The sequence below is a fragment of the Dermacentor albipictus genome, chromosome 1, assembly GCF_038994185.2.
Source record: "Dermacentor albipictus isolate Rhodes 1998 colony chromosome 1, USDA_Dalb.pri_finalv2, whole genome shotgun sequence".
In the NCBI taxonomy this organism is placed as follows: domain Eukaryota; kingdom Metazoa; phylum Arthropoda; class Arachnida; order Ixodida; family Ixodidae; genus Dermacentor; species Dermacentor albipictus.
The window spans coordinates 265,971,640-267,125,072 of NC_091821.1; the positions used below are offsets into that span (position 1 = coordinate 265,971,640).

General features: G+C 45.6%; 9 protein-coding genes and 1 long non-coding RNA gene across 24 annotated transcripts; 5 read left to right on the forward strand and 5 right to left on the reverse strand.

Annotated features, from left to right (window-relative positions):
* Nucleotides 1-30,903: 30,903 nt before the first annotated feature.
* LOC135915602 (DDRGK domain-containing protein 1-like) lies at nt 30,904-69,584 on the reverse strand. The gene is made up of 8 exons (XM_065448719.1): nt 69,264-69,584; nt 65,741-65,863; nt 65,532-65,653; nt 62,836-62,937; nt 61,215-61,334; nt 59,115-59,153; nt 34,725-34,781; nt 30,904-31,155 (listed from the first exon to the last, which is right to left on the reverse strand). Exons 1-8 carry the CDS (start codon nt 69,352-69,354, stop codon nt 30,958-30,960), a joined length of 852 nt encoding a protein of 283 aa, XP_065304791.1. The 5' UTR covers nt 69,355-69,584; the 3' UTR covers nt 30,904-30,957.
* Nucleotides 69,585-71,227: 1,643 nt separating this feature from the next.
* On the forward strand, nt 71,228-77,281 carry LOC135915615 (ATP-dependent DNA helicase DDX11). Its single transcript, XM_065448725.1, has one exon. It carries the CDS (start codon nt 71,397-71,399, stop codon nt 74,019-74,021), a length of 2,625 nt encoding a protein of 874 aa, XP_065304797.1. The 5' UTR covers nt 71,228-71,396; the 3' UTR covers nt 74,022-77,281.
* Nucleotides 77,282-78,569: 1,288 nt separating this feature from the next.
* Tsf2 (transferrin 2) lies at nt 78,570-154,190 on the reverse strand. Its single transcript, XM_065448735.1, has 9 exons — nt 153,984-154,190; nt 140,236-140,502; nt 126,716-126,970; nt 114,356-114,681; nt 113,259-113,589; nt 111,146-111,249; nt 110,445-110,584; nt 103,355-103,470; nt 78,570-81,115 (listed from the first exon to the last, which is right to left on the reverse strand). The coding sequence occupies exons 1-9, from the start codon at nt 154,036-154,038 to the stop codon at nt 80,310-80,312; spliced, it is 2,400 nt and encodes a 799-aa protein (XP_065304807.1). The 5' UTR covers nt 154,039-154,190; the 3' UTR covers nt 78,570-80,309.
* Nucleotides 154,191-155,953: 1,763 nt separating this feature from the next.
* Cdc6 (Cell division cycle 6) lies at nt 155,954-176,348 on the reverse strand. 2 transcript variants are annotated; one of them, XR_010568721.1, is made up of 12 exons: nt 175,865-176,348; nt 175,662-175,757; nt 175,317-175,516; nt 174,384-174,541; nt 173,790-173,896; nt 171,996-172,132; nt 167,676-167,770; nt 167,332-167,399; nt 166,659-166,864; nt 165,963-166,100; nt 164,449-164,556; nt 155,954-156,323 (listed from the first exon to the last, which is right to left on the reverse strand). XR_010568721.1 is itself a non-coding variant. In XM_065448819.1 (11 exons), the coding sequence occupies exons 1-11, from the start codon at nt 176,058-176,060 to the stop codon at nt 156,231-156,233; spliced, it is 1,494 nt and encodes a 497-aa protein (XP_065304891.1). In that variant the 5' UTR covers nt 176,061-176,348; the 3' UTR covers nt 155,954-156,230. The 2 variants fall into 2 exon arrangements, 1 of the variants encoding a protein (XP_065304891.1); XM_065448819.1 differs by lacking the exon at nt 164,449-164,556.
* A 194-nt stretch (nt 176,349-176,542) lies between these two features.
* Grasp65 (Golgi reassembly-stacking protein 2) lies at nt 176,543-240,789 on the forward strand. 2 transcript variants are annotated; one of them, XM_065448828.1, is made up of 10 exons: nt 176,543-176,734; nt 177,793-177,873; nt 182,313-182,516; nt 185,379-185,465; nt 188,751-188,881; nt 193,354-193,465; nt 214,753-214,873; nt 218,089-218,181; nt 226,738-226,860; nt 238,964-240,789. In XM_065448828.1, the coding sequence occupies exons 1-10, from the start codon at nt 176,672-176,674 to the stop codon at nt 239,017-239,019; spliced, it is 1,071 nt and encodes a 356-aa protein (XP_065304900.1). In that variant the 5' UTR covers nt 176,543-176,671; the 3' UTR covers nt 239,020-240,789. The 2 variants fall into 2 exon arrangements, with proteins under 2 accessions (XP_065304900.1, XP_065304910.1); XM_065448838.1 differs by having other exon boundaries at nt 176,688-176,827.
* On the reverse strand, nt 240,609-557,306 carry LOC135915636 (band 3 anion transport protein-like). 10 transcript variants are annotated; one of them, XM_065448776.2, is made up of 27 exons: nt 557,197-557,299; nt 550,981-551,027; nt 492,487-492,567; nt 407,885-407,955; nt 326,662-326,833; nt 315,709-315,863; nt 303,959-304,293; nt 299,878-300,017; nt 298,797-298,899; nt 298,399-298,550; nt 297,522-297,700; nt 296,929-297,153; nt 295,085-295,236; nt 292,101-292,227; nt 291,819-292,016; nt 290,000-290,107; nt 288,045-288,237; nt 287,362-287,562; nt 277,494-277,642; nt 277,176-277,370; nt 273,538-273,849; nt 273,372-273,461; nt 268,933-269,096; nt 252,100-252,353; nt 244,199-244,368; nt 243,961-244,131; nt 240,609-242,183 (listed from the first exon to the last, which is right to left on the reverse strand). In XM_065448776.2, the coding sequence occupies exons 5-27, from the start codon at nt 326,825-326,827 to the stop codon at nt 242,103-242,105; spliced, it is 4,020 nt and encodes a 1,339-aa protein (XP_065304848.1). In that variant the 5' UTR covers nt 326,828-326,833; nt 407,885-407,955; nt 492,487-492,567; nt 550,981-551,027; nt 557,197-557,299; the 3' UTR covers nt 240,609-242,102. The 10 variants fall into 10 exon arrangements, with proteins under 10 accessions (XP_065304848.1, XP_065304839.1, XP_065304861.1 ...); XM_065448767.2 differs by lacking the exon at nt 492,487-492,567 and having other exon boundaries at nt 557,197-557,306; XM_065448789.1 differs by lacking the exons at nt 492,487-492,567; nt 550,981-551,027; nt 557,197-557,299 and adding an exon at nt 411,272-411,290.
* Nucleotides 557,307-566,744: 9,438 nt separating this feature from the next.
* On the forward strand, nt 566,745-631,053 carry LOC135915705 (SOSS complex subunit B1-B). 3 transcript variants are annotated; one of them, XM_065448851.1, is made up of 8 exons: nt 566,745-566,865; nt 567,182-567,279; nt 574,707-574,845; nt 586,324-586,395; nt 586,476-586,554; nt 590,282-590,378; nt 608,173-608,335; nt 629,844-631,053. In XM_065448851.1, exons 1-8 carry the CDS (start codon nt 566,840-566,842, stop codon nt 630,100-630,102), a joined length of 933 nt encoding a protein of 310 aa, XP_065304923.1. In that variant the 5' UTR covers nt 566,745-566,839; the 3' UTR covers nt 630,103-631,053. The 3 variants fall into 3 exon arrangements, with proteins under 3 accessions (XP_065304923.1, XP_065304924.1, XP_065304917.1); XM_065448852.1 differs by having other exon boundaries at nt 566,778-567,061; XM_065448845.1 differs by lacking the exon at nt 566,745-566,865 and having other exon boundaries at nt 567,081-567,279.
* Nucleotides 631,054-634,959: 3,906 nt separating this feature from the next.
* LOC135915732 (uncharacterized) lies at nt 634,960-659,469 on the forward strand. The gene is made up of 3 exons (XR_010568728.1): nt 634,960-635,339; nt 635,812-635,981; nt 659,312-659,469. It is a non-coding gene; the product is annotated as an uncharacterized lncRNA (long non-coding RNA).
* A 57,700-nt stretch (nt 659,470-717,169) lies between these two features.
* Nucleotides 717,170-772,955, forward strand: LOC135915225 (uncharacterized). Its single transcript, XM_065448250.1, has 6 exons — nt 717,170-717,280; nt 760,905-761,172; nt 762,113-762,229; nt 771,472-771,570; nt 772,164-772,216; nt 772,693-772,955. The coding sequence occupies exons 2-6, from the start codon at nt 760,928-760,930 to the stop codon at nt 772,725-772,727; spliced, it is 549 nt and encodes a 182-aa protein (XP_065304322.1). The 5' UTR covers nt 717,170-717,280; nt 760,905-760,927; the 3' UTR covers nt 772,728-772,955.
* A 20,260-nt stretch (nt 772,956-793,215) lies between these two features.
* Nucleotides 793,216-1,040,604, reverse strand: mgl (low-density lipoprotein receptor-related protein megalin). Of its 2 annotated transcripts, none has more exons than XM_065448860.1 (78): nt 1,040,449-1,040,604; nt 889,037-889,159; nt 883,872-884,006; nt 878,775-878,897; nt 878,513-878,632; nt 878,282-878,398; nt 877,050-877,172; nt 876,848-876,967; nt 873,834-873,959; nt 873,604-873,764; nt 873,283-873,512; nt 871,058-871,243; nt 869,245-869,459; nt 869,006-869,149; nt 865,908-866,117; nt 865,623-865,818; nt 864,511-864,764; nt 864,246-864,395; nt 861,769-862,062; nt 860,126-860,239; nt 859,921-860,040; nt 857,930-858,169; nt 857,439-857,573; nt 856,957-857,082; nt 855,328-855,459; nt 855,143-855,262; nt 854,381-854,503; nt 853,616-853,818; nt 853,070-853,254; nt 850,849-851,077; nt 848,739-848,916; nt 846,487-846,621; nt 845,956-846,140; nt 845,632-845,885; nt 844,209-844,383; nt 843,773-843,998; nt 843,229-843,450; nt 841,719-841,901; nt 836,466-836,773; nt 833,108-833,336; nt 832,904-833,032; nt 832,669-832,824; nt 832,354-832,588; nt 832,088-832,255; nt 827,956-828,077; nt 825,715-825,825; nt 825,487-825,615; nt 825,132-825,257; nt 824,932-825,048; nt 824,562-824,850; nt 823,257-823,480; nt 819,647-819,922; nt 817,943-818,452; nt 817,586-817,844; nt 817,377-817,505; nt 816,580-816,756; nt 816,264-816,490; nt 813,368-813,613; nt 813,116-813,235; nt 812,890-813,012; nt 812,667-812,792; nt 812,331-812,585; nt 812,097-812,236; nt 811,687-811,845; nt 805,197-805,275; nt 804,406-804,660; nt 802,923-803,057; nt 802,478-802,600; nt 802,251-802,379; nt 800,011-800,164; nt 799,798-799,944; nt 796,027-796,247; nt 795,753-795,932; nt 795,551-795,673; nt 795,290-795,460; nt 795,101-795,191; nt 794,909-795,020; nt 793,216-794,842 (listed from the first exon to the last, which is right to left on the reverse strand). In XM_065448860.1, exons 1-78 carry the CDS (start codon nt 1,040,534-1,040,536, stop codon nt 794,489-794,491), a joined length of 13,764 nt encoding a protein of 4,587 aa, XP_065304932.1. In that variant the 5' UTR covers nt 1,040,537-1,040,604; the 3' UTR covers nt 793,216-794,488. The 2 variants fall into 2 exon arrangements, with proteins under 2 accessions (XP_065304932.1, XP_065304934.1); XM_065448862.1 differs by having other exon boundaries at nt 836,466-836,769; nt 841,715-841,901.
* Between the last annotated feature and the right edge of the window lie 112,829 nt (nt 1,040,605-1,153,433).

The window sequence follows — 1,153,433 nt, forward strand, 5'->3', positions numbered from 1 at the left end:
TTACCAGATACCGCTAAGTTACGGGAAAACCTACATCGGGCGGACTGGCCGTTGTGTGAACGAATGAATGAGAGAACATGCAAATAATTTAAAAATTGTTATGAACGCCCATTTTTCTGCGTGTTGCAGACCGTGCTGCTGTACAGTAAGCAACGTTTTTCTGAGGTGAGAATCCTAGGTAAGACTAGCGATAAATCCGCGCAGGAACTGCTAGAGGCATGCCACATTCATATCACTGGTCAAGCATGTGTTAGTCAAACATCTGTTTTGTTATATGATGCAGAAAGAAATCGTTGGGTTTGACGCAAACAAGATGACCTGTCGCTTGCTCTTTTCTTTTTCTGATGTCGAGAGTGTGCGCGGTATATATGTAGCAAGTTTTGTGCCTAATAAACAGTTGTGAGTGTAGCGCCGTCTTTCTTTCCCTTCTTTCTGTCCTTTAGAATCTTTCTTTTTCCGTTTTTATTGTGCTACAATACCATGGCGTACAACCTGCACCACTTTCTAAGCTTCACAAAGCTGAAAGTGTCGAATTGGGCTCACTGCAACTGGTTATCTATTGCTTGTATAGTCTTTTTAAAGATTGCTTTCAAACAGAGGTAAGTCATACAATTTTGTGTGGAGCCCCTACATTAATGCTACTAGACATACCTGCTCTTTCCGGTTACATTTATCGCACAGTTAGGCATACTTATTTTTGCTGCCAGCAGTTAGTGACATAAGACCAGTGGCCGATTGCACAAACAATAAAAATACATAAATATGCTTCATGTCAGATTTCTCAGGTTCCTGTAAACAAAACAAATTAGCTGCTCAAATAAGAAAGTTTGGCAGACTGGGTGTGAATAGAAATTGGGGTGTGAAACAAGCACACTTCCGTGATGCCACAATATCCATGTGCTTTTGGAAGTAACCGCTTCAGATGTAAACGCTACTGAGGGTGAGCTTTGCGTTGCGCCATGAAGAACTAGGTCCTTAAAAATCGGTTGTCAGTCCCTTTAAGGTGTGTCTAGTGTATGTGTCATATTGCGCACGTCACATTGCAGCCATCTGGTGCACTAAAGGTGCTTTCACGTTTCCACACGTAAGCAGTCTTAACGTGTCTCTGCACTTTTTTATTGCAGGTACACCTAGGAAATGTACACATTGTCGAGGAGTGGGACCTGCTCCAGTGCCATGGCCAGGACTCCCTGTTCTGCAAAGAACTGGCAAAACTGGTGTGGGTAGTCCTGGCACTCGGGATAGAAGCATCACAGGGGCTTTCTGTTGGCGCTTCCTGAACGACGCCAATGCCACTGAAAAACAGGCATTGAGCCTCCATAAATTGGAAGCTGTGGACAGTATCATTGACATTGTTTCAATTTCTTTGTGTAATGTTTGAACGAAATATGTATTACACTGAAATAATTCATTTTCCCGATGCATTGGATGCGTATCTTTTGAGATGTGGTGCCCCTGAGGAGGAGAAATCGCGGTGTTCAAAATGAACCGTAGCCTAGCAGACATGCTGAGAGACATTAAGTAAGCATGTAATTGTAAACATGTGTGCATGCAGTAAACCTCATTAATTTTAAGTTGTAGGGGCTATGCAAAATGTCAGGACTAACCAAACAGAACAAAAATGATTTAAAATATATATTTACGTTTCGGCTTCCCCACGGGAGCCTTGTTCACATGTAATGAAACCAGCAGCAGAGTAGGCGGCCCTTTTATGTGCGGCTCAAAACATGATTAAGGTACTTGGCATACATGGACATGGATGATTAGAGACTCAAGACACGTAGAATGATTTCGTTCCTTGGCAATCACGCGAGATTTTTCTGAATCGTTGTCGTCCAAGCTTTGTCATCTGGCTCTCGTCATGCCGTCGTTGTCACGCCTTGCACGCCTACCCAGTGGGCCAAGTTGTCTAATAGCTTGGGCCACTAGGTATACGCTCGTGGTGATGATGCCGTCGTGATCGTTGCACCATCTTCATCCCAGCTTCATCAACCACCTCTTGTTATGCCGTCGTCGTCATGCCATCGTCTTCAAGCCATCGTCGTCACACAGGCTTCGGAATACAGTCACCGTTACGTCATTGCCGTCATAGACTCGTCGTCATCCGATTGTTATCATACCGTTGTCATGCCATCATTGTCCTTGTGTCGTCGTCATACAGTCGTCGTCATGCAGCCATGCTCAAGTGTTACTATGACAAGCGATGCCATAGCAGTATGGGATGTTACGGTCGACCTGTCAGGTGTGAGAAGCATTCAAACGGGCTTCCCCACGTCAAAATAATTGGCGTCTTCTCCGAATCGACGCCACCTCGTTCTCCACGAGCAGACACAAAAGGATAGAAGCAGAAACCAAAGGTCAACATGACGTCACGTTTTTACTCGAGCTGACACCAAGGATGGGCAAAAGGGAAAGATAGGCTCCGGAGGAAGACGGCGACGATGACAGGACTACCAATGGTTATTTAAGGCCGTGCTGGCCCACGTGTTCATAAGACCGCTCGAGACTCCGATGAGTCACATCTGTGTACCAATGAAGTGAATACAATCTTTTCGACTTGTTTTCATCCTCACTATGCCCGGCTTCGTCGTCGTTCAGTGTCAAGCCATTCACTAAATCCAATAAAGAGGAAAACAGGCGCCCCATTTACCACAAAAAAGCTGGAGGTGGGACAAAAGACGTGCAGCCCGACAATTCAGGAGAAAATAACGCCGCAGTAAAAGACAAAAGAAAAACAGAAAAAAGTGTTTGAGGCTAGAAAATCGATCGTCTGTTTCCGTTGCCAGGAGCCTGGATCCAATCCTGCGACTGGCTGTCGGAAGCCTAGAAATGTTTTTTTTTTCTTTTGTGAAAGACGGCGATGACCACATGGCCCTCTTCGAACCTTATTCGCGACCTATATAGTAGTGAATGGAAGGCCTTGTAAAGTACTTAGAGACTCAGCTGCGACAATGGACATTGTTCACTCTGCGTTTGTGAAAGCTGAGTATTTCACAGGGGAATATGCGTGCAACTGGCAGGTAATCAGAAGAATAGCGTTTGCTTGCCCATAGCCAGCGTAAAGATTGAAGGGCCGTTTGGACTATTGCTGACTGATGCAGCAGTATCGCCAAATCTGTTGAAACACTATCCTTACTTATTTTCAAATCACTCAGAAATGATGTTGAAGAAAAAGGGCCTGAGTTTTGGCGACCATACGGTCCAAGCTCTCACGGGTCCCCTGGCTCAAGAGATTGCGGCATGGATAAATCACTGCAGCGAATCCAAAAATATGCCTCATGACATAGACGCTCAAAAAACACAGCCCATAGCCAGTGAAATAAATGAAAAAGGCGCTAGCGAGGAAGGAGGCATCCGGGTCAGTAGTATTACCGCAGCAAAGGGCTAGCAGATCTCTTTAGACCTACTGATTGTTGTTAAAGAAGGAATCGCGATAGAAGAAGAAGGCAATTACGTCGCAAAAGTATACAAACAAGGACTATATATCCCGGAGGACTTTCCTTGCGGAGACGAAAACAGTTTAAACAGCCACAAAAGGTTTAAGGAGGCTCTGAAGAACACCCGCGTACCTGCGCACTTGGGCGACTTTCCGGAATCGTCAAAAGGAGAGAATACCAAGGCGGTCCAGCAGGGCAGGAACCCAGCGCTCGGGTACCTCGGAGGAACATTAGGCGACCGCCTGGTACGGCAAAAATTAGTTCAGCAGCAGATCAAGCGAGCCAAGTATTCGGCTCAACAAAGAATAGAGAAAGTCGTCACACTGCAGCCCATAAAACAACAGAACAGGCTATTACGCAGAACCTCAAAGTGCTCGTTGTGGCGGGTGAGAAAACGAAGGCGTCGCCTAACAGCAAATCAGAACGCGTCTCCGCGAGTAGGGGTGGAGCTGCAAGGTTCAACCGGGCGGAGATATGCGGGTGCGAACAGGACAAGTCAAACTGTCACTGTAATAGAACGCGCCGCTAGAGTGAGGGAAAAGGGAGGCTGGCAATTCCTCCCGCGTTTACGGCCTCATTTTCAGGGACGAAAAAGCAAGCCGCAGGCAAACAAAGTGGGAGACGATGACAGGGGGCAGCGTGTGCCTGGCGCCCTATGATGCCTTCGGCAAGGCCCGAAGGCCTTCCGATAACGATCCAGTCAAGTGCGCAATAAGAGCTAGTAATTGTCAAATTAGGCGCATCCATTAGTTTCTTGGTTGCTGTCAAGCTCCCCTTTGTTCTTTGGTTTTCTTCGAAGGCACTTTGTTTGTACGTTTTGAATTTATAATTAACGCTATTGGCGGGGTTTAAATGCGTTCTCAGACTCTCAACAGACGTGGCTTTCTCTGAAAAAGGAAACAAAAACGTTAAGCATTAGGCTCGTTGAAATACGCACTGAAATCTGGTTTGCTCCTTTGTTAGTTTTCAGTAATCTCAAACGAGGGCTGCAGGTAAGATTCTGATAGGGCTATGAGAAGAACGTGTAAACTTGGCAGTTCTCGTGGTTGGTTGGGTGCTCTCTGTTGGTTGTGCCTTGCGCTGGACGTGGTTTATTTCCAGAAGGTGTTACCAGGCAGGCCTTGGAACGATCGGCGGAACGAAGCAGAGGAACTAGGTCTACTGGTCGCTTCGAGGTGCTCAGATACTGCAGCCCCTTCGAGACCTCCTGTAGTGGCGGACGGGCTGTTATGATCGACCTGTCAGGTGTGAAAAGCATTCAAACTGGCTTCCCCACGTCAGCATAATTACCTTCTTCTCCGAATCGACGTCACCTCGTCCTCCACGAGCTGACACAAAAGGATAGAAGCAGAAACCAAACATCAAGACGACGTCACCCCTTTTCACCGAGCTGACACCAAGGATGGGCAAAAGGGAAAGACAAGCTCCGGAGGAAGACGGGGACGACGACAGGACCACCAGTGGTTATTTAGGGCCGTGCTGGCCCATGTTTTGATAAGACCACTCGAGACTGCGATGAAAGTCACATCCATGTACCCATGAAGTGAATACAATCTTTTCTACTTTTTTTCATCCTCACTATGCCCGGCTTCGTCGTCGTTTGCTGATTCATGCGTTGAAGACCCACCCCGCCCGGTCGAGATTATATCAGGGAAGATACCGCATTATGCCACATATTACCAAAACAATGGCAGTCTCAGAATGCCAAATACAGATGTTAAACAAACTTCAGAAATATAGGTGTTGCTACATGCTCGAATGCTAATTGCATTACCATCGACAGTCATCGTGAGATGAGTTTTACCGTAATCTTTTTAAATATTCTTTTTTTCCCTAGAACTATTGTCTCTTGGAGTGTACCGCAGCATTGTTGATGCGTTTTACCACTCCCGCAATGATGTCTTAATGGCACTGCGGGTCATGTATGAATTAAGATAGATTTTATTAATAGGAAAGACTGAGAGGTCGCCTGAGCTAGTGAGCTCTAGTCTGCTACTTTGCATTGGGGAAAGGGGAAGGGAAGTGAAAGTACTGGGATGGATAATGATGAGAAGAGCAGTGGTGAATGCGTATGCACATTAGACGGTGGCCCTATTAAAGCCGCTCATCTAATTTCGTGTAATGTAGAAACTTCAACAGAGCTTGAGTTGTCCCCATTGAAGTTGCAGTGTCAGGCCATGGACTGAGAATAGCTTCCTCCGACAGTGGTTGCCTGCCAACGCTGGCTAAGGAATTATCTAACGTCCTTAGCTCCAGCAAGATGCTAGGAAATCGCTCAATATATGTTCTAACGTTTCAGGCGTCTGACAGTATTCGCGGTCAGGGCGGTTCGACTGGACGATGAGGCGTGCGTAACCTTCGGGAGCAAAAAGAATGTACCGTCTGGGTCGATCATACGTAGGCGTCTGCAGATATTGTAAGGGTGGGTTTTGTATGCCCTTCTAAGGTCCTGCATAAAAGCCTGGATCACTGAGTTCGTGTAAGATCGCGAGTAGGCAATCCGTACGTCATTATATATAGAGCAAGATAATGCCTATTTCAATTGCCTCACTGTCAGCGAGTTCATTGCCAATCACACCACAATGACCAGGCACCCATTGAAATGTGATCAAGTGACCACCTCACTAGGCACTGTGTCGAAGTTCGGCGATTTCCAGCACGAGCAGATAATACGATCCTTTCTTTAAAAAAGCATTTTAGCGCTGCAGCGCTTATTTGGCATCGGAGAATGCGTTCTCATAAAGCGGATAGCCTTCCATATTGCCGCCAGTTCTACCGCCCTAGATGTCGATTTGTGGTCCAATTGAAAACGCCGAGTTATGCCAAGTTGCGGGATAACAAACGCAGCCTTTGTGGCAGATGGCGTGATCGAACCATCGGTATATACTTGTACAGTCCCACTATACATAATGTGAATATATGGGACAGGATGAGCTGCTTCAAGCCAGAGGAAGAAACGTGGGGCTTCTACGTAATTCCATATGCTTGAAGCCTCACTAGTGGTCTCGGTATTGTCCAGGAAGGTGTTTGCAGGTATAATGCAGGAACCTTGTAGGTATAATGCTTGCACGACAGGCAATTGCATTAGAAAAATCAGTCAAGGTTGGTTCTTGGAAGCAATGAGAGGATGCTGTGAGTACCTGGTCTGCAAGCGAAAGTGGGTTTGTACAGGTTCACAGGACTTGTAGACGTCGATTGGGCAAGCCTGTGCTTCTGCTATTGTGCCCTTATTACACATGCAGCGTGACAAGCCAAGGCATATCCACAGTGCTTGTGCCTGAAGGCTCTCCAGCGTGCGCATACAAGATGAACCAATGTTAGATAGCACAGGCATGCTGTAGCGTATGTAGCCGACAAAAAGTGCCCGGTACACTTGGAGCAAACTTCCTTTAGAAAAGCCCCATCTTAGTCCAGATATAAAGCAAAGAACATGTGTGAAGTTTGTCAATTTAGCCCTAAGCACAGTAACATCATTGGTACAAGAAAGGGGCGCTACAAAGTAAAACTATTCCAAACTTTTCTATTCCAATTCTGCAATCAGCCCTCCGCGATTGGTCAAAAACTTTTTTGGACCACCCCCACTTCACCTGCCTGTCACGCGACGTCACGAAGACCGCGACACCTCCCCATCTGATATGATGTGTACACACTGACTATGCATGATTTGACCGAAAAACGAAAAACAGTTATTTCTGATTCGACGCCTTTTCGCCATTAGCCCCCGGCTATTGGTCAAAAGCTTTCGGGCTGCACCCACTTCACCTGCTTGTCACGCGACGTCACAAAACCGCGAAAACTCACCGCGTCAAAGTGACGTGTACGCATTCAAGATGCATTAATATGCCGAACAAAACTGAATTTTCTTCTGAATAGCCGCAGGCTGCCCCGTTCCGAAAGGAATAAAAGATGGCTGCCGCCGATCGCTTAGGCACTGGCTACTCGCACCTGCCGGAGAGCATGGGTTTATTTGCGTGTAATAAAACTTCTTGCGTGGCCGTGTATCGTTTTCGAGCAGTTTTGGCACTTTTAGGACCTCGTTCAGGGCCGGTATTTTGTAGCGATGCCTTTTCCGATTCCGTCAGGCGCTACGCGACGTCAAGTGATAATCGTGGCGCGTGCAGACGCTTTCCAACGCGTACGTCTGATTGTGGCTTAACTTCTGGGGAGAATACTACAAACGTGCCTATGGACAGCTCTCGGCCAAGCAAAGTATGAAGTCAGTGCTCTCTCACACTCACTCACTCACTCACTCACTCACACACACACACACACACACACGCACACACACACACACACACACACACACACACACACACACACACACACACACACACACACACACACACACAAACGCGCGCGCGCCCCAAGTGATTAATTTGCAGTCAATCCCTGCCATCAGTATTTCGAATGAGGACAGTGCGCCCTTATCCAAGTTTGACGCAAATATGTTCAAAATAGCTGTTTCGTCCGTGTTGTCAGCAAGTGTTTACGAAATCACCACAAGACTTAAAAAAAAACCAATTATCTTAATCCGCGCACCGTTCCGCAGAATGTTAACATGCACTGCTCCGACGTGCGGACGTCTTCACATGCAGATGTTTTCAAAAAAGTTTATAAATCTATCCCTATCGTCAGCCACCCCATGGAAAAGTCGCAGGCCTGCGCGGCACATGTGCACGCAGCAGTGTCACAGGTTAAGCTGGAGGAGCGACTCCTTAGGAGCTACATTTTCGGCAGCACACACTAGAGGATCTTCGCGGCGAAGTCTCCGCGTCGTTTTAATGAGAACGATCTGAATTGTCCACCAGGCGTCCACGGCGAGCAGCGGCTTGTGCTGCTCTCTGCATGACAGTCTGCCGAGTCCGGCGTTACCTGGTTGCAGCCGCGCGCGAAGCTCTACGATTCGCTTCTTCAGCAGCGGCTCCGACCTTGCGAGGAGGCGCCATATAATGTGTACCGAAGAGTAAACGCAGGTTTCCAGACTACGCGGCGCACATGTCACATCCCTTGAACCGTGGCACGATACGATGTTGTTGCTGCTGCTGCTGATGATTTATTGGCATCCCCTTTGAAACAGGGCGGTGACAAATAGTCACTAGCCTGCTTGAGTTAACCAGGTTCAGCTACATGCAGCAACTGCTGCATGCTACTGCTACATGTCGCGACACCAGGTGGAATACAACGCAACTGCAATGCAAAGTTTGAACGTATCGACGCTACGCCGCATGCATGTCACAACGCGTGACAAATGGATACGATGCTCATGATGATGATGATGATTTTTGACATTCCCTTTGAAACGGGACGGTGACAAACTGTTAATTAGCCTTCTTGATTTAATCATGTATGCTATACATGTGTTTTTTATTCTAGCATTTCTATATACTTATATTCTTTTTCTTCCTCAAACCGTCTCTATATACCTTGTACCACTACCTATTGTTAGGGTTGGCGTATGGCACCACGTGTTGAAAGGAATTTCAACCGACCATCTCTCACGCGACCTTGTTCGTCGAAATGAGGCGTGACTTCTCCTGCGATGGTTGGCGTCCCGCACCACGTGCAGAAAGAACTTTCTTTCACCCTACCTTCTTCCACCAGGCCTCGTCGAAATGAAGCGTGACTTCCTAATTCGCCCTGACCATTTCGAGTGTCTGCCGGACTGGCGGAAGCCCTGCAGTGTACAGGCCTCTTTTGTGTGTGTGTGTGTGTTTGTGTGCGTGCGTGCGTGCGTGCGTGCGCGCGCGAGTTTAGAGAGACCCTTTCCTCGAACAAACTACAGGAGAACTTCCACGAACCCACAACGCGCAGAAGAGACGGACAGGCGTCTACTATTCCAGGAGGCGTGACGACCTCCTCCTTGCAGCAGACTCGGTATAACCAGTAGCCTTGCCCTGGCTTTCGTCCTCCGTGCCGAACGTCGCTTTCTTTTCAACCTCGTCTGACGATCCGTACGCGCTCGGACTCGAAACCTTCCAACCGACAAACGCGCCTTTCTAAATCTTTCTCTGCGATCCCCACAGGGTTTTGTGACTTTAGATTTACTCGTCCGCGTTGTCTTCTCTACCGCAATTCTGAATTTGCGACGCCTCTTTCTCTTGACACTGTTCCTGGTGCGCCTTTCTGAGTGCCTTTCTTTTCTTTCCGTTGGCGGTTCCTCAGCCTGACCAACTTCTTTAATTTCGACCGGGGAAATCAGAAAGATGTCATCCTCCGATTAACTATGCCTTCAGAGCTAGCTGTTTGATCTTCCTTCTTCGCACTGAGTTCTTCGTCGTAGTTCAGCGCCTGACTCTCTTCCCGGCTTTCGGAAGGGGAAATCGGCAAGATTTCGAACACCTCGAGCACGAGTACACCTTGCGAACACAAGTACGAACACCTTACGCACGAGATTGTGGTTACACAATATGTCGCGACGCCCGCATCTGAGTTTTTAAGAAAGCTGCGCCGGAGCGAACCGATCGAGGGAGCGCTCCGCATGCGAAGGGGCCCCCTCCTGAAGGAGAGACGGCGCGAGGAAAGAGGCCCGCGGCACTTTCGTCCGCCGTACGGTTCGTCGTCTGGTAACCGACGTTTTATTGCGATAGCAACCATATGGATAATCCAGGTGCATTTTGCCGTCGTCGTCGCCGCGATGTTCCGAACTGAGTCCAAGGGCGATAACACCGTCGCCGCGCACCGATGCTGTATGTGCGAGTGAAATCGTGCGAGGGGAGTACGATCGCGGCTAAATCTCACGCGCGGAAAGGGAGGAAAGCAGGGAGGAAGCGCGCCGTCTTCCTTCGCGCGCGAGGCACCGTAGGGAGTGGAGGAAGGGGGGGGGGCGTAGTACTCGGGCTGCAACTGCGTATGCGCGTCCGCGCGGGCCGGATCTGGAAAGCGATCAGCGTTGGGGGCTGACCCCCGCATTCAGAAATGCAACTGAAGTTAAAGCCCATGCTTGACTTGATCTAAGCGAAGCCTATCGTGAACGCGTCGAAGGAAACACAGTGAGCGTCTTTGGGGACGCTAACGCCAGGCATCATCTACATCAAGTCAAGCACGTGCTTCGACTTAAGTTGCATTTCTGAATACGTGGGTAAGTCTAGGTGCGCCGACGGCTCATACCTTTGTTCGTGCTGTGTTCTCGTCACTCAGTTTGCGTTGAAGCGATAGAGACGCATGCCAATTCGCTCGCTGCTGCTGCCGCGCTCCCACACACCAGCGTTTTGACAGCGAGTGTCCACGGTCAACGAGTGTGATGTGTTAATGTTTGCCAGTGCGCGCCGAGACCACGCTTGTTCGTTCAGTTAATAAGCGAATGTTTCAAGTTTATACGGACGATAAATCTACTATACTTACTTTGTATAGCTGCCTACTAATTTGCTATCGCAATCAATGTTTCGCTTTCGAGCGAAACTGCGACTGTTTTTTTTTAATGAATTGCTTCTATGGGGACTTCGTCGAGACTGCGCTAATCCGCTGTAAAATCCGGGTCGTCGCAAAACCGGGGGACGTATAAACGGTGTTCCACTGTAGATGTAATATATTTTTTGTCTGTTACAGTTGCTTGCAACGGTGCAGCACATGGGTTTCGTCAAAAAAATTTGGGGCGACCGTCCAACGACTGCAGTTGTTGAAGCTAGCGGTTCACCATCATACGGTTACGGAAGCAGCAGAACAAGCAACCGCCAGCAATTTCGAACGCCACTAGGCATTATTTATTTATTTATTTATTTATTTATTTATTTACAGTACCCTTAAAGACCTCACAGGGGTATTACATAATGGGCGGGGGAACATTATTGCACACTCACAGATAACACAAAAAACTAGAGGAAAAAGCGCAGGCTTATACAGAAGATACAGAGGCACAAACTGCATCAGAATTTTTGATAGACGCAACGTCTTTCGGCAGTTGATTTTAAAGTTTACTTGCTAAAAGCAAAGGGAAGAATTTGAACAAGTTAGTCCTGCAATGGGGTAGGTATATTTTGAATGGATGATCAGTGCGTTGGGAGATGTATGAAGCAGGGCGAATATGTTCTAGTCGGAAAGTACAAGTGTTGTGGTAGAGTTTGAAGAAGTAATGAAGTAAAGAAATGCGTCTTCGTTGCTGAAGTGTTTGAAGATTCAAGGTGTTTCGAAGCTGTGTAATACTGTCGTGTGTATAGCTGCTTGTTATAAAACGAATCAAACGATTCTGCAATGATTCCAATGACTGCGTGAAGTAAGCCTGATGCGAATTCTAAATAATAGAGGCATATTGCAGCTACGGTCTAAGTAGAGTGTTGTACACCAGAAGCTTTGTGTCAGGCATAGCCATGTGGACTGTTTTACGCATTAGTCCTAGTGTTTTACTCACTTTGCTGGTGACGTATTCTATGTGCTGATTCCATGTTTAGTTGACATGATGACACCGAGCTATCTAAACTGATTTGCCGGCTCAATGGCAGCATTGTTGATATTATAAGAAAATAATAATTTCGAGCGACGTGTAGTGAATTTCATTGCCTTGGTTTTATTAACATTAATCTGCCTTAGCCACATGTCACACCATGATGATAATGTAGTCAAATCAGCCTGCAGAAGAAGAGAATCGTTAGGTTCATTATTCTGACGATACATGATACAGTCATCTGCATAAAGAAGAATTTGTCACGAGATGTTATTGGGGAGATCGTTAATGTACAAATTACAGATTTAGGAACTACAATTTAGCAGGAACTACAGATTTAGCAGCAGTAGGTGAAGACACAATGTTATCAACTAGGACAGCCTGCGATCTATCGGTTAAAAAATTATGAATCCAACCTACAATGCTTTCATTAAGATTAAAGTTTGAAGTTTTACACGTAGGCGGTGATGAGGAACCCGGTCGAATGCTTCAGAAAAATTTATGAACACAGCATCAATCTGACCTAATGAGTGAATAACAGGGTGAATATCTGTGACGAGTTCGAAAAGCTGCGTTTCACAGGACTTCCCTCGCTGAAAGCCATGCTGGTTCGGAAAAAGCAGATTGTTATTTACTAAGTGTTGCATGATGTTACTTTAAAGAATGTGCTGAATGATTTTACGCGGTATTGACGTTAATGATATCGGTCTGTAGTTACCGCAGTAGTCACGATTGCCGGATTTGTAGATGGGAATGATGTACGCGAGTTTCCAGTTATATTGGCAGGGTAATGTCATCTATGGATTGCTGAAAATGCATACACACAAAGGCGGATGAGTGTGGAGCAGTAATTTTTAGTAATTTAGAGCATATACCGTCAGGACCAGAACTCGATTTATTAGGAAGACGGTGTATGGCTTTTAAAAATCCCTCCGGAGTCACAACCACATCCGGCATACGAACACATTGAGAATGAGGTAAGATACATGATGGGGCCATGTTCCTTTCAGTAGCAACACGCTGGCAAATGAGTTATTGAGTTGGTTAGCGGCCTTGACGCGGTGGAGCTGCTGGCCTGCGTCCTATAAGTTAGGCTGAGTTCTAGACTTTCCAGGGTTAACTATTTTCCAGAAGTGCTTGGGATTAATTTTTAGAATTCCTGGTAGTATGGTATTGAAGAATGAATCCTTAGACATTTTTATTTCAGTTTTACAAGGACGTCCAATATATTAGTGCTTAGCCAAGGCATCAGCCTTGTTAGTATGCAGCAGTGCGGCAAGTGCGTTTTTTTTTTTTCCTTCCTATTAAGCGTTTCAAACGCCGGGTAAACCAAGGGCTTTTCAGGCTGGGACAAATGCAATGTTTTGGAATAAACATATCCCTTACGCGCAAAATTATGTGCTTAAATAGTGACAAGTTTTCCTCAACTGAACGGCTTCTAAAGTCATGCTCGAAAGGTGACAAGGAATCGTTAATAAACCTACTGATGGCGGAAATATTTGCTTTAGAATAGTCATAAATATATTTTCGTTTGATTACTTTCTTGTGGAAATTAGCGCTAAATTGATAATTAAACTGTATTAACATGTGTTCACTGATTTCTTCTAGAACATTAGTAGAAATAGCGTCAGGATGCGTGGTACATACAAGATCAAGAATGACGGTGTCGCGCGTGGGTTAATTAAAAAATTAAATTATGGGGTTTTACGCGGCAAAACCACTTTCTGATTATAAGGCACGCCGTAGTGGAGGACTCCGGAAATTTCGACCACCTGGGGTTCTCTAACGTGCACCTAAATCTAAGCACACGGGTGTTTTCGCATTTCGCCCCCATCGAAATGCGGCCGCCGTGGCAGGGATTCGATCCCGCGACCTCGCGCTCAGCAGCCCAACACCATAACCAATGAGCAACCACGGCGGGTGCGTGTGGGTTCTTTCGCGATCTGGTGTAATGAAAACAGGTTCAGAGTGTGAAGGAAATTGTGACATTCCTGCTTGTACGAGCTAGAGCTGAAAACGGAATTATTGCGCCAATTGATTCCAGGGTAGTTGAAGTCTCCTGTTAAAACGGTGGAGACGCGAGGAAACCTGTTTCGAATGTTTTCTAATTCAGAGGTCAATCATGGAATGAAATTAGAATCGGGGACTGGATGACGATAGCAAACACTAATAAGAACGGAAGAATGTGATGAACTGGAGCGTACAATGAGCCAGCAGGTTTCAATGGAAGATAATGACGCAAGCACACTTTCAGAGTGAACTGATTTTCGAACAGCCACAAGAACAACAACACCACGCGCTGTACTTCTGTCTTTTTTGTATATGTTGAACTCAGAATGAATAGTCAATACACAGTCTGGCACGTCACTATATATACTGAGCCATGCCTTAGTGCCTATTAAAATGTCAGTTGCACACGCGGCCATAGAACAGACAAGATCCTCTTGCTGAGATAAAATACTGGGGAAGTTGGAAAACAAAAATGAGAGCGGAAGAAGGTCTTTCGGCTTCTTTTCAGATTTTACAGGCATCGCCTTGTCATGTCATTGCGAGCCAGAGGGTTGCGTGGAATGAGAAGACATGTTTGCCAAGGGAACGGCAGTGCCAGAGGCAGAATCAAAAATGTATGTTTGGCCGTTAGCTGAAAGTTTGTCAAACTTGAGTCGCACTTTTTGCCCCTGACCGCGGAATTGTTTCCCGAAATCCCACAACCGCTCTCCGATTGCACGCATCTTAGACGAGAAGTCGTCCTCGAAGCACACATTCTGATCCTTATCCGTCCATGTGTGACAGAGGAGGTTTTTAAAGTTCTGTGTGCATACATGCAGTTACATCAGAGGGGCAAATGCAAGCGGTTCCCTGTTTGGGTCAAGAAGTTTGCTTTGCATTTGAGCTTTCGTGGACCACGTAGCAAATATAACTCTTGATCCCTCCTCACGCTTAACAAGACATACCAACCAAGGGTATACCCCCTGTCCACGTACAAATTATGGACTTCAACTATTACAGTATTGTCTCCCGAGCACATTAAACAAAAGGGCGAGTTGGTATGTCATGACTGTTTTAGGCTTGTAGCGCAGCTCAGAAGCGCTCACTCTGTTTTCCGTTCCCTTTGATTACCCCTACCGCCTTCCTTTTTTGCTCTTCTGAGCTGCGCTACAAGCCTAAAACAGATGAAAGTTTACGCGAGTTATAAAAAAAAAAAATGCTATTCTGCTATTCTATGACATCGTGCATGTTTTTGTACCTTAGAACGTGATAATTGCGTGAATTATATCGTTAGATCAGACTATTGCACGAGCTTACGAGTTTTTGGCACCAATTTCCTCTTTGCCTACACAGCGTTCTCTCAGACGGTGGTTGGATAACCTTAGAATGAAACACGCATGATTCCTAAAATTCTAGAGTCTTTCAGAGAGCACTCAAGCATGAAATGAGCACGACTGAGTGTGCACCCTCACGTTTGATGAAATAGCTTTAAAACAAATTGTCTTATGATGCCGGTCAAGAAATTCGTGAAAATGTGGATACGTTAGCGTTGGCATATCCGATTGGTGGTTCCCACTGCAGGTGCAACTGCACCTCTGGGCGAAGGGGGCAACACAGTCATTTCAAGATGCTATTCATTGTGAACAAGACGCCCGCTGCAGAATCGAAATGTGAATATTTTTTCCTTCAGCCTTCACGAGCGCGTTCGCGCGGTAGCACCGAAGGGCGGCAACGAACCAGCTGTGGAAGACGGCGACGCTGGAGCCTATCCTGGTGATGATGGTTTCGTGTCTGCACACGGGCACATCCTGGAGGAAGTAGCCGTTAACAGCTTCGCTGTAAAAAAGGAGGGGCTGCTCCTCTTGACAGCAGAGCTTGGCATGGAGATTAACCATAAGTTAGGACGCCAGAAATTCGTACTGCGATTTACGAGGTGGATTTCGAGGAGGACGAGCTCACGGATGCCTGGGAAAAGAAAGGAAAGAAAGGGAAGAAGAAACGCGAGGAGCAAGAGGAGTTGCAAGAAAAGAATGGAACAAATGCAGGCAGAAATTGAACTGGAGAAAATAAAGCTAGAGCGCGATTAGCGCACGGCGCGGATGCGGCGCCGCCACAAACGAAAAGCGTAAAAATGATTCGTCTGCTTGAGCCGTACAAAACAGGCGACGACATCGGTCTCTACCTGATTAATTTTGAACGGATTTGTCAGAAGCAATCATTTCACTAAGACACATGGCGGGAGCGGTTGCTTGCGTTGCTGCCGGGAGAAGCCTCGCAAGTCGTAGCCCGACTGAGCGCAGCCGAGGCAGGCGTTTGCAGTTCAGTGCAGTGGAGTTTGCTCGCAAAAATACAAGCTTTCCACAGAGGCATTTCGGAGGAGGTTTCGACAAAAAAGAAAGAAGCCTAATGAAAGCTTTGTTGAGTTTGATGTAGCCTGAAGGCTAATTTTTCAGAGTGGGTGAAAGGTGCAGGGGCCGATAACGTCAGTAAAATGGCACATTTAATCTGCTTAGAGCAGTTTTACAAGACCCTAATGGATAACGGGTGCCTTTGGGTTAAGGAAAGGCAGGAAGGTGTGTCTGTAAAGAGTGCAGCGCAGCTAGCCGATGAGTACGTGGCAAGCCGTGGCTTAAAGCCACAGAGAAGTAGCGTCCAGTACTATCAAAAGCCTTCCCCGCAGCCAGTCTTGCTCTCGGGGGCAGCAAGCTTTAAAAAAAATAAAAATAAAAAGAAGAAGAGGATGAAGCAGCTAGCTCGGGAGACGCAGTTAAGCCGGAGGCGGAAATTTTTCTGATTTCCCCGACAGAAATTCAGGAAGAGGGTCAGGCTGAGGAGCCAACAGCAGAATAAACCATTTTTCCTTCATTCGTAATACCGGACGTACTCGTCAATGGGCTTGGTGGATTCCTGGCCCAAACGCCATCTCGAGCCGCAACAATTGATATAAAAGCAGACGTGGAGGGGGGGGGGGGTGTAAACTTGAGGAATTATGGGGGAAAGGGTGCGAATTTAAGTACAAAACAATGTAGTAGTCTCAGGGTGATTGCCGCAGGTGGCGTTCGAATATGTGGTTTATCGGCATGTTGCAGAAAGTATGAATGTTAATGCTTCGAGTAATTTACTTTCAGGGCCGGTACTGCTTCGATCCTTGTTTACAGTCCGATTACAAATAGACCTCTCGATCGAGTTAACGGGGGACCAGTAGCCACCATGAACGGTCAGACATGTAAAGACAAAGATACGCGTTATTTGTGCAGAAAGTGGCACACGTTTACTCGTCTAAATTTTTTTTTTCTGCTTGAGTATGCAGTCTGTTTCGTGTTACGTCGTTTTTTAAGCTGCAACATGCGATTCTTTCCGACCAGGGTTAGGTATTGTGTTGATTGCCTAATGGCGTTAGTTTGTCAATGCCTTTCAGTTTGCTTGCAATGCGTAAAATGTATCGCGAATGTATCAGTGTTGCATTTTTATGATGTGAAATAAAGATTACTTTACAAATGTGTTTTCTCTGCAAGATTCCGTATTGCACTCATCGCCGTGTTTTGTTATGTATGCGCCAAATGACGACGGCATAATACGTCGGCGTTCTTGTATTTTACGGAGCGAAATAAATAATCAAGTGAAAGCTTATCTTGCATCTGTTTTCTGGAATGACACGGCTGTATTGGACAAAGGCTGTGGGATGGCTGCGTTACAGGCTGCTAAAGAGCATCGTATATTTTCAGGTTTTACAAAATGTAGCTTCCCGCCCAAATCAGCGCGTGCATATAGAAAAAAACAAGCAACTGAACATTACCAAAAGCCGATGACCGCAACCGGCGTAACATGCAACTAGCTAGCGTTTAAACCGCGCACGCCCAAACCCAGAAGTGTGGTTCAGTTATTCAGACCAGCCGCTTGGTGCGCTACAGTGTCCCGCTCTTGTAGTGTTAATGTATATGCTACCAAAGGTACAGCTACTTTGGTAGCATATACATGTAGTAACTTTAGGCTCCTGTTAAATACGCTTCTCTGTGCCAGCGTTCTGACAGCGAGTGTCCGCGGTCATCGACTGAGCCATGTCCGTGTTTGACGGTGCGCGCGTGACAACGTGCTTGTTAATTTAGTTAGTAAGCGAGTGTTCACAGCAGCTTATGCAGCTGATAAAACCCCTAACCCTACTTGGCATAGCTGTTAAATAATTTGTTATCGCAATCAATATATCGCCTTTCGGGAAAAACAGTGGCTTTGTTTATGCTAAATTCTACATGCGTTCTGTTACATCTATAAATAGGGATATCTTCGTTTTTTATTGCTGCGTAACAGATCAATAAATCCAATAAGGCATTAAGAAGGTCTCGCCTACGGTTTGTAACCTTGGGACCTCCTTCTGTATACTTACCTGTATTGTAACTCTTATTTTTACCACTAATAAAGATTGAATGAGTGATTATACTTCCACAGCGGCGTTGCATGGCCTACTTCTGGATCTACTTATTTCCATGGGGTCTATTTAGGTGTTTCACTTTTTTTTTTTAAGGATCGTTCTAACGTCAAAACGAGATATCCATTAGACCTCCCTAGAATGCCTGTCTGTCATCTGGGTTATCACAAGAATCGGCGGGACCGGCGCGGTGGACAAAAACATGTAATGAAATCAGGCGAAAAGAATCGTTAATTGTAAGTACAAAATGCAGCAACAAGCATACAGCCTAAGCCAAGAAATATATTCTATTAATTACAACACTTTTGCGTTGGACCATCATATATTGACACTGCCACCATCAAGTATGGAACCTGCGACATTACATAGCACATCAAAATAGGAACAGATAGTTTCCTATTTCTCTGCGTTCTGTTACAGCGTGGTCCGGAATACAGCAGTGCGCGGCACCATCGGCGCTCCCGACTGTATCAATCGGGAAGGCGTAGACAGCATGCAGAGGTAATGACCGGCGTTATGTGGGGCGACAAGTGCGGCCCGAGTCGCTTCCGCGTCACCGGCGCGGTTCAGGCCCCGGAGTGCTGCCTGCCATTGTCTCTATTGAGCTGTCACCAGCGGGCGACTTCGTGTCGCGCCCAAAGCCTGGGCGGCAGGTGGCAGCCCCTCGAGCTGCACTTGTCGTAGGCCGAGCGCTGCGACACGCCAAGGACCACGGAATGTCCCAAACCGGCTCGCGTCACGAAGGTCAGAAGCCCGCGCAGTGCAAGAGTCACGACGCTCCCGGCCGCAGTCGACAGCCACCGATGCAGAGCGCACTCAAGAAGGCGGTCGGCGTGTTTGCGGCCGTGCTCCTTATGTCTGCCGTGGCGATGATCGCCGTCGGTAGCCACTGGCATGGTCGGCTATCGCCGTACTCCAACTTTTACACCGGTCGTCTGGGCACGCCTATCATCCTGATCGTGATGGGCGTGCTGTCCTTCCCGCTGGCTTTGCTACTGGTTCCAGGCCTGCGGCGCGACAACTACCGGGCGCTCTACATGTTCGCCGGCATCCTGGCCTGCATGATAGCCTGCGAGATTGCCGCAGCCGTGGCATCATTCGAGTACCGGCACGTGATTGGCGCCGCCGTGCGAAGCGTGGTCGTGCGAGACTTGGACGGATGCCAGGGAACCGGGCTCGAATTTGCGCAGCGCACGCTGCACTGCTGCGGCGGACCCAATGGTTCGCACGACTACCGCGCCCGGGGCCTGGCCATTCCGCCGTCGTGCTGCCCGCGGGGCTGCCAGGGGTACGGCGCGCACCGGGCCTCCTGCGACTATCGGCTCGAGGGCCTCTTCAACCGCGCCATGATCGACGTTGGTTCCACGGCCATCGCTCTGCTTTGCATCCGTTTCATGGGCGTGCTGCTTGTCTGCTGGCAGGCGTACAGGCTGTCCACTGATAATGCACTCATATACACTGTCAACCAGTAAGGCTGGTCCCCATGTCTGGCACTAACGACAGCGTACTCTTACTGCAAGACGAAGGCTGTATTAGGTGTACATGTAAAAACTGGGAAGTCGTCTTTGGAGGTCATGTCCAACACCGAGCGTTAGGCTGCCGCATATAGAGCAAGTTGCTGTGTGCAGGGTTGGTTCAAACTAAAATTTGATAATGACTTCAGAGGTGATGTGCGAACTGCACAAGCTCCATGCTCACTGACCACAACGTTTTGATCGCCCCGGATAATAACATCCTCGACCTGAAAACAAAATTGGACATTTACCTATGCACCTATGGTCGCAACATACCACCATGACAAGCCCTAGACAATATAGTCCAAATTCTGCTGAGACAGCCAAGGAACGTTAGTCCCTGCAAAAACTGCCTCAAGGTGCATATACTGATTGGCTGTGGCAGCAAACGTGAATCATTCATTACATTGCAACGAAAGAGCGTGCACATATCTTGCCATCAATGGCCAGAAAGTTGCATTCTGCTAAAATTTGCATCAATCACTGCCATACTGTGCTAAACACAAAATGTACTATAGCTGGTTCACAGGACGTGTAATGTGTTTTACAAAAGGACAACACTTGCATGCAAAAAGGCAAGCAGCTTTTTGCCCTTTCCTGCCGTCATTGTGCATGCGAAACTGTGCTGATTTCACATTAATATGTTGTGTTCAGTCACGTAAGTGTGGCATCTAGTATAAGGGCATTTAAAGTTTCCTTCACTAGATACCTGCCATATTGCTTGCTTTCCTAATGTAGCTGTGGTGTTCTGGGCCATGAGCAGGCAGTGAGAAGGAAGACCACACACCTGCCAGTGTCCCAGGCTTTAGTGGTTTGGCCTATTCTGGATGTGAGCATTTTGTTGCACCATTCTAACAATAGAATTTTTTATTATCTCGTGTTGGACATTCATTTTTTCTGTGTCGTAAACACTTATTGCATGTTGATATTCAGCTTCTGAACTAAAAAGATTGCTGGCAGTTTTGTGCAGAAGTCTTGCAAGGAAACAGCTGTGAATCATCACAGCAGGCATCTCGTGAAGGAAGTGCTAGTGCTTTGCTGTCAAGTTTCACAGCCATAGTGCAGTAGGTCTGTTCTACAAAATATTTCTATGGGACAGCCTGTGATTAAGTTATTACAGCTTGTTGCCTGCACTAGTTAGTTCATACTTATTACGATGTAAAAGGATGTGAAAAAAGTGTGAAGTAAGAATGCTCCTTCCTGTCCTGGTCCTGACACTTTTTTTGAGTCCCATAACACTGTACTAAATGTATAAATCATTATATCACACTGGAACCAAGTTTATCATTCTTGCAATTTTAAACTATCAGACTAAATTTTACGTTTCCAGGGGCAAAGATATGTACTGTATTTTTTAAAGTCAATATTAAATAAAACAATAAACGGAACAAAAAAGGGCCTAATAGTGTATTCTTTATCACGACACACATATTACAGCTGTACCTTTACTGTCTTGACTTACTTCTCAAATTTTATCACACATTTTGGCGTAATAATTCTGCAAAACCCCGCAAGGTTCAATTTGTTAGATTTGCTTCGATTTGCTTTGAGTTGTTGACAAGTTCAACTTCGATCTGCCATCTGCTAGCCGCCTGGTTAGCTCAGATGGTAGAGCGGCTGTCCCGGAAAGGCGGTGGTCCCAGGTTCAATCCCAGACCAGTACTTATTTTTATTCAACTGCGAGGCTTTCCTTTCAAGGAACCCGTATGGGTTTCCTTTGTAGCAATTGCTGCGACTGGGTGGATGTCTCATTTTCCCCTTATCAATTATCACACAATGTGTAAAGGAACCTTCATAAGAATCTGCAGCAATTATTAAGGTCTCCGTTTTCATAAAGACAACATAGGATGTTGATATTAGTGAAGAGGTAATTCATTCTAAAACTTGAAACAGTGCACTTAAAATAGGATACGAATAGCTGTTTTCATGGGTGGGTGTCTTTTGTTACTATCTTTTATAACCCAGCCAAATTCCTGTTGAAAATTATCTTCTTCTTAGTGGCCTCATTATTTTTATAATTGTACTTCCTTCATTTTGATTTTTTTACCGGGGACTGCTGGTGTAGCCATTACAGAGCATGCTGTTTGGCAACACAAATTTAATTTCTAGCAGGGGAATTAATGTAATCTACTAAAATTTCACAGCACTGAATTTAGAGGCTGTAGAAGTGCCAATTCAAGAAGTGTCAATTAAAAGGATAACGCACATTCGTGTTACATTTGTGGGTTGTATGAAAATTAGTCACTTTGCAAACAAGCTGGGAAAAGAAGAGTGGACGACCTTTGATATGTCACACTACAGCTACACAAGTGGCTGCAGTGGTTCTAAAACAACAAGACTGTCCAGGCACGGGACAGGTTTTCCTGGCGAAGGGCTTGGACCTTTTTGTAAGATCTTTACCAATGTTTCACTTCTTTATGAAGCACCAGTTAGGGAAGCTGTACAAATTTTCAATGTAGCTGTATGGTGTCATTCAGGTAGATGATCCTGAACAGATAACACCATCTTTTAGATTCCCCTAAATTTATTCAGGTGTGACAGTGGAATTCTACTGTTTAGACATACACAATATGGGTACGTAGCTGCAATCTACAAATAACTGTGTTGCAGCTGTCACCAGTGCTTCCATATATTAAGTTACCAAAAGGTACCATGCCTCGAACTGTACAAGAATGAGTCTATAATTTACTCTGAATGAAGGTCACAGGAACAACGAGGCCCAAGTTTAAATATTCCTAATAAGATACTTTATGTTTCCGGCTAAACCACCACCATTCGCACTCACCAATTAGCCCTGAGTATGCGAATAAGTTGCTCTGTTTGCTCCTAATACTGTATTTGTGATTTTGGTAAACAACACTCCTTAATGTTCAGTATAATGACAGAAACTTTCTAAGGCTGTGAAAGTACTAGGAAACGATGTGAACATACCAGGATGGGAAGATAGGCAGTGAGAACAAATGCCACTTCAATATGAAGTAGTGTACATATTACACTACTAATGCTCATTCACTGCTGATCAGCATCCTTTTAAATCAACAGTTACAGAATGGACAGGCCCATAGAACAGCCCTTTCCTACCACTACTAGGTATTTCATTAAATGGTATGCATCAGAAACCAACTTTTCTTATTCCTAAGCCTAGGATTGTCAATGAATCAAGGCAGTGATAGTTTTAACTGTTTTGTTCATGATGGCATTTTAAAGCAGCTTTAATACTTTTATCTGCTGTCATGTGGAAATCTGTACAGGTAGGCAGGCACATGACAAAAAGATTCAATGACAGAACCTGTCCGTTGGACAAACTTGTGTTTGCTCAGTGAAGTGCAACTTGGCAATGACAGCAATGATACTGACCAGCAGTTGCTGAATCAAATTATGTGGTTTGCAATTGACCCCTGTTCATAGGGCATCATTGTGTGTTCCAGAACAAGCTGTTATCACTGGGACAACTCGAGAACGTGCTTTATGAATTGTAGAGACCTGATATTGATGGGCTTGCAATGACAGAAACTGTAACAGCCATGACGAAACAACGTGATACAGCAAGCCCATCTTGCACAGAAGTGAAAGCCTGACACCATAAATAACATGCAGAAGCAGATGAAAACTAAGAAAAATTATCACCACTAAGGAGCACATGGCATCATCATTGGATGTGGCTTGTGGCATAAAAATAATACTATTCTTGGGCACTCATACTTATCTCTTTTCTTTAAGTGCTGTAGAGTGCAATTAAGGAGTAAGGATGTGACCATATAGACTTATTTTTCAAGGAATTCCATAATTAATATCCTGTCTGGGTAATTTTTAGGTAAGATCCCCTCTCTGGATGATTGCTGTTCTCATTTTATAACACCTGAGCATCATACCCTTGTACAAGAGTACCCACACAAAATTTTTTTGTACCATAAGTTATGTACGCAAGACACTGTACATAAAATGTGAAGGCAAAGCATACTGTTAAATGAGGGAAGCACATCCAAATGTTATGCCCTAGAGACCTAGACAATAAGATGAAATAGAGAAAAGATTGGTTTCCTTGTCCTTTTCCTGTTTTAATGAAAACTTAAGGGATGGTAAATCTGATAGCAGGCTAGCATTTCTACATCTCTGACAATTTGACAGATAATGACTGGCTTATGCAGCATTTTCAAATACCGACTACTTATAAGAACATGCAATGACATTATGATGCAGATGAACAGATCATGCTTAATACCGACTACTTATAAGAACATGCAATGACATTATGATGCAGATGAACAGATCATGCTTCACACTGATTAAAATGGGCATGGTGCTCTCCCTGAAACTGCAAATTGCAATTCTGTTCCTTGTTCCTTAACATGAAAGCCCATACGGTATGCCACGCAATCAGTGCCACGCCTACACAATTAGTTTCTGGCATGACACAACATGTACCACTAACCACTGCTCAGTGAAGAAGCATCTTCACGAAGACAAAGTGATGTAGATGTGACAGTAGCTTGCAATATCACAATGGGACACATATCAAAGAAGGCTTGTGTGGGGACTGGTAGACTCAGCAAAACTGAAATGTGCAAGTAGAATGGGCTGAACTGTGCCTTTCACTTTTGCAACTTTTCTGTGCAGTAGTAGATATACATATGCCATGTCATGTAAATAAAATCATGCATTTCCACAAACTGTTTGCATTACCAACACATTATTAGCGCTTTTTAGCTTGCTGCTAATAAGCTTAAAGGGTTCCTGAAACAGTTTTGTAGATGCCTAGGGTACAGTTACAGTAAAACAGTTGCGACATAATTCAAGTGGAGCGTCTCATATTAAGAGAGTTACGGACAAATACAAGTTACCCTCCTCCCTAGACACACTTTTTCTCCTCAACATGTTCTCCAAGTGATCGGGGTTAAGCTCTGCTTTCACTGGCTCTGCGTCAAGATGCGATATCATATTGTCTACTTCTGGTTGTCTAGGAGCCAGCGCGCAAAGCCTCTCCAACCACCCTGCTAGCCACTTGGCTGTCAATCCCCCACGAAAACTATCTAAGCAGTGTGCATTGTGAGCGTTCTGTTGCAGCACCGAGCGTGTCTGGTATTCCGGTAACTGCAGGAAAGCTGGGCGTCTTGGCGGATGGGCAGAGGCGTAACTTAAGCCCCCTCCATACTACTACTGCTGTGATGAAGGGGCTTTAGCGTAAACATGAGTGGCCTGAACGGCCTGCATGGTGTAGCCACCTGGTGGCGCAGAGCTTAAGCAGCCAAACACAGAGCTACTATTGCTGTAACCACTGTAGCCAAGTATAAAACATTTTAAACACTTAAAAAGACAACATGTTCATGATTATGCTCCTGCTGAAAATTTATACCAGCAGCAAAGAAGAATACACTTGGTTACTGCTATATTAGCTACGTGTTTGTCTGGTTGAGTTCTATGCCACCAAGTGGCTACACTGTGCAGGTAATTCACATTTGCACCTTCAATCATGCGGTAAAACGTCCGACCCGCTTGCACTTGTGCTTACCCGTATACCTGACATGCTAAAACTCTCTATTATGGTAGCATTCCTGCAGCGTGAAGTGATGGCCGCAAACTTGTAGATTCTGGCGCCAATCGGATACCAACAGTCCGGTGCGCTGAAGCTACTCTGCTCATCTGCTGCCTTGCAGAGGGACACAATGTTGCAGCTTGACATACTGCAGATTGCTATGTTTGCAGCCCACAATGCAGCAAGCGTAAACCATGGTGCTCGCAAAAAGAAAGCTTGAGACCTACACTGACCGCATAGCTCGCGTCAATACGGAGCACGTTGTAACACAAGCAGAGGACATTTGCTGTGTGCCGGAAGTGCTTGAGTGTAGAGATAAATTGTCATTGTTGATTCTCTTTCCGTTACGTTTTTTTTTATAGCAACAAATTAACCAACATTACAACTACTATGAACAACATTCGTTCATTTTTATATAAAGTTGGAAAAATTATCGATGATGCGACCTGGGTAGCCAATCTGATAGCTCACTCAACTGATGTTAGTTGGGCCATACGCATCAACTAGGATGGGGTGGTTGAAAACTCAGGGGAGCAGTGCCACTGCAATCGGTAGCAATCGCACATTTTTATAGCCTTATAATAAATTATGCGCTTTATGAGGAGCACTTAAACGTGTCGGTTAATAACCAGAAGAACCTACCCAAATGACTCAGTAAATTTGCATTATCAAAATCATTTCAGGGTCCATGTAACTAAACATGGCAATACCTGTGAAGAGATAGTCAGAAAGCGAAATTACATTTCTTCTTTCTCAATTTCAATCTTATATTTATAGGGCACTTCACCAGGCTTGGCCATCATGTCTGCAAAAGCGCTGCACACTGAAAAAACTGCTGAAATTTCAAATAAAACGCTGTGCTCCCTCCCTCTTGAGGAAGCTCTGCCACCAGCCACAGAATAAGGGTCACATGTACAAATGCCTCTACATAAAACACACCGCTAGCTATGTCACTGACACGTGACCTGAGTTAATCATCTCATGTGGAAGGCACAATGCCACCGCTGTAAATGCGCTGTGCAGCAAAAATGAAAAGAATAAGAAAAATATCAAGGGGCCATTCCATTCTGTGAAGGTCGATGACCAGCGAAACTGCAGCACATCACACTGAGTTAGGCAAGGGTGCATGCATTTATTTTCATCATTTCGTAATGGTAGCCGACGATAACTTTGAGATTACTGTGATATAGTACACTGATTGGTTCGATTAGAACCTTAGACAGATCCTTGGCCAAAGTTAAATCTATACACGACCGTGGTCGAGTAGTTCAGTTATTTGGATTGGTGTGGCACTTCAAACCAAACTCTTCTAACACAAACTGAGTGAACCAATTCTTGTTTGGTTTTGAAATGTCCACATTGTAGTCTCCAACAATGATCACAGGGGTAGTGGCATCATGGCTAACCGATGCTAAGCGTGTACACATGCACTTCTTGACATCACACTTGGGTATGCCTGGAGATATATATTCACAGTGGATACCACAATTCCGTCTTTTATTTATATGGCACAGACATCCCCACACTCGGTGGCATCGTCCTCTTGCAAGTCAAGCGTGTACGGTTGCACGTACATTTTGTCCTTTGCATATATAGCAACACCTCCTGCTCGTAAGTCCATGTGCTGTTCACAAATGATTGTAGTACATCCATCGACTTGAAACAATGCATCTTGATTTATTTAGTTAATTTATTATTAGTTATTATTATTATTAGGGGCAGAGCGCTTGAAGCCTGTTCCACATCCACCGTTGGTCGGCTCAGTATCACACTATCTCCGGGATCGGCCCACACTCATATTTCTATCGTTGATGCACAAACATGAATATATGGAACCCTAGCCATATACAGCTTCGCCGTAAAAAATAAGAGGAGGGCTTGTGAGGTGAACCTGGTGAGAGAGCAGGGAAGGAACGCTGTTTGCAGATACTAGTGGAGGTAAAGGGAGAGAGTGTCCTTGTTCACAGTGACACTCGCCTCCTGGCGGCATGGTAACAGGAAGTCCATTATCTTCTAGCTTCTCCAATAATGATCTGATTTGAAAAATTATTTCAGTAACACACTCCTTAGACAACTTTCTGCAATTTTAAGAGTTTGATCGAAATTTGCAATAGGGCCCGGTGAGAGGAAGCTTTAGCTCAGGGGCTCCTGTCTAAATAGATGAGAACATAGCAATATTATTTCTCGGCAACCACTGCGTGAAATTTGATGAGGTTTGTTGCACCTAAAAGAAAATATTAAAATCTAGCAACTGTAGGCAGGAGATATTTCATTTAGGTTGTCACATTTTTAAGAAGTATTGTTGAAAATTGCAATATTTCAAGAAACGAAACTATCAAGTTTACAACTAAGTAACTTAACAATGAAAAACAATATCAGAATTCCATAAACTGCACCTAATAATATATTTAAAGCAGACAAAATTGATTATTTACCGCTCTGAAATACACCACTAATATGGGAAGGGGGGGGAGCACTCTAGCAAGAACGATGTGGTGAAAGTGTGGCAGTAAGCGATTATGTGTAACAGCAACATTCATAGGTGCCAACTGCGAAGCCTGACCACCTTGCCTGACCCCTTTCTTGATTGGCATTTTTCTGCTTTTCTTGCGAAGGTTTAAGGTAGCTGTGGAGACTTAAATAGACATTTGCTAAGATATTCACGTATGCTTCCTGTACTACATTCACAACGTAGTGCCTCCATGACCACTGGTATCTTTACTGAATCAAGTGGTTTGAAAATTTATGAAAGCCATATAAAGAGGTTGGCTGTACTCCATAGATTTCTCTATTACCTGATTAATGACATGGATGTGATTAACTGTAAAATGCCTCTCCCTAATGCCAGTCTGTTCTCTGGGTTGACTGAAGTGAAGGGTTGCTGTGATTCTATTGGAAATTACCTTGGCGAATATTTTGCACAGCACTGAAACCAAGCTACTGGGCCTTTATTTCTTCAATTCTTTAACGTCCTTTTGATGTGTGTGCTGCGCGACATGTTGCGGTGGTCGGGACGCACAGATGCAGACAAGGAGTGTGTGCGCCGAGGTGAATTCCGTGCTGGAAAGAGAGAACGACAACGCCGAAGAGTGTCCGGCATGTGAATGCACGGTGCAAGAAAAGGAACTAAAAGAAGAAAAGCCAACCAATTAGGAAAGACCCCGGGGCGTCAGGCAGCCAATCGGAAAATGACTAATCGGCCAGAGCAGAAGAAGAAGCGTGGTGCGCTGGCAGAAAGGGGGAGATGCAGGGGAGACGCCGGGAGAGTTCCAGGAAAAGACGCCAGGAGAAGGACGGCCACCGGACCGGGAGTTGAAGACGGGCCGTCGGGTTCTGGACCCGAGCCACCAAGACTTCACCCGACCGGGGCCTCCTGCCTACCCGTTCCTGTGCGTCGCCAGTCTACTCGAGCATGCCGCCAGCTGCTCAAGGCCGGCGAGCTTCTGCGCCTGTGGGCAGGACGAGAGCAGTCGGGCTATGGGCCAGAGTTCTACGCCCAGCTGCCCGGCCAGAACTTCATACTAGCCCCAAGTGTGTTTCTTACTGCCGTGATGTCTATTTGAGTGTTTCTTTTATGTGTTCTATTTTCTTCTATTTATTTTAAGCCTCTTTTTAGTTCCATTAAATGTTTGTGTGTGTTTTCGAAACCAACGGCTTTGTCCTGAATTGGGTTCGCGGAGGCTCCGCCTAAGAGAACCGTCAGAACCTTTGTGCACACGAACCTTTGTCCCCAATTGGGCATCACAGTTTTCCTTCTTATGGACTAGTATGATATTGGCATTCTTCACTTAAGTCTTGAGGCATTGCAGGTAAAGGGTTGCTTGCTTTTTGAGTATAATTTCCCCTCTATCTTTAATCAAATATATTGTCACTCAATCTTTTCCTGCTGCATTTCCCCAGAACATAGTCTTGCAAAGCCCTTCTAACCTCTTCTGTATGAAACTTCTGTACCCAGTTTGTCACTACTTCCAATAATATTCTTATGCATATAAAACTATTTACAAGATGTATTTACACATAGAGAATGTTCACACAGACGGAAGAGCCCAGCCAGGCTGTGTCGACTTATCAACTTCAGGACTGTCGTTATTCTCTTCTTCGCCTTACCGTAACCATATTAGTATATGCAAAGGTAATAAATAAAGCTCATACAATTTACTATTGTCTTCGAAACAGCCGTGATCTGCATCTTCCAAATATAGTTCCTTAATGTGCGGTGGTTTATTCATGTCCTCCCACAGCACCCGCTCCTGAAAAGTCGTTCATCTGTGAAGTTCTGAGCCCGACGTTGGCAGCAGCCGAAACGTCGGAAGAAAGACGTTTACGTACATACATCCTCTTCCAACTATATATATATATATATTGTGTAAAAAGATAGAGCATGCTTACAAAATAGAAGAGAGGAGTGAGCAGAAAAAGCTCATCGTGCCCCAGCGCCACACGGCAAAATTAAAAATCTCTGCCCATGGCAATATTGCAACTATGTAGTTGTCATTGGGGCCTTCAAATGAAGATGGTCTTCAATGACTGGTAGCTAGGCTGTGAGGTTCAGATTGAGCAGCTCACTCATTAGCTTGATAACAATTTTATGGCACGAACGCCTGGTCAACAGGCATCCATCTTTTGCCATAGTAAAAATCAGCAGGGACGCAAAAACTGATCAGGGGGAAAAAGAAATCAGAAGAAAAGTGATGGAGATGTGCCAGGCAAATAAATGCATGTGCCATTCACGCACACCAATGTGCATGGTCGTCAGCATTTTGTTTTGTTGAATTTTTTATGCACATTTTCTGCTCTGCAGCGTCATGCAGTGCCATGCAGATGCATGGTGTCATGCTTTTCCATATGACAATTTGCATTTAGAAACTGCTACTTGGAACATGCTGCTACATAAGATTTCAAGAATGGCTGTACGTAATTTCATTATCTGTAGGCAATAAGTGAGCTAAATATGACACTATTTATCCCCACAAACATAGTGCAGCTTTCAGCACACAAGATGGGACCAACAAATTTATGGGAAAAAAACAGTAAGGCAAGGTATCGTCTGTCAATGCACTAAAGGTAACACTACATCTAACCAGCTCAGACAACAGTATGCCTCTGCAAACACTATCCTTTCTTACATGTATTCTTAAAATTTTACCCTGTGATGAAAGTTTTGCATGATTAATTTTTCGTTTTGATTTTGTTGTCTCTATTTTGCATACTCACCCTACCACTTGAGCCCCTCTGTAAAATTATCTGTTCCTGAAGTTATAATGTATGAATGCATCCTTTTACAGAAATGCAGGTAATATAAACGTAACATTAAGAATGTTACCCTGCTATTACGCATAACATTACCTATTTCGAGCTGAAATTTCACTATTTGCACATGCCTAGTTTACATTCAAGTTTCCAGGAAGTGCACAGGTTTCTAGCAAAAAAGAAATGCTTTAAAGTTCAAACTTAATGTTCCGAGTAGCATGTCATAATTAAATGCAGATTACGTAATTCCACTGGATGCAGCAAGTCTCTCTTTATTGCTGCTCATTCTGGTAAGAGTATCAGCACCAAAGCTACCTCCAAAATCCTTCTGTCCATTTGCACCAAGTGACATAGTAGTAACACAACTATATACAACATGGTGAATAATGGCACTTGTGTCTTTATAAGAATGTATAAAAACACTAGTACAAATGTCACGCTGCTGGTGTCAGGTTGATGAGTGAATTGCTGCTGTCCACAAGCTCACTGATTGACACTCGTCCTCGCTGCCTTATGAAATGTGCCACTTCCTCGAGCTCCTGCCGTGTTATGTAGATGAACTTTCCTCGGTCGTCAATGACACCCACCAAGGTTTCATCTGCCAGCAGGGCTTGTACACGGTCAATGCATTCCTGCATTGGCAAAGATATTGATAGTCAGCAGCCCAGCACAACAGCGTCATGAGTTTTGTGCATTTCATAAGAATTTGTAGCTCTTTAACTTAACACAGCTGCAAGTAAGAAGCACCAAAAGGTGCCAGTACTTAAGTGCCCACAAAAAAGAGTGACTAACCTAGTAGGATGCTGTTCAAAGTCTTATGCAATAAAACAGACTATGCACTATAAATGAGGATAAAGCACCTTGAGAAGAAACATGACTGCACACTGAGCAACGGAACTTAAAATGATAAGTGTAACATGATAAGATAAGATGATAAGAGAGAGGAAGATGGCAGTAATTATTAGAAAAAAAATGGGTGTAGCTCATTTTCTAGTAGAGATAAGTAAGTGGAATTGGGCAGGTCACATAATGCATAAAGCAGATACTCAGTCAGGATACCAAAAGAATAGATGCCAAGAAAGAGAAACTCAGTCAAATATGGCAGCAGATTAGCTCATGTGAGGAGATAAGGATATTGGCAGACACAGGATGAAATCGGCTGAAACAAGGCAGGGGTAAGTGCAGATCACTGGGATACACCTCCTCTCTGTCAGGTAATTTAATATGAGGAAGATAGACAGGATGTCCAGAGATAGCGTGTTCTAGCCTGCTATAAAGAACATGGGAGGAGGATAAAAAGTGATGAAAGATGATCACCAGGGGAAGAGGAAAAAGGGATGAGTAGATTCAAGCACCGACCAATAAGCAAGTGGCAGTACAAAATGTGTGGCATGAGATCAGAGTGTGTTGTTTGGTTAAAAAAAAAAAAAGGCACCAGTGGCAGCTGCCAAATAAATCTAACTGCTTACATTGCATGAAAAGTCGAAAGGCTGAGAAGAGACTTCTGCTTTGAACTAGCATTTTGCTTTTAACCATGACCTCACTTTGTACCCATTAGACAAATTTACTACTCAGACCAAGCTGCACGTGCACATGCAGTTTGCAAATGTTCCAATGATGCTATGCATGGAGCCTATGAAGGCAGTACATTTCCATTTTTACACTGCACAGGGTTACAGAAGGGACAGTGATTTTGAAGCATCCTTATTATGATGGGATGGAAAGAAGTACTACTGAAAGTTGGACTAGTTGGTATGGTGGGCTCATTTCTCATGTAATGGCACTGCAGAAAGTAAATAAATGTGGAAAATGTAGACACAGTGAACAGCATGTCTACCTTTCCCACCTTCATTTGCATTCTGTAGAACTATTAAAACAGATATGAATGGATGGAAAGAGCGAAAAAGTTATCACCAATAAGTTAGCTATAACTTCTTTTGCAGATGCACATAGCAAAATGGATATTATCTGCTTGGATGATGTCAAAGAGAATGACACTTGGAATCCAGCAAAAATGAAGAATCGTTTGGAGCTAGCAGCTTGAAATGCTTGCAGAAAGACTGCCAAGTGGTAAACACCTATTGCCAACCAGCACTTCTATAGTGAAGCAATGAGGTCACTAAAGCATATTGCAGTTGAAGTAATTTTGTACTGTTAATTAATCATTTGCAATTACAGAAACTTTCTACAATTTGAGTAAGAATGTTGCAAGTGAGATTGCTTCCATTTTCTTTATTGTCCACTTAACTGAAGGATTGCTTACTTTAAATGCAACAAGTTTCCAATATTAAAAATTTTCACTTGCTTTCTATTGTGTAGAAGCATAAGTTGCAGGTAGGTGATACAACACTACACTGCTTTATTGAGTTTGACCACACAGGCACTTTTAATTGAAGAGATGTTACCATCTAGTGTCATTCATACAGAAACCTAACAACACTTCCTACATACAGTTGTGCATATCATTGGTTAAATTTGCCAATTTAATGCTAATGTGTTTAACAATGACGAAGTGCCCATACAAATGGCCCAGGATGGGAGTGCCCATTGACTAAAATTGAAACCGAAATAAGTGTTCCATCCTTTGGATATGTTAGCAACACAAGTCCTGCAGGCTTCTGTTTGCAGCTGAAATGCTTCGTGTTGTGTGCAACGACTTTGGGAAGCCTTTATTTCAGCTTCTTTTGCTGTCCTATTCATTGTTGTTAACACGTAACTGCAGAGCTGGAGCAGCTGGAATCTAGTTCACCGCAAGCACAGATTACAAGATGAAGTCGTCTTTGATGCAGGCTCGAACGCTGTGCTGCATGTAGGACTGCACGATGAAATAACGGTGGCCGTTTTCACATAAAACTATTGCACCCGCACATATTTCCAGAAGGCATGGAGGTGTTTAAAGCTCACTGCACAAACTCGTACAGTATGTATGAAGCACAGAGCCTGTAGGTGACGTGGCGTACATACGATGCAAGAATACAAACCGTGGGGTACTGGGATATTAATTTTGCCAGTGCTTAGTCAATTAGTGAAGAAACAACCAATTAGTCAATTACTGCAAACAACAACAATACCCTGCTGTTCAAAGGTAAGCCATCCTTGGACGTGGAATCGGACATCAGGCTGAGTGTAAGGTGCATGATCAAAGATTCCTCTGAGGTTTTCAAACAAAATATGAATGGAATGTTGCAGCTGAACACTCGTGCACTTTTTAGGCAGCATGGGAGTGACCACATACACATGAAGCGTGAAAGACCTTGTGTGTTGCAAACACAACTACGAGCAGTTGTCTACGAAAGACGGTGTGGCTGGAAAGTGCGATGGCACAAACCACAGGGCACCAGGAATTGAAGTTCATGATGACCCGAACTGTTACACTGACAATTTGCTGCCAAAAGATTATCAACTGCGATTACAAATGAAGAGGCGACACATACCACTGTGTAATAAAAGCTATTCTTGCATCACGACCCATACGCATCAGTGCACCACATTGGTACCGTGAGGAGATACCACTGCACATCTGCAGCTGATTAAGTGCGTGCATGTGGAAAATGGGTACAGCCTATAGTACATGAATAAAAAAAAAAGTAAGTCCAAATTTAGGGGTACAGCCTTCACACAGTGACTGACTGGGCTTAAATTTTTCTATATCTGTCTCTCTCGGGCATATGTGTGTTGTGCTCTCATAATTGTATATTAGTGCTCGAAAACCAATTTATCTACATCCCTCCCCCCCACACATACACACAAAAATACACCTTCTTTTTATGCGATTACAGTAAACAAAACATATCTGTAACAAGTAGAGTATTGCAACCAATTAACTTAAGGGAAAGATTTAATCACAATGCAAGCCCTTTGTCAACATTTTTTTCTCTCTGTAGCTGAAAGAAGTACCTTTGTAAATTTAGCAGACATTGTGCAACTCATTGCACTGGAATCGCATTCTGCTGTATTTTTTTTAGCTTGTGCACAGCTAATAACACCTAGGAAATATTCTTAACAGTAACATGATCGTGCATGTGGATGATTAGCGAAGTGTGATTGATTGTAGCATGCAAGCAATTTGCTAAAAATGCTTGTGCCTGTTACAAGAGTGTGATGCAAATGCTGAATGAAGGCAATGTACTTCGGCACAGTTACTCAATGTTGCAATGTCAATGCAAGAGCAGAAAGAATCAAATTGGAGCTCACAGCTCACCTGAGTTTTCAACTGGAACTTTGCAGCTAGATCTTCAAGAATGACAACTTTTTCTTTCTGAAATAGTCAGTAGTTCCAAGAAATACTGAGTCACATATATATAACAGATCACACAGTACACAGAAAAAAAAAATTCCGTAATAGCATTAAATATGCTGTGAAGAATCCATGTTAGAGTGAACCATGTGGCAGTATTTCATGATAGTAAAGGTGTGTGTATACAGGTACAGTAAAACCTCACTATAACGAGTTTGAAATGGAGGGATGCCAAGGTTACTTTGTTATAACCATTATAGGGCCCCTCAACAGGTCCGGCCATTTTGAGCTGACAAGCGCAGAGCATACAATGCACGGAAACGATCACGTTTGCACAGAATTACATTGCCATGTGCCGCGGAAAGGCCTGAAATTTCAATCCAAACAACGTTTCCCTCTTCACTCGTGACGAATTCACCTGGAGAGCGATGGTGACGTAGTCGGGCTCCTGCGCCTACGTAATCGTGTCTGCAGTGTGATGTAGATAATGGTGACACGTGGCTTCGAGAATTATTCAAGGCAACACCTGTTATTTGTGTGATCTGTTGCTTGAATTGACGAATTTAGGTTTAGAGAAATAATAAAACACCCAAACGGATTGTCTGTGTGCTTTTTTTGTTTTACGTCGCACCTAAGCAAGAGCGATCTACTTTCATTTTGTCTGTTCGTTCCCACGATCGTGCAGTCACGTGCGCAGGTATTGAAATTATGCCATTCTTTACCCTGTTCTTGAGCGTGATCATTCTCTGCGATCCGCTTGTTCTTCCCGAGTATTCGTGTAGCACTGAATTATATCGCTAGTCATGTGCCTTTGTGCATAGCACGCAAAATCGTCCGCTTCGCGCAACGTTAACAGCTCGCACGCAATGCCGCCAGCGGATAAATCAGCGAAAGTGCGCATAGCCGGGGAAAAAAAAAAAAATGCGACGAGAAAAAAAGAAGTGAAGGTGGAGCCCGTGACGTATGTGTCACGCGATCCTCAAGGTCCGTATTTGAAATAGTAGCTTAGCGCAAATAAAACCACGGACACAAGGAAGACAGACAAGGACAAGCGCTACTCACTACTGTTTAATGGAGGGAAGGATAGAGCATATATATATATATATCCTCTTGCCACGCATGCACCTACCAAGCAGAAGAGAAGCCGGTACATGCGCATCAAAGGCGGTTGCGCAAGAAGTTAAATTCGGGATCCAGTAATGTGCTGGAAGGCTCACTAACACATCTATCTCTATTCATCTTGATAAAGAAGGCCTCAAGAGCAAGCCTGGAAGACGCGTTGCCGCTCCTGCCAAGAATAGCTGTCGCAGAAAATCGAGCGTCGTAATCACACGCTGTAACATGAGCCACTAAATGTGTGCCCTTATCCTCTTTTTTCTTTAGTTTTTGCGCATGTTCCCTTCAACGGTCATGTTCCCTTCAACCCCTCTGGAGCACTCAACAAAGAGCTTCTCATGCCTCGTGCGGCAGCCCCGCCTGCTCTTACAGCAAACTCGAGAACACAGCTTCGAAAGCTTGTTGGGCGCAGAGAAAACCAGAGGAATACCATGACGGTTAGCAACCTTTTTAAGGTTTTGTGACACCTTGTGTACATAGGGAATAACTTCTGGTCTTACCTTCGGCCGTTCGAACTCTGCGCTCGCCCTTCGTGCTCCAAGCTTTACTTTTTGCAGAAGAGACTCTACTATAGCTTTGATGACCGTCAAAGGGAAACCAGCTGCCAAAAGGCGTCCAACTTGGTTTGTAAAACTAGACCGCATTTGGTGTGCGCACGATTTCCGCAAAGCCAATTCCAAGCAAAGACTACCAACTGCTCGCTTCATCACTTTAGAGTGTGCGGAATCGTACGGCAGCAATTGCTTCATGGCTCGTGGTTGATAGGACCAGCAGACGTGGCCAACTTCAAAAGACAGTTTTAAATCTAAGAACTGCAGGCCTGTGTCGTCAGGAAGTTCATGGGTAAAAACAAGCCCTTGGCCTTGGTTGTTAAAAGCTTCTAAAATAAAAGCAAGGGATGTAAAGTCACCCTTATTGTTTAAAAGCACTAAAAAATCAACATACCTAAAAACTTTTAAAACCTGCGCCCCACTAATTACCTGCTCTAAAGACCTATCAACAAAAGACAAAAAAAAAAAACTAAATAAAAAAGAGGATAAGGGCGCACATTTAGTGGCTCATGTTACCGCGTGTGGTTGCAACTCGATTTTCTGCGATAACTATTCTTGGCAGGAGCGGCAACGCTTCTTCCAGGCTCGCTCTTGAGGCCTTCTTTATCAAGATGAATAGAGATAGATGTGTGAGTGAGCCTTCCAGCACATTACTGGATGTCGAATTTAACTTCTTGCGCAACTGCCTTTGATGTGCATGTACCGGCTTCTCTTCTGCTTGGTAGGTGCATGCGTGACAAGAGGATATATATATATGCACTATCCTTCCTTCCATTAAACAGTTGTGAGTAGCGCTTGTCCTTGTCTGTCTTCCTTGTGTCCGTGGTTTTATTTGCGCTAAGCTGCTATTTCAAATATGGACGACCAACTAGCCCAACAGTCAACTCTTCTCGAGGTCCGGCATGGGAGAATGCAGGGAAGGAATTTCACTTGCGAAGGCTAGACGGGGCGAGTGAAGAGGGATTCTCGCTATGCAGTGGAGCCTGCCTGCTGAAATCATGGGTTCGCAGCACTGAAATATTTCTATCTGGGCTATTAATGAGCCAATTTGAAAATTTTTTGCGGCAGAATGCTCCCTAGAGGACATGTAACAACTTACAGCATATAACCAAAATTTGCTATGGGGCGTGGTGAGGGTCCCATTAAGTAGACTGAAGTCGATGCAACAGCCCACTGCATACTGCCGAAAGACTGTGAAAGACATGAAAAAAGAAAAAAGAAAGAAAGAAAAAAAAGAACAGCGCCTGCGTCACTTAATTTTTTTCTGGCATAAACAATTTCTTATTCCAGATTGTGTACATGCTGCACCATCTGACAGTGGCTGTGATGAACTGCTGCACATAGGCAGTTAAGTCAACAAACTCACAGCTTTGGTTATACTCTGATGTTCTTGGTGTTTGCTTGGCTTATCAGCATATTGTGAGCATGCTGTGGGAGCACTGCAAGACTAATTTAACACAACGCTTTGTGCTGTACATGGGTGGATGCTTGTGAACAGCAATAATGCAAAACTGAATGCTGTGTGAAATCAGAGCTTTTGAGTGCTCTATCGGCACGCTAATTAAATGCTGATAAGCCAAGTGACCACCAAGAACATAAGAGCAGAATACCAAGCTGTGAACCTCCTGAATGCACATGTGCAGCAGTTTGCTGCAGCTGGTGGTTAGATGGCAGAGCATGTACCACACATGCTGCATGCTGGGCTGTTTGGGTTTCCTTCCAGAATCTGCCACGATAATATATGACATTCAACCAACTAGGTGGAAAGTGTTGTATTCATAGAGTGCGAAAGTTGTCAGTTGAAGTAATGTGTGGTTGCCAGGCAGCAGTGATAGAGTGTGGGAATGCCAGGAGCAGGGTGCAGAAGTAGAGTGGCCACCAGCACAGCGGCACAGCCAGTTTGGTACTTGGCCAAGTGACCAACACTTTACAAGAGTTTTTCAGTGTCAGATGCCCATCATGTGCTGCCAGATTTCAGCCTCATTGGCACAAAATGATCAGTAAATATTCGTTATGAACTTAACAAAAGTTGTGTTATATCCATTTATAGGAAAATTTCACTTCGTTAGAACAAGATCTTAAATACATGGATTTCTATAGAAACTTCAGAGAGAAATAAGATTACTTCATTATATCCATTAGTTCACTATAACCCATTTCAATATAATGAGGTTTGATTGTATTACACCTCAGGCACATACCCAGGGGGGTGCCCGGGGGGGCCCGGGCCCCCCCCGAAATCAAGTGGCATACCCCCCCCCCTCCCCCCCCTCCCCACCCACGCCACCACTCCTCACACATTCCTAAAGCGCCGCCAGATCAATGTTGAGACTTGGCAGCTGTTCATCGGTCAGCATTATGCTGCCTTTTTCACTCCTTTTAGATGGCGGTAGTTATCGGCATCTCTTGTAATGTGAAGGACAGTTTTCTCATAGATTCCGCACCCGTGCGATTAACTCGAGATGCGTTCAGTTGTCACCATCTATTCAACCGTCACGCGTATAGCTGTTGCTTTTGTTAGTTTAACCTTCTTTGTTTAGGCTGATCCTGGGACCAGGAGAGGGATGCGGCTGTTACTCAGCTTGTCTGTACTCTCATGGAACGAGCTGCGGCCGGAGAAAACGCCGATTGCGTTTAACTTATACCTTTGCTTCATTACTTCCTTGAGTTACGGCTCCCCGCGAAGCTGGCAGATGCCCGGAACCATATACACGTGATATGGGTTAGATAAGGTGGGAAATAAAATAATGTGAAAGAGCGCCCATCATGAAACTCTGCAATAACCCTTAAACCCATAAGCAAGATGACTGTCGCCCGTTACCTCGTCTGTTTTTCCCTAATTGTATACCACTTTTCGTGCAAAATTGGCAACTGGAAACAAAAATCGCAAGAAGTTGAGAAATTAAGCGATCTACTAAGGGAGAGAGCCAAGGCAACAACCAAACTGCAAGCAAAAGCGAACAATAAAAAAGTTAACCGTTGTTTATGAGAATATTTATGGATCAACATCTTTTTATTTAAAAAGGAAGTAGGGAAAACGCCGCCGGGAGTGGAGAACAATTACTTGTTTTGAATGACGCTTCTGCAGTTATCGATGGAACCGCCAAACGTAGCCACTTCTCTGCTGTGCTTATGTGTGTGTTTTTCTAACCTTTCGCGGTGAGCGCAGTACGTCTAGAATCGCAGAGTCCTGCACTCTACACGGTTGTATGGGAAGGGCGGCCGCACAGCGTTACGCAATTCGCGGAACTGTCAAAACTGATCAACAAGGCGAAAATAACTGATAATAAAAACTATAACATGAGAAAGACTGAAGAAGCCGTAAAAAATGAACGCAGCCTGAAATCAGTAAAAAAGACACCTGGCATAGGACAAACCATGATGTATGCACTAGAAGATAAGAAGGATAATATCATCAGCAATCTCGAAGATATAGTAAAAGCAGGGGAAAAATTCTAAGCGGATCTGTATACAGTACCTAGAGGAGTCACGATACCTCACTTAGAAACAGTAGTGAACAGGATACAGAAACTCTCCCATAACTAGCGATGAGGTCAGAAGGGCCCTGCAAGAAATGAAACGATGAAGAGCAGGAAGAGAAGGTGGAATAACAGTTGATTTAATCAAAGATGGAGAAGACATAATGCTCGGAAAACTGGCGGCTCTTTATACGAAGTGTCTATCAACTGCAAGGGTCCCAGAAATCTGGAAGAATGCAGACATTATACTAATCCACAAAAAAGGAGACGTTAAAGAATTGAAAAAGTATAGGACCATTAGCTTGCTCCCAGTATTATATAAAATATTTACCAAAATAATCCCCAATAGAATAAGGGCAACACTGGATTTTGTCAACCAAGGGAACAGGCTGGCTTCAGGAAGAGATACTTTACAATGGATCACATCCATGTCATCAATCAGGTTATCGCGAAATCTGCAGAGTACAATAAGCCTCTCTATGTTGCTTATATGGATTACGAAAAGGCATTTGATTCAGTAGAGATACCAGCAATCATAGAGGCACTACGTAATCAAGGAGTACAGAAGCTTACGTAAAAAGCTTGGAAAATATTGCTACATGCGTGTGGTATTTGTTTGAACGAGGCGCGTAGCGCCATCACCCCAGAAAAGAAGAGGAAGAACGAACTGGGCTCGCGCTGTGAATCTAGCCGGTCAGCGCTGCAACCGTTGTTGTAAATATATTCTGTAAATAGTTACTCGTCTTACTGACTCGTCCTTCGCGTAAGAATATCTACAGAGGTTCTACAGCTACCTTAATTCTACACAAGAAAAGCAGGGGGATACCTATAGAGAAAGGGGTCAGAAAGGGAGACACAATTTCTCCAAAGCTATTTACTGCGTGCTTAGAAGAATTTAAGCTATTAAACTGGAAAGGCTTAGGAGTAAAGATCGACGGCAGATATCTCAGCAACCTTCGGTTTGCCGATGACATTGTTCTATTCAAGAACAATGCAGACGAGTTACAACAAATGATTGGAGACCTTAACAGAGAGAGAGTAAGAGTGGGGTTGAATATTAATATGCTGAAGATGAAGATAATGATAAATAGCCGGGCAAAGAAACAAGAGATCAGGATCGCCAGTCGGCCACTAGAGACTGTGAAGGAATACGTTTACCTAGGTCAATTAATCACAGGGAACCCTGATCATGAGAAGGAAATTCAGAGAAGAATAAAAATACGTTGGATCGCATATGGCAGACATTGCCAGCTCCTGACTGGAAGCTTACCATTATTATTGAAAAGTAAGGTGTGCAATAATTGCATTTTGCCAATGCTGACATTTGGGGCAGAGACTTGAGAGCAAGTTAAGGACCGCGCAAAAAGCGATCGAACGAAGATTGCTAGGCATAATGTTAAGAGACAGGAAGCGGTTTGGATCAGAGAGCGAACGGGTATAGACGATATTCTAATTGACATCATGAGGAAAAAATGTAGCTGGGCAGGTCATGTAATGCGCTGGTTAGATAACCGTTGGACCATTAGGGTTACAGAATGGGTACCAAGAGAAGGGAAACGCAATCGAGGACGACAAAGCACTAGGTGGAGCGATGAAATTAGGAAATTTGCGGGCGCTAGTTGGAATCAGTTGGCGCAGGACAGGGGTAATTGGAGATCGCAGGGAGAGGCCTTCGTCCTGTAGTGGACATAAAACAAGCTGCTTCTGCTGCTGCTGCTGCTGCTGATGATGATGATGGAGGTTGTGGGCCCCCCCCCGAAAAAAAATCCTGGGTACGTGCCTGTTACACCTTCAGAGGTCAAGTTAACAAGAACAGCTGAACACTATCTGATTAGGTGGCTAATCACAAGCAGCCTTGAGAAAACATTTTATAAAGTTTAAAGGAAATGCACAGAATTGCAAATAGGATAACAAGTTGTTGATGTCTATCATTCATATGAGTCTTATATTAAAGGGACACTAAAGCTAAACAATAAATCACTTGAGACTAATAAAGCATTGTTTGAGAACCCTACAGGCAGTCATTTCAATATAATAGTTTGATTATTAGATGAGAAAATGAAGGTCGAAGTATCAGTATTTGAATTTTGCGCCGAAACCCCGACGCTGGTATGTCAGTGTGACGTCAGAGATTCCAAAGTATGTTTTCACATTTGGGCCGCGTCGGCTGAGTAAAGGTTCCCGAAACTTGCCATGTTTAATATTTGGTTCCTTTAGAACATGATGTAGTCAATCTGTGCCACTACATAATTAAGCATGCCCTAGAAGATGCCATTAAAATCCATGACGTCGTAACAACCAGGTGCGGGAACTTCAAGGAGGCGTCGCCACCCGTGTTTCGTTCTTGCGCTTTTTCTGGTTTACCAAGAATTTTATCGTGGTAAGTGTGGTGTTTCTGGAGTCATAGAAAGGTAATTTACTGATGCAGAAGAAACCATTTTTCTCTTCAGTGTCCCTTTAAGTGTCAGTGATGTGGACAGACATGTGAAGTTCTTCAGCTGAGATACTCTGACACAGCACCAGTAGATTTAAAGCATACGATAGATTAGCTGACAGATTTATTTATTTACTTATTTATTTATTTATTTATTACACACAGTGCCACAAGGCATTACAGTGGGGAGGGTTAATTCAAGTACACAGTGATAAAATTTTGCAGGTATACAGATATAGGTACAGGTATAGGTATAGAAATAGGTACAAACATAAACACCAGAGAAAACACCAATGATTAAGATGAGGACACAATCACACTACAAAGTAAAACATTATGCAAATTTGAAAAAAAAAAGAAAAGCAGGACATCTACAGTAAGAAAAAAGAAATGACTGTTTATTTCTTAGATCTTAGATGTAAAGTGAGTCCAGTGTGTGGATTGATTAAGAGATCTGTGAACATTATATCTGTTACATCAAGAGCAAGCTCCAGAGAAATAATATAGATTTCATTTTAAATAAAACGAATTAGCATGTTATAACAATTATCAAAAACATTTGGTAGATGTCTGCCTCCTTGTGGTGTCATGCCCTACAGAGCTTAAAGACATATTATATTGGAGCAACTGTCATGTTGTGCGTCTATGTGTTACCATGTGTTACCTCTTATTAATGCTTGCGGGTGATGTAGATCCAGGCCGCATGGATAAGCCTGAAGCCAATGCATTCATCTATGCCCTTGAAAAAATACCTGACTTCAACGAAAGTTATGAGGCATTACTTTCTAAACAAGCTACCGCTGAAATTGAAATTAAACAACTCAAGTGTAAAGTAGAAATTCTAAAGAAAGCCAATGTTGCACATCTTACAGATGGGGCTGGTGCGGATGCCAATGCCCTTCGTGTTGTGTTCGATAAATTGACAGTGGCTGACGACGAAATTAAACCCTTACGTACAGAAATGACTTCACTTGAAGAAGTCAATGCTTCTCTGTCTGCAGCCACACCTTCCGTGGCGGTGGATACTTTACTAGAGGTGACAAACCAACTGCCGACAACAATGAATAGATGCAATAATGTAGAAAATACAATGCATCAGTCCCACCTCCTCTTTTAATGCAAATAGCATTCTTTGCCTACTTCAGCCACTTAGAGCCTATCTATTTATCTATATATCTACCCTCAATGCCAACCCATAGGCCCAAGTGGTCGTTCCATTGTCGTCATTCCAGTTTCGTGATCCTACTCTCGCCACACCATCATCATCACACCATCTACCCCGACCCAGTCGCTAAAGTTGTCTAATCACTTGGGCCAAGAGGTACGGGCTCGTGGTCATGATGCCATCGTGGTCATGGCATCACCGTCATTCCAGCTTTGTCATCCATCATGGGTGAAGCCATTGGCTCATCCCGGGTCCCCCCGGACGTGAGATCTTCAGGACCTAAATAAAGTTCTTGTCATGTCATGTCATCCAACACTCATCATGCCGTTGTTGTCATAAAGTTGTTATGCATTCGCTGTCACACGTCCACAGTGTTGCTGTCGTCATTCCAGCTTCGTGGTCTGACTCTCGCCATGCTCTCATTGTCACGCCTTCTACTCAAATTCAGTGGTCCAAATAGCCTGCGTCACCAGGTATGTGTTCAGGGTCGTAATGCTGTCGTGGTCATTGCATTGTCATCATTCCAGCTTTGTCATCCGACTCTTGTCATGCCGTCATCATCACAGTCATCATCATGTTGTAGTTGTCACGCTGTCATTTTATAATTGTCATCATGCTATCGTCATACCGCCTTATTCGTTCCATTGATGTCAATTTTTCGGCATTTTATTGTAATCATACTGTTGCCATTCAATTGTGATTGTGAGGTCTTTGTCATGCCGTCATGTCAGTTGCGATTAGTGTCGGAATAGAATGAGGAAAAAGAAAAAAGAAAAAACAACATTTTTGACAGGAACAAAAATGTAGTCGAAACATTGTTTATTATTTTGTTTCAAAGTGAAACTGCAATATTTTTTATCGGTTTTTGGTTCCACGGGAAAGTTGGCAATCCAAAACAACCGATGTCAGACATCAGCCTTAGTGCATATCTCAGCCAAGGATAGTGCGAGCGATAGCCAATGGAGCACTCCACTAATCTAAGCCTGCCGCTCGGTGCACTAGCAGATTGGCACTGTAGCAAAACCCAGGGCTTGCACGCTGAAGGGCTTATCATTTTGCTTTTTGCGGGTACAATACTTTGTTACCAAAGTTTTATAATTTGTCTATGTTTCTTTAAATTTGTTGTATCGGAACAGCGGTCTCGCATTTCGGTGAGTGCACTACATGACATGCTGCTTCTGAGATCATTCTCAGTGCCTTGTCTCAAGGCAAATAAACAGCCAGGAATCATCAGAAGGAAAGTAAGAGAAACAGAGACAGCCAATTGGATGCAAATAATGGAAACAAAAAAAGACCATGGAGATTTACAAGAATGGGAAGAAATTAGAAGACAACATATATGTGATAACACAAAGGGCAGTGCCTTGCTATTTGAGACTCGAGCTGGTTGCTTAAGGAAAAAACATACCGGTGCAAATATTCACAACAAGATGAGACATATATATGCTGGAACAAAAATCTGGAGACCTATTAGCACATCTTAATCAAATGTGAAGGGATTCACTCAGTGAGACCCATAAGTAATGTACGCCTCTCAGAAGTACTTGGATATAAAGTGGCAGAAGTGTAAAGTGGACTGAATCATACTCAGTGCCTTGAGACAAGGCACTGAGTACGGTACTATGTTTTTATTGTTACTTTGCTTCCACAATTTTGGATGCAAATTAAAACTGTTATGAACTGTTGTGGATCATTTCTTCTTCTGTACCAGAGCAGAACCAGAACAGAACTTTTTTTCAGTGGAACTAAACTAAAACTAGAATGAAAAACATTTCGTTCTCCCATCCTGGTCGCTGTCAAGCCTTCATTGTCAGGCCATCGTCACCAAACCGTCGTGGTCAGGCCGTGACGCTAACCCATCTACGTCATCCGACTCTTGTCATGCCATCATACACTCGCCATGATCCCATTGTTCTCATGCCATTGCTCCGCCATTGTCAACACACTGTCGTTTCACCATTGTCATCATGTCATCATCTTCAACCCATTGTCGTCATGGCGTCGTCCTCACACCACCATCATCGATTCATAGACGTCATTTTTTGTCCATCATTCTATCATGATTATGCTGTGGTGCTGCCATCATCATCATTGCATTGTCGTCATGCAGACACTATCATGCATCCGTTGTCATACCGTCGTTGCCATGAAGTCTTAGTCATGTGATCATAGTCATTCTCGCTTCGTCATCCGGTTGTCGTCATACAGTCATTGTCACACCATTGTCGTCATCTCATTGTCCTCATTACATTGTCGTCATTATACCCTAGTCACAATTTAATAATCGACATGTCATTGTCATCATGCTTTCATCGTTATATGCCTTTGTTGTTCCATCAATATCATTCCTTCTTCCTCTTCCCATTGTCACCTTGTCAGCAACATACAGTCGTCGTAACGCCTCTATGCTCAAGGGTGACCTTGGCAAAGGAGTGTCATGGCAAAGTGGAATGATATCGGAGTATGTAGCATACAGCCGAATCATTGAAAGCCTCAGAATTACCACTACATGTGTTAAATAAGCGGGACTTCAGGAATATGGTCTAACACTAGATTGCTCAATTGCTATTTGCATTACCGTCGACAGTAATAGTGAGATTAGTTATGATGTAATTTTTTGGTCTTGGAGATGACCCCAAGGAGGATAAGGCAATTTAAGAAAAAAAAATTTTTGTTGAAGTTACGTTTTGATAACCTCGACATTTCCATACTAAGCCCTCAATCAGAGCGTGTTCACAGGCTGGGCGGATTCAACAAGAAAAAATGAAGGCCTATCATTGCCAAGTTTAGCTTTTTCAAGGATAAAGAACAGATTTTGCCAAATGCAGGCAAGCTCAAGGGATCTTTTTTTTACGCATGCAAATATGTTTCTTTGAAAATGCAACAAGTGCATCAAAACCTCCTGGGACACACAAAAGCGCACAATGAACCACTCAAGCTTTTGTGGATAAGATTCGCATTGATGCTAAAACCTATGTTTTTGGCAGTTCAAACAACATAGTTGTATAGTGTGTGAGATAGCGTGAGGTTAACACGCACACATGTAAGCAGCATGAGTTCAAGTCGCCATCATTATCTGTGTCTTTTATTAACACTCGAAGTCTACTGCCAAAGAGGAACGAGTTGCTTTCTTACTTAGATGACAGTGACCTTGACATATTAATACTCACGGAGACCTGGCTCTATTCTTACATAACAAAGAATTTTTCCCAAATAAACTAACTATAACATATATCGGCGTGAATAGGTTGGAAAAAGAGGAGGTGGCATGTTAATAGCGGCCAAGAAAACAGTCTCATCATTTCCAGTTGATACTAAACCGTGCAGCTTTTACCTGCAGCCTCCTCCATCTTTCTTGATGGGAAATAAACATTATCATCATCATCATCATTATTAAGATAGAAATAACTTGGGCTGCATGCATTATTTAACAATTTATCATGGAATTTACACATGGATAATATCTGTTCTTTGGCCCTGTGTAAATTATATTTTTTGCGACATAAAGTTAAAAATTCCCGACCTAATGTAAAACTGCTTGCTTACTATTCATTAATTAGACCGAAACATGAATATGCATGTGTTGTTTGGGACCCTTACTAAACAAAATATTAAATGTCTCGAAAGGGTACAGAAGAATGCGATGCGATTCATATATTCAAAATTCTCTCGATATGGTTCCCCTTCACAAATAATGCATGATAATGGCATCGAAATCCTTGAGCAGCGAAGGCAACACTTAGGAATCCAATTTCTTTCCATGCCTTATAATGAAGACTTATCAATTAATCCTGCATCTTATCTGTCTAGTTCAATGTCTAGGCTTACTCGACACCATCATCCGAATTCACTAACACATTATTTTACACGAACTGATGTATTCAAGTATTCTTTTTTTCCCCGAACTATATCAGACTGGAATAACTCGTTGTTGCCTGTTTCAATTGATTGATTAATTGTACTGCTGTTGTGTCTTACTACCTTGCTTGATTGAACAATAAACACACCAATTATTGTTGTGTTTAACCACACTGCTTGGACCTGAACTAGGTCTGCAGTATGAAATAAAATAAAATAAAATAAATAATTAATTAATTAATTAATTATCATCCCCATCATAACAACCTAATCAGCTTATTAGAATCAGTTCAAAATAGGGCTGCCAGGTTTATCTCACGTAACTACACCTACAATTCAAGCATCTCACAAATAAAACTTGAAGTTTCACTTCAACCACTAAGTACTCGACGTGATTTTGCGCTCATATCATTATTTTACAAGTACGTTCATACAATTAGGGAATCTTCTTTACGGCTTCAAGTCGCACCTTGCACATCTTGCAGATTATATAATCGTCTCAGCTTCACGAGCATCTATGGGAACATTCATGCATTCAATTGGTTGGCGCTTTCTCGTGCCATTCGATTGTGAAATGCTCTTCCCGATTTCATCATCTCCGAATCTAATCCCGATAAATTCCGCCAGCTCATCAGTTCATATTCCACCGCCTAACTTCAATAAACTGCATGATGCATTTTTTTCTGTTTTCCAGTTATGTGCTCTCTTGTTTATGAGCTCATTATTTTGCTTATTATTCTTGAATTTTTTTAGTATTGTTTAGTATTTGTACTGGAGTGGCTACATTGTTTCTTTAGATTGTTTATCAAAAGGACTATATCGTTTCTCTTTTTTATAATATGTACATTACCGACCCTGTTATTTTTGTACGATGCTTTATTGCTTGTATAAGATGAGTATATATTGTTCCAATGTCTATTAATAATGTATGTCTATTATGTTTTGTTATATGCCCTATATACTCTTTTTATCCTTCTGTAATGCCCCCCTTACCCAATGCCTCACACGAGGCCTGTAAGGACATCTTAAATAAAATAAATAAATATCTTCTGCCAAATTACTCCTAGGATCACGCGATCGCCCACCACAGTAGCAGTATCTTTTTTCACTAGGGAACTACTCGATAACACAGCACGTTAAACAGCTCTGTTCAGCCAACGTAATCAACATTTTGCCGATTTCAATTACAGTAAAAACTCGTTCAACGAAACAGGATACAACGAACTAATGGATATAACGAAGCAATCGTGATGCCCCTTGAAATTACAATAGATGCCCATGTATTGAAAACCTCATTTTAAAGCTAAAATTTCCTCACAATGGGTATAACGAACCTTTCTTTAGAGCACAGCTCTTTGGCGCCTGTTCCTGCGTTTCGCGGCACCGTAGTGCCTCGCCATAACCAGCTTCATAGCCGGGGCCAGCACGCTGCTCTAGCTGTGCGCGCTCCTGGCGCCATCTCTTGCGCACAGTGCGAGCCTTGCTCTATTCGCTCCTCCTCCAATGCCACCCATGTGCAGCAGCAATCAGAGCGGCTGCTCGATGGCGGGTGATCTCGATGATGTGCTGCTGCCCAAGCAGAAACACATAGCCGCTGCCGTTCGCCACTGTGTGTACCCCTTTCCCCCCTCCTCTCCTATGTGGTGGCAACCATGCGAGAGCACGCGGTGTTCTCCGGTTGCCGAAGCGCCGGCTCGGTATCAGCAGATCACGGTGCGCGCTTCCCAAGCAGAAACGCAAAGCCACTTTCAGTTGACTCGCTAACAGCGTCAGCGGCGTCAATCAATCGCTGCCATCTCTTCGCCGTGCAACATTCCTATGCGCCTACGCGCTGCCTCCTGAAACCTCCCGATAAGCAAGGCAGCTGTGCCAAGCTACGCTCTATTTGCGGCGGCTCATGCGAAATGTGCCGCACTAGAGGGATTGTCCGAGGCTCACAGACGGTTTATATTAAAATATAATCCGTCTGCCTATATAAGTAGTTTATCCTCAGCCAGTTCTTTTTGAGCCATGAGCGAGGCAACTGGTGGAAGTCCTTCATCTGCCGCTGCTGCTAAACGAGTTGCCTGAGCAGAGGCCCGGTGTCGTCACTGCCAGAATCCAGAGGTGCGCTACGCCGAACCGGGCATTGGTGCAGCAAGTCTAGGATATATCCATCTATTTCTCCGACAACAAAGCTACTTTCATGACAATCAATAACTGGGAGTGGAGTGTTTCTTCAAGAAGTGAAGAATAAAAAGTTGAAACTGTACATACATGTCTTGCTCAAATTATTTGCCTCAGTATACAGAAAAACTTAAACAGCTGAAGAGCTGCGTACAAATTTCGCATTGGGAAGTAACATAATCGTTGTCAATTTTTTTTTCCACAACGAGCATTTAGTGAATATTTTGGTACCCGTCAGGTAAATGTCTTAAAGCGTGCGATGTTCGCGTCTTCCGTGTGCGTCTCCCGGCCTCCCCTTTCCCGTGGAACTGGTGGACCCGCCCGCTCTTCCGCTGCATGCGTGGGGCGGCACCGACTGCAGTTTTGTTGTTGCTTGTCGTCTACGTTTGCATCAAGGATCTCGGTGTTTCTATCAGTTCGTTCGTGCGAGTTCCTGCTGCCAGAAAGAAGATAGACGACAGCAAATGGAAGTGCAAAATGATATCAATCGAGCCGAAGGTGGCTATGCTGAAAGCTGACAAGTCTGGTGTGAAGAATAAAAAAGAGGCTGAAGATTTTGGCATAGCGTTGGGCTGTCGACGATTTGCTGTGACAGCAAAGACGCTGTCATCAGTGCTGTCGCACATGGCGTAAAAGGCGACAGAAAGAAGCTGCAAGCCCCCGCTTTCGAAGCTGTAGAGAAAGCGGTCTTCAAGTGGTTTTTGGATGCAAGAGCAAGCAGCACTCCTCTGAGTGGGGCACTGTTGCAACGTAAAGCGAAGGACTTTGCGTGCATCATGGGGCACTACGATTTTGTGATGAGTGTCGGCAGGCTGCAGCGTTTCAAGGAGCACCACGATGTCATCAGCAGGGTTGTCAGCGGGGAAACGCAGCCTGTTGACTGCAAAGCTGCAGTGGCGTGGGTGGAAACAAACGTTAGACAGCTGCTAAAAAATACTGTGCCAAGGATTTGTTCAACACAGATGAGACAGCCCTGTTCTACCAGATGCTGCCGCAAAATCCTTGGCCCTCAATGGTGAATGCTGCCAGGGCAGTAAGCAGAGCAAGATCCTTTTATAAAGCAATGAAGGGGGCTAGTTGGTGAACGTTCATGGTTATACTGTGCTCAGTTTTACACAGACAATATTAAGTGAAGGACAGGACGTGGACGGACATAGCGCAACTGTCCATCCGTCCGTCCACGTCCCATCCTTCATTTAATATCGTCTGTGTAAAACTGAGCGCAATATAACCATGAGAGCAAGATCCGCGTAACCGTGTTGCTTTGTGCCAACATGGATGGGTCAGAAAAGGTGCCGGCCCTCATGGTCGGCAAAAGTGCATCACCACGATGCTTCAAAGGCCAACAAAAGCTCTAAGTGAGTTATGTGTCTAACCGTAAGGCTTGGATGACGAGATAAATTTTCGCACAATGGCTGCAGGAGTGGGACAAGCGGCTGGGCAAGCTGAACCGGAAGATATGGCTCGTACTGGACAACTGTGCGGCCCACCACACTGCCGCAGTGCTCAAAAATATTGAGCTATGCTTCTTGCCTCCAAACTGCACTGCAGTTGTGCAACTCCTCGACTAAGGAGTTATCATGAACTTTAAGTCAGGGTACCGCAAGCATGTGATCGACCGGATTCTGCTCAATATGAGTATGAAGCACAAGTCCACGATCGACTTGTATATGGCGATCGAGATGCTACAGGCTGCTTGGATGGCTGTACTGGCAAGCATGAACGCCAATTGCTTCTGGAATGCCTCATTTGGCATCAGCAGCGGCTGTTACAGCGAAGATCTCAGTATTGCCGCCAATGAGGGTGCCGCAGACGACCAAGACCTAGCATCGTGGGATGCTCGCCTTGACGCCGGCGTTGTGCCCAACTGCGAAACCTTCTGCATGTCAGTGCCGATGCTGACACGGTGATGACCGAAGAGCTAACAGAGGCGGATATTGTGCGCGCGGTGACGGGGTGCCTAATGATGACGGTGACGAATATGTTGACGACAGCCCGGAGCCTAATAGTGGCAAACCCAACATACAGACGCCTGCACAAGCGCTGGATGCGGCAGACCTGCTCCGCCGCTTCTTTGGTGCTCACGATGATGGCGAGGACAGACTCGAAATAGCGGCTGCAGCTGAAAAAGCCATCATTCGCCTGAAGAAGAGGCGGCAAAAGTCTATCAAGGACTTTTTTTCTGCAAAGTGAGCCGCCAGCTGGTGTGCTGTTGATCAATCAGTGATGAGCCGTTTTGCGTGAATAAAGTAGCAATTTCTTGCTGTCTTTTTTTCGGTTGTTTTTTTTCCTTGCAACGGCCGTTTTCTTTTTCGCGTGGCAGGCTGCCGTGAGATTTGGTGGTGAGTACATCCTCTCTTCCTTGCTAATTGTGCATAAAATGGATAGTGGCTATAACGAACTAATGGTTGTAACAAAGTAATTACAACCCCCCTTCAACTTCGTTATAACAAGGTTTTACTGTGCCTGCTCATTGACTGGTCTGCTGTGTGTACCACATGTCACACCTCAGCAGATTTTTTTCTATGTAACACCTGACTAGAACATATAACAAGTTGCTGATGAACACATTCATGGTACTAACATTTTGGACTTGGTTTCAATGACTGCACCGGAAACTTCATGACTGGTTTCTTACATAGAAGGCTATAGCGATTATAAGGTCTTTAATTTCACAGTTAACCTACCATTAACATTTTCAGGTGTAACATATAAAACTATGTGGAATAATAACTGAGCTAATTATGATGGAATTACCAAATTATAAGTTTTTCTTAATGAACTTTGTCTACTGTCGTTAGCTTCAGGGTCCGTGAATGAGAATTGGACACATTTTAAACAAAATATTACAGCTAGTTGACAAGTATGTGCCACTAATCTCTACAACGAATGATAAAACTAACCCTTGGTTTACTAAACAACTTAAATCACTATGAAGTAAAAAGAAACCTTTGTACAATACCGCAAGACATAATAATACTGCTTTTTATTGGGATAAATACAAAAAATGCCTACACGCTTAATGTAAAGCATTAGACACAGCCAAAAAGAAATATTATTATCAGGACTTGCCCTCACTTATCAGCAATTATCCTAAAAAGTTCTGGGAAGTAATTTGCCCTAATGATTCTACTAAACACATTGCAATATGCAATGCAAAACATACTCCGCTTTCTGAAAATGAGTGCATTTTCAGAAATGAAAAATACAGATGAGAAATGCACTTTTTCAAAGTGCATTTCTCATCTGTATTTAAACAGGAACACTGTTCCAATGTGCCGTTTATTCCAGAGCAAAACTTTGCTTTCATTGCCCGATTATCATCAATGCTGAAGGTATCTCTAACAAAATTAAGTCTTAAAGCTTCTACTTCATCTGGTAGTAATAAATAAACTAAAAAATACTAAAGAATCATAATCATCATCATCAGCCTGTTTTATGTCCACTCCAGGACGAAGGCCTCTCCTTGAAATCTCCAATTATCCCTGTTCTGCGCCAACCAATTCCAACTAGCGCCTGCGAACTTCTTAATTTCATGACCCCACTCAGTCTTCTGTCGTCCTCGACTGCACTTCCCTTTTATTTGGCACCCATTCTATAACCCTAATGGTCCACCGGTTATCTAACCTATGCATTACATGACCTGCCCAGCTCCATTTTTTTCTGTTAATGTCAATTAGAATATCAGCTATCCCCATCTGCTCTCTGATCCACACCGCTCTCTTCCTGTCTCTTAACGTTACGCTTAACATTCTTCGTTCCATCGCTCTTTGTGCGGTCCTTAACTTGTTCTCGAGCTTCTTTGACAGTCTCCAAGTTTCTGCCCCATGTGTTAACACCGGTAGAATGCACCGATTGTGCAACTTTCTTTTTAATGATAATTGTAAGCTTCCAGTCAGGATCTGAGAATGCCTGCCATATGCGCTCCAACCAATAGGCTAAAGAATACTAAAGATTTTTCCAGTCACATTATGTGCCTCATTTTTAACCAATAATTACCATCTGGCAAACTACGTAAGGACTGAACGATCACTAAAGTGGTTCCCCTTTTCAAAGCTGGTGATAGGCACTCATCTGGTAATTATCGACCTATTTCACTAACATGCATAAGCTGCAAATTACTTGAGCATGTTATAGCTTCTCAAATCGACGATCACCTTGAATCTTCTTATCTAATCAGCATGGTTTCAGGAAAGGCTACTCATGTGACATGCAGTTATTTGAATTCACGACTGACCTTCACTTTTACATGAACACTAATGAACAAACTGACTGCCTCTTTCTTGATTTCTCTAAAGCTTTCGATACTGTATGTCATTGCCATTTCCAAGTTGCCTGTCCTTTGTTTAAATTCATTGCCACTATCTTAGCTTTGTAACTTCCTGTCTTTGTGTCAGCAATTTACAGTAGTGAATAAATTTTCGTCTATCCTTCGCGACGTCAAGTCTGGTGTCCTCCAAGGCACCGTCCCTGGTCCATTACTCTTTTTAATACAGTCAAACCTGGCTATATCGAACTCGCAAAAAACGCCTATCAGTTCGATATAGAGCATAATTTGATATAAGCCTGCTAAATAATTGGATGTCATAAAAGCACATACCATTTATAAAATCACTTTATTGATGAAACTAGCTTAATTTCGCACGAAATAGTCCTGCATTTTCTTTTGTTTGGGCAATTTCGCTGCGTGCGACGCACGCACTTTTCCACTTTGTTTAAGCAGTCGGAGCAGCTGAGGCCGCAACCTTCCGCATTCGCGCAAAAGCACTGGACTAATGCAAGCGCACCAATCACTTCGGAGGATGTGGGCCAAGGACGGTCGTTGCTTTCCTCATTCTGTCCACTTTCACTTGTGCTCGGCACGATGTCGGCAATGTAGTCTTCATTTCCGGGCTCTCCCGTGGTCGCAACACCGTCATTTGCCACCGTTGATTCGTCAACAGCTTCCGGAAATTCTGACAGCTCGCTCCAAACTTCGGCAACACCGGCAACGGCTTCGTCGCATTAATCAGAATTTACAGTCATCACCGAGCACGCGGAAGTCGGTACGCCTGAAGCTATTTTGGATGAACCACTCGTACACGGCCGTGTGTACGCGTTGTAGGGGTTGAGGACGGACTTCGGGATGAAAAAACAAACTTGGGAGGGTTTATTTTACATTATATACAGAGAGGTGAGAGTCACGTAACATTCGTACAGTCATTACGGGCCGACAGCAACTCAGACGCTGCGGCCCGCGGCAAGAAGTTCGAGAGAGGTGAATCAGGGAATCAGGGAATGCTCTGGTCTCTCTGGAATGCTTCTTTTAAACCCTTCGAGGACTGGAAGTCGCGTCATGTTCGACCAATGGGAGAGTCCGCTCAGATGACGCCATTTTCAGCCAATGGTTGGCGCCCGTATCGCGTTGTCACACCCGGCGGCTCTCTGCGGTCTTGCCTCGCAGACTTGCAATGCACTTCTTCTAAGGTGGAGAAGAGGGGGGGGGCGCTCATCCTCCATTGTACGAGGGCCCACCTGCTCCCGGTGGTACGGCTCCGCAGTGGTGGCAAATGCCTTCTTCAAAGGCGAAGAAGGGTGTCGATTGGGCTCTATTGTCCGATGGCCCCTTCTAATCCCGGCGGCGTACGAACTTGTTTGCAAGTGTCCTGCCTCAGGAATGTGGCACCCCTGCTTTTGCATTCCTCAATTAGCTGTGCTGCGATTCGAAGTGGTTTGGGGAACTCGAAGTAGCCTCAGGAAACGGCGCCATATCTAACACCGTCGGGCGCCACGGGCACCGGGTCGCGAGTTAGGCCGCTTTAGCCCAAATTTCCCCCTTCAAGATGGTGCCGAGTGCACCTCGGAATCTTGTACGTCGCGGGGACATCCGCCTTCTCACCGCGTTCGACCCGATTTATGATTACGAGCTTCACGACAAAAGGCGCATTCTCCCGCTTCCTCACGGCAACACTGCGAGAGAAGGCCCACAAGGCACACACAACGAACTAGAAAAGCAGCGTGACAACTCGCACTTTCGCCATCTTGCACGACGAGGGCACAAGAGCCTCTGATTGGCTGTCTGAGCAAGCGCTGCGGGCGGGCCAGGATCATTTTTTGCAGGGGGGTGTCGGCGGCTCCGAGGTAGTGCGGTCACGTAGGGAGAGCGGTTGGATGGAGCCGCGCCGCCGGGTTTTCCCGCCACCACGAGGGAAAGCCAACTTCCGAGGGCACTTTCCGCCGCTTGGCGTTCGATATATCAGGAGCCACTACTAGCTTTGTTCGATGTAAGCGTAATTTTTGCTATATATACTCATTGTAACTATACCGTGTACAGAAATTGTTCGATATATGGAATAATTTGATGTAAACAGGTTCAATATAGTCGGGTACGACTGTATACATTAATGACTTGCCCGCTAACGGATACTCAATTTGTTCACTGATGACTGCATTATCTACTGCACTATGAAATGCTTCAATGACCATTCTACTCACCAAATTGAGCTTGACCTGACCTACACTGTTAAACCTCGATATAACGAACTTCGAAAATTCTTGATATAACAAAGTATTTCACTTTTCGTAACCTCTTGTCCATAGGACGCGTGCATTTAGAACCTCAATATACCAAAGTGTATTTGTATGTGATTTCAATATAACAAAATTTCACTGCCGCCGCAAAGGAATGCTGAGACAATAAATGGAAACTTCCACGGACGCAGATGGTCAAATGATTGAATTACAAGCGCTTGCTCACAAACGCACCTCTAAAATCGCGCGCTGCGTGAGAAGTACGACTGCCAAAGTGGAGCCAAATGTTCCGTATAATGTACAAGAGCGATAAGATCCTATTGCGCCCGACACACTATGTGCTTTAGGCGTGAGCGAAAATGTGCGAGGGTGAGACAAGAAAAATGGTGGCTTCACGAGTGTCACCTTCCTGCACGAGCAAAGGGAAAGGGGAGCAAGCTCACGGTAACACGATCCAGTGCGTGAAAGGGGGCGGGTGGAGAGAGGGGTAAGTTGGCGCGTGCCGTGGCTGCGCATGACTATAAGCACAGCTGAGCGCATACGCAGGTTATCTGCCTATAAGAGGTAATCTGCTGTGTGTGCAAAGAGTGGCCGTGCCAGTCGGTGTGGCATCATGTAAGCTGTCTTTTTGCGCATTTAGTATTTCGTTTCGGTGACCCGTTGGAGTGAGAAGCAGACGAAGCATTCACTCCTCGCCGCCGGCTCTTTTCATGATAGCATCGTCCCAATGCGTGTGACACTATCAGCCGCGGGGGAGAATTGCATGCAAAAGCGTGGCTGGCTTTGCTTATTTGTACCACCAATAAGAAGACACCGTCGACATGGCATGATACCACATCATTCGTCACCGACTCTTGAATTCATCGAAACGAACTGTTTTCTCATTCAAATTTGCTTTTTTCGATTGCCCGATAATTCGGATAATTCTGCATCCCCTTTCCGTGCAAGAAAAATTGATCGGCAACTGTACTTATTGCATAAAAGGTTGAATATCAATTCCACAAAATTTCGATATAATGAAGCAAGTTGCCGTTTTTATCAGCTTTGTTATATCTTGGCAGATGTTAAACTTGGCAGATGTCCCTTAACGCCTCTAAATGCAAGCTAATTTCTTTTAGCTGCAAACACACCCAGTGTTTCGCTATTTGATTAATAATACAGTAAAACCTCGTTAAACCGTACCCGCTTAAACAGTACTTTCATTTGAAAAGTAGTAAAATCAAATCCCCGATTTAGTGGCCATTGAACATAATGTGTTTTGTATGCGCATCAATCGTACCAGCTTATTGCGTACGTATTGGTTAACACATATTGTTTCCACTTTTTGTTGCGCAAACACGGCAGTGTATCGTCTCCATCAGGCAGCCCAGCCAAACAACAAGCCTCGGAGACCAGAACAACTTCCAAACGCCCTGTGCGTTTGTGCATGAAGCCACATCAACATCAACATCATTTCGGCGCCGTGCCAGAGAACATTGTGGTGTTGTGCGAACAAGACTCGCGTCATGCCGAAGCTCGGAGAAAAAAGACACTGGGTGCTCAGCATAGAAGAAAAGTTAGACATTGTTCGTGTTATCGAACGTGACACGAAGAAGTGGGCGCTGGCACGTGACAAGGATCTACTGTTGACTACGGTGTGTAGCATTTGGCAGGCGAAGAAGTTGCTCAGCAGCGCTGCTGCGACTGTGAAGAGATGTCGGCTACAAGGTTCGGCTTTTCGTCATCGTTGCCTCTATTGTTGCCAAAGTGTCGACTAGCTACAGTGACGAGGACGACACGGACAGCGACAGCACGGGCGATTCAGGCCCGACAATGGCAGAAGCTGTGTGTTACGTCAGCCTCATGAATGCAATCGTTGCGATGAGAGCAGCACCCCGCAATGAAAAAGGTGCCCCACGACTTCTGCAGCACTACCGCCCGCGTGCGCAGAGAACATGAAACGCCAATGAGGAATCTGCCATGCGAGTATTTGCCGAGAAGAGGGGGCTGGCTGAAAAGCTGTCTTACAGCTTCAGTAAGTTTGAGGCCGCTGTTGTCACTGGTAGGTTGCCGTGGCATCAAACGAGCATAACACTTTTGTCAAGTGAAGTGAATGAATACAGCATGTTTTTTTCCCCTTTCATCACACTCTCTCTGAGTTCCGTTGTTAACAGGTAAGTGGGCGATCTCATGCTATTTCGGTTAAGCAGTACTACCGTTTAGTATGTACTTTTTCCGAGCTCCGGCCAACTATGGTTTAACGAGGTTTCACTGTAGCATAATTTGTGATACCCATCGTACAAATATCTTCGTGTCCACCTTACACCTGATCTTTCCTGTCCTCTCTTCTAATGCTTCTAAGTCTCTCGGTTATATGCGTATAAACTTGCATATCACACCTTCTAATGTACAAAAATTACCATATCTAACTTATGTTCATCCGCAACTAGAATTCACTTCATCCAAATGGCCACCATATCAGGAGTACCTTATCAACATGTTGAAAGCTGTTAAGAATAGAGCAGCCATACTCATCTTGCGAAAGTACGACCATCTTTCTAGCATTACCCGAATAAAAGAAGACATTTCACTTCAGTCATTGGAAATTCGCCGTATGATTGATCTTCTGTGTCTGTTTCACAGGTACATTTATATCAATAAATCTCACTTTTTGCCGATTCATGCACCTGTTAGCACGTCACTATGCCTTCCCAACACGCTCAGTTTCATGTGCATACATGGTGAAACGCAGGCATTTCCCCTCATCATCACTGCCTCGCACTACTGCATATTGGAACAATCTTCCGGACCACATCGCATCCGTGTAAACCGCCAAACTTTTTGTGATAAGCTGAATACGCTCTTTGATAATATTCTATAATTACGTACCACTGTATTATTTGTAACCTTTGTTTGGTTATCTTTTTATTTGATGCTAACTTTCTTCTGTTCTGTAGAAACTGTTACCCTCCTTACTAAATGCAGTTCAATGGGCCTGTAAGGTATTGTGAATGAATGAATGAATGAATAGTTAAGATTTAGAAAAAAAAACTCAAAAAGCACAAACAAAAGGAAAAACAAACTGAGCCTTCCCACCTTTATATGGTCAAGAAATTCTTGTAGCTTGTTCTGAGCCTGTAGAGAAAAAATATCAGTCAGGAAAAAAAGGAAATAAGACTAGAAATAATTTAGCCAGCATATTATTAATGAACATGTTATAGAAAAAAGAAAGGTACCAATTTATAGTCACACTTCTAGTAAGCTGACTTACTGATTTTTAGCTGATCTGCTGCCATGTGTTGCAATTGGTCCAGTTTCATTCATTCCTTTAATAACTGATTCAGGAATACCTCATGATACACCATTTTCCTATTGGGGCCTTATAATCACATTTCTGGATGTAGAGTTGTACACTTTCTATTACTGATTGCATTAAGTGCTGGCTTAAGAGGAAGCTTTAGCTCGGGTGCTCCTATCTAAATACATGTAAAAGGAGAATTCGTTTTTCTTTAGGTGCACGTTAAAGAACCCCAGGTGGTCAAAATTTCCGGAGTCCTCCACTACGGCGTGCCTCATAATCAGAAAGTGGTTTTGGCACGTAAAACCCCAAATATTATTATCGTTTTTCTCGGCAACCACTGCACCAAATTTAACGAGGTTTGTTGCATTTAAAAGAAACACTTAAAATCTAGTGACTGCTGGTTTCGAATTTTTGAGTTAGGTCGTCAATTTTTTATTAAAAATTTGCAGAAACCGAAAATTTTCAAAAAATGAAACTATCAAGTTTACAACTCTGTAACTCAACCACTAAAAATGATAATACAATTCTGTGAATTGCATCTAGTAGTACATCCAAAGCGGACAAAATTGATATGTTACACATGAATATAAAAAAAATTTATACATAGGGAAATACAACTTTTGCAAAACCGTTGTAACCAACGTAACAAATTCACGTAAGATGTAAAATGACATATTGAATTTGTCCGCTTTGAATGATCTAATGGATGCCGTTCACAGAACCGTGATCTCAGTTCTTGATGCAGAGCAATGAATTTGTAAACTTCGTGCTTTTATTTTTTTCAAACGGTCAAATATTTGAAGATCGTTTTAAGAAAATTCAAGCCCTAAATCGAAATTCCGCTTCCAACAGTCACTAAAATTTAACTTTCTTTTTCAAATGCAACAAATTTCATCAAAATCGGTCCAAGGGTTATCTCATAAAAACGTTTTTGCGTTTTACATGTATTTGAATAGGCCGCGTTGGAGTTGGGCCCAAGCTAAAGCTTCCTTTTAAGTTTTTTCCTTACTTCATTGCTCCTTCTGCTCAGAAATATCAACCATTAAGGAAGTTACAAGCGGTTCATAGGTTCTGAAATGATCAAGTTTATGCCATATTTAAAGAAAGTTTAGTGGTTGATAGAAGGGGTTTTCTTTCATTGGCATGTAGCTGCTTCAAGAAAAACTGCACGCAATGTGTGCAGTGTGTGTCTAAATGTTTTACATAATGCACATAGTTGCATGCATGGCATAGCAAGGATGCCCACAAAGTCTATTACCAAGGGCACAGACACTATGCAGAATTGCGCTTTGCTTTACTAGTACATGTGTGATTCTCTCAACCTGTCTTAATGAAAAGGCCCCGTTAACACAAAATTCTGTGGTGATGTGCAATGCGTTGTCAGTCCAGAATGAAAGAGTGAAAAAATAAAGGCTGGTGGAAACACCTTTCATGCCTAATTAATTTGAAAATGGCATGCTGTTTTGATATAAACATTCTGCAGAGTCAAAACTATGCAGCCAAAAATGAACCAGGGGTGGTATTTTGTAGGAGTCCACCTAGTGGACTGTCCATTTCGGCCGCTGCTGATTGGCTGAGGCCACTTGACTCCTCCTCTCTTGTGCACCTGCATCCAATCAGCAGCGGCCAAAATGGACAGTCCACTAAGTGGACTCTTACAGAATACCTCCCCAGGTCAATGTTGCACATTATTAGTGAGAATGGATGTTAAAAAAAAAAGAAAAAAAAGTGTTCTGACGAGTTTTCTCCTAGTTGAATTTAATTCTAACTTGGTAGTACTCAAGTATTGTAGCAGAGAAGCATGCACAGTTAGAGTGCTTGTGACCTGTTACTCAAGACGGGATATGCCCCACACTATAAGTAACAGTATTTCTCAGGTGATGCTAGTTACTTACCTCTTCTTCAGTTGTAGCATCAAATCCCTCGCCTTCAACTGAGAATGCTTCTTTCAACTTCAGATACTCCTCCAATTCCTGTTTTTCCTTCTCCTCCTTTAGCCGCTTTTCTTCTGCTTCCTGAAACAAGGTCAGATAGATGCTTCTGGAACACTCCTGTTGCATGCAATCCACAGGTGCAAAGCACTTCAAGCAATGAATGGCAATGAAGCCATTCATTGCTTCTGGCATTGCCAATAACTTGTTGCCAAGCACTCTCTCAAGACAGGAGACCAATCAGCGATAGGGCAATAATCAACACATACATAGTGTAAAGAACGATGTCTACAACAACAGGTTTCCTATTTGCTTATAGCAGTACTGACCCAAGCTTTTTATCTTGTTTCTATATATTTAGTGGGTAGCTTTCAACTCAGTAATTAGGTTAGTCAGCATCGATTCCTCAAGAGCACAATGAATACTTCAGTTACCATTTAATGCAACCAGTTCAGGGCATGCACCAAGTACGGCAGTCTTTGGACACGAAGCTGCACTTGAGACGTAAGACTGTGCTAAAATCATTGGTATTAATCACAGAACCTTGCTTCACTTACGCTATACTTCCAGCCCAGCCACCGATTCTTCTAGATTGAAGACCGATTAGGAAAGGTTGCTGTCTTTAGATCAAAGAACACGAAGAGGCTTTCCTAAAAACAATGTGAAGTAGAACACTACGAAGTATACCTAGCTCATGCTAGAGAAAAAGAGATAAGAAAGACAAATTTCAGCATTGGTGTAACAAAAGTTTGGTCCCACAGAAATGTGTTGGGATTAACCGAAGTCAACTTTTTTGTTTAATGTGAGGGTTAATGCCTCAGGGCGTACAGGGGTATGGGGTGTCGAATTAGCGGAAGTCTCTTCAGGTGCCATATAATTTTGTTTATTGAAAATAGATTTCCGTCAGATTTATTGGATCTTCGGCATCAATAAAGATATACAGCAGCAGAACAGATTAATAATCTTAAATTTTTCTGCCATTTTTGTCACATCCTCAAATATTGACTGCATGTTAGAACTCTCAAAAATACTTGAGGTGTGGGAACAATATTTACTATTTAACACACAATTTTGCTTGAAAGACAATGACCCACATCAGAAGTTGCTCCTGTGGAAATTGTTGCTATCAAAAAAAGAGAATACCTTACCAGCTCATGTACAGTTGTTGCAGCAAACACACATATGTCTATCTTGCAAATCTTTTTGCTTACATGGTTGGCAACTAAAATTTTCCATTCAGAACTTTCTCAAGATACACAAGAAGCTATTTTCAGTGCTCCAGATTTTTTGGTGTTATTTTGGTGCATACATTGTACACGCAATACCCGTAGGGGATATCTTTTATTCCATTATGTTTTCCATCACTGCCGGTCCTTTTCACACCATAACTGAGTAACACAGGCTGGTCTTAACAAAAAAAAAGAGGACAACTTGTGACAGGCTGGTCATATCAGAAACGTAACCATACAATATTGATGCTGACTTCGACATAAAAATAACCGCTCATTCATGTACTTCTCCACACCAAAGCTGTACACAACAGCTTGCCATGTTTGTTGACCCATGAAAATGTAAGTTTACTCACCCGTTCAGCCTCAAGCTCCTTTTCTCGCTGCTCTTCCTGCTTTCTTCGCTCTTCATCAATTGCCTGCTTCTGGCGACGCTCTTCCCGGTCCTCCAAATCCCTCTAGTAACAAATAAAACCATAGTGTTGTCTGTTTACAATCAAACTGTCACCTCCCTGCCTTCCGTCACTGTAGCCCAAGACAATGCTGCTTTTAAATATGCAGTGAATTATATATTATGCCGATCACTCCTCTCTGTAATACCTTCAGGCCCCAGGAGTATTTATTAGTATTACAAACAAACAAACAAATAAATAAACAAACAAACAGACAAGCAAGCAAATAAGCAAGTAAATACATGGCTGCATAGAGGAAAGTCTAGCATGTAAACCCCATAAGCACATGTTATGTGTAAACTAAACAATAAAATAATCATGTCAATGTGCTCTTTTGCATTTCTAATATTTAGGAAAGTTGGAACATTCCAAGCAGTACATGCAATGCAAAACAGCTGGCCAGAAGCTTCTGCACTGAAGCATGCATAGGGGAACAACTATACTCTAAGGCTGCATGTGAAAGCAACACGTTTATCTTTTTTTCATTATTTTTCAACACATTTCATCTCACATTCACCACCGCCAAAAGGTAAACATTCCACACTGCAACACTGCCGGCTTTTCATATTAATTTCTTCCCCAAACGAGCAAAGACTGGAATAACTTACCCGCATTACTTACAAGCATAACTGACACCAATAACTTCAAAACTACACTTCAAAGTTTCATGTTATAAATTAATGTTGCATTTGCTTGTTCTGTATAATAACTGCTCCTATGCCATAATTTTAAGTTATGGCTTGTATTTTTATATGGTATGTTCTTTTCTTCCTTTCCATTCTTTTTCTGTTACACCATCTATTTTTGCCACGCTTACAAGTTTTTATTTACCCTTCTTATTATTTTATATACAATGTTTTTGCCATGTTGTTGCCTTCCTTATTTTTCCTTGTTCTTTTTATTAGTTATTGACTTCCACATATTTAGCTTTCACGCTTTCTTTTAAAGTTCTTGCTTCTTTGTACTTATAAAATTTTTTTTCTATAATCAACTATTGTGTGATTTGCCTCTGTATTTACCTTGCCCGTCCCCTCTGCAATGTACAACCGTACCTTGAGGGTATAATAAATAAATAAATAAATAAATAAATAAATAAATAAATAAATAAGAAGCAGCACTTCTGAGCCTTCTGACAAAGCAGTCACACAAAATGCAGCAAAAATACCTTAGTTCAGTTCATGTCAGTTGTAGAAAGAGCCTTGTGTGTTGTTCTCACACAGGAAGGGACAGAAATGTTGATAGGTGAATGGCAATGTGTTCAGAGAATGCTATGCCAGCAGGGATGGTGCAGTACTGAACAAGCAACGGATTTGGGGTACAGCAGAGAACAAGGTATGGCAAACTGCCTATGCTGGATGGCACAGCTGTTTACACATAATAAAGCTCATTATATCAATCATAACACTGTCTCCTGAAGATGTCATTTGATCCTTCTGAAAAACAGCGCATGGTAAGGTGGAACAAGCTGACTGTCTTAACGTGTAGATGAGTCAAGCCGCGTTTCTGCCGACAACAAAAACTGTTTTGAACACAGATTCCAACACTGCCTAGGGTTCCTGCACTTTGTTTTGCACACAAACCTGATGCATGAAAATCAAATTGCGGTGTGGTGGTATGCATCTGCATTCAATGAATTTCGAAGCCACTTAATGCAAACAAACTGGTCTGTTATTTCAAACATTTCTGGCTTCCCAGGACAGAGAAATGCAGACAAGAACAGTTGATCAGAGAGTTTCCATGTAAAGGCAGTTGGTGTATGTTTGTGGGTGAGCCAAATAGAGTTCCCTATTTACTATCAACACAAAATTCAAAAGGAAGTGTTGTACTTCCTGTTATGCAAAACATGCCCATTGACACAGAAATCAGGTAAATTTAATCCAATTGTAAACATGTCAAACCATCAAACATGTATGGCGTCAAACATGACTGTCAAACATGCATGGAGGGGTTTCAAGGAAAGCATTGTGCGTTGCATTCATGAGTGAAAGCACAATACACTTGTTCGTAAACAAATAAGATAAATCAAATCCAATCACAGCTCCACAGTCAACCATGTATGGCCGGTTTCAAGGAAAACACTGGGCATGACCCTCAAGGTGCATGCTGCTGGATCTATGCCAAGTTCTTTTGCGTCTGCTCATATGCAGAGCTGTGTCCTGCAGGCACCACTATAAGACAATCTTAATGATGTTCACATATCTGATAATCAGGATCTGCATTGTGCATGGCTCTGTCTTCTGTTTGCTGCGGAACCCCATGGTGGATATTTGACCACTACTGTAAATGCATATAATTGTTTCATGTGTTTATTTGTTTACACAATAACCCACAATTGTGTTTTAGACTTGCATTCATTTTAGTGTTCTATATTTCAGACAAACATCCGTGGTCCTCACTATGAGTTCAATATAAAAGCTGAAGCATGCTTAGCATGGATAGTGCAGCAATGTACCTAATGAGTGACATTGAATAGCACGAGCAGAGGACAAGGTGGACGAGACAGGACTAAGCACTGTCTCATCCATCTTTGTCCTCTGCTTGCGCTATTCAATTTAAGTAAGGAATAACAACATGTCCATTCGTGTATTCAATCAACATACCTCCCTCTGTGCCCGTTTCTCAGCTTTCATTTCAAGCTTCTTGCGCTTTTTAGCTCCAATCTTTCCATCAGGCATTGCTACCATGTCTTCCAGCATTTCTTCATCTTCCTCATCATCATCATCTAGAAGAAAAAAATAAAAGAAAAAGTGAAATGCACTCAAAATGCATATATACAAATCACTTTTGTTTCTGGCTGCCTTAAGCTTACCATCATTAAACTGCCGACCCGCACCCATCCTTGCCCGCACATTTCGCCGTGGTCGCCGTATTCCTGCAGGTGCACCTCCTTCCCTGTTTATAGGTACCGCTCGAGCCTGAGGTACCTTGTCACCTACAAAAGAAAGAAAAAGAGAATATATATATTTTACAATACTGCTACTCTCATTTGAGAGCGTGGCAGTTGGGCAATACAGTATACATGTATATCAGTACGCATCTAGGCAGAACAGTTAATTGAAAAAATAAAAAGAACACAATTGCCCAAGGATGGCAATATAATACCCCTGCCACATGGGCATAGAAAATGAAATTAACTGGCTAATGCCTTAAACATTAATATCATTCGCGGGGTGCCACACGGACATGCTTAATGGCATTAAAGCTTAATGCCATTCGCAACGTAGTGCGTTCTTGTAACTCACTTTGCCAACAAATGCGTACTCTTGATCCCAATGTCTCCACAATCTGATGAGACTAAACAAACTAGTAGTGAGGAACAATTAATATATTCTTCACTTTCTTTAAGAGATAGCTCTTTCTCGTGGCGTATTACAACTCAATTGGCCGTCGAATGCGTACTCTCGGTTACAAGGTCCCCGCCAGGACCATAGTGACCATATTCTCACGATATTAAACAAACTTGTAGATAAAAACAACTAATATATTCTACACTTTTTTAAAAGGAGCTTTTTATTTTCTAGAGATCAGCAGGTGATTTTGCCGCTACTCACGGCTAGAGCACTAATCGTGAGCACATTAGCCAGGAGAAGCTGTTCAATTGCATGACAGCGGCTCTTTGCCTTGTTGGCCTCATACTGAAGCCTTCGAATTTCTCGACGATGCTTGACTTGAAGAAGCACATACGCCAGTACAAACTGGAGCACATGGTCAAATCCTTCAGGATTGCTGCTTGAGAGCTTTGAAGGTATGGGAGATATTTTTCTGATTTCAATGCTTTGGCTACGGTATGGATTGGCCGTCGAGCTAGCTCTGGCTTCAAACAGTTTACGGCTGGGTGCAATAATGACATTCCTGAAGTAAATTACATACAATAAGCCGATTAATGTTTCTCATGCCATTTCTTAAACATCTGCTCCCTAGATAACTGTTTTTTATTGTATTATGATAGGCAAACAAACTTAACCGTTTCACTACAGCTATCGCCATCGCAACGCTTTATGTCATTAAGTATGCGCGTGTAGCAGCGATCGAAATATAATGGCATTAAGAAACTTAAGGTCTTAAACATTTAATGCCATTAACCTCACCTGTGTGGCACAGGTATAAGAAGGAAGGTGAGTATGTTTAAGACCTTAAGTTTCTTAATGCCATTATATATATATATATATATATATATATATATATATATATATATAATTAAAGAAAAGAGGCTGGCTCATTCCTGCTTTTTCATCTACAACAAGGACAAGGAGCGTGAAAGAAGCCTACGAATATACACAAAGTGCCTTGAGCGGCAACCTTGTAAACTTTTACACAGTACATATTGAGCAACAGAAAGCTGTATCAGCAGTTTTTCATGTTGCTCTACAATTTTCTCCTTGACACTTTTCATGTAATTATAATATTTGAGGAGTTGATTGATTAATTAAGACTAGTTATGCAATTAGGTGGAATGCAAAAGATAACCAGAGTACTTCCAAGCGACGGCAAACAACATTACCTTGGTTCTGTCAAGCTATGTAGCATTTGCATGTTTTTAAATCTTGGTGCATGATAGTTGGGACACCCTGTACATGGTAGACGCAAGAAGAATAAGGTCAAACCAAACTCTGACTATCAACTGAAAGGTAGCGCAGTGGCGGAAAAATGCGACCGAAAACTTCTTCCAATGTATCAGAAATGCTACTAAAGGCTTTCTGTTAAGTTTCCAATGCAATGAGATTAAAACATAATACGGTGGAAATTGAAAACTGATTTTTCTTGAAACATGTCTTGGGACATACATGCACCTCACATAGCTCCTGCCTAAATTATAAATGTTGAAAAAAAAAAAGAGTTTTTTTATGTTTTATTTTGTATTGGGTGCAGATATGTCATACTTGTCTAGTAAAAAGAACAGTTTATTATTCAGGAAAAAGCTATATTAAATAGAACAGATGCCTGTTCTGCAGGAAAAAGCTTTATCAGCCTGTTGAAGTGTTTGTTATCACTTTCACAATGTAGCAAATGTAGATCTCCTTGCAACGTTCCTACAATCTGGATCTCCTCAACATTCTGCACTGACATTCCACTGAAACCACACTGGTGCACTGCAGCCACATCTTTCCAGAACCTGCTGCCATTTGCACTCTTTTTTCAAACCCCATTCATTGTGTCTCTGGCGAGCTCTGTCTGCTATGATGACATCATGTCCAATCTCTGTGTGCATTTTACCATGAAGTGACCACACATTTCCAGATCTATAGGCCATAATTGCTCTACCATCAGTACATCAACCCTTTCTTCCCCTCCAACCCTTTCTATTTTGTAGGCACTGTGGGCCCTCTTGGCATCAGCGTAACACCCGTCAACAGCTGACAGACTCTCCTGAGCCAAATAAATAGTACTACAACTACTACATAGCCTATACTTGTATTGCTGTAAGACAAATAATGCCCCAAAGCTTCTGATGCCACACTTCGGTGACTTTCAACGTTGACATGAGGACCTGCACGCCCCCTCCAGCTTTAGGTGAACTTTGCGGTGCAAATGCTTCAGTACATTCTCCCTGTCCTATTATGTTTGTGCACAAAATACCAGTTTAAGAGTGTTGCGGAGGCATGATAAAGAAAGTTTTTTTCGCGTATGATAACCGCATATCTCATGAACTACTATTCTAGTTATTTCTGATATTGCAGAAATGTTTTCACCCAGAATACTGTGCTCATGCCTTCATTCATTAACAGGTCCATCAGTACCTTGTGCTGGTACCACATAGTCTTCAGCATACATTTGTTCAATATCAAACGTGTCATCGTCCTTAAGGGAAAAAAAAAAGGAATAAGATTTCTTATATTATCAGGGGCATTCATCCCAGAAGTATCACTTGACCAAAATCTCTTTAGCGCCTTGAATTGTGCTACAGTGTTCCGCGTTGATATTACGACTGTGTAAAAGGCGTGTGCGAAAGGCGAAATCCTAAGCGTGATAAACAAACATGACAATATCTTGTGAATTTGCTTTTTGTGCTGTTTCTGTTCGGGACACAACCCAATTTTAATTGAGATAAAAAATATATACTTTGCACGCTGGAAAACGCTAACTCGTCTCGAAAGAGAGGAAAAAAAGCAAGAATATTCAATACAAAAGTTAGCCACGAGTGATATTAGCTGAAGGACAATCAATTGGCAGTAATAAATAGACCGCAGGTATGGGCGACAGCTGGTCCCAAAGACTACCACAATACACACACGTTACTCCGGCACTCAAGAGCACTCAGCTCACGTTTGTGTCAAGGCACGTCACAAGGCGACAAGCACAGGTGCTGGTGATGTGCTTATCTCGAAACTCACTTGACGTGCTGCCTCTCCAAACAAGCAGGCCGATGAGAATGACAGTAACAAGGGAGATAGCTCCCGTCAAAATCATAATGAGATCAGACATTTTGGGCGACTTCCTCGGCACTACACAAGACGATTTTCTAATAGTCCGTAAAACTCTAAAAACACTGCCACCGAAACACAGCGGCGGAGTTGTCTCAGCACAAGCACAAAGAGCAGACCACAACGGCCACGACACGCCACAACCGCCACACTTCTACGCCACTACCACCATAGAATGCTACCACCACGAGTCACTACTGAACACTACGACCTACTGGGTCTTCAGACCTGCACAGATAACCGACTTCTATGGGAGTCGCCTGCGCCCACTCTCGTTCAACCCTTGGCCGTTGGTGTCGCTTTTGTGACCTCTAAAGAGTTTCTCACGTGTGAGAAACTCTATGTCTAAACTGGGGGAAAAGAACTAGGAAGCTTACCAGTATGCGGCCAGCAAGGGCTTGATGGCGCAACACACCGTCCCGTTACAAAGGAGACGATCATAACATCCATCCATTTATCCATCCAACTATTTGTCTGCTACTTTACAGTTGACTGGGGGGACTGGGGTTTGGGGCGGCGTTGTAATTAGAATGGCGGCTGTTGTGTTGAGACGAACTGCTTGCATAGTTGATGACTTTTTGCTATCACAGTTACAGTGATGTCAGGAGGCTTTGATCGGTCACTTGGCTCCAAAAGTTGACTGCTCAAACCTCAAAAATGTCGGTGCGTGTAGTCCGCTGCTTTCTAAAATAGCGTTAAATACCCGTTCGTATTGGCTGTCCTCACGCACAGATCTTTCACATCAAGTCACATTGTTTATAGAGTTTGTAAACTTTACAAAAGTCTCATGTATACATTGTAAAGTTCGCTTCTACGCTTTTTTTTTTTTTTTAGAAACTAGAAACCACCCAAACGTTCGGCGACGGAACGATTACCACTCATTTTAACTCTTACAAGTTGCCCGTGAATGTGTCGTGAGTTCAAAAAGAGAATTACGCATACTTCAATGCGCACGGATCTTTCGCACCACCGTTATGCAGCCGCCGTACCACGCAGTAAAGCTGGCTTTGTAGTTTGAAAAATGTTCCGTGGCACAATTGGCCTAAATTGCAGCACGTTTAAAGCACTGGGATCACTCTTGCAAACTTTCAACTCACCTATAGACATAAAAAATATTGAAAAGAAGCTACGCTAACCTTTCATCGAAACAGACTCGATCAATTGCTTGCACGCATCGGGCGCAGGAATTACATGTAAATACTTTTAATCGATCATCTGCCTTTCATATTACGGAACACAGCAGTAAATTCTAATGTCATCTCTGACATTAAGCTATCGTTAATGAACTTAAAGAAAGCTAGTTTATCCTATAAATCTTCTAAAACATTTTCCTCAGTTCTTTACGGAGGCCAGGAAAGGGAAAGTTATGTCGTCTAGCATGCGGCTGCTACATTTGCTCGTTGTTTACGTTTCTTGCACCACTCCTCCTCCTCCTCTAATTTCACTATTCAAACGCAAAACATTCCCAATTGTTGCTTTCTTTCCATATTTGTGAATTTATACATTTACTACAAATACAAGCACTTTGTGCCTGCAGAGTGTGCCTAAATGGCAGCACGAGCGTTGGAACCATCATGTTGGAACCTATCGCGAAAGCAGACGACAGCGAACAGGCTATAACTAGCGCCACTCTGCCCATGTTCCTAGCGGCAAAACAGTTTAACTATACCAGGCCAAAGGAGGCCATGTATAGTAACTCTATGAAGGAGGCATTGACCAGGCAGTGTACATATCGTATAAAATTCCTACAGTATGGGCAGTAAATACAAATTTCAAGGCTTTAACTTGAATAACTAGTTTCTGTGAGATTATTTAATGAAAGAACCCTAATCAGCAGATCGAGCGGCCGTGGCAGAACGTGCGGCCTGGCCCGGCGCACTTGTTTCGTTTTATGACGTCACGCAGACAGCGCGAACTTTCGCGCGCCTTTGCTGCCTTTACCGCTCTACGGGCATTTGCGATCTCGAAAGCATGTGTAACGTACTTTAACCTCTTACGATTGCTTCAGTGCCCTTGTTTGCTTTTGAAGTTATAACAGTTGTAATGGAGCCTGACGACGTGGATTTTCACTTTCCTTTCGAGCCGTATCCAGTGCAGCGCGCTTTTATGAAAGCGTTGTACACAGCGCTCAGCGAAAGCAAAGTCGGCATTTTCGAGAGCCCAACGGGTACAGGTAAATCTCTGAGCATCCTGTGTGGAGCTCTGGCGTGGTTGAGCGAGTACAAGAAATCAAAGAAGGCCTCGTTGGAAACAGAATTATCAGAGTTACGAAAGGAGAGTGCCTCATCGATTGATGCCGGGGACGACTGGTTGACAAAAGGTGCACACAAGATGCTAGTAAATCAACGACTGCGGGAAGTTGAACGCCAGTATGACGCACTCATGGACAAGGAAAAAAAGTTCGAAGACCATAAAGAGAACGCAAGGAGGCGATCAGGTGCTCGAAATGCAAAAGCGAAAGGTGTGCCTCAAGGCACTGATGACATCACTAAAGAAACCGAATCTATTGCTCGACTGTTGGCTGAAATAAACAACGACCAAGAGGACGTTGTTGACTACGACAGTGATGATGACGCAGCTCGTGGTGGTGACGGTGACGACTCTTCTGACGCATTGGCAGGACCGAAAATAATTTATTGCAGCAGAACACATTCCCAGCTAACACAGTTGGTGCGAGAACTGAAGAAAACTGTGTACAGCGATAGTATTCGCACTGTGACACTCGCATCTCGAGGGAATCTGTGTGTCAACGACATGGTGACGAAACTAGGTAACCTGTCATTAGTAAATGATCGCTGTTTGGACATGCAGAAAGCTTTCTCTAAGCCAAAGGTAGCAGCTTCACCCGAACGCAAGCGAACCAAGGCAAGCACAGTGGGCAAATGCCCCTTTTACAGGCCCCAGGCTATGGAGTCCCTAGCAATGGACATTCTAACTGAAGTACGAGACATTGAAGAAGTGGTTCATCAGGCAAGAAAGGATAAAGCATGCCCATACTACTCATCACGATATGCAACACCAGAGGCAGAACTTGTGCTAATCCCATACAATATACTTTTGCAGAAGACGACAAGGGAAGCATGCAAGCTTGACATGAAAGGCAGTATTGTGATCATTGACGAGGCACACAACCTTCTGGAAACTATCAGCGACTTGCACAGTGTGAATTTAAAGATTGCGAACCTCAAGGATGCCCAATGTGTGCTGAGTGAATACTTCAATCGCTACCATGCGCGGATGAACACGAAGAATGTACTGTACATTAAGCAGGTGCTCTACATACTCAAGTGCTTCATTCGTTACCTAACTGGAGGTGGCAAGGAGGCTGTGCAGAGTGACATTTCAACCATGTGTACAGTGACTGCATTTCTGGTAAACACTGAAGTACACCAGATTAATTTGTTCAGGGTGGTGAACTACTTGGAACAAAGTCGAATTGCCCTCAAGGTCAATTCCTTTGCAAAAAAAGCCACCGTGGCAGCAGCGAAAAAATCAGATAACGTGCAAGCTGTCAAGCTATCAGACTTCATTGATTCCATGAAAAAATGCAATTCAAAATGTGTGGTGCCCATAAAGGAGGCATCTTTACAGCAGGCCGAGAACCGTTTTGTTGCGTCTGGAAATCCTATGATAGCAGTGCAGGAATTTATTCGTGAACTTGCATACTCTCGCAGTGATGGCCAAGTATTGGTGCACAAGGCTAAATGCACAGAAGACTCATTCGTGAAGTACTTGCTGCTCAGCCCTGCCAATAATTTCAGAGATATTGCATCTGAAGCACATTCAATCATTTTGGCTGGAGGAACAATGCAACCCACAAGTGAGTTTGTTGACCAGCTTCTAATTCCTGCTGGAGTGTCTCCAGAACGCATCATGCATTTCTCGTGTGGCCATGTTGTTGCCAAAGAAAACCTATCTGTAATCGCTTTAGGACAGGGACCCACAGGCAGGGTCTTTGAATTTACGTACAAGAACAAAATGGACCCCGAGGTGGTAGACGAACTAGGCAGGGTACTTGTGAATGTGACAAGGGTCATCCCAGGTGGCATTGTGTGTTTCTTTCCATCATACGAATACGAACGTGCAGTCTCTCAAAGGTGGAAAGAAACTGGTGTCTTGGAAAAGTTTTCTATGAAGAAGCATATTTTTCACGAACCTTTGAAGTCCTCAGAGCTTGAAAGCACTCTGGAGCGGTACAGCCAATGTGCCAAAGCAACATCTTGTTCAGAACCCATGACAGGAGCCATCCTCTTCTCAGTAGTAGGCGGAAAAATGAGCGAAGGCATCAATTTTTCTGATGACATGGGTCGATGTGTTGTTATGATTGGCCTTCCTTTCCCTAATGCTAAAGCACCAGAAATGATGAGTAAAATGGAATTCTTGACTGCTACCTACCCTCGAACAAATGATGGGCGCACTGCAGGTCAGGCATACTATGAAAGTGTCTGTATGAAAGCAGTGAACCAGTCAATTGGCCGAGCTATTCGTCACAAGGATGACTATGCTGTAATACTACTACTTGACCAACGTTACCAGAAACAAAGTGTCACGAAAGCTCTGCCTGCTTGGATACAGGACAGCCTCACCATACCTGCAAAGTTTGGGGCAGCATTTGCGGCAATTCAGCAGTTCTTCCGAGGGCGACGGAGTCGGCAGAGCATTGGCTAAGGTCTCTGCTAAGTTGGGACCAGGCAGCTTTTATTGTAGTGCCTGTGCAGTGTTTTGCAGAATAGAATGTGTTATACTTCTTTTGACTAGCCACTTTTTGTCCAGGAACAGTCGTGGCTCCATTCATGTATAATTTTTTACTTCCTACAAGGCCATGTATTAGGTTGTGATGTGAAGTTTGTGAGGAAAGCAAGCAGCACAGATGAAGAAATAAAGACAAGCATTTTAGTGTTGAACAGGTTGTATTTGCATCTATTCATTCTGACATTCTACAATAAGACACTTTTGTTGACAGTAGTTGATTTTCATGTTTGTGTACACACAAGACACTGTTGCATTTCAGCAACCACTTGCAAATATATTTGCATGAAAGTTGTAGTGTGTAACATTGCAAAATAATTTTCTGAACACTATTATAGCAGATTTCTAGTACTTTACTGTGGACAATTTTGTATTGTTTGCCCAATTTTGTGAAATTTCTAGCCAATGTCAATGCACCAATACTCTTGCTGATTTCCGTTTGAACTCTGCGATTTTTAATGTCAATTCAATTTTTAGTGCAGCACTTCTCGATTCTGTCCAACCACAATCCTATTGCATTAAAGTTATGGACGTTGACAGTACACAGTTAAAGTCAGATGCAATGTGGCACCTTGATATAATTGCAACAGTACATTCTCTTATCTATTCACACACCATACAGCCAAAAATGCACTGTATGAAGACAATGTTGAAAAGGCTCTTTCATGCCACAATGAAAAAGCACATAAAATGCATAAAAATATATCACGGGATCTGTCGGATCATAAAAAAATCCTAAGGGAAGCTTCTTCGTAACAAATATGAAAATCCGTTAGCACTATTCCGTGTATACATGTATAAAAATATGTGCTAGGCAAAGTGGGCCTAAAAGGAAAGGCACAGTTAAGAACAACAGTGTTCGTACACTGGCTGTCCATTTCTATATAAAGCTGCACACTATCGATGCAATGTAAAATAAGCTGTATATTAACTTCGGAAAAAACAAAGAAACAACCTTGCATATGGACGGAATGTTAAGTATGTGTCACACATTGCTGAAAAGTGAACAGCATACAGGTTACAAGGTGATGAGTAAAAAGCACTCGGTGGCTTGGGTAATGGTCCCAGAGGTATGAGCACAGGCCAGAAAGCTGAAGATCAATTGACGGTTGCCAGCAATGCTACAAAATTATTGTCAGCTTTCGAACTTCACTTAGAAGCCTAAACATGACACCTTTCTGTTGGCTGCCGCACTCACTGAGCAAACAAAAAAGAGAGGCTATGCCACGCATGGCCTCATACCCCAAGTCAAGCTTCTGTAATGCTTGCCACTGCCGCCACCGCACAGCAGACGAAGAGCGGTCACGCGCACTTTAACCTCAGAGATGTGGAGCATGTGCCATTTTAGGGGCCATGTTGTACATTACTTCCATCCGTTATATGCTGCATGGCGGTGCTTGCTGCAGACTTTGTCTATTCAGTGTAAATCCAACAGAAAGTGGTCATGTGTAGTGTGGCAGTGAACTGACACAGTATTCTAAAGCACCAAGTCTAGCAACTTCACCACAATACACCTAAAAGGTGTTAAACACACATCATGCCTGTACTGGGATTTTTCAGATCTGAGTTTCAACTGAGGTCTGTAAAAGACCCGAGATGGTACAATGAGAAAGTAATGCAGTTAACTAAGGACGTCAAAACAGATGAAACAACTGCACATTTTTTTTGAGATTCCAAAAGATGTGTAAACAACAGGGAAAGCCGAAAACAACAGGTTTAGTAATTGTGAATAATCAATACACACTAAACAACATTAGAGTGTTTCACTTAACTTAAAACAAACTTTACGACAAAGGTGGTATGTTGTACACAGATGAAACCAATAAAGTTGTTAGGCTTCCAATTTTGAGGCATTTACCTTTTTCCAAAGTTGGCGAATGGTTTTCAGTGTTGATAAATTTTTTAGAGATCTGTTTATCACTGCGTCGCTCCGAAGGAAGCCAAAAGGCAGTGATAATTGATCAAAAGAAGTTGAAAAGAAGTTGAATTTCTTAAGTGGAATTTCCATGATTATTGCCAATTTTAGCAGCGCTTCACGAGGCATCCACTTAAAGAGATGATGGCAATACAGTTTCTGCATGCCTTGGCCTGGGACAACTAGTGCTATGAGGAAGCCTTCAAGCAATGGAAGTCTATTTATTGGGGGAAGGGGGAAACTAATGAAAATGTCCTGGAAAATTAAATTCCTTTCCTTCACTTAGGTGGAAAAATTCAGGCAAATTGATGTTAACGTCAGAAAGAATCGGCCTTTTAAACGTAGCCTTCGGCCGATTTAGGTTTGACCATTTTGACGAACTTCACCGAGATGTTAGTCAAGCACACCTCATCAAGATTTCTGCAAAGTAACCAACATTTGCTATATACTGTTTGTAGGACAGTGTGCCAAGGAGAGGAGACAATTGAAAATGCAACACGAGAAAAACAGTGCTTCTACAACATTTCCTATGATCCAACAATAGTTATTTTGCACATTCAGGAGCTGCCATTTATTTGTGCAACATACAACTCTACTCTTTTATATAGATGAAGAAGAGCAAGCCTGTTTCATTTCACATTCAGGGTTGCTGAAATTGGACCATTGTCCCAAACCCAACAGAAGAAAAAAATTGAGACACAAAGTGCTCAAGAATGAATGTTTCTTACTTTTAACTGCGTTGACCATATGTATAAATACCATAAAGAATAAGGGAAACTGAGGGTCCTGAATCCTTGGCTTCACTGCCTGTTGTCTCCACAAGGTTTATAGCCAACAGGCAGATGTTTTTCGGCTTTTTTGACATGAATAGGAAAGTCAGTTCTTGGTAGCAGCTGTTTTCAGCAAACAGTTTATGCAACATATTCAATAAATTTATTAGTTAAGATCAAATGTATGAATTATAACACTTGATTAATGGGGCCTGAACCATCTTTCTTTTATGCCTCAAGAAAGCTTTCAAAAGAGTGAAGTGCTTCGAAGGAATATATTACTAAAATAATTTAAAAAGAAGACATAGCATGAGGCAGAGATATTACAAGTGCAATGTTTACCTTTCCCGTTTCCTCTCAACATTCTCTGTTCCGAAGGAGCGGCGCGGCGCTGGTGGTGGAATCTTGCCAATGGCATTACAGTAGTACCTACCTCATGCATATGTTTTGGAAAAAAAAAAAAACGCAAGAAAAAAACATACTAACCGAGGAAACATATGATCCAAAGAAAAAAAAAAAGATAGACAGACTCAGCTGTAGTTGACATCTACGCAATGCCAATTCTGGTGCACGAGGCATGTCACGCCGATGCGAATTTAGCTGGTAGGGATTCGACGGCCCGAGACACATTTTGTTTTCCTATTGTGTATTGCTTTAAGACGGCGACAGGAAACCAAATGAAATCAAGCTGGTGGGCAATGCCGGATGCCAAGCGGAACGAAATGTGATGCTCACATTGCACCACCTGCAGCAGGGAAAGGCGGTGCATTTGAATTATCGCTTTTAAAAGCGTGCAGTGCGCTACCAATGGCACTAGGCACCATGCGCTGTAAAACATTAGGTGAAGATGCTTATCGCAATAGGATTGACGCCGATAGCTGTGAATGCTGCGTGTGACGAGCCCGGAGAAGATTTACTGGTGCTGGAATAAGAAACTGAGTGTGCGCTGGCGTTTTCATGCGAGATGGGCGGGCAAGTATTGCAGTGAAGCTGCCGTGGCAAGCAGCTATGTGCTGATGTTGATCGTGCGCACCTCACATATTTTCTTGTTTACATGAGATTTAGCGGCCCGAAAACATATCATACAATCACAATTTGGCAAAGTACTGAATGTTGGTGCCGAAAAAGCGTGTTTTCCTGAAACGTATGAACCAGTAAAAAATGAGCGTAACTCTATTGGGTCATTTTTTGTGCTTTCGATTGCGAATGTTGGCGCCAGGAAATCATGTGTAACAGGATTGTATAATTGAGGTTCTATTGTACATTTCATTCTTGCGTGGGCGTGTGGGGCCGTGTATGAGCAGACAGTTGGCTTCTCCAGGATGTGCATAATTCTTACCTAAATTCAAAATGCAGATTTCCAATTAGCTCAGCCTGTTCAGTTAATTGTGTCAATATATGCAGTAACAGTAGCAAAAGATGAACTGATCCAAACATCTTGCTTGCTTCATGTCAACCGCGGGCTAATGGCAGCTCTCGATGGGAATCTGCTCTATGATGAGAAGTGACAGCTGCTGGCACCACCCGCAGATTTGAAATGGGCAAGGAGCAGTTTGAAAGGAAGACATTTGGAGAGAGGTCACCTTCGCGCTTCGCTTGTGAATTCCACGTGCTGCGCACAACTGCAAAATTTGGCTGAGATGTTCACAGTTGCACATACTATCTGCGTAATGTGTTTTCTTACCAAGCCATCAAGTGATTCAGGGCCACTTACCAAGTGGCTTAGGGCCACTTTAAAGGCAAAAGTTTAGGTTGAGAACTAGAACTCTTCAGCAGCACACATTGCAATTTCATGTTTAATGGGTGCCTCAAAGGTAAAGAACTGAAAATAACTTTACAAATGTTTTCTCTGAAATTTTTAAAACATTCTTTTTTAAATGTTTGGACTGTAACAGACTGTAGCTTTAACAAAAGCAGCCTATTTCTACATATTTGCTTTTGTCCATGGTGACGTAGGGGAGTGCAATCAACACATATGAAGCGAAAGAAAAGGACAACAGAAGCACTTACCTTTTCTTCGGCTTCATATAAGTTGATCACTCTCCCTTACTTCAACAAGGAACCTTACCAACTTGCCCAAATGTCTACCTTGCTTGTCATCTGCCTATGGCGCACAATTTACGGCTATGGCCACAGTTTTTGTTTTTAGAATGCCAATGTTAACAGTTTGGTCAACACTGGATACCATGGCCTGTGCTTACCAAAACACTTAGCACTGCAGGCTTTTTAGTTGAACACACAGGTGAAAGTGCTATAATCCATGCATGCAAGAGTGCAGGCAGTTTAAGTTTTTTTTTTCATGTTTCATAACTGATCTTCACCAGTTAAATAGGCCACGCTACAACTTAGTGTGACTTCCCAAAACAAGCTGCAGACCAGGACTACCTACGACATACCACCTTTTAAAAAGTTTCAGTTATGTGAAACGTTTGGCATAATCACCATACATGAAGCAATTTTACACCCAGAATCAACATACGTGACCCAATAAAAGCTAAAAGCAAGGGGACGACAAATTTTTCTTTCATGACACGAAAGTCCATCATGAATGCATTCATTGGGGTCCCATGCAAATCAAATAATTGAAAAAAAAGTAAGAAAGAAGGGGGGGGGGAAAGAGCAGTGAATTGTATTTTTTGGGGAGAGGGAAAGGCAGCAGAAGTTGATTATACCAAGACCACAGAAAGTCCATGTCAGGTTTTTAAACATATACTATGTGCAACATTTGTGTAAATAACAATGTTAAAAAGCCTCAGATGATTCTGTTGACAAGTGTGCTGCAAAGTGCAGCCTTCCTATGAGATTACACTCCATAAACTCATTAACACTTAACTCATTAAACAGAATGCTTCTTTCCTCCCCTCATTTTTTCATGCATACAAGCAGAAAGAAAGAAAGCTTATTCCCTGTTTGGCAGTCACAGTATTACAATGATGAAAAGTTAAATTAAAAAATTAAATTATGGGGTTTTACATGCCAAAACCAGGATCTGATTTATGAGGCACGCCGTAATGGGGGACTCCAGAAATTTGGACCACCTGGGGTTCGTTTAACGTGCACCTAAATCTACGGGTGTTTTCGCATTTCGTCCCCATAGAAATATGGCTGCTGTGGCCGGGATTCGATCCTGGGACCTCGTGCTTAGCAGCCCAACACCATAGCCACTAAGCAACCGCAGTTGCCCATCATGATTCATACCACTGAAAATATCTTACACTTGGAACTTTCAGCTCCAGCTGATGGATACTTCACTAGCCACCCATGGCAAGGGCAAGCCTTTAAAAAGCAAAGCTCAACACATCAGAACTCACATGCCACTTCCCTCCACAGCTATAAAAAGAGCGTTTGACATTAAACAAGTTTGGAGCTGGTAATTCCTGGTACAAAACTCCTCCCCAGCTCCAAGTTGACATGACTTGGGTCACGTCGCTTAATTTATACAAAAAATATGAGCACTGTTTGGAGCCTTTTTCACAGTAAAAGGCTCGAGCAGTCTTTCAGCAACAGTGAGATGAAGCACCACTATGCCCAGAATTTCAGAGAAAGGATGCAGATCAACATGATTGCTATTGACAACTGAACACCACTTGAACCTCCAGAGCAGTCCACAAGACGGACTGCTTGAAGAAAGTCACTGCCCAAATAGTCTGCATAGTTGCGCCTATGTAAAGGCACTGGTTTTAGCTGCTGCGTTGAATCTTGAAATATCAAGTCTCGATGTGCAGCCTCTGACACAAACATTTTGAATGTGAAATCCTCGCTGTACTTGGAACCATAGAACTGCTGTGCATACACAAAAAGGTTGATGTAGGCGTCGATCATGCTTTGCGGTTTGTTCGGGCTAGTCACAATGGCATTGGATGCCACTTTCCCTAGGTTACACTGGACATACTTGTCCTGTGGCTGGCGTGAGCCATCACGACAGACCAGCTCAAAGTCACCAAGTGCAATGTTGCGTGCCCACCACATACTGTTGCGACCAGCTGTGTTTTCAAAGACAGTTGTGTGCTTGACAAATGCAATCTGGCCGCCTCCCTCAACAAGACAGCGGAAGGCACCTGTATGGCCATAGAAGGGCTCCGAAGCATCCCGGCCGCAGAAATGAGTGCTGGTTCCATGGCAGAGATCACACAGGTTCTTGTAGCTCCGCTCCGAGCCCACAAATTCACGGGAAAGAGCGCCGGGCACACAGCTCTTGGAGAAAAATTCTGAGGCAGAGCGTGCTGAATCACAGCCATAGGACCGCATGCGCTCATTACTGATGAGAAAGCTCAACGGCACCACCCATCCAGCAGCCTGATTGATGCCAGTGTGGCATGATGTTTTACCTGAAATTCAAAAGTTGTTCAGGCATGTTACTTCAACAGTGAAAACAAATTGTCAACAAAAACTGGATAAGTGAGAGATGCAAATCGGAGTGCCAATTATTGAGGTCATGTTTTGAGCCTGTTGTAGGCACTAAAGTGCTGATTGCAACAAGTGAAGGGGTACTGGAAATTTTATCATGTCGTCAGAAACTTATGCAAGTGCATGCCTTTGCAGGAGTCCAAGAGCCCTAAAGATAACTTATTGTAGCTTCAAGATGACAGTGCTACCTCCCAGCATGTCACTGTGCTCTACACGACACGATGGACAAGAATCCATCCTGACACATTAAAGAAAGGGTGAATGAGATGAAAAGTGACCAAGCTCAGAAATTAACATGCCCATTACAAGACCTTGTTTCTATTTGTAGCATATAACACCTATTAGTAAGTTCCAGTTTTCACCTGTCATATTGTTTTGCGCTAATGATCATGAGAAACTTTATTACTTTCCATTTAGGAGATCATTCACACGTCCCCGCCATTATTAAGAAGTTGTACCAAATATACCGTAAACACACATCAACACAACATAAAAAAGAAAGAAACCGACATGAAGTTGTGTCTTCTTAATTCAATATAAGAAAAAGTGCAATAAGAAATAACCTCGAAAAAAGCATCGCTATAATATCCCCGCCCAGGGAGTCTAGATTCCCTGTATGTAGGAGAGGAGCGTGCAATGTGATGGGCCATTTAGCCATCGTTGCAAGCCATTTTAATCTCGAGTAGCTGTTATGGTGAGAGAGCATAAATTTGGCAAAATGGCCACAGCCTTCCTGTAATCACCTAAATCTGGCATTTCAGCAGGTTTTGTTAGATTTTCCACATTGAAACAGTTGGAAACAGTGGTTTTGTGAGGTTAACTGAAGAGAGTATGGTGTTGCCTGTGCATATATGGAACAATCAAGCACACAAAATTGCTCTACAATTATGCGTCACTGCCACTGTTGTTGTTACTGTCACTATGCTGGTAATGAAAGCAGCATAGCTAGCAAATGGGAAGAGGGACCTAATTTTGGACAGTTCACAAATATCTATAGGCCAGTGCAGCTAAAGATCAGGAGCAAGAGGAGCGATTTTGGTCAAAGTGGCTTCTTTGAGCTATTAATTCAAATTTCATGCAAAGTGTTGCTAAAATAATTTGACTTTCGTACGGTTAGTATTCAAACAGGAATAATTGAAAGTGTGTGTTAGTTGAAGGGACCAATAAATTATGTTTAGGGTACTCTTTTTTTTCCAGTGCATTGCCAAGCGATCATGCAAACAACACCATGGAATATTTTTTATAGCGATAGCATTTACCAGTTGCGTGAAGTATTTTAGCACAGCCTTTGAACCACCATAGAAAACCCTTCTCACTCTATCTGTCTAAGCGCTTCAATATGTATTCACCAACCCACCTATATATATATATATACACACACTTTTGGGGGGAGGGCGGTCGAGAGTTTGTACTACAATGAAAAAGGCGGTTTCTTAGTTAATGAGCTCGTACTTATATTCTTCATCATGCAATGACTTCATCATAATTAAGTTTCAATTTATGTTAAAGGTGGCTGTCTAGTTTCAGTATGATTACTGTGAGATAAATAACCAAGACTTTATTTTCAATTTGCATAAATGGGCCCTCACCAACGTGAGTGGCCTGTACTGTTGCGCACTGATGTGTGAAGATGCAGAGCATGGCTGTTAGATAGGAGTCATCAAAGAATATTTATTTTTGCAAATAAAACATTACCAGAACTAAGAAAAAAGTAGAAGCTGGGCCAATCTCACATTTATTTATTACACTTTTTGTTCATGAAAATTCCAACTCAATTATGATGCACAGTTGTACAGCTTGTACTCTAAGTGACTTAAGTGTGGACCATGAAAAAGAAAAAAATTCATATGCGGTTACAATTACAACAACATTTAACTAGTTTCAAACAAGTAGTAGCAGGAAATAAAAAGTTTCTCTTCAACCTAGACTTGGTTAACAAAACTGGCAACATCGATTCATCTAGTGAAATTTCTTTACAATGTACGCTTGGTTTTGGATCGTCTGAGTAAGAAAGAAACATTATGGAACATTCTGGGACCCCTTAAAGCATGCATCTCTTGCAGAAATTAAAGCAGCCGGCCGCGGCGTTGGCTCAACAAGGTATGCGCTGCACGCATGCACAGCCAGGAGTGGGTGCAAAGAAAGCTGACTGCACAGAAGCTGCAGTCTGCCGGCAAATGGCCGCATATGGCACAGAAGGCATACTGGCACGACAGCATGCACTTAGTAGGCAATGCACTGCCCACAAATTTCACATGACAATTGGCACCATGCACCAGCATGTACCGCATTTCAATGAAGTGACCACAGTTGCACTCAGTAGCAGATTGGTGTACAAATGTGCACACGTGCATTGGGGAAAGCTGAACTAGTTGTCTGCTCGGCCCCTGCCAAATTTTTGAACTGCTGCTTGCCTTTGCGCTACAGCATAGTCATATGAGGCAGGCAGAGTTTTTCACCACTCTGGAAAAAATAACAAATCTTGTGTGTATTTTAGGTGAAATTTACCATGGAGTTGAATTTATATGTTGGTAGCAGTGCAGCGCATATCAAGAGACGCTAATTTGTACTTGGCAGTTGTGTATTACTATTTAGTGCATACTTATGCTGCATTCTTACCAGGTATGCATTAATGAGGTTCCACCATAACATGTGAATTAACAAATGCTGGACGGGCAGAGCCAGCACTGGTGGGACTCGCATGACGACGCAGCTTTACAATTGAGCTTGTGCTTAGCTTGTCCTGTGGTTTGGGCATGGTCAATGCTGAATCAACTTCGCCAGTTTCAGTTTCGAGGAGCCGCCAGCAACATGGCTCACGACCATGCTGTGACAATGCTGGCGATGTATCAAAGCCAAAATATCACTATTTCTGCTTAACTTGTGCAGTTGGAGTCCGAATTTGAATGCCATATTGTAAAAAGTATGAAATTTCGGTTGCTCTCATACATAAGTCTACGAGGCCAGTGGCGGTGCCATGAAGCAGTCTGAATAATTGAGCATGTTCGAATTATTGGTGCACGAATAATCGGTTGGCAGCTGTAGACATTCTGTAGTGGCTTTTCGTATTGAGTGCATAATTGCTTTGGTATGCCTGCCTTATTGATATGCGGGGCTTGCAGCTCCGTAGCAAGCGAGTCTGCCGGGGAGGCGGCTCGTGCGTAGGTGAACGTAGATGCATATGAACCTACCTCTTGTCACTGTTCTCGGTGGGCAGCAAGCATAGCTCTTGCATCTCCCAACATATTTCTTGCGGTATAAACATTGACACTTTCCTTTTGGTACAGGTGACTTAGGGGCAGCGTACGTGGTAAAATTTTAGATAGGGAGGCCAGTGCCACCAGGAACGTGCTATCTTCCAGAGCAACACAAAGTGCTCTTGCTTTGGAGGCGCTCTAAATTTTCCTCCAACTCGCACATGGGCGAGCTGGTCACTAAACTGGATGACACTGTCAAGCTTCTCAACCCACCTTATATTGCAAAGGGCCTTTAATTGGTGACCCAGCACTATATTAAAAATGGTACTTTGTTTTGGTGAGGCTGTGAAAGAAGGATATTGTCTTTTTCATTATTCCAAGCATATATTTGACAGCTTGAACATGCAATGACTTCAACAGGGGCAAGTTCAGCTAGTGATTAAAGGATGAGCAGTGGACAGCAAATGGCACAATCTTCTTGATTTCTGACATGGTCCCACAAACCTTCAAAACCTCTGCGCTGAATCCATCCGTGGCAATTCCAATACACTTCTTGCAGGTCAAGTCCTGAATGTTGGAGCATACCCATAATATGTTCTCCGAGGACTGCACCTATTAACACAGCCTCAGCTATAGTGGCATCCTGAGAGTTGTTGAAGCTGCGTGGGTGGACGAACCGTATGACATCCTCTCGTACCATGCCATCATGAAGTCGAGGGTTCGATGGAAGCCCGTCTGGTCGGGATGAAATATGAAGCAATGAAACGACAGACACCGACCAAAAGAAGTGCTAAAAATGAATAAATCTTCACGATATTTTGTTTTAAGACCGACCTTTTGTGAGCATCAGGATGAATGGACTGAAAGAATAGGTAGTGGGCCAGTGTGAATGTCTTTACAGCATACGCTAAACAACAGCTTTCATTGTTGCCTCCCTGTTAAACCGTGTGAACCGCATTTGCACCACAGCAGAAGGTCATTTCACCGACTTGGACTGCGTGCAAGGCGATCTCTCAGCAAGCAGCTATCCCAAGTCTTTTTTTTTAGTGTTGTGGAACGCCGCCTGTCCAATTCCGTCCGGCTGGCTAATCCCCGACCAAGAAAGCGTGCTGCCATGCCCTACGTTCCTGGGATAAGCGAAACATTGTCTCACATTCTGCGCAGTTATGACGTTGAGGTGGCACACGTGCCTGTGTGTAATCTGAGGCACGCACACGTGGGCGGTAAGGACAGGCTTCTGAGAGAATCGTTTCCTGGCGTAGCCTACAAGATACCTAGCACAGATTATGACTACGCATACATTGGTGAATAGGGCAACATTAAACAGAGACTGAGGCAGCATCAAAATGATGTTGAAAAGAAACGAACAGTTTCGAATGCCCTTGCCGAGTACATGGATGCAACAGGCCACAAGATTGACTGGGAAAGCTCAAGAATTATCGGCCAAGCAAGAAACCTGAAATCGCGGCTGTATCTGGAATCGATCGAGATACAGAAAACAAGTCACATGCTCAATCAAAGTGAGGGAACCCGCCCCCTGTCGTACATGCGCTACTTACGTCTCGTGCTGAAGAATACATAAGCTTCCATGAACTTTTGTTCAACCCAATGTGAACAAGGCTTCCGTAGCGAAGCCGAAACGTCTTCAAGATTTATTCATTTTTAGCACTTCTTTTGGTCGGTGTCTATCGTTTTATTCTTTCACCATGCCATTATGCATGTACCTCAGGACAAGACTTAGCTGAGAGATATGCGACACATCCAATGTCTCATCGAACATGACACTGTAGAACCCCCAACTCTCGTAGCTGCTACATAATGGTGGCAAGGATTTCTTACCTGCAACACTATATTAATCGTTCTGTGTCATCTTGCCTATGCAGGTAGCTTGTGAAGGCTTAGTAGCAAAACGCTTCTCAAGTTTGGCATCTCTGCTTGACATTCAAGAGGGCAAAACTGTGCAAATATTTATTTTGTTGGACATTAAAAACTCACGAAATCCCAGGCAAATGACTCATTCTCTTTATGCTCGCGGAGCGCTATACCTTGGCGCCCCAAGAAGATAACTGTATCTATGATTAGAAAAAGATGCTTTCGATTCTCACTGACCTGCCGCAGGCGCCAACAGCCAATCTGGTTGGCCATAACGTTTTCTGGTACCCGCTGAGGCCCTCCGCGTGCCTGCGTGAGCTCACCGCGGCTTTCCTCTCCCTCTCTCCCCTCCCTCCCTCTATCCTATCTTTCTATTCCCTCTTTCCCGTCCCCCAGAGTAGGGTAGCCAACCAGACGCATTTCTGCTAAACATCCCTGCCTTCTCTCTTTATTTCCTCCTCCTTCTCCGTACACAGGTGAGAAAGTTCATCATGTCTAGCACCGCTCTCTCGATCATACAGTCAAGCCTCGATACAGCAAACCTTGATTTAACGAAATTCGTGATGTAATAAACTATTTTCATTTCCTAATCTTAGTTGCGGTGAAAACCGTGTATTTATTTTTTTCAATTTAACGAAATAACTTCGTGACAGTTTCGATTTAACAAAATTTTTGGCCATTTCACTCACGTAGTTGAAGCCTGCATGGCTAGTAAATCTAGCAAAAAACGTTGTTGGCTGAGGCAAGTTTTTTTAAGTGTCCTTCTGCATGAAAAGTTTGAGCGGCAAAAACCCCTGTCAAAGGACGCGCTGGGACGCGGTAGGCAGGGAACAGTACTGCGTCATTTGTCATGTTGGTAGACAAAACGGAGAAACAAGAGTTGACGATTCACTTCTGTGCAAAAGAGATAGGGAGACAGTAAAGGTGCAATAACGTGATCAAGCACAAGCTGGGAGGGGGGGGGAGCAGGAACGCACACCTATCTACCTTTTTCTCCACGCACGCGTCCGTGCGCGGGCCACGCACTGTATCAATCTTGGAGATAATCTCCCTGCGGCAAGCTGAAATGGATGCTGCCTTCATGCGCATTTTGTTGTTCCCACACGTCTTGTATTGGCAGTTGCATAATCTTAAGTTTCCGAGACACAGTACTAAGCAGTCCCTCGCGCTGATAAAACTATGAGCCTTACTTCGTGCAGTCTCTTTGCTATTGCTATCAATGCTCCATCTTTCCGGTGAAACGGACTTTTTTTTTTGCTCTGGAACAATATCCGTATCTTTTTATGTTTGTTTTTAATTTGTGGGTGCCGGCTGCAGGCACTAAACGCGGTGAGCTATGGCGTCCAAAGTTTACTGGGGTGCGAGACGCAACACGCAACTCTTGGACACAGTAAGTCACGTCGATGCTTGCTGTCGGTGCGATCTGCACCACATGCGCTGGCACACATAACCATACTATTATGGCCAGACCTTCTTGCAATTTGTTTATAAGTGCTTACTAAAAATATATTATCCACGCAGAATGCTCAGGGAATTCGTCAAATTGTTTTTAATGCTGAAACTTTAAAACCTTAATTTAGCAAACTTCGCGACTTAAAGTTTTTCGCTGCAAGTACAACTTCATTTATATCGAGGTTCGACTGTATAATAAAGTTGGCGAAATTGGCATTTTGCTTTGTTATATCGAAATTTCGTTATACCGAAACTAGACCATTTATGCAAATAAGTACAGTTGCCGATGCATTTTTTTTTTGCAGAAGCTGCCGCAATGTTTTATAAATTATTGGGCAACCAGAAAGCGCAAATTCAAATGACAAAGAAATTCATTTTTTTTTTTAAATTTTAGAGCAGGCGACAAAAGATACAGTTTCATGCTGTGTCGACTGTCTTCACATTGGTGGTACGAAGCGAAGCCAGCCATGCTTTTGCATCCACTCCTTCCCCGCAAATGATAGTGTCACCCACATTGGGTCGACACTATCAAGAAAAGCGCTGGCAGCGGGGAATGAATGCTCTGACTGCCTGATGCTTCAACAGGCCCCTGAAACTCTAGATTTTGCAACCTCCAGTACTAAATGCAAATCGGGGTGTGCAAATTGCATGTGCGCTCAGCTGTGCTGAAAGCTATGCGCAGTCTCTTTCACGCTAGAAAAGGAGACGTGTCCCAACCTGGCCCTAACACTGTCCCCCTCCCACCATACCCATTGCTTGCATGGGAAGACTGTGCTCATCGAGCCACCGCCCTTCTCGACTCACCCTCGTATGCTTTCACTTGCATCCAAAACAGAGTGCGTGGGGCACTCATCATCATCATCATCAGCCTGGTTACGCCCACTGCAGGGCAAAGGCCTCTCCCATACTTCTCCAACAACCCCGGTCATGTACTAATTGTGGCCATGCCGTCCCTGCAAACTTCTTAATCTCATCCGCCCACCTAACTTTCTGCCTCCCCTTGCTACGCTTCCCTTCCATTGGAATCCAGTGCGTAACCCTTAATGACCATCGGTTATCTTGCCTCCTCATTACATGTCCTGCCCATGCCCATTTCTTTTTTTTTATTTCAACTAAGATGTCATTAACTCGCATTTGTTCCCTCACCCAATCTGCTCTTTTCTTATCTCTTAACGTTACACCTATCATTCTTCTTTCCATAGCTCGTTGCGTCGTCCTCAATTTGAGTAGAACCCTTTTCGTAAGCCGCCAGGTTTCTGCCCCGTAGGTGAGTACTGGTAAGACACAGCTATTATACACTTTTCTCTTGAGGGATAATGGCAACCTGCTGTTCATGATCTGAGAATGCCTGCCAAACGCACCCCAGCCCATTCTTATCCTTCTGATTATTTCCGTCTCATGATCCGGATCCGCTGTCACTACCTGCCCTAAGTAGATGTATTCCCTTACCACTTCCAGTGCCTCGCTACCTATTGTAAATTGCTGTTCTCTTCCGAGACTGTTAACCATTACTTCAGTTTTCTGCAGATTAATTTTTAGACCCACTCTTCTGCTATGCCTCTCCAGGTCAGTGAGCATGCATTGCAATTGGTCTCCTGAGTTACTAAGCAAGGCAATATCATCAGCGAATCGCAAGTTACTGAGGTATTCTCCATTAACTTTTATCCCCAATTCTTCCCAATCCAGGTCTCTGAATACCTCCTGTAAACAGGCAGTGAATAGCATTGGAGAGATCGTATCTCCCTGCCTGACGCCTTTCTTTATTAGGATTTTGTTGCTTTCTTTATGGAGGACTATGGTGGCTGTGGAGCCGCTATAGATATCTTTCAGTATTTTTACATACGACTCGTCTGCACCCTGATTCCGCAATGCCTCCATGACTGCTGAGGTATTGTGCGTGGGGCACAATATGATCTTATTGCACTTGGACTTTATATGGAACATGATGCTACTCTGATTTGGGAGGTGTGTGTGCAGGCGGTCGCTTGAAATTCAACCATTTCAACATCTGTGACCGCAGAAGTTTCCATTTATTGTCTCGGTATTCCTTCGCAGCAGCAGTGAAATAGCGTCATATTGAAATAGTGTGTAATATATTTAAGTTATATTGAGGTTCTAAATACATACTTTTCTCTGGACAAGCAGTTATAAAAAAGTTAAATACGCCGATATATACATAATTTCGATATTATGAAGTTTGTTATATTGAGGTTTAACTGTATTTGTTCCCACTTTGAACAAGAAAATGATAATCTTTATCCATCAATTTTTGCAAATGGTTTCAGCATGTAACATTGATTGTAATGAACTTCTCAAACGTGTGAAGATTAAGGTGCGTCCCAGCGCTTTTGTGCGGGCATTCACCTGTTTTGTCGTCCCTACGCCTCTCCTTTTCCGCTAGCAATGGCTGTCCTAGTGGCCTTTAACCGAAGACCAGTTTCTGGTGGTGGAGCTCGCATGGCTGGCTCCTGTCACCGCTGTCGGAAAAACGAGCGCGGGGGAGATCTCTCTGGGATGGCACTGGGCATTTGCATTTTCTGCTTGTCCGTTGGCCCCTTTTTTTAGTGTCGCAGACTTGAGCTAGCCTACAGTACCTTTGCTTTTACAGTGAGTGCGTACCTTGCTTTGACCCTTTTCCGAATGCTAAGCAGAAGATTGCTGCCTGGTGCTCGTACGTGGTCCTATCATGCCGAACCACACTTATCGGAGGCCCAAGCCGACAGAGTATACCCTAGCTCTAGCGAGTGGGCCCTCTAGTTATCACGAGAGCAAGTAGCATAGCCGCGGGGACTTTTCCTAGCGGTGTGTAGCAGGGAGCCATCCTCCTGTAGCAACATGCTAGCAGTGCCCCTCTCTGTATTTTTGCCCTTAGCGCGGGAGCCCTTCAATTCCCACGCCAACTTGGGACCAGGCATTTGTGCAGTGTTTAGGGTCACTTTGGACAAAAAGTTGACCGTCACTTTAGCATATGCTAAAGAGGATGACAACGAAAGCCTGTGCGCTCATGAGACATTCATTACGTTACTTCACATTTTCATTCAAATGTGTGGTTACTTCCTATTACTTGTTTTCTCCCACCAAAGGTCATTGGTTCGAGTGCCTTAATTAACTATATCTTAATTAAGTGCACCCTAACAACACCAAAGGTAGTGGGTTCAACTCTCGACCTTCATGATGTTAATTATAATCCAACTTAGAGAGGACGGTTCACCTATATCTACATGTTGGGTTCTGGGTTTGAGTGCTTTAATTAACTATATCTCAATTAAGTGAGCCTTAATAACACCAGTGATAGTGGGTTCGACTCTCGACCTTCATGATGTTAATTAGAATCCAACTTAGAGAGGATGGTTCGCCCATATCTCCATGTTGGGTTGTGGGTTTGAGTGCCTTAATTAACTCTATCTTAATTAACTGTGCCTTACTTAACACCATAGGTGTGCTGACGCTTCTTCACCTCGGCTTCACACTTTATTATAAAGAAATTGATGACCTAATTTGCCCTAACACCACCAAAGGTTGTGGGTTAGACTCCCACCATAGGTCGTGGGTCTTAATTAACTTCGCCTCAATTAACACCACAGGTCGTGGGTTCGACTTATAGGGAAGCTCGAGGGTTCGACTCCCTATGAATTTTGGTGCCATAACGCCGGACATCAGATTTTTCGACCCATGAGCCATCTAAGGCTTTTGCCTTAATAAACGGTTTGTGCTAACTTAGGGAAATACTATGTTTACAGCCTAAACGTGCGTGCAGCAGCACACTTGATTATTCAAGGCGACGGCTGACACTGCCCCGTGGCTCGCTAAGACTGAACTTGCGGTGGTCAGTACTCCTGTGCGAAACAAAACCCCCACAAGTGGGATGTATTGTAGAGTCCAGCTCTTAGGCACCCATTCCTGTGGCGAGCATCGGCATCGTCCCTCAGTGTTCTCGTAACGGAACGAACGAGCACAGCAAAGGATGAAAGAGCGAACGCGGATGAAAGACGGCGATTGCAAAGAGAACGCGAGGAGGTAAGCAGAGGAGCAGAGCTCCTTTTCCTATAGCATGATTATAACAAGACCCCGAGTCCCCTATACCTAGAGCCTAGGGATGATCACAGCGCATTTTCAATGCAACAGAATCGGCAAAGGACCACTTGCAAAGTTATTAAATTTGGGTGCATGCGCTGCAAAGTTATTTTCGAACTAAGACACCTTCGTTCCCAGACTACATGCAGCTTTTCAACCTTTTCGACTACATTTTCAACAAACAGATGGACCCGACATTTCTAAGCCACACCAGTTCCTTCTTCAGGGATGAGTTCAGCTAGTTTTGCAGCACTGTTTTCAACTTTTCTTTTGTAAACAAAGTAATGGTCACGCAGTCACTAGCAGGCATGCCGAGTCATGTTCAGCACTGTGAAAAGGGGAATGCCTGCTGTCGCAACAATCGAAATGTCTTTAGCAGCAGTGTGACAATTTCAGACTTGTTCTATAGGCAAGTTGTAACAATCTCTACTGGACAGTCATGGCTTTCGAGTTTAGTTTATCTCTTAACTTTCAATACCTTCTTGGTTGTTCCTGAGTGATCGCCTTAAGCTGGCAAACACCTGATTCACAGCGAAAGTGTGGCAGGCCTTTAAAAAAAAAGGTGGGTGGGGCATAACTGAGAAGGAGACTAACAGACAGCCACACCATGGTACAAACTCTCTGAAGGCTGCTATGTGGAAGCACTGCCCAACATCATGCACTAACCGATCCAAGCACGCAGCGGCTGTCATAGCGGATTCAGTCACCAATAGAGGTTGAAGATGGTTTTATTCGACAGGCCTGGGGAACAGTGGTAAAAGAAGCAATGCAAAATTTTGGAACAAATAGCCTCATCTGGAATATTGTTGCTATTTGTGAAGTCGACACTACGTCCTCAAATACCTTGCGTACTCAGTAACTCTGACCTTTCTTCACATTGTAATATGCACTGAAAAGTGTGGAAATGCATATAAAATATAAAAGCATTTTTAAATGAAAAGCACAGCTCACCTAATGACAGCTAACTTATATCCTACACCAAATTGTGCCCAACATTAGTAATAAAGTTTCACAGTAGAGTGTCGCAACATATAGCTTTATGAGACTTTGTGCTGGTTTAAAATTATAATGCGTCTTTCAAATGCTAATACACTGTCACATCGTGTTGGATTTTATCAATCTAAAGAACACCTTTTTCATAATGCTGAAGCCACAACTCCTCTTCTTTAATGTCAAAATTTATGTAGAGTGTTAAATTTTTTGTGTGTATTTCCTTCTATTATCCCACATGTGTGCTATGCATGAATCTAAACTATATTTTTCAGTTTTGCCTGTTTAATCTTTTTGTTCATTAACTTGTTCACTACTATCACGTACCACAGCCGCTGGAATTTAAAAAAGAAAAAAAAGAAAGGTTTGCGGCCTGCTGTCTCAGGCAGGCTGCAATGGGAGCGAATGGCTCAGCCGTGGTTGCATTCTCGGGCGCTTGGCTGGGCCAAACGGTGCTAGCGGTTGGGGAAAGGACACGTTGGTTTCCACGGGCTACGGCATTCTAAGATCCCAGACAACAGTCCCGGAATGGTGGCGCCGCAGTGGAGGACAGTGTTTTCGGCGCACGTGGCAGGCCGCACCTTCTTTTTTATACAGCAGCGGTGCACATACACATGAACAAATGCCCACATTTGTATACACAGCTTTATGTCTTTGTTTCTTTTACACATAGAACAATTTTTCTACCCTATGCTGCACTGCAAATTTGCAATAGATAAATTTTACCTCTTTCTTTACCGTTTAACCTCTCTCAATGATTCAAGCTTCACATAACTAATTGCAGTGTTTTTTTTTCTTTTTTTGATTGTACTTGTTCCAACCATTTCGACTATTGTGTAATGTCCTGGCTTGAAGGGTACAATAAATGTGCTCTTATGAAAAAATTTCACACCAAAATTCAAACAAAAAATTTTGCATTCTGACATTAATGAATTGTGTAATCCAGCTGAAATTTTACTATTCACATATCAATATTTTATTATATATTACATATCCATTAAAATAGATATCTTGATGGATATTTAGGGACTCCCCTTCCCGTCAATAGATAAATTTTAGATAAAAAATGAATATTTACATATCCATTTTTATTGAAAGTGGTATTGAATTCTCGTTACTACCTGAACTTGCAAATGTTGTATCAATATGGTGTAAACTAAAACTTGATGGTTTCGCTATTTTTATCGGTGCTATCTACCGTCCCCCAAATTCCACCCCTGACAATTTTTCAGCTATTTCATTTCATTTATTTTCATCTTAAAGGCGCGGAGGCATTACATAAGGGAGGGCTTTAATCCTTGAAACAATGTTAGAAGAAATGTACAGAACAGCAAAGAAACAACAATAAACAAATACAAGCCAGGAACAATTGTGAAAAAAAAAAAAAAAAAAAGGAACATCGTGTTAGAGTAAGGGTCGGTGGGATCGGTAATTAAGCAAAATGGTTATTTAACATTTCGCGGAATGTTTTACGGTCAGTGTATGACACAATATCTTCTGGGAGATGGTTCCAATGGGTTATCTATGCGTCGGGAAAGAATGAAGTGTTCATGGCAGATGATCGGGTGTTAATGTTTGCTATGTTTGCTATGTGTGACTGGTTAAGCTGTGGTTGCGGGTGAAAGATAGAGCTTTGCATTTAGTAAGGTTAAGCGGCATGTACCATTTCTCGCACCATACTGTGATGGAATCGAGATCCTGTTGTAGGGCGGCGATTTCATTCGAGCCTTTGATTGGGGAATATAGGAGACAGTCATCCGCGAAGACGTAATTTATTCTAAATGTTAGCAGGTAAGTCATTGATGTAGATGAGGAAAAGTAGAGGCAATAAACCAGCGCCCTGTGGCACACCCGATGTTACGCTGCTAAGAGATGAATTATGGTTATTTGCAGAGGTAAACTGTGTGCACCCTTTTAAGAAGTGTTCAAGCCAGGTAAGCAAGCTATCTGGGATTCCGAAAGATGCAAGTTTTTGAAGTAGGTGATTGTTGGAAATGCGGTCGAATGCTTTTGAGTAATCCAAGAAAATGGCAACAATATGCAAATTAAGGTCCATGAAATGTAGAATGTCATGGGTGAACTCGGCGAGTAGGGTCTCGCATGAAAATAGTTTTCTGAAGCCGTGCTGGTGAGGGTAAAAGAAGTTGATAGATTCCAGGTGAGACATTAGGTTGGATGAGATTATATGTTCTAGAAGTTTAGAAGGAATGCTGGTCAGAGACATTGGGCGATAATTTATAGCACGGGAGCGGTCGCCAGTCTTGAAGATTGGTACGACATGGGTCTTTTTCCAGTTGTCGGGCAAGCTTTCAGTCTTTAAGGATTGCGTAAATATTAGATGTAGTACCTGGCTAGAAATGTTACTGGTGTTTTGGCATAAATATTGGCATAAATAAACAAGTATTTTGGCATAAATTCCATCACACCCGGCTGAGGTGGTTAGTTTGGGTGAATTTATGAGGCTACATATGCCATCAGGGTTGATCTTCATGTCTGGCATTAATTTTACTGGGAGTGATGGTATTGGTTCAATGGGAATGTCATTAGTGTTGGAGAAAACTGAGGTGAAGTAGTCGTTAAGAGCCGACACGCACTTCTCAAAGTTAATGAGATTACCATCCGGATCTGTAAGTTTAATCTGTCTAGAATGTGTCTTTACTGAAACGCCAGAATTTATTGGGGTTTGATCGTAGAATCGTCAGAAGGTCATGATTAAAGAAGTTATCTTTGGCTGTCGTCAGGTTCTGAATATATTGGTTAGCACACGGTTCATATTTTCCCCATGTTTCTGAGTTATTTGTAAGATTGGCTTTTCAGTAAAGCCTTTTCTTTTTAGCAAGGAGAGCTTTCAGTCGTTTATTAAACCATTCACTGTTAGAGTCGGATTTCACGATAACTGTTGGTATGTATCTAGCTTCCCAGGTTGAGCAATACATTCTTATAAAGTTCCCAGTTGCTATCGACAGTTCTTGATAAGTAAGACTGCTGAAAATCATAAAAAAATTTTTGGAGTTTGTTATTTATGGCATCAAAGTCCGCCCTTTTGTAATCTTTCATTATTTTTGTTGTGGGTGACTTTTTCTTAAGCGCTATTGTCATGAAGATATGGATGAGGTTGTGATCCCTAAGACCGAGTAGTGTGATAACACTCTTTAAGCTATCAGGGCAAGATGTGAGCATAAGGTCAAGGGTCTTATCTCCTCTTGTACGACATGATATCACCTGATGTAGGTTGAAGTCTAGAATAAGATCAATAAATTGTTTAGCTTCGGATAACGGGGACCTGTTGGTTACAGAAAGCAGAGGCCAGTCAATGTTAGGGTAATTGAAATCGCCAAAGAGGTGAATAGGTGCGTTCAGTGATTATATTGTCGGACAAAAGCTTAACTGTTCTAAACTGGTACTAACCGGTGAGTTTAATGCACCCGCTATAGATTGGCATTCGTTATCATAAACTGGCCGTGATAGGATAAGTTGTGATTCGTTAATTGACATGTCAGTAGCTTTTGATCTATTGCAGCTGGTTGTCGATACAACACGCGAAGATCTGTCTTAGATCTTGTTTTTGTCAATGATGAATTGGTAAAGAATGGATATCAGTGCCGTGTTGTTGACGGAATTTCTGACCATAAGGCTGTTATTGTTCATCTAAATGTTGCTTGTGTACTAGTACAACTAACGTTTAAAACTGTCCTGAATTTTGAGCATGCTGACGGCACTTCTATTATTGCTAAATTTGCATCATGTTTTGATGATTTTATGTCTTGGAGTGAACACTACAGTGTCGATATGTTGACCAACCAATTTTATAGTATAGTTAATGAGTGTATAATGCAATTTATTCCTAAAAAGAGCATAAAACGCCATGCTACACACCCGTGGTATATTAGACCAATTATACAACTCAAACGCCGCAATAACCCTTTAAGGGTCGATTTTTTTCACCATATGCGACCGCCCAGGGTTGATTTTTTTTTATTGCCGATTCTAATTCTTCTTAGGGACTTATTTCGAAAAAGATTTACCATAATTTTTCTAGGGTGACCGTAAAGTGAGAAAAAAATATTTTGCGTTGGTATATATGCACTCTTCATTCATGAATAACAACAATAAAAACGGAAATAAACTTATCAGAATTTAAAATTTGATGCATTTTTATGCACATAGTTCAAGGCTTTGAAAATCCGCACACGAGAATATTTCGCAAGTCTTGAATGTTCCTGCTCTTACACTAATATGTACGTCCACAGCGTAATCGAACTGCATAGATGTGCGCACTCAAGAAAACTGTTTGGTTGTGTGCCCATCAAAAAAAGTAACACGTGAGACAAACTTCTGCTAATCTTCATCTCATCACCAACCAGCTAGGGCAATTAGTTTTCGCGAGTCTTAAAAAAAAAAGTAAGAAACGGAAACGCATGCACGGCGGCATCCTTCCTATGCGCACCTCTGCGAGCACTAAACGAGCAAGAAACAAGCGATTGCCCTTTGAGTGATTAGTAACGAGATAGCCATCACTTTTGCAAGCGTAAAAAGCCGAAACTGCCCACGAAACAAAATCCAAACGGCCGCCCGTATGCGCACGCGCCAATGTGCGAGCGGTAGCATATAGACGCGCGGGAGCAAACTAGTGCTAAAACAAACCATGCAACGAAAACCAAGAGAGGGAGGCGCGCGAAAAAATTCCCTGTATGCCCACTGGCAGCACATGACAGAAAAGAAAAAGTTAAGAAATTGGCGCGCTTTTTAACCGTACAGACGGCGCCGTAAATATACGACAAACTCATTTTCGGACTTGTTCGCAGCGCCGTATATTTATGTCACTGACCATCAAAGGGTTAAGCGACTGCAAAAATGACAGAATGCACACAATAATGACGGGGAGTCCTTAAATAAATTGCTTAAATCTGAACTAAAACCAAAATGAGTGAAGCTAGAAAGTTCTATTTTAATACCACAATATCCTCTTTTATGAAAAATAATCCACTTAAGTTTTGGAAAACCATCAACCCTGCTACCTCCTGCTCGTCATCCTTCGTAATAAATGATGTGTCCTGTTCACCCCCGACATTAATATTATACGGGAAATGGCTCCGTTTCCAAGAATTGAAATGAGCTATACCAGCATTTATAACCTTCTCTTGAACATCGACATTACTAAGGGTGCTGGACTGGATGGTATACCAAACACGTTTTTGAAGCGCTATGCAGAATGGAATGCTCATTACCTAACCATAATTTGTTGTAAATCATTAGAGACATGTACTGTACCAGCCATTTGAAAAATTGCCAATGTAATTCCTGTGTTTAAATTGGGTAATAAGCAACTCATTTCCAACTACAGGCCTATCTCATTAACATGTACTTGTTGCAAACTCTTAGAGCACATAATTCATAAACATGTCCTTCAGTATTTCACTGATAATAACATATTGTGGCAGAATCAACACGGTTTCCGCTCTGGTTTTTCTACAACTACTCAACTCATTGAATTCACTCATGACATCGCTTCGGCTCTAAATAATCGAGGTCAGGTTGATGCCATATTCATAGATTATAGCAAAGCGTTTGAGATGGTGTGCCGCAGAAAACTTCTTCTTAGGCTCAGTAAAATTATTAACGATGACAAAATACTCGGCTCGATAGCTGATTGGCTACATTTAAGGTCCCAATATGTTACTTTTAATCATGCGCAGTCATGGTTGGCCACAGTCACTTCCGGGGCCCTCTGTTCATTATTTACATTAATGATGTCACACAGTTCATTAGGGACACACCAGTGAAACTGCGATTGTACGCTGACAACTGCGTGCTCTATACCAGAGTAACTAACAGACGAGATCAAGAGGTTCTTAATGTATTTTCATCCTTTTGTGGTTGGAGCAACGCGTGGCAAAGGAGTATTAATTACCAAAAAACTGTACAAATGACTTTCACTAATAAAAAGCAGCTGTTAAGTTTCAGTTACAGTTGCAATGGGCACTACCTAAATTCTGTGAATACCTTCAAATATATTGGAGTTACCTTCACTCAAAACTTAAAACGGCACCTTTATATATTGAAACAATATGCGCTAGGGCACTTAGGAAACTGGGATATTTAAAGCGAACCCTCAAGTGCTCTACTAAGGACTGCAAATTAACAGCTTATAAAACCCTCGTCAGACCATTACTAGAGTACGCCTCAGTGGTATGGGCACCATACACTGAGGCAACATTAGTAAGCTTGAAGCCATACAAAAGAAAGCAATACGGTTCATTTTTCGCCGATATGACCGCAACTTTTCTCCCTCATCTCCCTCATGCGCATTATCAATAGAACCCTTGGCTCATCGACGCACACTTAAACATATCACGGGCTACATAAGATTGTACACGGCCAAAGTTGCATTCGCGTACCGATTTCCTTTAGTCATCCCACTGGGCGTGCCACATGCCGTTCCCACCCGCTTAATATTGTTCCTTTCCAGTTTTTTGTCAATTGTTTTAAGTATTCCTTTTTTCCAAGCACTGTTGAAATTTGGAACAACCTAGCTGGTTCCTTGCGGGGAAAACCTAATGAAGAGTTTTTGAAAGAAGTGTCTAACCACATTTTGTAATTACGTTTCAAATTCATTGAATGTTGTTTTGATCTAGTGTCTGGTGTATCCACTCCTGCTATGTCTCATGTATCGAGACAGCAGTATCTGTAAATAAATAAATAAAAAAATATTAATTAGGCTGCTGCAATAAATTTTAATGCTTGGCATTATGTTTGGATGATATATTTTCCTATTAACACATTTTCTTTCTCTGCGATGCTGTAAAAATTACCTTATTTATTCGAATCTAGGTCAATAGTTTTTTCCAAATAATCATATACAAAACTGTAGGGTCGGCTTAAATTCTAGGATTAAAAAAAAAAAACGCTCCTTATTTTAACTGAAAATGATAAATATGGTCCGTAGCTAGCGCCATCTAGAAACAACAGTATCGCAGTCGCTACTAGCCGGGCCAGTAGCAGTGTTGCCAGATGTGACTACATATAGCCAAATTGGGCTACAGAAAAAGAATTTTTGGTGTCGACTTGGTCGAGTTGACTATATGGCTATAGTATTTGGCTATTGAAAATCTGCGACTTGGGTTTGTTTGGGCTATACGTGATGCCTTAATCCCCTCTTCAGAGATGGCTCTCATCGAGTACAAATAAATCTTGAAGGCTATGTTTTAGATGGCTGAGCTGGCAGTGCGGTTATGCGTGTATGCGTGCATGAAATGCCCACACTACCCTCAGTGCGCCATTGTCTGAGCTGATGGATATGATCTTTGATGCACTTAAAGGTAGACCGTGTTTCGCCGCGCGAACATCTGCGCCAGCAACATCGTCTCATCCTTGTCTTTTCGGTTTCAGTTATCAGACACCCGATCACCAGGCACCGGAATGAGCCTGGGAGCAGAAGGTGTTTCACAGTACACTGTACTAACATGGCTATGCTCAGAAAAAGAGAGCAATAAAATAGGGTCAGGCTATTGTGGCGCTGACATGAAAGAAGGGTAGCACAACATTCTTAGACAGTCAAAGAACGTTGGGGTAGCACGGGTAGATGACACGCTCCAGTGCGTTCATGGCCATTGTTTCTGGGTGGAGTATCACGCTGTGTACAGCATTTGACTTGCTCCATGTTTCTCACCGTAAGCTTTACTGCCATTTTTCATTACCTGTGAGATGAATTTTAACGCGAGTGTTAAGGGCACTGTGCGACAGAAAATCTGGTGTCGGCACCTGATGTTGGCACCGCTGTCCATATGAGAAAAACGATCCCGAACTGCGCAGGCTCTGCGCATGGCGCATAGGTGTTACTGAACTAACTGAATTTTTCAAAGTAAACTGTGTCAGAAAATTTTTTAGTACGATTACACACACTCTACAGGCGTGATAGCGTCGGATTGTAATCTGAATATTCAAGAAAACGTATTTCTGTTGCGCGGAAACTCAAACCCCTTTTCCAGCTGTGGTTTGAGGTCTGTCTTATGACGAATTCGGCAAATCGCACCGACACGCACCAGGCCACCCTTGGACGACAATGACAGGATGAAACGGCACATTGGAGCACTCCGGCGTGCAGCAGTGCGATCTGCCGAATTCGCCATTAATGGGAGCGGTGCGCTCGGTTCCTTGCAACACCATCCAGATGGCGCTCGCATACGCAGCAGCGACTGTGCTCGCCGAGTGTGTGTGTGTGGGGGGGGGGGGGGGGGGGAGGGGAAAGAAAAAAAAAAGGGAAGTTCACCTTCATGCATAAGGTTAGCCGTCGGCATTTCAGATAAACATTATGGTTACATAAGCTACAGATTCCTACAAACAGTCAGGGATCTTTGAATGCTATCGCATTCCACTCTTAAAAGACGAAGCTTACTCCAAGTCTTCACAGCAAAAGCTGTGAAGACTTGTGACTTGTGTGTGACTAACCTTCCATAGTTTTTTCAGCGTCCGGCAATAGAAATGGAATTAGGAATTTCTAACAAACCCATACGGGTGCAGTGCGGTGGGGCAGATGTCCAAATGCGAAACAGATTAGAATGCTCGCCGTGAACGATAGCGTGGCATCAAGGTTATCGCACTACATAAGCAGGAGCGATATCAGCGCTAAAAACAGCTGCGTTATTGATGGGACGGACCCATTTAGTTCGTACACCCGAAGAACAACATGCGTACAAGGAGCGCCGGAGGGAACAGCAACGAGAATGTAAACGGCGCTGGCGCGAAACGACCACCGACGAAGAGCGTTCCGGTGATGCTGAACGAAAACGACAATTGCGAGCCCGGGAATTTCCGAATGAGCAACGACACCAGACTCGCAACACAAAAAATGACAACCATTTCACTCTGTGAAGATGGAATGGCAATGAAAGCACTTTGCTTTTTGTTTGAGAGCTTTGACTGTCGTCAGCTTTCGCTGCCATGGTTGTCATTTTTTTTTTTGTTCGTGCTTACATTCGAGATTCATCTCAATAGGTTCGCCCTCTGCAGCGATTCACCAGAACTTGTGTTTCTGGGGTCAACCAAAAAGTGTTCTGTGTGCAAGCATGATGTCGCTGTTGTTGATGTCAAAAGTCAACCGTCACGTACATGTGGTACGATGGTTTGCACAAAAATGGATTGCCATAGTCGAATGGGAAAATGTATGTGCAAATAAAACTGCAAACTAAAATGGCTATATTTGGTTACAATTTCTTTCTTGCTTTTTTTTTGCGTTTGGCTACATTTGGGCTACAATTTCTTTAGCTTTGGGCTAGTCGCCTTGTCCAACCTGGCAACACTGGCCAGTAGCCAACTGAAGTACACGAGCGATGTCGGCGCGTTGACCTGTGTCATATTGGAGCTGGTTCCATGGTATCGGCATGTGGCGTGGCGTTATTGTAATGGCACACTATAGTGCTGCTTTTAACCGAAAAGTTGTGCTAGCCGCAGAGGCATAGTAAGCCAGGTGGGACTTCAGCATCGATGAGAAAAAATTGCCAGTGGCTTAGCTCGGCTATGCCAGGATATAAGTAGCGAAAGCTAAGGCATAGCATGGTTAGCCTTGGTTAATCTTGATTGCAAATCCAGGTTAGTCTGGTTGTCTAGCTATGTTGTGGTGTTTAGCCAGTCGTTCAGCAAGCTGTTTGTCTTTTTCCTGGGCGATTCGTTTCCTCTTCATCTCGTTCCGATGTCGATTCCAGGCCTCCTCCTGCTTATCAGAATTGTCGCCGTCCATACTGCCGCCTCAACTGTGGTTGCGGCGCACGCGAGCTCTCCTGTTCAATCCTCCGACATGTTGTCAGGCATGCAATGCAGCTGGCGAAGCGAGCGGAGGCGAGCACAATGATGAGAAACGCGGTGTAACATCATACCAAACGGCAGCGGCGCATCGGTGGAACACCTGTGGCTCGGTGCTACTAGTGGCGCATGCGTAGTAGTGACTAGGGAGCGCGAGAGAGAGAAATCTCCGCGGCAAGGCGCGCATTGTGACGTCATGTGCCTCCTCAGAGCACCGCCACGGCAAAATTGCAAGTTCACGGCCAGTAAAGCTTTCGCTTTAAAACGTCCATCGTTGGAAGGGGGCAATGGGAGATGCTTTTGCATGTGCCGCCAGGAGGAGATGACAGCGATAAGAAAGATACGCGTGCAATAACAGAGAGGAGCTGTTCACCGAGATAACTCCGCGTTTTGACGCGTGTGTTGCCGCACTGTCTGTGCATGCATGAGTTCACGGACGCGAGCATGCGTGCGTCCGCAAGCGTACGTGTGGTCTGGGCTGGGCTATAGAGACGAGGCTAACGGTGGTGATGACGTAGAGTGAGCTCGGCATCTTCATATTAAATAAATGCTGTTATCATTTTGTGAACAGTGTCCTCACTTTTTTTGTTCAGCCTACATTCAAGGTAAGTTTTTTATTTTTTTTTTCTGGCTTTGGACATCCGGGGGTCGGCTTAGAATTGGGGCCGGCCTAGATTCGAGTGAATACGGTATGTCAATGGCGTTGTACTGTAATTATAAAGTCTGCGCAGGGAAGATGAGCTATTGTAGTCTCTAAATTCATAGATTGATGCTCACCTTTGAGGTACAACAGATCGGTCTCCTTGTCCCCTTGGAGAGTCACGGCGACAGCGTAGTAGTATGGCTCATCTAAGTTGTACTGCTCGGTGATGATTGGGATGAGGCCAAAAGAACTAGAAGGAATAAAACATCTTAAATTTACCTACTTAATAGTTCCCCTTTCACATAAAGTTTGTGTTCAGTTTGAAGGAAAGGGACAGAGTATAAAGTACTTTTCTGTGCCATGCAATATTGTAAAGTGAGTGGTTCTGTTTACATTATCATTGCTTTGTGCAAGCATAGCAATTATTGTTGTCCCTTGCAATTCTCATAACTTGCGGAACACTTGGTCTGTCAAACAGAGTCTGTCTAATTACATGTTTTTTGGCAGTTTATTTGGTGGAAGCTCAAAAAAGCAAACGCAGCAGACTACAGTAGGACATTTCAGAGTGAAAATATGTGTAGGTGCAGCACAACCACAAAGTGGTCAAAACTGTGGTGGCCCTGCCCACAGAAGACAACAGGTTTGCCTTGAATGTGACTGACAGGCATGCGATTTCAACAAGATGTGTGGTGATGCTCTGCAGGGATGATGACAGTCATATGCTGACCAACGGTGTTAGGGAAAATGAATAGCCATTAGAGCAAACCACTAGAGAACAGTGATCATGAAATCATATGCGACTTTTAACATGTTCATCTTTGTCATCCTTCAAAACATTGTCATGGCCATGAAAATGCACAAGATAGGCAAGACAGTCTGCTGCCTATTGTCAATAGTGCATCATTTTGAATCATTAGGTCCTGAACTCGTTCATTTCTATATTTACTACCACAAGACACAATGCTAACACGGGAAGAACAAATCCCCCACATGCATGTCATAATGGCTATCTAATTAGCTTCGATTCAACCATAGTTTTTGAAGAAACACACACCTTCATTTCATGTGCTCTGTCTAATGTTAAATTTCATTTTAATAGAGTTCCCCAGCACTGATTCTGCATGAGGTTGTGAAAAATACTGAGACCATGCTGTATGTCTAAAATTAATTGTGCACTTTCACCTGGTGGTTTGTATTCTTATTTATATTTCTATGCAACTTGTTTTGCTGGCACACATCTACATTTTGCACATGTATGACTATGTTTTTTGTTTTTCCATCATATAAGCTATTGATACTCAGAACACGTCTGCATTTTTGTTTATATTTTTACATTTCAACTGTTCTGTTTTTTCCCAATACTTTGTCATTTACTTAAGGCTCCAGACAGAGCCCAGAGGCAATTTAAAAGAAAATAAATAAAAGGCAAAGAAATAGGGGACATCACTGATCTATCTATCCATTTCCTTTGCCCTTTATATGTGCTGTTACGACCACTGGTCACCGCCTCTGTGATACAGTACACTTCCAACTTTTTAGGATTCAAACTGCAACCAAGAAGGACCAATATCACCTACATAGCCTCATCTAAAAACTGCTGCTCATTGCGAAAAAGTGACAACGAAGGAACACTAATGCATCGCACACTCTTTTTCTTGTATGAAATGGCTCTATCAATGCTCGCGCAACATGGTCGTGCCTTTTGCCAAGTAATAGTGTGTCTGCCAACTGCGGAGCACACATGCATGAGCCACAGTGGATAGGCAAATGTAAGCCTGATCCACACTTTATAGAAGCATCATGCTCCTTTAATCGCTCATTGTTACATCGGCAGGTTTGACCGACGTAGACCCAGCTGCAACTGACAGGCATTTCATATACCACATCAACAGTGCCGGCCAGAAAGAGCTTGGCTTGCTTTTCTCACATGCCCGCTTCTTCTTTTTCTCAGAAAATTCGCACACAGCCTGGACAAGGAAGGCAACATGTTGTGGTCCGTAAACAGCGGTAAAAAGCTATCTGAGACTGATCATGATGGTCATTAAGGGTAAATAAATTTTCATTCTGGGAAAGTAAACTAAGCAGATTTCATTACATTTCTTAATACCAGAATTAGAGGGAAGCCACATTTTTATGTTAAAATAGAGGTGGACGAATATAAAATTTTTTGAATACAAATCGAATAGAAATAGCAAGTACTGAAAATCAGATAGCCAAATGCAGACGCACATATTTATAGTAGGGATATTTATTTTGGAATAACTAAGTACCAAAGTTGTAGTGACTGGTGAAAAATACACAGCCTGCTACCACGGACAATCACCATCAGTTTTAACACAAGATCTTACTAAGTGTGAATAAAAGAACTGCACTCAACATCTTTAGAGCCTAGTTGCAAACAAGCTTTTCAAGAATGAATGGCGTCTGTATGACTTGCTTTCCAAAACATGCTAAATAAGTGGTTGTTAAAAAAAAATTCAAGTAGAGAAAAATTAAAAAGCTGCTGAAGGGCTTGCGTGCCGTAGACACATGTGAAAGAGACCTTTCCAAGAAAAACATCACTGGTTGTAGCGTAAAGGATAAAACTGCTACATGACTACACTGCAAGGAACACTAAATTACAGACTGCAAGCAAAAATCACAGGTTTTCACGTAGGCTACTGCCATGAAACCAAAAACATGGGTTTCATTACCCATTGTTTTTGCAATGCTTCAAAAACATTGTCCTTGTTTACTTCTGATAATTTGCAATATTTTGTTTAGCAGATGGAGAACAGTAACCCTTCTTTAACAGTCTGTAGTGAAATATTTGGTTAGTTTCAATATTTGGAAGTACCAAATAGTTAATTTTTGAATAAGAATAGTTTGTGTGTATTATTTGATTCATATCTGAAACTTTGAATATTCGCCCACTCGTAGTTATAAAATTACAGTATAAACTGGAATATAAGTCGAAATATTTTCTTGAAAAAAGCAGGCTAAAGTCACCTCTCGTCTTATTAGCAATCATTAGCAGAATGCGAGTCGTCTTCTGGCAACCTACGATGTGCATGTTGCCAAATGCATAGCCAAAGCCATATCAATATCCAAATGTGACTGCTGGCTTTTCTTTTTTTTTTTTTGTCGCTGTGTTTTGTTTTCTTGCGTGCCCTCTTGGGATCAACCTCTGATGCGATTTGCTTTTTCTCTGGTGGGCAACGAGTAGTGGCACATGAAGTTTTCAGTGGCATTCAAGACAAACGTTGACGCTTCGCCAAAGCGAAGGGCAAAATAGCCACTCAGTGCCAGTTTACCGTTTCCGAAAAAAGTGTGCAATATCAGCGTACACAAAAAGAAAAACTGCCGCCGCCATGAAATGACATAAACATCATTTCATGGGCTTCATGCAATGTATCCACAGCTTGAGGACACACTTTCAGGCTTCAGTGTGGGAGCTTCGTGCATGATCGCTAACAGTTACAATGTTGTGAATATAAACACATTTCTGTAATTGTGTTTTTTTCTTTTTTTTTCTCTCTATCTCTCTCTATTTTTCACTGCAAGGTAAGGGGTTGATCTACATGTCCACTTGACCTATATTCCAGTTTATCCGCCATGTGCAGTGCCTATGGGGGCACGACTGAAAGCCGCGTAGCGGCAGCCGTTGTAACCGCAGGTAGGCCTCATGCCGGAGATGCCTCCTTCCACTGCAGGCATGACTGATGTGTGTGCGTGTGATTTGCCGCTTGCGCGTCCCAGATAGTTACTTCTGCAGTGTCAGTGTGAGCAATGAAATCACAATATACAATAGTGGACATTTGTCCGACTTCACGGCTGTCTGGGACGACATTGTCTCCTTACGCGCCAAGTGTTTGCCGCAGATGAGCATCAACAAGCTTGCCTACGAAATGGAGTTCATCGCCAGTATGCCGCTTTCATTATAATGCCCCGGCTGCTAATTGCTTCATTTGTTAACGTGTGAACCAATGTTCTTTATGCACACACTTGCTTCGTTTGCATGTCGTGTTTTTTTATAGTAGGTTGAGGGAGCACTGTCGTGCCTATGAATGCATAGTTCATACAGACGCGGCCACATGAGAAGCCAGCAACTGTAAAGCTTGCAAACCAGCATGATGAGCTTGAGAAAAATAGCGCATATGAAATTCTGGCAATAATTAAGGGTTGATTGATTTTTTTATGCTTGCATCTTACCACTGTCTGCACACCATGCATTTCACATGTTCCATCGAGAAACAAGCAGAGCGTTTAGTTTTTTTCACGGGAGCACGCAAAGGAGATACAGTCAAACCTCGATATATCGAACACGGATATATCGAATTATTGCGTATATCGAACAATTTCTATATCACATGGAAAATCGCATGCATTTTTAATTCTTTATTTCGAACGGGGCCGGATGTAAAATGGATATATCGAACTCCGCCGCCCCAGACCAAGTGCGCTCTGTTGACGGAAGGCGAGCTTTCCCGCAACACTCTCGAAGATAGCGGCGGCGCGATTGGCGTTCCAGACTGCTGCGTACGACAGCTGCCCACATCGGTTGCGCCGAGGGCGCCATTTGAACGTAGCAGGGTACACACGTGGCGGCTTGGAGCCAGCACGGCCACCTCGATCACGCGCGCACCTATGCGCGCACGGCGGGGCAAGCCGCCTCAATCACGCGCGCACGGCAAGGCTTGCCCCCGCCGTGCGCCAGTTGGAGCGCTTTGTCGGTGCTGAGCCACACATCATGTGCATTGCGGACTTCGTTGGCGGTGACGACAGCACCGGAACAGTGGCGGAGTTAACAGACGTGGAGATCGCGGCAGAAGTGACTGCTGAGCGGCCAAACGAAGACGCTGCCGAGGCTGATCCAGCAAGCGCTGATGTTGCCCCGCTCCCGACTGCAACTGAGGCTGTAGCTGCTTTGGCCGTTGTACGCCGCTACTGCGGTGCAATAGAAGGCACTGGACCGTCTCTTGTGGACCATTTGGACTATGTTGAGGACGCCGTGGTCAAGCACGCGGTTGCCAATATGAAGCAGGCTATGCTGCTTCAGTACTTTCAGCGAACTAAATAAATACTTTGTTTGAAGCTTCATGTGAGTATCTATTGCGCCACGATTGGTTCATTGATTGATTTGCGCTAGTTTTTGACGCGTTTTCTACGTGATATTATATATAGAATTCTGGCTATATCCAACTATTTTGCGATCACCGCGCTGTTCGATATATCGAGGTTCGACTGTATTGGAAGACGGCAAAGCTGAAAACTTGCCTTCCTGGTCAGTCAAGAGTATTTTGCTTTTACACCTTGCGTTATTTTTTAGTGTCACCACCATTTTTACTAGTATCACCCTCGCATGCAAATGTAGAATTAAATCGCATGTTGTATTGCCTGTTGTAGTGCCCCCGAGTCTGAATAGCCAATGCAGCGCTTTTTAATTACGCTCGTGTTAAAGGGGGGCGTTGACACAATATTAACACTTTGAAAGCAAATACAAATCATGGCAATAAGTATGTAATACTTGTAAACTGCATGCTACATTGAAATCATTTTCAAAGCAAAGACAACTGCAGTGAAGCAACATGAAGATATATTGGCCCATTTCATGGAAAAGAAGAAAAAGAGAACAAGCCCTTGCTACCACCACTAGCAAGAAAAAAAAAAAGAAACATGAAGGTTTCAGAATTGACCACAATGCCTGACACAGCTGGGGTAAAGCGAACATGCATTAGTTGCAGACATCAGGGCGAAGTTCAGGTGTTTCCCATTACCACGAAGTGATAGGAGGAGCCATTCAAAACGAGGTTGAATGCCCTGTCAAAATCCTTTAATGCTCCCAGATGCTAGGTTGCACAGTCAGCATGCAGATAGCTGAGGCGAGCATACAATGAACGTTATATGCCACAGGTCGCATTTTAGTGCCATCGATAAGTAGAGCAAAAGCCGATTCCATGCAATGCATGGGTGATTGTGTGACGTTTTTTTGAAGGCGCTGTCACCTGCTTTTTAACATGGAGCCCTTTGTTCGAAGCATCTAACCACAATGAGCGCTTCACAGCTTCGCTCCTCATTCTCTGGCTTAGCTTTTCGCATCTTTATTTATTTATTTTTTTAAAGGAGAGAAACGCGGCTCATCAGTAACAACAACCTAATGTTTATCGTATTTTCTAGACTTCAGACAAGGCGACCAAGTTTAAACAACCTGCCGTGGTTGCTTAGTGCCTAAGGTGTTGGTCTGCTAAGCACGAGGTCGCAGGATTGAATCCCGGCCATGGTGGGCGCATTTCGATGGGGGTGAAATGCAAAAACACCTGTGTACTTAGATTTAGGTCCATGTTAAAGAACTCCAGATGGTCCAAGTTTCCGGCGTCCCTCAATACGGTGTGCCTTATAATCAGATCGGGGTTTTGGCAGGTAAAACACCATAACCTAATAATCTAATCTAAGTTTAATTGTGGAAGTGCTCACTAAAGACGCAGCGACATCAAGCAAAAAATAAAAACACAGTGATTGCTCTAAAACTGCAGTAAACAAAGCGCGATTGCTTATCTTCTTCGTCGAACAGCTGCGATCCACCACCGCCGTCGCTCTTGCTTGCGAAGCAGCACCGGAAACTACGTGTATGCCTGACAAGTTTTCGTACGTGTTAAAGCACCCAACTATGCAACAGCTGCTTCAAGACATCGCTAAAGGCTGACAGAAGTGTTAAATTACGATCAAGGATGCAAACATGACAGCCTGCGCATAGGCGCTAACAAGGAACAGTGCTCGCCCGAGCCCGTCTTTGCTTCGTAGCCTTGGCGACAGACAATGTTGTCGGCGGTTTGTGCATGGCATTTATAGTAGGTGTGCATTCGACCTATATTTCCACTTGACCTACATTCCAGTTTGTACAATAGGTGGGCATTAGATTTGGATGCACACTGTTTCTACTAGGAACCCACAAAAACTGGGTGCACATTTGAATCCCGTAGATATGACCAAATGAAGCAACGTGCATAGAGGTTTCCTCTGCCTCTTCTTTTAATTTGACTGGGGCATTATCCTATAAATCTTGTTGCTCTCATCAAGGTAAAATTAAGGAAGTGTACTTTATATCCCTTTTTGCCTTACAATGTACCATAACAACCAAATATCTTTAGCTCAGTGCAATTAGTTAACTTTGCGACAACCACACAACCTGCACTAAACTTACAATGAATGACCAAAGTTACAATAGAGGAGAAAGAAAATTCTTACTGTCCAGCTCGGTATATGTCGCCTGCCTCAAGAACAACAAGGTCTGCAAGGCCATCTCGTATCATGTGCATGCAACCCAGGTGGCTATGGCTACGCACACAGTTAAGGTCTGGCTTCAGCATCTGGGACTTGAAGGCTGTCTGCAAGGAATAATGATAAAAAGGTCAATACAGAGGGTGGCACCACACATACTACTCTGTAGCCAATACAGACAGACAAACATGTGTAAACTACAATAGGTTAAAATTTACTATACCACTCCAGGTTCAATCTTCAACAGCCTTAGACCACTTGCTGCATCAATAATTTATATGGGCTGTACTGTGACATGAAATTAACAAAATTCTGTCTTAGCTCTTGTGTACTTATAGATAACAATAACCACCTAAAATACTACTTCAATATTTTAGGATGAGATTTCCGCTATGTCCCTCAATTCAAGATTAAAAGAAATACTTTTTTTGTTTGCTCCACCAGTTTTCTGGACAATTTGCACTCATCCTGTCCTGTTTCCGTGTTCATCTTTCCTAAGGTTGCTGGTAATATTCGACAATGTTGCGTTACTGCATACTGAAAATGAGCTAAGAAAACAATAAAGACTTGCTAGTTGCCTATGGAAGAAGGCAGACTGCACCAAATGCAATTAAAGCAAACCAAATTCAAAAAAGTTACAGGCACTGGAAAGAAGGCAATAATCTAACCCTCATGCGATGGCATTTCTCCACCTCCTTTTCTGAAACCACACAAAGCACAGCAGGAGGGACGGGGCACCTGCGCAGCTTTGTGAAGGGCTCCACATATCTTCCTGCATGAATAATTTGAGAGATGGCATGACAAATAGCAAGGTGGAAAACATTTTCAAACATGATACCAGATTCCTCAACTCTTTAAAGGGCCCCTCACCAGGCCCCACAGCAGATTTTGGTTATACGCTGAAAGTTGTTACATGTCCTCTAGGGAGTGTTCTGCCGGAAAAAAATTTCAAATTGGCTCATTAGTAGCCAAGATAGAAATATTTCAGTGCCGCGAATCCGTGATTTCAGAAGGTGAGCTCCAGTGCATAGTGAGACACTCTCTCCACTCGCCCCGTCTAGCCAACGCAAGCGAAATTCCTTCTCTGCGTTCTCCCATACTGGACCTCGAGGATCGTCTGACGCATACGTCACAGGCCCGTGATTTTTTTTTCTCCTCGCTTTTTTTTTTCTTTTGGTACTACGCACTTTCTCTGACAGCATCGCGCGCGAGCTGTTGCCTTGTTCACGCAGCACACAATTTTGCATGCTGTGCACAAGGACACATGACTAGCGGCATACTTCAGTGCTACACGAATACTGAGGCAGAACAAGCGGATCGCAGAGCATGATCCCGCGCTGCAACATGGTAGAAAATGGCATATTTTTGGTAGCTGCGCACATGACTGCACGACCATGGGAACAAGCAGACGAAGTGGAAGTACATCTCCCTTGCTTCAGTGCAAAGTAAAACAAAAAAAGACACAGACATTCCATTTGTGCGTTTTATTATTTCTCTAAACTTCAATTCATCAATTCAAGCAACAGGCCACACATATAACAGATGTTGCCTTGAATAATTATCAAAGTCACGTGTCACCACGAGCGACATCACACTGCGGACCCGAGTATGTAGGCGCAGGGACATCGGTAAGTCACCGTCCAGCTTGGAGTGCAGTCGCCGTAAGGGAAAGGGAAAACGGCATTTGGATTTGTTGTGTCTTCGTCATGCTAGTTCTGCTCATGCGCAGTACACTTCCGTTCCTTCTTTCTGCTCCCACTTCCCTTCCCACTTCAGGGGATAAAAGCTATCACACGCCCCTAAATAAACGTCTTCTATATTCGAGCGGTCTGTGCCTCGTAACTGTTCGGGCCACGTGCCGTGGAAATGCTACAGGATTGAAATTTCAGACTTTTCCGCGGCGGCTAGCAATTGTAATTTTTTGCAAACATGATCATTAGCGCACATTGTATGCTCTAAGCTTGTCAGCTCAAGATGGCCAGACCTGGTGAGGGGCCCTTTAAGGTCGAACTTTTTTACACTGGATTTAAAATTTGCAGACTGACCTATTTTGAAAAAAATGTACCACAATTTTTTTAGTGTGACCATAAAGTGACAAAAAAATATTTTCCATAGATAGATATAGTTTGTTCTGGCAAAAAAAAAAAAAGATTGGAAAATAAAGAAAGAAAAGAAATAAGAGAAGGAGAGAGTAATTCATAAAGACATTGAGATGCAGTGGATATCAAAAGGAAAGCTTCCCTATTATTTGTCGCTGCTTCATTTAAACACCACTTATATTACACAACACAAAGAATCACCTATGCTTTGGCTCATGAACAAAAACAAGTTTTGTTTTAGCTAAACGCAGGCATTAGAGAATCCAACCAGATGCACCATAAAATACAGACCTTACACCAAAATTCCAAAGCACAAGTTAAAATATTGTGAGGCTATGAGAGGATCCATAGTAGAGTGCTTTAGATTAACTTTGGCCCTTCTGGGGTTCTTTAAACCTGAGCCCATAGCACAGTACACAATCATTCTTAATTTCCACACCCATCTGAATGTTGATGCCACAGCTGGGAATTGAAACTACAACCTAGTGCTTTGTGGTGGCAGAATGCCTGGCCACCACAAAGGGCCTCAGATTGATTTCAAACAGCTGCTTTCTGTGCCACTGAATAAAGTATTTTATAGTTCTTCCTGTCACCTATGCCTAGAAAAGAACTTTGAATGACAACTGGTATGCAGCAAGTAAGGGACCCCTTATCCGTTCTCAGCCCAAGCTCCTTTCCTTACCAAGGTAACCAGTGAAAGTCTGTTCATATCCATTGAGTGGCACCAGCTCTGTTGTCAAGTCTTGCAGCAGTAGATTGGTAGCATTGCCATAGCGGCTCCCACTTGCAAATAGGTAGAACTTGGACATCTCTGTCATGTTGACAAAGAATGGGCGATCAGTTGTAAGCGGGCCATTCCAGGAAGGCGTCTGCTGCCCAGCTGCCCAGCTCTGGTTGAAAACTCGACTCCAGTGAGGGGTAGGGCTTATATTGTAGCCGCCACTGTCTGAGTGACTCTGGTAGAACCATGGCAGCTGCCCCATAGGAGGCTTGCCAAAGGTTTGCACTGCCAGCTGTGATGGAAAACATTTACTTATTTGTTTATTTATGTATACTGCTAGCCTCTAATAGAGGCTGTGGCAGGACAGGCAATGACATGCCTACTCAGTTGTTAACATTACCATAACATGTTACTGAACAGAAATAAAAAATTAGAAGCACTGAACAATAACATAGTAGAGCCTCGTCAACCTTGCGGAAGGATTTTTGTCTACGTCCCTATCACCATCATCATCTTGATGATGTAAATCAAAGTTTGTCTATCTGTCAATATGTGAATACGAGGGGACATCAAAAAGTTTTGATCATTATGCTTAAGTACAGGAGCTATGTGAATGAATTTTTTGCCAGTACTACTATAATCATTTAAGTCTATGTGGACAATGGTGCAAGCACCGTGCTAATGCGTTTCTTTTTTGCTGGTGTTGGTGATATAAGTATCCCGGAAGATGGAAAAGACTAGGGCTTGCAGAGTTAATAAATTTCTACATTTTAAGGGTTATAGTGACCAGTGAATTCATGGTGAAATGAAGGCTGTCTATGGTGATGATTGTCCATCGTATGCCACTGTTGTGAGGTGGAAAATAAATTTTCAAACTGGTCACAGGACTCTCACTAACAAGCCCAGAGCTGGATGACCTTCTTTCACTGATAATGACGCAATGATGAAAAATAAATAGGAATATGCAACATAATTTACCATAACATTGACTTCATAAGTTATACTAGTGACAATACGTATATGAAGAAATTATTATATGGAAGACGTTGATATCCCACCTTAAGGAACTCTTGGTACTGCACACGAACATGAGGCAGTGTGTCTGAAGTTGTGACTACCACGTTTGGTGGTACTCTGCCCCAGTTACAGGTGCGGTATTGGTCCGGCAGGGCTGTCTCGCCACTTGGACAAAGAAGTCGGAATCGATCTGGAGGTGGCTGGCCCAGGAACATTTCATCCAGTGTGGTGTGCTTCACAAAGGCTACTTCCCCTTTTTCCATGAGGCAGTGCAGTGCACCTTGGTAGCCAGAAAATGGGTCATTACCCGAACATCGCTCGCCTGGGCGCCCCATGCACAACTCGCACATCTTCTGTGGGTTGTCACCTGCACACCCAAGAAATCACAGTATGTAATCCTTTTACAAGATATGTCTCAAACAAACAGTGTCACTCATGATGCCATCCTGGAAACAAGAATTACAGCATCAAACCAGTAACTAGTGCTCAAAAATGGTGTGATCAAACACACTATTTAATTTTTGTGCCTTGCCTTCTACTATGACCCATATACTACTGTAATATTGGACCCTGAATAAAATGCAAACAGGAAAAAACAAAACAAGAGATGTCGTATCTGTGATCACATAAAAGTGCTATATCACCATGCAGCATGGTTAGCCTTTAAAGGGACATTAAAGGCCAGTATTACATCAATGTGGACTGTTAAAATACCATTCAAGAAACCCCACAGTGCATGTTTTATGCCAAGAAACCGATTAGTTTGAGAGAAAATCACGTTTAAGGGTATGGATTCCTCTAGCACATTTCAAATTGCCTGCCACCGGCAAGGAGGTGCGACGTTACACAATAATTACAGCAGAAAACCAGTAACCGGCACTGTTAGGTATGGCCGGACGCCAAGGGCCATACGTCACCCCCTTCCCCTCTCAACTTGGACGGGCACCTTGGGTCAGATGTCATCCCCTTCCCCTCTCAACTTGGACGGGCACCGTGGGTGAGACATCATCCCCTTCCCCTCTCAACTTGGTCGGGCACCCTGGGTGATAAGTCATCCCCTTCCCCCCTCAACTTGGTCGGGCACCATGGGTGAGACGTCATCCCCTTCCCCTCTCAACTTGGTCGGGCACCGTGGGTGAGACGTCACCCCCTTCCCCTCATGGCCGGACCCCACGCTACCGCAGAGGTCACTCACCCGACCCTCTCCCCGGATTCGTCGAAAAGAGAATCAACTTCTCCATCCCGTGCTCGGTATTGCAGGAGGAGGGGCCTTCTCCCTGTGCCTGTCATGTGTCATCGACGGAAACAAGATCCCGCCTACACGATTGTAGAGAGCCTATTTAAGGGGCTCCGAAATGTACTTGTTATATACTTCATTCTCTTCTTATTTTCTCTAAATTATGGAGTTTTACATGCCAAAACCACTTTCTGATTATGAGGCACACCGTAGTGGAGGACTCCGGAAATTTCAACCACCTGGGGTTCTTTAACGTGCACCTAAATCTAAGTAGACGGGTGTTTTCGCATTTCGCCCCCATCGAAATGCGGCCGCCGTGGCCGGGATTTGATCCCGCGACCTCGTGCTCAGCAGCCTAACACCATAGCCACTGAGCAACCGCGGCGAGTTCCTTATTTTCTTTCAACTACCTTTGAATAAACAGTGCAAGTTTCGCACTAGAAAATCGTCGTCTCGCCCTTGCTCGGTCGCCATGGTCTACAGGAGGCCTGCAGCTCGCCAACAACGCCACGCTACCCAATAAGTAAAGGTCGGTCGAGCGTTGAAAGGCAGGCGCCGCTACTTCTCGGCAGCAGTATGGTACGCTACCCTGGTGTACGCAAGAGACAGGTCGCTAGCAGTGGGATCTCCTACCAATGCAGCAAACTGGTTGCTAACGGTGGGATCGCCCCTGAGGTGCAACAGCACTCAAAAATGGTGTGATTGAACACATAACTCATTTCTTGTGCCTTCTACTATGACCCATATATTAGTGTTACAAGTGTAAAATCAGACATAAATTAAATGCAAACTGGAAAAAACAAAACAGAAGACATCTTATCTGTGATCACATAAAAGTGCTATATCGCCACGCAGCGTGATTAGCCTTACAAGGGACATTAAAGGCAAATATTAAGTCAAAGTGGACTTAAAATACCATTCCAGAAACCCCGCAGCACATGTTTCATGCCGAGAAACCAGTTAGTTTAAGAGGAAATCATGTCTGAAGGGCCCGCATTTCTCTAGCACAATTCAAATCGCCCGCCATAAGTGAGGAGGTGTGAAGTTACATAGGTCCATCACCACCCTTTACTGTCATCAATGAGTAAAGTGGCCCTCGACAGCCAGCACTACAGTTTTTTTTGTGCAAAACGTGACAGTACAGCCAGAAATCGAATGACACAGCTGACAGCATCCCAAGATATCACGTGGATTCGGCATTTTCTGCTGCTTGCAGAAATTTCACTTGTCACCTTGAAGTCTGTGCAGCAGCCCGCTTGTTACTGTGCGATTGCATAACAACATGACTGCAACCAGTGCATGCGCTACGATCCGAATTCCCTCTTGCTAGTTGGTCTTCTTCATGACAGCAAGAAATAAATGTGGGCATGTGCAAATAGTGGATTTTGAGTTCGGAGCGAATTCAAAGCAAATGACGATTAGGGACGACTATTTTCAAAGTAAATATTGAATAGCTGTTGCGCAGAGAAGTGGTTGCACACTCATATGCATAGGAACTACATCATATTGGAATTAATTACTTGTTCTGCGGAAGAATAATACAAAAATTTATTGCAGTAGAACTCGTGAACTAAATGTCAAAGATACAAGAGGTTATGAATAGCAAAGCATCATGCGTCGTTAATGACCTTTGTGCATGTAAGAAGTTAGTGAGAAGAACACAAAAGTAAAACAAGGCACAAAAATGTGGACTATTGCAATGATTAGAGGAAGTGTAAACAGAAGACAGTGGCGTACCAATGCTTTTATTCTGATTAGATGTCTAAGTTACACTTATGAGACATGTCTATGTTCATACTGTGACTGGTGACAGCAAGTGCACACGTCTAATTAGAAACCCACACTAGGCCTCGTTACACTGCTCCTTTCCACTTTTAGTATGCTTCAATGCCCGGCAGATATGCTTCACCGCATAACACCACTGTATTGCTGCGAAGCTGAATATAGGAAACCGATCATTACACTTCAAAAAGTTGAATACTGAATTTTTTTTAGAAGTGAATATCAGATAGCACAATATTCAAAACTACTATTAGGAAATTAGAATATTTGCAAGACACTAAATACCTGGTAAAATAAGCCTTCGCTTCGTCTCATTTCACACCGAGTACAGAGTATCCAATTTCGTGTGCGCGAGCTCTATCTTGGAGGACACGAAGTCACAAAAGTGTTTTGATTTCTAGCTATCAGATGGCGCTACGGCATTTACCACTGGCAGCATGAAATACATTTTTACTGACGACGATGGCATTTGATTAAGACATTTGGCCTCACGGCAAGTTTGAGATTTCTTTACGGGCGTACGATTGTATTGATGTAGACAACAATGAAAGTTTGTCATACTCTTTTTCGCGATGTCGCATCCATGCATATAGTTGTCATATAGCAAGACACAACAGTGCAACAGAGACTGTCGGTTGTGTTGCTTGTCATTATTGCTGTTGAGTGTACGGTAACGAGGTCAACCATGTGCCAGAAGGGGGGGGGGGGGGGGGAGGTGGCATGAAGGTGCGCATCTCTTCCTCTAGCCCGGCCGTAGCTGGGCATGGCTGAGCACATATGTGGCCCGCACACCCTGTCCTAGAGGTAACATACGATATGGAAAAGTCTGTCAGCAAGCTCTCACACAAAGCTAACTTTCCCTAACCAAGATGGCTCCATTCCTGTTAGTAGCGCCGTTAAAGATGGGACACGCGTTTTGAAACATTGGACGGTGCGGGGAAAGAACAGTGGCAGGAATGATGTCACTGACCCACATGTTAATACTTCAATCACCGATTCTAGCCCAGAGTATTCCATCTTGGATGTATCAAGTAAGGTATGTGGAGAAGTGCAATTGCAGGTTTTGCATATCATCTATTTGAAGCCAGTGCAAACCTAGGGTGAGCCAAGATGACTGTGGATTCATGTGTGCTGTCTTCCGGCACATTTTGTGCTGGAGATTGCATAATCTCAAATTTGGTAGATGCGTTGCAGCGAGAGCCAGCCAAAGAGTTCGCCCCTCTCTGCCTGCACTCTTATGATAGCATGATCCCACTGCGGGCAACGCTATCAGTCGCGAAGGTAGAGAGGACATGAAAGCTTCACAGGCTCTGCTTCGTACCACCGATGTGAAGATATCGTTGACACAGCACAAAACTGTATCTTTTGTGGCTGACTCTCAAGAACAAAATTAATGTTTTTCTCAATGACATTGTTTTATTCTTTTCAATTTCAGAAAATTTTATGGCCCCTTCCGTGCAAAAAAAAGTTCAGTGGTGACTGCACTTATTTGCATAAAAGTTCAAATTTTAATATAACAAAATTTCATTATAACGAGGTAAAGTGCCAATTTCATAGAGTTCGTCCCCTCCCCCCCCATATCGTGGTTTAACTATATTACTTTCTTACAGTTAGAGCCACACGTCCCACCAATGCTGGTGTACAGTCGCTGTCACACTAACCTATCACTGTTTCCAGCATGTTTTCAGCATATAACTTCATGATCACGACCGCAACTGCAGATCAAAACTTCTGATAAAAAAAAAAATTAACTGTGTTTTCTGCTATAGTACTGTATGATTGGACAATTTGACCAGTAAGCTTTCCGTTGCATAAAAAAAAACATAGGGAAAAGAAACTGGTGCATAGAAATGGGTTGTTGGTCCCTTTAACTCTTTCTTACTGGGCCTACAGAAATTGATCAATTTGAGTTTTTCTACACATTGTTAAAGAATGGAATTCTTCTACTAGTAGCAACACCATGCACCGTCCGAAATGATGACTGAACTTTTAACTATTGGTGAAATTCGACCATTTTGGGCAGGTTGGGTAGTCTGAAAAAATAAAACTTTGGAGGTTTTCTCGAAACTAACCTCCACTGCTCCTAGCACTTCTTCCAATGAAATGATGCAAAATTTGCAAATTGGTCAACTCACCAACATAAATTTTAAATGAAAGCAGCAGTGAAGATACGGAAGCTTCTATTAGGCTGTCCAATTTTTTCAATCTGATTTTTAGGCTGTTTTCATGATGTCTCAAAAAACAGTAGGTGCACAGGAGTGCATGTTATTTTGGTAATTGTGTTCCACTAATATCAAGTGCAACTTTAATTTTTCTCAGTGCGGGTTGCTTTTATCAATGAGCATTTGTACAGCATATGCATAAATAATTAATAACAATCTTTTTCATCGTGTGGTGTTTTCACTCACACAAGAGCACCCCAGTCGATTTTAGACTTACCTTTGACCAAAGCTTCACTGGCATTCTAATCTCTTACATTTTGAACACCATCCTTCTAAATTGTTTTTAATTATCACTGTACAATATTATGCAACACTCCACACAACTGTACAGTACTGTAGAGGAACTGAACAAAGCACTTGGAGGCTCTAGTGCCAGTTGAACATGCACTAGACCAGCTTCAGACAGGCTGCCATTGGAATAAGAACCTGGCAACGTTTAACGCTAGAACGTTATCTAGTGAGGCGAGTCTAGCAGTGCTATTGGAGGAATTAGAGGGCAGTAAATGGGATATAATAGGGCTCAGCGAAGTTAGGAGGCCAAACAAAGCATATACAGTGCTAAAAAGCGGGCACGTCCTGTGCTACCAGGGATTAGTGGAGAGAAGAGAACTAGGCGTCGGATTCCTGATTAATAAGAATATAGCTGGTAACATACAGGAATTCTACAGCATTAACGAGAGGGTGGCAGGTCTTGTTGTGAAACTTAATAAGAGGTACAAAATGAAGATTGTACAGGTGTACGCCCCTACATCCAGTCATGATGACCAGGAAGTCGAAAGCTTCTATGAAGACGTGGAATCGGTGATGGGTAGAGTGAAAACTAAATACACTATACTAATGGGCGACTTTAATGCCAAGGTAGGCAAGAAGCAGGCTGGAGACAAGGCACTGGGGGAATATGGCATAGGCACTAGGAATATCAGGGAAGAGTTATTAGTAGAGTTTGGGGAACAGAATAATATGAGGATAATGAATACCTTCTTCCGCAAGCGGGATAGCCGAAAGTGGACGTGGAGGAGCCCAAACGGCGAGACTAGAAATGAAATAGACTTCATACTCTGCGCTAACCCTGGCATCATACAAGATGTGGACGTGCTCGGCAAGGTGCGCTGCAGTGACCACAGGATGGTAAGAACTCGAATTAGCCTAGACCTGAGAAGGGAACGGAAGAAACTGGTACATAAGAAGCCGATCAATGAGTTAGCAGTAAGAGGGAAAATAGAGGAATTCCAGACCAAGCTACAGAACAGGTATTCGGCTTTAACTCAGGAAGAGGACCTTAGTGTTGAAGCAATGAACGACAATCTTGTGGGCATCATTAAGGAGTGTGCAATGGAAGTCGGTGGTAACTCCGTTAGACAGGATATCAGTAAACTATCGCAGGAGACGAAAGATCTGATCAAGAAACGCCAATGTATGAAAGCCTCTAACCCTACAGCTAGAATAGAACTGGCAGAACTTTCGAAGTTAATCAACACGCGCAAGACAGCTGATATAAGGAAGTATAATATGGATAGAACTGAACATGCTCTCAGGAACGGAGGAAGCCTAAAAACAGTGAAGAAGAAACTAGGAATTGGCAAGAATCAGATGTATGCGTTAAGAGACAAAGCCGGCAATATCATTACTAATATGGATGAGATAGTTCAAGTGGCTGAGGAGTTTTATAGAGATTTGTACAGTACCAGTGGCACCCACGACGATAATGGAAGAGAAAATAGTCTAGAGGAATTCGAAATCCCACAGGTAACGCCGGAAGAAGTAAAGAAAGCCTTGGGAGATATGCAAAGGGGGAAGGCAGCTGGGGAGGATGAGGTAAGAGCAGATTTGTCGAAGGATGGTGGGCAAATTGTTTTAGAGAAACTGGCCACCCCGTATACGCAATGCCTCATAACGTCGAGCGTACCGGAATCTTGGAAAAACGCTAACATAATCCTAATCCATACGAAAGGGGACGCCAAAGACTTGAAAAATTATAGACCGATCAGCTTACTGTCCGTTGCCTACAAACTATTTACTAAGGTAATCACAAATAGAATCAGGAACACCTTAGACTTCTGTCAAGCAAAGGACCAGGCAGGATTCCGTAAAGGCTACTCAACAATAGATCATATTCACACTATCAATCAGGTGATAGAGAAATGTGCGGAATATAACCAACCCTTATATATAGCTTTCATTGATTACGAGAAAGCATTTGATTCTGTCGAAACCTCAGCAGTCATGGAGGCATTACGGAATCAGGGTGTAGACGAGCCGTATGTAAAAATACTGAAAGATATCTATAGCGGCTCCACAGCCACCATAGTCCTCCATAAAGAAAGCAACAAAATCCCAATAAAGAAAGGCGTCAGGCAGGGAGATACGATCTCTCCAATGCTATTCAGGTATTCAGAGACCTGGATTGGGAAGAAATGGGGATAAGAGTTAATGGAGAATATCTTAGTAACTTAGTAATATCTTAGTAACCAACTGCAATGCATGCTTACTGATCTGGAGAAGCAAAGCCGAAGGGTGGGTCTAAAAATTAATCTGCAGAAAACTTAAGTAATGTTTAACAGTCTTGGAAGAGAACAGCAGTTTACGATAGGTAGTGAGGCACTGGAAGTGGTAAGGGAATACATCTACTTAGGACAGGTAGTGGCTGCGGATCCGGATCATGAGACTCAAATAATCAGAAGAATAAGGATGGGCTGGGGTGCATTTGGCAGGCATTCTCAGATCATGAACAACAGGTTGCCATTATCCCTCAAGAGAAAAGTTTATAACAGCTGTGTCTTACCAGTACTCACGTACGGGGCAGAAACCTGGAGGCTTACGAAAAGGGTTCAAGGGTTCTACTTAAATTGAGGACGACGCAACGAGCTATGGAAAGAAGAATGATAGGTGTAACGTTAAGGGATAAGAAAAGAGCAGATTGGGTGAGGGAACAAACGTGAGTTCATGACATCTTAGTTGAAATCAAGAAAAAGAAATGGGCATGGGCAGGACATGTAATGAGGAGCGAAGATAACCGATGGTCATTAAGGGTTACGGACTGGATTCCAAGGGAAGGGAAGCATAGCAGGGGGCGGCAGAAAGTTAGGTGGGCGGATGAGATTAAGAAGTTTGCAGGGACGGCATGGCCACAATTAGTACATGACCGGGGTTGTTGGAGAAATATGGGAGAGGCCTTTGCCCTGCAGTGGGCGTAACCAGGCTGATGATGATGATGATGATGAGACCAGCTTGCTTGCACAAAAAAGCTGATCGAACGCAATATACAAGAACAAAGAAGCTTCTGCATGAACCCTGACCTGACAACTATTGCTTCGCGCGCCTAATGAATGAAGTAAAGAACTAATCAAGTGCCTGCTGCAATGAGTAAAAACAAATGCTCCCTGCACAATAAGAACAAACCCATTTTTACATTTATGAAGATACTTCTTTCCCGCATGGCACAGGCATCACTATGGCTAGTATTAATGCCAACAAATCCACATAATTATTTTGCATGGTCTGACTTACAAAAGTTGGGAACTAGGAGCCAGGCGCATATTTTGTACATTTCGATTTTTTTTTTACTCTCAGTACTCATTACTAATATTAGCAAATTGTTACTTTCTTTCTTGTTCCTTGAGGCGGTTCTTTAAAGTTTCCCATAAGTTATCAAAAACTATGTGAGCAGTTATCACTGCTTTACATTTATTCAAAACACCAGTGATGAGGCTACAATTTTATGTAACACTGTATTATACGTTGAGACTATTACATCTTGAAATAAAATTTTAAAACATAAAAGCACCAAAAATGGGTGCATTCTAGCAGTAATGAAAGAGTTAAGCTGGATTAGTAAAGAGCACTTCTGGAATACCAGAAATGCCAGTATTGCTGTGAGTAAAGTTTTGTTAAGCTAGAAAAATTGCAGAAATTAATGACGAGCTTGAAGTGCCTGCACTAGCTCCTCGTGACATTTTGGGATTTGGACAGCACCTGGTTGGGTGTAGTTACCAGTTTATCAAATAACAAGAATTAAATTGCATACTAAAGAAACTAAGCACTCAACCTAGCGAGTTTTGTGAACTTTCTCTGAATAATATGGCCTGAACATGGAAAAATACTTTTATATCTATGGCATCATACTAGCACAACACTGCCGTGGTTCGGTAGTAGAAACCTTGCCTCTCTTTTTCCACTAATAATTAAAGGGATTGACAACCATCCGGAATGTGTCTTGAGATTATTGTGCTGATGGAAAGATTGTGACTCACAATGATAGGAACAAGCATAATTTTATTCCTTAAATATAGAATTATATATTTAAATTGGCACTGAAACTTTTACAAAAATGATGCGGGGCAACTCTCTGCAGTGAAACATGTCATTAGGCCCTTTAAAACCAAGTCCTATCTTAAATAAATGTATAGGCCTCTGTTTGTTTCAGATGCTATTCAATAAGTTTACATAAATGTTTATTTCCTAATATTGCAAATTATGTCTTTACCTGTGTATTTAGAATCTAAAAGTAGTTTATTGAAAAGTGGCCCTGCCTGCGCACAAGGAAGCGGAGCCATTAATTGACAGAGCGCTGCTGCGGTTGCCTATGAGTGATGAAACAGATCTCGAAGAGTGCTTTTGCACCAAAAGTGACTGCAGTCCCAGAAACACGTCATGGCTGCCATGCTGTGACTGTTTTTATGACCGCAATAGCAGCGTTTCATAATACAGCTATTCTGCTGCCTAACCTGCCTGTTTCTGTTGTGTGCTATCGCCACTGACATCAGTTATCACTGTTGCATATGCCCGTACAAAGTAACTAGAGGAGACCTTGCAGATTAAAAATTACACTTCACAAATTTCCAGATGCTTCCCAAGTGAATACTGCAGATATAAATACTTCATATTACTGGCTTTCCATCGTGCCAAGTAGAGTACTTGAAAATCGATCGCCAGTCCCTTGAACATCTTACTAAATAAATGCAAAGCATGTCTGAAAAAAATACAGTAGACTATAATTAGTGCTGCTCTTTATTGTCCTTTTGTGCCGATATGCCAAATGTTAATTGATGCCTATGTAAAATTATGGTTGCAATACATTACATATGGCTGCCGCTTCACAATATGCAGCAAATTGCAGGGTTCAAATCAGCAGACTGCAAGTGTTCTGCAACTTGTGCACCCTTATAAGTTACTTGCAATGTTGTCATATTATTGATGAAAATGAGAGCATATCTACAGCATGCGACATGAGCGATATTTTGCATATAAGCTATTCATCTAATATTAATTGTATGCAAAAATTAACGAAAATTATTCAGATGCTTTTTTTTTGCACTAGTACCCACCAAGCAGAACAGAATGTTGCTCGATTGTTCATATCATGTCAGAAGCTCTATACAAGTTTCTTTAGAATGCACATGACAGTACTGCATCTTTTGCATGTATAACCTGCACCAAAAACGCAGAAAATTCACCAGTAAAGTTGGGGCACAGGTTATATGTGAATTTCACCTTCAGGTGTGGCCTCATGGCAGCATGGCATGTGCTGCTGTGAAGCCACACATCAAGGAAAGGTTCTCCGCATCCTCAAAATAAATGTTTGCACCCTTCGGGCCTTATCTTGTCCCACAACAATAATCATCATTTGCATTGCTTGCATTTTCTTTCTTGAAAACTCTGCACTCGCTATTTTCCTGTCAAGAACGAAATGTCACACTGATAATGCGCATGCCGTTTATGACCCGGTAGTACTGTGCGCACAGCATTAAAGGAAATGCGAGCAAGATAGATGACAATTATTGTTGTGGGACAAGATAAGCCCCAATGGGTTGTGGGGATACGCGACCCTCGCGCCTCCCCTGATGTTTTTCCCGCATAGCGCGTCTCCTGTACCCCCGCTTCGCTGCGTGGCCTGCGTGACGCCCGCGCGGTCTAAGTGGGTTGAAGCGCAGTGCGAGAGATGGTGCGAGTGTTGCGCTGCTAACGCCACGAGGTTACTTGGGCGCCGAAAGGAATGCGCTTGCTCTCATGGGTTCGAGACAGGAAGCGGGACGGACGTGCTGCACGTGCAGCAACCCGCTTCCCCGGCGGGTCGCCGAACAGCGCGGACATTCCGCGCGCGCGGCGACCGATGCATCTGCGAGACCGCCTCGCGTATCCGCCTTCGAACGCGCCACGCTTCGCGTGACTATACACGCGAACGACCAGGCGTTGGGATCCAGCATGGAGCGAACATATTCGCTCGCGAGGACGCGGTGAGTCGGACTTCTACATTTGTCGCGCGCCCATCGGCATGTTTTGTGGTTAGCAACTCGGCTAGCAGGCATTGATGTATGAAAGGTGCAATAAATGCCCTTGTGATTGTTTGCACTACTGTGTTGTCGTTCCTTTGTCCCAAGAGTACGGTGTGAGAATCCCAGATCAGACCCCACAGGGTGCAAACTTCTTTAGGAGAGCGTGATTCAAAGTTTTGTTATCTTCTGTAGAGCCCCACCCGACTCACATCACGTGACTGATCAACCGCGATCACATCCATCGTGTGATTCCAGCTATATCAGCATGGTCATAGAGGGGGGAACACAGAAGCTGGACAAAGATACAACATGGACAAGTTGTGCATCCGTGAATGGAGACTGTTTTTGTAACGATTTAAGCACTATTGTAGCAGTTATTTACAAGGGTCATATGCACTTTTTTTTTTCTTTTCTTGGGCTGTTGTAATTGGGGGTGCGGTAGGTATATGCAGTGGTGGGTTAAGCGCAGAAAAATGTGTTAACTATTATTAAACTTGCTTTACAAACGTCTGATCATTTTTCTTGTACTTGCATGGTCACTTACTGGATCATTTGTCAAGAAAAAAGTGAAGAGTGAGCTCACTGATCACATATACTTAAATGAGCAGTTGACTGCTAATCAACAAATTGAACACAAACTACATTTATCCACACAACACCTTTAAATAAATAAAAAAACAATGTAACTTGGTTTTGCCACCACTAATACAGCCATGAACCTACTCAATAACTAAACACTATGTTTTGTAACAGCCTCTTTGCTTATCATGTCTTCTTCACATATAGGCCAGAACAAGACAGTGAACATAACATACACTGTGGATACATGAAACTGACCCCACAGGTTCAGAATCTCTTGGCATACACAAAAATCAAGTTTGGGCAAACCTGTTGGGTTGTGCTTATCAATCAGAGAGTTTGGTGCACAGCTTGGGCCAAAGAATGAAGCAGCACTTTTGACAAGGTTGTTGCAGTCAGTTACTTCAAGGACGTTCTCGTGGATCAGTGTCGCCATGGGAACCACCCAGCCAGCCATGTCACCCACACTGGTAAAGCAGACAGACTTGTTCCTCAGATCATTCAGTGAGCGAAACTCGGACCGGGCGTGAATGATAGCCACTGAATAGTAGCCAGCGTCTCTATCTGAAAAGTAAACGGTTAAAATGTGTAAGAAGTATGCAAAGCACACAAAATGAGAGCCAACGTGACATTTTTCAGAAATTTTGGAAGTCCAAAAAAATTTTTTTAAATTATGCAGGTACTACACACTGTGGGAAGTGATGCCATGTTAGGCATTTGCAAGTAGCTGGCTATCCAGCATCATTTGGGATTTTGCAAAGCATTATTATTTAGAAAGACAAACACGTTTGCTTAAGGTGAGCACTGTGCATCTGACAACAGCAGCAGGATGATGATGGCAACGACAACAGTATGAAAGTGGTGGCGTGGCACGATGACTGAACCTTTTTTTTTTTGTGCTCCAAAGAACAAGTATTACAATTTGACCTAGGCTGATTCCAAAGGCGGTACAATGTAACACAGCATCTACATAGTGCTAGTTGCAATGACACAAGAACCAAGCAAGATTTTGTACATCACTAGACAGTAGCGAGGTTTAGCTTCTCCGGTATTCGGGTAAACGGGAGTGGCCTGCATGGTGCAGCCACCCGGTGGCACAGAGAACCAATTGTATTTTACTTTGCTGCAGGTGCAAATTTTTGGCAGCAACACGATTACGCCAGTGCCAAAAATTTACACCAGCAGTGAAGTAGAATACACTTGGTTAATGTAATATTAGCTGTTTTGTCTCTTTGAGCTCTGTGCCACCAGGTGGCTGCACCATGCTGGCCGCTCACATTTACGCCTCTGCCCCAATGCCCCAACGCCCCATCCACCAGCGTTTATCTGAATACTGGACAAGCTAAGCCTCTCCAGTGTCCACGAACGTGGATGTGGGGTAACCCCTTGTGCCTTTGTCCACCTCGCCTTGACTTCAGACTTTGTGAGCCATGTTGAGATCGACGACTGGCATCAATTTAAACATGCCAATGGCTAGCCTCCCAAGCCAAATGGCAGGTTCAGCAAAAGTGACAGTTTTCAGCAGTGACGATGTGGTAGTCAACGTAGGAGCCGCTGATGGGCAATGCTGCGTCAGTGGTGTGCTGTTGCAGCTTTTGGACGTAACAGCCAGGAAAAAAAAGTAGCAGACGAGAAGCTAATATGCATGTCTCCATCCATGAAAACTAAATGGGATTGGTGTTACAGAAATTAACTCTTTCCCTACCGCACAAATTTGGCATCGTTAGCCCACTAACGATGGTTTGAAACACTGTTTTGAGAGCTTCTGCACCACTCATGGATACACTGTGCCACTGGATGTGAAAGAGGAGAACTATACTTTTGTTTTCTAAGCAGTTAGATTTCTTCCCCGCCAGACGGTGATTTCTGAACACTCTACAAAGTTTTGCGATCGTCAAAGTAGAAAGCAAAAATGGCCACCCGCTATCAATGGTTTGAAATGCCGCTTTCAAAACCTTCTGTGCCGCTCATGGACACACTGCGCCATTGGACATGAAGGAGGAGAATAATATTTTTGTTTTATAAGCATTTTGATTTTTTTCACCCCAGGCAGTAATTTTTGAACGTGCTCCGAAGTTTTGCGACCACCAAAGTGGAAAGCAAGAATGGTTGCCTCCGGGAGCGGCATGCACGCTTGAAACGATTGCAGATCTCGTGCTTCCGCTGCGCCTGCGGCTGATTTTATCAATTGATCGAGCAGCAGAGAGTCTGAGGATGCTGCCTTTTCGTCAGACTTTGACTCTGAGAGCGACGACGATGCAAAACAGCCCGGAACTCCGGTGGCCGCAGACCAGCCCACCCAACTATAGTGCTTGCAGTTAAATTTTTGTAGTAAAGTACTTGTTCAATGAAAACATTGGATTTTTTTCCGGAAATAGTGACTATTAGAGGGCAATACATGTGCATGGGCAATACATACATCTCATAATTTTTGTTATATATTTTTCTTAGTAGGTACCAGGCTGTCTTTACAAACTTCGTTCAGTTATATCCCACAATTTTGATTATGGCAATTTATATCTTTTTTATGACACGCATCTCATTAATAGAACTTTTATGCCTGAAAAGTGCATTTGTTCTGCTTTTTGTTTATGTACTACATAAAATATTGAGTGCAGTAGTTCCTCCAGAGAAAAAATCGGACGTAACCTACAGAAAACACTTTCCCCATGGTAGGGTAAGAGTTAAGAGCTGGGAAAAATTAACGAACAGGAATGTATCAAGGACATTCTGTTTAATGCAACCACGAATATAACGAGAGAGGGGACGTTTGACAATTAATAAAACAGAAATTAATATGAATATAACTTGTGATGCTTAATCCAAATGTAGCTGTGCACTCTCAATAATTATGATGATGATAATGATAATAATAATAATAAAACACTCTGGCATAACGTGACGCACGATCCATCCCAGCAATGGGCGCCCATGCAGAAACATGTACTAGGATTCATATGGTCTTGCACGGAGTTGGCTGATTTGGTGTTTTATCAGTTTGTGCTGTTACCCTTATTTTGCATACTTTTTCTGCTTGCGCTTCCTCAAAGACCCCCCTCCCCCCTTCCCATTCTGTATTCTCCTTAATGGGGCCCTGAAACACTTCTTAAACTCTTTAGGAAAATGTTTCTGATCTGAAGATGAGGCTACCGTGAACATGTGAGCGAAATATTATTGCACTGAATGCAGCAGGGAATTTAAAATCTTGTGTCAAAAACAGTGAAAAATTACTTGCTCCTTTCTTCACTATGTTGTCAGCAGCTACATCACAAGCAACCAAGTAGCCAACCAACTAATATCGGCAGATTTCATGATCGTGAGAACATTCTCAATAATACTATAACTGCTAATTTTTAGTTAAATAAGTGAAAAAGGTACCTGTTTGCAATCTCAAAAATACCAATAAAGTACTTCATCTTTGCACTTCTGGTCTACGCATGACAGTTGCACATAGCTGCGTTTGCTGTGCATGGCGAGATCGCCTCAGTGTGCCGCATAGTGTAGATACTGCAGCTACCACGGGGTGCTGTGACAAGCCCTCTCACCAGCAAGACTGCGTGCTCTAACTGGTCTCTGTAACTGACGAAGCTCCAGGTGCCCGAGTGCCCATCTCGTTTTGGGAGAGTACCATGCACGCCTGAACCGAAAGTAGCGTCATAAAGGAAAAAAAAATAAAAATGCCAAACTTTTGGGCAGGGCCATGCCTCCTTGCCATCCCTCCTGTTTATCTTCCAGCCTACTAGTGCAGACAAAAGGAGAAAGAACATCACACATTGGTGCAATAACCATCTCTAGGTCCACTTATACTTCATTCATTCATTCAAATAACTTTATTCAGTGCCCTGCGATTTGGTGGGGTGAGCCTGGACCCCGCCTAGGTTTCGGCCAAGGGTTGTTGGCCCTTGGCGGCTTCTTTGGCTGGCTGGACGGCCCATAGTTAGTGCTGCAGGTCCGAGCTGAGCAACGCAGACTCCCAGCGCGTGCGGAGGCTGTCGCTGTTTGAGGCTGCATCACCGTTATCGCTTATAGTTGAACGATTAGAAAAATTTTTGCAGCAGGAAATTTGTGAGGCGACGTCATTTAATAGTGCAACCATTTTATTATTACTTAGAAAAGTGTATGAGGGCCCCTTTAGACAGCTGGGCTAGGCATGCCAACTGTCCTAGATCCAGCTACCGTGAATTATGTGAAAAGGCCTCAGGACGTGACCTGACTCTATCAAGACATAGTCAAACCTCATAATAAAGCCACATCTGACATGAAAATACCTTCATTACTGATATTGTAGCGAAGAGAGATGCTAATGGGTTCAGCACTAGTGGCTCTAAACGCTAGTGGGTTGAGCGCTCCTGCTCAGCAACGGCTCTCGGGCTTGGAAGCTGTGACTGCCCTGCCCGTCGACGTTGTGCTGCTCCGAGTTCTGCCAAATAAACACCTTTAGAATTGGTGGAGGTGTGCGGTACCCTCAGACGATCATCCTGGAACTCCGGTCCCGTACCCTACCATCTACCATGCCCCAAGAGGCCTCCCAGCAAACGCCTCCTCCTGCACCCAGTGCGTGTCCCGGGGTGCCTCGTCATCGCGACCCTCCTATCTACACTGGAGCGGACGACACTGACGTGGATGAATGGCTCACAGCGTACGACAGGGTAGGCGACCATAACAAGTGGGACGAAGTGGCCAAACTGAGCCATGTTCTGTTCTACCTTGCTGGAGTGGCCAGCCTGTGGTATAACAACCATCAAGCAGAGTTCCAGACATGGTCGGAATTTAAGACTTCCCTCGCCGATGTATTTGGTGGCCCTGCTGTTCGCAAGCTGCGTGCCGAGCAACGTTTGCGAGAACGAGCTCAACAGCCAGGCGAAACATTTACCAGTTATATCGAAGATGTCCTGGACCTATGCAGGAAAGTCGATTCGACCATGGCGGAGTCTGATGGAATCCGAAACATCCTGAAGGGCATAGAAGACGACGCCTTTAACATGTTGCTGGCCAAAAGTCCACGCTCTGCGGCTGAAATTGTGACACTGTGCCAGAGCTACGAAGAACTCCGCAGGCAGCAGTCACTGACCCGTCGATCTCTACCACGTGACGAACACTTCGCTGGTTTGGCTGCCATGTCCAACAAGGCAGCGTTGCTCGCAGAAATGAAGGCGTTCCTCCGCGAGGAAGTTGCCTGGCAACTCTCGTTGATGGATCCGTCAGGCCGCTTTTATACTTGAAAAGGTCTGCTGCTGCCTTTTGCGACTGTGAACGTCAAACAGGGCTCCACAGCTATTTTTGTCTGTAACCCCTTCTCATACCCTGTGATGCTGCTTCAAGGCGAATGTCTTGGCCACGTGGAAGTGATCGACGCTGTACAAATTACGGATGTTCTCGAAGACACGTCCTGCGCCAGTTACAACACGCTCGGTTCTCTCTCTACGTCCGACCCTATGCCCACGGGTGTGTTTGATTCACCTATTGCTGATGGCCTCACCCCACCTCAGCGTTCACAGCCTCTGCGCATCTTGGAAGAATTTCGTTCTTCTTTTGATGTCGGGCAACCTTCCCGGGCGTCTGCTGTCACACACCATATTGACACTGGCTCCCAACCGCCATTGCGGCAACGACCATATCGCGTCTCTGCCACAGAACGTCGTGTGATTAATGAGCAAGTGGACGATATGCTTCGCCGTGAAGTGATCCGACCCTCGAACAGTCCATGGGCATCCCCTGTTGTCCTTGTCACCAAAAAAGACAGCTCGGTACAGTTTTGTGTAGACTATTGGCGCCTGAACAAGATCACTCGCAAAGATGTATACCCGCTGCCGCGAATCGATGACGCCATCAATAGCCTACAAGGAGCAGAATTCTTTTCATCTCTACATTTACGCTCCGGCTATTGGCAAGTACCCATGGCTGACGTCAAAAGGCCGAAGACAGCCTTTGTCACACCCGACGGCTTATATGAATTTAACGTCATGCCGTTTGGACTTTGTAATGCGCCAGGAACCTTTGAACGCATGATGGACACAGTTCTCCGCAGTTTGAAGTGGCACATGTGCTTATGTTATCTTGACGAGGTTGCTGTTTTTCCCTCCGACTTCACCACGCACCGTCAACGCTATGGGGTCTGATGTGGGATATCTCACACCGTACTCTTGGGACAAAGGAACGACAACACAGTAGTGCAAACAATCACAAGGGCATTTGTTGCACCTTTCATACATCAATGCCTGCTAGCCGAGTTGCTATCCACAAAACATGCCGATGGGCGCGCGACAAATCTAGAAGTCCGACTCACCGCGTTCTCGCGAGCAAATATGTTCGCCCCATGCTGGATCCCAACGCCTGGTCGTTCGCGTGTATGGTCACGCGAATCGTGGCGCGTTCGAGGGCGGCCACGCGAGGCGGTCTCGCAGAAGCATGGGTCGCCGCGCGCACGCGGAAGTCGTCCCCCGCCGTGCGCCGACCCGCCGGGAAAGAGGGCCGCTGCACGTGCGGCACGGCACGTCAGTCCCGCTCGCTCTCTGGAACCCAAGAGAGCAAGCGCCTGCCTTTCGGCGCTCAAGTAACCTCGCGGCGTTAGCCGCGCAACACTCGCGCCATCTCTCGGACTGCGTTTCAACCACATCGACCGCGCTGTCACGCAGGCCACGCGGCAAAGCGGGATTACAGGAGACGCGCTATGCGGGAAAAACACCAAGGGAGGCGCGAGGGTCGCGCATCCCCACAACGCCTACGGCATGTTTTGACGTGCTTAGCAAACGCTGGCCTCCAACTGAACCTAAAGAAGTGCCGATTTGCAGCGCGGCAGCTCACGATACTAGGTTACGTTGTCTCGAAGGATGGAATCCTCCCCGATCCAGACAAACTTCGTGCCGTAGCTGAATTTCCTAAACCGATGTCCGTCAAAGAACTGCACAGTTTTGTAGGTTTGTGTTCCTACTTCAGGTGCTTCATTCGCAATTTGGCCGCCATCATATCGCCCCTGACGAAGCTCCTTGGCAGCAACGGACCTCTCCATTCGTGGTCGTCCGAGTGCGACGAAGCGTTCACTAAGCTCTGTCGTTTGCTGATGTTTCCTTCTCATTTTGTGCCACTACGACCCAACGGCACCTATTGAGATACACACAGATGCCAGCGGAGTTGGCCTCGGCGCTGTCTTAGCGCAGCGCAAAGAAGGGTTTCCTGAATATGTTGTGGCATATGCAAGCCGTATGCTTACTAAAGCCGAGACCAATTACACCATCACGGAAAAAGAATGCCTGGCGATCATCTGGGCGCTTACTAAGTTCCGGCCCTATTTGTATGGTCTCCAATTTGATGTCGTCTTGGACCACCATGAACTATGCTGGCTGCCATCATTGAAGAATCCCTCAGGCCGGCTCGCCTGCTGGGCGCTTCGCTTATAGGATTACGATATCCGCGTACTGTACCGCAATGGACGCCAGCATGCTGATGCTGACGCCCTCTCACATTCTCCCTTGCCAGACGACAATGCCTGCTGCGGAATATCCCAGCTTGACGTTTCTTCCGTCGACAGTGGGACCATTGCTTCTGAGCAGCGCAAGGACCCCTGGATTGCCTCTATCATAGACTGCCTTGCTGATTCATCATCGCAGCCAACCACTCGTGCATTGCGCCGTCAAGCTCGCCATTTCGCTATTCGCGATGACCTGCTTCACCAACGCAATTACACCTCTGACGGCCGCCAGTGGTTATTAGTTGTACCTCGAAGCCTGCGTTCTGAAATCTGCGCATCATTCTACTCTGATCCACAGTGTGCTCACTCGGGACTTTTCAAAACCTACCAGCGCCTCCGACGACGCTACTATTGGCGAGGAATGTACAACTACATTCAAAAGTTCGTTCGCTCATGCCCCGACTGCCAGCGCCGAAAATCTTCACCCCACCTCTCGCCAGCTGGTCTGCAGCCTCTACCCTGCCCTACCCGGCCGTTCGGGCGCATTGGCATCGATTTGTATGGGCCACTTCCCCTGACGTCGGCTGGTAACCGCTGGGCCATTGTGGCAGTAGATCACCTTACACGATACGCTGAAACCGCCGCTCTCCCAGCAGCTACAGTGCGCGATGTTGCATCATTCCTGCTTCGCCGATTCATCCTGCGGCATGGTCCACCTCAAGAACTGCTCAGCGTTCGCGGACGCATATTCCTGTCAGAAGTAGTTGAAGCGATTCTCAAAGAGTGCCACGTTGTTCATGGTAGGACTATGGCATACCACCCTCAAACGAATGGCCTCACAGAACGCTTCAACCGTACGCTCGGCAACGTGCTTTCAGTGTACGTTGCCTCCGACCGCACGAACTGGGACGCCATTCTGCCATTCGTTACCTACGCGTATAATACCGCTACGCAGAGCACCACTGGATTTTCACCCTATTTCTTGCTGTATGGTCGACACCCTTCGCACACCATCGACACTATTCTTCCGTACCAGCCGGATGCATCCGAGTGCGTGCCTATTTCTGCCACGGTCAGACATGCAGAAGAGTGCTGCGACCTCGCACGGGCCTTTACTTCCGATGATCAAGAGCGCCAGAGGAGCACTCGCAGTGACGCCACTGCCACGGTCACCTTCAATCCGAGAGCGCTCGTGTGGCTCTCAGTTCCTTTAACTGCCCCTGGCCTCTCATCAAAACTGGTCCCTAAGTATGAAGGCCCTTATCGTGTTCTCGAATGCGCATCTCCTGTGAACTATGTCATAGAACCAGTTGAGCCATCTTCAGACATGCGCTGCCGTGGACGAGACAGTGTCCATGTCGACCGTTTAAAGCGTTACTATGACCCGCTCATCGTGACAAGCTGTTAGATCGCCGGACGGCTCCCTTCTCGCTCCCGGGGGGTGATTGTAGCGAAGAGAGATGCTAGTAGGTTCAGCACTACTGGCTCTAAACGCTAGTGGGTCGAGTGCTCTTGCTCAGCAACGGCTCTCGGGCTTGGAAGCTGTGACTGCCCTGCCCGTCGACGTTGCGCTGCTCCAAGCTCTGCCAAATAAACACCTTTAGAATATTCATTATAAGCATAAAAGGTGAATGAGGCAAGAAATTCGAAAATTTCAGATATTATGTATTCAATGATTTGTTATATCTGTGTTTACTATATCAAGGTCCCACTGTATTTGTCCCTCATCCAGGCCTTGCGAGACTCAGAATTGGATCCCCCTTAACAAGTGAACAAAATGCAGCTTGGAAGTATCAAAGAATCATCCTTAACTATGGAGTGATTGATATTTGTCAGTGTAAGACATGCTCCAGCAAACAAGGTATTTGCTATCATGAAGAAACGAGAAGAAAGGGGGTTAACCTAGGGGCCCAAGTTTTATTAGTCATATCATAAGAATCCAACAAACACTGATACCAAGGACAACATAGGGGAAATTACTTGTGCTTAATAAATGAAATAAAGGAACGATAAATTAATGAAAATTAAAGTGGATGAAAAGAAAACTTGCCACAGGTGGGGAACGATCCCACAACCTTCGCATAAATGAAATAAAGAAAAATGATATATTAATGGAAATGAAAGTGGATGAAAAAACAACTTGTCACAGGTAAAGAACAATCCCACAACCTTCGCATGCGAAGGTTGTGGGATCGTTATGGCACTTTTATTGACATAGGGCTCGCCCTAGGACACTCCTATTGGGCAGAACTCTATTGAGCCAAACTCAAATATGCTGAGAAATGAGGGTAAAAATAAAGACTTTGAAACATTTTCCACCTGAAATGTGACGGCTTGCCAATAACATATATTTGTCCGACATATAAATTTGTCCAATGCTAGAATGTGCGATACTATAGAATCCATTCACTAAGATGGAATATAAAAATTGGAAAAAAGCTGTGAGATTCATTTATAGCTCATTAGTATAGTGACTGCCACAGGAAAAGCAGACTGCCACCTGTTATGCAATAAAATGGCATTTGTAATTCAAAATTGTTCTTCCTGTGGATTAAAGCTCAATACATCCATGATATTTTATGCATTTTTGTTTTTTCCATCGGTCGCGCAACATGGAAATGACACTTACGGTGCATGACAGACAATTAACAGTAAGAATAAGAAAGACACATCTTTTCTAGCCCAATTGGTGGGCAGGTTAATCACTATTGACATTGTAATGCAATGATTTATGTTGTTTAGTTACATATGAGTAGGTTATGGCTGCTTGACATAGTAAAGCATTCCTGATGCCTGTTATTTTCTTTCACTGTTTTTCAATCCAATGCATACACACCCCAACAATCTCGTACACAAGATCACAGTATTCATAAATGAATTAATAAAGTAAACATTCATTTGGTTTTGAAATGAAACCATGTAAACTTAATTTCTGAAGCAAACACAAGCACTGATGTGCGTGTGAGTAGCAGCAACACAGTGACCAGGGCTAAAGTGAGTAGCTTTTATTTTAGTGCTTATTAAGAAAAATTAAAATTTATATATTTGAAGAAACATTCAAATTATACTAAAACTGAGAAATACAAAACAACAAAATATATGACATTCTGAATCCCTTGGCAAGCTGTGGGGTTATGACAATGACAGTGATCTCAAGCAAAACTGGCCAAGTGCCAACCATAGGGCAGTGCTCCGCAGATCACTAGGAGCCAATCATGTTGGCTTGAAGAGGTTGGGCCATAAAAAGGCCGACCTAGGTTGCCAACCACATCGGCAGTGGCTCAGTTACAGATGACAGCGCAGATGTGTTGGACTGCATAATGCCAAGCCCGAAAGTTTTGGCTGGCCAGAGACGTTGGCTTCATGCTGGCCCTTCGCTGCTGACTGATCATATAGGATGCACCATCCACCACCGACTTCTTTTTTCCTCTTCTGGAAGAGTTAGTGGTAGTTGAAAAAGCACTTAATTCTGCTACAGGCGAGCACGTGCAGCGCAGCGCCTATGGGAGGAGGGGATTGGAGAGCGAAAAAGTAGAGAGCAGCAGGCCGCCTCCACCGTGTGTGGCAGTCAGGTCAGGCAGCATTCATGAAGAAATAACTGGCCATAGGCGGGCGCATAGACGGTGACTGTTTCTTTTGTCTTCTGTTCCCCTTCTTTTCTCCCCTTCTGTCCAACGTCCAATGGGAAAGAGCCGTATGCAGATAAGGGGGACTGGGGGACCTTTTGGCAGGAATAAGCATTCTGTGGCTGCTTGATTGGCGTAGCTTTGGATGGTTTCTTTGGTGCTGCACTTCTTGTTTGTGAGAAATTAGCTTTGAATATGCATGTGAAATTTCCACCCTGCAGATTTTCACCTGCTATGGACCTCCACATTTACATGTATGATGAGCAAAACGAGAACAAGGTGAAAGCTGAAGCCAACGTTTCTACAAGTGGACTTGTCTTCTTCAAGGCCTTGAAGAAGACAAGTCCACTTGTTGAAACACTAGCTCTAGCTTTTACCTCGTTCTCGCTTTGCTCATTGTTTTGAATTTCCATATCCCTTGTTCCCCGTTTTCACTACACTTACATGTAAGTCACACATCTTATTTATGCTATTCAAGCCTATATCTTTTAGCGTTAACTTAGAGAGAAAGTGTTTTAGTACCGTTGAAGCTGCGTTTCTTGATTTTGAGAGCTCATCTACACCTCTTGATCTGTTGAAATCGACATGTTAACAGTGCGACCTAAATTCAATGCTTTGCACTTTTTGCAGCAGCACTCTATGTGCAAGAGTTCCTACGCTAGAGCTTGTCAGGTAAGCAAAGGAGACTGGGTACATCGTGAATTCATGAAGCACTGATTTGTGGCATGCAATGCCCGTCGTGTGCTATTTGCCATGCGCACGATATATATACATTGTGGTCGTGGTGACACGTGTAAGATAATTTGACACGTGTAATAATTTGATAATTTGACACGTGTAAGAAAGGTGTATTCTTGCTCGCGTCAGATTTTTCCTATGCTTATTTTGAGGCGAAATAACAAGACTGGCTGATGTGCAATGCGTATTCTGTGTTTGTAATGAGAAATCACGTATTTATAAAAACCTGCTCCTCAGTACAATGCCTAAAGGGTTATTGAGAGACTACAATGCATGTAGTCCAATAGTCAACACCCAAACAATAGTTATACATGATGTTCCATTTCTGAAACATACATAGTACATGTCTTTATTTCAGATGTCAGAGCAGTACCATTGCAGAAGCAGTCAAGTGACCTGGCTGTACAGTTTTCTAGTGAATTTATGTCTTATGAAATCCCAGGAAAGACGCTCTCAAATACCCGTACAAAACTGTGATTGATTATTTCACATTTTATGTTTGACCCACCCACTAAACTACTATCACAGCATTCCAAAACAAAGTTTTTCAATTTCTGTTGTGTTTGTATCTAAATAATTCAATAAAATTCGATGAAAAATCAACTGCAGTGATATTTCGTCAACAAAGCGTTTGCTTTTTATAGCAAGAGCTTTAAGACATAATTGCGTACATGAATTAAATAGGGAATTGTACAGGATGTCTTTTCTGATGTCAAATAATTTTCTTTAAATCAATGTTGCAGATACCAGCATCACACTTCTTCAGCTGGGTTATATTTAACAGGCTGACATTACTTTCTAAATAAGTTAGTGCAGAAGTTGCTAAGTGACAAAATCATGCCAATTATTTCATTAACTAATAGCTTTAGTGCACATGTCGCAATGGCGGAAATAAGCCGATTAACATGCAGGGACTATTCACATGGAACAAATTTTGTAACTAGTACCAGTTTCAAGATGTACGTCAAAGTGTGTGGTAAATTGCATTGGAGTCAGCTATTTTCTTGATGCACTGCGAATATACGCAATGCTCGAAGGTAGTAATTAGGACACCAATTCATTTCGCTGACTTTGGCTTTGTATATCTCGAAACTGGTAGGTCTTGCATGTTGACAGTCTCTAATTCCACCGTTAAGGAATGTGCCCTAAAACCATTAATTAAAAAGGTAATTAGGACACTTTTCCAATTAAGTACTTCTGCACTCGCGACTTATCCAGAATGTAATGTTCACCAGTTAAGATAACCCAGATGAAGAAGCAGAATATGCTGGTATCTGCAACAGGGGCCTTAAACAAGTTAACATAAGAAGAAGCACTTGGTGCACATGACACAAGAAAAGAACAAGAAAGAAAGCCTTGATATGAATACTGGCAAAAGAATGCTGGCCAACGCACAAGCCACACTGCCAGCCTAATGCCAATCTGTCGATCGCCTGCCAGTGGTCAGCAAATGAGCTGGCCATTTGCAAAAACCACAGCTGGCCTGACCCACATGGCCAAGATCGGGCCGTCTGTTTTCAACTGGCCATGGGCATCGGCCTGATCTTCCGCCAAGCCATTTTTTTTTTTTGCTTGGGATCATGCCCATTTTCGCCATAGGGTGTTTTATTGGCATGATGGCAATAATCAGTTCTGTGAGTGACACAAGGCAGACACACTCTTCTTGAGTCATATACTGCACAGCAGATACAACATAATAAAAATCCAAAAACTCAATTGTTCAATGGCAAATCTAAACTTGCAGTAGCTGGACCAAGAAGAAAGAAGAATGGGGAGCGGTAGTGTGTCAGTGTAGTATGTCAGGTGTAATAACGCTGCACAAGTAGAGACTTCAACCATAACTTCTATGAACAATGAGAGAAAGAGAAAAAATGAAGACAGTGACATGCACTTTATGGTTGTTGACTACTCTGCTGATACAAAATGCTACAAGAGGATTATTATGGGAGGCTGTGAAACTTGCACTGCAGCGTTACAGGCATTCTAATGGCTTCCTACAGGAACATGTTTATTGAAAGAAATGCTACTTCACAGAATACTTCCAAGACATTACTTACCTCTGCCATAGCGTTCAGCCAGGATAGGGATAACACTGTGAAAACGCCCAGCCGTGTAGACCTCGCCAGGGTCAAGTTCCACCAGGTTGGCTTGACCATTATCCAGAAAATTCATGCACTGATCCTTGAATGCAGCCCGCTTGCATTTGAGTGTTAGAGAGAATAGGCGGCTTACACGCACTGCCTCAGCAAACTCTGTGCACTTCAGGTGTTCTGCATCACTAACAGTGCACCAGGTGACGTCATGTTGGCCATGGCTGGAAAGTGCTGCAACAAATGAAGTGGCTATAGCAAGCTACAGCTCCAAACAGTGGGTTCCCAAAGCAAACAGAACACAAAATCTTGCATAAAACATGACCTCTTTCACTACTTCTGAAGTAAACTGAATACAAAAACGTTGAGCAAAATATGATATCTTTCAGTACTTCTGGTAATGAAGCAGATTCAAAATGGGCTCTGGGCTCTTTGAAAAGCAAAATATAAAAGTAGTAGTCTTATAATATATTTTTTAGCTGTGTACCCATTTATTCTGCTAACCATTTATTTATTTATTTATTTATTTATTTCCAATACTGTGAGCCCTGCCGGGCTGTTACAGGGCGGGAATACAGAGCACAAAGTTTACGCAAAGAACGCAGTCAAATTTTCTTCAAAACAGTCAACCCGGTTATTGCTCGGAAACACACAAGAATTCAAGTTATTCCACTCAACAATTGTCTTGACAATGAAAGAGTGCTTAAAGACATCAACTCTTGGCACATAAGGCATTATAGCGTAACTGTGGTTAGTTCGTGGTGAAAGCCTTCCAGGAGGCTTCAAATACAAACTGGAATTCAGGTTCAGCTTATTGTGATAGAGTTGATATAAAAACTTAAGGCGCGCGATTTTCCAGCGCACAGCCAACGTAGTGAGACCAGCCCTGGCAAGCATGGAGGTTACTGAGTTTTGTCGTAATCAGAAAAAATAAACCTAACCGCCATTCGCTGAATGCGCTCTAATTTATCTGTTATGTATTGTTGATGAGGGTCCCAAATTATACAAGCATACTCTAAATTTGGTCTAACAATGGTAGTGTATGCTTTAAGTTTAATATCTAGTGCAGCATCTCTCAATTTACGCCGTAACAAACCAAGCTTGCGCTGGGCTGATCCACATATGTTTTCGACGTGTTCATTCCAGTTGAGGTTACTAGTGATAGTTACGCCAAGATATTTCAGCTTTGTGGAACTCTTAATGACATTATGACATTATTATTTACAGCGTACGAAAACATCAACGGAGTTTTCGTAACTGTCATGCAAACAGATTTATCAAAATTGATTTGCATATGCCATTTTTCACACCAGTTATAAATTCGACATAAAGCATCATTTAGTCGTTCTTGATCAGAAACACTTTTAACGCGACAAAACAAGAGGCAGTCATCGGCAAACAACCGCACTTCAATCATAGGATGTACATCAGTTGCTATATCATTAATATACAGTAGGAACAAAATTGGACCCAAGACCGAGCCCTGAGGTACACCTGATGATACAGGAAGGAAAGAAGAGCACTCGCCATCTATTTCAACAAACTGTTGTCTGTTGTCTAAGTAGGCCTGAATCCACTTAATAATTTTTGAATTGACATTATACCCATAAAGTTTTTCAATTAGCTTGCTATGGCTAACTCTATCAAATGCCTTTGATAAATCCAGAGCGATGACATAAACTTGTTCGCGACAATTAAGGGCTTCTGCAAAACTGTGTATTGTTTCAAATAATTGTTTCAAAAAATTTTTCGAAAATATGCCGAGTAAGAAGCAATATGCATTCAGTACATAAAGCTACAGAGGCTGCATAGTATGCCAAAACCCCACATGCACTTCTAGTACCACAGATTTTAAATTCCGTATGCAATAGCCAGCAATCATTTTTCATGCCAAGTTTGATAATGAAATGCAGGATGTAAGACTTTACCATATAGGTATTGGCATGGCTGTCACCCACATGGTAGAAGCCACACAACAAAATGTGCAACATGTCTGAATTCAAATGAGACTGACAGCTGTTGTGTTAAGATCCATAGCACAAAGACGGATGAATTGCATTAAATAGAAGCAACTGCCATAACAAAAAGGAAGCTGTCTACAATTAAATGCTCATACCAAACCCAAATACAACAAATTATGTCCTATAATAGACAAGCACAACACTTAGGCTGTAGCTATAGCATATATTAGGTAGAACAATGGGCACACCACACCTATAGCTTACATGAAACTGGATATAAGACATACCAAACTTTGGAATTTGCCACAAACAAAATGTGCCTACTTTCATTTCTTCCTGTGAGACCACCCCGAGGGGATGGCCGCATAAGCCAAATTGAGAGACACATGGGGAGGTACACGTGCATTTCTCCCCGCCATGGGAGAAGTACTCGAGTTGAAATAACCTACGTGGCTTAGCCCCCAGCTCTCCCACTCACACTAGTGACAGGGCAACAGCAGGGATATAAGGTTATAAATTTAGTGCTATGAATTCAGCCAATTGCAGATCGTTTCAAAGGTAAAGTTGTGTTCGCCGCACCTCAGAAGGTTATAAAGCTGTGTAATCAAAGGAAATGTCGGCATGCATTGCACATGTGTAACAAAAAGCACAAAGGTCCATTTGTCACCTGTGCTAGAATGTGGTTTATTGTATACCTCCTTTTTGTGGTAAACAGTATATAGGACAAAGAGGATGCCATATCAACTACCGGCTAAGAGAACATTTAAACAATGTAAAGAAAATGGTGCATGATAGCTGGCTTCCATGTCACTGCAGTTCGTGTAGCTGTGAACAGTTGTTTGCTCAATGTAATGTTGTTAGCAGAAGCGGTTATCAACTAACACATGAAATAATTGAGGCTGAAATGAGTTCGCAATTTGGCTCTGGGTGTGACAGCATGCCATCTGTGCACTTGTCAGATAAGAAGTTAACCTTCCTAAGGGTGTAAATTGCACATGTGCAATGTGATGAGGCTTGGTTATAAACACAGTCTGCCAAAAATAAAGCTTTTTGTTGGAAATTAGTGCTCATCTGTCATCTCATTTCTTCTGTCCTTGTGTATATCTGCACTGCAATTCACCAATAGAGGTGTCTGTTAACACAGTGCGGCTGGTGTACTCACTTCTGTTACAAATGCTGCCTTGTATCATGTTTGGGAAGAGAATATTGCCGAGTAAACTAGCATGCTCTACCAAGAGAGGTCCAGCCAAGCAAAAGCTCCTCCATAGCCTAGAGAGGCTGATGTTACCATGTTGGTCCACAAAACATTAATGTTTCTGTCATGTGCAGTTTAATTAATACCTGTAACCTGGACCAAGAATAGTGACAAAGTAGTTCAAAGACCACAAAAATGAATGCATCTTTCAGTGAAAGGTGTTTCCGTAGTTGTCTGATGTCGAAGTAATGGAGAAAATCTGGGAAGCCACGTAAGAACAGGTAAAGCATCCTTGCCTTCTCCAGCATCAGATGCAAATGTCAATAAGAATGGCTCAAAATAACTCTGGCTACAGTCAAAACTTGTATCTGTCTTCAATATGCAATGGGGCCATAATAGTCAGCAAAGCAGCCCTGAAAGCTAAAGATAAAATAAAAATGCTGCTAAATCTGCATGTTAAGTTTTACTGTGCAACTCTTACATGGCCTTATGGTACACTGACTATATCAGAAATATGGACCACGCTTTATCAACATATTCAAGTTCATCACCAAGTCACTGAGCAATTACTTAGTATTCAACTGTTGTCCATAATTATACACACCCAAAAAATAACATTGGCAAATGTTGACAGAGATGCCGTGAGGTCAAGTATTTACTTGGACAACAAGACGAACATAACAGACAGAAATGATTCAATGGCTTCGCCTTATAAAGGGAGCCTGGGTGCAATCGAGGCATGCCATTGGCTAGTCATGCAATAGCACACATGAACAGTCACCGCAAAAAATCAGATACGTGGCACACAGTAACAAAGTAACAACCCTTGATAAACACTGCACCAATCCAACACTTCTCCACCACAATCTGAATCTGTCATATGTCAAACAATCTGGTTTCCGCTTATCACGAGCACTGGCCTGGGTAGCACAGGCGAACCAGCATTGCTCTGTTCTGACGTTGATGAACTTTGGTCTTCAAGTGTGAGTGGAGAACATCAGTCCGGTCCAACACTGGCAGGGTTGCGGTGGTTGCAAGGAAGTGCTCACTTTCTAGCAGGTCACTTGCAAGCAGTAAAGGTATATCTTTTCCTTTCACAGCAACACAGCAACAGCAGGCTTCACACAAGAATGTTGCAAATGGACCGCACAGATAAACTGTGTCTGTCCATCTGCCACCACAAGATATGGCATTGCCAATTGCATATTCATGACCTTGCCTGATCGCCACTTTACCTGTTCTCCCTGTGCTGAAAGCAGCAACACGCTATCCCCTACAGAAAATACTTTAGGTGAACGCCTCCGCTTGTTTGCACTGCGTACAATCCTCTTCGATTTGGCAGTTATTGCATCATGTAGATTTGATTTCAATAATGACAACCTTATGACCAACTTCCTCCTCAAGAAGAGCTCAGCTAGTGTTTGGCTGGTGAATGTATGCAGCGTTGTTTTATAAGCGAACAGAAAATTATTGATTTTGTGCTGTAGTGATCTGGAACTTTTATTCCTCTGATCTAGCAATTGCTTCACTAGCGACTGCTTCACTGTTTGGAGAGCACGGTGTGCCGAACTGTTCAACTGACGATGATATGGCGAAGACAACAAGCGCTTAACCCTGTTTCCCAACAGAAACTGCAAAGTCTTCCTCACGAAACTGCAGCCCGTTATCTTTGACTACTTCTATTGGTAGGCCATGACTTGCGAACAACGAGCATACTGTATCGATTGTGCTTTGCGCAGTCATCGCTGTCATGATACTTATTGACGTCATGAATCTGCTGCTAAAAGAAACATCTTGATTTCTTTTTCAGCAAAGTATGGATTTACCCTCTCCCAAATGCTACTTGTGCACCACTTCCAAGATGAAAGTGGTGCCAGTGGGCCCACAGATTTTGTGCCTTCACAAATTTCACATTGCTTCACAGTTTGTTTCAACCAGCTGTCTATCTGTGGCCACCAAACCAGTGAGTTTGCAAGTGCTTTCACCTTTGTGATGCCAATGTGCTGTTCATGCAACAAGCACATAACTTCACTTTGAAGGGCCTGTGGTATCATAACTTTGTTGTTCCACACCACACAACCGCAATGCACTGAAAGTTCAAATCGTCTCATGAAGAAAGGCTGACAAGTAATGTCAACGGTATGCAGCCATCCGTGCCATACCATTTCACGAACAGCACCGAGAACTGGATCTTTCACAGTTTCACGCTCAACATCTTTCGCAGTTATGGGGAAGTTAGTGACAGGCAAAAAATAAAAGATTTCTTCAGCTTCACCACTGGCTTCCAGCAGTGGAAGGCATGACAAGCCGTCTGCATTGGCTTTCTTAGTTCCTGCTCTGTGCAAAATGTGAAATTTGTAGTTTGCAAGAAAACTTCCCCAGCAATGCACACAAGCTGCAGCTACAGCATTTGTGTGGTGCTTTGCATAAAAAAATGGCAGTGAGTGACTGATGATCAGTTATTACACTGAAACTGCGCCCCTACAGATATTTATGAAATTTCTTTACTTCATAAACAACTTTAAGAGCTTCTTTTTCCACCTGCACATAGTTACATTCGGCAGGAGTACTCGTTCGCAACAAAAATTAGATCGGTCGCTCTATGCCCTCAACCACGTGCGACAGCACTGCAACTAAACCATAAGCAGAAAAGTTACATGTCAGCTGTATTTCCTTTGTCACATCGTACAGTTCCAAACCCATGTCTTCACTGATCAAATTCTTATGCCGATTGAAAAATGTGTTACACTGGCTCAACCATTTCCATGTACTACCCTTGTGCAACAATTGGTGGAGGAGTTCTAGCACATTTGCTAGATCAGGCAGAAATTTGGCGTAGTAAATGCTAGGTCCAAAAACGCCTTTGGCTGAGTAACGTTGCTTGGTTTTGGTGCTTCTTGGATCGCCTTCACCTTTTCCGCTTCTGGGTGCATGGCGTGCTTGTCTAGCTCATGTCCTTAGTAACAAACACTTTCTTGAAAAATTAGCATTTTCCTGCATTTACACGAATTCCGTGCTTCTAAGTGCTTGGAGCACTTGCTTGGAAGGGCGATAGCACTCTGTCAGGTAACAGGTAGTCCCAGGGATGTTTCGTAAAACCTGCTCCATCACAGCCTGAAACACTACGGACATGCCTGTACAACAATGGCCTGAACCTGAAAAGTCCCAGGTGTGTATTCACTGTCAGCAGTTCCTCAGCCTGCTCATCCAGCTCAAGCTGCTGACACGCCTTTGACAAATCCAGCAATGTGAACATGGTTCCTCCCACTAGTAATGTGAATATGTCCTCTGGTAGAGGCAGTGGATAGTGGTCAAGTTCAATACCCCAAGTGACCGTGACTCTGTAATTCCCACCTATCCTAATCTCTTTTCCTGTTTTCTTTTCACTAAACGCTTAGCCCAAGTACTGTGCCAGACTCTGTACACCACGCCAGTTTTCTCAAGGTCATGCAATTCGTCCTCCACTTGTTCGTACCAAGCATATGGTACTGGTCTCACCTTACAAAAGGTTGGCTGTGCATCACTTTTCATTGGGATGCTACCACTGGATCCTTGGATAAAACCATAGCCTAACTCAAACACATCACCGTACAGCTGTTCTAACCTCTTCTTGGCTTCCATTACTACCATCTGCCTGCCATCCTGCACATTATCCACGCAGTGTTGCAACTGCTGCACAGCATTGTGCAGGTAAACTTTTAGTGTCGTAATCTAATCGCGACCTAAAAGCGGCGGCATGCGAGCTTTATTTTATTGATTTGCAATTATCAGAGGCAGATCGTAGCTTCAGTTCTATAAGAAACAATGACGTTGGCTAGACCTTTCACTTTGAATGCAGTGCTATTATGTACCGACCCATGCCTTTTGCATTTTAAACCTATGCACATTGCCTGCAGAACACGGGTAGTTTGGAAAATTTTCATCAAAGTCCCTTTCAGACATTATGCTAATAGCAGCTCCCGTGCCTAATTCCATCGGAATATCCTTGCTGTTTACCTTTACTTTAAGCACAATCGGTGGGGAGCTATGAACGCTGTTTGTTGTACAAACTGAAAGCAAGTTGCTTGCCGGCAAGTTCTCCTTAATTTTGTGCACAACCGCTACATGACAAGCGCACATTTTTGCTACATGACCTGGCTTCAAGCATTTGAAGCACATACTTTTGAGAAACGATCAACTAACTGGCGCATGCAGTCTGCCTCATCTATGAAAGGTGTGAACAGTGCATTTCCTCCATTGCTTCCTTGGACCGTCCTGGGAGGAACGCTTTTTGTTGCTAGCAGTCTTCTTTGTTGCGTGTCACCTGCCTTGCTTGGTGGGTTCACGATGCCAATAAAGGTCGGAAAGACTGGCAGTTGACTCCTCCGGTAGCATTTCTCAGGTGTCTTTCTGAGCCGTTTCCAAGGTGGTGGCGATTTGGCAGACTCGCTACCAGGCGACTTCGTCGTCCGACAGGGCGAGAAGACGGCATCGAATCAAATCCGCACAGATTCCAGCAATCAGTTGATCCCGGAGCGTTTCTTCCCAAAATGTTCCGAACAAGCACGTCACCACCAGTCTTTTCAGCTCGACGATGAACTGTTTCAAGCTTTCGTTCGGCTCTTGCTTTCACTAATAAAAGTGATACCATTCAGTTACTACTGATCGTTTTGGAGCATAGTGCTTTCAGTGAGCTTCTGTAGCTTCTTCATACTTGACCTCTGTTAGTTTTTTCGGCAGATGTAGGCTACACAGAGTCACGTAAGCCTTTTCACTCATGGTTGTTAAGAAGACTTGCAACTTTATAGGAAAGCGAATCAGAAAGTCTTTGTCCTTATTTGTTATTAGCCAAATGAAGGTAGATACAGGTAATTAAAAAAATATGTACTGTTCTACGTACCTTAGACTATTTTCCCACAAAGTCCCCATATTCCCAATGTCCCCAGACGTTTGTCCCATTGCAGCATTAAACATGAGAAATGTTGTCGTCAGTTAGCGACGCACGCGGCCTCCCCGAACGCTCACTGTCATGCAAGTCTTCACAGCCTTTTGCAAACTCACAACACCACCACCTCACACTTCTCAAAGCTAGACACCTTTCCCCACACGTGGGCTGCATTTCCCTGTGCATTTCGTTGGACATTTGTCCCTTGGTCATGGAAAATGAACCACACTTCGTTGCTCATACACCATGGATGTGTGAAGCAGAACTGCCATCTTCAACAATTGACAGCAGCGCTGTGCCGCAGAGCTACCGGCAGATAATGCCGGGCCAGTCCAAGAAAGGTCCACCACTGGGAATGAATATGTTGACTTCGCATTTGCAGCCATAATTTGGTTAAAAAAAGGGGGGGGGGGGGGGGCAAAGACTTTTCGATTCGCCATCGTACTTATCTATTTCGTTGGTGGTTGCATACAGGTCAAACCTTTGCAGGTAAACATCGATATTATCAGAGTTTGGACAGAACTCAGCCAAAGATTCCAGGTTGGTGGTCATCACTGATGTCCTCGGTTGCCCTGGTGTCGTCATTTTTGTAGTCTCGATCATTACCTCTGCACAAATGGTCCCATCCTCATTGCCATATTGACAGAGATGCCATGAAGTGAAGTATTTATTTGGACAACAACACAAAAAATAATTCAGTAGCTTCATCTTACAAAGGGAGCCTGGGTGCAATTGAGGCATGCCATTGGCTAGCAATACAATAGCACACATGAACAGTGACCACGAACATCAGATACACAGCGCACAGTAACAAAGTAACAACACTTGATAAACGTTCCACCGATACAACAGCAACATGGGTACAAGCATGAAAGAAGGACTTCAATGTATTGATAAAGCAGTGCACTTGAAATAGACATGTTCATGCACACAGGAAAAAGGACATACACAGTCACTGGACTGCAACTAGTTTCAACACTGGACTGCTAGTTTCAGTCCAGCGCCTGTGTATGTCCTTCTTCATGTGTGCTTGAATGTGCCTATTTCAAGTGTGCTGCTTCATCAATATCATGGCCCACCAACCAGCCCAACAGTATCTGTTAAGTAAATTCAATGTATCCCAAAATAATGTAGTAAATAACGCCAGCAATGATGTGGACACTGAAAGTGCCATTGCTTTGGTCAAGAGAAAAGGCAGTTCCAAGCTTATCCATGCACAATGCCCTCTGCTACTCATATATAATATTGAACTTGAAGAAAACGCGAGCATTTCTGACATTCTGAAATGTCAGAAATGAGGCATACTTTCACACAATAGGAAAAAAATAAAGATTGGCAGGCATATATATCAGGTCAGAGTTACAGGATCTCATATAACAAGTACTAGCACAGTCACAGTAATAAGAATCCACCAGCAATTTAAGAAAATGTAAATTCAGGGTGTCTACCAAGTTGACATTTCCAAATTCCCTGAGTTTTCCAGGTTTTCACTGAGTGCCATTGCAAATTTCCCTGAGTGATGCAGAACTATGTTTTATATCAAGACGGGCTGAAACCATATCGCCTGATGCTGTCACTCTCTAGTAAGCACATGAAAAAAAAGCAACTTAATCCAATTTGAATACTAAGGAGCAGTGTTTATGTTATTCAAAAAGAGAATAGAAGGCAGGGGTTAGTAAAATGCACAGCAAATGTGTCTTCGCAAACAATTGCAAACAGGATCGGACATTATCAAATACGAATAAAAAGGAGATGCATACAAAGGCAGATCTTTTCTAATATGAGCTATTTCTATCAACTGATAGCAACCTCAGTGGGATGAGGCCTGAACTCTGTCACAATTGAGATTCTCAACAGCTCGTAAGTCAACCTCAACAGTCCTGACATACTCTCAGCCCGCGCACAACGCCCGAGTGTTGTGTTGCGCTGCTTCAAAGGGTGTATTTTGGTTTGGATGAGGGACACCTGCATCTCGGTATCAGCCAAAACTTTACTTTTTGAGCTCAAGCTCTTTCAAAACGGCGGCAACAAGCTTCCTTTCTCGTTTATTCCTTAATGCGAAGGTCACTTCTGTTCTTGTCCGCATTCCGCCACTCGTTCGCCCAAAGGACTATTTGAAGTATCTTGATCAGTTGCACAGTCCCCGACCAATTTTTCGAGCTCCCTAGGGGCCGCGAAAACGTCCGAAAAATCGGCCAGTTGGAAAAAAATAAATGCGTGTCATTTACTGCCCTTAGGGGCTCAAGCCGCCACAGACACGTTCGAAAACGCTCTGAAGGCCTATCAGCACACATATTAGGCATACCTGTGCTCGTACTGTGACAGGAAATGCCGGGTGCCCAGGTGTATAATTAAAATATACATACTGTATTCCGTGGCAATAGCCCCTTCCCACGCTTGTTATGCTTCACTGCAATACTTTTCCGTAAGCTTTACCGAGTAGCATTTCTGTACAGAGGCGAAGCTGACTTTCACGAACCGGTATTATGCAACGCACCGTGTTTTCCAAGTTTCTAAGCCAATCGCGAGGACCACAAAGGTGGAGCCCGTGCCATTGCCGACAGCCGCGAATTCTTTCAATAAAATGTTCGGCACCCAATGGCAAGAAGCTTCATAGCGAACGTCGAAGCAGCTAGGCCTAGCGTTGCCGCAGTGGCAGCAACGGGTGCCAGCGGATCTGCGTGCGAGAGTGCCAGTTCGAGGCGGCGAAGTAATCAAAACGGCAGCGGTGGTGCCTTTGATTAATGCCGTTCCGGATCTGCGGTCACGGCAAAACGTCCGGAAAATCGGACGGCAAAGAGTTCTTGCGTCAGAAATTTCACACGTTCTGATACGTTGACACTATGGGGTAAGAAGTGGCGCCGCGAAGCCGTCCAAATTATCGGGAATCCGGAAAGTCACTCGCTGACTGTACACTGGCAACTCCTCCTGCTAACGACAGGGCGTCAAAGACGATTCATTACGATTCCTGTCTGCTACTTGAGCCAGCATTACCGCGACTTTCGACCCTTTCAATAAAATTGCCGCTAATTTTCCCTGATAGAGGCCCAAATTCCCTGAGTTTTCCCTGACTTTTTCCAGACTACTCAAAATCCCTGAGAATTCCCGGTTTTCCCGGTTTTCCCGGTTGGTAGACACCCTGAAATTTGGTCAGTAGGAGTGACATAAACAAACTTTTCATCATATTAACATTTCTCCCAAGAAACTTTATGATGGCCTCACTGAAAGGAACCTCAAACGGAACAAGTAAGCAAGTAAAAACATAAGTTACGGCCTGTAAGTGAGTGAAACTAAAACTTCATTCTATTACAGAATTCCTCCCAACAAACTTGATAATTCAGGATGCTTTTGGGCATTCTATGTACTCTATATAAATGCCTCAGTTGCTATATTTAGAGGGTCCTGCTATCAAGTACTAAATCAAGGTAGGTATGAAATAAAGCTATTCCAATATGTTTTTATTCCAGATCGGCCATTAGCCCTCTGTGATAGGCCAGAATGATTGGAGTCCAGTTCATATGGGTGGGCACCACACCCATATGGGCAGAGCCTGAACTATTTTGACCTATCACGGAAGGCTAATGACCGATTTGGAATAAAAAAAGATTGGAATAGTTTTACACTACACCGGCCCAGGTACACAACTGTCATATAAACATGAGTAGAATATGTGACAGCATTGTGTTATAATTTGAACATATAAAAGACACTCCACTAAAGTAGAAGCTGAAGACCCACACCTTTGGAAGGGGGGGGGGGGGGGCTTTTTAACGCACAAGTGAAAAGAAGTCCCAGTGTGACATCCATGGGATGTCTTTAAGATAGTGAAAACGTATATCTCCAGTCTACATTTGCCTCCAATGCCAGACACAGATATTGTGATATGATACGGATATCCCAAGGACAAAGCATCTCCATTGGGAAGGGCTCAATGCAAGGGCACTCCTTCTGTTTCTAAATGATACAAAAAGCTCTACTCTGTCCACTGTGCAGTGCGATGTGATGTAGTACAGTAAATCTTCCAATCCCAAATAATTCTGTCTGTTAAAAGCTAGGTTCTAGCCCAATCCAACAGAACATTGAATTTTAATTGAGTTTCACTGCACCTACAAATGCAAAAAATATTTTAACCATGCCAACAAAGTTGACTACCTCACAAGACATGCGTTTGGAAAACACCATGACATTATGATTCGCATGATATAAATAATTACAGAAAGAAGCGGCAAAAGAAAGGAAAGATGAGGGAAAAGAAACAGAAAAAAAAGTTAGTTCTCTTTTCTAAAATACTTTGATGATATTAAGTGATTTTGCAGCAGAAGTATCTTTACATATCATGTAACCCATTTCAAGCATCATTATTTTCATTAGCACTTGCAACAAATGTGGCACCTGAAGGTGATATGTACAGCATTGATACTTTGCGAGCTAGAAAGCAAATTACCTGATCATACTTTCATTAATTACTGCATGTGTGCTGTATGAGACACACATAGGACTCCTAATCCTATGTAATATGCTCAAGTAGTCAAATATGCTAGTGGTGAGTTTTTCAATCCTTTCATAAGAAAGAGCTATCCTAGTCCTAAAAAGTCATATTATGGCGGTACCCAGCCAACAATTTTTAAATGCGAAGCATTTCTTGGCGAACGTTTGCCACTCCGACAGTATCTATCTAGCAGCCTACATCATGGTGCTCCCATGGTCGTTTCGTTAACTTGGTATGTACCAAAATTGTATAGCATGACAAGAGTGTGTGGCGAACATAAATGATAGGTCATGACATGCGTGTTATGTAGGTAATGAAACAGCCGCCTACGTCTTGGTCGTTTCGTTAACTTGGTAGGCTCCCGGCACACTGCTTCGCGTAACATCGATTCCCACAGGGCGTGGGATCTGCCGGCTTTTTTTCTTTTTTAACACATACATTTCTTTCAAATACTTGCAAAGCTCCAGTGAAGTAGTCCAGCACGTTTTATTTTCACTGAAACAGTTCCTTGTGAACTTTATTATCTCCTTTAGCTCTTCAAAAACGCCAACCACACCTATTGTGTTTCACAAATAGGTTGCGCAGAAGAACAACGCTAAAGCTCTAGAATTGCAATACAAGTTTGCAACAGCTTTTACTATGATCACAACGCTTCGATACCGCTAAGTTGCTGAAGCAGCGTTTAAGTTATGATGTTGTTTAGGCGCATTTAGCTTTACGCATACTTTCAACAACTGCAGTGATGACACCAACGACTAATCTAAGGTTACACAGCGTCAAGGGGTGACTGAACTGTTTTGCACAAGCCATAAAACGATCACGTTGGCGAAGCGTCACGAAGTGTTTGCTGAATACAACGAACAACGCGAGTTCGGCCCAAGAGTGCGAACACTCAAGTAAACAAGATCGTGCGTTAAGCGCGCACCTACGAGGACAAGAATATTTCATGACACGACCAGAAGTCTTGCTCATCTAAAGAGAGAAAAGAACGAAACAGACCAAACTATGGGCAGTCAGTCACTCGACAAATATGTCAACAGCACAAGGTGTGGTTCGCATGATCGCCAGCTGAGGCGTCAGCAAAGGTGTGCCGCGGCTATCGGGCTCTTTTAAGGCGGTCAGGTTATGAAGGAACCACTTGCTTACCACAGAAGGCAACTAGCAGGGGCAAAGCTGATAGATGCCTCGACAACGGCCACATATCCAACTTTGACGAACTGCTCAAACTTTACGCACGCGCATTCCGCAGAAGCGTTAACAGATAGGAGCGGCAGTAACGCATTCAAAAGGTGTGTCGCATCCGGTCGGCAGGTGAGCGTTTAAAATAAAGCAGGACCACTCATATTTAGAATTGTTTTCATATATACTTAGTTTAGGAATTAAATTATATATCTTTACAGATAAGTAAAATGTGTTATATTTAGGCTGAGCTTCCAAAAGACGAACAACCGTCATCCTGTGTCAGCCGTTCTTCATGCCAGGAGTCGCCCCAATCGAGGTGTTCTGTGGTTGAACCGGTTGAACGTTGAACCATAGAGAAAAGAAATTTCTCTATGGTTGAACTATGGTTGAACCACAGAACACCTGTATGGTTGAACCGTGTTGAATAGGTGGAGCGCCAATCATGCGCCAATAGTGACGGCACACAAGAAGAAATACAGACAGGACAAGGCGCTACTTGCAACTGTTTTTGAAGTCACAGGTGGCTGATTATATACCATTAGGAGAGGGGAACGGAAAAAGAGGGACACTGAATACGTGAATGCGCACGTGCGAGAACACTGAAGATATATATGAAGGGAATCACGCTTAATCTAAAACTTATCTAAAAACATGCTTTCATTCGTGTATATATTCAAAGACGGGGTACTGACACAGTTGTCCCCTCTTTTCTCAATCTCGTTGGCCTCCAACAATTCACGCGCAACAGAATCTTAACTTTTAAACATGATTGTCGTATCATGAAGCCTTGCTTTACATGCTTGTTCATTCTCATTCATTCTGTATTTCTTCTTGTGTGCCGTCACTATTAGCGCTTCACCTATTGAAAGATATGCATTAACTAGGCCCACAACGTGTTTTACTTTGTCTCGTGTCTCCCTTCGTGTGTTGTTTTATTCGGCGCCGTCTTTGTAATCGTGCTTAACCAACTAGCCCACCAGCACATGCTCAGTGTTTTACTGTTGAACCGTTCTTTATTTTATGGTTGAACACATAGGCAGGGCATGGGCAGGATGTTTCAATTCTCCATGGGTATTCTGTTGTTCTGTGCTGGCAGGTCAAAGAAAAGGGCCCCGGTGCGCGAGCGCGTCGTATGCGCAGGTTGCTTTTAGACACGGATTGCGCAGCACTGCCCGAGAAAAACCCATTCACAAAGTGCCTACTTTAACGCGGATCATTACCACGGCTGGTAGTTGCAGGCGCAGCAGCGGGCGATTACGTTTACAGCTCTCAATAACGCTCAGCATAGCGTTAAAGAACTGGGGTAAATTTCTTTACAGTTGAACGAAAGCCACCTGTCTGTCGAACCTTTCATTACGCTTTTTTCCGTTTCGAAAGGCTGTTTAAATACCTCGAAGCGAACTGAGCGCCTCGTCTACATATTTTTTTAATGTGCATGAATGGTTGTCGAGTTCGTCCGTATAATTGTTCCTATATGTACCAGGGCATTTGCGTCTCCCATAAAGAATAGAAGACACGCTCAATGAGCTCTCTCCGAAAAGTAGACGCATACCTAGACAATCTTTTTTTTTTTTTTGCTCGAATAAACATTATTCACGGCGTTTCCACTTCGTGACAAGTGTTTTTAATCAACTTATATTTAGATCGAGGCTTAACTATGAAACAATTTTTACATTGATACGCTTGGGTCTGCTTTAAGTGTACTCAAGAAGTTCAGTGCGGGATTCTTCAATATGCATCGAGCCTGCTTGTGTCTGGCAAATTAACATACGAGCTCAATGAGTATCTCCACACAATGAGGGTTGCATTTTATACCAACCCGTCGCACAGAAGAATGTTTGATAAAAGACAGCACTTGCCTGTGCACTCCCGTGTCAGGATTGGCTCCTTTTGTGCTGTTCCCAAAACAATGAATAACTGACTTTTCATATTGCTGTAGGTGAGTGAAAGTTTATTGACTTCGATTGACACATGAATATGAGTGCACATAAGACTATGATTGACGGTATTTGAAGAAAGAATATTGTGTATGACATCGAGAGAACAGTGATTGATGACTAACAAAATAATTTCAGCTGCCACTTTTAACATGTGCTATGATATAAAGCAAATGTGCAAACACATCAACACACAGAACTTGCAGGGTTGAAAACAATTGAAACAATCACACAAAAGTTCTGATGACAGTTACACAACAATCTTCACTAAACTTCACAGCATGGCACTGTCATTGAGGCATGCTGCTAGAAGAGCTTTGTCTTGAAGGACGTACTCGACTTCTTTCTCGTCCACCCTGAGGCTAACCTACAAGGTAAAGAGGAATTGGCAATGTGGTGACTTAAATGCAGTAGAGGTAAAAATTGCATGACAATGACAAATTACGAGAGCACACCGGAAAGCGAGAGAGAAGAAAAAAAAAACCCACCTGCTAAATTAGATATTAATTTCTCACCTCTAACAACACAAAAATGTAAGTACACCCAATGAACGCCCCCCCCCCCCCCTAATTGCATGTTGGTCTTCACATTAAACATACCAATAAAAATGCAAAGCATTCACGCAATAAATGGCAGAATACTATTATGTGTGGCAAGTCTTTCAGTGTTTCAAGTGGTGTCGGTTGGAGTTTACATTTGCAGATGTGCGTGAGTAATCTGATTTCAAGAAGAAAAGTCCAAGTTGTCTTTGTGGAAGTGACGCTCTCCTTGGTGGTGTGGAGAGTCTTCGTCCTTCTCTTTCCTATCCTGCCTTTTTCTTCCTAAATTCTTCCACGGCAGCACTGGTTTACTGTGACAAGTGGATGTCGCAGTTCAATGAACTTCTGAATTTCACGGATGCTTTGATTGCCAGACAAAAAGTGTAAAGCACTTGTGCCACACACAGCGTGATGCGACGTCCATGATCATAATCGTGATGCCAAGCCCTTTGTAACGGGCCATCTACAGGTAAACCAAATTTGTCTAAAATTTTAAAGAAATGAAAGGTGATTCTATCTCTAGTTGAAGTCGATTAAAAATGTCTTCCTGAGTGAGTTGGAGGTGAGAATGGGGAGGAGTCGCTGTGCATGACACATGAGGGAAGTAAGAGAAGCATCGGATTGCTTAAATTTTCTTTTTGGCTGCACTATCTTTGGGATTGGCCAACATTTTTAGACTGCAGGAAAAATAAAATTGTCCTTTAAAACACCAGGTATGTGCTATTACTCTGAGGGTGAAAGAACCTCTACACCAAGTTTGCATATCACCATTGTTCAAGTCTGCTTTGCTGCTTCCATGGCTTTCCAATTGGATTTCTTGCCCTGCTTGTGGAAGCCCAGCACCACCAACAGAGCTTTTTGGTGCTTGGCCTCCGCAGGTCTGTTTGCTAGTATGACAACTGGGATCTGCAGAGTTGTTGCTGGGCACTGGAGAACAATGTGAGCTATTGATTCTTCGGCTTGACCAAAAAGGGAAAAGGTGGTGTCTAGCCCCTCAGTGAACTTAGCACTAAAGCAACAGCCGCGTACACAGCACTCCGCAGCATGCTTTGAATAGGAAACTGCTGCCCTTTGAATTCTCATAGAGCGACTCCTTCTCGATTTCTTTCTTGCAGCTGTGTAGAGCTATAGCCAATTTCTTGGAGCTTAGATACATAATATTGCATCAGCTACTGCATCACTGCTACACGTTATGAGTGAAACTCTATTGGTTTATTACAAAAGGTGCTTTTACAAGCACGCAAAAAGAGAGAAGAGCTATGTTAGTGTGACGCACCATTTTCTAAGCGATTGACTAATTTGTTATAACTGTTAATATGCGTGAGTCCTGGGATAGAGTTGAACATGAATGGCACAAAAAATTCTCTAGTTCTTTTACCATAATCTGCATACACTCTAGGTATATAACATCTTTCTGCTTTGCGTAATGATTTCTTTTTATGCACTGATATTTTAAATGCTGTGTAATAATAGCTAGTAGTGAGGATAACGTATCTGTATAATTGCTGAAAGTTTGGTACACAGTTGTTTTAGTATTTCATCTGTCTCGTTGTGCATTCTTGAACCATATGCAATGTTCTTAGCAATTCTAGTAATTCTATTGATTCTTCCCTGCCTGCTTTTAGAACAATCGCCATATCCCGAGATAATGTGGCGCTTTGTTTGTAAAACTTGAAGGAGCGTGAAGAAGACGAGAACGAGGACTGTCCTCGTCTTTGCGCTGCTTCAAGTTTTACACAAGATGAACCAACTCACCTCAATCAAGTTTTTGCTACGTGTTTGTAAATTTCCTCCCTCCCATAGCCTATATATATATATATGTTATAATTTTGATATATGTATTATATATGATATATATATAATATGATACATAGATATACGATTTCCTCCCTCCCATAGCCTATATGTGCTGCAACTGCCCTTAGTTTCCTGCAAACATGGTCGACTTGTTCGTCCCAGTTATAAAATTCATCAATGCATAAGATGAGGTACTTTGCAGTGGAACTGTATTCAAATGGTGAGCAAATGCAACAGCTTCTGCAGTTCTAGTGCAGGGAAAGACGACTTAAAATCAATGTTTATAAGAACTTCTTATGCAAATGACTTGTTTTATTTTGATTGACAAATTTGTTATCCTGAGACATCCAATCCATAATTTTGTTATTTTCTTGCATGCATGTCACTGCCCTCTCATGTGAATTGTTTGTATTACTAATGCGGTATAATCCACATACTGGTATAAAAAGGAAGAGAACGATAACATATGCAGATTATTTATGTATATGTATATTGAAAAGAAGTGGGTCAATTGTAGATCTTTGTGGAATTCTGTGCTTGATCTTTTTTGCTTATCACATTGCCTGCAAACAAGGCTGTAAATTTCCTCCTAAAACCCATTAGCTGCACCTTGTTGAAAAGTACAGAATGGTCCACAGTATCAAATGACTTGCTCACATAAAAAAGAAAAACAAAGCAAATGCAATTTTAGTGTTGTTTGGAGCAGAATTCACAATGTTGTTAAATTTTTTCTAAAACTGTCACTGTACTTCTATGTTGCACCGGTACTGCATTTCTGGAAACAGTAAGCGTTTATCACAGTAACTAATAATGCCAGCAGAAATATAATGTTCCATGATATGTGTCGTGACAAAGAGGATTGCTATTGGTCTGTAATTTGTAATTTCACTATTTTTACCTTGCTTATGTTCTGATCTAATAACAGACTCATTCCAGCTGGCATTTCACCTGTTGCATAAATGCCATTTAACATCCGTAAAAGCATGGGATATAGATAATGTATATTACCTTTCAAATCACGAGGCATTATATTGTGCTATCCTGGTGGCTTATTGAACGAAATAGTTGGAGACAATACTGCAAAGATAATTTGGTGTAATTACAGGAAGGAACGCTGAATGCATAATACTTGTTTGCTGAGGAGCTTGCAGACACGGCGTCGTCATTTGCCTTCTGATATGTTTTTTCTTTAGGTATTCCTTTATCAGCTTTTTGCAAGGCACCACAGGATTTCTGTGATGGAGACTTGTGGACATCAAGATAACTAGGGGAGTGAGGCTATAACAGCTATCGCTGTAAAATTCAACCATGAAGTAGTACCCTAAGCCATTTGTAGCACTCAAGGTCAAGCTAGGTTATAAAGTCTGCAACTGAGAAGGTGAGCTGGCTAACATGCAAAACAATTTTTAATCATAAGGTGCATTTAGCTTCAGAGAAGTTAAATGAGAGAAACGACCATGTTCGCAGCATTTCGCATCTGTGACGTCATAATGCTCCAACAGTAGTTGTGCGTGCATTTTTCTCCTAAGGTCACAGTGCGAACTTAATTGGCAAGTCGCTATATTTAAGAAAGTTCCAAGCAGCACAAAAATATTCGCATTGATGATTGGTTATTAGATGTTATTGGTGCAAGGGCCAGGTATGGCCAAAGAGTGCCAAGGCTATGGTAATGAGCTGTCAATAGTGCATGAACTGAGTTTCGAAGGGTAAATATAACCCGTCTGTATAAAGGTATAAAAAACACTAGGTGTAAAGCGCATGTATGTATTAAAACTATGATAATGACACATGAGATGAGCAATGGGCATAAGAGATATGCAACCAGGGGAGGATATACTAAAAGGTATGGGTGTCAGTAGCACTAATGCCTCAGCAGGACCCCTGAACGCAAGGGCCTGGAAGAGAGTAAGAGTGGGGTTGAAGATTAATATGCCGAAGGCAAAGATATTGATGAATAGATTGGCAAGGGAACAAGAGTCCAGGATCGCCAGTCAGCCTCTAGAGCCTGTGAAGGAGTATGCTTACCTAGGTCAACTAATCGCAGGGAACCCCGATCATGAGAAGTAAATTCACAGAATAAGAATGGGTTGGATCGCATATGGCAGACATTGTCAGCTCCTGACTGGAAGCTTACCATTATCATTGAAAAGAAAGGTGTACAATCAGTGCATTTACCAGTGCTGACAAATGGGGCAGAGACTCGGAGAGCGACAAAGAAGCTTGAGACCAAGTTAAGGACCGCGCAAACAGCGAGGGCATGAAGAATACTAGGCGTAACGTTAAGAGATAAAAAGAGAGCAATTTGGATCATAGAGCAAACGGATGTTCTAATTGACATGAAGAGAAAAAAATGGAGCTGGGCTGGTCACGTAATGCGCAGGTGAAATAACCGTTGGACCATTACTGTTACAGAAAGGGTACCACGAGAAGGGAAACGCAGTCGAGGACGGCAGAAGACTTGGTGGAGCGATGAAATTAGTAAATTCGCTGGTGCTAGTTGGAATCGGTTGGCGCAGGACACGGGTAATTGGAGATCACAGGGAGAGGCCTTCGTGCTGCAGTGGACATAAAATAGGCTGATGATGATGATGATGTGCATTATGTTGGAAAAATCGAGCAGGACACAGTGCAGCGTCCTAAACTTCGGTCACCGTTTTACACTGCCATAACAGGCGATAAGTGCGGGATCTGGCTCAGCGTCACCGCGATCGCTCGCTGCTGTGGTGCCTGAAAAGCAACACTATCCAGTTGCCTTTGCAACGGGGCAGCGGCAGTGCGGATATAGACAACAGTCCACTGAAAAAACAGCAGTACGATCCAGGCGTAATTGTTGGAGAGGTTTGGCACAGTGCTAACACAGCCGCTGGTACACACCATGCTGCTTTCTATGGTGCGGAGAAATGGCGCTTGAGGACTTGTATAGTTCCGTTTTTGAAAGCTCGAAAGCCCTGAGCAACCCTTTTGGAGCAGAGCTGGGCACAGATTTCTCATATTTTGCTAAAATGTAGCAGCATGTAGCTGAGTTTGCCTCTCGGCGCAGTTGGCGCAGCGGTAGCATCACCGCACATAGCAGCAAATAAAGATAATTGATTACAAGGTTCCTGCATTTATGCAAGTATATTAAAGCCTTCACGATCAAGGAGTCTGTGAATACAATTGCCTTTTGCAGCCAATAATACTTCATAGGCCTCTGCTGTGAAGATGCTTGTTTCAGCATGCCGCACATCGGATTCTGAACAGGGACTGACTGCTGCATAAGACACACCGGTATGCAATTCTGATGCATCTGTATAAAATTCTGGGCACGAGTACTTTGCCTGAAGTTTTAGGAAATGCATGCTAATGTGCGTCTGTAAAGCATGTTTAGTGATTTCTACAAACAATGTGTCACACTATGAGCTACCTTTGCCACGACAGTAACAGCTTCGCTGGAGCCATAATACGATGCTCAAGCAGTAGAACAGCCGTTTATTCACTAAGGCTCCTCCCATAAAAATGAGAACGGCTTTCTTGCTGCAAGTTGGTTATGGAATAGTGTGGCAGCAGTCATAATTGTTTATGGTGGAATAAGAAGGATGTTCAATGTTTGCGTGTACTCTCAGAAAATGAGTAAAACTGGTATATCACCATTCTAGAGGAAGAGACCACTCATTCAACAATATGTAGAGGCTCTGGATCTGACTTGTCCTGAAAGCACTGGTCACGAGACAGATGCCCAGATGATAAACAGGGTCTAGGATTTTTAATGCGCTTGGATCACTACCCCAGGCTGTGTGCAAAAGAAATTTTGTAAGGTCCACTGTCTTCAGGTATTTCGTCCTCAGGAACTTAAGATGGGGAGAATGAACATAAGCTTAGGGTTTTATACGATTCCTAAAAACTTATGCTTGCCGCTCTGTAAATAGTCAACGTACATGGAATAAAACATGGTGCGTGGAATGGCTATAAAGTGCATTCATTTTTACAATAAAGAAATGTGTAACTAAGCACGCTACTTTGCGGTACACCAGCCTTGGGTGAATGGTCTAGAAAAAGCATTGTCAACTCTTACGTGGGACGTGCGGTCGGACAGGTAGCTATCAATGGTGTTCAACATGCTACCGCGGACACACAGTGCGTACAGATCTCGTAATATTCTGAAGCACAATGTACCATCATAGGCTTCCTGTCTAAAGATATAGATAAGTATTTATGAATGAAGATGTCCATAGTATTCGCCTCAATGCGGAGTAGATGATCATTTGTCGACTTGCCCTTCCTGAGTCAAGCAGTTCATTGGTCTCTAGAAAGTGCAGAAGATGCCAATTTACCACCTCTTTGAACAATTTGCAAAGGCAACTTGTCAATCCTATAGGCCTATAACTAGTGGATGAAGACGGGTCCTTGCCCACTTAAGAATCAGGATTATAACAGCCTCTTTCCAAGCAGGCGGGATATACCCTGAAGACTATGCGGCATTAAAAAGAGAGAGAAGAGTTTTTTTGGTTTAAGTGCGTAAGTGTTCTATCATTTCATAAATGATTTAATGATATCCAGGAGCAGAGTTATTGCAGCAGTTCAGGGATACCTGGAGCTCTGCTAAGGGAAATGGACAGTTGCATGCCTCATTTGGTACACATTTCTATTCCAAAGGCTGTTCGTCTGCTCATTGTTTGTATTTAAGGAATGTTCCAGAATAGTGTGAAGAATTTGAGATGTGCTAAAACTGTGCACCCAGAAAATCTGCTTGGTTTTCAAGACTACCTCCCTCAGTAATTACCAAAGGTAATGGGTTTGACTGCTGGTTTTTTATTCTATTAACTTTATTTCATACATTTCACTTGTCTGTGTAAGAGTTTATACCAGAGATATTTTTGCCAACTTTCTCTCCTAGCCTGTTGACACATCCGTTACATGCTTTAAATTAAGTTTTCCACAGTTGGAGAATCAGAAAGGAGTCCCCACGCTTTGTTTTGCTGCTTGCATGCTTTCTTATATTCTTCTTTCAACAACGAAACTCGTCGTTGCTATGGATGTACAATAGGGATGCTATGGATGTACAATCAATAAAGAAAGCTGTGAAGTATGCAACATCATCATCTATGCTTAGGGTGCAGATGTCGTCCCGCAACAAATGCACAAGTTCTCGGAAGAACGTCCAGTTGGCTGATTTGACTTTCCACCGACGAAAATGTGGCGAGCATTTATCCTGTTTTGTTGTGTTCAGCACTACAGGAAAGTGGTCGCTGCCATAGGGATCTTTCATAACATTCTACTGGAGGTACGTCGTAAGCGCTGGAGATGCTATGCTCAAATCCATGGAAGTGTACATTTTGTAAGCAGTACTGTATGTTGGTTCCTTGTTATTTAGCAGGCATGCCCCACTGGGAAGAAAATTTTCAATTAATCGGCCTCTCGCATCACAGCGAGAGTCCCCCTAAAGAGAGCTGCGAGCATTTCAATCTCCAAGGACCACACAGGGTTCGGACAGCTCATCTATTAAGGCCTGAAATTCTTGTTTGTGGAGCTGATAATGAGTAGGCATGTAGGGAGAGAGCAGAAGGTAATGAGTTTATTTAAAAGCACAGCTCGAACCGCGACTGCCTCAAGGGCAGTTTGGAGTTCTAAGCACTGGCACACAATTCTTTTATCAAGTACGAATGCAACATTGCCAGACAATGCAGTAGCCTTATCGTGGCCTTTATGAAAAATAACATATTAGCGGAGGAAGTTTGTATGCTTAGCTCTTAAGTGGATTTCCTGTACACACAGCACCTTTGGACCGAATTCGTGGAGGTGTTCTTGACCATCATCGAGGTTGTGGAGGAGTCTCCCAACCTTCCATTGTATAAGTATGTCGATATTGAAAATAAAATTGGGCTGCGTATGTCAAACAAAAAAAAGCATGTCAATTTATCATACAGAGCCCTTTTGGGACCCTGTAATTCGGTGTTTTTCTTTTTTTGGAGTGGCTGAGTGAATCGCGCTGCTCCTTAGGCGCTGGCTGCGCCATACGACTGGGTGTTATGCCCATTGCCTCTTGCGTGGAACGTTGGACATATGCTCCTGCAAGTAGTGCGTTTGCTGTGACAGCCTTGCCTTACACTCTGAGCTGCATTGGCTGCTACCGGCGCTAGCTGAGGCCTCTACAGTAGAAGCAGCCTTGGCTGCTCTTACCGTAGGGGTAGGTGGTGGTGCCACATGCTCGTTGCACATGATGTGGGTGAACGCCAAGTGCCCTTGTGGTGCTGCCCCCTGATGCACCACTTAGGCGAATGACGTACTCTGCAAATGTTGGCGAGATACACTGTCACGCTTCTCTGAAAGTTATCTGTTACTTTACTCTTATCACAATTATTTCTTTTTCTTCCTTCCAGACTATGCAGGGTGGCCATCATTGCAACTGATGCAATGCGGCTCAGCATCACAGTCATGAGCAGAATGCTCTTTAATGCTGCATTTGCGCAAGTAAGCCGCCCATGGCAGCTCTGAGAAGCATGGCCAAACCACTGGCACTTAAAACAGCACCGCAGGTTTGGAATGTAAAGTCGTATGCTGATTTTGATGTATCCTGTTTCTAGGGTCACCGGTGTGCTACTAGGCGACTATTAGGCGTTTAGTTATTAGCTCCTTCTTGTCGGATCTGATCTTGATCCTTTGTACATCGATTTCATTTTCATCCTTCCACGAGTTCCTCATCGCTCAAATCTATCAGGTCATCCTCTGAAATTGCACTTCTGACAGTATTCATGGTTCGGTGTGCCGTTACGGTGACGGGGATATACCCAAATGTCACCAGGTTGGTTAACTTGTCGTACTGCACTTTGTCTCCGACTTCGAGTAATACATCCCCACTGGCCATCTTGGTGGCTTTGTAGTCCCTTCTTGCGGTCTCTGTGAGACACTGACACAAGAAATGCTGAAATCATTCTGGCTTTCTTGTCCTCTTTCTTGCTATGAATTACATGATATTTAGAGAATGTTCCTTTGTTCTTTAGAAAGAATTGAAAGGTAGCATCAGTGCATCCCCTTTTTGAGGGGCAATTAGGTGAGAAGGGTTTGGAAGATTCCATGAAATGTGCAGTATATATGGCAACGATGCCAGACACCCACCACCGAGCCCAGTGAGGGGACACGGCAGGGTATGCGGTGAAACAAGCCCTACCACGCCAACTGTATATTTTTCCTATAACCACATATGTTATAACCAAGGCTGGTTACAACACACCAGGTTAACCCAGGCCACCTGGGAAGATGAAGAAAGTGTGGCAAAGAAGAGTAGATAGGAGAGACTGTAGAAAAAGGTCCAAACACCCGGCATTGGCTCAACCGCCAGGATCCCCTTTCCCTGAACACGGCTAAGCCCCGAACGGTTAATCATGGAACAGTCTAAACATCCATGTGCTCGAGTCTGTAGTGTCTCAACACACCAAACGAGTGCTGATGCAGCCGTCTCTGTAGGGTCTGAAGTGGCGTTGGCTGAAGGTATGCGATGTGGAAAGAATGAGGCAGCAGCTGCTTAGCTCCATTCAATCATTTCAAAATTAATTCAATATATATTGCTTTGCGTGGGTGCGTCTACACCACACGCATGTGTGCACACAGACACACACTCTCTCACCAAGTGGTTTAGGGTAAAAGCCTGTAGATAAAACAAATACAGTGGTGTGATAGTCTACAATGTCACATACCTTACTCAGTCGGAGCTCCTTATGCCTTTTGACAGTGATTAGGCCCCTAGACTCTAGCAGGGTGCTGAGGGATTGGAAGTCCGACTGGTCGGTGGAGCATTGGTGCCTCTGGCAGATGCGCATGTAAGCTTCTTGAAGCTGAAACAATTGACCATTGAATGTCGGGAGATATTAATAACTTTAGTACACAAAAGTGTCATCCCAAATATAATGCAGGATTGTGCTTGCAATAACTACAGCAAGAAGAGGAAGGTAATTACAGTAAGCACATATTTATAATACAGTATTTGCTGCTTAGATTAAGTCAATTACTAACACACTTTCTAGCCCTGCATAAAGCAGAATTATTCATAATTTTAAAAATTCACTCACAGATTTTATCTTACTAATGGCATACTGCAACCATCAACATGGTTGTGCTGCAGTGCAGATGAAATGCAAAAATCTTGCAGAACACAGACTTGATAGGTATGAAGATTATTTGGCTATTTCAGTAAAAAAAACACCTTCGGAACATATTAACAATGCTAAATGCACAAGGAACATGAGTAGACAGGTGCTGGTACTGGCTACTTATGTTCCTTGTCCTGTGCATGAAGTATACTGTAGCCACTTTGAAACATGGTAGAATTTATTTCAGTGTTATTCGCAGCCACAAAGCTTCAAACAAAAAATATCTCAAATGAATGCATTCACCTTTCCAAGAGGCACATGTCGCAACTTCTTGACTTTAAGCAGTGCCACCAATGTGCATAGCAATAGCTTCTGCTGCAATGGCAAGGTGACATTAAGATCCTTGCTGCCCATTGCTGAGGATCCAAACACATCTGCCAATACAGAAGAGATGTGGGCCATGTTGACAACCTTGAGGGATGCCTTCTTGGGAGAGCCCAGATTATAACCTGTGACAAAATGCATGAACACTTGAAGTATGTGCTTGTACAAGACAAGAAGGAAGACTTTACATGCAAACTTCAGGGCCATTGCAAATAAGACAAAGTGGGCTCATACCCATGCCCCTAAAATGTATTAAGCCCCAAGTAAAATGACTGCTACCAGACCCCATTACTTTCTTCCTACAAGAACGGTGTACATCTGAGTAAAACTTCTAGATATGCTACTGGAAAATGTAACGTTCAATTAGCAAGCTCGTCCAATGAAGTCCCATGTAGATGAACTGCCAGGACGAATGTCCACACTCAAGTAAAACATTACTGCCATTCTACACAGCATGTAGGATGTTTCAATAGGACACTAGTATAAGTCAATACAATAATGCTGTTTAAAATAAGTCACATGAAACATCACAAGCTAGACTGTTCTGGGTATGCTCTTGGATCACTTGGATTTTGCAGTAGTTTAATCATACCATGCTCAGGCCGTGGAACTAGCACCTGCTGAGTCTTGGTGGAACGTTCTACAACTTCAACAGCTCGCCTGAAAAATAAAAGTGCGTACGAAGCAATTACTTAGTAATTCTAATCTAGCTAAATTTTAGCAGAACTTTAACACTGAACACATGTTGCAAAAGTATCAGCTTGTGAATTTTCAATGCATTTAAATCTGCTTTTTCAACTCTACAATCACTCATATCATCAAATGACAACATTTCAGTATGCCACAAGTTAAAACTGCTGACAGAAGAGGAGGAAGCTCAAAGTACAGAGTTAGAGAGAGAGAGAGAGAGGAAAAAAAAAAAAAACGGGGCCATACCTGCATATATCCAGTGCCTTCCGGACATCTCCTGTGCAAGCAGCAATTTTTCGTGCACAGAACTGAATGGCTTGAGGCTGGATTACTGCATGACACTGAAATAAAATACAAACAGGTCATAAGTAATGAAAGCCCCACAAATGCAGCTGCAATTTGAACTGATTTGCCATGTTCCAAAAAAAGTTGAAGCTGAGTGTACTTTGCAGGTGTAGAGTAGCCTGTTCAATGGAATTGAAGTAGTGGGGGACTGTGGATTAATTTTGACCACCAGGGGATCTTTAATGTGTCCCCAATGCATGGGACACAGGCATTTTTGCATTTCACTCTCATCTAAATGTGGCCACCGTGGCCGCGATTTGATCCAGCGACCTCATGCTTAGCATTGCAACACCACAGCTGCTAAGCCATTGCAGCACATAGAGCAGCCTATTTTTGCCAGTGAAATGCTGTTACAGCTGTGCCAGATGCAAGATGAGAAGAGAGAATTTCTTGTAGGAAAAGCATGGCCTGAGCTAGCACTGTACTCTGGCCTTCTACTCTGCACAGGGGAAGGAGGAAAGGGAATGCAAAATAATTATGAAAGCCAAAATTATGAAGGAATCTGTACAGTGGAACCTCGTTAAATAGACCTTCAAAGGGAGCTGAAAATTATTAAAATAAAACAAAGTTCCAACAAAAGATAGCCCCTTTGAACATGGAGCTCAATAATGTGCACGGGCGGTGCACAATACAGTCGCCGAACGGTAATTCAGGTTCCGAAATGTCGATATCACCAGAAAATAAGTACTCCACAAGTGGCCAGAAAAGCTGGTCATGTTGCTGCTTCCACATAGGCTTGCATGCGACCAACCTGGTCAGTCTATATTTGAACCATTGTTATGGCTGGTGCTAAAGACAGCCGAAAGTAAAATCTCCAAATGTGCCAACTCTTCATCCTTTGCAACTTAAACAGAGGCCGACCATGCTCCCACAGCCGTATGATAGCCGGTTTATTCGCAACGGTAATTGTCCAGCAACTCCCTTACTTTACAACTAACATAAATGGTGGAGCTGGCGCCTTTTGAAACTGCTTGATGATTGTGACTGACAAAAATTCGTAACAGATGCCAAAGGGGTCACCGAAGACCTTGTTTCAATTTCTCACGTAAAGGAACAAATCCAGACATGTAGAACTGGCATGACAAACTGCAAATGCAGTTTTTTACTGGGAAGGCCAGAAGCCCTTCCAGCCTCTATACCCTTACAACTTAGAGGCTTGGCTTGTGCCATTGTTTGGGCAGAGGCAGCTATGACTGGATTTACTAGGCTTTGCAACTTTCGATGTCGAGGAGGCACTGACAACTTATAAAAGTATCAATATTTTTCCTATACTTGGTCAACTTCGTGGCCAAATTCTCATGTGGTTGTGGCAGGCGGAGGGGGACAGAAGATGAATTCTGAAGCGGTGCTCTGTAAGGTTTTCGAAATATCTGTGAAGCTGTCCGAATAGTCGACCAGCGACTGTAACACATCACTGCGGGTTACTGCCTTACCACACATATTTGTAAGTTCTGCTTCAGAAATTACAGATCATTGAGTGAGTGAGGATAATTTGTGCTGGGAGCGCAATGACAAAAATAATCGCACTGGTATGCCCCTATCAGATGGTCCCACAGCATTTGCAGCTGGTCATTCTTTGGCGATGCGGAACAAGCCTAATTCTTCACTGCATCATTTGATTATCCACTGAAATGTGGCGCTTTGCGCCGCTTACATGGAGAGGCAGCACATGCACTGGGGACTTAACATATCCCACAAAACTAAAAGGCTCAATTTTTACACCAAAGTTGTTAAGGCCTACTTTTCTCAGGATCGTGTCCGTGTGGTAACACAAAACTATCATCATCAGGATTGGCTCCAGCGTCGTCTTCCACACCTGGTTTGTTGGTGCCCCCAGCGCTACCGTGCGAACGCATTCCTCATTGTCATTAATTAATTAACACAATCACATAACCAATTTTACGGCAAAGCAGTTAAGGGCTAGTTGCCCCAGGATTGCGTCCATGTGTAAACAAAAAACTCCCCATACGTGGGCTGATCTTGAAGATACACTCTAGCAACAGTTCCACCCTTTGGGTCGTATCTTGCCACACAACAATAATCGTCATCTGTCTTGTCCGCATTTCCTTTCTTTAACGCGGCAAGCCTGGCACTTTCCAGTAACGAACGGCATGCGCGTTATCAGTATGACATAGCATTCCCGACAGGAAAGTAATGAGCGCAGCATTTTCAAGAAAGGAAATGCAGGCAACACAGAAGATGATTATTGTTGTGGCAAATATACACTCCAAAGGGTGTAAACTTTTTTTAGAGTGTAGTGCAATACCAGGCCGAACCGCGACGGAGGTTAAGCAGGCGTGAAGCACTCCCCATACGTGGACCGATCTTGGAAGATGGTGGAATACTGGGCCGACCCACGGTGGAGGTGCAGTTTGCCATTAAGGGACCCACATACATAGCTTCACTGGCCATCCTTCTTCACAGAGTGGAAGGGTATAGAATTTTTTTGCGGTTCACATTGTTGCGGTAACTGCTGACATATCAGACTTCGGTATTTTGCTCAAGTTTGTTTGAACGGCAGTATATGTGGGAACAAGAAATTTTTTTCCAAAATAAGCACTGCACAGTTTTAGGAGTTAGAATTTACAGGAGTTATTCCATACTCAATATATACGAGACTCTGCCAGGACCAACCGATCAGTTCAAGTTCTCCATTAATTCGGCTTAGGTGATTACGGATTACTTTGATTTCAGTGTATCAATATAAACCATGAAATCCATGTAATGCAGTGGTTTCCTTAAGGTCTCGAGCACAGTTTCAGTGAACATCGTGAAGGGGCAGCGCAAGACGATGAAGACAGTACCAACTTGCCCAAATGTCGATTCTTCTACAGTTTCAGTGCTCTGAAAATAGTCCATAAGAGCCCTTGCTGCCGTATGGCTATCCAATGCGCTCAAAATAGCCCCCTTTCAATAATGTTTGTCCCAAGTCTGTCACTTGTAGAGCCCAGCATGTGCCACTCTCGTATGTAAGCAAGGCAGTCACAAAACACATGTTGCAGAATCTCTGGCACTTGGTAACATTCACAGTTCATGCTGTCTGCACATTCAATGAAGTCTGCACAGTGTAAAGTGAAGGCAGTGTCAAGGCAAATTTATTTAAGCATGTTTGATTGGCTTGGTTAACTTTAGCACTGCGAGGTGAAAAGTTCTGTTAGGGTGAATTTTCAGTAGGTGCCTGTACTGATGGTTTGGTTGAGTCCAGTGAGCTATAGTCCAGTCTAGCATGAGCAAAGTCAGCAAAGAGTGGACAGAACTTGGGCAAATACCCCAGGTTGGTGGTCATCAATGATGTCCTCGCATGCTGTGGTGTCGTTTCTTTAGTCTCGATCATTGCCTTTGCATGAATGTTCCCATCTTCATTGCCATGTTGACAGACGCCGCGAGGTCACATATTTATTTTTACAGCAACAGGAACATGGGGCAAGGTGAGCTGCTCGAGGACTGCATGGGGGCATGGTAATTCTTTGGAAGCCCAGATATGCTTGAAGACGCACTAATGGTTTAGGCAGTGCCTACGAAGAAGTTCCTGGGATGGTGGCAAGAGTGAAACGCAAAAGAATAATGCCCTAGTACGCGAGAGCTCCTGAGTAGGTAGAGTCTGGACAGGCTGCTAAACATGAAGACAAGGGATGGTGTGCATGTTGAGCCAGTAGTGGAAGATGAATATGAAGAGGCTCATGAGATCTGCACCCAACTATTGTCCACAATTCCTCTATTGTGCCTAACACAAACCTGACATGCAACAGGTGCACCGGCTACTTCTGCAATAGTGTGCACAAGCAGCAACCTATCAGTTGAGCGGCTACACTAACCTGCACTAACCACCTGTGTAATGGTTCACAGTAGTAGGGGGCCCAATTTCTAGCTCTTCAATATGCTTTTAAAGGGAGTGCAGATTTCAGCTAGAGGAACTGTGTTGGAGAAATAGTTTGAGGAAGTAAACACACCCAGTATCTGTGAGGATTGCTTGCTTTTGTTCTTTTTTTTATTTTACATGGACTAGCATTGATGCCATTTGGTTTGGTCAGACATAGAATTAAAAAAAGAACTTGCAAATATGCACCAAGAATAATAAAATCCATTTACACTATTTCAAGGGAGCTCAGTCAAACATATTTTGCCAATTTTCTCTGCCTCACAGAAATGATGGGTGACAAACAATTTCACAGGAGAGAGTAATATGGCACTATAAGAATGGGAGCAAAGAGCATTTCATACCTCACTAAGCCGATCTGTGAGTATGGCTACTATTTCATCTCTAGAATAGGGTGCGAAATGAAGCAATGTTGGTCGACAGCCATAGGCTTGCAGGTGTGGCAGGACACGATCTGTGAGATCCAAGGCATTGGCAATTCCTGGGCACAAAAGCAGACGCTCGTCAGCAATGTTTCAGAGAAAACAAGCTTGATATCTGAATACAAGACCGACAGAAAAGGTTGGAAAATTGGCAACAGCCACAACTACCAATTTCAAACTAAGGCACATTTTAAAGCGTTAGCTTCTCTTAGCTCGCTGCTCAGTTTTGCACCATCTGCAGCGAGAAAGATGAACAAGCTATCAGAAAGTGCTTTCATTGACAGAAGTGCACATGCCACAGTGTGCGCTTCCATCAATGGAGAGGAGTGTTCATTGAAGTGACGCAAAGCTCAATTTCCTGTAACACCACCAGATGGTGTTGCCCTCCGTGCATCACAGGTGGCAAAACCCACTGATTGCACTTGCAGAATTGTGAAGCTTGTGCCTCGCTCAGTGCACACGCCTGGCTGCGCCAATGTATGCTTAGAAAGCTGGCGAGCACTCGAGCATCGGAAAGGAGTGTAGTTTGTAAACTTGAATGGATCTGCATTCCTAGGTCAGTCTTGGTATTCTACACTGTTCAGTTTCATTGCTACAGTTTGTTTCACAGTGTTCCTTTTCTTAACAATAGTTAGAAGACTGTGTAGATACAAATTCAGTAGCAAGATAATAGGAAAATGCATAGCTCTCACCATAAAGAATAACCATGGTTCCCCTTTTTAGTACACCACAATAGGAAGAATGACGATTCAGGAGCACAAATTTTCATAATTTTTTATGTCTAATACTACAGAAGCAGTGCCTTAAATCAAAACCATCCCTTGACAACTAGCCTCTAGTTAAGCTCTGCTGAAGAACACCGAAGTTATTCTGAAATTTAACAGAACACTTCAAATAATGTGAACTCAATTTTTGAAAAGGACCCAAGTTTTGTGAATCTGCAAGTTTCTAAAACAAAGTAGTTTCCACGAACAACCTGCACTGCAGATATTAAATTGTCTTATAGGGCTAACTGCCCTTCCAACTCATTGAACTGTCACTGCCTAGGAATTATTTGTAGCATTTAGATTGGACCTATAACACTGAGCTTCTGAATAGAATATTGCTTACAGCATTTTAATTGAATCCTAGGAAATAAAGCAGTAGCCTCATCAACCCTAATGTTTCCCAAAACATATCCCTCTACATGGAGTGTTGTTTTTCACTGAAAAAATACATTTGTTGTCTAGCAGAAACTGAGAATGTCTACAGCCCAACATGTCATCTGAGTAATCCCACAGTGTACAGCATATAAAAAACGAGAAAAAAATTAAAGGCAAGTCAGCTGTTGCCAGAAAAGGAGCAATGGCCTTTATTTTTTTAAGATAAGCTTTGCTACAAATCAATAATGTTACATTATCACAAGGGCAATCACTACATTGAGATCCAAGATGCAATTAGCTTGTACATTAAGAAAAAGGGTTTATTGAGCAGAACCAGCAACCCTTAGCAAAAACACTAATTCAATAAGCTCACTGCTGTTCTAAATTTTTCAACCCACCACAGGAACATAACACATATCCTGCTACTGTCAGTAAACATGGTCAATTTATTTATTTTATTATTATGCTTGATGAAGATGAAATTCACAGTTCAAGCTAATTCATGCTTTGCCTAGCACAGAGATCATATGAGACAGATATTGCCTAGATCTAATCAAAACGGCGCTATACTTACCAAAAATTATGGCACAAGAATTCTTCAATTGAGGAAGCTCGAAAAGCGAGTACAGCACTGTTTGGTTCTTGCTGTCGAGTTGGTCAATTTCATCCATCACAACTATCCTGCAGCCAAAGTCAGAAAAGGGCAATGAAAAAGAACAGCAATAATAACTTGACAAACAAACAACGAAACACAGCTTTCAAAGACGTGTACACAAGGAGAGAGAAAAGAACCACACACCCAGCGTGTGTGGTTGTCTTTTCTCTCTTCTAGGTGTATGCGACTTCGAAGGTTGGATTTTATCGTTTGTCAAGCTATGTACCAACAGGCCCAGCACCAGACTTTTCTAAGCAATAACAAATTGAGATGAGAGTTCACTTTGCAAGTGTGTTTGCACTGGTAGATCTGCTGTTCATAATTAAATGGAAAAAACGTCATCCACTTCAGAGTAGCACGAAACGACTCTCGAGTCGGTGACCCATTCACAAAACTCCCTCCACTTTCCCACAGAACTCAATTCGCCAAATCACAGACACTACGCAAGTTGTTAATACTCCATGGTGATGGATAAGCACACTCTTTAAATTGGTTGTTCTTAAAAACACTCACATAGGATGGCCCTTGGTAGTGAGTCCTCTACGTATCGTCTCAAGGCGATTGCTACATGTAGGCAACAAGCCAAGACCAGTAATAATTTTCTGGTAAATAGCAGAGCTGCTTTGTAGTGTCATGCAGTTGACAAACACATACTGGAATTTGAAGAGATCCTGAAATGATAAAAACAAGGCACATTATATTCCTCACAGTCACACCCAATATATCTATACCAGTTGCGTCGGCAGTGGGTGTGTAATAATTGTTAGGGCATTTGAGACAAAAATTATTTTTGATGGCCAATATTTATAAACAGAGGCAGACATAAGAAACTGTGCTCTAATCACAAATAAGCCCCTCAAAAATAAATTTTGCTAACTTTTAATAATTACCTTTAGCTGATGGCACAATTAAAGCTGGTCAGTGCTCATGTACCCCAGTTTTGAAATATCTGTTCGCAAACTTCCAGTATGCACTGGCACTCCTCATTTCCCTAGTGAGCATTCCTTAACATTTCTGAAAAAAAAAAAAAAAAACCTTTGTGAAATACCAACATATTATGTCCCTACTTTTAGGGATGCATATCCTGAAACTAAGTGCAAATATTCACGATGATCGGCATGCAGGAGGATGAATAAATAAATAGGAGAACAAGTTCTTGTATTCAACCCCCTGCACACTGATCATCATAAATACCTGTCATCGTCACCTATTCGCAACCATACTGTAAATGTAAATACATCGAGCTATAACCAGCTTCAATTGCACACTTGCGACATGTACAGTACAGTGATTAAGAAAAAACAGCTAGTTAATAAAGGTTGGCAAATTGAGCGTATCAGCACATTTCGGGTATCCATTGGCCATCCACAATTATTTTGTTTCAAATAACAAAACACTCGGGGCTGAAACACCGTGTAGTGTCATGCATTTAGGTTGACAACTTACCTTGGATGACTCGAGTATTTGTGACAAACAAGCAGTTTTGCCGGTGCCGGGTGCGCCAGAAACATACAGACTACCGGAGGTGCCAGCACGCAAATTAGAGTGCAGAAAGTCTTTCATTGCCTCCATCTCCCTTTGACGACCGACAACGCGGACGCTTGACTGTGACGTTAAATTCTGCTTTGCCTTCTGGTACAACGACGCTGCAATAAAAGGGATGGATGAGGTCAAAATATCACTATTTATAGACGATTACTAGACACAAAACAATGCGAGACAACGTTCCAAGTTTACTTAGTGCAAAACGTCTATGTGCGCCATCAAGAACATTGAACAAAATATACTTACTGTCGGGCGTGGACAGACAGAGGGAAATTATATTTTCATGGCTGGATATTTCCTTGGCTTTTTTCGGTGATTGCGATGTAGGGGAATGATGTGACCCTGAAGAAAGGAAATAAAACATATGTTGGTGTAGTAAGCCACAAATGCAGTAGAATTTCTTTCTAAATGACGTCAGCAGTATGAAAAAAAAAATCATGCGAGCCTACCGTTAATATCGGACGAAGGAGTAGATACATCACCGGAGAAGAGCCTCTTGCTAACTCGGTGAATCTGGCGCGCACTGTTCTCGTCGAGAAGGGCTTTATAAGAGTTGCTAGGCGACTTACTGCTTTGTTTAGCCTTCGCGGCACAGCGTGCAGATTTTCGCACGGGAAGCTGAAGAACGGACTGGGTGGAAGGCATGCCGGCAGACTGCGATCGTCACTTGACAGCGTACACGGAGAACAGCAACGACGGGAAATCCCTTATAAGTGTGTCGTGCTTACTATAAACACGCTTCCTCCTGGAAGATGACGAAAGCCTATATTTTCTGACAAACGTGAAGAGAGGCACTTCTTAAGGAGTTGAGCACCGTAAGTAGAAGCATAAAAGCACACAGCAATCGCTCAGCTGATACCGCACATTCTGCGCGCGAACTGCCCGACTGCTGCCACTTGGCGCCACACCGGCCACACTGTTATTTCCCGCCATCTGCACTGGCTTCCGATTGGCTAATCCGCCATTAAAGCCGCAAATTTTTCTCTTCTAAATTTAGAAGTAAAATTACTTTAACACGTGTAATTAAAATTCAATATGTTAAGTCATCTTTCAGAAATGCGCACACAACTTATAATCAGACCGGTTGACACCGATAGGTGACGTTACTGATTTCCGTATCGAAAACGTAGGTACAGAAAAAAGAAACCGTTGCGAACTGTCCCCCTTGCCACGTAGGGGTACACGTTAGGTTTGTGATCAACTTCGCTCTTTAATGTGTTGATTGAAAGATTACTGGGGGTTGACCGTTTCATAAGATGGGCGGCTCACAAAGTAGTGCCATTCCTGGAGGTGGCACGGAGGGATATCACGTTTTACGGGTAAGAAGCCTGCACGTATTAAACATGCCGGTACTGTCAGCATAGTTCACCATCGCATTCCTTGCACCCGAAGACAGTAAATATAACAGCATGGTAAGGAATAGCGCATTATAAAGGAAATCAAGAGGTTGAAGTACGATACGTTTTGTGATGTGTATCAGATCACCGTGTGTGCTGTTGGGCTGTCTCATAAAAATGGGCCACTGGTGCACTCGGCATGTGTGACCGTAACCGTACTTGCAGTTTTGAACAGTGCCATACCGATTGTGAGCAGAACGAGAGCCTTTGACCACTCGTTGGTTGCGTCCGTTTCAATCCCAACGTGACGGTATACCAGATGTAATAGCGAGTAAACCCCTTCTCTACGAGCGACAGGCGTTACTGAGAAACGTGCGTGTTGGAAGGCATATCTGACTTTACTGACTTTACCAAGTGTGATATTGATGGCTTTTCGGTAAAAGAGACCGCTTACGTGCAGCCTGGAGTATGCAACCTACGCTGTGTTCGAGCTATGTTATTTCATTTTGACTTGTGCGAGCTTCAACGGTTGGGAAAACCTAACACACAGTAATAAAGTTATATAGATATATATGCATCCGACATTCTGAACGAGAAGAAAGAAAACCGGGGGTTTGTTGGCTTCCTTACACATACACACGTATATATATATATATATATATATATATATATATATATATATATATATATATATATATATATATATATATATATATATAAACAAACAAACAGCAGATGTATTTTTACGACTCATGTCTAGTTCTCGCTCATCGCCTTGCAGACACGGGGATGTGGTTAACAAGGCCCGTGATGCTTATCGTATCAAGCATGTAAGCGATATTGTAGAACGGAACTAGTGCGCTTTAGAATATTTGTATTTATGCTTGAGAATGTTATTGTTTACCGTCTACGCAAACCTCTTGCTGCCATGTCCATGTGGTACATCCATTTTTTGCATATTTACATATTTTGCATATTATAAACTAGAGTTAATATTCAGACTGAATGACATTCACCATCTCTGACCTGTCTGCATCTAGGTTCAAGAGAATTCTCCCGGACATAAGGCTGGGCTGGAGGCCTTTTTCGATTTTATAGTTGCCATTGGGAATACACGTTTGGTATGTGCCTTTCAACAATGTTTTAATGATAGTTATTGCTTTGTCAGATTGCTCTGTCAGGTATGAATCTTGTGATAACCTTAGGTTTTGTGTTACATGACATCTGCACTTGATTATATGCGCAACCCTTTGGATACTGACTAGATATATTGCACTGACATGTATAACATATGGTCAATGTGTGCACATACATTAGCTTTGCTTCTGGTTCAGCATGTTTGGATAGAAAAAAGAACTAGTAGAACTGACCCAGATTCACTTTCACGTTTTAATAAACATGCAAAAAGAAAGAAAAAATATGCTGGCCAAGAGTCGTGATGCAGGGCCAAAAAATATGCTGGCAGTTTTGTTCAAAGTAAGCAGTTCCAAAATCTGTTTACCGCATTTACATAGCATAGCTCATTATAATTTCCTGTTATGATGTGAATTGAATGACATTGTAAGTATGAACCACAGTGATGAAGGAAAAAGCTTTCCTGCAGTTGATGCATATAATAATAATAATATAATATTTGGGGCTTTACGTGCCAAAACCACTTTCTGATTATGAGGCACGCCGTAGTAGAGGACTCCGGAAATTTTGACCACCTGGGGTTCTTTAACGTGCACCTAAATCTAAGCACACGGGTGTTTTCGCATTTCGCCCCCATCGAAATGCGGCCGCCGTGGCCGGGATTCGATCCCGCGACCTCGTGCTCAGCAGCCCAACACCATAGCCACTGAGCAACCACGGCGGGTGCAGTTGATGCATGTTATCTATATTTGGCCACATGTATTTACTCAGTAAGTAAAGTTTGAAGCCACATGAGAGCCATCCAGTGTCCTGGGATGTCTTGTTGGCTTAGTTGCTCACTTAATTTTGCATTTTATGCACACTTAACCAGGCAAATGCACATGCTGAGTGTTGTAATTACCTGCTCTTTAGCACTAGTGTGTCTAGTTTTTCACCATATTTTTCTTTTTTTTTTTTTACTGATAGTTGAGTGTATGAGCAATGCATTTTCATGAGGCAGTTGCACATTGTTCGTGGCAGCAGCACTATACCACACTTACTTTGGTATTGGCTACAGAAATGGCATGTTGCAAAAGAGAATGAACTTTGTATGGAGGTTATAATGTGTGGGCTTGCTTAAAATTTGGTTTGTGTTACTGTAAAAAAAGAATTGTCTCTGTGCACTTAAGTACATTCACATTAGAGCATTTGGTGTCAAGTCCAGGAGTGATTTCCTGCCACGGAACCACTGTGCCATTCACATTTCTTGGTTGTCAGTGCTCTCATTAGCAACAAGTTTTAAAGCGGCCCTATCCACCATTTCTTTTTGTTTTTCCTAAAGTGACCTGCCCTGTAGCGTCTATGGCAGAAATGAGGAGGAATGTTGACAGTACTTTTCATGTTCTGCCTTCTTGTTCATTCTCCTGCATTATGTTTTGTGACTCAATACATGCTGATAATCTACAGATAGGCTTCTGCATTCTCAGTTTAAAACCAAACACTGAAAATAGTCTTGCCAAATTTATTTTCTTAAATTCAGTTTTAATTGAAGGGCAGTACTCCAGTTTCATAGGGGAAAAATAAGGGTATAGATCTATGTTTGGGATTTCAGTAATCTTAAATATCACAGCACAGAAGCAGCACAGATCTCGCATATAGTCAGTACTCATTATGCCAGGGAAATATGAAAACTACATTTCTATATGATGATACATTGAGGTTTCATGGATTCTGAAAGTGTCTACTTTACTCTTGACAGTTTACTGATAAACAAAAGTTACAGTGATTTCTATATGAACCAAGCCTAGTGAGCTTTGATTACATTACCCATCACAAAAACGACCCCAAAGTGCAAAAGTAAATCCTTGACAGCACAACGATAGTAGTGCGGTTTGGGGGCAAAAATTAAAATGGGAACCATTGGCCTCCATCTCCTCTGCATATAACCGCAGATAACCAACTTGTTTTGCCAAATAAATGCAAATTCTTGAGGGAATATTTACCGTATCTGTATTGGTTTAGTGATTGTCATTAGTGTTTCTTCAATGCTGCACACTTAGCCACCTGGAAATTTGACCGTGTGACAATACCTATAAATGACAGAAGGTGCATCAAACTGCCACCTTCTGGATCAAAATAGTTCTAATGCCAATGGAGCCCAAAAATCCATGACCTGTGATTAATTTTCCGCAAGTTAGTCAGCAGGAGGAAACAAGCCAAAATCCACCTGTAATGAGCACAACTGGACACCCTATACCTCGCCATAGTCGCCACTTGGCAGCATTTTATTGCTACACTTTCAGAGGGTTCACAAAGTTTAATAGCCAGTGTGCATTAAGATGACAGTTGCATGTGCCTCATAGTGACTACATCAACAACAAAAATGCAAACTGCTATAAAACGTTGTCCTAGCTAAATATATTACCAGTAGGGCAGGTAAGCTTGTGAATAGTAGATGAAAGAAATACAAAAGCTGGCATGCTTTTATGTGAAGGAAGTAGCCACTGAGAAAAACTGTTGGCTTTCATTTGAGCAGTATACTTGTCAAAGAAGCTGAAAATGTTGTTCTAGCATAAATGCAGAAAAAGTAATCAAATTTTTTGAATGTAGGGAATGCCAAACCCTATCTGTATTTAAGGGCAGAGGGTGAGACATGCATGATAACATTTGCATTGCGAACCCCTTGCAGGTGCATCCACATATTCACATGAAGTCCTCACTCTGTTGCTATTGGCTGACAGTAGGAGAACATTTTTTGCAACAGAAATCAATTGTAGATGGATTGCATTCGATGCCTAGTTTTCTGTTAAGGCCTGTGAAGTGGCAGGGAGATTTTCACTCTGGTACTTGAATGGTCAAATGAACTTGCCATAATGCAGTGGCATGAACAGGCAATAGCTGCCATTTGAAATGTGTGAGTACTTCTGTGGCTAATCTCACAAAGGTCCAGTTGCATAATTGCTAAAAACCATGCTATATAAAGTGGCTATTCAGCTTGTTGTTCATGGCCATTTACTTTCCTTCAAGTGCTATGCACACGAAACACAATGAGTCGGTGCAGCAGGTAATGCTGTTGACCATTATGCACACATGCAACAAACTGTTGTTACAAAGGGGCTACATGTGAAGGGTAGCATGTACAAAATCAGCACTCTGTACAGACACACACAGCGTTAAGTCCTGCATAGTGACAGGTATTGTTTAGAGAAAGCAGTGTGCATTTTTACTTGGAAACTGCACACAAGCTCTGGGTGGAAGAGTAGTGACTGCATATACTGATGAGCGAACACCAGTGCATACCCACAAGAAAAAAAAGTAACTGAAGGTCAAGTTATGCTCATACAATGTTATAGTCTAACGAGACATGTACGCTGTCAGTGGCTAGCAGTCAAGTGCCACATGTAGGCTATTGCCTGTTGTGAAAAGAAGTAAACTAATGTAAATATTCATAGGTAGGACCTAGAATGAAACCTTTATTTGAAGTAGCGACTTGTCAGTCGAGGTGGGAGGGTCCCTTATTCCAGGAATCCTAAATTTTTTTATAATGGATAAAAACTCAACGAAAAAAGGCTTTGAATTTTCAAGACTAAAAGCCAGAAGCACTGGACCTAAGCTGTTTTTGTAAACTCGGAGCCAAGTTAGAACATTAGGGTTGCTTTTGGCTTTCTGCTGGAACTTACAGAGAACATAGTCTCCTTAATTTTGCTGCATTATTCGTAGGCTGTGCCACTTTTGTCCTCTATTTCACAATTCATGTATTGCAAGCATTGTAATCCTCTGTCAATGTTCCACGCCAGTTCTGCACAAGTTTTTTGGCACTTCTGGACTCTACATTGGAAATGTAGGCCATGCAGGCCTCACGCGAAGTCCTTGTAGACAACATTTGGACAGCTTTCTTGTATGCTGCACTTTTGATAATCAAGTAGCACCTCAAGGCACCATTCCAGTACCACCGCAATTGAGCCTATAAATATAATAAAAGAATGCCGGCTTCACCTTGCCATTCATGCATTTGCTGTAAAGGCTTAACTGTCAAGAGTAAGCAACATTTTGTTCTTTGCTGCATGCCTTCTCTCAGTTGGCACGTGCTGCAAGGTATACTAGCATCATGCTATGCTTGTTCAAAGTGAAATCATGGAGGACTATGCCCAGCACTGTCAAGAACTCTTGCAGAAGTTAAAGCCAAATAAGTGAGGCTTGTCCATTCTTATTAAGTGGCTTATTTATACTTCGTTGTTAGTCTGCTGCCTTGGAGTCTGTAAATGTAATTTAATTGACGATTCACATTTAGGTAAGAAATAATCCTGCATGGTTTTTAAAAGAAACGTGCTCTGTAGTTGTGGACAATTTAGTGTGGAACACTTACTTTTACAGTTATTTTCCGGTACCTAATAAGCACTTGATATATGTATCCTGCCCCTCCCCCCCCCCCCCTTTTTTTTTTCAGAATCAAGACAATGATGTTCTCAAGGATGTCCTAAAGGCCAACATAGAAAAACCTATTGTCATGACAGTATACAGCAGCAAAACCCAGATGGTGCGAGATGTTGAGATTGTGCCTTCGTCCATGTGGGGAGGCCATGGCCTTTTAGGAGTCAGCATTCGCTTTTGTTCTTTTGAAGGAGCCAACGAAAATGTCTGGCACGTGCTGGTAAGATCTTGAGTGAAGAAGTACTTTACTGATTGGTTTATGAAATTTTGATTGTTTATTTTTAGCTACTTGTTTACGGTAAATGTTACTAAACTCCTCTGTCATGATCTGTTGGCTGCTTGCTGCTGAAGCCAGCTTATCCCTGTAGCAACGACTTAGAAAACTCCTAGAGGTTAATCCAGAGTGCTTGCATTTCATTGGCTAGTTCTTGCACTGCATTTTTATGTTCCGTTAACATAACAGCTTGCATGACGGTATCCATTTCACAAAAGAGCACACATTGTGTAGACTGCTCCCATGATACCCCCTGCAATGGCAGAAAGGGGCTGCAGGCTTTCTGCAGGGCATTGCTAAGTCTGTCACATGAGTGTGAGCTTGGCACGGAATTGGCATTAGCTAGTATGTGGATGTAGCATTATGTTTCACTGTCGTACCCTCTTTGAAGCATTCCTAATATGGTTGTGTCATAGTGATGTACATGAGCCTTGCCAACTTGCTGTGAAAATCTAATGTAGCTCATGTCGCTACTGGTGCACATTTGAATTGCCAGCTCATAAGAATTTCGCATTTGAATTATCATTATTATGCTCTGAAAGTGGTAATCAAGTGTGTAGCTTCCATGTTCGCCTACCTGAGTTCTGAAATCAAATAGTCCTGCACTTCATTCTCCTTGAGGCCTGCTTTTAGTTTTGAAGTTCTTATACTAAATATAGTGCTTTGCATGTTCACTCTATTGCTGCAACAATAGTATGGATGAAGTGGACTAAGGTTGTGTGGCTTGTCAATTGGTCCTGAAGCAAATGCTTGCATGCTTATAGATCATTTTGATCATTATTTCCACACAGCTCTAGGGCAGTTCCTTGTCGATTGGCAAGATGTGCACGTGTGTGCTACTACCCGAGCACAGCTACCATTTCAGATTATCATATTAAGTGCACTGCTCTACAGTTGCACTAAAGCTTCCGAAATACAGTGTCTTGTTTGGGGAAAAATTTTGGACTCTCAAGTCAGTGTGCTGTATGTGCTTGAAGGAGAGATCCTGCGTGACCAGTGGTGTCAGCAGTGTGTTCATTCACTTCTATGGACCGTTTAATGTCCACCAGGTGTAGCAACAGCTTCAGGCTTCTTTCTGTAATTCTTTAATGATAACAAGTACACATAAGAACCATTGACTCTTTGGATTTGCTGAAAACTGTGCCTTTTGCAGCAAATGTAATCTCGATTTACTTGCTTGTGTGGAATGCTGGCCAAATACAAATAATTGTTTAGTGTCATGAAATACCTGTAGCAGTTGCCTTTGTCACATCCTCGCAGAAACTGCCACTGCTCTCTGCTACATGAGATCATGCAATTTGGCGATAGTACTCACCTTTCATTTTCTTTGCTCATGTGGCTGGAATGCTGACATTCTTCCTGGCCCAACACCCTGCAAAGCACCTTCCTAGGCTGTCCTGCCCTGCTTTAGTTATTTTTTAGATTTTTCATAGCTGAACCATAGCGCACTATGATGGGGAATGCTTAGTAACTTGCAGCAACTAGTACCCTAAGTGAAGTGATTGCTAGAGTTGCCTTGCAAGCCTTTAAAACACCAACATTTTATCTCAGTATTATGTTTTGCTTTATTAGACAGCTGCTGACTCCATAAGGACATTATGTTGCCTCAATTTCTTGAACATGCAAGAAATAATTGTCATCTTTAATGCAGCCTATGCAAAACAAGTGCTGAGTAGAGCATGGCTTCATTGTATGGGGTGTGTTGCGCAGGTCTCCATATGTCGCGAAAGTTGCAGGTAGTTGCCACATGGTATGACAGAGTACTGACATGTGTCAGTCAGCCTTGTGCACTGGCTTTAAGCCACAGGATGACTGTGTTGCTGGACTTTCCCATGCCAAATTGACAGTTCTTTTTTCTTTCACTCTACCCTTCTCTGCATTTTGATGTGGGATAGGTGTAGTTGTCTGCTGTCACTTCTCTCAGAATGTGGTATGGCCTTCTCACTTTGTGTCTTATTTTTTGCATTAAATTCCTGTTGCACTCATGTTTCAAGGAGCCAATAATTTTTTAGGCTTGTGACCACTGCGCTGGTCTGACCGATCCACACATTGGCACCATGTGACCTCCACCACCGATTTTGGGCACAGGTGGAGAAGTGCTGCTTAGCACACCAAAAACCATGCTTCACTTGGCACACGTTTTGAATTTTAATTTAAAAGGATAGTACAATTAACATTGTGCTGTACAAACTTGTTCATTATATTTGCCGTAGTTAAAGCAACTTCAAGTTCTGAGGATATATTTTTTGGACTGAAGCATCGAAAGCTATGGCTCTTTATGCACCCACAAATCATATACATATGAAATCTGCACTAAATTTTCTGTTCGGGTATGAAATAATAATAAAAAAAATTTTCTGGGCATTTTTTTTAAAATTTTTACCAATACTCCAATGCTGAAGTAAAAAATGTTGCACACTTCATGTATTGGGAATGGAAGAGCAGCAGTGATGGTCCCAGGCAAGTATTTATTGGCTTTGTGTTAGAAATACGGTGCAAACATTGCACTTACATTTTTATTATTTTTCAGTTTTGTCTCATTCTGTGTTTCTGAAGACAAAAAAATTTTTTTTTCTTCCAGTCGGGACATCTAACAGCTGAGAAAGCAAACATCCGCCATTTGCCTTCAATTTTTGCCTTCTGTTGCTAAATGACCTGTTAAAAAAAAAAAGGCTGACACTACAATGTTTTGTTATTCTACCAGTCTTGTGCCAGAATTGATGAGATTTAGCCAAAAGTATTCATGTTAGATGGTGCTTGAATGTTTTGTTCTTGATGTCTTTATTAGTTTGTCATTGTTGCTTGCAGGATGTGAGCCCTCACTCCCCTGCTGAAGCAGCAGGTCTCAGGCCTTATGCTGACTATATCATTGGCTCAGACTCTGTGCTGCATGAGGTAATGTTTGTTTTGGCTTTCTGGTGCATTGCTGACAGTTGCTATCCCTCCAGTAGTTTTCTGTTTTTTCTTGCTCAGTGCTTCAAGACATCCCATCGAAAATTTTCTTCGCTCTTTTGAGAGCATTGTACCTTGTTTGCTTCTAGTAATTTGAATATAACCACTTGAAAACTGGTTTTAATCAACAGGTCATTTTGTACCGAAGGAAAGTAAGCATTTGAGACTGATTCTTCAGTTATCAGGTTGTTATCGTTGTCCACAACTTGTCTTATGACTCGTCTTTTTTTTAAATATGTAGTACTGCTTTTCTTGGCATGTGAATAGGTAAACATGCCTGTAGCTATATAAATGCAGCATAACATTTATGCACAGCATTTTTTATACCACAAAGTGTGGATTGCATTAGTTGATAACACTATAATAGAACACTGCTATTGTAAATGAATCAGGGCTTGGCTTGAGTAGTTGCTTACTATATCGGAAGCTTTTTGTTTTTATTAGTGAAGGCTCTCCATATCCTCACTTCAGCCAATAAAAGCCAGTTGAGGCTGAATGAGGTGTGTATTAGTCCATCACCAAATGGTAAGGATGTAAAATCAATGATAGGTTAACTGGTACATTAAGGCGCCAAAGAATTTGAGCATTGAGTTTCAGCTTTGGTGGTCTGGTATGTTTAAGTGTGATAAAAAGATATGGTCGAAGTGTCACGTAAATTTGCTTCGATTGTGTCTTCTTATTGTGCTTGTACGTTAAAACAGACCAACAAAGCAAGCTAATGCAAACTTTAGCTATTAATAGCAAGTGAGCTGAACATTCTCCACAATGATGCTGCCATACAGCATGCACTTTATCTAATTTTAAAACTTAAAGCCATGACGTCAGCACAGTGGTCACTCCAAGAAGTTGCTGCTCAAGTACGTAATTGCACTGTGACAGTAGCTTGTGTTCCCTTTAACTAAGCTGTCAAGTATCATCATTATAAGTGATACATTTACTGCATGCCGAGTTTTACCATCGTACAAACTTACGTAAGGGCCACACCTTTTTCCTAAATTTTGGAGTCTATTTCTTGATTGCAGCTAATACACAAATAAATCCTAATTAAATGTGTATTTGCAGTGCGAAACATACAGTTGACTGCATAAAGATGGAAAAGTCAGTATAGGGAACCAGCACTAGCCAGGAGGTGTTATGAGAGTTTGAGCATCCTACTAAAGTATGCTGATGCTGTCAAATAGGGACACGATAAAAACAAACAGTTTTAGTTCTGAGTGTTCAGCATAATAGTGGGATTAGTGGAATAGCGGGATTGCAATGCCCATGCGCAGAATGCTAAATGACCCCTAGCATTTATTATACGCATGCTAATTCTCAGGTTTAATGTTACAGTTCTTGCCTGGTTTACGAAGTTTATGTAAAACATGGCGGCGATCCCGGCCACCCTCTTTGAACTGAATTTGGTGTTGCTTTTGTAGAATTCCTTCATTCGTAGCAGATGACTGTGAACAGCTTTTGCTTAGTCTCAGGCCACTTCTATGACAGAGTACTATGGATAACCTTATGGCGTTTTTAAGATCACTTCTCATTTCGAATGTGTTGAGGCCTAACAAGAGAAGATGTTTATGATGATTTTTTGGCATCTCTGAAACGAGGCGATGACAAATAGTCAGTTTGCCTGCTTGAGTTAATCAGGTTTACTGTACATGCTTTTCATTCTAGCATTTTGTATACATCTCCATTATCTTTTTTTCCTCTTCCTTAAAACCTCTACCCACTAGGCAGTGTGTTATAGTGCTACTGTTCGCCTGCGAAGTTTCAGTGCTGGTTGCCTATGGTTGCTAGAATGTTTTTATTTAACCAGCCATATCGACGTTGCAACTCATTGTAATGTATACACGTATACTTAACCATGTTGTAATTGGTCATTGAGGCTTGCTTCTTCCAATTTATAAAAGGAAACATTGTGGACATCCTTTTAGCATTTGTGCCAGATACACGAAATGCCAGTAGCTCCAACACAGTACGTGAAATGACGGGCCAGTCTCAGGCATGCATTCTACAGGAAACTATTGACTCAAGAATTTCTTACAACAGCATACACATGCCTGATATGATATTCTGAGAAGTCCCTTGCCCGCAAGGTAGTGTCGTGGCCCAGTTATAAAATGCCAAGAAATAAACTGCACAAATGTACCGGCACATATTTGCCGGCTGCCGGCAGTTTCACTTTCATATTTCGTTTCACGATCTAAACCCAGTATTATACCCCAGTGAAATTGGCAAATGTAGTGGCACATTAAATGAGCACTGCTATTGAGGCCATAAGTTCCACTAAGCGAGGTACATTCGACAAATGTACTCGCTGGTGAGTGTCACTAAACCTTTTAGACTTACAGCCTGCAAATGGCACTAACGGTGAAAACAACTCACTCAAAGTGAAGGCTAAATTAGCCTGTCTGACAGGTATTGGAATGGCTTGTGGGCATGCTGTAATTCATGAGGCACATTTCACTGCACAGTATGGCTCCACTTTTCAGCAACTGTAGAATGGTACTCTCCGAAGCTATTCACAGCTTCACAGCACTTCTCTTCGCCTACAATCTAGCATGCAGTTGACGTCCATACCACAGTTTGTCGCACATGGATTATTTCATCAATTGAGCAGAGCCTGCAGGCACACGCAGAGTAGATGGTACTACCTGTCATGCAAAGGAATTGACTCTACTTATAGTTCCTTGATTATCGAGAGGTGTTCATTGGAATTTTTCTTTAGAAACACCTTAGCTTGATGAGCAGCCTGTGCAAGGAGTCTGAAGCACTTTCACTCGGTCTGCCCACTTGGATAAGTTTTTCAGCAATGCTTTCCTTCATGTTTTACAACATATGGACCCCAAAATGCTTGAGCATGGTGCGAACGCCACTTGTCTCGTAGACAGGATAGCCATCACTCACTTGCTGTCGCACTGCCATTGCTGCCACACAAAATTTCTCTTCACGAAGGAAGTTGTGGTCGAATACATGTACAACTTATGAAATCCTCTTTTTCTTTTTTTCTCCCTATAATGTTCTTTAAAATGGGGGGGTTGCCTTTACCCACATCCATGTACTCTGTACACAATGGATGTGGGCATTAAAAATTGTGCTTGAAGAGTGGGTATTTCCAGATGCTGTCGCTGTACTGTTGGAAAGTTTAATAATTAATGTGCTCAATTTGTTCCCTTGCAGTAAAGTTGCATCAAGCCTGCCTTCCTCTTCATTTTTTTTCTTTCTGTGGACGTTTTGCAGTCTGAAGACTTGTTCACACTGATCTATGCCCATGAAGGCCGGCCGCTGAAGCTGTACGTGTACAACACTGACACTGATGGCTGTCGAGAAGTTACCATCACACCTAACATGTCTTGGGGTGGTGATGGAAGGTATGTGGCAGCACTTCTTAATGTGAAGTTTGCCATTTTTCTTAGCTGTAAGCATGTGGTTGTGGTTTTTGAATGGTGTTTAAAAATCAATATTTTATGGCTAGCAGTAACATAGCACATGCCTTGCTTTTTATGTTAAATCAACCATGAATTCAGTGACCATGGAAAAACTCATGCATGCCTGCTGACACGCTTTGGAATATTTCTTTAGGGTCAAGCAGCCAGGTGCTCAGTGTGTGTCAATGAAATGCTTTATGCAGTGAATGTGCAGCATTTCATATTACTTTCTCCTTCAGCATAAGTAACTGAAAACACACATTTTTTTCCTTTATTGCCTTTTGGTTCTTGTTGAAACTGGTGATGAATAAATGTTCAGTTTATTAAACTTATAAGTTTATTAAGCTTATATAAATGTTCATTTATATAAGCTTGCAAAAAGCTCTAAGAGTTTGATATAACATGTAATTTGATGTTCTGTGAAGAATGCATCCGACTTCAAGGTGGGTTTTTAGAGAAGTTTACTGGCAGGCTGTTTAAGAGATGCAATAGTCCTGAGCTTGTTTCATCTTCATAGCTTGATTGAGAATGAATTTTTTTACTGCTGTTGAGAAATGCAGACTGCTGTTGAGAGACACGGAACATGTGAACTGCAGCCTTCTCTAGTTGTACGCTGGGACCATATCAAGCTGATTTCACAAAGCATATGCTAAGATGTGCTTCACTGCTTCACAAAACTAGCTAAACACCAGGGTAGAAGCTGGCTTGGCTGTTAGCTGAAACTTTCGAAGTCATGGGCTTGCGTGTCCATTGGCTGGCACACATTTGCGAACAGCTTCTGCAACAGCTTCTCCAGCTACTTCAGCTAGTTAGACGGCCCAGACCTGGTCTCGCTGGTCTGAACTGAGAAGCAGCGTCTCCCACTGCTGCCAATTTTGAATATTGCAGCCCTTGAAAGGAGCCACCTTCAAGCATACCCATAGAATATGTGGCAGATCCGCCCTACCCATACATAATTTACACTGATCATTATCTTGCCCTGGATAGAATCTGCTGCAGGCCACCAGGTTAGGGTAATTCAAAATTTTAAAGAACTAAAATTTTTGCAGGGAAGAGACAGGTGGCACATTAGTTTATCTGCAGCATTATTATCAATGTCAATTATGTGCCCTTCTCCAGGTCATGTCAGTTTTTGGCTATACATTAGAATTTATATAGCGCCGTCTAGGGAGTGTTCTACGGAAGAATCTTTAACGCTAAATTTGCATAATAGGCCAGATCCCTGATTCACTCAGCAGATGAGCATAATGCGGCTGAGCTGCATTTGATTGCGCTGCTAGCAGCTGATTTCGGCGTCCTTGTGTGTGGCGCGATTCGGCAGCACTGTGGTTGTGCTTGTCTGTGGAATTTGGTGCATACTGTGAATCCAGCTTAAAAATGATTTAGTAGCTTCTGAGATAAAAGCAGTATAGCAGACTTCCGTTCATTCGACCCTGCTTAATTCTATTTTTCGGTTAAATTGATCCCGACCAAAGGTCCCGGCTGGTGCCCATGCATTTTAGAGTCCAAACTATTGTTATTTGGATCCTAAAATTGGCCTTCGCCAGATAATTCGAACTTGACCAGTCAGCACGCATGCACCGGACCCTATGGTGATCCTGATAGTGACCACTTTAGTGGCATCATCTGTCTCTGCAGAAGGGGACAGTGAATGCGTTGAATACCCGTCAAAATCTCATGTCGTAAACCCCCATTTTCGGCCTGCCATCGAAAGACTCGCAAGCAATAAATGCAGCTCACAGTGTTTGATTATGGTATTTATCTGATTCGAGCATGTACCTTTTCTTAAGCGAGAAAATTGTGCTGAAAATTGCCTGGACAGTGCAATCATATATGAAACTAAAGCCGCCGTCACAGCGTTCGTATGCTTTACCGCGTAATGTGTAATGCGGTGAAGCTGACTTGAAGAAACCAGTCACCATTGTGCAACACGCATTAGACCCTTGTTCATTTTTCTTGCTAAAAAATCAGGTGCACCGTAGATTTTCACTTTAAGAGCTTTAATGCCATTTCTATGTTAGTTTTCTACTTTGGGCACACAGAAAGTGGGCGTGCATTTGATTCTGGGACGTGTTAAAATCCAGCAAGTTAAACCCCATTAAACCGTAGTTGGCCGGAGCTTGGAACAAGTACTTACTGAATGGTTGTACTGCTTAACCGAAATAGCATCACATTGCCCACTTACCTGTCAAAAACGGAACTTGGAGAGAGTGCAGTGAAAGGGGGAAAAGACATGCAGTATTCATTCACTTCACTCGACAAAAGTGTTATTTTCATTTGATGCCGCGGTGGCCTAGCAGTGATGACAGTGGCATCAAACTTACTGAAGCTGTGAGCCAGCTGTTCAACCAGCCGCCTCTTCTCAGCAAACACTCGCATGGCAAATTGATCAAGGCGTTGCATGTTCTCTTTGCGTGCGGGCGGTAGTGCTGCAGAAGTCGCGGGGCGCCTTTTCCGTTGCGGATGCTGTTCTCGTCACGACGATTGCATTCACGAGGCTGACGTAACACGCAGCTTCTACCACAGTCGGGCCTGAATCGCCCGTGCTGTTGCTTTTCATGTTGTCCTCATCACTGTCGCTAGTCGACACTTCGGCAACAACAGAGGTAACGATAGCAAAAAGTCGAACCTCGTAGCCAACATCTCTACGCAGTCGCAGCAGCGCTGTCGAGCAACTTCTTCGCGTTCCAAATGCCACACACCGTAGTCAACAGTAGATCCCTGTCGCGTGCCAGCACCGACTTCTTTGTGTCACGTTCGATAGCACGAACGATGTCTAACTTTTATTCTAGCTGAGCACTCGGCGTTTTTTTTTATTCGAGCTTCGGCATGACGCGAGACCTTGTTTGCACTACGCCACAACGCTCTATGGCACAGCTTATTGTTCTGCCGGGCAGCCTGATGAAGATTACACACTGCCGTGTTTGCGCGACGAAAAGTGGAAACACTACGTCTTAACCGAAACGTACGCAATAAGCTGGCACGGTTTATGCGGATACAAAACACATTATGTTAAATGGCCGCTGAGTTGGGGATTTGACTTTAATACTTTCAAAACGAAACTATTGTTTAAGTGGGTAAGGTTTAATGAGGTTAACTGTACTGCCAAATGAATCAGTGGTGTGTTTTGACATTTTATTCTGCATCTTGTTTAATTAAACCTGCTGGATAATTAGATCAATTTCGTCGGTCCCGCTAAAGTTGAATTAATGGAAGCCAACTGTATAAATGTTCTGGAGCCATAGTGCAAGAAGGCGAACTGCTCTCCCTGCAGCAGGGGCTCTCTCTCATTACCTTGACCAGTGCCTGCAAGTAAATTCCTTTCCTTCCTTGTCTGATATTGGAGCTGAGGACCCATATGATTTCTCATGACCCCCCAGCTCCTTTTTTCTTTTGACGCCCTTCTTGCTGCGTGGTGCATTTTCAGAGGTACTATTGCACATTCCATTTCATGGGATTTTTTGAGCAAGTTCGTAGGGATTCAGGTTACTCAAAGGCAGGCACGCAAATACAGGCTTGTTCAAACTGCTGCAGGCATCATGCTTGTGATGCAGAAGCAACATGCGTGCGACGTAGACTCACGAGTAGGGTGAGAGGCTTCTTCGAGGATTGCATGCAGACGTTTGTTTGAATATTCAGTTGTTTTTATATTGTTCATCAGTGTAATAATATGCAGACACAATTGTCATTGTATAATATACACACCACTCGTTTCTGTTTGCAATGCCAAAACCTAGGGAGGGGCCTTTAAATGTCATCATATAATTTTGAATATGAATTAACACGTCAGTTTGCATGGATTCTTAGTATGAAGAGCAGTACTTAAGCTTTTCCACGAATTATGAAGCACTTATGAGGCTACAGATAGCTTTATACCTATTAGTGTAGACACAGAATGGCTGACTATGGCATTTTGTTGCATGAATTAAAAAAATGTATTTGAAAAGTGTAACATATAAACATATTGTTCTCAAGAAAACAAGCAGCTTCGCTTTTCTTGGAAAATTATTTTCTGCAGTATAGTACCATGTTTGAGCAAGGGAAGAACAGTGTTTCACATGCCATATTTGTTGCACTTATTTGCAAGGCATTGTATTGTCCTACAAAACAGTGCAAAGAGTTCATGCTTCTTTCGCCAATGTCTGCTGCTTGAGAAGTAGCCTGCCCATGCATAGTAGAAGTGATGATTGCAGGTATCCTGAAATGCACACCTGCCTTGGACCATGAAATAGGCCGGGGATTTCAGTAAATTTAGTTTGTTGTGAAAGAGTCAAACTGAATTGCGTGCTTATAAATGCGATCTCTTAGTGCATATTATACTTTCTGGCTCTCACTGGTGAATCCAGATATTGTCAGTGCAAGAGTTGTTCCCACCATGTGTCTCTTTAGAAAATTATCTTCTTGCTCACTTCTAGTCTTGGCTGTGGTATTGGTTATGGCTACCTCCATCGGATCCCAACAAAGCCTGTGGCCAAAGCCCCATCATGGCCCTCTGGCAGTGCTCCTGCAGGGGATGGTTTCTTAAGTGTAAGTTGGCATTGACTCCTAAGGGGACCTGCCATTCTGGAGGCCTGTAGTGCATAATATCATACTTTGGTGAGATGGGTGTGCTATGGCTGTTGTCAAACACAGATGCACATACAGACACAAAGTGTACATTCACAGCCTTATTTTTTATATTTGCTTGATTATTCAAGCTTCTATCGTAGCACTGCCATCTACCACTTACAATCAGTGTATGATGGTGATAAAAAATTATGGATGCTATGTGGAGTCTAGCTCACTTTTTCATGCGTGACTCATATGCGAGTTGATTCAGGTTATCCTATGTATGCACACTTTCATTGGCAGAGCAGTTTCTCAGCTTTCTGCGTGTCACTTAGTTGCTGCGGCTAATACAGGGATGGAAGTGCTGTGCCAATTGCGCCATCTTGCACTAAACCATCGAGCTGCGCCAGCCTGCACCAAAGCACTAATTTTGAACCAAGTTGCTAAATTTAGCAGGATGTGCGTGTCCAGTGGCAACCACGCAGCCATAGGCATGTGTTGGCTAGCACCTACGTAGTCCTGCAATCCAAGGCTAATAAACAGTCCGTTTCAGCGTCGGTGTCTTTGGAGTGTGGGTGTACTTGGTGCATAATTGTAACTAGGCCACAAGAAAATAAAAACCGTTTTGTGCTATAGTCGCCGACCGTTTATTCGGACCTCACGGGGACTGTGAAAATGTCCGAATAAACAGGTGTTCGAAAAAGCAGATTAAGAAAAAAAAAATGAAATCCTTTATTTCCACGCACTTATTTGGGCTCGGCAGTAGGCTTGGAAGAAATCGTGAATGCGCCGTTGCACGCTGTTCCGTTTACGCACAATCAAATAAGCCTGAATCTCGGAGAGGGTCGTACGGTCATTATTGGCGGCTGAAAGCGCAGTCACTGCTTGTACACGCTCCGCATGCGACGGCAGCGTAGCACATGGTGCGTCATCTTCCGACTCAGAGTCATCGTCCGGCAGTGCAGCAGAAACCTGACGAATGATCTTGCCGTCATCGAGTTCTGCGCATGTCAATACAGCAGTGTCAGCACCTATGAAACTGTCAGATGAGACGGTGTCCGGAATCGCAATGCAACCACTGCGCAGGTCTCGGCAGAACATTTTCCGCGTCAGTAGGGAGCACATCGGAAGGCGACAAATCTTAGGCCTCTCGGCACTCGCTTGCCGGCATTCCCCAGCGCAGTCTGCGTGGGCACTGTCGGCGCCATTAGACCCTTGACGCGATGTTTATGTATGCCGCGTTGGATCACCGAAACCTTGACACAGCACACAAAGCAAACACCACCGTGCCGACACCAGTCGCACAAACGAAAAACGCGGCCTGGCGTACGATCGCGCAAACAGCTCGCTTTTCCGTTCTCTCGCTTGCCCTCTCGTGATTCGTTGCCGCCCGCGCGTTTCGTCACGGCCGCCATTGCGCTGGGGCGAGACCACAAAATGCGTTTACGTCACACTCCTGTCAATCATTCCAAAACCGAGTGGAATCGGCCCCTAGCGTGGAACGGTCGACAAGGGCCTTGCATTCGTTTCGAAGAATGAATGGCCGTTGCCATAGCAGCGCTAGTAGCAGACGATGCGCCTGTCGTCTGCTCGTAATTTCGTCGCTCGCGGAACATGGCTGGCCCTGCCGGGGGTCCAGTTTTTCGAGATTAAAGCGCGATCCGCCATTGCAGAACGTTAGCAATGTTAATTATTGAAAACAAATGTGATCACAGTGAAATTAAATGTGGCTGTGCTGTGATAAATATAACTAGTGTTCTTCTTTTTGATGTTGTTTGATCTGAGCTCATTTGTCGAGAATGCTCGCCGTTTCACGTTGTGCTCAGAGAATCGCGTTCATTGTTCGGCGGTTTCGCGCTCACGAGTCACGATGGCCGCTCCTATTATCGCGCTTTTGGAGTCTCTCGGGCAGCCTCGGCGACACATCTTTCGGGACGCATTTGACGAGCTTACCGAGGAAGAGTTCCGCGAGCACTTCAGGCTCTTGAAGAGCACTGTGCTGTGGCTCTGCGAGCAATTGGAAGACGCCATCGGTGGCGTTCGGACCGGTGGCATCACGACGCAAGACAAGGTGCTTTGTGCTCTCCGTTTCTTCGCGACGGGGAGCTTCCAAAGATCCATCGGCAGCGAAGAATTCGTATCCATAGGGCAGGCTTCCGTGAGCGAGACCATTCACGCAGTTTGCGGAAACAATAACCGGGGTGGGCCGGCAACAGGGTTGGGTGAGCTTCCCATTGACAACGGCTGGCAAGACTGTTTTAGGCTTGTAGCACAGCTCGGAAGAGCAAAAAAGGAAGGAGGTAGGGGTAATCAAAGGGAACGGAAAACAGAGTGAGCGATAACTTCCAACTGACAGTTTATTTCGTGACACAAGACTACTTATACACTCGGCAAACCATATGACATAAGGAGATAACAAAGAAATGAAGCAACAAAACCGAAAGTAACCAAGTGGTAACATATTCAGACAGCCTGTGGCTGCAGTCGGAGATACACCAATTCATTGTTTGGTAATGATAATGAAGGTGAGCTTACACATGCATGGCCCAGACCAATGATAGCCTTTGCTTCGATGATTTCTCTTGTGAGCTGATTATGACTGCGACCAAGAATGACGCATTCCTCTAAGACAGGTTCGCAACCACACGTTTTGCAGTGCTGCGCAAGAAACCCCCCAGCTGTAATACAATTCTTGGCATTGTAACCATGTTCGCGCAGCCTGTCATTCAGACATCGGCCAGTTTGACCAACGTAACGTTTTCCGCACTTGAGTGGAAAACAATAAACGACGCAATGTGTGCAATTAACAAACTTATTTTTGTGGTTCTTGTCACAGGAAAGAGGAGCTACCTTATTGGGATTAGTGAGTTTGCAAATCCTCATTAGCTTGTTAGGGGCAGAAAACACTACACGAACATTCGCTCGCTGGGTGATTTTCTTAAGATTATGTGAGACGGTGTGAATATAAGGAATGACGCTAGTCCTACCCCTAGTAGTTACAGGATTATCTGCGTGCTGGTTGTCTTTTCTACGCTCTCTTAGAATTCGTTCTGCTATTGACACTTGTAGGGACACGGGATAACCAGCCTGCGAAAGCCGATCGCACTGGGAGGCAAAGCTAGACGAAACAGTATGGTGGCACGACTTTTTCAAAGCATTATTAAGGCAAAGGTTAGCAATGCCTCTCTTGATCAACTTGGAATGGGCAGAATGAAACGGAAGAAGTGGTTTGTTAGCACGAGGTTCATAGGACCAACACGTATGAATATCCGAACAAGCTAAGCGCAAATCCAAAAACCGGATCTCATGATCCTGGGGGAGCTCGTAGGTAACGTCAAGGGGCGCAAGGCATTCTTGGACTATTGGCACTACCGAGGCAACCTCCGTCTCAAGGTCAGCCGGAGAACACTGAACACAAAACAAAAAATCATCCATGTAACGAAATATTTTAAAAATGTTAGTCTGACAAAGGTTGACTGACATGGCGACGTCTAGGCGAGCTAAAAATAAATCACTGAGGAGCGGGGCAATGCACGAACCAATGCACACTCCGTTTTTCTGCAAATAGATGATGTCATTCCATGTAATGAACGTAGATGACAAATAAAAGCTCAAAAGTTCTAAAAAGTGATCACTAGACATCCCAGCATTATTTTGAAAATGGGTGACGCCAAATTCATCAATTGTCTGCGAAATAGCTGACAGCAGGTCATTGTGAGGAATAGAATAGTAGAGGTCCTTCACATCGACGGAAAAGAGTTGAAAGCCTCGATCAGAGTTGTCCTTTAAAAATTCAATTACTTCATCGGAGTTGCGTATTAACAACGGGTCATTCATGGGTAAAGTGCCACTCAAGTGCGGAAAACGTTACGTTGGTCAAACTGGCCGATGTCTGAATGACAGGCTGCGCGAACATGGTTACAATGCCAAGAATTGTATTACAGCTGGGGGGTTTCTTGCGCAGCACTGCAAAACGTGTGGTTGCGAACCTGTCTGAGAGGAATGTGTCATTCTTGGTCGCAGTCATAATCAGCTAACAAGAGAAATCATCGAAGCAAAGGCTATCATTGGTCTGGGCCATGCATGTGTAAGCTCACCTTCATTATCATTATCAAACAATGAATTGGCGTATCTCCGACTGCAGCCACAGGCTGTCTGAATATGTTACCACTTGGTTACTTTCAGTTTTGTTGCTTCATTTCTTTGTTATCTCCTGATGTCATATGGTTTGCCGAGTGTATAAGTAGTCTTGTGTCACGAAATAAACTGTCAGTTGGAAGTTAGCGCTCACTCTGTTTTCCGTTCCCTTTGATTACCCCTACCTCCTTCCTTTTTTGCTCTTCCGAGCTGCACTACAAGCCTAGAACAGTCATGACATACCAACTCGCCCAAACTGCCATGCTTTTGGCCGGCAAGGCTAGTCCAAAGGCGGCCTTTGCAGATCGCGGCCGCATTCCCGGTGTAGTGGCCTGGGCCGCTATTTTGTAGCGATGCCTTATTCTATACTATTCTTATCATCCACCACACACGGCCGCCTGATCCCGTTGATAATGTGGGCAGACTGACGCTCTGACCACTGGCTTAGTGCAAAAAGCCTGAAAAAGCATAGAATCGGTAAAGGCATCGCTACAAAATACCGGCCCTGTGTCGACGGGACGCTCTTGGGTCACACGCGCGATGTCCGCACAACGCGACCGACAGTTCGCGTTGGTGCGGCGACACATGCAGGTCAAGTCTTAGATTTTTGTGCGACGACATAACGATTTGCAGTCAATGAACAATGGTCGCCAATTGAACTGCGCGCTCCTGCCAATTTGTTTTGGCATGTGCGATACCACCTAGTGGACTAAACCAAAATATATGCCGCTTAAATTAGTTTTCTTCTCTCGTACCACATTTCCGACGCAGATTATATGTTGCAACAGTAAGAGTTTTTTTCTTATATTAAGTGTTTAATTATTAAAGCATGACAAACATTCTGCACTTAATATATCGTCCCCGATCAAAGCCCAAATTGGTGCCGCAAACTTCCGGGGCTGGGCTCGCTCGTTTATTGGCTGTGCTCTCCCTCCCGTTCTCACAAATCTTGCGGACGGCCCACTTTGTGACGTCGCAGCCAGACCGAACGAACGGAAAAGCGAGCTGTTTGTGCAATCGCACCCCTGCTCGCAGCGTCTTGCGCGAAGAAACAAATCAGCTGCTGGATTGTCTTGACATGGCTTACTAAGCTGAAACTGGAACTGCTGCATAGCCGCTCTATCTAACTAGGCAGAAACGATGATGATGAGCGGGGATTTCCAGTAGCGCCACTTCGTGGGGCAGCAAGGAAGCTCCGTTCAAAACAAAAATGGCGTTCAGCAAGTCGAACCATGCACTGGTCAGAGTCGGTGCATGGTGCTCTCGACCGAGTTGGCTAAAGGAGTGTCCGAAAAATCAGACGAGAGGTTGCAAGGTGTCCGAACTTTCAGCAGTTGTTATACATGATGGTCTATGGGTAGAATGGCGGTGCCGCGAAGCTGACCGAATAATCGGGCATGTCCGAATTTTTGGAGTCCGGAAAATCGGTCGGCGACTCTATAGTGCTTTACGAATGTTTTATAAAAGTGTTATGTATATGCAGACCAGCTAAAGATGAATGAAAGGATGCTCATTAATGGGGCAGTCAGGTAGGAAAGCCACGCTGAATGAATAAGGTCGTACAGTCTGCTCAGCGTACAGTTCATTAGTTTCATCATATACATTCTAGCACTCGAATTTGTACCCTATTAGTACATCTGTGTCGATTAATGGGTGAATGCTGTGTGTATGACATTCTAAATCTATTTTGCGCATGCACCACATCCGATTACAGGGATGATATAATGTGGAACACCGACAAACTGCAGAAGATACGCATTTAGGCTGGTTGGTTCATGATTACGAGCAGTAAACGGCGCTAAACAACAGGACGAAGAGAGGGACACAGACCACAATGCTGACTAACAACCAAGTGTCTTTATTCTTTCAATCAGCATATATATACTCTGCCGCTATCTCAAAGCACAAAAGCAACAGAAATTCAGCATGTGCGAGGGCAATAAATTCAATCAATGAGATAGCCTTCCTATCTCCTTCGGAAGGAGAGAAATGGACACTTGGTTGTTAGCGCTGTGGTCTGTGTCCCTCTTTTCGTCCTGTTGTTTAGCGCTGTTCGCTGCTCGTAACCGACAAATGACTTGCTTACGCAGAGACTTACTTACGCAGAACACAAGCCAAGGACATAGTTTCATTTAGTCAACCCTAGCGGCCACATTGTGCTCATAATTGGATGCTTGGCGAAATCGCAAACCTTAGAATTTGTGTTCGCATCAAAGATGTTCATGATGCGACTTGTGCAAATCGAATCAAGGAATTTTAATAAACCATTGTTCGACGCATGAAATATCGGTTGCCGTTTTACAATGACTTTGCGGCGCCTGTGGCAGAACTGTGAATAAGCCCAAATAATCGAGCTTATTAAAAACATTGGTCGAGAATGCAGACCGGAAAGCCACTGAACATTTTTATCCCGTTATTGTTTTCAAAAATATATTAAAAGATTTTTCTCAGCAAGTGATGTGAAATACTGGCAAAGGTGCAATCACCAGTATGTCAACTTCTCATTTATTCTGCGGTATTCTGCTACCTTAACTGAAGGTCGCCAAGAATTGAAAATTGCCTGAGAACACTATGCGAACGGTGTTCACTGTACCTTGATGAGTGTTGGTCGTGGTGGCCACTGTGAATATTTCTTGTTCATTGTGCACGAATATGTTTAATTAGCTAAATTTATACATTTACTAATCGATGAGATGTGAACTAAAAAGTTGGGGATTATGTTAGGAAATGACTGATAACAGCACAACCCAGGACTCGTAAAAACTTTTTTTTAACAAGGAAGAAAGCCTGTAAAATAAATAAAACATAAAAAACAAGCAAATACCCACCGTGGCCGTGACAATGCTTCTGTGCACCAAAGTTGGCATCAATCTTTACGCAAACCTCGTTGAATAGGGGCACTGGGAACGAGCGATCACCCTTTTCTCTCGCCGCGTCAGCAGTTTTTGACTCCCATCTTTGGTCCCTGTCAAACTCGAAGTAGTTTGATCTTGTAATGGTTCGCTTTCCAAACTGTTACAAGACCGTGGCCCAGGTTTGCACGTTCATAATATACTCAATGCACTGATGACGTTTACATCTGAGACCACTTATATCACTGGTGCGAAGACGTGTTGTCATGCAGATCAAAAATAAATCACAAGTTTTTTTTTTTTTTTTTTTTTTCTGGTTGGAAAAAAAACCACACCAAACCTAGGTCGCTGTATACACAGTTATCAGTAATTTCGTGGCACATTCCACAACCTTTGCATTTACACTTTATTGAATAAGGAAGCTAATAAATGTTAGTTCATTAAAATTAAATATTACTTGTTTGTTCACAATGAAAAATATTGATAAACTCAACTAGAATTAACACAAGCCTATCAACATAGAGTTGGCGCTGTTCACCGAAAGCCTTCGTTTATTTTTTTTTTTTTGGCCGCATTTAGTTGGCCCATCTGGTATGTAATTTAATGGTGGTTTCTGAGAAACGTGTATTGGTTTCCTTTGTAGCTTTATGCTACAGTCGGATGGATGTTTGTTCTTCCCTGTCATGCATTTTGCTCACCTTGTAGGCTTCTGCAGAACTGATATGTCTGCCGTAACCTAATACTGTTCTGCAAAAGCAAATAAGGAACACCTTTTCTTCAAATGCCTGGATTTCAGTCATATTAACCTTTGCAAAGCTGCTCCAAAATGCATATTTACTGCTCTAAAATGGACAATTCATGCTTCAAACTTGCTCAAAAGTGCCAAATTTGCTGCTCCCAGAGCTTCTCCAAAACTTCCTTGGTCGCTTCCATAGAGGTCCTGGCTGACTTGGTGCCAAACCAAAACTTCTTGTTGTTGATGGCTTGCCATCTTGGGTAGAAGAGAGAGCTCTTAATGGAATATTGTGGTTCATGTAGTAGCACTGATCGAAAGAAAGTTGAAAGTTGCCTACAGATGAGGCCTCAAGTTTCAGCCCACAACACCAGCACCGATTGCTCCCCTAGTGGACAGATGGAAACGTTGAGGGTCATCTGCAGTAGCGACTGCATGCGCATTTGGTTGGTGGTTAGATTTCCAAAATTGCAAACTTGTCCACGTCATCTCGCACGCCTGGCACACAGCATTGTTTTGTCATCCAGTGTTACAACACCCTCTTGAACACTGAACATGGAGACCCACCTATGAAATTCTGCACATTTCAAGGAAATTCATAGATGAGACAAGTGCGGAACTTTACATTGAGTCACATTGCGCATTTTTATTTTCTCATGTGTTCTTTTTATCCAGTCGAGTAGCCCTTACTTGCATGGTAATAGTTTTGTAGGCTTTGTGCATACAGATGTGTTGACTCAATGCTACTCCTTTTCAAGATGAAGTGTGCTGCAGGACCATCTGATGAAAAAGTTTGTCATGTTTGCATGCATATTGTGGTCTTTTCGAAACGCTGTAATTGCATGTGTCGTTGTCAACTGAAAGAGCAAATATGGATATTTTACGCAATATTTACGCCTTCTGTCACAAGAATGACATCAGTTGTAGTATACACAACTTTCAGTTGTGCGCTGTTTGTAATCATTAACTTGGTTTTGCCTGTTGTCATATGCTTTTGGAATTCCCTGCACTAATAGCAGGTAATCGTTGTCAAAATAAAAATTATAATGGTTGAATGTGCTGTTTCCCTACGAAGTGACACTAAGCGCTTTCGAACTACAGAGCGAATGCAAGGTCGGTAGTGCGAGATACTTAATTTGCTTTTTATCATGTGCCATGGCATTGAAATCGCGCTTCAACAATTTTGCTGATGCAGTTGCCTTGTTTAATAACAGTGGAATCTAAATAGACGGAACTGCCTCTTAAATGGGACACCATCCTCATACTTGGTTATTTTTCTATTCATGCAGTTGAATTCAGCTTTGTCTCTCAGTATATGGAACTCCTAATAAATTGAACCAATTTCCCTAGTCTCTTGAGGGTCCATTTAAAGAGAGTCCACTGTATTTGGATGCAGTAAGATGTGACTATTGTGTGCAAAGCCTTTAAATTTGTTGTAACCTGCTGTTGTGGTGTAGTGGCTATGGCGTTGTGCTGCTAAGCCTGAGGGTGTGGGATTAAATCCTGTCTGTGGTCGTCCGGGGCCTAAATGCAAAAAGACCTGTGTGCTGTACATTGAGTGCACATTAAAGAACCTCAGGTGGTCAAAATGAACCTGGAGTTTCCCACTACTGTGTGCCTCATAATCATATCCTGATTGTGGCATGCAAAACCCCAAAATTAATGTTTTTTTAAAAATTTGTTGTACAAAACATTACACCTATGTTTCTGAGGGAGGCTAGTTTTGTAAAAAAAAAAAAAAAAATCGCAGGCATGCGCGCAGCAGCACAGTAGCACCATAAGCTGTAAGAGCGGCTCCTTAGGAGCGTCATTTTCGGCACCATGCACTACAGGCTCTTTGTGGAGAAGTCTCTTCACATCATTTTCACGAGAATGATCTGAAGTTTCTGCCTGGCGTCGACGGCGAGCTGTGGCTAGTGCTGCGATGGTAATGATGATGATGACATATTGGCATCCCCTTTGAGACACGGCAGTGACATAGTCACCTGGCCAGCTTGATTTAATCAGGTACACAGTATATGTTTTTTTGATGACATATAACATGCATAGGCTCTTGACAACAATTTATGAGAAGTGGCATGCAACTCGGTGGGCCAACTGGGCAGTGGCCACCACAAGTGGCTACTTTTTACTAAGTACTGCAATTATTCGATTGTAAGGCAATCATGACTATAAGGTGAAGATGCAGTTAGGGGACCTGAGAAAATTAACTCAACACTTTCCTGTCCACAGGCAAGGCAGCTGTTTTTGGGTAGTCTAGTAAATCTTTTTTTCCTATCACAGAGCATGCTTGATACTAAGTGTATAGTAGTATCAAATTGAAAAGGAAGTAATTTTCTTTCCAATAGTGCTAGTCCCAATCAACATCGCTTTTAAAAATAGTTTGAAAAAATGTCTAAACAAAAGCTTTGTAGAAAAAAAGAAAAAGTTATATAAAATTTTGTTGTTATTTCGCACACAAAAATTTTTAGAATATATATTTTCAACACAAAGGATCTGTGCAATATTCCTGCAACTATCTCATCTTTTCATATAAAAACTTTCTTGATGTATAAAAGAACGCATTAACCCTAATGATTACCTCTAGCGCATAGTTTTACTATATTGCCTAGAGAGAAATCTGGTGCTGCTGCCCTGTGGTAGGCATGTGAATGCTGGTGTATTGTGACTTTTGATTTGCTTTGTTCTCGGAGAGCTAAGACACCTTGAAGACGCACCTGGCAACCACCGTTTCGTCTGTCACAATGATTCATTTTCTATTAAAACAGCATGTAAAAAGCTGTTTTAGCTTTATTATTACACAAAAAACATGTTTTGTTTAATTATGAGAACTTGTTATTGCATGTACATGTATATGAAATGTAAAAAGTATCAGTGGGCCGCTAAAGCTGGAGGACAGATGGCAAGATTCACGCTCGCTTTCAAACTGTTTGTCATCTGTTCTTGCTCTTCTTGCTTGGTTATGCATTGTAGTTGAGTAAACCTGATTGGAAGATGTGATATGGGTGAATGAAAACCTTTTATGAAGATTTTACTTTCAGAATGCATTATTTGTATAGCCATATCCACAATTTAGATGAAGCCTCTTACAACACCAGCCAGCAAAAGCTTCGCAGACACATATACCGTCATTCCCATGAAAACAGAGTGCCCCTTAGGAAACTCCCATAGACGGTGGCACCAGATTTCCCTCTAGGTGTTATCATGAGAAACTTTATGCCCTAGCGCGATGACTAGGACTAATGACTAGCCCTAGCTGTCTTTTCACGCAAAACTCGATTCCCTGAGTGGCCACCAGCAGAAGATCCCAACCGAAGGATGTTAACACCTTGCAGGCAAAAACTGTGACCTTTAGAACATGCTGGATATCTTTATATCGGTGCACGGGCAACTTTGGAGCAGTTCAGTGGAGAAAGCAAAACTTCGTTTGAAATCTGACCAACCAAAGTTGTTTTCTCTGTCAGTGCTGCTTCTAAAGTTAAAAAACTCGTGCCCAGATGCATTAGACTTGTGATGTTTCCATGCATGAGCGGTGCTGATGCCATCTTAGAAACTATGAGCACTCGTTGCGCTGATCACCACCCTTCTCCAGAGGCACTTTAAAGATCCGCACGTGACGGAAAAAGAAAACTGAAAACTGAAACTGCCCAAATAGTTCCTAAATAATCAAATAAATAGCACTAGCTGTCCAAGAGCACTCGGAAAGTGGCAAAATACGAATTTAGAACTATCGATAGCGGGCTATCGATGGGAATAGTCGTGGACAGAAAATTGTTAAGTATGCACGCTAATATAAAGCAGTATAGAATAGCCGATGGGTTATACAGACTTGGCTGTATAATCGTTTAATATAATATAGTATAATAGCTTGTGCTGACGTCTAAAATCTGGATCGTCAGAAATGTGCCGCTGCTACCACCATATTGAAAGTTTCTGAATCAATCAGCCTCTCATATAAGAAGGCGGGGTGTGACTTCGAGGCTAAGTATTCTGGGGAAAAACTTTGCCCTATATTCAATTAAATACGGGGCTTTCATGTTCTTACTGGGCAGAAACCTCCCAACTGAATATGTACAACACAAACGGCTGGTGCCGCAGTTTAGGTTGCACTCGCCATCTGCATCTTGTAGTGATGTGACAATGCATGAGAAACATGGACTGCATCCCAGGCGAGTGCAAAAGCACAACTGCTATGATAAAGTTTTGAGTAGATACCGTATATACTCGTGTAATGGCTACACCCATGTAAATGCCACACCCAGGACTTTGTAAAAAAAAAGAAATCCCCCCAAAATATATTTAAAAATTACCTGTGTATAAGCTGCACCCTTGATTTTTGAGAAGGTTGGCAGTGCTATGTATTGTGTGGTGCAAGAATTCCGAAGCTTTTTCTTTAATCAGTGGCAAAACAAGGCAGCTATGCTGCCTCCGAGACACTGCCGTTGCTGGTCGGTGGGGTACCACCATTTATTCCAGCTGGCGGGTGACACGCTGCGGGGATGGCCAAGAATAGCCAAAGTCAGTACAATTGAGTACTGTAGTTCAATGAAGGAAGTACCACCAAAAATATTTACGGAAAAAAAGTATTTTTCTCTGTGTACTGGCCGCACCCACGAATTTCATCCCAGATCTCGGAAAAAATCCTGTGGCCATTACACGAGTATATACAGTATTATGCTAAAGAACAAGACTGGACAAGAGTCCGTAAACCCTTTGAATTCCGGGTGTTTCTGCTCACTGTATACCTGAGATTTTTTTAAGTGAATGAACTTCCTGTCTAAGTAACACATTAGCAGGCTTTAAATTCAAATAGTATTTATTGGCAACATGTTGCTAAGCATCCAACAAATTTTTATATCCCGTTATTCAAACTACTAATAATAATTATGAAAATTATTTTAATTAGTAGGGCAATTAGTATCTGACCTAGAAAAAAATTAATCTGGGCTATTTTATTAGTTAAATTGTCTTTTACATGTAACAGAAAACCTTCCTTGTGGGATATTAGCCCCCCTATGCCATGCCTCATAATCAGATTGTGGTTTTTAGGACTTATAACCCCAGAATTTAATAATTTAATTCCTTGAAGCATGGAACTACACAATATGCCATTCAGTTTGTGCCTGCGAGTTTCCCGGGCAGTTCAACAAGCAAAACGGCCTTTTTGCCGCTACCTTTATCACTTGAACAAACTTTTGCCCTGCTTTTGCCATGGTCAATGTTGGAGTCCTCCGAATCACAGTTCAGATGAAGTATAGTACTTAAATCTTGAAAGTATGGCATGTGTTCATGTGGCCACCTAGAAGCCAGCAGAATGGATCTGACTATATGTCTAAGAAAAGAAGAATTTAAAGTTGCAGAACATTCTGCAAGCACACACTCACATGCACATGCACACTAGTTATGCAGAACTATCAGTAACATCATCATCATCAGCCTATCTTATGTCCACTGCAGGACGAAGGCCTCTCCCTGCGATCTCCAATTACTCTTGTCCTCCTGCGCCAACGGATTCCAACCGTCCCACCTAGTCTCATGCCGTCCTTGACTGTGCTTCCCTTCTCTTGGCACCCATTCTGTAACCTACGCATTACATGACCTGCCCAGCTCCATTTTTTTTCTTAATGTTAATTACAATATTGGCTATACCCATTTGCTCTTTCATCCATAGCACTCTCTTCCTGTCTCTTAACGTTATGCCTAGTATTCTTCGTTCCATCACTCTTTGCACGGTCCTTAACTTGTTGTCAAGCTTCTTTGTCAGTGTCCAAGTTTCTGCCCCACATGTCAGCACCGGTAAACTGCACTGATTGTACACCTTCCTTTTCAGTGATAATGGTAAACTTTCAGTCAGAAGCTGACAATGTCTGCTGTCTGCGCTCCAACGCATTTTTATTCTTCTGTGAATTTCCTTCTCATGGTCATGGTTCCCTGTGATTAATTGACCTAGGTAAACATACTCCTTCAGACTCTAGAGGCTGACTGGCGATCCTGAACTCTTGCTCCCTTGCGCAGCTATTCATGATTATCTTTGTCTTCTGCTTATTAATCTTCAACCGCACTCTTACACTCTCTCTCTGTTAAGGTCTTCAATCATTTGTTGTAACTCATCTCTAGTATTGCTGAACAGAAAAATGTCATCTGCAAACCGAAGGTTGCTGAGATATTTGCCGTAGATCCTTACTCCTAAGCCTTCCCAGTTTAATAGCTTGAATGCTTCTTCCAAGCACACAGTGAATAGCATGGGAGAGATTGTGCCTCCTTGTCTGACCCCTTTCTTTATATGTCTCTTCCTGCTTTTCTTGTGTAGAATTAAGGTAGCTGTGGAATCTCTGTAGATACTTTCCAAGATATTTACGTAAGTGTCCTGTACTCCTTGATTGCGTAATACCTCTGTGACTGCTGGTATCTTGACTGAATCAAATGCCTTTTCGTAATCTATGAAAGCCATATATAGAGGCTGATTGTACTCTGCGGATTTCTTGATTACCTGATTGACTACATGGATGTGATCTATTGTAGAGTATCCCTTCTGAAACCTGCCTGGTCCCTTGGTTGACTAAAGTCCAGTGTTGCCGTTATTCTATTGGAGATTATCTTGGTCAATATTTTATAAAGTACTGGAAGTAAGCTAATGGGTCTGTAATTTTTCAATTCTTTAGTGTCCACCTTTTTGTGGATTAGTATAATATTTGCATTCTTCCAGTTTTCTGATACCCTTGAACTCGATAGACTTTCGTATAGAGAGCTGCCAGTTTTTCAATCATTGTCTCCTCCATCTTTGAATAAATCAACTGTTATTCCATCTTCTCCTGCCACTTTTCCCCATTTCATGTCTTGCAAGGCCCTTCTGACCTCATCGCTATCTATAGGAGGAGTCTGCAACCTGTTTATTACTGCTTCGAATGCAGGTATCGTGGCTCCTCTGGGTATTGTACAGGTCAGTATAAAATTAGTCCGCTGATGTTACTATACCTTCAAGATCGCTGATATTACCCTGCTTATCTTTCAGTAAATACATCTTAGTTTGTCCTATGCCAAGTTTCCTTCTCACTGTTTTCAGGCTTCCTCAGTCTTTCTCACATTATAATTTCGAATATCCCTTATTTTTGCCTTGTTGATCAGTTTTGACAGTCCCGCGAATTCTATCTTATCTCTTGAGTTGGCACTTTCATTCTTTGTCGTTTCTTTATTAGGTCCTTTCTTAGTTGGGAGAGCTTGCCTACTGGTTGCCTGGTTTCCTGTTCTAAGGCTGCATATTTGTTTGCAAATACCAGCTTGAACTTGTCTGCTTTTACCCTTACTGCTTCTAGGTTGACCTGTTTCTTCTTGACCAATTTCACTCTTTTCCTCTTCAAATGCAGGTGAATCCTAGCTCTCACTAACCTATAATCACTGCACTTTACCCTACCCATAACTTCTACATTCTGCACTATGCTGGGATCAGCAAAAAGTATGAAATCAATTTCATTTCTTGTTTCACTATTAGGGCTCTTCCTGGTCCACTTTCTGTTGCTACGCTTCCTGAAAAAGGTGTTCATTATTCGAAGCTTATTCCTTTCTGCGAATTCTACCAGCATCTCTCCTCTAGCGTTCCTAGAGTCAACGCTGTAGTTGCCAATTGCTTGCTCACCAATCTGCTTTTTCCCAAGTTTTGCGTAGAAGTCACCCTTTACTACTGTAAACAGAGTTTGCACTTTTCTCATCGCTAATTCAACATCATCATAAAACTGATAAACTTCATTATTATCGTGACTGGATGTTGGAGTGTAGGCTTGTACTACCTTTAATCTATATTTCTAATTAAGCTTGATTACGACTACAGCTACCCTCTCAGTAATGCTGTAGAATTCGTCTATGTTGCCTGCTATGTCCTTATGGATTAAGAATCCTGCCCCGAGTTGCTTCTTAACTGGGAGACCTCTATAGCAGAGGACATATCCGTTATTCAGCAATGTATAAGCCTCACCAGTTCTACTCTCACGAAGGCCGATGATATTCCAAACAATGTGTGATAGTTCCTCAAAGAGTCCTGCTAAGGTAGTCTCACTCGACAGAGTTCGGCAATTAAAGGTTGACAGGGCCAATTTCCATTGGCGGCTTGTCTGGACCCAGAGATTCTTAGCACCCTCTGCTGCATTACAAGTCTGACCGCCGCCTTGGTCAGGTACTCCGCAGCTACTGGGGACTGAGGGCCATGGGTTAATTGTAGGAATCATAAGGGAGGTAGTGGCCAAATACTGCACCAGGGAGGCCAATTCCTGTTTTGGTGTGTGGTGAGGGAGTGTCTTTGTTAAAGCTTAGTGGGCCTTCCTAATTTGGTTGTATATGGATTACTGTAGCCACTCGCTCTCAGCATCTTTTGCCGGTGTCAGGCACCACTCCAAGCCTGGAGTAGTATTATCGATGGCAAAAAAAAGGCTAGTGCCATGTATTGTGAAAAAAAATTGTGTGTATTGTGCATAATCATTGGAACATTATCTTGTCAACGTTTTCCTACATTTCCCGAGCCACATGCTATGCAGGCAGTGGTAACAATCGTAGCACTTGCGTGTTCTCACAGAGCATGCATCACTGAGCGCTAAAGACATATATCTTTTGGTACCATGACAGTGCATAGTATACCGTTTACAGGGTGTCCCAACTATCATGCACGAATATTTAAAAATATGCAAATTCAATGTAGCTGGACAAAACCAAGGTAATGTTGTTTGTTGTCACTTGAAGATACTCTGATTCTTTTTTGCATTCTGCCTAAATGCATAATTAGTCTTAATCAACTTCTCAGATATTATAATTAGATTAAAAGTGTCAATGAAAAAATTGTAGAGCAACATGAAAAACACCCTGATACAGCTCTCTGTTGCTCAGTTCGTGCTGTGTAAAAGTGGTTTTCAGAGCCTGATAGAAGCCTGCAAATACGCACAAAATTGTCACGTGACTGGCCACTCCAGGCACTTTACGTGTATTCACAGGCTTCTTTCATGTTCACATGGTATGGTCATTCTACATAGAGATGCACACACGTACAAACAGGGTGTCCCAGTGAACGTTAGCCAAGCTGTTAAAGCAAAAAAAAAAGTGAAATATATGAGTATAAGACCTGCAGTGTTCGATCATCATACCTCTTCTACCACCAAAATCTTTTTTTGTGTGCTGATAATCTTGCTTTTGAGAGGATTGATGAAATGTTCTTTTTTTTAAATTCAGGGTGCAAGTTTCAATACGAAAGCTGTTATTGAACCCTAAAACAATCCATTTAGTCGTTTTCAAAGAACAAAGAAGCAGGCTGCATTTATCTTCTTCCTAAAATACATAAAGTTACCGTAGAAGTATTTACAGCAGAAGTCCAACGTCGGCCTATAGTGTCTATTAACAACACACCTACCAAGTCGCTATCTAAGCTCTTCAATCATCACCTGTCAAACATCCCCACAACCCTCCCATCTTTTGTTCAAGACACGCCCCGCTTCCTTAGAATTATCGACGGCATTAATGCCAACCAAAACCTTTCCCACTGCACCAGTCTAGTCACTTTAGATGTTTCTGCCCTTTACACTAACACACCCATGAGTAAAGCAATTAAAGCCGTGTCGAAATACCTCGCAGTCAATCCCCAAGTTCTCAAGCTCAACTATTTCTAATTCCATTCTATTCACTACCTGCAAACTTTTGGCACTAGCATAGGTGCACCATTCGCTCCCACGTATGCCAACATTTTCATGGGACAGCTTGAAGCAAACCTGATAAAATTATGCCCTTGAAAACCCCACACCTGTCTGCGTTACATTGATGACATATTTATAATATGCGATCACAGCACAAGCATGTTAACTTACCTAATTAGCCATTTCAACCACTTTCACCTGAGTATTAAATTCACTGCTCATCACTTACCTAGTCAAATCAACTTCCTAGACATGGTCTACATAGAAAGTGGAAAACTGAGAATGACACTTTACTGAAAGCCTACGGATAGCCAGCAATATTTAGACTACCACAGTCATCACCTGCGACGGTGCAAGCAAGGAATTTTTGTTGGATAAGTGAAACAAAGAAGAATCTGCAGGAAGACAATGATTATGTCTACCTCCTAAATGACTTCAAAGCAATGCTGGCAGAAAGAAACTATCCACAAGTTCCTCTTGACAGAGCCTATGACGTTGTGGCAAAATTGGAGAGGCAGTCGGAATTGGCTAAGAAACAGCCTACACCAGAATCTGAGTGACCACCAGCCTTAATAACAATATACTATTCTAATGCCATTCCAAACATAAACAACATCCTACGAACATACCACCCTATATTATCAAGTAATGTGCGTCTGAGAAAAGCATTCCCGCTGGTACTAAGGATGATCTATCACCGCAACAGAAACTCTAAAGACATGTTAGTGCGTGTAAAAGTCGACTAACATCATTCCCCCCGTAATAAAAGCATGTCCTCGCCCCCAGTGCAAAACTTGCATGCAACTTCACAGTGACATTAAAATTAAAAGCACCACAAATAGTTAAACACACGAAGTGAAAACTAGCTTTACTTGTGCTAGTTCTGATGTGATTTATATGCTTTAATGTTCCTTATGTAAGAAACTATATATTGGTGAAACGGGACAATCAGTGAACGTCAGGTTAAATGGATATCACGCGGACACAGCTGAAAAGCTTCCCGAAACTGCGGCCGAGCATTTCAACCAACTTTTGATAGCTTTGATGAACTTAAACTCTACATCCGTTCTGTGCGAGACAGAAAATACAGAGAATCATACCTCATCTACAAGTTTAAGGCATTGCAACCAATAGGCATAAACATTTCTAAGGGAGCTTGAGAATCTATTCACTATGCTAAATTTCAAGCGAACATTGTTTAACTGCCCGAAGAAACGGACCACAAAGACAGCATGGGACATAGACGGGCGCCCGTCCATGTCCCATGCTGTCTTTGTGGTCCGTTTCTTCGCGCATTTAAACAATGTTCCCTAATATCTACCAACTCGCCCAACAACAAGTTCTTCTAAGCTAAATTTCAAGCTGTAGACAACAGCACTTAGTAATTTTTCATTGAGTTGCTTAGTGTTTTTTATTCTCTTATTTATACTATTAAATCCATTTTAGTAACTTTTTTTCCACGAGCACCGTTTCCTGTTGCATATTTTATTCTCTCTTTTAGAGAAATGATAGCTCACTGACCTCCATTAAAGCAGATAATCCCCAGGCCCCTTCCACGAAAAAACATTCGGCTGACACATGGCACTATCGCACATTCCCTCACCGACGTTGAATAGCACCCCTTTCTTTCCAATTCTACACCCTTGCCACTAACACACTCTCTGTCATTGCTTTGCCCACCCGCCTTACCCCCTCTCTCTTTTAGAAGAATTCTACCTATATATACTATGCCGAGGAAGCATATGTTGCCTTGAAAAAGACAAGTCCACTTGTCAAAACGTTGGCTCTCGCTTTTACCTTGTTCTCGTTTTGCTCATCATATTTTGTAATAATAACACCTAAAGATACCACTCCTTTAAACTTAGCATGTGGAAGCAGCTTGGGTGACTTGGTAAAAAACAGTGGGGTGATCGAACACTGGCTAACTCACATTTGGAACACTGAGAGCAAAACAGGCTTTAATGGACCTACCTTTTTTTGTTGTAGATCAGTTGGGTGAAAAATGAGTTGCACATTCCTGGCATAACATTCTACTTTAGCATTTCTTACCTCCTTATTATCAGCTTAGGACTACTTGCAGTCCAGTTCATTTAGAAAATTTTATTATCTATTGTTTGAATTTATGTTGCAAGACTAGTCAACAAGGGAAGCTTCCCCTTACTAAGACTACTTCTGGAATAGAGGTTTTATGTGAAGTATTCTTGGAAACATACTGAAAATTAACGTGCGACTGTTATTTTTTCTTAGTTTTTAGTGAGCTTTAAAGGGATACTAAATCAAAGCACCAAATCAGTTTGGACGGTGTTACGTTTCGCCTACGACGCGCGGTATAGCCGGCGCAAATGCAACGGATGCCGGGGCTTCATTCAAAGCGGTGGACATTTTGGCTCGTTCAGCGCTGCCGCGACGCCTCCCCGCCAAGCACGTCCAGGCATGTTTCGATGCCACGTGTATTCGTGTGTGCGTGTCTGTGTGTGTGCATGTTGGTGCCCACGCTTGTCAAAGCGCGGCAGCCGGGGAGAGGAGCTCCCCAAGTGTGAAGCGAGGAGGTCTGACCGGCGCCGGCCCGGCGGATGAGTCACTACACTCGTCTCAACATGTCTCTCAGCTTGTCCGTGCCCCGCCGTCACGTGGCCTCATCCCGTGACCTTCCTTCTTGCCCTCACTCCGAGAGTATAAAAGAAGCTGCCCCCGGACGCCAAGAAAGAGGCTCCGATTTCTTCTGTTGAGTAACGTGCTCTCCCGTCTCTCCACTTTGGTCGACCTGACCGGCCGCTCTTTTGCGATGCTAGAATAAACAAATTGTTCTGTTAGCAGTCGACTCATGCTTTGCCAGGACCTTCGGATGCTTCCAGTTGTGCCCCAGGCCGCCAGGCCAACGCTACCCTTGGGGCTTGCGACCCATTTGCAACAACTCGTGCCAGCGATGCGATTGCAATAACGGGCGTCAGCGCTGAGATTACAACAATGGATAAAGCGTTCTTCGAAAAATCAGTTGTCATTAGGTTCAAAATAATAGGCTGTATATTGGAGGAGAGAATGAAGGTCCAAGTTTTAGTTTTTGAATTACGTGCTGAAACCCCACTGCTGGTGCCTCACTGTGACGTCACGGATTTCAAAGTATTTTTTCATAAGCCAGTTTGGCGCAGCAGAAGTTCCTCAAACTTGCGATGTTCAATCTTTGGATGCTTTGGAAGACAATGCTGTCCATCTTTACCACTACAGAATTAACTAGGCTGGCCTAGAAGACGCTGTCAAAATCCATGACGTCGGGGCGAGCTGGTACGAGAACTTCAAGGAAGCGTCGCCTCCCATCTTTTGTTATTGCGATTTTTCTGGCTTATCAAAAGTCTTATCGGGGTAAGAGTGGTGTTTTTGGTATTGTAGAAGGGTAATTTACTGATACAGAAGAAACCATTTTTCTCTTTAGTGCCGCTTTAAACTCTCAGGATTGTATGGTCATATGTTCTATTAGTTTATTATTTTCTCTTGAGGAGGGGTGGGTGTCTTACTTTTTTTACCTTCTGGGTACTAGAACTTGTGATAATTATGGGAAAATATGAGGTCCTAAGCAATTTGAATTCATCCATATCAAGTGTGGATCTTGTATGTTTGGAATTCCTGGGTGCTGTCTGCATTTCTTTGTTGCCCATCACTCTGATTCTGTAAACACGCATTTATTGACAACATGGTCACAGGTTCAAATTCTGGCCAGAGCAAGCACCTATCATTAATAAGCACATATGGGAAGAGTGACCTTTTGCTTAATTTTTTTCATGGAGCTTCAGTCTTGTTTGTGGGTAACATTTATTGGAACCCTGCACTGTCATTCGTAGCTCATATTGTTGCTTTGGAACAACCTCAATTTTCTTATAGGTCCAGCTGAGTGCACCAAGCATTGTAGGTGACCCTGCAGCAGCACTAGCACAGAAAGTTAATGCTGTTTCCCTGAACGATGTGTCTGTGCAACCAACGGCCGACTCCTCGTTGCCTTCACGTAAGATTTGCTGCCCCATGTTTATTTCTTGCCTACACAGTGTGGCATTTTCCTGGTGTTACAGTAGAACGAAAAACATTTGCTGTAGACTGTCATCCTATTTCATGCAATATACCCAGAAACACATATGAGAAATAAATGACCAAAACTCTGCAAATGTAGTGTAGACTATTTAAGTTGCAGGCAAATTTTTCACACAGGAGCCAGTGAAAATATATGTAAGAAATTGGGCAGTAAAAAAAAAACAGTTTTAAAGGGGCTGGGGAAGGAATCTAAAATCCACTTGATGAGAAAGCATTTGGCTCAGTTTGGTGATTCATTGCCATCATGCCTACTTCAAATTTCATGATTGTCGTATATTTTGAGTCTTTCTTTCATAGCCTGAAGTGTCGGTGGACTTTCATTGTCATGATGCCACTGTGTATGATGTTATTGCCACTTCCACTGTATGCTACCGGCATTCTCTGTCGTGTTACACAAATTCAGTCAACTTCTTTTTCATTCTGCTTGGCCAAAGTAGTCGTTGGCCACTTTTATCTTTTACTTGTGACATTGTTTTTTACATCTCTGAATTGTAGGAGTCGATTTCTAGCAGTATGACCCGGACGTGACCGATGAAATTGATTGAATTGTCTGACGGTTTGAATTAAACAATCTGCAGAAAAAATTCTCAAACACTCCTCTGATTTATTTGGCAGCATTTGACAGCCCCTGGATCAAACGCGCGCCCACTATCTGTGTGTCCGAAGTGAAAAAAGAATGTAGAAATGACCATAAAGCTCCTAATAAAAGTAAAAAGTTATAATGCACCCAATTTTTTAGCAAGAGAAATGGGCAAGGGTCTAACGTGTTGCATGTTAACGGCTGCTTTTCTAAAAGGCAGCTTCACCGCAATACATTCATGTTATGCAGTATAGCATACGAGTGCAGCGAAAACTGTTTTGGTTTCATGTCCAATTGCACTCTGCAGGCAATTTCCAGCCCAACACACAGGCATGAGTTAGAATTGGGTAAATACCATAATCATTGATGAGCTACATTTATTGCTGGAAAATCTTCCTAAGGCAGGCTTTAGGAAGATAAGCGTTGTCAACAGGCGATTTTATTACGTCTGCTCAACGCATTCACTGTTGTCAAGCGTCTGCCGAGACAGACGCTGCCACTAAAGGGGTGACTGTTGGGTCACCATAGGGGTCAGCCATGCATGTGCTGACTGGCAAAGGCCAATTTTAAGATCAATATAATGAAAGTTTGAGCCCAGAAAAATGCATAGGCACCGATCAGGACCTGCGGTCAAGATCACATAACAGAGAAATAGAATTAACAGAAATTTGCTATTACATTAGTGTATAAATCAGCACTATTGATAGACCTTAAAAGGGTGTAACTTGTTTTGGTAAATGCCTACTGAAATATAGTTCGTACGGTGACACGAGAACAATGCCGAGAAAAGACAGGCACGAGCGCTGTCTTTTCTCGGCATTGTCGTCGTGTCTCTGCGCAAACTATTTCAGTATGCATTTCAGCCAACTGGTCCAACTGTCTGCTCACCTAAATTGTTTTGGTAAATTTAAAGAAAGTTTGTTGCATTGGAGCTAGGATTAGAAGTTGTTTAAATAGTTACTAGCCATTGCTTCCAGTTTGTGGTGCACGAAAAAATAACAAAAAACAAAAGGAAGGCACATGGTAAGTTTTCTATCCGCAATATGTATTGGAGGTTACCAGTGGAGATTTGTCACAGAAAAAATGGTGATTTATGAGAACTGGTTGCAGTCAAGCCAGAAACCGTGTTAAGTTATTGGTTTCTTCCAGTCATGGCTATGCGAGGCTCAACCATGGCTTGCTCTGGAGCTATTAGTTATATGATGCCATTGATGCAAATTGAGCACAGATAGTTATTGACTATCAGCACGCCTGTGAGCTACTACATGGCAGTGCACATGTGATTTGTTGATAACCTCATTTTTGTTATTAGTCATTTTTGTTGACCATGTTTGTCATATGTATAATTGCATTTGTCTTTTTTTGAGTCTGCAGTGTTTAAAAAAAAAAGCTAAAGTAAACAAGTTGTGGCACTAGTAGTACACTGATCAGCATCTTCATGTAGAACTCCATCTTGTCTCCTTTCTGTACTGTGTCTCCTGTGGTGTATGATCGTGCCACACATCTGGCTTCCAGTATGTGAATTGAAACCATGTTATGAGCTTTTGTGCAGAGGGATGAGTACAATAGTCTTGTTTCTCAGCTGCTGGTCTTTTTTAGCATTGAGTAATGACACGACACTCCAGCCTCCTGAATTTGCTGCTGTTCAGAAACTGGACTAATGTGCCAAGTGCCTTTTGTACACATTAATGTTTGGGGTGCACTGTATAAGTTTAACTAAGCTAAAATAATGTAGAAAAGCCAAACCGAAGGCATGACACTGGTACTGTAGTGATTGAGATATTTATAGTGATCTTAAGACTGGGAGGAGGGGAACAGCATAGCAAGGACGCTGGTCATTTTTTTTTTAATGTGACAAGACAGGTTTATGACAAATATTTCTGCTTACTTTTTAATGCAGCATACATTATGTATTCACATAGGGCTATATTACGTAAGGACTAATTTAATTTCATTTTCCATTCTTATCCATCATCCCGAGTTGAGTGGGTGATTCAAGTTACAGCCAAGATGCAGCTTCATGTGAGCCTAGGATGAAGGGCAGTAACGAATAGAAAATGAAAATTATTGATACAAAATAAGGCCCCTACATTATTGTGCATCTTATCTTTTCCTTTTCTTTCAGTGGCTTTATAGCTTCATTTAAACTTGTGTATTTTTGCAAGCAACCAAATAAACTAAAGGTCAGCAATACATGGGTGCATTTAATGTGTCACACAAAGGTGGAACTTGTTAAAATGATTTCATAGTTGATATGTTTTGATTTGCCAATAAATTTATTCTTGCACTGTGATTTGCTAGCCTCCTAGTTAGATTCACTTTCCCTTGTCCAGAACAAGTTTTACAGCCAGAACATGTTTTTTAAGCATTCTACGTCTTTTGGGTAGATGACTATTTTTCCCTTTTGTTCATTTTTTCCAACTTATGGATGTTTACAGAAATTATTTGCCTTTTAGAGGTGGAAATTGTGTCCTAGTCATTGTGACCTGGAAGCATTGATCTGGGGCATGCGCAATGGAGCTGATAAATGTGCAGATGTGCTTTTTATGTAGGGGAAAGTGCACCTGTACCAGTTGCAGCAAGTGAAAGCACAGAAAGCAGACCACCTGGCAGTGCTCCCCTTGGTTCAGAACAGGATCGGACAGGTATGCTGGAAAACTGTGAACACATTTCATGATTCAAGTTCATGTATTTGCTTGTACAGTGGACTCTGGATAAATGAAACTCACTTAAACTGAAAGGCCAGATAAGCGGAACAAGTGTACCAGCATTAGTTGGCAGCCCATAAGCACAACCTTAATGAACTTGGTTATGGGAATACCTTTTTTTTATGAACTCTGGTTAAATTGAACTATATCTGAAACTACCGCCTGACTGAAACAGCCAAGAACATCAATTCTGTCGGGCAGTTGCACTACTGTGGCCACAACGGCTTCTATGCCATGTTCACACTGCCTAGTTTTCACATTCTGTGCCTTGTGATAGCGCCACTCGAGAAGCAAGAGTACAAAGCACTGACCCTAGCTACCAAAATAGATCTCATGAAAGACGGAAGAGAAGATACATGGTGCCCGGAATAGCAGCTTCTTGAAGGACTGGATGCAAATGCATACACCTCAATACAAAAAATAGAAAAGGTACTGTTCTTGTCGTTCAAGAATTCAGTGCTGAATAGCACAAATATTTTTCCATTTGTGCCATTTGAAAAAGAAGGCATCAGAGGTTGCATTTAAAATGTGCATTAATGGCTTATGCGTGAGCGATGATATTCAACGCATACCACAATAAAGTTTATTTGTTCACCGTAGTAAAACTAAAACACTCGGAGATTTTCAATTACAGTTGAACCGTCGTATAGTGAAGTCTAATAGTATCAATATTTTGTTTCAAATTCAATCTTTTATGCAAGTAAGTACAGTTGGCGGTAAATTTTTCTTACACAGATGTAGCCGCAAAAATTTTTCAAATCGGACCATCAGGAAAAGCAAATTTGAACAAGAAAAAAATTTGTTGAATTTGAGAGTTGGCAACAAAAGGTACAGTTTCATGCCATGTCGATGATATCTTCGCATCGGTGGTACGGAGCAAAATCAGCTATGCTTTCATGTCCACTCTCCCCCCAAAGCTGATAGTGTTGCCCACAGTGCAATGACGCTATCATAAAAAGTGCTGGCAACGGGAGCAAATGCTTCATCTGCGTCTAGCTTCAATGCATCTCCGAAACTCGAGATTATGCAACTTCCAGCATTAAATGTGTGAAAATATAGTGCACAATGCCATGCCTTCTCAGCTCACCCAGTCTTTGCACCAGGGGTAGATTACCCCTAAAGCAGGGTGAGTGTTCTGCATATGCGCTCAGCCACGCTGGCAGCCATGGCTGCCAGCGTGGCTGAGCGCATATGGGAGACGCGCACCAACCTGCCCTGCCCTCGCATGCTGCACTTGATTGTGTTACGGTGAGCTCGCTCCCTTCCCTCTCTTGCTCACTTGGAAAGACTGTGCTTATCTAGTCACCATCATTCTTGGCTCACCCTGGCAAGCTTTCACTCGCATCTAAAGCATACAGCGCGCGGGGTGTGATAGGATCTTGTCGCACTTTGATTTTATATGGAACATGACGCTGCATGAAGTCTTTTGTCACTCTCAGTGGTGCAGCAGGCAATTTGAGATGTACATTCGCAAGCGGCAGCATATAACTCAACCATTCGACCATCTGCGTCTGGGGACTATTCCATTTATTGGCTCTGTATTCATTTGCAGTGGCAGTGAAATTTTGTTATATTGAAATTGCCTATTCACACAATTAATTAAATCAAGGTTCTGGATACATGATTTTCTGTGTATATGATGTACAAGAAGTTATAGAAAGTTAAATACTTTGTTATATTGAGGTTTAACAGCAAATGGAACTGATTTTTGTGTCATTTGATTAAATGAAAGTTGCGATAAATGACACGTTTTCTTCTCTCTGAGTTTCGCTTAAGCTGATTCTACTGTATATGAGGCATCAGTGAGTGAAATACGCTCGAAACTATTTATAAAGAAGTTGAAAGAGCAGTCGAAATTACTTCGTTATATTCTTTACTTCGTTATAACGATTATTACTGTTTATTGCAATATTTTCCCAATGGGGTGCACAATTGTAAACATGGAAATAAGAAGACTGCTTTGCAGCCCACAGAACTGCTACACGGCCACGTATGTGATGAAATTTGAATGAAAGAACAAAAGAATCTTTGGCGTGTGCAACACGCAACTTAGTACCTGACACGACAGCCTTTAGATAGCTGCCTTCTGACCTATTGTAATGGTCTTTCGCACCCGCTTTCCACTTGGCTCGTCGCGGTTGAGCAGCACATGGCACATAATACAGCACTCCGCTCTGTGATTGAGGAGGCAATCGAATTTCGCCGCACCGGCTTGGCTCAGCCGGCTCGTGGCCACCAAGATTGCATTGATACTAATGTGATCTCTGAGGCCACGCCCAGCTGCTAGCCTGCACGGTGCATCACAGGGGGAGGGAGAACTGAATGCTCTGTCTGGGCGTGACCCCCACGATTGCGCCCCGAGGTCTCCGAGGCCAGGAAAAGCTGTGAGTGCGTGCACTGTAGAATGCAGTAATTTTTTCACACCGCTGCGCACAGCATGGCACGACTTGCGCGTAACCCCCGAGATGGCGCAGCACCTTCCCGCCAGACCCGCAAAAGTGAAGGCGCTATTATTTCGCACCGCCGCGCAGTGTGGTGCACCTCGCACAGCCACATATGCGCGAGAGAGAGGTCAGTAGAGAAGTGTGATAGTATAGCGATAGTGAACTAATGCTTATGCGTAGGTGTGGAGCTATGCACAGCGGTGAAAAAAGCCAGTGTTGCTTGACAACGTATTCTACGTGGGGATGCAGCAAACGAGTGCCAAACCCCGCAGAAAGCGATGTAATCGGCGTGCAACAATCTAGTGTTTTCTTCGTTTTAGAGATGAATCTAGTTCGTTATATCCACCGGGAGGACAATTTCACTTCCATAAAACGAGGTTTTCAATACATAGATCTCTATGGGGATCTTAAGGGGAATTTTATTTACTTCGTTGCATTATATTTCATTATTAAAAGGTTTGAGTGTACTTGTATATTACCATGATGTAGCAATGGGAATGATATAGTAGTGGAATTTGGGATGTGTGCTGCTGTTTGCTGTACTGGTTTGTTCGACTTGTTTTGAATGTGCCACTCATGATGCATTTTGGCAATCAGTAGTTTATTGGGCTAGTTAATAGCCTGCAATTCAACAGCCCAAGAAGAAATAAAATGCACAGGTGAGCATTGCGTACATTTAATCTCTTGTAGTGCAGAGTTTGTGTCTACCAACCGGAAATTCTCAGGGATTTTGGATAGTTGGGAAGCACTCAGGGAAAACTCAGTGAATTTGTGCTTTTATCACGGAAAATTAGCTGTAATTTTATTGAAAGGGTATGAAAGTCGCACTAATGCTGGCTCGAGTAACAGAGTGGAATTGTTATGAATCGTCTTTGATGCCGTGTTGTCGGCTAGAAGAGTTGCCAGTGTGCAGTCAGAGACCGATTTTCCGGGTGCCCGATTTTTAGGACCTTCCCGATAATTGACGGTTTGAAAATATGCTGTTGCACATGCACGAACATGGCTGTCACGAGCGCCCTCTACATGGTTAGATACAAGAAGCAGGCGAACAACCGATGCAGTGCACCACAGCCACAACCACCACAACCGATGCAAAAACCACCACAAAATGGCGCCTTAAGGCGCCATTTTGTGGTGGTTTTTGATTGCGCTATTTTTGTGAAAAGGCTGGCTAGTTGTGCGGCTTGTGGGTGCACAAATTGCTTCACTGGCAAATAGAGCATGGGGTTATTTTGGCTTCCGTCCGAGAAGAGCTATTCGGTGAGGAAAGCAGCATGGATAAGCGACGGCCAGAGATGCCATCACAGAACACAACTTGTGCTATACCTCGCTCCTCGCAGAGCTGGTTCTCATCGCACTACTTGCGGCTACTGAACTGTCATATGCCAGCGCCGCAAGGTTATTTTGGCCTGCAAGCTTCGAGAGGCCCTTAAACGCAGTCGCATATTGCCGGAAATGTGGAAAGCTCAAGATGGATGAGGACGGACAGAGCTTGCGAAAGTGCACTGGTGTCACTCAGTTGTCGCTGACATGTAATTATAATAAATATTACAAAGTGATGCCAAAAGTGCACCCATATGAGAATCGGAGCCCAGCGCTACACCACTGAAGTGATCGAAACGCGCTATCCGAAGGCAGTTGTTGGTTTCGCCAATAGGCAGCACATAGCAGCCATCGTGAGATGGAGCTCGCCTGGTTTGCTTTATTCTGCTGACGGTGTACAGGTATCCAAATGTATTTTCATTTAGCCTCTTAATATTCACGCATGCATTAAACAATTAACAAAAAACTATATGTTAAATTGCTAGCAGAGGCTTTTTCATAATAGGCGTCACCCACGGTCACCAAGCAAGGCCTACCATCTTCATCGGTGGCAGTTAGTGCATGCAGTCGAGAGAATGGCGCACCGTTTGAGAATATTCCGTATTTACCGTGCTCGATAAAGGACCATCGTATAAAGACAAACAGCTCTGTCAAAGTTTGCTTTGTTGCAGATGGGCCATATTAGTACGGTAAACTTTCCCAAGCAAAGCATTACGCTCGGCCCGCTGATTTTGTCTGCAGCCACCGATTGCTCAAGCCGGTAGGCCTAGCTCCCAGTTGTCGAAGCAGCAGCCGATGGCGCTTGCAATGCAAATGCTGCGAGTCATGAAGCGTTTATTTTGTGAGCAATTTCTGCGCCTGGACAATTATGTTGCAGTTAAATGAACATACAGTTGGTTCTCTCTATAATTTGTCGCAGCAAAAAGCAAACCAGGCAAGCCGCCTTGCATGGTGGTCGCTGCGCGCGGCTAGTCTGCGAAACCAAGTGTGGACACTCGGTGACACATGGGCAGTGTGTTTACTGCACTTTGTTGAAGGAGTGCATGTCGCTCGCACCAGTCTTGTGGTAGCACTAGCAGCCTCCGAATATACAATATTTTTCACGTAGTCTTCCTACAATGCCGAGCCTCGATGAGCCTGGCAAGCAGTGGCAGTTTTAGAAAGCAGATACTGCTACATGCAATCAGGTTGAATGGTACGCTTCGAGAAGTCGGAGGTCCATGTCATGTACGAAAACTGGAACGGGGTGACAGTGTCTTCAATTATATTTGCCACAGTGAACACACGCGGCTACCACGGCAGAGGCCAGACAGAAGCCGAGAAACGATACTCGCACATGCAGAGCGCTGCAGCATTGCCTGTTGTGCGCCAAGTGGTGCTTACTATTTTGCAAACCATATTGAATTATCGAGAGTAGAAAGCAGACCGTTATATGTGGCCTTTTTTTAGACATTGCAGGAGTGTATGACAACGTAGACCGCAACATTTTGTGGGATATTCTGGAAGGGGAAAGCTTAGGCGACGATTGTCTACAGCTTTTGAGAGAGATGTGCCTAGAAAATACCATTTGCATTGAATGGGAAGGGATGAGGAGCGAGGAGAAAATTGATATCAACAAGGGACTGAGGACTTTATCCCTATTGCTGTTTATGATGTACATGGTGAGGATGGAGAGGGCACTAGAAGGAAGTAATATCGGTTTAATCTCTCATGCAAACAGGCACGTACAGTAGTAGAGCAGCAGCTTCCAGGTTTATCTTATGCAGATGACATTGTGTTGCTAGCTGACAAGCAAAGTGATTTGCAACGTCTGTCTAATATCTGTGGACAAGAAGGCGAGAATTTAGGTTTGAAATTTAGCGTTAAAAATCGGGTGTTATGGTATTCAATGAAAACAGTGAACAGACGGTGGCAATACAGGACCAGGAAATACCTCGGGTAAAAAAATATAAGTACCTTGGTATATGGATAAGCGAAGGCAATATATATATGGAAACACAGGAAAAAACAATAGCGGTAAAGGGGAAGAGAAATGCAGGCATAATGAAACACAGAGCGCTATGGGGATACGATAGGTACGAGGCGCTTTGGGGTATGTGGAGAGGTGTAATGGTTCCAAAACTTACATTTGGAAATGCAGTTGTTTGCTTGAAATCAGGGGTGCAATCAGGACCCGATGGCAACCAAAAGTCAGTGGGACGCCTCGCATTGGGCGCTCATGGAAAGACTACAAATGAAGCTGTGCAGGGTAATGTGGTCTGGACAAGTTTTGAAGTGAGGGAAGCTCACAGTAAAATTGATGATGAAGAACGACTGAGGAATATGGAAGGAAGTGAATGGGCTGGGAGAGTGAGATGTTTGTACAAGAAAAACATTGACTGGCGGTGGAGGAAAAGAACTAGGAAGCTTACCAGCAAGTATGCGCCTTGTAGGGTGAGCAACACAGCAAGAAAGTACGTCAAACGGAAAGTCGGAGAGGCTGGAATAATCTCATGGGTGGCGGCAATGGAAAAGAAACCTGCCATGAGTAACTACTTAAGAGGAAAAGAAATAATTTTGATAACTCAAAGGGAAGCTCATTACTTTTCGAAGTAAGATCAGGATGCCTTAGAACAGGCACCTATAAAGCGAGATATAAGAAGGAAGAAGAAGTATGTGCTTGCTGTGGTCAAGCTAGGGAAGCGATGGAGCATGTTTTATTAGAATGTGAAGATATCTGCCCAGCGGTCAATTTAGGCACCACTGACCTCCTTGAATTGAAGCCCTTGGGTTCAGCGAGAGCAGGGGGAAAGTAAACATGTCCGCAATAGAGATTAGTAAACGGCGCTTGGAAGATTGGTGGAAGAAAAGTAGGGAAACAACAAAAAACGGAGACCTACAAAAACAAAGTTCACAATAGGGGGTCAGAAAATTTGGTACAAGAGTTCATCGTGGTCTTTCTTTTTTTTTTCCTTTTCTTTTTTTTAACCTAGGTAAGACATTAGGCAGTATAATAGCAAGAGCTTGGTGGCACAACCCACCGCCCCGTTCCAGAGGGGACGCTCATAACATCCATCCATCCATACTATCAATTTGGACGGCTTCGCAACACCACCACGTATCCCATAGAGTCAACGTATAAGAATGTTTAAAATTTCGCACGCAAGAACCCTTAGCCATCCGATTTTCCTGACATTTTGCTGTGACCACAGCGCCGAAACGGCATTAATGAAAGCCTCCACCGCCGCCATTTTCATTATCTCGCCACCTTGAACAGGCGCACTCGCACGCAGATCCGCTGTCAGCCGTAGCCGCCACCGCTAGGTCTAGCTACTTCGACGTTCGCTGCCGTGTTTCTTGCTGCTCGGCGTGGACTCTGCCTTTGTAATCCTGGTCATTGGCTTTGAAGCTCGGAAAGCATGATGCGTTGCATAATGCCGGTTTCCGATATTCAGATTCGCCTCAATACAGACGTGTTACACCGTAAAGCATATGCGAAGCAATTGTCACGGGACACAGTATGTATTTAATTTATACACGCGTGCACCCGCCGTCTCCTGTTACAGTACGAATGTACTAAGTGTACCGGCAAGCCTTCAGAGCTATTTTGGACTTGCCTGTGGCGATTTGAGCCCTTAAGGGCAGTAAAAGACGCATTCATTTTTTCGGATGTTGTTGCACCCCCTTTAGGGAGTCCGAAAAATCGGACATTGACTGTACAACTGACCAAGAGGATGCTTCTTGTCTGTGGGGCTAACACACGGCGGAAGGAGGACGGACCAATGCATTGACGAATGAACGGGATAGGAAGTGTGCCACCACTTCTTGAAGGAGCTGGAGCTCAGAAAACAAAATGTTGTCTGATACCGAGATGCAGGTGTCCCCCATCTAAACCTAAATAAACTCTTTAAAGCAGCGAATCGCAATGCTGAGGTGTTGTGCACGGGCTGAGACTGTGCCAGGGCACTTGAAGTTGAATTTCCAGCTGCCAAGAGAATCTTGCTTGGGACAAAGTTCGGGCCTCATACAAATGAGCTTGCTATCACTTGATATAAATATCTCATATTAGAAAAATTTGCCTCTGTATGCATCTCTTTTTATTCGTATTTGAAAATGTTCGACTCAATTTGCAATGGACTTTACCATTTTGTTTCAAGATATTTTATTCGATGTGCATATTACTAACCCCTTCTGTCTGTTTTCTTTTTGAATAAAATAAATGCTACTCCTTACTTATTAAAGGGAAAATCAGACATCCACCCATTCGTACCAATTGCTACAAAAGAAACCCATATGGGTTCCTCGAAAGAAAAGCTCGCAGTTGAAGAAAAATTCGTCCTGGTCTGGTACTCGAACCAGGGACCACCGCCTTTCCGGGGCAGCCGCTCTTCCATCTGAGCTAACCAGGCGGCTAGCAAATGGCAGGGCAATGTCGAATTTGTCAACAACTCGAAGCAAAGGCAAGAGTTTGCTAGCCGTCTGGTTAGCTCAGATGGTAGAGCAGCTGCCCCGGAAAGGCGGTGGTCCCGGGTTCGAGTCCCGAACCAGGACGAATTTTTCTTCAACTGCGAGGTTTTCTTTTAAGGAAGCTTTAGTTGACTCAAAAGAAGTTTCGCTAAGCTGTGATTCTCAGCAGCAATTCACTCTGTGATACTGTTCCTATTACTCTTATGTGCTATATTGTGTGTTTGTATGTTTAGTGCATCTTGCTATCGAAAACTTTGGGGCAAAACTCTCTCAACTGCAGGTCCTGTCAATGCTGTCCCCCTGACCACACCAATCAGCCTGCCAGGAATGCCACCCATTACAGTGAGCGCCTCATTGCCACCCGATGCTCTAGCAAGCCTTGGCTCATCAAGTGACACTCCGGGTGAGACTGCACGATTTGCCTACTAGGCTAGCAAATATGGCTGAGAAGCCACAAATAAAATAGAAGTTTATTGTCCAATTTGATTTCCCGCATCCCTGCAATAGGTTCTCCTTATAACTTGAATGTTGTCCACAACTGCTCCATTGTTCAAATTATTGGCCAGATATTACAGTCCAGCACTTCTACAACAAAGTGATCTGTATAGCAAAGGAATAATTTTGTGCGGTATGCGACCTTTACAATGAATTGGCCTGTATAGTGAATAATTTCGGAGGTCCCAAGCACTTCATTACTGCAGGCACAAAGTGTAAAGTCGAACGCTTTTATAAAGACATTGCAAGTTGTGTGACCTAAACCTGTACCTGCTCTCAAGTTGCTGTAAGGCTGCATGCTTAGGCCACTTAATTACAGTAGACTCCTGTTAATTCAATTCTTGTTAATTAGATTTCTTGGTTAATTCAATCCCAACTGAAGGTCTCGGCTGGTGCCCATACATTTCTATGGGCCCAAACCTTTATTTCGATCTTAAAATTGGTCTTTGCTGGGTAATTCAAACTTGACCAGTTGGCACGCATGCACTTGACCCCTATGGTGACTGCAATAGCGATTCCTTTAGTTGCAGTGTCTGTCTCGGCAGAGCTTCTGGGCACAGTGAATGAATTGAACACACAATCTCCCGTCGAATCCACAAGAAGTCCTGCACCATAAGAAGCCAAGCAGAACTGAACGGCAAGGCTGATAGACTAGAATGCCTTCTGAGAACATGACATACAAGAAAACATTGACGATATTGAAGAGCGGCTCACCGAAGTGGCCAAGACTGCAGAGAAGCACACTAAAGACATCCAACTCACAGTGGACATACAGGCAGCACTCTCACCTCCACATTTTTGTGATCGAGAAGAGGACTACTGAGACAGTGGGAAAAGATGAAACATAGCTGTAAATTGAAGAAACAGATGACTGGCAAACTAAGCAAGCAGAAGCATATGGAGACCAGCTCAGCACGCAGAAGTGGCAGAAGCTGTGCAACCAATTTCAAGGCATTCTCAGCACAAAGAAGACCTGGCATATATTGCGAGCCCTTCTAGCTATCACCAAAGACATGACCTCAAGAAAAGCATTCACTCCCATCCAGGAACCGAGAAACAAGTTCTGGAAGAAATCAAGCATAAACCTATTGGGGACAACACCCCCTAGGTCACCAATCTCCAATTGTACAAAGGTGAACTCAGTCCACCCTCAGCCCCAGCAGCTGCGAAGCAACTGACCACGGCGGCGGTCAGACGTGCGACGCAGCAGAGGGTGCTAAGAATCCCTGGCTCCAGACAGGCCACCATTGAAATATGAACCTGGCAACGTTTAACGCTAGAACGTTATCTAGTGAGGCGAGTCTAGCAGTGCTATTGGAGGAATTAGAGGGCAGTAAATGGGATATAATAGGGCTCAGTGAAGTTAGGAGGCCAAAAGAAGCTTGTACAGTGCTAAAAAGCGGGCACGTCCTGTGCTACCGGGGCTTAGCGGAAAGGAACGAAACTAGGAGTCGGATTCCTGATTAATAAGAATATAGCTGGTAACGTACAGGAATTCTATAGCATTAACGAGAGGGTGGTAGGTCTTGTTGTGAAACTTAATAAGAGGTACAAAATGAAGGTTGTACAGGTCTACGCCCCTACATCCAGTCTTGATGACCAGGAAGTCGAAAGCTTCTATGAAGACGTGGAATCGGCGATGGGTAAAGTCAAAGCAATATAAGTGGAACCCCGTTCATACGTTTTTCGCCAGACCGGGGAAAAAAACCGTAACAGCCGGGAAAACGCAACAGTGAGGAAAGCTCCGAAAATGAATGAAAAAATGCAGCTTCAACTATAGACAATTTATTTCTACAGAGTGCGCTTAGGACTTTATAGACTTTAAAAAGTCTATAATGGCGGCTTACCGTTTATTTCGCTCGCTAGAAATCGCCACACGTTTCTCAATAGCCTGGAAGGCCGCATTGCTGTCAGCGTCGCCGTGAGGTGCGACATACCTGCGGAGGAGGTCCAGAGCCGCGACGGCTTCTCCAAAGCTACGATTTGGCAACTCCCCGGCACCATGCGGCTCGTCGTCACCGCGTCACGGCAATGGCAACGGACGAAGGAATATCAGCGGGAAATTTTGCCCTCTTTGGCGTAATCATGCTGACGTGCTAACGATTGTTTAGTATTGCTGCGGAGCGCGCGCGTCCGAGCAGCCCGGTTGCGCGCAGCGCGGCGTGGGAGAAATGTAAACAAGAGAGGAGAGCTGGCCCGGTAGGCGCAGCAACGCCACCAGCAATGCCAACTTCCGGTTTCACTTTAGCTTCACAAAGAATGACGTCAGGACCTCTCCTCCGTGGGTCAACACGTCCAACAACGATGCGGTGACCATAATCACAGTGATGATAGTGAGAGCATTTTTCACGAATGGCCACTTATAGCGTCCTCGATCGCCCGCACTGGGGCGCCTTGGTGCGCACTTTCATCCTCGATCAACCGCACCGGTGCGCACCGACCATCCTCGATCACCGGAAGCGCACCCTGTTGGAGCGGTTTTCCATAAAGCCCCTTAAACTTCGTAAAGTACTGACACTCTCCTCCTCCGCTTTCACGCTCCCTCCTCCACCGTGGCGCCGCCTACACTGCTCGAGCGTAGCAACGGCGCCAACAGGCGCTCCTCGTCACTCCGTAGACGCTTCTCGAGCAAAAATGGCGCTGATGCACGGCGCGAGGGCCCACGTGATTCCATTAGGCCAATAGCGACGCGGCGTCGGCCTCGGCCAGAGTGCGCGAGGAGGAGGCAGCATTCTTCAAAGCGTGGCAGTACTTTACGAAGTTTAAGGGGCTTTAGTTTTCCATTGCCCCGTCTCGCACCGAGAAAATCGGCGGTGCGCCGGGGTGCAATCCCAGCAAGCACTGCGGGACGCGCGCGCGCACTGCCGACTGCAGAACCGTGGATGCTCTGGCCCGATAGCTGTGGTTGCAACGGAGTTAGCCAGTGGAGATGTCGGCAATGAGAAAGGAAGCCTGCTAATTGCCGCAATCGATGAGCTTTTTTTAAGTTCGTCTGACAGCGAAGACGGCATGCTTATCGACGGCCGAAAGTGGACATGTTCATTGAAAGGGTCGTCAGGAACGGGTCGTCAGGATTAATTATAAGATCCATTGGTGTTTGCTTGCAACCAGGTATGTCGGAGCATGCAGTTTGACAAGTTTCGAGCGCTTGCCCCAGATGCTCAGCACCTGCAAACAACAAAATGTGCGCGCGCACCAGGGGCAAAGTAGCGCTGCATGCAAGCACCCTGCAATGGGTGCAGTTTTGTCCTCGATGTTGACCCTCCGCAGTGCGCCACCACAGCGGTGCAAGGCGCACCGTTCTGGTTTCGGGGCAACCCCCGGGCAAGGTGATCGAGGACGCTATTAGTGGCGGCCTCTCGAACTGGCGTGCGGCTTCTTGCAGCCAGTTCCATAGCCAAGCCCGGCCAAGCCCAGCCAAAACTCGTCAAAAGCCAAAATGGCGGTTGGAACGCGCTGCCTAGTTTAGCCCAGGCGGGTGCGGGGTGCTAAGTTGCGACGTACCATGCGGGAACGTTTTCACAGCTACAACATAACAGCGGGGTTCCTTATACATTGTATCCTGTGGAAGCTATGCCGGGACCGGATGAAAACGACGTAGCAGCCGGGAAAACGCAGCAGTGAGGAACGTAACAGCGGGGTTCTACTGTACACTATACTGATGGGCAACTTCAATGCCAAGGTAGGCACGAAGCAGGCTGGAGACAAGGCACTGGGGGAATATGGCATAGGCACTACGAATAGCAGGGTAGAGTTATTAGTAGAGTTTGCGGAACAAAATAATATGTCGATAATGAATTCCTTTTTCCGCTAGCGTGATAGCCGAAAGTGGACGTGGAGGAGCCCGAACGGCGAGACTAGAAATGAAATAGACTTCATACCCTGCGCTAACCCTGGCATCATACAAGATGTGGACGTGCTCAGCAAGGTGCGCTGTAGTGACCATAGGATGGTAAGAACTCGAATTAGTCTAGACCTGAGGAGGGAACGAAAGAAACTGGTACATAAGAAGCCGATGAATGAGTTAGCGGTAAGAGGGAAAATAGAGGAATTCCAGATCAAGCTACAGAACAGGTATTCGGCTTCAACTCAGGAAGAGGACCTTAGTGTTGAAGCAACGAACGACAATCTTGTGCGCATCATTAAGGAGTGTGCAATAGAAGTCGGTGGTAACTCTGTTAGACAGGATACCAGTAAGCTATCGCAGGAGACGAAAGATCTGATCAAGCAACGCCAATGTATGAAAGCCTCTAACCCTACAGCCAGAATAGAACTGGCAGAACTTTCGAAGTTAATCAACAAGCATAAGACAGCTGACATAAGGAAGTATAATATGGACAGACATGAACATGCTCTCAGGAACGGAGGAAGCCTAAAAGCAGTGAAGAAGAAACTATCAATTGGCAAGAATCAGATGCATGCGTTAAGAGACAAATCCGGCAATATCATTACTTATATGGATAAGATAGTTCAAGTGGCTGAGGGGTTCTATAGAGATTTATACAGTACCAGTGGCACCCACGATGATAATGGAAGCGAGGATAGTCTAGAGGAATTCGAAATCCCACAAGTAACGCCAGAAGAAGCAAAGAAAGCCTTGGGAGCTATGCAAAGGGGGAAGGCAGCTGGGAGGGTAACAGCAGATTTGTTGAAGGATGGTGGGCAGATTGTTCTAGAGAAACTGGCCACCCTGTATACGCAATGCCTCATGAATTCGAGCGTACCGGAATCTTGGAAAAACGCTAACATAATCCTAATCCATAAGAAAGGGGACGCCAAAGACTTGAAAAATTATAGACCGATCAGCTTACTGTCCGTTGCCTACAAAGTATTTACTAAGGTAATTGCAAATAGAATAAGGAACACCTTAGACTTCCGTCAACCAAAGGACCAAGTAGGATTCCGTAAAGGCTACTCAACAATAAAACATATTCACACTATCAATCAGGTGATAGAGAAATGTGCGGAATATAACCAAACCTTATATGTAGCTTTCATTGATTGCAAAGAAGCGTTTGATTCAGTCGAAACCTCAGCAGTCATGGAGGCATTGCGGAATCAGGGTGTGGACGAGCCGTATGTAAAAATACTGAAAGATATCTATAGCGGCTCCACAGCCACCGTAGTCCTCCATAAAGAAAGCAACAAAATCTCAGTAAAGAAAGGCGTCTGGCAGGGAGATAGGATCTCTCTAATGCTGTTCGCCGCGTGTTTACAGGAGGTATTCAGAGACCTGGATTGGGAAGAATTGGGGATAAAAGTTAATGGAGAATACCTTAGTAACTTGCGATTCGCTGATGATATTGCCTTGCTTAGTAACTCAGGGGGTCAACTGCAATGCATGCTTACTGATCTGGAGAAGCAAAGCCGAAGGGTGGGTCTAAAAATTAATCTGCAGAAAACTTAAGTAATGTTTAACAGTCTTGGAAGAGAACAGCAGTTTACGATAGGTAGTGAGGCACTGGAAGTGGTAAGGGAATACATCTACTTAGGACAGGTAGTGACTGCGGATCCGGATCATGAGACTCAAATAATCAGAAGAATAAGGATGGGCTGGGGTGCATTTGGCAGGCATTCTCAGATCATGAACAACAGGTTGCCATTATCCCTCAAGAGAAAAGTTTATAACAGCCGTGTCTTACCAGTACTCACCTACGGGGCAGAAACCTGGAGGCTTACGAAAAGGGTTTTACTCAAATTGAGGACGACGCAACGAGCTATGGAAAGAAGAATGATAGGTGTAATGTTAAGGGATAAGAAAAGATCAGATTGGGTGAGGGAACAAACGCGAGTTAATGACATCTTAGTTGAAATCAAGAAATAGAAATGGGCATGGGCAGGACACGTAATGAGAAGGGAAGATAACTGATGGTCATTAAGAGTTATGGAATGGATTCCAAGGGAAGGGAAGCGTAGCAGAGGGTGGCAGAAAGTTAGGTGGGCGGATGAGATTAAGAAGTTTGCAGGGACAACATGGCCACAATTATTATGTGACCGGGGTAGTTGGAGAAATATGGGAGAGGCCTTTGCCCTGCAGTGGGCGTAACCAGGCTGCTGATGATGATGATGAACTAAACGTCACCCTCGACTGCCCTTTCTTGCTTCCTGAACTTCACGCTGCCCTTTTTAAATTGACACTTAACACATCGCCAGGAAATGACAAGGTGACCAACAGGATCCTATGAAACCTCCTTCACAAGGCCATACATAGATGGACTCCTTGACTGCATGAATAACTGCTGGGAAAAAGGCGAGCTCCCGGCAGTATGGAAGCACGCAGAAGTCACTATGATACCAAAACCCAACAAGCCACTACAAATCTGCAACCTATGACTTATCTCCCTTGCTTCCTGTGCCGGAAAGCTCTTCAAACACAAGGTTCATGGTCGCCTCACCCCATGCCTCGAGACTCAGGACCCATGCCTGGCACACTGTTTGGCTTCCGACAGCTCCTCTCAGCACATCATATACTCCTGCAGCTCAAGGAAAACCTCTTGGACTACCTAGAGCACCAAAAAAAGTGCTCTATTTTAGCAGTGGATGTAAAAGGAGCCTTCATTAATGTGAAGCATGAAGTAATCCTCGAGAATCTCCAAGGCAAAAGCTGCGGAATCCAGACCTACCAATATGTAAGAGACTTCCTTAAAAATTGCTTGGCTAGGTTAGTATCGGCAACCTCCGAAGCGACAAATTTGAAATCCCCTACAAAGGCACCCCTCTAGAGTCAGTCATTTCAACTTTGTTGTTCAGTCTTGCCATGATTAAGCTCTCGCAACGATTCGATGCCTTCGAAGGCTTAAACCATGCAATATACACCGACGATATAATGTTATGCACAAAAGCATCCACAACCAGCCAACAGCAAACCACCCTCCTAGAGGCAATCAATCAGAAAAGTACTTCCCAAAATGCAGTCTCCAGTGTGCTTGAAAAATCAAGAGCTACTTATACTCAAGGCAAGGACCCGGAGAAGACCACCGGCCCATTTCACCCCCCGATCCCAAAATCACACTCGCACAAGTTGGCTCCCTCCACGCCTTTGACCTCATAATACATAAAGATGGTTCTGGCACAGCTACACTTCCGAAGCTTCACAAGACCCTAATACAAGTTACTCATCTCATTAGGCGCATAACCATGCAACGAAGAGGACTCAAGGAGCTAGAAACCATCCAAATAATCTGTCCACCTTAAAGCTGAAACGAAAAAAAATCAAATATCATCTAAAAGCAATCGAGCCCATTAGGGCTTCCCAGTACGACCTCAACCATGTCACTCCTCAAACTTGGCATCCATAACACCTGGGAAGAAATTAGTGAAGCGCATAGGGCCAGCCAGCTTGGAATGCCTTTAAGCTGACTCAAACAGGCTAAGCAGTAGTTTGCAAATTCGCGTACAGCGAAAACTTCGTAGCAGACTCGGACGCGAAAGCCCAATTACTGCCACTTCTCAGAGACCTTATCTCAGTCGCTTCAGTACCTCACAACATGCATGCAACACAACACAAAGACAGAAGACAAGCAAGAATTCGAGTGCCAAGCAAGAAATGCTCGGAGAACCCCAACACAAGATATACAATTGCCGAGGAAGTGGCCATCATCATCGGCATTGTCACATGCAAGCACACAGGCATCTTGAGCGGCGCACAAACCACGTGTAGAAACCTGCAAAAAGGCCAAATCTCTGCGGCAGCAGTGAAGATACTAAAAGAAATAATAAGACTATGAAAACTCCCCGAAACCTACGTTGCATGGACCCCAAACCATGAACACCTGGCAGGAAATGAAGCAGCACATGCTGCTGCCCGAGAGCATATCAGCTGGGATTTCCTGCCGCACAGGCTCCAGAAAGCGACGAGGGTGGAAGACATTCCCATCAACTATGCCATATTGCAACACTACCAACTGGAAAGAAAACAATATCTGCTACTACATCCAAAATTAAGAAAAAAATTAAATTAAAACCACTTTCCAATTATGAGGCACGCTGTAGTGGAGGACTCTGGAAATTTTGACCGCCTATGGTTCTTAAACGTGCACCCTAATCTAAGTACACGGGTGTTTTCGCATTTCGCCTCCATCGAAATGCGGCCGCCGTGGCTGGGATGTGATCTCGTGACCTCGTGCTCAGCAGCCCAACACCATAGCCACTGAGCAACCACGGCAGGTAAAATTAAGCAAGAAAGAAGCCAACACCCTCTGCAGACTACAAACAAATAAATATGGCCATGAAATTATCATGCACGAGATGCACCCCATAAAATTCTCATACTTATGGCGATTTCATGATGTACCAGACACCCTCTAACACATTATGTTGGTGTGTCCACATCGCGAGAAAAATAATCAAGATGTAGCTTCAAAAACACTAGTACAAGTCATCGAAGAAACGAGGGAGGCAATGTTAACGGCACAGAGCCTGGAGGATCAGCGAAGTTTGGTGGCCCAGGCCACGGCATTAGCCAGTGGCTTTCTGGACTGAGAGGGCTGCCCACCTAGGGCAAAGAAAACACTTTCTCACTGTTTCGCATATATTTGGCTTGCCCTAGGAAGACTTTCAAGAGATAACCATTGCTCAATATTTCTGATTATGGTACTCAGTTCTAATGTACACCTTTTAATTTTTTTTTCAATAAAATTGCACCAGAAATTGCCTGCATGGCACAATTGGACAAAACTGAAACCGCCTTTGTACGTTTTACCGCATAATTATAATTAAGACGCCGTGCGTCGAAGCTGGCTTTAGGAAATTGGCCATCAAGTGCAATGCGTATCAGACCCTTGCCCATTTTTCTTGCTAAAAAGTTACGTGTGCATTCAGGGTGTCTACCATTTGACATTTCCAAATTCCCTGAATTTTCCAGGTTTTCCCTGAGTGCCTTTGCGAAATTCCCTGAGTGATGCAGAACTATGTTTTATGTCAAGATGGACTAAAACCATATCACCTGATGCTGTCACTCTCATATGCTCAGTAAGCATATGAAAAAAATGGAAAAAAAACGCCTTAATCCAACTTGAATACTAAGGAGTAGTGTTTATGTTATTCAAAAAAAGAATAGGATGGAGGGGTTAGTAAAATGCACAGCAAATAAAATGTCTTAAAAAAAATAGCAAATTGAGTCAGACATTCCCAAATACAAATAAAAAGGAGATCCATACGGAAGCAAATATTTTCGAATATGACCTATTTCTATCAACTGATAGCAAGCTCAATAGTATGAGGCTCGAACTTTGTCACAATTCAGATTCTCTCGCAACAGCTCGTAAGTCAACCTCAACTGTCCTGACATACTCTCAGCCCGCGCACGACGTCTCAGTTTTGTGTTCCACTGCGTTAGAGTTTATTTTGGTTTGGATGAGGGACACCTGCATCTTGGCATCAGCCAACACTTCGTTTTTTGAGCTCAAAACGGCAGCAGCACGCTTCCTTTCCCGTTCATTCCCCAATGCATAGGTACTTTCTGTTCTTGTCCTCCTTCCGCCACTCGTTTGCCCTACAGACCATTTGAAGCATCTTCTTGGTCAGTTGCACAGTTCAAGTCCGATTTTTCGAACTCCCTAGGGGCCGCGAAAACACCCGAAAAGTCACCCAGTTGGAAATAATAACGTACTAGGAATATTGGTGCTCGTACTGTGACAGGAAATACTGGGTGCACGCATGTATAAGGAATACGCACTGTGTCCTGTGGCAGTAGCCCTTTCCCACGCATGTTATGTTTCACTGCAATACTTTTGCATATGCTTCACCAAGCAACATTTCTGTACAGAGGCGAAGCTGACTTTCGGGAACCGGCATTATGTAACGCACCGTGCTTTCCAAGCTTCTAAGCCAATCGCGAGGACCACAAAGGAGGAGTCCGTGCCATTGCTGACAGCAGCGAATTCTTTCAATAAAAAACACGGCACCCAACGGCAAAAAGCTTCACAGCGAACGTCGAAGCAGCTAGGCCTAGCCTTGCCGCAGTGGTGGCTACGGCTGCCAGATGATCTGCGTGCGAGAACGCCAATTTGAGGCGGCGAGGTAATCAAAATGGCAGCGGTGGCGGCTTTCAGTAATGCCATTTCGGACCTGTTGTCAGGGCAAAATGTCCGGAAAATCATACGGCGAAGAGTTCTTGTGTCCGAAATTTCAGGCGCTCTGATACATTGAGTCTGTGGGGTATGTGGTGGTGCCGCGAAGCCGTCCAAATTATCGGGAATCCGGAAAGTCGGTCATTGAATGTACACTGGCAACTCCTCCAGCCGACAACAGGGCGTCAAATACGATTCATTACGATTCCTGTCTGTTATGCGAGCCAGCATTACCACGACTTTCGACCCTTTCAATAAAATTACACCTAACTTTCCCTGTAGAGGCACAAATTCCCCGAGTTTTCCCTGAGTTTTTCCAGACTACTCAAAAACCCCGAGAATTCCCAGTTTTCCCGGTTGGTAGACATCCTGGCATTACATTTCTGCTTTGTTTAGAAGGTGTAATATAATTCGTACATTATGTTTCTACTTCCGACACAAAAATGGGTGTGCATTTGATTCAGACGTGTTTACAATAGGGGAAATCAGCTGTGTGTTTTGACAGTTTTTCTCCAGCTTGTTAAATTTGACCTGCCAGAGTCAGCTTCATCAGTCCTGTCTGGGTCAAATTAATGCAAGAAAGCTGAAATTCAGTCGACTTCCCAGCACTAAAAGCACTAGCAGCTACTGCCATGAGCAGAAAGTGCGTATCCTGGAATTGTACGTTCCACTCGGCAAATCTTCCCTGTGTTTATTGACTAGAATTTGTCATTGTGCCCAAAATTAAAATTAACAAATGCCATGACTGTGTCGTCATCCATATTTTGTGGAACCTTTGCATTTAGTTTTCTTTTTTTTTATTGGTTGCCTTTAATCCCTTGATTGTTCATGGCAAACCAAAACACATTTGAACCAGCTTAAAAAAAGGGGAGGGAAGGGAAAGAATGCTCCCCCCTTTATCTGCCTTAAAATGCCAAACAATGGCCAGAGAACATGAGCTTTGTTAGCAATTAAGCAGCTGAAGACTAAATTTTGGTGGCAAGGACATTTTTCTGCTTTGTGCTGAAATTGCCTGTGCACTATCCTTGCACACACCTTTTAACTATCACACAAGGAACAGCATTTGCTCCCATTGTAACTAAATTAGTATCAAAATGTCCTTGACTGACGTTGTTCCTGCACAGCAAAATTTGTTTGCAGCACAAAGTCTTCTGTGCAAGGTTATGTACCAATTTCACTTTAACACAGGCAAAAATGCAAAAACTTTGTAGTCTTAAACTTGGCGCAAATGATTCTAAGATAGGTTTTCCTTTTTTTCTGATAAAAATGGTGACCAGGGTAAAGCTGAAAGACTTACCGTATGCTAAAACCAAAATGACCATTTTTTTTTCATGCACCAGTAGAATACCAAAACAAATAGTACTGTATCTTCTTATTACCTTGGACACGTAACTACACTACACAGCTCACTGCCCTGGTAGACTACTGCTAGTAAAAATAGCAATCGCATAGCACGTCTAAATGAATGCAGTAGCATGTGCCAGAATACCTTTGCACAAGGCGTGGGTGGAGCCTTGTGGTATTGACCTTATGGCATTGAGTGACATCTGTGAGAATTTTGTTACAATATGCCACTTCATACTTTTTTAAAAGGGGAGCAAGGACACAATTTTAGGCTTTTAAAAGAAAATGCGTAATGTGCTTCTATTAATTTGGCAGTTTGTTTAAAATTGCTGGACACTCTTTCAACCAAAATTGTAATTATATGTGTTAGAAGAGGAGGCTCCAGACTATAAACAGTATCAGAAATCTGTCGAAAGAAGTCGGAGCTGTTATTGACCAGCAGGCTGAAATGTTCATGTACAAAGAAATGCTGAATACCAAAGCTAGTGCTATGCAAAGGCTTTTGAGTTGTAAATTTGTGATTAAAATACCTTTATTCTATGACAGCATATGTAGTGTAAGCAGTACATTTTGCATTATTATGTCTGAAATTTTCAGGAATTCGTGAAGAAGCCTCTGCAAAGTCCCCAATGGCAGCACCGCAGCATCTCTGAAGCATTTGCTTGGCATTGAAGACATGTTCCCGCACTACAGTACCCTCTAGGAATGTGCAGTGTGATGGAAAAAGTCTATTCACTGAGGGAGGAAAACAAATGGGAATGTCTTGGCCAAACTGTGGACACCCTTCCGGCAATGAATGGACACTGTTGCTTTGGCTGGTCTGTCGCATTATTCTGGGAAAAGCAGTTAGTCATCCTGTTGAGTTGCTGAATCTCTTCCCTTTTGTGGCGGCCATAGGTGAAAAAGTGTTTCTGGGAGATGGTGTAGCAGTTTTGCAGCACAAGAGAGGAAAAAATAAAAAAATAGGAATATTGTGCATTTTTTGAAAAGATGGCCATCATTGCTACGAACTTCTCCCCCTTGGAGTAGTGTACACCTTCTTACCAGGTGGTGATAATGCTGCCCGAAGTATTTTAGTATGGCTGCATAGGAATTTCAAACAATGTTATGAAGAGGCTTGCAATTCCATATTTTTTTTATTTTTTTCACCATACAGTTTTTCTGGAAGCATATGGCAGTCTGGGCTCCCAATTTGAATACTTTCTTTCACTCTGCACTGAACACTGTTCCTTTTGATTGCTGGAAATGTGTACCGAGTTGCGGAAAATTACACGTATGCTAAACTTGCACATAAATATGGGCTTTTTTGCACCAGTGTTGCCCTATATTTAGGAACTTCAGTGGCTGAAATGCAAAATTTGTACAATTCACTCCCATAGTTCTCATTGGTTCTATTTTCAGTTTGTTTACACACATTTTTAGTTGCAATGATACAGCTAGCTGTCTGGCAAGTAAGTTGCATTTAGAGAGATGTCTGGGTGATGTGTATTTCATGCACAGCTCAGTTTGAAATTCTATAGGTGACCATCTAAGGGCATTGACATGGAATCTTGTACACACACCATGCTAAATTATTTAAAGTTTAGTGCATCGAGCCATCTGCTGCACAGCATGTTCTGTCTCATTGTTTCTTTAAATCTGACATAGAATAAGAGTAACCAGGAATTGGGAAAGGTGGAGGATACATTCCCATGGAAGTGAGTGGGCAATCCCCTTGTACCTCGGCTTATGCCATGCAGACTCCACAAAGAAGTATCTAGTGGGGAAGGACCTATTCAGTGGCACCAGAAGATGGCATAACAGCATCACTGCTACACTGGGCTGATGGTGCGTGCTGTGAAAATCAGTATTTGAAAGAATGATTGGGACTTCACATATTCAGCAGCTATTTAAGGAAGCAGAAAAGCCTGGCATTGTTCATGGATACAGTTGTGGTCTGTCTGAAATGTTCAGTATGAGACTATAGAAAATGTCAAAAGCCATAAGGGATGAGTGAGTTGGGGACAAATGTTTGTAATGTAATATATTTATTAAAACAATGCAAAAATAGTTAAATATCAACATTGCATTCATGATGTAGCAAAGTGTTGCACTGCATAAGTAAAGCAGTGCCAGCTTTTATGAACATCCACCAAGCATAATGCAATTGGAAAACAGACTGGCATAAGTCTGAAGCAGGAGAGCTTTACAGGTGCATTGCAAAACAGCAATGGCAGGTAATGAATCTTCCAACTAGGAGTAGTTCTCCACAAAAGCAAAAATCTTTTTTATAACCATGGTACATCAAATGTTTTAAATTATAAGTGGTGAAGGCAATGTACATTGTCACCATTCCAAAAAAAAAAAAAAATTCTGTGCTGTTTCTATTTTCTAATAATAATGTGCCTGATGTGCAACTGGAAATAAATGCTTTCAAACATGAACTGTGCCATATATGCTTGCATATCATAGCTTGTCCTTGTTGCACAAGTTAAAGAATAATGAGTCCTCATAACAACCACATCTACCAGATTGTAGCAAGAGCATTCCAGTCTGCAAAGGCCGTAGCAGCTTCAGACCGAGGTTGTCTCTGCCTACAGGTGTGTCTATTTGAGCAATGTAAGAACCTAGCCTCGCTTGCCCACTGTCAAGAAATGAAAGCAGCATCCTAAAGCGGCAACTACAAAATGTGTTTGCATGAGCTGTCTTTGTAGCCAACTTCAGCACTAGCTGCAACAGCTTGTAAATGCCCTAACAAACTTTAGCATCCACCATTGTTTGACAGTACTGCTTCATGCTGTTAGGACCCTGTAAATGCTGCTTGCACCATTAGATTCTGTTAAGTCTCCACCATGAAGAATTCATGATCGCTTCTGGAGCTTGGGGCATAAAAAATTGTGGTCTTAGCGTTTTGGAATAATTTTGGTCCACATAGGTTGGACCATTGAAACTATATTTCGCTAGAATTTCATATCGTTACAATGTTATTGTATGTGTATATATTAAGTTCTTGTGTACGTACATCGGGAGACAATATGCTGAACAAAGCTTGATCAGCCCTTTTCTTCTTTCCATGCGTAATCACAAAAAGGCGGCACAAGTTCACTGCAACATGTTTCACAGGTAACAGCGATGCGAGAAAAACTGATAACAAGGCCTCTGCATCATGAACGAGCAAGAGAGCTAATACAATATATTCAGCCGTTGGTTAAACATTACCATTGTATATACTAAAATAACTTCCAATACAAGGCAACAATACACTATGTATATAATATATATTTCGTCAAGTACTGTGACAATTATCACCACCAGGATTTTTTCCACATGACGGTATATATGACGTGTGGTGTGTGTGTATATATATATATATATATATATATATATCAAATTGCAGGAGGCAGTTGCTTCCTGCCAGGCAAATGGACTAAATTATAGACACCATGGCACTTCGATTAGATTCCACAGCACTATACTGGCATTGAAGAAAACAGACTATGCAGAACATATAAACAGAAAACAAAGTAACGGGCCTCTGCATGAGTATGGCATATTAACGCTCAACAAGTGACAACAGAAGGTATTATCAGAGTAGAGTTCTTGGAACACCGATCAGATCGTAGGCTCTTTGAGCTATGGTACATGGGTTAATTGGAAGCTACTCCGTGTGTTTATGTACAAGGCTATGAAGAGATGGCGCATGTCATGCAAATAACTGAAACGGTAAAAATATTTGCTGAAGAAAAAAAAAACAGCATTAACTAGGCAGCAATGTCTGCTGATAAAAGTCTGGATCATCTTCCTCATCGGACTGGAGGTTCACATCTTCACCATCCAGCTGCAAAAAAAATTTGAAAATGTGTATCAGATGGTGGCAGTACAAGGAAGCGTTGGTTCCTTGAAGATGGTTGCTACATGTGTTCGCTTGCAGCAACCTTTCAATGCATACATGCGATTTTAAAATATCTTGAGGCAGTCAAATGAGAAAAACTATTCTAGCACATGTGCATGTAATAAGACACTTGGCAGTTCTGTGCTCACTGTAAGGCCGCACTTATTATCTGCATAATGCCTTTGTTAGGCTGCGTAGATTCGGGGCTGGCAAAAGCTATGTTGAGGCATCTCTTGAGGCATTCCAATTCTTCTTAGGGACTTATTTTGAAAAAAATTTACCCCAATTTTTTTAGGGTGACCATTGAGTGAGAAAAAAATCTTTTGCGTTGGTATATATGCACTCTTCACTCATGAATAACAACAATAAAAAAGGAACTAAACTTATCAGAACTAAAAATTTGATGCATTTTCATGCGCATAGTTCAAGGCTTTGAAAATCCGCACACGAGAATATTTCGCAAGTCTCAAATGTTCCTGCTCTTACACTAATACGTACGTCCATAGCGTAATCGAACTGCATAGGTGCGCGCACTCAAGAAAACTGTTTGGTTCTGTGCCCATCAAAAAAAAGCAACACGTGTGACAAACTTCCGCTAATCTTCATCTTATCGCCAACCAGCTAGGGCAATTAGTTTTCGCGAGTCTTAAAAGAAAAGAGAAACGGAAAAGCATGCACGGTGGCATCCTTCCTATGCGCACCTGTATGAGCACTAAACGAGCGAGAAACAAGCGGTCGCCCTTTGAGCGATTAGTAACGAGATAGCTATCAGTTTTGCAAGCGCAAAAAGCTGAAACCGCCTGCGAAACAAAATCCAAACAGCCGCCCGCCCGCGCGCGTGCGTGCCAACGCGCGCGCGAGCGGTAGTATATAGACGCGCAGGAGGAAACTAGCGCTAAAACAAACCATGCAATGAAAACCGAGAGAGGGAGGCGTGTGAAAAAAATTCCCTGTATCCCCCCATAGTGGCAGCACATGACAGAAAAGACAAAGTTAGGAAATTGGTGCGCTTTTCAAACGTACAGACGGCGCCGTAAACATACGGCATCAACCATTTTTGGACTTGTTCGCGCTGCCGTATATTTAAGTCATTGACCGTCAAAGAGTTAAATGCCTCTTTGTAAGACACCATTCAGGGTACAGCACCAATTTGTTCGAAAACTCTTTACAAGCAATGCGCCATGCTGACTGGTTGCTGCCTTTCAACTAATATTGATATTTCAGCCTTTGTCCAGTTTTACGGAAAACATACTCTGTAGTTGCTCAGCGTGCACACACAAAAACGCAAAGATGCAAAGGGCATCATAACAGTATCGCCAGCATTGCCCCCTTTTGCTCTTATGAACTTAGTGCTAGTGCTTGCTATATTAATGTAATGAACTGCTAATTGGTTGCACAAAATAAGCTAGCTTGATTCATCACTTGAACATTTTGAAGACTCCAGATGGTTCAACAATTCACTCAGTTGGCTAAAGACTGCAAAATAAAGAAGAATGCAGCAATTGTCCTCAGCAGTTCAAATACACTACAGTGTTTTGTTTTAGAATCGTCACTGTTTCCATCTGATTTTTTTCCATCTGAATGGAACAAAATCAAATTATCTGCCCAATTTTATTACTCCAATATAATTTGTGTCAATACAGAAATGAAGGTGCCCTTTAACCAATAGCAGTGCAATTCCCAGTGATTAAGACAATGAAGGTGTATAAAAAAGACATCTCACACATTGCAGTTCCTTTTCAGTGAAAATGTACTTGAGCTGAAGCCGCAATGGAATCATAAGCAGCAGCACAAAAGGGAAAGCCAAGGCCAGTGAAGATGACTTGACTGCCCAAAGTACAATAAGGCAGACCACTTGCAGAAGAGTGTAAAGGTGCATCTTTGTAGCTTTCACCTAGCAAGCAGGAAAAAAAGCAACATAAATATTTGTTCAGACACTAATAGTAAGGCGATGGGTGTACCTTTTGTGCATAAGGCACACCTGGGAAGTGCTTTGTTGGCTTGAAGAAAAGAATAATTCGCTCAAATAGTTGTATTCCAATCATAGAAGTGATCCCCATGTAGAGAAAAACTCCAAATAGCACAGCAACAGGAACTTCTCGCAACAAAGGGCTCATGAAGACTGACAACCCTGGGATGGAGAAAGAAGAGAGAATGTAAAAATGGCTTCTTATTAAACTCTCCATAAAGCACGTATACACAAATGTCATAGCCACATTAGAAGCAGTAATGAATTTGCAGTAGCTAATAGTCAGTGGAATTTTGTGTCCCAAAGGTGGATGGCCAGCTGTGAAGGATGCCTGTACTGAAGGGGTTCAGTTAACTCTGATCGCCTGGCGTTTTTTAATATTCTCCAACATCTCTGTACATAGGCATTTTTTTGCATTTACTCCCTACAAGAATGTGACCACTGCAGCCAAGAATTAAACTTGTGACCTTGCATAAAGTGGCAGAATGCAATAGCCACTAAGATAACACTACAGATTAAATCACATTAACACAAGCTGGAAGCTTGATAGGACTGCACATAATTGGTTGGATAAAACCAAACAACAAAATCTCTAGGGCTGCACTTCTTGGGTACATCATTTTCAGCATAAGTTGGTAAGTTATACTAGATGTTCTTATATAGGGTGTTCAAGCTAAGGTTCACTGAGCTGTTCACAAAGGAAAAATTATTTTAAAAGAAGAAGGTGCAGGATACGATTTTAAGACCTATGGTGTTCAGTCGTCTGACCTCTGGCAACTGAACCCTGTAGGTGTTATAATTGTATAGTGCACCTTGCTTTCCAATTTTTTTTTTCATTAGACAGAATGGCTAATGTTAGCTGGGACACACGGTATGTTCCTATCACACTAAGTAGTTACCCAAGAGTGGCTGAACAAGGACTGTAGCTCCAGTGACATTCCTTGTTCAACTGTTTAAATTACTTCAAGCCTCCTCTGCCTCTGAATTTCTGTCTTGTTTGAACGCATAGTTAGTAAGTACAGTGCTTAATTACTACAATTGCACAGTGAAACAACAGAGTGCCATGATAAAATATCAGTCATCTGGGCAATCCGACATTTCCCTTCACAAGGAACCAGTTTGATGGCTTTTGAAGCAAAAAATTTGAGTCTGACATATAAAATAAATTTCTTGAATGCATTGTGAGGTGCAGCGAGAAAAATGCTTTGACGCAAGTTCATCCATAAGCTGAGCTCACGAGCTCACCCAGGGTGTGCTTATTGCAGTCTTTGTTTCTACAGTGCTTTGTCAGCAATAAAAGACTACATTTTTGGAATCGCATGCTTTTTTGCACCTTTTGGCAGACTTTACAATGGTGTCTGTCCCTGAGAGCTCGCATGCAAAAGAAAGCTGCTGCTCAACTGTGACCATGAAAGCGATGCACTAGAGTTTTGTTCTTCGAGGGAAGCATTTTTTCTCGTTTCTAATTGTACCGTTTGTAGCAATGACAAGTGCACATATTGTTGCATAGTAGTGACGGTGAAGAAAGCAGCAATACTGTGAATGATGAAACTAGCGTTTTGTTGGGTGAACCTATGCCCTCAAAATCGGGCTACACTTGAAGAACGACGATAGCGGCGAACACAGTCGGCGATCGACGAAGATCTGATCAACGGGTCAAGCGCGTTGGCTTTTTTATGCATGAGTCACAGAAGGTTCCAGAGAAATCACTGGTGCCTGCGTGTCTTCCAGAAAGTACTATACAATTCACGTCGTGCATACACGCAAATCAGATCACACAAGGTTCGGTGACCACAGACAGCAGATGGAACCATCGATAACATTCCAGAAACTTCCAATACATGCTGGCGTGCCCTGCGCTGAGTGATAGCATTTGTTAGACTGTGAAACGCGGTCACATGATAAAAGATAAGCATGTACACATGTCAATATATTGCATAGAGAAGAAGTAAAATTTAGTCTTTATGCTTAAAACATGAAACAAATATGAAAAAGCTTTAGAAGACTTTTCAATGGAGTGAAGTTTGCAATTAAGACAAAAAAAAAAAGAAGCAGAATGAGGGAGGCCACTTTTGCTCAAACTAATAAAACATTTAAGGAATTAAACAAGATGAGTTTTGGTTCAACAAGCACAGCATGTAGAGCGCATGGTTGTAATGATTTGTGTCGAATACTGCATCTCTTTGCACTGCAAAGAGCCCATTAAGAAAGAGAGAAAAAAAAAAAGACCTGGCAGAAACCCTCTCAGGATGACTGTCAATGTTACTGTGATCAACATTGAAGCAATGTAGCACCACACTGATTGCCACCACTGAACCGCGTCATGTATGAGGAGTGTACTGCAGCCAGGCCCCTCTTGCGCTGTCCTCGAGGCACAATATGCTATCTAGGAACCCCACCATTAAGTCCACGCATTACTTGTGTTCCAAGGTGGCGTAAAGGAGGTTCATTGAAGAGGGGCACATACCCTTGGCACATAACCAGTGACCAAAGTTGGTCCAGCGGCAAGTTTTGAACTCAGTTCCCTCAGCACAGCAGGACAATGCCTAACCCATTAGACCATAGACTACCCAGCGAGCCAAGTTGGCAAGATGAGGTTAGGCAGAAACGAACAGACAGACAAGCTTACTGCAATCTGAGTGAAGTTCTGAAAGAGTGCTGATCGCATTAAAAAGAAGAAAAAGCCAGCACTTTTTTCATAATCACATTAAAAAGAGGAAAAAGCCTGCACTTTCTTCATTAATGGCCCCATTCTGCTTGGGACACATGATGCGACATCAATTTTATTTCAGTGACAATCAATTTTTTCAGGGCATTTGGTCAATCATTGCAGCGTATCAGGTGAATAAATGTAAACCTAGCGTACCGTATTTACTCGAATCTAGGCCGACCCCCTAAAGTCCGAAGCCAACAAAAAGAAATATATATATATTACCTCAAATGTAGGCCGAACAAAAAAGCGAGGACAGCATTCACAAAATGCAAACAGCATTTATTGAATCTGAACGTGCAGACCTCATTCAACGTCGTCATTGCTGCTAGACTCGTCGCTGTGTTTCTTGTCACTGTAAGCTTCAAACAGTGCACTATATTTGGTACCATCAAGCGCATTAGGTATGCTGCACTTTTTAAAGGCGCGCACGATCGAAGTACCTGGGATGTCGTCCCACGTTGCAGCTACCCAGCCCACCAGCTGCGATAGCGATGCACGTTTGACGCGGCCCGTTGCCGTTAGCATGTGGTCATCGTCAGTCAACCAGTCCGTGTAATATTTCCGCAGATGATCCTTGAAAGGTTTGTTGATGCAGACATCAAGTGATTGCAACTGGCCCGTCATGCCGCCCGGTATGACAGCGAGGTCCGTGTTCGCTTGGGCGAGCACACCCTTCACGTTGTCGGTCAAGTGCCCACGGCAAGAGTCGATAACAAGGAGCGAGTTCTTTGTCAAAAGAGCTCGTGGACGCCATCGCCACACAATCTTAACCCACTCTTCCACCATCGCACCCGTCATCCACCTGTTCTCATTTGCCCGCACAATGACATTTCTTGGGAAAGTTTCTCGAGCAGGCAGTGTCTTCCTTTTAGATATCATATAAGGAGGAAGTTTATGTCCATCAGCTGTGCAGCACAGCATCACAGTTGCGCGCTGCTTTTCGTAGCCCGCAGAGCGCACCTTCACCTCCTTGGCACCCTTTTGATTCATGGTGTATGCCACTGGCATATCAAAATACACAGCCGTCTAGTCGCTGTCCAATTTGCCCAAGCTTGTAGCCTGCCGCTTCTCTCTTTCGCAGCCTGTAGCGCTGAAAAGCTATCAGCTTTTCTTCGAAATCGTTTGGCAGCTTCTGGGTGATTGAAGTGTGACATCGGAGGCTGAAGCAGAAGCGCTTCATGAATTTCTGAAGCCAGCCCCGGCTGGCTTTGAAATCCTTTGGCATTAGGCCTCACTCCCGCGAAAGTTCCCTAGCTTTCGTTTGGAGCACTTCTGTTGTCAATGGAAGAGCAGTTGCTCTCTGTGTCCGAACAAAGTCGGCCAAAACTGTCTCCACTTCATGGTGACAACCTTTCTTTGGTCCGCTAAATGCCATCCTCGTTGCGGCGCAAGCAAAAGGATGCTGTCGTTCTCCCGTCTAACGATGGACATTTTTCTCGTCGATGTCGAAGTCCCGCTCGGCTTGAAGGTTCGACGATGCCTCTGCGGCTATCACAACTTTAGTGGCACTGTAGTGGCATCTCCTGCTTGGTGCCACCGCAATAACACCACGCTGCACACCGATACGGCTGACACGACACAGGTCAAAATGATGACCTCGCTTGTGTACGGTTGGCTACTGGCACAGCTAGTAGCGGCTGCGATACTGACTTTTCCAGATGGCGCTAGCTATGCACCATATTTAGCAGTTTCAATGAAAAACTGGCGTGTTTTTTAAAATCCTCGAATCTAAGCCGACCCTAGAGTTTGGAATATGATTATTTGAAAAAAACTATCGGCCTAGATTCGAATAAATACGGTATCTCTTAAAACTTTTTAGCAACATTAAATGTAGCAAAGCAAAATGAACACACACGAGCAGTTTCAACTTTCAAGCTGACATAAGTTACACTGTCTGACTAGCAGACAATAGTGCTTGCTTTCATTCTTGGTGAAAAAAATAATCTAACCAGTGAGCACTTGTGGCACTGCTTCCACACTTTATCAAGGAGGTTATCTTGAGCAGGCACGCTCATATTGCTACGAAACAGTTATTCCTATTGACCAAGAGCAGGTCTATCATATTTGAAAAGAGGATGAGGACGGCATCGATGTAACCTTACGTGAACTGTTTGTTCTGGGCAGTGCTACATGCATATGCACTTGTAGATACACCTGCATATAGTCGTTCCTATGCCTCTTTCTATGTAACGTATGGTGGAGGTCTGCATTCCCTGTCCTCGGCACAGTACAGCAGACGCTCCCTCAAGGTTGTTCATCATGGCATTTGGTGGTTTGACTTAATTCACACCATCCACCCCAGCTATGACTTACTTTCCTGCCCTCCATGTGTCCCATGGTCACTTATTCTGCATGAAGTGCTTGTGGAAAGCAAGATGACACAGTGTCTATCGTGAATTCATTGCAATCGGAAGCTAATACAGTAAATATTCTAACTGCATGCTAGAACAGGTGCTCACATGGGCTAAGCACTCTAATTCAGTAATTGGCAGCTATGTTGTGTAAGGGCATGTATTAGGCTTGTGTGAATACTGCTTTTTTGGTTCGAAGCGAATAGTAATTCTTCTCGAATAATTTCGAAGCGAATACTTCTAATAGTAGCAAGTAAAGAAAAAAAAATGGCAGAAGGCTATGGTCTGGGATTTATTCAAGGAAAGTAAACAACTTGATTATTTACGAAAATCAACAAATTTTCGTATAAAAACACTAGCCGTTCCACAGGCTGGGGTTTGAGGTGCTCCCTTCTGCAGCTTACAACGGCTCCTGCAGTCGAAAAAAGCCTTTCACTTCTTGTCTGGGTGGATGGTATCGAAAGATACCTATGGGCAGCTGCAACCAGGGTTGGGTAAAGGTGGCAGCCCTTGCTTTTCCACCACACAAGGGGGTCTTCAGATCGGGAAAGAACGGGGGCCTTCAAGTACCCAGCAACCTCATCCGAGATTGTATGGCCTGACTGATGATGTGCACATGAAATGAAGTGTGTAAAAGCACTCTACACAGAGTACCCTGATGGGTCTGTAGAGCAGGTGCTGTTCTCACTTGTTGCTGTACCACGTTGATCAACTGGCACAGTCTCTTCTGCTGCCATTGTGAGTAGAGTGAATGCCCATTGCTTTGCGCGTCTTTCAGCAGCCACAACCACTGCGGTACACTGCAACCGGGGAATGACTTGCAACAGCATGGGATATCTGTCCCCAGACAGTTTAGTTGTGGCATGGTCAAGTGGCTTCAAGACTTGCACTGCTGCATTCATAAGTTTCCACTCACTTGCGTTCATGTTTGGAACTGCGTCAGATTCTGAAAGTTCTACGGTGATGATCATATGGAGCTTCACGAGCCTGGCCATCATGGCATGCTCACTGTTCCATCGTGTCGGGACGTCTTGTATAGCCTCGAGAGGGTCCAGCTGCATGTTTCTCTGAATTTCCTGAAGCTGTCCTCGGGACTTGGCACTCCGTTTTTATCTAGCCACAATCGCACTGGCCTTAGCACAGAGCTGCAAAAACCTTGACGCTTCTTTGGCATCAATGACACACAACTGAAGGGTGTGTCCGAAACACTGCACACCACTCCAGGACGACCGCACTACTGCAGAAGTAAAGTTCCTTCATTATCTGTAACGACGAAGATCGGCACAGTACTGTGGGCTGGAAGTTCCCACTCCTCGATGACACCTGTGATAAATAGCTCCAGATTTTCTGCAGTGTGAGAGTCTGTCATCTCTGTGCAAGCCAATGCATGCACGTGTTGCACGAAGTCACTGTCCATGACGTGACAACTTACACAAACGTAGCTGTCATTTGCCGGCGATGTCCAACCATCAGTTGTGATTGAAAGCAACTCCACTCCGCTTGCAAAAATGTCCCCGAGCTACTTTTTCACCTTCTCCTTGCTTGATGCATAGAGGTCTGGAATAATGGCTCTCGAGACCATTGTCTGAGACGGCACGCCCTAATCCGGCATAGTAAACTTCATGTCGAGAAAACCCAGTTCTTCGACCATGTTGTAGGGGTGCATACCACAAGCTACGAAGTGAGCTATCATTTTTGTCATCTGTTGAGCTTTTGGGGCTGACGCATTTATTTTCGGCTTGAAACTGTCGGCTATGGATGACTGTTGATGACTTGCTTTGCTTGCCCCCTTGAGCTTGGATGGCCTTTCGCATGCATCTCGCTTCTCTTGGTAGTTCTTGTGCAAGTCCGGGTGTCTCCTTAAATGCGTTGCTAGGGTTGTTGTCGTACTTGTCGGGGTCTTCAGGACTGCCTTGCATTTAAGACATCGAGCTTCGGTTCCTGGTGGAATCTTTACAAAAAAGTTCAAAATCGGATTGCTGGCTGCATGCAAGTCCCCCATGTGCTCTCTGGAGTGGTCCAAGGCGGCTGGGATTGATCAAATGCCGCCGCGGCAGAGACAGGGTCACCCACTAAATGCAATTGACCACACCACCATGCTAATGAGATGAGTTTTTGTACGCCTTTGTTCTGAGTATAGTTCTGTTTTCCGGGCTTGGTTTGGATTGGAGTGGATTGGGAAAAGTATTACTGAATCCAAAACCGAAACTTCCGAAAACACTTTCTCCCTGCCGCGTGTGGCTATTCGTTCGAGCCAAATACTTCGAAATTTCCGAATAACAAAATTATATTCGAAGCGAATATCGAATAGCGCACTATTCACTCAACTATTCAAAAATATCGAATATTCGCACAAGCCTAGCATGTATCATCGTGAAGAGAATGTGACAGTGAACATGTTATTTGGTGAAGCGCTTCAAAATGCCGAAACTCTGTACATATTACTTGAATCCCTAAAATTCTTCCCAAAGAACGTTCAATAAAAGGTGATCTGGAACATGCAGGTCTTTAGGCATAAAACAAATATTCATGCTATGAGCAGCTTAGGGGCCCTTTAAGAGTTTTTTGATGAGCGCTCAATGTTATGAAACATTCAAGGCAATTATAGCAGAAACAAGCATAAGATTCACAATAATCCTGTGTAAAATCATGAGTAAATCAAGAGATAAAAAGCCTGCACAATTTTCAGCATAAAGATTAAACACTCAGGTATGCAGTTAAAGCTAAAAAAAAAAAAACTGCAGTGGTGTTTTATGATTTACAGCCACCATGAAGCTGGAATTATAAGCAAGTAACAAGAGAAACAAACTGCACTGAAGCAGCACCCACCAACAAGGAGTGCCACAATAAGGTTGGTAACACGCTGCTCCTTGACACCAATAATGTGTGGCGACTCGCCAGGTGCATGAGTGCGGCTCATGACAGTGAGTGAGGCAAGGTGCGACACAGAGCGCACTGTGGCTGCACACATCCAAGGAGCACCGATGATGGCACAACCCAGCTCCATGTAGCAGATGAGCAGGAGGTCCAGGTGGAAGCCAGAGCCCTTTTGCAGCTTGCGCTCCTTCTTGCTCAGGATCAGCCTGCACCAAAGGCAGGGTAGTTACGAGCTTTAACTTCACATACGCTAAACATCCTTTATCAGCATTACTTAGGGGGCATGATGAGGACAACAAAATGAACACAGCACATGGGAATGCAATTCAAAATTCAAACAGACGCAAGGTAGGCATGCCCTGATAGAATGAAGTACAACTCATTAAGGGAAAATGAGAATAAAAAAAAATTAAAGGTACATAATGAAAGTAAAACAGAGCACTCCGAATTTAAAAAATAATAAAGTTGCAGTTTCACCTAAAGGGCAAAGCAGTGTCAGTGACAGCTAAGTTTAGCATTGCACATGATCTCCTTAGATGATGATCAAAGGATATGCACGAGCGACACGTTGGCACTACACAGCATGTCAGGCGACTACTGTGGCACAGCAGAAGCACCCTGGCAGCCATCAGGTGTCGCACAAGGCTGACGTGATGTGGAGCACTGCCAGAAGCAATAGAGGTAGAGCGCCTTGATGGTAGATGAGATGACACTGATGGAAAATCATTGTCATTAGTCAGTGCTCAATGAAGTATTAAGACAATTTTAGCTTGACGTTTACCGTCTATTTTGCTCAGAGCAGCGTATGCTCACAGCTGATCAGCAGGAATGCTAGTGTGCATGTGCACAACACTCACGCCAGCAGCGAAGGTAGAATGCTGCCCCAACTTTGCTACTGAGCTGGATAACTGGAGCACAATGGTGCATCCACTTAACTTCTGTCGTTTTTGCAGCCAAATATACCATGTAGCTAGAACCATTGAAGACTTAATGCCCATATCTAACAAAACACCAGCTTTTTCACCATAACTCCATGCCCTCGCATGGCTCACTCACACTCTCACACCTGTGGGAGATTATGCGACTTCCAGCCCAAAGTGTCCAGGCTGCGCATGCGCTGTCGATATTAGGATATCGCAGCAGTGGCACTGAAGCTACGGCATGAATGCATCTTGAGTTTCAGTATTATTCCTATCACAATAATAAAATAATATCGTCAGACTTCAGCTATAGCTCCAGCTCTGAACTCATTTACTGTGACAGCAGTAGGCTCTTGCAGCAGACAGTGCAATTTTTTTCTATCTTTGTAATGCACACGTCACTCTTGTCCACTACAGTGTTACATCTTGTGGCCGTCGAAATACACACACAAACACCACCATTCTCAGAATTTTTGTACTGCGCAATACCCAGCACGAATTACCAAGCACCAAGGCAGTGCAATGCTTAGTGCAATGTTTAGCATGTTCAGCTCCCAAGTGCACATTGTTGCAAAGATACGAGTTCAAATCTTAGTGGCGGTGGTTGGCAAAGATTTGTTTTTCTTCTCCCTTCGGTGAGGGTGATGCTGAGGAGGTGGCCTGATGATAACAATGACATGGGACCTCTTTGATTATCAGTCGCTGACAGTGCCGGACTGCTTGGGACTGCTGTCCTGCATTCGATTTTCTCAAACAGCTTTGGAAGCTCTGCCCGCCAGTCTGAGAGCTGCCAGAATCGCATTCATTTTTCATGGACCGGAAGTCGTGGACTGTCTGCGGACTCTTGGAGCTGTCAGCAGATTTTTGCTTGGACAAGCACAAGCAGCCAGCAGACGATGGCCGTCTTAAAAAGATGTACACGTCATTTAACGCCATGTTGTGAAAGATGCTGTGTGCGTCTGCGTACTTAGCACGTTCCACACGGCAAATAAAGTGCACTCAGCTATCACTTGTGTTACATCGATGCTTTGTGTACCGTCATGCGAGTTTTTCATGAGCGGTCTCATTGCTGCAGCTTAGTCTTCGTGTTTTTTAAAGAGAGAAGCAGAGCGATCGAGCACACATGCTTGCTTTTCTTGATGTGTTTCTGGAAATCTGTCCTGCTCATTGCTATATGCGTAGCAAATAGGTAGATTTCACTTTTCAGGTTAGTGAAACTGGTGTGCGAGGAAGCATATCATATTGCATGTGGCTATTTCACATCAGTAGCAGGGGTGGTATACAATCCGTGCTTTGCCGATTACTGCTGACATATATGTTGATCCCTTCTGTTGCCAAGTTCGAGCGTTTGCTTTTTGACATGAAGAATTAGTAGACAGTGGACGTGCGCTCTGTGCTAGACTCTTGTCGGGCCCTTAGTAGACAGTCTCACAAGCTTTGAGGATATCGGCGGGTGCTTTTTGTGTGAACAGTGATGTGGCAAGGCAACGATTTTGCTTATGCCGCGCGTGAATTCCACTTAAATTTTGCAGGCAATGAGCTAGCTTAATTAGAGCACTTAAGGGGCACAAAAAGCAAGAGCGCAACGTAAACTGCGCTCTATGAACACGTTTATGGTTGTGTTTAAGAGTCTGTCAGTCACGTGATCAAACTTTATGGCTGTGTTGGCGATGAGGCCTCAGAGAATACACCATTTTGTAGGCCACGCTAATGAATTCGCTTGGTAGGGGGCTGTCTACGAGTAGGCAAGAGCAAACAACGGCAGCCAGGAGAGTGACTTCCAGTCATGATGCTTTCGAACGAAACCTCGAACAATTTCCGACAGCTGGATCATGCTACTGTGACATGCTCTTCTGTCAGGACTAGTCAGACCGAAAATCGCAGGCGGTTTGCAGATAGTCCAGGAGTGCATAATCAAAGAGGCCCATGGTCGTGAGCATAATGAAAGGTTGAACTGATAAATGGACAGATACAGGAAACTCAGTTTTGACAGATTTAACTGCTGTCTCAGTATAGGGCTAAGGGCACAGGTGGTGTGGGTGTACTATATGTCCAAACGCTCATTAAAGGGCCCCTCACCAGGCTACATAGCAAATTTTGGTTTTACGCTGGAAGTTGTTACGTGTCCTCTAAAAGCGTTCAGCCGCAAGAATTTTTCAAAGTGGCTCATTAATTGCCGAGACGGAAATATCTCAGTGCCGTGAACCCATGATTTCAGGAGGCGAGTGCCACTTCCAAGAGAGACACTCTCTCCACTTGCCCCGTCTAGCGTGTGCGAGCAAAATTCCTTCCATGTGTTCTGCCATACCGTACCTCAAGGATTGTGTGACACAAACGTTAAGGGCCCCGCCTTCATTTTTTTTCTCCTCACTTTTTTTGCTGCGTGGCGCACTTCTGCCGACGGTGTCGCGTGCGAGCAGTTGTGTTTGTCTTGTTTCACGCAGCGCACGATTGTGTGTACTGTGCACGAGGAGACCTGCCTAGCGGTATAAGTCAGTGCTACATGAACACCGAGGCAGACAGACACAAGCGGATCACAGAGCATGATCGCATGCCGGAACACAGTAGAAATTGGTGCCTCTTCCTCTTCACAATCACACACTCTCTCTCTCCCACGTCGTGTAGTCATACGCGCTGGAACCAAAACTATGCCATTTTCTACCGTGTTCCATGGGAGCAAGCAGACAAAATGGAAGTACATCTCTCTTTCTGTGGTGCAAAGTAAAACAAATGCATAAAGACATTCGGTTTAAATAGATAGACCTTAAATCGTCTATCTATGCAACAGATTACACAAATAACAGATGTTGCCTTGAATAATTATCGAAGTCACGAGTCACTAAGAGCGATGTCATAGCAAAGGCACATGTACCTAGGCGCACTAGCACGTATAAGTTATCCCTCCAGCTTGTAGTGTGGCACCCGCGAAGAGAAGGGCAAATGGCATTCGGTTTGAAATTTCAGCTCTTTTAGCGGTGCGTAGCAATGTAATACTTAGCAGACGTGATCGTTAGCGTGCATTGTATGCATGGTGCTTGTCAGCTCAAAATGGCCAGACCTGGTGAGGGGCCCTTTAAGCATGGATATTAAAGAAACAGTTGTTCTTTAATGAATGTGTCATAATTACTAATAACTGTCAATATCGCACGACAGTTAATGCCAAGAATAGATGGTATGAAGGAGTGGCAAGTGATAAAGATTATTGTGGGCAAGAATGGTTTGTACCTTAAAAAAGAGTTAGTCTAGTAAAGGAAAAATGTGAACAGGGCTTGCCATGAGTGCAGTGACAGTCACTTCAGAGAAAATAACTTGCCCTTGTCAAATGTGTTGGTTTAACCACAATGCATTATTCCATAAATTCAGTGTCTGTTTTTCATGCAACAAGGTTGGTATTCACTCGCTTCAATTAAAAACATGGAGATAGAGAGCCATGCTTATTCTGAAACATCTACTGTGTTCCTCCATCCTGTGTGCCTATTTCTGGCTTTTCTCATCTTCTAGCATTTAATATATCACGAATTTCGCACAATTTTATTGCACCACTGTTCTTGCACAATGCTCTCGTTATCAACATTGCACACTAATATATGGGGGGGGGGAAGCAGCAAGATTGTTTCATACTTAGCTATTTGAACTTTACTGTAGATGCGTTACCTCTGCATATTGAGAGGTGTGACTCACAATGGTGTAAAGACTTTATTAGGGCGGTTTCAACTATTATATTGTTCACTGAAATCATCAGCCGCAGCAGGTACAGAAAATTTCTAATGTGCAGCTATGAAAACAAATTGTGGCAGAATCCATCTCACGATGACGCTTGACGATAATTTGTTAGCATTGAATCAATATAGCGACACAACGTATTGCCATTGTCAAAATGAGTTATGTATGAAGTGCATACTGTAGCGAGATTTCTCTTTCGCGCTTGCCCAATAACACACAGTGCCATCTAGCACCCTCGCTGTTAAGCCTGGGCGTGGCCTCTGAAATACATGGTGCGCCAGTGCGTGCTAATGCTGAGAAACAAGTCATGCAGCAACCAGGCTCCTCTCTCACGCTTCTTTCTAGATGCGCTGCGCCATCAAGTGGAAATGCCGAGAAGTTCACACGTGGCCTCCAAGACGAGAAACATGGCGCTCCGGTGACTGCCAACAATGAGAGTTGTTCCCTCACTTGCAGCACGCTCAGTGGCACATACTCAGTGACCCAAGTTGGCGAGAAGCTCATTGAAGAGCGCCACATACCCAGTGTACTCATGGCGCAGCTTGCTAAAGCATTGTCATGAAAGGCGTTCACTGAAAAGTGGCACATACCCAGTGCACTTGTGGTGCAGCATGCTAATGTGTTGGGTTGCTGTCCTTGAAGAACCCTTATGACATGGGTTCAATTCCACACAGCACTGAAGAAATTTAAGGGATATTTTTCATCACAGTAAGGTGGCACATTCCCAGTGGCACATTCCCAGTGGCACATACCTAGTTGCCTAAGTTGGCGCCAAAGACGTTCATTGAGGAGTGGCACACACCTACTGGCACATACCCAGTGACCCAATTTCGCATCAAAGAGGCTCACTGACGACCAGCACAGACCGAATGGCACATACCCAGTCCTCCCAGTCGGCATCAAAGAGTTTCTTGAAACAGCGGTGCCAATTAGTATCGCATCTACAGTGCCCCATGTCGGCATGAAAAGTTTGTTGAACAGCAGCATGTCTGTACACATTGCCATATGCTCAGTGACCCAAGTTGGTTTAACGGTTGGTTTCGAACCCGGTTACCTCAGCACAGCAGCCCGATGTGCAACCATTCGCCCATGGACTATCCAGTGGTAAAATGGTTAGATACAAACATAGACAGGCAGATAGCCCCCGTAAAGTGAGTGAAGCACCCTAAGAATGCTATTGCATAGAAACCTACCAGGTCATATTTAACATTTGAATGCTTGTATGTTTACAGAAGATTCAGTCAAAGATTTTCATTGAAGAGTGGCACACATCTACTGGCATGTACCCAGCGACCAAAGTTGGCGTCAATGAGATTCATTAAAGACCAGCACAGACCCAAGTGGCACATACCTAGTACTCCCAGTCGGTGCCATAGAGTTTCTTTGAACAGCGGTACCTACCCAGTTCCGCGTCTATAGTGACCCATGTCAGCGTGAAAGAGGTTCATTGAAGAGTGGCACTTATGTACAGATTGTCACATACTCAATGACCCAAGTTGGTTTGATGGTTGGTTTCGAACCCTGTCACCTTAGCACAGCAGCTGATGCGCTTTCCATTCACCCACTGACTACCCAGTGATGCAGGTAGGCGGGAAAACAGTTAGATAAATACATACATAGATACATACACAGATAGCCCCCAGAAAGTGCGTGAAGAATGCTAATGCATTAAAACAATCCCATGCTCCTCTCCTGGCTTTTCCGGTACCTCTATGTGCATTGCAATATCAACAGGGTGCTCCAGGTGATGTCAACAGGGTAAATGCTGTCAATTAGTTGACCTACGAGAACTTATGACTTCCAGTTCATCTGCTAGCAGGCCTTCTTGCAGTTGATGCACTATTATGCCTGCACTTCCTCATTGTGTTGCTTGTTTGTGCGCATAGGTGTTGCGTGCTCCTGTTTATGATTTGCAGTGTACATTGCTCACCTTTCAAGCACATTTACAAAAGTAAAAGAAGAAAGCACAGAATGCAAGTCCTCTTTTGCACCAATGATATACTTCAGCTTTTGTTTTTCTTGGAGGCGGCGGTGATGTACAGGTGTGACCACTGCTAGCGGGAACACCGGAGTCCGTGTCAGCGCTCTGTGGAGCACCACTACTGGTGCCTCGTGAAGTCTTGCAGCGCAGGTGCAATCAAAGCATTAGGCGGAGCTCCCAGTGCATCGTCTGCTACGGATTCTCACAAATTTTGTGTGCCTGCATGCAGCATTGACAACTCAGAGCCACGAGTGTGTGCGATCGAGATACTAATGTGTGCGGCGAAGGGGAGGAACCATGGCAGACAATGCGCCGGTCTTTTCACCAATCACTTTGATTGCGCCTCTGCTGCATGACTTCACGAGGCGCTGGCATGCTCTGCAGAGCAATGCCACAGGCTCCCGTGTTCCTTCTAGCATTGGCTGGGCCTGTACACCTTGCAAATGGCAATGGCACGTCTTTAGGAAACACAGCGATACGGTATCATGTTGCTGGTCTGGCAAAGCGCCAGTGGGTAGCTGGGCCTCCTTCATTTGTTTGCTTGCACTTTCTCTTTTTGCTTTGTGCGGTGGGTTGTCAGGCCTCTAACAATATATCGTAAAGAAAACGGGCAGTAATCCATCATGGCACTAATTTGCAGGAGCATGGGCCAGCATGGAAGCAACAGTGGGTAGCCTAAAAACACAGCCGTGATAATAAGATGTGGCTGGTGGTTTGAAACAAACAAAAAAAACTGCAAACATGACGTTGGCATACATTGGTAATGATGTAAGGTGTAGATGCCATTTATAGGAGTACATGGCGAGGAGAAGAGACAGCTTGAGGGGAGAGACATGAAGCAGAAACAATTGGCAGCTGCATTTGCGATCATCACAACTGTAGCCCTGATATTACAGCATCATTTTTAAGAATTCTTGCAGCTGCATTTTAGTTGAAACTTGTACACAATTGTACTATACAACAAATTTTAAGCCTCGGGGTGGTTTAAAAGCCCATTAAAGTTATGATTTGACATCAGGGAGGTTTCATGAGGATACTTGTTATAATTAATGCTGTGCGAATAGCAAAAATTTGGGTGCGAAGCAAATTCGAATATTAATGTTTGAGTGAGAATCAAATTGAATATTTTTCGAATACTTCCAAGTTAAATTACCGAAAAAATGTGCTGCAAAACATGGCCAAAAAAGCAAATTTATTGCACAACTAGTGTACTCCGACATAGTTGTTCCTAGAAAAAAGAACAGTCCAGTACAGCTGTTCACTACAAATTGAATTACTGAATGTTTTCATGGAAGAAAGCGAGCTGCTCAATATGTCCTGGAAGTAGACATGCTCTCCTGCTAGAAACAACTGCACCGGACACAGAGAACAGGCGCTCGCTAGACACGTTTGTGGCTGATATGGCCAGGTATTTCCTTGCAAGATGAGCCAGCAAAGGGTAAGCTCTAGTACCTTGCTTCTGCCACCAGTGACATGGGTCTTCCTTTCGGTGCAGTCACATCATGCAAGTACCTTTCTGGTTTTGCTAGTGGTTGCAAACACTGTTACTGGTTTAGAAGGGTATCGAAATTCTTCCACAAGGTGAATTGAGTTTGTGCGTGTCATTATAAGCACTGCGATTTGATTTTTAGCAAATTAAACCAATATAATTTATTTTCCAGAACTTTGAACACTTCGAATGGTAAAAGTTTGGTGTGAATCGAATCGAATAGCAAAAACTATACAAAAAATATTTGAAATTTCAAATATTCGCACACCCCAGAGCTTATAACAAATAAGATTTATTGTTTTTAAGTGGTTACATTTCTGACCTTTATATGAACTTTTCTTTTGTTTTATTTTGTATATTCGTCAATAATAGAATAGTTACACTGACTTAATTTTCTCTTATAATAATTTTCTCTTATTTCTCGTATAATATGGACAGAATTGAACATGCTCTCAGGAACGGAGGAAGCCTAAAAACAGTGAAGAAGAAACTAGGAATTGGCAAGAATCAGATGTATGCGTTAAGAGACAAAGCCGGCAATATCATTACTAATATGGATGAGATAGTTCAAGTGGCTGAGGAGTTCTATAGAGATTTATACAGTACCAGTGGCACCCACGACGATAATGGAAGAGAAAATAGTCTAGAGGAATTCGAAATCCCAAAGGTAACGCCGGAAGAAGTAAATAAAGCCCTAGGGCACATTCACACCGGCGACTTGAGGAGGTCGCGCGACCATTTGCGACTCGCAATCAAAAAGCGACCGAAGGCGACTGATGTTCACACCGGAAAGCCCGGCTGAGCGCGACCCGCAAGTCGCAATCCCGGAGGTTATCGTTCTCAGAGAGAACTATCGGAATCTACGCGGAATTTCAATGAGACGCCGGAGGAGGCCGGATGTAGACACACGAAAGATCACTTCTGGTGCGCCGCTGATTGGTATATTAGTTTTGCGACCACGGTCGCGCGACTGAAAAATCGCGCAGAGAGCGACTCGCCCAAAATGGTCGCTTTTCGAGAAAGGCGACCGTTTGCGACCGTTTGCGACCGTTTGCGACCGTTTGCGACCGTTTGCGACCGTTTGCGACCGTTTGCGACCGTTTGCGACCGTTTGCGACCGTTTGCGACCGTTTGCGACCGTTTGCGACCATTTGCGACCATTTGCGACCATTTGCGACCATTTGCGACCATTTGCGACCATTTGCGACTGGTCGCAAAGCGACCAACTTGGTCGCGCGACCTCCTCAAGTCGCCGGTGTGAATGTGCCCTTAGGAGATATGCAAAGGGGGAAGGCAGCTGGGGAGGATCAGGTAACAGCAGATTTGTTAAAGGATGGTGGGCAGATTGTTCTAGAGAAACTGGCCACCCTGTACACACAATGCCTCATGACCTCGAGCGTACCGGAATCTTGGAAGAACGCTAACATAATCCTAATCTATAAGAAAGGGGACGCCAAAGACTTGAAAAATTATAGACCGATCAGCTTACTGTCCGTTGCCTACAAACTATTTACTAAGGTAATCGCAAATAGAATCAGGAACACCTTAGACTTCTGTCAAGCAAAGGACCAGGCAGGATTCCGTAAAGGCTACTCAACAATAGACCATATTCACACTATCAATCAGGTGATAGAAAAATGTGCGGAATATAACCAACCCTTATATATAGCTTTCATTGATTACGAGAAAGCGTTTGATTCTGTCGAAACCTCAGCAGTCATGGAGGCATTACGGAATCAGGGTGTAGACGAGCCGTATGTAAAAATACTGGAAGATATCTATAGCGGCTCTACAGCCACCGTAGTTCTCCATAAAGAAAGCAACAAAATCCCAATAAAGAAAGGTGTCAGACAGGGAGATACGATCTCGCCAATGCTATTCACAGCGTGTTTACAGGAGGTATTCAGAGACCTGGATTGGGAAGAATTGGGGATAAAAGTTAATGGAGAATACCTTAGTAACTTGCGATTTGCTGATGATATTGCCTTGCTTAGTAACTCAGGGGACCAATTGCAATGCATGCTCAATGACCTGGAGAGGCAAAGCAGTAGAGTGGGTCTAAAAATTAATCTGCAGAAAACTAAAGTAATGTTTAACAGTCTTGGAAGAGAACAGCAATTTACAGTAGGCAGCGAGGCACTGGAAGTAGTAAGGGAATACATCTACTTAGGGCAGGTGGTGACAGCAGATCCGGATCATGAGACGGAAATAATCAGAAGAATAAGAATGGGCTGGGGTGCGTTTGGCAGGCATTCTCAGATCATGAACAGCAGGTTCCCTTTATCCCTCAAGAGGAAAGTGTATAATAGCTGTGTCTTACCAGTACTCACCTACGGGGCAGAAACCTGGAGGCTTACGAAAATGGTTCTACTCAAATTGAGGACTACGCAACGAGCTATGGAAAGAAGAATGATAGGTGTAACGTTAAGGGATAAGAAAAGAGCAGATTGGGTGAGGGAACAAACGCGAGTTAATGACATCTTAGTTGAAATCAAGAAAAAGAAATGGGCATGGGCAGGACATGTAATTAGGAGGGAGGATAACCGATGGTCATTAAGGGTTACGGACTGGATCCCAAGGGAAGGGAAGCGTAGCAGGGGGCGGCAGAAAGTTAGGTGGGCGCATGAGACTAGGAAGTTTGCAGGGACGGCATGGCCACAATTAGTACATGACCGGGGTACTTGGAGAAGTATGGGAGAGGCCTTTGCCCTGCAGTGGGCGTAACCAGGCTGATGATGATGATGATGAATTTTCTCTTCCTTTTCAGCTTTGCTTTTAAAATTTTATTTTTCCGTTTTACAAGCCACCACAATGACAAAAGAAGCCTTTTAAGCTAAATTTCCTTCTAGCACTAAAGTAAAATCCAAACCCATTTTACCCCCATACACAGTGAGTGAAAATGCTTGAAGACATGTATTAGTTACAGCTGCGTGCTTTTTAAGTTTTAGTGATGTTAGCCATCTCAATTTGCTACACATACTCCTACCAATATTAGATTATTTATTAAAATCACCAATACATCAGAGTGCTATATATGTCAGAAATACATAGCTTTAGAGGTTTCCCAGAAACTACCTGTTACTTTGACAATTTTTTTAATACTGAAAATACCCAATAGATGAAGCTGGTAAATGGGGTATTCAATTAGCTCAACGATAACCTGCAAAGCATGCACATGCTACCTGTATAGTGAACTAGTGATGAAGTTGCAGTCACTGACAAAGCTAAGGTGAAAAACGGACTTTTCAGAGCCCGTATGGATTTCTTGGTTGCACTAAAGCGCACTAGAAAAATGCTGCTTGGCAATGCCAAATGGCATTTTTTATGCCAAGATATGATGTAGTGAATGGCAGGTAGGTTTCCATCTGTCCTGTTGATAGTGTCAGCCATCATTTGAATAAATAAACATTCCATTAGAAGCCTGGTCATCGAATTATGTTCCTTGGCTACAGTGGCAGCGTTATGCCAATCAATGAGGCGAAAGTGATTATTGACGTGCTCAGCAAGGCCATTTGATGCTTTCTTGTTCTTCAAGATGTCCCTTTGATGCTCCTCGATTCTTTTTGTGAATTTACCACTTTCACCTATGTAATTGTAGCTGCAGTCGGTACACAGCACCTAGTACACCATGCGGGGATAATACTTGCTGTCAAGGCAGTCTTTCAGATTCACTAACTGGTTTCTTGGTTTGCTAGACAGCATGTACGCAATTTGAAAATCTTATCTTGAGAAGACACAACTCAGAGCCTCAGGAAACTCAATGACCAGGTCACCTTGACTTGCTCAGTGACTGCAACTTCTTTACCATCATGTTACCTGACCAGACAAGTTTCTGTTGAATCCTTGACTAAAGCAAACTAATGTACACAGCTTGCTTCTGATCAATTTGTAGGCAGCTATGAGGGGGTAGAAGTGAGCAATGAAGATTGTATACCCTGCTTCATTCAAATAGTCTGGGTGAATGATAAAATATATAAGCCCCACTTTTTTCTCCTATACACTATAAAAATGTTCAACTCCCAATCAAGAACACTCATAATACTTTAGAAGCAATGTAATTCATTCTCTTTGTGCATCTATGCACTAAGGATACCTTATGTGGGTGCCGAAGCTCAAATTTGTTGCAGAATGTAGCAGCTTTAATGAAAATATCCAGTTTGGTGGGGTTGGCACAGTAGTCCAACCACTGTGCATGCGTGCACACTCACCCCGAACATAAACTTATGTTACAGCTACAGTGTACTTAGCAGCCTTTTCCCAAGAGCCTTCAACCTGAACTTAGGTATCCTGGTGCACAGGCTTAGAACAACCTAAAGAAAAAAAAACAGACATAGCTCCAAAGACACACATTCAGCTATACTATATTAGAAAGCTCTGGATTAATGCACAGTTTTTTTAAATTCTTCCTATATGGATGACAAGCCTAGCCTGTCAGTACACTTTTGTTGAATTATAGGGACTATAAGTCCAGCTCATCAAAGTATTTCCTTTTGTGTATGCAATCCAAAATATGTTCATTGCTGATCTGCAGCTATAGACTAGCTGTAAAATTTCCAACTACAAAGGGCAAGAAAGCTCACAGGCAGCACCTGAACAACTGGCTTTTTTGTTTCTGCCAGCCATACTGATCTAATCAATCTACAGTCGAACACGGCTATATCGAACTCGTAAAAAAACACCTATCAGTTCGATATAGAGCCTAATTCGATATAAGCCTGCTAAAGAATTGGATGTCATAAAAACACATACCATTTATAAGATCATTTTAATGATGAAAAAGCTTAGTTTCACATGAATTTGTCCTGTATTTTCTTCTGTTTCGGCAGTTTCGCTGCCTCCGACGCACACACTTCTCGACATTGTCTAAGCAGTCGGAGCAGCTGAGGCCGCAACCTTCCACATTCGCGCAGAAGCACCGGACTACAGATTACTTATTCTTCAAGGTCGTGCTGAGAGTGCTCCTCGGAAACTTGCACACTGCGGGGCATCCGACTTCTCACCGCGTTCGATCCGATTTATGATTTCGAGCTTCATGGCAAAAGGCGAATTCTGCCGCTTCATCACGGCAACAGTGCGGGAGAAGGCACACAAGGCGCAAACATAATGAGCCCGAAAAGCAGTGAGACAACTCGCACTTGTGCCATCTTGCACAATGAGGGCACAAGAGCCTCTGATTTGGCTGTCTGAGCAAGCGCTGGGGCGGACCAGGATCATTTTTTGCAGGGGGGGGTTGACGGCTCGCTTGATGCAGCACAGTCATGGTAGGGAACAATGTTGGTAGGGAGAGCGGTTTGATGTAGCCGCACTGCTGGATTTCCCCGCCGCTGCGAGGGAAAGCCAACTTCTGGGGGCACTTTTCCGCCGCTTGACATTCGATATATCGAGAGTCGCTGCTATTTTTGTTCGATGTAAGCGTAACTTTCGCTATATATACTTATTGTAACTATACTGTGCTCAGAAATTGTTCAATATAAAGAATAATTAGATGCAAATGGGTTCAATATAGTTGGGTTCGTCTGTAATCATAATGATATAACTGCTACACCACCGTAAACTATGGTCTGTTGCTTACAAAGCGAGTTCTTAATATGGAACAGCTAAAAATATACTGCTTTGCATTTGAACTAGAACTGGAGATGTTGGAAGAAGGAGATATTTATTGAATTCAAGGAGCTGTGTTCAGAAACTTGTATGTAAAAGTGGAGTGAGATTAAGCCAAGCATGAATGCTTTTGTATGAATATTCCACTTCAGCTATGCGCTTTAGCAGAGAAATTTTCATGATGTGGTTCATGGAGATATATGAAGAGTATGTGCTAATAAAAAAGTTCAGAATCCTTATTTGCAAATATTTCCTATTTTTCTCTTTCAATACCAAAAGGATAATCCTATGTTATACCGAAAAAGTAGAATAAAGTTAGATTAAGTTATGGGGTTTCATGAGCCAAAACTGCACAGCGACTTATGAGGGACAGCAGTGTGGAGGGCTTCGGATTAATTTTGACCATTTAAAATTCCTTATCAAGCACATATATCTATGTACATGAGCATTCATGCATTTTGCCCCAGGCAAAATGCAATAATTTTTCATTTCTTCCAATTCACCGCCGTGGCAGCTAAGTACTGAACTCGTAACCTCATGCTGAGCAGCAAATAGCTATTGAGCCATCAAGCCATTACTGCAGACACTTCATTATTTTCATTAGTATGTGGCAACTGAAGTCTCCTTTGAACTATGGGTGTGCAAATACCAAAAAGAAGATTTCGAATCGAATATTGAATCGAATCAAGATAGCCAAATATTGAATCAAATCTTGAATACCAGAAAAAATTTTCACGAAATTTAATGCTTACAAATTTTGGGCATGAAAATATAGTGCTGCACATGCTTAGGAGTCTCCTAGCATTGTATAACAAGAATGTCGCAAATTAAGCCATCAGTAACTTAGGTACACATACATTAAGACATAAAGTAGGTCTGCTCTTGTTAAAGGGAACACCAAATTAGTATGTCAGCAATTACTACAGCTCAGTTCTAGTTTATGACGGTCAGGAAAATATATATTTTTTTATTAACTTCCCCCCTTTCTCTTCATTTACCTGCCATCATGGTAGGGATCCAGCCTACACAAGCAGCAACGCTTATGCAGGCTGGAACACATTGTATGAATTGAAGTGAATAAAAATATTGTTATTATTATTATTATTATCATCTGCGCAAATGCATGCAGGTGGGTCATGACATCTTCACGCCCACTGTGTAAGCTAGTCTTGTGATGGTTCACTCGAAGCTACACAAAAGAGACCAATGTTGTTGGAAACGAGAAGCTGCCGTGCGGTGTGTCGCAAAGATGCAGGCCCTGAACAACTTTGTTGCCATCCCATGCACTCACTTTCATTTGCGAGGCAGCTTGTCATCCTTTGTTGTGCAACAGCTGCAAATAGAGGTGCGTTGATTTGGCATTGTCAATTGGGCCTAATGGCCTAGCCAGAGTGGCCGGCAATGGCTAATGTGGTAATGGGCCACAAGCCGTCATGGAATGCTTCACGCTAATCACGTTCATACAGATGGCTCATCAGTGACTGGTCCTGAGATCACGCTTGCAGGTTAGACTGACGGCTGTTGAAGCAGCGTGAAATTCGTCACCGCGTATCCATCACAAACTGCATGCCTATAGGCAGCTAAACGGCCCGATCTTCACACACAATTTCGCACTTTACGAAATATGTGTTGCTTTTGTTGGCGTTCGCTCTGTCCACATTGTTTTACCATTTGGATTGGCCCTGCTGACACGGATCAAGCTTGTACAGACAGAGGTGGCCCCGGCCAACGCAGCGTGATTCTGCAAATTACGGCATTTCGCCGCTGTGTGTGGGATCCCCGCATCGGGTCAACATCAGGGAGCACTTGTAGTGACAAAGTCCGCTACCGCGCCAGACAGGGTGGCTTGTCCACGGTGCACACAGTGCTCCGTTTGTGATAAGAATGAAGTGAAACGCTTACCTGGGCAGCATTGAGCATGAAAGGCTCTGTGGCACATGCGACATGTGGCACTACACGGGGTCTCTACACCAAATATATTGAATATTCGAAAAATTGCATAGTAGATATTTTTCATATCATAAGAAGCCAACAAACACTGACACCAAGAACAGCATAGGGGAAATTACTTGCGCTTAATAAATGAAACAAAGAAACGATAAATTAATGGAAATGAAAGTGGATGAAAAAACAACTTGCCGCAGGTAGGGAACGATCCCACAACTTTCGCATATCGCGTGCGATGCTCTACCAATTGAGCTACTGCGGCGCCTTTTCCCCATCCACTTCCTTGGGTATTTAGGTTTGCTAGTAGAAACCCGAGAGTGCTAGCCAGCACCACCACTCACAGACCTTGGCGGTGGATGTGGAACATCCTTTCTGCCGCAGGGGTCACGAAAACGTGATCTTTTTGGGCGAAGGCAACCGGTCAATAAACCCACACATGCTACCTGAAGGCATCAATGTTGCTAGATTCAGGACTCTCGTTATGTGATAAACGAAAAGAAAGGGGGTTAACCTAGGGGCCTGTTTTTTTATTAGTCATATTATAAGAAGCCAAAAAACACAAGTAATTTCTCCTATGTTGTCCTTGGTGTCAGTGTTTGTTGGCTTCTTATGATATGACTAATAAAATTTCAGGCCCCTTGGTTAACCCCCTTTCTTCTTGTTTAAAGTAGATATTTGATTCATGAATTGAATTATTAGAATGTTCACTATTCGATGCGATTCGGTGATATTCAAGTATTCGCGCACCCCTACTTTGAACCATTATTTTTAACATTAGCAGTAAAGTACATATTAAAAAAGATAGAGAAAGAGAGTGAGCAAAGTGGCGATGTCATTGACATGTAATGATGAATTTGAATCTAGAGTTCGCTCTATAAGTTCAAAATGTACACACAAGCAGCATAGTTACTGTTCACACACGTGAAAAGCTGCCTAAATATCAGGTTCAGCCATCTTGTCTATTAAATATTTCTTGGTAAAACAGAGGCTTTTTTATAGGTAACTGGATGTCCCACACCAAGAATTGTTTTCTTGTGTGTGAAAATACAATTTGAAAATTTTATGAACACTGATAGAAAAGGCTGAAAGGAACAATAGAGCCAGTATAGCCTGCAACAACTTACTCGCAGATTTCAATCTCGAGGAACATGAGTATGAAGACCAGCACAGCACCAAGTGCAGCCACAAAAATGTGCCACCAAATGAATGGTTGTGTTGAGCTGATTGGAGAAACAAACCAACCACGTCCTTCAATGCTGGTGCTGAGTCCATTGGGAACCTTCAGCTTCTGCAATGTTGAATGGCAAGATGGATGTGAACTCCACTGTTTTTTAAGCCCTCTGATGCAGCCTAACTTCCAAAGCTGCTACAGACAGTACACCTACTTATGCAAACAATTTGACAGCAATTACTGGCAAAAACAGAATACTACATGTTGTATAAAAATAAACCAAAGTAGATTTAGAATCTTAAAAAAGCCTTAAAAGCAATGCTGAATTCACAGCAGATTTCTGGGTTTAAGTAACCAAGAGCCACAGGAAACAATGACACCAAAACAAGCTACCACAGAATGTGCTAAAACAGTGGCAAATATACATCACCTATGATGAGTGGTCACCTTAGTGACCAACTTTTGCATGAACTCTATGCAAAGTAAACCAGATAAGTCAGACCCAATTATAAAGAACTACAGTACAGCGAACAATGCTCCATATTGAACACAGAAAACACACATTTGTGCAGAGTAAGCTGCTTATTACAGTGTGAAAATTGAATATATAAAACTACAAGCGTTTATGACCTGCATCATAAAGTTGCCCACAAGTGGCATTAAACGATGGCAAGCATGGGTCTCTGTTCTCTTTAAACATGTCTCTTGAGCATGCCTCTTTTTTGGGCATGCCATGCTTGATATTCTTTATTAGGTTGTTTGTTTGCTTAAGAGGAAGCTTTAGCTCGGGTGCTCTTATATAAATACATGTAAAAGGAGAATTCGTTTTTCTTGGCAACCACTGCACCAAATTTGACGAGGTTTGTTGCATTTAAAAGAGAAACCTAAAACCTAGTGACTGTTGGTTTGGAATTTTCGATTTAGATCGTCAATTATTCATTAACAATTGGCAGAAAATTAAAAATTTTCAGAAAACAAAACTATCAAGTTTACAACTATGTAACTTAGCAAGGAAAAATGATAGCATAATTCTGCGAATTTCATCTGATAGCGCATTTAAATCGGACAAAATTGATATGTTACAAATTAATCTCCAAAAATTTTGTAATATGGAAATACAGCTTTTGCGGAACCCTTGTACACAACGTAACAAATTCACGTAAAATATAAAATGACATATCAAATTTGTCCGCTTTCAATGATCTAGTGGATGCCGTTTGCAGAACTGCAATATCTGTTCTTGATGCAGAGCTATTAATTTACAAATTTTACACTTCCATTTTTTTTCAAACTTTCGAATTTTTGAAAATCTTTTTAGAAAAATTCAGGCTTTAAATCGAAATTTCGCTTCCAACAGTCACTAGAATTTACATTAATTTCTCAAATGCAACAAATTTACTTAAAATCGGTCCAGGGGTTATCTCAGAAAAGTGTTTTTGTGTTTTACATGTATTTGAGTAGGCCACGTCGGAGTTGGGCCCGAGGTAAAGCTTCGTCTAAAGGTCAGAAGGTATTAAAGCGTAGTTGTGCAGTTGTTTTCTGCTTTTAGACGCAGTGACTGCAAAGTACAATTCATTGTGCTGTCAAGCATACCAAATAGAACACACAAGCGAAGGGGACAGACAATGGCACTACTCACAACTGACAGACTTCATTAAAACAACACAAAAAGTTGTTCAAAACAGCCATCATGCATGCTTGAAAACCCTGACAAAGAATGGCAGTTGGTATCTGAAAACAACACTAGTCACGTGCCTTCCAAAAGAGCCCATCGCTTTGGCATACAGAGTAACTAAATAACAACTGACACAGACATCAGAGTTCTTGAAGATACAGTAAGTTTCCATACCTTCTCAGGTATACTTTCATCTGAGCTGGAACAAGATATCTGTATTGTCGAACAGCGGCACACAAAAAAAGATACCCGAGGTGCGGAAGCTTACCATATCTTCAAGAAATTGGATGACTGTGTCAGTTCATCAGTTGCTCTGTCTGGCAAGGAAGTAGACCTTTTGGATGGCACATAACTGGCGTTGCTTTCTGCTCCCTCTCCATTATTCCTTGCCCCGGTTTTTGAGCATGCATGAGGGTTATTTATAACAATTTTTTTTCCCGCAATTTTAATGAAGTCTTTCAGTTGCCAGTAGCGCCACTGTCCACCTCCTTCTGTTGTGTGTTCTGCTTGGTGTCCATTACACCATGATGAATCTTTACCAAGTAGCCCAAATTTCAATTCTTTTTTAGAAAGTATGAGCCATGCACAGGTTTAACATACAGATGATACAGCCTTACTTTGGCAGCTTTTACCCAACAAGACTGTGGTGATTCAAAATAAAAAAGTGTCATGGTAGAAAACATAACAAGGCTCACACAACAGAGCTCCTCAAGGTTAGCATGAACAGTTCACCTAAGCCATGACCACTTGTTATTGAGAAGTTCAAGATGTCTACAACCAAGTTGTCCATGTAAATGAATGGATCGTTCAGGTTTGTTGCAAATGGTTAGGGTACGTAGAATTACCAGACACATCGAACTATGTTAGCACATTAAGGAATTCGATAAAACCAGGTTTAACTGTAGTGCAGCTCATGTACAATTATGAAATTCTGGCTTAGAAAAAGCTCTGGTTTTCAGGTGAATCAACCCAAAAAAATAGAGAGGAAATACAAATAAATATTTTGTACACTGGCATACTTGTGGAAAGCAACATGCCAACATTCAAGAGCACCGCAAGTTTGATATGTTATGAAGTCAAAAAAATTATTGTCAGCACATGGAAAATGACTATATGTGACAGGCTACATGATCATGAACTCCCACCGGCCACAAAATCAAGCACACATTTTGGGCTTTTTTGGCCTGCTTAATGGTAAGGCACACAATGTCATATAAAAGTTGTTTGCATAATAAAATTAAGATAATTTATTTCAAAGTTTAGGTTTCACCACATAGTTTCATTAATATAATATAGGGCACATACTCATAGGACTAGATCATTTTGAAGGATAAACTCTTTCTATATTGAGTCATATTGAGACAGCATAAAAGATGTGTGGTTCATACAGTGGTGTACAAATATCCTAGGTGGCAGATTTATGGTAAGTTTATATACAGGGTGTCCCAGCTTACTTTAGCCAGAGTTAAAAAATATGTGAATGCCACATAGCTGGACAGAACCAAGGCAATGTTGTTTGCTGTCGCTTGGAGAGACTCAAATTATTATTTTTTCATTCAGCCTAATCAAATAACTAGTCCTAATTCATTAATCAGCTCCTCAAATATTATAATTAGATTAAACATGTCAATGGGAAAATTTTAGAGCACCATGAAAATCTCCCAATACAGCTTTCTGTTGCTCAATACGTGCTACATAAAAATGTTTTTCTCCAGCCTAAAAGAAGCCAACAAATGCATGCACAATTGTCGCGCGACTGGCCGCTTGAGGCACTTTTCGTGCACTCGGGGACTTCTTTCACGCTCGGAAACACACTTTTATGCAGCATATGTTGAGCCACAGAAAGCTGTATTGGGAGTTCTGGGAGAAACTCTGGCTGAAGTTAGCTGGAACACCCTGTATAACAATAACCAGTTATAATATGTTGGGAACTTGGGAAGAGAGCAAAACGATGGGACAAGTAAGACAACACAAGGATGCATGGTCTTTCTTGTCCTATCGTTTTGAGCTGTTCTCAAGTTAACAACAATGTACCAACAAGCTCAATTTTCAACCCTTCTGCAGTTATAACAATTGAATTTTCAAATTTTGTGAACATTGTTATTAGTGGATCACACTGCATTAATAAAGTAATAATAGTATGGAAACCAGGCTTATCCAGGTTATTGATTTTGTGGTCTCGTGAGGTGCCAAGGCAAGCTTAGGGTTGTGTATAGTGATCTTCCAAAATAATTTTTGGTGGTTGAAAATTTACATGGTAGGAGTGAGTGCACATGTACATGTGTGTAAGTACTAGTACAGAGGTCACCTGAACGTTCTAGGTTAAGATCCCATTGGAAGCATACTTTTTCTTCCACTTGAAATCCTTTTAAATTTATCACAAATATGATGTTGCAAAAATTCTAAACAAAAACCAGTAGCCCATTTTCAATTTGTCCATAAACAATCTAGCAGCTTGCTACTCTATATACTGGTCTTTAAAGGTGCTATAAGAAATCTGAAGTAAATTTGGAATATAGTTACCTCTTGATGTTGGTTATGAATATATTCACATAACAATTGTTGTGAAAATGTAACTGAATGCACACCTAATCCTTAGGAGACACGGTAAAAACTTAATTTCTATACAGTGAAAACTACAACTTATGCTTGTGGTTAACTAGTGAAAATGCAATGCAGGCAATGAGTAAATATTAGTGCACAGTGGCAATTCTTACTTGAGAATACGTGTTTGGAACAAAAAAGTCCAAGGTAACAATTGCAATAATGGCAATAGGAATACCAAAGTCTCCAAGAGCCCTTCTTGCCTGCAAGGAAAAGAAAGGTAAATAATTCCAGTTTACCTGCACAGGTAGCTTTCCCACATGTTGTAAGAATACTTACATTTCTCCCAAGGAAACTGCTGTTACGAAACTTCCTCAGAAAATCTGCTAAGAAGAATGTAGAGAACATCAAAATCAATGACAGCAATGCAGTGTTCGGTTGACGTGTTCGTTCTATGATTTCAAATTCTGGATAGAGCTTTCCACTCCAGTTAGCAGCAAACACATCAGTCCAGTTTGCAGCAGACACGTCAGTCCAGTTTGCAGCAGACATGTCAGTCCAGTTTCCAGCAGAAATATTGTTTGGAAGGTAGGCCTCAGGGGAGCTATCACAGTAGTCACTTGCTTTAAGCAAAGGATGAGTAACAAAGATCTGTAAAGAAGAAATCAATAGCTCTTTGTGACAAATAGCAGCAAAATGAATATTTGCAAATGTCACATGGAATTTTTACAGCTTTGGTGCATGGAAGGCATGCACTATATGTGCACCATACTTGGTACTGCCACATTATTTAGTGGCCACGAATCAGGGCATATACAACATGCTATGTTCAATTCAAAATGTAATACAACATTTAATTTTAAAATATGTGTTCCCTTAACTTGTAAGCTCCCTGTGCCCTATCAACTTCAGTATATACACATTTGACCTGTTCAGTCCAGACAAACCAGCTAAGCAATAAAAATTACGGTGAGATCTCTTTCATGCTCCAAAGCAACAACAGAAGATGACAGCTCTGAACAAATGACCCAGTTTATTGCATTTTAACTTGGTTTGCTTAACACTGACTGTCTAATGCCATGCGGCACAGACTGGTGCACCACTGCTAGAAGGACACATTTTTCTTCTGGTTGCCAAATGCATTACCACCATACTGCGCTGCAAAAAGCTGCATTAAGGGGTCCCTAGCCCAAATTTAGTCTTTTTTGTTACCAGCAGTTCTAAAGCATCAACCAAGGAATGCTCTAACAGAATAATTTTTATAAAAAAATAACCTAACAGCTAGGTTCCAAGTTTAATTAGGAGAAATTAAACTGCCCTCTGCTCACTAACATGCCACACCTTTGCAACTAGTTTCACCATGGCATGCACCTAGCCTGCATAGGCCTTTTCGGAGACCAGTGTTGCATCACAACACTTTTTCTTTTATGTTCTCAGCTACTCAGCGACTCTATACTCCTGTAGGTGATTGCTCCACATACGTACCTTATCTCCAAAGGCATCACCAACTCTCGTGCAATTTTTTATGACCAATGTCAGAGTGCTTTAGCAAATGTTGCACTGATAACTAGATCATCAACAGAAACAAACAATGATGCCAACAATTTTGTTTAAATTTGTGGGCTCTCTGTGACATAGTGCCGACTTGATCAAAAAAGAAGCATTAGAAGCACGAGTTTTCAATTGACCATGTGCCTTGATCGAATGGGACCAATCAGCTCCATTAAGGCCATTTGTACCATTAAGACCAACTGAAAACTTCAATAGCATATTCCACTCCAATAGGCCAGAAAAGGGTCATTTTGATAATCCATTTAGTATAAAGCCCTGCCATTTGTTATTTTTGTGACTTGATTCAATCAGTTTATTCAAGTGCAAGCGAACACATGGGTAACTCACTTTCAAGAAAGAATTAATTGTTTATGCTTTATGTGGTCTAACTGGCTTTCTACCACCCACTAATGCTGGTGTTTAAAAAGAAAAAAGTTTTTCAGCATATTTTGTCACTTACAGGAAAAAATTGTTGCTGCCTAATGATAATATCTTACAAAGATTTCTTTTGAGAACTTGCATTTCAATTCTGCAATTTTTTCATTGCCTGTATTCAGTGTTCAATGGTGTAGTGCATCTTTGAAATGCTCCATTAAAACCAGTAGGCATTTAGGGTCAATTATTATGACCAGTTGGTACTTATGTTTTTTATATTCCCATTGGCACCTTTGGCAGTAGATATTGCCACACATCCTTTGTTACCATTTTTCTTGTCTATCAGCTACTGCTTACTGTATCGGTCTTATTATGCTTCCACCGCCACAAGGAATGCCTGTCGCAGGACCGCTAGATTTAAAAAAAAAAAAGTGCGGCCTGCCGTCTGCATTGAAAATGGTGTTAGCCACTGCAGCACAGCCAGCCGGGGACTGTTGTCTAGGATCCACATAGAAAACGCGCCAGGAAAGCGCTAGGAACGCTGTAGCCCGACGCGTCCCATCCCCGCCAGCTGGCACCATTGGGCCCAGCTGAGCAGCCAGGAATGCAACTACAGCTGTCTCGTTCCCTCCCATAGCAGCCTGCCTGATGCAGCAAGCCACACCTTTATTATTATTATTATTATTATTATTATTATTATTATTCAGCGGCCGTGCCTGTTGTATCCAAGCATTTGAGCTGTTGCCATGTTTTCTATAGCAAGGCATGCCCACTACAATCAGATTGCACGGATGTTGCAAATGATGTATTACATTATTGCATGTGTGCCATGAATGATGCAGTACATTGTCAATTGGACGCGAGCACTACAGACTGCTCTCATACGTACAATGATGCCTGCATAAATACCATACAGGCTGAAGCAGTGCCACTCAAATCCACTACTGTAGTCTGTAATTACTATTTTTACTCTTAAATGTTGCTTGATTTTCTGGGTATACGTGTGCCCAATAAGGTTTGATTCTGCCCATTCATCATGTCCATCTGTGCTCTCACGTGAGCACTGCCATGAGGAATGCAAAATAAGAAGCCCATTTATAATGGCCTTACTTTTTTAATGGATGCAACAAGATTTGGGTAAACACAGTAAAGTTCAAGTGTGTCCCACGAAACCACAACAAGACTCAGTATTTTATTTCTTACTGGAATGATAAGGACTTGGCACTTTACACATTGAACTTTTTTTTTTCATATAGCACCAGAAATGGAACAATATCTGCATCACATCTCATAGATATCTCACTGGTGCTGTAACAGTATCTTTGCTGTCATCATTATGAGAAACAGCTCATGGGAAGCATGCATGATTTATTAATTTCTTTGGAGTTCTCATATGCAGTCAGGAACCTTTTCTATTTCATGTTTAATTGGACCCTTTAACATACCAACCTCGTGCCTACCACGACTCAGAGGTTCAATGAAATCAGACAAACCAATAAATTTACTACCTGTTGTAAAAGTTCTCGGGTCAATGTACTCCTGATCATGCCAGATTTAAAGCCATGCAGTGACATTGCATTCACCAGTGCTAATGTGAAAGCGTCAACGACTACGCAACTCTTCACACAGCATTATGTCAGTTACAGCTCCTCTGGTTAGTTTCTTATCCCACCCAAGAATTTGTTTGGCTGAATTTAGGTCAATGCAAGTGCTTCACCCCATACTGCCTCATAATGCACAGGATTTCTCAGATTCTCAAATTCTGCTCGCAGCTTATGCCATATATGTTTTACTGAAATATAACTTTTCATTACTGACAATTAAATGCCAGTATGACACCACTAACAAGCATTGCAGACAACTTGTCATGTTATCAATTACTATGGCCATTTGATGTGCTGTTCTATATTTCATTGATTCTGTAACATACTTGCTTCCCACTAATAACATTAGTTCTCCCTAATAACATTGTTTCTCATAAATAACAATTCACTTTTGGCCATCTCAATAGCACAATCACACACACCAAAAACTGTAAATTACGTACTCACCAAGTATAACTTATAAAATGACTCGTATATATACAAAAGTGAGATGAGTGATGCAAATATCTCTTGCGTGAACCTTGTGAAGAACCGAACGAGTGCACTTCCTTCAAAGGCAACTACCAAGGTTGCCAGTATAGCTATCCACATTCCTATCCAGACCCGAATGGCCAGGAACTCCACATCATTCTCTTGACAAAACTGCAAAACAAGCACAAGCATTGATAAAATGTCAACAAACATTATGAATTATCAAAGAGAAACTTTAGTCACAAACATTAAAACATTGCGATTTATGCACAGCAAATTAATTATCATGCTTACCGAATACAACAACTCGTCAAATAGTAGTACCGGTCCTGTAACACCTATTATAACCAGAGGTTGCCCAGAAAACAATGCAAATATGATACCTGTAGCACAGGTGGCTACAAGTGTCTCAGACACTCCAATGAGGTTGTTGGTTTTGTCTCCTGGAAAAAAGGAAAGGAGTAACGTATTGGAGTATGCCATAAAATGAGTACAAGCAAATGGTGAAGTTCCATAATTTTAATAAAATGCTGTTTGATATAAGCTCGCAAATCATACCACACAAACATTTTACAAGTGCTACTGCATAGAATCGGCTAAATACCAATTGAGCAACTCCAAATGCCGTGACTGATCCTGTGATCTAATAAAGCCTGTGACACACCAGATATTTTTTCTGGAAATTCAGGTTTATGCACTGCAGCTAATAAAAGAAAAAAGAATACAAAAAAAAAGAAAAGAGAGGACTCCTCTATTACCCCAAGCACAGAATTTGTGAAGCAAGCTGAAACATAAAACTTGTGCAAGAATTCCATGACTGCATGTGTTTCAAGAAATTAAATATTTGGTCCTTTTTCCATGGTGTTTGTTCTCAACTTAAAAAAAATTACCGATGATTACGTTACTTCCTAATGCGAAATTTGAGCGCAGCAAATGCGAGCCTTTGTTTGCGTTTGGCCTCGGCCTCGGCCGCGCGAACGGTAGAGTCTTCTCTGCGACGGCGATGAGCTTCTGCTTCAGCCTCGCTTACTGCTGGTTGCTCTCGACGGCGGCGATGAGCCTCCGCTTCGGCGGTGCGAACGGCAGGGTCTTCTCGGCGGCGGCGATGAGCTTCTGCTTCAGCCTCGCTTACTGCTGGTTGCTCTCGACGGCGGCGATGAGCCTCCGCTTCGGCGGCGCGAACTGCAGGGTCTTCTCGGCGGCGGCGATGAGCTTCTGCTTCAGCCTCGCTTACTGCTGGTTGCTCTCGATGGCGGCGATGAGCCTCCGCTTCGGCGGCGCGAACGGCAGGGTCTTCTCGGCGGCGGCGCTTAGCCTCTGCTTCGGCGACGCGTACTCCTGGATCATCTCGACGGCGGCGACGGTAAGCTTCTGCTTGGGCGGCACGCACCTCTGGATTCTGACGGCGACGGCGCTGGGCCTCTGCTCTGGCAGCTCGTTTAGCAGCAGCAGCAGCAGCAGCAGCAGCAGCAGCAGCAGACGGAGGACTTCCATCGGTCGTCTCGCTCATGGCTCAGAAAGAACTGGCAGATAATTTCGCAGTGGCGAACGGCAGCGGCAATTTCGGCTCGGGCGGTGCACATATACAGATCCGCCGCCACCGATCTGGCTCTCTGATTGCCACCGCACAGGGCGAACGGCAGCGGCAATTTCGGCTCGGGCGGTGCACATATACAGATCCGCCGCCACCGATCTGGCTCTCTGATTGCCACCGCACAGGGGTTGCATTGGAGGAGGAGCGAAGAAAGGAATTAAGTTCGAGCCGGCGCTTTGACAACCGGAGACTCGCAGGAAGAGGGGGGAGGGGGGCGGCGTGTACACCCAGCGGCAAACGATGGGGGCAGAAGTGCGCGCAGCAAGCGGACAACACGATAAAGGGAGGAGGGAAGAGATAGCAGCGACTGACTGATGCCGCTGACGCCGATAGTGAGTCAACCCCAGCTGCGGAGTTGGTTTCAGGGACAACGCCGCCGATGCCGACACAAACAATATGATACCCACGCTTCCGCAGCGCTAAGAACCAGGTCTAGCCGTGGGAAGGTGGTCACGTATTCGTCGACGTGCCGGGGCCTACGTGAAATAACCGGCGCGTCGGCAACTGAAGAGCACCCTATCCGCCACACAAGAACAGGGGGGGGGGGGGACCCTTTCCTCCTCTTTCTGCATGGCGGCGACGGTGTTCTATGCAGTCACGTTATCTTGACTCTCTAGCGGCGTCAGCGGCATCCAGCGTTATCAGTCGGTCGCTGCTAGCGCTGGGGGGATGAAAGGGGGGCGGAGCTGGTTACGAGGCCGACGACAACGCTGACGACGACGCGAAACCCAGGAACGGACGCCAAAGAGCTGCGCTCTAAAACATAGTAATCAAAGACAATACTCTAGAGTTAGTGAACAGAAAGGTGAATTGTTTTGGTCTTCCATCTGTTACTTTTTCCCTTCTTCATGAGTAGCAGAAGCAAGAGCCTTCTTCCAGCAGCTCTTGTAGCAGCAGAATACACTTTTTTTTAAATTTAAGCTTCCAGAACATTAAAAATGCAGCTTTGTAGCAGTGGCTGCAGCAGACAGGTCACATGATCACTTCATTATATTTAATGCAAAAGGCAACTCCTGTACTGCTTTGCAGCATAGCAAGGGCGCTGAATAAATGCCTCAAACTACCCATGCTGTCAAACAGGCAGAACTATTAAAAACAGGAAAACAAGTCAAGTCTTGGGCTGCAGCCAACGCTTGGACAAGCGGACATGTCTAAGTGAGGGCACTGACAAAGGCAAGGTCCCATGTTGAAATACTGGCTCCAGCCTGAAGCTTGCCTTAAATTGACCACTGTTGACCACTTCGAACCTCTATCTTCCTGTGAACCCCTTCTCTTATACAGAACTACGTGTTACATGTAAGAAAATAAAAAGATTATCGTTACATTTGGAGTATGCACCGAAGGGTAGAGGTTGGGGTCGTTGTGGTACCGACGTTCAACAACATTCCACCGAGTCAACATTGACAGTGACAGCAAATTGTAGGTCAGCGTGAGAACAAGACGACGGATGTTTTCCCAGAACATCAGCAAAAGATGGCAGTACCTGGAGAAGCTTTACCTTCTGCCAAGCTTGGGACATTGACCTCTCCCCAGTCGTCAGTGAAACACTGGGTCTGGTATGCTTGCTTCCCCTTTCCCCCTTTTCAGGACCAGCTTGGGGGCAGAGCATGTGCTTTGTGTCAACGTTCTCCTCGGAGGTGGTGTGCCGTGCCGATACGAACCGCCAGACTGGTTGATTGGGACATTACCCATTTCCCTAGCGAATGATCTAGGGAAGATGGAGGGTACTTCTTCAGTGTGTGGTGTGTGCTCTCCCAGAACGATGTAGTATGCTACTAAGTGTAGCTCAGGTGACGTGAACAATGTAGCTGCATGCTACAATGTACTGCGCTCCATACTCCTGCGAGTATCTTATGTCTTTTCCGATAAATAAGTTTGCCTTTTTTCCCCCATATGAATACTACCTCTGTTCTATGCCTCCAACCATGTGACCTAGTACTCATAAAAAAAGTTGGCAACTTTCGTCGTGAAAGTTCAGATGATGGCATGGACCCTCTTAGTCTCTGTGCTATGCCCCGGTAGTGTAGGCCAGCTACCTGTTTCAAAACACATCGGTGGCTTAGGCTAGAGAGCGACCCTCAGTGTGACGCAAGAGTCCAAGACACCCCTGAATCCAACAAATTATGGCAGCTCACCACATCCCGAGCTCACGGACCTCGGGATGTGGTGACCATCCAGTATTCCAATCAAGTGGAGGCGACTTGGGAATGACCTTGGGAATCTCTTGCAACTGACGAGCTGAAGATAGTAGCAGTACCTGTGACGTTAGCAGCATGTCCATAAGTGAACTGATAGTTTTAGCTGTTAATGATGCCTTAGTGGCAACAAAGACCACTGAAGGCTATAGTGAGCACGATGAGGTGCTGTGCCAACAGAGCACTGTAGAGACAGCTAGACCAGCTGTTAATGAATTGGCACAGTCACCATGTGTGCGTGCATTGCAGGCATTGTTAATGAAGTTGTTAACAAAGTACAGAGTGCTGCTGACCCGATAGACATGGGCACCCATGTTTAGATAAGGGCCAAGTTAGAGCTGCATTTAAAGTGCAGTGCAAGTTGGACGATGCAGATGAGGGCAGTTCGCAGGAGTGCGAGGTGCGTAGCTCAAAGGAGGATGACTGCACTGTTCAGCGATCGGTGAAGGTGTCCACCTGTTTAGGTAGCCAAAGTAGTGATGATTTAGGCACGAATCATTCAGACTGTTTGGGTGAGACACCGACCGAGACTGAGGAGCTGTGTGCCAATGCACAATGCAAGCTGGACAATGCAGTAGAGGGCAGTTTGCGGGAATACGAGTTGTATAGCTCAGGTAAAGACTGCTGCATTGTTCCAGAGTCAGTTAAGCTGCCCGCCAGTCGAGGCAAAGAGACAGACGATTTAATTGAAAATCACTCGGGCTGTGTGGGTAAGACAATGCTCCAGACCGACGAGATCTGTAACGGTCAGCACGAGCCGCGAGTAGATGGCTCAAAATTGAGCACAAGGACAAAGCGTTGCAGAAAGAAGCGTTGCAAAGGTCGGCATGTGGTGAAGAATCTAGCACAGCCAAAGACGGCAAAAGACGCAAAAAGGCAGGGCGCAAGAAAAGGAAAGGCGAGGTTGTTGTCTGCGAAGTGTTCATTTCAAGCACATCCGAGCCATTGGGCAAAAAGAGACAGAGGAGCATGTTCTACGTGAATGCGGACAAAGGGCATGGGGCAATTATGTTCCCAATCATTCTGTCATTCTTCTCGCGGTGCTGAATACATTGGGAAGGAGAGCAAGGTGGCAGGACTAGGCAAGGTGGTAGCGAGATGCGAAGCAGTCATACAAGGTCATGAAAGCATGTCGCCAGGACACAAATTGGCAAGGGACTGTAACTTCTGGAAGGTGTTACTGGAATGTCAGGACTTTATTGTTCCTGGTTTGCCAGAATAGTTTTCATGGCGCGACCACGTCAAGTACAGCTCAAAAGTATGAGTCCATCTTATGATAATTGGAACAATAGACAAAAAGACAGATTCTGAAGAAACAGACAAAATTTTGTTTGGTTCGTTTTGAGAAGTTTCATGGCTTGACACTAGGGTTTTTTTCAGTAAAAAAAGTTATGAGCTTTGTTTTGGTTTTTCTTTGAGAAGCTCCAAGGTTTATAAGATTTGTCTTGCGTAAAGTTTTAGTTTTGTGAAGTGTTAGTTAATTAATGGATAGGTTTTTTTTTCTTTTTCGTAGTTGACTGGAAACATCAAGTTTATTTGTTGAAAGGCCTACGCACATGTGTATTAGTTGACCTTTTGTTAGAAGTGTTTCTGATGTTTTTCTTCTCAGGTTAAGCGCGTTGGTTTTCAGTAAGTGCATAATTTGCACTGAGAAGCATTGGTACAATTCCATTAGTGTGTCCAGTGAAGACAGAAGGAAACAGAGTGTTATTCACTGGGTCGCTTGTGAGTGTTGAAGGCAGCAGTGTTCTGATGTTTCTACGGCGCGTGCATGGAAAAAGTTAAGAGCAAACACATTTTTTAAAGATTATTTTGGATGCATAATAATGTGTTTAGTTTTGTTGTTCATTTAAGGCATGTCAGACAAAGCCAAAAAAAAAACAACCATATGCATGGCATACAAATATGCTTTGAGTTGTGACCCCAAAGCTAGCATGATTTTGATTATGTATACAAAGAGTTGACGGAGCTGTTCAGTGGCTCTAGTACGTGCGATAAGTAGTCAGTCCACTGAGATGAGCATGAGCAGGCTGTTTGTGAAGTTAGGCTGCATAAGTGTTTTGAAGTGTTGGTTATTTAGAGCCTTTGCTTTAATTGTATGCATATGTTTGCAGCGTGACAGTCAGGTTTCACTGAAGTCAAAGGAATGCAAGCACTCGCTTTGCCGGCACCAAAATTTTGGGGTCGAAATTTTCAGTTTCCAGTTCAGCACTTTCAATTAAAATTTTAGTATAAAAACTGGTGAGTTAACAGCCGATTCCGGGCGTTTGCATGCTGTGTGGTACTGTGTTGTCTTGGTCAACACTTCTGTGCTGGTTATTGTGACATGGTTGGAAGCCTTCCTGCAGAGAGCCAAGCCATCTTGGTCACCAGCCAGTCTCATCCTGCCCAGCGGTTGTCAGCGCTAGCCAGTCGAGATTTCGCAGGCCGCGGAGGAGCTGTTACATTTGGTGTATTCACTGAAGAGTGGAGGCTGGGGTCACTGTGGTACCGACCGTCCAACAACATTCCACCGAGTCAATGTGGTCCCTGAGATACTGACAGTGACAGCAAATCGGAGGTCTGTGTGAGAACGAGACGATGGAGGTTCTCCCAAAACTTCAGCAAAAGACACCAGAACCTGTAGAAGCTTTGCCTTCTGGCGAGCTTGGGCCACTGAACTGGGTCTGGTATGCTTGCTTTCCTTTTTCCAGGATAAGCTTGGGGCCGGCGCGTGTGGTTTGTGTCAACGTTCTACTCCTTGTAGGCAGTGTGCTGTGCCAGTACGAACCACCAGACTGGTTGATTGGGACATTACCCATTTCTCTCGCAAGTGATCTAGGGAAGATGGAGGGTTTTTAAGAGGCATCCACAGTGTGTGGTGTGTGTACCGTACTTATGATGTACCGTATGATGTACCGTACTTTCCGGTCCATAAGCAGCACCTATGTTTAAGTCACACCCCCCTCAAATAGGCAGTTTTCCTGAAAAAAAAAAAAAAAACGTATGTAAGTCGCATCGGTGTATTTGGTCGTTCGGTAAGCGATTTGAAAAAAAATTCAGTGACATTTCACTTCGTGAACGCGGGACACACGCAAGTGTATCGGTGCCATTTCTATAGAATTGCGATAGGAATGTTATGGACACTCCAGACGGATTTCTGGCGTCGTGCCCGCTGCAATGTTCCGTATAAAGTCCAAGGGTGATAACATCGTCTCCACATGCCGTACGCTGTATGTGTGAATGAACGCATTCGAGAGTGCGCCGAATCGCGCACAAGGAAGGGAAACAGGAAGGCAGCTCAGGTGTGTGTGGGGAGGGGGGGTTGTACTCTGGTAGCAACTGCGTAGTCTGCACTGCGGCACGTGCCGTCTCTTGAAAGTGATCTGCAAATGAGACGACTTCGGAGGTGGTCAACTCGTGCTTGGCCTGCCGCCGCTTGTGTTGATGCTCCGTCCTTCTTGCATGGCACTCGGCAACTCAATCACGAGAAGAACCCGGTACCTCCATAGCGCGCACACAACCCATAGCAACTGCAAGAGCAGGTCAACCCAGTGCACTTCATGTGGCCATAGCATCCAAACCGATTTTGACGGCAGTAATTTCCGAAAGAAAAAAAAAACGTATATAAGTCGTGCCATTTTGTAAAACGCACAGACGAAAAATTTTGAAAAATAAATGCAAGTTGCACACGATTGACTGCACTCCATACTCCTCTGTGAGTATCTTATGCCTTTGCCTGTAAATAAGTTTGTCCTTTTCCCCCCATGTGAATAAACCGGCTGTTCTATTCCGCCAACCTCCTGACCTCATCCTCAACAAAAAGATAGCAACTCTCGTTGTGAAAGTTTGGATGATGGTATGGGCCCTCTTAGCCTCCATGTAACGCCTTGGTAGCACAGGCCAGCTACACGTTTCAAAACGCACTGGTGGCGTAGGCTAGACAGAGACCCTCAGTGTGAAGCCATACTCTGAGACCATGACATCCCCTAATCCAACAGTAGTCACTAACATCACTCCTTACGTCTTTTGAGAACAGTATGTTTGCCAGTACTTTAAGAGCCTCTCCTGGTTTTCCTTCCAGGGTGACTGGCCAGTTCGTTTGTTTCCACGTTCACCTTTTTCTCTAATCAATGATTCCCTTCTTTTGTGTCCTCAAATTTGCCTCATCTTTCTCCTTTCCATTGCTCACCATGCTGCCCTCAATTTACTTTCTAACTTCTTCGTTACAAAACACATATCACAAGCAGTCGAGCTCTATTCTATACTACAGTAATTTGTGAAGCAACCACTGTTTGAAATATTTTCCCACAAAAATGATTCTGCGTATGTCAGTAAACCATGAGCCTGATGTACATGACATGAATCCAAAACCATTCATTGCCTCTACAAGTGTACAATGCTTTGCTCAGCACATCTACAGTCAGCTACCATCTTTGGTGAAAGGCATGTCAAACAAAGCATCGCAGTCATGAAAGTAAACTGTTTTATGAATAAATATGTCATGACTTCTTCATACATATAACAGCTTAACAAGGTCTTTGACAGTTACTTTATGTAATAGCAGTTATGGCAGATTAATCATGAAGGGCCTCGCATTAAGATGCCAGAAGACTTGCATACTGTGAGAAGCTTGTGGCATAAGATCACAAGTGGACGAAACCATGCATTCTATTCTGACAGGCAGAAACAGACATGGTAACCAAAATGTGCAAGATTCGAAAGAAATCTAGTCTATTCCGACAAACACAGCTCACATGTGAAATCTTCCCAAAGTGGCTGAACCTTTGGCCAGCTAGCTGTACCTAGATGCACTTAGCATGCAATCAGTGTGGCCACTAGGCAAAATCGCATAACACTACGTTAAAACTCGATATTACAAAGTTAGTAAAATCAGCAGTTCGCTTTGTTATATTAAATTTTCATTATATTGAAATTTTATCTTTTATGCAAATAAGTACAGTCGCCGACAAATTTTTACTACATACACAAGGGGCCGCAATATTTTCTAACTATCAGGCAATTAGAAAAGGCAAATTTAAATGAGAAAAAAAAAATTATTTTGTTAAATTAGACATTTGGCAACGAAAGATAGGGTTTCAAGCCGTATCAACCATATGTTCACATCGGTGGTATGAAGGGGACCCACACGTTTGCGTCCACTCCGCCTCTGTGGCTGATAGTGTCACCCACATTGACATGACACCATCACAAAGAGCGCCGGCAATGGGGAGCGAACACTTCGTCAGCCTCCGGCTTCCACACATCTCTGAAATTCAAGATTACGTAACCTCCAGCACTAAACGCATGGAAAGACAGCACATGATGCCATGCCATCTCAGCCCACCCAGTCTTTGCTTAGGTGTGAGATTACCTCTAAAAAATGACATGCTGGCTGCGTATGCTCTTAGCCACGCATGGCACAGCCTCACTGGAAAAGGAGACACGCGCCAACCTGTGCCTCTACATCTCTACGCAATGTGTGAAACTACTTACCTTTCTATTCTTTTGAGTTTTCATGCTTTTATCTTCATGCACAGCACGTGTCGATGTCATACTCCTATCAATGTACGTGTTCTTGTTATCACTTCCTTTCCCTCACCCTCTTTCTGTCCCTTCCCTTTCCTGGCCAAGTGCTTTATATTACTCACAGTTACCCACAATAAACATGCTCTCTTGGATGCTCTCTGCTGGAAGTACATGGTCACTTCAATACTCAGGGACACGCTGCCTAAGAAACACCACATTAGAATAATGGGATATTCAAACTTAGAGCTGGTTCTCTGAAAACAGCTTTCTTTAATATGTTACAATGCTAACAAAGCATAAATATGAAAAAAATATTCTACTTAAGTTATGGCTTTCAGCCATAGCAGTGCTGAAAGCAGAGAAGCAAAAAACACGAAGTGATGGTAAACTAGTTTAGAATACTTGATGTTCTGATACATGTTCAGAAGTTCAACTTTTATAGACACAGAAGGTTCTGCATTCTGTGGAAGCGTATGCAGGAACCCTACATTGTATGGGTGAATTGGCAATAACCTTTCTGGTGTGAATTTTGAGAACTGCAAGGAGTGTGGACACTCATGCCAGCATTTCTAGTACAGGCTCAGTGTAATGACGGAAAATATTATTATGCTTCTGTAGCATCATTTAGCGCGAGATACCTTTTTGTACAGTTTAGCATGAACCGCAAAGCAGCTTTACCACTGCACTTGAAATATATGTGCACATGAATTTAATTCTGGCAGGGCCACTAGTCAAAGAAAAATCAACTCTAATAAAGCAGTTGGTAATCAAATATGTCTTTATAACATTTTTGTCTGAAAAATAAAAAGGTTTTGCTTGCTAATGCATATCTGGGAACTAACAGACTTTCGCACCAAGATCTCACCTAGCAATCCGCCAAAAGTGACGGCTCCCGACAGAGCAGCAAAGTAAATGAAGATGGCCGTAGCTAAGCATTGGCCATCAAGGGCATCCTTGAAGTCGCTGAGGTACCAAGGGTAGCGATTCTTGATGTCACTGCACAGGCCTCCAAACAATCTGCCACTGCGCTTCAGTGGTTCATACTGTGGAGCTTTGTCTTCCACAGCTGAAAAGAAAAGCAGCAAACAAGCACTGTGTAAGTACTTGCTTACAAAAGCCCCCTTCATATATTTTTTCTTTTTTTCTAGCATCTAAAATATTCAAGCTCAGCTGAATGAAGGCCAAAAAGACTGTTTGCCATGCTCCAAGTTACTATAAGCCAGGAGTCAGGCTTATTCCAAAAAAAAGTTATAATAAAAATATTACACAGCGCTTATACATGTAAATAGGTATTCTTTGCTCACTGCTTGCATTTGATGTGTACGAAGCTCACAGACTGCAGAAGAGTTCCAGCTTAGTGAGCCCCAGCAGACAGCAAAAAGCAGTGTCACACCTAGTTCCAACATGTCCTTAGAACACTGCTAGTCTCTCTGCTTCTGCAGGAGGAGGTCAGCATGAGCAGGCAAACACGCATTCCCCACAGCATTAGCACACAGGCACTCTCACACAGGGGCTTGCTGCCTTGAACCAATTCCAAAACAGACTAACGGGGAGCCGGCTTCTTTGTCTGCATCTTGCGCTTGCGAATATCCTCGTACTTCTTCTTGAGGTCATCAACAGGCAGCAAAGACTTCCTGTCCCAGTCACCGGGTGGCAGAACGACACTGTCGTCCAAGAACTCGTTCATAGCTCTAAGCAGGTCACGGCGATCTTCTGCTTTGTATGCTGCAGTGTGAAAGGCCTGCAAGGCACAATGACAGTGAGAAACATTGCATAAAACTGACACAGAAACAAAATGAAACGTGCAGAACTTGTGTAACTTCCACCAAAAACTGCACAAGGTCATAATTTCTTAGTACCATTATTAAAGCGAAGCTTTCTTCGTGCACCCCCCTGGGTTTCCCATCTGTTTGTTGGTTGGTTTTTTTACCAAATTGGCCGATTCCAGGGACAGATTGAAAGTGGAGTGTGCCAATCATGGAGATTGTGTGATAAAAACTGGGCCAATCCTGGAGATTATGTAATAGTAAACTGGACCAATCACAGAGATGTTATCAATACTGAACTAATCCCAGAGAATCCTGTAATAGGAAACTAGGCTGATCCCAGAGACTATGCGTAATCAAAGGTGGAGACTTGGTGGGCTGATCCTGACACCAGCATACAATATGCGTCCTCACAAAGGTTTTAATGTGGTTTGTAACTCGAGCCGATATTGCAGGCAGTGCAATCCTGAAAATCCTGATAATGCTGTCACATTACAGCTGTATAGGTGTTTATCACGAGGCCCTGGTTCTTCACCTCCAAACTTGGCACCATTGTCTTGCCGTGTAGACATAGCTGGGGGTCTCCCACACAGGTGTGGCATGGAGAGGGAAAGCATGAAGAACATGTGCAGGACAAAAGACATCTAGCCAAATAGACTGAACAGTAGGTCGCCATGGTCGCAGGGGTCACGTGGTGGGGGTGATTGATTTATCATGTGTTTGTCATCATAGCTGAAGCATTAAACATGCATTACTATGTTTTAAACTTTGCTGTACGTACATTTCTGCTCACAATGCTTCGTTCACCACTCACAGAACATCACATTAGCCTGCAAGTCATCAATGCATCCACGTTGCACATCATGAAGCCATGTTAACTTATGTTTGCATTTAAGCACAAGGTGTAAGGAATTACACAAGTTGGCATTAAAAGGCATCATGTGTCATGTGTCTCTTCGCATAGCACTCAATTAGAACAATTTAAGAAAACTTCGCTCATCAGATTCCAACAAGTGGGTCTGCTGCAATTTTTTTCTATTTAGAAGTGTCAGTAGCTTTAGCCAAAACACAAACATGGCAGCCACAGCAAAAATGTCCAGTGGACTATTTGTATTCGTGCACAAAATAAATGCACGTGAAGCTTCATCTGTAAAAACTTCTACTTTTTGTAATTATGTGTAAACCTAGAAGTAGTTTGTATTATGAAAGCAGAAACTTAGTTGCCTCATTTTCATGATATAATAAAGTTAAAATATGTATATTAAATATAAAAATTAAAAAGTTACTAAATAATTGCAAACAAATTAAGAACAAGACATAAATACTGGATGCTTTTACCATTTTTATATAAATAGTGGATATAACAGCATACACTTGGTGTCCACATAAAAGCTTTATTTTCTTTTATAACTTTGTCCCAGATAATTGGGTCACTTTGTATATACCTTTAAGTGATGTGCAAGAATGGCAAAGAGCGCATTAGCGGTGTTTAAAGTTGGTTTTAAATTACACTGCTCTGCTGAGGGTTAAATCATAACCATGTTTCCCCACTTCAAAACTGAAATAGCTTTGAAAAGTTTGGCAATAGGTGCTGTTAACCCAGTTCTACATATCCCAAGACTTTTCAGGATGGTTCAAACATACAATCAAATAAAGCATGATTTTTTTTTGGGGGGGGGGGATAACATGTATTTAAGTACAAGGAAAGAGATGTAGATAATAATTAAAGAAACTTACTGTATTTGACATTAGGGTGGAGATGGAACGACCGACCTCATGGTAGTCCAGGTCATCAGTATGTGATGGACCCAGCAAAATGAAGAAGAATCTCACAGGGATAGGAACCTGCAAGCAAAATTAACTTACAAAGGATCTAGCTAAGGCAAATGCTACAAAGAAAAAAGAAATGCTGCTAGATAATTAGCTATGATGGCTAAGGGGCAAAAAGTAAAGAAAAACGAAAGACTTCTGGTCTCCAATAAATTAAGTAATTAATTAATTATGCCAGGATCAATGTGCACTGTGGTCTGAGTATTGGCGCATAGATACAGTTAAAAAAAAATTTATATACAAAGAAAAATGAGAACAATAATATGCTGAATCATATGGATCCTTAGTCAACTTGGTTAGTGACGGATCCATTAGATATACAGATAATAAAATTAATGCAAATGAAAAGGCGTAAGTATCAGAAAGACATATCATAAATAGTGCTCACATTATGCGAATACACAGGATATACAGTAGAACCTTGTTAATATGATCCCGTTACAAACGATTTTCTGATGCCAATGCTTGCCATTGAGAACAAAAAATGACGCAATACAGCTACGCTTTTTTTACCTCTTCATGCGTTCCCGAAGAACACGATCTCTTTCAACACCATTATTCAGTGCATCACCAAACTGTGATCATATAAGATTTCCAGCCACTAGATTCCTTTGTGAACAAGGTACAAGGCATGCGCGGCGCGATCGAGAGCAGTAGGCGCATGCCACGGCAGCTTCACAGCAGTACTCACCCGCTCATGTCATGTGAAAATGCTGGCACACACTCGAGTTTTCCTTTGCGGTACCAACAAATCTACTGGCAGGTCATTGCATGTTGCATTCACAGCTATCACTGCCAATCCTATTGCAATAAGCATCTTCACCTATCTATATCATAGCATGTGTGGCGTAAGTCCTGTTGGAAGCCTACTGCAGGCTTTTAGTAGGCAATAAACCAAACGATAATCCAATGAAAAAATGCAAAAATATGTTAGTCACAGTACTTTCTTACTAAAATACTTTTGAGCCTGCCAAACAACCTAGGGTAAACTTTTTACAGAGGCACCCAATGAAAAGCCAAATTAGGTGTCACTTCCAAGTATTTATGCATATGCATATATGCACGCTCCAGGGCTACTCCATTAAGGTGCAGATTGCAGCTATATGTGGCCCAAGTTTGCGACTTGAGGTAAAAACAATGAATCTTGTTTTGTTGCTAAAGCATTGCTAAAACAGTGCACTCTTCTTGATAATGCTGGTTCACACTCCCACTGCTACCCATTTTTAAACCTGGAGACAATCGCAGCAAACTGGTCATTAACACCATGAAAAAGAAAAAAAGATTTATATTCTGGTGTTCTACACGCCAAAATGACGATCTTATCATGAGGCAGGTCATAGTGGGAATCTCTGGATTCATTCTGACCACCCAGTGTTCTTTAGCCTGCAAACAATGCATGTTACACAGACGTTTTTCCATTTTGTCGCCATCAAAATGCTACCGCTACAGATCCTGCGACCTTCTGCACAACAGGTCACCATGCAAAAGCCCTGGTCACTTATACTTCCTATCGCATTCTCCACTGCATTCTTTTTAGACAGAACTTCTAGACTCCTCATTACATTGTAGATTATACAACACGAGTTGTTAGGAAGAAAACAATGAAAAGAAACTAAAATATCTGGTAACTTATACGCAGAAATTGATACACTGCGGGTTGTTCGAGCTGGATGGAACAGTGGGGTGGTGTCACTAGACATGAGTGACCATTCAGCAAATCACCTACCTCCATCAAATTAGGCATCACTTGCCCCTGCGCCAGTCTGACAAAGGCAATGGTGGGCTGCTCCAAGAAATCTAAGCCTCCCACTAGCACGGCGATCGCTTCCGCATCTTCGGGTATTCTTCGGAGGATATTGGCATCAGGCTTCCGCAAATCATCCGTGGAACACCCAGGAAGAAACGGCTCAGTCTCGTCACGTGTCTGCAATAAAGAATATGTAAGGCACATCAAATGAAAGTTCTACCCTAATTATCCCTCTTAAATTTTGAATGGAAGAGTAGTTACGCCTTTGTCAATAGAGATGCGTGTATCTGCAGTAAGCAAAGGCATGCTGCGGTTCCCGGCATTTCCGTTTACATGGTCTTGCGACGAAGATGTAAAGTTGCTAACAAGCGATGCTGACCGCAGTGACCTGGAAAAAAGGGAAACAAATGTATTGAACCTTTAAGCAAGATGATCTTGTGGGTGAACATCCGTATTTTTAAGTTTATTGTTGTGCCATTGATGTGACCAAGCAATTTCCCTAGTAGAAAAGCAAGGCAGCCGCTGGCTCTGTAGCAGACTATAGAGAGTTCTAGCTTGCCTACAAAATTTTTATGTTTTGTAGTTTATCAGGTTACCAGATAGGCATACAACAGCAACAACGCTGATAGCAGTATCTTGTGAAACTCTGTCTAACCGCGATGACTTAGATAAGCTTTCACATTGTGTGAGTGTTCTTGTTGCAAAAAATTTAAGAAGGCAATGTCTGCCAAAAATTTACACCAGCAGCGAAGTGGACTAAACATAGTTACTGCAATAGCAGCTCTGTGTTTGTCTGGTTGAGCTCTGCACCACCAAGTGGCAGCACCAACACAGCCACTCATGATTAAGCCTCCGGTAACGTGGTAATCTGCAGAAAGTAAGAAGCTTGTGGACAAGCTAAAACTCTCTAATGCACTACATGTGGCACTTGTTCACCCTTGACACCTGTGCAATGCATGGAGAGTGCTTCAAACAATGCTTCCACCAACATCCACAGCTGGTGCTCTGGAGAACACAAGTTATGCACTTGCATGCTCACACTAACCACGGATTGCACTGCATACATTCAATTCTTAAAAAAAAAAAAAAGAGCATGTCAATGAGAAGCAATGTATGAAATAAAAAAGCTTATTTTTTTGTTGAGACTTGGAGAATATGGACAAACTGTTTAAATACTTAAAGGAACTTTAAAGCGCCTCGTTGATCTACTCCAAGATTAGGAAGTGACAAAGTGGCCATTTCTAGCCAACCAATAAAAGAAAAGGAGGCAGGTATAGCTACAGGTGTAGAATGAACAACTTCTGCCAAAAAAGAAATCAAATGAAAAAGAAAAGATTTTTCCTTCATTGATATCGGCAAATAAACTTTCTTTGAACATTGCTTGCAATTTTTTTTGTAGATTCCCTTAAAAGAAATCTTCAAGAAGTTCCTGAATTTTGCATTGATTTCTGTCAAAACCGTGTAAAGCAGGCATTTCTGCAATTTATAGCTAGAGTACTTTAACCTCCCCTTAAAAAAGTTATTGCTTCTTCGAATAGCTAAACATTGCAACTGTTAACATTGTAGTCCTCCACAAACACAATTATTTTCCTATTCGATTCAAACTAAACAATCTTTGAATTGGTGCAGAAAGTTTTGCACATCTGAAACTTGCTCACTTCAATGCTCTCTTAAGTGCTTGCTTTAACCTTTACAAAAACATATTCAAAAGCTTACATTGTACTTCCACAATTTTAATTTTCTTTTTCAGGAGGGATGATAGCAAAATACAATGACCTATTCTGAGTCTATACCCTGAGTCTATCTGAGATTTGCTATCACACAGCAAATCTAAAGTCATTTCCAACAAATGACATTTGTTGAGGTTAATGTCATTGTCACTGTATGCTTTCACATGGCGAAGACTAATGTCATTTGAAAACGATGACACTGCTGATAGTTAAAAAAAAAAAAGAGAGAGGCAAAAAAAGTACCAAACCCACTTCTGTCCAATAATTATTTTCCAATATGCTAAATTCCGTTGGAAAATGTGATCCTCCCTTTCACACCGTGCTTTTCAATCACTACTTTGTCGACACTGCCAACCAAGTCAAGTCAAGACAAGCTGAAGATCAGGCAAGCAACATGGCGGAAAGCACGACAGGCGCGTCCCCTACCTCTGTTGAAGAGGAACGAGAATGACAGTTGCGTGTCATCACTGCACTGATGAGCATGCGGGCTCCTAATATCCACATCGTCAGAGTGTACCATAGCAAAACACATGCGTGCATTTACGTCGAGTCAATCGAAGCAGCCACAGCCGATGCTCCAGTGTGAACAAACATGACTACCACAGCCAAAGCCAAGCACAGCCGTCTAGTCACCGAAATGAAAGTAGCTTCCTGTAATTGTGCATTGTGATGCACTTAAACATTATTAAAGTAATAATTAGGTAATAAAATCGACAAAACAATAGTTATTTTTTGTTAAACAGAAAAGCACGTATTGTATTTGAAGCTGACCGTTAGGCTCCTGGTGTCGAGCATACACATTCGATTCCGAATTGAATGCAAATGAGTTTCGTACGTGTACTCCTTCATTTGGAAATGTTGTTTTCAACTAATGTCATTATACTTTACCATGTGACAGCAAATAAATGGCATTATGAGCGAATGTCATTAATTGTAAATGACATTACATTTGCCGTGTTAGGGGTATTAGATTTCAAGTCTCATTCCAAGGCAGGCAAATATAATTTCCACATCGGTACTGCACTAGCACCCTGTGCTAGATGGCATCTGGGTCACCTTAGATATATTGGCTACCAAAGAATTCACTGCACAGCTTAATGCCAATATACTTTCCATGTTGCCTGGCTTCTACTCTAACCAATCCTTTCCCACTTCACAACAGTACATTTGCGAGTGGTGCACTGCCCATAATCAACTACAAACCTGTCAATGACATTGCTGCTAAGAGGTTTGCAAAACAGGTCACGGAACAATCACCAAGTCTAGCAAATATCTACAAAAGTTTACCAAAGTCTACCAAAATACCAAAGCCTACAAAGTCATCAAATAATGTGACAATAAGGTGTTGGTTGACAAAATATGTGGAAAGTGAATTTCCTCCAAGTAAGATGAAACCCAGCTAGAGTACAATCCCTGGAGTATGCTTACACTGACATGCAATACTGTCACATTCAACCAATTTCAAGTAAGCATGACGAGAAAAAACATTAAAGTACGAACTACCACATCACTTACTTGAGTGCTGTGAATGTACCAGATGAATTGCGACGAAGAAAAGTGTTCAGGCCTTTCTCAGCAGCGTGCCGGTGACGCAACAGAAGCACACGCAAAACAGCACCATGGCTCTCTGGTGGTATCTGCTCTGTCAGCACCATGTTGTCAACCACCTAAGTGTTGGCCATGGAAGGGCAAGACAAAAAAATTATGTTTGGAGCAGTTTTCTGAATTTTTTGTTAGTGAAATTTTCTGTATCTCTTTTTTTTTTCCAAAACACAACTGCATATCAATTGAAACTGTGCAACATGCAGGTGGTGTGCATGCAAAGTGATGTGTATATGTCTCCTGGGGGGTATTAGTGGCGAGAACTTGGAGTGGCGGCCTCTAGCGTGTGACGTCACGGCCAGGACACCGCTTGCTGCGGCTCACTCGGCTGCGGCGTGCGCTCGTTCCCTTCGTGTATGCTTGGGGTATAGGTGGCTAGAGTCGTACTTACTGAAGGGTATGTCTGCTTCTTTCTGCTGCCATGCCTGAACCACAATTCCTTCTTCAAAAGTGCGTGAGTCAACAAAATTTGCAGCCTGGATATCACAAGCTATGTAGCATTGAAGGGGTCTACTGGTTTTGCAATGCATATGTGCGCCGTGTCTGTCTATAAATTTTGCATAAAAGGAATGTCTGCAAATTCAACATGTGAAGTTGTGTATGATGCTTTGCTAAATACTTAACATTACCTTAGTAGTTAGCTATGAAAGGCATTGCATTTTACATGGTATTTGGCGTCAACATGTTATCCGTGTCAGAAAGACACTGCCCAGAGAAGCTGTCATCATGATTCTTATTACTCTGGTGAGTTGTTCTAGTGAAATATGGCCACCTCATTAATGCATTAAAAAAAAAAAGAGTTAGGCACGCATTTCGCATGAAAAAGTTTGCTGCTACTTGCACCGATCTCTGAAACAGGCCCCCATAAAATGAACTGCTCATGGCTGCTAACATGATGGTGTGTCATGAAGAGTATTTACATAGTTAATTCACAAATGCTATAGTAGCAATCGCCTGACAGAAAAATTTCGTGGTTATGATCAAGAGACAACCAATTGCAAGTGATGAAATGTTTCGTGGTGGCCCCCAGCAGCCTTTGTTGACAATATGGCACACTCTTCACGCAATGGTAACAGCGGATTAAAACCAAGCGACTGTTGTAGAAGTCATATATAGCTAGCATTTGTGGCATACTTGTTGCACCGCGGCAAGTACGGTATCATAACTGGATTCTTATATGTTATGTTTTTGGAGTGTCGATCCGCACATGAAAAACCCGCAATGGGCTCGTCTGCACTCCTTCGGCTGGCACTGTAGTATTGCCTTTGAGAACTGTATTGTCGTCTAAGAAATAAGTGCTTCAAATTAATTTTCGCGAACGAAGACATTGCAAAAACATATTTGAGACAACCACCACAAGTATGAAAGCAGAAGGAACAAGATCAAACAAACGAAAACACTGCAGAAAGTGCCCGGACAGCACTGGAACTGCAGCAGACGACAGGCGCAAGTCCGTGCCCCCGACGTCAATCGAGCGGTGCTCGCAGTGCCCCTGTAGTTCGTTCTTGGGGCTAATTCTGTAAGTGTCCACCTAATGAATACATAAATTTCATCTGCAGCTGAAGTTCTGATTGACTTGGCTGAGATATATGTGAAAAGGAGACAGGCACCACCGGCCAATCAGTATTTCGCAGCAGACTAAATGTACATGTCCACTATAGAAGACACTTACAGTATATCCCCCCCCCCCCTCTCCCCTGATATGCTAATAACTATAACACTACAGCTTAGCACTTAGATACAAAAGAAAAGTCTACCTTGTTGGCAATGCCTGTGAGATCTTTCTCTTCAAGGTCAAGCAGCACGGTGCCTTGTTCAATGCACTTGCGCAGGCAAAGTAGTGAGTGGAAAGATAATGAGGCTAAATGTGGCTTGCCCCAACGTTCCACATCCTCTTTTAGGTTTTCCTCATACTTTATCCAACGTGCCGTTTCTTTCCACTCATATGTTTCTGGCACCAGCTCGTCCAACTCCACAAAGACCTGTGCAGCATAATAGCAGACAGGCAAATATGTCTTTCAAATATTCAAGAGAAATAAATTTCAAGCCATTAAAATCCTACTGGAATGAAGCATTTCAAAAGGTTAATCTTCTTTCACTACAGATCTGTGGTGTGAACTGACCCTGTTCTGTATACTGCACAGTACAAACAACAACAAGCAATTAGTAAAGGGCAGTGGCTTGACAGCACTGGAGGACACAAGATGTTAATTGTTTTAGGGAAAGTGAATCCAACTGGACAAGTTGCGGGTTCATGCTCATGGTGTACCATTTTATTCTCTACTATTTGCAAACTGTTTTCTTGCAATACCACCCAATGCAAATGTGTTCCTAAACACCTTTGACTTACCTCATGTGGCTTTCGATCATAAAGCTTTTTCATGAATGGAACAGAGTATCTTTTTCCAGAACCTGAAGGAGGTGGTTTCTCAGAAGAATCTTCAGACGCAGGCTGCATGAATGAAAGCACAGTGTTCTTAGCAAGAATTTTGTGCCGACGCATGCCCTTCTGGTCTTCAAATCTATGACCTGAAATAATAAATACTTGTATATCAAAAACACTATAATTAAACAACAAAAGTTAGGAGATACATTATGCTTGCTGGTTAAGCCAGATGAAGGCATTATGAAGATACAGAAGAAAGCAGGAATAATCACATTATTGCAATATTTCAACCATTAAATACCTGATACACGAACTTAATTTGTGTCAACAATGTTTCTTTTTCTGATTTGGCTGGTGCATAACTATTGTAGCCTACAGCCAAACTGTGTACAAAACACAAAGAAAGCAAGACCACACAGTCTTGTATCATCTTACTTTCTTTAGGTCCTCTTTATAATCCGAAACTGCCTTCTCCTTCATGTCCAAAGCTGCACTACACTTGTGACATGTTTTGGACTGGCCTCACTAAAAAGTGATGAAATTATTTTTTGTACTCCCAAGAAATTGAGGCTTAACACTGTGATGAGCTGACAATTACAAATTAAAGAAAAAAAAGACAAAATTTCAAGCCAGTGCTCTTTAGGTCTCAACCTCATCCTCTCAATTAAAGAAGAGAAAGGAAATAAAGAAAGAGACAAAAAGAGGAAACATTAGGAAACATTGGTGCAGAACAATAAAAATTACTCAGAATGCAAAAAAAAGTTGGAAACGTTATAGTATTGCTATCTACCAATGTGCTTGATGAACAAACAATAAAATGAAAATTCACAACTTAACTTACTCGCCATCTCTTCGAGATCAGCTGATTGCAGAGTCATGGCTTCTTCAGGCTCTGTGATGACCCTGTATTTATCTTCAGCATCATGAAGAACCATTAGGCTTGGGTCATAAACGTACCGACGTCGCTTGTGCCTATGATGATGGTGGTGATGCCTAGCAAAGAAAGAAACATGCCACTATTTCTTTGAACGTAACAAGTTGCTGCAGTTTATTGCAAAGAAATATGCAACTATAACATAGCTAGGTATAGTAAACATAAAGTGCTAAATTGTATTTAGCACTGCAGACCCGCCCCTACTGTGTGCGTCCGACGTGCAGACATCTGAAGTAAGGCATGCTATAGAGATTTTATATTCAGAATTGAGAGTGCTGCTCCCTCGTTTACAGAGAAGTCATTACCTATCTTTTGTTCGATATGGTTCCAGTCCTTTAGATGTTGATGGAGGCTGCAAGTCACTCACTAATACCTGTGGTGGAGATGCTTCTTCCGTGGAGTCTGACCCTTTAAAAAAGACAAATTTTTCTAAGTACTTAAAAAATTTAATGAAGCTAGAGTGCTAAGAAACTATCAACTATTTGAGCAATGGTGCCAGAAAGTGCATACTTAGATTCAAGAGTTGTCATATAAATACACAGACACACAAAAAGATGCGGGAGCAGCAAGAAATTGTCAGTGAATTACAAAGCCAAAGAGTGGTGCATGACGCATGTGCAACTGATATGCTTAATTAAGTTCATGTATATGCATATACTGTAACCATGATGTAAGACAATCTGTTTAGGCCTTACAAGAAGAGCCGATATTGACCGTTGGTTCAAAATGATGTCACAAAATGGCTCTCTGATCATAGGGCTGTCAAATGGGAGATGGCAATGCTATTCTGTGGAAAATATGCATTGTTCTGGTATCATTTTCTAACAAACTGCATATAGCCTCTCAACAAAAAATGCCAAATCACATATGCTCATCTGACAGCCCTATGATCAGAGAGCCATCTTGTGACGTCATTTTGAATCAACGGTCAATATCGGCGCTTCTTGTAAGGCCTAAAGAGATTGTCTTCCTCGTCATTTTGCAGCCAAGCTGACTGTGCATCGCCTGCATCTGCTTGCATCTCTGAGAGAGATATCTCTAGAGAATTTTTCTGGAGCACAAGTCCTACACCGTGATTGCAACTTAGCATCATGAATTTATTTAATAAACAACTGACTTCTCGAGTGATGTTGTGAGGTATGTGGTGTGTGAAGAAATATGAATTGCAAGAACATTTACAAGATGTTTCAAGGCATATCTGTTATATATGACAGCAAGCAGAGTATTTAGCCAAAGTGCCAACTGCCATCGATACGTGACATCTGGGAAGCAAATGTGACATTAAACAGTAAACATAATGAAGAGCTATGTTACATTCATGGTGATTATAGTGAAAAGACCTCAGAACAACAAGGAAATCGGAACAAAAAACAAAACAGTAATTACCCAAAATAAAAGCAACTTTGTGCTGTCCCCCTTCAGATTCGTTTTGCTCTTGAGAAGAATCTCGTACAGTTGATGATAAGGGGACGTCAGCATACTGCTTTCCATAATCTGCAGTTCGTGTGTCCAGATTTGGAAAGAAGCTGCACATCATTACAAGAAGAGAACACTATTAAAGAAGTCGATTTGACCATAGTTTTGGAAGTTTAGAGAACTTCACCAAAATGTCAAGGCTGAAAGTGTAAAAATTAAGGGGTAATAAAAACGAACTGGAGTCGGGCCTAACAAAACAAAGGGTTGGGAATGTGGGAACTGTAGCCATAATTTTTTAATGAAAACCAGAAGGGAGTAGAGTTGAAGCGCAACATTGCACAAGGGACAGGGAACCAGAGATATAGAAACGTTATGTCCGGTTCCCTGTCTTATGTGCCATTTTGCACTTCATGTCTACTCATGGATGGCCAACTAGCCCACTCCTCTTTTGACTCTTCATGGCTTTTTATTGCCCTGTATATGATGCAGTCATCTCACATATATTCACTCCTGAATAACACCTTCAATGAAGTTCACAAATGTCAAACACTTATACCTAGAAATTAAAGCAGGTGTTCCTTCAACATTATTCAACAGAAACAACATTAAGCCTACCAATCCTGTTGCTATATATTCATGTGCCATTGTAGAAATAGGATTATTTCTGCTACTTTTCCTAGTGCCTGCTTCTTCAAAATTAAGTTTGCCTTTTTTAAGCTACATATTGTTACGATTGGCATTTAGCATTGTTATACCCAGCATTCCTTCTCGACGATTACTGATTCACCGGTGAGCGTGCAGCTATGAAAGGCTCTTAACGCTGCATCGTCGCTTTCTCAGGACCAGGGAGCCGGCGGGTAAATCAGTGTAACCAAAGGCGATGGGCAAGACGAGCGCCCGCCTGGACTTGACTGGACCGACAGACTGTGACATGCAAACAAAAGGCCTCAATATTGAGGGAACAACAGCTGCCGCCCTTCGTGGAAGCAATGACTACTGTGAAGACCACTCTACCGAAACCTGACCCTGACAAGTGGACCGTCACGAATGGCCCACTAATTGATAAAAGGGGCCAATGTCAAGAACTTCCATGGGAACAACTTTGACATCAAGTTCTCAGTTTGCCACGTCGATGCCTTGTATGCGGGGGTGAACGTGCAACATTAGAGGCGGAGCCCAGCAGAACGATGTGACATCATGGGCGGGATTATGTGAACAGTTTAACGATTGTGGTTGGCCAAGAAGAAGAACAGTGAATTTCCCCAATGAGAGAAAGGGGAAAAAGAAGTGCATAAAAATTGGATCTTGAGTGTTGTGGGAGTGTGCTCCGATTCGTACTAGCACTCATGCTCGTAGATGTAAATCGCCATCATGCAAACTTGCAATTAAACAGTTTTTCTCATCTCTTGGACGTCGCCCTGGACCTCTTGATCGCCCGGCACCTGGCACATCATCAGCCACGGAACACTAATGACCACTCAGACACCGAGTGGCAACAACTGTATGACAGCGATGGGATACGCTAGCCGGGGTCCCAGCAGTACGCAAAAAACTAATGATTGCACACACCTGGCCACAAAGGTTGCCAGAAAGTGGCCGCTGTGCAGCGAAAATGAAAAACTGGCCTAGCTGGCTCTAGTCACGGCCAAAAACTGAAAAGTGCATTATCTGTCACCAAAAATGGGTGAACAGCAGCAGCTCGAGAATATAAATTGAGGCATGCACTAGAATATCCACCAAGGTGCTCGCTTTTGCTAGTTGGTTAGGTTCTATGCTGAAAACTTATAGCCGCCTTCTTCCATGCAGAATCGTAAAACCTGACAATGTGCCCCTCTGTCATGCCAGTGTGGATTTTGTGTTTCTGTCATACTGAATCACTGATATTGTGGTCCACAATAATTTGCTTCTTTCCTACACATATTTCTATGTGCTCACATTTTAACGCGACAGCGTTAAGGAGCTCGTGTAGCAGAAAAGCCGGTGTCGTCGGCATTGGCCGTGAGTGATAAATCCCAGAAGGCACTTCATAAATAAAAAACATCTTGCAAGATGGGCTAGGTGGGAATCGAACCAGGGTCTCCGGAGTGTGAGACGGAGATGCTACGGCTCAGCCACGAGTTCGTTCCTTCAAAACGGGACAAAATCGTCTCTAGTGAATGTGGTGTTACATTAGAAATGTGCCATAGAAAGTTATACTGCGGTGTATATCGGTAATTATGACCATGTAACTTACAGAAGTCGCAGTTTCACGAGTAGCGAAGTACGTTTCCGCTTTATTTCTTCTGCGCTCTGCGCACACGCAGAACCATCTTGCTGCAAACACAGAAGGCCCCCTCCTCGCAATGTACGGCGCTGCCCCGACACGTGGCGCGCCACTCGCGCCATGATCGCGTCCGCCTTCATGGCGCGTCGGGGCCCGGCTATTTGTGCCAATCGCGATGTTTGGCTGGCGTAGCGCGTTTGAGTAGGCGGTGCAAACGGGGTGCGATAACGCTATCGCGTTCCACTCTCAAAGGCGAAGCTTAAGCGTCCTCCAATTTTTTTTGTATCCCTTTATATATTTTGCCAAAAGCCTTTAGTTTCCAGTCAGCAGTTGTTTCATCTTCTCTCTTGCGCGTACATTTTGCCCTGCTTTCATTTGGCATTATGAGAGCCTATGTATGACCTATGCATTACCACTTCCTACATCATGGCAATGAACCATGGCCCACAAAGAAATTTGGTTCTACAAATTTTAGATTTAAATTATTATGTGTACAGATGTACAATCAGGATGAACAAGAACTGATGAAACAAAACAGTGACCAGTAGCAATGGCTTCTAGCATTACATATAAACGTGGCATGTTTATTCAGGTTGCTTAGAAGAATTAAATTGCTTTGCATGGAAGATGCACTCAACTAAAAGAGAAAGGCACATGCTACAACAGTGCAGTGGCTCTAAATTAGGCTTGTAAAGAAATACAGACAACTAGAGCTTTCACCTTATTTGATTAATGGCCATGGCACTAAGTCCATAAAACGATACTGAAAGTAGAGACTTCATTGACAGGAAAGAGAGAGAGGTCAATTTAAGCTGGCATACTCTAGTCTGCTAGTAGCACATACGTTAATGCATTTACTTCACCAGCAATAAATGTTAATTAAAACGTACCTTCTTTCATACTTATTTCACTAGAAAGAAGCAAATAGAAGGGTGCCTCCCCATAGTCCAGCTGTCTTTTAACATTTCAGTGCTTCCTTATTATGGAAGTGCAGTGTAACTGCAATGGTTATGAGCAGCCAACAGCTAGAGTGCATTTTAATTCCTAATACTGGTAGGGTTAAGACAAAGCCCATGTATAACTATAGTGCACATGCTGTGCAAGAAATCTCGCTGGAAGAAAACTATTAAACGAAATGGCAATGCACTTTCACTCAACTGCATCTTTATCAATGTGCGGCAAGTACTCAAACATTAATTCTTAAGCTTTCTTTATAAGAAACTTGAATAAATTTTCTTAACAGCTTCATGCCACTCCTCATGTGAACGACAATATATGCTTTTCATAAATCTTCCTCCATGTTGCAGAAAATTTGGGAGAAATTGCCAGCATTGAATGAAAATGAGGTCTTGCCTTTATTATAGGTGAATCATGCATGCTTAACTGTGGTACACAAGGTAATAAATGCCAAACACTTTCAGTACTGTTTCTATAGCTGGGCAACATGTGGTGATGATCATTATAATTTCTCACTAGCCATCAGAGTGGAAGCCACCGCAGCATATATGCTATTAATCTAATCACACTTTCTTTGCATGTGGGGTTGAGAATCCTTTATATCATTTCATGCACAGCAATTAAAGAAAGCTTGATCCAAAAATTCCACACAATTTCTAGTATGCTCAATGATTGATCACACACACAAGGTAAACAGTCGTTGATAGCAATGGGAGCATACTAAAGGACTAGTCTAAATAAGATTTCCTCTTAAAATATCTAAAGCAAACAAACATCATCTTTAAGACCAAACAACAACAGCATCCTGTGTTAAAAAAGTTAAAGGCTCACCCATAACTTCCTAATGGCTGGTCATCAGGGGAAATGGATGACTTTTTTAAGGATGACTTCAATGGCTTCTCTGTCAAGGACACATCTGAAGGCCGTGGCTTTACCGGACCTGGCAGGAATTCAACCTCTGGCTCCGTATCACTTGAAACAAAAATGCGAGGTGGCTCACGGCTACCAATGGTCTTTTTATCTTTTGCAGATGTGCCATGTTTAAGGCCACTTGGACCTGCAGCATCTTCTGCAGCATCCTTGGGCTGCTTTGCCACTTTGCTATCTTCATGGTCATCATCCAGCTCCACATCAATGGTGTCATCAGCGTCCTCTTCAGAGTCCTGCTGAGCAAATAAATTTAGAGCGAAAAATTTTAGACTGAAGACCATGTAAATATATCCTTTAGAAACCAAAAAGGAAAGAAGAAATTGTACAATGACAATATATAAGGTATAAAGAGAGGCATATATAAATATGCTTCTTTTTCCAGGCACTCGAACGTAACAAAACTAACTGTGCTTCATTGTACCAAACTGTTCAGCCCTGTAAAAAATAGACCTAGTGTCAGTATAGTCATAATAATTAATTGTGGGTCTAGTAGGCAACATCAATTCGCAGACTATGAAGTAAAAATTCCAGCAATGGGTCAATGCCTACTCAATTTCAGCAAACTTAACTCCTTTGCAAGAACACTACTTTCATGTGCTTATAGCCATTTTTATTTATTTAAAAACCTGTGTAGTAAAAGAAAGCCCCTTGTATGTGTATATAATTTGTTTATGGTATTTGTTGCTCATACTGCACATTTATATTCTTCAGTGTCTGGGTTTTCCTTCTGTACAATATGTCTCCATATTGTTATAACTTGTACAATGTGCTTTAATTGATATATGGAAAAATGGTCTCTTCTATGTATATATGTTGTATACCAAGTCCGTATACCAAGTCCTTGTTCCTGGGTGTTATAATAAACATTAGTATTATTATTAATAATAACAGGACGACTAGAACATTTGGTAAGAAGTTGAGAGCATTGTGCATTTTCGAACAGCAGCAATATATACAAAAAATAAGCACAATCAAAACTTGGTGCAACCTTTTTCTCTGATATGTGACCAAATCAGCACATTTTCTGCACTATTCACAGTACTGCAAGTTTAGTACGATTGAGCATAGGCAAGTTTGGTGAGCAACATTACTGCCAACACTAGCAGTAGGAAAAATGAAAATGCACACAAGAAAAAAAGAAAAAAAAGGAGTGCCATAATTAAACAGAAACAAATATTGAGACATGACACAACAAAGTGAAATGTTAAGAACAAGGTCAAAATACTCAAATGCAAGCATCAATTTTGGCACACTTATCATGAGGCCGGACTTCAAAATAATTCAATTGTTGAATGGTTAATGATCGCATATTTAGAGAAAACACACAATGTATACACATCAAACTCATGCAATGTGCTTGGGTAAAGTAAAACAACTGTTAATATGAATCTATTGTGTTTGACAACTAGGGGCAAGTGCTTGATAGATGAAAAAAAGGTCACTGAAATACCAGTGCAAACAACAACACACTTTAATTAACAACAATAATTAACAACAACTTGCCCAGTTCTGTTAAAAACTGTGAAAGTGCTTACAGAACTTGCTGTGAAACCAAGGATCATGGCACAAGCAAAGACGATTGCCACCATTTAAATGTTTTCTCTAAAAATAATTAGAAAGAAATAGCAGACAAGGTAATGGCAACCTGAAAAGAAGAACATGTTTTTCTTCTGCAGAGCAGCAAACGAAATAAAACATAATGTGCACTTTAATTCTGCAATAACCAATGCACCACCAAAAATTTATAAAACAATATTACTTGATAAATTAAATCAAATACAGTCGACTTCCATTAATTCAATCTTCACAGGACTGACAAAACATTGAATTATCCAGCGGTCAAAGTTAAAAAGTCATAAAAAATGTCCTAGCACAGGAGAGCTTTATTTGGGAATATGTGCCCAATTCTGACGTGCCCCATAAGTGAATTTGCACCCAGTTTTCATGAATTCATAGTAAGAACCACATGCACGCAAATCTTATACACACCCAATTTTATAACAGCAAAAATGTAGCATGCCTCCTATTCTAGCACTTACAGGTAAGATGAAACCTGTAAAGTTTATATTCACAGATTGGAAGTTCATTTAAACTTAATGATATCTCAAACGGTGTTTTATACCATACGCGGCCTACAATACAGTGTCCCCCATGCAGTCCACTGTGTTTGATATTCTGCATTTCTTGAGTGACTGCACAACCATAATAACTGGACATTGGCCTACACTTTAAAGGAATCAACAACTGTCTGGAATGTGTGTTGAGATTATAGTGTCACTGAAAAGTTCCCGACTTGGAATGATAGGAAGAAGCATACTTTTGTCCCACAGATAACAAAAAGGAGCGCTGAAACTTGTGCAAAAATGGTGGGTGGGGTGACATTCTGCAGTAAAACATCACATGAGGCCTTCAAAATCATGTCCACTTACGAATAAATGTACAAGCCTCAGTTGGCTTGAACTATGTTATACCTACAAAGACACAAACATGTTTATTTCCTATTATTGCAAATTATCTCTATCTGTGTATGTGTACTCTGTGAATAGTTTCTTGGGAAAGTGGTGTTCCTAGCAAGCAAGGAAGCGAAGTCATTCCTTCCGTCTCGCAAGATTCTCGCAAGTACAGAACCAGCCACTGTACTTCAACTCTACCGCAACAACGCGTAGGTGTCTGCATGCCAGTAGACAGAGTTTTCAGGATAGCACACTAGTGGTTCAATATGCACTGCCACCTGTCTCAGTTGATTAAGTCCAATTCTTCACAAGAAAAGTAGGAAGATACCTATAAACAAAGGGGTCAGACAAGGAGACACAATCTCTCCAATGCTATTCACTGTGTGCTTGGAAGAAGCATTCAAGCTATTAAACTGGGAAGGCTTAGGAGTAAGGATCTACGGCAAATATCTCAGCAACCTTCGGTTTGCAGATGACATTTTTCTGTTCAGCAAAACTAGAGATGAGTTACAACAAATGATTGAAGACCTTAACAGAGAGAGAGTGTAAGAGTGGGGTTGAAGATTAATAGGCAGAAGACAAAGATAATGATGAATAGATTGGCAAGGGAACAAGAGTTCAGGATCACCAGTCAGCCTCTAGAGTCTGTGAAGGAGTACGTTTATCAAGGTCAAATACTCACAGGGGACCCTGGTCAAGGAAATTTACAGAAGAATAAAAATAAGTTGGTGCGGACATGCAGCAGACATAACCAGATCCTTGCTGGAAGCTTACAGCTATCATTGAAAAGGAAGGTGTACAATCAGTGCATTTTACCGGTGCTGACATATGGGGCAGAGACTTGGAGCTTGACAAAAAAGCTTGAGACCAAGTTAAGGACCGCGCAAAGGGCGATGGAATGAAGAGTGCTAGGCAAAGCATTCAAGAGACAGAAAGAGAGAAATTGGGATCACAGAGCAAACGGGTATAGCCAATATTCTACAGGGATAGGTGGGCTAGTTGGTGGTCGATATTGGAATGCATCATGTAACCGCGCAAACAACAAGGGACAAAGAAAGAAACACACAAGACAGGCGCGGAACTTCAACTGAGATTTACTCCGCGAAATCCCACATTTATACATGCATCGTAATCACACTTGCTAATCATCAGACAACCATCACTCGACGTTGGCATGCGGGCGTGAGTGGCACAAATTTGCATATAAATATTTAAACTCTTTACCGCTCAATGACACTGAAGAGCTGCTTATGCAGCTGCCGGATTGCATTTTTATTTATGAAGCTTACTGTACAAAAAATGCAATCTGACCTGCAATCAGACCCGAGCAACTAGATGAGCTAAAAGGCATGTTAGGGGAATATCTCGATAGATTCAGTGATCGGCCAGGTAGAACCGAACTAATAACGCATGAAATAGAGCTGACATCAACCGAACCCGTAAGATCAAAGCCTTACAGGGTGTCTCCACGACAGAGAGAAATTATGGAGGCAGAGATACGGCGCATGCTAGAGTTGGGAGTTATTGAGCCTACTGAGAGTGACTACACATCACTGCTAATACTTGTAGAAACCCCAAATAAGGACCCTCGTCCGTGCATTGATTACAGGAAGTTAAATGCCATCACTAGGGATCAGCTGTACCCAATACCCAAAATTGAGGAACAAATTGAAAGAGTTAGTGCTGCTAAATACATTTCAACTATAGATCTCGTGCGGAATACTGGCAAATTCCCCTTTCAGAAAGTGCCAGTCGTTATGCGGCATTTATCTCACCTGTAGGCACTTCTCGCCCTCTCGCCCTCATCTTCGGGCTGAAGAACACACCATTTAGCTTCTCTAAGTTATTGAATATTGTCTTAAAAGACTTGCAGGAGTTCGCCTTGCCATATCTCCATGATGTAAAAATTTTTTCGGACAGCTGGAAACAGCACGTGTCGCACCTCAAACAGGTCTAATCACGGTTGAGGGAAGCAGACTTAACGATGAAGGCGGAAAAGTGTAGATTTGGCTGGTCGAAGGTTACTTATCTGGTCCATGTTGTCGGTCAGGGCACGAGACGGCCAGCCGAGCTGAAAATAGCTACGATTGGAGATTTTTCACAGCCGCGCACGAAAACAGACATTCGTTCATTTTTGGGACTTGTGGGGTTCTATCAACGGTACATTCTGAATTACTCGCAAACGGCAAGTCCTTTAACGAACACCCTCTGAAAGGGAGCACCAAGTAACATGCACTGGGATAAGAGCAAAGAGAACATTTTCCAAGGTTTTAAAACGCTATTGGTTTCTCGTCCTGTGCTTTGCGTGCCAGACTGCACAAAGTAAGTCGTAGTTCAGTGCGACGCAAGCGACAGAGGTACGGGCGTGGTGCTTAGTCTGGTCGGCGACAATAATGAGGAACATCCTATCCTCTATGCCAGCCATAATCTAACTGTAAAAGAGGAAGCCTACAGCGCTTCAGAGAAGGAATGTGCTTGTTTAGTTTGGGCCGCCCAGAAGTTGTCGTGTTACTTGTATGGAGCGAGGTTCATCTTCGAGACCGACCACTGTCCTCTGACGTGGCTCAATCAAATGTCACACAAAAATGGTCGCTTGCTCCGATGGAGCCTCACTCTCCAAGAGTACAACTTCTCCGTTAGATATAAGAAGGGAAAGTTGTATAGCAATGCGGATGGTTTGAGCAGGCTAATTTGAATTCTGCGTTTAAGGGTCCCGCCTAAATTTTGGGGTTGTTATTGTTAATTTTGTTAAGCCAAGAAGATCCCCTCTCACTTAGCACGGCTCCATCCATGATTGCTCAATTTGTCAGCATGAAATTGCTTCAAAAATTGGCGTGGCGAAATGTAGCATTTTTGGTTTCTGCACTTATGTTTTCTTTGAAGCCTAGCGGGTCTTAAAGTGAGATCCAAGACACGTCATCTCAGCACAGAGCTGTGTTGTGGGGTTCGTTTTGGAGTTGCCTGTCCTTGTTGGATGTTTTGGGGCGGTGCCGTCATTTCACAGCTGGTCGCTGCAAGCCAAGGCATTCCCCCCTTGCCACCATGCAGCCATTCTCGTCCTGCCCAGCGGTTATAAGCACTGGCCAATCGAGATTTTCCGGGTCATGGAGGAGCTGTTACGAATGGCCTGCAAGGTTACTGACCTACAAAATTTTCCCAGCCAGCTGCAGTTGCAGAGGCGCCGAGATTCCGAGAAGCGACCAAGGAACCCTTCCCCACCTGCAGTGGTGACACGTTTTGTAGGGACGACAATGTGCCATGTCAACACCCCCTCGGCGAACCAAGTATTGTTCGTGGATTCCCCATGGCCGCCACGGGCTGTTAGAAGCGGTGGAAATCCGGGGAGCTCCTGGAAGATATTTTGCGCTGCCGTCTCACGCAGCTTAGAAGTCACGGACAGATGTGGTGGCCATTGTCTACGGGGTCAACACTGGTATGAAGAGGCGCCTGCTCGGGGCAAGCATGTGTCTCCGAGAACCCACTCGGCTCGGCGTGGTCAGTAAAACCTGTGCGGAAATGTGTGTAACCCTCCCCCTTAAAGGCGGGTCGGCTACGATGACTTTGAACGCTCCGAGTTTGTAGCAGGTTGAACGGTCATTTTTCCCTCACCTACGAATCTAGGGAGGACAAAGTGTTTATAAGCAGCTGTTGTGTGGCTGCTGAGTGTGGATTCCTCTTGCAGACATGTTAGACTGATGAACTGCAACATTCTCATGTAAATACTGTAAATAAACCCATATTTCTTGTTCTCGATGAGAACAAGTCTCTCCTTTCAACAACGTCCTCAACGTGGATAAGTTGGACGACGGCATGGGCCAGCTACCATCTATTTCATGCCCGACTCCAAACATTACAATCCTGTCTTTCTTTTCGCATTGTGTAATTTCGCGCGGTAGATTCAAGTAGAAGCATGACGACCAGCGCCGATTTCGGTCGAGGCACATGTGGTGCTGCGTGGCAGCCGAGTTTACGTACATAGATCCTATACCATGCCCTATACATGAAATGCACATATTTAGAAAGCATAAAAAGAACAGCATACAAGAATTATGACAGAATGAAACAAAGGACCATCATTAATTATGATGTGATATGTTGCACGAGCACAAAGCTTAATTACAAAAGCGCTTTGCACAGGGTCGGCACGTTGGCTTGCCTTCTGTGGGCCAGCCAAGACAAGCCCTTGGCCAAGGCACACGCACGTCCAGAATGTGGCTAGATAATGTGGCCTCTCAGGTTGCTCTTGAGTATTCGACATTTTTGTTACCAGAATACAGCCTTTTGTCGTCCAAGCGAAGAAATATTCGCTTCACTACCATAAACCGATGTCCCGATTCTTACACTTTCAATTTCATTTTCAGTAAAGAATAATCAAATAAAAGCATGACTATGCTTTTGATTGTACATCAAAATTTCGCTTTGGTTGATTGTATACATTTCTCTCTTCACGGCAGGATATTATATGAAGAGGCAATACTTAAATCGCAATACAAATCTCAGTGATAACAATTACTTGAAGAAATCATTAGTCAATATGTTTACCGGATGCATTAGAGCATAAGATTGAAGACTGCTTTTCTCTAGGTCCACTCCATATTGCAAAATTTTCTAGCACTATTGCACGTCGATAATAGATGAGTTCAACAACATTTATGCAACAGTGCAACATTTATGCATGCTCTAAATGTTGTAAATGTCGATTAGCAAATTTTGTGAATTGTGTAGTAATTGATTAGTGACCAGTGTGATTTGCTGTGTAAGTTATGTTCGCCTGTCCACATAACCCTGCAAGAAAACGGTTATCCGTAGTGCTATCGATATACTACACTCTTAAAAAGTTTGCGCCCTTAGGGGCCCCTCTTGTGTCACAAGAATAATAGTCATCTATCTTTCGTGCATTTCCCTTCTTTAATGCTGCATGCCCGGTACTTCCAGGTCACGAACGGCATGCGCGTTATCAGCGTGACTCAGCACTCTCGACAGGAAAATAGTGAGTGCAGAGTTTTCAAGATAGGAAACGCAAGCAATGCAGATGATTATTATTGTGACGCAAGTTAAGCCCCGAAGCGTGCAAACTTCTTTAAGAGTCTATAGTCAATATCGAAATATTGTGCTCCGTTCCATAAATATGCATTATTTCTTGGAATGCTTGTGTGCAACCGGCGTCTGAAGATTTTTAGATGCTATTTGTGCAGTTCTTTAATGAGAATTAGTCATCTTATGTTTAAAACTTATTCTTTCTCCCTGATAAGCTGAGAAAACCGGGGAAGACCATCTATCTTAATTTAGTCAGTACAGTAGTGGTAACAAATTATACAGATACAGAAATAAATATTCCTACTGTAAATACGTACATGCGTCTGGGTCTGACTATCCCATATTCGATTAGATAATTACTATTCGTATTCGATTCGCATTTAAAAAATTTGACATTCATCCACCTCTAGTTACATGCAATCATTTAGCATGCAAAAATAGCGATATTACCGGCAAATGGAAGCCTCAGGACAGTAGCTGAGATTATAATAATGCGGGTGGCGCAGAATCTTCAGAGCACTGAAGGAGCAGTGGCAGTATCAAAGTGGGTGGAGGCCAATCAGGTCAGAGCACGCCGGAGAGTGTTCGTATACCGCGGACAGCCTATCTTATACGCCCCCGGCACACGGAAGCCTGTGTAAAACTACTGATAGCGAACATATGTTAGCGAACTATCTTAATACTACCGACAGCCTCCATACACTGTCGATGGCTTCAGCAAAAACTACCAATATAGTCCATTTACCGGTAATCTTGTTTCACTAATACCTTCACCTGCGTGCGTGTATACGTACAGGCCACTAGATAATACAAAGCAGCTGTGGAATACAAATGTACTTGTGTAAATGATGTTGGAGGTGAACATATCGGAACTGGTACTAGTCTCAGGATCCTTGCTAAAGGGTATGTACGTATCACCTGGAGCACCTTAATGGCATTTATACCACGGCGTATACTTCGAAAGTGCGACATGCTCCATCAAGTTGTTTTAACTATAAAGGTTTCTTTCGGTAAGTCTCTCGCATGCACATTCGGAATCAGCTGCGGAAGTGCTTTCAGTATGCTTACGCTGCTTTAGTAGAGGCAGTAGAGAGCGCGTCATTTACCGACACTCTAAGGACGCCACACGGATATATTAAAACGGCCAAAAAGTGCTTTTTTTTAAGATATTGTCAAAAATCTGCAACAAAAATAGAAGTTCCCGACTTTAATACCACTAGCTGCCCTTTAACTGCTTTTCTTTCCCGCTAAGCAACTGTGGTCTAGTTACCAAGAAAGAAAGTTGTGAGAAAGTTGCCTCTAGTTCCTAGAAAGCCAACCCAATATTGCTCATATTTAGAACGGTACATAGGTGGGCAGCTGCCCGTGCCACTGCAGTGCCACAAGTATGCAGAAGAGCCACCACGGTTCCTGAATCACAGTTTGGCATTATTGTGCGGTCCTGTGCATTTCGTTGTATACAGTTGTTTGGCTGTATATATAATATATACAGTGCCCATTGGACACGCTTATGTGGCCCATTTTAGGGCATGGCCATCAGTTCTACTGCATGCAAAACTGAAACTTTTCACCACTTTTAATAAAGTTATTGACACCGCTACTCTCAAATATACATTATGATATGGGTTCAATAAGTGAATCGATTGGTCGAAAACGCCGCAAAATCTTTTAAAACGCCGCAAATAGGTCCTTAAAGAGAACATAAAATGCTTGGAATAAATGTCTGCTCAAGCCACATGTACGTGAATAATGCACCCGGAGTGAAGGTGATGCCTCAACGGTATATATTGGTAATGCAGTTGTAAAAACAGCTGCCATTATTTTTTGGGCTCCAACCGTTATACTGAGGCGATGCAGTTCCTGGGCACCATAAAGGAAGGAAAACCTTAACGGCCCTGACGTCACTCTTTGTGAAGCTAAAGTGCCGCCGGAAGTCGGCGTTACTCTGCCATCATGTCGTGCCAGATACTTAACTCTTGTTTACATTTCTCGCCTTCGGCGCGCAACCACAGGTGCAACCATGCTGGGCTGCACGCCATAGCCATCTGGCCAATGGTCAGTCCAATCGCGGTGTATCCAATCATGATACAACCTATGGCAAGCCCATCTACAGTTTATGAGAACAAACACGTGTGCTGGGTCGTGGCTTCATCGGAATCGTTTTGCTTTACACATTTTGGGCGGCCACTCACAGCGGAGGTGTGATAAGCCACAGCACAGCGACGAACAATCTGGCAGAGGAGAACGTCGTTACGCATTTAAATGCGCCGACTGCAGCCTGACGCATACAGCTCTCATGGTAAGTGAAGCCTCACAGAAACTAAGTTCTGCGGTGCCGAAAAGTAAGCGCGTATACATGCAGCTAGCGAGTTGACCGGGCCTACGTAAGCACGTACGTACAGTCACAATATAACCGTAAACATGGGAGCGCGTGCCACACAGTACACGCAAAACACCCTAACGAGCAGCTCGCGCACTTTGGCAGCTTCTGCAGTTAGCGTACGTACTCCCTCGTCGTCTGCTATCGCCGCCACCGCACGTAATCTGTACAAATTATGCAAGGTGTGGTCCCGTGCACATGCTCATTGATTACGGCCTGGAAATAGGCTTTCACAGACGATGCGTGAGTGAGGTCAGGGAGTGGATCCGTGAAAGCTACTAACTCGAGTAGTGCACTAGCCGCTCGCCAGAGCTAAAGCCCCTGCATCCATGTGCCACCGCCGCTTTCTTAAGTAGCGACAACCTTTGTGTTGCGCCGCCTTTTCTCCTCACACCAAATCCGGTTCTGGTATTTCCGATTCCGGCATTTCCGGTTTAAAAATTTCCGGTTCCGGCGTTTCCGCTTCCTGGAGTTGCACTGCGGGAATTTCCGCTTTGACTGCTGTTAGACGATGGTGAGACGCCCGCGCGTGCTTAGCAGAGCTGTGGCAGTCACCATAAGAAGAATGCAAAGGGGACAAGCTGTTGTATTCCGCTGGAGTAGTAGTTCGGGGTCAGTTTTCCAAATGCACGAAAAACGGCAGTGGTCTCCAAGTGCCCAGGCACTACATTCCACTGTACGTTGTCGCTCGTGCCACAACCGGTCGCAGGTTGACGCAAAGCAGCGATCACGAGCAGATCGCTGGTTAATATGGGCGGTGGTTCTTGGATGGAATCGCATTCACAGTTTCAACCGCAGCTGGTGCAATTAAAGCCTCTCCAGCGACACGAAAATAAACAAAGCTAAAAAAACAACACGTCACTTCCACTCGGAACAGGAAGCTGCAGCTACGTAAGTTCCGCTTGGCGCCGGAAGCTAAGGGGGTGAGTGGGAGAGGAGCGTGGAGGAGGAGGGCAAGTTGGTGGTACTTAACCTGGTCGGCGGAAACGTGTATGGAGGGGCTTTAGCCAGAGCGTTCTGCATGTATCGTGCGGCACGCGCTCCCGTGTTCACTGCCAGAAAGATTGCGACTGTACGTGCCATCAGCCGTTTGACATGCATGCAGAGGTACATTCTTCTGTCGAGCCTTGTTCACTCTTGCACCACATCCGCCAACATTCACTTCCTGCGCCCCTCCAGCACACAGATAATATGACTGCAGTAAAGGGGCTCGTCCCTTTATTACTCACAGCAGCCGCTTCTTTTACATCCTTCTACATGGCTGTTTTACGTGCCACAATTGCATCCTCGGCTGTCAAAAACACTAACACACACAGCTGTCACTGACGTGTAAGGAGTTTATGGTACATAGTCTGAAGCACAGCGGTTTCAGTCTGTGACGACACGTTAGCACGAATCCACCGAAGACGGGAAATATATCTACACGTCGTCCTTCGTACGTGGGCATGGTATGTGGTGTACGACGTTGCATGCGTGCTCGCATTTCACACTTTTTACAGCGAAGTTGTATATGGCTAGGATCTGGCGCATCGCTTCTGCATGTAAACCAAGAATTTTTAATACGTGGGCCAAACGCAAAGATAGTGCAATACTGGGCCGACCCGCGGCGCAGGTCAACACAGTCGCCAACACAGTCCAGGTGGCAAAGTTTAGGAACACTATATACCATCACCTCCGATGAAAAAGAGTCAGCTCATGTCGATGGTGTTGCACTGCAAGACAAAAAACTACACAGCTATAGAGCGTACGCTAGTGCAATAGGGCTGCAGGCGGACACTCACCTTGCTGCTTTGGCTAGGCTCTTTCGCTTCGGCGACAGCGGGAAGATCCGCAGGATCTTGGTTGCCGGAAGAGCTGGCCGCCGAGCTTCTCCGACGATGGTAGTGGTGCTTCTTTAAAGGTTGATGGTGATGAGGAAAGCCGGCACCCCTATGCACTGGAAAGCAGAGCATACACATGCGAATTCACAATTTTTTTTATGCACTGGAATCCTGCTATATCGAAACTCGGGAGAGGCCATGAAAATATACGCTCTGTTTATGCAGAGCATATCCTTTACTGAGAGAATACTTCAGAAGATACGCATTCCTTACGGCTGCTTTAAAATAAAAGAGCCGATTCAAAAATACAACTAAAGCAGCGAGTAGCTGTTTCTGCACAAATGAAAATAGCAAACATATAAATGTAGCGATAAACTCATCATCCAAACAAGAACCGCTTGTATACACAGGGCCCGAAGAAAGGCACACCACAATTTATTATTGTATTCATTATAGTCTACTTCGTGCCTGTATGTGCTTTGCAAACAACACATCATCTACTCGTACTTTCGTATCAAACAGCTGAGCCAGCTATTAAAAAATTTAAAACAATCTCTAACACACAATAACCTACAGCCCAGCATTGATTTTACACATTAGATACTGACATGGGGCTAAGAACAAAAGATTTAGCCAGGAACGCCTTAGCCACGCTCTGGTTCGTAGCTCACCCACGACATGCAAGACATAAAATAGAATTTAAAAAAATAAAGAGTGAATAGGTGTGAAGAGCTACCGCATTCCCTGTGGGCGATGAAGAGCTATCTGCACAGAGAAATTACACTCGAACAGCTCTGGAAGCATTTGCACAATTATGTTTCTTTTTATCCTGTCAATGAAATATCACACACTGCGACCTTAAAGTCGCAGGTATGCTGCAATGGCATACCATGCAGCATACCTGTATGCTGCATGAGGCAGAATTACACTGCTTGCACGACGAAAAAAAGAAGCTACACAGGAAACGGGACAAGAGCGGAAAGAACATCATCTCCTCCTGTCCGCTCTTAATTATTCCACTGTCTTCACAGTACTTAGGGCATGAAAACATATATCAAGTTTAAATTCAGGCACGTTTGTTATACACTGTGTTTTATTTATTCATTTAGTTCATTCGCTTTAGTTGGTGAATGTTTTTTAATAGCTTTGAAAGCGCGATTTGGCCTGTTCAGATTGGTTATCTGAAGTTCCGGACATTCACGGTAGAATGTAATGCCCAGGTAGCTATAATTACAGAATAATCATTAATTACCTTTGAATTGTTCACTTTATGCTGGTATGTGTTAAAACTGTGAAATTGAGCAGTTGTGCCTTTTTAGCGGAAATCTCATGACTGCCACCAATGTTGACACCTGCGTCTCCAAATTGCGGTCCGTGGCGTATCTGTTAACATTTTCAGATTTCTTTTAGATTTTAGATTTCTGATAGACACAAATGGACTTCACTACGTATTCGTCTGTGTCACAATTTCAACAAGTGAATAATTTAAAAAGTTTATTGGTGCATCTTTGTATGTAGCTACATGGTCATTTCAATTTGTCTTGTCATTGTTGTGTGCTCCTTCATATAATCGCCATAAACTAACGGCGTTATATTTTACAGGCGATCACATCAAAATCCATTCTAAGGAAAAAAAAAAGCAACACACAGATGGTAGCACTCGTGGCGAAACGGAAATATCGCACGATAACATAAATGCGCATGTGCAACCACTCATTCGTGCAGTTGCTGCACTGTGACAACATTGGCTACTGTACATGGAAAGCATAGAACACGAATATATTTGATTCCTTCTTTAAAGGGACCCTGAAACGATTTGGCGATTTTCTACAAATGTACTGAGTCGTTAGAGTAGGTCCTTCTGATCATTAATTGATGCATCTAAGTGCTCCGCATAAAGCGAGTAATTTATTATAAGGTTTTAAAAATGCACATTGCTGCCGATTGCAGCACACTGCGCGGCGGAATTTTAAGCCACCTCTACCCATGTGATGCAAATCACCCATATGACGTCAGTGGGGCGAGCTATCCAATTGGCTGATCAGGGCGCGTGATCAATAATTGTTCCAACTTTATGGTAAACAAATGATGTTTGTAACAGTTGGAATGTTAATTAATTTGTTTTTATAAAAAGAAAGTAAGATAAAGGGAATGCACAAGGACAATATTTCAGTACACTTAAGCACTTCCAGCACACAGCAAGTGTCCTCTGCTTGTGTTACAATGTGCTCCGTCTTTGACAAGAGCTCCGCCGTCAGTGTCGGTCTGTCTTTTCGCGAGCGCTATGATTCGACTTTGTTGCGTTGTGGACTGCAAACATAGCGACTGGCAATACATCAAGCTGCGACATCGTGTCCCTCTGCAAGTCAGTAGACGAGTGGACTGGCTGCAGCGCATCAGACTGCCGCTATCCGATCGGCGCCAGGATTTGCACGATTGCGGCCGTCACTTTACACCGGAAGATTATTAACGCATTAGTGTTTCGAGAGTCCGGTATTAGAGTAAACGCAAGCTCAAAGGGGTCAGGGCCTGGCCGTGTCCCCTTGCATGTCGTTTCATGGGATGAATAGAAGCGCAAATGTAAATGGTCTGCACGGTGCAGCCACCTCGTGGCATAGAGCTCAACCAGATACAGTAGCCGTAACAAAATGTATTCTTCTTTGCTGCTGGTGTAAATTTTTCGCAGGAGTGTAATCATTAACACATTGTTTTTGTAAATGTTTAAAATGTTTTACAATTGGTTAGAGCAACATTAGCTCCTTCTTTGGCTGGTTAAGCTCTACGCCAACGGGTGGCTGTACCGTGGAGACCGATCAGGCAGCTCACGTACTTCTACGCTAAAGTTTCTTCATCAGCTTGAGTTTATGCTTCCACCGTTCCATCGAAACGTTCCGCTAGTGTGTGGTTAACGGAATACCAGACACGTTCGGCGCTGCAACAGAATGCTCGCAATGCACGTTGCTTCAATAGCTCTCGCTTGGAGTCGACGACCAAGCGGCTAGCAGAGAGGTTTTGCGTGGGTGGGGGCGGGCTCCAAAACAACCGGAAGAGAACAATGTGACGTCACATCGTCACGCAGAACCACTGAAGGCGGAGCTTAGCCTCGATGGCTTGGTGAACGAGTTGAGGAGGAAAAGCACGGCTAGGGAGGAGGGTAACTTGTAATCGCTTGTAGCTCCATTAATACGTAACGCTTTACTTAAATTGTGGTGTGAATGTTCTACTTAAGCTGTACCCTACGCATCTACAAAATTTGTCCGAACCGTTTCAGGGGCCCTTTAACTAAAAAAACAAAACAAATTTCACCGACGATTATGATACTCCCTAACGCAAAATATGAGTGCAGCTCTATACGCGTTTTAATTTCGCGATGAACCATCGCACCGATTGCCACACTGACTGGCATAGCCGTGATGCGTGGCGCTATACATAGACCGGCCACAGAGTTGCCGCTTTCCGGCAACTGCATCTTATGCAACCATAATATTTACCGGGAAATGCTTGCGGCGAGCGCTCTGCATGAAGGCGAGCTTTCTGGTTCGTTTTAGAGCGCAGCTCTTAGGCGCTCATTTCTGCGGCAAGCGTTGCCGTTGTCCCTCATAACTGAGCGAACGAACACAGCGAAGGATGAAAGCGAACAACGGCGATAGCAAAGAGAGCATGAAGAGCAAAGCAGAGGAGGAGGGTACAGCTGGTACAGTGGAACCACAAGTCGGCAAGCGGAGGAGGAGTGTATGGCTAAAGCATGGAAAGAAAAGCATAGTGTCACGCAAGACGGACTTTGCGGCGACGACGGCTATAAGATGGCATCAAAGTAGCGTGCGTAGTCTGTATGGAAAGAAAGTGCTGCATGAGTGGAAGTCAGTTTGTGGCAGCTGCTGTGAATCACGCCCACGCGTCGCTTTTGCGATCTCTCAATTAGCGAGGCAGTCGCGCCGCGCCACATTTCGCTCCGTTTGCAATGTGCCACACAAGACAGAGTGTCCGAGCCAGCCAATGTATCGCAAAATGAAAACAAATATAACGCTGCGCTCAAGTTTCGCATTAAGGAGTATCGTAATCGTTGGTGAATTTCTTTTCTTTCCCCTGGACGGCCAGTGCTGCCACTGCAGCGGATGCGTGGACGTGAGCGCCATCTGCGCCACTATCTTGTACGCGTTCGAAAAGCCGCCGTTCGGTTTCGCCTCAAGCGACTCTCCTAGGCAGGCCACGCTGATATCACGACCCAGGCCAATCTATGCGAACGTCTGCTTCTCGAACGCGTACCAGATAGCGGAGCGGACCTGGTGGTGCTTCAAGGTGGCTTCCTCCATTTTCCTCCTTGCACTCTCTCCTCACCCTTTCGCCATACTCTCCTTTTACGCTTTCCACCTCATGCTTTCCCTGTAGCCTCCTCCTCCGCTTTGCTCCTTGCGCTCTCTTCGCTATATATCCTTCGTTCATTTCTCGCAGCGCTCCGCATTCGCTCAGTCATGGCGAGGGAGGACGAGGCACCCCAACATCCAATGCAGGAACAGGCACCTAAGAACTGCACTCTAAACGCCGACAAGGAGGACTCCATTGCCACGACCGCACTTTGTATTGTGAAGATACGGCATGTGTAAAGTGCTCTGTATCGCATTACTAGTCAAATGGTAGTTCTTAATGTAAAGTTCTTTAATTTGCACCCAAAGCAAGGTACAGTGCTCGGTGATTGAAATGCGATACTTGGACCGCATGGCGGCCGGAACCTATTGCGCCACCGGGGAGAGCTGGGTGATAGCTGGTAGACCAAATGCAGTCTCCAAATGCATAAAAAAGCTCTTTGCTGTCATCATACCATATGCCCCAATACATCAGGTCGGTGTTCCAAGCGACCACTTAATGGCGCAAAAAAGCGTCAGCAGCCATGCGCTCAGAGTATCGTGTTCCAATCGTTGAGCACAGTACATGCATTTTGTTGCATTCCGCCTTCAACGGAATACGGCCGCCATGGTCAGGGACTGAACCCGCGACCTCGTGCTCAACATGAAGGACACCATAGCCATTGAGCCACCACTACGGGTCTTCTTTCAGACATACATGCGTATGTGCTTAAGCACTATGAGAATTTAGGTGGGATGATATTCCACAAGAAGCACGTGAAGCGATGAGCGATTACCCGGAATGCATGATCTGCCTAATCACCAACTTTAGCTCACATGTTGGAAAGTTGAGTATTCGCGACTACCTCCGTGCCCGCCGCGGTAGCCCATGTGGTGTTGCACTGCACAACTCGAGATCGAGGGTTCGGGCGCCACATTCCCATCAATGGCGGCGGAAGAAAAGCCCGTGTACTTAGACTTAACACCAGGTGGCCCAAATCACTGTGGGGTATAATGCGATTAGCATTGAATGAGATTAACTCAGCATGTTCACGGGGCATCTGAGCGATAGCGCTTCTGATACGTTTCCGTGCCCATCATCAAGAGCGTGGATACAGCTGAGACATACATAGTAATGGTAGCAGTAAAATGCTGCTTTACTCGGAGGGAAGGGGGTGAAAAGGAAGAGGTAGAAGTTTTCCGATTGCTTCGTAACTGCTTGTACATGAGACCGTTAACACTTGAACTTGATGTGATACCACTCATGCAGCATGAACGAACAACCAATATTAGGCCGGCCTGTTCAGCAAATCATGCAGACCGTACGCTTTATTCATTTTTGATCAACTAATAGGGCCCTCAAGCACAAACACACACATGCACACATGCACGCACGCACGTACAAAGTTTACGATAACCGAGTTTCCCCAATCACGTGTGTCGCAAATGCACACGAAACGGGAATAAGTCCGCATTAGCTTATCGCCTGCTACAAAAATCACGAAAAACTTAGCGCGAGACAGCTCTTCGCCAAGCATCACCACAGCTAAAAGCACAGGGTGGCGCAAACACCGACCTGGGTGTATTATTAAGCCATAGTTTGCTCGAAGTGTCACATGCACGCGCCTTCTCAAGAACTTACTGACAAGTTATGTATACTTCTAAGTTAGGGGTGTGCTTCCATGTATTGTATGGCTAGATAAGCGCCCGTAGGTACAGCAGTGAAACAGAAAAAAACATAAAGCAAAATAAAAAAAGTAAATTGATTAGTTTCCGAGCTCCGTATTATTATCCGCAGTTTTGAATACTATTGAAAGTACCTATTTACCTTGTATATTCAAGAAGACTCACAGCTATAGAGCTACAAATTGAGCCAATTACACTGACGAGCTAATGGGTGTAGGCCAATCAGCGGGCACGACCAGGTAGCTATTTTGTTTATACACCTACATAAGGCCAAGCTTTCGACTCTTCATGCTAAATCTGAACACAGTGCCATCGCATCTTCTTGCCGTAACAACCCGAAATGACGCCTTACTTAAATGCGCTTAATTGCACGAAATGCTCGGCCAACTAGCCCGCAGTCTTCTTGGTGTCGTTTAATTAAAGGTCCACATTATTACACTAAATTTTGCAGAGGGGACCGAGACAGATAAGTAAGGCTTCACTAAATGCTCATGAATCCTATACCATGTCAACTAAAGAGAAACATTCCTAGAGACAGCGCATAAGAACAAACAAAAGAATAGTAAGGGAACACGTTAGAGTTGTGACTTCTACTGCACGAAACTGAGTGACACATACTAATTAGCTATTGAGCTAAATTTCACTAGTTAATTTTTAATGAGCCACATGGGCAAATATCTCAACTGCGGAATCAAGGAGACCAGTGGTGAAGCAATGACCTAACGACATGTGCAGAATAATGCTGCTTTGAGATACTGGTGTCAACGCGTGCAGCAAAATACAGGGCACTCCGCGTATAATTTATCACGGTCAAAGCTTCGTGGAATGCAATAGTAACAAATCATGGCGGTGCTCGTCTCATGGTAATGAATCATCGAAACATGGTGCTCGTCTTCCGATTCTAACAAGGTGGACGTGCTTTGCATATTGATCCGACTATATATGCGCATTAAAGCGCCCCTCACCAGGCCCTAGAGCAAATTTTGGTTATACACTGGAAGTTGTTACGTGTCCTCAAGGGAGCGTTCTGCCGCAAATTTTTTTTCAAATCGGCTCATTAATAGCAGAGATGGACATATTTGAGTGCCGCGAACCTATGATTTCAGGAGGCGAGCTATGTCAAGCGAGACACTCTCTCCACTCGCCCTGTCTAGCCTCCGCAAGCGAAATTCCTTCCCTGCGTTCTCCCATACCGGACCTCCAGGATCGGGTGACCCATACGTCACGGGCCCCGCCTCATTTTTTTCCTCCTCGCTTTTTTTTTTTTTTTGCGGCGCGGCGCACTTCCGCTGACGGCCGTCACGCGCGAGCTCTTGTGATTGTCTCGTTTCGCGCAGCGCACGTTTTTTCGCGCTGTGCACGAAGACACCTGACTAGCGGTACAAGTCAGTGCTACACGAATACTGAGGCAGATACAAGCGATTCACAGAGCGTGATCCCGCGCTGGAACACGGTAGATAATAGTTTCGGTGTCTGCGCGCGCGACTGCATGACGTGGGAACAAATGAAACGGAAGTACACACCTCTCTTGTTGCGGTGCGAAGTGAAACAAAACATGCAAACATTTTGTTTGTGTGTTTTATTATTTTCAAAGCTTAAATTGGTCTATTCAAGCAACATATTACACAAATAAGAGCTGCTGCCTAGAATAATTCTCGAAGTCACGTATCACCATGAGCGACGTCACAGCAAACACATGAACGTATACGTAGTCTGCAGTGAAGCCCCGCCAACGCCCTCATAACCGGCCGCCAATGTTCCTCCGCGAGGCTGCAAATATTTCGTACTTGAAACTTCCCCTGTCACCTAAACAAGGCGGTAATCACAAAAATAAATTTATAGGCGTGTAATTTTGTACGTTTTCACTCATCTGTTATAGCGGAACGGTGAAGGCCTAATTCTTTATTCAACTGAAATAAAACGCTTGCTTCGCTGCAACGATTTATTGTCAAGTCTTACTTCAGTTGGCAGTGGAGTTTCACGAGTAAAACGGGGTCAGAAGTGACATGAACTGTACCGCGGACTTTTGAAGAGTGAAATCCTCAGACTCCATTCACTTTGTCCATGTCGGTTGCATACCTCATCGCTTCCGTCTATGAAAAGGATCTTCAAGAACAGCAGACGCTACGGAGGTATCAAGTACGACGGCATTTTGAAATGGTCGCATGATGATGATGCTGTTTGCTTCTGTGATTAAATTATGGGGTTTTACGTGCCAAAACCGCTTTCTGATTATGAGGCACGCCGTAGTGGAGGACTCCGGAAATTTCGACCACCTGGGGTTCTTTAACGTGCACCTAAATCTAAGTACGCGGGTGTTTTCGCATTTCGCCCCCATCGAAATGCGGGCGCCATGGCCGGGATTCGATCCCGCGACCTCGTGCTCAGCAGCCTAACACCATAGCCACTGAGCAACCACGGCGGGTGCTTCTGTGATTGGCTCGAAGAATAACAAACCCGCGTAGTCCGTATGCCTTGGTTGCCAACTGCTATTTTTTTTTAAGTTGTATCCTACTACAACACGTCTATGTCACCCTCTGGCTTGGAGCGCGGCGGCCGCGAGAAGGGAAAACGGCGTTCGTTTTAAAATTTCAGACCTTTCCGCGGCGCGCCGCGATGTAATACTTTGCAGACAAGATCGTCATCGCGCATTGTATGCTCTGCGCTTGTCAGCTCAAAATGGCCAGACCTGGTCAGGTGCCCTTTAAAGTATCAGCCCCAAAATTACTAATTAAAAAGTTAATTAGCACACCTTCTCAATTACGTCGTCAACTGTGAGTAACGCACACTTCCTGATGCTCGGTGCTGCTGAAGTACTGCTGAAATAAAACCTGTTTGATTCAGTTCAAATGTGATATTGTTACGGGGATGTTGCGAGTATTTAAAAACTATATTTACAATATATATACAGGATGAGTCAGAATAGCTAAGATGGCTGACCACCAACAACACGCAGCAGCCAGCGTCTCTGATCAATCCTCTCTCTTCTCTCAGCCTTCCGTAACAATATTTAATCTACAATGTTTAGTGCTTGGAACTAGAATGTCTGTGTCGGTGTCCTAGAACTGCGACAAACTTGACTTACAACATGACTTAGCTACAACTGCGGCTTGTTAAATTACAACACAACTTATTACATTGCATAAGTACCCATGCAACGAACGGAGGACGATGCAAATTGAAAAATGGGACTGCGTGGACACGCCATGTGGATACACGCGGATATTTAATTTGTTCTGCAACAACCAGATTGAATGTGCTCCTTAGAATGTTATTTTTGCAAACTTTGAAATGTTTGCCATACGAAAATAACCGCAGATGTCAATTGTTTACCTACCAATTCATAGATGCATTTTGTATTGATTTGCTGGAACTACTCACAGCTCAAATGTACACACTGTTGCATAATCATAAGAAGCCAACAAACACTGATATCAAAGACAACATATGGGAAATTACTTGTGCTTAATAAATGAAACAAAGAAACGATAAATTAATGGAAATCAAAGTGGATGAAAAAGAACTTGCCGCAGGTAGGGAACGATCCCGCAACCTTCGCATTTTAGCGTGCGATGCTCTACCAATTGAGCTACCGCGGCGCCGTTTCCCCATCCACTTTCTTGGCTATTCATGTTTCCTAGTAGAACCTGGGAGTATTAGCCAGCGCCACAACTCACAAACCTTGGCGGCGGATGTGGAACATCCTTTCTGCCGCAGGCGTCACGAGAACGTGATCTTTTTGGGTGCAGGCAACCGGTAAATAAACCCCCACATGCTACCTCAAGGCATCAATGTTGCCGGATTCGAAACCCTCGTTAATAAATGAGAAGAAAGGGGGTTAACCAAGGAGCCCAATTTTCATTCGTCATAATCTTAAGAAGCCAACAAAGAAGCCATGATTACGAGTAATGAAAATCGGGCCCCTCGGTTAACCCCCTTTCTTCTCGTTTTTCACACTGTTTCGCGTTATATATAAGGTGCCTCTTTTTGCTTTTTTTTTAGTTGCACCAAATATTTTAAAATTGCATGTTGCAGATAGCACAATTTCATTACTCGGTGATGCAGCCATTACTTGTACAAAAAACCAAAATGCTTAATTGAACAATTAGCATCACTACCAAGTGGATACGCCTTGTGAACTCGCTGGCTACAGTTCATAAATCGAAACAAGTGTCGTATGGTAATTAATTAAAAGTTAATTACCGTAATTGTGTTAAATTTCCGATAATGTTGATTTCTCGCAGTACTGGCCGCCTCAACGAATAATTTAGCCAAAGGGTTACAATTGTGTTATCTGCTGCAGGCAATTTTTGAAAATTTGGTACAAAAAAAAAAAAAACACCATAAGCCTTGCATTTTGCTTCGTTGTAATGAATAGGAGCAAGAACCTCGTCAAGCTACAAGCAATTTGCTTGTAGTTCTTGCCCCAGCATTCGCTTTTGTTAATGAATGAATGCCAAATAAAGATTGATTGAATGATTGACAATAAATTTTACAGTATAGTGGCACCAGACAAAGGAACTGCGGACGACAACGAGGGGGACACTCATAGCCTCATTGACACAAAAAGTGTACACCCCTGTACTGTAAGCAACACTTAAACCTCAACTGCTACAACTACAGTAAAAACATTTCTGAGGACGGCGTTAAAAGTGAAGGGAGGGGGTCCTGCAGACAACGTCGCTCGAGGCGAACACCTCAGCTACGTCGCGGCAGAAGGAAGCCGTCAGTACTCGGCGATCCCAGGCGGTCTCCCTCCCAAAGATTGGCAGCCCACAATGCTGCTTGGCTTCCGTAATCTGACCAAAGCACGTGTGATTATACAGGACATTTGATAGCTCATACTGCAATCGATGCCAACCAAGTGCATGGGAGTGAAACTCACTTTTGTAGTCTTCTTCATCGTACTGGTGTTCCTTGGTTGACTTTGCTTCCTGCTTGTCTTGAATGTCGGAAAGGCTGAAGTCAGAGCTGGGTGCCATCAATTCGTCAATGGCCTCCAGGACACTGCCCTCGTCCTTCCAGAGCTGCGAGCTCCGACGGCCTTCCATCTTCACCTGGAAGCGGAAGAGTGGAACCGAGCGAGCACGCTGTGAGATCGAACGTCGACGCTCGGCCGCCTCAACGAGGAGCGAGCGCCCGAGTGAACACTGCGAGCGCACATCGGCGCGCTCCCCCAACAGCCGGCACACATTGATACAGCCGCGTACTTACAATTGCGCTATCGACACACACGTCTTTATCGCGAACGATGTAAACACGCTAAACGCCAACTCTGCGGGTGGTTGCGACGACCCATCCTCCTCGCGCGCGCGTGCCGATCGTCGGTCAGCCGCAGACGATAACGGATATGCTCCAAGATAAAGAGAGAGAAAAAAAAAAGACAGAACCACGTTACGCTGTCGACGCATTAATTCAGCCTGCATTAAAACGCCGGCAGTGAGCAGAAACGCGACGGGCCGCCGGACGACAGCCACGTGCGATAAGAATCGGGAGGACGGAACGTGCGGCCTGAAGTACTGCAAGGCATCTGAAGGTTAGGCTGACTGCCCGCAAGGCATTCGCTCCCTGCAAGCGACGACGTTTTGCAGCTATATATTCCCGCTCCCACTCGCAATTTAGATTGCGGCGTAGTTATGACGCCACGCCAATGCATGCTGCAAGTGCGTCTTCACCATGGAGCAAGTGTGGTTGAACTCTAAACCAGGACCATCCGTATTTAATGCAGGACGAAGTCATTTCCGTGTCCACGAAACGAAAAAGAGCAACACCGATCCCACTTGAGCTCGAAGATTGTGGAGAGTTGGGCTGGAACAAGTCCAGACAATACTTCATCATCAGGAGAACGTCGGCGCGGAGTTCACTTATGAGCAAGGGGGCGGCTTTGTGGCTACTTTATTCAGGTAGGGATTCACGCCGCCAGCAAGCGTAATACCGGGCGCTAATATGCAAATTTATGATCCTCATTATACGCGGAGTCTTAAAGAAACTGGGTATTCAGAGACTTGCGGTGTTAAGGCTCCATGCGACATGGTGATCTAATAGATTCGCGCACTTCTCTATCTTGACGATGTTATAGCTGGGCCGGTATAATATAGCAATTGTTTCAGCTCGATTCTATGCCACCTTTATACCACAGCTCATGAACGGCTGATCCCGCTGATAACGCTGGCATAGAGCCGCTCTGACCACTGACGAAGCGCTACAAAAAATGACATTGGAATAGTATCGTTACATTATCCTGGCCCTGCAATATGAGAGACCTCGTACTCGGAGTCTGCGGATTGAGTTTGGTCAGTTGTGAATCTTAGCACGCGAGCATCTTAGCATTGCGCCTCAACGCAATGCTACCGTCGCGTACTGGAATGAAAGCATCGGTTTCGTGCTGAGCATAGGAGTGCCGCTGCCGGGTGGGACAAGAAAGGTGCCAGGGAGCACAAAGTATAATTTGTTCTTCGATTTTCCTTAACGTACTCTCCAAAAAATTAAATCCTGGGGTTTTACGTGCCAAAACCACGACCTGTTATGAGGCACGCCGTATAGTGGGGGAATCGGAATTAATTTTGAACCCCGGGGGATCTTTCACGCGCCCCCCATGCACGGAAAACGGGTGTTTTTGCATTTAGCCTCCACCGAAATGCGGCCGCCGCGGCCGGCATTCGATCCCGCGACCTCGCGCTTTGTACTCTCCGCGAATAGGTATCATCGGTCTCCAATATAGAGTACCAGCGCCTACTGTAAGGGTGCTTGCAACACAGGCAAATAAAACGAGTTTGATACAGTGTGACACCAAAGCAACCTCATCAGGAATACACGGTGTTCACACCGTCTATTGCCCTAGCCTCGCAATGTTGCTAGTATATGTAATACCTCCACAGTGTAAACCACAGCGCATGCAACCTGAAGGCGTCATATTCCAGAAAGCTTCCCACCCTCCCTTTTTTTTCAGTCAGAATACAATCCATTTTGGCTTCTTCGCAGATGACAGCGTAATACACGTGTCGGTGACAGCCAAAACAAAGGGAGGGTCATGGGACCCCAAGCTCTCTTAACGCAGCCTTCTCTGCAAGACTGGCGCACCCCGAGAAAGAGCCCATTCCCGCCAGCGGCTACTACTCGCAGGTTGTTGCGCAAATCTCACCACGGAGGCAGCGCTTCTGCCGCCTACCAAGAGCGACCGGGTTTCTCAGGTGGGCGGCGCGCGAGGAGGGGCCGGACCGGCCCGGGCGGGTGCGCCATGCCTCGGGGACGGACCGGAGCTGGCGAACGATACAAGTCACGCATGGTGACGCCAAACATCTGCCTCGTCTTCTTTCGCAACGCTGTCAACACTCCGGCTCCCGCCACGTGCCACGTCTGAACACTGCACCCATGCGAGAACGGCGCGTCGTTCCGCGCTCTGAAACACGCGCTCTTTCCTTCGCACCGACGTAACGCAAATGTACAACACATTTTAAGCAGCTATAGGTGCTGTCAACGCAAAACACATGATCCAAAATGACGGTCAAGCCAAAGGCGGATCAGTTTTTATGTGCATTTCCTGAATACCATTCGTGGTGTTAATCGCGCTTCAAGAAACTAGCACCAACAAAACTTCCCTCGTAAGCCACATGCTTGCACTTTTATTAGAGCAGTACCGTGCTATCGCACAATGTGCTCCAAATTAAGGCTCTTCCCATTGTTTTTTCTCATCTCCCTCTCGTCTTTGCGAATCCGCTCTCGACGAGTTCATACCCGGCGCCGAAGTCCTTCGTCCCTCAGGTTCAACTGCCTGCGCGCTCCGTAGTTGCGATATAATAGTTCGGATGCACAATCACGATTAGCCCTTCAATGCGGTCCATTATTGACAGAGCCACTACTGAGCGTGCTACTGAGCGAGTTGGTGCTTGCATGTCAGGCGCGAATGAACGAACACACAATAGAAAACCTCCTCTTCGATACTGCCCCCTACAACGCGGAAGGCGATCTTTACAGTAAAACCATGCAAAAAGGTAGCGGGAAAAAAAAAACGGTGGATCTTACGCACTGTGGGAATCGATGTAAGGGACGCTTTGTATGCTGTTTGCTTTGATTGACGTGACAGAAATGTTAAACTTTAATTGAATTATGGGGCTGTACCTAATTCAATTAATGTTATAATCGTATGTATACATCGTATAAATATATTCGCGGTCTGCAGCACGTTTCGCTCCGTAGCGAAGACGCTCCTGTGCCGCGCGACGCTTCTTTCGGGCCTGGGTGTCCTCGACGCTGAGTGCACGGTTTGGAGCCATTTTGCCGGCGCGTGTTTACAAGGTACTTCTGCATACGTGGCCAGCACGCTGTTGAGCCGCCAGCTCCAAGCGCTCGCTCCAGGCTATGTACGATTGCAATGTTTACACTATCATAGCCCAGCACGCGACTTCCACAGCCCAGCATCTGTATTTTTGTCGCATAGGGAAGCAAGCACAGCACGTGCCTTACGTACAAACTGAGAAACGCTGCCGCGGCGGCGCCGCCGGGATGGATTTGATGGGACGGACGGACGGACGGACGGATGGATGGATGGATGGATGGATGGATGGATGGATGGATGGATGGACTGACTGACTGACTGACTGACTGACTGACTGACTGACTGACTGACTGACTGACGGACGGACGGATGGATGGATGGATGGATGGAGGGACGGAGGGACGGATGGATGGATGGATGGATGGATGGATGGATGGATGGATGGATGGATGGATGGATGGACTGACGGACGGGCGGATGGATGGACTGACGGATGGATGGACTGACGGACGGACTGACTGACTGACTGACTGACTGACTGACTGACTGACTGACTGACTGACGGACGGACGGGCGGATGGATGGATGGATGGACGGACGGACGGACGGACGGACGGACGGACGGACGGACGGACGGACGGATCGACGGATCGACGGATCGACTCACTGACGGATGGATGGACTGACGGACGGATGGACGGACAGACGGATGGACTGCGCCACCAAGCTCTTATTATTTTGCCTAATGTCCTACCAATGTTAAAAAAGCAAAAAAGGAAAGGAAAAAAACTCACGATGAATTCCCATAATCAAACTTCGTGAACCCCTATTGGGAACTTTATGTTTTCCATGCCTCGTTGTTTGTCGCTTCCCGATTTTCTTCCACCAATCTTCCAGTCGCCTCTAACCAGTCTATTGCGGACATGTTTACTTTCCCCCTGCTCTCGCTGAACCCAAGGGCTTCAAGGAGGTCAATGGTGCCTAAATCGACCGCTGGGATATCTTCACGTTCTAATAAAACATGCTCCATCGTTTCCCTAGCTTTGCCGCAGCAAGCACATGCTTGTTCTTCCTTCTTATTCTCGCTTTGTAGGCGCGTGTTCTATGCCATCCTGATCTCACTTCGAAAAGTAATGAGCTTCCTTTTGAGAAATTGTTTCTTTCCCGATTTCGTTTTTTCCTCTTACGTAGTTACTTGTGGCAGGTTTCTTTTCCATTGCCGCCACCCATAAGATTGTTTCAGCCTCTCCGACTTTCCGTTTGACGTTTTTTGTTGCTGTGTTGCTAACCCTACAGGCCGCATACTTGCTAGCAGGCTTCTTAGTTCTTTCCTCCACTGTGAATCAATGTTTTCCCTGTACAAATAAATACCTCAACACTCTCCCAGCCCATTTGCTTTCTTTCATATTTCTTCATAATCAATTTTACTGCGAGCTTCCCTCACTTCAAAACTTGTCCAGCCCATATCACCCTGCACAGCTTCATTTGTAGTCTTCCCGTGAGCGCCCAATGCGAGGCGTCCCACTGACCTTTGGTTGCCATCGAGTCCTGATTATACCCCTGACTTCAAGCAAACAACCCCATTTCCAAAAGTAAGTCCTGGTACCAGGCACGTACCCAGGGGGAGGGGGGGGGGGCGAAATCAGGCGGCATACCCCTCCCCCTCTTCCCTGCCCACGCCAGCACTCCTCACACATTCCTAAAGCGCCACCAAATCAATGTTGAGACTTGACAACTATTCAGCTGTCAACATTTTGCTGCCTTCTTCACTCCGTTTGGATGACTGTAGTTATCGGCCCCTCTTGGGATGTGAAGGCCAGTCAGTTTTTTCATAAATTCGGTGCCCGCGCAATTAACTCGAGATGCGTTCAGTTGTCACCATCTATCAACGGTCACGCGCATCGCTGTTGCTTCGTTAGTTCAACCTTCTTTGTTTAGACTGATCCAGGGACCAGAAAAGAGATTCGGTTCCTATTCAGCTGGTCTGTATGCTCGTGGAACGAGTTGAGGCCGGAGAAAACGCCATTTGGGTTTAACTTTTCCTTTCGCTTCGTTATTTCCTCGAGTGACGGCTCGCTGTGACGCTGGCAGATCCCCGGAACCATATACTTGCGATATGGGTTACATAAGGTGTTAAATAAGATAATGCGAAACAGCGTCCATCATCAAACCTTAAATAACCCTTAAACCCATAATAAGCAATATGACTGTCACCTTTACCTCGTCTGGTTTTCCCCTAATTATATATACAGCACTTTTCGTGCAAAATTGCCAACTGGAAATAAGAGTCGCAAGTAGTTGAGAAATTATGCGATCTACTAAGGGAGAGAGCCAAGGCAGCAGTCAAGCAGGAAGGAAAAGCTAAGATTAACAAATTTAACCGTTGTTTATGAAAATATGTATGGATCAATATCTCTTTATTTAAAAAGGAAGTGGAGAAAACGACGCCGGAATTGGAGAATAATTCTGTGTGTTCTGAATGACGCTTCTACAGTTATCAGTCGAATCGCCTGACGTAGCCACTTCTCTGCTGTGCTTATGTGGATGTTTTTCTAACCTTTCGCAGTGGGCGCAGTACTTCTAGAACCGCAGCGTCATGAGCTCTACGCGGTTGTACGGGACTGGCAGCCACGCATCGTTGCGCAACTTTCCAAATAACAATACGAGTCTGTGCACTTGTTAGAGCAGTAAACGAGGGATCCAAAAGAACTGTGATTGTTCCGCAAACATATATTTATGTATAATTCTTCCAGAGCTAACTCAAAAAACGCTGCTATAGACGGATACAACTTAAGTCTGCAGTAAAGCCCCGCCCCCGCTTTCATAACCGCCAGCCACTGTTCCTTCGCGAGGCTACAAATAATTCGTAATTCAAACTTTTCCTGTTACCCAAATAAGGCGGTAACTCCAAAAATAAAATCATTAGCGCGTAATTTTATACGTTTTCCCGCGCCTATTATTGTGGAATGGCGAAAGCCTAATTCTTTACTGAACTGAAATAAAATGCTTGCTTCGCTGCAACTATTGTGAAGTTTCACTTCAGATGGCTGCGAAGTTTCATGAGTAAAACGGGCTCAGCAGTGAAATGAACTGTACCGCCGAATTTTGAAGAGTGAAATGCACAGACTCCATACACTTTCGCCATGTCTGGTGCGCAAGTCGATTTGATGTGGTTCCTTGTTTGCCAAGTAAAGGAGAGGTGTATCTAGCAGGCCTACCTATCTAGTAACGTTGGGCCTACCTGTGAGACACACCTTATTTCATTTCTCTTTTGCGGGTTTACACGCATTTATGGCAAATGGTGGGCGTTATTCATACCTGTACTAGTCAAAGTAACCCCCCCCCCCCCCCTCTTTTGCATAGAAAAGTTACCAAGTGCATTTAGAGCCTCGGCGTCCTGCGCTCTACGCGGTTGTACGGGACTGGCGGCCACGCATCGTTACGCAATTTCCCAAATAACAATACGAGTCGGTGTTGGTACTTGGTAGAGCAGTAAACGAGGGATCCAAAATAACTGTGATTGTTCCGCAAATATATATTCCTCTACAATTCTTCTAGAGCTAATTCAAAAAATGCTACTTAGAAATCTTTATTTTACACTTTCGCTTGTTTCCTTGTTCTTGGTAGAGTTCTTGCGCTTCTTTCCTGCGCGAGTCCATTTGATGCGGTTCCTTGTTTGCCAAGTAAAGGAGAGGTGTATCTCACAGGCGTACCTGTGAGATACACCTTATTTCATTTCTATTTTTCGGGTTTACGCGTCGTTATAGCGAATGAGGGCATTATTCAAATTTGTACTAGTAACAGTATTCCCCTCCTCTCACTTGCATAAAAACGTTGCCATCCTCACCACGTACATCATAAACAGGAGTGGGGATAAAGTTCCAGCTTCAGTCCCTTGATGATATCAACTTTCTCATCACTCCTCATCCCTTCCCATTCAACGCAAACGGCATTTTCTAGGTAAATCTCTCTCAAAAGCTGTAGACAATCGTCGCCTAAGCCTTCCCCTTCCAGAATATCCCACAAAATGTTGTGGTCTAAGTTGTCATATGCTTCTGTAATGTCTGAAAAGGCCAAATATAACGGTCTGCTTTCTACTGTTGAGATGGATGGATGGATGGATGGATGGATGGATGGATGGATGGATGGATGGATGGACGGACGGACGGACGGACGGACGGACGGACGGACGGACGGACGGACGGACGGACGGACGGATGGATGGATGGATGGATGGATGGATGGATGGATGGATGGATGGACGGACGGACGGACGGACGGACGGACGGACGGACGGACGGACGGACGGACGGACGGACGGACGGATGGATGGATGGATGGATGGATGGATGGATGGATGGATGGACGGACGGACGGACGGACGGACGGACGGACGGACGGACGGACGGACGGACGGATGGATGGATGGATGGATGGATGGATGGATGGATGGACGGATGGACGGATGGATGGACGGATGGATGGATGGATGGATGGATGGATGGATGGATGGATGGATGGATGGATGGATGGATGTTATGAGCGTCCCCTTTGGAACGGGGCGGTGGGTTGCGCCACCAAGCTCTTCCTACTATGCTGCCTATGTCCAACCAAGGTTAAAAAAGAAAAAAAAAGAGAAAAAGAAAACAAAAACACACGATGAATTCCCATAGCCAAGTTTTCTGACACCCTATCGTGAACTTTGTTTTTTGTAAGCCTCCGTTTGTTGTCCGTTTCCCTACTTCCACCAATATTCCAATCGCCTCTTACTATATATGCGCGCAAGCGAGCGCCATCTAGTAGCGTTGCAAGAAATCCAGCGGCGCGTCCGAGCGAGACCACAGCAACAGCAGCAGCGCCCAGAAAGTCGGGAGAAGAGGAAAAAAAAAAAGCTTCGGTTTAAAAAAAAAAGAAAGAGATATTCGTGTTAGAATATGTCAAGCAGTGCACAGCCTCGATTGTCGTGTTCAGTTGAACCCATGCCTCGATGTAGGGGCAGGATTAAAGAGGTGGGGTTCCTCATTCACCTTTAGTTTGTCTTAACGAGCACACCAAGGTGGTATGGGTGGTTCAGGAAGGATGTCTCGTTTCGTTCGCAACGCCTGTTGATACTAACTGCTCGCCAGAAATGCAAATAGGCAACAAATGTCGAATCAGCACTGCTACGGCAAGGGTGGCATAGGACAACGGAAGATAGCGAAGAATATTCAATGAGCCCAATCGCGTCGCAATCCTGCCCGCACAGTGTTCGTCAGAAGTATACAGGCCATGCGCTGCGCGTCGCCGATACGATGTCGCCGGATTATGCAGCACGCAGTACTTCTTGTGCTATAATGCGCTGGGCAGAGTTGTTACTCTCAAGGCCTTCAGAGCACAATGAGAGCCACATGCTCCGATAACGCGCACTATAGCTGTGCACTTTAAGTAACAAATATTGAGAAACAAAAGACGCCAGCAGCGGTCACGCAGGGACACCAACATGGCATATTTCGCGGATATCGGTCACATCTGAAAAGCATTACAGCCGCGTTGACACCAATAGTCTCATAGACCCTATACACCGCCTCGCAGTCGCCTGGACGGTGGAAACAGCAAAGAATCTATACATGCGTGCTGCATATGTCAAATCAGGTAGTTAAAACAGTCAGGACTATAAAGTCAAGCTTAAGCATTGCGAAGCTCCCGACTTCCTCAGTCGTATACCTAAACTTAGTTTAGATGATGGCAGAAATGGTCCTTCGTAGCAATGTGACCTTCCGCTTACTACTCAACGTGACCGATACCACGGCGAGTGCCAATAGTGAAGCACCCAAACAATTTCATCTCTTAAGTTACTTAGTATTACTATAAACAGACAGGTAACCTATTATTGCAATTACGTAAGCGGAAGAGCACATCAAGCACGCATACTGCGCCCGCCCTGCATTTTAGCGCGTTAAGTGACACATGAAGCAGGACACGAATCACGCCTGCGAGCGCTGATTCGAGGCACGCCGGTCGTCAAACTTGCTCATTTGCGCGCAGCGAAATTTGATAAAGGCGCATCGTGCGGCGCTATAGTTGCGCCAGCTGCTTCCCATAGCGTCAGCGATGCAAGAGCACAGCGTAATCAGACTAACGCAGCAAAATGCGCGACTCCGTATTAGCGACATAAGCGCGGCTCAAGGCCGCGCGCCGACACAGAGGTCGACGGCGGCGCAAAACAAACGCCGCGCAGCGCACAAATCAACGGCTGTCGCCAGTATACATACGCGCGCATATGCATAAAGAAACGTATATATCACCCCAGCTGTGATTCATGGCCGCGTCTTGGGGAGCGTTCCCACGCACACGGTAGCAGCGACGACTCCCTTCGTCTCCGTGCGGCCGGCGGCAAGTGCGCACAAGTGTCAGCGAGCGATCAGCGCCGGAAGATCGCCGCGACACCTGCAGCTGCCGGCGCGCCTTTGTCGAAGACGCTTATGGATGGCCTTTGCCAGAGGCGGCTGTACTGCGCCGGCCCTGAAAGATTTGCGTAGCACTGCCCATCGCCCGGCTGGACGATACACTGTTGCAGCCCAGCTCGCACCGACGGTACAGCTGCCGGCCACCGCCGGCTGCATGCGTCGCGCGCCTTCTCCATGGAATGCTCGCAACAGGTGCAAGGCCCGGAAGGCAGTCGCATATAGTGATTCTTGACGAAGAGCCAGCCAGATGTGCGGAGACCAACGCTCTCATCAAAGACTCTGAATCGAATACGTCTCGGTGGCGGGTCAAGGAGATTTGATACCCCACCCGTTTTATAAAACAGCCCAACCGAAACAAGGGCGAGCGTCACTGCTTCATGAACCTTGCGTGAGTCAAACTGTAAATCAACCCAACCTGAAACTACTTTCAAAAATTGATCGGCCGGATGAAAACTTCCGTACACGGCGGCACAATGAACTCGTGAGGAGGCGATGAATAAAAAGAAAAAAAAGAAAGAGAGAAAAGCTTTATTCGAAGTCCTCCCAGCACTCGTCCGCAAGCACTTCAGAAAGAAAAAGAAAGCGAAATATTCGTTGCAGATAAGCGAATGGCCAAACCCTTCAAGAAAGATATTTGGTAGGAATTGTTCGCTTGACGGCGTATAATTAGTTGCAGCAGCAAATGAAGCCGCTAACCAGTACATCTGTGGAGGTATACCCCGCGTTTAATCCTAACGAGCTCCAATTAGTTCGCGTTCAGCATACAAGGAACGCGGCCCGCAACTTTGTTGCGTGAGCGCACGGCGCCCTTTGCGCCTTCAATACCGATCACGAAAACGGGCGAAGGAGCCAAAGAAAGCTCGTCGATTAAACGAGAAAAACGGGAGGAGAAGGGGCTTCGCGGCCCAGTGGCAGGCATTGTACTGTCAGTCCGTTCGGTGCAAATTCTGGAGTCGTGCCAGTTACGTATAGCACGCTACGCTCAACACTTCTCCAGCACACAATATACTCGCAATCCGCCCTTCTCCGATCAGACTTAGTCAGATCATGTATGCAGGAAAGCAACAGTGCCAAGCGTTATATTGGTGCGAAATTTGAGCACGAACAGAGCACCGGTGATAGCAAAATCATTTACAAAAGAAAATTGTGTACATGCAGAAAAAAAGGTACGTCTCTGCATTTTGCAGGCTTTCTTCCATGCGCAGAGAGAAAAAACTGCGTAAAAGGCAGCTTCACGCATATACGCGAGCCTTGTATATTTCAAGAGGCGTCATAAATATTTAATTCCCACGTTGAACCGTAAACTGGATTGGCAAAAAAGCTGGCTTATTAACTATCATAATTATTTAATTAGTTAGTTACACGAAGCACAATACACAGCGGGGTCTTCTCCAAACGGCTCCTAAACAGAGAGTTGGTTTCATCTATATAGATGAATGACGATGATGACCTCAAAGACATGTGGCGCATAACTCACTAAGGAAGGCTGAAACTGCATTATTGCGATAGATTTTCAAAGCTCAACAAATAAAATAGAGAAGAAAATAAAATAGAGTGCACTCAGACGCGGAACTTGTTTGTACGAATTAAACGGAATAAAAAAAAAAACTACCAAAGTGAGGTAGAAAAAGAAACGAATAACATAATTTTAACAATTTAGTCGGTGGAAGTCTCGAAGCCAGTTTTGTGTAGCCATTGTCTTATGGTATTACACAAGCGCAGCTCCACTCCCTTATGATGTCAATTACTCTTTATTTTCTCACTAATTGTGACTGACGCTCGCGTTTCCTTCTTCTCTTTTTCCCCCACTGCTGGTTTGCGTTAGCATTAGGAGTGTCGAGGTGGGCAAAATCATGTGTATATATATACTAGCGCAAATGACGATCTGCTCCGGACCACCGTCAGTTACACTTCGCTCCTCGAAGAAGCAGGACGTATATGTCGACTGAGCTCCTGAACACAATTTGCAATTTGGTGAACGCGGTTCAAATCACGGATACCCGCCGCGGATGCTTAGTGGCTATGGTGTTGGGCTGCTAAGCGCGAGGTCGCGTGATCGAATCCCCGCAACCGCGGCCGCATCTCGATGGAGGCAAAATGCGAAAACACCGGTGTACTTAGATTTATGTGCAAGTTAAAGAACCCCAGGTGGTCGAAATTTCCGGAGCCCCCCACTACGGCGTGCCTCATAATCAGATCGTAGTTTTTGGCGCGTAAAACCGCATTATTTTTTTTTTCTTTAACCATGGATCTAGGACCTCTATGAAGTGCGACGTAATGCTAACGCATTTCCACGGTCGATTCAAATGAATCGCGATGCTTCAGGTGAGAAGCGGCCCAGAACCAATTGTCACTGACATCAGCAAGGGCTGTTATGGGAGCAGTGATCGAAACATGGCTAGGTGAGGAGGGAACAAACATCGCCAAAGAAAAAAAAAAGGTTTTTATTAAAAACAAGACAACTTGATTTCATTCAACGAAAATAAAATTCGTAATCAATTTTATAAACATGTCGTGATGAAAAAATACAACTCTCTATCACTTTATCATTAACAAAAAATGCCACTTTTTCAGCGCCCGCTAATAAATAAGAGGGGGAGGGAAAACAAAAGGTGAAACGCAGACAGGTTAACGAGATTGAGTGTCCGGTTGGCCACTCTGCACAGGGGGTTGGGGTAAGGGGCAGAAAAGATAAGAAAACAGCAGAATATTTAAGCAAAAATTCACGCAGAAACTCCTCTGCGAGTTGTTTAAGTATGCGTGAGCATCGTGCCATTTTCTCATCTCCATGCAGCCTGGTGTTATCAGTGTTATGAAACGTGATCCGACCAGTATAAAGCTTATCAACCCTTATCAGTGTTAGCAACCTTATCAGACTAGAGTCGACCCTTAACTCTTAGCGGTTGTTATCAACCTTATAGGACATGATACGACCCCCATCAGCTCTTATCGGTCCTTATCAACCTCATCGGGCTTGATCCGTCCCTTATCAACCGTTATCAGTGCTTATTAACATTATCAGAATTGATGCGACCTTTATAAGCCCTTATCGCTATTTAGCCCCTTATCCATCAGCGTCGAGCCACAATCAGCCGTGATGAGACCCATATAACGCCTCATCACTTCTTATCAAGTCACTGACTGCTTCCCTATCTGTGTTGCGCGACATGAAGCGCACGAGCCCTCACAGATTGATGGCATTTTGGACGCCCCAACCGAAGGCGCATACCGCGACCACCGAAACGCAACGGGAACGTGGCGTGTTTGGCATTAAATTTCCCCAAAATCGGAAATTCTTGTGGCGTCTAAAATGCACCAAGTAGGCTCTACATGTGGTTCTAGAAGTGGATTTTATTCCACCATCACCAAATATTTCAGCAACGCCTTCGCAGAAGCAATGTTTTATACATTATATTCTTTACAGTGATTCGTCTTACGTGGAGGACAGGTTTCCTCGTTGGGTAGGGCATATAAATGGTTACGCATAAAAAAAAAAGAAAACGCAGTAGTTCGCACATTCCAAAGTTTTTCCGTGAGTCCTGATTCCTTTAAAAAGCACACTAGCACATTTAAAGCAGTTCGGGCCGACGTCGGCTGGGACCAGGGTCCAAGAATTCTGGCTTCCATAAGGGGACGGCTGTCAACCTTGTCGAGCGTGGCGCTGAGGACTTTGTGCACTGAAACGACAACAATCACGAAGAAGGGCGCGTTCGCTCCGCTATCAATTGAAATGCATTGCATCTTTTGTGTAGTGTGCAGAAAGGCGCGCTCGTAAAGTCGAACTGCAACAATACGCCTCCCGCACATGTTGGGTTGTTTGCTTGTCAACGTTTGTCTTGATTATGGTGGCGTTGTGTTTAAAATCATGGGGTTTTACGTGCCAAAACCACGATCTGATTATGATACACGCCGTAGTGGGGAACTGCGGAAATCTGGACCACCTGGGGTTCTTTAACGTGCATCTAGAAGTCTAAAAACACGTGTGTTTTCGCCCCCATCGAAATGCGGCCGCCGTGGCCGGGATCCGATCCCGCGACCTCGTGCTTAGCAGCCCAAAACTTCATGGCCACGAAGCAACCACGGCGGGTGGGGTTGTGTTTGCGAACTGTGTTACATGGTCGGTCAACGCGTTCAGTCAAAAGTAGTGAGTTACGGCGCCAGATAATGGCGCACTTGGCTGTGTACGTCCGGCTGCGCTGCGGGCGACGGACCTTGCGTCCAGCGCTCGGCACCCGAAACTTTCTCCGGCCCGCAAAGAAAGGATGTTCTAAAAAATTATGGAGTTTTACGTGCCAAAACCACCTTCTGATTATGAAGCACGCCGTAGTGGGGGACTCCGGAAATTTGGACCACCTGGGGACCTAAACGTGCACCTAAATCCAAGTACACGGGTGTTTTCACATTTCGCCCCCACAGAAATGCGGCAGCCGTGGCCGGGATTCGATCCCGCGACCTCGTGCTCAGCAGCCGAACACCATAGCCACTGAGCAACCACGGCGGGTAATGATGTTCTGCGCGTGGGTGCGAAAGCGGTACGACTGGCGTCTCGGTGCATCGCATTCCGCGTCAGAAGCTCAAAACGACTACCGAGTCCAATAATAAATAAAATAATAAATACATTTCGCACCGTTGACAGAAAAAATGACGTCACTTCTTTTTTGAACGGACATGACGTCACCATCTTTTGTTCCACCGGAAGTGCTCCCTCGTCACATACAAGGAGGTAATATACTAAAACGTTTAGTATATAACATCCTTGGTCCCATAGAAGGCGCTAAGCTTCGTTACTGCCGATGAAGTGCCATGTTTTGAACGTATGGGCTTCTACGGAAGCTTCGCTATCGGGTACATTTACCTTGACATTTCTCTCGCATTTACCGCTGAATTGCCGCTGAATTTTTGAGCACCCAAGTTCCGGCACGTTAGCACCAGCAGAATACAACAATCCTATTCTTTTCCGAAGTAACACTGGCAACGACGAATGTTTTTTCTGTCCTAAAACTGCAAGGGGCATGACGGTCATGTCAGATCAATCACCTGAGGTTTAAAGTCTTAAATGTAGACACTGCACCGTGCTTCCGGTCTCTTACTCTCAGAAAAACAAAATAAATGGAAGAAGAGAGAGAGCCCGACGTGGGTGTGATTCACGACATCTTGGTGTTCCTTGTAATTGGCTTCGTGTACAGACAGCGCATTCTTCATCTCGCGTGACGTATCTACTCCGAAAGGAAGCGCGTTCCATGGCAGGCGGCCGGGAGGAACGGCGAGTCCACCCGCGCGCAGCAATGAAGGCGGGCCGTGACGCAGGTGGTTGTGGCAACCCGCTGAAAGCGCTTCCAAGAACAGCGTCCGCCGAAGGCGATGCGTAGAGAGGTCCACGCGAGCGCTGCAACGAGCCGATTGGAGACGGTCTCCGCGCGATGCACGAATTACGCGCCGCCAAGGCGAGTGGTGCGGTTGCAAAAGCGCAGGGCGTAAAGAAAAAAAGAAAACTTGCTACACAGTCCGATAGCGTCAACGCGGCCCACAGACAAACGCTCACCACCTTCTAGACGCACGAAAGCTCATCGGGATAAAGTATCGCGCAGGAATACACAAGTTTGGTTTCGGTTGGGCCAAGGTGAAATTATGTGAGCTATGGATAGGTACCTCTGTCCCATTTATTTCAAGGTAACTGGCAGGGAGGCACAAGTTCACAGGGTGCTTTCATATATATATATAATAGCATAAGAAGCCAACAAACAAAGACACGAAGGACAGCACAGGGGAAATTACTTGTACTTACTAATTGAATGAAAGAAATAATAAATTAATGGAACTATAAGTAGATGAAAAAACAACTTGTAGCAGCTGGGGAACGATCCCACGTCTTCGCATTATGCGTGCGATGCTCTAACCAATTGAGCTACCGCGGCGCCGTTTTCCCATCCACTTTCTGGGGTATTTATGCATTATGTATATGTGATCAAATGAAGGTTCTGTTTCAGCTCCTGAAAGAAGTACACTCGTACGCTACAAAGCTAGAAAAGTCAGGCTGAAATAACTGCGGACATAAAAGCCATTAAAGATAGTCAAAAGAACATTGAATCAAAGTTAGCTGGCATGCTAAGAGGCTTGATGAACTCGAGGAAAAAACCACGAAATTTGACATTAGTCAAGAGCTTTCATATTTAAAGAAATCGATGGAAGAGCAACGTAATCGAAATTATTCTCCGCAGCCTTGTCTTGACGAAGCTGAAGATAGATCACGACGTGAGAACTTAGTATTTCGGGGTATATCAGATGCTAAAGAGTCTTGCGCAGATATTGAATCTGAACCATTGAAAGCGTTGACTGAGGTCGTCGACTGGAGCTCTGGTGCTTTAATCCAGCGTGCACATCTCCTGGGCATTTCTTCACATGAGAAGTTTCGTCCTGTCAGTTTAATTTACAGACTCAAAAATGAAAGAAAAGATATTGCCCCTGCGTAATGAATTCAAGTCGAAAGGCATCACTATGAGTGAAAATTTCTAACCTGCAACACGCTTGGCTCCAAAAAGACTGTTTGAATTCGGAACCACCCACGCTGGCCTTCGCTCTTTTAATTACGATACAACGAGTTATGCTTCAATAACACATGCTTTATGTACAACGCAATCACTGACACTGTAGACGAGGTCGAGATACGTGGCGAACATGGTGTGCAGGGGACAGTGACCGCTGACACTGTCAATGAGATTGACACACGTGGCGAAGCCAGTAGATTAGATACCGATTCTCCATCGGAATTTGTATCGTAGGGAGTCGCGAGGGGCAGTGGGAAGTTATCTCTTGTGTCTGTCCTTTTCACCAATATCAGAAGCGTTCTTAGTAAACGTGCTAACTTATCTTCCGCCATTGACACATGTACACCTAACATTGTTGCACTAACAGAAACCTGGCTCCCAACGCACATGTCTGATTTTGAACTCTTTCACGATGCTCATCGTTACTCGATGTATTGTTGCGATAGGATGGCAAGACGGTGTTTGCTTGCAATTTCAAAGCTATTCCTCCTTCATGCATTCAAACCTGCAGCGAGTTGGAACTAGTTTTCGCTTCGGTAGTCATCGGTCATCTGAAAATAATTATTGGTGTCTGCTGCCACCCTCCGTCCTATTCATCTACATTTACTAACGAACTCCATGATGCTATAAACTTGGTTCGCACACGCTATCCTACATCACCGCTTTTTATACTCGGAGACTTTAACTTTCCAACTATCTTGTGGACTGCTTATTCGCCTTATTCATTGCCGCTTTTGTCACAAGCTTAAGAATTCTTAGACCTATGTACATTGTTTTCGCTAACTCAGTTAGTAACGCAAGCCACTAATTGTAACAAGTACTGCAAATACTCTAGATTTAATCCTAACCACTAATCCAGAGCTAGCCACAGATCTAACATATATCTGTCAGGCATCAGTGATCACCTTCTGCTCAATTTCTTCATTAATACGCCACGTCCTAAAGTGAATAAAATAAACTTTGCCGCTATTCATAACGAACTATCTGCATTTATTAGCTATTTTCTTGTTAATTTCGACACTCGCTCTGTCTAAGAAAACTGGTTACTGTTCCATACGAAGGTGCACCACCTATCAGACAAATATATTCCTAAGAGCGTCGTCACCTCTAACCCTCAAGCACCCTGGTACAATTCATACACCAGGCGACAATCTAACAAAAAGAAACATTTATACCGTCTTGCCAAGCTTACACTTTCTTCTGAGCGATGGTCGACATACAAGGCTGCTTCTGATACATACGTGCATGAAAACCCTGAAACTTACGAAGAACAACTTTTTGTCTCTTACTTTACCATCTAATTGAAAGCAAACGTTAAAAAGTTCTGGCGCGTTATACACCTTCCCCACGTTTAATTACACTGCAAGATACCTCTCTGGCAACATAATCCCAAATTATCTTTGTGCTACCGTACTGAATAGCACATTCATTGAAAGCTTTTCCTCGAGCACGACTGTTGATCTTCCCGATATGTCGCACCACGGATTTCCCCTTATGTCACCAAACACTACCGATGCTCCTGGCGTTGCTAAAATAATCGAGTCCTTAAGACACGATTCATCTCCTGGGTCTGACGCAATTAGTTCTAAATTCTTGAAAAGTATTTGCGCTTATAGGTAAATTATACTAACAAAACTTTTTCAGCAGTCACTCGATTCATCACGCCTCCCTAACGACTGGAAAATTGGGCAGGTGGTCCAATTTCACAAATCCCGTAATAAGCACTCGCTTAAAAATTATCGCCTCATTTCACTCACTATAGCACATGCTGCAAATTACTAGAACATATAATTTTTAAAAACATCGCCACTTTTCTTGATGACAACTCCTTTTTTGCTTCTGTCTTTAAATGGATTCAATCTTTCCTTCTTAACCGCTGTCAGTTTGTTTTCACTAACGGCACAACCGCACCTCTTACTAACGTGCTATCGGGTGTACCACAAGGATCCGTCCTCGGAACACCACTTGCCGTCTTGCCGTCCTATCGCAATAACGACACCTCGAGTAACGATAAGCGTTGTGAAAGGTTTCAAAATGAGACATGCGCGTTGGGAGCCAGGTGTTCTGTTAGTGCAACATTGTGTGGTGGAAGATAAGTTAGCATGTTTATTAAGAACGCTTCTGATGATGGTGAAAAGGACAGACACAGGAGATAACCGCATCTTCTGCCATCCACCTTTTTGCTGACGACTGTGTAATTTCCCGAGAAATAAGTAACTTCAACGACATTAACACTCCTGACCGATCTTAATTTGGTCTCTAACTGGTGCAAAACGTGGAAAATGGAGTTAAATATTAACAAATGCAAGGTCATGCGCGTTTCTCGCTGCTCTAACACTTCCCCTTCATATTGCCTGAATGGCATTCCTCTTGATTCCGTCGCGTCACATAAATACCTAGGCGTACAATATAAATAACATGAAACTTAACATGCAATGCCCGTACTGAATAGTTGACTAATAACGCTAATCGCATATGTTAGGGTATTTACGTCGCAACTTCTCTGCTGCTCCATCGTCCTTAAAACTCCTACTTTATGAAACACTAATACTACCTAAACTTGAATACGCATCATCTATATGAGACCCTGCGCATGAATATCTTGTATCTTCTCTCGAACTTATCCAAAATAACTCCGTTAGCTTCATCTTTTCAAATTACAGCTGTACCGGAAGTATCACAGCCACGAAAAGTAACCTTTCCCTCCCAACTTGAAATCTCGCCGGAAAATCAGTCGCCTAACTCTGTTCCACAAGGTATATCATCACGTCACGCTACACGACGATTTTATTTCACCACCGGAATACATCTCCCGTCGCATTGATCATCGGCACAAGGTTGGCATAAAAAAATGCAATACCAAAGCTTTTTTTCAGTCTACTTTCCCCGGACATCCTTCGAATGGAACCGCCTCCCTCCCCGATATTGCAGTCATTGAAGATAGTCAACAATTTCGCGATGCACTAACAACCTTTGTTTATTTTGGAGTATGTTGAATGTGTGCTTTAACAAAAATCACTGCACTGTATTGATTGTATTTGTACCCTATATTACCCACTCCCCTCCGTAGTGCCTTTGGCCCTGAGGGCATATTAAATAAATAAATAAATAAATAAATAAATAAATAAATAAATAAATACTAGAACTAACTCTGGGAGTGTTAGCCAGCGCCACCACTCACAAACCATGGCGGCGGACGTGGAACATCTTTTCTGCAGCAGACGCCACGAGTATGAGGCCTTTTTGCGTGAAGGCAACTGGGCAATAAACCCACACGTGCTACATGAAGGCATCAATGTTGCCGGATTCGAGAACCTCGTTATGTAATGAACGAGAAGAAAAGAGATTTAACCGAGGTACCCGATATTTATTAACCATAGCATAAGAAGCCAACAAACAAACAGGGGAAATTACGTGTACTTGCTAACTGAAATAAATAAATTATAAATTAATGTAATTGAAAGTAGATGAAAAAAAACAACTTGTCGCAGGTGGGGAACGATCCCATGTCTTCGCATTACGCGTGCGATGCTCTAACCAATTGAGCTACCGCAGCGCCGTTCTCCCCACCATTTTCTGGGGTATTTATGTGTTACAACTAGAACTAACCCTGGGAGTGTTTGTTGGCTTCTTATGTTATGATTAATAAATATCGAGCCCCCTCGGCTTCTAATTAATAAATAAATAAATAAATATATATATATATATATATATATATATATATATATATATATATATATATATATATATATATATATATATATATAAATAAATGTCGGGTAATGCTGTATCTGGGACGAAGCCATGTGAAACGTCTTGTGCATGCTGCTGGGGTTCTATGCACACTAGAGTACATAAATGACGTCACCAGATACATAAGCGACATTCATTCACGCATTATAAAACTTACACGCTTAACTTATGCTAGAGCTAGTGCGGGTCCTACAGTCTAACCTTGCTCGCCGTGGCTAAAGCTGGCGGGCGCGCGTTGACACCCCTGTCTTGGTGCTCCAGTGTCTTTAAGCCATTTTTGCACTCTATACGTGTCGAACGCGGAGGGGACACAACCGAGTAACCGCTAAATTTCTGCAACTTATTGCATACTTGTAAGCCTTACAACTCCCGATGAGCAAAGGTTTGAGTTTTATGCATTGTGCCAACTATGGTTGAGTGAGCTCCTTCAAACGCGACCACTACCGCTCAGATGGACAAAGCGCACTGGTGAGCCATAGCCATGCCTCCCTGAACGCGGTGAACGAGAGGCTAAACTTAGCTCCCGTTGCGTCATGCGTGGCGTGACAAGGGCGTCATCTGTGCACCGCGACCTATATATGCATCATCGAGTAATGGCTTCTTTCCTCTACACAACGATACCAAATTAAGGCACGTGGGTAGTACGGTTGCAAATATATAAGCGATAATGGCAGTATTACATATCTTCGTTACATGCAGTTTTCGCGAGCGACCTCCAATACTGACCGAAATTAAAAACGTTTCACGTCAATATAAAGCATTCGAAAATGCACAATATCAAATTATCCAATACACTGGCTCGGACAGCAAAACGTGTGTGTGTGTGTGAAAACTTTTATTGTACTGAGGTCCGGAGGCTCGACTTCTCAAGCCAAGGCGGGCCGCTCCCACGTTGGCACTGTCAGGCCAAGCCTTTCAGCGACATCATGGGCCCTCTGGACTGCCCTTAGTTGGTCCTGAAACAATGGGCTTTGAATCCTTTTCTCCCACTGTGTCCATTCTTCAACGAGGTTGCGGAGAGTCGCGGGGCACCCCGCCAGCATATGTCTGATTCCAATGATGCCATTACAATCATTACATTCCATCTTAATCTCCCTCTCTGGATATATTTTATTAATGGTGTACGGTGTGGGATATGTACCCGTTTGCAATAAGCGCAGTGAGACTGCCTGAGCCCTGTTCAGTTTTGAATGTGGCAATGGGAATTGTCTGCGTCCTAAACAGTAATGTTTGGTAACATCATTGTATGTTAATAAATGATCTCTGGATTCCCTCGCTTGATGGTGAACGGCTCGGTTGTGACTGTCACGGTTAGCAAGTCCTCGTGCCAAGTCATGAGCAACCTCATTGAGGTTTACCCGAGTCTCGTCCACTTTCCCCATATGCGCAGGAAACCATCGGATTTCAGTTGTCATAATCACAATGTTTTCAAAAAGTTTAGCTGCAACTCCAGCTACGTAGCCTTTATCAAAACACTTTACAGCGGTTTTCGAATCACTGTAAATGAAGGCCCACTTATTACTCCTGATGGCTAGAGCAATTGCCGCTTGTTCCGCCACAGTGGGGTCCTTGGTAAAAATTGTGAGAGCGTCTTGCACCTTCCCTTGATAATTTGATACAATGGCCGTATAGGCTTCTTTACCGTTCACCCAGGCGGCATCAACTATAGCTGCCAGTTGGTTCTGCTGCTCTATTTCCTTCAAGAGTGCTTTAGCTCTTGCCTTTCTCCTTTCGACATTATATTCTGGATGCATGTTTCTGGGGAGAGGGTTGGTTCTGATCTTGCTCCTAACTTCAGTCATTAATTCTACTTCAGCCTCTATTGGACTCCTCGATGTATTCAGTTCTACACCTATTGCCTGTAATATGTTCCTGCCAGCTCGTGACTTTGTCAATCTTTCGTGTTGCGCTAGCTGTTGGGCCTCCACAATTTCTTGCATTGTATTGTGCACCCCTAGACTCAAAACGTGCTCTGTTCGTGTTTCACATTTCGAATTCTCAAGCATACGTACTGATCGACTTTTGCCAGTCGAGGCACAAGATTTACCCACCGTGGTCGCTTAGTGGCTATGGTGTTGGGCTGCTAACCACGAGGTCGCGGGATCGAAACCCAGCCATGGCGGCCGCATTTCGATGAGGTCGAATTGCAAAAACACCCGTGTACTTGGATTTAGATGCACGTTGAAGAACCCCAGGGGGTCCAAATTTACGGGGTCTGGCCCCACTACGGCGTGCCACATAATCAGATCGTGGTTTTGGCACGTAAAACCGCATAATTTTAGTTTATTTTTTTAGGTACAAGCGTACGTGAACTGATGGAACAGGACATTCAGCCGATTAGCTTTATTTACGCTTTAAAGGAGGTGGGATGCTCTACGGGTAAAAAATATATACTGTGGTGAGCTTTTGTTAACTCAAGTTAATTATGGGATTTTAGTTATGTGCCAGCATGACGATTTGATTATGAGGCATGCCGTAGTGGGGGACTTGGCATTAATTCTGACCACCAGGGGATCTTTCACGTGCCCCCAATGCACGGGACACGGGCGTTCTTTCATTTCGCCTTCATCAAAATGTGGCCGCCGCGGCCGGGCTTTGAAACCGCGACCTCGTGCTTACACCATAGCAACACCATAGCCGCTAAGCCACCGCGGCTGGTGGTGAGCTTTTTCCTGCGTCTGTCAATAAATGGCGAGTTTGCGTCCGGTCAACACCGTCTCAGCAGTATTGGTCCAGTCACCTTTGGTCCAGCCAACTTTTGATGGGTCCCGGTGAGTGCGGGAGCCTATAGGGGTTCCGAAAAAAAAAATAATAATAATAAGACCGGGTGGGGGTGGGAGGTAAGAGCGTGGGGGGCGGTGAGCATATGCCTGTTCAGCTGTCCAAAGAGCTCAGATTCGTATAGCACGGCAACACCTTGCCAAAGCCAGGTCAGTGTGCGGTGCCGCACGCACGATGCAGGCCAGGGGACGAGTCCGCAAAGCTTTTCGCACGACTTGTGATGGTACCGTATGCATCGCATTACTGTGAGCGAAAGGGTGCCGGCCAATCTCGCAAATGCTCCTCTCGTGCGAACAGCTTCTCGAATTCGAGCGATTCGAGCCCAGGTTTCGGCGGGTGAGGCCAAATGGTTATAACACGATGAGCGACCACGACAGGATACATCCTCATTCTATATCCAAGGCAAGTAATACCCCTGTCACACTGGGAGTTTTAATGTCATTCGAATCTAATGGCATTCGGCGCAACGAATGTTATTCGCCCGCGGCCTCATTCGGTGGCGATATCAATGGCGATGATTCCGAAAAAAAAAAAACGTGGCAACTAAAGTAGAACAAGGTAGGTATAAAGAGCTTGCATAAGCATTCCGTATATTTAAATATATTTTTGGGACATCAATTCACTGATAAAATTTTTTTTAGTAATGCGTATAAAAAAGTTCTATTTCTGACTATGTGGCCACTATAAGCCAAAACAAGGCTTAGCCACCTGAGTAGCCGATAAATTGAAAACAAACAAAACGGCTGACATGGCGACGCTGGACGACGACGCTAAGTTGCAGGAGGTGAAGCGATTAGTCGCTGCGTACTTTGCATTACGAGCATGGCGTAATAATCAGAGGAAGCGATTAGACGTTCTATGGCCTACGAGCAGAGTGGCGGCAGCATGGGCGGCGGCCAGACGCTGCTGAGCTGGAGAGTAACAACATTTTGCGACAGCCTGCCGCACAGATTATGCCTCTTTAAACTAACAAGTCCAATAAAACACGCAAACGTTGTTATTTCTATACGAGTACGGTTTTCAATTTGCAAGTGCTGTGTCCTGTTTTGCTTTGTTTCTGGGATTGAGAGTACACATTCGCTCCGAGTGCGAAGCGGAATTAATTTCTCGAACTCATTCGTTTGCCGAAGTCATTCGGTGCTAATGGCATTAAATATCGCTGTGTAGCGACCGAATAATGTCATTCGATGCTAATGCCATTCGGTTCGAATGACATTAAAACGCTCAGTGTGACAGGGGTATAAGCGTTCTTCTTACGTTCTCGCCAAAACAGCTGTGCGTGAGGCAAGCGTGCGGCCCAAGGAATATAGAATAAAACGATGCCGGTGGACGGCTTTCGGGGGAGTTAATCAACGAGGACACACGGGGCAAAAGAGGGCCAGGCAAGGTGAAACACAAGGAGACTCGAGAAATGGAAGTGTTGACACACACACAGCTTGTGCGCGCTTTCGTTCTCTTATCCCTTCACAGTAGAAGCACGCCGCCGACATCTCTGTTCAACGGACAATTATTTTGATTTCTGGGAGCCGCGAGATGTCCTTAAAGGACTATCTTTAGGGGCGAAACTCGGCCTTTTGCGAGCCCCTCCGCGGCCACCGCGCGACTCTGGGTCGTTTCCCGCTGAGCCAGCGCAATTGGTAACGCTAAAGCCCATCATTACCCGGTCATGCACAAGTGCCTCGGAGACACCGTTCGTGAAGCCTACATCATCTTTTCTCGCACTTTAACGACGATTGCTGCGTTTGAGCTGTAATCAGTGAAAAATGACGGTAATACGCGCGGCGCTGGTCACGTATACGTACGACTCTGCCTCCGGTCGCATTCGCGTCCGTGGTAAACAGTGGCGCAAATTGCGCCAGCCACGAGAGTTTCCTCTGCGCTTTCTCATAAACAGCTCCGCTTCGCACAAATTTGGGCGTTTCGGAACGCCTTTAAGCGATTCGTTACCGTCGTTTTCCTGCATGACAAATAATACTTGTACTGCATATTCGAATACAGGCGTTTTTATTTGATATTTTAAAGCTTTACTGGGCGAAAAGCCCGCCATCTTTCGGCGAGAAACATTGTATACGAACCCAGAGAGAGCTACTGGAGCTACCATGCATTCAAAGAGGAATACAAGCGAGCAAAAAATTTTGGTCATGGATGGAAAAAGAAAAACACATTTAGATGCGCTGATGCTTTGTCTGCATTTGGCCAATCACCCCAGAGTGGGTGCGTGCCAGTATATCCCAAGGATCTACATCTTTGTCCGCATCACCATTCTATTGCAATAACAGATGGAAAAACAGACTGTCCACTTGAACGGTGGGTGAAGAAAGGAGTGAGCAGGGATCAGAAATGAGAGAGACCAAGATGAGGGGAAAGAGCAGATGCTTACGCCACGAGGGAACAACGCTGGTGGGAAGAACGGTGTAATGAATGTACTGCATGTGAGTATTGTAAACAGCCAGTCTATGCTTTTGTTCTCTCCTCCGCTCCCTACTTTTTCCTATGCTGTCCACGTTTCACCCCATTATCTCTGATCCCTGCTGGCCGATGCTCCCGTGTCAAATGTCAAATAGATAGCTACAGGGCGGCCAGCAGGATTATCTACTCCTTTTCGTTCTTACAACCACAAATTATTTTTTTTACATACCCTCCTCCAGCATGTAACATGCCAACACGCGTTTTACGCCGCGCTTTCGTACATATATATATATATATATATATATATATATATATATATATATATATATATATATATATATATATATATATATATATATATATATATATATATTGTTACGCTCTTAGGTGCATAGTGGGTTCACGCCTCCACAAACAGTATGCGGGGGCACCGAAGAGTGGTGAACGAGGAAGACGACGGGTGGCTGGCTGGCTGAATCTCGTCAGGCGCTCAGCTGATCAAGGCCATCGCTTCTAACTCTACCCGGCTTCAAAGTAACGCCTTTTGTGGGCGCAACAGAGTGGTGGAGGTGCGGGGTACTGGCAGATTCCTATGCACGAGGCAGACAAGGAGAAAACGGCATTTGTCACACCAGATGGACTTTTTGAATTTAATGTGATGCCGTTCGGGCTCTGTAATGCGCCTGCAACTTTCGAGCGCTTCATGGACAACATCCTGCGTGGTTTGAAGTGGGAAGTATGCATGTGCTATCTAGATGATGTAGTGATTTTCGGGCGCACGTTCAGTGAGCACAACGCACGTCTCGATCTTGTGCTAGACTGCTTGGACAAAGCGGGTTTGGTCCTCAACTCGAAGAAGTGCCATTTTGGAGAGCGCCAAACACTCGTTCTGGGACACCTAGTGGATAAGGACGGTATACGACCTGATTCAGCGAAGACTGCTACGGTGGAAGCCTTCAAGCAACCTCGCCATGTAAAAGAGCTACGCAGTTTCCTAGGGCTTTGCTCGTACTTCCGCCGGTTTATTCGTGGATTTGCCAACATCGCGTATCCGCTGACATGCCTCCTTCAGAAGGGCGTTCCCTTTGAATGGACTCCCCTGAATGTGAAGCTAGTTTTCGCGAGCTAAAGTCTCGTCTGACGTCTCACCCCATTCTCCGACACTTCGACCATGCGGCTCCCACAGAAGTTCATACGGACGCTAGCGGTATTGGCATCGGCGCTGTCCTTATTCAACGCGTCGACACCAAAGAACACGTCGTCGCCTATGCGAGTCGTTCTTTGAGTAAGCCCGAGCGTAACTACACCGTTACAGAGCAAGAATGGCTTGCAGTTATTTTCGCAGTACAGCGCTTCCGGTCGTACCTGTACGGGCGCCCCTTCACTGTTGTGACAGACCATCCTTCTCTCTGCTGGCTGGTTAATCTCCGTGATCCGTCGGGCCGGCTTGCGCGTTGGACACTCCGTTTACAGGAATATAACTTTACCGTTTATTATAAAAGCGGTCGCCGACACGCCGACGCTGACTGCCTCTCGCGCATGCCGCTTCCAACGACGGACTACGACGCGGACAACTTCGACTGCTATATTGGATCACTGGAGCCGGGATTTCCTGATATAAATAACTTCAAGGTCGAGCAACAAAAAGACAGAACTTTAGAACCACTGCTCATTACTGCAAGGCAATCAGCACCATCCTCTCGTTTCTGTGTTCGTGATGGGGTTCTTTACAAAAAGAACTATTCTACTACAGGCCCACGATATCTTCGGGTGGTCCCGGAGAGTCTCCGTGCCTCCGTCTTGCGCGCTATGCATGACGATCCAACATCTGGACATTTGGGTGCTGCGCGAACTCTCTACCGCCTTCAAGAAAGGTTCTACTGGCCTAAAATGCGCCAGACGACCGCCCAGTATGTGTACAGCTGCAGCGAGTGTCAACGTTATAAGCGTCCGACGGGTGCTCCTCCTGGTCAACTCCATCCAGTGCCACCCCCCAGCACTCCCTTTGAGCAAGTTGGCATCGACCTCCTCGGTCCTTTTCCGCGTTCATCCGATGGGAATCGCTGGATTATCGTGTGTGCCGATCACTTGACACGCTACTGTGAGACAGCTGCAATACCATCGGCTACTGCAACCGAAGTGGGTATTTTTCTGCTGCGTTTTGTCATTCTCCGACATGGACCTCCCAGAGTCATCATCAGCGATCGTGGGCGGCAGTTCCCTGCAGACGTGGTCGAAGAGATGCTTCGTCTATGTACTTCAAGGTTTCGACATTCCACCCCGTATCATCCCCAAACAAATGGCCTTACGGAACGCACGAACAGAACTCTTACTAACATGCTGTCCATGTATGTCGAGTCAGATCATAAGAACTGGGACAGCGTGCTACCTTTCATTACGTATGCATTTAACACCTCAAAGCATGAAGTTACGGGCTACAGTCCCTTCTTTCTTCTGTACGCTCGTCCGCCTCGTTATACACTAGACACTATCTTCCCGTTTTCCAGCCACGATAATCTTTGTATATCAGAGACAGTCTGTCTTGCTGAAGAAGCCCGACGACTTGCTTCTTTACGCACTCTTGTTTCACAAGACCGCTCGAAGGCACGCTGCGACCGCTGACGCCGACACGTGATATATGACCCTGGTGATTTAGTGTTGCTCTGGAAACCAACCAGGAAACGTGGACTATGTGAAAAACTGCTGGCCCACTATGTTGGACCCTATGTTATTACGGAGCGCATCAGCGAATTAACCTACCGCATAGCATGTCTCACATCAAATGGCCGACGGTCAGCCAAGACTGAACTTTCGCATGTCGCCCGTTTAAAGCCCTTTATTTCTCGACAGCCTGTTTGGCTTGCCCGGCGGGCTTCGTCTGCGCGGAGGGAAATGTTACGTTCTTAGGTGCATAGTGGGTTCACGCCTCAACAAACAGTATGCGGGGGCACCGAAGAGTGGTGAACGAGGAAGACGACGGGTGGCTGGCTGGCTGAATCTCGTCAGGCGCTCAGCTGATCAAGGCCATCGCTTCTAACTCTACCCGGCTTCAAAGTAACGCCTTTTGTGGGCGCAACACGCACTATGCACCTAAGAGCGTAACAATATATATATAGTGTGTGTGTGTAATAAGAAGCCAGCAAACAATGACACGAAGGGCAGTATAGAGGAACTTATCTAGCAGTTCTTAACTGAATTTAGGAAATGCTAAATAAATGGAAATAAAAGTGGATGAGAAAAACAACTGGCCGCAGGTAGGATACAAACTCACGTCTTCGCATTACGCGTGCGATGTTCTTACCAATTCAGGTACCGCAACGCCGTTTTCCCATCCACTTTCTGGGGTACTTAAGTCTATATATTAGAACTAACCAGGGAGCATTAGCCAGCGCTACCACTCATGGCCTTGGCGGCGGATGTGGAACATCCTTTCTGCCGTAGGCGTAACGTCTACGTGAACTTTTGGGGTTAAGGCAACAGGTCAATAAACCCACACATGCTACACCTGAAGGCATCAAAACTGCGGATTCGAGATCTTCATTATGTAATGAATGGTCTCGAATCCGGCAGCTCCAAGTTCATTTTATCTTGCTGCTGCGACGGCTAACATACCATTGGGAAAGAACGACTTCTCATGCAGTTTATTTTACTCTAGCAATCACCAAACTAAATGCACCGAGTGAACGCGCTAGAGAGAGCCACTGATAAAACGATGAAAAGAGCGACGGATACCGGCTCGATTCCGCGTAACTCTTACCGCCGAGAGATGCTGCGGTTCGCCGACTTGGTCCTCACCCTGCAGCTCCATCTGGCCTCGCCGTAAAGTTCTGGCCAAGCCGTCAGCAGCAGCGCGGATCAGAGTTGCCGCGAGCAGGTACAAGAGACGAATGCGAGTAGCGCCTGCTCGCACGTCGTCTGCTACCAGCAGGTAGGACGGCAGGTCGACTCCGCCACACGCCGCGGCAACGCACTAAAGACAAGTGCAGCCCGGGCGGCTCCATTTTCACCGGCCCACGTCCGCATCCCGCAGTTGGATCATCCGACGAGAAACAAAAAGACGCCGCCCGCCTCGAACAAAAGGAAACGCGCCTGCGCAACCACGTGGACATTGCGCGCGAACCGCGCGAAAACGGAGAGCGGAAACCTGGCGGCACAAACAGGATGTGACTGCAAGCGGAGACTCCGGCTGAGAATCCCAGCACTTCGTCTCTCTCTCTCTCTCTCTCTCTCTCTCTCTCTCTCTCTCTCTCTCTCTCTCTCTCTCTCCCCTCTGCTAGACCCTTTCCGTGAAGCATTCGCCACCATTAACAAACTCGCTCACGCCAAAGCATCGCAAAGCCCAAGGTGAAATCCCAGGTGATGTGGGCTGCAACCAGTTTCCTTGGCGATTGGCAGTGGCGCACGTTTGAACGTCATTTGCCGACACATTTTGAGCAGGCACGAACAAACATCTTTCTCGGCCTTCCGCCCACTTAACTGTCTTAAAGAGCTCGCTGTGACCGTCAGACGACTTCGTATTCACCGCAGTGTAAGAAGCAGAGTGATTGGTGTTTTAATGACATGCAGCCCACGAACATCGAGCAAACTCAGCGTACGCAAAATTTATAGCAGTCAGCCACTTAAGTTGACCTTACAGGTTGCGATCGCAACTTAAAAAAATGTTACAGAGTCCCCACTTTTGCAAATGGTTTCTCTGCATGGCAGACGCTAGTGCACTTAGCATTCTAAACGAAACAATTTTCTGGCTGCACTCATGCAATACGTCAAAGAAGTGATGGGTAAAACTGCTGCGGACCCACACATGAACCGCATGCATACCTCTCTCTCCCTCTCTCTAAGCTATTTGAAATCATTTATAAAAGCAGCTGAAAAAAAAACTTGTATTTCTGTTGGCTGCTTGTTGACTTCAACATAATTTCTCTGTTGATAACCGAACAGCATCTATGTGTTTCGCAAGGGTACCGAAAGCCTCTCGCAACACCCTTGTGACGACTTGTGCGTCCTTGTGCGTCGACTTGTGCGTCCATCCTTGAAGACTTGTGCGGTCAAGCTGGTGGGTGTCGATGCGAGTCGGGCGCGCACCAACCAATCCGTGAAGCAGAGGTCACTGCGTCTCTGCCAGAACAGGTCGCACCCAGAAACTTGTTTATCCAGCAGCATTATAGCGGATATGATCATATAGAGTTCCGCTCCGCGAACTGCCAAATGAACATCTAGCGATCACACATAGGAAAGGTGTCCGCGTGTCTTTGGGCGTTCCTCGGGCATCCTCAAGCAAGAAAGCGATACACGAGGCCCAGTCTTTACCACTATGCGCTTCCTGGTCTCCCAAGCAGTGTTGATTCAGCAAGCTACACTGGCTGGGTGAGTCCTTCTTGGCAAAAGCCTATCTCGGAAGAGTCAACACTAGGTCTCGATTGCACTTCCATGATGCACTATAAATACTCTATAGGACTCAGCAGTCCGAACCGAAGGCAACGACTGATCCGCCTACATAGGACACTCGAGGACGTCATTTTGCGATCTTGGTGTTGCAGTTCAAACGACTGGCACCTTTTTCTGATGGTGGTGAAGCCGAGCACGAGGAGGTGGCCTGACGACGCGATAACGACGACCACTGCACGACAGAAAAGCTATAGTAAAAAAAAGTTAGAGTTAGTATAACTGCAAAAACATATACAGATTCCAGCTTTTAACTGCCGTCGCAGTAAAATCAAAATGAAAGGAAGGCAAACCGGATAGGATTCTTGGCTCCGGTGGTGCAACGTGTTTGAAAGGAGCTGGAATTACAGGTTTAAAAACATACAGGTTAGTAGGAAGGAAGGAAACGCAAGAAAGAAAGAAAGAAAGAAAGAAAGAAAGAAAGAAAGAAAGAAAGAGAGAGAGAGAGAGAGAGAGAGAGAGAGAGAGAGAGAGAGAATTTTGTTCGAAGAGTCCTGTCTAGTGCATGCAAACTGCTCTGTCTTTCTACTCCCCTCCCCCCTCCCCTTGTTCTTTTTCTTTGCTATCTTAACACTGATCTAAATATACGAAGGAAGCTTTTCGGTCGTGGCCAGTGTGTCTTATAAGACATAATAAGAAATAAAAAAATTACATTGTTCCCTCACAGCAGGCGACGAAAAAATTTGTAGGGCCGCAACATTCATATGGGAACGGATTATCATCGAAGCTATTTAGGCTGCATACATGGGTTGCATGCATTATGAAATCCTATTTTATATATACAGTCAAACCTCGATATAACGAACACGCATATAACGAATTATTGAATATATCGAACTCTTCCGAAATATTTTTGTCAAACACATGTATTTTTAACTTCCTATAGCGAACGCGGTTTGGCATAAAACGGATATAACGAACTTCGCGACGCCAAGCCCTACCTCACTTTAATAGCAGGCGGCAGGCTTCGTTGCACTACAAGTGTGTTTTGCGGCGCAGCAAACATCATCAAGAGATTTAAAACCCCAAGATGCATGAAAGAGTGCCGCGTACTCCCCGTAGAGTATGCTTCCAGCAAGAAATGTTGGATGATGCGTGAACTTTTCACAAAGTGGCTGCTTGCTTGGGACTGCGAGCTTGTGCGCGAGGGTCGCTGCTCAGGCTGACCCTGTAGACGATGAGAACATTCTGACTTCACAAGAAGCACTTGCTGCGTTGGATTTACTGCGCCGCCACTGCAGTGCTATTGAGGGCAGTAGGTTTGCCCTTGTTGAGTGTTTGCAAACTGTGGAACACGGCGTGATACGGAATGCGATCATCACCAAGAAGCAGGCCGCGATAACGCAGTTCTTTGTGCGTAGATAATTGAACGTGACCCAAGTAAGCATCGTTCGAGTTGCTGTGCCTTCTCTGATTGAATTTTGCTCCTCTTGCATGTATTTTTTACGAAATTTTATATTACGAATTATGGATATAGCGAACTAATTTCCGACTTTTTAACTGTTCGTTATAACGAGGTTTCACTATATATATATATATATATATATATATATATATATATATATATATATATATATATATATATATATATATATATATATATATATATATATATATATAAGCAACCACACTACGCCGGCACAAGTGCCGCTGCGGTCACCGACCCTCCCATGCATACGCCGCCACCGCTGGTGTAGCCGCACCGGCACCTCCGACGCGCGCAACGTTTGACCACAGAAGCCCAGACAACGTGCACAGGCGCCGCCGCCACGCCCTTTCGCCCTCTCATTGGTTGTCAAGCAGGGTTTAACACCAATAAAGCGCATGATTCGAAGGCCAACTTGCTACACTAAGAAACACTATATATAAATAGCGTTTCTCTTGCAACGCCAAATGTATGTGCTTCTATTTGAACCCAAGATATTAAACTTTTGGAAGTTTGCGGAGTGCTTGAAGCCTGCTTTACCTCCGCCGCAGGTCCACCCGGTGTTGCACTATCTCCGGGATCGGCCACGCATTCCCGTCCACGCGCCGTGATGCGAACGTAGGCCGGCCAGGGTGTCTTATGCGCATGCATTACAGCACCGTCCGACTTCCCGCAGCGCGCAAATCGAGCGAACTGGCTAATTATAAAGCTCCCTGTCTTTCCCTCTTTTTCCTCCCCGAGCATATTTTCAGTGTCGCTCCTGGTGCCTTTGCAAAAAATAAAAGGGACGATGACCGACGAAATTTTTTTGAAGCAGTTGTCAGTGCAGACAAGCAATGTATGAATGGCTGCGGAGGACCCACGGAAAGTGGCAGGCTGGCTGGTTTTGTTTACTGTATTTATGCAATGACAATAAAAGTTCGGAGGAAAGCGTAGTAGAAGTAATCGATTACTGTTGCGTAATTAATTACTTTGGTGGGGCAGCGATGGACAATTGTAATCAATTTTAATTTTGAATGAAGTAATTTTCATTGTAATCGGTTACTTTTTTTTTTAACGTGTACAAGTCTGGTCTAGCGCCACCGTGCTAAACACAAGCTAGTTAAACTGCGTTCCAAACCATCGACGTACGTGCGACGCGAAAATGCAAGGCGGTAAGTCAGTCCGGTTTCGCTGGCGAATTTGTTTGGCGGGAGAAATATTTCTCCTCGCTGTGCATGTGCCATACGAGCAGGCGTACTCGCGCTTAGAATACGAAAACAAGAAAGCTATGCAGCGGTGGAGATAAGCGCGTCATGTCGTTATCAGCATTAATCCAAGGCTGAGAGAGGTATGCATTCGTCGCTTGCGCGACGTTCCTGGCAAAATTATTTATTTCTTTTTTTGCTACCGTCTTTTGCCAGAGCCACTGATCTGGAGTCAAGGCGCACCGCCATCAGAAGAAGCGAAGCCACTTAATATTCCTCCCCTGATAGTCTGAAAACAGTGCACCCATTAAGCACTTGTACGCGCGTGCAAATATGCGCTGCGCCAGCGCTTGTTTGCCCTGACGCTCGCCGCACCTGTCGTGCAGATATTCTACAGATATTCGAACCGCTCGGCATGCGCCCTTCCTCTTCGCGAAGTCCGTAAACCGTAGTAGGCAAAGAAATCTTCTCGTCGAACAATCATTCTTTTCTGTCTTTTTTCATTTATTTATCTTTTATTTGCTTGCGCGAATTCCAAAGAACCTTGCACGAAGCCCGTTGAAACAGTTTTCATACATCGGCTTAAACGCCTTATTTAAGGTCATATTGCAGAGGAAAGTATTTTTGCAGCGAGAACGCTCCTGTTCAAGGTTTTCCCGCGCTGTACGCTCGGCGCTAAATTCAAGGATTATCCCGAGTTTTAGAGGCTCTATCCGTCGGAGAAGTGCACGTTTACTAAGCACTATATAGAAGCACTAGGTGCTCTACCAACGTACACTGCAAAATTTACTGCATTCAAGCAAAAAATAAAAACGCGCAGATTCAACGCAATGCTGGTAAGTTAGCAGGAATGGAGCAGCAGTAGCAGATGCCATGTGCAGTGTACGGTCTCGTCGCGTGTAGCCGTAGTAGTTAGTCACGAGGACGAAGCCGACGTGCGAAGCTTACTTGTCGAGGAAAGAACGTGCATGCACAGTGAAGTAAGACGCATGTGCAAACAAATTTCAGGATTCTACACCCCTTATGTCCCAGCAGCACCTGGGGAATTCGCTGATAATGGGCACACATCCAATGGTATAAGAATGGGGTAGGCCACATATAAGAAATTCAAAGGAGCCGTTGAAAATCCTGAGCCGCGTTACATCGGGCGGTATGCGTACCTATGCGTATACCTATGAGCTGACACTATATGACGAGTTTTTATGCCACGTTGTAGTGTATGATTACGCAGTATAGAAGTGAACCAACTGCCATTACTTTGTAGGTTTAAATTCTGTGCTATATAAGTAATCTATTCGTCGAGAAGGTTTAGCTTGGGAGGAGGGGAAGGGCTCCTATCTAAATACCTGAGAACGGAGAAATCGTTTTTCTTGGCCACCACGGCACTGAAATGAATTAGGTTTGCTGCATAAATTTAAAAGAAAAGATTAGAACCTAGTGACTGCAGGAATCAGAATTTTGATTTAGGCCGGCAACGTTTTAATAAAGATGGTTGAAAATCGTTCGAGTTAAATCTCTATTAGCATAGTAAATAAATCATTAGTAATTGATTTGTTCTCAGCTCGCTCTAACGTATCAAATACGCTACTAGACGCTATACGTTAAGTTTCGTGGGCTTAAACCAAAATTTTGAGGTTTGAAATTCAGCGCAGCATATGGTATACGTTGGACATTATAGCGTTGGCACCTTTTTCTGGACCCGTTCTATGGAAGCGACTGTTGGCTTTAGAGCTTTCATTCCAGACCGCCGATGCTTATTCAAGGTGAGAAAGATTGTTCTGTACAAGTTGAAGGGCTCGGAGAATTCATATTATTGTTGTTATTATTATTAGAGCAAACTTCAGGAAAAACGTTTATTTTTGTTTTCATTACGTCCTTATCGTGCCTATTAAACATACAACAACGAGCTACGCGTCTAGGCCCAACATTGTAGTGGCACCTTTATAGTGACTAAATGTGCCTAGTTTGATGTTGGTGCCGACATTGGACTTTCGCAGCCTAACTATTCCTTTTTCCATGTTTTGTCCTAGACTTATTTTGTTTACAATGTCATCATTCACCGGCTGGGGAACTTGACAGACGGCAGCCGATTATTACCAATAATACTTTGCCGGCATAAAGGCTATTATTAATAGCTTTGCAGCAGACGAGACCATCACTGCAAGAAGGATTCAAACTACGCTACGCGACAATACACTTGAACGTGACTTGACGCACTTGTGCGTTCGCCTCACGCCTTCAGCCGACATCCTAGAGGAACTTTAATGCTACGGCACAACTCTGACTCAGAATGTGGGGCTCGATTCGGGCATTCAATAAAGGTTGGCCACCGTCCCCAACCACAGAACGGAGAAATCGTTTTTCTGGGCCACCATGGCACCGAATTGAGTGAGCTTTGTTGCATAAATTTAAAAGAAAAGGTTAGAACCTAGTGACTGTAGGAAGCAGAATTTTGAGAGTTGCTGATAGAGTTAGCTTCAAAACTTCAATCTGTGTCGGGCGAAAATTCCGGGTTTTCTGCATATGAAAAAGCTCTAACCGGCGAACATTTAGTAATTCCAGAGGCCATTAGATCATTGAACGTTCTGAGCTACAAATATGTGCCACGAGCTTTTGTGGGTGTTGAGCGTTCGTTTTCTGCATACAAAACCAGTGCTCGGTGAAAAAAAAAAAAAAAAAGGCGCGACTATAAACTCTAAAATCTTCAGATTGTGTTTATTTGTCGCTGTTCTCACAATTTTTATCGTGGTGGCTAATCACTAGATTTCTGATAAATCTTGTAGCCTACGCAACTTGCCACATTCCGTTTTATCGAGAAAATGAAAGAAAATTAAGAAAACCGGGGTTTCGTGGGCTGTGTTCCTTAGGAAATCATAATTTATCCTCAAATTCACAGCGGGACGTAATTAATTGAGCCTATAAATGCCTAAAGGGCAGTATTTGGTACCTATATATGCCTCAAATTACAGCCTTAGTGCCTGTTATAGGCGCCTAAAACATAATTTTTTGTGTCTAACCATCCGGTCTCCAATTATTATTATTAGGCTGACGCGGCCATATACTAAGTTACTGCGAACAGCAGCTTTAAAGTGGCGATAAGTATTCACATTGCGTAGGCATAATTACCTGCCCATATTTGAAAACTTCTGAACTACTCATGCTGCTAGAAACACCCACAGTCATTAATAATATTCATTAAAGGGACACTAAAGGTTACTATGAAGTCAAGTTAAAGTGATGAAGCAATGCTGTAGAACGTCTAACGCGTCAATATAATCGCGACCAGAGCTTTAGTAACCGAGAAATTAAGGTAAATGCATGACACGATTTGAGACCCCCCAGCGACATTCCGGTACTAGCCCGATGACGAAGGCACTCCTCATCATAATTTATGTCACTAGTACTCAACTATTCGTATTAAAAAAAACATTTCATTAGATTATAAGACGGAAGAAAATGCTACTTGTCTACTTCTATTCGATTCTAAGAAAAAATAACATTTTCGCAGTTGCAGCGGCGAATCCAACGTTACTTATCACTGTGTGCCAACGAGTGAACCTCTCCGTTCGAAGTGGTTAAGTGCCGTACCTCTGCCACAGCGCGTTGGCAAAGAGCCGAAAAATCGCATAGCGTGCTCGCTGCACTTTCGTCCAGAGAATCACGAGTTCAACGCCGACTTACTGAAGTCGTGTGGAGTGCCTTTCAAAGCAATGATTTCCCGTAGCGCTGTTCCGTCGGTCTTGCCTGCATTCTCCGAAGCGCAAGAACAACTGCATGTCGAAGTGCGGCATTTGGTTTTCACGAAGGAAAAGCTACAAATGTGCGAATATGTACAGCCATGACATACAGTTGCCGTCGTAGTAGTACGCAACGACGCCGGCAGCGCGAGCCCTCAGCAGCAGGTCACTTTCATCAGTGCTTAAATCGCTGAACTCGAGCCCAGCATCGCGAGCCAATGTGTCGTTGTCAGGGTCGTTCATTGCAACAAGCGTCAAAGTTCGCGTCATAAAATAAAGAACCAGCTTATCGTCGCGCGTTTTCCCTTCCGCTAGCCACCATAGTTCCGCTTTCGCGCTGCTGTCGGCTCTGTCTCGGCTCTGTTTCTGGCCGCGCGTTTGCGTTTTGAGCAGAAAAGTCGTAGCGCCGTCTGCGGGCGCCGTTTGACTCACCGACGGCACAACGTCACTATGAGACCATGATGTCAGTACTCCTCGATCGGAAGGCGGGCGATTTGAACTGCGCTGGAGGTACGCGGGCGCTTCAGAACGCATTTTCTTTTAAAATAAGTCTATTTTACGCATGAAACAGTCCACGTTGACTTAATATTAACCTTTAGTGTCCCTTTAAGTGTTTCGGACGGATGCGTTCAAGTGATTCTCTAGCTCATAGCCGCCGTTGCCGTACCGCTCACGGGCGGCCCCCCTTTCACACGCAACAACCTTGCCATTCTTCGGCTACCGTGCGCCAGCCCAGAGGATCTCCTCCCCTTTGTTCTTTTTAGCTCCGAGCAGCGCGTCTCCGACGACACAAGCCTCGGCGGCACAAGTGGTGATGCGAACAGACACGTTCAGCTCATTCCCAAGGCCACAGCTGCTATTCCCAATCAAATGTAATTTGGGTCCCACAAATCTTGCTACATTTCGTGTTTTCTCTGCACAGCGTGCCGTGATGCAGCAAAGACGCAGTACAGAGCAATAACAGAGGTACAGATGGAGCGATCAGCGGAGTGTCACGGGGGCATTAGTGTACACATGACATCCGCAGTCAACCTTACGCATTTTGCATCGGGATGGCCGACAACGCTCTCTGCAATGCCTGCCTTTGCGAGGAGACGCTGGAACACATTCTGTGCGACTGTCCTGAATATAATGTTCAGAGACAGTCCCTGGGGTCCGTTCTAGCGCACCTTGACAATAGACCATTGTCAGTTGCAACTATTTTCACATATCGCCGACAGAAGACATCGCAGCTGAAGGCGACGAAGGGACTTCGGTTTATGAAGGAGACGGGTTTGAACAAGCGGTTGTGACAGTGATGTCACGTACCGCGCAAGACAGACTGTAACTAACGATGTGTGTGCCGTGTTATGTGCTCTCTCTATCTCTTCTCCCCATCTTTCATCCCCCCATCCTGGTCCCATGTGTAGGGTAGCAAACCAGTTAAGCTAAACTGGTTAACCTCCCTTCCTTTCCTTCTCCACTTTTTCCTTCCTTCCTTCCTTCCGCAGTCAACCTGGATTCCACACGGTAGTTATGCCCAATGAAAGAGCTCCCTGAGAACGCACGCACGAACGAACACATTAATTCCATTTTCTGGCGCCTAGGTGCCGTTGGTACTAAGACGACGAGCACTGCCCTGACAGACGTGCTCGACACACCACCTGCTTAAACGTGATATACCTCCTTGAATGTTTGCGAAGGAATGTTGCGGCGGGAGGGTAAACACTAAGGCGAAGAAGGATACAAAGCAAATGACGCTATTTCAAGCAACTCCAGCTGGGCCGATCTCGAAGATAGTGCAATGCCGGGCCGACCCGCGGCGGAGGTGTAGTTCGCCATTAAGCGGCCCACATACACAGCTTCGCTGGTCATCCTTCTTCACGGAGTGGAAGGGCACTGAGTTTATTTAATTCACGCAGCCTAATCGGACTTGGTGGGGTAAGGTGGGATAGCTAAAGCCATCCGCCATAACGCCTAATGATGCAAGAAGGTGCAGACAGAAATATCTCTCAGAGCAACCTAACGGGTTATGTACTGACCTACCTTTATTTTCTCTCTCTCTCTCTCTATCTCTGTGCGTGCGCGCTAAACTGATAAGCATGTTCATCTGACCAGATTACTTATATAGCATAATGTGGTCGTGAGTAGTTACACATGGAAAGGTATTTTCCCGGGAAGAAAAACTACAAGCACTTTCACGTTGACGAGAAATTGGCTCGAGTTCACAATTTCATGTCCTTGACTTCAGGCCCGGGACAAAAGTTAAAATTAAGAATCCGAGCCAATGTTCGCATTCCAAACTTGCCTGTCGACGGCCCGCGACACACAGCTCTTCAACGTTGCAGGACCTCGTCCGAACTAGAAAAGCCCAAGTTCCGAGAAGACAGAGAGGGAGAACTATTTACGGAAGCCGCCACAAGAAAGAGAGCGGTTGCGTCGGCGCCAAGCCGGGCACAGGAGTGAGCCACGCGGAAGCGCAGGACGGCACGGGGGCAGCACGTGGCGCACACGCCTGAAGTCCTGCTGACGCGAGCATGTTCACACAGCGTCCCAACTTGGTCTAAAGAGACCCACTTCATGCGTTCATCCTTCGCTGTACTCTGGTGTCTGAAAGAGGCAGACTAGCGCGGCGAGCATAACTTTGACAATAATACTTAATAATAATAATAGTAATAATAATAATAATGTGTGTGCTTGTGAAACGCGGAAAATAGCGGCGGGACTAGTCACGCCGCTCCTTCTCGCGGGCTTTCTTTCAGGCGAGGGAAAAACTTCTGTAGCACGTATTGAGCAAGGATGGCGTACAATTATCTGATTGATACTTTTGCTCTCAATCTAAAATTTAATGGAGTTGACTAATTATTAACTAAGTATGTAATTAGGCGAAATACATATAATTTGACTTCCTTTAAGCGACGGCAATATTTGGAACACGGTAAGCCTCGAACTTCGAGCTCAAAGGAGTGTCATGAAAAAAACTCGATCAGACGCTGAGGCGCTGCGTCAGTTGGAGTACGCAACTAAAGTAATAATAATAATATTTGGGGTTTTACGTGCCAAAACCACTTTTTGATTATGAGGCACGCCGTAGTGGAGGACTCCGGAAATTTGGACCACCTGGGGTTCTTTAACGTGCACCTAAATCTAAGCACACGGGTGTTTTCGCATTTCGCCCCCATCGAAATGCGGCCGCCGTGGCCGGGATTCGATCCCGCGACCTCGTGCTCAGCAGCCCAACACCATAGCCACTGAGCAACCACGGCGGGTCGCAACTAAAGTATGCTGCCGTCGTCCTGTAGAGGGGCCGTGAAAATGACGCGATATTTTTAGGTACGAGACGCGCGCCAGTATGAATGTTTGCTTTACTCCTACGCGTTGCCCAGCCAGGTCAGGAACCGGACACACGCGCCGCAAGCTGCGCGGTGAATTTGGCGGCGCGAAATAGCAGCGTGTGCGACTGAACGCTGTGAGTCACGGCGATGCTGTTGGCGCGCGAATTTGCGGCTCTGGTTGCCAACGAGAACGTACTACCATGGTACTACAGTCAGGCCTGCACTCGCCAAAATGGTCGAAATTCCGTCGCGACGATTTGCGCGTTCCCCGCTTTGAAAAAGAAAGAAAAAAATTATGCAGATCCCACGCACTGTGGGAATCGATGTGAGCGAAGCATTTCGTACTGGCTGCTTTGATTGACGATAATTAGCGGTGATGTTGACGTCTAAAGCTTAATTTCTTCAACGTTTAGTCAAACACGAGAGTGGTGAGTTGATGTTAAAGGTTACCTTGCGGGTACCACTGCTGTTTGTCTACGTAGTACACAGAACACACAAGAAGTCGCGTTTGCTTGAGGCGTTGTTGTGAGTCATATTTAATAACCTCTGAGAGGGTTGAGCATAGTCATTGCCTCACATGGCACATCGCATTGCGGCAGAAATATTAAACTTGAATTGGATTATGGGACCGTACGTGCGAAAACCGCACTCGGATTATGACGCACGCCGTAGTGGCGGACTCTGGATTAATTTTGACACCGTGATGTTCTTTAACGTTTCAACAAATCTAACTGCACGTGCGTTTTCTATTTCGACCCCGTCGAAATGCGGCGGCTCCGGTCGGGATCAAATCCACGGCCTCTAGCAATGTCATAGCCATAAAGCTACCACGGCGGGCACGGAAGTGTTGATTTGACGGTCGACCGCTTCCGTAGTGTCGCCTGAACCCTGCGGTGCGCTTCAATTAATGCGGCTCTGTTTCTGCACGCGCTGCGTAAGTTGCCCGCTTGACATATTTGCATGGCGTTTATCTTTCAGAAATAGCAGCAACGTACCGTACCTTGAACTTAAGCTTGTCGAGTTTCCCCGCAACCGCCGTCGTGTATTATATATATATATATATATATATATATATATATATATATATATATATATATATATATATATATATATATATATATTAGTAGTAGGGTTTGCTTGCCTTCTCACGTCACCTCCCCCGCTCCCTTGTATGGGAACTGGCTCCTCTACTCCCTACAGTTCTATCTACGTCCCCTCTGGACTCGCACCTCAGTAGAAAGGAAAGCGCTGCAATTTCTGCAATGCTTCAAGGATAATTTACAGCTTTCAAGCGGCTAATACGTGGCAACAGCCAGGGAGCTCCAGATTGCATGGTGCACATGCGACGCGGTGGGGTGAAAACGAGTTTCTAGAGTCGCCTTTCCTTTCTCGCTCCTGTCATGTATGCACACGCTGTGACCCCCCGACGCGGTGTGCCTCAGCAGCAGCAGTGGGGAAATCGAAGGAAGAGGCAAAGAAAGTTTCGCTTGAAAAGTAAGCGAAAAAAAAATCTGCAGACGAAGCAGCACCCCAAAATTCTCTGTCCTCAGCACACACGCTGTGTGAAGACGTCGCACTAGGCGCACATCCCGTTACGACGTGCGAGCACTTGCGCGGACGTGCGCACAGGCTCCACATGGCAGCGCGCTTCCCGCATGCGCAGCTCCGGCGCCGACTGCGGCGGCCTCCGACGCGGGTCCGCTCATTCCAGGTTCGATCGCCCGAGGTCGGGCGACCTGCACGTCGCGCGACCAGAGATAGGAGTGCAGAACAGCAACGGCCATAGGGGGTTGCCAGCCGCTACACGTCTCCAGCGGTGACGTCCGTGATTGCGCGCTATCACGCACACTATTCACACCTTCGCCGCGTCGCATCATTCGGTAGCACTGTCATCGAACTTTATCTCGGAGCATGTGAGGTTTATCTGGCAGTCGCTCTCCGAGTTCAATGGTGCCCGCAGTGCTCACGGATAGGGCGGCGCTCAACGTGAGCCCACGAACTGTTACATCGGCAAACGCGACGATAAACCGGGTCGCTGACGCCTTCGCGCCTCGCGTACTTATCGTCCGTTATCGGGGCTAGTACAAACACAGTGATAAAAGAACTCTATCACGCAGGCGCACGTGATATCGCACTCGGCCAACTGGCACGTCAACCAGGCTAATGTATTGCTTGCGAGTAACACGTGCGCGGCAGAGGACACTGCCATCGTCACCGAGCAGCCCATTTTTTCGTCAGGTGATAACGGCGCATTGTGCAGTACGAGTATCTAGTGCAGTTAAAAAGAGATCGTGCATTGAGCACAGCTCACGGGCCAGGCGCGCGGCCCAATTATAGTGATCGATTTATATATAAAAAACAAGAAATAGGCGTCATACCGTTATTTCTATGCTGCCCACGTGATTAGTACACTGTGCAAAAGAGGGCACCTCTGTCATGATTGGAGTTGAGCATGAAATAGATGGTAGTGGGCTCATGCCGTCGTCCAACTTATCAACGCTGAGGACGTTGTTGAAAGGAGGGACTTGTTCGCATCGAGAACGAGGAATATGGGTTTATTTACAGTATCTACATAAGGACGTTGCAGTTCATCAGTCTAGCATGACTGCGAGAGAAAGTACACTCAGCAGCCGCACAACAGCTGCTTATAAACACTATGTCCTCCCTAGATGAGGGAAAAACGGCAGTTCACCGCCAATTCGTAGCAATTCGTAGCGTCCAACGTCATCGTAGTCGACCCGCCTTTTAGGGACAGGGTTACACACACTTCCACGCAGGTTTTACTGACCACGCCGAGGGGAGTGGGTCCTTGGATACACGGGGCTCGGCCCGGGCGGGCGCCTCCTTATACCAGTGTTGACCCAGGGACAATGGCCACCGCGTTCGTCCATGACTTCTAAGCCCCATGAAACGGCAGCGCAAAATATCTTCCAGGGGCGCCCCTGCTTCAAACAGCGGACACGGCGAATCCACGAACGATGCTTGGTCCGCCGACCGTGTTTAGTCATAGCGGCGCCGGGGGGTGTTGACACGGCACATCGTTGTCCCTACGAAACGAGTCACCGCAGCAGGTGGTGAAGGCTTTCATGGTCGCTTCGGGGAAGCTCGCCACGCTCGCCACGCTCGCAGCTGCAGCTGGCTGAGAAAACTTTGCATGTCGGCACCTCCGCAGGCCGTTCCTAACACCTCCGTGCGACACGCCTTCGTCCAGGACGCCCTCTCGACATGGCGCTTACTACCATTTCCTATTGAATTAACTACACAAAACAAATCGCTTTGTGTATCTGAAATCACGCATTTATTATGCCTAAGGAGGGGCTTCCGAAAATGAAAAGATGAAGCTGCAGAAAAAAATGTTAGGAATGTTTCCTCGAACAAAGAAAACGAGGGAGAAAAAAAAACGAAGAAGAGCCAGCCAAGAGAACCACACAGCTGCGTCAACCTATCTTTAAGGTCGCGGAAGAGCTCACGGTATTACAATGCAGGTTTGAAGCTAAGAAAAAGTTATCACTTGAAAGATACCGCTACGAGTTTAATTACAGCACTTTATGACACGAGCTCACTGTGATTAATCGCACCCACGACGCAATGGTTCTCGTGTGGAAAGAAAAAAGTTCAAAGGGACAACTTGTACCGACGGTGCCGGGCAAGATACAAACTGGATATGAAAGATGCAGCACGCACACCAGCAACCAACAAAAGCGTTAGCCAACGCAATACCTCTGACATCATCTACTTGTAATTATTAGCCACTCCAAGAGGCTCTGCCACTAGTAAGTTCCTAAGCGTTAGATGTGCTCTAGCCCCCAATACGGGCGGCCAAAGTGCTACATTTCTAACCTGGCATGGCAACGTGTGGCACATATCGAGCAGCGTTCACTGCGAGCCTTGCCGGTCATACATCAAGGCCGCTCGGAGCAGGTTGGCAGCGAGGAAAACAGGGAACACGGTTCACTCATGCCTCGAAAAGAGAGCGAGTCGAGATCGAAGCGAGCCTCATTTACACGCTAAGCCTCGGAAGAACGGCAGTGTAGCAACGCGACCTTCACATACCGTCAAGCCAACCAGCGCGCACTTTTTCGCTTACACAGAACTTCTTCCCCCCCCCTCCCCTCTCTCTCTCTCTGTGTGTGTTTGCTTTTTTTCAAGCGAAGCTTTCTTTGCGAACCCTCCTGGACTTTCTTGACCGTGGCTGCTCGCTAAGGGCTCCAGTCTTGCCGAATAATTATAAAAAAAATGAAGAAAAAACTAGAAAGAATTTGAACTACGTGCCCAATTGTGGATTCGAAACTCGGTATAGCAAGCCGGTACTCTAACCATTAGGCCACAACAGCGCGTTTTTTTTCTTCTCATTTATTGTATAGAATTATGAGTAGTGTCATTCGAAAATTGTTACGTTACATTTGGACACACACGGTGTAACGGAAACTGGCGCGTGCGTACGTGCTCTCGCGCATGCGCATTGTGGCACACGCAGCGATCATCTCAAAGAGCTGGCTTCGGCAAGGTAGACGTATACGTGCGATTGCGGCCAGTGCTACCGTCCAATGAAATTTCGAAATTGGACTGCGTAGCATTGGCCACCATCGCACGTATACGTCTACCTTGCCGACGCCAGCTCTTTGAGATGATCGCTGCGTGTGCCACAATGCGCATGCGCGAGAGCACGTACGCACGCGCCAGTTTCCGTTACGCCAAACACGCAGGAATGAAATGGGCTAATTTACAGAATTTAATTACTTGCTTCACGAAAGCTTTGTGTCACATAAATTCCTGGTGCGTTCGATCTGCATATTTAATTAATTAACTTATTCATCTCTTTTTTTAAAACAATGATAGGGTCCCATGCTCCGGTACGTTTAAACTTCTGGGGTTTTACGTGCCAGAACCGCTATCTGATTATCAGACACGCCGTTTGGCGGGGACTCCGGACTAATTCTGACCATTTGGGGTGCTTTCACGTGAACCAAAATCGAAGTGCACGAGCGTGCTTGCATTCCGCCTCCATCGGAATATGTCCGCCGCAGCCGGGAATGGAACCACAATAAATCGGCAATTTATTCCTGAACGTCCACCCCATCGCGCCCCCGCATTATGTTTAATCAAGCAAAGATCATGCTCGTAAGGTTAGGTCGTGTGACTCCAGGACAGACCTGTTTAAGGACTCATATCTCCCCCGGACCACTGAAGAGCGGAATAATTCGTCTCACCCGCCGTGGTTGCTTAGTGGTTTTGGTGTTGCGCCGCTAAGCACGAGGTCGCAAGATCAAAGCCCGGCCACGGCGGCCGCATATCGATGGGGGCGAAATGCAAAAACACCCGTGTACTTAGATTTAGGTGCACGTTAAAGGACGCCAGGTGGTGAAAATTAATCCGGAGCCCCCTACTACGGCACAAAGAGTAAAAACGCATTAAAAAAAAAGGCGCAGTTTCGTCCGAAAGGCGAAGCATCGACTGCGATAGAAAATTAGTAGACAGCTATATACGAAGTAAGGATATTAGTTTATCGGCCGTATAAACTTGGAAACACTCGCTTAGTAACTTAATCAACAAGAATGGTGTGAACGCTGTTAAGAATGGCGAGCCGCTAAGCAAGATTGCCACCTTGCCACCCGATTACGACAAGGGGTGCAAGACGCGCATTCCGCTCCCTCTCCGTCACTGCAGCTGGGAAGCGTTCAAAGAAGCGGCCTTTGTGCTGAAAACCCGCTTCCTTCCTCCAGCCCCATCGACATTGTGACGGGACGAGTTCGGTGTGTGGACAATGATTCCAGAGTTCCCCAACGCGGAGCTGATTTGACACGGCTGGACAAGCTGCCGTGGGGACGACTTATTTTGGAGCGTCTCACGCTTCGGCCTAGCACGGAACAACGAGCGAGCCTCGATCGGCGCCGATAGTTTCCCGGAACGGCACCCCGCGCGGTTGCCTCTGTGTACAGAGCGCGGTTGCCTTTGTGTACGTAAACTGGTCTGCAGAGCAGCGGCGAGTTGGTGATGAGAAAACGAACAGTCGCCGCGTCGTAGGACCGGCGCATCGAGTGTATAAAAACTGTGGTTGTGCGAATGCTGAGGACACTTCTCTTGAGCAGTCATGTTAGACTGAGTCACTTCTCTCATGCAGTCCTGTTGGACTAATACTCTTTTTCTCAAGCAGTCATGTTAGACTGATTTAATTTCTGTAAATAAACCCTTTTCCTCGTTCTCGATGAGAAGCAGTTCTTCACTTCATCAACGATCTCAGCGTAAATAAGTTGGACGACGGCATGGGCCAGCTACCTCCGAATTCATGCCGTACTCCAATCTTGGCAAAGGACCACGGACGATGGGATTGAGCCCCCAATCCTGACAACTGGCTGACAGCGGTGAGATGGACTTTGCGACATGGTGCTGTATCTGCGGTGAGTGCTTGGTTTTTGCTTTGACTCTCTAGGCTTCATTTTGTGGTTGTTCTGTTTAGAACAGGAGGGAAGCTAGATTGTTGTGTGTTAGCTAGGTTGTGTTTTCCTAGCTAGATTTAGAGAGCAGAATCAAGGCAGTAAAGCAGCAGTCATGGAGTTAAGGACACTGCTGAGAGACGAGTTGTTGATTGTTGGTGAGGAACTGGGCCTAGATGTACGCAAGGAAATGCTCAAATCGGAATTATTGGAGCTAATTTCCGAAAAGGCCAGTGAGGAAGAAATTGAAATGGGGTTTGAACTTCTGAAAAAGAGAGAAGAACGAGAGAGAAAAGAACAAGAGAGAGAGGAACGCGATAAAGATCGCGAGTTAAGAAAAATGCAACTGGAACTTGAAAGCAAACGTTTGGAGATGTCTCAAGGAAGTGAAGGCGCTCTGGGACGATCAAGTGAGGCAGAATCGTACCGCATGGACAGGCTATTAAAGCCATTTGAGGTCGGGACCGACATAGGCTTGTTCCTATGCAATTTTGAAAGGACTTGCGAAAAGATGAACTTCGGCCCGAGTACATGGCCACAGCGGTTGCTGTCTATGTTGCCGTGTGAGGCGGCGGAAGTAATCGCCAGATTGAGTGTGCAGGATGCATATGATTATGCAAAAGTTAAGGCTAGTCTCCTGAAGAAACACCGCCTTTCAGCCGAAGCTTTTCGGCAAAGGTTTAGGAGCACAGGCAAGAAAGATAGCGAGGGCTATCCGGAGTTTGCATATAGCTTAAAGGCCAACCTAGTCGAGTGGCTTAAAAGCGCGGAAGCGTACGACAGCAGAGACATGATCATTGAATGCATGTGTCTAGAGCAGTTTTACAAAACCATCCCCCAAGCTGTGAAACTGTGGGTGCAAGACAGAGGTAATGTAAACACTGTGGAAAGGGCGGCTGAATTAGCCGAAGAGTACGCAACCCGTAGAAAGTTGAACGCCGAGGAGGGAAACTGGGACGGTCGAAATGGACCGCGGAAACCATTTCCGTTCAAAAAGGGTGCGCAAACTAGACGATCCGAGCCTGTAGACATGGCGGAAAAGCCCGCAGAAAAGAGCGAGGAGAAACTTAACGGAGAAACCGCACAAAAAGAACAGAAAAGAAAATTCGAATCTGTTAGACCAATTCGCTGTTACAAATGCCACAAACGGGGACATATAGCTGTAAACTGCGAGAAGTCTAGCGTAGTTTTTTCCTACGTGGAGGAAAAAGATGAGAATATGGAACTTTTAAGTCCATATCTCCACGACCTGCAAGTTAATGGAAAACCATGCCGAGTGCTAAGAGACAGTGCCGCCACGCTGGACATTGTCCATCCGTCTTACGTGGTGGTAGATGACTTCACCGGAGAAGTAGCATGGATAAAACAGGTTGTAGAAGAACACAGCGTGTGTCTGCCCATGGCCAAAGTCAAAATCAGTGGACCATTCGGGGAACTAGAGACTGAGGCTGCAGTTTCCAAATTTTTGTCACTGCAGTATCCCTACATCTTTTCGAATCGTTCGAATCAGTTACTGCGTGACAGAGGGCTCAAACTGGGAGAGGGCATAGTACAGGCATTGACCAGAGGCCAAGCTCGTAAGATCGCGGCGCTTTCGGCTGAAAATGCTCAAGCTCCTCCAGCTGAAGCAGAAAAGGGGATAGCTTCAATACCCGAATCCGAGCTAGGCCCGAGGGACAAAAGAACAGTTGAGGAGAGCCTGCCAGTTGACCAGCTCAATGAGAGCGTAGCACTAGAGTGTCAGAGTTCTAGCCTGCAGGAAGAGCATGCAGACGCGCTCACAAGCGAGACAGGGTCGTTATTATCACCGGCCTCAAAGAACTTTGATCAACTCTTACGCGTGGATAGAGAGTCACTGGCAGCTGAGCAAAAGAATGATGAGAGCTTAGCTAAATTACGTGACACAGCTAAACAAGGCATTGCTAGGCGCAACGTAACGATACATGAGAAAGGAGGATTGTTGTATCGGCATTACAGAGATCGAAAGGGTAGGATTTTAGATCAGTTAGTCATACCTACTAAGTATAGGGAGGACCTTTTGAGTCTTTGTCATGGAAATGGGTGGTCCGGCCACCTAGGCATAAACAAATCAAAGGAAAGATTGCTTATGGAATACTACTGGCCTGGCTGTTTCAAAGATGTAGAAAACTTTGTAAGATCATGCGACGCCTGCCAGCGTTCTGGTAAACCAGGAGAGACTTGGAAAGCTCCACTGAAGGTAGTGCCCTTAATAACAGAGCCTTTCAGACGGCTTGTAATAGACACGGTAGGGCCTCTTCCAAAAACAAAATCAGGCTACAGGTACTTGTTTACCATGCTGTGTCCGGCTACCAAGTTTCCAGAAGCAATCCCTTTGAAAGAGCTCAGCTCCACCGAAGTAGTAGACGCGCTTTTGACAGTGTTTGCACGAGTTGGGTTTCCAGCCGAAATTCAGGCAGATCAAGGGTCAGTATTCACGAGCGCACTGACTTCCACATTCTTGCAAAAGTGCGGGGTAAAGTTAATACACAGTTCTGTCTATCACCCTCAGTCAAACAGTGTAGAGAGGTGGCATTCGGTGCTTAAGCGAGTTTTGCGTGCGCTCTGTTACGAGCACAAGGAGGACTGGGAGAACTGTCTGCCGGCAACTTTGTTTGCTTTGCGAACGGTTCCACATGAGGCGACAGGGTTCTCACCAGCAGAACTAGTGTATGGGAGGACACTCCGGTCTCCACTGAGAATGTTAAGAGAGATGTGGGAGGAAAGAGGGGAGAGTCCAACCGTGGTTGAATACGTGCTAAATTTACTAGAACGGCTAAGCCCAACCCAAGAACTAGTCGGAAAGAACATGGCAATAGCTCAAAAGAACGCCAAAGTCTATTACGACAAGAATGCGAGGCTTCGTACGTTTAAAGCCGGCTTAACGATGAAAGCGGAAAAGTGTAGGTTTGGTTGTTCGCAGGTTACTTATCTGGGCCATGTTGTCGGTCAGGACATGAGACGGCCGGCTGAGCTGAAAATAGCTACGATTGGAGAATTTTCTCAGCCGCGCCCGAAAACGGACCTTCGTTCATTTTGGGACTTGTGGGGTACTATCAACGGTACATTCCGAATTACTCGCAATTGGCAAGTCCATTAACAGACGCCCTCCGAAAGGGAGCACCGAGTAACGTACACTGGGATAAGGACAAAGAGAACGCTTTCCAAAGTTTGAAAACGCTATTGGTTTCTCGCCCTGTGCTTCGCGCGCCAGACTACACAAAGGAATTCATAGTTCAATGCGACGCAAGCGACAGAGGTATGGGCGTGGTACTTAGTCAGGTCGGCGACGATAACGAGGAGCATCCTATCCTCTACGCCAGCCGTAAACTAAATGTAAGAGAGGAAGCCTACAGCGCTTCAGAGAAGGAATGCGCTTGTTTGGTTTGGGCCGCCCAGAAGTTGTCGTGTTACTTGTACGGAGCGAAGTTCATCTTCGAGACCGACCACAGTCCTCTGACGTGGCTCAATCAAATGTCACACAAAAACGGCCGCTTGCTCCGATGGAGCCTCACTCTCCAAGAGTACAACTTCTCCGTTAGATATAAGAAGGGAAAGTTGCATAGCAATGCGGATGGTTTGAGCAGGCTAATTTGAATTCTGCGTTTGAGGGTCCCGCCTAAATTTTGGGGTTACTAGTGTTAGCTTTTCTTTAGGCGAAGAAAATCCCCTCTCATTCAGCAGAATTCCCTCCATTGATTGCTGAATGTGTCAGCAGGAATTTGCTTCAGAAATTGGCATAGCGAAATGCAGCATTTTTTGTTTGCTTCTGCACTTATCTTGTTGTTGTTTTTTTTTGAAGCATAGCGAGTCTAAAGTGATAGCCAATGCACGCCATCTCGGCGCAGAGCCGTGTTGCGGGGTTCATTTTGCAGTTGCCTGTCCTTGTTGGATGTTTTGAGGCGGTGACATCAATGCACAAGTGGTCGCTGCGAGCCAAGACATCAATCCCCCCCCCCCCCCCCCCCCTGACCAGCAGCCGTTCTCTTCCTGCCTAGCAGTTGTCAGCGCTAGACAGTCAAGACTTTCCGGGCCATGGAGGTACTGTCAAGAATGACGAGCCGCTAAGCAAGATTGCCACCTTGCCACCCGATTACGACAAGGGGTGCAAGACGCGCATTCCGCTCCCTCTCCGTCACTGCAGCTGGGAGGCGTTCAAAGAAGCGGCCTTTGTGCTGAAAACCCGCTTCCTTCCTCCAGCCCCATCGACATTGTGACGGGACGAGTTCGGTGTGTGGACAATGATTCCAGAGTTCCCCAACGCAGAGCTGATTTGACACGGCTGGACAAGCTGCCGTGGGGACGACTTATTTTGGAGCGTCTCACGCTTCGGCCTAGCACGGAACAACGAGCGAGCCTCGATCGGCGCCGATAGTTTCCCGGAACGGCACCCCGCGCGGTTGCCTCTGTGTACAGAGCGCGGTTGCCTTTGTGTACGTAAACTGGTCTGCAGAGCAGCGGCGAGTTGGTGATGAGAAAACGAACAGTCGCCGCGTCGTAGGACCGGCGCATCGAGTGTATAAAAACTGTGGTTGTGCGAATGCTGAGGACACTTCTCTTGAGCAGTCATGTTAGACTGAGTCACTTCTCTCATGCAGTCATGTTGAACTGTTACTCTTTTTCTCAAGCAGTCATGTTAGACTGATTTAATTTCTGTAAATAAACCCTTTTCCTCGTTCTCGATGAGAAGCAGTTCTTCACTTCATCAACGATCTCAGCGTAAATAAGTTGGACGACGGCATGGGCCAGCTACCTCCGAATTCATGCCGTACTCCAATCTTGGCAAAGGACCACGGACGATGGGATTGAGCCCCCAATCCTGACAACGCGCATAAGCAAACACGAACACATCACACTCGCCGCTGTCAGAACGCTGGTGCGGTGGATTAAGGTAGAGTTGTGAAGTTACAGTAACGTGACTCACGGTGCAGTACAGTGAATTAAGGTGAATAAAAGTGGATTTGAATGCTAATCACGTAAGGATACTTAAGTGACTGTCAATTTATTTTTACTTATGAGGAAAACTGCTTTGCGTTATGTTCGTTCGGTTCAGTGCCTCCATCCAGTTTCTCAGGCAAAAAGTCAAGTTTGCGTCAAGCTACGACATCAAAACGGGGCCATCAGCACCATTTTGTACGCATCGCGCCTACGTTACGCGTCGAAGAAAACGGCGGAATGTTCAAAATAGAGCCCTTGATCACGATGAAGAATTGCTGAAAATCGAAAAGGCTTTACGCCGCTTTGACAGTGCAGCCTCTGCCGACGAGCATGGTCTAGCGCTCAAATGCAAATTGCAAGCAGCCGCAACGTACGATGTGCTTGCTTTGAAAAATGAACTCAAGCGTCTGTGAGGCGCTGTCGGGAAGTGACCATAATACTCGGCGTAAGGCACAAGGCACGGAGCAGAAGAACGCATGCAACACTACAAGCGGCCAGCGCCTTACACCCAAAACTTAGGCAGGGACCTTCAAGCGGAGAGCGCGAGGATTTGAACACGGATCCGGGGAAATCTACAGGCGAATATGCTGCCAGTGTGTCGTAAAAATTGCGCCTCTGCGGAGCAAGGTCGACACTTATACACTAACGAGGTCAGACAGCGCGCGCACACACCTAAAGCTGCTTCCCGTGTAACACGCAGTACAGGGGGCCTAAAGGAGGCCGCATGTATTTCGTGCACATCTGCCGATCCATTTCACTGAACTACAGCGCACTTACATCTCCCGCGTTACAAGGGCGCACTAACAACACTCCCTTCTCATCGGTATAAAAGGCGATGAAGCCACCGTTAAAAAAGAAGAAAAAGATTGCCAGCTTCCCCCAAAGGGCGAAGCATTGAACGCAACAGCAAAGTTTAGCGTTGTGCTAAAGCTCTTCGGACGGTGTTCGGCAATACGTGGGCGCAATTTGCTGGTGCGACGTAGCACGCGCTGCAGAAGTAGCCCTGGCAGGCTTCGCCCAATTAATGCTATGGCACAGAGAAAGGAATTCAACAAAGAGGACACTCGGCGAAAAGTGGCAACAGGAAACACGTCACACCTATAGTGTTCGCCCCATACGTTAGCTGACGCGAGCATCGAAAAAAAAAAAAGAATGTGAAATGAACTTACAACGTCTTCTTTTTTATTTTATCCCGCTAAAAGTAAAAGTTTTGCGTATAAATGAACTTACACTTTGCGACTCACTTTTCTTGCGTCGCCTAGCAACAAGCCAACGGAACGCCAGACGCGCCAGACATGGCACGCCACAGAAGCGAGCGAGGCCGGCTGCACATGTGAGCGTGCGCCTGTTCGGCGACTCGTCTGTCTTTATTATTATTTTTTTAATGCAGCCTGGTTTGTTGCGCTCCCGGCTTATGCTTGCGTTCCTTCTGCACTTTGACATTGCACCAATGCACTATCAGACTACGGCAAGGTGAGACATTTTGTTTGACAGTCTGCGACGCATTTCAAGCAATTTCCACGTGTACTGAATCTTACTGGGACAAGATTGTGATGCTTTCTGTGACCCCTAACATTATTGTAATTTCGTTCCTTTCTGGGATACCTTTAAGGCACGCTCGCCGCGCCTGACGTTGTGAGGCGGTTAGCAAAAAGCAGCTTAGTTTGGCGTGTACTCAATCTTAGTGGGACAAGGTTGTGACGCTTTTTATGGCCCCGCCAACATACACCTTCTTTCAGTTACTCGCGCTTGTCGAAAACGCGACGAGCGATTGCCAAGGGCGATAACACGGGAGTGTGTTGCTTCCGCCGCAAGAACGCGCAAAAAATAACGCCGAGGAGCTCAAAAGCCGGAAACTAGAAAGTTCTGTCTTCTGAACGACTGAAAGCGGGCTTTGCAGCCACGCATTTATCTTGGCTGCGAGTAAAAGGCGTTCTGCGAGCGTCTAGCATGGTCTGGCTGAGAGCCTGTGTTGTGGCCACCTCTGTGTATACGTAGCGTACCGTCGTGTCAGCTGAGGCCAAGTTGTTTTGGAAACACGCCGTCGCCCGTGTACTTGGGCTCTTAAAGTGCGCGAAATAATGCCCGGGAATGTGGGAATGCTTGGAAATCAGAAGTTTTCTTCATATTTTATCGCATTGTTTGGGGTGAGTCATGTATTTTCTGCGCCATGTATGTAAAAGCAAATTACTTTTGTTCGTAATGCCGCCAATTGACCACTTTCGCATGTTTCTCCTCTACACGCAGTATTCCAATATGGTCTAAACACCAAAATGACACATGCTTTTAATTTACGTTTCTTCAGCTGATGCCGTCCGGTGAAGCTTCGTACGGGTACTGCTGCTTGCCTGGTGCCACAACGTTGGGTGAATGCACGATAAGTGTGGAACGAGCATTTATAGAGCAAATAGAGCAAAATAAACATTTCCTCATTTCACAAGGCGTCTTGCGTCTACTTCACTATACTGCATGTGACACAGATTGTATAGAAGCTTGTAATGGTCGTTCGCAAGCATTTTAACTAAATAATAAAACGAATCCGAACAAAGACAGCGCGTGGTTCAGCAGTAGAAGCATAAAAAAAAACTAAACGAAAAAAAAAAACGCTCGAAACCGAAAGTGTCGTTCAGGTGCTAATCCTATCTGCTTGGTGCTGCAGGCGCTATGGGAGTGTCCACACTGGTTGAATGTGTTTCTCTATAGCGTGTTGAGGAGCGCCACCAGCGGCGTTGCAGCAGTCGCTGCATAAGGCGAGACCGAAGGGAAACCGTCGACGTTCGTAGCTGGCAGTCTTGCTCCGGCCACTGTCTGCACCTCGATGATCTGTGCTGCTCGGAAGGAACGCTAGTGTTTGTGCACACAATGCTCGCTTTGCAGCCAAACGCACTGCGCGTCTCTCTGGAGCACACAGGGAGGCGAACTATCGGCGTCAGCGAACATCGCGCGTCTAGCGAAGTTCGCCGGGAGAGTTCCCTACTGTGGGCGACCCTTTACGCACGGGCCGCGCATGCACCGGATGCCGTGACAGCACGACGGCGGTAGCGCCTAGAGTGTCCGTACAACTGCTATCGTCGCAATAAACGTATGCGTTCGGGGGCCAACTAAGCGCCTTGTGACGCGAACCGCGCCCGTGGGTCGCCGGTGGGCATCAGCGCGCCGTGCCACCCCAATCGTCACGGAAGTCAGTGGCATTTTTACGATTTCCAAACACGCTGGGAAAAGTAACGAGGCGCGAGACCACTCCGAGACGCCGTAAATGCTCATTGAGGCCACCGCCGGATGGGCCGCGTATGGCGAGACCCCCAGAAGAGCTCGGATAGGAACCTGTCGTCGCAAACTTTCACGCAGTGTAAACTGGGTCCGATCGTACAAAACAGTGCACAATGCAGGCGTCATCCCTTTTAAAGGGACTGAACTAATTTTCATAGTACCCTTTTTTTTTTTTCAATGGAAAGCCTACCGATCAGAGTGTCTGTGAAGTGCAGTAACGCGGAAAACGCCGCGGAACATTTTTTACCAGAATTTTCCGATCTGCAGTGAGCATATAGTCGTTCACTGGAAGCATGCTGAAAACGGTGATAGGTGAGCGCGATAGCGATTATACGCCGAGATTAGTGGGAGGCAGACGACAAGTATGGCTATTCACATTATGGCCAGTTGTCAGTCCCTTTAAGCCGTACTTTTCTAGCCCAAACCTTGCGTGCCTGTGGCGCCGCGACTGTCCTTGCGCTTCCCCCACACTTCACCCGCTCGAAAATAATTCGAAACTAATTTAAGCGCAGTCTGAGAAGGTCCTATACGCTGAGACCACGGAGCTCTTTTGGCGGTGCCCTCGAGTTTGCTCAAATCTCGCAGTGGCCACGTGCATATAGAGCCAGAAATGTCACCGCCAGCTGATGGCCCGCACTAGCAGTGCGTAAAAGTTAGAATGCTCGTTTTTAATCCGGTTTGGGTAGGCGCAGGGTTCGAGCAAAACTTGAATATGCATCTGCCACATAGAGCCCGCACCAAACATATCACCTCACTTGAATCTGTTTAGAACAGCGCTACTACGTTCATTCACTCACAATATTCATATGATGTCAGTATTCCCGCACTTAAAACACAATCCGGACTAACACTGCTATCTAATCGCCGACGCATTGCTAGTCTTGAGCTCTATCACAAGTTATCTTTCAGTACCCTTCGTCATGCGCCATACATCGTTCCTGCGGCACGCATCTCTCACCGCATCAGTCATCATCCGCAGCAAGTCGCACGCCCGCGTGGCCGAACCACTCATTTTTCCGCCTCGTTCATTCCTCGAGCAGCTAAAGACTGGAACGGCCTTCCTGCTGACATTGTTAGCATCACTTGCCTGTCTTCATTCCTACAGCATGTGATTGATCACTTTGAATATAACTAATGAAGTGTACCAAATGTGGAACTTGCGTTAAACCCACCCCTTATGTAATACCCCCTCCGGGGGTCTTTAAGGACAATAAACTGAACTGAATTCAACAAGTATTGAGATCGTACAGGGTGGTAATATCGATGAACAATTAATCAATTAAATGTATCCCGCGAAACCATTAACGTTCATCGATGTTCACCTTTCATTTAATCAACTTAATCTATTAGACCTGTTCGATTAATAGTTTTCGAGAGTTTGAAAGGAGTGGCGCGAAAATTCTGAAATCGTACTGGAATTTCGGCGCACGAGCAGTGACTGTGCGGCTGTGGTGACTGTCGACTGTTCTTCCGAATGCCGAGCTGAGCGCTTCCCTGTGATGTCCCAGCATCTGTTCGCAAAGGGCGACTCGGTAGCTGCGAGCATGCCAGTGTAAAGAGACGTCCCTTCTGAGGAAATACGGGAAGCCGGCATTAAAAAAAAAAAGAATGACGTAAATAATGAGTCAGCAAGCCACACGCTCTCGACGTCGAGTGGGTGCACCTCACATTCCTGATATGAGTTCCTGCAGTGACGCCACGAACGTGCATAACGCCGGATAATCATCGGGCGCTATCTTGTTTCTCGTGTAAGTGTTCCCATAAACGGCGATAAGCACTTGCCAGACTCTGAAGAGGCACCTCTTTCTCGAGAGGTACGCAAGAAGATATGCCGGCCGGCAACGGCGTTAGCCGGCAGTAAGCACCACCGCGTAAGCGTCATCTGTCTGCGGGCAGTTGAAGTGCTCCACCCGTTCATCCAGACGGCAGCGCTAATCACGAACGCGTAGCACACGCAACCGCGCTCGTCTTTTGCTCCACGCCCGCTTCTCGCCCCAAGACGCTTCGTAAGCGCGTCAGTAAATCGAGCAACGTTCCGTGTGCGAAGACGGCGAGATGCGTCGCGATGCCGTCCTCTCTGCTTGGAATGGAAACCAACAAAATAAGTAAGTGTAAACGAGTAAAATCAAAAACGACCAAATCGTAAATGGTGGAACCTCGAGCAATATCAAAGACAACACGCGATGAAGTAGTGTTCGCCGCAGAGCGCATGCAGGTCTTTATCTCCTTTTTCATTTCCGCGGAAGCTTACCCTAAAATTGAGTAACCAACGTGCCCGTCATCCCAGCACAAAGAAGAGTTAACGCGGAACACATGGGCACGAAGTTGTGACGAATAAGAACGTCTTTACGGCGCGAACCACAAACAGCAAGTTTCTCGCAATCAGCGTACGTGGCTAACTATGCGGAAGTACTAAAAAAAAAAAAAGAAGAATATTCACTGTGTACGGCATGCATGCCATGCAGACGCCAAGCCGGTGAGGCTCTCTCTGTGCATACAGAAAGTGAGCTACCCGACCGGTAAAACGAACCACTCGAATTCCGTATGCAAAGAATCACCGTTACAGCGAGTGAAGATGTCTACAGTTGGGAGATCAAAGGAGAAAAAGCGCAGGCAGACGCCAAACTTGCGAGCGGTACAAGCCATGACCGGTCGGGGATAGCAATACAAATGAAGAAGTAATTCAAACCGTATTCGTTTGCGAACGAGGTCTCCCCGGTGATGAAAGAGACGGCTTTTTCTTAAAAAGCTATGGCTAAAGGTACGTCCAATGTCTCCCTACACCTTTCTTTACAGGTAAGTTAGCCGGATCTGGTAGTGTTTTTATGTAGTACGTCCGACGATTCTCGTTGGTTTTTCCATGTTACGCGTTACGATACGTCGGGCATAAGCACGCTGAACAGGTATATATACAGCTCTATATACAGGCTGTTTCAGCGAACACTTTCAAAATTTTTTAAAGGTTGCCTGTGGCAGATAATTCAATTCTGGTTTATGAACCGGTCTACTCGAAGCGGCGGACACTACTTGTGCAAAATACTGAAACGCAATATCTACGAATTAATAAAAATGCACTAATTGAATTTTTAACTAATTACATTATGACCCCTATTGCAATTTACAAATTCTAGCAGCGGACTTCGCAAGGCGGATCCACTTGGAACGAATTTTCAATAAGACACCAGTTTAGAGATATATAAATTCCCGAACTTTGCGGAGAAATGCACTGGTGTTCCAGTTAATTTGTTAACAAAACGTCGTTTCATGCACTGACGCACGCAAGTAACTGGAACGCCATTGCATTTCTCCGGAAAGTTCGGGAATTTATATCTCGAAATTGGTGTCTTATTGAAAATTCGTTCCAAGTGGATCCGCCTTGCGAAGTCCGCTGCTAGAATTTGTAAATTGCAATACGGGTCATAATGTAATTAGTTAAAATTCAATTAGTGCATTTTTATTAATTCGTAGATATTGCTTTTTTTTGCAAGTGGTGTCTGCCGCTTCGAGTAGACCAGCTCATAAACTTGAGCTATCCGCCACAGGCAACCTTTAAAAAAATTTGAAGGTGTGCGCTGAAACACCCTGTATATATACAGCTATACCTGAACGGGCTGCATACCAATTCCCGAAATATTTTGTTTTTTTTTTCCTTATTCCTGTTCTTTTTTTTTCCTTCCCTTATCCGCGACAGTTCGCCTGACGTGGCAAAAAGCCTTTTTCATCTTCACCAGGCAAGACGGCAGGGCGTCATCACTGCCATATGAGCGACCGCCACAGGCATCGGACCATCGGAACTAGTTGCGCCGTATACTATGCATGCGCTACAGAGCACATGTAAAAACAGCGGAATAAACGTACTTATACGTTTCACCCGAAGCTGCATTAGATCTGGCTGCCGAGCAGCTCTGAGGACGCGTTGATTTCTGCCATTTGCCATTATCAAATCAACTGGCGAAAATGTTTCCGCCTCGTTAGAGTCAGTGCCGTGAAAATAAAATTAATTATTGATAAAGAAAGCCGACGAAAAAAATTTCCGCAGCTTGGGAGACAGGTACGTTACTTCGACGCCACCACTGATTTTTTTTTCACCCTATTACATGGGAGTCAAATATCCTATAAAAAGCACAGTACTACCGAAATTGAAGGTGACGCCAAAAGCGACCCCCTGAAAATCGAGCAAGCAAATGCAAGCGCCCAATGAAGAGATCCAGTCCGGCGGTGATTCTTGAGCGGCCTACACACTACTAACGTAAATAGTAGGTTCCCGAAAGAACAACCCAGCGCTTCGCGGTGATTCAGCATGTCTGTCGCATATTCTGCAGCACAAAACGCTATGCAGGCCAAGTCACATGAACATGTCGTATGACGGGTCAAGGGAATTTTCGAAAGGGAGGAAACAAATTGTGCACGGTGTGACATCTAAATCATCGTTTTTTTTTTTGTTATTTGGGGAATGTCCCAAAAGAACACGACATCCATACAATCTACAAAACAGTGATCAATCGTTTTAGCATGCGGACACAAACGATAGTTTGTCGACCGCGGCACGAAACAGCCCCTTTTCTTCAACCAAGTTTTGACAGGAAAGGTTGCCGAATGAAATTCAAAGAAAAAGGTTTTTGCACCTGGAGGAATGATCATTCGATGGGACACGCTTGAATAAGCACACATCTCTAAGTAAGGTGCACGATAAAGGGGAACAGGGAACGCTGTGTCAACATACAAGTGCAGAAGAAATTTCTTTACGGGAGGCTAACATGAGCCATATTTTAAGCGGGCCTTTAAGTAGTAAACACTTTCGGCAACCTCCTTCAAGAAGCCCCAAGTAACCAACGGTACATCTCTAACAGATCATGAAACTATTTCTGGAAGTAAATGCATAAGCGAAGCTGTAGTACACTTCTCTTAAAATTGAACTATTACCGTCACGAAAAAAGAATAGTCTGGAGAAAAGTTGCCTAAAAGACAGGTGAACAAAGATGAAGAAAAGGTTATCATACCGCATGACTTCAACACGTGAGACCAAGCCAAAAAGTAGCGAATACACTTGCAAATCGTGAGCACTGTAGCACTTGCAGGACGCAAGTAGAGCTGCTAGGAACAAACACGTTGCAAGCTTCAGCTCGGCTAAATATGGACAACTGCCACCACTGCCAAGTATTAACCTGACGCTGTACTTCTGCAACTTCCGCTGACTAGTGAGGGTAACGTTAGGGTATTGAGAGAGGGGCGCAGCTAAGAACAAGTTGAAGTCCTGCTTCCACGGAATACCTACAAAGTGATTTGGCGTCATACACCATTGTCCAAACCAAAAATCCTGAGCTTTTTTCGAACAGCCCCGCCAGAAACAGCACAAAAATGATGCGTTATGGCAAGGGCAATCTCTACACTTTTCTTGTGAGCACAGAAAAAGGCGACGCCGTCCGCATATATATAGGCCAGTACACGAGCCTCACTGAGTTGCTGTGCGAACCCGTGAAACATATGGTCTTGTAGAATTCGAGTACAACGCGGCTTCAATTACAAAGGGCACAAGGACGGGGACAAGGAACAACATTGCCTAGGCGTTAAATACGTCGTATAGGTGGCCATGGCGTCATTGGCGGCGTCTTCACTCCAAAGCTGAAGCGTGCCAATTTGCTTCTTTAGTTGCCGCATTAACCACTGCCTCAAAATTGTTCGGGCCTTTGCCGCATTATTTTTGTTGATCAGAGCGTTTTGAAGACCGCATCTTGTGTGCTTTACGTACATTATACTCTTGTCCCATAGCGTATTTAACGCCTAGATCCGTTTCTAAACGCCCCTTTCGTTAGAACAGCGAGCCATGCGCCGCATTGGCAATGATCGCCGGCGAGGCACGTACTCCTCCTTCTTGTTTGTGCAGGTGCCTACTTCGCGCATGTGATGACTGGAAAGTACGCGTGTATGATAAGCGGCTCTGTACGTATTTAACCACTGTAGTCTGAAAGTAGCGTCATACGTCGCGTAATGTAGTTGCAGAAGAGCGCTCTTCTTATGGGTGCGCCATTCCGCCGTATCTTTAAGACGACAAAATGGATTGTTTGCGCGTACGTCCATCAGACATTTGGTTTCGTAAGCCCTTTCCGCTTTTCCCGGCTTCTCATATGGCTGGTTTCGTTTGAATTCTTTCACCTCTGTGCTGGTTTACGCATAAGCTTTCAGTGCGGGGTCAGCGAATCACAGCAGCTGGCGGCGCAACCGCGCTCTTCAGGCGCAGTATTCTTCTCTGCGTTGGCATGTGGCTGAGAGATCATACATGTCCATCAGGAGAACACTTATTCGACAAGATTGTACTTTCGAAGAAACAATGGGCTCAGCATTGCGGTCCAGCATACGTGTCATCCGTAAACTGTGTAGTCCAACCAGGAAAAAGGGCATGCCATATCCATCGGGTGCAATTAAATATCGAACGGTATATATGCGTGGACTATTGGTCAAAGTCCTTTACAGTGCGTCCGAAAACAATATCGCGTCTTTACAAATTACAGAATATTGGTCTACCTCCTTTCAGGTAGATCGCAAGACGGAACGGGACAGGAACCTACTTTTGATTATTTGTCTGTCGTTGCCTCCATTTTAGTGGTAAATATGCTTGTTTTCATCACCTATTTGTAGTAATACACATCGTGCTTTTCCGGGTTCTTCTAAAGCCATTAAAGTGTTGTTGTAGATGAAGTGCTGAGCCTTCTGCCCGTGTAATGGTCGCATACGATGTTACACTGGCTGGAATAAATAACAGAGAGAAAGAAAGTTATTGAGAGGTAAATCTTCAACTACTAATCTGTGGGTGTAAAGTTCGAAGCCTCCGATCGCGGTGCGCCGCAGATTGCCATTTATTTATTTACTTATTTATTTGTTTATTTATTAAGTTCACGCAAAACACTTATGGATTCCTGCGACGGACATCAGCGGGCAGCAATACAACTAGGAGAGCGAGCCCACAACAGCTATCGCTGCAATAAATCCGAGTCTCTTCCCGGCGCTATAAGAGATCACAATTGCGCCCGTGTTCAAGGTTGCACGCGCAGACCACGAAGAGGTGCAGTCGTTTTCGCAGCTCCTCGAGTGTGAAGAAAACCCTCGGGCAGAGAGTCCTATCTCAGAGAAGCAAGGCATCGAGCACGTCCAGAGCAGAGAAAGCTCCGTTTGCGCTGAGCTGCGCAGTTAAAAGCGGCGGCGTATCCCATGCTATAACACTTAACTGCGCAGCATTCATGCGAGGCACGCGCTTCCGAAAGATAGAATGTTGCTGAAGACGCGAGCAAAAGTGACTGTGCGCTGGCACAGGTACTGTACAGGCTAGTTCTGTTCACAGCACAGAATTCGCCATGCGCGATCGATGTTTCATTGTTATTGTTGCCATCGCGCGCGAAAAAATGAGAAGCTTGGTTACTGTGAGTATTGGGAGGTCAATCCCATCGCTCGTAATCAGTTGTCAAGATTGGAGTCGGGCATAAATTAGATGGTAGCTGGCCCATGCATCCGTACAACTTATCCACGCTGAGGACGTTGTTGAAGGGAAGGACTGCTTCTTATCGAGAACGAGGAATATGGGTTTATTTACAGTATCTACATCAGGACGTTGCAGTTCATCAGTTTAGCATGACTGCGAGAGAAAGTACACTGAGCAGCCGCACAACAGCGGTTTATAAACACTCGGTCCTCCCTCGATCCCAAGGTGAGGGAAACGTTCGACCAGTCATCGTAAACGAGTCGCCTCTCTGCCGGAGGGACACACACACTTCCGCACAGGTTCACGGCCCCCACCGACGCCAGACGGTCTTCGCAGAGCTCGGGGCTTACGTCAGGAAAGGCGCGCTTTATTCCCCGAGCTGACCCCCGCAGCGCGGCCGCCGGTTGTCCATTGTCTTGCGTCTTGAACGGCGCGTGGGAAGGGGGCTCCAACTACGTTCCCTCGGGCACTCCCCCGCTCAGCGGGCCGTTCTTAACATGACTGAAAAGTGCGCTATCCGAAAATATTATCGGCACGATGTGTGTGTGTGTGTGTGTGTGTGTGTGTGTGTCTGTGTGTGCGCGTGTGTGTGTGTGTGTGTGTGTGTGTGTGTGTGTGTGTGTGTGTGTGTGTGTGTGTGTGTGTGTGTGTGTGTGTGTGTGTGTGTGTGTGTGTGTGTGGAATTACGCATACCTCCCTTTTTTGTCCACACACCCCACTCATTTCTAATATTATTAAACCTTTTTTTCCAAATCAACAAGGGTTTAGGCAACGCCTTTCTACCACCACGCAGTTAATGGAAACCATCAACAACTTTTCCAGCGCTTTGAATAACAAAAAAAATTAACTTGACGCGATTTGTTTAGACTTCTCTAAAGCCTTTGACAGAGTCGTTCACTCTCTATTAATCACTAAATTGGCACAAATGGGAATTAATTGCAATTTTGTAGAATGGATCAACGCATATCTGTCCGGTAGAACCGCAGTATGTGGAAGCGAATGGCATAAAATCGACCACCCTACCTGTTAGCTCAGGCGTACCGCACGGGTCTGTTTTAGGTCCTCTTTTATTTTTCGCATACATTAATGATATCAGTTCCGTTATTAGTGAAGACATCACCATACGCTTGTTTGTACGCAGGTGATTGTCTGCTATACCGGGAAATTAATGACGACAATTATCAAAAATCGCTGAGTGACGCTCTTGCTGCCATTGAAATGTGGCGTGAAAACTGGAAAATGAAGATGAATGAATAAAAGACAGTGGTTTTCAAGATATCCAACAAGATAAAAATGCCCTAGATCACAAATACTTTGTGAACTCCCGAATACAGGCTACAGTTGATACACTCAAATACCTAGGGATAACTACCACCAACAACCTAAGCTGAAAAACCTATATCAGAAATATTAGGAGTACTGTCCCCCAAAAAACTTTGGTTTCTGCGCAGGAAGTTGAAGCTTGTGCCTCAATCTGTCAAACTAACCGCGTTTCTTACCTATGTGAGGCCAGCGTTAGAGTACGCAAGCATTATATGGGACCCGTTCCAAGTGGGTCTAATAAACAAACTCGAAAGGGCACGAAGAAGGGCTGCACGGTTTATTTTGTCCAAGTATTCCTCCACCGACTCGGTAACAGTGATGTTAAACCTGCTTCAACTACTACCACCTCTACCCCCACTGGCGCCTAGTGGCAAGACTAAAATTCCTATTTTTGCTTCCTAACACCATTTTAACATCGACATTGCAGATTACTTAGCTCCCCCAAAAAAGCGAATTCTCAGGAAAAAGCACGATTCGTTGCGCAACAACTACATGTCGACGCATATGCATATTCAACCCTAACTCGAACTATAAGAGACTGGAACGCCCTACCTTCGTCGGTTATGCAGTGCACCTCAGCTGAAACCTTCGGGAAAAAAAATGCATAATGACATCATTACAATCCTGAAAATTTGTTTGTTTCCAGTCTTGCATATATTTTTTTATTTTTACTTTTTATCAACTAGTAGATGTACCGCATATCGTCTGTTTTATGAATTCGAGTGTTTTTCATGAATTGAAAAAGTGATTGCCAAAGTGTTATATTACTGTTAAAATTATTAGTTTATCTGTTTTCTATCAAGGTCACGTTATCGATCTAATTTCGAAATGAATTGCCGGAGTGTTATACTAAGATACAAATTCTGTCTGTTTTCATGCAGACATGTTCTCATGTTTTTGCATAATTCATGCAATTTACTGTTGTAACTCGCAGTTTGTATGTTTGACAACTTATTATTGTTGTAACACCCAGTTTTGTATTTGTGATGCCTTAAATCCCACTCTGTAACTGCCTTACGGCCAACAGCATTGTAAATAAAATAATAATAATAATAATAATAATAATAATAATAATAATAATAATAATAATAATAATAATAACGCGGTCACCTATAAGTGCCGTTTTCTGCGCCTGGGGCTTTCCTGGAACCCATTTATGCTACTGCACATTAGTCATCCGGCTCCGTAATGTGCGTTGTCTATAAAGCACACTCAAAGTTAAACTATCAGTAATATCAATAAAAATGGTATGTTAGCTGCTGCTTGTAAAGATGGCTTACGCACAATTTTCGTGAACAAAAATCAACAAGTGCATATTCAACAACGACGACAAGAAAAACTACATTTAATTCGACACTTCTAAAAGCTTTTGTATTCCGAGATATTGATAAAGTTGATTCTCAGAACGCTAACTTCGCTTTCAGAGGTGGGAGTCAGGACACAAAATTGAATCCCCCCCCCCCCTCAAGTGACGTACTGATTCCATATAACAGGCCAGTCTAAAAGCCTGACGGAGCTGACAATATCTGCGCTCCTGCTGCGGGCTGACAAAAACAAGACTGGCTTCACATTAGGTACTCGTCTTATCGAGTATCCCACCTCTGAATGCGAAGTTAGCGTATTGAGCGTTAAATTTGATGAGGAACGTCTCTAAACCCAGACGCTTCAGAAGCGTCAAATGAAATGTAGTTCTTTTGGATTAAGATTGTCTTGAAGTTTCTAAAAAACGCATTTCATGATAGCAAAATAAAAAAAAATAGCAAAATAAGAACTTTTGTTGAATATGCACTTCTGAGTCGTTCGCGAAAATTGTGTCCGCCAATGCACATAAGCAACCATTGGAAGCAGCGTTTGCGTAGTTAGCATAGCCTATTTATTAATATTATCGATGGTTTAAACTTTGAGAACACCGTATAGCATAACTGCTGTGGACATACTTCAGGTGCCCTGTAGATTCTGGTGACTCATATTTTCCGACTACTGGTGCACCGCACGGACTAACTTCGTCCGTTCTATGAAGCCGTTCAGGTCTGTTCTATTATCTTTCTTATTATATTTTATTTTTTTAAGTTACACGCAGGTACCAACTAAAACCGTCTACACACTCTGTCCCATCAACTCTTCCGCGTAGTGCAGCGAATGCCAACGCTCGTGTCTGCTAATCATCGACGAGAGCCGGTTGCGCGAGTTTCAGAGAAACGGGCTCGCCCATTGTGCGCTACTAATCCCACCGCGACGCTTCCATTCAGCCGGCGTCGCCCACAGGGCGATCAGCGACGGACAATGGGGAGGAGCCATTCTTCTGGTTCTCTTTACTGATTCGCTGTGACGACCCGTAGCTTCCGCTCACCGTGCTCCAGTTAGGTATGACGGCGGCTGCCGTCAGGCCTGCCGTGGGATTGCTGTAACATAAAGCCCCTTTGATCTTGACGGCGATTTAGGGATAGTCGTACTGCCCCCTTCCAGTGCCGCCTGCACACAGTGCCTGTCCCGCATCGGTCGGCGTTGAACATCAGCGTTCGCATGCCCAGAAAGGCAGCAGCAGCGGCAGCCGGTTCGCTGGAGAAAGCTCAAGGCCTCTGCACTCCCTTCATGAGCGGAAGCGCGACACCAGAGCGCGGAAAGCATGCATTGCAGAGAGCAACGCGCTATTTGCGCAAGCGACAGAGCATCACCGGCGGGACTTGGTGCCGAGGAACGAAAAATGCGTAGTTTACATGAATGAAAATGCAGCGCGCAGGTCTGAAGCGCGTGCGCGTCGAAAGGAGACATTCCAAAGCAGCACGCGAAATCTTCGCAGAAGGTGCTGTCCCTGCGCGGGCATGAAGTCTCCTTGCGGGCGATGACGCCGCAGCCAAGCTCTCCGAGACAGGCGTGAACGTATTATAGAGAGAAGCCTTCTTCGGCTCTCCTAACGCGCAGACCCACTGGTAAGCAAGTGCAGGTGACTGCTATCAGCGGTTCAGCCACGCGGTGCCACGATATTCGAGCGGGGGAATCCCACCGGATCACACGGCAACGCTTCCTTGGCAGAATAAAGGCACAAACTCAAGGCGCTGCGCCAAATGACGCCGAATCAAGCAGGCGGAAGCAAATGATCATAATGAAAGCGAGCGTAATACGCGGAGGTGGCAGCGAGGCGACGGCCACTGTCTGACAATGGAGTGATGCGAAGAGTTGCCGGCGGCGCCTTCCATCATCACATAGCCCAAACAGCTGTCGCCGACAGCAGGACTCGCACAAACAATGCGAGCTCCGAACGTGCACGAAACGGGGTCGCTCAAGCCTCGCATTATTCCTGCCCAATGACGGGGCCTGCATGCATCGCCTCTATACCGAAGCCTGCGCCCTGGGAGCTGTTTTCCTATCGGCCGTAGGTCACGATTTCCTGTTTCCGTCCTCCGCGCGGGCTATTTGTGTATGGAAGCCGCCTACGCGATGCCTGCCGATTAATTTACCCCGCACAGCCCACACGGATGACAATTTGTGTTGCGCTCGCTCGTCGAATGCGTAGTGCGCGAGCCCCTGTTATGTACGCTGATCGTCGCACTGTTTGTTTACGAGCGCGAGCTCGCATTTCTTCGCTCTTGTTTTACTGTCGATTATTTTGGGCTATTCAGCAGCTTGCTTTATTCGACCACACCCAGGACAGTTGCCACGTGCCGACTTTTCTCGACTGACTGGACAGCGGCACTATATGTTGCTGCAGAACAAACATCCGAGATTCCAAGTGGAGAGGCAACAGGCAGAGACGTGGTAGATAATTCTGGACGTATATATCTGGTGAGGGATTTTTATGCTCAGTCTTAATACAGTCGTTAATTATCCCTCTCTTCTCGTAATGAAGTGGAAAAAATACTACCAGGAATCAAAAAGCGCTCACTACTCTCCCGTGGCGGAAGACCATTGCCACGTGACAGGAAGAGGAGAAAGAAACAAATTTGTGCAACTTTGACAGCTACACTGATACACTGCGAACGACTGACATGCCGCGGTCTCTGGGCTGAAGTGAGAGTACGATTATGACACGACGGAAGACAACGTAGCAACCGCAACATCAGTATAAAGACATTCGCGTGGAAAGGGAGACGCCGATGCGAAGAGGAGAAACGGCGCGGGCGACGGACAAGATGTAGAAGTACTTGTTGCTGGGCTAGTCGCTTCATATTGCTGAGTAGACCATAAATATGATCGCTTGGCGCTAACAAGCAAGCACGGAAGGGAACAACGGGAGCGCCAACTTTCGACTGTTCATTCTCTATTGCATAACATGCAATATATACACGCAGACGAATGCGCGCCATACAAAAACAGCTTCAATCGCGCAACACCCTAATCACATGCCGGCTATCAAAGAACCTTCTTTCTGCATGCAAAAGTAAAACTGATGTGTAGCTAATACAAGACCAACCTGGCTCTTTAATATGAAACGCCTCTAACGATTCACGTGCCGTGGTGTCCCTGCTTCTTCCAATTATGCGTATCTTGTCCAGTCGTGGCTCACACGAATGTGAATCGCAGTGCTTAGGCAAATATGCTCCGTCTTTACCTTTCAGTGACAGCTCGTGTTCCCGCGCACGCTCATTTACGCATCGCCCAGTCTGGCCGACATATGTCTTACCGCAAGACAGCGGAAACTCATACACGACTCCAGTAGCCCATTTTGTGTACGGCTTGGCGTGTACTTTAATACAGCCACGTTTCTTGCTCCCATCGGAAAGAATGCGAGGACACAGCTGGGCGAGCTTGCGTGGCGCAGAGAATACTACTGGCACCCCAAGTCTGTGTGCAACCTTCTTTTACGTTGTGGATTGCACGGTGCATATCAGGTAAGACCTCCGGCTTCACCCTTCTCTGCGCTTGCTCAGCCCTTTACCCGTCTTGGTCGCTCTGGAATTTTGGTCGCTCTGGAGTTTCGCGAAAGGGAAATATTGTTATCCAACCGACTTTAAATACGGAGTTACAGAGGAAAAGCCGTACGGGTTTCACAGAAAGAAAACTTCGCGGTCACTCTAACACGATCGCTGGTCCGAGGTTCGATCCCGGACAAGGGAAAATTTACCTTAGCTTCGTGCTACAGACCCGTGGATCACAATTTTTCCTTTTTCCTGTTCTTCGTTTAAAGAAGAAAAAAGAAATGCCTATATGAAAGAAAATCGACGTGTGAAATTCTCCGAAACAATTTGAACAGCTCGAATCGCGAAGAAAAAGATAACAAAATGGGAACATGGTTTTTCGCGATGCGCATACATCGTCCGGAGCAGCTGACGCTCAACCTGATCCGGAAGTTAAGATGCGGACTCGTCGTGCGGTTATTTAACATGCTGAGAAACAAAACAAACCCCCCACGTCTGTGATCGAGGCCGGCTGCAAGAAGCAATCAATGCGTCTGGGGGCGCGGAGAAAAGAGAGAACCTCATTATCCTGCCGACCGGAACACGGTCTCACCATACGCTCGACTCGCCCAGTTCGCCGTCTTGGTATTTAGAAAGAAGAGAGACGGCATACAACGACCGATGGCACTGCATGCCGGGCTTTTTCTCTGGTGGTAAACTTTTACTTGTTTTCGAAAACGCCCCTGTACCAAATGAAACTTCCACCATGCGAAGTGGAACAGTGGGAGAGTATGCTTTCCAGCGTAAGCTTGAACGGCCAAAAGCGCCTAGTAGAGCGAGCTCGCGGGTTGGCCATACTCAGTGGAGCCTTGGACTAGGGCACCAACCCTGTGATTGCAGACAGAAGAATCCATCAGAAGATGGAAGACGCCGTCTGAAGCCGCGAAAATCTCTTTTCTAGAGCCCAATAAATGTTTTCCGATCCGATCCGATCCACCATGCGACGCCTCCCTGAGAAAGAACAAGTATAGATTCCACCACGCTCAGTGGAGAAAACGATGCATTTGCGCCTCAGGACGCAAGGCAAGAAGCAAATGATTGTATATAGGTTCTGGCTCAGAAGCAGAACGTTACAAGACGAGCAACAAAGTGCGTGCAAAAATGCTATATGTAATGGCAGTGGTCAAGTGGGCTACCATAGTGTAATTAGAGTTTTAGATTAGGGGACGCAATTGGCTTGCGCACGCAAGAACTAGGGGCCACGGTACTGCGCATGCGCAGTACCGTGGCCCCTAGTTCTTGCATGCGCAAACCACTTGCGCCCCTAATCTAAAACTCTCTATAATCCTTCTAATTTGCTATACTGAACTATTATATCTGATGCTTTACATCGCAAAGTTATCGCGCTGCACAACCAGGGACGGCGCCTGAAGGGTCTCATAAGCCAATATTTATGCTACCATCCCTATCAAGCTAACTACATTAAACGGATTGCCAACACCGCGCCGATATTTCCTCCTTTGTTGGGTACAACCATGCCTGGCACAGCATGAATATTAAAAAAAGATAATATGGCAAATATTAACCCTTTTCAACGTCGACGGGAATGTTACGTGGGCATCACGGTTTTCGAGCTCATACAACAGATTGTCTGATTGGTACAATTGAGTAATTGATTCATTTCCTCTATATCGCTGTTCAGTGGATCCATACAACAATGCCAGTGCGATCACATGCACGAAAATCTCAAACAGTGAAAGCTGGGCGCGCAATTGGAAAGGTGAGAGAAATTAACATTTAATTATATATGTACACAGAGAACCGCAATTTTCTTGTGATTTCTTTGGTATGGCCTATTGGCCTTGTCCGTTTTGAGATAAGCTCAAAGCAAGCCCTCCGTCTATTGCGATCACATGGTGGTTGACAACGCGTTGACAACGTATCTATAGCCTTATTGGTTCTAACCTAACCTCACTGAAGCTGTCATATCATAACAATAATTTGATGCAAGTCAATCTCCAACGTTGATAAAGGCTGGATATGACTTGCAAGAAATGTTGGAGGCCCTAAGCCGACGAAGTGTAAGAGTAGGATTGAACATTACTATGCAGAAAACAAAGGTAATGTTAAATCAGAAAGAAATGACTACAAAGTTAGAAAAAGTTCAACGTCGTGCCGCGCGCTTAATATGCTCAAAGTACCGCCGTTTAGACTCCGTTACACTGATGTTGCAGTCTTGTGAACTGGAAACACTAGAAATACGAAGGCAAAAAAATCGTCTGAAAGTGTTTTTTTAGAATGCTACATGGACATTTAAAAATCAACAAAGATGAGTATGTGCAGCTTCCAGGAAAACGAAGTAGTCGTGTTAATCATCAATATGTTTTACGCCCATACTTTGCTCACAGTGATGTGTTCCGCTTTTCTTTTTCCCTGCCGTGATTGAACTTTGGAACGCGATACCAAGCTTTGTGCCAGATTCCAGTGATGTTTGTGAATTTGAAAAATTGTTAAACATGTATTTTTGTGATTCCGCTGCCGCTTGATGCACCTGTATATACGGTCTGCCTGTATTTAAACCCTCCCTGTAAGAACCCTCAACAGAGGGTTGACAGTATGAATAAATAAATAAATAAATAGACTGGCAAGGGAACAAGAACTCGTGTTTTATCCTTATCATAAAAATGAAATTTACAAAAGAATGAAACAGGTTGGAGCGCTTGCATACGGCAGGCGTTACTAAGCCATGACCGGTAGTTTACCGGTATCCTTGAGAACAATGTGTACAATCATTGCATACTAGCGGTACTAAATGAAGCAGAGACTTGGAGGCTAACAACGAAGCTTGAGAAGAGTTTAAGGACCGCGCAACGAGCGATGTAACGAAAACAGTTCCACATAACTTTAAGAGACAGGAAGACGGCGAAGAAGAAGATATGTATCTGTTTGGTCGCTGTCTTTGTGCCGCGCTCTTTTCTTTTTTGACATTTACAGTCAGCATTGACGACGATTGACTAACAAGATGTCGGGTGAACATTCAGCGGGCCGGACGCCTTACAGGAACGACGTTTCTTTTTTGAGTTAAGATTCTCACAGTATGCAGGTGATGTGTGCATTTGGACATCTGGGTCTAATATTCAATTACTTCAAATGGCATTGCAAAACGGCATAATTATCATTAACCAATTATTGTGAGAAAGAGAGAGAGAGAGGAATGGTTCTTCTATCACACGCAAATACATGCTGAATTGACCTTCACTCGGAGGCAGTAAAAAATTTCACTCTTAATCTGGAAAGACAACCTCTAATCAATGTCACACAGAACCAATTTCTTGGTATAATAATTGATAGGCAGCTATCCTAGACGCCCCACATAAAAGTCGAAAACGAGGTCAGGTGCGATAGTGATGGTACTTCGCAGACTTGCAGGCACTTCATGGGGTGGATCAGTATCGTCCATGCTGACTGTTTACAATACATTAATACGAGAAAAAATTGCGTACCTGTATTCCACGCCCATCTTACACGGACTTTCCCCATACGTCAGAAGAGCGACTTCAAGGTCTCTTAGCTAGATGACTACGCATGTGTCTAGGAGTTCCACGAGACACTTCTAGCTGTCTTGTAATGGCTGAGGCTCGCCAACCACCGTTTCCAGTTATGAGAACTACAGAAACATGCCGACATTATTTTCGTATTCAACCACACCATAAAAATAGCCCATTGGCTCTAGACATAATGGAACGAGATAGAAGTTATGTTAACAAAGAAATTCAAGAAAATCTCCATGCATTACCGAGAAATGAATTTTAGAACCCAGACGTCGAATATACTCCACGGCTGCTTACACTTCCAAAAATCGAATTGTCAGTAGACGTGATATTCAGAAAAAGAGACATGTTCATTGTAGCTGCTCAACAACTAGCACTTTACCATATATATATATATATATATATATATATATATATATATATATATATATATATATATATATATATATATATATATATATATATATATATATGCGCGGTATTTAGAATACAGACACGTCTATACAGATGGCTCCTGTGCAGCAACCGCTTCAACTTCAGCGTTCCTTATACCGCACCTCAATAAACAAGAATAATTTAAGTTATCTCGCGCAACTTCGTACACAGCGGTCAAACTATTCGCAATCCTGTGTGCGATAAAATTTACAACTTTCATAAGAGATGCGCAACAATGGGTAATTTTCAGCTATTCACAAGTGGCACTAGCACCACTCTGCAGCACAAAAGGAAAAACAATCAGTGATAGTATCATATACGAAACACTCAAAGACCTCACAAAGGCAAGGTAAGCGAAACATGAAATAGCATTCCAGTGGATAGCAGGACAGTGCAACATTCCTGGCAACACAACAGCCGACGAAGCAGCACGAAAAGCACACCTCAACGTTGATGTGGTTCGGCTCCCACTATATCAAAGAATGAATTGCGCTGCATTATAAGGGCAACGTCTTTCAAAATTTGTAGAAATACGTGATTTGACCAGAATTCTAAGAAGTCGAATTTGTATCATATCGATCCGTTTACCGAATTCAAGTTTTCATTGTCATTAGACAAATATAGAAACCCTTATACATCGATTAAGGCTAGGCACTGCCTACACAAAACATTTCTTACAAAGAATTGGCCATGCGGAAACTCCCGAATGTGATTGTGAATTTGTAGATGAAGATACATATCACGTCCTTCTAGACTTCCCACATGACGACACATCGAGACGCCGACTTAAATCAACTCCAATGATATTAGACCGCTGAACTCTCAGTTTAAAGGAACTTACGGGCTCTTGGCCACCAACGGCCTTGCGGAAGAGCGCTTTAAAAGCATTAAAACGTTTATCGAAGACAGCGGCATTGTTGGTCGTTATTAACGCTCTTAATGTTCCGTTTATTTCAATGTCGCTGTATATGTGTATGTGCTTGGGTATTATGTTATGTTGAATGTTCTGAAAATATGTGATAATGCATTTCCACAATGTGTGCACCATCCGCTGGCTAGAGATTGATTAGGTGACAGTATCATTTGTATTTTTGAGACTTTCTTTTACAGTGCTGTGGAGTTATTTAACTTGGATATTGTACGTAAGATGTATTTTTAAGGTCATAGTGTTATTGTGAAAACGTTGCTTGACAAGTTCTGGTGCTTGCATAGGAACGTCGTTTGTTATGTAATCTTGAACTCTGTGTGTTTCGGTTAGACCCATTCAAGAGCTAAGGAGAAGCCATCGCCTTAAATTGTGCGTCAGCATCTCCTTATAGCACATCAATGAAAAATAATAAAAGACGGCGGTGCGGATTAGAGGGCGTTTAAATGGGGGTTTCCGATATTCTAGTTGACATTAGGATGACAAAATTGCGCAGGTCCCACGCACTGTGGAAATCTATGTGAAGCATTTTGCCGGTACCTGGCTATTCAGCATTATTTGGGGTTCCGAAAAACGATACCAGCGGACGAACGCGTGTCTGCAAGTCGAGTAGTTGTGTGAGATGACAGCGGCCCGACGACAACCACGTTGTAGACGATCGTATGACAGCAATGGCATGCTTTCTACGCCGGCCGTTCGACGCGAGCCTACGACATGACGATTGTTGGGCTCTGCATGAGTAGCGGACGAACGTAAGCGAGAGAAACGCGGATTGCGATGTCATCGGCGAGTACGTGTTATATGACCGTACGCATATATGGCTATTTCATGTGGTGTATGCTAAAACTACGTCGATATATGTACGTCAGCGTGATTAACTTGGGCGATCACGAAGTCTATTCAAGGTCGCGTAGTTTCTACGCGGCGTAAGCTGCTACGAAGAAACTGCTGGGCAATGTGGGCCAGAGCCGGCGACAGTGCAGCCTAACACGGCGCCTCATTGCACAGGGTGCGGCAAGGAAAGAAGACGACAAAGTGGCACGGGGTGTATGCGCCGACTGTGTCAAAGAGGTGCTGGCTTTGGAAAGCGAGAAACAAGCTTACACAGGCTGGCGGATGATGTGTTGACGTTATATCTGTAAATGCATGTTTTGTTGCACATTACAATAAAGAAAAAAAGTGCTATCGTGGCCTAATCGTTAGGGCACTCGGCTGCTGTGCTCGATGGTAGAGGTTCCATTCCATTGGTCACACATTATTTCGTTTTACAGCGTAGCTGTACGTCGCTAACCGATCCGTCCGTCTGTTGCCTGTACGCCGAAAACTCCTCCGGCGCAACCCCATGCGCATGTGCGAAAAAAAAAAAAGCAAGCGAGGCGCGCGATTGGCTGCGCCAATAGTGACGTCGTTGCTCTTCGTCGCAGCCGAGCACGCGCGCAGAAGTTTTTCTCCGGCTCCGAAATGGGTAGGCAACGCGTCATACGTACTCCTGAAGAGCAGGCAGCTTTCGATCAGCAATGCCGTGAATAGAACCGGGAACGAGCTCGTCTATACCGTGCCGATACTGCAGCGCGGGCACAACGGGCTCGTGCAGCCGGGCGCGAACAGCAACTGCGTACCCAGGATCCGGCAGCCTACCAAGCCGTCGTTTAATGAACCGTCGGGATAACCCAGTGATAAACACTGCGGCTGCACGTTTAAGCTTCGCTGGCTAACCATTTGTACGGAATGTTATGGTGGTGATTTAAAGGCGAAACAAGGACTATACCTACCGCAAAGTGACAAAAGTGAGTCAAAGAATGCTTCGTTAAAAATGTAAATTGCATTTTGGGGTCTTGCGTGTCAAAACCACGATCTTATTATAAAGAATGCATTATTCATTATTATTGTTATTATTATTATTATTCATGGATTAATTTTGACCATCATGAGCTCTTTAACGTGTCCCAGATATACGGTACACAGGCGTTTTTGCATTTCACCTCTATAGAAATGCGGCCGCCGCGGCCAGGATTTGATCCCGCGACCTTCTGCTTAGCAGCGCAACGCGAAAGGAACTAAGCAACCACGGCGGGTCCGCATTAAAGATCGAGCCGGGTAGGCTGTCTGTAATGCGTAAGGCGGATGGATGACCGGTTGTCTATTAGAGTCACAGAATCGGTGCTAACAGAAGGGAATCGCAGTCGAGGACGGCAAAAAATTAGGCATGGTGTGATCAAGTTAAATCCGCAGACGCATGCATATACAAGATGGGGTCGGCGGGCGGTAATTGGAGATCGCTGGGAAGAGGCCTTCGTCCTGCAGTGGACATTAAAAACAGGATGATGATGCCACCACACAGGTCCGCTCTACCGGCATTACGACATCTCAGTATTACCAACCAACTGTTTTCGAATCAAGCATAAATGACTTCCTGTACATGAAATACGATTTACCCTGGGTGAGCTCTGCTGTTTAAATTGCCACTTACACAGAGCGGCCAACATTCACCAAAATAATTTCATCTATGCAATAATGCACTGACGTTGATGCGATAAATTTGCAAGTTCGTAATATTAAACATCCCACTACTGTGAACAGACAAGAGGGAATTAACAGAAATTCGTGCGTAGAAAAGGTAAAGAAGCTACAGGTACGCTGTCCCGCCACGCTAACTGCGAATCCACGCAAATTCCATATCATTCCCAGGGCTCGAACGATTATATCGCCGGGCTTCGCTTCAGCCGTGCTTGACCAAAACTTAATGGTTTGTTGCTGCCGCTCTTCGGCACTGTGCTCGCGACCGGACACTGTCGAAATGTGTCAACGGAAGAGGAATGAACGGGGGAGTGAAGAAGGAAAGAAAATTAAGCAGAACGGAGGCCCTAACGTGTACGTGCGTCCTTGATGTCCATCCAGCTCTGGAAAATGAAGCAGATGAAGAAAAAACAGCACCGACTGCTCACACAGTTGGGCGCCTGTTTTCCTTTCTTCGCTTTTAATGGCCGTGCTCATCGGAATCCAAGCCGCCGTATAGAAGCGTGCTCAGAAACGCAATGCGCTCCCGGGCGACGCTCGCAGCCCGTGGCCTCGGCCGCTGCTCACGGGTCGCGCGCGTGGCACACGCAGCGCGCAATGCTAATTCCTTCGCGGCTGACGCTAACATTCCGATAACATTTACGGCAGCCACATGCGTGCACTCGCGACGGCTCGAAAAAGCAGAGGAGGTGCGCGAAGGCATGCGTATATTGCACGCCTTCAAAGCGGCACCGCACGAAGGAGGAGGCCTCGAGAGGGAAAGAAAACGCGCTGGCCACCTGTGGGCGTTCAATTAAAAAGGATGACACAACTCGCGCACTAGCCAATTTCGCGGCCGCCTTCATGAATTCGGTTGAGACGGCCGTCATTTATCGCTTCGTCGCGATGTCGTTCAGCTCAAAGGGGAGTGTAAAGGCGAGGTTCCCAGTGAGAAAAAGTCCACGGCTGAAAAGACGCCATCGTGCGGAAAAAAACCTCGGCGCTGCCGGTTGTTTCGCTGCTGAGCGAAAGATAGCGAGTCGGATTTCTGGTCGCGCGCGGTCGTGACACTTCGATCAAAAGGGAGAAGAAAAACGTGCGTTGCGGTCGATAAAAAAAAAAGAAGAAGAAAGAAAGAAGAAGAAAAACGATCAATCGCGGCACCGCCATCCCAGATCGTGGGTGCGGAGGGCTGCCGAACGATGTCGTCCTTGCGTTGGGCGCCTGAACCAGCGAGGACAGTGGAGTCAACACGCCAATTTAAAAATTAATAGCACGCGGCGACGCAGAAGCCGCGCGCCACGAGCCGACGCCGTATCGAACGACGCTCGATAAGCGCGGTTCAAGCCCAGCCCATGACACACATTCAAGCGATTCCACGAAGGCGACTGCAGTGAATCATATTTTCATGCCCGTCCCCATCTGTAGCGCCTGGCGGTATGCGGCGCCCCGAGTCCGTAACACAACCTCGCATCTCCTGCCTCCAAAGAAAGCGCCGAGCTGCTCGAACGGGGAAGGCGCGCCCCGCTTTCCTCGTTGATATTCTAGGGACCATACCATGCTCCTCGACTTATGCGCCTTTCCGGCGCCGTTAATACGACACGCCTGCGCAGCCCCTCATCGTCACTCATATAGGAATGCGACGCACAAGGACGATGCAACACGGTCGCATTACGCGCGCACTACGCTATATATATATATATATATATATATATATATATATATATATATATATATATATATATACCGAACCTAGCATCAAAAAGAGCCATAATCCGAGTGGGTTGCAAAATGGTAAAGAATGCAGGCACACAATGGCTGCACGTTGCTTGTATGTGTTCTTTTTTTTCTTCTTTCAACTTTATTTCTATGCTGCGCGAGAAGTGCATCAGTAGCTTTGAACTTTCACTTGCAAAGTTAGGACCGTACACAAACTGCACACGCTAGAGTCGCGGCGGCTCAGCGGCTATGGCAGCGTGCTGCCGAGAACAAGGTCGCAGGTTCAACTACAGGCTGCATTCGGACAGCGGCGGTGGAACGCACGGACTCTCGAGTATACCGTATACTTTAGGTGATTGTTACGGAACCCTATACTGGTGGTCTGAATGACATATCGGATCCACGACAGAGTCTTTCATAAACGACTGTGCCGCTTCAGGACATTTAACTATATGCAATTTAATAATTTTAATAACGTGAAATCTACGTGGTGCCTCACAGGAGCGTATATTATTGAGCCAAAAAGTACAGAACGCTCGTTCTATAGTGTTTTCTGGTGCGTATCTTAACGGGCTCCGCCAAGGGATTTGCCTTTTTAAAGCGCGATTTGGTCCCGCAGTGGCGCACGACCTTTACACATTCGCACTATGGAAGACTTCGCAATGAAAGAATGCCGATAGATTCTGACCGTTTCGAATCACGGTGAGCACGCGCCGAAAGCGCAGCTCACCGTGGTGCTTCGAAATGACGCTGCGGGCGGTTATCCGAACTCGTGCTTTGACGCCGCTGAAAGCCGCGTTCAGCTATAGAGTAACGGATTCTACACTGCACCATATACATACATATACGAGGGCGAATCAGAACGTCTTTGCCCCCCCCCCCCCCCTTTTTTTTTTTAAGCCGAATTATGGCTGTAAATGCGAAGTCAACATATCCATTCCTTAGTGGTGGACCTTTTTTGGACCGGACCGGCCTTATCTACCGGTAGCTCCGCGGTACGGCGCTGCTGTAAGTTGTTGAAGATGGCGGTTGTTCTTCGCACGACCACGGCGTCCGAGCAACGAAGTGTGATTCGTTTTGTATGGAGCAAGGGACGAACACGCATAAAAATCCACAAGGAAATGCAGCCCACATATGGGGAAAGCTGTCTCGCTTTGAGACACCTTTCGTGGCAGGATAGCGATTCACGTGCAACGATGAAGCCAAGACAGTAGTCCGACGATGGTTACACAGTCAGCCGGACAAATTCTACCACAGGAGCATCTCAAATTTTGTGCTGCCATGGGCCAAATGTATGAACCGGTGTAGGGACTATGAGGACAAAATAGCGTAAGATACGTAGAATCGTACGTACATTTGTAAAGGCTTGTACGTACCTTATTTTGGCTAATGAAAAATAGGGGCAAATACTTTCTTATTCGCCCTCGTATATAAATAGACAGCGCGCCGACATCGAAGGTTTTAATAGGCAAACGCACGTACTACAGAATAAACACCTGAAAGTCACGACAGATGCATTCGCATTTAATACAGATGACGTGCTGGTAATATCAGCGACGAGTATGCGATGACTGTTATGCGTCTGCTGTTCCAACGGTGCAATTTCGGCAGCAGAAACAAAATGCGTCCAACGCGTACAGTGCACAATTCGCGAGAGGAGAAGCGTGCTAGCTAAACACAGCCGGCGACAAAAGTTTCCGAACCTCGCGACTCCAGGGATATCGGTGAGAAACGTGGACAGCAGTACGGAGAAGCTAAACTAAATTCTGGGGCTTTACGTTGCCAAGACGACGATCTCATTATGACGCATACAGTCGTGGGGGGCCTCCGGGTTAACTTTGACTACCTGGGGTTCTGAAACGCGCACCTAAACATCATTTCACGGGAGCGTATTTTGACTTTCAACCCAATCGAAATGCAGCCGTCGCGGCCGAGAAATCGAACCCGCAAATTCGAGCTCACCAGCGCACGTACGGAGAAGTGTTCACTTATTTCAATACAGGAATATAGAAGCACTGGCTGCGACAAAACCTAGATTAAGAGTTCCGAAAATTTTTCCGGTTCGGGGCACGTGCATACACACACTCGTCGAACTATCGCGGCACTATACCGAGCTGCCCAGTGGACTTCCAACAGAGCTGACCAATCGAATGTGTATCCTTAGAAATGCGAGTAAGGCGTTATTTCCCAGAAAATGAGAGAGAAAGTAAATAACTGAACATGCCCCTTCTAGAGAAATACAGGTTTCACTCTTACGCTTTATGTAATGTTACACTATAAGTAATGTTCAGAATGAACACGCGACATGGAGCGATTGAATGTAGTTATAACACACGACAGTATGAGAACCTATAGCTGAACGCACACACGTGATTGTCTTGTCATCTGTTTTGTTCTCATCAGCAACTAGAGTTAAGCTCCATTCAGTTATCAAACACGCAAAAATAGTACAAAATACGTCTATAGTATATCTCGCTAACTAACAGCCTAACTCGCTCAGCACTCAGTACTCCTATAGTATTTCACTGTGTTGCAGCTTAGCGTTCACCTTGTTTCCTTCACTTACATGCTGGCTGCGACTCTCACAGCCGTATCCAACACGCATGTACGTGACAACGGTGGAACGGCTATTTGCCAGGGAAAGTGCATCTTAACTTGTCAAACGCCGAAAGAAAACGCACTCGAAATTAGTCAACCCGGACTTACGCTTCAAACGCTGAGACCCATGTGGCCGACATAGGTTTCATTCAGGCCACGAACTCTGGTTTGAAACACAGCGCGGCAATTGGAGATGGCCTCGTTTAACAATGCGCAAGGAATATACTGCCAGCAAATAGCGTCTTACGACAGATTTCTGGGCAGCTATAGACACTGCATGAGAAAGGGCAAGACACTTGCGCATACAAAAGGAAGAGGTTGAATGCGTATTCGCAAACTAGCCTGGCGCTAATCGCCCTGACGTAAAGGACGTCAAAGCGGCAGTTGACAGAACCCAGAGAAAACGAAAGTATGCTGCAGGTCAGCAGGAAGAGTGCCTTGACTCGGTTGGCAAAATGAGCTCCAGGAGCAAACACCCATTCTGCTCGAGGGAAACAGCAGCGGTCAGACTATTTGCTCGAGCGCAGCAGATTGCCCCTGAAGCATAAGTTGCGGCAGAGTTGGGCAGAAGAACGTGCGCGGCCGCATTTCAGGGTCAAACAAAACCCGACGCATGCCGTGACAATGTAAGGTGCAAAGGCCGACTCAACGATGAGTCACGCTGGTTTCTCAAGCATGCAGTTCCCGCGTCGTTTCAAGTTTCCTTCCAACACCACGCGCCAACGTCGGGCTAAGTTGGAAAACGCGGAGTTTGACAGAAAAGAAAAGCAGCCATACCTGTTGCGAGATCGGCCCAGCTGCTGCGCTCCGTCACTCTGTCGTGCCAGGTTCGCGCGGCGAGTCGGCGGCTGCGGGAGGAGAGGCGAAACCGTCAATTCAGCTTCTTTGCACAGCACGCACGAGACGCGAACACACGCAGAAGGGCACGAACCGTATTCCTTTCAAACCACAACGTCGCGGGAGAGGATCGACCGGCTTGCAGTTTTGTCGCGTCACACGCATTCAACACGCGACAGGGCGCGTTGCGTTCACCGGGAGAAATGAAAACTCCCGACTGCAGAATCGCGAAGAAGAAAAAAATCCGACGCAATGAAAGGAGCAACGAGACAAAGCCGCAGCCACGTGATACTCGGCCAAACAAGTCATTTCCGCTGAGAGAGAAGGAATTTAAAAAACATCCGCGAGAAAGAGAGAAGGGCGAAGACGATCGAGCATTTTTTCGCAGAGGAGAAGGCAGGGTCATGTCGCCCACAGGGCTCGCCGCCCAGCTACGCAATCAAGCAGCGCCCGCTGACCACTCGGCACGCGCCAATGGCCAATCACGGGGAGGGAGGGGGGCAGGCATGTCGCGCGACGCGAACGGGCCCCCCAGAGGGCGGCGAGGACGGAGAGCGCGCAATATCGGGCCGCACCAGATATTGCCGATCGGGGCGCATAAAGAAGAGCGAGAGCTCGGCCGCAGGCACCGCAAGCCGGTCTGCCGGGTTTTCCCGCAAACAGTACTCGCTCGATGGTGAGGTAGCCCCAACACACAGTCGCGGCTGGAGCGTACGCCGGGCAGACGGGCCTGCACGGTTGAAATAAGTACGGCTAGACCATTTCACCGTTATTTATCTTTAAGGGTTCAATGAATTAGAACTTCGCGGTTTGAGAAAGATGAGCTCGCGTACTAACGTCGCGCAATAACTAGGCTTGAAGAGCGAAAGTCCAGTGCGTAGTGATGCCGCGATAGTATGCACGGCACGAGGCGGCGTAGGGGCTTCGGCGTCGCGCGGCTGAGCCCGAAGTCGTGGGATCAAATCCCGGCCACGGAGGCGCCGCATTCCGATGGGGGCGAAATGCAAAACGACCAGGTACCGTGCATTTGGTGCACGTTAAAGAACCCCAGCTGGTCAAAATGAATCCCGAGTACTCCACTGCGGCGTTGGAAATCACTGTCTGGCAAAGCAACGAAGCCGTTTCAAGCCAGAAGGACAAAGTTCAAGCCGAATCCAGGTACTAACTGTCATTAGCATGCTGACTGAACTACCATACTCCGACACTAGTGCCACAGTTCACTAGTAATTCCGGCAGGACAGGCCATGCTATACAGTACCCCCCTCCCCGCCCGCTTCCTTTTCGGAACAGGATGCAATAAAACCGCTAAAGAGAAATTTTGCGAGAGAGAGCTGCACTCGTCAAAAGGTTGACGGCCGTGTGTATGTGAATGCTCCAACCCGAGATCACGTCTACCACGACATAGGTAAACATTTTCTCTCTCTCTCTCTCTCTCTCTCTCTCTCTCTCTCTCTCTCCCCTAGACGCATGCTAGCTATATTCTAAATATGAACTAGCAAGCAGATCAGATTTGGTCTATACATCTCGAAGCGTATGGTTGGAAGAGTTCGTCACAATGCAACGAGCAGACCATCATGTATCCAAAGTACTGCAAACGAAAACTCAAAGTCGGCGATGATAACGACCTGAGTAAAATTCATGTGATAGTTGCAATATATAGTGAACATACGCTATAGTAAAATGCGAAGAGGCGTAATTGATTTGTTGTTCTGTGCTACAAATATGAAATATATGTCACCTGGAGCAGGCGGCTGAATGTTAATAGGGCCCGGTGCCTGCAGTATCAACAGACTGTTCAACCAAATTTACGAACTTTTTGGACATCGGGAGTGCAGTGTATGCATTTTTTTTTCTGTCTTCGCGTTCAAACTTTCTACATTTTTGTTAAAAGTATAACATCTGAGATTAATGTTGCAATTGAGAAATTAAACACATTCAAGAAACAGACAATTTTCTGACACGCTGGAAGTATATGCCGTGTGTACCACATAAGGTTAGCCAAGCTGCTCAACGAAATATACATTTTAAAAAACACGGTGCAAGATCGAATTATAAAACCAACGGCGTTCGGTTGTTACAGGCCCGACGACCCAACACCGTAGGTCTTGTGAATGCACTTTGCACCGCGTTCTTTAGTTATTGTTTTCTCGTTTAACAGTTTGGATAACAATAGCTGCGACAAACTATAAACTGGGAATGAGCAGTTCGCGTTGTTTAGCTCCTGGTCGCTAGAAATTTGGCGTCGTTGCGCGTCACGCATAAAAATTCTGTCATGTCTACAAGCGAAGTACAATTTTGTGCAGCTGCTGCAGATGGCGAAGATGCGGAGTAGATGCGTGTTCGCGTTAAGTGATACCGGAGCTAAAAAAAGAAAGCGCGACGAAGGTCTACAATATACTGACAAGATCACGGACAGTGCAGGAACGATGATGTGCTGACCACCACACTGTAGACATTTTTGCAATATTTCTGCACTCAGGCAACGCAAAAGACGAAGATTTTCAGAAATGAAGCCCAATTGCCCACACCAACACAGAGTAATATTGGTGCACCACCACCCGCGATGCATGCAGGAGCGAGGGCGGGTGGTCTAAGCTTGCAACCGTGGCTGTACGACATTCAGGCGCAAAAACACAAGAAAGGCAAAATCGGGATGCTCTAATCATGCAACAAAGGCGTCAACACAATGCGCAAGAAAGATGGTCACACGAAGACGGTCGTTTGACGTCCCCTCGTCTATCACACACGCCTGGATGATGGGGACGCTGCGACTCGCCATGTGCTTCCCGCCACAAAACTCGGTCAATGCCAGCCCGTGACCGCGTGACAGGTGCATGCAATAAGATGCGCTTACTGACAACCCCAGTAAAGACCGCAAGCTGCGGTTTAGCGCAGCTACAGTCAAAACGCCCGCGCAGAAAGCGCACTAGAAAAGCGGCACCGAGTTTATGCAAAGAACACTGGGAGGGGCAGAGTGCAAATTCACCCGCCGCGCGCGTGCAGCCAGATTACCTGTCCGTCAGGTCGATGTGCCCGCGGTGGCATCAACCCTTCCCTCACGCGGCCCCTAATGGTCCTCCGAAATGCCACCGGCGGTGCAGTCAGCCCGGCGGCGAACACAAAAACGACGCCCACCGACCTTCGGCGCGGTCACGCAGCAGCCAGACGCTCGGGGGCAAAAAAGAAAAGAGAAACCGGCAGCCGACGACGCGGGGCTCAAGATAGCGGCGCTGGCTGGCGCGCCGTGAGAGAGCCGTTTGCCTCGACGGGCGGGAAAAACGAAATCGGCTCCCGGGGAGCCATCACCGGCGGGACGTTTCCACGCACCCTTTTCGGCCTTGACACCGTGCCTCAGGTGGTGAGCGGTTCGCCGGTTGGCCCCGCCGCGCAAGCCAGTCACCCCGCAGCTCATCATGCACGCCACGGAAACGACGTCACCCGTGTTCTACTCGGCACAAGAGCGTTTCCTCGCCAGCATCTTCCCGAAAACGGGACGCTTTCTTGACGCACCTGGAACTGCACGCTTGGCCGCCACTTTGCAGCGATGCCTTTTCCGATGCTATTCTTTTCCTTGGTTCATCAGTGGTCAGAGCGACGCTCCGCCCGCGTTATCAACGGGGTCAGCCGGCCGTGAACGGTGGGTGATAAGAGTGGCATAGAATCGAATGAAAGGAGTCGCTACAAAATCGGGGCCGTTAATTCACTCCGTCAACGTTACATGTACGTACACATTAAACTAGGCCATTTTCTTTATCAGCGCTCCTAAACATTGATATGCATGTTTGCTTTTTTTGGCACTGTGACAGAATGAGCATATATATATATATATATATATATATATATATATAGAGAGAGAGAGAGAGAGAGAGAGACTTGAAGCGCGAAGGGAAAAAAAAAACACGGACGAAAGGAGAGACACGTAAAAGAACTGGTCCGTCCTTCCGTCCATGTTTATTTCCTTCGCGCCTCCAGTTTACGGATGAAAATCTGATGATCTGATAGTAATGAAAACACACGATCCCAGCACCGCAAAGCGAAAAATAGAAATTAATCATTATGTCGTAACCAACTTCCTCCACGTGCAGACCTGCCAAGATACACCACTGACAACTTAGCTGCGCGGATTACCACGAAAACTCTAACCAGGGGATGACTACGATGGGTTCGCGGCGAGTGGAGAAAAACGGAGCACGGAGACGAGGGGGCGGCTTACGCGCATCGGCTCCTATCAGCAATGGCCGCGGGGAGACAAAGGAGTCGTCATCCGACCGCGTACTCACGGCGAAACGACAGGAAGGAGCCCAGCAGCCAGACTTAGCAAATGGCGGCTCATCGCGAGCGGCTGTCGCCGAGAGCATTGGGAGGAGGAGTCGAGCAGAAAGGGTGGCAATAAATCTCCGCTCCATCCCGGCGAACGCCCTTGCCCCGGATAACAACAAGGCGCCCAATGGGGCGAGCCGCCATTACGGACCGGCCGGCTGAGCCCAGCCGCAGTGTCGGCCGTTTTTCATTCGACCAGTGAGTGGCTCATGCGCAGGGGCTAATCCCCCGAGCTTTCCCGCCGCGCACGGCCAAGGTCAGTATAGCGACCAGCTCAACGATGGGATCACACGAGGAAGCCGGGTTTACGTCAACGGCACATCGTGGCCCAGCGCCACGTACCTGATTAATTCGTTTACGGCGACTGCTGCTGTCCGGCAAAGCGGACAAACTATTCCGCAAGCACGAATCGACCGACGTGCCGGCGCCCGCCGCCGCAAACGCAAAATATAGATCACTGCTCTCAACTGCGGGGAGCGGTTCCGCAACGGTTGTCGGCTCAAGTGACGAACGCCTGAACCGTCAAACCAGATCGGGAGGTTCGTTATGGCCGGCTTCGAGTGGCGCGAAGGCGTCTGTGCTGCGGCTTCGACAGCGAAGATGGTCGCACGAATGCCAGGCCACGCTGCGGAGGCGCGCGAACGATATCAGCTGCTACTGGGAAATTGATCAATTTGTTTCTTGAAATAACGTGACACTTCTGGAGGTGTCATGCATGCAGCTCAACGCACTTAATTCAGCACTAAGATGGCTCTTCGAATATTAGAAACGTTTTCTTTTTAGGAAGACAAGCGGCCCGAGATGTCGAAGTGTAGTGGTGCAACGCCACTTAGATAAACCAGGGCTGCGCGCTTTCAGCCGTGACGTCACTCGGGATGGCGAGGGCCCACACACTGCAACAAGGGACGCGGGCGACGCTTAACGCAATCTGCCCGACGACATGGTTTTCAATGAACTCCTTGCATTCGCACATCATTTCATGGTTCAAAGCGCGTCGGCCTCACGTTAGAAGGTGTCCAATTCGGTCGTTTGTAAGACGAGAAAAACAGGGAGTGCCCGCCTAATGCTCAGGTGCGACACCTAAAACCATAAGTCGTACGCCGACGGAATAATAATAATAATAATAATAATAATAATAATAATAATAATATCGCGCAGTACATTGAACGAACTTCAGAAACAGTAACGAAACGCTGCAAAGTGACGAATGCACCTTCTGACTGCACATTTAACAAGCAAGCTAGCAAGAATCGTAAGCTAGTACATCAAAAATGAAGAAATGCTGACATAAACTAAACAATTCACCATGAATCGATAACTGGCATATAAATATCTTGAATTTGGCTGTAAGCTATGCACAAAAGCACAAGCAATGACGTTCACATTGTGTGAGCCTCTCGTACGTCTCTGACAGAAACATTTATTTCCTGTGGTTTTATATATCTCTAGAAAGTGAAGAAAGCAAATGGGAGAGAGGTTCACGCGCCGGAAGAGAGAGATGGAAAAGCGAGATGTAGAAATAATAGAGAAATCGTTTCATTCATCTATATACTGCACGACCAAAAGGGGAGCGGTCGCGGTGGGCGCAGTACGCCGTTACAACCTGTACGTGCCTCAGGGCGAGAGTCCAGACGCGCAGTGAATCATTAAGCGCAGTAGTATAAGATACTCGCCCAAGGCCGAATCGCCGTTATACAGGACCGCGCACAAGGAAAGGCCCATGAACATGAAGCTAAACAAACAGAATGAACGCCAAGAACAGGCGCAACACCACTTGAGGAGCACACGTGCGAAGAAACGTGAAAGCGAAAAAAATAAGAAGCAGGATTGCAGGGTGGCGGGCAGAAAGACGAACGAAAGAGAGCGGGTAAGTAAAATCCGCGGACAGCCGCGGATCGAGGGCGCACGAGGCGGCACAGCTCTGAGAAACTGCAAACAGGCACGGCAATTAACAGCAGAGAGCGGCACGAGGACGACAGGCGCAGCCGGGCGCTAATCGCCGTCCGTTCGCCGGGAGGGGGGGGCGAAACTGCCGGGGGTAAAACGCAACGACAGCAGCCGCACGCAACAGCAGTCGTCGCGAGTTGCGGATTCCCCGCCAGACACGCAAGCTAGCCGGGCTGCCCAACTTCAGACGGCGGGAGGCACCCACGCCTGGTCAACAAGTGCGCCTGCTCAGCGAATGAAGTCTAGATTTTCTTTTCCTATCCAACTATTCATACAAAATATTGCATTATTTTTCGGGAAACCGACGTTGCACAGCAGCTGATGTGGTATAATGCCTTCCTTTTTTTTCGTTCTTTTTCCTTTTTTTTAATTGCGATGGACACTCCACCTTTACTGCGATGGACACGAAATGGACACTCCAGGCGGATTTCTACCGTCGGCGTCGCCGTGATGTTCCGCATACAGTCCAAGGGCGACAACACCGTCGCCGCGCGTCGTATGCTGCATGTGCGAGTGAAAGCACGCGAGGGAAGCCGACGACTGCGGATCAATCTAGCGCGCCGCGCACAAAGGAAGAAAGCGGAGAGCGAACGCGCCGTCTTCCGTCGCACGAAAGGCTCTGGGGGGGGGGGGGGGGGGGGGGTTGTGCTCTGGCAGCAACTGCGCATATCGCGACCATGTGCAAGGGGAACTGACGATCGTGACTGAATCTTGCGCGCGATATATGGAGCAAAGCGGGGAGGCTGCGCGGGCGGGAGGAGGGACGGCTTCGACTCCGCCAACAAGTGCGTGCTTTGCACGGCCGCATGCTGTCGCGCGCGCCATATCTGGAATCTGCAGACGACTCAAACCTTTGTGCGCGCTGTATTCTCGCCGCTCTTGCGTTGAAGAAATAGACCGCACGAAGGTCATTTCGCTCGCTGCTGCTGCCGCGCTTGCTCACACCAGCATTTTGATAGCGAGTGTCCGCGCTCATCGAGTGTGATGTGTTCATATTTGCTCGCGCGCATTGACACCATGATTGTTAATGGACGGTTTGCAAAAATACTGTTGCGCATGCGCGAACACGGCAGTCACTAGCTCCTTCTACATGATTATGTACGAGAAGCAGACGATCAACCAACGCAGCCCTAGCGCGCCTTGAGACGCCCGTTTGTGGTGGTTTTGATCGCGGTATTTTCGTGGAAAGGCCGGCTAGTTGTGTTGAATATTGTGCATGAATTGTTTCACTAGCAAACGGAGCACGAGTTTATTTCGGTTTCCGTCCGGGAAGAGCGATCCGGCGAGGAAAGCAGCATGGATAAGCGACGGCCCGAGATGCCATCAAAGCACACAATTTGCTCGTTCCTCGCAGAGCCGGTTCTCATCGCGCTACTTGCGGCTACCGAATTGTCATATGCCAGCGCCGCGAGGCTATTTCGGCCTGAAAGCTTCGAGAGGCCCTGAAATGCAGCCGCATTCTGCCGGAACGTGGAAAGCTTAAGATGGGCAAGGACGGACAGCGCTTGTGAATACACAGTGGTGTCACTCAGTTGTCGCTGACACGTAATTATAATAAATATTATAAAGTGATGTCGAAAGTGAACCTCATATGACAATCAGCGCCCAGTACTACGGCACTGAAGTGATCTAAACACACCATCCGAGGGCAGTTGGTGTGGCCGACGGCCAACGCGGAGTGACCACCGTGCGACGGAGTTCGCCTCGTTTGCTTTTTTCTGCCGACGGTATACAGATATCCAAATGTATTTTTCATTTAGCCTCTTAACATTCATGGATGGTTTAAAGAGTTCGCAAAAAACTATAGTGAACAGTTAGTAAGCAAATATTTCCACGTTTATACTGTTACGATCGGCCAGCAGGGGTACTATAGCCTCCGGACCTCTCTTCGATTTCCTGAGACAAATCGCTTAGGCTTTGTGAAGTTAACAGTACGTTCCATCAGTCTGATCAGTCGCGACACCATGGTGTGACACGTTTGACGGAAGACAGGGTGGTTGATGGATGACATCGGGCCGCCGACCACGACGTTTGAACAAAGAAACTCCCTGGAAAGTGCGTTCTGCGCCGTTTCGATACCGCCGTTGCCGGCCGCCCAAACAATCGGCCAAAGAACCAGCCAACTGCTTGTCCATTCCATGAGCCGAGACGCGTAAATTGAGACAAGCGTGAGCCCTCTCATTAACGCGTGTCCCCTCCTTTTTCCGGAGCAGTGAGCCGTGTGCGCACGAGGATACTTCTCCGATTGTGTTCAGGGAACAAAGGTGACGGAGTGCTTATGCGCACCCACGTCCTCAAGGCGACTTTGGACGCTCCGGTTGGAGGAAGGTGTGACCGCAGAATTCCCTGACCTACGGATCTAGGGAGGACCAAAGGGATTTAAGCGGACTGCTGAAGTGTGGGCTGACGTGCTCTGGTGTGTGCTCGCCAGAAAGATGCAGCGCCATGCTACAAGAACGACGTACTGCGCTCCGTGCTCCAGCAACACCACCTAGACAAGAGAAGGCCTGAAGAGTGCCGTCGCGGAGAGGAGGACGGCGGTGCGTTCTGGGGTACGGGTTGAACGAAGCGATCACGCACTTACGTGTAACGTTAACCGGAGCGACTAATTTTTAGTAATTCCTCAAATACCTTCGTGAGGCGGTAATTTGCAACTGTAATCAATTACATTGTTGATTGAGATAACTGTCACTGTAATCGGCTACTTTTTTTTTCTCTGCAACGTCTACAAGTCTGACACGCGCGCGCGCGCGAACATACACACACAGACAGACAGAGAGAGAGAAAGAGACTTATCGATTCTAATGGATCAGAGACGAAGCTAGTTTAATTTTCCCAAGGTCCGGACATAAAAGAAGGAATGTGATGGTCTATGGCGCGAACTATACGCCGCAAAAGGCGCATAAAAAACATCTTCGCTGTCGCAGCCACCAAATGACAAAAGCCCGTCTTGGCGCGATCGATCGAGAATATACATATGGAACAGCGGCAGCTTGAGCTGTGTGACCTCCGCGAAGTATCTTAGGGGAACCGGACCTAGGAGACCACCATCGAAAACAAAAGTTTCTCAATAAACTTTTCTTTCATATGCACGTGCGCTCAAAGAGCGCTGGCGAGATTTTGATACGAAAACAAAACGTGGCACGGCGCCAGGCTGACCCTGCAGAGGCAGCGACGGGCGTCTGCCTCGAGCGCGCGGGTCGCGAGGGGACGAGACTGCACGCAGACGCCGAGAGACGCGCAAGCATCGCGCGCGGCCGCAAAAACGTCAGCGTCAATCAAGGGGCCGCCTGCCACCCGGCCGCAAAGTGGTGCTCCTCGCGCGCAGCTCGTCGATTAGCCGCGGGTCGCGAGCCACGGGGACTCGTCGTGTATCGCGTGTGCGGCCGAATCGAGGAGTGAATACGGCGCGAGGCTCGCAACAGAAGAGCGGTGCCACGCACGCGAAGGAGAGCACCGAAATGCATTCTGTATTTCTACATTCCTATGGCTTGAGTTCTGGGTGTGTAATCATCTACGATATAAGCGCGATCCACGCACACGCGAAAGCTGCCGCTGGCCTTCCACATTTCAAGAGGGGACGCGACCCGCTGGAGACGAGATTCACCGCAAGCGGTTCCTATCCTTGCGTACCTTGGTGAAACGGGCCTCGTGGCCCGACTCCATAACTAAGCTGCCAGGACTGGCTTCGTCAACCCCTTGTGGTGATAGTCAAGAAGGGAGGAGAATGTGGTTTAATTAACGCCTTTCTACAACATGTATCATATATGTAATATGCAGTCCGCGTATGCGGAGAAAAGTGGAGAGAGTGTGTAGCGCGAGCTACAAACAAGCAGCTTTAAGAGGACTTGGGTAAACTCCGTGCCCCGCGAAGATTCAGGGCAGCGGCGAAAAGTTATCAAGCCGTTCCACTCGCCGCTTTCGAAGCAACTCTGCACATGTGACAGTGAAGGGTAACACTGCTTTGAGCCGAGACGGAATAGAAGGCAACATAACGCTTCATGTTATAGCAAAAAAAAAAAACATGATAAATGTGTATCGCCGACCGCGTTAAGCGACGCGAACAAACCGCATTCCACGTCGGCAGCAAAAATTTCAAGCGAGGTTGAATTTACACTACCTGGCCCTTCAAATACAAGCAACTTCAGTGATATTTAGAGAATCGAGCTTCGTAAATGCATTTTTTTTTTCAATTCAGTAAATCGCTTCATGCAAGGAAAGAAAAGTTCAATTTCAGCCTAATCGCTAAAATATTATACAGAGTATTCAACTGGACGTAACTTTCCACTCACAGCAATCACTCTTTCGGAAAACAATGATCAAAGCCCGTTCAATCGTGCGCTTGAATGCACATAAGCGCAGCAAACCTCCATGTTCTCTCACAGCGCGCTTCACGCCCCCTGGAACTCGTCAATGCCGCACTGTATCATAATCGCTAAATATGTTCCCGTACTGAAACTCATCAACAGTCTGAGTAAGAACCGCGCCCCCGTTACCGCGGTAATACAGTATTAGAGCAACAGGTTAAGTGAAGTTATTTCACCGGCCCCATTGTATTGCTTGAGCGCTGCTTCTAAAACCGGATGAACACTATTCTAATCAAACATCGTTGTGATGATATGGCGTCGGAAGCGAGAATGTTCATTATAACAACTATTAGTTAAAAGAGAACACAAAAATTGCTGCACTAATGACAATCAAGGCCACGCAACACGAGCTTCAACGTTAAGAATCCTGACAAACAGAAAAGCGCCATTGCGAGTGAAACACTCGAACCAGGCCCACTATCAGCGATAGCGCCCCTTTCGATAGCAGTTGTCAGCTTGCTCCCTCCCTGTTTCCTTTGTGTGCTTGTACGTTTCCATATAATAATAATAATAATAATAATAATAATAATAATAATAATAATAATAATAATAATAATAATAATAATATTAATAATAATTATTGACACACATCCAAAACCACAACAAAGAAACGGGCCTGTCTAAGTCTACGAGGACTTGTGCGACTAGGCCCGGCAGAGTCGGTACAGCGATGTGGTTACATATTTACATAAAAAGTGAAAAGGTAGACATATACATAATAACACGTTTTTTTTTTCAACTTTGAGAAGAATGTTTGGTAGTATTACCCGTTAACAGATAATGACATAGTAAATAAAGAGAAACACATAAACAACTTGACTAAATATCAGGACTAAATTTCAACGTTTCATTAATAATTTCCTCAACTGTTTTTTCGAAGTTGCCAAGAAGAATTCATCGGCCAAATCGTTAAATATTTTTGGGATGTATACACTTCTTCTCGCTTCACCATACTTAGTAGTGGAATAGGGTACCTTAAAACGTTTTTTATTTCTTAACAAACGAGGTGCATCGTATGCCTCTTTGAATTCATCGCTCCAATTATGCCGCATAATAACAGTTCTGGTAAATAAATCCTCCAATGTGCAAAATCCTAATTCCTGAAAAATATTATTGTCGTTAAGTGTAGTACCATAAGCCACATTTCTTAATATATTCTTTAGTAGTTTATCAATCCGATTTTTCCAGTGCTCTGTACAAAAGGCGAAGATCGTTATCCCATACCTCAGCACACTGTACGCTAGTGCATGCACTATCATTTTCTTGACTGGTAGAGGTACTAAACCCTTTATGTTGAAAAGTAAATATGCAACACTACGTAGTTTGCCACACAAAAACGCCACGTGATGTTGCCAAGACATGCCGCTGTTGAACGTTATACCCAGGTATTTGAATCTCTCCACATATTCTATAGCAGTACATTTACATGAAATACAATGTTCCTTATGCAGAAATATTGACAAGTTCATTTTTTGAGTTTTTAATGGACTACGAAAGCACATCATTTTGCTTTTCTTAGCATTGATATAAACACAGTTTTCTTCAAACCACTGCATAGCCTTATGGACTGCATTTTGTAGGGCGCTAATAGCTTCTTCATAATGCATATGACGAGTGAGTAGAACTGTATCATTTGCATATTGATACACAGTGGCTTTTGTAATTATCGTGGGAAAGTCGTTCATAAATAAATTGAATAAAAGATGGGACAACACGGATCCCTGTGGAACACCAGCTGTAATATATTTTCTAGCGCTAACAATTTCTTTACTGCCCATGACCACCTGTGATCTATCCTGTAAATAATTGCAAATAATATCGAAAAAGGGTCCCCTGAAACCCAAACGAAACAACTTTTCCAATAAAATATCGTGATTTAGAGTTTCGAACGCTTTTGCTAAATCTAAAAACAAGGCACAACTATACAGGTTCTTATCTAGAGCAGAATATAATTCATCTGTGAACTCTTCTAACAGTGTAATAGTACCTCGCTCAGCAACAAATCCAAACTGTCTTGGTGTTAGGATTGAAAATTTCTTTAAGAAGGAAGTCATGCAATCAAACAGAAACTGTTCCAGTATTTGAGAGAGTATAGGCAAAACAGAAATAGGTCTATAGTTTTCATCTTTTTTTTCTGCTTTATACAGTGGCTTAACAATCGCCGTTTGTAATGTCTCCGGAATTGATGCGGTGCTTATAAAACCATTAATCATAAAAAGCAGTATGTCTGCTAATGTATCAAAATTTCTTCTTAGTGTGGCCACAGCCAACCCATCTATACCCGGTTGTTTATTAGGTCGGAAACTAAAAATTATTCGCCTCAGATCTTCCTTCGACAACGTGGGGAAAAAAGCAGATGCTCGAACAGTATGTTTGAGTGAGCAAGTGCGTCTCTGCGACTGCGCAGTGTTAGAAAAACGCGTGAAAAAATTATTGAAATTATCTACAACTACATCTGGCTTCTCTGAAAAAGATTCCAAGAAATTCGCAGGTGCCGCAGTACTGCCTCGGAGCGTATTTATTAAAGCCCAAGTTTTTGCAGAATTTTTGTGTGCTTGATTAAATCTGTCTACGAAATACCGCCGTTTTGCTGATCTCAAGGGGGCAACGACCCTATTCCTCGCAATCTTATATACAGTTTTCAAATCTTGATTTTTCGGCGCACGCCTGCTCCTTTTCCACAACCAGTCTCTGTTGGAAATAGCTCTCATTATGTCGGCTGTGAACCAGGGGTAACTTTTCCTTTAATAATAATAATAATAATAATAATAATAATAATAATAATAATAATAATAATAATAATAATAATAATAATTCTTTGTATTCCCGTCGAAGTTTGGTAGGTTCCTTAACGTACACCTAGATCTAAGTATACGGTGTTTTAGCCTCCATCTAAATGCGGCAGCCGTGGCTGGTATCAGATCCCGCGACGCCGTGCTTAGTAGTCGAACACCATGGCCACTAAGCAACCACGGCGGGTACCAGGGGATCTTTAACGTGCTCCCAACGCACGGAACACGGGCGTTTTCGCATTTCGCCCCATCGAAATGCAGCCGCCACGACCGGGATTTTATCTCGCGGCCTTGTGCTTAGCAGCGCAAGCGCAACACCATAGCCGCTAAGCCCCCGCGGCGGGTCAATCGGAAAAGACTAAAGCGTTGTTATTTCGCATTAAGGGCATGCAAATTACTTTCCAGGAATAATAGTGAACAACGTTAAAATTTAACTTGTACGCAGGCGAAGAATCACAAAGTCTTTGCCGCTACCTTTTTATTAGCCAAAATAAGGCACGTACGGGTAAATACAAGTACACGTGCTATTCTACGTACCTTACATTATTTTTCCACATAGTCCCCACACCGGTTCAGACATTTGTCCCATCGCAGCAGTAAATTTGAGGTGCCCCTGTCGTCAGTCGGCGACGCGCGCGGCCTCCCCGAACGCTCATTGTCATGCAAGTCTTCACGACCTTTTGCGAACTCACAACACTACCACTTCATACTTCTCAAAGCGAGACACCTTTCCCCATACGTGGGCTACATTTCCCTGTGGATTTTGATGGGCGTTCGTCCCTTGCTCCATACAAAACGAATCACACTTCGTTGCTCGTACGTCGTGTACGTGTGAAGCACAACCGCCATCTTCAACAACTGACAGCAGCGCCGTGCCGCGGAGTTGCTGGCAGATAAGGCCCGGCCGGTCCAAGAAAGGTCCACCGCTGGGAATGGATGTGTTGACTTCCCATTTACAGCCGTAATTTTATTTTTATTTTTTTAATAAGGGAAAAAACCTTCGGATTCGCCCTCGTAAGTTCGGTAAAATCTTTAGATGTATTTTTTTTATCATGCCATATGACCTGGCATGAGCAACACGAGAACAACCTGACAGCAAGAGCCAACGTATCGACAAGTGGACTTGTCTTTTTCAAGGCCTTGAAAAAAGACAAGTCCACTAGTCGAAACGTTGGATTCTGTTCTCACCTTGTTCTCGTGTTGCTCATCGCCTTGAATTTCTATCTGCCGCCTTCTCTGTGTTTTCCTATGACCTGGCATTGCCACACATAGATTTTCTTGCTAGCAAGTTTTGACACGTACCAAAATCGCGCACCGGCCGGTTTGCCAGCCACCTGCCAGCCAGCCTGCAAGCCAGCCAGCCAGCCAGCCAGCCAGCCAGCTAGCCAGCCAGCCAGCCAGCCAGCCAGCCAGCCTACTTACCCCCCCCCCCCCCCCTACCCACCCACTTACGATTTCCGACATTTAACCAAGCGACTACGCGAGTCTGCATGAGCCAATTCCGGCCCGTATCAGTGTTTCTGTATCAGTTTTGTGTCGTCGCAGTCCTGTCGAAAGTACTTGAAACGTTTTCTCTTAAAAAAAAAAGCTCATCGCCATTATCCATTTTCCACAACTAGTAGCTGTATACACCCTATTGTTGGGTAACTTAAGCGGACGGGAGAGTCTGCCAAATACCATGCAGCACAGTTATTTGCTGAGCGTGTTGGGGGCTGATGAGCTAAGATAAAAACCAGCGAAATGTGCTTGTTTTTCGATTTTTTTGGCTGGCTTTCGTTTTAATTGGCTACATACCACGAGATCAGTTGCCCGGCAACATGTCACCGTCCCAGAGGGTTCGATGGAACTATGAAATAAACGGACATAGACCATAAGCCGGCAATAACGATTTAAGAGAATAAATGCGTGAAGAACATGTACGTAAACAGATATAACAGATAGCGCATACCGAAGGCCCCGAAGACCTTGATGTGCCATACTTGTCACCTGGAGCAGAACGTTGGCGCGTGGCCATTCAACCTCCGAAGAGTCAAGAGGCGCAATAAGAATGCTCGCGAGAAAAGATTTTCCAGTCTAACAGGGCGTCATGTACTTAAATAAATGGAGAATCTCCCGACCCTTCACAGAAGGTCAACAACAAACGCTCCGGAAAGCAGCCGTGAGACGCAAGCTGCCAGACAGAGAGGGAGAAAGGTCTTCGGATTCGCAATCCAAAAAGGCACACGAGAGGAAGGTGGCCCTATAGTGTGCCGTGCACACCCATCCGTTCCGCCCTTGGGCACAAACGAAAGTGAGTTTCCGCAATGAGATTTCTTTTTGCGATTCGCGGAGCGCCAGATCAGATCGCGCGGCAAATGAACACGACGGCAACCAGCCAACAGTGAAATATGCACGCCACACGCATGCCGCTGCCAACAGCCGGCTCGACAGGGAACGTTACTTGGTGGCGTCTATAACTCTGCAAATGCGGTTTAACTATTGACTTCAATCTGACAATCTGATAGGGAGCGAAATTCTGCTGACCATCCCATAGCCGCATAGCGCAGGCATCTCAATTTAGCATCCGCCATCGAGCTGCGACATGTTCAGCATAAGGAGTAAGTGTTTCCAGAGGCCAAGCTAAGGTAGATTGGTGACACAGAAGGTGAACGCTCAGGGGGTACTAACTGCTAGTTGTAGGCAAGAGCTAACACCGCGCCTTTGAGACCCCTAAACTAGACTACCACCTTACAACAGCGGGGAAAGAAAGGATAGTTGTGCTGGTAGGCCCATAATATACACGTAAAGTAAGGAAGGTAATGACGTTATCCGTCGGGACACGCGTGTATTAATTCCACTGCGTATCTGCTCCTCCTCCGTAATCTTAATCGGGGGGAGGAGCTCTGTCCTTACACCTTCCGTCACGCGAGTCTACGACTCAACAACCTCAACAACCTAAGTCCCGTGAGCTTTCCCAAGTGATATCACAAAGCATCTACAGTGGACGTGTACTACCTTTATACAGCTCCGCCCCGCAACATGCATGGGCGAAAAAATTCTAAGAGCTGCCGATATACGGGACTCATTAAACTGGCAGTGTGACACATTGACTTACAGAAAATACGTTCTATAAGCTAATGTTTCCATTCCTACATGAAAAGAACATGCACGTTTTCGTTTCGGTAACCACATATGCTGCAGGACGAGCTTTACGGATATTAAAAAAGAAAAGGCAATTTAACCGAATTGGCGCTTCGTGATAAGCGATTCGTTACGTTCTAAAGCGAAGCTTTCTATGCCTTCACCCCCGGGGCTTTGGCACGTCTTCTCCGTCGAATTCTCACCGAGTAAACTGGACAGATCCCGGAGAAACTGATCCGCGGTCGCGTGGTGGAGGTCTTCGCGTCATGACGCGGTGCAGAACATGAAAGCCGCTTCACGAAACATTCGCAAAGATTAAGACATGAGCGTTAAATGCGCGTAATGATTTTTATTTATTTATTTATTTATTTATTTATTTATTTATTTACCTTGTACTGGGTCTATGGAAACCAACTTAATTCGGCCTAACCGGGTTCGTCGGGAATGGACTGTAATACGCACAGCCAAGAGGCGCAGCGCCATGGTTACTCTAAAGGAGTACTGGAACGATCTTACAATTCCTCCCTTTTCTTCTTCTTTTCTTTTTTTTTTCGTTAAATAAAGGTCCGGGACCTCGGATCGCCAGAAAAAAATACTGGTAAACCTCAAAGCGCCCTTCTTTTATTACTTTAATATGACAGCTTTTTCTGCGGCCAGTTCCGGTTTCTCTTCTACAGTGTCGTGACGTCATGACACAAAAGGTAGTCACGTGGGAGCAGGACATTGCGAGGTTTTGACACTCGCTTCGGTTCGCTCGGTCACCCCCAATGCTGCTTGCTGCATAGGTCTTCACAGTAGCAGCATAGCAGGGATCCGAGCGACTGTCAAAACGTCGCGACCTCCTGCTCCAACGTGACTACCTATTGTGTCATGAAGTCACGACACTGAAGAAAAGAAACCGAAACTGGCCGCAGAAAAAGCTGTCATATTAAAGTAATAAAAAAAGGGCGCTTTGAGGTTTATCAGTATTTTTTCTGGGAATTAGTGGTCTAGGACCTTCATTTAACGCAAAAGAGTGACTAGCCGAAAATATCGTGTCAGTACTCCTTTAAGTGGAAATGGCAGCTGTTTCGTTATTACACAGATCGTCTTGGTTTGGGGTGCGATCCTACGCGCCGGCGCCGCGGCGCCTGCGTAGATGAAACTGCGCAGGAGCGGGCGGGTTAAGCGAATCCTGCACACAGCCCACACACGCACGCCAAAGCAGATGACGAGCCGTGACGCGTTACGCAAGCTGGCTATTCACAAAAGATTTCATTGCAAAAACCATGCGAACGCGGGGGCGCAAAGCGGGTACGCCCCTCTCTATCTACGTTTCAGACCCGCGGCGTAACTTGCCGCGGGTCAAGGGGGGCGTGCGTCCGCTGGGAAACACCGCGGCAGAGGTCTCCTCAGAGAGGCTTCGCAGTTCTGGGGATCTCTGGTTGCATAAGCCTGCGGCGCAGCACCCCGCCGTAATTCATTTGCGCAAAAGAAAGAAAGAAAGAAAGAAAGAAAGAAAGAAAGAAAGAAAGAAAGAAAGCGCCGCCGTGCCTGCCACCGCCGGATGTGCGTGCACAACGAGGCGGTCACGAAGCGTCTTACGTGGCTGCACACGCGATCATGCGCACAGAGAATGTCATTCGCATCAAAGCGGGGTTCGAATAACGAACAGCCACAAGTGGGGACAAAACTAATGTGAGATTGAATCACGGAAGCCAGTAAAAGACGTTGCACGCTTGGGGTATTACATATATGACCGGCCATTCAGCGAGAAAAGGAAGAGCCAGCCAAGCTTTTTAAACGGAAAATAAGTTGTACTCATTCCCGATTCGCAGTGTTAGTCGGAGGTACGATAAAAAGCAGTCAAAATCAAAGATTAAAGAAATTGACTCACCATCATGGCCCAGCGAAAATGGACGTCCAGCGAAGCTGTTGAAAACCACGACTACAAGTGCTGAGACAGGTCTGCAATACTTTATTGCTTTACAGTAATGGTAGCTTTGACAGTACGTCGCCGCTGGTCGTATTGCCATTTCTTTTTTCCCTTTGCCGCTCCTCGTATTCACGCTGCTCCTCGGAAGTCCTAACTATGCGTTGCCTACCCATAGTGATGCTTCAACAACAATGAAATCAGTTATGCTAGTTCTTTTATATACGAAAGGCTAGTGACGTCATTCCCCACGTCGCAAGCTGCAATCACCGCGGCAGCTTGGGCAAGACTAATCTTTACCGGGAAACGTATGCGGGGAGCGTACGTGCTTCGCACTGTTATCAGGAGCGCCTTAACAATCACGTGGTTCGGATGAATGTTTTGTACTTGTTCTTTACTGAAAGGACTGCTGTTCTGTATGCTGTATGCGTGACGTGGACCCAAAGAATGTATGCATTTTTCGCTTCACTTTGCTCAGTGCTTGAAGCATGCTTCACCACCGCCGCGGGTCGGCCCGGTATTGCACTACCTCCGGGTTCGGCCCACATTTTTGCCCACGGATGACGACACGAAAAATGCCGACCAACCAGAGGCTAACAGCTTCGTTGTAAAAAAGGGCTTTGGTGATAACGGGAAGCAAAGCGCGGTATGACAGCGTACGAAGGAAATAACGTAGACCAACACAAGCTGCCGGGTTTTCGCCTTTGAAACGAACAGAAAAGCACCAAATTTTCACATTTCTTTTGACTAATAACGGGTATACTGTAGTGTAGCAGATATTCTTGAAGCTCAGTTCGGCGTTCACATAGAGAGATAACGCCGGGAAGACGTTAATATGTCGTATAGGTAAAGTGCTGAGGTACTGGACTCGCCGAATATTTGCCATCTGCTCTGGCCACTGGCCAATGACAATGGTAATTTCATCCGGTGTCACTGGGACACAACAACGAAAATTGAAGCCTCACTCAAGAAACAACAGTGACACTTCAAACTTTCACTGTACCGTCAGTGCAGTGTCTGCCATAAAAACATCGCGGCCAATATACTGTGTGCTCTGCACTAGCTGGCTTCATCACTGCAAGGGTGACGTGTGTTCTGCTGTATGCTGGACACGCTACACCCGTGGCAACATTGCGAAGCCGGTTTGAGTGTCACTTTAGATGCACAATGCCTTTCCTTTCCGCAACAAATATCGATCCTAATTATCTAGTTCTCCAAGTTTACGTCGAATACGCACATCATTAACCAGTGCCTGCTAATATTATCCAGCAACAAACGCGAACATAGCAAAGTGATTCTACGGCACTATACATGTACGATAAGTCAGAAAAAAAAGCCGCAGTTTCGCCTGAAAGGCGAAGCATCGATTGCAGCAGAAATTTGGAGACATCGATACACGAAGTAAAGATAGTAGCTTTATCGACCGTGTAAACTTGTAAACATTCGCTCATTAATTAAATTAACAAGCATGGTGTAACGCGCGCACCGGCAAGCATAAACGCATGTCACTCGATGACCGCGGAAACTGCCCGCCGCGGTGGCTCAGCGGCTATATGATGTCGCACTGCTAAGCACGAGGTCGTGGGATCGAATCCCGGCTGCAGTGGCCGCATTTCGATGGGGGTAAAATGCAAGAACGCCCGTGTCCCGTGCATTGGGGGCACGTTAAAGATAAGCTGGTGTCAAAATTAATCCGGAGTCCCCCACTACGACGTGTCTCATAATCAAATCGTGGTTTCGGTGCCTAAAACCCCACAATTCAAATGGACCGAGGAAACTCGATGTCAAAACAGTGGAGTGAGGATGCCAGCAGCAGCGGACGGATTGACCTTGGTGTTGCCTCTCACTTCAACGCGAACTAAGTGACGAGAACGCAGCGCACACGAAGCCATCAGCACTCGGCGCACTCTGTCCCCATCGCAGAACGCTTTCAAGAAGGGCCCACGCGGCCACACCATACGCAGTTGCCGCCGGAGTAAAACGCCCCTTCCCCTCGCCCCGATGCCTTGAGCGCGACGGAAGACAGCGTGCTTCCTCCCCGCATTCCTCCCTTGGCTCGCAAGATTGCGCCACCATCGTCGGCGCCCCGTCGCACGCTTTCAATCGCACATACAGCACACAGCGCGCGGCGCCGATGTTATCGCCCTTGGACTTTATACGGGGCACCACGCAGACGGCAGAAATGAGCCTGGAGTGTCCCTGTAATTGTTATCTCAATAACAAACTTTAGCCCAGAGAGAGCAAGGACAGGAATGGCAGGGAGGTCAACCAGACGAGCACCCGGTTTGCTACCCTATACTGGGGGTGGGGGAAAGGGAGAGAGTAAGCACTGAGTGCGTGTGGGAGGATGCACATGGACACTATAAACGGTCTCTTAAGCCGGTGCCCTTCAAGTATTGTACTAGTGCACGAATCGCTTTTCGTGCCAGTGACGGGTGTGGCCACGGTCCGAGTATCTTTGACTCGGAGAACGGTTTTGAGTCCAGTCGGTTGAAAGTTGCCCGCAGAGAGAGGCGCTGTACATCGCAGCGAGAGCAGGTACACAATAGGTGCTCGATGGTTTCCTCGCACCCACAGGAGTCGCACACCGGTCACTCGACCATTCCCATACGATAGTTAGCCCAGAAGCTCCCGCATAAATACATGGGTGCGTAGAAATCGTTCTTCTCGGCTTCCATTTAACAGAATTTCATCAGGTTTGTTACATTTAAAAGAAAAAATTAATATCTGTGGACATGTAGGGAGATTTCTATATTGGGGCTCCAATTTTTAAAGAAAAATAATTGAAAATGGCAAATGTTAAAAAAAGTATGAACTTTGCAACTTCGTAACTCAGCAATAAAAAACGGTATGACAATTCCGCAAATTATACCTATTATACTTATTGACACATCAAAAGCGGACAAAATTGACGCATACGCCACTATTTACCATGTCACTGATTTGCGAGTGGTACTTTAGCAAAACACTCGCAAACATTGTAACGATTTCATGTAAGCTATAAAATCAGTCACATTTGTCCGCTTCAGATGTTCTAACAGATGCAGCTGAAATAAATGCGATATCTCTTTGTGTTATCGAGTTAGGGAATTGTAAACTCAGATTTTTGGGGGGGAACTTCGGCTGTTTTGTAAAATTTTTGAGGCCGTAAATAAAAAATTACCGACGATTACGTTACTTCCTAATGCGAAATTTGAGCGCAGCAAATAAGCTGTTTCACCTTTTCGATAGATTGAGGCAAAGAAATCGAGCAACACATGTATGCGCTATCACAGAATTTTTTTTTATTTTTCACACGTATTCCTTTAACAAAGACTCCACTAACAGTTCTTGACAGTCATGAAGGAAGCTTTGTGGTCGGAGAAATAGACTGATATATGTTCGACTTGGTACACCAATGCTTGATTCTCAAAGACGAGATCTATACAAGTGCCTCGCGAGGTTGTCACAGCCGTGGGACGCGTTACGAGCGAGAGGAACGGGATGTTCTCCCGCATAAGTGTTAGGAAATTGCTGTTTGTCTTTATGTCAACATTAAAGTCCCCCACTACTAACATCGGTGTGGATCGATGGACGGTTAATGCGAGTTGCAGGAAGTGCACGACGTCTTTCGTGAGTGCGGTAGGGGCGAAGTAGGCAGCTACTACCAGCAAGCCGTTGGGCAACTTTGCGGCGCACAGTTCGCCAACTTCAAAGTTCGAGCCGGCGCTTTGACAACCGGAGACTCGCAGGAAGGGGTGGGAGGGGGGCGGCGTGTACACCCAGCGGCAAACGATGGGGGCAGAAGCGCGTGCAGCAAGCGGACAACACGATAAAGGGAGGAGGGAAGAGATAGCAGCGACTGACTGATGCCGCTGACGCCGATAGTGAGTCAACCCCAGCTGCGGAGTTGGTTTCAGGGACAACGCCGCCGATGCCGACACAAACAATATGATACCCTCGCTTCCGCAGCGCTAAGAACCAGGGGGGGGGGGGGCCTTTCCTCCTCTTTCTGCATGGCGGCGACGGTGTTCTATGCAGTCACGTTATCTTGACTCTCTAGCGGCGTCAGCGGCATCCAGCGGTATCAGTCGGTCGCTGCTAGCGCTGGGGGGATGAAAGGGGGGCGGAGCTGGTTACGAGGCCGACGACAACGCCGACGCGAAACCCAGGAACGGACGCCAAAGAGCTGCGCTCTAAAAAAGTTCGGCAGCATGTACGTTACACTCCCGTAACACGGGAAGGCGAAAGCCTGCTGCACACGTGGTAATGCATGAAGTTATACGATCGGAGGGTCAGACTTCTTGTAAGACACAACGAGCCGCAGTGTGAAGTAAACGTATGACGCTGTAGGTCGACCTCCTCAATGACACTTGCGAGCATATAATGCATTTCCTGGAGGTTCTTTCGTTTCTTTTTTTCCCGTCTTTCTTTCTGTTCTTTTGTTCGTACTTTCTTGCCTTCGTTTCTTGATTCATATACAACCATTGAATCTTTGCTTGCTTACGGGGATGTGAGCCGTTCCTGATGATATTTTTTGCTTCACTGGACTAGACGCTCAGCCGCCATATTTGTGGTTGTCTGCAGCAGACGACAAGTTGCGGCATGTCGTGGCATTTGCTGCTGCGGTTGGCCGCGTTCCTCAGCACCAAGCGTCACTACCCGCTGGGTAAACTTTTTCCAACACTTAAAATCTTGACTGTCGGTGTAATGAAAAAGATGAAAAAGTGCGCCGTGTACGTTAGATCTGAGCGTTGACGAGCAGAAAGCATCGAGGCTTGCCAAGTCTGTTTGGAGATAATGTTCGCGGTGGTCCGAAGCAGCCGAAAGGCAAACCCAGGTGTGGAGATGTTTTGAAGGATTTTTTTCTTAATTATCCTAAACTTATTAATCTCCGGACCCTACTTGAACACAGAGGAAAAGCAGTTTCACTGTCTTTGCTACAGAAGGCCAGCACATGGAAAAGAGGCGAAGCCAAACTGTGTGTCATTCCCAGGACGACTGGTCACGTTTCGGTGAAAACATAGGCAACAGCATTGAAAAAAAAATTGCATAAGTGAGAGCTAGGGCGATAACAAATAGGTATAACTCGTTTGGTCACAGCATCACGCGCGCGTTGAGCAAACATTTCACGTTCGAAGCTGCGTCATTTCCTAATAGCAGAAACGAATGGGCCGCACGTTTCGACAGGCCAGCAGTACTTGTGGCTCGGACAATAATAAAGCGCTGCCGTGGCTTTGTGCAATAACAATCAGCGCGTTGCTACATCAGGCTGAAAGCAGCCGTGCACATGGAACACGCGGAAACAGTTCAGTCGCATATATTGTAGCCGAAGCACTTGGTAGCAGAATCAGTGATGCTCATTACACAGGCCAATTAGAAATCGCGTCTCAGTTGCGAATGCCTGCAGCTTTGGTTTTACGGTATCTCACGAGAGACAACATCGGGACAAGAGCTGTATACAAGTCCGCACTCCCGAAACGGTTTAAAGTATGCCTGTCGTTCACTCGTCGAGATCGCACTCAGCGTTGTTTATGCATATGGTAGAATACTCATCAGAAAAAGAAATCGGCAGAACCCATTTCACGATGGCTGTCAACGGTAATGCGTCTAGCATTGAATCGACATAGCGGCACAACGTATTGCTTCGGTCGAAACGAGTTATGTGTGAGGCGTGTAGTGCAACGGGGCTCCTGCTTCACGTTTCCCTAAGAACACCCGGCGTCATCTGGCGAAGCCACCGCGAAGCCTGCGCGTGGCCTCCGAAATGCAAGGCGCGCCGCTCCGTGCGAACGCCAAGAAACGCGTAATGCGGCAACCGGGCTTCTCTCGCGCGCTTCTTTCTGGACCTGCTGCGCCATATTTTCTGTCTCTCAGACAGACGTGTCGGGCCGGGGGATAACCGCGGTGGGTAACCGGCGGCAACGTGATTTCGCAGCCTCGACCTCCCGCCACTGGGGCGGGCGCTCAATCACGAGGTCACTGAGTTTAAGTAGTGTCCCGAGATTAAAAAGCATTAAAGATAACCTGGGGCAGCCTTTCGGCTGCTTCGAACAACCGCAAATAATATCTCCTAATAGACGCGGCCAGCCTCAACGCTTCCTGCTCGTCGGTGGGTGATGTTTAACTCACTTTTAATGCGATTAGCATTCTTTGGCAACTTGACGCAGTTTTAGTTATGTATGTTTGTCTCTAACTAACCTCTTTCACGCCAGCTTGGGTCGGTAAGCATGTGCCGCGTCATATGTATTCAGACAACCGTGTCTGAATATATATTTAAACGCGCACGGATTTTGCGGCGGCGTCGCTTGATGGCGCAGCGTGTCCAGAGAAAAGTGCTAGAAAGCAAATATATATATGAAGCGTTTCGGCGAAGGTAATACGGTTTTTCGCTACATTGCTTCACTGCTAATGACATTAAGAGGAAGCTTAAGGTCGGGCAGAACTCCGACGCACCCTATTCAAATACATGTAAAACGCAACAACGTTTTTCTGAGATAACCCCTGGATCGATTCTAATGAAATTTGTTGCATTTGAGAGAGAAAATTAAATTCTAGTGACTGTTGGAAACGAACTTTCAATTTGGAGTTTGAATTTTGTTTTAAAAATTTTCAAAATTTCGAAAGTTTGAAAAAAAAAAATAGAAGCACGATCTTTTGTGATTCAAAGGCGGCACTGCCGTCTCTACTGTCACTTTTACAACACGGACCGCACGAACAGCTGGTACATCTGATTACAGAGACGATGCACCATTGTCAAGAATGGCGAGCTGTGAAACAAGATTGCCACACAGTTACGACAGGGCGACACGACGCGCACCTCTCCCTCTCCGTCGCTGCAGCTGGGAGGCGTTCAAAGAAGCGACCTTTGCGCTGGAATCCGCCGCCTTCCTCCAGCCCCTTCGACATTGTGACGGAACTAGTTCGGTGCGTGAACAATGATTCCGGAGTTCCCCAACGCGGAGCTGATTTGACACGCATGGACAAGCTGCCGCGGGAACGACGTATTTTTGTGCTTCTCACGGTTCGGAGTGGCACGGAACAACGAGCGACCCTCGATCGGCAACGATAGTTCCCGGAACGGCACCCGCCAACGCCGTCGTCGGGCATCAGAGCGCGGTTGCCTTTGTGTACGTAAACTGTTCTGCAGAGCAGCGGCGCGTTGGTGATGAGTAAACGAACAGTCGCCGCGTCGTAGGACCGGCGGATCGAGTGTATAAAAACTGTGGTTGTGAGAATGCTGAGGACACTTCTCTTGAGCAGTCATGTTAGACTGAGTCACTTCTCTCATGCAGTCCTGTTGGACTAATACTCTTTTTCTCAAGCAGTCATGTTAGACTGATTTAATTTCTGTAAATAAACCCTTTTCCTCGTTCTCGATGAGAAACAGTTCTTCACTTCATCAACGATCTCAGCGTAAATAAGTTGGACGACGGCATGGGCCAGCTACCTTCGAATTCATGCCGTACTCCAATCTTGGCAAAGGACCACGGACGATGGGATTGAGCCCCCAATCCTGACAACTGGCTGACAGCGGTGAGATGGACTTTGCGACATGGTGCTGTATCTGCGGTGAGTGCTTGGTTTTTGCTTTGACTCTCTAGGCTTCATTTTGTGGTTGTTCTGTTTAGAACAGTAGGGAAGCTAGATTGTTGCGTGTTAGCTAGGTTGTGTTTTCCTAGCTAGATTTAGAGAGCAGAATCAAGGCAGTAAAGCAGCAGTCATGGAGTTAAGGACACTGCTGAGAGACGAGTTGTTGATTGTTGGTGAGGAACTGGGCCTAGATGTACGCAAGGAAATGCCCAAATCGGAATTATTGGAGCTAATTTCCAATCAGGCCAGTGAGGAAGATATTGAAATGGGAATGGAACTTCTCAAAAAGAGAGAGAAACGGGAAAGAGAAAGAGAAGAACGGGAAAGAGAAAGAGAAGAACGGGAAAGAGAAAGAGAAAAGCGAGAGAGAGAGAGGAACGCGATAAAGATCGCGAGTTTCAGTTAAGGAAAATGCAACTTGAACTTGAAAGCAAACGTTTGGAGTTGCCTCAAGGAAGTGAAGGCGCTCTGGGTCGATCAAGTGAGGCAGAATCGTACCGCATGGACAGGCTATTAAAGCCATTTGAGGTCGGGACCGACATAGGCTTGTTCCTATGCAATGTTGAAAGGACTTGCGAAAAGATGAACTTCGGCCCGAGTACATGGCCGCAGCGGTTGCTGTCTATGTTGCCGTGTGAGGCGGCGGAAGTAATCGCCAGACTGAGTGTGCAGGATGCATATGATTATGCAAAAGTTAAGGCTAGTCTCCTGAAGAAATACCGCCTTTCAGCCGAAGCTTTTCGGCAAAGGTTTAGGAGCACAGGCAAGAAAGATAGCGAGGGCTATCCGGAGTTTGCATATAGCTTAAAGGCCAACCTAGTCGAGTGGCTTAAGAGCGCGGAAGCGTACGACAGCAGAGACATGATCATTGAATGCATGTGTCTAGAGCAGTTTTACAAAACCATCCCCCAAGCTGTGAAACTGTGGGTGCAAGACAGAGGTAATGTAAACACTGTGGAAAGGGCGGCTGAATTAGCCGAAGAGTACGCAACCCGTAGAAAGTTGAACGCCGAGGAGGGAAACTGGGACGGTCGAAATGGACCGCGGAAACCATTTCCGTTCAAAAAGGGTGCGCAAACTAGACGATCCGAGCCTGTAGACATGGCGGAAAAGCCCGCAGAAAAGAGCGAGGAGAAACTTAACGGAGAAACCGCACAAAAAGAACAGAAAATAAAATTCGGATCTTTTAGACCAATTCGCTGTTACAAATGCCACAAACTGGGACATATAGCTGTAAACTGCGAGAAGTCTAGCGTAGTTTTTTCCTACGTGGAGGAAAAGGATGAGAATATGGAACTTTTAAGTCCATATCTCCACGACCTGCAAGTTAATGGAAAACCATGCCGAGTGCTAAGAGACAGTGCCGCCACGCTGGACATTGTCCATCCGTCTTACGTGATGGTAGATGACTTCACCGGAGAAGTAGCATGGATAAAACAGGTTGTAGAAGAACACAGCGTGTGTCTGCCCATGGCCAAAGTCAAAATCAGTGGACCATTCGGGGAGCTAGAGACTGAGGCTGCAGTTTCCAAATTTTTGTCACTGCAGTATCCCTACATCTTTTCGAATCGTTCGAATCAGTTACTGCGTGACAGAGGGCTCAAACTGGGAGAGGGCATAGTACAGGCATTGACCCGAGGCCAAGCTCGTAAGATCGCGGCGCTTTCGGCTGAAAATGCTCAAGCTCCTCCAGCGGAAGCAGAAAAGGGCATAACTTCAATACCCGAATCCGAGCTAGGCCCGAGGGACAAAAGAACAGTTGAGGAGAGCCTGCCAGCTGACCAGCTCAATGAGAGCGTAGCACTAGAGTGTCAGAGTTCTAGCCTGCAGGAAGAGCAAGCAGACGCGCTCACAAGCGAGGCAGGGTCGTTATTATCACCGGCCTCAAAGAACTTTGATCAACTCTTACGCGTGGATAGAGAGTCACTGGCAGCTGAGCAAAAGAATGATGAGAGCTTAGCAAAATTACATGACACAGCTAAAGAAGGCATTGCTAGGCGCAACGTAACGATACATGAGAGAGGAGGATTGTTGTATCGGCATTACAGAGATCGAAAGGGTAGGATTTTAGATCAGTTAGTCATACCTACTAAGTATAGGCAGGACCTTTTGGGTCTTTGTCATGGAAATGGGTGGTCCGGCCACCTAGGCATAAACAAATCAAAGGAAAGATTGCTTATGGAATACTACTGGCCTGGCTGTTTCAAAGATGTAGAAAACTTTGTAAGATCATGCGACGCCTGCCAGCGTTCTGGTAAACCAGGAGAGACTTGGAAAGCCCCACTGAAGGTAGTGCCCTTAATAACAGAGCCTTTCAGACGGCTTGTAATAGACACGGTAGGGCCTCTTCCAAAAACAAAATCAGGCTACAGGTACTTGTTTACCATGCTGTGTCCGGCTACCAAGTTTCCAGAAGCAATCCCTTTGAAAGAGCTCAGCTCCACCGAAGTAGTAGACGCGCTTTTGACAGTGTTTGCACGAGTTGGGTTTCCAGCCGAAATTCAGGCAGATCAAGGGTCAGTATTCACGAGCGCACTGACTTCCACATTCTTGCAAAAGTGCGGGGTAAAGTTAATACACAGTTCTGTCTATCACCCTCAGTCAAACAGTGTAGAGAGGTGGCATTCGGTGCTTAAGCGAGTTTTGCGTGCGCTCTGTTACGAGCACAAGGAGGACTGGGAGAACTGTCTGCCGGCAACTTTGTTTGCTTTGCGAACGGTTCCACATGAGGCGACAGGGTTCTCACCAGCAGAACTAGTGTATGGGAGGACACTCCGGTCTCCACTGAGAATGTTAAGAGAGATGTGGGAGGAAAGAGGGCAGAGTCCAACCGTGGTTGAATACGTGCTAAATTTACTGGAACGGCTAAGCGCAACCCGAGAACTAGTCAAAAAGAACACGGAAATAGCTCAAAGGAACGCCAAATTCTATTACGACAAGAATGCGAGGCTTCGTACGTTTAAAGTCGACTTAACGATGAAAGCGGAAAAGTGTAGGTTTGGTTGTTCGCAGGTTACTTATCTGGGCCATGTTGTCGGTCAGGACATGAGACGGCCGGCTGAGCTGAAAATAACTACGATTGAAGAATTTTCTCAGCCGCGCACGAAAACGGACCTTCGTTTATTTTTGGGACTTGTGGAGTACTATCAACGGTACATTCCGAATTACTCGCAATTGGCAAGTCCATTAACAGACGCCCTCCGAAAGGGAGCACCGAGTAACGTACACTGGGATAAGGACAAAGAGAACGCTTTTCAAAGTTTGAAAACGCTATTGGTTTCTCGCCCTGTGCTTCGCGCGCCAGACTACACAAAGGAATTCATAGTTCAATGCGACGCAAGCGACAGAGGTATGGGCGTGGTACTTAGTCAGGTCGGCGACGATAACGAGGAGCATCCTATCCTCTACGCCAGCCGTAAACTAAATGTAAGAGATGATGATGATGATGTGTGTTGTTTTGTGGCGCAAGGGCCAGGTTTGCCCAAAGAGCGCCATGACAAGTGGTAATATTAACGATGTATTATGGGAGATGTGACTTGGCTGTAAGGTGGCCTAAAAATAGTCGCTGTAAAGTGCGTAAAATCTATGTACTATAAAATTTTGGCGATGACTAATGACGAATACTGTGAACATTAAAATCCATCGTTGAATGATGCAAAATAAAAATATATAGAATGGTAAAATTACTTGGAGCACTGCTACCTCGCCAGAGCCCTTGAAACTCAAGGGCCTAGAGGCATGTGCTATACTAAAGAGCTATCGCAGCGGCATCCTCTGAGAGAGGACCCGCTACGAACATGTAGGGCTAAAAACATGCAAGACAACATCTTTCAGAAAACTTAGAACTGCATTCGTGTCAAATAAAGGTTCTGGGCCGAGTAACATAACAGGATGAAGGGGGATGCGCTGCCGGTATGCTAAGGGAAAATGCTTCTTTCTTTCATGTTCGGCTTCCCGACACTCCAGGAGGACGTGGAGGACGGTCAGCCTCTCACCGCATCTACCGCAGGTTGGAGGCTCGTTTCCCGTGAGTAAAAAGTTATGTGTGCCAAAAGTGTGTCCTATTCTTAGCCGACAGAATAGGACATCTGTCCGGCGGGATTTTGTTGCAGGAGGCCAGAAACCCAATTGTGGCTTTATTACATGCAGTTTATTATTTATTTCTTCGTCCCACATACGTTGCCAGTGGCTTCGTAGTTTCCTTCTTAAGAAAGGCTTCAGGTCTGTGACAGGGACCGAAGCAGTAGTATTATCTGCATGCAATGAGATTGATGTGGCCATCTGGTCAGCTAGAACGTTTCCCTCGATGCCCCTATGTCCAGGCACCCAGCATATGATCACATGTTGGTTAGACATATATGATTTGCACAGTGCGGAGTAGAGTTCATTAAATACTGGATTTTTGTGATTGCAGAAAGACATCAAGGCCTTCACAACACTGAGGGAGTCCGTATATATAACTGATTTCTGGAGTTTTGATTTATTTATATGCTTTACGGCCGACAGCAGTGCGTAGGCCTCAGCCGTAAAGATACTAGTTTCCGGGTGCAGTACGTCGGATTCCGAGAAGGATGGACCGACGGCTGCATAGGACACCCCGTCGTGTGACTTCGATGCGTCTGTGTAGAACTCCGTGCAGGAGTATTTGTGTTGGAGTTCCCGGAAATGCATCTTGATTTCAATCTCTGGAGCATGCTTTGTGACTTCCACGAAAGATATATCACATTGTATGAGCTGCCACTCCCAAGGAGGTAGCAGCTTGGCTGGATGCATTAGGCGAAGCTCGAGGAGTGGAACGTGCATTTCTTCGCTAAGCTCCCTCACACGCAGCGAGAAAGGCTGTCTTACAGACGGACGATTGCGAAAGAGTGTAGCACATGTCATGTCATTGATGGTATTAAAACAGGGATGTTGGGGGTTTGAGTGGACTTTCAGAAAATATGTATGGCTGATGTATGATCTCTGTAGGTGGAGAGACCATTCATTTGATTCTACATATAGACTTTGTATGGGACTCGTTCTGAAAGCGCCAGTGGCCAATCGGATTCCTAGATGGTGGACTGGGTCTAGCATCCTTAGTGCGCTCGGGGCGGCAGAGTGATAGATCACGGCACCGTAGTCTAGTCGTGATCGAATGAGGCTCTTATAGATATTCATCAAACATTTTCTATCACTACCCCATGTAGTCTGGGATAGGAGTTTGATTATGTTCATTGTTTTCAGACATTTTTCTTTAAGATATTTAATGTGGGGGACGAAAGTGAGTCTGTAGTCAAGTATGACACCTAGGAATTTGTGCTGTTTGCTGATAGGTATTCGTTGTCCACACAGCTCTAAGGAAGGATCCGGAACCAGGCCTCTCTTTCTTGTAAAAAGAACGCAAGAGCTTTTGTTAGGATTGATCTTAAATCCATTCTTGTCTGCCCACACTGAGACTTTGTTCAGGCCATGCTGTACCTGTCTCTCGCAGACTGCGAGGTTACAAGATTTGAAAGCTATTTGAATGTCGTCCACGTAGACAGAGTAAAAGATGGCGGGTGGTAATGAAGCACGAAGCGTGTTCATCTTCACTATAAAGAGCGTGCAGCTGAGCACGCCTCCTTGGGGTACGCCCGTTTCTTGCGTAAAAGGGCGTGAGAGTGCATTGCCGACTTTTACACGGAAGGTACGATTTGACAGATAGCTTTCTATTATATTATGCATATTACCGTGGATGCCCATTTCTGACAAGTCCCTTAAGATTCCGTAACGCCACGTCGTATCGTACGCCTTCTCCATATCGAGGAATATGGATAAGAAGAATTGTTTGTGTACAAATGCGTCCCGGATATTTGCTTCTACACGTACAAGGTGGTCAGTTGTGGAACGTCCTTCTCGGAAGCCGCACTGATAAGGATCAAGAATTTTGCTCTGTTCAAGGAAAAAGATGAGTCGCCGATTTATCATTTTTTCGAACACCTTACAAATGCAACTTGTGAGGGCTATCGGGCGGTAACTTGCCACTGAGGAAGGGTCCTTGCCTTGTTTCAAAACAGGGATCACAATGGCTTCCTTCCATGCAGCTGGAAGGTGCCCTGCATCCCAAATGGTGTTGAAAAGTGTGAGTAGTGTAACCTGCGTGTCATTGTGTAAGTGTTTGAGCATTTCATACATGATTCTATCAGATCCTGGTGCGGAGCTGTTGCATGCGCTCAAGGCAGCTCTCAATTCGGCAATACAAAAAGGACGGTTGTAAGGCTCATTCTCTCGACCTTTCCTTGTTAATGGCTTACGTTCTTCTGTTTGTTTGTATTTGAGAAAGGATTGTGTATGGTTTGTTTGACTTGACACGCTCTCAAAATATTCCCCAAGTGAGTCTGCCTGGTCTTGCAGTGTATCGCCCTGTGTGTTTACCAGGGGGAGTGAATGTGTTTCCCGCCCTCTAATCCTATTAACTCTGTTCCAGGCTTTGGCCTCATCCCTAAACGAGTTAATGCTCGATAAAAACTTGTGCCAGCTTTCTCTTCTGGCTTGTCGGCGGGTTCGCCTGCCTTGGGATTTTACTTTTTTAAAATTGATAAGATTCTCCGCAGTGGGGGAGGCGCGCAGCAACCCCCACGCCTTGTTCTGATTCTTACGAGCGATCCTACATTCGCTGTTCCACCACGGTACACGTCGTTTGCATGCCAAACCACTTACTCCGGATATGCATTTTGATGCGACATCTATTATGAAGGCTGTAAAGAACTCGACTGCAGCATCAATTTCTAACGAAGAGAGCTCAGCCCATGAGATGTTCGTGAGAGTTCGAAATTTCTCCCAATCGGCTGTGTCTATCTTCCACCTGGGAGCTTGTGGAGGATATTCGTTTTCATTAGATGTTCTTATCATTATCGGGAAGTGGTCGCTCCCGTAAGGATTGGCCGTAACTTCCCATTCGAGTTCGGGCAGTATAGACGGGGAAACTATGCTCAGATCAATTGAAGAAAAGGTATTGTTTGCAAGACAGTAATAAGTGGGTTTCTTCTTATTCAGCAAGCACGCACCTGAAGAAAAAAGAAACTGCTCAACAAGACGTCCTCGCGCGTCTGTACGAGAGTCGCCCCACAGGGAGCTGTGCGCATTGAAATCGCCAAGAAGAACATAAGGTTCTGGCAATTGATCTATAGAGGATTGGAATTCGTGTTTCGTTAACTTGTAGTGTGGGGGCACGTAAAGAGAGCTAATGGTGATGAGTTTGTTTAGGAAAACAGCTCGAACCGCCACTGCCTCAAGGGGGGTTTGTAGCTGTAAACGCTGACAGGAAATACTTTTATGAATACAAATGGCAACACCGCCTGATGATACGACAGCATCATCGCGATCTTTGCGGAACTTGACATACTGTCGGAGAAAGTTTGTGTGTTGTGGGTTTAAATGTGTTTCCTGTAGACACAGCACTTTTGGATTGTGTTTTTGTATAAGCTCTTGCACGTCATCGAGGTTCCTAAAAAGACCTCTTACGTTCCATTGAATAATTTGTGTCGCCATTTTGAAGGTAAATAAGTGCTGTGTGTATGGAAACGGAGGTGATGCCTTAAGTTACAGAGCTCTTTCGAGGCCCTGTAACGGGCGTTCTACTCTTTCTGGAGCGTTCGAGGGAGCCTCGCCGCTCCTTAGGCGCTGGGTGCGCCTTGAGGATACGTGTAGTGTCCATTGCCTCTTGTGAGGCGCCGGACACGTGCTCTTGCGAGCGAGAATTTACCAGCGAGGGCCCTGCCTTGGAGGGCAAGACCCCTGCACCCACCAGCCCGGAGGTCGATGGGGCTCCGTGGAGGATTTGGCTGCGCTGGCTGTTGCCAGCGCTGGAAGGGGCCGGGGAGGTTGGGGCAGCCTCGGCTGCGCCCACCTTCGCGGTTGATGGTCCCTTCTGCTCGGTTGGCGGAGCAGCGTTAGCTGCAACCACCGTGGGGGCAGATGGCGTAACTGCCGACTCACTGCGTGTGGGTCGGACAGCCGCCGGAGGCCGTTGTGACGCTGCCCCCTGACGCGCCACTTCGGCAAAGCTTTTCTTTGGCAGGTATGCTACCCGCCTGCGTGCCTCTTTGAACGATATATTTTCCTTAACTTTGATTGTAACTATTTCTTTTTCTTTTTTCCATGAGGGGCACGACCGCGAGTACGCGGCGTGATCCCCGTCACAGTTTACACAGTGGAAAGCGTTCTCACAAGCTTCAGAGGTGTGTTCTTGGGCACTACATTTAGCACAAGTCTGGCGGCCTCGGCAGCTCTGCGAGCTGTGGCCGAAGCGCTGGCATTTGAAACAACGGAGTGGGTTTGGCACGTACGGCCTAACACGGAGCTTGATGTACCCGGCCTCAATTGACTCGGGCAAGATACTTGATCCAAAAGTAATTATAAGGTGCTTAGTCTGAATCTCTTTACCGTCCCGCCTCATCTTAATTCTTCTGACGTTGATCACATTTTGTTCGCTGAAGCCCTCCAGGAGCTCCGCCTCAGTCAGGTCAATCAAATCATCATCTGAAACAACACCACGGGTGGTGTTCATTGTACGGTGCGGGGTTACTGTTATGGGAGTCTCCCCAAATGACACTAGTTGCGGTAGTTTCTCATATTGTTTTAAATCGCGGAGCTCCAAGAGGAGATCGCCGCTTGTCATCCTAGATACCTTATAACCTGGACCAAAAACATCAGTCAGGGACTTTGAAACAAGGAATGGTGAAATGTTTCGCACTGCTTTGTTTGGCTTTTCAGAATGGACAACGTGGAAGCGGGGAAAATTCTGGGTTTGGCGTCCAAAAAACTTGAAGACCTCTTCGGTGCGCCCTCGTTTCTGAGGGCGATCAGCAAGGGAAGGGAAAGAAGTTTCCATGTAGAAATATATACATTCGGCAACAGCGCCGACCGCCCACCACGGAGCCCAACGAGGGGACGCGGCAGAGCTTGCATACAAGTCTGCACGACGCCAGTCGTACGCTGTCACTATAACCGAATATGGTGTACCCAAGGTTGGATAGCCACACAGGGTTAACCCTTGCCGCCAGGAGAAAGGAAGTAAACAGAAGAGAAAAGGAGACAGGAAAGGTCAAAAAGTGAGAGATAAAGACGAAGATTGAAGGAGGGAGAGACAGGAAAAGGCGACTGCCGATTTCCCCCGGGTGGGTCAGTCCGGGGGTGCCGTCTACGTGAAGCAGAGGCCAAAGAGGTGTGTTGCCTCCGCCGGGGGGCCTTAAAGGTCCGAACACCCAGCATCGGCTCAACCCCCAGGATCCCCCTTTCCCCGGACACGGCTAAGCCGCGCACGGCTACACGCGGGAGGGGCCAACCCTCGTGTGCTCGGGTCCGTGGTGACGCAACGCACCAAACGCCTGCTGACGCAGACGCCCCTGCGGGGTAAATGTAAGAGAGGAAGCCTACAGCGCTTCAGAGAAGGAATGCGCTTGTTTGGTTTGGGCCGCCCAGAAGTTGTCGTGTTACTTGTACGGAGCGAAGTTCATCTTCGAGACCGACCACTGTCCTCTGACGTGGCTCAATCAAATGTCACACAAAAACGGCCGCTTGCTCCGATGGAGCCTCACTCTTTAAGAGTACAACTTCTCTGTTAGATATAAGAAGGGAAAGTTGCATAGCAATGCGGATGGTTTGAGCAGGCTAATTTGAATTCTGCGTTTGAGGGTCCCGCCTAAATTTTAGGGTTACTAGTGTTAGCTTTTCTTTAGGCGAAGAAAATACCCTCTCATTTAGCAGAATTCCCTCCATGATTGCTGAATTGGTCAGCAGGAATTTGCTTCAGAAATTGGCATAGTGAAATGTAGCATTTTTTTTGTTTCTGCACTTATGTTGTTGTTTTTTTTTTTTGAAGCCTAGCGAGTCTAAAGTGGGAGCCAATGCACGTCATCTCGGCGCGGAGCCGTGTTGTGGGGTTCATTTTGCAGTTGCCTGTCCTTGTTGCATGTTTTGGGGCGGTGACATCAATGCACAAGTGGTCGCTGCGAGCCAAGACATCAATCCCCCCCTGACCAGCAGCCGTTCTCTTCCTGCCTAGCGGTTGTCAGCGCTAGACAGTCGAGACTTTCCGGGCCATGGAGGCGCTGTCAAGAATGGCGAGCTGTGAAACAAGATTGCCACACAGTTACGACAGGGCGACACGACGCGCACCTCTCCCTCTCCGTCGCTGCAGCTGGGAGGCGTTCAAAGAAGCGACCTTTGCGCTGGAATCCGCCGCCTTCCTCCAGCCCCTTCGACATTGTGACGGAACTAGTTCGGTGCGTGAACAATGATTCCGGAGTTCCCCAACGCGGAGCTGATTTGACACGCATGGACAAGCTGCCGCGGGAACGACGTATTTCTGTGCTTCTCACGGTTCGGAGTGGCACGGAACAACGAGCGACCCTCGATCGGCAACGATAGTTCCCGGAACGGCACCCGCCAACGCCGTCGTCGGGCATCAGAGCGCGGTTGCCTTTGTGTACGTAAACTGTTCTGCAGAGCAGCGGCGCGTTGGTGATGAGTAAACGAACAGTCGCCGCGTCGTAGGACCGGCGGATCGAGTGTATAAAAACTGTGGTTGTGAGAATGCTGAGGACACGTCTCTTGAGCAGTCATGTTAGACTGAGTCACTTCTCTCATGCAGTCCTGTTGGACTAATACTCTTTTTCTCAAGCAGTCATGTTAGACTGATTTAATTTCTGTAAATAAACCCTTTTCCTCGTTCTCGATGAGAAACAGTTCTTCACTTCATCAACGATCTCAGCGTAAATAAGTTGGACGACGGCATGGGCCAGCTACCTTCGAATTCATGCCGTACTCCAATCTTGGCAAAGGACCACGGACGATGGGATTGAGCCCCCAATCCTGACACCATATAAGTGATGCAGGCCATGAAATAACTTTCCAATGGCTTCCAAGTCACTGCAAGATTTTCGGCAATGAACCGGCCGATCAAGCTGCCCGTTCAGCCCATACTGAGGACCACCACGTACCAACACCACTTTCTAGAACTGACGCAGCACGGAAGCTCCGCCTGCTTCTCGCCAGTGCACCACGTCGCAATGGAATGAGCCACATTTCAGAAATTCTTGACTATACTTCCTTGATCCCACATTAAGCCTTCGAGTCCCATCAAAGCTTCGCCGTGGAGACGCCACGCTTTTGTATCGACTGTGGTTGGGCGTTGCTTTTACCAAAGCCTATACGTTCCGCATAGGGATGGCCGACACCGTAACCTGTGACCCCTGCGGCCATGAAGAATCGATTGACCATATTTTGCGCGACTGCCCGCAGTACAGTCAACAGAGGGAATCCCTTCGCCACGAACTCAACCAGCTGGACGACCGACCACTCTCGGAAAAAGGAATTCTACACCACCGACAGGACCTAACGTCACAGAAGAAGGCCGTGCAAGCGTTACTGCGCTTTTTGCGATCTACCGGCCTTTGTGGACGTGTCTAACTGGAAGGCCCTTCGTGTGTGTGTCTTTGTCGGTGAATGTTTTTTGAACCCTTTCCTCTCTGTCCTCTTTTTAACCCATCTCCCAACCGCAGTGTAGGGTAGCAAACCGGAGACCGATATGTGGTTTACCTCCCTGCCTTTCCCCTTCAGGTCTCTCTGCGGATTTCATCAACGCAGCACTGAAATACTAAAAAAAATTAAATTAAATCATGGGGTTTTACGTGCCAAAACCACTTTCTGATTATGAGGCACGCCGTAGTGGAGGACTCCGGAAATTTCGACCACTTGGGGTTCTTTAACGTGCACCTAAATCTAAGTACACGGGTGTTTTCGCATTTCGCCCCCATCGAAATGCGGCCGCCGTAGCCGGGATTCGATCTCGCGACCTTGTGCTCAGCAGCCTAACACTATAGCCACTGAGCAACCACGGCGGGTCTGAAATACTAGACCCTGTACTGAGGATTGCGAGTGCCTTAGCGCCATGAAAAAATAAAGCGTTCAGTGCCTCTCTCGAAAAAGAAGTGGACGTAGAAAGGAAAAGAGCCGCGAGAAAATACCAGGCAAACGATGGTGCACAAAATGGTAAAATAGTGCGGCCCTGTGCAACTTGTGTCATTGTTTCCGGTTATTTTTTTACACGTCATTCGCGTCATTTTCTTACGCATAACGGTTGAAACATGGTAAAATACCACAAGATCGCAATGTAACATCGCTGACATCACGGCTTGGGGCAAAATTTTAAAGGGTAAGTTCAACGTTTGTTTTTACCGCAATAATTAGCCTGCATAAGCCACTTAAAATGCACACAGAGAGTACTCGGTCAGTTTAAAATGATGATTTGTTTCATTTTTTGGTGTCCCTTAAAAAGAAGCTTCTACGCCTGCTCTACGTTCACTCTGATGCAAGGCCTTGAACCCTAGTGTGGATAGTTGGCACAAAAGAGTGGCACAAATGAGTGGCACAAAAAGAGAGTCCTGAGTGAGCACCAATTTGAATGAAAGCGGGCGAAGGCCGCTTTGGCAGTGCTTTTGTACTAATTATATACGGTGCAGCCCACATAAGAAGTCCGGAGCTGTGCAAGCGACGGCAACTATTCACAGCGTAAAATTGACGAATGTAAGCTGCGACAAGCGCTATACAAAACGGGCAACTGTCACAGCTAACTATTCTTTATACGCACGAGAAGGCTCGCACTGCAATGCAATAGTGCGTATTATGCTCCCTGATCAGGGCGTCCCACTGGCGCAGATTATGCGATTCGAGCCAACATTTGAGTCTACGATTAATGAAAACTTGAGGAACGGGCACCAAAGGCGAGGGGGAACACACCCATTGTGACTCGTATATATATATATATATATATATATATATATATATATATATATATATATATATATATAGCCCCGATCGAAACAAGTACCCAGTCGCAGCTGCTGATATGGACACATGGTCTTCGCAGAAAATGGGCGCACAGTAGAAACACATATACAAGTGCGCCGATTCGACGTTTGATCATAATCACTGCAGGCTCCATTCTTCCCCTTCATCGCGCAGACGCCGATGCGACTTTGCAGCAGAAAGATGGAGGTGAACAGCAAAACCTCTCGAAATGGTCGTGACCGAGGGAGCTAAACGAAGCGCGTCGAAATATGCTCGCGGACAAACAGGCGCGAAGTGGAAGAAGCGGCGTGCACACTTCTCACGGCAATCGGCCCATCAGTTTCAATCGAGAGGAGCTGCCGGCGCCCTTGACACTCAGAGGTCGGCGCCGCCGCACATTGGTATGCCACCGAAGACGCTCACCGCGGGCAAAGAAAAAAAGAAGCGCGAGATGGAAGGGGGCCTGCCCTGCTTGGAGAATCCGTTGGGCGCCCGTCGCAACCTGGAACACTTCCAAGGCGCGTGGCGGAGGCCGCTCCCCTTCCACCGATAAATTTCGCTTGACGCGGATTTGGGCACTAAGCTGTTTTCGCCTTGCGTACGCTACTGGCGCCATGGCCGCGTTATTGCACAGGCAGTGGGGGCGAAGTGCGGCGGCATCGAGAAAGCGGAACAGCTGTAGATATCTATGCAAGCGCCGGAGTCGCTGAACAAGCTACCGCTACCGTCGTCACCCGAGAGGCGCGCACAGATATAGAACGCGCTGTTCCGTCGAGGCTGTCGCGCGTGAGCTTCCGCTCGTTCGGGCTATTCGCTTACGTTGGCAGTCGTTGTTGATGGCTTTCTGCAGAATTTTTACAACGGGTGTTTCACGAAATGTGCCCGTAATTCTAGCCTTGAAAATGGGAACGGTTACATAAATGATTTCCTCTTGATTGCTTGTATTACAGAGTCGTACATTGGACAATGATTCAATGTAGTAATTAGACAATTCTGCATATTACACTATTGAACGTTTTAAGCAAAAGAGTCAGCCATGCGACTGTCCCAGCGGAAAACTTGAAGCGTGCCATCCGAGGAGCTCGGAACCATTTCCAGAAATGCAAAAAGTTGAATGAATAAACTCATTCTGGGGCTTTACATGCGAAAATCACAATTTGATTTTGAGGCACGCCGTAGCGGGGGACTCCGGATTAATTTTGACCACCAGGGGATCTTTAACGTGTCCCCAATGCACGGGACACGGGCGTTCTTGCATTCCTCCCCCGCTGAAATGCGGCCGCCACGGCTGGGATTTGATCCCGCGACCTCGTGCTTAGCAGCGCAACATCATAGCAGGCGCGGCAGGCAAAAGCAAAAATTTCACGCTGCCACTTTTTTAGATCACAATGAATTCCAGCCAATTTCGCACAGAAAAGCGAAACCACCCGCCGCCGGTGGTGCGTGCGCTGCTATAAGCAAGAGGTCGCTGGATCAAATCGCGGCAGCGACGGGGCCGCATTCTATGGGGGCGAAATGCAAAAACGCCCGTGTCCCATGCATTGGGGACACGTTAAAGATTCCCTGGTGGCCAAAATTAATCCGGAGGCCCCACAACGGCGTGCCTGGCTCATAATGAAATCGTGCTTTTGGCACGCAACACCCCAGAATTCAATTGAGAAGCGAAACTGAGCAGCTTAAAAGCGCAGCTGTCACGCCCTTAATCGCCCATGAGTGAGGCGACGGTTTCCGCCTCACCGTCGGGCGAGCATGAAGCAAACGAGATCGCAGCTCGACTGGAACGCTCGCGTCATGCTCGCCCACCTGTGGCTGTGAGGCGCAAGCAAACAACTCGCTCATGGGGGTCTATCTACAAAGCGCGCACTACAGCTGCTCTCTTCAGCTGTTCAGTTTCGCTTTTCTGTATGAAATTGGCCTGAACTTATTTTATTACGCTGCAAAAACTTGTAGCGTTAACTTTTTGCACTTCGGGAAACGGTTCTGAGCTGCTCGGGTGGCGCCCTTCAAGTCATCAATTGGAATCGATCGCATGGCTCTCTTGCTTAAAACGTTCGTTTAATGTGCACAATTATGTATGACTCTCTCTCTCTCTCTCTCATATATATATATATATATATATATATATATATATATATATATATATATATATATATATATATATATATATATATGGGAAAAGCAACCAAGAGGAAATCATTAAATTATTTATTTAGCTAACCCTTCCTGTTCTAAAGAAATTTCGGACGCATTTCTTGAAACACGCGGTACACGAGCTGTTATACAAGATCTTACCTTAAATATGAACAGTACACGTGTAATTAGCGAAAATCGCGATAGCAAAACAGTAAATAAGGTACCTCGATTTAACATTAATATTGGGGTTACGAATATTATGCGTGCGGAGGGCGTTGCAAACGTTATGGCACGGCAGTGCAAAACAAGCAAGCTAAACGATTTAAGGTGATGTACAGAGGCCCATTGGGACTACAGTGGTGTATGGGCAGTTTGCAGCGCCGCGGCATGCGCGCGTCCATATTGGATCACGTGGGTGCGCCGGCATGTGCTCAAGGAAATGCCACTCGCATGCAGGACAACCGAACGGGCGCATACGGAGGAGGCGCCGGAGAATGGACGTCGACTGTGTCGATGGAACGGCGCCGACTAAGTACAAAACATGCAGTTATTCAATCATTTGTAATCCTAAGGCTCACGTTTGGTAGCGCTTGCGTGTAGTCCTGAGCACACGCTTCCGCAATTTCCGTCAAGCTTATAGTTGATTAGCACTATGTCATGGGCATACGGGCTTGGAGGAATATACTCATTTACGCAGTTTTGGTCGACACTTTCATACAGCACCACTTATGAACGAAACTCGCACAAGACAAGCTGAATGATTACGAAATGACGCGAATACCAACACAGAGTGCCAACATACAGAACCACGTGATGCTGGTCTCTCATTTCGCTAAGTAACAAGCGTATGATGCATTACGAAAGCGTCTAAAGAAGCTGCAGCTCTGCGATCCGTGCCGACGGGCCGGTTGAGTGATGCGCATGGCGAGCGGGGGCTTTTATTGAGATGTCCGCAGGCGTGGTAGATGCGCCTTGCAGGACGAGGCGGCTTCGGCAGGGTTATGCGTGCAGTTGTGGCGATAGTGCGTCGCCACGCAGCTTTAGGAAGGAAATTATGAAGTAAACAGTTGACGACTGCAGCAGGATAGAAGAAGGCTTGAGTAGTGAGCAGAAAGCGACGAGTCCTTCACGCCGTGCGGTGCTTTTGTTTTTTTTAACTGTAACATGTAAAAACATTATGCTGTACAGTTCATTCTCCTCACCAATTACTGGTGGGCATTTGTGCCAATCCTCAGACATATGCCAGGTTACAAGTTTTTTGAGCATATACTTAGCTTCGCCAACGATGCAGTATCACCATTCTAACATTTCTGTTAGAATGGTGATGTTTTTTTTGTTCTTTTTTTGTTTTTTTCCTCGACATGTTAAATATGTATTCAATGAGTGAATATATTGAAAATGCCTTTGAAGGTTGCAAAAAGAGACGTGATACGGGTACTCAGGCCACTCGCACACTTCTGCAGTAACCTAAAAATACTTCGCAAACGAAAGGCTCCGCGCCTTTTTATGCCATTCATGTTTCCACAGAACGGAACGGAGCACGTTCTCATTCTTTATCTTGCTATTTATTAGACACATCGTGCTGTGCTGTCGACCGGCGGTGTAAACTGCCTGTGTACGGCCGCCGCTCGCACCGCATTTCGGCCTCGCGCAAGGCCACTAATGGACGCAGGCGCGAAGCAGACTGATGACGCCATCTGGTTCCAGCAGCACGAACTGCTCGCAGCAAACGCCTGTAAGTTGTCATGATGAAGAGTGTGTGACAGTGTGAGTGAGTGTGCTGGTAAGTCTGAGGAACGGAATTCCTCAAAATGCGACGCAGCCTTGTTCCTATGCGTGGGATTTGCAGATGGACGGATGAACGTGTGATCATTCGTGAAAATGGGAAAACGAAACGTTGCGATAGTCAAAGTTCGTGCTCACCCATATACGTAAGTCAACCACAACATGTTACGGAACACGAGATCTGAGAAAAAGCTGAATATCTGTGCAGCCTCACAACGCAGCCTAGTAATCGCATTTGCAGCCTCTACCAGCACATTGTGATATTCGTTTTTACAGACTACTGCTACAGGCTGTACGGAAATCGACGTTTTCTGAGATACTGCAATCCGCAAAATTTTGTGGTTGACTGTACCATTATTTAAAGAGACACTAAAGGGAAATATTTGCCAAGCTAAAGTGATAGATAAGTGCTCGCGAATCTCTAGGGCGTCAATGTTATCGCGAACAGAGCTTTAGTAATCGAGAAATTGAGGTAAATGCAGAACACGATTAGAGACTCCCCCGGGACATTCAAGTACTTGCCGGATGACGAAGGCACTCCTCATTTAAATTTTGTCACTAGTACTCAACCACTCGTTATGTATACAAAAACTTAATTGTATTGCATTATAAAACGAAAGAGAATGCTACTTCTTCACCTCTATTTCATTTTTAGGAAAAAGAACACATTGACATTAACCTTTAAAACAACGTAGGCAGTCTAAAGGTTTCGCTTTCGCTCGACTCTGCGCCGCCCGCGCTTTCGCGTTTCAGTAGTTTTGTTATCGCGTAACGTTGAGCTGGATTTGCTGGCTCGCGAAACTCACAAAACTGCAAGTAGCTAAGAATTCCACTTCCACGCGATGTCGCGGTAATGCCCGAACGGCCCACACCACTTGTGCAAAAGCAGCTGCAGTGGCGAATCCACCACTCCGCCTTGACTCGCTTTCTCCGTGGCGGCGCGTTTGCGTTTTGAGCAAAAAACCGTACCGCCGTCTGTCGGGTGCCGCTTATTCTACTCACCGACGGCAACAAAGGGCGGTAATGGCGTATGCAACGTCACCCCTCCCCGGTTGGGTGGCGGGAGATTTGAATTGCGATAGAGGTATTCGGTCCTTTCAGATGCAATTTTCTCGCAAACTTAGTATTTCTTGGCGCGAAACAAGCGTTGCAAGGTTTTTGGAATGGTATTTAAACAGTACACGTTGACTTAGTACTTGCCTTTATTGTCCCTTTAAGGAATACCTGAGGCTCAGACGTCAGCACCGGGCTTGTGGCGCCATGTTGTGAAGTCGAGTTCAGCCACAGTACATACTATTCTTGCAATCATGGTATGTGCTGCATAGCTGCTGCTAAACATGTTAGAATCAACGTAATTCTTTGGACGACATGGAGAAACGCAAAAACATTTCGGGCACCTTGTGGTCACGAGATGTCACTACCAGCATTGCTACTATCGTACACGTCTCCAATAGTTTAGGTATTCGGTAAACTGCATTACACATGCGTACAATGGCGGAAGAACAAAGAAGTCCCAAAATTACGCGACCTTTATGTTGATCAACGGCGTTTGTGTTGTCCTTAACATCTCTCCTTAACAACTCCTTAACAATTCCTAACAACTAGCTCAACCTTCAGTCGTTCTAAAATACTGAGAATCACCGCTAACAACAAGCTTCTTTCCTGGTAAGGCCTCTCGATTCCAGAAACAAGGGGGAAAAAGTGCGCTGGAGCGTTTACTCTGTAAGCAAAAGTGATTCAACACAAGCTACACTACACAAGGAAAGTGCATATGAACAAACGTCGTCCAAAAATGCAGCGCGCGTTAAAAATGGAATATAGAAATGCAAACAATGCACACAGACTACCCATATCCCCTCTTATCTATAGCGTTTACCTCATCTGCCCCGAGAAAGTTGTGATTTTTAAAACTGAAGTTGAAAAATACAACAATAAATGCCAAAATGTCAGCTTATAATTTGTACATTAAGTCCACGCTAGAATATGTATGCAAATGCCCTGTAATATACATTAAAAATGACGTTCTACATCATGCGCCCCAAAGAAGAGCTGTAAGGCTTATTTTCAGAGACTATTACAGAATTCTTAACGTTACTAATAAAGACAAATTATACTCAGTCTTTAGAAGCTCGAACAACAACGTTAATGAAAAGACCCGTAGCGATGGCTTATTGGCTTTGGCGCTGCGCTAATAAGCACGAGGTCGCAGGATTAAATCCCAGTTGCGGCAGCCGCATTTCTATGCGGAGTGCAATGCAGAAACGCTCGTGTACCATGCATTTGGTGCATGGTAAAGAAGCCCAGATGGTCGAAATTAATCCGGAGTCCCCCACTAGGACGTGGCTCATAATGAGATCGTGGTTTCGGCGGGTAAAACCACAGAAATAAAAAGAAGCCGTTAAAGAAAAGCAAACCCTTACAGAATATATCATATGTGATATAGCATATATGCGGTAGGGAATCGCGGCATAAACATGAGCGCTCACTAACACTAGTTTTCTCGGGGCTTACCACTTTTAAGCACAGCTATTTCCAATGAAGTGTATCAGACTGAAATTTTCTGCCTCGGTAAGCATCGATTTCTGATGGTTTCGCCAACAAGCTAGAGCACTGTATTACTTATAGTTCCTCACTTTCGTTTGTTGCCACGCTTGTACTTTCTTCTTGTACCTACTCGCTTTGCCGCATTTATGGAGCCCGCAGTTTCCTAATATTACTTAATTACATCTATTAATGACATCAATTGTATCGCTTTTACGCTCTTTACTGTTTCTTTTCTGCTTTATTTGTTTGCCAATGAAATTGAACATTGTATGAGGCTTCTCCCGTTGGGCAAAAGATGTGGCTCGCAGTATCTTCAAAGACTACTACTACTACTACTACTACTACTACTACTACTACTACTACTACTACTACTACTACTACTACTAATTTACAGGTGTATAGAGGGTTAGGTGGCTGAAAATTCAGCTGCTCAATGCACTGGTAAGAGAGAGAGAGAGAGAGGAAGAAGGAAAGGCAGGGAGGTTAACCAGACTGAGTCCAGTTTGCTACACTACACGTGGGGAGGGGAATGGGGAGTGAAAGAGAGAGAGAGAAAACATGAGTCTATACCGAACTTTCACATGCACTAAGTTAGGTGTAGGATGTCTATAGTCGGGCACTCAAGTCTGTTGCCTTCAGGTAGTAAAAAAGCGCTCGAACTGCTTTCTGGGCTAATGAACTGTGAGGCCAGGCTCCCAAGAGCTTTGCTTCCGTAAATGGCCTGTCATCCAGTCTACTCAAGGCATACTGGAGAGTCTGACGTTGATTATCAAAGCACTAGTAAACGTCCCCTTCCACCAAGAGACCACTGCAGTGTAGCAATATATTCCTGCCTGTTTCTTTCAAACGATACTCCATTTTTTATAAAGTAGCAGCAGGCTGATTATGGCCCAAACGCGAAGAGAAACTGGCTAATTTTGCGACAAATTCAATACATTCTCACGTTCGTCAACGGACAGATCGCGCAAATGTAACCCGCAATGTGGAAGCTCAAAGAAAACGTTTTCCCGTCGGAATGGCAATTTCATTTTATGCGACGAGTTTAATGAGAACACCGAATGTACCTCTTCTGTCCGATAACTTTCTTTTTCTCCTTCCTTAAGCTCCTCTTCTGCCCTCTCTCTCCAAGGAATCCCCAATCCCTATCACTAAACTGAGTCACTGGCGGATCCAGAGGGGAGCGGGCTACCTGAACTGAAGAAACTTGGAGAAATAGAATTGCATAACTGTTCATTAGCTCCTGGATTAACTATCATTTAACTAATCATTTAACTCACAAAACATATTGTAATCGCGGAAATGAAGCCAACCGGCTTGTTCGAGGCGTGTCCACTTTAATTTTCAGGCTACCCCACCACGAGTTTTATTCCTGCTCCAAAACCTGCCATATTATGCATTGGTGTTCCCATAGTTTTGTCTCGCAGTACATTTTTGGAGAAATATGGGTGAGGCCTTTGCCCTGCAGTGGGCGTAACCAGGCTGATGATGATGATGACATGAGGACGGCTTTCTAGAAAATTACGCGGAATGCCAATGCACTGTGCCTCGCCACAATTTGGCGAGCCGGAATCTCGAAACCGCCACTCAACCTCGTTACATTCGTGCAGCCCCAACCAGGCGTACTTGTTGGAACGCGTCCGCACGCACCGCGCTCACTCGACGTCGCGTCGCGCCCAGATGAGGAAGAGGGCGCGCACCCAAACGATGCAGGTGTTGCTGCGCGTTTCGTCGCGCCGATTAGCCCAGCCTACGCTTAACGGTCACGTTAAGCAATGCGCTAAAGATGGCAATAGCACGCAATAAGTTGTAACTTAAAATTTGTTTTTATAATTAGAAAATGATGTTGCAGGACTCCTAGTGGTTCAGTCAGATCAACTGTCAGTATTGTGATCTCGGTGAGACCTGCAGCAGCGTCGGCATAACATCACTCGCGTGGCCTGTGCCTTACACGTTCTGCACGCTGTGTCAGGTCACGAACTTCGGCGATGAACATTTCGTTAATAATGTACCCGTTGCGGCAGAAGACTCCAGCGGCTGCCATCAGAACATACCAAAACCCTCGCGGAACTCCGATCACACCGCACGCAGCCTGCCCGGGCTTGCCTGCAGCCCGCGATATGGATCGTCCCGAAAGTAACGTTGTTTCGCCGTCGTCACGTGAGGCGCGTCGGGCGGGTGACGCGAGCGGCAGCTTTCGGCGCGGGCGCAAGAAACCTAGCAGTGCAAGGGCTCCACGCCGCCGCGCGTCAACATGCGATGCAGCCTCCGCGCCTGACGCCGTACGCGTTCAGACGCGACGCTGCGCGTGCGGCCGCGTACCAGCGCGTATATATGGTTGGGGCTTGGATGAATGGACGAATATACGGTTGGGGCTTGGACATATGGACGAAACGCGCGGCGACGAGCGCGCGGCAACTCCTGCATCGTTTGGGTGCGCGCCCTCGTCCTCCGCCGGGCGCGATGCGACGTTGAGTGAGCTCGGTGCGTGCGGACGCGTTCCAACGCGTACGTCTGGTTGGGGCTTAAGGGGGTGGGCTACGCTCGTCCGCGGTGTCTGCTGATGAGGCCACTCCACGGCACCAGCATGTGTGACGGAGATCACCGCTCCTGCAAAGGGCGATGGCGAGGGGCTAGTAAAGCCCAGACCACACGTACGCTTGCCGGCGCGCGCGAGCTCGCGTCTACGCGCCTTGCGCTTGCTGCGATTCGCGAAGAATTGCGATTTGCATCCACAAGGACGCGCGACAGCGTGCGCTCACTGGGCTCACTCATAGACGCCTTGGCGGACACCGCTTCTTATTTTGTTATCGACAGTGTTTCAAAATGCTTCGATATATATAAACGTAATTGTAATATTTTTATAGCTGCTAGATCAGCACAAAAAACGAAAGAAGCACATTCTTGCATGGTATAAATCTGTTTCAATGAGAGTTGAACGTAGCGCGCCGTAGCTGTGTAGCCAGGCGAGCCGGCGCGGGGCAGCCCAAGCGAGCGATAACAGAGGGAGCTGTTCACCGAGATCGCGTAAAGCCCCTCAATTTTCCAAAAGTAGCGCCATTCTTAGATCTTTCCGCCACCCCGCTCACCCAGGCGCTTCCTCCTCCACTCCTCCTGTCGCCCCAGCCTCCTCCGCTCCCCCATTGGCCAATCGGTGTCACGTGAAAGCGGGCCCCGCGCTTTTGTATATTTTTTTCTTTCCGGCGCAGAGCAGGCGCCGCGCTTTTGTATATCTTCTTTTCAGCGCGCTGCGACCCCCAATCTTGGGCCTGCGACCCCCATTCTTGGGCCTGCGCGACGAAGTACGGCAGGCGGTTTGAAGGAGCGCGGTAGTTTTATACAATGTGTTAGGGCCGAGTGCTTAATTGCGATGCCGTGCTGCTGCGCCTACGGTTGCCACAACAGACCCAGTGACGGCAAAAAGCTTTTTGTTTTACCATCCGCCGGGCGCAACGCAAAACGAAGAAAAGTGTGGATTCACAAGATCGGGCGGGCTGACTTCGAGCAAGTGGCAAAGAACGCGCGGCTTTGTGAAGTGACACGGCTCCTCCAACCTCTTCTTTTGACGCCCGTGTCAAAACGGGCCCGTGTCCAGTGCATTGGGGGTGCGTTAAAGAACCCCAGCTGCAAAAAAAATTAATCCAGAGCCCCCATTATGGCGTGCCTTATGAGATCGTGGTGTTGGGATGTAAAACCCAAGAATCAACTTTTCTTCTGTCTTGTGTGCCTTGGCTGTTCCAGTTAACGCAACACTGCTTCCTTGTGAAAACTTACAACGCAAAAGAATACAGACGCACGTAGTATACAGAGATAAAATTAGCACTTCAACAAAAGTGTTGCTGGTGCCAATGAGGGAGGGGGATAATTATTTTCTGAACCTCTTTCCAGTTGTCCCATCAAGTTCCTTCTTTCTTTTCTATCAAATTCTAACCATTTGCACTGTAATAAATAACGATTTCATATGCTGGTACGTTGTTAAAATTATCTATACCGCCTATGTGTGAAAACGTTGCTCATGGCCACCACAACCTGTGCATGAGCTACGTACATCTGTAAAAGGCGCGGAACAGAAACGGCCCTGCTGCCAGGCATTGCTGACCGCAGACAGTCGGAATCTCTCACGCGCCGGCCGAACAAAAGCATCCTGCAGGTACGTAAATTAACCTACGAAACCACGTGCACATACTTTCGCGCTGTCAAAACCTGAAACTCTGGTAATTACTCGCGTATCTGAGCACACCGCGTGCTTGTGTCGTGTTTCAGCAATACGAACTTTCAACGTGCGCGCGCTTTACGCCTTAAATACGCCTTGAATAATGGTGCTTTTCTCTATTTCTTCCGCAAATCCGACACGACATTCTTAAGGCCAGTTACCGACTGACAAAGCAAGATCTAGATTGAAAAAACTGCTCCGCAGGACTCGAACGAACTTTTCCGCGGATTGTACGAGCCGTGTGTTGTACCGTTTGCGCATGCGTGGGCGCACGGACGCGAGCTTGCGCGCGTCCGCAAGCCTACGTGTGGTCTGGGCTTAAAGGCTCAACCAGACGTACGCGTTCCAATGCGTCCGCACACGCCGCACTGACTCGACGTCGCGTCGCGCCCGACGGAGGAAGAGGGCGCGCACCCAAACGATGCACGAGTTGCCGCGCGTAGCCGCGCGTCTCGCCGCGGCGGCGCAGTGTTGCTAGCTTGCCATGTTCAAGGCAGTCTAGCCTTCGCTTAACGGCCATGTTAAGCATGTGTGTTACATATTGCAAGAAAACACAATAAAAGCGGGGAAGACGAAGCTAACTTCACCACAGACTTCACGACGCGCGCGTGGAGCCGGAGAGATTGCTCAAACACATCACGCTAGGCATCTCGGAGACGACGAGCGCGCCACCTGTCGCTGTCATGACAAAATGCCGCACCGCCATACGCGGCGCAATTCTAGCCACCCTAGCCCAGCCAATGCTGACACCTCCCATTCTAGCCACCCTACCCGGGCTTGCCTGAACGTCGCGCGAAGAGTCGTTCCGGAAGTGACGTTGGCTTGCCGTGGTCATGTGAGGTGCGTCATGCTACTGACGCGAGCGGCAGCTTCCGGCGCGGGCGCGAAAAACGTAGCGGTTGTAGGTCTCCACGCCGCCGCGCGCCTACACGCGAAACAGCCTCCGCGCCTGACGCCGTACGCGCCCAGGCGTGGTGCGGCGCGTGCGGGCGCATTGGAACGCGTACGTCTGGTTGAGCCTTAAGGCTCGATGTGATGCTCCCTTGGGTGTTGTCGCCGCTGGCACTGGTGGCACGATTTCCCCGCGACGAGGACGAAAGCGTGGGAAGAAGAGTAGTGCCGCGCAAGACGGGCTGTGCGGAAACGATGGCTACGATATGGCGCCAGAGTAGCGTGCATCGTCTGTATGGAAAGAAAGCGCTGTATGAGCGGAGGTCTGCTGTCGCGCCCACGCACGACTCGCGCGCTGTCTTTCCCGATTGTCGAGGCAATCACACCACGTACAGTTCGCTCCGTTTGCAATGTGTCGCACGAGACAGATCGTCCGTGCCAGCTACGCTACTCAAAGCGTTCTCTTCCTAAATCGTGTTCCTATACAATCATAATACAAAATATTGACACGCGAAATTAAAACACGTATACAGCTGCGCTCAAATTTCGCATTAGGGAGTATCGTAATTCTCGCTGAATTTTTTCTTACGCTTTCGCCGTACCCTCCTCCTCGCTGAGCTCCGCCTTCGCTCTTTCATGCTTCGCTGTATTCGTTCGCACGGTTACGCCGATGCTCGCCTCAGGAACAGACGAAAAGCTAAGCTCTAAATCAGTAACTTTAGCCGGTAATGCAGTAGACCTTATACGGAGCGCAGATGAGAACGCCTACGCAGCTGCAGATGCCGTGGCCGCCATAACTCGATCAGCGCATGCATAGGCCATCTCCCGTAGAGGAAGGTAAATCTGAGGGCAGCCCAGTGTTACGACTTTGCACCGCTGCACCACGATTACGGCTTTGTGGTCCCGTAGCGCTCGTCACCCGTTTCGTGACAGAGCGTTGGTAGCGAAGACTCCGAGCCAGGCGTCGATGAGAATAACGAAAGGGATTTTATACATTATATACAGGTCATTGTACAGGACAAGATCGGATCGGCACTGGGGCCGAGAGCTCACACAAACGCGACTGTTCCCGCACGACGACGTCCGGCGAAAACGCGTGACACATCTCACCCCAGTCGGGAGCGACACTGTCTCCCGGTGGGTCGGCGGATCCTGTTTTTCAGGCAGCGCGTCGCTGCTTTTATAATCCCCGAGGAACCATTGTCACTCAAACGGCCCAATACAAAGTCAGCACACGACGGTCGTCCGAGGGGTCCAACCAGCGACCGCGCTGGCCACCCGGTTCAAAGTTCGCGCGCGCGGAGACCTCCATGCAAAAGGAGGTGCGGCGCCGGGCTGTCTGGCACACGCTGACACGTCTAAACACGTCGCCTGCCGATGCTTCTCCCGCAGGACACCGCTGCCTGACGGCTCAGCATCTTGACTTGTGAAGGGAGAATTAGGGCGCTCGCAGGATAGATTCTGCATCTTGCAGATTCGGAATCCGGGCTTGTGGTAATGGCACAACACCAGACGTCACTCTTTCTGAAGCTAATGGTATCTTCGACTGGTCGCCTGTATGCCCCGAAGCAGAGTCGGGTAGATCGGTCGTTTCCCGAGCTCAAAGGTAGGGGCAAGCGCGCAAGCCGAACGTGCGACTCGCTCTCGAAGGAGGAAATTGCTGATGCGAAGCCACGTGACTACTGCCAACGTCCGATGTTTCGCCTATCCAAAGCTCCCAGCGCTGCCGGAAAAACCGGCGGACGTGCTGGCGGGACGAACGTTCGTCGAGACGCCAGCATGCAGTGGCCTAGGTTGCCAAGGTTACGGTGGGCCGTCGCCAACAGCAGCGACGCGGCGCTGCGATGACGTTTCAATCTCGATGACTGCTCCGACGACAGGGCTTGGAGCGCCTCAGAGCGCTCCAAGATGGAGGAGAGCAATCGAGAAGAACCAGCCGAACGCAGGGCACGCACCCTCTTTCAACCAGCCGAAGACAACGCCGCTCGCGAGAGCGCTCCAGAGTGCTCAGAAACGACCAGCCGAAGATAGCATAAGTGACGCCGGAAGCGGCGCTGCTCCGCCATCGTGTCAGGCCACATTCTACTCCATGCCTCCATGTTCTCCACTCCTGCTTACATTTCTCGCCTTTGGCGCCCAACTTTGCGCGGTTGCAAACTTTCGCGCAGCCCGGCGTGTTTGCGCGGCGTAGCGATCTGACCAACGGTCCAGTCGCGGTGTATTGGCGGCGAGGAGTTACGGAGTCGCCATCTATCGGAAGCGCCTCGCTGGCGTAGTATGAGGGATCACGCGGCGTGCTCCTCATAGGTTTTGCTGTCAGCGCTCACCGAAAAAACCACGCGGGGACTCTCCTGGACATTTCTGCAAGTACTTTCGAAAGGAGAGAAGTTTTTTACTGTCTAAATAATAACCTTGGGCATACTGAAAGCACAGAATCGTTTACAGACGCTATCTCTTTACCGAATGCGTACAGTGAACGCCACTGCGCGCGGTCGCCGCAATGGTGTCTCCCGAACCGGCTTCTTGCGTGAAAGGTAGGTAAACGCTGAGAGCAAACTATGTGAAATATGTTCTTATAGTGTTTGTGTAACTAAATGGAGCGTAATAGAATGAAGCCTCAATGCAGCGAACGCACGGGTTCGCAGCGACCGACTGCGCGTCTGCATGCTTGTCCGCGCACCATTTCGCTTTTGCAGCATGCGCGTTTTTCCACCGTGCCATATGAGCTATAGGCCGCAGAATATGAGCATTTGACAGCATACAAGCAACCATTGTTGCGTGGGCGCGATCAGAGCTGTTCAAAAATAATTTCATAGTAGAGACTTCGACGCCTTTTTTTTTCTTCTAAATTATTGGACGTTTCAATAATACTTCTCGAGTTGCGTCGCACTGTATGTTTATCGGTGTTCTCAGCGTGCGACTTCCCGCTGCTTCTTTTTTGTAATGCAGTGCATTAATTCATAACACAAACGTGACCATATGCCATGCTTTCTTTTTTAATGTGCTTCTTACCGCTACCTTTCCCTTCCAGTGAACTTGACAGTATCTATAGCATCGGCAAGTTCATAGACCAAACCGTCATGACATTAGTCGGGCAGCGGACTCGGGCGAGCGTCTCAGTGCGCGTTTTGCGAATATCGCAGACCCGGCGCCGTAGCAGAAATCTTCCTCGCGTCTGCGCTTGCTGCATACCCGAGTTGTAGCCGATGACTGTTTGCCGGTTTTTTGTTTCGCGAGCCAAGCTTCACGCAGCTTCTTGTCCTGCGGCTACGTGTGAATAAGGCTGACACCGGGCTCCGTTGCGTACGTCCGGCACTGCTGCACCGAGCAGTAGCCTACCATGCTGCGCGCCTTCAAAGGCAGCCACTGCCTATCGTAGTATTTTCAAGCGTTGTAAAGTAGACATTCCAAGCGGGAAAATATCGCCACTAAATGAGGACCGCAGCGTACGAGGGAACTTAAACTCGTTTTCAGCTCGCTTCGGCGCTCCCGAAGCAGCCGACGCGTCCGCTATGTCCACGTGATCCCTCCTAGCACGTCAGGCCGACGGTGACGCCCGCTTTTCCAGTGGTGGAGCTCGAGGCCAATTCCATCGCCATACGACCTATGGCAAGCCCATCTGCAGTTTATGAGAACAAATACGTATGCTGGTCGTGGCTTCATCGGAATCGTTTTGCTTTTTATGAACACGTTTCGGGCGGCCACTCACACCGGAAGTGTGACGAGCCACAGCGCACCGACTAACAGTTCGGCAGAGGAGAACGCCGTTACACATTTAAATACACCGACTGCGGTCTGAGGTAGATTGATCTCACGGTAAGCGAAGCTTCACGGAAACAACAAAGTTCTGCGGTGCCGAACAGCAATCGTGTATGCGTGCGACTAGCGCGTTGACCGGGTCTATACGTAAGTACGTACCATTGTGAGTAATAGGAGCGGGAACACGCGAACGCGTGACAAATAGCCTCGAAATAGAGCAAGAGCGTTACGCGGACGGCGCTATCGAAAACAGAGCGGGAAGGGGGACGCTCTTCCGCTAATTGTTCGCACTCCCACCGTCCCTGCGTTTGTCGAAAACGGCAGCTTAAGGCATTTCATTTCACTGGCCGCCGATAACACGGTTACGTGTGCAGTGACTTACAGGCAGTCTTTTTTTTTTCTGTTCAACGCCCATTCCTGCGTTTAGCGTAAGGTATTTTCCTATATATCCTCATAGGACCTCATGTATATCTTATACAGCGCATCGTATCACGTGTTCCAGACAGACGAACAGATTTCCCAGGGAAGAAGCTCTAAAATGCTTACGCTTCAAAATAGTGCAGCTATTGGCCACGCTTCGGTGCACAAACTTATCAGTAATCGCAATATCAAACAGCTTTATCAATGCGCGCTGGCGATGCGAAGTTGCGCACTTTGTATAAAGGGACGCATGGTGGCAGTGCCAACAGTTATTAGAACAGCGTACTCCTTTCCACTTTGTTTCCGACGGCGGCCGCCGCCATATCGCCCATAGCAGGGTTTCTAGAGTAAGGGGGGGGGGGGGGGCAAACCGCACACGATCTGACCCTCTCTCTCTCTCGTTCCTTATATATATATATATATATATATATATATATATATATATATATATATAAAACGAAGGCCCGACCCCGGCGGAAACGTAGGAAATGAAGCATCGTTTCTTTCGTATGTGCGTCCTCAACCTACGAGTGCCTATATATTACTATTTCAATAAGTTAAATAGCCTGGCAATGCTTCTGTCAATTGTATTTAACAGACAGGGACCTATTTATCAATCACACTTGGTGAACCATGGCAGCAAAAAAAAAAATGACGTGAATTTGCATTTATCTCTCGCAACTATATAAAGTGTCAAGATGATACAGGCACAAATGATACAGGCACAAAATGAAATGAGTGGCTCACAGTGGTCCCAGATCTCGCCCAGTAGCAGCAGTACAGTGCACATAAGAAATGCCCATTTGCTACGAAGAATTTGAATAATTCAAGAAAGAATTGTACTTGCTGTTTAAGACTGCAGCATAAATGTATCGCTAGTCTAGGTAATGGTATTATCGAGGTTATACGCAACGACGTATAATCTACATAAACTATTTACAATATTCATACACAAAAAATTGAATCACCATGCCGGCCCTGCTACAGTAAATGCCCAACCAATCTGTTGAAAGCCACAACTACAACTGCTGAGGGGAGTATGCAATGCTTTATTGCTTATAACCCCTCCACCCCTCACCTCCCTCCCAACTCAAGTTCCGCTAGATTTGATATCTGTTGAGTTCACAGTTCTTCCAGGGCAACGGGATAAATTCTTTGTTCGCAAAACACATTCATAAAACTAGGAATAGCTTACACGCGTAATTTACTACAAATCTCATAATTAGTCCCCTATCTTTGAAGTTTACCTACATATTTCCCATAACGCGCATTTTATTTTCGCCAAATATAAGAAAAATGTCTTGTTTAGTTCACCGACGACATCGCTGAAACTAAGACGGAACGTGTTATGACGCCTGAAAATAAGGAAAGAGAAACGACGACTCATTAATTATTTGCAAAGCTTATAACTCGACCAGGAACGTAAAAAATTGTCGCACATTGCTGTTACCATGTCACCCCTCCCCTTTCCACAAAATATACACCTGCTGTACAGTCAGGGGCGCCTATATAGCACGTCGCTGCGAGAGCACAGGCTCAAGCTGGGACACGCCGCAAGGAAAAGTCCCGGCGGCTATGCTACTTGCTCTCGCGATAACCGATGGGCCAACTCGCGAGAGCTCGGGTAATCTCCTTCGGCTTGGGCCTCCGATGAGTGCGGCTCGGCGTGGTACGACCTCGCGCGAGCGCTAGACACTCGTCCTTCGGCTTGGCGTCGGGACAGGGTCAACACGAGGTACGCGCTCCCCGCACGGGAAAAGGCACCGTGCGTGAGCTCAGTCCGAGTCTCAAAGGTGTCGGCGGACGAGAGGAGCATGTACGTACCCGGCGCCGTCCCAAGGGAGAAGAGAGACGTCACGACGGTAGCCACCAGGGGGCGCTTCGTGACGTCGTAGCTCCGCCCTCACCGCGAACCATCGCGAGTGGAGCGCCGCCGCTGACAATTGCTTCGGAGCAAGGAGGGAGTGAGGCGTAGGAATTGCAGAAACAGGTGCAATGCGCCCTATACCTATGTCGGCACACGGGAAGCATAGCTGATAGCAGCTATATCCCAGGATCTAACACTTGAATAAGAATTTTTTTGCAAAGGCTTTCCATAGAGTTTCCATAGTGTACCATCAAGTTTCGCTCTATTTGGCGGTTTTTATAGTTCTGCCAGGGCAACGGGCTCAATTCTTCCTCGCTCGTTAGACATGCTCAACCACTTTAGGTGCTAGCATACGTAATTTACTGCGAGCGAGAGAGAGAGAGAGAGAGAGAGAGAGAGCAAACGATAAATGATAGGTAGGGAGGTTAACCAGGACTGAGTCCCGTTGGCTACCCTACACTGGGGAAAGTGAAAAGGGGACGGAAAGATTAAAAGAAGAAGCGAAAGCCCCATTACCCATCTATCTTGAACTTTACCTCAACATCACCCATTATCTTATCCTTACAGTCAACATAACGACGCTGTCTCCTTTGTTTACCGAGGACACCACGCGAAACTCATATATCACGCATGAAAAAGTATGAAGAAAAAAGATGATGGTTCAATAATTATTCGTAACGCTTTTCTAAATAAGCCAGAAAGGTTAAAACTACGCGACACATTGCACTTAAAATGCTGCATACTCCTTCAAAGTATAAAATATCTCAAATGCAGAGTTCTCTTGGGACATTAGACAGTTTTAGTATAGCGTACGCTATACCATTGCGTACGCTAAAAATAGCGGGTCGTCACTGCGCATGCGCTGAACGCTAAACGAAATAGCGGGTATAGCGGGCGTACGCAACGCAAACGAGTTAGCGTTAGCGTTTTTGCGGGGCTTGCGGAGTTTGCGGGAAACATGGCGGCGGTCCCGGCTGCCCGCTTCGAATTGAATTTGGCGTTGCTTTTGTAAAATGCACTTCGTTCGTAGCAAATGACTGTGTAAACGGCTTTCGCTTAGTCTCAGGCCGCTTCGACTACAGAGTATTATGGATAACCTCGTGGTGTTTTCCAGATCGCTTCTCGTTTCGAACGAGTCGAAGCCTAACGAAAGAAACGTTCGAGATGTCAGCGCCACCTATCGCTACAGGCGCGAAATAGCCGCAACGACGGCATATAGCCTCTGAGATCAGAAGATATCACCGGCCAACTAAAACTGCAGAAAACGTGCTCTGCTTAGCGTACGCTATATCATAGCGTATAGCGCACGCTATAGTTACTTACGCTAAACTAAAGCTGTCTATTGGGAAACCTAGCTAATAGCAGTAGCCTGATACTTTCGAACACTCGCTTACAATTTTTTTAACGCTGTATTTGATCAACACGTATTTACCATCGCACATAAACTTGGCGTATTGTTCCCCTTATGTTCGCAAATTTTGACCTCAATTGCTGTTGTAAATATGCCAGCGCAGCCGTCTAAGTCTTACACCGCTCGTAAAAGACTAATAACGCTATGGACCACTTGCATACGTATTCTATACTGGAAAATGCACATTTAGCCCACCGATTTGGAACATTGCCTATACCTTATTCATAACATGCCCCTAATTTTCCATAGATGTAAACAAGATATCTTGCTAAGCCCACCGAGGACACCGGACAAACCACGAATCTCGTAATATCCCCTTCAGTCACGGCGTAGACGTTTGTGAACGCGACTTATTTTTGACATTACTGTGCAGTGGTTGCAAGGAATAGACAATGAACATTAAGCTTTGAGTAAATCGAACTTTCTACTGTTCTAAAGTTCACTCATTTCACTTATGAGTGAAATTTTTATAGCTTCACACGACCGCTTTCATGGAAACACCACCGTCTTCGACAAGACATATGAAGTGGGGCGTTTCAGTAGTAATCGCGAAAGATTATTTCTTCCCTTGTTGTAATGCTTGTGCCCAATAATTAACCTGTGCATGTAATTCGAGCGGGTGATTCAACATATTTAATGAAGAAACGTAGCATGACTGACTGTACAATAAATGAATATTTAATTACTATGTAATTATTATGGGTCACTAAAATGCACATTCACCCGCCGTGGTTGCTCAGTGGCTATGGTGTTGGGCTGCTGAGCACGAGGTCGCGGGATCGAATCCCGGCCACGGTGGCCGCATTTCGATGGGGGCGAAATGCGAAAACACCCGTGTGCTTAGATTTAGGTGCACGTTAAAGAACCCCAGGTGGTCAAAATTTCCGGAGTCCTCCACTACGGCGTGCCTCATAATCAGAAAGTGGTTTTGGCACGTAAAACCCCAAATATTATAAAATGCACATTCTTTCACCTTGACTTGCTTTCTATATGGAGTCTCCAGCACCTTGGGATAAAATTATGTAAATTTCACACATTTATCGACAGTCGATCGTAATTCGCGACTGAAGGTGTTTCACGAAAACAAACGAAAAAAAAAAACTTGAGGGTTTAGTGATTTTCTGCGGCACGTGCATTTAAAGCCGGAAAGTGAAAGTTTCGCAACGCACTGCGCCTCAAATTTTCCTATTTGCACGGAATTTCATGTCCGTATCTCGTGCGTTTTAGGAGTCTAGGAAACACCTAGATTAGCGGCAGTACGACACCCCATAGCGGTGCAATTAGTAACTTTCTACAAAGGCTCCAATGAACCAACACAGAATAAACATAGATCGCTCGTCACTCGGAACATTATTTCAGACGTCAAATAAACATAAACACCGTGCCCCGCATATTTTAGCAAGGATACCGGTGGAAAACCGGTATCCTTGTATGCCATGTATAACGCATAATGCCATGCCATGATAACGCATAAAAATTGGGATAAAGCGGCCAGTATGTTACTGTTTTCAGAGAACATAAGCAATCTACACAGTGCAAATTTTCGGTGCATATCACCAAACAGTGCCCCCCCCCCCCCTTTTTTTTTCAAAATACGAAATATGTGCTGTGTTTCCTCCTGCCGGGAAACAAGTAGTATAATGCAGCTCTTATTCATAAACAGCCTGAAAATGAAATCGTCAGTCAGAAATGACACGACTTTAGAAGTAACTGAAGTCAGTGTTCTATTGGTATTGAAAAGTCTCTACGAGTTCGACCAAGGTGGTTTTCATGAACATATCTACGATAAGTCGTGATTACACAATGAAATTACGTGGACGCAGGGGTACGTTCTTTCGAGCCTTATTCACTCTCGCACCACACCCGCCAACCTTCGCTTCCCCGCGCCCCTCGAGCACACAGATAAGATTACTGCAGTAAAGGGGGCTCGTCCCTTTATTACTCACAGCAGCCGCGCCTTTCCCATCCTACCACATGGCTGTTTTACGTGCCACAATTGCATCATGCGCTGTCAAAAGCCGAAACACTGCACAGCTGTCACTGACGTGCAAGCTACTTATCGTTACAGCGGTGTCTTTTTAGGACACCGCTGTTTTACGCATTGAAGCACGAAAGTAACTGGAACGCCGATGCATTTCGACGGACACCTTGAAAATTAATATCTCGGAACTGGTGCTGTCCAGAGAATTCGTTCCAAGCGGATACGCCTTGCGAACTCAGCGGCTATAATTCGTAGACTGAAATATGTGGCGTAAAGTCATAATTAAAAAGTTAATTAGTGTAATTACGTTAATTATTACATTGTACATTTTTATTTCTCGTAAAAGTAATGGCCGCTCTACGAGTAATTGAGATTTCAAGGATTAGAATTGTGCTATCTGCTATAAGCAATCTTAAAAAAAAATTGGTGCAACTAAAAAAAAAAACATACACTGTATATCGCGCACGAGACAGACTGATTGTCCGCGCCAGCCAATATATCGCGAAATGAAAACGCCTATAGAGCTGCGCTCAAATTTCGTAGTAGGGAGTATCGTAATTGTCGGTGATTTTTTTTTTTCGTATTCCATAAAGCAGAGTACCGTGCGCCGCGCCACATCGAAACTTCTGTTTTCAAGCTTACGTCTAATGTGGTGACAGGAACTTTGCCTGATGGACCGAAAGAAAACTGTCCGCCCGGATACTCACTGGAGCCGGTCCACATGTAGTCCGCTGTAATGAACATTCTGTATCTTGTGAAAAGCAAAAGTAATCACAGTTTGAAGCTAAACATTTCGACAGAATTACCTGTCTGGTTGGGAAATTGATTAGGACTTTGACTGACTCCCAACCAAATAAGAGAATTGTATTAGCCCGACGTTTCGAAGCCTGTTCGGCTCCTTCAGGGGGTAATCTTCGGAGGTGGCGGTGTGCAGCTTTTAAGCTGCACACCGTTTTTGTTTTTTTTTTTCGCTCTATCGCAGCGTGTGTTGAAAGCGAGTATGAATACGCGGCTGCGTTTGCATCAAGCCTATTTCACAAGCTGCGAGTGGAGCGAAAAAAATCGATGCAGAGGGCTCATTTCACATGCTTGCCATTCAACAATGCGACTGGTGCGACGCCGAGGGTTGCTTGCTGCCAGGTTTTGTGGTACACGCCGCGTAATTATCTTAATGTAATGAAACAAAAACGTGTGTGTTATAATATTATTGATCTATATTTATCAGGAGCAAATAATACGCGTGTTTTGTGATTTGAAACGTTTTCAAGTCTAAATTTTGTTTTGGAGTTCGCAACGGCGTTTCCTGGAGTTCAGCGCGAAGAGACACGGCGTACGTAAACAACAGCTCTTCGCAGCTGGCTGTTCAGCGCTGTTTGTTGACTCAGGTGCCTTCTATGTGCGCGTCGTTCTGCCTATGCAACAACAAATTACAAGATGGCCTATCAACAAGCCCATATAGCTACCCTCACCGCATGTGCAGCATTCGGCTGCAGCAAAATCGTCCTGTCAGCGCAGCGAGATCCTCGCACTACCCGTGCTCAGCCTCATCTTCTGAAGAAATGTGCGTATATCGATCGTGAATGCGCATAAGCGGTGCCTGCTCCTATAGCCATATTCTTGCACCAAACGCACTGGCAAGCACCAACCCTGAAGCCCATGTCCGCCCTTGAAGGAAGCCGCAAATGATATGTGTGTGATTGCTGAACGAGGAATGTAATTTGTAGAGTGAAATTCAATATTTTCCCTGACATACATTATAGCACACATTATATTGTAGACGCATACACGCTACATGTTTATTGTGTTAAAAGCCTTCGACAAGGTACAGCAGAAACGCTTCATTTTTTGAAATCAAAGCAATGGTAACTGATTCCTCTGTGATCCACTAGACAGCAGCGTTTCTTTGAAGCCACCTTTAACACACTGTATGCAGCAGCAGAGCATCCTGTCATGTTTCAGTGCATTGAGGAGCTCTTCGGACAATGGCGCTTATTGTTTTGCCTATATATGAATGATCTCCCCGATGACATTTCGTCTACTCTGCATCAGTTTATCGATAATTGTGTGAATTATACAAACTAAGTTCATGGTGCAATGGAATATCATGTAACGCACATGACTTTTTCGATTATTGTGTGATGTATAGGTAAGTTGCCATGTGACTGTACTTTACAGCTGGACAAACTAAGTTCATGGTGCACTATATGGCTTATAAGTATAATAACTTCGACAAGCAAGCACGCAACTCCTTTGCTACCAGGAAAAGCTCTCTAGGGATAGTGTATAAACACTGTTCCTTTTATAATTATTTGGGTGTTCATCTCACTTGTTTGTCATGCGATACTTAACAGCCTGCCAGCTCTACATTAGGTTCTCTTCGCTTACACAATTTTAATTAGCTCAGAGCTCGAATATGCATCCATAATAGAAATTCTCATTCAATTAACCTGACAAAACGTTTGGAACCTTTACAAAACAGTGCAGCTCGTCTTATTCTTCAATGAAAATTAATTTACATTCTGGGGTTTTACGTGCGAGAACCACGATGTGATTATAAGGCACGTAATGTAGTAAGAGACATTAGATTAATTTTGACAACCCGGGGTTTTTTGATGTGCACACAATGCACAGTGCATGGGTGCTTTTGCAGTTTGCCCCCCACTGAAATGTAGCCGCGGCGGTCGGGATCCCATACCGCGACACCGTGCTTAGCAGCGCGACGCCATGGCCACTAAGCGTCCACGACGGGTGCCCTTTTACTATTTCCTTTCACATCGGGAGGCAGTGTCTGCTGTAAAGGACGCTCCCTCTACAAGGTTTGGCTGATATAGGTACTTTCTTATCGTTTCATAGCCGATATTACACAATGCCCCATGATAACGTTTCTGCTGCTTACCGCCCATTCATTTCTGCCAGACGCGACAACTCTTGAAAAAGGTTTCGTGCATGATGTAGTATGAGAATTCATGTATCTGGACATTTATACATGTGTAGAACCAGCTACCTGTAGAGTACATAAGATGTCTGATAATTCCTATTTGTGCAGCGCTGTTGATTAACAGATATTGAGGCAGCGAGTGTTCTCCACATTCGAAGTATCGGAAAGATCCTTGTTTTACAATTGTGCCCTTTGCCTTCAGTTGGTGTACATATTGCTTGTTAGATCTTGCATATGCATTCCCCCCTTCAGCAAAATAGCATTTGCAAGTTTAAGAGTTCAATAAATGATTATGAAGTAAATCTAAGTAAAGGATATCTTTTTTAAAGCGAAGCTTTCTTTGCCTCTTCCTTCGACTTTCCCGCTGCTGCTGCTGCTGCTGTCTGGCACACCGCGTCGGGGGTTGGTTCAGAGCGTATGTATACATGGCAGGAGCGAAGCAGAGAGTTAAGGCAACGAGATAAATTCGTTTGGACCCCACCCCGGCGAATGTGCACAATGCCCTCTGCAGCTCCCTGGGGGTAGTCACATTAGCCCCTTGACAGCTCCTCGTGACCCTCCTCAAAATCATCGCAGAAACTGCAGCGCTTACCTTTCTACTAAGGTACTAGTGCGGAGGGGACGTAGGTTGCGTAAATAGAACTGTAGAGGGGAGGACGGAGATTGGCAGTTCCCATACAAGGGCGGGAATGGGGAGGAGGGAGAGGAAAAGGTGACGTGAGAAGGCAAGGAAACGCTACTACTACAGACACGACGGCGGTTGCGGGGAAACTGAATAAACTTAAATTCAAGGTACGGTACAGTACTTCTATTTCTGAAAAATAAACACCATGCAAATTTGTGAAGCGTACAAACTACGCAGGGAGTGCAGAAGCAGAACCACATTAATTAAAGCGCACCGCAGGGCGCAGGCGACACTACGGAAGCGGTCGACCGTCGAATCAACACTTCTGTGCCCGCCGCGGTAGCTTTGCGGCTATGGCATTGCTCGAGGTCGCGGATTTGATCCCAACCGCGGCAGCCGCATTTCCAAGGGGCGAAATAGAAAGCGCACGTGCACGTAGATTTTGGGACACGTTAAAGAACACCACGGTGCCAAAATTAATCCGGAGTCCGCCACTACGGCGTGCCTCATAATCCCATCGCGGTTTCGGCACGTACAGCCCCATAGTCCAATTCAAGTTTAATACTTCTGCCACGATGCGATGTGCCATGTGAGGCAATGACAATGCTCAATCCTCTCAGAGGTTAATGAAATATGGCGCACAACAACGCCTCAAGCAAACACTTCTCCCTTTGTGTTTTGTGTACTACGCAGACAAACAGCAGTGGTGCACGCAAGGTAACCTTTAACATCAACTCACCACTCTCGTGTTAGACTAAACGTTGAAGAAATTAAGCTTTAGACGTCAACATCACCGCTAATTATCGTCAATCAAAGCAGCCAGTACGGAATGCTTCACTCACATCGATTCCCACAGTGCGTGGGATCTGCATAATTTTTTAGCTGTGACTCCCATCGAAATGCGACTGCCACGGTTGACAGTTCGAACCTTCACCTTGTGTTAGTAGCAGAATGCCATAGCCATTGTGTCAGTTGAATAAATTGAAGAACAATACCGTCGTCGACAGATATGTGTTTTCTTTTTTCTTGCCTGTATGTAGGTAAAAATTGCAACAAATGAGTGTGCCATCGCAAAAAAAGCTGCAAGTGGCTGTTTATTGAATAAAATGCATATTGAGCATACCTGAAATGCAGAAATTTCTTTTAAAATCACAAGTTGAGATGTTCTTGCAAGTATATGGTACTTCGTACTTAGTAATGAAAAAGCTAGGATATCGTTATAAGGGTTTACACACTAATAAATGTGATCACAAACTTATTAGAAACATGTTAGACAAGGTTATTTCTGCACAATTCATTAGGTTTAAAGGTGCAAGTAGCCTTTATACTTAAAAGATGCAATCATTCACAGGAAGGGACGCAACTGGCAGTACACTATAAAGTTTTGATTTGCTTTTGTTTAACGTATCGTCTTATACTGTTTTACCTACATAAGAACCGGCTGTTTGATTGCTTTTCGTATTGTTGCACGATTTCTATACATGACGTTGCCGGAAGGTGCGTCGTCCCTCTGCCACTATATAGCAAGCCAATAATGTTACGTAACTGTATAGGTAATTACCGGTCAAAGCAAGAGTTAATACAGGGGCAGCAAGGATACAAAGTGCGCAAGATATTCAATGTTTATTGGTTTCTGTGCAGGAAAAAAGATGTTACATTAGAGAACAGATACAACCTAATGCGCAGGAAATATCTGAAGACAAATTGACGACGCTGTTTAATCAAGCAACGGAGTGAAATATGTTGTCGTAGAAAATTGATTGCAATGGCCTGCACGTTTGACATGCCAATTTTATTAAGCAGGTGAGGTAAGATAACCTTTCAAGATGCACCGGGAAACTTACGCGCGAAAGGAAAAGAATGAAACTATACGGTCGCGCGTTCAGCGCAACGTTGAAACTTCGTATACTTTACTGTCTTGTCATATGCCCTTGCCGAGGTTGCAATTATTTAAACTGCTCCGTACGCGTTATCTGTACACGCTACTCAACACTGAAAAGATTTCTGACGACCCCCACTTAGTAATTTTCACCAGATCACCTCACACTATAGGGACGGCAGGAGGTTTTTTCCTCCCCCCCCCCACCCCTTCATCAGAAGCTCAACCGAGCTCAGGCAGTCACATTAAGAAGGATTCAAACTAAATCTTATCCAACACCTTTCGTGCTTAACAAAATTGATCAGGATTTTCCCGCAGAATGTAAAAGTTGTGGACACACTCCGTGTCTATCTGATCATATGTTCTGGCTATGCCCCAACCAAAGGGCTTCGGATCTCAACAGTGAGGAGGACTGTAGCCAGCGCCTATCCAGCGAAGTCCTCCAAGATAAACTCCTGGCCGTCCGGAGAGCTCACGACACCGGGACAGCCTGAAGCATGTGGGCGGAGTCACCGACTTAGTCTGGGAGCTTTTGCCCTCGGGCCCTAGTTTCTCTGGACCAACAATAAAGTTCTTGCCATGCCATGCCAAAAGGCCATTTGGTCTTGTGGGGGTCGAACACCTTGCAGTATTGGCAACTCGCAAAGTTGTTTAGTAAGTACTAGCTCTATGGCATACGAAGCAAATGTGAATATGTACTTCATTTACTACGTAGCATGTCAACGAACACATAGAAATGGGATAATTGAATATGCGGTACGAGTGTTCTATTCTCCTTTCACGTGTCGGTGCTACGTACCGGATTCGGCAATCCAGGTCTCAGAGCATTGCACTTTTTGAGCGAGACGCCATTTCCCAAACAAACCGTGAAATAGCTCTGGGCGCAATTTCAACGGAAAGTCGCAGCGAGCGCTGCGATTGGTGCGACGTACGACCAACCGGTTGGTCGCAGTCGAAAAGGGGAAGAGGAGGATCGGCACTGCGACTGCGATTTCTGTCGCATGCAACGGAAATCGCCCTTCCGGTGCGGTGAAGATCGTATCATGTGAAACAGGCTTTAGCCATTGATGCACAGCAAAGAAAGTCATGTGCCAGACGCAACCAGAGCTGGGAAGCGCAAGGAACGAAATGGTACAAGAAAAAAGAGAGAAAAAGACTAAGCCACTGAGAGGACGGAAAAATGAGGACTACGAATCATAATGCTCGCCTTCGGTGCCCAAGTTCCGGTGCCGTCCCACCTGCGGAGGCAAAGCCACACAATTCACATGGAACACGAAGCTCTTGCGCATGCACGGCTCCTTTATTAATGTTGTTAGAACAAGACAAAAGAAAAGCAGCGTCGGATATATGCAGTGCTCAGTGAACGAAACGCGATACACGGAGCGCGCGGCTTCCGGCGCTTTCTTGCGCCGACGGTGAGAGCTGAGTGATCGCCGTGGGACCGAATGCAGACAGAAAGCGACGCAAAGGCTCTCCTCGCTTTCATCGCACAGTCGGCGCAATAATCACCGGTGGCCATGCGTTCGAGCTACTACGTATACGGGTGCTTACAGACCACGCATTTCCAAGCTTTCCGCCGTTCCGTCTGGTGAGGCTGCGATGGAGCTGAATGGCCTCACCAGCTTCAGTCATACTTCAGTAACTGTTCGTGCACTCAAAAAGTTCACCGATGATTATACTACATACACTACATAATGACACTACTACTATACTAAATAATGACAAATTTGTCGTGTTCACGCGATATATTGAGACATCGCACCGATCACCGCACCGACTGGCAGAGCCACAACACGTGGCGCTATACAGAGACCAGCCACAGTTGCCCCTTCCCAGCAACTACAGCTTATGCAACCGTAATCTTTACCGGGAAACGCTTGCGGCGAACGCTACGCGCCAAAGCGAGGTCTCTTGTTCTTTTCTTTCTTTCCCGCGCACGGATGGTGCCACCGCTACGGCACATGCGCGGATGTGAGCGACCTCTGGTGGTGCATCACGGTGGCTTCCGCCGCTTTCATCATGCTTCCGCTGAACCCTCCTCCTCCGCTTTCCTCCTCGCGCTCTCTTCGCTCGCCAAATTTCATCCCCGGTGCGCTCCGCGTTCAAGCCTCCTTTCCCAATACCTGTTTTCCGAGCAGGGCGCGCCGCTGCGATCACGATCGGTGGAAAAAGTTGTAGGACGCGCTTAAAGGGTTTCTCACCAGGCCCCATAGCAAATTTTGGTTATATGCTGTAAGTTGTTACGTGTCTCTAGGGAGCGTTCTGCAGCAAAATGTTTTCAAATCGGCTCATTAGTAGCCGAGATAGAAATATTTCAGTGCCGCGAACCCATGATTTCAGCAGGCGAGCTCAACTGCCAAACGAGCCCCGTCTCGAGCCCCACTCGCCCCGTCTAGCCTCCGCAAGCCAAATTCCTTCCCTGCATTCTCCCATACCGGACCTCGAGGATTGCGTGACGTATACGTCACGGGCCCCGCCTTCATTTTTTTTTTCTCCTCGGTCTTTTCTCCTTTCTTTTTTTGCGGCGCTGCGCACTTTTGTTGACGGCGTCACGCGCGAGCTGTTGTGATTGTCTCGTTTTGCGCAGCGCACGAATTTGCGCGCTGTGCACGAGGACAGATGACCAGCGGTATAATTCAGTGCTACACGAATACTGAGGCAGACACAAGTGGATCGCAGAGCATGATCACGCGCTGGAACACGGCAGAAAATGGCATAGTTTCTGTACCTGCGCACGTGACTGCACTACCGTGGGAAGAAGCATACAAAGCGGAAGTACATCTCTCGCTTCAGTGCAAAGTAAAACAAAAACAGGCAGACATTCTGTTTGTGTGTCTTATTTCTCTAAACTTCAATTCCTCAATTCAAGCAACAGATCACACGAATAACAGATGTTGCCTTGAATAATTGTCGAAGTCACGTGTCTCGATGACTGACGTCACACTGCGAACAGGAGTACGTAGGCGCTGGGACACGTATACGTCGTCGTCCGGCTTGGAGCGCGGTCGCCGTGAGGGAACGGGAAACCGCGTTCAGATTGAAATTTCAGAGCTTTCCGCGGCGCGTAGCGATGTAAAGCCCAGATCACAGGTACTCTTGCGGACGCGCGCCCGCGCATGCGCAGACGATGCGGCATGGCTCGTACGCGTCGAAACGCGGCGTGATCTCGGGGAACAGCTCCTCTCTGTTACCGCCCGCTTGGACTGCCTCGTGTCGGCGCGCCTGGCTACGCAGCTACGGCGCGGTACAATCAACTCTCGGTGAAGCAGATTTATATCATACAAGAAAGTGCTTCTTTCATTTTTTTCGTGCTGATTTAACAGCTATAAAAATATAACAATTACGTTTATGGATATCGAAGTATTTTGAAACACTGTCATAACAAAGTACGAAGCGGCGTCTTCCGAGGCGTCTGTGAGTGAGCCCAGTGAGCGCGCGCTATCAAACCGCCATTTCTTGCGAGACGGGGCAGGCGCAGGACGCGTAGAAGCGAGCTTGCGCGCGTCCGCAGACGTACGTGTGGTACTAGGCTAATTGTTTACCAGGAAATGCTGGCCACGAACGCTATGCACGAATGCGGGCTTTCTGGTAAACGCGGCCTCTTGCGTGGGCCGCGATGCGGCGAAGGTTAGCACAATGTAGAGGTATTGCAAGGAACCGAGCGCGCCGCTCCATGGCCTCCAAGATACTCACGCGCCGGGGCGAGGAAATGGCGGACGCTGTGGCCGGTCTATGCGTGGTAGAAACGCTGAACGCCTCTGAGTTTTCGCGTGAGAGAAGTATGTTTTCTCGTATAGTCAAATTACAACACGACGCTATCATGTCCGTAGGTTGTGTGTAAATCGTACTTTACAATTTTCTACGTAATTTAGCTTGGCAAATTTTCGTTCAGCAACTTCCTTGCGCGACATGGAGGGCCTGGGTATGGGTGGTTAGAAAATATTTTTGACGAAGCGACGCCCGACGCGGGCGCCGCGGGGAACTCGCCCGCTCGAGCAGACGGTTCGACATTTGTAGCAGACGATGTCCGCTGCCAGTTTGCAATGACTCGCGTGGTCTTCGCCGAGCTATTCATCACTCATGTTGTGTGGTGTCCACTTGTTCGGGATGCTAGGATGTAGGATTTTGGCAGCAAAGATAAGAGGAGGATTCTTTGGGAAGAAATTACCGACTGAAGCTAAAGGGACTCGTCGTCGCAAGTGACGCATGCTTCCATAAAGTAAATGTCGGCGTCGCTCGAATCAGCCATCTCCTTTGATACCTCAGAAGTGCCGCTTGTTTCACGTGTCGTTTTCGAGTTCCATTCTATGAAGTCAGATTGTCCACACGTGCTATTTTCTCCTTCATGCCTCATTTTTCCCCCGATGGTGACCCGATAGTGGATCGGACAGACGGGACAAAACGGCAGTCCATAATTTTCGTTCGCAGCGCGTGTCGGCGTTTTTTGTTAGGCGTTCGGGCGCCACCTCGGTCACCTGGACGCAAGAGGCCTATGGATGGCTTTCAAAGAAGCTCGCGTCACATTTCACCTCTTGGCATTCGAGTATAGAAAGGCGGCGGCCCTTGTAGAGCTCGGTGTACGTGACCTTTTAACTGAAAAAAAAAAATAAAACTATGAACAGCTAGCGTGTTCGTAGTTTTGTTTTTTCTTCAGTTAGAAGGTCACGTACCCCGAGCTATAATAGGGCCGTCGCCTTTCTATATATACTCGAATGCCAAGAGGCGAAAAGTGACGCGAGCTTCTTTGAAAGCCGTCCATAGGCCTCTTGCGTCCAGGTGACGAAGATGGCGCCCGAACGCCTTGCAGTATTCGAAAACATGAGCCGTTGGCAGACGTGCACACGATTCAAGCCCAAATCGCGGAAGTGCGAACCAACCCTTCCCTTTGCTTTCATGTAACTACTGTGAGCATGTACTTAGCCAGACTTTTAAGCAGCTGCCTATCAAAAGCTAAAAGAGACATAAATGTGAATAAGAAAGTTGTATTAGCAGTTCGACACACAGTATTTTTACTTTCTGCAACGGAGCACCAACTTAATACACCGATGAAACCCGCTGCTCAAGCGCGCCACAACTTTGAAATGTGGAGCAAGGCGCAGACCGCTGAAACCCGCGGCTCACGGGCGGTTTCCGCATGTACACTGTACCGCAAGCGACACTGTGCATCCCACCGGCAGGCGTCGCGCCAAAGCGGAGCATTTGACACGAAGCTGCGTCTGCGTGCCGCGGTGACGAGACGTTTATTTGAGGGATCGCCAACCGTTTGTGCGCAGGTGCGAGTAAGAGCGTGCGTGAGAGAGAAAATATGGGGGCTTTTGCTCCTTGAATATATGACTACGGGAGGAGGCTTCTTAGCGCGTGTTGTCTGCCGCATACAAACGCATACAATATGCAGTATGCAAACGCATACAGTATACAGTATGATAAACGCATACAGTATGCGTTTGTCTCCTAGACGTGCCGGCATTGAGGAGTGCGGTTGAGTTGGTTACGCTCAACCGCTGGCTGCACCGCGCGTTGAGGCAGTGGGCACGGGTGCCCCATTTGATGATCGCTGTGTCTGAAGGGGCAAGGTTCTGACTGGTGTTGTACGAGTCGCAAGTCGCTTTTTTCGCCGGGACGATAGCTTGGATTTTTTACGAGCACTGCTCCAGGAGGGCACATGCAACCGGCAAACGGAGGCCTCAGGAGAGCATCTGAGGTTATAATAAAGCAGGCGGCGCCAGATCTCCAGGGCACCCAGGGGCGAGCATGGGGATCAAAGCTGGAAGCAGGGCGGCCCGGGGGTTGGGGACGCGGAGGCCGAAGCGTGTCAGGTGGTCTTCGAATAAAAAATTGGCACAGCCGATGGTATACACCCCTGGCACGCGCAGGCCTCGGCGAGCCCCAACCCACGAAGCAGTCAGGGTTTTAGCTTCGGTGTCCCCGTAGCCGCTTTGGTGTCCTGGAGGCGCCGCCAATAATGCGAAATAATGACATGTTGTTACAATTAGTAAAAAAACATGATTGAATATAATTACGTCCAGCTGCCAACTTGTGACGCCAAGTTCAGCGCTACCACGCCCCGCGACTTCTGGAACAATTAACAGTCAGAACTGCCTCTGAAGGTACGTCGGATAGACATTCTCGCGCCTGCGGCGCTGGTGCTGAGTCAGTCATCGTCACCGGCAGCCTTTCAGTCACCTGCGTTCAACCGCGGTTGCTAAGGCACTCTGCCTTCTATATCTTGAATATATGCGGCCTGGGCTCTACTACGGCCGCTAATGCGCCCACAGAAACATCTGTGATGTTATTTATACAAGGTAAATTGCCGCAAGGCGCGAAAAAGCTATGATCCGCCACGACTGACTTAGCACGAGTGCCGCTGGTGCGAGACAGTCTGTCCGACAGAGCGGTCGCCAAATCGGGCGTCAGTGCCCGCTGCTTCACCTATTTTACCGCGCCGGCAGCGAGCGTCCGAGCGTAAACAAACTCGACCCCACTCCGCGATGCCGGCATGCCCAATGTTTACAGATACTTGGCACGCCTAGGGACAAACACCTACAAGAAATCTCCGTAGTGCCTAGGCAGCGTCATCTATTCAAGGAGCAAAAGCCCCCGGATTTTCTCTCTCACGCCCGCTCTTACTCGCGCCTGCACACAAACGGCTGGCGATCCCTCACATGAGCGTCCCGTGCTGCGGCGCTGCTCAGCCATTGCGACCACCGCCGCAATGTCGCTTGCATGTGAGACAGGCTACGAGCGGCGCTCTAAAACGCCATATGCTTGAACGATTTGATTTCACGTGGTATTTCGTCAACGAAAAACAGAAGATTCAACGAACGCATTCAACCAACGTCGCTGGCGGCAACGCCTGCTGCGCCGGACCCGGCCATCACGTGCCATTACATTCGCACCGCCGCCGCACGAAGGAGTTACGGGTCCGAACTCATCCTGCACCAGGTGCCTAAGGGGCAGGTTTGTACGTAACGAATTACACGAAATTAATTACTTGTAATCAATTACATTTTTGGTAATCTTGAAATTTAACGATTACTTTGTCCTCTCGGTAAAGCTCACTGTAGTTCAATTACTTTTTTTCGGTAACCAATTACATGTAACCAGTTACTTTTTTGACGAGACAAGCTGTGACAGGCGACGCAGCTTCGAGAAGCGAATATGCATGTTACGACAGGCAAACCCGGAGCCTCAGTATTTGTTTCATCATATTAGCGCTGCACCAAATGGCCGACGAAGTGAACAGGTGGTATGTCTCAATAGCGAAGGCTGTCACATAGGACGATTTTCTTCTTGTTTTGATTGGCTCAACTGAGCATCCTCCGCAAGACCCAGCAACAATAAAGGGCTGCGTTTCATCGAGGGCCCAGATGCTGAGTAACGACAATATTGTGCCCAAGATCCGTATTTACGTTAAGGCACCGCCCTACGCCCCAGCCCTCGCATTAAACTAACTGGCTAACTTCCCTGTCTTTTCCTCCTTTTACCCCCTTATTGGTCAATTCTTTAGTGTCGTTGCTGTCTTCACTACAAAAACAAGCGACGATGACCGACCAAATTTCTAAAGAGCAATTGTTAGTGCAAACAAGCAATGTATGAAGGGCTGCAAAGGACGTGAAAAAAGTGCCAGTCGAGCTCGTTCCGTTTACTGCTTCTATTCAAAGTTAAAGCATGGAGGAAAGTAACGTAGAAGTAACCGATTACTATTGAGCCATTTCTCAATTACTTTCATGGGGCAGTAATTAGGAACTGTAATCATTTACACTTTTTCTTTCTGAAACATGTGCACATCATCATCATCATTATTGATGATGATGATGATGACATGTATTCTAAGAAGAGATACGCGCTAGCCTGCCCCCTTTCCTCCTTCTATCGCGTGCACACCTCCCCCATGCGCGTGAGCGATGACGGTGCGCACCCCTCCCGGCCTTTCTCCCTTGAGCGCGCGAGAACACGCCGCCGCATCAAGCCACCTCGGCTTGATGCGGCTCATCCTCGCAAGCATTCCTTCGCACCTACAGCAAACGGCGCACGATCGCGACACTATCGCAGTTGGGCTTTATACGGAGCATCACGGCGATGGCGGCGACAGAAGTTTGCTTGGAGTGTCCATGCAACTGCTATCGCAACAAAATGTGATGATGCATTCAAATAATCCGAAACTGTGAGAGGAAAACGTAGTACGCAATGTGAAACAGGGTGCCTTTTCTTTGTTTAAACATACTCCTACTGAAAGCTGCCTTTCATGCAAGGTGGCTATTTTTCAGGTTCGACATCGCAGGATAAATCAATAAATTTTGTGAAACATTGCTTACTTTCTTGAACAGAATTATTGGCCCGTTTCCCACTCTTTCTGTTAATTATGATTTGATGGACTCGCTGCGGCTGGGACACGGCAGTCCCTAGCAGGCACAGATCTCACAGCCTCTATTAAGCTTGCGCCGGCAGCGCCCGATATTTTTCCATCTGCCACTTCCAAATGTGACGCACAGCCTCAAACGAAAGAGACGAAACTACTGGGCGTGACCACAGCGAGACTCTGAAGTGTAGACAGTCTCCTGTTGCCTTTGTTGTGTTCAAGAACTCTGACAAATAATGCTAGCACTCGTCTCACCACTGAGAGCTTCTGAGGGCCAGATGCGGACCGATCCGGCGTAAGCAGCGCTCGGCGTCCCCATCACTGCATGGCTTCGCTTCTTTTAGCAAACGCTGAACGCGCAGAGTTCAGAACGGTTAACAGTAAAGGAAACGCGTTGTAGGCAATCATTTCAACCTCATTGCACTGCCGTTTTCTATCCAGGGTCATCGACACAAGTTCGAGGGAGCACTTGTTCACCACACTACGCAACGCAGCTAAATGGTTACTGCCCTTCAGATGCCAGCTGCGCGTCGCACAATCTGCTAACGGTCACATTGTACCCGCTACGCAGTTACGTCAAAACTGCTGAATCTGCGCGTCACCGTGAGCAGTCTGTATATACATCTGTATAAATACGCTTGAGGGAACTGAATAAAAAAATTAAATGAAATAAAAAAGCATGGGAACGCAGTATGCTAGGATAAAACGTTTGGTTTAGTGAACAAAAACATCTACAGCGCCTGTTACATGGCTACATGTTCGAGCACTTCGCATTGTTACCGCTCGCGACATACGGCTGACGAAGGAAGAATATACACACGCACACTTCTATTTCTATGCGACTTGAAATACGGAAACCGAAACCAATGTTTGAAGCAGTGACACTGAAAGTTAAACGGAGACTATCAGAAAGTCGTGAAACTTTTAGACCTAATGCAATCTCCGTGTTTCGTTCGTCCGCCACGGTGGTTCAGGGGCTATGGCGTTGTGCGGCCGAGCGAAAGGTCGAAGGTTCGATTCCCTGTCGCGGCGGTCGCTTTTCGACGGGGACTGAATGCAAAAACGTTCGTGTGCCGTGTTTTGGGTGCACGTTAAAGAACCCCAAGTGGTCAGAATCAATCCGAACGGAAGGAAGAAAAGAAAATCTTTATTCCCGCATAGTGTAATACAATACGACTGACAGTATTATCTGGATCTTTAACCTATGTGGCTAGTTTTGGATCCACACCGTAAATGTGAGCATAAATTACAACCCAAAGTGAAAAGCAAAAGAAGGTTATCCTATACACGTGATTTAAAGAAATGCGAAGCCCTCAAGTCCGGCGTCCTTCATAACCTAGTGTGCAATTTCGAGACCTTCATTTATTCTTATTATTTCAATTTATAGAGTGCACATAGTGAAGTTTGTTCAGTTCGAATTCTATAAAACGCGAACTCTCACTCAGCTGCTGCCGCAGAAGCCAGGAAATGCGCGTACGCCGGCCTCTCGGCGGGGCGTGTCGTCACGTGCGCGCGCATCTACACTGCGCAGCTACAGGCATGAAACCCGCAGAGTGCGTGGGGCATGACAGATTGCCCGAAGCGCGCACAGCGCAACGGCGGCGCCCGCCCCCGCGCTCATGCGGGCGCCGACGACGGTCGCCTCTTTGGCCGACCGCGTGCAGACGCCGGATGCACGTACGGCGCGCGAATCGCCAATACGGCCGACGTCTTCGCCTTTCTTGCTGCCGGCCAACTTCGACCAGGGTAAATTGGAAATCGCTGACGTCCGAAGAAAACATCCACAAAAGTTGTCGTATCTACCAAAAGGAAGTAAAAAAAATAAGGGTGGTGACACGCCGTTCAGAAAAGAGGGCCTTACTGCGAATACATCAGTGGAGCGATTCAGCCTTCTCATGAGGGCTGCGCGAAGAGCCTCCGTCTCAGGTAGCGGGAAATGATTTCGAGACACTTGCACAATGCAGGTTGCAAGCAAAGCAGGTACAAATGCACGCGGCGGCCGCCGCATAGGTATACTCGGAGGTTGGCAAGTCAAATTTATGCATGCATGCATTCGCAAAAGCAAACGCCGACGGACCCAGATCAGAAATACAGCAAACGTGAGACGCCATCGTCTCAATGCGACGAGGTGCAGCTCGCGTTGTTCCCGCGTCGCCCTCGGTCCTTCGCCAGTGGATTGCTGCGAAATGAGACCAACGGCGCTGTCTCAGCCCTAATCACAGCCGGGAGCGGCTTGGTGTTCGCACGGGCCGGACTCGCTTACGCGCCGCGTGCACTGGCAGTGACGCTATTTTGCCGCCCTGCGAGTGACGCGGCCTACCTCGACCTCTTTTCTCGCGCCGGCGAAAACAGCGCGCTCGGCGGCCAGAGTGCCGTGGATGTGCGAGCGCTTGCTGGGCAGGCAAGGCGTGTCGCTCACGGCCGCGCCCCTGCGGCCAGTTCGTTGTCGGGGAGGAAACTTCGCGGCCAGGCCCCCGCCGGCTGATCGAGGGGCCCCAAATTGACGGGCGCGCGCGAACGTCAAACGAGAAGGTCGGGGAATTCCGCTGGAATGCCGCTTGGCGCCGGCTCATCGCGCGCGACGCACAAAGTCGCGGGTGCCCAGCGCACGCGATCCAGCTGCGCCGGCGAAAACAAAAAAGGAAGCCAGCGTTGCGTTCATCCCTGCGATTGCGCGGGAAACCGTTTACCAACTTTTCCGGAAGACAACGCAACGAACAAAACAAGCAGCCACCATTTGTTTAAAGAGTTGTTTTCAATCGCCTCAAGGGAAGTGGTGGCAAACACAGCACGTTCTTGGGGACAGCGGCTGCGAGTGCTAGTAGATGCATGTCCGTACAGCGCATGATTACGTGAACGGACCTTTCCGAAAAGAAACCGAAAGATCAATCTGCCGCTGGAATTTGTCATTTCGTGCCTCTGGAAGCTGCTATGAGGCAGCTGGTGCGCATAGTGACGGTTGAATCGCAGCAATACTAAACAATGGAGCGGCACTTGAAGTGACCGGCGTGTTCTTTGGAAGACTGTCGCCGTTTGAACAGTCTGTCTGAAGACGAACGTGCGAGGTGTTGAGGCATTGTGCTTGGCGCGCTGTGTCTATGCATGCTTCAGAATGATTTTTCGTCATTCTTGGCGCAAAAATTTAAGAACTACCGAGCACGGATAGTCTCATCAACGGCACATAACCGAAGTCATAAAATGACAAATAATCCCAGCGCCTTCCGCCAAGGACTCCCGAAAGACCAGGCTTCTCAACTGTTTTTCCTTTGGCAAGAGAATCAATTAATTAATCGATCAATCACGTACACGCCTACCAGGAGCTGCGTTCGTCAAGAAGGAGAGTCCGCCCGCCAATCTCAACCAAAAAGGGGAAGTGGGGAGGGAGGGGGGAATGTCGAAAAAATTTTTTCATGCGTTTGTGGACGGTAGGAGACGTGGGCGCCTGCAGCGTCCAGAGATGCCCCACGCCGCGTAGCACTATATAATACAGTGACGTATATTTACATTTAAAAACATATATATATATATATATATATATATATATATATATATATATATATATATATATATATATATTTCACGCTTGCCACCGCTTTGGTATTGCTCAGATTTCGCAGCCTTATCGCATTTTATTGTCCCGCTCGCTCAGTTTGGCGCTGCTACTTTCCTGGTTCAGTTGCCTTTGTCAGCAACCCTCGCAGTGAGTGACGTCCAAAGCATGGCGGCTACGACGTCCTGCAACAAGGTCACCTAGTCGATTTCGAGTCGGCAGGAGAGCAAAGCATGCATGGCCTTCCAGATTGACTGGTAGGGGATGCGGTGTTTATGAGGATAAATCTGCATTTTTTTTTTATTTTACTAGCCAAAACGGGCAAGTAACAACGGCAAATGTTATATTGAACTATCAGACCATAAAATCCGATCTTGCTGCACAATTTCAGCAACAAAACGAGTGATTCAGTTGGATGAAATCGCAATCGTTGGAAACTATCAAGTCGCCGGCTTCTCCACAAACAATAAATTGTTCAATGATCAAAGGACGACAATATAGGGTGATATGGAAAGCATTCCGGCAATACAGCACATTTCGTAACCATGCTTAAACAGTTCACATAGTAAAAAAAAGCAGCAACAAAATGGCACATTCTGCACGTTCTGCAATTAAATCCAAGTCAATAAATCAAAACAATCGATAACTACAAAGATACAAAATAAATAAATAAACACACAAGGACATAATAAGAATAAATAACTAGATACAAAATCACATTTAGCACAGAAGGCCAACGACATAATAAGTGCTTATATAAAGCTCCAAAGTAACTTCCAGTAACGAAGGTTGTTCGTTGCAATGACGCGTTACCCCGCAGCCCAAGCAGCATTTCTATGACGAAAGGACGATCATCAAGGCGATTCACTGTTTCCCTCAAATCACATATTTGCAGTTCAAGCTTACGACAGTTTAGAGAACGTGTTCTTCATTTTCCTGTGAACGGTCGCAAGTGCATCAAGGTATATCGTTGAACGACGTATACTAAGCAACAAGCTACCTGTACACGCGACTTCTAACCTGATACGATGAATCACGGCCAGCACCTGCAGAGATCGGGAACTGAAGATGGGGGTTAACCTTACACAGAGGAGTGCTAAGAAAATTAGCATCTAATCGATAAATTTGTGTTATAAACTTGCACAATTGTTTTCTTCTAATGTTACCAGCCCTCGTGAAACGAGTTAATGCGACAAAAGCGGAATGATGTGCTTCTCCATAGCCAATTTGTTGATGTCAGTGCTTTTTGCGATACACACATGATCACGAATCCATTGCAGCTTCGTTTGAAGACCTGGCGATGCAGCTGCAGCTATTTTCAGTGGACTCTGACAAATCATCATTGCGTTTTGATCACGCGGGCAAAATAGCCGCAAGCATCAAAGAGCCGACTTTGAGCAGTGTCAGAATAGACCACACAGTAGGTTTCTCCTGTGCTTGAATGAAATCAGCGGCCAATAGTATTTGCATGAACCTCTGCTGTCATCGATGATGTCCCATTTAAAAGGCAGCAATTTTGATGTATTCCGAGTGATGTAATTACAAATGCGGATGCTAATCCTGACGAAGTTGTTGAACTATTAGCATAAGTGCGTATGCTTCTATTATTATAATCACGTAGGTGGCACAAAGTTATATTTTACCAAAAAGGGTGCAAACAGCATTCTTCGTGCCCAGTCAGACAATATCGGCATATATCTACAGTGCCGGGAAAGTGAAGGTGGAGGATCAGAATCAGAACGAAAGTCTGCCAACTACCCATCAGAAGAAAGTGTCACGTCTTGTAAATGTGCCAGGTAGTTCATCCGCAAAAGAACATTTGAAGGTTAGCTCAAGAAAAATAGCTGGATGCTTGCTTTGCTCGAAGTGCACCACCGGAAGGTTCGCGTGCCTCGGCCATCACAAGGGTGATAGATGCCGTAGCTGACAATCCTAAGCAAACCCACAAGCTGCGAGATAAAATTTACTTAATGCGCGTTTCTTGAGTAGACGACAACTTGTTGAGCACCAGTGAACCGTTAGCCACGCAGTGCCTCGAGACTCGTGTGCGCCTGCAAAGAACATATTGTGGGACGCCGCACCCCGACATTGCAAAGAATTAAGTGCATTATACGAATTTCCAGCGAAACAACACTAATGAAGGAAGTAATTACTTCCTTCATTAGTGTTGTTTCGCTGGAATTTTTTGGAATGACACTGGATGCGTTTCGTCGCTTGCAGAGCTGAAGTGGTCTATAAGATCCCACTTTCATGTGGAAAAAATCTACGTCGGTCAAACAGGCAGGGGCATAAACCATAGGCTGAGAGAGCACAGATGCGACACAAAAGCGATTGCTGGTCCGGGGCATTTGGCAAATCATTGCCGTAGGTGCCAGTGCTGCCTCGTAAATGCCAGTGCTGCCGGGCAGTTTTTTTTTAAGAATGAAGTTGGTTATTATATGGAGTCTTCTGCATAAGGGGAGAGGGAAGTAATTCTACCAGTGTCCCTTAGGTACGCATGGCAGAAAAGGAGGTGGATTCTTCCTACTTCAGGGTTTGCGATGACACGCATGCGCAGCAGTAGGGTCTTGACTTTTCCAAACGCTTCTGCTCTTCGTACTTTGCTCACCCTCAAACCATCAGATGATAGCCCAGCGTCTTTCTGTACAATTGCCTCCTTCCTCAGTGTAGTTTCACTGGCAATCCTTATAATGCCATTAACGCAGAACCAGTTTAGCCCAACTTCCAGCTCTAAATTGCAAAGCATGAACAACCTTGTTTATTTTTCCTCAACCACACCTAAATACTTTTTCCAGCACAGAGACGCGTCAAGGACCACATCAAGAAATTTACGACACGCTGAGTGGTCATTCCAAATAAAGAAAGTGAAATGTTCTTAATTGTTTGCAAGTACACGGCAGATGGGCCGACTTTTCTGGAGACAAATACACAGCCCGAGCTCGTACAAACTCGTCCACGACATCAATGCCAAACTGCAATTGTTGAGGAACGGACGTTCCGGACACCCATAAGAAAACGTCATCTACGTATATCGTGATATGCAATGCGCGGGAAGTTTTGACGCTAGCTGCGGCATAATTTTAAACAAAATGTGCCTTGAGGAACTTCATGTGTTAGAAAATGGTTGCAGCTGTTGTCATCAACAGTTTCAATATGCATTTGGCGGTCGCGCAAAATATCAGCTCTCCATCGAAGCATTCAGTACCACGTACGTACGCCAAGTGCAATCAAAGCTTGCAGTACATAAGGGTATCTAACAGCGTCGAAGGCCCGCTTTATGTCTAGAAACACTGCAGTTGTAGAATTACATACCTATTGCTCGCTCTTGCTCTATTAACGTTGCAATGTCCAGTACACAGTGCAGAGAGCGACGTTCCTTTCGAAATTCTGCAGGGCATTAACGAAATGAATTGTTTCCTTCCAGACACCACTGAAGTTGGAATTGTATAAATTTATCCGCGAGCTTAGCAATACAGCTAGTTCGACTCACAGGCCAAAATGACTAACGCCATTGGTTTACGTGCAGGCTTCAGTAGAGAAACCACCAGATCGATGGTAATCTTCCATGAACCCACAAGTTATTATTTCTAGGAGACAGTCTCACTTTGTCCAATATTCACCAGCATTGTGAAAGCCGCACAATCCCGCCCAGGGGCAGATCTATTGTTTGTCAAACGCAAAGCCAGATCAAACTCTAGCGTCGTAAAATCACTGCCCAGTATTTCATGCAAACTCTGAATGACACTTTTGAACTCAAGACGACATTCTACGATAGACGAGAGGCCAGCATTCGCTCAAAGACCGTTCACGTCAAAGAGATTTGTGGGTGGCTTGCCACCTTTCGGAACTTGCAGAACTGCGAAATTTTTCCACTATTTCGGAATGGTATACCTTAGGCCCACACCTTGTATAGCTTGTAGCAACGCGACAGCTGCGTCGCCTTTCACATTCTCGAAGAGCTGGTAGGAAATTTTGTCGTAACCAGGGGGCGAGTGCCTTCTCGTCCCTTCAATGGCTGCGGCGAGCCGTTTGCTTAAAAGCTGCAACCTGATATATCCGCTACATCCTCCCTCGCCGTAGGAGAAAATGCCGGCCACTGTACTCTGACCCGCGTTCCTATAGTCGCGTACCAGCTCCGCAACTCCGCGCGGCATGCAACTTCGTATTACGCAATAATTCAATCAGAACTAATCTACAAGTTCAAGTAAGAGAGGTTTTCGATCTTTCTACAACCCCTTCAAACTCTCCTCCGCCACGGTAAAACTAATTTATGTTGACAATATCCAATTCCGGCATTATTTCTTTATTTGAATCATTGCACATTTAGTCCAGTTCCACAGAGCGAGCTAGAGCTTTCAGTCACTGAACTCTTGAAATTAATAAAACATAAGGAGACCCACAGGAAGTGTCGGTTATAAAAGAGGACGCTGCAGTAATGGACTTCCGAGAACCCTTTAATTGGACGCATTAACGAGACCCGTGCAGACAGCGCTGCGATCGACGTGAACGCTGCAGGGATATACATGGAAGACATCGCCGTTTGGCTACCTAAGCCGCCATGGTTAAAAAAGCAAGTATAGCATAAGCGCTGATAATGTGCGTCCTACCTCATGCAAGCTGTAGAAGTCTTTGCACGTGCCGAACGGCTCCTCGGAACGTCGTCGCAAGCATGGAACTTTAGACAACAGAGCGAAGTATACTACATTGCGACCCTCAACGTGAAGCTCACTGCATCGCACTACAGTTTGTACGCTGCTGACTTGAGAGCTGAGCGCGGCTCTTTTCCAAGTTGGCGATTTGCAAAGCATGGAGGCCACTCGTGAGGCGCCTGTGTAAGCGCGTTTAGTGGCGCAAGTAATAAAACGACGAGAAGAAAGTCCTTCAATAAGCCGAGGATTTACCCATCACAGCGGAAGTGATAACTGACAGGAGTACCAAAGTCTCGTCTCGGTTCGGAGCGAAGCTGAACGTGCCCTGGATGGACTTCTCACCACCTGGAATTATTTAATATGGACCTTGCTTAATCTGAGTACACGGGCAGTTTGCGAAACAATCTCAGAGGAAATTCGTAACGCAAAATATCTCTCAAGCCCTATGATAGCCGCAATCCGACTGTATATCAAAGACATTTCCGCAGGTCAAACGCACCTTGTTGGAATCTACATATAGCGAAGCTTTCTTTAAATGCATAAAGAGTGCCGAAACCTGTGTTAGTTTGTGTTATTTATTACCCGCCGTGGTTGCTCAGTGGCTATGGTGTTGGGCTGCTCAGCACGAGGTCGCGGGATCGAATCCCGGCCACGGCGGCCGCATTTCGATGGGGGCGAAATGCTAAAAAACCCGTGTACTTAGATTTAGGTGCACGTTAAAAAACCCCAGTTGGTCGAAATTTCCGGAGTCCTCCACTACGGCGTGCCTCATAATCAGAAAGTGGTTTTGGCACGTAAAACCCCATAATTTAATTTTAGTTTGTGCTCTTGCAATGTCAGTGCAAGGTCATACCGAGGGCTCTCGCCCAAACCACATCATCCACGTTACAATTAAGCCGTCCAAACAAAGCCTATTCCCACCTGCCCGGGTGGGCGCGCATCTGCTCTCGCGCACCCATACGCAACGTAACACATTCGGCGATCATCTCAAAGAGCTACGCTTAGTGTTAGGACTACTAAAGTATACGTGTAAAGAAAAAAATAAAAAAGAGTGCGATTGTGGCCTAATGGGTAGAGCATCGGATTGCATGTGCTGGAGGACCAAGGTTCTATCACACCATCGGGAACGTAATTCAGCCGGACAGCAGCAGCCACTGTTAAGGAACTCTCGGAGGGCTTGCAGAGAAGTTTTAACAATCGCCTCGCTGTAAATTACACAGCATGCGCACGTAGATTGGGCGAGAGGGACCACATCCCGCGAGCGGCCCAATGCGCAGCAAGCGGCGCGGGACTGCTCAGCGTCCCCCAGTGAAGCGTGTCGCAAGCATGCAATGTTTAGTTAGATAAAGGTCATAACACGCGCGCTGTACGCAGCCGTTGCACGGAACGGCAGTATACTTTGACGTCGACAGATGCGGATGTCACAGCAGCTGCGACAGTCTGGGCTCGCGACCCGCGCGCAAGCCACGCTTCCGCCCGCGAGCTCCGGAAAAGGCGCGAACAGGAACACGCACGCGTATATGTCGGGCCACAGACGTTCATGGTCGGCGTATCCCGACGCAAACAAGTGTGCTGCACAAGAGGCAGCATGCGCGCACGCTAGACGCGATGCCACGTGACAACCGGATCCGCTGGTTCGTTCTGCAGCACGCGAACACGGGCTGGGGTGGCGTGTCTGTAAAGAACGGCGGTGTGGCTCGTAACAGAGCAAAAAAGGGTTGTCATGGGCCACGGCGGAGGCGAAGCAGGTGCTGTATGTGAAAGATATTTCAATCCGCTTCTTCTTCCAAGGCGGGGGTGCGGATGTATGTTGTACACAGGAGAGGCAAAGCACGAGCGAAAATTGTTTAAAAAGTCAGAGCGGACGCGCCAACAGAAAGCTGGGACGGCTTCCTGTCAGAGTGGAGGACGCAATAAAAGAAGGTAGAGGGGCGAGAAAGGTATACGTCAAACAGAAACCACAGCGCGAGCTGCGGTCGAAACGGCACATTAGCTCATAGCAGAATCGTCGATAGTGGGAAGCAAGCGATGGGTCGATCGAAGCCCCGCCTGCGACGCGTGCTCATAATGTAGTCGAACGCAGCGGGAAATTGCACACGCGAGCGACAAAATGGCTCATCGCGCTCAAAACAGCCGGAATACACGACGGTGCAGACTGCGATACCGGGGGACTCCGCTGTTACCGTCGTGGAGGTGGCTTCACGCGGCGCAGCCCGACATACGGCGTCCGAAATAAACCTGAACGGACGCGTATATGAACACACACGCACGCCCACGCTGCAATTCGTTTCCACGACAGCGCACGCGCGGCTGCCAGCGTATACGCAAAACAGGAGCAACTAAAATATTGGTTTTTATTTCCCGCTCACTGACCAAATTACGAAGTACGACAAGTTTTTCATAAACATCCGTGGTTAAAGCGCAGTTGCACCCACACATTGAAAAGTGAGAAAGGTACACTCGTCGACGAATAATAACATGAAGCAAGCAAGCCGCATCGAAAGAAATGAGGAGAGCAGCCATTCGAGCAGTGCTGCGCCAAATTTAAGCTGCCGTCTGTGTATACGACTATACGGAACACCACACGAGGTTCATCGGCACCGCAGGTGGATACGATGTGTTAAACGAGTGTTCTCGCGGCCGCCTTTTCTCGGGGCCCTTAAGTGTACACGTAAATTTATAATAACTGGAGTAAACTTACGCACTTTCCTACGGCGTTCCTTCGAACAAACGGAAAGGAGCAGTTCGCGTCGCAAGCTTTCTGCGTTAAAATTCAAGGCCACTGCAAAAATAGGAAAGAGTAACAATAATACAGAAATTAAAACAAATCGGCGCATTAAGTTCTCGTCAATACGCCATTTCCTTTACTAGCAAGTGTTCGTCAGCGTTCGTCAGCGGAAAATATTCATCAGCGGGAACCGAACCTACAACCTTCGCATGCGAAGGTTGTAGGTTCGGTTCCCACCTGCGGCAAGTTGTTTTTTTCATCCACTTTAATTTGCGTTAGTTTATCGTTTCTTTATTTCATTTATTAAGCACAAGTAATTTCCCCTATGTTGTCCTTGGTGTCAATGTTTGTTGGCTTCTTATGATATGACTATATATATATATATATATATATATATATATATATACATATATATATAGCAAGATCAATTAAGCAAGAGCAGATGATAGATAATTGCCAACAATTATTTGGCATTTCGGTAATTGGCAAAGTGGGTGTTTCTATAGAACAGCCGATTGCATTGCTATATGCGTATGTTTCACACCGTGCGAACAAACGAGCGCACAGGACACACACCAAGGGAGAGCAGAATGTTTTTGTCTGCACTGATGCGTGCATATGTCAGCGTCGGTTGATGCTCTCTCCCACGCAGTTCGAGTTCCTGTCTAGATATACGCACATTGCAAAGTCAAAGCAAACGCTGTTTAGGCTGTATAGCAAGCATGTCAAACAAGCACATTTTAAGTTATTTTGCAGATACACTTTCCTAAGGACTGGAGTATCTTCTTCTACGGTCGCTTTCCGTTGTGTTTAGGAGAGCTGCAGCGAGTGAAACAGCTGCAAAAATCACCGACGATTACGATACTCCCTAATGCGAAATTTGAGCGCAGATCCGTACGTGTTTTCATTTCGCGATGTATTGGCAGGCGCGGACAATTGGTCTCGTGCGGCACGCTGCAAACGGAGCGATGTGTGGCTGGCGCGACTGCCTCGCTAATCGGGCGATCGCGAGAGGCAGCGCGTGGGTGACGCGTGGGCGCGATTCGCAGCAGCCGCCGCGGACAGGCATCCGCTCGTGCAGTGCTTTGCTTCCATGTCTGACGCGCGCTACTCTGGCGCCACCTCGTAGCCATCGTCGCCGCAGAGCCCGTCTTGCGCGGCACTACGCGTTTCTTCTCACGCTTTCGCCATTCCCTCCTCCTCCGCTTTCCTCGTCGTGCTCTCTTCGCTGTCGCCGCCTTTCATCCCCCGCTGCGCTCCGAGTTCGCTCTTTCATCCTTCGATGCGCTCGTTCGCACGCCGACGCTCGCCGCAGGAATGGGCGCCGCTCTAAAAATAATTACGAATTTTACGTACCTTCTACTACTAACCCACTTATGTACCCACTCCTGCACGGGCCGTGACGGGCCTGCAGTATATCCAAATAAAAGCAATGCAAAACTATCCGGATATTGCAAAGTTTTTCAACTTGGCCACACCCGGCGAGAAACCACGTACGGCTCGCCAATTGCAGCGATGCTCGTGGTTAGCATGCATGCCAAGCACGCACAACGCTACTAACCGCGCAAGTTATTTTCAAGATATGTTATTTTATACTAGAGTATCTTGCATGTTACTCTATTCTAAGCTTTTATGTACGACTAGTAGTGTCCGCCTAGTCAATTGAATCGTAACACGGCACGCGGGGGGAAAATTCAAGAAACAAATTCACGACTGTACAGATATTTCCCAACGGGATATATATTAATGTCTGAATGATGCACGTACGTTATAGCTACAATAACGTGATAACGATTGTTCGTGACCAAAACAATGTTTAAAACTTCGCAGGATGCGAAAACACCCATGTAAATAGATTTAGGTGCATTTTTAAGAACCCCAGGTGGTCCAAATTTCCGGAGTCCCCCACTACGAAGTGCCTCACAATCAGATTGTGCTTGTGGCACGTAAAACCCTATATTTTTTTATGTTTAAAGCTATGCAGAAACTCCGCTGGTGTTGTCTAATACCCCTGTCACACGGGAAGATTTAACGTCATTCGAATCGAATGGCATTCGCATATAATCCCACTAATCGGGATTTATACCACTGTCACACGGAAAGATTTAATGTCATTTGAATCGAATGGCATTCGCATATAATCCCACTAATCGGGATTAACACGGGGAATTTTAATGTCATTCGAATGGAATGACATTTGTCATCGAATGAGTTAGGGGAACTCATCCGCATTTGATTTCGAACCGAATGTATACTCTTGACCCCGGATGGACAACAGCGACACGCAACGCGAAAAAATAATGCGTGCATCAGCAAAGTCAGAAGATATTTTTTTAGACTTATAAAAAGGAATAAATATTTTTGCCATGATGATATTTTAATCGCGGGCTGTGCTCAAGCGCTATTATTCTTTGCATCAGGAGTCCGTTGCGGCGGTTGGCCATATTGGATGTGTTGATCGAAGTGCTTTTAGTTGTGAATAATTGGCCTCGAAATGTTTTCGCCCGTTTTAAAAGTACTCGCAAAAGTTCTCAAACACGTTTAATATAGGCACAAAATTTATTTGAACTTCACAAATTTTGTTCCAGATCGTCATCGTTATCATTTGCGAATTCCATTATATTTTACTGTGTAGCACCGCAAGAGACCGAATGGCATTCGATGCATCGAATGCCATTCGATTCGAATGACATTAAATCTTCCCGTGCGACAGGGGTATAAGTAAGCGTAAGCATACCCCTAAATTTCAATTTGCCCACCTCTAAATTTCAAGTTAGCCCACACCCCAACTTCAATTTGACCCACCACCCAAATGTTGGCGCCCATCTAAATTTCAAGTTGGCTCACCCCCAAATTTAAGTTGGCCCACCTCCAAATTTTAAGTTGGCCCCCTCTCAAGTCTCCACCCCACCGCAAGTTGGTCCGCCCCCCCTATAAGCTCCCCCGTGCATTTTCTATGGAGCCCTATACTTCATTCCATACATAGCAGTCAACGCTGTGGAAGCTAGAGAGACTTCTTGCGGTGTTATGCTAGGAGAATGCCAGCAAAACACCGGTGGCTTCATTCGCACTTATAGTTCGATAGTTTTTTTGTTTTTTTTTTTGTTTTTTTTTTCGCAATTGTGCGCAACTGCTTTTTGTATAGGCTCAGTACTGAATGAAACAAGTTTCAATCCTTAGTACCAAACACACTGTGGCATACGGCTGCTAATGCGTTGTTTTCGATCATTTCTATCTTTGCTGTTCGTTTCGGGTTCTTTTTATTTGCAACCCGTCGCGAGGAGCCTCACGTGCATGCTCGCGCGAGCGAACGCTGTTGGCGCACAGCGAAGCATGGACGGAGCGCGCGGAGTTATACCTTTGCTTGGCCGAGCTTCTTGCGTAGCTTCCACAGCGCTGACTGCTATGTATGGAACGGAGTATAGCATCCCTATGGGTACAATTATCTCGGATAATTTCTTTTTGGTTTCAATTGTTTCTTATCGCTATAAAGCTACCAATTATCTACATTTACTCTGTTATAACCATTAAATGTCAACGTCGCGAATTACACTTTTCGCGTGACGGGCTGGTGTAGCAGACGACAGGAAATGATGACCGATCCTCAGCCCCCCCCCCCAACACCGCAGCTCTCCTGCCAGCAAAGGGATGAAGCGGGAACAGAGTTGTAAGCTCGCTCGGCGGACAGTACGGCGCCGTTCAGAAACCTTATCTGTTCTTCGGCCGTGGTTGGGACTCCCGAGAAGCAGCGTGAATACGAGGAGTGGCAAAGGAAAAAGAAACGGCAATATGACCAGCGGCGTGCGACCAAAATTACCATTATTCCCTTTACTATCATTACTCTAAATTACAATCACTACTATTCCTCTAAAGCAATAAGGCAGTGCATACGCCCCTCAGCAGTCATAGTGGTGGTTTTCAGCATCTTCGCTAGACATCACTGGCGCATGGCCAAGATGGCAAATCAAAAGAGCGGCATGCCTTTAGGCGCCCGTTCCTGCGACGAGCGCGGCGTAACTGAGCGCCGCGAACATGCAAGTGAACGCGGAGCGCAGCGGAAGATGAAAGGCGATAGCGCAGGAGGAGGGTGCAGCAGAACCATGAGGCGGAAAGCGGAGGAGAGGAGGGGAGACGGCCTGCGCATGCGCTGAGTTGCCGACGGCCTATGCATCCGCGGCCGCGTGGCGATCTCATCTGCGCTTCCTATGAGGGGCCAGTGAACCGTGAAGTGGGGAGGGCTACGCCCATCCGCGGTGTCAGCAGCTGAGGCCAGTCGGCAGTACCAGCGTGTGTGACGGGAATCACTGCTCCTGCAAGGGGCGATGGCGAGCGGCTACGAGTCAGACTCGATGTGACGTTTCCTCGAGTGTTGTCGCCGCTGACACTGGTGACACAACTTCCCCGTGATGAAGAGTCGCTCTCGTCGTTGGCGGAACCGAGAGCGTAAGACACGCGTGGTGCCGCGCAAGACGGGCTCTGCGGTGACGATGGCTACGAGATGGCGCTAGAGCAGCGCGCGTAAGACATGGAAACAAAGCGCTGCATGAGCGGATGTCTGTCGGCGGCAGCTGCTATCGCGCCCACGCGCTGCCTCTCGCGATCGTCCGATTAGCGAGGCAGTCGCCCCACACTTCGCTCCGTTTGCAACGTGCCGCACGAGACAGATCGTCTTCGCCAGTCAATATATCAAGAAAACACATATAAAGCTGCGCTTAAATTTCGCATTAAGGAGTATCGTAATCGTTGGTGATCTTTCTTTTTCATATAAAACTCTATTCAATTCCTTGCGATACCATAGGTTCTAGCTGTCTCGCCGAGCGGCCGATACCGGCGATAGCGTGGATGGATATTCTTGCGAGCCAATCACGAAGGGAGAAATTAATGGAAAACGAAAGGAGTTGTTACACAAGGATGTGGTTCGTGTTTCCATAAGTCGGCCAGACCCAATGTGTTTTTCTTTCCATTTCTGTAGCGGTATTTTTTAAGGCATTTTAACGCGATAGCGTTAAGGAGCTCGTGTCGCAGAAAAGCCGGTGTCGTCGGCGTCGGCGTCGGCGGCGTTGACCGTGAGCGATAAATCACGGCAGGCGCTTCATAAATAAAAAGCAACTTCCAAGATTGGCCCGGTGGGAATCGAACCCAGGTCTCCGGAGTGTGAGACGGAGACGCTACCACTCAGCCACGAGTTCGATGCTTCCAAGCGGTGCAAACGCGCCTCTAGTGAATGCGGTGTTGCCTTCGAAACGAGCCGTGGAAAGTTATACTGCGGTGTATATCGGTAATTATGAACATGTAACGTACAGAAGTCACAATTACACGAGTTGCGAAGTGCGTTTCCGCTGCATTTCTTCTGCGCTTTCCGCACACGCAGAGCCATCTTGCGGCAAACACAGAAGACCCCCTCCTCTCAATGTACGGCGCTGCCCCGACAGGAGGCGCGCCGTGCGCGCATTGGGACCGCTGCCAGGCGCGTCGCGGGACTCCCTCTCCCCTGACGACGCTTCGCCGTGCTGCCGGTTTAGATTACTATCTATCTCTCTGCCCGTGCCGATCACGACGTTTGGCGGCTGGCGGCTGACGGCTGGCGTAGATCGTTTCCCCTCCGAGACACCGAGTTCTTTGGTTCGTTTCTTTCGCTCAGGCGCACGTTTCGTTGCCGCGGCGAACGCTGCGTTGCTCGACGCTCACCGCGTGATAGGTGGGCGCTAAGTCCGATGCGGGGCGCATCGTAAGTGATCGCTGTGCCGTAGCGCATTGTCTTATACCCCTTGGCGGGTCGACGGGAACGCTGTCGCGTCCCACTCTTGAAGGCGAAGCTTAAGCGTCCTCCAATTTTTTCATACAAAACAGCGAAGCATCCGCCGAGCGTAACAACTTTTCTATGTTGCCATGAGCACGTAGTCAAACGAGTGACTGAGTCTTAACCGAATGCGTACATAGGCGCAAAAATCCCCAAAAGAAAGCAAGAAAGAAAGAACGAATGTGTGTGTGTGTGTGTGTGGGGGGGGGGGGGGGGGGGGGGGTTAGATTGCGTAGAAAGCGTAACCGGCGCGCGTGACTGCGCTGTTGGCGGAGGCTGGTGCGTATGTACACAAGCCCGAGACGGTCTATCCGAATTGCGTCGCGCTCCAGCGTGCTGCCCACTTTGCCTAAACTGCTCCGCTCGTCACGTTTCGAAGAGCGCCCCCGGCGAGGGGAAGAACGTGCTCGCCGAAACGACGGAGTGGGCGCCGTCGTGTATGGTTACGACAGGCACCGCTCGCCTTCTGGCAATTTGTCGCTGCCAGGTTCTTCGAGAGATAACCTAAAGCGTTGTTAGAGGAACTGTTGTAGAAGATGGACGGTATTAACGGTCCCAGAAGTACGTTGTTTGCGCAGAGTTTGCGACGTGGCTCCTCCCACACCGCCGTTTAATGCCCCATTAAGGGGAGAAGCGCCATTACCCTTTAATACGCTTCTCGATAAGCAGGTTAGATTTGCGGCTGCGGCAAATGCAGAATAAGCAAATCACATTTCGTGACGCTAGTATACGTTGACGAGGTCTATTTCACAGGTGAACGTGAAAAAAAAAAAACGACACCGAATACAATCTCAGGGAAATGATATGGACAGGTAACGATTACGATTCCTGATGCCATAACATAATTATATGAAGTCGATTTCAGATTCGACGACAGTTAAGGTTAATCTGAACACAACCATTGTGTAGCATAGCGACGTGGTCGCCAAAACAGCTTGATCTGTCAAAGGTCGGGATACGTGCATGCGGTCGTAGCCAGAGAATAGCCGGGAAACTATGCCGCCATCCCATTACTGGGAGCAAAGAGGTCTTTCTGTGACCGTCTATATCGCTAGAGTGGGAACGATTCCGCGTGCGCCCCGGTTATGAAGTGCATCTTAGAAATTAGGACTGATCAGCACAGATATAGCAAGGTACAGGTCATCATAAATTGCACCCACCGCCTTCACGAAAAGAAATGGTTTAACAAAGAAAAAGGGTAGACGAGAATCCATTCACTGACTGCTTCCCGTGGACATGATTAGATGACCAAAAGTTAGTACCCGACTAAACAGAAAAAATGGCGTAGTCGTGTTTATCGCTTTCTTGCAAATAAAATAAAAAGTTCAAGCAAGAGAAAGTAGATGAGTCAGAACGAACAACAGCTCTAATAAAACATCAGCAGCAGGACGGACAAAGCACGATATTCATCGTCCTTTACGAGTTGGCGCTTTCAGTGCTGAAGACAACAATGAACAAAAAGACGAAAAGAGAAAAACCAACATAAAAGCGAGTGTGTGCGCCCCTTTATGAAGTAAATTCCGGGATCCCCATAAAGGGCAGCAGCCCAACCGCTCTATATTTTACGGCATTGGGTCACCATGTGTCTCACGCATTCCGCACGAGATATCCGCCTTGCTCCTCGGAACAAGGCGAGCATTATAGGTCAGGTCACTTGGGCTGCACGAACGAGTGCCTGGCTGACACGACTCGAAGAGACACAGAATTCGTTTTGAACGATGAAGCGATAACATCGACTGCAGATTTGATGTCATAGCTCATTATCTGGAAAGGTCGAAAGAGTCTGTGGAGCATCTTCTTTTCGGGCGTGCGTGCGTGTGCGTGCATTCGCTTAAGTTGGGAGAGAGTGCCTTTGTTTACATCGGAAACGAAACAAAACTGCCTTGTATAGGTTTTCTGACTGTTGGCCAACTTGGCAGTTACAAAGTACACAGAGGTTCACGTGGCTTCCGTCGCACGTACTGCTTTCCCAGGTCGAAATACACGGGCAAAAACACGCGAACAAGGCAGCGTTTCTCACGCACATCAATCACCGCTTTAAACAGAGAAGTACATCCATCAGCACGTTGAACATAAAAGAGTGCCGAGTCCTGGCGGGGCTCCACTGTCACTTCGAGCTTCAACGAGACAGCTGCAACCTTTCGTCCTTGCTTCAATGCGCGTAAAATTTTCATTGATGGGCCGCATGTACTCGCTAGACCTTGTGCCCTGACTCTGCTACGAGTTTTGCTCAAATGAAGGCAATGTCAGAATGCTCCCGAGTTTATACGCACATCAGAGCTTTATAAATAAAACATAAATAAGACTTAAGGAGAAAACTAAATCACGGTCACTGAATCACATGTACGTATGTTTTTCGTTGGATGGCGCACCCAAAGTGTTTCTTGCAACTTTTAGGGTTTCTACTGTCATAAAACAATTCTAGACATCAACTCTGCGTGCACATCCTTCACTTAATGCGCTACACTCGCTGTCAGGAACGCTTCGTTACGCTTAGAGGCGCATGCCATTTTTAACCGAAACGTACCGGACGCGTAGCGTTAAAGAAAGTAAATACATGTTATTAAATGATCTCTACGTTCACCATCAAGCCAGGGAATCTAGAGATCATTTAAGAACATACAATGACGTTACCAAACACTACTATTTAGGGCGCAGACAATTCCCATTGCCACATTCAAAACTGAACAGGGCTTAGGCCGTCTCACTGCGCTTATTGCAAACGGGTACATATCCCACACCGTACAGCATTAATAAAATATATCCAGAGAGGGAGATTAAGATGGACTGCAATGATTGTAATGGCATCATTGGAATCAGACATATGCTGGCGAGGTGTCCCGCGAATCTCCCCAATCTCGTTGAAGAATGGACACAATGGGAGAGAAGGATTCAAAGCCCATTGTTTCAAGGCTAACTAAGGGCAGTCCCGAGGGCCCATGATGTCGCTGAAAGGCTTGGCCTTACAGTGCCAACGTGGGAGCGGCCCGCCTTGGCTTAAGAAGTCGAGCCTCCGGAACTCATTACAATAAAAGTTTTCATACACACACAAACACACGCGAAAAATTATTGCCCATTACGAAAATCAAATCATGGGGTTTAATGAACCAGTTGGCAACACATCGGCTATAACGGACGGCGCAGTGGGCGGGGTCTCCGGATTATATTTTCTACCATCTGAGGCTTCCTTAACGTGCACTTAAGAGTTTTCGCGTCCTCGGAAGGTGGCTGGTAATCCACTCCGTAAAATTATGCTCAGCGCAGCAGAACGGTCGTTGTGGTACAAGATAAACACTATAGCGTTTTTTTTTTTTCGCCTTCTTTAAGCGAAATTAGATGTTGGAAATGTTGACCAACTGCAATGTTTTCTTTGCTTCCATAAAAAAAAAAAAGATTTCTCTTCGGTGTTATAGCGCGTTAAGTGCACTTTCCTGTCATTTAATGGCCGGGTGTCACGCATTTTTTCTCACAACGTTAACAGCAGAGGTATTGGCGTTTCTTTCACAAAACGTGCGAGAACTCGTCCCGTTGTGCACTGCGTGTACGCACGCACGCAAACACGCGCGTAAAGAGTCGCGCAGAAATACTCGTCGCCGCGGCGGTGCCCGCCCTCGCCGCCATCAATGCGACGCCCCGCATCGACTGTGCGTCGCCCGAGAAAAAAGAAAGAAAAAAAAACGCGGCGTGCGAGCGCTGCTTCGGACGCGGAGCCGATCGCACGTGGCGGATGCTCTCCGGAGTCGCGTCCGCAACGAAGTCCACTGATGTGAGCCGCAGCACTTGGGACGAAAAGACTGAAGCGCGACTCGGACAAGAGGGGACGACAATGCAGAAAAATATTCAAACGTTTCAAATCGAATGAAGCGACGCGACAAGTTGTAGAAATGTTCGTATATGTATATGTATATATATATATATATATATATATATATATATATTCGGCTAGTACAGTTAGTGCTCAGACAGCCCTGTTTTCTTCTACAACTTTTCACGCTGCTTTACTTCAAACAATTCAACATGCTGGTTTCTACAAGTGCTACGTTTCTGCAAGTATAGACTTTTCGCGTTGCTTTATTTCAACCATTCGAAGCTGAGCCAACTGGTCCACACGAAAATATTAAGGAAGGACATTTTTATACTGTAAATTACAGTGCATTCTATCTCAGAACAGACTTATTCCCAACAGTAATGTAACTTTAAGGCCTCGAGCAATCACAATTGCAGTCGATTTTGTTGGTGATACTCTCTTTAGTTGGTGACGCGTCTAACGTTTCGCACAGTCCTTATGGCATTTGCAACGAAGCGCGCACTCGCAAGTCACCGTTGTTTAAATAAGCTTCCAGGTGCATTTGCAAGTTTATCGCGCACCTTTCGAGAACTTTTTCCAGTCGAAGAGGACCCAGATACACACTTTCAGCCAACAAGGGCTGTTTTTGCGCTCCCGGACGTTGTTGCGTCTGACGAGCGTTGTCTGCGCTACGGAGAAGTGAACAATACTGTGGCGCTTAGTTAAATTACTGTTCATATCGACGAAAGGTCCGTGGGTCGATCCCATTTACTATATATTCGTTTCTTGAAAAGTCAGATCGTGTATGTGTGCGTGCGTACATGTATCCGAGTGTGAATTGCGTGTGGCTGTGTTTATGTTCGGGCGCGTGCGTTCGAATGCAAGCGTATTCAATATGATTGCATTGCTAGTGCGTAACAGCACGGGAGCGTGGCGTCTCTTTTTTTCCCAGATGTGACGTCACACTTGGTATTGTTCCATCGGAAGTGCTCCCCCCCCTCCCCGTCGTACAAATATATAACCGCCATGTTCTGAAGGCGTGAGGTCGTATGGAGAAGCTTCGCTGTGCATTACAATTGTGCGTGACGCCGGCAGGATCGCCCTGCACGTGTGACGCCGCCGGCCGAACGCCGGGACGCCGTGCCAATGCAGATGGATGGATGGATGTCATCAGCATCCCTTTTGGAACGGGGCAGCGGGTTGTGCCACCAAGCTCTTGCTATTATACTGCCTAATGTACTATACCTAGATTAAAAAAGAAAGGAAGGAAAGAAAAAGAGAAAAAAAAAAGCCTCACTATGAATTCCCATAACCAAATTTTCTGACCCCCTATTGTGAACTGTTTTTGTGCGTCTCCGTTTTTTTTTTGGTCGTTTCCCTACTTTTCTTGCACCAATGTTCCAATCGTCCCTTACTAATCTCTACTGCGGACATGTTTACGTTTCCGCTGCTCTCGCTGAACCCAAGGGCTTCAAGGAGGCCAGTGGTGCCTAAATCGACCGCTCCGCAGGTATCTTCACGTTGCGGTAAAGCAACGCAAGCGCCACGCATCACGTGCACGCTGGCGAGACAAGGGGCACTCGCGACGTGAGAGCCGCCTTTCTGAACAACAAAGACTAGGACAGTTACGATGTAGCTACCTGCAGTTGAGCCTCGGGGACCACATTCATAAAGCAGTTCTTCAAGTTAGGGCGGTACGTGAGCAGGGGCACCGGCCGCTCGTGATAACGAACGTATTGGCGATCGGCCAATGACAAACAGCTCTCACAAATATATATATATATATATATATATATATATATATATATATATATATATATATATATATATATTGTGCGCCTTTGTGAGTTCGGCCCATGAAATAAACCGCCCTCCCAATATTTTACAGCAGAAGGGTTTCACGTTTCCCACCAACTTTCAGTAAAATTAAGCAACGGAACTCAATTCACCGCTGGGACAAGAGTTGAATTATACAATGAGGAAGAAATCAAGAACAAGGGTTATTTTTCGAGGGGGGGGGGGGGGGGTCATATTCTCTGCAGTTTCCGCGATGCAGCTGAGCAAAATTTTGCTGAGTTGGCCTCGGCATGACACTTGTTTCAGCTGAGATGCAAAAATATTTTCCGACGATTACTTGGTTAAAACCCGTTGGCGGGCTAGTTGGTTAGAATCCATGATAGAGTGTATAAGCGCGACTGAACGAGGACGTGGAAACAGATACACAGAGCGACGTAGAAAGAAACAGATACACATATCGCTGTGTCTGTGTATCTGTTTCTTGCTACGTCCTCGTTCAGTCGCGCTTATACACTCTACCGATGATTACATTACTTCCTAATGCGAAATTTGAGCGCAGCTCTTCAGCTGTTTCGGCTTCTCGATATATTGAGGGAAAGAATTCGAGCAAGATATGTACGTACAGTTACAGACAACGTTTTATTCTTCACACATATTCCTTCTTCAAGAACCACTCCACTCCCACTTTTTCATTGTCATGAAGGAAGCTTTGTGGTCGGAGAAATAGATGGATATATGCTCGACTTGCTGCACCAATGCCTGGTTCGGCGTAGCGCACCTATGGATTCTGGCGGCGACGGCGCTGGGCCTCTGCCCGGGCAGCTCGTTTAGCAGCAGCGTCAGACGAAGCACTTCCACCGGTTGCCTCGCTCATGGCTCAGAAAGAACTGGCTGAGGATAAAGTATTTATATAGGCAGACGGATTATATTATAATATAAACCGTCTGTGAGCATCGGACAATCATTCTCGTGCGGAACATATCGCACCAGCCGCTGCAAATGGAGCGTAGCTTGGCGCAACTGCCTCGCTTATATCGGGAGGTCGCGGGAGGCAGCGTGTAGGCTCATAGCAACGCTGCGCGGCGAAGAAATGGCAGTGACTGACTGACGCCGTTGACGCTGCTAGCGAGTCAATTGAAGGTGGCTCTGCGTTTCGGCTTGGGAAACGCGCACCGTGATACGCTGATACCGAAACGGCGCTTCGGCAACCGAACACCGCGCGCTCTCGCGCGGTCGCCGCCACGGAGAAAGAGGGGGGGGGGGGGGGGGGTTACGCGCAGTGGCGAACGGCGGCGGCTATATGCGTTTCGGCTTGGGCAGCAGCACATCATCGAGATCAGCCGCCACCGAGCCGGCGCTCTGATTGCCGCCGCACAGGGGTGGCAAGGAGGAGCGAAGAGAGCAAGGCTCGCGCCGTGCGCGAGATGGCGCCAGGAGCGCGCGCAGCTAGAGCAGCACGCTGGCCTAGGCTACGGAGCTGATTACGGCGAGGGACGACGGCGCCGCGAAACGGAGGAACGGGCGCCAAAGAGCTGCGCGCTAAAAAGATGTTGCAGAACATAGGAAGCCGACTGCTTTCTGGAGCTCTGCATCTTATTTACAAGAACTATCGTTTCTCTTGCACCGTTCTCTTCAGTCAAGTAAGACTGCCGAATTAAGCGTGACGGCGGACGCACATTTAGTAGCCACTTAGTGGACAGCTGCCAGATTCCAGATATGCGTCCTCAAAATGCGATACCAGACACACAGGCGTACAACAGTTTTGCCCCGCAATAAACGTAACGCGGAAAAGTATTTCGCCGCACATTTTGGTGACGGATATGTCGAAATTGGCATTTCACTGTTTCTGGCGAGCTGTAGTACCGACTAGTTTGTATTCCGAAATTGCGTCGTGATAAAGTAAATTTATTTCACAGCATCAATTCATATTATATTTATAAGCTTGTTCGTCGCGCAATTTCTAATAGCTATGGTCACGAAATAAGGTATCGCCGAAAAGCCTAGGCACTCCCGTTTCTTTTCAGCTTTGCAGACAGGTAATAATATAGCTTTCTTTCACCTCATGTCTTCCGCGACTATTCGTATGCGCGTCTTCGCTCGTACTGAAATACATTTTGGAAGAAAAAACGTTCTACGATGCCCACCAACGTCCTTTATATAGAACCTCATTCCCCATCGTCAGCTCCATGTCAAACATCTGTAAATGATCGTCAACGTTGGCAAGCATCCGAATCATCGAGTTTCTTTAACTTTGTACACTCGAGTACCTCTAGGTGATTTTAAATGCGCACCGGGCGCTTCAGCTTCTGCGTTACTAGTTTGATTATGCGGATCCCACGCACTGTGGGAATCGATGTAAGCGAAGCTTTCTGTGCTGTTTGCTTTGATCGACGATGATTAGCGGTGATGTTGACGTGTTTACTTCCTTCCACGTTTAGTCCAATACGAGAGTGGTGAGTTGATGTTAAACGTTACCATCCGTGCACCACTGCTGTTTGTCTGCGTGCACACAGGACGCACAGGGAGACGTGTTTGCTTGAGGCGTTGTTGTGCCCCATTGTTCATAACCTCTGAGGGGGTTGAGTATGGTCACTGTTTCACATGGCACATCGCATCATAGCTGAAGTGTTAAACTTTAATGGAATTGTGGGGCTGTACGTTCCAAAACCCCACTAAGGTTACGAGGCGCGCCGTAGTGGCGGACTTCGGACTAATTCTGACATTCTGGTGCTCTTTAACGTGCACCTAAATTCAAGCGTGCAAGCGTTCTTGTATTTTGCCAATTTTGAAATGTGGCTGCCGCGGTCGGGATCGAACCCGCGATCTCGAGCAATGCCACAGCTGCAACGCTACCGCGGCGAGTACAGAAGTGTTGAACTGACGTGTGACCGCTTCCGTAGTGTCGCCTGACCCTACGGTGATTTAATGCAGCTTCGCGTCTGCGCACCCTGCGTCAGTTGTCTGCTTGACAAATATGCATGATGTTCATTTCTCGGAAATACCAGAAACGCACCGTACAGTACCTTGAACTTAAATTTATCCACGAAAGGGGAAAATTGCCATTCACCCGAATGTAGCACGAAGCTACAAAGGAAAAAAAATACATACAAGTTTCTCAAAAAGTGCACGAGCGTTTATGATAAGGTCGCTAAAGGCGGATAAATTTATCCAGTTAGAAAGCTACGGAGGCAAAGCGCGCACAAGTGAGAGCGCTTCCGGAAAGGGTCCCGCCTTTTAATCCACGTTCGTTTAGGCTGGGGAAGAAAAAACATAAACACCTTACTAGCAACAGTTAAATAAGATAGAACACACCACTGAGTGTAAAGCTTTACTTACTTTGGGGCTTTTCCCTACCCCGTCCAGGGAAACGCGAAACCGTCGCGCGTGAAAGCTGTATCGATTAGCGTCCGTTCCGAGCAACCGAAAGCACCGCCAGACTGCTTGGCGATGTAACGCACGCGCAGCAGGCACGCGCCCGTAGCTTTCCCTTCATAGCCACACAAAGCTGTCCGCGAGTATAGATGACCTCTAGGCAATCTGAAAATGCGCACCGCACGCTTTAGCTTCTGCGTTGCCAGTTTATGTAATAAAATAAGGTCGCCTTTTAAGCTGTACGTGCTGTATTTATCACAGTGACAATGCACACTGAAAAGTGGGGGAAATAGAAGACACAGAGCGCAACGCTTCCGCGACGGAGGTGAAGCAGCCATTAAGCACTCCCCGTATGTGGGCCGATCCCGAAGATAGTGCAATACCGGGCAGACCCGCGGCGGAGGTGAAGCAGGCGTTAAGTACTCGCCATACGTGGACCGATCCCGAAGATAGTGCAATGCCGGGCCGACCCGCGGCAGAGGTGCAGTTCGCCATAAGGGGCCCACTGGATACATAGCTTCGCTGGTCATTGTTCTTCACAAAGTTTTCACAGAGCTGAGTTCACAGCCCTCACAGAGCTGAGTTTTAAATTTTATTATGGTCTGCATCCAACTTTCAACTACTTACAATGCCTCCAACCGACGAGAAGGTTTTCCGTCCAACTATTGATTTGAGCAAGATTAACTACTGAGTGTGTCAATGAAGGCGCTGTTCATTTTCCATTACAAAGCATCGCGCTGGTACAATACCAACTATACCCAGCACAAAAAATATGGCTATAACCCTGTACACAGGACTCGGAGCGTAATCGGCATGTTAATAGTTTCGAGCTGCGTACTCTACTTCCATGTCTCCGCTGCCTAATGCGGTAAACAAACAGTCTTCGAGAACACAAAACAAACGGCTGCACTGAACTGAAGAAGGTAACAAACGTAACTTAAACACAGGCTTTCACGTCACGCCATGCGATAGAACAGCACCCACGGCTTCCACCCCGCTGCCGGAGATAAACGAATTATCAAGGCGTAGTTTTTCGTTTTTTTTTTCCTACAATGGCGGCCTCCTAACATGACTGCAAGATGACGTCAGTGCGAATCACATGTACCCCAATCGAACCTAATGAAATATAGCCGCTCCATGGAGAATGATGCCTGTGTTACCTGTACAGTTGCGTCCAGAGTTTTTGAGACACTGAAAAACCAACTGTTGTATCGCTGGAATGTACTTTACTGATTGATATTAACGACATAAGGAAACATACTGGCTACAATGAGAGACGCGCAGTGGAGTTGATATGTAAATAAATCATATGAATGCACGGAAATGTCAGGCAAACCACGGCCCCTCATGATCACCATATACTATTATGGCACAATTATTACTAACGCTGGCATTCGATGTTGATCTGCATGGAACCTTTCCTGGCATTTTTTCCCCTCATGATTCGCTTTTATTTCTAAAAAATGTTTGGGTCATTACACCCCTTATTATGGTACTTCTTAAGTGGATGTACGCCTGCGATACATCGGTGGCGCGAAGTTTCCCCCTTCTTTAATTTCATTTCCTACACGGTGGAGGGCTCAGTAAAACTAAAGATGAATATTATTAAGTCATTTTGTATCAGTAAACTACGCTTCTCTAATACCAAAAGAGTCGAACACTTCATAAAGCCAAAAAAGGTGCAAAAACGAAAGACGCCAGGCGACGCCGCCCCGAAGTTCACGCATAGATCGCCTTGGCATCGCGCATTTCTGAAAGTGTGCTCGCTTATGGTTTACTGTTTATCTGTATAAAAGAAGGATATCACTCTTCTGTGAGACCAAACCTATGAAATCTCGAAAATTTTTTATTGCGCATAACGGGCCGGGGTAAACAATGCGAAATTAGTAAATCACTGAGATATAAAAAAATTTTGAGTTCAATTGCTCCAGTAATAATGAACCTTTTTTTTCCGCCAAGTGAATGAAAAAAAATGTGATGCTGAAAGTACACGGTGCCATTTTGAACTCATATAATGTCGGTGTTTAGTGGGTACTTTAAACGAGCGCCCAGTGCTTAATCGGCACACGAGCACATTTTTTTTTTTTTTTAGAACGACAGAAAGCTGAGCTAGTTGGTAAGGATTCATTATGCAAAAAAAGTGAGGCATGCAGACAGGACACAAGAGAAGTGGACAACAAGAACGCCGACTACCAACTGAAGGGAGCACTGAGGCGAAAAAAGAAAGACGACACAAAACTCATCTGCGCAAGCTCCGGAATCGCATCACCACGGGTCAGTCGAGCGCATGTGCCGGTCTACGTGAGAGATAACTGTTAAAGCACTTAATCTCAATTTAAAATTAAATTATGGGGTTTTACGAGCCAAAACCACTTTCTGATTATGAGACACGCCGTAGTGGGGGACTTCGGACCACCAAGGGTTCTTTAACGTGCACCTAAATCTAAGCGCCACGAGCGTTTTCGCATTCCGGCCCCATCGAAATGCGGCCGCCGTGGCCGGGATTCGATCCCGCGACCTCGTGCTCAGCAGCCCAACACCATAGCCACTAAGCAACCACGGCGGGTAGCACTTACTCTCTTCGTTATGTAATGCAATCGAAGGTTGACTCAAGCACGCACTTCGACCATTATAGATATGACATGCCTCTACCATAAGACGCGTATCTTCATTCTTGTGCCTGCACAATATCGCGCATTCATCTAACTCTGGCGTGCAGTTACAATCTTGGCAATGTAGGAAAAGATTAGAAGGCGATCCACCGGTTAACGACCTCTTATGTTGCATTAGCCTCTGATTGATACATCGTCCCATCTGCCCTACGTAGAACTGGCCACAGCTAAAGGGAACTTGATAAACCACACCCATATGACAGTCAGTAAAACTGTTGTTCTTATTGTGCTTCACTGGACAAATATCTGTTCTTTTTCTGCCTTTTTACCTGCTCCTTTTTCTTCTGCACGGCAGCGCATATCTTACCTAGCTTATTCGGAGCAGTGAAAGCAACATTAACATCATATCTACTTGCAACTTTTTAAAGCCTGTGCGATATTGAATGAATGTACGGAATAGCCACTACTCTTTTTTTTTTGTTATTAGTGATTTCTGTAATTACGTCCGTCCCTCTCGAAACCAACTTCTTTAGGCGTTCAGCCACAGTGGCCACGTTACGCTAGGATAACCTTCTTCTAATAGGCGCCGGACCTGCGCATTAAAACTGGCGCTCATTTTGTGCATGCAGGATCTAGTGAGAGAGTTCTTTAGGCACGACATGGCAATTCCGTTTTTTACTACTTTGGAATGCTTGGATTGAAAGTTTAACAACGGCTTCGAAGATCTTGGGGAGTACTGCCAACAAACGAGATTTTGTTCGAAGACCAAGGAGATGTCTAGAAACTGAATTACGCGTCGCTGAGAAAATTCCTTGGTAAACTTTAATCCTCCTCCATAAAGTTTAATTTGCTCACTTACTAAGGCAGCAGCGGAATCGAATTCTTCCCTATTGTAGGAAATCAGGTAATCATCAACGTAACGAAATATCTTGATAACGAAATCACCTAAGGCTTTCTCTAAGAAGCTGTCAACCTTCCTCAGGTAAATGTTGGTAAGAATAGGGGAAACCTTTGAGCCAATACAAATGCCTGATTTCTGCAGAAACACGCCATCTCCCCACCCAATCAGCGTCGACATTAAATACATTGAAAGAATTTCTAGAAAAGCTCCCGTGGAAACACCGCATCTGTCAATCAAAGCCGACTCTTGTAATTGTTCTTTAATGCACTCATTTACGGAATTCAGCAACTCGTCATGCGGCAAGGATTAATACAGGTCTTCGATATCCATACTAAAAGCTGTACAATCACCAGGATTTTCCTCTCTCAAATACTGAACTAGTGCCTGAGGATTACGCAAGCAAAGGGGGTCTGAAAAAACTAGTGAAGCTAAGCAGTTCTGTAGGTAACTAGCGACACAGACCTGCCACGTCCCTTTCTGACCCTATAGTACGAAAAGGAATTTCTTGCTTATGGGTCTTCGCCGAGAAAAACAGTTCTAAGGCGACGTATTTTGCTTTCTTGACATTAGAGACAACCCTATCAAGATTATGTCTTGACAGGAGGTCAACCGCACGTTGCTTAACTGCCGAGGGCTTGAGTTTTACTAGCTGTAAATTCTTTTCTATGGCTGAAATCGCTTTTTCTGAAAACATGTCATCTGGCATAATTACGAAATAACCTTCCTTGTCAAATATTACTGGTCTAAGTTTATGCTCCACAAGGTAATTAACTAACGGTCGGACAGGGTCGGACGTCTTAAAATGAGAATTCTTTTTGCATTCCGCCCCCGTCGCAACGCACGGCCAGGAACCGAAACCCGCAACCTCAGGCCGCCTTTAAGCCAAGTCCGCTTCGTGGAAGTGCAGCTGCGACAAAAGTGGAGCGCGTCACTTGGCCGCGGTGAACCGACGGCCTATCTCAAAGCAAACGTTGTTGCGATTCCCCCGGTGGCCCTGTGCGGCGAAGCCACAAGCGGGAACCGCGCAGCCGGGCGTGACAGGTCGTCGTACTCGCGGCGACGTGACCGCGGCCGCAACGCGCGCTCCCCGGAGCCCGGGGCTCGCATCGCGCGACCCGCGCTGCCGGCGCATTTTGAGCCGCGCGCAGCGATCGAGGCGCCTGCCGGTCGCTCGAGGCGCGCACTCGTTGAAGCTACGTACCTGCAGCGATTTTCTTTCTCGCCCAATACGGGAGCGATAAACTTGTTTACGCTGCGCAGGACTCTGCAGCAAATGGAAATGTCCTCGCCGAGCCTAGGTTGCTATTCCTCACTATCTGCTCGCAACACACGACAGCGACCAAAAGTGGGGCACGCCATGCACGTTCTGCGAGCCCGCGTCCCATGCTTCCTCACAGGTGGCCGCCGCTTTCTGGCGAGTTATCTCGTTTTCCGTATTTTTCCCACCGTTTCCCTATCACTGACCCACTCTAAATGTTTCCGCAAACAAGCTTTCAGATCCTCGGAAGCGGTGAGAGTTGGATTCGCTTTTACCGAGAATAAAAATTAGTAATAAAATCAGTGCTATTAGCAGACAGTTCCACCTTTGACCATAATTTCAATATCAAGGGCGGAAAGATGCGAAGATGAAGACACTCACAGGTAGAAATATATAATGTTCCCGACATTCTTTTTCTGCCAACACAAGGACGCACCTTCGAAAAAACGCTCGGTAGAAGACCTTGATTCCTGTTCTCCATCTCGGTTGCAATTTTTTCCACGCTTTTTTTTCGAGAGAGCCGCATGTGTCGGGGAAACAGCGAAATAAGTAAAGTCAGGCTGGAACCAATTTCTTCCATCGACGTTGAATTTATAAAGAGACAAGCCACGCTTAAAAGAGAAATTACACCCAGTTTCAATTTTAGGCATACAGCATGTATGCTGTATAGTCCGCACGTCGTTTAAGTTCACGAATCCAGCCCAGTTCTCAATTTTATTTATAGAACGCAGAAAGAGAGGAGGCGGATGGTGAATCCACTGGCGCTGGCGGCGCGAACTGCTGCGAAACACGAGTCAAAAGCAAACGCGGATTCAGGAGGACGTGGGCCCCGGGGTTCTGAACTGGGGGCAATGCTCGTCGCCACATGAGCTCAATTTTTGTGATCGCTACACACGCCATGACTTCAATTAGTGAATACAGCGCCACCTAAACCGCATTTCTTTTTTAGCATTTCACGCATAGATGGAAGTGAGGAGGTCATCAGCTGGTGCCTTTAAAACGTTGCACAGTGTATATCAACTGCTAAGAAGAAACAATTATCAAAGAGTTGTGTCCCGCATATATCAACGGCAAAAGAGGCAAATTGCTGTGGTTACTGTCATCGAACAACACGGGTAAACTAAGATGTCACTTGAATACAATGGAAAGAACAAGCTTACTTATAAGACATTTAGCGGCAGGAAAAAAAATACGAAAATCTATATTGCGGATAAATACCCATAACACTGCACCAACTTTTCGAAAAAAATAAAGAACCGAAAACGCTGAATCATAGTAGACAATGCAGCCAGCGTCAACTGGGGCTTTGAAAAGTGCAACACTTGTAAACCTACAGACTGGAGGGTTTCCACCACTCATATGGCAACAGCGATGACGTAAGAGCGAGACAATCGCAGCAGCCGTGAGTCGCAGGCTGTGCTTGTGCGAGAAAGCTTTCGCGAATCTGCGCTCTGAGCCGCGTCTGCACGCTACTGCGGACCTCGAGCACTGCGCATAAATGCCTCACATATCGAATGTTTTAAGGTACAAGTGCAGCCAGTAGGCGCAACGCCTCATTCCCACCGTGTGGAAAGCGTTCTTACGCAGAGCTGTGCGGCAGCAACGTGGATAGACGTAAACTAAACAAACACAAGTGCACCAGGCAGTGCCTGAATGCGCAAGTGCAGCTCACAAGATATATACATATTGTGCGCGCGGCTAACAGAACAAGTTTCCCGTGACTCTGGAAAATCATTCTGAGTAGCAAAGAGGGCACTGCAGAGAGTACGTAAAGGTTTAATAATAAATAGCGAGGCTACGGAAAAGGAATTGAGTTTTCAACAAATTTCGAATGTAGTGTATACATATGAAATTGCGGCATTGCCATACAGGAATGCCACTAAGCCTAGCTGCAAGAACAGCCAATTATCTGCTCAATTCTGTCGCGAACTACAGCGACCAACATACGGAAGGCCGGCCTCTTCGGCAATGAACCTGCGGAGAACTGGTTGGTGGACGCACGACGCCACCTATTCGGATAGCCAGACACCACCCAGGTGTGACCTCTTTACCGCTCCCGTAAACTGCACTGAGAATACTACGTTTAAAGAAGGAAGCAAGAGATTACAAACCTAAAGAAAAACCGCTTACGCAACAGAACCATATGTTGCGCAGGCGCGATAATCGGCAGCCCAGCTACGTCTGCGCAAAAATGAAATCGGCACGCGCGCTCCTTAATCGGTCGCGGCCGGACCACACGTGTGTCGAGTCAGCGCGCTCGACTCGCGGATCCGCCGCGGAACGCGCAAAGCACAGCGCGAAATATATCGGCGAGAAGCACTCGACAGCGGGCCGCGTATATCGGGGGAAGCGCGGTCCGCAGTATCGCCCGGCAGACGAGGAGCCACGCCCTGGCCAGCTGTGACGCGGTACATACGCGCGGCAAGACGGTCCACATCCGCAGCTGGCAGCGGCGCACGCTCACCAACGCCGGTCAATGGCCGAAGACAGCCTTGAGGACGAACTGATTGCGCCTCTACGAGAATAAACTCTACTGTGTCACACGGGGAAAAAAAAGAGCAATATCCGCGCGAAACAACGCCACTATGATCTCAAACGGTTTTCTCCTCGTCCGAGAGGGTCGCCAGTTTTTTCTTTTGCTCGCTATATAGGATTTGCCGCATCGAGTAATTTGCGCTGTACCGCATACGCTACAACGTCTTCCAATGCGAAGCATTGGAAGACATTGTAGACATCGTAGACATTGTACGTGCCTGCTAAGGACGTACAAACTAAGCGGCATAACCCCCACCCCCGTATACCCGCGCCACCACTCCTCATAAAGCCGCCAAATCAACCTCGAGACTTGACAGCTAATCGGCGGTCAACATTTTGCTGCCTTTTTCACTCCTTTTGGATGGCGGTAGTAATCGGCATCTCCTGGGGTGTGAAGGCCAGTTTTTTTCATCGATTCGGTGCCCACGCGATTAACTCGACATGCGTTCAGTTGTCAGCATCTATTGCAACGGTCACGCGCATCGCTGTTGCTTCGTTAGTTCAACCTTCTTTGTTGTTGACTGATTCAGGGACCAGAAAAGGGATTCAGTTCGTAGTCAGCTGGTCCGTATGCTCGTGGAACGAGTTGCGGCCGGAGACAATACCAGTTATGTTTAACTTTTCCTTTTGCTGCATTATTTCCTCGCGTGACGGCTCGCGAAGAAATCATCGGAACCAGATCATCGGAACCCGTGATATGGGTTAGATAAGGTGGAAAATAATATCACGCGAAACAGCGTCCATGATCAAACCCTGCAATAGCAGTTAAACCCATAAGCAATATGAATGTCACCCGTTACCTCGTCTGGTTTTTCCCTAATTTTACACTCCTTTTCATGCAAAATTGGCAACTGGAAAAAAGAGTCGCAAGGAGCTGAGAAATTAAGCGATCTACTCTAGCCGATGCAATAGCCAGACAGGAAGGAAATGCGCAAATAAACAAATTTAACCGTTGCTTGTGAAACTATTTATGGATCATAAAAGCGTTTTTCCGAGCGTGAAAGAAGCCCTCGAATACACGCAAAGTGCCTGGAGCGGCCAGTCACACGGCAATTTTGCGTGCATATGCGAGCTTCTTTCACGCTCAAAAAAAAAAAAAAACAATTTTGTTTAGCACGTATTGAGCAACAAAAAGCTGTACCGCGAGTTTTTCATGTTGCTTTACAATTTTCTCATTGACACGTTTCATCTAATTATATTATTGGAGAAGTTCATTTATTAATTAAGACTAACTATGTAATTAGGCGGAATGCAAAAAAAATCTGAGCATCTCCAAGCGATTGCAAACGACATTACCTTGGTTCCGCCCAGGTACGCAGCATGAGCAAATTTTTAAGCTCTGGCTAAAGTTACGTGGGACACCTCGTATATCGGAGTACCATTTTGGGATAGATACCTCCGAAATGGTGCTGCCGTCTCAATATTCCTACTACGTGGAGGAGTCCGAAGCACAAAGCGGTTTCAATGCTGCGACTGCAACGTGTACCGTTAATTAATTTAGCATGCAATAAGAAAACATTATGTCATTAGTAATGATACCCGCCGTGGTTGCTCAGTGGCTATGGTGTTGGGCTGCTGAGCACGAGGTCGCGGGATTGAATCCCGGCCACAGCGGCCGCATTTCGATGGGGGCGAAATGTGAAAACACCCGTGTACTTAGATTTAGGTGCACGTTAAAGAACCCCAGGTGGTCGAAATTTCCGGAGACCTCCACTACGGCGTGCCTCATAATAAGAAAGTGGTTTTGGCACGTAAAACACCATAATTTATAATATATATTAGTTATGATAACAATTTCACGTCCCTCGGCGCAAGTAATGCGTGTTACCAAGAAAAGATTATGAACCCAACAATCAAACCCCGGCCCTCAGTCCCCAGCAGCTGCGAAGCAACTGACCAAGGCGGCGGTCAGACCTGCGACGCAGCAGAGGGTGCTAAGAATCCCTGGCTACGGACAGGCCGCCATAGGAATATGAACCTGGCAACGTTTAACGCTAGAACGTTATCTAGTGAGGCGAGTGTAGCAGTGCTATCGGAGGAATTAGAGGGCAGTAAATAGGATATAATAGGGCTCAGTGAAGTTAGGAGGCCAAAAGAAGCATATATACAGTGCTAAAAAGCGGGCACGTCCTGTGCTACCGGAACTTAGCGGAGACGGGACTTAGCGGAGAGACGAGAACAAGGAGTCGGATTCCTGATTAATAAGAATATAGCTGGTAACATACAGGAATTCTATAGCATTAACGAGAGGGTGGCAGGTCTTGTTGTGAAACTTAATAAGAGGTACAAAATGAAGATTGTACAGGTCTACGCCCCTCCATCCAGTCATGATGACCAGGAAGTCGAAAGCTTCTATGAAGACGTGGAATCGGCGATGGGTAGAGTGAAAACAAAATACACTATTCTAATGGGCGACTTCAATGCCAAGGTATACGCAAGAAGCAGGCTGGAGAGAAGCCAGTGGGGAATATGGCATAGGCACTAGGAATAGCAGGGGAGAGTTATTAGTAGAGTTTGCGGAACAAAATAATATGCGGATAATGAATATCTTCTTCCGCAAGCGGGATAGCCGAAAGTGGACGTGGAGGAGCCCGAACGGTGAGACTAGAAATGAAATAGGCTTCATACTATGCGCTAACCCTGGCATCATACAAGATGTGGACGTGCTCGGCAAGGTGCGCTGCAGTGACCATAAGATGTAAGAAATCGAATTAGCCTAGACCTGAGGAGAGAACGGAAGAAACTGATACATAAGAAGACGATCAATGAGTTAGCGGTAAGAGGGAAAATAGAGGAATTCCAGATCAAGCTACAGAACAGGTATTCGGTTTTAACTCAGGAAGAGGACCTTAGTGTTGAAGCAATGAACGACAATCTTGTGGGCATCATTAAGGACTGCGCAATAGAAGTCGGTGGTAACTCCGTTAGACAGGATACCAGTAAGCTATCGCAGGAGACGAAAGATCTGATCAAGAAACGCCAATATATGAAAGCCTCTAACCCTACAGCTAGAACAGAACTGGCAGAACTTTCGAAGTTAATCAACAAGCCTAAGACACCCGACATAAGGAAGTATAATATGGATAGAATTGAACATGCTCTCAGGAACGGAGGAAGCCTAAAAGCAGTGAAGCAGAAACTAGGAATTGGCAAGAATCAGATGTATGCGTTAAGAGACAAAGCCGGCAATATCATTACTAATATGGATGAGATAGTTCAAGTGGCTGAGGAGTTCTATAGAGATTTATACAGTACCAGTGGCACACACGACGATAATGGAAGAGAGAATAGTCTAGAGGAATTCGCAATCCCACAAGTAACGCCGGAAGAAGTAAAGAAAGCCTTGGGAGATATGCAAAGGGGGAAGGCAGCTGGGGAGGATCAGGTAACAGCAGATTTGTTGAAGGATGGTGGGCATATTGTTCTAGAGAAACTGGCCACCCTGTATACGCAATGCCTCATGACTTCGAGCGTACCGGAATCTTGGAAGAACGCTAACATAATCCTAATCCATAAGAAAGGGGACGCCAAAGACTTCAAAAATTATAGACCGATCAGCTTACTGTCAGTTGCCTACAAACTATTTACTAAGGTAATCGCAAATAGAATCAGGAAAACCTTAGACTTCTGTCAAGCAAAGGACCAGGCAGGATTTCGTAAAGGCTACTCAACAATAGACCATATTCACACTATCAATCAGGTGATACAGAAATGTGCGGGATATAACCAACCCTTATATATAGCTTTCATTGATTACGAGAAAGCGTTTGATTCTGTCGAAACCTCAGCAGTCATGGAGGCATTACGGAATCAGGGTGTAGACGAGCCGTATGTAAAAATACTGAAAGATATTTACAGCGGCTCCACAGCCACCGTAGTCCTCCATAAAGAAAGAAACAAAATCCCAATAAAGAAAGGCGTCAGGCAGGGAGATACGATCTCTCCAATGCTATTCACAGCGTGTTTACATGAGGTATTCAGAGACCTGGATTGGGAAGAATTGGGGATAAAAGTTAATGGAGAATACCTCAGTAACTTGCGATTCGCTGATGATATTGCCTTGCTTAGTAACTCAGGGGACCAACTGCAATGCATGCTCACTGACCTGGAGAGGCAAAGCAGAAGAGAGGGTCTAAAAATTAATCTGCAGAAAAGTAAAGTAATGTTTAACAGCTTCGGAAGAGAACAGCAATTTACAATAGGTAGCGAGGCACTGGAAGTGGTAAGGGAATACATCTACTTAGGGCAGTAGTGACGGCGGATCCGGATCATGAGACGGAAATAATCAGAAGAATAAGAATTGGCTGGGGTGCGTTTGGCAGGCATTCTCAGATCATAAACAGCAGGTTGCCATTATCCCTCAAGAGAATAGTGTATAATAGCTGTGTCTTACCAGTACTCACCTACGGGGCAGAAACCTGGAGGCTTACGAAAAGGGTTGTACTCAAATTGAGGACGACGCAACGAGCTATGGAAAGAAGAATGATCGGTGTAACGTTAAGGGATAAGAAAAGAGCAGATTGGGTGAGGCAACAAACGCGGGTAAATGACATCTTAGTTGAAATCAAGAAAACGAAATGGGCATGGGCCGTACATGTAATGAGGAGGGAAGATAACTGATGGTCATTAACGGTTACGGACTGGATTCCAAGGGATGGGAAGCGTAGCAGGGGGCGGCAGAAAGTTAGGTGGGCGGATGAGATTAAGAAGTTTGCATGGACGAAATGGCCACAATTAGTACATGACCGGGGTTGTTGGAGAAGTATGGGAGAGGCCTTTGCCCTGCAGTGGGCGTCACCAGGCTGATGATGATGATGATGAAGAAAAGATTACCTCTCATGCACCGAGATGAATTACTGGGCCGTTGCTAAACACCCTATGTGGTGTGAAAGATACTGAACACGATTTGCCATATAAAACGACTATTGAAACACATTCACTTTTATTTATGTGTTTATCAAATATTGCCGGCAGCCCATTAGCGGCCAAGGCAGGGGTGGGTACTTATGTCGTCCACAAAAACATTCATTGAATAAGAAACCTACAAAAAGAAGCACCCAGGCACACTTGAAATGTATCCCAGACGGCATAAAACACATATAATACCTCTGAAATTCAACACACACACAAAAAAAGAAGAAGAGTCGCCCCAAATGCACGTCTGCGCGCAGTAGATTAAATAGAGCAATATTACGGCACTCTAGAGCTCTGAAGTCAACAAGTTTCTTTTCAGTGCAAATCGCATACTGCTTTTGAACAGACCAAAAGGAGCTTCCTAAAGCTATCCAGGTTTATGAAACGCGCAGAAGGGGCAGCTAAAGAAAATAAAGAGCCCACCCGCGGGGAAGGCTGCTGCAGTTCGGTAAACGCAGACACATGCAAAACAGGAAACGAGAAGACTGGCGACGCCTGTGCAAACCGGTCGCCAGAGCCGGCGAGGCACAGCCCGGGATTCCATCGGCGCCTGATTCGCATGCGCGACGGCCTCAGTCGAGCGCCAAGGGCCGCGCGCACTCGCCACTGGATCCCGGCAGAGCGCCGGCGCGCGGAATTCATGAACAATGTCAAAAGCGCCGTTTTGCAGCTGCCTGTCTGGCACTCGGAAACACGGGCAGCAGCGACGAGGCAGGCGAGCGCCAGACGCCGCGCGGGAACATCCTCTCCCCGACGCCGAAACTATTCTGTGCAAGCGCGCAGTGTTGCGAAAACTACGAGGAGCCTGCTACATGGTACGAAAAACTATTAAGACAAAGCCGGCGCTGCTCAACCGCGCACCAGCCAAGTAATTGCCTTTCCATGCTCGAAGACAAACCTCACGCGGCACATCGCTGATATCGGCAGCAGAGCACAGGACGCAGACGCTTTTGCGTTCGACTTGCCTCGGCTGGAGGTCACGACGCTGCGCGAATTTAGCGGGGCAAGAGTTCTCTCTTCCTCGTCGTTGCTTTGCGTGGGTCTCCGTCAAGCGTGCCGTCAAGCGCCAGTCCGCGAAGCTTCACGTTGAGCGCCTTTTCTTTTGCTCGCGGGCGGGCTATTGACAACGAACGCCCGACCAAGTCAGGCGAGAGCACGCAACGCGTCACACCAGCCGAATTTTAAAGTGCAACTCTTAAGCGCCCGTTCCTGCGTTGAGCATCGGCGTAACCAAGCGAACGAGCCCATCGAAGGATGAAAGAGCGAAGCGGGGGACGTAAGACGGCGATGGCGAAGAGAGCGCGAGGAGGACGAGGAGAGTAAGCAAGAGGCGGAGGAAGAGAATATGGCGAAGGGGTGACGAGGAAAGCAGAGTGCCGCACGACACTACGAGATGGCGCCATAGTAGCGTGAGCCGTAGTGCGCCGATCACGTCATTACTAAGGCATGCGGCGAGCGACCTGGGCGCGAGCGCGTCCACCGATACCATATATGGATACAAAGCGCTGGCATGTGCATCGGACCCGCATCGCGTGCGCTACTTTGCCCGCGCCGCCGCCGCTAGAGAATGAGCATGAGAATGCGCTCGGCGCGAGGCAAGCGTTCCCGTGTTCGCACTTTCTTTATGAACAATGGGCGACGCAACCGGTGGAATCCAAAACACTTGAAGAGCTGCGCTCAAATTTCGCATTAGAGAGCATCGTAATCGTCGGTGATTTTTTTTTCTTTCTCATTTCTCAAGAGGGGGGTCAACGGACGTTGCATGACAAAGTAGACGCAAGAGATGCGACGACGTAACGTAGTGCGCAGTGTTTCCTGCGCACGGCCGCCCATGCATTTTCGTATACCGCGTCGTTCTGCGACGACTGGCTCCGGTTGTAGCAAATTCAAGAGAAAATATTTTTTGCTGACCAAACTTCATCGCAGCGGCGAACATCAGAATTTGCGCGATAATCTTCTACACAATATGAAATAACAAATATCCACTAATTATCACATTAATTGATGACTTTAGGGTATACGTTGTAATACCTGAATTCAAGTCGGTCAGTATTCAAAACCTAACATTCTGCGAGAAACGACGTTGCGGCTGTTTTGAGAAATTAGTACTCAAAATCAGCAGCGAAATACAACTGCGCTATTTCCGCGCACTGTAATAAAGAAGTATGGAGAACTATTAACTGGAATAGCGCAAGCAACCCCAATTGGAGCACATTTTAAGTCCGTTTACAGCGAAGCTGGTAGCCTCTAGTTGGTCGGAATTTTTCGTGTTAGCGTGCACGATGCTCACATAAAAAACACATGGCACCTGGAAGGCTTTGCGTTTGAGTTTTTGCGTAACATAATTATTTTCTCGTGTATTAGAATTACAACCCAATGCTATCATGTCTGCAGCTTGTGTTTAAATCGCCCATTACGCCTTTTTCTGACACAATTTACTTTTAAACGCTTGTTTAGTACAATAATGCACTTGCCCTTGGCGGAGGGCCTGGAAGAATGAGGATGCACGCTGCACTTCCGCACACGTGCGCGGGCGTGCGCGCGGGGCGTACGTCGGCCAACAGCTCCGTCCACTTTCGCGAGGTGAAATGGAGGCGGAATTTTCTCTCGCAACTGATGTACACGCGCGCGCGAGAGAGAAACACTTATCATCCTTCTCTCATCCTTCTATTACTATCCTTCATCCTTCTTCACAGAGTGGAAGGGCACCGAGTTTTTTTTTATGACAAAAAAAGCTGATACGTCGGCCCGAACTGAAAGTTCTGACCTGCTACTCGACATTGGGGAATTGGAGTAAATATAGAAAGAGAGGCAAATGCTACGCTCCAAGTTTCCAGCAGAAGGTGACACTTTGAGCACCGTTATAATTCAATTTTGCAACTTACACGTCCCCGGTTAACGACAATATTATATAGTTTTCATCAATAATCGTAATGTCAATTATCACAAAAATTCTGACGATCGCAGCTGATACACGCATATATGAAGCTTGGTCAGCAGAAACTAGCGTTTTGTCTCGAATCGCACAAACAAATGTACTGTTACGTTTCGCCTACGACGCGCGGTAAAGCCAGCGCGGATTCAACGGACGCCGGGGCTTCGTTCCAAGCGGCGGACATTTTGGCCCGTTCGGAGCGGCCGCGACGCATCCCCGCCGAGCGCGTCCCGGCATGTTCAGTGCCACGTGTCTTTGTGTGTGCGTGTGTGTGTGTGTGCCCTGTAGGGGTTGGGGGACGGACTTCGGGATGAAAACCACAACTTGGGAGATTTATTCTACATTATATACAAGGAGGTGAGCGTCAATTAACAGTCGTACAGACATTACGGGCCGGCAGCAACTCGGACGCTGCGGCCCGCGGCAAGAAGTTCGAGAGAGGTGAATCAGGGAAACAGGGACTGTCCCAGAATGCTCAGGTCTCTCTGGAAGGCTTCTTATAAACCCTTCGAGCACTGCAAGTCACGTCATGTTTGACCAATGGGAGAGTCCACTCCGATGACGCCACTTTCAGCCAATGGTAGGCGCCCGTGTCGTGGTGTCACACCTGGCGGCTTGCTGCGGTCTTGCATCGCAGACTGGCAATGCACTTCGAACAAAGAGAAGGGGAGGGCTGCACCTGCTTCATTGTCGGATGCCCACCTGCTAATCCCGGCGGCGCACGAACTTGTTGGCATGTAAACTCGTTGCCTTAAACTTGTCTGCTCGGCCGCTTCTCTGGAATGCGCTTTCCTGCTTCTGCATTCCTCAATTAGCTGTGCTGCAATCCGATGTGGTCTGGGGAACTCGAAGTAATCGCAGGAACCAGCTCCATATCTAACAGCTCGTCCTCGCCCCGGTTGTTCTGAATGGCCGGTGAAATCAATTCGCTGGCCATGAGGAACGCTGAAAGAAGCTGCAGGGTACTGGGGTCGAGCCTCGTTTGACGAACTTCGGGATCCTTGGCCCTGGAGAACAGACGTCAAACAAACAAAACAGCACAGCGCTGCACCACGCGTAAGCGCAGGCTCTTCACCCCTGACTCGCCAGACTATTACTGAGTCAAAATCAACCCTGATCTTTTATTTCCCCAATTTCGACAAAACAGTTCCAACCACCCTTCCAAACCGCTATCCATTTCTCCCCGAATGCCGACAAGACCAGAGTACTATTGTTGTTGCAAAACAAAAGGGTCGTTGACGATGCAAACAACAAATGAAAACAGCCGAACATAACTTAAGTGGCCTAACTACACGAACAGCATGTTTCCAATCTATCGCAGTGGCGTACTTATCGCACGTAATGGTGCCACTGAACAATCTGGTCAACCTCACAAGTACGTAATCACAAGCGCACTAGCCTTGTGGTCACTAAACAAAACGCGTACTTGCGTTGTAGGCAAACTTTTCATTTACGCTTACTCACGTTTCTTCCCTGAAAGTCCTACAGGACACGTGACGTAAACGAACAATTAAACTCGCGGGACTTACACACTCCGCAGAACTCTTAAAATGATGCGTCTTCTACTAACTCTTTCCACGCACGTTCACTAAAGAAGTCAGAATACACGGCTGCCCTCACACACACACTAGCAACCCAGTCATAAAGTCTGCTTCCTTCCGTCCACACAGGACACGCGCTAATGGAACTAAGAACGCTTCTCCGTGCAAATCATGCACTCACTCAAATCTACGCGCTTAACCTTACAAAATTCAAAAACGCTTAAAAAGAAAGAAGGTTAAATAACACACGCGCTTTACCATAGGCCTTTCGACGATAACCTTGACCTTCAGGTTACTCACAAACACACACAAAAAAAGCCTATCTACTTATTAATGAGCATCTCGCGAGACTACATGTTTACTTAAAACGCATCTTTCAAATCTTGAGCTTCTCGAACGAAAACATAAACAAAGCTCAAACCTTACACCTTGAAAGAAACTCTAGTCTCAAATCGCGAAAACTTTCCGATGCTCAAAAATAAAACAAAATAACACGTTTTACTTCTACGGAAGCTCTCTTGGCCTCCCTTTTCAAACGCTTATGTCTGACTCATACTCTGAGCCGTCCTCGCGGTGGCCGCGGCTTGAAAGCTACTCTGGCTGCCGAGAGACAACAAAAGGGCTGACTAACTATCAGCTCCCCCAAGACGTTACGGTCTCCTGCCAATTTGCGTCCTCGCGCCCCGCTTTCAACAGGACCTCGACTGACCGCGTCGCTACTCCCCACCTGGTCTCGTCCTGCCACCTTGCGTTTCTTCGAACTGCACGCTGAGCTGTGAAAAGAACTACGGAACGACGAGGAGCTTAACTGCCTCGTGCCCTTTGTCCGCGTCCGTGCAGAACATTCTTCGCGGTCCCCCTTTGACCGGTGGCTCGAACGTGTTGGATGCGTCAACATCGTCCTTGACGACCGCACCTTCTTCCTCGCGCCCTGCCCATTTGGGTTTCTCGCCATCTTTGGCGGCGCCTCATTAGTTACCGACTTTCGGTTTTTACTGCGCTTCTTTTTACGGCGCTTTCTCTTTGCACTCGCTTTCATGTCGCCTTCTCGTGCTTCGTGCTGGCCGGTACACGTTTCGTCGGCCCGGATCGGTCTCTTACCCGCACAGTCTAATTGATTTACATTTAAATCAACCCTCTCTCTGCCTCGACTGGCGGACAGCTCAACCGACTCTGGAACAATGCAGCAGGCTTTACTCGAGTTAGACAACTCGCACTCTTGCGACCTGCCCTCTGCTACATTGCCCAGCGCACGCTGTGCATCGGCACACAGCCCGTCGGTATCGATCGCTGTCTCACGCGCACAGTCCGAATGATTATTAACTGAACCATCCCTCTCTAGGCTATCTAGACTGGCGGAGAGCCGCACCGATCCCTGAACAATGCAGTTGTTCTCTCGTGAGCTACGGAGCTCGCCACCCCGAGAACTATTCTCAACTGCATCGTCCAGCTCGCACTTCACTTCTGCACGCACCTCTGGCCTGACATGGGTGCTCGCTTCTGTCGGGTCAGAAGTACCCTTTTCTTCGCTAGCAACCTCGCTAACCTTACCTGCGACGCACACACGCGGTAACTGTGCCAATTTGTTCGCAGCTGGCCTAGCTGTCTCTACAGTCATCTGTTGGCACAGCACCTCGTCGCTCTCCTTGCGGCCTTTAACGGCCTCTGTTGCCACTAAGGCATCGTTAGCGGCTAGCCTTTTCCCTTTTCCTATGACTCTGCAGCTAATCTCACAGGCACTACTCTTTTCCTCGGCTTTTGGCGAAAATCTGCTAGACACTTGCTCTGTACTTCCTACAGAATTCTCAGACAGCCGTTGTCTCTGTGCCAATAACTGATCACAATACTGTATCTCTTTGATCAGTGCTGCCTTCTCTCTCTCATACTTTTCCTCTCGCTCACGTTCGCGTTCATTCTCACGTCCGTGACGCTCACACCTAAGAGTAAGTTCTTGAAGCTCATGCTTCCGCTCATTCTCGCGTTCTTCACGCTGACGCTCACTCCTAAGCTCACGACGCTCTCGCAAACGTACACGACGCACACGCTCCCGTGGCTCCTGTATCACTTCCCAAGCAAGCTCAATGCTTTTATCATCATTGCCACTATCGTTAATCGCCTTTATGATAGCTGGCGTTTCCATCCGTTCGTCCGCCTCAACTCCCAAATCGTCGCACACCAACAACAAGTCTAACCTCGTCAACCTTCTAAGATCCATGGCAGCTGCCCCGACAGGTGGTTAAAACTGTTTTCCTTAATTAATTTGTGCAAACACACAATGCAACAAATTCCCGATTCCCAGAACTATCAAAATTGAACACACAACCTTTGAGTCTGGCGAATCATAAGGAAAAAAACCACGCGCTCACTTACGGTTGCAGCACCCTGCCATCCGGTTCATTCGTCCTCTGTTCCCGGTTCCTCCCGGACTCCCTGGGTCGAAGGCTCGCTCCTTCTTCGCTACTCCCAGTTTCTTCGGACCTCTTTCGATGAAGGCTTTCTCTTCTTCGCTCTTCCCGGTTCCTTACGATCTCTCTGGACGAAGGTTGATCTGTAGCGCTGCCACCAGCTGATGCATTCGGAGGCGATCCTACCGCTGCCAACCAGATGTAGGGGTTGGAGGACGGGACTTCGGGATGGAAGCCCACAAACTTGGGAGGGATTTATTTACATATTATATACAGGGAGGTGAGCGTCAATTAACAGTCGTACAGACATTACGGGCCGGCAGCAACTCGGACGCTGCGGCCCGCGGCAAGAAGTTCGAGAGAGGTGAATCAGGGAAACAGGGACTGTCCCAGAATGCTCAGGTCTCTCTGGAAGGCTTCTTATAAACCCTTCGAGCACTGCAAGTCACGTCATGTTTGACCAATGGGAGAGTCCACTCCGATGACGCCACTTTCAGCCAATGGTAGGCGCCCGTGTCGTGGTGTCACACCTGGCGGCTTGCTGCGGTCTTGCATCGCAGACTGGCAATGCACTTCGAACAAAGAGAAGGGGAGGGCTGCACCTGCTTCATTGTCGGATGCCCACCTGCTAATCCCGGCGGCGCACGAACTTGTTGGCATGTAAACTCGTTGCCTTAAACTTGTCTGCTCGGCCGCTTCTCTGGAATGCGCTTTCCTGCTTCTGCATTCCTCAATTAGCTGTGCTGCAATCCGATGTGGTCTGGGGAACTCGAAGTAATCGCAGGAACCAGCTCCATATCTAACAGCCCACGCTTGTCAAAGCGCGGCAGCTGGGGAGAGGAGCTCCCCCAGTGTGAAGCGAGGAGGTCTGACCGGCGCCGGCCCGGCTGATGCGTCACCTCCTTGTCTCTACATGTCTGTCAGTCCGTCCGTGCCTCGCTGTCACGTGGTGTCATCTCGTGACCTTCCTTCTTGCCCGCGACGCCAAGAGTATAAGAGCAGCTGCCCCCGGACGCCAGGAGAGAGGCTCCGATTTCTGCTGTTGAGTAACGTGCTCTCCCGTCTCTCTACTTCGGTCGACCTGACCGCCCCCTCTTTGCGATGCTAGAATAAACAAGTTGTTCTGTTAGCAGTCGCCTCATGCTTTGCTGGGACCTTCGGATGCTTCCAGTGTGCCCCAGGCCGCCAGGCCAACGCTACCCTTGGGGCTTGCGACCCATTTGCAACAACGGGTGTCAGCACTGAGGTTCCAACAGCTGGTGGCAGCGCTGAGATTCCAACAGCCGGTGCCATCGGTGCGGATCAAACAGTACAAACATTGTGTGTCTCGTCGCACAAACACACAATTTTTTACAGTGGCTGTGGTCTGGAGGATTTTCTTCGCCTTTTATTCTTCTCTTTCTATTTCTCCTACAGCTAGGAACGTAACAGCACACTCAGCAAACGAGAGACAACAGGAAAACTGGTACTTACGCAATAGGAAGAGGTTCACAAATGTGCCGCGCAGAAAGTGAGCACAGCCCACTTGCGCGAAACGAACTTTTAGAGCGTATTCACCAAGCCGAATATAAGTGTCCCCTACGGCCACATAACTGGTCGCACGACAGAACTCGTGAAAAATTTCGCAAGCGAGTCAAGGTTGCCACGAACTCTCGAGCAATGGCGTCATGAAAAGGAAGTGTGCAGACACAAAATTACATAACTCTGTATCCAACAGAACTTCCCATAATGCGGTCGTTATAGGTCGTTTTTACTGCGTTTAGAGGGATAGACATTTCTTACTTGCGAAGGCAAAACGGGCACGACTCACTTTCCTGTGCGATGATCCAACAAATCCAGCAGTCGCGGTTACCAAAACGTGACATTAGCGAGATAGGCATATATCCAAAAACCCGCGTGTTGAAAATAACGATGAATCTGGCAGTAGTTTTTAGCAGTTATCAGTGTCATAGGTCCTATGACACATGGAAAATAAATAAAACTGATATCGTCACGTGTAAACATACTAATAATAAATACATTACGGTTGATTTATTTATTTATTTACCGACTGATCGGCCAGGAATCAAACATCTGGCCTCGCATGGGCATTACGCGTGCGGCAGTCGATTACTGCTTCAATGCGACTTGTGATAATTTTTCTTAATGCACTCTGTAAATCAGCAGAGTAAGTGTATCGCCATCCTATGTAATGCAATATATTGTAGCGCCCACGGACGCCGCTACGGGCGGACGCTAAAGGTCGGCGCTCTCGGTCGGCAGTGCAAGACGAGCAAAATTGGACGGCGCGTGCTCGCGGCGCCAGCACGGCACGCGCTAGTTCGTTCTTGCTACGCTGGTCCTCTGGTTCTGGCGCTCCGCTGCGACCACTCGGTTCGCGACATTATCAAGCATGGCAAAGAAAAAAAAAAGAAATAGAAACTGAATCCAGGTCCAATAGAAGACAGAAAAAATTCACCTACAATTACGACACTCCCTTTCAATAGATGAAGCGCCAATAGTGACGGTACACAGGAAGGAAAACAGACAGGACAAGGCACAACTCCCTAATGCGAAATTTGAGCGCAGCTGTATGCGTGTTTTCATTTCGCGATATATTGGCTGGTGTGGACAATCGGTCTCGTAAGGCACGTTGCAAACGGAGCAAAGTGTGGCGCCACTGTCTCGCTAATCTGGAGGTCGCGAGACCCATGTAGCGCGTGGGGCCAGCGCGTGGGTCACGCGTGGTTCAGAGAAGCCGCCGCCGACAAACTTCCCAGATGACGCACGCTACTCTGGCGCCACCTCGTAGCACCGTCGCCGCACTACGTTTCTCTTCTCACGCTTTCGCCGTGCATTCCTCCACTTTCCTGCTCGCGCCTCGCCGCTTTTTTCACCCCCCGCTGCGCGATGCGTTCGCTCTCATCTTTCGCAGTGCTCGTTCGCTCGGTCACGCCGACGCTCGCCGCAGGAGCGGGCGCGTATACGAGCTGCGCTTTGAAATGCGTTCTCAAACTGGCAGGTCCATGTGGAGAAGCAGCACAGCGAGGTTCGGTCTCCTCTCGTGCCCGCCTAGCGCCGTAGAGATAGCGTGTCTAGAGTGTGCCGCATACGTGAGCGTGAAGAGCGGGAGAATATGGCAGATTAGTTCCGCGGAATTCCGCAAGATGGAGGAACGCTCATGAAAGGAAAAATTGACATCCACCCGTACGCAGCCCGAAGCTACAAGGGCAACCCATAAGGGTTTCTCAGAATTAAAGCCTCGTAGTTGAATCACGAACCAAGACACATTTTCTTCAACTACGAGGCTTTGTTCCTGAGAAGCCTGTGCGGGTTTTCTTTCTAGCTACATGCGGGTGAGTGTCATCTTTTTCCTTTCGTAAAGCGGGAGAGGCATCGCAACGCGGACGTGCGGCGCTTGCGCAATCTCGACTGTGCAGGCAGAGTGCCCGCCCCTCTCCTCCCGAGGAGCGAACGCACAGTGCGCACTCGCACGGAGTTTCCGAGGGCGACGGTCGCCTGCAATCTAATCGCCAGGTGATTGCAATAAGGAATGGCTGTTATCTGCAACAGCCTCGCTTGCGCTACGAGCCTGGCCTCGCGGACCGGTGCAAGAAGTTTCTGCACCGGGAAGGAGATGCTTCTCTTCACAGTGACGTCGAGTGCCGGCAAATATTAAGAAAAAAAAAAGGAGGAAGGGAACCTCCCGTTTCACATTTATATTAATGACTTGCCGGAATTATTCGCCGATGATAGCGTAGTCTTCCGAGAAGTTATTGACCAAAATGATGTTACGATCCTTCAAAACGATATCAACTGTATATCTAACTGGTGTAAAGTCTGGCTGATGGAACTCAACACAACGAAATGTAAGGTATTACGTGTCTCCTGTACTTCTTGCCCCACTTCCTACTTGCTGGAGAATTCCGCTCTCGAATCCGTAACATGCTATTACTCCCTAGGTGTCCACATAACTTCCTCTCTTACTTGGTTACTTCATATTAGCAAAATAATTACCAATGTTTCATCTATTCCTGTTTTTTTAAGAACTCCTCCTTTACAAATATTTAGTCCGAAGTAAACTCGAATATGCCTCCTCCATCTGGGACCCCAGCACTGCTATATTAACATCTGCCCTCAAGCTTGTCCAACATAACTCTGTCCGCTTTATTCTAAGTAACTACAGTCATACTGCCAGTATCACTTTAATGAAAGAATATCTACAGCTTGCGTCACTAGCCTGTCGCCGGAAGTTTTCTCGCCTATGTCTCTTCCATGAAATATAGTACAGTCCCGCCCTACACAATGACCTTATTCTTTCTCCATCATACATTTCCCCTCGTTTCGATCATGCACAAAAGGTGGGAATAATGTCGTGCTTAACGCAAACATGTTATCAATCATTTGTACCAAGCACCTCACAGGACTCGAACCACCTTCCAGGATCAGTCACGTCCACTGCTCACTATTCCTAGTTTCATGATGTTTTAAACACAACTCTATTGCAATGTAACTCACCAAGTATGTAACTATATTTGTTATCGGTCAATTACTTGCATTTTTCTTCTTTCGCGCTTTTACCTCATCTTTTCAGCTAACACTGAATTAACAGAACAAAGCCTGTATCGTGTCTTTCTTCCTGTGTGTTCCACTCCCCTCTGTAATGCATCTGGCCCTGAGGGTAATACTAATAAATAAATAAATAAATAAATAAATAAAGCAGCGATGATGGGGACACTAAAAACCGCAACACGCCCATGCAGTGGTTAAGTGAAATCCGATTCGCGTGCTCGACCGAGCGGCTTTAGCGACGAACTGACAACGTTCTTTTCTTACGTAGTCAAGCTGCAAGAGAAGCCGCAGTGGCAGGCTCCACTACGTTAACTCTGAGGGGATTCATTAGAGAGCTTTTGTTTAGAGGACGCGAGGCGTTGGGGCCCCTAGCGCTTGGGTGCGTTTGCGTACGCAAGCAGAAAGACGTTATATGTTAGCGGCCCCAAACGCAAGCCGCAATGACGTCGCATGCGCTCGCAGCGCCATCGACGTCTGATCTTTGCTGAGTTATCATTTTTTCAAATATGAAATCAAGCATATGAAGTAAAGTACATAAGATTATTCTTATTAAAAGCAGTTAATAGAAAGGTTTAACGTGTCCGTATTCGGGTAAACGGAGGCGGACGCAGGTTGGGGCGTTGGGGCCTGCATGGTGCAGCCACCTGGTGGCAACAAGCTCAAACAGAAAAAAAAAACAGCTAATGTTGCAGTAACCAAGTTTATTTTACTTTGCTGCGGGTGTAAATTTTTGGCAGCAACACGATTACGCCAGTGCCGAAGATTTACACCAGCAGCGAAGTAGCATAGACTTACAACATTAGCTGTTTTTGTACATTTGAGCTTTGCGCCACAAGGTGGATGCACCATCCAGGCCACTCCCGTTTACTCCCCCACCTAGGGGTACACCCCAGGGTGCAGTACTATCTCCTTTTCTTTTCAACTGTGCTATGAGGAACCACCCAAGGAACTTAACAAGATCCCGCTCATCCGCCATGCCATCTATGCGGACTATGTTACCATTTGGACGAGGCAAGGCAATGCCCGGGCCGTCAAACAGGCACTGCAAACAGCAGCCGACACGGTACAAGCCTACGTGGCCGGCAATGGCCTCAAATGCTCCTCTACCAAGTCAGAACTGTTTATTGCCGGCAAAACAACGCAGGCAATCAAAACTACGCTGCAAATAGTAGTCAATAAATAAGTAGTACCCCAGGTCACCACCATCAGAGTACTTGGGCTCTTCCTAGAGGAAAAGAACTCGTGCAAAGAAACTATGAAGAGACTGGCGAGCTCCTCTCGCCAGATAATCGGGCTGCTGCGACGTATTACTGGCCGCAAGTTTGGACTGCAATAGAACGAAGCATGCAGGCTAATCCAGGCTTACTTCGTCTGCAGGATAGCACACACATGTACTTTCCTTCAACTATACACGAAAGATCGACACTTTACTGTGTTCAGTCGACAGAGTAGCAGCCGGACTTCCTACATGGGCAAGCAACGAAAGACTGATACAATTAGGGCTCCATAACACCGTCAATGAAATCGTGGAAGCGCAGAGAGCGGCGCAGTGGTGGAGGCTGTCATGCACGCAGCAAGGGCATCAGATCCTACAACTCCTGAATCTCGACCCCCACCCCCCCCCCCGCAGGAACCACCAAGAGAGTGAAAATTCCGAGAGACATTAGGAACCAACTGGTCATTCCACCACTCCCGAAGAACACGGGAGAACACCACAAGGGACGCCGACGCGCACGCGCGGAATCCCTTCAGAAGACTCTACCAGACAAACCGGCCGCATATGTGGACGCCTCGCCTGTGGGGAACGGCACATATGCGATAGTGGCTGTGTACGGAACGGGGCGGATCCTCCGAACCGAGGAAATCGCAGCAAGGTCTATCCTGGAAGCGGAAGAGGCCGCCATTGCTAGTGCGACAGCAGTCGCAGGGACGCTCTTCATAGTGTCGGACTCAATGTCAGCGATCAAAAGCTTCAGATCGGGCCAAGTAAGCCAAACAGCGGCAGAAAGACTACAGAGGCCGGAAATAAGCATCAGGCTTCTCTGGGTCCCTAGCCACGCGGGAAACACCGGGAACGAAGCTGCCCACCTCACAGCCCGCGCAACTACTAACCGGGCCGAGGGGCAGCCTCCTCCGGAAAACCCTGAAACGCTTTCACTAAGTTACAGAGATCGCCTCCGTCGGCAAAGAGAGGAACGACAGATTTACCCGCCTCCATGCGGCGGCCTAAACAGACAACAGGCCGTGACCCTGCGCCGCGCTCAAACGCGCAGTGTGCTCAGCCCCAGGAGACTAGCGGCCATCCTGAAGGATGACAGCATCTTAACATGTACGTTTTGCGGCTTAGCACAGGCTGGTCAGAATCACATTCTATGGGGAAGCGACCGCCAACCGCCCCCAAAAGAACTCCTGCGGCTAGCCCCCTCACCTGAGGAATAGGAGAAAGCGCTGAGAAGTGTCGACCAAGAATCAGTCCAGGCTGGCGGAATGGACGGCGACAGCTGCGGCCCCCTGGGCCCCGACCTAGCCTTCCCCCATGACCTGGCTTCCCCTTCCCCTGCTATTAAATAAAGTTGTTTCCTCCTCCTCCCCCGCCCCAACGCCCCGTCCGCCTGCGTTTACCCGAATACCGAACACGCTAAACCTCTCTAATATATATAAAAACGACGTCTGTCGACACTTGGCGAAATATTTATAAGATTATCTACCCGCTAGCTACTCGTAAGTTCTCGTACACAGCGAGAGTCACGTAGGTAACGTGGCCGCTTAGGGGCAGCGATGTTTTCGGCCGCCCCAACAACCCCAAGGACGCAAGTAGACGTAGCGGTCTGCGCATGCGCAGTACCGTCGCCCCTAGTTCTTGCGTACGCAAGCCGCTTGCGTCCCCTAAAGTAAAGCTCTCATTAACGAGCGCTCAAGCATCGGCATAACCGCCCACTTAGAACACGGCCGGGAAACCAAAAAGCAACTGTCGCAACACCGTATACGGCTCCACTGCAGCTGATCCACTACAGCGGCGAGGGTGCAGAATTGAAAAGAAATGTGTGCTATTCAACGTCGATGGAGGAATGTGAAATAGCAACGTGTGTCAACCGGTTGATGTATCATAAGAAGCCAACAAACACTAACACCAAGAACAACATAGGGGAAATTACTTGTGCCCAATAAATGAAATAAAGAAACGATATGTGGGTTTATTGGCCGGTTGTCCTCACCCAAAAAGGTCATTCTCGTGGCGCCTGCGGCAGAAAGGACGTTCCACATCCGCCGCGAAGGTTTGTGAGTGGTGGCGCTGGCAAACACTCCCAGGGTTCTACTAGGCAACAAATACCCAAGAAAGTGCATGGAGAAACGGCACCGCGGTAGCTCAATTCGTAGAGCTTCGCACGCGTAATGCGAAGGTTGTGGGATCATTCCACACCTGCGGCAAGTTGTTTTTCATCCACTTTCATTTCCATTAGTTTATCGTTTCTTTATCTCATTTATTAGGTACAAATTTCCCCTATGTTGTCCTTTGTGTCAGTGTTTGTTGGCTTCTTATGATATGACTAATAGTAATCGGGCCTCTCGGTTAACCCCCTTTCTTCTCGTTTATTACATAACGAGGGTCTCGAATCCAGCAACATTGATGCCTTCAGGTAGCTTGTGTGGGTTTATTGACCGGTTGCCTTCACCCAAAAAGACCACGTTCTCGTAGCGCCTGCGGCAGAAAGGATGTTCCACACCCGCCGCCAAGGTTTGTGAGTGGTGGCGCTGGCTAACACTCCCAGAGTTCTACTAGGGTTCCTCGGGTTTTACTAGTGGCCGCGCCCGGCGTTGTGCCGCAGTTTCGCGTGTTTTGGATCTTACTGGGACAAGTTCATGGCGCATTCTCTGACCCCCAAAATTATTGTTATTCGTTATTTTTCGGATACGTTAGAGGCACGCTCGCCGCAACCTGGGGTTGTGACGCAGTTAGGAAAAAAGCAAGCCGGCCGTGGTGAGTTTAGAGTGTACTGAATCTTAGTGAGACAAGTTTGTGACGCTTTCTATGGCCCCGCAACATACACCTCTTTCGGTACTCACGCTTGTCGAAGATGCGACGAGCGATTGCCAAGAGTGATAACAGTGGGGTGTGTTGCTTCCGCCGGCAGAACGCGCAAAATATACTGCCGAGGAGCTCAAAAACTAAGAACTCGAAAATTATGTCTTCTGAACGACTGAAAATAAGGTTTGCACCCACGCATTTCTCTTGAGTGCGAGTAGAAGGCATTCTGCGAGCGTCTAGCATGGTCTGGCTGAGAGCCTGTGTTGCGACCCCCTGTGTATGTAGCGTACTCTCGTGTCGGCTGAGGCCAAGTTGTTTTGGAAACGCGCAGTCGCCAGCGCATTTGTGCTCTTGAAGTGCAGGAAATATTGCCCGGGAATCGAGGAATGCTTGGAAATCCGCTGTTTTCTTCATAATTTATAGTACAGTTTGGAATGAGTCAGGTATTTTCGACGCCATACATGTAAAAGCGAATTGCTTTGCTTTTGTTCGTAATGTCGCCAATTGACCACTTTCGCACGTTCCCCTCTACAGGCAGTATTCCTATAATGTCTAAATAGCAAAATGACACATGCTTGTAATTTACTTTTTTCAGCTGATGCCGTCCGGTGGAGCTTTGAACGGGAACTACTGCTGCTTACCTGGTGCCACAATTAACGTTGTATGAACGCACAAATAGGCCGGAACGAGGATTTATATAGAGCGAAATAAACATTTCTTCATGTACAAGGCGTTTTGCGTCTACTTTATGAAATTGCACGTGGCACAGATTCGATGGCGGCTTGTAAAGATCGTTCGCAATCATTTTAATTAAACGATTCCGCACTAACACCGCGCGCAATTGAGCAGCGGAAGCAAAAAAAAAAGGGGGGGGGGGCGCGGAGTAGCGCAGCCGCCGTAGCGCGCGTGCCAGCTACCGTTCAAAACGCGCGCGCCCAAAACCGAAAGAAGTTAATCCCATCCGCTTGGTGCGCTACAGTCAATTCGGCCGCTGGACTCTATGTGAGCGTTCGCTCTTGTTCAATGTCTTTCTCTATGCTTAGACTTTACAGGGAACATTACAGCGACACCGACGGTAGAAAGGCGCCTGGAGTGTCCGTATAGTTACTATCGCAATAAAAAGAACAAGAACACCTGATGAAAGTAAAAGCCAAATAGCAACTAAAGAGACTTGGGGACGAAGGTCGCACATAATTATCAATATCAATCAGTGGTTTGTTAAAGGAATACAAGGAAAATAAATACAAAATACTTGTTCCGAACACTTAAAGAAGATTGCCGACAATTACGTTTCTTCCTACGCAGCTCTCCAGCTGTTTCGGCTAAACCGTCTGTGAGCCTCGGACAATGCGTCTCGTGCGGAATATTTCACACCAGCCGCCGCAAACGGAGCGTAACTTGGCGCAACTGCTTCGCTTATATCGGGAGGTCGAGGGAGATAGCGTGTAGGCGCATAGCAACGCTATGCGGTGAAGAGACTGATGCCCTGACGCTGCTGACGCTGCTAGCGAGTCAACTGAAGGTGGCTCTGCGTTTCGGCTTGGGAAGCGCGCACCGTGATACCAGTGATACGCTGATACCGAACCGGCGCTTCGGCAACCGAACACCGCGCGCTCTCGCGCCGTCGCCGCCACGGAGAAAGAGGGGGCACAGGTGGGTTACACGCAGTGGCGAACAGCGGCGGCTATGCGTTTTGGCTTGGGCAGCAGCACGTCATCGAGATCAGCCGCCACCGAGCGGGCGCTCTGATTGCCGCTGCACAGGGGTGGCAAGGAGGAGCGAAGAGAGCAAGGCTGTGTGCGAGGCTTGTAAAATCGGAGAGCGTGGTGCTGACGGTGCGCGCTGTGCCGTGAAATTGAGGAACGAAGTGCGGCACTCCCGAACAAGAAAAAAAGAAAAAGAAGGGGGGGGGGGCAGCCAAATAAGAGATCTCCCCAATACCTTCCCGTCCTGACTGTACAGTTTTATCGGCCGAACGAAGGAAGCGCTGGACCAGTCTAGGTTGAACCCTTCTGTTTGTTGAACGGCGATCTGCGAGCTATTCACGCTGGCGAGAGCACTGGGAATTCGATCTCACCATGCAAATATCTCCTTGGCATTGGCTTTGAAGCGGAGGTCACGGGAAAGCGGACCCAACCATTCTACCGGCCGACACAGTAATTGCTATAGCAACTTCGTGGACATTGTCGGCAGCAGAGATCTAGGCCATTCCGACGAATGCTTCGCTTCCGACCGACCTCTGGGAGCTGCAGGTCTGTGGCGATGAACCGCAGCGCGTAAATCCTTCCTCTGCGTGGAATGACCACTGGTACGCTTGCACCCGAGTCTCCTCCAATTGATAGCGTAGCCTGCAAAAGGTCTACTTAGAAAGCCAGCAGGGGCGCTGCAAACCATTATACGTCATTTCTTCGAACGCGCACCGCACTTCCAGCCGTGGTCGACACCGCAAGAGCAACGCGAAGCAGACGACAAAGGCAAGTAATAGCCTCCGAAGCAACCAACGCACGCGCGCGCGATGCCCGCACGTCTCCGGCGTCGCACAACCGGCGCGCGCGCCCAGGGTCGCAAGTCAACAGCCAAGCCACAGCAACGGAACCGGACTAACCCTTCGCCGGTTCCGCTCTTAGCCAAAGACGGATTCGCTTTGGAAATGATTGACAGATGCGTGACGTAATTATATGTGGTGCCGCCCCGCTGTCTCTGACGGTCCACGACGCAACCAAATTTTGACCAATCAGATGAGGCCAAGTGAACCGTTCCCCTTCCGAACCGTTATAAAATTCGGCCCCTGATTGCCGCCGCACATGGGTGGCATTGGAGAAGGAGCGAAGGGAGCAAGGCTCAAGGAGCGCGCGCAGCTAGAGCAGCGCGCTGGCCCCGGCTACGGAGCTGGTTACGGAGAGGCACAACGGCAAGGCTCGACGGCGACGCGAAATGCAGGAACGGGCGCCAAAGAGCTGCGCTCCAAAAGAAAACTCTTGTGGTAGATAGCTCGATTCCGCAGCATCACCAACTGTATTACGTGAAGAGGAGATTACCTTCACGACAAATTGTAATGTTCTGTTGTCTAATAACAATATTCCAAGAAAAACATTGCAATTATTTTAAGGCACACCCGGCTACAAAAGTTTACGGACCACGGGATCTCAGAAAACGTTCAATTTCCGAGCAGCGCCTGTAACAGCAGTCAATAAAACCGAACATCACAATGTTGTTCGCATATACTAGTACAGGCTGTAAATGAGAATACTAGGCTGCGTTGTTAGGCTACGCAGATACTGAGCTTTTTCTCAGATTTCGTGTTCCGTAATATTTTGAGGTCGGGTGCACATATTCCCATAGTGGAGCTGAAGCCGGACCGTATAATATACTGGCGTTTTAATTAACGTTTCCCAAAACATCCTGCTACCCGGACTGCGGAGCGAAACTGTGTGGGCTGCCAATGAGATTTCGCGGCCGATCAAGGAAAAAAAAAAGGAAAAGACTGCAGAAACCACCGACGATGTCAATGTAAGCGAATAGCCCGAACGAACGGTCTTCCTTGCCGAGTCTGACCACCGGCCAACCAGGAAAACGCCCGAAGGGAGCTAAGAATATTTTAAAAGGCCCCTCCCCAGGTCTGGCCATTTTGAGCTGACAAGTGCAGTGCAATGTGCGCTAACGATCGCGTCTGCTAACTATTACGTCCCTACGCGCCGCGAAAGAGCTTAAACTTCAAACCGTGCCCTTCTCGCGGGCGCCGCGCTCCCAAGCCGGAGAGTCGACGTCAATCGCGCCAGTGCGCCTATACGTACAGTCGCGAGCAAAAGTTTGGGGAACAAAGGTGCCGCGATGTTTTTTCGCAGCCTGAGCATTCCGGCTAAAATAAAGAGCGCACGCATGCGTGCGCGTGTTTTTTTATACAGTGTATTAAACCAATTCCAGACCACGGAGCTGCTCTAGAAGATATTCTAATTTCTTGCTGATGCCATGGTCTCCAAACCTTTGCTCACGACTGTACATTGCAGTGCTGCGACGTCATTCATAGTGACACGTGACTTGGAGAATTATTCAATGGAACATCACTTGTTATTTCAATCTGTTGCTTCTATAGACGAATTAAAGTTTAGAGAAATAATAGAACATATACAAACCGAATGTCTGCTAGTTCTTGTTTTACTTCATACCGCAGCAAGAGATATGCACTTCCGTTTCGTCTGTTTGTTCCCACGTTGTGCAGTCGCACGCAAAGAGAAAGAAACTATGTCATTTTCTACCGTGTTCCAGCGCACCGATCATGCTCTTTTGTCCTCTCGCGCCTACTTCAGTGCTCGTGATTGTGGCACTGACTTCTAACGCTATAATCAGGCGTTCTCATGCGCAGAGCGCGCCAACATCGTCCGCGGGGCGAAACGAGACAAAAGCAACCGCTCGCGCGCGAAACCGTCACCGGAAGTGCGCCACTCAGCAAAAACGCGAGAGAAAAAAAGACGCGGTTTCGCCAGAAAGGCGAAGCATCGATTGCGATAGCAAATTAGTAGACAGTTATGCGAAGTAAGGATAGCAGTGTTATCGGCCGTATAAACTTGGAAACATTCGCTTACAAGCTGAATTAACGAGCATGGTTTCAGCGCGCACAGGAAAACATGAACATATCACACTCGATGACCGCGGACAGCTGTCAAAATGCTGTCATGAGCAAGCTCGGCAGCAGCAGCAGCGAGCGAAGTGACTTTCGTGCTGTCTATCACTTCAACGCAAACAGCGGCGAGAAAACAGCATGCACAAAGGTATGAGCCACCTGCAGATTAAAATTAAATTAAATTATTAAATTAAATTAAATTATTAAATTATGCCAAACCCACTTTCTGATTATGAGGCACGCCGTAGTGGGGGACTCCGGAAATTTCGACCACCTGGGGTTCTTTAACGTGCACCTAATCTAAGTACACGGGTGTTTTCGCATTTCGCCCCCATCGAAATGCGGCCGCCGTGGCCGGGATTCGATCCCGCGACCTCGTGCTCAGCAGCCCAACACCATAGCCACTGAGCAACCACGGCGCGTTCCCCCTGCAGATTGCTTTCAAGAAACGGCGCGCGCAACCGCGCTCCGCCGCGCAAAGTATGCAGTTGCTGGCGGAGTAGAAGCCGGCCCCCACCTTCACTCCCACGCTGCCTCCCCACTTTCCTCCGTTTTGCCCGCGAGATCGAGCCTCGATGGTCAGTTCCCCTTGTGCCCGATCGGGAAATACGCAGTTTCTGCCGACGCCCAAGGCGGCCGCCCCCCACCTCCCCAAGGCCTTTCGCGCGGCGGAAGACGACGCGTTTGCCCTCCGCCTTCCTCCCTCGCGCGCGCCAGATTGAGCCTCAATCCTCGGCGCCCCTCACGTGCTTTCACTCGTGCACATACAGCATACGGCGAGCAGTAACGGCGTTAACGCCCTCGGACTTTATACGGAACATCACGGCGACGGCAAAAACGCGCCTGGAGTGTCCATATATTTGCTATCCCAATAAAAAGAACGAAAAAGTAGGCGGCGCCCGTGACGCATTCATCTCGAGATCCTCCGGCTCCGGTATGGGAGAGCGCAGGGAAAGAATTTCGCTAGCGGAGGCTAGATAGGGCAAGTGGAGGGTGTCCATGCTGGCAGTGACGCTCGCCTCCTGAAATCATGGGTTCGTGGCACTTCAAATATTTCTAACTCTGCTACTAATGAAGTACTTTGCAAAATTCTTGCGGTAGAACACTCCTTAGAGGGCATGTAACAACTTCCAGCGTATAACCAAAATTTGCTTTGTGGCCCATGGTAAGGGACCATTTAAAAATTGAAGGTATCAGTCCCTTAAATGACGCCGAACAGAGAAGCACGGAATGAAGGTAAGGCATGAGTTATATCTTATCGGCGGGTCAGCTCTCGCGGTGCGCCGCTCGTGCGCGGAATAAACATACCTCCAAAATACTGCAGCAGAAAGATGAAGAGACGCAAGGGGCTTGCTTACCCAAGAACCCACTCTTCTTGGGTTTTGCTGGGAACCAAGCGCCTCAAGCGCGGGAAGCGCACCTCTCGAGTAACTAATTCTGTTAAGATAAGCACGCCGAGGAGACTAGACACTCCTGATGCAAAGCGGATGCGAAGTACGGCTTCTCCGATTAGGCAGACAACAGCCACTTCTTGAAGCTTTAACTGACCATCCCGCTGACGCATTTCGGTTCAAAATGAGCAAATCAATAAATAGGCAACCATATATACCGATTATTTCAAGGAACAAACACGGCATAATAAAATTATGCAGCTCCCATGTACTGTGGGAGTCGGTGTAAGCGAACCTTTCGGTGCTGGTTGCTTTGATAGATCATGATTAGCGGTGATATTAACCGCGAAAGCTTAATTTCTTCAACGTTTAGTCTAACACGAGAGTCGTGAGTTGATGTTAAACATTACCTTGCGTGTACCACTGCTGTTTGTATGCGTAGTACACAGAACACACAGGAAGTCGCGTTTGCTTGAGGCGTTGTTGTGAGTCACATTTCATAACCTCTGAGAGGGTTGAGCATTGTCATTGCCTCACATGGCACATCGTATTGCGGCAGAAATATTGAACTTGAATTGGATTATGGGACTGTACGTGCCAAAACCACACTCGGATTATGACGCACGCCGTAGTGGCGGACTCCGGATTAATTTTGACACCGTGATGTTCTTTAACGTTTCCCAAAATCTAACTGCACGTGCGTTTTCTATTTCGACACCGTCGAAAGGGCGCTGCCACGGTCGGGATCAAATCCACGGCCTCTAGCAATGGCATAGCCGCAAAGCTACCGCAGCGGGCACAGAAGTGTTGATTTGACGGTCGACCGCTTCCGTAGTGTCGCCTGGACCCTGCGGTGCGCTTTAAGCAATCTGGACCTGCTTCTGCAGCCCTGCGTAATTTGTCCGCTTGACATATTTGCATGGTGTTTACGTTTCAGAAATAGCAGGAACGTACTGTACCGTACCTTGAACTTAAGCTTATCCAGTTTCCCCGCAACCGCTGCCATATAGTAGTAGGGTTTCCTTGCGTTTTCACGTCACCTCCCCCCCTCCCTTACACTTGTGTGGGAACTGCCTCTTTCCCTCCCTCCTCTCTACAGTTCTATCTGCGTCCCCCCTGGACTCGCACGTTAGTAGAAAGGGAAGGGCTGCATGTTCTCCGATGCTTTTGAAAGTGGTCACGCCAAGAGGCTAATGTGGCAGTACGCCCAGGGAGCTCCAAATGACATGGTGCACATTAGACGCGGCGGGGTCCAAACAAGTTCCTCACGTCGTCTATCCTCTCTTCCGCGCTCCTGTCATGTATACACACGCTCTGGACCGACCCCCGAGGTGGTGTGCCTGACAGCAGCAGCAGCAGCAGCAGTGGGAAAGTCGAATGAAGAGGTAAAGAAAGCTTCACTTTAAAAAGATGCATTGGTGCTGCTGCTAAAAGACACTAGTTATTGCAAAGCGCGGGGCGATACTTTGTTGTGCTGCAGTAAACGCTGTAAAGTATGCGTTGTTAATACGTGGCTCGAAGGTTGCCGAGGTTTAGCTTCTGGCGCGAGGCTCGCGTACGAACGGAACTAGGGCCTGCACCGATAGCAGCGCGGCCGAGTTGGTGATTCATGATCGATTGACAACAGCATATACAAATGACATTAATTACATTTTTGGGGTTTACATTCAGAAACCGGGAAATGATCATAAGGCACGCTGTAGTGGTGGACTCAAGGTTAATGTTTTATTTACTGCATGATGCGAACATTAGAAGCAAAAGAGTCCTGAGGCACAAGTTTCGCCGAGTTCGGTGCAACTTTTATAAGGGAGCCGCCATGGCGAGTGAGAGGTTCATGGACACGGGGCTGCACGAGACGTTCCAATGACATGCCAGAGCTTGACTGCCGCTGTCAAACCACCCGATATACCTGAGGCGAACATAAGTCGCATGCTCGAAGTTGCTCTCACGCTGCTGCCAGCGTCCGGAGAAAAGAGCGCAAGCGAAGTGACGATGCGTTGTGCAGGATTCGGGGAGGAAACGTGAACTGCAGTGGCCTTTGTTAGACTAGCGCATATTTTGAAGGCCATGCGAAGCAACGCCTTGAACGTTTTAATGCGAAGCATTCTTTGCCAACTTCAGGCACTTTGAGCCTGTCTCTCTGGCCTGTCTAGCCTCCTATACGCCTACAAGCTTGAGCAGCTGGATATACATATCCTCATGTTCGCGATGCCGTCGTGGTCGGCGTATCGTCGTCATTCGAGCTTCGTCGTCCTAGAATCTCGCCTCTGATTCTCGCGCACTATACGTGCGTTCGATCGAGGTGGCACGCGTAAGAAGACCCGCACGTCTGCGCAGCGGAACAACGGGTGGTGGTTGCCTCCGTTCGAAGAGCGATTCAATTTTTAACCAGTTTCCCACAAACGTTGATTTCCGAACGCTTGACAGCAACGTGCTGCCTCCTCGTTCCTCCCGACGCTCGCACAGGAATTCCTCAAGGCCCTCCTCGTCGTTACCAGGCCGCTGAATCAGGCATCGAGATCGAGGCCTGCTCTTTCCTGTCACACGTGGAGTCTGCGTACGCCAACTATGCGCGCAACTCCACCATGGCAACGTCATCAGAGCGACTCGGATCGGCGACCCCGTGCGCGCCAACCGGCTTCTGACGCTTGCAAAGAAAGAAGCCCTCGGGAGATCGCCGCTTCGTCGATAAGTGCGTCAACTTGTACTTTGCGTTCCTCAGAGGTTTACTTGAACAGCTCCAGGATGGCGCAGTACTCGTGTGCAACTGGGCGCAGAGGAAGAGAAACGCGCTCGCATTAATCGAGCAGCTAGGGCAGAAAGAGCGCATGTCCGAGCTCCAACAATGAGCGCCTGCTCGAACCGATCGAGGAGCTCAAGAAGCCGGTCGAGGCGCGCCACCGCAGGGTCGACGCCAAGGCCAACAAACTGCAGGATGCTTCGCATAACTTCTATTCCCACAGCGCGTATGATTTCTTTAAATGCAGCTTTGGGGTGTCTACAATAAAGACGTTCGAGTCTAACAAGAGGGGACATTCTTGTTTTTCTGATCAGGAAAGGTGGTGTTATATGTACTATTTAAACCCTTACGAAGTGCAATGGAAAATAATGTCTTTAATACCGATACCGTTTGTAATGGTGTTGCTAGAAGCAAGACAACGTTTCGACACGTACCAGGCTTTCCTATGTATCCAGAATCCCAAAACACATTTCTTAATCGCATACGAGAGCGCAGGCTTAAGTGGCTCCAAGGGTGGCCGGTATGGATCTCTCATGGCTCGGTGGTAAAACAGATCGTAGCGCCGTATACATATCGCTCCTAGGCTGAAATATGCGCCTGTCAGGCAAAATAAAGGACAGCTCTGCAAACGACACCACACACACTTTTAAAGGCAAGCTCGTAGGAGTTACTTTCGGGCTGTTATGGCATACACGATCCAAAGCAGAATGCGCACACGAAATCACACTTGGGCTGGTTGGCTGTATGTGTCAGCGCGAAAGCTATAGGCAGAAGGGACATACAAATAGAGAGTTTGACCTTGTTTCCACATTCCGTAGTTTTGCTAAACTAATCGCACCACCGTTAGGGCACAATGCGCAGGTGCACCATTCAGCGAACATTATAACTTCTTAAAGGCGCGTAAAGGGCACGCTCTTGGTTCCATCTCTCAAATATGTGGATGTAAGGACGCTTTAAAGGCTGCAAGCTTGCCCTCGGACCAAAAGGTGATGGTTCTCTTTTTTACAGTGCGAACTTAATCTGACTTGTTGCTGGCGATGATGAAGGTTGAAACGCGAAAAAAAAAAAGGTGAGTACGCCGAGTGCACGGCCTTGCTTCTCCCACATGCCTCGCAGTTCTACGATGCGTGCCATTCATCGTCAGCACTCGCCAACAACGTCACTCCCCGTGAACTACACGGACACCGTCCAGAGCGTAGTCATTCCAGCGTTCGTCGCAAGCGCAGGAAGAATCGCGAGCCCTCGGAACTACGGCACAGTTTGACCAGCTGCGCACGAGACAAAGGCTCTGCCGCCCGACTCGGCGGCGGCGATTCGCAGGGAGCGAGCTCCCCCTCCAACAATTGACATATGTGCGGGCAAGAATAAAGACTACTGTTCGCACGGACGCCTCGCAAAAGTCGTGCAACGCTGTGCCAAAGGAAAATAAATCGCAGCTTAGACGACAGAAAGGAAGGACACCAGAGAATTTAGGTGTGCGCCTAACTTCGATATAGCTAGACACACACATGAACGTCCTGTCGCCAAAGAACTCAATATGTCCGCGCATAAATCATGCCATTACAGTGAACGCGGAGAGCCAAAGACGCACCCGCATTTGTTTTGCTTCGAGCAAATGAGCCGGGATATGTCTCTTTAGAAAAGTCCACTGTCTTCATGCCGTGTGTTCGCCGGCGTCGTCTGCTCCTCCCAGAGACAGCTAAGGAGACTGTCGAGACAGCTTCCAGGCCAAGCAACGGAACGCGTTTATAGCCGTCTGGAAGACGTACGGAAGACGCTTCTCCGACATGGCGTCATCTCGCGGCGACAAAAAAAAAAAGTTTAGAAAAGCACACTTTATTTCTGTATTTTAAATATTTGCGCCTGCGAACCCATGAAAAACACCATGCGACTCACATTAAAGGCATAGGAAAGCGTGTCTACGTTTTCTTGTGCGCAGACGACCTTCCCGTCGAGTTTCCAAAGGCACTGCTCAGCCGCGATCTTGTTTGGACAGGAAAGTAGCCTGCATCGTTTTTGACTTCGATGCTGTCTTCGCGAAGCTGTCTACTCTGACGCCTTCGTGGAAATTGGAAAGAGACATTAGATGGCCGCTGACCGCTTAGCCGTCTACTCTGCCGTCTACGGCGAGTATTGGAACACTGCCAGTGACTTGTCGGACTGTGCCCCGCGGAAGATAGCAGAAGCACGTTAACAAAACAATACTACACGACATGAGAATGGTGAGTTCCAATAACATTTCAAGGAACACGTGAACATGAATAGGAAAACTAACAAAGCAAGACAGCCAAATATCACCGCAAACATCAGCAGATTCCCTTGTTGATAATATCTTAGTGGGCGTTTAGAACTGATGAAATGATGCTTCGAAGACAGAGAGTAGAAAGTATCATCATCTTCATCATCCTGTTCTTTGTCCACTGCAGGACGAAGGCCCCTCCCTGCGATCTCCAATTACCCCTGTCCTGCGCCAACCGACGCCAACTAGCGCCCGCGAATTTCCCAATTTCATCGCTCCACCTAGTCTTCTGCCGTCCTCGACTGCGTTTCCCTTCACATGGTACCCATGTTGTGGTCCAACGGTTATCTAACCGGCGCATTACGTGACCTGTCCAGCTCCATTTTTTTCTCTTGATGTCAATTGGAATATCGTCTATACCCGTTTGGTCTCTGATGCAAACCGCTCTTTATCTGTCTCTTAACGTTACACCTAGCAATCTTCGTTCCATCCTTTTTGCGCGGTCCTTAACTTGTTCTCAAGCTTTTTTGTCAGTCTCCAAGTCTCTGCCCCATATCTCAGCACTAGTAAAATGCACTGATTGTACACCTTCCTTTTCAATGATAATGGTAAGCTTCCCGTCAGGAGCTGGCAATGTCTGCCGTATGCGATCCAACCCATTTTTATTCTTTTGTGAATTTCCTTCTCATGATCAGCGTTCCCTGTGAGTAATTGACCTAGGTAAACGTACTCATTCACAGACTCTAGAGGCTGACTGGTGATCCTGACCTCTTGTTCCTTTGCCGGGCTATTTACAATTATCTTTTTCTTCTGCATATTAATCTTCAATCCCACTCTTACACTCTCTCTGTTAAGGTCCTCAATCGTTTGTTGTAACTCGTCTGCATTGTTGCTGAATAGAACAATGTCATCGGCAAACCGAAGGTTGTCGAGATATTCGCGGTCGATCCTTACTCCTAATCCTTCCCAGTTTAACAGCTTGAATATTTCTTCCAAGGAAGCAGTGAATAGCATTGGAGAGATTGTGTCTCCCTGTCTGACACCTTTCTTTATAGGTATCTCCCTGCTTTTTCTCGTGTAGAATTAAGGTAGCTGTGGAATCTCTGTAGATATTTTCCAAGATATTTACGCAAGCGTTCTGCACTCCTCGATTATGTAATGCCTCTATGAATGCTGGTATCTCCGCTGAATCAAATGCCTTTTCGTAATCTATGAAAGGCATATAGAGAGGCTTATTGTACTCTGCGGATTTCTCGAAAACCTGATTAATGACATGGATGTGATCCATTGTAGAGTATCCATTGTAGAGTGTCTGGGCATAAGAATTTGAAAGAATAAATCACCAAAAAAGTGTATCTAGGAGCATATGCGAACTTCATTCTAGCAAACGCTGCTCTAGAGTTTTCTAGCTTTTATGACGTCGTTTCTTCTTATCTTACAATGTTTTTATTATTTTGCTGTTAAGTGAACAGGAGTAGCCGTCACCATTAAAGGGTGACTACATCTCTAATTTTCATTCCGATACAAAAAGAAAAAAACAAAGGCAACTGAAGTAGACGAAATATATTTTGGCTTGCAGACATGCCGATATAATAAGCGACATTCTTACGCATTTGCGTCAGGATAACGTTTACTTTCGGTTTCTAGGTAAATAAACATTGATAAAAATTGATACCGTATCTAAGAAACTTTCTGGACAAGAGCACGGTCAAGCGTTTTACCGACTGAAAATGGGATTAAATGGTAACTACGGCGTTTCTTTTTTTTTTCTTTTTTAGCCCTATTAGGATACTGTCTTTTTCAAATGGCACTGACGGTTCTGTAACCAGTAAGGTGGTTCAAGTTGCTTAGAAACACATCAATAATCTCAAATAACCGATAAACGATGTACCGAAGCCGAAACGGGTAGCTGCTTCGTGTGACTCAATAGGGGGCGAAATGCAAAAACGCCTTTGTCCCGTGCATTGGGGGCCCGTTAAAGATCCCCAGGAGGTAAAAATGGCGTGCCTCATCATCAGATGTGGTTTTTGGCACGTAAAACCTCAAAATTCCATTCAAATGCTGCCTTTGACGTCACGATGAGTCGATGACGTCAGACCCTACACTACTGTAAACATGCAGCACACGTGGTGCTAACGCAAAAAAGAAAGAAAGAAAGAAAGCGAAGCTGACGATGTCTTCTGGCGACACGCGGAGCTCTTTCCAGCTCTTTCGAACTAGACAGGAGATATTTAGGTGACGATTTCAGCGCTGAAGTTTCAGCGCGTTTGTTTTTGACCCGCTGCCACCGCACGAGGCAGCTGACGTGCTAAAGTTCAACGCATTGTGCTGCGGCAAGACGAAGAGAAGAACCGGTTATCCCAACTATCAAAACGATGATTGCCGTCCATTGTCTCGTAGAAACAGAAGCCAGCTTCGTCGTTTCTGGGCAAAGTGGCGGTGTAGTCTCCGACGTCACAAACACAGGGTGGCCAGTAAAACGCCATACATTTGTGGGCATGAGTCGGGAACACGCAAACAATCCTTAAAATTCATTTTCAGGAAAACTGAATTACTTGCAGACATATCATTTGGCACAAATAATCAGAGTGCAAAAAAGAGCGCATATTGAAAATTTTATCAAGGTCAGTAGACAGAGAAATCGCTGGAGTTGCCCTCAAGTATCGTGTATTATAAAGTAACGAAGAAAACTTCTTTTAAGCTTTTACGAAGTCCTGCTAAATTCATGTTCCATAACAAACGACAGTCAGAAGAAATTACCAAGTACGCGGCTGCATCGTCAGAGAAAAGAATAGCTGCACAGCCAGTTTCCAACACTTATAATGTAAAAGCGCGGGTACAGTTCTAACTTTATCCCCTTCTTGTGAAGATCTCTCTCTCTCTTCGAATATTTTCCGCTGCGAGATGGGCTCCGGTGACATCTTGGTTTCTTACTCCTACCTGTCCGTTGCATGCAAGCGTACGTGTCCTTGTACTAGTCAAAAGACTGCAGAAGGAGACGGCAGGAACGCGGCGGGGAGTCGAACCCGTGCGCTCGCGCTCTGCAGCGGAGCGCCACAGCCACACCAAGGCGAGTGTAATTTCGCCTACCACGATGCATAAACACATCAATGCTCCCTGTTTTAGTTGTCTCAATAGACCTGTACCAGTAAACATAATGGTGGCATTCTTAATTTTTATTCACTGATGTGCGAAACTGTCCAATAACGAATCAAACACTGTCCTATTCGATTCGTTATTCGTCGTTCACACAGCCAGACTTTTCCGGCTAAACACGATCACTCGCAATAAAATGTTGCTTAGACACGGCATTCAGCAGTAAGTATAGCTTTGTAGAATTATACATTCAGCATCCTTCGTCCTCTCATCGGGTTAAATCAAAATCATCTGACGCGACCATTCCAACTGGAGAAATTTTTCTCTCTCTCTCTCTCTTCTCTTCCGGTGACATTATGGTTTCTTTCTTCTACCTGTCCGTTGCGTGCAAGCGTACGTGTCCTTGTACTCGTAAAAAAGACTGCAGAAGGAGGCGGCAGGCGGAGGCAACTCTCTACTAGAATATACTCCGCGTTTTAAATATATTGGCGTAATCTTTGATAGAAACCTGCACTGGCAAAACCATTTATTAGCAGTTGGGGGGAAGGTGGCATCGGGGTGCATAAACTGCTTCAAGCACGTGACTATTTTGACACAAGTACATTACGTATTTTATATTTCTCCTTTACCCACAGTCATCTCTCATACTGTCTGGAATCATGGGAATGGACCTACAATAGTCATCTCCAGCCAATCAGAAAATTGCAAAAACGATCAATACGAATCATAACGCAATCTAAGCAGGATCACCCCAGCAACCCATTATTCCACGAGCTACTGATATTACTCTTCGATTCACTACGCCTCCTAAAAACAGCAACTGTCGTAAACCGTATCGTAAGAAACAACCACCCCTTCCATACATCATTGCGTACTACCAGAAATGTATTATTAGGCAACTTTAATCTACCTTCCACGCACAACGTTTATGGAGAACGACGGCTCTCTTTCATTGGTGTTCAGATATGGAACACTCTTCCACAAGAAATAACATACGCTCAAAATTTCGCACTTACAGCTAAAAAATTCTTTCAGCGCATGCATTAAACATGTTAAAAGACATATATCTGCTGTTTGCATCTCATTTATTATTGTAATATAACATGCACGATCTTTTTTAATTGAAGCAACTGTTTCTTGTTATGCTTTCTTTTTGTCATTTGTACTATGATATATCCCCCTCTCAACTTTTCCAAGTTTTTATTGTGCATGTGACGAAGTGTCTGCATTATAGAATTTCATCTCTTGGACCCATAACTAGCCTACGGCTACGGGTCCAAACAGTACTGGACACACTTTTATTGTGTTTTCATGGATAAATAAAGAATTTGAATTCCAGCGCCGCAGACGATGCTTGGCCGCGAAGGCATACAGCATTATATGGCCCCCATGATTACCGTTGCAAACTTTATATGATAATGCATGAACGCGTATGCTCCGAAGAGCCCGAGTTTGCGAAGAATTTGTTTAGTTCTTTCTAACACTAGCTTTGTACTTTTTAATAAACATATGTTGTATAATGTGCAGTGTAATCACAGAAATTTTCTATTTTTGTGATTACCAGGATGTGAAAATTGTTTGATATTAATAATACAAAGGCTGTAAATTATTCGCAAACTATTCGACAAATTTTCGACTCAATTTGTTTCTGGCACCATTCCACTTGTATCTGATTCGACCTCAAATTTTCTATTCACAGATCCCTATTTATTATTATTATTATTATTATTATTACTACTACTACTGCTACTATTGAGATACGAAGTTGTGTACATTGTCTTTTGTTGCTTTTCGTAATTATTCGATTTTTGGCGATTATCGTTATAAAAATTGATGGCCAAAATAAAGAATTCGAGTTTCCACAGAAGGAAGACATTGCTCCAGGTTTTGAAGATAAGTGGCCCAATTTGAGACCTCACAAATATTCAGAGCAGAATTTACTCACCGAGAAGAGGGGACGACAATGATGTTCAACCCTTGGTCGATAATGAACTGAAAAAAAAAAGTTACTAAAGATAAACAGCCGCTGGAAAATCACACGCGCAAAAATAATAATAAAGTGACATAAAAGGAAGAAGTGCCCTGGAATTCTCGAAAAGGTAGCATTACGCACACAAAAAGATTCACGCGCAAATTAAATCATTTCACAATCCCCGCCCATACTCGCAAAAAGAAAAACCGCCACAGCGACGGCAGACGGCGCTAACGTAGGAGAAACTCTGTGAATACGGGCCTATATGATTTGACAGAAATATCAGCACGGTCAATTTTCTTTTTCTTTTACGGCTAAAGGCGCCTTTATTAGTGGCACGTGCATCCAGTGACACTCTTGCTTCTTGCGCAGTACTTCTGTTCCACCTCCTGAGACGACCGGGAACGAAAGTCAAAATAAATCAGAAAAAGAAAAAAAAATAGTACAGTACAAAATTCATAGGCTTCATTATACAGGATATCCCAGCTAACTTTAGCCAGAGTTTAAAAATATGCGAATGCCACATAACTGGACAGAACAAAGGCAATGTTGTTTGCCGTCGCTTGGAGATACTCAAATTATTTCTTTTTCATTCCGCCTAATTAGATAATTAGCCTTAACTTCTCAAATTATACGGAATGTTTCGATGAGAAAATTGTAGAACGACACGCGTTCTGCAGGACTGTAAAAGAAAAGTTACTCAATCAATCAATCAATGAAAAACTCCCGATACAGCTTTCTGTTGCTCAATACATGCTATACAAAATTGTTTTTCCGAGCATTAAAAGAAGCCCTCGAATACACGCGAAGTGGCTAGAGCGGCCAGTCGCGCGGCAATTTCGCGTGCATTTACGGGCTTCTTTCAAGCCCGGAAAAACACTTTGACGTAGCCCGAATTCAGCAACACAAAGCTGCATCGGGAGTTTTTCATGTCGTTCTACAATTTTCTCATCGACACTTTTCCCCTAATTATAATATTTGAGAAGTTAATTAATTAAGACTGATGATCTAATTAGGCGGAAAGAAAAAACATAGTTTGAGTATGTCCAAGCGGCCGCAAACAACATTACCTTCGTTCTGTCCAGCTACGTGGCATTTGCATATTTTTAAACTCTGGCTAAAGTTAGGTGGGACACCCTGTGTACTCATATAAGGCCGTCACTTATTCAATGAACAATTTTTCGAGGTCACACGAAGTTTCTTCAAGTGCAACTGTTACTAAAGGTATACATATATATACATATATATATATATATATATATATATATATATATATATATATATATATATATATATAGGGTGCTCGGAAAACTGGTAATTAGTATCACGTTTAGCTAAATTTTATTCTAGAAATTTTCTTATATTTCTTCGGATATTTTAGTTTTCGATTATAACTAAATTATTTTTACTGCATGCTTTCATTTACTTTGTTCTTTTTTATTCCTAACCGGCCGACACCTCTTGAAACGATTCCTTTTCTTTTAAGTTGTTCCTTCTGCCTGTTTAGTCGCTTTTTCTTTTCCTTCTGTTTAAACAGTCACTCCCTCTTTTGTCGGAACAGTGAAACTAAATGTCTGGTAATGCTTCAGGTTACAAAATATGCAAATAATCTTCATGAATGTTAAGTTGCACTGCATATTTTTAACAATTAAGACACACGAAGGTTTTAAACACGATCACAAATACAACATGATGCGTGCGTGTGACCATGCTTTCCCCATGCGTGTCTTTTAGAACTATGCAGCGAAACTTCGCATACACGACTAAAAACTAATTAAGCTAGCCTACAAGCAACCTGCGAAAGAATCTTAACGTGGAAACAGGCGTAACTGCCAATCCCATAGGCTCACTTTTGAACGCGAGAGCGGTATGGGCCCCGCGTCGCAGAAAATCTGGCGTCGGCGCCCCGCGTCCAGCGCCGACCGTCGCTTCGTGAATATTCATTCGGAACCACGCACACCCAACCACGCAGGCCCTTCGTGTAGCGCAAAGAAGCTCCTGAACTGATTGAATTTCTCGAAGTAAAATGCGTCAGAAAAATCGTAAAGAGCGAGTTACACACAACCTACAGACACGATAGCGTCGGATTGTACTTTGAATATACGAGCAGACATAATTCTATAGCCGGAAACTCGAGCACAAACCCTTTTTAACGCGATAGCGTTTTCCAGCTGCCGTTTGAGGTCTGTCTTAGCAGGAGCGGCGCGGCCCCCTCGGTTCCTTGCACACCATCAAAAAAAGAACCACAAAGCTCGCCTTCGTGCATAGTGTTCACCGCCAGCGTTTCCCGGAAAACATTGCGGTTGCACAAGCTTCAGTTGCCGGAAAGCGTAAGAGGCACTAGGGGATCTTTGAATGCTATCGCATTCCACTTAAAAAAAAAGGGGGGGGAAGGGGGGGGGGGAGTTACGTGCCAAAACCACTTTCTCATTATGAGGCCTGCCGTAGTGGGGGGCTCCGGAAATTTGGGCCACCTGGGGTTCTTTAACGGGCACCTAAATCTAAGTACACGGGTGTTTTCGCATTTTGCCCCCAGCGAAATGCGGCCGCCGTGGCCGGGATTCGATCCCGCGACCTCGTGCTTGGCAGCCCAGCGAAGGCGAAGCTTAAGCGTCCTAGACATTCTTCCCAGAAAAATTTTTTATACATGTTTGTTATAGCGCATGTATCTATAATGTTGTTATTCTTAGTGGCGTCATTTTTTCCTTAATATTTTTTTAATTCTTCATTTTTTCTTCTGTTTGGGCCAGAGCATGGTCGCAGTATATTGAACCACATAAATTTGCCGAGATGAGAAAGCTTATTAAAAAAAAAGAAAACACCGGTACTATAAAAGATGTCTTGCGCCAGAAATCACTGTTGACAATGCATTCGAACAGTGGCATCCACTGGATTTGAGCGCATAAAGAATTTGTGTAAGTGGCCGAAACTGGAATGCGCAAAGTGCCGCGCGTGTATTCGCGGGCTCCTTCCACGCTCGGAAAAACAATTTTATGTAGCACGTATTGAGCAACAGAAAGCTGTACCGGGAGTTTTTCGTTTCGCTCTACAATTTTCTCATTGATACTTTTCACCTAATTATAATATTTGAGAAGTTGATTAATTAATTAAGACTAGTTATCTCATCCGACGGAATGAAAAAAATAATATGAGTATCCCAAAGCAAGGGCAAACATCATTACCTTGGTTCTGTCTTGCTACGTAGCATTCACATATTTTTAAACTCTGGCTGAAGTTAGCTGCGACACGCTGTAGATATATCAGAGCATACGTTTAGTTACAAGCTGAGCTACTGAAGTGTCTGGAACAATTAGAATGAATTTGAAATCACTGATTACAGCACACCAAAGCACTGAATCGTAGACCTTAGAGATCCGTCAGGTGAGCACGACTTCGGCGAAATTCTTGGAAACTCGGAAGTATAAAGCGGAAGTAGTGGCGTCACTAATGGCGTCCCACACAAGGTGGCACGATATTTAATCGGCTAATTAAAGGAAACAGTTGCCTGGCATAATCTCAACATCCGACGAGCAGAGCTGATGTGACATCACTACCTCCTCTATCGCTTCTCTCCCGGCGCTTACCTGCTCGCAACAGCTGCGCGCGCGCTCGTTACATGTTCTGACGTCAGCATCGGAGATGGTGCGTAACGTGCACTTCGTGCGCCGCTCGCTAGGGGGGCCAGGGTAAAGACGTTCGCTCGCTTAACCTAAGGAACTCCGAGGTGCGAGTGCCACTAAGATACACCTAAGTTAAAGATGAGGGTCGCCTACCATTTCTTTTTGCTGTCTTGTCCCGTTGTACTAAAAAAAATGTTTTGATCAGTTCAGTTGATCAAATCTTTTTTTTTTTCAATATTTCAGGTGCTATTTCTTCGTTCTCTTTTTTTTACGTTAACAGAACATTTAAAAGGACGCTCGTGGCATATAGTATAAATATGCTCATTGAGCTGAACTATTCGAAGAGGGGGACATTGGGCTACACTGGAAATCAGAATGCATAACTTACATTAACAAAACTTCCCTAATCAGCTTTTTAACTAACTACTTTATATACGAAGTACACGAACTGGAAGACAGCGATTTCGCAAGGCACATTAATTTACAACGAATTTTGAAACCAGCACCAGCTTTAAGATAAGCGCTGTTTAACTTGCACTAAATATGCACTGTTGTTCCACAAACTTTTTCAACAAAACGCCTTTTTATGCATTGAAGTTCAAAAATTACTAGTACACCAATGTATTTCGTATTAAACTTTGAGAACGCATATCTCGAAACCGCTATCATCCTCATACTTGGTTCCAAAAGGATATGACTTTATAAGTCACCGGCTACAATTCGTAAATTGCCATATGTGCCCTGAAGTGGTTTTAAAATTAGCGAACTTGGTTATGAGTCAATATCCATGCTAATTTTTCGTGCAAACAATGTCCGCCTCTGAGTAATCTAGCTTTACAAGTAGAATTGTACTACATACCATCGGTGGGGTTTAACATTTCTGTCCACGATAAAAAAAAAAAAACCATTACTCCCTTTATCTCTCTTTCCCCCTCGTTTTTTTTTGTTGTTTCTTTTTCTGGCGGCCTGTGAGCTGGATACTTCAAACACAGCAACTGTAGCTTCTTAAGCTGTGGCGACGGTAACATCTTTAAGCTATGAACTCCTGGTGAACGCGACAGGTTTAGAAGGACTACTTTCATCGAAAACGGGGCACGATGCTCGGCTGATTCATTTACAAGAAGCAGTAGTGACCAAGGCCAATGCTGAACCGCAGTGCAGCCAGAAGCACATCGCACTCCAATTCAACCACAGATGCGGTCACAGCGCGCATGAACCGCACACTACGCTAGCCGTTCCCCATCGCCCCATCTCAGTTGCTCGTTTACTGATTCTTTCGTTAAACGCTAGAAGCACGCGAGCAGCGCTTTACGGTTATCACAACGTTTCGCAACGCCAAGGTTTACTATAATTAGATTACGCGACGACTGCAAAGGACACGGATGTTTAGGTTGAAAGAAATACGCTGAAAGAAATACGTATGTGCTCGTGCTGAACTTTTCGAGATGTGTGGCCGAATCCGGCACTACGCACAGAGCGGCAAACACCAAATGACATTTCAATACCGCTATAACAGGCAACAGATAGGCGATTCAAAATCATTCAAGATTAGAAGCAACACACAGCGAATAAGCATTGGGCTGTACTAGCAACGGCCGATGACAAGAAAGCACTCTTGCTGCTCTTACCCCTGAAAACACGCGGTTCTACTGGCGTCACCTCTCAGTAGGCTCTGCCGGCTCGATGGTGCGCTTACTTAACGCGAGACGTTTATTTGCAAGCGCTTCCAAAAACCGGTTGGAGACTGGTGCCATGCGCGAACCTCAGACGGCGCATGAACGAGACGCAATACGCAAATGAGGCGTGCGGGCAGGAGAGAACATGTGGCGCGTCTGTCGTACAAGCGTCGCTGAATCTCAAAACCGAGCGGGACGCTTCTCCGCGGGTGAGAGCGGCCAGTGGAGTGCGTCCTGCCGCTAGGTTCCCAACGGCGCCGACACTAGCTGTCGGCAAGTTTCGAAAGGATACACAGGAAAGAATAGGAGAAGAAAAGAAAGAAAAAGAGAAATACTGAAGAGGCGCCGAAGAAACGCAATCATACGCGAACCGCAGCTAATGTATCCCGTATACGTGAAATACGTGCACCACGTTGAGGCAAAAAGTGAAAGTTGAAAAAAATGCACATGAAAATAAGTATGACAGTCGACATACTGAAGTTGCGGAGGAAAGCTGCAACAGCATGTTTTATACTGCTCGCGCGAATTAAAATGCCGCGTGGCAGCTTTGCTTTCGCTTGACAACTGAAAGCAACAATGGCCAGTAATGTAGTAAAAAAACAAGGAAAAGTAAAATCTAAGCGCGCGGAATTTAACTACGTTTAAGATGCCGCACAAGAACGCTTCACAATACTTCTTCACATTGGTTTCAAATTGATCCTGCGCGACAACCAGAGAAACCCGTCACAACATCACGCAGTGTAATTTTTTTACATTTTTCTTCTACTTTCATGACACCGGGAAACTGTTCACATTTCCTCGAGCGCCCCGATCCCTTTCTGCAAATACCGGCTGATCATTTCGGAAGCGTACAAGCAACAGTAGCTCCCAAGAACGAACCCTGGAATACTCACCGGGATGACACACTGGCAAGCGGCGACTCTGAATGACAAGTTATCCTATACCAGACTCAAGGCACATTGTTACATTCATTAGACGAGTGCTCTGCGAGGGCAAGACAACAAAAGCACATGACGTTATGCGATTGGTCCCGTCTATCACGTGACTACTACAAATGGTGCTCGCCACCGAGCGGTTCTTGGAGAAAGTACATGAATTTGCAGAACGAAATTTCTACAAGAACAGATGATTTCACGTCACAATTTTTCAAAAGTAATTAATGCTCATTTTATATTACTCAGAAAAAAAGCTTCGTTGTGTGGGACGAAGCCAATTTGACGCTAGTTTAGCGTGCATGTCGGAAACATTGAAAATGGGTTTGCGAACGGTGCTGTGTTCTCACTACATTTGCACTCTGAGACAGTGGTTGTAGAAAGTGTGTTGAGGGCGCTGCGAGCGAAATGGCTATTTGTGGGTTCCTGAGAACGGCGCGTTCAGCGTACTTGTTCCTGCGTAGAGAGATGTGCTGCTCAAGCCCATACGCTTTTACGCGAGGTTCTATATTAAACCTAAGAGTTTGCGCTGCCCTGCGCATGCCATTCAAGGTCCTGTGGTATCATGATACATTCCTATCGCCTTGGCATCGTCGTTAGCGTCGTCTGCTAGCGAGCTCGCGCCCGTCGAATCAATGCGAGATTTGTTGCCCGTGGACTCTGCCACTTGTTACACAAGATCTACAGTGTGCGCTTTTCCCTTTTTGCAATAGCGATTTTTCGATAGAATAAATCTCTAAAATCGCATATTGCACAATCCGGCCTGTTCAGGTAGAATACTTGAAGAAGGGGCCATCGCTTGCACGACAAATCGCAGTGACCACGTGCACATTAAACGCACCAGACGGAAACTCGAACCTTACAGATTTCTTTTAAAAAATGTAGGCATTTACTAAATTTCGTCTTATTAACTTAAAAGGATTGTGATTTACTATGCACTTTTCCTAGCAGGTCCTAAATTTATTCCTTATGTACTTATAATGCGGGTCGAAGGGCCCATTACGGGCATTCTTTCAATCTTTTATAAAATAACTTTACACTCATTCAGAGTTGCTTTGTTAACTATTCTTGGCTATCTTGTGTCCAACTATAACTGGCTAAAATATTGCGGCATGCGATAACAGCCGCGAAGTGTCGGAGAAAAGTGACGCCGAATTTACAAAAATTGCATTTTTGTCACGTTTTCAGCTAAATTCCGCATTGAGAAGGTCACAGCTGAAATTATGAAAGTCTTTGTATCTAATAGAATGAAGCCTAACAGTTGGTTTCAGAAAGTTCAATGGGAATAATTTTTAATTTTTATTTTTATTTTATGCAATATTTTTTTTCAGTTTGGTCCTATCAACTTCTACATGGTGCCGTTGACTAGCAGTGCACATTTACTACAATATACACCTTGGCTTGAAAGGAACAATTAATATATGCTGACCGCACTTTTTTTCGGGGTGCGTTGCAGAAGTGCTTCTGCCGTGCCTCCGTTTATTTATAGCCACCTCAAACTCCTGTGCCGATGAATAGGAAGTAAGTCGAGCTTTGAAATTTTATCATATTATATGCCAACAACAAGCAAAATAGTTGCGGGAGCCAAAAACTCCTGTGCCGATGAATGGGAAGTAAGTCGAGCTTTGAAAGTTTATCACATTATATGCCAACAACAAGCAAAATAGTTGCGGGAGCCAAAAGTTATCATTAAGAAAGTTAAAGGGCCCCTCACCAGGTCTGGCCATCTTGAGCTGGCAAGCGCAGAACATACAATGCGCGCTAACGATTGTGTTTCCAAAGAATTACATCGCTACGCGCCGCGGAAAGGTCTGAAATTTCAATTCGAACGCGGTTTACCTTTCCCTCGCGACGACCGCACTCCAAGCCGGACGGTGACGTACTCGTGTCCCTGCGCCTACGTACTCGTGTCCGCAGTGTGACGTCGCTCGGGGTAACCCGTGACTTCGAGAATTATTCAAGGCAACATCTGTTATTTGTGTGATCTGTTGCTTGAATTGACGAATTGAAGTTAAGTCCGGTGCCTCGCAACGTTGGGTGCCACGCGCGCGACGGAAGACGGCGAGTTTCCTTCCCGCTCTCCTCCCTTTCGCGCGGGCGAGCCGCGATCGTCGGCTCCCCTGGCTCGCTTTCACTCGCACATGCAGCGTAGGGCGCGCGGCGACGGTGTTATCGCCCTTGGACGTTTAGGGAACATCACGGCGACGTCAGAAATGCACCTGGAGTGTCTATTGGCGGCGAGGAGTTACGGAGTCGCCATCTATCGAAAGCGCCTCGCTGGCGCAGTGTGAGGGATCACGCGGTGCGCTCCTCATAGGTTTTGCTGTCAGCGCTCACTGAAAATACCATGCATGAGCTCTCCCGGACATTTCTGTACGTACTTTCGAAACGATAGAAGTTTTTTATTTTCTAAATAATAATCTTGGGCAAACTGAAAGCACAGAATCATTTACAGACGCTATCTCTTTACCGACTACGTAAAGTGAACGCCACTGCGCGCGGTTGCCGCGATGGAGTCTCCCGAACCGGCGTCTTTCGTGAAAGATAAGTAAACGCTGAGAGCAAACTATGTGAAATACGTTCTTATAGTGTTTGTATAACTAACTGGAGGGTAATAGAATGAAGCCTCAATGCAGCGGTCGCACAGATTCGCAGCGACCGACTGCGCGTCTGCATGCTTGTCCGCGCACCGTTTCGCTTTCGCCGCGTGCGCGTTTTCGCACCGTGTCATGAGCTTTAGGCAGCAGAAAATGAGCATTTGACAGTATACAAGCAACCATTGTTGCGTGGGCGCTATCAGAGCTGTTCAAAAATAATTTCATTGTAGAGACTTCGACGCCTACGGGGACTGTGATGTGCCGTAGTGACGATTCAATCTTTTCCTTTTCTTCTAAATTCTTGGACGTTTCAAAATTATTTCTCGAGTTGCGTCGCACTGTATGTTTATCGGTGTTCTCAGCGTGCGATTTCGCGCTGCTGCTTTTTTGTAATCCAGTGCATTAGTTCGTAACACAAAATGACCATATGCCATGCTTTTTTTTTTATGTGCTTCTTACCGCTCCCTTTCCACTCCAGTGAACTTGCCATAGACCAAATCGTCATGACATTAGTCGGGCAGTGGACTCGAGCGAGCGTCTCAATGCGCGTTTTCCGAACATCGCAGACCCGGCGCCGTAGCAGAAATCTTCCTCGCGTCTGTGCTTGCTGCATACCCGAGTTGTAGCCGACGACTGTTTGTCCGTTTTATGTTTCGCGAGCCAAGCTTCACGCAGCTTCTTGTCCTGCGGCTACGTGGGAATAAGGCTGACACCGGGCTCCGCTGCGTACGTCCGGCACTGCGGCACCGAGCAGTAGTCTACCATGTTGCGCGCCTTCAAAGGCAGCCACTACCTACTGTAGTGCTTTCAAGCGTTGTAAAGGAGACACATGAAGTGGGAAAATCTCGCCACTAAATGAGGACCGCAGCGTACGAGGGAATTTAAACTCTCGTTTTCAGCTCGCTTCGACGCTTCCGAAGCAGCCGACGCGGCCGCTATGTCCACGTGATCCCTAATAGGACGTCACGCCGACGGTGGCGCCAGCTTTTCCAGTGGTGGAGCTCGAGGCCAATATAATTGCTATCGCAATAAAACACACAACGGGCGCCAGTCAGCCGAAAACAGTGTCCTCACTTTCAAATGCTTAGCTGTCTCAATTCCGAATCATAAAGCGTAATAGTAGTTTGACTCACGCAGCCTGTGTGAGTAAAGGTACTTAGCAGAAATCCTAATTGACTAGTACCACTTTCGAGAAATTCGTCTTTGAAAAGTGCTTCGAAGTACCTTGACATTCCAGTTATCAGTTTTCCAAAGGCCTCCTCCATCAGTTCCGGGCGACCTTAAAGGTACACTAAAATGAGTATGGTATTCCTTCGAAGGAGATGACGCCTAATTCTGCAACCCCTGAGGGAACAAACTAAAAGAAAACATGATTTCTTCTGTATAGTAAATTATCCTTCTACAATAACAAAAATGACTCCATTACCGCGAAGAGAAAAGTGAGAAAAGGAAAGAAACAACTTATGATAACTCAAAGGGAAGCTCCTTGCTGTTGGAAGCCAGGATGTAACCAACGCATACTTATAAAGTAAGGTACAACATGAAAGAATAAGCATATGCTTGCTGCTTGGAAAACGATGGAACATGTTTTATAAGAGTGTGACGATATCTGCCCAGCGGTCGGTTCATGCTCCTCTGGTCTCCTTGAAACGCTTGGGTTCAGCGATAGCAGGGGAAAAGTAAACATGTCCGCAATGGAGATTAGTAAGAAGCGATTGGAAGTTTGGTGGCAGAAAAGCAGGGAGATCACGAACAACGGATCGAGGTGTACAAAAACAAAGTTCCCAATAATGGTTCAGAAAATTCGATGCTGGGAATGCTCTCTGTGTGTGTGTTTAAAGTAAGTAGAACATCAGGTAAAATAATAAGTGCTTGGCGGAACCAACCGCCCCCTTCAAAGGGGACGCTCACAGCGCCCATCCATCCATCCGCGGCAACGGCTGCGCCGGCCATGTGAGGGAAGAAAATAAGAATCGGGGGCGGAATCTTATAAAGGTTCGGAAAGCGAACAGTGCGCTTCGCTGCTTAACGTCACTAAATGGGCCACTCCCAAGCCGGGGGTAGAAGAAGGGGAGGACGCGACCAATAGACGGGAGGGTGCCGCCTCTGAAATATACGTCATCATATGACGAGCTAATAATAGTGGCGGTTGTGGACGGCCAGGGATCCACAAAACATGCAGCCACGGTAATTGCAAGGAAGCCTGAACAGGCCGAACAGGTTGCGATGGCTGTTGCGCTCACCGACGACAATCTTTCTGACATCTACAGCGACTCCATAGCTGCTATCAGAGCTTTCCAATAGGGCTAGGTCTGCGCACAGGCTTCTGGCTACCCGCGGGCTGCCAGAGCCAGCCAGAGCGTCTTCGTTTTTCTCGGGTTGCTCCGCCCATCACACTACGCACTTCCGCCGGGCGTTCGTTTTGCTCGCGCTGGACGGTTCTGGCTACCCGCGGGCTGCCAGAACCTGCCAGGACGATTTTGGTCTGGCTGCTCTCTGGAAGTTATCTGGCTAGCAGACGACTAAAAGAGGCGATGGGCGCTCGCCGCCATCTTTACGGGGACTTCACGGATTTCAACGCGGGCGCTTGAGGACTTAAATTTATCTCGCTCAGCCAACTGTATACGGTCATCTCCGGATTTCCTTACTTCTAGCGTTATCTTTTTAGGTGCTAACGCTCCGTTCCGCATCGCGAAGCGGTGTGATACGAGCCGTGGTGAACCGTTTGTGTGTGTGTGTGTCCCCTGATTGCTTCTTCGCGGCGGTGAACAGCGCGCCGCGCTCTCATGCGTGCATATGTTATCTGCATCGTGTTCCACGCAAGTTGTAGACGCTCATTCACACATTGCGGTACATCTTGGTTTCGTCTTTCTCTGGTGGCGTTCCTTTTCACATATTTCGCGTATGTATATCTCTCCTTCCTCTGCAGTTAGCGAAGGCTTTGCAGTTAGCCCGTGTTCGCTCCGTCTCTCCGTCGTATGCTTAGGTGGCAGCTCGAAACCGATATGTGTTCGAACTGCAGGCCGTTGATCTAAGAATACACTGATTGCACTCGGTACATTTAGACACACGTACATTGGCTTATTGCTCTCATGATTGCGACCGATGTTGTTTTTCGTGTGAAACGTTTCGCTGGTCACAGGCGACGTGCATTTTCGCGCGCCAGCCGCGTCCAGCTCCTTAAATGAGAAGCACCATCAGCCACAACAAACTTTCTGAAATCGAAGCTCAAGCAGGTCGGCGCGAAATTTTATGCGTATGAGACGTACCCGATAACCTGCTTTCTCATGTCTTGTGATGATACAGCGCCAACTCATCAATGTCGCCGGTGAGCGACGTGATCGCTGCGAACAGGAATCTTCCAGCTATCGCTTTCGAGTATACAATCACGATTTCGCGTCTTGTCATCTGCCGCGTCGGAGGCCATCTGTTGCGCTGCGCAAGGCGAGGTTGGCCCAGTACGCGTCCTGCGCCGAGTCGCGCGAAATCGTGCGAAAGCGATCGTATTCCTGAATGCAACTATACATTTTCAAGGTGGCAACGCATAAATGGGCCGACTACGCCGAGCGCGCGTCGGCCTCGACGGGCGCTGCCATGCTGGTAGCATGTTTACATTTGGCCAGCTGTACCGGCGTTCGATTTTGCAAACTTCGGGCAGGTTCGGGTTGTCTTGGGATCCCAGCCCACGTGACTTCCTGTCAGAACCGGAACTAGCTGGCTGCCGTCTGGCTACCTGCGGGCTGCCAGAACTGCGAAAATCGAAGAGGCCCACTGGTTCCCGGCACACTTAGGACCAAAGATCGGCTGCGCGCGCGCTTACAGACCGCGCGACTTCACCCGACCACTTGGAGAACAAGGACGCCCCCACTACATACAATGAAATCACTAAGCACTACTACCTACAACGTAGAGAATATAGCACGCCACACCGCACGCTCACTCGAGCTCAAGCGGTTACACTCAGAATGCTACAAACAGACACATACCCCACGCAAAACAGACTACACCACTACATGCCTGTGCTCTACGACAAGTCTTATTGCACCAATTGCAGTACATCCCTTAACGTCTATAATTTACTCTGGCCATGCTCTCAAGCTCACATAAACTCCCATAAGGACAAGCGCAAATTTGAAGCAATCCGGAGCGAAGAACTTGCTCCCCAACTCTGGGCCGTCCTGCAGGTCCACGACGCCGCCAGGAAACTCAACCTCCCGGTTTCGTCGTGGGAGACGTCCACTCCATATGCCCACTCCATGAGAGCCCAAAGCTCTCGTGGCCTGCAGGACCTTAAATAAAGTTGATTTCCTTCCTTCCTAATCGAGGAACTGCAGAATGCTTCTGCTTGATAATTAAATAAAAAATATAAATTAAATATTATTTGGTAAATTCTAAAGCATAAACGTGCGGTGACGTGCGTTTACGCAATGCTTGAAGTCATTAATTGATGTCACTCTTTATCATTCTCAACCAACAGGCGGCATCGCAAGCGTAAGTGAGTTATCGGAGCACAGTGCTATGCCGTCTACTACCAGGAGCTTGCACGATGCACGCACCACGAATACACTGCTAGCACTTCCCAAGTAGTGAGCGCAACGAAACCGTGAATTGGTTCTTAGGACCGTTTTTACTAGCGGACTATAGCAATTTCACTTCTTTTTTCGCCCTTCGTCATAGGCTCGGACATGATTCGCTCGCCGCCGCGCTGCCGCTATCGCTGCGATCTGCCTCACGGCTTGTCGCGTGATAGAAAGGATGGAACATGAAATAGAACATTACGATATACGGACCCTGCATTGCTTACGCGATGTAAAATCGAAGAGCGTGGTGCTGACGGTGCACGCTGTGCCGTGAAATTGAGGACGAAAGTGCAACACTCCCGAACTAGAGCAAAAAGGGCAGCCAAATAAGAGGTCTCCACGATATCTTCCCGCCCTGACTCTGCAGTTTTATCAGTCGAACGAAGGAAGCGCTGGAGCAGCATAGGTCGCTGAATGGCAATTCACGCTGGCGAGAGCACTGGGAATTCGATCTCACCATTGGCTTTGAAGCGGAGGTCACGGGAAAGCTCACCCAACCCTTCAACCGGCCGACACAGTAATTGCGAGAACAACTTCGTGGACAGTGTCGGCAAGAGAGAAAAGGTCTGCTTAGGAAGCCGACAGACAGGGGAGGCGCAAATAATTTTCCGTCATCTCCCCGAACGCGTATCGCTCTGCCAGCCGTGGTCGACACCGAAGGAGAAAAGCCAAGCAGGCCTCCGAAGCAACCAACGCACACGCGCGCGACATCCGCATGGCTCGCGTGTCTCCGAGGTAGCGCGGCCAGTGTCGCAGCCAAGCCACAGCAACCGATCCCAAAGCGAACTACACATCATAGAGTTTCCTACAAAAATTATTGTAGGAAACTCTATGCTACACATAGGATTACCTATTCGCCGGTTCCGCTCTTAGCCGACCACGCGTTCACTCTGAAACCGATTAAGAGATCCGTGACGTGTTCATAATTTGCGGTGCTGCCCCGTGGCCTCTGACAGCCGGCGACGCAAATACAGTTCTGAACAATTACATAAGGCCATATTGTGAACCGTTCGCTCTCCGAACCGTTATAATATTCCGCCCAAGAAAGATCGCATTTCGCGCATCCACGGCGGTATTGCCTTAAGCTCTATACAATGCCTAAATAAAGCCTTCAGTGTCACTTTGTGACCTTCAATAAACACAAACTATAGTTAATGAAGGGAAAATGAGACATCCACCCAGACGTAGCTAATTGCTACGAAGGAAATCCATACGGGTTACTCGAAAGAAAAGCCTCGCAGTTTTCTTAAAATTTGTCCTGGTCCGGGAGTCGAAACCGGGACCACCGCATTTCCGGTACAGCCGCTTTACGAGCTAACCAGGCGTCTAGCAGATGGCAGGGCGAAGTCGAATTCATCAACCCGAAGCAAAGGCAATAGTTTGACGTAATAGTTCTGCGGAAACCGGCAAGGTTGTGAGAAGCAATTAATAAACGGAAAATGAAACATCCACCCAGATAATAGTTCTGTGGGTTTCCGCAGAACTAATTACGTCACAAACTATAGCGTTTTGACTCTTTATGCACTCACACTACTCGCACATACATTTATGCACTTGCACAAATGGCCACAACGGATGACATAATTGTCATGTACTACCTGCTGCGACAAATGACCTGCAAAAAATTTATTCCAAATTACATAATTGCAATTCACAATCGCGATTTTGTAGCGATGCCTCTACCGCCGCTATTCCCTTTTGCGCTTTAACGCTCCGTGAACGGTGGCATAGAATCGAGTGGAAGGCATCGCTACAATATCGCCTTGCGAGCTCCTCGGCTACAATTCGTAAGACTAATTACTGAATTTCAGTAATTCTGTAATTATTGAAAGCGGCGAGCCGCCACCCCGCGTGCCACTAACCACAGTGACGCCAATGAAAACACACACACACCCGGTATACGTGTTCACCAATACTGGGAAGCTGCACTGTCCAACTCAGTCGGACCAGGGGGCCCAGGCCAAGGACATCGCGCGGGTCGCAGGGGCCCTGGACTAATGGCTCCTTCCTCAGAGGACTTCAACCAGTGGACAACACGGCGTTCGTGTTGTACGCTTCTCTTCTCTTGTGTCCTGTCTGCACGCCTCACCTTCTCTTGCATAATTCAACCATTACTTGGCAAAATAAAGATTTTTTTCTCTCACCAAAAATACAGTATCCAGAGGAGAATTTAATTGCGAATACCACCTGAACAGTAGCGCAACTGAGCACGAACACCAGCGGTTCTCTTCGACGGGAGGTACGTGACTTCGCTTGTAGCGCCATGACCATGCATGCGCCGCTCCGCGCCGGTGGCTTGCAAGCCGCATCGGCCGCATGCGCTCGGTGCGCTCCGCTCGCGTTTACTACTTGTATGTGTACTACCGCCCGCATACGCAGAGTTGCAGTTGCGGCGGTTGCGGCGTTTTGTGATGGCGGGCGTTGTGCATGGTGGAAGCTGATGCTATTACGCGGTAGGCAGTTATGTTATTTCGCGACTAGTTCTTTTTCTTTCCATTGAACACTCAATAATTCGACGTATGAACATATACGTTTCGCAATTGTGGCGAAATAAATAAAGCCTATGCGCTTGTAGCCATGTGGCCATACACGATAGGCGTACGCCGTTAGCGCAACTGTCGTGATCCTCGTGACAATATTCTTAAACAGGTAAGCGAGTTGGCTTCACATGCTTGGCGCACGAGACTTGGTTCGGCTCACGTGCGTGCTCCATTTTGCTGGAACTCTGCGTCTGGTCAACATGGTTCTCGGTCCCTCAATTTCGTACAGGCATCAGGGAGCACCGGAAGTAATGGAGCCGACAACAATACGAGATTTGAAGCCAGGGATGAAAAACCTCAGTATTATATTCATCGTCTTGGAAATAGGTGAGAAACGTTCGATTCTGTGCGTTTTAAGAACGGTACATTCCGTTAGCACTAGCGATGCAAATGCGATCTCCGTGGATCGGTCCGAATTGCTGCTTCAGCAGGTACAGGCAGCTTGTTCCACTGATCGTTTCGTTGACGTTTGTTTCCGCCAATGTCCGCGCGTTGATTTTGTTCAATGTTTCCCCTCAGTGTGGTTCCTACGCAAGTCGCGGCTGAGACGTACGAACCAAATATGCGAGCGTGTATTACAGCAGCACAGGATTGCCCGACTCCTGTTAACATTTTCTTGGCGGTAAATTTTCCGCTGCTGACCACGAGCTAGCGGGTTCGATTCCCGACCGCGGCGGCCCCATCTCGACTGGAACAAAATGCAAAAGAAACGCTCGTGTACTTACATTCAGATGCACGCTAAAAAGAAGAAAAAAAAAAGGTCTCTAAATTAATACGGAGCCTTCGAATACGGGGTTCCACTGTGCAGTTTGTGGACGTAAAATCCCATAATTTAATTATTAGAAGTGGTGGCGGCATGTTTATGCATAGGGTTGAGGATCTTTGCAGGGGCAGCGACCGCTAGTGCATTACAAGTGTCAAGTCGAAAAACGATACAACTTTCATGAGATTTAATATTTGGCTAAGAGAACATCCCCACCCCTTCATAAATGTGCATTGCATGTAACTTATAGTAGGAGCATTGGGATAAATTAATTTCCGTGAGGATCTCTCTTTATCTACTGAATTTGTGAGCCATTTTCACTCAAAGCAACGTTGCAATGTGAACCCTTGTACTATTAATGCAAGTGTTGAAAGCTTGAAGTCAACTTCGTTTACTGTGTCACATCTATAGTGCCTTGCATACAAGAGGAAAGCTTCCAATCTGAGACGAAATTAGAAGTGTGCTGTCTTCTCATGTTAGCTGCTCACTACAGCAATGTACATGTGGTCATTTTACTTCATGTTGCCAGGTCCTTTGCTGCTGATATTTGAGAAGGGCTGTATCAAACAGCGTTGCTTTACTATGGCCAAGAGAGAAGGGCATTCTCAGCAGGCAGCAATTGTTCAGACAGGCTTGTTTGTCCCGTAGGTGCGAGATTTTCTTGAAAGGAAATAGTGAGGACATTTGCTAAGTGCTTTGGTGTGAGCTAGGTCATTGGGTGTTGATCATGGGAGTTAGTAGGGCAAGACACATATGAAAGAAGGTGGAAAAGTATTATCGTAATCATATGGTTGGGGAGCAATCACGAGCAGCTGAAAGCATGGCTGTGCTGCGGTTTATTTCTGGTATAAAGATTGAGATAAAATGTTTTTCTGTTTTTTGTCATACTTTGCACATCGGGTACACAAGAAAGGTGTATCATGCATGCACATGCATGTAAACTCATGAACACCACATGCGTTGTTGATGTGTGCGACCAGTCACTCCACAAGAGATGGTCATGGTTACGTGTGTACATGGTGGCATTGACATATCGTATTGCGTGGAGAGATGCTACCTACGTTCTGATATTTTGTGGTGGAGTGCTTTCTGGATGTGCTTGCAAGGCGAGCACATCTTTCAATACTTTGGTTTTAACCATTGGGAACATGGAATTTCTTGTTTCTTTCATGTTCTTTTCATGGTTGTGGCTCTTGCGAACAGATAAGAATCACACCCTTGTACTTAAAAAAAAAGGTATCTCGGAGCTAGTTCTTCTCAATTCTGATTCTACAGTTTGCTTGTCTGATCTGCTGTATATAATTTGTTTCTCCGTATGGACATAAGTTCGCTAAAAGCCTTACTACATGAAAGGCCAATGCTTTACACTGAAAATGTATGTCTCTCAAAGTTGAAGAAATATTAATGAAAAATTTCACTTCTATTTCCGCAACAATGATGGTTGTGAACACAGCACGCTAAAAGCAGGTGGATGTCATATAGTGCTATGCTAAATCTAGGTATTTGTTCTGCAGATCAAGGTATCTTGCTTTTATTTTGTGATTAAACATCCTTATGAAAGTAGTCTGAAATTCCTGTGCTTCATTCTGTACCTGTAGCATGCAGACATGTGTAATGAAAATGGGGTATCTACCCTTCAAGTGGACATCATTGTGCATTATACATGGGGTACTTAATTTTTTTGGTTTTATGTTTTTTTAAAAATTTGGGGGGGTTAAATGTGGTTGCATTTTTAAACTGGAAAGCTGGGGAGAGATAGGGCTTTTTGTTCTCTCTTGAGGAAAACTGGGGAGAAATGTTTTTTTTTGTTTTCTGGGATCCTGAAGTTTAGGATCTTTCTGGTAACTTTCATAAACAATGAACACAGGCAATGATCTCTGCTTGGACCCACATTTTATTTAAGGAAGCAAAATTACTGATAGGAACATATAATGACAATGACAAAGAGTTGGAAATCATGTGATGGAACTTATCTATGCAAATCCTCACTATCGGCCATTATTCACACTTTCAAAAAAAGCCACAAGAACAAAAACAATAATAAGAGACATTTTTGGTGATCCCTCGTTTACTTGGTTCTCTGTACCTTTTTTTTTTTCCTCAGAGGAAAGAAAAAAAACACAAATAGTGGTGCACACAGGAATATTCCACTTGTCTCCTCTCTTCTAGCGTATTGTAGTATTGTGTGGTTCACAGCTGGCATAACAAATTTAAAAAAGCTGCATATGCCTCAGAAGAGAGCTGTCCGGTGTATAGCAAATGTTCCTTACGTCTACCTTGCATCTGAACTTTTTCTTAAATATATTTTAGCAGTGTTTTGTTTGTTTGACTACAGATTAACGATGATGTTCAAATGCTTCCTCCATAATAATGAAAATTATTCTCTTTCGCTAGCAAACTTCAAACAAAATTTGTGTATTAAGAATACAAGGTTCAAAGAACCATGGGCTGTGCTCATCCCCAGAGTATACGGTCATAAACAACCACTACGTCACATGATGCCTGTACTAATAAATAAACTGTTCAAGGAGGATTTTGATCCTCTGTGCACATCTACAAAAGCCATTAAGTGTCTGTCGGGACAAACTGCCCTAGAATGAAATTCTTCTTACTGTATTATTTGCATGAATGTGTTTTTTTGTTTTCTATTTTTCTATGCAATGTAAAACCGTGTTCTTGTATGTATGTTGACTGTGATCAGTGTTCTAAGTATTTGTTATCTATGAACGATGTTCATTCTTTGCAACAGCTGTGCTGCCATGTAATAGGGAGTCTGGACCTCTGTAAAGTCGCTATTGCGAATTTGTCTCATCCCCTCCTTTTTGACGAAGGAAAATAATATGGAATGAATGAATGCTTCTTAAAGGGACACTAAAGAGAGAAACTGGTTCAGTTTAGATTGATAAAGTACTGTTGAAGAACTCTACTTTCATTGATTTCGTGGTAATAGGTTAATTATTTGAAGAGAAAATGACTGTCAAAGTTTAAGTTTTGAATTTGCTGCTGAAATTGCCTGAATTTGCTGCTGCGTATCTTGTATAATGAAATGTATGTGTGTGTAATAAAGAAAGAAAAAACCATGGCTGGTACATCAGTGTGACGTTATGGACTGCAAAGCGTTTTTTCGCATTACAGCCATTGGCTTTCAGCAAAAGTTCTTGAAAATTTGCAAGCTCAGTCTTTTGCTCGTTTAGAATACAATGTATTCTACTCCCACCAATAGAAATTTAATTAGATCAGCGCAGGCAGCATCAAAATTCATAATGCCGTGGCGAGCTGCTACGAGAATTTCAGTTGCAGCGTCGCCACCCATTCGTTCTTGCTTCTTTTCTGGCATACCAAGCATCTTCTCATGATGAAAGTGGCTTTCTTAGTACTGTAGAAGGGTAATTTACTAATGCCACTAAAATCATTTTTCTCTTCAATGTCCGTTTCAGAGGTGTGATGCATTCCTTTATCTTAAAAGCCCTTGTTGGCATACATTCTATGCACATTTCAAGCTTTCCTCTGTCCATCCTAGACCTGTTGGGCCTCTTGTCCTTGTCATCACGTTTTACTGCTTCACTCTAAGCCCTTGCAATAAAATTAATGGAACACCAACTAGCCCAGTCTGCCAGCCTTCATTGAATGTACCTTAGTTAATTAAGGAAACATTCAGTGTCTCAGCTACCGTTTGCAATGCAGTATAACGTCAGTGCTGCATTCGCCACCTAGCGCATTCTCGTATTCACATACTAAATGCGGCTACTAAAAGAGCTACAAACTTTTGATCACCCTGGGCCAGCGGGCGCTGACTAAATTATATATTAGTTTTTGCTCAAGTGTTGAGCGAACAGGAAAGTTATATTTATTCATTAATAATATTAATAAGAAATACGTTGGTCACTTACACATACTAGTTGGGCAGTGTTCACTGGTTTCATAACATGTGCATTTATTCTTGCCAATTACGAAAGGGTGACAGTTTGGGAAAAAATTGTGTTCGATGTGATTTTCATAACATTTATTTGGGGTACAAATATCGGCAATTATCAGATTCTACAAGACGTCGAAGGACCCTAATCACAGTGAGCAAGGTATTTCAGGCAAAAGATACCAAATACAAGCATGCACCAATTGCTGCATGGTCTACATGCATACTTAGTTGGCATGGAAAAATATTACGGGGTTTTACATGCCAAAACCACTTACTGATTATGAGGCATGCCGTAGTGGAGGACTCCGGAAATTTTGACATTCTGGGGTTCTTTAACGTGCACCTAAATCTAAGTACACGAGTGCTCTCGCATTTTGCCCCCATCAAAATGCGGCTGCCGTGGCTGGGATTTGATCCCGCGACCTCGTGCTCAGCAGCCCAACACCATAGCCACTGAACAACCACGGCAGGTTAATTGGCATGAGCCTTGCATACACTGGGCCATATGTGCATTATGTGGCAGTGCATGAGAGACTATTGAATTGGATTCTGGTGTTTTACGTGCCACAACCACGATTGGAGTATGAGGCATGCATTAGTGGGGGACTTTGGATTAATTTTGACCACCAGGGGATCTTTAACATGCCCCGAATGCATGGGGCACGGGCGTTTTTGTATTTCACCCCCATCCGTGACCTTGTGCTTAGCAATGCACCACCATAGCTGCTAAGCCACCGTGGTGGGGGCATGAGAGACTGTGCATTAACATTGTGCTTATGCAGCAGGTTTGATTATTCATGACAGTACGAATAGTAGTCACTCTGGTGTAAATTCTTACTGCAAGTGTTACAGTGTGAAACATTTTGCAAGTGATACATTGTGACTCGTAGACAGTTGTGCAGTTAGAAGCATAGAGGAAGGAATTTTGTCTCCATGGCTAGAAAAGAGGGAACATTTAAAGTGAAGCTTTTTTTGCCTACTTCTCCATGATTTAGCGTGTCGTCGTAGGCTGTCTCACCGTGTAGAAGCTGCTCGCTATGAATCGGGACGTATTGTGCCTTCCTAAAGGAGCTGAAGGCTGCAGTGCTGTCACTGTTTACATATTGTGGATGTGCATATTTACTGCAAAGCTGGTGGACTGGTCAACCAGTTCGGATGGTCCACCGGGTAACTGGTGAACCATCAGAGTTACAGAATGGGTGCCAAGGGAAGGGAAGCACGGTCAAAGATGGCAGAAAACTAGCTGGCATGATGAAATTAGTAAATTTGCAGGTTTAAGTTGGAATCAGCTGGCAGAAGACTGGGGTATTTGGAGATTGCAGGGAGAGGCCTTCGTCCTGCAGTGGACATAAAAATAGGCTGATGATGATGCTATTTACTGCAAGCTATCTAATGCATATGTTTGGTCATTATCTTCTTTCTTCCCAGTTTTGGCTGTTTCAGAAAAGGTTCCATGAAATTTACCCTACATATTAACCCCCTCCCCCCCCCCCAATTTCTTCGATGTTCAAAAAAAAAAACCACACAAAAAAAGTACATTAATTATATGAGTAAATAGTGTCTGATTAAAGGAGTACTGACATGATATATTTTACTATTCATGCAACGAATGCAATAATTGCCAGAACAGCAGCCATTTTCCAAACAAATAAATATGAAGCGAGTACAACAAAAGACAAAATTTCTATCGTTAAATTTGGGTATTGTAATAGCAGTATTGGGAAATTAGAGCAAACAGGAACTGCTAATGCATAAAGGCGGAGGAGCAAAAGAAGAAAAAATAATAAAAATTATGTAAAACGAAAATGATTTACGGTAATTAACATGTTGACAGTCAACGAGACAAGGAAATACGAAGTGTGCACAGTAAATAACAAAATTAGTCATTATATTTACCCAACAGTGTACACATCTATAACAGCAGTAGCAAAAATAAAATAGAAAATGTACAAGACATTAATGAAACAGTGCTTTATATAAAGGATAAAACAAGAAAGTGCTGTTAAAGGCTCTAAATTTAGCTGGATCACACTCAAGAACAGCAGCTTCGGGAACACTGTTCCATTCTTCGAAGGCTGTAGGAAGGAATCGTTTATTGAATGCAGTGTTGCACCATAAAGACGTCAAATGCTTTTGGAATTAAATAGGCGATGAGAATTTTGAGAAGGTGGAAATAGCAGCGTGCCATGCAGATGAGAAAAGTTTAAATATAACTTGTGGAACAGACTGAGTCGTGCGAGTTGAGCTAACTTCTAAACGGGTTAATTCAAGAAATTATTTAATATGGGTAATGCTATTATATTAATCATATTTTAATGATATAATCCGGGCAGCACAATTTTAAACTGACCGAGGAAAGCTAATAAGGTAATCCTGGTAAGGACTCCAAATGGGGGAGGCAAATTGAAGTTTGCTCCAAACAAATGTTTCATGTGCTAGTTTTCTAATTGCAGGAGGGGAAAGGAATAGTGTTCTTTTTAGGTAATCAAGTGACCTTGAGGCATCTGCTACAAAATTTAGTTGGACCAGGGCAATTTACTACTAATGAGAACACCTAGATTATGGTAGGAATCCACTTGGGATATGTTGGCTGTTTGCAGTAGGGAAGGTCGTTTTCACTGGCTGGGTCTGGTCACCTAAGTAGTGTGCAAATATGCACCGTGAGAAAATTTGTACTTATTAAGATATTGTTTCTGCATGCTAGAAACCAGCACACCTAGCACTTTACACAGCAAGATGTTCACATTATAGCTGCAACCGCAGTTCAAATTGCATCAATCATTGCTCAGAGCAGCAGTTGTAGTTGGAAGCTTCTACCTTTTGTCATAGGCGGTTCTGAAAGTCTTGAACTGAATTGGTTTTGCACGTTCACACTTTGAAATGTTTACCTGTTCTGTTTCTTGCATTTGTTCACCACATTGTTGCTTTCTTACTGCGAGTGCCAAAAACGGGACCAAAGGTTTTCTCAAGCAGTCAAGTAACAGCTTTTCTGTGTGGCCCCTTTCACACTATGTAACTGTTGAACAAATAAAGTGAGTGAATGTACTGAACTCTTATAATTCTCCATTTTTCTAGGGCGACCAAACATGACCAAAGAAGGCCATGAAGTTCGGACATGCAAGGTGGCTGACCGATCAGGATCGATTAATGTCTCTGTTTGGGATGAACCGGGCACATGTATCCAGCAGGGTGACATTTGCAAGCTTACCAAGGGGTCAGTAGTGCTTCTTTTGTGGAAATTCTTTAGAATTCAAGAGTTTAACAAAACCTTTGTCTGGCTGGGAGTCTTTATGGCACTAGTAAAAAAATGGTCATCAAGGAAGTAATACTCATCATGACAGGGTTAAATATGAGCAGGAAAAGAACGACAAAAGTGCTGACAAAGAAATGGTCACTGGCTGCATTAGAAAACTAATTACTTAAAGGGGCCCTGAAACACTTTGCTGACTAATTATAGAATGACATCACTGTTGAATTACGTCACCTCACAAATCTCCTGCTGCAAAAGTTTTTCGAATCATTGAAGCACAAGCGAAGTTAGACGTAGTTATCGGACCGATAAGGCGGCTTTCTTCTTTTATTTGCACTAGCATGCTGGAAGCTTTACAGGGGAGACTATTACGGAGGGCAAGGGAACAATGCCCCGCTGGCCCCGTCCAAAGGTTGAACATCTCGGCGGTGACACGGCTTGGGGTGGTATGATCTACACTACGCTCTTCACCTCTGAGGCCATGCACAGCAGACGCAGCAACGCACAACCGTCATGTGTACACTGGCATTGTAAAGATGAAATGACTTTTCTGTTGTTTTGAGGTTGCAAGTATGTATATTTCTCATTTATTTAAATCAAATAAGCAATAAATTTATTACTGAGAAGGTTCTCGCAATAATAAAATCAGCCAATAGCTGTTGATTGGTCCAGCTGCTTGCAATGAGACTGCATGATGACATTGTGAAGGAGAGCAAGCGATTTTCACTGCTTTTGGCACGAGACAGTAAATTCTCTGCTGCATGCAATGCAATAATATTTGGCTCTCATATTCATGGGAGCCTTGTTAACAGATCGGCAACACTTTCTTGCTACGTTGAAATGTTCAAAAAGTGTTTTTTAGGCATGAAAAAAAAATAAACTAAAAAGAAAATGTTAATGTTCTGGCACAAACACGAAAACCTTGTTTGCAGCATTCACAATTAAATCAGAATTACTAAAATGTTTCAGCTGCCAGTGCTCTGGTGCAAGAGCCGAGGTATATTAGTCAAATCTTGATTATTCAAACTAAAAGGGGTAAAAAAATTTGTTTGAAATAAAGGAAGTGCAAAAAATGAGACTTGTACGCAGTGCCGCGTAAAGGCATAGATATATCTGGCGTAATGAGGGTGCGCGTCATGCCCGGTGCAGAGTGGTAGGGTGACAGTGCAGCCAGCGTGCCTGACAGTGTTTGGTACGCTCTGGTATGGCTCTGGCGTGCCCAGCAGGGGAATAGAACCTCTTATCTCGCACTGGGATGGGTAGACCAGAGTGCATCACACGCTAACATGACTGGCCGGCAGCGTGCTGGCGTACATTTCATGTGCTCTGAAGAGCTAAGTTTGTGCCTTTGCCAAATAAAAAGTGCTCGCTCGTGATGCACTTGAGCTGCAGCAGCAGCTGGTTGCCATGCTGCTGCGGGCCACGTTCAGTACACTGAACTGTACAGGATGCAAATTTTTGGTGATCCTGGTGTCACTTATGTAACGCATCCAACTTTGGCTGTCGTCTGGCACGCTGGAAATGCCGGACTCTAAATTAGGTAAACTGACGCGTGTACGAGTCCGGCTCCTACCCTTTTGCACAGGATGACATTCACTACAGTGGTGCCATGAGGAGGAGAGTAGGTAGTAGGATGGGCAGTCAAGCAATGGCTTTTTTGGGGGACCCAGAGCCCCGAGGCCACCAATGTAGACAGACAGACCCCGAGAGGCAGCAAGATTAAAAGAATGCAGAGCTTGTAGTAGAAGACATAGACGTAAGCACCTGTGCGAAGTTAATTCAGACGTAGGGTATATTAATATGCAAGGTGGCAGGAATAGGCTGAAGTGGGAGGAAATAGAGGAGAAGGTAAGGCAGGAGGAGCTTATGGTATATAGGTTTGTGGAGACACATCTAAGGGACATGGAGCAACCACACTGTAATCTTGACTATGCATGGGAATATTGCAATAGAACAGAGGACAGCTGAAATGGGGGAAGGGGAATTGGGGCTTTCATTCATAAAAGTATGAATCGGCAAAGGGTCAAGCAGGAATGCATGGAACATTTGTGTCTGAAAGGGAAAGTGGCAGGGGGGCGGATGCTCTTTAGCTTTGTATACCTGTGGACAGGAGCACATTCCAAAGAGGAAAAAAGAATGGTAGAATGCATAGCAAGTGTTATTAATGAGCTAGGAGGAGGAGGAGGGTGCGAGATAATTATACTAAGGGACATGACTGCGCACATAGAAGATATGGACGGGTACACAGACTCAACAGGCAACATGCTGCTGGATATGTGTGAAAGGCATGACTTAGTTGTATGTAACAGTACTGTGAAGTGTGAAGGGCACATAACATAGGAGTGTTACGTCTCAACACCAAAAAGGTGTTAATTGGATGTTTGCCACATGTCAAACCACCACCCGTCCTATCCAGACGTCAATGCAGCGTGAACACAGACTGTTGAAGGGTTCCACGAAAGGCGCTCACCACACCATTACCCGGAAGCCTGAACAAAGGATGAAAAGGAGGGGGACAACGACGAACAACTGGGTGTCGCTGGTTGCTTTTTTGCCACAGATTCCAAACCAGTCTCTTCGGAGGCGGAGTTACTGTGGGTTGTTGCGAGCATGGGTGTGGTATCGCAACGGAGCCAACGATTAGGATTTGCTGCTGGACAGTCTTGAGATTCCCTAGTTGACTTATCTAGGGAAGGTGGCATTAAAAGCGGAGACTTTTCAAGAGTGAGGACAGAGGGTGCTGATGTGAACTGAGACATTTAACTTGCTCCTGCATGGAGTGGACTTCTGTAACTGGAGCCATGTAACTAAACTAAATAAACCCTTTCATTTTCTACAACCTGACGTAGTAGTCGAAGGGCTTGGTGGATTCTATGCCCTGAACGCCACCCTAGCCGCGACAGAAGGTAGGGAGCCCGGAGTCGACGATAGATTATGTAGTAATGTCACATAGGAGGTATGATAGGTTAGGGGTAATGAGCATAGATGAATATGGCTCAAGAAGTCTAGGTAGTGATAAAGAAAACGAATCAAGCTGAGTTTTAGAAGAGAAATTAAAGTAGGAAGGAGGAAAGATGAGCAACCAGATGGGATTTTTTACTCAGAAAAGCAACTGGAAATAGCAACCCAACAAATTGTGGAAGTTTAGGGACGGTGGAGGCAACATAGACTTTAAGTGGGTAAAAATGACCAAACGGAGACAATCTGATTGGTGGCTGAAATCAAGGCAAGAGTGAAATTTCACCCTCCATCAAGTCCAAAATATATTATTAGTCAGAGCTAGGTGGCGTGCGCTGCCACCTGATTTAAAGGGTTCAGCTTTATTCATTCATCCATCCATCCGCGCCTTTACGCAGCGCATGTGCACATGAGTGACGAGTTCCGGAAGTGTGGCTTCACGGCAGCGCGACGGTGCTGCCATGAAGCCGCACCTCAAGCAAAATTCACAAATAACTCGCACCCTGACTTCTGTTCTATTTTAAAATTTTGGTGTTAGATATATGTGCCAAAATACGGTACTTGCATTGAGTGCAGCAGACAGTGTCCAGCCGCACTGCCGGATCGGGAGCGTCACCCCATGAGTTGGTGCGCAGCCGAGAGCACCGTTAGAAGCACGATGGGTTCGAATTAACCATCGCAGACACTTCTGCATTAGAATTATCGAGCGTTTTCACTGGAGATGGGCAACTAGTAAATTGTAGGTTCAAATTGAATTTGATGTGAATAGTAATTTCGTCGCATAATTTCGAATCAAATTGTTAGAATACTAGTATTATGTATACCACATAATTTGGGCAGAAAAATTCGGCAGCATTTGCCATATTCAGGCTAATTGAAATTAGAATTTTGGGGGCTTGAAGTGAGTGGTTTTAGTCTTTGCATAAAACCTTGGCACAAGAGCCAGAAGTTTAAATATGAAAAAGGGGTGGGCAGGAGGGGGGGGGGGAGAGGAGATGCTTACTGTCTTCTATGGCACATTTACTTTCAGTGCTGTTATGCAGATATCATCATGGAAGAACGCAAGGTCAACGTCACTTCTTTACAATGCCAGCAGTATAGAATATTAAAACGTGTACTTGTTTATCTGTCTTGGGTTACCGAAATTTTAAACCTTATCGCTCAGCGTAAAACGCGCTTGCATGTATCGGAAGTATTTCTAATGTTATCAATGGTTCTCTCCATTGTTTGTTGTCACCGAACCTTGTGTAATCTGATTTTATGCGCAATGCAAATTATGTATTACTTTCTGGAAGACATGCACGGGCACCAGCGATTATCCTGGAACCTTCGACGACTCATGTATAAAAGCCGACGCGCTTGACCCACTGATCACATTTTTGACAATTGCTAACTCTGTTCGCCACTATCTTTGTGCTTTGAATGTCTCTTGTCTTTAGGGGTTCAAGTTCGTCTAATAAAGAGCTAGTTTCGTCATTAACAGTCTTTCTACTGTGTTTTTGACCGTCACTACAACGTGATAATATTTACAGATTTTTGCTCATTGTTGTTTCTGTATATTTAAATTTTGTGATGGTCAAACCTATGGTGCCGTTTTGTGTTTGCCCATCACCCATCACGCGTTAAATTTATTTAGAGACTTTTGCTCCGTATTGCTCAATATAGTACTTGAATTTCGTGATGGTGGCGTATGCGGGTGGGTTTCAAGTTCACCCATCGCGCAGCTCAATGTTTGTTGTTCATTGCTACTGTTCTACGAAGTGCAGATGGCACATGTGACCTTAACTGCGCCAACTGTGTGCCGCTGGCAGCTTAACTTTTTTGTTACCGCAAGAAAATGGTCGTGTTTTTGTAGGTCTCGGAAAAAAATTATTTACCACTAGAAATAATATCCCAGCACACATTGCAGCATAGCACATTATGCATAATGAAATGCTCTTTACAAAAACATATGTTGCCAAAAAAAAAGGTTATTAGGTAAAACAAAAATTCTAGAAAGCACCATTTTTGCAGCCAGTTGATAAAAGCAACAATAAAAAACATATCTACAAAGATATTAATATAAAAGAAAATTCAGAATATACATTTCAAAGAAAATAACCTAGGAATAGTGTCTGAAAAAATAAATGATCAGTACACTGTCATTCTTCTGATACAAAAAAGAAACTAAGACCAGTGCATCGCTCATGCCATGCGGTGAAGCAGTTCCTGGATTTTGTTAAGCATAGGTGTACTCCACTTTTTTCCCACAAAACGCATGGTTTTTGTTCAATTTTGTGGTCCTCGTAACACATTTTGCAGTTCTGCATTTTCGGAATCCTCTAAGGATAGTCCGATGAGAAGTCCAAGGACCATACTTCACCAATTCGTCTTGAGTCGTGCACGTCTTCCAGGACCGATTGCTTTCAGTGAAGCTGGGCAACTGCAAAATTATGCATCCAAGCATATTTGTTTGCATTTTTGCACATTGTCTTTATCACCTCTGCAGAGAACAACAGTATAAAGAAATCCCATGCCGTTGTAAACTGTCTTGCGCTGATTGTAGTGCTGGGCCAAGATGTGCTGTGGGCGGCCTTCTGAGTGTGAATAGAAGTTTCTTTGCTGCCGATAACAGCACATTATAACCAAGTGAAGTTTCCACCCTGAAGATAATCAGTAGAGCTCTCAGGTCGTGGAAAAAGATAGGCAGATAAGCGCGCACAAGGAAGGAGACCGCTCAAGGCCGTAAAGGAAACTCGCCGGTGAACAGCTGCGGATGTCCCATGCTGGCTTAAAACATCGTCGCCATCAGAGCTTGAATCTGCTTTACTGTCATCTTGGAAACATAACTCGAGGCCTAATCACTAACTTCAAGTGTGGGTGCTACACAGTTCCGAGCAGGACGCTTTTCTTGTGACGCAGCCGCGTGGGACGACGCTATGGGAGTGACTTTCGATAACTGCGCAGTGACACCGGCAGCACCCCTTGCCGGGATTTTATGAAAGAAGCGTTACCGAAACTCTTGAAAACTGGTTGAAAAAACCGGGTCCACATGTTGGACATGCGGCGGACCTTCAGACACTTTAGTGGAATAAAACGACTCGGACTCCAAACCAAAGCTCACTGGTGAACAGATGGCGCCATTTTTGGTTAATTATCACTGCTTAGCACTGTTGGACAGTAAAGCCGGCGATATAATTTAATTCGTGATGTGCTGGGACTCATTTGATTACAAAATTTTGATGCTAGTGCGGTGTAATTGTGAGCAGCATGCTTTCTTCTCGAGCACGGCGGAATGTGACAGCCGTGCCTCTTTTTGCTACAACATACGCACATTGGTTCACAAAAAGGTCCATCAAAAATCACGACATCGCTGGAGTGCAAAAATTTGAACTCATTCTGAAAGTGCAGTGCCTGTACTAACTACTGGATGGCCTTGCATAGATTAGACACTGCTCCAGTAATTTGAAATTGGCGATGTAAAGCATTGTTCACCGGTGATCAATTTGAATAGGCGTGATAACGAAACAGTTAAAGAGCCCCTTATCAGGTCTGGCCATTTTGAGCTGACACATGCAGAGCGTACAATGCGTGATAACGATCGTGTCTGCAAAGTATTGCATGGCTACGTGCTGTGGAGAGATCTGAAATTTCAAACTGAATGCCATTTTCTCTTCTCGTCGCGGCCGCCACGCTCCAAGCCGGAGGATGTCGTACACGTGCTAGTGCACCTATGTACACGTGTTCACGCTGTGACATTACTCGTGGTGACACGTGACTTCTCGAATTATTCAAGCCAACATCTGTTATTTGTGTAATATGTTGCTAGAATAGACGAATTAAAGCTTAGAAAAATAATAAAACACAAACCAAATATCCGCATGTTTTTGTTTTGCTTCGCACTGCAGCAAGAGAGATGTACTTCGATTTCGTTTGCTTGTTCCCACGTCGTGTAGTCACACGAGCAGACACCGAAACAATGTCATTTTCTACTGTGTTCCAGTGCAAGATCATGCTCTGTGATCTGCTTGTGTCTGCCTCAGTATTCATGTAGCACAGACTTATACCACTAGTCAGGTGTCCTCCTGCACAGCGCACAAGATCGTGTGCTGCTCGAAATGAGACAATTGCAACAGCTTGCACGCAATGCCATCAACGGAAGTGCGCCACAAAAAAGTGAGGAGAAAAAAAAAAAAAGAAGGTGGGGCCCGTAACATATGCATCATGCAATCCTTGAAGTGCGGTATGGGAGAACGCAGGGAAGGAATTTCGCTTGCGGAGGCTAAATGGGGCAAGTGGAGAGAGCATCTATGTTTGCGGTGAAGCTCCCCTCCTGAAATCATGCATTTGCGGCACTGAAATATTTCCTATGTCGGCTATTAATGACCCAATTCGAAAAATTTTTGTGGCAGGACACCCTCTAGAGGGCACGTAACAACTTCCAGCGTATAACCAAAATTTGCTATGGGGCTGCTTTCTGCGAGCGTTGCCCATTCATGCGAGTGTTGCCCATTACGTCCACATGCCGCTTCTGCAGTCCTCAGTCTATCCCGTGCATGTAATTTCAGGCGTGGTCACCATTGAGACACTCCATGAGTGTGGGCCACCGCCTGAGGAAGGGAGGCTCCGGTGGGTCTAGTCTCCCGGACCCCTGCTTCTCTTGACCCCAGCAAGGACTTCGAATAAAGTTCTCTCTCTCTCTTCATGGGTGGCAAACTTCTCCCAATGGTTTCAGCAAATCATTGTCATGGCAGCACTGCCTTGGCTGTTAGGCCTTATCAGCGCTGCTTCGCCAGCTGTTGGTGACTGAAGTTTCAGTTTGGTCACCTAGAAACGATATCACCAAGGAAAACGAAGATATGGGGGACAACCTGAATTGTGCCATTTTCGAGATTTTCCAGGAATCTGCTTGTGAATATCAGAAACGTTGAGTGAGTTGCCGTACGGTATTTGAAACTTCAATAATTGAAAAATTGGACGGTAGTATGGCAGTGTGTCTTATAGTGTGTCTAATAGTGTAATAGTGTGTCATGATAGTGTGTCTAACAAACCTGAACTGCAAGCCGAAGGATGTAGTATGTAGGACCCTTAATGACATATATATGTTGGTTGCTTGAATGTAGTCAGCAAAGTGTTGTCATCTTCTGATGTATTGCCAAACCACAGCTCTATACACTGTTGATAAGAAGCAGCTTGCATATTACTTATGTCTCTGCCTATGTTTCCCCCAAAATGCTAAAAAGGAGCAAATACAAAAGGTGTACAAAAACATTGCTTCCAGATGCCACAGATGACATTCCTATGAAAGTGTGTCTAGGGAAACTTCTAGGACAGTGGATTCTATCTGTCTTGCGGCATTGAACAATTCATTTACCAGATTGTAATACTAACTTATTTATTTACTTATTTACACTACCTACAGCGCCCATAGGGGCCTTAGTGTGGAGGGAAATAAAAGTGTTCAAAATACAGAGAATGCACATTCTTACAGGGAAATGCCACAGGATAGTTGGCTCATAACAATATATTTGACAAAACTGAGGTTGGTAACAGTTCATTCACACTTAGGAAGAGAACAATAAAAAAAGTAGTTAATAAGAGTGGGTCACGAAAGCTAAAATAATTGAACTAAAAGTGACAAACAGAAAAATTAACCATGCATAGTCAACATTGACAAGGTGGACACATTCTTTAGCTCTTAAAAGCTGGAAGTAGGCAGCATTGCTGACTTGACATTATAATTGCCACACAATTTGCTGAACAAAGTCAGCTGCAATGAAAATGAGAGGGTCACAAAGAATGGGTTTTACAGTACAGTTTAATTTCCTTGTCTAAGTTGAAAACAAGGCAAGACAAAGAAAGAAAAACAGTATGCAGTACTTGAACCTGCGACATCTTACATAAATCTTGAGTCTTCCGTTCTTGTTCTGGTCGCATATATGCCTAATCATTTTGCATGAACATGCAGTACATGATGTTCGTGTTATTGAACATTCATGCTTTTTTTGTAAAGTGAATAGTAGCATGCGTGCGTAAACTGCTGCCACGATTGTGAGGCTAATACTGCGATCGTGTTCTTGTGCAATCAGTATTTTTCCAACTTTTCTTGACGAATTCTGTTATAGTGTTTTGTTTATTCTGTTAGCATTCTTGATTGCTACCGGCACTCTACATTGAAGCATGGGAAACAGCAAATAAATTTATTCACTTTGCTGAATAATGTTTGAATCCCCATTCATTTATGTTTTTCAGGAGCATAATTGGGATAAGGAGTAGGGAGTATATCCCAGTGAAAAGACCTTACATTTTTTTTAATACTAGTCCAACATGAAAGAATAAAATAACCTTTATTAGAAAGAATGGTCCGGCAGTTTTGGTTGTGGTTGGGTATAATCCTGGGTAGCAGGGGTGTAAGATGGACACCGCTAGGGTAGGTGTGTGTTTGGAGTAAGTAAGGTTACAGCCTCGTTCCTGTTTAATTTATCGTGCAGTGGCGCGAATGTCTTTCGAATCTGTAGCATTGGGTGAGATTTCCGAACGTGGTCAGGTGATTGCCCCACGCCCATTGTGATTTTTGTTGCTGTATTTCTGTCGTAGTGTCCCGATTTGGCAGACATGCCAAATAATTTTTAATGGCATGTCTAGAATAATTTTTGCATCAGCACATCACAATTCCTTGCATTGCTGTTTTCCTATGCAGACAAATCTGGCAACCTTGGGAAAGTGTACTGATGGTGGCATCTCCTACGTCACATTATTTTCAGGCAGTGAGCGATTCGTGAAAAGATGGCCACTAAAGCTGTTTTTTTTTTGGCACTCCTTACAAAACACGACATATCTCAACCTATCGCAAGCTGTGCTAAATGCAAGACCACTACACACGAACTGAATCACCTACCGGCACCGCTGCTCTTGTGCCAGGAATGCCGATGAGTGATCTTGCTCGCTACTGCAGTGCCGCTGCTGTGTCATTGTTGCTTGCTTTACTCTGGAGCTGCCATTGCTCCCACCTCCCCTTCTAGCCACTGTAATGGTGGTCGAGGGCTGGCTTCGTTATTGGCTTGTCTCAACTATGAGCAGTATCAGGGGCAGTGTGCCTTGCTCACCGAAACTGAAATTGTTTTATGCATTATTAAATTGATATCATTCATCATTTATTCTGAATAAATAGAAAATTCTGAATACTGAAAGCGAAGCAAATGCCGAATAGCATGGCATTCGATTTAATATGAGAAAATATAGAATGTTCGCCCAACCATAGTTTTTGCTCATTGAAATACACATAGTTTTGACAGAACCACAGTGTCAGTTTGAATAAAACTGCAGTTTGAATTAAGCGGGTTCAAAATAATGAGATTCCATTGTAGTTTGTTTCTTTCTTACTTAATTGGATGTTTAGCTTTTTTTCATGTGGTTTGCGACTGTGTTTACCTGTGCCCAAATTCTCTATAGCCATTTCTGACTGCAGGAAGTTACTGAAAGAAGAGGGATATGATTTGTTTTGTGCATGGCTGTTCCTTTTTCAGTACTTATTTCAAAATTTCGTTACTTTAATGCCTTCTCTATCCTGAGACCTGGAGGCAGCTGAGGGGCAAAATTGATTTTCAAGTCATTCCTTATTACTACTTACTTATATTACACATGTGAAAACATTTTTTTTTGTTTAAACGCTTCAGTTAAATGCCACAAGGACCACCTCATTGTATTTGGATGAGCTAGCCATCTCCTCATGTTGAATATGGTAAAAACTGTTTTTGCTTGCATAAACAGAGAAATGAAAATGCAACTTTGTGTGGTGAATTGCCATGTTCACGCTTCATCGTGGTTTTTCTAATTTAATGGTATTTTAAACGCACTTCACCCACCACGGTAGCATAGTGACTATGGTGTTGCGCTACTGAGTGCGAAGTCACAGGTTTGATCCCGGCTGTGGTGGCCGCATTTTGATAGCAGAACACAAGAATGCGCATGTATCATGCTTTCAGTGCACGTTAAAGAATCCAGGCTGCTCAAAATTAATCTGGAGCCCCCCCCCCCCCCACTACAGTGTGCCTAATAATCAGATTGTGGTTGCTTTTAATGCTCTGTTACAACACAATGGCCTATGTCAAATTAGTGTCAATATTCTTGAAACTGGTGGCAAGTTTATGATTAAACCACTTTTATGCAGTGCTGAATGCATCTTACATCCTATTCAAGTGGAATGTTATGTAGTCGCTACCTAGTTCATTTCGAAAACGATTGAAGGCAACATCTAGTTTCATATACAAGCGGTTTCAGTAGGGTGTTCTAGCTGCTGGTTCTTTAATCACACATGCTCTTCGTGCACTCATCTGTAAGATTACAAAGTGAAGTTGGCTAGAATTTGAAGTTAATACAAGTTCTCTCTTGAAGTGGACCACATGGTATGTATGGTTTTGTGCTTACAAAGTTGTTTGTGTTGGTGCATTTCACTCTAGAGCTTTATATCAGTTCAGTGAGTGTGAAAATTTTTGTTTTCTCCAGATACGCTTCACTTTGGAAAGGCTGCCTTACTTTGTATACCGGAAAAGGTGGTGACATTCAGAAGATTGGAGAGTAAGTGTACCTTTGTCTGAATATATATTGCCATAGTTGTTGCTGTTGCAGTCGTTCTCAGTGCCATTATTTTTTTCCAGGTTTTGCTTGCCCTTCAGTGAAACACCATTTATGAGTGAACCTAACCCGGAATTCATGCAGCAGTTGCAGGCCAAATTGGTTAGTAATTTTCATCCATATCTCGAACTTGACAAGCATTGCAGAGGCCAGAAACAGGCTGACAGAATCGCTTTAACACATAGTTTTAAAGAGATACTAAAATGAAACAAAGCAGCTTTTGCTGCTAGGGTATTCTTTAAAAAATTAAAGCTTTTTTTTGTGAATATTCCTTATTTAGTGTCAAAACTACTGTGCCCATGATGTTAGTGGGATGTCATGGATCTGACTTCACACTTGCCTTTTTTCATTAAAGGGCAAAGCCAGGTTGAGTCAGTATTTTCTTTAACATTCACCATTTTGTGTTTGCATTGGTAAGCCATCATTGTCTAGACCTGAGCAGTTACTGCCAAAGTTCATGATATCATGGGCCATATGTCTCTGAGGGTAAATAAATAAATAATTGATAGTGTGGGAAATTCAAGTTGGTTCATTCACCAATCATTCATTTTTAAGACTTTTTTCTGGCTGGCCAGGCTTCTGCTTATGATAGGAATGGCCTTTTTGGTAGGCCAAAAGTTAAATTCTCAGCTCTAGCTTAGGTTGATGCTTTTCAGTGGTGTCCCCTTCAGCAAGTTACTACAAATGTCTCTGCATGCTAATAGCTTTTCGGTGTGAAAAGGTTTGTGCAATTGGTGGGCTCCTTACATTGGGGTGCTTGCTTTTTGAAAAATAAATTGGTAGGTGTATCTTGATGGTTGTTAGTTTTTCAAAAATTTCAGCATGTTCTTTCGTAGAAATGTCAGAAATGTTGATTGTTTATAGTCATTGATGATTGATCAATTGTTGAAGAATGAGGGTGTCCGTAGAAATGCATTGGTGTTCCAGCTACTTCGTGCTTCAACGCATATACTTTGTGCTTCAGTGCATAAAACAGCAGTTTCTTGAAAAATTAACTGGAATGCCAATGCATTTTGTCGGACACCTTGAAAATTCATCTCCCTGAACTGGTGCTGTACAGAAAATTCGTTCCAAGTGGATATGCCATGCCAACTCAGTGGCTGTAATTCGTAGATAAAAATATGTTGCATAAATTAATTAATCAAAAAGTTAATTAGCATACTTATATTAATTATTCAATTGAGCATTTTAATTTCTCGTAGAAGCAATTGCTGCCTCATCGAGTAGTTTAGATCAAGGGTTAGAATTGTGCTATGTGCCATAGGCAGTCTATAAAAAAAGTTGGTGCAGCTAAAAAGAAAATAGCACCCGGTATTGACACGGTGAGCCTACCTCTGACATTACGTTGACTATGCTTGTGGTCTGGCATCTGTTGCTGCGACATTTCTTCAGCAACTAGTTTACCATAGCCATTGCAAAAATAAATAAATAAAAAGAAAATCTCGAGAGGAACCTGTTCAGCCTCTTGTTGCTTGTATGTGGAGAGGGTATGATATAGGTGGATGCTTGTGTACTTTTTGTACTGCTTTTGTAACTGCTTGAAAATACAAGTAGTGTTCTCATTACTGATGGTGTAAATGTCTGCCCTAAAGAAAATTCCACCTAGGTGTGTAAAAGATTCCTTGAAGCTTTCCTTTGTGTTGCAGGTTTATTAAAGTACATTATGTGATTGTCAGACTGGTACAAGCAGAATTTCCCTCTAGATGCGCTTGTATTGTGCAACTGTGTTCTCTACAAGTGGTTCTAAATATTGGTAACATGACACTAACAAGATTTGTCTCAGTGCTTACAGCTGTTCACTGTGACTATATTCACATGTTGCAAGAAACTAAACTGCTGTGATTAGCTGTAGTGGGTTCCAGCGTGCAATTTTTTGCTCACAGAAGCACATTACTAATGCACACAACACAATACTGCTGTGTGCAGCAGTGGCATATACAGGGTGTTTCACATAACTTGAACCAAGGATTGTAAAAAAGTGGTTTACTGCAACTGAATGAAACCAATGACATATGGTTTGCTGTCATGTGGTGCTGCCTAGGGTACTTTTATATTGCACTTAATAAGTTAATTAACTAAGATAAATTATGCAAATGTCCTAATATTTACTTTAGGGCCAAGTGCATTTCGTTACGTTGTAGAGGGCATTCGAAAACGACCAATGTAATTTTTTTTGTCAACGCACATGCTGCGTGGTGATTTTTCCGGGTGTTTAAAGAAAGCCCGTGAAATACGAATTAAAACCACATGACTGCACTCATGTGCTAAGGTATTGCAGTGCTCTCAACTGTGCTTCGTGCGAAAAAACTGGGCGTGCAGACCATGGCGAAGCGAGCGGCCACTGCTCTAGGCATGGGCTTTGCACTGCGTCAGCATCTTTGACGGTGGCGCACAGAAAGGAAGCACGGGGCTTCCTTTCCCTGATAACTTGCTTTCCTTCCTTCCTTTCCTTTCCCGGTACCCCTGATAAGCAATAGGCTCGACGCATGGTTGAGGGCATTGCATTATGATAGCTCAGGAGCACAGTCATGTTTTATTTTACATTTCGCAGGCTTTCTTTAAACGATGGAAAAAATCACTACGTAACATGTACGTTGCCACAAAAAATTGGATCGGTCATTTTGAAATGCCCTCTACAATGGAACGAAACGCACTTGGCCCTAAAGAAAATATTTAAAATGTTGCCTAATTGATCTTAGTTAATTAATTAATTAAGCACAATATAAAACATATCTTAAGGGGCACCACATGGCAGCAAACCATGTGTCGTTGGTTTCATTCAATTGCAGTTAACCACTTTTTTAAAATCCTTGGTTCGTTACGTGACACACCCTGTTTGTAAGAATCTTTAACAGCCGGTGCTCTGCTACAAGACAGTGCAGATAAAAGAAAGAAGAAAGTGTCACCCCTTTTCTTCATCTTTTTTTTTTTTGGAGGGTGGGGGGGAGAAGGAAGAAGGAAAGGAGGCAAGATGTCAAACTGTGAGGTTTATTCAGTGCTTGAAAATTGTGTTAGACTGCATTAGTTCCCGCAGTCAGTGAATGGGCACAATGTGCATGCACTATATCAAGAAATTTTGTTTGCCTTGTAACCAAAAATTGTGAATCATGCTTTAAAAAAGTTGTGACACACTGCCATCATAAGGAGTGAACAGCATTCCTATTGAGCAAGAAAGGTTGCAGTGGGTCAAGCAAAATATTTGTGTCCAGCAAGAAGCACTGTGTGAAACATTTTTTGCCAGAAGTTGTTACTAAAGCTGACTGTACGAATCTACTTAACTATATCACTGCTGCCCAGTAAGACAAATACCTACACAGCTCTTCCTTGTGCTGCCTTGGGACATAAAACCCCGTTGATCAGTGTGCACAATTTGTATAAGCCCACTGATATCATGCTGCCCTTGCTTCTTACTGTTTTCGCAGAGTCAATGGTCCTTGAATATCCTTGAAATCGAAAACAGGCATTTTCAAAGCCTTGAAAGCACTTAAACCTCACCGAGTGTTTACAAATCCTTGAACTTAGCCTTCATTGCTTAACTTCTGGATTTTATTTATGTAAGTCAGAGATGGTGATGCGTGGACATCTTTTTCTTGGATAACTAAACATGAGGCCAGAATCCCACTTTTTCTCTTGGTTAAACATTGCGTTTCAATTCAGGAGTTCTGAACTTTCATGTCATGAAATCGTTACAACCAGTTAGTGGAGGCATTTCAGGAGTTCTGAACTTTCATGTCATGAAATCGTTACAACCAGTTAATGAAGGGTAATGCACCTTTTAAGCAGTAGTTATAGCCCACGTTTATTGACTACTGTCTTTGCGTGTTTGCAGAATGCCAATGTGGACCAGCGGCGGTCACCGACTTCGCAGGTGGGCGGGGCCAGTGGCGACTCCTTAGGTACTGCAGCCCTGCCCACACCAGCTCCAGGTGAGTGTTGTGCAGTGTCTAGAGTCATGACATGGCAGCTCACAGCTGGCTCGCTTCAGGGTGCAGTCCGGTGCCGGCGCGTGTGTCACTGGCTCAGCTCTGACACTCGGGCACGGGGAGGACCTCTCGGCGCCTTGTATAGTCTGTACACTTCTTGTGGCTTCTACTCCACAGCCACACCTCTCCCTCCTTGCTATCGTACCTTGCCTCAAGTCCCTGCACTTGTAATCTGCAAGGGTACACCAAGCAGCAGCTTGTGTCGCTCTCTGGCAGCTATGTTGTTGAAAGGAAAGACAGTAGTGGCACCTGTGGTTCATAATCTTGGCCACTTATTGTAATTTGCTTGATCCCAGAGCAGAGTGAATGGGAACCACATGTGGAGAATGCCTCGCAGTGTTACTTGAGGGGTGATCTGTTTGGATTGCTTTGCTACATCATCCTTCATAACCTTGGCAGTTTCCACTGAAACATTGAAGCTGGGATGTTCTAATTGATGATTAGATAAAATGCCTATGTTAGGCTCATCGCTTTTCTCAGAACAAGTAAAGATTTTTGCTTGATTTATGCAATAGTGTAGTGGAAGTTCCCAACATCTTACATTGCTTGGCCACGTGTACACCTTGTAATGCTGAAACATACTTTAAAGTTGATGTATGATTGCCTTAATTTGGTCTAGTTCAGTTTATTCTTAATGCACTTGTTTATTTTCTTTTTGCAAACCTGGATTCACACAGGGGGACAAAATCTCAACTTGGTTACAGATTGAGCTGTCACGTGATAATTTGCCTCTGTATCCCTTTAGAGACATCCAATTCACATTGTGGGAACATTGCTGTGGAATCTCTATGTCTTGTGTATTGGCAAAATGCAATTATATGTAAATTTTTTGTCTCTCATGTGAAAGCACACAGTGCTGCAAGAGGAACATGAGAACAAGCACCTGAAGTGACATCTTACTTGACAAGTATTTGAGCACTAAGATATTTGTTCTTGTTGATAAAATAAGCACATATCCAGGGTGTCTACCAACTGGGAAAACCAGGATTTCGCAGGGATTTTGCATAGTCTGGAAATACTCAGGGAAAACTCAGGGAATTTGTGCTTATATCTGAAAAAATTAGTTGTAATTTTGTTGAAAGGGAATGAAAGTTGCGCGAATACTGGCTCGAGTAACAGAGATGAATCGTAACGAATCGTCTTTGACGCTGTGTCGTCGGCTGAAGGAGTTGCCAGTGTACAGTCAACAACCAATTTTCCAGACACCCGATTTTTGGGACATGTCCGATAATTAGGACGGCTTCACGGCACCACCACGTACTCCATAGAGTCAATGTATAAGAACGTCTGAAATTTCGAACGTAAGAACCCTTTGCCGTACAATTTTCGGGACTTTTTGCCGTGACTGCAGGTCCGAAATGGCATTAATCAAAACCACCACTGCTGCCAGTTTGATTATCTCGCCGCCTCGAACCGGCGCTCTCGCACACAGATCCGCTGGCAGCCATAGCCACCACCGCGGCAACGCTAGGCCGAGCTGCTTTGACGTTCACTATTAAGCTTTTTGCCGTTCGGTGCCGCGTTTTTCATTGAAAGAGTTCGCCACTGTCAGTAATGGCACCGACTCCGGCGCGTTGCATAATGCCGGTTCCCGAAAGTCAGTTCCGCCTCAACACAGCAATGTTAAGCAGTGAAGCATACGCGAAGTATTGCTGTGAAACTTAACAAGCGTGGGAAGGGCCAATTGGCACGGAACACGGTATATATTCCTTAATTATACACGCGTGCACCTGCCATCTCCTGTCACCTTCAGAGCTTTGTCGGACGTGCCTGTGGTGATTTGAGCCCTTAGGGGTAGTAAAAGACTTGCTTCATTTTTTTCGGACGTTGACTGTGCAAATGACCAAAAGGATGCTTCATATGCTCCATGGGGTGAACGTGCGGTGGAAGAAGGATGAGAACAGAAAGAACCGACGCATTGAGGAATGAATGGGAAAGAAAGTGTGCCGCCGCTTCTTTGAAGGAGCTTAAGCTCAAAAAACAAAGTGTGGGCTGATGCCGAGATGCAGGTGTCCCTCATCCAAACCAAAATCAACTCTTTAAAGCAGTGAAATGCAACACTGAGGCATTGTGCATGGGCTGAGAGTATGTCAGGACAGTTGAGGTTGACTTTCCAGCTGCAGAGAGAGAATCCTACTTGTGACAAAGTTCTGTCCCCATACCAATGAGCTTGCTGTCGGTTGATAGAAATGGCTGATATTTAAAAATAGTTGCTTCTGTATGCATCTCTTTTTATTTGTTTCTGAAGATGTTCAACTTGATTCGCAATGGGCTTTACCATCTTTTTCGTATTTGGAATGGGCTTTGCCACTTTTTCAAATATATTTTATTCGCTCGGCATTTTACTAACGCCTCCCTTCTGTTTTCCTTTTTAATAAAATAAACACTACTCTTCACTATTGGAACTGAATTAAGTTTTTTTTAATTTTTTAATATGCTTACTAGAGAGTGACAGCATTGGGCGACATGGTGTCAGCCTGTTTTGACACAAAACAGAGTTCTGTGTCACTCAGTGAATTTTGCAAACGCATTCAGGGAAAACTTGGAAAACTCAGGGAATTTGGAAATGTGAGCTTAGTAGACACCCTGCATATCACACTAAGCTAACACAAGTTGCCGGGTAAAGACCCGAGCTGAAATGCCAGGTGGCTCATCGATCCGTGTCAGATTTTGAAACCTAGAACTGACAAGGTGCAGGATGTACACTGTGGTGACCCAGCTATCATGTGATGGCAAATCTGTTAATGGAATTCCAATTCATTGTCCTGTTTGAATGCAGCATTACAGCACTGTGGTGGGGACATTAGCTTTATTGTTACCATCCATGTCATTTGGAAAGAAAAAAAAAAACTTGCGCATGTTAATGCCTGTCATCTGTACCTACCACTGTTGATGGAACTACCGCTGTTGATGGCACCAGTGGCCATCAAGACAGTTCAAGTCAGTTGTGTCTGTGGAACTGAGTGCAGAGCCATTTTCAAGCCTTCTAGGCCTTAAGATGATGGAAACATGCAGTTTGAAGTGTACTGCCAGCATAAGTAAGGTCTATTACAATTTCATGTTGACAAGCTAAGAAACCACTTAGCACTTATGTACTACATAGAAAAAGTAATGCTGTTACACTACTGTGAGAAAACAATACAGACTGTAATTTCAACATTGAAATTGACCTCGAAAAATTGTATTGTAGTCCATGTAGAAAAGCGGTTTTGTTGAATGCTTCTGACTATATATCATCAGATAAGTAATTTTTATCTATAAACATTTTTTTCCCTACATATTTATGCTAAGCATTAGACACTTCAACTATACTAAACTGGTATATGGGTGACAGTGATGTCACAAATGCTGGGGTGTCATATTTTTGAGCCCAACAAAAATCTGTGAAGTTCTCTCTATTGAACACTGAAGTTCAATACACTTAAGTTCTTGACTTTGTTCTTAAGTTCTTGGTTAGAGAGGGCCTACTTGACTTACAAAACTAAGCCTTCTTGATTTAATGCATTATCACGAACTCTCATTTCTTCTTTGATAGAACTGGCAGGCTTTGTCACTAAAGGTTTTGAATGTACTGCGGAATAAACTTGATAATAAAGGTGTAGATTGAAGCAAATTCAGACATTACCATAGATATGCTGACTTGAATGTGTAGTCTCGTAGATGGCTTTTGTTAACCACATAAGAATGTACAAGCAGATGTAACTTTGGCTGCTCCCCTTTATGAATTTGAGCAGATGACTGTGCTGTTTGGCTGTTTTTAGAAGCATTGTAAAATTTATTGGCAAATTGATTTCACACCTACATGGCTTGTAGTATTGACAGTGAAATGGACAGTTCACATTCTCTCATTTGACAATGTATGCCTCCTGCAGACCAAAAGGCTGCTGCTCTGTGGGCCTCTTGGGCAGATGTCTTCTTTCTTGTGCATCTTGCTTGGTGCATCTCTTGTGTCCTTATATGACTGGCTTCAGGCATGCATGGGGCCATGCTCTTTTCTTGGTCTGCTTGCAGTCTTGTGGCTTCTTATTCTTTTTTCCGCTTTTCCCCGCTGGGCTCTCGTGAGGTGTATGCCCTTCATCTCGAGATACTGCATTGTGGCATGAAAGTTGTCATAGAGAAATGTTAAAGATCTAGTCACAGTGACATTAATGCACTACAGTACTGTTAGATGTTCTAAGCACCCTGATAGTGGAAGAAAACACCTTTGAAAGGGACCTCATACCCTCCTCACACCCAGTGTCTGTCCTTAACCATTTAATTGCGAAATAATTTCAGAAAATATTAAATTTACCAAATTCATTATGTATTCATATCATCTGTGTCATTCTGACTCTGAAAATATGTTACTTGATTGGTTTTTGGTTATAATTAACACAGAATAGGAAAGCTGCTTTGAGGGCAGCTTTCCCTTAATGCCGACCGTAACTCGTGTTTGCAGCGGAAGCAGCACAACATCGGGTTGAACGAGTGTCACTCGTCATTGGCGATATTGGTACAACCTCCTATGATGAGTAAAGCTCGGGATTCGGGGTTAAATGGCTAAGAAGGTTGGCTTTTATTGCAGCAGAACTGATAGTTAGGCGAGTTGGTACGAATTCATAGTAAAATATTTAGTGCGCACAATTGACAAAGGCACAGTGAAGGGGACACACAAGCGCTTTTATTGTTTTTCAAATTCAACCAGAAGCAATTAGTAAAAAAATTCTGCTGTAACAAAAGCCAGATGCTTGCAGCAGCATGTATTACTTGTTTAAGCATGTTAATTGCCACTCATTTAAGAAAAATTTGTTCTAATACTTTGTGTGAGGCTTTTGTATGTATCATCACTGATGACAAAAATAGCGCGCAAAGTACATTCAAATGCCAGAAGATAGCGCTGTGATCCTGGATGAAAAATGTACACAAACAAGGTGCTTCCTTCTTGTTTTTTATCCCCTTTCTTTTTTTTAGACTATATAGAACTTTTAAAAATTGCTTGTGGCAGATGGTACAATTCTAGTCCTTCAGCTGTATTTACTCTAAGAGGCAGTTAGTTGCACAAAAAGTCTAAATGCATAATCAACTAACAACATTTCACTAATTAAGTTTTTCACTAGTTACATAATGGCGCGTATTTCAGTGAGTTCTTGGGGCATATCTGCATGGAATGAACTCTTACCATGACACCACTTTTGAGATATTCATTCCCAAAGTGTGTGATGAATGACATTGGCATCCCAATTGATTGTACTCTAAAGCAAGCAAAGGACAGGACACGAGAGCAACAGGCAGCGTTGGCAGTGTTCCAACCAGAGCAGCTCAGGTAATCTTGAGCTGGTGCCCTCTCTGGAGAACTGATGATGTGGCTACAGCACAGAGCATTGCTCTTCACTGCAATTGCCCCCCACCATGAGCCATTCTCATGACTCATGGTGAATATAGTATCGTGGGTTGCAACATGGCTTCAGGCGCTGTACTTGGCTGGTTTCATGATCATGACAGCATTGGCTCGTAGGTGGCATGACTGGCTCGACGATATAGTTCACAGGCGATGTCTGGGCTACAACATGGTAGGATCCTTGATATTTGGAGACAAGCTTGGACGAGAGGCCAGCAGGAACAGTTGGAACCCAAAGCTGCATAAGTGAGTCTTGGAGAAAATGACAATGTGGGTGGTCATCACGTTGAGATTTTTGTTGCCATTGGTTGACAGCTGTAAAGAGACGGATTAGCTGACAGCATTCCTCGGCATGGCGGGCAGCTTCAGAGATGGGCATACATTCAAATGAGTCATGTCAGTACAGAAGAATGGTGTCAAGTGTAGTCGAAGGCTAGCGGCAATACAAGAGGAAGAATGGAGAAAAGCTAGTGTGGTGCAGTGTTGTAGGCATACGTCATGAACGGCAAAGTAAGCTTTCAATCAGTGTGATCAGAGGGGACGTCGCCAAGAGTGCGGTTAAACTTTTCGGTCAAACCATTAGTTCGTTTGACGTGATGAACGATGCGACATTCAGCAAGGAGCGCATTTACAACTTTGGAGAGGAACACACGTCCTCTATTGGTCAAAAGTTCGCGAGGCACACCGCGACGGAGAATAAAGCTTTTCAGGAGGAAGGACACTATATCACGAGCTGTGGCTGCAGGCAGAGTGGCTGTTTCCACGTATCGCATCAAGTGGTCAATGGCGACGACTGTCCAGTGGTTTCCGGAAGCCGTGCTCAGAAGGGGTTCATACAGGTCAATGCCATTGTGATCGAAAGGCCTGGCAGGGACTGGGATTGGCTGGAGTGGACCAGAGACATGCTGAGCAGGAACCATAAGGTGTTGACGCTGAGGGTGCGATTGAATGTACTTGCACACAAAGGTGTACATGCCACACCAATAAAATCTGGAGTGAAGCCGGGTGTACATCTTGAAAACACCCACGTGTACACACTGTGGGTCAGCATGGCATGCAGAACATATTGCACCACGGAGATGTCAAGGTACGACCAGCAACCACTTGTTGCCATCAGAGAGGTAGTTCCGGCGATAGAGAAGGCCGTCCCACATTTCAAATTGAGAAGCTTGACGGCACAAAGTTCGAGACAGAGGAAGAAGAGTCGACGGGTTTCAAAGGAAGCAGATAAGTGCGCTTATACAGGCATCCTTGTGTTGCTCCAAAGTCATGTAACAGCATGCTGGGAACGAAAGTGCTTCGTCTATGGCAGGCAGGAAAGCAGCGCTTTCGGTTGACATGGGCAAACGAGAAAGCACTTCGGCATTGGTGTGGTTGTGGCCAGACCTGTAGACAGCGCGCATGTCGAAATTTTGCAACCAAACACAAAGCCCAGCAAGCTAATCGGCCTGAAGGATCCTTCAACGTGGACAGCCGACAAAGTGCAAGGTGGTCTGTAATTACGTCAAAGGGATGACCATAGAGGTAGGGTCTAACTTTAGCAAGTGCCCACATTATGGCCAAACGTTCCTTCTCTGTAACTGAATGATTATTTGGTGAAGGTGCAGCTTGTATATGCAGCGACATACTTGTCAAATCCAGATTTGTGCTGCACGAGCACAGTGCTGAGTCCAACACCGCTGGCGTCGGTTGTACTTCGGTCGGGGCTGTAGGGTTGAAGTGACACAGTATTGGCATCTAGGTTAGTAGACGATGCAACTCTTGAAAGGCATCGTCACAAGCGGGTGTAATTTTTTTTTGTTACTCTGTAAATGCTGATTCAAGGGAGCGGTGATGGACGCAAAATTCCGAATGAAGTGGCAAAGGATGAACAGAGGCCAAGTTAGCCACGAAGTTCTTTTATGGAGGAAGGTTAGGAAAAATCAGCGACTGAACGGAGCTCGGCGTCGTCAGGAACGATACCGTCTTTAGATACCACATGGCCAAGGATGGTGAGCTGATGTGCACCAAAGCAGCCTTTATTCAGGTTGAGCTGAAGGCCGGTGTCAGTGAGGCACTGTAACACTTCTAGCCTACGGAGATCGATGGGGAAAATTGGGCAAAAAGGTAACCACATCGTCTAAGTAGCAGACGCACGTTTTCCACTCGAGGTCATGCAAAAGGTTGTCCGTCATGCGCTTAAATGTTGTGGGGGCATTGCAAAGTCTGAAAGGCATGACACAAAATTCATATAGGCCGTTCAAAGGCCATTTTAGGTTAATCGTATGGTGCCATGGGGACTTGCCAATAGCCACTGCTTAAGTCGATATAAGAGAAGTACTCTGTGCCTTGGAGGCAGTCAAGGGCATCGTCAATTCTCGGTAGAAAATAAACATCTTTACAAGTTGTTTTTTTAAGACTATGGTAATCGGCATAGGACCAAATAGATCCATCCTTTTTAAAACAAGAACTGGGGATGCCCAGGGGCTATCTGAATGCTGGATGATGCCATGCTTGAGCATATCAGCTACTGGTCATCGATAACACGGCTCTCTGTTGTGGACACACAATATATAGTCTTTGTCGCAGTGGCACACTGGTACCCATGTCGATGCAGTAACAGGCAGTTGACATGTGACCGAAGGAAACGTACTGGTAGTCGAAAGAATAACCGAAGTTGTTGAGAAGGCATAGAAGCTGGGCGTGTTGGGAAACGGTCAACGTGTCAGTGATGGAGCTATTAAGGGGGGATGCTAGGCTCAAGAGTCAACTTTTGAACTACTGCATCAATTTCTATCAAATTTTCAGCGACTGTTTATAATCTGCTCATTAGAATATATTCAAAGTTTCAATGCGCTAGCTCAAACAGACAAAAAGTTATAGCTCTCATATTCAGCAATCATGTGTCTCAGCTTAGGAAAACTATCATTTCAAAAATAATGGAGATATATCAACTGTTTGTAATTAGATGTCTTCTAGATGGTTCATAGTGCAAGATAAGACCGCTCGCATGCTTTTTATGCAATTTCTGTAAAAATGTCATCAATCTAAAAACAAAGTTCAATTTTTTTGTTGTCATTACATGTCAGACATCTCAAAATATTTTCTGTTAGAAACTATTTAGCACCCTAAAAAGTATCTTATCTTGTTCCTGAGAAAATTTCAGTCTAGAAACCACCTTGAAAGCATCTTTTGGCAATGTAGTTTAGAAATGATTGTTTTCCTAACGGTTTTGTTTCCCCAAAAAGTGCAAACTCAGAAAAATGAGTTCAAAGATTTGAGAACATGCTATTTTATTTTGTGGTAAAAAAAAATTAATCAAAGTGCCCTGCTCCATAGGTCGGGCCCTCATCTTCAACGCGACGCTGTTCTGTGGCAATTGCTTCAAGCCTTCTTTTCTTTTTCTCAACTTTAGAGCTGTCCATCACCGCCGTTACCACCGCCTTGATGGCTGTAACTTTTACAAAACGGTAGCCGCTGGGCTCCGGCGTTTCCTCGCTTTCGTCGGCAGGACCCTGGCAAAGTAGCGCGACCTTCCTTTCAAATGTCGTCAATTGGCATTCACCACCATCAGCAGAACCAGTAGACATTTCCATAGGTGACGAACCACCATCGGAGCTTGTAGGGTTCGCATCAGCCGCCGGCAGCAGGCTTGGGCTTGGCGAACGCACAGGCAGACGCTCACTTGCTGGCGGTTGCCCAGTGCTGTTTAGGCCTCTCGCTTTCGTCGTGCGTTTTCGCTTCCCGAAGCTTTTCCGTGTCGAAGCCTTCGTTGCGGGCATCTTCGGGTCACACCACCGGCCACCCGATGATCGCAATAAGCTCACAGAAGGAAGATATAGCAACACATAGCAAGCGTCGAGCGCAACCAAAGCAGGAATGACTCCAAATGGCGCGAAAACAGCGTTGGGTGGTCACGTGGTACATTTCCGCCAATCCAAGCTCCTGTTTCGGTTTGCCACCCACTGTTTCGGTTCGAGCTCCTGTTTCGGTTTCTGCGGCCAGTAATATGCCTTTCTTTTTTAGTTCTTCGATAGTTGCCTTGCATAGTCTCGATGGAAAGTATTCCGTCACTAAACAGCGCGAAAAACAAACTTTCTATCACAGGCATTCACTTCACGTTCGGTTTTTTGCCCGCACCGCGGCCGCGTCTTGAAAAGAGCGTTCACAGACGCCTTCGACGGCAAATGCGCCCCACCACGTCGTGAAAAAAATTCATTTTCTTCTTTTCTACTTCTCCGATAACAACCAAACCTGGTGAGAATATTCTTCATTAAACCAGCAATCCAAAACAACTCAAGCTTTAAAACACATTTTTTTTCCGAAAATCGGTATTTTAACCCCGCATCCCCCCTTAAGAACATCAGGCGAAGTTGGCTCTTGCGCGAGATTATAGGTCACTCCAGCAGCCTCATGAGTGGTGATGGAATGAGTTGGCATATCAATGATGGCTGCAGGGTCAACACATCGGACGTGGCCAACGCACTACCCACGAAGCAAAGTGAGGGGACATGACAACTGGTTGGAGATGAGCAGTTTGCCAACACCGGCATGAACTTGTAAAAGAGTGAAAGGCAGTGGGGAACATATGCAACAAATGAAAATGGCAGATGATGTAAACAGTACACTTGCATCAGCAACAACTTTGCATGACACCGTAGCAAGGGCAGAGGTGTGCGGTAGAATTGCAACGTCTTCAGCAACAAATACTTTATCTTCAGCTTCACGAGTGTCAAGAAGTGGGGCGTCGCAAAGCGTTTGAAATTCCACTTCAGCCCGAGAACAGTCGATGATGGCCCTATTAGCATAAACAAAGTCCCAGCCCAAAATAAGATCATGGGAACAAGAATCCAGCACCAAAAATTCGATGATGTAGAGGAGACCGTTAATCACAACGCAAGCAGTACACACAGCCGCAGGCGTGATGCGGTCTGCGCTGGCAGTTAGAAATGATACGTTTAAAAGTGGCGTTGTAACTTTTCTGAGCAAATGGCAAAGTTTGGCACTAATAACTGAAACTGCAGCACCACTCTCGACGAGGGTGAGTGCAGTGATGTCATCCACATAGGCGTCAATAACATTAGTCAGAGGAGGGAGAGTCCTTGGTCTTTTCATGGGTGATGCAGTTCCTGCCTCTGGAACTGCGCTGATTCGTTTTCCTGTTCCGGTGTAGAGGGCCGACGATGCACTGGCAAAAGTGGGCGGCGTCGAGGCGATGGCGGACGGCGGTCAACAAGAGGGCAGTGGTCTGAGTATAAAGACATCTGGCCGGGGTTCCGAGATGCAGAGGATGACCGGCATGGTGAAACATATAGATCAGGATCAAAGCTATGGCGGTAGGATGTTGCACGGTGAAGGCGAAATCGCGCGACATGGCGGCCAGGTAGACCACATGCAAAACATATTAGCCTGTTGTCGGGTGCACCCGCCGTGGTTGCTCAGTGGCTATGGTGTTGCGCTGCTGAGCACGAGGTCGCGGGATTGAATCTTGGCCACGGCGGCCGCATTTCGATGGGGGCAAAATGCGAAAACACCCGTGTTCTTAGATTTAGGTGCACGTTAAAAAACCCCGGGTGGTCAAAATTCCCGGAGTCCTCCACTACAACGTGCCTCATAATCAGAAAGTGGTTTGGCATGTAAAACCCCATAATTAAATTTTTTGTTGTTGTTGTTGAGTGTGCGCCATTGTCCACTGCTCTGTGGGTACTTAGGCTGAAAGAAGTGAGGAAGTGGGTACAGTGGCATGGCTAATGGGAATGGCGCAACGGTCTGAGGTGGTGGCTGTGTGACAGCCGCGGCATAGCTGAGTGGTGTATTCACCTTGGTATAGGCAATGCGAGTCGGCACCGGTGGAGTCTTGCGGGCAGAAGGTAGAGCTGTACAATCTTGCTCCTGTATGACCTGCCGAAGGTTGGCAGGCAAAGGCGAGGGTGGTTGCCCGGCAGTGGACAGCAGTGAAAGCTGACGAGTGACCTTAGCACAGATGAACTGCTTTACCTGGTAAAACAGAGAGTCAGTGTCAGGAGCGGTGGCCATGCTCGAGAGGGCTTTGTCGGGGACAGGTGGGCGCCACTTGAGAAGACGCTGTCTGTGCAGCTCATCAAAACTCTGGCAAAGCTCAGTGACCTTAGAAACAGTGCGATGTTTTTGTAGAGCAGCTAATGAAAGGCTTTGTTAGAAATTCCCTCCATGATGTGACGAACCTTGTTCGCCTCCACCATTGTCGGATTGACACGCCAGCCGAGGTCGACGACATCCTCTATGTAGCTAGTGAACGTTTCACTACTTTGCTGGAATTGGCTTCGTAGGTGCTGTCCAACATGAAGCTTGTGCATGCTAGGGCGGCCCAAAACTTCTGTAATGCTGGTTTTGAAGCTGGCCCACGTGAGGAGATTGGCTTTGGGGTTTTTAAATCACAGCTTCGCGACACACATTAAATAAAAGATTGCCTTGTTGAGCTTCAGGGGATTGCCCCATTTTTTGGTGGTGCTTGCTCTTTCGTATGATTCCAGCCAATCTTCAACCTCTTTCTCATCGGGGTTGCTGAAGATGTCAGGATCTCACTGACGCTGGGCACCGGCACATACGATGGCTAGTGAAACCAGTGGGGATATCTTGCTGGCGTCATCAAACATGACGGATGACAGAGTGCGGCTGCGTATTTCCGTGGTGGGGCAAAACTGCAGCAACCTCCACAAAATCTAAAGCGAGCAAAGCCCAGGGCACAAAAGCAGCAGGCAGCGTTGGCCATGGCAGCCAGCGTTGGCAGCATTTCAACCACAGCATCCCAGGCAATCTCGAGCTCGCGCCCCTCCGGAGAACTGGTGATGTGGCTGCAGCGCTGAGTATACCTCTTCACTACAGGAAAATTACTTTTAATAATATTGTGCAAGTAATGTCCACCCAATCAAACAATATGCCGCAGACAATTTATGAAAAATCTGTATATAGCCAGAAAGAACACCTGGTATATTTGGGAAAACGAGAGGTTTTTACCTGTGCAAACTTAGGAGATATAGTCACTTGGTCTATGTACACAGACGTGCTGTGTGGAAGCTTCCTTGCATTTGATCAAGCAATGTATTTTTCATGTTTGTGAGACATTGTTTAGCAATAAGAACAAATTGTAAATGACAAATTGGTAATTGTGTCACCTCGCTCATGGGTCTGAGGAAGGTATGCGTCTTGGACTAAGTCTGTAGGGACATTTGTAGTGTGCGATGAACTGATATTTAAGAAGCATCAATTGCACCATGAATTATAGCACTTGTGTGCAGCACAGTGCTGTAGTAGTGCATAATAATTCACAGGTTCAAATCCCAATACTGTACTCTGGGCTAAGAGGGACACCTTGGTGTAGGGCTCCAGAATAAATTTGAACACCTGATGTTCAAACTAAATATAAGATTTAGTGTTGTGTCTCCATCAATATGTGGTCACCATAGTCAGATATCAAACCTGCAACTTTGTGCTCAGCAACTGAGCACCATAGTAAAAGAGGCACTGGGCAGGTGCAGTGTGCAATGAAATGTAGTATGGAAGAATTGCAGTCAGTGGAGTTATGAACATGGATTGGATTTTGAAATACTACATATAATATCAGTGATATTCATCTAGCTCTGAAGCCCAAAGTCTAAAAAGTTTTTTTTTAATGTACTTTTTTTCATAAAGCCAATTGCAGAGCTTTAAAACTTCACACAAAGACAATAGTATGTTACACAGTTGAACTAGACCTATACAGTTGAACCCTGCAATAATGAATTTCTAAAACAATGAAGTTCTTGTCACAACGAAATATTATTGTATCCCTGGTGAACGCCCATAGGATTCAATGCATTTCGTATCTGTCGATAACGAAACTTCACTAAACTGCAATCCTGCATGAATGAAATAGGCCGAAACACGTGTAACACTAACAGAGTATAACAAAAAGTACTCAAATGCATTTTCTCTCCGCTTAATTGCATCTCTCCACTTAAAATCACAAGAGAATGCGTTGTGGTAGAGTGGTAGAGTGTGTAGAGTGTGGTGCAAGGCAATGGTGGTAGTATGCAAGTGCAAACACCAATTTGGGAAAGAATCCAGGGTGGCGCATTACCATATAACTGACAGATCACAGGAGTTTTGAACTGCTGAATCAGATGAGTTTTCATGTACAAGCAGTGTTGCAGGCCGATCAGTGTAAAATGATTAGTAGATCTTCGTTATGAACTAGCAAAGGTTTATATCCATTTAAAGGAAATTTTCGCTTTGTTGAAACACAATTTTAAATGCTCAAGTTTCTTTGGAAATTCGAAAGAATTACAGTTAATTCATTATAACTCGTTGCGTTATTAACAAGGTTTGGCTGTATAACTTTTAATGGTTGTCTAACAAGTGCAAAATAAGAAAAAAAGTCGCTGGGGTTCAATGTGGCTTGAACCTAGTTATACGAAGGAAAGCTCTGTCAAGCATGGTTGGACACGGTTCTTCAGTGCTTCTTCCCCGCTAGCTATATCGACAGGGTGCTCGGACTCAGCCTGGTGGCTGCAGCGTGTTGACACACTCGCACTGGCGCATGTTTCATCCATAGCGAGTCTGAGCAACCAAGTGCCTTCAAAGCAACTGTTAAAGCATGTTAGTCCGACGTTATCAGTATGCTGTGAAGTGTTGTTTATTAAAAGTACAAATGAAGCATTAGAATTAGTTTCTTCACATGCAGAAGGCTTTTCAGAGAGTGCAAATGATCGCTGCACAGCCTGTAACGTATGGTTGCCTACGTGACATAGCCTGCTCCATTATGCAAGTTCTCATGTTTTATGTCTATACTATGCTTGTGAGGGTGAAAATTTACTGTACTTTTGATCCAATTTTATGTTTATTTGGGTGCAGTTGACGTTTTCAAATACTTTTAGAGTATTTGAAAACAATCTGCACTTATGAATAGTGACTATTCGAGTTGAATACTGAATCATACATTACACTGTTCAATTCATTATTTGAAAGTTTCGAATACCGTAGATACTTGTGTAAGGGCCGCTCTCATGGAAGGGCTGCCCCACCACTTTGGAGGGCAAAATTTTGGAAGAAAATTAAGAACGTCCCGCCGAAAAGTGAAGTTAGTTCCGTTGTTGCTAGATGACTCTAGCTGCTTTTCAATCGATGCTGCTCAGGCTGGCACTGCCGTGACATTATTTTTTTGTGTGGTGTGCCGTCTCGGCTGTGTTGGCAGTGTTTCCAGTCAGATCGGTGGCATTTCGCCTCTAGACAAGGGAGCCCTGTTTGGGTCAGCGCTGGTCAGGGACGATGGGCCGGCATCTGAGGTCGTTTACTGCAGCATTATGTCATTTGTGCCGCTCTTACCCTCTGCTACAGTTCTGGAAACAGCATGAACCTTTAGCAGGCCGGCCTCGGCCTGATTTGTGTAAGGGCCACACCCAGCCAAGATTCTATAAAATGAAGTGTGACCCTTATACAAGTATATATGGTATTCGCACACCCCTAAACTTGACTCGTGCAAAATACCAGTGCTTCCCCCTTTCATTTCCAAGGGTTTAGTTACACACATTTTCTTTTCCTTATTAAATGTGTCATGGCTTTGGGACTTTTCGTGTCCAGTACTCTACTATTCTGCCACTGAGTATCTTTTCATCTTTAGGATAATGAGCTCAGTCTTTCTGTCATGTAAAATTGTGTCCAGTGTTGCATAAATACTTTAGATAAAGCAATAAATAAGGGAGGGATCATTGTGTCCGTCATGTCCTATGGTAAGATAAACGCTTATTATAGTCAATATTGATTAATCTTAATTTGACTATTTGTCAGAACCAAGAGGCCCCAGTGCTTATTGAGCGCGTATGTAGAACATTATATAGTGGGTATTCCTTAACTACTAAGCTTCTGGCTATCCTATTTAAATTAAAACATTAGACACCTGCCAGCAAGAAAATTAGGCAAATCAGTGACCTGATATAAATGAACTGGCTCCAAGACATTTGGCCTGGAGCACTATTTCATGCAGTGGCTGTTAATAAAATAGTTGCTAGTAGGCCACCATTCAAATCCATGCAGAAATGCGATGAACTATTTTAAGAGACACTAAAGAGAAAAAAATTTCAACTGCATTATTAAATTAACTTTCTACAGTGCCAAAACAGCCACTCTTAGCATGAGAAGATATTTCTGGTAAACCAGAAATAGACGCAAAAACAACAGATGGGTAGCGTCGCTGGTTCGAAATTCCTGCACCAACTCAGCATTTCCTTGAGCCCACTTAATATTTTATTGGTAAAAATTGACTACATTTTATTCTGAAAGAGTAAGACTGAACTTAGTAAGTATCAAGAAACATCACTAATTTACAACAGCCCAAGTACACAAAAATATTTGCGATCTCTGACATCGCACTGATGTGCCAGTGCTGGTGTTTTGGTGTCAAACAAAGAAAAATGAAACTTTGGCCTTCACTTTCTTTTCTAATAATTTGCCTGTTACCCTGGCATTTATGAAATTAGAGTTTTAAAAGAAACTATCAGTTTTAGCTGTTTTAGAATTTGTTTGGTGTCCCTTTAATGTATGGTTATTTTTATTTGTAGCATACATTAGTGATTGGCACCTCTGTATTGTGTAGGCTATATAAACATTGTTGAAGTAAAAGAATGTTGCAGAAGGATTACTTTTGCTACCCCCTTGGTCCTGCCTTTTCCGCATATGTCAGTACGAAGTTTAGCTGTACAAAGCTTGACACAATACATAGATTTTGATGAACAAAAGACTATTTTTGAGGCATCACAACCTTCAGTTCTTGAAATTTTTCTTAAGGCAGTAAGGCCTTTACACTTCTTAATAGGAGACAGGAATTGCTTAGGGAACAAATCCACCTATTTTGAAAAGTCTACTTTTTGTTTTGGCTACTGCACTGCTATTTCTAGAAGGTTTTAGCACTTACTGTGCTTTTTATGGCCAGTCAAATTGTGCAAGCAAGGACTGTATCCCTGCTGCTTTCCTCTGTCATGGTCACCTCAAGTGCTAAAAGTGTACCCAATGACTTTTCTAGACCTTACAAGCAGTACATATGGATTGATCAGTAAAAGCATGTCACATGCAGTTAGAGAGCTTATATAATCATTCCATTGTGCATGGAGCACAGATACCAATTTTCATCAATATTCACCTCTGGTAGCATGACCCTTTGCTGAACTTAGCTTGGCACTATAGTTCTTCCTGCTTCCAACTCTTTTTCTGTCAAAGTGAAATTGTGTTTAAAGCACACCTCACGTGTGACACAGGAAATAGCAGTTATGCAGCCTATCATTTAATGTAAGAAAGCATTTGGCTTCGTTTCCCTTATCAATCAAGTCTATTATGATGCTTAAAGAGTGCAGACTAAGATAGACAGGAGTGCCAACTTAGCTGATGATGCAGTCCAACTTATGTTCTGCAGATTCAAGCTTTCGGGGAGCAACACATAGCGTTAATAGCATTAGAACTTGCTGCTACCTTTAGTAACAACTGTGCTGCATGGCCCCTGTGCCTGTTCACAATGCTGACAATACGGCAAGCACATGGCACAGCAATACAACTGTCGGGGCTCTTTTCACCTGCAAACGACTAGCCGATACACATAGTTTATCAAACAATGTTTAGTAACTTCATTTCCTTCCAAATGGCACAAGTTACCTCATCTAAAGGCACTGATTATTGTAACTGTGTATTACGACATTAAATATCTTGAAGTAGCCATTTTTGTAGAATAGCTTGGTTACAACTGTTAATGGTTGTTAATGGCATTTCATTAGTCTTTCATTATTGCTATAAGTGGGTTTGACTGGAGCTGTTTTCAGTCAGGACTTGTTAGATAATGAACCTAGGCCCAGATTCGCAAAAATCCTCTTATGCAAGCATGGGTTCTGATTAGCTGGCGTGCTTCCTATAGTGTAGTCAGTACCGTCGTTCTTGCTGTCATATTTACTGGCATGTGAGCACCAGCTAATTGTAAAACACACTTGCATAAGATTTCAAAGCACACTCGCGTAAGAGAAGTTTTTTGAAGCTGGGGGCCCCCATCATTGCACAGTTCCATTTGGCAGAGGAGGCATGCACTGGTGGTGTGTGTAATCTTGGCAAACACACAGGCTTGTTTCATTTGAAGTTAGACCAATATGCTAAAGGATACACAACACTGTAAAGAAAATGCCAGTTACATCCTGTTTCTATGTACTGTAGCTATTCATTTAGGAAGCTTGTCATCCTCATTTCTCCACCTTCAGATATTGTAAGATTAATGGCTGTTGCCAAACAGATTTACTCTTTATCTGTATTCATTATTACTGTTCAACAAATCAGTTTAACTGTGCATGCTCCTCAGACTTGTGAACTCTTTTCTTTTTCTTCTTGCAACAGGCAATGGCCACCCTGGTGGGCTGGGCTTTGCCCCACGAGGAGGAGGAGGAGCACGCCCAGGGATGCCTTACAGTTCCATGCGTATGCCTCTGCCCACCCAAAACAATGGGTTTGGCATCAATGCAGGAGTGCCCAGTGCCAAGGCTCCGAGGCCCAACCGGAGGTAGCCACTGCACCGACCCCCCCCCAACCCTCCTCCTCTCTTTAAACAACACTGGTCAGCCATGGAGCGCCATCATGCTGTTGCCAGCATTGGCCTCCAGGCAAACTTTAGGGCTGTTTGCTTTGGCTATACTGTGTGCACCTGGTTCGGTTTTGTGCACTCTTGTTGTGGCTGGTATCTAAATTTCAGGTTCAGGGAAGTGCGCACTTGATGATGAGAAGCAGCAGCCATCTGGTATTTAAGTACTCTGTGGTGCACAGTGTAGGTACACTTAGCTCCGCCCAGTGTGAGTCATAATCTTTATTGCTGTGCTGGGCGCGAGCAAAGTTTCACCTTCTGCACATGAAGTAGCCAAGGCAAACAGCACTATTTATCAAGAGTGATTGCCTTATCTTTGAAAGGCAGATAGTGCTACCAGTGCTCAACAGTTTGGCACTTGGCCTTGGTGCCATAAGGCAGGGATATGGCCTAAACTTCAGTCCAGTAGCTCAGCAGTGCCAATGATAAAACTGTATGGAAAGTCCAAAATGCAACTAAAATTAGAAAATAAAACTTGCTGTTCCCAAGCAGTTGTACTTAACAGCTTAAAGAATTGGTTTCAGGAACAATGGTAAAAAATGCATTTAATGTTGGCATTTCTGCTTTTGCAGCGATAAAAAAAATGAAAACATGTGCTTCATGATGTAGCATCCCCATTTGGCTGCAAAATATTCTGGAACCTTAATTTTTTCTCTGCAATGTTTGCATGATGAAATGTAGGCCTACAATTGTTACAGTGTAATTTGATGCAGGTGTGATATGGACAGTGTGGAAGGATTTCAGAAATTTTTTTGTGTGTGTGCTTCTGTTAATAATTTTTTTTGTGCTTTTGTTATTTGAAAAATATGCTGTGAATGGGAATCATGGGAGTCAATTTTATGAGAAATGTGAAAGTATGTTGGAGCTCCTTTGTGAATTGCTGGCCTTCTTGTTCACAGGTTGTGGCTAGCAATGCAGAACTGTGATGCTTATTTGTGTATGTTTGTGGTGTTCGTTTTCTGTTTTTGTAGATGAGCTTTGGGGAAACTTCTGTCGAAACTTCAGTGTATCAAGATTGCAGCAGAGGCAATCTGCCAGGTGTCTGTACTGCAGGCCTGTTCCCCCTCCCCCCTTTCTTTATGTTCTGAATTGCGTATGCCTCAGCTCTTTCTCTGCAATTTCCATATCGGTTACAGTCAGGCTTATTGCCGAAAATGCTTATCAGCCACCTCACCCTGGCGCTCTTTGCACTGATAGTGGACTGCTTACTTTAACTGCACAATCTTAAACCACCTATTATCAAAGGGCACTGTCTTTGTTTATGTAGCAGCTTTCTGTTATCATCAAACTAAAAACAGGTTTTCATGCATGGAAAATATGACATACAAATGTGGCATTGCAGCTTGAAGGAGCTTAGATCACACAATCTGCTTGATATACTGAAAAAATTTTTGGCAGGAGAGGAACAATGACAGGTTCTTCATTTTTATAAGTTTTTTTTATTGCTTTTCTTGCTATTGATTTATTGATATGTGGCAGTTGCAAGAATTAAGTGCGGTGGGTAGCGCATTAGAGAAAACATTGGTTATCACAAAAATCTGTGATAACAAATTGCTTGCTGTCCAGTGGTTTCCCTTCGCTCTGCTAGCTATACAGAATTCCTGGAGCATTGATTGTGTAAGCATTCATGCATTCATTGGGCTGGGAGCATTGCATGTTGATAACAGAACTATGTAAACCATACTGACAATGATGTCTACATTTTATTACATAGCACAAGCCTTCTGCTAGAATCTTGTGAATAGGAATTGACATTTACATTCGTAAAACAGTTCTTAATCGATAGGGAACTCCACTGCAACATGCCAGAATTGTTCATCACATGGTGCAAATAAATAGAAGCACCAGGATACCACTGTCTAGTAGCTAGGAGTCTGATCAGCATTCCATGAACACCATGGGGGTCTTGCATCATGCATGGGGGTTAAATCTAATGAATAGGTTCAGTGCAGCTTGCGTTCAAGGTGCAAGGTTATTGATGCTGGTGCCGCAGTCTTTCTGAGAGGTGGTTGCAAGATCAAAATGAAAGCTTGTATATATCTTTCAAGGTGAACTGTAAACATGTTCAATGTTAGCAGCATGCCCTCTCTAAAAAGAAATACTACCGAGAAAAAGGCTGTGTTGTAAGGTCCACTGAGGAAAGTGCCTAACAATGCACTTGCAATGGGCAGCAAATGAGCCACCTTAGACATGACATGACAGCTCTACCTTCAAATGCAGCTGCAGAGTGCCTCAGCTTTCCCGTGAATGAACAGGAAAAGCTTTGCAACAAAGGTTTTATATCCCTAAATGGTTCCTGGGTAAGGATGAGATTATTCACTTGGCGAACGGAAACCTTTGGACAGAGAAATGTGAAAAGCATTCACCACTTGTTGTGAAGCTTAATTTGAGTTTTCATTTCTGCCTTAGTCATTTGAGGATTGGTTTGTTGCAGATTTAGTGCGGAGAGTACTAAGGCTACTAAAAGGATGTGCTGGACATCAACTTCAGCACCTTGCAACTTGCTTCACTGCAATTCACTCGGCAATAGAAGTGTACAGTGTGCAAAAGCAAGGGCAGCACCTGGGCAGACTCTACTTCTGCTAGCTGCGTCCTTTATTTTTTTTGTTAAACATCAAGTCAATGTCTTGATCATGCATGTCAGCCAGGCATAGAATTCAAAGTTTAGTGTACAAGCGTAAATACACTTTAAAAATTATTTTGTATTTGGAAACTCCAGCTCCTGTGCTGCCACCTGTTCAAATGCATGAAAAACGTTTTGCAGGCTTCATTATTATTTTTGCCTTGTAAAGTGAAAGAAGTCTTGACAATATTGTTGACTTTAGTTCTGACAGTACTGGCAGCATTTCAAATGTTTCCAGCAATCCTCACAATCTTTTTGACCGGCATTTAAGTTCTGATCTGCCTGAAAAATTGATTGAATGTGAACTCAATGGAGCAAAGTGGCATGCCAGTGATTTCAAAGGCCCTGATCTTCAGCACTGGTATATTTTGAAGATGTTTCTCTCCCACTGCTATCTTTCTTTTCTTTCTTTTAGATAGTTTTGGGAATCTGCTGCTGAGTACGTCGTTTCTCTTGTTGCTGGTGGAGCAGCATGAGTGCTACCCAGAGCAGTCCATTTCTGCTGCTGTTTGAATCACTCGTGAAGAGATTTAGTTCCGGATAAGTGTGTCACATTGCGGTTTCCTAGCTACCATATATGCGTTGAGTCATCACGATTGTATCGTGAGTGCACTGAAGATTTTATGCATTGCTTGAAGTGGCAAGCCAGTGCTGTAGCTAGGTGCGAGGCTAGTGTCGTGGTCTAGACCATTGAGGAAGATGGGAGCAGTGGCTCGACTATCTTGCAATGTGTTGGGTGCGTCCAACCAACATCTCGGCTACTTGTGGTGCCTAGCTTTTCACAAGGCTTTCCTCCGCTTGCCTTCTGTCTTCTTGCTGACTGTATAAAAACACTCTCTCCCATTTATTTAAGAGTGGTTATGTGAACAGATGGATATTATGTTATACAATTTTGGTTATATACTGAAAGTTATAAAACACTGTTTAGGGTGCGTTTTACCGAGAAAATTTTTCGAAGTGGTTACTGGTTGGAAGAGATAAAAGAAATTGAGTTGTCCTGTTGCCATAATGTCAGGAGGAGAGCGCAACAGCCAACAGAGACACTGTCCTCCTTTTCCTCGACATAACGAAGCCAAAGGTTCGAGTCATGGTTGCGAGACGATCCCCACCTCCTTTTGTTTCTGTTCTCTTGTATTTTGCTGCGAAACATGTTTTCATTGGCGGTATTCCACATTGGATGATTAGCTGAAGTCATGTGCCATGGTCGGTGATGTTGCAGGCAGTGTGTTTTGCGAAGAGGCATTTGTGCATGTGACCTTCGCTTTCAAGTGGAAGGGGGTGCAGCTTTCTGTTTGAAATGTCAGCCTTTTTTCATGCCACGCAGCCTCATACATACTTTGCCGAGATGATTGCGACCGTGTGATCTGTGAGTCGTGCTTGTTTGTTTTCAATGCCAGAACCTGATGAGGGCCCTTTAAGATGAAGTGGTGGTGGGTGCCACCAAGCTCATTATCTTAAGTAATAAATGCGAGTGCTGCTGTGCAGACAGGGCACAAAGTAACACGTAGACGGGCTTTTGCAACCTTGCAGAATTGCAACCCGAACTCCAGTTAAGCCGACTTTTTAGTAGTAGTAGTAGTAGTAGTAGTAGTAGTAGTAGTAGTAGTAGTAGTAGTAGTAGTAGCAGCAAGTTCTTTTATTGTAGGTAGGAAGGAAAACAGCAAATGAGACGAAGACGTTGCTGCACATGGCATGTGTTCTTCACAGGAAAGTAGTGGTAGCTGACAATTGTTGTTTGGGGACAAGATAAGCTAAAATGGTGTGTCTGTTGTAATGTATGCATTGGTGACGAGATGGGCTGTTGTGTGACCAGAGGTGCTATTCAGGACACTTTCGAATCTCGCCATCTCATCCCCTTTAAGTGACTGCAAACGCCAATATGGCCGTGTTCATAATAGCATCCCAGATTGCTCATTCTTGACACTCGATCCTGTGGGTAAAGCAAATAGTTTCTTTTCCTCTTTCACTTGTTTCTGTGGTTGGCGGTCTGAGCTTGATCATTGGACTTTCACCGGCGATATTATGGCAACTAGCTCTTTGAGACGCATGTACTGCCACGCATGGGCTTTGTGGGGTGTGTAGGTTTACATGCTGCAGCACTTTGCTCGGGAAGGACAGGCTTCTCCTGCTGCCGTTCTCTCTGTGGTGGCTGTGGAACAAGTGCAACCTAAGTATCCTCACTGCAACAAATGTACGCCATCAAATGCATAATTCTTTTAATAGGCAGGTTTAGAATAGTGTTTGCAACCAAATATAAACGCAATATGTGCAAACAAAGATAGTGTTGTCCTCGCTGCGCATGCTCCGAACGTTATTGGGTTTCTGCAGTTTACATGCGCTATCATAAGTACATTATTTGGCAAGTATAGACCCTTCACTGTTTACAAACATAGGGCCTGGACGACTTCCTGTTTTGCTCACCGACGTAGCCCGCTAAATCTAGTGAGAAAGAAAAGCATTGGCCACTATATAAAGTAGGAGCAGTGCGTTAAAATCTAAGCCCGCAGCTTTTCAGCACTTTTCCTCTGTACATAATGACAATTTTACAAGTCAACATCACCGCAAGTTATACAAGAAATTTTATCTAATAATAAGGCGCAATGTGCATATCTTTTATCTCAAAACTTAAAAGTAGACTTTCCGCTCAGTGGAAGAACTTCAAAACACGCTTTGTGTTCCAGCGCAGCAGACTGATGAGGCCCATGACCGGAAGTTCCTTGGGGCCGCGCTCTCGCTGCTGTTATCGCGCGAGGGAAACCGTCCATAACATTTGTAATGTTCACGCACGCTAAGAAATAGCATTGTGGAACATGGCGGGGCTTGTGGCTCTCGCTTCAGCATTAATTCTTGTGGTGGCTATATTATCACTCTAATTAATTGCGATAAACTATTGAAGTGAGCTTTTGCTTCCTCTAAACTTACTTGAATTAGACGTGCGTGTAGCACATTCAATTTCTGAGATCATTCAGCGATTCTGGTGCCTGTAGGCCTAACGAGATGCGTCTACGTAGCAACAACAGGATGGTGGCTAATGGATTGCCTTCACATGGATAGATTTGGAATGAGGCACCAGACGGCGCCCTGTCTTCCGTCTTCCTTACATTTGTATTCCTGTACGTTAAACTAAACATCTTGAAGGGATACGCACTGTAACGTCCCGCAAAGGTACTTGCATTTAACGTACGTAAGGTGACAAATGCTATTCCAAAAGTGTCTGTTGAAGCAAATAGCTTTCTAGAAGCGGTTGGATATTTGCTTACACCAACCATCATGAGTCGCTTGTCACCCGGCGCACCTTGTGCAATTTGTTAATGGGACGCCAGCTGGCTTAATAAGTGCTTCATTTGAATGCTGTTTCATACGTAGTAGGCAATCCTACGAAGATACTTTCCCAGGCTTGTATTTGCAGCTAAATGTAGTTCATCAAATTATAAAAGATAGTGGTATGTGGCATATAATTCGATGTAATATTAAGTCTCATACTTTCATATCACTGTATATGGTGTAGGACGATTTCAGTGTGCACATCAGCAGTGCTCGATGGTTGGTCCCATGGAATCAAGAATCCTAGTCCGATGGTCTTGTGGGATGAGGGCCCACTGTTCGCAGGTAGCACTGTCGGATATGGTTCAGGCCAGGGCATGTCCACAATAGGTGTTTGATTGTAGGCACAGATTCAGGCCAGGATATGTTTGCAATAGGTGTTTGATTGTGGCCGCAAACGCTGGAGCATAGCAATATGGGCAGGTATCCCTAAATGGTTCACGGAGATGTTGTGGCCAGGCATAGGTGACCATTGGGGTAAGTGCCGCCCCCCAGATGGAGTCTCCACAACACCACCACCTCCTGTTGGGTAAGGTTGCCTGGGAGGTTTGAACGACACGGTGGAATTAAATCTCGCGTGGTGTGATGGAGAATTTTCTTGCGGTAGAGGAAATCACCCTTGGGGCATTTGAGAAAGTTTCGTCCAATGTAGGTGGTAGCCCACTGTGGGTAGTGCTGTCAGTTTGTATGCGAGCGGAAACGGTTCCGTGGAGTCTACTGTATCTGAAGCTGACAGGGTGCTTCTGCAGCCATGTGGTATATTTCATCTGCCAAAGCGTGAGCATTGTATACTTTTCGAATCTGTTTTATGGCCGAGGTGGTGTCCCTGCGTATTATAACCATAGTCAGTGACACAGAGCAGCTGTTGCCATGTTGTGCGTTTTGTAGGGCCATAGTTTCAGCACCGACCAGTGGGATCGGAGTTGTCAGACGATACACATACTTATGACTGTGTGCCCAGGCACAGTGGTGGGTGTAACCACTTGCTTGTCTATGTAGCTCAGATCAGTGTAGGGCACCAGTGAGCCTGTCTGAGTGTGGCATCTGCTTCTTCTGTGGCCCCTGAAGGCAGCCAATGGATGAGGGACTGGATTTCCTGGGTGGCTGATGGGTTTGTTTTATGAGAGTTGCTGGTCACTCGAGGGTAGAAGTGGTTGAGCATTACCGGTCTACATTTCTTTCAACATCATTATAAGCCTTTTCTGATGTCCGCTGTAGGATGAAGGCCTCTCCTAGTAATTTCCAATTACCCCTGTCTTGCACTAGCCGATTCCAACTTGCACCTGCAACTTTCCTAATTTTCTGCGGTCCATGACTGTGCTTCACTTCCTTTGGCACCCATTCTGTAACTCGGAGGGTCCACCGGTTCTCTGCCCTACACATCACATGGCCTGCCCAGCTTCATTTCTTTTTTTCTCTTAAAAGGGTCCTGAACCATCCCTCGGGCTTAATGAAAAAACACAGTCTGCGGATAGCATATACTGATGTGAACATCTTAGCCAAATTTTGCACTCGTGCATGGCGCGTGGAGCTCGGAAGCGGAGCGTGAAGTCGCCTTTTTCTCCGACGCTCTCTTTTCAACAGAAGCCTGTTCCTCACTCTTTTCTGGACGCTTTATTTCATAACATAGCAGATTCCCCTACATGGCTGCTATTGGCCAGTAGCTGACATCAGTGAAGAAGGGTGCTTCGATGAGTGCGCTTCTTCCTACTGTTACTGAGTATATATTGGTGCAGGTCAAAATAAGCGAAAATCTGCTTTAGAATCTCAATAATAATTACGTCCTTCCGGAGGAAGCCAACTATCGTCTGCTCACGCTCGGCCGCGGCCACCCGCGTAGCAACTTTGGCCACCCTGCTTATCGGTGTTGTGGCCATCGGGTCTCACTAATTTCGACTAGTTTTGAGCACTCAACCTTGAGTCACGCAAAATTTGAGGTTAGACCACATGCACGCTTTCCAGCGCATGCTCACTCCTGGCTGCTCCTGGTTAGATGCCTTGGAAGACTTCCCTCCGTATTGAGTTATTGCTAGCGCTTCAAGATGCCCAAGTTGGATGTGGCTGCTATCGGTTGGTCAAGCTGGTGCAGGACAAAGCAGGTCTGCGCCACGTAGCAGCACGGCCAGACTGGAGCGTGTGAGCACGAGCGTGCAATCAATCCCTGTAGTGCACAAAACCAACGCTGTGCATACGCACTGCAGTTGCATGTAGCTGCGGTCTGCTATGGAGCGTACAGATACTGCAGCCGCCGCGGGGTGCCGCAATGAGTCTGCTGGCGGAGGCAATTGTGAATTGCGCGCCATGGTGACGTTAGTAGGCGGAGCGTTTGGGCATACCCTGCTTCGCCGTAGCCTTCGCAGTCAAGGAGTAGAGAAGGAGCGGGAGCACCGCCAGTGAGATGATAAGTTACCTTTGATTGCCATAACGCCGCTCCTGCTGAATGCATTGAAGTAATTTTTGTGCCGAAATATTTTAAAAATTGTTTATTTTAACTTGCAATGCATTTCTCTACGTCGATAAAAAGTGGTTCAGGGCCCCTTTAATGTTAGTGTCAACTAGAATATCAGCTGTCGCAGCTTATTCTCGGATCCACACCGCTCTCTTCCTGTCTCCAAACGTTATGCCTAACATTTTTTGTTCCATTGCTTTTTGCGCAGTTCTTAATTTCCTAATTAAAACACTTCGTTCGTAGGACATCCGAAACATGTCTGAGTGACCATCTACCGTTTCGGATACAAATGGTACATTCACAGGACGTCCAGAGTTGGATATCCTGCCGCGGACGTCTCGTTGTATCGCACATGGTCATGTTTTGGATATCCTACCAAGGAAGACCCAAGGATATCGCAGATGGACTTTTTTTGGCATGCACATGAATATTTAGTTGTCCTCCAAGAGGCGTTGTCTTTGAGTTGCTTCGTAACAGGATTATGTTTTCTCATGTTTGAATTGCAATTCGAAGCTATCATGTGTGCAGCTCATGTGTACGTAGTACTTTGCGAATTTTTTGGGGCAATTTGAAAAGTTTAGTTCAATTAGTCACTTGCGCGAGGTGGAAGGCCTAGAAGAATGAGGAGCATACTGCACTTCTGCTCCTGTGCATGCATGCATAATGTGCGCACATGATGCACAGCCTCCAGCATTTTACGCAAGTGTTGACCGCACGCATTATCAGCACCTCACAATGGCGATAATCTGTGAGACCGGCAGTAGTACGCGCAGGCACACAAAGCAGCGCTAGCGTCGTCTGCCACGCTGTTCCTTTCAGGACGAAACACTCCCTTTCTTTTTTAAAGGTGCCTGCAACACGCACAATCGCAGATAGAAACGTCATGAACATTTTGCTTCTTTTTTATCTTAGCACCTGCTTTAGGTGAAATAAACCGACGGAAGCCATGCGGTTAAAAAAGAAAACTTTTTGTTCAGTAGGAAACTCCCATGTATAGCCTGAAAACTGTGACTTGTTTTATTCACGACATTAAGTTTCCTGGCACATCTCGTGTTTATCAGGGCAAGAAAGAAAGGTTTCACGAAAGGCAAATGTGACATCAATAAGGCTGAAAGAAGCCCCTCGTGATTGTTCAACGCCTGCGATGCGCCTCGGCAAGGATGCATATAGTGGGGATACCAAGTCCACATCATCCCTGAGAATTTACCATTCGTTTTCCACTACTTCCCATAATTCGTCGGGGGGTGCACTGTCGAGGCTTATCTTTGAAAGATTGCATTTTAGGATTCCGCAAACATTTTCAATCATGTTCAGATCTGCTCCCTGGTGTGGCCAGGGCAGCGTCATAATACAAAGTTCTTGCAGGTGTTCTTTCACAGCGTGTGCTGTATGCACTGGCGATAGGTCATGTTGTAGATGTATCCATCCTTAAAGGGCCCGTCCAGGTGGTGAGGAAGTTTGTTATCAATGATTCTGATGTAGGCTTCAGCACAGAAGCGGCCCTTTATCCGAGAGAGCGGGCCAATTTAAAGGGCCCGTCCAGGAGGTGAGGAAGTTCGTCATCAATGATTCTGATGTAGGCTTCAGCACAGAAGCGGCCCTTTATCCGAGAGAGCGGGCCGAGGCTGTCTTTAGTTACTACATCCCAGATGTTGATAATCTTTCAGCCACTTGACCTTGTGAGTGTACAGCGGAGCGTACCTATAAAAGTAAAATGCATTTTTCACGGTAGTATCAGTTCAACAAGAATATTTGCTTATTTGTTACGGAACAAAGTCTAATTGTGAAATTAAATGAAGATGCAATAGCTTTGCTTTATTTTTTCTATTCATCAACGTGCATTCTAAGCTTCGCTGAACTCCGCGTGTCTCCATGCAGTGACACGCTCCCAGAATCATATCATATTACCTTATTGCACAATCATATCGTATAATTCTACTACCGTGATAAAAACCTGTGAACAAAGTAGTGGGAGGAAGAGAAAAGACAGGCAATTGTCAGCGATAGTGGAAAGAGGAATTAAAGGGGCTTGGCTGGGATTAGGTTAAGGAGCGACGTCTCGCCGGTGTGCCTTTAATGACTTTACATGCGCTGGAATGTGATCGTTTTGAATAGTTTAATTGCTCAAAACTCCTAAGCATCTACATCCCTCTCGTTCTCGAACACCAGTATTAGATTTCTAACATGTGCAACACTGCCAGAAGTAATAATTACGCCTTTTAAGTACAGAGACATCCACTTGTAGCTAAAATTGCATGATGTCGTTTACACATCAAACATTTACGTATGTGACCAACAATCATATTGTGACACTGCAATTGTCATTAATATTCTTTTTTTAAACATCACAGTGCTGTCAGACTAAGAATAAAAATTTCTCACTTAATACCTTGTAAGGGCTGGCCAGTACACTCTAAGATTCTGGCCCCGTTCTGTGCAAATCGATTACTAGTCTGTGGAAACATATTGCTAATTGTCCATCGTCCATTGTAGATGATCGCGGGTAAACTGCAGCCTTTTCACAATAGAAGCCTCAGACAGTTTCGACTTCTGAGCATCAGCTCGATTTTTCAAACCAGCTTAGTCGTCTGCGCACCGTGTCATTGCTCACGTCTACACCTAAACTAAAGACAGGTGCACCCCTTGGGGTGTATATTTGCCACACGACAATAATTGTCATCTGTCTTGCCCGCATATCCTTTCCTTAACGCTGGGGGCCCGGTGCTTCCAAGTCACGAACGGCATGCGCGTTATCAGCATGACAGCGTTCTCGACAGGAAAGTAACGAGCGCAGCGTTTTCAAGAAAGGAAATGCAGGCAAGACATAACGAATATTGTTGTGTGGCAAATATACACTCCAAAGTGTGTACACTCTTAAGCAAATGTACACCCTTTGGGGTGTATATTTGCCACACGACAATAAACGTAATTTCTTGCAATCTTAGAAAAATTTACACCCTTTGGGGCTTATCTTGTCCCACAACGATAATCGTCATCCGTCTTGCCCACATTTCCTTTCTCTAACGCGGCGAGCCCGGTACTTCCCAGTCACGAACGGCATGCGCGTTATCAGTGTGACGCAGCGTTCTCGACAGGAAAGTAGCGAGCGCCGAGTTTTCAGGAAAGGAAACGCAAGCAAGGCAGATGACGATTATTGTTGTGGGACAAATTTACACCCCAAAGGGTGCAACCGTTTTAAGAGTGTTAGACAAAGGTACACCCTTTGAGGTGTGCAAGTCGAATTGCCGGGCTCGCAGCGTTAAAGAAAGGAAATGCGGACAAGACAGATGACGTTTGTTGTGTGGCAAGATACTACCCAAAGGGTGTAAGATTGTTTTGGAGTGTGCTTGCGTTTCCTTCTTTGAAAACGCTGCGCTCGTTACTTTCCTGCCGAGAATGCTCCGTCATGCTGATAACGCGCATGCCGTTTGTGACTTGGAAGTACCGGGCTCACCGCGCTAAAGAAAGGAAATGCGGACAAGACAGATGACGATTATTGTTATGTGGCAAAAGGCTGTAATTTTGCTTAAGAGTGTACAGCCTTTCTCAGTTTGCCTGCAATCATAAAGGGCACATGGCAGGCTGCAGTAACAAGGACTTGGTCCTCGTCTTCGCTTGTTTTGCGATTCAAATTCCCAGGGACGTCGCCAATCGACGTTCCTCACGAAAAGCCTGAACTATTCTGGCGACGGTCACTTGAGTTATTCCAAGGCTCTTATCTATTTCTCATTGAGAATGACCACACCGCGACGTTGCTATGACGTGGTCTTATTTCCGTCGGCACCCGAGGAGGCATAATCAAATCGGAAAAATACGGCGCCAGCTGAGATTGCTTGTAGCGCTTCAAAGTGTCTATTTTTTTTTCAAGATTTATGATAAGGCTCGCATAACTTTTGTTCCCAGTCGCACAAAACAGGCACATACAATGGTTCACATTCCTAACAACTCATCGTTCTTGTGTATTATTTTTGTTTCATTCCAGTTTGCTTGCGCATCAACTCTGCGCAGTTTCTTTGGCTGCAGTAACAGGGAAGATAAAGAGAACGGGCGACGGTAGATCGCTGTTTGAAGTCGTGCGCATGGTTTTGTTCGCACCGCTTTTGTTTTCCTTTTTTTTATTTAAGGATGCTCATACAGGCATTATGATAGGGCGTGCATCGTCCTGCAAGGAACAGCGTGGCAGACGACGTTGGCGCTAGCGCCGCTTTGTGCGCCTGCGCGTACTACTGCCGGTCTGGTAGATTATCGCCGTTGTAAGGCGCTGATGCTGCGTGCGGTCGACTCTCGCGTGATATAGTTAAAAATGCTGGAGGCTGTACTTGTTCTGAATGCGTTGGCGCTCTGCCCGTTGCATCTGTCGCAGCGTGTGCTGCGAACGTAAGACATAATGGCCAACACGGCAAAAGGCCCTGGCATATGTCCGTAAAATGTACGCAGCATGTCCCCATGACGTTCTTCGTGGACATACGAGGTTTGTCCTTATGAAAGTTGAAAAGTTGCAACGTTTTATTGCACAGCAATTATACGGACGCTCCAGGCGCATTCCCGCCGTTGGGGTACATGCGTTTGTCTGCAAAAACGACGAAGCAAACCGGACGCGCCTTCAACTCTCCGTGCCTTCCGCTCGATTCTTTGCCACATTTATCTCTGTTCACGTTCGACTGGTCCCATTGATAACGCAGGTGGAACGTTGCTCTGACAAAGCGCGAAAAAGAATGACATAGGAAAGGACATCGCTGCAAAACCGCGGCCCTAGACAGAGTTCTGGGGCCGTATTTTGTAGCGGTTCGCTTTGGAACCGGTTCGGTCTGGCTGTCGCCATTGGTCAGCGCTTCGTTGTCGTCATCCCTGGTGGGTGGGACAAATTTTGTTGACGTCACACAGGTTGTCAATCATGTGGAAAGGAACCGGTTCCCTGCTACGAGAGGAACCGCGGAGAAGTGGTTCGCTCGAGAGTCGCGCGCGGTGGCGAGCATGATGCCAAGGGTTGCCAGGGCAACCGTTGCTGCCGGCTAGTCTCGCGCCAGCTGACGAGCCGGCACCTAGACGAGACGAGACAGAGACTGCAATGGCGGCTCCTTTGGTTGTGCTTCTGGCGAGCGCCGAAAGACAACGACGCGATGAGAGGCAACGACGCGACGCGTTCGGCACTGCCGAAGAAGAGTTTCGAAGGTATTTTAGGCTCTCCAAAGACATAGCGCGACGTCTTTGCGATGAGCTGCAAGAACATCTCGGACCTCAAAGATTTTGTGGTGTCGACACTACGATGAAAGTGCTGTGCGCGCTGCAGTTTTTTGCCACCATGAGCTTTCAACAGTGCGTCGGGAATGAAGAAGCGATTGCACTGTCGCAGCCTTCGGTCAGCCGGATCATTACAGCCGTCGCCAAGGCCATTACGGTTGTGGGCAAAGAAAAAGGATGGGTTAGATTCCCATCCACGGCGCAACAGAAAGCCGCCGTCAGCCGCTGGCCCAACGCACACGACGCCTTTGCTAGGTAGGGGTGCTCCTCGACAAATGAAACGAGTATTTCGCGCTGCCTCGCTGAAACATGACCCAGCCGCCTGTCCTTGTGCGACGACATCGTTTCGGTTTCGGCGCGCGAACAAGTCCAAAACGTAAACAAAGCGAGGAAAGTTGTTTGCATAACGTATGGCACATCACCTAGCGACTAAAGAAGAAAACACAAATATAATTACAACTCCCAGTAGCCGTCTGCGCCGCAAGCTCACATTTATTACTGAAAATCATATTTGCAAGTGTTCTATACAAACCAATGTTTTTTTTTTATCAAACCAGCAAGATCCTTCAGTTGCTATACCGTCCCCCAAGTACAAACAAAAATGATGACGTGATCTTCCGGCAGACCGCTGCTCGTTAATTGGTTCCCCTCACGCCGCCCCGTTCCACTCTTTCTCCGAGTGACGTAATCCAGACGTAACAGCCAGACCGAACCGGTTCCAAAGCGAACCGCTACAGAATACGGCCCCTGCCTTCCGCTGCTGGCAGAAGGTACCCCCCCCCCCCCCCCCACACACACACACACGCACCAGAGAGCCGTGCTGTGCAATAGTTTTACTCAAGTACACTAGCGTTCCTGCTCAGCTTCGTTGCGTATGTGCTAGTCTGAGCGAAACGGACTAAACGTCACGCCGACGTTGTGCAATATTTCGCTGGGTTCTGACCAATGTCATCGGTCTCATATTGTGCACTATCCAGTTGTAACGCCACCGGCGAGGCTCATTAAGCCTGGTAGCTGACTGCGCTGTTCCTTGTGCCCATCAGTAATGCCTCGCGTGCTATTCATCGCGCCAGCATGTTGCATCCGCGTATAGTTAAAGCACCGTCCGAGGAGTTCAAGTACAACGCTAAATCTTGCTATCGCTGTCATTGATTCGTCCTTCGGCTGAAACTGCGAAATATTTTATCGCCCGACGCCATGGCGTTGCGCTATGGCGTCGGGCGATAGCCAGAGGGCACTTGATTGAATCACCGTGTAATGTTTTATCTATATGACACTAATTTCGATTAAATCTACAGTTGGAAAGGTGTTCGCTTCATGAAAAGTTTTGACAGCTAGGATATTCCCACTAGTCGCCATCACTGTTGTCTTAAAGGGCCCCTGAAACGGTTCAGACAAATTTTGTAGGCGCATAGGGTACAGCTTAAGTAGAACATTCGCACCACAATTTAAGTGAAGCGTTACGTATTAATGGAGTTACAAGCGATTAGAAGTTACCCTCCTCCCTAGCCATGCCTTTCCTCCTCAACTTGCCGAGCGAGCGGCGCTAAGCTCCGCCTTCACTGGTCCTGCGTCACGATGCGACGTCACATCGTCCACTTCTGTTTGTTTTGGAGCACGCCTCCTCCCGCGCGAGACCTCTCCGCTAGCCGCTTGGCCGTCGACCGAGAGCTATCGAAGCAGCGTGCGTTGCGAGCATTCTGTCGTAGCGCCGAAGGTGTCCGGTATTCCGGTAACCACAGGCAAGCTGGTCATTTTGGCAAATGACTGGAGGCATAAACTCAAGCTGATGAAGGAACTTCAGCGTAGACGTACGTGAGCAGCCTGATCGGTCTGCACGGTCCAGACACTTGTTGGCGCAGCGCTTAACCAGTCAAACAAAGCGCTAATATTGCTCTAACCAAGTGTAAAACATTTTAAACATTTATAAGAACAACGTGTTGATGATTACACTCCTGCGAAAAATACACACCAGCAGCAAAGAAGATTGCACATCGTTGCTGCTACTGTGTATGGTTGAGCTCTGTGCCACCAGGTGGCTGCACCGTGCAGACCATTCACATGTGCCTTTCTGCTCACCTCATGGCTCATCCCGCACAGTCAAGCGGCCAGATCCTGTCCCCTTGCGCTTGTGTTTGCCCTAATACCGGACTTGCGAAACGCAATTGCGTTAGTAATCTTCCGCTGTAAAGTGACGGCCACTAATGCTATGTTCAGACTACGTTCGTAAGGCGCCGATTTTTCATAACAAACGTAAGCGGAAGCGCAACAAGCTTATGCGTCTAGTTCAGACTGCGAACGTAAAGGTACCAACGTGCGCAATTCTCGCAAAAATCGTGGGTGAGAGTGTTAAAGGGTCGGCAACATTTACGACTGTTATGTTACGACCGTTGCGACACAGCCAATGACCGATAAGCTTTCGGCTTTCAACAACCGGTGACGACACTTCCGTCCTCCCGTCTGCAGACAGCTCCGGGCGCGGGAAGTGCCATTCCGCCATTCCGTGCGCACGATTGGCTGTGTTCGTGAAAATTTTTGCAGTGCGCCTTGCGAGACTGTTTTCAGTTCATCTGGTTTATCCGCCGAGGAAATCGATGGCCGCAGATGCGTGCGCCGAACTTCGATGAGTGGTCTCATTAGGTTTTCAAGGAAGCGGTACCGCTGGGGCGACATGCGCATGATGTTATGAAACATCGCAGCGTCACCAACTCGGAGCTTGGCGAAAAGGTTGTGAAAATCGCCGTCCGCGGCCCCGTCGAGAAATACTTGCCGCACCCAAACCCTTCTGCGTCGCCTTCGTCGTCTTTGGGCGATTAAATACATGACTATAAGTTTGTTTTGAGCGTGAATTTCTTCGATCTCGGCCAGCGCTCGCATGTTGGCAGGAGCCATATTGGACCGCTGGTGACGTCGATTCTGCAGCTCCAAATTTGATTGGCCTGTTGTAAAAGCCGTAATTTAAGCAGCAGTAAATGTGAACAAAGGTGCCGGCTTAACTGCCGTAACGTTTTTTTACAGCCGTTACGTTCGATACGCCAAAAGAGCTGTTACGCGCGTTACGACCGTAGTGTGAACATAGCATAACGCGCAAATCTTGGCGCTGATCGGATAGCGGCAGTCCGATGCGCAGCAGCCAGTTCGCTCCTACGCTGCCTTGCAGAGAGACACGATGTCGCAGCTTGACATATTGCCAGTCGCTAGGTTCGCAGTCCACAAGGCAACAAAGTCGAATCACAGTAATCGCGAAAAGACTGAGACCGACTCTGACCGCGGAGCTCTCGTCAAAATGGAATACGTGCAACACAAGCAGACGACACTTGCTGTGCGCCGGAAGTACTTAAGTGTACTGAAAAATTGTTCTTGTGCATTCTCTTTATGTTACTTTCTTTTTATAAAAACAAATGAACTAACATTCCAACTATTACAAAGATCATTTGTTTACCATAAAGCTGGAAAAATTATCGATCACGCGCCCTGGTCAGCCAATCGGATAGCTCGCCCCACTGACGTCATATGGGTGATTGCCGTCATATGGGTAGGGGCGGCTTAAAATTCCGCCGAGCAGCGTGCGGCGATCGGCAACGATGTGCATTTTTAAAACCTTATAATAAATTACACGCTTTACACGGAGCGCTTAGATGTGTCAATTAATGATCAGAAGGACCTACTCTAACGACTCCGTACGTTTGTAGAAAATCGTCAAAATCGTTTCAGGGTCCCTTTAAATGCAAGGGTTTTAAGAATAACGTGAGTTGGTAGTCGATTCCTCTTGAACACTTGACATGCGGTGATCCGCTTGCTGCGAAGTCTACAGAGCTGCAACGCGCGAGCCGTGGCAGGAAAAAAAGTGTAGAGGGTTTCGCATTTTTAGCAATGCTCATACCCTTTGCTTTACGTCGTCTACTTCCTTTGCGGTGCGATAATAGACAGTTTTAGTACTGCGTACGTAAGATCGCTACGTTCTGCAAAGTGCGCATGTGCAGAACGCAACACGAACGGTGCGTGATGCGTACGTGGCCGCTGCGTACGCACGCATCCGATTCTTGCGTGCGTGCGTACGTAGGGAGCCCTTGCGTGCTGCAATCGTGGTTCGGGAGAGCGCGAGACAAAGGAGTTCCGCAAAATGGCAGCGTCAAAGGCGACCAGTGGAAGGCTGTACTGTTCAATGGCCCACGATTTGGCTTTGCTGCGTGAAGTGAACGCGCAGAAGCCACTCCCGGAACCTGCACGGTGGGAATGCATAGCAAAAATAGGAAATATGTTTTTGAGACAGCGTTCAGTGTGTGCGGTTTGCGCGAAAGGCTCGACCTGCTTTTGGTGCAGTTCGCCGCAAATGACTGTGCCAGCCTCAGAAAGTAAGAACTCGGTTTTTATTTTTCTCGATATGATTTGTGTATTTCATGCGTAATAAATGTAGAGTCTCTTAAAGGCCTAAATATAGTTCGACGAAGCGGGAACGCGCCCACACGTTACATCACGTTAGCGAGATCAACAGCGTCTTGTTCGACCGACGGTTCGACCTACTGGCGGACGCGGCCAATGCGCTCCGACGCGCCCGGCGTCTAACGCTCGCCCTCTTACGTGCGTAGGCATTTCGCAGTACTAAAAGCCCTAACGCGACACGCGCTCCTACGTTCCGCAAAGCACTTGCGTGCTGCGTACGTATCGTCATGACACGGTACTAAAACTGTCTAATGCTAGAATAGACTAGCCCGCCGAGAAGCTATCGCTCCATCACGAAAAAAAAAAAAAGCTGACATCATCGTAACGCGAATAGCGCTTCATAGAAATAGCGAAGAGAAACTTCTACTAGTAAAAAAAAAATATCGCAGTTTCGCTTGAAAGCAAAGCATCGATTGCGATAGCAAATTAGTAGACAGCTATACGAAGTAAGGATAGTATTATCGGCCGTATAAGCTTGGAAACATTCGCTTACTAACTGAATGAACAAAGATGGTGTCAGCGCGCACAAGCAAAATGAACACTTCACACGCGACGAGCGCGGACGCTCGCTGTCAAAACGCTGGTGTGCGCATGCGCGGCAGCAGCAGCGAGCGAAGTGACCGTGCGGTCTGTAGCTTGCACGCAAGAACGGCGAGAAAGCGCCCACGAAAGTATGAACCGTCTGAGATCCCCTTCAAGATAAGGCACCCGGGACCGCGCGCTTACGTGCTAAGTACGCTTTTGTTGGCTTTGTCGAAGCTGCCCCCACCTCCATTCCGGTCTGTTTCCCCGGTTTCCTCTAGATATGGCGCGCTAGATTGAGCCGCGATAAGTAGCAATCGCCAGTTCCCATTGCGCCCGGTCGCGAAATACGCAGGTGCTATCGGAGCGCAGCGCCCCCCCCCCTCCCCCTTCTCACCCCTTGCTCCTCCCATCCCCTCACTGCCTTTCGCGCGACGGATCACTGTGCCTTTGGTCTCCGCTTCCTTCGCGCCCGCTAGATTGAGCCGCGATCGCCGGCTCGCCCTTGCAAGCTTTCACTCCACACATACAGCATACAGCGCGCGGTGACAATTTTATCACCCTTGGACTTTATATGGAACCTCACTGTGACGGCAGAAATCCGCCTGGCGTGTGCATATAATTGCTATCGCAATAATATAGGTATGTTCGACTCGCTTGCATCACTTGAACCAGTTCACGAGGTGCTGCACCCTGCCATTCGTTTCAGCGGTGCAGCAATGGCATCCTCTGAACCACGCCATTCCTTTCAGAAGGCGCAGGAAAGGTGCAGGGCTGGTTCACGGTTTTGCTGCAACCTTCGTTCTGTTTTTTGCGAGGTGCCTAGACAATGGTGGTTATGGATCACGTGTTCTGTAGCGAACGGTTAGTGCTCTTCCGGCGCACGTACTCATTAGCACGCGGTGGAATCGAGGGTATGACGGAATCCTGCCTAGTTGGAAAGAGGAATGATTATATAAAGTGATAAATTAACACACGTTTCGACTCCCACACGGGAGCTGTGCTCACAATGTGGCTTGTGCATTTCTAGAAATCCGTAGGCACCCAGGCAAATTTACATAGATTCAAAAGCCGCTGTAAATGGTTTCTATAAAGGCTACGTAGCTGGAGTTGCAGCTAAACTTTTTGAAAGCATTGAGATTATGAGAACAGAAATCCGGTGGTTTCTTGCGCATATGGGGAAAGTGGACGAGACTCGGGTAAACCTCAATGAGGTTGCTCATGAATTGGCACGAGGACCTGCTAACCGTGACAGTCTCAACCGAACCGTTCACCATCAAGCCAGGGAATATAGAGATCGTTTAATAACTTACAATGACATTACTATCTAGGACGCAGGCAATTCCCATTGCCACGTTCAAAACTGAACATGGCTCAGGCAGTCACTGCGCTTATTGCAAACAGGTACATATCCTACGCCGTACCACATTAATAAATTATATCCTGAGAGCGATATTAAGATTGACTGCAACGATTGTAATGGTATCATTGGAATCAGACATATGCTGGCGGGGTGTCCCGCGACTCTCCCCTACCTCGAAGAATGGACACAGTGGGAAAAAAGATTCAAAGTCCATTGTTTCAATACTAAATAAGGGCCGTCCATAGGGCCCATGATGTCGCTGAAGGGCTTGGCCTGACAGTGACAACGTGAGAGAGGCCCGCCTTGGCTTAAAAAGTCGAGCCTCCGGACCTCATTTCAATAAATGTTTACACGCACACGCGCGCGCGCACGCACACACACACACACGCAAACACACACGCACGCACGCACGCACGCACTGTCCTGAAAGCAATCGCAGCAGAGCGATACCGCTCGAACATTCCAAATGCAACCTTGGATCTAGAGCAAGAAGTGTTCGGCTTTTTATGCAATGTAGTTTCTCAAGAGGCGCAGTGATGTCATGGCTAGTTATGCGGCTCGTGGGCTTTCTTTTGACGGACAAAAACTTAATTTGATTCGGGCCGATGATTATACAGACTGTGGTTTCTTGTTTGATATAGACAGCACAATCATTGGTATCGGCCCACCAAAACGCCGAGGTACATGCCAAAAATTGATTTGGCTCGGAGCCGACGAGAATATTTACGAAGCTAGGGTAGTGGTGCGCCATCAAGGAGCACGCTGCGCTAAGGACGTCCGCGCTGCTCAGTGGGCGCGTATATTGTTCCGCGAAGCGGACAATGGGAAACACGGGAGTATGCGGTGGTCAGGGAGTATATGTAGGTGGTCAAAATTAAGCTGGAGCCCCCCCCCCCCCCCACACATACACTACGGTGGGCCTCATAAATTGTGGTATCGGCACGTATAGCCCCAGAGTTCAGTTTTTAAAAACACTTGTACAGCTGCGTTTAAATTTCACATTAGGGAGTATCGTAATCGTCGGTTAATTTTTTCTCGCGAGCGTCGTTGCAATTCATATTGAACGCGACAGTACGTCTTTTCTAAGGCGTTCGCAGATGATGGGAAACACGTTCTGGTCGTTGGCCTGAGCTCTCGGCAGACGAGGGGAATTGTTCTACCACATGGTCTATGATTAGTCTATGCAGGGTAATACAGGGTCGTTGCCGTGTAAGTTAATATCGACGTACGGTGCTCAGCTGTTCGAGGTCTGCGTATTAATTTCCATCTTCGGTTGTTCCCATGACTGGGGTACCCATGAGTTTGCATGGAACGAGTCCGACGCCCTCTTCATTCTCGGCGTATGTAGTCGCGATGTCGTGCTCAGCAGCAGAACGCCCAACCCAGTGAGCTTTGTTTCTTTGTCTCGTTCACCAAATGCGTTTGTACTAAGAACATCTTGAAAATGTGCTTTCTTCCATGGAAGATTGAGTACTGTGCCAGCGTCGCCGACTTCGGGGCAGCCCAACGGGAGTCCAGCCGACTCTGCTTTGCCCAAGTCTGCCCTGGCTGCTGAAGGGCGCGACTTTCTCCGCCTCTCTGGCCGCTTTCCTTGGGATGCTCACGCACTGCCGCATGTTACCGGAGAGACTCTGCTCACTGCTTTATGCACTGCATGCATATACGTTATTTTGAACCTCCTTGTAGCCAGTATCTGTCCCTTCTGGCTGTCGTTCCCGTTTTGAGGTACTACATGTGCAGTCAGGCTCTTCTAATCGTGTGCATACGTCCCTGTGTTGTGTGGCTTTTGACTGTGTGCCCCCCTCTCACATTAAAGTTACCCCGGAGCTGTTCCTATTCGCAGTTTCTTGCACCTGATTGCACCAAGAACGCCTTTTGATACATCTTCCGGTGTGTGTCCGAATGCGCGCATGTAAAACACTGTCGAACAACATTGAGACAGGTGCCTGTGGAAACAGTGTCGATTCAGTGCATGGAGTTTCTTGCACCAATTACTAAAGGAAACTCTGGCGCTGGTGTCTACGGGAGCTGTAAGCAGCGCGGATCAGCTAGCTTGGGAATGACGTAGTACACGGATTTGCCTTTGTCCTTCTGGCTTTCAGCGACGTTGCAACTTTTGCAAATCAATCAAATCAGTGATTTTCAACCAAGTATTTCCCTGTAAAGGCAGCAATTCTCAATTATTGGAACTTCAGAAATAGCTTATTCACTCTACAAGAACGTCTGAAGCCACAAGCACGATTAGGCTGATGTCCTAACCTAATCTAACCCATCATTCCCGTGGTAGCTGAGTAGTCGCAGCGCCAAAGTTCCCTCTGATAATTTTTGTAGGAAACTCGTTGAGTGTCGCATGCCATGTCGTCGACCACACTCGACAGCTGCGTAGCAGACGGCAGGCGCCCGTTTTGCATGCCAGGTGCATCTGCCTTTGCTTTCCAGAAAGCCCATCAGCACACGTGTTCCACTTGATCGCGAGATATTTTATACAGTACTTTTTTTCAGGAAGACAATTCAATGTTACTGTTCATCTTGCAAGTTTTCCTTCTTTTCCTGCCAGATGTTAACTATCGTGTTCCTTGAATGCAGGTTTTGTGAAGCGTTATGCTTTTCATTGTACATTAAGACCGCGCAGTGATGTCATTGTTGTACTGTAATAAAATGATCATTTCTCGTAATTGGTGTGTGCGTGTATCATTTTTTAATCCTCCACTTGTCATCAAACTCGTGTCATCGGTGACGGTCACTTCCAGCGTCTTGAATGTAGAAGGTGCATAGCATGCATTACGTTTTCGCTCCCAAAGTGAGGCATACTGTAATGTTATAGGTTCTGAAAGGTCGTTCAGCTAACTTATGTTAAACGTAAAAAAAAGAAAGCTATTGGGGGCGAGCTCCACCACTGGAAAAGCTGGCGCCACCGTCGGCGTGACGTGGCATGAAGGATCACGTGGACACAGCTGCCGCGTCGGCTGCCTTTAGAGGCGTGCAGCATGGTAGGCTACTGCTCGGCGCCGCAGTGCCGGGTGTACACAACGGCTACGTGGACGCCTCCGGCCCACACCATGTGGGTTGGTTTACGGCCGCAGTCCACCAAAACACCGCGGTGAACGGCCTTACGTTCAAAGCACAAGACATAACACATGCGGAAGAGGTGGCCATCGCGCTCGCCGCCGCAGATCAGGACTCGCGGGTCATTAGCGACTCACGAGGGGCCTGCAGGAACATTGAAAGGGGCTTTATTCCCCATTTGGCGTACCGCTTACTTCAAGGCAGCAATTATCTCGGAGTCCCCGCGCCCCGCACGATAGTATGGACTCCCGCGCACGAGGGTCTCGAGGGCAACGAAGCGGCCGACGCCGCTGCCCGCGCGCTCACTCTCCGGGCATCGCCCTCGCCTCCCGTGGCTGCGGACTCCGACCCCAATCCGGTATTTACCTTCAAGGAAATCACCAAACGCTACCAATACGGCCATGTAATCTTTCCTAAGCCCTGTACGGGCCTCACGAAGGCGGAGGAGCGTTTACTCCTTCGCCTCTATACTAAAATACTGTTGTGCCCGGCAGACCAAAAACATTTCGACCCTGCGTGCACAGGGAAGTGCCCGCACTGTGAGGAAAAAATTTTCGGACATTTTCCACCTGGTGTGGGCGTGCCAATCAACCCCTCACCTTCCCCCTATACCCAACCCTACCCGGGAGGACTGGGAGGCGGCCCTGCTCAGCTGCTCCAACCTGGCGAGCCAGGAGGCCCTGGTCCGCCGTGCCCGAGCCACGGCTACAGCCAATGGGCTCTTGTAATGAGGTGTTCACCTAGTCTGTATAAGGAACGGCCCCTTAAGGACTGCTCCACACGCTCCCTGTAAATATTTCGAACAATAAAGTTTTTCAGTCAGTTACACAACAGAGCCCGGTGTCAGCCTTATTCACACGTAGCCACAGGGCAAGGAGCTGCGTGAAGCTTGGCTGGTGAAACTTAGAACCGGCAGACAGCCATCGGCTACAACTCGGGTATGCGGCAAGCACAGACGCGAGGAAGATTTCTGGTACGGCGCAGGGACTGCGCGATGTTCGGTGAGTAGCAGAAAACGCGCACTGAGACGCTCGCCCGCTCCCGCTGCCCGGCTAACGTCATGACAGTTTGGTCTATGAAAATTGTTGATACTAGATACTGGCAAGTTCACTGGAATGCAACTGGAGCAAAGACGCACATTAAAAAAAAGGCATGGCATATGGTCATGTTTGTGTTATGAATTAATGCACTAGATTTCGAAAAAAAAGCAGAGGGAAATCACACGCTGAGAAGACCGATAAACATACAGAGCGACGCAACTTGAGAAAAAATTTTAAATGTCCAAGGATTTAGAGAACAAAAGATTGAATCGTCGCGACGGCACATCACAGTCGCCGTAGGCGTCGAAGTGTCAATAACGAAGTTATTTTTGAACAGTTCTGATAGGTCCACTTAACAATGGTTGATAGTGTGGCGTCAAATGCTCATATGCTGCGGCTTAAAGCTCACGGCACGGTGCGAAAACGCGCCCACAGCGAAAGCTAAACATTGTGCGCGGACATGCATGCAGACGCGCAGTCGGTCGATGCGAACCCGTGTGATCGCTGCATTGAGGCTTCATTCTTTTATGCCCCATTTGGTTATACAGACAGTCCACTATAAGAACTTATTTCACATTGTTTACTCTCAGCGTTTGCCTACCTTTCACGCTAGAAGCCGGTTCGGGAGACCATCGTGGCGACCGCGCGCAGTGGCGTTCACTGTACGTATTCGGTAAAGAGCAGTTTGTCTCTAAACGATTCGGTGCTTTCAGTTTGCCTAAGATTATTAAATCGACAGTCAAAAACTTCCCTCGTTTTGAGAGTACCTACATAAATGTCCAGGAAGGCTGCCGCGTGGTGTTTTTATTGAGCGCCGTAAGCGAAACCTATGAGGAGCGCGTCGCGTGATCCTTCACACTGCGCAAGGGAGGCGCTTCCGACAGATGGCGACTCCGTAACTCCTCGCCCCCAATATGCTACACGAATGCAATCAGCTCAGTATTGTTCACTGTCCTCTTGAGGAACTTCGCATTTTATAGCATTCTACTGGTTGGCGCATACTCGGCGTCTGCGACGATCGCGGTTCAATCTCGCGTGCGCAGGGGAGGACAGCGGGGAGGCAGCGCGGGAGGGAGGGGGGCGGTGTTCTCTTTCGGCAGCAACTGCGTACTTCGTGCGAGCCAATCATGAAGGGCAACATAATCGAGAATGAAAATCTTTATAAAATATGGCTCCACGTACAATTGGTGCGACCGAAAGGAGATTTTGTAACGATCCACTTCATTGTGCAGTTGGCGCAAACAAAAATTTTTTGTAACGATGCACTTCATTGTTCAGTCACTCGTCGACCATATTTTTTTAAAAAACAATTTACCTATAATCCCAGACGCAATTACTCGACACTCGACCTACGCATATATATATATATATATATATATATATATATATATATATATATATATATATATATATATATATATATATATATATATATATATAGGCGACGCATTAAGACATGACAAGTGCTTCGAAAGTGCGCCGTTTCTTCGCCGGAGTACAATAAATCAGTTGTTCGTTGCCGTCATACTATCGTTGCCAAGCCACCATCGTTGTGCCGTTGCCTTGCAACATCCGACACACGCACACGTTCGCACTGCACGTGCTTCGCGGGTTCGTGAAGCAAATGCGGAAGAAAGTGTGCAAGGAGAACTCGGCGAATACCACATGTTTAGCTTACCGTGCCACAGTTGCTCGGTCACTGTGAGCTTGGGTGGCGAGTAGGTGTGGGTACACTGTTCCACGAGTGTTGTTTTCGCCCTCCGCATGCGGACTACGAAGCATGCGCATGCGCAACATTGCATTCCCGTAGAGAGCGGCATCGAGTGGTTGTGTCACGCGTGTGTGGCTGTAATGAGCCACAGGTAATGTTTCGGTCAGATGCAGGGTTTACGAGTCGTAAAAAAAACAGACGCAAAGCTAAAACTGGGAGACAAAGCCAGGCGGATATTGGGTACTATATGGGGGGAGGGGGTACAGTATTTTGCACTCGAAAGTGTGCGAACAGGATGATGAATTTTAGATTTTGCGTACGCAAAGATAAGGGTCGCAAACCGCCAGGCTTACAAAAAGAAAAAAAAAGAAACGCGGAAAGATCCAGAAAAGAACCCCGAAGCTGTACAAAAGAACGCAAACCGGGCGTGGCGCTTTGCGTACGCAAAAACGAACACTCCCCCATTAGGTACTCGACATACGGGGCGATTATTTTAAAGTTCTCCGGAATTTTTAGAAATGACCTGTTGCAGATAACAATTACAATGATGATGTATGGGGTTTATTGGCGCAAGGGCCAGGTTTGGCCAAAGAGCGCCATGTCTGCTAATGGATTTGCAGTGTACTTATGATTACTATGAAGTTGTTGTGACATGGCTGTAAAGGGGCCTTAAAATTTACGCACTAAAGTGCGTAAAATCTGTATGATAAAATTATGGCGATGACGTATGACTTGTACTATGAACATTTAATGCATTTAAAAAGAATGATACGATAGGTAAAATATAGCAGATTATAAGAAATGCTAGAGCACTACTGCCTCCTTAGGGCCCTTGAAACACAAGGCCTGGAGGCATGTGCTATGCAAAACAATGATCGCAGTGGCATCCTCTGCGGAGAGGAGGCGCTACGAACGCATTGGACTAATAACATGTAAGACCACATCTCTGATGAAACCTAGGACTGTGTCTGTATTAAAAAGTGGTTCTGGACCAAGAAGCATTGCAGGATGAAGAGGAATGTGCTGTCGGTATGCTAATGAAAAATGTCTCTTTCTCTCAGATTCGGCTTCCCGACACTCCAGGAGGACGTGGAGTACGGTCAGCCTCTCCCCGCATCTACCACAGGTTGGAGGCTCACTTCCCGTGAGTAGAAAATTATGGGTGCCAAACGTGTGTCCTATTCTGAGACGACAGAATAGGACATCTGTTCGGCGCGATTTTGTAGTAGAGGGCCAGAATCCTAACTGTGGTTTTATCAGGTGGAGCTTATTATCCGTTTCCACGTCCCACATGCGTTGCCAGTGGTCTCGCAATCTTCTTCGCAAGAAAGGTCTCGGATCTGTGACAGGCACCGCAGCGGTAGGGTTAACGGCTTGCGATGCTATAGACGTGGCCATCTCGTCCACCAGAACGTTGCCCTCGATGCTCCTATGGCTAGGCACCCAGCATATAATGATATGCTGGTTAGATATGTACGCTTTACACAAGACGTTGTACATTTCGTTAAGTACTGAATTTTTGTGTCTATAGAGTGACATCAAGGCCTTCATGACGCTCAGAGAGTCTGTATATATCGCTGATTTTTGAAGTTTTGATTTTCTTATATGATTTACAGAAGACAACACTGCGTAGGCCTCGGCCGTGAAGATACTTGTTTCCGGATGTAGTACACCAGATTCTGAGAAGGATGGGCCGAAGGCAGCATAACACACCCCGGCATTTGGCTTTGAAGCGTCTGTGTAGAACTCTGCGCAGGAGTGCTTGTGCTGGAGTTCTAGGAAATGGGTTCGTATTTCGATCTCTGGTGCGTGCTTTGTTACTTCTAAAAAGGATATGTCACATTCTACGACCTGCCACTCCCAAGGCGGTAACAACTTGGTTGGATGCATTAGGCTGAGCTCGAGGAGTGGGACACGCATTTCATTACTAAGCTCCCTCACAGGAAGCGAGAAAGGCTGTCTTACAGAGGGACGGTTATGGAAAAATGTAGCACATGTCATATCGTTAACAGTGTTAAAACATGGATGTTGATGATTGGAGTGTACTTTTAGGAAATATGTAAGGCTGATGTAGGTTCTCTGTAGATGGAGGGACCATTCATTTGATTCCGCGTATAAGCTTTCAATCGGGCTTGTTCTGAAAGCGCCACTGGCTAAACGGATACCTAGATGGTGGACAGGATCTAGGATCTTTAGTGCGCCCGGAGCGGCAGAGTTATATACGACGGCACCATAGTCCAATCGTGATCGAATTAGGCTCTTATAGACATTCATCAGACACCTCCTGTCGCTACCCCATGCTGAGTGGGATAGAATTTTAAGCAAGTTCATTGTCCTTAGACATTTTTCTTTAAGATATTTGATGTGCTGTAAAAAAGTGAGCTTGGAGTCAAGTATAATACCTAAAAATTTGTGTTCTTTGTTGATAGGTATTTGATGTCCACCCAGTTGAACACAAGGATCTGGAACCAGGTCTCTCTTTCTAGTAAAAAGAACACAAGAGCTTTTGTGGCGATTGATTTTAAACCCGTTTTCGTCTGCCCACTTGGAAGCCTTGTTCAAGCCCTGCTGTACCTGTCTCTCACATACTGTGAGGTTGCAGGATTTGAAGCCTATTTGTATATCGTCTACGTATACGGAATAAAAAATGGCCGGTGGCAGTGAAGCACGTAGTGTGTTCATCTTAACGATAAAGAGAGTGCAGCTGAGCACGCCTCCCTGGGGTACACCAGTTTCCTGCGTAAAGGGACGTGACAGTGCGTTACCGACTTTTACTCGGAAGGTACGATTTGACAAATAGCTCTCAATTGTGTTCAGCATATTTCCACGGATGCCAATTTCCCACAGGTCTCGCAAGATCCCGTAACGCCATGCCCTGTCATATGCCTTCTCCATATCGAGGAATATCGATAGGAAAAACTGTTTATGTATAAATGCATCGCGGATATTTCCTTCAATGCGCACAAGGTGATCGGTAGTCGACCGCCCTTCTCGGAAGCCACACTGATAGAGATCGAGCCTATTGTTGAGCTCAAGGAAATGTATAAGTCGGCGATTTATCATTTTTTCAAAAAGCTTACACAGACAATTTGTCAGAGCTATCGGACGGTAACTTGCCGCCAAGGAGGGGTCTTTCCCTGCTTCAGGACAGGAACCACAATCGCCTCTTTCCATGTAGATGGGAGGTATCCCGCAGCCCACAGAGTGTTGAAAAGTGTAAGTAGTGTAACTTGTGTGTCAGTATGTAAGTTTCTGATCATGTCATACATCACTCTCTCAGGTTCCGGTGCGGTGCTATTGCATGTGTTCAAGGCAGCTCTCAACTCGGCAATACTGAAAGGCTGGTTATAGGGTTCATTCTGCCTGGATTTTCTAATTAGTGGCTTACATTCTTCTGTTTGTTTATATTTGAGGAAGGACTGAGAATAATGGGTTGAGCTCGACACGCTCTCAAAGTGCTCCCCAAGTGAGTCTGCCTGATCTTGCAGGGTATCGCCTTGTGTGTTTACCAGAGGGAGTGATTGTGCTTGTCGCCCTATTATCCTAATAACCCTGTTCCAGGCTTTGACCTCATCTGTATAGGAGCTGATACCGGATAAAAACTTCTGCCAACTCTCTCTTCTGGCCTGTCGGCGGGTTCGCCTGCCTTGGGATGTTACTTTTTTAAAATTGATAAGATTCTCCGCAGTGGGGGAGGCGCGTAGCAACCCCCACGCTTTGTTTTGTTTCTTACGAGCGATCCTACAATCGTCGTTCCACCACGGGACACGCCGTTCGCATGCCAATCCATTTACTTGTGATATACATTTAGTTGCGGCATCTATTATGAAGGCTGTAAAATATTGCACGGCAGCATCAATTCCTAACGAGGACATGTCATCCCATGATATACTAGTTAAGTATCGGAATTTCTCCCAGTCTGCTGTTTCAGTCTTCCACCTAGGAGCCTGTGGCGGATATTCATCTTCTTTAAGTGTTCTTAATAGTACGGGGAAGTGGTCGCTTCCGTAAGGATCGTTCGTAACTTCCCATTCTAGTTCAGGCAGTATGGACGGAGAAACTATGCTCAGATCTACTGAAGAAAAGGTTCTGTTTGCTAGGAAGTAATACGTGGGTTCCTTCTTATTCAGCAAGCACGCACCTGAGGAAAGAAGGAACTGTTCAACAAGACGACTTCGCGCGTCTGTACGAGAGTCGCCCCACAGGGAGCTGTGCGCATTGAAATCGCCCAGAACAACATACGGTTCCGGCAATTGATCTATATAGGATTGAAATTCATGTTTCGTTAATTTGTAATGTGGGGGTATGTAAAGAGAGCTAATGGTGATGAGTTTGTTTAGGAGAACAGCTCAAACCGCCACTGCTTCGAGAGGCGTTTGTAGCTGTAAAAGTTGGCACGCAATGCTCTTATGGATAACAATGGCGACACCGCCCGATGATGCGACAGCATCATCGCGATCTTTGCGAAAAGTTATGTACTGTCGGAGAAAGTTTGTGTGTTTGGATTTTAAGTGTGTTTCCTGTAAACACAGCACTTTTGGATTGTGTTGGTGGATGATTTCCTGCACATCATCAAGGTTTCTAAGAAGACCTCTGACGTTCCATTGTATGATTTGTGTATCCATATTTAGAGTAAGTTGGTGCTGTGTGTACGGAAACGGAAAGATGCCTTAAGATTACAGAGCTCTTTCGAGGCCCTGTAATCGGGGTTTTGCTCTTTCTGAAGCGTTCGAGTGAACCTCGCCGCTCCTTAGGCGCTTGGTGCGCCTTGAGGGTAGGTGTAGTGTCCATTGCCTCGTGTGAGGCGCCGGACACGTGCTCCTGTGAGCGAGAAGTTACTAGAGAGGGTGCCGCCTTGGAGGGCAAGACCCCTGCACCCACCAGCCCGGAGGTCGATGGGTCTCCCTGAGGGATTTGGCTGCGCCGGCTGTTGCCAGCGCAGGAAGGGGCCGGGGAGGCCGGGGCAGCCTCGGCTGCGCCAACCTTCGGGGTCGATGATCCCTCATTCAGGTTTGACAGAGCAGCGCTAGCTGCAACCGCCGCGGGGGTAGATGGCGTAGCTGCCGACTCACTGCCTGTGGGTCGGACAGCCGCCGGAGGCCGTTGTGACGCTGCCCCCTGACGCACCACTTCGGCGAAGCTTTTCTTTGGCAAGTATGCTACCCGCCTGCGTGCCTCTTTGAATGATATGTTTTCCTTTACTTTGATTGTGACTATGTCTTTCTCTTTTATCCAGGACGGGCACGACCGCGAGTATGCGGCGTGCTCGCCTTCACAGTTTACACAATGGAGTGTTCACGCAAGCTTCAGAAGTATGTTCGTGTGCACTGCACTTCGCACAAGCTTGACGTCCTCGGCAGCTCTGCGAACTGTGGCCGAAGCGTTGGCATTTGAAACATCTAAGCGGATTTGGCACATACGGTCTAACACGGAGCTTGATGTACCCGGCCTCTACAGACTCGGGCAGAATACTTGAGCCGAAAGTCAATATAAGGTGTTTGGTCTTGATTTCTTTGCTGTCACGCCTGGTCTTAATTCTTTTAACATTGATAACGTTCTGGTCACTGAAGCCCTCCAAGAGTTCATCCTCAGTGAGCTCCAGCAAGTCGTCGTCCGAGACAACACTGCAGCTTGTGTTCATGGTACGGTGCGGGGTTACTGTTACTTGGGTCTCCCCAAATGACACAAGTTTCGGCAGCTTCTCATACTGCTTCTGATTTTGGAGCTCCAAAAGGAGATCACCACTTGACATTCTCGACACCTTATAACCTGTACCGAAACCTTCGGTCAAAGACTTGGAAACAAGGAACGGTGAAATGGATCGCACTAGTTTGTCTGGCTTTTCTGAGTGAATCACGTTGAATCGAGGAAAGTTGTGGACTTGTCGTCCGAAAAATTGAAAGAGATCTTCGGTGCGCCCTCGTTTCTGAGGGCGATCAGTAGGTTTGGGGAAAGAAGTTTCCATGAAAATGTATAAAAATTCGGCAACAGCGCCGACCGCCCACCACGGAGCCCAACGAGGGGACGCGGCAGAGCTTGCATGCAAGTCTGCACGACGCCAGCCGTACGCCGCCACTATAACCAAATATGGTGTACCCAAGATTGGATAGCCACACAGGGTTAACCCTTGCCGCCAAGAAGAAGGAAGTGAATAGAAGAGAAGAGGAGACAGGAAAGGTGGAAAGTAAGGGAAAGACGAAGTTTGTAGGAAGAGAGAGACAGGAAAAGGCGACTGCCGATTTCCTCCAGGTGGGTCAGTCTGGAGGTGCCGTCTATGTTATGCCGAGGCCGAAGAAGTGTGTTGCCTCCGCCGGGGGGCCTTAAAGGTCCAAACACCCAGCATAGGCTCAACCCCTAGGATCCCCTTTTCCCCAGACACGGCTAGGCCGCGCACGGCTACACGCGGAAGGGTCCAACCCCCATGTGCTCGGGTACGTGGTGTCGCAACACACCAAACGCCTGCTTGCGCAGACGCCCCTGCGGGGAGATAACAATTATAGTCCCTGAACTGGATTGTTGTTCACGAACTGGATTGATTGTTCACGAGAAATCGAAACACATATTCAATAATTAAAACATCACTAGTTCTTAATTACTTCACAACACATATCTTGCAATTTACGAACTATTAGCCGGTGAACTTGCAAGGCGTATCCACTTGGAATGAATTTCCAGAGTGAAGCCAGTTTGTAGATATGCGCCATCGAGCTTGCCGTAAAAGTGCACCATTGTTCCACTTGCTTTTTCAACAAAACGCTCTTTTATGCATTAAAGCATACAGTTTACTGGAACACCCATGTATTTCGTCCTACACTTAGGGAAATTCTATCTCGAAACTGGTGTCATCTTGGAGATTCATTTCCAGCGTATGGATCTTCTAAGCTCACCGGCTACAATTAGCAAATTGCAATATCTGCTGTAATCTGTAGTTCATCAAAGTAATTTGTGAGCTTTGTTAATTAGTTGGATATTTGTTTCGATTTCTCGCGCTAGTAACGTGCGCCTCGTCGAATAATCCAGCTCAAGGAAAAAAATTGTGCTGTCTAAAAATTCCGGAAAACAAAAATGATCAACCCGTATAGGCAGTCACAAACTTTATAGTGAACAGGGGAGCACGTATCCCATGGTAAATGCACAGCACACTGGCGAGCAGCTAGCGCGCTCGGGGTGCCCGTGGTGCACAAACACACCTACACTAAAACACGTCACATGGGATTGCCCCAAGAGGCCTCCGCACATAGACAGCCCCATAATACACCAACACCCACTAATGAGGAATAGGCAGTGGAAGGCATGGCTTGTGGACGAGGGTCGGGGGAGCCGATTGGCTTTTCTGGACCAAGCCCAGCGAGCCGCTCGTGCCAGTGGGGCCCTGGAACAGGGTCCCTAACCACCGTGCCTTACTTTAATTATTTTCAATAAAGTTTTTACTTACTCGTAGTTTGCAGGTTTAGCGGGTGCACTCTCTGATCGCATTCGCGCATTGTCTGCCAAAGTCTACAGCCAGACCTTAATGCGCGTGCGAATGAGACCGTATGCACCGTCATTTCCAGATTCCATGCGGTGATGGCGGTAGCAGACGGCGCGGGAGCGCAACTAGGGAGTGCCTCAGCTAAATCTACAAACCACGAGACTGTGCTAGCTGCCCGTTTACGTTAACCTCAACATTTTGTGGGGTATTCTGGAATGAGAAGGCATATAGGCAACGACTGTATCTAGCTTTTGAGGGAGATTTACCTAGAAAGTGCCGTTTGCGTTGAATGAGAATGGCTGAGGAGCGAGGAGAAAGTTGATATCTCCGAAGGACTAAGACAAAGGCACCCTGTATCCCCACTGTTTATGATGTAATGGTAAGATTGAAAAGGGCGCTAGAAGGGATCATCATCATCAGCCTAACACTCCGAAGGTTAGTTCTTGTAGTAAAACATAAATACCCAAGAAAGTGGATGAGAAAATGGCGCCGCGGTTGCTCAATCGGTAGAGCGTACGTCACACGCGTAATGCAAGACGTGGGGTCGTTCCCCACCTGCGGTAAGATGTTTTTTTCATCCACTTTCATTTCCATTGTATTATCATTTCTTTAATTTAGTTAGTAAGTACAAGTAATTTCCTCCTGTGTTCTCCTTGGTGTTACTGTTCATTGGCGTCTTATGATATATGATTACTAAAAATCGGGCCCTCCGGTTAACCCCCTTGCTTCTAGTTCATATATACATCACTCATTTGATCAACCAATGGCTCTCAGTCCCCAGCAACTGCGGAGCACCTGACCATTGTGGCGGTCAGATCTGTAACGCTGCAGAGGGTGCTAAGGATCTCTTGACCCGGACAGGCCGCCAATGGAAACTGACCCTTGCAACCTTTAACACCCGAACTCTGTCGAGTGAGGCTAGCTTAGCAGGACTCTTTGAGAAACTATCAGACATTGTTTGGGATATCATTGGGCTTAGTGAGATTAGAAGAACTGGTGAGGCTTGTACAGTGCTGACCAATGGCCATGTCCTCTGCTATACATGTCTCCCAGATAAGAAGCAATATGGAGTAGGATTCCTTATCCATAAGCACATAGCGGGCAGCATTTACAAATTATACAGCATTAATGAGAGGGCAGCAGTAGTCGTAAGCAAACTTAATAAGAGGTATAGAGGTATTAAAGGTAGTACAAGCCTACGCTCCAACATCTAGTCATGATGATGATGAAGTAGATCAGTTTTATGAAGATGTTGAATGAGCGAAGAGAAAAGTGCAAACTCAGTATACTGTAGTAATGGGCGACTTCAATACAAAAGTGGGGGAAAAGCAGACTAGTGAACGAGCAATTGGCAACTACGGCATCAATACTAGGAACGCTAAAGGCTGGTAGAATTCGCGAAAAGGAATAAGCTGCGAATAATGAACAACTTCTTCAGGAAGCGTAGCAACAGAAAACGGACCTGGACAAGCCCTAACGGTGAAACAAGAAATGAAATAAATATCATACTTTCTGCCGATCCCAGCATAATGAAGGATGTTGAAGTGTTAGGTAAAGTGCAGTGATCATAGGTTGGTGAGGTCTAGGATTCACTTCAATTTGAAGAGAGAAAGAGTAAAATTAGGAAGAAACAGGCCAACCCAGACGCAGTAAGGAAAATCAGACCAATTCAGGCTGCTACTTGCAAATAAATATGCAGCCTTACAACAGTGAGATAAAGATGACATACAGGTAATGAATGAAACCGTAACTAGGCTGGCTTCAGAGGGAGCAATTGAAGGTGGAGGTAAGGCATCAAGGCAACCAGTAGGCAAGCTCTCCCAAGTAACAAAGGACCTAATAAAGAAACGACAAAAAATGAAAGTGTCCAACTCAAGAGATAAGATAGAATTCGTGGAACTGTCAAAACTGATCAACAAGGAGAAAATAAGGGATATTCAAAATTATAACGTGAGAAAGACTGCGGCAGTTGTAAAAAATAGACGCAGCATGAAATCAGTGACAAGGAAACTTGCCACGGCACAAACCAAGATGTATTCACTTAAAGATAAGCAGGGTAGTATCATCAGTAATCTCGAATGTATAGTAAGAGCAGCGGAAGAATTTTATACTGACCTGTACAGTACCCAGAGGAGCCACGATACCTCCATTCGAAGCAGTAATAAACATATTGCGGATTCTTCTATAACTAGCGATGAAGTTAGAAGGGCCTTGCAAGACATGAAACGGGGTAAAGCGGCAGGAGAAGATGGAATAACAGTCGATTTAATCAAAGACGGAAGAGACATAATGCTAGGAAAACTGGCGGATCTCTATACGAAGTGTCTACTGACTTCAAGGGTACCAGAAAAATGGAAGAATGCCAACATTATACTAATCCACAAAAAGAGAGACGTTAAAGAATTTAAAAATTATAGGTCTATTAGCTTACGCCCAGTATTATATTTATACATGCATATTGCGTGTTTCTTGTGGACGATGCACGCGGGCGCCCCGACGAAGACGACGAACGCTCCCTGGCTCTCGAGCTGTCAGCTGAACTGGCCAGCGTTGCATTATCCTTTGTAAATATCATTTGTAAATAGTCTGCAGTTGTTAATTCTTCGTTCGAGTAACATTTTGGTGGAGGGTGCCGTTGCCCGTCCTCGCGACGGAGCTCCGCAGCGGCCGCACCGTCCTGCTTTCCGCCATGGCTCCCGGTGACACCTCGTCTCCTTCTACTCCTGCAACCCCGCCAACAACGTACGTTACTGTTACCAACCCCCGCGACCCTCGCATATTCTCCGGCAAGATAATGTCGACGTTGAGGACTGGCTCAACCTGTATGAGCGTGTTAGCCAAAACAACCACTGGGACCCTACCATTATGCTATCGAATGTCCTGTTCTGCTTGGGCGGAACTCCTCGTGTCTGGTTCCGGACACACGATGGCGACATCTCTAGCTGGGATGCTTTCAAGAAGCTCAGCGACCTCTTTGGCAATCACACCGGTAGGCAGCTGGCTGCTAAAAAGAGCTTGCTACCCGAGTTCAGTCTTCTACTAAATCGTATGTCTCGTACATACAAGACGTGCTCGCGCTTTCCCGGAAAGTGGACGACCAAATGGTTGAGGTTGACAAAGTCGGCCACGTACTCAAATGGATCGCGGATGACGCGTTCAACTTGTTGGTATTCAACAATGTGTCCACCATCGACGTCATTGTCAAGGAATGCCGCCGCTTTGAGCTCGCCAAAAGCCGCCGCGTCATTCCACACCTCTCCCGGCTCCCTAATATTAACATGGCTGCGACGTCGTCTTGCGTCGACCTGACCGCTTCACCACCCCTAAATGAGCACGTCACACGTATTGTTCGCCGCGAGCTCGAGGCTACAAGTCCTGCGCCGCTCCATCCAACGCCCACTTGACCCCAGCTTTGACCAACCGGCCCCAGCGATCTCTCTCATTCAGGCAGTGGTGCGGAAAGAATTTGCCAACCTCGATTTTCCTGCTTGCCTGCTCCATCTCCCGACCTGACGCCCGACCAGTGCCGACAGCTCCGCCTCACAGTGATCTGTATTCCCTTCCCAGATACCGCAACCCTACCGAGTGGAGAACTCCGGACGATAAGCCCATTTGCTTACGTTGCCTCTGCATTGGCCACGTCGCTCGCCACTGCCACGCCTCCTGGACGTCGCCGTATTTGAGCTCCTTTTCCCCGTCTCCTCGGCCATATGCCGACCCGCGCCGTTATTCGCCTCGCCGTATGCCTCCTACCTCAGGCGCATCCGTCGATGACAGTCTTCCTGCTCACTCGCCGTCACCTCAGCGCCGTCGGTCCCCGTCGACCCAGCCACGCCGCTATTCGTCACCGCCCAATTATGGACCCTCCCGGACGGAAAACTAGACTATGCAGCTCCTAGGGGTAGTGCTGCATTATCTTCGTCGTGTCGAAATCCTCCACTGACGCTCCCAACGAACCAGAACTTACTTGATCACGTCGGTGGTGCCCCTTTGACGGCGTTAATAGATACTGGAGACCAGGTGCCCATAAGGAGTTTTAACCTCCGTTGTCAACTGACGAAGGTTCTCACGCCGCCATCGGCCACTCGAGCCGTGCGCGTGGCCGATGGTAGCACTGTTGAAGTCACTGGAATGTGTACTTCGCGTATCAGTATCGCCGACCGCCACGTTCCTGTTCTTTTTACAGGGCTGACTAATTGTCCCCATGACCTAATCCTCGGACTCGACTTTCTTACGGCGCATTCAGCTTTGATCGACGGTTCTACCGGTACCCTTTACCTCGAACTTCCTCTATACTCGCGCATATTCGTGCCGAACTGCCGATTAACTTTAGTGCGACCGCCTTCGTCCGCCTGCCGCCTAAAGCCTTGACCTTTCGTCGATTTTCTATCATCTTTTCCTGTACCCGATGGTGATTACGTCGCCACACCTGTTCCTGATGTACTTTTGATGCACAATATCACTGTGCCCCATTCCGTCGTCACCGTCGCCGATAACCGCACATGCCTCCCCGTCGTCAATTTTGGCCTGACAATTGAAGTAATACCCCAAGGCATATCGGTTGCAACGCTGCGTGCTATAGAAGATGACCATGTCACGACGTTTTCCGTAGACGTCTGCTCAGATTCTTCACCATGTTCACAGGAAGCTATTTGCCCTGACGCAACATTTCGTCCCATGATTGCTGCGCACCTATTGCCTGAACAAGCAGCAGCTCTGTGTCGCCTTTTGGTTTCCTACCACGACATCTTCGACCTCAACAATCGCCAATTGGGCCATGTTTCAACTGTTACGCATCACATAAATACTGGTGATGCCAGTCTTATTCATCCCCTGCCATATCGAGTTTCTGTTTCAGAGCGCAAGGTTAATCAAGACGAAGTGAAGAAGATGCTTGCCAAAGGTATTGTTGAACCTTCGTCGAGACCTTGGGCGTCGCCCGTAGTACTTGTTAAAAAGAAAGATGTCACATGGCGTTTCTGTGTAGATTATCGTCATCTAATACGCATTACCATCTAATAAGCATTTCTATGGATGAAAAGGATCAAGAGAAGACCGCATTCGTCATCCCTGATGGCCTATATCAATTCAAAGTTATGCTATTCGGTGTATGCAACGCTCCAGCAGCGTTCGAAGTATTATGGACTCTTTAATTCAATGGTTCAAATGGTCAACATGCATCTGCTACCTAGACGACGTTCTCGTATTTTCACCTACAGTTGAGACACACCTTGAGCGCTTATCAGCTGTTGTCTTCCGCGAGGATGGGCTGCAACTAAATTCATCGAAGTGTCACTTCGGTCGTAGGCAGATTACAGTACTGGGCCACCTCGTCAACGCTTCCGGTATTCAACAGACCCAGAGAAAATTCGTGCTGTCACGTCTTTTCCTGTACCTCAGTCTGTCAAAGACGTCCGAAGTTTTGTAGGACTCTGCTCCTACTTCCGTCGCTCGTTAATGACTTCGCAGCAATTGCCCGATCGCTTACCGATCTTCTGAAGAAGGACCTGCCGTTTACGTGGGGCCCCACTCAAACTGCCGCGTTTGCCCAGCTCATCAGCATACTCACCACACCACCTATACTGGCCTACTTTGACCCATCCTCTCCTACAGAGGTCCGTACCGATGCCAGTGGTCACGGTGTCGGAGCCGTCTTATCCCAGCGCCAACAGGGTCAAGATCGTGTTATCGCCTACGCTAGCCGCCTCCTCACAGCAGCGGAGCGCAACTATTCGATTACAGATCCTGAATGCCTGACTCTCGTCTGGGCGGTTTCCAAATTCCGCCCGTACTTGTACGGCACGCACTTCTCTGTAATCACGGACCACCACGCGCTCTGCTGGCTTTTTCTCACTCAAGGATGCTATCGGCCGGCTTGGTCGCTGGACTCTTGGCTGCAAGAATATTCCTATGCAGTCGTGTACAAGTCGGGACGATTCCATCAAGATGCAGCCTGTTTATCACGCTATCCAGTGGACGAACCACCCGCCGACCCTGACCCCGGTGTCGACGCTTGCGTTTTCTCCGTTTTTCAGCTGCTACACGTTGCCGACGGGCAACGCGGTGATGCCACCTTGCGCGCCATCATTGATGGCTTGGAATCTTCGTCATCTGATTCGTCCCTTCACCTGTTTTTTCTCGGAGATGGTGTATTATACCGGCACAATGTACGCCCCGATGGTCCTGCCCTACTCCTCGTCATTCCTAAGCACCTCCGGTCAGCTGTTCTCCAAAAGCTTCACGATTTACCAACGGCAGGTCACCTTGGCGTCTCCCACACCTACGACCGGATTCGCCGACGCTTCTTTTGGCCAGGCCTAGCCCGCTCCATCCGGAAATACGTAGCGGCGTGTGAGAAATGCCAGCGCCGAAAAACACCATCGATGCGGCCTGCCGGGTGCGTTCAGCCGCTCGACATTCCTTCGGAGCCGTTCTTTCGCGTTGGCCTGGACTTACTTGGCCCTTTCCCTCTGTCCACGTCTGGCAACAAGTGGGTTGCTGTGGCGACAGATTACGCCACACGCTACGCCATCACCAGAGCCCTTCCAACGAGCTGCGCCGCAGGTGTCGCCGATTTTCTTTTACGTGACGTGATTCTGCTGCATGGCGCTCCACACCAACTGCTCACTGACCGTGGTCGGACATTTCTTTCTAAAGTCATCGCCGAGATCCTGCAGACCTGCTCAACCAAGCACAAGCTGACTGCGTCTTACCATCCACAGACTAATGGTCTCACGGAGCGTCTGAATGGTACCCTAACAGACATGCTTGCAAAGCATGTCTCGTCTGACCATCCTGATTGGGACCTTGCCCTACCCTATGTCACTTTTGCCTATAATTCTTCGCCTCACGACACTGCCGGTTATTCCCCGTTCTTCCTGTTGTTCGGCGGAGAATCCACATTGCCTCTGGACGCATCACTTCCATCCGCCGCAACAGAGACCAGCGAGTATGCACTTGACGCCATCACCAGGGCAGCCCAGGCATGCGAAATTGCCCACTGTTAGGGTTGGCGTGTGACACCACGTGGCGACAGGAATTTCGCCCGACCTTCGCCCAGGATTCGTCGAAAAGAGGATTGACTTCTCCTGCGAGGGTCAACGTCAGTCAGCTTGCGCACAAAGGGCCTTCTCCCAGGATTCGTCGAAAAGAGGGCTGACTTCTCCTGCGAAGGCCAACGTCAGTCAGCTTGCGCACAAAGGGCCTTCTCCCAGGATTCGTCGAAAAGAGGGCTGACTTCTCCTGCGAGGGCCAACGTCAGTCAGCTTGCGCACAAAGGGCCTTCTCCCAGGATTCGTCGAAAAGAGGGCTGACTTCTCCTGCGAAGGCCAACGTCAGTCAGCTTGCGCACAAAGGGTCTTCTCCCAGGATTCGTCGAAAAGAGGGCTGACTTCTCCTGCGAGGGCCAACGTCAGTCAGCTTGCGCACAAAGGGCCTTCTCCCAGGATTCGTCGAAAAGAGGGCTGACTTTTCCTGCGAGGGTCAACGTCAGTCAGCTTGCGCACAAAGGGCCTTCTACCAGGATTCGTCGAAATGAGGGTTGACTTCTCCTTTCCTTGCTCGGTAATGCAGGAGGAGGGGCCCTTTTTCTGTGCCTGTCACGTGACATCGACGGAAGCAAGATCCCGCCCACACTTGTAGAGAGCCTATTTAAGGGGCTCCGAAATGTACTTTGATATACTTCATGCTTTTCTTATTTTCTTTCAACTACCTTTGAATAAACAGTGCAAGTTTCGCACTAGCAAATCGTCTCGCCCTTGCTCGGTCGCCATGGTCTACCGGATGCCTGCAGCCCGCCGACAACGCCACGCTACCCAATAAGTAATGTCGGTCGAGCTTCGATAGGCAGGCGCCGCTACTTCTCGGCAGCAGTACGGTACGCTACCCGGGAGTGCGCAATAAACTGGTTGCTAGCGGTGGGATCGCCTCCAAACGCAACAAACTGGTTGCTAGCGGTGGGATCGCCTCCAAACTTAACACCGCGTTCGCCTCTTGACCTCGCAAGAGAAGCAACGGCGCTTATACGATCGCCAACAGAGAGACGTCCACTTTTCGCCTGGATCTCTGGTACTCCTGTGGTCCCCTACTCGTCACGTTGGTCTGTCAGAAAAACTTCAGTTTCGGTACACAGGCCCATATCAAGTGCTGCGTGCCCCGACTCCAGTTACCTACGAGATCGCCCCAGTCAGCACCAGTGCCTCATCTGCCCCAAATTCCACTGACGTTGTGCATGTCGCACGCCTTAAACCATATTACTGTTCTGTTATCACCGATATTTAGACGCTCCGGGACGATGCTTCTGCCGCCGGGGGTAATGATACATGGATATTGCGTGTTTCTTGTGGCCGATGCACGCGGGCGCCCCGAAGACGACGAACGCTCCCTGGCTCTCGAGCTGACAGCTGAACTGGCCAGCAGGGGCGTAGCCAGGGGGGGGGGCTTATGGGGCTTCAGCCCCCCCCGAAATTTTTTCGTGCTGTCCACGCACCGCCGACCAAAGCGACCCCCGGCGCTGGAAATCACTCTGGATTTTGTCTAGAATGTCTTTTTGACGCTCGAAAAGACATTTAACCGCGAAGATTGTGAACTCGGGCTGGATTTCTGGCAACGCCCATACACTGGCAGTCACATAACGCCAAGCAGTCCCATCCGAGCACGTTTCAAGGGCGCTTTGATGGTGAGCGGGTGCGCCGCGACATCTCACTGAGGCCACGGAATCTATGGAGCGAATGGATATCAATTGCGAAACTTTATGGGTATAAATCTCACAATCTCTTGATGTGAAACGTGCATTGACATTTCCAAAGTTGTGCTTTAAATTTTCAATTGCGGAACTTTGTGGGTTTAATGTTGTTATAAACATTTGACGCCAAAGGTACATTGACTTTTCTAAAGTCTTACATCGGAACATACAACAAGACAAGCCAAATCAACACACTAGCAGACGAGTTGACAAAGCACGCAGCGAGGTCCAATGAGACGATGTGTTGGGGTGGTTCATTTGTGCCGTCATGTCACATAAAAAAATATTAACACTTTTTTAACCTACGCCAGAACAACCATGTCAAGACACTAAAGCCAGCCAAAGTAACTACGCTCTTATTTATTTTTTTTCTACTTTGACTTTTATTCGCCGAGAACACATTGAGCCTCTTCAATTTTTTTTTTGTTCTCGCTACCCTACCCGCGGGCTGCCAGAGCGAGCCAGAGCGCATATGTTTTTCTCGTATGGCCCCGACCACCGCGCGGTGCACTTCGGTGGGCGTTCGGTTTGCTCTGGCCGAGTGGATTTTCACCTGACAGAGTTTTGGAAGCTTTCTGGCTAGCAGACGAGAAAAAAAACAATGGTCGCTCGCCGCCATCACTGTGGGGACTCGAAGGATTGCACCGCGTTCCTTGAGCGCAACCTTTCCGGAAAGTCTTGTTTCGCCGGTGTAGGATACTAAGCAATATGCGTATGGTTCTCAGTGGGCCAATCGTCTCATGTTTTCTTCGGTATTAATTCTGTAGCCCCATTAGGTGCCCGATGTAGGCATTCGATTCTGGCCAACATACTTTCCTATGCGTTTTTTTTTCCATTTCGGTGCCTCCGCCCCACAGAAAAAAAATACATTGTTGCGGCGCAGCGAATTGTCGCATGGTGAAAGTTCGATTTTGATATTTCTTTTGCGGAACGTAATGGGTGACGGGACGCTTCAGTTGCCGGATACGTTTATTATATTATTGCGAAAGCAATTATATGGACCCTCCAGGCGCATTCCTGCCATCGCCCTCATGTTTCGTATAAAGTCCAAGGCTGATAAAATCGTGACCACGCGCTGCATGCTGTATGTGTGAGTGAAAGCGTAGGGGTGGAGGTGGAATGGCTGAGCCGACGATGGTGGCTCAGTCTTGTGTGCGCAAAGGAGAAAAGCGGGGAGCAAGCGCGCCGCCTTCCATCGCGCGCAATACATCGGGGGGAGTGGATGGAATGGGGGCGGAATCTAGGATTCTGTGAATCTATGAATGTGCAACATGTATATTTGCCTTGTTTGACGCATTACATACAGTTACTTTTTCTTACATACATAGACTCATTGGAGACTTATACGTATACTTAAATATCTTGTTGCGATGTTTTGTGTATACATGCAGTGAACTATGTTTCCGGTGACATTTTTTTGTCCTTTATCAAGCCGTATTTTCACATTTGTATATCCCATTGTATCTTTGGATTTCTAATGTACGAGGGCGAGTCAAATGAAAGTGCGCCCACCCTAACCTCGCAATAATGGTTCGGTTCATTATCTGCGAGGCATGCGCGTAGGAGAACGGCATGTCTCATTTACAAAAGTGACACGCAGGTGTGAAGATAAATGTTCTTTAATGCTCTCATACACTGGGTTGAATATGGTTGCGTCACATAATGGACACTTCAAAAGTTGAACAGCTCGGTGTCGCGAAGTTTTTGACAGCTAAAGGTGTTTCCGAAACAGAAATTAATCGCCGTATGGCTGCCGTTTACGTTGAACACGGCATTTCATTGACCACTGTGAAGCGTTGGAGCAAACGGTTGAAAGGACGTTGTAAAGACATTCCAAGACCGGGCCAAAACCATCGTGCAATCACCCCCCACACAATTTCAAAGGTTCATGAGCCGATGAAACAAGAACGGAGGATAAGCATCGATGAACTGGCAGACCGTCTGAACATCAGTCACGGTTCGGTTCACGCCTTAATTCATGAGCTTCTCGGTTATCGGCTCTTTGGTGCGCAATGGATCCCCAAGATTTTGATCCATAGCGAGAAGACGGAGAAGTTTCGCGCTGCCTTGACTCATCTGATCGGATATCACAATGAGGATGACGACTTCATGTTTTAATTGTGATCGGGGACGAACCTTGGTGCCACTACTACGAGCCTGAAACACGACGGCAAAGCTTACAGTGGAAACATTCGAATTTACCGCGCCCAAAGAACGCAAAGGCCATCATTTCCGCTGGAAAGGTGTTGTTGACTTTTCTTTCGGTCGTCAGGGTCTATTACTGAGAGAATTTGCTAAATCTTGAGAGGCTATCAATTGTTTCCGATATTGTGAAACGCCAGAACGGCAGTGTGTCGCAATCAAGAACGAACAACGTGGAAAATTGACGAATGGGGTCATCTTGTTCCACGACAATGCCTGTCCCCACGTCGCTTATGTGGTTAATACAAAACTGGCAAAGCTCAAGTGGAAAACGCTGCAGCATCCGCAATACAGCTCAGACCTGTCACCTTGCGACTTCTACATTTTGGGGCAACTGAAAAAACAGATCAAGGGAACCAGATACAGATTTTTGAAGCAGCAACCCAAGGAGTTTTATAAGACGGGAATGACGCGACTCGTTAGTCAATGGGACAAATGTCTAAATTCTCATGAAGACTACTTTTAAAAGAAGTACCCCGTTGTTGGCTCACATTCATTTGACTTGCCCTCGTATATCTTGCAGAATTCCTGCTTTTTATACGTGCCCTCTGTTGCGACTGATTTCGGTGCAATTACTCACGATACACGACCGGTGGCATCTGCTTCTGCGTAATACATTAAAACAAATTACAGCGTCATTGAGATTTTTCACTGGCCATCGCATATGTACAAGAATGTAAGCATGGTTCTTGAATGACAAAGTTTCATCAACATATTTGTCCTCAACTTGTCCAGTTCATTGCCTTTTAATTTTTCATATCAGTGGCATGCACTGCTTTCCTGGTTTCGGACTGATATAGTTCTAAAGTTCGTGTGATATTTTCTTTACTTAAATAGACAAAAATATGGAAGCATTGATATCAGTTATTTTGGGCAATATTTTTGGCACATACGAGTATATTCTTTTATGAAAAAATACATATTTTATTGCTTTGACTGTGCGTAGCGTTCAAGAATTCGTTTGCAGCATCTTTGGCAATGACAATGCAGTTATTATTCATGGATTTGATCCCTTGACAAATTGTTTAAGAGGAAGCTTTAGCTCGGGCCCAATCCGACGCGGCCTATTCGAATACTTGTAAAATGCAGAAACCCTTTTCTTAGATAATCCTGCGAATCGCTTTTATTGAAATTCGTTGCATTCGAGAGAGAAAGTTAAATCCTAGTTCTGTTGGAAACAAAACTTCGATTTAGGGCCTGAATGTTGTTTAAAATATTTTGAAAAATTCGAAAGCTTGAAAATATAGGAGCACGACGTTTACAAACTAATAGCTATGCATGAATAACAGACATTGCGGTTCTGTAAACGGCATCTATTATAACAGTCAAAGCGGACAAGTTTGCTATATCAATTTGTATCTTACGTGAATTGGTTACGTTGTGTACAAGGGTTCTGCACAAGCCGTATTTCCACAATACTAATTTTTTTTTGAGATTCATGTGTAACATATCCATTTTGTCCGCTGTAGATGTACTATTAGATGCAATTCACAGAATTGTGATATCATTTTTCATTGTTGAGTCACGGAGTTTTAAACTTGATAGTTTCGTTTTCAGAAAATTTTCGATTTGGCCAATTTTTAATAAATAATTGACCACCTAAACAAAAAATTTGACACCAGTAGTCACTAGAATTAAACTTTTGCTTTTAAATGCAACAACAAAATTTCTGGCTACGCCACTGGCCCCATGTATATATATATATATATATATATATATATATATATATATATATATATATATATATATATATATATATATATATATATACACACACCACATGGGGCCAGTGGCGTAGCCCCCCCCGAACAAAATTTCTGGCTACGCCACTGCTGGCCAGCGCTGCATTATCTTTTGTAAATGTACTTTGTAAATAGCCTCCAGTTGTTAATCCTTCGTTCGCGTAACAATATAAAATATTTACCAAAATAATCTCCAATAGAATTAGGGCAACACTTCACTTCAGTCAACCAAAGGAACAGGCTGGCTTTAGGAAAGGATATTGTACAATGAATCCCATCCATCTAATTAATCAGGTAATCGAGAAATCTGGAGAGTGCAATCAACCTCTCTACATGGCTTTCATAAATTACGAAAATGTATTTGATTCAGTAGAGATACCAGCAGTTATAGAGACATTATGTAATCAAGGAGTACAGGCAGCTTACTTAAATATCTTGGAAAATATCTACAGAGATTCCACAGCTACCTTAATTCTACACAAGAAAAGTAGGAATATAGCTATAAGCAAAGGGGTCAGACAAGGGGACACAATCTCTCCAATGCTATTCACTGCGTGCTTGAAGTATTCAAGCTATTAACTGCAAAGGCTTAGGAGTAAGGATCAACGGCGAATATCTCGGCAACCTTCGGTTTGCAGATGACATTGTGCTGTTCAGCAACACCGGGGACGAGTTACAACAAATAATTGAGGACCTTAACAGAGAGAGTTTAAGAATGGGGTTGAGATTAATATGCAGACGACAAAGATGCTGATCAATAGCCTGGCTAAGGACAAGAGTTCAGGATCACCAGTCAGCCTCTAGAGCTAGTCTGTGAAGAAATACGTTTACCTAGGTCAATTACTCACAGGGAACCCTGATCATGAGGAGGAAATTCACGGAAGAATAAAAGTGGGTTCCAGTGCTAGGGCAGACACTGTCAGACCCTGACTGGAAGCTTACCGCTATCATTGAAAAGGAAGGTGTACAATCAGGGCCTTTCACCGGTGATGACATAAGGGGCAGAAACTTGGAGACTGACAACGAAGCTTCAGAACAAGTTAAGGACCGCGTAAAGAGCGATGGAACCAAGAATGCTAGGCATCACGTTAAGGACAGAAAGAGAGCGGTTTGCATCAGAGACCAGACGGGTATAGCCGATATTCTAATTGGCATTAAGAAAAAAGAAATGGAGCTGGGCAGGTCATGTGATGCGTAGGTTACAGAATGGGTGGCAAGAGAAGGAAAGCACAGTCGAGGATGGCAGAAGACTAGGTGAGGCGATGAAATGGTAGATAAGGAAAAGTAATATCAGAAAAAATAATGAAGAGGTAGCGAGAGTGAACACACTCGCAGAGAATTGACCGCTGTTAAGATGTAGTTCGGGGAGCAGATTTAATTCTACGAGTCAGAGACGCCTCCGAGGGCACCTAGGAACGAACGGCAACAATCACCGCACACAAACATACAGGGTGTTTCAGCGAACGCTTTCAAAAATCTTTACACTAGCATGGCGCTCTTTGGCAATACCTGGCCCTTGCGCCATTAAACATCAAACATTCATTCAAAAAGCTTTAAAAGATGTCTGTGGAAGATATCACAATTCTAGTCCAAGAGCTGGTCTACTCGAAGCGGTGGACAATACTTCCACAAAAAATTGAGATACAAAATCGAATAATTAATATTGGAACGAATTTTCAAGATAAAACCAGCTTCGATATATAAATTCCCGAACTTTGTGGAGAAATGCATTGGCTTTTTAGTTAATTTGTTAAGAAAACATCGTTTCAAGCACTGACGCACACAAGTAACTGGAACGCCAATGCATTCCTCCTCACCTTTGACGAAGATAGGTCCTCCTATCGAAACGTTGGCCAGCCTGTCTGAGGCACTTTATCCCTGTTTACAAACTTTATACCTCAAAGTGCGGGAATTTATATCTCGAATCTAGTGTTGTCATAAGAATTCGTTTCAAGTGGATCCGCCTGGCGAAGTCTACTGCTAGAATTTGTAAATTTCAATATAGGTGATAAGATAATTAGCTAAAAAGTTAATGAGGGAATTCTTGCTGATTAGAAAATTTTGCATTTCAATTATTTTTTGCAAGTAGTGTCCGCCGCTTCGAGTAGACCGGCTCAAACTAAAATTGAGCTATCTGCCACAGGCAACCCTTAAAAATTTTGAAAGTGTTCGCTGAAACACCCTGTATATTCGAACATCCAAAATATAAGTACACGGGCACAGGGCATGGAGGCAAGCGAGATCATGCGTCCGTACATAGCGTTCAGAGCGACTAGCTCCGCGCACTCACAGTTTGGCTAGTGTTGCGTCGCTCGACGGGCTCTCGAAGACCCATGTTGGTCGGCTGGTTGGTGGGAGCGGAAGACGTGTCGATCAGAGGTCCCCTCATGCGTTTGCGCTCGACCGGGTCCTTCCGACAGCGGTTGGCCTTCCGAACGTTGACATTCGACCCAAGCCAATGCGTCTTCCTTGCTCCTCTTCTCAACTCCGTCTGCCTGCCGACAGGGTCTCTTCGCTTTCACTTGGCTGCCTGAGCCACGCATTTCTTGCCGATTAGCTGAGCGCTCTGTTGTTGACTTGCTTATTCGTCGGCGTTTTTATTCCTTGCTTTTTCTTCACTGCACGTGCGAGACCGGCCATCTCGCGCTTCCACGCTCGAGCGCGCGCACAACCACGCGCAAGGTTCGCTCCCGCGGGTGCGGCGTGACACTCGGTCCAGTTTATGGCGCCGACTCGGCAGGCGGGCCTAGCTGTTTCATCACACTTGCCCCCATCACAAGAAAGGTTTTATGGAAAACACTTCACGTTAATGCACTGATGCTTGCATCAGACGTCACACACATTTTTGAAAAGTACGGATTATTATTATTTTTTTGAAACACTGATGCACGTACTATCATGAGCAATATGAAAGGGAACACAGGAATGCGTGGCAAACAGCCTCGAAGCAGACTCGGAGCGATACGCGGATGGCGCTGTGAAAAACAAAGGGCGAAAGGAGGGCGCTCTTTCAATAGCTGTTGGCACTCCCACCACGCTGGCATTTCTACAAAGGAGCAGCTTACGTCATGGATCGTCCGACAGCCGATAAGACGGTAATCGTCGCCAGTGACTTACACCAATTCACTTTCTTTTCTTTCATTCTCTTTTTTTCTTCGTGCAACCGCTTGATAGTACCCTTCGAACAAGTTTGCCCTGTATTTCAAACCGATTCTTTATTTGAATCGACGCACGCGGTTGTCAGTGGCACCTCGAATAGCGGCGACGATTGAAACAATGACGACAGAGGAATAGAATAAAGAAAAATTAAAAAAAAGAACATTGATAAACTGTCTCTGGTGCGACTTTGTTGCATGAAGTTCGTTCAGAAAAATTCACGCCGCACACTGCAGTGGCCCACGCAGAGCAGTCAGCTCTGATTTTGTAGCCTCAAGATGCCTCGAGTGCCTCTTAAAGAGCGGGAAGATATTATAGAAATGTCTAAAAGAGGTTATGCCACTGGCGTAGCAACAGGGGGGGGGGGGGGGGCGTGGGCCCCAGTTGCAAGGGGCAAGTGGGGGGGGGGGTGTCATGTACGTCTGAAGACACCCGAAAATTGTCGATATCCCCGCCTTCCTCGACTACACCCGGGGGGGGGGGGGGGTGACAGAAGAGCTAAGGGCCCCGGGTGCCAGACGACCTAGCTACGCCACTGGGTTATACGCAGCGCAATATTGCTCTCGTGACAGGCCGCCCATTGAAAACGGTCAACCGGATTATCCAGGCTTACCGAGACGAAGGACGCATAAACGATGCTCCGCACCGCAGACGACGCCGATCAACAACGAACGACCAAGACCTTTGCATCGTGGCTGCCGTCAGCGACAAACCATTCCAAAGTGCAAAGGACGTTCGAGGTGCTCTTGGATTGGACAACTTGAGCGACAGCACGGTACGACGAAGGCTTAGAGAAGCAGCCTTCAATTTAAATCATGTAACCGTTGATTACATGCACACACCAACACTTTCACGGACGACTCTGCACTTGCACAGTGTATATATATATATATATATAGTTCGTCTGGGTAGCGTGGCGTTTTCCCATTGGTTGAGAGCATGACATTGTTCCCATTGTCCTTATCGGTACAACTGCGAATGTAAACTGTAGTGTTCTACGCAGATTTGTAAGTTGGCTTTCCTGCTGTGCGTTTTCGGCGCTCACGGACGAATCAGTGAGGCATAAAAAGCTTCGCTTTATTATAAAGCACACGGGCACAGGGCATGGGGGCAAACGAGATCAGGCGTCCCTACACAGCGTTCAGAGCGACTACCTCCGCGAACTTACAGTTTGGCCGGTGTTGCATCGCTCAACGGGCTCTCAAAGACTCAGGTTGGTCGGCTGGTTGGTGGGAGTGGGAGACGTGTCGATCAGAGGTCCCCTCGTGCGTTTGCGCTCGACCGGATCCTTTCGACAGCGGTTGGCCTCCCGAACGTTGACGTCCTACCCAAGCCAACACATCTTCCTTGCTCCTCTTCTCAGCTCCGCCTGCCTTGGCTGCCTGAGCCACGCATTTCTTGTCGATTCGCTGAGCGCTCTGTTGCACTTGCTTATTCGTCGGCGTTTTTATTCCTTGCTTTTTCTTCACTGCACGTGCGACACCGGCCATCTCGCGCTTCCACGCTCGAGCGCGCGCACAACCACGCGCAAGGTTCGCTCCCGTGGGTGCGGCGTGACACTCGGTCCAGTTTATGGCACCGACTCGGCAGGCGGGCCTAGCTGTTTCATTATCGCCAGTTTCTGTGGAAATGTCTTAGACCTTTGCCTGTAGAATGCTCAAGATGACTCTCTTTCTGACTTGTTCTGACTCGTTATGACTTGCGCTTCCCAATAAGTTTATATATATATATATATATATATACATGGGCTCTGTGGCTTTGCCACAACACAGTTGTCTAATCCGCACGTCTTCGCCATGCAGGTGTACTCGCCCTTGACCCTCAGCGCAGACTGGAAGGCCCCATCGTCAGCAACCACACTTAACGTGCCAACTATATATGAGCAGCGACGACCGTCCACCGCGCCTTGTGGGCTCGGTGGCTGTGCCACAACACAGTTGTCTTATCCACTCGTCTTCGCCATGCAGGTTTATTTATTTATTTATTTATTTATTTATTTATTTATTTATTTACAGTACCCTCAGAGTAAATATACATTATAGAGGGGAGAGGCTTCATAAAGGAAGTAATAAATGATAAACAGGAAAGGCACAGTATAAGTAAAAATAGAAAATTATACTAGCTCAATAATTTATACAAAAAATAGTAGTTGTAGTTCACCATAAAAAACTCATCATACACTTCAATATACAGATTGGGAATGATAGGTAAATACATACATAGTCTCTTTGAAAAAATAGCACTTATACAATAACAAGTCACATCATATATTGAACGCAAGTTTCATGATTTACACGTAGTTAACTAAAGCATTTCTAAATTGAACAGGATTACTTATATTAACAATAGACGCTGGCAGACCGTTCCATTCGTTGCATGTTTTAGGTAAAAATGATTGCGAATGTGTTAGTGTGTTAGAGCGAGGAACATGTACCTTATGCGTATGATCTCTACGTGAGAAGATGAATGGTGCTGGGTTAATCCACGCCGACCGAAGCGCAGCGTTCTGGTAGTAAATCTTATGAAATAAGCATAGACGGGATTGTTTCCTGCGGGTTAATAGCGAAGGTAGGTTCAGAGTAGTCTTCATTTGTGTTACGCTTGCTGTACGATGGTAATTAGCTAGTATAAACCGAGCGGAGCGATTCTGGACACTTTCAAGGCAGTTAATTGAGGTGGCATGATGTGGGTCCCATACTGATGATGCATATTCCAACTGTGGACGGACATATGTCGTGTATAATAAATGTTTGAGTGATAATGGTGTGAGCGAGAAGTTTCTACGAAGATATCCAAGTGTGCGATTAGCTTTGCTCGTTATAAAGTCGATATGGTACTTCCAGGATAAGTTATAGGTTATATGGACGCCCAGATATTTGTAATTTCTTACGCTCTCTAAAGGAATGTTGTTAAGTAAATATGCAGGACAAGCTTCATTAGTACGGGATATTCGCATTGATTTACATTTCTTGACGTTAAGCTGCATGTGCCATTTTATAGTCCAGTTATGCAATGTGTTTAAATCGTCCTGAAGAGATGAAATACTAGTGTCATTAGTAATTTTGCGATATATTACGCAGTCATCTGCAAAAAGACAAATTTTAGACGAAATGTTATCAGGTAGATCGTTAATGTAGATTAAGAATAACAGCGGCCCAAGCACAGACCCTTGTGGAACACCTGATTTAACTGGGGTAAGAGTTGAATTAACATCATTAGCGCTTACGAATTGCATGCGGTGTGTTAGAAATGCTTTTATCCAATTAAGTACATTAGTATCAATGTTTAGTGCACTGAGTTTAGATAGCAGTAATGTGTGGTGTACTTTGTCAAAAGCTTTAGCGAAATCAAGGAAAATACAGTCCGTAAGAAATCCTGCGTCCAAGTTAGAGTGCAAGTCGTTAGTAAATCAAAGAAGCTGAGTATCACAGGAGAATGTTTTACGAAAACCATGTTGGCTAGATGTAAAGAAGTTGTTAGATTCAAGGTGATTGATTACCTGAGAATAAATTACGTGCTCCATTATTTTACAGGGCACAGAAGTTAAACTAATGGGCCTATAATTAGAAGGGTTATGCGTATCACCAGATTTATGAATTGGAACTATCTTAGCCGTCTTCCAATCTAAAGGCAATGTACCGCTGTGAAGCGACTGAGAAAAAAGTAATTCTAAAATTATCGAGCAATATTCACTAGTACTGCGTAAGAATTTAATGTTAATTCCATCAACACCACATGACGATTTCAATTCTAATTTATTTATAATCGATTTAATACCGTTACTACTAAATGCTATGGGATCCATGGGGGGGTATCTTTTAGGCCGTATTTCGGGAGGAGGAGTAACATGCGAAGACGGCGAAAACGCCTGTACGAACGTGTCATTTAGCACGTCAGCACATGCTTGGTCGGCGATTGCTTTCCCAGTTAGTGAAGTTAGAGTAACCTTTCTAATGTTATCTCCTTTCATAGAGCTCCAGAATGCCTTACTGTTAGTTTTCAGTAGCTTGGGAAGGGTAACGTTGTAGTAGGAAAATTTTGCAGACCGTAAATTTGAAAAGTACGTGGCGGCAGCAGATTTGTATGAGAACCAGCGTTCAGGATTTAGTGACCGTTTGGCGATACGAAATAGGCGTTTCTTTTTGTTACTTAGTCTGCTAAGGTGTCCGTTATACCACGGTGCGTTACTATTTGAATATATACGTCGGACTGGAATATAACGATTTATTAGATCAGATACTTTTTCTTTAAAGAGGCGCCAATTTGTCTCGACAGAACGATCAAGATGGCAAAGTAGAAACGTGTCAAGAAAGGAAGCAAGTTCGTTGTTTATTGCCGAGAAGTTAGCCTTTTTATAATCTTTTATTTCCTTGAATCGTTTACGTTTCAGTGGTAGTGATATCGTGATTGTAAAATGTAATGTATCGTGATCGCTAAGGCCAGGTAAGTGCGTTATCGGGGATATAATATCAGCTGATGATGTCAGCACGAGATCAAGTAATGATGACGTAGTGCCTGTTACACGTGTTGGAATAACGACCGTTTGTACTAAGGTAAAGTCAGAACAAATAGCGATAAACTGATTAGCCTCACTGGATTATGGGTTAGAGAAGGGACATGTGCTTGACCAATTTATGTTAGGAAAGTTAAAGTCACCCATAAGAATTATCTTTGCTCCCGGGAATCTTACTGTTAATTGATTTAGACAGTCATGCAGGTGATCACAAAACGTACTATTCGAGGGTGGCCGGTAGCAGACGCCTAAGATAATTTTTTTGAAATTAATGGTTAAACAACACCAGATAGATTCAATTTCAGTGATTATCGGTACATTAAAGCACTCAACGTCTTTACTAACAGCAAGTAATACACCGCCCCCTATTCTGTCAGTACGGTCATTCCGATACACAACGTATCTTTTACGGCAATGAAACAATTCTTCGTTTGTTATTTTGTTAGTCAACCAAGTTTCAGTTATCGCTATTATGTCAGCATCAGTGTCATCAACCAGAGAACACAATTCGTCCCTTTTATTAAATATACTGCGAATATTCGTGAATACTACAGAAATACCATGTTTCGATGAAGTGCAAGCATCTCCCCTGGCGTTTCGCTATCGCGAGTTCTGCAAGACACGTCCTGAGCGCAGAATTCGAGGATCGGAATTTCTGTTTCCTGGTGTTATTTCGTAGACTACATCGTTATCTATGTCGTAGCCGTAACATTTTTCTCCCACGAAGAGTCTTTTGTAACGTAGCCTGTAGGGTACATTTAGTCCCTTGCCATATTCCGTTAATTTATGTCTGATATTGCGCGTTGCCTCGCAGAAGTCTTCGCTCACAGTCAGGCTGCTTCCTTTTAGAACAGAGCGCTTAGACAAAACTTGTTCTTTGGTTTTATAAGAGAGAAACTTAACTATTATCGGTCGTGATTTTTGTTGACTGTAGCGACCAATCCTATGAGCACGCACTATGTGGTCGCAAGTTAAACTAAGTTTTAAAGTGTTATTTATTAAATCAAGGGCTTTTTCCTCTGACTGCATAGAATTTTCTGTTGAAGTATCCGTTACTCCAAAAAAAACCAGATTGTCGCGACGTGAGCGATCTTCCGCGTCATCAATTCGCGCACGAAGCGTGTTCGTGTCAGTTACTACACTCTCAAACTTGTCGTGCAATAAGCTGACATCCTGTTTCCATTCATCAAGGATGGCCGTCTGGCTTTCCACGTGCTGCAGTCTTTGATCGATGTCTGATATAGCATCGGAAACGGTTTTTTGCTGTTGTTTCAGCTCATGAATTGTCTCCGACATAGAATTTTGTACAGATTCCATTCTAATAGATCTTTCATTTAGGTCCCTCACGGTTTTAAGTACTTCAGCAAGGACATCGTCCTTGGATGGGCCAGGATTGCTTTCCACGTCACCACACAGTGAAAGAAACAATGAACAGAACGGGTCACTCAAGGCTTCTGGGCACGGAAGCACGACAATGAAGCGATTACTAGATTTAAAGCAAAGAAGTGGCAGTTTGGAAATGTAACTGACCTGCAGGGTGAAAAAAGACAAGTGTGAGGCTGTCATCCTGTCGGTGCCTCCGTGCCCTCTGACTGCCCAGAGCGTGTTGCTTGGCTTTAAGCGTCCCGCTGCTGGCGCTGTCGATGCTGTCGCGGTTGCGCAGTGATGAGCCGAAGATACAAATTGGGTGTCGTTCCAGATGTAGATTTGATGGCGGCTTTGATCCGGGTGAAGTGTGGCGGGAACAGGCTCAGCGAATTTGCCGGCCTCAGAACCATGAACGATAGGTTCGCCATACGAATCCAGTGGAACAGTGCACCGGAAACCGGGGATGAAGGCAGCGAGTAACTGCAGGGTGAAAAAAGACAAGTGTGAGGCTGTCATCCTGTCGGTGCCTCCGTGCCCTTAGGTTGGTAACCATCGGACTCTATTCACACACACACACAAAAGAAAACGAGCAACTACTTTTTGGTACAGCTTCCGAGCCCCCAGTGTTGTCTTGCTACCTGTATCGAGTGCTTTCATGTTGTTCGGTCCCTATTACTGATGTGCGGTGACATTGAGAGCAACCCTGGCCCCGGCAAGCTAGACGTAATCCTTGACGAAGTAAAAAAGATGTCTGCTGGCCAGACTGAATTGATTAATGTAGTGCAAGAGCTTAAGGGCCAACTGCTGTCAATGGACCAGAAAATGACTAACCTGACTACGCGTTTCAGCGCCTTAGAAACTCATTGCGAAAGTCTGCCTACACGCCGCAGTGATCTAGAGACGATTCAAGCCACTTCAGCTGCAACGACTCGTTTAGTTAATGTGCTAGAAGCTGGTCTAGATGACGCAGAAAATCGCTCCCGACGATACACCCTACTTTTCTATGGCTTACCCGATACTAACTCCACTGAAACGTATTCGCTTACAGAATACTTAATAATTCGCCACTGCTCTGAGCACCTGGACACCCAGTTAAGCCCTAACGACACCGAACGCGCCCATCGCCTCGGACGACACTCTAAGGACAGGAAACGCCCAATTATCGTTAAGTTTACATCCTTTAAAACTAAAGAATCAATTCTTTCTAAAGTTTCGGAATTCAAAGGTACCGACTACAGTGTAGGTGAAGACCTCTCGCGCCGCGTTCAAAACTGCCAGAAACATCTTGTCCCTTTCGCCAGGGCAAAGTCCGTGCCTTTCTCCCTGAGATTTAAAACTTTGCATATTGTCCCAAAACGTTACGTTTTTGATGAACTTTCAGAATCTGCAAAAAGAAATATCTTAACAATCAACTCATCCTTGCCGGTCATCGCTCTATCCCCCACCTACGCCATGTGCCAATGTTTCACTATCAGTAATCTTTACTAACATTCGCAGCTTCCTGCCGAAACGCGATATCGTATCGAAGCTTGTAACTTCGTCAGGCAGCAATCTACTTACATTAATCGAAACGTGGTTAAACAACGATATCACTGACTCAGAAATTCTGTTTGACCTGCCCAATTTTAATCTTTTTCGCGCTGATCGCAAGTGTTCTCGCGGTGGAGGAGTTCTAATTGCAGTCAGCGAACAATTGTCTTGTTCTGCCAGTAATGTCGCCTCAGACTTAGAAATGTTGGGGATTATGTGCCTCGCTTCACCCCTGACGTTATTAATTGGTGTGCGTTATAGGCCACCTCGCAAAAGTCTCGACTTTCCCCGCATGCTCCACAATGCTCTAAATAAACTAGTTTCAAAGCACCCTAAAGCACACATCCTACTATTTGGGGACTTCGATTACGCCAATATCGACTGGAGTAATCAACCTTAGCCCATAGTTGGTCAAAAAGAGCCGAATGACTTCATTGACGTTTGCCTTAATATTAACTTGACCCAAGTTGTATCCGAACCGACACGCGTCGCAGAGGAAGCAGCTAACACTACGGATCTCATACTGACCACTCATCCAGACAGCCTTAATTTTATTACAGGTCTCCGAGAAATCAGCGACCATGTAGTAATTCATGTCAATTTTAACTTTTCACCTGAATTAGAACAAACTTCCCAGAAAACTATTCCCAAACTTCCCAGAAAACTATTCCCAAACTTCCCAGAAAGCAATCAACACTGAAATAACAAACTTTCTATCGGTCTTTGAAACAACCTATCTTTCCAGAAGTATAAATGAGAACTGGACCCTTTTCAACAAATAAATACATTCTGTCATGCAGTCTGCGAAAGAATAATCAGAAACCCTGGTTCACAAAGACACTAAAAAGGCTCGAAAACAAGAAAAAAACGCGCATTTCGTACAGCTAAATGCCACGCAAACCCCCCACGCATGGGAAAGGTATTATGAAGCTGAGAACGCATACTTGGCCGCGATAGGAAGTGCCAAGCGCTCATTTTACGAAGTAGTGCTACCAAAAATGATAGTCGATAACCCCAAGAAATTCTGGAAGGTGATAAACCCGAAGTAAGCGCGCGCTATCACCCTCACTAACAATGCTGGTGAAATCAGGACTGATACCGACTGTGCAGACACCTTTAACACTGCATTTTCATCTGTTTTTACCGACGAATCCGAAGCACCATATTTCACATTACCGCTAATTATTACTACAGCCATGGATGCCATAACGTTCAACAGTAGTGGAATTTCGTGCATAATAGATAAAATAAACAATTCATCTGCTGCCGTCATAGATGACATTAATCGAAAAATTCTGGAAAACGCTAACCTAGCCTGTTCCAGTATTTTCTGTTTATTGTTTTCACAATCACTCTCCGAAGGAACCATTCCAGATGACTGGAAAATGGGGAAGGTCGTTCCCGTGCACAAAACAGGCAATACTGATTCACCTCTTAATTATCCGCCCATTTCATTAACAAGTATACCCTGCAAAATCATGGAACATGTCAGTTACTCCTAAATCATGCAATCCTTAGATTCCAATAACTTCTTCCATCCGTCACAGCATAGTTTTCGTAAGGGTCTCTCGTGCGAGACTCAACAAGCCATGCTTCTTCATGACATTCACGCCAACCTTGATATTAATCTACACACTGACGCCATATTCCTCGACTTCGCTAAGGCGTTCGATAAAGTACCTCACCAACGCTTGCTTCTTAAACTTTCCCAGTTGAACCTACATCTAAACATCATCGCGTGGATTAACGAATTCCTCACGCATCGCTCTCAGTCTGTCTGAGATCCTCCAATCCGCTCCCAGTCACCTCGGGCGTCCCGCAGGGTTCCGTCCTCGGTCCCTTGTTATTCCTCATTTACATTAACGACCTACCCAAGCGCGTATCTTGTCATATCCGCTTGTTCCTTGATGATTGCGTTATTTATCGTTCGGTAACCAACCATTCTGACCAAGAATCCCTTCAGGCAAACCTAAACCACGTGCTAAACTGGTGTTCGCAGTGGATGATGGCACTCAATTATAACAAATGTAAGTACATGTCTTTTCACCACCGTCGCAACCCTTTTGTTTTTGAATATACCGCTTCTAACTTTCCTGTTACATTTACCAGTCTTACAAATACTTAGGTATCACCATTTCCGATGACTTATCTTGGCTTCTGCATGTGACAAACCTAATATCATCAGCTAATAAAACATTAGGTTTCTTAAAACGTCACCAGCGGGAAGCCGCTCAACCCGTCAGACTACAAGCATACATCACCCTTATCAGAACTAAACTGGAATACGCGTCGCCCATTTGGAACCCTCATCATGCATATTTAACAAATGCCATCGAAGCTGTACAAAACCGGGCTACCAGATTTATTCACTCTTCATACTCATACGACGTTAGCATTCATCTCCAGTATTGCAATCAGGTTTGTGTGATCTTTCTGCTCGCCGTCGCATTGCCAGTCTTGTTTTGTATCACATGTTTTTTATTCGCCCCTAAGACAAGAACCATACATCTGCGCACCCCCACCACGCAGATCCCATCGCATCGGTCACCCTCTTCAAGTTTTGCGTCCACGAGCCCGTACTACAACCTTAATGAACTCATTTTTTTCATGAACGGCAACTGACTGGAACGGCCTTCCCCACCATATCGCTGCCATAACCTGTCCATCCACATTTTCGACTACTGTAAACGCCTGCATCTTGTAAATCCCACCCCTTATGCAACACCCCAAAAAGGGTCTTTAAGGAAAATAAAGTGATATGATGTGATATATATATATATATATATATATATATATATATATATATATATATATATATATATATATATATATATATATATATATATATATATATATATATATATATATATATATGACGGTGAAAATGCCTGCTGCTGGCCAAGCTCAGCCGGTGAAAGATAAACAACGCCCTGCCGCTTCCTCGTTGCCCGTCAATATGCAGTCATTCCTTGTTCACCGAACGCACGCTTGAGCACAGCACAATACCACTGCGCAAACGCTTCGTCACGCGGCTTTTTTCATATTTCGCTGGCTTTCTTTGCAACCCGGTAAAAAGGACTACGCGAGACGTATCGTAAAGGAAACAACTCGATCGGTGGTTTCTGAAGGTGCCCTAGAAATCTGCATACCATACTTGGGATACTCAGCCAATAATTTAAAAGTTGGGTAATTATGGAGAAAACAAAACATTGTGAATAGGCTATTGCCAATAGTATTCTATCGGTTCAATTCGCTTCCGACGCACCTTTCATCTTTAAATTCTTGGCGCTCGAGTTATGTGGGACACCATACATACATATATATATATATATATATATATATATATATATATATATATATATATATATATATATATATATATATATATATATATATATATATATATATATATATATATATATATATATCAGAAAAAAAGCAGTTCTGGGTTCGGGTAAATATTCACAGTGTAGTAGACGCGCGCATGAAGCGGTTTATTGACGTTTCGGCCGGGGTCCGGCCTTCATCAGAATACATTGCATGGTGTCAGTACAGTTAATATACATGTGCTTATCAACCAAATGAAGATACGTTTACATGAAAAACGAATAAAATGGACGAACAAAATGCATCCGAATCGTTCAAAGGATAGCTGACACGTGTATAGACCGATGGCGATTGCAAACATATAATCTAAAATACAAAGCATAAGAACGGACCGAAATGAATTGTAAAAACCAATCGCCACGTGACAACAAAACGTCGATATGTGCTCAATATGTGCTATGTTATCAAGCAAACACAGACACAGAAAAAGGGGGAATAGCGACGTACTAGTAGAAGAAGGGACAAGTGACGGGCTACAAAGACAGGCAACTCAATTTTCCTACACATTCATTCATACCACACGCGACGGTATCAAACTTGTAGATAAAGAAGGATTCGCGGGCTTCTCTATCATAATTTGAGCGAAATCCAGATTCAAGCAACGTGACTCTCAGTTTATCAAATGAGTGGTTTATCAATGTGTTTATCACTGTGTATATATATATATATATATATATATATATATATATATATATATATATATATATATATATATATATATATATATATATATATATATATATATATATATATATATATATATATATATATATATATATGTATCATGAAGTTTACAAATTCATAGCTCTGCATCAAGAACAGATATCGCGGTTCTGTGAACGGCATCCACTAGATCATTCAAAGCGGACAAATTCGATATGTCAATTTATATATTACGTGAATTTGTTGCGTTGTGTACACGGGTTCTGCAAAAGCTGTTATTACACATCAGTAAATTTTCGATATTCATGTGTAAATATCAATTTTGTCCGCTTTAGATGTACTATTAGATGCAATTCACATAATTGTGATATCGTTTTTGATTGCTGAGTTACAGAGTTGTAAACTTCATAGTTTCGTTCTCCGAAAATTTTTTGTTTTTGCCAATTTTTAATAAAAAAATTGACAACCTAACTCAAAAATTTGAAATCAACAGTCACTAGATGTTAAGTTTTTCTTTTAAATGCAACAAACCTTGTCAAATTTGGTACAGTGGTTGCCGAGAAAAACGAATTCTGCTACGTATTTATATAGGAGCACCCGAGCTTAAGCTTCCTCTTAACGGCTGAGGCGTTTTTTCTTGTTTATTTTTTTACATCGAAGCTGTTAAAGGCTACTTTCCCCACTATGGTGTCCGCGTGTACAACAAAATCCCGAAGATAGTGCAATGCCGGGCCGACCCGCGGCGGAGGTGCCCACATAAACAGCTTCGCTGGTCATACTTCTTCAGAGTGGAAGGGAATTGCCTTTTTTTTTGCGTTGATGTCGCTTTCAGAAAGGGAGAGTGCTATAAATGCAGTGTCATTCGTTCTTGTCTCGTAGATTTAAATATCGGTTTAAATAAATTATATATCCCATTCATCCCCGAGAGTAGGTGAGGTGTAAGCGGGAAAATACACACGCACACACGCACACGCACACACAACGCATGTTCGACCGCATTCACATTTACACGCGCCCACGCATGCACACACGCACAAAATATACGCCACTGCACGCACACACAAGCACGCCTATGCTCGCACACGCATACACGCACTCGTGCGCACGCATATTCAAATACGGAGATACAAACACGCGCGCACACGCAAATGCAATTACGCACGCACGCTCTAGGCATGTGCACCCGTATATACACCCCCTTTCCTTGCCTGCTGCCTCGCAATAACATGCGCGTGCAAACAGACTGAATGACACTCGCTCTGCAATTACCGTTCAAAATCAAGCTGTAATAAATCGCTTTACGGTTTAAATTTGGCGCATCTTCAAGTCACTGTGCCCTCTGCTGAGAGGGTGCAAAACCATTTGCTCCTGTTTGCACTCTAAAGAAAGCATAAAGTTTCATATGGGTATTTATTTAGAAACTCTACACTCTTAGAAAAATTTACACCCTTTGGGGCTTATCTTGTCCCACAACGATAATCGTCATCCGTCTTGCCCGCGTTTCCTTTCTTTAACGCGGCGAGCCCGGTACTTCCCAGTCTCGAACGGCATGCGCGTTATCAGTGTGACGCAGCATTCTCGACAGGAAAGTAGCGAGCGCCGAGTCATAGAGAAAGAAATTTCAACAAGAGCGGACACTCCCATAGAGCCCAGCGGCCGAATTGACTGTAGCACACCAAGCGGATGTTGACTTCTTCGGGTTTCGGTTTTGGGCACGCGCGTTTTGAACACCAGTTGGTACACGCCGCGCCGGCTCCGCAGCTCGGCGCTGCATTCATATTTTTTTTTTCGCTTCTGCTGAGCCTCGCGTGGCCTTGGCGTGGAATCGTTTCATTATTAAGTAGAAATGATCGCGATTGACCTTTACAAGACTGCGCCGAATCTGTCAGGTGCAATTTCATAAAGACAACGAAAAACGTCTTCTGAAATGATGAAATGTTTATTTTGCACTATATAAATGCTTGTTCCGGGCTTCTGCATTCATCCAAAGTTGTGGCACCAGGTAAGCAGCAGTCGTTGCCGTACGATGCTCCACCGGATGCCATCAGCTGAAAGAAATTACAAGCATGTATCATTTCGGTATATTGACCTAACAGGAGTATTGCGTGTAGAGGCGAAACGTGCGTAAGTGGTGAATGAGCGGCATTGCAGATGAATTCACTTTTAGGTACATTTCGCTGCAAAGACTCCTCCCAAACAATGCCATAAAATCTGAACATCTGACTTTCAAGCAACCCTCCTTTCGCGGGCATTATTTCCTTCACTTTAAGTGAACAAATACACGGGTGACTGCGCGTTTCCAAAACAACTTGGCCTCAGTCGACACGATGGTAAGCCAAGTACACAAAGGTGGCTACAACACAGGCTCAGCCAGACCATGTTACACGCTCGCAGAATGCCTTCTAATCGCACTCAAGTCAGACTCGTGGGTGCAAAGCCTGTTTTCAGTCGCTCAAAATACATAAATGTTCTTGAGCTCCTCCGTGTTATCTTTTACGCGTCCTGCCGGCGCATGCAACACTTCCGTGTTATCACTCTCGGCAATCGCTCGTCGCGTTTTCGGGAAGCGTGAGTACCGAAAGAAGGTATATGTTGTTGCAGGGCTATAAAATGCGTCACAAGCTTGTCCCACTAAAATTCAGTACACGCAAAACTAACTCACTATGCACTCTTAAAACGGTTGCACCCTTTGAGGTGTATATTTGTCCTACAACAACAATCGTCATCAGCCTTGCTTGCGTTTCCTTTCTTGAAAACTCGGCGCTCGCTACTTTCCTGTCGAGAATGCTGCGTCACACTGATAAGGCGCAAGCCGATCGGGACTAGGAAGTACCGGGCTCGCAGCGTTAAAGGAAGGAAATGCGGGCGAAACAGATGGCGATTATCGTTTGAGGACAAAATACAACACAGAGGGTGTAAACTTTTTTTTCAGAGTGTAGCACAAAGGCATGCGCATACTCGTTGTTATGTTGTCCAAGCAATAAAATCTGATAATCTGAGAACCCTCTGCCTTATGATGGCAGAGGGTTTTCTTGAGCTTTTGGACTACCACTTCACCTCTACCATTGTTAACTTTAAATTATGGGGTTTTACGTGCCAAAACCACTTTCTGATTATGAGGCACGCCGTAGTGGAGGACTCCGGAAATTTCGACCACCTGGGGATCTTTAACGTGCACCTAAATCTAAGTACACGGGTGTTTTCGCCCCCATCGAAATGCGGCCGCCATGGCCGGGATTCGATCCCGCGACCTCGTGCTCAGCAGCCCAACACCATAGCCACTGAGCAACCACGGCGCGTACCATTGTTAACTTTGACAGTAAGATTCGCATACAGAAATAGGGTATATGTATTGGATCGTGTGTGGCACCCATGCTGTGTAAAATTCTCTTAGCCAAGTTTGACTGTTTGCTTCAGCAAGAGTTGAACCAGGGCATTGTTCTTAAAGTTCATAGACACGTGGACGTATGTTTTGTTTTATTGTCTGTTCCACATAATGACATTAGCACTGCAGTAGCTGAGCGATTGTTGCTTTGTTTCAAACAATGATCGCTGGTTATCTTTCACAATGGAACTTACTGACAATGGCACACTCCGGTTTTTAGATTTAGCGCTCTAGTTTAACTGGGACGAACATCTTTGTTGGGAATATTTGCGGCGTTCTAAGAAGGCCATTCTACCTTCTGACTCCTCTAACACCAAACTGGTAAAACGGGGTATAGCTTCGTCATGCCTCAAGTCATGCCTGACCAAGTTTTGCGCGCACAGGGTCGGTCGTAGTCTTTACCTGCTAGTGTGTTTTCTGAAAGCCTTGAGATTCCATTCGAATGTGCTAGTCGCAGTGGGTTCAACTCTTTTAAAGAAGCTCCAAGCTCCACCCAATGCTATGCCACGCGAGAGGCCAAATAAGTTTGTCGTGATGCCATATGTCCACACGATTTCACACAACCTAAAAATGACCGGGCAAAAACACGGCGTTGACCTCGTCTTCACAGCTCACCTCACGCTTTCTCGACTCTGCGCCCTTGCAAACTGCCATAAGAAGAACAAGACCTGTGAAAAGAAACACGAAACCCCTCGCCTCGTGTGGCGCCAAAGTGGTATATAACATACCACTCGACTATGGGAAAGTTTACATTGGGCAGACGAGGCTCTGTATAAATGACAGGTACCTGCCTGCGCACTGCAAGGGTTGTGGCTGTAAACCTCTTTTCGATAAAACCGAGATTATAAGCAGATCTAAAGGCAGACTCGAAAGGGAAATCCTCGAGGCTGGTCAGATTCACGCTCATGCTGACCTTTGTATTAGTGCCCCGTCAGTGCATCTGATGGATAAGAAATTTACGTTCCTCGCCCTTGACTGAAGTTTCTACGCCCCCTCCTCTGTCTCCCTTCCCCAGACGGTTTTTTTTTTTTTGGAATGATTTCTGTCAGGCCACTTGCACATGCCGTTGTTGCTATCACCTACACTAGCTGTCATTATTGATGTAGTGATGCATGCGCCGTTGTTAGGCGATTTTTATATATATAAAAAAATTGTCAACTTTTGTCACAATTCTCGATGGCACCGTATGCGCAATAACGTTCATGGTGGTTTGTCTGAAAATATATTTAGCTGCAAGTGAGCGTCTTTCCTGTCCACGTCTCCTTAATCCGCAACGCTTCTGCGCTCCCCTTCGCAAAAATTTCATAATAAAAGCGATGACTTAACAAAGCGACCGACTGCTACGTTATAGAAAGTAAAAATAGAAAATATACTATTTGAAGAGCACTCCAGAAAAACTAAAACTGAAACCAAATCTTGAGTTTTGTGTTTCGGCCATCTGGTGAGAGGCTGTTGAATTCAGTTCTACGTAGCGTTAAAAAAGTAAGTATCACGCAGCAGCAGCATGGTAATAAACCGCTACCAGCACGACGTGAAACGATAGGTACGAGCGATTAAACGACGCGACCACAGCTTCCAACGCGTTCGCAAGTGATACGCACGGGTTTTTATAGATACCACGTGAACTTGCACGACTGTGTTTCAAGAATCGCTTTTGGGAGCAGTGTTACGCCATGTGTAGAGAGTCGAGATAGGCATCAATCGAAAGCTGAGTCTCCGGACTACATGCGCTTTAGCGGCTATAACGATAGCAGCTGTAGGTTTATTACAGCTACCGTTTTTGTCTCGTAAATCGAGTACAAATTTTCGTCGTTTTTATAAGCTTCCATTGCTGAATCTTTAACTGCTCTGGGAACAAAATTATTGCTTGCTACAGCGTGATCACTGCATTTGGCTCGTTTGGATTGTCTTCCAGAACATGTCTCTCACCTGTCTTTTTCAATAATCGACCCGCAGCTTTAGTTATTCGTGAAAAACCCACTCGTTCCATTGAAAACGCCCTAGCTTCGTGCCGGGACCGCTTGGGGCGATTGGTACGTGTCCAGAAAAGCTGGATATGTGAGCAATAATTGTATTACTGAGGATCGGCTAATAGCTGTTTTAGGCTCCGCTGCTTCCGATGACGTTGCATGACGACATAGCGAAGCAGAGAGCAAGCGATTTTTCACTGCTTTTGACACGATATTCGGGCATGCAATGCAATAATATTTGGCTCACATGTTCACAAGAGGCTCGTTAACAGATCGGCAACGTTTTATTACCGTGTTCGAAAAGTGTTTCAGGGAGTTCTGGTCTTGATCTTCATCGTGACTCAGAAGGCGAGCTGTCGGATGGTCTGAGACGTCGGTGGCAGGGTCAGGTGGCTGTTACACGATTGTTACGTCTCAACACGGCCAAGGGTATTACTTAGATATTTACGACGAGGCACCCCCATTCATCAACGTCTATTCAAAATTCAACGCAGCTTTGACGCCGACTTTTGACGGGTCAACAAAAGGCCCCTCTACCGGAACCTGACAACCCGAACTAATGATGAAAAGGGCCAACGTCGAATGCTACAGTGGGAACGGCTTCGACCTCGGATTCCCAGGTTGCTAAATATGCGGGGGCGAAGGTGCGATATCGGATGCGGAGTTCGGCGGAACGGTGCGATATCATGGGCGGGATATTGCGACCGATTCGACGGCTGTGATTGGCCGCGATGAAGCCATCAGATTCCCTAGTCTAGTCACCTAGGGAAGACGACATTATTAAAAGCCAATACCTTTGGAGCAGCCGGAGAAGAGTTGCTGACGTGTCCTGATGTGAACTCAGACGTTTGATATGTTCCTGCATGGAGTGGGGTTCCGTATCTGGAGCCAATGTAAATAATGCAAAATCAATCCTTATTCATTCCTACTACCGGACGTACTCGTCGATGGACTTGGCGGATTCATCGCCCAAGCGCCACCTCGAGCCGCATCACGATGATCAGCTTATGATCTCCCGCGTTGGTATTGGTTACAGGCTCGGTCGTGTTTTTGCGATCGACTTCGATGGTTCGAAGTTGTTCACGGACCTAGGTCTCCAACATAACTGGAATGCCAGGAGCCTTTGTGCCCCTCTTCGGGTATTGTATGCTAAACACTACTAAGAAGTGTCGGAGATGGGGCAACTGCCGTTTTTTTGCAGCAGTGAAGTGTTTGGCTTGGTCCCTGTAAAACGCGTATGTTGAAGGAAATGGTTCTCCTTCTCGTTCATTGGATAGCGAGGGTGCTCGACTCCGGCAAGTTCGATGCCTTCAGGTAGCATAAAGAAGTTTGTTTATCAGCTCCTTCCTGCTCCTAATGTTTCACGTGCTACGTGACGCCATCACTCAAGAAAGGATGTTCCACATCCACCGCCATGACCATGTGGGGTACTGGCTAACACTCCCGGGGTTAGGTCTTGTACACATCTTGGATGTAGGAACAGCCGCCGCCGTAGCACAATTGGCAATGCAACGCACGTGTAGTGCGGCGGTTGTGGGTTCGGCTCCAACCGGCGGAAATGTTTTTTCGTTCACTTTAATTTATTAATAATTTATGATTTCTAACTTCAATCTTTCGCCTATGCTTTCCTTGTTTTCATTATCTGTTAGCTTCATATGCTTGTTGTGACTGACAAATACCGGGCCCCTCGGTTCCCCTTCTCGTATGTTGAAGGAGGTGTCTTCACTTAAGCTCATTACATTTTCACTGCCAGATGGTGAATCGGGGAAATGAGTGCCAGCGAGTATGCACGCAACCTTTGTGCTAGCCGGATATGCATATCTGCACGGTTAAACTCCCTGCCTTTCCCTTTATTCTCCTCCTCTTGATCGCCTCATAGACTTGTCGCGACAACGGCGGCGCTATGTAAACAGTTGAGCCCGCTGATTTAATGCAGAGCGTATAACGAAAAGGGGGAACCCGACACGAGAAATAAAATGAACAAAACTAGGTGCCCCATACAGGTAATTTGACTAGAATCCGAATGGGGTTTTAGCACCTGACATTATACCGCTCAAACCAGCGTCAAACCTTCAATTCCTTGTTTGCTTCCCTTGGCTCCACTGGTGCTTCCTTTTTTTCTTCTCCAAAGCTCTATCTTGCTATTCTATATTCGAAATATTTTCGTAATATAAAACTGCTGCAGCAAAATTAAGGTGACATCTGTTTCCTATTTTCTTTTCTCTCCCCCCTTCTTATAGGATCATTATCTCCCTCTTCTCATAGAGAATAGCAAGTAGGCAAAAAAACGTCGACGAAGCTTTCTGCATTTCAATGAAGCTTTGTACCGCTGTCTCGTTGCGGGCAGGCACCGCGGTGCTTTTGATGTGAATGGCAACGTGCTTGGGGAATCTCCAACACTGCGAGAATACCGAGGTGCACCGAAACGAGAGGCAGAAGTCCGGATGGACCGAGGGCAATTTCACGGAGTAAGGGCTCGGCGAGCATTGGAACGATCCATTCTTTGTTTCCAATAACTGCAATTAAAAAGGAAACATTGTAAGGAGCGCGCAAACGGACGAAAAACAGTAAAAAAGAAAGCTTCCAACTTGCCCGAATCACCATACTTCTAAAATGAAGTGCTCACTAATTGAGACTTCGGACTTGGCAGATCTTTGTGATAACAGTGCAGACGCCAAACCGCGACACTATACTCGTAGACAGCCGCTACACCAAGCAAGAACACAGTTCAATACCTAATTAGTTTAGTCCCTCAAGTGAGCCGGCCTGAAGCTAACATCAATGCGCCTTCTTCTATTTAAATGCAAAGACTTCTTCGGCTCCACTTGGCATAAATTGTTCCGGGTCAGCGCACGCAGTGCTTTACAAATATGGCAAAATGTAGTTTGGTCGTGCCTTAAAAGAATTGAGCGTAAGTAAAGAACGCAGACGCCCTGCGTTTGGCTTAGAATAAAGTAACAATGCTACTACTAAAAGACGAGAATAAAAGGACTGAGAGGCATGCGGCTGTCTTCTGCCTCACAATCAGTCACATTCTTCTAAAAGACACGGCAAGCAAACACCACGTCCCACAGCTTCGATTAGCCTAACATTCTCACGCTAATTTGAATCTTTTATCGCAATCAGGATTTCAAATAGCGCAGTGTCAGAACAGCGCACACAATATAGAAGCAAATTTTCGTACCTCCATAGTTCTACCTATTGGTTGTTTACACCCTTCTTGTTAAACAGGGCGAAACGAGACAAAGGTGGACGACAAGGAAGGTGGGAAGAAGACAAGCACTAACTTCTAACTAGTTAAGGCGTGTATATATATATATATATATATATATATATATATATATATATATATATATATATATATATATATATATATATATATATATATATATATATATATATATATATATATATTGTACTGGAGAAGAACGCGCAGCAGGCATTGCTTCGAGAAAGACGACGACAACGTGTGGTTGGAAGCCTTGTGTCTGTGTTGCCGAAGCTCTGTGTCCTCTCGCTACGTGCTCTGCTATCTGAGCGTCCAATCAATCAACTATAACGCATCTTAACATTTGGCGGAGGTGCTGGGCCCTTCCCAAACCTGGAACTCCGCAGCCGGACGCTCCCTACCGTTTCTGCTATGCCTCAGGACGCTGCGCAGCCCGATCCTCCCATGGCATCGCCTGTCGTCTGCTCCGGTGCTCTACGCCAACGAGATCCTCCGGTCTTCAGCGGCAACGACGACCATGACGTGGAGGATTGGCTCTCGTCATACGATCGCGTGAGTGCGCATAACAAGTGGGATGACAAAGCTAAACTGTCTAACGGCATCTTCTACCTTTCTGGAGTCGCGAATCTCTGGTTCCAGAATCATGAATCCAACCTTTCCACCTGGACAGCATTTACCCATTGTTTCAAGGAAGTCTTCGGTCGCCCTGCTGTACGCAAGCTTCGCGCAGAACAACGCTTGCGTGGTCGCGCTCAGCAAAAGGGTGAAAACTTCACCAGCTACATTGAAGACGTAGTTGACCTTTGCCGGCGCATTAATCCCGCCATGCCCGACTCCGAAAAGATCAAGAATGTCATGAAGGGCATAGAGGATGACGCCTTTCAAATGCTCTTGGCGAAAAATCCTCAAACGATCGACGAGGTCATTACACTGTGCCAGAGCTACGATGAGCTCCGCAAACAACGCCTTACCACGCGCCGAGCTGTCGTGCCGGACGACACGGTTTCGGCTTTAACTGACAGTTCTGGTGCTGCTTCCGCCCACTCTTCGTTCCTCGACCAAATCAAGCAATTAGTTCGCGAAGAAGTCGCGCGCGCGCCAACTGTCACTGCTGCCTGCTACCCAGTCGTCTGAGTCCTCTTTGTCCCCGGACCTGCGACGCGTCATCCATGAACAAGTCAGCGACGCACTACCTCTCGCTAACCAGCCACCTTCAGCGACAGTCCCGCTCACTTACGCTGCCGTCGGTGCCAGGCCCAGACCTCAGCCTGAAGTTGCGCATTACACGCCCACAGCGGCTTCTACGCCTCGCCTTCTGCAGCTGCGAACTACATGCCCAGAAGCGGCTTCTGCGCGCCTCCGCAGCCCCTACGCCCAGCTCCAAACTGTGCTCCGCTACCTAGACCCCCTGTTGATAATCCGTGGCGTACCCAAGACAATCGGCCGATCTGCTTCGCGTGTGGCTTTGCTGGACACGTGGCATGGTTCTGCCGCCGGAGAGGTTGGTATCCTCCCGATACTGCGAGACTTCAAGGCAATGCTCCTGACTCCCAGTCCCGCTATTCACCACCAGTTCCGCACTTCGCTCCTTCATCTCCTGTTCCCCAAAGCTTCAACACTCGTCGATCTCCATCTCCCCGTCGACGTTTCCTGTCCCCCATCGTCCGCCGCCCTCCGGCAGCGGAGGAAAACTAAAAGGTGCAGTTCCGGAGGCAAGAACTGCGACCTGTTCGAACTGTTCAAGCCCTCGTTTATCCCAACGAACGTCATTGAAGTTTTTGCCGAAGGTATCGCCGTTCACGCGCTTGTCGACACGGGTGTCGCAGTGTCCGTGATTGCCGACCAGCTTCGCCGTACGCTCCAAAAAGTCGCCATGCCGTTTTCTGCCATTTCGCTGCGCACAGCAAGCGCTGATCCTATTGAGCCCTAGGAACATGTACCGTCCGTGTCGCCATACAAGACAGTTTATACCACATTGAATTTGTTGTTCTTCCCCGCTGCTCTCACGCCATCATTCTCGGATGGGACTTCCTCTCACCTCATCACGCTATTATTGATTGTGCCCGTGCAGAACTTGCGCTGACTCCATTCTGCGGCAGTCTTTCTGAAGATTTGCCTCCGCCTTCTCCTCGAGTATTCATTGCCACTGCCACTGATATCCCTCCTTTCTCTTCCGCCCTTGTACCCGTTTCTTGTGCTGCTTTCTACGATTCCACCGTTCTTTTCACGCCATCTCAACTTGCTGCACGCCGTCATCTCTCCTTGCTTCCCTTTGCCCTCCTTCCCTTTCGCCAGGGCTCCAGTGCACTTTACTTTTCGAATCCGTTTTCGTGTCCATCAAGCTTACATCATGGCGAGTGCCTCGGTTTTGCTGATGAATTCGACATGAGCTCTGTCTACGATGTGCCTGATGACTCGACTCCTCTTCACGTTGACGCCATGACTCTTCCTGTCTCTGCGCCTCCGCCTGCATGTGACCGAGAGTTTGTTCCGTCTATTGACCCCAACCTCACTCCGAGTCAGCGCACGCGGATCGTCGACCTTCTTAACCGATTTAGATCTTCTTTCGACCTCCTGAAACAATGTTTAGGCCGTACCTCCACAGTCGTTCATCACAACGACACCGGCAGCCACGCGCCGCTACGCCAACGTCCATACCGTGTGTCCGCGACGGAGCGCCGTGTCATCGATGAGCACGTTGGAGCCATGCTCTGACGCGGCGTGCTACAGCCATCACACAGTCCTAGGGCTTCTCCGGTAGTGCTGGTCAAAAAGAAAGATGGGACAATTCGTTTTTGTGTGGACTATCGACGACTCAACAAGATAACCCGGAAAGATGTATATCCTCTTCCCCGTATCGACGACGCACTGGACTGCCTCCAAGGCGCTGAATTCTTTTCGTCCTTAGACTTACGATCCGGTTATTGGCAGGTCCCGGTAGCTGATGCAGACCGTCCGAAAACGGCATTATTTACGCCTGACGGCTTATATGAATTTACCGTGATGCCCTTTGGCCTCTGTAATGCACCTGCAACTTTTGAAAGAATGGTGGATAACATCCTCCGGGCCTCAAATGGCAGACATGCCTTTGTTATCTCAATGACATTGTCATCTTTTCCCCGGACTTTTCTTCTCACCTGTCCCGACTCGAACGCGTGCTCACTTGCCTTGCCGATGCTGGACTCCAGCTCAACTTGAAGAAGTGTCGCTTCGCCGCCCGGCGGCTAGTCATCCTTGGCCACGTTGTTTCGAAAGATGGTGTGCTCCCAGATCCAACCAAACTCCAAGCCGTTGCCGAATTTCCAAGACCAAAGACCACAAAAGAACTCCGCAGCTTCATCGGATTATGCTCCTATTTTCGTCGTTTCATCCGCAACTTCGCCACCATAAGAGCGCCTTTGACGCAGCTTCTCGCGGGTATCCACGACCTCATGGCTTGGCCGCCAGCTTGCGACGCCGCATTCACGACGCTGCGATGTCTTCTAACCTCACCCCCCATACTCCGACATTTTGACCCAAGCGCACCGACAGAAATACACACGGATGCCAGTGGCGTCGGCATTGGCACTGTTCTAGCGAAGGCAACAACGTATTCGATGAATACGTTGTTGCCTTCGCTAGCCGCGCACTCACGAAAGCGGAAGCAAACTATTCCGTTACAGAAAAAGAATGCCTGGCTATCATTTGGGCCATAAATAAGTTCCGTCCTTACCTCTACGGTCGCCCGTTCGACGTCATCATGGACCACCATGCACTCTGCTGGCTGTCGTCCTTGAAAGATCCTTCAGGTCGCCTCGCTCGATGGGCGCTTCGCCTCCAAGAGTATGATATTCGAGTGCTGTACCGCTCAGGCCGTAAACATTCGGACGCGAATGCCTTGTCTCGCTCTCCAGTGTCAGGCCAGCCCAATTATCAGAAAATACGAATATGCGAGTCCTCCCTCACCGCCACGGATATGCTTTCGGAGCAGCAGGAGGATCCATGGATTGTTGCTATGCTGGCTTTTGTCAGACCCATCAGCGCCTTCTACTGGACGTGCGTTGCGTCACCAAGCACACCACTTTGCTGTTCGTGACGGGCTCCTATACCACCGTAACTACCTCTCGGACGGGCGCAAATGGTTACTCGTGGTTCCTCGGCATCTACGTTCGGACGTATGTGCAGCGTTTCACGATGACCCGCAATGCGCACATGCACGAGTACTAAAAACGTACGCGCGCCTACGAATTCGCTATTACTGGCGCGGGATGTACCGATTCATCCGCCAATATGTCCGCTCCTGCCTCGCATGCCAACTCCGCAAGACCACCCCTCATGCCTTAGCTGCTCCACTGCAACCCTTGCCTTGCCCAGGACGGGCCTTTGACCGGGTCGGAGTTGATCTTTATGGGCCCCTTCCTGGTACTTCAGATGGCAATCGCTGGGTGATAGTGGCGATAGACCATCTCACGCGTTACGCGGAAACTTCGGCTCTGCCCAATGCATCTGCGCGGGATGTTGCCGGGTTCCTTCTGCGTAACATCATACTTCGCCATGGAGCCGCCAGAGAGTTGCTGAGCGACAGAGGCCGCGTCTTTCTGTCTGTTGTTATAGAAGCCCTGCTCAAGGAATGCAACGTAATTCACCGTACTACTACTGCATACCACCCGCAAACTAATGGCATGACTGAGCGCTTTAACCGCACTCTTGGCGATATGTTAGCCATGTACGTCTCATCTGACCAAACTAATTGGGACCGAATTCTACCCTTCGTGACGTACGCTTATAATACCGCCACACAGACCACTACAGGATTTCCCCCGTTCTTTCTTCTTTACGGACGCGAGCCTTCCTGTACAATGGACACCATCCTTCCGTATCGCCCTGACACAACGGAGGCTACTACCCTGTCCGAAGCTGCTGCACACGCGGAAGAGTGCCGAAAGCTCGCCCGCACATTTACTTTGGCCGATCAGCAGCGACAGAAGCACCTTCGGGATATTCCCTCCTCTCTGGCACCCTATGCCCCTGACTCACCAGTCTGGCTTTGGGTTCCCGCTACCAGCCCTGGACTTTCACCAAAGCTTGTTTCCAAGTACCAGGGTCCCTACCGTGTCTTCAGTCAAGCGTCTCCTGTGAACTACCTGGTACAACCCCTTGAGCCACCTTCCCATAAGCGCCGCCGAGGGCGCGAAATCGTGCACGTTCAGCGGCTCAAGCGCTACTTTGATCCACCTGTGCTATCTTGCCCGTAGGTCGCCGAGACGGCTCCTCTTTTCCGGGGAGGCAATTGTACTGGAGAAGAACGCGCAGCAGGCATTGCTTCGAGAAAGACGACGACAACGTGTGGTTGGAAGCCTTGTGTCTGTGTTGCCGAAGCTCTGTGTCCTCTCGCTACGTGCTCCGCTATCTGAGCGTCCAATCAATCGAACTATAACGCATCTTAACAATATATATATATATATATATATATATATATATATATATATATATATATATATATATATATATATATATATATATATATATATATATATATATATATATATATATGTATATATGTATATATATATATATATATATATATATATATATATATATATATATATATATATATATATAATGAGAGCATGTGTAATTTAATGACCCCTACATGTTGGAATGATGCATCACAATCACAAGAATACACAACGTTGCCAGCAAGAAAGCTCCTCATATGACAACGCTATGGATGGCTTACTTACAGCTTTTCCATTTTATATCGCCGCAGCTTCTATAATCAATCTGATCTGTTCACTTGCGTGTCTTGCGATCGCAGTGGTGTCATTCAATTGGAGGGTGAAACCGCATTCGGCGCACTTGTTTGAAATTCCCTGCCAATACATATAAAAGAAGCCCGTAACTTTAGGCCTGCTGAAAGAAATTATTTTTTGAAAAATACTGTGGATAAAAGAACACTTGCTTTATATTTACATCCTGCATGCCTAAGTTATGCATGTAAATTTCATTGTTATGTATTATGTCTGTTTTGTTTGCTCGCGTGCGTGTTGGGTAAAAGTACACTGAGATTATATTTAACTTCATGCTTAAGTTATGTATGTTAATTTTATTATTATGTATTACGTCTGTTGTTTTGTTTGCTCATATGCTTCGTTTTTTGTACCGCAAGTTGACTGTGGCCCCGGGACTAGCCAATGGCTATGGGTCTAGTAATGCTTTGTATTTTGTAAAATATGTCGTAAATAAATAAGTAAATAAATACATAAATAAATAATGAATGAATGAATGAATATAGTGCCAAAAAAACCATCCCTACCCTCCTGAACATTTTGATGGTTCTCTTGAAGGCGCAGATTAACATACCGACCAGTTTCCCCCACTTTTGACTGCATGATAGAGGGACGACATAAACTACATTCTTACAGCAGTCGATGAACAGGTTCCTTTGTTCGGCGCTGCAGACTCTTCAAGGCTGCTGGGGAGCACGCCCAGATTTTACTGCCACGTTTCTGCTGTCTCACGGTTTACCTGTGGGTCAGTGTTTTGTCTCACTTTGGCCTCTTCGGATCCCGAGTTGTCCCTAAATGCTTGCCCTAGTGGTTTCGAATAGGCTTTTCGCTTTCTTGTTTTTGGTGGCGCCACTTTCAACAATGGCCAGAGGCGGCCAAGCGAAGCATTGCCGAAAGTGATCAGCAGCACCTGCGACTTTGTGAGGATTCGGACCATTCGCTTGCCGTCATGTGATTGATTAGAATAGTGCTTTTTTTACTGGCAAAGAGACGTTTCTGATCAATCACGCGAAGGCTAGTGAACTCTTCGCGTTCGCTTTCCGAACCGTTTTAGGATCGCACCCGTTCTAGAACGTACGCCCACATACGGCTCCAACGTTTTCGCGATCCACCTACAATGGACTATCTCAATGCGTTGGCTAACAAGGCCGTAGATAAGCCAAAGCGCACTGACACCACCGTCTTCAAGCTCTCTTGCTTGTCGCGCATATGTGGTTGGAAGCACGTGGAATAGTTTCGAAACGCAAGCGCATATATATCGAAGAGCTTGGAAAGAAGTTTTCCTTCACGTAAGCAAAACTTGGAATAAATGTTGAATTTTGTGCCTATATCCTACATCCCATTCTTAGCACTAACTTGGCCAGGAACACATTGCCTTCCATCGACTTCAAATAGCGGTTGAATCACCTTCCAACAATTTAATAAGTTAGCATTAGGCGTGGAAAAGTGGAAAAAGTGTGTTTATATATATATATATATATATATATATATATATATATATATATATATATATATATATATATATATATATATATATATATATATATATATATATATATATATATATATATGCATCGTTCTGCGCCGCCCGGGAAATCTGTTCAGCCGCGGACTTGCACGTTTGTTTTGAGCCCTCGGCTTGAAGTAGTGTAAGCGCTGGTTCCATTCACCACACAGTCGCAGAGGTTTTTTGTTTGACGATAATTTTTTTAATTCTATGATTCTACAGGCCAAAACCTCCATCTGACTGCGGCGCGCCGTAGTGGGGCAAGTGCGGAATAATTTTGACCACCTGGCTTTCTTTTACGCGCATCCAATGCACTGTACATAAGCGTTGTTGCATGTGTTTGTTCGCAGTAAAAATGCTCTGCTGGTTGGCTTACTGTTCGTTGTGATGAGTGCTGCTGGTTCGATATATGTTTGATTAGTGTTGCAGCCGTGGGGAAAGCTATAGAGAGCAACTTACACAGGAGATAATCGAAGCAGCAAATATACATGATTAGTAGACAAGTGTACGCGCACTGCCCTTTCGTTATCTGATAAGGAACTGACAATGGACATGACGTGGCGCCTTTTAATGCGTAAGCATAATTTGGCGAGTACCCCAGCCCCGTCGCGCAAAAAGTGTAATGCCTTGTATCTGCACAAAAATGCGTAGTTTGCAAGGTTAAGACATTTACTCATTATAATAATATCAATGTAGATTAGTGGTAGTTTTATCAGCAATAAGGAACAATCTAAACCAAAAATTAAGATTAAAATGGAATACCTATAGAGAAACATAGGGCTGCTTAGACAACGCATGAGGAAGCTTATAGTAGGGCTGGGCCAACTGAAAGTTCAGGTTTATTTACGCAAACTAAAACAACTCCAGTGGAGTTTCTGCATACTTTTTGCTATGTGCCGTATATCCCTGTATAAAAATGTGTGGTTGAAATAAATAGTTGAAGTTAGGACCATGTGTTGCTGCGTCATGTGACTGTCTTCGTGCTTTGAGCGCAACTGAATTTGCCAGCAAATTTCGCAGCTTGAAACTTTGCAGATAGCGAGCAGAGCATGCGTAGATGAATTACTTCGAGTATGTCTGGGAAAATTCGGAATCCCGCGTGACGGGAACAAAGTTGCAAGAACCTTCAACGCTGATCGCTGATGGGCACGCTCGGTTGAAGACAACCTTCTGTGACGTGCCACTCTGGGCGTCACTGTAAGGTGTGCTCCTTAACCGTACTTGCAAAGAATCCAATGGGCAACGGAGTTTAGGCATCGAAGTGAAACTTTGCACAATAATGAAATGTTGATTGATAATGTTACGTTTTGTGTCCCAAAACAACACATGAATCTCGAGCGACGCCGTACTGGATTGTTCTGGATTAAGGTTCACCACACGACGTGCACCAAAAGTGCGGTACATGAGCGTTTTGACACGTCACCCACAAGCATGCAAAAATAAAGTCGAAGAGTTTTGGCAAAGAAAAGCTGGTCTATTTTTAAATACTCTGCCTTGCTCTTCTATTTGTTTGCTCACTGTCATCAAAGATGCGTTGCATAATTTTTTGTCGAAGATGCAGCATGTCACAAATCGACATTGTACAAACCATTCGCTCCGATGTGCTGAGGTGTCTGGCGATCACAAAGTACATCTTCTGCACTATAGGAATGGAATCTAAGATATAAAAGCCAACAGGCATTGCAAATGTTTGAAGCAGCATATTTATCTATTTATTTCGCATAGTTTCCAGGCCCATGCAGAGGTACTACAGAACGCAGTGGTATAGCACCGACACACACACACACATATATATATATATATATATATATATATATATATATATATATATATATATATATATATATATATATATATTCTAAATGAACAAACGTGGCATATCGAGGTAGCATCAAAACGCCGTTTCCGTTACGGGCTACGGGCTCCCGTTTCATGCAACACAAATCAGTGGGCTATGCGTGCAAGTCGCATCACGTGGCATGTAGCTGCTCTTCATTTCCTAATGAGCCATCGACTTGGAGTAAAAAGCCCTGCGAGTGGCAATGTGACACGCGACACCGCAGGAAGTCTCAGTTTGCTGCACCAGGATGCGCGCCGGTGGCGCTCTCTTTCTTCTAGCGTTTAACGTGTCTGCTTCAACAAGGCTTCGACGAGGGGGCGTTCTCAACGCCAAATATTACTCTCATTTCTCTGTATACGGGTGGAGGCGGGTATGGCTCTGTATTTATCCTTTCTTTTATCTATTTTTCACCCGCGGAGCCTTTGAATTTTTCCAACGCTGCTCACTTGTAATTGGAAATGATATGCGTGACTGACATAACCGATATAGAATAAAATACTGGGGGCGGCCCTCACAAGGCACACAATGGAGAGTTGGGAGCGCCCTTCATGTCTGCATTAGAGCCGTCTATTCTGCCGCAAACAAGTTACGACCGTGTGGTCATGGTGATGCAGCTTCGCGGCTGTTGATGTCTTGAACCAAAAAAAAAAAGAAGAACGTGTGTTGAGCTAGTAAAAACAAAGAACAAAAAAAGTTAACTTTAGTTTCGAGGTGATCGTTCGAGCTGGCGGTTCAATTCGACGACAATACGCAAACACAATTCGCGATGTTTTTCAAACCTACGACCCCACGCTCAGAAGGACCAGGAGGAAGGGGGACGGCAACAGCCGGACCCTCTGAAGCGGGCCGCCCGAAAACCAGCAGTAGGCCGTCCAGCGGGCCAGGGCCGTTGCCGAGGATCTCGGAAGATGTTCCTCGGGCGATGGACCCCTGGCAGCCTAGCACCGGGCACCAACAGCAATAACCGTTCAACGAATAAAGTTTATTCATATCCTATCCTTTCAAACCATTTCCAAGTGTCCGATCAGCTCATAATCAACTGGAAGTCGTGCTTGAATTTTTCGTACTATAGTGGTGCGTAATGATGCGTTATCATACGTGCGCTGTAAGCTCTGCTTATATTTAAGTAATTTAATTGTCCAGCATCATCCTCCTTGCTATCGGCATACACCGTTGGCCGAAATCAGAAAAGCGCTTTGCCACATGGATATATCAGCGCGCAACAAGTGAACGTGAAAAACACCAAGCTCGAGATAGCGCTAAACAGGAAAGCAGAACAAAGTATTGGCTATGGCCTACAGGTTCAGGTTGTTTTAGTGAATAGTTTAGTTATAAATTTATAGCTGTTATTACCTACATGGAATACGAGTCCTAAGGATTCACCATATTCATCTGCCTTTTTCGTTCCCATTTTTTGTCAGATTTATCACTCCTATTTGGTTAAGTTATTGTTACTCAAAATATTCGGCCTTCAGGTATACTAAACGGCAAGTATATCGCCAGACAAATATTAATTTCGAAATAACTAAGCTTTCGTATTTTGGTTCCGTTATACATTTGCTCCTGTTGGGTGATTGAGGGAGAGAGAACCTTGGGGGGGGGGCTTTCATGTCTAGCTACAACTATTCTGTCTTGTTTTCTCCTATGAAATTCAGCCGACAAGCTTCAACACCTGTAAAGAAAAAACAGCAAATTTTTGAGTTACCAACTTTATATTTTTGAACTTGGGGTATGAATCAGAATGCGGCATTTACGTAAGATTTGTTTTGAAAGAAAGTCAAAAAAGGAAAGAAAAGGTTCGGCGGGGGGGAGGGGGGGGTTAAACAGCGAGTGTTATTTTCAAAGAGGAAAACTGTGTAGAAATTGGAGGTCTTGCTGTGAGACAGCCCAAATTTGAGGGTTTTTCTGGCAACATTTACAAATGATTATCACAAGCAATGGTTTACTTTTGGACACAAGCCTTCTATTTAAACCAGCGAAATCACTCACGGAGAGTTGCTCGCAAATCACGTGACGAGCTAATCTCTACAAATCCGCGTTGTCAGACATTATTAATACATTTAAACGAAATCACATTAAGAAAAAAAAACATATTGAGACGGATTTTGCGATTACTTCTTTACTTTGTTCTCAACCCCCCCCCCCCCTCCCTTTCTTTTAACCGAAGGAAAAAATACGGAGAGTATACAGTGCACGCGGGCATGATTCGCAGGATGTGTCGATGCTCTTCCTTATCTTACAGACCCTTGTTGACGTACGTTGTCATACACATTGAGAGCATGTCTGTGTCAACTCTAAGACGGGGAGGGGGGAGGGTCATGTCGAGTGTCTCAACCTTCGCTGTTGTCGCTTTGTTTTAGTGGTTCGCAGTGTACGCTCTCGCAACGTAATTAATATAATAACAACCAGACAAGTCAACCACCCTTTTTTTGAACGCAGCACAGTTGGTTAAACGTCCTCTCAACGACACAGCCACCGCTTGCAATACAAAGCAACGCCTACTCGCCGTGGTTGCTCAGTGGCTATGGTGTTGGGCTGCTGAGCACGAGGTCGCGGGATCGAATCCCGGCCACAGCGGCCGCATTTCGATGGGGGCGAAATGCGAAAACACCCGTGTACTTAGATTTGGGTGCACGTTAAAGAACCCCAGGTGGTCAAAATTTCCGGAGTCCTCCACTACGGCGTGCCTCATAATCAGAAAGTGGTTTTGGCACGTAAAATCCCAAATATTATTATTATAAAGCAACGCCTGCTCAGCGTTCGCTTCCTGGATCGTTACCGCTTATTGCATGTATGCGACGTGTGGGAAATGCGATTCAGTGTGCCATTGTTGTATTCATGTAAACGTGGCTGCAATAACAAGAAAAAGGGAACGAATTAAAGCCCGGAAGCTAGGTGCTGAATATATTTTTTTTATATATGCCAGTTCTTGCTCGGGTGTTAAGCGAAACCAGGAATAAACCGTATTAATGTGTCGATAATAAAACATACCACACGTGTTGACCACTTTCTTACAAAATTACCGCAGCGTTCGTTAGTTTTGTAACTCCTGCATTTATTATTGTCGCTTACGAAAGCGCAAACTTAGGGGAAAAATCGCGTTTAAACCAATTTTCATAAATCTTGTTCGGGGTGCAAAAATAGACAGTTATACGTTTTTACTCAAAAACGAAGAACCCTATACATTTATGCCACCGACAGGTAGAACGTGCAACTCTCTCTCTCTCTCTCTCTCTCTCTCTCTCAGTCATGCGAAAATTTTCACAGCCGTGGAATCCTCCTTAGACCTTCTTTTCAGTGCTTTCGAATTGTCGACGACCTTGAATGTGAGCGCCTGCACAATAAGTAAAATGCTGGACACTTAACAACTGATGCATTTGCAGATGGAATAATCGGCGTCGACCCAGATTACAGAAACAGCGGCGGAGAAAGAATGGTCGCCCGGCTCAAATATTCGCTGCACCGAACGCCGCGTTTCTTCTCCACTTAATGAACGCAAATTGCGTGCTCAGCGATCTCGCTCGCGAGGACAGTTTCGCAGCGTAACTAAACGAAATAAGGCAATGCGCACTGTGTAGCGCGGCAAGACATCTTGTATAGCTCAGGTTTCTTGAAGAGTACAGGAAACGGGAGCACACGGCCATTGCAGTAATTGTGCTGGTTGAAAGAGATCCTCGTCTCGGTTTAATCTCCCTCCTTCTCGCTCATAATTCATGCCGAAGAAGCGTCGAGGGAAGGCAAGGACGATGGGCCCCGCGGTGACTCTCATGCCGCAATTGGCGCGCTTCTTGAAATGGGCTTCACCGTGTAAAACATACATATGTGGCGAAGTAATCTTTAAAAAGAAGTACAAGTAGGAAATATAGTCGAGTCGGAGAGTTAAATAATTATTTTTGCTCTGAGCATTCACATTCACCTGTAAAAAAAGGAAATACAGAATTATTTCTGATGGCGTATTTTTGGCATAGTGCTTCGAATTCGCGATAAACAGCTGAAATACAAATAATAGACGCGTTGCACATCTTGAACGCGATGCAGACGGTGCTTTAGGCGACCCTCTTTCTTAAGACTACGGTCGTTTGCGTTGCTCAACGACTTCCTTCTCGCTTAGAGATCTACTTGGAGAAACAGTAGAATGAATTACAATGATTAAAATAGAGATAGTGATGGATATCCAAAATCAAGAAAGGGGCTGACACATGGAATAGCACACTGTGGTGTAAAGGTTATGAACAGAGATAAAGTGCCTCAGAAAGGAAAGACCAGCCTTTCTGAGGCATTTTATCCCTATTTATAACCTTTATACCACAGATAGTGATGGGTATGATTAATGTTAAGAGACTTCGGCTCTTTTATCATGATGTAGCAGCAACGAGGTAAGCTTAAAGAAGATGACAAAAAAAAAGCTATTCGCGCATTCAGCCAACTCTTCCAAAAAGAATTTATCTTTACAATTTCCTTGTTCTAACGTCCTAAAAAAAAAAATAGAGCGTCTCTTTTTCGAGTAACTCTATCGCGTACATTCAGCAGTAAATCGACTCGAGTAGTGAGACGAGATCGAGAGAAAAAAGAATCCAGTATTGAAACCATAGCAACGGTACGCGGTACCAATTATTCCCGTGCCTTACAATTCCGGGGTACCTGAGTATTTGAAGCAATTAAATATCAGCTCAGAAATCGGAGCCTTCAGTATCACTCGACTTGACTGGGAAATGGCGCGTGTAAAGTGCTGCAAAACCGACAGGAAGCTTAGCCCGGTCACTTTCTGCAACTTTAAATTTGTGATTGAAGTGTAACTCAAATGAGAACAATTTATATTTAATCTGTAATTTTAAACTTTATGTTTCTTGCCAAATCGAAAAGCGCCTGCTCGGATGCTTACGTCGTCCACAGTGCCGCTGCTCATTACGGGCAGGCCGTCTATTTCTTTCTATTATTGTGCGTGTTCTAGCTTGTGTATTTGTCTTGGTGCGCACATGCAATCACGCACTCACGCACGCATGCACTTTACGGGTAGTTCGTCTATTTCTTTATATTATTGTGCATGTTCTAGCTTTTCAGAAAACTGGCATAAGCGAAGCTTGTGCTGCGTGCACCTGACCTTCGGCACGCTTAATTAACCCAGAGGTAAAGGTGCCGGATTGCTTCGGCCTCTCGCTCCATCAGGTCGGGATCTTCTAGTTGCTGTCGCATTGCCTGGGCTCGGGTGGCTCTAATGACTTGATCGGCGAGCCGATAGTGAGCCAGGCGAGTTCTCGCCGCCTCTCGTCGTACCTTGCCCGTCCCTCTAGGGAACGCACAAGGCGTGGCCACCCCATCTGTTTTCCGAGACTGAACTGAACGGAAACGAAGCCGGCGCCGCGCGCGCGAGATCCTTTCCTGCCCTTTCCATCTCCAGCTGAAGCGAAACGGCTCTGATTGGTGGCGCGCGTGGCGTGAGCGCGCTAAGCGGCTTTAGAGCGCGCGCCAATGCAGCTGAAATCCTTGCTGATGACTCACGCACGACACCGGTGCAGCTTTCAAGTCAACAAACCTCCATTTTCACGCAGCTGCTTTGCTGTGGGAGCAACTAGGTTTTTGCGTGACCACGACAACGCCACCTGTGAGCCAATACAAGCTTCGCTTGAAAACATTCGATCTGATTCCGTCCAAGGTCGATCCAAATAGGTGGCAAAGCTTCGGGCGAAAATCGGTTCAGAACAAATTGTTACCGACATCAGCAAGGGTGGTTACGGGAGCAGCAATTGAAGCGCAACTATCTTAGAGGGAACAAACAGTTGGAACGGAAAAGGCGTTCTTAATGAAAACTAGGCGCAGTTAAATTGATTCAAAGAAAAGGAAATTCCTATTAAATTTAAGTGTGCGTGACGAAAGAAGACAGCTCTCCTTTACTTTATCATTATCAATAAATACCTTTTTTCGGCGCCCACCATAAGATGGTGCGTCGACGCCACTATCACTTGCAATGCAATGCATTTCTTGGAGTGTGCAGAAAAGCGAGCTCCTATAGTTCACCTGTTACAATACGCTCACCTCACACGTGTTGTTTTGGTTGTCGAGGTTTGCCTGAATTTGATGGCCCTGTTAGTTTAGTTCTTTATCCTGTTCAGTCAAAAGCAGTGAGTTACGACCCCCAGATAATTGCTTACCTTAGCTGTTTTCGTGTGACTGTGCTGGCCGACGGGCTAGGCGTCCGTCGATGGGACCAGCGCTCTACTGCCAAAGCTTTCGTAGGCCTCCAAAAAAAGTACGTTCTGTGCAGGGGTAGGATTTCGACACCGGCATGGCTGACCTTTGACTGCATCGCTTTCCTCGCTGAAAGTTCGGGGCGCCCATCAAGTCGAATGACGCGGAATTTGAATATACAGCTGTAATGGCAGGCCACGAAAAGAAATTTCGCGCCTTTGAGAACAAAGTGACGTGACTTCTGTTTTTAACGGATAGAGTCACTTTATTTATTCCTCCGCCGAAAGTGTTCCCTCCTCACACAGATGGCGCTAAGCCCCATTAACCAGCGATGAACCGCAATGGTTTAAACTTATGCACTCCTATGGAAGCTTCGCTACCAGGTACATTTACCTTGTTCCGCCTTCCAAGTAACTCCGTCACTTGGAAGGCGGTCCAAAAGAGCAATTTGGTCCGTCGTGTGGATCGGCCTTAAAGGCCGATCCACACGACGGACCCAATTGCTCTTTTGGACTGCGGTCCGCGCATCACGTGATAGGACGTCACCAGTTCGTGCGTACCGCCGTTGGCCCGCGCAAGACCGCGGCCCTCGCGGTCCAACAAATCGCCGAGGCTTTTCCCGCTTCCGTTTTGTCGGCGGACCGCATGCAAACCGCAGCGATTTTGGCTTAGCCAATGAATGTTGTCCGGCAACAGATTGTCTTCAGCCAAATCCAATCTAGTTTACGGCTCAGCAAAAGCCAGTCAAGCCAGTTGTTTCATGTCCGCCGTTCCGCCTACACGTGGTGCAGCAGATATATTTTTTAAACACCGTGTCCTCTTGGAGTGACGAGGAGGTTTTTTTTTTCATTTTGTATACCTCGTTGAGTAGTTCCCGGCTTTGTGGGACTCGAGCCGGAATGAACAATGATAACACTCTGGCCGAGAGTGTAGCTGGTTGGTCTGCTCTGCCGTCTGCTATGGCGGTCCACCGTGTGGATGTGCTCTGCGCCGGACCGAACCGCGGCGGGCCATGACGTCGCATCACGTCACCGATCGGCCCGCGGACTTGGCCCGTCGTGTGGATCGGCCTTTACGGCGCGGCCGTACGGGCCCCGTATCTTGAAAACGATCTGCGACGTGGCCAAAGTGCGCGCCCGCGCGGGCCTCATCTTCAAACCGATCTGCGATGTTGGCAGAATGTGCGTAGTGCCAGTAGCTACGCATGCGCTGTGCTTTCGACGTTTCGTTCGCCTTGAAGCCAGATATACACGAAGGTCAATTCGCTCGCTTCTGCTGCCACGATTCCTCACTCCAGTGTTTTGACACCGAGGTTCCGCGATCATTGAGCGAGATATGTTCATGTCTAACTGTGCGCGCGTGACACCGTGCTTGTTAATTTAGTTAGTAAGCAAATTTTTACACGTTTGTGCAGCCGATAAAACTACTGTCCTTACTTCGTATAGCTATCTATTAATTTGCTTCGCAATCAGTGCTCCGCCTTTCGGGCGAAACTGGGACCTTTTATTTATTTATATGTATATTCCACGTGCGTGCGCCAACTGAGCTGGTTATCATATATCAAGCCCAGATATTTTACCAAGCCTAACATAGGTATATTCTGCAGGAGGTAGTTGAGCGTTATATTTATTGGATCACTTGAAAGAAAAACTACAATTGAGCACTTTTTTGACGTTAAGGCACAGGCGAATATTTTGTAACCAATGTTCTATGGCGCATTAGTATGTTTGAAAGCGATTATACAGGGTGTCCCAACTATCATGCACCAAGATTTTAAAATATGCAAATGCACGTAGCTAGACAGAACCAAGGTAATGTTCTTTGCCGCCGCTTGGAGATACTCAGAGTATTTCTTGCCTTAAGCCTAATTACACAATTAGTCTTAATAATAAAGCAACTTCTAAAATATTATAATTGGATGAAAAGTGTCAATGATCAAATTCTAGAACTACATCAGAAACTCCCGATAGAGTTTTCTGTTGCTCAGTACGTACTCGATAAAAGTGTTTTTTCTAGCGTGAAAGAAGACCGTGAAGGCACGCAAAATTGCCGCGTGACTAGCCGATCTAGACACTTGATATTATATATATATATATATATATATATATATATATATATATATATATATATATATACATACAGGGTGTCCCAGCTAACTTGGACCAAGATTTTGAAAATACCCAGGAGCTCTAGAGAAATCGTACCGACTACATAGTAGCCTTAGTCGCATGTAATTACGGCCAGTATTTTTTTCATCACTAAGTATTACCTAATTCATTACTTTTAATTAGTGAGCTTTCAATTATTGTTTGCATCGCAAACATATCAATTACAAAGTTGCAGGTTAGCTTAAATATCAATCGTCGCTTACAACGCATACATACACGAGGGACAAAAAGAACGGCGAAGACTTTTTGTCCCTCGCCTATGTGTGCGCTGTAAGTGACGATTGGTACCATGGAATACCAACTATCCCGTACCCAAACCTTGATTTAGCTTGAATAACCTCCGAATCAAGCATTTATTTCGTGCTGAAGTGGTCCTGGTTGTTTTTTCGAAGAAAATACAAAAGCCCGCGAAATACGGCTCGCTAGCGCACATGCTCTGGTGATGCTCCGCGTTAAGCGGCACCGTGTTCAGTAAAGAAGAAGACTGGGTGGACGCCCTGTGAAGCGACGACCACCAGACCCAGCTCCGGGCCGTCCAGAGGGCTCACGAAAGGGCGGAGGCTCACGGGCTTCCCGTCCCAACGTGGGTGCGGCCCGCCACCCCTGTCGTGGGTGGGGAGGGGTCCCTCAGGACTCAATAAAGTTATTTCCTCCTCCTTGTCCTCCGCCTCCTCCTCCGCGAAATACGCGAAATGGATGCGCACTCGCACGCCGCTACTCAAGCGCCTACAAGCAACCATTGAAAGATATACGGCTGCGTTCTCTTATCGCCGCATCGTATACAAGTCTCCGCTATGCTTATCAATGCGTCAGAGGCGTGTTCTCTTGATGCCGCGACCATCACATAGCGCGAAGCCCTGTATCGAGCTTCCGCCGCTAGTAATGTCGTGTATCCATGGCTATTCGCTTGGGAGCGCTTGAGTAGCGCCGCCCGAGCGCGTATATATTTCGTATTTTGGGTGTTTCGCGCGCTTTTGTTTTTACTCGGAAGAACCAACGAGTCAAAGCCGAGCACTAAACAAATGCTTGATTCGGAGTTTACTTGAGGTGCCCTACAACTTTGTAATTGATATGTTGGCGATTCAAGCAATAATGAAAAAAGTTCGTTAATAAAAAGTAATTAATTAAGCAATACTTCGTGATGAAAAAAATACTGGCCGTAAGTACATACGACTACGGCTACTATGCAGTCGGATGAAAGTGGATGAAAAAAGAACTTGCCGCAGGCGGGGAACGATCCCACGTCTTCGCATTACGTGTGCGATGCTCTACGAATTGAGCTACCGCGGCGCGTTTTCCAATCCACTTTCTTGGGTATTTATGCTTTACTACTAGAACTAACCCTGGGAGTGTTAGCCACTCACATACCTTGGCGGCCGATGTGGAACATCCTTTCTGCCGCAATTGCACGCAAGCTGAACGTTTTTGTGCTTTTTGTCTTGAAGCGATATCAGCTTGCCCATTACAATGTATTAAACCTCTGTTACAGCACCTCCTCGTCCCTGCCGTACCCTCTCCGATGGCTGACCTGGTTCGAGCTCCAAGCAGATGCTGTTGAAGGCCACAAAATCGCGCCCCCATAACACCGGGCACGAATTTCATCTTTATTATATTTTGTATACATCGTGTGAGTTTGAACCTGGCGACAAGCCTAGAGGGAGCAAGGTATTATAACGCTCTAACAAAACGATGAATGCGCACGTATATGTCAGCAACATAATAATTTGGCCTGTACGAGCTGTAACCATACTGTTTACACAATATGCGAGAACTCGGAATCATGAGTTTGCAGTTCGCATTTTTTGTGTAACTTTGAATGTAATGTTCTCGCATCATGAAGTGACGTAGGTGAAGAGGGAAAAAAAAAATATATGCGGATCCCACGAAGGGTGGAAGTCAATGTAACCGAAGCTTTCCCCGCTGTTTCTTTTGATTTACAGTAATTAGCGGTGATGTTGACGGCGAATGTGTAATTTCTGAAGCGTTTAGTCTGATACGAGAGTGGTGAGTTGATGTAAAACGTTACCTTGCGTGTACCACTGTTGTTTGTCTGCGTAGCACACAGAACACACAGGGATCCATGTTTGATTGAGGCGTTGTTGTGCACCGTTGTTTATAATCTCTGAGAGGGTTGAGCATTATCATTGCCTCACATGGCACATCTTGTGGTGTGAGAAGTGTTAAGCTTTAATTGAATTATTGTGCTCTGCGTGCCAAAGCCAAGATCGGATGATGAAGCACGCAACAGCGGCGGACTCCGCATTAATTTTGGCACCCTGGTGTTCTTTAACGCGCACCGAAATCTAAGAGCGCTAGCATTTTTGTATTTCACTCCCGTTGAAATTTGGCTGCCATGGTCGGGATGAAACAACCCGCGACCTCGAACAATGCCATACCCGTCAAGCTATCGCGGCGGGCACAGAAGTGTTGATTTTAGTGACGCAAAGCCGCATTAAAACACCTGTAGGGTCTATAAACCCTACGTATAGACCCTACGTTGTTTTTTTGCGGCTTTGCCTGCGTCAGTTGCTCACTTGACAAACTTGCATGGTGTTTGTTTTTCAGAAATAGTAGCGTACCATACCGCACCTTAGCAGTAAATAGTAAATAGTAAATAGTAAATACCATACCGTACCTTCAGTTTGCCCGCAACTGCTGTTTCCTTGCCTTCTGACGTCATCTTTTCCCCCACCCCCCTGTTTCCGGCGGTTTTATCTACGTCTACTCTGGACTTGCACGTTAGTAGGACGGTAAGTACTGCAGTTACTGCTATGCTTTTGAGGGGGATCACGGATTACAGCTGTCAATAGGCTAATGTGGCGACACCCATGGAGCTCCAGAAGGCATTGTACCCATGCCACGCGATGGAAAGATCCAAACGAGTTTCTAGCGTCGACCTTCGTCTCGCCACGCTCCTGCCATGCATATACACGCTCTGAACCACCCCCGACGCGGCGTGCAAGACAACAACAGCAGTAGCGCAAAAGTCCAAGGAAGACGCAAAGAAAGCGTCGTTTTGAAAAATGTTGGAATTTGATTCAAACTCCAGTTGAAGTCGTTCAAAGACAATGCCTTCCTGAGCGAGTTGGGGGTGAGAATCGGGCGGAGTCACCGGTGCGCAGCACTCTGTCGCATCAACCCTCTCGTGAAAGAGCAAGAGCGTCAGACTACTTAAATTCTTTTATTGCACTATCTTTGGGATCGGCCCACATATTTAGGCTGTGCTGCTTTCGGGATCAGTCCACTGAACAGGTTAGAAATCCAGATACCCGATACATAGAAGTTAGGGTAACTCGCTAAGAAAGACATTTTCTTTAAAAACAGCCAATTAGATTGGCTCAGAATATAAGCTCTAAGACAGGTCGAAGCAACTTTGCAGGGTCGTTAGATACTGAGAAGTGTGCGAAGATGCAACGCATCTGGAAAGGTGATGAATCAAATGCTCTACGTTGTGAGGCGTAACTCCAGCCATCAGATACAATGAAACATCGTCTGACGCCGCATTGAAGGCAAAGAATTGAAAACCCGACAAAAAATAAAAAAAGGAAAATAACACTAGACACATTTATACGGGCCAAGCACGTAATGCCTTTATCAAAACCTACGTTTTAGAGTGGAATAGTAGTGAAATGAAAATGAGGTCTTCTGTCATTATCATACCAGCATGAAACACGCATTTTACAAACAGGCATGGGGGTCATATGTACTGTACGCATTGTGCCTTGTATGCCGCGTGATACCTCTCTGGCTTTTCGTGTGGCGGCTTCTCGAAGCCGTCCAAGAGGCTCTAGCGATTCGGCAATGATGTGAGGGTAGCCGAGGGAGAAGCGAAATCATGTTTCTTAGATAAGCAGCAGCGCGGCGAGCGACTGAATGCACTGCGAGCGCAGGCGCTACGCACCAGCGCACACCGGATTTGAGCTCCGGTTCGTGGCGCGAGCCTAGGGTTGCGCGCACAGAGCCTTGATCCCCAGCAGCGAAGAAACGATCACTCGGAGGTGTGCGCTTGCGGCTAGCGGTCCGGCAGACTCCGGCTGAAACGGAACTGGCTGCTCGTCAAATATTCATTAGAGGCACGCAAACATGGAGTGGAGGGGCGACGGTGTCGAGAGGTCCATTAGGGCTGCCACTCGAGGGCCGGCCAACGCAACCGGACACGCGTAGGCCTGGAACTGTGACGTAGACGAGCCTCATCGGTGACCTCTAATCCGCAGGTCGCTTCCCGACCGGCGTGGTGCACGGAAGAGCTCGCTCGGGATGCACTGGACACGAGCGCGCCTAGCGCTCTATGTGCGGAATCGTACTGAGCTGTGTACTTTTGCATGCATGATATATGCCAGAGAATGGGCCATCGTAACGGACACGCTCACGAGAGCTTCGACGCGACGTGTTCGTTTTTTAAACCAATGGTGGCGCAGAGTTCTCAATTAAAAACCCGTAGAACGTGACTGGAGACAGAGGCGACGCTAGTTTGCGAGTGCGTGAAGCGCTACTCGCACGGGCAGGATGGCCGTGAGCACATTTTCATCATAGTTGAGACAGCAATGGCCCAGCCACACCGCCTTGCTGAACATTGCCTGCATGTTTGCAAAACGACGTGAATGCATGCTACGAATCCTAGAGTATATACAGAAAGCAAGGCCATGCGCTGGACCATTCGGAAGCCTCATCATTACACCGTATTCTCACGCGATCAGCGGCGTGGTGACACGAGACATGACTATCAGCGTCACCAATGCGTCCTTCCTGCCACGTGCATGTAGATGTGTAACATTGCTTGTTAGACTGCACGAAATCGTCGAAAGACGCAGGACTGTCATTGACGGATCTAAACGCAAAGCGCTTTTGTGCTCTACCATGATTCCCGCAGCGACACCGAATTTTCAGGAAGAAGGTGTTTCGCTTCCTCCAGAAGTTTTCGTCAAGACACCTATATCTTCATCGAGCGGTGACGTTTAGCTCAACTTGCTAAACGTCAACATTTACTTGATATGGGATAGGAATGCCCAATGGGCACCGGATGGACTTGGTGTAATGAAGGCTTCGTGCCTCTTTCTTGTGTAGTCGCCGTTTTATCTCTCTTGGTTGCGTTAATGACATGGTACCTACTCACGTTACGGTTAACATTGTGGCATGTTTAGACCACACTTTAAGAGGAGATGCTCTGGCGCGCATCTTTATTTTAGCTAACTATAGTTAGCTAAAATTCTCCTCCATAGCATGATGGTAAGCTGCACCCACAATCATAAGGTAAGTGGTGCCTTGATGATAGCGCAGTCTAAGTAACAGCAAAGAGCGATATGTTCTTGATGTATAAGGCACTGAATAACGTTTGTGTACATCTTCACAAATGGTAGATGGCTGTCTGAGCATGCTTGTTATACAGATATAAATTGTGCTTGCTAGGTGCACAGCACGTGCATGTTAAATTATCGCAGGAACATGTGCATTGTCATAAATGTTCTATCGCGACGTCAAGACTAGATGACCCAACATGAGGTTACCATAGTTGAATACCATCTTTAGGACCCACTTCACGACCACACAATTTTTATGAGCATTATTCCGCTCATATCGTGTTGGCCCTTAGGCATAGACAGTCTTGGTAGTTTGGTTTACATTTGTCTTTATCAGCCACTATAGATTTTTAAGATTATTTATTCATGTAAGGCCATACGTATTGTGCTGGCGTTTCTGCAAAAAAAAAAAAAAGATTTTCTGTGGCTAGGCTCTGCGTCCCTAAATAAACCCCTAAATCGACAGTGCTAATAAGGAGGCGCGGTATTTTCTTTTCTTGCTCTGTTTTTGTATGATTGTGGAAAGGAAAACAATAGTTATTTAGAGGGTGATTTTAAAATTATATGTAAGGATGTGTCCTGTTAAAGAATATCAGGCGATACACCTCCTTACAAGTGACTCTATGCTTATGAACAATGCAGACATAATTAGTCATGGCACTACGTTAGACAGGGCCGGCGCATCTATACTGAGTCACAACCCTTTGCGAATCGAAATAGGATCAACGAAAAACCGACCCTTTGTTTCGGAGTCGCAAAGGGAAGCGTCCACTGAGGGTTCTTTGTGCGTGCGCGGGCGCGCGTGTGCATGTGTTCACGCCATGTACTGTGCAATAAGTTGCGCGGTTACATTTCAATAAAGCTCTCACACATGCAGATGGCAAATAAGCAGTTCTTTTTCTCTGCACATCTCCCTCTGTCCGTCGATTCGCAAAGCAGGTATACGCACTTCTCAGCATGAAATCGGCCCTAAAGGCAACTGCGTAATTAAAAAAAAAAGCTGCTTATAGAAAGCTTTGCTTAAACTGCTGTGCATCCTACCGCAACACACCCCAATACGTGACACCCTACCACTCCACACTACGCCACACCATACCATCCTATACGCCATATCGCAGCAAAATCTCCGTTTATCTCGTATCAATAAAGAGAAAAACACATCGGGTTTGTTAGGTCGCAGGAGCACTACATCGCAGGATAAGCAAGTACAAGTGATCTTCTCCCATTCATCGTGGACGCGTGTTTCCGTTCAAGCGCACTGTACGTCGCAAACGACAAGCTGCAGCAGCAGCCGCGGGAGGCGAATCGAACCCGGCGCAAAGGAGGAGGAATCGGCACCGCGGTTTGAGCACCAGGCGCTGTCAGCACCTGAAACCGATGAGGATTTTTTGTCGCACTGGTGGCAGTGATATATCCGTTAGGCGCAGCTTGTGGTAAAACATTCCTCGCTAAAATTAAACCCCGAGAAACGTGTTGCCATGAGTAAACGCTCCACTTTTTCTTCGCTTTCAGCGACAGTAAGCGAAATTTATGTGCCTTCCCACGCGAGCACTGAAAATGAATGCGCTTCAAAGAGCGAGCGAGCGAGCGAGCGAGTGATATATATATATATATATATATATATATATATATATATATATATATATATATATATATATATATATATATATATATATATATATATATATATATATATGCATTTCTTGCGGCAAACGTCTGGAATAGCGTCCACTATTTTCATTATTGTCACGGCAGCTTGTGCCATGTACAACGCTTGGTGCACAGTGATGAATCAGTTACCATACCTTTTACTATCCATGAGAGGGTAATGCCACAACTAATGAAGTTGTGGCCATCGTTGCCTTAGGAACGAATGGAACCAGATGAAAAGCGTCGGCTTCATGCGATGCTTCTTGTTTGCATCGCATGTCTGCACACGTTGTTACAAATAACGTACGTGCATGCGAAATGTCTTTACTCGCTCAGCTAGCCCTACAACTGATGGCGTATGAGTGGGCCGCTTCTTGGCCTCTGTGAATGCGCTCATGGTGCTGTAAGTATTTAAGGTCGTTGACATGGTAAGGAATATTCGTGCGCATTTTCCAACGTTGCAACTTCTTTTCTATCGCACCATATATCGCTATATATATAAGGTCAGGTAGTGATCTGCCTTTGCCATCTTTAATTTGACATTTAAACATTAATTAAGTAGAACACAGCGTAGTGAATATGGTGGGTAAACACGAAATGAATATAGTATACATATGCGGTCATAATAATTACAAAGGTTTCGGTGAGAGTCTTTCTTAGCGGGCGTTCAGTTGGTACAGTCGAAAGCAAAATTGAAAGCAGAAGGTAGACTTAACGGTAATCGCGCCATCGCTCTTTAGTTACTGGCAGTAACCGATATGAGTGGGTGCTGGACAGGTTCTTGAATAACTTCAGTTATCCAGTTCTGTGCTTTATGAGCCGGTTAAGCTGTGACAGCTGCAATCACAATGTGACTTACTGAGCAGATTCCTGGCTGCGGCGAAGAGACAAGCTCTCGCAGGAACACGAAAGAGGAAGCCCGTATGCAAATTTTTTTGTGTGGTGGTCGCGGTTCTCACTTCGACTGTCCGTCGTTGTGGACGCTGCATTCTGAGATTGTCCAATGAGAAACTGAATTTTCGAAGCTGATATATCACTGGCCATCGGCTTGTTCAGCACGTCGATCAGCCAGCAAATAGATGTCAGCCGATCGCAAAATCATTTTACATTCTTAGATGCAAGCGACTTCGTGCTAACGCCAGCTTTAGATTCCACAGCGCTGCACCGTTCTTGCGAGAATATAGCGAGTCATTCGGTGTATTCTTCGTTAGAGCGTGTGCTGCCACATTGTGTCGTATTGAATCTGAGAAGGTGAACGAAAAAGATAACACCAATAAAAGGGGCGTAGTATGCGCGACTTTGCATAAGTCGACGCCAGTCACACTGTTTACAACTGCACCAAAGTGCTGCGCACGATCATTGTTCACCGCCCGTACAACCCGCGTATTCATCCTTCAGCGGCAGCGAAAACCCTGCCTCGCAGTCCTTGATGCAGCTTGTGACTGTGGCTCGCTCACTTGATTGATTGCTCGCTCGCTGAACTGGTAGACTTATTGGTCGATCAAATAATTAATTGAGAAATTCGAAACCGTGGAAGCGCTGTAAAGGAATGCGCCGCCTCATCGTGACTCGGTACCTCAATAGGTAAACAGAGATAAGTAATGATTACTCTCGAGCTATGCGGCATATAGCTTAAAAGGGACCTTCTATCATGGCGAAACAGCGCACATGACGGTTCGGGTGAAACAGACAAAGCAATGCGCCGATCTTGTCTGCATCGCTCGTCACGTCGTCTGCTCTGTTTCGCCATGATGAACGTAAACCAACTTGCTCAGCTTAGAAGCATTGTGCAGACCTTGGGCGCTATAACGTAAAACTATTCCAAACTTTTCTATTCCAATTCTGCTATCAGCCCTCCACAATTGGTCAAAAACTTTTTTTCGACCACCCCCACTTCACCTGTCTGTCACGCGACTTCACGAAAACCGCGATACCTCCCCATCTGATATGCTGTGTACACACTGTGGGCTCACAGTACGTCTCCGCGCACGGCGTCGCCAAGTGGCCCCCGAGAAGTGGAGCCTCACGACGCGGCACGACGGCGCACGGCGATAGACCCACCGCAGGTTCGAGCACCGAGCCGAAAGACCTGGACGGCTCTGGCCGTATGCATGGGCGCTCTCCCAGGAACACACGGCGTCCAGGACAGTTAAGGCGTTTATTGATCACCGATGGCCAACATGTACCAGACTGCACCCAAACACACGGAGTACACTCGGTGCCCGCGGTTCCCGATGGCGAGGAAGGCGGGTTACACGCCGCGTCGAACAATGGTTTACGCGCGCGGGCCGAAATGCGTTCGCAAACGCTACCTAGCGCTTCCCGTCACCGACAATGGTCTGCGACGGTTCGGACACGCAAAATGTGATGCACTGAGCGCCTGCGGCTACCGCAAGGGCGGAACGCAAAGCCACTCAGCAAGTCACACTTACGCAAGCTAACAAAGCACGTGAACGTCCCCAGGCCGGGGCGTTGGGGACACAAATAGCTGGTCGCTCACGTACCTTGCAGCTTGCCTCTCGTGACCGGCGCTCGTCCCTCTCGCAGCACGACTCCCCCGCGCACCGCGATCGTCCCCAGTCGGGGCTTCTTCCCTACGTCACGCCCCACGACCCAATCGCAGGGCCGCGTAGCATGACGTCGCGGGACGCGGCCGCGGCGCCCGGGGAAAACGGCGCGCGGGTAGAGGGGCAGGCATTTGGGAGAGGTTTTCCTCGCAATGGCGAATAAGTCCGGAGCCTTAGGCACAGCAACGACTGCGCCCCGGTAGACCGAAGGAACTCCCACAACACTGATTATGCATGATTTGAAAGAAAAAAGAAAAACAGTTATTTCTGATTCGACGCCTTTTCTCCATTAGCCTCCAGCTATTGGTCAAAAGTTTTCGGGCTGCACCCACTTCACCTGCCTGTCACGCGACGTCACAAAACCGCGAAAACTGACCGCGTCAAAGTGACGTGTACGCATTAAAGATGCATTAATATGTCGAACAAAACTGAATTTTCTTCTGAATAGCCGCAGGCTGCCCCGTTCCGAAAGGAATAAAAGATGGCTGCCGCCGAACGCTCAGGCGCTGGCTACTGGCACCTGCCGGGCAGCATGGGTGTATTTGCGCATAATAAAACTTCTTGCGTGGCCGTGTAACGTTTTTGAGAACTTTCGGCACGTTTACCACCTCATTCTGCGAACTCGTCTTTGCTGAGGGCCCCTTTTAGCGCCATTCTTAAGCTTCCGTTGCATGCCGCCGCGATTTTCTACCAGCCACCACAAGGTAAGTGAGGGAAAGCCGACCAATCGCAGGCGCCGGCACCGCCCTCTTCATCCGGTTACCGATTTTCAGTGCACTGGCTCTGCCCCATCGAATCCCTCTCCACTTGAGCGTTCTCCTCACCTCATGTCAGCCAATTAGATACGACAAGCCGCTCAGTGTAGGCAATGTTATTCACACAAAGGTGACCTCCTATGAACAAAGAGAGCGTTTCATTGGTGTGTTCAGACAACCCTGCGGGTGACCGCCCGGTGCTTGCGTCGGTGCTTACGCAAATTTGACGTCAGGAGATTGGAATAGAAACATATTGGAATAGTCTTACGTTATAGGGCCCCTTGTATGCGTTCATGACCAGCGCTCGTGCAATGCAATCACGCAATGCAAATCGCAGTAACATGTCCCGTGTATACCGCGATTTTCCAAATGGCTTGCAATTGCGAAGTTTTATAGACATAAGGTGAATGCATCTTCACAGTGGCTCTAGTTGCGCTGTTCTACTTATAGCAGCGCATTAAAACCCAATTACGCGCAACGTGCGTGTAGGTCCCCGCTATACGTAAACGTTTGTGTTTTCTTCTCTCCAAGACGCACATTGATGGGATGTTGCTGTTCTGGCGCAAAAGCGCTTTCATTCTCTTGTTCATTGTGCTGCATGTGGCAGCTTACTACACTGTCGCGACAACCGCACGTTTATCTATGATATACGATGACGTTTATTAATTGTGAGCCACAGTATTTTATTTCACGATTACCGGTACAGGTAACCTTCTTCCCTACTGGCCTGTTTTCTATATTTTTTTTAAGGTACAGTTCTGCCTAGGAAATAATATTCTTAATCGCCGTGCGTCATCTTTCTGTGTGCCTACTGTGCCACGGGGCACCATGGATGATTTTTACAAATTAGTAGCAAGAACACGGTTCAAGCTTAGCTCACTGTAGTACAACTGGAACAGTGGCATCCCTCACCGCCCGATTGCACGCGTCAAGGAGCTAAGTGGTTTCCCTTGTATCGGATGAAGAAGACACAGGTCGCGCTTACTTATGCACCAGTACCCTTGTTCAGTGCCAATCTTAAGTCGTCCAAGAGGTGCAATAGAAAAGATGCGCCGACTGCGGTCAGTGCATGCTTTGACGCACGCGCTGTCTACGCCAATGATCAGCTGCTGGTGCAGGCCTTTTGAGGCCGGCCTCTATTTTGTGCGCTCTTTACAGTGCGACCAATAGAAATCGATGCTTTGTCCGAAGTCATTCAGAATTCTAGCTGGCCGGTGGGAATCGCGTCTCAGTGCTTTTCGGTGTTACTTAGCCCATATAGGCGCATATTCCTATACATGACAGTGAGCGCAATAAATAGAGAGGGAGAAAAGGCAGAAATAAAGGCTATTTCAGGTTTTCTACTCTGCACTGAGCGAAAGGGGCGGGCAAGAGTCAAAAAGGAAAAGCGACCAACAGTGATGCACGCGCACGCACGATGGTTTCTTGACAGCGCATTCAGAGGCGGTGGAACAGTCAAGTTCAGCATTTTTAAGAAGCGCAGCTGGGCTCTAGTAGCTACTTGGGATTGTGACACTCGAGAACAGAGTCGTGGCCTCTCTGAGCGGTATGTCGTGTAAACAGCTTACGGTAGCATCAATAGTCTCCTCGCAGCCGCAGAACTTTCACGGGGCACTGTCTATAGAACCAATAGGAAAACGTTATTTGCAAACGTGGAAACCAACCACAAGCAACATAGTAAATTCTTGGCAATTCATCTGATTACGAAGACAAGGGGGTGCAGGGCTCGTTGAATGCGCACAATAGTCATACAGTGAGTGCCATGAATGGGGCCAGCATGAAATCACTACATTAGTGCATGCACCACGTGCAGCCGGCGTCAAACGTTTCGAGACTATCGGATCGGAGAAAACGTAGCAATCTCATGAAGTTTGTGACCATAGCGAGTAAAACAATTACAGCGCCATGTTGTTCTCATGTACTTCTACAGTTTGGAAATACGGGGGCAAATTCGCAAAGCCCTTCGTTCGCAAGTACACGCTTAAAAATAAAATTAGGGAATAGCTAGCAAATGCACGTGTTTATTAGATTACAATGCATTTTACTACCTACTTAGTAGCTCTGTACTAGCCAGCAGCTAGTAAAGCTAGTGAGTGCTGCGTTTACTAGCCTGAAAGGCTGCTTAGTAGCTTTTACTAAGTAAATACTAAGCCACTACTAACTCGTCTGGCAGTGGCCTATTATGCTGAGATTGTGGTAGTCTTATGCGAAATTGAGATAAACTGTAGCGTTGTCCGTTATGTTGGACTAACAGTTATGTGCGACGTCGTAACATACACATATGCAGACAGTAGGCTTTAGAAGTTTGTGCACAAAGCTTCTATTATTTAACCATATTATTAACTAAAGTTTTTGTATTGCGTTATTAACTCTTTTTGCCGTATATCTTCGGATAACTACCTAACTCCTGCGAAACCATCTAATACTAGAAGTCACCATCACCTAAACATCTCACCTTATTTCACCCGTACGGACACATTTAAATACAGTTTATTTCCCCGTGCAATCGAGTACTGGAATTCCTTGCCTGGTGCTACTCGTTCTCTTCCTTTAAACTTATTCTTGGCGGCCATTGAATAGTTTTGGTTTGTGTTTATTTGTATTGTTAGTATTGGGCCTGTATTGTTTACTATTTTCATTTTCTCTGCCTTTCACACCCACTCCTGCAATAGCCCGCTCGGGCTGCAGTATGTACAAATAAATAAATAAAATAAATAGATGCTCACAGGTGCAACATGTGCTCCCTCATGCTACGGCTATGAATATTCTTGAAGATGCCCTTTGAGTAAGTGTCACATAGTACCTCTTTGATCATTCTGTAAGTGTGTTCTTGCTTATCGTTGCTTGTTCGAGATATGTAGTACATGGATGGATGGTGGATGTTATGAGAGTTTCCTTTGGAACGGGGCGGTGTGTTGCGCCACCAAGCTCTTGCTATTAACTGCCTGATGTCCTACCTAGGTTTAAAAAAAAAACACACGATGAATTCCCATAAATAAATTTTCTGAACCCCAATTGTTAACTTTGTTTTTGTACGTCTACGTTTTTTTGTCGTTTCCCTGCTTTTCTCCTTTTCTCCCCACCAATCTTCCAATCGTCTCTTACTAATCTATATTGTGGACATGTTTACTTTCCCCCTGCTCTCGCTGAACCCAAGGCTTCAATGAGGCCAGTGGTGCCGAAATCGACAGCTTCACATTATAATAAAACACGCTCCATCGTTTCCCTAGCTTTACCGGAGTCTTATTCTTATCTTACCTTATTTTTATCTTATTCTTACCCGGAGTCAATGCCCCCTAATTTCCCTGGTAAACATTATGTGTATATACCCTTCATTGATGCCCAAATATATAACCAAAAGACGCGGTTCTCTTTTTTCATATATATTTTGTTTTACTTTCTTATGCTTTTACAATACCATCGACTTCATATGCCAATACAAACGGCACTTATAAATCGAATAGGCCCATTTATATACTGTTGGTAATTATATTTCAGTTGCGTTAGAAGCTGCACTACCGAGGGAGTATTTTGTTAGTACTAAAATAGCTTCAGCAGATAGTTAAAAGTGCTAACTATCATTTTACTACCTGCACTTACTAAGAAGGCAGGGCTTTTTGGGACATTTAGTAACGTGTTAGTATTTATTTAGTGAATATGACGACCTTTTTTAAGAATGTACTCTTTGACATTGGCAAGCCGCCTTCTCTAATAGTATGCGTAAGGCATCAGGATTGGCTGTAATTCTTTGAATACGGGCCCCGAATATCAGAGAGCGGAAATATTTTGTTTTTCCTCAGATCCCGCAGTCCGTAAACTTCTGACGCCGGGTGTATACCTGGGTCCCCAGTTATGAGGAATAGTGGTTTGTTGCATGCGTGACTGCGTTCTCTGAGCGTGTACGTCGTCTGCTTGGGGCCCCTTACGATTTGCTTCTGAAATTAAAACGTCAGCCAGCTCGGTTTGCTACAGCCTCGGGATCAAGGCGACCGTTGTTGGCAAGCGTGGGAATCAGGCCACATCTGACATTTCTATACGAGGCAGCAATTCATGTTGACACAAACGGCACTTTCGTATAAGACAAGTTCGTCAATGGCTCTGTTCTTAAAGCTCTCTAATCTAGCCGCTTGTACGAGCATAAGTGCCTCTACTTTTCAGGCTGCAGTTTCTCCTGCTTACTCATTTAAACTTTTTTTTCGCAGGACATTCATCTAGCAGGACACCACAATCAATCTGTGCTATGGAAGCAGAGATACGTCCTTCGCAGAAGCACAAGCTATCGCTTTCCCGTAATCGCTAATTGACACGCGCTTGTGTGGTTTGGCCCGGGACGCGCTTAATCTCCGAGGCGCATGAGAAAAAATTTTTCCCCTCTCTTACCGCTATAACTTATCCATTCACACAGACCTCCATTAGACAGATGGTTGCTGCTTTTCAGTCGGTACTGCGTGTCTTTGGGACCGATTTTGTCGTATCGATCTGTCGCTAACGGCTGAGTATACGCGCAGAAACAGCGTGACTACCTTAAACCCCTGGCATGATTCGGCTATTTGACGCCCTCATATTGCCACTGCAGATTATTTGGCTGTAAAATCGCCTTTAGTCCTGTGCAGTACCTCTGACATAGCAGCTAAACGAGTAAAAAAAAGAAAAGGCCTGAAAGCGGCGACCATTTGTCGTAAATGTAAGCTCACAACTTTCCTTTTCATCGGTCGTAATCTTTCTGCCAGCGTTCCAGTGCTTCGAAAATTATGAACCGTAAAAATTAGGAATGCCAGAAAGAGGTGATCAAAACCGCAAAATGCCATATTTTTATCTATATTGCCCTCGCTGTCGCAGGTACACTTGGGCAACATGCCAAATATAAAGTTATGTTCACGGTTGGGATTTTATACCAAGCCGCTATTGAATGCAAACATGGGCCATATAGCGCGACACAGGCTCTTTGTTGTATATTTCTGGAGCTCGGGCATTGTATGAACCATGAGAAAAACTGAACCAAATGAACTCTTTCTGATATATTTATTTATTCAGAGGTCGAAATAGTCGAAAGAGTTTCCTAACAATGAGAATGTTATAAGAGTTATTACCTGTGTTTTTTTTAGCAGTAAGATATTACGCGAGCAAAGCTGGTTAAGCACTTTCTATGGCTCAAGAACAGTGCTCGTAAACCGCGCAGTAACTCAACTTGCGGTTCAAAATTTTCAACTCAACAAAGACGTTATAAAAGTAATCTTCACTTCTAATTAGAAACAGCTAGTCGAACCTATTCGTTGCTTGAAACAAAAAAAAAAGTAATATTCTAGTCGAACGTAGCGTTAAGTGTTTGTTCTTTAATCGAAATACGTAAATTAGATATTGCGTGATATGAAATTCGTAAAGTTGGATCGTCGTGGCACGGGGAGACAATAGAAGTCCACAGAGCGCTTAAGCCACTTAATCCATTTCATCCAAATGTGGCAAGGAAAATCGCTGTCACAACGAGCGTACTTCAGGTGTGACTGAACGTACCTATCAGAACTTCACTTCGCTTTCACTGCACTTTATTACCTTAAAGACCCCATTGGAGGGGTATTACATAAGGAGCAGTGGCCTAATGTGAAGTACTGCGCACTTAAATCAGTTTCACTCTAGCTCTTTCTGCACTCGACGTTATAAAACAGCGTTTTTCTTCCTGTCTTTGTCCTTACTGTCATATTTTTTTTTTTTCATATGTGTGAATGGAATAAGTATTTTTCGTTCCACAGTAAAGAAAACGGAAAAAAGAATCGGTGCAGGAAAGTTATTTGCAAACAGCTAATCGCTTACCACACAAGATAACTTTCGGGCGCTGTAGCACATGACTGTTCTCAGCTGCCCGATAACACACTCACCGTGCGCCGGAGGAAGAGGTGTCCCACCCAGACGAGGCGGACACGGAATTCGTTCCCCTCGGCTTACCTCGGGTATCGAGAGACTCTGAACTTCAATAGGCAGGGCCGGCTCAGATACCCGCCCCCACATCCCTCCCTATCTCAAGAGGACGCGGTGGGTGTAAGGCAATTGCAGGTCAATACCTTTGCTCATATAAGCGCACGTTTCCCAAAGCTATGCATAGAGTGAATACCTGCTAGTTAACCATGCTCGTATCCAGTTTCATAATAAAATCAGTCTTTCGTTAATGCATTGTAGTAATTATTTTCAATTCAAACCACGGGAGTAGGCGGCCGTGCTAATGGCGCGTGCACTTGAACTGAACGAAAGAATACAGCTACACTAATATTACTTTAATGTGAGTAACCGATACTGTTATTTATTTTTTATTTATTTTCAGTCAGCTATTTCCTCGGCATCAGCGAGATGGCTTCAACAGAGAGTTTCATAAATTGCTTGCCAAAAGTTAGCGAACGCCATCCGCGCTTTATGTCAAATAACTACAGGGCTGTTAGAATAGCGAAATTTTGAAATCGAATACGAATATTGGAGAAAAACGATCCCCGAATATTTTCTAATTTCTAAGGCATCATGAAATACGGCGTTTGCGCGCAGTCCACTTGGTTAAAAAATATCAGGCTTATTACATTCGCACATGCACGTAAAACCATTCACAACTAGACGTCTGGGGGACTAGGAGCTTGTCAATGATGAGCAACCGGTTTCGATTATCTGGCGCAACATGGTAATTAGGGTAATGAAACAAGGGCTCATCATCTTACTATATATAGATGTACGCGCAGTGTTGTGTTCGCCGAAGGATACTACAGCACCGCACGTTAGCTTAAAGGAATGCAAACATGGTCAGACTGGCCAAACATTAAATCGGAAGGAATTCGTACATCGGCTGCTTAAAAGCGAGTCATTCTTGTTGAATGGCCGGAAATGATTGAGAAGAAGCTACCTGCCCCGCCATTCGCTCGCTCAGGAACAGGTGTCCCTGCGCAATAACCGCGGACATATCCTGCAGTGTGGAATCATTCGGAACGGTGCTCTCTCCTTCCATCGTTCTGTCTCTCTTTGGGAGTGCAATAAGTATTTTTGTCCCTGATGTATTCGAGAGAAACGAATTTTGGACGCATTCTAGAATGGAATGCGAATCGAATAGCAAGTGCAATTCGGTTCGTTTTGGAAATTTTGAACATCTGCACACCCCTAAAAATAACCCAAGAACAGTTTGTGTCCTGCGCATACGTAGAGTCGTTGACAACACTTATGTCTCTTGCGTTTATCGTTTAACTTTAATTGTTTCCAAGGTGACGGTAATCAGCGGCTGGACAAAATTGAAGACTTTTGCTCTGGATCTAGTGAAGCTAAAAAAGAAAAAAAAACACTAGTTAAGAACTTAGCACCAATAACTCTCTCAGCATATCATATTTAGATTGTGATGATTGTGAGGGGTCTCCACAGCTGCGCGCGCGTGGGCCACCGGAGTCCTTGCACATTTTAGGTTATCTAATGACGTTTCTATACCTCACATCCCTTAAAAACTTGTGACTTTGAGAACACTGTGACGGCGTTTGCGTATGTTCAACACATTTAGATGTTTCTGTTAGATACTTCCAAAGTCCGCCTATTATGCTATCGCGTTAAAAAAAACGTAACTATTGCTCTTGAAGCTATGCATATTCAGTTTACAATGTCAAAAAGAGCGCCGGACTTACCAATATTACCACCCCACTTCACGTGCTTCTTGTACAAATGTGGCATAGCATACCAAATATTCCACATAGATGTTCTCCCGGCCAAGGCCTCCCTGGAGCGCAAATTTAAGCTTTCTTAATGGCATAACGGTTAACCTTTCAGTATTTCATCTACATACAGTCACTGTACATGCCTTTATAACGAAGTACTCGGGGCCTTCAAAGTTATACAGGTCACTTCGTTCTAAAGGTCGGCCACCGTACCACTCATAAAAGAGCATCGCTAAGCACGTTCAACAAAATAAAACGTTCATTTAACATGTATTCAATATAGACTTAGTAAAATACGTCGCCGTTTTTTTTTTGTTTGCACTTCGTCCGACAGAATGCGCGACTGTAGCCAACCGTATTGCAGTGAGGTTCACAGCATACTCCCTTGCAAAACGCATAATTAGCGCTATCGCCTCCGTTGCTGTCAAAATTAATGGTTAGTTTCCAGGACATTCATCCCTGCTGCCTTCGCTGACATTCGCGTTCTTTCTGCGCTGGACGACTTTGAAGACGTCGTCGGTTGTCAGTTACAATTACATAATGACGTCGTCATCAAATGCGACGTATTCGTCAGCCGTCGCATGCGCTAATGCATTACAACAAGCAGCGCACGAGCTGAGTGATTCCCGGATCAGTGCAGCAAGACTATACTTCTGAAATTGGCACTTTCGTCAAGTGCGTCGCTAGCACTACCGTTAGCGCTAGCGCAAGGCGCATCTCGGTGACGCCTTCGGATCACAATGGTGACACCGTTACGTAACGTTCGTTGTAAAGCAACAAATCAGCCGTCGGGGATGCCCAAATTCCTTCGTTGTGCAGGCAAATTTGTTGTAGTGGTCTTCATTGTAGATGGGCTCATTATTTGTATGAAAGATAGAAATTCATCTGGGACATAATTAATCCTTCGTTATACTGGTCATTTCGCTGTGGGGGTGTTGTAGAGGCGTTCGACTGTATTTGCGTCAGGACGCATGGAAATGCGAAACGTGAAAATCGAGTTTGCTAATGGCGGGAAAGAAGGGGGTGAAGGTCGACACCTTTTGCCGCGGACACCACAGCTGTCTCGTTCAAAGCGAACACCTCAGCTATTCCACTGCAACGGAGAAGGCATCAACGCTCGTAGTTTGTAAGAGGGCTTCCTGCTGTGGTGTGGGCGAGTCCAGTGGTGCTTAGCATTGGATTTTAAACAAAACTAAAATATTGGATTTGTTCTTATAGATGTGTATTGTTAACAGCTCTAACAGTTCCGCAAAACTTACCATGTACTTTCGTTGCGTTTATACGTTCACACTTGTAACTATTATTCCTACAATCCAGGTTTTCCGCGGTAGTGATTGCGCCCGGACCTCGTGGCAGGGTTTGGGTTGTAAACTGGATGCTGTAAAGAATGTCTTCGCGGAAAAAAAAAAAAATCGAGGATGTGACGACGCCCTGGGCTACGTTGCCGTGATGTCTGTCACGAAAGCAGCAGTCTGTATGCAGATTATCTTTTTTTTCTGTTTTTTAACCTGGACGCACATATGTATTTGCAAGTATGTAAACTAATTTCGAAAAAAGAAAGAACATTTCCTGATGGTAACTTGTGTTTGTTGTACGCTGCTATGAAATTTGTTATATTTATTTATGTATGTGTCTGTAATTATGTATATATATATATATGTATACATTGTTTTTGCCTTCTTATGATATATGCGACGGAGTCTGTGTTAAGTAATAAAACGCAAGATAACAGATTGTAATTGTATACTAGGAGTTATCTGACACTACTGTATTATAACTAGTTTCTATGTAATAACACGAAAATGGCTATGTATTTCTGTGTAAAAATAGTCTTGTATCTACACTTCATGAGTGATTGTATTGCTACACGAGCCGCTACCGTGCCTATCTGGGAGACCGGAGCTTTGTCAAGCCGAAGAATTTTCGGCTTTTATTCCGGCTCTCCCTTTTTTCACCTTGTATTGAGTGGTGAAAATAAAAATGATGATGATGATGATGATGATAATCTGACCAGAACCGGAACCGACGCATTCAGCATGCCAATGCTGATGGCTTGATCATGAAAGCCAACACTGATATGTATTCCCGAGCAAAGCACGCTCACAGCTGTATTCACGAAAAAGAAATATAAAAGGCACAGCATGGCGGCGGCTCGTGAGTGTTGGCGCCGCATGCAGGTGCTGCACGAAGACAAATCCGTGCACGTGGAGAAAATGCGAAGCTGCCAGGGCGAGAACTGCTTCTTGGCGCGCTCGCCGCACGTAAGTTCTTTAACCGTGCGTCTAAATGCGAAAAATTCCGACGTCCGTTGCCCTAATGCGCTGGTACAGGGTTACAGGCGAAAGTAGTGCGAGTTTTTTCTTCATGGGCTCCTTCCCACGATTGCCGTCTCGAGTTATTCGTTAGGTGGCTACGCACACACACACAACGCACACACCGCATGTCACGTCGCCAGTCGTTACAATGTCATAGTGCATGCAAGTATCTGGAATTCTCAATGGGCAATATGGTGTGCGCGCCCACGCACGCACCCACACACGCACGCACGCAAGCACACACACACACACACAACACACACACACGCACACACACACACACGCACGCACGCACGCACACGCACACACACACAAACACACACACGCACGCACGCACACGCTCGCACGCACACACACGCACGCACGCACGCACACGCTCGCACGCACACACACGCACGCACGCACACATAAACACACACACACACACACACACACACACCACGCACGTACATGGAACTACAACATGTTCGAGCACCTAAGGTTTATTCATTGGCCAACGTTATTCAAAGGCATTGGGAGTTGTGGGGTTTAGCGTCCGGATGCTGGGGTACCGATGGGCTGCCGTAGTGGAGGGCACTGTACTAGTTTTTCACCACTTGGGGTTCTTCAAACATGCACCCAGTGCACGGTACACGAGCGTTCTTCTATTCCGCCCCCATCGCCATGCTGCCGCCGCGGCCGGTGTTCGAATCCGCGACCACGTGCTCAGCAGCACAACGCCATGGCCACTTAGAAAGAGTGCCATCTCGCAATCTTAATGCCATACGCGTTCCATACCATTCTATTTATGGCAATAAAAATGCATATAATATGCTAGGGGTATGCTAGGGTATAATAGGGTAGGGGGGGGGGGCATAGCCACGAAACTGAAATTTCGATATGAAGGAAACAAGGCGTTAGCAAGACTTGAACGAGAGTTGAAGTATCATTAGTGCACTTTCGTCAACGTGAGCGTGCGCCACGTTCACAGAAAGTCGTAATGAACAGCGCCAGTAAATGTCACGAAGAGGTCGACTGTAAGCACTGAAAAAAAAAAAAAAAAACAAGCGGCGACACACGGCGTTAAAGTGCCCATGAGTCGCGAAAACGCAAAGCACGGACGGCAGTCCCGCAATCTGCCAGTTAGTTATAATGATTCGTCTCCTCATGTCAGCTTTTCGTCGTAAGATCATCTGCCCTTTAAAGCTCAGCAGGTCTTAATAACCGCGAATTCGCCTCGTGTTAATTGTGTACTCAACTTTTCCCGACCTTTCTGTCCTTTCACTTTCTTTTTTACCGAAGAGTTAAGTAACTTTCACGGAAGGATAGAGTCTTGTGCATTAAATATCTGTGCAATGACATGTGGACTAAATGAATCTAAACTTGAGGAGAAGTGTTCTCCCCTTCTTGGAGCACCAAAAGAGACGAAAGGACAAGGGAATCGGCGACACTTGTCTTTCTCATTATTCCCGTGACTCGATTACAAGGCGCATCTTCTGTTCTCTTAGCAGATGCACAAAGAGCACATGAACGCAACTTCTTCTTTGGGAGCGCCGTCTGAGAACCTTCAGGTGTTACCAATTCACTTTTCTCAAACTCCACGGGCATAATCAGTCAGAGATAAGAACAATTACACCCCACCAAACTCTCACTAGGTTCGAAATACGGCAAGTAGCAGGAAAGAAAGGAAGGAGGGATAGTGGTGCGCTTTTTCTCGAAGAAGAGGCACCAAAGCACGCACGCAAATCGCAGAGTCCGCGATTGGACCGCGCGGAGTGACGTCACGCCGCATCAATTGGGCGCCGAGCGGCAAAGTGGTGCGCGCGCTGCCCACTCGATGCACGCCCACGCAGACGTGGTGGTCACGTGTCGACGGCCGAAAGTGCCTCCAGGTTGGGCGTGGTGGAGAGGGGAAGAGTCCCGGCAAGGGCAGCCGGTGGCCGGTATAAAAAAAGGGGCCTCCACAAGTTCGTCCCGCGAAGTGCAAGCACCCAGGAAAGCGTCTTCCCCACCGTCGAACTGCACTGGTGAGAGGACGCACGTTTCTTCTCTGCTTTGAATCGAATGGCGCGCACTAAGAACGCCGCTGTTTTGATCTGAGAGGGTAGCAGTGGCCTGCATAGCAGAGTCAAACGAGAAAAAAGCGTTACTTCGTGCGCGTGTTTTCGCTAAGGCATGCGAGGAGCTTTGTACCGTGAATATTTTTCAGCAGTGTTGCATGGTTATAGCGCCAATGGCTTCGCATTGCCAACAGCCAGTGATATGGCTTGAAGCGAGTGTCCGCGGTGCGTGTTTTACGCATGTAAACGTGCCGCGATTAGTAACAACGCCGTAATATCCCATCCCTGTTGCATATCCCTGTGCCCGCGAGAATGACGTTTGTTCAGCCACCGCCTGGCCTCGACACGCCAACTCTCGTCGCTGGTCAGAAAGTGCGTAGAGGCTGGAGCATAGTGTTTACGAGATTCGAAAGAACGTTTGCAGTAATTAAGCCAGTACGCGCAATACACTGTAGATTTGCTGATCGACTCTCTCTCCGCATAGAATTGAAAAGAAGTCGCGAATGTGGTCCTATAATTTACCAACCAATTTTTTTCACATTTTTTATGCAGTCATTTAAGCTGGCCGTTTCCGCAGTGAGTTCTCTCTCTCTTTTCCCCCCTCCGATTTTCGGCGTTTTATGTAACGCTTTCTGGGGAAAAGGGTACAACCTCCAAGGTTTACGAACACAGATAAAACGCCAGGAAGTGGAAGCCTTTCTCTTTAGCATGTTGCTCGCAATTAATTCGCCACCACCATGTTCCCCGCACGAAAGAAAAATGAAGAACAGAAAATAAACCAAACTGCTTACAATATTTAAGATTATTTCGTTTTATGTGACGATGCTCATGGAGCCCACTTCTCTCTGCTACACATATGTATAAATCTGTTTTTTTGAAAGTGCTATGGTATGGGAAGTTTCGCTACTGAAGAGACCGTTGTTCAAAAATTCTAGCTGAACACCGACATAAAAAAATTCGTCGGGCCTATCCTGCAGGCTTTGTTAGCTTTGTCCAGAATGCAAGTCCCTGTGGAGCTAGAGACCATTCGCTGTCTCAAGTTTGATCGGGACAACATACCGAGCTCTATTTTCGGGAGTTTGTCATTTGAAGTTCACTTGCTAAAGGGATTCTAAACGTAGGCGCAGAACGTTGTAGTCGCGGAATCACTGTGAATTAGGCCCGCAAGAAACATTTCATGCTATTTCTACAGTTGAGCGAGTTTCAGTGCGCGTTGAACCGGTCGGAAAGAGCCCTAACATAAGGCGCAAGAACAACGAATGAGTACTAATACCAAGTTCTTTCACATTCTCAGCTTTTGGTAGAGTGAATTACTTTTGTTCGTTTTTTATTCATTCCTATACTGAAGTCATTTGGTAAAAATAAGTAACAGCATTCAAGCGCGCACTACACGCTAATCTCACTGTGGCTTGTATATCCTTTGTGTATATTTTTCTTGCATGCGTTTCTGCACTCACCGCGTTAATGTTTTCTAGAGTGCTGTGCACTTGATATGTCAAGTTTTGTTGTATGCAGCTGAGGCAGCAGGGCTGTCATACTCCAATCACGGCAGTGATGACAGCCCGGCGTCTCATTGCTGTCAGGTCCTGGCCTCTAATTTAATAGAATTACCTTAATTGTCACCTTTTAACCCAATCGCGTTATGCATAGTCATGGTCCCAGAGGGAGACCAAGCGAAACGTGGGGCGGCTAACCCCCGAGACTGTGCCCGGTTGTGTCCTTACACTATAGAAGCAACGGCAAAGGATCTGAGAAGGATTGGGAGAACAGAGGCAAATGACACACGCATGCACAGTTAGTGCGCGTAGATCACGGTAGACCACTTGTTCCAGGAAATAGAGCATAAGTATTGTGACGCACGAGGCCGTGGTCCCAAGAACTTGCCTTTTCAAGTCAAGTTTTGTTCATTCAGAATTATATATATTTAGAATATAAAATGCACAGTAAGATGCACCGTAGTCAGCGGCTCTATTGGACCTTCGTACAGAAATACACAGAAAAAATAAAATTGCAGAAACAAAACCTAAATGCAGAAGAAATTTCGGTTAGAATCAAGGCGAGTCAGTCAAAATTTGACATTTTTTTTTTGTCTAAACGTCCTCTGGCGGTAACAAGAGCAACTCCTTCTTCATCCACGGAAGGAGACTCGCATGAAAGATTCTTCGTATAGTTTCTTCAGTATCTTAAAGACTTAACGTTCAATATGGTTATCGTCAAGGAAGGCTCTACTCGTGATAAGCGGCGTAAGGCTCACTGTAAACGCAATACGCAAGTGCCTGTATCATTTGGTGTTAAATAACTCTGGTAAATATGACCCTGACGCCCCACTTAAACTCACGCGAATTGTGAGTGCGGAGGACACCGGACTTGTTTTGGCTGCCGCAGATGATCTCAAATGCACGTGCCCACTTTTGCACAACGTGTTCAAGTAAACGCGGATACACTGACTTCGACTGGCATCCTGTGTTCCAGCTCGGTGTCACGACAACGTGGGTTCACGTGGCGATGGCTGCGTATAACTGCCGACGGGTTTTTTTCCAGAGTACCCCTGCCTGGTCGGCTCTTTCACGGCTATGGGTGTAAGCTATAAATCCTGCAAAAAGACTGGCATAACGCGAGAAAGCGAGCAGTAGGCGCCACACTTTCTACCAAGCTACGCTTGGTTCTCCCGGAAGCACAATGTGTGGCGCGCGAGCTTTTTTTCTCCAAGCTCCCGAGTAGGTATTTCTTAACTCTATACAGCAGGGTTATCAACTGTGTTCTACACTTTCAGTTTCGTCACACAAGGAAGATGAGAAAGGGCAAGGTTCATTTTGTAGTGCTCTTGAGTGGGTGCACTCACAAGGAACATCTGCCGGCGACGACGGGCGCCGGCAGAGACATCTCGAGCACTGACGAGAGGGCTGCTAGTCCAAGTTTGGGTATAGTGGTTATCATCAGTACTGATGCTATGTAACAGCAAGGTTTCCTCAAAGCGAAACCCATGCATCACGTTGGAGGTTATAGCAAGAGCTATCTGCCAAGTGTAGCCCATGAAACACAAACTGGATATACAGTGTGTGCTTGTGTTTCTTCTTGTTCTTTTTTTTTAAATTCGAAAACGTAAAAAAGACCCTACAGAATACACTCTAATTACGGCACTACAAATGAATTACCTTCCCAGGTGGACATAATCTATAAGAAAGCGAAAGCAATTAATTCACCTATCAAACCATTATAACTATAAACTTAATCGCAAACGTTACAGCACATGTCTTTATTGGAACGTCGAAGGGAATAAGCTTCACGGTCCTGCGTGCGCAATGAGGGGAATTGAGCGAGTCATTTGACGGCAGTTATTTGGATCTAGACGGCTAGTTTGAAACATGGAAACATGGAACTAGACTCCCTTTAACACCTGCCGCGGCGGCTTAGCAACTATGGTGTTGCGCTGCTATAAGCACGAGGTCGCGGTATCAAATCCCGGCCGCGGCGGTCGTGTTCCGATGGGGGTGAATAGCAGAGACGCCCCTGTCCCGTGCATTGGGGGCACGTTAAAGGATCCCCTGGTGGTCAAAATTCATCTGGAGTCCATCCCTATGCCATGCCTAATAATCACATCGTGGTTTCGGCACGTAAAAACACAAGAATTCAATTCGACTTCCTTCAACTTTCCAGTAAAGAATGTGCCATAAGTTTATGATTAAGTTAGTTGTTGCAAGGATTTTAATAAGTGAATTATTTGCTTTCGAATTCTGTTTTTTTAATGGTGTGCACCTGGTCAGGTATTTCATCCGCGGCGACGTAAGCGGAGTACATTTTGTAGGCTTTTTTTCCCACGTGGACGCCGCTTGCGGCAGAGACGGGGCTGCGGTATCGACGGTGGTTGGTGGCGACGGGTCTGTTAAGATAGCGTGCTCCACGTGCACGAGGGACGCCTGTACAGCCGATGAGGTTGCAGTAGCGCTCCCTTGTGCGGGTACAAAAGCGGGAGTATGCGATAACAAATTAGCTATCCGAAATTTTAGCAAAGGGAGAATGTCGGAAGAGGCCCTCCAAATTCTACTCAATAACCCTCCTAGGAGGGACATAACGTTTATTTGGGTTCCGGCCCATGAAGAAGTAACAGGCAACGAAGCCGCTCACGATCTCGCCCGAGCACTCTACCACGTACCGGGCAACTCTAGAGCAGCCAGTTCCAGGGATCAAAGATAGCATAATCACGTACAGGGAAATTGTAGATCTTTACATAGCCGAAAGAAGAATCTTTCCGCCTCCGCATCGGGCTCTCTCTCTGGAGGACGCTCGCATTTGGCGGCGCCTCCAGGGAAACAATTATACATCACCCCATTGGATCTACTTAACACATAAACACAGCCGAGGGACTATAACGACGCCCTCTGCAAAATTTGTAAGCAAAAAGGTACGCTAGACCATATAATATGGGAGTGTGCTGGCTCCCCAGGGGCCAAGAAAAACGTTGACAGTAGAGAAGCCTGGGAGGCCTTGCTCCAGAGCGAGGCTGAAGACGACCAGCGTCGAGCAATCCGTCTGGCCGTTGAGGCCGTGAAGACTCAGCGTCCTCAACGCGCGGGGTCTGCTTCGTCCTCCGCCCCCTCCCCTTCCTACCTACGTGTAGGCAAAAAGCGGGCACCCCAGCTCGGTGGAATAATAAAGTTTTCAATCAATCAATCAAAAATTTTGTAGGCTTAAAATGTGTGCTCGAAGTAAAAAATAAAAAGACACACACGCAAACCCCATCTAGGAGGAGATGCAAAATTTGTAAATGTTAAGTATTCAATAACACAGACATTTATGCGACCAGTTAAGTTACTTAGAACTGTGTAGTTCTTGCGAATATGGCGTTGAACAACGTATAAACTGCTTGCTCCGCGTAGGCACTTGTTCTGTGTTTGAACAGCGTCCTGATGAGACATGAATGGTGTCATGTTCCCGGAATAATAACTGGTCAGACGGTTATGAACAGCCCCAGAGACCCCTCAGTAGAACAGAATGTAATGATGCTTACGCCAACCAGTGTAATGATGACACGCAACAAGTAATGCATATTTGATAGAAATCGTACCTTCTCGCAATTGTAAAAATTCCAACTGCGCCACCGTCTGGTATCTGATGGAGACTGAAGATGAAATGTCAGTTTGAAAGCACGGGGCGTTCAAGTGTTCGTAATCATAAGCGTCGACTCCCGAATGTAGCGCAGAAGCAGGGCAACGGTGGAACATATATGGTTGAGGGAAGGAGGAGCGCGGAGCGTTGTCCCTTTGTCGCCTCTTCTTTTTTTTTTGCATGCGTGTGTGCACGTGCGTGTTTGTGTGTCTGCGCTGATTGAAAGCTGGTCACACGTCACAAGCCGCTGCAGCCACTAAAAGCAACTGCGGGGGCATATGCGATGTCCGTGACTATACGGGATTTCGTTCTCAAGGGCATTAACAAAAATAGCTACATTTCGAAGAATCGTCGATGATTTGTATAGCGTCTCGACGAAGTCTTTTACACACTACAAGTTGTGCATGTATGCTCGCTCATATGTATGCTTGCTTAGACGGAAACGGGAATGCATGTAAAGTATAGCTGCAGATTTTTGTATCTTCAAGCATGTACCAAATTTTGAAACTCTTGTTACTGTGTTAGATTTTTTGCTAGCTTATCGTGGTTTATGGAGTAGCCGGTCGTTTAAAGAAGAGGCAAACATAAAAAAAAATCGCGATAACATCGGGCGAGGTTTTGCCTAATGTACTTTCCAAATAAGGAAAATTCTACTGTGGGCTAGTTGGTTCGACATAATTCGTACTGTTGCGCAAAGCGACGAGGAGACAGGACTTTAGCGAGAAAAACAACACAGGACGTGATGTGTTGTTTTTCTCGCTAAAGTCCTGTCTCCTCGTCGCTTTGCGCAACAGTATTAATTATTGGATAAATAATCGTTTTTTAGCAATACAGTCACTTCGGCATTGTAGCGTAAATATGTGTTCAATAGCGCAAAGTACCATACGTCTCACGATATGATGCAAAAGTAGTTATTTCAAAGCGACTGTCATTTCTCGCCTGTCGGCGTTGGTGTGTTTATTATAAAAGCTTGCTTAATATATAATTTCTTACAGAACAGCTCTCACTAGATCAACGAGAACAATTATAATGTGCTTATTCAAAACAACGTGTCTCCCAGGTTTAATTTAAACGCTCGTGTTAGTTTCTCCAATATTACAAGTCCTTACTATTGTAAAAGCTCCAATATTCTAATAGCATATTCAATTGGTTGTTTCAAAGCGTTTAAGCAGCGATACCAAGGTCTTATGGTGAAGCAGCTAAGCTTATTGCAACACTATACCGATTCCAATGCGCATTACTTAACGATTATCAATCTTACAACCCACTTATGTTTGAAACACAGCCCGGATACAGACTTATAAGAATTGGTAGCATTGCCGGAGCGCTCTGAAACAAGTAAAGATACCATAAGCGTATCAAATGTACACTTCAAGTTAGCGGCATTACTTGAGTCGAAGAACAGCACATTTTTTGCTGTTGATTACTGTTTACTCGGTCGCCGTGTATTGTAATCTCACAGTATTCAGGAATATTTAAAAACTTCACGATATCGGAAAACGTAGTCCGTCAAAAGCGGATTTTCCGAAAAATGTTGCACTTCTTTTGACCAGATACTTCTGTGACACTAAGATTTAAAATTCAAAACACATGAGAATTCAAGCTCACCGACTCTAAAGAAGACAAAGGGAAGTAGACAACAAAGTTAAACTGAAATAAGCTATCGAAGAGTCTGCGCTCGAGTTTCGCGTTGCCAGTGCAACATATACACGGCACAGGTGTAAAATTGAGGAAGCGGACGCCCCGAAACGGGCAACCGAGTCCAAACTTTTGAAGCTTGGCGACGCCCCCTGTCTGACATGCATCATCGCCGCACGCAATGCACGCTGCACATTGCCGCTGTCGCTGCCTGCAGCCGGCACGCACAACCGATATATATGCCGCTGGGCCACATTTTCGTGTCGCCCGCCCCTCCTCGGAGAAGACAAACGAAACAAAAAATCTAAGAAAGCTTAAACGTATGTTTTCTCCGGGCTCGTCGCGAGCGTCCGAACTGGGCACCCACGTGACGAGGCGCGAGCGTCGCATCGACCCGAGGCAGGCGCGTCCCGATGTCGCGTGAGACGATGCGGCGCGTCTCGCAACCCAAACCACCACTGGCGCCTCCAGCTGGCAGCCGGCGAAGAATTCTCGCGCGGGACCCTTTTACGAGCACGCTGCGCAGTGGGGAGAAGAGCGGAGACGACGACGCGCGATGTGCGGATCGCGAGGCGCTGAGACCCGGATCGCGAAGAAACCGCCAGACGACACGGGAAGGGGACGCGGCTGTTTGCTCGGAGAACTTCTACCTCGGCGACAATAATTAGCTTTGGTGGCGAGTGCAGTGTTTTCCGATGAACGGCACTTCTCATCTATGCCCAGTTCTCTCGCCTCTATTATCTCTTTTTATCAGATAGGTCGTAAGGGCCGCGGCAACAAGACGCCGAGGAACGGTCATCTGATCTTTTTGGGCTGGCACAAGGAGCCAACCCTTTCCTCAGCGTCTCGTGTACACTTCTCTTGGATGCTACTTAAGCGCCACCTCTACAACACATCTTCACAGCTCGACGTCGAGAGTAAATAAATGGGTGCTCGTTCGAGGAGTGGAACGCCCGACTCGTTCACATGGACCAAGTATGATTGCGTCAAAGGATGCACGTGTTTCTTTATTCCCGTATACAGATCCAGTCAGTTTAGCGAACGGGAAATTGCGGCATTTGTATCCCGACTTTGCGTTCGTTTTGTATTTTTTATGAAGCGCAAGGTCCTCCAAAGGTGTGTGACCACCAAGTGCATGTGATGGCATGGCTAAACGCGCGTATATCTAGTCCAGAATGTGAAAAACTTCCGGCAGCATGTGGAACCGATAGGATGTCAAACCGCAAGAGGGTTCTGTCAAGTTCATGTTTAGGTAATTCAGTCCTTTAAGCTGCCGCCGTGTGTCAAAAGCCACAAAGCAAGCTTTTCCATGAAGCAAAGACGCAATGGAAACCACGCAATAATTAAGAGAGAATTGATATAGTATTTTCTTGTTGGTAAAGTAAATAACAGCAGATCCCTTATTTCTACGTGAGTGAGGGCTTGAATATTTTAAGAATATATATTAAACCCATGTTATCCAAACTGAGTAATATCGAAGGAGGAACGAGCTTCATCGCATTCATGTATTCATCTGTTCAACTTAATACCCTAGCTTCCCGTCTTTAGGGCCCGTAATAATGAGGCACGTTTATTTTGTTTGGGTTTCGTACGCTAAAGCAGTACGTAAAAACAGACGGCGGCCAACCGTTGCGGATGGCGGTTGGCCAATGACAAACTAGTTCTTACGAATGAAAATTCTGGAAAATTATCGCAGCATAAACATGATAAGAAACAGGCAATCAACAATCCCAGCCAATTTTGGCAAGTGTTGAACCCCAGATACACTCATGATATACACTTCCTAATGACTCCCAGGAACCAGTTACTCCCCATGAGTGCGGGGAAATATTTAACAACGCATTCGTGTCTGTCTTTACTGAAGAACTTGACGGACCTTCACAGTTACCATTAGTTACCATAGAAGCATTTATGCCAGCTATCACCTTTTTCAAGGAAGGCATTGCATCTGTAATTGATAACATGGAACTTTCTTCATCAGCGGGTATGTACTCGATTAATTCAAAACTTCTGAAAAATGTTACATCAATTTGTGCTGCATATTTATCTTTGATCTTTTCATAGTCACGTTCTTGAGGAATCGTTCCAGATGACTGGAAAATGAGGAAGGTCGTTCCAATCTTTAAATCAGGTAACACAGACAGACCCTGAATTACCGCCCCATTTCATTAACTAGTGTGCCCTGCAAAATCATGGAACACGTCATCTACTCTTACATTATAAGTTTCTTGGACTCCTGCCAATCCTTCCATCCTTCACAACATGAGTTTTGCAAGGCCTTCTCCTGCGAAACTCAATTAGCGCTCTTCCTTTGATAAAGTTCCTCGCCGCCATCTTTTGCGAAAGCTTTCACAACTGAACCTACATCCTAACATTCTTGAATGGACTGAACCGCTTCTAACTAATCGTTGTCAGTATATAGGTGACCTTTGTTAAAGGTCACCTATATAGAACTTTCCCAGTCACATCAGGCGTTCCGCAGGGATCTGTACTCGATCCTTTTCTATTCCTAATATATATTAACGATTTACCCAAGCATGCTTCCTGCAGTATACGAATGTTCGCCCACGGCTGCGTCATTTACCACACCATCAGTAATTTTCATGATAAACTTAATCTCCAGACAAATCTTAATAACGTGCAGAATTGGTGTAACAACTGGCTAATGTCGCTCAATCCTACTAAATGCGAACTCGTGTCCTCTCGTCGCCACACTCCACATCGTTTCCAACATTCTATCTTTGACACCCCAATTGAATTAGTACTTTCTTATGAATATCCAGGAATAACCTTGTCTTAAATTTGATCATGGCGTACCCATATTGGTAACATCATTTCAGCGTCGAATGAAACGCTCGGTTTTTTCAAGTGCCATATCTATAATGCACCCCCCCTCCCCCCTTATGTAAAATTACTCGCGTATAAATCATTTATTAGACCAAAACTAGAATATGCATCTGTCATATGGAACCCACACCAGGCGTATTTTCTCAATGCATTAGAACCAGTCTAAAATTGTGCCACTCGATTAATTCATTCTTTCTACTCATACGACGTCAGCATTTCATCTCTGAAAGCAAAATCCGGCCTACCGCCCTTTTCGTTTCGTCGCCGCATTGCAAGTCTCGTCCTTTATCATTAATTCTCTCGTTCTCCTCTTAACCAGCCACCTTATATAACTGCCGCAGCACGCATATCTCACCACACCAGTCATCCACTTCAGGTTACCCGCCCATCACAGCGCGCTACCACTTTTCCTGCCTCATTCTTTTTTCGAGCAGCTACAGGCTGGAACGGTCTGCCCCGAGACATCGTGACATCGCTTCATTATCTGCTTTTCAAGACCGTATTAGTGATCATCTTCAATACTGAAACAATTTTCACTGCTTGTTGTTAATCTAAATGAAATCCTATCCTTCATGTAATGTCCCCCTCCCCCTCCTTTAAGGGGCCTTTAAGGAATAAAACTGAAGTGAACTGAACTGAGCCGATATAAGCCTTGCTACTCCACCTTCTTTTTCCCCCGTTTTTACAGCACTCTAATAATCCCGGCGTATAGCTGCCGCACCCGCTGAAGATGTTACTGGCACCTCGCGACGTGCCTTCCCTGTAACTAGCTGCATTGTTAACTGTCACAAGGATCGTACGGGAGCCAGAAAGATGACATAAGGTGGTGTCTCAAATTGACACTGTGGTTTCGCAAAGTTGGGCCTATTCGGAGTCACTCTTTCTGCAAGACAGATTCCTTCTCTACCTTTTCGGCGAAAGCTCTTTCGTGACAACGCCAGTTGCGTGTCCACCATCTCAGAAGCTCCTTGTTTGTCTAGAGAATTTCCGAGACATGCAGAAGGACAATCAGAGCGTCGCAAGAAAAGCAGGAGGCTCCAAGCAGGAGGACCCAAGGAAAGAAGTCCACTATAGGTATATCTCCAGGTTTAAAGGTCAGCGATGACGTAGGCTCTTTTTATGTGGCATCAGTAGATACAAGTGCATTACAAGAAAACGGAGCGCTCGTTCTATCTATTCGGAGGTCGAATTCAATAAGCTTTTCATCCGTAACGCTTGTTTCTCGTTAGCCGGCCACCTTCGCAAACAGTGTCTCCGCAATCACGCTTGGCTGGCCTTTGTTCGTGCTAACTGCGGCAGCGCATCAACCGCTTTGTGAATGCGGACCCAGAGGCCGAATTCAGAAAAACCTTTTCGTTCGTATGAGTTATCTGTCATTGGCCATTCACGTTATGTTCGCTCTCACGATTGTCTGGGACTTGTTCTTGCGAACCTCTCTAGCTCTAGGTCTCTAGGTCTCTAGGTCTCTAGGTCTCTAGGACTCTAGGTCTCTAGGTCTCTAGGTCTCTAGTCTCTACGTCCGTATTCGCGAAAAGCTGGAGTCTTATTCGCACAAACGTCTTAGGCTAGAATTGTTCTTAGGGGGAAATTTCAGCCAATCCTGATGCTGGACCTGTCATTAGCGAAGCCAGCTGACCAATGGCAAAGAGCACATACTAATGAAAATAGTAGTGAATTCGGCCCTGATACGCTATAGAATTGTTCGCAAGACAAATGTCCAGCCAATCCTAAAGCTGAACTTATTAGCAAAAGCGACCGGCTAATGGCGAAGAGGGCTTACAAAGACAATATGTGTGAATTCGGCCCCAGATTTTCTGCTTCTAATGAATGTGAAAAATTACTTGTACATTAGGAATGGTGAATTGAGAACCACAAACTTGTAAAATGTTCAGGTTATTCCGAGAACTTAGATCGTTTTGTTCGTCATGTACGTCTATGCTACGTGTATGCTACCTAAGACATCAAGACCGCCAGAGTCAGGGCTCATGCAATGCAATAAGAGATAAGAAGAGTGCATGTGTAGGTTGTGGGTTCTGCTCCCACGTGCGGCATAGTTGTTTTTTCTTATACTTTCATTTCACTTTTTCTTTATTAAAAATGTGAAGTTATCGTAAATTTAAGCGTAATCTGTAGTTAAAATTACATTCCAACGAAAAAAAAAATTGTGAGCTTTCCGTGGCTTTATTTCCTGTTAGCTTCTTGGACATCTTTTCTAAACATTGAACCTCTCGATTCTTCTTCTTAAATCACATGCATGCATGTATTTCATGTATTTTTTTATGACGTACATAAATACAGAGCCAAAAGTTTTGTCAGAGCCAGGTATAATACACATTCGTGTTGAAAACACGCGCAATTAAGTTGAATGACAGTTCCTAGTTTACGTTAAAAGAAGTAAACGTTTAGGCAAAGCGCTCTTGAAGGAATAACTTCAATTCAGCGCTCTTAAAGCCCGCTTTTTCCTTCGGACAGCAAGAGCGCTTAATATGCACTTTCAAACACTGAATAAAGTGCCAGTAAATTTAAATGGTTTCAATCGCTCGGTATTTCAAGCCGTTACAGGCGGCAAATTGCAATTTATCCCCACTTGTGCAAGCTGTGGTTAGCATGTTGTCTTTTCATACTTCCAAGATTGTCATGCATCAGCACTTCATATGGTAACGTAATTTTTGTAAATTCTGCTCTCATACTCGCCTTACGAATCAAAATAAGAAAACAGCAACCTTGACACCACCATCCTGCCGCCGTCTCTTTTCGCCCCATGCACGCGACACGTTGTGCTCCACCACACAACTTATGTATTTGCGGTGAAGTGGGATTTGACGGAGTGTTTGCGATGCTCATTGTAAGGGCTGATTTGACGATTGCTGGCGATGCGATTGCGCCGAATGTCAGGACGGATTCACATGTTGAGCACACCTTGAGATTTTTCTTTAAGCGAATTGCTTTATTTGGCTCTTTCGCCCAATTTTGTTTCGCGACGCTCTCAGAACAATAATATGGAAGAGACGATGACGAGGAATCGGAGGAAGAGGAGGAGGCAAATAGATTCTGTTAGGTTAATCTTCCATAGCTTCCCTACACTGATGTAAAGGGAAGGACACTCCGAGGAAATGAGAAAGGAGGGTGTCTGAAAGTTTTGCACACGCACAGATGACAGTGCCTTCTGCCAATTCAAAGGCTTTCGCGCAGCCTGGCAGATTTTAGGAGCTGGAGCTGGGGACTCTGGTAGCTGTCTGTACAGGCGACGCTTGAAGCCATGGTCCCACTCCTTATTTTTTTCTAAGATCGGATTGACTTAGGGTAGCATGCGGAGAATGTCTTCCGTTATCAAATGGCGTGCAGTGGCGTAGAATATGTTTGAGTCTCACCGCCGCAAACCCAACTGATACAAGAGGCATTGTCCGGGGCACCGAAAGAAAATAGTGTTTGGGAAAGCGACGCCCAACTGGAGGGAACAGGGTAAAGTTGCTCTGCTATGAGGTAGACTGGATGGCATGCCGGTTAAGAAACTCTCGGAGCGCCGGTAGTTCTGATGTATTAGATTACGCTCACTGTTATACACTGACCGTAATAAAAGTCAATTTTGTATGATTACCATTTTGAGCATCAATTGTACAAGAGGTCCTAAACAATGCAGTCCTAAGAACGTATTTTCTCATGCTAAAACAAACACTGTAATAGAAATAAAGTACAAGAGTTCGTAATAGAACTGTTGAATAAAACCAAGTTGTACGTGCCACACAGCCTGCTAACAGCTAGACGTGACAATAGACATAGAAAAAGTTCCGAAGAAACAAACCAAACTAACGTACTGGTTTTAGAGATAGAGCGGGAGAAATAAGCGGCCCCGAAAACCGATGGCAATGGCGCTGATCTGACTGGCGGCTGCCATCTCTTTCAATTAAGCGAGCGCTCCTGGCTGTCGATGAGAGCACAGGAGGCTGAGAACACGTCGGGCAATCGCGGCGCATTGAGGGCCCTGCTTTCATTCCCAACACCGCGAAGGACGGTTGTTATCGCGTCTCGTTATTGTGCCGTGTGTCGCTCGTCGTATCGATAAGTGATCTAGTGACAACAAGAGAGCTTGTACGTTTAAGAACTTGTTTGACGCGTAATAGTTTTGCAACTGAGAAGATTATCCACCTGGTTAGGGACAGGGACCGAGCTACTGGCAATTCTGTCAATATTGACAAGTAGGCTCAAACTTTACAGTAATAAAAATAAAAATAAAGAGAACACGGGTGCCTCTCATAATATTGACAGCGACAGCTGAGAGACCCTTATACGTTAACGTCGAGCACCTTCCAAAATACGAACAACAGCGTTGTGCAGAATTGCAGTGCACTCAGGGACGCGTGCAGCAAATGCGTCGTGCGGCACAGGTTTAATAGCTCACACTTCCGGGCCCCCTGCCTATCAACGCTCAGTGGTTATTCTGTGAATGCGTTCTGAATCACGTGCACTAACTAAAGCGCTCACATAGCACAGAAGCATTAACCACACAGTCAATAGACACTGGGACGATTAAATGTAACTGTCAGGTAACTTATACGCGCAGGTACACTGCTTACCAACAAAGAAAGACAGAATACGATATAGAAGAGGCAGGAAGGTTAGCCAGAGGGGAGTTCGGTTTGATACCCTGCATGAAAAGAAAGGGAAAATGGGATATAAAGAGAAATAGGATGGAAGAGGCATGCAGGTGAACGTAAGTCGGGCGCTCAAAAATCAGAGGCGATACGCATAGTTGTCATAGATTGACACATCGTACATGCTACTCTGGACGTGCATTGACACGTCTTACCCGACTCGTTCTGAATATGGGAGAATCGCTCGCGGTGGTCGCGAAATGGCAGTCGGTTTTTCACGAAATATAGTTCTCCTTAGTATCCGTAGTGCTTCGATATAAGTAGGACGAGTCGTTTTAGGATTGGCCACGACCCACTCACGTGCCATCGGCTGTTCTTGTCCTAAGAGACTTTATTTGCACTGAACGCGAACAGCTTTAGAACCTCGTGTCAAAAACATGAACACAGAACGGTTCGCACATCAAACTTCAATTTTATTTAATGCCTTCCGTGTAGGGGGGGGGGGGGGGGGTCGGTACTTTATTGTAGAGTGAGAGCACTGCCGGATACATCTCGCAGCGAACTCCTGTCCATTAAAGCTATCGAGCCACACGCGACAGGTGTGCAAGCACTTCAGCTTGTAGTGCTCCCCTATCGACACAAAAACACCTAAATACGTAAGAAACTCTTCTGAACGCCACTCACCGCAGCAGTCATCCTCAACTGAAAGGTCTGAGTAGCTGATGCTGTTCGGAGCTTGTAAACAAAGTTGGGGACCGGTTTCGCAGCAGCTTTACCTGACGCTGCAGCTCTTTATCGGCTCTTTCGGTTCATGATTGGCTCTTAGCCATTTTCTTTCTTTCCGCAATGCGCACTTTTCCCCCTTTAGTGGGGAGGTAAAGTCTGCTGCACTACCAAGTAACAGTACTTCCGTTGTCGGCGAAGCGTTGGAATCTTACTTTACGAGGAAATGGTTGCTTTCTACTAGAAATACGACGTTCAGCAGGTAGACCTTTGGTAAGCAATAGAAACACTTTAGCCCAAAGGTCTTCACTGGTTGCCGCGAAATGGGAGGCATCGCAAGCCACAGTGTTTACGCAAATGCCAGCTGCAGAGTTGCGTGGCGGTACAACGGCAGCCGCACACGCCAAATCATAATCGAATGTCGGCATCACAGAGCCTCGGCGTCTTGAATTGAGCCACGACTTCAGGGGAAGCCGTACGACAGCACGTATGGCCGACCGGTGTCGTAATCCCCGTCTCCTCGGCTCGCTCCCTTTCCCCGGTCTTTCGCGTCTCTGACGTTTTCTGGCCCTTAGCCGGTTCCTTATAAGCATTTATGTGGGACTACACTGGCGTCAGCGCAGTCTGAGAGCCGTTGATGACGATAGACGCGCGTAATCCTTCCTGCAGTACTTTCATCGCGCAGGAACGTTGACAGTTGGGAGGGAGACAAGCGGCCACTTTGGCGACTCGTTGCTGCCTTGATGCGGAAAGCCACTAGGCACGCCTGCCGCGCACCCAAGGACGAGTGGGCTCACAGGCAGCTCCGGTGGGCGGCCTCTCCCGTCATCTTTCTTGTTCTTTGGAACGAAAAAAAAAGTTTGCTGGCCATTAGCGTGTTGGCACGAGGAGTAATTGTGCGAGCCGCCTAAGTTTGGCAGCGTGGTGTGAATTTCGAAGTTGCAGGATTTACGCAAGTATAACGAAAAGTTCAGAGTTAGGAGACTTGGCACTTGGCGAGTGTTTAACAGACAGTGAAGACAGGAATCAGATAACTCGTGAGAAACGCGCATTTTATGCTGAAAAAAAAAACTCTCTTTTGGCGTACAGCACAAGTCTGTCCGATGTAACAGCCTTCCGTCAGAATAGAGTAATCACCGATTTTTACACCTTGCTATGCACATAGAATGGGTTCGTTGGAAGCACTGTCTCGTGATCACTTAACGGCCGTAAGTACTTTAGATAGGTCAAGCGTTCTATAGTAGGTTTTAGAGCCTGAGGAAAATATTAACCGTTTTTGTGTAGCGAGAGAGAAAGTTACTGACAGGAAAGACTGCAAGGTCAACCAGGGCAGGTGCGCTCTAGCCTGCAGGTCTGCAGTGCAGAAACGCAAAGGGAGAAAGAGGAAGTGCTGAAGGATCATGCTGAGGGGTGGCACACAGCTAGAACAGCTTCAAGTTTAATAGACAAGTTCTTTCCGGGAATCATGTGACACAAGGGCATATCTAGAGCTTGAAAGTAATCCCTGCTTGGTCTTAACGTGCCAAAGCTTTACGGGCTATCAGGGACACCCCATTGCAAGGACTCCGGGTTAATTCTGACCCCGTTTTATTTCTTGGAGTGCATCAAAATCACTGTACATGGATGCTTGGGCTCTGATACGGTAGTAATGTGGCCACTGTGGCAGTGAATCCAACCCGCGAATTCATGACCAGCAGCGGAACAAAACTGCATTAACTGCGCGGCCTCCGTTTGCCCTGCACTGTGGAGACAAAGACAAGAAAAAGAATTGGCTACCCTTTTTGTGGCCCGGAGAGGCCAGTTAATTTCAGTCCTTACACGTCTACACCGACTTTTCGGTAATTGATTTCGAACGCCCATACTTTCACAGCGCACACTTGACGGGCGTGTAAGAAACGGGCCACCACGAGCGCTCGCTTTCAACAGTCATTGTTCCGAAGAAGCCAAAATGGTTCATATCTCATGAGCACAGTAAAATTAAGCAGTGCTGTGCTTTTGTTTTTCTTTAAAAAAAAAGCTTTACGAGCGCAGCCGCCGCGCCATTGCTCAACAGCTGCGGCGTTGGTCTGGCTTCGTTCTCCGGCCGTGGCAACAGCAGAATGCAATAAAATAAACGTACAGAGATTTCAGCACACGTTAAAGAACCACATGGTCAAAATTATAGCGGAGTGCTCCTCTACGGCGTTCCTCGTAACTCGTAACTCATCTGTAGCGATGGGAGTTGGGAAGTATAACACCCCAGATATTTAGAAATACTGAATGTTGGGCGTGTTGGTATTCCATACTCAAGAAATGATAGTGCAAAAGGACAGGGACCAGATAGAAAACAAACTGAGATAGAAAACATGAACAGCGCTAGTTGGTGTTTTCTATCTCGTCCCTATTCTTTTGCGCCATCCTTTCTTGAATATTATTATTCTTCAATTCAACAAATTGCTTCCAAGAGTGGAATGCAAGTCCGCAACATATTGCGGTTGCCGTTCCTGTTCCGCCGGGGCAAAGCCGGACATTAACCATCTCCTGTTGGAATGCCGCGGGCTTGAAGGACTGTACCGGATGCATAATCTTGGACAGATACATTCTCTTGGCGATTGAATTTTCCCGCCTACACACCCGCATGCCCGGGCTGACATTGGCTCGCAGACTTGCAGAGGAAATATTATTCCTTTTCCCCACGTAGTGCCAGCCCTTATAATGAGGATTTTCGCTCACTATTTGCGGCTGTGCAAGTCTCCTATACACTCACGTCACCATCGTCGTTCATCGTGCGTGCGCTCTCGAATAAACAATTTATTGCCTCTACGCATATTAACGGGGATGGTCATTCTACAGACCACAAGCGGGCCTTTGCGTAGTGCCTTTCTTCGATTGGTCTGTCATCACAACATGCGCTGAACAGACAAAAAATATTTGACCACGGCATGGTTCGAAATCATGACTTCGCGCTTGCGAGCCCTGTGATCTAACTACGGCATCACAACAGTGCCATCGTAGTGACGGAATGGCATGCTATTCCGCTCGACGCACTTCTGGCAAGGCCATGAGACGCTCTACTTGGCATGTACTTCGGAGTTGCAGGCATCCGAACAATATGCGGCAACAGTGAAAGGCAGATTTCTTCTTCTGTGCAGCAAGCTTCCACGTGTGATGCACGATAAACGCGAAGCACCTACCAGAGGGAATGCCCGTCAATGAGCAGTCTCTACAGATCGTGATATGGCGTAAACACGTTGTAAATGACACAGACGCGTTGCAAAGTGCTTGTGTGCGCGCACTCGTGAAATAAAACGTAGGTTCCTTCAGCATTCACCTTCACACCTCGTTTCACTGTCAAAAAGAAAACTTGTCCCAGTTTTTAGTAAGAGTATGTTTACGTGGGCTTGGATAGTCATCGGCTCATACAATACTGGTGTCAGCTCATCAGTACATCTGTCCGTTGTGAACCTGAAACGCCAAACTTAGCCATTGTGTTTTGTCCTGAAATTATTCCAGCTGTTCCGCATCATCAGCTAATTAAAAGTTTCAGTGGTTGTAGCACATTACCGTTCCACTCAATTTCCTTTTTTGACCACTTGTTATTGTAACAAAAGAATTATTCGTTTCATGAAACCAGCTAATGTTCTGAGAAGCTCGGTAGAAAACTTGTGGTGATGTCTATTTACTTACTATAAATTATTCTTCATTCATGATTTCTAAATTTTGTAGTTACCTTTTGTGATGAAATATCGGTATAATCTTCGGACACTCAGTTTTGTGCTACGGTCATATACTACAGATTTGTGAGCTAAAATGTAACAATCTAGTCTTCTAGTAGTCTGTTTGTGTGTCACTTCGCGCTACAAAACAAGAAAAAATATCAAATTTGCGTGCGTCATCCGTTTTCACTAACACAACCTGTACGTTATTTGCAGAAATTTGAAATATTATGTCGTTGAAAGTATGTTGTGTATGTGCATACATATAGAGATTGCGTGTGTGAGGCTTACGTGTTACAGTTACTCTCGATGAATAACAAAGAAGCTCGTAAACGTTCTTTCTTTTGTCGATTTTATACACTGCACAAAACCAATCGTAGAATCTGGCATTACACTGGCGAAAGCTTACACCGTGTGAGTTAGAAAGAATGATGGCACAATTGATTTAAAACGCGAGCATACATTTCCCAATCAGGCAGTTAGTCCCGGAATTTCTAACACGAAATAATGGTTCATTTACCTAAAAACTAAGGGTTTTAAAAACAATTCAAGACAAAAGGGCTGCGGTGGGATTGTTTATGAGCCGGACCTTATTTCCCGGCAGCCCTGCTGAGTGATTCATCTTTCCTTGGAACGCGTGACTCATTGTTGCGCATTCTTGCGCAGCAAGAAAGAGATGAACACGCAAGCGCGCTTTGTGCCACAGAGTATAGAAGAAGCGTCGTGCCCACTATTGGCGTGGGATATCTGCTCTGCCCGAAGAAACGGTAAGAAGCGCGCCGGGCAAACAAGTCACGACCGGACACAAGAGATGGAAAAAAGGGCGGCACTGATGTCGTCGGAGCTATCAACTATGCACCGGAGGGGGGGGGGGGGGGAGGTGTATTCGTTCCCGGCGCATTCGTCCCAACCCTGTTCGAACGGAGAGGGCGCAAACATGCGGGATCGTGTTTGTCTGCGCTGACGACGACAGGGAGAGCTACGGGACAGATGGCGCGAAAAAACAGCGAAAAGAAGAGGCCCCAAAGGGTTGAGAGATCCAGGCGGGCGATAGAAGAGGAGTGCCTTCTCACGGCATCGTGTTTTGTGCGGACTGAGGAAAGACCTACTCCGCCTAATGGGGCTGCGCGGTGTGCCAAGACGAAGCGCACGGGCACAGAGTGAAATAGATGGTACGGCTATGCCATGGCTTCTCCATCTCTGCATGTCCCGGTCCGGGACGCTGAGCTTCATAAATCTCGCTCGGACCACTTTTCACGCCGCCGGTCCATGCACAGAGGTGCGCGCGGGTCGTGCACGCATGGCGAACCCGCTGTTTAGAGAGCGGCTGTCCGCGGTCATCCCGTGGCACGCACCTTTCCGTGCCGGGTGCTGCGAAGTGGTCGGACCTGATGTCGATTGGAATCGCGCACATCCAGCTGGGGTAGACCAGCAGCAGACGCGATCCACTGTCTGAGTAGCGTTGAAAAACGGCGCGCATCTCATAAACGGCTAATGCGGCGCGTCACTCGAACTGCGTCCACTTCGCGACGCGACTTGGTTGTCTACGAGTCGTCGTTCGGGCAAATGCGGGAAATGGGGTGTGACCTGAAAACACCTCCGCCGTACACCACTGCGAGCTTCTAATTGGGGCCTCACTATTCGTCAGTCGAAACTTTGCGTAGCATCGACGCTGTGCTCCAGTTTTCCTCTTACTATGGTTTATGAAATTCAGCATTCGGCTGAATCTCTTATCTGGTATAAACAAAAATGCTGTCCGTCCCATTTTTACAAACTTTTCATCTTCTGCTCACTCATTGTCAGGAGCCGAAATTTGTTCTCTGCTGTTTGAGCTTTGTTGGTACCTTGTGTTTCAGCAACGTACGGGCACACTGGCGCGTCAAGAACTTTTGCGTTTTACTAAGTACGTTCGTGACGTCTTACGAACGTCCATTACAATAAACAAACATCGATCTTCATCTACGTTGAAAAAAAACCTTCGTTTAATCGGCTGCTTCTGCGCACATACAACCTCAGGCATTGCTAAGACCAATGCCGACGACAAACGATCTAGAGCAGCTGTCTACACATAACGGTTCCGTAGGATGGCACGTCAAATTGGGCAGCGAAATACTCCCGAAGCCGCCACTCAGTTCAAGATACACTGCACCTGGTGACCAGCAATGTTGACTCGTATGGTTGGACGCTCTAGATGCGTACATTGACCGCGTCTCTTCACTTCCGCAGCGTTTGCCAGTTGCGTTTCGGGGAGACGCTCGTAAATTTAGCGCTAGACCGTATTATGCTGTCGGCGTAGGCAGCGTCTCCTCATTCAAACCTTATGCGCTCAGAACGCCTAGCCTCGTGATGGTGTCGTGAGAGAGCATCCAGTCGCCTGCCTTTCTTTTTTTTATCTCTCTTTCTCTTGTGGGGAGAGGAAATAACGCTAACAGCAACAACAAAAAGACGACGCAGTTTAATGAGCTTTGTGATGAGCACACAACAGTGTCGTGAAAGTGAAAAAAAAAAGATGAGAGTACAGGTCAGCTTTACAGCAGGATAAATGGAGAAACAAGGATGGAAAGGTCAGTAAATACGCAACCTGCTGAAACACTGCTGAATCTTCATCGGACGGCGCATCTGAGTAGCATATCTCCGCGAGACTGCTTCGAAAACGCATGCTAATCGAGTACATGGCTCAAGTGGCAGTCTTTTACAGCACTATCGGATGCGCCCAACGGCTGTTATGACAATCGGCTCATCTGGTTTCTGCTATAAAGCTCGGTTTGGACGGAGCCAGCATCATTTCAGGGCGATCCAGGCAGCTGCTAGCATCAGTAATGTACTAAGCCCACGCCCATGTATCCTTGCAGGTACGTAAGTGTTTTAACGTTTATCTATTTATCTTAAGCTCAAGTTAAAGCTCCTGAATCACCCAGCCTTGTTCTAGAATATTTGCAATGGGTGAAAATCCACTGAAATCACTTGGACAGATTCTTGCGGACAAACCATTGGGTACCAAAGGAACTCGCTAAAGCCTTGCTTGGCATGACCTCAAAGCTAGAAATTATAACAGCAATCATCGGATTTGATATTAATGGCTTAGCTGATGACAACAAACAGTCTCGGAGGGGCATGCAGGACCTAAAAACTTCCACGGATGTCACTAATTGGACATTTGAACAACTTAGGACTGATGTGAGCGATGTACACCGTGAATTGGCAGGAGCGAATCATCAACAGGCTACCATTATTGGGGATGTGCGCAAGTTACAGGGTGAGGTGAAGAAATGCGACAGGGAATAACCGAGCTCAAACAATACAGTCGTCTGAACAACTTAGAAGTAAGGAGTGTTCCTTTTTCTAGACATCAATCGTTGCGTGACATGATGCAAAAGTTATCAACTTGTTTGAAAACGGAACTTCGTACCGAATATATCGCCACAGTGGATCATGTCCCGACCAAAGATAAGGCTCAACAGAGCATTTTGGTAATGTTTACCTTCATAGCAGTTCGAGACAAAATAATAATGATATTTGGGGTTTTACGTGCCAAAACCACTTTCAGATTATGAGGCCCACCGTAGTGGAGGACTCCGGAAATTTTGACCACCTGGGGTTCTTTAACGTGCACCTAAATCTAAGTACACGGGTGTTTTCGCATTTCGCCCCCATCGAAATGCGGCCGCCGTGGCCGGGATTCGATCCCGCGACCTCGTGCTCAGCAGCCCAACACCATAGCCACTGAGCAACCACGGCGGGTGCGAGACAAAATGATTAAGAATGGTAGAAAAGAGAGATTGTCCGCATATACACCTGGCTTTCAGAACAATGAGCCTATATTCATTAATGAACACCTTTGCTAAGAGAATAAGATTCTTCTCGCAACAGCTTGCCAGGCGAGGAGAGAGAAACATTGGAATAAGTATGTTTGAGTATCACAGGTCAAAATTTTAATGCGGAAAACCGAGAATTCTTGAGTACTGCACATCACTTCTGAGGACGACCTGAAGAAAGTAGTTAAGGGGACGCTCGTATTAGGTCTTGTTTACTGCACCTATCATGACGCCTTGAATCAGTGAAGTTGAACGTGAATTCCACAAAACCCAGTGTATTTCGATACTAAGTTGTAACATTCGAAGTTTTCGTACAAACAAACACATACTGTGTTCTTTCTTGGCACAGCACAATTTTACATTTGATGTAATTGGTTCAACAGAAACTTGGGGCCCTATAACGTAAAACTATTCCAATATGTTTCTATTCCAATTTCCTGACGTCAAATTTGCGTAACCACCGACGCAAGCACCGGGCGGTCACCCATAGGGTTGTCTGAACAGACCAATCAAACGCTCTCCTCGTTCATAGGAGGTCCCTTTTGTTTGCTTGGAAAACGAATAACATTGCCTACACTGAGCGGCTTGTTTTATCTAATTGGCTGACAAGAGGCGAGGAGAACGCTCAAGTGGAGAGGGATTCACTAGGGCAGAGCCAGTGCACTGAAAACCGATAACCGGATGAAGAGGGTGGTGCCGGCGTCTGCGATTGGTCGGCTTTCCCTTACTTAGCTTGTGGTGGCTGGTCGAAAATCGCGGCGGCATGCAACGGAAGCTTAAGAATGACGCTAAAATTGACCCTCAGCAAAGAATAGTTGGCAGAATGAGGTAGTAAACGTGTCGAAAGTGCTTAAAAACGTTACACGGTCACGCAAGAAGTTTTAATATACGCAAATACACCCATGCTCTCCAGCAGGTGCGAGTAGCCAGCGTCTCAGCGATCGGCGGCAGCTATCTTTTATTCCTTTCGGAACGGGGCAGCCTGCGGCTATTCCGAAAAAAATTCAGTTTTGTTCGGCATATTAATGCATCTTTATCGCGTACACGTCACTTTGACGCGGTGAGTTCGTGCGGTTTTGTGACGTCGCGTGACAGGCAGGTGAAGTGGGTGCAGCCCGAAAACATTTTACCAATAGCCGAGGGCTAATAGCGAAAAGGGGTCGAATCAGAAATAACTGTTTTTCTTTTTTCTGTCAAATCATGCATAATCAGTGTGCACGCATCATATCAGATGGGGAGGTATTGCGGTTTTTGTAACGTCGCGTGACAGACAGGTGAAATAGGGGGTGGTCGAAAAATGTTTTTGACCAATCGCGGAGGGCTGATAGCAGAATTGGAATAGAAAAGTTTGGAATAGTTTTACGTTATAGCGCCCTTGGTTTAGCAAGGCTGAGCACATTTCCATTCCGGTATATAGTCTTCGGAGCAATCCCAAGGTTGCAGCAACACGTGGTGGCGGTGTGGCTTTACTAACCAAGCAGAAGTTGCCATATAGATTAATCCCCGATGTGGAAATAAGTGGCAGTGCTGTTGAATCTCTCTTTGTTCTTTTACATTTGCGCACAGTTGCTGGTACAATATTCCGGCCACCAAGCTTAAGTCTGCCCATTTTTTAACCGTCATTGGAATCTATCTTTTCCGCCCTAAGTACTAAGTGCTATGGTGCTATCACTGTTGGCGACTTCAACGTCGATATTTGCAAACACACAAATTGTGAATACTATCTTCTGCTGCAGTCGTACACTTTTAAGAACACAATCTATGAACCTGCTAGAATTTCGTCGTATGAATCTGCAACTGTCGACCGTGTTTTGTGCAACAGTAATGATATATTTTCTGGCATATACGATGCAAATTTCACTGACAACTGCCCTATTTTTGCTTTATTACGCCGCACAGATAATGCCGGTACAAAGAACAACCTCTCGGCAAATCACAGGATTAATTATATAAAAGTGCGGGGAAAAATTTACGAAACACAATTTCAGGAAGTATAGAAAATAACACTCATATCGAATGCGCTAACTTTGCAAATGCTTTAACGCACATACTATCTGAATGTAGCACATATAAACACAGCAAATACGAGGAGCATGCCCGTGGATGACTACGCGATACTTACAGCCATGAAGGAAAAAAATTGGTAGTACGAAAAATTAAAAAAAAACAGAAAGATAACAATTATTCTAAATTATTCTAACTGTTATTATTCTGTTAAGCTTCTAACAGATTCCCAGCATGGATTCCGAGCCAGTCGATCAACATCATCAACAGTGTTAGAAGTAGCTCAGAGCATATACACATCATTGCACAAAAATGAAATGGTGGTAGGAGTATTCTTAGATTTAAAGAAAGTCTTTGACACGCATTCAATCCATACTTCTAAAAAAGTCACACATCTACGGCTTTAGCGAAACTATTATGAACCTAACTTTTAACTGCCTAAGCGGTCGAAAGCAATACGTAAGTATTGGTTCCTTTCCTTCTCAATATAACAATATTGTTACACGCGTTCTGCAAGGATGAGTTTGGGGCCCATACTTTTCTTGCTATACGTTAACGAATTCCCATCAGCACTAACAGACGCAGAGAAAACAAAAAGAAAAGACAGTGCGTTAAATGATTGTCCTATTCCCAAATGACAGGTAGAAAGTTTGCTACCACTTGGAGAGGCACGCTGACAAAAGGGTAGTCATTTATTGGAGGAGCTGTGATCCGCTGTGCAGCAAAAAATAATAAAGCAGAAAAAAACAGCCCATAAATTTGTCAACTGGGTTTAAGTTTATTTGCTGGGTTTAAGTCTTATTTGCGAGAATGTGGAACAGCGTTATTGGTGGTATTCCCAAACTCATTTCATGACCAAAATGACGTAGATACACAAGCAGAAGCTGAGCAGAGGGAGACTCGAAGCCAGATTCGTCAACATGCAACCTTGCTTCGTTTTGTGAAAATACTTGCAAGCCCATAGGGTGATCCACACTCGTCCCTATAATAAAAATCCACACACCCGTCTCTATGCAAAAGAAAGAAAGAAAAGAGAAATAAAATGGCCAGTATACAAAAAAGGAAGAAAAAGTATAATAGCGTAGTGCCACAGCGGGGTCATATCTTCCTTCTGTTCGCTTAAGTATGAGTATCAAGCGTCAAAGATTTAGGTTTTCTTGAGCTAAAGTAAAATTAATTGTACTTCGTCTGATTCGACTTCTTCCTTTCCTCGAGTGGATAATTTATAGGCGGAGGGGTCTTCATCTCGCTGAGTACAACCATGAGTTCTTCATCAATTCATACATTATTCGTTCATTCTTGCCTTATTTTCTAGCGTTATTACGTTAAAGAAATTAATTCAAGCAGCGGTGGCCGACGCAATAACTTTGGCAGGAATAACATAGCATGACAGAGGCAGCACGCGGTATTCGCACGCGTCGCTCATGCCGTGCCTCCTACACGCCAACTTACGACGTTACTTCGGTGCGCCATCACGTGATGAGTTTAACGATATGAAAAGAGAGAGACCAAGTGCTCCAATTTCTAGGAACTACTGCTGCAGATGGAAGCGCAGATGTATTGAAAGCTGAGCAAGTTGGCAGTGGTTCGTATTTAAAACAGCGCTAAAGAACTGCTCGAGCACAAGGACAACACAAGACAGCTGGAAGCGATTCAGGTGATCTGAAAATGATATTGATAAACTGCAGGCACACTAAAGGAGCAAGGAATACCAAGTACTTCGTCTCTTTTGTCCATCTTGCTTAATCTTAAGTTTTTCGCAGTGACAAACGTCCCACTGAACTTTAACCAATATCATTTTAATACAGACAAATGCCACCTTCCCCGAGCTCCTCCTTAACCTTAGAGCAACATTCTGCGAAAAAACGTTTCAAAAAATAAAATATATCAAGACTGGTGTTTATGGCGTTATAAGCATCATTGAGGTACGTGCAGCGTAGGTAAACGGCACTCATTTAAACAAAACAACCGTAAAAACGGAACAGGAGGTGCCGACTTTGGTGAACCACCCGTGGTTACATACAGCAGTAACGTACTTGTTTTAAACGGAACCCCCCCCCCCCCCTTCTTTTTTTCTTCGGTTACCCACGACTTATACCGAAACTACGATCGCGCTAACCAACTGTTACGAAGCATATGAAATCCACCATGGCCGCTGTGATGTCGGCGACTGTTCCGCGGTGTTCACTCTGATTAGCATAACTTGCATGTTCGTTTCCGCGTCGTGATGACAAGAGCTCAACATGTAAGCTCGCCACGGTAACGTACGCTGTCGAAATTGTCAGTCCCACTGAAGGGACAAAAAACGTGAGATTGTGCAGAAGAGTAAAAGTCTAGTGAGGCTGACCGGGACAGCAATGATCCCTTGCGCGTTACAATGTCAGGAAAAGAGGCACGAGATGAATATAAAATTCTGTGTTGTTATTCCGAACCAGCATGATTCGTCAGAAGTAATTCGCGCACATACACGCATATGCGATGAAAATGAGCTGCGAAAATTCCTAACGTGCACAGTTACGTTTCTTTTCACACTCCACTTATGTATACAGCCCTATATCTCTTTCTCATTCTCAGATATATTTTTTAAGAGTTTTGCTTCCTTATTTCAAACGAGAACTCGGAAAAACGGAATATTTTCTTATATATATATATATATATATATATATATATATATATATATATATATATATATATATATATATATATATACCACCAAGCTCGGTTTAAGCAGATTCTACTTCACTGAGCAAACACGCATGATGTGTACTTATATTATAAAAATGAGTATCGTGTAATCGTAGCGTGCTTAAAAGCTCCTGCGAATATAAATCTGGTAGTGCGTTAGTTCAAATGTACCATTTTGAGTGCTTTTTTTTCTCAATGTTGGCGGGAATCGTAATTGTACCTACATTGCAAGAAAACAGGCCTGGTGCCCTTCTATGACTACGTCACAGAACAAAAGAAACAGCCAAAGGCCGTTACACTTAGGGCGAGAATAATAACACTGACGTGTATAGGTGGTGCACTACAAAGCATTGCTGCAGTCTAACGGCAATAACGAAGGATCCTACGAAAATGAGATGTGAGCCCAGGCTCATGCGCAACGGCAGTACTCCCCGGGCGCTAACAGAGTGCCACGGCTTCCATTTGGTGCCATGTAAATGCGTTTAGGCTGTAGTACTGCGCTCTATTTTTATGCCGCTGTTACGATACGACTACCGAGACCATTCGTTTCAATTTCGCTACACTGCCAGGGCCGCGTAGTGACCTTTGGTTTCTTTCATAGATCGCGTCAGCTGGGCGTATTTTTACGAACGCTTGGCTGCCAACTCCACTGAGCGACCGCAGAACAAATTAGGAACTCTGTCGTTTCTGCGCAGAGCCCTGTTGCTAAATGCCTTTAAATAGGCCGTGTCCTTTATAGAAAAATATTTCGAAAGTCAAACGTAGCATATATATAGTAGTTGAGTTACAGTCCAGGGAAGAGTTGCGATTTGGTTAGAGAAATCCGTGCGGGTTTCACGTTAGACAACTCTACATTCTATCCGGACTTAAGGAACGAACGCGTGCTTGTACGGAGAAACACAGTGCGTGTTTGTGTGTGTATGCGGGCACAATGATCTAGAATGATCCAGTTCTCTGTACGAGTGGGCTGCGTGTCCTTTCTAGAACTTTTTTTCTGGGCTTTTGTCCCCTAAAAACAGCATGTCTTGCAGCATGCTAGCGAGGAGGACGGCGGCGTGCAAACGACCGCCCTGGACCCTGCGCGTGCTCGCACTTTAGGACGTAAGCGTCCACTGGCGACGCATTCGCCGCGCCACGCGCAGGATACGGGCACGGCGCGAAACACGGAAAAGGCATTAAGGGGTGCGAGGGGCGCTGCTTCTGCTGCAGAAAACACTCGGCCAGCCGCCGTCTTTACAGCCGCTGCAACGCCGGCACAACAGTGGCAGTTTAGCGCCCAGTCTCTATTCCCAAACGGCGCGCGCGGCGTCGGCTTTGCATCATCGGTAGCCCCAGAGGCCGAGCGGGCCGAGTTACTTTCAAAGTGTGCCACGGGCTCTCTGTACTGTACGCGCCGAAGAAAACGCACAAGAGGTTCGGAGATGGGGGTGATGGAGATATCTCCTCCTCAGCTTTCGATTCGTCCTCTTTTATTCGTCCGCACTTTCTCGCTCAATAAAGTCACGGTGGCCCTGTGAAGTCGAAAAAATCTAAAGAGCAGGTAGACTGTATAAAACTCTACGCGCCCCTGAAGACTGCTTCGGTTGACTTTCGGCAGCTTTTTCTTGTTTTTTTTCTTTTTTCCCTCACAGCAACAAAGATAGCTGTATGCTTTATGAGGAGGCAATAACGGTGTGTCGATAAGGAGGTAACGAGCACCTCCTTTTACCCTCACCATAAGAATGAGAAACGGTACTGAAGTTCGTCGATACGGGATGGCCTGTCGTGACCGCAGGAAAATCGAGTTTCCCGTATCAAGCACCGTTTAGAGACCTGAGCTCTTAGGAGAGACAAATGAGTCGTCTCCACGTCTGATTTCGTGAAGAAAGAGTTCAATGTTCCTGGCGAACGCGAGTGGCTCGTCGTACGAACTTTACCGCCGTTCGATCCGCTGTTTCTGCGAAGTCGATGCAGACATTTCGGTCGAAGTCATGGTGATCTTGCTTCTGTAGTAGGTTGACCTCTCTTTAACGAATGCCTCGATTTCAAAGCGCTGTGCCATTTGTCACCAGTCGTAACTTCTGGCCCATTGTGCTTTCTATGTTTCCTAGAAGCACTGTACACATTTCAGTGCTTTGTAGAAAAGCAAGCTAATGCAGCAGATCCAGAAATTATATAAGGCAAAGCTGACAAACAGCTTCTCGGCGTGGGCAAAAGTTCACCAAACGTTCTACCTTTTGCCATTTTTCATATATGTATATGATCGGTATGCACTGGGCAGTAAAAAGATTTCGGATATATGACGGTCACTACGCATCCTCACGAGAGCGCCTTTTTTATCTTGCCGTGCCAGGCGCCACGTTCAGTCCAAATTGAAAAAAAACGCTCTCCGGACGCAAGGTCAGGGCCAGACCCATTGTTGGCCGTCTTACCGTTCTTCCGTTAGAAGCTTTCTTTTCTTCCTCTTTCGCCCTCAAAAGGTGAGCGGGAAAGCATGCTGAATGAAGCAAGGCTTCATAGAGGATTCCCTGGGCCACACTCTATTATCGGACGCGCACCTGGGTGTCGAAGGTATGATCTCATTGAAGAGATCGCTCTTGAACGACGGGAAGTTCGATCGGAAAAGGCCACTGAAGTTTAAGGTTTGACGGAAACCCATCTGGTCGGGATGAAATATTCCGAAGGGTAGAAAAAAAACCGAGGTACTATGCCGACCAAAGTATAGATTTATTAGATAAAGGAATTTCCCTGCCCACACGGGGACTTTGTTCAGAGGTAAAAACAAAAAGAAAGCACAAACAGAAAAGGCCACACCACCGGGTTGTGTTCAGAAAATGCGGAATACTCGGCGCTCGGAAGGTATAAAGCCTTTAAATAATTTCTGTGCGCGAAGCTCGCATCGAATGCTCAGCGCGTTGCACTTTCACCGCATTCTCACAAGTCATCACATTTTGCAGAACGAAAGTCGCCGCGCGGACACACAGACCAGATTCAAAGTTAAAACGCAGTGAAGGTTCTCTCCTTGGAGAAATATCAGTGTGAGCAGGAAGTGGCGCCATTCTTACCCCAACGACCTTTACGCTGAATACTGTGCATGGTAGAAATAACTGAACAGAGCGAGGAACAAGGTGATGCCCACTTTAAGGGCTACCAGGCAGTAATCACAATGCTTACTAGTTATGAGTTCTTCAGAAGCTTCTTGTATTCTTATCGGCGTGATGGACATTGCACCGCATAGCGTTTATAATTATAACGAGACCATAGAATATATCTTCACCAGCCTTTTCTTTACAATGAAAAAAAGACATTGCCTCCCCCTTCCTCCCTTCCCCCTCCCTCTGACTGGTCTACAGAGCGTTCAAAGAAGAAGAAAATTATGCAGATCATACGTACTGTAGGAATCGAAGATAGTGAAGCCTTTCGCAGGTAGCTGGCTATGGCGTGAACCTGCTGGGTGCGTCTATGGGTGCGTCTCGACCTGCTCTTTCACTTTCTCAGTGAATTAGAGCAGGCGTTCTGGTATCGTACAACACAAGTCACAGATTTTTGGCGTGGTTATTGACAGAAATCTTTCCTGGAACCCTCATGTGAATTATCTGAAAAAAAGGTCTGACGGAAATTTGGCATATGCTTAGGTTCCTAGCAGGAAAGACCTGGGGAGTGTCAATACACTCTGTGCTGCCACTGTACAGGGTCCTCTTTATTGGATTTCTGCGGTACAGCCTACCGGTCATCTCCAACACATGCAGAACTAACCTTAATACAATCCAAGGTATCCAAGCCCAAGCCCTCGCAATGTGCTTTGATCTACTGCGGAGCGTGTCAAAGACCGAAGTTATGGCAATTGCTCAAGATTACACTATTAGAACGCACATTATCATCGAAACAATGCGTGTGCACATAAGACACATAGGCCGGGCCCCTACCCACCACCTTGCAAGTCTCCCAGTAGAAAGGCCCCACACGACATTCGGTGCAACTGTCTTCGTGCACCGTGCCTCCCTTACGTCAGGGTACGCACCTGCGGCAAGACCTTCGATTCGTCCATCGTGTGTGAGTCGTACTCAAGTAAACCTCACAATCGCAGGACTTCAGAAAAAGTCGGACTTACCGCCATATGCACTCAAGCAACTTAGTCTACTCCACATGTACAAGAAATACAGCGACTGCACACATGTCTATACAGATGGATCAACTACATCAACCAGTTCCAGTGGCGCTGTAGTTATACCAACAAAGGGAATAAGCCAAGGTTCCAAGACTTCGCACATCACTACGTCTACAGCCGAAGAGCTCGAGGGTCTCCGCGGTGCCCTGCATGTGATCAATACAGAGAGTCCGTGAAAATTGGCCGTCTTCTGCAATTCAAGGCCGGCCTTGTATGCAGTTGTTTCTCCGACATAGAACTCGCCATCAACTGACGTGCTAAGTCGGGGAACTTATACATCACTTGAGAGAAAAAGGCCACGATATCTATTTTCAATAGATACCAGGCCATGGCAGTATCATTGGAAATTATGACGTAGATAAGGCAGCTCGGACGTCAAACCAGGAAGACCGCTTCCACCCCATTACTCTCTCAAGTACAGACGCTGCGAGACAGCCCCCCACCATCCCCCTTCACATTCTAGCTCACACTCTCTCGTACGGTCCACGTTGCAAGAACACACTTCGCTGCAACTCGGACCTCCGGCCGTACTGCACCGACGCGAGGTGTCTCTTCTGTGTCGGCTGTGGTTGAGGGTTGCTTCCACGAAAGCATATATTCAGCACTAACTGGAATGGCATGTGATGTCTGCGGCTGCAATTAGAACATTGACCGCCCATTGTGCATCGGTCCTCAATTTGAAGCACAAACAAAACCTATGCCCAACGCATTCAGGAAACAAGATGATCGTCTTCTGAGTGAACAGACAATACTAGAACACCGTCACTACCGATCATCGGCTCAGAAGGCAGCGAAGGACCTTTTGCGCTTTCTGAGCATGTCTGGCTTGTGTGAGCGCCTTTGACTCGGTAGTGCTGTCCGTTCGTACGGAGACAACCACCATCTGGTTCTCCGCAATGCCCGAGTCTTACGCACACCACCTGGCTCGAGCAAAGGTAGTATACGCGAGAATCAGAGTCGAGAGTCGGATGACGAAGCTCGAATGACGACGACGCTGCGACGGCATCACGAACTCGGGCATATACCCAGCGGCTCAAGTTGATAGGCACTGCCAGCACCACCGCGTAGTCGGAGGATAGACAGACAATGAACAGCCGTGCTGAACGACTGCTGCACTTTTTGAAGACGTCTGAGCTCTGCGACCACCTTTTACATGCGTGGTCGACGCTGTTGTGTGTGTGCACGCATGTTTCTTATCCCTTTCCTTCTCCCTTTCCTTTTTTCTTTTTCCAACCGCTTCCGCCACCCCAAGTGTAGGATAGCAAACCAGGTGCAACCTGCGTGGCTTTCCTTTCTTTTTCACCCGCCGTGATTGCTCAGTGGCTATGGTGTTGGGCTGCTGAGCACGAGGTCGCGGGATCAAATCCCGGCCATGGCGGCCGCATTTCGATGGTGGCGAAATGCGAAAATACCCGCGTACTTAGATTTAGGTGCACGGTAAAGAACCCCAGGAGGCCAAAATTTCCGGAGTCCCCCACTACGGCGTGCCCTATAATCAGAAAGTGGTTTTCGCACGTAAAACCTCATAATTTAATAACTAATTCATTTTCTTTCTCTCTCCCTCTCTATCTATCTTATAGGGTTCCGAGCTCTCATAATTGAATTCGACATTTGAAGACGCATATAGCGGCACAAAACGCTACACAGGAAACAATTGGCAGTTTGTGTCGAGACTCACACACGAGTGACCCCCCGTGTCTCGTCCAGTATGAAAGGACGGACTAGAATACCGACCGGGTAATAGGTAACGCCCCTGCAACAGGATGACCTAACATGCGCGACATACGACCGACACGCATAGCGTCTTCACGCAACGGTGCGTGCTTCGTGCAACGTCATGCAAGCGTGCGTGGCGGGTGGTTCACTAAATAAGCAAGCGGTAAGGCGTTGGTGAAGAACTGCAATCTGGCCACAGCGATGATTTCCCACCAGTACTTCACGCTCGGAAACGCCCGGTCGAAGAGGGTCGTTCTGCACTCGATAATAACCAGGGTACAGTAGCAATGACAGGGGAAGTCCGCTAGCACAGTGTCGGCCACTTATCAATGCACAATTGATGCCCATACGGAGCGACTTCGTGACACGGCATTCGAAACAGCCGCTAAAGCCAGCCCTCTACACAGAGCTTTTCTTCTACTCTCTTCGAAACGCGAAATACGTTGTCATCATGGCAGAAGTGAAACAGTGATGCGTTCGAGACAACCCGACTAGAGGAGAGTACACTGAATGCGTGAACATGCGTTGAATGCGGTAAGTATATGTAGACGCACATTTGGCAGCGGCTCCGACAGATTGCATCCTCTCACGCTCTGCGCTCTCGATCATTACGCTGGTTACAAAAGCCTCATGTTTTTCTTTTCGATCGCCACAGATGTTCTTTTGAGTGTTATATATATATATATATATATATATATATATATATATATATATATATATATATATATATATATATATATATATATATATATATATATATATATATATATAACGAACACAAAGGGAGTTAACTGAGGGGCCTGATCTTTATTAGTTATATCATAAGAAGCCAACAAACAGTGACTCCAAGGACAACATAGGGGAAATTACTTGTGCTTAATAAATGAAATGAAGAAACGATAAATTAATCGAAATTAAAGTGGATGGGGAAACGGCGCCGCGGTAGCTCAATTGGTAGAGCATCGTACGCGAAATGCGAAGGTTGTGGGTTCGGTCCCCACCTGCGGCAAGTTGTTTTTTCATCCACTTTAATTTCCATTAATGTATCGTTTCCTTATTTCATTCATTAAGCACAAGTAATTTTCCCTATGTTGTCCTTGGTGTCAGTGTTTGTTGGCTATATATATATATATATATATATATATATATATATATATATATATATATATATATATATATATATATATATATATATATATATATACTATATACTTGTTACTTTGACCAGTCTTTGTCAAAGTAACAAGTACATGCCTTTGGGTTTCCTTATAAACCCACGATACATGAGATAAAGTTGTGCGCATTAATAACAACGAGAAAAACAACATAAATGTAGAGATACCACCGACGAAGTTCGTCGTAAGGAGAGTGATAGGACATTGAGCATTACAGACAGTTGACATACATTCAGTAGTACAGTGGCTACCGGGGCCAGCGTGATTTCCTCAGCCACAACTATATGAATATATATAACAAGCAATTTTTCAAGCCGTCAAAATTTGCCGTTTAGCCACACTATTATTAGAGAAAATCTGACAACTATTCCAAAGCTCTATGGTTTTCAGAAATTTCTTTTTCTTGCATCGTATGCACTATTCACATACTGCACACTAAAGAACACCAAGGTGGTCAAAATTAATTAGAACTCACCCGCATACGGCATATTTTTGAGCCCCTGAATTTAACAAAAAGCAACCTGAATAATGTGAGGGAAAACCGCACCACCACAAGCAGGTTTAAGCCAATAGAAAGTGAATGAATAGGGGCGTAAGACCCAAAGTGCAATTTGATAAAAAAGCCAATTACAAAAAAAAACGAGGTAAGCCGACATAAAAATAATACACAGCAAAAGCAGGGATCAGGGGCGCTATAACGTAAAACTATTCCAAACTTTTCTACTCGAATTCTGTAATCAGCCCACCGCGATGGGCCAAAAACTTTTTTGGACCACCCCCACTTCACCTGTCTGTTACGCGACGTCACGAAAACTGCGATAGCTCCCCACCTGATGCGATGTGTACACACTGATTATGCCTAATTTGACCGAACAAACCAAAATAGTTATTTCTGATTAGACATCTTTTTGCCATTAGCCCTCGCCTATTGGTCAAACGATTTCGGGCTGCACCCACTTCACCTGCCTCCCACGTGACGTCAAAAAACCGCAAGAACTTACCGCGTCAAAGTAACGCGCACGCGTTAAAGATGCATTAATATGCCGAACAAAACTGAATTTCCTTCCGAATAGCCGCAGGCTGCCCCGTTCTGAAAGGAATAAAAGATGGCTGCCGCCGATCGCTCCGGCACTGGCTACTCGCCCCTGCCGGAGAGCATGGGTTTATTTGTGTGTAATAAAACTTTTTGCTTGGCCGTGTCAGGTTTTAGAGAACTTTCGGCACGTTTACGACCTAGTTCTGCCAACTCTTCGTGGCTGAGGATCTGTTTTAGCGTCATTCTTAAGCTTCCGTTGCATGCCGCCGCGATTGTCGACGAGCCACCGCAAGCTAAATAAGAGTAAGAGGACCAATCGCAGACGCCATCATCACCTTCTTCATCCAGTTATCGATATTCAGTGCAGTGGCTCGGCCCCATCGAATCCCTCTCTACTTAAGCATGCTCCTTGCCTCTTGTCAGCCGATTAGATAAGACAAGCCCCTCAATGCAGGCAATTTTATTCGTCTTTCAAGCAAACAAAGGCGACCTCCTTTGAATGAGGGGAGCATTTGATCGGTTTATTCAGACAACCCTGCGGGTGACGGCTTCGTGCTTGCGTCGGCGGTTACGCAAATTTGACGTCAGGAGATTGGTATAGTTTTACGTTATACGGCCCCAGGTATTAGTGCATTCGGCGTGCCTCATAATCATATCGTGGCTTTGGCATGTAAAATCTCAGAATTTATTTTAATTTATTCACATTTTAGGTCTGCGAACAGGAGCCAGTCGCGCGCAAAGTGCCACACAAGCGCGGATCACTGCCACCGTTTTCTTTGTAGATATGTTATCGGCAGTCCACGTGAACGTGACACAAAGAGCGTAAGTGGTAAGCACCCGCGCAGGAATGTGTCTTGGGAAATCTGCTAGATGACGCCGTGACCTGAACGTTTGACGCATAAGTAATCTTCACGCGCAGGGCTCTGCTTGCACTTGGTCGGGCAGCGCTGACTTGAAGATGCAAGCCGTGTTAAAAATTGACGCCTCACATTTGGGCTGAATTCCATACCGACTTGTTCGCCGAGAGGTCCGCTAATGGAGTCTCTCGATCTAATTGGTCTTTGATCGTGCTGACCACGGGGGTGGAGAAATAATGATTGCAGCTAAAGAACAGCAAATGCTTCGAAAATTAATTACGAAGGAGAGCAAGGACAGATTCCCCGAGGAAGCCGTCTAGTTCCGAAGGACGCCGCCTCAAGTACAGCCTGACTGATTGCCTGAAGCGGCTCGCCGTCGATGAATCCTTCTTCGGGGAAATATGTCAAGGGCCAAAGGAAGCCGAGTTAATCTAATTGCAGCCCGGGGCGGCGCACCAATTAAAAGCTGCGTCGAGTTAAAAGACCTCACATTATTACGCACGTGTCTCCCATGAGGTAATACATTAAAAACGCGACCGTGGGTGAATACGCCGCGTGAAACATAGCCGTATGCCACTCTCTGTACTGGAAATGCCAGCAGAGGGACTTGGACAGGCTAACGCTATTAGATGTCCATTACGGTTGACGTAATAAAAAAGAAGGTACGAGCTCGGAAGCAAACTTAAGGTGGCTGGTGAACGTGCACATCCTTTTTGTCGGTCTGATCGCGAAGATCTGGGAAGAGCTTACCTTTTTGCGGACCTTCTTTTACACCAATACATAGATTTTATTGTTGCTGCCATCACGTGCTCCCCAAGACTTGGCCACAGTCAAAACCAATCCAAAGCTCTGACTTGTGGAAAGGCTAGGAAGACGATACGCGGAAGCACACGGAAGAAACTTTTCTATTGCGGCACACTGCAGAAGAAACTTGTGCGGCGCGTTCCTTGTGAAGAATGGAAACAAATACAACGCCGTCCCTTCTCACCTCCACCCCGTCTTCCATCTTTTCCATTTCTTTTTTTTTATTTTTTTTTCTCTTTGGCTTTGTTACTTACCGACCTTAAATCGTATCTCAGACTTTTGATGCCGTGTTTGCTGTGACGGCGGCCCGAGCAGGACTTGCATCTCAGCATGTTGCGGTAAAAATCACCCATATCTGTGCTATCGTATTCTTTGATAGATTTTACAAGAGAGAGAGAGAAAGAGAGAGAGAGACAGAATGAGATGGGAAAGGCAGGGGAAATTAAACGGCAGAGAAACGTAAAGTATGTTACCCTACACTGAAGAAGTGGTAATGACAGGCATGAAACATGCAAGTGATTTGAGTAGAGAAATTGCTAGAATATCAATCCGGTAATACACTTGCACGGCTTGTCACCCGTTCGCCGTCGGCGCGAAGTCGTCGACAGGGTATACAAGCCGGTTGGCCGTACTCAAGCGAACACAGCGAAGGAGTGAGAGAGAAAAATATATATTTATAGACTGACAACGACAAACAATTTAAATGAAACACAAAAAACACAATAACACTAACACACATGCACTAAATCTAGATCAATGATGAAGACAAAAGAAATAGAACGAACAGTTAACAGTAAATATAGAAATGAACACTACACAAAATACACTTAACGGTGGTCAACTAAACAGAGTTCAAAAGAAAAGAAATGATGGCATACGCATGGCCGGGCAGCAGCAAGTCCATAAATTGTGGAGTCGACGGCAGAGCTTTTCCGAAGAACGCTGGCAAGCCGATCTCGTTGCGGTGGATGCGATTACTGGGCTGGGTTCCCGGGAGTCTAGGTCTGACGTCTTCCCGCGAGCCGGTTGAGCTAACTTGAGGGGAACTACCGTGAGCTTTGTTGCAGACGTTGGTTTGTCGTCTCTTTCGTTAACTAGTAACTCGCAGTTCATACGCGGCTAGGCGACCCAGGCCATACTGGACGGCACTAGCTTTCTTGACGCTTCTCAGCAGAATATAGGCTCAGCTTCTAGACTGATTAGCTCGGTCTAAAGCCTGCGTTTAAATAACTTCTCCTTTCCCTAATTCCCTGGGTCAGGGAACAACAGATATTGGTGACCATCCAATCAAGTTCACTCAATTGTATCCCGGCTCCTCCCAAGGTCTTGGCCGCGCCCCTTTTAATTAGGGGCGAGGGAAAGGGTGATTCCCCCCTGCTGTTAGAGGTCGCGCACTTGTATTGCACCACACACACGCACCACCTTGAGTCCGTGGCGGGCCTCTAGTTCTCAAACAACGGAGAAAAGACGGCAGCCGGCCAAACGGCGCCGTCGGCACACATACACTGTCAGCAATTCGTGGACACGGAATTGCACAGAGACACCACATATTTCGGGGTATTCGCATCCCTGCCGTCTTAGCAAGCTTCTCAGGGCACGCGTGGGGCAGAGAATACACAGGGGTTCCTACAAACAGCTGTCGGGGCGTCACGGTCGCGCCGACGACAAAAAAAAAAATAAATAATAACTATCTCTAAACCTGCATTCAACTTTTTTCAGCCGCTTACCCGAGTTGACGGCAAAACCCGTCTTGCTTACCGGTCCCTATTCCCACGACCGTTTTGGCGCCCGTTGATCGGTTCTTCGCCGAATCGAATAATGCCGCACCGTGACATATACGAATGTATGATTCTTAAATATTTTTTGTCGTTATTTAATGAAAGAAACACAGCGAAAAGAGTGGCCCCTCACGGTGGTGAAAAGCTTTCTACTTTGGCATTTAGTATGCTTCACAAGGGGTTCAGTGATTGTAAGTTTGGTGAATTTGACAGCGTCCCAGAGAGGTGGTATTGTTAACACGAGTGACATTTATGAGCTTCACAGAAATCTTCTAGATCAACTTCGGTCAAGAGCACTTCTTCGGCGTTCCCACTATGCTTTAACGTGCAAAGGCGTTAACGCATAGCTGAAAGTGCGAAAGCACCATTTTGAAGTGTCAAAGCAAGAATGAAGGAAGTATAATACAAAAGCAAAGAAAAATTATATTTAAGCTTCGACGCCGCATAACGTGTTTTATTTATTAATTTCGAACGTAAAACAATGCACGTATATGTTCACTGTATCCTTCGTGTACTTCCACCCGCAGTGGTTATGGCGTAGCGCGGCTAAGCACGCGGTTGCGAGTTCGACTCCCGGCCGCGGCGGCCGCATTTCCATGAGAGCGAAATGCAAAAACGCTTGTGTACTTAGATTTAGGGGCACGTTTGAGAATCACGGGGAGTGAGTGAGTGAGTTAAACAACCTTATTCCGCCCGCAATAGACGCGAGTAAACTCAACGTCACCTGGCGGCCCAACGAAACCTGACAGCCCCCTCGCGGGCCCTCTGGACTGCCAGGATTTGAGAGGTCTGGTCCTTGGCTTTATTAAGCTTCATCATTTCCTCTTGGGTGAGAAGGGGACCGGCGGAGGCGCAGCCCCACAGGACATGCTCGAATCCTCATAACCACCACATAGGGGGCATTCCGGACTTGGGAACCGTTCAGGGCACATACATTGTGTGCAGTGCCGCGGTTCTCGCGTAAGTGCTTGTTTGTAGAAGTCTGAGAGTGACTGCCTGGGCCCTGCACAGCGAGCAGTGCGACAAAGGCAGCAGTCTTCTTGAGAGATAATTATGCTTGCAGATCTCGTTGTACGAGCAGAGAGGCTCGGGTCGCCCAGGAGAGGACGCGTTACCCGACGCACGGTGAGTCAAACCTCGTGCAGCCGAGTGCGCCTCCTCGTTGGTGTTGTGTGAAGCACCCTCAATCGTTCCAAGATGCGCAGGGAACCAGGCCAATGAGTGATGTTTGAGGTCTTTAGCATTTTGGATGATATGTAGGGCCTGAGGTGCCACCATTTCCATCTCCAAAGCTCCGATAGCAGCCTTAGAGTCTGAATAAATCGTATCATGTACACCGTCCGTCAATGCAAGAGCAATTGCCATCTGCTCTGCAGCGTTGGAACTAGAAGTGCGGATGGTAGCGCAGCTGAGGACTTTGGAATCACAGTCGATGACCACTGAGGAGAAAGCTTCTTCTTGAGCGTACGAAGCAGCGTCTACGAAGCATGTTCGATCCTTGTCCAAGCGGGCACTGGCAAGCAGAGCTTTACCCCTGGTTCGTCTTCGTCCTTCGTTTTAGGTCGGATGCATATTGCGTGGAATCCGGTGTATGGAAATCTTGGATCTTACGTCGTTGGGCAGCTTCACAGCGTCGGGACCGACGACCGTGGGGTTACGTCCCAGCATGCCAAGTATGACTCGGCCCGCTGAGGTACCAGAGAGTCTGACAAACTGAAAAAACTCTTGGGCTTGAAGAATTTCTTCGAACGTGTTGTGGATTCCCAACTTGAGGAGGTATTCTGTGTGCGTTCGGGTGGGAAGGCCGAGGGCAAGCTTGAAGAGTCTTCTGGTTAGGGCATTGATCGTGTTGCGCTCCGACATGAGTCAGTTGTGCATAGCCGCCGAATAAGCGAGGTGGCATAGCAGGAATGCGTTGATAATCCGGATCAGATTGTCCTCCCTGATTCCGCGGTACCTGTTGGCGATTCTTCGGATCAGACCGAAGGCGCTTTCGGTCTTGGAACAAATGCGTTTGAGGGCGGCTCCATTGGCCCCGTTGGACTCGATAAACATTCCTAGGAGCCTCATAGTGTCCACCCACGGAACTCGGGAGCCGTTACCGATGAATAACGTATGGTGGTTCTCCGTTGCTGGCTTCCAGGACCGGTGAGAACCGCCTCTGGGCCTCTTTTTGTAGAGTAAGAGCTCGGATTTAGCGGGCGAGCACCTTAGCCCGGTGGGACTGAGATACCACTCCGTCACATCGATGGCCTCTTGCAAAGCACCCTCGACCTGACCCTCACATCCGCTGGGGCACCAGATGGTGATGTCGTCCGCGTAGATCGTGTGGTTAATGTTCAGGATATTGTTCAGGGTCCTCGACAGGTTGATCATGGAGATGTTGAACAGCGTCGGGTAGTCAAAATTTTTTCGGAGTACCCCGTTACCGCGTGCCTCACAATAAGATCGTGGTTGTGACTCGTAAAACCGCAGAAATTAATTCAATTTTGTTTTGCCTTTCCTAGCCGCGTATACTGTCCACTCCAGTGGCTTCGCCATAGTGAGAACATTATTACGATGCAAACTGAGTGTCTTCGGCAGGTACATGAGGAAGAAAAGTGACTACATATGGATGTTTTTTTTGCTTAAGCCGCTCGTCTTTTCTTGAAAAGCGGTCATCCACCGTAACAAAGACACGTTTTCCAAACAAGATCGAGATTCACCGGAAGATGGAAGTGATTGGAGGTTGAGTGGTGTTCAAACGTGGGATGCCTGAGGCTGCAGCCAACTTTTCGACGACGGGACTCGCCCTGTTGTCGAAACGTTTGCGCTAGCCCCTGACCTTCCATGCTCCAACACCAGCCAAACACGTTCTTACTTTAAGAGCCCTCAATGTTTGATCAGACCAAAAGATGTAAATGGAGATTAACATTTATTCTTCGGATGACTCGCAGATTATTACACCGAGGCAATTAATTGGAGGTGACATCTGGTGGAGGTATGCAAGAATTCATATGAGCTGGTATTTATGTATATGCCTAAATACTCGTGAAATTGACCACTACTTTGAAAAGTTATATCAGGTATTGCATGTGTAGAATTACCCATTCTTTTTTTTTCTGTATGGGAGCACAGAAAAATAAGCATGTAGGCTAGAAATAAGGCATACTGTGCTTGTCTCTGCAATTAGAAGAGAGCAGCAACGCATGCAGTATCTATATAGTGTGTAATACTACTTTAAATGAACTGATTTCTGTGAATCACCTAGCATATTTGTGAGATTAATTCATGGCTACGATAATTACATCAGTTTATTGTAGGTGTGAAATTAACCAGTTATTCTTTCTTTTGGATAGGAATACTTAAAAATTAAGGAGACTGCTAACAATTAATCAGAGAAGAGGTGCATACAGGATCTGTAAAAATAAAGGTTTCTGCCGATGTTATCATAAAACACAATCACCGGCCAACCATTTTATAGGAATGGATACATCTTTAGGCACATAATTAATAAAGGGTAGGAAAAGGAGAGGGCCCAGTACACTACATTGAGGTATTCTGGAGATTACAGAGGATGACGTTGATTTACAGCAACCAATATAGACAAGCTGTTTTCCGCAGGTGAGATTTGAAGAGAATCATGCAGGTATACTAGGATTACTAAAGGTGGAGTCGATCCTAATTAATAATTTAGGATGGGGAAAACTTATCGAATGCCTTTGTAAAATCTAGGAACGTAACATCGCTTTGACTGCGGCCGTTCATGGTTTCAAAAAGGTCGTGGATAATTTCGATAAGTTGAGTAACTGTGGACAGTCCACTTCGAAATCCGTGTTGCCAATGGTAAAGATTATGTTAATTGAGGCATTCTATTAGATGCTTAACTAATATATGCTGAAGTAATTTAGAGCCAGTGCTCGTCAACGAAATCAGACGATAATTGGTAACACCGGAGGTACTGTTAGGCTTGTGTACAGGTGTTATATTTACATGCTTCCACGCACTGGGGAAGGAACCCCATTTGCTGGGGTTCTTTGATAGCACGTCCAGAATAGGAGAGCGAAAAAAAAAAAACGTCTTCTTTTAAGCCATAAATGTAAAGTATACCAGTTCATCCAGGCATATTGCTTGTATAACATACTCCAGCACAGGATGTTTTTTTTATTATTTAGGCAAATCTTCAACAAATTTAAATAAGTAAACTGTGGGGATCCTTACTACGCACATTAAATTTCTTGACTAGTTTTTAAATTTCAAATTATATTCGTCCTTCGTGCGTGGTGCAAAATAGACTCGTTTTTTTTAAGCCAGAAAAACCCAAATGTCCCAGAAAACTGCTCAGGCGTTCCCCAAAGAAAGGTTAAGAAAAATATACATCACTTCATACAAAATTAGATTTCGGCCCTTTTTGTGCCCGATTGCTGCCCTGAGACCCGCCATGGAATAACCGTACGTTTGTTACTCAGCCTGCGTGACCACGCATGCAGTTGCTTATGCGAAATACATGCTAAAACACCACGAATCACTCAATTTTTGCAGGCGTCTCAAAGAGCACAAGAATGATGTCGCCAAAGCCACACAGTGACGAATGCCCTCGCAGAGCATGCCGAGAAGACGGGTCGCGAGATTACCTGGAACAACGCGCGTATCGTGGCCACAGAGAAAAATATGACAGCGAGGCTCAATCTCGAATCGCTAGTAATTGAAACGACAAATAACACAATCAATAGATCATCTGGCACTCTAAACAACGTGTACTCCCAAAATTTGCGTCATGTGCTGAACGCTATTTAAGAGCCTTGTGCTTAGCCGACATTCCATTGCGAACAAGGGAACCGCACGGATCCCGTCATTTTATTTCTATTTTGACCTTGGTCAGTGACCTGCTTCATTTTCTATCAATGCAGGACCACGTACACTGTTTTCCACTTGGACACTCCTAATGCTAACACATTAAACGAAACAATCGAGGCGGCCCGTTTCTGTCGCAGAAGGCACACGTCGAGCGACGACCATGGCGGCCCTGGGACGAGCCGGCCTGCTGCTGCTGGCCAGCGCGGTGCTCGTGGGCTGCGGCGGCCAGGCCGCTGACGACAGCAGCGCACCTGCGGGGGGCGAACGCCAGCACCGGGGCTTCCAGCAGCTGCGCCTCTCGACGGCGCGCGGGTTCGGCAAGCGCGGCACGCTGCCCGCCATCGCTGCCCTGCTCGGACACCACGTGGCCCTGCACAGGATCCCCGCGCCGCAGCAACCGCCCGTGTGAGCGCGCGGTTCTCGCGAACGGCGATGCGAAAGGCCGTCTAATCGCGCACGCCACTAGTTCTTAAAAAGTGCAGCATAGCTCCGTGTGTCCCAGCTAGCGCGGGTTAAGCTGTTTAAAAAAAAAGAGGCTACGAGGACGAGACCAACAATGTTTTGTTAGCAGTCGTCGTGGGCACAGTGCTGAATGTTTCTGTGATGAAAGGCAGACAAAACCTGGGGCACTACGCCGACCAAAGTAAATTAAAAAAAAAAATGAACAAGACGTTTTGGCTCCCACACGGGAGCTTTGTTCACAGGTAAAAGACTTGTTCGCAGGTAGAACTTTTTCTGGTATCATTTCTTCGTGAATCAGTCAAAATTATTTGGCTAAATTTATACTTACTTGCACAACTGCTTAAGCTCGTACGTAAAATCGCGTGTCGCATTCGAAAATATTATATGGAACAGTTCCCAGATCGGTACATTTTTTCCTGTTATATTTTCCGCGTAGCTGTTGCTGCGGTTATGGCTGTGTTGCTGCTATGTATGGCTGCTGCTACGAGATAGCAGCCAACAGCTAGCCATTCTCTGCGTGTTACCCTGGCTGCTCGCTACGAGTGAGCAGCCAAGGTGGCAGACAGATAATTTCCTTGGTCGTTAAAAATACCGGCGGCAGCAGAGGATCGTCTCGTTGCAACAATGTTGCACTAGACACTGTTCATCGTGCCTCGCTGAACGCTAGCTGTCGCGTATGTGCATGCATTGCCTCTTGTCGCTTTCCTTGTTTCTTTCCTTCATTGTATGTCCCGCCCTTCGTATCTTTTCCTCTGCACCACTGCACCAATTGACTGCACTGGGCATAATGGCGTTGCAGCCATGCTTTACGGAAGAATTTTCAGCTCACTGGGCGTACCACTGGCTGACCACATTTTCTCTACCCACTTTTCCTTGTTCGCAGGATCAAGAAGGGCTTTCGTAACATGAAGATCTCGACGGCCAGAGGATTTGGCAAGCGCGCTGACTCTGACACTTCGTTTTTGCTGGAGAATGATGACTTTGACCCAATGGATTTCAAGTGAGTACGCATAATTGAGCCACCACCTACACGGAGGCTCGCGAGGAACCTTTCGAGCACTACCCACGCTCACGTAGCAGACAGGAAGAAGCATGTCCATAGTAACCAGTGCCAGGTGTCCCACAAAATGCTCTTACATGGTAGCACAGATGTTCAGCTTTTATGAAACTCTTAACGCACGTTGAAACAAACTCGCATTCCCGCACTCGCCGTTATTTCAAGTGCTCTTGGAAAGTTGAACCTTGCAACTGTTGCAGGACGCCGGCAGGGTAAAATACGCAGAGGGTAGTGTATCGTTCTACAAGCAATACTTATGCGCAGATTGTGCAGAGCAGAGATTAAGTCACTAAAGGGTGTTCACTACACCACTGCACAGCATTCTATCTTCCAGGTACAAACAGTGGACAGGGCTGATTCCATTAAATATAGTAAAGCTAGCGCCATCTCCTCTTTCCTCCTCCTGCGCCGAGTTCCCCTACGCGGAGCCGTACTAGCAGATGCTCTCGGAATCAAACGCTGTCGCTACGTGTCGCTCGCGCTGTTGAGGCCGTATTTTGATCAGAATTTTTTACGTTATATCGTGACTGGCTGCCGAAGCATCAAGAGAGGACGTCTGAATGTCGTTGCGCTTGGTTGGCTCGGTTGGCTCTACTTATTCGTGCTGCCTCTCTCGTTTCAGCGCCAACGAAGCGCCAACGAGAACACAGCGTTTCAGCAGCGTCTCAGCAATGCCGCACTCAGCCACTTTCGCAGATCGCTGTTCAAGATACAGACAGGCCTGCGCGTCTCTCTTTAACGCTAAGTAAACGTTGAGAACACGAAGCGCGTAGCTATATCAGCTGTCGGCACTCTTTGTCGGCATCTCAGATCACTTTCAAAGTACGGTCACCGCACCGTCACCGCTTCATAACGTATGGCGATACATACATTGAGGCCAAACAGAGACAACGCGATGGAATGTATGACTTAGTCAGAAAAAAGCACGTGCGCTTGACGACGTCATTATTAAAATCGGCCACGAAAGTTGCAAATAAACGCAGCACAAACATGTGGCACTTAGGAGAGCGAAAAAATCTCCGTGCCTTTCCACTCCGTGAAGAAGGATGACCAGCGAAGCTGTGTATGTGCACGGCTCCTTAATGGCGAACTGCACCTCCGCCTCGGGTCGGCCCGGCAATGCACTATCTTCGGGATCGGCCCACGTATGGGAAGTTTTTTGCTTACAACAACGACACGAAAATTTCCTTGGACGGTAGATGTAAAACTAACCAAGCCGCATGGAACAAGTGGCAGCATATGAGATTAGTGATGAGCGAAGAATCGCTCGCTTACCTCACAGAGCCGGGACCATTGCGCTGGGCTGAAATCAGCCCGGCTGACTTTTTGAAACCAGACTTTCCTCCGCGCCGCGTCTCGCTTCGCGGATAAAATCCGGAAAAGTCGCTTGCCGTGAGTTTCACGTGTGGTGCATCCGAAGGCACAGCAACACGGAATCGCGAAAACGGAGCTACGTCACAAAATCATAAAGGAGGCGCCAAACGTGGCGTCTGCGTACGCCGCTCACAATGTTTGACACCGCGATGGCAGCGGTAGCAACAACAATCTAGAAAAAAAAAAACGCGTGACGGCGTTTGGTTAATGGGAGGGTCAAGCGTCGACTTAAAGCGCAGAGGAGGAGGACGGCAGCAATCTTCAAAGACACTTTTGTTTTTATTAAGGGATTTTAGACAGGGTGGGTGGTGAGCGCCGCGCGCGGCACGACAGTCGCGAACAGGCACGTATGAGCAGCATGCCTTTCGTCTGAGTTGCCAAGCATTTTTGTAATGCGCAAGCATTCTTTGGCGAGTGCCCCGGAGAAACCGTGTTTGTCCCGTAACGCATTGTACTGGGAAATAAGTGTGTAATCGGCCAAGTTTAGGACATTTAATCCTTATTATAGTGTAACTAGATATGATTGGTAGCTTCAGAATGGATGAAAGATCGAAAAGATATTAATGTACAACAAAATAAATTCGAAAGCAAAAAACGTTGGTGAGGGTGAGTTTCGAACCTACGACCCCAAGCTCAGAAGCCGAGTGTCTTACACACTGGGCGTACACCTAGGCTCCAGAAGATCAGTATATCTGAACCAAATGAATGTGCTGTACTAGCCGTACAAAACAAATGTCAAAGGAGAACCGTTTCTATGAAGGCTTTGGTGATAGATTTGGCGATGGTGGAATAAAAGCCATCTCTAGGCCAACATGTACAGCCGACTTAGAGCATCACAAACATAAGAAAAATTCCGATTTTGCGAAAATTTAATGCCATACGCGGCACATTTCCGATGCGTTTCGGTGGTCGCGGGATAGGCCTTCCATTAGGGCGTTCCTTCACCGACCGAAATGCCATCTCTGAGGGCTTATGCGCTTCACGTGGCGCAAGAGTTGATAAGGATGATAAGGAGTGATGAGGTGTTATATGGGTCTCATTACTGTTAATAATGGTTCAACATGCATGGCTAAGGTGCTAAAGAGCGATAAGGGCTTATAATATTCGGAGCAATTCTGATAAGGTTAAAAAGCACATATAGGCTTTGATAAGGGTCGGGTCAAGTCCGATAAGATTGATAAGGACCGATAAAAGTTGAAAGGGGTCTCATCACGTCCGATAAGGTTGACAATGACAGATAACAATTGATAAGGGTCGGACCTAGTCCGATAAGGTTGATAACACACGATAAGGGGTGATAAGGGGTCATACTGGTCAGATCAAGTTTCATAACATTGATAATGAAACCGAGCTACGTGGAGAGGAGTAAGTGGCACAATAATTAGCATATCATCATCATTTATTGTCCCTGAAGGACCCCTTTCAGGGTCGACAAGTCCCCTTTCAGGTCGATATTAGCAATAAGTAGCAATAAAAAACTCCCAGAGGAGTTTCTGCGTGATTTTTTTCCCCAAGTGAAGGATACTGGACGTGAGATAGGTCATACATAAACTATATACCCTTTTCGGGGTTATCACGTGGTGACCCAGCCATTGCTTGCCTAGGCTGCCTCCGTTGCCTCTGTGTTTACAATGTAAGTACATGACGCTCGGTGCGGCTCATCAAACCTCTGTTTCGAGGTATATCGTAGACGGTGACTGTGTGGACGCCAGGAAGCTTGGGCAACAGCTTTATAGAAGATGTAAAAGTGCTTTCAGAGCTCATAAAACTTTATCCAAAGGAGTGAGCAACGTATATGGTGCTTGTTCTAAAAGCGGGGCTAAAAGTATTCCAAGCTATCTAAACTTTCCGCTCATCAATTGAGTCAGAATCAGTGTGTTTTGCTCTTCGTTCTTTATTTGGCAAAAACTTTAAATTAGAATTAAATTAAATTATGCGGTTTTACGTGCCAAAACCTCGATCTAAATATGAGGCACGCCCTAGTGGGGGACTCCGGAAATTTGGACCGCCTGGGGTTATTGAACGTGCACCTAACTCTAAGTTCACGGGTGTTCTCTCATTTCGCCCCCGTCGAAATGCGGCCGTCGTGTCCGGCATTCGATCCCGTGACTTCGTGCTTAGCAGCTCGGCAAAAAACTTTGAAGCAGAGGTTTGTCACGTTTTGGACTCAGTAAAGTTCCTCAGTGCGCTGACTATCTGATTTTTTTCGACCTAACGCTCGCCGGTGTGCTTAGTTGCGATATATTTGTTTTTGCGCGCAAGGCTTGGAACGTAGCTGTTCTGTACTTTGTAATAGCTTCGAGCAAAGATGTATTAGCGCTAGTAACTCGCTTACTTCTGCGGACCGTCATGAAACATTCATCTTGGGCCATTCGTGTGCTGTCGGTGTAGTCGCCGTCACGCATACTTCGGCGCATTAAGTGCGCGCCCATTCACTTATTCTTGACACGTTGGCAATAGAGTGTGCATAAGTTTGCGTGCGTGTTGGGGCAGATGTGTGTAGATAACACGCACGAAATTTACTGTGCCAGGAAGCGGCGCTACTCCCTTTGCCATTCTTTGTCGCTGCTTACGTTTGCCGACGTTTCGGAGTTGAAGTCCTTTCTTTGGAGGTTCGCGATGCAACACTGGTGGATGAGTGTTTTTTTTTTTTTGCCCTTGAGGAGAGCCGTGCATCACTAATTTCCTGCAACAGAGGCTCTCCGTATACAGCAGCTGTTCGTGAACTTGGTCACACAGATTCATTCAGTTCCTTAATATGCCAGTTACTATTTTTACAGCCAACTACTGCACGTCTTCAATCCACCACTCCACATATTGCAGCATGAATGGAGCACAGTGCGTTAGCGCAAATCCAGTTGCATTTACGGCAGCCGATTGCACAGAAACAGGGTAGAAGCGGTAATGGTTTCGTATCTGTTCGCTTTCGCTGAGGCGTGCGGCGCGCCGGCGAAAGCGCCCTCTCTTTGCTCAAGAACAAACTGCTCCGCGAAAAGCGTCAATAGTTCTGCCTTCCACTACTTTTGAAAGCACCTCATTTTAGGAGTAGAACCTTAAAAAAACATTACACAAGAGATGTACCACAAGAACTCCTCCGCGGCTCGGCCTCACGTAAAAATTCGGTGCAGTATGACGCATTTTAGTTCGGTCACCTGGGCGGCGTTAGAAGCCTTCTGTTTCACTGTCGACCTCGAAAAGAAAATGAGAGTAAAGGCAAATAATTGCGTGGCAGGTTCGTGTTAAAAGCATCCTTGCATATTGAATCACATATTTAAGCTGACCATTCTGACCACTACGGAATGATTGCACAAGGCTGAGGTCAATATGCGGTTTTAGCTGAGCGTCGTTTGCGGTCCACTTCGCTCATATTTTATGCGCCCAGACACTGCAGAGAACTGCGTTCACTTCACATTTTTTATATGTTGTCTTCCAGGGACGCGAACGACGCGCAGTTTGTTAGGCTGCAAAATGGCGAAGCCAGGTGAACGCATCATGGCGCTCCGCTCAAGAATCTTGGCAGCGGAGGGAAGGCGTTCTGGCTTCAGCTGCTGGCACGAGCGTTGTGCACACGCACAGTTACGTTCCAGCATGCCGAGCAGCTGTGCGCTAGCACTCATCTTAGAGGAGCGGACAGCAAACTCAAGCTAAAGCCATCTAATAATTTCTGACATCTGACATCTGAAACGTTGTTGAAGCGGTCAGTAGCTGGGAACTTTGGCGCTATCACACACTATAGCAGTAACGTGGGTACCTGTATATTGCTTTGTAACGTAATTCACCGTGTACACGAGGACACGTGTCTCGCAAGCACACCTCAGTGTTGTATTTCTGTAAATCTAGTGCCTCGAACTTAACACCGCGCAGTGAAGAACATGTTCGCTTTTGTTACCATTGATAAATGGCTGCTAGACGCTAGAAGGAAAGCTTAGCTTTTAAAAGGTGCCCTTGAAACATTGGAATATTTCGCAGTCCGAACCGTTTTACACGTCGCCACAGACATACCATGCTCACTATGCTATCTCACTTCCTCCTGTTCCTTTTCATGTAGTTCCTTCCAAGATATCTAAGCTGCCTCTACCAGTCCGGATACAATTCACTGTTTGCAAGTCTGGCCTTCAAAATTTTCCTGGCCCCTTGCTGTTTGGCTTATCTGCATACTGATGGTTACTGCGGTAGTGCACGCTTTACAGGCAGTTGTAGTGCTTCGGTCATCACGCGCGTCTTTTAACACAGCTTCACCTCGTACTACATTTTGTGTTTATATACATACAAATAGTTACGTTCATCCGAACGCAAAGTTCCCGTGGGCTACGCTACAGGGTTGTACGAGGACGAAACTTGAATCGCATCGGCTCAATGTGGCGTCGCAATGCATCGGCTCAATGTGGCGAAAAATGTATTCTTGTCCTTCAGACTATGAGTGCAATGACACATTTCAACATCCTAAATTGTTGTAACGTCAGTATCGCGAGCTGTAAACTGGCGTTGAAACACCGCCTTTTGTGAATATTTTATCACACAGGCAACAAACTGAAATTCAGACGAGGAAATAGGTTCTTCTCACCTAACCGCACATTGCGCACACAACGATATCGTTTCTGGCGGCCGAATTTTAACGCGAAAGCGTTAAGGGCCCCATGTCGCAAAACATCCGGTGTCGGCGTCCGGCGCCCGTGTCCAGCGTCGACCGCCGTCTCGTGAGTAATTATTCCGAACCACGCATACCCAACTACGCAGGCCATCCAAGTAGCGCAAAAAAGTTAAGGAACTAATTGAATTTCTCAAAGTAAAATGCATCAGAAAAATCGTAAAGTGCGACTTACGCACAACATTCAGACATGATAGCGTCGGATTGTAATTTGAATATACGAGAAACCATAATTCTTCTACGCGGAAACTCAAACACAAACCCCTTTTAACGCGATAGCGTTTTCCAGCTGCCATTTGAGGCCTGTCTTAGTAGGAACGGCACGGCCCCCTCGGTTCTTTGCACACCATCAAAAAAAAAAAAAAAGAACCAGAGAGCTCATCTTCGCGCATTCGCCTCCAGAGTTACCCGGTGAACATTACGGTTACATAAGCTTCACTTACTGGGAAGCGTGAGAACCACCCGAGTATCTTTGAATGCTATCGCGTTCCACTCTTAAGAGGAAGCTTTAGCTCAGGTGCTCCTGTCTAAATAAATGTAAAAAGAGAATTCGTTTTTCTCGGCAACTACTGCACTAAATTTGACGAGGTTTGTTGCATTTAAAAGAAAAACTTAAGATATAGTGACTGTTGGTGTTGAATGTTTTATTTAGGTCGTCAATTTTTTATTAAAAATTGGCAAAAATTGAAATTTTTCAGAAAACGAAACTATAAAGTTTACAACGCTGTATCTCGACACTGAAAACCGATATCACAATTATGTGAATTTCATCTAATAGTACATCTAAAGCGTACACAATTTATACGTTACACATGAATCTCAAGAAAGTTAGTAATATGGAAATACAGCTTCTGCTGAACCCTTGTACACAATGTAACAATATCACTTAAGATATAAAATGGCATATCAAATTTGTCCGCTTTCAATGATCTAGTGGATGCCATTTACAGAACCGCGATATCTGTTCTTAATGTAGAGCTATTCATTTATAAAGTTCGTGCTTCTGTTTATTTTTTCAAGCTTTGGAATATTTGAAAATCTTTTTAACAAAATTTGTGCCCGAAATCGAAATTTCGCTTCCAACAGTCACTAGAATTTAACTTTCTCTCTCAAGTGCAACAAACTTAATTAAAATTGATCCATGGGTTATCTCAGAAAAACTTTTTGCGTTTTACATGTATTTGAATAGGCCGCGTTGGAGTTAGGCCGTAGCTAAAGTTTCCTCTTAAAGGCGAAGAAGCTTAAGCGTCCTGCAAATTTTTTTCAAAGAGGCAATCACAAAGTGTGGCATTCGTTCTCATACCGTCGTCTGGATGTCGTCGCGGTCGTTCCATCGTCATTATTGTAACTTCTGCATCCGACTCTCGTCATGCAGTCGTCGTCATATCGTTGTCGTTACGTCATTTCCGTCATGCTGTCATTTCACCATCGTCATCGCTTCAGTATCGTCACTTCATTGACGTCATGCCGTCATCGCAATACCACCTTCGTCGATCAACTGACGCGATTCGTTGTTCGTGATTCTATCGTAATCATGCTGTCGTAATTGAATCGTGATTATGCCGCCGTCGTCATTTGCGTCGTCGTCACACAAACGCTATTGTCGTACCATTGTCGTACCGTCGTCATCGTGTCGTCTTGGTCGTGCCATCGTCGTCATTATAGTTTCTTCATCCGGTTGTCGTCACGCCATCATCTTCATATAGTCATCTCACTGTCCTCATGTGTCGTCACTCTTCGTTATTCCATTGTCATCAAGTAAAAATCGGTATCTCATTGTCGCCACGCCGTCGCCGTTATACGCCTTTGTCGTTCGATCGATATCATTCCTTCTTCATTCCCTCGTCACTTTGTCGGCATCATACAGTCGCCGTCATGCCTCCATACTCATGTGCGACCTTGGGAAGCGAGTGCCATTGCAAAGTGGGACGATATCGCACATGTGGCATATGGCCGAGGCAACGAAAGCCTCAGAATTACCACGACACGTGTTAAATAAGCGTCACTTCATGAATAAGGTCTGTCACTACATTGCTCGATTGCTGTTCGCATTACAGTCGACAGTCATTGTGAGAATGAGTTCTGTCGTAATTTTTTCATTCGAAATGCATTTTTATCACGTGTCACGCCAAGTGGCCGAATGGAGCGATGATGGTGGCGCGACAGCATATGAACCAATGACGAAGGGTGAGAAGATGAAAGAATCTTTACAAAAGCTAGTTTTGTGATAATGCGAAAGTGAGTTCGTTGGATTGATTCTGGCACATATATGTTACATTGTCGCTCACTGATTCTTTTGCACACAGAAACCTATTTCACTACTTGGGTAATCGCGGTAAATTTGAATTTTGCAATCTTACTTTTGTAGAAATGAACGTTACGGTATGCAGCGTGCTGGTGTACCTCTCAAACTGAGCTAACTGCCCAGAATTTCTAGGTATGGAGCAAATTTAGTTCTGATAGTCTCGGTGAAATTAATACGTCGCTCAGATTTAAATGCAGGCGTTTTTATTCCAGCAGCTGGACCCAGTTTCCAGACCACACTTTTAGACGTGCGTGCCTGCTCTTATAGGCACTCGCTGTCACGTCGACTGCATGTAAAGTGCAGCTCTATTATTTTTTTTCATTAAGCGTAAAAATCCACAATGCTAAGTGAAAGCCGTAAGTTCTCAAGAGCAGGTTCTCGATGGCCAGCACATTTGTATTGTTGGCTTTCACGATTATCCGGCACCTGTCCCAACGAACCGTCCTTGTGTACGTATTGCTATACGGCAAGTTTTTCAAAAATATACCCTTTTGCGAGCCGCTACCACGCTTGTAAAAGGTAATAAGGACACGCGATTGAGTCTGATTCACTATACGACCGACAGCAAATCAGGCCGTGTAGCCTGAGCAATCCCGTGTACAATGCGCACGTTTCTGAGCACAATCTAAAGTTGTTGGTCCTCCGCCTACACAAAACCAATTTATGAATTTCTGAGAACCTTCTCATTCTCACGGTGTTCTAACGAGCCCTTTCCCAAAAGGGAATTTAGCACAGAGCCACGCGATAAGCACAATGTTTACTCTCACAAGAGCGTTGTGTGGCTCGAAAAGTTAGACTGACTGGCTTATACCTATTGACAGACTCGCTGAAAAGATTGTTGATTTTTATGTCGTACAGGAGCAAACGGGACATCCGGAGAATCAGCCTATCGACAGCCAGAGGATTTGGCAAAAGATTAAGCCCTGCGTCGTCCGACGAGTCCTATCAGAGCGCAGGGTAAGAAAGGACGCATACTTCAGCTGCTTCCTTCTAATGCTCCAGAATAATTCCCCTTTACCCCAACTACTTTGACGTTCCCATAAAAATTACTATCATATTATCAAGCAATGTCTTTCTTTTTTCTTTTTTATCGGTGCAAAAATTTTGCGAATAAAGACTGCGGATGTGCACCTTTTTTTTTTCTTTCTTGCTCTCTCCCTCTCCTTGTCACGTTCATGAAATACTTTTTCTCTTTGACGCTGTTCAATGCACCTGTTGCAAAAGAGTTAAGAAATTAATGGACAGTTTTCAAACTAAAACATGCTTTATCGCATACAAGCGAAAATGTGCGCTCATGCTGAATTTATTCAAGTGAATTCTTGTACTCCCTAAATGATAAATCAGTTGTCTGCCATTGCCTTATTTTGGAAAACAAGAATGCACATCCGCTTGGGACACGCGAACTCGCGGTCGCATGAGGCGACCGTATGTCAATTTGATTAGCATTCGAACGGTGGGTGACTAGGGTGGCTGAAGTAAACGTGCAAGAGCCTTCTTGTTCCATTTTGAAATGCCTGTGCAAATGTCTCCCCCCCCCATGCCCCCCGCAGGCAGCCTGCAACCACTTGGCTAGCGGAGGAGATAGCCAAAGGCGACCTGAATGGTGAGTACACAACCAGAAGCTGTCCACTTGTCAGAGCGAAGCTATATCTACTGATAAGCAATGACCTTGAAACTTACGCACTCCACTATAAACGCTGAGATGTTACCTCTGGCAACTTTCGCAAACATTTCAGGAGTAAATACGTCATACATCAAGAAAAGGTACAACATTCGATGAGAGAAGCCTGCAGGTGTAGATATTGTCGATTGCCTCGTTGGCGCTCGCCACTGTGTCCACGCACATCGAAGACAATCAAGCACACACACGTCCCGTTTTGTATTCACTTTTGTTGCCGGTGGTGTGCCTTGTTAGGACAGTGGTAGTTAACTAGACCTTGATCCATACAGACTGGGAGTTCAAAACCCCAAAAGAGATACCTAAATAACAAATTAACGATCATGAACACGTTGCGCTGATGTGGATAATCTTAGTATTTCATCTGTGAGCCAATTTTAATGTTTGTTTTCCTTTTTCAGATGACGGACCTGTCTACCAGGACGCCCCCTTCTAGACGTTACTTTACGTTAAAACATCACCAACGGGTTCCGGCTTGAGTATCGATGGTTTCTCGCCAGACCTCTGAAGACACAGCTGTACATACACAAAATAAATGATCGCTCAAACGCAAATGCTGCAGAAAACAGCTGCCAGAATAATCATCCGCGGAGCCGTAAAACAAGCAACGTCACGGAGCTCGTAGCTCCTCGTACTGTTGTGTACAATCATTGCTTTCGAATAAATCTAGAGAACTTGTTACCTGAACAGTGGGTTTGAAAAGAAAAAGCGTTACTAGTACCTTGTGCACCTGTAGGTCACCATCTTCAAGGTCACATCATAGAAACGACAGTGGATCATATTTCTATCACCCTGTGACTTGCGACGCCGGACTGACGAACGCATGGCCCAGTGAAAATAAGCCGAGTAAAACTAAAGATTAGGTCTTACCAATCAAATACAACTGGTATTTCGTGCGCTAACCTCTTCTGGGGCGGAATTCACTCAGCCAACTTGAGAACAAATTTTGGCGTAAGAAAAGTCTTACGAAAATGTGCATTCACAAATCTAAAACTATTCGCAAGATCAGCTAGCTTGCGATGCCCGCTGCTGCAAACACGAGCGCTGTAGTCGAAAAAAAGCGTGTATGTAATGGTGGCGCAAATGCGAACTTCTGTACTTGCGCCAATAGTAAGCGTAAGTCGATTCCCAAAACCTAACAGCCGTCGCAGCTGCCGACGCAAGAACAAATTTCTACGATATGTGGGTAGCAGTCTTACAAAACCGAATTATGTCTATCTACGCCGCTCGACCTGACGCGGGTAAGCGTTGGAACGCGCTGCGGCAGCGAATTGGCCAGAGGACACTATTGATTACCGAGGATGGCGCGTGCTTTTTTATTTCTGTAGTGCGCTCTGGTTTTTCACCTCAAAATGCATTGAACAGTTTTAGTGCATAACGGTATTCGGCGTGAGCTGTTGTAGGAGGCAGTGACCTTAATGCTGTGCTGCTTAATGTCTGATAGCATGTGTATCTTTACGCGCGCAATAGCCTGAGTTTTCATACTCGCCATGAAACTCTATTTGGTAGTAGCAAAGAGACGTGTAACATCCATCCCTGACAACCATTAAGTTTGTCATTGATGTTCTTTTGAGCATTTTTAGCTTTTTTTCTGAAATTTATCTCGCTCACAGTGCTGCAGATTATTGTTTTTCCCAACGTTTTTAAAGCTATAATTCTCCATGCGCGATGAAACAGCTAAAAAAAGATGCCTAAACATTTATAATTATCAAAACTTGTTACTGTTCTACAATTCGCTGTCGTCTTCCGTGCTGTTACTCTGAGCTTTCTATTATATTGCTCATGGTTTCAATTCAGCACTAGGTCGATGTGACCTAGTGTCTGTGCATACACGTTTGCCCATCCTGTGGCCTACGGTGTGAGGGAACGAATGCGAACGGCGGACGGCATCATCATCAGCAGCAGCAGCATCATAAGCATCATCATCATCATCATCAGCCTGGTTATGCCCACTGCAGGGCAAAGGCCTCTCCCATACTTCTCCAACTAACCCGGGGATGTACTAATTGTGGTCATGTTGTCCCTGCAAACGTCCTAATCTCATCCGCCCACCTAACTTTCCGCCGGAAAAGACCTTGCTGATGATGCCACCCGGTAAACTCATAAAGAGACCCTGACACTTCTAATGCCCTTATCGAGGACAGACGTTGAGAGGGGTCTTGGTTTACTTGCTCAAACCAAGACTGAAACTTCGTGGAACGCCCCGATTTTCACCAACCACTCGTCCAACCAATTTTCATTCCAATTTTCACCACCACTGCCACTGTTCCATTATAAGGCCACAGACGCAGGAAGTAATGAAACAAAAAAATAACAGCCAAGCTTGCCACTGGTCCATTATAATTATTAAGGCCACAAACGCAGGAAATAATGAAAAAAAACAGCCAAACTTGCCACTGTTCCATTATAAGGCCACATACGCACAAACTAATGAAACAAGAAAATAACAGCAAGACTTGCCACTGTTCCATTATAAGGCCACAAACGCAGGAAATAATGAAACGAAAGAATAGCAGCCAAGTTTGCCACTGTTCCATTATAAGGCCACATACGCACGAAATAATGAAACGACAAAATAACAGCCAAACGTGCCACTGTTCCATTATAAGGCCACATACGCAGGAAATAATGAAACGAAAGAATAACGGCCAAACTTGCCAGTGTTCCATAATAAGGCCACATACCCACAAAATAATGAAACGAAAAAATAACAGCTAAGCTTGCCACTGGTCCATTGTAAGGCCACATACCCACGAAATAATGAAACGAAAAAATAACAGCTAAGCTTACCACTGGCCCATTGTAAGGCCACATACGCACGAAATAATGAAACGAAAAAATAACAGCCAAGCTTGCCACTGGTCCATTATAAGGCCACAAACGCAGGAAATAATGAAACGAAAGAATAACAGCCAAACTTGCCAGTGTTCCATTATAAGGCCACATACGCACGAAATAATGAAACGAAAAAATAACGGCCAAGCTTACCGTTGTTTTTCGCGTCGTACTTCTCCCTGCATACGCCTTCTCACCATTCTTTCCTCAACAAACACGAAACATTGCCTTAATACGTGTCAAATCACTTCGTCGACGTCTCACAGTGCGCTTTTCAATCGACTGCTGTTCGCGTTTCGGCATAGTTAGTGAATGGTGTAGTGAATAAATTTAACACTGCATTGTGTTAAACGCTGCATAGAGTGACAATAAAGTCTCTAGTACGGATCACATTGAGTTTTATAGCACTTTGATGCGAAAGCATCGAATGGCCCATTTAGCGAAAAAGTCGGCGTCTGTAGCAGCGAAAGGGCACCTAAATTCTCATTGGATGCGGCTGTCACGTCACCAGCGCGCCTCGATGGAGCAGATACAGCGATGCGACACCACGCGCGCGTGCATGGTGCCGCCGTCTCGCTCACCGAAGCCGGCGCGCGGTCTGTATCTCTCTCTCTCTCCCCTCCACTTGGCTTAGCTGCTGAGCAATTTTTCTGCACGCCTGCGGCGTTTCGGCTGCTGCTGCTCTCCTTTTCTCTCAGTTCCCTTTATAATCCCCATCCCCTTGTGCAGCGCGGTTGAGCTGTCCTTTACTGAGAGGCAGTTACTGTGCTGCACTTTACCCAACTTTTCACAACCTTCAAGCCACGAATCTCTATCCGCACCTGCCGGCCTTGGTGGCCGCTCCTGCTTCCTCGGTCTCTCGTCGTGCAGGGCGTCGGTGGCAAGTGGCGTTGGTACCGCACGCAGCAATGCTTGCTTACTCGGGCAGCACGTAGCGCTATGCATGGTACATTTCTCGCAGCGCAAAACTCGAAGGACCGCTCAGCAGTGTTCAAATGGACACCGCTGAGCGGCACTCACAGCTAAGAAGTGCTTAGGTGTCCTCGGATTTTTATTAACCACTTCCCTAATATTCGCTTTATATAGATTCCAACATATACGCTGAATCTGCATAATATTTTTTCTAATCTTATTGAACGATCGCAAAGCCACCCTGACGGTTGGCGACCTCGAGTCCGAAGAACGAACCCAGGGAAGTGCAGGTACCCCCCAGGGCTCAGTTATATCTCCGCTCCTTTTCAACATAGTCATTCTGGGTCTCCCCAGCAAACTACGGGGAATCGAAGGAATCCACCACGCTATATACGCAGACGATATAACGATTTGGGCGGACCGCGGCAGTGACAGTCAACTTGAACACACACTACAAACGGCCATTCACAAAGTCGAAAAGTACCTCCAAGGAACGGCCTCCAATGCTCCCCGAGCAAGTCTGAACTACTCCTTTACCGGCCCACGCGCAGAGGCATGCCACCAAAGAGCTACACAGGACCCCGGGAGTACGAGGAAATCGGCCTGTACACCCAAGACGGAAACGTAATCCCCAAAGTAAACAAGATCAAAATCCTCGGAATGATCATTGAGGCCAACGGAGCTAACGGCGAAACCGTGAGGAAGATCGAAGGCAAAGTCACCAGCGCCACGAAACTCATAAAGAGAATAACCAATAGACACGCGGGCATGAAGGAAGAAAACGTCATTCGACTGATCCACTCATTCGTTGTCAGCCACATCGCGTACGTAGCCGCCTACCACAACTGGTACGTCGCGGAAAAGAACAAGATCAACACGCTCATAAGGAAAACGTACAAGATAGCCCTGGGCCTCCCGAAATCGACGAGCACTGAGCTCCTGGCTCAGCTGGGCATATACAACACCCTAGAAGAAATAGCCTAAGCACAGCGCATCTCGCAGCTCGAACGCCTGTCGACCACCACGACGGGAAGGTACATTATGTACACGCTCGGCATAACGTACCACAACGAGCACGGCCAGAAAATGCAAATACCCAACAAATCAGAGACACCATTACGGTGGCAACCATCCCAAGAAACGTGCACCCCGATTACAACCGAGGTAGAAGAAAGGCAAGAGCCGAGGCTCTGCTCCGTTCATTCGGCAGGGAGAGACACGCGCGCTTTGTCGACGCAGCCGAATATCCGAACGGCCAAAAATACACCACCGTAGCCACAGACGCAGAGTCCAAAATCAGAACCACATGCAGTGTATACACCAAACACTCGGAAATAGCGGAGGAAGTAGCGATTGCGCTGGCCCTCACAGAACAGGAATGCGAAGTCGTACTAAGTGACTCGCAAACGGCAGTAAAGAATTACGTCAAAGGTCGAATTTCCAAGGAAGCCCTGTACATTCTGGCCAAAGTGGGCAGATCCAAAACCGCGAGCTCGATGATCATATGGTTCCCCGCGCACGTCACCATGGAGGGCGACGCGCTCTCGAACCTAAACGAGACGGCGCACCGGACGGCGCGAGGCATGACCCACCTCGCCGAACAGGGCAACGCCTCTCGCACGATAGCGAACGCTTCTCGAGCAGAACGGGACAGGCTCACCAGATACAATGACATAACCAGTGCATATTTGAACGCCAGAAGGATATACCCACCGCCGAGTCCCAAATTGAACAGGAGGCAGGCCGTCGCTTGGAGGCAACTCCAGACGAACACCTTCCCTAATTCATTCCGTCTGAAACGTATCTTCCCAGATAAGCATCAGGACGACACGTGCAAATTGTGCTAGGAAGGACCAGCCACACTCAAACCCATGCTGTGGGAGTGCGATGTAGTTATATGAGGGATGGCAGTCACTCCGGAGACCCTGTCGTCGAGGTGGGCCGCCGCTCTGCGCAGCTCATGCAGACCTCGGAATCCAGACGTGGGCAGTCCAGCAAGCCCGTGAGGCGGCGTTGAGGCAGGGCCTTGACGTTCCCCCGTGGGAGACCTGAGCCCGGGTCGCGTTAAACCTTGCCGGACGTACAAGAAAGTTGTATCCATCCATCCATCACCACTTCATCTGTTGCCCACAACCATTTGTTCCGAAACGCACACATTTCAGGGGCGTGTAATGGACGTCCAAGAAAAGCTCTCGACTCTTATTTGCATCTCATGAACGTCAATGGCTCAAAGGAAACAGAGCTCGATTTTACTTAATATAAGGACAACGAACACTGAATCCAAGGATTTTCAGTTCGCTTTTTAAGATCTCATACATGCTCCCGAGCCTGCTCCTTTCTATAGCATGCGAAGGGGAATGAGTGAATTGTGGGGTTTTACGTGTCAAAACAACGATTTGGTTATAAGGCACGCCGTAGCGGAAGATTCTGTATAAATTTTGATCCCCAGGGGATCTTTCACGTGTCCCCAATGCACGGGACACGAGGTTTTTGTATTTCGCCCCCAATGAAATGCGGTCGCCGCGGCCGGGATTTGATCCCGCGACCTCGTGCTTAGCAGCGCAACACCATAGCCGCTAAGCAACCGCGGCGGGTCATATGCGAAGGGGTTTTCCGAACTATTGCTACAGGGAAACTGAGGGAACAGGAAGAGCTGAGCTGCCCAAGGTATGTATTGTTTCTGTAGCATGATGTATCTATTGTTAGATATCTCAAAGGTACACAGGGGCTATGAAAGCCGTTGCAGTGGAAGGCTCCTGATTAATTTTATCCATTTGTGGTTCTTTAATGGGCACCTAGTGCGTGGTACACTAGCGTTTTTGGGTCTGTAAGCAGCTGTTTTTCAGACAAGCGAAACTGCGGCCTCTTTCTTGCAGCCGAACGCTACAGCCACTGAATATAACAGCGGTGAGTGGACATGATTAGTAATCATAAAGACATCATGATTTTAGAAACCAGTATGGCCAAGCTAATTAACCTTCGAAATTTTAGAGGCACCCGTCATAGGCGATATACGACAATAATGTGTCAGGAAAAGGAAAACAATAAAGAACTTGCGAAAGTAAAACAGTAACAACTAAATACGCTTCAAGGAGACACGTGGCGGTAGAATGCTGATAATCGAACACCGTAGGTCTCATAGACGCATATATTGTAACATGTATTTAGCAGCATGATTGACTAAACAAAGGTGGGATACTGTATATATAGATGACTATAACGTCCTGTATATCGTTCGAACAGATGCTGCTGTTGTGCATAAGAGTTCGTGTAGACCTCTTAAAGATCGAATTCGTCGCAATGCTTATTTGTTTTCTTCTTTTTGACTGAACTATTTGTCAAACTCTTGCATGTTTACGTTGAGCTTCAACTCAGAAGACGCCTTTTCTTCACAAAACTAACACAAAATCAGTTTATAGAAGGAATAATTGAGCTACAGTTTTTTAATGCGCCTGATCTATAGTGGCATCTGGTACTCTGCCACCCCGCAACATGTGATGACAGGAGGATCTACATGCGCAGTCGGCAATTAGCAACGATGGAAGCCTGGTGGGAATGTAAGAACGCAAGGAGGTCCGGAATTTATGCTGCAGAGGTTGTGGCCTTGCACGAGGCCTGTGCCGAAGACGCGTTTAACATGAACGTGCGTCTGGCCGTGCTGTCTCAAGGGTTTAAAGCGCTGGTCGCAGATAGATTGGTAAATAAATTGAAAAACTCAGACGATAGATCGCTTTTAATGCGATTAGCATTCTTTGAGAGCTTCATCAAGTTTGCGGTATTTCTACTTGTATTTTTGTCCTCGGCTAACTGCTTTCCCGCCACCTTAGATCACTGGGCAGGAGATCAGGCTGTTGTGCTGAACCTCTTTGAAACTTGGGTCACTAGGACGGGTGCGATCGTTCTAGCTTCCCATCATCATCATCATCATCATCATCATCACCATCATCATCAGACTGGTTGCGCCCACTGCAGGGCAAAGGCCTCTCCCACACTTCTCCAACTATACCGGTCATGTACTGGTTGTGGCCATGTTGTCCCTGCAAACTTCTTAAATCTCATCCGCCCACCTAACTTTCTGCCACCCCCTGCTGCGCTTCCCTTCTCTTGGAATCCAGTCCACCCCATAATGACCATCGGTTATCTTCCCTCCTCATTACATGTCCTCCCCATGCCCATTTCATTTTCTTGATTTCAACTAAGATGATATTTACTCGCGTTTGTTCCCTCACCCAATCTGCTCTTTTCTTGTCCCTTAACGTTACACGAATTATTCGTCTTTCCATAGCTCGTTGCGTCGTCCTCAATTTAAGTAGAACCCTTTTCGTAAGCCTCCAGGTTTCTGCCCCGTACGGGAGTACTGGTAAGACAAAGGTGTAACACACTTTTCTCTTGAGGGATAATGGCAACCTGCTGTTCATGATCTGAAAATGCCTGCCAAACGCACCCGAGCCATTCTTATGCTTCTGATTATTTCAGTCTCATGATCCGGATCTGCGGTCACTACCTGTCCTAAGTAGATGTATTCTTTTACCATTTCCAATGCCTCACTACCCATCGTAAACTGCTGTTCTCTTCCGAGACTGTTAAACATTACTTTAGTTTTCTGCAGATTAATTTTTAGACCCACCCTTCTGCTTTGCCTCTCCAGATCAGTGAGCATGCATTGCAATTGGTGCCCTGAGTTACTAAGCAAGGCAATATCATCAGCGAATCGCAAGTTACTAAGGTATTCCCAATTAACTCTTATCCCAAGTTCTTCCCAATCCAGGTCTCTGAATACCTCCTGTAAACACGCTGTGAATAGCATTGGAGAGATCGTATCTCCCTGCCTGACGCCTTTCTTTATTGGGATTTTGTTGCTTTCTTTATGGAGGACTACGGTAGCTGTGGAGCTGCTATAGATATCTTTCAGTATTTTTACATACGGCTCGTCTACACCCTGATTCCGTAATGCCTCCATGACTGCTGAGGTTTCGACTGATTCAAACGCTTTCTCGTAATAATGTGAACTACTAGCATACCAATATTTAAGTTCAGTTGCCTCATACAATGCTTGTTAAATAAAGACCAAGATGGCGTCTGGTACTCTTCGCTGCATGCTCATTGAGCCATCTACTGGCGTTTTTCAGCAACTTTACAGCATTAATTTTCAACCAAAGTTGCAGTATTCTTTCTCAAATGTTGGTGGTAGCGATATTGATTTGAGAGCGTATAATTTCCAGTTCAGCTGGCTGTGAGCCATGGCAAGCTCACGTTAGCAAAGCTGCATGATCAAGTTTTGCGTGAGGCTTAACAATACTGCCACAGATGGTTATGTTGATTTTACTTGTGCATTTGGTGAGGACAATTATGCTTCAACGAACCTGTTTTTGGTTGTTCATGTATTACAAAAAAGGCAGGTATGACCCTAAGTTGCAGGGAGGGGATAGTGCACATCTTTCGGCCCTTTCTGAGAAAAACACCAACAAGCAGTGGTCTACATCTATGAATGCCTTTGCCAGACAATTTGCCCACTACCTGCAGATTTCAGTATGAAATTTTGAAAGAGCATATTCACATATCAGGGGTCAGTATACAATGCAGAAGCCATGGCTCATTCCGCTTACACAAACTTTTTTTTCGTCACTATGAAACCAAGGATTAATTTACTATTTAGAGGGGGAGTCTGCCTTCAAAACTGGGGAGGTTGGGGGCTGTCCTCTTGCAATGGAACCTGTGGGGACACCCGCCCCCACTGCCTGCCCTGGTTCCAGAGCGCCTGGTGCCTTGTGAATTTATCGCATGTTTGTACCCTCACATATCCTGCTATATAGCCCCCTACACATGCTGAAGCATGTGTAAATAAAATAGATAAGATAGAATGATAGACCAGTTAGCTTGCTTTTGGTATTGCACAAAATGTTGCTAAGGTAATTTTGATCGAATATAATCAGGGCCGCACTTATATTTAATTTGCATAGAGAACAAGCTGGCTTTAGGAAGGGATATTCAACGATGGAATAAGCTGGGGGAATGAGAACAATGGCCTGTAATATTTGAACTCTGTTTAGAGAACTGACCTTTTTTGATGACCATTCTTAAATGGACAAATGTTGGCATTACATCTCTCATGAGTTACTTAAATAAGCTTGAGAAGAAACTAATGCCTGCCCAATGAGTGATGGAACAAAATATGATAGGTGCAACATTGAGATAGGAACTTCAATAAAACTTCGGTTTGTGCAAGCTGGTACACGGCATATTGAGAGTGAAAAATTTAGCGCGAAACCCAGGATAACCCACAAAGAAGAGACAAGACAAGCACTGGCACTGTTGGCAGTGCTTGTCTTATCTCTTCTTTGTGGGTTGTTCTGGGTTTTGTGCTGAATTTTACACCTTCAAAATTGAGATAGGAAGACAGTATAGTATCAATTGGCAAGAGAACAAATCCAGCTGGTACATTCTAGTTGAGGTAAGGAGGAAAAAGTGAAGTTCTACCGATCGTGCTGTGCGTATAACAAATAAATTATGGTCAATTAGTGTAACAAATGGTTGCTAATGGAAACAAAACTTAGTCAAGGGCGGCAGTGGATTAGGGGCTGTGATGAGATTAGGAAATTTCTAGGCATGTGATGGAAGGATTTTGGGAAGTTACCGCAAGCAAAACACGAGACTTGAAGAAAGGGACAACGCGAAGCGGGGCTGACAACTGATGATTTAATGAAACAAACGCCAAGCTTTTATAGATCGGGCACATGTGTACACCTGAAAAGCAACGTAAAAACAATAAAAAACACCGAGCAACCAAGCTTTAGCTCGGGCCCAACTCCAACGCGGCCTATTCGAATACACATGGAAAACGCAAAAACGCTTTTCTGGGATAACCCCTAGACCGATTTCAATTAATTGTGTTGCATTTGAGAGAGAAAGTTAAATTCTAGTGACTGTTGGAAGCGTAACTTCGATTTAGGGCCTGAATTTTGATGAAAGAATACTCAAAAATTCGAAAAAAATAGAAGCACGAAGTTTACTAATTAATAGCTCTCCGTCAAGAATAGATATCGCGGTTCTGTAAACGGCATCAATTAAATCATTCAAAGCGGACAAATTCGATATGTCAATTTATATATTACGTGAATTTATTGCGTTGTGTACACGGGTTCTGCAAAAGCTGTTATTACACATCACTAATTTTTTTTATATTCATGTGTAAATATCAATTTTGTCCACTTTAGATGTACTATGAGATGCAATTCACAGAATTGAGATATCATTTTTAATTACCAAGTTGCGGAGTTGTAAACTTCATAGTTTAGTTTTCTGAAAGTTTGCGATTTTTGCCAATCTTTAGTAAAAATTGACGATCTAAATAAGAAATTCCAAACCACCAGTCACTAAATTTTAAGTTTTTCATGTAAATGCAACATACCTCGTCAAGCTTGGTGCAGTGGTTGCCGAGAAAAACGAATTCTCCTTTTACACGTATTTAGATAGGAGCACCCGAGCTAAAGTTTCCTCTTAAGCAGGGATGCGATACAAACACTAAGAAAACGCTGACAGACTACTGAGGCACCGAACACGTTTGTATTACATGGAAAGAAACAAAAGTTCTTTCTGAGAAACTGCAACTGACAGCGAGCTAACGCAATCACCATCCTTAAAGCGTCGCATGGTCCCTGAGAGAGTGCGCCCACAGGCTGTTCCAGTTTACCGGATGTAGATCAAACCTTAGGTACGTCGTTTGAACCAATCCCAGCTAACTACAATATATGCAATGCACCTCAGGTGCCCGTATGCCTGCGTGTTCTCCACAGCAACGCTATTTGGCTGTGATCAGCGTTGAGCAGCAGATATGGCTTACTCCAATGAGGAAAGAGCAGATATGGTTTTGGCTCTACGTGCGTCAAGTGGACATAGAAGGCATGTAGTTGAGCTATTTCAACGCAGGCATGCAGGTACGCGTCCGAGCTCGATGACGATTGTGTGCGCATATGAAACGCTGAGACAGACTGGGACTTTTACGAAAAAAAACGACATAAATCTTCAGTCCTGGGCGAGGACATGGAGACAGATATTCTGTCGAAGTTTTCTTCAGACCCACATGCAAGTGTTCGTAGTGTGGGTGCTGAAGCTGGAGTGTCAAAGTCTTCAGTGTGGAGAGTATTTAAGAGGCAACTTCATCTGTACCATGTGCAGATGCACCAGATGTTGGAGCCCTGCGATTTCACAAATCAAAAGGACTTTGCAAACTCGATTATAATCAAGACGGAAAATGACCCAGGCTTTGTTAACAAAATACTGTGGACCGATGAAGCTACCTTCTCACGTAATGCCCAAGTGAACATCCACAACGCTCACTATTGGAGCGACGTAAACCCTCACTAGGTTTTGAAGACACATCGCCAATATCAGTGGTCGGTTAATGTGTGGTGTGGAATTTCCGGTGGCACTATCATTGGCCCCATGTTTTTTGATAACACGCTAATACGTCCACGACATTCTTGATGGGGCGCTTGAGGATTTTCTTTGTGAAGTTCCACTGGCTAGGATCAAGGATATTTGGTATAAGCATGATGGTGCTCCCACGCACGGCAGCAGCAAAGCTTCCAAATGGATGCATCAGATATTCTTGCAGCAGTGGATTGGACGGCACGGCCATTGCTTGGCAGACACGGTCGCCAGACAGAACTCCCCTCGATTTCTTTCTCTGGAGCTATGTCAAGGATCAAGTATACCGGACACCAACCACAACATCAGAGAACCTAAAAGAAAAAAATAAGACAAATCTGCAACTCCATCCCTGACACCATTATCAAAAACGCCTCGGAATATGTGCCTATAGATGCCAAATGTGCATTGCAGTAGATGATGACCTCTTCGAACACTCCTTATAATCAAAGGGCGCTTTTAGGATTGAAAGCCATTGGAAAATCATTCCGGCCCTAACGCCGCCTGCCCACCCAACCCCATTACACTCCGTCAGCAGGCTGCCAGCTATTGCTCATTTCAAGCATAAAAAAATAAAGCTACGTTCTTTCGTCTCCTTAGACGCTTTATCCCTTCGGTACTGCTCGGCCAGCACGCATTTGCGCCGTCATGCGATAAAACCCGCATGTCCAAGACACCTACACCAGACATAATGCCCTGTCAGTTTAGCTACCAGCCGACCTTGTTCATCCATCGCACGCTTGAGAGCAGCACAATAACAGTGCGCAATCGCCCCATCACGTAGTATTCTTTCGTATTTTGTGGGCTTTCTTTGGAGCACGGAAGAAAGGACTACGCGAGATATATCGTGTTAGAAACAATTTATTGAGAGGTTTCTCAAGGTGCTCTACAACATTGCGTATCACACTTGGGGTCTGCAGCCAATACTTAGAAAGTTGATTGATTAAACAATTAATCCGTTAGTTAAGGGGAAAATAAAAATAGCCTGAGTAACTCTAGGCCACTGCCAACAGTATGTATTCGGTTCAACTCGCGTCTGGAGAGAGAGAGTGAACTTTAATGAGAACCAGCAGTTTAGTTGGCAGGGCCTAGGCCACCCGCGATGGGACGTCGAGGTCATGCCTATTCGCCGCTTCGTAGGCCTGCTGGGTAGCCCAGAGTTGGTGGTCGAGATGGGAGCTGCACAGTGCGGTGTGCCATCTCGACGAGAGGGTCACGGGATTAAGGTCTGGGTATCGATGTTTGCACTCCGACAGCATGTGGAGGAGTGTTGCTGATTGAGTTTTACAGATCTTGCACGTGTGGCTTGGGTAGATGTCGGGGTATATGATGCGATAGCGTGTGAGGGAGGGGTATGTATTGGTCTGTAACAGGCGAAGGGTGGTTGCCTGTGCTCTCTAACTAGTGGTGAGGGGTGAGGAAGGTTCTTCTTTCAAGGTAAAATGACTTCACAAGGTCGTTGTATCGTGTAAGGCGGTCGCGTCCTGCGGGTGCGCCTGCACCGTCTCCGCCACGGTTGCCCAGTCCTCGTGCTACGGAGTGTGTAACCTCGTTGAGGTTGGTGAGGTGCGGGTGGACATCACCGGCGTGTGCTGGCAACCAGACGAGGGTGATGATTTTCAGACGAATGCGGGGTTTGTTGCAAGATACGGAGTGATTGTTGAGAAATACGACCCTTGATGTAGTTGTTGATTGCTGTGCGAGAATCGCTCAGTATGGTGTGACAGGCTGGGTCAAGAGTGGCCAGGGCGATGGCCACATCCTCGGCCGTCTCGGTATTTTGGGTAACGATGCTGGCAGCATGTCGGAGCAAGCCGCCTGCTGTGGTAACCGCCGCGAAGCGACGTCCATCTTGGTATTCAGCTGCGTCGACGATGGTGACGCCCGCGGTGTTGGCACAAGCTTTGATCAGGGAGGTACAGTGGCGTAGCAACGCGGGGGGGGGGGGGGGGGGGCGGGCCGTGGGCCCCGGGTACACGGGACCAGTAGGGGGGGGGGGGGGTGTCATATACGCCTGGAGACACCCGAAAGTTGTCGATATTCCGGCCTTCCTCGACTACAGCCGGGGGGGGGGGGGGGGGCGTGACAGTAAGGACCCCGGGTGCCAGATGATCTAGCTACGCCACTGGGGAGGTAGCTCGTGCCTTCCTGCGTTCTTTGGTGTGGTCTGGGTGCATGTTTTAGGGGAATAGGGTCGGCGTATATCCATTGCTGAATGTCGCGTGGAATCATTTCGTGTTTGTCTACATGTTGGCGGTGGTAGGTGATATCAAGCTTGGGTAGAATGTTGCGGCCCATTTCAGTGAGGGTAAGCCGCTCCAGTTGGGATCGACGTTGCGCTGGTTGCGCTTCGATTAACTCGTCTAAGGTGTTGTGGACACCTAACTGTAGATTGGATTGGATGGGAGCCAACATTATTTGTGCCTGCAGTTCGGCGCTCGCGCGGCCCGACGAACGGTGCCGACGAAGGCCTACGTCATCTACGAGGTCGCCGTTACTCGGCGCGGGTCTCCGCTCGCCGTTGCCGGCTCGCTGGGCCCCTGCCTTTCGAGCGCCCCGAGGACCTGCTGGACGGCGCAGAGCTGTTCATCTTAGTCGTAGCTCTTCGCGGCTGCCTCGAGCCTTGGTGGGGTCGTTCTTGATATTGCTTCTTGTGGATTTTTAACGCAGTTCCACAAGATGTGCGTGTAATCTGCCATTTCCCTCCGGCAGACTCTGCACTTATCGGTCGGGTACGTCTCGGGGTACGTGCGATGCATCAGTCCCGGGCTCGGTAGTGATCCATTCTGGAGCTGTCTCAGTAGTACTGCCTCCGCTCGACTCGGCCTCGGGTGCGGGGGTGGGAGAGTCCTGCGAGCCAGGCGGTAGGCCTTCGCGATTTCGTTGTAGTCCGTCATGCGGTCCTTGGTTCCGCACCACGTCGGACGGTCTGTCGCCGGGGCGCGGTTGGTTAGCGCTTGCGCCGCTGCGTGTGCCGTCTCACTGTGGTTCTCATTGCGTTCCGACGCGTCGCCCGCGTGCGCCGGGAACCACTTGAGTCTTACTTTTCGGTCTTGTAGTTTGGCCGCTCGCAGTACGCGCTTGCCCTCCCTGCAGATTTGGCCTTTGGTGAAGTTTCGCACCGCCTGTCTCGAGTCACTCAGAACCGTGTGGCAGTCTGCGTCGGCGATGGCCAGGGCAATGGCCACCTCCTCCGCTTGTTCCGCTCCGGTGCTTCTCACGCTCGCTGCCGTCCTCATGGCGCCGGTTGACGCCTCTATGACGACCGCTGCGAAGGCGTTCCGTTGGTATTCCGTGCTGGCATGGTTGGGTCGTCCTATGGCCTGCTTATAGGCTCCTCTGATGGTGATGTCCAGTTTAGTCTTTTCAGCTTAGAACCAGTTGAGAAAGGGCGCAACGTAAGTAATGTGACAGATGATAAAAGATTGGACAAGGCGGATGAGGCTTTTTTCCATCATACCCCCTCGTCGGTCGGTCACTCATTTCAGCAGTCTGGATGTATTAGCGGTTTGTCGAAGGATCTTGGAGATAGCCGTAGAGTTGGCTACATTGGCTTCTATGGTCATACCAAAAACGCGGATGCTAGGGACCACGTGTATGGGTCTGCCATCCCTCAGGTCCATGGAGTTCGATTTCCTTGTATAGGCGTTTATTCATGGAGCCCTGTGGGGGGGTTCACGGTGTGTGGAGCGGCTCAGACTTTTCAGGGGAACAGCGGAGTCCTGCGCCTTGAAGATAATTTTCTACGACGTCAATGGCATCTCGTAGCGCAGTTTCGATTTGGCCGTCACTGCCCTTTGTAGTCCAGTTTGTAATGACGTCGGCGTATACGGTGTGTTCAATGCCGTCGAGTTTTTCTAGTTCTTGTGCTAATCCGAGCATAACCAGGTGAAACAGTATTGGGGAAATGACAGAGACTTGCGGTGTGCCCGTGCTCATCATCATCATCATCAGCCTGGTTACGCCCACTGCAGGGCAAAGGCCTCTCCCATATTTCTCCAACAACGCCGGTCATGTACTAATTGGGGCCCCGCCGTCCCTGCAAACTTCTTAATCTCATCCGCCCATCTAACTTTCTGCCGCCCCCTGCTACGCTTCCCTTCCCTTGGGATCCAGTCCGTAACCCTTAATGACCATCGGTTGTCTTCCCTCATTACATGTCCTGCCCATGCCCATTTCTTTTTCTTGATTTCAACTAAGCTGTCATTAACTCGCGTTTGTTCCCTGACCCAATCTGCTCTTTTCTTATCCCTGAACGTTACACCTATCATTCTTCTTTCCATAGCTCGTTGCGTCGTCCTCAATTTGAGTAGAACTCTTTTCGTTAGCCTCCAGGTTTCTGCCCCGTTTCTCGGCGTTTCGGCGTTTTTTTTTTGAAACCCGGCAGCACGGGTTTCTGCCCGTGCTGCCGACCGAGAATTCCTCCGATCGAATGTCTCCAACCGAGAGGAAGGCCTTCTGATTGAATAGAAAGTCTCTTACGTAATTGTATGTTCTCCAAGGCTGAGCAAGAAGATGCGTTTGATAGTGCATGCCTTTTATTTTTAAAACTGGCTTAAGTTATGTGGGACAACCTGTATATGACATGTCGCACAAGGCACATGCAAATTTGACACTTCGTTTCACAGGAGGCCCAGCTCGTGGTTCCCCTTGCCACCATGCTGCACAACTTCGAAAGTTTACAAGTAAAATTGCTGAAAGGGCAACATCAACCCCATATTTACCAGAAATCTTTTTTAAGATTACGGGAAACATTATGTATGTAGGGAACTACTCTGAAATTTTTCCTACTAGCCTGTTCATTAGAAATTGATGGTTCTTTGTCCTTTTTCCGAAACTTGACAAGCAATGATTCGGCAACTGAAAGTAAAAGAAAGCTCGGAAAACCCGCCTTTTACAGACGTCCGACTTGAAGTTGAAAACTAAAAATCTGTTTGTGGTGACATGATTTTAAAAGCGCTGATCTAAAATATGATGAGGCTATACCCCACTTTATAAGCTTTGAATGAGACGAGTTAAAAAGGCAGCAATGCTTTTTTGGAACTGGGCTAGAAGGCCCAGCAAGCATGGTCAGTGGACGAAAAATCTAGCTTTAAATCTAAAAATTGGATAGACCCTTTATGCAGAAGCTCATGAGTGAAGTTCAACTGGCTTGAGCAACTGGATAAGACTGACAAAATCTCGAGAGCCACTTCTGCAAGCTCGTTGTCTGGTGAAAGCTTTAGTATGATTACAAAATCGTCTACATATCTAAAGATTCTCAAAATGGAAGGATGAGTCAGCTTAGGCTTCACCACACGGTAAAATTAGCAAGAAAAATTTCATAAAGCCCTGGCGCGAAACTTTGCCCAATGCATATGCCTTTCTTCTGGACATACAATTTATCAGCAAAGAACACAATTGTCGAATTGAGGTAAAAACTCAGCTCTACAAAAGTATTCGAGGACACACCACAAGAGTTGTGGAAATTGACTGCACCCGCAAGGTCAATTAGTTCCCCGACGGTATTTCCAGATTAATTACCACTCTTAAGACATCCACGTCCACTGGTGTAGATGGTATCAACTCTAAGGTTTTGTAGAACATTGTCATTGCTTCTAGTGCTATCCTTTGCCACATCTTTCAACAACCATTATTGTCAGGCAAGGTACCATGTGATTGGAAGCACGGTAAAGTTATTCCTGTATCTAAATCTGGTAACAAAGGTTCTGTTAACATCTACCGTCCTATACCTCTAACAAATTTCTCTGGTAAACTTCTTGAATACATAATTGCATCTAACATTGCACAACACTGAGAAAAAAACTGCTTCTTCTTTCCTAACTAGCGTGGATTTAGAAAAGGTCTTTCCTGTGAAACACAACTTGAATTTACTAATGACCTTCACGTAAGCATGGATGATAATTCCCAGACTGACTCTGTATTGATAGATTTTTCGAAGGCCTTTGACACATCCGCACGAACGTCTGTTTGCCAAACTATCTTGCCTTAACCTTGACTCTCTAACCATCCCATGGCTTCGAAACTCCTTGTCATTCCATAAACAGTTCACAGCCCTTGACAATTACTCTTCTGATACATCTAACGTTACATTCAGTGTACCTCAGGGTAGCGCGCTGGGTCCACATTTATTTATCATTTTCATAAACTACCTTCCCTCGAGTATTTCATCAACAATTCAGTTGTATGCAGATGACTACATCATATACCGAAAAATTCAAGCGCATTATGACCACATTGCTCAACAAGACCTTGATCAAATTTCCAATTGGTGTTCCTCATAGCAAAAGATGTTAAAGATAAATAAATGCAAGTTGATTACCTTTAGTCGTAAACACATGAACTTTCATTTAGCTACGGCCTAACAACTGTTCTCTTTGCAGCACATCCTCGGATAAGTGTATAGGTGTCCATCTTACACCGACTCTTTCATGGTCAACTCGTGTGAACACAATTACAGCAAAAGCATCGCAAACTCGGCTATCGGAAGCGTAATCTTTACGGTGCTCCTCAAACTACTCACAAGCTCACATATCAAACATTTGTCCACCTTCAACTGAATATGCTGTGCCCATTTGGTCACCTTAACAAACTTTTCTAATCAATGACCTTGAAGCTATTCAGAACCGAGCCATCCTATCCATCCACCCTGCCACAGGCTATTAAATATTGAAATGATCTTCCCGACACAATAACTAATATGGTTAATCCTGTGACTTTTAGACATGAGTTATGTGCACATATTAAATGTTGATCTTGAATTGATTATACGAATATGCCATGTGAATGTGTTTTAAATAGAATTACCTGTACTTTAGAAGCGTTAACTGCTGGGCTAGTTGGTGATCTTGCATACTGAAAAGATTTTGCGCCAAAAAACAACACACACAAGAAGAAAGACGACGACACCACGGGCGGGTGTCGTCGTCTTTCTTCTTGTGTGTGTTGTTTTCTGGCGCAAAATCTTTTCAGCATTACCTGTACATGTACAAATTTCTTATTTCAGCCTGAATTGTATAAATTGGATATTACCTTTATCGCTAACTATTGTATAACTGCCATTTCCATAATGGTGAATTTGTGTTTGCTCCTTTTCAAACCTTACTGTAACCCCCCCTCATGCAATATGTACTCCACTTCGCAGCCTGTAAAGACCTTGAATAAAAATTTAAAAAAAAACCCGGAGACATGACAAGAGACCTTCATCCTATTGTGGACATGAACAGTTGTTGCTCCTGCTTATGACGATGAAAACCTATTATTTCATATGTCAGTGCATGATGCCTGATTAGTAACATTTTATGAGAGACATGTGGCCCATATATAGTACCTGAAGCAAATGACAAGACCACCTCAAAACAATGTTACCAAGCAAAGAGCAGGGAGAAAATAAGTCAAATTTTTTGAATGTGCACAAGCTTGCATATATGCCAGATTAGATACATGGACATGAATTCAACTAACTTCAAAAGAATTTGAAGAAATTCATGTTCTGAGGTACCCCACATGCCATGAATCGCAGGTTTATAAAACAGCAATATTTACACACACAAATATCAATGCAAACTTTTGAATGTTGAAATGCTATAATTTGTCAGATTAGCTTGAAGTTTCAGCCATCAAAATGAGGCAGACCACATTGTACAGTCATCCCAAAGACATGCGTGAGTATATCAATATTTCTAAACTTTCTTTCAAAAACACTTTTTCAAAAGGTCTCTCAGCTTTGGCTAAACTTATTCAACTAGTTTATGATACTGCTGTGCACAAACTTAAGGGTATAAGTGTAACTATGTTCACTTATTTGCTGATCAGAGCATGGCTATCTCTTTGCCTAAACAGTGAATACTGTTAAAAGTTATTACTGTATCCTTTATCACCATCGCAGCATCTCACACCGACGAAATGGCAGCTACAGGCAAATCCTTCGTTGCTGCAAGGTATGCAAGGTCCAAATGAATGGAAATAATTTAGCACACTGTCATAGTCGTGAACTCGTCTTAAACATCAAGCCTGCAACCTTGTTCAACTTACTTTCTCATGCTTAAAATGACTGCTTTAAAAAAGAACAGGGAGTAACTCCATAATGGCATCATTATCAGCATGGGCAGTGCCATGCCAAACAACCAGCTTGCACAATACCTACACAATGTGCACTACCAAAGCAGTGAGTGCAAGTGTGCCTAGAAATTGGAACATAACCTGTTCCTGAACAATAGCAAGTTGAAGTCCGGTGGATATGTGTTACTATTGTCAAGTGCAGTCAAATGAGGAAGACCTCGAGTTTAACATGTTACTTCAGCATTTTCTGTTGCGACAAGTCTTCCTAATGCAAAAAAAAATTAAATTGTAGGGCTTTATGTGCCAAAACCACTTTCCGATTATGATGCACGCCATAGTGGGGGACTCCAGAAATTTGGACCACCTGGAGTTCTTTAACTTGCACCTAAATCTAAGTACCACGGGTGTTTTCGCATTTCGCCCCCATAGAAATGCGGCCGCTCTGTCTAACTTATGGTCAATGCAAAGAGCTGAGTAGAACATAAGTAACACTGTGTTTATGAACGTGGAATTAAACTATCAATAATTGTAAGTCATTATATAGCACACAGACAAGGTTATGAGGCCAGACGCCTGTCTGCCTGCCCTGTTTTTGTCCTTGCTGTACAACCAGCATACAGCACTTATCAGAACGCAAACCCAATTATTCATTGTGGTTATTAGGTGTGCACAGTACTTCAAGAAACACATTTCAAGTATTACAAATTTATTGTTCTTTGAAATGGCAGATGAGAATTTCATGGATTAACTGTAAGCTGATCGGCACCTGAGTGCAATCACAGGGGAAAAAATGGGGAGAGGGAAGTGGGTGGGAATGTGTCACAACAGAGCAAAGACTCATCACTTTTATAAAACATTTTGTCTGCCTAAAACAAACAAAGAAGAGCAGAAACTATATCACACATTTGTACCGAACATGGAATGAACAGATGGAATGATACGGTATCAGTTATCAGCAGGTATGGCGTGTCCAAGCGTTTACAAAAAAAAAAATATATCACATGTACACATCAAGCACTTGTGTGTCATAAGTCACACCATGACAGCCTGTCCACAGCAGCAAATGCAAGTAACCAGACTGAAACCCATCCAACACTAAGCACTCAGTCCAGCACACATACAGGGAATGCCACAGTTTTTTTTCCTGATTTGAAGGCATTGTCCACTTGCTGCTGCATGAACAGGCACACACAAGAAGAAGAGAAAAAGTCCTGCACTTTCCATACCTGAAGAAGTTCTGTAGACAAACCTCCAAGCATTGGAAAGGTGCAGGGCTTCTATGAAATCAGCCAGTACAAGACACTGCGATCTTCAGAGGCATACTCACACATTCGCATTGGGCACACGTGACTTCAGCAAAACTTGATTGTAAAAGCATTGCCAGGTGCAGTTAAAAAAATTTGTATAACATAAAAACAGTTTATAAAATCAATCCACAAATAAACAAACTCTCTTGTCTTGCGAGAAGACGCATCCGTGCAAGACTCTGGTGATTGGGGCAAGCCTCGGACCCATTCCAGACCTTGTGCGTTCTCGGAGGGACACGTGCAAGTGGGAGCGTGCACTTAGTGGGGGCTCCACACTCACCTCTTTCTGCAGGCCTTTCAGCCATGGCCATGAAAGGCCCTTCTGTTTTATACATTACATAAATAACAGTGCTGAGCCCACCGGCTCTGGCCTGAAACTTTCAGGACGTGGGCAGCAAGTGCTTGGCAACAGTAGTCGTGCCTAGTCGTTGTCCAGAGCAGATGCACTGCTGCTGCTGGCTGCGCACAATATAGCTCTCTGCCTGTCTCTTCGAAAAACAGTTAATACCATATGTACAAGTCTACTCCCCAGCCCAAACAAGATATGCAACACCTAGAACGACCACGATTCGAAGATGAGTCCTTGTTTGTTAACAGTTCTATTGCCAGCCAGTTCACCTGTTTTGGGGGCCTGCCTCAATTCATGCAGACACACTCAGCATTCTGACTTGTCCTCTTCCACCAAATTTTGTGTGTCTTTGTCTGTGTCGACGGTGGTTGGATCAAGTGCTGTCTGCCGTAAAGGAACATGTGGAGACGACCGATGAAGCACCATTGATGGGTGCAGCACAGCAGATCCCACACTTGGCGGTGCCTTATTGGTGCTGTCAAAGCAGTTCTTGTCATACTTTTTGTCGAAGACATCACCAGCCACTTCATACAGGCCTCCTTTGCCTGTTTCACCTGCATTTGCTGTGCCATCAGCATTTCCCAACGCATCATACATGGGGTTGCTAAAGTCTGTTGCCTTGTTCACATCATTCAGTCCAAAGTCTGCATCTAAAGATTCCTGCAAGTTCGAAGAATGAAACATGTCAAGAATAGCTAGTCATAGTGGGCTTACCTTACAACTTACAGCATTTGTCTCCGCCTGCCGGCCAGTTCGCATGAAATTTGGTGAAAACTCCACATTCGTGCCACTTCTGAAGGATACACTTTGTGTGCTTCCTCCAAGGCCACTTTGTTTGCTACAACACAAAGTAAAATTAGTAATCCATGGTCAAGTGCTACAGTTATTCGAACAGATGCCTATGGCACTGGTACTTACAAATGACGCCGGCGCACACATACAAAGAGTGTGGCAGCTACAATCATTATTATGAGGACCACAATAATTGGAACAAGGACTGCAGCCACACCTGCATCAAAGAAAGATAAGACAAAGGTGGCATAAACATGCTTTAACAATAAAAGCACATGGCAACATGCTGCCTTGAAATTTTTGAACAGATCTTACCACTCGCCCCTCCAAGAGATGATATCCGTCTACGGGCAATGAAGTTTTCACAGTGCATGCCTTCAAATTCGCTAGAGCATCTGCACACTATTTGCTCATCTCGAACACTCTCACAGCGGCCACCATTTCGGCAAGGGCACTTGTATGGTTGTGGTTTTGGCACTTCAAACCCTAGAAATAAAAGGGTAAAAATTGCCATTGTTTGTAGCTATAAAACTGTTGTACTTTTTTAGGCACTTTTTTTACAGTATGTACACGTACCTGCATCACAACTGCCAAAGTTGAGAACATGTAGAGAAGTTCCATCAGGGCAGGCACAACGATAGCCTTGGGGAACCAAGAGGCACAGATGGGAGCAGCCTGATGATGGACACCGGTTGGGAACTAAAAAGCCAAAAGCATCAGCGAATGTTCAAAGAGATGTACCCTGTTGCGGCATTGTTCATCATATATCAAAACTTACCACTAAGATTGTACTTGAGGGGCTGGAAGATTTTGACACCTGTTGGGTTCTCAACGTTTCGCTTGACTCGCACTTTCACACCACGTCCATGCTTATCTTGCCTGTAAATCTCGCCAGAATCACGAGTCACCCAAAAAATGCTGTCTTCAAACAAGTCCATTGCAAATGGATGCATCAGATCTTGGGGAAGACAAAAAGTTGTGCAGCTTAGCAAACTTGTGCAGTCAGGGTCTACAGTACACCTCTAAAGGTTAATGATTTAAGGCAGGCTTACCACCACTGACGATAACAACCCTGTCGGAGCCATCCTGCTTTGCAGTTTCAATGGTGTTCAATTTGCTGTCACACCAGTAAATTCTGTGGTCAGAGGCGTAATCTATAGTCAGGCCTGTTGGGTAGCCAATTTTGTCACCCACAATGATACGGCGCTTTGAGCCATCCATCCATGCTGTTTCAATCTTGGGATTGGAGCCCGAATCTGACCAGAACATCCACCTGCAAGCAAATGAAATGGTACTTTGAGAAAATGTTATGTGCTCATCAGTGATGCTTGAAAGGTGGTTCAATTCAATCACAGATGTTCAATGTTGCTATATACTGTACTGATTATGCGGTAAGGCTGATGTTACTCCCATTCGAAAAAAATAAGAAAATTATTTTAATAATGAATAAAGAGAAAATTAAGGCAGTTTATTAGGATAGAGTTCTTGCATCAGTAATCACTCACGTCTGCACCAACCTGCTGACCTAACACCACACTATAATAAGCTGCATCAGTGTATACCAAAATGAAACACCACAATGAAAACTGTGCAAACAACGTTTTCTAACAGTGAGCAACTACAGGCATTCTACTTGTAACAAAAGCTCCCCTTTGCTCCACTCTGTGACACAATCTCGGACATCAGGAGAGAAGGATACAATTACATTCTGTACAGTCCAACAGCACGCCCCATGTCACTTAATTACACTTTTGACAACTTTTCATACAAATCAACAGTGGTAATGCAGAAGTCAAAGTAAGTGCTTGATGCAATTTTATTGAAATAGCAATTAATGGACACTTCAGGCGAATTTCCACTGTCGGTGTCAATGTGAGGTTCCGTATAAAGTCCAAGTGTGATAAGATCACGGCAGTGCACCGTATGTAAGGGTGAGCCGAGAAGAATAGTGCTTGATGCGCGGTGTATCTTCTCACGTGCAAGCTTGGCAAGCTCATGTGTTGCTAACCAATTTTTCTAAAAGACCCTATGTAGCGGCAAAAATACCCTATACTACCCTATACGAACTTTGAGACCCTATGTTTTGCCCTACGCACTAATTTCATGTTCAAGTAGATAAATACAATATTTAAGTAAGAAAAATGTTAGTAAGAAATAACGGGTCATCAATATACGTGACCAAAACAGTAAAGTGAAGTAAGCGAAAAGAGCAATTGTTCAAAATAAGTTTCATATAACTTATACCACATGTATATTTGCCAAGCAGCCTTCATATGTTCAATATGATAACAAAGGACAGGGCCCCATTACGTAATTTATTAGCGCTTCATTCCTGAAATTGTGCTGTCTACACAGCTATAACAAACACAGACAATGAAAGCGAAAACATCTGTTTAAACACCACCAAGTGTCTTTGTTCAGTACATTTCCTTTTGATGCAGTTCGATATGCTGTTCTTCAACGCTCATATTTACACAGTTCTGGTCATTCACTGCTGAGGCTGACTTCACTATGAGGATGATGTTCAAGTTTCCAGCACCAAGTCTATTTCACTTTTTTGTTTTGACATCATTCATTCTAGGAAAGATGCTTTCACTCACTGTGTGAGAGCGTGGTAAAGGTAATGTGAGCTCGCCCAATGCTGGTATTCTTGAATTCTTGTGTGCTAGCATGGTTTTATCGATCCCATTTCTGCCCAGGTTGATGCGGTTGATTTCTTTTCTAGGGTGGCTTCCTTGTAGTCATTAAAGTGGGAAATGAAAGTTTGCCACTATGTTCAGTTCTTCTGTAGTCAGGCAGCAAGTGAGCATAACGCTTCTGAAGTGTGGGCAGCGCTGGCAGCTCCACTCTCGCCTCCACACAGAGCAGTTGCTGGTGCTATGAACTTTATCTCATGAAAAAAAAATTGGCCAGAGACCGGAAGTGTTTCTTGACCTTAAGGACAGCTGTATGATCAAACATCTGACAGCAAGCTCGGAGATTTTGTACTTCGGTTTGCTTGCATGCTTCAATGCATGCAGCTATGCAGTGCTGGCAGTGTTTGCCAAAGTGGACATCATTTAGCTAAATAAACAGCAGCAAAACTTGTGGGTCCATGGGGTCGATGTCAGTCATTTCTATTGTGCTTGGTGAAACGAGGTTCTGCAACGATGTCCTGAGAAGATGCTTGATCTCTTATAGGAGCTCTGTTACGAGATTCTCACAGTGGTGAAAAAGTGCATTAGCTTGTTGAAGAAATTTGGAAGATATCTCATGAAGCTTAAATAGGCCTTGGTGATGCAGTTCAACACGATCATTGATGGCTGCTTCCTAGAAAGGAAGTCCCAGTGTATCTCATTCTTCTAATACATGCTCAATGACTTTGTGAAAGACAAGCCATTGCACCTCACATGAACAAAGAATATTTCTTTTCTCCGTTTGTAAATATTCCTGAAAAGAGGCCAGCTGAGCTAGTCGCTTGCTGCTAAAGCTGAAGTGAGTGGCAACATTCTGCAGGAAATTTTCAACGTGTCTAGGTAACTTCATTACAGCTTTGCTCACAGCAATGTGGCTGAGTGGCACATGCAGTGTATGACCACTAAACTTTGGTCTGCCTTTTCCAGCAATGTCTGCATTAAAGAGCTGTGTTGGCCGACCATTATACCGGTATTGTCATGGGCCAGGCCAACTATGGTTTTAAGAGGGATGTTCCTCTGTGTGAAGCAATTTTCAACAGATGATGCAAGCGCCTTGTCAGAAGAACTAATGGTATACAAGGAAACCTCTTCAAGAAGTTGAGCCATGACCTCTCGTTTTTGATTCAGAAGTACTTCACAACACAGCAATGGAACTTAGTCTTGGAAATGCTGTTTCCTTCATCGAGAAAATGCGAGAGCTTTGATTTTATTGGCATTGCTGCAAGTTGGGCAGTCTTGCTGTTCACCAAGACATTTTCTTATTGTCACTGTGCATTTTGTGCAGTATAGCTGCACTTGCTCTCTGATGGTTGAGCCTAGAAAAATTTTCTGTACACTTTCTTCTAGGTAGTCGATTGTTGGAAAATGCTGAAATTAACCTACAGTAGGGTATTACACTATGGTTGATAATATCTTTACGGAAAAAACACATATACTGGCGAATATTTTTTGGATGGCGCTACAGCCCAACCAAGCAGTCAAAATGCTGAAAATACCCTACAGTAGGGTAATTAAAGCTTGCAACATTGGCGGGGAGGTGAGCACGTGCTAGGGGGTGGGGGTTGCAAGTGGAAGTGCCCTTTTCCTTTTTTAATTGTGCTGTAGGGTGCAGTGGAGAGTGGCCGTCTTGGAGGTAATCTGCGGTGAGTGCAATGATAGGTGAGCTGAGAATGGCTTTATGTGTGCTGTGTTATCACATGCCTAGTTCACATTGAAGCAAGAGGCAGTACGAAGGGGAATTCTCTCACCACTGCTGCCACTCTCATCACACCAGCGTTGTCACAGTGAGTGTTCACGGTCATTGAGCAAGATCTGTTCATGTGTGCCCATGCACGCATGACACCATGCTTGTTAATTAGTAAGCACATGTTTACTGCAACTTATACTTCCAATAAAACTATAAGTCTTGCTTTGTGTAGTTATCTAATACTTTGTTATTGCTATCAAGTTTAGGGTGAAATTGGGATTTTTTTTATGATTGCAAATTTGGTTTTCAGCATTATACAGCTTTGTTTTAACAAAGTGGCACAAAACTGTAATGTATATTTTAAGTCAATGTTGCGTTTATTCACCAGAAATTTTTGACAACCTGTGTTGCTAGTGGGGCAACAGAACCAACATATTACTGCTCTATATTTAGTCACTTACCCCATGTCAGGGTCAACAGTCATGGAAGTGGGTCTTTCCAAGTTGGATGACAACAGTGTTCTTCTGTATCGACCATCAATTAGGCTGACAAAAATTCTTCCCTTGGGACGAGTACTTGATAGATCTGAATCCATCCAGTAAATAGTCCTGCAAGGCACAGCACATATGGTCACGAATATTTCCTATTGCCACATCAAGAACTCCAGTGCTTACCTTCCAACCCAGTCAACTGCAATAGCATTTGGTTTGGTGAGGCCCTTCAGCTCCAGATTCTGTGGGAACCCAATGCCAGCACTGACGTCAGTCAAGTTTGGCAAGAATGCTCTCTTGATTGTTTTTTCATACGAGTCTGTCCAGTAGAGCATATCTGCAAAAATACATAGAAAATGTATTTGTTTAAAGAATATGATACTGTTGTTTGATACAAGAGACAGCTGTAATGAATTACCATGTAGATTCGTATAAGGGCCGCACGCATGTAAGGGCCACACGCATGTAAGGGCCGCACGCATGTAAGGGCCGCACGCATGTAAGGGCCGCACGCATGTAAGGGCCGCACGCATGTAAGGGCCGCACGCATGTAAGGGCCGCACGCATGTAAGGGCCGCACCCCCAACTCGGCAGCCCAAAATTTGGAAAAAGAATTTAAACTGAGAAGCAATTTGTGTTCGGTACCTCGATGCTGCGAGCACACGGGTGAATTTTTGCTCACTGTGTACTTCTGCATGCCGTTACTAGATGGCGAGAGCTGCGTGTTGACCTCTGATGCAATGGTACATCCCGGAATCCTGAGTGCGCACAAGCCAAGGCTGTGGTGGCACCATTATAGTGAAATGGTTTGGTCCTGTGTAAGGGCTGCACCTCACCAAAATTGGGAAAAAAGTGTGGCGCTTACACGACTCTATATGGATTATGTGCTTGTTTTCTATGACTATGTATTTTGATCTATCCACAACAATTAACCGGCTGGTTTCTGCAAGAGAAGCTCTTTTCAAATATAAAAGCAACAAAGAGTTACCACCATAGCCAGCTGTTAACCAGTGCAGCAGAAATTTTGCAGAGAGCAAGAATATGCTACACGTGATGGGATTTCATGTGTCAAAGGTGCACTTGGGCTGCAAGAAATTATCAATGAATTTACTTGTTGATTGACTAATTGTGTTCAAGATCCCAAAACAACACTGGTGCTATGAAGACACTGTAGCAAAGTGTTCCAGATAGGTTTTGACGATTTTTGGTTTTTAATGTGGACCAAAATCTATTTTTGCATTTTCTCCCTATTGAAATATGGCCACAGTGACTGGAAACCAAATCCATGACCTCATGCTTAGCAGCAGAGCACCATGACCATGAAGCGACCAACAAATTCCTTACAATAAGGGGGGCTACAAATTTATTTTGCAATTAAATTATTTCATGTGCACCAGAATCTCAATGCAGATGTATTTTTGCATTACTTAATTACGCACTAGGGGCCAGTTTAATGACATTGCAACACTGACTTTAGCCAAGAAACAGGCATGTGACACTCCTGAATAAATGTAGCAGCAAACAATAGTATGCGATACTGGTGTCAAGGTCTGGTGCCTTTTCTGAGCACTGATTTCGTAGTATAGTTCAATATTCCAATATTTAGATGTAATCACAAAATTGCAGCTCTAGGCTTTTAGGTTGTTTTATCTGGACAAAAAAATATCACGTACAAGACTATGTCAGCACACAGCACCAAGTTGTGAATAGTCTAGTACTTGACAAATGCATTATTTGTCTGAATCATTGAACATACGGCCATGGACAATACAGAGAGCAACGTATTTCTAGAGAAAAATTATACTTTCTTTCAGTATCATTTATTTTTTAAGCTAGGTTGAGGTGAGAGATGGTACTTGTCATTGTCCAGCTTTTTGTCTTCAGTGCTTCAGCATTTTTTTCCCTCAGACGGTTTTATAAGAAAGCTGTATGAAAAGGTATCCTCTGTCAGTGTGTGTGTGTATGTGCATGCATGTGTATGCACATGCAACGAAGTCTTTCTTGTGGAATAGTCAGCTATATAAAATATTTATTACAAACAAAATTTATTTCACTTGGATTACTTAGTCTAGTTGTACTGGGTTCAAATGCAACAGCCAGCAATAAAATAAATAAACGCTTTCACTCTACTATGAGAAGCTGTATAAATATCTCCACATTGTGCACACATACTTCTGCCAGACGTGCCAGATACAAAAGATCTAGATGAGAGCCCATGATAGAAATATGTTTAATTTTTTTATCCTGGCTATCTGGCATGTGGCGATATGCAACATCTATATTATGTTTCTGCCACAGAACTGAGTTAAAGATAGAATTCCAGAACTAATTGGCAGTTGGTGCTGGAACATTCACAGTGCTGCGTTTTCAGCTCAAGAGCACTTTTCAATGCGAATAGGACTGAGTCACTATAGGCAACTCACGGTCACGAGGATCATAGTCTAGTGCCTGAACCCTGCTCTCTCCTGTGATGACAGAGCTCTGAACTTCATTCTTCATGTCCAGCATTCTGATGTCAGGTCCATTAGTGTAAAGAACAATAGGAGCTGGTCCTAAAGATACCAAAAAAGAATACTGCATGTAAAGAAAGCTTCAGAAAAACAAAAAAACAAACACAGGTTGGGCATACTGCTTGAGGATGTCTGCATACCTTTAGCATGGCAATGAGACTTGAACATTTCATAGCCTTCTTTGCAGCGGCAGCCATAGTCACCCATTAAGTTTTCACATATTTGTGAACAGTTGTGACCAAACGTGGCACATTCATTGATATCTTCAACAAAAGAAAGAAAAGGATATGCAATATATGAGAACAATAAATGACAACATACCAGTTTTTTTCACAATAAGTACTGGCAATTTAATAAATGTCTTGCATTTGTAGAAATGTCAACACAAAATATTTAAGCATCAAAATAAACAAATCACTGTAGTTCAATGCAAAGGAAGTTAATGGCACCATCACTAATTATCACTAACCACTCAGAAGCAATGTGTCTCATTGCAACTGAATATTAGGAAATGTCACTATACAGATTTATTGCATTTTCTCACCCCAGATTCACAAATTCTTAGAAATACAACTTGCAACACACCTTCACAATGTTTAGGATCATCATCTTTTATCTTGTAGCCACTAGCACAGGTGCAAATGTAGCCATTGGCATCGCCCAAAGTTGTGCAGTTATGCTCACATCCTCCTCGTGTAGCAGCATCACATGTGCCTTCATCTGAAGCAATAAAGAACAGTTGTAAGAATGCAATGTACATGAATAATCCCACATCACTTCTCAGAGAATTGTTCTTTACACACTCATGCACAAAATTGCAGTAAACATAGCCACTCGTGACTGTTAAGAGTAATGAGCAGGACTAGCTGAAACTACTGAGTCTTGGTCATCCACTAAAATGACACAATGATAAACAAAGTATAACTTAGCCATTACAAATCAAGAAGCATAATGACATCACCTGTCTTTACTGTGTGAACCAAAACAATTTAAAGTAAAAATACAGTTAAATGCCATTTTCTCTTCATAGGCGGAAGAGGAGCAGATGGAAAGAAAGAGTGCTATATAATATGTATACTACTAGGCATCCCAGAGGCTGAAGGAAACCACTGGCAGGCATGAAATCAGTGTGCTCTTGGCTTTGCTCAAGCTAAGAACGATGCATGGTATGGTAAGCCAGAAGACATTTAAGGGTTGGATAGGACAGCAGATTGTCCTGGATGGATGAAAATTTGTGCAGATATATTTTTAACCTTTGAATGCACAATATCATGTCAATGTATGCCCATGCGTATGTAGGGCAAGGTGGATATGTCAGCAGGCTAGGTTAACAGAGCTAGCAGCATATGTCAACAGAGGTACCCCTGACCTATGTGGGCAGAGGTACCTCAGCCAGCAACATTCCATCTGTGGACACCTTGCAATCCTTTGAGATAGCTGCAAGCATGAGCTGGTCTTCAAGCACACAGCAGCCATTATGAAATCTAAGGGCAAGAGCACTATAAGAATATAGGGGGCTTTTATTATTTCAAAAATGTTCTAAGTGTGAGCAGCCCATTGATACTGATAATAGTTACGAAATTGCAACTTATCGAATTTTGCTTTCCTTATTATAGGTACAGCATGTAGTAAAATCTTGTGTGCACAGAGGATGAGATTTCACTATTTTTGGTTTAATTAATTCCCCTCTGAAATTTGAGGCAGACAATCTGTATATGTACTTCTTGAGTTGTGGTTTGTGTCATAGTTTGTGCTTGTCATTGTTATATTCAGTACCCATGCACTCTTGCTTAGACCACGATTTTAAGCACGATTACTGCCACATTGTTGAAAACGGTAGAACATTTAACATACAATATCAAACACAGAGAATACATTTTACGTCATAGTACTTCTGATAAACCCCTATTGAGTGTTATCCAGCATATCAAGTTCAGACATGGTTATAGCAAACGACGCACTCTGTATTAATTTCGTAATTATGTGATATCTTCAAAGCTTATTCTTGCTTTATGAACTGTACACTTAACCTTGGTCTCTTGTTAAACACATCTGAAAAATTACTTACGGCAGCCCCGTTCATCTGACAAGTCACCACAGTCATCCTTGCGGTTGCAGACCTCAACTCTGGGAATGCACTTCCCATTAGTGCACTTAAACTCCGTAGCAAGGCAAGGAAGTGGTGTTAGTTTGCCACACAACTGGTGATTGTTCTCATCACTGCCATCTCCACAGTCATCATTGCCATTGCACAGCTGCCATAATGGGATGCACTTGTTGTTCTGGCACTGGAACTTGCGTGTCACATCGCATTTGTGGTCTTCTGCATGATGAAGTCAAACAATAAAAAGAAAAAGGCTGTCATGTTTTCTGTGAAAACATTGTGGCGACACGGTAAAAAAAAGGTTACTGATATTCATTGTCACTCTTCATTTGCCCTAAAAGGCCACTGCTAGAGCATTGCATAAGAGAGAAACCAGACATCAAATAAGCACAGAGAACCTATCATGTCATATTAAAAAAAGTAAACAAGAAATAATTAGTATTGCACAATGTGTTGAGTTTATGACAAACTTAAATAACAATATGGTATGACACTTAAGCTCCAAAAAGGACTCAACAGAGAAATACTGAAGTGGCGTGTTAGCAATCGCAGAGCAACCACAAAGTAACATGGGGACAATAGACTTCAGAATAAGGAAAATGCATTCGTTGCAGGCAGAGGTCAAAAACAAAAACAGAAAATGCTAAAATAAGCAACTAGAAGACAAGCAAGCGTAACATGCAATGTGTCATAAATTAATGTGTGCACAGAAATCATGAAAAGCAATTACAATGAAATAATAAAAAAAAGCGTACTACATATTGAATCAGCCTCATCTGAGAAGTCGCCACAGTCGTCATCACCATCGCACATGAAATCAGGCCTGATGCACACCTGCAAAAGGAACAATTCAACATGTTGGTGCCTCCTGTGAGCAACAGAATGTATTTATCAATAAGACAAGAGTGCATATTACTGGGTGTTTCAGAAAAGATTAAATAATAATTTTCAGATCCTACCTAAACTACTGGGCACTGGTCTAAACAACTGCAAAATCAAACATTAAGACATTATTCACTTATGAAAAACAAAAACGTCATTTTGTTAGCAATGTTCAATACATACATTCTACAAAGGAATTATACAAAGAGCAAAGGATTGCAACAGTAGAATGCTTACAAGAATACTGCCTTTCATCATTATTATATTTTTATGTCCACTCCATGACAAAGGCCTCTCCCTGTATCTCTAATTACCCCGTCTTGCACTAGCAGATTAAAATTTCCTAAATTTGTTAAACTTACACCATCTATACTTCTTTGCCGTCACTGATACTGCTTCCATTCCCTTGGCCCCCATTCTGTAACCCTAGTAGACTACTGATTACATGACATGGCCTGCCCAGCTCCATATTTTAAGGCAAAAGCCTTAGGTGACTCATTGCAATGGCTCGTACTAAAAAAAGTGGCATCTAGTCCAGTGATGAAAAAAATATCAACATCAGGAATGGCTCATACCCCCCTAAGCAAGCAAAGATGCAATGGCTGAATATGTATGTAGAAACGAAAGAAAGCAAGAACAAAAGGAAAACAAGGAATGAAGGAACAAAGAAAAAAAGAACAAATAAATATAGGAAAATGGAAAGAAATAGACAACAAAAGAAAGAATGAAAGAACCTTTAGGTGGAGCATTAGGTGCTCACATGTGTCGTTGAGGAGGTTGACCTACAGCGCCACACGTTTACTTCACACTGTGGCTCGTTATGCCTTGCAAGAAGTCAGATCCCTCTGATCATATAACTTAATGCGTTACCAAGTTTGCAGCAGGCTTTCACCTTCACGTGTTACAGGAGTGTAACATGCTGCTGAGTTTTTTACAGCAAAGCTGTTTATGGCTGAGGTTCTGTACATTTTTTGTGTCCGTCAAAAAATCTGTGAAAGCAAAAACTACCATCATCAGCAATGGCTCGTGCCACTGCTCACGCGTTTGTCATCATCGTCGTCTTCTTACACAGCTAGCTCCAATGCCGTTGATCATGCTAGTGTTCCCATACTGCCTGTCTCTCTGCGGAGGCGCTGACAGCACTGGCCCACTGCCAGTCCTTGTGGCGATTTCGGTCTCAAATTCTTTGCCTCAATATATCGTGAAATGAAAACATGGATGTATATAAAAAAACCTATAACACGAATTAACACAGGCATATAAAAATAGTGCAGCGGTAGCGATATAGCGCAGCAGTGGCGCAGAGGTAGAGCATCCGTCTCGCGTGCAAGAGGACCGTGGTTCGAATCCCGGTGCCATGCAATTTTCCACCGGATTAAAAAAAAAGAAATCCGCGTGTTGATAAAATTGTACAAAAAGGTCTGGAGTGCGGCCTGATCCCGGTAACCAGAACTGGTAATGCACACCCTCACCAGAGCAGGATTGGCCACCACCTCCTATATGAATACAACCATCAAACTCCGGTCCTCAGTCCCCAGCAGCTGCGAAGCAACCGACCACGGTGGCAGTCAGACGTGCGACGCAGCAGAGGGTGCTAAGTATCCCTGGCTCCAGACAGGCCGCCATTGGAATCTGAACCTTGCAACGTTTAATGCTAGAATGTTATCTAGTGAGGCGAGTCTAGAAGTGTTATTGGAGGAATCAGAGGGTAGTAAATGGGATATAATGGGGCTCAGTGAGGTTAAGAGGACAAAAGAAGCATATACAGTGCTAAAAAGCGGGCATGTCCTGTCCTACCGGGGCTTAGCGGAGAGACGAGAACTAGGAGTCTGATTCCTGATTAATAAGGATAGAGCTGGTAACATACCGGAATTCTATAGCATTAACAAAAGGGTGGCAGATCTTGTTGTGAAACTTAATCAGAGGTACAAATTGAAGGTCGTATAGGTCTACGCCCCTACATCCAGTCATGATGACCGGGAAGTCGAAAGCTTCTATAAGGACATGGAATCGGCGATGGGTAAAGTCAAAACAAAATACACTGTACTGATGGGCGACTTCAATGCCACGGAAGGCAAGAAGCAGGCTGGGGACAAGTCAGTGGGGGAATATGGCATAGGCTCTAGGAATAGCAGGGGAGAGTTAATAGTAGAGCTGGCAGAACAGAATATTATGCGGATAATGAATACCTTCTTCCACAAGCGGGATAGCCGAAAGTGGACGTGGAGGAGCCCGAATGGCAAGACTAGAAATGAAATAGACTTTATACTCTGCACTAACCCTGGCATCATACCAGATGTGGACGCGCTCAGCAAGGTGCGCTGCAGTGACCATAGGACGGTAAGAACTCGAATAAGCCTAAACCTGAGGAGGGAACGGAAGAAACTGGTACATAAGAAGCCGATCAATGAGTTAGCGATAAGAGGGAAAATAGAGGAATTCCGGATCAAGCTACAGAACAGGTATTCGGCTTTAACTCAGGAAGAGGACCTTACTGTTGAAGCAATGAACGACACCCTTATGGGCATCATTAAGGAGTGTGCAATAGAAATCGGCGGTAACTCCGTTAGACAGGATGCCAGTAAGCTATCGCAGGAGACGAAAGATCTGATCAAGAAACGCCAATGTACGAAAGCCTCTAACCTTACAGCTAGAATAGAACTGGCAGAACTTTCAAAGTTAATCAACAAGCGTAGGACAGCTGACATAAGGGGTATAATATGGATAGAATTGAACATGCTCTCAGGAACGGAGGAAGCCTAAAAACAGTGAAGAAACTAGGAATAGGCAAGAATTAGATGTATGCGTTAAAAGACAAAGCCGGCAATATCATTACTAATATGGATGAGAAAGTTAAAGTGGCTGAGGAGTTCTATAGAGGTATATAGAGTACCAGTGGCACTCACGACGATAATGGAAGAGAGAATAGTCTACAGGAACTTGAAATCCCACAAGTAACGCCGGAAGAAGTGAAGAAAGCCTTGGGAGCTATGCAAAGGGGGAAGGCAGCTGGGAGGGTAACAGCAGATTTTTTGAAGGACGGTGGGCAGATTGTTCTAGAAAAACTGGCCACCCTGTATACGCAATGCCTCATGACTTCAAGCGTACTGGAATCTTGGAAAAACGCTAACATAATCCTAATCCATAAGAAAGGGGACGCCAAAGACTTGAAAAATTATAGACCGATCAGCTTACTGTCCGTTGCCTACAAAGTATTTACTAAGGTAATCGCAAACAGAATCAGGAACACCTTACACTTCTGTCAACCAAAGGACCAGGCAGGATTTCGTAAAGGCTACTCAACAATAGACCATATTCACACTATCAATCAGCTTATAGAGAAATGTGCGGAATATAACCAACCCTTATATATAGCTTTCATTGATTATGAGAAAGCGTTTGATTCAGTCGAGACCTCAGCAGTCATGGAGGCATTACGGAGTCAGGGTGTAGACGAGCCGTATGTAAAAATACTGAAAGATATCTATAGCGGCTCCACAGCCACCGTAGTCCTCCATAAAGAAAGCAACAAAATCCCAATAAAGAAAGGCATCAGGCAGGGAGATACGATCTCTCCAATGCTATTCACAGCGTGTTTACAGGAGGTATTCAGAGACCTGGATTGGGAAGAATTGGGGTTAAGAGTTAACAGAGAATACGTTAGTAACTTTAGATTCGCTGATGATATTGCCTTGCTTAGTAATTCAGGGGACCAATTGCAATGCATGCTCACTGACTTGGAGAGGCAAAGCAGAAGGGTGGGTCTAAAAATTAATCTGCAGAAAACTAAAGTAATGTTTAACAGTCTCGGAAGAGAACAGCAGTTTACAATAGGTAGCGAGGCATTGGAAGTGGTAAAAGAATACATCTACTTAGGACAGGTAGTGACCACAGAGCCGGATCATGAGACTGAAATAATCAGAAGCTTAAGAATGGGCTCAGATGCGATTGGCAGGCATTCTCAGATCATGAACAGCAGGTTGCCATTATCCCTCAAGAGAAAAGTGTATAACAGCTGTGTCTTACCAGTACTCACGTATGGGGCAGAAACCTGGAGGCTTACGAAAAGGGTTATACTTAAATTGAGGATGACGCAACGAGCTATGGAAAGAAGAATGATGGGTGTAACGTTAAGGGATAAGAAAAGAGCCGATTGTATGAGGGAATAAACATGAGTTAATGACATCTTAGTTGAAATCAAGAAAAAGAAATGGGCATGGGCAGGACATGTAATGAGGAGGGAAGATAACCGATGGTCATTAAGGGTTACGGACTGGATTCCAAGGGAAGGGAAGAGTAGCAGGGGGCGGCAGAAAGTTAGGTGGGCGGATGAGGTTATGAAGTTTGCAGGGACAACATGGCCACAAAAGTACAGTAGTTGAAGTATGGGAGAGGCCTTTGCCCTGCAGTGGGCGTAACCAGGCTGATGATGATGATGCTGATGATGAAAATAAACATGTGTGCGTACCTTTCATCACAATGACTACTGATCAAGACAATAAATGTGTTCGTACCTTTGTTTAAAATTCTGTATCACCTCTTTGTCGTGTGCTACACAGCTTTACTGGTCATCCACCTTCACAGAGTGGAATGGCTTACGATTTTTCTTCTTGGTGTCAACTAGAACAGTGGCTACCCCTGTTTTCTCTCTAATCCACACCACTATATTCCAGTCTCTTGTTCTCAAGCTTATTCGTTAACCTCAAAGTTTCTGCCCCATATCTTAGTACCAGTAGAATGCAGCAATTTTCCATTTCTTTTTTTTCAAGGATAGCGGTAATCTGCCAGCCACAATTTTCACAATTTGGTAATGCCTGCTGTCTGCGCTCCAACCCATTTTTATTGTCCTGTACATTTTCTTCTCATGATTAGGGTCCCCTGTGAGCAATTGATCTAGATAAATTTACTCTTGCACAGATTCCAGAGGCTGACTGCCAATCGTGAATTCTTGTTTTCTTGCCAGGCTAGTGAACATTACCTTTCATATGCATACCTCTTTATAATAAATCTTTTCCGGAATTTTTAAGAAATGTTTCACAGTAAACAGAATGCCTTCTCAATATGCATACTCGGGCACCACAAATATGATGCATTTTTTCTCTTTGCACTTATCATTTTTACCGGTCATCAGCTTATCTGGTTTCAATTTTACTGAACAAAGTGAACAACCATCTCACTGCATGCACCAGTATCACCCTTGAACCTCCAAGATATGTTCCTCGATAACACATTTTAGGTAGGGGTGTGCGAATATTAAAAAATTTCGAATATTATTTAATATTATATTTTTAATATTCGTATTCGATTCAAGAAATAGATATTCGAGAATTTTCGGATATTCGTTTGTATACGAATATTCGAAACAAATCGAATATATTTCTGGCTCTGTGGGAGCAAACATGGTCCTTAGCGTTTGTTTTTATCTAGTCTAAGAAAATGTGTCCGATTTTGTGCTGAATTTTGCGATAATGTCATGCTGGTGGCGAAATTTAAGTAAAAAATTATGGCCGCCTACCATTTTTATTTTTTGGTAGTAGATCATTTATGGCAGCGGATGTGAGAACCTACTATGATAATCACCAATAGTATATAATTGAAAATTGCTGGTTAACATCCAACAACTTGATGGGGAGTTTGGTCTCAGAAAAAAAGTCTTTTTTTCTTAGAGTTATGGTACTGAAAGGTTGTAGATATACATAAGTGTATTTGTTTATTTTGAATATGAGGTCCATTTTCGTCTATCAAATTTGGTTCTAATTTTATGCACGTACTTAATTTCCTGGAAAATTTTAGAAATCAATTCCTACGATGCCACTAAACCAAGTATCAATGGCTTCTGCATGATTTAGGAATCCAATAAGACAACTTTCTGGTTTTGTTTACCCCAGAACAAGAGTTGCGAGACTTCAAAGTTGACTTTCAGAAATATGGCTTTGCAAGTGTCAACTTCGAAGTGTTGCAGTAACAAGCTGGTGATGATGATGCTGCCACGTGGTGGAGTGAAATCCCATTTCCTAAATCAATTTGCTTTATAACTGGTACACAGCATCTTTAGGTTGACTTAAGCATGGTCTATGGCTTTGATGAAACCAGCAGTAGTAGTAATTGAACTTCCAGCAATTGAATTTAGTTTGAATTACGCAAATGGCAAAATTTGAAATCCAAATTAATAGTCCTAATTTGTTTAGGAATGCATGAGCACCTTTCAGGACTTTTGAACATGACTGCATAAAAACAAGGTTGAACACTATCTAAAATTAGCAAAAGCTCAAACTACCGTTATGTGAAAAAGACATGTAGTCCGCTCCAAATACTCCCTATAAAAGAAACCACCATAGGCAGTTGGTTATGTATGAAACTTACAGTGTTGTTACACTGGAACATGTTCTCCTGACAATACAGTCCACCAGGCACTCGTGTCGGACAATTCTGTTCATCCGAGACATCATGGCAGTCCTTGTTGCCATCACAAACAAGTCTGCTGAGTATGCAATGTCCACTGTTGCACTTGAACTGATTTTCCTGAAGAAAAGCAAAACCACTGTTAACTAATGTTAACTAATGTTAAGAGCAAGACTTACTGGCACCGTACTTAGATGGGACAAAGCTAAGTATACACAGGACAAATTCCAGTATGGCATTTGTTCTGTGTATATCTTTGCTTTGTCTCATCTAAATTTCGTGCCTGTAACTCATGTTTCACAATAACTATAACCAACTAGCCCAGCATTTTTGTTTGAGTGTCAAGAAAGTGTCTCTGAGATGGTCATTACCTTGCACTCATAATTCAAGCAGTCCTTCTCATCACTTCCATCGTCACAATCATTGTCATGGTCACACCGCCATCTTGATGGAATACATTTCTTGTTTGCACATTGGAATTCGCTTTCTGAGCAATCTCTGTAGAGTTCAGCTAGAAAGTCAGAAAGTTAGGTAATTGTCACCAGGAAACCATGACCATTGTAAAACAGCAGCACTTTTGTAACCTAAATCATGCTCATGCTCACCACACATTGTACTATCCTCATCAGAGTTGTCCCCGCAATCATCCTCAAAGTCACACCGCCAACGCAAAGGAATACAGCGGTTATTTCTGCATTTAAAATCACCAGTTTCGTGACATTTTGGACAGTATTCAGGGCTTGTCTCATCAGAATTGTCTCGGCAATCATCTTTTCCATCACAGAAAAGCCAGGTAGGTATGCACCGATAGTTGTTCACGGAGGGACATTTTTGCCAACCAGTAGTACAGTTGCGGTTTCCTGCAAAGTGAAGTAGCATTAAGACACTAGCTAATATAAAAGCAGAAATTTTCACAGTAACTCATGCAAGCAGCTGCTTACGGCATTTGTGTGCTGGCTCATCTGAATTATCACCACAGTCATCATCAAAGTCACAGTACCATAATTTTGGTATGCATTTTCCATTGTTACACTTATACTGTGTGTCTGTGTTGCATTCTTGGTGATCTGCAAAAAATTTTAAAGGTATAGCATGTGCGGTTTACTAATTTCACAGCAATGCTGAAAGCACTTCAATTATAGTACGCAAACTAAAAACACTTACGACAAATGGCAGGATCTTCATCTGAACCATCTGTACAGTCATTGTCACCGTCACACTGCCAAGAAACTGGAACACATCGACCAGTGTTCTGGCACTTGAAGTTATGTTCCCCACAAGGATATCCTGGGAAAAAAATCAAGGAAACATTAGTAGTTCAACTCAAAAACTAGAGGTAACTAAATCTAGACAGTACTGTAATGGTTAGGAATATTCAGACATCACTCACCACAGAACTTCTCATCACTCTGGTCCCCACAATCATTATGGCCATCGCAAATCTTAATCCTTGGCACACAAGTGGCATTGTTATGGCATTGGAACTGTCCCTTCTTGCAGGAGAAGGCGGCTGAAAATTTTAAACGTAATTTTTCCATCACTGTACGTGCTTTTGGCTCACAAGCACTGAGCTTTCCAAGAGGCCAAAGCAATACAATGACTGTTCAGGATTTAAACATATATACATAGATCTAAAACTTACGACATCCCACTTCATCTGAGCCATCTCGACAGTCCTTCTCTCCATCACATTTCCAAAAGACTGAAATGCAGCGGTCATCAGAGCCACCACACCGAAACTGGCCTTCAGTGCAATTGGCAATGCATGTCTTTTCATCAGGCAGCAGCACAAAGTTGTCTGGACAGGCACAGCGAAAGCTGCTGGCTCCAGGAGAAATGAGACATAGGTGTGAACAGCCACCATTGTTCTTGCCACATGGATTGGGATCTTTAGAAAGAGAAAAGTGCAAGAATTAGCTGGAAATCTTTCCTTTCATAGGATCTTGAATTACATTGCTCTGCATTCCACCTCAAGGTTCCATGCTCTCGGCTGACTTCTCATTAACAACAGTATCTATTAGGTAAATATATTAAAATTTGGTGTCTGAAGGTCACCTTAATTTCATAAAAGCAAGTGTCTAAAAAATTAAAAATTATATTCTGGGGCATTAAGTGTCAAAATCATGATCTGACTATGAGGCATGCCATAGTAAAAGACTGGATTAATTTCTACCATCTGAAGTTCTTTAATGTACACCTAAATATAAGTACATCAGGGTTTTTGCATTTTGCCCCCAGAAAAATGCAGCCACTGTGGCCGGGAGCTCAGCAGCGCAATGCCATAGCCACTGGGCTAGCACAGCAACTATCCAGTGTCTCTCTTCGAAAGTCATTGGTATAGTATACCCATTCCAAACTGATACATTAGACTCCATTAAGAGGGATGGACCTCAGAAGGCATCTTTTACAACTAAAGCTAGAATTATCAAGCTTAAGGCAGTGACAGCTTTATTCACTATTTCAAAGCTGTAATTTATTTTAAATAAGTACTGACATATATTTTCAAAGTTTTAGAGAATCTACAAAATGATTCTCTAGTGTAAAAGGTACTTAGCAAGAAGGCTGAGAAAAATAAGATAGTATTGTCATTTGATACTGAAGTTGGTATCTAAATGTAGATCTGACATCGTTGACATTATCATGATGTCTCGACAAAGCAATGTTTGCTGACATAATGTAGCAATAAGGCTAGGTACCATGACATTGCCCATAATAAAATAATAAGTATTAAACAACAGCACTGTGCATCTCTCCTTTGGTCGCACTCAGCAGAATGCGACTCAACAGCAGCAACAGAGTGAACCAATGTATCACAACGCATATCTACCTCCTGCGTACAGAAACCACCACTGGTTCTCTGAAACAAGTCCAATATAGTAAATTATTTAGTCTCTGACCTTTACCAGTATTTTTTGCAAGATTTATGTACAGTTCTCTAAAACTGCCATTATTGCAAAAAAAAAAAACAGAAAGACAAGAGAAACATCAAAAATTTTATGTCACTAGTCCTTTAATCTAGATTTTATAAGTTTTCTTTGCGACCTATTGTGCTTTCTTTGTGCACACTCTTTTACATGGCAATCTTCTCTAACAACCACCACGCAAAGCCTATTTTGTTCTTTCATTAGCACATATTGCAATTGAGAAATTAGAATGTGCTCAAAATATGTAAAAAAAAAAATTCAAAATTCTGAATGCCTTCTTTTCAGACCTCTTCAATGACAATGTGTTCTTTTTTTTAAGTATGCATCTGAAAATGTTTAAAACACAGACCCATGCACATTTTTAAGCATGAATGCAAAATTTAATTGTGATACAAAATAATTTGTAGGCTAAAGGACTGGGCAGAAAAGTGAAAACTAACCATATTGTGACATGAGAAAACTGCATCTAAACATTGTTAGAATATGTTAATATAAAACGGGAAAACACACTTTCTTTTGCTTCTTTCTCTTAGTATATGAGGTGAAGAAAGCTGCATATAAAAGAAGGCCGTTATCTCTACCTCAATAATAAAGTTTCAGAGAGTGCCTTGCCATTGAGTAAAAAAGCTGCTGCTCAAACAACCAATTTTGTTGTTTTTTGAGCCAACATTATTGTATCGGAATAGCCTTTGTTACTTAAGAATTATAATTGTTGCTTGATCTTTTTACAAATAGACAGCGAAGAAAACATGTTTTATCGCACTATACCTGGTCCATATACTTTTGTTCACAGGTGTACCTTTGAAATCATTTAGGCTTACTAGAAAGAAATGCAGTTAAATATATGAGAAACTAAACCTTAACTGTACAACTGAGAAAATTCAGCTTAACAGAGTTTGTCTAAAGATTACAATGCACATAGTAACCTTTATTCAGTTTATTACCATTACTTCATAAAATCAAAAGAAAAGTTCCTCCTGTTAGACTTTGTCTGATTGTGAACCTATTATTTACTATTTTAAGCTGCCAAAATCTATGCACCAGCTTATGTACTTAACTTTTATTGCAACAGCGTAACCTGTCCAATGCATTTTTTAAAGAACTGCAGAAACAAAACATGATTGAGTGATGGGTCTTAAATGTTGCAAAGCAACACAGGCACTATGAGAGGTGCCACAGTGGAAGGCTCAAAAATAATCTTGCTCCTCTGAATTTCTTGTACACACTACTCAAGCTTGATACGTGGCCGGGTGACTTAGCATTCCACCCCCTTTGGAACATCACTGCTGGAGTCAGTAATCGAAGTCTAGACCACCTCACGCTCAATGTCAAAATGCCATTACCACTGAGACACTGCACTGGGTAAAATGACACATAGTAGCCAGGAAACATATCAAGGAGATTGCAATATAGAAGAGTTAATGTATAAGAACTGCACTTTCAATAGTGCTATAACCAGGAAACATGTCAACAAAGAATCTATTGGCAAGGTTCTAATGTATTATTTGCACCAAAAAATTATGCCAGCATTCTCAATCCCTCACCACACAATTATCGTTTTACACAATTCTGATCAGCCCAAACCAAAAAAGAGAGTTTAGCATGGATGCTCACAAGGCAACTGGCGCAGTGGGTGGTAAACATGAATATCGTAGGGACGGTGCGATGTGTTACGCAAGACTTGCAGCTTCTCCCCAGTGAACTTGTGGGCCCTGTACACTCCCTTCATGTTCCAATCTGTCCAGAAAAGCCAGTCGTCGAATACAGTCAGGGCAAAGACATGTGGAACAGTACGTCCTTGAAGCACGGTGTGCCGGTTTTTGCCATCCAAATCAGAAAACCTGTCATAGAAGGAAGATGCTCTATCAGTATGCAAGCTTCATGGATGTCCCTTGAGAACAGTGAGGAGAAATGATGCCTGGCCACTCACTCGATGTAATCGAGATGCGCATCTGCCCAGAAGAGTTTGTCACTGAAGTAGTCAATTGTGAGAGCATTTGGCCAGACGAGTTTGTTTTCATACAACACAATACGAGTAAAGTTTGTTCCATCCAAACCGATGCGACCAATGAAAGCATGGTGGCCCCAATCAGTAAAGAAGAGATACCTGAAGAGACAAAATAACCAACATTACCAACATGCGCGTACAGCCAATCTTGCAAAATAACAATGTTACAATATGTTACCTCCAGCTTACACACATATCTGCAGTTGCTTTCACTCAAATTTAATGCAAGTAATAAACACTACCCAATATCACATTGCATCATAATCAATGCAGATTACAGATGCAATGAATTTCATTTTCCTTTCTTAGTACAACTATACAAAAGTACTTGCTAAATATGATCACAGAGGCACCATGACTTAGTCTTATTTTGCTTGTAGTATGCATGCAGTAAAGCCTTATATTTTATAGATACAGCACCACATTTTATTTACTTTTACAGTCACCTTCTGTTAATTTGACCTCAAAGGAAAAATAGAATTGGTTCAAGACATTCCAAAGGTTCAATAAAAGTTGAATCAACTGATCTCAGATTATTGGAATTCTACTACAGAAATGCCAGTGCAGCTTAGCAAAATATTAAGACATTTAGGTTTACGCCCTCGAAGGTTATTGTTACTCTATAAACAATTTGATCCTGCTTCGAAAGTGGTCTCCAGTGAATGCATCCTACAAACACATATAAAAATTTGAAACTGAGTAAACACTAGGTTTCGTACCCAATGCCAGGGTGAACAGCAATGGCTCTCGGGTCTGAAATGCCCTTTGGCAATATAGTTTTCCTGCTGGTACCATCTAGCTCTGACACATACATCTGCTTGCTTGTACGATCCAGCCAGTACATTTTCCTGAAAAAAAAAAAAATAACTCGATTCAAACATTGCACTTAAAATGTTATTGAGCCCACAACAAATGACACTGCGTTTACCTCCCGATCCAGTCAACAGCCAGCCCCTCCAGACCGTGCACATCATGTCGTACCAGTACTTGTTCTCCAGAGCCATTTGTATAAATTCTCTGGATTGTCTTGTTTCCAACGTCTGCGAAGTAAATTCTTCCTTCTCGAATGTCAAAGTCAATTGCCACAACATTGCGTAAATTCATTTTCACCAAGTTGTATAAGGTGCCATCAAGACTAGTGTTTCTCAGGTAGTAGCGGTTGCTGAAGATGAGCCAAGGCACAACATCTGAAATGATCAAAAAACCATAAATTGGTGTCAGGGCTGAAAAAAAAGAAAAAGAAAGAAGAAACAAGTGCTACTGCAATGCAACAGTTAAAGCTTACCATCTTTTCGCTTGCATGTATGGCCATCAAACTCACGGTCATAGTAGGTTTGATTGCATTTGCAGAAGTAGGAACCAGGGCTGTTTACACAGTACTGACTGCATACTGAAGGTTTGACTTGACATTCGTTGATATCAGCACAAGCCTTGCCATCTTTGAGCAACTCATAGCCTTCATTGCACTCGCAGTAGAAGCTAGTCAGTGTGTTGACACATTTGTGCTCACACTGATTTAGCTCCACCTTGGCACATTCATCGACATTGCAGTGTGCAGGCTCATCAGAGCCATCTGAGCAATCCTGCTGCTTGTTGCACACACGTTCGTATGGAATGCACTGTCCACTCTTGCACCGGAACTGTGCACCTGAGCAAGTTGTCTCCTCCTTTTTGCAGTCTTTTTCTAGTTCATCACTGCCGTCGCCACAGTCATCTTCACCATCACAGTGGTAAGACTTGCGGATGCATTTTGCATTGCGGCATGTGAATTCCTCTGATGAGCAGTTTCGGAATGCTGATGAAAGAAGAAAAATTATTAGCATGATTAGCATGAAAATGCTAAGAAATATTTAAATATCAAACTTTACTTTCCCTTCCCAGTCATTCATTACATAATAGCAGCTTTATTTAAGTACATCCTTATTGAACGCACAATAACATTCAGTACCATAATGCTTCAATAAACAAGCAGAAGCTAAATGTTATGCTCACCTACACTATCACTAAAAGTATGCCCAAGCATCAATCCTTTCTACAGAATTTTCTTGGCTCATTATTTAACATAGGACATGCACATACATAGACATATTAATGATAAATATGAGATGACTTCATTTCAAATTGTTTCTTCAGCGTTTACTGAAGTACGCAGTGGTGTGGCCAGTTTTGACTAAGTGTTCCTGGCAACTAGATCCAGTATGCACAAACTTCCTTGGTAAAGTCCCTTGCAAAATGTATACATGTGCTGCTACTGATATCAACCACAAACAACCAATAATGCAGTATGAAGTTATTACCAAAACAAGGACCAAAACAGTGTTTTGCAACCCACTTGAAATGCTAATGATGCTGCTCCAAAATGATAGCTACATATGCTATGACTGATCTTGGTGCCACTTTTGAGAAGGCCTTTTGGTGAGCATACCTGTATGCTCAAGCTAGTTTGTTAGTTTGTGCACAAAAATTTTGTGACGTGGTTTGTACTTTGTTATGCACACCATGCATGATATCCTTACAGAATGAGACCAATTATGTTTTTGAAAACTGATCAGATGCACGAAATCCCAGCACCAATTTAGCTCCTCCTTTTTGAATATATAACACATTGAATATATAGATGCATATTTTTCCGAAATCTTATAGACTAAAAGATTCTTTTCTCAAGCTCATGCAATAATTCATGGGTAGAATTTACAGTGGCAAATGGTGCCAGAGAACACGACAGATAAGGAAAGGAGACAGGGATGATCACAAGTGCCTTGCAATCGTCCCCATCTCCTTTTTTGACCATCATGTTCTCTGGCACCGTTTTCTACTATCATGAACCAACTACACCAACAATACGTTCCGACTGGAATTCATACCTGAATAAAAAAATATTTCTAATCTCTTCCAGTTAGAAATCTTTGAAAGGTGGGCCTTACAAGGATTGTGCACTTAAATGTGCCCATTTAACATAGTTAGCTATGAAAGAAGCACAAGGACTTACTACAATTGCGAGGTTCATCAGAGCCATCCCCACAGTCATTGTCATGATCACACACCCAGTCCTTGTTTATACAGCGTTGGTTCTTGCACTGGTACTGCTTCTCGGGGTCACAAGGCTCGGGTGCCGGACAGTTGTGTGCAGTTGTATTCTCATCAGCACCATCTACACAGTCAGGGTCTCCATCGCATACCCAACGCTTTGGAATACAAGTAGCTCGTCCCCACTGTTTATTCTGGGTGCATTTGAACTCTCGTTCAGGATCACATTCACGGGTGTCTGTAAAATTGTGACAAAATAGTTAAATAAACTGTCAAAAACAGCAGAAATAATGACTTTGTATTTTCTTCAGATTTTTGTAATCAAGAGTTAGCAATGCACCAAGTCAAAAAAGTTACAACAAAGCAAATATAGCCACTGTTTTAGCTTTTGTCAAAAACACACATGATACTTGTAAAATAATTCAAATTTATACAAGTATAAGCAGTAGGGCATGATATAACAAACATGCAGCAGCGCCCCTATCAGTTATGATACAGAGGAAGCAGGTCATCATGCTTAGCAAGTAAGCTGCACATATGAGCTCATGAGCATGATTACGAGTGTTGGTGTAAGTGCAGGAGTTCGCTTATACAGAGAATGAAATGAAGAAAATACCTCTGTTAGACCCAATATTTATATTAAGTAGAGTTGCGTGAATATTAAAAACTCTCATACAACTAATCAAATAATGCTCTATTCAATTTGGTATTTGAATCGAATAGTCACTACTCATAAATAGGGATATATTTCAAGTGGTATTTGAATATTTGAAATCATGAAGTGTGTGCTATCAAACATAAAATTGTAGTATAAAAGTATGATAAATTTCATCCTGGCAGCCATACCAGAATCAAAACATGAGAAGTTGCATAGTAAAGCACACTACATCGTTCAGGGAGCAAGACTTCCTTTCAAACTGTGATCATTCGCACTCTCCTAAGAGTTCTGGGTATGTGAACTGTTTATTTGTACCTGATGCTCATTTTGTGCCTTTAATAAACAATGCTTGATAATGTGCAATGTAAAGGCAAAAACTTGCTAACATTTTTAATACTAAGATGTGAACACTGTTTTAATATTAACGGTGAAAATGGCTATTCTTTATTTGACAACTTAAAATTATTTGCAGTTTCGCCAGAAAGGCGAAGCATCAATTATGATAGCAAATTATTCGTCAGCTATACGAAGTAAGTAGTTTTATCGGCAATATAAACCTGTAAACATTCACTTAATAACTAAATGAACTATCATGGCATCAAGCACGCACAAGCAAACACGAACACATCACACTTGACCGTGAAAGCTCGCTTTCAAAAATGCTGGCGTGAGGAAGTGTGGAATCGGCAGTGAGTGAATTGACCTGCGTGCTGCCTCTCGCTTCAACATGAACTGAGCGGTAAGAACACAGCCCACACTAAGGTATCAGCACTTGATGCACTCTGTCCCCATCACAGATCGTTTTCAAGATAGGGCCTGTGTGGCCGCAATCTGCGGCGCCATAGGCAGCTGCCGCTGGAGCAGAACTGCCCCCTCCTCCCCGTGCCTTACGTGCAATGGAACATGACATGCTTCCTCTATGCCTGCCTCCCTTACGTGTGCGAGAGTGGGCCACCATCATTAGTACCTTGTCGCACGCTTTCACTCGCACTCACCGCATACGACGTGCGGCCGCAATGTTATCGCACTTGGACTTTATACGCAGCATCACAGCGACATCGACAGTGGAAATGTGCCTGGAGTAGCCACATAATTGCTATCACAATAAGAGAATAACAGTATTTGATGTTGGTTCAAATTTGGTTCTCACACAATTAAACTCAAATTTCATTCTGTATCAAAAATTACTATTTGCACATTCCTGGTTATTAGCGTATTCTCTACATGCTGATATCAGTGAGAAATATTTTGTTTACTTTGTTATATCCAATAATTCTCTACACTCAAGTTCGTTATATTGAGGTTTGGCTTACTTAGTACAAAGTACATACCCTGTAGCAGAATGTTCTATAACAAACTGTTTATTAGGTACACCATACCGGAAAAAAATTAAGGCATTTTTGCAGTAGGGTCTATACTTTTGTTTGAAAAATTTTGAGCTAGGGCTTGATGATAACACATTACAAATATAAAAACAAGATAAACATTAAAACAGATGTCATTGAGCCTCTGTTTTAATTATTTTGTGAGGTCTATTATCTGAAACTAAGCAGTGGGTTATGAAGGATCCCAAAGTGGAGGGCCCAGATGAATTCTGACCACCTGGGTTTCTTTAATGTGCACCTAAATCTAAGTATACAAATGTGTTTTCATTTCGCCCCCTTTGGGATGTGGCCACTGCAACCAGGAATCAAAGCCATGACCAGCACAAAGCTTTAGCCACTGAGTCATGCTGGGGAATGAGGCTTTGTTTGTAAAACATTTTACCATTTTCGCCATATCATAAACTTTCTGAAACCACCCTACTCTGTGCATAAAGTACGTACAAGTCAGAAAAACATTGCTTTTAATGGACTTTGAAAATGGTGATTTTTAATCAGAATCAGTGGGAATGTGTGTGTACAGGGAAGCTGGAATAGAATTACACTTGAAAGAAATTACATGAAATTTGAGATATGACATCTTGGAGGAAGTGGCCATTAAACAAATTATAGCACCAAAAGTCTGCAGTTTTGAAGGAACTGCACCATTAGCTTGCATAATGGCCAACTTGGAAAAGGAAATGCATTGCCTTGTTTGTTTTTTCCTTCTTGTGTTTAATTTCAAATTGACAGTACATATATGCACACCCTATCAGAAAGATATGCAGGTGGTCAACTGGCCACTGCAGGCAGTGTCTTAATTTCAATAGTGTGTACAGGTACAAGCGTACATCTGCAAGTGTACATGTGTGTGTGCAAGCAAGTTGTAATGACATACAAGCAGCAAAATCAAAGAAGACCCTTCATTTCCCTTGCCAGATTTGCCCATCAGTGTAACTGGCATGATTGATTCACAGAAACAGTCTTACATAGTGGGCATATTTTGGGAGCTGGTCACATCAAGACGCCACATTAAATACCGAATTACACATAACAGGTGATACTACTTTATGTTGCTTGTGTGTATCCACATGCATAAATGTGTGTGCAGATCTATATGCTGAAACAGCAAGAGAGATACGTTGCCGAAAGGACGTGGAAATGAGCACATAGACATTATTAAAGGCAGCTGCCCTGATGGCTGATCACTTCACAGCACCCCTTTGTTTGTTAAAATGAGATGTAGCTTTTCACAAGAGGTAAGCTAGTTTAAGGCTCTTATTTGTATATCAATGGGAAAACAGCACATATGACTTTACATTACGCTACAAGATGTGTTTCTTTACGCTTTTTCTGTGATATTATTAGAAAAAAGGCAATGCAAACTTATTACCTGGGTGTCACTAGATCAGCCACATAGTTGGATTTGTTTTCAAAAACGAAATATGTTTAATAACTGCAACTATGTGCGGTCGTAGGAAATTAAACTAGTTTCCAATCAACAGCTCAACACTTCACAGTTGAAAGCATTGCCTTAACAAAGCAAAGCTTACCACACTGATGGCGGGCATCTTCATCCGAGTTATCTAGGCAGTCATTGTCACCATCACAGATGTAAATCCTTGGTACACAGTTTCCATTATCACACGTAAATAGGTCTCCAAAACAAGTTCGCTTTTCACTTTTGCAGTAATCTTCAGGTTCATCAGCACCATCACCACAATCATCATCTCCATCACAATGCCATGTTGCTGGAATACAACGGTGATTGGGGCACCTGCAGTTTAATATGAGGACACAACGAGACTTAGTAAGCTTCCAAATAACCACTGCCACCTGCATGATTGCACATGTCTGGACAGAAAGCACATAAAACTTTAAAAATCAGCCAATGACATTGTGTAATACACACAATGGCCTCTAAAATACACGCACACATGCCATTACACCCACTCCCACATAAATTGCACAAATTGCTGAGCATGAGTGTCGTGTGATAACTTATGGTTAGTGCACCCAGCTCCGAACTGCACATTGCCATACGAGCTTGAGTTTGATCCTCAGTTGTGGTGGTGGACAAAGTTTCATTTTTTTTTGCTATATAGTATGGATGAAGCTAGTGCTAGCTTGGGATGACCACGACAACACAATGACATTACAATGGTGCAATGAAAAGGACACACACAGCAAACCCAGTTTTGAGCTTTTAACTGCTGTCATGAATTAAAAGTGTGATAACGTGCAGCGCATGCAAACTGCGCTGATACTATCTAATGTGTGACGTCACACCTGCCTATAAAATGTGTGCGCTTTGTGAATAAAGGTGTTCTTGCTTTGTGGCCACTAGGTCATATCAAAAAGCACTATAAAAAAAATGCTGACATTTGCAAGCTTGCTGAGAAGGTAAAGTGCATGCTAATCCAAAATTTACCAACTCAAAAATTGGTGTTTAGTGAATCGGACAAGTTCACACGTCATCAAAATTTTAAATGTATTTTGTGATGGCAACGTCTTGCATAGCTGATGCAGAAAAGCAGCCACTATTCAAGGCTCTTAGTTCCAAGCTGAAAGCAGCACGGGATTTTATATATGAGCTTCTGTAGAAAAACAGTAATGTTTTTGTGTATATATTTCTAAGATGCCCTCTTCTAAATATGGAACATAGCATCAAGAAGGGATCTAGATGTTCTTCAATGAGGAAGCACCCTTCAATATTGTCATGGTATGCTTTCTACACACAGATGGCTTTACACTTCAACTCAAGTCTTTGGATCAGCTGTGCAATATAATTGAGACGCTAAAGAAAACAACTTATCTAAGACACTTATACAGAAGCGACATGTGAACAATGAACTTGCCTGAAGCTGTTGGGAGGGCAGGTCCTCTGTGAGCAAAGCAAGGCTACCTCATCAGAATTATCTCCACAGTCATTATCACCATCACAGAGCCAGTAGGGCTCTACACAAATGTTGGTTGTCTCACACTTGAGGTGGTTTCCAGGGCATGTGCGATTATTTGGACAATTAGCATGGCTCTCATCCGAAGTTTTGTTGTCCTTGCAGTCATTTACACCATTGCACAGTTGGGTTTTTGGAATGCAGCGGAAGTTTGCACATGTGAACTCTCCATCTGGGCATGGTGGGTATTCTGCAAGACAGCAATTCTTTCAGACATGTAACAGTGTGCCCAAAATTCACATGCAAAAAGGGATTATAAATGTAAGCTCACCACAGCCTTCTTCATCTGTGCTGTCACCACAATCATTTTCATGATCGCATTTCCACGTTTTGAAAATACATCGGCCATTACCACACCTGAATTCTGTTGGTCCACATGTATGCTGGGCTGTTGGCAAGAGCAGAAAAAGAATGGAGTGCATAAGTAGTTCCTTTTCAATAAGCACTACATGTATTTTTTAATAAACTTACCACAGAACGACTTGTCCTCATCAGTGTTGTCTCCACAATCGTCGTCGCCATCACAAGCCCAAAGCCGGGGAATGCATTTGCCATTACCACATGCGAACTTCGTGTCATCACAAGAAACATTTTCAGCTGAAACAGGCATAAAAATTTCTAATCATATTTAACATCTGCTAGGACCAGTATTTGGTGGCTACTTAAGTTATAAATTAGTTTTAGTCAACTTTGGGGCAACACACTCCAAACACTTTGTTATACAAAAATTGAGTTATGAAAGTGCCTAGTACCCAAGAAGAACACCAAGATTAAATCTTGCATTATAAAAAAGCAACAAGCATCACAAAGTGCAGCAAATACTTACGAACACACATTCTTCCTTCATTGGCAACCTTAAATGTTGAATTGCAGAGACATTCAATAGTGCCATTGGGAGCTTGGTGACAAGAATGCGCACAACCCCCATTCTGTAAACTGCATGGATTCTTGTCACCTACAAAGCAAAAAAGCAATGAAGCAAAGCCACATTATTTTTGCCCTGTATGTTGTGCACAGCTATGGTAAGTGTGGCATGGGAGTGCAAGAAACTCACACTTTTGTCGATCAGGAGAGTAAATATGAATATCACGCGGAGATTCCTCGAGCCTTTTCACCATTTCAATCATACCAGCCCCGGTGTGCTTTTCAGCACGATAGACACCACCTGTAACAACATTAAGCAACAGCAAATACTAAATTAACGTAAAAGAAGAAATAGCAGCAATACAATACTTTTCTTCAATGCTGTAATTATTGCATAAGTACACTACAATATCTGACACGTCAGCCAGCAGCATTTAAAAAGTGTCAGCACCTGCAACCCTACAGTTTGTACATGAGTACAGCAGGACTTGATACCGGAGGATAATGCACAGGTGCAGTAATTTCTCGCTGCCATTCAGTTTTTGCTCAACTTCTACTATGCAACCTGACAACACTTCATTTCAACTAACTGCACATGATTCAACTGCAGCCATTGAAACCACACAGCTCTATGCTATTTGTATAAACAAGTATAGGCTGGAAATCTGAATATACCAGGTTATGTGCATACCCAAGCATATCATCATCCTCATCAGCCAATTTTATGTCCATTGCAGGACGAAGGCCTCTCCTTGCAATCTCCAACTACCCTGTCCTGCGCCAACCAATTGCAACTAGCACCTGCGAATTTTTTAATTTCATCACCCCACCTAGTCTTCTGCCACCCTCGACTGCGCTTCCCTTCTCTTGGCACCCATTCCGTAATCCTAATGGTCCACCGGTTATCTAACCTACACATTACATGACCTGCCCAGCATCATTTTTCTCTCTTAATGTCAATTAGAATATCGGCTATCCCCGTTTGCTCTCTGATGCACACCACTCTCTTACTGTCTGTTAGCGTTATGCCTAACATTCTTCGTTCCACTGCTCCTTGCGCGGTCCTTAACTTGTTTTCGAGCTTTTTGTCAGTCTCCAAGTTTCTGCCCCATATGTTAGCACCAGCAGAGTGCACTGATTGCACACCTTTCTTTTTAATAACAATGGTAAGCTTCCAGTCAGGATCTGACAATGTCTGCTGTACTAAGCTTTTTCTCAGATTCACACCCTGTAAACATATGATGCTAATAGTACATCTAAATAGAGCTACGAACAGGCATATTACAACACAGACCTTGATTAAATTTGTGAAAGTATATGTATGCACCAAGGCATTTCATACTTCATTCATGTTTTGTCTTGGGCTAGTTTATGATGAGGCATTGCACAGTCAGTCTCCTACTGGTAGCGCTGCTGGGTTCATCAGCCATGACAAGGAGTAATGGGTTGCACATACACAACTTGCAAATTTTTGTACAAGGGGGAAAGTCTAACCACCACGGCAACACTACAACTGTTCAGTCTCCATGAGAGTTGAGGTAAATGCAAACATTAAATTGAAAGTCAGTTTTCAGACCCTGTGAGTATAGTTTGAGTTTAAATAAGAAAATGCCATTTACAATTATGTACACAGAGCAAAGCTTCAAACAACAATAGCACTTGCACCATTTCTCATAGTGGGCCTTCCCATTCCAAGACAACTTCTTCCCTTTTCTTGCATTAGGCCAAAGAGCCATTTATTGAAAAATAAAACATTTCCTCAATCATCTTATTTGCCTTATCTTGCAGTATTTTGTCACACTCGAGAACAAAGCCCCCTTTCTGTTAATGTTAAATAGCTTTTCCACAGAGTTGTTTGCCAAGCTAATGGTGGTACAGCAAATCTTTAAATCAGCTGGTGTGAGTACAGACTGTACATACACTAAGACGTAAAATGGAGACACAGATCCTACGGTGAAATCATGTGCAATTGAGCAATACAGCATGCATGCACCACACTTCTGTATTTGCTTGAACAATAGGCCAAACCATTATTAGTTGGGCAAAAATGCAATGTGGAGAAGTGCACTTGCAAACTGGTAAAAAACATTTAGCTTGATCCAAAGTTAAAAAAAGACATACTATAGAACCGAGCAGAATAGAAATGAGGCATGCTTGAAAATGACCATGTAATAATAAAGAGGTTTAGCACTGCTTAGTTTCTATATCATTTCATATAATAAGCGTTCACACATGTTCCATATTCTTTAATGCAAAGATTTGCCATGTGTAAAGTGCTTTAACGTACAATAAGATGAAATGGGCTAAAACACAGTAAGCTATTGAGCTGCACTGAGTGCGATATGCACTGGTGCAAGAACTAGAGTGCCTGTGTGAGGGTTATATAAAACCAAATGCACATTTAATACCATGCCAAGATTGAGCAACTTACGGAGCTGTAAGTCAGTCCAGTAGATGTAGTTCTCATAAACTGTGATAGCAAATGGATAAATTGTTGCAGACACAAGAGTCTCTCTATTCTTTCCATCTAAATCAGAACGTTCAATCTTCTCCCTGCAAAGAAACAGTTAAAATGAATGTGTTCACCCACAGAAAGACATCAAAGGCCACAGGTTATTGGTGATTTGGAAGAAAAAATTAATTTTCAAATTACAGCCACAAGAGAATTTGTCTATAGTGCAGGAGCAGTGCCTTTCAGGATTTGTTTCGGTCATCTACTGGACATTCCTAGGCCGAGACAGTTTCTTTCACACTTCTTTTCCCGGAAGTGCCATGTATATGGCAGGCCACTGCTACTTAGTACATGGTTCGCCACTCTGCTGTGAATGAAGATGGACATGGCCGAGGGCAATAAGCTACACGCATCGACAGAAGACGACTGCTGAAACTTGTCTGGCATCATCATCATCATCACATATTTATGTCCACTGCAGGACGAGTGCCTCTTCCAATTATCTCCAAATGCCTGCCTTGTGCTAGTCAATTCCAACTTGCACCTGCAATTTCCCCAATTTCATCACCCCACCTAATTTTCTGCCATCCTTGATTATGCTTTCCTTGCCTTGGCACCCATTCTGTAACTCCAATGATCCACCGGTTATCTACCCTACACATTACATGGCCTGGCCATCTCCATCTTTTTCTCTTGATGTCAGCTAGAATATTGGCTCTCGCTGTTTGCTCTCAGATACACACTGCTCTCTTCCAGTCTCTTAATGTTATGCCTAACATTCTTTGTTCCATTGCTCTTTGCATGGTCCTTAACTTGTTCTCAAGCTTCTTTGTTAACCTCTAAGTTTCTGCCCCAAATGTTATCATTAGTAGAATGCAATTACTGTACACTTTTCTTTTCAATGACCTGACTCATGAACATGCCTAGGCTCATATGTTGTCCTAAATACAAGGAAGTTGCTCCAGCCAACGACAGAGTGAGAGGCCCAAGAATTGGCAGCCTTCCTTGCTCACAGAGCATATTCAAAGCAAGTTGTCTTGTATCAATGAGTAGACAACATATGCACATTTTTGTGCACTACTACAGCACTCTAGACAAGTGTGTCATGAGCTTTACCTCAGGCACATAGCTTGAAGTTTTGATAGTTGTGTTATATCAAGAAATGATAAAACAATTGCTACTCCTTTTTTGCTATGTCAAACCCATTATCCATGCTGTGCATTTAATGATAGCATTTGGTACACCAAGGGTTAATGACTTCTGGCTGTATTTTTTAGTTTCCATACAATTTTATTTTTTCAGACTTACCTGAAAGAGTTCAAAACAGTTCACTAGTGCTACTTAAAGGGATACTAAAGGCAAGTACTAAGTCGGCGTGGACTGTTTAAATACCATTCCAGAAACCTCGCAATGCTTGTTTTGTGCCAAGAAAACAGTTATTTTTATGAGAAAAGCGCATCTGAAGGGTCAGAATACTTTTTTCGAAATTCAAATCTCCCGCCACGCAACCGAGGTGTGGCGACATTGCATACACGATCACCGCCCTTTGCTGCCATCAGTGAGTAAAATGGCACCCGACAGACAGAGGTACCGAGCCAAGACTGAGCAGTGGATTCGCTGCTGCAGCTGCTTTTTGGTCAAGTGGTGTAGACCATTCAGGCATCTCGCAACATCTCATGGAAGTTGAATTCTCTGCTACTAGCAGTTTGTGCTAGTTTCGCAAGCCAGAAAAAACAGCACAGCACTACCGATAATGAAACTACTGAAACGCAAAAGCATGGATGGTGCAGAGTAGAGCGAAAACGAAACCTTTTGACTGCCTGCATCACTGTCAATGGTAACTTCAATGAGTTCTATTTTCTAAAAATGAAATAGAACTGGGCAAATAGCATTTTATTTCATCTTATGATACAATATAAGGATGGTTTTTGGAATGAGTGGTTGAGTACTAGTGCTAGAATTTAACTGAGGAGTGCTTTCGTCATTGGGCAAGTACTTGAATGTCCCGGGAAAGTCTCTAACCATGTCCTGAATTTGCCTCAATTTCTCGATTATTAAGGCTTTGTTTGCAATAATATTGATGCCTTAGAGATTCTCAAGCACTAATCTATTACTTTAGCTTAACTTAGTATTTGCCTTTAGTGTCCCTTAAAGAGATATATGTCACTGATGAACACTGTATGTTTGATATTGGAGTGTGAGATGTCTGACAGCCTACCTACATACGCTATGCTCTCCATTTCATCAAACATCAATAAACAACAAACATCAAACAAACAAGAATTTTAAATTGAACTCGGAACTTTGACTGCCCTAAACTTTATTTGACATCACTTTCCTGTCCAGCACCCATCCTTCTTAGTGATAACAGATTATGAATGACCGTACAACCGGCTGTTCATCAAGGAGCCACATTACACTGTTCATCAAGGAGCCACATTACGTTTCGTCTAGGAGAGACCACACTAACAAAATTAGAGCTTATCAGTGCCGTACCAATGCGTTTAAGTATTCATTTTTTCCTAACATGATTAACGATTGGAATGAGCTCACTAATGAAGTGATGGCAGTGTCTAGTATTGAAAATGCTATTGAGAGCCATATTCTTTGATTGTTCTGTTATTAATCTCTACACACACGCTACTTTTTTTTCTGTTAGTTACTTTGTTACTTACTTTGTATGGTACTTTGTTAGTTTGTCTTCGGCTTTTGCGAATTTCAGTGCTTAAACAATGTTGTATTTACTGATGCATTCTTTTGATGTTGCTGAATATGTTTCCATTGTGACCACCTGTATTTTAGCCCCCCTACGATAATGCCGTGCATGCAATGTCAGTATACCAAATAAATAAATAAATAAAGCACCTAAAACATAATGCTGGGAGTTGAAAATGTAGCATGCTTTTAGTTGAGAAAGTTCCAGCATAAGATCTAGTTTTCAATGCATACTTTTCCTTAAAAACAAACAAACATGCCCAAGGGGGGTTCTTCAGCAACTTGAGTGGGCAGAGAGGTCCATAATGTTTAAGTGTATGAATTACTGCTATAGGCTGCAACATTTTACCAGTGGTCCAGTTTTCATGTGTTACATGCAGTTGCCGTAAATATGTACGGTCGAGCGTCTCTACAACCAACGCCTCTACAACGAAATGACTGGAATAATGAAGAAATAATTCTGTTCCAATTCTATTGTGAGCTGGCCTTAACAGTGAAATGACCTGTATAACAAACTATTTCAGAGGCCCCAAAGCGCTTTGTTATAAAGGCATTTTAGTGTAATCTGTAACAGTTAACTAAGAGATTAGGGCAAATATGTGACAACAAAAGTGCACAAGTTACTGCATAATAAGTTGGATTAAACATGCATTATATTAAAAAAAAGTGGAAATAGTATGCAAAAAATACATACGAGGACAATATTTACGAGCTTTCTTTTAGCCTCGATCTTAGAAGGTGCATAAATTACCCCTTATTGCAGCCAATTTATGACCCCAGTCAATTCATGCTATGCGTAATGCAAGAACATGAGACTTATGAATTTACTGACTCTGAGAAACTAATGGATTTTACGTAATGAGAGGTACTTTCAAGTTGAATGAAAATCCTTCAAAGCAATGTGGTTTTTGTGCATACACTTTTTCTCGCTGCTTCATCAAATTTGAAACTGGTGCACTATCCAACTACCATTGCCACATTAAAACATTTGTGAAGCCTTGAGCAACAGACATGATCTCCCAAAGCAATGGCTAAAAAGTATTACAAAGTGTTTTTATGCATATGTTCAGACCACTATGCTTTATGCTCATTGTCTTAGGCCACTGTGAGAGCCTTACAAGGAGTTTTAAGTTGACGGTGATGACAGCCACAGTAGGGCCCAAACTTCCATGATAATTGGACAGCCCAGAGCCCGACAAGTATGCAGAACCAACATCCACAATTCAAAATTGTTGGCTCATGAAAATTATATGAACTATATTCTGCATGCACTTGCATAAGTCAAAAGCTTAAGCTTTCCTCTCCATGATTTGCCCTCTCCTGCACATCTATTTGAAAATATGTACCATACACAAATCCTATATGGCCCTAAAATTTGAAATGTTTGCAGACTTACCTTAAAGCATCTGTCCAGTAAAGCTTCTTATCATCATAGTCCAATGCAAGACCACTTGGTTGGGTCAGATTCTGTTCCACAATTGCCTGCTTGTTGTTACCAGCCATTGTTGCTCGGTATATTTTGCCAGTGTTTCCATAACGTCCCCAGTCGGTATAGTACATGTACCTAATTTTGTAAGGAGCACAATTTCACATGAAAGAACATGCTAGTGACACATGGAAGAACATGTCTGCTAGACTGACTTAAGTCAGAAGAAAGCCTACCCTTGGCAAGGATCCAGCACGATAGCCCTGGGCCTTTCCACATGGGCAATCATAACTAATTGAGTGCCATCCCTGTTCATGGCATAAATGCTGCGATTGGCAGAATCAGTCCAGTAGATCTTCTTTGCTGTCCAATCAAAAGCAATACCCTCTGGATTTATTGTCTTGTTCAAGACAACATGAATGTCCATTTTGTCAGGGTTCACCCAGGAAATGCTGCCATCTGGGCGAATTTCTGGCAAAACAAAATATTATATAACACCATTCCAGTTCCCAAGAGTCCAAGGCAGAAAAGGTGAACTACAGACTACTTACGGGTGAAATACATTCTCTTGTCAGCATAGTCAAAGTCAAGGCCAACAACATTTGTGAGATTTCCTCGGGGCTGGAACGGCACACTTGTCTTATGGGGGTCCATGAAAAGGCTTCGAATTTCTCGGCGTGTGGTGAAGACGAGGAAGACCTTAGACACTAGAGCAAACAGCATTGTGCACAATTAAAATGACAGGCATCCTCACAGCAATGCACTTGGCAAGAATAAACCACTCACTGTCACACTTGCGCCCATCATCTGCCAACTCGCCAGAGGCACACCCACACTTCCATTTTGTGCCATTGTAGGATTCCGGCATGGAGAAACAAAGCTGATCGCATGGTCTTGTTGAACAGGGTGATGAGGCTAGAAGGAACAGTGATCTGAAGTTTCTAAAAAATTACTCTTGCTTGCTCTAAGCATTGTATAAAAAACACTTACCAGGGGGCTGGTTAGAGCTGTCAAAGACCACAATGTCTCGCAGCATGTTCAAGTCAGACTTCACTGGCTCTGGTGGACCGGTTGTGTTGGTTTGGAACTTGCTAGCCTTGTAGATTGTTCGCAGATTCCTGTCAGCCCAGTAAACATACTGGCCAGAAACAGCCACACCCATTGGGTTTGGAAGGTTTTTTCTGACATACTGCCGGTTTCCACCAGAGAAGGAAACTTTCTGGAAATTAAGAAATTATGATCAGGCCAACAGATTATTCAATGTGAAAATGAACGTATCACACTGCAGAGCAACTCATCTAGCAGCAAAAAATGAGAGGTTTTGTGACACAGCAGCTGTCTTGGCCATATAATGTGCCAAGACATTAAAAATGCAGGGTTGCTGACTGATTTATTGAACAATAATTTTTTAGACCTGCTCAATTATTGCAACTTTACCATGGCATTACCCCACCGAGTATAGAATCTATGCATACAGGTGACCAAACTTTCTCAGACCATAGATGCGCTTTAGCCAATTTTCCAGACATGATCCACTGGCAATAGCACAACTCTTAATAAAGTTTGTCATTCAGTTTGTCACCCACTCCTTTGCGTTCATTGGTAATGCAATTTTTTGGCTTTTTAGAGCCATTTGGCTGATTTTTGTAAACTCAGCTGAAGCTTGTGTTAACTTAGCACCAACCAGTCTCTCTTGGTCGCTGGCTCACCATCTAAGCACTGCGGGCAGCCAAAGCAACAGTATGGTTGAAATAAATGCAGGTGTGAGAGAAGTCAAAGTGGTATAGCCTACAATAAAGATTGACCGATATCCATTTCAAACCATAGTTTCTGGACATCGCATTCAAACTTGACACACTAGCAGAAGTGTGGTGAGAACAAATACAGCAAGTGTTACCATGCTGCAGTGTTATGGTAGTCATCATCAGTGATTAAGCCATTTGGTATTATGACTACGAGCTCAAATAGTGGCCTTGCATAAGTACTTTCATGTCTGTGACCAGATGGCGACCTCCACAGGCATCTACTCTATTAATATAAGGTGCCGCAAAATGGTCATATTATAAAGCGACAGCAGCGTGAGCTCACGTTACTGCTAAAACAACCACTGTCCCTTCCATTTCTCTACGTCAGGGAGCGAGCTAAGGGTAGCGTGAGAAAGCAGAACAGAGGAAGCCCATCAGTACAGCTCCACAAAATTTATGCTCTTAATTACATTATGCTATCTGACAGTAAGGCACAATCATTGTCACATGCTACATCAGTATTTTATTGCACTGTACTACAATGGTGCATGCAGCATACTAGACTGCCCATCATGTGAATGCAAAACATATGATTATAGCTAGATACCATAGTTCGGAAGTGCAAGAGCAATAAAGAGACATTAACTAGTGTTTTAAGATCACTTCTTCTAAAAAATTATTTTTTTGGGCTACCTGATTACTATCCGATTATTTAGAAATTTGTGCAGTCACTTCTGAGTCTGAAAAACTGGTGAGCAAGCATTATGGAAACTGCTACTGAATACAACTGTCACCTTAAGGGAGGACCCTAACCTTTGGAGATGAAAATTAGCCCAAATATCTATTTGCCATTCTTTGCTCCAGGTTGGTGTACAGCATTTATTTTTGCTTGATTCGACCCTCATATAATCCTTGATTGATTTAGCCTTTGCCATAATCACAATGAACATGTCATGAAATGTTCTTTCTCATTTTCTCAAAACAGCATCACAATAATTATATTTTTGTCAGAAAGGCAGACATTTAGAGATGCAGTAGGCCTATAATATAAAGGAATATTATTAAACAATTTTCAAAGAACAGTAATTTGCTGTTGGTGTTACTATGGGTTCTTAATTTGAAAATTTTGACATGTTATAACTTAGGCTCAAATCAGACGAAAGCATTCATTCTTGTAGCATTGCAAACTCTGATCATTCAATAAGCATAATTTTTGTATCTCAATCTTTATTGCACCATATATAGTTCAGTAAGTTATCTTCCCTCCAAGCAAGTTATGCAAAATGTTCTTTTAATTTCTAAAATGTTATTTACTTGGCAAGAAAATAATGCATATCTTAAATTAGCACATTGAAATATATAAAGTCAGCGACCTTAATCAAAATCCACCTAGCAATTAAAAAAACGAAAACCTTTAAAGCGCAGGGCGCCTGGTGCGAATGTTGAAGAGTGGCTAAATTATACACTTACTTCAGCCAAAAAATTCTACAAAGTATGACTGCAAAAATAACTATTGAAAGTAAATAAGGGTATATGGAAAATAAACATGGGAAATCAACTATTTCCTATGCTGAGAACATGCCTAAACATAAGTAGGCTGTTTGCACTTAATGTGCACATCTACAGTAGCTATGCAAATTCCATCTCTGCAGAGGGACTGGAATACACAAGCAATGAAACGATGCCTTACTTGATCTACGTGGTGAAGTGCAATAGGTAATTTCATAGTCAAGCTTTGTGCATGCATTTTACTAATATCTTTAACAATAGTTATCCAGAATTAGTATGTAGTCTTAGTAGCAAGCCTATCGAGAAACAACCTGGACTGCTACAATCCTGTAGTACGATGCCATCTGCTGACTGCAGTCTACATATGCCTTTTGTAGCAATTTACTAGTCGAGGATAGAGCAAGTTTTGACAACTGATTCACCCCAGACATGAAAGCAGCACCATCTTAAAGTTTTCGTAAAGCAACCAAGTTTTGGACGTGAGTCATCTCTGAGCCACATCACAGTGGCTCAGAGAATCAAACAGTGATCATGAAAATCACCAATAGGCCTAGAAATTTCTGTTTAGAGCTTCTTCATGCCATTGACAACTGGCAGCAACAGAAATTTTGTATCTGCATTGAAGTTTCACAAAGGCAGTGCTTCCACGCTAAAGGAAGGACCTGAGCACACATGTGGAATCACCACTGTGACCCAATGGTGACTGACAACACAATGAATGTGTTTAAAAACACCTCAGAAATAAAACTAAAGGTAATGGTTTCATCAGCTTGGCACACAAAAATGACCAGCAAACAAAAATTTTAGATTCTTTTCATTTGATACTTTATTTAACTGATCTAACAAGTTCCCATGCCATCCATATGCAAAATATAAGAGCGGCGTTCATAAATTTGTATGATCGGTGCCATAAATTTGAAGTGCACATACACGATAGGCATTGAATGAGCGCACATCTGTATTTTTAGCAAAATATGAAAATTGTATTTTATGTGCCCTAAGACATCAAAACAATATAGGCTGTCTATTTTATTTCGATGCCTTAGGGTACAGAGATTTCAATGTAACGGCATTCTAAAGCTACAAGCACATACCTGAACGGCGTCTTCTCTGGAGTCAACCCAATAGACATCATGAGTAACAATATCAATTGTCAAATCCCTTGGATTGCTGATTCCAGTAACTACAATGGGTACACGGTTCGTTCCATCCAGATAGGCTTTTTCAATCTTGGGGTACTGGCCATAATCAATCCAGTAAAGGAACCGCTTCACAGGATTTACTGCGATTTCTCGAGGAGAGTCGGTAGTAGTCTTGAGCAATATGACTCTATTTGAGCCATCTAACAAGCACACTTCAATGTATGTTTCATGAGGGAAGACATTGGTGAAGTAGATGCTTCCTAAAGGAGGGGAAAAAATATATATAATTGCATGTGACAAATGTAAACAATGCCACTGCAGCACATGAGTGCACCATCAATAATGAATGAATGCAAAATATTAATAACTTGACGAAAAGAGGAGGAAAAAAATGTCTAGTATGCAATCGCACACCGTGGGTGTCATACAATGTCTTCTTTACAGGAAATGTTCACAAGGGCTAGTCCTTTCAAAACCAGCATCTATACTACACAGTGAAGAGTAGCTGCATGCCATAGCACTATCTGTCACTGGAAGCACAAGCAAAAATAAAATAATTGTTTTAGAGCATTAATTAATTAATTAAAAATTCTTTAAAAGCCTCAGTTGAGGAAATGAGTAAGGGGGCCGCACATAAAGTGTGTGTCAAATATGCAATTGAATGCCTGATATACATTGATAAGTAACAACAACAAAATAAAAAATATGCAGGTATATATGTTTCTTTGCTGACATTTAACATACTTCTAGATAAAATACACATTATTAAATCATGTCCCTCCTTACAAGCATGTGAAAGATAACAATTAGTCTGGAAAATTACAAGTTTCATCTGAATTTATTTACACCATATATTTATGCATTTAACCCACCCCTGGAATAAATTGTATCGTCTGCAAAAATCGGAAAACAAGAACATCCATGCCGATAAACTCCACAACTACACACAACAGCTTTCGTAACTTTATTGCATAAGAAACCCCACAAAACCATTTACAGAAAGCAAATATTAAGGAACAATTTTGTGTTGCAACTGCATGTATAGTTATTAATACTCTGTCACACTGCAAAAAAGCACATAGTTTGACCCCAGAAAAGTTTGCTGTGGGTACACAGGTTTTACGTAGTAAAGCTATACTTTGACATTGAGATACACTAATGAAGGGCTGTGGATTAGTGATCCTGACTACCACAAGTTCTCCAACACACAGTGAAACTTTAGTACAGACATTTTTGCTTTCTTCTTACAGTAAAATGCAGTTGCTATAGCTATGAAAAATTATGAGCTTGTGCTCATAAATTGTGCTCAAGAGAACGCCATAGTAGCCAATTGACTACAGAGGCTAAATTAACATGGAAATTTCTTTTTTACCAGAACTGTGGCACAGCAAGAGATCAGGCATGACAAAACCAGCAGGAATCATGCACCATGTACCCAGCAACGTGCCTTATTAACACGTTAGAACCTACTCTGAGGACCTTTGTTATGTACTTCATTTCCTTATCCCAATATATAAAAACATCAATGCAAATGTACCATTGTTTAGCCCAGCCAACATGACAGAAATGTGTTTTCGTAAAGAATGCATTTGTTTTCTGATCCTCTTGTTTTCTGGATATAAATGCTTGGTTTCTGTCAGTTTTGATTAAAATTAAATACAATTTCAACAGTGGAGTTCGTTTATACTCTCAAATTGAAAAAAAGTAAATCCCTGAGCCTGAATCAAACAGGGAACTCTCCGTCTGGAGATTATCATCAAATGAGTCAAATGAAAATTTCAATAGAAGTATCTGCCGGTCGAATCATTGGGAAAGCAGTGCTAGAAAACACAGCGACAGAGACACATGGTACATGCCACAGGCACTGACTTACAACTAACTTAGCATACATAGTCCTTTTGTGTACTATGTATGTGTCTGCCCCTGTGTTTTTTATCGCTGCTTTGCCAACTGTTCAACCATGAACTAAATGGCCCAAATCAAAGTTCTGCTGTATTCGTCTTATACGAAACACATAGGTCTAATAGGAAAACCTACAGGTCCTACAAATAATTTTTCCAGTCCTGTATCAGGGTAATACAATGGTCTATAAGGCAAATAAAATACTTTATGGGTCCCAATTGAAGCAATAGAAGTAATGGTATAAATTGCATTGGACAAATAAAATGCTTTATAGGTTCAATAGATTCACTAGAAGTAGTGATCATGGTATAAACTTGTATTAGTAGTGTTGCTCGGCAAGAAACTGACAAAGCACATGCAGCAAATAGAGAATGAAGGCACAGAAGGTGTTGCATTAATAAAGGAATTATGCGTTCCAAGCTGTATATTTGTTCTACTGAGGATATTAAGGTATTGTTTCTTGTTTGACTGTGTAATTTCGTAGACGTAAGAGCTGGCTGCCACCACGTCTGTAGGGGTAGTGCAGATGGGGCTATACATAGGCCACAATTTGTTTTATAAGTGATGTCCTGTGTGTGAACTATTTGGCAAGGCAGCAGCAGCAGTAATGATCAGCAAAGTTATGGAGGGTTTGCCTATAAAGCTCCGCATAAGAATGAACAATTAATGCACCTTTGTAGAGAGCAAAGCAATTTGGTACACAGTGCTCCTATTTACAAAAATATACTTGTAAGATAATAGACCAATACAGGCCATTAGCTTTATCAGTGAATTAGGTCTATTTCACAACCCAATAGCCCAATAAAGGCTATCAGCTTTATTGGTGCATCAAGGTTATCATTTCATAATCTAATAAGATGAAACCTATAAAGATCAATAATATATCTGTACCGAAGTTGTTCCTAGGAGGGGGGGGGGGGGGGGCTACTAAAATGCGATGTTTAAGTATTATTCTGCAGGAAACAGAACTATACTGTAGTTAAGCCCCATAACAAGATGTTCCACAAAAGAAGAAAAACACTCTTGTTATGCCTCCATGCTTAATGTACAAGAGAAAAAAAGTAGTACTCATTCCCAATGCTTAATGGTGCTTTTAAAATTATTTTTGAAAAGATGACCTCAATGCTTTAAAGGGGTCTTGAACCACTTTTTATCAAAGTTGAGAAATGCACTTGAAATTAAATCAGACTATTTCAGAAATACTTTGCTGCAAAAAGTACTTCAATGCGTTCAACAGCAGAGTTATTGTCAATTAAACATTCCATTCGCGATACTTCCGCTCGTTCTTCAATGATTTGCACTGCAAAGGCTAGGCAGAGCAGGATGTGCCCACAATGCTCTGCCTACTGAAAGTCAATATGGTTCACAGTCCAAATTTGGTTTTGGATGTTCACGTAGACGCCACATTTCCAATTTTAGCGCCTACAACGTGCCAAACGCAGTTGTTCTCAGCGAGCTGCAGTCCACTCAGTCAGTAGATTAATTGCAGCACCCTGCGGCGACCACAGTATCTGCGCTACGTAGAAGACTGCAGCTATATGCAACTGCAGCGTTTTCTTTGAGCACGACAAGGCTAGAGTGTGTGCTCATGCTCATATGCTCCTATCTCGCTGGACTACATAGTGTGGACTGGCTTTGTCCTGCCCCAGCTTGATCGACCGATTTTGAAACGCTGTTATTAGCTCATTACGAAGCAAAGTCTGCCGAGGAATCTAACCAGGAGCGGCCAGGAGTGAGTGCCCACTGGTAAGCATGCATGTGGTCTGACCTTTAAGTTTCGTGTGGTTATAGGCTAGGTGAGTGTTCAAAACTAGTCAAAATTATCAAAACCTGATGGCTACGACACCGATAAGCAGGGTTGCCAAAGTTTAATTGCTACGTGGGTGACCGTGGCTGAGCGTGAGCAGATAATAGTTGGCTTCTTCCAAAAGTACAAAATTATTATCAAAAGTTAAAAGCATATTTGCACTTACTTCAGCCCATTTATTAAACTGTGTCAATAAATATACACAGTAACAGTAAGATGAAGCATACTGATCCAGACACTTTTCTCGATTCAGGTCAACTATTTGCCAATAGCGGCCCACGTATGGAAATCTGCTATATTACGAAATAAAGCATCCAGAAAAGAGTGAGGAACAGGCTTCTGTTGAAAAGAGAGTGTTTGAAAGAAAGGAGACTTCACACTCCGCTTGCAAGATCCATGCGGTGCGCACGACTATAATATTCGGTTGAAATGGTTCACAGCAGTGTTTGCTATCCGCAGACTGTCTTTTCCCCAAGCCCGAGGAGTGCGCATGACAGACCTCGATTCCAGACCAAAGCAGCTTACACAAGAACCAAAGCAACTGTTTTGAAGCTGTCACCAAGCATCAAGACAGTTTTTGTGGTTTCTTCCTTGTGACATCAATGTCAGGCATCTTGCATGTGCTGATATTTCTAAGAATTTCTGGTGGGCTTCTTTGCTATGCATGATGTAGAAGCAGTGTCATGCAGTGAGCATAAAGAATAGATGATGACAGACAGCTGCGTTGAGATACAGTGTCCTGAAAGTCAGCGCACTGTCATCATTTCTTCAAGCTCCATAATGTGGCACTTATTTAAACCTGAGGTTATTATGACATTTCAACATCATTTAAAGCAAAGCAGAAGAGATGTGGCTGAGTTATTTCAATGCTAAATTACTGACATGGGTGCCTTATGGAAGGTTAAAAGGCTACGAAGTTGACGTACAGATTAATTCATGGGGTTCAATGTCCCAAAACAACTTTGGGGCAATGAGACATGCCACAGTGCATGGCTCTGGATGAATTCGGAATGTCTGGGGTTCTTTAACACACACCTAAATCTAAGTACGCAGGCATTTTTGCATTTCAATTCCATCAAAATGCAGCTGCTGCAGCCAGGAATTCATGCCAGAACCTCACGCTCAGCATTACATTGCCATAGCCACTGAGCAGCAGATTAAAGTTGATATATAATGTGTCCTAGACTACATAACAAAAGCTTCTGTTCTGGTTGAAGCACTACCATTATGAAGAAAGGCACAAGTGCAATTTTTTACTCTCGTAAGTCATCTATTACTAGATTTGATAGAAGCACATGTGGTGTGTGTTTCTTTTTCTACGCCCTTCATGTTTTCAGCACTCTAAGTTTTTATTATAATGCATTATGAACTAGGCCACCTATCAGTCCTTTTGTAAAGATATGGCCTTGACTATACATCAGACACTCATGCTTCACTAAATGGAATGAACAAATAAAGTAGAGTAGATCATAAGGTGTGAAAGCAATGACACTTGCCTGCAACCCAGTCCACAGCAACACCACGTATACCGTTGCTGCCAATGCCATCAGCAATCACATGCTTCAAATCTGTGCCATCAGGCTTAATTCGGTAAATACCATTGCGCTCGCCTTGGTTGAACTCAATCCAATAAATGTGATTCATTGCTACATGCACATCCAGATGCAGAATGTTGTGTCCTGAAAATACAAAAACATTTATCTGAACTGTTGCGCTCAATTCATGAAGTACCACTTCCACGGCCAAGCTCACAGCAAAGGCTCTGAAAACAAAAGTAGCACAAATGGCACTACCTAAGTGGGCAACTTTCCGTTATATATGTGTTGCACTTCTTCAACATCTTCACTGTATATGATAATGTTAGAATAGTGGCTAATTTTCAGTTTATGGCGACATCACCATATAGACCCACTTTCATAGTCGCTAGCGCAATTCATGGTAAGAAGAGCCAATTAATAATTTATCATAATATTAAGCTATAAAAAAATTGAAGCATTCATGTGTTATTTTTAATATTAAAGACATGGAACAATTTTTGTTTTCATTAGGTATGCCACTCAAAGAGCACTGTTGAGCTTTTTTTCCTGTACACTTGCAAGCAAAAGTTTGAAGACCACAGGAGGCATGCAAACATTTTTTTTCTTCCCAGACTATGCATGCAGGCTGAAATCAAGAGGTACAGCCCACATACTGTGTTCAAGCAATGTAGTGCATTACAATGATTCTATGTTGCATGGCTATGTTAGCAGAAATTCTAATTTCTTGCTGATGCTGTGGTATGGTATCGTATGAGAAACTTTATTCAGGTCCTTCAGGTCGCACTAGATTCCTAGCCCGAAGCGGGCTGCTCCCATGCCGGGACCGAAAGGCCTAGCCTCTCGGCAGCATCGTGGGTCCGATGAACTGCCCATGTCTGTTCTAGTTTGGAGCTACGGAAAGCCTCGTCCCAACGCTTTTTGCTGTTGTCCTTGTCGCTGTGTAACGCAAAGCACCGCCAGAGCATATGTTCTAAGCCTGCTATGCTACCGCATTGAGGGCAAGTGTATAAAGCCAAGGCTTCAGGAAATATACTGCTTATTAATAGGGAATGGGGATCATTAGACTTTTTCTCACAAGTGCACATTTAGCTGCATGATAACAAAACACTTTGCTACACCGCTGCTCTCAAAATTAAATTGATTAAATTATGGGATTTTATGTGCCAAAACCATGATCTGATTATGAGGCACGCCGTAGTAGGAGACTCTGGAAATTTGGACCAGCTGGTGTTCTTTAACGTGCATCTAAATCTAAGTACACAGGTGTCTTTGCATTTCGCCGCCATTGAAATGTGGCCGCTGTGGCCAAGATTCGATCCCGAAACCTCGTGCTTAGCAAACACCATAGCCACTAAGCAACCATGGCAGGTACACCGCTGCTCTGAGCCATATGGCTTTACATTTAGTTCACTTACTCTTAAAGCTATCATAATAGCCAACAACCTAAGTACAAGCAACAAGTACTAACCTGAACCAGCAATCGGTTGCATAGCTTCTCCATGATCTTCAAGACTGAACCCTCGAGCTTTGTCAAGCTCAGATACCACGAGGAACGACGAGTATGGCATGCAGGATGTGTCTCCATTGCCCTTGAAGCCGGTACTGCACATGCACTGTCTCTGGTTGTTGGAGACAGGAATGCATAGCTGCTCACAACCACCGTTGTTGCTTCGACAAGGATGACTGTCACCTGAAAACAGTATGAGAGGTTACGAACTTAAGCAAACATGTAATACAGCGAAGTGCTGCTTGAGTAAATGCTATTTCAACTAGTCATTTAGACAAACCAAAATACCCCGTGTAAAGTGTTCCGAGACTTTTATAAAGACCATTCCATGCTTGCTGGAAAAATAATTGAGAGCTGCAGCAAATACTTGAAATTTAATGACTGCCCCCCAGTGAGGCAAATGCTCAATACACATTTCCTAAAAACTTGTTTTCCAATTGTGTTAAGTAAAAAGCTGCGATTTCCACTCAAATGCCTTACTTTCTATGGTATAAAATGAACTTACCTGGTTTCTTGCCATATACCTTCAAGGTGACCAGACCAGGAGTGTTGTCCTCAAGAACAACTTGGTTTCCCCCATCAGGAAGGTCAACTCGCGCTATTTTTTCATGCACAGAGTCAAGGTAGTAAAGCTTGTTACTGAAGACAGTTAGTCCCTGAGGCTTAGCAAGGGCTGCCACACTGGAAATTAGGGTCTTGCGGCCATTTCCATCCAAATCCACACTTTCAATCTGAAAATGTATATTTATGTTAGTGAATGCATAATCCAACATCAACTTGTGTAGGGTTAATTTCACACTTAGAGCATACCTCTACATCATAGCTGCTATCCTCCTACCAAATGCAGCATAAATGAGAAAAGAGCATGCACATTTGAAAAGACACATGGACTGACAGAATGCTGGGCTACAGTAGAATAAGCACGCTTATATAGCACTTACAATGCCTTCAAAGCTCTGGCTCCAGTAGACACGCTTTCCTGTTAGGTCAATGGTTAGTGCCTCAAGACGTCGCAGGTTTTCTTTGACTAGAATAATTGGATTCTTGCCATCCATTGACACTCGGGCCAGCTTCCTTGGAACACCAATGCCGCCATCATCAAGCCAGAAAAGTTTTCTGGAAGCAAGAAAGGTAGAAATTTAGCCCATGCACAAACAGAAAAAAGCTAAATTAGTAATACAGACATGTTAAGTGATTGAAGTAAGCTGAAACAGCATAACCAAAGAAGGACAAAGAAGCAAACATGTACTATATGAGAAGCACTGACAGCCAAACACATTTTACCGAGAGAATGCCAGCTGAAGGATGTATACAGAAGTATGAAAAATATGAGTTACACACTTCTAAAAATGCTATTTCTTTATTTCACAGGACAAGAGTTGGTGCATTAAGACATTTATTGCCGGTTTTCCTTTTATGGAATGCTTCTATAATTTACCTTTTCATTTTACTGTTCTTCAAGTATCTAGTACCACCGACCTTTAAAGTGCAGATGCACTTTTTGTAATGAGCAGATAAATGACTGTCATGCCCATTCCTCACATTATTGCTGTATTGATGTGCTTGATTATTAAAACACTCATCAATATTACCTATATTAGATACTTTTCCACAGCTTAGCAATATACTGCATTTCATATTTAACATTGGACATGGAATTTGTAAACATTGTTTTGTGTTTGGTGATGCACTTTGGTTGATCATGTTTTTCTATGATTGCATGCACTTCGCAAAAGGGCTAAAAAAGCAAATAGGGGATATGAGAAATAGTGGAAGTTGGCTGTTCCACATTATTAGGTTGCCCTACACAAGATTGCCGACCTCCCGCTCACGGCATCACTGAAATGAAGGTAGGTTTGCAAACAGCGAGGATGTAGTAAGGAAGAGATGCTCATGCGCTTCTACTTTATTTTCCCTTCTAGGGCAACATCTGCCATCATGTGTGGGTCAAATGAGAGGTGTCAGAAAACACACTTGCAGACATTCATATCGACATTGTGTCTGCCAGCAAATTTCTTTAGGTTATGCAACCACCTGTCTGCAAGAAACTGTGACTGACTGCAGATGATTCAGCACCACTAATTCAAAAATATGAAAAGGTGCTTAAGTTTGTGTTGCCAATTTCTTTTAGTTTACGTCTGTTTGTACAAATGCTCATGCATTTCTTTTTCACGTTTAATCACACCAGCTCTCGTGTCATTTGTGTCTTTGCACTGTTGTCCAACCCATTCCAATTCTCCAGTATTCGTGTTGTGCATCCTTCTTTGTCACCATGCCAACTTGACCAGCTCACAATATTATTGTCCAAGTTTGTGCAATACTGTGATGCGGTGTTTTCAGTTGGAATACAAGACAAAAACTCACCCTTGCTCAGGATCAAGTACTATGGCCTTTGGCTTTCCAATTCCTTTTTCAGAGCCATCATTTGTTAGCAAAACCCTTCGGTACTGTTTTTCTCCATCCACTTTCACAATTTCTATGTTTGAAGCCTTCCTGTTTCCAATGTACAAGTTCCTTCCAACCCAGTCAAATGCAATTGCATACGGTGCACCAATAATTCCATCCATCAGGAATTTGGTTACATTTCCACCCTTGAGGCTCACAGTATAGATTGTGCCCTGTGATGGAAAAGAAATAGAGAATGTCAAGACTAACTTCTTCAGCAATGAATATTGAATGCTAACATACATTCTCCTTGTCTTCGTCAGCCAGCTGAATCCAGTAGATACTGCCCTCTTGCTTGTCATAGTCAAAGTCATAGCCATTCTCAATGCCAATTATCGGAACAATTTGACCAGATGACTTGTCATCAGGTGTCAAGCTGATGTCAATCAGCTGGTTGGCCTTCATGAGCATCAGGAATGGAGTGTCAACTGTAAGAAAAAAGCTTTGTGAATGACTCCTTGTAAGCAATTTAAAAGTAATTCTAACAGTGGATCTCAGAAGCAAAGCACATCCTTAATTAGAAAAATGGCATAAGCAGCCACACGTAGTTCCTATGCTCCGGACTTCTATGTTACTTTGTAGCAAAACCTAATGTTAGTGAACCATTAAACCTGCAAAGTGGCTACTATCTCAAAAACCACTAAAAACAAAACCTTAACATCTTAAAACTTTACTCATGTGCTTCTTTCTACCTAGTAAACCATCCTGGTGCTAGGTTATTGCATGCACCAGCAACTCCACTAATGCAGGCATCATTAAAAAAAAAAAACTTGCCTGGTACACATGAGCCACTGGCTGAAGCCCGGTCTTGTGTGTAGCCAGGTGGGCAACGACATGAGTACTGGCTAGGCCTTGATGGTGACAGTAAGCACAGGTGGGAACAAGGTGCACTTGCACATGGGTTGCTGGCTGTAGGGAAGAAGTGTAAAAATAAAATGCTTATAAAAATAATTACAGAAAAGCCAAGCTCACAACATTTGTTATAAAAAAACAGAGCAAGAAGAGCGATTTTACAGGAATAGATCTTAGGCAACAAATGTAATGTTACGGACACAGATCGAAATGGCAGCTAAAAACTTATTCAGCAAAGCAGAGTGAAATATCATCACATTTTTTAATATGCAAAGGTAGTGTATATTCACTGTTTCGTTTACGTTTTCCACAGTTTCAGTATTTCCAGGAATTGTAAACATTTGCCATTATAAGCCTAATCAGGAGCACTGCCAGACAAAAGCCTCTCCCAGGAATTTCCAGTTACCCCTGCCCTGCATCGGATGAACCCTTCGTACTCATGCCAATTTCATGTAGGAGACTTGAGATAATGCCCTGCCACACTACAGAGTGCACCTACAGTTGAGTAGTGTTTGTAGTGTTTGTATGCTGTAATAAAAAAGAAAACTTGATACCATGTGTGTCCATTGCCTGTCATAATAGTTCCCAAGCCCTTGCAGCTAAAACCCTCCTGAACAAGTTTTTGCTAACCAGGTAACTTAGTACCAATGCCTCCTGGTGTAGAGTGGCAGTTGTGTAGTGGTGAATGCACTAACAAACTTACTATTCAAATTGTGTACCCAATACTCAATTTAGAATTTAATCATTTTATATTGGTTTGTAGACATGAGAACATTGCCCAGTCTCTACTTGAGGCAGATGGAGGAACATGATGCAAGGTGAAGCTGCAAGTACCAGTTCATTTATTGTAGGAAACTTGTGCCCCTCAACATAAAGCAAATACCTCAGGAAAGCGTAACTAGCTTGTTCGGTGGATATCAAAAAAAAAAAAATGCAGCTTGCAATCAGGCTCTACTTATAGTGCAACAGTGAGCCTTCTAGATCAGCTCAAGGTGATAGCAATAATTCTAGAATTTGCTATCTGCATCGTGCACTGTCTCATGGAGAGGCCTGCCTTTCTAGGAATGCCCAGGACAATCATGACACGAAAGTGGTTGATGCATTCAGTTTGTCTAACTCTCGAACAAATGAAAATGTTATAACACTGATAGCACAAGAAAAAGTGCATAGAAAAACACATACACATGCATGTAAATACAGTGAAAGCTCGTTAATTCGAACTTCAATAATTCGAATTTATGGATAATTCGAACTGTACGATTTGGTCCGGCCAAGCTCCACAGAAGTCTATGTATAAAAAAGTCCGTTAATTCCAACGCCAGAAGGTTCCCTCACGGATAATTCGAACTACGCTCGCCTTGCACACGGCCAGAGAAACGCGCCTACTGCCTACACACAAGGCTGTATTGCCTCCGAAACGGAGAGAACGGCGAGAGAAGGCAAAATCAGAAAAAAATCTAACCGACGCGGGGTCAGCCAGAAGGCAGCGGCGCCTGCCGCCTCCCCGTTCTACGTAACCTCCGAGATTTCTTGGCCGTTGCGAATCTCGGAGGCTTTGCAAATCTTGTACAGCTGCTAATGTTGTGCGGAGATGGCACTGCAAGCTCCAAAACACAGCGAATCAAGTACGTCGCAGCTGCGCTTGCAATCAAGAACCAACGAATCAGGGCTTTCGCCACCTTCACATGTTCAGCGTCTTTGTCTCGGCAGTCTTCATCGGTTGCGCACCTCTGTTTTCAGCGTAGGAGGCATCGGCCGTCGCGATTCATTGTGATGGTGTTAAGCCTCGGCTAACGTTCGTTTCGGTGGACATCGGTGGTGTGGCACAGTCGGACCCAGAGCTTCGACTTGAAGATGGCGTGTGCCGCGGGCACATGCCATCATTTTCTGACACGCCAAATTTCTGACATGCCCTACTGCTTCCAAATCGCAGTGTACTGTTGCCCTCCTTCACTTTCGTTAGTTCGAACTTTCGTTAATTCGAACTGAAGCGGCTTCCCCTTGCGGTTCGAATTAACGAGCTTTTACTTACACACATGGCAAAACACACGTACGTCAAGTTTTCTTTCCATTACAACATACAAACAACACTAGACAATATTCAGACCTCACTGCTAGGTGTAAAACTGTCCCATGAAACGTGGCATACGAGAGTGACATAAAAAGCTACTCACAAGGTGGTTGCAGAACTGGATGGTTCACATGAATGCCTAGGGGCTGGCTAACCAGATGAGATACAACAGTTTGGTTGGTGCCTCTGAACTTCTGGCAGGATAATACTCTGTTCAGCTGACGATCTGTCCAGTACAGTGTGTCCTCAAAGATGGTGAGGGAGTGTGGGTGCAATAGATACTGAAAAAATAGACACACACAAGAGACACATTTGGAATGTACACTGCATTTGCACACTTCACCCATGAATGTACCTGCATTCCACATTTGTAAATTTAAATTGGTATATCAGGCTTATATTTCTTAAAATATTTCTTTTCCCTCTCATCAATGTTCAGATGTTCCAAAATAATCAGCAGATTGAAATAGCCTACTGTCATGCCCTTCCTTGCAAAAGAAACAGCAAGCTCACATCACACATAGCACAAAGAAAACAAGGCAAAGGGGATGGAGACCTAAGTGATCAAAAGACTCCATGCTGCGACTTCCCTTATTTGCATACCGTTGATAGTACAAATAACCAGTACACAAAGTCTAGCTGAAATGCAGACATAATACCTTCAGTGAACAGAACACCCATAATACAGTATCCCACTTAACCATGAGCCACACTCATTTTCCACAATTTGATTCTCTCTTAGAACTAATGTTTGCTGCAGTGTACCCTTGCTGCTGCAGGTACACATTCTTGCTTCCACTGCCACACGCTATTTGCTTGCACATATTGTCCAATGCCCACTTGGCATTTACAATGTGCTTCATTATTCACGGTTATATGCTCCTTTACCTGCCTTGATCAATCATCCTTACCAAGCATGCACATGCTGCTACCAGAGCCCACTCTCTTGAGAACCTATAATACAGTCATGAGACCTTCTTGTTGGGCGAGTTGGTATCGATTAATTATAACTATTTCAAGGGGCCAAAAAAAGAAAAAAAAATTCACACACACAGCACACAAGAGAAGGCAAAAAGAAAAAAGAGAAAGAGATGCTCTGCCCCATTGTCTTCTCTTGCGTGCTGTGTGTTGTTTTTTGGCACCCTAAATGGTTATAATAAAATCACAAGTTCAGGGTAAAATATGGCTAAGTGGAAGTATTGTTTGTTATTTATTAGGCAACACCCTAGCTGACTATGGAGGCATTGTAATGTGGGCACAAATTACTGTGAAACTTGCCATACAAATATGTGTGGGCGCAATACGTACTGAAAAATGGAGGCAAACAACAAGCCCTACACATGGAAGTGTTATTTATGCACTAAGCAGTACGTAAGGGAATTGACAGCTGCTGCTTATAATTTTTCGTCCGGCAACTTGCTGTCAATACTATGCTCAAATTCCAATAAGTTCTGGTACATTCTCTCCCTTAAATCAGTGACCAGCTTCATGCTGTTGGCCAAGAAGATAACCCAGTAAGTTTAAAGAATTGTGACAATGGACAATGGAATGACAATTACAGTACTTATCAAGTGAATTTACCACAGCCTGATGACCACTAATATAGAACCCTTATCAAACATCTTCACTGCAATTCCAAGTACACATATTAGTGAGAGAGATGTGTCATAATCATGCACTGTTTGCTTGTGCATTTCATTGTGTGACGCCACCTTGTCATTTGCAATCTCCTTCTTTATTCACTCCAGCTGTAGTGATAAGCAGTGAAGTCACTCAATTACAATCTCTGTTACTGGCCAAATAGTATATCTGATCATTACCTACCACTAGATTCTAGGGCCATTCCTGATGACTGGAAGAAATTAAGGTAGAATTGTTCTCATCTTTAAATCAGTTAATTGCATGTTAATCATGAGCTATCAACCAATATCTTTGACTAGCATTCAATCTATATTTCTTCCAGGCTGATCAATCTTTTGTTTTGTTTTTTAGGAAAACCTATAACCATCTGCATTTACTCATTCAATTCACATATGACGCTGCTTTTTATTGATCGAATATTTTGACAAATGGAGAAGAGAGGTTAGTGCAGAGCCGCTGTTTTTTATCATGGGAGTTTAAGCACTTGAAAGCAAGCCTAATTACTACTGTTCAGCGAGTGGAGTAAGCTCAACCAAACTCATACACACTCTATGGCCTTCAGCAATACTTACATGGTTGTGTGCCAGCACTTGTTGGCGCCCTGAGCCATCATAATTGCAGAAGTCAATGTAGTCCAGCTTGCTATCAGCAAAGTAAATGCGCTTGTTTGGTAAATCAAGGGTCAGACCATTGGGCCAGTATATTTTTGTGTGCACAATTGTTTTGCGCATGGTACCATCAAGGCCAACACTCTCAACACGCGGGTTTTCACCCCAGTCAGTCCAGAACATGAGACGAACCCTGAAAGTTGGATACAGGCAAAAACAATCAGTAACACAGAAAATAGTGAATGAACTACGTAATCGGGTAGTGCCAGTGCGTTTCAAGCATCTACCAAACTATCTATAAACGTGTTCCCAACACGTTTTACCTCCTCAGAAAGGATAATTTTCTTCTGCTTGCACTGTCCCATGGATTATGTGCTGCCATCTACCAAAGGCCTGACTAAGTACCGAGACAATGCTAGACTCTCCATGTTGCTGCTAGAAAATGCAAAGTACCACTGAGGAGCTCAGCTTGTCTTTGGCCATTCTTACCCAAAACCCATGAACGGAATCCATCCCACGCATGGAAGGGGCCGAATAGCAATAGCTGCATGAGGGACAATGATTTTTTAATTAAGGAAGCACAGGTTTTAATGTGAACAGTAGTTATGAGCTAGGGAATAGGCAAAATGTGTCTGTTTGGTCTGTTCACAAGAATTTCAAACAATCCTTATATAACACACACAAGAAAATGCGTGGTGGTGTTGAGAACTGAACAAACACTTATGTGGGTTTAAGCCAAATTCTCTAACAACTGCTCAACGTCCACTTTTGACTGTGATAAACTGTTATAAGCTAGGAAGGAAGTGGGCTAGATATGTCCTTTCATGGCTAAGGCAGCATCTCCGGACTGCATAGAATGATGTGCAGTAAGAAGGAAAGTGCTTTAGTACAGTGAATGTGAGACCAGGGACAAGTACATAAAAAAAAAAGCTTCACGCCAGCTCTTACTATTAAATCAGTACAGTATGCCACCACAATAAAGAGGTGCTTGCCATCAGTAATAAGTCTGAGGCTGTATTAGGATAGGACAGGATTGCTTTCTACAGTACATTCTTCTCATGATCACATGAAAGTTTCTAAACACATTGACGAGTTGAAAGCTAATAACTGATGTTTGCATTGACCGAGTTAAAGGAATTGGCGTCACTAGAGTCTGCCAGTTTCATGGGTGGGTTTCAAATGGATCGACATATGCCCCGCTTTGAAAATGAAAAAAAAATTATTTTTTTTTGATGACGTGTTTCAAGCTCAGGTTCTGGATGTCAGAACACCAATGTGTTAAGCGCTAGGTTGCGCCACCATAGTAACTCCCACAACAGGTGCTTTTATAGTGAGGCTGATGAAACTGCATCATCAAATCAAGCAATTTCATAGGGTATCAATTCAAACATTTTCCTAGATGAGAACAAAAGAGGAGAGAAGACCATTGTGAAAAAAATCCTAAAGAAAAAAAATGCAGTGTTCATGCAAGTTCAACACGCACGTCAAAAAGTAAAGAATCTCTCTAGGAAAGAGAATTTCTGCTGTGACATGCTGCCATGGTCTGAACAGTAGTGCAGGCACACCAAAGAGCAGCTAGATGACACTCATGATGAAAATAGGCTAAGGCAACAGGACCACAGACATATTACCAGAAGGATTGTGGTGAGGGTGCCAGGGCACACAAGTTGTGGTGGCACAAACCAGAAGACATGTAGTACCAGTTAAAGGAGAACTTCAAAGAATGTCTGCAAGACACCATAAACAAGTGGCACAGGCAGGTTGAGAGTGCAATTCAGTGCACTCCTATTGAAATTTCCTCGTGCAACAGTTCTGTTTACCAAGAATTTCACAAATGACTTCAAACATGATTGTGACATGCACAGTTGACTGGTTCCACAATAACATGGCGATGGTATGGTAGCCGCATGGAAAACTACTGCACTGCAAGTTTAAGCAAAAATACACCCCCATTTAAGGTATACAGCACATACAGTGCATTGCAGTGTAGCAGGGTTCTTGCTCTGCCTCACAGTAATGGCTATAATTATATCTGTAGTAGCCATGGGCCACTGTGGTTGACAACAATAAGCAGAAATATATGCATGTGCAAATTGTTATCATGTGTCTGCCTCCTCTCTAGCTTCTATCAAGAGGCCTTGGAGGTCTAAACCTTTGTTAAAAAAATGACACTAAAGGTGTATACCCTTCTCTTGGGTCCAGAGACAAGCCTCTCGGTTGACTAATATTTTCCTTCAGCAGAACAATATGGTTCTTTCCATCCAGTGTTGACACTTCAATTGTCTTGAGCCGAGAGTCAACCCAGTACAGATTGCGTGCCACCCAATCAACAGCCAAGCCTTCCACCAGATCAAGGCCACTAGAAATTACCTAGAAAAAACAGTGAAACAGTACTTAAGATGATATGTAACAGCTAACATTTCTCAATAAAATCTATCAAAACATTTTTCAAACTATGCAAGGCTTGGATTTAGAGTGAAATATTCAAGAGAATGACAATTTTAATAGTAGGATGGTCATTTGACACATCCAGTGCTCAACTTAGGATAGTCATCAATGAACAGATACATGACTGATCTGTTTGTTACACCATAAGTGTAACAAACAGTTCATTGCCATAACATTCTTTCTATGCCACATTCACAATTCATTAATCCAGGTTAATGCAAATAAGTAGAACATTTGGTTTTAAGGTGACGAAAATGTATTAAGGCTTGAAGGGATCACTGACCACTTGTGGTTCTCCACCTTTAGTCAGCCGGAAAACTTTCTTGACACTCATATCTGACCAATAAATGGTGTTGGTGGCCATGTCCGAAGCAGTTGCTACAACGTTTTCCACTTTTACAGGCACACGCTCCAGAAAGCTTGTGTCCAGGTTCGCAACCAGGATTGAACGTCGGTTTGATATCACCAAGAAGGCATCAGACCTGTCTTTAGGAGGGGGGGGGGGGAACGACACAAAAGATTGGGTGCTTACATTTATCTTCAGCGGCAGTTGTCATAGGTATTGTGATCACCACACAATAGAAACGTCAAAGTGCATTAAACCACTTATATTAAAAACGATGCATGAGCTGTACATATATATAAATTATTTCTGACCAAATCTACTTTATCATTTTAATATGCCAGATATTTGGTTGCTGTACAAGTCAACTTCCCTTCGAGATGAGCAACCAGACCACTGCAGTAGATAAAAGTTCCTACGATATCTAAAGAGAAGACATAACTGCTGGCACTTCATCATGCACCACTGAATAATAACACTGACTCTTTTCAATGGAAACTAAGCAAAAATTTGAGTAATCCAAACTGTTTGTATACTCTTCATTTAGCTCCAATAGATGCAGAGCCCCTGTGAAGCTGAATTTGCGATAAGACAGGCAGAATTACAAAGTATGTTGATGTTCAACTCTGAAGAAGTCAACCAAATTTTTCTAACAATATGTCAGTGACTTCCAGCAAAAGAAATTGTAATTCTCCAAACACTTACTGGTTGCTTTACATTTGTGTTTGAGCTCAAGAGAGTAGCCAGGCTCGCATGAGCATGTGTATGATCCCTTGCTGTTGATGCAGTGCTGGCTGCAAGTTCCAGCAATCAGGCATTCATTGAGGTCTATTGAGAGAAAAAAAGAAAAAAGGTACATTTTACCCTAAGGATCATCCCCTTTCATCAATAAGCTGGAGCTAAGGAGAAAGAAACTTAGCATCACTGTACTGTTATCGGAAATGGTGGGAAGGCAACAGTACAAAGTATAAAATGTGTGTGCTTGTTTAATGACACAGTGCTCTAAGCCATTTCTAAGTCTAGTGAAAGAAATGTTCATGAAGCATGCAGCCAAGATACAAATGTGAAGGCTTTGAGAAGAACAAAGGCACTAAGCTTAATATTGGAAGCAGTGAAACACTACAAAATATAAAAACATGCTGCATTACATCACATATGCTTCATGTAAATATGAACTGGTGCCATAGCCACTATGCCATTACAGTAAGCGGGAATGCTTTATGCAAGACAAAACTCATGTTCATAGTGGTGTAACCTGCTTATATAAATGCAGAAGAAAACTGTATTTTTACTAAACAGCAAAAAGTACTAGTAAAAAATCCCTTAGCTTCACTATATTTGAGTAAAAGGCAAAGGCAAGCAGCATTTTCTAAATGGGCTGTGATAGGAGTACCTCATGAAAGGCCAGTGGTTAGTTCCTGGCCACAGAGCTAAAATTCCAAGTAGTGTAATGCTGCAAGTCCTCACCAACACACGTTGTTGTGTCATTCAGCACTTCTCCCTTTGGACAGGTACAGAGGGGGCCCATGGGTGTTACATGACACCCATGTGTGCACCCAGCCTTGTTGGCCTTGCATGGTGTGGATGCTGCAATAGGCAAGGTGTGTTTTCTTCTCCAGTCTCTAGGTAAAATCTGGAATAACTGAACTTACCACAACCAGGGCCTTCATCAGCTCCATTTGGACAATCAGGCTTTCCATCACATACCACAGATATATTCACACAACGATTAGTAACTCCTGGGCAAAGCCACTGCCCATGCTCACATTGGAACTTTGGTGCAACTGAAAATAGAAGGCATCAAATTTTGACTTGTGTACAGTTAGCTTCATCTGTCAATACCCACTATGAAACAAATTTTAAATCAGTAGACCTTCTCAAAGTAACCGAATAAAGCTTTTCACAACATGAAAGTATCTTTCACAGAAGTAACTGTGCAACAACAATTCGAATTTAGAAAGAAGAGGTGCTGCATTATGTAATAATATGGCATAAAAGCAATCTGAAACATTCAATGTAAATTTTTAAAGTATGTACGCTGTAGCGGCTACAATGGTTACTAACTGATAGGGTAAAGTAAAAAAGGATGTATATTTTAAAAGTGCAACAACAGATGGAACACAACAAGCCACAGGAAAGCGCTTAGTACACATGAGCATGTCTTATCTTTTCCAATCTACCCTCAGCCTTCAATCATGCTGACTGAGTGCACGCTTGAATTGTGTGGGTTTTACTAGTATTAAATTGCCTTCACATATGAATGGGGTAAGCGCGGCAGTATTGGTTGGTCCCAAAATCAAATGTAGCACAACACTACTAATAATACCGCAGTAATGGATGGCAATATCTGGTGGTGTTTTAAAGACTAAGGAACTGCCATTATTCTCCGCAATAAAAAAAGAAAAAAAAACTTTTCGGAATCTTCAAGTCAGCTTCTTGCATAGTGGAAGTTCCATCAATGGTCATAATGGCGAGGAAATGAGGCTAAAATCTTGTGCAACGTTGGTTGCTTTCAACGCAAGGCTGATGCATGTGTGGTCACCACATGTATCTGCCATGCACCGATTTGCCACCAATACACTTAAATATTTTCACCTGAACAGTGCTGACAATTAGGACAAAGTCACCATGTCAAGATTTTTTCTTTGAGAGCTGCTTGCACCACCGCAGTGAAAGAGCTTTCACTTTGCAGGTAAGAATTTTGGGGCAAAGGGCTTACTTTCTGTAAGCACCACCTTATTCATCATGAGGGTGATTTTTAGGCCTATAGGGTACACATATCTGGAGCGACATGTATGTCCCGATGATTAAGTAGATGCCTAAATGTGTGGGCAGCTGTTGACAACACATACCAGAACAATGTCCCAGCCCCACTTAAAAATGTGACACTGACATGAGGCAACCAGTCAGCGACACTTGTGATGTTTTAGCCAACCAGACACTAACCCCCGTACTCAGAAATGCAACTTATGTTGAAGCTCATGCTTGACTTGATTTAAATGACACCTGGCGTTAAATGCCCAAGGACGCTCACTGCGTATCCTTTGGCGTGTTCACGATAATCGTCATTTAGATCAAGTCAAGCGTGGGCTTCAACTTAAGTTTCATTTCTGAATACGGGGGTAAGACACCTCTACATTTGAAGTCTACTGAAAGAAAACTAGTACAGTAAAAGCATGAAAATCACATACTGTAATTGATTAAACATTACACAAGAGCTGAATCTAAACCAGAGTTCAAAATTAACTTCATGCTATAATAAAACAAAAGGAATTTCTCACCACAAGCATGTCTGCTATCCTCATCTGAATTATCTCCACAGTCATCACTTCCATCACATATCCAGGACTTGAAGATGCACTTGGAATTGTTGCACTTGAAATGGTTCTGTGGACATTCAACTTGGCCTGACAAAATCAATACGAAGAACACAACAAAGTTGAATAAAAAGTACATCACTTATTTTACTGTAATTTTTTATTAACACCATACACTGAAGTGGTGAACAATGTGTGCCAATTCTATGCTGAATATATATGAGTTAGGTGCAATAACACTTCGAACTTCGGTAATTCTTATACATAGCTGTTCCCCTGCTTCTTTTATTTTTCCTTTCTATATAGTGTCTTCAAATCATGAATTTGTACATTTAAGGACACATTACTGAATTTCAGCCCACTTTCATTAATCACATTCAGTTTTAGATGAGCATTTACCCCAGTTATTAGTTCTAATTGACTACATCATAAAAGTAAAAGCTCACCGCAAGAAGAAGGTTCGTCACTGCCATCTTCGCAGTCAGCATTGCCGTCACAATACCACAGCTTAGGAATGCACACCCTCGACTTTTTGCACTGGAAGGACTTTTCAAGGTCGCACTGGTCAGGTGCCAATGACGCTGCAAAAATGAAAACCAATTGTGAACATTCACTACGTAAACTATAAAGTTTGCTGACGACAGGAACACTCCCCTGTACATTGAAATAATTAATGAAACTGACTGTACAAATAAAAATTATACAGCACTAATTGTGCAGGAGTGGATGTCCATAGGATATTACATTCACTGGGTGCTTAGTTGCCCCAGTATCCTTTTCATTGGAAAAAAAATTAATTATGTGTTACGTCTCATGTTTACTGTATTTAAAAAAAAAATGATAACAATACGGAAAACTTGTGAGCAAATTGAAAAAGAAAACTAGTGATAGACCTGCTTCTTTGCATTATACGCATGCATTAGTGAAGAATACTTACGACATCCTTGTTCGTCAGAGCCATCTTGGCAGTCACTGACTCCATCACATCGATAGCTTTCATGAATACACTGTTTTTTGTTGGAGCACTGAAACTGTGAAGAGCTGCAGACAGCTGGAGGGCAGTTGTTCTCATCAGCTTGGTCAAAGCAATCATTGTCTCCATCACAAACCCAGCTGCGTGGGATACAATGACCTGATCCAGGGCAAGTGAACTGGTAGTATGCGCATGTTTTTTCCTCTGAAAGTACAGTGAGATAAGATGCAACATGAGCCAAGTGCAACTTTTGTTACAGGGTGTCTACCGACTGGGAAAACCAAGAAGTCTCAGGGATTCTGAGTAGTCTGGAAATACTCGGGAAAATTTGTGCTTCTATCAGGGAAAATTAGCTGTAATTTTATTGAAAGGGAACGAAAGTCGCAGTAATGCTGCCTCGAGTAACAGGTGAATCGTAATGAATCGTCTTTGACACCATGTCGTCGTCTGGAGGAGTTGCCAGAGTACAGTTAACGACTGGCTTTCCGCACGCCTGATGGCTTCGTGGCACTACCACAGAACCCCTATATAGGGTCAATGTATAAGAACGTCTGAAATTTTGGATGCAAGAGACCTTCGCCGTCCAATGTTCCGGACTGTTTGCTGTGACCGTAGGTCCGAAACGGCATTAATCAAAGCCACTGGAGCTCTCGCATGCAGATCCGCTGGCAGCCGTAGCCACCACAGTGGCAACACTAGGCCTAGCTGCTTCGACGTTCGCTATTTAAAGCTTCTTGCCGTTCAGTACCGTGTCTTTCATTGCAAAAATTCGTCGCTGTCAGCAATGTCACTGACTCCACCTTTGTGGCCCTCGCAATTGGCTTCGAAGCTCGGAAAAAACAGGATGTTGCATAATGCCGGTTCCCGAAAGTCTGCAATGTTACGCTGTGAAGCATACGCGAAAGTATTTGCGGTGAAGCATAACAAGCGTGGGAAGAGGCAATTGTGACGAGAGATTGTATGTATTCCTTAATTATACATGCACGCACCCACCATCTCCTGTCTCCGTACGAGCCCCAATATGCCTAATAAGTGTACTGGCAGGCTTTCAGAGCTTCTTTGGATGTGCCTGTGGTGATTTGAGCCCTCAAGGGCAGTAAAATTTATGCATTCAATTTTTTCCGAACTGCCTGATTTTCGGACGTTGACTGTACAACTCTCCAAGAGGATGCTTCAAATGGTCCATGTGGCAAACGCGCAGCGGAAGGAGGACAAGAACACACAGGACCTACACATTGAGGAATGAAAGGGAAAGGAAGCCTGCTGCCGCTTCTTTGTAGGGAGCTTGAACTCAAAAGACAAAGTGTTGGCATATGTCAAGATGCAGGTGTCCCTCATCCAAACTAAAATAAACTCTTTAAAACAGTGAAACACAACACTGAGGTGCTGTGTGCGGGCTGAGAGTATGTCAGGACAGTTGAGGTTGACAATTACCAGCTGTTCCGAGAGAATCTCCCTTGTGACAATGTTCGGGCCTCATACCAATGAGCTTGCCATCAGTTGATGGAACTAGCTCATATTCAAAAATATTTGCTTCTGTATGCATCTCCTTTTTATTCGTATTGAGAATGTTCAACTCGATTTGTAATGGGTACTAACATTTTTTTCCAAGATATTTTATTCGCTGTGCATTTTATTACCCCCCCCCCCCTTCTGTTTTCTTTTGCAATAAAATAAACACTATACCTTACTATTCAAACTGGATTTAGTCGTTTCTTTTATTTATAGAGAGTGATAGCGTCAGGCGACATGGTGTTAGCCCATCTTGACATAAAACAAAGTTCTGTGTCACTCAGAGAATTTTGCAAAGGCACTCAGGAAAACCTGGAAAACTCAGGGAACTTGGAAATGTCAACTTGGTAGACACCCTATGTTAGTAATGCAGTAACCAGAAAGCCAAGCCAAAAACATGTAAGTGAGACAATGAACTGCCAATCAAGTGCCAGCATACTCACTACAAAAATCTCCTTCATCTGAACCGTCCCCGCAGTCATTTTCAGAATCGCACTTCCAAGATTGCGGAATACATCGCCCATTCTCGCAGGAAAACTCCGAGTTGTCACACTTGACATTTGCTTGAAAAAAAAAAAAAAAGTTGTTACTGTATGTGCATATGGAGCAAAACAGCACTGGAGAAGCTAAATGAAACAGTAAACCTACTGCATCCGGTTTCATCAGAGAAGTCCCCACAGTCGTTGTCGGAGTCACATTTGAATGACAGGGGTATGCATCGACCACTACCACACCTGAACTCTCGAGGACTGCAAGTGTTTCCTGCAAGTAAACAAAGACACACAGTTACATACCATGGGAACTTCCACAAAACCTATGAGCTCTGAATATGCATGCTTAGCTTTCATGGCCAGGGAAGACCAATAACAATCTGAGCTTGAACTACACTGTAACGGCATCTTTGGAAGCTCATTCAGATAGTGGGTAAACATTATAACTTGTAAACAAGTGTCAAGATTCAAATAAGTTGCCAAGCAATAATTTGGACATGCTTGCTTATTGGGACAGCTCTGCAGCACCACCAGTAGCCCCACAGACATAATGTATATGGAGGACCAAAATTTCGGACACCTTACAGCATGCCGTGCAATAATTCAGACTCTGGCCGCACGGTTGTGTGTAAATTTGGCTACTGAGTCTAGCAGAAAAAAGATATTTTCCTCTTGATGCATCGCTGGCATGGTCATTGGCATCTGCTGGCGCCGATGAGAATTCGGTGCATACACTGACTGTCCTCTGTCTATCTGTAGCAACAACGCCGTCGATATAATGGTCGAGGTAATAACGACAATGGTCGAGATATGGGCCACGATTTTCGTAGCGATGCCTTGCACTCAGTTCTATGCCACTCCAGTGCCAACAATGACGTCCTATAGACATCCTATGGACATCTACTGTCAGGGCATGTTTATCCTAGGGATGTGACGAATATGTCCTGCAGACATCCCTCACATAACCATTTGGCTGCATTTTCCGTGTCCTGTATAAATCCCTTGCATGTCCACAAGGGACATCATGAGGACATGCTGCGTACATTTTACGGATGTATGTCAGGGCCTTTTGCACAGTGTTTGCACCATAATATTTATTACAGTCGCAGCACACGCTGCGTGACAGGTGCAACAGGCAGCTTGAGCACTCGTGCATCAAGAACAGATACATTTTGTGTACATGTTACGTGCACAGAAACATGTGCCAAAGTGCCGCCCACTCCTCATTCTTCTAGGCCTTGCACCAGGCGTAAGTGGCTTATTCAACAAACTGAAGTTTTCAAGGTGAATTACATCAGAAAATTCATAAAGTACAACAAACACACCAGCTACAGACCCGATAGCTCATGATTATCATTCGAAGGTGTGAGAAGCGTCATATTCTTACGAGTAAACACAAAGGCAAAGCCTCAATTGTAGGACAAGTATTCCCGTGTATGCTGATAAAAAGTCCACACGGGATATCCTTGTGACATCCGTGTAGGGTATCCAAAACTGGATGTGCAGCGGACTTGCCATTTGTCTCCAAAATGGTGCATGGACATTGGGACATGATTCGGATGCGAGAGCAAAATGGAAAAAGGATGCACACCCATAGTGCATGGAAAGCAAATAAACCAACAAAAATGTGCTCCAGAAAGCAAGAGTGAGGACAGCACTGAGTGCACTGTTGCTGCAACTGACCTTGGGCATATATTGCTTATGGTTACACAATGTGTAAATCCCGTAATATATCATTTCTCAGAGTTTGCTAGCAATCTTATTTACCAATGGTGACAAGAAGTCTGAATAATTGCTTACGTGTACAGTTGTTCATCTCATCCGAGTTGTCAAGACAGTCATCATCTCCATCACACACCCAGGTTTTTGGGATGCAGCGCTGGTTCTCACATGTAAAGTCCCATGTGTTGGGGCATGCCTGAACAGGTGGCTCGGCAGATGGGTCTGAAATACAGGTTCTGTTGTCCTTTGACAGCTGTTCACCGTATGGGCAGCCACAGCTCACAACCAGATCAGGGCCTTGGCTTCCATTTGATGGGATGGGAAAGCACAACTTTTGGCAGCCACCATTGTTGAATTGACATGGATGGCGACCTGACAGTGTGGAGAAATGGAAAGACATAAAATAATATGTTCTATTCATGCTAACTCCTGCAGCAACAGATTATTATTTCAGTATTCATGCAAGTAGAAATAAATGTGTGGGGAACATGGTCTAGTGACTGAATTACATTAATGCACAACCTCACAACCAATTGTGCTCATGCAACTATGTTTACAGTGGAACAAATTCCTGCAATAAGCCGTTCACTCTCATCACTCTCATACAGGAATTAAACAAGTGTCTTCATGTCAAAACTCACTGTAATGAAGCACACAATATGTTCAGTAATGTTTTCCATTAATCTAATGAGGCATTGCTTCACTAGAGAAACAGTTTGCTAAAACTGCCAGCCAACATAAAAAACATGCCATTGGTAACCTTATCAAACCATGCAAACAACAACGTTTGGGAATTCTTCTCGCATATCATCAACAAGCACCAATAACTTGTTTGCCAACAGTTAATAGCATGTCATGCTGAAATTTTAAAATAATAATAATAAAGAACATGGAGGCACTCATTTAAATGGGAATCACTTGCTTCGCTGTGGTTTAACTCACTATCAAACAATGACTTATGCAGAAATCTTTTATTGGTGTACAAGGTTATCACATTAAATTTTTCCTCCCCAATATAATCTGTGCAACAAAATAGCTTGTTAATTACCAGTGAATCATGATGTTAAGAACACTTAGGTAAGCTTAGTTGCATGTGCCAGTTGGATCAGTCATTGATATGCAACAGAGGATTTAGTGGTCATTTTATTGGTGATGGCAGAGGGCAATGCTGGATGCAAGCAAGGCCTAGGTGACCATACTTGAGTAAAGGTGCAGGAAGCATTTGTAGCAGCAACACACTCTGTGAGGAAAGCATAAAGGGAGCCGCCGCCACATCTTGTAGGCTACTTTGCTGATGGCAGAGGGTTACTACAGTGAAAGCTCGTTAATTCGAACTTCAATAATTCGAATTTATGGATAATTCGAACTGTACGATTTGGTCCGGCCAAGCTCCACAGAAGTGTATGTATAAAAAAGTCCGTTAATTCGAACGCGAGAAGGTTACCTCACGGATAATTCGAACTACGCTCGCCTGGCACACGGCCAGAGAAACATGCCTACTGCCTACACACAAGGCTGTATTGCCTCCGAAACGGAGAGAACGGCGAGAGAAGGCAAAATCGGAAAAAAAATCTAACCGACGCGGGGTCAGCCAGAAGGCAGCGGCGGCTGCCGCCTCTCCGTTCTACGTAACCTCCGAGACTTCGTGCCCGTTACGAATCTCGGAGGCTTTGCAAATCTTCTACAGCTGCTAATGTTGTGCGGAGATGGCATGGCAAGCGCCATCGTAACACAGCGAATCAAGTACTTCGCAGTTGCGCTTGCAATCAAGAACCAACGAATCAGAGCCTTCGCCACCTTCACATGTTCAGCGTCTGTCTCGGCAGTCTTCATCGGTTGTGCACGTCTGTTTTCAGCTTGGGAGGTATCGGCCATCGCGATTCATTGTGATGGTGTTAAGCCTCGGCTAACGTTCGTTTCGGTGGACATCGGTAGTGTGGCACAGTCGGACCTAGAGCTTCGACTTCAAGATGGCATGTGCCCGTGGCACACGCCATCACTTTCTGACACGCCAAATTTCTGACATGCCCTACTGCTTCTAAATCGCAGTGTACTGTTGCTCTCCTTCACTTTCGTTAGTTCGAACTTTCGTTAATTCGAACTGAAGCGGCTTCCCCTTGCGGTTTGAATTAACGAGCTTTTACTGTATAGGTGGCATGAAGCGGTGGGCATTCTTTGCAGCAGCGAGTCGTAAACTAGCAAGTATAACAATATTACAACGACAAAGCCAGTGTTGCTTTAGGGCATGTGGCATTTCGACAGCCTTGTAATGGAAAAATCTGGTATAGCTTCAGCGCATGCACCTTGATGTGAGCATAGAAGAATAACAAAGGAACCTGGCTGCACATGTGTTTGTTTTAGTTGTCAAAAATTAACACACTGAGGCAAAATTGTTGCCATTAGTGCAGTGCAACAAGATTTTTTGCAACATAGACAATGACAGAATATTTGGTGAACTCTTGAGGAACATGTTTTGTTGATGCTGATGCCATCTTTTCACAATATGAATAGGCCCCTATGGCTTCACATATTCTATTCAATGAAGTTTAACTTACTGTCAACTTTCTGGTTGTCCCGGCTGTAGACCTTAATGCCGTAAAGTCGGCTGCCTTCTTCCACTGTAGTTATAATCTTCTCATCAGCTCCAGTAATCTTGTGCATTTTCAAGATTGCGTCTAAACGCCAATCCGTGACAAACAGCCAATCTGCAACATGCCAGAAAAACAAGATAAGTATATTTTGTCAGAATAGCACAGTAGCACTGGAACTGTCAATCTATGCAGAAATACCCAATCCCAACTTCAAAAACTACAAACTCACCTCCATGAATGACTAGCGAGAAAGGGTGCTTAATACGTGGAGAGTTGATGGTCTGAACATCTGTTCCATCCAGATTGGCATGCTGTATGTGATCCAGTAGTGCATCACACCAATATAGACGATCAGTCTGAAAATCTATGCTGAGCCCATTCGGCCATCCCAACAGCACACCCCGAAAAACCATCACATTGCTTCCATCCAGGTATGCACGGCTGATATTTGCTGGTCTGTCCCATTCAGAGTAAAAGACATACCTGCAAAGATAAGTGAAGAAGCCATGTACAAGTGCTAACAACTGGTTCAACAGAAAGAAACTAAAAAGATCCTCAGAGCTAAACATACTGCTCAACCGACACTAATGGCCAGCTCACACTGGGACACTCAGTGTCTAGAGCAGCGTGGAATCTCCTACTGCCAAAATGCTGTGTCAATCACATTGCTCGCCTATTGTACTGCTTGAGCTGCTTTCAGCTCTTGAAATACCATGGAAAACAGAGCGCACAATATTTTACTAATGGCACAACTTGTCGAGTAAGCACTTACACAGCTGTGCAATGTTTAGGGCCTTTTCGGTAGAATTCACCGCTGCCGAATTGGATTCCGTGCTGCTTTATACGCCAAGTGTCTGTAAACGAGACTTAAGTGTGTTAAACTAAGAAACTCGGATCTGAATCTGTAATGAGTGAACCAGGAAATGATTGTCGTGACTGGATTAATGCTTTCCAAAATTATTTGTTGCCTAGAGATGCACATACGCACAGAAAAAAAACTACACATGAGCACTCACATGTCCTCTTTTTTTTTTATGTCTGTGTGTCTAATGCTACAATTTATCATAATGCAGCAGCAACAAGCCTAATACCTACAGTTCTCTTTAAGGCTAACTCCTATTGTTTAGCTGTTCATACACTCAATTTGGTTTAGAGGTTGAGGTGCAACAAACAGCAAGAATAGCGTCATGCACTAGCATGACAGATGTTTGCACCCATGAAGCTGCCTCAGAAGAATGATGTTTCAAAGGATATAACATGCCTCACAGTAGCGAAGTACTTAAGGTTTACTGCACATCTGAAGCAAGAATAGCACATTTTTACAAAAACATTACCACCCACCCTTTGTTTGGATGGACAACAATGGCACGAGGACGCTTTAAGTTCTTCAACAGTGTTCTTCGGTACTGGAAGTTTTTGACACTAATGACATTCAGTGTTCCTTTTCTACTGTCAATGTAATATAGGTTATGAGAAACCCAGTCCAAGGCCAGGCCTTCTACTCCTTCATTTTGGGATGCTAAAACATTTTCTTTCCCTGTTTTAAATAAAAAAGAGGCAAGTTAGATATCAATAAAATGCACTTTCATAAAGAAACAAAGAAAATTTTTAAAAATAAGTACCAACCTGATCCATCAATTGTGACTCTGTAGATAACATCCAGGATGACATCGGAGTAGTAAATGAATCTTTCACGTGCATCGAAGTCTAAGCCAACAAAGCGAGCTGATTTGCTAACAATTGGCACCATGGCATCTGTGAACCCATCCTGAGTTATGTTCATAAGGCTGCCACGCACAAACTTCTGCTGAGAGTAAAGCAAGAATGTTGACACCCCTGGAAAAAATAGAAATGTACTTTTGCATAAGTGCTGTCTGTAATAAATGGCGTTGATAATTATGGTCAGGTTCATTTTCAACAAACAAAGCTATAATAAAGAATATCACATATTGAAGTGGGTGCATCCATCAGAGGCCTTGTACTGCAATTCTGCATCAATTATATGGACATTCACGGTGAAATTTTGCTATCTTTTGCTATCAGCAATGCCCTGATGTTTCATATATATTTGTTTATATGTGCCATATGTTTATGTATGCTGTATATGCTAGGTAGATGCTATATTATTAAAATGGCAAATTTGCTCAAACTAGGTCTTATAGTCTTGATTGAATTATTCCTCAGCACTTTTCACAATTTCGGAGTGCAAGCAAGTCATAAAATGTTTCATTCGCAGCATATGCCTTTCATTTTAAATCTTAACATGCAATTAAAAATAGCAAAACATTATCAGGGCTCACAATCCAAAAGTAATTAATTTTATTGGCACCAGCCACAGCGCTCTTTATGGGTAGTATAGTGGCACTGGCGTGATGCTATTATAAGTTTTACACCGCATGCTAAACCTTTTAAGCGTCCAACAATTTTGACACACCCACATGTGCTGCACCCGCATATAGATAGAACACCATCCGAGGAGTTCAAGGGCAGCACAAAACCTGGCTATCGTTGTCAATGTTTTGCCCTTCGAGCAAAACTGCCAATTTGTTTTTTCAGTCCTTTATTTTTTCTCTTCTTCCCCAATCTTGTCCCGCATGCACACCTCTTTAAAATCCACCAGTAACATTGTAATATAGTACCTGTTACAATATATATTACATAACTTTATGAATTTCTTTATTTAACAAACAAGTTATCAGTTCCTGTATTGGGTGACAGATCTTAATAGTTTTGTGATCTTGAAAGAATAAAATTAAATCAATCACTTTCAGTCTAAGGACTTATTAGAAATAAGTTGAGAAAGAGGCAGTTTGTACCAGAGACTAGAGGATCATGAACAGCATGACCCATCCATTCATTATAAGTGGATATTGAACCATCTGCTAATGTTTGTGCCAGCATAAACTGCAGCTATTACCCCTCAAAATAAACATATAAGGCTGAATCCAAAAACCTCTGATTACGAAAATGATGTGTCATTGGCCAATCATCGTTGCTAACAATGTTTGTTACAGAATTGGCCAGCATCTTACTCTACAAATGGCTCAGCATACCTTCTGCATTGAGAATATGCACCCTGTGCAACTGTCACAGCATTTTATAGGGATAGCCATTCTAGGGCTGTTATATAGACTTTCAATATGAATTTGTGGCATCGCCGCCAACGGCCATTATTGCAGTTGCTTCCCAAGTAATGATCACATCGTCATGCCAACAATAAAATAGAATATATTTGCAAATAATTAAAAAAAAAACTTCAGCTGGCATCAAAACTGGGATCCTTCACTCCAAAAAGTGATAAGTGATGCTTCAGTTAATTAATTTAAATTATGGTGTTTTACATGCCAAAACTATGATCTGATTATGAGGCACGCTGTAGTGGGAGATTCTGGGATAATTTGGACCACCTGGGTTTCTTTACCATGCACATAAATCTAAGTACACCGATGTTATCGCATTTTGCCCCCATTGAAATGCGGCTGCCGTGGTCGGGGTTCGATCCTGCGACCTCGTGCTCAGTGGCCCAACACCATAGCCACTAAGCAACCATGGCGTTTGATGCTCCAATTAACTGGGCCACTAGACATTAACAAAGTGCGAGCACAAAGAGCCGCTATCCTTCACGAGGCAGACATTGTGTGTGCTACAGAATATAAAAGGCAGTCATAAACCAGCAATGAGGAAGCTATGTGAAGCTGGTGGCAAGAAGTGATGTACGTAAAAGTTGTGGGTCTCTAAAGGTATGAATGCATTTAACCGGCAATCTATCACTGACAAAATACTCATGCTCCCAGGAACTTTGGAGGCCCATTTTGACATGTCACAATGGACAGTTTAGATAGTCTGGTTGTTTACTGTTCTGAAGATGTGCAATGCTAATAGTGACTTTTGCATTAAATGTGACAAGCATATTGACAGACCACATAAATAGCATGTGCTGCTGGCATTGTTGATGGAAATTCAATCTATCCTACCACTGGTGAGAGAGTGGAGCGAAGAAAAGTTCTGATGAGTTTTGCATTTAACTTGGTGTTCAATGCCATGGATTGAGGAAGGCCATAATTACTGCCATGATTTCCAAAACGACACTGTCTTTATTCTATCTTTTAGTCTTGTTGTGGATTGCTGCTGGCTTCTGGGTTGTCTTGGCTTGGTGCACTACACTATAATGAGTATGAGGTGAAATGTTGTAGTGGTTCGTCTTCAGCGCTGCCCACATCTTTGTAGACATAGGCTAGTAATCAAACAGCTACACTCACTGGGTATGAGCTGTCCAACATTCTTTGCATCAGGTTCGAGATATTCTTAGACAAAGACAGTGTTGTATCAGATAAGCAGGCAAAGCCCAGCTTCAAACATGCAGTGATGTACAGACTGTTTATGCCCCACTGGAAACATATGCTCCAACTGATACTGTGCGTAATACTATGATGGCTATTGCTGTCGCTACTTTGAACATAGGGTTAGCAAAACAAAAAATTTTTTCTTTAACAAATCTTCCAATTTACCAACATAACTCTTCAAGCTTATCCAACGTGTTAAAGTGGAATTTAACTGTTATCCGCCATGTTAAAGTGCAGTTTAACTGTAGAATGAAGAAGCTACAGAAGGGCAGAATAATTGAAAACTGCATCAGCCAGTACCACTGGCACATCAGAACTTAAGCAAATTTATGGCCAGAGTTCAAGCCCTTTTGTCAGCAATTTCTAGCACTGTCAACTTACTTGTGCAGTCCTTTCTATTTGACAGCAGTTCAAAGCCTGTGTGACAAACACATCTGTAGCCAAGCAGACCAAATCCACCAGATCCCCGGGTCACAATGCACATGTGCTGACAGCCACCATTGTTCAGACCACAGGGATTTGATACTGAAATGCAACACATGAGAAGAATCAGCTTAAACACATACATCAAGAATGAACCAGCACACAAAGGTTGAAATTCCTTGACAATATTGGCTCACCAACAGGCTGGCGCAAGGGGTGGTAGGACTTGATGGCACCAGGTTCCTTTGAAAGCTGTCTATCCCTATGTACTATTGTGACTGTATCATTGTTGTTGAATATTTTGGCTTGGAGAACTCCTTGTCGGGTACCATCCGTCCAATACACTTTGTCCTCAAACAATGTAATCTTGTTCGGAGATGGTACACGGGTGCTACCTCGAATAATGATGTTCCTTATGGTGGGAGAAGTGGGACGGAAGTGGGGGGGGGGGGGGGATAGACAAATCTTGTCAGTGCGCAAAAAGATATGCAATAGTTGCACTATTGTCATAAGTACAGAGACACATGGGAGAGACTATTTGCACCTAATGCAATGAAAGGCCCAAGCATACTAAGACGTACGCTAGCTAGTGTGTGGAGAGTATTCACTGTGGTGGCGATTCTACTGTTGACTGCATCATATAAACACACAATGCCAATGATAAATTTTACTTAAATGCATAAAACTATGCCTAGTTTCTTAACTAAATTTGACCATCTGAATTAAACTTGACAAAGCTGAAGGAGTATTTGACAAATCAAATACTTCTGAGGATGCCAGTGAAAGCAGAAAAATTGCAGGCTTCTGCATCGATTAAAGTTCACAGCATCATATGGCAAAATGTACACGTGATTACTAAAAGGGTTAACAACTTCATGCACCCTACCGCAGTTCTCCCTTCAAATGGCAAATGACAAGCTTCTACTCATGTCTAAATGCATTTGGCTCCCCTTTGAAAATTGTAATATTGCTTTTAATGCAGTGGTGCCTCACAGAATGAACTTAATTTGTTCTGTGGACAGGTTTGCTCTACAAGACATTCGTTCTATGGGGCCTATTTTAACTGCTACTGTTTCCTGTGGGAAACCTATTAATTAAATTTCAGAGGTTGGTTATTGATGCAAAAACACAAAATGATTACAACGATCATAAAAAATTTGTCAATGTATTTACCAAGGTTGGAGGATGTTCAAGATTCATAGAGAGGTAAAGGATAGAGGAAGTATGACTATTTGCACTGGTGTTTACACCCATCTTCACATTAAGAAAGGCTTCTCAGTTCCATCAGAGTTCATCTTCCTCAGTTAGATAAGGCAGAACACACTTCTGTAAAAAGCTTTCTTCTGTCTCTATTCTGCCATTTCTCAAAGATCCAGGAAGGAAGAACTAATCTAGTCATCTGCCTCTCCCTGCAGCACATTTCTGAAGGTGATACAAGAGTGATGAGATAGTGAGGCTAGGTGAAAGAAAGTAGTAGCCCAAGAATATGGAGACCCAGGAAATTATGCAAACCACTGTATGTCTGAAATTTACGTTTATACTTATAAGAACTAAAATCACAACTAGCACCTGCGATACCCTCCAGGCATTTACTTCCCCTTCAATATCTTAAAAATGCTACATTTGTTAATAATGGATGCTGCAATCTGCATCAGTGGTCAAAATGTGGCACATGGCAGTTCATTTTCACAAGGCAAAAATCCTTTTTGGTGCATGCAGGTAGCTGCTGTACTGAGGGTTAATGTGGTTGATTACCAGTATCAGGATCAAAGAGGCACAGGTTCAATCACTGTTGATGTGTTCTTAAGTATAGCTATGCTTACCACTGCCACAGCAACATTGGGGCATGACAACAGCACTTATAAAGCCAGCAATAGCAAAAGTAAGACATAAAGAGCTAATAAATACTGCATTATGAGGAAGAAATCAAAATACAGTTGAATGAGCTGAAATAATAAGGACAGCGTTGCACACACAAACTTTTAAACAAATCTGACAAATGTCACTTACCTATTGCTGCCAGTGTAGTCAATGGCAACAATCTGGTCCAGCTGGGAGTCGCACCACACAAGAAATTTAGTAACGTAGTCTACAGTGAGACCTGTAGCCTTGTAAATGGCAGTTACTATGGTCGTCCTGTGTGATCCATCCATGTGTGCACGGTCAATGTGGTCACCATCACTGAAGAACATATAGCTGCAACAACAACAAAGTTCCAATTAAGAAAAAACTGCCCAACAGGTAAATGTTAAAACAACACTTATTATGAACATACTGAATGCATTGAGGCTTCACATTTGGAGAAAGAGTGAAATTCTCCCTACAGCACCTATCTTTGCAAAAGCATACCATTACAAATGTGATTACATTACACATTACACCTTTCCCAAGTGCTAAGCATGATCAATGATTGAAAGGTCTAGTTTATTACACTGGAAGAGTACAACAATGAATCATGTTAATTCTTTCCAATCCCATAATATAGTCTTCATTTGTAAGAAAATCTCACCATTCACACATGTGGATGATATGGTCGATTTCCTGCCTGCCTCTTGGGCCCTTCACTTGGGGAGTACATTTTTTGTTGTTTAAAGACAGGCTGTTCTTTTATGACGCATGGAGAATATGCCTTTATGTATTTGTGCGAGTGGCTTATTATGTATATCCTGCTGCACTGCATGCCAGAAATATTTTAAGAAATATTAAAATATATCTTCAGTTTTAATTATGCCAACTTTGTTGTGATGGAACAGTGTTTTCAGTTGAAAACAGTCAATTTGCAGTGCTGGCAGTGCTGATTCTTGAAAGAGATGCAAGTTTCTGGCTGGAACATAAATACAAGCCTTGCTGGAATGATACCTTCATTATACAACAATGTGTATTCACTGTCACTTGGAAAGATATCTCAGATGATGGTTTGTGAATTAAGGCAACAAAATTAATGCCGTACAAGACCCTCAGACCATAAAGAGTGCAGCTTGCTGACATTCATTTGTGTGTCGTCAAGACAGTGGCAGCAAGGCAATACTTCATCACTCCTTTGGCATCTTAACAAGCTCATGCTATCTGAAGAATTCTTTAACCATATATATGGTGCCAAGCTGCATCATAGCCATCATTTATGATAAAAAGAGCACATATCGTATGTAGGTTAGGCTAACTGGTTTTGGGGGTGTAGGGTTACCATTCTCCCATCCGAGTTGTGCAACTTCGGATTGTTTTGTCTGCACTTTTGCGAGTGCGTTTGACAAAATGCATATATATTGTGCTTTCTTAGAATGAACCTTCAGTTAGCAGTCAGTGCATGCATTGTCTGCAGCCCCCCCCAACAAATTTTTTTTTTTTTTTTGCTGGAAAACTTTGTTTTTAACAACATATGGTAGTCTAGAATACAGTGTTTCACATCGCCAGACACAGCTGAAAGAGTGCAAATAATCTGGGTGAAAGAATTTTTCGCGGTTGAGCTCTTTACCATAATCACTGCCCACAAATACTTTTGGTGAAAGCAACAGGAACAACATGCAGTGAAGCTGCACATGGGTATACATAAACCTGACCATGTCATAAGTAGCAACACCAGCCCCTGTTGAGAGAAAATTACATCCTTCTGAAATATAGAAAGCTGGATAATATAATGGCTGGCAGTCCCCGGTAGGATTTAACCTTCAATAGTTCCATATTACTGGCATTATCTTCACCTGGTAACTAGTGAGTTCATTAACCTCTCTTACAAACAACAAAGCCAACGAAAGCATGTACAGGAGACATTAATCATGTCTTTTCATTGAAACGAAGATGTAATAAGGTATAGGGAAACGAAAATGCAAGAATAGACAATTTGCTGCTTGTGGGAGCTCCCACCAGAACCAAGTTGACTTTTCCTTTCATTAGTTCTATATTTAAATTAAAATAAGTTATTTGTCCCAATGCTTTTCTTGGTTTCATGTGTGCAGTAATAGGGCTTACAATTCTACAGGAGTGATACATCTATAAGGCAGCTATCTGCTTGACCAGCATGTTTATTGGACTGATATAAACCCATTGGTGCCACTATGCAAGTCTACTAGTATTAGTCTATGTACTGGACCATGTATTACTATAGTCCATTGGTGTTGGTAAGAAAGTAAGCTATTAGTTTTCCTTCTGGAATGTTTTTCTTGGGCTTATGCTGGTTGCCCAATATATTTTACATTGTTAAGTAGTGAACAGCATTTGCCTTAAAATTCCACACTCACCCTACAGTTGGATCCAGGGCAATATCCTGTGGATTGGAGAGGTTCCTGCTGAGAACAATGGCATGCCTAAGGCCATCCATTTCAAGTAAGTCAATTTTCTGTCCCAGCGAGTCACAGATATAAAGCTTGTTTCCAACCCAATCAACAGCCATGGACACGGGATTCCAAGAAAAAACAACACTGATTGGCGACCTCAGCTCCTTGTCTCCTGCAAGCCTCATTGAGTGTATCTGAAAATTTTATAATAGCAGAAAGTTAAGCCTTTAGTGGAATGCAGACATCACTAAGAAAGAAATAAGAAAACCAATGAATCAATTCTACCTGCTTTGTTTCAGTATCGGTCCAGAAAAGCAACTTTCTGTCATGATGGTAGTCCAAGCCAGATGCTGAAGATGCGTTTGCCAAAATGCTCAAGTCTGCTCCGTCACTGCTGACCGAGTAAATGGCATTGTGACGAGTAAACAATAGTCGCATAGCAGAGCCTGAATAATGAAAAACACCATTGAAGGCTCAGAAACACATACATCTCTCGTATGACAACTTCAACTCACTGTTGTCTGCTTTGCAATGACGTGGTGGGTCCAGAGTGTAACCACGAACACAAAGACACTGATAACTGCCAGGACTGTTGGTGCACAACTGGTCACAGTAGCCCCATTCAGAGCACTCATTCAGATCTGCAAGAAGATATTAAATGACGCAAGAGATTTTTTCACATGCAACAACTACAAAGCACAGCACAATTGTATAACTTGTGGTAAAGAAAAAAAAAAATGAAACCTGAATTCCCTGCATGATACCTTCGACTGCCCTCTATAAATTAGGCTTCATCAATTCTTTTGATTCTGAACTCATCTACAGTGACAGCAGCATTCTGCCCATAGTGAAGATCACTATCCCGTTTTTGCTTGCCTGCTTTTTCCTCCTCAAATTGGGCGCACCCACTGAAGTGGAATGGACAAATAAGCCGGCAGTTATAGGGTTTTTGGTTGCAACAGTGCAGTTGTACTATGATGCATAAACTAAATGTATCAATTTGTGAAAGGAAGTATTTATTATAATAATTAAATGATATAAATTTTGTGCTAATAAAGAAAGGAAGACATTCTTTACAAAAATAAGTTGAGACTATCTTCTTTGTGATGCAAGCAACTTACTTTCTGTATCACACAGTAATGCTTGTTGTGGGATTTGGAATACATAGACAGACTTCAGCACTTTCAGACTCCCCAGGTATAAGTAGGCTAGATTTAGTTAACTCAAATGTATGGTTTCGTGGAGGCTTACATTCCCAGCTGTTTGGACAAAGGCTGTGAATATGTTGGACTGCCTTGTTGAAGGCTATCCAACATATTAATATTTGAGTATATTTGACTCAGAAAATCTTTGTGCGTCACATTTATTTTCATTTGTTTTGTATGTTATCATGGTGAGGTTTTCTTGTGGTCAGTGTGATAAGTTTTGAGTAGTTAAAACCGTCCTAATTTCCATTTCTATCCTTCAGTTGAACACTGTCTAAACACTTACCTGCCTGCCGCGTCGGAAATGTGGCCATTGAGATGACCTTTATATTTCAAGTTTCATTACACCATTTGTGAAATTCAGTTTGTGTAAATCAATGTTTAAGCCACTGTGGATGAAGTAGCTGCTGTGATAAAGGCCTTTTTGTGTTCAGGCTTGATGAGTCGTTTTGAGGGTACCAGCCAAATTATACAACTGATGTCACAAGCAGCAAAATGATGCAGTGAAACCTAAGAGAGTTGAGTGAAAGTATTTTTCTCCGGCACATTTGCAATGTTTCTATAGTATTGGGCACCTGACAGCTGTAAATCCTGTGAGCTGTTACGTAAAAAAAGAACATGTGGCATTATCACTTCAATGTCATTGTTCGCAGTCATGCTGTCAATACTTTCATCTGTTTTCCACTAACTGCCTGATTCTGCACACATCTATAGTGGGTGCGTGCCATATTTGAGACTGATCATCCTCACTGACGTGCACCACTCTTTTGTGTCACTGGCATTGCTTTTGTGAATGAAGAATTGTATACCAACTCACTGCCATCTTGCCCAGAACAATTTCTATGTGATGCACATAATATGTCATCCCTGCCAGCTACAGTATTGCTTGTTCTGGTCTCCAAACTACATGCACAAATGCCACTGCTCTCAGAGTTTGTAGAGTGCAAAATTTTGAAGAAATTGCCCAGTTCTGTTTGTTGAGCGATAGAGCGGAGGTAAGTACACCTGACACCTGCAGTGACATGGGATCAAATCCCAGTGGTGGACGTTATTTGACAAATTTTTCCTTTTTATCGCTCTATGGCAATGGTGACTGGGGATGACTCGGCAGCCTGATGGCAACAAAAACACAATGATGTCAACAGTGGCCATTGCAACGAAATGGACAGACAACCAGACAGATGAATGGAACAAGGGGAACCCCGTTTCAAGCACCTAACTGCTGTCGGTGTAAAAAAGGGGGAGCGCTAAAGTGCTAACCGAATTATAAGAAATGCTAGATGCCTATTGCCATCACGCACTACTATTGACAAATTAAATATCACTGGCACAAGCATGAATGTGAACTGGGAAGAAACTAACAATACTTGACGAGGTTCAGCGTCCAAAAGCAACACCTTGGCTGTAGGTCACACTGTAGTAGAGGGCTCCAGTTAAATTTTGGACACCTGGGGCTCTTAACATGCATCAAGATCTCCAAACATCCCAATTTTTGCCTACTGCTCCTTTCAGAATGTGACCAAAGTCCAGAATAAAACGCAAGACCTCATACTTAGTAGCAGAATGCTGTACCTATCAAGCCATATAAACCACTCATCATCATCATCATAGTTTACGTCCACTGCAGGACGAAGGCCTCTCCCTGTGATCTCCAATTACCCCTGTCCTGTGCCAACCAATTTCAACTAACACGCGTGAATTTCCTAATTTCATCGCATCACCTAGTTTTCTGCCATCCTCTACTGCGCTTCCCTTCTCTTGGTATCCATTCTGTAACCCTACTGGTCCAACGGTTATCTAACCTGCGCATTACATGACCTGCCCAGCGCCATTTTTTTCTCTTAATGTCAATTATAATATTGGCTATACCTGGTTGCTCTCTGATCCAAACTGTTCTCTTTCTGTATCTCAACGTTATGCCTAACATTCTTCATTCCATCACTCTGTGCAGTCCTTAACTTGAAGCATAACTACGAGTCGGCCTAGTTGGAACAGATTCATCTTAAAACTTTTTGTACGCAAACAAACAGGGACAAAGAATCCTTCCTTGTGTTTCTTCTATTCTTTGTCCCTGTTTGTTTGCGCACAAAAAGTTTTAAGATGAGTCCTTAACTTGTTCTCAAGAGTCAGTGACTGAGGTTTAATAAAGGTGCAATTTGTGAGCACATTCAATGAGTGAAAATTAGCTGTGCAATTCCTTAAACTTGACTGGTCACTATCGTTAGAACATTGTTTGAACTAGGATTGTGCTATCCACATTTTACTTAACCATAACAGCAAATATGCCAAATCCGCTATGCACAAACTGCTGATAGAGAACGTACCCATACAACTCCGTTTGTCCTTTGTATTGATAGTCATTCCAGGAGGGCAGAAGCAGTCACCACCCTCCAAAGATGCACGGCAGCCGTGTTCACATGACAATGTGCGACATAAGCTGGATGCTGCAAGAAAGAAAGCTTGTACAAAGATGCAGTAACATCCACCACTAGAACAAATCACAAAAATGGTAAAGCTATTACTTACAGCAATTCTTCTTTTCATCAGCTCCATCATCACAATCTTGCTTCCCGTCGCACAGCTTTGACTTGTCAATACATTTTTTTTCAGATGGACATAGAAATTTTGTATCCAAGCATGTAACAGATGCTGAAAGCAACAGCAGAGGCTCATTGTACAATCAACAATCAGATTGACTCCAGGCCTTAAGGATAGACAAATAACACAACTAGAGCATGAATTGTTAACACTAAGTATCTTATGATGTGCTCGTAAGAAACTGCGCATGTAGAACTTTGGGGGGCACACGTATCTGGGAAGAACTGCACTGTGAGTGTCCACACTCCTTAGTTTTTAAAAACAAGAAGATGTAGTACATGACAAAATGCACTAGTGTATGATAAGTGCTATCATGAAGCTGTAAAATGTTACTTCCAGTATGTCATATAAAGCTTGCAGTATAGACAGGAGTTTTAATGAAGAGTTAAACAATTAATGCAGAAAGAGTGCGCTGTGTCCACTTGGGTGTGCTTAAGATACAACTTCAGTGCTCAAGAAATGCAATACAATACCTTTCATCTTTCTGCCCTTTCTCCCTCGTAGTAAGTAACCCGTTCCCACGGGTGACACACCCATGCCTACAACACAAAACTCTTTTAATCACTTTTCGAACTATTATTTAGGTGCTTGGTGTGCCACCATTGACTCCCCATGCTTCTGCCAGCAGAAAGGTCATGGAAGGAAAGCGTACATGGCTGCCAGTGTGCAAATAAAGCTGCAGAAGCAGGAAGGCTGGCAGGGTGCATATACCAGTGCACATTCAGAAGCTTTGGGCCCAAACCACAGCTTTCAGAAAGGAACACTTGATGGTGCTTGACAATCAAGTAGTATTTTCTTTACTGCGATTCTAAAATAAAAATGAAATCTACTTTAATAAAGTTTTTGTGACCATTCTCATTTACTGATGATTAGCCCGGCTCATATCTCATTAGAGTAGCAAAAACATAGAGAATAGTGCTCTTGTCAAGAACAATCTGACTTTTAGCTTAACAAGCTGTGCTTAATTATGCTTGTGATAATGAAGCTAGTGACCAAAACAAAGATGTAATTGCAAACCAGCTCAATCACAGGGTATATCCTGTGCACAACAATACTGCTTCAATTCATATGAAAACATTTAGCTGGTGCCACCATCAAGAGTTCACAATGCAGCTCCCCACAAAAGTATGCATTGAGTGACACATTCGAGAGTTACTTACTGCAGTTTCGTTCATCAGACTGGTCCGAGCAGTCCGAGTGCCCATCACATCGCCAACGGATGGGTATGCATATAGCATTTGTGCACCGAAATTGGCCTTCGTTGCAAGGAGGAAAATCTGAAGCACATAGGGTCAACAAAATATGTTTAGGCAGGCATACATGTGCCACTAGGTTAAAGAAAAATATATACGTTGTCTGCAACTTGCATACACTGCAAGGACAGTGCTTACCACATCCTTCTTCATCAGAATTATCTCCACAGTCATCCCAGTGGTCACATTTCTTGCTCTCATCAATGCACTTGTTGCCATGCCGACAGCGAAATTCATTTAACCGGCAGGCAGTTCCATCTAAACGATAGTATTCCCATTAAGAGCATGTACTAGTGCTGCAGTCATCACTATTATCAATATTAATTTGCATCCAACTTCAGTCTAATTCTATGCTAAGTAAGCATGAGCTCAGTAAAGACCACAATAGAAGCATAATTACTTGTAGTGCAAGATGCTTCATCACTTTCATCTCTGCAGTCATAATAGCCATCACACTTTTTGGACACTGGGACACACAAACCACTGCCACATTTATGGTCACTTTCTTCACACACACGATATTCTGTAAAAAACAAAACAAAATGGAAAAATAAACATCAAAAACACGTGAATAAAGTAAGCAACCATGATAAAACAGCCCTATTTAAATAAGTTAAAGCTAAAGAAAGCAGACCTACAGTGTTGGTATTGGAAGTCAGAAAGGCTGCTTAAGATATGGGACAATATTTTATAAGGACTGATTTCCTTTTTTATTTGCACTTTCTTATTCATCACAAAAAATGGCTGATTCCAGAGATAACATAAGCTGGAACAACAATCGAATGACCATCGAAGGCTGAAAAGAATATAAAATGGTATGAATCATTCCAAGATACAGCCCTTCCACTTAATTATATGAGCACTCTAGTCATTTTTTCTATTACTGCAGTAAATCACATTACTCAATATTAGTGTCAGCCAGTGTTTATTAAATTTTGGCTAATTGATAAAACTTTTACTAAAAGAGATGTTGCAAACTTCCATTGCCAATCCTCCTTCAAATGAGATAAAATGGTTCCCTCAATTCTTTTCAAGATGTGATTGTCTTCTTTGAAGAGCTTATGATGATATTTACTTTAATTTACTGCAAGTTTCAAAGTAGTATTTTACTAAACTCATTTTAAAAAGCAATGTTTGCAGTCACTGAAATAAGTGTTCAAAATTTATTTGCCCCTCAGCATACCTCTTTTGTTACTATGAGAAATTTGCTAACTATTGGTGCTTTTATGTTTTAACACTTTATTTCAGGATGTAGTAACTACAACGTATACTGCGATACATAAATTTATAGCCTAATCACTGGTGTTTTGAATGGATGTATAGCAGTAATAATTGCTCAGGCAATTTATATGAGAGTTATGTGAAACTTCAGAGCACCTCAAGGAACACAAATGAAAGTAATCATTTGCTATTTTTAGTTTAAGCACTGAAAGTAAAAAAAAAATCTCAAATTACAAATTGTGCACCTGGATTTCAGTCCCAAATTTTTTCCATATTGCAAATTTAGTTCCCCCCAAAATTACAACAATTTGCTGGCGTGAGTACGAGCCATAGTGACGTTAATGCTTTGCTATGCAGCAAAGCAGTAGATTTACAAATGTGAGAACATGTAATTACCTATTGTACAGAAAGCATTTGTTTTACTCATCGAGGCAGGCACTTGGTTCGTTTTTTAGTGTATTGTCTAGGCTTCTTGCCAAGCAATGGCTGTCGGGGAGCATGCAGAAGCCTCCTCATACTTCCTTATTGCATTCAATAAGCTTTTTTGTGCAAGCAAGGTAGTCTAGTGTACATTTTGGAGCCTCCACATGGATAGTTAAGCTACTGTACAGTGCTGTACAGTAATGTGGAATGTTGAACAATATTGTACACTAATGAATAAGGGCATTTGAACAGGCAGTGTTCAAATAGTAAGAGTTGACAGCTAGTCAAGCTTCTGTCGAAGGTCAGTCTGAAATCGACTGCATGCTCTTGTGTGGGTGAAAACCATACATGATGTGAAGGACTGCTCGTAATAACTTGTGCACACACTGTCGAAGAGCTTATGGATAAAAGCAACCAACGAGGGGGTAAAATAAAGTTGCACTTGATAGTAGTAGAACACAATTATCAAAATAACATGCACTCACGGGCATCTACCATTGTTTGAGACATAGTTAAAATGGCCTATACGTCTGATCACAAGAATGACAACCCGAGAAAACTTTGTGCCTTTGCTGCTGCTGATATATAAAGATTATCTTGCCGAGTTGACCAAAGCACACATTTTGAGTCTTTTTATTGCAGAAGTGATAGGAGCACCAGAGGGTAATCGCGATGACACCTCCATTCGGAGTTTTTTCCAGACTCCCCAATCTGCCAAAACTTGTCAAATGTGACAAATACCTAAAGTTCAGTCGTCATTTCAGAGGGTACGTGATGTTACTAGTAGATGAATTCCTACAGAAATGCATAACAATGTGTAGAAATGCAGATCAAATCGATAGATTTCTACAGGCGCAGTAACGAAAGACTTGATGGCATCTTTGGCTAGTCGTTTCCAAACGCTCTAGACCACTCTCATTGACTGGTCGAATGAGCACATGCCTTGCGATCAGCTGGTTCTTTTTGATCACTCTCCTCCCACATTGAGTGCTCTCAGGCACTCCAAGCCCTGTCGACAAAGAAGTCGTCGAGATTGAGAGCATTTCCCGCCACTTCATAAGAACACAGCGGTCCACCGTAACCTACGCCACCGCATGTGGAGGTGTCTCAAGGAATGCTTGTCCCACCAGCATGTTTGCAGTTCTTTAAGGCAGTGCCTGGAGCTTTGGCCTGCTTTGGCTAGGCGAAATCAGATGTTTGCTGTAGTCGCATGGTTCCGCCTCCACCACTTCCTCCTCCCAGAGCAAGTCACAAGTTCAGCTTGCGTGTTTGTCATCTGCCTCCAAGATCAAAAAACGCCGGATCTGCCCAGCTCTTAAGTCTGAGGTGACCAGCCGAAATACTATAAGCAATGACAAAGGATGAAACAGATCTTGTGGATTTGGAGAGTTTTTTTCTCTCTCATTCGTAAATGTCGCAATATATACTGACTGACCGACAGATGCACTATGACCTGAAAGATATATGCATGTTCAATTCAGATGTCAACACCTGCAGTGCCTTCAATAGTACAATGTCTAACAATATGTATCAACTTTCTCTTTTTGCAAACAACAAATGTTTAAAATCCATGGACGAAGCTTTTTTTTTTTCTTTTCATGCCTAGAACTAAAAAAAAAAAACAATTTTTGGATTAGGACAATTCATCATCTTCAAGCTGCTGCTGACGCCAGTGCGGCGCAGTTCTTGCGATACTTTCTGCGACAACGACAGGGTGGCATCCTTCCTTTCTCAAGTGGATAGGCCTACGGCTGCCAAAAATTGTGAACTGATTAGAAGCGGATGGAACTTTGGGAGGTAAAAACAATGACAGGCTACAATGGCACCATCAAACGCCAATAATGACAGTGAGCAGAACTGTAAACATGACATGTTCGTAACCAAATGGACAGCCTTTGCTTTGGACCAGAGTAGCACCAAAATCAGTACAATGCCCAGTGCCCTGCTGTGGAGTAGTACAAGGGCAGGTCGCACCAGGCATGCAATGCAGATGAAATAAACGAAGCTGTGAAGGCTTTGATTGTGCTGCTGGTCCATGGCCCTTGAACCCTGGTGCATGGGGCGCACTCCCCCCTCCCTCCACCTGTTCTTAGTTGGTGTACTCCGATCATCGAGGATACCCATATTCATGGTGAAGTTCGCGGGCATCATTAGACTCGCGGTGCAATGGCAACAAATCCAAAGTGATTACTATGTGGTTAGACAGCTGAGGTACAGTTCACTCTAGCTGAGGAACGGGAAAGTCAAGTCATGATGGAAAAAGTAGAGATGCTCCGCAGCGACAAGTCCATGCAACTGAAACCAGCTGCCACCCCTAGTCTGCTTCAGGCCTCCAATCATGAGTGGCTTTGTGTGAAGCCAAAAAATGCGCCAGGGACAGCTAGAGTAACATAGTAAACGACATTTACTATATTACTCTATGGGACAGCTACATACAGCTCTTCGTCTCCTAGTGTATGACGGAGAATTCGGAGTTCGGACGCATACTCATGACGATGTAACTAAGAAAATTCTGGCCAACTTAATGTAGGAAGTGTTGATCAGACCTGACAGTCAACCTTAAAACTACAAATTATTGAATAACTACATGTTAAGTATTCAAAACAATACATTGTTCAATACTAAAGTGTTTAGTATTTAATATAAGTATGTACACGTTTAAGGAACGAACCGTCAACATCCATTCCCAGGCGCGTTCAAAACATGCTGAATACTGTTCATCCTGCAGTTGGCCTTTCGAAACCTATGGTCCCACTCGCTACGACTGCGTCATCCAAAAAAGACGTGCCAAGGTTGCCGCACTATGAAACACCTCTATAAATCAGCAAGCTATATAAATTTGGCAGACAGCTCCCATAGCCACCTTACCCTCAAATTTATAGTGAAGAGGTGCTGGAGAGCTAGGTGGCCTCTCAAAAGCTGGTCCTGCTTCAGGATCGCATGCGAACTAACGTTCGGCGCTCGAAGTACGCTGATATTCAAGTTACTTTGTGGGGTCTACATGCAGGTACATATATTTAACCCTTTCACTACCGAGGATGAGCCAGGCTTGCCACTGGAATTTGCACTGCTTTTACCAAGGACAAGATGGCCCGTCCGAACTAAAACCTGGAAACATAAGTTCCGCTGCACCGCACATACGTTGGTTTGGCTTCACTGCATGCGAATTTTTCAATGTTGCACGGCAAGGGACACGACAGAGCAGCATGTTTTTGTACTGACAAGCTCTCCAGAATGATGTCGTCGTCTTGTAGAGGCTCTGATTGACGAGAACTCTCGATCTCAACCTTATATAGTAAGGATTTGAATCCTCAGCTTCTTATATTACGTCTTGTCACTCGCTACTTCGAGTACATTCCACCAACTGCTAAATGTCAAATGCCAACAAGGAGATGCTTCATGTGCTCAAACGATCCTCAGTTGATCGGAAGAGAAGCAATAGAAAGGAAACCAGGACCTGGGACGACGATTGTGGCGTTGCGCAGTACACAATGTCTTGCTTTGAAATGTACCTTACAGAGGCAAACCTTTAAAAAGGTCAAAGCCAAGTTATACAGCGTGTTCATCAAAGTGATAATATCACTCTGTTTTAGAGCAAAGAACACACATTTTCAGCTAACCTTAGAATTTTGAACCTTACGCAGTAAAGTGTTTATTAGTACGGCGGTTAATCCAAAACTTATTTGCTCTTTTTTTTCCTTTCATTTTATTTTCCGGTCTTCTGATAATAAATTTTTCAGTTTTTCTTTCCATTATGTTTGTTGGAACTAATAAAAGCAATCCGTATATTTGGGCTGTTTTTTCAGAGAGTGCTCGGTAGCGAAAGGGTTAAAGAAAGAAATCGAACACTTACTACAGTCACCACTTTCATCCGTTCCATCCACACAATCTACAACTTGGTCACACCTCCAGTGCTTTGGTATGCAGTAGGATTGATTAAAAACATACTGCCCACATGAAAATTGGTTTGAATTGCACTGTGGAGGAGCTGAAAAAAAAAGCAGTAAAGGCATACAGATAAAGCCAAGAACTCCACAATTTATGAGCACAAAACAATTGGCTGACATGTAGCCCTAATCACGCGGAAAAAAATGTATAATGGGGTGTATAATTAGCTCAATCTAAAAATAATGCATCTCGCAGAACTCATGAGAAAGAACAAGCAAGCCTTCACCGTATCAGACTCAATCAGAGTCAGACTCTGTAATCTGCTTTGTGTGTAACATTGTGTGTAAGCTGCAGTTCATTCTCGGTCCATGGGGAAGCACCACCAGTACATAGAGCACTACAAAAGTGCGTCTGGTTTTTGTAAGGTCTACAAGCCTTAACAAGACTTTGTGAACAGCTTGAGTGTGTGTGTGTTGTGTAGGTGTATGTGCTGTTTGTGTGATCACCTTGTATAATATTCCTCTCCCAACATCTGGAGTAGTACACCAAGTCTTCAGCCAGGCCAATGACTCCAGCTTCTAATTAGAGCTGCCAATTTTTTTTTATATAGAAAACACACCAGGTCTTGACAAATCACAAATCCGAAACAGCGCCACTCGCGATCGACGTACAGATCGGGGTTAGTGCCAGGCGCACCATGGATGAGGAACGAGGGCGATTATCTTGAGCTTACGTTGACAACTATAACTAAAGGCCGCTTTCAGTTGCACCATGAGTGATAGCTACACTCGTAACTAGAGACCCGATTTTTAAGAACCAAAATATGTGATTTAGGTGCCTAAAATTCACAATTAAATCCTCAATTTAGACACAATGGAGGACAAAATAGGCACTGTACATCGCCCATCAACGACAACCTGGTTGATGTGTTGGTTCTAGGTAGCCCACTGTTATAGTAATTAAACTGACACAGCACTCACTTGTTAAGACTCAAAGGCAACAACCATACTGTGCAAACCATTGCTTCACAGCGCTTTGCTGGGCCCACGAGAGGCCTCTTTTTGTCAATCCACATACTGCAGTCAAAACGCTTAATGCCTTGTTCTAACAAAATGAACAGTTATTGTATATTTAATAGCCAAAATATCCTCCTCACAATGGCGAATCAAGTGGAGCAAACACAAAATATGCTAGCAAAGCTGCTAAACAGCTGATGAAGATAAAATTCATGCCTAATGGATTGAAATGTCAAATGTTCCATTAAGGAAATAAATGTCAAATAGTTCAGGTTTACAAACCTTTGTAAAAGTGATAAGAACAGTAACACATGATCATCATCTCTAGTTTTTGGGGTTCAAGACTGTGCCTCTTCTAGGTAGAAAACGAGCACTCAACATAGAGCTGAATGGAGTATTTTTGTATTCCTGGATGTTTGACGGCTTCACACAGTTTGCATGGCATTCTTGAATGTTTGCCTGTAAGCACCTCTGAAATTTCTTTGAGCAGCAAAGAATCTAAGACAGCCTGCTGAATCTTGTCTAAGACAGCCTGCATACTTGCATAAACTTTTCTGACAGCTGCTGCCACACACGTGGGATGCATTAAGCTTGTAGTATGGTGCAGTAGCTGCGTCTCGACTCGTGAACTGTTCACAAAAGCTCTTCCTTAGGCACCTGTGGTGTACCACCATGACTTTATCCGTCATAGTTGCCTAGTGGCTTTGGTTTTGTGCTGCTAAGCATGAGGTTGTGGGATTGAATTCCAACCACAGCAGCTGCATTTCAGTGCTGTGTAGTAGTATTGAAGATACATGTATCTTAAATACAATCACAGATACACTTAGGGTATTTTGTATCTGTATCATGATATGTTTGGAAAGATGTGTATCAGTATCTGTATGTCCGATACAGGAAAGAATGTATAGTGTATCTTAAGATACAAGATACTGCTATCGCAACATCTCTGTGTGAATTATAAACGTTGGCTGACCTCCGCTTATCAAGCTGATACTGCTGCCACTAAGCGACCTGAATAAAACTAAAGGCAGCAACAGTCTTATCTTTCTGCCAGAGCCCTCTAGTGAGGGCAGGCGGGAAAACTTCAGAAGCTAAAACTCCATAGTGCTATCTGCGCAATCGTGCAGAGGCTTCATATCGATTTCATTAGATGTAATTGGATGGTGACCCGCTAGCTGGTCGGTAAGAAGAGCTGCGATTCCCATCAACTACAAAAGTGAGAAGCAAAAACCACTGACAGCGCAGCATATAGAGAGATTGTGTGTTAAGCAGCTAAAACAACCCCAATAAATTGTTTTGGAATGAAACTATACTTTGAGCAAGACAAAAAGTTTGAGAACTAACAGACATTTCATTCAAATGAAACAAGGATGGTCAGAGTTAAGAAACTTCCAAGCAAACATTTTTGTGCATACGCGTTTTCTGCTACATAATATAGATCCATAATAAGAAATTTGCAAATGTATCAAAGTATCTTAAGATACAAATGGAAAGTATCGTATTGGATACAATAATTGCGGTAGTATCCTAAATTTGCATCTCAAATACTTGTTGCCCAATTATCTTGTATGGTATCATGATACAATTGTAAAGTATCTTTGCCCAGCCCTGCCAAACATCGATGGAGGTGAAAGGCAAAAACACCCATGTACCTACTTAGATTTAGGCGCACACTGAAGTACCTCAGGTGGTCAAAATTAATCCGAAGTCACCGACTATGGCGTGCCTTATAATCAGATCGTGGTTTTGGCACATTAAATGCCATAATTAAATAAATAGTTTTTAAATAATCACGACTTCATTCTTAGTAGAGTGTTTCTCTTTTTATCATACATTGCAGCACAGGAATATCTACCTCTTTACATGCCCTACTTTAAATAAAAAGAGTGGCAGAGGGAAATGGCTTATTGCTCATATATTGCAGAGTTTAGTACAACCACAAAAAAAGCAGAGGCACAAAAAAAAGGACCGTGTAATCGCAGTCGACAGTACTTCCAGAGAAGTTGCCCACTTCCACCTAACAGGCGCGCAACCCAATCCAAAGCCAGCAGTCTCTCCAAGAAAATGTCTGCTCTGTATCTGTCCTAAAATGCTGTGCCTTCCTGTTTCAAATCTCCACCTACAGTGCAACATGAAGTTCTGTGTTCACTACCGAAGAAGGACACTTTTGGTTATCTTTTTCTCAGGCATCGCTGACCAGTATCAGGCAGACGGTGATTTAGTTAAATCGACTTCGTTAAATTGAGGCTCGATTGTAATAACCACTGCTCACGACCTCAAAGTGGTGCTTAATAATTCTTGAAATCTGGTTTCATTTACATGCACACGCACACACACACGCACACACACTCATGCACATGCATGCACACACACACACTTTTCCGAGTGCTGCATAGGCTCCTTCTCAACCTCGAATGCCCGTAACTGCTCATTACGTTACTAAATGAATCGAAGCTTACATTGAGTTCAACACTGGTCTCAACATGTGCATTTTTCTCAGACATCTCTGGTTACTTCGGGATTACTGCTGAAAAGCATTTTAGAATCGGTGCTTCATATTTGCGAATACACGCAAAGTGCCTCGAGTGGCCAGTAGTGCGGCACTTTTGCGTGAATTTGCAAGCTTCTTTCACGCTTGAAAAGACACCTTTGGCATGTATTGAGCAACAGAAAGCTCTATCGGGAGTTTTTCATGTTGCTATACAATTTTATCATCGACACTTTTAATCTAATTATAATATTTGATAAGTTGATTGATTAATTAATTAAGACTAGTTATCTAATTAGGTGGAATTAAAACAATAATTTGAGTATGTCCAAGTGACGGCAAACAACGTTACCTTGGTTCTGTCCAGCTACATGGCATTCACATATTTTTATACTCTGGCTAAAGATAGCTGGGACACCCTGCATATGTCAAGCACTTGAATATTGTTACTTGTTAAACTGTCTAGGTATGTGTAGTAGCTTTAGTCTATACTTGTCTGCACTGCTGAAAATCTGTGCATGTGTTTGGAAACTCCACAGCTTTCCCTTGTTTGTGAAGCTATACATGTGTTGTACTCTCTTCTGTGCCTTCCTGTTGCTCATGTGCATCTTCGATGTTTTAAGTGCTTTTTGCGCTTTCATTTTTTGATTAACCTGTGATGAGCGCTAGTGACACCTAAAAGCACTAGCGTTTGGAGGCAATATGATTATATGTATATGAAGTCATATCATAAGAAGCTAACAAACAAAGACACCAAGGACAGCATAGGGGAAATTACTTCTTATGATGATATGACTAATAACCGGGCACCCTTGGCTTCCTTTCTTCTCGTTCACATTATATATATACTAAACACTGCTACTTTTCCACGGAAAAGAATGCTTTGTTCTGTTTTTGCTGTGTAGATGAAACATTTTGTGGATGCGCAGTACCAAGTGGAAACAACCTCCCTTAAAGCATTATTGGAGGCTGAAGGTGGGAAACATTTCATACAAGCGTAAAAATGTTAAACCTGGATCTGGGGATTTTTTCATATCCATGGATAATGAGCTACCACCAACCACATTTTCGTCCAGCCTTGTCCTTTAGAGTGCTACAAATTGTCGGAGCAAGAAACTACGGCAGTTAAACTCTGCATCAATGTCACTATGGAACACGCTATCCGTTGTCATAAAAAACTCGCGAATATTGTACCAACCTTAAAGTATACAAGATATCTAAACACGACCAACTAATAAACTTTTGTTGCAACCACTTACTATTCAATCAGCATTCTAGGCATGATGCTAGAAATCTTCCTTCTTTCTTTTTATTAGATTTTGTAGGCTTAATAATCTTGTATTTACTTTTAAGGTTCTCATTTTCTTCAGGACATGAAGCTATGCTTCACCTCTGTGTCAATCATCTTTAGAAGTTGATTTTTCGCCTTTCGTATCTTCATGCACTGATTAACTGCCTCGCTGTTGTTGCTCTTGTCGACTCGCATGACTGTTCTGCACAGGCAGTCTCGAAACAGCCCTAAAGATTGGGACCTCCTTTTGTATACCAAAGTCTAGCAAATGCATTTGAGAGCAATAAAAAGTGCGAATGATTGTTGATGAAAAGTTAAAAGTGCGCTGAGCTTACCACAAGACTGATGTTCATCTTCGCCCTCTTCACAGTCTTTTTGGTAATCACAGACCCACCGTAGAGGAATACATCTGCCGTTACTGCATCTAAAGTTATCTGTTGAACACGTTGTTGTTTCTTCTGAAAAACAAAGCAGATAACCCATAAGCTTTTCATTCATGTATCAAGCAGTAGAAAAAGAAAATGAATTAAGCCTGTAATTCCCAAACAGTGTCACATCAAGATAAACTAAAACTCGCTAATCTATTTCTAGCCATGGAGACTACATAAAAAAAAAAAAACTTGAAACCTTATTTGAGTAAAAACTTAATTATGCAGTAAATGTAATCTGTTTTCTGAACTATTTACAAAAACTTTGCTCCAATTTATAAAACATGCTGCTAGTATAGGGTTTAAGTTAAGCTTCCAGTGCTTAAATAATAATATTGAGGCATCAAGTTCAGTGTAGCATCAAGATACGTTGGGCATTATAGGGTTAAACACTTCCTCAGGCAAAGAGGAGCATATATAAACAGACTGAAGGAAATGACCTTTAGGAGACAGCTTTGTAATTGGCCATCATTTAGTATTTTGCATTTCTAGCATCAAAGAAAGAACGCAATGACAATGAGCTGTAGTTTACTGCAAACAAAATGCAAGAGAACAAGGCAGAAAACATGGAGTGGGGTGCGATCCAGGGGCCACGACAAGTTGGACCTAAACGCTTTTGGCGATGACTAGCGCAGTAGTGCACACAGCGACGTTCACAGTGCTTAATGGAGTATTAGTTGCAAACAGAACACCACCGTGCAACTGATTACCTGAACCAAGGCTGAAGACGAACATATCTAAGTATTGGATACACTGAAGAAAATTGACACTAATGAACTGTAGATACAGATGAATATTTATGCTCCCCAACCCTATCTATCAAAGGAACGAAAGACCCACGGAGCTGCCCAATCACTTTGCAGACGTCTATCACGAAAACGGACAGCGCATAGAGGATAACAAGGAAAAAGGAAGAAAAGTCAGCGATTTTGACTTTCTTTTTTTGTCATCCTTTCTGCACTGTAACAGCTCTGTCCACGTGATCAATCTATACAAATTCACCTACTCGCCTGCCCCTTTCATGGACGCCTGCCTTCGATAAAACAAGTTCCAAATGAATGGGCGGAACACACCGCGTGCGAATGGAGAGAATGCGATCCATGTAGGAAACATCGCAGCAGAGAGACACAAGTCGCGAGGTCATAGCATGGCACACTTCCCTCCCATTTTTCTTTTCTTAGCATCTGCCACCAATGCTCAAAATGACAAATGACACACGTGAGTGGTGACCACGCTTTTATTCAGGACAACGGACAATCCTGGCAGCAGGATCGGAGCCTGTGTGTGACCAGCAGTCGATCGCTTCTGCTTGGCACATTTAGAATGTTCGCAGTCGCGGACGATAGCGGGCTCGGCAAAATCGCAGCAAAGACAGTGACACCGGCTCTTCCAAGAGAACTGAGAAATCTAACAGTCACTAACAGTTCACATTTCAAGATATCATATGCAGATGTCGGTGCTAACGTCACTGGATAAGTTCAATTTGTCGCGTGATATACCTAACAGAACGATCAAACTCAATTTAACACGGAATGCGACAGCCGCATTGAAAATCGGTAAATGTATTTCAGTTGCACCTTAATGACCAATTCAAAAATAACCGAAAAGCTGGAGCACGAAGGACGAGTGTAATAGCAAATTCAGTCAAACAGAATACGTGAAATTATGAAACGCATTTGCGGAGTCAGTATAGCGCCGTGTGCCGCACCACTTAAACACTGATGCACCAATGCAATCAAAGTTTTCAAACATCAAGAACTGCCCTATCTATACATCTACGTTGTACCTACATCGCTATGCTGTGACCGACTCAGCTGCTTCCGCAACAGTGGCAAGAGGCTCTATGGATTCCCGTCGTCAGGCGCCAATGAGCCCACGCAGAGGAAGCTTTACCTTGCGCCCAACTCTGACACGGACTATTCAAATACATGCAAAACACAAAAACGTTTTTCTTGGATAACCACTGGACCGATCTTACTGAAATTTGTTGCATTTGAGAGACAAAGTTACATTCTAATGATTGTTGGAAGCAGAATTTCGATTTAGGGTCTGAATTTTCTTAGAAATATTTTCAAAAATTCGAAGGTTAAAAAAAAATTAGAAATACGAAATATGCGAATTAATAGCTCTGCATCAAGAACAGATACCACGGTTCTGTAAACGGCATCCATTAGATAATTCAAAACGGACAAATTCGGTGTGTCACCTTATATATTACGTGAATTTGTTACGTCGTCTACAAGGGTTCTGCAAAAGCTGTATTTACACATTACTTAATTTTTTGATATTCATGTGTAACATAACAATTTTGTCCGCTTTAGATGTACTATTAGATGCAATCCATAGAATCGTGGTACCATTTTTCATTGCTGAGTTACGGAGTTGAAAGCTTGATAGTTTCGCTTTCTGAAAATTTTCAATTTTTGCCAATTTTTAATAAAAATTTGACTTAACTAAAATATTCGAAACCAACAGTCACTAGATTTTACGTTTTTCTTTTAAATGTAGCAAACCTCGTCAAATTTGGTGCAGTGGTTGCCGAGAAAAACGAACTCTCCATTTACATGTATTTAGATAGGAGCACCCGAGCTAAAGCTTCTTCTGAATTGCCGTGTTCGCCTTGCGGTCGCTGTCATCAGAAACCGACCATAGGGAATACTTGGACGAAATGAAGTAGCTCTGACTCCTTAACCACTGCTTTATAGTGTTGTGAGTGGTCTGGGCGTTGGGCTCGAGTGCTATTAGTCAAGGCAGGAAAGTGCTTCGATTTTCTAATATTGATTTTCTAATACTAGCTATTCACTGCGTTGTTGCAAGGCAAAAGTGACTTCAAGAACAGAGTTGTGCGCACAGCCGCCCGCAGAAATGGTCCCATCTTTCCTAGCTGAGCGCGGATCATCAGTTTTCAATGAAGCTTTCGACGCAAATACACAAATATCAAGAAGTGCGATTACGGATTAAATCATTTCATACTTCAGCAAAGCAATGCACCATCAAATTTCCAGCAGTAACGAGCAAGTAATATACCCGTAACATTAAGGAGCAGTCATCCATCAGATAAACGAACCAGAATTTCTGTTTGGTTGTACGTGTGCGTGAGGGTGCATGCGTGCATGTCAGTGGGCGTGCGCGGTCATTTGTGAATGGTTTACGGAAACCATGTTCGCTGGTTGTTTCCGTTGAAAAAATTCCAACTCTAAAATTACTGCCACAAGCTTTTGTAAATTTCGTTCTTTGTCAAATGCTCACTAGCACAATTGCGCGGCTCAGTTTATGAGCGCCCCCCCCCCCCCTTGTTTTTTCTGACTTCCAAACAACCAGGTGCATTTGACAATTCCCTCACTTCTTAATTAGGCAGTAAACACGATCTGTGGTGCAGCACTCTTCAAACCTAACTCCGCAGGTTTTGCAGCAATCACTTCGGCTGAAGTTAGGTCTGCACTGCGCGAATGCGCGCTAGCGACGAAAAAAGAAAAGCCTTGCAGAAGAAGTTGTCCAATTTGTCTAGAAATAGTGCAAGAAGAAAAAATAAACAGAACAAAGCTTGCGCACCCATGCACAGTTCTCACGTGCCATTTGCACTTATTTTGCAGTGGAAATGTAGAAAAATTCTGGAACGCATGACATAAACTAAACGAACTGGGATTACGGCCGCTGTTTATTGTCGCTCTCGTTGCTGGCCAGCGGCGTTCGAGGTCTTCCATAGTTCGGAGTCACATAGGTCATGAGTCACACGGGCGTTCTTTCATCTCGACCCCATCGAAATGCGGCCACCGCGGCCGGGATTTGATCCCGCGACCTCGTAATTAGCAACACAACACCAAAGCCGCTAAGCCACCGCGACGGGTGTGAAGCGCTGATCAGGGATGCACACAAACAAGAAAAGCGCTGCCGCAACACGGTAGCAGCGTTGTACTACATCGAACAGTCGTGGAAATGCACTAACGAGAGTTTCTTGTCATTGAGCAATCGCGCCTTGGCAAAAGTACTTGCGTACGAAACACAGCGCCGAAGCAACAGAGATAAAAGTGAATGAACAAATAACGATAGCGATAGGGTAATCGTACGAACATTTTCCCGTGACGCCTGGCGGAAGAGCGAGATAAGAAACAAAAGCCAGGGGACAAGAAAGGAAGAAAGGGCAGTAATAAGGCATGTCAGTCATTAGTGTAGTGCTCAAGAGAAACATGTCGATGAAGGAGCAGCAAGCACGCACACACATTTCAGCGATATTGGCTCATTAAGGAAACGAAGCAAGGGCTCCAGTTAATCAACGGCTAGATGACAGGCGCTCGGCCTGGCTCGGCGTCGCGTCACCGGCGACAGGTGGTGCGGGCGCCGCCTGCTCTAAATTGCCGATCATCACAGACGACGTGGCGCCGAGTGTGCCGCGCGCTGTTGCTGTCGACGCCGCCGAGCGCCTTAATGAATACTGCTCAACGGGAAACGACTCTGCCTAATTAAGGATCACTCCTGCAGTGCAGACTTGGACGAGCCCCGAACACTTCGCCTGCTGTCCTCCCCAGTCTGCGTTTATAGGCACCCGCGGCAAAGGAAGTAAGAGCAACCTTGACACGCAATACGAGAGAGAGAGAGAGCACTAATTATTTAAAAGCAGAGAGACTTATCGGCGTGAAGGTGTTGGCGAACATTCTAGTCTGCAAGGGCTCCAAAAGAAAGACGGCGAGAAAAGAAAGGGTGGGGGGGGAATGAGAAATAGGAAGGAGCTAGGTGGGTAGGGGAGAATGCTCGTAAGCCACCTCTCGGGGAGCTTTGAGTCTGTAATGAGACAAAACGATAGACTAATACCTCGAAAAGTTCATTGCTTTTTGAAGGACTGCGAATTAAGCATTCATTATACCAAGGTTGTGCACTCCTCGATAGGTCACATAACACAACACAATAAATGCAAGAGAAAACGAAGAGTGAAATTTGTACATCACAGAAAAGTAATGACCCGTGTGGAGGAGCTAAGACAATACAGTGACACCAGAGTTCTGCAGTAAAACCATTTTACGACGGATTCCGCTTTCCGGCTGCTCTCAAGCCACCGACATTGTGTTCCCGACCGCCTAACTATTCGCGTCCCGAAAACAGACAGACAGACAGACAGACAGACAGACACACTTAAAATCCTACGGCAGGAGGTTTGAAAGGCGCAACGGTGATAAGAGCAACAACGCGATGGTGATAGCGGAAAACGGATGAATGCAGTGTCGACAATACCCGTGACTTCGACGATATAACGAGCCACAAGAAGTGAGGTGAACAAGGTAAGCATAAAAGAATAATTCCTAAAGGAAGAGCAGCTACAGTTGTGTTGAGCGATACACCAGCTCAAGTTAGTTGTCTACTTAGTGCCTAAAGTAATATGTATATACACGGCACTATACGGCTCGCATAGTTGGCTCCAGCAGACATCTGACCGGTCGTTACGTGAATACGTTGAGGTCAAACTGAACACGGACATAAAATAAATAATGACAAGCTCTCTTTCTCAACCGCGTGTTTATTGTGCCGCAACATACGAGATACTCTGGAAGATGCATCAGAAGCTCCACGAGATGTAATGAGGACAGCCGAAGGGAGCCCACGTTTTCCATGAGAAAGGCATTTACACCAGCACTTCACAACGCGTTTGTATTATTTACAATGTGGTGGCACCATTTTAGGATCTTTAGAATTGCAGAATATGTATAATTCCCTGACTTTCGATATGACAAGTGTTTCAGTCTTACATTAATGACACGAGGAATCTAGCTGCACATAAATATATTGACTGTTTCACCCAAGAGGTGCCTATGCCTGCAACGCCAACGCCAGGTTCTATGGGCGTCTTGCGCTGGAGTTTGAGGTATAGTAGCGGCGCCTGGTGGCGGCGCGGGAAACGACATCTGGGTCGTATCAGCTTGGGTCGTATTGGGCCCTGGCTGTGGCGAAGCACGTTTCTAGGCCGAGTTTTGCGTCGATTCCCACTTTTTTCTGCCCTGTTGCGAGTGCGGAAAGGCTCGTCACTTCTCGCAGACCATGCCGACCACGCTGCGAGCTCGCCGCAGCCTATAGTTTAACGAAAACGGGCTCTCCGTGTGCCGTGGGACGCAATGCTGGGAGCAGACGAAATCGGTGGCGCCGATCCGGAGAGACCTAGCCCAGCCTCGAGAAGGCGTCACCGTTATTACTTCTGCGTCGTGGGCTGCCATGAACAAGAAGGCCTGAATCCCAACATCATTCTGCCGTTTTCCTTCAAGGCCTCACGAAGTGTCGGGCGCGCTGCATAGCTGCAGTTCGTCGCGCTGAGTAAGCGAAACTTCGCGCCATGCTGACTGCTTCGCCTGTCTTGAAGCTTGCTTGATTATCTGCGTTCTAATGTTCGGTCTTTTGCACCTACACTCCCGACAGCAGACCGACATAGCAGCAGGCATGGCTGGTAATTCACGATTCGAGACCCGGCCACAGCGACAATTAACAATTCGACCGATGCGAAGTGGTGAAGTGACCAGGTGTGTGCAAATGAGCACAAATGGTCGGGCTCATTCAATGACAATTCACTACTCCACTACGAGCAGCACAGGTTAAGAGAGTTAAATGCGCTCATCCTTGATCTCAAGCCAGCACGTTGAGGCAACGCAGCAAGGCAGTATTGATTGCAGCACATCGATGTTCGAGCGCTGTCATTAAAACCTACATCAAGCGAGCGGCGTACGAGCTCGCGCTGCAGCGCGATTCGCACGTACGTGCGAGCTCATATTCATTGCATCAGTTATTACCAGTTACTAAAAAGGACAGATGGCCGCTACTACAACGCAGGCATAACTACTTGTTTAGCGGCATGCAGTCAACAAAGATTGCAGGAGGCCCGCCGTTTCGCGGCATGTCGAAAGACCGCTGCCATCGCGGCGCGTACGGTCGTGCGCTCGAGCAGTTCGTACATCGCGGCGCGTACCGTCGTGTGCTCGGACAGTTCCGTACACATGATGTCTGCTTATCGCCGCTGTGCATTCATTTATAGCAAGCATTTCCTCGCGTTTGTGCGCCTGAATCTAGCAGCTAGCGTGCAAACCTTACCTGAAGTTCCACTTCTTACGCGACTCGCTTCACTTGCGATTGACACGGCGCTAAAACTTCGCCGCCCAATTCTTGAACGGCGTACACGTATTCGGCACTGCATAATTTCTTGCCTTTACGCAGCGTGCCACCCCCGAAGAAATGTTCGGCGCCCGATATTCGCCGCAGGCCGTGAAACAACATAACCGAAAGTGGCGGGTCCATAGTGTAAACGTGCTTTCCGAAGCAGACGACCGAGCTTGGTACGACCCATTTTAGCGCAGAGGGCGCTTTTTAGCACCTTTTTCGCAGCGCCCCCTGGGCAATGCAAGAGCCCCATGGGCGTCTTGCGCTGGAGTTTGAGGTATAGTAGCGGCGCCTGGTGGCGGCGCGGGAAACGACATCTGGGTTGTACTTGCTTGGGTCGTATTGAACCCTGGCTGTGGCGAAGCACGTTTCTAGGCCGAGTTTTGCGACGATTCGCACTTTTTTCTGCCCTGTTGCGAGTGCGAAAAGGCTCGTCACTTCTCACAGACCACGCCGACCACGCTGCGAGCTCGCCGCAGCCTATAGTTTAACGAAAACGGACTCTCCGTGTGCCGTGGGACGTAATGCTATGAGCAGAAGGAATCGGTGACGCCGATCCGGAGAGACCTAGCCCAGCCTCGAAAAGGCGTCACCGTGATTTCTTCTGCGAATCCCAACATCAGATTCTGCCGTTTTCCTTCAAGGCCTCACGAAGTGGAGCTTCGGGCGCGCTGCACAGCTGCAGTTCGTCGCGCTGAGTAAGCGAAACTTCGCGCCATGCTGACTGCTTCGCCTGTCTTGAAGCTTCCTTGATTATCTGCGTTCTAAAGTTCGGTCTTTTGCACCTGCAGTCCCGACAGCAGACCGACATAGCAGCAGGCATGGCTGGTAATTCACGATTCGAGACCCGGCCACAGCGACAATTAACAATTCGACCGATGCGAAGTGGTGAAGTGACCAGGTGTGTGCAAATGAGCACAAATGGTCGGGCTCATTCGATGACAATTCACTACTCCACTACGAGCAGCACAGGTTAAGAGAGTTAAATGCGCTCATCCTTTATCTGAATTAAGCCAGCACGTTGAGGCAGCGCAGCAAGGCAGTATTGATTGCAGCACATCGATGTTCGAGCGCTGTCATTAAAACCTACATCAAGCGAGCAGCGCACGAGCTCGCGCTGCAGCGCGATTCGCACGTACGTGCGAGCTCATATGCATTGCATCAGTTATTACCAGTTAATAAAAGGGGCAGATGGCCGCTACTACAACGCAGGCATAACTACTTGTTTAGCGGCATGCAGTCAACAAAGATTGCAGGATGGCCTTTCGCGGCATGTCGAAAGACCGCTGCCGTCGCGGCGCGTACGATCGTGCGCTCGAGCAGTTCGTACATCGCGGCGCGTACCGTCGTGTGCTCGAGCAGTTCCGTACACATAATGCCTGCTTATCGCTGCTGTGGATTCATTTATAGCAAGCATTCCTCGCGTTTGTGCGCCTGAATCTAGCAGCTAGCGTGCAAACCTTACCTGAATTTCCACTTCGTATGCGACTCGCTTCACTTGCGATTGACACTGTGCTAAAACTTCGCCGCCTAATTCTTGAACGGCGTACAAGTATTCAGCACTGCATAATTTCTTGCCTTTACGCAGCGTGCCACCCCTGAAAAAATCTTCGGCGCCCGATATTCGCTGCAGGCTGTAAAACAACACAACCGAAAGTGGCGGGTCCATATTGTAAACGTGCTTTCCGAAGCAGACGACCGAGCTTGGTACGACCCATTTTAGCACAGAGGGCGCTTTTTAGCACCTTTTTCGCAGCGCCCCCTGGGCAATGCAAGAGCCCCATACTCTTTGAAGCATACGCCAAGTGGCGCGCCTAATCGCGTCGTCGTACTTGCGTCGAACTGCATGAAATGTTCCTACCCTTCCGTGACATCAGTGGAACCACCGTGGTGGGTGCATCAATTCCGAAGAAAAGAAAAAGAACGTTACAACACCTGACTTGCATTCTAAAGGTAATGAGCCTGAACCCTTCCTGGAGACAAGGATTCTTTTCCTGCTGAACGGCATTTTGTTGTAACAGACCAACTGCCGACTGAAGGAAGGAAGGAAGGCACTACACGAATTCCGGTTCGTGATTTGTACATTGGATGTCGCCGTTAAAACGACAACAAGCTACATGCAGGCGAAGCTTTATTTTGTGCGTTGTCGAGCCCAGATGTCTCAATGTTGCCAATTTAAGGAACTTCTCACATTACAGATGTCATTGTATTTAGTAACAAACGCGCGTTGTATAGTGTCCCAGAGTGCGCTTGCTGACAACAGCGCTATGAAAGCAAGTCAGACTTCGTTGCGAATCGATCTGCTATTCCATGCTGTAACGGCGATGAAGGGTTGCAACTTGACCACCTACGCATGCACCACCGGCCGGCTTTGGTGCTTCCTCATCTCTAATCTGAACACCTGTTTACGAGCTTATCTTCCACCGCAAACTACACAGACAACGACTTCGCTGTTTTCTGTGCGTATATACAGCTAGTCACTACGTTAAGCTTGCCATGAAAAATCGACTAACATTAAAATATACAAGTACCTGTAGACTGCCAGGATATGTCGTCGCTACACGACGCAACGTCTGTCAATTGAATTTTGAAACTGCCGCCGGTGGTAACTACAGGCGTAGAAACAAAAGCAAATAATTCGCGATGTCCGCATAAAAGCAGCCAATACAATAAGCTTACACCAACCGGTCTGCACGGGGCTCGGTCTGGCGAGACACAAGAGGAGCTGCTAACCCGGTGAGACTGGCACGCGAAAAGTTTCCCAAAGAGCGGCTGTAACCGATTCAAAGGGAGCCTGTGAATGTTGGACGGCGTCGCATAACGATTTGCCTAAGGCCCCGTATCCTCGGGCATCACACAGTTGTGCATTACTCCAGCGCTTGTACACGAAGTATAGAGAATAGCGAACTAATGTACGCGTAAAACACCATAGCGGAACTGCTATTGGCACGTTCCCAAGCAAGTACACGTTGCTGTTGCTACAACACACACACGCACACACAAATACGCATGCGAGTCACCCGAGGATGCAGAGAGACGACCAAATACCACAGGGGCGTGCGATAAATGGAAGGGCAACGTATTCTACACCGCCAAGGCGATCAATCTTAAAAAGCGGCTCCATAAAAGCACCCTTCATGCGCATTTGACATAAAAGCTTTCCGAATAGTCGGGCAGAGAGATTTCGAATCGCGGTCGGCCCGCTTACATACACAGGCAATCGGTCGCGTTGGAAACACAGTTGCGGGGAAGACGCTCGCTCTGTGTGACAAGCGAGTCTGCCACTTGACCCTCCTTGCCCTCTCATGGGTGCAGGCAAAGTAAGAGAACGACCCGCCGGGAAGCATAGCGGCACTCAGAACGAACGATACAAGGCGCACTAGAAAGAAATGTACAAACGCTTTCGCCGTAAACAAAGGCAACCAATCAGAACAAAACCGGAACTACAATATAAGAGAAAAATCAGCCTTACACAATTCGTGCAGTGCGCGCGTTTCTCAAAGTGCTTGGTGAAGTAGTGGTGCCAGCAACTAAAGAGTTCGCGCAGACTGAAGTCTGCGATCAAATTTACCTTGATTTGGTGACCTGGAGCAGCGAAGAAAATCCGAGGCCTGAATGCGACAGCACAACGAAATCGGACAGCAGCGTCCCTTCGTTTGTGTTCAGGCGTCATCGAGTTATAACAGCGCTGAACTGGCAATGCGAAGACCGTGAACAAGTTCCAAGAAGTCTTTCGCTGCTGTTCTTTGATGGCTACAAAGTTCAGTGACATTGGCGAAGTGCAGCGAAGATGAATTTCTACAACCAGTTACGCCGTAAACAATTCGGAAACTGTGGTTGCGTAAGCTGGACGCGCATTTTCGCTTACGCAAGAAATCGGACATTAACTTTCATAAATGGTTTCAAGTCCCGTACTGCCACAAGTGTACGGAGTTAGGCCGCTGTGGATAAAGAGGAAAAACTGCGAAACAGTGACGACAGTGCAGTCTTTGCAGTAAGCCAGTCGAGTGACAACTGTCGCATTATATGCTGCTTTTGCGCTTTCTTCCTTTACAATTTCAGGCTTACTTGCCTGTACAGTTATTCGACGATTGTTTCAGCTTTTTGGGCATGTTGCCTTCCTTCGCGTTTTGTGAACTGAAGTAATATTATACATGTTTTCGCATCAATGAGTACTTTGGCATGATCAAATTCAGGATGTCTTGGACTGGAGTATATATACAGATCCACAAATCTTGCCGAAAAGAAAAATAGGAAACTAAAAGCTATCACCATCACTGCTCAGTGCAAGCTATAGCTTTGTAAAAAATGATCAGCTGTTTCTTTGTTTAGCGTTGTTAAAATCAGCGGTTGCGCAGATAGTATACGAAAATAAATGAAAGTAGTATTTTAATTTGGAAGAGCCTGATTTCTAGACCAATTTCTTGAATGGAGTACACCGCTTGTTGTGAGCTGGTGATCCACGACAGGATCACCTGGTGACAATGTAACAATTACCGTCATGCCGAGGGCACGACATATATGGCTTCAAATGGCTTCATATATGTGGCTCAGATGGCTTCTAATGCGCATCATTGCAAGCTGAAAACGGACATTAGGTCATTAACCATTCACCTACTAAGTTCCTTCCGCAGACAACGCATACAATTTCACCGTCTCTCTTTTTGTAATTGTCTACTGTTCTTTAAACCCTGATCAAAAACAAAACTTATATGCATTATTTATGTTTATAAAGTGACACACTTTTAGAACAGCAACTTGTTCCGAAACAGCGGCTTTCCCCCAATATAGCCTTCACGACTGAACACATGAAAATTGAAGGAAAGCAAACCACGAGATATGCATGTGCCGAAGTTAGCTGAATACTGTGGTGTGTCCCCGGCTAAGAAAGCAAGACGAACTGCCATATGGACATGCAGGAGGGGTGAGGTAGTTGCTGGGCGATATTAGTACAACCAGGCACGACGCGTACAGTTCGCGCTTGGAAGCTAACGGGCAGCGACGCCTCCCGAGGCTGCCGTTTCGGTGTTCACTAATGTGCATGGCACCGCCACCTCTTGCAAAATTAATGTCCTAGAAACGCAAAAATTTCTATAACGTCTGTAAGGAACGAACACTGCGTAAAATAGACAGGAGCGCCGGCTCGACTGATCAGGTGGTTAAACTAACGTCTTGCCGATTCCAGCTTCGTGGAACAATACAGAGATGGCGTTGGAACTCGACAGTATAGCGCTGGCAGTAGCCACGCAGCGCGTCGTGTCCTCTCGCAACACCAGCGACACCGTGGGCCTTTTCGAGCTACAAATGAGCGAAGAATACACTTTGATGACACTGGTTTTGCCTAAGGCCATCGCATTTCGCTATGCTGGAGAAAGATTAGAAGGGCAGCGAGGTTTGGTACTCTACGCTGAGGGAAAGGGGAGGTAAAAAGATAAGGGAACAGAGCAAGACATGGCGCATGAACACGATTCGCGATGATGGCATGGTCGTAGAGCACTGTTCCTTCTCGCGTGCTGCGCCTTCCTGCGTTTTAAGCCCGACGGCGGGCACATTTACCTATAAACCGTTAGTGGAGAAAGAACAACAGCTAAGGCGCGAGGGAGACACGAGCGCTGTCGATAGGCGCGACGCATCGCTGTGACGCTAGACAGGCGTTGTTGCAAGATTGACAGTCGCAACTGTCTATCCTTCTGCGTGGTCACGCATCGGCACCGATGTGTAAGAGGTAAAGCGAAGCCAGCGGCACGGAGCAATAAAGATACAAAAGACGAAGAAGTAACAGCGGTGGCTCATTTGAAGGTGCAAGAAACGAGTCGGCTGCATCGGTGTATAGTTGTAGCTGGCGCCGGAAAGTATACGTGACATCACCTACTCCACGCCTCTGCAATACGGAGAAGGAAAACATATTTCATCAGACGGTGGGACCAGGAAAAATTATTTGAAGGGCCGAAGATCCCGGCGATAAGGAACGAGCAAATTATTGCTCGTTCCGAGCAACGACGAAAGCATAACGTTCCGAGCAATCAACTTGAGCCGTGAGCGAAAGCCACGGGGCCTCGAATTTTCGCGGCTCTCGGGGAGACCTCCGACTGAAGCAACGACGGTGACGCCTACCATCGTGGGCACTGGCCTGCAGCAAGCCTAGAAATGGCAAGAGCCTGCCATGCATGGACAAGGGCGCGATGTACGGAAACAGAAACCGGGTGGCTATTTTAGTAAAATAGTTCACTGCGCTCTGCGGGGGAAAAAAAAAAGTGATTTCGGCGTCGTATCACAAACACTAGGATTAAATATTTGAATGCGCTATCGTCGCTTCACGGCTTTAATCGAATCGGAATACCTTGCCCGGACTGTGTCTTAACCGAAAAGAAGAAACTGAAACGGAAAGTCCGAATCCTCGTAATGTGCGTGACTCCTTATATAATTATGAGAAAAGACGGGGAATGCGGGAGATGGAAATTCAAGACGATGAGCAAAACGTGAACAAGGTGAACGCAGGAGCCATTCACCTTGTTCCTTTATTCACCTTGTTCACGTTTTGCTCATCTTCCTATATAATTATGTAATATATGATTAATTATATAGACAGATAAAGAAAGTGCGCCGGTTTTTTTTTTTTTTTTTTAAGGCGAAATCTCAAAACAACGATCCATAGTAAGCTCAAGGATCGCTGCGATACTTTTTATTCCCAGGATTACACGCACAAGAAGAAAAAGGAAAAGAAAACCTCGGAAAGCTGCGCGAACACGTTTGAACCACGCGAACGCGCTGCTGAGCATTTTATATGCAGCAGCCATGGTTTAATCTGAAAGGGAGAGTGAATTGATAGGTGGCTTTTCAAGATACGGTAGTTTCTTCAATACTAGAAGCGCTATAGCGGGCATGGTGTCCCGCTGTGCCATACGAGGTCATGTTTCTGGGTGGTGCGTCAAGACAGCGTTGGTGAAATGAAAGACCAGATGTTCTTTTTTTTTTAATTCGCCATATTTTTCTTCAAACTTCATACTTTGTTTCTGCTATGAACTTGTGACTTCTGCAGGAAACGGGACGATAGGTTTATCAGCGATAATTGCGGTGCATTGAAGGTTTAACGTTTGACATGAAACGCCTTTCAGTTCAGTCAATGGTTTAACCGCATGTAACGATAGCATGAAATACTACTATCGCCTATATCTTTGCAACCCACGCGCCTTACTTATTAAAAATTATGGGGTTTTACGTGCCAAAACCACTTTCTGATTATGAGGCACGCCGTAGTGGAGGACTCCGGAAATTTCGACCACCTGGGGTTCGTTAACGTGCACCTAAATCTAAGCACACGGGTGTTTTCGCATTCCGCCCCCATCTGAATGCGGCCGCCGTGGCCGGGATTCGATCCCGCGACCTCGTGCTCAGCAGCCCAACACCATAGCCACTGAGCAACCACGGCGGGTCGCCTTACTTAAAGTATCGCTGCGTAGAGGAAAGAAGCCATTACTGGGTAACGCATGGGTCGCTGCACAGATGGCGCCGTTGTCGCGCCACGTATGACGCAATCGGAGCTAAATTTAGCTTCTCGCTCGGCGTTCAGATAGGCACAGTTATAGGCAGTATGTTAGTAGATCCGAGCGAGAGTGCTCGCGTTTAAGAGAGCTTACTCTGCCGTACTATATGTATAATAAAACTCAAACCTGTGCTTATCAGGAGTTGCACGGCTTACAAGTGTGTAATTTGTTGCAGAAATGGGACGGTTGGTCGGCGATGACGCCCCCGCTTTCCACACGTACAGAAATGGCGTGAGAAGACTCGGGCAGGAAGACAAGAATGCTGATTCGTGCTCACCCCCTTTGACCCCGGCGGGCCCACTACGAATGGGGCGTGAGCACGGTTGCAAGATTAAACTGTTATAGAATGTAATGAATGCAGGAATACGCGCCGTTAAGCAGGACTCGAACCCAAAACCTATATGTTCTGAAACAGACGTTAATTCGAGTAAAGTACCACCCAATCAATCCAATTTTGTGCAAATTTCTTGGTCACGGCTAATAATTAAGTCCGCGCCGAAAACGAGTACTAAGGAAGGGGTAGACACGCACAAGTGCTGTCGATCAACTGAAAGATTTATTGAGGAAACGAGGTTGTATTAACTTGGCACTTGGCAACGCATTTGCCGTGACTGTGGGTGCACTGCAGAACCCAAGCGGACTAAAATTCCGTTTCGCCAACCAGACCAATCGACGCGTGAAATTAGCTAGGCCTACCTACAACATACAAAAGACAGGAAAAAGCTGCGTAAGTCAACCTTCATTAGCCGTACAGGAATAACATTTCTTTTTTTAGATTACACAAGCAGTCGAGTGCCACGCTGTTCTCTTTGTTTTTGTAGCTCCTTTTCTCTTTTATTTTTATTTTGTATTACCTGATCTAACCAGGATGCTATGACAGGGTATTTAGAAGCCTTGCAGGTACATGTGCAGTTGAAGTGCATATAACCTCGTTTCCTCAATAAATGTTTCAGTCGCTAGTCAGCATGCTTGTGTTGTGCCTACGTCTTCATTCGTTATCAGTGCGCTGCTTATTATTAGCCACGAACCAATATCAACTTGCCCAGTTTTCTATTCTCTTCAGTGGAACTAGTTGAGCCACCGAAGGAAGAAATTTGTTAAGCAAGATTGTTGATGTGTCCATATTTATCAGTGACAGCTTTTGTGCAAACCACTGGTCCGCTGCAACAAGAAATCTTCGACAAAATTTGCCAGGACTTTTGCGTCCAGAGTTCATTTTAATACGTGGCTGTAGAGCACAGGATCAAAACAGCATGTGCAAACGATGTGACTGGCTAAACACTTCGATGGAAGGGGGAGAGACAGCGGAACACGTGTCCATTACACGTTCGATCGCAAACAGCAGTGCAGATATCTTTTTCAACCGACGCAAACAGACTAGAGGCTCAATAAGCAAAACCAAACATGTCGCAATATATGCACCAGCGTACTACTACAGAGAGCAAATATGATTCTTAGAGGTTGACTACGGATACGTGTGCGTGTAAGGCCATTTCAGTCCCCTTGGCATCGAAATAATTTAGCGTAGCTGAATTGTTTTGTAACAGTCACTAAATCCCAGGTGTCAGCGCTGAAATAATTTCTTGTTCATGCATTGTGTCAAGCCAGCCAAATGTGTTTGTGAGGCCAGTCAAGCGCATACTTTTAATGTTAACACGAACTGTAATTTTTTCATTTTTACATACTACTTTTTCGCGTATATGTTTGTACGTTCGTAGAAGCAAACGTTTGAGTGAATGTGGGAGTGCGTGTGCGTGTTCTTTGGATGTCCTGCCGATAGCCAGACTCTGGGACGCCCCTTCCGGTGTTACTGTACCATTCAATAAACTAATAAAAAGAACCAGCTCATTGTTGGACGACGAAAGCAACGGCATACATAAGCGAAAGAATCATTTTGTAAAACGAGACACGTGTGCATCAGGGATCCTCATACAGAGGCCCCAGGGAATCGCAGAAAGAGGAGGCTGACACAGATCACGAAGACGAAAGGTGGATAAAAAAGGCGAGATGCGCAACCTCGAAGTCATCTTGGAGGAAGACGATATCGTCGACGCTGAAAACCCCGATTTCATACGTAACAACCCCTAATGGGCCGGATTGCTAACAACAATGCGCTGCTTCGTTTGCTGTTCACTGTCTGCTATGTAGCGAGTCCTTCCATCACGGCCAGAGGGCGGAACGAAGTAAATGCTGCGATGATAAAAAGCGACCCAAGACGCTGCATTCAACATCGCATCCAATTCCATGCACCCCCGAAAATTTAGAAGCGAACCAAATGCCGGTACACACTGGGTCTGTCTCAGTCGGCTGCCTCGCAGCTGCATACAAACGAATGCGCGCGATGTGCATGCCCGAAGCAGGCGGCGTGCTTCCTTTCCGCGCTGTTCCTGTCGGGTCGAGATAACCCAGAGCGCCTCATCAAAGAGCAGCCTTGCTAAACAAAGCAGCCGCCCGCCGGCGCACAGATCGGCCGCTCCTTTCTTGTGTACGCGATCGTGATGATGAGGACGACGACGCCCTACTAGTCACTAAGGCGTATACGTTTTCTCCTACGGATGTTCGAAAAGGACTGCAAGGCGCAGAATTAAGCTCACCGAAAAAAAAAAAGAAACAATGGCTAAAAAGATTATTAACAAAAGTAAAGAGAGTTGTACGTTGCTCCAGAGCCGTCAGCGACGTTAGACTGAGCTAGACAACCCCCGAATGGTAAATTAAGTTCGTGTAGGAGACTTCACACGAAGCACACATACAGCTATATATACTGACACTTTAGGAACATGCCACAGCGCTTCGGACATGTCTAGAGATTCCACGGTGGAATCCAAATGGCGCCACCTTATTTTTGAGGACCACTCTGTCTCCACGCGTATAACCGTTGAAATAAATGAAAATCACATTCCGTGTTTTTTCAAAATATAACCTCACCGCAACCATTCTGACCGCCGTGACAGTTACTGTAATATGAATCACTTGTAGCTGCGCCAAAGTAATCCAAAGTATTCCACGGCGCGATGCCCACAGGGCCAGAACTCGCGACTCTAGGCGGTGCGACCTATCCGTTCTATCCTTGAAGGGAACAGCGCCATAGACGGAACAAACGAGTGGCAGACACACACACACACAGGGCAATGTGTGGGTTTCCCCACTCGCTGTTCCTTATCTCCCTCCTTCTGTTTCACTGTCTCTAGTAACAAGATTTTTTTTACCGCAGAAGAACAAAGCACTTCGCTTAAGAAAAAAAAAAGGCTCAAAGGTCGAATGACGCGACGAGAGTCCATTAGGCGCTGTAAGAAGGCGTCACAATGGCCTTGCTGATTGTTGAAGGAATTGGACGATACCGTCAGACAACGGCGGCTTCCGCGAGGAAATGACGGAAAGGGGCGGGGACGGTGGATAGTTTTTGAAAAACACGTCATTTGTGCTTGGCCTTCCAACGGCTATCGCGATGCCGGCTTCTGAAGCAAACTGCACGGAGAATGCAGTTTGGTTCCTTAATGCTGAATAAACGCCTCGTACGCCTTCGATGACAACGGCCGAGTTAGCGTCCGAGGGAAAGTTCGCTTAAAACACTCAAGAGTGCGGGAAAGTAAGGTGAAATCATCGTATCCCATTCGAAACAACGTTCTTTTGCCTCACACAGGACAACAAAAGGACAGTTCTTCGTTAGGCTCAGCACGACTTTGCACAAACGCCTTTTGGCATCCGAACAAATGGTGACCGTACATTGACCGGTTGGAAGTACTAGGCTTACAAGCTGCGATAGGCACGATTATCAGCAAATCTACATCCTAATAAGAGCAATCTTTGTCTCTTCCTACAAGCTGGCACAAATTCTAGCACATCCTGTGTCATTCAGTTCCGTCCGCTGGTTGTTAAACTTGGCACATTTACGACACTTATCGAAAAGCGGGCCGTCCGCACTATACAGTAGTAGTACGTATATTAACAGCAATAATAATGTCACTGAGGTCTAACATTCCGAGGCCGCTCAGTGGTCTTTGATATACGTAGCAATGGAAGGCGCTAGATTAATTATGGCTACTTAGAAATATTTAATGTGCATCGAAATATCAATAGAAGAGCACTGTTGTGATCCATCTCCGCCAAAATGCAGCCGCGGCCACTTCGTTCTCAACAGCGGAGAGCCATGGCCACAGAGTCACAGTGGCGTGTCCCAACAACACAAGACTCGCTAAGCTGCGCTCAGATCCAAGTCCGCTGCTCCTGTTTCCTTCAGTAGCCGAGACGTTAAGGACTTCGGTCACGAAAACCACTTCAGGCAGCGAGCCGGCATACGCCAGGCTGCCTTTAACCATATTGCGCAGAAACACGCGAGCTAAGCTTGTGGTGTATAAGGGGGTCCGTCACCATGCATTATCTTGTATGAAACGTGCGGTATACCTAGTCCATGTTCTTAAGCTCTAATTTGATGCAGCATGCGACTTGTGCTGCTGTTACTTGCCTTTTAGCCTATATGATTTTTTTTAATGCGAAAGCATCAAATGGCCGATTGAGCGAAAAAGCCGCGTGTGTCTGTAGCAGCGAAACGGCATCTAAGTTCTAGGGGTGTGCGAATATTCGAAAATTTCGAATAACGAATCGAATAATCTCCTATTCGATTCGGTCTTCGAATCGAGTAGTCACTATTTGTGAGATTATTTTTCGAATATTTATAAACGTCAACTGCGCTCAAGTTAACATAAAATAGGAGCAAAAGTAAGGTAAATTTTCACCCCACGGTCTTAGTATACACATAAACACGAGAACTAGCGTAATAAAGCAAGCTACTTCGCTTAGATAACCAAACTTTGCAGGCTATACAGCGATCATTCGCACTCTCTGATAGCGGCCTGTGGATGCGAAGAAACTACTTGTTTACTCCTAATGCTCCATTTGTGCTTTAAATAAACAACGATTCACAACGTACTATCTAATGACAAACTTGCTAACTTTCGGAACACTAGGATGTCAACATGGTTTGATATTAACTGTGATAATGACTTAATTATTTGAAAATTATTCCAAAACTATTTGATATTCAATTCGATTCTGGCGTTGATCGATTGGTATTCGATTCGGTCTCAAACATCACTATTCGCACGCCCCTACTAAATTCCCATTGGCTGCTACGACCCGTCACGAGCGCACCTCGACAGAGCAGAGCGGGCGAAAGGGCACACCCGCTGCCGCGACAGCAAGCCGGGTGTCACGTGAGAGGACGCCGCGACGCCACGTCACCCTCGCTCTCGGAAGCCGGCGCACGGCCCCGTATCTCTCTCTCTCTCTCACCCCTACTCAGCTTCACTGCTGCGCGCGCCTGCCTTGGTGGCCGCTGCTGCTTCCTCGGTCTCTCGTCCCGCAGGGCGTCCGTGGCATGCGGCGTTGGCATCTGCTGCTGTTTGCCGGTTCGGGCAGCACGTACCGCCATGGTACATGGTACCGCCATGGTAAATCGCAGCGCAAAACTCGAAAGACCGCTCAGCGGCGTTCAATTGGACATTAACGATTTCGCATTCACAGCTCGTAAGAAATACTTAGGTCACACCGGATTTTTTTCTTTTGTTTGCTGCGCCATGCATTCCTTTGGGTGATATTGTATATATACCATGTTGGTAATGTCTGGCTCAGAGAATGCAGAATCTAGTTTAAGATAAAATAGATGAAAGCTAGTGCAAAAGCATGCTTTTCATAGTAACGCTAAAGCACCCGCGAACCTCCTGTGGCGGCAGTATATAAAGTGCATCGAAAAGCCCCCAGTTAGAGGGTTGCACTGTGGGATGCATAATCAGAAAGCATCGAGTTCAGCTAGCTTTGACCTAACACTGGCACGTATAGCGAAACAACGCTTTTTTACATCTGTCTAGTGGCGACAAAAATACCTTTTGTACAACGAAGGTCATGGCAAAAGACAAACAGAACAGAACTAGATAATTAAACAGAACTATATGATTAATGTTATATATGGTATATATAGAGGCCCGAAAAAATTTCTTCTGGCTGTGCTCTATTTCATTTTTGTATGACCACGAGAACTGCAGCGTACGACAAAATTTAGTAGCGGAATGTGAGCAATGATGAGCTAAAATTATAGCACTTGGTTTAGAATAACTAGAAATATTAAACTACGAATAGACAAGTAATACACAGGCGCGGTGCAACATTTAATGAAAACGAAAATACTGTTCGCCAATACACGCATACTGCCAGACGTAGCTAGAAGACAAGAGCACGACAAGAGTCATATCCGTTAAGAAGGCTGCAGCCTTATCGTATCAAACAAGCCGATACGTATAACGAAGTTGCACGAGGAGACAGAAGGATTAACCGTTTGTTACATTGAGGACAATAGTTGAGGGCCGACTACCAAGACGCTATACGATAACACACGGCCCCCTGTCCCTTACAAATACGTGTGGTCGTATGCAGTGCATGACCGGACTGCGTCGAATGGACAGAAAGATAAAAGCTGCGCAGGAGCAACGCGCCGACCTCGTCAGCGAAACGACCGTCGGACGCAGACGCGACTGCCAGAGCGATCGCGTCACCACCGAATATAGCCATATGTATTACACAACGGGCAATAGAGGTGGAGTGCACTGATTGCGCCACATAAAGTGCGTTACCATTTCGTAAAAAGGCATCGCGCGTCTCTCCCAAGCGGCAGCATTAATTCCACCCATCCTAAGAGTATACTCAAGAGAGCCTGGCTTCAAAATAACTGATAACACCCCTATGAAAACCACGCGTTGACGATAGCGCACAATTGACTTACGTATAGCGGTTAATGCGAAATGTAGATGCCGATCAAATTATCTTAACCGCAAAAAATTCCATTCTCATTTTTTTTTAAATTTCGAAAATAAACAATATGCTATGTTTTATCTAGAAGACACTAGAAACGCCTCAAAAGCTAGTACAGAGGTTGGATAAACCCCAATTCCGACCACGCTTCGGTGCCCGCCACACGAGAGCGGTCGCCGCTGAAGAACATAGATGGAGAGACACGCGCCTTGGATCACGTAGATTGTAACACGAAAGAACATAAACTAGTTCGTTTTGCCATGTTGTCTCGGTGACCTTACCCGACTTTCAGTTGCTTTTTTCTCGTGATGTTTAACTGGCTAATATATCAACGTTCTGTGCACATTTCAGCCCTATTACTTAGTTAAAATTACCGTGATATGATGAAATCTTGTCCCACTTTACAACGCATAGTGTAATTGTCAATATAATGCTTGCTGTACCGTATATATCAGTGCTTCAAGGCTTTCCAACTTAACGGACAAACAACTATTAGAAGTAGAAAGTTGCCAAATCGTCCAAAAGCAAGAAACACAGAAATGAACAGTTCGGATATTGGAACACAGGCGAAAATCACCCACGGCTTCCTCCTTCCTCTCTCGCTCTGCAGAAGATGTCCACAGTTCCCAAGTTCAAGGGAACTACTTGCCGCTTCACCGCACGCGCCAGTGTAGAAAATAAAGGGAATCCCGACGGTGCTCGAGATGAAGGGTTGAACCTGAGTTCATGCCCACGTCCTACTGTTTCAGGCTCATTGTTCTTCCGGGAAGCGTCAGACTGGAACGGCCGTCTCCGCTAGTTGTATCTATCACTTGCTCATCAAGATTTTTGCAAAAGCCAACAATATTTCAATATAACAGCAACATGTAACCTCACCCCATAAGTAATGCCCATAACACAACGGCCCTCGAGAGCATAAAACTGAACCGAGTTTCCAACTGCACATTGCCACAGGGGCATGAGTTGGAATCCCAGAGGCGATTGGTATTTCTTCGCCAAGGCTGAAAATGAGAAGGTGGCCTGATGACGACCGTCAGCGTAACGCAAAGTACAGACAGCAAAGCAGTAAGTGTGTCGCCCCGCATTTGATTTCTAATGATGTGAACATACCTAAAAAAGTACACACGCGCAACGCGAACTTCCAAGGTCGTGAATAGATTAAAAAAATGTTAGCAGCAGTGACACATTAAAGGTTTACTCAACAGATAATTCGGCAGTGGCAGCCGCATTTATTAACTTGCGTTCAAAAATAAACCTCGCAACCATCGCACCAACACAAGACTTCACAGAGACTAGTCTTGGAGCCCTCGTGTTTCGTACGTGACAAAGCGTTTGACCGATTTTGTGGACCGTCTCGCCTTTCTCGGTGGGAAGTCCTGAGGCGCTTCAGTACCACCAATGCTGCAATTATATCACGCACTATTTTTGGACTTCCTGCGGTACAGCTTACCGGTAGAAAAAGATGACCAAACGAGAACAAGGTGAAAGCAAAAGCCAACGTTTAGACAAGTGGACTTTTCTTCAAGGCGACATATGCTTTCCTCGCCATAGTGTGACAAGGAAAGCTAATGGACAGTGACGGACAGTGAATTTCCATCTCCCGCCTTCCCCGTGTTTACCCTGGATTTTTACCGGTAGAAAGAAATACTTGCACGATAAATATTCGCAGACTTCAGAGTGTGCAAGCCCACGCATTCAGAACGTGTCTTAGTTTCCCAAGAAGTGCATATTCAATCGCGACAGAGGCCATTGCCAGCGAATATACTATTTCAGTTTGTATTATTATTGATGCCCCGAGAGCACACATTCGTCACCTGAGTCGGGTTCCCTCACACCATATTACTTGCCTGCTAGCAACGAGGCCACATTCCATACTTGCCAAAACCACTGCATGACATCAGGCCTACTTGCCAGAAAGATATACGCCTGCTACACGACTGTCAACACCATTGCGGTATCTGCACCGGCCTCAAATACAATTGACAATTCCGGACATCAAAAGGAAGCTGAAGCACCGTTGCAAGCTTTAAAGCAAGCAACCTTGCAACAGTTTTACAACGTACACCGAACCCAGCAACATGTCTACACGGATGGTTCGGTGAAACTTAACAGCTATGCGGCTGCAGTCATTATCCCGGCAAGATCTGAAAAAAATCAAGGTGAAGACATCATGTACGACCACATCGACGGGTGCAGAGCTTGCGGCACTCCGTGCTGCAGTTCAATTCATTGGACAATGGGCAGCATTCCCCGACTCCAAGGCAGCCCTCCAAAAGCAGACAACACGCAATGCGCCACGGACACAACCAGCAACTGGCCTCAGAAAATCGACAGACCTATCATCGTAACCAGAACAAGGGAAGCGAGAAATTTTTTCACTGACTTCCGGGACACTGCAATATCAGCGGGAATGACCACGTCGATGAAGCCGCCCGGTCTGCACACGAGAGAGGCCGATGCGTTTCGATTCCGCGAACTGAAGCTGCGGCTGGGCTGCGGCCGAGGTACCGCGGATGTACATTGCCTCTGTTGGACTCGTTTTCACTGTGTTTCGTTTATGCTTGTTGTCTCCGGATACAGAGCTACATCTACCACCTAGGTTACCGGCCACGACGTGAACTCACCATGTTGTTGCATTTGTGGCTCGGCATAACTCCTAACTCGACTATAACTCCTACACCTTCCTCATTGGAAGGGCCAACAGAACCACTCGCGACACATGCGGGTGTGACGAAACGCTCATACACAGTATCTGTGTCTGCCCGCGCTATAGTGCGGAAAGGCAAATGATGTTCAAAGTGATGGACCAGTTGGGCAATCATCTACTATCAGTAGAAAAAGTTCTAGGCCAGTGCTCCCAAAGAAACTCCGCGCAGAGAGAAGATAGGAAAATTAGCAAAGAGAAGATAGGAAAATTGGCTACCAAGCATCATGAGACCAACGCTATTGTAGTGCTCCTGGTAAAGCTGTCGAAGAAGAGAACGATCCGTGGAAAAATAAGAGGAAGCCGACAGAGAAGTGCTTGGAAGACAAGACAAGATGAAGAACATTGGCTCTACGAAAAGTTAACTCATCAATCTCGGAAGTTGTAACAGTGACGGATTCTTTATTCTCATGTTCAGTTCTCACTGCAAATAGTCGCTCACAAATTTCACGCACGTTTCATTGTCTAATACTTGACACTAATTAGACTGGTATGGGTGCCTGGTCACAAAGGATTAGTTATGAATGAATTAGCAGACAGTTTGGCAAGAGTGGCCCTTGGTGGTCCAACTCGCCCGATCCTTTCTGTGTGAGCTTTCATAACAGCCTAAGCAGTCATGTAATACTCTTGGGACCTATCATTAACAAATTTAACTGATTACCGACACCCCTCATTTCATTGGAGCGGAAACTTCTGCCGTAATAGAAAAGTTGAAGTCCTGATTACCAAATTCCGATGTCGAATACTTACATTAAACTATTATCTGCATCGATCTGGTCTGGCGCCTTCCTCCTTGAGCTCATAATGTGGTGAGGATGAGACAGTAGAACATTTCTCACATCATTAAGAACACATCATTAAAAGAACATACTTTAGAAGGACAATTTCATGGTGCTGAATTGAAGATAACGATTCCCGATATTCTACCTTTGGGAGCCTCTTCTCAGGGACATTATTGTAGGGAAATTGGTGCAGTTGTTGCGAGGTATATAATTGAGCCAGGTCGATTTCCTTGCTAAATTTTTAATTTTTGTGTGACTTCATTCTTGTTAGCTAGTCAAGATTTCTCGAAATTGCTTTTTTAAGACTCCTATAGTAATTTTCTAAACTCACTCGATGCTTGGCCAATCCCCCATAGTGGGCATGAACCACTCTTGGAGGCAAGCAAGCAAACAAACAAATAAACAGAAGGAAACAATGGCAGCTGGCTTATTGCATGATGGCAGAAAACAGTGTAAGAGTTCAACCTTTTATGTTCCAACTTTATAATTATGAGAGATTCAAAACAACCAGAAGAAACGAAAAGGTCTTTATGTTCGCGAATAAATGTGAGCAATACAGATGTACGAAACACTCTGCGAAAAGTAAACGAGATCACGCCACCTTCTCTATACACACCGACTAGAACGATGACGCATAAAGGGAAGGTAACACAAACTTGCGTGCAAGCCTCCACGAACCGCACAGTCAAAGCCACATCTACACACTGTGCAGTGTGGAAATGAAGATATACCGTGCGTGCCTCCGTGGGCCCGGGGGTTGTCAGAGGGTAAGGATTTGTGAGCCGCAGCTTTGCATGGTAAACAACTGCAAGCCAGTCCGGCCCGAACACGACCGGCACTAACCGCGAATGCGCGGTTCGCGGCCGAATCGGGTGGGGCAGGTACAAACGGCAGCACACGGTCTGCGATTCGGAGCCGAACGCTAATCGGATCGTGAGTGAGATCAAGCGTAATGGAGGCGCTGTGTCGCGTCTCTGCGTCAAAGTAAAGTACGCACACAAAAGCAACAAGCGTGCAATGAGTACTCAGCGAAATGGCAAACGTCACATGTAGGTCAGGGCCCATGCAGGCTTCGTTAAATGTGAAGAGTATAAGGAACTAGCGAGAAGTGCTGGGGAAAATAAACAATGAGGCACGCTCACAAAGCATGCAGCTTATCACAAGTTCAAGCACGACTCAAAGAACAACAAACATTCCGACTGAGAAAAGAAAAATTGTGGTTCACCATCTGACAGGCCGATGACAAGTAAAGTACGCATGCCTCATGCACATTTTCGGCGCTGCGTCTACAGCAAGCCGAAACCATTTGGTAACGCTGAAACGCAGGCAGCGGAAGGTGAAGCGATCACACAAATTGCCTGGCTGTCGATTTTACGAACACCGCATTAAGCACGGAAGAGGCCCGACAGAAGCGCTCAAGTAGGCGCGCACGTGTCTCTACACATCAAACGTGGCGACATCTGCGAGAGCAAACAAACTGAAGGGACACTGCTCAATGATGCCCTACCTCGGTGCGTCAATTCGTGGACGCAAAGGAGATTTGTGACGATGTTGATGAACGCGGTGTCCACTGCATCTAAAGCAATCGCGCTAAAATAGCGTGTCCAACTTCCGTGACCCCGTGCAGTTTGCTCTCGCTTGAGATGGCAGCCTTCGAATGCGCTCTGCTTCGAATGCGCAGCCGAGCATCCAAGTGTTTCTGCCGAATCACCACGATGCCACGTGAGGCTATAGGGGGTGGCCGAGATTTCGCACAACCTATGCGTGAAGCACGTAAGTGACGAACCCTTTGCGCAAGCACGGGCCTTCGAAGGGTGCAAACCTAGCTGGGCTATTCATGGCCGGTGGCACGTCGAGCCCTTCCTTATTATACCTTTCTCGGTATAATGAAAAGTGCAATACGAAGGCTACAGTTATCACATGTGAGAAGAACGGATGCTCTACGAAAAAGTGATCGATCGAAACCACTCCAGTACTTGTCCTACTCATGCGAAGAACACTGTCAGCAGTTTACGAATTCAAGCGTGCCTTTTTCGAGAGAGCCAAGAAAGCCGCTTAGCTTCACTCTGCTGAAAAAGTGACCTGGAACGCCCGATTTTCCATCAGACACAAGAAACACGGTGGCCTTAAAATATTGCTCGTATATTAAAGAAGAGGAACCTTTAGATATCTGTACTAATCTTTTCATGTGGCAACATTGGGCATGCATGAGTAATAGCGATAACAAACGGGTTAGTTCTTCAAAAGGTGGTAAAATACTCTGGTACTGAAAACAGCCGCTGGCACAGTCGCACAACGTAAAATGTCCATCGTCCTCCCTCCTCTGTTCTTTATTTATTTATTTATTTTTGTCACAGGCTCGTTGTGTGAACGCATTAAAATTCCACTGCCATTGAAGAGAAGGTAAATATAACCGAAGTGACTGAAAAGCAACAAACAGTATAGATCAAGCTAGATTGATGAAATATTTTCAGGTATTTTCATTCACTTGGCGAGAAAAGGTTTGTTACAAAAGAACATGAAGGCAATGCTTTATTATTATGATTGTTGTTGTGCCGGAACCTCAACGCTGGTATGCCAGCACGGATTTCAAAGTATGTTCTACATTTGGGGCATTTAGGCGCAGGAAGAGGTTCCTCTGGCATGCCATGCAGTCCTTTCTTACCGATAAACTACATCCGTGAAAACTCTCCAAATTAATGACGTCACGGCGAGGTGGTACGGGGAGTTGATGGTGGCGTCGCTGCTATCGTTTTCATGTCTTCTCTGGCTTATCCCTCATGGTACGAGTGACCGTTTTGCTACTGCATGGGCGTTCTGTGCTAACAAAGCTTCTTTAATGACTCTTTGAAGTTTCGTCATGAGCTCATGGGCAGCCACGTGCAATGTGCAATCAGCGATACGCCACATTCGTTTCGACGAACGCGCTTGCCATGGGCTAAAACCCCGCCGAATTTGTGTCGTTGGACTATACGCTGGATCCTGCTGGTCACAAGCACTGAGCAGGCGCTCAGCGTCACTCAAAGCTGAGGAATACGAAGCCGCGTCCATTATAGCGGGGTCCACCTCCGCAACAAGATCCATAATCCATTGTCAAAACCAGAAACCACGCAGGCGCCAACAGTTGTGAGAGAAAATGCAACTATACGAGGCTTATGAAGTGAAAAGTGCAAAGACCGAAAAACGAGAGGAAGAAGAGGTCAAACTTCCGCGCCTTCAGCACTGTACGTCGCACAGAGCGGCGAAAACTTTTTGTACGAGGAACTTTTCGTGTTGAAGCTGCACTTACTGTTGCCGCAAGCATTTGCTCCTCGGAAAAGCGCTTCCCGCACGTTGCCGAGCTCCGAGGCCAAGAAAGGTTTCCCGCGCTTTCGCTTAATCCATCTGTCTAGACAGCGGCGACTCAAACGCGAAAGAAGGGTGCGCTGGCCATGCTTCAGACCCAATTCCTTCCCGACGATAAAAGCATGTTCTCCAAAACGCCTCGATTGCGAGAGACGTTGCACAAAGGTACGGGGAGGCCCTCTCCGCGGGAGGGCCTTATTCGGCGCTGTCACGACGAGAAAAAAAAAACAGAAAGACAAGGAAACAATGAACGTGCGCGCGCGCACACAGCGCTAGTCGCTTGTACCTGGGCGCACTTTACGGGAACGAGCGGCCGGCGTCTTTGGAGGCGCTCCCGCTCGAGAGTCACGAAGAGGCGGCGGCGAAGCAGCGGGATCCGTCAGACCGAGCGCGGGATGGCCTTTTCCACTCGCTTTTGTCTCAGCGGCCGAAAAGGCCGCCGGCAGCAGCGAGGCGCAGCGCTAAAAACGGGCCGTGCTCCTCCATTCCGGAGGCAACAAGCGCGCTGCACGAAGGAGGCATCGCGGCGACCCAATTCGCGCTGAACAGCTCACGGGCGGCGATCGGCGGCCCTTGGCCTTCGACCGCTCTCCCCGCACCGGCGGCCGCAAGAGACAATGGGGGCACATCTACACGCGCGCGGCGTCCCGCTGCTTCTCCAATTAAAAGCAAAACGACGGCCCCGCTGGTCACGACCGCGAGAGACGCGCCTGCTCGCCCGACAAGAGGCACGCGCGGTCAGCTGCGTCGCGGGCGCGCGGCGGCGACACACAGGCAAGTATCAGCGGTTCGAATGATTACATCGAGCAACGCATGACACGTGCAGAGAGCGAATTTCACGTTCCACTGCAGCGGCGCACTGCGGCACATGGAAGATCACTGCAATCGCGCTCGCGTTACGTGGCGAGGTAGCTTTAGTTACTTAAGCGCCAAATCAATTACCAAGCTAGATGACAAATAATCCCCTCTGGGTATTCCCCGCGAACCATCTCAGACCCCACAAGTGGCCATCGCCGATTTTCTTGGCAGTGGTGGAACAGCCATTTCAGCTTTCGGCGCAGGTCCTGGCGCAGGCAAAAAGCCGATTTGGCGCAGCCGCAAGCATATGCTTTTGGCGCAATTAAGGTCCAACGCACGTATGCTTAACATATAAGCCATGCAAATTTTAACTGCTATAGTTGATACGTTGTGAAGATGGGTTTGCGCGAGGCTTGCCCTGCAAGCGCGGTCAGGAAAGGACGCGACGCTCCTCCACATCGCGACGCACAAAGGGCGACCGGATTCGTCGATACGGCGCAGAGAAGGCACCACAGACAGATCGGCAACAAACGCGTCTTTAGTAACCCAGGGTGCAACACAATGTGACAGTCGCGGCTTGTGGGCAGAGGCTTAACGCAAGATCGATGGAATACGCGCGCCTGCACTGATGTTGACCCCATGCTATATATACTCATGTCATGCCATGCACATTACGGAGTTTTCGAATAGAGGCCAAAAAAAAAAAAAGCGTCAGCGTCACTACGCATGTGCGAGACGCAAATATGGTTTTGCGTTTGCGTCGTCGACGCTGTTTCACCGAAATAGTGCAGCAACCCAAACTCGACGCAAACGCGTTGTGTCAACGAACATGGCGGATCCCATCGAAGTGGCGGCACTCGCCGTGTACCACATTCGCTAATGCCATTCTTAACTATGAACCACGTGCGATTATGATTGGAGAGGCTCTTTTGCAAAGCCCCGCTATCACCCACAAACATTGAAAAACCTTACATTTGAATGTGACAGCCTCCTTTGGAAAACTCCGCGGTGCCACGCGGGTGCAATGAACACCGAAATATAGCGCCAGCCAGACGGTACAACGGCACATCGTACGTCCGTCAGAGAGAAAGAATTCACCGACAATTACGATACTCCCCAATGCAAACTTTGAGCGCAGCTCGTTGTGTTTTCATTCCGCGATATATTTTGGGGGACAATGTGTCTCGCGCGGCACGTTGCAAACGGAGCGAAAGGCGGCACCACTGCCTCGCCAATCTGGATATTGCGAGAGCTAGGGCGTTCGTGACGCGTGGGCGCGATTCACAGCAGCCGCCGCCGACAGACCTCCCGGACGACGCGCGCTACTATGGCGCCATCTCATAGCCATTGTCGGCGCACTACTCTTTCGCCATACCATCCTCCGCTTTCGGCCTCATGGTCCCGCTGCACCCTCCACTGCGCCTTCCCCCTCGTCAATTCATCCCCCGCTGCACTCCGTGTTCGCTTTCATCTTTCGCTGTGCTCGTTTACTCGGTTACGCCGCCGCCGACGCAGGAACGGGGACCTAAGAGCTCTAAAATGCGCAAATGATGAACCGGATGACTTCGACTGGTCCATAGAGGTAATAGCGAAGAATGTACGGGCCTCTGCTTCCTTCTACGATGATAATCATGGCGTGCTGCCAGATTCTATTTCAGCTTTTATATCTGCAAAGCATTCACGGAAGGAGGGTTTCGCTGTTACGCATGCTTTGGCGCAGGCTCGGCGCAATTTTCGGCTAAAAATACCGTGTTGGCGCACGATGGCGCATTTGGCGCAGCTGTTCCACCACTGTCTTGGAAAAAAATTGTGCTAGTTAGTGATTGTACGAACAAGTTTTCACCGAAGCATTTTTCTCTAAAAAAAAATGTTTGGTCACGTAAGCGCTCTTTGACGTTTCCGCGAATAAGCAAAAGTTGGTTAAGGGCATGCTTTTTTTTTTAAATCTAAAGTGAAACTAGGTACAATGACAAACCTTATTTTGGAATATTCTACTGGCGTGGTCCTTTCATGTGACGTCATAGGTGAATACATTTATTAATTTTCCGCGTTTAATTGGGTCCGTAAGAAGTATGAAGAAATGTACGTTTCGAGAACTTTTTTCCATAAACATCGTTAACGTTTCAGACAGAATATTTTTTCTATTTCTTCCAGTTATATATCATGCTAAAAATAATGTTCGACTATGAAATCAAGCATTTCTCCTGAAAATTACTTCCAAATAAGGCAAAAAGTTATTTTGGATGGTCAAATCTAAATTAAGCATTAAGGTCCTCAAAATAAACATGCGCGAGATAGCACATTGTGCACACCAACCTTTCTGCTTGCGATCTAGAAATTTTAATTCTAGCTAAATTCTGTTTGAGGCAAGAAAAACATCTTTGAAGTCCACACCCAATGTCACCGTTAGGCACTCGCGAACTGTGTCTTCACTGCAGACCACGTACGCGACGCCAGCTAGTTTTTTCGGCACGCATATACACTCTGGCTATTTGCCAAGCGAACGTGTGCTGTGTCGCTGACATCAGTTTAGATAGATACATCGTAAACGGCGCACTTTTCATTAAGGGGGCCTCGGGGTGGTCAGGTAGGCGAATACAGCGTTGATGAGAGCTTTTTGCAGTGGTTAACGTAGCCTGATTGTCCTACGCGCAGGCAGAATAATGACACGGTAATTTTTTTGCTGTGCTGCTTCACAACGCTCGATCAGGGTTGAAGACAGCTCTTAATCAGGCCCACAAACACTCACAGCAGACTATAGCCTGCAAATCGGAATTTTCTTGTCATTTGCCTCCTATGTCACAGTTAGGGCGGAGTATCGATTATTCCCGTTCTTGCATAACTCGTAATTTGCCGACATTTGCTGGTGTCTGATAACTATTCCGACCTGATGAGGACCTCGAAGCAATCATGGTTTACTTTCATCACAGAAGTGTATTATCGTAAAACGTAGATGCGCGGGCCTCAACACGCAAACAGCGTAAACGGATACTTTACAGCCATTCACAGCGAATAAAAAAGCATGCGCATACGTTTTACGCACAAAAAGTTAATAAGCAAGGCAAGATTTCAATTATGGCACGCATGTGTTTTGCAATGAAGACACAGTTCGGGTGTGCCTACGGGTGAGATTGGTTGTGGGCCTCAAAACTTTTTATTTTTTTTTCCCTAGAATCAAACAAGCTTTACTCGAATTAAAATGTCAACGTCACAAGCTGAAAGATTGGTGCGTATAATGAGTTCTCGTGTATTTTTATCTAGGAGGCCTTAATGCTTAATTTAGGCCAGCACGTCGTCAAAAAGTGACTTCGTGCCAAATTCGGAAGTAAGTTTGTGGAAAAGTACTTGATTTCATGGTCGAGCATTGTTAGCATGAACTATAGCAACGGAAATAAAAAGAAAATATTGTGGCTGAAAGGTTAACGATGTTTATGAAACAAATAATGTTGAGAACACGAAATTTTTTACTTTTTATGAGCCAATTAAACTCGGAACATTTATAAGTGTGTTCACCTATGACGTCACATGAAAACCACGCCAGCAGAATATTCTAAAATAAGATTTATGTACGCAGTGTCAAACTTCATTTTTAAAATTTTACGTAGAACTCCGACAAACTTTTGCTTCTTCGCCGAACTTTCAAAGGCGCTCCCGTCAGTTTTTTTTTCTTCCAGAAAAATACTTTGGTGAAACTTCCTTCACACAATCACCAACTAGCCCAATTTTTTTCCCAAGAGAATCGGCGATGGTCTGTTTTGGGGTCTGGGACGTTTCCCGTGGAATGACGCCCCTCTGTCTTTGACTAGGTTTTCATACGAGTAGGTTACTTTTTCGAGAGCAAGTAGCGCTTTTAGGACTGGCGACAACTGCATCGCCCCTATGGGCGATTGTACCATCTACGACTGAGCGGGCTGCATTGTGCGAATAACGTGCACAGCTGAACCAACACAGCTTAGCACCCTGGCTGTCACGCAACTATTTCGTTAGGAATCTATCCACTGTGCTTAATGAACGTCATTCCGCTAACAGCGCAAGTGACGAGAAGCGGTTTCTAAAAATAAACAGGCAGCCAATTCCTCTTCCTCGCCAAATGCAGAGGGTGTAGAGGTCCTAATGTACAAAAGCAGAGCAGGAAAAGCCCGAAGCGAACTACCGACCCTCGACCCATATCGGGCTAGCTGTGTAGCCGGTGGTGTCGAGGGAGGACGAGTCACCGAGTCGCACAATATGTGACGCCCTCCAAAACCGTCATCACTTACGCAATCAGCCATCGCACCTAAACATGCTCCATCAGTCTTCTCGTGTCAGCTCGCAAAAACTTGCACCGCCGGGTCATCGACAGGTGTGAAGTTGGCTTTCGTCGGCGACGCGTGTGTAGAAGGCACCGGCTCAGGAACACAAGCTCACGCGTCGAAAGCGTAACCACGGCCGGGGCAGCAGGCACCTCAGGAGACAGGCCCGGCAGAGACGTCCTGGATCGTTCTATCCCTTTGAATCCACAATCTACCCAAGATTTAACGGGCAGCGCGCTACGTGACGACGATGTCATGCCTTTTTCAGCTGATGCGGTCCCGTAAAACTTCCGACAGTGTTCATAGATATGATCCAGCTAGAAATGGATGTTTTGCAGCGTTTCTTGAACCGTTCACCACGGGAGTGTGGAACAGGAAAAAGTTTTAAATATAGCGCACACAAGTGACTGCGTACGCGAAGACCCAGACTAAGTGGGTTCCGTTTGACGGCAAGTGCTGCAATGGCAAAAGCCACGCGTGCACGACCGCCAGAGTTCGTGCGAACCAGGAAACTCTCGAGCGTCGACTGCGACGCACATCGCAGCCAAATTGTAACAGAGACAATGGGCAATAGAGACAATACAGACATAACGGCAATAAACACTTACGTGTTTATTTCCAATATGTCTGTATTGGCAATCATTGCTCGCAAAAACACCGCCTCCGATACAGAGTTGGCCTTTAACAATGTTTCAGACGGCGCTTTCAGGCTAGTACAAACAAAAGATGTTCAGACATGTAGTATCGACGTACACCTGCATCATCTACGCGGCCAAAGAGTAACAACTCTGGCTCACGACAAATATGTATAATAGTCTGAACACAGTATCGTAGGGTGTATCCAGCCAGGAAACCCAGAGTCGCACCTATCACACAATTCCTCGGACCCGTCTGCCTAAATTTCAGCAAGTAGAACAAGAGCAGTTCCTCTGGCGGGTAAAGCTGCCCTTGTACTTGAACGTCGAGAGCACCGGGAGGCCTAAACGTACATCACGTATCACACACCTTCTCTCCGACGTCCTTGCAGCGGCATGCAACGGGGAGCATCGTGCCACCAAGGAAAATCAATCATAACGTGCGGATGCCGAGGCGCTCGCGCCCGGCACGTTCCAAAGACGTGCCCGCGACGTGGAGCAGCCGTGCGCGTGCGGAAGGGGCCGTCACGCGCCTCGAACGGGAGCCGAAAGCAGCGAAGTGGCACGGCTCAACAGCGCTCTCTGCAACTGAGAGCCACGCAGCGGGGCTTTGGAGGCAAACGTTAGAATGAAGGGGGGATGGGCGAAAAATTCCGCGGAGAAGGAGTACATCACATTTATCACATTTATGAAATAATATATTTCAAATCATAAAAGAACAAGAGTGCTTATTCGCCTAACTTGGAAACAAACTAACGACGGCATTTTAGCTGTGCATACTTTTTTTAATCGATTTTGCAAAACTCACTGAACTGTCTGCATAATGTGGAAAATATGTCATTGTGAACATATGTCCCATCGTTTCCTACTCTCAATAACTTTCCAGCCTCGATAGGCTCCCCGCTTGCGCCTTCCGGTTGCACTCGATCACGCCGAAAAAGTGCCCAACACACCAGGATCCTTCCCGCACCCTTACCTTCAAAACAAGATGTACCCGGAAAGGTACGAGAAGGATTGTAATTTCTGCAAAACTCAGTTAGGCACGCTCCAACACGTCATTGGAGTATGCGATTTCATCAAGGCGATCCCTCCACCTGTTACCTGCCCCACTACCCTACCCCATCCCTCATCCACCCTTACCGAGCGATGGGAGACCTTGCTAACCGGCACCGTCCTGGAAGACCACCTCATCCTTATCTCCAGGGGCCAGGCGGCTAGGGAAGCATATGGGTCCCGTGAAGAGGGAACCACTTCCATCGACGGCGTCTAAGATGACGAGCTCGGCTCAATAAAGTTGTTTCTCTCTCTCTCTCTCTCTCTCTCCCCACTAAGGATAACTGATTGCTGCGGTCAAAGGCCCTAGAGCAACACAGGGTTTATCAAAAAAGGCTACGGATTAATGTTGACCACCTGGAGTTGAAAGATCAGCGCGCACCCGAAGCAGAACACGCGAGCGCCTCTGCATTACCGCCCCCTCGGAATGCGGCCACCGCGAACGGGAGTCGAACGTGTGATCCCGTGTGCAGAAGCAGAACGCCATGGCCACTGAGCCGTTGCGGCGGCTGGCGTGGGCAGGGAAGCTGCGCTCTTTATCATTTCTTTCCCAAACGTGCACACTGGAGGCGCACTACGCGATGTGTTATACATTTTTCTTCTACCTGCCTCGGGGTAGCGAAGATCGGAGGGTTGCCTATAACGCGCGCAGAGTCGGCAGATGCCCTTGCGGGTTGTCTTGCCAGAGCGACAAGGAAGCCAGCAGACCTTGTGCGTTTTTCTCTAGCGAGCAGGCATCCATGCCGGCGGTCTGCAGATCTTTGGCGTCGTTGTATGGAGCGCCAGAGATGACATCATGAACTAAGAGGCTGCGTTGGTTGACCAAATCGTCCAACCGTCTGGCTGACGTCGCCAGCGCATTTAAATGAGAAAGAATACACGTAATCACGAAGAAAAAGAAACGCGACTGGCACGGTGACTAGTAATATAAGAGCCCCGTTATTCGGAGTGCTATAAGAAAACCGGGTCTTCAAAATGCTTACCGGTAGGTACAACTGTATCACTACTGTTAGACTGTTTACTAATTGGGCGGATGGAATAAGTAGAGTTTTTGTTGCTGCATACATGCGTACAATTTTTACTTGTGAAAGAGTGCGCAAATTATTTTTTTTACTTGAAAATAATGCTGTCCGCAAGGTCGAACTTTTTCTGCAGGAGGCCACCGACTCCTGGTTAAGCCACTGCATAAGCTTTCTGTCTGCGCGCCTAGACATCTGTGCAATGCTCAATAAATTTTGATCTGATTCGCGGCACACACCGCGGCCCGCGCAGGCGTCACTCGGGCCTCCCGGCACGAAATCCTAAACACCGCCCGCCCACCCACATCAGCGGAGGAAACAAACCATACCACTTACCTACCGAGCACTAGTGCAGCACTATCGGCTTGGACGCAGGGTATACTCTGCCCGCATCCAAAACTAACAAGATACGAAGGCACCGACTGCAGGCGACTCCAGAGTAATACCTTTACACAAGGCATCTTATTGCATATCTGACCGACGCTATACAGCTACACCTGTCCACATTGCAACATGTTAGACAGGCGTGGCACACCTTCTACTGCAATGCAAGCACACCCGAGCCAGCATCACAGCGACACAACCAGCAGCAGCAGACGCAGAACTCCTCACTGAAACGTAGGAGGCTGCGATCTCCAAGCCGGCCCTTGTTGAGCAGCGCCAACTCGTCGGCCAGGCCCGGTGCCGGTCCAGGCCACTGTTTCAATAAAGGCCTTTCATCATGACTTGATTTTGAATTTAGGAAGCTTTTCATTCGCAAGTACTGTCTGTCAATGACCGGTCACCGTAGCTATATGTCCAACATCACGATTGCATGGCGTCCTTTCTTACGAACACTTCAACCGTAACAACTTTTTGTGAACGCCAGCCCGGAACTTGCGGAAAGTGAGGGTTGACAAGTTTAGGACGCGAGTGAGAGAGAGCCAAAGAAAATCACAAGGTGACGATAAGGATGAGCAAAAGCCAGTAAATTTTTGACCGCGAGTATAGCGGCGAAGTAAGGACGAGGTTTTAAGGTTGGGTGGGAGAAAACAAAAAATTGAGGACATTTGCCCACCTCTGGCGAGGACATCGCGGTGACCCCGAGCAGACAATAAGCGGACGATCACTGTGCAAGCGGGTCCTCGATGGCAAAGACGACGTCTAGTAAGCGAGACGGAAAATTCAAAAGGAACTGCGCTGCAGTAGAGGTGAGCGCCATTAGGGCCGCACGAAGCCCATCGGCACATCTACGGCGGTGCCCACGACCTCCGTGAGAGGGACGACGATGCGCCGCTGATGGCACGAAGTCCTTTCAAGAGAGACCTCGGCGCCACAGGACGCGCCCTCGCAATCATACCGACTCGAACCAACCCGCAAAGTTGGCTTCGCGAACGGCCTCATCGAAGCGTGACGCGCCTCCGACAAGCAGTCTTCGCAAACGTGCAAAGCAGGAATACATACTGTCCGATGTTTAAGAACGCGAATCTGAATAGGACGGCGCAGACTTGTCTTAAAAAAAAGGTCATATCTCGCAGATGAGAATAAACACATGCGAGGCGCTTCTACGGTACGTACGACCACACACAACCGTCAAGCTAGCTCGCTACTAAACGGCCTACAGTGGACTGCGTCACTCGTAGTTCATTTGCATGGCCTGCTGTCACCACAATCTTCGTCACTGCGACGGTACCGCGTGACGAATTGTGAATTTATTTATTTATTTTACTTATTTATTTATTCATTGATACTGCAATCCCACTTTGGGGATTTTTGCAGGAGGGTACAAATGTTGAAAAGATCACTAAAAAGGCAACCAACAAATACACAGATACATAAGAGTAAATAAACTAATATAAACTAAAATATAAGAAATGCATACGGTAAGTACTAAGTTAGACACGATGTAAACAAGGTAAGTGAGGGCTATTGAACTTGGGTGTTAGTAAGCTGGTTCCATTCAGTTGTTGTCCGCGGAAAGAAAGAGTATTTAAAGGAGTTGTTACGTGTGCGAAACGGAGCAATTGTTAATTGGTATCTTTGTCTAGTGGCATACCCGGATAAAAAGGTTATTACGTCTGAAGTGTCTAATTTATAGTGCCCCTTTACAACTTGATACATAAATTTTAGCCTAGATGACCGGTTTAATTGGGTTATTTGTGGCAAGTGGGCTCTGGTTAAAAGGGCAGAAAAAGAAAAACATACAAAGCTGTTATATATGAATCGCACACCCTTTTCCTGTACGCTTTCAATCTTGTTAATATTGGTCCTAGTGAAGGGGTCCCAGATTATGGCTGCATAATCTAATGATGGGAGAATAAGCGCTTTATATTCTGTCACGCGGACATCAGGAGTAGTACATTTTAAAGCTCTTCGTAAAAAGAACAACTTACAGTTTGCATCTTTTACGACATAATCAATGTGTTTAGTCCAGTCTAAGTTACTTGTTATCCAGAGGCCCAAGTATTTGTAATGAGGTACTTCGTGAAGAACACTGCTGTTGATAGAATAGACAAAGGTTAATGGTCTTTTTTTTTGTGAGTAACTCTCATGAACAGTTTTTTCATAGTTTATACACATTTGCTACATATCACACCACTGAACAATTTTGTTGAGTGTATCATTTAAAAGAATTTGGTCAGCTGTATTGTTCACTTCCGTGTAAATCACGCAGTCATCAGCATACAATCGTATTTTGACAGAAATGTTGCAGACAATATTATTAATAAACAAAAGAAAAAGAAGGGGTCCAAGCACAGACCCCTCGGCAACGCCAGAGTCCACACCAACAACTTCCGAAGTTTCTCCATTAAAGACAGCAAACTGTTTTCGATTGTTAATGTATGCGGCAATCCAGTTTAAAAGTTGCTGGTAAATTTAATATTTTCCCGAATTTGTGCAATAACTTCTTATGAGAGACTTTATTAAAAGCTTTTTTAAAGTCCATAAAAATTACATCGGTTTGTTTTCCGTTATTAATTGAAAGTGCAAAGTCATGTATGGTTTCTGCTCGCTGGGTACACGAAGAATAACCTTGTCGAAATCCATGTTGATACTTTGTTAATATATTATGTTTGTCAAGAAACTGCGTTATGTGGTTATGTACAATATGTTCTAAAAGTTTACATGCAGTACAGGTTAAGGAAATCTGACGACAGTTCTTTATACAGTCTTTCCTCCCATTCTTATGGACAGGTTTTACTCTGGCGATTCCCCCAGTCGTGCGGAACTTGGGCCTCAGATAGTGATCTAGAGAACAGAACACCCAAGTATTTTGAGACCCATTCTGCGTATCTCTGAAAAATGCGTTTGGTATGTCATCTGGCCCTGGGGACTTCTTTACATCGAGTTTTAAGAGCATATTCAAAATTCCAGCTTCACTAATTAGAACATCTGGTATGGGTGGGAAATTTGCGTCGAAGTGTGGTAAAACATCATTATTAACAGTGAAAATGCTCTTAAATTGCTCACTGAAGGCATTTGAGATTCTTTTTGCGTCATCTACTTGCACACCTTCGATATCAAAGACATCACAATCGCTAAATGTCGGGCATATGTGCCGCCAGAATTGCTCGGGAGACGTGCGTGTAAAGTTAGCTACGGACTCTCCGAAATACCGCTGTTTGTCAGTTCGTACTTGTGTTTTTAGCTGTAATGTAATATCCGCTATTTTCTGCGCAGTATAGCAAGATTTTGTAGATTTTTGTATTTTCTTTAGCCTATTGAGTTGCCTTTGTAACCGCAATGAGTCCCGAGAGATCCAGGCGTTTTTGCGCTTCGACTTCTTTACAATGCGGGGAACATATTTATCGATGCATTCTTTTACAATTATTTTGAATTGATGCCAGAGACTGTTTATATCTCCAGAATAGGATGAGGAAATATCTAGATTAAAGGAAAGCATGTCAATGATAGAGACATCATCTGCTTGTGAAAAGTTAGGGAAACTAGACGTTGTGTTATTACGTTTAATTGCTGCACCAGTCAATTCTAGCAATACTGCGGAATGGTCCGAGATACCAGGTATCACCTCACAGGAAGTTTCGGCTGTAATTGAACCACTTACAAAGAACATGTCGAGTATGGACTTTGAGTTACCCTGAATCCTGGTGTAATTTTGAACTACTTGCAGTAAGTCGAACGCGAAGACCATATCTATCAGTATTTCACAGTGATTATCATTTCGGTTTCAGGCTGTGAATGTTGACCAATCTACCTCGGGCAGGTTTAAATCGCCTGATAGGATTATTTTGTCCCCAAGCCTGACTTGTGTGTCTAGATACTTTAAGTTTTCGAGAATGCCAACATCAGAACCAGGAGGCCTGTAAATAGCGCCTATAACATACCTGGTGTTACCACAATACACTTTGCAAAAGACAGCCTCGACACCAGGCACATCAGGCATTTTTTCATGCCTAAGGATTTGTTAAAAAGAATAGCCACCCCATCAACCTTACTCTCGCGGTCTTTTCTATGTACGCTGTATCCAGCGGGCACAAATTCACTGTCGTATATGGACTCATTTAACTACGTTTTAGTGAGGACGGCCATAACAATGCTATGGGTCGACAACAATGTCTCTAGCTCAGTAACTTTGTTAACTTCTTCATACTCCGGCCATGTCCTCTTCTTACGGATATTGTTCGGCCATCCCTTTGTCATTCAACATGACTACACTGGCTCTCTGTCGCAAACCAGTCATTGGAAAAATTACGTGCGCGATTTTTCACGCGCGCTCCGATATATAGCAGCATTAGCTCCTCCCAGCAAACGGTGCTGCTGGCCACCGCTGGTGGGATCGTGCCTTAGGATCGAGACTAAATGCTGGCGAGGCACACCCATGTGTTGAGTCTTTTTAAAGAGCGTGTAAGCATAAACGGCGAAGAATGTGTGTGCGCGCGTGTACGCACCTGCATGCTTATAGGGTCGGACTTGTCGGAGCTAGCTGTAATAAACGCGGCAATCAGCTATAGCAACGAAACGCGAAAGACTGCGGCCAAGTGAACTTTCTTTCGCTTTTACTTGTAATACTTTTGCAAAGACAAGCTAAACTATGGAACTTCCCCCCCGCCCATTTGCAGAGGAAAATCCGCGGCTTTCAGTGGCACTTAGTGAGAAAACGTGAGAGACTGAAGAGTCGGCGATATTTCTGCCGACTCATCAAGTGGCTTGGGCGGCGCCTTTTCTCGCCAGCCGGCGCACACACGCATTCGTACGAGTGCCACACAGCCAACTCGAAGGCCGGCGCGTACGAGGCCCCCGCTTAGCGATTCAGGACGCACACGCAAGTCGGCGAGCATGCACGCACGCAGGGCCGATACAATCACGCCGCCCGCTTTACGGCGCTTGTTTCGCGCCTAACAAATGTTCGACGGGCCTGCGGCCGAGCGCATGGAATTCCCGATTCGACGGCGCCGATGAAAGCGCTTACGCACAGTGTACACACCGCCAGAGCAGCGGAACGAAGCCGCGCCTCGCTGGGAAATGGCTGGGAAAACGAGCAAAAGTGTCCACGGCGGTGGCTTGGAAGGAGTCTCGCGGCGAATAAAAGGAAATGGCAGTGACTGCGGCATTACCCGAGACCGGTCGCAGTGCGGAGAGCAGCTCGCAAGACTTACAGGCCGGCGAAAATGAATGAATGACTCTCACAAGCCAGAAATGATTTACAAAGAAATGAATGAATGAATTGGTACAGGCATTACGGAACAGCAGGCGCGAGCAACAACGCTGGTGGCGTCATCTTCTGACGCCGAGTTCAATCATAGCGCGCACTTCTGCGTTCAGCCGGCGTTGCACTACTGAGAGTGCAAGCCTGCCACCAACAAGCTGTTTAATAGGTCATGGTACCGGCAGATGTGCAAATACCAGGTATGTGATCCGACGCGGTTTAGAAGAGCTTTGCTAACTAAACAGTGACAAGAAAGCGAGTTCATGTTCAATAAAAACAGTAAAACCACGGAATCGATTTCAAGAGTGCAGGAAGAGCGCCGCGGGTTGCGAGCATGTAACGTCTCCGGGCCTTTAAGGTGAAAATAAATGAAATGAAATGTGATCGACGCACACGTGTAACAAAACATTGTAGCTGAGAACTGTTGACATCATAGTATGGGCAACCCAATGTGCGTCAGTATGTTACCTCTGCTAATAAACATGAAGGAAGGTAAGCTCAAAGGCGACATGCATGGTGCGCCATTCTAATCTATGCAGTTACTAAACGTGTCAGACGCGGCCAAATGCAATAATACCACCCGAATGCAAGCAGGCCAGGTATCAACGCGCGACAGTATACATCACGCTCGTAAAACCAAATAAAGCGCTTATCTGTTGAACTTAAAAGGTAAACATTTGGTTGTGCCAGTGACAAGGCTAGAACGAGTGCACCAGCGTTTCATGCGGCCGAATATGCCCATCGTGTAATGGTTTGTTTACATAAAAAAATAAAAGGTTCCGAGATCGAAGTGACGAGTCGCTATTGTGCTCACGCGTGAGCTTAACAGCTCCATCATCGCGCATAAACACATGACCACAGGGAGCGCATTTCTACCGTATCTTCGTCGCAGCGTCTGTTTCGAGAATAACGATGTCAACGCCATAATCAGCGCGTTCCATTGAGTTCTTAATGACTGCGAAGAGACGCGAGAACACTCACACACTGCGTAGGTATCGCGCGGCACGAGAAAGGTGGTTGGCCGAAAATATTCAGGAATACGCTTCGCTGCTTACCCTGTTATGTCGGGCACCAGCGCATTTGATAACCCGCCGCGGACTCAGCGGCTATGGTGTTGCGCTGCCAAGCACGAGGTTGCGTGATCGAATCCCGGCCGCGGCGGTTGCATTTCGATGGGGGCGAAATGCAAAACCGCCCAAGTCTTGCATTGGGAGCACGCTTAAGATCCTGTTGGTGGTCAGAATTAATCCGGAGCCCTACATTACGGCGTACCTCGTGATCAAATCGTGGTTTTGGCACGTAAAACCACAGAATTCAGCTACGTTTGATGATAGAAGCGTCCTACCCTTGCAACAGCTGATTATAGCAAGTCCTCGGCAAGTTTTACTGCGACAGCAGTTTAACACTCAAGAGTTGGTTTGCTACATTCATTCCTTCGTATTTTCAGTTGCGCCGTCGTGATGTCATCGCCGTATTGTGTTACCGTCATCATTCAGGCCACATCCTCGGTTTCACCTTCGCAATAGGGTCAAACAAGACCGTTGACCGCCACCTTCATTGCGATTCGATGCGATGTCCCAGAGCCAATACGCAGCTGGGCTAACTATTGCGCTATCGCACAGCCCAGCAAGCCCATCGCATACCTGCGCTATCGTATACAGCTCAACTGGGAACGCTGCTAACTGTCGTACAGCTATTTCTTTTTCTTTTATTGCGCGGAAGAAGAGACAGTAGCTCTCTCTCTACAAGTGCTAATGCTTCAGTACGCACGTGCACCACTCAGACAGGCAGACACATGCGCCTAACAAAGATATCCAATCGGACGGCGGCTACTGAGCCGCGTACACACTACGTAAGTATGCCGCAGTTTCAAAGTTAAAAAAAAAGCAACACTGGCGTTTGGAAAATTCTGCAGTGTTTTGTGCGCCACGCAGCCTCGGCGCAGTGGCGAATATCTTGTATTTTGGAAGCCACAGTGGCCACAGTCGTTACAGTGTAGCGGGCGAAAGACGACGTTGCGCGGCACTGCAAAGAAGTTGTAAATTTTTTACCAGACTGCGGCATTTATTTGAGAAGCAAGCAAGATGACGGTGTACATTGCGATAAGCTGTTGCTGTCGCAGTAAATGAGTTCGGATCTGAAGCAAACGCTGAAGGCTGAAGTATGGCTGTTTCGATGAGGTGTCCTATCACAAGCAAGAATTGCAAGCACACTAAACGCGTCTGTACGACTTCGGCAATATATAAACGCTAAATGAGCACGCGGAGCCGCCAACAGTTTATAACCGAATGAACCGTCACAACCGCGCAGAGAGACAGAGAAAGAGAGAGGAGGGATCCCCGGCGTAAACAGGAGGCCGAGCGGCGACGTCACCGACTGGTACGCGGCTCCCACGGTGCGTCAAGAGGCCGGCGATGTCGAGAGGAAAAAACGCGCGGCATGGCACGACCTTGACGTGCGCCGCCGGCGAACGCCGTGGACGCACGGCGAAAAATGCAGTGCAATTACAATACGCGAGCCATTCAGTGCCACCCAAAAGAATTGACAAGCAGCCAGGTGAGATTAGCCGGAACTGCTGTTCCTAACACGTGATAACGCCGTCGCGACAGGCAACGATCGCCCAGACGCTAGGAAGTTTTCGAAAATATATGCAGCGTTTTAAAAGAGTCAGCTACCGCTTTCGTAGCACTCTCCATACTGAGATGACACATAAGCGGCGCGTTCCCGGTATAGCAACTGAACAAACGATTAGGGTGTGGTTATCGTCTCAACCTGTGGCCCCCGCCAAGAATGACTGCAAAAGCTCAGACAGGCCAGAACACAACGAATCTAGGCAAGCCACTTTCACTCATTCACACGCACACACAAAAAAAAAACAAGAAAAGAAACAGTGCGGTGATCCGTTGATCAGTGCAGTGAAAAGCCAGTGACATCACGGACAGCGAGCTATACGGCTTTCGCACTAAGCTTGATTACGAAGATGTGCGCCTGAATGCTGAAGGAGGCATACACTATCATTCGCTTGTACGCTGTGACTGCTACCGAAGATCACGAGACCAGAGAGAGAGAGAGAAAGAAAATGAAAGAAAAGGTAGCAGTTTCCCCACGAGTAATATAGATGTGCCCTCAGTGACAACAGAAGTATGCCGCTGCGTGGAGCGTACGACGCCACGCGGAACTCCCACGATGACTTGCCACTTCCGGTTTTTACTTCTCCTCGCGACCTCCCGCGCCGACCGAACAAGGAGATTAACACCGTTCACCGTGCAGCTAATTTCGAAACCAATTCGATTAGCGCCCGAAAACCACTAATAACGGCTGCAGGCGCCTCTTCTATATGGCGGCGAAGGCAGCCCTAGTGCGAGCTCGGGATAGCTCATTTCCGGTCGTTCGTTATTTTCCTGTACGTTCCGCCTCCTCCTTTTAGCGCCTTTCGGCGCCGGCTGCTGGATGCCGCGCGATGGAATCCACGCAAGCGTCGGGCGCTGCCACCTTCCCAGCTATAGAAGACTGCGCGACAAAACAATGCATACAGGCGTCGCGGACCCCGCCACGCAGTGGGGGACAAAAAGCTCAGTTTGACGCGAGAAGAGGCACGCGACAATGCTGGAAAACGAACAGCTTGAGCGCTGCAGTAAAAAGCCGCGCCGGAGGACATAACTGGCCTCGATGCCTCCGCAGAGAGGCGGAAGCGCGCTTGAAAAGCGAAATCGCGCACTGCGGCAAGAGCAACACACAAAGCGCGCTGGATGAAGCCCTTCTTGGTTTCTTGGTCTGTTCCTTTCGACGACGGCTTTGCTTTCGTCCGGCTGGCGGAAGAGGCTCGATTAGAGAGAAACGCCGGCTGCAAAAGCTACGCGGGAGAGAAACCCGAGGCAGCGCGCGGGAATAAGCACAATCGAGACCTTGTGAAAAAACAGTGGAGGGTTCTGACACTTGTCACGTTTTTTCTTTCTTCGTTCGCTCATTTAGAGAGGTTGACTCGGAAGCGTGCCAAGATACGACTTCCGAATCTAGGTCACGCGACAAAAATCTCGGAAAACGGAAGCCCGGTCCGCATGAACTCGTGCGGCGAGCACGCGCGGTTCCGTGTACGAGGGGGGAAAGAAAAGACGGCGGCAGGAGCGATAAGTTTCTCCGCGGACTGCGAAAGGGCCGCTTGCGCGGACAATCTCAGTCCCAGCTGGAACTGCTGAACGACGCAGCAGGGAGACTCGAACGTGAATCAGACGCGTCGGAATACGGAAGTAGAAGAGGGGGGGATGTCAGGCATCGTTGGATTGAGAGAAGCGGCGCAGTCCAGTGGTAGCGAACACAGTTCGCGGAGCGAGCGTTTTATCCGTCGTGTGTGCATACTGAGAACGATGACAACGTCTGTGCTCGCATCGAATCGTTCACATGTGAGCAGAACGCACCTACCATGCGAAGCGAGGGCAGAGAAACGCTCGGTAGTTAAAAACCTCTGGGCTGTTACGTGCTGCGCACAGTAGCAGGTTATGCAAATAGGAGTGCAGGGTACCTCCTTGGGAAAGGAGTGAAAAAAAAAAGGGGGGGGGGGTTCAAATAACGAATTAGAAATATACCTTAATACACCAAACGCCCCTTGCTCGAGCTGTATTCGAAAACCAAAATATTCCTTCTAAACATCAAAGCCCCAGCATGCATTAAACTACTGCACCCGAAAGTCGACGGTCGCGGCGACAGCGCTTAGACGCACCGACTCATTTTCTCATCTAAAGCAACGTTGCGCGTCCTCAGGTAGAGGTCAATGAACCGATGCGTCGGTCGTCTCGAGGCTATTGTTTTGCGGCGAACGGGGCGTCGAGACGCGACACGCCTGGGGGCTGCACGCACATTGTTGGAGGCACCTTGCCTGCACGGAAACTGCCTCCACAAGATTTGCTTTTCCTTTTTGTTTTCTTTCTTCCGTTTTCTCTCCTTGGGGAAGGAGAGGGGAGGGCAAGAAGATAAAAATCTTCCGGCTAGGGGGCAAGCTCTCTCTTTCACACAAACACTGTTTCAAAAAGTCAAAACACCACCCATACACCACAGAGTAGACAGCACAACGTGTATCGCGATGTACTGACCTCCTAGCACGCATAAAAGCTAGGTGACATCAGCAGCGATGTTGTCGAGCACGAACACATCTTAGCTAAAATTTTCCGGCAATGGAGTCCGATCGCTGCTATTCCTTCCACCTCAGTCAACTCCGTTCCTTTTCAGGACTCTTCGATTTGGCTGCACTTTCTGCACGAGTTCACAGAGTGCAGCACTTTGGTACTCAATTGGGCAGGCCTGCACCGCGGTCTTCGATTTGACTTTCTGCAAGGCTAGTTCAGCGCGAATTCACGGTTCTTCTTCACTCGTTAATTTAGAAGAGCAACCATCATTCAAGCTCTCGGTAGCAGACGACATGGTTCAGTGGTAGTTGATCCATATGGTGCGATAACGTAAATATACCCCGCTTTGGTTACAACAGTTACTTTATGGCTGTCATAAGAATGTGAGGTGCAAGTTCGATGGCTCAGTGTCTGTCAAGACACGTTAGTAAAAACTTGTAACGCGCTGAACTCCTCTCGATCGCACTGTCTCTTTCGGAACGCGTTTTCTCATGAAAAAAATAGCATCCACGGCAAACCATTCGGTTACCACGACGTAATGCTATCACAATAGCGATTATCGTTATAACGAAAAGAAAATATCTGCCATTATTGCTACGTGCTCATTTGCTGAAAAAGTCACAGGCCTGCGCGGCACACCCAGCACAATCATAGCATAAGCTGGAGGAGCGCCTACATAGGAGCCCCATTTTCAGCACTACGCGCTACAGGTCTTCGCGTCGTTTACACGAGAACGATCTGAACTGTCCGCCCGGCGTCGACGGCGAGCTGCGGCTTGTGTTACTGCCCTCTGCACGGCGGTCTGCTGAGTCCGGCGTTACCTGGTTGCAGCCGTGCGCGTAGCCCTACGATTCGCTTCTTCAGCAGCGGTTCGTGCCTTGCGAGGAGGCGCCATAATGTGTACCGAAGAGTAAACGCAGATATCCAGACTACGCAGCACACATGTCGCATCCCTTGACCTGTGGCAGAATACGATGCTGTTGTTATCGATGATGTTGACGATGATGGTGATGATGATTTATTGGAATCACGTTTGATACGGCGCGGCGACAAATGGTCACCTAGCCTGCTTCAGTCAGCCAGGTCCAGCTACATGCAACATGCAACTGGTACATGCAACCGCTACATTTCGGGACACCTGGTGGAATACAACGCAACTGCAATGCAAAGTTTGAACGTATCGACGCTACGCAGCGCGCATGTCACATCGCGTGATAAGTGACGCGATCTATGCTAATGGTGCTGCCGCTGATGATGGTTGATTTAGTGCCATCCCCTTTGAAACGGAGCAGTGATAAACTGTCACCTAGCCTGCTTGATTTATTCGGGTATGCCATACGGGTTTTCTCATTTAAGCTTTTCTTATACACGCCCTTACTCTTCTTTTTCTTCAAGAGAATCCAACCATTTCTTGGCAGGAGCCTCGCGATAGCTGCGACGGACACGTGGCGGCGGACAACATCGCTAACCGAAACGGCTATATACTGGAATGAGCTTACATTGCAAAAGGCTTAAGCGCCCCGCAGCAAACGACGAAGCTCGCTCGTTGCAGCACTTTCCTCCTCGATTTGCAAGGGCCACGAACAAGGCGCGCAGGTCCCGCGCTGCGCTCACACAACCACTCTCGAGAACTGGTTCAAAGTGCGGCCAAATCGAAGGGACCTTTCATCCACACGAGGAAACAGTGCCGTTTCGAACAATAAATAGTTGTTGCTTGACACGACTGTATCCTCCAATTTGCGAGAGTATTCCCGATAAAGAAACAGCTGACCGGTCTGTGATACGTTCCAAGTATCTCCAAAAGGTATAAGGTGAAGCCCAGCATTGTTTACAACGTAAGCTCAACCGTAATAATAATAATAATATTTGGGGTTTTACGTGCCAAAACCACTTTCTGATTATGAGGCACGCCGTAGTGGAGGACTCCGGAAATTTCGACCACCTGGGGTTCTTTAACGTGCACCTAAATCTAAGCACACGGGTGTTTTCGCATTTCGCCCCCATCGAAATGCGGCCGCCGTGGCCGGGATTCGATCCCGCGACCTCGTGCTCAGCAGCCCAACACCATAGCCACTGAGCAACCACGGCGGGTAAAGCTCAACCGTCAAATGGAAGTCCAGGAATACCACAACGATTTCGAACAGTCTAGCGTCCTACAAGGTAGCGCGCACAGCAGACAACGCCTTATAAGGTGCATGCCGGCGAACTTGACGGCGTACATGCAAATTATTCTGAGGCCAAAGTAAGCCGCAAACTCCATGGAAGAAAGCACAAATGGGCAGCATATAGCGTCGATTCCTCTCACCGAAGGCCGGCAATTTACGCCGAACAAAGCGCTCTTACTTCAAAGTAAGACTTTGGAACAAGAGCTGCATGGGCGTCCGAAAACGACCCCACATCCCAGAACCGCTCCAGAACCACTGAACACATAATTCCAGCCTAAGCGCGATTGTACAAAGAAAGTGGCGTTCACAAATGCAGACTAACCGCTCATCTATTTAAAGAAAGCGAGCGTATGGCAGCGCTTATAGCAAATTTAGTGAAGAAGAAAAGAAACATGTATACATAAAGTAAATAAATAAATAAATAAATAAATAAATAAATAAATAAATGGTCGTCAAGCACTTCCCACGCCCTGACAAAGCATTTTCAATAGCTAGAAGCAAAATAATGCATTGCAGGATCAAAACAAAATAATGTCACTAACAATTATGAACATTAGGAATGAACAAAAAGATCCACTAAAAAGGCTTAGTGCACTGGAACGGGACGAAATTCGGCACAATGAGAGTCATCGCAAGGCTCGCAAATATAGCCCAATGAGACATGCCTGTAAGCATTAAAGTCAGAAAAATTCGGCTAAAAAGCAAGCCGCAGTATAAGGCAAAGATAGCGAAAAAACAAAAGGAAAGAAAAGACATGGCTTGCTTTTAAGATCGTGAGCGGTGCGATCGGAGACCGTCAGACCGGGAGACAACCTCAATTTCTATCCGCAAGGCGCCTGTTAAAGTACCCTTCTCGACAAATTATAGGCACCAAAGGTAACACTGCCAGCGTCACCACCGTCAAACGTGCTGCCTTACCATTCTTGAGGGTATACCGCTGCCATCGAGCCAAGCTCAAAGCTATGAGTACCAGTGAACATAGATGAAAGTTCCTGGAGAGAGACATAGAGAGGAGGGGGGATGCGTTTAACCAGAAGCAAAGCTACGGTTTGCTACCCTGCAAGCGAATTGGGAATGAGGGTTATGAAGAATGGAGGAGGATAAAAAAATTTATAACTGCTGTTATAGCAATCACCGACTCCGGTAGGACGCAAAAAAGCCCAACAATGCTTCCACGGTGTTCTGATGTCTATGTTATAGCCTTATGTCTTCCGACAGAGGTCAGCCGTCGCACTTGTTGAGCACGGTGGAGAGTGAGCGCCTCTGTACACAAGTATGCGGACACTGGCACAGAATATGGCTCACGGTTTCCTCTTCACCGCAGTCATCACAGTTTGTGGTGCAGGCCGTTTCTATGCGACAGGCGCGCATTGGTGAACCATAGTCCAACTATAGCGCAACCGTCCGCATAAAACGATCGCGTTTCTCCGAAACAGTCCTGAAGAGACCCGAAGACCAAACCTATAGGGTCTAGGGAATGAGGTGGCATAAGCCTAAGAAATAATTAAATTCTGGGGTTTTACGTGCAGAAACCATGATATGATTATGAGGCACGCCGTAGAGGGGGACCCCGGAATTATTTTGACCAGCTAGGGTTCTTAAACGTGCCCCCAATGCACCGTACACGGGCATTCTTGCATTTCGCCCCCATCGCCGCACATGCCTGAAGTTGGGCCCGTTCCAATCAGATGGCGTGCACTGGCGCGCAAATATGTGTTTTCTTGCACCATCCGTCAACCACAGCTGTTGTCAATTTTAACGAAAGTCACCACCATCAATTTCAATATCTATTACTCGACAACACTAACAGCTTCTTCACGTTGGACTACGTTTCATGGATGGAGAAAAACTACGTAAATGGTAGATTTTCCGCGACTCGAAGGCGGCACGGCAGAGTTTGTCAGCCTTGAGTCGCGGTCGGCATTAACAGTTGTTATTTAATACTGCCGAGTGATTCACCACCTAGCCGAGCAGAGACATCACGTCACTTCAGTGGCTACGAGTCAGAGGCTACGAGTTGTGGCATTATCGTTAATGAACGTGTGGATGAAGCGGATCGGTTATCCCGCGGAGAAGCCCATTGTCTAACAACGTAAGTTCGTGAATATGTTAGATCTCCATAAATCCATAGCAGCTAACGTAAGTCAATTAGGAGCTTTAGAAGTTGCAAACCCAAAGTTATCATCTGCGCACGTGCTGTACCGGTGGCACGCTAAGGTCCTTTAAGCACGCAAGCTGCTTGCGTGCGTTAGAACTGCCTATACGTACGTGAAGAGAATTAGAAGAGCTAACTCTCCAGCGACCGCCCGTGCGCAATCCTGGCTTAATGCTAGGATCACGGATGGATTACTGACGTCAAAACGGGCAGACTCTTGTTTCTACCTGAGACGTGTATAGCCGATCCTCACTGCCGATTAGCTGGCACTAATCGTACATTGCACTGCACGCAAGCTCTCGAAAGAGAAAAGCATCGGCCGCTGTCGTGGACAGCTCGGGCGGCGCTTTACTGACGCGGTCATTTCCATGACACTCCAGCTAGTGAAAGTACGTCACGTTTTGTCTACCGCACCATGGGTAATGAGCAGCTGTTATGGGGCTATGTGTCAAAAGTGTCAAAGCCGTTAGGCGAAACTAGAGCTGCCGTCCGGCCACTCCTCACTATGAAAGTCCTAAACTATTTGGGAGGCGATACCGGCCCCGAGACCTACGCAGAAGTTTCAAGGCACTTTAAACTCGAGTTAACTTGAAACGTCATCGAAATCCGGAACTACAGGGTGACTACATAAATGCATTACAAAGTGAAGTGTATTCTATACGAGAGTAACGGAATGTATCACATATCAGGCGAAAACGCTCGCTGCGGTCGCTCAGTGGCTATGGCGTTGAGCCACTGGGAACGACGTCGCGGGTTCAGTACCGGCCGTGGCGGCGGCAGCATTCCGATGGGGACGGAATGCGAACACGCTAGTGTAACGCGCATTGGGGCGCACGTTAAGGAACCCCCCAGGTGGCCAAATTCCCGAGTTCCCACTTGGCCGTGCCTCATAATCAGATCATGGCTTTGGCACGTAAAACTGTGGATGCACTGTGATCCCTGTGGATGCGGTTAATGACATGCCTCGACATCTCCGACGGTAAGGATGTCAGAAAGCAAAAGCACCACGCCGCTTCGTAGAGCCGGCCATCGGCGTTGCGGTGGTGGCGAAAGGAACGACACACTGTATAGCGTGAAATACGATGCCGCAGCGACTCATAACTCCGGTGCCATACGTTACCTCAGCCGCGTCCCCACCCCCTACGTCAGAAGCAGGCAAAAGAAAATGAAAAAAGGAAAGGGTGAGAGACGCCCGCCCTTTTGTAGCGCAATGAAGCCGCAGAGGCGTGATCTGGATCCGCACAAAGCACGGGAAAATGCAGGAGGTGCGGCAAAGATGGGCGGTGGTGTGTCGCGCGTTCATACGCGGGGCACGTCCTCGGGAGTACGCTGATAACGCGACCGCGGATGGCCCCTTCCAGGTCACCCCGTTTCTCAACAAACCCGCAATAGCAAAACCACCCTGGCTGCGAAAGGCGACACAGCGAAACAAAGGAGTCGCCTAAAAGAAGAGTACGCCCGGGGAAGCGCAAGGGCGACTTCGTCAAGACCGTTTTCGTCTTGACGGAATCCCCACATATATAGGTCACGGTTCCTGAAAAAGACCGCCGGAGAGCGACATAAAAGAACCATTGAAAGAGCGATCATGCGTAAACAAGACCCCTTGTCGTCGAGCTTAAATAGGAGGACATTTTCTAAAAGCTTCGTCTCTGCGCGGCCTCGGCCTGGGTGGCAACACCATACCGATAGGTCCGCGGGCGCTCTATTTTAGGAGTGGTAAAATGTGTGAGCGAGGCACACGAATAAAATCATGTGCTCAAGAAAGTTCGACGGAATGTCACAAAGCTAGGGACAAACATACTATTCGACCAAATGCGGACACAGCGCGTTAAGGCCAAACAACACGCATACCATCGATCGCAAAAATTTTTGGGATGCAGGATCTGCCAAGAAGCTGAGTTCTCGCCCCGAATTACATTTTCCAGCATGTAGTAGCCTTCGCCACCTATACACAGTGATTCATTAAATTAGAAGTGACATGCCTTAACAGTGCAGGAGTTCACATTTGCAGGGGAAACCGTATCCCGTAAACGTTTGCTGGTGGCTGAACGCAAGCGCGAGTTTTACGCATGTCCAGACGATGCAGGACAGATCGTGCGCGTCGAAGCGCGGCGCGAGCATGGATACCTGTTCCAGACTGATATCGGGCTCTACGGCTGCCTCGCGTTTCCATGCGCCTGGCTACGCAGCTAAGGTGTGGTACACGCAACACTCAGTTAGGCAGATTTATGTCACGCGAGAATGTGCCTTTTCTTTGCGTTTTGCGCTGATATAACGGTTCAAAGAAAAAAAGAAAAAGAAACGCGTTTATCAACATTTCAGCATATTGAAGCACTGTCAATAACGAAGTACGAGACGGTGTCTGTCAAAACGTGCATCAGTGGGGCAAGTGGGCGCGCGTCTCATGGAGGAAGGAAAAAGTCAGGAGAGAGCATTACATCACGCGGCCAGCCTTGGCAAGCGAACGCTCCGTGAAGCCCGTACGTTTGCTCAGTGGTGGCCCAACGCGTGACCTCTTGCGTAGAGATCACGGAGCAAGAATCGAGATTTGCTGAGACGTTCGGCTCCCAGCAGCTATGCCAGTAGTTTCTAGTCGGTGCGCGTTTGCTCGGCTGCCCTGCCGTGGCCCTGCCTGCAGAGCGGGAACACTCAACACCAACCGCGCACTTTGACGTGCCATCACGTGCTAGGCCACCAGGTTTGGCTTCAATCGCGTGGTGCGATGCTCCCTCCTAAAGTTTTCCTCCCTCCATGGCGCATCTTTTGTGGAGGCAAACCGCCATTCCTCGGGAGGCGCGGCAAACACAAGGCGCGCCGGCAAGCGTACGAGTAGCTTGGCTCGTAGGTTTTAGTTCCACGAAGCACTCGAAAACGACAGCATGATGTTGCAGCAGCGTGTTTCCTTTTAGAAAATTAAGCCCACAAGAACAAGTCAGCTTCATTTAAAAACGTGACGTGGTGGTATTACAATGCAACAACCACAGCACACTTCTTTATGGCGCCGATTTAAAGCACACTCGCCTAAGCTAGCATTCGGCCCACACTATTTCGCTTTCGAAAGACGTCTGATCAATCATTAAAGAAGAAAAAAAAAGCTTGTATATCAATGAAGCATATCCTTCGTTGCATATAGTATATTACAGGGAAGGCACTATCTAGGGAAGCGCGCCCTACGTGTACATCCGGGAACAGTGCTAAGTAGATGTGTGCGCCAAGGTAAAATGTTAATCAGGACAAGAAAGGCACCCATTTGCTGGTCGTTTCCATTCCCAGCCTTCGTTATCCCTGCGAAGAAGCCTCCAACCACTAAGCGCTTTGGACCCGCCGTCAACGACCGTGTAGTCTATTCGTGTAAAAGATTACGAAATGAGGGAGCTTTAAGGACGGCGACATGATAAACAAATAGAGCTAATTTGAGAGTGTGCAAGGGCCTTACGTTTTGCGGCTACGCTTCGATAAGGAAAAGGTGCACGCAGAAATACCCAAGCACTGAAATTTCGGTGCCAAGTGACGAACGCCAGCGCCGCTCTAAATCCAACAGACACACAGCTCAGCGCGCACACGTTGGGAATAGAAAGCGGCCATTTCCACCTTGATCCATGCGCCGACGGTCTCGAACACTGTACCCGAGCAACCCTTTTTTGCCTCCTTGGCCATTCATACCCTTCACCTATCCTGACGCTGACGCGTGGCGTCACCTACACACTCAACTACACACCTATACACACGCGCGCGCGCGCGCACGCACTACATAAAGGGTGTCCCAGCTAACTTTAGCCAGATTTTAAAAGTATGCAAATGCCACGTTGCTAGGCAGAACCAAAGTAATGTTGTTTGCCGTCGCTTGGAGATATTCAGATTTTTTTTCATTCTTCCTAATTACATAATTAGTCCTCATAAATTAATCAGCCTCTCAAATGTTATAATTAAATGGAAAGTGTCGATGAGAAGAAAGTTGTAGAGCGACGTGAAAAACTCCCGATACAGCTTTCTGTGGCTCGATACGTGCTACATAAAAGTTTTTCCAAGCATGAAAGGAGCCCGCGAATACGCGCAAAGTGCCTCGGGCGGCCATTCACGCGGCAATTTTGTGTGCATTTGCGGGCTTCTTTCACGCTCAGAAAAACGCTTTTATGTAGCACGTATTGAGCCACAGAAAGCTGTATCGGGAGTTTTTCACGTCGCTCTACAACTTTCTTCTCATCGACACTTTCATCTAATTATAATATTTGAGAAATTATTGAATCGAAATTGAATGAGTTTATTTGCAACAATGTTGCGGGAGACGAGGATTAAAAGCTGTTTAAATAGGTTGAGAGGACCTGGCCACCCTAGACACATTGGCATAACGGTAGTTGCAACAGGAATATTACACACACACACACACACACACACACACACACGCACACACGCACACACGCACACACACGCACGCACGCACGCACGCACGCACGCACGCACGCACGCACGCACGCACGCACGCGCACGCACGCACACACACACACACACACACACACACGCACGCACACACGCACACACACACACACAGTGCAGTGTACATGGCTCACGTACAGGCAAAAACATGCTTGCGTATAGCAGGCGTCAGAAAACTTACACAAACACTATTTCCATAAACAGCAAAATGAAAATAAACAAATAAGCAAGAATTTCGTACAAACGCGTATAAGCTTATGCTAATGATGTTATTTTCAGTAATACTCGCCGTAGTTGTTTGAATGAGAGTTCTGAAATGTCGAAGAGCTGTAATCTAGTAATTGTATTTAGTAATGTGCGTAGCAATAACTGTAGCAAGTGCTTGCCGTAATTTGTACGACATTTTTTTATTTGCCATTGTTCCCGTTTGCGCGTATGATATTTTGTAATGTTTGCTTCTAGTCCAGCAGTTGGTTCTGAAAGTAGCGCAAGAGTTCGGAATAAATTAAATGGATTAGGACAGAACGATCTGTTGTGCTACGCTGCGCCCACATCGAAGTGTTGCACTCTGTTCTACCTACTTTTTCTATTTCACCCCCCTCCCCCCCCCTAGAATTTTCACACTACTTCCGTCGCGAACGTTGACATCCCAGAACAAATTTTTCACTTCTTATTAGTACTAAGTAACTTTACGGAACGTCCCAAGAACAAAAGAGGAAAGTTTACATATAGCTCAGCAACTAAGGAAAAGAAAAATCATGAAACAAGTAAAAGAGCTGGTCGACAGCACATTATACGAGACGCACTGTTGATCGCAAACATCTCGTCTCCGCGCTTCGAAACAAACGACGGAGAATGGGGAACTGTGTAACAAAGGGGAGGTCCTTGTCTCCGGGCGGCGCACACAGAAGGAAGAGAGGGTCGGCGGAAACTCCGTGAAGGCACGCAGAAGGAAACAACGCGGCGCGGAAGAGCTTTGAAGTAACCGACAGATTCCGATCGGAGACAGACGCCCCGAGTCATAAGCGAAGCACGCGCGTGAACCCCTTCCTTATTTTCACATCGGGCTTCATTTTCAGGCTGGGTGTGAATAGATGCTGCGCACGGAACCGACCGCTCAGGGAGCAAAGGCACGCGGGCGCTCGCATGCACGACAGTCGCCGAAGATGGCTGAACATACAGCAGAGCGGACACCACTCGTGTTAAAGTCTTATTCCGGTTCTGGCGAGGCTAGCAAGGAAGACCGCTATGCGAAAACAACGTTAGCAACACAAAGCTACTTTGCTGTCTAAACAAGATGGCGGCTGAACAGCATGCCTGCAAGCTTGGCGGGGAAAATTAGCTTCCGCACAAGAAATTGTATTCCACAAGGTTGGTGAACCAGGGTACACATGATACTGCATATACTTAAATTATGGGGTTTTGCGTGCCAAAACCACTTTGTGATCATGAGGAACGCCGTAGTGGGGGACTCCGGAAATTTCGACCACCTGGGGTTCTTTAACGTGCACCTAAATCTAAGTACACGGGTGTTTTCGCATTTCGCCCCCATCGAGCGCTTAAAATATGTCACGTTGTCTTTTCCTCAGATTTCCAAGGTGCTTTTTTATTCAAATGTAACGATAATGTTTCTGTCTTTCGCAAAGTGGCGTCCAATCGAGTGGACATTTCGATATTCGGGCTCGGAAGTTTTTCAATGCGTCGGCTGGAACACATTCGTACACGAAGGAATAGGGTGCGCACGCGGCGTGATTGCACCCTTTCGACCTCGCGGCGGGACTTTTGAGGCAGCTGGACCCAAATGGTACCCTACCTGTTTTAACCGCAACAGAACACCTACATCACTAACGCATGACATAAAGACTACGTTATTTTAGATGCATTTGCATTGCACGGCTGAAGCTCGTCATGTTTCGCCTCGAAAAATGTGCGGGTGCTTGTCGATGAAACCCCATTGCAAGTACACTTGCTTGCCACAGATTGTGTCGCGAACAAACTTCACACAGTCCATTTGCCACTTCTCTCGATTTGAAGGGGTCCTAAATAGAAACGTGTAGGTTAAGTAATATAGGTATATGACACCTCCGAAATAATAAAAAAACGTCAGTTTTACCGTAAGCGGTGTCTTATATTAGGACATAAAATGCTCAACAAACGAAAGATGGGCTTACAAGCTAATGCGCCAACTTTTCGTAACGACATCAGATTTGGACTGGATTGAATTCTAATGAAACCAAAGGCTCAGAGACCCAGTGAGAGGCGGCCAAAATATGGAGCAGTAGTAAGTACTATAAAACACATGACATTGTACTTTCGTACCAGCGCTGCGGTTCGGGCGCGAAATTTACAAAATGATTGCACTTAATTCTCTGTTCATTGCAAACTTTTTCCCGCCAAATAAATGCTAACTGAATCTTGAATAAGTATTTCGCTGCACTAAATTGACTTAGTGTTGCTTGCTTTAAATGGTACCGTGAGAATTGATCCTGCTATATCACGAGGGTGCAGCGGACACTGGATTCTTTTCTGTCGATCGTTGAGAGATCAGCACAAATCCCTGGGTGCTCACCGTAAAGCGTTGAAGAGATAAAGAAAATTGCGAGAAACGGCGTACGGAAGGAATTACGTTAAGCAGCAGCAATATTTAAAGAACGTCTGTCTTGCCATGTGCTACACTTTTAAAGTTCTGACGTTCCCGACAGTCAGGAACAATAAATAAAACTATACTAGCGGCCTCCATAAGCTAGTAAATTCAGATAGCGCAATGCAATTGTTCTGACTGGAGCCCTACACTAAGAAAAATCACAGATGAGAAAAAAGGCTTCGATGGGCGAATTAGGTCCGGAATCAGCGCCCCAGAAGGCGTTTGACCTCGGAAATGGAGAGGCCTGGCGCAGTCTGCAACACACACGAACAGAACCTGTAGGGATGTGGAGACAATGGAGAGAGACGGGAAAAACAAATTCATTACAACATTGAGTGGTTTGAATCAAATCTGTTCTCTTGGCCATTTCTGTTTAATTATTATTATTATTATTAATTATAAACCATACGAAAAGCCAAAGATGCGATCATTTTGTTGGCTAAACACCTGGTGGCACTATTTCTTGGGAAGCCTTGGAGAAAACGCTGTCAGGTTACGCTTGGATTTCCTTCCATTTAGCAAATCTGTAACAGCTGCTTCATATTCACGTGTTACTCATTCCGCTCCAAGTATATCTTAAATTTTTTTGAGAAGCGGCTATCTTATTCACGCAGATAGTCAATTTCCATTGGAGGAGAGATTCCACTCTGCAGTAGCGAACTCAATTGCTGGACATCCAATTCGTTATTCGAGACACGCGAATAATTGGAACTAACACGAACAAAGGATGCCCTAAACACAGTTCACTGTGAAGCTCGCATGCGGCCTCCGATTCTCGTGAAATAAGGAGCCCATATGACCAAGCGGCGCAGACGATATATAGAGACGCAAAGAGGCGCTTTCGGGTGATTTAATTTGCGCGCCAACATGCGCCAACTTCCTTTCCCACGTTCGCCTTCGGGTGAAACGCACAGGTACAGAGCGTCGCAGGGATACGGCTGCAGAAGCCGCGCACTTCGAGAACAGCTGTGCGCGCACGGCCGTCCGCCACAATCGATGGCCGCTTCTTGAAGCGCGCGCGTCGTGGCCCAGTGGCGCGCGGCTCATTTCCGCGTCGCTCGTTTATCAAGCGCACGGAACGCCGCGTGCGCGCGCGATAGACTTCGGCGCGGCCTCGCCGGGCAATCACGTCCGGCACCCGGAGTGGGGAGCGCCCGATCGACCCGTCGCCGACGCCGCAGTCATTTGGAACGCCGCGGTGATGACCGGGCTCGGCCAGACGTGTGCGGGCCCTAAACGCCGGGCTCCTGGCGACGCGGGCCTTCCGAGAGCTGATGCCGCGCGATCGAACAGCGCACGCAGACCGCGCGGCCGCTTACGTGCGCCTCTTGAGAAGAGAACCCGCACGGCGGGACTCATTAGCAGGCACAGTGCAGCGAACGTCGAACTATAACCAGACGCATATGATGAGGCCTTCTGTACTTGCACACTCTGAGCGCAACTACCGACAAGTCCCACCTTGACCGGTCATGACGGATCTCCGCATTAGTTCCCATAACGTCGAAGGCGCAATTGCCACTTGGAAAGAGGCTACACCGCTTAGGTTAGTTCTAAGCGGGTTCGGTAATCGCGACTTCCTAGCATTGAAGTGCATCGTCCCGAGTCCTCCTGTGCATCTTTTAAAGACACCTGGCGCATCCTACCGCCGTGCCTGCACTGTTTGTCTTTCCCTCCTATTTTCACTTTCCCTTGCCTCCAGTGTATAGGGTTGCTAACCGGACACTGATCTGGTTGACCTCCCTGCATTCACTCTCCTTTCTCTCTCTCTCTTTCTCTTTCTCTCTCTCTGGAGAAAACTCAACGCATCATAGCCGACCAATGGGCAGACCTCAGTTATTGAGCAGATCATTTCAGCGCTGAATCGTGGACTCGATTCTTGATCGCTGCACTCAGATGGGGACATGAGAAAAAGGACTAACGAGACGACGCACCTTCCGTCTGCAATGAAGAGCGCTATTAGGATATTAAAACCTGGATACCGGGTTGCAAAAACAGCCAGGCACTTTTGTTAGAAGCCCTCTGAACTATTCGTTCTCGCACACGTTATATATGCACACGTGAGGGTACAAAAAGAGAAAAAAAATACTTGGAACTTGGGCCATATTCGAGAGACGTGAGAGCTAAAGCTGACATCGAGGGAAGTGGGAAGGATGCCAAAACAACGCGTCTTGTGCAGACGGGGCAAAAGCGCGGGCACACTGGCCGCGGAATGTGCCGGCTGAGCTCACTTTCCGCAGGCGACGACGTTCCTGTACTCTACTGACTGCAGTCACGCGCGTGCTTCGCCATTCACGAGCACAGCTCGCGTGAGTCACGCGGGAATCACTTCGCTTCTCGGTTTCACCTCGCACTTCCGTCCCATACCGTGCTCCGTGACGTAACGATGCCGTCCCTGTGACTCTCTCGACACGCTCGTCAACGCCGCTTTTTACTTTCTTTAAAAGGCGGTTCGCAGGGCGACGTTATCAGTGTCGTACAACAACGCTAAGTGGCCGCCACTTAGGCTTTCGAGAATTTGATTACAGCATGGAGGTGCTGCAAATGCATACACTGTACCTGCATGGTTTAATTGGTTGGCAAAACAACAGGTACAAAGCAAAAACGTTTAACGCATAGTGTATGCAGAAACCCGCACGCGAATGGTGCACCAGAATCCACACTGCTATCCGGTACGCGCAGGTTTGGCGAGAGCATTGGTGAAGTTTTTCCAAAAGAGTCACTTGACATGGCTAGAGTCACTCAAACATATAGGCAGCTTTCAAAACTCGTTCGTTCCTTCAGAAAGAAAAGCAAGGTAGAACCAAAGGGAGAGAGAGAAAGATCCAAGTCATTTTTCATGAACTACGCAAGAAGGCCAGGCCGCACAGTAAGTACGTCGAACAAATACAGGAAACCTAAAATTAAACTGAGGTTTTATGTGCCAAAACCACTTTCTGATTATGAGGCGCACCGTAGTGGGGAACTCCGAAAATTTCGACCACCTGGGGTTCTTTAACGTGCACCTGAATCTAAGTACATGGGTGTTCTCGCATTTCGCCCCCATCGAAACGCTGCCGCCGTGGCCGGGTTTCGATCCCGCGACCTCGTGCTTAACAGCCCAACACTATAGCCACTAAGCAACCCCGGCGGGTCTACAGGAAAGCTGCGGAAGCTGCACGATATGACCCTAACGCGAAGCTCGCCGCTGCAAGTCCAGTATTAAAACCGTGTGGAGAGTATCAGTAGCATTGAGGAAGAAAAATCCAATGGATGACACATGCACGAAAATCCGCCATTGTGTATGCAGGGGAGGACGAAAATACACTGAAGACGACGAAGGCGCTGATGTTCGCGTTCAAAAGCGGCAAACAATTGAGGACAAGTCACTGAGAACACACCACATCGCACGTTAAAATAAAAATAGTAGATCGTGCCATTGTCATTTCCGTCTGTCCCGCTTCCGCAGTGTGCCTTTAGAAAGTCGAAAGAAAACCAAAACAAAACAAAAAAATACGAAAAAAGCCCATTGAGACTGCAGCGACCGCCCCCTTACGCGACACGCGTTGAATTGCACGCTGACTGCGCTCTTCGCCCCGCGCTCAGCGGAACGGCACACATGGGGACCCATTGTTTAAGCGATGACGGGAAATTGGTCGTCACCTGAAAGCTACTCAAATTGCGCTGACTGCCCGATCCCAAAGAGGTCGATGGAACGCGAGTGACACAGCAGAAACCGGAAACGCAATTACGCGAATGTGAAAAGAGCATCGGGACTCATCTTCACCTTCTTCAGTACAGTATAACTTTTCTAGCGTCACTAATCACGAAATTTTACTTGCGGATACTGCGGGCCCAACCAGAGGTTGCAAGGTGTCCGAACTTCGGAAGTGGCTCTACATTATGGTCTATGGGGAGAATGGCGGCGCCGCGAAGCGGTCGAATAATCGAGCATGTCCGAATTTTTGTTGTCCGAAAAATCAGTCGGCGACTTATACTATTTCAGGACAACATTCATTTGGGCTAGATGGTGCATACTTGAATTGTCACATAAAAAAGGGCCCTGTGTATTATAAATTCAAGACATACTAAATACACAAGATCATAAATAATTCATGTCATCTATACGTTTCGCTAAACGATTCCAGTGTGGAACAGTTCACAGCTGCGTCAGATAACTCCTTCCAGTAAAATTAAATAAAAATGGCCTGTTGCATGTCCGTTTCATGCTCCCTTTCAGCACCAAGCATACATATTTTTAATGTAATTGTTAAGTCTAATTGAAATGCTGTCTGTCTCATTTGTTCCTTCTTTGCGTGTTCACATTCCACAACATGTGTATCTTTCGTTTACAATAAAGGTGCTCAGTTGAAAGCCCGCGCTAGTACTTCTTTTTTGGATTCTATTCTTGGTGTCTATTCTTGCACGTTTGATGGAGCATCGGCGAGAGTAAAAAATAAGTAAAAAAAAATAAAAAATAAGCGAGAAGAAGACGACGAATCTGCTGCTAGCCTGTCTGAGTAGCTCTGCCTACATTTATCGTTATTTTCTGGTAATATTACTGGTCAGAACGGTTCAAGACGTCAGTCGACTCGAAAAGGTACCTTCCGTATCGGAGACCGACGGGTGCTGCCCCACCCGCCGCCTCACAAGGTGCTAGAAGGAACCAAGCTGGCACCGACGAGCACCCCGCCATGACCTCCCAAGGGCCGACACCGGGTCAGAAACGCCAGCTGGTTTGTACAAGCCAGCCTGACTGCAAGCGACAAGACACTGGTGAATCTGAAGACGAGTCAACTATCATCGACGACGACAACGTGGCAAACCCTTCAGACCTGGACATGGACGAGGGTGGCTTCCGAATTGTGCGCCATCGTAAAGACAGGGCGGAGGGCATTCCAGTGTTAATCACTGCAGCATCCGAAAGAGATGATTTAAGGCAAGTAAACCCTATTGTCCTGTATTCTGAGCTTGAAAGGATTCTCGGTGGAGCACCAGTGAAGAGCCACTTCACAGAACAGGGTGCATTGCTCTTAGATGTAGAGACAGAAGGACAAGCCAACGTCCTTCTAGAGACCAAGAAAATCGGCGGCATAGTCATATCTGCCCGTGTCCCACACAGTTACATGAAAAATACGTGCATTGTTAGAGGAGTCCCTAAATGGTACTCGGATGAAGAGCTACTCACCTACCTGAGACCTCAGGGCGTGTTCCATGTAAGAAGAATCATCCGTCGGGTCCAAACCTCGTCATGTGAGTGGGAGTCAAGGCGCACTAACACGGTGGTTCTCACATTTGCTCCAAATACTGAACGCCCGGAGAAGATCAACCTTGGTTTCACAAGACACGAGCTTGTCGACTACGTGGAGACACCACCACGCTGTTTTAAGTGTCAGCGCTTCGGACATATCGCTAAGTACTGTCGTGGGGAACAGAGGTGCAAGCGCTGTGGGGGACCTCATGACTTTAAGACGTGTGCTAGTAAAGACAACTTTGTGTGTGCAAATTGCGGCGGTGATCATCCTGCTAGCTACGGTCGATGCCCTGCGCGGACAGCTGCTCAGCGAAGAAATAAGTTGTTTGTTCTGGGTCCAAAGAGTGCAAGCGCGCCATCGAACACGAAGAAGACATCCAGAGAGCCACAACTGCCTGGTTTGGAAACAGAATACGCATCCCACTTCCCGCGTCTCACACCGATAAATGAAGTTACTGAGCCAACGCAAACGGTCTCAGCGGCTGAGAAACCTGTTCGAAAAGAGCCCGAAAAACGCACCTATGCGGCCGCAGTAAACCGACCTCAAGTACCACTTGGCAACAGTCAGCAGGAAAACTGCCAGCATGTGATACGCGCTTTGTTCACGGCACTACGTTCCCACGTTGCGAAGATGCCTGCTAGTTCGACGAAGGATATGCTGGAAGCAGTGCTGGCTCTTGAGTCAGTAATACTCTGCTCTACTTCCACATACACTCAATAGCATAATGGCAATGTCTCGCCCACTTGGTCCATTCCGTCGTCCAAAAGTGCCCTTAATAATGCAATGGAACTGCGCCGGTATTCTACAGCGTCTTTCTGAACTCAGCCTTTTCCTTCGAGACATACCTATACCAATTCTAGCACTCTCGGAGGCCGGTCTCCCAAATGGAAGGACGATCCCAGGGTACATCAGACATGGAAATCCGAGTATACCATCATTTGCGAATGGAAGTGCGATGATATACATCAGGCGAGAAATACCTCACGTCACCTTACCAGTGCAAGACCTTTGTTCTACCTTCTTGGAAGTCGCCGCTGTGCAAGTGTGCCTAGGAAAACGAAAACTCAGTGTGGTGTCGGTGTACATAAGTCCGCGCAGGAAGGTCTCCATGGAGGCGTTCATAAAGGACCTTTGCATTCGTTGCCCCTCTCCTATAATAATCTGTGGCGACTTTAACGCACATCATTCGCTTTGGGGAGATAAGACTGCAGATTCCCGAGGCAAGGAACTTGTCACAGCCGCGGATGCTGCTGACTTATGTATCGCGAACGATGGCAAACCGACTTTCTTCAGGCCACCGGATTCATGGAGTGCCATAGACCTCGTTATCCATTCTCCAGACCTTGTCGTATCGTCAACAACGGCCCCAGACAGGATGGGCAGTGACCACTTTCCGATCTTCACGAACATCACCGGATTTCACACTGCTGGACGACAATTCTGTGCTGTGACCCGCTGGGACACATACAGAGAAGCATTGGACGAATCCCCTGGTGAGCTGTTCGCAGATATGCTGCGGAGCAAAAGAGTGGCTACCTCAATGTTGAAACTGCCAGATCATTTCCCTACTCCTGATTTGAAACTAAAGAACCTCTGCGCAGCGCGTAGGAGAGTGGAGCGGAAACTAATGAGAAAAACAGGCAATCCATCTGCGAAAACTGAATTCAACAGGATAAACGCTGTCATCCGTCGTCACACAACAAGGTTAAGACGAGTTCAATGGGCTGCTTTCTGTGAGAGTTTATCGGCGTTTACTCCCATGACAAGGATATGGGGAGTAATGAATAGCCTATCCGGAAAGATTCGCCTGCCCAGGCCATTCGAAGCACTGGCTTTAAAGCAAGGAAAAGATTTGCAAACCCTTGCAGAAGATTTTGCAGACGTCTACACATCTGGCAGATCAGCAGGAGTATCGAACCCTCTATTGTCTGAAGCATCGCATACCATGGATACGCCGTTCACCTTTCGTGAGTTGAATTTGGCGCTTAGCAAATTAAGAAGACGCTGTGCTGTGGGTCCCGATTCGATCAGCAATCAGATGCTGACAAATCTGCCATATGAGCGAAAACAAGCACTTCTGGACATATTTAATCACGTCTGGAGCACAGGAGAGATCCCAGAAGCATGGAAGACAGCATGGGTGGTGCCAGTGCTCAAGTCGGGAAAGGATCCTGCAAACCTCACCTCATACCGGCCAGTATCGCTAACATCATGCGCATCAAAGTTGATGGAAAGACTAATATGTACGAGGTTAACATGGTATCTCGAGCAAGGAAATAGACTGCCATCATGTATGATTGGATTTCGTCCACGGATGAGTGCCCAGGACAGTGTCTTGGATCTACTGAGCCATATCGAGCACCATCGCGCAGACGGCCTTTCCACACTCGCCATCTTTATGGACGTTGCCAAGGCATACGACTGTGTGCTTCATACAGGCGTCATCAACGGACTCCGAGCCATGGGCGTCTCGGGAAATGCTCTTCGATTCGTCCATGAATTTCTCAGGGATCGATGTGTCCAAGTTAAGCTCGGAAGTATAATGAGTGACAAGCGACGAATTTCCCTCGGCGTCCCACAAGGAAGTGTCCTATCCCCCTTGCTTTTTAACGTTGCCATGGCCAGCCTTCCAAATGCCCTGAAAGTAGGTCGGACGGCAGTTAAAATGTCCATCTACGCAGATGACATCTGCATTTGGATCTCGGGGTACCAGCACAAACGTTTGGCCCGAATAGCCCAGGCCGCAATCTCCACTATCGATCGCCACTTATCGACGCTTGGCCTATCTTTATCAGCAGAAAAATCGGCCTTCATGCTTTTCCCGGGAGTGAGACGCAAGTCAACACGTCTGACGCTGAATATCAGAGGGCATTCAATTCTTCGTGCAACTCATGTTCGATTCCTGGGCGTCACCATCGACAACAAGCTGCTATGGCGTGGTGCGGTCGAAAGTGTTGTGGCTGCATCAGTGCAAAGAATCAACGCACTTCGTCGATTGGCAGGTATACGTTGGGGTAACAATCCTATATCCATGCTTAAACTGAACGCCGCACTGATAACAAGCCGCATTCTCTATCAGCTCCCTCTGATATCACCGTCATCGAGTCAATTCGAGCGCTTGGAGGCAGTGCACAGAAAGGGACTTCGCTTGGCGATGGGAGTTCCAACGGCGGCTTCAAACAAGAAAGTCACTAATGAGGCAGAGTCTCTTCCACTCCGCCTCTTGGCATCTCAGGCCTTGCTGACGCAGCTATTAAGGCTGGGCGAGTCACGGGCAGGCACGGCGCTTCTCCGGCGGCTAAGAGCAAGAACTCGCTCACATTTCCATGCGGCGCTGAACACCTTCCGATTTTTAGGATTGGAATGGCCTAAACGAAGTCGCCTTGACCCGCCATGGTCTTTTCCGGACGTTACCTGCAGCCTCAATGTACCCCACCTACCGACGAAACGCACCATTTCAACTGCCGAAGCCAAGTTCATTGTGCTGGACCACTTGAGCACTGTGTTTCAAAGCCATCTACAAGTGTACACAGACGGTTCGGTGTGCGCACAAACAGATAGCTGTGCAGCGGCATTCTGCATACCATCCCTTGATGTGTCATGGTCTGGCCGACTGGATCGCGTAGTTTCCTCTACAACAGTCGAAAGTGCCGCAATCACCGCGGCTTTGCGGAAACTACGGGCCTTTTCTGCACGAGATGTCGTGGTGCTGACGGATTCCAAGTCAGCATTGCAGAGATTACATCGGGGCCTACCTCTAGAGAAATTTACAAGGCAGTCTCTGGCACTGATCGACGACCTAACGAGCAAAGGATTTAACATAAGGTTTCAGTGGATTCCATCACACGTAGGGATTGATGGGAACGAGGAAGCTGACGCTCTGGCACGCCTAGCGCTGACATCTGTCCCAAAAGTGAAAGCTCCAAAAGCTTTTCGAAACCCTAAGGGTGCAATCCGCCTTCACTTTAGAGAGATGTTCAAGAATACACACGAATCCTGTGTGACTCATGGATTTACACGTGAACAAGCGACGCTTTTATACCGCATCAGGACCGACTCCGCGTACACCCCAGCTTGGTTATTCAAGACTGGGCTTCGCGCTTCCCCACTCTGTGTTTTCTGTGGTGACATTGGCGACATCGAACATTTCATTTGGCTGTGCCCTCAGTTTGACACGGAACGAAAAGTAATGGTCGACAACCTACAAAAAAGCGGTCTCACGCACAGGACCTTTGAAGATGTTGTTTTCCCCGGAGGGCCCACGGCATTGAGGAAGAGAGCGCAACGACTTCTGATAGCCTTCCTGCGAGACACGGGGCTCATCGACACCTGGTGACACACCACTGATCTGAAATCGAAGGAGGATCAGGCGGAACAATTGCCGGCTATTTATGCCAGGCTAACCCCGCCTGCTTCAACATCACCACCACCACCACCACCACCACCTAAAAAATAAGCTTTATTTGGAAAAAAAGATGAGAAGAAGGGTGTTGCACGTTAATAAGGAGGCCCGTAATAAGAAGGAAACCAGCTAAGGACGTCCCTTTAGAAGTGCAGAAGGGAGCTAGGTAAGGACTATCTTTCGGCAAAAAGAGGAGAGAAGTGCATCCCTTTTCCGTAAGTCAGACGCTACAGCCTGACAACAGTCGCAGAGACCAAAATGCAAAGAAAGCAGCCTGTATATCATGGCGCACGAGAGGAAATAGAATAGCAGTGAAAAGGCAGCAAAGGGGCAAGGAATAAACACGCCGCATTTTATTCCAAACCGCAAAAAGAAACAAGGACGCCGTTACACGGCCCATCCAGCGTTCCTGGAAGCAGGAGGTGGAGAAGCTCGGTTTCCCGTAGAATCCAAGCCTTTTTCGCGGGCTTGCACCACGCTGGGTTGTCAAATCAAGTCAGCTCGCCCAAGCCAATCTGACTACGTGGCCCCGTTCCATAGCCCCGATCGCCGAACAATCTGCGGAGCCCACCAAAAATGCAGTCGAGCGACGCCAATTTTTTCCGAACCATCCCGTGCTGACAGCAGGTCACTATTGGAGCTGTGCAAACTGGAAGATAACGTGCACGAGACAGCTGGGCAGCAAGGCCGTGCACGTCAGCAAAACAGTTTATCCCGATTAGCGGGTTCTGAACGGTATTAAAGAAGCTGAAAAAGAAATGACTGATGCATATAGGGCTCACGAAGAACAACGACGTCATGTAGAGAAGTGCGAGACATTTGCAAAGGCACCCGGTGCTGCTGCGCCACAGAACCTAGATTTTTGATACATGTATAGACACAAAGCGAGTTAACGCTGCCATTATTACCCGCAGTGAGCTCGACCGCAGCCTAGGGGATGTGCCAAAAAGTGCCTCCGAGCACACACAACGATGGAGCGCGAACACTGACAGCCGGCTGGGCGACAATAGAGATTGCGGGACATAAAATACTAGAGACGAAAAGCCCAAGAGCACGGCTCGATTTGAACGAAAAACTAAAAGCGCGGGGAGGGGCCCGGGAGAAGCAGAAAGGCCGCAAAGTGAATCAATAAAGGCAGCAGTATACAGACATCACCTCGCCCCACCACCCCCAGGGAAGACGGTTTCTATTAAGCGCTCGGCAAACAAAGCCCCGTTACTGCAACCACTTTTTTGAAGGCACCGCGCGCGTACACACACACGCACACACAGACAGACACAGACACACAAGCACACGCACACACACATACACGCACACACACACGCACGTTTCGAAAGACAATACTTCCCCCCGAATGGTGCTTTCCTACGGCAGGATGGAAGAAAAGCGAGCCCGGGAACGGACAGGGGACGAAGCTCGCGTGGCGCGAGAAAAGCGCAGGAAATCGGCCACGCGAAAAGCGCACGCGCTCAAATTCCCGTTAGGCCTCCTCCCAGCTATAGCGCCGCCTCATTAAATTGACCGCGCAAAGACACCGCCGCGGCAGGGAAAGAAAACAGCGCGGCACGGAGAGGAAATTGCCGATTGAAATGTGGCCAACATTGCCGAAAGTAGACGAGTGAAGCAAGGTCTTATTTTTTGCGTGTAGCTTTTTGCTGAAACTTGGAACTATTTGCATGGAAAATAGTCACGCCCATGGAAACGACTGCTGGAAAGTTCATCAAGTAGTTCCCAGCGGCAAACCCAAATCGCACGCTGCAGCACGCGAAAGTGTAGCGGCAGCAGGATTGCGGATTCAGCTTCTCGACGTTGTCCTCATACGATAAAACGATCACTACAGGAGTAGAATACAGAATCTGAAAGACTGGCATCAGTCACAAATATAGTCAAACAAGAGTTTTGGTCGCACCCGTTGCTGATGCACTGCGTAGGCCCTGACTTGGTAGAAGAATTACTGTACAAAAACGTTGACTACCTCTACATAATCAACCTAAAAATGACTTCCGTATCTCATCGTTGTACTTAACACGGGATGAACGAACTTGGGGCTCCTTTCTTGGGCACAGCGTGAAGCCGTAGCGCGGTAGGCTTCTAGGCTAGCGTTAGTAAAGGCTCCATCTTCTCGTTCTACTTTGATCACATGCGAGTTCTCACGGCAAAATTGAATATCCCGGGAAATGAACCCGTACGCACACGCAGAAGGGTTCTCGAACCCAACAGCCGACGTTGCAGCTCTGCATTCCATTCTCTGCGCGAGCCGCCAAGGGTTCCGGCTGTCTCCATCCCTGCTCACCATATTCCGGTGAGGTGAACCGCTCCAGGCTGTTCAATACTTCGGCTCGCGGCAAAGGCCGGAGGAGCAGCGCGAAAGAGGCGTGACACGGGCCATCAGCTGCGGTGTGCGCCACAAGCGCGGAAGGAAGGCCACGCCGAAAGGCGACGTAGCGGCGAACGAACGCTGTCACAGTACAGTGAATGCGGCGCAAACTTTCTTCCGGGTGCTATATTAGAGTGTTTTAGCAGAACGTTTTTGACGGTCCGCTCCGCTCTCGCGTACCCGCTCACAGTTAGCGGAGCGGCGGACGAAGAATCAGTTTTAGCGGAGCGCCCGGCTGCGTCCGAAAGGCATGTGCTTGCCTGACGCGCCACCTTGCCGCAGGAGGTAAAACCGCTATGAACATAATATTCAAGTTGTAAGAATTGCCGCTATAAAATAATATATATGGAATTGCTCAAATGTCTGAAGGCATTTCACGCAGTACATTGCATTTTCATTTGTTATATATATATATAATCCTTACATTAACGAAGCCGTTACGCTGTGTTGTAGCCAAGACAAGGTTTTTTGCTCTTTCGGTACACCTAAAACGTGGTCCGCATAAACAAACGTGCACACACGGCATGGTTCTGAAACGGGTTCATGGCCACAACCTCCCGAAGTAGAAGATCTTCGTTTACAAATCCCGATTCAAACGACCTCGTGGACGGGCCAGCAGCACTGGGGGCAGCCATTTTGCTTCGCTAGACCCGCTTGACGCGCTCGCCGCGCTCCGCTGAGAAAGCTTTCTAGCGGAGAGGGGGCTCCCGTCCGCTCGCCCGCTCACTGCTGAACGGGTCGCGCATGCGCACTTGCGCTTCCGCTAGCCCGCTGAGCGGAGCGGACCGTCAAAAACGCTCTGCTAAAACAGCCTATTGATTCGGGCCGGCGGACGCGAGCGGCCTGGCGCGGGTCCCGCCCCGCTCTCTCCTAAAGCCGCCACAGGTGCGCACTCGACGGCGCTCTCTGCACGTTCCCCCGCGAACTGATGATGTGTCGCGGCGGTGCTGCATTCACAATCGCACGATGCAGTCTCAGAAGGTTAGTAGAAAGGTAGCAACTTCGGCGTTTGCTTGCTACATTTGTTAGTCACTTCATAAAAACCTTTCGATGGCGCTAGACGCCCACGATTGATGCTGATACCCATACAGTAAACGCCAACTACTCGGCCGAGCCTACGTGCGATTTGTTATTCCGCGTGATGGAACTCTTCAAGTGTTACTGATTCCATTGCTTCGTACAGCCGTAGAAAACTTGTTCGATGAATACAATACACAACATTCGGTTACTTGTACGAAATACTTATGTATCGTTTTCCATTCGTTTCGGAGGGACAGCTATATAAAAAGTGATACGCCATACTCGCATCGTCCCGCGATGCTGAGACATTGCTAAGCTGCTAATTGCTACGATGACGTATATGGTGAGCGTATTGCGACAGCCGTTTTCGTATGGGTACGCGCACTTCAGTTATCATGGTAAGAAAAAAAAATAATATCGGAGGACACCTAAGCACTTCCTATGAGTTGTGAATGTGAAAGCATTATGTCATGTGAATGCTGTTGAGCTGTGAACTCGCGCGCAAGCGAGCGCGTTGAGACGCTTGGCTCAGCCCAGAGGGTAAGACAGTCGTCTTCTGAGTGCGGGTCGTAGGTTAGAAACTCACTACCGGCCGCCAACGTTTTTCCTTCCGAATTCTTGTTGTACATTAATTTCTTTACAGCGACTGCCGAAGCGAAGTTAGAACGCAGCCGAGAGCTTGCGCAGACAACGAACGGGCGTGTAGTACAGGCCTCCGCGAGCGAGGATGACGTGGCGTCGCGACGATGCCCTCGCTCAACACCGGGCACGGCAGAATGTGCGCCCTCTCGCCCGCTCTGCTCCGTCGAGGCGCGCACATGACGTGGCGTCGCAGCCAATGGGAAATTGGGTGCCGTTTTGCTGTTCCAGACGACAGACGCCGGCTTTTTCGCTCAATGGGCCATGCATTAAAAACTGCAGCGCATTATACGAGATTGAGTGAAGTCAATCCTTGTAATATGCAACGAGCGCGCCGGCTTCATTATTTTAACTACCTTTACCGTTACTAGTTGTTCGTTACTAGGAACCTATAGCAATATATATCACTAACTCTCATGTTATCTGCGTCATGATTTTCGGTAAGCGGCCTCAGCGCAGAGATTCCCGTGCCGCCTTTGTATACAGCTTGTAATCAGTCTTTTTCTTGAATGCTAAGAACTCTTACGCGCGAACACTCGAGCGAGGCATATGCAAGCCTTCCGCAGAGAACGTTCTTGAAATTAAATAAAACGAAACCGACGACTGAATCGTTACACATATTATCCGCTTATTTTCGCCTGCACCACGCTTTACTGTCTCACAATGATGATTGGACCTGCGCGTTTGCAAACGGAACGGTAGCGGCGCACCAAATTTAGAGACATTTCCCTGTACCTTAGCACTCGTCATGCAGCCAATGCCCGAAGTGTACTGCACTCAAGTTTGATCAGCTGAACATCGAGGTGTCTGGCATCGCTTGTAGGAGCAAGACGAAGGCCAGATTAGAAGATGACCACAGAGTTGCCCATTTCATAATTCGAGTGCAGAAGAGCTTTCCAACCTGTCATATTCCATACAGTACCACGAAAGGAAGCCCGCACGACTCCCTGCGCAACATTGAGCGATGTTTTGCTGGTCATTTTCATTTGCGCTTATTTACAACGTTACACATTTTCAGGATTCGTTAGTACGCGCATCCAGCTAGCACCAAGGATGCAATTTGCTGTGTATATATATATATATATATATATATATATATATATATATATATAGTAAATAATTTGACGTTCGTGCTTCCATGTTTAGTGCCAAGACGGTTGTAAAGACAAGTACGAGAGGGAAAAAAGGAAGAAGAAAAAATAATAAGAAAAAAGTAAAAAAAAAAGAAAAGAAAGAAGAAAAGGACAAACGGAACAGAAAAGGCATTTCTATCACAGGCGTTCACACAGGCCGGTCGATCTGAAGAAGCGCAGTAGTGCTTCCACGCCCTTCTGATGCGATGTTCAGCCGCTGCGTGTTCTCCTGACTGACTGTCACGAAAGCGACAAGGAGTTTTTCATCGGTTTAAAGCCGTATCGAAAGGACAGATGGCAGTGACTTCCCGATAATTTCTTCCTTCCTGAACAACTTTCTCCTCGGTGCCTCCATTATTTCCGAAGTTTCCTGCAGCTGCGCGAAGATTGCATTGCGGTCTCACCAGAAAAAAAGAAAAGAAAGAAAGAAAGAAAGAAAGAAAGAAAGAAAGAAAGAAAGAAAGAAAGAAAGAAAGAAAGAAAGAAAGAAAGAAAGAAAGAAAGAAAAGGAGGCATCCCTTTGAATGAGAGAGTTGAAGCTTTTTTTATGCTTTACAGAGCCAAATGATCCCAACCAGATATCTTGTAATGCCACTATACCAGCAGCAGATATGCACAAACGGACCAGGTATCGACAGCTTTATTTTTGCTGCTTTGACAGCCCCGCTGAAGGCTCGAAGCCTAAATCACGAAGGCCCGGTGTTATATAACTACCGAGGCTTAAGAAATGCGCAACGAAGGGATCAAAATAAAATTCATCACGCAAAAGGAAATTCTAGGCATTCAGACTACTGACGTGACGTAAACTAGCGCAAGCGATAGAACACCCCATGGCGGCCCAAAGGCTCCGTCACGCCTCTAGTGCAAACGAATGGAAGGTGGTCTGTCGGTTCATTTTCGCCAGAAATAGTAAACCCCCACCGCGCCTCCGCTGCGGTGGTGGTGCTTTGCGAAACAGACGGAATGGCGTCTAAACGTTACCTCGGCCGCGCGTTTCCTCTATTTCTATGAACGTCCACAGAGCAGCGTGCACAAAAAGCGCAAAGCCACGGCGACGCGTCATGCGAGCCCCATCCTCCACAGAGTGAAAGCGTGCGGCGCGTCCGAGTTTCGGACGTCGCGCCTCCGAAGTGGCCGAGCACGCAAACCGGATGCGCGCCCAATGTAGGCCGCCGTCCGCGTCACGCCGAGCGGGCCGACATGCGTTTCGACGAAAAATAGAAAAGGCCGCCCGCCACAACAGAGGGGCCATCCCCGTAAGCTGCTGCCCGTTGGTACAACACAGTCCACAGATACCAACGTTGAATACTCGCATTCTTCTTTTTTTCTTTCCCGCGCCGTCGTTTTCGCGCTTAGCCAGTCATTATTAATTTTTTTTTCCACGACTCGCAGCGACTACCCAAAAAGGAGGCAAAGACGCGAACACAAGGGCGGCCCGGATCAATGCCTGATGCGCTTCCGGAGCACGACAGAGCGTGGGTGAGGTGGATGCGTCAAAAAACGCGGTGCCCTCCTCCTTTCTCAATGTATGATCGCCAGCAAAGTGCGGTGCAAACAGAAATTACGCATGCAGCTGACAGCAGCTTCGCCCCGTAGAGCGTGGTGGCACCGCCGAGCGATCTGAAAAAGGGTGCGACACCGGATGCCGCGCAGCCGCAGATGGGAAGCGGAAGAAAAGCGCGCGCTCAGCAGCGTGGCGCAGGAGGGATGGCAGCATCAGCCGTCTCCGTTTTCGCTACTGGACCCGCGCGCACTTTCCTGCCTTTGACGCGCGGAGGAAAGCCCGCGTGTATACGCGCGCCACAAGCCTCGCGTTCTTTCTCGGCGCGCACAGCCGGTCGTAGTCCATTACCGCACAGATAGCCGTTAATGGAACGTGGCTCGGGGAACTGTCATCGGCACGAGGAAACGGAATGGAGACGTTCTGGCGAGGGAGAAAGTACACGCGACCGCAACGATGCCAGCGGACCAGCGTGGACCATCCGGGTCTTAACGACTAGGGCGGCGCGGGGGTGCACGGCCGTTAAGTTGCCTTTTCCTCCCCGACCTGTCCGTCAGCATAGCCTAGGTAAGCGCGGAGAGCGAAAGAAGACAGCGAAATGCGCGCATGGTGCTGACGCTACGCGGGCGGCCACCGCGGGTGTGCTCCCGCTGGCACGCGCGGAGCCAGCAACGCGCACGCACACACACGGCACGGATTCCCACCAAGCCGTCCCCGCCGCGGAAATCGCGCGGTCGTCCGTTGTGTCCCGATATCCGCGCTGCTTTTGTCGTTCGCTTGTCGCACTGGTTAGCGAGAGCGCTCACACGATCTGACACTGCAGCCACAGTCGACGAAGTTGCTTGCGACTAGACTGCAAGCAACGACCGTTCCTCGAAGAGCATTTAACAAGCACTCGGAAGCCAGAGGCTTCTTGCAATAAAACCCGGCGTCATAGGTTCGGCTTCTGACCACGATGTGACGACAAAAGGAAAACCACAATCTATCCTTTATATATATGCGTTAACACTTAAGTCGCGAGCCCACCAAGGATTCAAGAAAAAAAAAATTCGGCAGAACCTATGAATGTCGACGTTAATGCAAATAGCACTGAAGCAATATACTGACACAGCATACTGCCAATGCCGAAACGTGTACGCAGCCAAATTCCTCTCTCTTCCGCTTCCGAGCACTGCACACGCTGCCCCGTCAAGTCGATTCCGCCGAGCACTGGAGAAATTTTGAATTGTCTTTGTCACTAAAGTACGCCACTTACGAAGTACCACATGCTCAGTTACCCAAGTTGGCCTCAAAGATTCATTGAAGGGATACCTAGTGGCAAATACCCAGTGACCCGCAAGTTGGCGGTAAAATCGTTTATATATAAATAGTCAGTCCCAGAAAGTGCGTGAAGAACACCAACAAAGCTAATAGCATTTAAAAAAAAAAACGCGGAAAGGCAGCAACCGATTAGCTTGAAAAAGTATGTTTTATATGAAGGCTCATGCACTTTTCGTCCTCCGCCAAAAGGGGATGTGAAGCTCGGTTGTATGAGCGCGACATCCAGGTCAGCAGATTATCAGACAAGGGTAGAGCGATTATGCTGCTGCCTTGATGTTGCAGCCTTGTCTCATGGAACGTATAAGGCCGTCCACCCAGAATGCCTAATTCTTCACGTAACTGAGAATGGGAGGCGAGGTTTTTGCGAGCTCTGTGCACACTCTCAGTAAGCGCGAAAGCCAAGTCTACCAGGTAGAACTGTACTCTCCAGCGTTCCTGCTCAAACATGGGTTACACCCGGAAGACATGGCCAGCAGCCTGTTTGGTGGTATTGCTTGCGCGTCGCACAACTTAATTTTTTTTCTCTCACTCTCCATTTCTTTTTTTCTTTTGCACTTTCACTGTCTATAGATTACTTTTCGTTTCCGATAATGTGGATGGCACACGGGTTGATACCGTATCGTTATTCCACTCATGGGATCGGCCTGTTTTTCGTATGGCCAGGATATCCTCTTGTATACCGCCTTCCATTGTCTTTTTTTTTTTTTGCTGTTTGACTCATGTCCTTTCTGTGACTGTTTTATTAAATCTCTCTCTCTCTCGCTCTCTGCAAAAAAGAGAAAGGTTAAGATTCCTCTTAACCTTTCTCTCTCTCGCAGAGAGCTTTAGCTCGGGCCCAACTCCGACGCGGCCTATTCAAATACAGTAAAACGCAAAAACGCTTTTTCCGAGATAACGCCTGAACCGATTTCAATGAAATTTGTTGCATAGAGAGATAAATTTAAATTATACTGACTGTTGGACGCGGATTTTCGATTTAGGGCCTTAAATTTTTTAAAAACATTTTCGAAATTCGAAAGTTCGAAAAAACTAGAAGCACGAAGCTTACAAATTAAAAGCTCTCCATGAAAAACAGATATCGCGATTCTGTAAACGGCGTCCATTAGATCATTCAAAGCGGACAAATTCAGTGTGTCAATTTATGTATTACGTGAACTTTTTACGTTGTTTACAATGTTCTGCAAAATCTGTATTTCCATATTAGTAATTGTTTTGAGATTCATGTGTAACATCAATTTTGTCCGATTTAGATGTACGATTAGATGCAATTCACATAATTGTAATATCATTATTCATTGCTGAGTTACAGAGTTTCGTTTCATAATTTCGTTTTCTGAAAACTTGCGATTTTTGCCAATATTTATTAGAAAATTGACGACCTAAATAAAAAAATCCGAGACGAACTGTTACTAGACTAAGTTTTTCTTTTATATGCAACAAACCTTCGTCAAGTTTGGTGGAGTGGTTGTCGAGAGAAACGAATTCTCCTCTTACATGTATTTAGATAGGAATACCCGAGATAAACCTTCCTTCCTGTCAAGGCGCGAATGCTTTGGCGCGATGTCGTTTCTCGAGAGGGCCTGTCTAACATTCGTTGGAGAGTGTCTTCTATAAAATGGACCAACTCCCGAGGACGCGGCTCCACACGTCATTGTGGAAAGTTGGACGCTGAGTGTTTTTGGTTGTTTTGTGTTTGTGCACTCTTACATGTAGTTCGTTTTCTTTTTTTTCTCTTTATTTTTTCGTGGGCGACGCGGCCACGCATTTACCTCCGCAACACAGCTGTCGATTGCGCTGGGCCCGTACTGGATTGCGCCTCGTTGATCGGCAGCTCCTGTGATATGATGACGTCCAGAAGCGTTGATGCCTAGCCTAGTTGGTAAATTTAAAAAAAAAAATTAAACTAGCGCGAAACCTGTAGCGGGCTAGTTTAACCTTTTTGAATTGGTGACGCCTGCGTGGCGAAGCCCACAACTTCGGCGCTCGTCAGCCGATAGCAGACTTCGACCCTCCAGGGGACACCGGAGGCGCAGCACAAGGCGTGCATGGCGTCGCCGGACGAGGCAAGCGAAACCGCGGCGGCCGCCGAGGGAATCGGCGCGCAGCGGACACTCGGCTCATGGCTTATTCATGAGCCATCGGCGTCAGGCCTTAATGAGCAATAGGGCGCCGCCATTTCCTCGATTAATCCAGCCGTGCCGGACCGCGGGTCGCTCGACGTTGTCCGCGCGCCGGCCACTTTCGCCCGTGACCGGCCGCTCATCCCACATTCAGGCGGCGCTCAGCCGGGCTCGCATGCCGAAGACACCCGGGTGCAATTAGGCAGTCATGCGCGGATCAAGAAGGCTCGCGCGCCAAGAGAGAAATTCCTTCCTTCGATGCAGTACGATGCAAGCGCGGTGCGGGGCGCCCTTTCTCGAATCTTCTTTTCTCCTTGCGAAAAGCTCAAACTGCGCGAGCTCAGGTATGCAGGAGAAGACGTACGGCAGGCCTGTATATCTGCAAATTAAAACTGCTGCAGAGAGCGCTGCGGAAGAAAGGACGAAGTAGCCTGCGGCATCGCGCGCGGAACGTGTAATCAAGGCCAAAGCTCTCGGTCAAAGGGATTTACGGAGATTCACGCGAGAAGCAGCAATCGCCGCACACCCGGCGTCACAACGCCCAGTGCGCGCGTGAAGGCAAACTTGAAAAAAAAGAAGCGGCCTTCTTGTCATAGAAACCGCGGGCAAAACAGGCACGTTAAGCTGATGCAGAATAGCGCCGAGATTTACCGAAAGCGACGAAAAACAGCGGAGAATGTGGCAGTCGGAGGTGTCAGGGCCTTTCAAAGCAATTACCATCAGCCCTTCTCCAGCCCTGTGTATCTATTGCGCCGACTTCGCAATGGCAACTGGTCGTGTCACTGCTAGCGGCGCCGTGCTCGTCGCATTCGGACGGGCAGCGCACATGGTCCAGGCATCGCCACGACAAGTCTTCGGATTGAGGATCGTTGCAATTCACGCAGGGCAAACGCGGCTGCAACTATTCCAAAAACGCTGCATTCTACAGAGCCTGCGTGCGCGCCTGTCCCTCTGGACATTGCGTGGGTCATGTCGCAACGTCACTTCTACTGCAAAACCTGTTTAGTGCTCTTTGCAATATTTGTACCGCATGCTTGACATCTATATATATGTCGAGCTCACACAATACCGGTGTCACAGCGATGCAATATATATAGCTGCATTCGTTTAGCCATCTCTGCGCCGTATACACAGAAGGACCAGACAGAAACCGAGCGGCAAATGTCAGGCTTGGAATCAAAGCCGCCAACCGCGGCAAGGCGGGTCAGGCGTCCATCCAGTGTCGGGACTTTCCTCCACGAGGCTTCCATTGCACAGCCTCCGAGGCGCAGCGCGTCGTACGCGAAGGAGGGGACAGCGCGGGCCACGCCGGTGCTGACAGCGGGAAGTGGCGTCGTCCGTTGGGGCCATGTTCCTCTTTCGGTGTGCGCGCGCGCACAAATGCGGCTCCCGCACAGATTCTCGAAAATTACCATGTACGCCCGACTTGGACACTAGCGGTGCTCTCGCCCCGCAGACTAACGGACCGACGTCGCGACGTGCAATTACGGCGGCGAGCTGCCTCGCACGCAGTTGCGCGGAAGGAGGCCGCGCGGACAAATGCGCAGCGAGGAAAGCACGCGATGATCGCGAACGACGATGAGAAAATAAAGCGGGCTGCGACGCAACACCACAACGCCGCCAGGCTCGCGTCCATCACGCACCGCCCTCGCTGAACGAGGCGAACCGAAACGGGCCCCGCGTGCCATCTATCAGGCTGGCCTGCATGCGTGTCTCTCGCGCGACTGGAACGCATTTTTCAGGGGCAGCACAGCCACGGAGCCAAGAAAACGCTCTTCTGGATCCCTGACATATACAGTCGCATCTCGGCCGCAGAGGAGGGAAATAGATTGTAATGGAGGGGGCTCCGGTCGGCAGTCTAACGCGCTACTGCGCCCGCAATCTACCGTCATCTGCTCGCTTCGTTCACTTTCTTGCTATTTCCCCCCTCTTTACCCATAAAGTTACACGCGGGAAATGGACGTTTATCGCCGGTCGACGCACAACCGTTTATTTGACTGTGCGGCAGATCTAGTCGGATCCACCTTGTATAACGTCTTGATCAATGCGGGTATCTTCGGCCACACAAATGCTGTCGGCCAGGACGACTATTTGGAAACCACAGGCCTCCCAGCGTATACAAAGGCTGGACAGCTGATTAAGACTTCTGACGATCTTTCATCTGAAGTGTTGAATACGGAGAAAGAGAGAACTAAGAAGGAATTGGGAGCAAAGTGGCTTAGCATAGCGCCACATTGGCCTCGTCCGGTGCTGCTTTGTTGCATTCGAGAGAGCGCTCGAAATTGCATGCGCCAACTTTGCAGTCACTGCACCGAAGTAGTACCCTTGATTCCATTAAATATACTGAAAGTAGTTACACTAAATATAAATAAAAGAAAGGTCCCGAGGAATACGGAGGTTCCTCGGGCGAAGTTAATTACCCGCATCGTTATCCGCATATCCCATCAACAGAGAACTAATGACTACCGCTGTCAATTGCTATTATTTAAGGATTTCGCGATGCTGATCACTTTACGTCAGTCAAGGAGTTTCATGCTGAAAACTGATGCGCAACAGCGAACCGTCGCTGATATTTTCCTAGAAAACGAGCTTGTGCGCGTATATAATGAAGCGCACTGTGCCTCCCCGTGCATGATGGTCAGCCCGTTAAATTTCGGGCACATTTGTGTAATTTGTTTTAACTGACTATTAACTGACTACTTGACAGGGCAAGTGCGGATATACAAGAGTGGTTCCTGAACAAAAGGCATGTCCGTCTCATCATATGTAGCTGCTTGTCGGCCGTCCTTCCGCAGGGTACCGGGACTGCATTAGAATACGGTCGACTCAACCGGAAAAGTAAGTACTCGTGGCGGTGCCACCTATAGGACGCGATTAATGCGAGAAAATAAGCGAAAGGAGCTACTCGCAGCACAAACGCTAATGCTATTCCTTTTCACAGAAGGCGATCAGACAACTAAACGCGACTAGCTCAGAAGGGTCTCGCAATTGTGTTCCGCAGTTTGTGGTCAAATAAAAGAGTTAGAACGTCCGACTTAACCGACTCCGCTGCACTATCAAAACCGCCAGGGTTCGCGACAACCTTAGAGTCGCAAGAGGATGGCTTATGAAGACAACCAAGGCGTGTCGCTTGCGAATGCGTACCGCAGAGGGGCCATTACGGTTGCTCACAGAAGGCTTCGAAAAACGGAGGTCCACGCTTACGTAAAGTCGACAACGAAAATTTAAACGGGACACGGGTTTCTCGATAAAGACGATTTCTTAGGCTTGCGTCTGCAGCCAATGAAACAATACAACAGCGGTTTGTTCGCGTATATATTGCAGGTTGCGAGCCTGAATGTCAAGCTTTGTGCAGACTACGAAAACGTTCAGTCTTTTCCCATGTCCCGTCCAATGGTGCCTATCGAGTGCGCAGGTCATTTCTATAAGTAGAGTTGAATTCTGGGCAGTTTAAGTGCCAAACCACGTTCTGATTATGAGACAAGTCGTAGTGGTGGATTATGAATTAAATTTGAATATCTGACGTTCTTTACCTCAAGTACACGAACGTTTCTAATGCCGCGCCCATTTTTTCGCGGCCGGAATTTGATCCTGCGACCCTGCGCAACGCCATGGGCTACTTATGCAGACATTCCTATAGCTAAGAGGTGCGAAGAAATGTTAACCTTCGTGACCCTTTCAACTTGTTCAGGACACGTAGAAACAATCGAGCGAGCTTTAAACAAAGCGAGCAACCCTCCTCGGATCACTGCTCAGCAAAAGGTATTGCGCATGGCAAACAGGCGCGAAAAACGCGCCGGGACGATGAATGAACTGACGGCCTGCCATCGAGTATCCTAGCGACGAATTGGCGCTCCGCGGTTTCCGGTAGGCGGGGTGGGGGGGTTAAAGTACTACAGTCAGCAGCTACAGTCGTGCGCTGGCGGCTGCGAAAGCAGTCGCCGAGGCACACGATCAGATAGGCCGCCAGAAAACATTTATTCCTAGATCTTGCAAAAAGTCAAAGAACTCCAGCGCACGCTGCCCAGGCCTGCAGGTCACGCTTCGGCGCCCGCACAAATGACCAGACCGGCAGGCGGCCAGACACCCTTGCCGCCTGCGCGGGAGGAGCATAAGGGGAAGTGCTTTATCACCCCCTAAAGTTCAACCAATTACGCAGAATAATATATATGGCGCGCAACGCCATCATCAGCGTCACCACATTCGAGAGAAACCAGACCAAGCGCCCGAAACGAAATTACCACAATGAGCGCCTCATCATGTGGCGAAACATACGCCATGTCGTGTACGCAGCACCACGCTGAAACGGCCACAGAAACGACTGCCAGTGAAGCGCACACTCAGTCAGAATGAAAGTGCGGCGTCTGGACGTTTAGCTGATCATTTTTGTATTGGTGTGCGCTATAGATAGACAAAACAGTTACTAATAGCTGCGAGAAAAACTAACAGGGGCCAGAGTTTCCCGTTTCCGCACGCCATGGACAAAGTATACTTCCTTTTTCGCCTTACTATATCATACCTATATTATAAGAAGGCAACAATTAAGCGCAGAGGAGCAGCTTAACTCGGAAAAACGACCGCGAAATCAAATATCCCGGGCCAAAGAAATCGCGCTTCCCAGGAGAGGTAACAAAGCGGGTGCTCTAATGACGTGGCTTTCGTTGCTATATATTAGGCGCAGTCTTCTTCCGAGCTGTAAGCGAGCCGGCAGAAGGTGCCCACCAACAAGCACGTAATACAATCTTCCGTTCCTCTCGAAAATGAGTACGCGGGCTTTCCACCCCAGCTTTTAATTCTGAGACGGCACTTAGCCGATGAAAAGCAGCAGCCTCCTACAGGCTCAATATTTAAGAGACGCCCGTTCGCAGGGAGGAGAAGCAGCCTTCACCAGGATGTCGCAACCACTCGAGGGCTGTCGAGGACCTCGCTAGAACCCTCCGTGCAAGCGGGATCCAAAAGAAGGAGACGGGCAGGAACGTAGGCGCAGCTCGACAGCGAAAAGGATGGCGGGACACTCGGTGCGCATTTCAGCGGCTTCCTGGCGGGGGAGCAGAAATAGGGGGACACGTCGCAGTGCAGCGCTTCCGTCTATTCTAAGTGCCGGCGGGCACGCGGTAAAAGGGCGCGCAATAGAGTTACACGGGGAAAGAAAGCACCAACACACAAATAATAATAATAATAATAATAATAATAATAATAATAATAATAATAATAATAATAATAATAATAATAACAATAATAATAATAGGACGAATCATTGCTAGTATCTAGCGCTGCGAAAGCAGTGACAGCGACAGCAGCAGCAAGCATGCAGCCAGTCACGCCCTCCTCAAAAGTAGCCGCAGGTGAGACTCAAGCCGGGGCCAGTCAAGGCCTATTCGCCTCGGGTCATGTTTTCCTCGCGGCGCAGTGCCAGCCCTATTATTTATTCGGCGCTGTCGCTCGCCCCCGCTGTTGCACTGGCGGTGTAGTGACAACGGCCACCCTGCACGTCGGCGCTCGCCCCGCAAACCCAATAAGCGCGCTTCCCGCCCCGCCTCCGCCAAGAGCGGCCAAAAATGCACGACGCACCAAATTTCGCCACCGCGCTGGGAAACGCTCGAGCGGCGCCGCGGCAGGGCAAAAACTCAATTTCCCGGTCAGCCGCGCGAGCGACGTGCGATCGACGAATGTCGCCGCCGGCAGCTCGGTGCGCGAAGGCGCACAATTTTGGCAAAGCTGGAACCGAGGGTTGGTATGGCCAAAACGAGAGCCCTTTGGACGGGTCCTTCCTGGCGGGGCGGAAGCTTTTTATTGTTACTTCAATAGCAACAACAACCTAGTCCCCGAACGCTGTACCACCTGCGATCGTTCCACAACGAGCCAACCTGGCCATATACGAGTTCACGTTGGCACGGTCCTGGGCGTAGACGTTTCATTACTATCCCTATAAATAAAGATACACAGCGAACTTCCGCACCCTCTGCAGCAATCTAATCCGGTACATCGGCCTGGTATAGCGAAGCGTGCATGCACTTCATAGAAAAGCCGAGTGTAGCGATGTTGGCGGGCACAACGATAGATAGGAATGGCCGCGAAAATTGCGCGCACAGGTCACGACCCTCGCTAACTTAGGCAGTGCGCAATGCATCCTTCGCTATCGCCTCCGGATTTACAACGTCTACCTCAAGGCCGCTTAAGCGTCTTCTTACTCCTCGCTCGACAGGAACGCATCTGCGAACGACGCGCGGAATAGCGGCATCGAGCAAAATCAACGGGGGAATTACTCGACCGCTTGCCAATACTGCGTTCGCCATTACTGCACGTGGAGAAAAGACGTGCAGACTGAATCACTACATAGGCTCGCAACGCAGCGCTAACTGCTGCAGCTTTCCGGGCACGTGACGGCACAGCGTGAATGTGGCCACTGGAGGCTGCAGAGCTGGCGTTAATGCTGCGGCACTCGCCTGCAGAGTTACGAATGCTATGCGCACACGGTTTTGCGCACTGGGCACGACGACTGCGCGCGCGACACATGCGTCCAAATCCTTCGAAGTTATGATCGTGGCACGATACAAAAGCCTGGCGAAATTCACTCCGGCAAACTCAAGGGGAGGGCGGTCAGACGCGAGTGTCCTATGGTTTGCCGACGGGAGCTTCGCCATTTGCTAATGCGCTGCCTATGACAGGAAAATAAGCCAAATCGGTTCGTAATCCGAACAGAATGAGCGAATTCGAGGGGAAAAAAAAGCAAGTCCTTCTGAACAGACCGAATACTCGTGCAGGCGAGATGATCAGCTTTGTTGACGAAAGGTCGGCGAAAATATCGCCTCCACCGCCAATTCGTGACATTATCCTTCAGAAGCAAGAGGACGCAGTTAGTGCAGAATCGCTGTACGCTTTTTTTTTTTTTCGTTGAAGCTGCTGTTTAGAAAATATCTCTCTTCGCAACCGCAGGTAGCGTGGGAAGCCGGCACACGAGACCATAAACGAAGAAAAGGAATCGGCTTAACTCCGAGCACACAATCATTCTCCTGCCAACATCGGCCCTCAGCTTCCAGGCTCGCTCCCCACGGATCCCAATATACGACTTCCTCACGACTACAACCCTATAAGACGACGCCGAAGAAGTTCGCTGCACGAAGAAGTAGAAAAAAGGAAGAAGAAAGAAGGAAACTAGGCGATACCCGAGAAACGAAAGAGAAAAGCAGGACAAACAAGTTATTACAAACGACAAGTTCATCCAGCTGCTTCGTTTGCTGTGCAAACAGTGCACCGCAGCGAAGGTGGCCAGCAACTAATGAAGCGCGTCGCATCTTGGGTCGACTGCGTCCGGCTAAGCTTTACAAACGACTTACGCGACGGACTCCCGCGCTTCTCTTCTCAAGCCTGGCATCGCGGTCCACACGGAGGTTCTCTATTAATCAGCGTGCGAGGTTAGGAGAGGGCAGATTAGGTGCACCCCGGCAAAGCCACCACCACTGGCGAGCAAGCATGACCGGGAACCGCGCCCGCGGAGATTGCCGCCGATCAATGAGCTCGGACAGAACTGGCCATTCATCTTGCAATACACGGCGGCCTCACACGTTATTCGACAGTGGCGGAGTACGACGCTCGGCTTGTCAGAACATGCTATTCTCCCACCTATATGCGAACACGGGACGCTTACTTGGATGACATCGCTGCCGTTGAAGACTGCACGTTAATTGCTAATACGTGCACAGAGAAAAAGCAAAACAAAGAACGCTCATAAACAAGGAGATACACACTTCCCTGTTGAAACAGTGCAGTTACAGAGAATCTGCAAAACAACGTCACGAAGATGCAGCGGCCGTGCGTGAGTTCGCTGTGGGCCGAAATGAATAAAGCGGGACAACGCGCGCGTGGGCATAAGCTGGAGCAATAACGACACGATCAAGACTTTTGGCACAGGCATAAAGTAAGCACCGACGCAAACTTGAACATTTCCAGTACAATCATAATATTGGAGTATGCGTGGAAAGGAAATAGGCAAGTCTGTGTGTGCCTCTGCTACCGTCTATATGTAAGCATCACCATGTGACAAAGGGATACTTTTGTATTTATAGCAAATATGCACTGTTCATGTAGACGACTCTTTCCTAGAAGTTATTCCAAGTTGCAGTGAAGTCTGCTCCTAAGCTCCCCCCTTTTCCGACGCCCGAAGCCACGGTGCGGCAAAAATAATGGTGTGCGCCCGTTCTCGCGCATGGTCGACGATGCAGAGTTTCCCAAGTTTGCCGACACACGAGCCATGCACGAACAGACGACGCTATTGCCATTGAGTTTAGTAAAAAAATATCCTTGCTCATCTCCTTCTCCCTTCCCCCGGCGTACGATAGCCAAACGGACTCTCGGTTGGTTAACATCCCTGCCTTCCTAATATCCCTCTCTCTGTCTAATCGGGAGAACTGTGGCGCTGCAAGTATGACGGTTCAGCTATGCATGTATGAATGATGGGCTGTGCATGGAGTTGCCTCAACGATAGTCCTCCTGGTTTCAAACGGCTTTACGAATTTGCGAATTCATGAGCGTTCGTGTACGACAGCCATACTCGTAGTAGCTGAACAATTGCAGCGCCTCCTCTAGGAAATTTTGTAGGAAATCTCATGGCAATTGCCACTTATAGTAAACACATCCTGAAGTGGTTTCTCCTACGTGGGGCCGCATGCAAGGTCAGCTACAACGACATTTATTCTTTCATCAACTTTGCTATTAACGTTTGAAGCAGCAGAGAGTGTTCTTGATTCGCTGTAATATATATTCTAAAGGTGCAGTCCCACTGACGATTGACAGGACACGCAAACAATTCCGAATGCGAATCGAGACTATATCGAAGTTCAGACTGTCAAAAGTCTCGTTCAAGATTAAAATTTCAGATTGACGCCATTCGCTTGCTCCCATATGCTTTCGCACCGAACGATGTTACTCTAAGACAGGACACCAACGAAGACATCTGTGCTTGCGTGCTCTTTACCTCCAGTAGGCGAAAACCTCCGTCACCCGGACAGACTACTGAAACACGAGTTTAAGTCTGTGCCTATCACGTACACTCGCAAGCAAAAGTCTGGAGACCACAGATCCTATGACTAATTTTGTTTTCTTCGCTGTCTAGGCATGTAGGCTGAAATCAAGTGGTACAGCCTACGTGCGCCTGTTCGATCAATCTAATGCTTCAAGATTATTATTATTATCATTATTATCATTATCATTATTATCATTATCATCATTATCATCATTATCATCATTATCATCATTATCATCATTATCATCATTATCATCATTATCATCATTATCATCATTATTATTATTATTATTATTATTATTATTATTATTATTATTATTACTTTTATTATTATTTATGAAGCCGTGGCCTTTTGCTCCCCGACTGCACATACCGCAGCTTTTCACTTGTGCATAATCCTATAGGGCTCTTGTCACGTATTTTGGCGACGATCTTGCTGCAACAATATTGAAAGGTACGAAACGGTATCAGCTCAGACGGAGCAATTATTGGCGAATGAAATGCCAGCAGAAGCGCCTAAATGGACTCCTAGACCGCGTGTAACGTACAGTCAACAGCAAAAGTTTACGTGATGCGTTTTCAACCTTCAAATGTGAATTTCTGCACTGTTAAGGCATGACATTTCGTATTTTATGAATCACTGTGTAAGTGGCGAAGGCTACTACATGCTGGAACATTTAATTCGAGGCTGTGTGACCACGCTTCGCGAGAATTCATTTTCTTGGCAAATCCTGCGTCCCGTAAACTTTTGCGGCTGACTGTGCATGCGTCCGCGTATACTGCTGCCTTGCTCTGAAGTGCCGCTGATTGAGCAGCTAGCGTTATGATCGACCTGTCACATGTGAGAGACATTCAGGCGTACGCGTTCCCATGACAAGATGATTTGCCTCGTCCTAGAAATGGCTGTTACGGTAAGCCTGGACATCGACCTGTCAAGTGCGAGAAGCGTTCAAGCGGGCGTCCCCATGCCGACATAATTGCCCTCTTCTCTGAAACAGCGGCACCCATTTTATCCCCCGAGCCGACACAAAGGGATGGACGAAGGGAGGAAAATCCGAAAGGCAGGAGCTCGTCGACGTCAGAGCCTGACGAAAGCACTAATACTTCCACAGGCTCTCCAAGAAGACGTCGACGACCACAACACCGCAAGGGGTTGTTTAAGGCCGTCCCGGCTCCCATGTTAATCAGAACCGCTCCAGACTCGGACCAGAGTCACAACCATGTACCAATGAAGTGCCTGCATCATCCCATTTTTGCATCATACCGATGACCGGCTTCGTCGTCGTTTCCTGATTCTTGCGGTGAAGACCCACCTCACCCGATCGAGATCATATCAGCGTGAATGCGCTATAATAGCGACCCTCGCATATGCGCGCGATAAAGCCAGTTATAGGTGGGGGTCTTTCTATAAGCACCGCTTGGCTGAAAAATCCCAAAGTGCCAACAGAAAATATAAGGTTAGACACACCTGTGTGCACCTAAATGAAAGCCACGTTATTTGAAAAGGCGCCACTAAATAAAAAGCACAAGGTTACAATTCAGCATGTACAGGAGACGACTAGTAGCAATATAGCGCCGAAAACTCGAAGAGCAACTGTTATTTCACATAAAGCACAGCGCGAAGTATCAAAATGGGTCAATGTAAGTAGTGTAACACATGCGACATAAATGGTTGGCGGAGTGACGCGCGGTCATCCTGGAGATTTAGAAATGGCGCGAAACTACGCTCCTGACACCACGGTGCAACATTCACAACCGATGAGGTAAGTAGGAGCTTGTATCACACGACTTGGTAAGATGCGGCTCTCGAAAACCTGCACTGGGCCCGCATGTGCACTCTCAGTGCATTACAGAATATGATCTTTTCCCAAAAAGCTGCAGTTCGCCGCTATGCTGATCAGCTGCACGTTAATACGGTCCTAACTTCTGCAGCGCTTCGTGTCCGAGAACACTCCGAGCAGCCTAATTACTTATGAAAGTCTTCACTGCACAGTATAGGCTGGTATATTGTAAGGATTCATTTTGCTAGATTCTATATTCCTTTCTTATCGCCCACCGTCCACGGCTGGCCGATCCCGGGGCGGAACGCCGCTTGGAACGAAGCGCCAAAAGGAATAGCATTGGAATAGTATAGTTTCCTTCCGTCGATCTCGACAGAAAAAGTGAAACCATCAGATTTGTAACCTCTTTGCCACTGCGACAAAAGGAAGTTGTGTAATGCAACCACAAGTCCCTAATTTTGAGCCACAAGAGTAGTCAAAACCATCGGTGACAAGCGACAAAGTATTGTGGGCGCTTCCCAACAGCTAAGAGTTGAATATTCTAGCAAACACTTCCGCCTTGCTCTTCGCTTGCACGACTTCAAAAAATGGAGCACTCGCATCTTCTGTGTCCAATAATTTGCTCGCAGCCAAGCTTCCCACGCAGGCGAGCTGCACCGCTTCAGTTAACGAGCGCAGAAAGCTGCATTCACGATTCCACACCACGTCAACACAAGAACACATGTCCACCATAAGATACCCAAGCAAAGCAACGTATACCCACTCTGACGATACGTACCATACTTGAAAGTACACCCATTTCACTACACACACACACACGCACCGCAGCACCGTGTTAATGCACACTCGTGAGCAAAAGTATTGACCCTTTTCATGGCGATCCCGTATACGCGCTGCCACATTCGATCACGCGTCCATTGTTTGCCTCAGCTGGCTCTGTTGCCTCCGTGTTTACAGTGGGTGTACATGACGCCACTGCTGCTCTGAAAACCCCTGTTTCGGCGGATATCGTAGGCGGTGACTGGGTGGACGGCACGCGAAGCTTTGGCTACAGCGTCACAGGAGATGTGAGCGCTTTCGGAGCTCATTACGCTTTGTCAAAACGGCGCGAGCAGCGTATACGGTGCTTGTAATAAACGCGGGGTTAAAAATGTATTCCAAGCTAGTCTAACTCTGCGCTTATGAATTGGATTAGAATCAGTGTGATTAGATATTCGTTCTTTATTAGGAAATACTTTTAAGCAGCGGCTCGTCACATTTTTGACTCAGTAACGTTCCCCGGGCTGTCACTATCCGATTGTTTATTTTTTTACTGATCGCTCGCGGGTCTGCTCAGTTGGGATAGATTTGTTCTTGCTGGACACAAGGCCTGTAACGTAGATGTTCAGTATTTTGTAATAGCTTGTAGTAAATACATACTATCGTTAGTCCCTCGCAACTGTGTACAGTGTTACGAAACGTTCAGCTTCGAACATTATTGTACTGTCGGTGTAGTCGCCGTCATCCATGCTTCGGCGCATTGATTGAAGTGTGCGCCCGTTCACGTATTCTTGATACGTTGACGATCGAGTGGGCGTAAGTTTGAGTGTGAGTTGGGGTGGATGTCTGCAGGTAACGTTCCAGACGCCGCTCCCTTTGTCATCGTATAACGAGCTGTACTCACTCGTGCAGACATTCCGCAGTTGGAGGCCTTTCCTTGGATGCTAGAACAACAACGCTGGCGGATGAGTGTTTTTTTTTTTTATCTTCAAGGGAAGCCGTGCATCGCGAAGATACGGCAACACCGGCAGTCCCTATGTAGCATCGGTCCGTGAACTTGGACAGATTTTCGTTCCATTCCTTAATATGCCAGTCACAATGTTTGCTGCCAACTACTGCACACGCCTTCACTCCACCGCTCCATTCTTTTGCAGCATGAACGGAGGATAATGCATTAGCGAAAACCCAGTTGCATTTCGACAGCTGATCGCACAGAAGCACGGTGCTGAGGCAACGCGCGCGCGCCACCGAAAGCGCCATCTCGTTTCTCTGGGGCAAACTGCTTCGCGAAAAGGGTCAATACGGACCACGGGAGCGCGTGCCAGAGTATGGTGCCTCGATGCCAGCGCCGGAGGCAGACATAGAGGCACCCTGTGCCAAAGAGCATGGACGCGCCTTCTGGCGGCGCGGCGCCTTACTGTCGAGAATCGCGCCAAGGCAGAGGTGCGCATGCGCCACCCGTGATAGCTGCACAACGTTCTGCCCGCGTGTCGCATTGCTTTCGCGGTTACGCTGCTCGTCGACTAAACGTCAACGGAGTGCCGCTTGTTCTGCTCCGTCACATCCTCGCCGCTGTTTCAATGAATGGGTTCGGTCACATAGTTTCCTACAATAATTAATAGAGGAAACTCTGGCGCTGCGATCATGATGGGAAGTATATGTATCTGTCTGATCTTCGTGCTTGTGGCTTCAAACGTTATTGCGACTTCGTTTGTTACGCTTTATCTGCTTTCACTGTCCTAAATTTCGGAGCAATCAATACATTTACAAGTGCAGAACATTCTGCCAACACAGAATCACTACTAATTGCAGCGGTTCAGCCTATCGAGGTGGCCAAGTCGAAACTCAACAAGCGTCTCAACGCGCCAACTCGCCCGCGATAAATTCATAAGGGAGTTCTATGCCTCTTGTCGATGCATGCGTCGGTGGCCTAATGGTTTCAATATCGGGCTTCTGTGCTAGAGGTCATTTGTACAAATCCTGCAGGAGGGCAATTTTAATAATGCTGGTTTATTTATTTGTTACACAGTACTTCGTTGAAAATTGGGTTTACAAAGTCCCGAAGCCGTGTGAAGCTACAAGGAAGACGTTTTAGGCCAATCCATGAGCTGCCCATAATTCGCATGCTGGCTGAACCGCACCGATTGAAGCTCCCGTGGACACTGGCACCAGAGTTCCCTCTAGTAATTATTTTATGAAACTCTACTGGTTCGGCAGAGCTGGCTCGCGAGAACGTCACGCATCGCATTCCTTCCGTTATCACGCGGCCTATACTGCCTTCTCTCGCGCCTTTTGATGAACCGCGCCGAATGTTTTGCTTCTTTTTGTGGCGTTAGAGTGTCTTTATTGGAAAGGCTTTAAAGTGTGGTTTTCAATCAGTATCCTTTGTCGCACAGGTTGAGTGCTACAGAGTATCAACATTATAGTATTTGAAAGTAACAGTAGCACGTCACCCTTCCCTAAGAATCATCCCGAAGCGAATCTGACGTTTGTCCCCTTCTTCAATTACGCAGCGTAATCGACTCTCTACAGGCAAACGTGAATTAAACTCTATAGCAGCGTGCGGCCTAGTACTGCCCTATTCCTACACTTTGGCACGTGGTAGAGTTCCCGCAGTGGCCTAGGGAGACCTGCATGTGCATTACTTGCTGTTGTCAACGTTGAACAGTTTTTTATCTGTAGACGTTGCGTCTATTCTCAGTTTGTAAGCGGTACGTATAGGGCACCTTTGATACTCAGTCGCGTTACATCGACTGCGAAAACTTTCTTGATTACGCGGCAGCGAATATTGGAAGCGTTTCCGGTTATATAACGCCGCCGTGAGGAGGGCAAGGTATTCTGCACGAGTAATCAAAAGTAACCGCATTCGAACGAATCCAATGCGCGACGGACGCGCGAGCCAGCTCTGCCGCAGCTTGTCCACTCGCAGAAACGGCGCAGGTGCGACGCGAGCAACGAAAGCGGCCCCTTGTCGACGTGCAGCCGACGAGCACAGTAACCGCACCAGAGAGAGCAGTGCGGCACGCGAGCAGATATGATGGGAGAAGCATGCGCTTCGCTGCTTTGGCGCGATTCTCACCGCTAGGCCACACGTCGATGCAGTTTTCCCAGTTGTAATGGTTCCAGTACTAACGTTTGGAAATGCGGTTGTTTGCTTGAAGTCAGGGATACAATCAGGACTCGATGGCAACCAAAGGTCAGTGGGGAGCCTCGCACAGGGCGCTCACGGGAAGACTACAAATGAAGCTGTGCAGGGTGATATGGGCTGGACAAGCTTTGAAGTGAGGGAAGCTCACAGTAAAATTGATTATGAAGAACGACTGAGGAATACGGAAGAAAGTAAATGGGCTGGGAGAGTGTTCAGGTACGTGTGTACAAGGAAAACATTGATTCACAGTGGAGGAAAAGAACTAGGAAGCTTACCAGCAACATGGAAACAAAGAATGTCAAGCGCAAAGTCAGAGAGCCTGAATTAATCTCATGGGTGGTGGCAATGGAAAAGAAACCTGCCATACATAAGAGGAGAAAAGGAAATCAGGAAAGAAACCATTTATGATAACTCAAAAGAAGCTGTACTTTTCGAAGCCAGATCATGATGCCTTAGAACGCTCACTTAAAAGCGAGGTACAACAAGGAAGAAGAAGCATGTGCTTGCTGCGGTAAAGCTATAGGGAAACGATGCAGCATGTTTTATTAAAATGTGAGGATATCTCCCCAGCGGTCGATTTAGGCTCCTCTGGCCTCCTTGAAGCCCCTGGGCTCAGCGAGAGCAAGGGGAAAGTAAACATGTCCGCAACTGAGGTAAGTAAGGTGCGATTGGAAGATTGATGCAAGTAGGGAGGCCACAAACAACGGAGACCTACAAAAACTGACAGTAATGGTTCTAAAAGTTTGATCCTACTAATCCGTTGTCTGTAAAAGAAAATAACATAGGTAAGCCGTTGTGCAAAGTAAAAAAAAGTGCCCGGTGGCGTAACCCACTGCCCCTTTTCAAAGGGGACGCTCATAGCATCCATCCATTCACGCGCTCCCGTGTCCTGTATACTTTTGCTCACGGGTCTACCTCTATACTTTCAACTCGAAAACTAGCCCGTTCCACACCACGCGTTAAATGCAGTTTAACGAGACGCTATCTTCGACATTTTGGAAACGGAGAGAACCCCACCTATTGCATGGGCGCAAAGGCCCGATACTTCAATCATCAAGCTGGCGTCGACACAAGTCCAAGATGACACAAGATGGCGGCGAAACAAGTCCTTCATGCCATGAAATCACCGTACTATACCCAAGATAGTTTCGAAAAAAATAGAGGTTCTTCGGAGGGAAAAAAATTGCCTTCAATCGTCTTTACCACTGCGTCGACGGTGTCTGCAACGATGTAACGACATGTTTTCATCCTTGAAGCGGCGTGCGCATTGGCTCATTTGAAACTTTTTCACAGATCATGCATCATAAATGCGTCAGTGCTTTGGGAATAGCTCTGTTGCCTTAAATATCGGTTACAGGCAGTCGTTATTTTATGCAGCGTTGACAGGCTTTCGCACGACCTCTGCTTATACTTCGAAGCACCCCCGCTGCATCATAACCGACATTAAGCAACACGTTCCGCGTTAGAAGTAAGGCCTTCGGGCTTGTCGCCGAGGCTCAGCTTGAAACGAGCCGTGTTTGGCAAGCGGTGCCACTTGCGTAGTCGCCCGCCGACAGGCAGCCAGGACCGACCAGGAGGCGACGGAGCGCGCCGCCGTCCGTGCGGGCCGATCCTCCGGCAGCGGCCCCCACGGGCGAAGGCAACGCCGTACTCACGCCACCACCACAGTCAGGCACGGGAATGGCCTCCGCAAGGCAACTCACCTGCAAAAGACAAGAGGCGAGCAGAACGTGAGCGCGCACGAGCGCAGTCTTACCGTGGCCTCTCTCAAAAGAGAGAGAGCCGAGGCGCGGCAGGCACAGTCACAAAGAGACGCGCAGCGCACACAGGAAGTGTGGAACAGAAGCAAAAACAGCCAAGTTCACCAGTCCGCAAATCTGTATCGGCAATTGCGCAAGGCCGCGGCGGCAGAGAGCACAGGCGGGCCAGCCAACCGGCCAAGTAGGACACAGAGCTGGAGGACCGACCTGGTTCCGCCGCGTACGAAACGCGGGGCCCGCCCGCCGAAGATGGCACAGTTCGCGCCGTCTCGCGCACTCACACGCGCCAGCACCGACCTGGTATCTGCCAACAACCATTCTTTATCGGCCGCGCCGCCAAGAGTTGACCCAGTGCGCCGGCGCCACGCCAAAATCGGCAGGCAGCTGCCAGCCACCAGAAAGCCCCGAGTCGCCCGCCTGCGTGTTTGTGCGCGCGAGAGCAAGGGCGACGTTGCAACCAACGCGCAAAGCTCGTACAAAGTGCCACGAGCCATCCCTGCATGCGGTTACCGCGATTGCGATCAGGATGCTGCATCGATAGGCAGCTTTCCCACGCCGCTCGTTGCCATGTCGTCTCAGAATTTCTGGCACGCAGAAACCGAAACGCTTGCCGCCATTCGCGGCAATTTCGTCTGATCAGCGGAAGTCGCAGCGACAGCCGAGTGCCTTGCAGACATTCGCTGAACAAGGGCGAAATGGCCGCGGTTCGAGAGGCAGCTCTCGCAGGACTCGGGCAGCGCATGGACGAACGGCAGCGAATGTTGCCCGGCGCGTTGGGAGCAGCCAGTTGCCGCCGGGCGACGAACAGGCCTGCCGGACAACTTTCGCGGGGTCAAGGGCCGCTGTTCGTTCACCCGAGTCAGGCTGGCCCCGATAGCGCTACGCGGCCGCCGCGTGCATTAGTGCTAGCGAGGCACCGGAACTGACTGCGTGCAACCACGAGCGAGCGAGTCGTCACCACGGATGCGGCGTTGTTACACACACCCTACAGCGTAGCACCAAGTGGAGACGCCCCACCGGCGATCCAGCCTGTATGGCCGCGCATGAAAAACACGCGTATACTATAAAGAACGTCGAGGAGACGGCCATACACGTCGCATGCGTTGCGCGCAGGCAGCGTCCGTTCGCAACCGCAGCGCAATTCGTTTTCGACTGCGTCGCAAATCAGTCGATACCGCACCGGTATCGCGCTGAAGCCTCGTAACCCCCCGCAATACCCGCGAGATTTCAGTATTCTCGCCAGCACAACGACAATGGTGCGCCGATGCGTGATCGGCGAGAGAACTCGCCTGAGGCCGCCACATTCTGTATGCATTAAAACAAGTGAGGTTTATTTCACATATACATGGGTCGACATCGTTTACATAAGACACCAACCGTTCCCTTTTCGGAGACGGGTAAACGATCTCGCGTGGCAACGTGAGACAGCGTACGAGGGCACAATTTTTCTACAGAAGCAACGTGCATGGACTGGTGACTGATAGCTGACAAAAAACACAGAAGGAGCTGAAAATGAAGGAGGGGGGGGGGGGGAGCGAATTGCAATATCCCGGTTGGGGTTGTAAACGGTGACTGGAGATATGAAGAAGTTTAGACGACAATGACAATGAAATGAATTAGATATTCACTGTAAAAATATTCAGGTACGTGTGCGCTACTATAATAATCCACAGTGAAGTATATGTCGACAAAGGCATTGATTCGGGCTGGCTGGTCTATTCCCCCGCACCGAAGCCGTGCAGGCAATTCCCATTACTGGTCAGGCGATACGAAGCGATACTTAGCAATCGACACAATAGCAGAGTCCCACGATTAATGAACACCTCTTTGCCCGTTCAACGGTTTCCGCATCGACATCAGCAGACTCATACGCACAACAATGACAGGAGTGAATTAGGCGTAATATACCGCCGTTAGAGAATCCGCAAAAAAAAATTGAGCTACAGAAGTAATCCATGTTGAGTAGAACAAACCAGATAAACAGCACCGTGCCTTTCGAAGACACCAATAAAGTGGAGGGCGACGAGAAATGAAGCCGAAGTATAGAAGGAACAAAGGAAGCGAGAGCAGGAAGGAGGGAAAAGTCGCGGCGCTAGGCCATCAATCATGGTGAGGCTGTCGGGGCCCTACTGCGTTGTTACAGATGTTGCACGGCTAGTTTCGGATCGACCATAAATGTGATCTCATACCCGAGATAGATATGTTGTCACGGGATTCAAGTTCCAGTGCAGCCTGGCTGCCAGGCGGCGGCCACAAACATATTTGCACACAAGTCGGCCGCGGCAGTGAGCAAGCAAAGAGAAGAAGGCAATATGAACATCGGCTTCGCTGTTTGCCGTATCGTTAATTTAGTACAAAGTGAAGAAGCAAATAGTACTTGCGACATAATGAGGCAACAAGCGAAATCCCTGTTTATTGTCGTGTGTAATTAGGGGATCCCCTTACAAGTCGAATGTGTTCGCATACCAATACTTCGTTACTACATACCAGAGCACAAAACAAACACGTGCTCTGAAGTTTGGAAACAGTGTTAAGATAGCAGGTTTTGAATTCAGCGGCTGGCCAGAACGCGAAAAATGAAACCGGACAACAAAACAAGAAACGTGGGCGAGCTGGTGTACTTTCGTAATCGCAGAATGCAACTAACAACATAGACAAAAAGAAGCAAAGCGCAAACAACCTGTTAGACTTTAGCTCATAAACCAAAAAAGCTACACAGCTTGCATAAAAACGCGCACTTCCAATGAAAGTGAGCTGCGCGAAGATATTAGTGCCAGTACATTTTACTGGTACCAATTTCAGATCACCTGCACCAATTGTCGATCTCTCGGGCATTAAGAAACACGGTGGTCAGCGCCAACGAAGAGAGATAAAACACAGCGAAATGCTGTTTAACTGTAGGATGCAGCGGTGCCATGCGGGGAAAGCTACTCGATGCCAACAGTAAGTTGCCGCGCAGGTCTTGATAGTTGGGAAACGCACTCCATCAGCTAAGCAGGGCGCGCCCAGTAGGGGCAGACATTCGCGTGGATTGGAAGAGACTGCAGCGAGATACAAGACGACCGAATGAAACGGGGCCGAAGGTCGCGCCAGCTGCCGTTGGGGAAAACTGAAGGGGCGCGTCAGCGTGCGAGATGCCACGAGGCGTCTTGCTCGGCCGTCAGAGTAACCTGCATCTGTCAGTCGTCCTCGCCCGATGTATGTAACTGTGGATTCCGCCTTCCCCACTGGCGGGATCGGAGAGAAGGGGAGGAGGCCCGGACGAAAAGGAAACGCCTTCCGAAGCCGGCGGCGCCGAGCGGAGCGACGGCCTTGCTCGCACCCTTCTTTTCCTCGGGGGGAATGACGCCTCGTATCGCTCTTGTCGAGGGGATTAAGAACTGACAAGCCCCTCAGAGGCAGGAAGAAGCCGCTCTCGGCCGATGCGGAGAGGCCCGAGGGAGGAAATCAGACCGCTGAAAGAGCGCTTTACAACGTGGGCCGTCCAGTTGTGCCGAGATTAAGAAACAACAGGGGTCGCGACACGCTTTCGCCGATGACATTTCCAGCGACCCAGCGACAAGCAGCATGAGGCTGTCGGCGCACATCAGAAAAAGCACATCGCGCGATGCTGTTGTTTCCGAGCGGGTCAGTGCCGCCGCCACTGCTATGGAAGCACGCGCGCTGGATGGCAGCGGGAAGAAGCCGATGAATGCACTGCGCTCCGCACAGACGAAAGAGTAAGGGAATCGATTTTAGCCAGTCACCCAAGTGCGCGCAATTAAGCACCCCCCCCCCCCCGCCCTTTTTATTTAATCAGTTGTAAAATGAGGTGTGAATGAAGGTTTTTTTCCGATAAAATTCACAAGAGAACCGAAAGAGGAAGAAATGACTGCCGTTATTGCCGCCGATAAGAACCGAACCCGCACCATGCGCATGACGCGCGCGGTGACGGTTGCTTTGTTTTTTTTTTATGCCCATAAATTGATAACCAAGCCGTGGGAGTGTTAGCCAGTGCCGCCGTGAGCGTAGGATTTCCTCTCCCCCCCCCCCTTCTTTTTCTGCCGTCCGCCTTATCACAATGGTGTCCTTGAGGAATAAATTATTCAAGTTATTTTCATGCCCTAATCATAATGTACCGTGAAAAAACACCCCAATTATAGAAGACAGCGGATTACTCGTGTCAATATTGAAACAGCTGTACCTGCTGTTTTCACAGTATGAGCGTATTTCTGCTGCACTGCGCGAATTTATCTCCAATAACAATTACATAAATCCTACATTTGAACCGCTCATATACCCCGGAAGTTTCGAATGAACGCCTAAAACAAATAAGCAGGGAAATATTGAAACAAAATTACAGGAGCTTTGTGCAGTCTCACCGGATACGTGCTTGCTTCTCCGCAGTGCATGAGGAGCGAATGGATTGAGCACGTTTCGATCTCGAGGGCTTGCCTCGAAATCAGTGCTCGTTCTGCCTCACAAACAGCTCCCAAGTGCGGCGTGAAGGATACCAGTCGCGACAGCTTCACACCCACAACGAGCATCACTTTCATAAGTCGAGCGCTTTGTTCGCAGAAGCGACGGAGGACAGCGCGATTGGGCGAGATTCCGCTGCCCACTGCTCATACATAATTCAGCTATAAGGTGTCGTCATTAACGCCGCACGATACTCTGCAAATCACGAATTGTAGTTAGATTACCTCGAAGCAGCCTGTCGCGACCACGGGAAATCACACGGATGGAGGCTTTAGTTGGACGTTCATCGGGCCTGTCTTCACAAGTCCAGTTAGTGCGTATTGAGCAGCTTCGCGGCGCAATTATTTGGTATCTGCGTTCTGAAGCAGGACGACGCAGAAGAGCGGCTAGCGCACAATGTCACATTTGGAGTGCCGCTTCCACTCAATGCTCCGTCGTCTTAAAATGTATACGCATTCTTCGTCACCCTAACGTGATGCATTTTTATCAGTGCACAGCAACTACATTTTGCTATACGCATACGTATGCAGAAGTTTTTTGCAAGAGGTGCGAAACCAATTAACTATGGTCACATGTTCCCAGCCACCACAGTCTTATGTCTAAAAAGAAATCTTCGTGTTGGTGAATAAACGAGATAATATACGCACGAGATCACCAGACATGCGGCTTTATGTCGCCCTTTGTAACCAACGAAACTCTAGCGCAGTGCCGCGGGAGTCAACGCCAGACTTACCACGCTTTCACTAATTACTTGCCCGGCGCAGGGCGTTTATTGCGCTCTTCGTTCCAAACCGTAATATTCTAGGTAAAACACGAGGAAGGCGGGAGATGGAAATTCAAGATACGAGCGCAAACAAATTTGAGAAGTGCGCGCGCAAATTACTGCACGCAGCCTCTTTGAACAGCACGCTCGCTTGAAACCAGAGCCAACCATCCAAGGCCAACGAATTGCCGTCGCGCTGAGCAACAAGCGCGCCTTGCCGACAAATCAATTGCGCGCCCTCCCGAGCACGCCATCGGGCCAGATTGAAGCGCGGACAATACGCACAAAATACTTCGCACATGTTCTGAGGCCACATTCCGGTGGGTGAGGAATGCAAAAAACGATCGTGCCCTTGTGTACCGAGCATCGCGTGCATGTTAAAGAATCACAGATGATCAAGGAAAAACGAAGAACAAAGGAGAAAAGCAGAGGGGGAAAAAAAAAAGCCATTCCCCTTTCTTTACAAGGGGCTCCGTAAAGTTCGTGTGGAAGCCATGTCCCCTTACGAGACCTCTAAAACTCTCTCGAAACTGATCAAATTCTAGAGTTTTACGACGATGCTCCGATTATGAGGCTTTGATTATGAGTACTGGGGACTGCGGATTAGTCTTGTCCACCTGGGGTTCTTTAACGTGCCTCTAAATCGAAGTACACGAGCGTTCTTGCATTCCGTCCACAACGAAATGCGGCCACCACGGCCTTTGGTGATTCAGGCTGAAAGATTGGGATTGGTAAGGGTTGCGCTTTCTAAACGCGGACAATAGGAAGGCACACGTACACACAAACGGGAGCGCGCTGACAATTGATACTTATTGACAATTTCCGTCTTCATATCCCCCCCCCCCCACACATACACACTGCTCATCCCCTAATAGTAACATGGCGCTTTCTATCGCAGTGATGAATTCAACAAGAAAATGTATTTATCTGATAAGGCAATCGACGGTACACTGACACATTTCGCCCCTTCGTCGATTATGGCTTTCGCCTCTAATTTCTCGCGTACATGTATATTCGCGGTAGCTGAAACCAGACTAGCTGCTTGTTCACGCAGGCTGGTCGCAACAGCATGACAACAAGATTTCCACACGGCTTTCGAACCCGGACGGCCAACACCGGATGGCGTCCCTGCGAACACGTCCACGAAAAAGCAGAAGCTGGCGGTCATTCCGTATACACATAAGGTCGTCTCGCATGGACTGAAGAAAGTATAGCCAGTCAGGTCGGCGTGACGGTGGTTTCTTCAGCACCTAAAAAGCTAAGCCACCTGTGTAAGCTCACTGACCCTGCCAGTGAAAAGCCGACAGGGTGCCAGAAAAAGCTCCAGAACCCTTTCGTAACCTGCGTAGAAGGAGGGGTGTACAGTATGCCACGGACACGTGGCGGAAAATACATCGGCCAGGCGGGTTGTAAATGACCGCTTAAGAAAGCACAAACAAAACCTTTCACGGTACAAACATGGGCAGCTGCCCACACATTGCAATGACTGGTTGCTCACCACACTATATTCGATCTGCCGCATAATCAGCTAGCACAGAGATAAATGTACGCGAGAAATGGTAGCGGCGAAATCCATAATCAACGAAGGCGGGAAGTGTGTTAGTACACCTTCGATTGCCTTATCAGGTGAAGATATTTTCCTGTTGAATTCGTCAGTGCGATAGGAAGAGTCACGTGGCTGTTAGCGGATTTATATACATGTCGAAAACCGAAATTTTCAATAAGTATCCGTTGCTAGAGTGCTACCGTTTGTTCATCCGTGTGCCTTCCTGTCGCCCGCGTTTAGAAAGCGCCACCCTTAGCAGTATGCAATTCGAACTCGCACAAGAAACAACACTCGGAAACATGGGTCCCACTTAATTCGAGTCATCGTCGTTCCAGCGCACTGATACGTACGAGACTGAAAAGAAGCATCGAAAGAAATAACGACGCGGCAGGAGCGTGCGTGAGCAGGCTGACGCGTGAATCGCGGCCGCGTGCCTCTTCGGCCGGCAGTCGATCAGCGACATGTTGCAACCCTGAGAAGCCAAACGAACCCCCGGTTCCGCAGCAAGGGGGAAAAAAGGGAGGGGGGATTCCACAGCGCAGTTCGGGAGGGGCTTGGCCGAGTGCAGCGAGGTAAGCCAATGGAAATAAATGCGCACATTTTATACGTGGGGCGGCGAGCACTCTCGGTAATTCCGGCCACCGCCCGACCCGAAACGGACCACAGCACGCGCGCTCCCGAATGACGGTCACGCCGGCAACCATAAAAAAAAAGAGCCCGCGGTGCCGCTGAAGAGGCAGGGTCAGCATCCGCCCCCATAAAGTCAAGCCAGCGAGGGCTGGCCAAGTCCCGAGAGGTCGCCGCTGCGCGCTTTCGGCACCGGCCGGATCACAGGCGTGCCGATAAGCCATCTTGGCCGTCCTTCCGAGGTCTCCAGTGTCCCTTCGTGCGCGCTCCTTAGCTGCCTCTTTGAAACAAGGCCGCTCCTATGGGCGAAAGGCAGTTCAGGCTGCGATGCTCGCGATGTTTCCCATCGCGATTTTACACTAATTCGGAGCTCTTTTCGGAGCATACTGCGATTTCACTGGCCTCAGACTGTCTTTCGCGGCTGACTTTTCTGCTACGTACAGCTGACTAATGATCCATTCCAAATCCATTCCAAATTTTTACTTATTTCGTCCCAATTGTACAGTAGGTTTTGTTTGAAACAGGCAAGGGATAACGCAAGCTGAGGTGGAAGTGAACCGTCTTCCGTGGCGATCGGTCACTTTCGATGCAACTCAAGTAAAAGAAAGAACGTGACTCCAAAGAGGTTTGCAAGTATAAAGCAGCCAAGAAGCGAGAACAGCACGTCAGCGAAACAGTAGCAAAACTGCAAGAAGCCATGCAAAAAAAATTTATGCCCGTGGCGCTATATTGCTAGCCAACGAAAGCACGTCGCCGGGTCGTTTATACTTTAATAGTTTTGGCTACAGCTGCCACTGTAAACCAGGGAAACAGGCGAAAACAATGAGTCCATATAATGCGAGCTGCAGGCTGGTTTCGACAACGACAAATGCAAAACACTAGCAGCCGACGGGGGCACTTTGGCATGGTGTAGTTGAAAAGGTGGTGAGTGCAGTGGTGAGTGCAATGGTGAGTGCATTGTGAACTACTGTCATGTGAGCTGCGACGAAGGAAGAGAGTATCGCAAAGCAGACTTGTTGGCAAGTCATCTTGGAATACTAGTCTATAGCGCAAGCAAGCCGAGGACAGAAAGCACGAACAGCGCCGTGTCTGTGCGTTCATGTTCTCTTCTGCGTCCTCGTCTTGCATGCGCTACAATAGTATTCCAAGAAGAAACAGGGGTTCACGCGAACCGCGTCTGAACGATGAGCCGGGTGGGAACTAATCTAACCGCCCGGTAGAAGGCGTCGCGAGCACACAGCTATCGGAATTCTCGAATCGCAACACGCGCACGGTCATGTTCTGGGAAGGCGGAGAACCCGCGTTCCGGCAACTCGACCGGGATAAAAATCCAGGTTCACCCGCCGTAATGTCAGCCCTGCACAAAAAAAAAAGAGAAAAAAAAGCTTTCGGCGACCGCTGCGGCCGTCTGCGCGCACTTGTGCGGCTCGGCGAGAGCGCATTATTAATGTAATCGAACGTGGCCATCGACGAGGAAGCCATGTTTCGTTATATTCATACTCTGGGCGACCATAACCATTACCGCACCAAGTCAACAAATCGTGGAAGATGCGACTCTCGCCTCGGTGAATCGGCTCAGCTCAGCGCGCTCTCTGGGAGGCATAGAGTTTCCTGTATGGCCGGCGAATCTACCTCGCGCATCAGATCGGGAGAGGGGGCTGCCTTCTCGGACCGAGCAAGGAAAAACCTGAAAATGACGTCGCGGAATGGCCAGTTTCTCCAAGGCCAGCAGGGATTTCCCAAAGTTGCCGGGCATGCGGCACCAGAGCGGCTCAAAACCGGACCCGCGTGTATGCATGCTTTCGGCCGAGCGCGCGTGTTGCGGCCCGAAACCCGGCGCGACGTGTATTTTTCCGCCGCAATAATCGGCCAGCGGCGGCACGCCAGACACCCGCCGTGAGCACTGAGGAAAGCGCTCAGGCCTGCCGCGGTGGCCTCGATGACCACAAAACATGGTCACTCGCCAAGGAGGAGGCTACAGATCTGCGCGCACCAAAGTTAGCACTCGTGGCCATGCGTCATGAGGAGGCTCTTGTTTATAGTTCGCCTAATGAAAGCCCGCCATCCAGGTTTTATTTTCCGGTCTGTACCGACTAGAACGGAGTAGCAGAGTAATAACGAAACGTCGAAGAACGCTTCTCCTCGAACCCAAACCATCGGAATCACGTTGGTTTAACAACAAGACGCTAACAAGCTTGCGTCAGACCGGAGCGCGATTACGAACATCCGATGTGGAAGTAAGAGGCACATGAAGTAAGAGGCACAGGCAGCACTCGGCTCTTTTCCCCGCGGGGTCCATGTGGGAACTGGCTGTGTGCGTTTTTTCCAGCGTTTTCCGGAAGCGCTCAGCGGGCTCCACTGATCGCTGCAACGTCAGGTCAGCACGCAACCAGCCTGGGCTCCATTTCGGGGAATCCCCCACGTGCTGGGTCGGTGCACTTCCCGCCGCGCTCACATCCCGCGCGCTGCCCTCCCGTAACAGAGACCCTCGCACCCCCTCTCGACACCACGAAGATGGCCGAGAGGTGATAGACTAAGGGAACGTTGCCAAATCCATATTGTAAAATATTTTCTACCATAAAATTAGTGCTGTACATACACGCGCATTTGACAAGCTGCCGCGCTAACTATACGAGGACGAAGAGGATCACAACACAAGCGCTTGTGTCGCAATGTACTTCGTCCTCGAATAGTTGGCGCTGCTGCTCGTCCAATATGAAGTGTCCCTACTATTGCAATGTACACGCATATCAACCCAGTAAACTCAAGCTACGCAGTTACGGTCCTGCAGCCTTCTTACGCGTTGATCAAGCAGGTCTCTCTGAATAGAAAGCACGCAACCATTCATTATGCAATGCCAACTTACACCGTGTGGCATCCCAGTGAATACGAATTTGGGGGGTTGCTTTACGCCGGCTTTTAACTTCGGTGTGTAGAAGAATTTAGGCTTGCTTGTAACCTGTTTGTCGGTGTTATTTACAGAGATTTATAAAATTTCGCGGAGTGGTCTGTCACCGCAACATTTTGCAGCAGCATTTTGCAGCAGCCAGCTAGAAAGAATGCAATTTCGATTGACTCGCGGCCGGCTCGGCTGTCCGGGATGTTACCGAGCCCGCAAAAACGAGCTAATTAAGCAAGGTAAGCAGCCTGCATGCCATCCGTGGGCTGAGCCACAGGGCTGCACTCGAGTGTAGTGATCAACGTGTAAGGGCAAGGTCAAAGCTGGCCGTGCCTCTCGGACCGCTGCGTAGCGACTCCTTGCCCAGCACCTCCCGATGTATACGGTATAGACGCTGTTTCGAGCAAACATGGCGGAATACATTTTTTGCCAGCTTTTTTACGACGTTCGCAGCGATGCTCTTAGTGAGACAGAGCGACGACACTATCTACATGGACAGAAACTGATCTCCGCATGGCACGCACAGCCTCGATGGACGTGACGCGGTTCCGACGAGCGTGCCCACAATGCATTCGTTACTCACCGCGGTATACATATAGCGTTGCGCTGCTGAGCTCTAGGTGCCGGGTTCGATCCCTGCTGCATCTTCACAGGGCCAAAATGCAAGATCGCTTGTGCTCGTTTAGCTTTAGGTGCTCGTTAAAGGTGCCCAGGTAGTCGAAATTAATCCGGGCTCCGCCACTACGGCGTGCTTTATAATCAGGTTGTGGTTTTGTCACGTAAAACAACGCAACTTATTTGAACACAACCGCTAAAATGTCGCTTCCTCGGACGACGTTTTACTGAAATGTCGCTCGTTCAGTACGCCATTATGCAGTAAGCCCGTGCAATGTTAACAAGGACCTGGGAATGTGCGTTTCGATTTAGCAGGCGTCTTGGAATATCTCTTAAGAGGTCGAGAAATAAAGGAGATGGAAAAGGCAGGAAGGTTAACCAGAAGAAAGGCTTCTGATTTGCTTACCTGCACTAGGTGACGTGTAAGAGGGGAAAGAAAGACGGGAGGAACGCCTGATAAAGAAAGCAAACGCGCGATACGTTAAGGAATACTGCGAACACAAATGACTAAAACGCGCCATTAAGTTGCTGGGCGTCCTTGTGCGGCGCCCCTCCATTGGAGGGGCTACAAAGATGCGCTTAGGGTTACTGAGGAACGCAGACGTTGCCAGACCACTCGCAGAGTTTGGGACCTTGGCCTAAGCATTCTAGCACGCACAAGGTCACAGAAGCCCCGTTGCGCTTCCGTACGCATGCGCGTGAGTGACAGCGAAAATTTCCAGCGCTAGTGTGCGCACACCGACCGCCGCTGCTTTTCTCTCCTTCCTCAAATGCAGGGTAGCCAACCGGATAGGTAATTGATTACCCACCCCGCATTTCCCCCTTTGTCACTCCCTCTCTCAGACGCATACTAGACTGAAGATTGCGTACAATTCACGCGTTCATTCATTCGCCATTTTTCTCCGCTTATGAGGACAATGTGCCGTTCAATTTAGTGTTTTTTTTAATAATTGTTATCCCTATCACTCAGTCATTTTTGCGCATTCGGGCAAATGGCATTATATTACGCCTAGCAACAGGAGCCTGTAGCAGCTTAAAACAACCTTCTCCTAAGTCTCCCAACACAGCGAGAAAAAAAAAATTACAAGTAAACGAAATGAAATAAATTGCCCGATCGAGGAGGGGCAAGAGAGGGGAAACGTAGAGAGGTCAACGGGACACGGTTTTTTTTTTTTTTTTACCCATACAACTTCCATCCAACTTTCGCTTCGGGCATATGTAATCGAAATAGCATGACAATGATATCCCGTTAGTGCGGCTTATAAGGTCTGGCGTCCTTCAGATAAGTTTTGAGTAGGCACAGCCATTGTTCCAAATGATGCACAACCTAGAAACCCTCCAAAATAAGGGCACCATGCTGGGACGTTGTGTCAGCACGATAAATAATACCTAATGCAACAGTGCCCTATACTGCCGTTTTATCCCTTACGGTGCGGGACAGCTACTACAAGTTAAAAGCAGCCTTCGTCGCATAAAACTGCGGCAGTACAAGAAGCCTAAGCCTCTCCTCCGGCAGACCGTGCGCGGGTGTTCCCTAATGGTCACCCACCCACCACGCCGGGCGAATCAATAACACGCGTGTTCGCACAGCGGGAAACAAAAGGCCGCAGCAACCCGCCTTATCAAATCCGAGTGAGGACCGGGGAGAAAGAAACACGCCGCAATCGGAACGAGCTTCTGTAAGCGCGTGCACTTGAGCGGCCGCGGCCCCAGCTGTGCCGACTGCGGGCACGATGCCGGCGCTGGGCACCGATAGCGCTGCTCTTGATGGCAGCAGTCATCGGACGTCGCTTCCTTCCTTGCTGCCGCCAGCTCACTGACGTCGAACTCGGCAGCAACGCGGTGCTTGGACGAAGAAACTTGGGCGTGCGTTTCGACGAAGACGCGAGACCCGGGCTTATGATGCATTCAAAACAGTATTTGGCCGGACCGGTAAGCCTATACTCTGCAGGTATAGCTTCAGCCTCGCAGACGTTTCTTCTGCCCGAGATAGTACGAAATCAACAGTCTCACGGCTGAGCGCTCAACATTGGGTGCACGGTACTGAACTACTCGTAATCGTAATCGAAATTAATCCAGACTCCTCCACCACGGCGGCCTTAGCAAACCTTGCGTTTGAGACGTTAAGCCTTACCTAAAGATCCCCAATGTTGCAATCAGTCGTATAAACGGAACCTGATCAGCTGGAGGCTCCCTTGGCAAAGCAACGGTCACTTCAGTGTTCGATGCAATCGATTTGTGGGCCTGAACATGCTTGTCCGAAAAATGGCAGGGTAAACAACAAACAGCTCGCCATGTGGCCCAATGGCATTCTGTTGGCGAGGAGGAGATCACCGTTTCGATTCCCAGTCGCCAAAGCCGCCTCCTGGTCGGAAAGAAATGCCAAAACTCACGTGTACCATGTTTTGGGTGCACGTTAAATAACCCCGGCTGGTCAAAGTTAATCCCTACGACGTCCCTCACAGCTCCGTGGGCGCTATTCTCCACATGTATTAGTGTTTTTTCCTGCGACACAGTCTTCCTGTAGTACCCGATCTTTCCCAGTTTAGCATTAAAGCTGACGCAGTACGCAAGCAAAAGCCTTGAGGGTATGTCCGCGCTTCCCAAAACGAACACAGACTATAGAAACAATCACAGAAACTATGGATGCCTTCCGGTGGTAATGATACCACTGTCGAAGTGTCTACGAGCTCGCGTGCACTTAGTTGCCCTAGCACCAGGTCATCGGTTTCTTTCAAGCAGCAGCCCTAGAGGTACGGAGCTTGCTCCCGGCCAACTATTAGAGCCTTTCTTTGCCGACAGAACCACCGCGGAAACTTCCTTCTGGGTAGACCATCCCGTCACTGCCAGGGTTCAAAAACAAAAGAAATACGCCTGTGCCAGCGCTGATTAAAAATACAGAGTAGCCTGTGATGCTGAATGAAGGCTATCGCGAGGTCATGAAGCGAACCATGCGTTGCTGCAGATTTTCTAGGGATAAAAAATATAAGCGCCCTTCATTCTGAAAGCGCGAATAGTCTACACACAATTGTGCCACATAATCTCGTCAAAATGAAGCAGCTTCGTATAGTGCAACGCTCTCTTGGGCTATACCATATACCTTGACTTCAGCAGTAAGTACTGCGTGAATACGTCCTGAACGATGCGCCAACTGACGTCTCCATGGCCGTCAACAGCTCGTCTAATAGCTCAGCCTGTTCTGCAATATGCAAAGAAAGAAGGAGCACGTCTGGTGCATTTCCAGGCTCGAATGTAAGCGTCGGACCTCTTTTCGAGATTATTCAATTAGTTTATCCTATGGTATCATAATAAACGCGGTGAAACGCGGGGGTAGCTTTTAATTATGCTGGCATTCCTGTCAATCAACGTCACGGTGAAACACATACAACTGAAGGTCAAACGTTTTTCACGCTTGCTCTCGAGGCAGAAACTTAGCGAACGCATGCTGATTTCCAGCCGGTGCCTGTATATATGGGCCTGAACAATAACAAGGACTATATTCCAGTGGGATTATGAAGCGATTATTTGAGCCCTTGGTCGGTGGCTCGAGCGGCGACTGGCGCGTGCGCTATCTCCAAGATCGCCAGGCGGTTCTTCTGACTACAACAGCGGAGGAGATTCGAAGAAGACCCTCCAGAACGCACATTTGCTAGACGTTTAAGGCCACTAGTAATGCAAATCAAGTGCATTTCTAATAACACCGCCCGAAATCATGCCGATACGCCATCACATGTGCACAGTAGAGGACACCGGGTAAACTCTGACGATGGAAGTTACAGTGACATGCACCAAAATTTCTGCAAACAGCATTTCCACATTTCGTTTTCTATTTAGTAGGATGCACTATATGGTCGGGCTGCATTAAGAGAGGGACAGAGAGGGCAAAGGAAAGACAGGGAGGTTAACCAGAGATAATCTACGGTTGGCTACCCTGTACTGTGGGAGGGGCAAAGGGATGCGACCGGTGAGAGAGAGAGAGAGAAGGGTTTAGAAAAATGGAAACACAAACACACGAACTGTTTCTGTGGGAAATGTCACGCAGTCTGCGAAAGCGTTCCTAGTGTTACGCAGTGTCACCGTCCAATCCTACGTCACACAGTGTACAGTCACAATTTGTCAGAAAGTCTCGTGTCCTTTAAGTACCGCGACAGCTCCTTCGTAGCAGATCGCGCTGATATATGCCACAGTGACTAGACAATAACTAATATATCGTGTCCTTCGTCAACTATGTGATGGCGGACTTCTCTGATCCCTGCGAGGAGCTGCTCATGTGATCTATGGCTCAGTACTGAGAGTACACTCTGTAGGGCTGCCTTGGAATCACAGAAGATGGACCATGCATGGCGTAGTTTCCCTTGAATGAAATGAAGTACCGCACGCAGGGCTATCAGTTCAGCAGCTGTCGTTGATGATACATGTGACGTTTTTAGCTGTATTTTGACTGAGGTTGCTGGTATAACTACAGCGCCAGCTTGATGATGTGCCCGAGCTATTGATGTAAACATGTACGCGGCCACTGTGCACTCCATGTAAAGTCCTAGTGTGGTCTGCTTCAGGGCAAACGACGGCATGTTAGCTTTCTTCGCTATTCCTGGGATGGGGAGGCGTATTTGAGGTCTGTGCAGGCACCATAAAGGTGAGGATGGTCTTGCTGCAGGCATGTAGTTCGATGGCGACGAGGTACGATTGGCAGCAACACAGTGACAAGGTAGTCGGGCAACATGCCGAATATGCGCCCTGAGAGCGTCGGTTGCCAAGTACGTTGATATTTGGTGATCTCGAGCTATGACAATTGTTGCCGCTGTAGACGCACACTTCGGAAGACCGAGACACATCCCTAGGGCTTGAGCTTGTGGTCCCTGGAGTACATGCAGGTTTGTTTTTCAGGTGTTACCAAGCACAAGGAGGCTGTATCTTGCGAAACCGAGGAACAAGGCGTTATAAAGCTGCAACCGAGAAATTTGAGGATATGTATTATTGTCACTAACCTTAAAATTATGGGGTTTTACGTGCCAAAACCACCTTCTGATTATGAGGCCCGCCGTAGTGGAGGACTCCGGAAATTTCGACCACCTGGGGTTCTTTAACGTGCACCTAAATCTAAGTACACGGGTGTTTTCGCATTTAGCCCCCATCGAAATGCGGCCTGCATGGCCGGGACTCGATCCCGCGACCTCGTGCTCAGCAGCCCCACTGAGCAACCACGGCGGGTATTGTCACTAACCTCCTCTTTAGGCATTTAACGTGCGAGCTCCATGATAGGTCGCGGTCGATAATTACCCCTAAAAAGCGGTTTCCGTGCGTTTGCAATTGTTTGCCCATTGGCATTTAGAGTAACGCTTCATTGCCTAGCGAGTGAATGTAACAATTAGCACTATTTCTCTGTTCTGTTTTCGCAAGTACAATGATGTTAACGTAGCTGCCTTTTGTAGCCTTGCTCGTAGCTGCAGTCGTGTTACAGCAGATGCCCAAATGCAGATGTCGTCGGCATAGATCGATACTTGAACTGTGTTGGGCAAGCATCTGACTAGGCCAACGAGCACTAGGTTGAACAGCGTCAGGCTCAAGACCCCGCCTTGCGGTACTCCACGGAATGTTTGGCGTTGGGTCGTGGCGCCAACGTTCGCATCGCGTTCCTTGTTCTGTAGCACAATTCACCGAAATTCTGCAACTACGAATTGACGTGGGTTTTTTTGTTGTTTTTTTTTTCTCTCCAAGATTTCGAGCTCAACTACGAATTGGCATGGTTTCTTGCAGGAAGCACAGTTCTGCAGCAGAATTTGTGTACTGTATACGCCAGCTGGGCGCTGACGAAAACCAAGTACGGAAGGGTGCTCCAATAATGGACGCCGGTCATTTGGTGGTATAGAAAACCCTGCGTTTAAAGTGGTACCATTTCTACTAGCACACTGCAGAACATGTATCTGTTGGCTTCATAACCATATGGTTGCGACTAAAAAATAAAGGACCCCTCCATTTCCCTTCTCAGTCGTTATAACACGCACGCACGCACGCACGCACGCACGCACGCACGCACGCACGCACGCACGCACGCACGCACGCACGCACGCACGCACGCACGCACGCACGCACGCACGCACGCACGCTTTGCCGTGAGAAGATAACGCAAATAATTTCGCGGTAAAGACGGCACCTGAAAAACTCACGCAGTTCACAATTCAGCGCATTTAATCTGAAACTTGTTTTGGTCTACGCCTACGCTAAGGGTACGTGCGCGAATATTCCAAACATTTGAATAAACAATCGAATATTGGTCTATTCGATTCGGTCTTCGAATCGAATTACGAATAGTTTTCGAATATTTCATAATTATGAACTGCGGGAAAGCTGAAGCAGAAGTGCGGCAGATTTCATTTCCGTGGAATAAAACATGACAGCTTACCTAGGCTACGTTGCTCAGTGGGGCCAGACTTAACTGGCTATAAAGGGCTCATTCGCAGTCTCCGAAGAGTCCTGGGGAGGTATTCTGTAGGAGTCCACTTAGTGAACTGTCCACTTCGGCCACTGCTGATTGGCTGGAGCCGTTCATCTCCACCTCGCTCGTAGAGCTGCATCCAATCAGCAGCGGTCGAAACGGACATTCCACTAGGTGGACTCTTGCAAGAGTCCACTATGTGCACTCTTGCAAAACAGGTCCGAGTAAATGGCGTCAACGTTGGCAAACACTATATAATGTTCTGACGGCCAACCCACACAGACGCACTATAGTTGACCCGGTTTTCAGAAGCCGTTCAGCTGACGACTGCTGTTTGAACTATACCGACGCGCAACAGCTTCATTCTATTCCTGGAGTAGTTCACTACAGTCGTTTTCCCTCCCCTGTTGTCGGCTAATAACCGTAACATATTAGGTCTTAAGAATGCAATCGCGTTTTGTATTTTTCGCAAACAGGATCGCGATTGTAACCAACGCTAGTATTCGCAAGGCAAGAACGTCAGATTGCGCTATGTCGCATGAAAGACCTGCTTGCACCGCAAATTACCAAAAACTTGCCGATACCGAAGTGGCTCAGGAGCAGCAGGACTGGCATCGTGCAACTCATTGCGTTCTATTTTACTCTGCTCGAATCCTTCGCGCGAACCGACCGATGCATCCGATAGACGTAAGCGGCGTAGCGCTTAATCCACTGACGAAGGGTAAAAATAATTGCTTCGCTATGGCACGGGACTCTATACTACTCCGGCCCAGATCCCGTTTGTGTGCAGAAACGGTAGAACCGGACGAGTGGGTTTTTCGTACACCAGCCAGAGAAAGGTCTTCACTGTTCGGCGGGCCGTGCCCACTGGGGCGCAACATTCTAGGAGAGGCGGAAACTCGCACCTCGGGACTTATGCACCCAGGCGACCCCTGACACCGCAGCCCGGAAGCGCCAAGACCATCGAGCACGAGCATTCAACTGTGCCTCGCAAGGAGGGAGCGAGGGACTGGAAAGAGGGCGCCAAAATGAATGCGAAAGGAAGAACGCCTTTCAGTAATTCTCACCAGCTCAATTGGCGACAACGGCTCCTTGAAGCCCACATGCGGATGGTGAAGACATCGCCACGCACTAGAACAACGCATTTCGGCAAACTACAAAGCGAAGATAGCTGCATAACATTTGCCGAAGCGAGGCACTGGTCACAGAGTGGCCAAGAACGGGGCTGTGAAACAGCATATCAGGCGTAGATTTCTCAAAGGACCAGTGTTCCAGGTTCTGCCGGTCAAGAAACCGCTCGCTTGTACCAGCACAGAAACACTACCTGCATTTTGTAGCTGGTCGTTTTGCGCCGTTCGAATGATACCCGCGGCCAAGCTGTGGAGCCGCTCTCACACTCGCCGCCCGGAGGAAGCGCGGCATTCGAGGCCGCGCGCCGATTAATCGAGGCCTGACCAGCGAGCGACGAAACAGGTCAGCCTTCCCACGGCAGTCACGCAGCGGGCGCACTTTTCCTCCAGTGCGGAGACCGTGTATTTTCCGACCGGCACACGAGCAGCGCTACATGACATGGCGCGAATTCGGAGCTGCACGCGAAATTCGAAGCTACGAAGACTATTGTAACGATTGCACGTTAGCATTTTAATATGCACGCAATGCGGGCAAAGCGAGTTCAACACTTAGCCTCGATAACCCAGCGCTTGATTCTCGCCATTGTGGTAGCGTCTTTACTTGGACTTAGTGTGCTTGTCGGCGCACATAAACCTTCGATGTTCTTTGCGACATGCATTTACAGCCCGTTTATACATTCTGTAGCCTCAATCATAGACCGCGCTATGCGAGAAGTAGACAGCTAAAATAAGAGTGCATGCCCCGAACATATCGTGCCGTCTCTGTGAAAATGCTACAAATCTCCATCCTCGTAAATAGCGGCGCTCGGAAGCTTACGTCCACAGCTTCAGAACACCGGGCACTGTCCGGTATAGTGAGTAAACGAGAAGGCGCAACAGCATACAGCAACCAGCACACTAACGCAAGCGGGTCTCCTACACTCCGCGCGAGATCGATTCAGTGCCATTGCACTACAGTGCTTCACAACCACGTCCCGCTTAGTTTCTGCGCCATTCGCACGTCAGCGGAACGCAAAGTGAACATCACGGCGACTCAGTCCCGCTTCTGGCTGGAGCGCGTTGAGAAGCGAAGAGCGACCCACCATCGCTACACGCGCTGTTCAGACCTGTCTTAATGTGGTCGCACGAGAGACGCAAGGGGAAGGCGGCCGGCGCAGTCGCGACGGCGTCCCTTGGCTGGCCAAGCAGCACGCGGGAAAGGGAGCGCCGCACTCGCTTGGCTTCTGCCGAAGACATGGCCAAAGCACAATGGCCGCAGACGGGAAGAGGCGCGCGCCGAAACGAGCGAAATAGCGCGGGTGGGTCAAACAGAGGCGCCAGAGAACACCGCGGCGCGACTGTAGCTCACGTCCACGAGACGTCTAACCGCCGACAGCTCAATTCGTGCGCTCAACGCGCCCAGCTTGGCCGCGTGTAAACAGTGATAATGGCGGCGTTCAAATTGTGCGTTTTTTTCGGATGCGGTCGACTGCTTGCTATCAATGTTGCTCGGCCCGAATCACCCGAAGGTGCTCGTCTCATTAGCAGCCCAACCACGATTAACGTTAACCGACATTACAGGACTCGAAATGGGCCGCATGAATGGAGCGGAGGGGGCACTCGGCGCGGATATAACGTGGCGTGCGCCTCCCATAACACGCGCACCAGTGAAAACAAATAAAAACTTGCGCTCGCGACGCCTGGTATCCTTCGAAACCGGACTCCTGATGAAGTCAGAGATAAAAAAGGAATTGAGGCGATATTGAAGACAGGGATGCTAATGAAATCATAACCTAGCACGCAATTTGTTAGCAGCAGATGGTCCGAGTCTCGCACGGACACGTCAGCAAATTCAGAAAATACATGTTTGCCTCGTTATACGAATACTAGCGATGGCGTTTTACCGGGGCGCCTGAACCAGCTATTTTATGAACGGGACTGAACCACAGCGGAGGGTGCCCTAGCCTTTGCTGCAGCTTTCATCCCATACAGTTACGCAAGTAGACACCACAGCTATAGGCTAGGACAACAACTTGACTGAACCGTGCATCTGTCGACGGAGACACGAATGTCACAATCGCAAAGCAAACGGGATTTCATACTGCGCATATCGATCTGCCCGACGTCAAACCCTTTCATTGATCCCGACATTCTGCTCAATTCAAGAACGAGCCACAAAAGCAACCACATTGAACACACAAATTTTCTCTAAGAGGTTTACTGGAAGCATCACCCAAATTAAATGGAAACTAGGCTAGTTCCTTTTAGACTCTGCTTCGAATGGTCGCCTTGCTGCATAGCGCAACGGATGCGGAAGTTACGACGTGTACAGCACGGGACAAAGCGACAGAAAAGAATAGAATCGAGCAGCACTGTCAGAATGACAAGATAAGAATTGAAAAAAGAAAGAAGAGAAAGGAAAAAACTCGGATCAGGCAGTGCGCAATCAAAATAAGCGAACCTTCCGCACTCCGTCGACAAGCTTGAAATTATGAACTTCGCTTAATTTTAACGAGAAAATGTCACATGAATAAGCCGCATCATTGTAAACGCGCTCTGAGATCTTATGGCCCACTCTACCCAATAAAGCAAGAGCAGCATACGAGCACACTTGAAAGGAGGAGGAGGAATGAACGTTTATTGTAAGAAACAGCGAGAAAGTGTCCTTTCTTCGCCCTAGGTGCGCGGCTCTCTTAGTCCAGAAAGCCGTTGGCTAATGCTGCAGCCCGGGCCCGGTCCACCAGACTTCGCTGATTTTCCAGGCTCTGTGCCGTTAACATTGCCTCCCACGTTTCTTCGATCGCTTGTAGCGGTTCTGAGGCATCATCTTCGCTGTTTTTCTCGCGGTGCGGGCACACCAACACCATGTGTGGGAGCGTGTCTGGTACGTCACAATACCGGCATAGGTATGAGAATTTGGTGGGGTGCATTCGGTGCATGATAATTCCATGTACATACGTATTTGTTTGTAGTCTGCGGAGGGCGGTGGCTTCTTCCTTGCTTAATTTTGGATGAGGTGGTTGAAAGATTAAAAAAAAACGCACACGCCGCGCATGTACGCACGCACACACAAATTCGTGCTAGCTGTATTTCTGTGTCAGTACAGTGACGACGTTACGATTTAGGGCGGTTTAGTGTCGGTAACAAAACGTCTTTTTTGCCCGAGCGGAGGCAAGCAGGCGACAAGACAGTTTCGAAGGCTGTCGACGACAAAGTCTAGCTGAACCAAAACGAAGATTAACGACGCTGCAGAAAAAGAATGGCGCTGGAAAGGGACGTCGCGGGGCGCTGGCGCATTGAACTTCAGCAGGCGACGAAGCCAAGACTGCAGAGAGGACACGGGAGGGCGGGAAGCGCCCGCATCATGCCGCGCACGGCCTCCTTCGACCTCTGTTGGTGCGGAACAAGCTGCAATGCTTGAACGCGCACAACAGCCGATGCCGAATCGATGCGGTGTCACTCGGAGAGGGGAAGGAGGTTTCCAGAAGCGAAACGCGATCACCACATGCACCACGGCCTTCGGAGGCATATTTCATCATGGGAAACTAAAGAAAACAAAAGAAAAAAGTCCGGGAAGGATGAAAACGCACACGGGTTGCGCGGAAACTGCTTCGCCAGAGAGGGGAAACAGAAAAGCATAACGAAATGTGCAGCGTCGTAAAGCGCCCCAACTACCGCTTCCGGAATGCCACACGAAAACTGCGCAGCGTTATTGCCACGCGGAACAGAGCCACCGGTGAAGTCGTTCTGCCGCGACCGAGGACGCAGGAATGCACGAACAGTGGGCACGGCAAGATAAAGAGATGCGGACGATTAGTTCGCTCCCAGCTGCCTCTGCGCCAGCCCAACTCTACTTGTAAGGTTGTGATAGTAAGTTCTGATCTGTATTACACGCAGCACTTACGAAGTGGAATAATGTACCCTAAGCATACATCAAGAAGTGAACAAGAAAATAGCTGATTAGAACAGCTGCTACGCGTAATTACATGAGAGTGCGACGCACAATCACTCTGTAAATAGTGTTTAATTATGGTCTATAGTCCGAGGCGTACGTTCTGAAGCATAAATTAAGCCACGATTACAAACGTCGGCGAACCTGCAAAGACAATAATAATACACTAGTCACTTTCGACTTGTTCGCTTGGTACTTATGCTGATTGTGCGCAAACGGAGGAGAATGAGTGAGTTCGCAAGTTTATCGATAGATCGATCGATGTTTAACCCCCAAAACAAAACATGGATTATGAGAGGTAACCCGGACCAACGGAGAACACGTACTGCCCAGCAAGTGAGAAATTGTGCACGGTGGAATTTCTACTTGGGCATGAACTAGGGCAAGATTTTGTAATATTTTACATAGCTTAGCGAATGTTTAGCGCATACGACGCATATCGTTCACCAGTGAACTCCACTTTCCCTCTTGTAGTAAAAACCCAAATAAAGTCCGTCGCTTTTCATGCGGCATGGTCGGAACATGGCGAGCTGTTGCACTCGTAGAGTACCACGCACATCAACAAATGTACTGCAACACTCCGGCGGAACAGTCAGCATATAGCCTCGGGAGTAAACGCTGGTCTGCAGTGACGTCACGTGCTGCGCGGCGCCTGTATACTGCAGCGCTTAGAAAAAAGAAACGCTCTGTCTGACTGTTGGAAGCTAAATAGAAACGTTACAATCTTTCGGGCGAAAAAATGTGAACCACAGGTTTGTCTGTCATGCGTCATGGCCCCATAACTGTTAGGAGAATGTTCAAGCTGCTTTGCTTGGATGGATGCCGCTGCAAACAGACAAAGTCAACGGAACAAGGCGACAAACAGCGAGAAATTTCTCAGAATGCTTGGCACGTCTAAGGTCTAATAAAGTAAGACGTGTTGTAAGACCGCTCCATGTACTGAGCACCATTAAGGGGCCGCTTCGCTTGTTGATGATGCTCTTAGACCCGGAAAAGGAGCTGCGCACATGAAACGGTTTAGCTGAGCCGTTGGTCTAAACGTTAGCGAGACTGCTAAACGAGAGACGTACGGCCGCTAAGAAACACTGTTCCGCCTTCTTTTCGGCTTGCTCAGGAACGGGGGCCATGGCCTTCGCTAAGCTCTGTTACGTTGCGCAGCTCCAGGTCGACCGTGCTTAACATTCGTAGCCGTGTTTCCTAGCGCCAACCGACGCAGACAGAGAAGAGGCAAAAACACGCCGACTGCGACTGTCTGCGTCGGTTGACGCTTTGTTCCTAAGGTTAACGTATACCAGCCAGCCCAGACTGCAATTATTCTGCACCTCTGTTCTCTCTTTCAGCGGCTGAGCAAAGAGGGCAGCAGAATAGCTCAGTTTAAGCACACCAATCTAGACTCAATTTCTGCACAACAGTGAAAAAAAAATCGGCACTATGTGAACGAGCGAAAATAACCCAACTAGCGGGGTTCGTTACCGGCAGTGACGCCGCCGCCCAGAGCGCGACGAGAGCAAGGCGCAGGAGAAGGGCTGGAGAGGCGACGGCTCGCCAACCCGCACGAGCCTGCTCGGAAAACTACATCGCGACAAAAATGGCAGCCTGCACCCTTCGACTGACTATTGCAGGGCCGTCAAAGGTTCCAGAGTCGTTTTTCTTCTTTTCTATATGACATAAAAGATTGACGCACTATCCACCAAACAAACCTATTGAGCCGTGTGCTGATCGCCGCCACCGATGCCCGCAATCAGAAATCATCATGCCACGATGACGATACCTTAATTTCGAACAGCTGTTAATGCCACACTCCGAGCCTAAGTTGTTCAGTCTTGTCCCGTGCGCTACAGGGTATGATCATCGTTATGTCATGAAGACAAATAAATAAATCTTTCCATGATTGTGACAATTCAGCCTAAATGCTGGAACAGAGGTTCGTAGAGAAGCAGGCACGGCAACAGGTATCGGGCGCCCGACGTTTCCGCCTGAAAAACGGTGCACGAGCCGCCGACAACATCAACGCCAGCGCTATGCACCAATGGCTCTGAGTTCGCGCCACTGTGCACGGGACAGTATTAAGCTAGTAATGAGGTGAGATAGAGAAAAAAATAGTGGGTTTAACGGGGCACGTACGTGCCAAAACCACGATCTGATTATGAGGCACGCCGTAGTGGGGGACTCCAGAAATTTGGACCACCTAGAATTCTTTAACGTGCACCTAAATCTAAGAACACGCGTAATTTCGCATTTCGCCCAGTCTAAACGCGGCCGCCGTGGCCGGGATACTATCCCGCGACCCGTGCTTAGGAGAGGAAGCGACAAAGGTAAAGGCGCGATGCGCGACGACAAGGAACTGGCAACTAGATGACAAAATATTTTCTTTCATTTGTCCTTACGTGCACTTTTCATCACCTTATGTACGGCCCTCGTCGGTATGAGCCATGTTTTGAGGCTACAACAGCAATCGCAGTTTCGCGATAGCCTCGCCTTCTGTACTGTATAGGCAAAGGGGCAGTCAAACAAGCAGCGAGGTGAACGAAGTTAAGCAGCACTGGTTCTCTATTATGTGTAGCCGCTGAGAGTGCTGCAGAACTTTCTTTGCTGTCGTTACACGATAATCACACTGGCAAATACTTCGGTCATCATCATCACTCCGGCCAGAGACGAAGGATGCTAAGAGGTACCGCCGAAGCCTGCGACCTTAGCGAGTATTTTTCGGGTCCGTTGTCCGCCCTCTGAAATCCGCCATTCCGATGCTGACGTCTTCGACTGGCGTCCGCACTAAGCGCTCGAACGCAGGCTTTCCCCTGCCCGCTCAGAAACTGTGCATATAGGTACCGCATTTCAGTTTCGGCTCGCCGCCTCTTACATTCGAAGTGCTTTCACACTTGTCGCGGCAGCGCTATCACGAGCGATCATGCCCATGCACGCCTGCCACACGCCTGTACACTGCGTAAGCAGACAGCCAGCGGCGGCAGCAGCAGATTTTTTTTTTTGCCGCCAACTGCGCGTCACGTGCAGCGTCGAGCATGTCGACGTCAGCCTCTCTGTGACCAGTCCGACACCGGTACATCGTATGTCCGCCCAAGCGAATAGCGTCACGGTTCAGACGGCTTTGTCTTCGCTAAACAGTCGCGTGGAATGAAGGCCCGGTTATCCTCCTTGAATAGCGCCGGAACGTCTCCGGTCCCGCAAACCCTATACAGTAGGAGAGAAAGTATAATGATTTGGACGAAAACAAAGGAGCACTGCACCTCGCACCTCTGTCTTATTGACGAGGTAAGACTCACTTGTGCAAGCCGATTGAAAGAAGACGAGAACAGGTGCGGGCAAAAAAGCGAAGGCAAGGACAGAACGACTAAACTCAGGGACGACCTTCGGCCATCGGGCGTAATGCGGGGAGTTCGCCGATCCTCGCTCAGGTCTCCGCGAGTTAATGGCATCTCCGAGGAAAATTCAAAGCCGCCCCTGGCTTCACCGATACGTTCCAACGGCGACCTTGACGGTGACTGGGGTCTGCCTTCCGCCGAATCGCTATCTCTGCAGTGATCGACGATGCTTGTGCGGGCTTCTATGCACCGTGGAAAACACCACCGCCGGCGTGAAGCACACAACGTGCACATCGCAGATACAAGAGCTGGCGGCTGGGAAACCACGCCTAGCGTCACCGAAGGCACATTGAGGGCCCCAAAGAATTATTAAAGAAAGGCCCTCAAAGCAAACATATATTCTGGGGTTTTACGGGCCACAACCCTGATTTGATCATGAGGCAGGCCATAGTGGGGAACTCTGGATTAATTTTGACCAGCTGGGTCTAAGTACACGAGCGTTTGCACGTTTCGCCTCGAAATGGAAGCTTCTGGAGAAAAGCTGTTCAAAGATTTCACTTTGACAACATATGTTGAATTCCAATGGCGGAGTCGAAGCAAGTTTTTCTGCTGGTTTCGGAGCAAGTTTATTCCAATGACGGAGTGAGAGCGGGAGTAAGGTGTTCCAATGAAAGCGTCGGAGTGGATTCAGAGCGGGAGTCACTCCGTGGAGCAGAAAAAGATGCTCCGCCAAAATCGGCGGAGTGGACCGGAACTCTGCGTGACGTATTTCCTTTACCATGTTTGTCTGCTGGGAGGCGCCACCAGTCACGACTCGCGAGGAAGCAAAAGCTGCTGCACGCTTGCCGAGATATCCATTCCGCACTTTTAAAAAAACGACAGGTTAACGGCGCTGAAGAGACAAGTGACCGGAGCGGCGGTGCTGGGAGCAAACAGTAGAAGGAAGTGACAACACGCAAAGTATCCTGGGGAACTCGGCGATACAAGTTCCGCTTCCGCCTTACTCCAGCGGCACAGGTTGTGTTCCACTCGCGGATTTGGAGGCGTTGCTCTGCTCTAGAGTCGAGTGCTCGCTCGCGGAGTCCGTCGGCTGCTCCGACTCCGCCATTGGAATTCAACAATAGTCGTGGCTTCCTATTATAAATACTAGCCATTTTTGGAAAGTTTGTGCCGATGCATGACAAGATGTTCCCTGCGAGGTTTCCGCATCTGTGTGCAATTCGTTCCCCATCAGCTGACAACGACCCGTCCTCTTATGTCGACTGATAGAGAAGCAACTACTTCTACTGCTATTGTGTCTTGCCGTTCTCGTACCTAGCACTAAGAATAACGCATTATAATTGTTTGCGTTAATCTTTTTTTCTGTAATCTGTTCAAACACAGAGTTCCTGCTAGCGCAGCGCAGATCACACCGCACACCGTCGTAAAGTTCAAAACAGCAGGCTGCACCTCAACCTTCAAAAGATTGTGCAGGCGAAGAATCGATAGCGACACTAAGGCGTATAATGATTTACCGCGTCATCGATACGCAGAATTTAAAGCAAAACAGCAAAACTAAGCGCATTGCTAACAAGGGCGACGCACTATTGGCGCACTACGCTCGAGCACATTACTTTCCAAGCCCCACAGGGCCATAGAGCGCATAAAATATCCCACGGCGCGCGCACAAGGCGACGAGAGCGGCAGCCAGGCGTTCCATGGCGCAGAGCTGATAAAAGGCCGTTTTCGAAAAATCAAGAAAAAAGAAAGAAAATAACGCGAGAGAGCAGAGCCGTCCTGCGGGAAGCTCGCGCGTCCGACCGGGGGCCGGCGGCATTTTGTCAATGACCGGCCTCCAAGTGCCGACCATTCGCGCCGCTCGCGAAACAGTGGATCTTCATTCACGCCAGATCGCAGGGCCGGACTCTCCGGCGGCTCCCAATGTTTTTCCGCCCCGATCGGTTTGCTTTTCGTTCCTGCGCCGCAAGACACACAGCGAGTGCAGAGGAGTCGGCTACAATTGCAGGCGTTTGGAAACCAATCGATCAAACGGAATTCGGCGCCACGGCGAAGCGCCGATCGTCCGACCGACGAGTCAACCGACAGACAAACGAAACCGACGGAAGTCGAAAAAGGCAACAGCGAGTTAAACAGTAAATAGAGGACAATAAAAAGAGAACAGCGCTGACTGACAGGCCCGCGCTGCAATGTTTAGGCGCAGCGCGGCGCCATTACGGTGCAGCGGAGCCGATAGAAGGAAAGCAGACAACGTCGGCGGAGAGGGTGAGACACTCGCACGGAACAATGCCATCCACTGCTAAAAAGAAAGAAAGAAAACACAAATAGTTCTTTCTCCCGACCACTTTAGCAGACTCCTGACACAGAAAAGCAGAACTGCGGCGGCAACAAGACTGCGTTGGGTATGGACACGCTTAACGGGCTGCACCGGAACGACCGCAGCGCCGCGCACGGCGGCCGCCCGTTCTTACTGCACGCACACATGCGCCAATGAAGAACGGAAGTGAGTGCGTAGAGTTAACGGCTCTGTGCGTTTGCGTGTCACAATGACTGCATAGCACAGAAGCATTAACAGACCGGTGAAAGGACTATGCGGAAGCAGCAGCAACTGTAGCGCGGACGTCGGTTTCTTTATTAAGGCTCGAGCCTTTTGTGATTACTTGGCATGCTCCGAGTCACGGTCAGCTGCAAAATATGACGGCAAGGCACCGAATTCTCCGCATTCCCTTTGCTTTCAGGACAACTGCGAGCCACGGATATAACCAAATCCTGCCACAAGTGTTGCACTCCTGCAACGTGTAAACTTGTACTGTTTTACTGGAGATGCGTGCGGCTTCTTGGCGCTTTACCGTTGAAGGGCTGTCGAGAACGAGGCTACGTGATGGGGCTCGACGTAGATGTCTACCTCTGCGCATACTCAGGCTGAGGGATGCTCCATCGTAGAGGGCACCGAATTAATTTTCACCACGCGAAGTTATTTAATCGCGCACCTATAATAGAGCTTTTTTTTTCCATTGCCATCGCGCAGAATGCGTCTATCATGCACAGCCAAACGCAAGGCCTCGTCGCGTTCAGCAGCGCTGTAGCCACTGTGGTGGGTGAAAATACGAAGCTGACCTACATCTCCTCAGTCAATTTATCTAATCACACATTTTTATCACGAATCATTTGATCAGAAAATGAGCAGCAGTCCTTCGACGCTTACTGCGAATGGTTAAATTCAGCCACTAAAATGAACAGGTACCCAACCCAGCCATTGAATTCGTGCTGCATACAGGCGGTGCACTGTCGGCGCTGTTCTTGCAGCGGAGCCATTTAAGTTCTTCCCTCACCCCAGTTTATGAAAACCGAGCTCGTCCAATGCTTATCCGTGTTACTTTCCGCGGGTCAGGCGTGCACAGCCCCAAAGTCGACGCCCCGATCGCGCCAGTCCGACTGAATACATCTCAATGCCGCTGGTCGTTCGCACTGCGGCACCACGCTAGGCCGAACAGAGGCGAGCGCCGCTCGAAGCGGCGGCGACCTTGATTCCAGCCAGCTTCTCAATGGCGCAATCCAGGTCAGGCTGCCAGGAATAGAAATTCCCGCAGGAAAGCCAGTCCGCTCCATTGGCCCGTCCACGTGTGCGTCGCGCAGCGGCCACGACGCGTCACACTCGCGCGCGCTCTCGTCTGGCTCCGCGGTGAGAGCACTGTCGAAGTGCTCACCGCGTAGCCGTGGCCAGAGGACGCGCCCGTGCTCTCGCAAGGGCTGCACTCGACATCGAGACACAGGTACGGTATCGGCGCAGAAGGTGACGCCCGCAGCAGACCTGCGACACGCACCCCGGACTGTCGCGCGAGTTTCGTGGCAAAATGCGCGCTGTGAAAGTTTGGAGTAGAACGGGCGTGACGCAGTGATAGTGACCGGCTGTGAGTCTCTCTCTCTCTCTCTCTCTCTCTCTCTCTCTCTCTCTCTCTCTCTCTCTCTCTCCCTTTCCCACCACTTTACCTCGCCTCTCTTCCGAGCGTAGGGTAGCAAACCGGATCTCCCTCTGGTTAACCTCCCGACTTTCCCCCGTTTTGTTTCTCTCCTGGGCTGTGATTTACACAGATGTCCAAGCGTAGAGTGCAAAGCGGTCGCAACTGCACTATAGTGGACGATGGGAACCAGCAATACCTTTGGGCAGCACGACGAAAAAATGCGAGAGGGACACCTATATGACAAGGGCTAGCTGCAGATCTCAAATTACAACACTGCTACTTTTGTAGTAGAGCCCTCCTACAAATATAGTGTTTAAAGTCGTACGTATCGCTTTTTGTCTGAATTTCCAGCCCCATCTGAAGCTTAATTGTAAACCAACTATATTCTAAAACAAAGCAAAAATTATTTAATATTGAATAATAACGGTCTGTTAGTTACACAGGGACATTGCAGCACCGGTGAGCAATACTTCGTCAAGCGGTCTACTAACCAATTAGGGCTGGGCGACTGATTCATTAACTTTCAGATTAATCAATTAATGCATTAATCGTGATTAATTCTTTGGTCGAGATTAAGCGGCTGAGGACACACGAGCGAAATCAAGCAAACGTCGGCACCGACGTCATTACTTAACTTGCTCAAGAAGAAGAACGGGGACGATATATCGACAGCTACAATGTTCAGACTGAGATGGATATACTTAGCATTAAGCCACAGTCATAAGTGGACATACGTAACCCACATATCTGGAGCCTGAACTATACGGCTGCAGAAACGGGCCCTAAAAGCGGTACGCAGCATGTTGACAAAGCCTGGACTGAGTCATTGACCGAGCAATGAGTGCTATCATATTTAATCCGCTCAATCAGATGAACTAAACTGGTGGAAATGAGCCCTTGGTTTCTCCGCCGACTGAGTGTTATCCTGTAGGGTGTTTTCCGAACGGGTAACTGACTCAAGCTGTCGTCTGCCCCTTCACGCTGAAGCGAACTAAAGAAACCGGCTTGTTTAGCGTATAGCATACAAGAGTTCAGAACAACACCAATAAATGTTTTTTTTTTTTTAACGCTGGTCTTGCGTATAGGTCTGTAAAGCAGAGAACCTAGCGACGTGCTGTACGGCCAATCAAAGAAGTCGCAACTGTCGTAATGCAGCACACTTTTTCTGGTCCCGGAAGCTCTCGTGGATGCCGTGCGAATTGTCCCGCCGCGGCGATTAGCGTAAGGCTCCGCACGAAATGCGCTCGGTAAACGCGGTCTCTTGCAGCAATTTCCTGAAGGAAGAGGCGGGGGCTCCTACAGTGACGACGCCGGCACAGGCCCGCGAATGGAACACCATTCTTGAGAATGCATAAAAAGTAACCGCTACCTCTTACGAGGAGTTTTATCAACACGGCATCCTGTAATCTCGCAACACGCTCCCAATAAAACAGGTTCCAGCAGTTCGTGCAGCTACCTTTCCGACGCCCCGTTCGACGTATCGCGGGTGGTTACAATGCACATGTGTCTTCAACTTGAGCAAAAGACGAATTTGGCGCCCGGTCCGGCACACTGCTAGTCGTGCCAGCAGCCTCATCCAAGTTCGAACAGCCAACTTTCAGACACGCGCCGCACACGAAATCGCACGCGGAAGCGCGCCTCCCGCTTCCGCTTAGCATCTCAAGCTTTCTGAGCATCCCATAGCATCCCATAGTGTGCACGGTGGATTTGCTATCATATGTTCTGCTGGTTCTTGTTTGTTTGCTTGTTTGTTCTTATGTCGCACAAGCAGTTGCTGAGTATTTGGTTGATTTTATTTTCCCTACTTTTCAACTATGATTTACTCGCTGTTGTTTCATGTGCTTAACCTGGCTGCCCAGCTCAGCACACAAGCGGCAACGCTTATGCAGGCTGGAACACGTTGTACGAATTGAAGTGAATAAAAAAATATTATTATTATTATTATTATTATAACTGTCAAGTTCGCCAACATTATTATTCGCAAGTCGACTCCTTTTGTGTATGACGATGGGTTTTTCTCTAAACTATACATGGAAGTTCGAGGACATCTCCATTATCTTCCAAGAGCAACGAAGCCAAGCAAAGTCCGAAGTCGGAAACCACCCATATTTCATGCTGTCGTTTTCTTTCGAGCAGGACATGCGGTGCGGTTATTTAGGCACTGGCAGTTCCTCCAGAAAATGAAAATACTACAGCTGCAAGTCTAGAGCCAGGAAGATAAGACAACGTTGTAAAATCGAAAAAATAAATGCAAAATGCTCAGTTTTTAATTATTTTTAAGAGGTTCCGCATGTGTATTTAAGAGAACCGCGAGGTCGATTAAAGGCTACCGTTTAAACGATATAAAAAAATTAACTCACGCCAAGCGCTATACATACACTAACTAAAGCAAACCTCGTTTGAAATAAAATCACAGTTTAATTTTTAATCCCACTAAAGGTGGCCCGTATAATACTTGACTTAACACACAAATTCCTAAACAGTCGTTAATGAAAAGAATACCCAACCGCAGACGACAGAAAAGTAAAGATAAAACTCATAAACAAAAACTCATAAAATAAAAATAAAATAAAAAAATAAAAATAATTAATAATAATAATAATAATAATAATAATAATAATAATAATAATAATAATAATAATAATAATAATAATAATAATAATAATAATAAATAATAATAAAATAAAATAAAATAAACTCATAAAACAAAAAATTGCTTACTCGGCCCCTATTCTCCATGGATTATCGCAAACTTCCGAGGAACGTCTTCAACGTTTACTAGCAAGGGGGCTACGAGTGTGTCTTGGGGTTCCGCAGGCTACCTCGAGTTCTTTAGTAATTGCTGAAGCTCGTCACCCTCCATTTCCAGTCATACGAACGGTTGAAACATGCCGACATATTTATCGCATCTTAACCCAACATGAGAAGCATCCATTAAACCTCGCGCTCACCGAAAGAAACAAAAGCAAAATTCACGATGTTGTTCGAGAACATAGAGCATTGTTACCAAGATTTGAATTATGCAAAGTGGATGTTAGTTACCCTCCCTGGATGTTAACATGCCCTAAAATAGAATTATCGGTTGACGGGATTATATCAAAGAGAGACATGTTCATAGTAGCCGCACAGCAACTAGCACTCTTCCAAATTTACTCATTATATCCCCAGAACATCCACGTTTATACAGACGGTTCGTGTCATAAAAATTCGACTTCAGCATTCGTCATTCCACATTTAGCGCTAGAGCAAACATTCAAATTATCCCGGGAGACATCTTCCACCATGGCAGAACTATTTGCAATCCTGTGTGCTTTGCGTTTCATAACATCAGAAATACATTCGCAAAAATGGGTTATCTTTAGCGATTCGCAAGCCGCTCTCACATTACTACAGAGCAATAAGAAAAATTCTTTGAACACTTCGCTATTGTATGAGACGCTCAAAGAACTTACTAAAGCAAACGCAATGAACCACGTAATTGCATTTCAATGGATACCTGGGCACTGCAATATTCCCGGTAATACTGCAGCGGACGCAGCTGCGAATCGAGCGCACAATAACGCAGAGACGACCAATCTTCCCCTATTGCGCAGTGAAGTCCGTCTGATCCTGAGACAGATTTCTTGTCGCCTCAGTAAAACTACCTGGTTTGACCAACAAACTAAAAACTCGGAATTATACTCTATAGACCCTTGTATAAACTTATCAATGCCGGAAACTCTAAGAGAAAACAGAAAATTTGAAACATTGGTACACCGACTGCGTCTTGGTACTGCATTTACGAAACACTTCTTGTGCAGAATAAAACGTGCCTCTAGTCCGCAGTGTTCTTGTGGCCACCCAGACGAAGATGTGCATCATCTTCTGCTCGAATGCACGAAATACGCTACACAAAGAACGGTACTGCAAGCTAATTTGTGTATATTAGACAGAAGACCATTCACTCTTAAAAAGATACTTGGCCCATGGCCAACTGCGGGCCTTCAAAAAAGAGCACTTCTTGCACTGAAAAAGTTTTTGGAGGACACCAACATTTTGGGAAAATATTAGGTACCCGATATTCGAATACGCTAAATGAGTTACATAAATGTTGTTCATGGTCCATAATTGGTTTATGTGATGATCGCAACTTTTACGCGATATGTATGATTCTGTTTTGTACTAACAGTGTATTACATGTGCTGTGTGTTTTGGCTGTTCAAAACATCTGTCTTTATATATGTGTACGTGGACTGAACTAATGCACAGAACTTTGCGACTCATGTACTGTTGGACCGTATAGTTTTTATTCACACAGTGTTCTACTGAGTGTTATATTTTGTGTCACTATTCACCCTTTTTACGTAAATTTGTTTCGTTTGCCAAGTGACAAGGAGTAGCCGGTGCCACCATAAAGGCGCCAACCTCTCCTAACAATTCACTTCAATAAAAAAAAAAAAGATTGTAATCAATGAGTAGAGGCATAAAAGGGACGTAACACGGGCATGTGAGCGTTAAAAGGGAAGAGAAGCAATCGCGAAGGAAGCTGGCGTGTTTGTTTCTGGAATCATGCAGAGCTCGCAACGGAAAGCATTTTCTCAGACAGCGATGACTGCAGTAGGCCAGTAGGAACAGTTGAAACAGTAAGAGGTACGTATGCTTCCGTAGGGCACAAAAAATTTACTTCTGCGCACTTGGTAGCCCTTCGAGCCCAGAACTAACTCAGCAGAACATGTAACAAAATAACGCAGGCACGGCAACTCACGAAGCACGAAAGGGAGTACCGTCTGAAAAAGTGACGCTACAAAATTGCACTCCTGTCTAGTGAAACAAAACCGGAATTAGGCAGCTCTGTCTCGGAGACAGCATTGCTGACGGTATAGTCAGCCGAAATATTTGGCACACGGTAGACCTCGCGTCAAAACGACGCGGTCGAAGATGTTGCTGTCCAATTGGAGAGGGAAAACCGCCTACTATGCGCGAGGTGTTGTTTGAGAAAACACCAATAAGGATTGCAGGCTCGACGCAGGCCGTGTTAGGGAAAAAAATAGACAAGTGCGCAGAAGCGCGTCGGGTTTCAAATGACGCAGGTACTTATTTCACAGCAGCTGCCAACGCGTCGCGCATACTTGAGCAGAGAAATAACGCATTAATAAAAAGATATTCACAAGGACTTCACGTGCTTTGCATTCCAGGCGTCACCGCCGTACAGCGCCACATCACCGACGTACCCGCCACATTTCTAATAACGACAAGAGCACTGTATGTAAGGGAAGTGCATGCGTTAACATATCGCGCATGCGCATACCGTGTTACTTCCTACGTTATAGGTCGTCCGTATAGAGAGCGTCACCCTATAACGGAGTATTCACGCCACCCTGAGTTAACGATGATGTGGGTTTCATAGGCGCATGGTCGTGGGGCTAGATATTTGCGATGAAGTGGTTCGATACGACGAGCCGACCCCTCCAAAAAAAAAAAAAGGAAAAAGAGAAAGCGCGACAGCCCCTTCCGATGAACGTTGTTTCGCATTTCCTGTCCTTTTTCTCGCCCAACATTTGCTTACTCGACCGTCTCGCAGACGCCAATATTCGTTCGGCCTCCCTCTGTGCTCCCTCCACCTCGATCCGAACAATGACTGAGTTTGTTACGAATTACTTGACGCGCCCAAACACGCGCTAAAGTTCAGCGCGACGAATGTGCGTCGACATACGCCGCGACGATCGATGGCGCGAAACAGATGGTCGCGGTTGGAGCCGAGCCTCGAGACGAGAGCCGACGGTGCTGCGCCGGTTGGCCTCGCCGCGTTCGCAGATCAGGCGGCGATCTTATCCGCGCAGGCAACTTTTTTCAAGGTGGCCGATTGCGCAGTCTTCCAGCGGCGGGGCAAGGTAGCGACTGCAAGGGAAGGCCGCGACATAACACGCCGGATCTACGTTTGGGTGAATTGGTGCGACTTTCTGAAAGCTCGCCGCGCGGGCAGGAGAAAAGTACGGGGCCACGCACGAAGCGCGGTGCCGCGTCTCTTTCTGCCGCGTAAATATTACGCTGGATATCTGGCCGAGGAGCGCAGCCTGAAATCCAGTGCGCATCTGGGTCGCACCTGGGCCGGACACGCCATGCCATGCGAGCTATATACGCGTGTAGGATGGCTACTTTTTTGTGACGAGCCCGTATGCTTTATTTTTACAGGATCAGTAATGCTGGAAATGGACACCTTTCTTGGACTTTCTTCGTTAAATGAGGCAGGTCACGCGTGTCATCCGAATGCATATTTAGATAAATGATAGCTGACGGGACAACCTATGCGCTCCCTTCGTTACACTTCAGATGACCGCCCCGGAACTATATTCCGTTACCTATACCAGGTATTTATTTATTTATTTATTTATTTATTTATTTATTTATTTATTTATTTATTTATTTATTTATTTATAGTACACCCTGCAGCGCCGAAGCATTATAGCAGAGGAGTGGGTACAACATGAAGTGACTACGACTAGAATATAATCACACAAAAGGAAGGGATGACAAAGGAGCAAGACATCAAGATAAAAAAAAAAACTAGTGCATGAATAAAGTGCATGAAAAAAAAGTACAAAAAAGTATATGAATAGCAGCAAAAGAAAAATTCATTCATTTAGCTGCACCAATTTTTTTAATGACAATAAAAGAAAACGATGCCACCCTATAATGGTGACGGCTACTCCTTTTCCATAGCAGAAACCACACACACACACACACACACACACACACACACACACACACACACACACACACACACACGCACACACACACACACACACACGCACACGCAGAGAGAGGAGAGGCGCTGTTCTTTCCTAGTTCAAGTATGCACCATCTAGCCGAAATGAATGTTGTCCTGAATCAGATATATATAGCTGCGAATGCACACACGTGTTCCGCTGCTCGCATAATGAAAATAGGAACAGATGGAAATGCTCTGGTTTTTTGTTCTTCCTGGAATGTCGCATGTGCAACGCCGCACGGCAGACGGAACGGCAATAAAGGGCAACACGCCCGAATACAAAAACACCAGACGACATTTCAAGAGTTTCTCCTACCCCCCCCCCCCCTTTTTTTTTAATCGAGACAGCACCTGCCTGCAGCGGCGTGGAGCGACGCATCACCACATGGCGAAATGTTCTCGTTAGGCAAACGCCGAACGCATTCGAATAAAACTTGCAACAATTAAACGTAATGGCCAAGTTCAAGGGGCTGACGTTTGGAAAATTTCCATTTATGCTTTTTGAATATTTTATTATAACTAAAAATCCGGTCTGCAGAGAGCGTAAACGTGCAAACAAACCATAAAGTGACAACACCGCCAAGAGGCGTCAACTCAATGAGAATACAGACGGTGCCGTACACGGCCAGTGTTCGGCGAACGGACACTGGGCAGCGGCGCGTGCCCTAGCCACAGCTTCACCGAGACGAGGAGGCCAGGCTCACGACAAACCCCTGTCAGGAAACATTCAAGGGCGCAGCGCGCGCTGAAGACCCGCCACAATGGTTGAAGAGGCGTCCGCGGATGTGCTCCGGTCCACAGAAGAATCGACACTAATGGCGCACTGGCCGTCCGTTTTCACAAGCCAATTGTCGCCGCACTTTTTTTTTTCTTTTTCTCTCGGGCATCGTTATTATCGTGTGTGCACGGAATGCATCTCACGGGATGCGTGGCCTACAGAAATATCCGAGCGCGGATGGCGCGCCTTTGAAAAAGAAACCAAGCGCTAGTGCGGCTGAGCCGCGTGGGAACTGCACCAGGAAGCGCTTTGGGATGGAGCGGTTCGAAAACAAGCGCCGGCAAACCGGTCGTGCATAGACGCGCGCTGTCCTTGGATGCCACGCAGCCACAAACGACGATTCTGGCTGCGCCAAGAACCGTGCGCGGCACGTCACTCGCCCTCAGGCAGCAACGACGAACGGGCAACGTGTGCTACCGAAAAGCGAAAGGCTAACCAGCACTACGCCAACGTACTTTACGCGCCGCCGCTCCATGTGTTCAGGAACCTGAATTCGCTCACAGGGTCACTCAGTGTACTCTGTCACTGCCTACAAAGGGACCAATGAAACATGAAATTGGAAACACTTGAAAGTTCTGAAATAACACCTTGAATTTGCACAGTACCTCAGCCCAGATGAAACCGGTTTTGGTGTGCTTGTACATATTTAAGCCATAGAAATAAAGCACAAGACAAACAAGCCAAGTGTAGCCAATATCGACCAAAAGTAAGTCCTACACCCGAACTGTCCGTACGTGCAGCCCAGACAAATGGGTCGCGATACCTGAGCTTCTCCATAGTTTTACTGTCCACCAGTCATGCCAGATGGTCGAATCTAGGCAGCATTGGGCTCGGTCACCTACTGGGTGAGTGCCTAACGGCTTTTGCGCCTCCAATCGTTTAGGTGTCCGCGTTCGACAAGACGGTTACGGCGTCCGCAACAGGGGACTCCCCCCCTGACACGCCTACAATGTTTAGGAAACTTGATGTTTTCCTGTTTAATGAATAACAAGCTCGTCACAAATAAAACAAGACTTATGAGCCATTTACAAACCTCTCACCCATGAGTTGCGGCGTTCAGCAGTCACGGTGCCAGCAAATGACTGTTTGGCGCCACCGCGCGTTTACCAGCGACGTTTCGCAGGCTGCCAAGAGACGCTTTTATTGGCCTCACTACAACGTACGCCTTCCAAGTTACCAGAATCATGGCTACAATGACGAGCACGTCAAGCTTGACCGATTCTTGGAGGAGGGTAGGTCCCGTGCTGCCAAATAGCTGAATCTGTCTGGCGATGCACGTAGAGGAACGTTCCGCATAATTTAACGACGCCATCGGGACTTCGCATGGCTTTGATCAACACGACAAGCCGATAATAGCTGGCTTCAACTGACTACCTACACAGCTCGGCAGTTATTTCACTTGACCTCTTTCAAGGCGAAGCCTGCTTTGCGAGCCCTCCCGGACTTTCCTGCCCGTGACTGCTATTGCTGTCTTGCCGAGTAGCTCACACTTAAATGAACTGCGTGCCCGATGGTGGGTGGGATCGCGCCTCGGCCCCCCAACACAGCAGCCCGATGCGCTAACCATAAGGCCACAATCGCACGTGTACTTCCATAGCTCAAACGCCAACTAGCTCTTTGAGATTTTAGTTAGTTAAATGGGGTTTAATGGCGCAAAAGCGGCTAAGGCTATGCTGCGGCAAACACGAGGTGTTTTAAAATCCAGTTTATGAAGGAAAAGGCTGTGGTAATAATCTATATTTCATGTAAAAAGCCAGTGTCATCTACAAATTTAGGGATGAGATGATCTTTCAGATGGTCGCCACGCGAGTCACATTGCCTATATAGCACGGGTGCGCGAGAGCGCATGCGCACGCGCCAGTTTTTCGTCACGCCGAACACGCAGGAATGAAATGGGCAGGTACTTTGATTAACCACTTCACAGATTCCAAGATGCGCGTCGCAACTCAGTAATTTTTTTGTAATCTTATTATCCATGGCAGCAAACGAGGTCTGGCTGATCTTGCAGCCCTTCCTTTCATAGCTCCTCTCGCATTTCCCTTCCCCACCGAAATACGTGAGCTGAGCCCGCCCGGGATGAGGTCGTGTTGTATCTGTCGCGGAGAATTCCGCCTGCCACGCCCTCCACATTCCCGATGTCTTGAAATTTCAATGCAGAGGGTACAGGATACGAAAACCTCATTTGCACATATCACGCAAGCAGTTGTTCGTAACTGCAGCCGAAAGGAGAATTACGCTTGTGCCAGTTAGAAACGGTCAAAACGAGTCCAAAGGGCCAAAATGTAGAACACAGGAGATGCCGAGTTCGTCGGAAGCTTCGAAATACGCGCACGGTAAAATGTGGTCACCAGGTTCGCGCATTTTCACAACCGACTGCCTTTGTTCAAAGACGGAGCCTCAAATGAACGTAAACAACTTGCAGCGTTCGCGAAGAGTTGTGTGTCGCGTCACTCCCGTCCGACCTCACTGGTTGTGTTGCGCTGTAGATGCACCTCCAGTGCGCCAACAAACCAAATGTTACAGGCTCGTCATTGACAAGACATTGTGTTCGGTTTTGAGCAACAAATATTCGCGTTACTCGCCCCGGCAGAAATGAGTTCATCGTACACGCCAAGATTAGCGTCGCACCTTCGGGCGCTGTACAGCTGCGATGCACACTGGCGCCACTCGCGACTCCGGCGTGCGCGGTCGCAGTGACGTGCCGAGGCTCGCGGAGCCCGGGAGAGAGGGCTACCCCACTGAGGGCGAGAAGGCAGAAATTAGGCCCAATAATTTGTACTCGTCCCGCAATGGTCCTCGAGGCCCGACAGAACAGGTTCCCCGCAAGTGAGCAGCCGTCTTGGTCAACGTTTCCAAGCCTCGGTGAAGGAAGAGGGAGCACAGGGGACATTCAAAGAACCAGCGGATGCCACGGACGGAAAGGACGAAGCACGAGCTGCACCGAAAGGCGCTGCGCGTTATGCAACGGAGCCGATCAACTCGATTACACGGCCCGGCGCATGCGGCCGCCTCAAAACGCCGAGCCATTTGCAGCAGCCACGCATCAGCTCGTTGCCAGCCGTGTGAGCGCGGGTCACTCGGGATTCGCGACGCGAGACGTCAGAGTGAGCTGCTCCGCCCCTGCACCCCCAGATGGCTGAAAACTGGCCAGTCTTGCGAATGTACGCCTTTGCAACAAGTGGAATGCAATTCTGGTACACTTGCACGAAATTCCCAGTCTCATTGTATAGCGCTTGTCTTTGGCGCAACGTTATGCTGGCGTTGATGGAACGTATTTCCAACTACAGTTACCTGCCATTCGCTCCGTCTCACGGCTTTAATTGTTACGCATGTAACGTGAACCGCGGCTCTAGTGTCGCATGTCGTCATGAGCCAAGGTTACGTAGATACCGAACGCACTCGCCGCAATAAGAAATGCCAGCAAAATAAACTTTCCCTTGTGGTCCTCAATGGCCCGTTTTCATACCTTATAGACCGCTTATGCCAGCTTTCCTTTGCTTTAGAATTTAAACATATTGCCTGTGGCAGATACAAGAGTTCTATCCCTGAGCTAAATTACTCGGAGAGCCAGATATTACATGTACGTGACAGCTAAAAATCATAATCGACTAACAAAACTACACTAATTGACTTTTTAATAATCTCTGAGAACGCAATTGAGGCACGTCCACCTGGAATGAATATGGAAACTAGCGCTTGTTTTAGATAAGCGCGTCAGATTTGAGGAAGTAAAACGAAGGGTTGCGCAATTGGAACCCCGAGGCACTTTGTCGCACAGTTTGGGGAAAAACGCGTCTCAATGGCAATATAGCTTCAGAATTAGCGCTTAGTTTATATACCTTGCGAGCTCACTGGCCTCGGAAGAACTGCAGTTTGGCCTAGTTGGTGTTTACTGCGTGTCATACTGACCGCTAATGAAGACGAGGACAGGGCGCCCGTGTCAACGTTTTGGGTTCTCTTCCCCTGTCCTCGTCTTTATATTAACGGTCAGTATGATATGCCGTAATCACCGGCCCCAATTTGTCCCTTACAATATGCGCCATCAAGTCAATAATTAAAGGTTAATGGAACTGTCAATCAATCAATTACGAAGTTTGATTTCCCATGCAAGTAATGTCCGCCTCTTTAATTAACCTCAAGTAGTAGAAGTGTTATATCTACCACAGGCAATATTTAAAAGTTTTGGTAAGAGATTGAAAAAAGAAATGTGGTAGAAATCGCTTCTGTAGCAAGGGAAACGCCGGCACAAACATGTGAGCCTTTGAATGAGCTCTTTGCTATGTCGTTGTTTAATCGAGGTGTGCGAAGCATTAAGAACATTCGGAATACACCGGTTCCCCCTGCGACTACAAGCGTACCTTCGCAGAAAGCGAACGCTCAATAACAAAAGGAGCTGCGAAGCATGACTATGGCTGCGCAAAGCCGGCACGTACGGTGAGGCATACTTGTATAAAAAAAAAAAAAAGCGCGAAGGAAAAGGAAATTCACTGCAAAAGTGTGCAATATGTAGAATATACGCAAAAGGACAACCACGCTATTAACAAGCGCCAGCAACGCAAAAACGTAGTATGGTCAACGTTTTTTAGGAGATGTTTTACTCACCGGGAAAAATTTTTTACAAATTTCTTGCTCAACCAGAGGTGCTTTATCGCACAACTTTCGCGGAGGTGAAAGAACGAACGCCGGCTGTCCCGCTGATGTGTTGCCACCACAGCGCAGCAGATGGCGGTGAACTTACGGGGAAGCATACGGGACGCACGCCTCTGCATGAGCCCCTTTACGGTAGAGGTTTTCGGGTGGCTTAACTGGTCTCAAGTGTTTAGACCAGACGCGAATATCATCGCACACATTCTTTCAGAAGCGATAGACAGCCAAATTTCGAACTGAAAGCCGCGCTCTATAGAGCGTGCGTTCTGGCACGGCCCGCGCTGCGCAGCCACGCGTTGGCCGCTTCCGGGCGCCGGCTGAACACACCGTCGGGCCCGAATGGGCGGAGGACGGCGAGCGTCGGACAAACGAAGCCGGACGGTGGTCGCTCCATGGGGACTCGCGGTCCGTGGGCGCAGTTCTCTTTCAGGGCTGCGTGAGGCACCGCCGTGACACCGATTTTCCTGCTCACAAGTAACCAGCGTTTCCTGCGTGGGCATGCGCGGTCTGTTTCCGATAAACTTTCAGTTCAAGATTTGTGCATGTCTACAGCTTTCCGGCTTTCTCTCTCTTTTTCTTTTGGGGAGAGGGGGGTCCGGTCCTGTGCGATATTTTCACGCAACTTTAACGTTTGGGCTACTTGTTGGGTCATACTGAATATACCTACAGCCCAAAGGTAAACGTGGAGAAAGAGCGTTGTCCGCATTTCTTGCATCCATCTACGTTTAGCGCGGCAAGCGTGTTCAGGCTGTTTTTCGCAATTGTCAATACGAGCAGGAAACGACAGGCCTCCGCCGTTGCGGGCGGGGAGGAGGAGGGACGGCCGGCCAAAAGGATTCTCGCGCCTTGCCGCGCCACGCTGAGCCACGGGCCGGCCAACCGAAGGGGTGCAGAGCTGCGCGGCCGGGCTAACGAAAGGCACAGCGTCAAGGCCGGCACGCGGGAGGCCCCGGAGCAGCAGCCAGTATAGAAACCAAGAAACTGGTTCGGCGAGGGGCCCCTGCGGCAGCGGACGAGGTCGTCGTTCGTGCGGCGGCCCTTCTCGCCAGAGGATGCACGGAGCGCTCGTCCCCTGGCCACGCAACCTGCTAAGCATACTAGCCCCCGTTCGGTGCCGTGCGAGCCTTTTTCGCAGCGGGTGTCGAAGAATTACCGCGCGGACGGCTCGGCACACGTCGCACATGCCTGCAGAAGCACAGCGCGAAAGTTGCTGGAACACAGGATTCGCTTATTGAGCAACAACGGCATTCGGTTATTTCGCTTACTAGTCAAGTGGCCGTTTCTGACGAGTTATCCGAATGCGTGTTCCGTAAACTAAGGATATGCGGGCCACAGAAGCCTCCAGCGCACCTCGATTTTGATACACATGACTGCTCACTTAGGTGACCAGCGTAAAGGAAAATTTCGGTACATATATACAGGTCTTATAAACGCTACAGGTAAATTAGAAAATGCCGCCTTTGCACCAGCTTACCATCCCGGAGTATGAAGTACGAGGTTGTTCCCCAGGCTCTTTTCTAACGAGGTTTAGTGAGTTAAAGAGATGTCGCGCTCATTTGAGTACGTAGAAGGAAACGTAGAAGCACCACCTGTTTGCAACGCACGCGGCAGGAACTAGAAAGGAAGGAGGGGGGGGGGGTCGCACTAGCAGTGAGAACACATAGGTCTGCCCATGAGGCCTATAATCGCTCATCGAGGCCAGTCGATTTCAGAGACTATCATTTGCGCTGCACGAGGCCATTGTCCAAGAGCCTGTCTCTCAAACTATAACACCGAATGGAGTAATATCGGTACCACGTACCATATGGTGGTTTCTAACGGTAATTTCTTTGGTGGCTCTTAATTTAGATGCGAAAAGTAATTTGAGCGTTCTTTTTTTTTTCCCCGAAAGAAGAAGAAAGCTACGCTGGCTCGAAACAAAACAATCCACTATGCAAGCGCACATGCTTCTTCACGAATAAGGAGTTTTAAATCAGCAGAGGCGGCAAGTTGGTGTGACAAAGGGCCGAATTGATTAAGCTTTTAATCTTAGGCGCACGTTCCTGAGTTGAGCGTCGGCGTGCCTCGGCATAACCGCGCGAACGCGCTCGGGCCACTTCTCGCGTCATCGTCGTCTTCCAGAGATGGCTCCGAAGCCGCTCATAACGACAGCGTTCCCATACTGTCCCTACCTATGCGAATGCGCTGACGGCACTAGTCCACTGCCAGTCGGTGCAGTGATTCTGGTCTCAAATTATTTGCCTTAATATATCGCGAAATGAAAACACGGAATTTCATCATCATCATCATCATCATCAGCCTGGTTACGCCCACTGCAGGGCAAAGGCCTCTCCCATACTTCAACAACCCCGGTCATGTACTAATTGTGGCCATGCCGTATTTAGCTGCACTCAAATTTCGCATTAGGGATCGTATCGTAAACGCCGGACATTTTTTGCTCGCAAGGACTGCCATTGGCCGAGCGCCGCCTCTAAACGTTCGCTATCATGACTAGCTGAAGCTATAGGACGAAGCAGCCCAAGATGGAGGGACAGTATCTGCGATATTGTAGAGCCACATAGTGGTGCAATGAAATAAGTTACTCTTATTAGTTTTTCTTGATGCAACTCCACCATGCAGTGTCCGGTTTTTTGATATAAGCCTTTGATATATTCCCCAATTTTCTCGGAACAGGACAGGTACGGCGCCGGTATTTCATCCAAAATGCTGAAATATAGCCCACATACGCACTGTGGTCGCTATTCGTAGTCACGGCAGAGCCCGTGTGGCGCCTAGACAGCCCTCGTTGCGTGTTCTTTGGTAGAAAATTTAGCAATAAGTGAGACTGGCCAACGGTGAAAAACAAACGCGGCGCTCAGACTGACGACCCCGAGTGGATGTCGTAAGAGGGCAAACCCACACTGTCGGTAACACGAGATACGCTTTCGCGCGACTTTAGCACAGGCAAACTACATTTTTTTTTTCTTTTTCTTCATCAAATCCTGTGAAAGGCGCAACCAAGGGCATGTTTCAAACACGTCAGCCTCGTGACGACTCGCCCTATCCGATAACTTCATTTAAGCGGCTCCACAGCGCGGCCGGAGGCCTCCGCTGAGCATACAATTTCGCCGTCGCCCGCACCGCAAGCGTGTTTGCTCGGATGCTGGGACGAGAACCAAACGTACTTAACCGTTTCTCTCAGATAAGGAAGCTACGATAAAGGAAAACTCGCAGCGCAGTATAAGAAAGTAGCCGCTCTCCCATGCGGGCACGCAAGGACGGGAGCCGTGCATGTCCAGTTCGCTCTAAAAACTTGCGCCCAGGTGCATAATCCTTTCAACACAACGAAAATATTTCGTTGCTGTCACGCGCACCTGCAAAGCTCACGTCGCCGGTCCAGACGGAAAAAGAATGTGTCAGGGTTCCGCCGGGTTCAAATAACGGCAAAGTTTCGCCACGAGCGGTCAACACTGACGCCTGGACATAGCCCCGCTCTACCTCGCACCCGGGGCAAATATTGCCTGGAGCAGATGACGCGACGTCGGAGCACGTTCAATTCTTGCGTCACGATGGTTTCGCCCAGGTCCGACAACGCACGCTACGTGCTATCACATGCGCCGAGCCCAAAGCAGCTGCCGAAAAGAAAGAATAGGGAAAGAAATCAAGAGGGCGCGCTCTGTCAGAATGACGCCAGCCGACGGCCTTGGTTTATTTCCATTCGGTCACTTATACGACGAAGTTCCTCTTCGCGAACACGCGCGCGCTACGAAGGCGCCATTCTTCATTTGCCGTGTCGGATAAAGACAGAGGAATTTCCATTAAGTCGAAGCGTCCAGCCGGCGCGGAACGATATCGCAATCCTTCCCGCAGCCGCAACAACGTGCCGGCGCGCAAGTATCGAGACATGTTACAGCGCCGCCTGAAGATTCTCCGAACACAACCGAAAGGTCGTGGCTTCAGTTGATTTCTTGCCAAGTGAAAATACCTTTCGCACCTTTCTCTCTCAAGATGCCATATTGCCGATTAGGACGTTCGCGTATTTCGTACGCCTCTGCGAGCTCTCTCTCGGGTACACCACAGAACGAACAGGGACGCATTCTGTGGGCAAAAAAAAGCTCAGTCAGCGTGCAGTTCAAAGAATGCTCAACCAACTACAGCCCACCGACCTGTGGGAGGCACCTGTGTTCTACTTCTACCTGTCGGCACGCGAAGCGTGCGGTCGAAATGCGCTAAGCAACAAGTTATGAAGAAAGGGAACAACACAGCCCATTACCATTGAAACTTCCCCCTTCGCAACAACATAGCTTCTAGAGGGGCTGGTGGACCAGTCCTTGATGAAGGATGGTAACCCAGTGTGGGCTGATGAAAAGCGCGGAAAGAAGTGAGCCGTTTTGTGAGCGCTGCCCCATCCAAAATGTCGCCGCCCCGAGAGTAAACAAACTTTTTGCTCCGGATATGTGTAACCTTAAAATGCTGCATGTGGGACTCAGCATCAGATATTATCGATGGATGGCGATTAACGATGCAAGATGTTTACTGACGTTCATCCCTGCGGAAAATGTACGCAGGATGCCCCTGTGCCGGCCCCAAAGGCTGGCATTCTCGCACAAACGTCTACTGCGCCATGGCACTCGGCGCAGGCGGCGTGCGACCACTTCCCACGAACTTTGAAGCCAGAAAAAGACAATGGCACGTAATCGCTACCGGATGCGTGTCGGGAAGACAGGCGACAGCGACGCATTGTTAGCTTCTCCCAGTTGTGACAGACCGCGACCGATTCACGGAGTGAACTGGGCCGCTGGGTCGGCCGGCGCAAGGGAATTCCGCAGACGTGGCTCGGCCCGGAATGCGCGTGTGGGGCATGCGCGTTTTGGCCCCCGTGGTTTAGGGACAACAGTGCTCGGCGCGGAATTGCTGCAAGCCTATCTACGCGACCTTCGTCCGCGCATTTTCCCCGTTCCGAGGAAGAAACGTTCCCGTAGTTACCAATTAGAAAGCTTGAATGGCGATCCTCCACGGCATGGTTCTCGCTTCAAAGTGGACGCAATCCCATCGTCTTGCAGCCTCCGTTGTCAGCATCACTGATCATGACGCGTTCAGGTCTGCTGTCTGTGACCATGTGCTGATTTGTTAGTCCTGTTTATTTAGTTTTATTTCCAATAATTTCTTTAACTCCTGAACGGCCCTGATAGTAAATAAACGAAATGTTGAAATCTATGTGAAGCGAAGCGGTTAATTAAATGCTCCACAATTAACGGTGATGGCCGTAATTTTCCTTGCTTTCGTCCTACTGAACGTGTGATTTCATGCAATTTTTACGTTTATTCACCCCAAAGTTTGCAACTTTATTCTCATGCAATTTTTATTTTGGCGCGTGTCACATCTTATGCCACAGGGGCGGACATCCACTATGGAGGATTGCCCAAGAATGGGCTCACATCCAGTGGCACATAACGAATGACTAAATCAAAGAAAATCAAGTAAATCGAATAATCCGTTAAATATAATACGCTACCTCATTAACAGGTCGGTGTGCATAGGCGATACCTGTGACGACATTATATGTTCAGGATTTATGAAGTTTCTTCTTGTTTATGAACACACACACACACACACCTGATATGTATGTATACATATTAACTGACCGAATACTGCAAATACCGACCGTCCCTGCAGCAGCCACAGCCATGCCAAAGTCGGCAAAGAAAGCTTCGCTTTAGAAATCGGTGGAACACGTTTTATTCAGACTTGACACCTGGGACTGGCTGATGGTCGGGCCGGGTTCCGGGCCGCACGGCCCCAAAGTGACGTTAACGTGAAAGTACCTCACGTTTTAGGCCTACCGTCGGTTATAATATAGACGAATCGTCTCCTGTGAACGTTCACACGGTAGGATTATAATCAGGGGGAGAGGATGGAAGCGCTTGCTTCCTGCTACTCCAGTTATTTACTGAATGAAGACGAAAATCAAAAGCCTAGCCTTATGCGCCATATGCGCGAGCTTGGGAAAATAAGCCGTAAGCCGCCCGCGCATTTTGAATATTTCGTGTTTCCGACTCTTAGATTACAAGGAATGCCTCCCCCCCCCCAAAAAAAAAATACAGAAAGAGGGAGAGAGAGATATATATATGAAGTTAAAAAAAAGAAGGCTGATTACACGGTTAGGCACCCTTTAACAAATGCAGACGTATTCTGCTCGCACTGCCGAGCTAGATAGCAAATTATTCGGTCTTTCGCGCAGGCGGGCTATATAACCTGTGGCCATGCACCAAATTGCGGAAGTACTCCTCAGTTGTTGAGATACTGCGCGCAGCGAACACAGCCCCGAGTTGTCATAACGAACACGACGACGACTCATTCCGGAAAACTAGGTTCGACTTTCCTGGCGTAAACCGATAGCAACAAATAAATAAGTGTACGAATATACGCGAAGAGAGGGCTGCTGTGTCAGGAGTCCGCTGAAAGGCCCACAGATAAAAAAAATCACACGCGAGCTACACACAATGAACGTGCGCATACATGCTGTGGACCGTTATTACAACCTAAAGGCAATACTGCTATTGTTCGAATCCCAGTTGTGCTGCAGGATAACAGGAAGAACGTCCAGGGCGCTCTGCAGACCCAAATTCGTTCACCCTTGAAACGCCGTTCAGCAGTAAAAACGAATACTGTACTATGTGTTCTCGACTATGCGCTAGCAGCCGCATCGATGGGCAGGCTGAATCAAGTTGCTGTCCTATCGATGACGAAGGGGATAAAAAATGAAGAAAGAAAGAAAGAAAGAAAGGCTCTTCCACATATATCGCCCCTAACACTGATCTCATGCAATAGTGGCTGTAATCTCCAACGAATACGAAGAAACGTCTTCCGGTCTCGAAAAACGAACAACAGGAAGGGGCGGTACGGCACTTTCATAGCGCGCCTGAATAACAATGAAGCTACGCTAAACTAACTTTTTTCTTCAAGTGATATCGCAAAAAAGCATTATTGCTATACTGACAGAAATACAAGGCAATACACATGCTTGCAGCTGCCCCTTAAAGGGGCAGAAGACCTACTTTTCGGAGAGACGGGACGATTGCCGAAAAATAAAGGAGGGCGATGGGAGGGAGGCCAAACATCAAAGTTTAAAGCAAAAGACCAGTAAAAAAAAAACAAAAAAAAACAGCGCGGCAGCGGTACAAACGCACAGAATAGAGCACTAAAAGGCTGCTTCAATTGTCGACGTCAAGTTAAAGATAAAATGGTGAAAACTATCACTCCGCCTTTATGGAGACCGTTTTAGTTCGTCTTGTAAATATTTCGTACGAGAGGAGCGCTCCTGAGAAGTTGATCTACTACACGACAAAAAAGAAAAACGTGAAAGGAGCCGCCCAGTCACCGGCGGACCGCACTGTGCTCTGCACAGGCGCTCCGAGCCCAACGCACTGGAATTGCATACATGATGAAACGCTTTTAAAGCCGACAAATGGGTGCGTTCACCCGCGTAGACGGGCCAGCGCATGAAATATACGATTGTGAAATTGAGTACTCGTGATTTCAGCACGCTTAGTGACGGTGCCATTATTTGAGTGCAGTACCGAATCCCAAGAGAAAAGAAAAGAAGAGGTATAGAGGCGGACACACAGATGCTAATCGTTTCTACACCGGCTTTGTGCGCGTCATCCGGTTTCTTCTCGAAAGTTTAAACGTCTTCGCGTTGCAGAAAGACGTCTGTTCGTACAGCATCGAGCGTTTCGGAATCGCCAGAAGGCTAAAGTTTAAACGTTTTGCGGCTGCCACAATATCGTTGCATGCATCGTACGCTGCTCGTAGAAATTAGCATGGCGGTACAAGGTCTCAAACACCACAAACATCGTTTCGCCTCCGCGCAGCAACTAAATTAAAACACTCAGTTGTGCACTCGTCAGGATTGCATAAGAATGGCCACCGTCGGCTCCTGAAGTACGAGTTCCGCAGCGGCGGGAGAACGCGAACTGATGCGTGTCAGCTTGTTCCCACACTTGGGCGATCCTTACGACAGCCCGTTTACGCGGAAGCCACAGCAGAGACGCACGTGACCTCGGAATTCACTGCAAGCAAGCTTCAACGCGCCAGGCGTGCTTGCAATAAGACGATATGTCCATCGAAAACAAGTCATCACTGAGCCTGGAGGACGAGGACTCGGTGGAGACCAACACACTCGTGAGGCTACCCACCGAAACACGGAAGCCACGCAAACCTCGCTGCTTAAACAAGCCCTGACAGTGCGGAGACGCAGTACCATTCGCGGCTTTCGTCTCGGAAAACCTGCTGGTGATCGGCAGGTTTCAATGGCTTTTGGGCATCGTTGGCGAAGGAGCACCGTGACTGAGTGGATGGTCTGGCAGAATTTTGCAAACGTTCGCGGTTGAAAGTATCAATATGATAACATTTAAGATTAACCACCATTGAATCGTGGGAGGCCGAACTCTCCTCTGACGACCTGGACGACCAACGCAGTCTCGCCGCCCGGGGCAAGGAGGCAGCCCAAGTCGGAGGGTTCCTGGAATAAGGAATTCTGCCACCTAGGCTGAACCGGCAGAGGTGTTCTGTGAGTGTCCACTTAGCGGACATGTCCATTTCATCTGCTGCTTAAGTTCTGATTGCCTGGGCTGGGATATGCGTAAGCAGGAGACGGGCGCCTTCAGCCAATCAGCACTTCAGCAGCAGACGAAATGGACATGTCCATTTATATGTCCATGGACACTTACAGAAAAGCGCCCCTGGTCCTGACTCGAATTACAGTTTCAGAAACTAAATATTTCTCTCTCTCTCTCTCTCGTGAAGGGCACCAAAAACAGGAAAAGCATGGGTGTAAATAGCTCGTGGGTAAAAAGATGTTTCATAATATACAACAGATTGTTTATAATGAAACGTTAACGGTCGGTAATGCAGTTAGTTGAGTCACAAAAGGTGATTAGTCATGGCTGCACTCTTTATGTCGCCGTAGCCACTTCAGTATGCAGTTCTTGCAGAGCAAGGAGAGCGAAGCCTCCGACAGCACCACGGACTCGCGCTTGGAAAAGCTTCACAGCAGCGTCTGACGGAGAAGACTCGATCGCTAGGGAGACTCCGCACCGAGTCTCGCAAAGGAAGGGCCGACGGCGTCCGCGAGCACGTATGCATGGACCAACGCGCCTGTACGCCAGACAGGCCGAGAGGACAAATGCGCTGCGAGGCCACGGTGAGCAAGCACTGCAGACGCTCGCCGAGCCTACAGGCCCACGGCCGCTCAGGCGACACGTGCAGCGACGGCGCCGGAAAAGGCAAAATGGTCCTCCGAGCAGGGCGGCGGGCGCATCCATTAACCCGATTCAGAGGCGGCAGAGGTATACGCTCCTTCGGTCCCGCCAACGTCAGCGCCAGAAGGCATCCTAATCGGGCGCAGCGAGCGGCCGCACTGAGTCGGTATAATCGTGCAGGTGATTAACGCCGCACCGCACCGCTTTCTGGCGACGGCAGATGTTGGAAAGCAGATTTGTCCCCTTAGGCGTGAAAAGGAGCGCCGCAGCGCACAACTGAAGGCACGTGCAAAGATCACCTCGCATCGAGCGGCTCCAAACATTCGTAGCGTGCAGGGTTTACCTGTCCTGCTGCGGCTATCTCGTAGCTGCGAATCAAGAGATAATTTCAGATAAATCCAAGGAAGTCCAAACCAAGTGACGCGTGCGCACTCGAGAATGTTACCGTTAAAGGGCGTTTTCGAAACACTATTAGTGCACTCGCTAAAGGGCAACTACTCGCTTCTCCTAACAGATGTTTCCCTCCTCGGGGGGAGAAACACATTCGAACAAATGGCGAAGCAGTGAGAGCGTTAGCAAGCACATCCTTAAGGGCAGTGGGGAGGAGGAGGAAAAACGTCTATTGAGCTCCAGCGAAATTTTTCTGTGCCTAGTCAGTCGCAGAAATGCGTCAATTCGCCTTCTGCGATCTCCGGCAAACTCGCTGCGGTGTCTGGGCGCCTCCGGCATCGAGCTGCCGCGTTCCTCGCCACTGATAAGGCAGGCTGCTCCGAGAACTGGAAAGGCAGACGGGCGCGCAGTGCTTAGGTGCGACGCACTCTTCAGATGGTATTCGAGCGATATGTACAGCGTCCGCCTCGTATGCGCGAGATACTGGGTTCGAATGCCGGTGCCGCCGAAAAGCCCACCGGGTTTTCTTTTTTCTTCTAATGGGTAGAGATACACCACTACTTAGCACTCGGTTGTTCATATGGGTCATCTCGAAAGGGGGCCCTATAGAAATTTGCGAGGGTATCTGGGCGCCCCTTGTCCCCACCACAGATTTAGTGAAATAGTCGAGCATCCGCTGCGGCTGTCGAGGAAGGCGAGTGCAGCGGCCAAGTGCCTACCGGTAAAATAGGTACAAGCGCGATCCCGGCCTGGTGTTTGGCAGCCACGGGAGCTCAAGACACACGGAAGGAGACCCACCTAATAGGAAGATGGCGGCATGGTACCGCCTGACTCGTTTCACGGGAGTCTTCGTGAAACACTATCCACAAGAGCGCTGCCCCGCGGCCATTTCTACAACGCGATTACGCGAAGTATAATCGCGAGATGCACATGTGCTGCAATACCTTCAGGTAAAATCATGTTTCTAAAGTTACTGTGCGCCAGCCCGCTGTTTCCGCAGAAAATGTGAGAAATGCGAAACATTTGCCGAGCTAACAAATTATTCTTATATATCGCGAGAATGCTTCGTAGCCTACTTTTGCTAATGCAGAGAGCCGACAGCAAAATTAATGGGATAGGCTGCTGAAAAGTGGACTACATAAACCGCTGACCTTCAGAGTGATAGCCACGAGTATATTGTCCGCCCACCGCCGCGCATGCTTACTGTCTCAGATCACAGTGGACGCGAAATAATATTTGGACAAAAACCGACTGTGTAGGCCTGGGACGTACAACAGCAAAGTTATAGTTAATTAAAACGAATTCTGGTGTTACGTGTGGAAAAACCACCACCTAGGCGCGCTGTATAGGCTCCAGATTAATAATGACACCCTTCGGCGTGCCCCTAAATCTAGGTACTCGAATTCTGCCCCCATCGGAATGCGGCGGCCTGAATCGGACCCACGATCTCGAGCACAGCAGCACGACCCACTGGTCAACCACGGCGGGTAAGCCTATACGGCGTATGGGACGCGCATGTCCTTGGCCATGTAGAAAGTATTACCATAGGGCTGTTACTGGAGTTAAGGCACTTGCGTGCTTAGTGATTCATTTGTGGAGTAATAAATTTTCTTTATGAAGCGTTGCGGCGAATGCAACAGTTAACGCCTTATACGGCTCCCGCTGTAAAACTACGCAGACTACTATACGTCTTTTAGCGCAGCCAGCTGTTTTATGCCGAAAAATATTAGATAGCACTATAGGAATGCCGCAGAGGCTGATGTATCACAAAATGCTTCCATAGCGTGGTGGAGCAACGTGGTGGAGTATTAGAGTTTCTAAAGCTACGTGATAAAGTGGTTATCGCATTGTGTTTAACATCGGACTTTTCTTCTTTCACTGGGTTGCCACGCGGCATAACGTCACAGTGGAGCAAACAAAATATAAGCACGCAGGTCTGTTTCACAGAGACACTGCAACAGTGACTTATGAAATGTGCCGTCGACAATCCATCTTTCATAGCCTTCAACTCGATCACTGTTCAATTACGCACCTTTAAGAACACTTTCGCGAATTGTCTTTGTCCCGGGGCACGCCTGTTTTCCTTTCCTACTTTAGGCCTCGACCAACCTCAGGCTGCGAGCGGGCCAGACGCGCACAGGGGCGCGCGACTCAGCGGGCTTTCGGCCGCGGGACGGAGCGTCTACGTTGCAGAGCAGCGGCGGTGGCGCGCGTGCCACTCGGCGACGGCACGATGACAAGGCCTCGGGGACACGCGGCCGCTTCAAGGACAGCCGCGCGTACTACGCGACGCACACCGGCCCCCGAGGGAGCGCGCGCCTCCGCCGCCCACGGACGGGCACTGCGCAACGGTGCGCGAAAGTAGGCGAACGCCGACGCTCAGACGCGGTGCAAAATGTTGTTCGAAAAATAGACGCGTGCACGAAGCAAGCGAATTGTGCTATCGCGCACGACGATGTCCTGACGTTGACGCATAACGAGCATTGGGCCTCATTAAGCCACGCAACACGAGACGTTTCGTGCTGTCATTGAAGAAATGCGGCGATATTCCATTTCCACTGAAACATTCGCTTCAGTATAGTTGTTTGTTTCGCTGCCGCGCAAGTCACGATTTGCGGCATTCTTCGTGAAGAGAAGCGACTGTGATGCATACTTTGAAATGCCTTTCTTTCTATTTCTATTTTTTTTGCTCGATAGCTACGACAAAGGAAAATAACGCAGGGCTAAAAATTGGCTGCTCGTGGGTGGTCTGAACACAAGTCAGCGCAACCGCTCTGTTAACGACCAAACGGTCCAACCATGTCTATAGCGCTTTGGAAAACTTCCGTTTCATCGAAATGGTACCGGTAATGCAGCCTCTAAAAGAATTCGGGATGCCTCTCTGTAACTGAAGGAGAATTGCACTGGTAAGTCATACCAGTAAGTGCAATACAAAGCGTCAAAACTCGAACAAAATACCACGACAGCGAAGGAAATATAAGCTGAACGTCGAATAAAACCATGCAGTTCTAGACACTCAATTCAGGCACACGTAATACCAGCAATCCCCGCGGCACCCAGTTCACGCGTCATAAAGCAGCGAGCTGGCAAGGGTACCATTGGAAAATAATTGAACGCAGATACGTGGGTTTATTGATAGCTTAAACGAACAAAAGACCAAATTGCAGCGCAAATATCGCAAAGCTGCATGAAACGTTAAGCAGACGTTTGCATGTATCCCAAGAAAGGCCCTGACAAGCGACATGTCCAAACAGAACAGCGCGCAGATGCGTGCAGATCGACGAGTAGCTTTAGTCAAGCTCTCTTCTGGCAAAGACCTGCGAATCGTGAAAGTCACTTGGACAAGAGAGATGTGGGTAGCCCCGTGGAACATGCCGGTGAAGCTCTGCAAAAGCGGCATGTTCTCTTGAAACCCGAGCCAGGACGGCTAACGTGCCGTATTTCCAACGGCCCCCGCGAGCAGCCGTGTCCACGAGCAGACGCGGAAATCATCGTGTTCGACAAGTGCCGAACGGCGGCGGCATTCCCCATACGCTACGGGCTTGCCTCAGGTGGGGCCAGACAAACAGCCCCCCACCCACCTTCACCTAGCGACACCTCCCACCCACCTTCTCCTCAGCCACCCTGTGGGGAGGGGGGCGCCCGCGCACAGGCAAAACACAAAAAGATGGCGGTCACTCATGCATCACAGTTCCGCCAGTTCCACTCGGTGCGGCCGAGGAAGAGCGCGGCAAGCCGAGCAAGTCCCCGCGCCAGCGAGCATCCCGTAGAGCCGCGTTCGCGCTGATTCAACGCCGCTAGTTACTTATTCACCCCACGCGCTGGATCCCAGAGCCGTCGAAGCGCGGAAGGAACGCCAGAGAGCCGAAGGAAATAGCAGAAAAAAGCAAAAGAAAAAAAGGGGGAGGGGAGACAAACCAGGCGAGCGGTCACAAAATGCACAAGGCGCGACGGAGCGACTTTCCGTAAGACAACGGAGGCGAGATGATGAAACAGCGTGTTGGCAACTCTCCGATGCTGGAAACGAGACGAAAAAATGCGAGTCGCTTCACCTCCGCCACGCGATGCCCTCGGAAGTGCAGAGCGATGACACATTTGCGTCGTCGCGAAAACGAGTTCGACTATATAAGGGGGGAAAAAAAAAGATCGTTAAAATGCCTACGACATACGGATCATGTCGCATGGATTTTAGTGACGTGCAACTAGTTTCATTTCGAATAGCTAGTTTACTCCGAGTGAAGAACTGCGCGAGAGGACGAAAAGCGCCCCAGGAATGTGGATCTTGATCTTGGGGCCTGAACGAGAGAGGGACGACCTGTTGATCGTAGGTTCTACCGCGTGAACGACCAGGAGAAAACGAGTGCTGCGACCAGATCGGCATATTCCCTTCCAGAGCAATTTACACGCGAATAACAGACTACGGCGGGGTGGCTGTAGTAGTTAGAAAAATATTCAGAATAGCTTAAATATTGCAGCCACGTTGCTAACGTTTGAAAGCGACGACGAGGAAAATGCACCGCAGAAATAGGCTGCTCATAAGAATTCCTCGTCCCGGCAAAGATGGATGTTGTGATGGCAAAAGGTAGGACAACACATCGCAAAACCACACAAACAGAAAAGTGCGTGAATTAGTGATCATGTTTTAGTTACCACCCGCGATCCAGTGGAATCGCGATAGCTTTTATGTATCACTTCTCAACGTTCTCTCGGAGCGCATGGGAAAATTCTTTCGGCTTACGTAGGTCTTGAATAATTCGAATAACCCAAGAATTCTGCGCCTACATGAATCTGTCGAATCAATGCTTAGTTAAATCGCAATACTTGCGCAACGCGATAGCGCACGCTTGTTTGATTGGCCGAGCTATCCAGCTCCGCCAAATGAAGAAGCGCCCGCTACATGGCATACGCTAAGTATTTTTTTATAAACGATGGCGAAGCGTGTTCGGTGAAGACAAACGAGACGGCAAGCACAGCCGAGTTCTAAAGATACATAAGCAGTGCACGATGGCTGGCAGTGCTGCCGTACTAACCGGACCTGCCACGTTGTTACACAGGGAGCATGTCCGAAGAGCGAGGAGGGAGGCGACCCGAAGTGCGCTCGCACGGGATCATCGGCACTGCAACGAATGCAGGCTCTGGCAGATGCAAAACACGAGGGCCGTTAGCCAAGGAGCTGTCCTTCAAATGTAAAATGCGGTGTAAGACACACGTGAAGCCCCGCAGCTAACCACGCGTTCTTCTGACATGCCGGCAACAACGTGTCAGGGAATGGGACACTCGGCGCGACGCGGTAAACAAAACAGTGTCACCAAGCAACCGACCCGCACGCGAATGCCTCCAGGACTTACCTACTTCCGCTGAATCGGAGGCTGACGTTACGCACAGCAGCACGCAAACAGTCCCCAAGAGTACCCGGCGGTTATCCGAAAAGCCCATCTCGGTGGCCGCGCATCAGTTCATCCTGCAGCCGATGAGCAGATTCAAGACTGAGCGGCAACTCGCCGGCGCTTCGCCAGCTTCGATGCCGTCCCCGAGGAGGCGCTGTGCCTCAGCGCGCTCGCGCATGCGCAGGAGTGGTAGACAGGCGCGTTCGCTCACCGCGCGCGCCTTGCGCTCGCGGCGCTCCACACGGCGGCGGTGCTCCGAACGCGGGGCAAGGGTTACTGACTGCAGTTCTCGCCCAGCCGCGCCGACCACGTACCACCGGAGCTGGCCCTTTCTGAGCCGCCTTGCAGGCCTTGCTTGCAGGGGCTCCATTATGCGGTCCTGTTTTTGCTTTCGCGCTGGCCGCCACTTGCCAGGCTGGAGGGTTGTCTGCTGCTTTGCACACCCCTCCGAAAGCGTCGCTGGCCCCAGGCATGTTTATGCCACGTGGTCGCTTTCTGTGTTTTTCTGGCAGAAGAGCCTTGTTTGACCGCTTTCTTTGCTATTGTACGGCGGATCAGAAATTTCGAAGAATAATTGTGAGGAAAAGCGCAACGTGTGATGAGACCTTACGCATGCATTTCTCAGGAAGCTTAGATTTTGCGACGCGATAAGAATTTCCCTCATATGCAACGCTTGCTGAAAACTTCAAGAAAACGAAAAGCAAAGTTCGAAGAATGCCCTGCCTGTGATAACTCATGAAAGCTAAAGAAGTAGCATTCATGACTGCAGTTCTTCCGCTTTGCATCACGTATGCCACTGATATAGATAGGACTGTCTCCCATAATCAGGTTATGTCACCTGCAGGACGGTAATTCGTCGCAAGTGTGAAAATGCAGTCAAACGCCTTTATAACGAAATGGTTGGGGCCTCCGAAATCAGTCGTTACACTGATCACTTCGTTGTAAAGGTCACGCCCCGCACAGCTCACACTACGACCGGGACAGAATTATTCCTTCGTTAAACAGGTGATTTTGTTCTAGATGCGTTCGTTGTAGAGGCGCTCAACTGTATAGCTTAAGATGGGCTTCACGCAAGGAGACACTGTCTCTCCGGTGTTATAGTGTTTGCGCGTCATCAACAAGTATTCAAAATGTCAGTCTGACAAGGATTAAGAGTCAGGGAAATAATACTTCTGCAGATGACAATACCCACATTGGCAACGCTGAGGATAACTGACAAGAAATGATTGAGAACTTCAAAAAGCCAATGTTTAAAGGTATCACGTACATGCACGTAATGACATGGATGTCATTGTGAGCATATGGTGGCGTGTCATGACGTGATTCCCAGGAATGGCATGGCATACATGACAATATGACATGCATTCTGGCAAGCTCGCATGCATGCATGACATGAAAATGTGCCGACTCAGTGGACCCAGTTGACTAATAACTTGGGTCGTGTTCTTGATACCGTCGTGGTCGTTGCATTCTCGCTCTGTCATTCTCGCTCTGTCATCGGACTTTCGCCTCTCATTCACGCGTACTACCTGCGTTCGGTTCAGGTGGCGCTCCTGAGAAGATCCGGGCATCTCAGCAGCAGAACACTGGGTGGAGGTTACCTCCGTTCGAGCAGCGATTCAAAAGAAAGCGCCGATTTCCCCCGAGCGTGGATTTCCGAACGCCTGACCGCAACGCACCACCTCCTCCTCCCCCCCGATTTTCACGGCCCTTCTCGTCGTTATCCGGCCGCTTAATCAAGCATACATAGATCTGCTCTTTCCTGCTGCAAATGAAGTCCGAGTACGCGAACAGTGCGCCGAACTCCACCATGGCAGCGTCATCACAGCGTCTCGGCCAAGGCGAACAATGCAGTCGTCTGAATGGCTATAAAAGGACACGAATTTTAGGCTGCGCTACAGTTTAGCCGTCAAGTCACCCGTTTTTGTCCTGTATGTGATAGCACGAGCTGTCGTAAGTGTGCATTCAGTTCTCGCATATCGTACCCATGTCGCACCTGCCACGTATCTACATGCCGCGTCCCAACAAGGTTCCCACAGCGGAAGCGCTCAAAGAACGCAAGCGGGGCCGCGCCGAAGCCGCTCGCCGTCGCTATTCAGCGCGGCTTGGCGGGGGGAACAGATGCGGGAAACGGCGCGTTGGCAACAAATGGGTTCTCCCGCATTTCTCGCTGTCGTCCCACACACGTGCTCTCGCGTCACACACATAACTACTTGACCTACACGAACACATTGGTCCACTTGTTAACGCTTTGCGGAACTCCAAACCATTCTATATACCCAGCGACCTGCAAAGAGTTTCGCATAACACGTCGATATTGCGCAGGTCTACCGGCCCCAGCCAAACAGCTAATTCATAAGAGAAGGAAGGAAGGTAGGTAGTGTGTGTGTGTGTGTGTGCGTGTGTGTGTGTGTGTGTGTGTGTGTGTGTGTGTGTGTGTGTGTGTGTGTGTGTGTGTGTGTGTGTGTGTGTGTGTGTGTGTGTGTGTGTGTGTGTGTGTGTGTGTGTGTGTTTTACGCCTTGAACTACCATCTTCATCTTTCTTCACGCCATTCACTTATCCATTCAAGAACCAAATGGTTTGAGAAGCAACTGGCAAGCAGAGCACCAATCTTGCAGGAAAGCATCTAACTGCTGTATCCTGGCCGTGCTAAGCTAGGGAGTCGAAACTTGGAGGACAACAAAGACAGCTTAAAGGAAGACATGAGTATGGTTCTGTAAGCCGGTATCAGCCGCCGCCGCTTCTTCTTCTCCTTCTTTAATTTTTTTGCAAAAGTATCATACTGCAGCGTGAGAAAGAATATGTTTTTGCCAGGAATAAAAAAATGCACTGTAACATAAAGAGCGCCACAGCAAAGGTCCCGACGCCTTCAGGCATTGCTGTAGTCGTGAATACTAGCTTTGCCTATTACCATGAATTGTTCATTGGTTGTAGAGGCCTGCGTTCTCTCAGTAGTAGCCAATAGGTACTGTCCAAATACGCTGCCCACAGAACGCTCTCCCCGAGTTACTAAAACTGATCTCGAAGGCTATGTTTTCCTTGCGTTATGCATCAGGAGCGATTGCAGGAGCCGGAAGCGCGTCATGACCTCCATGTTCTGATCATCACTTTTAATGGGAAGCGCGGCATTGTCACGAGGGTTCACGCGAACGACCCGCGCATATTTCAAGCGCGAGAGAGCACCAGACAAAGCGAATTATGCGACACTGGTGTCAGCAAATCGGACGACTAAATGGCCCATGAGCTCGCGATGGCTGTGCCCGACGAGGTATGGAGTACACTGACAGAACTTCCAGATCGCAGTGTTTTGCTGTACTTCGTTAGAGCAACAATTAACCAGTAGAAACGTTGGCTCCAGCTTGAGGCTACATTTATTCCCCCACTGCTGATCACTTCAAATCTGCGCTTTCCGGTGAACCTTTCGTCTTGCTAGAATTACTGAGTACACGCTGTCATACGACGGTACAAAGAACGTGAAAGCGATGGTATGTGCCAGGCTAATCTAAACGTCCTGATAATCTTAGGCTGAATCTGCCGGTTATCCACAGCTTACTGTATAGCTATGCAGCATTGGAATCGGTCAGTGCTCTTGGGTGGTAGACCACCTTGTAACGCTAAGTAGTAATGGCTCGAGAAAGGTAGTTACGGTGTCCACATCATAATACACCCCCTCCCCCCTTCTAACTATGATTTCACCCCCGCATTTTTAAGAGAGGCCTGTTCGGTTTGCACGAGTGTCAATTAGCTGTATTGAGGATACAACACACAGGCGCATCTCCAAGCTGGGACGCATGTATATCCCACTTTGCAAAAAGCGTGCTTCTGGACCCTTCTTCAGTGGCATTGTGTTAAACCTTACGAAGCTCATTTTTCGTCACAAAATCTCTTGCATGACAACAATCAGGCTTATATTTATCCTTAATTTTCTATCATGCAATGGTTTTCAGATTATGACGCGTTGCCTTGCTCACACGAACATCAGTGCGGAACAAACGTCCTTATTAAAACCCGATTGAACGCTCTCCCGCCTCTTCTGACGCTGTCGCAGCTAAGCCTGGGGCCGTCTCCACGAAGCGTTTGACCTTGCCGCTATTGACAGGAAGTCACCGGCATCGTAAGTTGTGAAGTGGTCGAGTGACCAACAAGGGAAGTACTTGGGAGACGTATTTTACTTTCGTCTCCCGGCATCTCGCAGGGCGGCAACTTGCAGCCATTTGCACAACAGCTTTCTTTCTTTCTTTCTTTTTTATCCATGCGTAAATTACCCACGAGTAAAATGTTCCATCTAAACGACCCTACTGTGTTCACTCAAGCTCTCTCTAACGTTTAGGCAGCACCTCCTGAGCACGACGCCTTCGTTTGGGCAAGATAAACCCTCTTTCCGCGGTTGTCGCGTTCTGGAGCTCTGCAGACAGTCGGCAGAAAGTCGAGAGCTGTTTTCACTTGCTTATGGTGCGGCATTTCGATGAGTACCAATGCTCCAAAGCATGGTACCTGCGTATATACGCAGATACCAGAACTTCAGCAGTCGTTGGTTTCCCGCTAGATATTTTACAGCCCAGTTATTTTGCTCTCGACGCAGAAGTACAGGCTCTCATCACCATGAGCCTCAAATATTTATTCCTGCCCATGCAGGGATTGGCTCTTTGACCTCGCATTGTACGCGTCAGCATCAGGAAGATGTAGATTCAATAAAGCAATCAAAATTGAGCGTTCTCTGCGTTAATCAACGAATAACCAATCAATATCAAGGACCATGACCATAAACTGCTTTCCTTTCCTTTTCTTTTTTAACTTTATTTTCTTTTGTTTTTTGCACTCCTGCGTGAGAACAGCCTAATTGGACACTCTCAATTAGAAAAGAAATGCCGACTAACTGTGCTGGTGCCGAGTACACAGTCTGGGCTTCAACTGAAGAGTTCAATCGCCTTATATTAATGCGTTGTGCAAAATGCAAAGACGACTGGAGCACTAAGCAATCTAAATGTAAATGGAGATAATGTGCAGCCACTGTAGTTGCTCGGTGCTATCGCGTTCTGCTGGTGGGCGCAAGGTCGTGGGTTCTGTTCCCGGCCTCGGCGGCCGCATTCCAATAGAGGCGGAATGCATAAGTGTTCGTGCACATAGATTTACGGGCACGTTGAATTTCCTCTGGTGCTTAGTGTTAAACCTGCGCTACGGCCTCTCTCGTAGCCCAGTAGTTGATTTGGGACATTAAAACCTACCAGTCGAATCATATGGCTTGACTGCCGAAGCGTTCTTCCGGTGACAGAATGAGAGGGAGCGTTTTTGCACCCTGAAGCGACATTATGAGCAAGAGGGAACACAGTAATTTGAACAGTGCAGCTTGTTCTCGCCCATGCGTTAGCACTTTCGCAGTTTTTCAATGGCTGTCGATATGTACTACGTCGTGCAGGTCTAACGGAAATTGCTATTTGTACCAGCTGCTCCATAAGCGGCACGCGTGAACTGTGCGCGAAAGTTAGGTTAGGTTAGGTCTCGTACACGGGGCACGTCAGTCGGCCGTAACAAGAGCATAAATCGCCCCAGCCACGTCAGAAGCAGCTCTACAAACGTGGGAGTACGCTCCTTAAGCGTTTGAGTGTTCGTCTGAGTTGCGGTTGGTAACTGTTTTCGCCTTTTCGTAACTGAGTTAGATACAGTCTACAAACGCGGCTGATCGCACCTGCTCCAAAAGTGGCCCGGCCGTCGCCGTGTCGACCTGCACGACGTCATACAAATAGAGTCTTTTTCAATATCTCAGCAGATCGCCCGTTTTCTTCTTTTTTTATTGAAATGAAAATAAAACAAATATTCAGTCATCCTGTAATAGTGACGGCTGCTCCTTTTCACATACAACTACTACTACAACTGCTGCTGCTGCTGCTGCTACTACTACTACTACTACTACTACTACTACTACTACTACTACTACTACTACTACTACTACTACTACTACTACTACTAGTAGTAGTAGTACTCCTACTAGATGATGCTGATGCTGCTGCTGATGATGATAATGAAGATTATGATGTAGATCAGTAGGTGTTACAGGTTCGGAAAATGTTGAGTTAGCTAAAGAGAGTAAATGAAGACCGCATACTAAACGCATACTATACTATACGCATACGTGACACATGAGCTGTGTAATAATACAGCTTATTGGTTCTCATGTGTTGCTTATTGGTTCTTAATACAGCTTATTGGTTCTCACACATGTGTATGCCTTCCTCTTTAAGTGGTTCAAAACGATGCCAGGATTAAGGTGTTACTCAGAAACAGAACGGATTGTGTCGCTTCCACATTGGCCTTGCTATGTAGTTGTAAATGACGCCCATGGAAAGGGGATACAAACAGAGACAATAGTTTGTCTGCTTCTTTCTTTCTGCCTAACCCCTGTCAGTACTCTTCCTGCAACAGGGGCTACGACACATTTTACGCCTACACCATGCCGCAGATGGTCAAGCACTCCAGACCCGCCTACGCTGCCGGCCAGCATCACACATGAGACGGCTTTGTGGCCTCTATAAGGAAGTCATAGGGGACACGCCTGCAAACGCTGTACAGCATCGCCCACCACATCGGCCACCAATCTCTATCTCGACGGAGCTGCCAGGTGTCTCGAAGAACCGTTCCCCACCACGTGCCCTACAGCAGACGGCAGCCTCTCTCCTCCAAGAGAGACTTGGGGACCACCTTCACATCTTCGTCGATGGATCCGTGCTACCGGAGACGGGCTAATCCACAGCAGCCTGCGTTGCACCGGCCCTACAAAAGAGCAAGCTGTGCCGTCTCCCGGGACATGCAAGCTCTACCGCAGCAGAGCTAGCAGGACTCCACCTTGGTGTGGACCTACTTGGAGAGGAGCTACCAGCGACCCCGGCAGCCATCTTCTGCGACTCCAAGGCGGTGCTGCTCTGCCTGCAGAACCCTGACAGGGCTAGCCTTGGGGTTGCGCTGCTCTCTTCAAGACTGACGGCCCTTCAGGACGCAGGATGCTCACTATCCCTGCATTGGCTACCGGCACACGTGGGGATCCCGGGCAATGAAGAGGCGGACACTCTTGCAAAAAGTGCCCACCACTCAAGCGTCCCCCACAGCCCTGCTGTAACGGCCGCAGACTTCTAGAGACACAGGCTGTGCCGGCACATCATCGCCTGCCACCCGGACAAACGGGTATCCCCGGGCAGGCCTCCACGGCCTCTTCCACAGCGCGGCCTCCTACGAAGGGATGCCTCATTGCTACTCCGCCTGCGAATTGGCTGCTACTGGACGGCAGCCCGCCGGCACCGCCTTGGGAAAGCCACCTCGCCAGCCTGTGCCTCTTGTGGTGAATCAGAGACTCTGGAGCACCTCCTGCTGGCCTCCCCTGCTCACCTGCAGCATCGCGGCCGACTTCTGCAAGAGTTCCACCGCCTGGGGCTCCCTTGTTCACGACAGGAAGATATCCTCTTCCCTGTCGTAATCAGCTACCAGCCTTCCTAAGTGTCGTCGAGTACCTCGACTCGTCGGGGCTCTCGGTGAGACTATAGAAAATTTCTACAAAGACGGATCCCCTAACGGCCATCCCACCCCCTCGGGCTTCCTGATCCGCCACTACTTCACTTCTAGTGCGCCACCTCCTATACGGTCTACTTCCAGCCTACTCTTCCGGTCGAACCCACTGGGCCCTCCCGGCCGGGCTGCTCTGATGCTGCTGGGACGACCCTCTACCTTTCTCCTTCCTACCCTCTCTTTCTTTTAATCACATCTCCGCCACCCTGCTGGCGCTGAGTCATGCTCCCGCATGGGTTGCAGAAGATAGTGCCAGCCTTCCCTCTTTTCCCACAAGAACCACTCGTCTCTTTTTGTTCTTTGCTTTTTACTTTTCTGTATCTATCCTGTGTATACATCCTTCTAATGTGGTGAGGAATGAGGCGTTTGCGTGCCAACTCGGAACCCTTGAAGTACCTTTACTGCTTTTAAACGCGCTCGCCGAGGTTGATGCCACAAATACCATGAATGATGATGATGATGATGATGATGATGATGATGATTTATTTCCATCACCATTACATTGATGGAGGGGATGGGAATAAAAGCGATTGACGCTTGACTAAGTTCCCACCCCCCGTTCCCACCCCCCGTATGATGATGACGGATAGTGGCTTATGGCGCAAGGGACAGTCATGGCCAAAGATCACCAAGAAATTGTAGAATGTAGTCAGTGGTGCGGTCAATGGCAATGGGTAGATGTAACAGGTCTGTATAGTGGCCTAAGAATGTTTGCTGTATAGGGGGTAAATTATGTTGTGTATCTATTAAAGCTATCACAATGATCCGTGAAGTTTCCTATGGACATAATGGTTATGCTACGAAGCATTAAATACCAAAAGATGCCGGTGCTGATAGCACAACTGCCTCACCTGGACCCCCGAACGCAAGGGCCTGATACCACGAAACGAGAGTCGAGACATTTCTTTTACCTGAGCGGCATTATTCGCGGCTACATATCACGCAGAACCGTGGCCAAGTCGCACTGTTAGCGTGAGACCACATTTTTTTTTATTTATTCCTGTTTAGACTCGCTTCTACTTATTATGCAATTTACTTCTTTTGTTTACTTACAGTAGGCTGCAAACTTATGAGTCAGAAATCTATAGCCTTTTGTCCGCTTACGTCCTGGTGCATAATGAACACTATAAGCGATCCGGACGAGAACAGGTGTTTGTCTCTCTGAATTGCTCAGAGCAATTCAGCGAATCATGTTTCGTAGAGTAGAGCAACTTTGATAGTTGGCTCGCGCGCAGCGGAAGGTGTCGCGTGACCAAGCTGTCGCTCGTTTTCACCTCCGAGAATCATCGAATGGAACGATAATAATAATAATAATAATAATAATAATAATAATAATAATAATAATAATAATAATAATAATAATAATAATAATAATAATAATAATAATAATGATGATGATGATGATGGTGGTGGTGGTGGTGGTGGTGGTGGTGGTGGTGGTGGTGGTGGTGGTGGTGATAACAGAAGGGGGGGAATAAATAATAAGAATTTAAAAAGAAACGAAAGGAAGAGCAGCTGTGCAGCGAACAACATAAATGTGTTTTTCTTTCTTTTGGGCGGACGGTGCTTCTGCGAGAGAGGAACTGGCACCGAGCGCGCGCCTCAGCCGCGTCTATGCGTGCGGACGCGACGGGCCGGCCGCTGCGACGGCTGTGCACATGTGGTTTGCGCCACGGGCAGCGCCTTTCTGAGGGGAGGCTGTTACAACGCAGCCGCGCTGTTTATACTGGGACGTGCCTCTTCGTGCCGCCGTTCGCGCGTGTGTGAGCAGCTGAGGAGCTGGAAGCACCAGCGCGCCCAGTTTTCCCGCGGCAGCTGACTGACTTTGAAACTGCGCTTAGCCCTACGGCACGGCTTGGACCCGACCACTGCTTGAAAGTCTTTCGCCGCCTCTTATTATCTTAGTTGCTGCTTCGCCGGTTTGGACCTCTTTGCTCAGCTGAGTTAAGAGGTCCTTGAAGTTAGGGGAGCCATGAGAGTTAAAGAAAGAAAGAAAGAAAGAAAGAAGGAAAGAAAGAAAGAAAAACCCGCTGGAGTGTTTGTGTTGTTCGATCGCAAGTTGCTAACATGCTGTAGACAGCGCTGTTATATAGTGTGGGTCAAGCTAATCATTTCGCCGAAAAGAAATCGCTTGTCCGAGACAATACAAAAACGTGAAGCTACTTTCAGGCGGCTTTGCGTAAATTGCAAATTCATTCATTCATTCATTGTGGAGACTCTTGTCGACTAGTCCTGCGACCTACGACTAGAAATAACAAGGCTGCGCGAAGACTTCGCAGAAGGAAGGGAGCAGTAACAAAAATTGTATTTACTTCGCTGTTCTCGTGTTATTTAGTTTTTAATGCAAGAGACCTAACGTTATGGGAAATCAGGAGCTCTGAAAAATAAAAGGAAAAAGAAATGCTGCGATTCTTGAAACGCTTCTATCCTAAAGACGACTCTAATGAACGCTTCTCACAAAAGAAACAACGGACAGTTCTCTCTCTCTCTCTTCTTTATGTGCGTGTGCTCACAAGATGTGCTCTAGAAACGCTTCGCTTTATTTCATCGCGTTTTCTCAGTCGTTTTCCCTCCTTGGGAGGTTGTAATACTTACGGATGCCGAAGCAGTGCTTCAGCACACCACCTCGCGGATTTCATTCCAACACGTTTTCTGGAATGTCGCTGGTTCTGCTTAAAGAACTTGGAAGAAAAGGCTTTAACATCACAGGTCGAATTCATAAAATGTTTATGAACGTTTATGAAATAAGTCGTTGGCTGGGCCGAGCTCACTCAAAACATATCCGCAGTCACTATTCCCTGGTACTTGTTCTCACGAACTGATTCAGCGTAAAAACTGCTTGACGAATACTGGCCCATATTCAAGGAGGCACATTAGAAATATGTATTTCAGGTAACGAAAGAGCAGGTGCGACCACAGCGCTGTCGAAGGACTCAAAATAAGAGTGCCAAATAATGACCGGGTCACTCAGAAACCAGGTGTACCTATTACAGGGCCCCACCCCACGAAGCCACGCTTTCACACAGAATGCAGACATAATCGGCATTCACCTCAGTATGAGCTATCAATTTAACATTGGGTGCGTTTATTCGCTGCGCTGCACAAACTGCAAACAAGTGATCGACGCGAAGGACTGCATGCGGCATAATTGAGGACTATGCTGAACTGGGGTGGTTGGTGCATGTTTAGAGGGAAATCAAGCAACACAAAAGACGTAATGAAGGCGACACACACTGACAACCAGTGTTTGTTGCATATCGACCGCAAAATACGGTAAGGGGACTATGCGCGGCGGAGGAGGAGGAAATAAAGAGAGAAGGCAGGGATGTTAACCAGAAATAAATCTGGTTGGCTACCCAACTCTGGAGGACGGGAATAGAAAGATGAGATAGAGGGAAGGGAGGGGGAGGAAAACCGCGGTGAGCTCGCCCGCGCACACGGAGGGCCTGAGCGAGTCAAAGGCGTTCACACGGGCCAGTCGCCCTCAAGAAAGACAAAAGTGCCTCCACTGCTTTGTGCGCCGACGAACGATGGGGACGGTCTTCAAGCAGCACTTGAACAGACAACGGCCGATCGTCCAGTCGTCGCAATGCCATGGATTCGTCTCTGCCCATTGTTGTTGGCAGGCTATACTCACTCGATAAATACCGCGCATTTCGCTACAATGTAGCAATACTGAAAGCACGCTAACACAAGAATCACCGTGTTGCTAGATGCGAAAATATTCGCTAAGGTCACGGGCACGCTGCTCTCTGTAGCGTCCTAAGAGCATGCAGTTTTCAAGACGTGGCTCATAACCACATTTCTTTTACAATGTTTTGCCAAATGACTGGCAATTCAGCGGTACACCGGCATTGTTTCAGTGCTGAGAGAAATTGACTACTTGATCAGCTGGAAGGATTTCCTCGTGCTTGTGTGCAATATGTATACAGTGTTGCTGCAAGGACAGCGCCGCATGTTTCTTTCTTTCTTTCTTTCTTTATTGGTTTATTCAAGACAATGAACAGATTGTCTTAGGGGACACGGCTAAAGGCAATACATATGCCTGACTAGGCCGTGCCACCCGTACATTGGCAGCAACATGGCAGTGGCAGGCTTTCAGTCACACATGAAATAAAGTAGTACACATTTTCAACACTTGAGTACACAATTCGCGTAAGAAGAAAGGAAAAAAAAGGTTAAACTTTATACAGTTTTCTAATCAACTGAAGCACGACAACGACAGAAAAAAAAAAAACAAGTATGTACGAAATTTTCCATACCGGTAGCTGAAAGGTTAAAGTTTACACAGTTTTCTAAAAACAACAACAAGAAACATGAACAAAATTTTCTATACCTGTAGTTCAACATTTCTATTAGTCTTCGGATAGTAACAATTCTTTTACCGTCTTCTTAAAGCTTTGCTTTGAAATTCCAGAATTTAGCAGGTCCAATACCAAGGGGTAGTCGTTTAGAAGGTTAGGAAGTTGAACTGCTAGTTTTTGATCTCCGTATTTCGTTCTGCAACGTGGTTTTCCTATCAGAGTTTTTCTGAGATTATAGTTTGTCGTTCTGCCATGGTATTTACTTTGGAAGGAACATTTGTCTTCCCAGAATTGCCGTGAAATTTCGAGGAATAATTTGTAAGTGTGAAGTTTTGATGCTGTTAATATTTTGTATTTGTTATAGTATAGTTTAGTGGTATCAGTACGTTCTAAGTTACCTATCGCGCGCAGTGCGCGGTTTTGGAGTGTTTGAATTGATTTTAAGTTAGTTTGTGTAGTGGTTGACCAAACTAGCAAACAATACGTTAATCGAGAATGTATAAGCGCGTTGTAAATATCGCGCTTCACATTTATCGGTAGCAAATATCGCAACCTATTTAGCACACCGACAGCACGAGCGATATTTTTTCTAAGAACGTCTACGTGCGGTGACCAGGACATATTTTCATGGAATATAACTCCTAAAAATCTGGCAGTTGCTGCCTGTTCGAGGTTGACCTTCTGAAACTGGAGTGTTATCTGAGGGTGGATTATTGTTCCTTTTGACTTAAACACTAGATACTTAGTTTTAGTTATGTTTAATTGGAGTTTATTCGCATTTAGCCACAAGCTTAGTTGCTGTAACCAGATGTTAGCTTGCTCAAAAAGATTTCCTATTTCCCTTCCTGAGAAGAACACGTTAGTATCATCCGCGTATAATATAATATTGGAACAGCCTTGAATATTGACAATATCATTAATATAGAGTAAAAATAAAACAGGCCCCAAGACGGATCCTTGCGGCACGCCGTATTTAATGTGCTGGATTTCGGAACTAACTCCATTTATTGTTGTGTACTGTGTTCTAGAGGTCAGATAGCTTTTTATTAAGGATAATGCGACACCACGAATTCCATAAAGAGGTAGCTTTTTCAAAAGGACATCGTGTTGCACGCAATCGAAGGCCTTCCTAAAATCTAAAAAGATACCTAGAGTTAACATTCGGTTTTCTATGTTGTCAAGGATTTGTTCCTTTATTTCAAGTAAAGCGGTTTCTGAAGATTTAGCCTTACAGAAACCATATTGCTCCTGAGCTATTATGTTATACGTGTTTAGAAACTGACAAAGTCTTCTATTAATTACATGCTCAGCAATTTTCGCGAAGACAGAAAGAACGGATATTGGCCTGTAGTTATTCATGTCGTTAACTGGGCCACTCTTATGAATGACAGTCACTCGGGCTAGCTTCATCCTATCTGGAAACACACCGTTAGAAAGAATTAGGTTACAGATATGTGAAAGAGGCGTGCTTACAATTTCACTGACGGCTTTCAACGGCTTCACTTTTATATCATCTTCACCTGAAGCACAACTGTCTTTCAACGATAAAATTATTGTCTGTATCTCGTACTGCTCAGTAGGCGCCAAGAACAGCGTAGAAGAACATCGATTTAATATATATTCCGTGCAAGAGACTGGTGTATCATTTTGTGAGGACGCACCAGCATCAATAAAATGAGAATTAAAAGCATTTGCAACCTCAATATCTGACAATTCACTATGCTGAAATGCAACTTTTCTTGCGATAGCGCCTTTGTTAATTACTTCATTGATCGCTTTCCACATGAGATTTGAATTTCCCATGATAGCAAAAAACTTGTTCGCGTAATATTCTTGTTTAGAGCGTTTAATATCGGAATTCAATTTGTTACGCTCAGATTTGAAAGACCGAAAGTCATCTTCGCTTCTGCTACTCAAAAAGATTTGGAAGAGCTTGTTACGACATTTTATCCTGTTATAGAGGTCACGAGTTATCCAAGGCTTTCTAGCTTTGTTGTGTTTTTTAAACTTCTTAAGTGGGAAACATCTGTTGTATAACAACGCGAAGGTAGATATAAAAATATCGTAAGCATTGTTTACATCAGTTTCCGCGGTCACTTCGTCCCACCGATAACCAGAGACTAGTTCAACAAATTTCTTAACACTTTGTTCTGAATACATTCTTTTTAAGCTTTCAGGGCATATATTGGATGGCTGTCTATGAGGTAGCAGACAGTATATAGGCAAGTGATCACTAAGATCGCACATCAAGACCCCTGCCCTTACATATTCAGCAGAAAAACTCGTCACACAGAGGTCAAGTGTTGTCTGGCTTGTAGGTGTGATGCGAGTAGGCACGTTGATGACATTTGAACACCCGTATGATTCAAAAGTTTCCTGAAAACGCGTATATTCTGGGTTGTCAGGGCAAGCATCTATATTAAAATCGCCCATTAATATTGTTTCGAGTTTAAGTTCGGTGCTGAGTTCTAATAATTTTTCAGTAAATTCTAAGAACTTGCACATGGATCCAGATGGCGGGCGGTACACTAGGGAAATCAAGGTGTTCATGCACTGAAGACCAATACATTCATAGCATTCGTTAACAATCTTGAGCTCGGGGATTATACTGTACGACAAACCAGAACGGATATAAATAGCAATTCCTCCTCCTAGTTTTTTCGTTCGGTAAACAGAGATACAGTCATATCCAAAAATAGAAGCGCATTCATCCTCTGATGTAAACCACGTTTCACTAAAACAAAGCAAATCGAAGCAGTGTTGCAGCTCAGACAGATACAAACTGACTTCATCAAACTTATTTCTCAAACTTCGCACATTAAAATGAAATATTGAAAGTGGACATCGGTTCTTTAACGACGCGACATCCCCAGAAAATTGGAATTCCAGGGTCGCCATTGTGGTTTAGTAAACATAACACATCTTTTGCTATCACGTATGCGGCCATCACTTCGAGGCTGTAAGACTGGCCAGATCCTCCTCGCCGCGTATGACAACAGCTCGGTCGCCGCTCCTTTTTCGCACCAAAACTTTACCGTTTGAGTGCCAGACGTATGCGTATCCTGAGGTCTGGGCCCATTCCTTCGTCTTTGATAAAATAGCACGTGATAGCCGTGTCATATTTTCACAGAAAAACACGTGCCCATGGTCCTTAAGTTGCTTCTTGTTAGCGAGCCAGGAATCGCGAAGTTCCTGGTGAACAAAACGGATAATGATCGCCCGTGTTTTGCCTGGTTTAGCGGGAAGTCTGTGTATAGCCATAACATCACTCTTGTTCAATAGTGGAAGCTTAATTTGCATCGCTACTTCGTTTACCTTCATCATTAGGTCTTCGTTGTCACTTTCAGTAATACCGTGTACTTCAATATTTAACCTGCGGCTACGGCATTCAAGGTTATCCAGATCCCGTTTGATTTGAGACAATTCACTGCTCGAATCTGCATGTTCAAGTTGTTCAACTCTGTTTGATAGTTGTGTGGTAACTTTTTCCTGAGCCTGCAGCCTCGTCTGAAATTCATCGAATTTATCAGAAATATGTTGCACAGACGATTCTAGTTCCACCAGTTTGATTGGCAGATCCAAAAGGGTATCTAGCTTGGTTTCGATTGCTAGAAGTCGAACTGCTATGTCTCTCTGCGGCGTGTGCCGCTCAATTTCAGCATTCGCCCCTTGTCCCACCCCCCGACATGTCTCACATTTCCATGCCTTCTTAGACATGTCGCGCTTTCCAGTAAAAGCTTCTTCCGTTATACCGGAGCACGAACCAAAATGAAATTTGAATTTGCACTCACAGCAAGTCATGTACAAGCCATTGTCAGGCACCACGGAGCGGCACACACAACAACGCGACATTTCAACAGGTACTAGTAACACTCGTAAATCTCAAGCAGCGTTGGCAGCAGCGGCTAGCACATACAAAAGGTAACTGATAGAAAACCACCAACCTGTAATATTTCAAAAACGTGTTTCAGCGGACATGCGTCAGATGCTGCCGCTACTGCCAAAGTGCGCAGGAAAACGGTTGTCAGGACTTGATATAGCCATTGGTCCAGGGGGCGCTTCGGAAAGTGCGTTGATAGTAGATCTATGGCAGGGAAATCCGCGCGGCGGTATGGGCTCACAGTATCGGCGATGAGGCTGCAAGTGGCAGAAGAAACCGGGAGTAAAGTTGAGTGCTTGAAACCGGGGTAGGCCAAAGACGGGGCACGGGCACCACAGTCTTGCGACGAGCGCCCGACAATTCCACGGGTAAAGCTTGTAGACGAGGCAGAAGCCACCGTACCTGTAATATTTCAAAAACGTGTTTCAGCGGACATGCGTCAGATGCTGCCGCTACTGCCAAAGTGCGCAGGAAAACGGTTGTCAGGACTTGATATAGCCACTGGTCCAGGGGGCGCTTCGGAAAGTGCGTTGATAGTAGATCTATGGCAGGGAAATCCGCGCGGCGGTATGGGCTCACAGTATCGGCGATGAGGCTGTAATATTTCAAAAACGTGTTTCAGCGGACATGCGTCAGATGCTGCCGCTACTGCCAAAAGGAGGTGTCACGTTTTCACGCTATCAGGCGACTGTGAACTCACGCGTACGAATCAGCGCGTTGTGTTATGGAGAGCCACGCTTAGGCAGATGAAGTGCCAGCACAGACAGAAGGGCCAGCACCACGTGTAGCAGCACCACAGAAATTATCCACCACATCATTATCAATGCCGTATTTAATCTACTATAGGTTTGAGGAATAATACTAGCTTTTCTAAGAGGGGGAATGCAACTGATAGCACAAACAATTGCAGGCTCAATACAGGTCAAACCGCATTTTTCTTGAGAGCAGCCTATTCATAACCCAATAAAGAGGAGTAAGAAGTTGAGCAGGAATGGTAAATTTCACTTCTGATATGTCCCTCTTCTCCTCTTCACACCGTACTCTGATAAAAAATAGTGCCATGAGCGGAGGTTGGGTAAATCAGAAGAGCAAATAAAGAGGCGTTGCGACAACATCTGGCAAGTTCCCGCAATATGCAGGGTGTCCCAGCTAATTTTAGCTAGTGTTTAAAAATATGCGACTGCCACGCAGTTGGACAGAACCAAGGTAATGTTTGCCGTCGCATGGAGATACTCAGATATTATTATTTTTTTTGCATTTCGCCTAATTGCATAATATAATTGCATAATAATATAATTAGATGAAAAGTCTCAAAGAGAAAATTGTCGAGCGACATGAAAAACTCGTGATACAGTTTTCTGTGCCTCAATACGTGGTACATAAAAGGGTTTTTCCGAGCGTGAAAAAAGCCCCCGAATACGGGCAAAATTGCAGCGCCACAGGCCGATCCAGGCACTCTTCTGCCATTATTCAGCTTGCGTGTGTCTCCTACAGAACCTGTGCCATAGTTATTAATTGATTGATTGATTGATTGATTGATTGATTGACATTCCCGAATGATTTGAATTCAGGAACGACACAATTTCCGGAATGGCAAGTCGGCAGCTCCTGAAAGGCCGAATGTGCGAGCGCGTGAGTGCAGCGCCAACGCGTGTCGAGAGGGGGGGGAGGGCTCCTCCCAAGGCAGCGTGACCCCTTTCTCTTTGTCTCCGATGGCGGCGCGGCCCAGCTGCTTTCAGTGCGGGAACGCGCGAGTACGCACGCACGCACAAAAACACGCACACTCCGCCGTAGCCCGGAACGTTGGCGTTACGACCCAGTTGGAGTCCATAGCCACTGTCGCCGGCTTTTTCTCTCCTTCTACATCCCTCCTTGTTTGTCTGCTCTCTGCGTTTCCGCCGGAAGTTTTTTTCCTGCGGAGGAGTCGAAGTCTCGCGTATTTCAATTACTTCATTTCCACGTGTTTTCCGATGAATAGCGAAACAAACATACAGAAAGACAAAGCAACGACGCGTCCTGACGGTCGCTAAGAGCTTTTTTCAATGCATTATTCCCTATTCGTATACGCTTTTCCTGCGTTCGGGAAATGTATTCGTCAGCACTTCGTAACGGCTTATGACATAGGGAATGCTGGCTCAAGAATGCGTTAAAAAGGAGGAGAAAAGGATACTGCTCACTCCGAAACACGAGACTACGCGCTTTAGGAAACTGTGCACAGTTCCTTGATATTGTTCTTGGTCATGGCAGAGCTGCACGTAATTAAATGGACACAGCGTAGACACACGTCGTGTGACTCTTGGGAGATAAGGCTTCGTAGAACAACAGGAACATTAGCAGCCGCACCGAGAGAGCACGGTGCTATACGCTCAGCAGTGACCTCTGCACCGGTGTGCATTAGCGGATGGATTCGGTTCCGGAGTGTTCCTCGGCCGGATACGCTGTAGGCGGACAGGGCGCGCGGCTAATTATCGCGACGGGCATAGGATGTTCTTTCACGCTTCTCTTACCTTTCCAGGAGGTGTGTGCCTCTCTTATAATTGTAAACTTCTCCCGTGCGAGCGTAAACTTCTCCGAAATGCCTAATTCAATTTACCTAGCTACCATAAAAAAGGAATACCTTAATTAGATTCCAAGGGCTGACAATCCGTTACTGACTGTCTTGACAATTTTGTTGAATTGTCTTGACAATGTTCGAGAAGTTATGTCAAGGCGCTATTTTCAAGACACTAACAAACAGTTGACAGGAAACAGGAAAGACGACGAAGTTCGCTGAGGCAGTGGCCCTGTTCCTTGCTGCTCGCTTTTTACTTCAGTTTTATTTACTTGTTTACATTGTGCCTGGTCTTCATTGCTCAGGAATTCGGTGAGAATAAGTGCAGCGACCTACGAGCCCACTGAAGCCAGGTACGAAGCCTTCTTTGCCTTTTCCCTCGGAGCGTCTCCAATCACTACGGCGGTCGGCAGCCAAGAATGGCAGCACGAGCCCTATGACCGCCAGCGTGTTTTGAGGCACATGAGTGCATCGCAGCAGTTCGTCCACGATTCTGCCAACACACGCCATGTGCATGACATGATCAAGCCGGCACAACTAGTGCTTGAACATCAAAGCGCTCCAGTGGCCATGGTGGAACCCAGCGAAGGTGAGAGTAAGAGATTCTTGATAAAGCACAAATCAGGAGAACGACAGTACATCAAACTATGACCTAAGCGATTACAAAGTAATTGAGTGTGATGAGGCACCTTTCACATTCGAGACCTACAAAAAGAAAAGTGAAGGAATCCCGGTGGTGTTCCGACCATAAGAAGAAGGACACCAGTTTTTGGCTAGTGAATCCAAATCAAGCTGCCTCAGAAATTGTCTCTGCGGCAAAGGAAAAGTTCAGACGTTCCGATTAAACAGAGACGGTTTTTCAGTGAGTGTTACCTCAGTAGCATGCGCGAAAAACCTGCTTTTATTGCATGAAGTAGCAGGACTACGACTTAAACCCTACATACGGCCTTGGTACGCTCGAATTGTCAGAAAGATTCTTCACGTGTCACTTAAGTACACTGAGGGACAGCTCCTCGAGTTTTTGAAAAATTTTGGAGTAAGATCAGTCCGCCGACAAGCAATATGCTATACCGTCTGGAGGATGGTACAGTTGAATCCTGCTCTTTGCACAGTGTATTCCTTCACTTCAGAAATGACAAACCAGTGCCTCAGAGAATCTACTAGGGCTTCACTAGTCACCCGGTGGAAGAATACCTTGGTCCTGTCTTGAGGTGTTATAACTGTCAGAGGTTTGGACACTTGAAAAAAAAAAAAAAACCTGTCGTCGAACACGTCTATGTAAAATCTGCTCCGAGAACCATGAGCGTGCTGAATGCAAGTCTGTGCGACAGCCTAAATTTGCAAAGTGTGCAGATAATCATGTTGCTTCCTTCTCAGGATGTCCACAAAACAAGGCCGCCTCCATGCTACGCAAACATGAATTAATTCATGGGAAGCAACCCCGACACAAGGAGCCTCTTCCGAATATTGATGCAGTGAGCCCAGCGAAAAATCGCCAGTGTACAGTAACTCAACAAAAATCAAAAGAACTATCGTATTCCTCGGCATTAAAGCAGAAAGCCGCGCAAGGGTCTCGGAGACAGCGGAGTCATTCTGCTATCGCCACTGAAGGCCACACATCACAATATCAGCGGCCTAACCTCGAACAACCACAGTGACCTTTTTAGAGCACCCCTCAGCAATCACCGCAGACGGCAACTGGAACACCGGGATTCCAGGATAACACCGTGCCACTCAGCGTTGGACAGATGACTCTACCCATGCTGTTTGCTGCAGTTCGAGCAATTGTCACAGCTCTACCTCAGACGAACAAGCTACCAGAGGTGAAGGCAGTGTTGTCTCTGGAGCCTTTTATGAGTGAGCTGTTCACATCAGTGCTACAGGATGGCAATCCTGAATAGTCGTTATGAAAATGTAATATTTCAGTGGAACGCTAACAGTCTTCGATCCAGATCTGCTGATTTTCGCAAGTTAGTTGCGCAACACAGCTTGCCTGCGCTGTGCATACAAGAGGCTGGAGTACGTGATGACTTTCGTCTTGCTAATTACATAATAGATAAACCCTCTCGTCCAGCTGTAAACAGCACAACAACGCTCTTCGTACGAAAAGATTTGTCCGCTCACCTTATTCAATCAAGCCGTTCAGATTTTCCTGAATATGTAGCCTGCAAAGTATATATCGCTAAAGTAAGTGTAACAGTTATAAGCATATACCTTCAAGTATCGAAACGTATAACGGTTTATAATTTGGTAAATATTTTTAGCATCACAAGATCAAAAATTAACTTATGTGGGGAGTTTAACGCACACAACGTAACGTGGGGGAGTAATCACTGTGATTCTCGTGGGAATATCGTTGATTGCGCCTCGGAAAGATGCAATCTGTCAGTATTGAATAATGGATCTTTGACATTTATGCGAGGATATCGCTGCGCCAGTTGCATAGACGTAACACTGTGCTCTAATGATATCGCAAGCGATACTGGCTGGAAAACAGACGCAGAAACACGTGGAAGGGATCACTTCTCAATTCTTATATCACATCCACAATTAAAAAGTGCTGCTGCGAAACGAAGATACGTGGATGTAACAAACTGGCAGCTCTTTCAGCAAAACTTGTCCAGTCGAGTGGATTGTGAAGCTGACTTAGAGAAACTCACATCAGTGTTACAAGAAATAATGAAAATCTGTACGAAACAAGTGCCGATTCCTGATGAGTACCCATCAGTTGACGGAGAATATGAACATTTGAGAGCTGCAAGAAGAACAGAAAGCTTATCGCTGGAGTGCAAATATAGAATCGTACAGAAATTCGCAGTAAATCCACTCAGTCATGCGGAGACGACTACAAAATTTAGGGCAAAAAATATGGCGCGAATTTCGCGATTCGTTGTCCTCCCTGACACTAGTTCCATGAATATGGATGACTATTCGTGCATTAAGTGGCCCTGTTGTTCAAGCACAACGATTTCGTGCTCTCCCATTAGCCAAGGATACTTCAGAATTAGTCATTGCTGAGGAATTCTGCAAAGTTATAACTAAAACAAGCGTATCTATTACTTGTGCCGAGTTTCAATATTCAGTTGAAGTGGCAAAACAAGAAGTTCTTGCCTGTTTTTAGTCACAGCATGTACAATTAGACTAAGAATTTTCTATGACTGAGCTAAAATGAGCTAAATGGTCTTGTAAGACAAAGACCGCTGCAGGCCCAGATTTCATTACATACAGTATGTTGCGAAACACGGGGCCTAATGGTCGATTGGCACTTTTCAAGTTACGCAATGACTTGTGGAAAAAGGAGCGTGTCCATGACTCTTGGAAAACAACACGTGTGATACCTATCTTCAAGCCTGGCAAAACTCCTCTTTCATTGGAGTATTTTTGTCCTGAGAATAGCTGTTTATACAAGGTCACGGCGAAAATGATTGACACTAGGCTTCAATGGTGGTATGAGCAAACAGAAGCACTTCCCGATCACATGACAGGATTTCGAAGGCGGCGATGCACCATGGATGCAATTTTGGATATCATTACGTATGCTGAACATGAACGAGCTAGCGGAAATGTCACAACAGCGTTTTTTTAGACATTAAACGAGCCTTCGACACAGTCAGCCGTGCTCATATATTGAGTGGCCTGCTAGAATTGGGAGTCTCTGAAGGGCGCTACGGCGGATATCCAACTTCTTGAATGGCAGTTCAATATTTATTCAAACAAGCGAAGGAAAAAGTTACTGCCATAATCTTATTCAAGGAGTCTCACCAAGGCAGTGTATTAAGTCAGTTTCTCTTTAAATGTGTAATGGCGAATCTACCGCGGAAATTTACACCAGCACTACACTACTCTATATATGCAGATGATATTGTATTTGGGCCTCTGGTTCAAGTACCAGTCTGGTTCAATCAACTTTGCAGGAAGGACTAAGCATTGTGGACACATTCTTAAAGGAAAGAGGAATGAAACTGTCTGACAATAAGACGGCTGTGCTGCCTTTCACCAGAGGATACCTAAAGGATTTTCTGCTGTGCCTTGACGGACAACCTTTAGACATTGTGAAACAACACAAATTTATGTGGGTTATACTAGACAGACAATTTTCTCGGAGTTCTCAAATTAAAGTTCTCGAAGAACAAATAAACTCAATAATAAGTTTTCTTTGCCGCATAGCAGGCACGACATGGAAAGGGTCGGTTTCATTACTACTAAATGTACATAATGCACTTATAAAGCAAAATATAGCATGTTCTTCACCTGGTTTGCATGGAATCTCCCGTTCATCTGAAGAGACTTCAGCGATTAATAGCTAGGGGACTTAGAGTATGCTTAGGCATTCGTCGAACAACCTCAAGCTCCTTAGTAATTGCTCAGACACGTCATCCTTCATTTCCTATCATGAGGACGGTTTTAACCTGTCGACACTACTTTCGTGTTTCAGTGCAGCACAAAAGGCACCCACTAGCAACTGCTCTTATTGAGAGAGACAGGGCTAGCATCAATACGGTGATCCAGGTGCACAAATATCTACTACCCCATCACGAAATTTGGTTCTCAGATACCTCCTACCCTCCATGTCGGCTCGACTCTCCAAAAATGAAACTTTCGGTTGGAGGAATAATTCGCAAACGAGATATGTTTATGCTAGCAGCACAACTAGCGTTATACCAGATATACTTTCGATACCCTGGCTTCAAACGCATACAGATGGTTCTTGCCAAACAAATTATTCTACAGCTGCCTTTGCCATTCAAGAATTGTACCATATACAGACGTTTAAGCTACCTCACACGACATCATCAACAGAAGAGCGTTTTGCAATATCGTTTTTGTTACGATACATGAGTTCAATGCAAAAAGGGGAACAATGGGTCATCCTTTGTGACTCGCAGGCAGCTTTGTCGTCATGGTGATATCAGCAATTCTCAAAACATGACGTTATTTTACGAGACGCTAAAGGAGCTCACAAAATCAAGTGAAGGGAATCACACAATAATGTTCCAATGGATACCTGGCCACTGCATTATCTCTGGAAATGTTACAGCAGACTAGGCAACTGGACAAGCGCATGTTAATAACGCCACACATGGTCTCCCTCTAACACAATGCGAATTGCGCCGCACATTAAGACAGATCTCAGCCCGTGGTTGCAAAGCGACATGGTTTGATCAGAACTCAAAATCTTCGGATTTATTTCACATTGACCCATCGCTTCAATTTAAAATCCCGTCCACATTAGATACAACCAGAGCCTTTGCAACGTTCATTCACCGTCTTCGGCTCGCTACCGCGTACACGAAACATTTCCTACATAATATTGCAAGAGCTGATAGTCCGGAATGCACTTGTGGCCACGCGGATGAGGATGTGCGGCATCGCCTGGTGGAATGTCCACGACACGACACACACAGACAACGCTTAGCACGTGATTTAGTGGCATTAGACCGCAGGCCCTTTAGCCTCAGGAAGATCTTAGGTCCATGGCCAACATACTCATTGCAATGACGAGCTTACGTATCGACCGTTCAAATATTTCTAGAAGCGAGTAATATTCTCGGAACCTATAGAGTAGGGCATTTAAATGTGATAAACATATGCTATAAGATTTTTTAAAACCTGACTCTTGCCAATTCATTGACTGGATTAATGTGCCTTCATTTGAATCTAATCCATGCTTTCTTATGTCCCCTGATTTTAGTGTAGTTATATGACCGGACTTTGTGTTTAGATTAGTGCATCTATGTGACTGGACTTTGTGTTATCATGATTTGGAGTTGACTGTTAGTTTTAATGCGTTAACTTTTTAAAAATCTTTATATGAAAACGAGTAGCCGGCGCTAAATAAAGGTGACAACACCTCCTCAGTACCATATAAAATTAAAAAGAAACAACTTAGAAGTCTGCACCACGTTCAAGAATGTCCTGTTTTCTTCCAGTAAGATAGCACAAAAATATCGCACAATCCGAATAACGATTAGAAGGTCAATTTACATGTTTAATGTTCTCCCAAGGCATGTTCCTTTGCTTACTAAATGAATAGTATGAATGAATAGGCTGTGAATCGCACCTGCGACCTCCCTATAGGGGCTCGGCAGCAGAATGTCATAGCCACTGAACCACCGCTGCGGCTTTCATATGTTGCGTAATGTTAAACTATAAGCTTTTTTTTTTCAGTGTGAAGCTGAGATCATAACTTTACCCTAGAAGTGAACTGCTAGCATGTACGTGATGTTACCGGGGCGATAAACAACATTGCTTTTACGGTCCTGATTCCTAAGTGTGTACATTTGGATTACTCACATACAAGATACAGATGTGCTTCTGGATGATTTTGACCAAATGGGCCAGCACTGCACGATTGAAAACCAGGGAGGGCCAAAACCAACTTCTTTGGCGGGCCACATGTACGGGCCACAATTTAGAGAGAAACTAACGGACGTAGGCGTTGCGCCCCAGACTCGGAACAAAAGTGCGACACAGAATCACTTTTCTGTCGTGTGTCGGGTGCGCTACGCGTACGGCTTTCAGTACACGTACCAAAAAGCTCAACTGGCAACCTGAGTGAGGAAACTTTCTTGTTTGCGGAAGCTACTATTACCACCACAGGCAGTTTCTTTCAAAGAAAACGCCTGCTCACGGACGACAGAGCTTCGGTGTAGGCACCTTGCGCTAAAGCTTTCCAGAGTTGACAGCAGCGCCACAACACACGTAGCGAGTGGTGGAAACAAAATGGGAGCGAAGCGCTGAAGATCTGCTGTGACATCTCCGGCCGCTTATCGCGAGGCAAGAGTGTCCGAGGTGTTGAAAATGTTCAAGTGCGCATGTTCTGCATACGACTGGACATGTTCGCAATTGAGATCAGAAGCGCGAATATTCGTGAGTTTGAGCTCGGCAAGACTCGGTGCTTAACACACTGACGAGCGCTGAAGCCTGGTTAATTGTCGTCTGGAATGACGCCACGTCTTATTCGCATCTCTAGCGGCCGGTGTGGACGACGCTGGGGTAATACATGAAAACGCTGCATAGCACCCTGTGGCCGGCTCAAGGTGCCTTTACTTTGTCTTTTATCGAAGTTCGCGTAAAACCGAAGGAGGGACCTCTGCTCTCGTGCGCACTGGAGGTCGATGCAGCTCTAACTGTACTGTATAATCGCAGCGTTCCGGCGTCACCAAGAAAGGGTGGCGATACAGGCGGCCGCCCCTATTATTAATCTTCGAATCACGTGAAAAGGTGTTGGAACGATGATAAAAGGTTCTCGACATGTTTTCAAGATTTTTTTACGCGCCATGAACGTTTACCTTGAAATTGAAGTACATCTGATGCAAGAAATTGTTGAGAAAGACAATATTTTCATTTCGGTTTTTAAGTATATATGATACGGATAGAAATCGTTACGGCTTTCACCGTGAAATATTATGAGAGGTGGTGGTGCCCACAACGTAATGGCGATGTGAGTCTGGCCTGCAGCATGTGCAGAAATCGGCCCGCCATGGCTATTATGAGCTCCTTCAAATGTGTCCAGGAAGAGCAGCATGTTATTTGTGGCGGTCTGGTAGAAAGGCTCGAACGACGTTGGTGGCGCCAATGCTACTAAGACAAAAAAATCTTGTCTAGCAGTTACTCCCGAGGGGCCGCACTGTGAGCAGTTAATATTTGTCAAGGCTGAAAAGTAGGACGAACACACAAAACAGAAGTACCTGTTTGACCGCGACACTACGCGTGAGTCGACAATTTGGATCGCACTCTTAACTGCCTACACGATCACGCCAGAATACTTACAAAATCGAATGACATTGTGGTAAATATCATATTAATTTCAGCTAAATATATTCACGTTCTAAGCACAATAATCAAACATTTATCAGTGTGCTTTTTGATCGTTAAATTATTGCAGTGATCACTGAGCTTCACCGTTGAAATGAGGTCCGCTGAGCGATGCTGAGGAGTTGATTTAAGGGCTTCCTGCCACGAGCTAATTTTCAAAACTCGGTAAATGATGTTCATAAATAGACGCGTTATACATGCGCTTCAATTTGGTGCATTACTTCGTTTAGGTATCGCCATTTTTCTGAACGATCTGGCGATTGCCATAGGATCCCTAAGTCAAATTTCACTTGCACTTAGGAAAGAAAAGCAAAGGAAGCTGCAGAAAGTTCGACTGTAGACACGAATTCATTTCTTTGAATAGGCCATGAAAATTTGTTGCCGGTGTGATCAGACATTTGCTGCGGATGGCGCTTCATCTGTTCGCTCAAGCCAAGAAAAACAGAGAGAAACAAAAGGGAACGCAGGTAGGTTATACCAGATCACACCTGGTTGGCTACCCGTACACTGGGGGTGGAGGAAGTGGGATCGCCACCGCAGCCATGCAAGAAAAGAAAGCGGAGAAGGAACGGAAGAACAAGTGATGCGTGCACGCTCACGTGACAGCGTTCGCTGTGCAATCAAAGGCGGAGCAATCAAAGTGCAGAAATGCTCTTGTGGCACGCGGCGCGGATCGGAATTTCTAGCCTTGTGAGCGAGTAGATTTAGACGATGGCATCATCTAAACTCTGTATCATCTTAATTAGGGTAGGGTACGTAGGAGCCAAACATTTATTCAAACGAAATAAAAAAAATTAAAGAAAAATTGAAGTCTTAGGAATTTTGCGTCCGAGAGCCGTGTTTGTGTTTAGCCGCGCTATTATCGAGCGTCCGCCTTTTCCAAGCTATATATTATGGCGGCGCGAGCTCGCCGTATGCAGCCAATTCGCGGTGGTAACTTCGGCGTTAGCGCGTTAACCTCGCCAAAGAGGTGTCAGCAGTGAACAGGCGTCCATCTTATGCCTGGATGATATAAACGGTCACTGTAATAAAGGCAGGAAGGAAGGAGGAGTAGACGAAAAGACAGGGAGGTTAGCCAGTGTTGAGTCCGGCTGGCTACCCTGTGGTGGGAAAGGGGGTAAAGGGAATAAAAGATCATAGAAAAGAGATATTACCAAAAAAAGGAAAGAATAGCAAAAAAAGAGTCTCCTACATTCAAGGTCATAGGCAGCGATGGATCACTGTTTCGTTGATCCTCCTCGGGTTGCAGCGCTCTACGTGTCCGACTCACCAAAGCGTCGCTGGCGGCCACATTACTTTTCGGGCAACGACGATCGGAATGCCTGCGGCTCGGCGCAATTTCTGGAAGCTGTGTTGGATATCGGCAGGACGTGCTCGCCAGATGTTTACGGCACGAGCTCGCGTGTTCCAGGAACGTCATAACAGGCCGGAATTTCGCAGTGCCTACAATTTATTTTATTTATTTTGTTATATAATTTTTTTCTGAGCTGTGGAAAAGTGGAGAGGGGGAGGGCATGGCGATATATTGGCCGCATCGTAAGCCTTCCTACCGGATTACGTACACACCGAACGCGCTGATACGCCTGCTTGTTCAGCGATCTCTAGAAAACATTTTGGCGCCACGCATGCAGTTTTTCCCCTAAGCGGCGCAGGTTGATTTTTACATCGTCGCAGGAATTTCGCTAAATGCGAGTCGTTGACAGGCACTTCGGCTGCTATCTTGCCTTATAGCATGCAAGATCTTCAGTTTAACGGCTGAGTGCTGATGGCACCACCACCGTCTTGGTACATTTTGTTAGAGGCTTTAGGCGAAGTAAACATTGCTGGTTGCTTTTATTTACGCTGTCTCCTCGGTCTCAAAAGAAGTGAAAAAGAGATTACGAAAAGAAATACAAAGGGATACAAGAGATATAATCTTTGCTTTCATATAAAGGTGGTTCAGTACTCATTATATGCTCGCAGATAACATCTGTGTAGAATTTGTAGCAGCGTGTTTCATCCCTAACATTATTGTTCTCACTGACGACAAGGGACAACTTCGAAACATTATTTCATATGCATAGACGCCTGGTGCGCTCCGGAGTGGGCGCACGATACAGTCTGAGGATTGATTGCACTTACGTACACAACTGTTCAGTACAGTGGCGCGCAGATGACCATAGTCAAGCCATCCTTTCTTCCATTGATTGAGCCTTTTCGACGTCAGTGCCTCTGACGAAGCCAAATATCAATTGCACACACAATACAAACTAGAGTGCTCGCATAGTCGGAATACATCATTTAAAGGAGCGACGCTCGACTGAAGCCGCAAGCTTTTGTGACTCTTTGAATCTAGTAACTCAATTACTGCGAAACGCAGTTACGAGCCCCGACTCCATAGAAATCGTGCAAAATCGCCCTCCTACCTCTCAACCTCCAACCCCCCCCCCCCCTTCTCCGCTCGCCCCTTTTTCAACTCCCGGTGCACCTACAAAACTTTGAGACAACTCCAGTCCCGTCTGAAAAACTCCTCGACAATGCTAAACGTCTCCTCCGAAATATGATAAACTTCTGGACTAACGCTAAATGCACTCTCAACTGAGAGCTCCGGGAATCCCCTCGATCCTAGCACGGAGTATTTGACGCCGCTTTTCGAACCAAGCAAGCATACCCAAGATTCTTCCAAACGGTTATTTTATACTTTTCGCTTAATTTGCCAGGTAGAGCTTCAAATGTACAGCATATCTATAGCGTTTTCAATTTCTTTTTTCCCGAAGTGTGGCGTATCTTTTTACATTATTTATTTGTGCCTAAAAATTCGGTTTAATTCTGTGAATATTTTTTCCCAGAGGAACCTTTACAGGCTTTTCTTCGGGTACAATTTATCGCGCCGAGCTTACGGTTTTCTTTTTTTTTTAATGTTTGCTTTATTTACTTTCCCGACGCTGAAACGTGCTGTATAACTGCAGAACGCAGAACCTGCTCTTCAAATCTGTCGTCGCCATCATCGTCATCACATTTATGCCCACTGCCGGACGAAGGCCTCTTCCAGCGATTATCCATTGCCCCTGTCCTGTGCCAGCTGACTCCACCTTATGCCTGCAAATTTTATTATTTCGTCTCACCACCTAATCCTCAGCCGTCCTCGACTGCGCTTCTCTTCTCACCCATTGTCTACATCTGAGCACATATCCGCCCTACGCATGTCTGCCCAGCTCCATTTTTTTTCCTCTTGATGCAATGCCAACTTGAATATTGTCTACTTCCGTTTGCTCTCTAATACACACGCTCTGTAATAATACTGCTGTCTTCCTCTTTTTTCGACGTTAAGTTTAACACTTTTCGACTCTCTCCCCGGACACCGAGACGCTCCTCTCACACACAACGAAATCACTAATAATTCTTCTACTTAGAGAGAAGGGCTTTCCCCCCGCCTCACTCCAAGTTAAGCAGGCCGCAGGCGGTCACACTAAGACTTCTGCAAACGAACTCGTACCCAAATCCGGCGTCCCTTAATAGCATATATCAAGAGATTTATCCGAATTGTTCTTGCGTGGCCTGTGGTGAGGTAGCTACGTTGCCTCATATGCTCTGGGAGTGCGGGTCGCTGGGCCCGAAGTTCACCAAGGAAGAGTGGGACACCCTCCTGCGAAGTCCCGTCTTTGAGGATCAAATCCTGGCCGTCCAGCGCGCCCGCGATCGGGCCGGCAGACTAGATCTGTCAGTCCCGTCGTGGGATTAGCCAGGTGCGCGTTTTATCGCGCTTTGCTTGACTAAATAAAAGTTTATTCACTCACTCACTCACTCACTCGTTCCATCGCTCATTGCCCGGCTTCAACACTGTAGTTGCATCCAATACACACAAAAGTAAATATTTAGAGAAGCAGTATAGCAACGCTATACAGACGATGCGACTATACAGGAATTAAGAGTGTCTCATTTGGTATTTGAGCATAAATATAATGATACTTTATTCTTAACATCATGGGGCTACAGCGTGCCAACGAATGCTATAAAAAAAGGTAATTAGGTGTACAGATACAACAGCCGCATTACCATCGGTGAACGCGCCCTGTTCAACCAGCTCAGCTGCCGCAGAGCGAATATCGTAAGGGCCCAGGCCAGAGCCCGCTCTGCGTGACTCCCCCCCCCCCCCCTTACTACCTCCTCGCTCCTCTTCGGCGCAGCGGCAGGTCAAAACGGAAGACAATAAGAAAAAAATTAATAAAAGTGGATCCCACGCGCTGTGGGACAGAGAAGATAAAGCTAGATAAGTGAAAGACATGGAGGTTAACCAGGACTGAGCCCGGTTGGCTACATCGCACTGGGGAATGTGGGGAAGGGAGGAAAAGGTTAAAATAAGAAGAGAAAGTCCACTGTTGATGTCGCCGACGTAGTGACAGTTATCCTCTTTATCGGGTGTCCCAACTAACGTTAGTGAAGCCATTCAACGTAAAAAAATATTTCAGGAACACGGTGCAAGGCACGATATTAAGACCTACGGTTTTCGGTTGTCAGAGCGGCTGACGATGAAACACCGTAGGTCTTGTAGTTGTATCTTGCACCGTGTTTTTCTTTATTATGTTTTTTTTTCGTTGAATGGCTTGGCTAACGTTAGCTGACAGACGGTCACGAGTCCGGTAGCCTTCAGAAATCGCAGCAGTGCTTTTGTGGCCTTTTGCAAGCTGCGATATGTTATGCTATGTGGAGCAGCTGGCTATCCGGCATCGTCTGGGCTTCCACAAAGCGTTGCCAGGTGGAACAACGTGCTTTTGTAAGGCGAGCGATCTTGTGTGACGACAGCAGCAAGACGATGGTGACGACGACTGTATGGCGGAGACGGCGTGGTTTCTACTCCGGCCGTTCCACGCCAGCTTACGACGCGCCGATTGTTGAGAGAGAGAGAATGACGAGGAAAGGCAGGGAGGTTAACCAGATATGAGTTCTGTACACAGGCAGGGGGACGAGCGTAAGCGAGAGATCTGCGACTAAGTGTTTTACGATTATATGCGCCTGTGTTAAGTCATGTGGTCTATGTTAAACCGAGGATTGCATATCTACTCCAGAGAAGAAACGTTAAACCATATTCGACCTGGGTCGATCATCAATGTCGCTCAGCTTCTACGTAGCGTTAGCCGCTACGAGGAAAGTACGGAGGAATGTAGGTCGATCCCGAAGGGGGTGCAGTCTAATACGGCGTGTCAAAACGCTTGCTGTCACGAGGTAAAAATGCGAGACACTGACAAGTGACGCACGCGCCAAACGTCAGCTTTTGCACGGGAGAAGTATGCGTGCGATAGTGGCCTAAAGACTAAGAATAAGAAAGAAAAAATAACTTGAAAGTTATCGTGGCCTAATGGTTAGAGCATTGGGCTGCTGTGCTGTAACATCGAGGTTAGATTCCATCATCGGTCACTCATTTCTATTTATCGAAGAAGCCCGAAACGAGGCGAGAAGGGAGCCTACCTACCTACCTACCTATACCGCGATGTGCCTGGAATGGGGCAAAGAATGCTGCGCGCTAAATGTAAGCGATCGCTTGAGCTGACGCGTGACCTCGCCAGGCTCCTTGCGTGGAAGCGCATGCGCCGGCAGCTGCGAATCCCCCGATCGACGTCCCCTCGATCGACGTCCCCTCGATCGACGTCCTGGCACACTGCACGTTTATTTTCATAGACCCCTTTCTGCTCAAACCGAATACATATTTACTCGTCTGCATGCAAACACACACGAATGCAGGTACAATGACGAGTATCTATATCATCGCATCGACGAGCTTGAATCGATTAGCAATGTACAAGCAATTGAAGAAAACAATGTACAAAGTAAGCGTCAATGACAAATGCAGGGAAGCATGGAGACACTTGCACAATGGATGCATTAAATGTGAACAAATACAAATCATGCATAGTGGAAAAATGGATGCAGTAAAGTAAATGAACACGCAAATGCAGAAATAAACAAAAACATGAATAGGAAAATAAAAATAGCTGCCAGTAATTCGATAGAGTTAAGAAGCCTATTAAGGTTTCCAGAACTCCAGTTTGTGCTTATGGATTATTCCATGGTCCACGCTCCCTTATTGCGAGAAAAGGACGGTTACCGAGACTGTTCAAAGTTGATCTCAGCGCAGTCCTCGATGAGTTATAAAGAAAGCGCTAAATAAGAGCTTGTACAACGTTCTACCATAGGTCAGCGCAATCGCAACAATGCAGTGTTACATGGCGTATACGATAAACGGAAATGCCTGTTTACGCAACTGCCAGTCTAGCTGGTGAATTTGCACGACGCGGCCAGCGCCCGTATGCACCGGGAATAACAAGTTGGGGTACGCCCTTTGCGGAATAATGCCCCTAGAATTTGTACCAAAGCGAGTGCTTTGCGTAGATTTCCATAGCCGTCTTAGACGCACTTCTGCATCCTGCGTTTGTAAAGTATGCAAGTCTTCTCTATAGCCGATACTGACTCTTCGCGGTATCCTGTAAACACTCCTCGCTTCACTCAAGCACACAACCGTACCGCAAGTTGTTTCCTGAACCGTTTAAATATAATCGCTGGCGACAGCGCTGTTCCGCCTTTTCTGATGTACTCATGAAAGAGGCGGGCGTTATTTGTGCGACAAATCACTATGACCAGGTCCGCACGCGAAATGCGAAGGTTGTGGGTTCGGTTCCCACCTGCAGCAAGTTGTTTTTTCATCCACTTTAATTTTCATTAATTTATCGTTTCTTTATTTCATTTATTAAGCACAATAATTTCCCCTATGTTGCCCTTGGCGTCAGTGTTTGTTGGCTTCTTATGATATGACTAATAAAAATCGGGCCCCTTGGTTAACCCCCTTTGTTCTCTTTTATGACCAGGTAAGTAATCGAAGATACACTAATTAACTTCTTAATTATTTGCTCTAGGGAAGATCCTGCAGTTGCGAAACTCAAGCCGAATTTGAACCCCAAATCATGTTTACTTTGAAGAAATTGGAAATCTGACATCACTTTCGAGATATCCGGCCTTAAAAATGGACAATGAAATACATGGTAGTTCCAGCTAACAGTCTCCCAAAGCTTTCGTCAAGCAGCTCAGTGTGACCCGAACTGTAACGCCAATGCATATTTTTAGCATTTAGCAACACGAGAAAGTGCAGTGCGACTTGTCGCGCGGCACTTTCCGCGGGCTTGCGCGCGCTTCTTTCCGGCTTGTAATTTATATACCTTGTATTGAGAAAAAAAATAAAAGAACTGGATCAGGAGTGTTTTTCAGAATGGTTTACGATTTTCTCATTGACATTTTTGCTCTGAATATAATATTTGAGGAGTTGCTTAATTAATAATAACTAATTATGTAATTAGGCGAAATACAAAAAAGTAGTCTGACTTGCTCCAAGCTGCGGCAAACAACATCGCCTTGGTTCTCTCCAGCTACGTGGCCCTCGCATATTTTAAAATTTCGGTACAAGTTAGGTGGGGCACCCTGCATGTACAAATCTAAAAGAGATTCTTGCCGCGCATAAACATTATAAACAACAGCCTCGATTAATTGCGGCACACAACATGGAACTAGAAAACGAGAGCGATTTTCTTCGACGAAAAGTTGCCTGTGCTCAGATACAGAAGCGTGATGCGACACAATATACATAAACGCGCTGCTGCCATGCGCGCGAGTTTTTTTTACCTCGCCTATGTAGCTGTTTGTGCCGTCGCCATTGTGGGGCATCGGAATTGGACGCATGCATTAGGTGATTGGACCGCGGCGGGATTACGGCTCGCCAACGTCCCACTCGAACGTCACTGCGCGCACTGAGCTTCCAACTTTCGGAATGCCTGACGGCACACTTAGCGGTTTGCTCTTATCCGCGAGCGAAGCGTCGAGACATCGCGGACTGGAAAATGTCCGAGGATCGCCTCGACGCCCCGCAGTGATGCGTCGTAATCGGCCGACGTGGATTGCTTTCTTTCGGGCAAGTCTGGTCGTTTCTATTTTTCCCGCTCGGGGCGGAAAGCCCGACACCGGCCGAAGCTGCAACCGACTTCTCCAGCTCCCCGAAAACAGCCTCGAATGTATTAGATTAGAGGAGGACTCGCCCAGTCGTACCACCCTGCATTAGGCTCGCGAGCCTATTTGTGAGCCCGAACAGAGTGTCTTTCTCGGAGCTCAATTTCGATGCGACTTCGTCAAGTATACGCCATGCCTGAAGACCGTGATACGAGCTTACGACAGCGTGCTTCACAACACCACTGGCGGGCGTAACATTATGGTGTTTTAGTTCACAATGACACAAAAAGCCTCGCAATATTCTTTCCCCGTGTTTACTACTGAAACTCCCATTTCACAACGTATCTGCTCGAGAACTCCATACAACTAACCTGAAATAAAATATAGCTCGCAATACTTTATCTCATGAAGTGCTCAGAAGCTCCGAACAAGCTTTCCCAGAGCTTCTTACGTCTCAATAGATAATACAAAGCAACAGAACAAGTCCGAATGCATTAGATCATTCATTACGTAAATAAATTAATTTGCTTCTCTGATGGCGTCTCTTGATCTCAGAGCCCATTATCTCAGATTTGAATGTCAAGATTGTGTCAGAGTCATGAAAGACCGAGTGCAAGAGTTGAAAATACAATGAACTTTACTATGCGACCGGCATTCATACAGCAGGTGCGAGAAGTCCCTGACTTGGCCACGCCCTTCACCTGTAGCTTAAAGCCTATTGCGCGTCCGTCGTATATTCCGCATAAAACGCAAAAGCCTTAAAAGCCTGGCAATTTTCTTTTCCCATGTTTACTACTGAAACCCCCATTTCACAACGCATCTGCTCGAGCACTCCAAACGACTAACCTGAAATTAAATAGAGCTCGCAATCATTTATCGCCAGAAAGGGTTCTTTGCGGACGTCCTGTGCCACTGGTCGATGATTTATTGATTATCACAGCTGCGATAAACACTATGAAGCGTATCCAGAAATGCCTTATAAGGCAGAGCTCTTCGAAGAGAAATGCATCGGCAGGAGCGCAGTGAGGACGATATTGAAATTAAGACCCTGAAAACGCTAGCCGCATTTAGGTGAGATTGGTTCTATTTCCAAGGATCTCTCCAGTATTTCGTTTATAAGCACTTCCGCAGGGTCAATATCTCAATCCATATTGTCAGTTGTTAAAGGACAGGAGTGAAATTATGAATTGTCTGCAATGATTACCCATACCAATACACGGCAATACAAAGTCAATGGGAGTTTCACAATTGCACCCCTGCTGTGTATCTGCTGTAGACGACGTGTCGGCACTATGCATTGAAGCGGTCTGCGCTGGACGCATGAAAGAAGACGAAGGAAGGTGCTAGGGGAGAAGTGAGAAGGAAGAAGTTGGAATAAAATGGCGGACGACACCCGTCTCACTTAGATGATGTCATTTCTGTTGCCGTTCTAGTTAGGAACGCTACATTTTGGCGCAGCCGACAGTTTTCGAAGACCAGCGATGCGGGTGACGTTTTTCGTCGACCAGGCGTCATCAGAGTCTGTTATGTTCACCCGATACCAAGTGCACGGTGAGCCAGCGACGGACCTTCCTCTTGAAGTTAGTTCTACCGCGCTGATCAACGTGGTACTGCAACAAGCTGCAATCAGCCGCCAAGCCCTCGTGCAAACAGGATCGGTGACAGTGAATCTACAACTGCAGACACTGAGCGAACTCGTTCTGGAACCCATACGACGTGGCACCCTCAAAGAGGAAACGCCTGCCGGGAAGGTGAGCCTAGACTTGAGTGTTATGGAACTGCAAAGGAACATTATACAACAGATCGAAATAATGAGAACTTTCGTGCAAGCGCTTAGTCGAGAGCAGTCAGCACGAAGTATTGTTGAACCAGATGTTTTTGAAGGAAAATCGCAAAATGCACACTACTGGCTGTGTTTTTTCGAGTACGCCTGTGACAAGAATCTGTGGCACTCCGACGACACAAAGATTTTGCATATGCGCCGCTATTTGGGCGGTATAGCCAGAAAATGGTATGACGTGCAACTCATGGATTATGGAACAACATGTTGGGAACTGTGGAAAAGCAACTTTTTAGGGGCTTTCGAAGGCAACGCAGTAGAAAGATGGGATGCGGCACTGCGGTTCAGTTATACAGGTGGCTCTCTGCTTGAGTACTGTCTTGAGAAGCGTCGCCTGTTGTATTCTGCAGAACCGAAGCTGTCGTCTTCTGCTGTTGTAGCTTTGATAACGCAAGGGTTGTGTATCGAGATCCGTAGTCATGTCCAGCTCAAAGGTCCAAGAACGTTTGATGACCTTCTGAACTTTCTACAGACCTCAGTGCCAAGAATTACATCGAGAAGACAGCCAGATGGTAGAACAGAGCAACTTGATTCCAATCTAGAGTCGTTGCCGTCAACTGAATGTGAACACAGCTTCATAAACAAATCTCTGGGAAGCGTAAATCATGACTGTGAGGATGGTGAAGAACCAATTACCGCAGTTCACGGCAACCTACTTCCACATAATCTGTCTACCGTGCATCACAAGCCCCAGAAAAAGAGCTTCAGTGAGACAGTATATTTGGTGTCGTCAAGCTTATTGTACGCCCCCATTAAGGTAGATGGCATTGAAGTGAAGGCTCTCGTTGACAGTGGAGCTTCGGTATCTATTATCAACAAGACTCGAGTGGATGCCAGTCGTCTGCACGCTGGTAGAACATTGCGTGTCCAAGCCTACGATGGGTCAGTGACCATGCATAGCGAATGGGTAACCCTGGCTATTGAATTTCAAGGAAATGCTATTACCAGTGACGTATTGGCCATTCCCAATGTCACCTACGATTTTCTTTTGTACCGTCCAGACATGAAAAAACTTAAGATGAACCTCTATTGGGATGACAAGGTAATGGCCGAAGACACGATAAGAACAGAAGACCCTGGTGAAGAACCTAGTGTATCAAGGCTAATTTTTCACCACGAAGACATCAAGACTAAGTACCCAGAGCTTATTTGCATAGGAAGCTACCCTCCAGCAATGAAATCCCATGTCGTTCCTTTCGAGCTCGCAGATAAAACAGTGGTTCGTAGAACCCCCTATAATATGTCCAGAGATAAAAAGGTGTGGCTGAAAAAGGAGTTGCAAGAAATGTTAGACGCAGGTATCATCCGGCCTTCTGTATCCCCATTTGCTTCTCCTATCACTATTGCACCTAAAGAAGACGGGACATTCCGCCTCTGCACAGACTACCGGGCTCTCAATCGTCAAACTGAATTGATACCTTATCCAATGCCGAGAATCGACGACATCATTGACGAAACCGGTGGTTGCCATTGGTTTTCACGAATAGATCTCTGCAAGGGCTTTTGGCAGATTCCACTAAGTGAAGAAACGAAGAAGTACACCGCGTTCATAACCCCATTTGACTTGTTTGAGTACAACCGCCTACCATTTGGTTGGAAAAACTCCCCTGCGTGGTTTCAGAAGATTATGACGGACATTCTGAAACCTTACCTGGGCACATTTTGCAATGTGTACATCGACGACATCATCATCTACTCAAAGACAAAGGACGAACACCGTAGTCATCTTTCAAAAGTTCTTCATGCCCTCAGTCTTGCCCAACTCAAAGTCAACTTCAAGAAAAGTGCGTTCTTTCAAGATACCGTAGTATTTCTTGGCAGGGTGTTTGATGGACAGACTAAAAGCACCAAGCAAGAATCGGTAGAGAGAATCTCCAAGCTGGTAAAGCCTTATGATGTGCACTCCTTGCGCGTTTTTCTTGGCCTTGCAGGACACTTCCGGGCGTTTATCAAAGACTACGCACTGAGAACAAGGTGCCTCACACGTTTAACTCAGAAAGACGTGCCTTTTCATTGGGACGAGAAGTGCGAAGCTGTCTATCGTGAGCTTGTAAAACTAATATCGTCGGACCCCATCTTGCGAATACCGGATTTTTCCTTGCCTTTCGTGCTGAACACGGACGCATCACATTATGCTACCGGTGCAGTTCTATACCAGAAGCCATCCAAACAAGCTGATCAAACCAAACACTACGTCGTGGGGTACTACAGCTATACCCTGAAACCCGCCGAAATCAATTACTGTACCACAGAAAAGGAAGCTCTGGCCGTCTTAAAAGCTGTGCACTACTTTCGTACTTACCTGGAAGGTGCCAAATTCATACTTTTCACGGACCATCAAGCATTGACTCAACTTCTGAGCATGGCCCAGCCAAGAGGCCGCATTGCTAGATGGGTGAACTATCTGCAACAATTTGATTTCGTAATTTCGCACCGTCCTGGCCCACTCCTCACTGACGCTGACGCACTATCAAGATTACTTGTACAGGAATCAAGCAATAATCCAGATACAATCAATCATATTAAGCTATGGGAAGGTACAGAAGAGCTCCAGTTTATCAATGGAAGGTATCACGTACCACCAACTATGATTCCAAGGATTCTTCATCTATACCACGACACCCCTGAATCGGGTGGACATGATGGCTTCTGGCGCACTTATAAGAAATTGCTCATGAGATTCACATGGCCGGGCATGAAAAACGACATCAGCCATTACATCCGCACATGCCACCTCTGCCAGGTGAACAAAGTTAAATTCAAGCAATCGACAGACGTTATGACAAACCCTGAATATTCAAGCATCCCGTTCGAAGTAATTCATTTGGACTTCGCGGAGCTCAAAAAGAAGGGGGAAGGAGTCAAGCGAACGCAAGCTTTCTTGCTCTCCATAGATGAGTGCACACGGACGATTGCGGCTAAAGCTGGCAAAGAAGACGCAAACAGCGTAATAGACCTCCTCAAAGCTGAGTGTTTTAAACACACAAAGACGCTCGTCTGCGACAACGGGCCGGCTTTTCGGAGTGCCAGATTATCAAAGTGGGCCCAGGAGCACGGCATCATGATAAAGTATTCTTCTCCATACCACCCGGCAGCAAACGGCCTAGCGGAACGTGCCATACGAGACATCAAACAGTATCTGAAGATGTATCCAGACTTTGCCGGTGGCTGGAAGTGCTGTCTCGAGGCCGCTGTGAAGCATCACAACAGATCATACACCACGAGTTTAGGCTGCAGCCCTCATTTTGTAACTTCAGGTACAGCGCCCATACTTCCTGCAGATCGTGAGCTAGGTCTCCTAGAGAACCTCGAACTTGCGGAAGTAAGGAAAACTGTCAAAGAACAGGAGATCTACAAGCGCCGCATGAAGCGAAACTTTGATAAAAGGCACAGTAGCGAGATACCGGACATACAGCCTGGAGACTATGTCCTTGTAAGGAAAGGAGCTGTGCCCTCAAATTCAAAATATTGCGGACCATTTCAAGTTATTAAGACTGCATGCCAGCATGGAATATTGAAGAATGTCTGGTACGCCGGAGCCTCGGGCCAAACGGAGTGCGCCGCTATTGGAAACGTATTCAAGTACTACCCCAGGAGGTGTAATTAAAAGAAATCCGGAAGAGTGAAGCGGTCTGCGCTGGACGCATGAAAGAAGACGAAGGAAGGTGCTAGGGGAGAAGTGAGAAGGAAGAAGTTGGAATAAAATGGCGGACGACACCCGTCTCACTTAGATGATGTCATTTCTGTTGCCGTTCTAGTTAGGAACGCTACATGCATCACAAAGGGCGACATGCCAGAGGGAGGACTTCGCTCCGAAAGTGTTGAATGTGCTTGGATTTCCTGCAGAAAAATATGTATTAAGACAAATGGCTTCGGGTCCGCACATTCTTTCACGGTGCAGGCTCGATGTCACCGTGACGATTCTTCTCACTGCGTTTATTATTATTTCTTTAATGCACGATGACCTTTGTGATGTTACATGCACATCATATGCCGCATGCGGGCCGAGAGTGCTAGCATAATCTTTAAAGGCGAAATCTCCTAGGAATTATGTGCTCGCTCATTTCCTACTGTGCCTTTCCTGCATGTAGAGCACCACTAATAATGGTATCAAAAAAAAAGTTCGAATATTCGATAGCTGCAAATGTTTGTCTTACACCTGCATTAATTGTAAATCTACCACGATAACCGCTATAAATATTAATCAACGCCACCTGCTTATCGGACTTTCACCGTCTTCTTTTTTTTTTTTTTGCACGGCAAACAGCATTTGTAAAAGTGAGATTAGATCACTAATTCTTTATACAGCAAGCTGTTGTGATCGCATCGCTATATGAGGTTTGTTTCCACACAGTGTGAAAGAAAAATTCATACTGTTGAGGCTGCTGATCGATTGGATCGACGTATTGATAAGTTAATTCAGTTGTATCGTCAGCGACTCAGCGTGGCCTCGACTTTTCAAGTCCACACGGAGAAGAAAACAACGTGCACGGATCTCGCTTAGCCACAAAGCGAGTCGTCGCTGGCACTGTTTTTGTCACCAGAGGGAAGGGTTCAACTACAGTCCTCCAATTGCGGCGACCGTTTATCGTCAAGACGGCAAGTTGGGCCAGTTAGTTAGGATTCATTGTAAGGTTCGTAACAGCGCGTCTTGAGTTGCGCTGTTACGAATCTTACAATGACTGTTTATGAGGGCCAGATAAAATGAAAGGCGCCAGATTATTCTCAGCCGATCACACAGGCCGCTGCAAGAGGTCGCGCGGCAGGAGCCGGGCGGCCAGCCTCGCCCGGCTTTGTACCACGTCGAGCCTTGCGCGGCTGCCCGCTCGAAGGTGCCGCCGAGAAGCGAGGCGCTACCACCGCCACGGCTGCACGGGAAGCGTCGTTGTGGCTTTCGCTCCAGTGCGCAGATACGCGGAATGCAAAGTCGGACGGGAACGGCGCGCGAATGCGCGAGCCACCAGCGGCATGCAGTCGGCCCCCGCCTCTCGAAAGCGCACCGAAGACGCGAGCGGCCTCGCCGTGCGGACGAGCAAGGGCGACGTCTTCTTCGCCTCCCGCGGAGACCAAAGGGCTGCTGGACGACCACGGACGGGCGTCGGGCCTGGCTTCCAGGAGAGGCCGCGCGCCAAGCGAGGACTCTCCAGTACGCGCCGCCGGCTGCCCAAGGGCGCTTTTATTCCTCCGCGCGTCTGCAGGGGGCAATTATGTCGGTGTTTCTCTTTACTCCGGGTAATCTTCGTACGCATTCGAGCGCTTGTTTTTGTCGATTTGGTGCGCGTGCAGCAGACGGCCTTCAGCCGCGAGGCTCTCGTGTGTGCGATATCGGTCTCGCTAGATCGATGCACAGGCGCTGTACTTGAAAATGAGAAATAGTGAGAACGCGACTTTATCGCACTCGTCCCACCCCAATGATGTTTATAATATGGGACTTTACCGATAAGGGTACCCCATGAAACAGCGGCCAACTACTGGGCACAGGACGAATGCAAGCTACATTGTAAGCTTTTTTTTCTTCTTTCTTTTTTCTTTTTTTGCTTGCGCCTGCTGTAACCGTATGCGGGCTCGTTCACACCGGCGACTGTTTTGTGTCAGTCGCGCCACTGCAGTCGCAAACCCACATACCGAATGACTCAGCGGCGCAGGGACAGGACGTGTGCATACGTTGACGCTCATTTTACACGCGGCGATGGCGTTGCGAGCAGACGCGTCAATGGCATCAATCGTGAGACATTTCAGTGTGGCGACGGACACGTAGTGAACATCGCTCGCCGTCAGACGCGCATGCACACTGGCGACTGGGCACCAAGGGGCGGCTCAAGCCGATCGATGTTCACAACTGCAAACGCTACACCTGTCCGGATACTACAATCCGCTTATCATGTACTAAACCTCCACTGCCCCTGCCGCCCCACTTTTCATCTTCTCTACCCTAAAACTATGTATCTGAAATGTACTGCCATCAAAAATGTGGAGTTCCAATGAACCGTACAGAATTCTACGAGCTGTTACATACCTGCCAATCCCTGAACTTCAACATTCGTAACTTTCCCCCGGACACGAAATCCCGCTTTGGTAAAGGAGGAGGAGGAGGAGGGGATAGAATGAATTTTTTTAAAAGTTAGCCTGCAGCAACCACATTTTTAGACACATTTGCACTTTATTAACGATTACTTACCTTTAGATGCCGCACATAAGCAGCAGTAAATTTGGAACAGCAGCGACTGACAGCATTGTTTTTAGATCACAGCGAGTTTTTTTCAGCGCTTTTGATGCTGCCGATTTTATCTTCTTCATGAACGTATCTGAATAAACTTGCTGTAAGCTGCCCTTCTGGCATCTGACATCGCGCGCATCGCAAATATATATATATATATATATATATATATAAGTACATGGTTGTTCTCGCATTTCGCCCCCATCGAAAGGCGGCTGCCGTGGCCGGGATTAATGACATCCGGCAACCTGGTGCTTCGCAGCCCAACACCATGGCCACGAAGCAACCACGGTGAGTTTTACATCTTTGTTTTATTTTCATTTCAATAAAAAAGAAAACTGCTTGTTCTCAACGAATACAAACACGCATGGAATAAAATAAGAAGTCTGCGCCTATTCATCGCTTTAACTTAAAACGTGCGCAGCATGGAAACATGAAAATATACACGCCAAATTTACACACAAAGAGCTATAAGAAAGCGGAAAAAAGATAAAGAATGCGTAAGATCTTTTATCTGATGGTTTCCCACCAAGCAGTCTGCGAATTGCTCCCATTTCTTATCTAAAACGGCGAGGATGTCCCGTTGTGGCTTAAGCAGCGTCGATGCTACAACCAAGGCCGTTGAAGTGCTCTCACAAGTGACCAGCACCAGCTTCGCGTGGAATGTCGATAAGAGCCGTGCCAATGCTCGGGTGCCAAAAGTTAGAATGATACTAATACAAGTCAGTTTCGCGTTGTTAAAAAAAAAAAAGAAGGTGCTGGCAACTATAAGCAGTCAGGTCAGTACCACTGAACTTTTTCCAAGTTTTACAGACACATATAGCAATGGTGTTGTCCTCTCCTTCTTTCGGTGCCTTGTCCCGCTACTTTTATTCAAAGGAGAAAGACAAGCGGGTCTAGTCCTTTTCGTTTCTCGTAGCATCCTTATTCATGCCGATATAAGAGCGCGTTTCTCTAATGATTGCGGATTTTTAGCAAGACACCCTGCTGTTTCAAACGTTATCAATTCATGTAATGACAGGATTTTACAAAAAAGCACTCGACTTCTCAGACTTTGCGTTCTAGCCGCCGTGATATCAGTTGTACGGGGCAAAAAGAAATCGCCTCTTTCGCCGATTTCCCTTCTGTGCTCCTGGCTGCCTTATTTTATTTCCTTTCTGGTTTGTTCCGTGCCTCTCCTCGGCACTATTATTTCCTTTTTTTGTTAAGTATTGAGCCCGAGGACATATTGAAGCGCCAACTCCCGAGAGCGTCCCTACGACGTAGCGTCTATAGATACCGCAGTATACGCAATGTAAATTTCTGCACTGGAACAGCCGGCGTCAAGTTGATACCGCAAGGGCACGATTGTATACAGGGTTTTTCACGTAACTTGAACCAAGGATTTAAAAAAAAGTGGTTAGCCGCAGCTAAATGGCACCAACGGCATATGGTTTCCCATCATGTGGCGCTCCTTAGATTATTTTTTTATATTCCGCCTAATTAATTACTTAACTAAGATGAATTATAAAAAAATATTTAATATTCACTTTAGGGCAAAGTGCGTTTCGTTGCGTTGTAGAGGGGATTCAGAAGCGACCGATCCAATTTCTTGTGGCAACGTGCATGCTGCGTGGTGATTTTTTTAGGCGTTTAAAGAAAGCCCGCGAAATATGAAATAAAACCACGTGACTGCGCTCATGCGCTACCGTATTGCAGCGCTCTGAACCGCGCTTCGTGCGAAAGAACCGTGCGCGCGGACCGCGTCAAAGGGAGCGGTCGCAGCTCTACAGGCATCAGCTTCACAGTGCGACAGCATCTTTAGTAATGGCGCACGGAAAGGAAGCGCCCTCGTTCCTTATAAGCGGTAGGTTCGACGCACGGTTGAGAGAGCTGCAATACGATAGCGCATGATGCAGTCACGTGGTTTGATTTCATATTTAGCGCGCTTTCTTTAAACGCCGATATAGATCGCCACTCAGCATGTACGTTGCCACAGAAAGTTGGATCGGTCACTTCTGAATCCCCTCTACAGCGCAGCGAAACGCACTTGGCCCTAAAGTGAATAATAAATTTGTTTGTATAATTCATCTTAGTTAAGTAACTAACTAAACGGAATATAAAAAAATAATCTAAGGAGCGGCACATGATGGCAAACCATATGCCATTGGGGTCATTCAGCTGCGGCTAACAACTTTTTTTTAAATCCTTGGTTCAAGTTAACGTGGAAAACCCTGTATATGTGCAATAAACCAATAAAGAGCGTTCCCAGCTGAATTCTGTTTTACGCGTCTGCTAAACTGTTTGTGTGCTCCATGGAGTTGCACTGGTCGCGGCAGTCTGTTGGAACGTGATCTGACGCATGCCACAACGCCGACGAACGAGCCGGCCATTTACGTGCACGGGGTTGTGTCCCCTGCAGTCTGGGTTGGTTGTTTGGGAAACACCGAAGGCGCCATCGGGAGACTCGGTTCTCACGTGTCTGCAAGCAGAGGCGCACAAACGACCGCATTCTGAGTCGTCCTCGCTCGCGCTCAGTTTTTTGAGAACGTTATCCTCCCATCACCCCAGACGTGGTCAGGCCACTGTATGCCTACCTACCCGAGAAAAACACGCTGACGCAACGGCCACTGAATCCCTGATCAGGTGCGGAAACTTTGCGAGTGCATTCTGGTGCGAACATTAGAATACGCTGCAGCAGCCGTTCCCAGCTGCAAGTCTGGCCGGCAAAGCACGGCGGCGAGCTGCGGTCGTGCGGGCGCGACAGGCAGTCAAAAACCGGTGGCGATAAATCACAGAAGTCGCGTGTGCAGCGCGCACCCGCGTGTTTTCCTCACTTTCTGATAATCCTCGTCGCTTGTCGCCGAGCTGCGCTGTCATAAATTCCCGCCCTTTCTTTTACAGCAGGCCCACGCTGCGACATCCACGGGCGCAGGATTAATGTTTCAGATTTCCGTGGAGCCCGGAATGGCTGGGTTTTCTCAATTATACGAGCAGCAGAAACCAAAATTTCGATCGATATTTGCGTCCTAGTAGATAGGGTGCGTTTAACGGCTGAATAAATAAAGCAGCTTTTCCCTAGTGCAGGGTAGTTAATCGCACGTGCGTCTGGTGAACGTCCCTGCCAGAGGCGTTCTATGAGCTAGCGTATGCGGACTCTTTCGTATTGTGTTTCCGTGTTTCGCGTTGTCAATATGTCCCACAAGTGACAAGTCAAGCTGCCGATTAGTTCAGCTTTCTGCCTGACCGAAGCATGCGAAAGCGTAACCGTAAGAGCAGATAATGCGAGCAAGAGTAAGGTGAGTTCACTCCTAAAAGATACGCGTAGATGATGTGAATGATCAGTTAGATTATCTATACGGAAGCAGCAGTATATAGAACGTCCCTGTCTGTCCTCTCTCTCTCTCTCTGAATAAAGTAGCTTGCTTCTTGGTTCACAACTCGGACATTTAATACGATTGCATTCATGAATTTTGTAAAGTAAGGGCCCTATACCGTAAGGCTATTCCAAATGCCTCTATTCCATTTCTGCCATCAGCCCTGCACAATTCGCGAAAAATATTCAGGCCACCCTCCCTTCGCCTGTCCGTCATGCGATGTCGGGAAAACCGCGAGAACTCTCCTGCATGCTATGACGTGCGAACACTGATTATGCATGATTAGACTGAACAAAAGAAAATTATTTCTGATTCTACGCCTTTTTGCCATTAGCCCTCCGCCATTGGTTAAATAGCAGACTAGTATTTGACCTCCCCAACCCCCTACAATAATGTACTAAATAGTAAATAGTAAATAAACAGTATACATAAAAAAAACACGTAAACGACAACTCGTCGCCGGGGCCACGAGGGCAGTCGAAGACAGAGGGTTCTTGGACTAAGGAGCCTTCCCACCTCAGGGTGACACCGGGACTCGCTCGGGGCACTGTTTCGAATAATAAACGTCTCTCTCTCTCTCTCTCTCCAATCTCTATAGATAGTAAATAATAAATAGTATTGAACTCCCCCCCTCGCTCATAATAATGCCCATATTAGGAAGCTGTAGGTATCTGAATAAATAAATAAATAAATAAATAAAGCTTTAGGGCTTTGCTAACTTCTCCTTCCTGACACGTGACGCCACAAAACCGCGAAAACTCACCGCATCCAAGTGATGTGTACGCATTAAAGATGCATTAATATGCCGAGCAAACTCGGCACATTTGGGGGGGTGGGGGGGGGGATAGCCGTAGACTTCCCCATTTCGAAAGGGATAGAAGATGGCTGCCCGCCGATCACTCTGGCACTACTCGGAGCTGCTGGGGAGAATGAATTATTTGCGTGTAATAAAAAAAAAAATTTACGTGGCAGTATAACGTTGTCGAGCTTTTTCGACACGTATACGGCATCGCTCTGCCAACTCTTCTTCGCCGATAATCCTTTTTAAGCGGCATTTTTATCATTTCGTTACACGCCGCCGCGATTTTCGACAAGCCACCGCAAGCTAAGAAGGGGAAGCGGGCCAATCACACACGCGGGCAGCACCCTACTCATCCGGTTATCTACTTTCATTGCACTAGCACCCATCGAAAGCTTCTCCCCTTTTGCATGCTCCTCGCCTCTTGTCAACCAATCAGATAAAAAAAACTGTTAATGTAAGCAATACTATTCGCTTTGAAAGAAAACAAAAATGACCGCCTCTAAACGAGTATAGCGATTGATTTGGCTGTTTAAACAACTCTGAGAGTCACCGCCCAAAGTTTTCGTTGGCGGTTACGTAATTTGAGGTCAGGAGATAGGAATAAAAACAGATTGGAATAGCTGTACGTTAAAGGGCCCAACTGTAAGATGAAAAAAAATTCCCTTCTTGCGTAATTGGCTTAGTAGCTTCGTACTTACATTGTCGTCATGCGCAGATTACACTGAGTAAGACTAGGATGTACGTATAAACAGGAATGGTGAAACGAATACCACTAAAGTGTGATATTCACTGCGTAAAAGACGAATAAGTAACATAAAATAAACAGAGGCGTTCTATCAGCGAGCGTATGCGGACTCTTTCGTATTGTGTTTCCGTGTTTCGCGTTGTCAATATGTCCCACAAGTGACAAGTCAAGCTGCCGATTAGTTCAGCTTTCTGCCTGACCGAAGCACGCGAAAGCGTAACCGTAAGAGCAGATAATGCGGGCAAGAGTAAGGTGAGTTCACTCGTAAAAGATACGCGTAGATGATGCGAATGATCAGTTAGATTATCTATACGGAAGCAGCAGTATATAGAACGTCACGTTCTCAAGCGCATGCTACCCATACCCTGCAGGGTTGCGCGGTGAGCTGTAGGCGTTGTCTACGACTGTTGGGTGTCGCGAGCGTCGAAGGGCTATAAAGAAAAGTGAGCTTCGGATGGATCACCCTTTTCTCCTTGAGTCGCACCGTGCTTCGTACTCGAGAAGCACAGATTTCAAGCTCCACGGCTAAAAAGTAAAAGTCCACCCCAAAATATACTGTTACCGCTCAGTTTGTTAGTCTCAGCTAAAAGCACCTAGGCGCTACACTTGGGCACAACCTGTTTAGTGCCTTCTCTGTCATAGCCCTCATTCTCTAAACGGTTGCAAGCAGATGCACACACACATAAAACTGTAGCTATTTTGCAGCACCAAAGAGGCGCATCACAGAAAGGAGACACGGCACGAGATACCCTTGTGATTCTCTTTTCTGCGTTGTGTTTCCTTTACGTATATACGAAAGAGGCAGTGAATCGGGCCGAACTATCCCGCATGTAAAACGTTTTTGCACTTCTTTTCATTTACTCCATATAAGCTTCAAAATATAGCTGACGTCTTGCTTGTCGAATTTTCAAAATGCGCGCCGGTCAGCTCGTGTACGAATTCACACTGACGTGAATTTGGAGGGACGGCGAGGAACAGGCATGACGGTTTCATAGAAGCGAGGTGGTGTGGTAGGGGATGAGTAAAGACATAGTTACACTCTCCACCCGGACATGAACAGATCTCCGTTCGTGCTTCCAGGTTCTCGTGCTTTACATACAGGATCTTTATATATATAACGCTCTTCACTTCGCGGTGGTTCTGACCGAAATCCATTACGGTGCGTATGCTACCATCGTTCTCTGCTGCGCAACGTGATGGCGTGTCTTTCCAAATCGGCTGTCCTCTTGCGAACCGTGTCAGCCAGCGCAATACGTGGTTGAAGATAACGCTTTAAAGATTTGTTTTCTATGCTTGGCGATTGTTCTTTCTGTGCTGCGACGTAGCCTCCGTATAGTACATTGCAATAAGAACAACCTATGGTGTATTAGAGCTTAAGTTGGTGGTCACGGTGTTGCGTTAGCGCGCGGAGGTCCCTGCTTCGTGGAGGCCAGGAGTGTCGATCAATATTTGACAATGAGCGTCTTTTCTGGCCAGTACTGTAATCTATTGTGGTGAAGTTAGCACTTCTGACGAGGACATAAGGAAAGATCTGGCCGTTATCTATTTTGAAAAATAGGTTGTGGGGTCTCGTCTTTCGCTATTGGTAGATGTATGTTACTTTCCAGACTGCATTTGCTGCTGTGGTTTCTTCTGTCATTTTGGAGAAGCGAGTTACCCCTTGTTGTTGTGAACGTTAACAGGCCTGGTTGTTTTTAACAGTAGGATTTCCTTCAGTGACATCTAGCTAATGTCTCCACGGTGGGCGTACTTAGTTCGTATGTGTTTAGCCTGCGTGGCACAGCATTTATGACGTGGACGTTACTTGATGGGCTCCTGCGAGTCCTGCTTTGACCTTGCACTTTGGACACGACTCTGAAATTGAATCACATCAGGTCATATCCCATGTGCTGACATTTTCGTACACAATGCCGATAGTGCTAGTAACGCAGCTAGATTACTCACTTGACGCTTATCACTCCACAAGCCACAAGTGGCCTGATCAGAGTCCGTTGACTGTCCTGGCTTTCTGCGCCACCATCACGTCGGTGTAACATTTTTCATGCGTTCATCATCAGGAAAAGTCAAATCATCAGGAAGAGACACCGATCTAAATCTTTTCTCCTGAAAGTTAAGCCTTTCGTGAAGCAGCCTCTAAGGTGAATTGCTTCGTTGTGGCTTCGATGAGCGCCGTGTCGAGCCTCACCACTGCTCGGATGATTTTTCGGGTTCCCCATCCATGATGTGCTTGACCTGCTGCGAGACGACGGTGGTCAGCGGGCAGAAGATGGCCGTTGCCTTCACTGTCCCCGCTCTGCCGTACGCGTTCATCAGCGAGCTTGTTAATGTCTCTGGTGCTTGCCCGTCCGCGTTCACTAGTTTACAGTTTCACGTCACCCTTGTACGGAGAACTGCGAAGAGTGGAGTGGAAACGGAACGGTAGGTGAGCTGGCACACTTCATACTTGCTCAAGTGACGCAACGTCATACATCGTTATCAACTCTCTTCTCCTACTTTCCTCATACATTCAAGTTATTCAAGTTACGACAAAGTTCTCATACTTTCCTCAAGGAATTAAAGAGTAGACTGATTTGCCAGAAGTTCACCTCGCTTACGAAAACCTTGAAAAAGCCCTAACCTCTTTCTTCTGTTGTCCTTCGTGATAATTTAGCAGATTTTGTAGTGTACCTCGCATTTTTGTTTGTATTTATTGCTAATTTTGTAATGTCTAACTTTTCCTGTTCACGTTGAATTTACAATATTGTCGTGAATAGTTTGCTTACTTTGTATTATTTGGTTGCTCTACCCTGGGTCTTGCCGTCAGCTTGTATAAAGATTAACGAGTCTGCTTGTTTGATTTTCTTTTTTTTTGCATCCGAAGATTGCCTTTCTATTTAGACTACAGCATTCTTTAAATGAGTAAATAAAACAAACACTAGAGTTCAGCGATGTTTACAGCACATTAGCGCTGCCGCCACTCTCTTGGTGAGACCGTTCGTCAGCTAGCAGCGTTCTTCACTGGCAGGCTACCCCGCACTGTAAAAGTTATGCGTGAAAAAAGTTAAATGTAAAAAATCTGGTAAGATTACTGAGATACATTTTCTTTCTATAAATTTTTCGATCGTTTGCCTAACATATTGTGCTGATTGCTTTTTCCGTCATCTTACAGAAAAGGTTTGTGCAACGAGGGGGTAATATTTAATCCGGTCATGCCTGCAGCTTTAAGGGTGCACCAAACGGTCAACTGCTGCTATGCGGCTCTAACAGATCATACAAGTACAGACAGCAAGGCTACATAGATAACGGGAACAGGGAATGGACGCCCGGTGACAAGACACCTGGCGCTATACGCGACACATGCAAGCATATGTTCCAGAGTTGCGGAGTGGGGTCTTCCATTCCATTCCCGTTCCATTCCGGAGAGTGATCATCCTCCTCCTCCTCTCTTCGTCATCATAATTTATTATACCCCTAAAGACCCCTTGTGGGATATTACATAATTCGGGTTTCCCGTAATTCTTACTCTTTTTAACTCCTCGGAATTTTGAGAGTTGCGCAATTCCTACTCCTGTAGTTGCGGAGCTGATCCATTCCGCTCCTCTAATTCCAGCAAATGAAACGCTTTCTCGATTTTTGTTGATTACTTGCCCCTGCATGCCTAGTAACAAAAACATATTTGTTAACAAAAACATACAAATGTTAATAATGTTACGTATTATTTACTTTTGCGTACGTGCAATTATTCTGTCACTTGGTTGCTAACATAAAGGAAAAACGCATTAATATGTTTTGAATTTTCACATTTATGGCAGAATAACGGGCCCAGTTTTTTTTTTCCAGCTCATCTCTCTGACCGCTTGGTATCGCGCCTTCTGGAATCTAGACAGTGTGCGAAAAAACATGACAAGTGTAAGAAATTCCCGTGCACTGCAACAGTTTGCGATGTCTTTTACGGCTTTCATCCTTGTGTCGTAGGTCAAGCACGCTCTTGCTAAATCGAATCATTCTTGACAACTAAGAGTTGCTAACTTTCAACCTTGTAGCGCAGAAACGTATCCGGATCTTGAGAAGTGTGGAATGTGTAGGATAGGGTATTGTTTATAATTTCCGTGGCAGAGGTAGTCACTAAGTAAATACTGAAAGATCCAGTGTTCAGTAAAAATCTAGTAATGGGATAAATTGACAAAGTGTCATTTAGTGTGATGGGCAATTTTACCGCTTTTGTGCTCTCGCTTAAAATGAACATTTAGTGTTTCAGAACTATGGTGTCCATTCCATTCCAACTCCATTACGGAATCTCAGGCTCCCATCCCATTCCAATTCCATCTGTGCGACTGGTACCATCATTCTATTCCCATTCCATTCCAGGCGCTTGAAATATGTGGACTGATTCTGGAATCATTCCAATTACCGAGTTATCACTCAGCAACTCTCATCAGTTCTACTATACATATATATAACCACGTCCCGAGTGGCATGACTAGCCCGTTTCCCAGCTATATCCCTTTCTGAAAATAACTCCCGTATGCAGAAATGCAACTTAAGTCGAAGCACATGCTTGACTTGATTTAGATGACGCCTGGCGTTAACGTGCCCAAAGATGCTCACTGCGTTTCCTTCGGCGCGTTCCCGATAGGCGTCACTCGGATCAAGTCAAGCATGGGCTTCAACTTAAGTTGCATTTCTGCATACGGGGGTAAGAATAACTGGCTCGTGCATAAGAGATGTGCCTGCATATACTTACGTGAGTGGTGAAGCCTGCACACCACATGGTAATTGAGGATATAGAACTGACACGAGTATTGTAGGGATGTAGTAATAGCCGAAATTTCGAATACGAATAGAAAAGCACGTGCTACTCGGTTCGTATTTCATTCGAGAATTATGTTTTTGAAGTTGTCCAATATATTTTTTTTCAGTCTAAGTTCAAGGAATAAAACACTTATTGGATGATTCAGAGAGAAGTGTAAATGCAAGACGTGGCAGAGAGCCCGTGAGGACAGCATGCACCGGCCTCGGCGAAAGGCGCGCGTTCTCCGCGCGCAGTGGTGATACGGTCTCGACCGGGTGAGGCGGGTCTTCACCGCAGGAATCAGGTAACGGCGACGAAGGCGGGAGTCGTGATGATGAAAAAAAAAGTATGTACCTCCCACGCACTGTGGGAATAGATGTAAGCGAAGCCTTCTGTGCTGTTTGCTTTGATTGACGATAATTAGCGGTGATGTTGACGGCAAAAGCTTAATTTCTTCAACGTTTTGTCCAACACGAGAGCGGTGAGTTGATGTTAAACGTTACCTTGCGTGCACTACTGCTGTTTGTCTGCGTAGTACACAAAGCACAGAGGGAGAGTTGTTTGCTTGAGGCGTTGTTGTGCGCCATATTTCATAACCTCTGAGAGTGTTGAGCATTGTCATTGCCTCACATGGCACATCGCATCGTGGCAGAAGCATCAAACTTTAATTGTATTATGGAGCTGTACGTGCCAAAACCACAATCGGATTATGAGGCAGGCTTTAGTCGCACACTCCGGATTAATTTTGGCACCATGGTGTTCTTTAACGTGCTCTAAATCAAAGTGCATGAGCGTTTTTTTTTATTTCGCCCCCGTCGAAATGCGGCTGCCTCGGTCAAATCCGCGATCTCGAGCAATGCCATAGCGGGCACAGAAGTGTTGATTTGACGTGCGACCGCTTCCGTTGTGTCGCCTAGACCCTGCGGTGCGCTTTAATTAATGCGGCTCTGCTTCTGCACGCCCCGCGTAAGTTGCCCGCTAGACATATTTGCATGGTTTTATTTTTCAGAAATAGCAGAGATGCACCGTACCGTAGGTTGAATTAAAGTTTATCGAGCGTTTCCTTGCCTTCTCACGTCACCTTTTCCCTATCCCCCCCCCCACTCCCTGTATTTGTATAGCAACTGCGAGCGAAGAGTGGCAAGGCTGTTATTCACTCGTTTCGCGACTGCGTCGGTTCTCCCCATTCCCTGCCCCCTCTCCCCCATCCTCTCTTCCATTCTATATTGGAATGCATTATGAAACCGCGCAAACGACAAAGGACGAAGAAGGAAACACACATGTTACATAATGGTTACAAAACACCCGGTTACATAATGCATTCTAATATCGACCACCAACTAGCCCGCCTCTTTCTGTTAAATATTCTTCCATTCCCTCTGGACTCGCATGTTGGTAGAAAAGTAAGCACTTGTGGGGGTTCACAGATAATTACAGCTGTCAAGAGGCTAAAGTGGCGACGACCCGGGAGCTCCAGAGGGCATTGGGCGCATTCTACGTGGTGTGGTCCAAACGAGTCCCCCGCTTCTCTTTTCTTCTCTGCCACGCTCCTTCCATGTGTATACACGCTCTGAACCACCCCCCGACGCGGTGCGCCGGACAGCAGCCACAGCAGCAGCAGCAGTGAGAAAGGCAAAGAAACCTTCGCTTTAAAAAATAAAAGAGAATTTATTCACTTCATTGGTGCCGTTGTCAAATGGGATAAAGACTTGGTACCCGGAGGTGCCACGTCCCAGAGCACACATGCACTTATCGACCCAACATCATAGGTACGTTGACCCCGGCACTCCACCTCTACCCGGGTTGACTGGGCGGGGGGCTTTGGTTCGGGCCAACGGTCCTTTCCGGACATGAGGGCTGCTGTGCTGCAGCGCGACTGAGCTACTGCACTCAACACACAAACAGCCATGTCGGTCTTATAGGACACGAGCCTGACAGACCATCGGATTGCCTTAACACAAAAGAGGTCAAGGCATACAACTATGGAGATCACCAAAGCCATCCGCGGAGCAGCGCGACTACAAGGGGGTGCGCCAAGATTGGTTCCGGCTCTGGGTTCCACTGAGCCAAACAAAATTCAGTGGATCGACAGGCACACACGGCCAAGTCGAGCGACCTTAGGAGCATGCATCATAACTTAATGCAGAGCATTCTACCTGACTCATCGAAAATCCCGGCAGGACGAGTCCAAACTTCGCGAAACTTCTTGTCGCCTATGTGATGCCGCGCCCGGATTGGATGAAACCAGACCTCCTTCTGTGCTTTCGCAAGCCCTTCGTGAAGGCCCATCGTTCACCCCCCGAAAACCGCTTTACAGCGTGCCAACCAAACTTGGTATGAGCACTCGACAAGAAGCACGAACTGGTTGATCGCCTGCTGAGGCAAAGGGTGCAAAAATCGAACACTCTGATATGAAACACCTGGGAAACTAAAAAGAGTAGCAATCCGTTGGAGAAGAGCTACGGGAAGCAAACACTGCGTAAAGATATGAACCGAGTCCTCACGACCACCACAAAAGGGGCACACTCCACGAGCCGAGACGGCTGTGAAGGGCCTGCAGTGTAACTCACCGGCAGGCACCCTCGCGCCAGGCGGTACATGAACGTAGCTCGCCTGGCGTCGAGGAAAGTGGCCGTAATGAGCTTCCAGCTTCACCTGTGGATGGACAGATCGTACCTTTGACAATGCGGGGGAGACCTGGGGTGAGCATATCGATATGTTCTTGGATTGGAGTTGAAACTACATCGACGCCGGAGTGAACGTTGCGAAGGCATACCAGAGAGCTGTCAGCCACCGCATAAATGGTGGACGGAGAACTTTAGCGAGGCACACAGTGGGAGAATATGCTTTGCGAAAACAAACCGAGTCGGGTACTAAGAAAAAAAGGAAGTAGAGCTTCGAGTCTGGAGCATATCCGAGTTAAGAGCGACCTGCGTCCACCTGACGTATAGTGCAGTAGCCACGATACCCAGGTCGGGAATTCCGAGTCCTCCCTTATCCCTGGGCAACTTAAACCCGTGCCGAGCTACACAACCAGTTGTCCCTTTCCAGAGGAAATGAAAGAGGGCCCTCTTCAAAATAAGCTTGGTTCGGGGTGGAACAGGAAACACCTACGTAAGGAAGGAAAACAGAAGTGAGCGAATCATTGTCGGTCGAGCCGTCAATGGACATGACAACGCGCTGAATTCCTGAATCCTGGTTTCAAGCTTCTTCTTAGCTTGCTGCCAGTTTTCAGGGGAGGATCGAAGTGGAAACCTAGAATGCGGAACCGCGTTTTCATGGGAAGACCATGAACCGGCGGCGGACTGGACTAAGTGGAGTTGAAGTACATGGCTGCACTTTTCGATCGATTCAACCTTGCACCACACGCCACGAAGTAACTGTCCATGACATCCAAGAGGGTGCAAGCTGATGCCTCGTCCGGGACGAGAATAGACAAGTCATCCGCATAGGCGAAGAGTGCAACCGGAGGGAAACCTGGTGGAAGTAAGAAGTTGCCAATTCTACTGTCAAAGGACAACTACTGTAGAAGCGGTTCGAAAGCGAGCACGTAGAGGGCAGGCGAGAGAGGATACCTCTGCCGTACACCACGTCCCGCAATGAATGAGAACAGCAGGAGTCGGTCGAGAATACAAAGCTTGGACCATCTGCCGAAAGCCCACAGTAAAACCAGCCTCTTCCAGAACACGGAAAAGGTACCTATGGCTAAGGTTATCGAAAGCCTTCTATTGATCGAAGGAGCACAGAATACCTGGAAGTTTCCTGGCATTTCTCACAGGATAAGGTCCCTGACTGCTAAACCGTGAAGCTGAGTGGAACGTCAGTGGACAAAACATGTCTGGAATGGACCCAAAACAGTGTTGAGTACTGGAGTGAGTCGCATACACAGACACTTTGCTATGAGCTTGTAATCACAGTTCAGAAATGTGCTTGGACGCCATGCTCTTAAATCGGTACTTCTCGACTCATCCTTACAAAGGAGAGTGATTAGCCCCTCTCGTTGAGACGCTGACACTCTCTTCACTGAGTAGTCTGTTCACCAGTGATGTGAACGGCTTCCATAACAGTGTCCAAAGCTTCACATAAAATTCAGCTGTCAGACCATCGGATCCTGGACTGCGATTAGGCTTCATAGACTTCAAAGCCGAAAATAGCTCCTTCTCATCTATGGCTGAGTCACATAATTGCGGTGGCTCAGCTGGCGAAGCAAAAGGAAAGAAAGATGGAGAGGCAACTGGTTCGTCATACAAGGCCATGTAAAACTGCCTCTCCAGTGCAAGAACTCCATCTGGTGAATCGACTATGCTACCATCACTTGGATCTGCTAGGGAAGAGTGAGTTGGGCTTTCCCGTGAAAGATGCCTACGTAGGACACTTATGCGGCAACATGCTTCCATTTCCCACTGTTCTGCTCGGACTGTGGCTCTCATCCCAGCGTCGCTGCAGAAGAATCCGAAGTTCCTTTCGGAGTGAGGCCAGTGCCTGAGCTGAGCAACACCAGGCCCGCCGGACAGCGGCCTCGAGAGCAGGAGGATCGCGTCGGAGACGATTTTAATCTCCTCGCGCTCCTTGCCCGCTCGACGCTTGCACCAAGACCTGAAGCACTCACGCACACTGGCCTTCACTTCATCCCCATCTATGCCATCTAGATTTTATTTGTTGTGCAGCGATCGAAAGTGAATGGATGGTACCTCTGCGGTTGCCTGCCTGTCCTTTAGGAGCCGTGGATTTAGAAGTCACAGTCTCTTCTCTTGTGAGACTGTGTTCGAATTGGCAAACCGCAGAATTAGGAAGCAGTGGTCGCTAAGAGCAGGAGGAACCAACCATGAAGAATGCATATTGGAAGCCAGTGACGATGAGACGTAAGAACGATCGATGCGGCTCTCCAAGCCCCTTCCTGTCCAAGTCATTCTTCACTGTACACGGCGAAGCACGCGCCAAGCATCGACCAGTACCAGCCCATCGACGAGCTCTCGCAGTACAGCATTTCCAGCCCTATCTTTGAATATTGGAGTTCGTCTACAGGGGACGCGATCAACCTGTTCTAACACACAGTTGAAATTTCCCACAAGAATAAGGCGAGAGGGGCCTAACAAGTATGGATCTATTGCAGCGAAAAACTCTCTCTGATCTCTAGCCTTGTTTGGAGCGTAGACATTAACGATTCGAATGCCACAATCAAGATCCGCTGACAGGATATGGCCCTCGGCATCCTTCGCATGACGAAGAACAAGGCGGCTAAAATCCGGCATCAAAATGATGGCCGTACCTTGGCAGCCCGACTTCCCATAACTCCAGAAAGAGATGGTGCGAAAAATCCTGTCAAAGTGACTTATCTAACCTATAGACGTAAGTTTCTTGGAACACGAAAATATCTATCTTTTTGGATTTAGCCAAGTTGACAACCTCTAACTGTTTGGAAGCTCGAGACAAACCTCTACAATTGAAAGAAGCTATAGTGAGAAAAGGAGTCCTATTGGGTGAAAGAAATTTAGCGGAAAGCTAAGAAAAGCAAAGGAAAGAAAAGAAATAGGTTAGAGAAAGAATGAATTGGCTAGTATTTAGTAATACTAGCCGAATAAGTTACAAGAGCTACAACTGCCTGTGAGGTAGTCTCCGAGATTGGAGACCCCTCATAAGTAGAAGCGTACATACATGGAATCTGACATTTCGGAGCAGTCGCATCCGATCCCCTTACAGTGTACACTATATAGTAGAAGTACTCTCAGGGTCCGAAGGCACGTCACTCTCCGAGTTTGAATCTGAAGATTCCACAGCAGTGCGCTTGAATTCAGGAGCGCCAGGCTCCGAGCCATGGGAGCCGCCGTCATCCGAGTCCGACGCCCGCCGCGCGGCCGCGTCCCCGGCAGCCGAGCCGGCGCGTTTACTGCGCTGTTCTTTTTTGACGCTTCTTGCTCGCCTTCAGTGTCCAAGGAACCCCGTTGGTTGCGACGCAGACTCTACGCAACCTTTATAACTTTGTTTAGAAATGCGAAACTATTCGGTATTTGATTCGATATTCGAGTTTCGTTTTACTCGAATATTTATGTTCGATTCAATTCGAAAATTTCGTGATTCAGACGCCCCTACTTGCAACCAATCTTTTTCGTGTGTTCATGGACTCATGCTGAGGCTTGCGTGCTTGCAAGTCGTTTGTAATGTTATTGTGAACAAGGCTCTGACACACGAACTTTTCTAGCTGTTGGTGCACATCTCTTCTCAATTAGCCATTATTTTTCATATACTAAAAATATTTCAGAGGTTCAACTAGTTCGAGTTGATAAGTTATTGCCACGTCTTGGTTTAACTTAACTAAATGCTAAAAATATCGAAGAAAAGCCGTGGAGCACGACAAGTAAATAAAAAAAAATACACATATATAGTATATCGAGAAAATTGCATGCAGCTCAATCTGAAGCCATAGCCAGCGAAAGGAAATCGAAGGGCGAAAAAAAAAAGAAACCGAAAAGGAGACGCCCCACGATAAAAAAAAAAAAAGAACGGTCTCCTTTTGTACGGCGTCATTCAGTCGGCCTCGGCAGCCTGTCGCTTAACGTAGGTTGTTAGCGTCCCCGTTCGCGAGCCATCCAGACACGAGCGTGGGCGCTGCAGGTCCGGCGCTGTTCTGCGACTGGCGTGTGATTTCACTCACTGTTCCCAGAAAGCGGTCCCTGTATCTCGAAGGAAACGTCGTCTCACGTCGAGCCGACTGCGTAACCTTGTTTTTCTTCTTGGGCCACGGTGACGTGGCATGAATGCGTTGTTCGTATCAGCGGTAGCGACTCTGGCCTACTGCAGCGGAAATGAATGGGGAGCCGTTTACGATATGGCTTATCTTTCAGGAAGCCAGCTCGGAACTTAAGTGCGCCAGTCGGTCACGCCGCACGCGACGTCGTCGCACTGGTGCGCGCTTACGACGACCGGACGTGCAATTTCCCTATAACGAAAGTAAATAAGAAAATATTGAAAACGCGAAAGCGACCGTTAGGCACGTGGAATTACAAGTATTGCTGCACGTTATGGTTTCCCTCGGTCGCATCGGAAACCACGCTTCCTGCGCAACTGGTAACACTTGCCAGCCAATGCTTCGAGTCTCTCAGGCGCTGCGACATGACTGGAATATTTCGTCTCTTAATGAGCCACGCTCACAGTAACAGCCAAATGACGCATCCTGTGATGGCGCTAGCGCTTAATCTCAATACGATGTATCATTATTGGGTATTTTATTAAGCTTGGAGACTTGCGCTCATTCCAATAAGCTGTGAGGCACACTCACTTTGTACTGATGATTATGTATCAGTGCAAGAATTGGAAATGCGAACGTGTATATCTATAGTTCTAGCATTTGTGACGCACCATTCTGATGTTTGTTAAGTTCCGCGACACCACTGCTTTGATGAATAGATGCACACCGAATATTAATTACGCAGTCGCGAAAAAAAAGCACGAACTTCCAACTGCTGACGTGCCGCAGTGCTACAATTTGCGCTCTGTTTCGATATCACTGTTTCACAACGTAGCTTCGCAGAACGTTGTGTACCATCACCCTCAACTTGCATAGAAAGAAGCTGATCAGAACGCCTGCTGCGCGTAATTGCATGCGAGTGCGACGTGCAATCACTCTGAAGCCGGTTCATAAGCATGCAATATAGTAGTCCTACACGTTTAAGAGCATAAATAAAGCCGCTGTTGCAAATGCCAGGTGAGCCTGGAAACGCAACAAAGCGTTTTCGCATTCTATACTCGTTCTGGACTCGTACGCGTTCAAATTTATGCTGATAGTGCAGATAAATAGATAAATAACCATGGCCGCATAGTCGTCATCCAGCGTGTTTTCAAGGATTTGTAAAAAAAAAAGTACACTTGTAAAACTTGCACTAAAGAACCCTTTCCCGTCGTGCGCCGCCATGAACGTTTTTATTCAGCAGAATTTCGCTTTGATGCCAGTGTCAGGTTGCAGTGTGGGTGCTTGCGTTATGCAGCTTCGTGTCGCGCTCGGTCCATCTTTGACGTGCAGTCGGGGACAAACAATTTGTGGATCGCGCCCACAGAAAAGAATGCTGAAGTTCGTCATGACCTATGCCTGCAACTTAAAACTGCGAAGGACCAACTTCCTCGATCGAGAATCGTAGTGCATTACTCAGTTCTTGGTTGTGCATGTGGAATTCCATAATATTCATGTTTCAGTGTTACAGCACACGCAACGCGCAGGAATAATCAATGGACAGGGCAGAATGGTGTGTTTGTGTGTGCTGCAGCACTGCCACAAACAAGGCATCACCAACTAGCTCGCCAGAAACATGGGTGTTTTCGCGTCACGCGCGGTCCACAAACTTTTGTCCCCGACTGTACGTACCACTATGGTGCGGTGCTGTTGCAGACTGACTATCCGTAACCACCAACGAATGTCGCTCTAGAGTGTTGAGACAATGCCGGAACCGTATTTTCTAAGAATCAGTTTTCTACTCACATTTTACCGATCGTGCTAAGCACGTGGGCGCGGGATCAAATACCGGTCGCGGCGGCCGCTTTTCCATGGGGGCGAAGTGCACCAACGCCCGTGTCCCGTGCGTTGCGTTCACGTTAAAGAACCCCACGTGGTCGAAATTAATCCGGACGCCCCCCCTACGGCGTGACTCGTAATCGCATGGTGCATTGAGCACGTAAATTGAATTTATTACAAAAGGATGGATAGGTGGGCTACTTGATAACGCATCTTAATAAGAACTTAGAGCGCTAAAAACACGAAAGACGTAGAAAAAGAAACGGGCAGATGTGTCTACATACGCCTAAGAGAACGCAGAAATTCATTAAACGGCGCGCCATCCTCTCATCTCGGCTTACATTGTAAATCATGTCTGTGTAAACCGATCTTCGAAAACACAGTTATTTCGTTCTGTCACCGTAACCAAAGCACACGAGAAATCTCAGAAGCCTGTTATATCACCAAAAATGCCGCGCTGTGTGTAACCCAACCATCCTTATTCAACGTGCAGAATTCATTCTGCACGTAGAGCACGCTAGATGATAAAGAATTCAATTTTATTAATCGATAGTCACACGTGCCTTAGATGCATGCTGTTTTTATACCTCATCTTGACATGCGCGAAGCGTCCATTTTCTATACATGGATTTTTTCATACATGCATTAAACATCAGTTGTGAGCGAGCGCGTGTGGTGTGTGTTTCTTTTTCTGCGTCTTTCGCGTTTTTAGAGCTCTAAATTTTTATTAAGATGAATTTATTGGATTTAGTTTTAATTATATTTTGGCATTGTTCGTCTTGCCGGGCGGCCGGGGGGGGGGGGGCACGCGGTTTTGTGCAAGCAAAAAAAAAAAAACTAGGGGCAAAACAGAATGAACGATGATAATAATCGTTACAAATACGGCGTCCGCCAGTTTCATTTCATGCCACTCTTCCACCCTTGTGCCACGCGAAGAAGGGTGCAAGTGCGAGTACGCTAACGAACCAGTGTGTCCCGATGCTGTCGATTGCGCTACGGGTTCTGCCACTCTTTCTTTCATGTCATTTATCGTTATGCGTTGTCTTTCATTCATTCATTCTTTTTTTTCGCGCCGTCTGCTTCTGTCCTTTAATTTTCTGCTTGCGAATACGTCTTCATATTCGCACCTGTATCGCATTTTCACGTTACAGGTACTTCGGCCAGCCTTTACGGTTTTCGCTGGGCATATTGTAGACGGGACTCGACGGAGTATGTGCATATATTTCCGCGGCGCCGTCGATTCCTGCCGCCGAGAGCCAAATCGCATTTGGAAATTGTCAGCCAGTAGTGCTCCCCTCAACGTGTCAGCCCTTCGCTTCCGTGCGCCCCTTGCCTTCGCATTTCAGTCACGGCGACATCCTGAGAGGTTCCGAAGCACCCGTGTGCCGAGACGAAGCGATGTGTTCTGGGGGAAGGCATAGCAGTTTTTGAAATTATGAACTACTCGATAAGCACGCACTGGAAGAAGTAAGATGTTTTTCTATAGTGTCGTCGAGTTTCACGGCAAAAAAAAAAAAGACCTATTCTGAGAAGCTACGAAAAGGACAAAATGCTTAAGTAATAAGCCAGCCTAGTATTCCCCTCGTTTGCAGTTTAGAGATATTTGGACATTTGGAAAACGTAGTTTTTATTTACGCATACTGTTGGCCTGTCGGCCGTTACAGGGTGGGTCAAAGCAGCACTTCAACAATTAGTACAATACATGGTATTACAATGATACATATAGAAAAAAAAAACAAGTCAATAACAGTATTTCGGCAATTAGTACAGTACATGAAGGCAGTACATGAATAGTGTCTCAATAGGTGAACATAAGCGAACGAAGAAGATACATAAGCGAAATACTATACATATACTCCGATCAATATGACTATAAACGCAGTGTTAATAAATGAGGTCATACACTCCCCCCTCCTAAAGAAAAAAAAACACGTATACGTGCGTGCATCTTTTAATGTTGCTTTAAGTTTTTCTCGAATTCTTCCGCACTGATGCTTTCTCGCGTTAACACCGTTAACTCATTCCATTCTTTAATGGTTCTTGGGACGAAGGAAAATGCGTAGGCGTTAATGTGCATCTGAGGTATTTGAAAAGTATTATATTTGCTTTTCCGTAGTGTTCTACCTTGTCGTGCCATCAAATACTGTTCGCTATTGATGTTGAATGTGTTTTTAGTGAGAATAAAAAAAAAACTTTAACCTAGCTATGCGCCTGCGTTCAGCGAGCGTAGGCAAGTGCAGCAATCCGAGGATTTCAGACACTTAATCTGTGCGAGGATAACGCGATAGAATAAACCTTGCTGCTTGACGTTGAACTCTTTCCAGTCTCTCAATTAACCCTGACTGATAAGGGTCCCAGATTATGCTGGCATATTCTAACGCGGGTCGAACGCACGTTAAATAAGCTGTTAGTTTTACTGACTGTGAGGCTAACTGCCATTTCCGTCGTAAGAACCAAAGCTTCCTTTCCGCAGTTTGGCATATTTTTGTAACATTGTTCGAGCAGCTTAAATTCGCGGATATATGTATGCCTAAGTATTTCAGCACGTCAACCGTGGAAAGCACCGAAGAATTCACTGTGTAATTAAAATAAAAAATATGATTTATTTTATTCGTTATGCGCAATACAACAGTTTTACTCTCATTTATTTTCATTTTCCATTTGTCGCACCATTTTTCTATAGCCCTAAGAGCGTCACTAAGTAATTTCTGATCTTCTGTGCTATTAATTTCTTTTTATAGTAAGCAATCATCGGCGAAAAGTCGCACCGTGATACCTTCGTCAGTTGCAGAGGAAATGTCATTAATATATACTAAATATAGTACAGGGCCTAACACAGACCCCTGTGGGACACCAGACGTTACGTTCAACGGCTTTGATTTAATGTGTTCCACTTCTACGTATTGGGTTCTTCCCCGGAGGTACGCGGTTATCCATTTTACTATTTTCGCGTTTATTCCCATATTAGTCAGTTTCACAATCAATTCTGCATGTACCACTCTGTCGAATGCTTTCGACCGATCAAGGCAGATGGCATCGATCTGTTTCTTATTGTTTAATGCACTGGCAAAGGCATGGATTGTTCCAAGAAGCTGTGTTGTTGTTGTTACTTTCAGCGAGTCAGTAACAATGCAAAAGCGACTCAGCAATAGTTATAAACATGACAAAAAAAAGCAATCGAGACAATCATAGAATAGAAGACCAGCATGAGGGACAGAGAGAAAGAGAGACAGGTAGAGAGAGAGAGAGAGAAGGAAGAAAAGGCAAAGAGGTTAGTACGGTTGCACGCGAGGTTTGCCACCCTACTTCAGTAGTTGTGAAAGATCGAAAGTTTGGTTAGTGTAAAAGCCGGCTATCTAAACATCTCAGCCAAGAAAAACAATAATAAGAAACAGAAAAGAGGTAAGGAAATAACAAAACACTATCGAATTAGGTCCACCCGCCGTGGCTGCTTATAAGCAGCCACGGCGGGTGGACACTATAGACACCATAGACACTATAGTGTCTATGGTGCTGGGCTGCTAAACAGGAGGTCGCGGGATCGAATCTCGGCCACGGTAGCTGCATTTAGATGGGGGCGCAATGCGAAAACACCCGTGTACTTAGATTTAGGCGCACGTTAAAAAACCCTGGGTGATCCAAATTTCCAGAGTTCGCCATTACGGCGTGCCATGTAATCAGATCGTGATTTTGGCACGTAAGACCCATTATTCAATTTATTTGAATTAGATCCATGCATCACCAAGAAAAACTGAGAAAAAACGTTGTAAGAGTGCAAGAACAAACACAAGCGAGAGAGCAGAGAGAAAAAGAAGTCGCACGCAGTTCACTGTTTAGAAAGAAATGAGACGGTCGCTATCCAGGTGAAAATTCAGTAAAGATTTGAGAGCCAATCTTAGTTTCCCAGAGCGCACGGTGTATACTTCTTACACCGTGCCAGAGCATAAAGTTCAGGGGAGGAGGAGGAAGAAAGGAAAGCGAGTAAGAGGCACGGTGTAAAAAGAGGTGATGGGCGTGCTCACACTACAGCGTTCGCTGTGTCATTCAAAGACACCCATTATCAGTCGCCTTTAAAGAGCCCAGCAGGGCTCTCGTGGGTTTCTGTGCGGGTGACAATCGCATCCATAATTAAAACATTATTGGGTATGACGAGCCAAAAGCACGCCCTGTGAGGCACGCCTTAATGGGGGCCGCACTCCCGATTAACTTTGGCCACCTATAGAGTTCCTTAACGTGCACTCTAATCCAAGCACACGGGCGTTTTCTTGCATTTCGACCCCTTCTAAATGCAGCCGCAAAGCCGGGATCGAACTGGCGACTTCCAAGCTCAGCAGCGCAAAGCCAAAGCCACTGCGCTAACGCAGCGGGCACGCCTCCAGAATCCCATTATCTTGTTTAAGCAGTCTGTTATTTACTCGGAGATTGTCTTTGGCCACCAAAGAAGGAAGCAGGAGTTGTGTTCATTGGCCTACTCACAAACCGAAAAAGACTGCCCACCATGCCGACACGAAAATAGTTGACATTTACGCGCAGCCGCAAGCAATGCAGTTAAGTTGCCTCGCCACGAGGTTTAGCAGTGGACGTGTCTCGGACGGTCACTTTCGGAGATATCACTTTTAAAGCGCGCTGATTGGCTGATTGAAAAAAACCGCTCCAATCATACAACGTGCTGCGTACTACATCAGGCTAAAATAGTGGTATCACCAAAATTGATTGTCCGCGAGAATACGTCCATCGGCGAGAGTTGAAGGCGCAACGAAGGATCAAGAGAGTGCAGGCACGCGAGTTCACAAATTCTATGGGATTCCACTGTTTCGTGCAGAATATCGACATGAATGTCATTAGAGACCGGGAGCTCACTTGCTTCCAGACGCGACTTGCATCCCTGTAAGAGCAGAACACGCACAGAACAAAAACGCTAGACGAGGTCTCACTTGTTAGAGCTTTGTTAAAGAAAACGCAAAGAAAGAAGCGCGCAATAATGGCTCGACAGAATAAATGATCACTGCATCGTCTATTGTGGAAGACTGTCGGACTGTGGCAGACTGTGGCAGACTGCCAGACTGTCTATTGTGGGAGAGTGCCAGTTTTCGTGGCAGCAAAGTCGAGCATTACTGTTTTTATTCGCGCTTTACTTAAATTCTAAAAACTCGGCGCGTCAGCTGGGTCCGGAGGCTCTCCGTTTCCTTTCAGACCAGGAGCGGCTGCTACATCTCCTGGAAGTTCTAGTTAGAACAGATCTTGCTCACTCAACAACTTGAGCAAACGCACGCTTAACGTCCAGCCCAGCAAAAGGAGAAAGAAGTACCTCCGCAGACATGATGTGCTGACACGCAGCTTTTACCGTGCAATTCCTAGCAACTAATCGCAGCGCTTCTCTTGTTTTCCGTGCTTGCCTTGAGAGGAAATAACCACGGTATATGCAAGAAGAGTCCCTGCACTCTTTCGCGCTATTCCCACAGGCCAGCCACAGGATAGGAGCGCGTCAGGGAACACCGCGATCGAACGGTCATGACTGGGTGCTTCTGCCGAACGCTTTCTAGCCCGTGCGATATGGGAAAACGTTTATAATGCATCCCGATCAATTTTCACGCTATTCATACCATATTTATAAACATTCCCTGCTTTAACGTCAAGCGATTACCACGACACAAGGCCTCATCCTCTTTCTTTCTTTCTTTCTTTCTTTCTTTCTTTCTTTCTTTCTTTCTTTCTTTCTTTCTTTCTTTCTTTCTTTCTTTCTTTCTTTCTTTCTTTCTTTCTTTCTTCCTTTCTTTCTTTCTTTCTTTCTTTCTTTCTTTCTTTCTTTCTTTCTTTCTTTCTTTCTTTCTTTCACGAATGGAGCCATGAGGGATGATACTTTACAGCCGATGACGAGATAAGAATGCTGAACGTAATATGGAGGTGTTTTACTGACCATATAGTTAGCGTCCTGCTTGAAATGTTTCACTATCTTGCTGCTCCAGGGTGACACATGACATGACCTGTTTATACATATAGTACACAGGCATACTTTCTAATACAGTGTACGTATTCTACAGAAATACAGTGTAATAGACAACTATAGAGTGCCCGGTTAAGGCCAGTGTCCCAGAGAAAGACCAATAAGAGCTTATTCGGTGACCGGGCTACACTACCTGTGTTGCTCTAAGATTCAAACACATGGTGCAGCTGAAACGAGCTATCACGCAAAATTAGAGCGAATTGAAGATTGCTTTTTGAAGAATTCGTGCATCCGACCACCTTCTTCCGCGACACTCGATTGAATGAGGCAGTGGTGGATGCAGCTATTTCCACGTCCCTCCACGTATACACGTGGTGGGAGAGAGGGGGAGAAGTCATAAGAGAGAGGAATTCAGGACTACATGGATGTCAGAAGTTTGTTAACGCAGCAGCACATATACACTCAGACGCGCCAGAAAGTTAAGCACCGCGAGACGAAAGTAATCGTCTCACGAGCAAAGTGTTCTAGCAGTGCAAGCGCGAACATGGACACAAAAAGACGCAAATACACACGCACAGCACTGTGTGTGTGCATTTGTTTCTTCTTGTGTCCGCGTTCCTGCTTGCTCAATTGTAGTACACCTCACAATGCCGTACCAACAAGCCGTCATTGCAACTCTCACAAGTGTCCGTGTACAATTACACATTTCGTTTCCTTGCAGCTTGAGATATCTATTAAAAATTTCTATTCCTACCCAACGAGAAACCCGTCCGTCCGTCGCGTAAGACAATCGCTTTACAGGGCCCGCAGCAGCGAGCCAATTCACCTTCGAGCTGCCTCTCGCTTCAACGCGAACTAAGCTGCAAGAACACAGCGCACACGAAGCTATCAGCACTCGGCGCACTGTGTCCCCATCGCAGATCACTTTCAAGATGGGACCCGCGCGTCTCACTTCAACGCGAACGAAGCGGCAAGAACACAGGTCCGCGCGGCCGCACCGTACGCAGCCGCCTACGGAGTACGGTTGATCACGGTTCGACGCGGATGGATAAGACGCGAGAGAGCGATATAATGATTGGAACGTCCGCAGCGCTACGTGGCGCCGCCACCTGCAGTAGTTTGCTTGCGTCATCAATTTACTCTGCACCGCTGTCCGCAGCAGTTTGTGTCGCCGCGGTGCTGTCATTTATACTGGTCCTATCAATTTTCTTAGCATTGATAATGACACCGGGCTGCGTGGAGATGAGCAAATGGCATAATGCTTATTCTCAGAGGAGATACTGAGTGAATTTGAAATTTATTTAATTTATTTGAACATACTATCAACCCCTTATAGGGCATAGATAGGAGTGGGTGACATTTGTAGTGTAACCTTCACAACACTACCACAACAACATAAAACGTATGCTGCTAAATCACGTGCTGCAATACAATATCACAACAATACCATATGTTATAACAAACAATGTTACAATTTACAAGGGTATTGCATATCACAACAATATTACAAAAATGCACCTGGAGCAATTACAATTGTGCCTCTGCCTTTGGCACGAACGTCGATACCGAATTAATAGCGTTGCAATCAGACGAGGCAAACATTCCATTAGAGAAACAAACTGTTCTCGACAATTCGCGCTTACCGCACGTTGCGACAGTTTCTTCCACTCACGGGTTTTCTGTAAATATAAATAGTACTGTAACCGCCCTTAGAAAACCTGATCTCTTTGACATACCTGGTATGTTTAGTTCTTGTCACCCTCGACTTCGTTTCATATATATAGCGATGCTTGTTTACTAGTACAACTTCAATTATGATGCTGCAAAAAGATTCTCAACCTTTTCTGTTTCCTTCGTAATTTGAGTAAAAAGAGGTTGGCCCTGTCGTAAAGAGGTGACACCGAGTCGTTCCTTCGATATTTGTAAAAAATGATACCGAAAGCGCGCCATTGCACACCCTCTAGTTTTATGACACTTTTTTGTTCATGCGGATCCCACAATTCGCACCCATTTTGCAATATTGGATGTGATAACATATTGAACGCGGTCAGTTTGGTCGGTGCGGGCGCGAGCTTGAGCATGCGCCGGATAAATTTCAATCTTTTATTCGCCTTACCAACAACATTATCTATGCGCTTTGTCCGGCTCAGGCTTGAAGTCATGTTGACACCCAAGTAGTTATATTCTGTTACCCGAGCTAAGGAAACACCGGACAGCGTGTAGGTAAATTCTAAAGACGTACGTCTATGTGTCACTGTCATTCAGACTGTTCATCTTTCTTTCTTTTTTTGAAATTTAGGGACATTTGCCATTTCCTACACCATTCATTCATTTTTATGCAAATACTCGTGGAACTTAACTTGGTCGGCTACCGATGTGATTTCAATAAAAGTTATGCAGTCGTCTGCGAACAATCTGCTTTGAACCGGTGGGTCATCTATGAGGCCATTGATAAATATGAGGAACAGCAGGGATCCAAGCACCGAACCCTGCGACACTCTACACGCAACACGACCTGTGGCAGAGTGGCTTTCTTGAAAAGTAACGAACTGCCGGAGATTCGTTAAAAAGGCCTCAATCCAGCTAACGACATTGTAGTTTCCAAACACCATTCCCATTTTCATTAATAATTTCAGATGACTAACCGTATCAAAAGAATCTTAAAATTAAGGTAAATAATATCAATCTGTCCTTTCCTATCAAGCACTTCACTGAGGAAGCGTATCATTTCCACAGGTTGCGTCCCTGTCGACAAGCCATCACGAAATCCATGCTGAAACTCACTGAAAAACTTGTTACGAGACAGAAATGGCTTTATATACGTGCTTGGTGACTATGTGTTCAAACTTTTTGCAGGATGTGGACGTTAGGGAAACATGTCTACAGTTAATAACTGAGTTGGCATCGCCGTCTTTTGGAGTTGAAATTATGTTGCTGAATTTCCATTCGTCATAAAAAATTCCTGATGACAGTGGTTTTTCAAAAATAACCAAAAGGTATTCTGCCACCCATTCGGCACACATCTTTGAATATACATTCGGAATCTCGTCAGGGCTGGTCAACTTACATAAGTCCAGCAGAAGTCGAAATATACCTTTCTCTGAAATCATGAGTTCACCAATGGGTGGAAAGCTACTACCCACGCCAAGGTCAACAGTGTCGTCGTTGTCTGCAGTAAACATACGAGAAAAAAAAGCAGGTTTTAAAAAAAAAAACATAGTTTGTTGCGCAGCCACTAGAATTGCAAGACGCTGACAGAATAACCACTTGTCTTTAATCTACTCCATGTCTCTATAGTAGGTCAGCATGCGAACGTCAGAAACAACAAGAATACAGTTAAGAAGTGTCGTACGTGTATTAATAGGCTTCAGCCTGCGCGGCTACAATATAATTTGAATTAGTGGCACGCCGAGAACTTGAAGTAGTTAAAGAAGAAAAGAACTCACTCACTCACTCACTCACTCACTCACTCACTCACTCACTCACTCACTCACTCACTCACTCACTCACTCACTCACTCACTCACTCACTCACTCACTCACTCACTCACTCACTCACTCACTCACTCACTCACTCACTCACTCACTCACTCACTCACTCACTCACTCATCGGGTTCAGCATGTTACCGAAGGCCACCAGTATCAGGTGAGCTAACAGACACGAGGGAGATGACTAATATACCTTCACAACAAGCACGACGATAGCTTCACTTTTCGACAAATTATTCGCATAATGGTGACCACTGTTCGTGAATATTGTCTCATATAGCGGGGCAAACCCAGCTTCTGACATAGCCACACCCATGATCAGACGATTCGCTCGAGTTTACGATGAGCCTTTCGGCCAATGGTCGTCGCCACGCACACGGCCTCTGTGTCGTGCACAGGAATGTAGGCTCGAAGAAAAGAAACTTCCCCCTGGTTTCAGGCTATTATACAGGCAGAGGCCGGGCTGCAAAAGGAAAATCACTTCTTGCAGCGCTCAGTGACGCTATTCGCGGAGATCGCCCTCACAAGCTGCGCGCCTTGCTTCGCACTTCGTATATGTGGGTGCTACGCCACTACAGCCTGACCCCAGAGATGACTTTTGTAGCGATTTTGCTGAGGCTTTCAGTCACCGCCACGACACAGCGGCTACGGCATCGTACTGCCGACCGCGAGGCAGCCGGTTCGATTCTGTGCAGCGGTGCCGAAATAAAGTGCGCCCTGGCCTCTCGTTGCGCAGGAATATAGATATCCGGAATTTCGGGCATTCGAAACTAATGAGCTCTTAGGCCACGAAGATACACATGCGAGTTATGAAGGACACCTTGGTGGGTGGCTGCGACATAATTTTGACCACCTGGGACTCTTTAGTATGCACGGAAAGTTCACTACACGGGAGTCTTGCAGCAGCGGGACGCCAAAACCACTGAATAGACGAAAGTTTTCAGCGCGAACAAAACGAGAACGGGAGAAGGATATATGAAAGCAGGGTCATCGCTGCTTTATATGTCTTTCTTCTGTCCTTGTCATTGCTCTGAGAACTTTCGTTCACGATGAACCAATTAGCCTACTCCAAGAATCTTCTGCCACTGAATGATATGGCGGAAACGCTTCGCGACTGAGCACTGCGGCGAGCTCCATACTGCATCGCGAGTTGAAAGCTTGCTGCGCTAACGCCGTGTTAAATAATACTCCGCCGGTAATATTTTAATGTCGATGTAAGGTAGGCTTATATATAATATGCAGGGGCCGGAAGCTGTCGATGCGCGGGTGTTTGAAACGTCCGCTTCACGAAGCAGTGCAAAGCATTGAGAAAATGAAGAATTCTCAGCGACAGAAACTGTGAGAGCAGGTGTTACTCAGGGCAGCGCGTTAGGACCCTTATTATTTAATCTTTGTGTTAACCCTTTAAGACGCCACTTTATCCCGTTGATTGAAAAGTTGCTTTTATCACATCTCTTGCATCTTCAGAATCATAGGAAGTGTACAGCTGGAGAAAAGATGAAGAATTTTCAATTGTTCATGCAGTTTCGTAAGGTTTACAAAATTTCGACTCCATGCGAAAACTCACTATGGCAACACAAAATATGAGAACATGTACTATTTCGTGCTATGAAAAGTTTGAAAAGCAGTTATCTAGCCACTTGAAAATTATGCCTGGTGCAAGACATTGTAAAAAACAATGAAAGAAGTGAACCCGCTACATACAACATACTGACACAGAGTAAGAACACCCAGCCGTCTACCTTCCCACTCGTTTTGCTAAAACATTCTCCATGTTATTCAAAATTGCAGCACACTTCCATTAGGTGTTTCAGTATGTATGAAACACATTTTAACTACCATTACTTTCATCAGTGCTTTTGCTATTGACGCACTCTCCTGCAGTACACAATTGTGTAGACAGCGTCTCAAAGGGTTAATCATACTGTAAACATATAGTAGCAGGCTTAATTCATAATCTATGCAGACGAAACGAGTATATTTTTAAATTCCGATAGTCTTGATAATCTTTCCCTTAATGTAAACATTGTTCTCGACGAATTAAATAACTGGAGTATAGCAAATGCGCTGCAAATCAGTACTACAAAGACAAAAGCAATTTTGTTTAAACCATACCAAAAACATATACACTTTAATTTTAATATTAAAATCGGCTCTAATAAAATTGATTCTTTTTCAGAAACTACAGCCCTTGGCGCAATATTCAACGAACACTTACTCTAGAATTCTCAAATTAAAAGTATTCGTCGTAATCTCGCTAATATAGTTGGGATGCTGTGCAATTGCCGGTATGTATTACCTGAGAGACTGAAGCCCTTAGTGTACAACTCACTTTTTTTCCGTCCAAGTAAATTACTGCTCGTTAGTATGACGTATGACGTCGCACATAAATATAGATAAGATTCATAGATTACAGAAGAAAGCTCTCCGTCAAATTGCAAATGTTCCTTGGGATTCACCATCACATAATCTATTCCTTAGGTACAGCATCTTACTTTTTAAGGACTTTTATAAGTACCGATTATTGCTACGTTACAAAAAAAAATTAACCTAAAGTATAATAACACGTAATTTATGTCACTGTGGCACCTAAGGAGCGCTCCGGAAAAAGCCTACAGTTTCCGAAGCAGGACAACCTGCCTAGAACCCTTCTGTAGGACAAATCATGGCTCTAACAGTATAGAATATCAATTAAACAGACTTTTGAATGAATTAATTTCTTGTGATATAAATGTCCGCGATATGAGGCATAGTGTTCTTAAATTTTACTTTCTAAGCAGTTTTTAGTAGTTTTGTTAATACATTATCACTTACCCCTACTGATGTGTTCTGAATTTGTCAAATATCGGATATATTTTTATATTTCTTTTATTTTCTTTTGTACTTCACTATATGTGTATAGTTTACCTGGGCACATTTTTTGGCATTCCATAAGCGGTGATTTTTGCATTCTCACAAGAATCGAAGTTTTCATGATATTGTATAATGCTCTAATATTGATAACAACCACTGTCGCGCTGCCATTGACTGTCTGTAAGGGTATAGGGATCCCGTCAAGCTTGTCGATTGGCTATGGTGTTAGGCTGCTGAGCACGCGGTCGCGGGATCGAATCCCGGCCATGGCGGCTGCATTTCGATGGGGGTGAAATGCGAAAACACCCGTGTACTTAGATTTAGGTGCACGTTGAAGAACCCCAGGTGGTCGAAATTTCCGGAGTCCCCCCCCCCCCCCCCCCCTACGGCGTGCCTCATAATCATAAAGTGTTTTTGGCACGTAAAACCCCAAAATTTAATTTAATATTTTTACGAAGTTTTTGTCCTTGTTCCCTGCATTTCTGATGTACGAAGTGCAGAAATAAAATTGAATTGAATTGAAATTGAATTGTCTCGCGATTTTTAATGCGAAAGCATTATATGATTCATGAGGCCGAAAATGCGGCGTGATCATCAACATCAGTGACGTCATCAGCATCTCGTATGACGTCATTAGTAACACAGAAGATAGTAAATGCATCGTATCATTATCAGGCGTGGTGTCTATGTTTCTCAATTTAAAGACTAAAGCTTCACCAGGCCCTGATAATATCCAAAATGCGTTTCTGCGTCGATATGCCGAGATAGTTGCCAGTTATCTTGTAATCATCTTCCGTGCTTTCCTGCGTTCATCTAGCAATCCCGGCGATTGGTAAACAGCGCGAATCGTGCCAGTATTCAAAACAGGGGATAAGTAATTGGTCTCAAATTATCGTCCCATATCTCTCACTTCTTCCTGTTGCAAAATTTTTGAGCATATCATAGCCAACTATATCACTGACTTTCTAAACAATAGGAATATACTAACCCCTTTTCAAATTGATTTCAGGAAGGGTTTTTCCATTGTTACTCAATTGGTCTCAGTCGTACATACTTTCGCAACTATTCTAGATAAAACCGGACAAATCGACGTTACCTTTTTGGACTTCAAGAAAGCCTTTGATTTAGTTCCTCACACCAAACTCATTTTCAAACTTCAAAATACTGGCTTTCCAAACTTTATTGTGGATTGGGTTTCCGCTTACTTATTTAATTGCACACAGTTCGTTAATATAAACGAATACTGCTCATCCAAACTTCCGGTTACATCAGGTGTTCCTCAGGGAAGTGTTTTAGGACCTTTGCTTTTTTAATATATATTAATGACATTGGTAACGTTATCCCTAAACCTGTCGAAATAACGCTATTCGCTGACGATTGCGTTATGTTTAAGGAAATTGATAGCGTAGACGATCAGGTGCTTCTAAATAATTGCATGAATAATGTTTATCAGTGGTGCAACCGTTAAGGGGGTATGAAGCTAAACTCCGAAAAAACAGTGTACATGAATGTAACTAGAAAGAAAAATTACTTGTCGTTTCCATACACGCTATCATCTCACCCACTCATAGAAGTCAGCGAATATAAATACCTTGGCGTAGCAATAACAAAGAATCTCAGTTGGAATAACCACGTGTCTAACATATGCGCATCCGCCTTTCGTAAGTTATGCTTCCTCAGATATAAACTTCGACAAGCCCCTCCATCCGTCCAGCTGATGGCGTATAATTCGATCATTAGTCCTGCCCTCGAATACGCATGTGTTATTTGGGACCCACACACTAAGAAAAACATTGATGCTCTGGAAATGATTCACCGAAAATCCATTCGGTTTATCCTTTCTCGATACCGCATGACGGACTCCCCAACCTTTATGATGCAACAAAATAATATCCAGGAACTTAAGCTACGTCGCAAAATTCTGAGATTAAAGTTCCTTTATCACTTGAAAAACAACCATCTCGCATTAAACCCTGCTCCGTACATCCAGCCTCTGATGTCACGACTGACTCGAAATAGTCATGCTGAATCGATAACACCATTTAGAACACGTCCTAACACATTCAAGTTTTCATTTTTTCCACGAACGAATGCAGACTGGAACGCTTTGCCGCTATGTATGCTTCAGAACAGTGACTCATTCGACGCATTGACGTCATAATGTGAAGCGCTTTTCTTGTTTTTTTTCTTGCAAAGGATTTTTTTTTCCTAAAGTTGCAATGTTTTTAATTGTTTTCACGGCCATAAGGTGCTCATTTATGTGCCATCTTTATGTATATATTATTTGTTTCTCCCTGTCTTCATGATCTATGATGATTTCTGTTTGATGTTTTTACCAGTGCTTGTGTAAACCTTTTTGATACCCCTCCTGCATGGGCCCTACCTTGGACCTACAGTATGTTGTGAATAAATAAAGAAAAAAATAAAATAACGCTAATTAATAGTAATTATGGATGATTAGTGTGAATTAATGACTTGCAGTGAACTAAGGTGAATTATTGTGAAGTAAAGTGAATTAAAGTTAAAGCAAGTTTGAGTAAGGTGACTTAAGGTGGATAAAAGTTAATTAAGGTGTATTAAAGTGGATTAAGGTATGTTAAGTTTCGTACAAATTAGCGCAAGGAGGATTAAGGTAGAGTGGTGAAAGACACGTGGCAATGTATGACGTCACGTATCATGGACGCAACCAATTAATTAGAGTAGTCATAATGCTTCCGCATTCAAATCCCGCAAGGATATTTAAGTGACTGCCAATTTTTCCTTTCCGCGCTTTGTCCACGGTCCGAGCGGCGCTAGGTAGCCGGCGTTTCAGCATTAGCAGTCGATGATGTGCGTACGGGGGGGAGGAAGGAACGGAATCGAACGAAAGGAATCGCCACATCGCGTAGCGGCCCAACTTTGCGAACTTGCCCATTTTCGAAGCTCTGAAACATGCGCTATAATGCGCCCCGCGAGGGCGTCTTTCCTCCGCGTGACCTTTCTGGGACGCCAGCTCGTTAAGGGAGGACGAGCGCAGCCTTTGTACCTGGGCCGGCCTCCGCGCAGCTTGATGAGCGCGTGCCTTTCCGTTTCGCTGAACTCGGCTACGACGGCGCAGTCAAGCGCGACTCGGCCCGGACGGACAATCGGATCGCGCGCATCTGCTTTGCGGTGCTACTGCGGCGCGCCTTTCGGACAACCTGGGACCAGGAGCCGCTCAAGGCCTCGACCGGCCTCGGAGTTGTCATTGAATCGTGGGGAACGTCCCTTGAGTCTCTACCGAATTTGACGAGGGATCGCGCGCTCCTTTGCGGAAAGCAGCGACATACAGGGGAGATCAGAAGCACGCGTACATGCAGTAAGTGCGTAACGACTGCGAAATGCCGAAGGTTCATGCACTGAATGCGCACTTCAGTAGCTATTCTGCTCGGGGGGAAGGGAAGCGAATAGAACAAGCTGTCGAATAGTGGCCAATGCATTTTTTTAGTATAAAACCCTCGAAGAAAAACAAAGCTGTGTCACGTATGGTTTGCGCTTGCTTGGCGTGGATCTCACGAAATAAAACACCATTCCTTTCCTACCGAACTAGTTGCTGGATCTACGGAAAAAGCGCAGAGGCATATTTCCTCCAGGAAATATACGGCATGTTTCTGCGACAACTGTCTTAGATAATTACAAATAAACGACTCCATGAAAAATGGTCGATTTTTCTATATTCAGCCATTATAGCAGCGGCTGGCATCAGAATTCGCGTTATAATGGCCGAAATTACAATTATTTAACGAATTCGCTAATTGAAATTTTAATTATTGAAGCTCAATAATTTCTTTTCGACAGACTAGTTGGTTCATACTGAAATCTGTAGTGTACTGGGCGAAATGTATGTACACCGTCAGGTGCGGAAGGGGAGAGACAGGATAGCGCGGTGTCTCTCTTTCATTGCGTAGCTGGCGGTGGACATTTATAAATTTTTATTTTATTTACTCGCACTGTTGGCCTATCGGCCGTTACAGGGTGGGTCAAAAGCTGCACTTCTACAATTAGCACCCAGTACATGAATATTCCAATATTACATAAAGCACGAAAAAGCAGGTCAATAGAAGCATTTCTGCAAGTAGTACAGTACATGAATAAGCAAACAAAAAAACATTACCCTAGATAACACACACACACACACACACACACACACACACGCACACACACACACACACACGCACACACACACACACACACACACACACACACACACACACACACACACACACACACACACACACACACACACACACACCACGTATACATGTGTGCATCTTTCAATATAGTTTAAACGTGATAAATGAAACAACAATGCATTTCGCTGCAGATGTTGAGTTCTAATTTCTCGACAGTCTGTACATATATTACCACTGCCAACATGCCACCCCCCTTAAATTCCTTTCCCGTCTTCCCCTTCACCCAAGATACTATGTAAAATGAGACGGTTGTGCATTCTAGTCACTACATATTGCATGCCAAGCTGTTGAGGACCATACTTGTAGGACACGCCGTGGTTGCTTAGTGACTATGGTGTTGGGCTGCTAAGCACGAGGTCGCGGGATTGTATTCCGGCCATGGTGGCAGCATTCCGATGGGGGCGAAATGCGAAAACACCCGCGTTCTAAGATTTAGGTGCGCGTTAAAGAAGCCCAGGGGGTCCAAATTATTCCGGAGTCCTCCACTACGGTGGGCCTCATAATCAGATCGTGGTTTTGGCTCGTAAAACCCCATAATTCAATTTTTAATTAATGTAGTACTAGGAAGAACACGAATTATTCATGGATTGAAGAGAGAGAGAGAGAGTGAGAGAGGGGGGTGGGGGCAATGGCCAAGAGGTAATTAAACATGAACAGGAAATTCTTTTTACTGCTCTACGCTGGTATATGTTGGAGGGGAACCGCTAGGTGTAATAGCATCAGCATTGATCATTTAGCGTTAATGTCGCTAGATTTAGCAACTTATGAGTCACGTTAGCGACAGTTATGCAGAATGATTGCTTGTTGGGCTAGTTGGTTCATTGCAACTTATGTAACAGCGCTTCCTCATTTTTCGCGCTGTTACACAAGTGACAATTATGCCTTTTTGGAGTCTTAGCAGCCTGTTTGTATGGCGACTTCTTTAGTAGCATAAAAAGCCAGTAAGCTTCCCTCCTAAAATTACTTAAGTGACTTTATCTAAGTTGAATGCCTCGTTGACATTTTATCCCAAGGGGGATACATGCGCCTCCATTTGTCGTTACTTCTAAAAGCGTACCGAATAGCTTATTAGCGAGTCTTTTGGGCACATCAAAGCTGCTCTTCCAGGCAAAGCGCTATCTTGAGGCCTGCTACTGTTACAGAAAATCAGGGGTTCTTTTCCATTTTCACATTCCAACCGGCGACTCGCCATTGCAAAAGATAACTTAATTAAAGCTATAGTTTAAAACCTAATAGGCGAGACGTTTAGGAAGAAGTAAAACATAAAAAGAAAGAAAATATTGAGCTACTCATTGTTCTATTAAATCACTCCGTGACTTATCAACAGACATGTAGTGTTTTGAGCCGCGACATGGCGATTTTGCTAAAATGCACATAAGAAAAAATGTGGCCAAGATCGAATAGTACGAGGAAAAAATGACAGAGTAGCCATGGTTATTTCCGTTCTTCTTCTAACAGCTGTACTCCATATTTTGCAGACGTAGCCTTCTGGCTGAAAACAAAGCCTAAAGCTCCCCTAATGCTCCTTTATAGAACCATTTAACTTCAGATTGCCTTGAAGGAGGCCATGACAAGATCAGCAGATGTATTGAAGTTCCACATTATTACGAAAAGTACAGGAGATCATTCCCCTAATGCAGTAATTTCAGAAGTTTACGAGTTGAAATTCATCCAAAATCGGCAGCTCGGGTGATGAGCTCGCAGCTATCTCCCACCGGCAGCGACACTCATGGTGATGACGTGCAGAGCATGACGCGAAGGACCGCGGCGGGCCGGCCCATCGTCTGCCGTGCATAGACCGCCCGTCTGCATTGCCCTGCTTACACGGCACGTCGACAGCTGTAACAATTTAGTACACTGTTACCTGCAACTCGTACAGCTAAGTGTGGCAACGCTCACCTTGCATAATCATCCGTACCGGCTCTGGACGAGCACGACACTGGTACCGATACGACGCTAACGACAAATATCGGCCGATACCTCGGCATATATCACAGTGTCGCTGTAACATCAATGCCCCAAACAATGCATGCAACAAAGATGCTGACCCTACCTACAAGTAAATGTGGCCGTTATGGCCGGATCTCCTTTCTACACCGCCAGCAAAAATAATCTGCGTTGCGCGTTTCCTTTTTGCGAAATGTCAAAATGCACAAACGACGGCGCTGTAGACTCGCAAATTGACGGCGTTACTTGTGTCTTTGTTCTCAGAGCTCTCATGACGCGGTGTCGGTCTGAAACAGTGAAGCTCTTTCGGCTGAGTCGCTTTGCCCCTAACAGAGGTCTAGTAAACGACCAGCCTAAGACTGAGAGAGGCTCAGGATACTACTGCTCTGAAGCAGAGGTCTAGTAAACGACCAGCCTCAGATAGTATATAGCTATCGTTAAGTTTGCACGTTGTTTATCTCGCGTACGAGAGATCATTCGAAGAGGTGCCACCCTACGAACCAATCTAATTCATTATAGTGCACGCGTTGGCTCATGGACAATAAGCTACCTAAGCCACTGCTGCTATCCTTAGACGAGGAGAGCCTCTATGCTTCCATTTAAATGCCGCAAGGAAATATGCTCAAATTAACCAAAGAGAAAAGAAGCGTTCATCCAGGCGGATGCAGAGTTTGAGACGTCGGCGCAGTGATGTCAAGAAGAGGAGGACGATGTATGGGGCTTAGAAGAAGCTTGAACTGAGTCGGTTGGTACGTGTATTCATGCTGGAAATTTCAGCGTTATATAGGCAATGATGGAAACGAGACATACTGCACGAGCGCTGACTAAAAATTGAACGTTTATTTTAGAAGATTGGGCTAAACAACAACGACGACGACGACGACGACAACAGCAGAAGCAGCAGCAGCAACGACAACATTAGATGTGCACTTTCAGTGCGCATAGGTTTTATAGTGAAAGGGCGTAAGTTGCTTCACCCAGACATTAAAAGCATGATGATAAATAGCTTATATGAAAAAGAAATGTTAAGGTATTGACTGCTGTCTTGTCGTGACCTAAGAATAAGGACATTTCTTTGTGGTGCAGTGATTAGGAGCGTTGGCTCACACAACTCGTTCCGTTCTTCTTTAGTATAGGACGCCTCACTTATCTCCCCGGTATATTTTGGTGACGCCTTATTTACTTTATTATTTCTGTTATTATTATTTGCTAGTTTTTTACGCTCCTCTGTAATCGTTTATAACCTTTCCTACTCCCTATGCAGAGTAACATGTCCGCGGTCATAAGCCTACCGGCAAAAATCTCTGCCTTCTGACAAGGAGCACTCCCCTCTTCTCCCCTAGCTCTCTCTCTCTCTCGCTAGTAAGTGGGTGAGGAAAACGTATGTACCATCAAAATTTGCCGCACAGTAACAGTCACAGTGATGCATGGCAAACTACGTTTCACGGACAGCCTGGCCCTTTATGGTGCCCTTTTAGGCACCGCGTTTAGGCAACGGCATACTTCTGGCACGCACTAGACGAAATTTGCTGGCATGCTTTGCTGAGCAAGGGTCCCTCTGCTGCTCGCTTTTTTTGATGCGCTTGCGGACCGGCCCTGCCTACTTTACTCGTCGCGGAAAATACAACATCAATATCGGGTCGTGAATTGGTGTGCGCTGCCATTGAAGTCCGAGAAGGATCGAAGGTAAATGCAGTCAGAGAAGAACGCATTCTCCCGACAGCAACAGATGTGAAACAGAACGGAACATAAGTTGTCCATGAGTTGTATTCAGATGACAAACTTCCCGTTGCCAAACAGATACAATCTTCCTCGAGTTTCGAAAATACACGAAAAGCGGGATCATCCCAAGTTAATCGTCAATCTTGACTCTTCCTTTCAAAGCACCGGGATCACTTGCTGGTATTCTTCTTAGTTTTCTTGTAGAGAGCAAGGCATTAATTTTTGTTGTGTGCAAATTACGCCCACGCAATTTAGTTTCTGATGACCCGCAATTGTGTAGTTGCAGGGCATATTATGTGTACTCCGGGACATTGGCTTGAACTAGACGTTCTCGATGCTTGTTACAGCATGTGCTTGTACTAGTTACTTGCGCATTTGCTAGTTGCTTGTACATCTTGTGTGCAATGTACTGTGTATGAGTGTGTTATCTTATTCATCACCAATGTCATCTAGGATAGGCTTACCTCAAGGCAAACATCTGCAGACTCACAAAAAAAGAATGCCTCTCTAAATTAAGAACCGGAGCTGCTACTAAGTTTTTCCAGGAGCATGGTGCCTTTAGAAAAAAAGTTCGGCAGCAAGTTACACGCCTGCAACACGTGAATGCGAAAGCCTGCTGCAATCTTGGTAATGCACCGTCTCGCATCGTCGCGTTGCTGCTTTCGCCGTTCGGCTTCTCCGGCTCGTATTTCGACGCTTAGCTGCGGCTTCGCGCGCTCGTATAGCGGGACCAGACGCGCCAACGACGTTTCTCCCCGACTTGCATCTTCTCAGCAGGGGATTGAAACGTATGCTGTTCTGCGTGTTGTAAGGGTGATTTCAATTAATATATGCACTGTTCGCTTCACTTTGTTGAGCGCTTGTAGCCTCACCCTTACGGGTGTATGAGCCATCAAGAAGGTCACGTGTGTTTTTTTTTTTCTGTACCACTCTACTAGACGCCGCATTTCTGTACGTTGTATGCGTGATCACAATGAAAGTATGCACTGTATGCTTCACTTTGCTGATTGCTTGTAGCTTCTGCATTACGAGAGGGATGAGCTATTGCATTTTTTGCTTGCTTAGGGGGGTATGAGCCATTGATGATGATAGTTTTTGTACTATTGTACCGGACAACGTGTTTTTTTTTTTTTCAAGGCCATCGCGGGTATGACCACTCAATGCTTTCGTCTTAAACTGACTCGCCATCCCGGCCCTGCGAAAGTGAATGTCCAGTGAAGCTGTTGAAAACCACCACTACAACTGCTGAGGGGGGTATGCAATGCTTTATTGCTTTAGAGTAATGGTAGTAATCATAATTTTCACAGCACGCCTCTGCTGGTCGTATTGCCGTTTCTTTTTCCGTTTGCCGCTCCTCGTGTTCACGCTGCTCTACGTGAGTCTTAACAATGCCTTGCCTATCCATAACGGTGCTGCAACAACAACGAAATCAGTTGCTAGGCTGGTTATTTTATATATGAAAGGCTATGACGTCACTGTCGTCGTCAAGCTTCCGTCGTCACGGCAGCTTGCGCAACAGTAATCTTTACCGGGAAACGTACGCGGTGTACGCTAAGTGCTTTGCAATGTTATCAGGTCAGGTAACAGGTTTGCATTGTTATCAGGAATTATGTGGTCCGGATGCTCGTTTTGTGCTTGTTCTTTATTGAAACAAGTGCTGTACTGCATGTTGCATGCGTGACACCAACGAATGTATTTACTTTTCGCTTCAGTCGCTGAAGTTTATTTTTTTTTTCGGTTTTTAATCGATGAAGGTTTTTTTTTTTTTCGTGAGGACGCGCTGCGAAAGATCTCGACCAAGTAGAGGCTAGTAGCTTCGCTGTGAAACAGCGCACTCTGTGATGTGTTCTCCTTCGATGGCCGCCAAGGGCCTGCGGCGGAGTCGCCCAAAAGCAGGCAGCGCGAGGGAGGCGCTTCAGTAGCGCGGTCAGGGCCCGTGTCGCATTCAGCCAGGCACGTAACGTAGATTCATATGTAACATATCAATTTTGTCCCCTTTAGATGCAATATCAGATCCAATTCACAGAATTGTGATATTTTTCCATGCTGAGTTAGAGAGCTGTAAATTTGATAGTTTCGTTTTCTGAAAATGTTCGATTTCTGCCAATTTTTAAATAAAAATTGACAATATAAATAAAATATTGTAAACCAACAGTCGCTAGATGTTAAGTTTCTCTTTTAAATGCAACAAACTTCGTCAAATGCGGTGCAGTGGTTACCGAAAAAATAGAATTTTCTTTTTACATGTATTTAGATAGGAGCACACGAGCTAAAGCTTCCTCTGAAACCCATAAGCAATATGACTGTCACCCGTTACCTTGTCTGGTTTTTCCCTAATTGTACAGGACTTTTCGAGCAAAATTGGCAACTGGAAACTAGAGTCGCAAGTAGTTGAGAAATTAAGCGATATACTATGGGAGAGAGCCAAGGCAACAGCCGAACAAGGAAAAGCGAATATTAACAAATTTAACCATTATTTATGAATATCTTTATAGATCAACATCTTTTTATTTAATAAGGAAGTAGAGAAAACGCCACCGGAAGTGGAGAACAGTTCCGTGTGTTTTGAATGACGCTTCTACAGTTGTCAGTCGAACCGCCTGACGTAGCCACTTCTCTGCTGTGCTTATGTATAGGTGTGTTTCTAACCTTCCGCGGTGGGCGCAGTACGTCTAGAACCGCAGCGTCCTGCGCTCTACGCGGTTGTTGTGACACTTAGCTTTGTAGAGCAGTAAACGAGGGATCCAAAAGAACTGTGATTGATCCGCAAATTTTCCTCTATAATTCTTCCAGAGCTAACTCAAAAAGCGCTGCTATAGTCCGATTCAACTCAAGTCTGCAGTGAAGCCCCGCCCACGTCCTCATAACCGCCAGCCACTGTACCTCCGCGAGGCTGCAAATAATTCATCCTTCAAATTTATACGTTTTCCCTCGCCTATTATAGTGGAATGGCGAATGCCTAATTCTTTATTTAACTGAAATAAAATGCTTGCTTTTCTGCAACTATACAGCATATTGTTAATTTGCACTTCAGTTGGTAGTGAAGTTTCCTCAGTAAAACGGGCTCAGCAGCTAAATGAAGTGTACCGCAGACTTCTGAAGATTTAATTAATTAATTATGGAGTTTTACGTGCCAAAAGCACGAGGCATGCCATACAGGGGGACTCCGGAATTTTGGAATACCTGGGGTTCTATAACGTGCACCTAAATCTAAGTACATGGGTGTTTTCGCATTTCGCCACTATCGAAGATGCGGCCGCCGTGGTCGGGATCTGGATTCGATCCCGCGACCTCGTGCTTCGCAGCCCAACATTATAACCACTAAGCAACCATGGCAGGTAGACTTTTGGAGAGTGAAATGCTCAGACTCCATACACTGTTTCCATGTCTGTTGCACACCTCATTGCTTCCATCGATGAAAAGGCTCTTCAAGAACATCAGACGCCCCGGAGGTATCAAGTAGGACGCAATCTTGAAAAGGCCGCATGACGACGATTTTGTTTGTTTCTGTGATTGGCTGGCGGAGTAACACAACCCCGCGTGGTCCGTGTGCCTTGGTTGTCAACTGCTGTTTTTTTTTTTAATTTGTATGCTACCATAGAAATCTTTATTTTACACTTTCGCTGTTTTAATTGTTCTTGGCAGTGTTATTCCTGCGCTTTTTTTCCTGCCCGATTCCATTTGATGTGGTTCCTTGTTTGCCTAGAACAGGAAGGGTGTATCTCACAGGCGTACCTGTGAGACACACCTTATTTGATTTCTCTTTTGCAGGTTTACGCGCCTTTATGGCGAATGGCGGGCGTTATTCACATTTGTACTATAGTAAAGGTACCCTCTCCCCTCATTTGCATAGAAAAGTTACCTTGGGTTGCCCCCACCTCCCCCGAAAAAAAAAATCCCGGGTACGTGCCTGCATTCAGCCTCGCGGACCGCCAGTAATATGCGCATGTATCCGGCTTCTGCTGATCGGCCCTCAAAGACAATACGTGGAGCACTGAGACTCGTACGAGAGAAGAACCCAGCACGCGTGATTCACTCGCCAAGGCCCCGCATAGCAAAAGTAAGTTTTGCCTCGCAAGCTACGTTTTGCACCTGTCTCATTACGGCCGAGCTCTGAGGGCAAAAACAAAGTGTGCCAGACAAAATAACAAGAGGCCGCTCGTTTCCTCCGAGGTGAAGTCGCTGTGGGCGGAAGGTCGAGTTGCGCAGCGTCAGGAGCCGCGGAGGAAATTCGGCGGCATAGTTATGCGTGCGAAGCGAAGTTGATGGTATTAAGTATCGCTGACGGAAGAAACAGTGCATATTAAGGAAAAAAGACGGCAGATCCAACGTTTTAATACACGTCGAGCGAATTTTGCTAAGACGTTCCGATTCAGTGCAATGCAAAGAATTCTGCGCCGCGTTTTGCAGCACATAGCGACGCCCGACAACACGCGTGGCAAAAAACAAAACAAAGCTGCTCCTTTAAAATAAATCAAACGACGAGAATAGAAACGTTCACTGTAAGTTTTAACAAGCCTGTTCTGGCTGAACCTCTGAGCGACGATTCAAGACCTTCAATTGCAGCAAACCTTACGTCGCGATTGAGGCAAATATATCGAGCCAACCGCGCTGTGCAGCACACCTGAGCGTGGTGCCGTGTTAGACATCCGGCTTAGTTTCCAGCTTGTTATCCAGCACTCTACTGCCAGTCTTGCTTTTAGATTGAAACCGATTCATAACAGAAAGCGAGAATCCGGCACTTCATCCTGCTGGCGTGTGCAGGAGTAAAATAAAGAACATATTGAAGTGCAAAGACACACGTGCGTGTCTAAAGCAGATACTGAAAGAAGGGCAAGAGAAGTGTGCCTGTTGAAACGAATACAGGAAAACTGCGTATACACTTCAAACATGCTTCTGGAGAAAGAGCTCAACTGTTGCTTAAACGCATAGAAAAAATTCTGCTTGTAGGGGATTCACATGAAACCGAGCACGCTGTGTTCCTGGGTGGCACCGCTCGTTCTCGGCGGCCATTGTGAACAGACACGGAAAGGCTTAGCTGGTCGCCTGCCCCACCGTGTTCTTGTAGACTTTTTGCTGTCTGTCCAGCGTTCTTTCACTAATTTACATCTTACAGCTGCGTGTCGATGCCAACAATGCGTCTACGGCCGGTAAGTATTACATTATAAGGGCGCAACATTCAATATAGGGCTTCCGACGCGCCTAATTCACCTATGTATTCGGCCTCCCCATGCCCTTGAACAACGCACACTCGCATTTCCCACTGATTATAACAGCTAAAGGCATCCGTTTTGATTCACGGTTCGTCAACCACTCGTATGTTTAAATGAATGTGTCCAGTGCACTCATTGCTAGTTATCCATTTCTCGCACATATGAGCTACAACACTGTGGTAATGAGCTGAAAAACACGCCCAAAGCCATGTAGGTGGCAGCAGTCACGTTTCTTGAGCCAATGTTCAAGCGATAAAGATGAAATTATGAGCGACGCTGTTTGTGCTGACACTTTTAACATCGCGTTTTCATCCGTATTCACTGAAGAAGCCGACTTGCCTCTTCCTACGCCACCTACTGCGACACTGCCAATGATGGCCCCTGTTGAAATTTTTGTCGCTGGCATTTCATCCCTCATTGACAAATTAAAGCTTTCATCATCGGCTGGTGTCGACGACATTAACTCAAAACTGTTAAAAAATACTAAAGAAATTATTGCAGTGTATTTTTCGATGCTCTTTTCACTTTCACTTGAAACAGGAATCTTACCAGACGACTGGAAAGAGGGCAAGGTCATTCCAGTCCACAAATCAGGTAACAAACAATCCCCGCTAAATTACCGCCCCATTTCTCTAACAAGCGTCCCATGCAAAATTATGGAACACGTCATATATTCTCACATTATGCACTTCCTTGACACTAACAATTTTTTTCATCCTTCCCAGCATGGGTTCCGTAAATCTTTATCTTGTGAAACCCAACTTGCCATATTTCTTCATGATCTACACTCTAATCTCGACCTCAACCTTCAGACCGATGCAATCTTTCTCGACTTCGCTAAAGCATTCGACACAGTATCACACAAACGCCTTATACTAAAACTCTCCCAGCTGAATTTGCACCCTAACGTTATCGCATGGATCGTAGCATTTCTCAACAAACGCTCCCAGTTTGTGTCAATTAAAACTAGTCGCTCCAGCTCCCTCCCTGTAACATCCGGCGTCCCCCAAGGATCTGTACTCGCACCCCTCCTATTCCTCATATATATTAACGACCTGCCTGTACATGTATCCTCCCATATCCGTTTATTTGCCGATGACTGTGTCATCTATCGCACAATTACAAAGATTTCTGATCAAACTACACTCCAACATGACCTTAACCTTGTACAACAGTGGTGTGATCTTTGGTTAATGAAGCTTAATCCTACTAAATGCAAGCTCGTTTCCTTTCATCGCAAACTTAATCCCCTATCATTCTCGTACCTAATCTCCCACTCCACTGTCGAACAAGTTCAAACATACAAATATCTAGGCGTCACCTTATCCTCTGACCTTTCATGGAACGCACACATCAGCAATATCATATCATCCGCGAACAGATCCCTCGGTTTTTTAAAGCGTCATTTGCGTCACGCACCGTCAGACATAAAACTTCTCGCGTACAAATCACTCATCAGATCGAAACTAGAATATGCAGCACCCATCTGGAGCCCGCATCAAGCATACTTAAGAAACGAACTAGAATCTCTACAAAATCGCGCCACCAGGTTCATCCATTCTTCATATTCATACGACATAAGCATATCATCCCTAAAACGTAAAACTGATCTTGCTAATCTTTCTGTGCGTCGCCGCATCGCCAGTCTTTGTTTGTTCCACAAATTATTTCATAGTCCGCTCAATCAACCACCGTATATCATCCCACCGGCGCGCATATCCCCCCGTACGTCCCATCCTTACTCAATCGCACGCGCACGTGCTCGCACCACTACTTTTGCTGCCTCATTTTTTCTTCGCACAGCAGTGGACTGGAATGGCCTTCCCCGGAACATTGCAGCCATCACGTGTTCATCAACTTTTGCGGACAACATAACTACATTTGTTACTCATGAAGATCACTCTCTGTAACCTTGATTTGTAAACCCACCCCTTATGTAATACCCCCTAACCGGGGTCTTTAAGGTAATAAAGTGATGTGATGTGATGTGATGAATGTTCATATGCCGGAAAATGGGGCCTGTGACAATCTTGCGCGATCATTTAGACGTATACCTCAGCGTCGGTGAGGCCACTTCGGCCATACTGGATCACCGTACGGGATCGCTTCACCAGTACATAAGATACCGTATATACTCTTGTAAGTGCCGCGCTTTATTATTATTATTTTTGTCGCTATCGTTAAGAGGCGCGGCCCTTACATCTAATGTTTATGGTCGTGTGTAATACCTTTGATTTCTTTTTGCGAGAAAGAGCGAACGCTGTTGTTTATTTAACGCATGTATTTATTCATGCAAGCACGTCACGCAGCTGATGCCAGTCTATAGTCCTCACTGCTGTCGCTGTTACCACTGCTCAGATTCGGTTCGGTAGCACACTCATTCATGGCACACTCATTCAGCGCCCTCCATGGCGTTGAATGTGACTGTGCCGTGGCGTCAAAGTTTTTCACAACGACGTCCGAATATGGCGCACGTCCCGCGCTGAGTATCCAAGAGCACGCACACAAACTCCGACGTCCTCTTAAGTCTTCCAATTCTTCATTTCAGAATATTTTTTCGAATTTCGCGCTACTAAGTCACGTGAGCGCGGCCCTGAGTCGAGTATATGCGCTTTTGCATCATGCCGCGCCGTTCTTGGTTTGTTTCCCTCTTTTTCGTGTAGTTTCCTCTGATGAAATCCTTAATGACGTCAGATTGAACAAACAAGTTGCAGCTCAACCAGACGCGGCAGCCCAGCGGCTATATATGGTTTTTAGCTGTTGAGTTCGAAGTCCCGGCCTTCCGGGTTCGATCCCGACCGCTGTGGCCGCATTCCGTGGTATGGCGAAATGCAAGAGCGCTCGTGTACTTGGATTTATGTGCACGTTAAGTAACGCCAAGTGGTCAGAATTAATACAGGGTCCCCCATTACTGCGTGCCTCATAATAAGCTTGCAAGATGGGTTTCCATTATATTATAGTTCATCTTATGCTGCGAACATGCTATGTGTGTGCCCGAACAATACGACCTGTCGCAAAGCACGCTCGACCCACGAACTGTTTCCACGCGCGTCTCCTTCGAACGCACGTCTATCCTTCACGATGGTGGGGGAAACCCAGTGCTGTGGTGTATGCTTGTGTGCTTGCAGGGGTACAGTATTACACAGCATTTTATCTGTGCTTGACTTATATACGAAGGATGTAAAGTAAATATCCGGATTCTCTCCCTACTACCAGAGCAGGAAGACTTGAATGTTCATTAGCTAATACAAGGCATGCGTGAATTCTACAACGTCTGGCGATGGGAGTTTCTGGACTTGCTTCAAAACGCTGCGGCTCGAGAAGCGTCCGAGGTGGGGAGTAGAACTGTCCCGCACATGTTGTTCGAATGGAGGCGCGACCACTAGACGGTGCGAGATGCCCGGATGTTCACTCGCGTGCCGCCTGGCTCGAGCGCGGAGACGAGCGTGCAGAAGCTCGACTTCATCGTCGTGACAGTTTGCCATAAGACTCCACCTCTGGCGAGGAAGCAACGGGGTGAACGCGCATCAAAACAGGGACCCGACATTCTTCATCAGCGGCTGCCGGCACACTGTTGTGTCAGCGGTAACGATCGCACCGACCAATCCCCCCATTCTGCTTATGACAGTGACAGATAAGTGTTAATTCCACTCGCAAGAAAAGACGCAGCAGCTACATTTCCCTCCATGGCACGGGATAGTAAGTACATGGGCTTGGTCGAAGTCAACCAGTGCAACGAACATTCCCTGGCTCCTGACTTGAAGACCGGAGATTTCAAGGTTTGAAGAAACCCTGTTGTACCGGCTATGCTTTGCTGTTGCCTTTACCAATTCATATATATTTCACAATTGAAGGCTGTGATAGTGCCATGCGCCGCTTCAGTTTTGTGCGTTGATTTCGGTTTCCGACATTCATCTTTCTCCATTCCCATCTTTCTACACCCTCTTCCCTTTTCTCCGTACAGGGTAGCAAATAGGAATGCTGCTTGGAAAATGCTATTTCTTGTGCTGGTGATTTCCGCTTCTGGAAGAGGCGGAAATTTGCTACTCTGCCTCAAAAGGCCGAGCACCGCTATCTGTCATTGTCAATTGAGAAAACAAAAGAAGAAGTATTTTAATGATTGGAAAATGTGGAGAGGTCGGCCGGATAATGGAGCATCTGGCCTGCTACTCTACGTAAGGGAAGGGGAAGAGGGGAAGAAAAAGGGTCACAATGGGGGATGATAATGGGAGGAACGAGGTGAAGGACACATTACACAACTGGTATCACAGGCGTGAGTCCAGGCCCGTGTCACCTAGGAAACGTTAAAGTGCACGCATCTGTTCTCCGTAAATATCAGTGGGATATGCGCTATATGTACGTTTACCTTGGTCAACTAATCACAGATAACCCTGATCATGAGAAAGAAATTAAAAAGGAAGGTGTACAATCAGTGCACTTTACCGATGCTGAAATATGGGGCAGAGACTTGGAGACTGACAAAGAAGCTTGAGAACAAGTTAAGGACGGCGCAAAGAGCGATAGAACGAAGAATGCTAGGCACAACTTTAAGAGACAGAAAGAGAGCGGTTTGGATCATACATCAAACGGGTATAGCCGATATTCTAATTGACATTAAGAGAAAAAAGTGGAGCTCCATGGGCAGGTCATGTAATGCGCAGGTTAGATAACCGTTGGACCATTAGGGTTACAGAATGGTACCAAAAGAAGGGAAACGCAGTCGAGGATGGCAGAAGACTAGGTGGAGCGATGAAATTATGAAATCCGCGGGCGCTAGTTGGAATCAGTTGGCGGAGGATAGGGGTAATTGGAGATCGCTGGGAGAGGCCTTAGTCCTGCAGTGGACATAAAGGATGATGATGATGATGATGATGATGATGATGATGATGATAATGATTATGATCCCATTTATGTGTGCTGCCCGCAAGCTCAAAGGTTACGTTAGCATACATCCGCCGCCCGCCGAACTTATAAAGAGGCAATTACTTGAGCGCATGTGCTTTAAGAAAAGCATTTGCCAGTCTAAAACCCATTTGCCTGTCTAAAACCCAAGTGACGAATCTTGAGGGTGCCGGTAAAAAAGGAAGAGCAACAAATACAACTTTGTTAACAATGTGCGCCGACAATTTTTAATGACACGCTGAAAAACGCTGCGTATGCAGTCAGAGAGCATGAACACGTGCAAAGTTGTGCATACGATCACATGAAGCCACAGAAAGTAGTGCATGGACACCCACAAATATGTATAAACATGTGCAGTTGCATAAATAAATAAAAGTACTTGAAGTTTTCCAAGAACGCATACAGCACTTGACAGTTTTTCAAACAAGTGGATGAACGGAAGTACACGTATAGTTACATAACATACCACATAACTAGGTTGTTTTGCTCTATATCAGCTCCTCATCAGGCATCTTACTGCACAATACATCTCGTACATCTTAGTGATGTCGGCCTAGGTGGTCCTGTTTTTCGAAGGATATTCAGCTGTGTAAATGACAGCTCATTCTTTGTGCAAACAGGGGATGGTGCGATGTCACAACACACCTACCGTGGCGTACCACCAGGTGGAGTCTTGAGCCCCACTCTATTTAACCTCGTGCTGATAGACTTGGTTTATTCTCTTCCGCAATCCGTCCATGTATCGATGTATGCAGACGATATATGCATTTGGTCATCAGGAGCGACGCATCCCCAGGTGCGCGCCAGACTCCAAAAAGCGGCCACACTAACATCAGGTTATCTTCGAGCACGAGGTCTGGCAGCGTCCTCCGAGAAGTGCTCTATATATGGTCGGTTTCACGCGCAAAGCAATGAGTCCGTACGCTGTCAGAATTAATGGACATACGAGGAGACGCACCGCTTTCTAGGAGTGCTAATAGAGCGAGACCTCTCATGGTGTCCTCACGTCTCCTACCTAAAAAAGAAGCTGGCCATGATTTTTTGCGGGAAAGTCATGGGGTGCGCCTGTGAGAGCGATGCTCCAACTCTATAAGGCACTGTTCCTGGGTCTTCTACGCTATAGCTTACCTGTAATGGGTGGGACCGGTAAGACCAACGTCCGTGCCCTTCAGTCTGTGCTAGGTCAAGCTCCGCGAATACGTTTTGGCCTTCCCGGATGTGCATCCACGGCAGCAACAATAGCCATCGCGCATGATCACCTCATCAGTACGTACATTAAAGTCGACGCTTTAAGGATACACATCAGGCACTTCGCCCGACATCTATGACATCATCTCGCCTCTCTTCCTGCTGCCGCTTGATCTTGTTACGCGTTTAGCAGCAGCTTACCATAAAACTTCACGCCTGCAGCACGTCCACCTTTACTGCTATGGTGCCTGCATCCACTCTAAGCCCTTCTTGTCATTCCCGGCATCGAAAAGAAAACGGAGATGTCACCTTTCGCCCTCAAGCAAACCGTGCTTTCATTCCTACATGAGAAGCATAGACAACCTATCCACGTTTACACGGACCGGTTGTGTCTCTTCGAAAACTTCAGCTGGAGCGGTGGTAATTTTCGCGAAATCTGTCACCATCAAATTCAAGACGTCTCACATTACATCATAGACGGTTGCAGAATTCGCAGCTATCCGTGCTGCTGTGGAGCTTATTGGTCACAAATCATCCCAGTCATGGTACATCCTTTATGACTCGTGTCTCCAGTGTCTGCGGTCTCCTTTCAACCACGTGTCTAACGTGCATTTAGTCGCAAACATCCGACTACTTCACTATCACGCAATGGACAAGGGGCACAACAGCATGTACCGGTAGATACCGGGTCGCTATGTAATTTCGGGAAATCACAATGCGGACGGCGTTGTCCGATCGGCCCACGATGGTGCCCATATTATACCAATACCACTGTCGAGAACAGATGCAACCAGAAGGCTTCGCTCCCTCGCACGCGAGCTTACGCAGACTCTTTGGAACAACAGCGAATTCACCAACGCTCGTCTCCACAGATTGGATCCATGTCTGCAACTGCGTCTTCCGCCGGGGCTACCGCGAGCGGAAGAGCAACTCTTCTGTGCCACCAGTGGGTCGGCATGGCATTCATGAACGCCTGTTCCATCCGCATTGGAATGGCCGAAAGCCCTGCTTGCCGTAACTGTGGCTGCGAGGAGACGATCAAGCACCTCCTCTATGACTGTCCCCGCTACAGTGTGGCAAGAAAAGGGCCATTGACCACGCTGGAAAAACTGGAAGATCTCCCCCTCTATCCCCAGAGAGGATAAAGTTCTAGAACACTGGTCCAGACGGGTTTCGGCACTGGGGGCTTTATTAGCTCAGGTGCTCCTATCTAAAGACATGTAAAATGAAAATTTGTTTTTCTCGGCAACCACCGCACCAAATTTGACGAGGTTTGTTGCATTTAAAAGAAAAAATTGAAATCTAGTGTCTATTGGTTCGGTGAATCGCATCTAATAGTACATCTAAAGCGGACAAAACTGATATGTTACACGTGAATTTAAAAAATTTAGTGATATGAAAATAGAGCTTTTGCAGAACCCTTGTACACAACGGAACGAATGCACGTAAGATATGATCTAATGAATGCTGTTGATAAAACCACAGTAGCTGTTCTTGATGCAAAGTTTCGTGCTTCTATTTTTTTCGAACGTTCGAACTACTGAAATTAAAGGAGAATTCAAGCCCTAAATCGAAATTTCGCTTGGAAACGTCACTATAATTTAAGTTTCTCTCTCAAATGTAACAAATTTCATTAACATCGGTCCAGCGGTTATCTCGGAAAAGCGTTTCTGCGGTTTACATGCATTTGAATAAGCCATGTCGGAGTTGGGCCCTAGCTAAAGCTTCCTCTTAATAGCTCCGCTCAAGTTCTTAAGGGCTTGGGAACTGTGCGACAGACTTTGAAAGTTGCAGCACGTAGCATAACGTTATTGTGTGAATTTTTCTATCTTTACTTTTTTTATTTCTTTCTTCTGTTGCATTTTATTCCCTTTAACCCTTTCCCCAGCACAGGGTAGCCAGCCGGTACTTACACTGGCTAACCACCCTCTATTTCCTTCTCCTTTGTCTCTCTCTCTCTCTCGCTTTTATATAAGCGAGGCTTCCTCGTCTTCAACGCTGTCTGTGCCTATTTTATAGTCCTAACAGTTTGCTGGGTTTCATGATGATTCAGATGTGATTTTTCATGTCCGTAATACCTCCATCCTGATGTTATGAATAGATTCTGTTCGCACATCCCTTATGGAAAACAATTCTGATGTTGATTTCCTCACGCGACAGAGAAAGTTCAGTAGCAAAGCGAATGAATCACGCGATGGCGTAACAGCTATCGCGATGAAGGCACGTTCTGTGAATTCACTGCAGGAAAGAGTAGCAGCCTGTTTTGAGCTTCTCCGAGTGTTTGCCACTCGCATCGAGGTCACGTAACATCGGCACCAGATCTTCCGTCGAGGCGATCATGCTGTACGTGACATATGAGCCAGTCCATTTAGAGCTTGCACTTTCAAAAGAAAGCAAAAAAGGGTGCAGCGTGGTTACTAAGCGCAGGGTTGTCGAGAATTTCTGACGTGTCCAACAGGCTATGATATATCCGAGAATAGGGCTTTCCAAGAAGGCTCGTACAGCTTTAACAGGACTTGAGTCGAATGATGGGCATCTGTCACGAGCGACTTCGCAACATGTTCATTCAAATGACAGTCAGTGAACTGTGGTGCATAAAATAAGAAGTGCTACACCTTCTTGACGTATTCTATTTACGCTGGGATCTAGCGATTTCTGTTTCTCTCTCTCAAGACTGTCTGAAATCAAGCGCACTGGCGTGTTTGGAAGTAATATTATTCACGAAAAGCAGCAGAAAGTATGTTAATCCACCGCCAAGGTGGTGTTTTGTGGCACTGGCTAACACTGCCAGGGTCAACTGTAGTACACATCCATAAATACCCAGAAAAGTGGACGGGTAAACGGCGCCGTAGTCGCTCAATTGGTAGGACCATCACGCGCGTAATGCAAAGACTTGGGTTCGTATTCCACCGACGGCCGGTTGTTTGTTTGTCCTTTCTCACTTATTTATAATTTCTGCACTTCCATTAAATAAACAAATAATTTCCCCTATGCTTTCCTTGTTGTCATGTTTTGTTGACTTCACATGGTTGCGACTTACAAAAACCGGATGCCTCGGTTTCCTTTCTTCACGATGATAATCAACATACTGTTAAAACAAAATTTTAGCTAGATTGCTGGTGTTCTGTATAGACACAGAGCGTATGTAGTGAGTCAAAAAGCTCCTGAAAATTTATATTTATGTAATTTAGGAGAAATAGTGAAGACACTGCGAACAAAAATATTAATTTGGGATTTTATCGTGAGTATACCGTCAGTAAATTAAAATAAAGAAGACAGAGCTGAAATTTGTAAAATATGTGCATTTCTCATTGTTTTCAAGTTTTCCAATTTCAAAATAAAATTCTGGGGTCTTAAGTGCCAAAACCACGACAGGACTATGAGGCATGCCGTAGTTGCGGACTCCGGATTATCTCTGACTACCTTGGGTTCTTTAAAGGGCACTGAATTCACGGTACACGGGCACTTTTGCATTTCGCTCCCACCGAAATGCGACCGCCACGGCCGGAATTCGGTCCCGCGCCCTGGGCTTAGTAGCGCAACGCCAAAACCAAGTTTTCTCATTCCAACCATGCCAGAAAGATTTAGATACATTGCTGGCACTGATGTTATTTGGTGTGATTCCCGCGCTATGCGAGGAAGCAGTCGCTCCGTAAAGTTTTAGATAAAATATGCATCACTAATCATGCAGCAATCCGTTTGCTTGGGACTGCTTGTAATGGAGCTTCTGGTTCATATTGTGCTACCATTTTTGTGCACAGAAAGCAATAGCAATCAAAACAGGAGTGTACACCAGCTTTATTATGCTTGATTTTTTTTATTATTATTTGGTTTCACGTGTCAAAACCACGATCTGATTGTTAGGCACGCCGTAGTGAGGGACTCCGGACATTTGGGCCACCTGGGGTTCTTTAACCTGCACCTAAATCTAAGTACACGGCTGTTTCCGCTTTTCGCCCCCATCGAAACACGGCCGCCAAGCCCGGGACCTGATCCCGCGACCTCGTGCTTAGCAGCCCAACACCATAGCCACTGAGCAACCACGGCGGGTATGATTGAACATGCTCGCTAAGTTTCTCTCTGAAAGCAAGCTGGTCAACCGAGTGCTTTGAGCCAATTCCGGAATTTCCTGGCGTTGAGTCAGATTGGCTAATAGAGAATAATACAGGTTATTTGGACGTCCCAAGGTACTGCAGGGAGTCGGGCTCAGACTGACTTGCATGGTCATCTTATTTCACTCGATGGAAATCTTTTCGCATAGTCGCTTGTACGTACGTTGTTGAGACTTCGATGAATAAAAACGCTTTGTGGGAGCGTAAATGAAATTGCACTCTATCAGAACAACGTTCCCAAAATCAAAACAATGTTCATACCAAAGCACTTGCCAACGTTCGAGGTCCCAGGAAAGCAGAGTAGCATTCGGAGCTGGAATGAGACTACTGGACACAATTTGCTGATTCTTCACTTTTTATGCCGATTAAAAATTGTGCAGCCAATTCTTCCAAAAGAGGGGGGTTTACATTTTTCGATTCTGAAACTGCGACCTGCACTGGAGGCCAAATTTGGCGATGACACCTCTAAAATGGTCATTTTTAGCACTCTCCGCTGATCCGAAACTGGACCAATGCGAATTAAATGAAAAATGCAGTTGTTTTGTTTATTAATTGTGGCTATATTTAAAAGTAGGCCACATTCAGGCGGGTATATCAAAATGCAGTATTGAGGATGTACAGTGCCAAACATTACTTTTAAGATAATGCAGAAGCCTTTGTTTGGCTGCATGTCGAAAAGCCATCGTTCAAAATTGAACTATTTGCAATGGCGCGGTAAAGAAGAATTAAAAATATTTTAAAAATTTATCTTTTGCTTTCTGCGTCACCAGCACAGCCGTCTTGCAAAAACCATCTTGCCGCTGCAACCCACCACTTTCTTTTCCCGTGTTCATCACGCTGCCTTAAGGGCCACATATGCGAAAAAACTTGTGTGATAGTACGCGCAGGTGAGTAGGCAACTGAGCTTACTAGTATACATGCTTTGGTGATTACTTGGGAACTGCGCGGTCATGTCCCGTTTTATGCCACCCAGCTCCGGTGTGATAGTTCATAGTTACCCGCCGTGGTTGCTTAGTGGCTATGGTATTGGGCTGCTAAGCACGAGGTCGCGGGATCAAATCCCGGCCATGGCGGCAGCATTTCGATGGGGGCGACACGCAAAAACACCCGTGTACATAGATTTAGGTGCACGTTAAAGAACCCCAGGTGGTCCAAATTTCCGGAGGCCCCCACTACGGCGTGCCTCAAAAACAGATCGGGGATTTTGGCGCGTAAAACTTTCCCCATAATTTAAATAACTATTTTCTTAGTTCGTAGTGCCGTGTTGACTGAACCAATAACAGCTGCTCGCCGTCTATGGCATGTACTCTATGGCATGCATGTAACGGATCACCGGTTGAACTCGCACTCCTCGAGCGTGCGCATGTCATCGGCCACCTTTACTCCATGGAACACCCGCCTCTTCCCGGTTGCGGGGCTGCATTTCAATGGGATCGAACTGCGACAACGCCTGCTTGCTGAAAGTTCTATCTGTGGCATAAAAAACACAGGTGGTCTAAACTATAATTACTACATATACTGACAGACAGCAACTCTAAGTGATATTAGTTAGGTCATCATTGCTGTACAGCCGCATTCGCACATAATCGCGAAATCAGTAAAGATGCTTTCTCTGTCTTCTGCAAACGGAGTCATAGTTTCCCAGTGGCTGTGCCTTGCAAGTTGTGCTGCCCTCAAGGCACGTACGCTGTTTGATTGGTGCTTTCCCTGTTTTCTTATTTATCTGCTAAACAAGGCTGCTACAAGCGCATCTCGGCGTGCTCGGTTTAGCTCTTACGGTGGCTCTACGTGGAATGTATGATCTTTCGATGTTAATAATTTCGGTGGTAAAATCATGAGCCATTCCACTCTGTGAAGGGGGTTGACCAGCGTAGCTGTTTAGCACACGACACGGAGGTGACACATAATTTTGAACAAAGGTACGAGCCCATTTATTGTCTTGATGGGCGGTCATTATTTTCCTCGCAACTGCAATCACTTTCTTTGATAATGTCAAATCGATGCACGTACGCCCCTGGGTGGTTGGGCCGGATCGGTGTGGCTTCGCAAGGGATATGTCTGTAACACGGAACGCATAAACCGCTCCCTTTTCGGTACCGACACATCCACATTGAAATCACCGACAACGACAACAGGGGCAGTGTCATCACAGCTAACTCACGCATAGTGAGTAGCCATGAACCTTACCGGACTATGAGTCATTGCATTTTTTGCTTGCTTACGGTGGGTATGAGCCATTGACGATGTCAGTTTTCGACATGCTGTTCTGTATGTTGTATGCGTGATTAGAAAGAAATTTATCACTGTTCGCTTCACTTTGATGAGTGCTTGTAGCCTCTGCCTTACGTGCACGGCGTAATACACCGTATGAACGGGAGTACGAATGCTTACAGAGGTATGAGCGGGTATGAGCCATTCATGATGATAGTTTTTGTTCACGGGAACGAAAATGCACGGAACACTAGCCATATACAGCTTCGCTGTAATACATGCACCAAGGCAATCGGCGAATTGATGTCGAAATTCTTTGTAAATAATAAAATACATATATCCTTTCTTGTTTATCTTTTTAAGGTAAACGGGGGGCGGGTGGGGGGTGCTTTTCGCTTTACTTTGCGTGAGCGACTATCTGCCAGGGTAAACTGGGCCCACCCCTGAGCCTCTGTGGTCAAAGGTGCTGTCCTGGTGGGCCAATTTTGATACAAGTGCGCAGGATCAGCCCTTGTGAGGCTTTAATGTGGTTTGTAACGTGTGCAAACCCTGGAGAGCGCCAGAGCATCCACACAAATAGAGCGAATCAAGAGTGTCCCCAGCAGTATATCTGCGTATTCAATTCGTCTCTGTCCGTTATCTGCCTGTCACACTGTAGTTCATAATGTATCAACACCCCTACCGTAATGCCCACTGGTCGAATGCAGGTATCCTAATAAATAAATAAATAAATAAATAAATAAATAAATAAATAAATAAATAAATAAATAAATAAATATGCCCGACTTTCACTTCTTCTGTCAGCATATCTCAGCAGGTCTACCAGAAAACTATCACTTGACTTTGACAATCATCCTCTGCTTGTTTATGCCCAATTTTTTAACCACCGTGTTGCAGGTAGCATAATTCCGCTACATAGTAGGGCTTCTTGGGGAGGCGGAGGTTAAACGATCTTGCAGTACGGTCATACGAAAAATGACGCTCACTTACATCGCAGTTCCTCTTAAGTCCATGCACGTTCCTGCTGTCACAATCTTCAGCTTCGACCTATGAGACAGGCTAAATTTTACTGCATCCAAAAAAATAACAGTGGAAACTACGAACTTTAGCTTTACAAGGAGGCATTTTGTTCGTGTAGCAAATATAAAAAGACCAGGGAACAAATAAAAATAGAACATAGCGCTTATAGGAATCCAGCACACGGCCCATGAAATTAGTGTAGTTTAGATTACGACAGCGGCTGCCTGCCCTCCCCCCATGCAACTGCGTCATAGAGAAAGAAAAAAAGTTCAGAGTGGACACTCCCATACACCCCAGCGGCCCATTCAACCCTAGCGCGCCTGGCGGTTGGTGAGAGCAACTGACCTGCACTTCCTGTTTCGGTTTCGCTGGCGTGAAATTTGGATTACCCCCGCGTAACCGACGTTAGGCTGTAGCGGAATCTTGTCACTTCAGACCACTTTTCGTCACCCAAATGGCAACGCTTTTATTTGTCATTTTGGTTTAGCGATTCCCTACTTTGTCGAGTTCAATATTTGGTGTGAATTGAGGTCGTGACGCAATTTTTATTTCGATTAAGTTATAATAGATGGACTACGGCTTTATCCATCGCGCTTGTCTTCCGTGTTTTGGTGCAAGCGGTCATATGTATCAAAGAGACAGAGTTTCCGCAATGTCTTTATTCCAAGGCAAGATAGGCTTCTTCTGGGTTCTGCCGTTGTTAAAGCACCACCACACACAGCAGTAGCTGCCGTAGCTTGGACCGCCAGACGACATGGCATCAGCACGGTCTGAAAATGTCAATAAGTGCCCGCTTCGTTAATTACCAAAAACATATGTACACATCACAACTCAACCAGGAAACCGCTTTGAATGATGCACAATATAAAACCACCGACACATTCTGACTTCTGACCCATAAAACTCGGACTTACAAGGATAAATGTTAAGACGCCGTACAGGGGTGTTTAAAAGTTTCCGGCCCGCCATCCTATGTAATCCCATGGCATCGCGGCCTGTGAACTTTTGGACACCCCTGTACGTACTCAGTATAAGGGGTACATTGGTAGGCAAAATAGCAGTTTACATAAGCGTAGTAAAGATAAATTCGAAACGTCCAAATACGAGGCCTTTGTTCAAATGCGCGCCACAATGTATTCCGCCACGAAAAAATGGTAAGGAACCGAAAGTTACTAGAATGCACAGTACTTCCCAACACGGCCGCCGCAATAAGTACGTGCGGTAGTCATTGGGGACTTTTCCCCACCGTTACTTTTCTGCATAAACAAACCACACGGACGTATACATCACCGTCCGTTCGTGCGCCGTAGATACACACCTCGCTGCAATACAAAACGCAATAAGCTACGCTCGCTGTTTATGTCACATGCCCCATTGTTTGCAAACAATATTATTAAAATATTCAGGAGCCCTTACTCTAAATAGGAAAAGAGCAAGCAAAGCTTGGCTACAGCGTGCCTAACGTCCCAATTTTTTTATTTATTTAGGTAGCGCCCGTCCCCGGAACGCCGTTTTCGGTCTGAATCGGCATGGCGTCTTTTATGTTCTTTCCAGTGATCGTCAGCCTCTAGAACGGGCTAACGAAAGGACTGTCAACCGTCACGCGACGCGATCATGTAAACCCGGGTTAGGAATTCAATTTTCTCGAAACCGGAATTTTCCTGAAATGTGCAATTCCTGATATCGACCTTAAGCGTTGTCCAGCAGATCGTTTTTAGTGCGCCAACACGAACTTTTTCAATGGAGCGGCGATACCGTGGTGATCACAAACAGTGCTGGGCAAGAACGGTTTACCCTCGCAAACCGAGACGCAGCGTCTCGATGGCGTCTGACAAGCTGCGAGTCGCAGTGCAGTGCACAGCCGTGAACCGGTCCAAGTTAAGGGCAGCTTCGCGTTGTTTGATCATTTTCACGGAACGCAACCGACAAAGATTATTCCGTTCTCGGCGGGGGTAGCAAGAAAGCACATGGTACAACCCTCTCGCTACGCGTTTCTTGAGGGGGCATGCTTTTCGCATTGTTCGCGTCTAGCCGCCTCATATAGAGCCGCAAACTGGTTTTTTTTTAGCGAACCTCGTCGCCCTCACAAGTCAGTTACTCCAAGCTTCGCTTGAAAACGTGACTCACCTGTCTCACACACGGAAACACCGCCGCAGCCGACGTTCACGAAACCTTCCCGCTGGAACGCCGCTGGTACACGAACCGTTGATTTCTTCTCGATGGACGAATGGTGATTGGTGTTGATGGCAGCACGAATGAAGAACAAAAAGCACGGAAGGTGTCTTGGATAAATGCTGTTTTTATGTATAAGAAACATGCCAAATTTGGGCGTATAATTATTATTTTGTAAAACGATTGAGCAGAATTCATTACAACATTTTCTTTTTTTGCGCCTGCGTCCTCTGGCGTTTGGTGAGAGCACTAGTTCGTTACGTAGCCGTGACGCAGTTCCTGAGGCCAGATTTCTCGGAGTGTCCGCTCTTAGTCTTTTTCCTTCACTATGGCTGCGTGCGCAGCTTATCCTGCAGTGCGCACGTTCGCGAGCATCGCACAGGAGTGCACCTTCTGAAGCCTTAAGCGCTACGAAGAAGGGCGTCTAAGATATATAATTTCTTAGGTCAAGTTACCCAGCTATCCATCGATTAGTCTTATTTTCGTCTTTGTCATCGATTATTCTGGCCGCGACGTCATCTTGTTCGTTCTGTATCGCCATAAAATTAGTATGTGACACTCGACGTTCGGCCCAGTATTTTTCCATAGTTCCCCCTAATGATGAATCTTTATTTAAAACAGCTCTTCTTTCGTGTTGTGCTGAAGTTAAAGATTCATTCATTCATTCATTCATTCATTCATTCATTCATTCATTCATTCATTCATTCATTCACTGCAAATTATAGACCAACCAGGCAGCGCAGCCACCCATTCTGTATAGGCCCGCGTATGAAATATGTAGTACATTGTATGCACATTTCGTCCGTCGCCTACGCTCTGCTGTACTTCGAGAGAAAGATGATTGAGAAAAGCGTATTCCACAGAAAGACGGAGAGCTGCTCCTCTATGCTGGATATGTGAAAGAGGAAACAGAAAGAAAAGTTATAGGTTGGAGATGAATAACGACGAAACAGTAGAAAAAAAGGAAAATAACCGCTTGTGTTCCAATACAGAGAATGTGGTTTCGTCAATATGTTCAGCAGCGTGTCGGGACCACAATCGCTGGAGTCTATCGCTCGCGCGTCGGGCTACCAGCTGAACGAGACGGTGGGCCGTTAATTCCAAACCCGGCCACCACTGATCGATCAGTCTTGATGTTTTCTCGTAAGCACCGGTGACGGATACCATTCTAGATTTCTTCGAAAACAGGAGGCCCCCCACGAGTGTGCCTCCTGTTTCAACCTCAGCCGGATAAATATTCACCCAACCTACAAGGTAACACCTTCAGAAAAAAAATGAGCGATACTCGAAGGCCAGAGGCCCGCTAGGGTAGGGAAACGAATCCTTACGGTATTCGTGCGGCAAATTTCAAAGCCTTGGACACCGGCGCCCTTCGTAAGCCCCGGTCGTTGAACAAGGCCCTCCACCCACGTCGTTACCGCTTCACACCGTCGCGGCGACGACGCGGATACGTCGCCGTCGTGCCTCCGACGTTTCCCGAGCCAGGCGGCGAAGCACGGCAGCGGTGTGCTTGGTGGACGGCCAAGCCGCGGCCGAAGCCACGTGAATGCCCCTCCGGCGGCGGCGGCGATTTCGGAAGCATGCCAGAGACCAAGGCTGCCAGCCATTGTGTGCTGGCCGTCGCGGCCGCGTTTCCGTCCCGACCAACTTTATTGCCTTCGTCTTCATCCCCCGGCGTCTCGCCCACGCCTCCGCACCGGCGGCAGACTCAAGGGACGTCATCACTTCTTGGCAGGGTCCTTTGTTGTCGTCACTCCCCTCGAATCGGGTCATCGGGCCGTACGCGGTCTATCATGTAAGCCGGCATAGGCAAACTTGTTATATCAATCAGGAGTGTGTCTATTCGCTTCCGTGTATACGACACGTTCAATATTTTGTTGCAAGCCTCGTAGTCGCCGATGACGCCACGGTAGTGGTAAAAACTGTCAACTGTGTGTTTTCTGGGGCAACTTCAAGTACTTTTATTAATTTATGGAACTACTTATGTTTGTACATGTTTCTACACGTTTGTGCGTGTTCCTGCACTATATTCCGCGACTTCCCGAACAACTTTGTATGTGCTGATGCCGTTTGACTGTATACTCAGTTTTCATCCGCGATTTCTGTAATTTCATTAAGTTCTCCGTGCATTTCATTAAGTTCTCCGACTATACAAAGAGTATAGTCGTTGCAGCTTAAATGCACCAACCTCTCGTATAATGTCTTCTTAATAAAAAAAGAGCGGTAAAACCCATCCATGTGCCCTTGCTTCTCAAGGGAATAACTAGCAAATGAGCATTGGACAACATTCAATCAAGTGTTGGCTTTGCATAAAAAGAGTGCTCAGAAGTAAGTTTTAGTCTTGCTGGACTATAAGACCCTGCAGACGATAGCATCATGCGTCGTGCACACACATACTATTGCATGCACTGTTCATTGTAATTCATAGCGAATATTACACGCGGCGAGACAAGATAATTACCGAGCATAGGTACATGCAAGCGAATCGCTTTATTGTGATGATAAACTTGAGGATAGCCCCACGTAGCAGACCTTCAAGGTAACCCACGCGCTATCGCACGCGCTGCTGTTAGCCACCTGCCTAATTGCATGCAGTATAGCGCACATCATCGCGTGGCAGCGCTCAGTATAACTGCAGTGAAGTGTGATTACGCAACATGGCTGGATGTGCGTACAGAAAACAAAAATGTGCTCCCTTCCGTTTCTGCAAGATAGCACACACGTCGCGTTTAAGGAGAGGTGGCGTCACCATACACTCTGATTGATGATACAATTATTCTGATGTGTGCAAAACTATTCTCACAACGTCTTTGAGAGAGCTGTAGCATTGTTCGCGACCACAGTTTTGGCATTTTCTCACTTCAATGAAGAAGGCACCGCCACAGGTGAAGCGCCATTACTTGTTTAAAGAGTTCAGCGCGCTTGGAATAGTACAGCTTGTACAGTTATTTTTAGAAAAGGCGCTAGGATTCGCTCAACAATATCAATATAGATCAACTACCATTTTTTAGCCTCTTTATAGATGGAAATACGTCATAGTTGGTTTTGGAGCACTGATTTGTGCAGCACACCGAGCAGGATCTTTTATATGCCTTTTATAATTGAGGGGACCTTAATTTCTGTATCAACGGCTTATTGCGTGGTTTATTGCCACCAGACGACATGCATGTATAAAATGTATAATAGAAGAAGTTAGTACTAAAAGTAGTCAAGTTTTGTAAGTTACAGACATTGGATGTTATGTTGAGGTGGGGCGTACAAAACTCGTATACACCGAGTCAAGCCATTCCATCGTTTGTTGCGCGTTTCTTAGGTTCCTATCAAGTTTTTTACACTCCAAGTTTAAGTACCGTAAGTTAATACCGGTAGAATGCACCGTTAGCATAATTTTGTTGCAGGAATATTGATCAGCTGATCTACGCGATAAGTGAATGGCTGCCGTATAAACGCGGTTCAGCCCGATTTTGCAGCTCTCCTAGTCCTCCTTACAATCGAGGGGCCGAATTCACGAAGCTTCTCGATCGTAAGTGTTCTTTGCCATTGCCCGGTCGCTTTCGCTAATGATGTGTCGAGCTTCGATGAGCATTGGCTGGAATTTTCTTTTAGAAACAATTCTTGCGTGATAACTTTTTGTGAAAACTGGTCCAGGGGCGGAATTCACTAGCGAACTTACGAAGAAATTTGGTGTAAGAAATATGTTACGATATAAGCGTATCCACAAAGCTAAAACTGTTTGTAATATCAGCAACCTTGCGATGCCCGCCGCTGCAAAGACGAGCGCTGTCGTTGAAAAAAGGCGTGTGTGTAATGGTAGCACAGGTGCGAGCTTCAGTACTTGCGCCAATAGTAAGCGTAAGTCGATTCACAAAATCTAGAAAGCCGTCGCAGCTGCCGACGTAAGAAGGAACTTTTACGATAGGGGGTTTAGCAGTCCTACGAACATAATTATGAATTTCTGCGCCACTCGAGTTGAGGCGGGTAAGCGTTGGAACGCGCTGTTGCGGCCGATTGGCCAGAGGCCAGTACTGATAGCCGAGAATGGTGCATGCTTATAAATTTGTTGCGCGCTCTGCATGATTTGTCATCTCAAAGTGCATTGTGCAGTTTTAGTGCATAATTGGATTGGGCATGTGCTACTGTGGAAGGCAGTAACATTAATGCTGTGCTGCGAATTTCTGCTTAACATCTGATGTAGGCTATGTTTTTTTTCCTTTGTTCTTTTTGCGCGCAGGAGCCTGATTTTTTTATACTTGTCATGACACTCTATTGGATGGTAGGAAATAGAACTGTGGTGTCAATGATGTGTTTTGAGGAAGCCTATACTTTTATTTCCCCTAATTTGAGCTTTCTCTCGCATATAGAGCTGCAGATAATTTCGCGAGGTGAATCAATAAAAAAAACCTATACGTTTCGAATTATCAAAACGGGTTGCTGTTATACAATACACTATCGTCTTCCGTGCTGCTAGCCTCAACCTTTATTATATTGCTCATAGATTCAATTCAGCTATAAGTCGTAGCGGACAAAGTATCTATACCCACGCTTTTGCTCATCCTGTGGCCCATGGTATGAGCGAACGAACGGGCATGGCGGACGGCAACCCTGCCTGTTATATGAAGCGGAACGTCAATACGATGACATTTGAATAAAAATATGGCGAATAAAATCACGGACTGCTCCAACAAGCGTGATACTGTGAAATAACATACACCTCACGTACGGACCGAATAATTGTCGCATGCGTGCATATACACACGCACACACACGCACACAAACACACGCACGCACGCACACATTTTTATAAGCCGCGTGGTTGCTTAGGGGCTTCGGTGTTGCACTGCTGAGCACGAGGTTGCGGGATCAAATCTCTCCCACGGCGGCCGCATTTCGATGGGAGCGAATTGCAAGAACACCCGTGTACTTAGATTTAGGTGTACGTTAAAGAACCTCAGGTGGTGAAAATTAATCCGGAGTCCCCCACTACGGCGTTCCTCATAACCAGATCATGGTTTTGGCACGTAAAACCACATAAGTTTTTAAAACATATTAAAATATAACACACAGGCGCGTATCACCGGAGACACTTAGTTTTTGGTAAAGAAAGCGCTCAGCATAAAGCTCATAAAGACGCCACTACGTTTTTGTTTGGCATACGCAAATCCAGTAACAGGGCAACAGGCCATTGGGCGATCAGACGACAAAGAAAAGTGAACGCAGACGACAGCCATCGTCGTCTTATGACTGGCTAGAGATGCTTATTCTAAACTCCAGACTAACATCAGTCCTGGGCGAAATTACATCACTCACGTCTTTTAGTCACTTGGTGCGATGTTCTATCTTTTCCTACTCTCACTTAAGAAACCCTTTCTAGGCCTTTGTGAATTCAGCGCAAGAATTTCCTTCTGGCCGGTGGATGTATTACGGTGCTCCGCACCTGAGGCACTGTAGTCGGGTCGACATGACGGTATGAAAAATCCGGCCACAGTGGTCTGGTATCACGAAGTGAACAATGTGAAGCGTGCATGACGCCTAGCGCGCTCAATAAAACGCATCGTATGAGCAAGATAAGCATCTGTGCCACTCAAATTATGCTGTCTTTTGTGCTCCCCCAGCGGCGCGCCGTTCGATCACCTATTTCAGTGCGTTCGGACGACGCTACGACATTTGTCTGTAATTAGCAGTCTATATAGTGTGGAGAGAGAGAGAGAGAGAGGAATGACAGGGAGATTAACTAGAGATTATCTCCGGTGTCCTACCCTGTACTGGGGGAGGGGCAAGGGGATGCGATAGGTGAGAGAAAGAGAAGGATTTAAAAAAAAAGGCAAAAGAAACCTACACGAGCGTACTGAAGGACTGAATTAGCTTTACATCAAGGCCTTAGCACTTGCATCATTCGGCTGACAACTAAATAATACTTTCATTTATGTGTAACTTCCTTATTTACGTTCAGCCACAGCGCACGTATCCGCAACTCTTTAAACTTCGACTCTGCCTCAGTGATAGTTCCGGCTTCGCATGTTTTAATTATCTGCAAGAAAAGTGGAAACATACTTATCGAGAAAGGGTTCAGGCAAGGAGACACAATGTCTCCAATGATATTCACTACATGCTTAGACGAAATATTCAAGCTGCTGAACTGAGAATGGTTAGGAGCGACGATCAACGGCGAATATGTACCTCAGCGACCTTCAGTTTGCCGATGGCGCAGCCCTGTTCAGAAACGCTGGGGATACCTTGCAATAATTTATTGAGGACCTTAACGGAGAAAGTGTTAGAGTAGGTTAGAAATTAATATTCAGAAGACAAAAGTAGCGTTGAATAGCCTGTCAAGCGAACCAGAATTCATGGTCGGTGGTCACTCTCTAGTGTTTTTGCAGGAGTAAATTTATCTAGGTCACTTACTGACAGGGAACCCAGATCATGAGAAGGAAATTTACAGAAGAATGAAGACTAGTACGGAGCACATGCGGCCGGCATTAACAAATCATGACCGAGAATTCAACGCAGTCGTTGAATGGAAAAGGGTACAATCTTAGCATTCTACCAGCACTAACATATGGGGCAGGAACTTCCAGGTTAACAAAGAAGCTTCAGAACCAGTTAAGGACCGCTCATACAAGCGATGGGACGAAAAATGTTTGGCATAATGGTAAGAGACAGGAAGAGAGCGGTGTAGATCAGAAAGGAAACGGGGGTAGTGGTCGTCATCATCATCAGCAGCAGCTATTTTTATGTCCATGGCTGCAGGGCGAAAGCCTCTGGGCAGTCGACATTAAGATGAAAAATTGTAGCTGAGCAGGGGCGCGATCGGAGATATTTTGTTCGATACGCGTTCTGTTCAGTTGCTGCAACGTCACAAAGTTGCAGTATGCAAAATTTGTGACAGCGGGGCGGAGAGAGCAGCCAATCAGGAAGCGGTGACCTCCCCGGAAGTTTACCTCCGTCGTTTGTCGTCTTCTTGCAAACAGTATACTACAAAGCCAAATGTTTCTCGTCTTCCAATTGAATGAAATCTTTATCTGAAAAACTGTATTTTTTCTTCTCAAGCCCAAACACGTTTTCAAATAGTAGTACGTGTGACTACTGCAATTTATAACTATTAGGTTCTTTGCGTCGTCCCTAGGTGGTGTCGCGCACAGCGAGAAGGAAAAAGAAAAAAAAAACGACGGGAAGAGTGGCACACTTTTCAAACAACATCCCCAGTGGCTCGCTGGCACCGATGATGTTGTCGATTTCTCTGTACAACCAACGAATTATTTGTTTCTAGAAACAAAAACGACGCCGGAATTCACTTTGTGCCATTTCTTCAAACGCGTTTCGCACCGCCACCCGCTCTCCTCCTTCCTCTAGAAACGCCAGCGCAACAACCTAAGTTTCCAACGGAAGCGCCATTTTCTAGAATTAAACTATGGATCGGATTCAAACGTGCCATTCCGCAGCCGAAAAGGCCGCCTGTTGGATCCAATCCAATCCACCAGACGCGCCATGCGAAGCCGTATGATCGCTCCAAACTTCTCAACTCCCGTCGCGTTCGGACGAAATGCTCGGTGGGCGGATGATTGACAGGAGCGTGTCGTCATTTTGACGTCACCAAAAACGGGGCGGGGCCCCGCGGCTGGCGACGTCGGCGCGGAGTAGGCCAATCGCGCGCGCCGGTAACCGAACGAACGCGCCGAACAACCATCTCCGATCGCACCCCAGGCCATATGATTTGGGGACAGATCCAAAGATCCATTCGGTGATCCATTAGAAATACAGAGTGGGTGCTAGGCGGAACAAAGCACTGTCCAGGATGGCAAAAAAACTAGGTAGGGTTATGAAATAAGGAAATTTGCAGGCACAACTTGGAATCAGCTAGCGCAGGTCAGGAGTAATTAACATTACTGGGAGAGGCTTCCGTCCTGCAGTGAACGCCAATGTACGCTGATGAAGTTTGACAAAATCCAAAATTCGTGCAGAATCTTAACGGACTGTTGCTTTTGAGCCGCAGTTCGCTTCGTACTGTGAGGCCGCATTCGCATGCTTACAAAACGGCATCTGCCGCCGCTTGAAGAGCACCACCCTCACCTTGTCCTTGTGAAGTGACTGCTCCGAACAAAGTGCGTCAATAGAACTGCTTGTTGGGCTAGTTGGTGCTTGCTAAAAGACATGTTTTTTTGCCGCAATTGAACACTCACAAAAGGAAGACACATAAAGACAACACAGGCGGCACTTCCAACTGATTTATTTTGGGCTGTGACCCAAGAATATATATATACATACACGCATGCGCTGGCTGTTCACAGATCTACGTTACCCAGCGGTCAAACAATCTAGTTTCTGAATCTGAATTTCTGAACTAAATCTAATGAAAGATGGCGTGGCACATTTGCCTGCGCACTGCAAGGCCTGCATGTGCAAACCACGGTTTTCTGAGATAAGGATTCTTGGCAGAAGTAGATTTCAAACAGCATGTGAGCTGGTGGAAGCCTACTATATAAAAAAGAAAGGAACAAACTGCATTCGTGATACATCTATCATGCTCTATAAATCAGAAACTAGATTGTTTGAACGCTGGGTAACGTAGATCTGTGAACAGCCAGCGCATGCGTGTATGTATATATATATTCTTGGGTCACAGCCCAAAATAAATCAGTTGGAAGTGCCGCCTGTTTTGTCTTTATGGGTCTTCCTTTTGCGAGTGTTCAATTACGGCAAAAAACATGTCTTTTAAGTGCGTCAATGTCTCAAGATCGACGACTTGAACCGATTTGATCTGAAGCCAGCTAGAATGGTGAACCGCTATGCGCTTCATGTGCGGTGCTGCGCAGTATTCTGACGTGCACCTGAGCGTGCGTAAATTTATGGCAACGTTTGCGATGATGGGGGTGTGGACTGATTAGCCTTGACTTCTGTGAGGTGCCACTTGGGCTATGACAGACAACGTAGTTAGCGGTTGCAGGTCCTGACATCATCAACCTATGATTTTTTGCCTGTCTCCAAAATTCAACTGTGTGCCCCTTTGTGCATTTCGTCTGTGTTGGAATGCAGCCGCCTGGATCTGCAAAGTAAAATTATGACCTGCTACGAGACACCATCGTGTTTTATCAGCTGAGGAGAAAGACAAGAAGAAGCGATGAACACTGATAGGATGTCAAAACTGTGACAGGCAGCGAAACTTGCACCTGCAGATGTTACGAAGGGAAGTCGTCTGTCATAATTTTGGAGTGTTGGTAGCCACGGCCTCATTCTCCATTTCTTTTTTAAGGCTGCCGTTATAGCTCTCCGCGCCCTCGACAGCGATCCTACGCGAAGGAAGGGTACATTTCTTCTCCGGTTGGCACTCGACGACATCGTCGACCAGATGGTGCCGGCTGCCGAGGGGGCTGATATTGAGCATATGCGCGGCATTAGAACCGCACCTGAAACCCTGTGCAGTGCGATCACATACCGTACCAATGAACAACATACTGGTGTTGGTCGCCTTGCCTTGAGGCCATTTGAACTATCTATTGTGCAGATTTCCTTTCTTTTCTTTCCGGAATTGGTACCAAAATAAATACATTTAGTCGCTTTGCAATATGGTGGTGGAAGAGGTGACTTTGCGACAGGCGGGGTTATCCTTGAAGACTTGGCGGGTAATTGCTCCGCTGAGCGCCTTTTCCTGCGCAAGATATGCCACGATGTGTCCACCAGTCCTGTGTCTCGCAGAAATTTGAAAAGAATGCCTGACACTTCCACTGCGCCATTCTTTTGTCAGCGGCGCGGGGAACGGACGAGCGCACTTGCGCTTGTCAGAGCTGTAGCAGACGCCCGGAAAAGGGAACTGTCGAACGGGGGGTGTGTAATGGTTTGCCATAAGAATGTAGCCTCAGCTACCGATGCATGACGTCCGATCGTGCTATCAGTTGACCGGGCTTCTTTCAGTTCTTTTCGTTTAATCTGAGCTTTGCTTCCTCCTTGCTGTCATACCACGCCGCAAGTTAAATGCGCTGCCACTTCGGCTGCACCTTTATCCTAATGTAAGACGTTTTTGGCTAAAACATTGCGTATGAACAGCGCAGTTTAGAGAATTCCGCCCCCTGGTCCCTTGTGATTACTTGGTCAAGATACGCGAACGCAATGCGGAACAAGTTGGTCGAGATTTGTGATTTGAGAAGGCAGACGTACATAGCACGGACTCAAGAGGAACAAAAAAGGACAACACCGGCACCTGTGACGAGCGTAGTAGCGCGACGCCTAGGCCACTAAAGGGCCGGTGGTGGTGTCTTTTTTCATTGGCCTTGCGTCTTTGTTTTGACGCCTGCCTTTTCATAACACTGATAAAGGAACTCCTTCACTGCCTCAGGAGACTACCTATCACGAACCCTCGTATTCTTGCCGCGCTTATTAAAAGTCTTTTTTTTATTCATACTTCAAACTCTTAACGTTTGCCATTTCCTATCTTTTTCTTGCAAGTCATCTGCACTTTTGGTGTACAGGACAATGGCATCTGCACGCTACATGTCGTTAAACATCCCCTTTGTTCGTACCACGGAGTGCCGTCCTTCAGTTCGCTTCATTTTGATTGTTCTTTCTTATTTCATTTTTGTCTGTGGTCAATACAGCAGATATGTTATGGCTCCTAGCTAAAGATGACACGAATCGTCACCTGATTAGCTCCTTTAAGCAGCCACACACACACAGCATAACAGCGTCAGTTACGGTTGTCTCTTACAGGACTGAAACCACACCGTAAAATCCTCCTCCTCATTTTTGACGATGACGAGGACCACGAGGATTTTACGGCACGGTTTCCGTCCTGTATGGGACATCTGTAACTGACGCTGTTATGCTGCGTGTGTGTTGCTGCTGAAAGGATCCAATCAGTGACCTTGAAGCGACATTGTCTTTTAGCCACCAGCATGACTAATAAGACACTGTGTCATCTGCAGCCTGTCGGCAGTATCCGTCGGTCCCTTCCTGCCTACGTCAGTCAGGCCTCCCTCGCGCCACGTCCTTTTACAAAATCAAGAAATCCCTTTTAATGTTTCAAATCATTTAAGTGTAACAATAAATCTACCAAATACATGTGCATCGCATTATGATTGGGTCTAACACTTTGATATAAGCCAAAAAGAAACCGTAAGGTCTGTAGCATAAGTGCGAATACACTATTGTTTGAATTAATCACAAGTTCGAGCGGTTCATACCTCAAGATTCTATCCGCCCGGTCGAATAGCATAGTTTTTCTATTTCGCTCAGCTGCAATAGCTTTCTTTCTCTCCTTCAAAGCCTTCTTCGCCTCTTGATGAGGTCGCCTCTTTCGCCCGTTTTCATGGTCGTTGGTCAAGCTTTCACTGCCGACGCAAAGGCGCCGATGCAAAGGGTACGTGCTCTCGAGCAACCGAGCGACAGGGCGCGTTCGTCGGCGAACGCCAACTAGATCGTTGCGATGCACGCGTGATCGAAAAGTATGGGAGCTGTGGTGCATGGCGTTTGGGAAGAACAGCCTACGGTCCCTAGATCTTGGGGACATTATAGGGCACCCCACTCCGCCAGCCTCTGCCCACCTGTGGCGGTTGCGAGAGAGGGCTCCTCCGGGAGAGGAGGATGGCAGCAGCCTTCCTCCCTTTGTGTAACTATTCTGTTTAGATGAGCAACGCAGCGACACTTATAATCTCATTTTATAAA

Coding starts and splice junctions, on each gene's coding strand:
- LOC135915636 (XM_065448740.1), bottom strand. CDS start 355,793: ATGGAGCTGCAGGGTGAGGACCAAGTCGGCGAACCGCAGCATCTCTCG. Junction 298,551..298,796: donor CCATATCGAACAAAAGATAG/GTAATGACTTCT, acceptor TTTCTTTGCTAG/GCATCACCACCATCATCATA. Junction 269,097..273,371: donor TTCCAAACACGTATTCTCAA/GTAAGAATTGCC, acceptor TCAACATTGCAG/AAGCTGAAGGTTCCCAATGG.
- LOC135915705 (XM_065448845.1), top strand. CDS start 567,081: ATGCTTGGCGCACGAGACTTGGTTCGGCTCACGTGCGTGCTCCATTTT. Junction 574,846..586,323: donor ATTTGCAAGCTTACCAAGGG/GTCAGTAGTGCT, acceptor TGTTTTCTCCAG/ATACGCTTCACTTTGGAAAG. Junction 586,396..586,475: donor GACATTCAGAAGATTGGAGA/GTAAGTGTACCT, acceptor ATTTTTTTCCAG/GTTTTGCTTGCCCTTCAGTG.
- Tsf2 (XM_065448735.1), bottom strand. CDS start 154,038: ATGTGGCCGTTGTCGAGGCATCTATCAGCTTTGCCCCTGCTAGTTGCC. Junction 140,503..153,983: donor CCTGCTAGTTGCCTTCTGTG/GTAAGCAAGTGG, acceptor CATTTGTTGCAG/CACTTTCCAGCCATGGCCAA. Junction 110,585..111,145: donor AGAAATGCCATCGCATGAGG/GTTAGATTATTG, acceptor TATTCCTTGCAG/ACAGCCTTCAAGTCCCAGAT.
- LOC135915602 (XM_065448719.1), bottom strand. CDS start 69,354: ATGTCTGATCTCATTATGATTTTGACGGGAGCTATCTCCCTTGTTACT. Junction 65,864..69,263: donor TTGGAGAGGCAGCACGTCAA/GTGAGTTTCGAG, acceptor TTTCTTTTGTAG/GTGACAAGGTACCTCAGGCT. Junction 59,154..61,214: donor ATGCTACAACTGAAGAAGAG/GTAAGTAACTAG, acceptor TTTTCTCTACAG/GCTCAGAACAAGCTACAAGA.
- LOC135915615 (XM_065448725.1), top strand. CDS start 71,397: ATGGAGCCTGACGACGTGGATTTTCACTTTCCTTTCGAGCCGTATCCA.
- Grasp65 (XM_065448828.1), top strand. CDS start 176,672: ATGGGCGGCTCACAAAGTAGTGCCATTCCTGGAGGTGGCACGGAGGGA. Junction 193,466..214,752: donor CAGGGGATGGTTTCTTAAGT/GTAAGTTGGCAT, acceptor ATTTTCTTATAG/GTCCAGCTGAGTGCACCAAG. Junction 214,874..218,088: donor CGACTCCTCGTTGCCTTCAC/GTAAGATTTGCT, acceptor CTTTTTATGTAG/GGGAAAGTGCACCTGTACCA.
- LOC135915225 (XM_065448250.1), top strand. CDS start 760,928: ATGGCGGCCCTGGGACGAGCCGGCCTGCTGCTGCTGGCCAGCGCGGTG. Junction 761,173..762,112: donor GCGCCGCAGCAACCGCCCGT/GTGAGCGCGCGG, acceptor CCTTGTTCGCAG/GATCAAGAAGGGCTTTCGTA. Junction 771,571..772,163: donor GAGTCCTATCAGAGCGCAGG/GTAAGAAAGGAC, acceptor TGCCCCCCGCAG/GCAGCCTGCAACCACTTGGC.
- Cdc6 (XM_065448819.1), bottom strand. CDS start 176,060: ATGCCTTCCACCCAGTCCGTTCTTCAGCTTCCCGTGCGAAAATCTGCA. Junction 173,897..174,383: donor ACTACCAAGGGCCATCCTAT/GTGAGTGTTTTT, acceptor CTTTGGCTGCAG/GATAGTTGTGATGGATGAAA. Junction 166,865..167,331: donor AGTTCCACGGCCTGAGCATG/GTATGATTAAAC, acceptor ATTTTGTCACAG/GTTATAATCTGGGCTCTCCC.
- mgl (XM_065448860.1), bottom strand. CDS start 1,040,536: ATGGGCTTTTCGGATAACCGCCGGGTACTCTTGGGGACTGTTTGCGTG. Junction 795,461..795,550: donor CTTTGGCAGTTGTGATGCAG/GTACGTGTACAT, acceptor TTTTATTTCTAG/GGTTTGAAGTGCCAAAACCA. Junction 794,843..794,908: donor GGCAGGCGGAGACAAATGCT/GTAAGTTGTAAG, acceptor TCGAACTTGCAG/GAATCTTTAGATGCAGACTT.